General features: G+C 46.0%; 1 protein-coding gene and 1 pseudogene across 2 annotated transcripts; both read left to right on the top strand.

The window, feature by feature from the left end:
• Positions 1 to 382,996: 382,996 nt before the first annotated feature.
• On the top strand, positions 382,997 to 973,083 carry NIPAL2 (NIPA like domain containing 2). Of its 2 annotated transcripts, XR_015309920.1 has the most exons (12): positions 383,006 to 383,268; positions 546,312 to 546,380; positions 560,767 to 560,938; positions 687,160 to 687,219; positions 742,417 to 742,538; positions 747,857 to 747,953; positions 752,370 to 752,505; positions 810,828 to 810,916; positions 910,129 to 910,192; positions 968,817 to 968,911; positions 969,252 to 971,571; positions 971,773 to 972,954. XR_015309920.1 is itself a non-coding variant. In XM_086966045.1 (11 exons), exons 1-11 carry the CDS (start codon positions 383,161 to 383,163, stop codon positions 969,362 to 969,364), a joined length of 1,125 nt encoding a protein of 374 aa, XP_086822171.1. In that variant the 5' UTR covers positions 382,997 to 383,160; the 3' UTR covers positions 969,365 to 973,083. The 2 variants fall into 2 exon arrangements, 1 of the variants encoding a protein (XP_086822171.1); XM_086966045.1 differs by having other exon boundaries at positions 382,997 to 383,268; positions 969,252 to 973,083.
• On the top strand, positions 488,473 to 489,414 carry LOC147724490 (uncharacterized; annotated as a pseudogene).
• Positions 973,084 to 1,153,433: the final 180,350 nt, after the last annotated feature.

Below are 1,153,433 nucleotides of genomic sequence, written 5' to 3'. Positions count from 1 at the left end.
ATATGAGAATGTTCCAAAATCCATGGGTAGATGCAAGGGAATGCCCACGCTCCACCCAAGGAATGCCTTCCCAATGCAGAGTAACTCCAGGCAGCAATTTATGCTACCTTGTATCACTCTGGATTTACTAAGCCACCCAGAGCCACGCAAGGTGGCTTTGCGTGGCTTAGTAAATCTCACTTAGGCCATTGTGTCACCTTGGGTGATGCAAGGGCAATGTAAGGGCTTTGTAATTATGGCCCTCTCTCCTTCATGTGATAAAATTGATTATATCTGAGTCGTATTTCAAAAGACACGTGGACCCATCCAGTGCTGACAGATTTTCTTCCTTTGACATCTGAATTTATCCTTGCCAGAATTCTGTCATATCTAGGTCCCTGCTAGACACACATACCAAGGCAATCATGAAGCACCTCACTTTGTGAACACTGCAATTGATATCTGTCTGAGCTCTTAGTGTTTCTGAACTAAACAACACCTAAGTGATGATCCTACTGAGGCCATCATTGGATCCGCTGGTCTACTCCAATCAAAGACGTATTTCCCCTTCTACTGTTCCTGATAAAACTTATACATCTGACCCTGAAATGCTAAACTTTCGGGGTATCTAAAGTTATAGTATCTTCTTTTTTCAGCCCAGGCGGGCTTTTGACCAGCTGTCAGCACTGAGGTCAGCTCTGATCACTGCTCTGGCTGAAAATAGTGGGACTTTAGAGAGCAGCATTCCATGACTTTTCCACAGCTTTTGCTATGGTCTTCCAACCCAAATTACACTCCCAGCTGTGGTATTGTGGAGTGGGAGGCCCTGTCCTTGGAAGGGTTTATTCTATTCTTTCAGGCTAGGAACAAGCCATGCCACTCCCTTCTTTTACATCGTTATTCTACAATTTGCCATCCTCGTTCTCAACACTTATCAATATCTTTCTGGTGTTATCCCCACCCATCACTCTCCATTAGCACAAATCATAAAATGTCCTCTATGTTAAGGAACTGATTAATTTCTGATTCACATCACAACTGTGTTAGCACTTTTCTTTGTGCAAAGTTTGGGCCCATGAAGCGCTATCTGATGAATCAGATCAGGGTTCACAAGTGAGACTTGTCGATAAATTAATACATTTAAATAATGTGAAGCACATTTGGTTACACAAGAAAGACAGAGAATGAATACAGATTTTCACACCATGAGATTTATTACAATTGAATGGGGTTCAAAAGACAAAATCATCAAAATCTGTGCCAATCAATAATCAATATATAAATGCATTTGCTAATATGAAGTTCAAAGTAGTCAAGTCATATAAATGAGAAGCTAAACTAGTATAAAGGTAACTCAAAGAAACAATGAAGTAAAATCAGTTCTCTCATAAAGAGAGTACCATACTATGCTCTAAGCTGTCTGGACAAGGTTCTAAGAACGTTCTGAACTTTAACCTACTCTGCACCAGCTTAATTCACTCAATTCTAACATTGCTACACTACACATAGTTCCTATAAAATGACCCAGTCAGGTCAGAGTATAAAACTGCAATCTCAGGTCATTACTTTCTCAGGGTCTTCCACAATACAGTTTCCTTACGCGTCCTTCAAACTTACAACTATCTGCAATAAAACGAGATACATTGGACCAGTCTGTACTGTGCAGGTGTACTGTTGTAATCAATCAGGCCATTCTACGGTTATCACAAAAAAGAAAATATTCCACATGGGAAAGAAAGTAAAGGCACATTACGTTTGTTAATTTGGAATTCAACTTCTCCTAGAGATAAAGTGCAAATGTGTCATGAAACAGGAAGGCCCCCAAACGTTAGTCATTTTAAGCACAGGCCTACGTTAGCTATGGTCAAACTACATGTGAACAATACACAATTAATAGCATGTGCGTGTTTACATGTTAATGTCAATATAATGCAAAACATTTAATATGGAAATACCTTTTCACTTGTCTGTGAAGTATTATAAAAAAAAATAGTGCAGGACACTGCTGATTCCCAATGTTCAGAAAACTACAAATAAGAAGAGTCCATGAACTTATAAATTTAGGCCCAAATGCATCAAGGTAAAATCCGCTCGCAAAGGGGCATGTTAAAGTTTAGATTTCAGTATGAACATCACCGGCGCCATCTTGTCCCAACCTAGACCCGTACGAGCGCGTAAGCGGCAGCCATTTTAGGCACCATGGCCACTTCATACATTGCCGATTGCCTGCACGTCTCCCTGACCTCGCTAGCATCCCCCGCGCGCTGGCAGCCCCCATGCACACATGCCTGAACCATAAACGCACCTACAGCGCAACCCTGCCCCGGAGCCACTTCCCGTGCCGGATCCATATTCTCTTTCATCTCTTTCACTCGAACAGCCCCTTTGATAACCCCTTGCTCTGTACCCGATCATCCGACCCGATCCCAGGCCATCACCTAGCCCTGCGGATGCAGTTTATTGCCCCCCCCTACTGTAGAATCTCGCCTTTCATCAAAGAAGCCGAGATTAATCAATGTCACCATGAGATCCAACCGATTGCACACATTTCGGTTCCCAAAGGAATGTCCAGCTGCACGATAGTCATCACCTGCTGAGATTGGGGTGGGGGCCTCTACTGTGAATACGTGTGGGTACGGGCCTGAAGCGGGGATTCCGGGGATGTCTTACTGTACTTCAAAGTAATGTTAAGAATGTGTCTTCATGCAATAAAGCAATAAACTACAGAATAAGAGGTCAGGCCACAGAGATGCAGTTAGAGCACCTCGAGACGATACCCTGTTTGTCCGATCTGACGTTCTTTGCTCTGGAGAAATAAAAACCTGTTTCCTGCTTTCCAGTGTCCAGCGCCCGCCTCTTTATTTGATACTTATTGAATGGTTCAGAGGCGATTACCGCCAAGCAGTACTTGAAGGTCTTCTACAGAAAACTGCTTTTCCACAGGCAGATTCTCAGAATCTGCCCCTTTGCGACCGGTATTTTTGCATTTGGGCTGCATCATCCCAAATGCAAAAATCGCAATTTAAAAATCGCAAAATTGCGATTACTTGCATTTAAGGAATCTCAAATTGAGAGTCCTTAAATGCAATGCATTAAAGTAAAAAAATAGCGATTTCGCTAATAGGGGTCGCAAATTACCATGAAGTTGAACTTCATGGTAATTTGCAAAAACTTTGCAAAAATGCACTAAAGTGCATTTTTCAAAGTTCCATTTGACACACAAACATGCCCTTAGGGCATGTGTGTGTGCAAGATGTACCCATATGCAGATTTCAGGGGTGCAACAGGGTGTCCTTTTGACACCCTCGCACCCTTGAAATTGCAATCTCAATTTGCGATTCTCTAATTGAGAATCGCAAATTGAGATTGTCTTTCCATTCATTCCTATTGGCCTTTAGGCCCATAGGAATGAATGGGGAGGTATTCCTTAATTGCGACTCACAATTTGCGAGTCCCAATTAAGGAATTTTAAGAAGTTGCTATTTTTTTAGTGATTTCTTCATGTATAGCATTTTGCTATTCCTTATTAGCGAATCGTTATTTTTAGCTAATAAGGAGTCGCAAAATGGGTTCTTGATGCATCTGGGGGTATGTGATGAAGTTTAGAAATATCGATCTGTGCTATAAAATGGGAAGGTTTTTTTTGCCTGAGGGAATTTTGAAAGGGCTACTTTGTATAATTAGGTCTTTTAATAAAGGGGGTTGTTCTTAAGTGGGGAGAATGGTATGCAAATTGTAATAAGTCATTGTTTTCAAGTGTTTTTAGATATGTTTGCCTGGCTGAAAAAGGTCTATTACCAAGCAAATAAATGTATGGCATAAAGTTAATACTTAAGAGCGAGGCTCGGTCGAACTCCAGTCAATAGACAGTGTGAGGCTTGTATCAGAACAGATGATGTACAGTCATTTTAAATTTTATGATTAGGTTGAGATCCTCACCATGGGAGGTGTCCCCTCTGCTTTGTTGGATTCCAAGTGCCTAGCCTCTATGGGTTCGATACCAGTACCGGTCAGTCATGTCAGAAATCTCAGCATCATTTTTGATAAGGTGCTGATGTTTCACCCCCAGGCCGGCAAACTGGCATCCTTCTGCTTCTGGCTTTAAGAAGTCCACAAAGCTATGATAAACCTCTGCCTCGATTATTGGAATGTGGTGGATTTGGCAATTCCCAAATATTTTACACTCTGCCTTCAAGTCAATATGGGCCTCCGCCAAGGGAGCTTATTCATGGATACCTCGCCAAATTTCATTGGCCTCGAGTCTAAAAATTCCTAACTCTGATTTACTAATGCTTTGCGTCAAGTTTGCATAACTTTTGCAATGGAAACCAGATGTAAAGTGCTACGATGGGATTTACTATCCAGCGCAGGTTGTCTGCGTTGTCTGCCACATGGCTGCCAAACATGCAGCATTGCAGGGAGAGAACGGAACAGTGCCACATCTTAGTAGATATGGCGCTGGTCTGCTCTCTTCCTTTCCTGAAATGCGGTGCAGGAACGTTAGCTGCTGCGCTGTGTTGCGTGGCTTCTTGGTAATCCGACCACCAGCTTTAAGACCCTCTCTTTGCCATGAAGCCCTGAAGAACAACGTGCCTCTATTTCTGAGCCATCACGGCTCCAGGAACACTTCTTTCAGATACTTGAGGGCATTGAATGCTCTTCCAGTCTATTTCCCGTAGCTGACACGTTAGAATTGGTGGTGTATCTTCTTCTTTGGACACAGTTAAATTATGGAAATCTCTGCCATTTCGAGTATGTTTCCTTTCTTATTATCTTTCTTTCTGCTGGTCCCTTAAACATGGATTTTCACTGAAGTCAATGAAAGTCAGGTCTTCTTTTTGTCTTCCAGTTCTTGAGAGACTCTCAAATCCTCTAACTGCTCTTTATCTTTTGCCTAACTGGTACAGGCATACCTTTTTGGGTCTGACCCAGCGACAGTCCTTTGTTCAAAAACATTCTTAATAAAAATACATACATATGTACATGCTACAGGGACTTTCAGGCCGCCCTCGTCATCCATTGGCCAGTTCAAGTGTCATTCACTTCTGCCCACCACAGAGTGGAACTTGAGACAATGGTTCAGCTTACACCATGCATTCAAATACTTGCACTCTGAGTACCATCATTTCTCCTGATCCCATATGCACAGCTACCTAAAAAGGAGTGCACTATAGTCACAGGGGATCGCATGCCTAGGGCAGTCCTTTATTTTTTATTTTTTTATGTTGATATTTTTTGCATATTCCATGTTTACAAAAATAATGCTTTGAAATCTTAGCAAGGCCAGACATATTGGCTTTGCCAATGCTTGTGTAGGCTAGTGATGCTGCAATTTTTTTTGTCTCATTCATTCTTTGCTCTGTGTATCCATGATTGGGCTCTATAGTGACGCCGGATTTTGGAGAGAGGGTGGGACAAGGCAAAATCTATTGCATTTATAAATGCTTGTTTTAAAAAAATGCTTTGGTTTTCTATTATAGGATAAACCTTATTTGTTACCTCTGGACAGACTTTCTGAATGGATCTGTCAGAGTGCGTCAAACTTGCAGTCGATGCATGTTGCACCCACTAGTAGCCCTAGCCCTGAATATCATCTGGGTGGGTGGAGTGGCAGGGTCTCCCCCTGATACGCCTGGCACTGCCTCTGCTACCCCCTAGTAGCAGGCGCCATGAAGGCAGGAGCAGCTACGGAAAGGAACCTTTACTTACCCCATCGCCCTTACCACAGCCCCCCAGCAGCAAGCAGGACTCCATTAAGAGACAAAGAGTGGAACGAAGGGGTCAACCCAGTAAGGCCATGCGCGGGTCATAGGGCGCATGATGTCACTTCCTCTGCCCATGACATTTTTAGGTCGAGCGACCTATCTCAATGCGCATGCGCATTGAGCGGGAGCTCGATATATAGCAGCTTAAATAAGCTTTACCTAGACTGGCGATTGACTGGCGATTTGATGCTGTGCCCGTGCGCTTTTAGGTCAATGCGCAAGCACATTGACCTAAAATGCGCGTGCACATCATCAAATCGCCAGTCAATCGCCAGCAGCACTCCTCCCCTGCTGCTTCACACCCTCATGCCGCTCTCCCCGCTCCGCCCCCTCCCCTGCCCGCCGTGTCGCATTTCTCCTCCCCCCTCCCCACAGCAATGCCCTCCGCCGGCCGTACTTTCACTTGCGGCCGTCTCTCATGTTTCTCCCTGTCCCTCATACTTTTTTCCCGCAACTGCTGCGGGCGTGCAGACCTGTTAGCCTATGTTGCGTGTTTCCACCACGACCCACGAACTCTTGCTTCACAACTGTTTTTCAATTTCATATGGAGGAGAAAAATGCCTAAAATGCCTCTTGATGGGGACAAGTTGTATATTTCGCCATAGCGCCCTTTGTTTGAATGACTCCGGGGACAAACACCAGTGTGCTCATGACACATCACCCTATGAACAAGAGCGCACTCTTAAGAACAATTCCCTATAGCCAGGGTCGCTTGTTCGTGCGTTTCTTTAATCTGTTGTGAAAAGCTCTCCCGCCCGGGGTGTTTCAAGCAACTTGGAGAGCCTATGACTGATTCTGACTCCCCTGGGGGTGGGGGGCTATTGTGCATGCGTCACGCCACCTGAAAAGGAAAGCTTTAATTGACCATTTTGTAAATAATTATCTTTTGTTCGCATCTCCTCTCCTGGAAGGGAAGGGCCAAGGGAGCCCTATGGCGGTGTCTTGTAGATGTTTTTGTTATCGGCAGGCTGAAATCCAATCTCCCCCCCCCTTTCATTTTGTCTCACGCGCTCAAAAATACTTACATTCTTACTTCCCCATTGGCTTCATGGATTTGCTTTGCCTTCATTACTATAGAACGAGGGGCGTTAATTGTAATTTTCAATCATATGCCTGCCGAAAAGTAGAAAGTGTTTTTTTTTTTTAGGGGCACATCTATCAAATGTACAGCAGGTGCAGTGGCACCGGCTTCCACGGGTGAGAGCGTCTCATTGGATCCAAATAATTCTTTATCCCGCAACTGCTGCGGGCGTGCAGACCTGTTAGCCCATGTTGCGTGTTTTCCACCACGCCCCACGAACTCTTGCTTCACAACTGTTTTTCAATTTCATATGGAGGGGAAAAATTCCTAAAATGCCTCTTGATGGGGCCAAGTTGTATATTTCGCCATAGCGGCCTTTGTTTGAATGACTCCGGGGACAAACACCAGTGTGCTCATGACACATCACCCTATGAACAAGAGCGCACTCTTAAGAACAATTCCCTATAGCCATGGTCGCTGGAATTATAAACCAAGAGAGGACCAAACTCAATGACCCCCTCACCCTCATACCCCCTCATACCCCCTCAAACACTCACACTCTCTCACCCTCACAACCCCTCAGTCACACCCCCTCACCCTCACACACCATCACTCACCCTCACACCCCCTCACCCTCACACCCTCACACACCCTCACCCACCCTCACACACCCTAACACACCCTCACCAGCATAGCATAACAAAACATAGCATAGCATAACAAAACACAGCATAGCATAACAAATCATAGCATAGCATAACAAAACACGGCATAGCATAACAAAAAAAGCATAGGATAGAAAAACATAGCATAGCATAACAAAACAAAGCATAGGATAGCAAAACAAAACCTAGCATAACAAAGCACAACAAAGCATAGCATAGCATAACAAAACAAAGCATAGCATAACATAAAGCATAGCAAAACAGCATAGTATAACAAAACATAGCATAGCATAACAAAACTCAACAAAAGATAGCAGAACAAAACATAACATAACATAACAAAACATAGCGTAACAAAACAAAGCAATAGCATAACAAAGCATAGCATAACAAAGCATAGCAAAACATAGCATAACAAAACACAATACAACATAGCTTAGCATAACACAACACAGCATAGCATAACAAAACAAAGCTTAGCATAGCATAACAAAACAAAGCTTAGCATAGAATAACAAAACATAGCATAACAAAGCATAGCATAGCATAACAAAGCATAGCATAGCATAACAAAACATAGCTTAGCATAACATATTAAAACGCAACAAAGCATAGCATAACAAAACATAGCATAACATAGCATAGCATAACAAAACATAGTATAGCAAAACAAAACAAAGCATAGCATAACAAAACAAAGCATAGCAAAACATAGCATAACAAAACACAATACAACATAGCTTAGCATAACACAACACAGCATAGCATAACACAACACAGCATAGCATAACAAAACAAAGCTTAGCATAGCAAAACAAAGCTTAGCATACCATAACAAAACATAGCATAACAAAGCATAGCATAACAAAGCATAGCATAACAAAACATAGCATAGCAAAACAAAGCATAACATATTAAAACGCAACAAAGCATAGCATAACCAAACATAGCATAGCATAGCATGACAAAACATAGCATAGCAAAACATAGCATAGCATACCAAAACATAGCATAGCATAACAAAGCATAGGATAGCATAACAAAGCATAGGATAGCATAACAAAGCATAACAAAACATAGCATAGCATAACAAAACAAAGCATAGGATGGCAAAACTAAACCTAGTATAGCAAAACAAAACATAACATAAGATAACAAAACATAGCAAACCACAACAAAACATAGCATAGCAAAACACAGCATAGCATAATAAAACACAACTAAATATAGCACAGCGTAACAAAACATAGAATAGCATAACAAAGCATCGCATAGCAAAACATAGCATAGCCTAACAAAACACAGCATAGCATAACAAATCAAAGCATAGGGTAGCAAAACCTAGCATAGCATAACAAAACAAAACCTAGGATAGCAAAACAAACATAGCATAGCATACAGCATCATTCAGCACCACCACAGCATCACTCATTCAAATATGTTTTCTCAATGTTTCAAGCTTTATTACAAATGTCACAAAAAATGTTAATACTTCTGTTCTTGAATTTTCATCACAATAAAATACACAAAAGTTATTTTCAAAAGTTTAAGCTATTGCCATTATAAATTACATTCACTTTCATTTAAGTATTAATTATTTGAAAAAATTAAAAGCCATTGTTATTTGTAATATCAATACATCTAAGTCACGTAAATACAAAACATGTTGCATTACAAATGCTATAGGTGTCACATTCGCAAAAGTTATAACTATTAGCATTGTAAATGACAAAGCTATCAATTTAGCTATTTTAAAAACCAACACATAAATAAAATAATTGTCATTTACAAGACCAATAGCTCCAACTTTTCTAATGTGAGACCTATTGCATTTTCAATGCTTGTTGATGAAGTGATGCCCATGATATTAGCCGATAAAAGGCGCTTGTAAGAAAACTCTTAGCACAAGCAAAGACGCTTCAAATAATTTCTAAATGCTTTTCCATGTTTGAAATGATCTTAAGCTTGTATATGTATGTCCCTGGCCGGTGGAAGCGCCAGAGGAAGCCACGTGCAGCAAGTACCCACCTGACACGTGCTCGTGGTTAGACTCCGGCCACAGCCTGTCCCTTCAGCAGACACTGACCCCTCGGTAGCTTCTGCGTCTAGGCCAGGACTTATGTATGAAGACCAGGACAAAACCCAGTGCTTAATTTGTATAAAAAGAAGTGCAGGTGCTGAAAATTTTGCCAAGGAGGAGACAGCTCACTTCTTCCTCCGGTGAGCCCCACTATCAACACCTTCACTGCCTCAGTCTCTATCTTCTAACCTTGATCTGTTGTCTGTCCCCTACGTCATTGCTCTAAGAGTCTATCTTCTCACCTCTCTAATTGTTTTCTATCATCTTTGTCACACCTGGTGTGTTACCTTATTCCCTCCATTTCTGATTTGCCCTCTATTCATTCTACCCCTGCCCTTTTTCCTCTTCACTTTTATCCATGCTCTGCTCTCTCTCCCCTCGATCTTGGCTCTTTACGATCACTCTTCTAGCAGTGATTAGCTGTGTCTCCATTTTATCATTTGTCTGGTTTTTTTTCTCTGTCCTGTCCTCTACATCCTTTCATTCTATCTTCTCTCTTCTTAATGATCCCTTCTTCACATCATGGCTGCTTTCTCTTTTTATCTGATTTGCTTTCCTTTTCTTCTACTGAGCTCCGTCTTTTCTCTTTCCTCTCCTGTTGTTTCTTTCTCCTCTTTACTCCTGCTCTCTCTCTCATCTTTAACACTGCTGCTGCCTGTGACCCCTGTCGTCAGCCTGTACATGTCCCTGCTATTTTGAACTCTGTGTTTTCCTGTTGTCTTTCCTAAAGAAGAGGAAGATGACGTGTTTTACTTTCTTACCTACACAAAAATAAAATGTACACCAAATAAAATTTCTTTTTTGCATATATTAATCAGTGCAGTATAACTGGGTTATTTGCAGAACAGGTAGCTGCTCGAGCACAGCAGGTGATGTCACTACTAGTGCTGCCTGTAATTAGTAGGTCCAGAGATGGGGACGGCATTGGCATCCACTGCTCAGCTTGCTGTGACCCTGCCTGCTACAGCACAGGCATTGTCCCCAGCCGTATTGCTGCCAATGCCGGTAAGTATGGCTGTGGTGCCTACTGGAGTCATGCACGCTCAGCAATTACCATGCTGGGGTGCAGTGCACAGATTCTACAGGTGACGCCATGGCGCACAAAAGTTGTGTTGGGCCACAGACGCATCAAGCATGTTAAGGATAGCAGCAAGGCAGGGCTGCAGGATATGCTACTCTGGCTACACAGCAAGTGGAAAGTCCACAGTTACCTTCGTTTATTCTTCCTCATGAGACCTCACTCCCAAGTTCCAAATGCGCTTTGGCAGCTTCCTTGCCTCAACTCCGTCTTGAGCTAACCCCCAGCTACAATTATCCAATGGGAGGCTTAGGCTCAGGCAGTGGCATGGTGCAGCAGACTCTGGGAATAGAATGCAAGACATAGTTTGTCGATGACTTCTTGGATTTGTGATCGGTGAGATGACATCACTAACTTGGTGATACACAATCATGCCTGCCTCAACAGGCGTATGCTGGCCTGTCTATGAACATTTACCAGCCAGAAACCATGTATGTTATTCTTTTTATTTTGAATTTGAACAATTAATATTGAGACCACCACCTGCAGGGTCAGAAATTGTAGCCCTGGCCCTGTGAAAGAAGTGCAGGTGCTGAGCACCTGAAAGCTCCTGCTCAAATTAAGCACTGACAAAACCAGAAATCGCCTGACGGCTGGTATATTATCCACCAAAGTGTAATGTGTTGATACATATTTATTTAAGAATTGATGAGTGAACGAACGGGAATGTTATGCAGTGGCCAGTGCTTCGCTGATTGCTTTCAACTATTTTTTTTTGTCGTGACAAACTCCAGCAACTACAATGATGTGTTGCAAAAACTCACAACTGCCAGTTGGCTTCGGAATAAAAAAATAATCCAAGTGCCTATTTCTAAACAGCAGTATTTGGAAACTCAGATCAAAAACAGACTGCCCACTATGTGTTTAGGTTTCGGGATCTTTCTTCTTCTGCTCCAGCTGTGGGGTGGCACCGTAAGCAGCTGCGCCAGAGGTCCACTGCCAGATGCATCACAGGGCAATTTGCCGCACATTTGGGCAAGGGTTTAAACCGAGCTGACTCCTGCAGGGTTCTGTTACTGTAGGGTCACTTGTTAGAGGCCAGAAACCGTCAAGCGAAAGAGAAATGAATCGAGCCGCGTAGATTTTGGGTTTGAAGTCATTAAACAAGATGTATATTTGACACGCTTATTCTCTCATGTTTACCGCCAAGGCGTCATCAGTGGAAACGGGACCGCCGTGACAGAACTCTATGAAGCGGTGCTTCCTCCCTGCCTCCGAGGCAGCCAATGGGCTGGTGTTTAGCTGTAATCTCCCAGTGAAGAAACTAATTTCTCTACACTCCAAGGCTAGAGCAGAAGCGTAACACAAATGATGCCCTTCCCTGCAGAATGAGAAGATGGGCTACTTAGTATCGCATACCCTACAACATCCTTTATGACGAATGCGTTACAACGCATGCCATTACCCCACATTTTTTACTCTGGCAAAATCTTTTACAACGCAGGGCTTTACACCGCAAACGATTACAACGCATTCCCCAAAGTAACACCCAGGTGGAGTTAAAATTGTACACTGCGTTGTAATGGGGAATGCTTTGTAATGGATTGCGTTGTAAAGCCCTGCGTTGTAAAAGATTTTGCGGAGTAAAAAATGTGAGGTAATGGCACGCATTGTAAACGTGTGCGGGGTAAAGTGCATATTAATTGGTCATAGGCTAAATACCCCCCTCCCCCACCCTCAAAAAGACTAAAGTTTTCTGAATGGCATAGAATCTGTGACCTCCTGTTAATTCCCATAGTTGCCTGCAGTAAGTTTGTGATCCTACTGAGCTATTTTACAACAACTGCAGCCACTGTACTATGTATTCTACATAAGACTAAGCATTTCGTGCTTGTGAAAAATTGGGTTGTTGGTTGGGGGTGGAGGGAGCCCTTCTCAAGCCACAGCCATATTCCTTCCTAGGGTGAACCACAAAAGTCACTCTAGGGGAACAGGAACTCACTCCAGTTGAGGCCAATAGGGCTCAGGCAGGCCAGGTGCATGTATAGTGCAGCAGGTCAGCTGGGCAGTTACAGAGAGGCCCTGGAGGTTGTTGTGTCCCTGTAGCTCAGAACAGGAGGCCAGTTAACTATCCCTTGGAGTCACTCAGGTAGCCCGGATGAAGGATGCAGGTCCAGTCTTCCTTCTCAGACAGCAGGGCAGATCTCAGGCAGCAGAGCAGTCCTTCTTCTGTAGTATCCACAGGTCCAGGAGTGACCTCCAGAGTGGGTCTAAGGGTCCTATTTTCATACCTAGATCCCCCTTTGAAAGGGGAAGCTTCTAGATTTTCTATAAGTGTGGGAGGTGACAGCTCCTCCCTCCCTCCCATCAAGACAAGATTGCTCATCCTGCCAACACCCAGATACTGTATTGTGTGGCTATCTTCGAGGAATATACAAAGGCCAATTGCCAAGTACCCCATGTCATGTGACTCAGAAAACAGGCTGCAGGCACCAAATAGGACTAGAAAATGGCAACTTTAAAAAGTAGCATTTCTAGAATTGTGACTTGATATCCGATTTTATTATTAAACAGGGTTTTAAATTACAATTCCTCAGACACCAAACATGACATTCCAAAAAACGTTATTACGTATTAAATGTAATAAGGTAACCCAATGTTATCCTATGGAAGAGCTAAGCCTCACAGTGCGAAAAACAGATGTAGGAATTTTTGGCTATCAGGACAAGTAAAATTTAAAAGTACATGTCCACCTTTTTAAATACACTGTACCCTCCCTATGTGCTGTTTGAAGCTTAATCGAAAGGTGGATTATTTGTATTAAAAAGGGAGTTTTAGGCCTGGCAAGTGGTTTATTTTGCCAAGACAGATTGGCAGCTTAAAACTGCATACAGGGTGCAATGGCAGACCAGAGAAATGTTTAAAAAGGCTACTTAAGTAGGTGGCACAAGAAGTGGGCAGGCCCAATAGTAGCATTTAATTTATAGACTCTTGGTACCTGAGTACCATTTTACTAGGGAATTAAAAGTAAACTAAGTAGACCAATTAGGTGTAAGCTAATTTTGCCATGTTTGAAGGAGAGCACAAGCACTTTAGCACTGGTTAGAACTAGTAAAGTGTGCAGAGTCCTAAACGAAACAAAAATGGGGTCAGAAAACAGGAGTGGTGGAGGTAAAAAGTTTGAGGGTGCCCCTTCAGAGTAGGCCAGGTCCAACATTGCTTGATTATTTTTCTGCAGTTTTTATTTTCCTCTCTCGATCCTTTTATCTCTTTTCTTTTGGTTGTTTTCTACTTTGCTACTTTCCCTTTTCACTTGTTTCGTCTCACTCTATTGCTTTATGTTCTACTTCTCAAACTCGGTTACCTTCCTCCAACATTCTGTTTCTCCTTTGATATCGCAGCCTTTGTGTCTTCCTTCTGTTTGTGTTTTCTGGATTCATATATCATATCCAGGAAAAAGAGGCGAGTATCCTAAAATATGGCTGCTAAAATGTGCAGGCTAGTGTCAGAGAAAGTGTTTTAACAGCAACACGAATAGCAAACTACAAAGCATTCCCTCGTGAATATTGTGGCATTTGAGTAGTATAGCTAGCTGCATATAAGCTGCCCCACCACATATAGACATAATATTAGTTTTGAGGCACTGTTTGCCCAGCATCAGCTGGCAACATCAGAAGCAGATAGAGGATTGCTACTCTAATATCAATCCACCTGTCAGCAGTATATGGACTAAGTAAGAGGCCCAAATTCTGCATCACAACAGAGTAGGCTGCCCCAAACCAGCATTCGTTCGTCCATGTCTGGCATGGAGTGCACTCAATAAAGCACAAAGCAATTGCAACAATAGATATTCCCAGTTAACATATTTAAATCTCATTCAGGAAGTAGGTATTAGGGCCAGCAGGGGATGAAAGGGTCCCCTTCCCTTATGTGTCTGCCCTGCTCTTTCAGGGCTGGACTGTGAATTCAAAAGCAGCCCCTGGCAAAAATGCTCAAACCAGCCCTGCTTCCTTTGTCTCCTCGTGCTATCTCACTCCATCCATCTATTCTCCTTCACTCCTTCTGTCCTCTCAAAGCCTCCCCATGCCTGCTGCAATTAATCTAGGGCAGAGGTTCTTCTATGGACCCCCACCAATTCATTATCTGGATCTAGGGACCCCCAATAAATTATTATTGGAATTTGCCAACCCACAACAGAGTCATTATTGGAATCAGGGGCTCCTGCCTAAACAATTTCGATAATTTGAAGCATGAAATGATGCACAAAAATACAGAAACAAGCATCATCAACCAAATACACAAATTACGAAATACTTTAATTCACAAAACAAATATTTAAAAAAATTATAATGGGAAAGTTGGAGATTCTCTAAATTCAATTGAGGCTCCCCATTTTCCAGAGTATAATTTGTTTGATGTACTTGCGCTGCTTCTACGAATTAATCCAAACATACCAATTTAATTTTTAGCTTCCAATTTCAAGGCTGATTTACATATGGCTGGGTCAAACTGAGGTGAGAAAAATAGTGATGGATTGGCATGCTACCCTGAGCGATTGCCAGTGCTTAGACAAAGTTCATGCATTCCTCCCATCGCCTTATGTTTGCTTCACGTATGCCCAGAGGTGGGTCCTGTGCTCATTGTGCCACTGTAATTAAATGACAACTACCTGACTGAAGAGCCCCAATCAGGGTGAAACTGCTTTTGGGTTGCTTTTGTTCTAGCTAGGGAGGACCTGGTCTTATAGTTCGTGCTGGACTGTTCCTATTGGAGCAGGGTCAAAGCTGATTGCTTATGACTGGGTCCAAACAGAGGTGGCCTGGTGGGGAAAAGAACAATGGGTTGGAATGCGATTGCCAGTGGTTAGATAAATTGCAAGCATTACCTTCACCTTTTGTGTGTTTCATAGGACAGTTGTATGACAGAATATCGGGAACAATAATATCGATACACCAGAATAATGTTTCAAAAATATTGTCTACAAGAATATTGAGTTTACATGCTTTGGATGATAACTACCAAAAGATTGCAAAATATTGAGTCAAAAACATTGTGGAACAGAATATTGATAAAAAGGTAAGTATATATAAAAATTCTATATTTTATACCATTATATATATTTAAAATATTATCATACTAAATAATACAATAATGAAGAAATAGTTTTAGTATGTAAACTATATAGTTTCCAAAGTTTTTCCCAGATTTAAGGACGCACTCCACCTCAGATAAGGTACAGCTTTTTATTTTCTTAATGAAGACAGCAATTCCCCTCCGATAATTCTGTCCTTTTGCCAATGCATTTCGAAGCTGTTTGCTTCTTTCTCAAGGCAAGCGTGAAGGTGCAGAAGTGTCAGCAAAAACCACAGTTCCCATACGCTAATACATTTTATAGGCCTCCGGTGTGCCCCCCTGTTGGTAAAACGTTCGCAATGCATACTGGAACACGTGGTTTATTTCTCCTTTGTTTTAACCTTTCAGTAAGTTCTGCACCAATTCACGGTTAATTCCGGACCCAGTGTAAGTCCTCCAGTGGGCCTCAGAGTGATTTTGCATCTTCATTCATTTATCCTCTGTTGTGCCATCGACGGAAGCGGAATAATTCCGTATATATAAAAACATTACGTTAAAAATATTATCAATAACTTAAAAGAAAAATTAACCAATGTGTATATTACCACAATACGTACGTCATTTTATTTAAATACTAAAATTATTATAAAAATAGTTGTTATTAATACTGTTAAATAAATATAAACATTACGAATAGATAGATATGTTTTTATATAGACATACTTTAAATGTATATATTTACATTTAAAAAAGATATTATGGTTAACAATAGCGTAAATTAACAATATAAAATGAATATTAAAAAAATTGAATAAAAAATTAAAATTCTGAAAAATAATATATACATTCAAGAGTGAAATAAAAAGTATTTAAAAATATCAACAATCAAATATAAACAACACTAGCAAAGTAGTCAAATTGACTATTATAACTCCAATTTAAGCAAAAGTAGGAAAAGTGTTGGACTGTGGATGGGTTAGATTTACTATTCCCACTCAAACATATGACAAACTAGGGGAAGTGTTGAACTTTGAAGGGCTTAGATTTACTATTCCCACTCTAGCATAGGCAAAAGCAGGGAAAGGGTTGGACTTTTAAAGGGATATATTTACTATCCGCACTTCAATGTATGCAAAAGCAGTGAAAGTGTTGGACTTTGTAGAGGTTAGATTTACTATTCCTCACCAATCTAAGCAACAGTAAGGAAAGTGTTCAACATGGAAGGGGTTAGATTTATTATTCTAAGTCCAATCTAAGAACAGTAGGGAAATGTTGGACTCTGGAGGGGTAAAGTTTATTATTTACCACTCCAATACTGGCAACCGTATGGAAACTGGTGAACTTTGGAGGCATTGGATTTACTATTCACACTTTAATGTAAGCAAAATCATGGAAAGTGTAGACATTACAGGAGTTAGATTTACTATTAACTCTCCAGTCTAAATAACAGCATAGAACGTGTTAGACGTAGGAACGGTTACATATACCATTTCAATTTCTAATAATTAAAATAAAGCACATTTACATACCTAAGAACATAAAATTAGCTAAGCATAATAAAAAAATGCTTTATAAATAAATACAATTAAATATAATTGACAAAAAAATACTACAAATATTCTAAGAAATAATAAACAGAATAAATACATTTTAATTAAATACATTTCCATCATTACTGCTAAAAAATACAATCCAAAGAAAATGTCAAACAATTTATATATATAACAATAACATTTGAAATAGTAATTACATTAATATTTTAGTTATTAAATAAATACATTAAAACCAATATTAAATATCAATTGCATTTCACAAAGTTGATTATTGAATAAAATTATCAGTGAATTAACATTAACAATTATTTAAAATAAAACAAATGATGTACATAACAAATAATCAATTAAACATTTTAATACCTTATTAATAATTAATTAGTAAATAAATATTGATTAACATAAAGTATGTAAAAAATAAACATTTATTATTTAAATAACTTCCCACCCTATTCCCCTACAAACCAACAACACGCTATTAAATTCGAAATTACCAATTAAATGTTAGCAGAATGAATTACACATTAAACAATACAAAATATAGTAAAAACGCAAAAAAAATGTATAAACAATGCCAACACCTAAAATTAATATAACAAATATATATTATGTGAATTAAAAACTGATGTTTAACACAACCATATTAATGTAAACAATATTTTATTATATGATATATTTTTAGAAACTCTAGTATATGTTGTTGCTTTTTAGACAAAGCAATTTGTGGTCTAACTGAGGAGGCAGGTGAGACAATTTCCCATTTTTTGCATAACACTCATGTAGAGACATTGAACAAACGTATTATTATTAAAGATCTAGCAAAACAATAGGCAACCCTGATGGATATAAGTACAGGCTTGCTTCAAAATACTTAAGGCAACATCAGTCAGGGATCAGCTATCGATTATATGATAGTTTTAGAGTCTCTTAAAAACTCTCTCTCTGATGTCTAAGCTAATTTCTCTAATTAAGGCGACCACAAAGTTATTTCCTGTCAAATGGTGAGGGGAGGTATATATACTAAGCAGATGAGACACGTAAAAGCTAACATAATAAGGAAAAATTGGATCATTCTTAAATGGGTGATAACCAACAAAGAAAAAATTATCCCTATGGTGGTCAAAAATAGATAAAATGAAATGATGACCTGTTTGAAATTGGACATTGACCCGCCCAGGGTCATGATTGCCTTTGATTCAATTCTAGTAGAGGTGAAAAATACTCTAACCAAAAAATGTCCCATTGCTAACCCTGTAGCCCCTAGATGGTTTGACCACGACTGTACAAGTTCTTTATCAAATTTACATAAGGCGCTTAGGACTGTCACTAGAGATGTAGTTCAAGTTAAGCTCCTGCACCATCAGTATAGAGAGGCTAGGAAGACCAGACTAAAAATGCTGAAGGAGGAAGCATGGGAAGAACTTCATCAGGCTGTGACTACAAACAATTCTAGAGCTTTTTGGATGGTAATCAATGCTCCCTTTCTAAAAGTACAGATGGACCCAAACGTAGATTCTCACATGGATGAAGAATCGTGGGTTGCCCATTTTTCCAAAATATTCGATCCTCTTGGCATGGGAGGGTATCTACCACAGACAGATTACATGTTATCTATAAAGTCTATCCTCCATTTTAACCATGATCATGATGAGGTCAGGGAAGCTTTTATGTTGTGCTCTACCAATAAAACTGCTGGACCAGACAATACTCAAATAGATTTCTTTCTAGACCAGCCGGATCTTTGGGCCTGATTTTGACAAATGCTTTTAATGTTGCTGCTATCGTGAGCCCGCAAGATTCATGGCCGAAATCTATCTTCAAAAAAGGTGATAAATCTGAGTAAAAAAACGGAGAAAAAAACTACAGGCCAATTTGACTTCTGGATAGTACCACCAAACTCATGGGACACATCTTACTGAATAGACTGGAAGAGTGGGCCACCAATAATAATGTCCTGATCCCAGTTCAATATGGTTTTAAAAAGGGGAGAGGTACCCAGGATCAGTGCCTTAATTTAAGTCTCCTTATTGCCAAGTATACTCAAGCCAAACAAGGCAAGTTATAATTGGCATTTATGGACTACTGCGCAGCATTAAATTGTGCTGCCCATCACTATTTGTGAAGGATAATAAAGGAGATGGGCATTGATGAGGCAATTATTACCTTCATCAGTCAGCTACACTCTACGGCTTCGGCCTGCGTCCGCTAAAGGCGGCAGGGAGAGTGCACTAGGTGGTTCCCTATAAATACGGGGGTTCGACAGTGATGCATTCTGGCCTCATTTTTATTCTCAATCCACACTAATGGGATGGAAGCTTCCCTGTTAGAAGCCACACAAGATGTCCCAAAGATGAATCAGGTGCACATCCCCATTCTGCTCTATGCGGATGTCGCGGTACTTATTGCCCGTACGGGTCTAGCACTCCAGAGATTGCTAAACACATACGTTAATTATATGCACAAACTGACCTGAAAACCAATGAGGCGCAGCCCTTTGTTTTAATAACTGGCCGTAAGGAAAAGAAGACTCCAACCTTTTATATAGAAGGTAGGAAAGTGGCACAGACAGACACTTTTTCATATTTAGGAGTGACCTTTGATAAAGTGTTACATTAGTCTCACATGATAACTATTAGGGGCTTAAAGTTAAAAAAGGTATCATTGTCCTTTATTCTTATATTAAAAAGTTGTGTGCGAAACCCCTAGATATGGCTAAAAAAGTAAATATGGCTAAATGTATTTCAGTTGCAACATATGGGACTGGTATCTGGGGATATTCTAACGTTTCAGCTCTCCAGACCATTGAAAATACCCTCTGGAAAAACTAGTATGTCTCCCTATAAGTTGTTCAAATTGTATCTGCCATTTAGAATGGATGTCCCATTCATATGTTATTGGGTTAGGCTTGCTCCAATTCTATTATGGCATTCAGTTTGGAGAAGGGATTCTGTTAATCTCACCCAAAAGTTCATTGCAGACTGCTTTTCATTGGAACAACTGCATTGAATCCCATGGATTATGTATGTCCAAAACAGTCTAAGGTCATTAGGTATAGCACACATATTTGAAACCCCAAGCAATTGCTCTACCATTTCCAAAATGGAGATCAAAACACGATTTTTAAATCAGATTGCAAAAGAAAGATTTAAAACTAATAGTTAAAAACACTCAGTAAATTCTTATTTAGAGGGACTGATTACTTATTAAGGGATACCCCCATATTTACTTTCTGTGATAACCCAACACCATAGATTTATTTTACTTAGGTTTCACCTAAACTTGATTCCTTGTATGTTATCCTATCCATCGGGAATTTTCTCATTACTTGAGCTTCCACCCTGTGCATGCGATGATGTGTCCACCCAATCTAATTACACATCTTTTTCTTTTGTACGTTTTATGCGGACCATCGTAAAACACTCATATTGCCAATTATGCACAAATATAATTTTAGGCAATGTCGCCCAGGGTTGCTCTTTTTAAAATAATTGTCCTACCTTCACAGCTGTTATAGTGTTGCATCCTTTTTATGTCTCTCTTATAAGACTAGAAGATTGCAGGTTTTATTTTGATTACAACAGATGGTTTTAGTAGGATTTTTTAATATCTTTTGTATAATGATGAATGTCTTTTTGTATGTTTCATACTTTTAGGATGTTACTGTATAAAGATCGAATAAAGTGACTACTGACTGACTAGTATATGTCACGAAAAAGCAATAGTCTTTCAATATTTTGTTCCTTGATATTTTTGTATTGACAATATTTTTGACACAGTATTCATGCAACTAGATATTTTCGAAATTATATTCTTGCCATTCACCGATAGGCCAATTGCATAATAAAGACTTAGCTGCTTTGTTTAACCAATGTGAATGAGATGATGTTGTTCACAGATCAGAGTGCCTGAAGTAAGCAATCACAGGAGCATGTTGAAAAGTGTAGGTGAGGTGTATCAAGAGTTTTATCAGAGTACTTCACGTAGGAGCTGCAGTGATGTAGTGCCCCCTGGGAGAACATCATTGAGAGTGAGGAGAGCCTTCCACCCCTGGCAACCACATGAGGGTGAACCTTCCAAGAGATGGCACCTGTTAGAAAGGTGACCCTAGGGGGAGGCAGAAGTTGTCTGGCCAACCACCCCGAGACCCACCTCTCCTTCTGGAGTTGGCCGAGCGCCGTCGAGAGGCCTCCTGGCGAGGCTCCTCTCCTAGAATCGTACAGCCGAGCAATCACATCACTACAAAGGGACACCACTCAAGGATAGATTCTTTAGAGTTTTTATCAGCAATTAAGGCAGGTTCTCAGTAGTCTGTACAAACGGATCGAAGAATCCTTAATGTCTCGGTATCTGGGGGAATAGGGTAGCGGGATAGTCTTAGTACCAGCTGGGCACAGGAATACCCTACGCTCAGCTCTCAATCCTCAAGCTGGGGGGGGGGGTTGGGCAAGGTCGAGCCGTGGCAGCGCCAGCAGGGCTCCGAAGATGGTTCAGCGAGGTCGGGCCGCGGCAGCGCCAGCAGGGCTCCAAAGATGGTTCAGTGAGGTCGGGCCGCGGCAGCCCCAGCAGGGCTCCAAAGATGGTTTCAGCGAGGTTGGGCCGCGGCAGCCCCAGCAGGGCTCCAAAGATGGTTTCAGCGAGGTTGGGCCGCGCCAGCGCCAGCAGGGCTCCAAAGATGGTTTCAGCGAGGTTGGGCCGCGGCAGCGCCAGCCGGGCTCCAAGGTTTCAGGGTTCAAGGTAGCGAGTTCTTCTCAGGGTCAGCCGCGGTTCAACCTGCAGGGCTCTCGACTCCAGGATACAACTGCTGACCCATTCCAGAGCTGCCCCAGATATATGTCTGGAGTCCTTTGATGTCCGGACCCTCGCGCCGGGGGGTCAGAGGGGCCGGGATGAGTGTGTCCAGACACCCAGCAGGGGGGTGGAGCCAGCGCCCGGGGAGGCCGGAGGGCGATCGAAACCAGGCGTCCGGGGACGGCTGGAGGGCCATCGAAACTCTTCTCCTCCTTGATCCGTCAAGTGGCCGTTTTACCACCTGGTCGGATCTTGGTGCCTCGATGTCGGGGCTTCGCTGGGGCCGCCCCCGAGGTCGGGCCGAGGCCACGGGGCCCGGACGTGGAGGGTCCAAGATGGAGTCGGGGCCTGAGATGGTGGCCCGGGGTAGGGGTCGGACCAGCAGAGTGGGGCGAGTAGGGGTCGCCGTGTTCCAGAGGGGGAGAGCCGGGGGTCGCCAGGAGTGGTGGCTCTCGTGAAGGTTGGAGGGGGTAGCTTCAGGCCGGAGGACGGGGGTCGATGTCGTCCAGGGCCCGCCATGCGGGAAAAGGGGGACCACGCCACAAGGCCGGGTCCAACACACGTCCCCCCCAGCTGAAGGCAGGGAAAGTCACCCATCTTCTTGGGGGTTCTCCACGCCGAGGCGGAAGAAGCGGGACAGGCCGTCGGCGTTGGCATAGTCACTGCCGGGGCGATGTTCCACAGTGAAGTCCATCCCTTGTAGGGAGATGGACCAGCGCAGCAACTTTGGGTTCTCCCCTCGCATCTGCATCAACCACCGCAGAGGTCGGTGGTCAGTTTGCACCCGGAAGTGGGTGCCGAAGAGATAGGGTCGGAGTTTCTTGAGGGCCCACACCACGGCGAAGGCCTCTCGTTCAATGGTGCTCCAGCATTGCTCTCGGGCCAGCAGACGTCGGCTGATGAAGGCCACCGGTTGATCAACTCCTTCGGCGTTGATTTGGGAAAGGACTGCCCCGACCCCGTGCTCGGAGGCATCTGTTTGGACTACCAATTCCCGGCTGTAGTCAGGGGCTTGGAGCACGGGGCGGTGCACATCGCTGTCTTTAGGGTCTCAAAGGCGGCCTGACACTCGGGGGTCCAGTGCACCTTCTGTGGCTGCTTCTTGGAAGTGAGTTCGGTGAGGGGGCCCACAATGGTCCCATAGTCCTTTACAAAGCGCCGGTAATACCCAGTGAGCCCCAGGAAGGCTCTGACCGCTGTCTTGGTGACCGGGGGCTTCCAGGCCAAGATGGCGTCGATCTTGGGTTGGAGGGGGGCCACCTGGCCGCTCCCCACTTGGTGTCCCAGATAGGTCACGGAACCTTGGCCGATCTGGCATTTGCTGGCTTTTATGGTCAGTCCGGCCCGGCGGAGGGCCGCCAAGACCTCCCGGAGGTGCTGGAGGTGTTCGGCCCAGTGGAGGCTGTACACCGCAATATCGTCCAGATATGCGGCGCTGAACTCTTCTAGCCCCGCCAGCACCTTATTCACCAGTCTCTGGAACGTTGCGGGGGCGTTCTTCATCCCAAAGGGCATCACCCTGAAGTGGTAGTGGCCATCGGGGGTTGAGAAAGCTGAGCGCTCTTGGGCTCCCGGTGTGAGTCCGATCTGCCAGTAGCCGGAGGTTAGGTCGAATGTGCTCAGGTAGCGGGCCGCCCCCAGGCGGTCGATCAGTTCATCGGCCTGGGGAATGGGATTGGCATCGGTCTGGGTGACGGCGTTCAATCCCCGGTAGTCTACACAAAATCTTAGTTCGGGAAAGGAGCCAGGGGCGGCAGCTTTTGGGACCAGGACGACGGGACTGGCCCACGGACTGTCAGAGGGTTCGACTACCCCCAGGGCCAGCATCTTGTAGACGTCCGATTGAATGCAGGTCCGAACTCGGTCGGGAACTCGGTAGTCCCGGTGTCGCACAGGCGGGCTGTCCCCGGTGTCGACATCGTGGACGCACCACTGGGTGACTCCGGGGGTGAGAGAAAACAAGTCTGCAAATTGACCCAACAGCTTTTGACAGTCTTGGCGTTGTTCTAGAGTCAGGGTGGAGGAGAGGGTAACTCCCTCCATGGAGCCGTCTTTCTCGGAGGTGCTCAGGAGGTCTGGTAGGGGCTCGGAGTCGTCTTCGGCCCCGCCATCCGTAGCCATCAGGAGGCTAAGTTCCGTTCAGACAAAGTGAGGTTTGAGCCGCTTGGTGTGGAGGACCCTGAGGGGGTTTCTGGGGGCCTCCATGTCCACCAGGTAGGTGACAGGGCTCTTGCGCTCCACCACTTTGAAGGGTCCAGTCCACTTGTCCTGGAGGACACATGGTTCGACCGGGGACATGACCCAGACCTGTTGGCCCGGCTCGAACTCAATGGAAGAGGCATTTTGATCATACCAGCGCTTCATCTCTTCTTGGCTGGCCTCGAGGTTGGCTTTGGCAAGTTCCCGGAACCGCCGAGTTTGGTTTCGGAGGGTCAGGAGGTACCGGTATACATCGGGGGGAGCATCTTGGACTGCAACCTCCCAGCCTTCTTTGACCAGACTGAGGGGACCCTGGACGGGGTGCCCGTACAATAGTTCTAAGGGGCTGAATCCCAGGGACTTCTGAGGGACCTCTCGATAGGTGAAGAGGAGGCAGGGCAGCAACACGTCCCATTGGCGTCTCAAGGGCTCGTCCAGGCCCGTGAACATCCCCTTGAGGGTCCGATTGAAACGTTCTACCAGTCCGTTCCCATGGGGGTGGTAGGGGGTTGTGAACTTGTACGTGACTCCGCATTGTTGCCACAGGGACTTCATGTATCGGGAAATGAAGTTCGTACCCCGGTCACTGACGACCTTTCGGGGGAAGCCCACCCGGGAGAAGATCCCCATCAGCGCCCGGCCCACCAGGGGGGCCGTCACGGTCCGGAGAGGGATGGCTTCGGGATAGTGGGTGGCATGGTCCACCTGGACGAGAATAAACCGGTGACCTTGGGATGTTCGGGGCTCCAGGGACCCCACAATGTCGATCCCCACCCGCTTGAATGGGGTGTTGACGACTGGGAATGGTTGAAGGGGGGCCTTGTGCTTCCCGCCGCTCTTCCCGTTAGGTTGGCAGGTTGGGCAAGTCCGGCAGTGATTGTTCACATCATTCCTCATTTTGGGCCAGTAGAAATGGGTCACCAGGCGGCTGTATGTTTTGTCCTGCGCCAGGTGCCCGGCGAGGGGCACATTGTGTGCCAGGTTCAGGAGGAAGTCTCTGAATCGGAGGGGGCCAGCACCTGGCTGGCCCCCAGTTCGGCAATCTTTTGTTCACTGTAGAGGAGATCGTTGTCCCAGTAGACCCAGTGAGACCCCGAGGGGTCTCCGGCGGCTTGGGCGGCGGCTTGCTGTCGGGTCCCCTCGAGGGAGGGATACATTCTCTGTTCTTGTCGGAACTGTTCTCGTGTGGGCCACCGTCGTGGCGCCATTGGGCCAGTTCCGGGAGGTCGCCGAGCGAGGCAATTTCTTTGCGGTTGGGCCCCAGCGGACCGGGCTCAGGGTCAGCGTCTTCGGGGACGGCGGGCGGCGGAGGCGCGGGCCACTCCGGCTCTTCGGTCGGGGGGATTCAGTCAGGGCGGTGGCCCGGGCGGTCATGGATCGGGTGGTCGCACAAACCCACTCGGGAAGGCCTAGCATCCCCAGGTGCTCTCTTCGTGGGACGTCGGCCCAGGGGGAACTCTCCAGGTCGTTCCCGAGGAGGCAGTCCACGGGGGCATCGTCCCGGACGGTCACTTTCAGCATGCCCGACACTCCCCCCCCACTCGAAGGGGATTCGGGCCATCTGGCACAGGCTCTCTGAATTGTCCGCCGACCGTACTGGGCACAGCACATTGGGCAGGATCTGGTCGGGGGTCACCAAGTGGCAACGGGCATCCGTCACGCTGGCTACGGTGTCGCGGAGGGCTTCGGCCCGGCGCCCATTAATGGTGACCCACTGGCGGTACTTCTGAGTGTTGCCCGGAATCGGGGCCCGGGGGACCATGTCTCTTTCGCCTAGACATACCAGGGACATGGCGGCGGGCTCCCACTCGGTCTGGTCTTCGTCATAGTTCTCTTCTTCGCCCCTTTCTTCTCCCAGGGATGCGGCAGTGATCTGACGGTTTGGTGGGCCGGTGGTGCCGGGCCGCTGGTTCATCGGGCAGTTGGGGTCATTGGCATAGTGACCGGGTCGCTGGCATCTGTGGCAGATAACGTTCGAGCGGGGCCCCGGCTGTGTTGGGGGGGCCCCTCTTCGGTCCAGGGATGGCGAAGTGTTGGTCGGGGGAGGTATTGTGGGGGAGTCTCGGCTCCTGTTCTGGTTTCCACCGCCGCCCCTCGGACGGTGGGGCCCCTGGGGAGCTCGGCCGTAGTCTCCCATCGAGTTCCAGGGGACCCGGGTTCTCACCCATCGATCGGCCTCGATGGCGAGTTTAAGTGGCTCGGTCAGCTTGCTGTCGAGGAGATGCTGCCTGAGTTCGACAAAACAGTTGTTGGAGAGGTGCTCCCAAACAATGAGGTTGAACAGCTGCTCGTAGGTGGTGACCTGGCTGCCTTTGATCCACCCCTCTAGGGCTCTACTATAGAAGTTCACATACTCCACCCATGTAGTACCGGGGATTTTCTTACAGTCTCGGAATCGCTGCCGGTACATCTCGGGTGTGAGTCCATAGCGAGTGAGGAGGGCGGCTTTCATATGTTCATACGAGGTCATCTCGGCGTCTGGGAGCTCCAGCAGGGCATCTCTCCCTTCGCTGACGAACTTCCCCCAGAGGCCGGCACCCCAGTCTTTTTGAGGTACTCGATGAGAGGTCATGGCTACCTCATAGGCCTTAAACCATTGTTGGATGTCGTTGTTTTTATAGTATTCTTTGACGACATCTTTGGGGATGTGGACCTTCGTGTCTGCAGGAGGAGGTGGGCTCCGGTTCCCGGAGGCGCTGGTCTCCCCATTTTTGGCCTTGATCTCAAGTTCTTTTAAGCCACGCTCGTGCTTGAACGTGAGCTTCTTCTCTTCCAAGTCCCTCTGCCTTCGTTTCTTCTCTAGGTCTCCTTGCAGCCGTAGTTGCTCAAGGGCTATCTTTTTCTCAGCCTGCTGTAGTTCTCCGTCCAGACAGAGTAGGGCGAGCTCCAATTCTTGGAGCCGGCTCCTTTCTCGCTCTCGGGCGTCTTCGTGGGAGAGGCCCGTGTTTACGTTGGCATTTCTTTCCTCGGCTGGGGTTGTGATGTTTTCCGGGTGTATATCTGGGACGTGTTATCTTCGTTCTGGGGTGTTGTCGCTTCTGTCTCCACCCATGTTTGTAGGGCCTTCTTGAAATCGTCCTTGGTGCTTAGTCCTGTGGTAGCGATGCCCAGGTCCTTGCAGAATTGTTTAAATTCTTTGTGGTTATAGTCTTCCAACCGTTCCTTCTGGAACTCCGTGGTCGGTCTGGTTTCTTTAGTAGTCATGGTTGTGGTTTGTTTCTGTTAGTAGTGGGTGAGTCACTCTCTGTACGATTTGAGTCGGCTCGGATCGCACCGCCTGCCACCAATGTTAGAAAGGCGACCCTAGGGGGAGGCAGAAGTTGTCTGGCCGACCACCCCGAGACCCACCTCTCCTTCTGGAGTTGGCCGAGCGCCGTCGACAGGCCTCCCGGCGAGGCTCATCTCCTAGAATCGTACAGCTGAGCAATCACACTACTACAAAGGGACACCACACAAGGATAGATTCTTTAGAGTTTTTATCAGCAATTAAGGCAGGTTCTCAGTAGTCTGTACAAACGGATCGAGGGGTCCTTAATGACTCGGTATCTGGGGGAATAGGGTAGCTGGATAGTCTTAGTACCAGCTGGGCACAGGAATACCCTACGCTCAGCTCTCAATCCTCGAGCTGGGGGGGTTGGGCAAGGTCGAGCCGCGGCAACGCCAGCAGGGCTCCGAAGATGGTTCAGCGAGGTCGGGCCATGGCAGCGCCAGCAGGGCTCCAAAGATGGTTCAGTGAGGTTGGGCCGCGGCAGCACCAGCAGGGCTCCAAAGATGGTTTCAGCGAGGTTGGGCCGCGGCAGCGCCAGCAGGGCTCCAAAGATGGTTTCAGCGAGGTTGGGCCGCGGCAGCGCCAGCAGGGCTCCAAAGATGGTTCCAGCGAGGTTGGGCCGTGGCAGCGCCAGTAGGGCTCCAAGGTTTCAGGGTTCAAGGTAGCGAGTTCTTCTCAGGATCAGCCGCGGTTCAACCTGCAGGGCTCTCGACTCCAGGATACAACTGCTGACCCATTCCAGAGCTACCCTAGATATAGGTCTGGAGTCCTTTGATGTCCGGACCCTCGCATCGGGGGGTCAGAGGGGCCGGGAAGAGTGTGTCCAGACACCCAGCAGGGGGGTGGAGCCAGCGCCCAGGGAGGCCGGAGGGCGATCGAAACCAGGCGTCCGGGGACGGCTGGAGAGCCATTGAAACTCTTCTCCTCCTTGATCCGTCAAGTGGCCGTTTTACCACCTGGTCGGATCTTGGTGCCTCGATGTCGGGGCTTCGCTGGGGCCGCGGCCGAGGTCGGGCCGAGGCCATGGGGCCCGGACGTGGAGGGTCCAAGATGGAGTCGGGGCCTGAGATGGTGGCCCGGGGTAGGGGTCGGACCAGCAGAGTGGGGCGAGTAGGGGTTGCCGTGTTCCAGAGGGGGAGAGCCGGGGGTCGCCAGGAGTGGTGGCTCTCGTGAAGGTTGGAGGGGGTAGGACAGGGGTCGATGTCGTCCAGGGCCCACCATGTGGGAGAAGGGGGACCACGGCACGAGGCCAGGTCCAACAGCACCCCAAGATGCTAGTTTCCAAGTGAAACAGAAGGTGATGTGGGCCCATATGAACCCACTGAGTTCCGTGAAGCTATGAGAACAATGCTGAGTAAATTGGCAAAAACATGTTAAGGGCGAAGTTTTTTATGGAAATTGGCTCTTATACTGAGCCCCAAGACACTTATTGGTGATTTAACTACCACTGCCACTAGCTATATAGCCAGGTGCTTCTCCCACTAGCAGTGGGATGGAAAGTGGTCCAGTACAGCCCAGGTGTGTTCTAGTAGGGATACACAGTAGGTTGCCATTTCCTAGCCCTTATCTTCATTCTCAGTGAATATGTCAGGGGGAGTTAGAGGTTTGCCAGTTTCTATCACATGCTGGGAGTAGTGGAGATTTGTTTTGTTTTTTTGGTGTGCTTTAGTTCTTCACTGACACGATGGGCCTTGTGGTGTGATTTAGGGAGGATTCCAAGTGCGATGTTTCTAGGAGTCAGTCGAGAGGGAGCATGTTGGACGCTGGAGGCCTGGGAGTGTCCTTGTGATTTAGGCTGGGTATTTTACCAGACCTGCTTGCTTATTTATTAGGTGATAGGGCAGAAGACGCCTAAGTCCCACATCTGCTGCTAACCTCCCTGGCGAGTCATGTGACTAACATTAAGACTCATGGTGAGTGGCTTGACCTGCACAGTTAACTTGTCCTGAAGTAATAACATGAAAAGTGCTGAAAGCAACACTGTATGGCATCAAACTACCTTTTGTCCAGTGTTCTTCAGGGGATCCAAGACAGTAGTAACTTCAGAGAAGATCCCAGCACTGCGTGCTTTGGTCCTGTACCCCTGCAACACTGTTCTCAGCCAACTAAGGGACAATCAAAGAATAGGCAATGGTACACTAACCTGGCACCTTTGTGTGGAGTTTACTTTCTGTGCTATCTAGCTCGAGCATGGAAAGTGAATGGACATGGGCCTGTATAGTGCAAAGCATGATCCATGCTCTCTGCCAAAGATCGGTTCTTGAATAACATTGGGTGTGCACCAAGAGTGGTCGTCTGCGCTTGCACTGTGGAGGAGCTATCTGCCATAAGTTAGTGAACCGTGCTTGACATTGGGGACACGAGCATGTTTAGCATCAAGCCTGCATCAGGATAGGAGGTCAGAGTTCACTTTTAGGGGCCAGCAGTGCAGATCGGCATGAGGCAGCCAGGCGGATCACTGTTCTGCATTCATAGCAGGACGCAAGAGAACATTGTAGCACATTCACAAGTCTGAGAGTAGTAGTATATTAGTGGAGAGAGAAAGACAACAGAAAAGCAAAAGTAAACAGTGACAGCTAACCCAGAACTTCATGTGACTGTGACTTATGTCAGTATGCTTCGACGACCATTTCTGTTTTAGTTAACTGCTTTGCCAGGTTTGTGAGACAGCAGAAATCAACCAGATTATCTGAGAAAGGTGCAGTTTAGGCTGGCACGCCTTCCTGGTTTTTCCCATCCTGAGCTTTTTGTGGCAAGTAGGACCTCATGCCAAAGGTGTCTACCTCATGTAGCCTTGCCTCACTGCCAGCAAAGGGACCCAGGCTGCACGAGAGCACATGAGGCTACAATTCTCAAATTTGCCCTGCTTTGAGCTTGTGGTATCAAATCTCAAGGCCTCCTTAGGAGTCTGAATTCAATATATCCAACCTCGAGAGGCCCTTGTTGGCCAAAGCATCCTGCCTCGCTCTGACGAGAGTTCTCACCTCCAGACAAACGACGGTACACGTGTTGACACAAGGGGGTCTCTCATTGAAACCTGATTTGTATTGGTAACAGAGTTGCTTTATTTTCTGGGAGTTCATCCTTTGCTCTACGACTAGCTAATTTTCACACAAGATTGTAGTGAAATTTGGAGATCTGTTTTATTTTAAAAGTTTTTATAGCGCAAACTAGACCCATGCGGATATCAGAGCCTCTTACAGGATGAAGAAACAATGAAATACAAAACAATAAGTATAGTAGAGGAACTGCAGTGTAATAGAACCAAATACCGAAGCGGGGCAGAGAAGAGAGGATCTAAACCAGGAGTCTGGAGATGTGAAGAAAGTCGATTTAATGTATTCCATTATTTCAGAGGAGGATTTTGTGCAGAATGACGCACTGTGATTTGTTTTCATCTCCTATGCACCATGGAGTGTGTGAAATGCCATTGATCAAGATGTTGGGTTATCCATCTACTAGACATCCTTTTAGCATCAGATGTGTTATAGGTACGGTGCATGTAGCCAAAAGAGCGGTACCTATTTTGGGAAGATAGCACCGCGATCATGTGCAGGCGGAGTGACATCCAGAAGCGAAAGAGCAAAACATATTCATAGGATGAGGCCCTGGATTGGACAAAATAGTGCAATCACATCAGGTTCAGTAGATTCAATGACATAATTGTGGCGTCTGCCACATCTAAAGAAAATGGAAGGCAAACCATCCGTTACTGTACCTACTACCCAGGGTCGGATTTGTAGCTGCTGGTTATCATCACCTGGCTATCACATGTGCACGAGTCAGGCAGTTAACCCACGCCTGCGCAGCCCTCGCATCAGAGGACCGCCCCTAACTGTTCAGAGGGACCCCATTCAGTCCAAGGCTAAGGAGTGTGTTGTATCTGTGATGTATAGTGGACTTTGGAGCCCTTCATCCCATTCCGTGGGGATGCCCCATCAATTTCTGTGACACCATTAGCAGAAATATAACTGATCCTTAGAGTATGTGATTTGTAAGGAGACAAAGTGGGAGGACTGGTGACCCCACCTGGCTGGGAGATGGCAAAAAAAGAAGATTGGAGATGAGAGAAACAAGCATTGGCATGGCCAATAGGTCTCGCATTTGGGACCTTATGAGTATTTAGTTATGCAGCACAATATCCTTGGTGCAACAACATAAACTTTTGCGTGGCTGAACACTTATAAGGTCTCAAAGGCGAGACCTATTAGCTATGCCAATGCTTGTTATTTTTTTATCTTGGGAGAAACCGAGCTAGTGCCAGGAGGGTCAAGGGTGAGTGGCAGGGAGGTGAGGAGTGAATCCCAGGAGGGACAAGGGTGACTGTCAGGCCATGGGGGTGAAGGGTGACTGCCAGAGAGGTGAGGAGTGAGTGCCAGGGAGATGAGACGTAATAGTCAGGAGGGTCAACGGTGAGTGCCAGGGAGGGGAAGGGTGAGTGCAGAGAAGGGGAAGTATGAGTGCCAGGGGTGAGGGGTAGCTGCCAGGCCAGAGGGGTGAAGGGCTAGTGCCACGGAGGTGAAGGTTGAGTGCCAGGTCAGGGGGATGAAGGGTGAGTGCCATGTGGGTGATATGTAAGAGTCAGGAGGGTCAAAGGTGAGTGCCATGGAGGGAAAGGGTGAGTGCAAGAGGTGAAGGATAGCTGCAAGGCCAGGGGGACAAAGGGCTAGTGCCATGGAGGTGAAGGGTGAGTGCAAAGTTGGCGAGTAGTGAATGCCAGAAGGGTCATGGGTGAGTGTCAGGGAGGTGAAGGTTATGTGCCAGAGAGCGGAAGTATGAGTACCAGGAGGGTTTAGGGTGAGTGTCAGGGAGGTGACAGTTGAGTGTCATGGAGAGTCAATGCTGAGTGCCAGAGAGAGAGAAGGGTGAGTGTCAGGTGTGAGGAGTGACTGCCAGGCCTGAAGGGTGAAGGGTGAGTGCCAGGGAGGTGAGGGGTGGGTGACAGACAGTAAACAGTAGTGAGCTGGGGTCTAGAAGGAGGTGCGGAGATCATCACCTGGTGTGTGCCAGGCTGGGACGCACCAGTACCAGTGCCAGGCCAGGTGGATGCAAGAACCTCTGAAAGGCAGGTGCTAAGTCACTCGTAACATTAGTACAGGAGTGGGGTGCGCAGGAGAGAGTAACATCTTCATACAAGAAACTATTCAGAATACTGAAAACTCCACTTTATGGTCTTGCAACCTTATGTGGAAATTGATTAGCAAATGAATGGGCTTACGTAGAGGACTTGCAGCTTGTTACAGCACCTTGTTGAGATAAAGTTTGCATTGCAAATTAGCCAAAGCTAACACAATTTGAATTAGTAACAGTAAGATTCGCAATGAACTAGCAACAAGTTGAAAAAGCACCTCAGAATTGAACCGAGGATACAGAATAATAAACATGTGGGCAATATTGGTCTCCTTTTCACAGCTGATAGCCAAAAAACAGGGTGTTGTGGAGGACTCGGATTCTGGTGTAATCAGAATTTTTAAAAGAGTCAATTTTTAATAAAACTTTTTTTTAAACAACTCTTTTGAACACACTAGCGTATAGTGCCATGCGAGTGCCACTTCCCTTCTCCTAAGACACAACCTCTGTGAAACAAACCAATTATAATAACTGTTTGCTGTTTAAAACTAAGTGGGGCACAAATGCAGTTTAGTATTCTGGTTATTGCTTGAAGGAAGGATAAGAAACCTGGTTACCTTAGTCTGTACCACTGATATCTATGTGGATCAGAGAAAATGCATGGGGCGGTATGGTTGACAGGAGACGTGCAGGCTGCTTAAATATTGTAGAGATTGGATGGTCAAGCACTAGGAAACAAGAGTGAATGCTGAATAAAACAAGAAATGCGACCTTGAAAGTGAAACTGATCATGATCGTGTGAAAGTGAAACTGATCGCGATCGCGCTACCTGGCTGAGAGGAGGCTGATAGGCAGTGAGTGGCCAGGGGTGGGGTGGGTGTGTGTGGTTGTGTGTGGTTGTGGTTAAGTTTTTGGTTGTGGTTGTGGTTGTGTGTGTGGTTGTGTGTGTGGGTGTGGTTGTGGGTGTGGGTGTGGTTGGGTGTAGTTGTGTGTGTGGTTGTTTATGGTTGTGGGTGGTTGTGGTTGTGTGTGTGGTTGTAGTTGTGTGTGTGTGTGTGTGTGGTTGTATGGTTGGTTGTGTGGTGTGGTTGGTTGTGTGTGTGGTGTGTGTGGTTGTTGTGTGTGTGCGTGGTTGTGATTGTGGTTGTGTGTGTGGTTATGTGCGTATGATTGTGTGTGTGTGGTTGTGTGTGTGGTTGTGTGTGGTTGTGCGTGTGTGTGGTTGTGCATGTGTGTGGTTGTGTGTGTCTGGTTGTGTGTGGGGTTGCGTGTGTATGTGTGTGTGGTTGTGTGTGTGGTTGTGTGGTTTTATTTGTGGTTGTGTGTGTGGTTGTGTGTGGTTGTGTGTGTGTGGTTGTGTAGTTGTGTGTGTGTGGTTGTGTTTGTGGTTGTATGTGCGGTTGTGGTTGTGTGTTTGGTTGTGTGTGTGTGGTTGGGTGTGGTTGTGTGTGTGGTTGTGTGTGTGGTTGTGTTTGTGTTGTGTTTGTGGTTGTGTGTGGTTGTGTGGTTGTGTGTGTGTGGTTGTGTGTGTGGTTGTGTGTGTGTGTGGTCATGTGTGGTTGTGAGTGTGTGTGGTTGTATGTGTGGTTGTGTGTGTGGTTGTGTGTGTGTGGTTTTGTGTGTGGTTGTGTGTGTGGGTGTGGTTGTGTGTGTTTCTGTGTGTGTGTATGTGGTTGTGTGTGTGTTGTATTTGTGGTTGTGTGTGGTTATATGATTGTGTTTGTGTGTGTGGGGTTGTGTGTAGTTGTGTGTGGTTGTGTGTGTGTGGTTGTGTGGGTTGTGTGTGTGTGGTTGTGTGTGTGTGTTGTGTTTGTGGTTGTGTGTGGTTATGTGGTTGTGTGTGTGTGGTTGTGTGTGTGTGTTGTGTGTTGTGTGTGTGGTTGTGATTGTGTTTGTGTGGTGTGTGGTTGTGTGTGTGTGTGTTTGTGTGTGTGTGGTTGTGTGTGTGGCTGTGTGTGGTTGGGTGTGTTTGTGTGTGTGGTTGTGTGTATGTGGTTGTATGTGTGGCTGTGTGTGGTTGTGTGTGTGGTTGTGTGTGGTTGGTTGTGTGCTTGGGTGTGGGTGTGTATGGTTGTGTGTGATTGGGTGTGGTTTGGTGTGGTTGTGTGCGGTTGTGTGTGGTTGTGTGTGTGGTTGTGGTTGTGGTTGTGTGGGTGTGGTTGTGTTTGTGTCGGTGTGGTTCTGTGTGTGTTGTTGTGGTTGTGTGTTTGGGTGGTAGAGGTTGTGTGTGTTGTTATGTGTGTAGGTGCGTAGTTGTATGTGTGTGAGTGGTTGTGTGTGTGGTTGTGGTTGTGTGTGTGAGTGTGTGTGGTTGTGTGTGTGTGTGTGGTTGTGCGTGTGTGCGTGGATGTATGTGTGTGTGTGGTTGTGTGTGTGGTTGTGTGTGTGTTGTTGTGTTTGTGGTTGTGTGTGTGGTTGTGTGTGTGGTTGTGTGTGTGATTGTGTGTGTATATGGTTGTGTGTGTGGTTGTGTGTGTATGAGGTTGTGTGTGTGTGTGGTTGTGTCTGTGGCTGTTTGTGTGTGTGTATGGGGCTAAAAGAAATGTGTTGTTGATAATAGCCCTTATCATCTTTGCGTACGACAAAAGTCAGGTCTGGGGCTGCGCCCGTGCTGGGTCAGCACTCCCTCTCTTATGTTTGGGGTTTGAAGATCTGTAATGTGATAAAAAGTCTGGGAGGGAGTGCCGGCCCTGAAGAGGCAGAGGAGAGACGGCCTGACCCCTCTTAACATCACCCAGAGAGGCGAACATTTTAAAACAAACAAGTGTCAGGGATTAGGGCCAGCAGCAGGCCGCAGAGGCAGTCCATGCCCACTATGGGCAAGGGGAGGGCGGCACACACTTCAGGAGCAAGTTCGAGGGAAGGGCCGGCTTTGCTGTGATTTGTATGTTGGAGAAGACAAGGGGATTACCTAGAGTAGTGAGTGCAAAAGAGGATAAAAAACTGGAAACAGAAAGAAATACAATACAGAAAAAAACGGTGGGAAGAGTATGAGAAGTAAATAAACATAAAGTAAGTAAACATATAAGACAAGAGAATGAAAACGGATAATGCTAGAGAGCCATAGCAAGGCAAAAAGAGAAAGAAAATGTGGCAAATAAAAAGAAACATATAGAAAGAACCATAATGGATGCTGTAGAAAGGGAAATCATAAATGTTAGGTCATTCAGACAAGAGAAAAAAGAAAAAAAGTTACAAATAAAATGGATAAAAAAACAAGAGAACTTGATAGAAAGTGATCAGAAGTAGGATATTTAAAAGATATACCATCCCTCTCTGAAGGAAAAACCCAGGAAGAACAATAATCCAGACAGAGGCTCAGATAGAGATTGAGCGGGCATTGGGAGGAAAGTAAGGGCTGGAAGAGCAGGCAGAGATAGGCGAAGACTGCACTACATGAAGTAAGCTCAGCCAAGGGCGGGGGAGGTCAGAAGAGGTAACGAGCGATGACATGAAAGGGTGCCCGGAGAGAGGCGCTTAATTACCCATGACAACAATGGAAAGGCAGGAAAGGCAGATGGCCACGCATGCACACCCAAGTGCACTCAAGCTTGTAGCCAGCCAGCAAACGCCTGGGTAGGGAAAAGAAGGTTTTTAGATCAGTTATAATTGGGTGCACTGCCAGTTCATACGCATACAGTTATATATAATATAAGTCTCCTAGGTGCTGATCGGCGAGTGGACAAACCTAAACCACTCCTTTGAGTAGAAAACTACTACTATCTAGTATATGGATTGCCGAAGCACTCTAATTTGAGTATATCGATTGTTCAGTGACAATTTACAACAAATCAAAACACCAATTTGACAGAAGTGACAAAGGTTCCAATAGATGAGTGAATCTTGGAGTCTTTAATGAAGATTACAGCCAGCCGACACGTGTTTCATCGCCTTCGCGATTCCTCAGGGCTAGATGGCCGTGTCAATGTCAGAAGGTCGCTCAGCTGGTGATGATTCCGACCCAGCCGGGCCCTTGACCAGTTGCACTAGTTCGAGTGCGTCCAGCAGCGGTAAATATCTTTATTTATGATTCTAGAGATCAAAAAGTATAAGTGGGGCTCGGAGATCACCCGATATAATTCACAACGTTTGAGACTTCCGTTTTCAAAACAGATGCTATTTAACTTCTTGTACGTGGATACCGGTTGCGGTTCCAATTCAAGCGTGTACCAAGCCGTGTTAGGCTCTTCCGAATGCGTCCGGCGGGTGCACCTCCTCCGAGCCCTGTTCCTGCAAACGCCTGGGTAGCACTTTCGAGATCCCCTTTACTAAAAGTCAAGCCCCAGCGCATGCGCTGTTCTAGGCTCGACCTAAAAAGGAGATAATGATTTTTAGAGGTAAGGAGATATCTTTTAGAGTTTGCCAACGTCCTTTGGAGAGACAAGAAATGAGAGTAGGGGTGAATAAGTGCTGTCTCTGGTAATGTTTCAGTCTAGGCTGCTTGCAATGGCCAATGAACGACATTTTGGATGAAGTATTCCTAAAAAGGGGTGAAAAACGCAATTTCACTGTCTGAAAATGGACTCAGCAACACAACTGCAACTTAAAGAATTTCATATCCTCTACCAACTACTCGGCTATAATTAATTATGTAGTTGTGACTGGCTTCTATTGAACAGATATGCCACAAAGTCATGCCGCAATATCTATTCCCTTTTAAAAAAATTAGTTTGCAATATTCCTCTTAAACAAACAAATTAATACACTTGCCCCTTATTTAAGTGTACCGCAAGGTATTAGTTGTATGTGTAATACCGGTGCCCTAAATATTGAAATAATGTTGTGACACTATACTTCACCAATGATTTTCAAAGTTGGCGAGAATTTCATGGTTGACTTTCATTACAAAAGAATAGAATATTCATTGTCTGGCAGAAGCATATGTGACATGATGAAGGAATCAATGTCACACATTCAAACAGTATGCGTGGTACCTACTATTACCACACCTAACGCAGTTTTGAGTTTGGCAGCCCACATTGTACTCACACAGTTTTCCAAAAGTACATTTTGGCAGGCCACACATGCTGAAATGTATAGGGATAATATGCCTGAGAACTACCTGGGAAGCGGATTTTTGTGCAGGGTGCCTCAAAATCCGCATGGTATTCTGCATTATCAGGAACAAACTCATAATCTGGTGCTGTATCTTGCGCTTGCATTCCGCCCCAGCAGTGTGGGAGTTCATCAGAAGCCATGAGTAACAGCCTAAACTCCAGACCACTCCCAATGACAGCCCAAGTATTTTCAATGGCTTTCACTCTCCAGTTGGAGATATGCATCGCAGGCACTGGCAATTACATTGTCCTTTATAAATTAAAATTTTGATACAGGATCGATAATGTGACTGATGATGATCCCATTGGGTTTAAAGATATTAGGCAACCAAACAAAGCAAAAATGAACCCTGAACAATTAGAATATAGACAAACACAGTGGTCCAGTACAGAGACAGCACGAGCAAAATCAGATTAATGATGGCTGACATGATGTTGAATATGTGTATGTGTATTCCAGTTCTTGGATGCAAATCTTATTCTTACTCCATTGTTGTGCATACACACTTAGGGGTCGATTAGGATGGCGGACGGAAGAGCCACCACGGCCCGTGAGTAGGTGGAAAAAGCCTTTTCCGTGTCCGCCTGCCGCGGATACTCCGTCCGCCATATCAGGATAGGAAAACTTGTCAAATTTCCGTCCGCGACGGAAAAGCACGCTCCGCCGGCCAACTACACACGACCACGCGGCGGACGTAACACATCCGGACGCACCGCCGTACGTACTGACGACTAAGACCGTCCCCCCAATCAAGATGGCGGAAAACACACATAAAACCGCAGCGGAAAAACAACCTGTCTGAACACGTCGGAATCCCCACAGCGAACACAGGTGACACAGCCGAGATACCCACCGCAAGCTGACCACCACCATGGACCCTGCGCTACACGCTTTCCCGATGCTCTTCGCGATCCACCACGTCCTAGTCATGGCCTACTATGGACGACGACGCAGGTAAGGCACAAACCATTGGCTGTCTGGAGGTGAATACCAGCAAGGGACGTGACGTAGGGAGGGGGAGTGTCATGTCACCGTAACCACTGATGAGAAGCAAATACGAATACACATTTGTAGTACGCAAGCAGGAATGACAACGAAAAACCACGAGATTTGATAGACCACCTTTATTTCACAAAATAGGGGTTTAATCACAGTGTATGCGTGAGCATGGGCAAAGTGGGCACCAGAGCAGGCACATCATAGCAGGTAACGAGAGGGCAGTATGCAGTATCAGAGCATCAACAGGGCATTGTGCATAACAGAGCAGGTACAATAGAGGCAGGTAACGAGAGGGCAGTATGCAGTATCAGAGCATCAACAGTCCATTGCAAAGAACAGAGCAGGTCCATCAGAGGCAGCACGTGAGAGGGGCCAAGTGCATGAACAGTCCATTGCACAGAACAGGTCCATCAGAGGCAGCACATGAGAGGGGCACAGAGAATCAACAGTCCATTGCACAGAGCAGGTCCATCAGAAGCAGCACGTGAGAGGGGCCAAGTGCATGAACAGTCCATTGCACAGAACAGGTCCATCAGAGGCAGCACATGAGAGGGGCACAGAGAATCAACAGTCCATTGCACAGAGCAGGTCCATCAGAGGCAGCACGTGAGAGGGGCCAAGTGCATGAACAGTCCATTGCACAGAACAGGTCCATCAGAGGCAGCACATGAGAGGGGCACAGAGAATCAACAGTCCATTGCACAGAGCAGGTCCATCAGAGGCAGCACGTGAGAGGGGCCAAGTGCATGAACAGTCCATTGCACAGAACAGGTCCATCAGAGGCAGCACATGAGAGGGGCACAGAGAATCAACAGTCCATTGCACAGAGCAGGTCCATCAGAGGCAGCACGTGAGAGGGGCAGTATGCAGTATCAGAGCATCAACAGGGCATTGCAAAGAACAGAGCAGGTACATCAGAGGCAGCACGTGAGAGGGGCAGTATGCAGTATCAGAGCATCAACAGGGCATTGTGCAGTACAGAGCAGGTACATCAGAGGCAGGTAACGAGAGGGCAGTATGCAGTATCAGAGCATCAACAGGGCATAGTGCAGTACACAGCAGGTACATCATAGCAGGTAACGAGAGGGCAGTATGCAGTATCAGAGCATCAACAGGGCATAGTGCAGTACACAGCAGGTACATCAGAGGCTGCACAACTACGTGTCCCTACCAACCCGTCACAGGAACCACAAGAGTGCCACGCAGTTCCCAATGGACACACCATGTGAAGTAACATTTCAGTGAAGTGTACAGCACCTCACATCACAGAATCAGGGGGACTGCATGAACTACCTGCCTCGGACACACTGGCAGCACCAGCAACAGGAGTGTGAGACACAGTCACAGCCCGAGTCACACACACATGGGCCACGGACCCAGACACACTGGCAGCACCAGCAACAGGAGTGTGAGACACAGCCACAGATGTAGTCACTGACACGTGAGCCACTGACCCAGACAGACTGCCAGCACCAGAAACAGGAGTGTGCAACACAGCCACAGATCTCCTAACTGACACGTGAGCCATAGACCCAGATACACTGCCAGGACGTGCAACAGGAGAGGGCACAACTGACACTGTGCCACCATCTGATACATGAGAGTCAACTGCACCAGCGCCACTGGGACAACTGAAATGATGAGCCACAGGGCTGTATGGGCCAGGAGGCAGGGTGGGCCTGGGAGCTGGTGATAGGTCACCTAGAGCCAAATCGGGGTTGGCAGGTGTCAATGGTGTGTGTCTGCGTTTCTTATGGAGGTGTGAGTGCACCCTGGACAGGACTGGACTGCCAAGTGGCGGGGACTCCAAAGAATCACCACCCAGCATAGGTGGAGCAACTGCTGCCGGGGATCTGGTTTCTGGGGACGTGCTGGAGCCTGCTTGTCGTTTGCTCTGTGCCTGCCGCCTGGACTCGGAATGATGTGTAATGGGGGATGCAACAACAGGGGACACCCACCTCTGCTTCTGACTGGCCTGGATGGGAGTGGAGGTATGGGGGGACTCCGCCGCGGAGACATTAGTTTGGCGTTCAGTAGTAAACATCAGCCTCAGTGCAGCCAGGGGTGAAGTATGCCTGTCCTTGATTGCGCCATTGTCCATGCTAGATGCCTTGTCCGTAGGATGTGCCTTATCCTTAGGTGGAGTGTTGTCTCTGGATGTAGCCTGTGCCCTGCTCGCCGCCCTGTTCCTGCCAGCAGACTTGTCGTCTGTGGTGCACCTGTCTCCAGTAGACACCTGCTCTCTGTGTGTGTCCATGCCCTTGGGAGTGTCCCTTACCTCTGCTGTGGGCCTGCTCTTGGGAGTCTCCCTGCTCTTAGTAGGTGCCTTAGTCTTCTCACTGTCCTTGGGAGTGTCCCTTACCTCTGCTGTGGGCCTGCTCTTGGGAGTCTCCCTGCTCTTAGTAGGTGCCTTAGTCTTCTCACTGTCCTTGGGAGTGTTCCTATCGACCGCTGTGGGCCTGCTCTTGGGAGTCTCCCTGCTCTTAGTAGGTGCCTTAGTCTTCTCACTGTCCTTGGGAGTGTCCCTTACCTCTGCTGTGGGCCTGCTCTTGGGAGTCTCCCTGCTCTTAGTAGGTGCCTTAGTCTTCTCACTGTCCTTGGGAGTGTCCCTTACCTCTGCTGTGGGCCTGCTCTTGGGAGTCTCCCTGCTCTTAGTAGGTGCCTTAGTCTTCTCACTGTCCTTGGGAGTGTCCCTTACCTCTACTGTGGGCCTGCTCTTGGGAGTCTCCCTGCTCTTAGTAGGTGCCTTAGTCTTCTCACTGTCCTTGGGAGTGTCCCTTACCTCTGCTGTGGGCCTGCTCTTGGGAGTCTCCCTGCTCTTAGTAGGTGCCTTAGTCTTCTCACTGTCCTTGGGAGTGTCCCTTACCTCTGCTGTGGGCCTGCTCTTGGGAGTCTCCCTGCTCTTAGTAGGTGCCTTAGTCTTCTCACTGTCCTTGGGAGTGTCCCTTACCTCTGCTGTGGGCCTGCTCTTTGGAGTCTCCCTGCTCTTAGTAGGTGCCTTAGTCTTCTCACTGTCCTTGGGAGTGTCCCTTACCTCTGCAGTGGGCCTGCTCTTGGGAGTCTCCCTGCTCTTAGTAGGTGCCTTAGTCTTCTCACTGTCCTTGGGAGTGTCCCTTACCTCTGCTGTGGGCCTGCTCTTGGGAGTCTCCCTGCTCTTAGTAGGTGCCTTAGTCTTCTCACTGTCCTTGGGAGTGTCCCTTACCTCTGCTGTGGGGCTGCTCTTGGGAGTCTCCCTGCTCTTAGTAGGTGCCTTAGTCTTCTGACTGGCCTTGTCCAAGGAACAGTCCATGGACATGTGAGTATCCCATGCCTTGGGAGTACCTTTTGTGTTGAATGCCTGTGTAGCTCCTGAAGGCATGTCCTCCAACAACACTTGTGGATCCTGTGTGTGTACTCCAGTGCATCTGACGTCGTCTACGTGAACAGATGTAGGTGATCTAGGGGATGTGGTCTGTGCCCTGCGTGCCCTGACGTGCTGTCTGACGCTGCTTCTAGTGCAATAACCTTTATTTGAGTCTTGCTCACAATAATCACTACCCCCTGAGACATCCAGCGGTGTAGATGGGGAAACAGAAGTAGCACCCTGTTCATTCGACTGAACTATTGCAGACGACACACTGCTTGCCAATGACTGCACTGTCCTGTGTAGACCTGAAAGATCGCCATGCATCCCTTCCATGAATGCCACCACCTGCCCCAACTTCCTATCATGGTCCTGGAAAGCATTCGTCATATTGGTCTGCCCCACACACAGCTGTCGCAGCAGATCAACTGCCTCAGCACACAGTGCATTTTGGCTCACCGTGGCAGGGGCAGCGGTGCCTGCACCGAACGCCACTCTGCTCCCCCTACTCCTCCGGCCACGAACAGTACATGGTGCAGTTGGTGGAAGTGTGGGCCCTGTGTGCTGTCTTCCGACAGAAGGTGATGAGTGCCCACTCCCAGTCTGTGACAACAGTGCAGGCTCACCAAGAGTGTCCGACGAGGAGGACGATGGTGTCTCCACATGCGAGTCCTCAGGGACGGTCCTGTCCCCCTCTCCGGCGCTGGCCTCCTCCGTGTCAGTCTGCGTGTGTGCGAAGTCTGAGCCGGACTCATTTCCTCGGCTACTCTCCACCGTCTGTGGCAGAGTGTCCTCTGTCAAAGCTGAAATGCACAGAAAAGATGTGTGAGTCATGGGCAGACTGACGTACAGAAGGAACAGGATAGCCAAATTACATAGCAGACAAAGGTTTAGGAGCCCACATCCTGCACATGGCCCACCCCTACCAGTCATCCTCACATTTCCTGCCATGGGGCCATGGACCACTAGGGGATGTGCTTTAACACTCAAGTACTAAGCAAGTGGCGTGTCAACATGGCGGACCTGGCTGTCAAATGAGTACCACCCAATGGGACCAAAATGGCAGCACAGGCATACGTACGCAACATGGAACTCAATAGTGTGTCTGAGCACCAATACATGCATAGCACTCACAAGTTTCCTACACAGACAGTATGCTCACCGCTAGTTTGCTGTTGATCGGCACTCAGACGTTCGGCCAGTTCAGGATGCGTCACTGCAATGATACGGTGCATGAGAGGGGTCATGGAGCGTCGGGCCAGACGGGGCGTCCTTGGAATCAGGCCCAGTGTTACTTCAGCTACATTCTTGCTCAGCCTGGAAATGTCGTCCCAGCGTTTGTGGCAGTGTGTATGTCGTCTGTTGCACACCCCACATGCCCGTACTTCCCGTGCTATGCTCCTCCACAGGTCCTTGCGAAGGTGCAGCTTGACCTACCATGATGAAAGACAAAAGGGTTAAAGTCAGTGGACAGGTGGCCTGTTACACACATAGGGGCAAGACGTAACTGTCAGCAGCCATGCACAATCGGGAACATATGTGTAGCCCACACTACACAGCTAAGATAGAAATTGGCAAGATCATTTTGCCCCCTCATGCACACCAACATGTCCCACACTGCACTTACCACCCGTCCTGGTGCACCGTAGAGGCGTCCATAGTTGCGGAGTACACCGTCCACGAGGACATCAAGCTCCGCGGCGGTGAAGGGTCGAGACCGGATCTCTTTGCCTCTCGACATGGCAAGATCACGGAGTATGGCACTAGAGCAGCAGTCGGTGGTCAGCTCAGCAGCAGCAGCAGGTCGAGGTGATGGTCACAGGCAGCAGTCGGTGGTCAGCTCAGCAGCAGCAGCAGGTCGAGGTGATGGTCACAGGCAGCAGTCGGTGGTCAGCTCAGCAGCAGCAGCAGGTCGAGGTGATGGTCACAGGCAGCAGTCGGTGGTCAGCTCAGCAGCAGCAGCAGGTCGAGGTGATGGTCACAGGCAGCACTGGTCCCCAGGGTAGGAAGCGTCGTTTTGGCCAACACACATATATAGGGCCCTCAGCACGTGTCAGTGGCATACGTCGCCAGCAATTGGTCAGCCCTGGAAGCGTGATCGTGAAATGGGCCAATGACTGGCCCTATAGTTGCGGTGCACAGCTTCCGCTACTTGCGATTGGCCATATGCGGCCAGCGTCCCTCTCCCCATTGGCTGCATGTGCATGGACCGTCACGGGCAGACATCGACGACCGCACGTGCAAGCCTCAGGCACAGATGCTTCAGTTGCAACAATGTACTATCACTGGCGCCTCCATTGCGGTGCACGTACTCAGCGGGGGAGGTGCAGGCCTATACACCCTGTAGATGTAGTCAATGGACATGCCATTTCATGACCCCCCTTACAGTCACCTTGCAGCATCCACCGTACACCGGCCGGAGCGGCCGGGCCTAGGACGACCGCCGTGCCCGGCCATGAACACAACCGCCATGGCCGGGCACGGCGGTTGTTCATGGCCGGGCACGGCGGTTGTTCATCAACGGGCACGGCGGTTGTTCATGGCCGGGCACGGCGGTTATTCATGGCCGGCCACGGCGGTTGTTCATGGCCGGGCACGGCGGTTGTTCATGGCCGGGCACGGCGGTTGTTCATGGCCGGGCACGGCGGTTGTTCATGGCCGGCCACGGCGGTTGTTCATGGCCGGCCACGGCGGTCGTCCTAGGCCCGGCCGCTCCGGCCGGTGTACGGTGGATGATGCAAGGTGACTGTAAGGGGGGTCATGAAATGGCATGTCCATTGACTACATCTACAGGGTGTATAGGCCTGCACCTCCCCCGCTGAGTACGTGCACCGCCATGGAGGCGCCAGTGATAGTACATTGTTGCAACTGAAGCATCCGTGCCTGAGGCTTGCACGTGCGGTCGCCGATGTCTGCCCGTGACGGTCCATGCACATGCAGCCAATGGGGAGAGGGACGCTGGCCGCATATGGCCTTTGGGAAGTAGCGGAAGTTGAGCACCGCCATGGCGGCGCCAATTATGTGATCTTGTCAGACGCTGAACCGTGATGTGTTGTGTGCAGTTGTGTCATGAGGGATGTGAGCGTGATTGGGAAAGGTCATATGTCATACAATATAGCATGTGTGTCCATACAATGGCAATCGGTCGGCACATAATGGGCAACAGATGTGCATTTGTACTTGTTGACGTCGGGTGTGACCCTACAGACGTTGTTACATCTTCACAACTACACAGTACATCACGGCTGTGTGGCCAATTAATGCATCTGTTGTCAGTTTCTTGTTGTGTCGAGGTGACTACAGTGGTGGTGGTACACATGCATTCCGTGTATGTGTTTTGTACGTTGTGTCACCATGCATGTCATTTCCGTATGCACATCATTATTGGTGGTGGCATTTGTGCTTGATGACATGGCGTGTGTACACTTATCGTTTGTGTGCATGCAGTAGCATGAGTGTCTGTGATGTGTCTACGAAACATTAGGGTGAAGACTGAAGTTTTGTCAGTAAGGTACACATGTGATGGAGTTCTACACGTATGCGTCGTTTGTAAGTTGACCAAAGTTACATCTCTCTCCCACACAGGAGGGCTCCAAATGTGCATCGGCCATACACTGTGCTGGAGGATATGGTAGACGAGGAGGTGATTCGGAAATTCCGGCTGGATCGACGTCGGTTGCTGGAGCTTGTGGCACAATTGTCTCCTCATCTGCAGCCACGTAGAACGTATCCTGGGTCGATTACACCCACTGCAAAGGTCATGGCGGTACTACATTTCTTCGCTACTGACACTTTTCAGTTCACAGTTGGAGTTGCCGGGGGGATGTCACAGGCCATGTTCAAAGGGTAAATTTGCCTTCAAGGGAATTTGTTCAAACTATATTTTGTTTGATTGAAATTATTTCTAAGAAGGATCAATGACTTATCCTTAAAATGAATCCATCAACAATTTTATAATTCAGCACGAGCAATGCATCAACATATAACATGTAAACATGAAAACAAGGACACAAGGTGTATACGAAAAATATCACTTTATCAAATAGCTCAATCAAAGAAATCAGCTACATATACAGATCAATAGGCAAAAAAAATTAGGGCTGTAGGTACACATATAAGTAAATTACAGAGTGACACAACAGAACCTAAAAAAGACACCTATCCCAAATCACATTGAACCAAACAAAAGAAAGGGATAAGGTGTGAAGTCGACGTTTCGGTTTCTCTGACGTTAGTTTGCTGAAACCATCCTCAGGACTGTTATTAAATTATGGTCTGTAAAGAGATTGTTATCCGTAAATCAAAAATAATTTACAATTACAATATAAAACTAAATATTAACGTAACACCCTGGTGAAAAAGACATTTAAGACAAATTACTACAAAAAAGACATACTATGTACCTAAAGAAACATTTTACACATACATAAGATATTTACAAGAAATAACTGTCAGTTTAAAAGTTTAGTCATTTTGAAAAAGACATTTCATTGTCACATACAAATTAATCCAAGAAGGAAACAATTATTTACAATCTTATCTATTGGACATATATCCAATTGTAATGAAGACCTTATCTACGAAGACAACGCATATTTATACAATTGCTTCGAGTTTAGCAAACACGTTTCTGTATGTAGTTTCATATTGGACAGTTATCATATGAATGTGATTTATTATTGCAGATAGCCTGAGTTCTACTAATTGGACCATTATAGGGTCCATGATTAAGGTCCTTGCTTAACTAAATGACATAGACATTTAAATTATAGTTCAAGCCTAAAACAGAACGATCTGATACCTTAACATGTATTTCAACACGGATGTTCTATGAGACCATGTAGGATAAGGGAAATGAATACCTGTATAACAGGAATGACTGCATCCCGTAGATAACTGTTCGTCAAAGTGACTTATCGATTCTGATGGAAAATAAGGATTCAATTTCAAGGTCTGTGTTTTAAGGTGAACATAGAACAGCGATATTTAGGTGAAGAGTTACCTATTCGTTATTGAGTGGAAAACTGTACTTGATAATTCAGGCTGTCGACGGGTTGTTCCTCATCGATATTCAAGTAAATACAGTAGAAGCAGAAAAATCTGCAAAATGTAATAATCGATATTACTGACTTTCATCTATATCTTAGTCCACTGGCTATATACCATATGAGGATAAGTCTTACCCCGTATGTATGAGATTGTAGTTTCAAGATATCAGACTTGAACAAATATGGACAGGAATCGATGGTATATGGAGCAGTTATTAATCCTGCATCACCTATCCCAAGTAGAAAGGAAACATATATATATATAAACAACTCGAGTTTCTCATAAACCGGCGCCACAGCCTTAGTTAATACAAAGCGCCTGTCAACCCACTATATAGCCGAAATTATAAGTGCCGACTAGTACATTCTCATGTGGGGTTACAATAAGTCGGTTGTCTTGATCAGAACACCGCTATAGAAGTTGGACATGACCAATACATGGTCGTTCTCGACACATTATTAAGATATAAAGGTGTGTCAACAAACAATTTAATTTAAATGTTTGCGAGAGAGCGTAATGCGTCTTTTAAGATGACAAAGGCTGCAGAGCACGTTACGTAAAATACGCCAAAGTGGTCTGGGAATTTACCAGCAGTTTAAAAATCTACGAGAAAGCGTTACGCGCTTATTAAGGTAACGAAGGCTGCAGGGAACGTTACGCACAACTGAGCCAAAATAATCTGAATATCCAAGGATTTCATTGTTAAGCATAACGTTATTAAAACGATAGTGCATTAAGAGTTAGTTACGCCTAGTGATAAAGCCTCGAGATGACACGGAGAGGCTAAGTCCTGAGCTGAACAATGTATGGCCGCAATTCATGCAATTCTTACCTAGTATTCGGGCGGAGCAAAATCAATGCACGTCTCGTCTGTACGGACCAACAAGTGGTAACTGATCACTCACTTGTATTTAAGGCTGAATTGTTTGGAGATAGAAATAGGACTATACTTGGCAGCCATCTTGGACTAATCAAGGGACATTTATGGATTTATTCACAGAACATCCGTTTCTTACATGGTGTGTCAAAATAAAATAGGAAGGTGACAACAGTTTATTACATAAACCATATAAAACATTGACATTTCCTATTTATTGAAAAAAGTGTGTATTTAAGCAAGCCTGAGTTCATTAGAGCAGTTGTTATTTCATAATAGTCGAACTCCTTGCAATCACACTGTTGTTCTTTTAGATGGATGGGTAAACACTATTCAGGTCAGGCATGCCAATGCATGCCACTCTGTTGCTGAGTTAAGGCCACATTTAACAGTGTCGGTAAGGCATATAAGTTTGCCTTCTCGCATAGTTAGAATTTTATCGCTGTTATTCTGCCTTTTATTTGGTTTTATTACTTCCAACACCCACCATGTCATTTCAGTTTCCTTATGGCCCGATCTTAAAAAATGTTCCACTAAGGGAGCTGTTTCCTTTTTACAACGAATGCGCGACTGATGTTGTAAAATGCGCTTTTTTATAGGCTGGATTGTCTTACCTATATAGTGTAAAAGGCAAGGGTATTGCATTCAATGCCCTTGCCTTTTACACTATATAGGTAAGACAATCCAGCCTATAAAAAAGCGCATTTTACAACATCAGTCGCGCATTCGTTGTAAAAAGGAAACAGCTCCCTTAGTGGAACATTTTTTAAGATCGGGCCATAAGGAAACTGAAATGACATGGTGGGTGTTGGAAGTAATAAAACCAAATAAAAGGCAGAATAACAGCGATAAAATTCTAACTATGCGAGAAGGCAAACTTATATGCCTTACCGACACTGTTAAATGTGGCCTTAACTCAGCAACAGAGTGGCATGCATTGGCATGCCTGACCTGAATAGTGTTTACCCATCCATCTAAAAGAACAACAGTGTGATTGCAAGGAGTTCGACTATTATGAAATAACAACTGCTCTAATGAACTCAGGCTTGCTTAAATACACACTTTTTTCAATAAATAGGAAATGTCAATGTTTTATATGGTTTATGTAATAAACTGTTGTCACCTTCCTATTTTATTTTGACACACCATGTAAGAAACGGATGTTCTGTGAATAAATCCATAAATGTCCCTTGACTAGTCCAAGATGGCTGCCAAGTATAGTCCTATTTCTATCTCCAAACAATTCAGCCTTTAATACAAGTGAGTGATCAGTTACCACTTGTTGGTCCGTACAGACGAGACGTGCATTGATTTTGCTCCGCCCGAATACTAGGTAAGAATTGCATGAATTGCGGCCATACATTGTTCAGCTCAGGACTTAGCCTCTCCGTGTCATCTCGAGGCTTTATCACTAGGCGTAACTAACTCTTAATGCACTATCGTTTTAATAACGTTATGCTTAACAATGAAATCCTTGGATATTCAGATTATTTTGGCTCAGTTGTGCGTAACGTTCCCTGCAGCCTTCGTTACCTTAATAAGCGCGTACGCTTTCTCGTAGATTTTTAAACTGCTGGTAAATTCCCAGACCACTTTGGCGTATTTTACGTAACCTGCTCTGCAGCCTTTGTCATCTTAAAAGACGCATTACGCTCTCTCGCAAACATTTAAATTAAATTGTTTGTTGACACACCTTTATATCTTAATAATGTGCCGAGAACGACCATTTATTGGTCATGTCCAACTTCTATAGCGGTGTTCTGATCAAGACAACCGACTTATTTTAACCCCACATGAGAATGTACTAGTCGGCACTTATAATTTCGGCTATATAGTGGGTTGACAGGCGCTTTGTATTAACTAAGGCTGTGGCGCCGGTTTATGAGAAACTCGAGTTGTTTATATATATATATGTTTCCTTTCTACTTGGGATAGGTGATGCAGGATTAATAACTGCTCCATATACCATCGATTCCTGTCCATATTTGTTCAAGTCTGATATCTTGAAACTACAATCTCATACATACGGGGTAAGACTTATCCTCATATGGTATATAGCCAGTGGACTAAGATATAGATGAAAGTCAGTAATATCGATTATTACATTTTGCAGATTTTTCTGCTTCTACTGTATTTACTTGAATATCGATGAGGAACAACCCGTCGACAGCCTGAATTATCAAGTACAGTTTTTCACTCAATAACGAATAGGTATGTCTTCACCTAAATATCGCTGTTCTATGTTCACCTTAAAACACAGACCTTGAAATTGAATCCTTATTTTCCATCAGAATCGATAAGTCACTTTGACGAACAGTTATCTACGGGATGCAGTCATTCCTGTTATACAGGTATTCATTTCCCTTATCCTACATGGTCTCATAGAACATCCGTGTTGAAATACATGTTAAGGTATCAGATCGTTCTGTTTTAGGCTTGAACTATAATTTAAATGTCTATGTCATTTAGTTAAGCAAGGACCTTAATCATGGACCCTATAATGGTCCAATTAGTAGAACTCAGGCTATCTGCAATAATAAATCACATTCATATGATAACTGTCCAATATGAAACTACATACAGAAACGTGTTTGCTAAACTCGAAGCAATTGTATAAATATGCGTTGTCTTCGTAGATAAGGTCTTCATTACAATTGGATATATGTCCAATAGATAAGATTGTAAATAATTTTTTCCTTCTTGGATTAATTTGTATGTGACAATGAAATGTCTTTTTCAAAATGACTAAACTTTTAAACTGACAGTTATTTCTTGTAAATATCTTATGTATGTGTAAAATGTTTCTTTAGGTACATAGTATGTCTTTTTGTAGTAATTTGTCTTAAATGTCTTTTTCACCAGGGTGTTACGTTAATATTTAGTTTTATATTGTAATTGTAAATTATTTTTGATTTACGGATAACAATCTCTTTACAGACCATAATTTAATAACAGTCCTGAGGATGGTTTCAGCAAACTAACGTCAGAGAAACCGAAACGTCGACTTCACACCTTATCCCTTTCTTTTGTTTGGTTCAATGTGATTTGGGATAGGTGTCTTTTTTAGGTTCTGTTGTGTCACTCTGTAATTTACTTATATGTGTACCTACAGCCCTAATTTTATTTGCCTATTGATCTGTATATGTAGCTGATTTCTTTGATTGAGCTATTTGATAAAGTGATATTTTTCGTATACACCTTGTGTCCTTGTTTTCATGTTTACATGTTATATGTTGATGCATTGCTCGTGCTGAATTATAAAATTGTTGATGGATTCATTTTAAGGATAAGTGATTGATCCTTCTTAGAAATAATTTCAATCAAACAAAATATAGTTTGAACAAATTCCCTTGAAGGCAAATTTACCCTTTCAACTTCATTACCCAAGCCCTCAAGGGTATTCCGGGTCGCTCACTCCTTCTAAAACAGGCCATGTTCAGCGCGGTTCTTCGGGATGTGTTAACAGCTATGATGCTGTACAAGGATGAGTACATACATTTTCCACGGCCGGAAGAGTTGCCAGCTGTCAAAGCTGGTTTCTATGCACTGGGCCACATACCTCACGTTGTGGGCTCAATTGATGGCACACACATCGCTCTCATTCCACCACGGGCACACGAACAAGTGTTCAGGAATCGCAAACACTTTCATTCGCTGAACGTGCAGGTGGTGTGCCTGGCGAACAACATCATCTCCCATGTGTGTGCCAGATTTCCTGGATCTGCACATGACGCCCACATCATGCGGAGCAGCAATGTCCCACGACTCATGGCAAATCTGCGACCCGGTCAAGCGTGGCTTGTTGGTGAGTGTGCAGTGGGTACTCTTGTGATCTCTGTGTTGCATGGGGTACCCACCATATCTTTTTCTGATGTTTGTCTCTGTCATCCCCCTACATAGGCGACTCGGCTTACCCAAACCGGCCCTGGCTCCTCAGTCCCCTACGTAATCCGAGGACGGCGGGTGACATGCGGTACAATGAGGCACATGGAAGGACACGGAGAGTCATCGAACGTACCTTTGGACTGCTAAAGTCTAGGTTTCGGTGCCTCGATAAGACCGGAGGGGCCCTGCCTTACTCACCAGGAAAAGTATGCAAGATCGTGATTGCCTGCTGCATGCTCCACAACCTGGCAGTACGCAATGACATTGAACTGCTGTTGGACCCTGAAGACGAAGGAGTGCCTCGGCCTCCCATCCCACCCATGTCGACTGATGAGGATAGTGGTGAGGAGGAAGGTGTGGACCAGAGGCGCCAGCTCATAGATCGCTACTTCCCTTGAATGTGAGTATCTACCTCTAGTGGCGGTTGACAATGCCTCATGTATGTTTGCTGGTGTTGTGTGGATATGGGGTTAATCAGCTGGGTGTTGTTTGTGATGGTTGCACATGTGTGTCTTCATGTCTTTGGACATGGAAGTGTCCATGATGTGTGTGCTCTCATCCCATGCTTGTGTGATGGTTGTCGTTTGTGTAATGTAGCTGTGCATTGTGTTGTGATGTGTGTGAATCTCTTTACTGACGTGTGTTTGCTGTCTCTGGTTTTCTCTAGGTCACTCCCGCAGCGCCATGATCATGTACGACTATGATCCCTGTACCTGTTTACGTCTGTATCTGATGGCAATCATGTGAATAAACATGGAGGCAAAACATCATTGTGTGAGTTAATGCTATTTATTTACAGGTTGTGCTTCTGTGCTGGTGAATATTTACAAGTCAGTGGGGTGGAGGGAGTTGGAGTTGAAGGTATTGGCAGATGAAATGTCCGTGCTGACACCACATTGGGGGGTGTCAGGGTAGTCCAGCAGACCAGTGGGAATGATTGTCTGTGGGACAGGCTACTTAGCTGGGTGAATGTCTGGCACAGGCAGTGACATTGTCATGGTCGTCCCCTCTTGGAGCGTGTGCCTGGCGCTCCAACACTGCTCTCAGCCTCTTTCTGCCTCGGCCGGCCCCTCCGTCTCTGACCTGGAACAGAGTCAGCTGGGAGGGCAGGTTGTTGATGGGCCACATCTGTCGCCAGGGGCTCAGGTGGTGGTGGCGGCGGTGGAGGCGGAGGCGGAGGTGGCGCCGGAGGCGGAGGTGGCAGGGGAGGCGGAGGTGACGGGGGAGGCGGAGGTGACGGTGGCGGTGGCGCTACCACACTTGGTGGGGGGTGGGGGGGTTGTTCCGGCCAACCCATTCACTCCACATCGTTGCCTGCTGCTCCATGATCAGCAACATCTGGCCAAGGATGCCAGCGATTTGGCGCTGGGTGTTGGTGTTGTCCACTGAGTCCTGGTGTGCACGATCAGCGTTTGCCTGGGACCGGTCGTATGACGCCTGGCACCTGGCAAGAGCTTGTAGGGACTGTGCCACTGGCTGGGGTAGCTGTTCCTCCTCTGCACGGCGGTGTGTGGCTCGCCTGATTGGATGTTGTCCCGTTGCCTGTGTTTGTGGCCCACTCACCCTGCTTGTGTGTGGGGCCGTTGGACCAGCGTTGCGCGGTGGGTTATGCTGGGTGGCAGCGGCAGGAGTCGTGGTGCTGGTGGTAGTGGTGGTACTGGTGGTACTGGTGGTACTGGTGGTGGTGGGGACTGTGCAGATCACAGAGACAGGTGCCGCTGGAGTCACACATGCGACGTTGGTCGGTCCCGGGAGTCCCTGTGAGCCAGATGGCCCTGGCTGCGTGCTTGGTCCCGCTCCATCCTCCGCCCCGGAGCTGACTGTGTCCTCGTCACCAGAGAGTCCTGTAGGTGTGGGAGGCGAGGCTGGCGGCCGGGTACTGGTTTCCGCAGTCAGTTGACGATCACCTGAGGGACAAGATCGAGCTGGTCAGTAATTTGGACATTACATGGTTATATAGATTTGTAGCCATTTCTGTTTCCTGTCGCACACACCCCACCCTCCACCACCACCACCACCACCCTCCCCGTGAACATGGGGGCCAGTTGGGAGTTGTAGTTTGGGCCTCTCACACACCCCACCCTCCACCACCACCCTCCCCGTGAACATGGGGGCCAGTTGGGAGTTGTAGTTTGGGCCTCTCACACACCCCACCCTCCACCACCACCACCACCACCCTCCCCGTGAACATGGGGGCCTGTTGGGAGTTGTAGTTTGGGCCTCTCACACACCCCACCCTCCACCACCACCACCACCACCCTCCCCGTGAACATGGGGGCCTGTTGGGAGCCATGGACATGTTAGTGAGTTGGTGTCGAACGTGCATGGTTTGGGGTGTAGGGGATGTTTCTTCTCAGTTGTGTGAGCCTGACCATGTCGTGCTGATCGTGGTGCTTGGTTTGTACTCACCAGTCTCTTCTCCTTCGTCAAGTCCGTCTAGGCTCTCTCGGTGTAGTATCCCCAGCACCTTCTCCTCCCAATCGGTGTAGGGTAATGGCTCCGGGGGTGTGCCACCGCCAGTATGATTGGCTCTAGCGACGTTTTTCGCTCGGATGCCCTTGATCCTGGTCTTCAGGTCATGCCACCGCCTCTGAATGTCATGCTTCGTCCTCGGCACAGTCCCCGACGCATTCACCCGAGTGACGATCCTGTCCCACATGTGGTTCTTTTGCGCCACGGTCGTCTGCTGGACTTGGGCCCCGAAGATGTGGGGCTCAACACGGATTATTTCATCTACCATTACCCTCAACTCTGTCTCTGAGAATTTCGGTTTTTTTTTGGGTGCCATGGTGTGTGGTGCTCAGTGTGTGAGTTGAGTGAGTTGGGAGGTGCAGGTGTGTGGTGTGTGATGTGTCGGATTTGTGTGGTGGGTGTTTGTGTGGTGGGTGTGGTAGGGTGGTGGGTGGGTGTCTTCTATGTGATTTTATGTGAGTTAGCAGTTTCTCGATTTGCCCTCTTGCTGGCAGCAATGCTGTGGTGCAAAGGATTGTGGTTGTGTGTGGGTGTCATTTTGTAGTCGTGTCTCAATGGTTGTTGCGAGTCAGGTGGTAGGTGGGCGTGTTGACGTGTGTGCATTATTGGATGATTGGGACGTGTCATGGTGGCTTGTGATTGGTGTTGGGGGGGGGCCTTGTCAATGTTCGTATGTTTGCTTAGGACTTGCGGTGCAGTTTCTGACATTTGTTCGGCGCTAGGGATGTTGTGCGTGTTGGCCTTCCGCGGTGATGCTGTGGTTCTCGTAGCATTGTTTCCGCCGCGGACGTGGATGGCTGTGCGTTCCGTGGTACGGGCGGATTTATCCTAATTGCGGCCACGGAGTATTCTCAGGTATGGCGGTACATGTTTTATTTTCCGCGGTCATTTCCGTCCGTGGCAGTGGTTGTTCATTGAACTCCGTCCGCCGCGGACGGACTTGGTTGTGTTCCGTCCACCGCGGACGGTGTTGGTTGTGAACCGTCCGCCGCGGTCGGAGTTTCGTCACACGAATATCCTAATCCCAAACGCGGTATCTCCGCGGCGCAGCCGGGAGTAAAATTTCCCCCACCATGGCGGACAGTACCCATTTCCGTCCGCCATCCTAATCGGCCCCTTACTCACTTGTCTTCATTTCTTCACTGTGCGATCATGTTAAATGGTGATACCACGAGAGAGATTGAGATATCATTGTGAATAAAATACGGCATTTGGGCACCACTAGTTGTATACAATGGTTGAAACTTTTGTTATTGTTTCTAGCCCATGAAATAAGAATATCTGTCTAAATGAATCCACATTGAACCTATGTGTTTGTTTATGATAAGATTCTCAGCCGCTCATTTGCAAGTCATGCAGGCCAAAAATGTTAATTTTGTTCTTCTCTAGGCCCTTTTGCTGGTTATATTATAGCTCAACTTTTTTGTTCTAAATAGAAAATAGATATATATCTACTCTAAAACCGTCTCTTCCTCAGAAGCAATCACCCTTAACAGCTCCAATACATTAAATAAATATTGAATTATAGCTTCATAAACCTTTTCTTGAAAACTAAATTGCAATTATCCCACACCAAAGGTGACCCAGACTTGCACTTGACTAAAACACACTTGCACATGCTCTGGGAACTGATCATAAAAGCCAATGTCATCCAACTAAACATTATCTTACCACTAGCACAACTTTAATATATGTATTTCTGCATTAAAGCCACATCATTTAAATGGGCCATACAATGTCAAGACCAACAGTCAATCATACAGAGAAAGTGGATGATTATTACCAAGACTTATTAACAAATATTAACAAACTGAAGTTATTTTGGTTCCAAGAATATTTATTAAGACTATTGCAAATCAGACAAAACTATCCATATCTTGGAGCAGTACAGTAATCCCTTAGCCTTATTTCACTAATCTATAAATGATAAGCATCAAGATGAAACTGAAAGTTATTTAATTTTTTTCAAAAACATTTGGTGGCCAGTGACTTTAATGAATCTCTTGTAATCATTCAATTGTTGTTTTTTTATAAGAAGATAATTTAAATAGTTTTATGTTTTAGGACCAATTGAGTTGACAGATTGGTTCTCCATATCGAAATATTGCATATTATACCCGAAGCTAAGATAACATTAGACACCTCAAATGGCCCTCTGGAAATGTTCACCGTTAGCCGCCCACCCCAAACCTATCATCCCTCTCATGCACGCCACACTGAAATAAACAATATTCCTAGAGAGGCACATCTCTATCCACTGCAACACACAACAGAAACACCTAAAACCTTCTAGTGTACTGACCACTCAATCACCCGCTAGAAGCCCGACTATGAACCTCTCACATAATGAAGTAATATAGGAAATGACAGCCACATCCCTGGCAATTGCATGCTACACAACTGATACCCTTTTTCACTTTTTAGCTTGTGAATTTTCTTTCAGATATTTTTCTGTCTCCTCAGGATTGCAAATAACCATAATTGCACCCTCCCAGGTGCCAGAGAGTTTTGACAACTGAAAGGTGAGAGCCTGGGCTCATGGCTTCTTCACATTGCTAAGTAAGACCTTGCTTCCCTTTGCTTCTAAACCCGTTTCAAAACACAATTCATGAAATAGTTAATGCTAGAATCCTGACCTGGATTCAAACGAATTTTTCTCATAGGATTAGGTTTTAAAATTTTGAAAACAGGTAAACATGGATTTTGAAATGGCACAGAACATTGGGGGTTTGACTAGGGATGCAAAATCCTGCAGCTATGATTTTATCACTATCATAGCCCAAAACATATGTTAGATCTGAAAATATTATTAACATTTTCCATTGTGGCCTGCGACTCATTCCTCTTACGAATGCCCACAATAGCTACATTAGAGAAAATACTCCTACTCTTCAAATCTTATGTCTTCTCAAATAGTTTCTGCAAGGCTGCAATTAGACGATTCAATTTCTGTAGTTAACTCTGGGATTAAATATCCATCCATAATTCCAGCTGTACATTTCTAGCACAATAATCTGCTATTGTAAGATCTATTGAAGCAACCTCAGTTTCTTCAGTACTCTAAGGGCGTTACTCAGTGTAATGGAATTTACCTTTTTTTTCTTTCAAATGCTCCACCTCAACACTTGGCTTTCTTCTGCCCCATAGTGAAGACATATAGCACTATTATTTTTCTTGCCAGATTTTTTTTCATAATAATCTATAATGTTTAATAGTCCTGTATCTCCCTTTTCGATAATGTTTGATTCTTCGGTTCAGGAAATGGAAATGTCAAAACTAGCTACTAAATAAATGTATGAGTCATCAATATAGTCAATATCCATTTGCATCCTAAATATAGGAAATGTACTATTTGAGCGTAAAAGTGGAAACTCTTTAATTACATGAAAACCTTCCAAGAATTTCAGATGAGCTACAACCTGCGCTCTTTGCAGCAGTCAAAGTTGCTCCAACTTTCTCATTGTAGATAAGATTGACTAGGTCCCTGCTATATACCTAACATTCTTCTCCAATACTATAATATAATACTAGCCTGCAAAACCTTAATAAAAGATTGTTTTGAATTTCCTTATTACAGTCGAGTTGTGACATTCTGTAATAACAAAATAAGGTAGCTGCTCAACTGTAAATTATTAGTTGAGCTGCGACGTCAAAGCGGTAGTAGAGAAAGCTGCATCATTCTTTATATAAAGACATAACGACTGCTGTGCTGGGAACAGTGATGCTGCCGGAGTGGTATTTGAGCAGTGCATGCCCAGCATGGTGTTTGAGTGTGCATGTGTGCAAGCTGGCACAACGACTTGTGAATGTTCATTGTAACCTGCAGCGGAGATGCTTTCTTGAGCTTACAGCTCCCTGCCCACATGGACTCTCAGTATGCAGTCCTGTAGACTTGTTGCCTTGCTAGAATGCAATGAATGGTGTCTTTAGGGCTGGGCCAGATGGGGTCCATATCAATGCTTTATTCATCCTATCCACCTACCCCCAACAGCCCCAGCATCATGGCTGTTGAATGGTGGGTGCCCTGTGCCGATCAGTGGCACAGTATTAAAAAAAAGATTCCACACTGTGCAACATACATTATGTCCAAGTACCTTTCTTCATAAAGAAGTGATTTCTTAAGGCAATAGATGAGCCTACATGTATATATGTTAGTTCAAATATATATGTGTATTTCTCTATATTTATTTCTGTGAAGTAAAATCCCAAGCCTACTTCCTTCAAATTTACTCCGTATTATTTTTTGGTTTCAAGAATGGGAGATGGCATAAACCTGGTCTGTCTTCATGTATATTTCATTATTTTTTCATTTCAAATCCAAAGATCTCCGTGCTGAATACAACAGACTGACACGTTTCGGCAACAACCTTCCACTGGGCCATCAAGTTCCAGTGTAAAGAGTGTCCATTTCAATGGAAACTTCCCTCTTTTTGCCACCATCACCCAATTAAAATCCAAGCATTTGTTCTTATTTTAATTCATTTTCTACTAAAGTACTATTTTGTCATAAACTTTATAAAGTGAAAAAAAGGAGATATTATTCATTACAATTTTTAAAATTACTTTTTATGAATTGAGTATTTTTATAATAATTTTTTTGTGTGCAATTGTGCAGCTTTTCGGGGTGAAGTACCTTACACCTTTATGGACGTTTAGATGAGAGTACCTATGTTATTTTACCTTGATTTCAGAGCTTAGTGAAGGAAATGTGTATTTTTACATGCTGGGCCATTCCCAAAACATTTTTCTAACAATACAGTCCAAAGTATCCATTCCTGTAATCTCTGTTGAAATTCAATTCATGGATGATGATCCCTATAGAGCTGTCATATAGTTAAACAACCATCTTTCTAATTACTCAATTTACTTCCTTATTTCATTGTAGTGAATTGTACATTATTGTGCAAAATTGCCAAAGATGTGCAGAAAAGATGCTGTCGGAAAGTGCAGAACTGTGCCAGAAAGTGCAAAGAAATGCAAGAACATTCATAAGCTGCAAAAAGGGCAGAAGAGAGCTGAACAAAGCTGCAAAGTACACACGAGTGCCAGATAAGAGAGATGGAGTGGAGGAGATTATTATTATTAGATGCCACTCCAAAGTGATAAGATGTAAAAAAAAACTCGATTGAACAATAAATACAGTCCCATTGTCAGGAATACTCCTTATTTCTCCTGCCCTGATGGGAACGATACGCTTGCCCTATTGTATGCAGCCGAAGGGGGAGGACTCTTACTTAGCACAACATTATGCTCGAATGCAAGTTGCTGCCGAGTTGTTAAGCTCCTCCCATTGTTGATGGGTAGTAGGGTGGTGGACTATGCATATGACGCACTTTATGAGCTGTATATGTCATGCTTTTACGGTGGACCCATATATTTTATTATCAATGCACTGTACCCAGTCTATTCCTTTTTCAATAAAAATTGTTTTTAAAAAAAAGAACACTCCTTATTTGTAACTTATCATCAGATCTAATAGGAGTGTGTAAAACTTAATTTCCATTTCTCAAGAAGATGTAGATTAAGCTAAAAGAGGACTAATCAATCAATCACATGGGGCTATGTTAAAATGTCATGATCCATCAAGATATGCACATAGAGTTCAGCATCTGCATTTAGACCCCAAGGGATCTCAGTTCCTATAGCAAGTATTTAGACACACAACTTTTTAATGCCATCTCTCGATCTCCTCCTCTGGGTTTGAATCCAATGTGCTGTATTCCAGAGTAGCACAGCATTCCTTTCTATCCTATCTGTTCTTCCCAGATGTGTTTCGCGACTATAACTGTAGTACCGGTTGGCGATTGCTATTAAATGTTGAAGTATATGGAGTTTCAGTTTATTCACAGTGCTTCCTATGGACTTCTTACCACAACCACATTCTAGAATATACAATATGTGTTGTCTCCCAATGAATCCATTGTCTGATGTTTTTCAAATTTCCATCCAGTGTTTTAAGTGATGTGGTGTTATGCCCAATATGGTACGCTTTACATTTTTTAAATATATATAACCCCACTTATTTTTTTTTTTCATAACCAATTTTTATTGAGCAGAAGAGTATCAAGAATGTGGTATCTTTACACACCAAGATCCCCACAACAGTATCAATGCAAAGGTGATATACTCGGTAATCCATGAATCAAATGATGAAGCTCAGCTTTAAAGATGCCCTAACTGCCCACCCCAACCCCAACAACACCCCCACCCTTACCCATCACCCCCCCCACCACACATGTACAGAGGCAACATAAAGACGGTATACATAGAGGAATCAGGTATAATGCAACCAGGGCTTTGCCATTCGGGCCAGAAATGTCACTGCGATCAAATGTCCTCCTCCTGTTCCGCTGGGGGTTCCAAGGACAGGCCGCGGTAGTCGGACCACCGCTTCCAGATTTTGAAATGTTTGCGCGGGCAACCCCGCGCCTCAAAGACTGGTTTCTCAAGGCCCATGAAGTAGTCCAGCCCAGCCTTCCATGCAGACAGGGGGGGAGCCCTCACAGATTTCCAGGCCCGAGCCAGGTCACGCTTGGCCACGACCAGGCCCAGGAGCAACAGGTGGCGCTTATACACGTTACCCCCAACCCCCTCCATAATGTGCAGCAGGCCTAGTCGGTGGGTACGAGGAAGATCCCATCCCAGGACCTCAGCCAGGCAACTCCATACGCCCCTCCAGAATCCAGCCAGACGACCACACGACCACACCGTATGCAGCAGGGAGCCAGGCACCTCCCCACAACGCAGGCACTCCGAGGACGCAATCAAACCAGCCTTCCACAAGCGTTCACGTGTGTAATAGGCACGATGCAGGTACTTGAATTGTATCAGGCGGAGCCGAACCGCAACAGCGGTGCCACGCGGGGACTCCAGCGCCTCCCTCCAATCGTCCTCGTCCAGGGCGCCCACATCCACCTCCCACGCCTCCCGAAGGGAGCTGAGAGTGGAAGAGCAGTGTGTAACAAGGGACTGATAAATCTTAGAAACCTTTTTGTCTCCCAAGTCTCCCATAAACACTTTCGCCTCAATGGGGCTGAACTCGGGCAGGGAGTCGAGGCCGGCGATGCTCTGGGCTAGGGCATGCCTCAGCTGGAGGTAGCGGAAGAACTGGGAATGAAGCATCTGGAACTCCGCACGGAGGTCCTCAAAGGACTTGAGGGTGGTGCCCGATACGACCTGGCCCAGTTGTGTAATTCCAATAGCCTCCCAGCCCTCAAACCCGGCCAATGCCGCCAATTCCGGGAGCATGCCATTGTGCCACAGCGGCGTTTCAGCTGTCAGTTTGCCCCACCAACCCATACGGCGCAGAGACTGCCGCCACACGGCAAAGACCACTTTAGTTACCGACGGCAACCCACGGCGAATACGGGCTGAATAAAGAATGGTGTGGAGCGTACGATCTCCCATGAGGTGTCTCTCTAGGGCATAGGCCGGGTCACTCCTATCTCCATACCACCAGTCATTGAGGACAAGCAAGTGTGACGCCTGATAGTAGGAGAGGAGGTCGGACGTGGCCAAGCCCCCACAGTATGTGGACAGAAAGCACGTTCTCAGGGCCACCCTGGCTGCACCGCCATCCCACAGGAAGCGGCTCAGCACAGAGTTCACCTGACGGAACCACTCCATGCCATAACCCCACTTATTTTAGCCAATTTTTTGTTTACTTCTATGATTTACAAAATGGCTCTTAATGATGCTGATTTTTTATAGGTAATATTTGGATGGTTCTTGATTATGCCCGGGGGATGGGATCCCCGTGCCCAAAATCGTGCTGAGGAGGGGGTTCTCATGCCTCTTACCCTAAAAATCATGCCGGAGCCTGGAGGATGGGGTGCCCGGGCTGAAATATGCCTGGAGAGGAAAGCTGTGTGCCCCCTTCCCTTTAAGTTCATACTGGACCCAAGGGATGGTGTCCCCGAGCTGAATTCTGCTAAGGAATGGGGGCCACATATGCCCCTCACCTTATTTAAAAGAATGATCCTAGGGGATCGGGTCCCCAGGGTCTAACGAGGCTTGGAGAGGGGTCCCCAAAGCACCCTCCTCTTTATTTAACTAAGAGGTCCCGGGGAATTGGGTCCTTGGTGCTGGTACGGCTCAGGGAGGGGGCTGCATGGTCCCCCTCCCCTTAAACAAATAGATGGCCCTGGGGGATGGGGTCTCCAAGGCCTAAAGAGGCTTGAGGAGGGGGGCATGTGACCCCTCTCCCCTTTATTTAAATAAGTGGCCCCAGGGCATGGGGTCCCGGGTTGTATATGCCTTGGGAAGGGGACCGTCCCCTTTATCTTTAGCAATGGCCCTAAGGGGGTGGGATCCCCAGGGCCTAACAAGGGTTGGGGAAGGGGGGCTGTGCAGCCCCCTTCCCCTTTAATTACAAAATAAATGGCCTTGGAGGATGGGGTCCCCTCCTCTTTTAATATGTATGTTCAGCCCTGGGAATTAGGGTCCCCTGGACCTATTGAAGCTCAGGTAGGATGGCCGTGTAGCCCCCCTACCCTTTAATTAAGGGCCGTGTGTGATGGGGTCCCCGGAGCCAGGCCCTCTGGCTAACACCCCTGCCACGTACAGCCAAAGGCCATGTGCTGTGAGGGGTTGGCTGCCTTTTTGGGGTTTGGCTACAGGCCAGGCTTTGTAGCAACATCCTGCTACACACAGCCAAAGGCTATGCACAGCATGGTGTTGGCAGCATGTGGGGGTTAGCCGCAGGCCAGACCCTCGGGCCAACCACCTGCAGTGCATGAACGCAGGCCCTGTGCAGTGTGGGATTGGCTGCCTTTACCAGGTCTGGGCCAGGCCCTGTGGCCAACCCTCCACTGCACACAGCCGATGACCATGCGCAGCGTGGGGTTGACTGCATGTGGGGGGTTGGCTGCAGGACCTGTGGTTTCATTTACATATTGTAATTAGATATTACTTATGTTAACAAAAAATCCTAGTAATTGACTGAAGAAACCAAAGGTTAAAGTAACATTATAGTTAGGTGAGGTAAAAAGATCTGTTATTTTTTATAAAAGAAACCTTAGAAATTCATTAAAAAAACAAAGGTTAAAGTAACGTTAAAGTTAGGTGAATTTGTCAGTGACAACATTAACATTTTGAGTTTAAAAAAAACACAGAAATGCACCAGTTATAGTTAGCAAAGCTACATTTATCTTGCACCCCCACCATGCACTCCTTATTACCTCACATATGACAACACTCATGACATGTTCTTTGACATCATTTATGACATTACTGATGAAATCTCAAATTACATCATTGATGACATCGCTGGTGATATCCAAGCTTTTTTTGTGCACCTTGCTCTATAAACAGGTATAGCTATAGAGCTATGAAAGTAAGTGCAAGATAGCTCAAAATAATGTGAGGCATTATTACTGCTATCATGTATACAACCCCATAGATAAAGCAAGCTTGTGTTCTATGCTATACCATACACCATGGGTAGCTAAGTTCACTTTGACTATGGACCACAGATGATAGGGTGACCTACCCTACACAAGGTGTTCAATCTGTATACAACTGTTCAGGGAAAACCAAATTCCTCCAGATACTCAAGCCCTGTTCCATTACTAATGCCCTATTCCGGACACTCTTTACCTGTATCAAACACCTGACAGTCCTTGAAACTACACTGAGAAATGAAGAGAATGTGAGTAGAAAAGGGTGTACTGTTAACACTGTTTACTCTATGGAGAGAGTTTACTCTGTACTACACTGATTGCAGAGAGTGAAACTCTCATGAGAAATACCCCACAGAGAATTAAAAAGTATCTACTAAAAAAACTGTACACTCAATGCAAAACTTGTCCAAAGAGCAGCTATTCACTAAAAATAACCAAGGTCTGAAGGTGCTAAAGATCATCCTATCTGCAGCCTTCATACTGTGGAGAAAACCAGGCTGAGGCAGAGGTTCTAATTCCGCCTGCGGAATATTAGTAATCTTGCTTTACTCTTGTAATGTAGAATTTCTTGATTAATTAAATTCCACCACTCCAGAAAACCACTACATACCACTCGGTATGTGTGGCTGAGCTATTTGCATTGCGCAAAATGCACCCTTGCCTCTATTTTTTGACGCAAGGGTGCATTTAGCGATATGAAAATAGCACCAAGTGCTCATTGTGTCCCACAGCGGAATGCTGCAGATTCTCGTGGAATTTTAATGTAATTCCACATGATTCCGCAGAACGAAACTGCCAATTCTGCCCAACTCTAGTGAAAACTTTACAGATAACCCATCGTCTGAAGCGAAAAAGCACATGTATATAGGTTAGTACCAGGTGCACACAGTCTTTGTTATGTAGAAATTGTCATACTGAGATGATTGAGTCTAATAAATCAAAGCTGCTTACAATACTTAATAGGTTTTATGTATAATCTTTGCCCTTTTGGAAATGTTTTCTGCAGAGGTAAAAAACTTGTGTGGAACATGCTGAACACAAGTCGGCAACTATCACCTGCACACAGAGTTAGTCTTCAAACAAAGATTTATAACGTGTTCAATACCTCTACACTCCTAAGATAATTTAGGGGCACATGCCTTTTGTAAGCACTTACACCTATTAACTGGACACAGGCTGTACAAACGTTGGTAGAAAAGTAATATGGTAGTTACCTGACACTATGTAAACTAACAAAATGAATGCTTTTTATTAGTTAATTAAATATATGCCTTTCAGCTGCTTTTACTGAATATTAAATAAAAATGGTATTTGGGTGAGTATTTTTTTAAAAATTAATTATAAATTAAAATAATACATTTAAAATTAATTGAGCCACCTTTAATTTGATGAGTTAATGTTCTGTAATATTGTATTTGATTACTTCTAGGTGAATAATAAATAGTTTAAATTAATTCACATATATTATACATGAATAAAATATATTTTTATACAATAATAAACTTTAAAAATTGCAGTGATAATTTCACTTAGGGAAATCCGAGCTACGGTGGTAGAGAGCTCCACCTGCACATACACATAAAGTTAATTGGAGCCACTTTACACTGGTGAATCCTGTTTTAGGAGGCTCCATCCCCTGATATGGACATGTGTAGGGACATGTACTTCTATACGTAGGTGTAATGCTCCACTCTAAAATGGTGAATGGCAAAAAAGTTTACAGTTATATACCTAGGTATAATAGTAAATACACATAGGAAAAAATACACAAGTGTATATATACCTTTCTGAATTGGACCCAAGTATTTTGCCACTGGCGGGCGGAACACATGCAATTTCATTCCGCGGAATTACACGGAGTTGCATGAAAACTCTGTGAGGTTTTGAGGAGTTCCGCCAATGGGCGGAAAGATGCATTTTGTGCTGCCTGTGCTGCGATTTAGCACTATTAGCAGGATCTGCTCTGAAAAATCAGGGCAAACAGCACCACGCGGTGTGCAAGCGTGCAGCCATTTGAGTAGATTTTGCTGCTGTTCAAGTAGAAAATCTACTCGAGAAGCAGCCCTCTAAACACTACTGTGACCGCCCACGACCGCCAGTGTTAAAAAATCTTGCTGGAATATCTCCTGGAAATCGCACTAGGGGATGACAAATCTCGCTCACTTACCAGCTTGCATTTCTGGAGTTTTGCGGGATAAAATAATTCCACCACACGGTGATTGGCAGAATTTGGCGCAAACTCATCATTACAAGAGTAATGCAGAGTTGCCCAAATTCCACCAATCCCACAAGCAGAATGAAATTTTCCACCCGGGCCTACATTTTGCATGATCTTTGTCACTGTGGAAATGCATTTAAACTACTCTTAAAAATGGCAGCAGTAGATGTGAATGGGGAAAGGGACATGGTAGCAGTTACGCTATTGGGAAACATAAAAATACATTTTAAAATGCCCATTTCTGCTACGCTTAGTAGGGCCATTTGTCCAGATCACTAAAGCGCAGATGGAAATACAGGATAGAGCCTAGACATTTGCGATATGTGTAGCGTTCTACGCTACAGAGGATTTTTGTGAATCCCTGAAAAGTCAAAAACCTATGCAATTTGAAGATGGAAATCTACAGATCTTCCAAAACTGTTGGTGCATCAAGCCCACGGTGGTTTGTGTTGGGATTAAAGTTCATTCTTGCTAGTCCTGGAGCCTATATGTTGAACCCAATACTGTGGTGCCGCTGGCCCATCTATTTAAAACATAATTAGAAAAGCACACAATTTAAGTAACGTATGTAAATAGTTTAAAACATGTTTTTTATGATGATGTGGTAATTCAAACATATAATGCAACCCATGGGGGACGCTACAAGTTCTGCTGCACTTTTGCTCTCATATTTGCATTAACGACAGTGCCCAGAGACAGCAATTACCCTGCTGTGCATATTATAAATATCAGCACTCGCTCAGGAAAGAGCCACAAAGTACATATTTACATTTTAATTTCCATTATTCATGAAGACACAGGATGATATTAACATAGGTCTGTCAATAAAAACGTAGATTTGTCAGGATCTGTTGAAGGGCCGCGCAGGAGCCATCTTCACGGCCATGGGGACACACTCACCACGTCCCACCTCTTCCTGTGGGGAGCAGCAAGGGAAAGGATGTACGCCAACAAGTTTCTCTGCAGTCATCAGTTCCTTCCTCACAGCTCCTTTTCCTGCTCCGCTGGTGATGGGAGGTCACACGCAAGTGTTTCCATTCCTCTGTAGTGTTCCCATACCCCTCTCTCAGGCTGAATGTCATGAAGACTACATTTTTGCCAACACAAGGAAAAAGTTCCTAATTGTGACTGTTATAAAACGAAGAAAATATACTTATTAAATGCAAGAAACAAGTTACAGTTCGTCTTTTGACTCTGTACCATTTATTTATTAAATGCAGTGTTATGTAGAGCAAACAAGACTCATTCCCCGTTGCATACAGCATTGCCATACAAGCAGTCAGCTATACAATAATATAATGACTAAGATTAGAGACCGGAAAGAAAGAAAGAAAAAAGGAATTAATGTTGACATTTGGTGACTAAGTAAAGCATTATTTAACAAAAGACTCTAATCAAATTGCTCGTGTCCACTGTGTTATTTCATGGTACAAACCGATGGCAGATGCTTGAGGAAGCTGGTCGATAGACACCATATTTTTGTTTGATGGACACTTACGCATAAGGGCACGCTTCAGGTTTTCTCATTTAAGGGGCATGGGCATTCCAAATTAATCATTGTACTTTATGCAGCAGAGGTAGGTAGATTAGAGGCCTTGGTGCTTCCATCCGCAGCCCTGTGCACTCCTGTGCCTAATGCATGGACCATGGCCAAGCCTGGAAGAAGACAGATGTCGCCCCTGGCCTTTGATGCTCAGATGTTCCAAGTAGGTGTCTGGTAGTTGATACGACCTTGCAACCTGGTTATATTTTATGCACATTTATCAGTTAATATAGATGTATAGGTTAGCATTGGTTTACTATTCTCAGCTACACATCTACATACCTTCAAGAAATATATAATGTTATGGTACATGTGTTGAGTTTTGAACCGGAAATATATATACTCATCTATATGTACACTCCTTCAAGATATTGTTATGTTGGGTTACAAATAAGAACTATATACTTACCTACATGTACATACCTTCACAACATTGTGTAGACGATATTCTGCCTAAGCTATTTTGTAGGACAATATTTGAAACAAAGTCTTCTAGTAGAATGCCATCAAAGTCTCTCGCTTTACAGTCGTACTTATATTGTGGCCAATTTTACTCTAGCTTGTGTTCGTAGTCCTGATCCCTATATTTATTGGAGGTGTGGTTTGAACAGTCTAAATTTAGCAATTTTCCTTACCGGTTGCAGAGGTGGCATCCCAAGGTACTTTTTGTACTCTGCAAGAGGAGAGGGCCAGAAATGAAGGGACTTGTTAGAGGTGTTCTCAGCAGTGTTGGGATATTATGGCTTCTTTAGTTGCTGTACTCAGCTGCTGGAACTATTCAGGAATGCAGGAACAAGATGAGGATAAAGAAAAGCATGAGGAGGCAGCTGAATGGTCACCCATTGGGGATCCACCAGGAGGAGAGTGAATATATTCAATGGTGTTACATTTTAAGAGGGTCTATTTCAGTTCAGGAGCTCACCATATTCCACAGTGATGGCAGTATCAACACATTCAACTAGTAGCAGCTTGGAAATGATGTGGCAGCATCCAACTGCTGCTGTTTCTAAAAGGCTGCATGCTATTATTTATTTCTCTCCAACTGTACCCCAATCACAGTATAATTTCTAAATAGTCACTTTACATCTGCACCACTTACGAGAAAGAGGTCAATGTGGCCTAGAGTTGGCTGCCCCACTCTCCCATCTTTACCCAAGGAAGCCATACTTATCCCATTACAAATTGAGCAACCAAGGGATTAGTGGTCTATTTGCTAATAAGAAGGTCTAAGTCTGCCTATACTTCATTGTTTTTGAAGCAGCACAAGCAGGGGCAGTGATTTGAATCTTTCTAACTTCTGGAACCTAGTTCTTTATCATTGAGCTAGTTTTAATGATTGTCATTTTAATATTCTGCATGAGGGAGTGTGTGCTTTTTTGCAAACTTCCTCATTGTTGCTTTGCTGCATAATGTTCTACTCCCTTGTGGTATTTCCAAAAGCGCAAGTTTGAAGGTCCTGGAAATACAGTAGAGGTCTTGTTTGATGGAGGGTGCGAACACTCTTGCACAATGACTGGCATGGCCAGGACAATAATCAGGTCGCTAGTGGGGAGAGAAGAATCAATTGTCAAAATATCACACCCATATTTTCCCAGATTCCATACATTTTTAAGCCTGGGGAAAATGTTGTTTATGCCGGCATGACCTTCAGAAATTACACCCCTGTAGGGCATTCCTCATGCCTCACAATTTACTATCTAAGGGCAGAAGGAATATGTTCATATTACCTCCGTCCTGATGGAACTCCATTGGGTTCCCCTGCTAACCCACCCCACCTTCAATACCAGCTGCATCATTTACAAAGCCATAATGATATGAATCTATTTTTATACTGCAGCAATCTCGCCATCTCTTGTGGTTCTCAGTCAGGCCACCATCAGACTGAAGACTAAGATGTTTAAAAAGGAAAAAACAATGCTGCTGGCTTTTTCATCTATGCACCCATAATCTGGAATAAGTTTCACATATTCATAAGAGCCTCCCCAGGGCAGCTTCAGTTTAAGAAAGGATCAAAGACAAACCTTCTTAAAACCACTACATCACGTTCCAGTAATAATCCAATACCCATCTACACCTCTCCCATCCCATGTTGACTGTATGCTTGCCTTTGAACCTGCTGCATTTTGGCTAGGTTTGTGCCATACAAATACCACATACATATATACATACATCATTTTATTATTTACTAGCAATCTTGGCAAAACATTATATTACACTTTAAAACAAAAGATTTTTAAATTAATTAAAGGTGAGGGGACAGAAGTATAGATGGTGTGATTTATCTTCTGGAGGAAATTCCTAACCCCAGGGTTCAGATATGAGACCTTCCTAATCTGAAATGACTAACAGTGGACACTGGGTGTTGACTGCAACAGGATAAATTGGTCTCACAGGATGGATCCACTTGTGACCAGGAGGAATAGGTGGTAAGGAATTTATTGGAAAATGTGATGCTATGTGGAAAAGGTTTAAGAAATGTGAGGCCAAACTAGAAATCCCTTTAGATATATGAAGAGTGCATTCTCAAATCTGGGAATTAAGATTTCAATCAGTTGCTAGAGCTAGAAAAGTTTGCCCAATATGTTTTGAGTTCATACTCATTAGTTACCCTTAGGTCACAAGCTGAGATGAAGGAACTTGAGAATGATGATAGAAGAAACAATGTCTGTTTTTTTCGGCATACCAAAATGGAACAAAGACACTAAAGACCATAGGTAGTTTGGATTGTTCTGCTTGTGGCACTGTACTCTCTCAAGTTTCTCTACATTATCAAAGGTCATGTTTCCAAATAAGTTGCATGTGATGAGTCTGGCTAACATAAGTATTTGTCCTTCTTTACACCTAAACTCACCATGTCTTTCAGAAACTCAGTCTGGTTGAAGGAGAAAAGGGATTTAAGCCTAGGGCTTGGCCCTTGTTTTAGGTCTGCATAATTTGGGTATTGTCAAAGGTGTCTCTGTCTCCTTCTGATATTTCCCTATCTTTTTATACATTTTTTTAACACCATTTCTGAAAGTTTGGGGTTCACGAGCAGCAGGAAAAGGAGGAACATCTAGGAATTACTCCAGGCAACAGTGGTGGATTTCATATTGTTGCAAAAGGCTAATTTAACAAACTCATAAATGAAAAGATGCGCTTAAGTACTGTGGATTGTTGAGATGTTTACAACTTGTCATGGCAATAGTCATTTTTATTAATTTGTACACCAAGTATATTGTTGATAAAGCCCACATGGATTGGAAGGATAGGTGGGTGATTGTCAGGAGGATTCTAGGGGGACATTGACTTATTATTGTTTTCCATGATGGCCTAGTTTGTGACGGTCCACCTAGTCTTAAGGAACTTTTTGCTTTAATCCCATCATGTTAATGTAAAATAGCATTGAGAGGTCAGTTTAATGTTGTTTTGAATACTTTTATAGGGTAAAATAGCTTGAGTAATGCATGAAAGAGAGCCAACAGTAAGGGTCTTGTTAAGCCAAATTAAGGAAGAATACATATTGAATGATATTTGTTAAAGTCACCACCCTGTGGCAAAATAATTTACTTTCTACTCCAATAAACCATGCAATGCTGTAGGATTTGTCGCAATTTAATCATGGAGTTTTTGAATTTGTTGGTTCCTTCATTTACCTTGAGGGTTAACTAATGTCAGATAACACGCATCTTGGTTTGTTAGCTGTGACAAATAAGTTGTTTTTAATGCAAGATTGTCTTGTAAACTGTAGGTTACTAGTTTGCCCTGATTTTGGTGACTTTAAAGGGCAAATATGTTTGAATATATGCAGAATAATCAAATGCTGCTGAGAAGGGTGGTGTGGGACTCCTAGTTGATTTCTATTTTAGTATGTGGCTGATAAGTAGCAGTAGGACTGAGCCATTGTTCTAAGCTTAAAGAGAGAAACAGGAACCTTAGAGAATGACCTGAGATCTACTAGTCATCTTGATACTGCAAAGGCAGTAAATTCTTCTTTGTAAAGCTATTTTTATGAATAAGGGTAACAATAACTGAAAGTCAATTAAAAAAACAAAGACGTTTTAGGCCAGGAATCATAGCAGCACTATATTTGTCGGCAACTGAAGTCTCAAGCTATTGCAGATACAAGGGAAGTGCATACAAGCTCCAATGGACTGACCTCATATGCCATAGAGACATCGAATATACTTTCACCTCCTTATTACAAGTATGGTGGTCCGTGGACCGCCGTCCTGGTGGTGGCAGTCTGAATTGTGGAGAGCTCCGCAGTCTGATCGCCGTATTACAAGTTGGTCGAATTGCCTTTGCGAAGACAGTGGCTGAAGCCCTGAGACCACCAGCGGACCTCTTCGAGGTCAGGGAAAGGCAGTTGCCATAGGGTGGTAGAGGGGAGCTGCATCGCCGTCCATATTACAAGTTGCCCTTTCCACAAGCTGACCGCGGTGGTCCTACCGCCTGCTTCAAGGTTGCAGACCTGAAGGATTTGAGGCGCATACTCACCCCTTTCTTGTTCTTCTTCAAGGCAGAGTCTGACATGGATCCCTTTCTTGAGGTTCCCCCTTTACAGCAGGATCTTCACCCCTAAAATGATGACCCTGTTTGGAACGTTGTACAGGGTAGTCCATTTCATACCATATACCCATTGCCAGGACTGCCCACATATGGGCTGGGCCCCGGCAATAGGTAGATGGTATATTTCCACATGTATCATGCATATGTGTGCATCTGACTCATATTCAGTCGAAATGCACACACAGGCATCGATATATTTGGAAAAAGTACTCACACCTACCACAAGATCTACACATCCAACCCGCTGGCACTGTGATCAACTCGTAATAGGGTGGTCTATAGACTTCTAGTGCTGTGGACTTCTGTTGGAATAAACAAACAAAGGGGCTGGACAGTATAGCTTATTAGAAACAAATGCACACCTAGTACAATGAATTGCTAGGCTAACAAACCATTTGTGTTTAGTCACTTGTTTTCTATGAAAGATTGTAAACAAATATTTTTTGGCATCAAGGGATACACCACCACATTTACAGAGGTTCACAAATGCATTGAATAAACCATATACAATACATTCAATCAAATCATACACATATAACAATTGTGATAACAATAAATATAGACTACTGTGCAATGCCTCAAAAAATTACGTCGTTGAGGCACCAATCCTGAATAAACAATGAACAAGTGGACTGGCAAGATGGAGAACTAGCCTACTTGTTTCCACCACCACAAGATACGCATTAAATTTGTCGCGTGGTGCGAAAAATAGGAAGACACATATACTATGCAACAGTGTAGAATTGTGTGACTTCTATTCCTATTACGCCCTGGTAGTTTAGTATCTGGGTGGAGCAGGACTGTAAATGTGGTGGTGTATCCCTTGATGCCAAAAAATATTTGTTTACAATCTTTCATAAAAAACAAGTGACTAAACACAAATGGTTTGTTAGCCTAGCAATTCATTGTACTAGGTGTGCATTTGTTTCTAATAAGCTGTACTGTCCGGCCCCTTTGTTTGTTTATTCTATAAGAGTGGTCCAGGCCGGTCAGAGACAGGACCCAGCCTTTTCCCCCTTTTTTCCTGACTTCTGTTGGAGGCATACGCAGCTTTTGAGCAATCGGATCACCAAACTCGTAACCTGACCCTATATATTGAAGCGGTATATCCTAGAATTCTACAGTGGTTTATTTCAACAAATACATATTAGGTGTTTTCTGGAGTGCAGGCCAAGGACTTAAGAAGAAGAATTTCCCATGATGACATGTACATGACTCGTCAGCCAGCTAGTGTAGGGTAAAGCCCTGGCAAGGCATGTTGTGTTAGGCACTTTATGAATGTTTAAGTGGCATTCCGTGGCCAAAATCCTGGTCATTTCTTAACTATGTTTGTTCATCTGGGTTAACCGCTTTTCTTGGCAGTGGACTATTTTCATTGTGGTTTCGAAGTTTGGAAATGAACCAAAGGATTGTGGTTCTTGTAGGCTACTACCGATGGTCAAGGATTAAAACAAGTTGTGTAGTTAACGCTTAGCAAAGTGCCTCAAATGATCAACAAGGGTGTTTGCCTGACAGGCATCTTTCCTCTCAGAATTAGGCTACTTGTCATACTTTAATGAATAGTGATGTGCCTGGTACAGCATCAGTCAACATAGAAAAAGCATTTGTTAGGGTGCGCTGGAGATTTCAATGGATAGTCAGTCAATATGGAAAAAGCATTTGTTAGGGTGCGCTGGAGATTTCAATGGATAGTTATGGAGCCGATACATTTCAGATAGCAACACTCTGTGCTGTACAAGCTCTAACTGCTCTGGCTCTTCTTAATGGCACCCTCTCAAGCTTTTTTGTATATTTATGAGTACTAGGCAAGGTCCCGTTTTCTGTAGCTATTCAATAGTTTTATTGAGCCTTTAGAAGACCTCATAACATCTTCTTGACTAATTTGCCCTTATTTCCTTCATGAGGACATGCAAGCCTCATACTCTATATAGACAATTTAATTCTCTATTTTGTGATTAAAACTCATGTGGAAATATGGACTCAATTCCTGCTATGTAGCTAATCGAGGTTATGGCCTGGAATTTGATGTGGTCAAAACTCAAATTAAAATACCTGAGCTTTACAATAACAAATTAGCCAAGGGATATGAAGAATTAAAATATTGGCAAGTTACTTGTTATGTGGAGCAGGCTGACATTTCCAAAACAGAAGGAGTGTTTATCGGTTCTAGATTTCCAGGTTTTTCACTGGACACATCAAATAGGTCATATGTAGCTCTAGCTATGCATTTTAAATACTAATGCAAAAAAGCCCTCTCCTGCATAAACTATTCGCACACAAAGCTAGATACTGGAGTCTAAAGTGTGACTGTACTTTCCTCTTTTAGGTTACAAAACAAATTGATGTGGTAGAAGAAAAGACACTAGTCTAACACTTGATATGATAGCACTATGCAATCCATAAGCAGTTACTCAGCTGGCATGTGATGACATCCCAATTACCTGCTCAAAAGACAGGACTGTGGAGTTTAGAAATATTGCTGTAGTGTTTTAAACAAAACAGCGATAATGTTAAGCATTCGCTGAAGACATGCTATTGTGTCTTCATTCTAGTTTTCCCGCTGATACTCGAAAATACGGCCGGACTCCATTTTGTTTTCTGGCGTCCATCTTGTATGCTACACTCCGCCATGTGCTCGCCACGAGGCAAGTCCTACTTCACTGACTGTCACCCCTGGAGTTTGCCCAGCAACAGGCTATAAATAGTTCCAGCTTGCCTAGCGCATGCTCAGTATGTGTAACATCTGTTTCTGCTTAGAGGGGATTGGAATGTGCATTCGGTGGGCATTATGAACCGTTAACTCCACCCATGTATCGATCATGTTTGAGAAATGTCCATATATGGTTGTAAATCATGCTTTTGAGCTGTAACTGCCCACTTATGAGCCCCTTCTTTGTGTATAAAAGGGGACCGCATGTCCGAGTTCTTTGTGCTACCGTGTACAATACTGTAGAGTGTTGTGTGGGCTGTGGTACCACCTTTAAAGGTTTATTAAACTATGTTTTTGTATTTCCAGTTTCCCTGCCAATTTCTTATGTAGTCTGAGGACTTTACGTACAGAAGGGCGAACCCTTTCGCACTCGCAGGCCTTGCTGAGGCCTGTACTCATCAATTGGCGCCCGTCACGTGGGGCTCATCGACGACTCGGATGCTCGAAGGACTGGTCGTGACGAAGGATTGGAACCTTGCCGGGGACGTGATCACTGCCAGCGGCGCCTTTAGTCCTGGCACCCCGAGGTATTCTTCCTTCCCTTCCGATCTGACCATCTGGGTGGTGCCGGTCATCGACTGAGACCTCTTCTGTCCGTTTGCCGCGTAGTGGCCGTTTGGGAGAATTCGGAACTTGGCAGTTGGAATCTGGACGCTCTTGATTGGTAAGAATCGTTGTACGATACTTGCTCCGAGCCTTTGATAGTCTTGTTTGGCAAGGCAGTTTTATACGCTTGCCCCGACTGAATTGTTTGTTTGTTTGGAGTGACTAGTCATATTATTGGTTCAGTGAATTTATATATGAGTTGCAACCCATATAGGCGGGCAATGTGGAGATATTTCTTCTGATTTGTGAATTTGAGCGGCGCAACGTTTTAAGTGCCATTTAATTATAATACTGCATATTTTGCATTATTTTTAGACATGCCTGTTTTTAGCGCACTCCGTAAGTGGTGCTGCTGCTTTGGAAATGATTGGTTGGTACTTGAAGAATCACAGCCGGCTCCCCCAGAGGGGACGCCGAATAGGGACATGTACATAAAGTTTGGTCTTTCCCCCATAATGTACAGCACGTTGTGGCGGAAATACACAAACAAGGATCCTGAGTTGCGATGGTTTCTGTATGGATCGTTTGATTTGAAGAAGATTGAGTATGTGGAGCAGTGTATGTGTAAGCGGCGAGTGAGACAAGATATGTTTGAATGTATACGAATGTGGGTGAAAGAGGTGCGAGAGCGTGAGAAGCGTGAGCAAGCTCTGATTGAGAAGGAGCAGCGAAAGAGTGAACGTGAGAAGGCGCATGAGGCGAAGAAACGTGAAGCAAAGGAATTAGAAGAGAAGCAGGAGAAAGAACGCTGGTTGCAAATATCTGGCCAGTACCCTGTTCGACAGCCTCTTTATCCTGTCCTTAGTAAATCTGATGATGATTTTTCGTTACTAGATCGCTCACTGCCCCCGTACGTTGGTCCGTCTGCCCCGAGTGGAGGAGATCAAGATTTTAAACCGCCTGGACAGAAAGTGGATACACGGTCTAAGTTATCGACCGACCGTATGGCTGATCTTCGTAAGATTGCTCATCGGGTTAATAAAGATTCTATTTCCCTTTCTGACTTGTTGGAAGCACTTGAGTCATGGGAAGATAGGGAGAAAATATATTTTACTGATTATGTTTCCAATGAATTAGTGTCAGCTTTTTGAAAATATTCTGATGTTCTTGAACCAGCTGATGTGATAACTGATGCAAAAGAATTGCGTAAAGGTCTTTTTTCTCCTTCTCAGGTGCCCGCTGCGATTCGACGGCTATTTGCGTTGCAGGATGAGACGTTTCGGCTACGGGACAAAGCACGGAAACGGAAAGCTGACGAGGAACAATCGAATCCGAGTGGCGGCGGGAAGCAGTCATCCATCTTTTATTCAGATAAGATCGATGCAGTGCATGCTAAACCGATGCGGGAGGCGGCGCCTTTGTATGTTCCCCCTAAAGGTGTGGGTACTAGTTCAGATAGAGGGTCGGCGGATGCTCAAGGGTATTTTATCTATAATTGGGTTTATACTCCTTGGAATAGGGCAGATGTTATGGCATTGAAGGCAGTATTACCTGATCCACGAAAGAATCCTGCAGCCTTTTATGAGGAAGTTGAGGGGGCTTTGAATTCCTGTACTATGACTCTGGCCGATATTGATTTATTTTTCGGGCTTATATTACCCCCAGATATGTGGAGATCAATACGAAAGATTGATGACCTTTAGGCATTCAAAGCTCTATGGGCGGCTCTTGAGGATGAGGACAGGGAGAGAAAACCAGCACAGAAGCCGCCCCAGTCGATTTTAGATCTTCCTGCTGCTATTTTAGCTAAATTAAAAACGCTTATCCCCCCTAAAAAGATTGATTGGACTATGTTAGCATCATGTAAATAGAAAGTAGATGAATCGGTTTCAGATTTCTTTACACGATTTGAGGAAACTTTTGATGATTTTAGCGGTCAGTCGCTCACGGACGACACGGGTCGACACCTCTTTGTTGATAAATATGTTTCAAATTTATTACCAAGTATAGCAGCTCGATTAAAAGCGAGTGAAAGTTCTTGGACGACTTCGACACCAGCATCCCTCCTGACGATGGCTCAGTATTACGAGCGTCAGGAATTAGAAGCGAAGGGTAGTGAGGAAAAGAAATCTAAAGATCTGAAAACAAAGGTTATGTTAGCGCAAGTATATGGGCCGCCTCGTAGAGGTAATGATCGGGGCGGCAGGAATTTTTCTAGCTCTCCTTCAGGCCGTACTGATTTGGCCCGGGATCAATGTGCGTATTGTAGGCAGAAAGGCCAATGGGAGAACGAGTGTCCGTTGTTGCGTGCACAGCGCCAGGAGCGTGGGCAGGGGTCTATGAGGGGTAGAGGAAATTTTTCAGGCCCTAGAGGCAACACGAATGATCGAGCTAGGTTTGAGTCTAATGTGCGACCCCGAGATGGGTCCAATGTTTTTGATCGACGAAACCAGTACCAGATGTCTGATTATGCACCTCCGGAACAGCATGATTCACCGTATGCATAGGATTGCGTAGGATGGGGTAAGGAACCAGTTGAAGTGCCAGTAGATCAGAGGGGTCCTTATGTTACAGCACATGTTTTGGGCTCTACTGATCGGTTCCTGGTTGATACAGGAGCTACTCGTAGCGCTTTGTCCAAAAAATTGGTTCCGAGGGCTCCCCTGTCTGGCTCAACAATCACGTCAATAGGGTTCGATGGAACGCCTTCTGTTAGCCCACTATCACAACCTCTTGCACTTTATGTAGATCATTTTGCTGCACCATGCCCATTCCTACTCTTCCCAAAAACTCCTGATAATTTCGTGGGCCTAGATATGCTCAAACATTTTCGGGCCACGATACGGTGCTCCCCTGAGGGAGTACGTGTTATTCTGAATGATAATTATCCACCTATGGAGAGGGTGTACATGATTACTGTAGAGGCTGCACTTGCCTCTTTGCCCGCATCTTTGTGGGCCACGTCCGATACCGACGTGGGACGGATGATTATCCCTCCGGTACATATCAGTGTAAAGGAGGGAGCTGTGCTGCCACGCCTGCCTCAGTATCGGATATCACAGGAGGGGGAGGAGGCGCTCATACAGATAGTGCAGGACTTGATTAAAGTACGGGTGGTTGAAGAAGTTCCATACAACGTGTGCAACAGTCCTATACTACCGATCTTGAAGAAAGACTCTGACACCAGGATTTATCTATTTATTATCGATTTGAGGGAGGTTAATAAGATAGTGATACCTCAATACCCAGTGGTTTCTGATATTACGACACTCCTTACTTTGTTCCCGCCAACTGCGACAATGTTCTCTGTTATAGACTTGAAAAATGCTTTCTTTTCGATCCCTATTCATCCTGACAGCCGATATCTTTTCGGTTTCACGTTGAATAATAGATCGTACAGATTTTGTAGAGTTCCTCAAGGCTATACTGAGAGCCCCAGCAGTTACAGTCAGGCACTGAAATGACAATTGGATTCTTTTGTTTTACCCGAAGGTGTGGCGCTTATACAATATGTCGATGACATCTTGTTAGCTGCCGACACCCCTGAACAATGTGAAGAGTACACATTGTCTTTACTTACCTTCTTGGCATCTCACAATCATAAAGTATCGAAAAAGAAATTGCAATATTGTAGACCAAAGGTAACCTACTTAGGTCACCTTTTGTCTAAGGAGGGGCGTGCACTTACACCAGATCGTATTCAAGCCATTTTAGACACACCAGCACCCTCCACGCAGAAAGAAGTTCGAGCTTTCCTGGGTCTCACCTCCTTTTGTAGACAGTGGATATTAGGGTTCTCATACATAGTTAAACCACTGTTAGCTCTTTTGACAAAGGATACCCCAGTTCCCCTTCCATGGACAGATGAATGTGAGAATGCTTTTCAGGCCCTTTGTTCAGCACCAGTGTTAGGCACCCCTATTACACAAAGCCCTTTACGTTGTATGTGCATGAGAGAGATGGATGCACGTTATCAGTGTTAGTGCAGATGCACGGCGATAAGCAGCGACCTTGTGCATACTTCTCGGCAGTACTTGACCCTGTTGCTCGAGCGTTGCCTGGGTGTTTTCGCTCAGTTGCAGCGACAGCTGTGTCAATACGTCAGAGTGAAGGGATAGTCTTATCTCATAAGCTGTTGGTGTTGGTCCCCCATGCTGTTGATGCCCTTTTGAATCAGACAAAGAAGCAGCATTTAACCAGTGCTCGTCTGACAGGATACGAGCTGACGTTGTTGGCTCCTCATACAACTTTGAAGAGATGTGCAACGTTGAATCCAGCTACGTTGTTGCCCTTCCCAGCGACTCAGCTTGAGACGCAAGAGACACATGACTGTGTCTTTGTGACTGAGGAACAGACAAAGGGTCGTATTGATTTGCAGGATACGCCCTTTACAGATGTGGATGGAGAGCTGTGGGTGGATGGGTCCTGTTTAAAGTTACCAGACGGAACTACTTCCGCAGCATATGCAATCACTACACTGCACACAATAGTGGAGACAGCACACATGCCACAGAAATCAGCTCAGGCAGCAGAACTGATAGCGTTGACACGAGCTTGTGAGCTTTGTGCAGGATTATGTGTGAATGTCTACACAGACAGCCGCTATGCTTTCGGAGTAGCGCACGATTTTGGCCTGCTCTGGAAGGAAAGGGGCTTTTTGACATCACATGGAACCCAGATAATGTATGGAGAATTAGTAGAAAATCTCTTGACTGCACTGACGCTCCCTAAGAGGATAGCTATAGTGAAATGTAGTGCACATAAGAAAGTGACAGACAAAGTGGGATAAGGAAATGCTTTCGTAGATCGAGTGGCACGTGAAACTGCGATGCAGCCTGGCTCCACTTCATTGTATGTCGTGAAGTCACAAGCTGAGCGGTGGCACGATGCGAGGGAAAAGGTACTAGAAATTCAAAAGACTGCTACTGAGAAAGAACGAGACCAATGGTCCAAAGATGGAGAGTTGGACGATGAGGGTTGTTGGAGGAATAAGCAGATGGATAGGTGGAAATTACCTACAGCCTTCGTACAACCTATGGTTCAGATGGCACATGGGCTAGCACATGTTGGAGCTTCGGCAATTGTGAAATTGCTTACGCAAGTTTGGGAGCATCCAGAAATTGCTAGCACGGCTAAGAGAGTGGTACAGACCTGCATGATTTGCCTTAAATATAATCCAGGAAAAGGGACACGAACTCCAGCAGGAGGATTTGCGACACCCACTGCACCTTTTGAAGTATTGCAAATGGATTATATTCAGCTGGAACGCTGCAATAATCTGAAGTATGTCCTGGTTGTGGTTTGTGCATTCAGTAAATGGATTGACGCATACCCTACTAAGGACAATACCGCAATGACTACTGCTAAGGTGCTCTTGAAGGAATTTTTTCCTCGTTTCGGTGTTTGCAGATTGTTGTGGAGTGATAACGGGCCCCATTTTGTGGCTGAAGTTATTAAGTATGTCCTGAAGGGATTAGGCATCGTGCAAAAGTTCCACGCAGTATTCCACCCGCAATCGGCAGGATTGGTGGAAAAGTACAATGGCACGCTTAAATTGAAAATTGCGAAAATACAGGCTTCTACTTCTCTGACTTGGCCAGATGCTATGCCTTTGGCATTGTTGTCTATCAGATCGGTACCATACTCTCGGACGGGCTTAACGCCCTATGAAATTGTTTTTGGGCGACCCATGAATATATGGGGTGTGCCCAAACCAAGTTCAGTGTATGATGTACCTTGTGTTTTAAAAAATGACTATTTGGCACAATTAACTGATAGCTTGATTTCCATTCATCAACAGGTTCGAGAAGCACTCCCTGATCGGTCCACAGGAGAAGGTCATAATCTCTGGCCTGGTGACTTCGTCCTCGTGAAATCCTTCGAGAGGTCGAGTAGCCTAGAGCCGAGGTGGTGTGGCCCTGAGCAAGTCCTCCTAGCCACAAGAATAGCAGTACGAGTGACAAATCGCAGGAATTGGATTCATTCCATCCACTGTCGAAAAGTGCACCCTGATCTGGTTGAACCTGCTGTATTGACTGATCATCGAGATATCCTGACTACGGAGAGAGGCCGTGCTGTGGTAGCTGACGAGTTCTTCCCGGACCAGACAACGCCTGCATCGAGAAGATACAATCTACGACCAAGGAAAGAATCTGCAATTATATGAGAAGTTGTCAGAACGGTCCCTAGGTTAGTGAAACAGAGAGCCAATGAGGCAAGAGGGGGGGGGATCAGCCATGCATTAGAGTAGTGACACCCGTCTTGGCCCGATGGCGAAGAAAACAACGGCTACCTACGGGGTAAGAGTTCTGACAACACTTTAGTTTCAGGAAGATACTGTGTACATTTGCTCGAGATGGATAAAAGAAAGATTTTTGGTTCTGTAGGGTTCATTTTCGTTATAGCAGTCATTGCCACAGTCATGTGGTTTGTTGAGGAGAAGGCTCTTGCCCGTGAACTATATGTTGTTTCTACTCCAGTCCCTGATGAGCACTTTTTCTATACACTCCCATATCAAGAGTTGAAACATCGACAGTCATATTTGAATAATACCTTTATTCAGATGTTGCATCATACCCACGTTGCTACAAACACCACAGATTGCTGGATATGTGGGATGATGCCAGCGCATCAAAAGAAAGGGGGGACACCGTTCATACCACTTCCCTTTTCTCACAATGGCTCTTGTAGAGCGTGGTACACTTTGCTTTTTGCCACAAGAAAACCTACAGTAGGACGACTGATTTTCAAACTGAACAAGGAGTGTCATCAAGATAAAGACGGCTATCCACAAGCCAACGGAACTATATGGGAGTGGGAAGAGTATCGACCGGACAATGAATCGACCCCTTATGTCTTTATGAACACTAGAGACACTGTTGGGCAAGAGAAGTTTGTGATTTCAGTGGCCCAAGCACAAGCTGATTTATGTGTACAGAGTGTAGGCCACATTCCTGTAGGTGTTAGTGACTGTATAGTTGTATTGAACATTGATGGCCTGAATAACAGTACTTTCCTTGCTTCACATAACACCTATTTTGAATGTGGGAATAAGGGCTATTATCGATTCCCAGCCGGATGGTCTTGAGTATGTTATGTATCGTTTTTATTGCCACCTGTATTCTTGGCACCTGCATCATATCATAAAGATTTGAAATTGTTGAATAATGTAACTGTGAACAGATTCAAACGGACTTTATCCATAGATGATGTTGATCAGACGGACACTAGTCTGCAACAATATATAGATTTCAACTTAGGATTGTTTTTCTTTGTGGGAGCTGCTCTGAATAGCAGAAAGATACGACGATTAACAAGAGTAGTGGAAGCTGTTACCAATCAAACTGCTGTGGCTCTTGGGAACCTTACTGAAGAGCTACAAATTACTAGGATTGTTGCGTTGCAGAACCGGATGGTTCTCGACGTCATGTTAGCAGACAGAGGTGGCGCTTGTAGAATTATTGAAAGCAGCTGTTGTGTTTTTATACCGGATCATACTCCTTCTGTGTATAAAGCCATTAACAAATTACACAAGATTGCAGCTGATATACATCAAGAAAATAGATCTTGGACTATCTCTGGGTGGTTCTGGAGCTTGATTTCTACATGGGGTTGGAAGGTTCTCACTGGAATATGTATAATTGTTGCCATATTATTCACCTGCTGTATATGTATTCAATGTAGCCCAATGATATGCTCGTTATGTGTCTCACTTTGTGTGCCTAATAAACAAGCTGTTGCGGATGCTGTCCATAAGAAACCTATAACTAGAGAGATAGCGGATATGATGAGCATCGATATAAACGATGAGTATTTAGATTATCCGAGAAAACCGAATGTCTTCAGCAAATGCTGAAAGGGTCGTCTGTTGTAAATACAACAGCGATAATGTTAAGCATTCGCTGAAGACATGCTATTGTGTCTTCATTCTAGTTTTCCCGCTCATACTCGAAAATACGGCCGGACTCCATTTTGTTTTCTGGCATCCATCTTGTATGCTACACTCCGCCATGTGCTCGCCACGAGGCAAGTCCTACTTCACTGACTGTCACCCCTGGAGTTTGCCCAGCAACAGGCTATAAATAGTTCTAGCTTGCCTAGCGCATGCTCAGTACGTGTAACATCTGTTTCTGCTTAGAGGGGATTGGAATGTGCATTCGGTGGGCGTCATGAACTGTTACCTCCACCCATGTATCGATCATGTTTGAGAAATGTCCATATATGGTTGTAAATCATGCTTTTGAGCTGTAACCGCCCACTAATGAGCCCCTTCTTTGTGTATAAAAGGGGACCGTATGTCCGAGTTCTTTGTGCTACCGTGTACAGTACTGTAGAGTGTTGTGTGGGCTGTAGTACCACCTTTAAAGGTTTATTAAACTATGTTTTTGTATTTCCAGTTTCCGTGCCAATTTCTTATGCAGTCTGAGGACTTTACGTACAGAAGGGCGAACCCTTTCGCACTCGCAGGCCTTGCTGAGGCCTGTACACATCAGTAGTGTATGGATGAGTAATCTTACTGCCACCAATCCGTCTCTCTCCCATGATCCCTGCGCTAACAATGAGCTGTTTAACAACTGGATAACAAGCTCCTTGGACTCTGTACTTCTCTATCGAACTTCCGGTGCTAGAAGGAAACAAAAAAACGCCCCTTGGTATTCCGAAGATCTTAGGGAGAAAAAACGCCTTTGTAGAAGACTAGAGAGGAAGTGGCACTTATCCTATGAGCCTACGGATAAAGCGACCTATAGAGAAGCAATTAGGAACTACAAAAATGAAATTAGAGATAAACAATCTATACATTATACGGAAAAGATTAGACTAGCAAATTCTAAGCCTAAAGAAATGTATCAGATTGTTAAAACACTGACCAGGTTGCCATCACCGTTATCTTCTGATGACGACTCATCCTCTCGATGTGAGGAACTGGCCAATGCCTTCTTCCTAAAAATAAACACAATTTATCTCTCCTTCTCTTACCCAGGAAATGACTTGCCCTTGCAAAAACCTAACTTACCAATTACATCAGTGGCCCCCCCCATAGCAACTCTCTAGACCACTTCCCAATGCTACATCTTGACACTCTTGAGACCTTAGCGAACCAAATTAAATCAGGCTCACCCTGTGACCCTGCTCCCCCTGAGATGCTTTATCAAGTTAATAAAGCTATTTTTTACCAATTTAATGGAGCTTCTGAATTCCTCCATCAAGAGCAGGATAGTCCCACAGTCTTGGAAACATGCCATGGTCCGAGCATTGTTAAAAAAAAACAACCTTGACCCTACTAATTTTAACAATTATCGCCCGATATCACTGCTTCCCTGGGCAGCCAAGATCTTAGAGAAACACATCAACATCAGTGTAACCCAGTTCTTCGAGCATAACCACCTGCTCGACACCTCCCAGACTGGCTTTCGCCCAAAACACGGCATGGAGACAGCCCTACTGGCGGTGACAGAAGAGGCTAGGCGGATACTCGATCAGGGAGGGTCAGTGGCAGTGATCCTCCTTGATCTGAGCGCCGCCTTCGATACGGTCAACCATAAAATACTTCTGGACCGCCTCCTCGAGATGGGAATCTCGGGGGAAGCCCTGGAGTGGTTCAGGTCTTTTTTATCTGACCGAACCTTCCAGGTCTTTGAAGGCACTTCGGTCTCTTCGAAGAAGCCTCTGGGATGTGGGGTTCCGCAGGGCTCTTCACTGAGCCCTACGCTCTTCAATGCCTATATGAGACCACTAGCTGAAATAGTACGTCCACATGGTATTAACATCATTACCTATGCGGATGATACTCAGCTAGTGGTCTCTCTCGCACAGGGGAGTACCACATCACCGCAGTCCAACCTAACAACTTGTCTTGAGCATGTCAAGAGTTGGATGACTCAATCATGTCTGAAGCTCAACGACGACAAAACTGACCTGATGCTTCTAGGCCCTCCAACTCTCTCCACTTTGGAGATGTCATGGCCTCTAAGCATGGGCACAGCTCCCACCCCCAGAGATAACATCAAAAGCCTGGGGGTGTGGATAGACACATCGCTGACCTTCGACATGCAGGCAACTAAAGTCTCTGCGATCTGTTTTGGCCTCTTAAGGATGGTAAAAAAAATCCTACCACTTCTCCCCTTTGAGGCAAGACAGATAATCATCCAGGGCTTAATCCAATCCCGTTTGGATTTTAACAATGCTCTATACCTTGGGGCACCGGAATACACCTTACAAAAATTACAACGTACCCAGAACTGTGCTGCTCGCACCCTACTTGGTACCCTGCGGAAAACTTCAATAAAAACTGGCCTAAGAGCATTACACTGGCTCCCCATTAGGGAGAGAGTCAAATTTAAATCTCTGTGCATTGCACATCAGGCGTACTGGAAACTGGGCCCAGAGATCAACCACTCGCTGGTATCGTCATACGAACCCTCCAAAGCTCTTCGATCCTCACATGCCTTTCTAGCCCAAATACCAAGAATCTATAGAGTAAGGGCTGGAGGTCGATCCTTCGCATATAGGGCCCCGAAAATATGGAACACTCTACCACTTCATCTTAGAGCAGACTCGAACCTCCTGAGTTTCCGCAAGAAACTTAAAACTCTTTTATTCAATCAATAGCTGATTCACCCCTCCTTTTTCTTTTCTGAGCACTGATGGTAATCTTAGCGCCTGGACGCCTCAGGGCAGCTGCTAGCGCTTTATAAATATGCTTTTCATTTCATTTCATTTCATTACTGTAGTTTTGGCTGCCATGTTCTTGCTCAATGTTAAGCCAATTATACCAAGTTGTGCCCATCACTGACGTGAACCTTCAGCCTTCTTTCTGGCACTTGAGGAAGGCCATCTCGATTAGCTTGCTCTGCTCTTACAGTTTACATTCTTGTACCAGTTTGAAGGCTGAGTGAGTACCGTCTCACAACTGTATTTTTTTCATGTGAACATTCTTTTGCTTCGGTGTCCTCACATGATCTCCATTGGACCCCGGTTTATGGAAACAAATACATTTATGTTCTATACATATGGTCTTTAGCTGTTATGCACACGAGGTACACAGGCATCCTCTTATCGTCTGACTCTGAGATTATAATACACATTTCCAGATTTTGAGAACGGCTTGACTGCAGATTTCTTCCACAACTTGGTGCATTGGCTGGAAGTTCTTGCGCCTAATCAAGGTTGGAGATGAAAGACTAAACCAGGCCCCACACGAGAACCACAGGTGCCAAGAAAAGTCAGAAAATTCCCTTAATAAGGGGGTAGGAGAGTGGATCATTTGACTCACCAGTCAGGTCATCCATAACTTTCTTACCAACTCAAGGAAGAACAACGGTCTAGAGAAGTGTGACAGAAAGTGCCTATGTTAGAGGAAATACAGTTCACCAGTTATACATTGCTTGTACCATCACAGGCTAGAGTAAGATTTCCATCAGCCCACCCATTTGGCGGAGCTTCGCCATTTGGAAAACCAAGAGAGAAGGGTCACATGTAGCCAAGATAGTACACGGACTACATGTACAACGGTACTGGGCCTCTTGCTCTCTAGATGACTCAGCCTCTATGTTTATCCAAGGTGTAAGGACTGGTGGAGTGCAGTGCAAGTGCAGGGTGCAAGTGTGATAAAAATTACTAGAGGGACAAAAAATATGTTTATTGGAGATTGTCCAACTGCCATGTATTAAAAACCGCCTGATAGTTTTGAAAAATGTTTTACTATCATTTGGCTAAGAGTGAGGTCAACATGTTTCAGCCGAGAGGGTTACTAACCCGGCTTTCTTCAGGACCTAAAAAGATGTTGTGTGCTACGGCAAATGTATCAATTTTATCAAAACAAACAATAGTAAATTAGTACAAAGAAAATGGATCAATGGTTATTCACCACCCTACCAGACATATATCTCATATGTGTGTGGTTTGCAAAGTTAATTCTTCATCCCTGTGAAAAAAGAAATATTTATCAAGGATAGTTCTACTCACTGTGAGGAAGTGAACTGTACACAGTGCTGAAAAAACAGGGAGGTTCAATCTGTCACATTATTGTGCAATCATTGTACACGACCAGTCCCTTAAGCCTTTACGTGCTTAAGATGGGAAAAGTAGCAGAAATAGAAAAATAGCATTAAAAGTACTCACCCAGCTTTGTGTGGGGGTAAGCCTCACCTCGCCCGGCGATTGCTCGGTGTGTGAGGCCCCGCTCTAGTGGAACAAAAGAGATCATGGGGGAACAACAAGTGATTGTATAAACTTGCTTGCATACCCCTGAAAAAACTCACTACAAAAACCTCTATCTTATATGCCCACATGCCGCATTGTTCCGGTGGCCGGCCCCGCTAGCCCCACTGGGGATATTGCCAAAACTCTGACCATAATTTATTTTGCCAGACTCTATGGTTATAACCACGGGTGAACCACAACAGGAGGGCCAGAGAATGGGTACACAGTAAGGAATTATGCAATTTTGTTAACTAAAAAGGGGCACCTAATAGATATTACTGGTGGTAGTTGTTTCAATAACAATGTTTTGAAGAGTGGGAGAAATATGTTCTCTAGTAGCCATAGTGATGGTATTATTAGACTTCTTCACCAAAAGTTCCAAGTCAAAAGTGATAAAAATAGGTAAGCGCTAAGATATTCAGACTAGAGCAAAGTTACACAACAATAGCCCAGTTTGAAAATACCTTACGAATACTATTGCTCTGGACTTACCTATCCGTTGATACCTCGGGGCAGTCTGCGAACAATCTGGGAGGTACAGAGGAAGGTAGGGAGTCTGTTCTTATACTCGCGCTGATTGGGTAATGCACACCAATTAATTAATTAACCTATGCCGACTCGCCGCTGTTTTAGAATATCGCGCTCGTCACGGAGTTTTAAAACAATCTGCGCAAGCGGCGAGTCGGCATAGGTTAATTAATTACATTGGATCACCTTGGATAAACATAGAGGCTGAGTCATCTAGAGAGCAAGAGGCCCAGTACCTTTGTACATGTAGTCCGTGTACTATCTTGGCTACATGTGACCCTTCTCTCTTGGTTTTCCAAATGACGAAGCTCCGCCAAATGGGTGGGCTGATGGAAACCTTATTCTAGCCTGTGATGGGACAAGCAATGTATAACTGGTGAACTGTATTTGCTCTAACATAGGCACTTTCTGTCACACTTCTCTAGACCGTTGTTCTTCCTTGAGTTGGTTAGGTTCGGATTTAGGGGTACAAAGTACAACTGGTCTCTAAACATTGCCCCCTAGACCCTTCCCCACCTTTCTTGTTATTCATCCATAACTTTCCCCATGCTGACACGCAAAGTCTGATTGTGCTGATTGATGGATAAATCTTTAAATCAAAATTTGAAAGCGTCGAACTAGTTTTGGGAGGAACGGGCGAGTTCCTTGGTTCAGGAAGTTAGAAGTTTGTTGAAATCCATGAGGTAGAAGAGGGAATGGGGTGAGAGAAGTGTCTACAACCGTGGTATAGACCCTATTGGATGAATGTGTACGTGAAAAAAGCAACCATAGCAAACATCAGTCTAAATCTCAGTGTCTGAAAGAGACCCACAAGAGATGTAATTATCGAATTACCCATTTGTCATGTCATGTCATGTCAAAGGTTCTTATATAGCGCCTTTTCACCGTAAGGTCTCAAGGCGCTTGCTTTGGGAACCCGTCCTGGCTTTTCCCTGTGAGATAACCCCTACTGGGCCTCCCCAAGGTGAAAGCCAGGCATCCCGCCGCGGTGGGGCCGTAGTGGAGATTAAGCAAGCTATTGCCCAGAGTTGCAGAGTGTGAACCCGTGATTCGAGTAGGCACCGAAGCGAGAATTATCGAGTCCATGGACACTTTGGGCTGAGACCCTACCGCGTCGGGAATTGAACCTCTGCTTCAGGGTCTGCCTCCTCTAACCAGTGAGCCACACTTTGAGAGACTGAGTTTGTTTTACTGCCCCCCACTTCCATGCCTCATCCTTATTTGTTTCCCCAAATGACAACAGAGCTTTCAGGGCCAGTGGAAAGGCAGGAGGAGTGCCTGTGAGATGTCTTGAGTTTCCCCTTGCCGACAGCTGAGTCTGGAGGTGACATAGAGCATGGATCAGCACTGGTGTCACAGCCTACAGGAGGGGTACCGGTAAACAACAGACAAGCACAGCAGGCACGGTGAGATCACTAAGTAGCAGCATAACAGGCAGCAAAGCGCTAGAGGACGGGGCAGCAAGTGTGAAGCGCAAAACGGACTCTACAACATCACACACTTCCTCAACAACTCGTAGGGAGGATGAACTGTACAACGTGGTCGTTACACAGCGGTATGTTTACATCACGGATGTTACAACGCAAGTTGTCACAACGACTTAGGCTGGATGGTGCTCTAAACTAAGGAATACTATGATTTACTATTTCAACACCTTCCCTACTGCTAGGTAGGCTGGAGTTGGAATATTAAATCATACTATTACTTGCGTTGTAACGAACGCAATGTAAAATACCGCGTTGTGAATTTATGCATTGTAACGTCATATATTCACTCGTAGTAATTAACAGGAACTAAACTTGTATCTTGTTTTTGCATGTTTTCGTGATTGTCTTGCCCACAATGCAAAGCTCAGGTCATGATCTCCTTGATCAAGTAAATGATCAACGCAAGTTGTCACAACAACTTGCGCTGGATGGCGCTTTAAACTAAGGAATACTATGATTTACTATTTCAACACCTTCCCTACTGCTAGGTAGGCTTGAGTTGGAATAGTAAATCATACTATTCCTAAGTCCAGCGCCCTGTAGCACAAGTTGTTGTAACGACTTGCGTTGTAACGAACGCAATGTAAAATACCGCGTTGTGAATGCATGCATTGTTACGTCATATATTTACTCGTAGTAATTAACAGGAACTAAACTTGTATCTTGTTTTTGCATGTTTTCGTGATTGTCTTGCCCACAATGCAAAGCATTTGTTAGGGTGCGCCGGAGATTTCAATGGATAGTTATGGAGCTGATACAAACTGCTCTGGCTCTTCTTAAAGGCACCCTCTCAAGCTTTTTTGTATATTTATGAGTACTAGGCAAGGTCCCTTTTTTCTGTAGTGATTCAATAGTTTTATTGAGCCTTTAGAAGACCTCATAACATCTTCTTGACTAATTTGCCCTGTGGAAAGGAAGGAGAAGTGTCTGTGAGATGTCTTGAGTTTCCCCTTGCCGACAGCTGAGTCTGGAGGTGACATAGAGCATGGATCAGCACTGGTGTCACAGCCTACAGGAGGGGTACCGGTAAACAACAGACAAGCACAGCAGGCACGGTGAGATCACTAAGCAGCAGCATAACAGGCAGCAAAGCGCTAGAGGACGGGGCAGCAAGTGTGAAGCACAAAACGGACTCTAAAACATCACACACTTCCTCAACAACTCGTAGGGAGGATGAACTGTACAACGTGGTCGTTACACAGCGGTATGTTTACATCACGGATGTTACAATGCAAGTTGTCACAACGACTTAGGCTGGATGGCGCTCTAAACTAAGGAATACTACGATTTACTATTTGAACACATTCCCTACTGCTAGGTAGGCTGGAGTTGGAATAGTAAATCATACTATTCCTAAGTCCAGCGCCCTCGAGCACAAGTTGTTGTAACGACTTGCGTTGTAACGAACGTGATGTAAAATACTGCGTTGTGAATTTATGCATTGTATCGTCATATATTCACTCGTAGTAATTAACAGGAACTAAACTTGTATCTTGTTTTTGCATGTTTTCGTGATTGTCTTGCCCACAATGCAAAGCTCAGGTCATGATCTCCTTGATCAAGTAAATGATCAACGCAAGTTGTCACAACAACTTGCGCTGGATGGCGCTCTAAACTAAGGAATACTATGATTTACTATTTCAACACCTTCCCTACTGCTAGGTAGGCTGGAGTTGGAATAGTAAATCATACTATTCCTAAGTCCAGCGCCCTCTACTACAAGTTGTTGTAACGACTTGCGTTGTAACGAACGCAATGTAAAATACCGCGTTGTGAATGTATGCATTGTTACGTCATATATTTACTCATAGTAATTAACAGGAACTAAACTTGTATCTTGTTTTCGCATGTTTTCGTGATTGTCTTGCCCACAATGCAAAGCTCAGGTCATGATCTCCTTGATCAAGTAAATGATATATCCCTGCAGATGCACAAGATAGGGCTCAGGACATATGTTGTGGCAATTTGGAACTTGTGCTCAGAGTGTGAGAAGGGTCTAGTGCTTTCTCTGTCACATTGCCAATTGCCTAGCCTGGCTTTTTGGGACCTGTATGCAGCTGCAGCCCGTGCAGGTATGAGCAGTTGGGCAGTGGGGGGATTTCGACAGATGACAATGAGGGAAAATTAAATATATATATAATTTCCCCTTGTGGTCGTCTGTGGAATCCCCCCACACGGCCCCACATCTCTTACCTGCATAGGCCAGGGCTGACTGTATGTAATATTAACACTAAGCAGGCAAGATGACTGACAGGATTTGGTGTTCTCGAGAAATGTTGGAAATTATGGACCTCATTTACAAGAAACTTACACAGCAGGGTGACGCGAGCCATTTGGCTGCACAGCGCTGCGTTAAGTCCAAAGGACAGGGATGCGTCATATCTACAATGGTATGACGGATCCCTTTGCTGTCCCCTGCGCTGGCGCACAATTTGCTACCATGCGCCGCTGCAGGCACCCTTTCACCATAGTTCAAGGCTTCCTGCGTTGAGCGGAATGATTGTTTATGTACAGGAAGGTGTCCCTTCCTGCACATAAACAATCTGAAATGGCGTATTGAATCTTCTATATCTGCTGCTTAAATCAGCGCAAATAAAACTTGAAATATTTCATTTCTTTTAATCATTGTTTATGTACAGGAAGGGACACCTTCCTGCACATAAACAATCACAAGAGGTGATTTCCTCGTTCTATGTGTGCTGCAGAATGCAGCATGCATAGAAAGAGGAAACAAGCATTGGAAATGCAATAGGTCTCGCACCATTGGAGTTAGTGCTTTTAGAATTGTTTATGGGTTTTTTTTGTAAATGTTTAGCATTTTTGTTTCCTGTAGCCAATGCTAAAGAATTACAAATAAAAAAAGCCATAAACATTTCTTAAAGCTCTAACTGAAATGGTCTGAGACCTATCGCACTGTGTGAGGGTGAGGGGTTGAGGGTGAGTGAGGGTGAGGGTGAGGGTGAGGGTGGGTGAGGGTGAGTGAGGGTGAGGGGTTGAGGGTGAGTGAGGGTGAGTGAGGGTGAGGGGTTGAGGGTGAGTGAGAGTGAGGGTGAGTGAGGGTGAGGGTGAGTGAGGGTGAGTGAGGGTGAGTGAGGGTGAGGGGTTGAGGTTGAGGGTGAGTGAGGGTGAGGGTGAGTGAGGTGTTGAGGGTGAGTGAGGGTGAGGGTGAGTTAGGGTGAGGGGTTGAGGGTGAGTGAGAGTAGTTGAGGCTGAGTGAGGGTGAGTGAGAGTGAGGGTGAGTGAGGGGTTGAGGGTGAAGGTTTGAGGGTGTGGGTGAGGGGTTGAGGGTGAGTGAGGGTGAGGGGTTGAGGGAGGGTGAGTGTGGGTGAGGGTGAGTGAGGGTGAGGGTGAGGGTGAGTGAGGGTGAGTGAGGGTGAGGAGTTGAGGGTGAGTGAGGGTGAGGGTGAGTGAGTGTGAGGGGTTGAGGGTGAGTGAGGGTGAGGGTGATTGAGGGTGAGGCTGAGGTGTTGAGGGTGAGTGAGGGTGAGTGAGGGTGAGTGAGAGGTTGAGGGTGAAGGGTTGCCAATAGGTCTCGCAGTAGGAAAGTTGGAGCTATTACAATTGCAACTAGCAATGCCTTTTATTTTTGTTTTAATTTTAAAAACATAAAGGGCTTTGTCATTTACAAAACCAATAGCTCCAACTTTCCTACTGCGAGACCTATTGGCAACACCAGTGCAACACACGCTCTTGCGTACATGCAGGCACACCACCCAAGAGCATCTGACATCTCTGAGAAAATATGTAAGTATATTCATATTCTGTTCACAGTATGTTATGGTCAGGCATGTCTGAGGACATCTTAGGGCCAGGCATATGAAAGAACATGCATATGTTAAGGTCATGCATACATCTGAGAGGGTTCAGAATAAAAGACAACCTGTCTTCACGATCTTGGGACATCTACTGGGCACGTGACCTTCCTCATCACCTCAACCCTCTGCATAGGGGCTAAATACAAACATCTAAGAATTAAGCAAGTGCAGGTCATGTTCATATGGTGCATAAAAGGGATGTCACATGGAGTGTGGCCTTAAGGCTGTGAAGTAACTGCTCTCATAGAACCAACATGTGTGCACATATAATAATGGGCGTTTTCAGGGTGTGGCAGAGGGGTCCCTCGAGGGCATTGTTCTAGGACCTCATACTTTCCACTATTTAATTAAAAATGTAGGATCTCAAATTCACACGCACACAAATTAACACATTCCACTTGCAGGGTGTTGAATTTGTGATAACTTAGGGATTGTGAGCGCATCCTGAGATGTATGACTTTTGCTTGAAATAAGATTACACACTGTCCTATTTTCACACAATGGTAGGCACTGGCTTTGGTTTGCTTCACTTTGATGAATGCCGATCTGAACGCAGTGATACAGAGCGAGTTGCCCAGGATCACACAACTGAGGCAGTTCCTCAGAAGACTGCCTCTGCAGCAAACCCCCTGACCGACACAGCTAAAACCCTGGTATGAACCAACGTTGTCAGACACTCGCAAATACCGAGATATACCCAATAAGATTAAATTCAAGTAAAACAGAGGATGACCTAGTGGGTTGAGAAGGCCACCTTAAACGTACATTGTATTAGAGGAAAGAAAAATCCGTATATATGTGTTGTGGCCTCTAACCATTATCGAAAATGTGTCTAAGAACAGGTCTGTGTTAAGCGGAATTAATTAAATGGCAGCAGACCTTCGGTGGGCAGTGTCCTTGTTTGTGCAGGAATCCCGTAGGTAAAAAGTACAGACCAAAATCAAATTTCAAAATGCCTCAGGGGTGCGGGTTGCAAGAACCGGTCACAATAATCAACATAGCTGTTAGCTGCAGAGGCCTATGTTAATCTGATACAGCGAGCTCCCACCGAGTCTAACGGCTTGAAAAAACAATTTAAAAAGCTCGAGGCTGCCTGAAAAAAGGAATCACGCTAAATGTGACAAGCGTTTGGGACAACATTAAATTCGAAACACACCAGTGCTCGATATAATTGCCAAAAAGAATGGTCGGAGTCTCTTACCGCATGTCTTGCCAGAGTTCAACCGAAGGAGGACAGCCGGCAGAGGTGGAGCAGTTGTTTACTTGAAGGGAATCCCTACGCCGGAAGCGTGAACACTGGTTTGTCTGCATGAAGTCGCCGGAGAGTAGGGAGTTTGGAGAAATTACTGTGAGGGGTTGAATTTAGGAAACAAGGACGTGTCTGCAAACCACTGTGCTTTGGAAATAGTTAAGAATTGTAAATAGTGAGCACACATAATTGTGATTAGCCATTGCCAACGAGTGCACATCAAAATAGCAACTTGACATTTTTAGATAATTGCAAAAACCTACAGCTGTTAATAAAAAGATTATGATATTCCTGGCACAATTCAGTGGTTTGAAAAAGTAATTGAAATTTTTTTTAAAAATGCGACACGGCGGGCAGGGGAGGGGGCGGAGCGGGGAGAGGGAACAGACGGAGGGAAGGCCAGATAAGGGGAAGGGGGGAGGAGAAATGCGACACGGCGGGCAGGGGAGGGGGCGGAGCGGGGAGAGGGAACAGACGAAGGGAAGACAGATAAGGGGAGGGGGGAGGAGAAATGCGACACGGCGGGCAGGGGAGGGGGCGAGGGGGGAGGAGAAATGCGACGTGCGGATGAGGGAACTGATGTGCACGCGCTTTTAAGCTCAATGCGCATGCGCATTGAGCTTAAAAGTCACGGGCACTGCAAGGAATCGCCACGATTCCTTGCAAGTTAGACAAAGAGTGGATAAGCCCCCATAGTCTCGCTTGCTCGATGCGCATGCGCATCGACAGGTGAGACCTAAAAAACGAGGACAAATGAAAATGTTCTCCTCGTTGCACCTCTCTACACCTCCCCTGGCGAGGCATTGCATTATGACGCATATCCAGGTTTACTATTTCTCGTGAATCTGGAAATGTGGCAGAAGCCATGGGTTTTGTGTTGGAACACCCACAGTAACACCCGTGGAGCGCCCCTTTCACACAAAGTGTTTTGTGTAAAGGGGCCATAGTTACAAGGACAAGAAAAGCCACGCAGTGTGACTTTATGTGTCATTGTAAATATGGGGCAGCAGGTTGCGCCGCCGGTGCTTCACAAAAAGTGACACACCAGCGGCACAATGGAGTTTTAAATAAGCCCCTATGGGTGCCTCAGAACACAAACTTCAAGTCATGCCACCACCTACTAAAAGTAGGGACAGATGTATTCAATTTTGTGCATCACAGCACAGCAACAAAAAATGCTGCACAATGTTACGCAGGGAGGAGAAATCAGCGCAGGTCCATATTTACTTAAAATCGCCTGCTGCTGCTCTTATCCGATGCACTGGTGCCACCCACAGCCTTTGGACAAGGGTGCAAAGGAGTGTGTAAGTTTAGCGCAGGTTTTGTACTGGAAGTATATCCTTCCAGTAAAAAATCCTACGTCTAGACATTTTCTATAACATTTCACACATTGTGTGTATTCTGTGCAATGCAGCACTCATGCAACTCGTGGAATGTTTGGAGAAATTTAGATATTTACTCAGCTTTCACCTTCTTCAAGGATGTGTTATTTTTTAATGTGAAGCCCAGTTTGACCATCATGGCAGATTGGGCTTTGCCTCAAAAGGTATGGGTGATTGTGCTGATCCACTCAAGTACCACACTTGCCTACTTGATGCCAAGTGGCACAAAGCAATGTAAAACTCAAGTTGAAACTGAGAAAAGGGCACCTTTCCCACGCAAAAAGCATTTTGCGTGATACATAGAGAGTGGAAAGTTAGTCTGTTTGAGGCAGGGTAACTAGTGGGGTCCACCCATCTTGTGTACTTAAGGAAGATAGGTAAATCAGTTTCTAGAAAAGGTTTGTGCTTGTAAGGACCAATGTATACCCAAATGTGATTTGTCAGGAGCATATTGAGATACTTATATTCCCTGGAAATATATGTAAAATACATCCAGGTTGAATTACCAAGATAGTAGAGCGTACCTCAGCTCTTGGGGTGAGCTATATGAGGTTCATCGAGGCAGCAAAAGAGAGAGGTTCTTTGTTCCAAGGGAAGGTATTTGAATATGTGCATCCACCGATGTGTGCAATGAGCACCGGGAGTCACGTAGTTCCCAGGGATGTATTTGTAAAGTTCACCCAGGTGATATTTACATGGAACATAGAGAGTTACTTGGGGGCATATTATCAAAAACGGCGATAAAATTATCGCCACTTTAGCGGCAGGAAACTGCCGCTAAAGTGGCGATAATGAGCTTGATAATATGCTCTTGTGAATTCCCATAGCAGCCCAGGTTAACACCAGAATTGATAATATGCCCCCAGGTTCCAGTGATTTACAATTTGTGAGGAACGGCCTTTTTAAGGAAAATGGAAAGTTATTTCATACACAACTGTTTGTAAGGTCCACCCAAGTAGTGATATACAGAGAACTTAGATCCACTCACAATGTCTTTGGTAAAATATTTATATTTGTGACATTGAACCCCAATGTGCGCTAGCTGAACATAGGGAGGTACACAGTTACTACAAAGTATTTGCAAAGTCCACCCAGTTTTGATTCGCATGTATAAATATATATCTTGGCTCAGGATAGTATTTGTCTCGCGATATCAATATTCAAATCTATGCTCAAGATGGACACTCTCAGATTCAGGAGAACCACAGGAAAACATTACTTCTCTGGACACGAATGTGCCTCACCTTGCACTGATTCAGCAGTCTCTGCCATCTGGAAGGACCTCAAAGAGCACTTTCTTGAAAAATTACATGAGTTGCTTTATTTGCATAAATGTACGGATCTTTGATTGAACCTCCACTCCCTGTCGGATCAGCAGCTCCCCCCCTCCCCCCCTTAGCGCCTTGAGACCCTCCCGGGTGAGTAGCCATGCTATACAAACCTCTGACTGATTGATTGAAGGATCTAAAATATTTCCTTGAATGCCTCTCCCTCCTATAGAAAACTATAGATCATATACTTGTTCCATCTCCACATGTACTCAGTGTAACTGTAATATTTTACGAGTCCTGATGTGCTAATTAAAGAACTACTATAGATACATTTGTATAAATACATAAGCCTACAAACGTCCACATTCCATCTCCCTCACCCTCTCAAATTTTACACAGTACAATTTATATTAATAATCTGGACTGCACTTTTAAAATGCTCTGCTGATTGTAATGCATTCCATTAGGAAACACCTGATCGAAATGTATGCACAGATGTGTGTGCCGTGACAAACCTCCTGAACGAGACTTAATTGGTAATTAATTTAACAATGTAGTCATCCAAGGAGCTGTGAAATGTCACACCACAAACTCGATGGCGTGCGAGCAGGATTGTTCAAAGCTTTCTCTTTAAGCAACAGAGTTTGTAATTGGCCATAAATCCGAAAGATCGGACACGCAGCTTCCATTTGCCACCTATTTCACAAAAATGTGAGTGTTTAGTGCGGTTATAAATTGCTCACATTCTCGTCAGCGGTAGGATACTACATTTCAGAGATGTAGCTCTCCACCAGCAGCATCCAGAAGCCATGTTGTAATTTCTCCAGCTTAAGGGACGTCACTGCCGTGTTTTGCCTTCACTGTCGTCAGTGAGCTGTAATTGCCGTCAGTGGAGCGGCCGAGGCAGCTGACTCCCCTGTGGTACAGGTACAGGTCGAAATCTCACGCTATCATGTTGGTGTGAGACAGGAGCCCTGGCACCAGAATGTTTCTTGCTGTCTTGATGTACTTGGGAAAATCTGTTCCGTCATTATATGGGTATGCGCAATTTGAATTTCACAAAGAATCGGGGCACGTTGTGCTGCTGCATGGAAACCATGCGGCCAGATGTATGAACATTTTTAGCAGTAGCAAACCGAAAATCAGGACCTTCTCAACCTTGAGGGACTCTGTAACCTATCGCGCAATAAAGACACTCCACACAATTCTGCTCATAGCATAAAAGGTCACTTTTAATACTAGGACAGCCAAAGACAGACTCCGCAGTTACGTTTATTAGAAACCCAAAACTTTGCACATTTACCAAAACATTTTCCCCAACTTGTTTTTCCATCAAATTCCCCAATGATTCATTATTTTGCCAAAATTCCAAAACTGTTATAATACCAACCAAGTTTACCTTCCAACTTTTCTTTTCCTTATTCACCTACCCTCCCCCCACCCCCCAGAGACAAAGGATATATCCGCTCGAGACTATCCTCCCCCCCAAAAACACGCCTAAAACAACATATAACAGACAAGGAGCACTGCCCATGCTGCTCTAAAGTGACATGTCCTGCATATATATATATAAATATATATATTTTCTCTTTTTTTTTTTTTAAAAAGAAAAACACGAAAAGACTGACAAATATAAAAAACACCTTTTAACAACCTAATAAACAACAAGGGGGTGTGCGGGTGGGGCAAAAAACCGCCGCCGCCGCCTCCTCACTCACACAGGGAGTGACGTGGCCCCTCCCACTCCCGCCCCGAACACCGTTAAGCCCCGCCCACAAAACCCACGGCGTCCAATCGCCTCCCTGTGGGAGGTCGCATTGCGCGAAAAACTCCGGGGGGACACAGGCTCATGCCAAGTCCCCCCGGGACCCATCGCGCAATAAAGACACTCCACACAATTCTGCTCATAGCATAAAAGGTCACTTTTAATACTAGGACAGCCAAAGACAGACTCCGCAGTTACGTTTATTAGAAACCCAAAACTTTGCACATTTACCAAAACATTTTCCCCAACTTGTTTTTCCATCAAATTCCCCAATGATTCATTATTTTGCCAAAATTCCAAAACTGTTATAATACCAACCAAGTTTACCTTCCAACTTTTCTTTTCCTTATTCACCTACCCTTCCCCCCCCCCCCAGAGAGAAAGGATATATCCGCTCGAGACTATCCTCCCCCCCAAAAACAAGCCACTCAGGAAAACCCAAAGTGTTTTCCTGCCCCACCCAACCTCTGCAATAGAAAAAACAATCTTTAAACATCTTTAGTAGAACACCACAAATCAACCTCCCACAATTTTGCCAGCACATCCCGCAGTTCCATTAAATAATAAGATTGGCCCAACTGCGACAGGTGCACCCCATCATATCTGAACAAATAAAGCATCTCACTTGAAAAATGTTCGTGCACCAAAACAGTGATACCCATTGATTTACAGAAAACTGACATTGCCCTGTTCAATTTGCGACGGGCTTTTTCCACCGCTGAGTGTATTCTAGCCCCTCTCCATTGGTGCCTGTAGACAAACTCAGTCCACACGACCCTTGTTCCAACCCAATTGTTTTTTAGAACTGCCAGATCTAACTTCATTTGTTTAATCAAGGTGAGGCCTGACAACTCCACTAAGTCGTTCTCTCCCAAGTGTATAACTAGCAGATCCGGAAGACCCCATTCAGCAGACAGTTTGGACAGCAAAGGAAAAAGGTCCTTCCATCTCATACCACCCACACCTTTCCATAAAACTTCCCGATCTTTCCCATACAAACCCAAACCCCTTCCACATATTTGCTGTTCCGCCAAGACTGACGACCATTTAACCAGGGAATGGCCCACAATCCAAGTCCGTTTCTTTCGGGGGAAATCCAAAACTCGACCTAATGATAAAAAACCCACCATTAACTAAAAATACTTATGAAGATTGCATTTTACAACCGAACATATCTGTAACAGCAGTTGGACTTCCACCTCCCAATACGCTGAATCTCTTCCTTCCCCCAGCCCAATCTGGCAGCTTCCGTTGCAGCTCCTATCCTAAAGGAATGTGTCCCGAAGCATTGAGGGTTTTCCCCGACCAACGAAAGCCCCTTCCTTAGTACTGATAAAAATTGAAAACCAGACAGCTGATCCCCTTGCTCATGGCAGAAAATCACCCCGGGCCGGAAAGAATTTGATTGTAAAAAGGAATCCCACTCACCCAATGGGCAACAACCCACCACCCCACTCGCTCTCAACTGTACCCAAGTACCAACCCCTCTCTGGTCTGTCTTTGACTGTCTCAACCTGATCTGTAAAAGATCCCCATTCACAACCCGTATGTCCGATGTCTGTATCCCAAATTGATTCCTCAGACCCAATAGCTCAGAAATCCTAAAAGCCCCGAAGAACAACCATACCATGCATAATTTGAAACGAACTAACTCCCATTCGCTATAACAGCAACTAGGCAAAACACTTAAAATCTTACGCAGCAACACAAAAGTAATAGGTTCCCTCAAAGATTTAACAACAACCTTGCTACGCCCAGACCCCTTCAGCATTTTTCTCAACAAAAACCCCACCTGGGTAACCTTACCCAACAACAGTTGACTATAAAAAGAAATGCCCGCAAGCTTCCCAGAAATAGTTGTATGGGACAAACCTTTGTCTAGTAATTGCAATACAAAATTTAACATAAACTGTTCATTCTCAACTGCAGCACCATCCTGATCGTGAGCCAAGGCATAGGATAAAAATTCAGACCACGCTTGCTGGTAACTCCTGCGCGTGGACTTAGCAAGGGACTGCTCCACCAATGCCATAATCCTCCCTCCCCCAGGTCCCAGATGGTCGATGGAATCGCTGTCTTGCATCTGTCTGCGTTGGGCGCCAACAACCGGAACTTCTGCCAATTGCAACGAGACAGAGCATCGGCGATTGAGTTGTTAACCCCGGGAATATGTTTGGCTCGGAACACAATGTTCAACTAGAGTATTTGCAACATGAAAAGACGTAATAATTGTAGTACTCTGACATCTCTTGCCTTCTGTCCATTAACCAAGCTTACCACTGCCATGTTATCGATGTGAAATAACACACAACGATCCTTAAACTCCTCTCCCCACACCTGCAGTGCCACCAATAACGGAAAGAATTCCAGGAAGGCAATACTGCGGCCTTGTTCCAACCAATGCCTCGGCCAACTCTCGGCGCACCAACGCCCTTCCCAGAACAAACCAAAACCTTGAGCCCCCGCAGCATCCGAGAAAATCTGGACTTGCCACACAGTGTCATCCTCCACAAAGTTAATGGACACGCCATTAAACTCATCCAAAAATCTCAGCCAAATAGCCAAATCCTCCTTCACCTTGTTAGACAATCTTATATGGTGGTGCGGTAAGGAAGCTCCAGACAAGGCAAAACCAAGACGTCTACCAAAGGTTCTTCCCGCTCTTACTACCATGCAGGCGAAGTTCAGGTAACCCAAAAGCCGCTGAACCTGTCTCAATTGTAACTTCCTTTCACCCAGAACTTCCTTCAGAAACAACCTGATCTCCTGCACCTTGGCCAAGGGCAGCCTAGCCACCATTGCCTCAGTATCGATCTCAATGCCTAAAAAGACTAACTGGGACGTTGGACCCTCCGTCTTGTCTGGGGCCAGAGGGACTCCGAAATCACCGGCCATCTCCTGAAAACATGTCAATACCCTGGTACATTGCTCGCTCCCAGCCTGACCGATAAACAAAAAATCATCCAGGTAATGACAAACAGCTGAATGCCCTGATTTTCGTTTCACACACCATTCCAAAAACGTGCTAAACGTCTCGAAAAGGGAACAGGAGATAGAACAGCCCATGGGCAGCACCCGGTCAACATAAAACTTCTCGTCAAAATACATTCCTAGGAGTTCAAAGTCCAAAGGGTGGATGGGCAACAACCTAAAAGCCGCCTGAATATCGCACTTGGCAAGCTGCGCCCCCACTCCAGCCAAACGAACCAGACGCAATGCATCGTCCACAGAAGCATATGACACAACCGTGTCTTCCACAGAAATGAAATCATTTACCGAGTTGCCCTCCGGCCATGACAGATGATGAATGAGACGAAACTCACCCTGGGCTTTCTTCGGAACAACTCCCAAAGGGGAGACCATCAGATTGGGCAGTGGACAGTTAACAAAAGGACCCGCTATTCTACCCAGCTCCAATTCCTTCGCCAGCTTAGCTCTGACCACATGGGGGAATTCTTTGGCAGACTTAAGATTATCAGCCCAGCGTTGTACCCGGGGGCCTTGGTAACCAATCCGAAAACCTACCCGAAACCCCCAAAGCAGTTTGACCGCTGCCGGTCCATCTGAGTATTCCTCCAACCAACCCAGCATGACATGCAGCTTAACTGGTGTATGCGCCTTTTGGTATAAGAGGTGGAAGGGTCCCTCTGCCCCTCTGCCCTCTTCCATGATCCCCTTGGTGGTGATTGGGGAAACACTGAAATACGGCATGCCGACCCCCACACTGAGAACACTCGTGCTTGAACTTGCAATATTGGCGGATACAGGTACCTCTATTAAATCCCCAACATGCTCCCGTGGCAGGCAACTGTCCCCGTACCATCCCACCCGCCCCCAATGGAGCGGGACGCTGGAGAAAGGGCCGGTACTGTATTGGAAGACCACTAGCTGTATGTATGGTAGCTGATGCCTGATGCCCTGACATCCATTGGAGCCACAGCTCCTGGTCCACCTCTCCCCAGGGTTTATCGTTGAACAAACTCACTCTGGCCCTAAACTCTTCATCATAATTCAGCCAGGCGTAACCCCCCGCCTGCAAATGAGCCCTCCTGATGATGTCTATGTATTTAAATAAGGCCACCGCCCGCTCTGGGTACCGCTCACAATACACACTTGCATAAATTATGAAAGCGGCCGTCCAATTCTCAATGGTCTTGGGCACTTTGGGGCGGCGGGATAACTCTAGCTCTTCCTCCTTAGACCCTTCTCTAGCCTGCAAATCCCTGTGTAACAGCCGGAAAACATCAACATAGTCATGACTCCAGATCCTCTGTCTTGTCCTCAGCGACAAGTGCATGCCCAGAGGCATGGCCACCCCCATGTACGGTAGTTTGGTGCTACTACACCCCCGGCCCTCACTCAACGCAGAGCTTACTATGGACGAAGCAGGACTTGCCCCCCCATCCAACTGGCCCCCAGAACCCCTATTGGACTGTGGTGTTTCTTGGACAACATTACCCAAACCACCCCACCCATTTACCCTCCCGTCAGGCCCACCCTCCCCCGGCTCCACACTTGAGCCGCCCGCCAAAGGCCGCGTCCACGCAGCCCACCAGTCTTCCTTACCTGATAACAGCTGTGTAGCCCTTTGCTGAAAATCCTTCAGTCCATCACGCTGATGACGACCTCCACGCCGTCCCCGATCAGCAGAAAAAAACGCTCCGGTTCTCTGAAACACACTAGAAGGTGTAAGACGCCCCCCCCCCTCGGACCCCAAATTCTTGCCCACCCAATCCAGTAGCCGCCTCCCCCGACCCGCAATCCCTAGAACTATTCACATTTTCCTTATTAGTTTCATCATAAACACCAATATACTCATTTTGAAATGTACCATCATCGCCGCTTGTACCTGGCATGGCACCATCGCCAATGCCGCCATCGTAATTTACCCAAGTGGTCACAGGCCTCTGTTGTGGGTGCCCGGCCGATGACTCAAACTCCGCACTAGAATCGCTACGGGTCTGCTGTGCAGTACCCAAAGCCGCGCTTTGCTTCGCCACAAGATGAATAGAACTCTGACCAACAGACCTAGGATCAGCGTCCGTTGACAAGTTCCTGCCGCACCAGCGAGGAACCGCATGCAACTTACCCTTCACCTGAGAACTGGTGACTCCAGCTAAAACGTTCCTGGGTAATTCGGAATGCTTGACCCACACCCATTGCCCCTGTTGAGGCCCCCTATCAGAATCAAATTGCACCTGAGGGTGACCCGGGGGTGGCCTGGGCTCCGGATACACCTCCACAACATCGTTGTCTCTATTATGAGACATCTTCCTGCTAGGACCCCCCACCCACACAGAACTACCCTCACCAAACCCACCCCACCCCACCCTTTCTTCTGGCTGACAGTCATACACCGACAAGTCCAAGTTGGCGTCCACCTGGCTGGAGTCCACCTCCAAATTCGCCCTCGGGGGGCCTCTAGCTGTAGGCAGCAAAACTTCCTGAAATTCTGCGCCATCCTGAGCTTCTGAACTGAACATAGTACCTGAAGTCTCACCCAGCCCGGTGTTAGCTTCTTCCTGTCCCTCGACTTCTTCTTCACTATCCGTGGATAATCCACTAAAGCAGTCATAGCAACCCCAGACCAAGCCTCAGGCGCAATGTTAATTTTGGCGTTCTCCTGACCAAGCACAGCGCTCTCTGAAAACGACTTTCTTGGCAATGCTGCGCCCCTCTGTAACAGCCTCACGCCTGGCGACTGCGCCATTACTCTATCTCCTGAGGCAGAACTATCCAAAAACGCACCTTCAGTGATAAGAAATTGCTCCTGACAACACTCCTCACAAGCTCTGGTCTTGCTGGTGCGTTTCCCCGCTTTCTTCCCTGACTGAGGGGCCAGTAGGATCTGTTCACCCCTCAGCATGCATGGCTCTGAAGCTGAACGCAGGACTGCCTTCTTCCCTCGAGTTCCCCTTCCCACAGAGCGCGCCCGGCGAGGTTTGGCCACAGGCATGGAAGTATCCTGCGCAGTCTCCACAGGACGACTAGCTAGGGGCATACACGCTGCAACAGCTCGACTCACCCCTGCCGCAGCCAACCTTCTTGGACGCTTCGCCTCCTCAGCTCCTTCCAGAAATACTTCTGGGCGCAATAAATCAGTGCGCCCTACTGCCACCAAAGCTCTGATGGCCTCCTTGGCAATGTCGTCTGCTGACATCCTGCTCTGGTCACAAGAAGCTCAAAAAACCCCACAAACAGCGTTAAAGTACAAAAAACGCTGCTTAGGGCGTCTCCCAGCTACTACCTAGCCTTCCGCTACAAGTTCCAATGCTGCAGCTGTCTTCTGTCAAACTTCCTGACAGGAAAACAACAGCTGACGCACTTGCCAGCAAAAAACCGCCGCCGCCGCCTCCTCACTCACACAGGGAGTGACGTGGCCCCTCCCGCTCCCGCCCCGAACGCCGCTAAGCCCCGCCCACAAAACCCACTGCGTCCAATCGCCTCCCTGTGGGAGGTCGCATTGCGCGAAAAACCCCGGGGGGACACAGGCTCATGCCAAGTCCCCCCGGGACCCATTACCGACTCTCAAAATAGGGTTTGCGAGTTGATATTAGGAAGGGTCGTGTCAAAGGCGTCCTTTCCTAAGAGCGAGTTGCACTGGAATGTACAGATTCTGCTTAAGGGCAGTGTGACCGGTGCAGTCGCACTGGCCACTGACCTAAGGGGGTGCTGTGTTTAGCAACAACTTATAATTAGGGAGAAGAGGGGCACTTTTGCCTGGTGGTAGTGAGAGAATCAGAGGAGGTGGTCATAGGGTGTGGGGGGAGCCAAAAAAAATTGTCGCACCAGGCACCAACAGCGCTAAAGCAAGCCCTGGGTATGTACGATTGTTTTGCAGTCGCAAAACAATCGCAGTTACCGCCGATTTCAAGTAGGTGGTAAGCCAGTCGCAATGGGGTGGGTAGAGGTACCCTGGGAACCTGTTTCCCTTAGTGTTGGGCAGCAAAAATATGTTTTAAGAGCTGACAGTGGTCCCAGGGACCACTGCCAGCTCTTAAAAAATGAAACTGAAAGTTTCATTTTTCCTTTTTTAATGCACCCCATTTTCCTTTAACCCCTTCGCTGCGAGGTGTTTTCCCCCCGCTGTGCGGGGGGAGGGAGGCCGCGTGCGGTGCTGCTGTGCTTGTGACAAGCTCGGCTCGTCATGAGGCACAGTGCAGCTGCACTCATGACGAGCAGAGCTCGTCACAGCCACACCTGTTTTTCGAACGTTCAGCAGAGCGGGGTAATTATCCCTGCCTGCAACGTTCCAATGGCCGTGATAAGCTCAGCTCGTCATGAGTGCAGCTGCACTGTGCCTCATGACGTCATGAGCATAGAAGAGGTTAAGGAAAATGGGCTGCATTTTTTTTTTTATCTGTTTTTTTCAAAAGCAGTCACGGATATGGTGGTCTGCTGGTTCCAGCAGGCCACCATCCCTGTGAGTGCTGGTAATACCAAATGGGTCGCAAATTGCGACTTGCCTTATGAATATTGATGAGACCGGTCATTTGTGGCCCCATTGGCAATCGCCAAATGTGTCTGAAACACATTAGTGCATTCTGTTTTGCGAGTCTCAAAAAAATCACAATTTGTGGCCCGCAAACGGAATGGCCGTATATCTGGCCCCTTGTCCTTCTTACTGCAGCCACAACCACAGAATGTGTGTTCTACAGTGGAATGAGGTGTCGAAGAGCTTCAATACAGTATGGGTGGCAAAACGAGCAAATTGCTGCTTAATATCTAGAAACATATGAGTTGTGAACCCTCGCTGACTTTTGCAGGTAGATTAAAGCAGGCGCGCCTATAAACTTGACAACTAGATTTCCTCACACAGTATATCACTAAATTATTGGAATGTGAACGTCTATGTGTAACATCCATCATGTGTAATTTTCTGAATCAGGAGTGGGAGTTTGCACTCACAAAGGACTTGTTGTGCATCTAACATTGAAGAAGTGGGCCTTTCCCTTTGTTTTCCTATGTAAATCAACTGATTAAAATATCTTGAGGTTTAACATCACAAACTTTTACCTCTATTCGGGAAGATTAGGATTGCCAATGCTGTTCACAGTCCCCTGTGCCCAAGAGCATGTGAGAAACATTGACAGCTGCAGTTTGAAGGAAATCTTCATAGTGCTCTTACTGCGTACTATTCGCCGACCCCCTCTACCCCAGTTGCAACAACTCCTAAGGAGAGAGGCAACTGCAATTAATGTGGTTGAATAATTACATAGCATAATTGTGAAACAATAAGCATAGTTAAGCAGATATTATTGTTATGAGTATACAAGATGTAAGATCAGCAAAGACATATATTATTGTTATGAGAATACAGAACGTAAGGTCAGAAAAACAGCTCAAAGATTGTGCAGGCAATACAAAGTTGTCTCCAACTTCTATAACAGCAGAACACTTCAGGATGGCAAGTGCCAGAAGGCCATTTCCTTATCCATTGCCCACGCCCTCAACTAAAGGAATAAAGGGGATACATACCTTCGTAGGAGCTTCCCCTCATCTCTCAGAGGGATGGGAAAGCAATACCCACAGTTCCATACCAGCACATACACTAGGGCACTGCATAGCACTCCGTCCCTGCCGGCGTACCTGTCATCAGGCAAATCTGCCACAATATTCAACTCCTGGCATCCTGGGACAGGGCTGAAAGGTTCAGGACCACCAGCATGTCAGTCCCCCCTCATGCCTGCTCAGTGCCCACACAAATCAACACCCCTCAATGTGGAAAGTTCAGTACATCAGTCCACATTTGCAGTAGCCCCCTTTTCTGCTGCAAGAAATTCCTCCACAGGGTGAAGAGGTCACTGGCGAACTTGCCCTTCCCTTCAGCTCCCCCCGAATGTCCTCCGTAAAGACCCCTATGATTGGGCGCCTGCTGATTGCAGAGCTTCCGAACCCCAGATGTCAACCGCACCACCTCTCAATGGGAACGGGCTCCATCCAAAGGACCCCACTCTATAGTTGCTTCTGGATATGCCTCTGACCCAGCTTCCCCAATGGGTATTTGTTTTGTTGTATGGCGTTTTAGGATCCGAGCAAATTTTCCCGATTCATGCCCTTATATGACACAATTTACATTGCCCTAATATAGGCATAGAAATCATAACCTTATTTAGACATAGCCCATGCAGTCCAAATAAAGGCATGGCTACTTCCACCTGGTCCAAAAAGCCACAACAATTTCTGGGAAAAATCGTCTTAAGCAGTCAGGGACATCTCCTTGCTTGAATATTGATTTGTCCAAGCACTCATGGAGTTTTCAAAGAACTACCATTCCCTTGGGGTTCTTTTCTGATGTTATTATTCCCGACTTTACATCAAACAAGGCACCTTCAAGGTATAAATATGCCTACACCTGCCCTAGCAAACACACAGTGGTTCGGGAGCAGCTTGACTATCTATTTGCCCGACGCAGCTTGCTACATCAAGTGCCGAAGGAAGCTGACCCTCCAGCTGACGCACTGATTGAGAAGCTGTCCTTTTTTCTCGCTGAGAATCCAGCTCCAGTGTTTCCAAGCTCCCCTTGCAGGGTGTTTGGAAATCGAGTCCGGAGACAGAGATACCAGACCTCCTTCATTCTAAACCAAGGTACTGAGCTGATTAGACCCTAAAATAAATATTGGATAGATTTTTGGCAAAGAAACTAAACCTATGCTACACCACACTTGCTTCTTCCCTCGTACTAGACTTAGGTTAGGTACATCGGGGTAGGCGTATTTTAGAAGCACCAGTGGAGTACTTTTAGCCTTTGTTATTTATGTATGAATTTATCTATGGCTTAGAAACCATACAATGCTTTTACAGTATTATTTTATAATACTCTTCACGCTGTACGCATTATTCTTAGCAGCCTGTATTTCGATTGTAGCAGTTCACTTTTCTTGAATGAGAAAAAAGACTGTTCAATAAATCCCTTTTATTGAAAACGCCTGTCTCTCTATTTCTCTGCACCTCTGATGAAACTAAGCATGCCTGATTGACTGAGTAAAATATCTATCTATTGTTTCCACGACTCTGAAGATACGTTTATTATTGGGGAAACAAAGTTGTCATGTTTATGCAGTTGTCAGAAACTAATCCCTTCTTGTTTATTCGAGAAAGTTTTTAGTGACCTCTGAGCTAGCTGGCACTCACAATTAAGTCTAATGTATTCGATAGAGACCTAGTAGACATATATATAGACTTCAAACCTATAGGATATGTTATTCCAATGCGCAGAGCCTATTGGGACTACACTACAGTTTGCTTGCTGACTACACCAGCACTTAATCGGCTGTTGCCATACCAACGTCACTGTCTGGCAACAGACAACACTAAATGTGTGGCTCGCTGCAGTCCATTACTGTAACTATTCCCACTGACCCCCAAGTAGGATGCCAACGTAAACATACCCTCACTCAACCATTTCGACCTAGGAAGCACACACTCTGCCGAGCCCTTCTGTCATGTTCATTGCCTACCTAGGATTCTGTATCCCATGGGTGGATCTCGCCACTGGGGGAATTGTTCAGCCTCCCTGAACCCTGAGTCAATGTTTTGCCTGATAGTCACAATAGCAGAGCCCCACAGGTAGACCCGTAGGTTGTGAAAAGGTCTCTAAATACTGAATTCGGAATGTTACTGAGTGATACCGCCCTTCCAGCATGCATCACTTGTCAAAACTGACTCAGGTAAGAACCTTCAACCAATCCAAGATTACATCTCAGTGGTTGGCTCACCACATTCCTGTAGTGTCTCAGTACACTCTACCGCCCCAACAAAGTCAAATACTGTGCCTCCCTTGACCCTTGCTGGTTCTCCTTCCGATCATACAATGAGCCGCTGAACCCCAGAAGAGCGCAGCAGGAGAGAAACTGGATTCTACTCCTAAACCTAGCGCCCCTCTGTTGGGTCCACCTACATTCTAGAGGCCAATTGAGGGCTAGCATGCTTAAAGAGTGACAAAACTCTACCATCTAATTTTTAGGCCAGGGCAGCTATGACTTAACACTACCTACATGTCAGCAAGATTAAATGAATGCTCAAACAATGCGGAAGCCTCCTGAACAGTTGTGCAAACTGCCTTACTTGGAACCGGGTTTCCACAACGCCCACTAAGAACAATTGCACGCCTGTAACCGGTGCCAGGACACCCATTGCTGCCCTCTGGTATGGCTTTGCAACCCCTGCTCCATTCTTCCTGATCTGGGAATACAAGCCATACCTGGGGTGCGACCTACCTTGTTTTGTCTGCCTAACCAGACCCAGTATCCGAACTGAGAGACCTGTGTCCACCCCTCGTAAAGAGATGCGATGCATGTAAAAACAGCTATGTATTAAATAGGTCAATAAGGTACTGGCCCATAGCAAAATAGAATGTATGCAGTACAAATTGGCAGCTTTGGGTCAGGAGGTCAGCAAGGAAGTGAACTGGCAACTCAAAATGAAACCGACCAGACTGCCTGGCGTACCTAGCCCGAGGCCCTCAGCCAAAAACTCTTGTGGCCCTTGAAGGCATCTACCTCCTGTGCTGAGAATCAGTGCACTCTGACTGTGTCCAGCGTCGGATTGGTAACGGGGGCATTCGGGCAATGCCCGAGGGGCCGGGGTCCGGGTTCCAGCTGAAGGCTGCTTTTGAGCAGCCTGGGGGCCGATTTGGGGGGTGTCCCTGTTGTTCGACTATACCGCCAGCGGCCCAGTGGGTGTCTGAGTGGCCTTTCTGGAGGGAGATGGGCACTCATTGTCTCCCGTATAGCAGCAACAGGTAGAGGTGTCACCCCTTTTCTTTCGCTGGGCCTCCCATTAATGTAGGCATACTTAGTGGGGCAGGGGGCCTAAGCAGAAGTGGCCTCACTTGTTTTTAGTGTGCTTCACTAGTGTAAACTGATGCGTGCATTTTTTTACCCCCCCTTTTTATGTAAAATTACGCTGAAAGCAGCTGAGGGAATGCATTATGCAAATGTGGGCCGATTTTTTTATGCGTGCCCGGGCTGATTTTTAATCCCAATCCAACCCTGACTGTGACACCTCCCTTCTCAGAACCAGATTTTTAGTAAGAATAAGTCTTAAGCTTCTTAGTTTCGCTCTGACGCTCCAACCAATGCTACAAAGATTGAGACTCTAAAGTCAAGGCTGTATAATCCTATTTCCTGCTCACAACCTTTTCATCTCCCCATCTGATCATCCATACCAATTTATTTCACTCTTCGCCCCAAATATTGAGTGCTGGTAGGCTCCCCGAGCAACCTCTGGTGTAAAGTAAGCACTATCCGTGGTTCTCTTACTGACGGGGGAGCACTGTCGACCGACCCACCGCAATCTTGGGAGACAGAGTCACCCAGTGACCTTTCATGCTTCTCTATTTACGACTAGAGGGGGCTTCCAACTCCGCAAGGAAGCAGATCCGAAGACAGCGTCTCCCCTTCCAGGGTCTTGTGCTAAGAAAGTGAGACCCTGGCCCTATATCTCCGAGTGGATTCCTTTCCTCGGGGTGACTGACACCCTTAGCGACTGCATACAGTACTTTAGGTTCTCACTTCAAGAAGTCTTCTACCCCTGGGTAAGCTATTCTGGGTGAATCAAGCCTCACATCCGCAATGAAGGTCTCAAGTCACCTTACAAGAAACAATGTACAAATAACATGCTATAGGAATGGGGAAAACACAAGATACGGAGGAAATCAATTGACTAAGGAATAAGGAACTGAGATGAAACAGAAAGCTATCCAGCCACGAGCCAGCAGTGGACCCAGAGCCCACTCTTTGGATGTTGTATTGCACACCATAACGCCTCACAGAAGACTGTTGACACTTGAAAAGAAAAGAGAGATATCTGCATATAAATATTCATCCATTAAGTTAAGCTACCCTAATCTTGATAGATTCTTTGCAAGTCCCCACAACTCTACTCACTTTAAAGGGGACTGCCCTATGAATGATGTCACGATAGATCGCAAAACCTTATAATTAACATTATTTGGATAGGCTCTTAAAATACATTTTCATATTATCAGTGATATGCTTGCAGCAGGTCACAAGGAGCCTGATCACAGATGGAGTGCTTCAGGTTTAGGGATCAGGACATTGTGCAACAGCAGGCTTTATTATGCCAATTCTTCAAAAACAAGCCTACATGTGCTGATCCAAAGCACAAATATGAAGGGGGTACGCCCTTATTTGCAGTGGAGTTTTCACTACTGAGATGTGGAAAGCCATGTGTGCTTGTGCAGGCTTTTATTACAGATGTATGTTCTTAGGTTCTGAGAGGACACCTACGCGGGTGATAGTGCACTCTACAAAGCCTCATAACCTAACATATAGCCATAGATTGCTACTTTCTTACTACCTCTCCGCGGTAGTGTATGGCACACAGAGAGTCATCAAGTCACTCTGGAGAGATGATATATAGTCATAGTCTGCCTCCCTCCCCCTCTAGAGAGGGTCTTTGACCTCCTGCCGCACAAGTGCAGCCGGTAGTGCCAAGCTCAAACCTTGCCAGCACAGCTCTGTGGTTCTGGCTTTGTGATGGCAACTACTCTTGTCATCAGATTCAGGGAGGAACTTTCCAAAGCGCTATTTTGTATGTTCATGCACAGGTGGGCAGGATCGGCAAAGGGCACAGCGTGCCCCTGCTTTTTACATTTATTAAAATCCGTTCCCCTACTTTTTTATTTTTTAAATGGATACCAGGATGGCAGAAATAACCATGGCCTATAGATAAGTGGGCCGCTGACGGCCCACTTACCACCATGGATACAGCCACAATCACCAACAATATGCCGACTTTGCGGGAACGGCAAAGAAAATACAGTTCATCTGATCACCATCTGCAGCCAACTGATTCAAGAACGGCGCTCCTTCTTGAGACCACTTTTTAACATCCGTAAGATACGGACCTGCAGGCAAGCGGTGCTCGCTTGTTTCAAAGGCGACGATATCCAACTCAGCTGCCGAATGGTAAAATTCCTTAAAACAGCAGAGTCCCGCTTCAAAATGTTGAAGGAAACAAACAAAATTTTAGCACCACCATGAAGGACGAGAGGATCAATCCAACGGTACCCCCGAAGAGCAAGCTTGAGCGGGACACTTCAACTTTGTCTTATACTCATTAACAATGATTATTCAACAGGGATACAGCGAACTGTTACTATAATAAATTACTCTTCCTTGTAACGCAAACAGGCTTTTTTTAACCGCATTCAAGGAACGACTGGACAACAACGCACACAACAGCAAAGAACTCTTCAACATCGTCAAAGAGCTCTCCAACCCCAACGCCGGAAACAACGACATCACCCCATTGCAAGACCTCTGCAACCTCCTTGCCTCCTACTTCCACAACAAGTTCGCAGACATACACAACAGCTTCAGCACACAACGGACGCACCCTATGACCGCACCAATGACCCCCACCACCACCCTCCGCGCCTGGACCCCGATCACCACCGAATACACCATCCGCACGATGAACTCCATCCACTCCGGATCCCCAACCGACCCCTGCCCTCACCACATCTTCAACAAGGCCGACGCTGTCATCGCACCCCACCTGCGAGACATCATCAACACCTCCTTCACCACCGCTACCTTCCCAGAGAGCTGGAAGCACGCCGAACTCAGCACTCTACTGAAGAAACCATCAGCGGACCCCACCGAACTCAAAAACTACCGCCCCATCTCGCTCCTCCCGTTCCCGGCCAAAGTCATCGAGAAGACCGTCAACAAGCAGCTTGCCGCCTTCCTCGAGACTAACGGATCCCTCGACCTCTCGCAGTCCGGCTTCCGGGCCAACCACAGCACCGAGACCGCTCTCATCGCAGCCACCGATGACATCCGAGCCCTGCTCGACAACGGAGAAACTGTGGCCCTCATCCTCCTGGACCTCTCTGCGGCATTCGACGCCGTCTGCCACCGCACCCTAGTGCAGCACCTCAGCAACGTCGGAATCCAAGAGAAGGCACTAGATTGGATCATCTCCTTCCTCGCCGGAAGGACACAGAGAGTCCGCCTCCCCCCGTTCAGATCAGAAGCCACCGAAGTCATCTGCGGCGTTCCTCAAGGCTCCTCGCTCAGCCCCACCCTCTTTAACGTCTACATGAGCCCCCTCGCGGCCATCGCACGCCAACACAACCTCAACATCATCTCTTATGCCGACGACACCCAGCTGATCCTCTCCCTCACCAGCGACCCCTCCACCGCCAGAGCCAACCTACACGAAGGGATGACAGACGTAGCAGAGTGGATGATGAACAGCCGCCTGAAACTGAACTCAGACAAGACGGAAGTCCTCATCCTAGGCCCGTCACCCTCCACCTGGGATGACTCATGGTGGCCCACCGCCCTGGGCAGCGCACCCAAACCCACAGACCACGCACGCAACCTGGGCTTCATCCTGGACTCCTCCCTCTCCATGACCAGACAAGTCAACGCTGTCTCCTCGTCGTGCTTCAACATCCTGCGCATGCTACGTAAGATCTTCAGGTGGATCCCCACCGAGACCAGGAAGACGGTCACCCAGGCCCTCGTCACCAGCCGACTGGACTACGGCAACTCCCTCTACGCCGGAACCACCGCCAAACTCCAGAGGAGACTCCAGCGGATCCAGAACGCCTCAGCAAGACTCATCTTCGACATCCCCCAACACAGCCACATTTCCGGACACCTAAGAGACCTGCACTGGCTCCCGGTCAACAAGAGAATCACCTTCCGTCTCCTCACCCACGCACAAAAAGCTCTCCACAACCAAGGCCCAAGATACCTCAACAGCCGCCTCAACTTCTACACTCCCACACGCCAGCTTCGATCGACCAACCACACCCTCGCCGCCGTCCCCCGCTTCCGAAGAGCCACCACAGGAGGAAGGTCCTTCTCCTACCTGGCCGCCAAGACCTGGAACTCCCTCCCGACCCACCTCCGCCTGACCCAAGACCACCTCGCCTTCAGGAAGCAGCTCAAGACCTGGCTGTTCGAGCAGTAGCGGACCCCCCCCCCCCAAGCGCCTTGAGACCCTCCGGGTGAGTAGTGCGCTATACAAATGCTTGATTGATTGATTGATTGATTGAACTGAAGGGGCACTCTCTAAAATATTCTGTTGCACCGGCACTTCACTATATTACCCCTCGGCTGGCACCCAGGACGAACTTACTGCACAATTTTCCATGATAATCAGGCCGACCATCATAAATTCAAGCTTAGTTCAACCCTGCTGCTGCTATCTTACTATGTTTTATAGATGGAATTATTGTCTTAACATGTATGAACTCGGCTCATGATTTATTAACCGAACTTTCTTCTTTTATATTGTAAAGGTTTTAAATAACCATGTACAATAAAGTATTACTTACTTATAGATAAGGCTTGCCCATTCATGGCGGTTCGGGAACAGGTGGGATGGGCAGAGAAGGAAAAGAGAATGAAAAGGACTATGTCTTTTCCTTCTTGCCCAGAGAAAACAAGGGCAGTGTCCACTTATGCTCTGCCACTGTCAGCTGTTCCCCCTCTCTTTCTTCCTCTTTCTCTTATTCTCTTATTGCCTCTTTCTGTCTTTGTCTTGCTCCTCCTCAAGTGCTGATTGAAAACTAGGACTTCAGCAAATAGCTCTTACCCTTTATTTCCTGCCCTCTCCTTTCCTTTATTTGTTCCCCTCTGAAATGGATCTAAAAAAGAAAGACACACTTTTGCTGGAAATGTCTCTTTTTTCTGACATCATTTAGTCCCAAAGTACAGCCTTGGGACAGAGGGTAAAAAAGTTAAAATTACAAAAAATAACTAAATAACTAAATAAAGCAAGAAAGAGTGGTTGCAACATGACCGATTGGTTTTATTCACACCCAAACACATTAACGCTACTTCACAGAGCTTGCCAATAAAGCACTACTTTAGTTGTCTCTGCTTTCCTTGAACAATATTGTTTTCCCCGGGTCGGGGAGTGCACCATTTCTGGAGGTATTGCAATATTTGGTTGATGCGTAAATTGGAAAATGCTTAATGTGATCCTTATCAGTGGTTTTTCCAATTTTAATTTATAAAATGTGTACCTCAGCTCTGTGTTCAGGCATGTAGTCTTTTTAAACCATACTGCTTACGGTTTGCAAGATATAAGCATTGAACATTGAAACAGGTCCCTTCCGGGCCCTTTAGTCAAGTCCTTAACTTTTCAGGCAAAAACACTCATTGATTTCTGAATAATGAGTGTAAAAGCTTTAAGGTAACCATGTTGTTCCTGCTTACATTTCACATGCTTTACTTAATCTTGCATTGTCTATGAGTGTTTGTTTTTTCCGGGATGTTATTACTTTTTTTGTCAGGCAGCATATTACTCTTGTCTAGTGCATAATTTGAATTGAGTCACATCCAGGTGTTTGTAGTAGGGCACAATTGGGTTGCAGCTGAAGGCAGTGCAAGTTTCTGTCAGTGGGGCTGTATGGTATTAAATGGAGGGAGGATGTGGCACTATGGCCAGAGCTGCTGTTTTTGGAACTGGTGACCAAGGTTCAGCCTTCATGACCAGTCCACCAGAACACTCTCCTGAGGGAGCATAGACCTTGGAAGGTCCCGCTAGACCTAAGAAGCCCTGGTGCCTTAGCACCAACAGGTGAACCCTAGCGGTGGCAAGTGTGGATTAACCGTGAAGGCCAGTCCACCACACTCCATGCTGAAGGTCACTAAGGTCCTAGGATCCTTGACCCCAGTCCTCCTCACCCATTGATTCATCCATTGGCCCTGTTTCAACAGCAGTAGTGCAACTCACCAGGGATCTGTAATGCAGGATTTACATGCACATCAAACTAAGGTGCATATGTACAAGTCCCTATCCCCACCACAAAGTCCCTTTTTTACGTCATTGTGGTGGCGATAGGGGCATTGTCTTATTTACAAGGCAGCGTTAAACCACTTCATGTGGCTTAATGTTGCCTCTTAAATAAGGCCCCCTTTCACTCAGTGGTTAGCGTGAAAGGGGTGGGCAGTTGGTGTTGCGGTGAGCATTCCACCATGGCGTAATAAAATTTGCGGAGGCCCCCCTGCAAGGTGCAGGAAGGGGGCCCCTGCATGGCAGGGGCCTGTGTTACGCCACTGGCGTTCCACCGCAACACCCGTTGATTTTGACGCTACCCCCTATTTACAAGGGCAGCGTAAATAGGAGGCAGCGCCAAAATTAAGACCATGGAAATCCTGGTCTTCTGTTGGCAAAACGAGGAAAAATGCATTATTTCCACTCGTTTTTGCTTTTTCCATGTGGGCTGCCTTGTGCAGCCCACATGGAAAATGCAAAATGCCTTGGATTGTTTATGTACACGAAGGTCCACAGGAAGGGGGTCCTTTCTGAACATAAACAATCTTTCCCCTGCACCCAGACACCCTTGCACTATGGTGCAAGGATGCCTGCGTTGGCGCTACACTGCTAAGTGCAGCGCCAGCGCCGGGGGAAACGCAACGCTGCACCATATTTTTGTAAATATGGTGCAGCCTTGCGTTTCTGAAGTGGAGGAGTGAGGCATTAAGCCATAACGGCTAACGCCTCACTACGCCACCTCCTTCAACATATGCCCCTAAGTTCACAAACTTCACAGTCTCTCTGCTTCATGCTCTAGCACTTTTATGTTGACATTTCTATATTGTTTTATAGTTACAGTAAAATAAACACATCAGTGATAAGGATATGCAACATGACATCCCACAATCGAAGCAGAAGCCATTAAACTTAACTATATCAACAACCAACAACTCTCTCCCCCATGTTCTTTTCCCCCTCTCCCCCTGGGCCCTCAATTGACGGACACGATCCTAGTGCCTTGTTTCTCAGGGAGCAGTCGGTGTAAGTTCAGTAAGTCGTGAGAGTTGCAGATATTTGGGGCAAATGAGTTCTCTAAATTTTGAGGAAAACAGCACCAGGAAGATTTTCTAGAGGGTAGGAAATGAGGCATTTTGGTAGGTAACGGAGAGGGAAATTTGCTCCATGCCAAGGATGTGCCACATCTGATGCAACCATCCAGTATGGGTAGGAAGGCGGGTACGAGGATATTTTGAAGGGCCGTCCCTAGGGCCAGTGCTAATTGACACCCTTTGCGTGATTTAAGAGGAAATGTAAGAGCATTATGAAGGCCTAAGAGAATGTCTGCTCGGAAACGAGGCAGCTCTGTGTCAAAATGGGTGTCAATATCCTTGAGTACTTGTGACCAATAGGGTGTTAGTTAGGGGCATTCCCACAATATATGCGTCAGGGTACCGGGCGATCCACATCCGCTCCATCAACAGGGATCTCTTGTTGGGACCCCTGTGAAGACTAGTGGGAGTGCGATACCAGTAGGTTGTTATATTGGTGGCAGTCTCAAACACTTCTAACATGTTTTGCCTGCTTTGGGGGCACTGGCATTATGCAGCAATGCAGGACAATATTATGTCACAGTGTTGACTAAATTATGGAGCAAAAAAAGGATGTAGCGTAATGCTGTACATTTTCTGATACTTTATTTTTTGACATTTTACACATACTAACAGTCTCTGCAAAGAGTTTGCCTCATTAGCACAAGTGTAACATACAAATTCAGCAGTACGAAAGGTGACCAGTCACACTTTGCAAAGGGCCCTCCACTTTGCAGCAACACAAGTCACATTTTTAGTAACTTTTGATCCGTTTGAGCTACAAACAATTTTTTTGTTAAAATCGTCAGATTATGCAGCAGATGATGTAGTATGTGGCAAATAAGGCAGAACCACAATTGTCTAGAAACAATTTGCTAATTAGGATATTTTGCCATTCATGTTTGAACTGCTCTTGTGGAAAATGGGAGAAGTGCTGATGATAGAAACTGGATGGCTCGGAGAAAAATGGTTTGTGGTTCCACTTTTAAGCGTATTTGGGACATTCTGTGATTGGAAACATATCCCACTTTTTGAATGTATTTTAATGTCAATAACTCATATTAAACCTCAAATAAACATGTGTATCCATTGGTTGAATTAAATAACAAAATAAGCTGTAACTGCTCAGTGAAATGCCAAATAAAAAAAATTGGGATGTTTTGCGCTTTGTGGCCACACCTTTGACTCTGCCACTGACCCAATCCTCATGTTATTCACGCCCTCCATTCTCTGCCCACCCTTCCCCTACTTTTTTCCCCCTCTTCGATCACTGACAAAATTATGTCAAACTCCAAACCAGAAAGAGTAAGGAAATGGAAGGGCGATGTTAAAATGAAATAAGACCTTTTTAGAGCCGCAAAGATAGCAACAGAATCTTTTGACTTGTCAGACATCCGTGTTCAATGCACAGAGCACTCGGCAGGACACATCTGATCAATACACAGAATCGAAGGTAGTAAATGCCAGACAAGAGCAAACTGAGCCTTAATTACCCGAGTGGCTAGACCAGAGCCAGCGGCCAGCTCATTAACCCGCCTGTCAATATGGGGAGATGGCGGAATGCAGAAGGCGGCAATCCTAGATTAAACAGAAGGGCACCTCACAAACGAGAGGATGTGTCCCGCGCGTCCTGAACGGAAGTGCCGCGGCCCTCGGGATATTAACGACAATGACCAGAGTCAAGAAGTTACTTACAAATATCTGAACCTGTTTGTTCAACATGTCATGCCGCGGGACATCAAGAAAGGCTGAGAGAAGAGCTCTCTCCACGTGTTTGGAAACCTTGATTAACGTTATGTTTCCATGGGAGACGCCAACGTTAATTGTGCTTCTCTGGTAATCATTCTAAAGGGAATACCATCATTTTTCATCTTGTTAAGTGTTTTTAAACATTGTGTTTTTTTGGTGATTTGTTTTGTATTGAACGGTTTTGAATAGCTATGCAGTGAAAGATGTACACAACGTGTTTCCTTATTTAGGTTACATTGACCGACCACCTCAAGTTTGGAGTTCAAATACACCAATCAGTACTACTGCAACAAAAGAGAATGCGTGCCCTTGATTTATTCATTTCCGTAGGACTTCTGTCTACCCCTTCTCTTCACTTTCAAGAATGCAGTGTCAGATGTCACACTTCAATTCAAGTTGAAATTGCATATTAACTGCCACCCTGCCTTTGTTTTGCAACGCAGTGCCTCACACCAGTCATAGACAGGGGTGGCTGGCATGGAGTGGGGTGGCAGGGTGGAGGGCGAGGAGGGGGAAGGGGGTAAAGTAAAGAAAAGAAAACTTACCTTACCTCCTCACCGTTCCTTGTCATCCCTCGTTGTTATCCCACCGCTCCGCAGGAATCAGGAAGCACACCCATTCTCCCCTGAACAATCCGGCACCCAGGCTCCCCCCACCAATCACAGCGCTGCAGTACAGCGATGTGATTGGTCTGAGCGCCATGGTTCGGCGCTTAGCCATGGAATGGGGGCCTGGGCAGGCTCTCCACGCAGGCTGTAATGCGGCCTGGGTGAAGAACATGCAAAGTGCGCATGACTGTTTGGCCGGCTCTTAGGAGAGTGCCATTACTCTCCCCTGCTCCGAGAGCAAAGTAGACCCACCCACCAAGCCACAGAAGGAACAAATAAAATGATAATAACAACCAGCTATTATCATTTTTTATTTCCTTTATTTCCACTGCCGAAAGCAGTAGGGCGACGCACCTCCGTCTCAGAGGAGGAGCCATCACTGGCATGGGTCCCCTAAGCCCACCTGCAGGTACCACAGTCATTACCCAATGAATTGGTATTCATTTAATCAAACTCACAAGGATGAAAGGCTGAGTAAACCCAGACTGGGGCTCGAGTTCCCCATCAAGCATCCTGGATGACCCTGCTGCACCCTCTCCTTACGCGCCTTAGCCAGCCCGCGAGTCATCTCACTTGTATATATACAATTAAAAGGCAGGTGTAAATACAATCAGAACAAAATACATCCAGTATTTATATAGCGCAGGAAATCACATGTGAGAGCCTCAAGGCACTGAATTGTAGGCACAGGGAAATTAGGTGTTTTGCCCAGAATCACAGGATTGTGACACCGAGACTCGAACCTGATTCCCACCGGCTCTGAAGTCGGCAGCTCAGGCCCTTGGTACGCAACCGCTCCTTGGTAGGGATATCTAATTATATACGAAGAAAACATGTTTTCCAGCGACAAGCACCTTGAAAGTTCAGGGGCCATAACAAGCCAACTTTCCCCCCAAAGACTGTACTGCCCAGAAGATGAAATCTACAGCATCGCCCATGGTGAGCTGCAGGCACGGCCCGTGCCGGGTGTTATACTGGGGCGGTGACGTCAGGCAGGAGAGGGTCAGGGTGGGTGGTTGTAAAATGCGGGATATGGACCATTAGAGGTAAGTACCGAAAAAGAACAAAAAACGAATTTCGTTGCCCACGCTGCATCACATTTGGCAATGCAGCGTGGGCAACGAAATTCGTTTTTTTTCCCAGTACTTACCTCTAATCAGGCCCGGCTCCAGGAATTTTTGTTTGGGTGGGCCAAGGGCGCATTTGGGTGGGCCACTGCGGGCTCAATGTGTCGCTTCTGGAGGTAGCCTACAAATAAAAAAAACTGTACTCCTGCGTGTGATAGAAGGGGATAACAGGAGATTCAGGGCCCTCCATTATTTTCCAAATCTCTTTCTAATCGTTAACACTCTCAAAAAGTGTTTTGATCCCATGTAAGGTCCTTTTGATGGGCAGAGGAGGTTTCTGAGGTGGGAGTATCAGGCAAGTAACACTACTCAGCCTGCCTCGTTGCTAGCCTTCAGAGAGAATCTCTCTTCATTATTACCTCCATCTGACCCCAGACTCTGCAGTACACTCCCTTCCAGGCCTGATCATCAATTTTCTACAATCTCTCTACCGTGCACCTTAACTCACAGCTAGCCTTGGTCCCCAGCCCCATATCAGGCACCACCTGGTTTCATTCTCCATAATCCCACTAAAAAGATTTGTAAAATCACCTTCAAACTGAAAACCCTGAATATAGGAGTAAATATAATTAGCACACACTTTAAACTATGTTACACAGTGGCCCTAATGACCCAACTGCTAATTAAATAAGCAAAAACATTACAGGGTCTATTATAGCGCTGGTGCAAAAGTATTTATTGGTGTCCCACCACTGACCTCTTACTCGATAGACAACTTTACTACCACCCTCCAACAGTGCACTTCATCTCTACTTAGCCCCTTTCAGTCATGACCTCCTCATCAGACTCCCTCCCTACCTGCCCCCCACCAGTGTCCCTCATCACTCCAAAGCCCCTCCCCATGACCACCTCCTCAGACTCCCACACAAATACCCTCCACCAGTGCCCCTCATCGCTCCATAACCCCTCCCCCCATTGACCTCCTCCTGAGTCCCTCACTGCCACCCTCCACCAGTGTCCCTCATCGCTCCAAAGCACCTCCCCCATGACCTCATCGGATTCCCTCATTGCCACCCTCCTCCCAGACTCCCCCACTACCACCCTCCACCAGTGCCCCTCATCACTCCGTAGCTCCTCCCCATGACCTCCCCCTCCTCGGATTCCCTCATTGCCATCCTTCAACACTGGCCTTCATCTCTCCGTAGCCTCTTCCCCTCATGACCTCCTCCTCAGACTCCCTCCCTACCACCCTCCACCAGTGCCCCTCAGCGCTCCATAGCCCCTCCCCATTACCTCCTCCTCAGACTCCCTCCCTACCACCCTTCGCCAGTGCCCCTCATCACTTCAAAGCTCCTCTGCCTCATGACCTCCTCTTAAGACTCCCTCCCTAAAACCCTCCACCAGTGCCCATCACTCCAAAGCAACCCCCCTCATGACCGCCTCCTCAGACTCCCCCACTACCACCCTCCACCAGTGCCCCTCATGACCTCCTCCCAGACTCCCCCACTACCACCCTCCACCAGTGCCCCTCATCTCTCTGTAGCTCTCCCCATGACCTCCCCCTCCTCGGATTCCCTCATTGCCATCCTCCAACACTGGCCTTCATCTCTCCGTAGCCTCTTCCCCTCATGACCTCCTCCTCAGACCCCCTCCCTATTACCCTCCACCAGTGCCCCTCAGTGCTCCATAGCCCCTCTCCATTACCTCCTCCTCAGACTCCCTCCCTACCACCCTTCACCAGTGCCCCTCATCACTCCAAAGCCCCTCTGCCTCATGACCTCCTCCTCAGACTCCCTACCTATCACCCTCCACCAGTGCCCATCACTCCAAAGCAATCCCCTCATGACCGCCTTCTCAGACTCCCTCCCTACCACCCTCCACCTGTGCCCCTCATGCCCTCCTCCTCAGACTCCCTCCCTACCACCCTCCAACAGTGCCCATCCCTCAAAAGCAACCCCCCCTCATGACCACCTCCTCAGAGTCCCTCCCTACCACCCTTCACCAGTGCCCATCATCACTCCAAGCAACACCCCCTTATGACCTCCTCCTCAGAATCCCTTCCTACCACCCTCCACCAGTGCCTCTCATCACTCCAAAGCCCCTCCCTCATGACCTCTCTTCAGACTCCCTCACAAACCACCTCCACCAGTGCCTTCCATCTCTCCGTATCTCCACCCATCATGATGCCCCCTCGGATTCCCTCATTGCCACCCTCCAACAGAGCCCATCATCACTCCATAGCCCCTCTCTCATATGCATTTTATTTCTTGTATAGCGCTACTCGTAGTGTAGGGTATCACAGTACTGTACATCACACACACATTATGCAGACACAATGATTCATAAAAGTATCCAAATCAGCCTATAGGGACTGTCACATAAGCTAATGAAGATTACCAGGTGTAGGAATCACATCTCATCCATGCTGCTGGTGGCAATATGTATTAAGAGGGTTGGGTCTGGAGAACCACAAACACAGGATTTAAAGCATATCCCAGTGGTTGGCTGTACTGATTAGAAATTATATCTGCCCAAACTCTGTATTGCAACATTAGAATAATGAGATACTGGGAAAATTCGAACTAACTAGCAATACAAAAAAAAATCTAATTATACCATTCTGGTTTGTATACACGTCTTTGATCACACTGTCCTATGTATCAAAGGATCTCTGTGACAAAGGCAGTAACCCACTGAGCTATCCACGTTAACTACAGTTCTATTGCATTTAAATACTACAAACCAAAAAAAAGAACGCTCTCCAGCAAGATCAACAATCCCCAATGTTATTTGGACATTTAGTTGTCGTGCATCCTTGCAGAAACACTCATGAATGATACCAACGATTTAAACACACGATGTAAATGAAAATGAAATAAACACGGCGTTCTAAGTATGTCTTTCTCACAGATTTAAAAAACACAATAGCCACACATTCTCTTAGCTGCTCCTTATGAACTCTGTCAAGCCAGATCTGGTAAACAAACAGCTCAAGGGGTCAGGAAGGTCAGGAAAACGAAACGGCAAAACAAACTCCTCTTTGCCAGCAGAAAAGAATTAATTATCCACAAATCCAATTCCAACGAAAGGCTTTGTCCCCTTCGCAGTGCCCCTAATGTACCTGCACGAGTCGGACTCGGCGGGGACACAGCCCACCTGCCTAATAGGAGATGCGTGATTGGGGGTGCGAGCCCAGGCCCAATCACGCAACGCCTAAAGAAAGATAACGTTCGAAGAACGTTTTAACTTGCAGTGGCCATATTCTGCTGGCCTTGCTGACGTCACTGCCAGGGCCAAGGGTTATGTTTGGGTGGGCCAGGCCAAAGTTTGGGTGGGCCCGGCCCACCCGGCCCACCCTCTAGAACCGGGCCTGCCTCTAATGGTCCATATCCGGCCTTTTACAACCGCCCACCCTGATCCTCCCCTGCCTGACGTCACCGCCCCAGTATAACGCCCGCCACGGGCCGTGCCTCGTGAGCTGAAGCACTATAATACCTGCATAATACCTGTGAGACTTGGGCGATCGCGCTGCTGTTTTTAAATCCTGCCTGCGGCCAGCAGCGGCCCGCATTAGGGCAGAGGAGCATCACCCCCTGCTGCCTGTACAGCAAAAGTGAACAAAAAAACGAATACAATTAACTGCTGTTTTATTTTTCACTGCTTCCAGCCCGAGCAGTGGTTGGGGGCAGGGCATTGCTGCTGACTGGCAGCAGGGGAGTGGTGCTCACTCCACTGAGCAAGTCACTTTGGCCCACTGTCTTGCGACAGCCTGCCTGACACGCGCAGTGTCAACGTCTCCACCTAGCTGTCTCAAACAGCTGGGTGAAGAGCTGGGTGAAGAGCCTGCTGTGGCGTCGGGGCAGCCTGCTCCAGTCACTCCTGGCGCTGCTCTCGTGCTGCTCATCTGAAGCATGAGAGCAGCATTGGGATTGGCAGAAGAGGGTTGCCTGAGGCTCCATGAGGTGTCGTTGTGCTGACTCCAGAAGAAACAAAAAAACACGGAAAGCGAAACACTGGCAAGAACATTTTACATGTTTTAAATTATCTTTTTGCACCTCACTGGGTTTGTCTCTCGGTTCCCACGAAGCCTCTTCAGTGCTGAGGGTCACCGGGCGCCAATGCCTGCAGCATCAATGTAAAAGTGCAGAATGTATTGATGAGGCACCTTCATTTATTACTGGCAGCCTAACTTTACTTAGCCGCTGCCCTCCGCACCCTCCTAGTTTAACAGCCTGGCTTCAGATTGGAGCCCAGGGGTAACCTTGGAGCTGTGCCAAAAACACGGATAACGGTACAATCGATAATGTCACAGTGGAAAATAATCACTATTATATACAAAGCATGGAAAATCATTATTATTTTGATCGAAAGTAGACACCACCATTAATACATTCCATAAATGGTTGTGAGTTTATTTATCATGTTAGATTATATCAAATTTTGTAAACCAAAATGTATTTCTCAATCAAACGTTTTAAAGGGCGGGTGCTCAAGGGAAGGGTGGTGAGTGCATGAGGGGGATAGTGAAAGTGAAGTGAAAAAGGATAATAGTGTGCATATTGACATCAACCACCAATATTCATAATCTATCCAGCCAGATGCCTGGCAAGTACAAAAATGATAAATCATAACAAAATATAATAGATGCAGATAATAAATCTCTGTCATCTGTTGTCTGAATACAAAAAGAAAATGTTGACGTTTCGACCCCTAAGTAAAACAGCAAACGTGCGCCTTGGGATTGGGGTCTTCATCAGGACTGGGGTGAATGAAGTGAAAGCACCAGGAAAAACTCAGCAAGAGGACTTCAGGCTGAAGATTCAAAAGCTGGGCCTCGTTGGCTCTCAGGATATTCACAGTTGTTTGTGGATTACGAAAGAACCCCAAGATTGGTCAATAACCTCTGGCTGCTGCAGAATGCCGTTGTATCAGCTAACGCGGATAACATCACTGTACAGCCTGGTCGACTTACCAGTGTTATGCATATAAGCAAACGATGCTGAGCCAGGCCAGAATTTGAAGAAGATTTCTCACACACCAAGAGCGGGAGCTCTACCCTTTAATCCATTGTTTAACACCTCAAAAAGTAGGGGGATGTGGACACCAAAAAACATACTTCCCCGTTCAGTCCTCTACCATCCTAGCAAAGGAAAAGGAACCACTGCTGCCTTTACTCATTGAACCTGCTACAATAAAGGTAAAATACAGGTACTCAGTAGGATTATAGACGGTACAGGAAAGTGGGGTGTGTATTATTACCATTGTATTTTACCAGTAGATCGGCGGAGTTATTTTTTTTTCTTTTCTTTTCTTTAACTTGAACTCGTGAACTGCAAGCTGCAACAGATAGAAAGCCAGCCTATAACATGCTGAGCCATTTGCCGGCTTTATACCAACCGATACCAAGGTGACCCAGAGCCTTACACCATGTCTGCTGGCCTCCTGATGGTCTTTGGAATGTTTTCGCTGTGCCTTGTGCCGCAAGCTGGCCAAGCCCTCTCCAGAAATGCCGGTCAACTTCTTGGGACTATTCTGCCGCCATCTCATGAGGTTTGCCCCCATATGAAAGAAAAGAGAAAAACCAAGCAATATCTGTTTGGTCGTCCACAACAAAGCTATTTCCTGCTCTATCATAAGCATTACATCTGTGGCTATCCCAATGATAATCCCTTTCACCAAGCCCCTCCGTCTACCGTGATCACCTTTATGTACTATCTATCAAAGTGTGAAACTCTGGGGCCTGGGAGGAAGCGGTAAAATGGACACCGGTGCACAGCAGGGTTGGATTGGAATTAAAAATGGGCCCAGGCACGCTAAAAAAAGTGGCCCACAATTGCACATTGCCTTTCCGCAAAACACTGCTTCGATTACATTTTATTTAAAAAAAGGGTGGGGGGGAGGTAAAAAGAAATGCACGGATTAGTTTACACTGGTGAAACACACCTGAAAACAAGTGTGGACACTTTTGCTCAGGCCCCTTGCCCCCGCTCAGTATGCACACATTAATGGGCCGGCCCAGCGAGAAGTGCCACCTCTGCCCGTTGATAAATGGGAGGTAATGGACACCCATCTACCTCCAGAAAAGCCACTCAGGCACCCACTGGGCTGCTGACAGCCTCGAACAACGCAGAAACCACCCAAATCGGTCCCCTAGGCTGCTCAAAAATGCAGCCCACAGATGGAATTCGGATACCGGCACCTCAGGCATTGCCCGAGTGCCCGCGTCACCAATGCGACACTGGTGTACGGTGGAGAAAAAAGAGGCTGATCCTTCGCCTTGTGATGCCTCATTTACAGCTGTCCCAAGTGCCCCATATAACGCCATGGGGAACCTTGAGTGGTGACACGGATGAGGGACCCCCCCTTAGCTCCTGCCAGTGGAGCGACTAATGGCACCCCTTTGCTATTTGCAGATGGAGCCTGGCCAGGAATTAACTTCACCTCACACATTAGGACTGTGCTGAGGTATGTAGGCCAGGTGGCCCAATTAAGTTGTGCTAGGGCCAGGAATACCACATTTTGATATTTTTCTAAGTAAAAACATTAGACATAGTGAACGAAATTACAGGTACCCTGCTTTACAACAATGCTGATTTAATCAAATACCTAATTTTAGACGTCTGATTCAGAGGATAGGAGGAGTACTGTTCCAGATGAGATTAGAAAAGACCAAACATGTCAAGCATTTTGTCTGGACCCAAAGTTGAGTCATGCCCTTCTCCCTGTACTGCTCGCTCTCCCTGGTCCCCGTTTAGGCTATCTACATTTCCATATCCCTGAATTGTCCGAATTGACCACTCAAACTGATTAGACAAGTATTGTAACAGCAGAACAGCACAGGGGATCTCTGTCAGACCCATCCATTGACGCTGAGCTGTTCAGATGAGTTCTACAAAGAGCTCTCGGCCATTTTGCTGTTGTTTTTTCTGCAGAGGGAACCTGGCATTTCCCCACAATCGGTTCAGGTCTTTTCAGCGGTGCTGAGCGCTCGGGCTTCTGGCGGCATTCACTGCTTGCGTCCATCGATCGGAAAACAGATACATCTTTCTTTATCCTTTAGAATGAAACCCGTCTGGACGGACTCCTCACTAAGCAAAATCGACGCCTTTCTCTATAAAGGCGCACCCTAGAGGTGGATCTCTAAGATGCCTACTCAGATGAAAAAGGCAAAGCCCTGTAGCGAGCCAGAGTAGTCTAGGTTGGGAAGCGGTCCCGCAGGAGACAGGCTGCTGTCCTGACCCCAGCACCGCCAAAACTAACCTACACGAAGGTATGAAAGAAGATGCCGAATGGATGAAACAAAGCCGTCTGAAACTGAACACGGACAAAACAGAAGTCCTCATCTTAGGTACATCCCCCTCTGCTTGGGACGACTCCTGGTGGCCAGAAGCCCTCGGAAAAGCACCCATCCTGACAGACCACGCACGAAACCTAGGCGTCATCCTGGATTCTTCACTCTCAATGAACAGACAAGTCAGCGTCGTTTCCTCTTCTTGCTTCAACATTCTTCGCATGCTCAGGAAAACATTTCGCTGGATCCCCTCCGAAACGAGGAAAACAGTCACCCACGCTCTGGTCACGAGCCGACTGGACTACGGAAACACCCTCTACGCAGGTACTACCGCAAAACTCCAGAAGAAGCTCCAACGAATCCAAAACGCCTCAGCCAGGCTCATATTAGACATCCCACGCAACGAACACATCTCCGGTCACCTTAAAGACCTCCACTGGCTACCCGTCAATAAGAGGATCACTTTCCGTCTGCTTACCCACGCACACAAATCACTCTACGACATCGGACCAGATTGCCTCAACTCACGACTGTCCTTCTACACCCCCCCCGCCAACTACGTTCTTCCAGCCAAGCCCTCGCCACTGTACCTCGCATCAACAAGACCACCATGGGAGGCAGATCCTTTTCTTACCCGGCTGCCAAAACATGGAACTCACTCCCCGCGTACCTTCGCCTTACCCAGAACCACCTAGCATTCAGAAAGCAACTTAAAACATGGATATTTGACAAGTAACCCTCCTCTCCTTCCTAAGCGCCTTGAAACCCTCTGGGTATGTAGTGCGCTATACAAATTCCATGACTTGACTTGACTTGACTGTCACGGTGCGCGCTGTAAAGACCCGGCGCTGCCGAAGCGAAGCTCACGCGCTGAAAAGTGTATGTAGAATTGAGAAATGAAATGAAATGAAATGAAGAAGGTTCTTAATAGAGCGCACTGCGACCAAGCGGCTTCCTGGCGCTGGAGTAGAAGGCTAGGGCAGAGATGTGATTCAGCCGGAGTACGCTATGGAGGGAAGAGACGTTAACATCCCTCCAGGGGCATAACATGGCAAGCCAAGCACTTTGCTACTGAAAGCGCTCTTCAAAATAGAGGTCATAGAATGCGACCAGGGAGCTGGGAAGGGACTTCAAAGAAACACAGTACAGAGGATAAACACGCCATGCATAGGACTGGAGGTGGGAGAGTTGTAAATGTACATAGTTAAAACATGAGCGCCTCTTGCCCCTATAGCCAGTGGTGTAACAGAGACCCTGCAACCCCCGCTGTGTGGAGGGCATTGATTCTTGTTTTGAAGGGGGGCCCCTCTTAGCCATTGCACTCCTTGCAGAATGTGTGCAGAGGCTGGAATGCGCCAGGGTCCCTCATTACAATCTGCGGAGGCGGTGGGAGTGGGGGCGGTTTGGGGGGAGGGGGGTGACCTTTGGCATAGTGCCAAAATCAGCAAATCTCCTCATTCCTCCTAAAGCAATAACCTGGAGAAATAAACAGACTAGACACCTTCTTTGTGGAGAAAATTGCTGCAGGTTTATTTGCACAACAAAAATGCCAACATGGTGGGTTATCTTACGGGCGATCCCAGGGCAGGCAGCCCCTCGCCGCCTGCCCACTTGATGAGCCAAATTACATCTTGGCCCTAGCCAATCGGTGTTTACCAGATTTGTGGGAGGGGAAACCCCTTCCACCGGTGGACCGCCAGTCCACCCCATTTCTCACGCTCCCCAGAAGGGGGGGCGGAGCATTCCAGGCAACCCCTGGTTGCTCACAACCGTAGGACTAACGGGGCGCTGTCGCTCCTTCAGGGTCCAACTCGAGGACCTCGCTGGGGAAATTTGGCATTTGCACTCTGGTTGTGCTCCTGCAGAGGGTACCCCTCTGTACCTTGCAACCTCTGCAGTCTGGATCGCTCTGTAACTCCGCCACAGCACTGGGTGTGGCCACCGTCACTCCAGGGCCCCCTACCACTATAGGCCTAGTTACATACACCCTGCTGGTTCCAAGGCCTTCCCCAGACAAAGCAAGTACATGTCCATTCCCACTCTGGACATCAAAACAGCCTTCATCAAAATACCCTATGGACTTTGCATGCAGCAAACCATGTCTGATGAAGCCAAATCCCCTTTGCTCTGTGAATTTATGCTTGGCGCTGTTAACCCTCCTGCGAGAGTCTTCTACGGCCTCCCTTGACCGGGCCCCTCGCCACTCTAAACGTGGGGTTATCTCCGACCACCATAACTCACCTGCCCCCAATTGGTTGCTTAACTTTCACATGGAGATTTTATGTTTAGCAGCAGTACCTTCCTACCCATGAAAGTCAAATCATTGCCTCCCAGGTGTATGACCAGAATGTAGGGAGAGAAGACAACCCCACCTAGTCTATGCTGCAGCTTCTTAAAGTAAAGCAATGCAAGGTTGCTAAACACAATTGTAGAACACTGCACACCCTTCTATACAACCAACCAAGCTAGCACATAAACCACCATAACACTGCACCCACACCGGGGTGCCTTCAGTATACTCACAATTCGCCTGCACCTAATACGCTTAACCTGTCTTCCGGTCACTCCCCTGGGTGGCATATGGTCGGATGTACCTCTTAAAACCATGGGAATCCCATCACCCCATCTGCAAGCTGTGATCCGCTGACAAGCCAGCTCTGACCGTTGTGGTTGCTGTCCCTATCCTAACAGAGTGACTGCAACAGCTCTTGCTTGGACCCGCATTGCCTGACATATTTACGCATGCCTATGTTACCTGTACAACTCTAAAATCGGAAAGGGACATGCCAAGTATTCTTAATACATTGTAGGCCCTATGTGCTTCTACCCCTTGTTACCAGAGTGCCGGGAGAGTAAGTAAATGCTGTGGATTTGAGGATTGAGAACATAGAAGCAAATTTACTTGCCCCATCTAAATATGACAGCAAATGTGTTCTGGTAGTTGTGTTCTTGGGGCTCCAAACCCATATTTTAAACACTTGCAGCAACAGCACCTTTCTTTGACCTGACAATCTAAATCAACCCCACTGGATGACATGGTTGATCTAACAAATGTAGCCCATAGGCCAGCATTAGCTAGAGATATACAAGTGTGTCACACAGGGCCAGTGCTCCTGGCTTGTGGAGCCCTGGAGTAAATCATACGCATTACTTGCCTGCCCTATTTTTTCGATTGCCTGCAAGTCCATCACCACCTGAAAGCGATCTAAAGATGCAGAGTCACCTTGCTACTGTCCACACCCAGGCGTGAGTAGTCCTGTGCCAAACTTCTGGTAATGTAAACCAAGAAGCAGACAAGTGGATGGTGAGAACGGGAGGACTGTCTGCACAGAATCCAAACCCAGTCTGACTGTGGACTTTGACGGATGTTGTGTAGCCGTGCAGGTGCACTCACCCTGGTGTGGCTTACCCAGCCCCCAGGTTTGACTATCGCTGGGATGCAGGAGAGAACATGTAGGATCTTTAATACACTTAGTCAGCCAGAGTCCTCCAACAAGTGTACCTCACACCTTGAGGACCCTGCACCCCTCTAAGAGCAACCACTCCTACCCACCTGGCTGGGCCAGCTATTGGGCAGGCAGTCACAAACTCATAAGTGAAGTGCCCTTTGGTACCCATTGCTTATGCTGAGGGACATCCCGGTTACTGGCCACTTCATAACATGCTCCCCACGGCATTTCACTTCATAACATGGCCATTGCAAGCTTGCCCCAAACCTGCCTGCAAATATAAGTGCTGGGATTCCAGGCTGCTGTCACCTCCTAGCGCAAGTCATTCACATAAAAAACTTCTGCCAGAGTGAAACCATGGCGCAGTCAAGTGGATGGAGGGGGGGGGCACAATAAGACAGCTAGACTAATGGGCATGCTAACTTTTCTTAATACTTTCAAGCCTTCTAGTGGTCTACTACCCTGTTTCTCCAAGAATAATAACTGTGCATAGCACACCCAGTACAATCATAATTATTTCTTGATATTTAATGAAGCTGTTAATTGCAATGCAACTTACTGTTACTAATTTTGTCACACTCAAAGAGTGAAATATTGAGCTAGCTACTCATGCACTGCACATTACTTATGGAGTTAGCAGCAGGCACATACCCAAGTGAGCTATATTGTTTGCAAAGGATTTTTGACCTGGGGATTACACCTTGATCTCTATGCCACATGCAAGAACACCCTAAGAAATTAACTAGTATTCAAATCTGAGACCTATCCATACTAATATTATAAAGAGAGAGCCCTAATCTTTGAGGCGGGTAATCTCAATAACCACAGCACCAATCACAACACCCAATACAGCATTGGAAAGGGCAGTTGCAGCAGAAGGACATAGGCTATACAGATGGCCACCATATACATTTGAAAGGTAAAAGAACCTTGCCAGCAAAGTAGTCCTTTGTGGGCATGTGCGTGGGCGCGGCGCGGCATGACGACAAAAAAAAGCATTCCTTAAACGTGTTCGTTGTGCTGGGGGTGTGTGCTGGGGGCGTGACAAAGGCTGGGGGCGTGTGCTGGGGGCGTGACAAATGACAATGGGCACAGCAATTGCGCAATTGCGCGGGAGCAAGGGGCAAGACAAACGACAATGGGTGCGGCAATTGCGCAAATGCACGGGAGCAAGGGGCGTGGCCAATGGACGCGGAAATGCAAGGGAGCAAGAACGTTCAATGGGCGTCTGAGTTCAGCAGGAGGTGCGCCAATTGCGCAATTGCGGGGGAGCAAGGGCCGTGACAAACGACAATGGGTGTGGCAATTGTGGAATTGCACGGGAGCAAGGGCTGTGGCCAATGGGCGCGGCAATCGGCCACCAACAATCGCGCCTCATTCTGAAATTATGATGCCAATCGCGCACCTGGGCGTGTGCGCCACATTCCGAAATTATGATGCCAATCGTGCACCTGGGCGTATGCTTTCAATGGTCGTCTGCGTGCAGCTGGAGGCGTGGTAAGTAACCGTTCGCTCTACTCACTTGTGGGCCTGCACGTTGTGCTGGGGGTGTGTTACACATACTGGGGCCGAATGCAGTGTGTGCCTTGTGCTGGGTGCGTGTCAAACAGACTGGGGCCGAATGCCGTCGGTGCTTTACTAAGTTGCCGTTACGTTCCTGCCTTCACGCCATGTGGGTCCTAAAAAAATAATAATACCGGGAAATAACTTTCAAGGGTCACATAATTCACATTGTAATACTGTCGCTGCTGGAGCCGGGCCTCAAGCGGGGGCACACGCCACTGAGCGTGCCTGCGGGGACAATAACTGCAGTGTCTCCTGCGCGCTGTCACTCAACTCTCTGCATAAACGAATTTACACACGGCGCACCACATCAACCAGGGCTGGAGCCGGCCTCAAGCGGCGGGTGACGCAACTAAGCAGCCCTGCTGGCACACTAACCTTGAAACTGACTGCACTTTACCACACGCGCAGCGTCTCTAGCGCGAGCTGTCACCCACTCAACTCTTCATACACGGACAATGTCGGGACGGGCTGCTAGTAGATATATATACCTATAGACCTGCTACATAACATGGCAATAATGCGTGCTACCCACTCACCTTCTGCCTGCGAATATAACTGCTGTGATTCCAGGCTGATATCCCTTCCTCGTGCAAGTCATGCACTTTAAAACTTCTGCCAGTGAGAACCCTGTCGCGTAGGTGTGGACAGGGGGGGGCAATATAATTCCAGCTACCTAACTTCGCTTGAATAATGGCCATGCCACCATTTCTTAAACATTGCAGCCATTAGTGCTTTAAACACCTTGTTTCCCCCATTGTGGGAAAGCAGCCCCCTTGTTAGAAGTCAGCTTCCTCCCCCACCTATCTCTATGGTTGTCTGGGCAGGGAATGTGGTTTAACTGAAGCATCCTGTAACATGGCGAGCTCATGAATGGAGTCAATCTGGATTAAGAGAAGGTTCATAATGTGCCCACTATTGCAGTCAATGCACCTCATGTGGGGTGACCCTTACACAGCCCACCCTGCTTACTTGCTGTAGTCCTATTCCAGGTAACCCTACCTGCTGACCAACAGTGACTTTTGGTGCTGAACCAACAATAGCCCTGGTTCGCTTTGTATCCCCCGGAATTGCTAACCCTCCACAGGAAGTGTGAGAAATGGGTCTGCATGTATATTGAAGGTACTGGAGGATGTATGTAATTTGCAGTTATTGTGCTATGCTGTGCACTTACATAAACATGCTTTAGATTCACGCGCTGATTGCAGCAAGGATCTATGCCCATGTAACTGCCCCGTTTTTGAGACCTGAGCAGGAGAGGACATGAAACACACCCCACTATCGTTGAACTAGTCGCAGCCCAGCTGTGCCACAGCCCCACAGATTCCAATCGTCAAGTGCTTGAATGTAGACAACTGTATGCCAGGGCTGGTGGCAGGCGGCCCCTTTGATTCACACCACATGTTGCCCCTGCCGTGCTGCCAATCATATCACATCACAAAACCTGTTGTTGTGGTTGTCTCTAAAAGACAGACAGAGCCCATGTGTGGCAGACTGGCCCCAAGCGCCTGAGTTAACATTTAAGTGACGGTGCTGAGCGCTCGGAACCCCCCTGTCAAATATTGCACAGGTAACTAGATACTGTATTTTAGCAGTAGTGGTCAATTGCAGCACTTTTAAAAGTTCCAGGGTGACATTCTCCCTTGAGGTTTTAACTCAAGGAGGCTGACATATAAAGCCTGGGGCCCTATTAAAAGTGTTCATCCCTGGCAGGGGTGAAATATGTGAGTCACTCCTCCCACTGAGCATCCCATGGAAGTTCCTCTCTCCCTGGCCATCAATGGCCGTAGACCACCATGGAACTATCCAAGACATCTGAGGCCTGTCTGCCTCGGGCTTCAGGCTCACTGGCTGCACCCTGCTGAGGCACCTGTCCCTCCTAGCCTCTACACCTGCTGGGACAAAGCAGGCCCAGCAGAAGTTACCTCACACTGGTATTAACCAGAAAGAAGGTGCACCGTAGTGTGAAATGTGATACCAACCTGACTGGCGGTGCAAGAAAATGACTGCGAGGCAACTACTCTGGAGCTCTTATCAACACTCCATGTGCTCTGTTTCACCCCCTAAGCTCTTCTGGGCAACCTCTGTCTCCCTATCTACTCAACAGGATGTTGCCATGCCCAGCTGCACAACATAACTTGTGCCGGATGGAGACACCCAACACCCTCTCATTAGTACCCATGACTGCTGCAGGGCCCTTCCCTCCCTGCACCTCTCCCCAGGCAACACAACACACTGCCCACCAGGGGGTGGCCCGACACGTGGCCCTTGTGGCTTTCCAAGCATTTAAGCAGTCTAGTTACGACATATACAGAGTCCTAGTGTCAGACTCTACAAGGCAAAGCTGTCTCGCCTGACTATACAGCATTGGAGAGTGCAGCTGTGACAATCGCCCAATGTCACGCATATAAGTGTGTGTGTGTGGTAAGTAAACACTTCTGGAAGCAACAAGATCGAATAACTGCTTTCTTCCCACTCCCTTGAGAGGGAATAATGCAATTTCCCTGGCCCACGACTGCCCCCAGACTGATTCCAACTGCTACCAGGGACTGCAGCACTACGGAAAGGTGACGAGGCCACGCAGGCCACCACTAACCCCATAAACGACCCGATGAAACATGCCACCTAGAAGGCGGCATTTCAGCAGGAACCGCAAGCCACTGAGTTGGGGGCCAACAGAATTCAAAGGCAATTCTGATCCAGTCTATCAAGATCCATAACTGTTCTGCACTGTTTCCTTCATCCGTACTGGATCTCCCGATCTCTTTGATCCCAAGCAAGACCTCACATAAGAGCGCACGTGCACCCGTAGGTAACCTGTCGCTAAATACAGCTGGTTCTTGTTACCTTCAACCTCAGGTAGGTGAGAGGCTGAGTAAACTCACCGGGATTGGAGCCTGTGACCCAGATGTCAACGCTGATCCCTGCCGTGGAGGATATAGTCCATTGCGCCAAGAGACCCGGTCATATCACACTCATGACCAAATTCCTTCAAACTCAGACATTGCATCATACTGACTATTATGCATATCCCACATGCATACTGGATATATAAGATATAGCATTTCCTCACCCTGTGCAAGGAGGCTGCTGAAGATACAGTCAAGATAACCCCCTTCAGTCTGAGCAGGAATATCTTGATGGACTTGACCACCCTCTCTGGATCAATAATGAAATGAAAGATCAAAAGGATTCATGGCAAGGAGCGGAATGGAGACAATATAATCATCAATTCCATCTATGAAATAAATAATTCCTCCCTTCTTCACAACACTTCAGCCGCATTAGGCAGAAGGAGGAATAGAAGGAGTAGCATCCGTGAGCCCACGTATCCCTCTGTCATCTGAAATATCCCTTTCCAAGATCTTGGGGCAGCTTAGAGGCCCCCTTTGGCTGGCAGAGAGAAAGGGGGGTGCCGTCAGGATACTGGCCGAACACTTCTGCAGTGCGCAAAGGTTCCACGACCCCCCCCTCTTTCTGACGGACTGGATCTTGTAAAACCCCAGTCCTGGGATGGTAGCTGCTGCCGCTTATGTGACTGATTTACAAAAGGGGGTGGTGATGAACAGAGTGTCTGAATTGAGCAGACCACTCTTACCCAGTCCAAAGATCAGGGCTTGATCCATCACCGTTATTTATCTCACTGCCCCATCCTAGCTCAGAATCTGGCTATATGCAAATCAGTCTGTCCCTGGCCCAGTGCATCATGGGAACAGGGCAGACTAAACTACCAAGCCAATTCTTTACCAGAAAGGAGACAAGCTACCGGGGACCGGTTTCTGGCATTTCAGCCTCTTCGGCCCGGCTTGCTTGAATCCTGATGGAGCAGTGAGAAAGGGACTCATGTCTGAGTATACCCTGCCACACCTATAGTGGCCAAAATCGATTTACAAAAGGGGGTGGTGATGAACAGAGTGTCTGAATTGAGCAGACCACTCTTACCCAGTCCAAAGATCAGGGCTTGATCCATCACCGTTATTTATCTCACTGCCCCATCCTAGCTCAGAATCTGGCTATATGCAAATCAGTCTGTCCCTGGCCCAGTGCATCATGGGAACAGGGCAGACTAAACTACCAAGCCAATTCTTTACCAGAAAGGAGACAAGCTACCGGGGACCGGTTTCTGGCATTTCAGCCTCTTCGGCCCGGCTTGCTTGAATCCTGATGGAGCAGTGAGAAAGGGACTCATGTCTGAGCATACCCTGCCACACCTATAGTGGCCAAAATCGATTTACAAAAGGGGGTGGTGATGAACAGAGTGTCTGAATTGAGCAGACCACTCTTACCCAGTCCAAAGATCAGGGCTTGATCCATCACCGTTATTTATCTCACTGCCCCATCCTAGCTCAGAATCTGGCTATATGCAAATCAGTCTGTCCCTGGCCCAGTGCATCATGGGAACAGGGCAGACTAAACTACCAAGCCAATTCTTTACCAGAAAGGAGACAAGCTACCGGGGACCGGTTTCTGGCATTTCAGCCTCTTCGGCCCGGCTTGCTTGAATCCTGATGGAGCAGTGAGAAAGGGACTCATGTCTGAGTATACCCTGCCACACCTATAGTGGCCAAAATCGATTTACAAAAGGGGGTGGTGATGAACAGAGTGTCTGAATTGAGCAGACCACTCTTACCCAGTCCAAAGATCAGGGCTTGATCCATCACCGTTATTTATCTCACTGCCCCATCCTAGCTCAGAATCTGGCTATATGCAAATCAGTCTGTCCCTGGCCCAGTGCATCATGGGAACAGGGCAGACTAAACTACCAAGCCAATTCTTTACCAGAAAGGAGACAAGCTACCGGGGACCGGTTTCTGGCATTTCAGCCTCTTCGGCCCGGCTTGCTTGAATCCTGATGGAGCAGTGAGAAAGGGACTCATGTCTGAGTATACCCTGCCACACCTATAGTGGCCAAAATCGATTTACAAAAGGGGGTGGTGATGAACAGAGTGTCTGAATTGAGCAGACCACTCTTACCCAGTCCAAAGATCAGGGCTTGATCCATCACCGTTATTTATCTCACTGCCCCATCCTAGCTCAGAATCTGGCTATATGCAAATCAGTCTGTCCCTGGCCCAGTGCATCATGGGAACAGGGCAGACTAAACTACCAAGCCAATTCTTTACCAGAAAGGAGACAAGCTACCGGGGACCGGTTTCTGGCATTTCAGCCTCTTCGGCCCGGCTTGCTTGAATCCTGATGGAGCAGTGAAAAAGGGACTCATGTCTGAGTATACCCTGCCACACCTATAGTGGCCAAAATCGATTTACAAAAGGGGGTGGTGATGAACAGAGTGTCTGAATTGAGCAGACCACTCTTACCCAGTCCAAAGATCAGGGCTTGATCCATCACCGTTATTTATCTCACTGCCCCATCCTAGCTCAGAATCTGGCTATATGCAAATCAGTCTGTCCCTGGCCCAGTGCATCATGGGAACAGGGCAGACTAAACTACCAAGCCAATTCTTTACCAGAAAGGAGACAAGCTACCGGGGACCGGTTTCTGGCATTTCAGCCTCTTCGGCCCGGCTTGCTTGAATCCTGATGGAGCAGTGAGAAAGGGACTCATGTCTGAGTATACCCTGCCACACCTATAGTGGCCAAAATCGATTTACAAAAGGGGGTGGTGATGAACAGAGTGTCTGAATTGAGCAGACCACTCTTACCCAGTCCAAAGATCAGGGCTTGATCCATCACCGTTATTTATCTCACTGCCCCATCCTAGCTCAGAATCTGGCTATATGCAAATCAGTCTGTCCCTGGCCCAGTGCATCATGGGAACAGGGCAGACTAAACTACCAAGCCAATTCTTTACCAGAAAGGAGACAAGCTACCGGGGACCGGTTTCTGGCATTTCAGCCTCTTCGGCCCGGCTTGCTTGAATCCTGATGGAGCAGTGAGAAAGGGACTCATGTCTGAGTATACCCTGCCACACCTATAGTGGCCAAAATCGATTTACAAAAGGGGGTGGTGATGAACAGAGTGTCTGAATTGAGCAGACCACTCTTACCCAGTCCAAAGATCAGGGCTTGATCCATCACCGTTATTTATCTCACTGCCCCATCCTAGCTCAGAATCTGGCTATATGCAAATCAGTCTGTCCCTGGCCCAGTGCATCATGGGAACAGGGCAGACTAAACTACCAAGCCAATTCTTTACCAGAAAGGAGACAAGCTACCGGGGACCGGTTTCTGGCATTTCAGCCTCTTCGGCCCGGCTTGCTTGAATCCTGATGGAGCAGTGAGAAAGGGACTCATGTCTGAGTATACCCTGCCACACCTATAGTGGCCAAAATCGATTTACAAAAGGGGGTGGTGATGAACAGAGTGTCTGAATTGAGCAGACCACTCTTACCCAGTCCAAAGATCAGGGCTTGATCCATCACCGTTATTTGTCCCTCACCACCCCTTGTTGTAAATATTTTTGTCCACCCTAAGCGTGGAAGGGTATACTCAGATGTGAGTCCCTTGCTCATTGCACCATCAGGATTCAAGCAAGCCAGGCCGAAGAGGCTGAAATGCCAGAAACCGGTCCCCGGTAGCTTGTTTCCTTCCCAGTGTAAGAATTGGCTTTTGTAGTTTGGTTTGCCCTGTTCCCATCATGCACTGGGACAGGAACAGACTAATTTGCATACAGCCAGGTTCTGAAACTGGGATGGTGCAGTGAGCTAAAAAACGGTGTTGGATCTAGCCCTGATCTCTTGACTGGGTGAGAGTATTCTGTTTAATTCAGAGACTCTGTCCCTCACCACCCCTTGTTGTAAATATTTTTGTCCACCCTAAGCGTGGAAGGGTATACTCAGATGTGAGTCCCTTGCTCATTGCACCATCAGGATTCAAGCAAGCCGGGCCGAAGAGGCTGAAATGCCAGAAACCGGTCCCCGGTAGCTTGTTTCCTTCCCAGTGTAAGAATTGGCTTTTGTAGTTTGGTTTGCCCTGTTCCCATCATGCACTGGGACAGGAACAGACTAATTTGCATACAGCCAGGTTCTGAAACTGGGATGGTGCAGTGAGCTAAAAAACGGTGTTGGATCTAGCCCTGATCTCTTGACTGGGTGAGAGTATTCTGTTTAATTCAGAGACTCTGTCCCTCACCACCCCTTGTTGTAAATATTTTTGTCCACCCTAAGCGTGGAAGGGTATACTCAGATGTGAGTCCCTTGCTCATTGCACCATCAGGATTCAAGCAAGCCGGGCCGAAGAGGCTGAAATGCCAGAAACCGGTCCCCGGTAGCTTGTTTCCTTCCCAGTGTAAGAATTGGCTTTTGTAGTTTGGTTTGCCCTGTTCCCATCATGCACTGGGACAGGAACAGACTAATTTGCATACAGCCAGGTTCTGAAACTGGGATGGTGCAGTGAGCTAAAAAACGGTGTTGGATCTAGCCCTGATCTCTTGACTGGGTGAGAGTATTCTGTTTAATTCAGAGACTCTGTCCCTCACCACCCCTTGTTGTAAATATTTTTGTCCACCCTAAGCGTGGAAGGGTATACTCAGATGTGAGTCCCTTGCTCATTGCACCATCAGGATTCAAGCAAGCCGGGCCGAAGAGGCTGAAATGCCAGAAACCGGTCCCCACTGAAGGACTGGGTTCTTTTGGACCCAGCGGTGCCAGGGCACAACACCTGAAACCTTCGTGGGTAACCTGCTCCGGCGTACAAGTCACAGAGACACGGGACACTTCCTTCGGCGTCAAAGATTCAAGGTTTATTTACTGCAGGGAACACAGAGATCACAGGAAGTACATCAAGTGTAGTTCGGGGAGACTGCTTCAAATTGGTTCTGTGGATCGCTCCTTTTATACAGTTTTTACCCATAGGATAACATTGGACACAAAAGTTTACAACCCGGTTCCCACAATTAGCCCCAGAGGGGTCGCTTTGGTCACTTTAAAACACACAAGGTCCGGAACATAAGTGCGGAAACATTTGGCGGTTCCCAACTGTAAAAACCCATCTTCCCACCATTAGCAAATTCCAATCAGCAGTAAAAAAGATCGAAATAGGAACAAAGACAGGTGCAGAGGAAGACGGAGACAGTGGGGAGATCGGAAAGGGTGTAAAAGGGGAGGTAACGGGAAACACGAGATACAGGCATCAAAGGGACGTGCCTAATGAGATGCACGGCTGAAACAATAAGTCCGTGCGGCAAGATGAGCCTCGAGCGGCGCCATCTGCCTTACAGCTGCAACCCCCTCGTCATAAAGACACTTACAAAGAACATGTGTCTTCCGCAAATATCTTGGGAGTCCCAGGGTCGCGAAGCGGACAGCGTCCGTTCGCTGGCTACTTGAGGGCAAGAGACAAAATGGATGCCGTATCTAAGATGGAACCCGTGGGTACAGATGAAAAGCCCACATAACAAACGAACGGTTTAAGTTAGCACAGCGAAACTGCGCACACTTACTAAACTCGTCATTTGCGGTTCGTAGATACCAGACTCGACCATATTCGTGCGAGTCGAAAACACCACTTACAATTGTCACGGAACCTCAGACGCTCCTTTTGCCCTCATGTAGGCAAGCACTAGTCAGAATCATATTCAATATTCATCAGACCATCGAGATGTTGTTGCAGCATAGCTCTGTCCAATCGAGTCCCCTTGGTAACAGATGGTTGTCTCATACACGTTGTAGCACAAAGGCCACATAAGGCAGGACCACACTGCACGCAAAGGCAACACGTGAACAGGAACACTACCACAACTCCGATGATCATCAGAATTTTCCAACCCCAAGTCGACATCAGGCCCCAAAACCATCCAAGTAGCGTCCAATCCCCTACATCCACGTGTATGGATTCGGAGATTTTGTGCAACCTCGAGATGGCTTGATAGACGGTAGGAGCATTATCTGGGATGAAAATGCAGCAGCTCGAATGGATCACCTTACATACCCCACCGCGATCTGCTAAAATGACATCTAAAACCATACGGTTTTGTAACGTCATAAGTCTCTCCGCCTGAAGTTCTGTGGTGATATTACCAAGGGCACTGGCAGTAATATTAGCTGTCGATTCTACCACTCGAGTCAACTGTCTCAGGTTCCTACTATTAACCATAGGTCCCCAAAACGGGAGGAAACCCTTGAAAAAGTCTCCTGCCTCTTGACCGGCAGTATCCTCTTCGCTAATTACGCCTCGCACAACTCTAGTCTTATGATAATCGGCATCTACAGTGAACGTCGGAGGCAACAGATTTGCAATAAAACATGAGCCCATAAAGTCTGCGGGCAACCATGTGTATGCACGATCATAACAGATAAAGTATGTACCCTTGGCAGCCAGAAACACAGGGGACGAGGACATTGGCAGAATGTAACTTTCAGTGCAAGCACTTGCTCCAAGTAGGGCTTGCGATCTTCGACCACAACCCACAAGACAAAAATTACCAGTGTGGGGTACGACCCATATTGAAGGCGAGCTTTTAAGCTGCTTTTCACTAGTGAACACACTATATTCACCTCTACTTAGGACCTTATAAGCTTGTACCTCTTCTTCAGGGATAAGAAAAGGATCATGGATCTCATCCTCCATATCCTCTATTGCCATCGATAAAGACTTCTGATACGAGGTAGGACCAGAGTAGGGGGAACGTTGTTCTTGAATGGGGTGGAAACCCAGTGCGCTTCGAAACATTGTTTGAAATGCTCGAGCTGACCCTTGGGAACTATACGGTAACACCAGATATGGAATTCCCTTATCCGTAGTATGTGGCATCAACCCACACACCCAACAATTAGTAGTGTTAACCACTAGCTGATGCTGATGGAGGAGCTGAATAAAGGAATTGTTGCGGAATTCTACACGTCTAGCCTGCTCGTGTTCCGGTAACATGTGAAAGGAATGGGGAGAAGCAGTAGAGGTAAGATTAGGGTAAGGAGTAGGAGTAGGTGTAGAAGGTAAAAAGTAGGACAACGTGTAATACACCCCACCCGCCAATAATGCAGAAGCAGTCAAAAACAATACAAACAACTGAAATATGAAACATTTGGTACGACTGAGTTGCTGCAGCTTGAATCTATAGACTTGAGCCCCTTCCAAATCATTCAGCTTCGAGAATGCCATTCCCTACGACCGTCCGCAACGTTTCTTGACGCACTCCGTTCTGTGCAGCAATAGTCAATCCCCAGGAGTTCCTAGGAACCGACGGCCTTTAACCTAGCGTCAAGACCTACTGTCCAGAAGGAAGTACGCGCGCGGCCCTACGGCCTTCAATACACAATATGTATTATATATAAGCACAATGTCTCTCAGCTGTGGAAGTAAAAAGATACAAGGAAGGAAGCTTGATATATGTACAAAAAATTTTCAATGATACGAATGTTCAAAATTGATCATGGGAAACGAGGATATTGCAGTTGTCAATTTCAACAAGGCAAGAAAACTTTATTTGTCCTTAGTGTGAGATCGCAAAGAATATCGGTGTTTCCCGGGACGTGTCTGGTCGTCAAACAAAGGATCCGTTGAAGAGACAGCGTCCTGCTGATCAGTTGATTGTTCTGGTCTTGAGTCTTTTGCTGATAAGTGTTCAACAATGGCTTTCTGCTGCGCTGAGGATTCTCCAACAAGCTGTGCGTCGCTGAAAGGCACAAACGCCGGCAATGTTTCTGTTTCTGTTGACGCAATGCCTTTCCTCACCCACGGGTCTGCCGCCAAAGGAATAGGGACTCGCTTACAATGGGTAGCATGTACCCAATTTTTCCGCCCCTCAAGACGAACGGCAGTCCTCGTGGCCAGGAGTACCTGGAAAGGTCCGGTAAACCTTGGGTCCAGATTATTCTTTCGTGAAAAGTTGCGTGTAACCACCCAGTCTCCGGGCTGGAGCTGGTGGCCTGGACCCTCCGTCTGCGTCGGCAATGCGTCGTAAACCTGTTGGTGAATTAACCTCAGTTTAGCAGTCAAGTCATGTAAATAGTCAATCAACATCGGATACTCAAGATCAGAGAATATTCCTGGCCTAGGAACCCCCCACACATTCGCAGGACGGCCGAACACTATCTCATAGGGGCTAAGCCCTATTCGGGAGTGTACAGTCGCCCTAGTTGACAGTAGTGCTAGGGGCAAAGCGTCAGGCCACGAAAGTCCAGTCGTAGCCTGAATCTTCGCTAATTTTAGTTTAAGGGTACCATTGTACCCCTCAACTAATCCAGCTGACTGGGGATGATTGGCGCTATGGAATTTCTGATTAATTCCAAGGCCCTTACACACACTCTTCATCACACTTCCAACAAACTCACTTCCGTTATCTGACCACACGACTCTAGGCATTCCATACCGAGGAAAATATTCCTTCAGTAGGATTTTCGCAGTAGACAAAGCAGTATTGTCTTTGAGGGGATAGGCCTCGATCCATCGGGAGAATGCGCAAACCACAACCAAAACGTATTTCAGGTTATTGCATCGCTCCATATGGATGAAGTCCAATTGAATCACCTCAAAGGGATATGAAGGAGGAGCAAAACTGCCAGGGGGAGTTGGGGTTCCTTTGCCAGGATTGTACATTATGCACACCATACAATTCTTCACCAGACGTTCAGCACATTTCGTAATGCCATCATTCTTCCACACAGCAGCCAACAACTTGCAAATACCTTTCGCGCTAATATGTGCTAACCCATGTGCCATTGTCACAACGGCCAGCACATACGCATCAGGCAACATCCATCTTTTCTGGTCCGACAAATCAATCCAACAACCACTCGCATCCAACTTTCCCGTACTTTCTTTCCACTTCGTCTTTTCAGTCTCAGTGGCCTCATTCTGAATTGCTTTCACACTCTCTATAGTATCCTCACACATACTCGATTCTGTAGGCCACCTGACCGAACTCGTCACATACATTCGAGTGCTAAGGTTCCGGGCAGTCTCCTTAGCAATCTCATCTGCAAACGCATTTCCACGACCAACATCATCCATCACTTTACGATGCGCACTACACTTAACAATCGCAACTAGTGTAGGCAAAGTCAATGCATCCAAAAGATCGTTCACAAGCTGGCCATGCTGTATCTTCGTTCCGTGCGATGTCAAGAAACCACGCTCTCGCCACAATCGTCCAAAACTATGCGCTACACCGAAAGCGTACTGGCTATCGGTGTACACATTCACACGTTTCCCTTTTGCTAACACACATGCTCTAGTGAGAGCGATCAGTTCTGCAGCTTGGGCAGAATTCTGATTTAATCTTGCAGTTTCAACAACAGTATTCAATGTTACAACAGCATAAGCAGTAGTCACATCGCCATTCGGTAACTTAAAACATGACCCATCCACATACAGAGTGCCATCCGGATCTTCCAATGGGGTGTTTTTAAGGTCCACTCGACCTTTTGTTTCCTCTTCCGTCCGCAAGTAACAGTCATGTTCTGCTACTTCATCCGACTCTGCACTAATTGGTAACAAAGTTGCCGGGTTTAGGACATTACAACGTTTTATCTGAATATGGCTTGCCAAGAGCGTCAATTCGTACCCAGACAACCTCGCACTCGTCAAGTGCTGAGTTTTCGTACGATTCAACAGAGTATCAACTGCATGCGGAACCATCACCGTAAGCATATTATCCATGACCAATCCTGCTGATTGTCGGATGGAGACCGCAGCTGCCGCAGTTGCTCTCAAACAACTCGGCAATGCTCTAGCTACTGGGTCTAAGGTCGAGGAAAAATATGCACATGGACGTTGCTTACCACCAAAAGGTTGCGTTAAGACACTCAAAGCACAACCTTCCCTCTCGTGAACATATAGCGTAAACGGCTTACTGTAATCAGGGGTACCTAACACAGGAGCCGAACACAATGAATCACGTAATTCAGAAAAACTTTTCTGACATTCTTCCGTCCATGGTAAAGGAGTTGAAACATCCTTGCACGTAAGAGCCACCAATGGTTTCGCTAGCAATGAAAAATTAGGAATCCACTGCCTGCAGTACGACGTGATACCTAGAAAGGCACGCACATCTCTTTGGGTTTTTGGCACAGCCATTCGCGCAATCGCTGCAATTCTCTCTGGGGTCAATCTCCTTCCCTCCTTTGACAATAAGTGACCTAGATAGGTTACTTCTTGACAACAATATTGGAGTTTAGAAGGTGACACCTTGTGATTTAACTCACAGAGATGTTGCAGCAACGATACCGTAGCAATTTTGCAAATGTCCTGAGTATCGGCAGCCACCAATAAGTCATCGACGTATTGGATTAAAGCCGCACCAACCGGCAACCTAAACGCATCCAGTTGACCCTTCAAGGCTTGACTGTAAATCGATGGACTTTCACAGTAGCCCTGAGGAGCGCGTTTGAACCGGAAGCTACGTCCACCGAGAGAGAAACCGAAAAGGTCCCTGCTCTCTTCGGCAATCGGGATGCTGAAAAACGCATTTTTCAAGTCAATCACCGAAAACCATGATGCAGTAGCTGGAATCAGAGTCAGCAGCGCCGTGATGTCAGGCACAACAGGGAATTGAGGAACCACAATTTTATTTACCTCCCGTAAATCGATAACAAAGCGATAAACAGGCGGTTTTGTAGGATCAGTACGTTTAAGAATGGGCAGTACAGGGCTGTTGCACACGTTTCCCCTAGTCTCTTCAATAACATCTTTCTCGATCAAGTCATAGATGATCGCTAACAAAGCTCGCTCACCATCAAGGGAGATACGGTATTGGGGAATACGTGGCAATCGCACATTCGATTTCAACTGAACAACATAAGGGGAGATATCAAGTAGGCCCACGTCATTTGGACCCGTCGCCCACAAAGATGCAGGAAGTGAACTCAATTCCGGTGGTAGCTTATCGAGGGACAAATACATGGGAGAGACTACTCTCTCTCCTAGCGTAAGCTTTACACCCGCAGGAGAACAATACAAAGTTGCATACAAACGTTTAAGCAAATCCAGGCCCAAAAGATTTTCACCACAACCAGTGGTCAAAATCAACGGAGCTTGGAGCTCACGCGACCCAATTTGAAGGGGCAAAGGGCGTGAAACTGGATTGCTAACGGGGGCGCCAGAGAATCCAACGGAAACATTGGTTAAGCCAGACAAAGGTGCGCCAGGGAGTTTCGAATGCATGATAGAACTTTTCGCTGCACCAGTGTCCAACAGAAAAGGCTCAACGACGCCCGATGTAGCAACTGCGACGTAAGGCCCTCTCTGATCAACCGGAACTGATACCACTCCCTCTCCTTGTCTTTGGCTGTCCTAGTAATTACTGTCGTCAGTTCCCTGATCGACGTAATAATCGTCTACATTGTACTGCGCAGATCGTCCTTGCGATGATCCACGTTGATCGAAACAATTATTAGAATTTGATGAATTGTCTGAGCGGTCGTTCTGAGCACCACGACCTCTACCACGTGATGCCTGTTGTGAACCACCACGACCTCCTTTAGACGCATTACCGCTATTACGTCCATTTAAAGCAGGACAATCAAATTTAATATGTCCCTCCTGTCTACAATAAGCACATTGATTGTACCCTAACGAAGATCTTTGGAAAGAGGAATCATTACGTGGCTGCGATCGATTCGATTGCGACTGCGATCTATTCTGTTGAGGCGCATTCTGATTAGAACGCGGCGGATACGCTTGTTGCAACAACACTTTAGTTTTTAGTTCTTTCGTCTTTTTGTCAGCACGGTCATTCTCCTCTTTCTCCCTATTCTCATAATATTGCGCCGTAGCCAATATCTGAGCTGAGGTAGAAACGGCCCATGCACTCTCTGAATTCTTCAATTTATTGCTCAAATCGGGCAGCAAGTTCGACACAAATTTATCCACAAACAACCGTTGTCCACCCTCAGTACCCATATCTTGCCCACTATGATCAATGAATGCTTCCTCAAACCTCGTAAAGAAGTCTGATACACTCTCATCTTTCTTCTGCTTACAGGCTGACAACTTGTCCCAATTGACTCTCATGGCTGGCATAAGTGTTTTCATTAATGTTATTATTCGCTGAGGAAGAGCAGTAATCAATTGATCGGGTTTAGTAGCAGCCACTTGTCCAGCATCTGCCGCTGTAATGGCAGCCCAATCACCACCTAATTCATTTGCGTGATCTTGGTGACGAATCTTAGCCCATACCGGTTGCGGTACGACGTTGCCAAACAACATGTCGATATCGGCAAGATTCATTACCGTAGCATCTACGAGCTGCGATAATTCCTTATAATACCCAGTAGGATTTTTACGAGGATCGGGCAGAGATTGTTTCACCTGAAGCACTTCCGATCGTTTCCATGGGAGGTGTATCCACACTCTCTCAAAGTGCGCCACTACCTGAGGATTAGCAGTAGTATCCGCTGGTATCCAAACTGGCGGAACTTCACGCATAGGATACTGGCCAGACTCGTCTTGTCTTTCAATATCCTCAACAAACAATGCATGAGGTATGGGAGCGGGACGAAGAGATAGCAATCGCTCAATAGCACGTCGGACGTTAGTATCTACTATCAGTCCAGTTGCGAACTGAAGTCGAAGCTCAGACAGGGCGGTTAGCACCTCGTCAGGCGCATTGGCCGCTATCTGATCATGTAGGAACTTGCACATTTCGTCAAACACATATCTCTGAGTTGGTATGTTGAATTGACTAAATGTTTCGAGAACAACACGGGGTGGATTTCTAAGGGGGTTTACCATCCAACCCATCGCCATATTATATAGCGCAACACGCTCTCTGTTTCCAGGCAGCTGACTACGTCTCTGAGGACCATCAGAACCAGCGGACCCATGAACAGGTCCGAGCGACTGAAAGAAGCTTGTCGCAAGGGGAGAATTACGATTACGGGTAGAGGGAGAAGAGTAAGACACAGGACTAACAAGAGAAGGAGTAGAAACAGTAGCAGCGACAGGGGTTAACAACACAGGAGCAGTAGCGGGAGCAGGAGTATGTGGAAGCGGAGGAGCAGTAGGAATAGAAACAGACAAAGGAGCAGGAACAGTTGGAAGAACGGGTGCAGGTTGAGGAACAGGCGGAGGAACAATAGGTGGAAGAACAGGTACGGCAGGGACCACAGGAACTGCGGTACCCTGTACGTACGGAGGTGGCGACTTCATAAGATAGGACATTAAAGGATCCTCAACTGCCTCTTCCTTATTATCCGACTCCGTAGGCAAAGCGGGATAACATTTATCTATGGACATACGCTGTAGCCTCTCAAACACTTCCTTATCCTTATCCTCCTTATCACGCTGGAACTGCTCAGCTTTCTTTACTATAGTAGTAACAGTATCTCGCTGACTACGTTTATTTTGTCTGATCTCTTTCTGTCGGGCTTCTTTGCGCCACAACCGAAAGGCATCAAACATGGCCGGCCTTGATTTACGTTCGAACAACTTTATTTCAAGATTATCTAAGATCGACGCTTCGAAGCTACCGTGAGGTGGCCAACGAAGGTCGCCGTCTTTCTTTGTATATTTTATCCAATAATCGTTAAAAGCAATCGGGCCTAGCCCATGTTTGCTATATAAGTCATAAGTAGGAGTTCCAACCGGAGGTATCGGACACGAGTCCTCCAGCAGGGAATCCGCACCACAAGGTCTGAAACAACTGAACAAAGTACTGCGACCAGGCATCTTGCACACTAGCCGAGTTTCACAAACTTCAAGGGTTACGGGATTTACCAAGTCCCAGCAAGAACAAAACCCTCGGTTTTTGGCGGCTGCAGTCGTCAAACAATACAACAACAAAGTACGCTAGTAAAGTGTCACCGACAAAAACACTCACACAGCGTTCACAACAAAAACACTCGCTAAAGTGTCCAACAACCAAGAACTCTGGGAGCGACCCACAAATACTTAACTCAAAGATCGATGGCGTCACCAGGAAGGCCCGTCAGTTGTCTCGCTATACCAAGGTCTACGCCAGGCGCCAAAACAGGTCTACAGTCAGGGCAGCAGTCCGTCGCAGCCGTCAGGAGGCGGGAATCTTCGCGGAAAAGTCTTCGGGCCACTTATTTCGACAACAGGATCGATGAAGCGGGGTGCACCTTCCCTCGGAGATTTCACACGAAGTTCCTCACGATCGTCGGGCTTGGACCGGTACCACTGATGCAGCCCCACGTTGGGCGCCAACTGAAGGACTGGGTTCTTTTGGACCCAGCGGTGCCAGGGCACAACACCTGAAACCTTCGTGGGTAACCTGCTCCGGCGTACAAGTCACAGAGACACGGGACACTTCCTTCGGCGTCAAAGATTCAAGGTTTATTTACTGCAGGGAACACAGAGATCACAGGAAGTACATCAAGTGTAGTTCGGGGAGACTGCTTCAAATTGGTTCTGTGGATCGCTCCTTTTATACAGTTTTTACCCATAGGATAACATTGGACACAAAAGTTTACAACCCGGTTCCCACAATTAGCCCCAGAGGGGTCGCTTTGGTCACTTTAAAACACACAAGGTCCGGAACATAAGTGCGGAAACATTTGGCGGTTCCCAACTGTAAAAACCCATCTTCCCACCATTAGCAAATTCCAATCAGCAGTAAAAAAGATCGAAATAGGAACAAAGACAGGTGCAGAGGAAGACGGAGACAGTGGGGAGATCGGAAAGGGTGTAAAAGGGGAGGTAACGGGAAACACGAGATACAGGCATCAAAGGGACGTGCCTAATGAGATGCACGGCTGAAACAATAAGTCCGTGCGGCAAGATGAGCCTCGAGCGGCGCCATCTGCCTTACAGCTGCAACCCCCTCGTCATAAAGACACTTACAAAGAACATGTGTCTTCCGCAAATATCTTGGGAGTCCCAGGGTCGCGAAGCGGACAGCGTCCGTTCGCTGGCTACTTGAGGGCAAGAGACAAAATGGATGCCGTATCTAAGATGGAACCCGTGGGTACAGATGAAAAGCCCACATAACAAACGAACGGTTTAAGTTAGCACAGCGAAACTGCGCACACTTACTAAACTCGTCATTTGCGGTTCGTAGATACCAGACTCGACCATATTCGTGCGAGTCGAAAACACCACTTACAATTGTCACGGAACCTCACCGGTAGCTTGTTTCCTTCCCAGTGTAAGAATTGGCTTTTGTAGTTTGGTTTGCCCTGTTCCCATCATGCACTGGGACAGGAACAGACTAATTTGCATACAGCCAGGTTCTGAAACTGGGATGGTGCAGTGAGCTAAAAAACGGTGTTGGATCTAGCCCTGATCTCTTGACTGGGTGAGAGTATTCTGTTTAATTCAGAGACTCTGTCCCTCACCACCCCTTGTTGTAAATATTTTTGTCCACCCTAAGCGTGGAAGGGTATACTCAGATGTGAGTCCCTTGCTCATTGCACCATCAGGATTCAAGCAAGCCGGGCCGAAGAGGCTGAAATGCCAGAAACCGGTCCCCGGTAGCTTGTTTCCTTCCCAGTGTAAGAATTGGCTTTTGTAGTTTGGTTTGCCCTGTTCCCATCATGCACTGGGACAGGAACAGACTAATTTGCATACAGCCAGGTTCTGAAACTGGGATGGTGCAGTGAGCTAAAAAACGGTGTTGGATCTAGCCCTGATCTCTTGACTGGGTGAGAGTATTCTGTTTAATTCAGAGACTCTGTCCCTCACCACCCCTTGTTGTAAATATTTTTGTCCATCCTAAGCGTGGAAGGGTATACTCAGATGTGAGTCCCTTGCTCATTGCACCATCAGGATTCAAGCAAGCCGGGCCGAAGAGGCTGAAATGCCAGAAACCGGTCCCCGGTAGCTTGTTTCCTTCCCAGTGTAAGAATTGGCTTTTGTAGTTTGGTTTGCCCTGTTCCCATCATGCACTGGGACAGGAACAGACTAATTTGCATACAGCCAGGTTCTGAAACTGGGATGGTGCAGTGAGCTAAAAAACGGTGTTGGATCTAGCCCTGATCTCTTGACTGGGTGAGAGTATTCTGTTTAATTCAGAGACTCTGTCCCTCACCACCCCTTGTTGTAAATATTTTTGTCCACCCTAAGCGTGGAAGGGTATACTCAGATGTGAGTCCCTTGCTCATTGCACCATCAGGATTCAAGCAAGCCGGGCCGAAGAGGCTGAAATGCCAGAAACCGGTCCCCGGTAGCTTGTTTCCTTCCCAGTGTAAGAATTGGCTTTTGTAGTTTGGTTTGCCCTGTTCCCATCATGCACTGGGACAGGAACAGACTAATTTGCATACAGCCAGGTTCTGAAACTGGGATGGTGCAGTGAGCTAAAAAACGGTGTTGGATCTAGCCCTGATCTCTTGACTGGGTGAGAGTATTCTGTTTAATTCAGAGACTCTGTCCCTCACCACCCCTTGTTGTAAATATTTTTGTCCACCCTAAGCGTGGAAGGGTATACTCAGATGTGAGTCCCTTGCTCATTGCACCATCAGGATTCAAGCAAGCCGGGCCGAAGAGGCTGAAATGCCAGAAACCGGTCCCCGGTAGCTTGTTTCCTTCCCAGTGTAAGAATTGGCTTTTGTAGTTTGGTTTGCCCTGTTCCCATCATGCACTGGGACAGGAACAGACTAATTTGCATACAGCCAGGTTCTGAAACTGGGATGGTTCAGTGAGCTAAAAAACGGTGTTGGATCTAGCCCTGATCTCTTGACTGGGTGAGAGTATTCTGTTTAATTCAGAGACTCTGTCCCTCACCACCCCTTGTTGTAAATATGCTTATGTGACTGGGCAGGATGTTAGTAACAAGGAAAGCAAGGGCATGCTGTCCTCGGCAGTAAGTGTCTGGAGCCTCCAAAGCGAGGCCAAAAAGGGTCTGTTCGAGGAGTAGCTGGAAGTAGCATTCATTACTTTCTAATACGCCATCCATATGCTGCTCCAGAATTGTGGTCTGGAAGTGAGACGGCGTGGCCTATTGGTTAGAAAAACTGGAACCCGCTATAATCCCAGCTTCGGCTCCATCCTGTGATTCTAGGAAATCACTTTATCTCATTGCGATTTAAAATTTGCACTGAGTGTGGCTCTGTTATAAAGTGCTCTAATGCCCTTGGCCAGGTTCTGCCGGACCTTGGCAGCCGGTGATGGAGCCGGAGAAATAAAAAAAAAAGAAATGTGTACCCCCTTCAAAGTTTATTCCCTTATAACTTTAATAATATTAACTGTGTGAAGCATGTGAATTAATCAACAAATGCACCTTTTATTTAGACATTACACGTGGGAAACCAACTGCTATATTGCAAAATCTAATTAATTAATGAAATGTGAATCGAACTAATATAGGTTTGTGATTACGTAGAAAAGAAGAGTAAAGTGAATGTTTTTTTGTCTGTAGTAGAATTGTATTGTGGCAAAAGAGTGCAGATGGTAAGTATAATCGCTTTAAATGTTGCTTTTGTTAGGTAATACCTAACATGGGTAATTAGAATGGTGGGCAGTAAACAGAAGGGCTTTTATTCTATATCGAATTAATGTTATGTTTGTTTTCGTATTAGTTCAGATCTGGCCCTGCTGGGCCTTGTCTAAAATGGCTGATGTGAAAGACGACGGCGCAAAAGAAAAATAAAGATGGCCCCACGCATGCTCAGAATGGATGTTCAGTCACGAGAGTATGGCCTATACCCAGAGTGACATATGTCAAGGCCAGCATGACCTGCCACAGGAGTTGTGCCAAGAGAGACTATTCTACGGATGAGAGAATTGTGCTCCAGAGGATGGATAGTTACTTGTCCATGAAAGTGTTACAAAGAATTTTAAAACAGTGTAAGTCATGTGAAAGCTCAGAATGATTCAGGGATTTGTGAACTGGTTTGAGCTAGGAGGACAATGAGGTGATCATCACCAACCCTCCAATGGACCAATCAAAATGAATGTAGCCCCTAAAATGTTCAATTTTGGGTATAGAAAGTTAGTGAAAGGGTATAAAAGAGCCTGTGATTGTGATGACGAGTTGTTGTTCTTCTTTTTACGCTTTATGCTGCTGCATTGTTTTTTTCTTTCCGCACCTATACTCAGCACGACATGCTGTCAGTTGAGACAATTTTCTTTCATGGTGCAAAAGACTTTGAAAATTTTGGACTTTGAACCTTGATGGGGAAAAGGAACGAGACTGTTGCGGGAAACCTTTCTCGGGAGGAATACATCCAAGGAGGTTAGAGGGACAGACAGTCAGCTTGGGAACCTATCCTGTAATCTACGATTCATTTTCTGGTGAATCATTCTCATTATCGCCCTATGCACAAGGGGTACTGAGCATTTTCCTTTTCTAATTTTCCCATGCCTAATTGTGTTAATTAATGCTTAGATGTATTTGCCTAATAAACTCTATTTGATTTTGAGTTATTGTTAAAGAATTTAGATAAAATCATATGAAAATTTTTATTCAAGTCTGTGTTTATTAAAATAAAGTCATAACAAATAAATGTTGTAGGTTTTAAATTGTGATTGAGCTGGACTTAATCGCCATCAACTGATTCCTATTAGTTAGTCTGTCAACCAAATAGCGGGGAACCTTGATGCTTTAGAACTGGCGGATGTTGAAGTTTAATGTATAAAATGTATATAATTGTTGAGTAGGTTAACAAGGTACCCCACATGTCTTGTAGCTCGTCTACTTATCACTGATTCAGGAAATGTGTAAACATGTGCGTTTTTTTCGGTGTTATGGGCCCCACCGATGAGTGAATGGTAAGAGTTTCCTGTATTAGTGACGCAGGTGGAGGGTTTTATGTTAGACTCGCTGCATCACCCGCCCGACTGCCCCCGCCGCACGGTGCCTAACGGCGTTTCCGCTGCTGGGAGGGTGCTCCCCAACAGCCAAATGAATTCGGCCCATAGTCATGCAGTGGGCGGCAGTGATCGCTGCACGGGTGGGAGGGGGAGCACCTCGCTCATCGCCCTCCCTCCCCTTGCAACCACAGACCCTCCAACCTAGCAACAAATCTCGGGTGGTGGAGGATTCAGAAGAGGGAGCCTCTCCAGGGGCCTTCCAATGGTGGCCCCCTCCCGCCAAATAGTTTGCAAGTGGAGGTGCGCCGCACCTCATACGGGTGGAGGCCCTGCATCCGGCCCTCCAACAGGAGGGGACCATCAACACCAGGCATATGCGGCTGGTGCCTATAACCGGCTTGCATCTCAAAACTGGCCCACACAGGCCGAGGTCAGCTGCGGGCACCGCAGAACGGAGCCCAAGCAACACCGGACAAAAGCGGGAGGAGCCAGCATACGGACCGTGCCTCGCAGCAGGCCCACGCAGGCCAAGGTCAGCTGGGGCTACGCCGGAGCTGGCCAGCCGCAGGCTGGCACCAGTAAGCCAGACAAGAGTGGGAGTAGCCTGCCTCCTGCCCGCGCCTCACAGCAGGCCCCTCAAAGCCACGTGTAGGGGCCTTGCAGTCCACCCTACCCCTGGTGAGAGCACATTCGGCCCCCACCCTGAGGATGCTGCAATTTCCCCCAAAGGCGTTGGATCTCCAGACGATCCCCAGAAACCCGCAGCCCACCAGGCTTTACATGCCCATATGGTACAACCTGCTCTCTCCGCTCCCCCAAGCGTAAGCAGCCCCTCACGTGGACCACCCCCTCTACCAGTCCCAAAAAGATTGGGGGAGGCGTCACGAAGCTAGCTGTTCCCGATCCGAAGGCATCGGGCTCACCATGCAAGGAACCCCGTAAGATCCAGGGCCCATGGAGGCCCGTGCCATGCCAAGGGGTAATCGGCCTGCCTCCCCTCTGGGCCCCTTCCCTGGTCAGCCCAGGCTGGCCTCGACCAGGGGAGGGGTGCCACTGCCCTAACCCCCTGGGAGCTGTCCTCCCCTCCAACTGGCGGGCAGCCGCATGGCCGCCGCCGGGCCAAGCCCCTTACCTCGTTGGATGAGGGGGGAGATCCTCACTCACTGCGCAAAAGCAGCTCCCGGGGACATGTCCGAAACAGCATCGGGCAGCGGGAAAAGAGGGTGCACAGTGGGCAAGAGAGGTATATGTACCCTGCCCCCACCCACTCCTGCCCGGAAGTGACGCACACGCGGACCATCGGGGGTCGCAAACACTGGCAGGCTACCTCGTGTGCCCTCAAGTGGCACTAAGGGGGGGGAGCCCTCTTAGGAGAGTCCCCTTCGTGGACCCGAGGCAACCCACATTACGCCACTGCCTGTAGCATCCCCTTTATAGCATGTCTGCACATAGTATGCTAATAGCAAGGATCGTGTGCCCTTAATTGTGCTTGTTTATCACAGCATTCCTAATAGTACCCCACCCTTGATCATCAGTGGAATCTTCATCACATACTCTCCATATGTTTGGAAGCTCCATTTGAGCTTTTTTTCGGTTTCTAACAATATTTCCAATATCAGGGAGGTAACGGTGTGGGGGCTCTGTCGTCTTGCAGAAGTTTTTAAAACAGCCCCAAGTGTCGCACTGCTCCCAGTCCCACTTGCACCGAATGGTGCGAGACCCAGTCCGTAGCGTGTGCATATTTCAATTTCTGCTCAAATGATTTTATCTGCTACTTTTTGTATTGTACTGCAATTGCATATATATAGCGCTTACTATCCCTGACGAGGCGTCAAAGCAATTTTTCAGCAAGTAGCACTCCACTCCGGAACCCATAAAGGATTAGTGTTGAATTAGTATAGTGAAATATGAAAGTAATTTGAGAGATGGACTGGTTAGTCAGTTATTTGGTTTTAGAAGGATAGCCGAGGGGTAGAAAAGGGAAAAAAGGTTTGCATTTATATAGCGCTTGTTACACCTGATGGGATGTTGAGGTGCTTTTTTGGCGAGTAGCACGCTACTCAGGACCCACATACGATTAGTGGTGAATCAGTATAGTGAAATATGAAAGTAATTTGAATGGTGGATATTATAGTAAAGGCTCCCTGCCTTTATGACACCCTTCCTTCCAACTCTCAAAGGAATCTCTGTTAGTGTCATTGTGAATGAAGCCTTAATTTGTAATAGAAAAGTGCTGGTGCCCAAGTGCTGCTCAGAAGCCTACGGCCGGCGATATTAAATGTAAGTGCACCGAACACCAAGGCTGTGTGGGCTTCAATACACCACAGGCGTCATAGTTGTTAGTAGACTCCCGGCCCCTTATCTCTCTTATGCTGGCTGCTGCTTTCTCCCTTGGTAACGGTTTTTCGTCTTTCTCTTCCTGGTCTCTCCGCTTCTGTGTTTCCCTCTCTTGCTCTCGGAATTCTCTGAAGAGTCCCCAGAGTGTGTCAGTCTCCATAAATGAGTGCTGGTGGCCCCCATTGTCTCAAATTAAGCACTGGATGAATGTCTGTGTTGCCCCAGACTAGGGTACCCATCTTTTCTTCCCCCAAATCACGGATTTGCATAGCTGTGCAGGTGACTAATGTGCTACAGTATTGTTACACTGTGCTCTTTTTTTATCCACGGGACTTCCTGAAGGGGCCTACCAGTCAAGCTTTGATCAATGAAGTACAAAGGCTTGCCAATGTCTCTTTTAATTCAATATAGGAAATATCACAAATGAGCAGCATGGTTTTAGATAGTGGAGTTGGGTGACTCTAGCTGGAAAACACTTCATGTGCCACCTTTGATGTTACCCCCCCCCCTACCCCCCACATTTTTTTGTTGCAGCTCACATAAGTGTCCTTTAGTGTTTATGTCCTCTTTTTAATTGGGCCTAACTTAAAACACAGACAGATCTTTTGGTAACAGTGTCATCTTCACAGCAACAATTATTCCTACCAAAGATATGGATAGGTTATACCATCTTTGCATATCTGAATGCAACTAGGGGGTTATGCCCAAAGACCCCCCTACACCTGGGCATAAAACATCAATGATGTCAAAAAGAAAAAAGTATGAGGAAGTAATCACTCTTTTATTTACGTACAAGGCACCATCAATTACCCTGACGTCTTAAATATTATGTAATTATAAATATTAATGATTCTGTTAGATACACATATCATTCAGTGGGTCTCTGTTACAACAATCAATTACTCATGAATAGGACATCAAACATAATATATAATGACGTAAACAAATACATAATAGTCAAACACGAATCATTGTCACAACCACAGCACAATACATATAAACAATATATACAACATATACAAAACCCTAATTATTACATATACTACTGTACACTAAGTATGGGCGGATTTTGTGGATTTGCAGTCCGCTAATTCACGTGAAATTGCCCGAAAAATCCGCGAACTCGCGGATTTGCACAAATTACTGTTTCTACTGGCTAACAGTAAGTGCTAGCTCGTTGGGTAAATGTATAGTGCTTTTCCAACACTGCAGCTGCGAAAGGCCCAGAAGAGTTGTCTCCATTGACCATGTGTGTGTTACTATGCCATCGCGCCACAGAGCGCAGGGGTCCCTTGAGTGAGCTGTCCATCATAGTGGGTAAATGGCGGGACGACGGTGAACACCGCTAGTGTGCGGGCGGGACCAAACGGACGGGATTTCTATGCAAGTTCACATGCCTCTTGTGTGTATGAAAGGTCAGAGACCGATCAGAGCAGCAGATGAGGAGAAAGAAGCTCCTGGACACAGGAACTGCACAGGGATTGCACTTGTGAAAGTGAAGGATGCAGAGGCCTCTATCCAGCCTCACAGCTAATTTTCGACGATAGATATGGGGAGAAAGAACACCTGCCCAGCGCCGGGGTCCCTTGAGTGAGCTGTCCATCATAGTGGGTCAGGGCGGGATAACGGTGCACACCACTAGTGTGTGAGTGGGGCCAAAGAGCGGGGCTTCTATGCGAGTTCACATGCCTCTTGTGTGTATAAAAGGTCAGAGACCGATCAGAGCAGCAGAAGAGGAGAAAGAAGGCCTTGGTCACAGGAACTGAACGGGGATTGCACTCGTGAAAGTCAAGGATGCATAGGCCTCCATCAGGCATCACAGCTACTTTTCGACTGTAGATATGGGGAGAAAGCACACCTGCCCAGCCTCGACAAAGCTCACAATTGCTTTTGGGCTGATGAATGCGTTACTGAATTTGAGCTTCAACTCGGACACCTGCTTTATTTATATATGTAAGAGCTTCCTGTTGAGGTTTAATTTTTGTGACAGGAGCATCGTGCCAGAACGAATTCTACCCTGCACAAAGATGCCAGCCACAGTTAAAAAAAAAAATCCACTCGCAAGCGGATTTGCTGCTTTTTCGGCAATTTCGAGAGGTTCCCGGATCGCGAAATTGCCAAAAATCCACAAATTCCACGAGCAGAATGGATTTTCCGCCCATATTTACTCTACACTCCTCACTCTGAGTGATACATTCCGAGGGAGTCCTCTACGCACCAGAGGTATCACACCTCTCTCTCATTCACTTATGTGCACCTATAATCTAAAGCCAATTTAAAAAATAATTGGACTCCTCATATATCTATCAATGCAGTTGCGTTTCAGCCCACAATTTCTTTCAGCTTCTTCAGGACAAGGGTACAAATTATCTGGAGTTTTATCCTAACTCGCAGGGTCAAGATCAATCCGATTCATCAGAGGAACGGGCTCCCCACATAGCAAGGTTCCATACTTCAGTTAGAATTTTTTTACTTTTATGCCCCTTAAATAGAAAAAGCTCTCCGGACGCTGCCCGTCCCTTCACTTCTCTACCTGCCATAAGGGTCCACCATCCAGAAAAATGATCCTAACTGATCCCGCCACATCGATGTGGCGGCATAAAAGTAAACATTTAAGGTTTCTAACTGAAGTATGGAACCTTGCTATGTGGGGAGAACGTTCCCTTGATGAATAGGATTCCTCTTGACCCTGCAGGTTAGGATAAGACTCCAGATAATTTGTACCCTTGTCCTGAAGAAGCCGAAAAAAATTGAGGGCTGAAACGCGATGGTAGATACGGGGAGAAAGCACACCTGCCCAGCGCCGGGGTCCCTTGAGCGAGCTGTACATCATAGTGGGTCAGGGCGGGAAAACGGTGCACACCACTAGTGTGTGGGCGGGGCCAAAGAGCGGGGCTTCTATGCGAGTTCACATGCCTCTTGTGTGTATAAAAGGTCAGAGACCGATCAGAGCAGCAGATGAGGAGAAAGAAGCTCCTGGACACAGGAACTGCAACGGGATTGCGCTCGTGAAAGTGAAGGATGCAGAGGCCTCTATCCAGCATCACAGCAAATTTTCGACAGTAGATATGCGGAGAAAGCACACCTGCCCTGCGCCGGGGTCCCTTGTGTGAGCTGTCCATCATAGTGGGTCAGGGCAGGAAAAAGGTGCACACCACTAGTGTGTGGGCGGGGCCAAAGAGCGGGGCTTCTATGCGAGTTCACATGCCTCTTGTGTGTATGAAAGGTCAGAGACCGATCAGAGCAGCAGATGAGGAGAAAGAACCTCCTGGACACAGGACCTACACGGGGATTGCACTCGTGAAAGTGAAGGATGCAGAGGCCTCTATCCAGCATCACAGCTAATTTTCGACAATAGATATGGGAAGAAAGCACACCTGCCCAGCGCCGGGGTCCCTTGAGTGACCTGTCCATCATATGGGTCAGGGCAGGAAAACGGTGCACACCACTAGTGTGTGAGTGGGGCCAAAGAGCGGGGCTTCTATGCTAGTTCACATGCCTCTTGTATGTATAAAAGGTCAGAGACCGATCAGAGCAGCAGATGATGAGAAAGAAGCCCCTGGTCACAGGAACTGCACGGGGATTGCACTCGTGCAAGTCAAGGATGCAGAGGCCTCCATCTGGCATCACAGCTACTTTTCGACGGTAGATATGGGGAGAAAGCACACCTGCCCAGCCTCGACAATGCTCAGGATTGTTTTTGGGCTGATGAATGCGTACCTGAATTTGAGCTTCAACTCGGGCACCTGCTTTATTTATTATATGAGCTTCCTGTTGAGGTTTAAATTTTGTGACAGGAGCATCATGCCAGAACAAATCCTATCCTGCACGAAGATGCCAGCCACCGTTAAAAAAAAATAAAAAACACCCGCAAGCGGATTTGCTGATTTTTCGGCAATTTCGAGAGGTTCGAGGATCGCGAAATTGCCGAAAATCCGCAAATTCCACGAGCGGAACGGATTTTCCACCCATACTTACTCTACACTCCTCACTCTGAGTGATACATTCCGAGGGAGGTATCACACCTCTCTCTCATTCACTTATGTGCGCCTATAATCTAAAGCCAATTTAAAAAATAATTGGACTCCTCATATATCTGTCAACGCAGTCGCGTTTCAGCCCACAATTTCTTTTGGCTTCTTCAGACAAGGGTACAAATTATCTGGAGTTTTATCCTAACTCGCAGGGTCAAGATGAATCCTATTCATCAGGGGATCGCGCTCCCCACATAGCAAGGTTCCATACTTCAGTTAGAAATTTTTAAATTTTATGTCCCTTAAATAGAAATAGCTCTCCGGTCACTGCCCGTCCCTTCACTTCTCTATCTGCCATAAGGGTCCACCATCCAGAAAAACGATCCTCACTGATCCCGCCACATCGATGTGGCGGCATAAAAGTAAAAATTTTAGGTTTCTAACTGAAGTATGGAACCTTGCTATGTGGGGAGCGCGTTCCCTTGATGAATAGGATTCCTCTTGATGCTGAAACGCGACCACGACCGCGTCAACAGATATATGAGGAGTCCAATTATTTTTTTAATTTGGCTTTAGATTATAAGCGCACATAAGTGAATGAGAGAGAGGTGTGATACCTCTGGCGCGTGGAGGACTACCTCAGAATGTATCACTCAGAGTGAGGAGTGTACATTAGTATATGTAATAATTAGGGTTTTGTATATATTGTGTATATGTATTGTACTGTGGTTGTGACAATGATTTGTGTTTGACTATTATGAATTTTTTAATTTGTTAATGTCATTATATATTATGTTTGATGTCCTATTCATGAGTAATTGATTGTTGTACCAGAGCCTCGCCAAATGATATGTGTATCTAACAGAATCATTAATATTTATAATTACATAATGTTTAAGGCGTCAGGGTAATTGATGGTGCCTTGTACGTAAATAAAAGAGTGATTGATGCCTCCATACTTTTTTCTTTTTTACATAATCTTTGCATATCTGAACTACAGTCACTGAGTATCTTATGGTAGGTTCTGTCAATTATCCCACCATGAGAGGAAACACAAATGTATCTTTCGATTCTGCAGTGACGGATCCACATTTGAAATGTGAATACTGAATCAGGTCACCTTGTATATCCAAGAGGTACTGTCACAGACATTGCCTCTGATTTGCCCATGTTAACCTTAAATGCCATCACCTCTCAGAATCATTCAAATTCCTTTAGTATGACTGGAGAGGTATCCCTCAGGATATCATGTGCAAACATCGCAAGCCTAAAAATGTTCTTTCCTAACTTAGCAATGTGTGTTTCCGGATCTGCTGGGCCAGTAACTGATACAAGTTGGACAAACATTGCCACCAAAACCAGAGTAAAGAACTTGGAGGTGAAGCCTTAGAACAATAATTTAGAGGTGAAAGAGCAGTTTAAGAACCTGGGGTGACTACATGTACCAAGCATGGGCAAAGCCAATTGGTCTCTGCAATACGAGAGCTATTGCCTTTGTCAATTATAATATATTTTAGCCATGTAGCCCAAGAGCACACAATTCTCCTGCTGTGCTGGGGGCGGGGGCGCGCACAGCGCCCCGGTGCTCATGACGAACTCAGCTCGTCATGAGCCACGGTTCACGTGTACTCATGACGAGCTGAGCTCGTCACGGCCACGCCGTTTCAATAGAACACTCAGCACAGCAGGGGAATTACTCCAGCGTGTGAGCGTTCTAACGGCCGTGACAAGCTCAGCTCGTCATGAGCACACGAGCACCGTGGCTCATGACGAGTTGAGCTCGTCATGAGCATGGGAAGGGTTAAGCAGAGACGTTGTAATATATCCATGCTTTCTGGTATCACTTTGTAGAAATCAGCCAAGAAATAAGCATCTATTTGTCTTTCAACTGAAGCTGAGCGCTTTATATGAGCACTAGTCACATGACATAGTCTCACATGATTTTCTTGATAAGCATAGAGAAGATTAAGTGATGAGCCCAAATCACAGGATGTTGATCTTACTTTGAGACTCAGACCCTGGGTAGAGGGAGGGAGTGAGGCAGTGGTTGGAAAAGCAATTTCGGAGCAGCTGCTCACTGCTGTAAACAAAGGCACCATCAGGCGACCAACACCCCACCACCCGTCTCCCAGACATAACATGCATTTAGGGCTGAAACGTGTAGCCCTGACAACAAAGTTATAACTGAAACAAAACCAAATTTAGAGATAATGCATGGTAGCCACAGGAACATGCGTGCATCTTGCAGGGGGAGCGAGTACTGAAACTGTAATGAAGAGTTTGTCACTGCACAAAATAAGTAACAGTATTGGGCCTCAGAGGGTCACAGACAAGAAAGTGCACTGTAACCATAAATCCATATTCAACTGTCCATGCCCAGCTCTGAATACCACAGTGTCTGATGTCTTCATACACAATCTAGAGGTGCTCTCAATGAACCTATGTTTGCTGAACGTGCACACAAAGAAACACAAACAATGGCGGGTGAGAGGTGAGGGGCAGTACGGACTCAGGACAGAGCAGTGGCATAGCAAGCGGGGGTGGTCTGCCAGCACCAGCCCCTCCCCCCGCTCCTCAATGCAGCTGCAGTGGGGTGGCAAATGCATGGACCGCTACAGGTGGCCAAAAGCCCGTCTATGCAACTGCGGCAGAGGGTGGGGGTTGTGGGTGTGTAGGGGTAGACAAGAAATAGACTGGGGGAGAGGGAAAAACGCAACCAATCATGAGTACTGAAACACAGAAAAAAAAGCTCCAATAAAGGGAGTAGTTGAAGCACATATGTACTAGGTACATGCTCCAGGGGAGGGCTAAACACAGGAAGAGGACAAGACCAGGCAAGTCTTGACAAACAGTAATAAAGGAAATGAGACCGATGCAGAAACAAACCAATGAAAAGATATGGGCGGGCTGTAAGCCCACTGTATGTAAACATGTCTAGAAGAAATCAATGAATGTGGGTGGAGGTCGCACTCGGTTAAACAAATTGCCAATTTACTTAGGTATGTGTGCTGTGCTGAATTACTGTCTGCTAAACAGTGAGCAATGCATGAATAAAGCCTGACCCCAAACAAATGGCTGTAAGGACTTCAGCACGAAACAACATTGATGTATATACTCAGTCTTGAATATTTAATATGTATTCATCAAAATCATTTCAAACAGAAAATTTTTCATTCAGTAGACATACATCATTTTGTACAGTCAAAAAGAATATTTTCAATTTAAACATGAGAGCATAATACAAAACACCATGTTTGTTTAAACCCAATGCATTTCGGGACGCAAGGTCCCTTCGTCAGGGGTTCCTAAAAGACAAAGGAAACAAATTATACGATGCCAATACCTACTAGTTTAAAGTATAAAAATACTGCATGAACGAGAGATTATCAAATACAAGATTGCATGACATAAACCTAACCCAACAGATCTTCTCAATGAAAGTAACACAGCCTTGCATCACACCGAACCATGACCGAAAAAAGAAGGTAACGCTCAGAAAGCGTTGTAATGGCGTTAAGTGTTCAATCAGTAACCTGTGACCTAAATATAAGTAAATGTGCAATCAAATATAAGTACTAGCTATGCGGAATGTTCATCTTGCAATGCCAGCAAGAAATATACACGGACTTACCAAGTGAATGATTAACAGGGATAATGCCTGAAAAAATATAAATGCGAACATAAGCATTCTGAGTTTGTTAGTGACACTGATATTCAAATCAAAAATGACTAAAGTAATGGCTCACCTTAAATGTGAGGAGTCGTGTTTAACCGGCGTTTACACAAACGTACAAAAAACGGCTACCTATGTAGAAGACAAAATATAAATGTATAAATTCTCATTTGAAATTATTCATGAGAAATGTAAAAAGTTTATAGTCCCTGTCCACAAACTAGCGTGGCTCACCTCGACATTCGTAAGGTCGTCTTTACGCAGCCGTGCAGTGAATACTTCGTCCTTAGACTACAACCTAGGCAAACGAAATTGCGAGCGTTATAAAAAATCGCATAGTGACACTATAGTTGTATACTTTAAAAATACAACTAATTTGAACATAACGAAACGCTTACCGAAGCTGTGAAGCAAGGGCGCGAAAAGTACTCGACTCCCACAAGGCGGACGCACTTCCGCATTACCGGCGTGCTCTATTTACTGACGTGCTAGTTTAATCAACAAAGATGACGGACTATCAAAACGTTTTTCTTCGCTAACTTCCGACAATAAACAAACAACACAAACAGCGGACTAGCAAAATTTATCTTTCCACAACACCGTTGACGAAAAAATAAAACCAATACACCGAACCACGTCAGTCCGCTATACCAACAACTCAGACTTATTGCCATTTAAATGCTAAGAATGCAAAGAACAAACTCATATATATTAAGCATGATAGTCATCTTTTCATGAGTATGACAACAAAATGCTAAGACAATCATAATAGTCAATATACATGTTCAGTGACAAAAAACATGGATGATACAAATTAATGAAAAAGAAATAATCATACAATATAACATTCATATATTAACTAAAAACCTACCCATGTGCCTGAAAAATGAAGTGTTTGTGTTTATGGTAAATGTATGTTAGGGTGATGGACAGTGTGTGAAGGGGCAACGTAGGGTCCAGCAAACTATGAATCCCAATTTTTATAAAAAGCAGCTCATTTCGATCTTATCATTAAGTCCAAAAGGAACAAGAGTTCTCAATTTCTTGATCCAAAAAACTTCACGTTGAAGTAGAATCTTTGAGTTGTCGATATCTGGCCTTTTAGGTACTAGTTCAATTATCTGGAATTTGAGCTGGGCGATGGAATGGCGGTGTTCTGTCCAATGGAGGGCCAGAGGTGATGTCAAGTTTTTTGTTCGAATTCGACTTTTATGTTCAGATAAGCGGATTTTGATTTTCCGAGTAGTCTTCCCAATATACAGTAAGCCACATGGGCACTTAATTGCGTACACTAAATGTTCAGAATCACAATTGGACGTGTGATTGAGTTTGATGTTTTCACCTGTCCTCGGGTGTAAAAGTACATTGCCTGATATAACATTATTACAATGTTTACAGTTCCTACATTTCAATGTTCCACGAGGTTGTGTGTCCACATTAGATTTCTCAATTTTGCATCTGCTTAAAACTTCTTTTAGGTTTTGAGATCTCTTGTAAGCAAACAGCAGCTTTTCCAAAAACAAGTCACCAAAGTCACTTTCAGCTTGAAGAATATCCCACCTCTTCATAATGATATTCTTTATGTCTCTTGATGACGAAGAAAATTTAGAAACAAAAACCATTTTCTCTGTTTGCTTTTTTTCATGTTTTGTCAATAAAGTTTCTCTTGATAAAGCTTTGACTTTTGTGATCTGTTTGTCCAAATTAGTGTGTGGATATCCTCTTGCGATATACCTCTGTTTTTGCTCTTCAAGTGTACAGTCGCAAATTGCCTCGTCTGAAGATATTCTTTTGATGCGCATGAACTGCGATAATGGTAAATTCTGAATGAGATTTTTTGGGTGAAAACTGTGAAATTGTAGAGCATTATTTTTGTCTGTGGGTTTCTTGAAAAGACGAGTATGAATTTGATTTTCTTTCAATTCGACCAATACATCTAGAAATGGTATCGCTTTGTCACTTATGGAATAAGTGAACTGTATTCTTGGGTCTACTGCATTAAGGGTTTTGATGTTGTCAATTAACATTCTTTCTGAATTCCGCCAAATCAAAAATATATCATCGATATACCGTCTGAAATATAACAAACCCGTTTCCCATGTTTGGTCTGTTAATATGTAGTCCTGCTCAAATTTTGCCATGAACGTGTTCGCGTACATGGGTGCTCCAGGAAAACCCATAGAAGTACCATTGAGTTGACAAAAAAACTTCCCTTGCCATTCAAAATAGCTGTGGGTTAGACACAATTCAAGGATTTGAAGAAGAAATACTTTCAAAGAGTCTGGTATATTCTCTTGCAACAGAGCCCATTCGAAAGCTTCCAACCCCATTTTGTGTGGGATTGAGGTATAGAGAGCAACTACATCAATTGTACATAGAATGATGGTGTCCGTTTGCTCAAAAGTTAACTCTGCCAAGCTTCTCAAAAAGTCCGAAGTGTCCTCAATATAGGTCGACCATTTTTTAATGAATGTTTGTAGATGTTCATCGATAAAAATTCCAAGATGTTCAAAAATTGACTGGCAACCAGAAACAATTGGTCTAAAAGGAGGGTCACTGAAATTTTTATGTATTTTAGGCAAGAAGTAAATCTTTGGTCTTCTTGGGAATGTTTCCATCAAGTAAGCCTTAGTTCTCGTGTCAATCCAATTCATTTCTTCTGCCTGATCAAGTATTTTATTTAATGTGTCAGAAATTTCCACAGTGGGATCCTTGTCTAGTAGTCCATAAATGGTATCATCCATTACATGTTCTGTGCCTTTCTGTAGATAAAAGTCGGTGTCCATGATTACAAGGCCTCCTCCTTTATCTGCCTTCTGAAATGTTAGCGTATAGTCTTGTGCCAGTTGTTGTAAAGCACTATATTCAGCACGCGTCAAGTTCCTTATTTTGCGTTTATAGTGTACTTTTTTCAAATCTGTTTTTACTAACGTTTCAAATGTGTCGAGAGTCTTGTGTGACACTGGTGCCTGAAATGTACTTTTTGGTTTGAATTTTGTTTGTGTGTTGTCCCCAGATTGTAGTGGACAAATGTTCGTAAAAAAATGCTTAAGACGTAGAACCCTCATGAATTTGAAGAAAGAGACTTCAGTTTCAAGTTCAGTGGTATGGTATGTTCCAACGAAAGATGTTCCTTTATTGAGGAGATTTTCTTCACATTTGGTTAATTTCTTTTGAGAAATATTAACTATGAGACTTTCCCTTGACTCCTCAGTCCTTTTTTCTTTTCTTTTTCTTTGTCCTTGTCCTCTTCTTGTCTTTTTTCGGTTGGTTTGGACGTGGTTGCATCCGGAGGTCTGGTTTGTTCCACAACTTGCTCTAAAAAAGGAGTTGATGAAGAGGCATCTCCACTAGATGTTGAACCTGCTCCTTCCTTAGTCTGACCAGTGGTTTTGGTTTTCAATAACTGGGTCACAGGTGGTCTAGAAATGTCTGTTTCTTTATCGGATACAACACTCTCTTCAGATGACGCGGGTTGAGTCTTTTGGGTATACCTTCGCTGAGCATAAACTTCTGCCCATGTGTAGGCTTTGTTTAATTTATAATCAATTGTGTCTCTTTTGAACTTCCTTAATTTGGTTTCTTGAAGTTCTTTGTCATATTTGTCAAGGCGTTAATCCAGTTCCTGTAAGAATTTAGACCAAGGTTCTTCCTCCATACGTTTGGATAATTCATTTTTGATGTGATTGATTTCTTCTTCTATTTCCATGATGGTTTTGGATAATTCCTCAATGAGTAGTAAAATGAGATCGAGTGAGCACTTATTTAGGATAGAATACCATTTCTCCATGAATTTCTGATTGTTTTTTAATCTGAATAACATTGGTCGAATTGCAAGCCTTAGCCCACGTGGAATCAGCTTCACATGATGATATTGAATAAGGGTTGAAGCATGGAGTCTTTGGTTTAATTCACGCCTAGTTAGGTATTCCAATTGCCGCAATTGTTGCGTAACTGAGCCACTCTGGGCATCGAATGTTTTTGCTTCCTTGATCAATTTGTAGATATCATTTGCTTCCTCTGTAGTGTATGCTTTGGTAGATGCACGATTTTCCGTGATACTAGCTATTGATTCAAATGACATGGTACTCTCGTGGTGCTGACTTCCACAATTTAGCAGTAAGGGTAAATCAATGAATGTGGGTGGAGGTCGCACTCGGTTAAACAAATTGCCAATTTACTTAGGTATGTGTGCTGTGCTGAATTACTGTCTGCTAAACAGTGAGCAATGCATGAATAAAGCCTGACCCCAAACAAATGGCTGTAAGGACTTCAGCGCGCAACAACATTGATGTATATACTCAGTCTTGAATATTTAATATGTATTCATCAAAATCATTTCAAACAGAAAATTTTTCATTCAGTAGACATACATCATTTTGTACAGTCAAAAAGAATATTTTCAATTTAAACATGAGAACATAATACAAAACACCATGTTTGTTTAAACCCAATGCATTTCGGGACGCAAGGCCCCTTCGTAAGGGGTTCCTAAAAGACAAAGTAAACAAATTATACGATGCCAATACCTACTAGTTTAAAGTATAAAAATACTGCATGAACGAGAGATTATCAAATACAAGATTGCATGACATAAACCTAACCCAACAGATCTTCTCAATGAAAGTAACACAGCCTTGCATCACACTGAACCATGACCGAAAAAAGAAGGTAACGCTCACCTTTCTGAAGATAAGAAAGCGTTGTAATGGCGTTAAGTGTTCAATCAGTATCCTGTGACCTAAATATAAGTAAATGTGCAATCAAAATATAAGTACTAGCTATGCGGAATATTCATCTTGCAATGCCAGCAAGAAATATACACGGACTTACAAAGTGAATGATTAACTGGGATAATGCCTGAAAAAATATAAATGCGAACATAAGGATTCTGAGTTTGTCAGTGACACTGATATTCAAATAAAAAATGACTAAAGTAATGGCTCACCTTAAATGTGAGGAGTCGTGTTTAACCGGCGTTTACACAAACGTACAAAAAACGGCTACCTATGTAGAAGACAAAATATAAATGTATACATTCTCATTTGAAATTATTCATGAGAAATGTAAAAAGTTTATAGTCCCTGTCCACAAACTAGTGTGGCTCACCTCGACATTCGTAAGGTCGTCTTAACGCAGCCGTGCAGTGAATACTTCGTCCTTAGACTACAACCTAGGCAAAAGAAATTGCGAGCGTTATAAAAAATCGCTTAGTGACACTATAGTTGTATACTTTAAAAATACAACTGAATTTGAACATAACGAAACGCTTACCGAAGCTGTGAAGCAAGGACGCGAAAAGTACTCGACTCCCAAAAGGCGGACGCACTTCCGCATTACCGGCGTGCTCTATTTACTGACGTGCTAGTTTAATCAACAAAGATGACGGACTATCAAAACGTTTTTCTTCGCTAACTTCCGACAATAAACAAACAACACAAACAGCGGACTAGCAAAATTTATCTTTCCACAACAACACCGTTGACGAAAAAATAAAACCAATACACTGAACCACGTCAGTCCGCTATACCAACAACTCAGACTTATTGCCATTTAAATGCTAAGAATGCAAAGAACAAACTCATATATATTAAGCATGATAGTCATCTTTTCATGAGTATGACAACAAAATGCTAAGACAATCATAATAGTCAATATACATGTTCAGTGACAAAAAACATGGATGATACAAATTAATGAAAAAGAAATAATCATACAATATAACATTCATATATTAACTAAAAACCTACCCATGTGCCTGAAAAATGAAGTGTTTGTGTTTATGGTAAATGTATGTGAGGGTGATGGACAGTGTCTGAAGGGGCAACGTGGGGTCCAGCAAACTATGAATCCCAATTTTTATAAAAAGCAGCTCATTTCGATCTTATCATTGAGTCCAAAAGGAACAAGAGTTCTCAATTTCTTGATCCAAAAAACTTCATGTTGAAGTAGAATCTTTGAGTTGTCGATATCTGGCCTTTTAGGTACTAGTTCAATTATCTGGAATTTGAGCTGGGCGATGGAATGGCGGTGTTCTGTCCAATGGAGGGCCAGAGGTGATGTCAAGTTTTTTGTTCAAATTCGACTTTTATGTTCAGATAAGCGGATTTTGATTTTCCGAGTAGTCTTCCCAATATACAGTAAGCCACATGGGCACTTAATTGCGTACACTAAATGTTCAGAATCACAATTGGAAGTGTGATTGAGTTTGATGTTTTCACCTGTCCTCGGGTGTAAAAGTACATTGCCTGATATAACATTATTACAATGTTTACAGTTCCAACATTTCAATGTTCCACGAGGTTGTGTGTCCACATTAGATTTCTCAATTTTGCGTCTGCTTAAAACTTCTTTTAGGTTTTGAGCTCTCTTGTAAGCGAACAGCGACTTTTCCAAAAACAAGTCACCAAAGTCACTTTCAGCTTGAAGAATATCCCACCTCTTCATAATGATATTCTTTATGTCTCTTGATGACGAAGAAAATTTAGAAACAAAAACCATTTTCTCTGTTTGCTTTTTTTCACGTTTTGTCAATAAAGTTTCTCTTGATAAAGCTTTGACTTTTGTGATCTGTTTGTCCAAATTAGTGTGTGGATATCCTCTTGCGATATACCTCTGTTTTTGCTCTTCAAGTGTACGGTCGCAAATTGCCTCTTCTGAAGATATTCTTTTGATGCGCATGAACTGCGATAATGGTAAATTCTGAATGAGATTTTTTGGGTGAAAACTGTGAAATTGTAGAGCATTATTTTTGTCTGTGGGTTTCTTGAAAAGACGAGTATGAATTCGATTTTCTTTCAATTCGATCAATACATCTAGAAATGGTATCGCTTTGTCACTTATGGAATAAGTAAACTGTATTCTTGGGTCTACTGCATTAAGGGTTTTGATGTTGTCAATTAACATTCTTTCTGAATTCCGCCCAATCAAAAATATATCATCGATATACCGTCTGAAATATAACAAACCCGTTTCCCATGTTTGGTCTGTTAATATGTAGTCCTGCTCAAATTTTGCCATGAACGTGTTCGCGTACATGGGTGCTCCAGGAAAACCCATGGAAGTACCATTGAGTTGACAAAAAAACTTCCCTTGCCATTCAAAATAGCTGTGGGTTAGACAAAATTCAAGGATTTGAAGAAGAAATACTTTCAAAGAGTCTGGTATATTCTCTTGCAACAGAGCCCATTCGACAGCTTCCAACCCCATTTTGTGTGGGATTGAGGTATAGAGAGCAACTACATCAATTGTACATAGAATGATGGTGTCCGTTTGCTCAAAAGTTAACTCTGCCAAGCTTCTCAAAAAGTCCGAAGTGTCCTCAATATAAGTCGACCATTTTTTAATGAATGGTTGTAGATGTTCATCGATAAAAATTCCAAGATGTTCAAAAATTGACTGGCAACCAGAAACAATTGGTCTAAAAGGAGGGTCACTGAAATTTTTATGTATTTTAGGCAAGAAGTAAATCTTGTGTCTTCTTGGGAATGTTTCCATCAAGTAAGCCTTAGTTCTCGTGTCAATCCAATTCATTTCTTCTGCCTGATCAAGTATTTTACTTAATGTGTCAGAAATTTCCACAGTGGGATCCTTGTCTAGTAGTCCATAAATGGTATCATCCATTACATGTTCTGTGCCTTTCTGTAGATAAAAGTCGGTGTCCATGATTACAAGGCCTCCTCCTTTATCTGCCTTCTGAAATGTTAGCGTACAGTCTTGTGCCAGTTGTTGTAAAGCACTATATTCAGCACGCGTCAAGTTCCTTATTTTGCGTTTATAGTTTACTTTTTTCAAATCTGTTTTTACTAAGGTTTCAAATGTGTCGAGAGTCTTGTGTGACACTGGTGCCTGAAATGACCTTTTTGGTTTGAATTTTGTTTGTGTGTTGTCTCCAGATTGTAGTGGACAAATGTTCGTAAAAAAATGCTTAAGACGTAGAACCCTCATGAATTTGAAGAAAGAGACTTCAGTTTCAAGTTCAGTGGTATGGTATGTTCCAACGAAAGATGTTCCTTTATTGAGGAGATTTTCTTGAAATTTGGTTAATTTCTTTTGAGAAATATTAACTATGAGACTTTCCCTTGACTCCTCAGTCCTTTTTTCTTTTCTTTTTCTTTGTCCTTGTCCTCTTCTTGTCTTTTTTCGGTTGGTTTGCACGTGGTTGCATCCGGAGGTCTGGTTTGTTCCACAACTTGCTCTAAAAAAGGAGTTGATGAAGAGGCATCTCCACTAGATGTTGAACCTGCTCCTTCCTTAGTCTGACCAGTGGTTTTGGTTTTCAATAACTGGGTCACAGGTGGTCTAGAAATGTCTGTTTCTTTATCGGATACAACACTCTCTTCAGATGACGCAGGTTGAGTCTTCTTTTGGGTATACCTTCGCTGAGCATAAACTTCTGCCCATGTGTAGGCTTCGTTTAATTTATAATCAATTGTGTCTCTTTTGAACTTCCTTAATTTGGTTTCTTGAAGTTCTTTGCCATATTTGTCAAGGCGTTCATCCAGTTCCTGTAAGAATTTAGACCAAGGTTCTTCCTCCATACGTTTGGATAATTCGTTTTTGATGTGATAGATTTCTTCTTCTATTTCCGTGATGGTATTGGATAATTCCTCAATGAGTAGTAAAATGAGATCGAGTGAGCACTTATTTATGTTAGAATACCATTTCTCCACGAATTTCTGATTGTTTTTTAATCTGAATAACATTGGTCGAATTGCAAGCCTTAGCCCACGTGGAATCCGCTTCACACGATGATATTGAATAAGGGTTGAAGCATGGAGTCTTTGATTTAATTCACGCCTAGTTAGGTATTCCAATTGCCGCAATTGTTGCGTAACTGAGCCACTCTGGGCATCAAATGTTTTTGCTTCCTTGATCAATTTGTAGATATCATTTGCTTCCTCTGTAGTGTATGCTTTGGTAGATGCACGATTTTCCGTGATACTAGCTATTGAGTCAAATGACATGGTACTCTTGTGGTGCTGACTTCCACAATTTAGCAGTAAGGGTAAATCAATGAATGTGGGTGGAGGTCGCACTCGGTTAAACAAATTGCCAATTTACTTAGGTATGTGTGCTGTGCTGAATTACTGTCTGCTAAACAGTGAGCAATGCATGAATAAAGCCTGACCCCAAACAAATGGCTGTAAGGACTTCAGCACGCAACAACATTGATGTATATACTCAGTCTTGAATATTTAATATGTATTCATCAAAATCATTTCAAACAGAAAATTTTTCATTCAGTAGACATACATCATTTTGTACAGTCAAAAAGAATATTTTCAATTTAAACATGAGAACATAATACAAAACACCATGTTTGTTTAAACCCAATGCATTTCGGGACGCAAGGTCCCTTCGTCAGGGGTTCCTAAAAGACAAAGGAAACAAATTATACGATGCCATTACCTACTAGTTTAAAGTATAAAAATACTGCATGAACGAGAGATTATCAAATACAAGATTGCATGACATAAACCTAACCCAACAGATCTTCTCAATGAAAGTAACACAGCCTTGCATCACACTGAACCATGACCGAAAAAAGAAGGTAATGCTCACCTTTCTGAAGAACAGAAAGCATTGTAATGGCGTTAAGTGTTCAATCAGTAACCTGTGACCTAAATATAAGTAAATGTGCAATCAAAATATAAGTACTAGCTATGCGGAATGTTCATCTTGCAATGCCAGCAAGAAATATACACGGACTTACCAAGTGAATGATTAACAGGGATAATGCCTGAAAAAATATAAATGCGAACATAAGCATTCTGAGTTTGTCAGTGACACTGATATTCAAATAAAAAATGACTAAAGTAATGGCTCACCTTAAATGTGAGGAGTCGTGTTTAACCGGCGTTTACACAAACGTACAAAAAACGGCTAACTATGTAGAAGAAAAAATATAAATGTATACATTCTCATTTGAAATTATTCATGAGAAATGTAAAAAGTTTATAGTCCCTGTCCACAAACTAGCGAGGCTCACCTCGACATTCGTAAGGTCGTCTTAACGCAGCCGTGCAGTGAATACTTCGTCCTTAGACTACAACCTAGGCAAAAGAAATTGCGAGCGTTATAAAAAATTGCTTAGTGACACTATAGTTGTATACTTTAAAAATACAACTGAATTTGAACATAACGAAACGCTTACCGAAGCTGTGAAGCAAGGACGCGAAAAGTACTCGACTCCCAAAAGGCGGACGCACTTCCGCATTACCGGCGTGCTCTATTTACTGACGTGCTAGTTTAATCAACAAAGATGACGGACTATCAAAACGTTTTTCTTCGCTAACTTCCGACAATAAACAAACAACACAAACAGCGGACTAGCAAAATTTATCTTTCCACAACACCGTTGACGAAAAAATAAAACCAATACACCGAACAACGTCAGTCCGCTATACCAACAACTCAGACTTATTGCCATTTAAATGCTAAGAATGCACAGAACAAACTCATATATATTAAGCATGATAGTCATCTTTTCATGAGTATGACAACAAAATGCTAAGACAATCATAATAGTCAATATACATGTTCAGTGACAAAAAACATGGATGATACAAATTAATGAAAAAGAAATAATCATACAATATAACATTCATATATTAACTAAAAACCTACCCATGTGCCTGAAAAATGAAGTGTTTGTGTTTATGGTAAATGTATGTTAGGGTGATGGACAGTGTGTGAAGGGGCAACGTGGGGTCCAGCAAACTATGAATCCCAATTTTTATAAAAAGCAGCTCATTTCGATCTTATCATTGAGTCCAAAAGGAACAAGAGTTCTCAATTTCTTGATCCAAAAAACTTCACGTTGAAGTAGAATCTTTGAGTTGTCGATATCTGGCCTTTTAGGTACTAGTTCAATTATCTGGAATTTGAGCTGGGCGATGGAATGGCGGTGTTCTGTCCAATGGAGGGCCAGAGGTGATTTCAAGTTTTTTGTTCGAATTCGACTTTTATGTTCAGATAAGCGGATTTAGATTTTCCGAGTAGTCTTCCCAATATACAGTAAGCCACATGGGCACTTAATTGCGTACACTAAATGTTCAGAATCACAATTGGAAGTGTGGTTGAGTTTGATGTTTTCACCTGTCCTCGGGTGTAAAAGTACATTGCCTGATATAACATTATTACAATGTTTACAGTTCCAACATTTCAATGTTCCACGAGGTTGTCTGTCCACATTAGATTTCTCAATTTTGCGTCTGCTTAAAACTTCTTTTAGGTTTTGATCTCTCTTGTAAGCAAACAGCGGCTTTTCCAAAAACAAGTCACCAAAGTCACTTTCAGCTTGAAGAATATCCCACCTCTTCATAATGATATTCTTTATGTCTCTTGATGACGAAGAAAATTTAGAAACAAAAAACATTTTCTCTGTTTGCTTTTTTTCACGTTTTGTCAATAAAGTTTCTCTTGATAAAGCTTTGACTTTTGTGATCTGTTTGTCCAAATTAGTGTGTGGATATCCTCTTGCGATATACCTCTGTTTTTGCTCTTCAAGTGTACGGTCGCAAATTGCCTAGTCTGAAGATATTCTTTTGATGCGCATGAACTGCGATAATGGTAAATTCTGAATGAGATTTTTTGGGTGAAAACTGTGAAATTGTAGAACATTATTTTTGTCTGTGGGTTTCTTGAAAAGACGAGTATGAATTCGATTTTCTTTCAATTCGACCAATACATCTAGAAATGGTATCGCTTTGTCACTTATGGAATAAGTGAACTGTATTCTTGGGTCTACTGCATTAAGGGTTTTGATGTTGTCAATTAACATTCTTTCTGAATTCCGCCAAATCAAAAATATATCATCGATATACCGTCTGAAATATAACAAACCCGTTTCCCATGTTTGGTCTGTTAATATGTAGTCCTGCTCAAATTTTGCCATGAACGTGTTCGCGTACATGGGTGCTCCAGGAAAACCCATGGAAGTACCATTGAGTTGACAAAAAAACTTCCCTTGCCATTCAAAATAGCTGTGGGTTAGACAAAATTCAAGGATTTGAAGAAGAAATACTTTCAAAGAGTCTGGTATATTCTCTTGCAACAGAGCCCATTCGACAGCTTCCAACCCCATTTTGTGTGGGATTGAGGTATAGAGAGCAACTACATCAATTGTACATAGAATGATGGTGTCCGTTTGCTCAAAAGTTAACTCTGCCAAGCTTCTCAAAAAGTCCGAAGTGTCCTCAATATAGGTCGACCATTTTTTAATGAATGGTTGTAGATGTTCATCGATAAAAATTCCAAGATGTTCAAAAATTGACTGGCAACCAGAAACAATTGGTCTAAAAGGAGGGTCACTGAAATTGTTATGTATTTTAGGCAAGAAGTAAATCTTTGGGCTTCTTGGGAATGTTTCCATCAAGTAAGCCTTAGTTCTCGTGTCAATCCAATTCATTTCTTCTGCCTGATCAAGTATTTTACTTAATGTGTCAGAAATTTCCACAGTGGGATCCTTGTCTAGTAGTCCATAAATGGTATCATCCATTACATGTTCTGTGCCTTTCTGTAGATAAAAGTCGGTGTCCATGATTACAAGGCCTCCTCCTTTATCTGCCTTCTGAAATGTTAGCGTATAGTCTTGTGCCAGTTGTTGTAAAGCACTATATTCAGCACACGTCAAGTTCCTTATTTTGCGTTTATAGTTTACTTTTTTCAAATCTGTTTTTACTAAGGTTTCAAATGTGTCGAGAGTCTTGTGTGACACTGGTGCCTGAAATTACCTTTTTGGTTTGAATTTTGTTTGTGTGTTGTCTCCAGATTGTAGTGGACAAATGTTCGTAAAAAAATGCTTAAGACGTAGAACCCTCATGAATTTGAAGAAAGAGACTTCAGTTTCAAGTTCAGTGGTATGGTATGTTCCAACGAAAGATGTACCTTTATTGAGGAGATTTTCTTCAAATTTGGTTAATTTCTTTTGAGAAATATTAACTATGAGACTTTCCTTTGACTCCTCAGTCCTTTTTTCTTTTCTTTTTCTTTGTCCTTGTCCTCTTCTTGTCTTTTTTCAGTTGGTTTGGACGTGGTTGCATCCGGAGGTCTGGTTTGTTCCACAACTTGCTCTAAAAAAGGAGTTGATGAAGAGGCATCTCCACTAGATGTTGAACCTGCTCCTTCCTTAGTCTGACCAGTGGTTTTGGTTTTCAATAACTGGGTCACAGGTGGTCTAGAAATGTCTGTTTCTTTATCGGATACAACACTCTCTTCAGATGACGCAGGTTGAGTCTTCTTTTGGGTATACCTTCGCTGAGCATAAACTTCTGCCCATGTGTAGGCTTCGTTTAATTTATAATCAATTGTGTCTCTTTTGAACTTCCTTAATTTGGTTTCTTGAAGTTCTTTGCCATATTTGTCAAGGCGTTCATCCAGTTCCTGTAAGAATTTAGACCAAGGTTCTTCCTCCATACGTTTGGATAATTCATTTTTGATGTGATAGATTTCTTCTTCTATTTCCGTGATGGTATTGGATAATTCCTCAATGAGTAGTAAAATGAGATCGAGTGAGCACTTATTTAGGATAGAATACCATTTCTCCATGAATTTCTGATTGTTTTTTAATCTGAATAACATTGGTCGAATTGCAAGCCTTAGCCCACGTGGAATCCGCTTCACACGATGATATTGAATAAGGGTTGAAGCATGGAGTCTTTGGTTTAATTCACGCCTAGTTAGGTATTCCAATTGCCGCAATTGTTGCGTAACTGAGCCACTCTGGGCATCGAATGTTTTTGCTTCCTTGATCAATTTGTAGATATCATTTGCTTCCTCTGTAGTGTATGCTTTGGTAGATGCACGATTTTCCGTGATACTAGCTATTGATTCAAATGACATGGTACTCTCGTGGTGCTGACTTCCACAATTTAGCAGTAAGGGTAAATCAATGAATGTGGGTGGAGGTCGCACTCGGTTAAACAAATTGCCAATTTACTTAGGTATGTGTGCTGTGCTGAATTACTGTCTGCTAAACAGTGAGCAATGCATGAATAAAGCCTGACCCCAAACAAATGGCTGTAAGGACTTCAGCACGCAACAACATTGATGTATATACTCAGTCTTGAATATTTAATATGTATTCATCAAAATCATTTCAAACAGAAAATTTTTCATTCAGTAGACATACATCATTTTGTACAGACAAAAAGAATATTTTCAATTTAAACATGAGAACATAATACAAAACACCATGTTTCTTTAAACAAAAAGCATTTCGGGATGCAAGGTCCCTTCGTCAGGGGTTCCTAAAAGACAAAGGAAACAAATTATACGATGCCAATACCTACTATGCCAATACCTACTAGTTTAAATGAGAATGTATACATTTATATTTTGTCTTCTACATAGGTAGCCGTTTTTTGTACGTTTGTGTAAACGCCGGTTAAACACGACTCCTCACATTTAAGGTGAGCCATTACTTTAGTCATTTTTGATTTGAATATCAGTGTCACTGACAAACTCAGAATGCTTATGTTCGCATTTATATTTTTTCAGGCATTATCCCTGTTAATCATTCACTTGGTAAGTCCGTGTATATTTCTTGCTGGCATTGCAAGATGAACATTCCGCATAGCTAGTACTTATATTTTGATTGCACATTTACTTATATTTAGGTCACAGGTTACTGATTGAACACTTAACGCCATTACAACGCTTTCTGTTCTTCAGAAAGGTGAGCGTTACCTTCTTTTTTCGGTCATGGTTCGGTGTGATGCAAGGCTGTGTTACTTTCATTGAGAAGACCTGTTGGGTTAGGTTTATGTCATGCAATCTTGTATTTGATAATCTCTCGTTCATGCAGTATTTTTATACTTTAAACTAGTAGGTATTGGCATCGTATAATTTGTTTCCCTGGTCTTTTAGGAACCCCTGACGAAGGGACCTTGCGTCCCGAAATGCATTGGGTTTAAACAAACATGGTGTTTTGTATTATGTTCTCATGTTTAAATTGAAAATATTCTTTTTGACTGTACAAAATGATGTATGTCTACTGAATGAAAAATGTTCTGTTTGAAATGATTTTGATGAATACATATTAAATATTCAAGACTGAGTGTATACATCAATGTTGTTGCGTGCTGAAGTCCTTACAGCCATTTGTTTGGGGTCAGGCTTTATTCATGCATTGCTCACTGTTTAGCAGACAGTAATTCAGCACAGCACACATACCTAAGTAAATTGGCAATTTGTTTAACCGAGTGCGACCTCCACCCACATTCATTGATTTACCCTTACTGCTAAATTGTGGAAGTCAGCACCACGAGAGTACCATGTCATTTGAATCAATAGCTAGTATCACTGAAAATTGTGCATCTACCAAAGCATACACTACAGAGGAAGCAAATGATATCTACAAATTGATCAAGGAAGCAAAAACATTCGATGCCCAGAGTGGCTCAGTTACGCAACAATTGCGGCAATTGGAATACCTAACTAGGAGTGAATTAAACCAAAGACTCAATGCCTCAACCCTTATTTAATATCATCGTGTGAAGCGGATTCCACGTGGGCTAAGGCTTGCAATTCGACCAATGTTATTCAGATTAAAAAACAATCAGAAATTCATGGAGAAATGGTATTCTATCCTAAATAAGTGCTCACTCGATCTCATTTTACTACTCATTGAGGAATTATCCAAAACCATCACGGAAATAGAAGAAGAAATCTATCACATCAAAAATGAATAATCCAAACGTATGGAGGAAGAACCTTGGTCTAAATTCTTACAGGAACTGGATGAACGCCTTGACAAATATGGCAAAGAACTTCAAGAAACCAAATTAAGGAAGTTCAAAAGAGACACAATTGATTATAAATTAAACGAAGCCTACACATGGGCAGAAGTTTATGCTCAGCGAAGGTATACCCAAAAGAAGACTCAACCTGCGTCATCTGAAGAGAGTGTTGTATCCGATAAAGAAACAGACATTTCTAGACCACCTGTGACCCAGTTATTGAAAACCAAAACCACTGGTCAGACTAAGGAAGGAGCAGGTTCAACATCTAGTGGAGATGCCTCTTCATCAACTCCTTTTTTAGAGCAAGTTGTGGAACAAGCCAGACCTCCGGATGCAACCACGTCCAAACCAACCGAAAAAAGACAAGAAGAGGACAAGGACAAAGAAAAAGAAAAGAAAAAAGGACTGAGGAGTCAAGGGAAAGTCTCATAGTTAATATTTCTCAAAAGAAATTAACCAAATTTGAAGAAAATCTCCTCAATAAAGGAACATCTTTCGTTGGAACATACCATACCACTGAACTTGAAACTGAAGTCTCTTTCTTCAAATTCATGAGGGTTCTACGTCTTAAGCATTTTTTTACGAACATTTGTCCACTACAATCTGGAGACAACACACAAACAAAATTCAAACCAAAAAGTACATTTCAGGCACCAGTGTCACACAAGACTCTCGACACATTTGAAACCTTAGTAAAAACAGATTTGAAAAAAGTACACTATAAACGCAAAATAAGGAACTTGACGCGCGCTGAATATAGTGCTTTACAACAACTGGCACAAGACTATACGCTAACATTTCAGAAGGCAGATAAAGGAGGAGGCCTTGTAATCATGGACACCGACTTTTATCTACAGAAAGGCACAGAACATGTAATGGATGATACCATTTATGGACTACTAGACAAGGATCCCACTGTGGAAATTTCTGACACATTAAGTAAAATACTTGATCAGGCAGAAGAAATGAATTGGATTGACACGAGAACTAAGGCTTACTTGATGGAAACATTCCCAAGAAGCCCAAAGATTTACTTCTTGCCTAAAATACATAAAAGTTTCAGTGACCCTCCTTTTAGACCAATTGTTTCTGGTTGCCAGTCAATTTTTGAACATCTTGGAATTTTTATCGATGAACATCTACAACCATTCATTAAAAAATGGTCGACCTATATTGAGGACACTTCGGACTTTTTGAGAAGCTTGGCAGAGTTAACTTTTGAGCAAACGGACACCATCATTCTATGTACAATTGATGTAGTTGCTCTCTATACCTCAATCCCACACAAAATGGGGTTGGAAGCTGTCGAATGGGCTCTGTTGCAAGAGAATATACCAGACTCTTTGAAAGCATTTCTTCTTCAAATCCTTGAATTTTGTCTAACCCACAGCTATTTTGAATGGCAAGGGAAGTTTTTTTGTCAACTCAATGGTACTTCCATAGGTTTTCCTGGAGCACCCATGTACGCGAACACGTTCATGGCAAAATTTGAGCAGGACTACATATTAACAGACCAAACATGGGAAACGGGTTGTTATATTTCAGACGGTATATCGATGATATATTTTTGATTTGGCGGAATTCAGAAAGAATGTTAATTGACAACATCAAAACCCTTACTGCAGTAGACCCAAGAATACAGTTCACTTATTCCATAAGTGACAAAGCGATACCATTTCTAGATGTATTGGTCGAATTGAAAGAAAATCGAATTCATACTCGTCTTTTCAAGAAACCCACAGACAAAAATAATGCTCTACAATTTCACAGTTTTCACCCAAAAAATCTCATTCAGAATTTACCATTATCGCAGTTCATGCGCATCAAAAGAATATCTTCAGACGAGGCAATTTGCGACCGTACACTTGAAGAGCAAAAACAGAGGTATATCGCAAGAGGATATCCACACACTAATTTGGACAAACAGATCACAAAAGTCAAAGCTTTATCAAGAGAAACTTTATTGACAAAACGTGAAAAAAAGCAAACAGAGAAAATGGTTTTTGTTTCTAAATTTTCTTCGTCATCAAGAGACATAAAGAATATCATTATGAAGAGGTGGGATATTCTTCAAGCTGAAAGTGACTTTGGTGACTTGTTTTTGGAAAAGCCGCTGTTTGCTTACAAGAGAGCTCAAAACCTAAAAGAAGTTTTAAGCAGACGCAAAATTGAGAAATCTAATGTGGACAGACAACCTCGTGGAACATTGAAATGTTGGAACTGTAAACATTGTAATAATGTTATATCAGGCAATGTACTTTTACACCCGAGGACAGGTGAAAACATCAAACTCAATCACACTTCCAATTGTGATTCTGAACATTTAGTGTACGCAATTAAGTGCCCATGTGGCTTACTGTATATTGGGAAGACTACTCGGAAAATCAAAATCCGCTTATCTGAACATAAAAGTCGAATTCGAACAAAAAACTTGACATCACCTCTGGCCCTCCATTGGACAGAACACCGCCATTCCATCGCCCAGCTCAAATTCCAGATAATTGAACTAGTACCTAAAAGGCCAGATATCGACAACTCAAAGATTCTACTTCAACGTGAAGTTTTTTGGATCAAGAAATTGAGAACTCTTGTTCCTTTTGGACTCAATGATAAGATCGAAATTAGCTGCTTTTTATAAAAATTGGGATCATAGTTTGCTGGACCTCACGTTGCCCCTTCACACACTGTCCATCACCCTAACATACATTTACCATAAACACAAACACTTCATTTTTCAGGCACATGGGTAGGTTTTTAGTTAATATATGAATGTTATATTGTATGATTATTTCTTTTTCATTAATTTGTATCATCCATGTTTTTTGTCACTGAACATGTATATTGACTATTATGATTGTCTTAGCATTTTGTTGTCATACTCATGAAAAGATGACTATCATGCTTAATATATATGAGTTTGTTCTTTGCATTCTTAGCATTTAAATGGCAATAAGTCTGAGTTGTTGGTATAGCGGACTGACGTGGTTCGGTGTATTGGTTTTATTTTTTCGTCAACGGTGTTGTGGAAAGATAAATTTTGCTAGTCCGCTGTTTGTGTTGTTTGTTTATTGTCGGAAGTTAGCGAAGAAAAACGTTTTGATAGTCCTTCATCTTTCTTGATTAAACTAGCACGTCAGTAAATAGAGCACGCCGGTAATGCGGAAGTGCGTCCGCCTTTTGGGAGTCGAGTACTTTTCGCGTCCTTGTTTCACAGCTTCGGTAAGCGTTTCGTTATGTTCAAATTCAGTTGTATTTTTAAAGTATACAACTATAGTGTCACTAAGCGATTTATTATAACGCTCGCAATTTCTTTTGCCTAGGTTGTAGTCTAAGGACGAAGTATTCACTGCACGGCTGCGTTAAGACGACCTTACGAATGTCGAGGTGAGCCACGCTAGTTTGTGGACAGGGACTATAAACTTTTTACATTTCTCATGAATAATTTCAAATGAGAATGTATACATTTATATTTTGTCTTCTACATAGGTAGCCGTTTTTTGTACGTTTGTGTAAACGCCGGTTAAACACGACTCCTCACATTTAAGGTGAGCCATTACTTTAGTCATTTTTGATTTGAATATCAGTGTCACTGACAAACTCAGAATGCTTATGTTCGCATTTATATTTTTTCAGGCATTATCCCTGTTAATCATTCACTTGGTAAGTCTGTGTATATTTCTTGCTGGCATTGCAAGATAGCTAGTACTTATATTTTGATTGCACATTTACTTATATTTAGGTCACAGGTTACTGATTGAACGCTTAACGCCATTACAACGCTTTCTGTTCTTCAGAAAGGTGAGCGTTACCTTCTTTTTTCGGTCATGGTTCGGTGTGATGCAAGGCTGTGTTACTTTCATTGAGAAGATCTGTTGGGTTAGGTTTATGTCATGCAATCTTGTATTTGATAATCTCTCGTTCATGCAGTATTTTTATACTTTAAACCAGTAGGTATTGGCATCGTATAATTTGTTTCCTTTGTCTTTTAGGAACCCCTGACGAAGGGACCTTGCGTCCCGAAATGCATTGGGTTTAAACAAACATGGTGTTTTGTATTATGTTCTCATGTTTAAATTGAAAATATTCTTTTTGACTGTACAAAATGATGTATGTCTACTGAATGAAAAATTTTCTGTTTGAAATGATTTTGATGAATACATATTAAATATTCAAGACTGAGTATATACATCAATGTTGTTGCGTGCTGAAGTCCTTACAGCCATTTGTTTGGGGTCAGGCTTTATTCAAACATGTCTAGAAGAGACATCGCATGCACTGTCTAGCTGAAACCTAAAAATGAATGAATTGGTTAATAAGCAGTTAACAACTGTATAACGCTTGAGTAACAGAGTGCTTCTACAAACAAATGTAGTAATCTCAAAATGAGACCAAGAATGTGAAAAAATAGACACATGTATAACTTGTAATAAGGGATGCTTTGAGATTGTGGTTCAGAGATGGAAAGTTAGTTCAGTGGAACTTGTTCCCACATTCTTAGACTTTGGCAGGTGGCAGAGTTGTTTGTTGCCGTTATAAAAGGCCAGAGGCTAAATTCATGAACTGCACACACAATAAGAAAATAGTGTTGGCTTTAATCCTTCCTAGCACTCAGTTTACAAATGAAGGTAATACTGTTACATGAAGCCCTGGCACTGGCATTTCAGTCCGTGGTTTTGCTGCCAGTAATGAAAAGCAGCAGAGAAAGGACAGAGATGGGCATGATTAAAATGCACTTCTAGGACATGTATGGGGAATAGCAAAAAAGCTAGTCTTTTAAATTTTGAAAAAGTCAGGTTCTTATGCATCTCCTTCGTTTCTTTATTTATCTAACCAACAATTATTTATACTCACTCCACACAGTAACTGTAGTGCATTTGGCCTGTGTGATCAATGCATGCCCCAACAATGCTCTTGACCATCCAATTAAACAAAATAGTGTCAGTGACTAGAAACTCAAATGTAATGAATCTGGGAGTAAGATGGGACAATCAGCTAACCCTTCCCACACAGGTACAAGAGGCGGGTGCCACTTGTATTCGCAAGATTAAAATCATCAAGAGAATTATACACTATCTGCACATTGTAATCCGCAAAACGGTGCTTCACGCACTGATTACCTACCATTTACACTACGCGAAAGTCTCATACGTACGTCTCACATTAGACTTGCTCCGTATACTGAAAAGGGGGAAAAATTGCTGCTGCCTGCCTGGTATGTTGAGTCTCCCGGTGTCAAAGACTACTCCATTGGCTGCCATGGCTACACAAATAGAATTTACAGGACAAGGCCGTGGTCCGGTCTACCTTAGGAGGAGACTGCGTCCCTATTGTCAATCATGATCTCTACGTTCCAATGACAAGCACTTGCTCATTAGTCCTTGCTTAGCTAAACCTAGATCAGGAGGTGAAACCTCTCAGGTAGGAACCAGCCAATGTTGTACTAAGCTACCTTTTCCACTGCGTCTGATTCTGTATGAATGTGATTCTGGCTAAGCCATTAAGACCTGGATATTTAGCCTGCTAGATTAGTTGCTCTCCCGCATGCTGCCTCATTTTCTGCACACTACAGCGCTGGGACAACCCCGTTGGCTTACATGTGCGCTCAATACATGACTAATATGATATTTGTAGATGGCGTCGCAGAATTGTGGGTGTAGGCCTGGAGATCTATAGATGATAGTTAGGCTGAGGGTGGTCTGGGGGTTGGTGTGAAACCTGAAGTGCAGATGTTTGACAATGCTGAGTGTGTCATTGGTATAGTATGTGACTCTGAGGGGGTACTTATGATGAACTTTCTAGTCATCATCCTGGAGTGTTGGTGTGGTCCCTGTGGGTGATCTCGTATCCATCTGTGATGGCAATGTTGATGTAGTGTGCTGAGGATGCCTTCAACCAGGTCATTGTCACTGTAATGAAGGAGATGTGTGGGGCTATTGTGTTGGCTGAGGTGATAGAGTCCAATGGCATGCTGGTGGATGTAGCGGGTGTGCAGTAGGAGGCACATGACCTGGTTATACGGACATGGTCTGTCATGCGGGGCAGGGCGTTGTTGGCAGTAGGAGTTGAACACACAGCCAGCAAAGCTGTAATGATTGCGCTTAGGTTTTGCCTGATAGCAGGTGGATGAATGTCTTGTGTTCCCTGTTTTGAGGGTGGCTGGAGCATGAGTCGGTTGTGTTACCTGCGTCATGGAAGGACCAGAGGCTATTGCACTGTGCACATTGCAGGCGCATACGGTCCTGCCTTTGGCACAGATGTGGAGCAACTGTGGCACTGACAAGCTGATGCCTGCAGTAACAATGGGTGGAGGGAGGGAGGAGCATCTGGCAGGTGTGTGTGTTGCAGAATCAGGGCACTCGGTGGGGTGATGCTGCAGGGGAGGCAGCAGCAGGAATGGGTGAACACATAATGGTGGAAGGGGTGAGACACCATGCAAAAACTAGCACAGAAAGAGAAGGAGGATTGAAAGGCACAATGTAACCAGTGTATGGAAAGGAAGGAGTGTCTTGTTACTCATAGGTCACAGACCTGAAATGGAAGAACAATCACCATAAATGTCAGGCACAGGATCAGGCACCAAAAGGCCAAGCTGCGTACAGGACACACAGTATCAGCCGGTGTGGGCTGCCCGTTGTGTGTAGCAAGCGGCAACAATACATACACAACCTTGTACTTCATGCACAATATGGATCAATAGCTATGATGAACACCATGCATGTTGCCACAGTACACATACTCCCACATGCACAATCTTTGTCAAATATGCCATAGATGACGCATGCAAACTGGCAAGAGTTCGGCGGTCACTGTGATGATGCACATTGTACTGTGTGGGATACATTTGCTATACAAATGGATTAAGTTTGTGTGGAGCCCATGCTGCTTTAGCCAATGTCCATGTCCAGTCTAATTGCTCAGAAGAAAATAACACTCATGCAAGGAGTTTACCTGTAATGCTGGTGAGACAATGTGCACACAACAGCCTGGGACTGTTGTTTCCTTGATTCCTCATAAAGGTGCGATGATGATTGTGGTCCACCTCCTGATAGCCACTTGGTCTGAGTATGAATTACTGACTCAATAGGGTGATCAGGCGAGGGAAGGAAAGGAAGGGAAAAGCAGGGAGGGAGATCTGAAACAAAGATAAACAAGCATAGGCATTCAGCACATCTTGCCACTGATTCACAGAATACCTCAGGACCTAGACTGTAACAGTTACACCAGTAAATGAAACCAACAGCCACTGTATCATACTTGACATCATAGTAATGAAAAATATACTAGATCTGATGTTTCAACATGGACAAATAAAAAGTAGCACCGTTTTTCAGCCAAAATGAAGGGTGTATAACGCTGTGCAGGCTGCTTCTATGCAATTAGAGCCATGCAGTAATGAAGGTACTCACAGTGTATGAATAATGCTCCAATGTTTAATAATACTAAAGTGCTGCAGTGGTACTCACACAAAGGCAACAATCCGTAGTTACCCCTGGCAATCAGTGTGGGTCAGGAAGTGAAATTATACATCACCCACAAGAGCCTTAAGAAGCTCATCCATCGATCGAGGGAATTATGTAAACACAAGAAAGCCCCCCAATAGACAGTCATTGTCTCGTCCAACTGGGCTTTGAAATGCCTAGCATAACAAGCTGCTGGTCCGGCAATCAACAGAGAGTAATGAGGTGCAATGCCACAAAACAAACCCTACAGTGACCAGGATACGCAGCATGCCACAAGAAAATCCTGGAATTTACGTCAACCGACTGGTGCAATATAAGCAATATAAGCGTTTACAATAGCTACAGCACAACGTTGTGACATCATCGGCGCAACATTCTGTTGTAAATGAATCTCGGACCCTAGTATAAATTTCCAGATTCATGCCCTTATATAGGTATACTTTATCATTTCCTTATATAGGCATAGGAATCATTACCATATTTGGCCTAAACCATACATGTGGGACATACGCTGGCTCACACCTTCACAATATGGTTGATTACAAATCAAACTGTACTGCACACAAGATTAAGTGTATGTGCCAAACACATACTGCTGCACACAGTGAAGCTGCAATTCACCATGGAGCCTGTGGTTGTGATGTCCCAAACAATGTCAACACGTGGAATCCGCAATGTGTCAGGGTCAAGGTTGACACACATTGATGCCTTCACCAGAGTCAATACTCCACAACAGATGACTGTCAAGAAGGGTGACTGCCTTTCATGGGAGTGGTGCAACATGTAATTTGATCCATGGTGATTAGACATGTATGGATGGGTCTTCAACATGCACAGAAACATTTCCCACACATTCCCAAACCATAACAACTTAAAAAAGCCTGTTTGGTTCTCTTACCTGAACTGACATTTACACATGTCTGTGCATGGATCGCTGATTCGGCCAACGTTGCAATCATCATGAGGAATAGCAGGAGGACTGAGATGACACAAACAGTCAACAGGTACAGGAACCTGGGAATGAGAGACACACAAGGGCTCACCGTTACAAATCTTTGCTAAAGACATGGGCAGGAACAAAACACAAACAATGTAGTACACATGTAAAAATATAGCTAAGTCCTTGTGCATTTCAGTGTGGCATGACATCAGCACTTGCGTGACAAATCAGAACACACATCAAAGTGAATATGCATACAGTCAGCTGGACACACACATTGCAAGACTCAATGCTACAAGCTTGCACACTCATTCACAGTGACTCACCATCATGAGAAGAAGTTGCGTATGAGCTGACTCCCGATATCATCCTCCTCCTCCTCCTCATCACTTGCATCGTCACCAAGCCCTTGATCCTCAACAGGTGGATGTTCCTGCTCCTCAGGATCCAGGATGAGTGGGACAGCCTTCTCAACTGCCATGTTGTGCAGCATGCAGCACACGATGAAGATATTACAGATCTTAGCTGGGTCATATGGGAGGGATCCGCCAGACTTATCGAGACACCGGAATCCGCTCTATCACACGCCTGGTTTGCCCGCATGCATTATTGTACCGCTGATCTGCAGCTGTTCTTGGGTTCCGGAGAGGTTTCATCAGCCATGGCATGTTGGGATATCCCGCGTCACCTGCAAATATACATCATGTCAATAAGTGGTTCATGAGATGCAGGCAGAGCTAAATATACTGAAACACACAGGACACACAGAGTAAACCCACCAACAAAGACATGCCCGATTGTTGCGCAGCTGCAGCATCATTCTTGGCACCCTGCTATGCCTCATGATGAATGTATCATGGCACGATCCTGGAAAACATGCACAAACATGGGAAATCATCATGTTAGCACGACACACCACCAGGGCATTTATTGAGTGATAGTGTTTCCTGTTGCGGTAAGCCTTTTCCTGAGCCTGTGGTGGCACCAAAGCCACATGTGTCCCATCAATGGACCCAATTACATGTGGCATCCCACCCAGGGCATAGAAATCACCCTTGACATCTCACAACTCTTCAGGATTAGGAAATCTGATGAATTCATCAATATGCTCCAACATGGCTGCCAACACTTCACACAAGACACGGCTGAACATTGTTTGGGACATTCCACCTACATCAGCTATGGTTAATTGGAACGTACATGTAGCAAAAAAATGGAGAGCTGCCATCACCTTTATCTTGGGGGTCAGCACAGTAGGATACCTGTGTTGCGGTTGGAGATGTGGTGCCAGCTTGTTCGTCAAGTCCTGAATCAACGCTCGAGTGAATCTGTAACGTCGGATGCAGTCACGTTCCCTCATGGTAGCCAAGTCTGGAAATGGCCTTGGTAGAGGCGGTGCCCTGAAGGACATATTTGGGAAGAATGGAGAATAACCGTCAAACAACATCAATGGCAAGGTAAATATCACATGCAAAACTGCTATTAGACATCATGTCACTATGGAGACTGGCGTGTGCAATACATCCCATACACATATGCCAGCTTGCTGGCACTCCTACGAAAACACAGATACACCTGTTGTTTGCCTCAATAAACATGGCATGCCCTGAAACAGGCTGCTGGTCTGGTCTGAGTGAACAACCCAAAATATCACTTGAGTGACACAGGTCACAAATTCTGCAGTGGAAGGTTGTCAGACAGCTGACTGCAAGGCACATGTACAGGTCAGATGGAATATCAAAAGTACATCTCAAACACATAGCAATAACGGTGTGCATGTGACAAAAAAAAACTCAGCCCTTGTCAGATGCAGACATGGGTGCCTTGGGAAAATTGATGTCTGACATCAGACCCAAAAGCCATAGAAATCCACATGTGGCATGGTGAGCGTACATGTGAAACTATTCCCCATCTCAACACAGACCCATGTTAGATGCACCAACAGCAGATGCAGTTTACGTTACACAAACAACAAGCTCAAGGTTTGACATGAAACACACCGGACAATGTCACATAGGGTAATGCTGAGCGTGCAATGTCAAGTGCCCCGGTCCCTGGCATCATGAGACAGGTGCCCACAGTGATGACTGTTCCATCCCAGTGTAGATGTGAATGGCTACATCTGCATAATGGTACACATGTGACCAGTGTAAAGGTTATGTGTACCACATAGTGACCCATCACACATGACATGTGTCAATAGGTCAGCACACATCAATAGTGCAACAAGATCATATGCCCTGTGCTATATCACTGCCTGACACACCTAGGGCCTGCACATGTGAGTATGAAATGAAAAGAACTTGGTACACATCCTTGTTTGAAGTGTACCCCGATGTTTCTGACCTCCCTGCCCAATCAGATTCAGTCAGCGCCAGGATGCCTGCCATTGTGACAGTGCGCTTAACAAATGCTTAAAATTAAAATAAATAAATACCCCTACATCCCTCCCATGTGTGCACCTTGTATCACTATTGTAATGGTGCCATGTGTGAGCTTGTGAAACGCTCCGTACCCCTGCATTCACAAATGCATGTGAAACGCACCGTGTGAAATGCATTGTACCCCAGCATTCACAAGTGCGTGTGTGTGCCGCATCTCACTATTGTAATTGTGCCATATGCAAACGAACCATACCCCGACATTACGTGCATGTCTGCGCCGCGTCTCACTATTGTAATCGTGCCAGATGCAAGCGAACCGTACCCGACATTACGTGCGCGTGTGCATAGCGTCTCACTATTGTAATCGTGCCATACACGAGCGCACCGTACCCCGACATTACGTGCGTGTGTGCGCCTCATCTCACTATTGTAATCGTGCCATACGCGAGCGAACCGTACCCCGACATTACGTGCATGTGTGCGCCGCGTCTCACTATTGTAATCGTGCAATCCGCAAGCAAACCGTACCCCAACATTACATGCGCGTGTGCGTAGCATCTCACTATTGTAATCGTGCCATACACGAGCGCACCGTACCCCGACATTACGTGCGTGTGTGTGCCTCATCTCACTATTGTAATCGTGCCATACGTGAGCGAACCGTACCCCGGCATTACGTGCATGTGTGCGCAGCGTCTCACTATTGTAATCGTGCCATACACGAGCACACCTTACCCCTACATTATGTGTGTGTGTGCGCGCCTCGTCTCACTATTGTAATCGTGCTATACGCGAGCGAACCGTACCCCGACATTACGTGCATGTGTGCGCAGTGTCTCACTATTCTAATCGTGTCATACACGAGCGCACCGTACCCCTACATTACGTGTGTGTGTGCGCCTTGTCTCACTATTGTAATCGTGCCATACGTGAGCGAACCGTACCCCGACATTACATGTGTGTGTGCGCAATGTTTCACTATTATAATCATGCCATACGCGAGAGCACCGTACCCCCACATTACGTGCGTGTGTGCGCAGTGTCTCACTATTGTAATCATACCATACGCGAGCGCACCGTACCCTGACATTACGTGCGTGTGTGCGCAGCGTCTCACTATTAAAAAGGTGCCATACGTGACGTGAAACGCACCTTACACGTTTGTGGATCTCAAAAAATACATAAGGGACACCTAGGGGACGAGTAGTAGGCCCTGAATGCAGGCTGGTTGTCATGAATACTGATATTTGAGTGTGTGCTACAGGTATCCTGCAAAGGTCAGTTGGGCAAAACTATACAATGTTGCAAAATTATTGTGGAGCTGAAGCTCAAATTTTGAACCATGCACATGTGTGTCAGGGCCTTATGTTTAAAGGGATTGGATGAAATGTAGGATGCAAAGTAATCTGGCCTATCACACTGTACTCCTGAGACTGAAAGCCCCTCAGCAGCATTGATTTATGGCTGCATGAGGCTGTGAGAGGGCACTTGCCTGCACAACATTGGAGTGGACCACACTGCTGCTGTCTCTGCATTCCCTGGACTCTTATGTCACGTACGATGGAGAGGACACCAGCATTCACTGATGAGGAAAACCAAGTCCTGCTGGATGCCCTCCTACCACAGTACAGCAAGCTTTATGGGAGACCAGGGGAGCAGGTGAGTGCTAACTGCAGTACCTTTGGCTGTGCACCTGTTGTGTGAGTGTCACAACAGGCATTGTGTAGTGCTGGGACAGAGATGCAATGTGGTTTTGAGAGTGTCCCAGGGGGTGTACATGGTGGTGTCTCTCATGCAGAGCATGATGTAGTTCATGTGTGTTCATTCCTCACTTGCATTGTGCTTACTGTGATATTCACTGCATAGTGCGTGACACATTCAGCCGTGCAAGACCTTGGTGGCTTTATTCCAAAATGTCCTGAGGTGTAACAGTGTTCCCCCCAGAGTGACAGCTGCCTGTACCCTCAGCTGTGTATGACTTGTGGGGACCTGTGGTGATATTGTACAAATGACGTGTTTCATCTCATGGACATTGCAGTGTGTGAATGTTCCTTGTCATCTGGGTGAATGTGTATGTGAAGTGTTGCGCCATCTGATGTGACTAGTAAGCAGTGGTGTGTGCCTGACTTGCAAAGTTATTCAGAAAAGGGGGTGGTGGTGGACAGAGTATCTGAATTAAACAGAACACTCGTACCCAGTCAACAGATCAGGGCTTGATCCATCACCGTTTTTTAGCTCACTGCACCATCCCAGCTCAGAACCTGGCTACATGCAAATTAGTCTGTCCCTGGCCCAGTGCATCATGGGAACAGGGCAGACCAAACTACCAAGCCAATTCTTTTACTGGAAAGGAAACAAGCTTCCGGGGACCGGTTTCTGGCATTACAGCCGTCTTCGGCCCGGCTTGCTTGAATCCTGATGGTGCAGTGAGCAAGGGACTCACATCTGAGTATACCCTTCCAAGCTTATGGTGGACAAAACGATTCAGAAAAGGGGGTGGTGATGGACAGAGTATCTGAATTAAACAGAACACTCGTACCCAGTCAACAGATCAGGGCTTGATCCATCACCGTTTTTTAGCTCACTGCACCATCCCAGCTCAGAACCTGGCTACATGCAAATTAGTCTGTCCCTGGTCCAGTGCATCATGGGAACAGGGCAGACCAAACTACCAAGCCAATTCTTTTACTGGAAAGGAAACAAGCTTCCGGGGACCGGTTTCTGGCATTACAGCCGTCTTCGGCCTGGCTTGCTTGAATCCTGATAGTGCAGTGAGCAAGGGACTCACATCTGAGTATACCCTTCCACGCTTGTGGTGGACAAAACGATTCAGAAAAGGGGGTGGTGATGGACAGAGTATCTGAATTAAACAGAACACTCGTACCCAGTCAACAGATCAGGGCTTGATCCATCACCGTTTTTTAGCTCACTGCACCATCCCAGCTCAGAACCTGGCTACATGCAAATTAGTCTGTCCCTGGCCCAGTGCATCATGGGAACAGGGCAGACCAAACTACCAAGCCGATTCTTTTACTGGAAAGGAAACAAGCTTCCGGGGACCGGTTTCTGGCATTACAGCCGTCTTCGGCCCGGCTTGCTTGAATCCTGATGGTGCAGTGAGCAAGGGACTCACATCTGAGTATACCCTTCCACGCTTATGGTGGACAAAACGATTCAGAAAAGGGGGTGGTGATGGACAGAGTATCTGAATTAAACAGAACACTCATACCCAGTCAACAGATCAGGGCTTGATCCATCACCGTTTTTTAGCTCACTGCACCATCCCAGAAGACGGCTGTAATGCCAGAAACCGGTCCCGGAAGCTTGTTTCCTTTCCAGTAAAAGAATTGGCTTGGTAGTTTGGTCTGCCCTGTTCCCATGATGCACTGGGCCAGGGGCAGACTAATTTGCATGTAGCCAGGTTCTGAGCTGGGATGGTGCAGTGAGCTAAAAAACGGTGATGGATCAAGCCCTGATCTTTTGACTGGGTACGAGTGTTCTGTTTAATTCAGATACTCTGTCCATCACCACCCCCTTTTCTGTATTGACTTGCAAAGTTAGCACAACACCTGTGACACATCTTTGTCAAGTGGCACATGTGCAAAGTGAGGGTTGTTTCCACTGTTGTCAGTGACATGCGAGTGATCTGTGCCAGGGTGTGTCTGTCTGGTCTGCTGAGGGTTGTTAAGTGGAGTTAGACATGTGACTGCTTGCCACGTGCTGTCCCACACCCTACAGTCGCATGTGTTCTCTAGTCTGTGCCATGATCAGTGTGTGTGTTGCATCTGTTACGCCATCTGTTGCCTTTCAATGCCATGTAGGCCTAATTCACATGGACAATGATGCAAGTCCTGTCAGCATCCTATGCCCTGTTCACATTATCAATGGTGTGCAAGTGTGTGTCTCTGGGACATGGAGCAGGTGTAGTTATGTTGTTTCACTTTGTGTTCCTGACAGGTATCTGCATACGAGAAGGGAGAGATAGGGCTGTCAGGACTGCGGGGGTCCATCGGCGGAAGCTGCACAAAATTAAAAAAAAGTGGCAGGACATCCGGTGCTGGACCCGGTGGATTGCCCGGGTCCAGCTGAAGATTGAGCCACCACGCCGGCATGGTGGAACCCGTCATCTCACCCCCCCACATGCTCTGAGTCCTGGCTGTGGTCTTTCTCGACCTCGATAGGCAGTTGCAGGAGAGACAGCAGCACGGAGGGGGTAGGTACATGGCTGTTTGTTGTGTTGTGTGTCACCTGCTTCTGGAGGTGCTCAGAAGCCTGGAAACACTCCCACAGTTGGGGTGTCTGGTCAGACAAGTTATATATGCAGTGTATTTTAAATTCCCCATAATCAGCTGGTGCTCTTTTTCATCCCTTCTCCTCCTTCACATGTGTCTCCTGGCCTGTGTGTATTCAAATATGCACATGCTCCTCTAGGGTGCAAGTTATTTATACGGCATGTTGATGAGCGCATCATGTGGAAGGATGGACTGTGACGTGTTAGGACCTTGCCTGTGCCATGACCTGTGCACTGTGTTAGGGCTTCACATTTGTTTGCACTGATGAGGAGTCTCAACATAGGAGTGTGAGTTTTCTACTGCACACCCTTGCAGCATGCATGGACCATGTTGCGCTGTCAGACATGATGTACATTATTTGGGAGATATGCATAGTATCATGATGGTTCTTAATGTTACAGGCAGCTCATTCCAGTTCCACGGATCAGTGTGCCTACCACAGTCCCCTGAGACACCCTGGAATCCTAATCATGTGTGTCATCCAAAACTGTGCCCATTTTATGTGGGTTCAGCATGGGTCTGCCTCAGTTGCATTGGTCCCTGGCATAGTTTGCATTTATCCTGTGTCTGCTACATGTTCCCACTGGACATGGTTTCAAATTTTGACTTGTGCATACGCACACTGGGCAGTGCCTGTGTGCCTATACACAACAATCTGTTAATGGTTGTTTGTGACTAATATGTATTGGCAGCCCCACAAGGTGAGCTTGGGTTACCTTTTAAAATGTTGCTACACAGTTTTTGTTACCCCGATTCTGAGTTCTCACTTCTTGAGCTGTATCTATCACATTGACAGAGGGATGGGGGTGTTGTGCAGGAGAGGTCCAATGGGCCTGCCTGATTTGGCCTTGGCAGTTGTTACCTGTGTGTGAGAATTGGCTGGTCGATGTTTCACAATGCACTTCCCCTGTGATGGTGGGCAGTGCTTTCATTTGGGGCTTGTCAGCCTATGTCATTTGTTTCCAGACATGATTGTGCCTAACTAATTTTTGCCACATGTATGTAGTTCTGGTGCAACGCTGTTTTGTCTTATTGTGCAGTCTACTGTGCTGACATTTTCCATGGGGATCATGGTGTGTCCACGATGCAGCAACTATTTTGTTCTTCACAATTGCAGGCCGATTAGCTTGAGCATTGTCCTGATTTGGGACATGTGGGCCACTTCACATGACAGCCAGTGAGTCTTATGTGCTAGCAACTGTATGATCAGGTAATAGATGCCCGTGTGAGCACTGACACATTTGAAGTTGTCTCACATTGATGAATGTACCTTGGCACTCCCAACACTTGTTAAGAGTTGTTTATGTTTTGAATGTGTTCATATGACAAAATGTGTGGGTTACACTTATGTGCCTGCATTATAGGTGTCTCACAAGGTAGTGCGCACAAAACAACATTTGCAATTTTTAAGAAGAAGCAGGCAGCTTTTAAAGGAGGCCAGTGTTAGTATAGAATAATGTAGTGCCTTGATCTCCATATACATGTCCCCATAGTGGTTTTGAGTGCTTGAGACTCCTTTGTTGTCAAGTGTACAAACTAATGTGTGTCAAGCCATCAAGACCTACATTGGACCATGCATATGGCAAATCTGCTACGCCATTTGTTTCTAACAGTGTTTCATCTTAAAGTGTGCCAGCTGTTTCAATGAATGTGTCTATGTTGTTTGTGTGCATTTCATTGTGAGAGATCTTTCATGCAGGCACATACGTGTTATCTTCACAAGATTGCGAATTAACACATTCAATACATTTTGAATGTGTGAAGTATGGTGAGTCCCAAGATGCCAACAATTTGTGACATTATTTTTCACCCAAATGTACTTACAGGGCTCTGAGTGTGGTGTCACCTTGGGGAGTGAGGTGTGTTAGTTTGCCCTGAGGGGCACCACAACTGTGAACTTGAGGTGGCATCACTTCATTGTATAGATCTGCTCTCCTGCAAACAAACAGAAGCTTCTCAGTGTAACGCTCATTAAAGTTGTGGCCTGGTGTGTTCTTTGGATCCTTGTGTCCAAGTAGCATTGTGTCTATACCAACTGGGCAGTACTAGTCTCAAATATGTGCAGAGCTATCTGGCTGTTACTCATGGTGCATACCATGATTTTCTGTGTGACCAACTGATTTAGTGCTCATGTGTCCGATGTGTACAGGTGACTGATGCATTTTTGTTTCTTCTCCTTGCCCACAGCATCATCACCCGACACAGGAGGAGACATGAGCACGGACCAAGAGGAGGGACCCAGTCGCAGTGCCACCACGGCTGTGGAGTCAGAGGGAGCCAGTGGCACGGAGGGTGAGGGGAGTCAGGCGGCCGGACCTGTGGAAGGTGACAATCTTACCATGCGGACGGATCGCCTTCTGACTCACAAGAGGAGGGTGAATACGCTGCAACACCATCTACCATCAATGTGTCTACCCCCACCTCCTCCAGACCCATCTCCACCCTCCTAGTTGCTAGGGTCCCTTCTGTCCGCGCTGCCGTCCATGTCTCCTTCAGCCCCGGCACCGCAGCCCCTGCCCCTGTCTCCCCTGCTGTCCTCAGTGACGAGTCTGTGGACCTAATCCGGCCGATTCAGGTTGGTCAGATATCAATGCTAACTGTCCTCCATGGCCACACTACAATAGTGACACAGTTGTCATTCATGGAGGGCATGTCAGCTATGATGTCTGACCACTGTCGGATTCTATCGTCCATGGAGTCCTCACTGACGGCAGCAGTTTCCCTCCTGCAGTGGTCCCCCCCTCCTTTGGACCCATGCATACCCCCCTCTCCCATACCTGTCCAGAGCAGACGCAGAACAACAAGATCACGCACACCAACAGACACAACCAGCACACCACCACTTAAGTGTAAGCGCAGATCTCCTGGCACGCAATCTCAGGGGGATACAGGCACACCCAAAGGGACTGGGGACAGACGGCAGGCACGCAGCCACAGACAAAGTCCGCAAGACTCACAGCCCTCTACCTCCACACCCATTGCGACCCCAGGTGCAGGTGGTGGTCTGGCTGAGCTGGCATCAGTGTGCAACACTGAGTTTATTTCCACCTTTGGCGCTGCACAAGCCACTGAGGAGGATTCCTCCCCCCTGCACCCACAACACCTACCCTTCCCTCTACTGTCCCTGTGGTGCATGGCCCTGCCCCAGATGATGCCCCCCACGGGTTAACAACCCTTTAGCTCCATCATGTGCAGGCAAGTTTGGGGTCGACGACCTCCCCAACGTCCCCCAACCAGACTTTAATATGGACTGGCCATTGGCCTTGTTTGAGTCGGGACTAATTTTTTCACTCATTTCACTGTTTGCGGACACTGAGGGGAAGACACTCACCGCTCCGTGGTGGGACCAACTGCCGCTGCTTGACTTTCTGCTGGGGCCGGGTGCTCTCTGTCAGCTGTCTCCCCCGCCGTCGCTGTCTACAACCACCACAGGCGTGGCCGCTGTGCGGGGAGACCACATCACGCAGAAGCCCCTGCACCTACATCCTGGGACACGCCCACTTTGCCGCTTAAAGCTCAGACCCACCTTCGGCTGAGCGGGAGCCCTGTTTGCGGACACTGAAGGGAAGGCACTCACCACTCCATGGTGGGACCAACTGCCACGGCTCGACTTTCTGTTGGGGCCGGGTGCTCTCTGTTAGCTGTCTCCCCCGCCGTCGCTGCCTACAACCACCACAGGCGTGGTCGCTGTGCGGGGAGACCACATCACCCAGAAGCCCCTGCAACTACATCCTGCGACACGCCCCCTTTGCGCCCGGTGGCGCTTAAAGCTCAGACCCACCTTCGGCTGAGCAGGAGCCCTGTTTGCGGACACTGAGGGGAAGACACTCACCGCTCCGTGGTGGGACCAACTGCTGCTGCTCGACTTTCTGCTGGGGCCGGGTGCTCTCTGTCAGCTGCCTCCCCCACCGTCGCTGCCTACAACCACCACAGGCGCAGCGGCTGTGTGGGGAGACCACATCACCCAGAAGCCCCTGCACCTTCATCCTGGGACACCCCCCCTTTGCGCCCGGTGGCGCTTAAAGCTCAGACCCACCTTCGGCTGAGCTGGAGCCCTGTTTGCGGATACTGAGGGGAAGACACTCACCGCTCCGTGGTGTGACCAACTGCCGCTGCTCGACTTTCTGCTGGGCCGGGTGCTCACTGTCAGCTGTCTCCCCCGCCATTGCTGCCTACAACCACCACAGGCGCGGCCACTGTGCGGGGAGACCACATCACCCAGAAGCCCCTGCACCTACATCCTGGGACACGCCCCCTTTGCGCCTGGTGGTGCTTAAAGCTCAGAGCCACCTTCGGCTGAACGGGAGCCCTTTTTGCGGACACTGAGGGGTAGACACTCACCGCTCCGTGGTGGGACCAACTACCGCTGCTCGACTTTCTGCTGGGGCCGGGTGCTCTCTGTCAGCTGTCTTCCCCGCCGTCGCTGCCTACAACCACCACAGGCACGCCCGCTGTGCGGGGAGACCACATCACTCAGAAGCCCCTGCACCTACATCCTGGGACACGTCCTCTTTGCGCCCGGTGGTGCTTAAAGCTCAGACCCATCTCCGCATTCACGGGACGCGCGCGGGCGACGCCGGGTGAAGCCCGGGACAAGGGCGGGCCGTCTGCGGCCGTCCGCTGCAGACTGTGGCAGGGCAGGGCTACCCCCGCTGGGCTTTTGGAACCGGGTTATCTGTTCGATAAAAGGAGGCAGTCCAACTGGCGACCTGTGAACAAGGAGAATACTGACAGAACAGAACACTGGACTCTCAAAGACTTACTGTAAGCTAGTACTGGAGGGGTGTGAGGACCTACGGTTATTGGCTGATAGTGTGGGGTTGGGTCTACCCCCCTCATGAGTGTTAGTGTTAGTGTTAGTGTGTGGGATAGCTAACTGTAAGAGGATACCTAGTATGGCAACTAAAGTAAACACTTGTGCCGCCAAGGCTAAATCAAACATCCCTTTGTCACCAAGGATTGTAGTTTGGGACCCTAAACCGCTGCCACTCTCCATTTCGCAACCGACTGCAATTGATCGTATGTTGAGGAAAGCATTAGGTGCAGTCTCGGACGAAATAGAGCGTATGGAGAGAAGGCTGTCAATAATACCAGGGTCTGTTCCTTCCCCCCCCCACCCCAGGAAAACACTATAGAGAACATTGTGGTTACCCTTTGCACTAGCACTGACCTTTCCACTCAGGATGTTCCATGTGTACAGTTGCTGTGTGGTGATGTACAGGTAATACCCCTGTTAAATAAGAAAGCCCACACTAGGAAGACAAGAAGTGCACCTAAGAAGGTCCTAGGTTCCAGGAAAATAAATCAAGAGTGAGAATTCCCTATACAGGTCAATCTGCAGCTTAAGTCCCTGAAGCTCAAGCGGCCCATCAGCTAGCATCCCCAAGTTGGATGGCTCAGGTGGTTAAAGAGCTACAATCTTCCCTGGAAACATTTATAATCAGCCAGATTAAACCGCTAGCCAGCGGTCTGGATACAATTATAAACAAAGTTTATAAAATGGGAAGGGTACCGGGTAGCACCGGATTTCCTAATTCTACAGGCACTAGTTCGAAGGAACACACCATTGTAGCCCCCAGGAAGGCATATTCTCTAGTTGTACTACTAGATCTCCATCGGGGGCAAGGCAGGACCAACCTCTGTCAGACCCGATGACACACAGTAATACGGGATCTGATCAGGTGGGAGGCACATCTACTATAGTCAGAGGGACTAGCACGTGTACTGCACAAACACAAAACAAGATGCCCCTGAACATTAAACCAACTGAGATAAAAGAAACTACGCATGCCAATAACCCATCAATACCTAACCCTTTACCAAGCATCAATCTTCCACCCGAGGCATGCCCCTATGTAGTGGTACTGGGGGGAGTGCCAGAGTTGTAGCCAAACCAGATAGAGTCATACCATTAACTTAAAAACAAAACAATAGCCTGGCTTAATAAGCACAGACCATTGTCAGTGAATAATTGTGGTGAAATCCTGTTTGTCAGAAGGGTGAATTGGATTGGTAGATCAAGGAAAAATCTGGTGGGGAATTGTGTAATTGTAAACTTTAAGGACACAAGCTTGGTGGAGGATATATTGACCTGCGGGTGGCTGCAACCAGAAAGTACAATAAAACGCTACCGCTTGGTTATTTCTGTCCCATGAAAAGTGCTATTTATGACACTAGGCAATTCCAGGGGAGACTAAGGACGGGTATTACTTCACATGGGGAACGAAGCTGGTGTACACATGTACCCGCGGCAAAACGTCATGATGATCCCCTCTGGGCAAATAGATTTTGTCCCCTCATGACCCTAGAAGATAACAATTGGCCACGAATTATAACGGATCAAGTCGGGGGGACTGTCATGAGTGAGGCTCTAAAATCAGGCTGCCCAAGTGAGGTAGAGAGTGAGAGGAGGGGAATAAAATCTTCTGTTGAAATGCATTCCCATGTAAGTAGCGCACATCCCGAATTAGTAAGCTATAGCAAGAAATTACTCCAGGTGGAGGAACTTCCATCTACCCCCCCAACATCACATATAATGGGAGGAGTGTTGAGGGCTCCAGAATCCATACCACCAATACAGCACCCCGGCCTTCAAAGCAGTCCCCTTAGTACAGAGGAAGGGCAGAGGGCTCAAAGCTATGGTAGCGAATATCCCAATAGGGCAATACAAGCGATGGGGGAGCTAAAGTTTACCTCATGGAATGTTGCGGGCTTGAGACCTGGGCAGTGGATAGTAATCCCCTCCATATGGCAGGGTACAAATATTTTTTTGTGCCAGCTCAAAAATCTAGCTCAGGAAGAGCGAGTGGTGGCCTGTCAATATATGTTGACCTAAATCTGGAGGGAGTTTGGAGTAGCGTATCATGGTCCTCACACAACATCCAAGCAATAGGCCTTAGTACTCTTGGACGTAGGTGGACACTTTGTATGATTTATATAATGCAGGGTCCACAAAAGGCATTAACCAAACAATTAAGGAGTTAGAATATAGACTTAGCCAGGAATTAGCTTAGAGAAAAAGGGCGTCAGAAGTTACCATTTTACTAATGGGCGATTTGAACTGTCACCTGTGCCCAACTCTGTTCCCCCTCACTGCAGACTGGTCCTGGTGCCCTATAGAGAAAGTCCCCCACTTCGAACATTCAGCAGAGGGAATAGTCCTGAGCAATCTCCTAAGGAACCATGATCTGGTACACACGGTCGATTTGGCCGGCCTGGAGCGCGACGGGACACTCCCTCCGACTTTTAAGGGAAGAGGTTGCCAGTCCTATATAGATTATATGTTAGTATCTAGACAGATGAAAAATTGGATTAGCACTGTGGGGATCCAGTGGAGTGCTTTTAGCGACCATAACCCCCTAACGCTAAGCCTAGTAAATCCCTGTCGTCCAAGGATCCGCCCCCAGGTGAACAGTGTGATGAAGGTAACCTAACAGGGTAGGCGGATTAGATGGTCTAAAATTGACGGTGAAGCTTTCTATAAAGAGTTAATGGCAAAAGGGAAAACACAGATCGATGACTGCCTAGACCTTAAGATAGAGGGGAGTACCCTGGTAAGGGCGTTTAGCTCAGTGTCCAAAATAGTTGATGGTCTTTTAAAGACTAAAGCCCCTTTGAGGCACAACACGCACCAAGATGGTTTGATACCAAGTGCTCCCGAGCGTTGAGAGACCTAAAATCTAGTTTAAAAATTAAGCCTAAGGACAACTCTAGAGTAGCCCAGTGTAGATGGACTTATAAACAGGTGTTGAAACAAAGGAAGACTGCTCTCCGAAATGAAGCATGGGCTGACCTAAGGGAGGCAGGAGAAAAAAGGGACATGGGTCAATTTGGGAGGCTTGTCAACAACCCTTGTTTTCAGGATAGTAATACCCCAGAGATCAGAACACACATTTTACCAGAACAGTGGGTGTCTCACTTCCAGGGTTTGTACAATCACGACCAGGAGTTAGTGCCGGAAAGGGGGTGGGAAGATCCACAGGGGTCAGTTATTAAGTTCTCCCTAGCGGAAATCACACAGGGGATAGAGGGTCTCTCACGGAACAAAGCTCCAGGCCCGGATGGTACACACCCAGATTTATACCTGAGTAATGTAGACCTCTGGGCCCCCATTCTCACTAGAGTGCTAAATGCGGCAGTACAGACGGGTCTACCATGTTCCTGGTCAACAGCAGTTATTATCCCCATTTTCAAAAAAGGTAACAGGGATAATCCGCAATGTTTTAGACCAATCTCCCTACTAGATGTATCTGCCAAAATCCTGGGTCGGGTAATCCTGCAGCGGTTGATGGAATAGACAGAGGATAATCATATAATCACGGATATCCAGTATGGCTTTAGAACCGAGAGGTCCACTAGTGACCAATGTCTTAATCTTTACATGCTGGTTGCAAAGTACACTAAAGCCAGCAATGAAGCCATGTATTTGGGGTTCATGTACCTTGCAGCCGCTTTTGATAATGTCAACAGAAATAAGTTATGGTGCCTTATGAGGGACATGGGTATTGATTTGGGCTTGATCAAAATTCTCAGGGAGCTTCACCGGGACAAGACAGGTAAAGTCCGCTATAACCTAGAGGGGGAGAACACCAACTCATTCCCTTGTACGAGCCGTGTGAGGCAGGGGTGCATTCTTGCCCCCTTCCTGTTCTCGTTATATATTAACAACTTAGAACAGGCTCTGTTAGATTTAAATATTGACTGCCCGAGAATAGGAACGCCCCAAATACCGGTGCTCTTATATGCGGATGACGCGGTATTGCTTGCCCGCACCCCGAGGGGCCTGCAAAGCCTGATAGATGGATTTGTGAAATTCATGGACACTTTGGGGCTGGCAGTGAATTTGAACAAGCCCTTTGTGATGTTGGCAGGTCCCAAACCCTGCAAGAGGTTTGTATACAAAATTGGGAACCACCAACTGGAAACAACTCCCTCTTTCACCTACCTGGGGTTGCTTTTTGATGGTGCACTCAAATTTAGATCCCTAGTGGAGGAACGATGTACAAAATTAATCTCCGCAAACAGGGCCTTACTAAATTTTGGCTGAAGGTTGGGCCGGTGGTCCCCAGAACAGGTTATGAACCTGTATGGCTTGATTTGCTGGTCTAAAGCCACGTATGGCTCAGAAGTCTGGGGTTATGTCAATCTAGAGCAATTGCAGCTGGTGGAAAATACATTTATGCAAAGGATTCTAAGGGTCCCCCACAGTTCCCCAGCTGTAATTGCACACAAGGAATTAGGGAGACCCTTTCTAGAGGATGAACTCAAGTCAAGACCGATCATGGCCTGGCTAAAAATCTGGGCCAACCCAGAGGCAGACTTAACTTGATAAATTATGAGAGACTGCCTGTCCAGGGACAAAGGATTACAAATACCTTTGTTTAATTATGTTAAGGTAACCCTGGAGGGCATTGACCAGAGGGATCTTTTCACTAACCCTAGCTCTATTGTACCTTCTAATAAAAGGAAAATTAAAAGGTTGTTGATGGATCAATTCTCCACACTTAGAACAAATCGGGAGATGTTAAAGCATACTGTTCTTGCCTATAGCTCCATCAAGAATTCAGAAGGTATGGAGCCATACCTCTATGTGATGTATAATGCCCAGGATAGGTTTTTAATGACCCGTTTTAGGCTCAATCTTTTACCTCATGTACCGGCAGATCCACAAGGTTTTACACTGACGATTGAGCAGAAGGGTGCCTGCGGCTGCGACAATTTGTCTCCGCAGGACACCCATCATTTTGTACTTTTGTGTCCTTTTTATAAGTACCCTAAACGTAGATTTCTGGTAGAGGTTCTAAAAACAGAGAAGTTCCGTCACGCTAAAACGGGCTTACTGTTTTTACAAAGTGCACATGATCCACGGTCACTATGTTGTATCATGAATTTTATTAAGACTGCTGTAAAGTTAAGAAATTCGAGAGGGGAGGGCTCTTGGAGGGACCCTTGTAGAGTATACTGTTTACTTGATTTTATATTCAAACCTGCAATAGTCTTATTTAGCGTAATGTAATTCTTTTTTAACATTTGTATATATGTGTACTTTTATGATGTTTTTAACTATCGAATAAAGAATTACTGACTGACTGACACTCATTTTCCTTTGGAGCTGAATAAAGCATTTTATTTTTCATTCTAAACTATTGCATTTCTGGTACCTGCTTTAGGTGCTGTGGGCCTAAGAGTTGGTGTCATGGTAATGTTTTGGGGTTCTGAAAGATGTATATTTTATGATGGTAATGGGGTAGACCATGGTATCTATGTGCCATCACAATGTTGCAGCAATTAATCTTTGGGTGTGTGTGTTCAGTTTGGCTAGAGACATTGTCCCAAGGAGTGTTACTTCCTCAGTGACACATGAGATCTTCACTACAGACAGTTGCACAATTGTTGTGCTGTCATGTGTGCAGATTTCCTATTTTGTTTAACGTTCCCTTCAGCAATGGCCATGCCTGCTCACAGATGTCTACTGCTCATTAGTCTGTGCCATCCATGCTACTCACTGTACTTGTGTTTTGAGTATGTAGAAATGCCTTCATGGACACATTCACCTTTTTCCCCACTATGCAGATGTGTAATCACAGCCTACCCCTATGTTGGGATTTGTTGGGCAGGGTATTTGTGCACATGACTCACATTTTTGTGCATTGTATCTAAGGGGTTTCAACCATATTCCTTCCATGAGAGAGTACATGTTGGTGGTCTGACCACCACCTGGACATTCATATCAGCCCAGGGATGTACATGACAGTGTGTGTTCCTTTCACTCTCTTTGTTTGGTGGGTTGTTACATGACTATACACTATTATGTCATGATGGTAGGGTGTGTAGTTTGTCTTCAACCTCCATTGTGGTTATGCATGTGGGATGTGACATCACACCCACATGTGGTGTGTCACGCAGTGTGTGACAGAAATCCATCCTCCGTGGAGTGGGACACTGCTGTAAGTGATGTGTTGCTATGGCACTATCAGGACACTAGCAGGTTAGGGATGTAAACATACACCTACGTATTTGGTTTTGTATAATGATGATAATGCTCCCCCTATATCTGAGCACTGCTGGGAGTCCTGTGCACCCATCCCTCATATGTCTGGCCACTGCTTGGAGTCATATCCACCCACCCCAATACTGTAGGCCTATGCTGGGAGGCCTATGCTGGGAGTCCTCTGCGCCCACCCCTCATATGTCTGGATACTGCTGGGAGTCATATCCACCCACCCCTCATATGTCTGGACACTGCTGGGAGTCATATCCACCCACCCCTCATATGTCTGGACACTGCTGGGAGTCATATCCACCCACCCCTCATATGTCTGGACACTGCTGGGAGTCATATCCACCCACCCCTCATATGTCTGGACACTGTTGGGACTCCTTTGCACCCACCCCTCATATGTATGGCCACTGTTGGGAGTCATATCCACCCACCCCAATACTGTAAGCCTATGCTGGGAGTCCTGTGCACCCACCCCTCATATGTCTGGACACTGCTGGGAGTCATATCCACCCATCCCTCATATGTCTGGACACTGCTGGGAGTCATATCCACCCACCCCTCATATGTCTGGACACTGCTGGGAGTCCTGTGCACCCACCCCTCATATGTCTGGACACTGCTGGAAGTCATATCCACCTACCCCTCATATGTCTGGACACTGCTGGGAGTCCTGTGCACCCACCCCTCATATGTCTGGACCATGCTGGGAGTCATATCCACCCACCCCAATACTGTAGGCCAGGGGTCTCCAACCTTTTCTGTAGTGAGAGCTACTTCTGATCAGTGAAAATATTTGTGAGCTACTAAAGGCCAAACAACTCGCGAATTGTTCCCAGAGACCCCCTCCCCCCCCCACACCCAGCTTCATTGACTAAAAAGCCTCTACAGAGAAAAAGCTACCCATTTAGTATATATGTGCAAAGCACAACATGAAACCAGAAAACCTATCCCAGACTCCCTCTTCGACAGATTGTGTGATCCTGGCCTCTGTAGTCACCAGCTAAGTACACTACAATCATAAAAAATTATACAGGAACCTGTAGAGCTGTGTAAAAAGATACCAACATGCTGAAAAACATAATCTGAACGTCTGCCTCCCATACCTGGTCATCCACTACACTTCCCTGTACTTTAACACGGTAAAGGCACCTCTGTGGTCATCATGCATGACACGGAAACACTTCCACATAGGATCACAAAACAATGACAACACTGTACCAACCACACACCATACGTGGCACAGCCTGCTGGCCATGTAGGTGAGTATTTCAGTGCCCCACAAAAGGGTAATAAGCTCTGCCTTATGTTCATTGTGCCATAAAATTAACACTTCATTTTAAATTTCTCTCATTATTTCATTAAATTAAAGCAGCGTTTTAGAGGGAAAAAAATAAGTTACCTCTTGCAAGTTGTCCCTAAGCAAAAACCGAAGGCAGGAAATTATTATATATTTCTCTCATCATTTCATAAAATTTTACTGAAATGAAATGTAAAATGATGTTCCTGGGTCCGGTTTGTGGCCAGGAACAACTTCACAGCTGCCAAGTTTTCAGGTTGCTTAAGTTTGACATTTAGGCAATAATATCTATGGAAACAAATAAATATCACAAATTACCCAATTCTGAGACAAGATAAGTTCAGGCAAAGCCCTGAAGTTGATATAAAACCCCTGAAATGGAAGGTTACGACACACAGTGTCTGACTTTAAAACAGAGCAGGCCTCGAAAATATTACCTAACCTACAGTTCAAACAACTTCAATTATATGCTCTCCCTTTAAAGAGGATAGTATATTTTTTATGTATTGTCAAAAAAATAAAGTAGTTGGGTCATAGACTTAATTCACCACACAAAATGAATGGTCTTGAGAACATTAGTAGAAGGCAACACTTTTTTTTTTTTTTTTTTTAAATAGGATAAATGAAGGTTGAGTTGCAAACTTATAATATTAACCATTTTGTCTGCCCAGGACGTTTCAAACGAAGGTACAAATTGAACAAACAATCACTACCACATTTTACAGGTTATTTGTTTTATCTACGAGGGAGTTGTTCCTAAGTATACAATGTTTAATAATGTGTAGATACAGATGCCTCCCTCACTGTGTAATACTACACAGCGACCTCAAGCCATGAGTAATTGGATTGGGCCTGGGGCTCCAGAGAGTGCACAGACTGCATGCTGCCGGCCAATGCAGAGGAGTCCTTCAAAGTGCAGCAGCAGTCTTTTAAAGACAACTCAGCGCTGCAGGGAACGGCATAATTATACAACAGGTGAGTGCCCCCGTCTCTCCGACCTGTAGGCCTGTCAGGAGAGGGCCCCTGATCTATACGATCTATGGGCAACAGTGTGCCCTACGGCCTACGCACTCTCCACCTCTCACATGAGGGCTCAGGTCAGTGTTTCACTGGGTGGCAATCATTGTCTGCCAGTGCTTGGGGAGACGAAAAACTACATTTTAAAACATACATCTTCCGACGCCTGGTCCATGCGTCACCAAAGAGCACGACTTCCTCTGTTTCACACGGTGGAAAGGTGCTACTTGACTTGAGCATAGCAGCCGCGGCACCAGGAATGGGAAATTTAAGCTGCTGTCACCACTGCAAACACTCTCCGTGTTCATGGGAGGAAAAGCGCGCCTTGCCAAAAATAAAAGACAAAGCACCTCTCCTCCGATTCATGTGTGGGTACTGCTGGCTGATGGTCATGCTGTGACAGGGTATGAGGTATCAAGGAGGCCACAGCAGGACTGAGCGAATCTCCGTTTTATTGAATCACGCACGCAGCCAGCCCCAAGGCCACAGCGTGTACAAATTGTATTGTTCATTTTAAGCCTCCGTCTCTCCGTAGGCAATCTGACATCACCCGCTTCGTCCCATCCTAGCTGACTTAATAGCCAATGGCAGCAGTGTGAGAGCTGACGTAACACCGGCAAGAACAGATGAGACAAAAAGGCCTAAAAATAAACATAATGACAAGGATAGGGTACAAAAGTGAGCATTACACCGCGAGCTACTGGTAGGATGTTGGCGAGCTACCGGTAGCTCGCGATCGACTGGTTGGAGACCCCTGCTGTAGGCCAATGCTGGGAGTACTGTGCAAACACCCCTCATGTGTCTGGACACTGCTGGGAGTCATATCCACCCACCCCAATACTGTAGGCCTATGCTGGGAGTCCTCTGCGCCCACCCCTCATATGTCTGGATACTGCTGGGAGTCCTGTGCACCCACCCCTCATATGTCTGGACACTGCTGGGAGTCATATCCACCCACCCCTCATATATCTGTACACTACTAGGAGTCATATCCACCCACCCCTCATATGTCTGGACACTGCTGGGAGTCATATCCACCCACCCTTCATATCTCTGGACACTGCTGGGAGTCATATCCACCCACCCCTCATATATCTGGACACTGCTGGGAGTCATATGTAAATGTAAATGTAAATGTAGGTATACTTACCTGCTGAAGGAAGCCCGTGACTTCAGCAAGCTGTTCTCATCTCCTTCATTCGTTGCCTTGTGAAATGGATCCAAAAAAGAAAGAAGCATTTTGTTGGAAATGTGGTCTTTCTCTGGCATATTCTGTTCGAGCTGCAGCCTCGGGACGGCAGGGGTAAATAAATACAAGATACATTACAATACATGGGAAATAACTGCATGCAACTAGACATAGTGTTTGCAAAGTGACCAGTGTTTTCTGTCCCATGCAAAGACATTAGCGCCACTTCACAGAGTGGGCCAGATAATAGCGCTGTCATTTTAAACATTTTAAACTCTTTCCTGTAACTGCATTGTTATTGGAAGAGAGGGTGAGGACATGATGTCTCCATGGTCCGAGGTGTCCCTGACGTCTTCATGGTCAGTGCTCAGTGGGGTCTCCATGGTCAGGGGCGTCTCTGGGGTCTTCCTGTGCTTGACTGAGCCTATGATCCTGGAATGTTACCGCAAAGGAGAATATAGCAAATAAACTCTAATACCATTAATAATGCCTATTGCATAGTTAAATACTCTGCTTAATTAGTTTGCATAGATTTAAGGCTAAAAAGGAATGATTAACAGTAAAATAAAGTGCCGCAATAATGCCGCTAAATTTTCATTTTTATGCCGCTAAATTTCCATTTGTGTGCCGCTAAATTTGCAAATCTATGCCGCTATATCCTGGGGGGTCTGAGTATTGGGGTGAGTGGATATGACTCCCAGCAGTGTCCAGACATATTTGGGGTGCACAGGACTCCCAGCAGTGTCCAGACATATGAGGGGTGAGTGGATATGAGAAGTGTGGCTCAGTGGTTAGAGGCGGCAGACCCGGATGCTGGGATCGACCGTGAACCAGGGTTCGATTCCCCGCCTCAGCGGGTCTCGGACTCAAAATTCCACGGCCTCGACAATTCTCGCCCCGGTGCCTACTCGACTCACGGGGTCTCACTCTGCAACTCTGGGCAATAGCTTGCTTAATCTCCACAACGGCCCCTCGCGGCGGGATAAAAATTATTTAATAATAATATATAATAGTTATAAAATATCTAAGGCCTAATTTATGGCAATTTGGCACAGGGCAGGGCAGCACAGCGCAGAAAGACACCTTGCTGCCCTGTCCTAGGCCAAAGTGAAAGGGCTGGACTACAGCAATACAGAGCATTCCGGTCCTTTATGCCTAGGCAGAATGTGCCTGTCAGAATATATTAAGGAAAATACTCAAATGTATGCTATAAAAGGATGATAAAAATCGGTTGAAAACTAGGCATTAATGCTGTTTGGAGGCCCAAAGCATAAAAAAAACTAATAGCTGTTCGACATATAAAAACAATAAAATGTAAGGCAATTTAAAACAAATTTGAGAGTTAAAAAACAGGGTGAATCAAAAGTTTCCACCACACGGAAAGCCAAATGTTTACATGTTACGAGTGATAGATGAAACATTGCTGTTCCCAGGGTCTGCAGACGATGATCCCAGAGGCACACCTCAGAGCAAATTGATAGGGCAAGTATGTTCCCATCCAACTCCCACAGCAGCCGCTGAGAGAGCGAAGTCCGCCACTCAATGACCTGTTGAAACAGAGCCTAGATCCAAACCACCAGGTACAAAGGCAAACCAGGGAAGCTCAGCCAGGAGCACTGGAATCTGCAAGGGACAGCTGCACAGATGGGCCTTCAGCAGGTACATTAGTACGTGTGTATTAGATAGTTCAACCAATTGCGACCCCAAGCACATGTTCAGGGCACACTCGTAGGTGCGTAACAGGCAGCAGTCACAGGCTGTACACAATAAAGCCATACATACCAAAATCACATGAACCAATGCTCATCCAGTTCTCAAAGCAAAGGTGTGCTAAAGAAATGCACCATGCGTTTAGGGCACAACAGGTCATGAGGCAGTGCCAGCTCCTTTTGATCGTGATCTGGGACATCCATTGCAGAGAAAAATAATTGTAAGCAATATCCCTGCAACTAGGAGCAGGACCAGTGGAAGACCTCCAAAGATGCTTTAGAGGACAGAGTGGATAAATGATGGAATAACTTCAAATAATGTTTGCAAGGTGCATTCAAACACAGAGTCACTGCTTCTAAAAAAAGGCCTACAATTTCAGTCATACTAGACATGCTAAAAATACGATGGACCGGCACCCCAAAATGTTGTGGGAGGTTGGTACCGCAAAGCGCCTGTATCTCCGAAGAGGAACTTGCCACCTGAAGATCAAACGTCTCCTTGGCCGAAGTTAAAGCCACATCCTTTTAAAATGATAAGTCTTTCAGTTTACTCAGGGTGTTAAAACGCACATTGGTAAGATTAATTAAAGGCTTTAGTGTATCCTCCCTAACTACACGGGCAGGCTCAAACAGGACTTGTATACGGCATGTAACAATGGAAGATACAGTCACCACATAAGCAACCCCTGTTTTCATACTGCAGTAACCTTGATCGTTCAAAATCAGGTAACTCCCATTCAAGAGCAATCTGAAAGTTAGATGTATCATGGTTTCAAGTTACAGGACAAGTTCGCCACAGGAGCATTGCATGCTCTGTACAATGAAACATCCTTGCATAATAGGGAACCACCTAAAGTATTCTCGCAATCAGAGCAGCTGAGAAAAACTTCAGTATCCATATTCCGACACCATAATGTGAAACGACGATCCCATTGTTAAGGTAATTACCCTCCATATAATGTTTCATATCTGCCCACTTTATGGTGCTGTAGACAGTACTGAAATTTGAAAGTCGAGATTGGTAGTGTTATACTATCCGAGGATGCTATCTCAGCAGCGGTAAAAGGTAATTTCTCCAGTCTTTCAATATATGGCACAGTGCATTTAGCATCCTTTCGTGCCGTAGCTCCTTGTTGATCTGAAAGGTGGTGTTGGGAAAACATATTTGTCACCACGGCACATGGCCAGAACGGAGGGCCTGTAATGTCCAGCTTAACAATAGAATTGACCTAAGTCTTGCTAAAGCACATCTACTGTAGATGAGACAATGTTACTTAAAGAATACATTCTAGACAATAGAGTAGTCATAGTGTGGTCCACTACTGCAAGAGCCCATTCTAAGTAGGCCCCATCAATCTCACACAGCATTTCATCAGCCTCTTGTTGAGATATTTTCATTATTTCATTATAGATGGAATTATGGAAACGCTTTTGATATGGTTTCCGAGGGCCCAATTAAGGTCTTGTAAATCCAGGTCCTCAGATAGAAGGTACCAGTGCTGTTGTAACTGAGACAGTTTAGAGGTTTTTAGCCAATCAATGCACCCTGTGTGGTAACTCTGCACATATACTATGTCTGGCCTATTGGCCGTAAATCCCTTGCTGTTAACTAGGAATCTATTCTGTTTTTTAGTGTCTAGTGGCCAGATTAACCATCCCTTCCAACTGGGATCTGATGAGTCATATTTACTCGTATGCCGCATTTTATCAATAGTGTTTTCATCGTATGGTGTTAACTACTGCCAGTTGTCAAATCATGTAGGAATGGGAACCCATGGTGTGTTCAAATACTTTATCTTGGCCAAGCCAAGGCATGATGTCTGTTGCACAATTTTTTTCGGGAAAATCATTTGTTGTGGTATGAAACAGGCCATATATAAAGCCTCCATTAACTGAATCTGCCAATCTTTAGTCCCCCAAATAGATTTTACATCTACTGTTTCCTTCCAAAATCCAAAACTTTTACAGAGAGCTTGGAAAGGAAAGAAGCAGAGTAAATCAGCTTGGTGACAATTAACATATTTTTCTTTTCAGGTAATGGTGCAATTCTATAATAAAATGAGGCTGGGTTAGATGTATCATAACCAGAAAAATAGACAAACTTCTGTGTGAATGCTTTTGGCGGTTAGGACAATGTTTCCATTGTGTAAAGGTAAATACTCCACGAGGTGTAGTAGGCTTGTCTAGAAAATGATAACCATAATGTTGAAAACAGAACATTTAATCAAAATGAGCTGTGCAATTGTATAACTCAGTGGAAGAAAACTCAATGGAATGTTCTAGATCTTCCAACATTTCATATATTGTATCAGTGTCCCAATAAGTAGAAATAGTACTAGGGGTGACAATGTCCTTTAAGGAAATTTTAAAGAAATGCAGAATTTGCAAAGTTTTGTGGGACCATGTACATTAAACAATATCTTGTCCCATACAATCCCATCCGCATCTAGAACAGATTAAATGTTCACCAAGGACAAATCTCTTTGCTCACGGTATGATGATGAGGGTGGTTTCAGAACCAAGTTAACTATGTGTACTGTAGAGGGTTCTGGGACAAAATGTCCGTTCAGGAGAAGGAAGAACATAGTCACGAAACCTATCCAAAGGACTGGGAAAAGATATGCAAATGTAATCCAAAGGTGTAACCATGGAGAAACAGGGTATGTTTTTTTCATCCAAAGATAGAGAACATGCACCTTCATCTCAAAGGGCAGGGGCGGTGGGGGCGATGGTGCTTGCGATGCATTGGAAGAGTAGCCATCAAAGTCAATGAAGTATCTAGAAGTCGTCTGATCTATCATGGGCAGATCAGCAGAATGGTTCGAATTAGATGAAGACTCAATCTGTGGTACATTGACGTAAACCTTGTTCTTTTCAGGATTTCAAATTGAAATCTGTGTTTCTGTACTTATTGACTGCACAGTTGTCATTGTTTTCCAAACAGGTAGAAGACATATTTCATTGTTGTTTATCGTTGTCTCTTGTTGAAGAGAGCAGGCTTAATTTGTAATTGAAGACTCACTAAATATTCAAGTCCTTTTGTGATGTGCCAAGCTACTGAAATTAGACAGTCCCCATGATGTCATGGCAGCGAGAGGAGACTTGTAGGGTCCCAGGAGACAACATGGCTTACTGTTGAGATTCAGCCACATAGTGTGGTTTGATCAGATCAATAAAGACAAACCGTTTGTCTCAGCATCTGGCAAGGGGGCATATAAAGCACTCTTTATGTACCTTCAACCGTCAGGACAGGCACTCTGTTGGATGGCCCAAATTCTTTCTTGTCCACAATCTTTTCTCTGACCACATCCCCAACCTTCGGGATCAAGCCAGTCCTTGCCGGAACAACCTTCACTTTCCCAGTGGCGGTACGTTTTACGTCGACATTGCTTTGTTCATCCCGGCAATCATTAAGGGTTAGATGTAGGTAATTGAAATTTACTGATTCGAAAATACCGAATTTTACCAATTCGGTATTTTCGAATCAGTAAATGCTATGTGGGTAGTTAATCGGTAAAAAATACTGAATCGTTAAGATTCGGTATTTACCGAATCGGTAATTACCGATTCGGTATTCGCCATTCATTCCTATGGCCCTGGAGGCCCATAGGAATGAATGTTAATTACCGAATCGGTAAATACCGATTCGGTAACATTGTGAAAAAGTCAAGGGTGGCAGGGTGTCACTTTGACACCCTGTTGCACCCCTGATTAGAGCTTGTGTGCACATGTGGCACACATACATGTCACCTGGCACAGGTGTAAATGCACATATTTGCATTTACATAGGAATTTGTTATTTACCACCAACTAATAGTTGGTGGTAAATAACGAATCATTTAAGCCCAGAAGCACTGTTTGAAGTGCTTCCTACATTTTATTTATCGATTCGGTAAATGCCGAATCGGTAAATACCGATTCGTTATTTACCGAATCGGTAAATATGTCCCCTACATAGGGAAAGTCTATTACAGGTTGGTAACGGCCGATTTCGGCCATTACCAACCGGTAATAGGCCACCTACATCTGGCCCTAAATTCCTGTAAAACAGCCAAATGTCCAGTTATGTCAAACGGTGTTTCTGCCGCCACTGTGCTGGCCTTTTTGAGATCTGGGACCCACGCCTTAACCCCAAACACAATCTCATAAGGAGTCCGGCCAACTAGGCATTTTTATGGCATATAGTTTAATGCCCTCTGGACCCCATGCAGGTGATTGACCCAACTGTGACCCGAGCCTTATGCCCTTGCTGTTAAAGACTGCTTTAAGTCCCAGATTTTCCTCTCCACAACCGCATTTCCCTTGGGATGGGATGGAGACAAGAAACGCAGTGTCACACCCAAACTTCCCATGGCCTCTATGTAAGCCAGGGAGATAAATACTGGACCCTGATCAGAATGTAGTGTGCCGACTGCGTATGCACCGATAAAGACTCTCAGATACTTTATAACAGTTCAGTCATCAGCTGATCACTGTGGCCATACCCACAGGAATGAGAGCAGGAATCTACTGACACCAAGATAAACTTGTAAGTCCTGTCAGATTATAGGGGGCTGCAATCTTCCTAATAAACACAAGCCAAGGGCTTGGTAGAAATAAAAAGAGGTGCCTGATGTAGATGAGCCAGAGTGGGCCCCTACATCTGCTGATAGATGTTGCATCTCAGGATAAAGTCCATGGTCTGTTTATAAAGACCCGGGCACTGATAGAGCAGCTGCAATATTGAAATTGTAGCAGCTACCCCTGCTTGTGCAAAAGCCAGACTCTCATGTGCAGCCAGAATTAATCCTGATCTGCGATCACTGTTTCGGTATTACTCTGTCCCCCACTCCTGGAATCTGAGCATAGTTTGTGTTTTGTGCATCTAACTTGTAGGAGTGCTTCAGTTGACAGCCTTTCGGCAGGTGTGTCATTGAGCACAGTACTGGCGGCCACCATGATGTCTCCTACTCTCCTACTTGAATGAGTGATTGCTGCAACTGCTGTGGAAATGAGCCTTTTTAGTGGCTCACTGATGCAGAGGTTCACCCTTATCTGTCCACTGGTTCTTAAACCAACAAAGAAGAGATTGTCACGGAAGCTGTAATATCAAAGAATAGATTTTATTAGCCTCTCATGAGCCGGACTGCATTAGTACAGTACCCTCAGGCCACAGTAGGAGGTAGTCCATAGAATACAGAAACCAAGGGTATTATATATCCTATTTACCACCGAGTAAGCATGAAGACTCAAAGAGGAGGTACAGGCATATACAAAAATAGTTATTGACTAACATGGGATTACAAATATTGCTTGGTCAAAAAAGTGGGAGGGGAGACATTTCTGCTTACATTAGGTAAAACAGCCTGTCAGTTATAGTCTAAGAGAGGTGCATTCTAGCAGCTACAGGCCTTTCTGAGCATGTACAGTGCTCTGGCTCAGTACTGAAAGAGTTAATTATAGTTGATGACTCAAGCAGAATAGAAAAGCAGGCAACAGTGAAGACGGAAGAAGCACATGGCTAACACATGGCTAACTAAAATGAATGCCACAAACAAAATGGCTTCAGCTTATGCTAACGGTAATTTCTGTGATTTTCACACTGCGGGAGGGCGAGCCATCGCCTTTGCGGCTTCATCAGCCAGTGAATTACCTGCAACATGAACGTCAACATGTTGATGACTCAATAAACGAACTATATTATCCCATGGCAAGCATTCTTTCAGCTTCTACACCTGTTCCCAAAGCAACTTGTGCTTCACTGTGAAGCCTTTCAAATCCCGGAATCCATTCTGACTCTAGTAATGAAGGGGCATATTATCAAGGGGGTTTATCTCCGCTTTTTTGGCTTTAAAAGCCAAGAAAGCAGAGATAAAATTATCTCCCTATTACCTAGCTGTCGCTAACACCAGTTAGCGACAGCTAGTAGGAGATAGCGACCATCTTGGGCCCCACTTTGCATGTCAGTGATATTTATCACTAGTGACATGCAAAGTGGACGTGCCAAGATGTTAGAGACTGGAAACAGTCGCTAACATCGCTATCTCCTATTACCAACTTTTGCAGATATTCGCGCTAAGCGCGAATATCTCCAAAAGCTAACACCTGCCCTGAGCAGTTCTTAGCCATGTTAAACAATGGGAGGTGGATAACATTGATAAGAGCATTAGCTCCGTAATGCATGAATATCGCTGACTTTTCAGCGATATTCATGCATTGTGGCGATTTTTATATTTGCGGTAAAAATCGCCGCAGCTCAGCTGTAAATTTTTGTCTCTAACCAAGCAATAGCGATAATTATCGCTATTGCTTGGTAATATGCCCCGAAGATACTTATTATATTACCTTACACAATAAGACGAATCAGACAAAATAAGTGTGAGGAATCTGGCATCTGTATTCTGTAGTGCCAGTACCTGATCCTTACATTCTGCCAGCTGTACAATCACGTAGTGAATGCGTGTAGGATGTTTTTTCAGGATGAAAAGTTGCATCATGCATATGGCATCTTATGACAGCGAATGTAGCTGAATATTGGGTGTTTGGCCACTATGGCATGCTGAGCAGAACCATCAGTGTAAATTATGTAATCATAGCAATCTAGAGGCATGATTTCATTAGGCAGAGGATATTCCTACTCGTGCAAGAGAACTGCTTGTGTTTGTATTATAGGGTGAAATCTGTAGTCTACATCTGTTGCAGAGAGGAAATTTGCCCATTGTATACATCATGGATGTAGAGCTTTAGCATTTGGAATGCTTGCTTAGGTAACTGCACGTAAGGTCGGTACTGGGATTACAACAATAATTTGTTTACTTTGAGCCAGGGCATGCTCTCTCACTTCAGCAGTCTGAACTGCTGTATGTATTTTTTCAGAGGGTGCAAAACGTATTTCTGCAGTGGTATGGAGATTGGATCTGTACTGTGTCACTTTCACTGAACATGACATATGTGTATCCTGATGTACCTGCGATTACACAGATCACCAGGTGTTTTTTTTTGCATGTATGCAAAGGTTTGGAAGCTATCATGTCAGATTGGACTGAACGTAAAAGTTCTTTGTATTCTTGTGTTCAATGTGTGCTTGAAAGGTCTGGATGAATGAGATCCAAGAACAGCTTTACCTATTCAATGTAATCTGGAATGTATGTTGTGCCAAAATTTAGAAATCCTATAATAGATTACCATCTTTTTTAGAGTCATTGGAGGCTGGAGTACCTCAACTTTTCTAAAAAAAAATGGGTCACCAGGCTCTTGCTCTCACTTGACAACTTGTATCCCAAAATAAGACGTTGAGGTGGGCAAACTTTGACTTTTTGAAATTGAATCTATAGCCAAAGTGAGCCAAACCCAAGATTATGCAGTCTACTCTGGTCAAGTGTTCCGTCAAGTATATGTCATCAATATAGGAAAAAGCCTGATCATTAACATTTTTAGATAGTTCTGTATAACTCTGGCTGAAAAAAGTCCGCGGCTATTCTTATAACCCTATGGTAAACTGTAAAATTGTTTCTGAGAACCGAGCACCATGAAAGCTGTCAGATATCTGCTGCCGGCCAGTATATTTTGGCTGAAAAACCCATTTGAGGTGTCTAGTATTGTTTTGCATTTCTTTTTCACAATGTTATTCTTTTGTGCTGCTCTGTATGCATTTTGTACTGCAAATGTGCAAGTAGCTGAGTTTAGGTGCCTGTAATCTAATACTAGACAATATGAATGATCTGGTTTCATTACAGAAAACAGAGGATTATTCAAAGAAGAGGTGCAACTGTCAAACCCACCTTGATTTTCAAGTTGTTCTATGATTGCAAAACTTGTTGTTTTGCTTCATTCTTTAGTGGATATTGTCTTTGAGGTTGTCAGGTTGCACTCACTTGAATGTCATGATAAGGTGAACTGTTATCCCACCCCACATGGTTGCGAAATAACTAGCACTAAAACCCACTCCAGGACATAGTATCAAGCCCATTATCGCCGCTTTAGCAGCAGTTTCCTGCCGCTAAAGTGACGATAATTTTATCGCCGTTCTTGATAATATGCCCCTTGATCCTTTCAATCTTGAACTTACCAACAGTCAATACATAGGTTATACCTACTCTGCTCAGGAGGATTTTTCGTACCATCACAGATGTCTCCGATTTAAAAGAAGTGTACGGATCTCTGAGGAAGCACGACTGAACTACGCAGTTGTTCCATACAAAATAAGAAGACTAACAAAATTGGCCGCGCCATGTCGTGTAGTTTCCACTAATCAGTAGGAACTGCGCGTTTGTGGACATCTTAAACTTAGGATGGTGCCAGACTGATTCCATGCACCCTCATATGGTATGTCGTCCCTTGGACCAGCTAGCTCTCAGTGCCACTGTTAGCCCCCCTAACCTAGACAGGGACCGAACAGTTCTGTCTACGAATGAACATACAACCCTGTTCCCTCAGAAACTGTGTGACAGATCTAGAAACTTTCATTCAGACACTTGTGCTCTCTTTCGCTCAGAGAAATATAAAAAGAATAAACAAAGGGACGTTTTCAATATTTATTGCACTGAAGTGATTCTTTTACAGAAAACATGTGCGTCAATGATTAATAGACAGAAGCACACAAAAGTTATAATAAGTGTCAAGACGGTGAATGAAAAGAGAGTTCCACCATTTGTTGAGACAACTTTTATATGTATTTATATACTGTATTATAACAGTCTAGCGAACTTCTACCATGGAAACCCTTACCTACATGTCTAAGGTGTAAATGTATGGTCTGCAAAGAAACTCCCTTCTGGATGATCTAACCTCTTTACCTGGTGGGTAAGAGTGTAGGACCCCATCTTCGTCATGAACTGGACACCACTCACAGAGATGTCATTCAGCTGCTGGGCAAAAGCTTCAGCATGCAGGGACTCCTTGAAGTCAGCAGAAGTGTCTCTTATGATTATACTTGGGAAACAAAATGTTATATATAGAAAAAGGCATCCTTGCCTTGGGCAAAGATTGTGATCCGGCTGCCATTGTTTGTATTCCACAAATAGCTGTGACACCATATGGACGAAGTGACATCATATACCTTTTGACAATAATTATGTCACAGGAAGTGACATCATATGACCTTTGAACCTACGTCATCCAAAAAAGTGATGTCACATAACTTGAATCCTGATGCTATCACAATAATTAACATTGCTGAAGTTACATAATTGCATAATTAATATTATATATTCTTCTAGAGAGAACAACGTGTGAGGACTTCTCTTCCCTGCAAACATGTTGAAAGAAATGGGCTTTACTAGTGCATTTTAATGCACAATTTTCATATAAATTTGCTAAAAGGCCATAGGCTTTAAAAAACCACTCACTAAATATTCAAGTCCTTTTGTGGTGTGCCAAGCTATTGAAATTTGACAGTCCCCGTGATGTCATCCAATAATGTTTTTAACATGTCCTAAGTGTGCCCACTTATGTAAAAAATGACCTCCATTGCTAGGACCAACAATTTGCCATGGTGGCCCCTTTTGCCCAAACATTACATGCAATATACCAGTGCCATAATTTTCCTAATACTGCTTCTCTTGCTATGGAGCTCCATTATGACAAAGATTGTCGAATATGTCACTCACCACATTTTGTCATGGATGGCCCCATGACCCTGCCACAGTTGTCTTCCCATATGCAAAGTATTTCCTCCAATGTGTCATCAAAAGCAATTTGCCACAGGTGCCAACTTTGCCAAGAATTTACTCCTAGAGGCCAGCGATGGCATTTTTTTATGGGTGCTCCATGCCAAAAATGTACCTACAGAGTGCCAGCAGTAGCGTTTTTCCAAGGGTATCCCATATGTAAGTATTGCATCCAGTTTTCCAGTGCCAACATTTTGTCAAGGGTGCTTCCATAAGCCAAGAAGCATGCCAGGTCTAGCAGTGGGTCTCCTCTGCAAGCATAACAACACATGCTCACTTAAATTCACTTATTCACACTCATTTTATCATTAGCAATGACTTTGACTCATTCATTTTCACCTACCTTTGGGCACTCGCTCCCACCCTGAATCCCTCATAAACACTCTCTGACTCATTCTTACTCACTTATACTTACTCATTCATCTTGACACACATCCATGATCCCACACACAAATTCACATGCTCACATATATACATGCTCTTGCACCCAAACTCACTCTCACCCATGTGCACGCACACAGCATAGATTAAAATCAATTTATTTTTCTTATATACGATGCCAGTGAAGGTCTAGAACTTGCTGCTCCACTTTTTGTTACACTAATAGTGTATCATAAACTATTATTCACTATTAATGTAATAAAAACGATCAGAAAACTAAGTCAGAGCCTGACTCTGATGATTCGAGAAACCACTGTGTTCTTGGCACTGACTTTGCCACCTCTGACACCTGGGGTCGCAAAGCCAGTTCCAGGGGTAGCAAGGGGCAAGCTAGGTGTTGCAATTGCGACCCCTGGTGACCCCTAACTGACGTCCATAGGTGTTACGTGGTAAGCTCCACAGCAACACTGATGGAATCCCTCCCCGGCTCAGTAAGGTGACCAGCGATTTGCACTGCGTTGCATACGCATGATTTCTGAGGCCACTCAAAGTCGCACAGGGTGGCTTTGCGTGTCTTTGTGTGGCTTCATAAATCATTACATGGTGCAAAAGTGATGCAGATGTGTGGGAGTGGGTGTGTGTATACATAAACATATATATATACATACAATTATTATATATATATATATATATATATATATATATATATATATACACACACATACATGTATATACATTTAATAATCTATTTTGAATGTTAATTTACACTTATTTCCTATGGGTGTGATTTTATTTACCTACCTCTATTATTTTCTTTGGGAGTGTCTTACAGTACCTGTGGTTGGCCGATGTGGTGCTTGACTTACTCTAAGGCTGAGCCGGAATATATTTCAGGCTCTTTTTACACTTTTAGAACTGTAGTAAAGTTAGGAGTGTAGTTTATGAATAGCAGTGATCTTACTATTTTGTGGGGGGGGTGTTTGTATTAGAATGTCCCTCTCTAAGCCTCTCCTTAACCCCTTAGCTGCTCGGCCTTCCTGACCCCCTTCACCCCAGTGCTGAGACCGTTATTGGCTATTTGGAGTAGTTTGTGCTCAGGGCTCCAGAATTTGTTTTCCACATAAGGTATCCATGCCAAATTTGAGTCCTTTTTTCCCAACATCCTGGGGATTCTAAAGGTACCCAGAGTTTGTGGATTCCCATGAAGAGTACTGAGAAATTTACCAAAATATAGGTAAAGTTTGGGAGTTTTGCTAAAAAAGGGCTGCAGAAGAGAGCTTCTGTCTTTTTTTCCTGCAAATGGCATCAATGAAGGGATTGTGGTGCTGAAATCACCATATTCTCAGCTTTCAGGAACAGGTAGACTTAAATAAGAAGACCACATTCTTAACACAGTTTTGGCATTTTACTGGGAGATAGGCCATTTTTCCTATTTTTGTGCTTTCAATCTCCTTCCGGTTTATGGTGGAAATGTGTGTGAAACCCATGTAAAATTCCAAAATGCTATACATTTCTGAAAACTAGACAAACGTTTGAATTCAGCAAGGGGTCATTTGTGTAGATCCTTCAAGGTTTTCTTATAAAAAGTAAAAGTTGAAATACAAAATATTTAAATTGTGTTGAAAAAAACAGCCATTTGTCTCTACATTATTCATTTGCTAACTTCTTCTTAACATGGCAGATTTTCAAAAGCTATATAGCATTAGGTCCACTGGACCCTTCTGGTTGCGAGGATATATGATGAACAAAGGAGGTATAGAAGGAGGGGCTACCATCCTGAGACTGAGTACACAATATCCTAGTTTCAAGGTTACTCCGCCCTCCCCCGTCTCTCTGAGAGTGGGAGCAGACATACCTACAGGGAAAGGTAAGTAGTTACAGAATAATCTATTATTAGTGCAGCGAAGCTCATCCGTGAATGATAAAGAGAAACAATTGAGGCTGATTTCTGCTGGAGGCAGACATTTTGAGACAAAAGCTTCATTACGATCATGGTACAAAATGGCGGCTGAATACAAAATGGTGCCACAAATGCTAACTTAAGTGACACATTGCTAGAAGGAGTCAGCTAGACGCATTTGTAGTCCAAGAGACCCTACTTTTAGCATTTGCTAACAATTTTGTCTAGTGCTAAGAAACCAATAACTACGTGCAAATTAAGAGGAACATTATTATATGTCAATTCACACATTATCAATATTGAAACATACCCTCATCAATGGACATTAAGTCTTGGGCAACCTGCATAGTCATTAGAGGCCTGGTCTGAGATGCATAGGGACATCAACACTCAAAATTATCCATATATCCAGAATCAGGAAGAGAAGTTGCAAGGGATGAGGTAGAACCAAAGATGCCCTCATCTATCTGCATCATTTCGTGAATGTCCTTCTGCAGCATAATCGCAGCAATGTCACAGACTGTCTTCTGCGACTTAGGGGTGAGGAGTGTTATACAGTAAGAGCAGCATAAGGGAAGACACTGCACCAGAATGCAGCAGACAATTAGAATTACAATAGAGTAGATCACTTTTTCTTCCAACTCCAATTTCCACTTTCCATTCCTTTGACTTTCTCCAAAATATCTAAAATTAGTTGGGTAATATTCTTTTCCATATTTGTGATCCCGACTACACACTGGTCTCCTACTACTGCACTTACACCACCGGTCTTAGCTAGGATGTAATCGACTGCATATCTGGTTTGCTCAGAGTATATTCACACTGGGCCCAATTCACAGAATGAACTTAAGACTTAATCCTAAACTTACTACTATTTTGGTATTCACAGAATGCACTTACTACTTTTGGCATTCACTGAATGCACTTACTACTTTTGGTATTCACAGAATGAACTTACTACTTTTGGGATTCACAGAAGTTAGGATTTTGTCTTAAGTCTGTCTTAAGTCTGTCTTAAGTTTGTCTTAAGTCTGTCTTAAGTCTGTCTTAAGACAAACTTAAGACAAAATCCTAACTTCTGTGAATACCAAAAGTAGTAAGTTCATTCTGTGAATGCCAAAAGTAGTAAGTGCATTCTGTGAATGCCAAAAGTAGTAAGTGCATTCTGTGAATACCAAAATAGTAGTAAATTTAGGATTGAGTCTTAAGTTCATTCTGTGAATCGGGCCCATAATTTCCAATTGGGTGGTGATGTCATGTAAGGCCACTACTGTTGAGTTAGACAGTACCTGCAGCTTATATCCAAAATGTTCCCTATCCCTTTCACCTCTGGCCATAGCGGTACCACCAAACTTAATAATGGAGGAAAGTATATACCCAAAGGTGATACCATTACTATAATGATTGACCTCCATGTCTGTCACTCCGTCTTAAAAATCCTTTGTTAACGTCCTTTTAACCCATCTTATCTTTGTTTTACTATACTGACAAGGCATCCCAAGAGGAAGCACCATTCCCAAAGCAAAGTTCTCTGTACCTTTATGAACATTGGAATAAGTACCAATGGACAACAAATAAAATCCTGGGTGTGCATAAAGTGGACCTTGATAATCTACAGGAGCATATCTGGTGTTCATTCCCCCTGTACTCGGATCATTCTTCCTCACTAAGGACATTGTATTCTTGAACAATATCAGTCCAGAACAATTTATGTACAGGAAAGTGTCAAGACAGCATGTGGGGTAGTAACCTGCCTCTCGAGAAACTGTCAAATCTTGATAATGCCAGCCCACAAAAGTAATGTTCTGTTCCTCCATATACAAACTATCACAATACACATGTTACAACCTGGGTATTCCTTCCCTCATGACTTCCTATAATACAAACAGGGACCAGGATATCCCAGATTCCTGAACTCACTCTTTACCTCTATGAATTGTGGTGGGCGAACATATGTCAAATTAACCAGTGACAATGGGTAAGCAGTCCACAAACTCGTAACAGATTCAGTAGGATAGCAAGCTGTACCTTCACCAAAAAATGTCCCATGTGTATCTAGAAATACATTGCTTGGGATTGTTCTTTTTGCACAAACTGGAATACAATCTTGTGTATAGCACATGTTGGGGCATTACAATCACACTTCAAAACCCAGGACACCCCGCACAAAATCAACAACAGTAACAATACAAAAACAGCACAGAGCAGTTTTTTCTTATTAGACCAAACATTTTGTACATGAACAAGGAGAATTACTTGTTGTTCTTTGTCAGTCACCATTTTGCCAAAGGGGTGTATAGTGAATAGGTAAGCAAGGGGGCACATTTCCAGCAAGAGAAGTATACAAGTTCCCAGTGTACATCAGAGTCTCACTGGTAGACTCCTATTTTTCATCGTTGTTGGCGCTGTTGAGCACCGGCGGTGGAGCCGTTGGTCCAGCTCTTGAAGAAATCCCACGTTGATCAGGATAAGGTACCCCTCCCTTCCAGGGGAGCATGTTTGATCTATCCTGTCCAATGTCCGAACAATTTCACCTTTCCCTAAACTGCTGTTGATACCACAGGCAAGGTACACCCTATCTCTTACAATCCATCCCTACTAATATGACTTCTCCTTTGTTGCACTGTTCCTCCGTTGGGGTGGATATTATACCTGATGACTTTAGGCACAGAGGGATCAGTAAACAATGACTCCTGGACATCTCCTCATTTCTGGTGGTACTGCTGCGAGTAATACATCATCATGCTGTAAATCCATATTTGTCCCAGCCACCTTGATTTGGTCCATAATAGATAGCCAGGCTGGGTATCGCGTCTGGACCCATCTTGTGTACCTGGTAGGGCTTTCCAGACCTATGAGTTAATAGAATACAAACTTTCAGTTAACTAGCAAAGATAATTTTATCAGCAACAAGTGGTGAAATAAGCCTCAATCCTTTTACTGAACACTTAAACAAAGTGGGATTCTGCCATGCAGGGTTGTTCAATTGTGCTATACTTTCTTGCCATATTGCTAATTCCACCATTTCCTCCACTTCTTTTCACATTCTCAAATGTGTCCTCAAGCATTATAACTTCAGGCACCCACCTAGCAGGGCCTGCTACAAACATCCTTTTTCATTTTTCAAGGCATTTCCTAGGCAGCCTGATTTGCAAATGCATCATTACTTCCCACATTATCAGTGACTTTTCGGTGGACACTACACTTGCTATTTCCATGTTCTAATAGGGGCAGCTAACTCTGTTGCTCGGACTGACAGATCAACTGTAGTAACATAAGCAGCAGTAGTTGTGCCCCCTGATAATTCAAAACAGGAGCCATCTACATACGTTTTCACTTGGGGGGGTCAGATAAAGGAACATCAATCACGTCTACCCGTTTTTTTGTCTCTTCTCAGAAGGGAGGGGCAGTAACATGGCTAAATGCATAGTGGCACATCTGTCAATTGTGATGTTTTTAGCAAACCGAACTAATCCATAGGCAGTTAGATGTGCACAGGTAAGGTGCAGTGTCTTTATCGTATTAGAAAAATGTATCCACAGCATGGAGTACAACAACTGTGAGATCAGTATCAAATATGAGGCCAACTGATTGCCTTATCAAGACAGCCATGGGCAAGACCACTCTTAGACAGCTTGGGAGGGCTCACACGGCAGTGTTAAGCATAGCAGAAAAAATAGGCACTCAGTCGTGGCTTACCTCCAAAGGCCTGTGTTAAAACAGAGAGCCCACAACCGGCCGTCTCATGTACGTACAACACAAACAGCTTTGCACCAAGCAAAAAGACTAAATAGATGAACCAAACACAGGAACCAAGCAAAGCACACCCTTGCTGAAAAGACTGCTGACACTCAGGTGTCCAAATCATGCATCCTTGCACAGAAGGGTCAGTACCCTACCCTCCATCAACAATAGGTGACCTAAGTAGGTGACCTCCTGTCAACAGAATTGAAATTTAGAAAGGGATACCTTATGGTCATCTTTAGCCACATGTCAACATATCCTAATAATGCGTTATCTGTGGGGAGCGCAAAGAAATACTTTTCACTGCTGAATCAATGATCCTGAGGTAGCTGGGAGAAGCACGGCAAAACCTAAAACCTCTACTAGCGGGGTAACCCATGTGAACCCAAGAATCCAGGTGAACTCAAGCAGATATCCACCAGCAGAATGAATGGGAATGCTGAAAAAAGGGTTCTTCTAGTCAGGGACAGAAAAGAAAGCAGCGGAAAAAGAAATCATAGTAAAAAAAATCTTGAATGTCAGTAACCGCTGTAAACTGGGGAATCACTGCTACATTCATTTCACACAAATAAATCACAATACAATAACCATCTTCATTGTCTTCATATTAATATTGTCCATCCCTGTTGTCATCAATGTTGTTACTATCCGAACGATCCTATGAGGTGGCAGCATGCCGAGCTCTGTCCTGTCCACCAGCTCCACGAGCCCATCCCCAACAACCCGCAACTTCTAGGAAGCTGTCTTTGGGCTCTTCTCAAGTAGCCTACCTCAATAAGCGACCAGCGTTGCAGCATTACTGAAAACCTTAACAGATGCCATAGCAGCAGAATACACATTGTTCCTGATATCATATTTAGTCTGGGGTGCTACATCATTGGAATACTGCTTCCACAATCTAATCAAAGTAGCTGACATATTCTTAAGGGCATGCTGCTGCACAAACGACTCATAATCTTTCATCACACTCCACGCACCCTCCACACTGTAAATGGGGTGACGAGCCCACTGAGCGGCCTTATTATATACCACCTTTTTCTCATCACCGCCCACATCAGATCGCATCAATATCCACCCCAGTCCCTCCCTAGCAGTCGCTCAGTCTCCGTCCCCTAATCCACGTACAGGTGTCCTACTACTTAGTACTGTTGGGTAATGAAGAAAAAGCGAAGAAGTAGTAACAGAGGGAACAGGCACTAATGTTGCTAACGACTGTGTCGTAGGTGGAAGAGCTGGAGAGAGATCTGCTGAAACAATAAGCGTAACAGGAAGACGCAGAAGGCAAACGCCAAAGAAAAGACAGGAGGCGCGGTGGCCAAAGCACTTGAATCAATAATAGCTGAAACAGCAGAGACAGAAGCTGGGGCATGCCAAGGTATATTCTCTGTGGGGAGTATGGGGGTGGAGGTCAAGTATTTAACGGTTTCTCCATAAATGTATTGTTTTCTTCTTGGGCAACATGATACTACTTAATTTGCGATCTTAACTTTCTATACACACTCTATATTATTTTTTTGTTTTCCTTTCATACACTACAGCTTTCTGAGTCACTTTTTCCCTTCCGGGCCTCTTTCTCTGTTTTCATTTGTCTTTGTTTACCTTTCTGTTGCCATGTTCTAAGGAAATCAAACATTGAATGCCAGCATTTTGCAAACAATTTATTTTTGGGGCGAATACAATTTTCTCTTCATCAAAAGTGCCTGTCAATGGCCACTGCAACTTCCGCATTTTCCCTCATATATTTGTGCCACAGCACACTAAACATAATAGGGCCAAGGCCATGTTTGACATATACCTCGAAGTTTGGGGTGCCTTCTGGAGGTGCAGGTTGACTTCCAATCCAGCATCAGTAGAACAACAACAACTACTCACACAACATAGTTTACTAAAACAGAGCATTTTTTGAATGAAAACATTTTCACTATTTATGCCAAGCAGATATTTGCAAATATCTTACCAAATTTGGTCTGCAGACCTCACCAAATTTGGATCAAAACAATACCTTGTTCGCAAAGAACTCAAACAAATTCAAGCGCTTGTCCAAACTGACCCTAAGATCGTACCGACACAAACCAAAGTGGCGCCATGGCCACAGAACAAAACCAAAGCAAACTCACCTGGTGCACACAGATCAAGCAAAGTTATTCTCCCCTGCCGACTCTTCAGACCAAATGGTCAGATCCAAGGGTTTTGCCGTTCAGGCCCCTGCCGGGATGACTGCTGGCCAAGGCACCGCAGTCAGATAGATGGGGAAGCTGCGAGTACTAGATTCTCTTGTGCAGGGATCCTGGGTCCGCCCGTCTGACCTGACTTGGCCCTGTCCTCCTCACCCATCTGCGGGCATGGAAGGTCACTCACCCGATGGCATCCCGGTTCGGGCGCTAACTGAAGGAAGTGACCCGATTAGGGCCATCCGGGTCACTCGCGAAGAGTCGTCAAACAGTAGAGAATACAAACCAAAGTTATTTATTAGTATGTGCTCAAGCAGAGTCCGGTCTGACTAGCCTCCTTAGATAGCTGCCGAGGGACTGACCCCCGGCAACATGGTAAAGTCAGATATACATTTCCAACACCCCTAAAGACCCACCCAGACTGGAATTTTCCAGTCTGGGCGCTGATAAACTAAGGAGGTACAGAAGGATGGGCTACCATCCTGTAACCGGGCACACACTATCTTTGTTTCAAGGCTACTGTGCCCACGCCCGTCTCTCTGAGAGTGGGAACAGACCTACCTACGTAGAAAGGCATTCTGTTACAGAATAATCTATTAACTCCGGTCGGCCTGCAGCGATTAATAGATAAGTTCATAGCTTTTATTATCAGTAGAAAGTTTTTAATTAACAAAGCAAAAGCATTCACTATGGTATTTGGTTTAAAACCTAAGAAATTAAAAACCTTTTTTATAGACTGCTCCAGAGTGGAAACCGTTAATAATTTCTGCTATTTGGGAATAACTTTGTTGAGCAAGGATAAATGGTCATACAAATTTACTAATGTCCGTACAAAGATGTTAAAGAGTGCACATGGAGTCTTCTGATTTGCATCCAAACTGGGAGACCATCGTATTAAGGACATAATATCTATAAGGCCAGATGTGCTTCTATTGCATTATATGGTGCTGGGGCATGGGGTCACACTACAAGTCCGGCATTACAACTGGAGGAAAATTCTTTCCTCAAACATCTGTTATGTCTACCCCAGTCCGCATCTACTGAGATAGTACACCAAGAAGTGGTACTAAGATACTTATCAGACTTGATCGCTATGTGACTGGTAATGCTCTGGAGATCTATTTGGGCAAAGGATGAGACAAAATTCACACAAACAATTATCCAGAATTGTTTACAATTGGACAAAAGTCTATCTATCACTTGGATCTAATACATTACGCATCTACATAATGAATTATTCAAGATTAAGATCCACAAAAGCCCAGTATTTGTGACAGGTTTGCCTAAGCAGGAATTAAAGGGTATATTCCTGGCCCACAGAAAAGAGATCCGTATGGGAACAGTTGGCAAACAAACTACTTGTTTTCCAAAACAATTTTAGACAGTGGTGGTTTTCAAGGCTATCTGTCCTTAGTCACTAAACCTTTACATCGATTTGTATTAATAAGGTTAAGACTAAGAATTGCTCATCACGTAGTTGCCTTTCCTGTAATGAAAACATGACCTATGACCCCATGCCCATGTGATGAGTATTGCAAACAGAGCACTATGCACTTTCTACTTCTCCGTGATTTTTATGGGAATTTTAAAAGTTTTTATTTAAAACCATTGTTCAAGAAACACAATGTAAGAACAACTAATGCTGCTCTGAACCAACTAATTGCACTAAATGATCTGGAGATATGTTTTTATGTTACACTATTTATTTTAAAACCCCTTTATGTGACAAAAATCATTCTGAATCCCAACTGATATTATTGAAATTAATTAATTGGATTGTTTCTATGTACCTATACGTGTCTTTTCGCAATACGATTTATCTGTCTGTATATATATATATATATATATATATTTTTTTTTTTTTTGCTTTTCTGGTTGTTGTACATACCGAATAAAGCTTGCTGAACCGAACCGAATAATCTATATATTAGTGCAGCGAAGCTCAACCTTGAATGATAAAAAGAAACAATTGAGGCTGCTTTCTGCCGAGGCAGACAATATGAGACAAAAGCTTCATTTCGATCATGGTACAAAATGGCCACTGAATACAAAATGGTGCCGCAAATGCTAACTTAAATCACACAATGATAGAAGTCAGCTGAAAGTATTTTCAGCCCAACAATGGGAATACTGATGGATGGACTTTATTGTCATTGTACATTATATAGCCATTACATTTCATGTCACAGCATATGTATTGGAATGTGATTTCTCTTGCTATAAGACATTATTTCATTTTCCAGATTAGCGTGATCAATCCTGTGCTACTAGTAAGTTCTACCATGCACCTAAACAGCATCTGTCACTCTACAAAAAAATCAAACAAACAAAATCCAATGGGCAGATGCTTTCAATAAGTTAAATCACTGACAACCACCCAGAAAGCAGTCCAAACCATCACTTTTTTTGCCCACCATGCCACTTCAGACTAAACACAGCCATATGCAAATCAGTTTTGACCCTGCTCCAATAGGAATAGTCCAGAGTGAACTGCCAAGCCAGATCCTCTCTGAAGCATAACACAATTTGCCCAAGATTGGTTTCTCCAGAAAGGTGTTCTTCAATCTGGTGTAGTTTGATTCCATTGGCAGAGTGAGCAAGGGGCCCATGCCTGGGTATACCCATGACAACTTAGGGCATCGCATCAAACACACAAAAGGTGATGGGAAGATGGTTGCAATATGGCAAACCACTGGCCATCTCTCTGGGTAGCATTCTAACCATTACTATTTTGCCCACTATTCCTAGACCCAGTCAGAATTTCCAATTCTGGTCCCCTCTGAACCGGACAACAAGCAACCCAAGCCAAGACCGGTTTTGTTTGTTTGACTCGAAAAATAAATAACAATGCACATAAAGGTATTTTCTGCCTCAGAACAATAATTCTTCTGGGTGTACTGGCAGATCATAAAATACTCTTCCACCTGATCTAGACCTTTCTGTAAAGCCTGTGACTTTTAGCTTGACAAATAATAGTATTTACCTTTAGGCAAAATTCTTTAAAAAATGAATCGGAGGTTGCCACCAATCAACCTTAAGTAAATGTAAAACGTAAATGTCGGGTATTTGTAAAGCGCACTGTTACTCTAACCGAGTGTCCTGGCGCTGTAGACCAGTGGGGAACCTGTGTAGCACACTTACTCGCATTGTGTTTCTAGTTGAGTTTAGTTTTCGCACACAGCTCTAAAAATAATGCACACAGGCTCTGTGCTGCCACACACCAAGAGAAATTATTAGAAGGAACATTGCCTCCTAACCTTGGCACTGGGTTCCCCTTCGGACCCCACCATGGCAAAAAAGTATATTTTAAAAATAAATTTGCTGCAGAGTTATGGCGGATCTGTAAATTTGCAGTAATTTTTTTTTTTTTTTAACAAGAGAGGGATCCCACACTTGTTTTCATGCACGAGCAATCGTTTCATCCATTTCCCTGCCCACATGACAGCGAGCAGGGAAACAGATGAAAACTCTGCTTCCAGCAAGTGGGAGGAGTTTCAAAGCTCTCGCTTGCTGGGAGTGGAGTTATGTTTGCTTTTGCTTACCGGAAGCTGTCGGCTTCTCCTAAGCAAAAGCAAACAGCTATCTCTCGATAGCAGGAGCCAGCCCTGGAGGGGAAGTGGTGGTCCCCAGGGCCATTATTGGCTGCGGGAGGGGGGCTGCACGCCTGTCCTCCTTTAATTGGCATGGACCAACCCCAGGGAAGTGGTGTGTCCGGGACTGTTCGGGACTATATCAGGAACAGAGTCAGGGACTTGAGCAAAGACTAGGGACTGGGTAGAAAAAGTACATACACAGAAAGAGTAGTACATCGCTGCCCAGTATCACACAGGGAGTCAGAGGAGAAAAAGAGATCCAAAGGGGACGCCTGTACAGTGAACAAGATGGCTAAGACTCAGAGAGGAAGGGCACGCACAAGGCAATTTAGCATTCAGACTAACAACACCCAGGACGGACATGCAAGACATATATATAGTACAACATTAACAATAAAGGGACTGTGGGGTAAAGCACACAGGAGCTCCACACGGTAAGACTGAAGCTCATTAAGTTCCTCTCCCACAATTGCTGTTACAGATACTGACTGAAAATACCCACTTTTAGGATATGTATGCAAAGGCAGGGTAAGTGGGTCTTATACCTATGGTGATGTTATAACTGTAACTCAAAGACAATACTCACAGTGAACAAGAAACACCACCTAGGAAGTGAGCTGCGCCACGGATCCTGGCGATCAAACAGGAACACGCAAGGCAGTAACAGCAAAGGGGTAGAACTAAACACAAGCACAATAGACAAGGAGCTAGTAAGGACGAGTGTTTAACATGAAATGAAGGAAATCAGAGGGCACACTTGGCAGAAGGCAGGGAACAAACATACAAGGTAACAGAAGCAAGACAGCAGAATAAAAACACAGCAAACTAGAACTGAAACCAAGGAAATAGGAAGAAAGTCAGGGACCGGAAAGGTTTATACAGAAGGGGGGGCTACAAGGGTATACCAGAATAGTGTAGGTTAAGGAATCAAGAAAACAAAGTAGCATAGAAGGCAGTGCTGGGGCAGGAGAAGAATTGAGCTAAGGCTCAGGGGTCAAGGTATCACTGCAGGCAGTGCTGGTTCAGGAACAGGGAATTACTAAAGCGTCAGGAGTCAAGGTAGCACTGCAGGCATTGCTAGTTCAGGAATAGGGCAATTACTAAAGCTTCAGAAGTCAAGGTAGCACTGCGGGCGGTGCTGGTTCAAGGAAACAAGAAATAGCTACAGCTCAGGAAACAAGGAGTCAAGAGAGCACTGCAAGCAGTGCAAATCAGGAACAAGAAATAGCTAAAGCCCAGAAACAGTAACAAAGAATAACTATAGCTCAGGAACTCAGGAAACAAGGTAGCACTTCAGGCAGTGCTAATTCAGGTACAAGGATTAGCTATAGCTCAGGAACTCATGAAACAAGGTAGCACTGCAGGCAGTGCTAATTCAGGTACAAGGATTAGCTATAGCTCAGGAACTCATGAAACAAGGTAGCACTGCAGGCACTGCTAATTCAGGTACAAGGAATAGCTATAGCTCAGGAACGCAGGAAACAAGGTAGCACTGCAGGCAGTTCTAAATCAGGCACAAGAAATAGCTATAGCTCAGGAATCAAGGAACAAGTGTTAACTTTAGCTCAGGAATCAAGGAATATCAAAAGCTCAGTAAACAAGGATCGGTCTCACCAGAAAACAGCTACAATGACCAACAGTGGGCTGAAGGGAGCTGGGGCCTAAAGGAGCTCACAGTACTCATGCGCATCAGGTGAGAGCAGGCTAGCAGCAGCCAGCCACAGGCAAGCTGAATTCCTCCACCCATCCTTGGCCTGCAGGGGTGGAGACAAAGCATGATCAGGGGATTATAGGTAATTTAGTTTCCAGCATGAGCAGACTGGCTTCCACAAAACCTGGCATGGATTGGGAATGGATGTCAGTTCCTAAATGATGTCCAAATGCCTGGAAGTCAGGATATGCATACAGGGGAGTGTCTGGAAGCATATTAGAATACTCGAAAACCCCACAATTCGGTCTCCTGGTGGTGGGCACGAGAGCACAGGGAGTGAATCGTGACATGGTGATCCCCGGGCCCTATATGGCCCGGAAGGGTTCTTATGGCCTTCCTCCCACTTTTATATATTACGTTGACCCAGGGGAGGTGGCGGTCCCTGGGACCGGGTGAGTCCACATAGCCCCCCTACATTTTAGCCCCAGGAAGGTGGTGGTCCCCTGGGTTTCAAACAGCCCTAGGAGGAGGGTCTGAGCAGCCACCTGCATTTAAAAAATAAAGGCCCGGGGTTGTGGTGGTCCCTGGGAAACAATCACCCCAATGAAGGGGGATCCACAAGGCCCACCTCCCATATTGAAATAAACCATCTGGCTGAAGCTGAGTCCCATAATGGATGCCAACACTTGCTGGTTTAAGTGTAGGCAGCCAATCAGTTTTCAGCACTGGAACTGTCAGATCCTAAGAAGATCAACATCACTGATATGCAAATGTGGTTTTCTTTTAATATCTCAAGAACTACTGAATGGATTTCACCATTTCACAGCGAGGTTGCTCCTACCTTTCTGCCAAATTTGGCGCAATTCTGTTCAGTGGTTCGGGCTCCAGTAGTGTTTAAAATCCCTTCGGGAAAGGGCATTAGGAAAACGTGTTTTGTGACCCCTCCTTTTTCTCAGCCCCTGTTTGACGGATCACCTCAAAACTTTCCTACGGGGAGGGGCTTGGGTCGGCCTGCGGCGGTCTCGAGGGCCGTGGGCTGTTTTCTCCCCCCGGACTCAGTATGTCATCCTGGCCCCCCCCCTGGATGCGGGGAAAGCCCGATAAGGGGTTTCTGGAGGACTGGCCCGCTATTCATGCCCTGAGGTGCCTCCTACTGTGGGCTGTGGACCGATCCGCGCATATCCTCCTGGTGCCCCCTTGACGTTGGGGAATCCCGATAAGGGGTTTGTGGATGATTGGCCCCCTATTTGAGCCCTGAAACGCCTTCTTCTGTGGGGCTGTGGATCGTGTCGGGCAACTTTGCTGGCTTCAGGCTCCGGGCGGCCGCCCTGTCCCGGAGACCTCCATGGTGGGCCCTGGTGAGGCCCTGTCGCGGGGACCCACCTAGAACTTGCTGTGGCTGCGGCCGGGGACGGTCGGTCCCTTGGAATGAGCGGTAGGTCGCCGCGTGGGGCCTGGATGTGGTGAGGCGCCACTTTTGATCTGGGGACTGTGCTGGACCCGTGTGCCTGTCCTGGAGCCTGGATTGGGTGCAGCTGGTTCTCCTGAGTGCCCGACGTCCCGTGTGGTCCCTCCTCTGCCCGGTGAGCCGATGCCGGAGTTGAGCGGTATGCTGTGTAGTCCGGTGGAGATACTTGGCCCAGTTGCTGCTGAGTGTTGGAGGGCCAGGTCCAGACTTGGTTTAGTGGCCGCGTGGGTGAGGGCGTCGGTCCCTTTATTCGACAGTTGGCCCCATTATTCCTGCGTGTGGAGGTGGAAGCCCTTGGGGGTGCACCATGGCGACTAAGACGGACTCTGAGCGACAGGCACCCAAGACCACCAGGGGTGCCAGGCAGGTGCAGTCGAATAAGCTGGATAGATACACCATGGCCAAGGGGTCGCCTCTCGAGTCCAAGAAGGGTCCTGGCGGGAGCTCCGATGGTCACCCTGCCGAAGAGGACCCGTCCTTAAGAGACCTCATGGCGGCTATCACTGGGGTCCAGACGTCCCTGGGCCAGCAGATGGAGTCTCTTGACACCAAACTGGATACCGTCTCGATAGAAATGGGGCTGATCAGGGCGGACCTCTCGAAGGCGAACGAGAAAGTTAAAACGCTGGAAGTGAAAATGACAAGCCTTATTGATGACGTGAACCAGTTGCAGCAGGAGGTGGGTGATCTTCGTGGCCTCGAGGGAGTCTACAGATCATTGGCTCGATGAGTATGAAGGGAGGGCCTGACGCAACAATGTTCGCATTCTGGGAGTCCCGGAGAAGGCCGAGAGGCAGGCCACGGATCTATTTGTTGAGAACCTTATCCTTAATCATCTCAAACCCAAGGGCCTCAGTAAGTTTTTCACAGTAGATCGCGCTCACAGGGTGCCGGGCGGCGGGCCCCGGGTTGGGGCAAATCCTAGACCGATCATTGCGCGTATCCTCAACTTCTGAGACCGTGACACCATCCTGCAAGCGGTCCGTGCGGCGGACCCTTTGGAGTTTGAGAATGCGACGCTCCTGTTCTTTCCGGACTTCACGCAGGCGGTCCAGAAGCAAAGGCAGTGGTTCCTCTCGATCAAGAAGAAGTTGAGGGACAGGGGCATGAGGTATGCAATGATGTTTCCTGCCTGCCTGCGCATGGTACTGGATGAGAAGACATGGTTTTTCGATAATCCTGAAGTAGCGGCGGACTGGCTGGATACCATTCAGTGGCCGGACTCGGAGTCCCGCGATCAGGGGGAAGCAGAAGAACAATGACTTGGTGCAGCGTGAGGCCAACAGGGGGTCATTGAATGATGTTTTTTGGGAATGTTCCAGTGGGGGCTAATGCATGGATTGCCAGCAGATTTGTGTTCATATGTCATTGTGTTATTTTATGATGCGGGTATATCCACAAAGAGTCGGGGGGTGGGGAGCAAGTCCTTTGGCCCTCCTCTATTTTCTACTTTTAGACTTTGTGGTGTAGTGGGGGGAGACAGGCACTCTGCTAGTTGGGGATGAGCGAAAGCTGTATGCAGGGGTGCAGGGAGGGGGCATGGTGGGTGGCGTTTTTGGGTTGAAGGGGATGTTAGGGGTTTGTTTTTGTATTATTTTATGTCGTTTTATTTTACACTGGGTGCCATCAATATATCCTGTTCTTTCTTGGAATGGTGATGTCTTACGTTAGAGGGGTGGTCGGGATCTCCGCCTTGACTTGGAATGTGAACGGGCTGGGAGATAAGATCAAGAGGGGTATGGTTAGCCAGCTGATTCGGAGGCACTCCCCAGATGTTGTGTTATTGCAGGAGACTCACCTTATGGGAAAGCGGTGCATGGCACTTCGTAGAGGGGGCTAAAAATTGGCTGTGCATGCTGGTTTTACGACTGGATCGAGAGGGGTTGGGATCTTGATCCAGAACTCCTTCCCGCTGGCCATACAGGCCACGTGGACCGACAATAGGGGTAGATATGTTGGTATCTCGGGCTGTGGGAGGGGCAAATTGTAACCTTTTTGTCTGTTTATTTTCCACCGGCCCTTCAATCTGATACATTTCATGATTTGTGCAAGATTTTTTTGACGCTGCCTGTCGGATTATTGATTGTTGGTGTGGATTTCAATGCAGTTATGGATGGGAAGGTTGACAGGAGCCCGGCCCGGGAGTTGTTGCCGTCCCGGAGGTGGTTTGCTGAGTTTGTGGAGACTGTGGGCTTGGTGGATGGCTGGAGACTTTGGAAGATGCAGCACTTGGCGAGGGAGGTTTCGGACCACTCGCCTATCTGGATTAGTTTAGACCTTGCGTGATGTGGCCAGGGTCGTACCTATTAGTGCTTGGCGGTTCCGAGACCCAGCGGCTAGGTAAGAGATCGCGTGTGTGACCGATAGTTATTTACAGGAGACTGTCAATTTGGTGGACTCCAAATGTTCCCTATGGGAAGCGTATAAAACTGTCCTTAGAGGGGAACTGCTATCGTTTTTTTCCCGTAAGAAGAGAGAGGGGTGCACTGAGATGGACAGGGTGGAGTCGGAGCTGCTTACGCTGGAGCGTGAGGTGTAATCTGACTCCTCCCCGGAGAGTCAGCATCGCCTGCGCCTCCTTCGGGATGAGTATTAGAGCCTGGCCCGAGATAATGCGAGGACAAAATTGGCAGATACCCAGAGTAGAGTGTACGAACACGGGGATAAGGCAGGAAAGTTGATTGCCTGGTTGGAAAAGGGGGACTGGGGGGTCACGGCTGGTACCGGTGCTGCAACCCATTGGTTCAGATAAAATAACGGATCCGCAGGAGATTGTTGACGCATTCGCTGGCTATTATAAGTCGGTTTACGCGGCTGAGTGTGCACACTCGGAGTCCAAAAATGCGGACATGATTCGTGACATCCCAATGCCCACCCTATCGGATGAGAACAGGAAATTCCTGGACTCCCCATTTACTTACAACGAGGTGGCGCAGGCGATCAGAGGGGTTCGTTCTGGTAAGGCTTCTGGCCCTAATGGGCTCCCCATTGAGCTCTATAAAGTGAACGTGAATAAATTGGCTCCCTTCATTAGAGAAATGTTTACAGAAAGCAGGGAGAGGGGTCAGCTTCCGTTATGATCAGCGTATAGCAAATATCATAGTCCTGCACAAGGGAGGCAAGTCGAGGATGGAGTGTTCCTCCAACTGACTGATCTCTTTGTTGAATGCCGAGCCAAAAGTTTTAGTGAAACTACAGGCGACCCGATTGGTTAAGGTCATCACAACACTGTTTCACCCGGACCAGTCGGGTTTTATTTATTTATTTATTTATTTATTTTTTTAAATTTTTATTGAGATGGATCAGAATAAGAAAAACACATACATATTTACAGATTACAGATATCAGCTGGTAAAAAGACATATCGAAAATTTAGACATCAGGATTAAAACAAATTCGCAGATAAAAATAATTCTTTTACAACTACCAGTGCAAGTCACAATCCAAACGGCTTAAATATAAATTGGCATCATAGGAAGACATTACCTTACAAAGCCTAATAGGTAGTGTAGGGACACTTAAAATCAATCATCTTATTTTCCTCCAGTTACTTAGCGGAGCCCATATCTTTTTACCATACTCTTTCCTCTTTTTACCCTTAAAATTATATAAACATTCTTCAATATTATGGGTCCCTAGCAACCTCGTAAGCCACATCTGGAATGTGGGAGCTATCGGATCTTTCAGAAAAATAAAGGCTTCGGCTTCCTGTTCAACTTTAAGATTTTCATCCCTGCCAATCAAAACAGTAGTTGGGGATAGAGGAATTTGACACTCTAGCAGCCCCGATAGAAACTTCTCCATTTCTTTCAAAACGGGCTTGAGATTCTGGCAAGAGTAAAACATATGTATTAGATCTGCCGGACCTTGGATACACCTTGGACAGCTATCTGTATCCCTTTTACCCCATTGAAACAGCTTAGCGGGGGTGTAATAAAGATTAAAAATCATCTTATAATGTTGTGCCTTCAGATTGGTCGCTCTTAATACTTTCCTGTTTAATGCCAGAGCATAATCCACATCAATGTCTGGATCTCCTATTCTTACAGCCCAGGCATTTTCTACTTGTCCGATATCCTCTTCCAATCCATGTAAAAGATGATTATAGCCTATTTTAATCTTTTTACCCCCACTCATTATATATTGCACAAGTGGATTTAGCTCCTGAATAGAAACCCTAGGTCTTAGCGCCTTCACTGTTTTTTCTAGCTGTTTGTATAACAGCCAGTGATTCGAGGGGATACCGAATTTTTGTTGCAAGGCCTCAAACCCTAAGAGATCATCTTTACACATAACATCCCCTAAGCATCTAATGCCCAAGCTCTTCCAGAGGCTACTATTCCTGTTTTGTCCTAGATGTAAGAATGGGCTTGAATTCCAAAGATCTATTGTACCGTTAATCTTAGGAATCTTAAGAAATTTCAACACCGCCTTCCATGCCCCCCATGCAGACAGCATCACTTTACTTTTGCTCCTCTTAAAATACAAGACATTAATTTCACGTGTTAGAATCCCCCTGGCCTTTTCACCCATTACTAGTTCATAGATTGTGGGGATTCTGTGGGTACCATGCAGTGCTTCAGGAACATCATAATACAATAGATGGTTCATACGTAACAATAAGCAGACCCAATGGTATAACCTTAAGTTAGGTGCAGATAATCCACCACCCTCTAACGGTGTAGAAAGTCGAGCTAACGATCTTCTAACTTTGCCATATTGCCATAAAAATTGTGAAAACACTGCTTCCATCTTTTTCATCAAGCCTTCATCAATTAATAGCGGTATGGCACGGAATAGATACAATAACTTTGGGAACATTGACATTTTCAAAACATTTACCCTCCCGATCAGAGACAAATGTAGTACATCAATCCTTCTCAATTCTTTGTCAATTGTAGTTAATAAAGGCCCATAATTTTCCTGAGTGATTTTTCCTACATTTGCATTAATTTTTACTCCTAGATAGACCGCGGAGTCCACATACCTTTGATCTCTTTTCTGAATGTTCTTAGAACAGATTATTATAGTTTTTTCTGTATTGAGTTTATACCCTGAATAGTTCCCAAACTCCTGAGCCAAACTGCTTAATTCCTGCATTGCCGCTTGCGGATTAGTAGTGACGATTGCCAGGTCATCCGCATACGCCAATAGCTTGGTGGTATGTCCATAAGATACAACAGGAGATATTCTATCAGATGCAAGAATCTTCCTAATTAGCGGGTCAATGTACAATGAAAAAAGTATGGGTGAGCAAGGACACCCCTGGCGGGTGCCTCTTCTAATCACTACCTCATCTGATTGAAAACCCATTGTAGTGATTCTAGCAACTGGATCCATGTACATTGCTTTAATGGCTTTCCTGCATTTTTCTCCAAAACCCCTTCTGACCAATACCTCCCACATAAAGTCCCAGACCACACGGTCGAAAGCCTTCTCGGCATCCAAAAGGATCATAGCCATATCTCCACCCGTAGCAGTGACTGCATCGAATAGTGAAATTGCCCTTGCTGTATGTTCCGTGGTACCTCTCCCTGGGACAAATCCATGCTGCCATGGTGAAACGAGTTGGCTAATAATCCGTCCTAACCTTTTTGCCCAAACTTTAGAGTATAATTTAGCATCTGTGTTTATTAACGATATCGGACGGTATGATCCTGGGTTCTCCTCTGGTTTTCCCTTTTTATGAAATATAACGATATTGGTCTGTTTCCATGTGTCCGGGATAATACCTGAGCAAATTATTCCAATAAAAAGATCTTCAAGCAAGGGGAGGATTTCATCCCCCAACACCCTGTATACCTCTATTGGTAGACCGTCTGGGCCCGCCGCTTTACCCGCTGCCAGTTCATTCAAAGCGGTTTTTATCTCCTCTGCTGTTATATCCAATTCTAAACGAGCCCTGTCATCCTCTTCCAGCATTGGGGTTAGGGGAGACTGATCTTGCATAAATGGTACTACCCCTGTTTCTTGATCATATAGTTTTTGATAAAAGTCCTGGAACACATCCATTATGGATTTTGGGTCTGTATATTCACTCCCATTGTATTTGATCTTCCCAATTCTATTACGATTTGATTCTTGCCTGATGCGGAGCGCTAATGCTCTACCAGCTTGTTCTCCAGTCTCATATCTCCTTGCTCTTTGTGTTTGATATTCAGATATCTCCTTCTGTGTGATTATTTTTAAGATTTCACCCTTAACCCGAGCCATGTTACTAACCGTCTCCACACTATCCTTACCTGAAGCTATTTCCTCAATATGACACCTCTCTATTTCTGCTAGATCTGAGATGAGTTTCCCTGCCTTACTTTTATCCTCTTTCCTTAATTTTGCTGCGTAACTGATCGTCTCCCCCCTTAATGCAGCCTTGAAGGATTCCCAAACTTCATTTCTGGAAGCACTATATCTATTACACTCGAAGAACTCCTTTGCCCACTTTTTAATGTGTATAACAAACCTTTCGTCATTTAATAATTTACTTTCGAAAGTCCATCTAGATGTTTTCCTCTGTACATTAGGGACTTTATACGTCAAAATTAGGGGATTATGGTCAGATATTATTCTTGGTAATTTGTCGATATTAACCTTACCGATTTCCCCCGCTGTGACAAAGAAGTAATCCAGTTTAAAATATTTCTGTGCCGGATGGGAGAAATATGTATACCCTCGGTCTCCGGGCACTTTTTCTCCCCATACCTCCACCAAACCGTGAGACTGGATCAAGGAACTTAAAGCCCTATTAACTTTACGTTTACGACCTGTATAGTCACTCCCCCGTTGCCAATCTGCGGAGATATTCATATCACCGCATACTATCATCGGGTTAGTCCAGTTAGCCAACTCTTCTTCTAATTTGTCATATACCATAGGGTCATCCTCATTCGGACCGTATATTGTACACAGCGTGAAGCCCAGATTCATTTCAACTAGTACCCATCGGCCAGAGCCATCAGTTTTACTACGCTTCACCCCGCACAAATTGCTTTTAGCTAAAATAGCCACCCCTCTGATCATTGATGATTGCGATGAACATCCAATCAAGGTATACCCACATATCTCCAACAGCTTTCTTTTATTCCAGGGAATATGGGTTTCCTGAATACAAACTATATCTATATTATTAGATCTAACCAAGTAACTCAATCTCTGCCGTTTCTTCCAATCATTTAACCCCCCTGCGTTAATAGTACATATCCTAATGTCTGACATTGTTACAGTATTTGCATTTCCTAAATTGACAATTCACCATGTATCTGATATCCGTCCAAAACCAAATCCTTTCCATCTCGTGATTTTCCAAAGTTTTCTTCCCATCTTCCCCCTCCTCCCCCACCCCTCCCTCCCTCTGCGCTCTCTCCCTCCACTTACCCAGCTCCAACCTGGAGCTAGCCTTCACCCCCCCCCCCTTGCCCAGAGGCGCTCAGACCGATGGTCTGTGCACGTGATGGTTTACAGCTCAGATTGAGGAGGAAGACCTGTAACCATTTTTTCCCCTTTCTTTTTTTTATTTATTTTTTAGATTTTAGTTTTGTGACCCCCCACCTTATAAGTTTCACTTCAAAACACCAATTAACCACAATTATCAATATAATGAACTCACAGATAAATGAGACCAGTATTTTAAACATACTTTGACCGTTTAGCCACTTTGCAGAGTTCCTAGGCTACCTATGACATGAGAAATTCTTTTGCCTTAATCTCAGAAGAAAAATAGAATGTTTTTCCATCTTTGATTATTTTCAGCTGAGCGGGGTTAATCAGATAGGCCTGCATGCCCTTGTCCTGAAACGGTTTAATCATCTGCCGCAATCTCCAACGTCTCTCAACCGTAATATGGCAAAAGTCAGGGCGGACAAAAAACGTATAACCATCAACTGCCTTTTGTTTATCCGGTCTCGCCCTCTCAGAGATAGCTTGCCTCAGATTGAAGTTACCCAAAAAAATTAAGATCGCTCTAGGCTTGTCATTCTCTTTCAGATTCTTATGGATATTACCAGTGATACGATGTGCTCTCTGAACCTCCCTGTCAAAATCCCAGTCTTTTAAGTCCATAAAGGCATGTTCAAAAAGTTTTACAACAAATGATTTCATATCTGTACCCTCTGACCCTTCAGGGATTCCCAGAATACGTAGGTTGTTTTGACGCGATCTGTTTTCCAATGACTCAAGCTTCCATTGCATATCAGTTAGCTGCTTTGCATGCATATCAACCTTATTAGAAGCGGCCGCTGATTCAGCTTCAGTAGAAACAACTCTATCTTCCAAATTGGTGACCCGTTCTCCCAAGTTCACACATGCCTTGGTCAGTTTCCTGACTGCCCCTTGTATTTTTCTGACTGCTGCCTGGGACTTGCGGCTCTCCTGTCTTGCTTCCTCTCGATGCGCTAGAATCTCCTGGTGAATAACCTCCAGAAGGGACATTTGTGCAGATTCCCCACCTAGACCATCTGTGGCAGTATTAATCAGCGGCTGCTCCTTCTTCTGGCTGTGCATTCTCGATCTCAATAAGGTTTTCACCGCTGTATTCGGGGGACTACCTTCATCTTGTTCCAAATCACTGCCAGAGTCTAAATCACTGCCTTCTTGTTCCAGGCTGTCCTCCTCATCTTCCGACCATTCTCCGCCCTCTGATACAGAGAAGAATGCCTCACTCGGGGCTTCTTTTTTACCGCAATGACTCCCCCCGGTATCGTCCTCCAGGATCTCTTCTAGTACTCGGGGTATTGCTGAGACATTGTCCGCAGGATCATTTTCAGGAGCCTCCCCCTGCTGTTCTTCCCCCTCTATATTTTCAACAGTATTAGGTTGTTCAATATGCCCCCCTTCTGTGTCATCAGGGGACCCCATGTCAAGCCTTTGTATAGTCTGCGTCTGGGTCTGAGTTAAATCAACCTTGATATCCTTGGAGTCTTTATTTTTACTCACTCTCTGAAAAATATCAGAATTTGGGGTAGTACCCTGGGAATCTGGATTTGATTTGCTTGCCCCTTGCTGCTGTACCGGTTTTTTAAGTGATGGAGAGCCTTGTTTCTTCTTCTTGTTGCCCTCTAAATCTATCAACGATTCTGCTAACTCGGCTGCTGCCTTCCTCCTAGCAGCAGCTTTGGCGCTGGCGTTCATTTTAGGGGCCATAATTTCCCTCCTCCTCTCTTTCAACCCAAACTGCTCCTTACCGCCTGAGATACAATCGCTGTTAGTATCTTCCTCCACTTTCAAGTCCAGGGGACCCTCCAGGGTGTACCGTTTCAGCCCCACCTCGCCTTGTACAGAGCTCGCTCGACAGCACAATCGAGTATCGGCTTGCCGTAGTTCAGCTGAGCGGGATTTCCTGCTCCGCTGCCAGCTCCGTTTTGACCAAATGCTCCGCACCGCTTGTCTGCTGAAGGCAGACTCCACGAACTCCGCTGCCTCCGCCTCCGCCAGCAGTCCAGCAGCCGCCCCGCCTCTCAGCCTCCTCGTTACCTGCAATACGTCCAGCAACAGCCGCTTCAGCGGCTGACGGCAGGTCAGTTTCATGCAGCGTTTTTTTTTTTCCTCTCAACGCCCGATCGGCTCCAGCTCGCGTCTTTTGCTCCGCATACCCGAAAGGTCAGATTCTCAAAAGTTCTATCGATACCATGCCATCACAGTACGTTCGGTAGAGGGATTACGGGGTTTGTCAACCATTCATAGTGCACCTCCTCAATCGAGCTGCTTCCCGGCCGTCTACACGGCCGCCATCTTGCCTCCTGACTGATTCAACCGCCAATCCTTTAGAATAATCCAGTACCAAGTCATCAGAAATATTTACGAGCTGATTTGCTGGGACTTTAGGCTCCGACCAGTCGGGTTTTATGCCCCGCCGTAGCACGGCTCTTAATCTACGCAGGTTGCATGGGGTTCTGAGTGGGGCATCACAAATACATGAGCCGACGATTTGGTTATCCTTGGATGCCACCATGGCGTTTGACAGAGTGGAATGGCCTTATCTTTTTGCCGTCCTGGGCAAGATGGGCATTGACCCAGAGTTTGTTTCTTGGGTCTGCCTCTTATACTCCGATCCACTGGCCCGTGTAGTTGTCAATAATCTTAGATTGGCTGATTTCGCGTTGGGGAGGGGCACTAGACAAGGATGTCCTCTTTCCCCGCTGGTATTTGCTTTGGCACTCGAGCCACTTGCAGCTTGGGTCCGTTGGGACAGATTAATAAAGGGGATTAGGTGGATGCCCGAGTGGGAGGATAAGATATCGCTGTATGCTGATGACATCTTGTTGTATTTGTCGTATCCCCAAACTTTGCTCATAGTATTTTTAGACGTTCTGGAGGTGTTTGGAGGATATTCCGTCTTCGCCATTAATTGGGCAAAGTCGGCCCTTTTTATCTTTAGTGGCAATCCCCCGGAGGTTCCTGCAGGCTGTCCAGTTAAAGTGGAAATGGAGGGATTCAAATATCTGGGTATTTATATCTCCTCGGACCCTCGGAATAGGTACTCTAATAATTTGCTGCCACCCCTGGTTCGGCTTAGACGAGATGTGGTCGGATGGAAATTGCTTCAGCTCTCCCTTCTCGGTCGTGCTGTTCTGTTTAAGATGATGGCCCTTCCTCGTTTCTTGTACGTGTTTCAAAACTCTATGGACCCAGTTCCCCCGTCGTATTTCAAGTATCTCTGGGGTGGCAGGCCCGAATCGCATTTACGAAATTGACGTTGCCGTGGTATGACGGGGGGATTGGCCTGTCTAACATACGTAAGTATTACTGGGCATCCCAACTGGCGGCGGTGAATCATGCCATCTATGGCTTGCCACTAGATCCGGGCTATGCTATGGATTGCGGTCAGGTACCCAGGGGGGGAGTTATCCAGGGTGCTGTATGCTAGACGTGGGCGTTTTCCCCTCGTGGGGCCGACGGCGGTCCCTGTCGAGGTATGGCATGAGGCTACCCGCTCTCTTAAATGGGAGGGCAGGATTACTCTGGCTACGCCTCTCTGGAATGCTGAGCGCTTGGGAAGTCTCTGGAAATCTAAAGGTTTTGACTAGTGGGACTTCATAGGGATTTCCCGAGTGGGAGATCTCTGGGGTAAAGATGGAATCCTCCAATTTGAAACTTTGCAGGAACGCTATCAGCTGCAGGGGATTGAGCGGTTTCGCTACCTCCAGATTAGGCATGCGCTGCTGGCCGCCATTCCCTGGGATGGGACGCTCCCAGAGGCGTCCCCATTAGAGGATCGAGTGTTGGACGGTCATCTCCCAGCAAAGAAAATCTCTTTGATTTACAAAAAGTTAGTTAACCATACGGAAGATCCCCTTGTGTGTCTTAAGGACCAATGGACAGCTGAGGGACTGATCCTTGATGATAAAGACTGGAGGGAGGCTGTGGTCGTTGCAATCCAAATGAGACTCAGGTTGGTCCAATTAAAGATCCCCCATCGCACCTATGTCACCGGCCCGCGATTAGTGCAAATGGGTTTGGCTGTTAGTGATGAGTGTAGGAGAGGATGTGGCGAGGTTGGAACGTTTTTTCATGTGTTGAGGGACTGTGCTCTCATTCGGGGGTATTGGTCCGCTGTTCATGCTAAGGTGCGTGAGGTGTGGGGAGTGAGCTTTGAATTGGAGGTGCGGCATTGTCTTTTGAATGTTTGGGATCCCACTGATCTCACATTCCATGGAAAAGTGAGGGCCACGCTGGCATGTGGCATCACCAAGCGTAATATCACTCAACTATGGGGGGCGACTCAGCTGCCTACTATTGGAAAATGGATGGAAGATCCGGACTGGTGCATGTTTAGAGAGGGGGCGGTGTATGTGGCCTGGGGGAGGCCCAAGAAATGGGGTAAAATTTGGGGGCCCTGTAATGTGTATAGGGGTGATATCTGCGCCCCTCCTGCCGTACCTGATGACCCTGTATTGTCGGAGGATCCCTGAACCTAAATGCCGACATCTTTGTTGTATTTCTCTGTTTCGAAGGAGGTACCTATTTGTAATACTTGCTACGATGCAACCCAGTGTTTTATCGTATGTGTTTATGATTTATTTTGTGTGCATTAATAAAAAGAATTAAAGAATATATATATATACTACAAATTGAAGTTTGTAAATCAGATCCTTATAGTTCCTGTGTGAAATAGCAGGTGTGAAATGAGAAATAACCATGGGAACTGGGACCAGATTTGCCAATTTTCCAATGCAGCAGCTACTATCCCGAACCTACCCTTTGGAGCCTTAACAGATCACTGACAGAATATCGACGGACCGAATATGGACCTACAAGAATATCGAGTAGGGAATATCGATGGACAGAATATCGACATCCTATCTCTACAAAGGTGAGTACAAAAATATTGTTGTTTAAAATATCCTTTTTTAAATATCGTTTTTTTAAATTTCTTAAAAATAATATAAAATTAATTAAAATAATAAATATAATTAACAAAAACATAGAATTATTTAAAAATGTTAAAAATGATAAATAATGAATGTAATATAATAAAATGTAAACATACATATTTAAAATATATATATTAACTTAATAATATTAATAAGTAATTTTTTATTTAATTATACAATTTTAGAAACATAATAAAAAGTATAAATATATATATATGTACCTAAACCTGTAAAAAAATATATATATATAAATAAATACAAATATATATAATAAATTAAAATATTAAAATTAATATTTATTTGTAAAAAAAATAGTTTACACTACATTCACTATTACAGTAGGAGAAAAGTTGGATAGTGTAGGGGATACAATTACTATTCCCACCCACCCCAAAGAGTGCAACAGTCCAACTACAGTAGGAGAAAGTGTTGGATAGCGGAGGGGAATAATTTACTATTCCCACTCCACGAAGTGTAATAGTAGGGAAAGTATTGGACAGGGGAGGGGTTAATATGACTATTTCCACTCCAGTAATTGCAACAGTAGGGAAAGTGTTGGATAGCGGGAGGGTAAAAATTACTATTCCCACTCCAGTGAGTGCACCAGTAGGGAAAGTGTTGGACAGCAGGTGGGTAAAAATTACTATTCCCACTCCAGCAAATGCAACGGTAGGGGAAGTGTTGGATAGCGGGTGGGTAACAATTACTATTCCCATTCCAGTGAGTGCAACAGTAGGAAAAGTGTTGGATAACAAGAGGTATAAATTAGGATTCCCACTCCAACAAGTCTAACAGTAAGGAAAGTGTTGGATAGCGGAGGGGAATAATTTACTATTCCCACTCCACGAAGTGTAACAGTAGGGAAAGTATTGGACAGGGGAGGGGTTAAAATTACTATTTCCACTCCAGTAATTGCAACAGTAGGGAAGGTGTTGGATATCGGGAGGGAAAAAATTACTGTTCCCACTCCAGTGAGTGCACAAGTAGGGAAAGTGTTGGATAGCGGTGGGTAAAAATTACTATTCGCTCTCCAGCGAATGCAACAGTAGGGAAAGTGTTGGATAGCGGGTGGGTAACAATTACTATTCCCACTCCAGTGAGTGCAACAGTAGGGAAAGTGTTGGATAGCGGAGAGGTATAAATTAATACTCCCACTCCAACAAGTGTAACAGTAGGGAAAGCGTTGGATAGTGGAGGGGTAAAATTCACTATTCCAACTCAAGTGAGTGCAACAGTAGGGAAAGTGTTGGATAGTAGAGCGGTAACATAAACTAATCCTACTCCAGTGACTGCAACAATAGGGAAAGTGTTGGATAGCGGAGGGGAATAATTTACTATTCCCACTCCAAGGAGTACAACAGTAGGGAAAGTGTTGGATAGCGTAGGAGATGAAATTACTATTCCCACTCCAGCAAGTACAACAGAAGGGAAAGTGTTGGATAGCCGAAGGCTAGAATTTACTATTTATACTTCAGTGAGTGCAACAGCACGGAAAGTGTTGGATAGTGGAGGGGAATAATTTACTATTCCCACTCCAGCAAGTGCAACAGTAGGGAAATTGTTGGATAGCGGAGGGGAATAATTTACTATTCCCACTCCACGGAGTGCAACACCAGGGAAAGTGTTAGATAGTGGAGGAGATAAAATTAATATTCCCACTCCAGCAAGTGCAACAGTAGGGAAAGAGTTGGATAGCGGAGGGGAATAATTTAATATTCCCACTCCACGAAGTGTAATAGTAGGGAAAGTATTGGACAGGGGAGGGGTTAATATGACTATTTCCACTCCAGTAATTGCAACAGTAGGGAAAGTGTTGGATAGCGGGAGGGTAAAAATTACTATTCCCACTCCAGTGAGTGCACCAGTAGGGAAAGTGTTGGACAGCAGGTGGGTAAAAATTACTATTCCCACTCCAGCAAATGCAACGGTAGGGGAAGTGTTGGATAGCGGGTGGGTAACAATTACTATTCCCATTCCAGTGAGTGCAACAGTAGGAAAAGTGTTGGATAACAAGAGGTATAAATTAGGATTCCCACTCCAACAAGTCTAACAGTAAGGAAAGTGTTGGATAGCGGAGGGGAATAATTTACTATTCCCACTCCACGAAGTGTAACAGTAGGGAAAGTATTGGACAGGGGAGGGGTTAAAATTACTATTTCCACTCCAGTAATTGCAACAGTAGGGAAGGTGTTGGATATCGGGAGGGAAAAAATTACTGTTCCCACTCCAGTGAGTGCACAAGTAGGGAAAGTGTTGGATAGCGGTGGGTAAAAATTACTATTCGCTCTCCAGCGAATGCAACAGTAGGGAAAGTGTTGGATAGCGGGTGGGTAACAATTACTATTCCCACTCCAGTGAGTGCAACAGTAGGGAAAGTGTTGGATAGCGGAGAGGTATAAATTAATACTCCCACTCCAACAAGTGTAACAGTAGGGAAAGCGTTGGATAGTGGAGGGGTAAAATTCACTATTCCAACTCAAGTGAGTGCAACAGTAGGGAAAGTGTTGGATAGTAGAGCGGTAACATAAACTAATCCTACTCCAGTGACTGCAACAATAGGGAAAGTGTTGGATAGCGGAGGGGAATAATTTACTATTCCCACTCCAAGGAGTACAACAGTAGGGAAAGTGTTGGATAGCGTAGGAGATGAAATTACTATTCCCACTCCAGCAAGTACAACAGAAGGGAAAGTGTTGGATAGCCGAAGGCTAGAATTTACTATTTATACTTCAGTGAGTGCAACAGCACGGAAAGTGTTGGATAGTGGAGGGGAATAATTTACTATTCCCACTCCAGCAAGTGCAACAGTAGGGAAATTGTTGGATAGCGGAGGGGAATAATTTACTATTCCCACTCCACGGAGTGCAACACCAGGGAAAGTGTTAGATAGTGGAGGAGATAAAATTAATATTCCCACTCCAGCAAGTGCAACAGTAGGGAAAGAGTTGGATAGCGGAGGGGAATAATTTAATATTCCCACTCTAGCAAAATAATAATCATTAATTAACAAATACTTAAATAATAAAAAAATAATTTACCACTCATCAAATACCCCTATAAATAAGACCACCACTACAGTAAAACATGACACAATTAACATAATTGCTTAACAATTAATTAATTAACTAATAACAATAAACAATAAAATTAAAATCAATGAGTAATACATTATTCATACTATTAAGACTATTAAATAAATCCGGAACTAAAACGCAATATTACATTTTTTTTATTGATTTCTAAAAATGTATTAAAAAATATATTATAATTAAATCACTTCCCTTCCATTTCCCCTATAAACCCACAACCTGCTACGGAACTAAAATACACAAAAATGACTTAACATAAAATTAATTACTTCTAAAAATGTCAAACATACATTACAAAAATAAACTATACTTTAACACATATTCTAAAATACATAGCACTAAAATAAATTTCGATATTATTAACAACGATATTTTGACTAATGATATTACTAACTTCGATATTTAAAAAAAATATGTTTCTTACCTGCATGTCGATATTCTGGTCGACGATATTCTTGCAGGTCGATATTGTATCACATCGATATTTTTTTTAAATTCTTTTTATTAACAAAAGAAATCAACAATACAATACACAAACATTGACCAGGGTGTTCGGGTGACCACTGTTACATATTTATGGATGCAGCTCCCAACAATAACAGCGAGAGATTAAGAAGAAGGAAACAGGCCTAGGTGTCCTCCCGGTCCAAGTCTGTGGGTTCCAGTTCCGGCGGCTCACAGATATCACCACAATAGGCATTCCAGGTTCCCCAGATCTTGACCCATTTGCGGGGTCGCCCCCTGGATACATACACTGACTTCTCACGAAACATACACCAGTCAAGATCTTCCATTCATTTCCTTACCCGAGGTGCCCGAGAGGCACCCCAGAGCTGCGCTATATTACGTTTATTTATTATTTATTTATTTAAAGGATTTGTATAGCGCTGCTGTCACCTTGCAGGTATCCTGGCGCTGTAAAATAACTCCAAAGGTGGAAGACAGTGGGGGCAACAGAGCGAGGTAACCAGAATTAATATTTGGGGAAAAGCCAGGTTTTGATCCGCTTTCTGAAAGGAAGAAGTTCGGTTGTTTGGCGAATGTCGAGGGGCAGGCTCTTCCAAAGTTTTGCGGCTGCAACTCTGAAGGATCTTCCCCCGGTCCTGACTTTGTTGAATCTTGGTACTGTGACAAGGTGGGCTGTGGAGGAGCGGAGGGCTCTGGTTGGGATGTACCAGGTGAACATGGTTTGCAGGGAGCTGGGCCCGACTCCGTGCAGTGCTTTAAAAACAAGACAGAGTGATTTGAAAGCCACTCGCTGTTTCATAGGGAGCCAGTGCAACTCGGCCAATGCCGCTGTGGCCGAGGATCTCCTATTCCAGCCAAGGGCCAGTTTGGCAGGGGCCGTTTGAACTCTTTGGAGGGGGTCTAGCAGTACAGCTGGGGCCTCGAGCAGCATCGCATTGCAATAGTCAAGGCGACTAAGAATGGTGCACCTGACTATTAACACCCGTGCCTGAGAGGGGAGAAGTGGCATGATCTTGCGTAGGGAGCACAGTAGGGCCAAACAGGTGGACACTGTTTTCGCGACCTGAGTCTCCATGCTAAGTTTGTTGTCCATCATGACACCGAGGTTGTGGACGGAGGTGACCGGTTGTGGCTTTTCCGGGGCTTCCGGGGGCCAAAATTTGGCTGGGAACAGGCGGGGGATCCGATTTCCGGCACAGAACAGAACCTCGGTTTTGGAGGAGTTAAATTGCAGGGAGTTATTGTGCAGCCAACCCGCTGTATCTCTCAGACAGTCGTGAAACGATTCCAGAGGGATCGATTCTTCACCCTCCCAAGAGAGGATGAGCTGAGTGTCATCAGCGTAGTTTATGGCTTTTAGCCGATGGGATTTTATTAACGTGATCAGAGGTGTGAGGTAAACGTTAAATAAAATAGGGCTGATGGACGAGCCTTGAGGCACCCCATGGGATACTGGGGAGAAGGCAGATTGAAACGGGGGAAGGGAAACGGCCTGCTTCCTATCCCGTAGGAAGGAGTGAAACCAGAGCAGGGCAGTGCCGTCAACCCCGGCCTCCCTTAGTCTCCTCAGCAGAATCACGTGATTGACCGTATCGAATGCGGAAGACAGGTCCAGCAGGATCAGGGCTACTGCCTGGCCCCTGTCTGCACGCATACGGAGATCCTCCATGGCAGTGAGAACCGCTGTTTCAGTGCAATGGGCCGGACGAAAACCAAATTGTATTTCGTCCAGGATGTGATTCTGCTCCAGATGTTTGGAGAGACAAGAGCTCACCCAGCGCTCAGCGATTTTCGCCGGGAATGGCAACAGGGAGATTGGCCGATAGTTCTGTAAGCACTCGGGGTTCAAGGAGGGTTTCTTCAGTAGTGGAGTAATGAGAGCCTACTTCCAGGGAGCCGGAACAAGTCCGCAGCGCAGGGATTGATTGCAGATCCTGCAGAGAGTGCAGAAGAGTTCCTCTCCGAAAGCCTTCCAGGTTTTAGGGGGTAGAGGGTCAAGCGGGGAACCTGAAGAGATCCCGCGAGCCAAGCTGTTGAAATCTGCCTCAGAAATGGGGGGGAATTCCCGCAAGCGGTTCATGGGATGGCACCCTGGGCTGACCGTATCGTAGTTAGTAGTATCAGCCCTGGGGCCGTTAAGACGGCCCAGTGAAGGGGAGGTGCTCAAGTTTTGGATAATGGCCTCAATTTTGTCCTTAAAAAACAATGCGAGATTGTCGCAGAGTGCTTGTGTGGGAGGGATAGCTTTTTTGGCACAGTCAGGGTGGGTGAGGTTGTTAAGGATCTGGAAAATGCTTTTGGAGCTGTTGGCGGCTGAAACTATAGTGGAACAGAAGTAGGTAGATTTGCATTTGATAATTGCTGATTTATATTCCAGGAGTTTGTTTTTCCAAATTAGTTTGTTGGTGTTGGAGTACCCTTGCCTCCATTTCCTCTCAGCCTGTTTGCAGGCTAATTTAAGGGCCTTCAGGGAATCATCGAGCCAAGGGGCTGATGCTCTACCCTTAGGCTTGCAACTTTTTAAGGGAACATGGGAGTTCTTTGTTGAGGATATCCTAGTGCAGAAGGCCTCGTAGTTGTCCTCTACTGGTTTATAGGGAGAGAAGCTGTCATCCACTTGGAACACGGCACCAGTAGTTCTCAGTTTTTCCAGAGCTTTCCAATCTCTGTACATGAATTCCGAGGGGGTGCTGTGTGCCTGCCTTCTGTCCCCCTTACTAGTAATATAGAATTTGAGAAGGGAGTGATCAGTCCAGCCCATAGGCAGGATATCACTCAGGTGTACTAGCTGAGGGGTAGAGAAGATGAGGTCGAGTCGATGCCCTGCTTTATGAGTGGGTTCCTTGACTAGTTGTTGGAGGCCCACGCTCTCACAAGAGAGCAGTAAATTGTTCAGTCCGGTGTCTAAAATACCATTCGGCCAAAGGTTAAAGTCACCTAAGATAATCAGCTTGTTGTGGGAGGTCGCCATGTTGGTGATGGAGGTAAGAAGCGATTGTTGTTGTTGGGAGTTAAAGGTCCCCGGAGGACGGTAACAGATAATTACCGTAAAGGTAGCTCCAGTATGACTTTTTATAGAGAGGCCGAGGAGCTCGGTCCCAACAACCGGATCCATGTCTAGGCTGGTGATAAGCCACAAGGCTCTATAGATAATACCTACTCCACCACCGCGGCCTTTGGGTCTAGGGAGATGTAGGATCTTGAAATCCTGTGGACAGGCCCAGTCTAGTTCGATTTCACAATCGGCGTGGGTCCACGTCTCGGTTAGAAAAAGAACATCTAAGTGATGGGTGTCAATCAATAGTTGAATTTCGTCGGCATGCTTTGGTAGTGATCTGACATTTAGAAGTCCTCCCAAGAGCAGACCCCTAATAGCGAAATCATGTAGTGGGAAGGCAGTTTCAGTGAAAGTGAGAAGACCTTCGTACGCATACTCTCTCATATTGAGCAGGGCCTCACGAGTGTAAAGCGGGGCGGGGACACAGGGCCTTGTGGGATATTGAGCAGAGTGGCCCGCGCCCGTCGCGTCCTGGTCGCGGACGGGCGCAGACGGGCTTGCCTTAGGCGTGCAGACGGCGCGCCCGCTGCGCTCGTCCGCTGCGCTTCCGAGTGGGGAGGATTTTTTTATAGGAAGAGGAGAGGAAGGGGTGTGGTTTGTAGCGAGGGGCGTGGCCAATCGTCTCGTGGGCGATGGCGGCGCTGCGATGGTAAACACACACAAACACGCAAGTTTTAAAATCACAGGTAGTGTCAGCTAGGTTTAAAATATGGCAGCAAAGTGGCTCCCGGCTTCCGCCTCAGGAGAAATGATAAAGACGCCTGCTCGTGGTTCAGTACGGCGCTTTATAGTGCAAAAGGGGCGTGGCTTGTAGCGAGGGGCGTGGCCAATCGTCTCGTGGGCGAAGGCGGCGCTGCGATGGTAAACACACACAAACACACAAGTTTTAAAATCACTGGTAGTGTCAGCTAGGTTTAAAATATGGCAGCAAAGTGGCTCCCGGTTTCCGCCTCAGTAGAAATGATAAAGACGCCTGCTCGTGGTTCAGCACGGCGCTTTATAGTGCAAAAGGGGCGTGGTTTGTAGCGAGGGGCGTGGCCAATCGTCTCGTGGGCAATGGCGGCGCTGCGATGGTAAACACACACAAACACACAAGTTTTAAAATCACAGGTAGTGTCAGCTAGGTTTAAAATATGACAGCAAAGTGGCTCCCGGCTTCCGCCTCAGGAGAAATGATAAAGACGCCTGCTCGTGGTTCAGCACGGCGCTTTAAAGTGCAAAAGGGGCATGGCTTGTAGCGAGGGGCGTGGCCAATTGTCTCGTGGGCGATGCGGCGCTGCGATGGTAAACACACACAAACACACAAGTTTTAAAATCAAAGGTAGTTTCAGCTAGGTTTAAAATATGGCAGCAAAGTGGCTCCCGGCTTCCGCCTCAGGAGAAATGATAAAGCAATCACAAACACGAGAGCCACCCAGACCTTACCATGGCTCGGCAGGTCTGTAGGCTCCCACACATTCAACAAGCATCTCCTGGCCTCCAGCTCGACCCTCACTCCCCATACTTCACTCATTTTTGTATGTATCTTGGTCCAGAAGTCACGAACCCTCTCGCACTCCCACAATATATGCAGGAACGTTCCAGGCATCCCACACCCTCTTCGGCAGTCAGCAGACCCAGCCAAGCCCATCCTCTGCAATCCCTGACCCGTGACATAGGAGCGATGCAAAATCCTAAGTTGAACCAAACGGAGCCTCATAGGGACCGCTACTTCCTTGGGGGACGCCACCGCCTCCCTCCAGTCCTCGTCGTCAAGAACAAAGCCATCAGCAACCCACTGTCTACGCAACAACACCAAGGGGTCCTCAGTATGGTTTGATTAACTTGCTATATGTTAAGGAGAAAGCTCTAGTGGGTACTAGACCATCGAGCAAACGATCCTCCAGTGGGGAGGCCACTGGAGGTGTCTCACCTATGGGGACAACGGCGCTCAAAGCATGACTGATCTGAAGGTACCTAAACCGTTCTGTCTCATTCAGCTGATACTTAGCTTGCAGTTCCTCAAATGTCAGCACCCTATCTTTACCCCATATATCGCGAACCTGTGTTACACCAATCAGGTCCCAACGATCAAACTTTTTGGTTTTCCAGAGCATCCCCAACATCTCAGAACTCCAGAGGGGAGTAGCCAATGTCAAGCGACCAGCCCATTTGAGGTCTCTGTTGGCCTCATGCCATACTCTTGCAGAGATCGAGGGAGGCCCCAACAACGGGAACCGACATGCTTCGCATATAGAACACGGGTGTACTCTCCCCCCGGCACTTGACCGTGGTCCATCGCATATCCGGGGTCTACCGGCGAGCCGTATATAGCATGGTTTATGGTGGCCAACTGAGACGCCCAATAGTATTTCCGAATATTGGGCAAACCGATACCGCCGTCGTACCATGGCAGCATCAATTTCGACAGAGCAATGCGCGGCCTCCCCTCCCACAGAAGGCTACGCTGTAGAGACTCAATCTCGCTAAAGTAAGACTGCTGTACGGGGTCGAAGGAGTTCTGCAGTGCATAAAGGAATCGCGGGAGAGCCATCATTTTGAAAAGGACGGCCCAGCCCAAGAGGGAGAGTGGGAGCGCCCTCCACCGCGCAACTTCTGACCGAAGTCTAGCTCAGGGGGGTAGCATGTTCAACCGGAAGCGCACCTTGAGATCACCAGAAATCTGGATCCTGAGATAGCGAAAGCTAACCGACTCCAGTCTCACAGGGCAATTCTCAGGCACTCTAGGGGGGTCTCCGCTCAACACAAAAAGGACGGACTTCGCCCAATTAATCGCAAATCCCGAATACCTGCCGAAGTTGGCCAGAACGTCCATGAAAACAATAAGGGAACTGCGCAGGGAGGTCAAGTATAGCAAAATATCGTCAGCGTAAAGCGAAATCTTGTACTCCCAGTCCGCAGTCCAACGCAGCCCTCTGATCGAGCGGTTCCACCGCACCCAGGCCGCTAGCGGTTCCACAGCCAAAGCAAACAAAAGGGGCGAGAGGGGACATCCCTGTCGTGTTCCCTGTCCGAGAGAAAAGTCGCACGACTTATGGTTGTTCACTACCACGCGAGACATGGGGGCCGAATATAAAAGACCGACCCAGCCAAGAAATACAGGGCCAAACCCCAGCTTCGTCAAAACCGCAAAAAGGTAGGGCCACTCCACCCGGTCAAAAGCCATAGTAGCGTCAAGAGACAACAAAACTGCTGGTTCATGGATGTGAGACGCGCCCATCTCCACACAATGCGACCGACGGAGATTAAGTGCGGTGTTACGCCGAGGCATAAAACTGGACTGATCTGGATGGATCAAGGTCGAGATAACTTTCACCAAGCGGGTGGCTAGCAGTTTGGCCAAGATCTTGGGCTCCGCGTTCAACAAAGAAATAGGGTTGTACGAAGAGCAGTCTAGCCTGGGCTTACCCTCCTTATAAATTACTACAATGTTGGCAATTCGTTGGTCATAGGGCATCACCCCCGATCCCGGCTTTCCATGTACATATCCTTCAGATACGGGGGCAATCGGTCTGCATGTGGCTTAAATAACTCGATGGGAAGGCCATTGGGGCCTGAAGCCTTACCAGAGTGGACCCCCCTTATAGCCATTGCCACCTCATCGTTGGTGAGGGTGGAGTCTAGCAATTTCCTATGATCGTCCGACAAGGCAGGCATCGGTATATCACGAATCATGTCTACGTTGTCGACCTCAGTAAACGTTCCAGTCGCGGTGTACACCTTCTCATAATATCACGCAAATTCCTGAACTATCGACTGAGGATCCAATGTAACCGCGGAACCCACGTTCAGTTCCGGCACCAAATGAGACCCCCAGTCACCCTTTTCCAACCAGGCGATCAACTTCCCCGCCTTATCACCATGCTCATAGATCCTGCTCTGTGTGGAGGCGTGCTGCGCCTTCGCACTGTTCCGTGCCATTGACTTGTAGTCATCCCGGAGCAGCCAGAGGCGATGGCTCGCCCCAGGGTCACTCCTGGAGGAAGCTGCGATTTCCAAGGCCACAAGCTCCGCCTCCACTCTATCCAATTCCTCCCTCCTCTTCTTCTTCTGCCCGGATACAAGGGAGAGTGCCTCCCCTCTTATTACAGTCTTGTACGCTTCCCAGAGGGAACACCTCAATGTGACCGAACCTTCGTTTTCGCGGAAAAAACTAACTGTGAGCCTCATAAGTTCCTTTTTCACCACAGGGTCTTTCAGACGCCACGCACTTATGGGAGCTATTCTACCAATATCGCCCTGCCCCAAACACAGCCAAAGCCAGATCGGCGAGTGGTCAGAAACCCCCCTCGCCAGGTGGGCCACTTCACTAACTAAGGTCGCCTGGGCTGCCGGCAAAAGCACATGATCAATTCTAGAGAGGGAATGGTGTGCCGCAGAGACATGTGTATACTCAGTGGCACTCGGGTGTCTGAGACGCCAAGCATCTAACAACCCTGACGTAGAAATAAAGTCGGACAGCCACCTACGAGAGGGGAACAACACACGGGAGGGGCGCCTATCTAGTTCGCCATCCATGACTGCGTTAAAGTCCCCGCCCAGCACCATAATGCAACGGGCAGTGTGAGAAACATCCGACCTAAGTCACAAAACGTATCAGCCTGCAACGCCGGGGGACATAAATAGACACAAACGTAATCGTCCTACCCTCCCAGAAACCCGGTATGCCTATATAGCGACCACGATTGTCAGACCAGGTCGATCGGATCGTGAAGGGAAAGGAGTTCTTCACTAAGATGCCTACTCCCCTTAAACCAGAAGTAAAACCAGCATGAGCAACAAGCTTATACGCTCCCCTGTGCAGCGCCATACATCGCTTCCCCATTAGATGCGTTTCCTGCAGCAAAACGACATCTGGCATGTGCCGTCTAATGAACTGACTCACCATAGTGAGTTTTATCTTATCACCCAATCCATTCACATTCCAGCTGAGGACGGAGAACCCCAGGCCCTGTCTAGCGGAAGCCATGCATCCTTCCAAGAAAGAACAGGAGATCCGAAGGCACCCTTAGCAATCCCTGTTCACTTACAACAAACAAATCAAAACATAAAAATCCCCAACAGCCAAACCCCCAGCCCCCCACCCTGCACCCCTGCATGTAGCAAATGCACATCCCCAACTCGCAGTGTGCCTGTCGCTCCCACTAACAAGTATCTAAAAGTAGAAAAACTGAGGAGGACCTTACAACAGGCCGTCCGACCCCACCACCCCAAACCAACAGTAGTCCCCCCCAACTGGAACGATCCCATAAAAAGAGTCTTGAGCAAAAAATAGTCCAGAGGGGGGGGGGGGGGGGAAGAACGAACAGCCCCAACCAGACCCCTTCGCCAGTGATAGGATGAGTGCGGCTTAATGTTCCAAGCAGCACTCTATTCTTCACTGTCCGTTTGGGCCTGAGCCCCAGAGTCCGATCCTTCCATTCGGTCCAACCAGTCCACAGCCACCTCAGGGTTATCGAAGAACCAAGTCTTTCCATCATGTTCAATCCTCAATCGTGCGGGATACAGCATAGAGTACTTCACATCCCTGTCTCTCAACCGCCGCTTTACGGACATGAAGCCTTGTCGCTGTCTCTGAACCATCTGGGGAAGTCCGGAAAAAACAACAGCGAAGCGTTCTCATAGGCCAACGGCCCAGTGGACCTCGCCGATTGCAAAATGGTGTCCCGGTCGCGAAAGTTCAGGACCAGGGCAATGATGGGACGTGGAGGTGCCCCAACCTTTGGGAGCCCTCCAGGAATCCTGTGTGCCCTCTCCACTGTAAAGAAATTACTGAGGCCCTTCGGCTTGAGATGGTTCAGGATGAGATCCTTGACCAACAGGTCCGGGGTCGCCCCTTCGGATTTCTCCGGAACCCCCAAAATGCGGACATTGTTGCGGCGTGCCCGATCCTCATACTCATCGAGCTTATGATCAACTTGGTGTCGGGCCGCCTTGAGGTCGCGCACTTCTTTCTGGAGCTCATAGACATCTTCGAGGAGGTTCGTAGTTTTAACCTCCAGGTTCTTGACCTTCTCAGTAGTTTTGGTGAGTTCAGCCCTGAGAAGTCCCACCTCAATTGTGACAGTGTCCAGTTTTGTGTCCATCTTGCCCAAGGAAGACTGGACCCCAGTAATAGTGGCCATTAGGTCTTTCAAGGTGGGGTCATCGCTGACCAGATCCCCTTCGGTACCTCCAGCCGGTTGTCAGGTCCGGGTGTCCTCAGGATCGTACGATGCTCAATGGGTTCCACCTCTAGACAGCCCCTAGGTCTGAATTACCACAGACGCAAAGGAGTGGTCAAGTGAGGGAAAAAACAGGGTAGGGTAGGATGGGGACGGCGGGGAGAGAGAGCTGTAACGAGAACAAGGCACTATAAGTCAAGCACATACACTGCGGTCACCTTAAACATAGGTATCAAGTGATACATACTAATATTCTGTATATAAACACATATGCAACAATACCTGTAAAGGAAAATAAGTTTGCTTTGCCTGGCAATCTGGATATGCAGAGAACGTCACAAAGTCTAAAATGCAAAGAACTACAGGTTATACTTCTATCAACAGATCAGTGACATATCACCACAAAAGGCATTGCAAACACGTACCAAATGATAAACGGAATAGGCTTCAACAGGGGGCAATGGAAAACGGCCTGCCAGGCGAAGCTCATTAACCCCTGTTGCAAGGAAACAAAAGATTGCGCAATGAATACTTCATTCATCCAACTCTAGTGATTGCGCTCCGGGTTAATATCACCCTGAAGTATGCAACATGACATTATTATCCAGTGATCCAATTCAAAGACGGTAACACGGTACTGATTATCATGTGGACACAAAAAGTCATTGTGTGCTGAACGTGCTTTCAGAAAAAAAAACGAAATACTAATTCTGCATGAAGTTCCAACTTGGTGTAGGTAACAAAGCACAACTGCCAAGATCCAAAAAGCAAAGTCATCAGTAAAACTTGAAACGTCCCAACTCCAGAACGCAATATCCGGCATAAATTGTCGGGGAATATTGGTAGAGAATGGGAGCCAGCAGTATGAATCTCTTAACCCAGAGAAATAGATTAGACAACAGTGCCCGGAGGCGGGCACGGTAAGACAACGTCAAGAATACTCTCTTACTGCAGAGAGTCACTCCAAACTCACTTCATAAGTGCCCGAAGGCGGGCACGGTACGAAAAAGTCACGAATACTCTCTTACTGCAGAGAGTCACACCAAAGTCACATCATATGCATACGGTATAAAACCCCCCCCCCAATGCTTGATGACAGGAGATCCTATCCGCAAATATACAATGTTCAAAACAATACTCAGGAGAACGAACCGCTAGAGCCGATTGACTCAAAAGCGGAACCAGCAAGGAACTGGAACAAGGAAGTGCAACTGTATGGCTCTCAGGAAAAGGATACACTTAGAACTGGTGCCAACACCCCTACCGTGATCTTCAAGAAGAACATATCAGAAGGTTCTCAGCTATCAGAAGGTTCAAGATATCAACTAAACCAGAACCCACCAGAAGACAGAATCGATCTAACAAATGAAGAACATCGGGAGCAAGCCACAAGAATAGGAGACAGAGTAGTGATTAGAGAGACAACATCCGAGAAGAAGTCAGAAAGACCTAAAAAGTTTACAAGACATATAATTAACGAGCAAGACCTATCCCTAAGGGAGGAAAAGACGCCACCCCCTAAACATGAGCCACGGCACTTAACGCAGACATCTCCCGCGAATGAACACGTCAACGACAACCAGGAAGTTAATAAAGTAGAAGATGTCATCGACGACCCCCTACCTCGTTCTGTTACCACACAAGAGAAAGAGAGAACCTCACCCACAAATGCAAATCCTACATCACAAAATGCAGACAACACAACTCATACCACAGACAGTGACAATCTTACCAAAGATAAAAAGAAAGGGGCTGCGGACAAAAGATCTGTTCAGAAACATAAGAAAACTAAATGCAAATCTTGGACAGAAAGGCTTCTCACCCCTAAGAGATCTCTTCAAAACCAGAAAGACATCAAAAAGATCCAGAATCTAATTGGCAACATGGCGCAAGACATACGTAATACTCGACAAGCAACGGAAAAAATACTGGAAATGACGGTAATCACTCAATCCAAGATCTCGCACATCCAAAATCTGGTTCACTACGCAAACAGAAAAAGCAACGAGACGGCCATGCCTCTATCAAACAGGCACAATAGACCAGCAAGGACAAACGCATGGTCGAAGGAGGAGACCCTTGCCCTGCTCCGATCATATGAACAACCTAACTGCAAGAGAGGGGAGAGAATCAATACAGTACTGATCGATCCCAATAGATCAATCAGACGGAATGAAAGAAAAGCCGACCTTAATAATCTACAACAAATTAAGCTAACTGCCGAAGTGAATGACCCGAACTCCAGAATCTCAGGGAAACCTATGAAATGCCTTCTACTCAACATCCGTTCTGCAACCAAACATGCATCAGATATAGCAGATCTCAACATCAACAAGGAAATTGATTTAGCTATTCTTACAGAAGCATGGCTCTCGGAATCATCATCTCCATACATGGATCTCTCAGTACCACCTCGGTACAACATTATAAGGCTGGACAGACCGAAAAAGATAGGAGGAGGTTTGGCCTGCATCTACCGATCGGATATTGAGATCAACCAACTGCATTACGACCCTATAGAATCGTGCGAATACCTAGGTCTTAATATAATATCAACAGACAACCAAAGATGCAACTTACACGCGCTTTACCACCCACCAGGAGAAAACGCCAGGTTCATTGATCAGTTAATGGAGATCATAACGGCCAACTCTAACCCTGACGACAATAACATTTTCCTTGGCGATCTCAATCTACACTGGGATGACTGCAATGACAAACTGGTCAATGCGCTCAAGGGCTTCCTCCTGGAACTAAACCTCACACAAGTATGCATGCAACCTACTCATGTGAAAGGTGCAACGTTAGACTGGATTATATCTAGAAATGAAGGCACATCAATCCTCTCAATAGACCCGTGTGACTGGTCTGACCATCATGCCATAACATTTGTGATTCCCACTTTGAAAAAAAGCAAGACATCTCAACCCACCAGGCACAAAAGATGGATTCGAGAGACTAAAGAGAAGAATATTGAGTTACTAGTAGAATGCTGTGAGAGAGACCTACAGCCACCCAGCAACTTGCAGAAGGTAAATGATCTAACAGACCACTACACTACATCAACAGAGAAAATTATCAATAACACCATGCCGCTAAAATTGAAAAGAACCACAGAGAAGATAAAAAATCCATGGTTTAATGGACTGCTAAACGAAGAAAGGCGAAAACTGAGAATGGCCGAAAGAAAATGGAGACAGCACCCATCGTCTCCAGAGTTAAAAGCCCTCAGGAATATCAGAAACCAATATAACAAAAAGGTAATCAACTCCAAAAAAGAATTTATAAGATCAGAACTTGATAATGCCAAAAACAGACCGAAGAAACTATTCGAAATCTTAAAGCAACAATCAAATAAACTCGCAAAATCTGCCCAAGAGAACACAAATATACTACTTGACTGCGAAGAATTCTCATCATTTTTCACAGAGAAGGCCAAAACCCTCGAGAGAGAGCTCAAGAGCGCTGCAGATATCCTACCCTCTCAACCAGTATCGACAAAAGATACCAGCCTGAAAACAAACTGTAAGGAGGCCAAAAATAAGGCACATTGGGACACCTTCGATTTATATGACCAGAATACCGTCGCCAAAACGCTCTCTGATATCAAACCTAACAACCACTATCAAGACCCGCTACCGGCTAAATGCCTAAAAGAAATCAGACATGTTGTGGTACCAATGTGGACCAAAATTATAAATGCATCTCTAACACAAGGGATCCTCCCGGATTGCCTGAAAAAAGGACAAGTCGTACCCATAATCAAAAAACCGACAGCGGATGCAACAGATCCGAATAATTTCCGTCCAGTGACCAACATCCCTCTACTTGCCAAACTAATTGAGAAATGCGTGCAAGGCCAACTGAGTCAACACATTACCAACTTTTCCCTGCTGGACGATTACCAATCAGGTTTCAGAGCAGGTCATAGTACAGAAACAGCGATCCTCCATATCGTTGACGACGCCCTGCATGCCCTAGATCAAAACCAAGCATGCCTACTGATTCTCCTGGACTTATCTTCCCCGTTTGACACTGTAAATCATGAAGCATTACTGACCAGGCTGCAAGAGAGGATGGGAATATCTGGAAATGTGTTGAAATGGTTTGAATCATTCCTGCATAACCGAACACAAAGATTCCTGGTCAACCAAGCACTCTCACCACCATGCCCTAACTCTATCGGAGTCCCTCAAGGATCGACTCTATCCCCAGATCTATTTAACTTGTATGTTGAACCTCTTACAGAAATCCTCCGTAATTCACAGATATCCTATCACATGTACGCGGATGACACGCAAATATACATAAATTTGTGTCCTTGGAAGACATTGAACGAATGAACGAGACATTAAAAATGACACTGGAATGGCTAACAACCAATCATCTGAAGCTAAATGTGAGCAAAACTGAGTTCCTATTAATCGCACCACCAAGAAACCACACAGAAATGAAGGAATGGACCAAGCTGGTGACTGCGCTAAACTGCACCCCAACCCTAGTCAACTCAGCGAAATCGCTAGGAATCACTTTAGATGAGAACATCGACATGCAAGCCCACATTAAGTCAATGGCTAGAAATGCGCGTTTCCACCTGAACTACTTGAGGAAACTGAAACCATACATATCAGAGGCGGATCTAAACTGGCAGTCCAATCATTAGTTGTTTCAAGAATTGAATATGGGTGCTCCACCTTGGCCGGTCTACCAAAATTGTCCACAGCACCGCTAAAAGCATGTCTCAACACAGCGGCAAGACTTATCACTGGATCGAGGAAATTTGATCATATTTCTCCCCACCTGAAAGCACTAAACTGGCTACCATATGAAGCAAGAATTCAATTAAAAATAGCATGTATCACCCATAAAGCGCTCCACTACAACACCCCCAGTTACCTAGCAGGGAAAATTGAGATATCAGGGGGAAAGAGACCAGCCAGGAGTGCCAAGGAGCTGCTGCTGCGACCAGCATCTTTCCGGAAGAAAAAAACGTATGATCGAGCATTCTCGGGCGCAGCCCCCAGAATCTGGAACTCATTACCTCCAAACATTAGGAAAATTCGGAATACAGGAACATTTAAGAAGGAAGTGAAAAGCATCTTGATGAGTAAATACCTACATAGTGGAGGCTGATGACCACTGACTGGAACTATTGTTCATCCTAATTCACAGCATCAACGTGACTATAAGGGAAAGATGCTGACTTGACCAAAGATAATGCAGAACACTGACTCGGATCAGGAGTCTCTCCCGAGACCTAGCTGTATCCTTACTATTACCTATTGCTGATACTTATACACATAGAGATCCCCCTAGTACATCCTGCTATTATGTATACGCATATTTACCTAATCTACCTCAGATATGTATTATAACTACCTACCTCATAGTTATTCAACGAGTGACCCATATGCTATTTATCCTATTTACTAAGCTAACTCTTAATGTAGACGCCCATGCTATTTAAATTTGTATATACTCCCAACCCACAATGGCATATAAGGTTCTACCTCAGTATTTCACACAAGTATCTACCTCATTTATGAACTATTTTAAAAGTGTTACTACCTATGTGAACTATAACCGACCTCCTACTGTGAAGCACTCTGATACCCACGGGTCTTGTTCGCGCTATACAAAACTCTATAATAAATAAATAAACGCAGAATCAACGGCGGTGCTCCGCTGTTCCCGGCTTCATCTTGATACTTTGCGCGATGACGTCACCTGCCTCTTCCGCCGCGCGCTTCCCCTAAGAGCATGGGAATTGTAGTTTATGCCTGCAAAACAAGTCTCAAGGCAGTGTTCGAGACCGCACTCCGCAATGGGACCCAACACCGGATGTTGTATCGCTTCAACTGGGGACCCCTTGGAGATAGCATACTTATCGATGCGATTCGACTGGACCTGTTGATTGGATTTTGAGGTCTTCTGCTGAGGCTTCTCAGAGTCTCTCGATGCCATCTCGATCGCACAGGCAGGGGAAACCCGCCACTCCTCAGTCGAGTGTAGGCCGTTACTGATATGGTCGACCTCCAAGTCAGGTTGAGAGGCGCACGTTGTCGCAGCCGCGACCCGAGTGTGACAAAGCAGGATCCGACCGGCCACTTCCGGTCTCTGCAGCCGATGTTGTTGCACTCCGTCCCGGATGGTTCCACACCCGGGTCCCCGGTCTCAGAGACCACAGGCCCCAATTTTCTCGACGACGATATTCGGTCGCCGCGGCCACCAAATGAGCCAGAATTTCACATAGCACATTTCAGGTGCTGGTCCCCCACCCGATGGTATGGACAGGGCTCAGGATAATGTACCGGATAGTCGGTCAGGATGTGGTGGCCGGCGGAGCTGATGCTCAAGCGGCCATCTTGGTCTCTGGCTCGACTCCTCCTCCGTATCACATCGATATTTAAACATCGGTATTATGGCATATCGATATTTAAACATCGGTATTATTACTCTATACCGCCTTAACACTCTGGCCCCATTCACAGAACTAACTTTAGATAAAATCCTAAACTTACTACTTTTGGTATTCACAGAATGCACTTACTACTTTTGGTATTCACAGAATGCACTTACTACTTTTGGTATTCACAGAATGGATTTACGACTACTAACTTTACGTCCGCACTCGGGCCGGAAATTCCAGCCCGGAGGCGGAGCTTCCAGCCCAGAGGCAGAGCTTCCGGCCCAAGGGCAGAGCTTCCGGCCCTGAGGTGGAGATTTCAGCCATGGCTAGTGCGGACGTAAAGTTAGTAGTCCTAAATCCATTCTGTGAATACCAAAAGTAGTAAATGCATTCTGTGAATACCAAAAGTAGTAAGTTTAAGATTTTGTCTTAAGTTAATTCTGTGAATCCGGCCCTACCCTTGTATCCATGGTCTCAAGGATAAAGACGGCATCAACAAGAACAGAAAGCAAACAGACCTCTTACAAAGCTGTGTTTTCATTCTCCATTGTCCACAGTCTGCCCTTCCCTAAGGCAAATTGGACGTTTTTGTGAAGCCTGGGTCAACAAAATAGGTGGGCCCTCCCTAGGATAAGAATGTTTTTTTTACATTTAACAAAAATGACCATCAGGGAAAAAGAAAACACACCAGATCTATCATAGTAGCCTTTTAGTGGTATTAGCTCTATTTTCTATATCCTCATTGATAAAAAAAAGTTGTTTTGCTTTATAATCTATCGTTAAAAGCTGCAGCACGACCGTGGGGTCCCGCAAAATATATGACCCTGGAGAATAATTATCCTCTCCCACATCCAAAGTACTACTTTCATTACGTGTGCCAGATATTCTGGAAATCCAAGCCCTTCTAAGAAATGTATCAGGCTCTCATTCCCAAACTCCCTCTAATTCCTGGATCTGCACGCAGGCATATATCCAACTGATTATTAACAATTGAGCAGCCCAATATTACTAATGGCTGAGGGTAGGTCTCAGTAGCGGTCACTCGTACTACGAAGCAGTGGGGGTGGGTAAGGGAGGGAACACAAAAAAAACAAGCACACAAGTACAATTAAAAAAAAAAACATACCTGCTCAGATGGCCGCTGTCTTGCTTTCAATCCTCGCGTCTTTGTTAGGTGTCTGCTGCACACTGCAAAGGCTCCCAGTTCTCAATTCCAGCGCCGCTCACATGCTCGAGAATGCTATTCCCATCATGTGACCAACACTGGGATGGATCTGAGTGCCTCAGTTTGGAGCTCAGACATAGACTGAAAGGCTAAGTGCGCATGACGGTTTGGCCGGCCCCAGAGGGTCGGCCAAAATGTTATGAGCACTTGGCAGTGCCCGCCCCCTCCCCCCTCCTCCCTGGTGCTGCAGCTGCAGCATCAGGAGTGGAGGCCACACCTCTCCCTTGGCTCGCAGCCTGCAGGGCTAAAAATAAAATGATAATATAAATGTTTTATTATCATTTTATTTTTGTCCTTTACTTCTGCTGGTTTTCCTCGGGGGGAGGAGGTTGGGGGGGGGCATAGCTCCTCCGCCATAATGGAGAAACCACCCCCTGGTGGGTCTTTCCCTAAATGGTCATGTGAAAATTGATTGCATTGTAATTGCATTTGCATAGCGCTTTTTACCCCTGATGAGATGATGGAGTGCTTTACTGCGAGTAGCAGGCCACCCCAGACCTCAGGGTTATTTATGGGTTAATCCGGTGATTATTGGTTATGTGGTTTAGGTGCGTGCTCTTGAGGTAAACCATTCCATGCATGTACTTCTGCTTCTTTGTGGTAGATTGTGGTCATTGTAATGTTCGAGAAGCCGCATGCGTGCGAGCGAGTTGTCACGTACGCAGTAGTGCGTTAACGCGGCCGTGATACGTCATGGTCGCGCATGCTTTAAATAAAGAAAGGCGGGGCCATGGAGTTAGTCCGGACCTCGCGGAGATCAACAGCGTGTCCTGAGTCCTTGATTGCGCGCCCCCACCACCTGCGCAGCGCAGCCAGCTTAGGACTCGACAATGGCGACGAGGGTCTGAAGAACTCACGTGGTGCCGCACACCGTGCCTCGTCCTTGACCGACGGCCCGACGTCCTGCACCCTGCTGGAGTGTGGATCATCGCCTTGTTTGCGCCCACCATGACGTCCATTCCGCCCATCGAGCCCTTCTCGGTTGATGGTGCACCGGCGGCCCTTGCCCCGCGGTGGAAGGACTGGGTCGAAAGGCTACATTTCTACTTTGAGGGCGCCGGCACAGCCAGGGAGAGGCGCAGGGCGCTACTCTTACATCTCGGTGGGAAGGATATCCATCGTATCTACAAGACTCTGACGGAAGCCACCCCCCACACATACATCACTCTCCTCAAAGCGCTCAATGCCCACTTTAAGCCGATGCAAAGCAAGGACTATGAACGTTTCATTTTTCGGCAAGCACGACAGGAAGCGGAGGAAGCGCTCGACGCCTTCCATGGCCGCCTCAAAGAACTGGCGAGCAGGTGCGGATTCAGGGACGAGCAAGAGGAGATCCGGGGACAAATCATTCAGGGATGCTACTCATCGGAATTAAGGGTGAAAATCCTCCAAGAGGACGGCAAACCACTCGTGGATATCCTCAAGCTGGGACGCTCAAAGGAACTTTCACTAGCGAGAGCGTCCCACATGGAGGCAGCTCTGCATAGGCCCGCGAAAACAGAACAAGTGCACGTGGCTGAACACGTCAATGTAGTGCGGCCCAAACAACGCCCCGCAGGGAGAGGTAGGCCTCAAGACCGCCCGAAAGACTGTGGATACTGCGGTGGCGCGCCTCATAGAGCACAAGACTGCCCGGCCCGTGGAAGGAAGTGCAGATCATGTGGACGCATGAACCATTTTGCCTCGGTATGCAGGTCGTCTAAGCTCAAATCAGAGACGGCCCACACGGTGCAAGAAAGGTCGGAAGAGGAGGACATGGACGAGGACAACTCGAGCTACCCGGTTCACTATGTGCTCGCAATCAGCCATCCACACAAGAAGAATCGACGGCTACCGAAGTGCAGAATACACATTCTGAATCAAGAAGTGCGAGCGACTATAGATACTGGTGCATCAATCGCACTCATGGCTGCCAATGTCTACGCACAACTGCGGGATAAACCCTGCCTGCAACCCGCGAAAATCAGGGTTTTCGCTTATGGCCAAAAGGACCCCATTCCACTGGTAGGATGTTTCCAATCAGACATTCACCACAAGGACAGAAAGGCGTCGTCCACGATCTATGTCACCAAGGAAGGTAGCGGAATGCTGCTAAGTGGTCAAACAGCGGAAGAACTCCATCTTATATCTTTCGCCATGGCAGTTCTAGAGGAAGAACTCAAAAACATCATCGAGGAATTCGACGATGTCTTTAAAGGCATCGGGTGCCTCAGAGGGAAGGAGGTATCCCTACATATTGACAAATCCGTACAGCCAGTAGCACTACGCCACCGAAGAATTGCTTTTCACCTCCGGGAGAAAGTTGAACAGGAGCTAGAGAGCCTCGAAAAGCAGGGAATCATCGAGAAGGTCAGCGGCCCCACCCCCTGGGTGTCGCCGATTGTAGTGGCGCGAAAACCCAAGCAACCAGGCCAAGTACGCATCAGCGTAGACATGCGTCTACCCAAAGCTGCTGTTAAACGAGAAAGACATCTAACGCCCACAATAGATGATATACTAGGAGAACTGAACGGGGCGAAATGGTTTTCTAAAGTCGACTTGAGATCGGGCTATCACCAACTGCCCCTAGACCCCGACTCCAGATGCATCACGACGTTCTCCACTCACGTTGGGCTGAGACGATACCGACGACTCAATTTTGGAATCTCGAGTGCGGCAGAAGTGTTTCAAAACAAAATCCGAGAAGTGCTGAGCGGGATAACCGGGGTTCTCAACGTCAGCGACGATCTTTTGATCTACGCTGACACCATCGAGGAGCACCACCGGAGACTCAGGAGTGTACTACAGAGGATCAGAGACTCAGGCCTCACCCTCCATCGTGAGAAATGCCAGTTCCTGAAAAACACCATCAGTTTCTTTGGATACACCTTTTCTGACAGAGGGGTAGCACCAGACCCTGAGAAAGTGAAGGACGTGCAGGCCGCACCGGCCCCCACCAACGTGTCAGAGGTACGAAGCTTCCTGGGGATGGTAAATTTCTGCGGGAGGTTCATCCCCGACCTCTCCAACATCACCAGACCGCTAAGGGAACTCACGAAGATCACCACTCCATGGCACTGGGGAGAGGAACAAGAGTTGGCGTTCCAGAACACCAAAGTCGCCCTGTCCGCGGACACCACTCTGTCCTACTTCGACCCTACGAAGTCAACGAACATTGCCGTAGACGCCAGCCCTCACGGGCTTGGGGCTGTACTGACCCAGAGTCGAAATGGAGAGGACTGGGTGCCGATAGATTACGCGAGCCGCTCCCTCACGGAGACTGAACAGAGATACTGGCAAATCGAAAGAGAGGCTATCGCGATTCATTGGGCGTGCCGACACTTTCATGTGTATGTATACGGTCATCCTTTTACCGTATTCACGGACCATAAACCCCTGCTTCCCCTGTTCAGAGGCTCCGTATCCAAACCTCCCCCGAGGATTGAAAAATGGATCCTGCAGCTCCAGGAGTACGACTACAGATTAGAGTTCAAGCCCGGAGTGAACAACCCGGCTGACTACTTATCCCGGCATCCTAGGGCAGCCACCACCCAAGAAAGAGAAGACGCCGAAGACACAGAAGAGTACGTCAGGAACATTCTGGAACGGTCCAGGCCATTGCCCATTAGTCTCGATCAAATAGTGGCAGCGACCCTCCGCGACGAGCCCCTCCAACTAGTCATCGAAGCAACCAGAAGTAATGACTGGAAGTCACTTGCCAACTCTCTGAGCCGACGAACTCCGGAGGCACGAGGAACCCTCGAGGCTATCCTCCGAGTGAAGGATGAACTGTCTGTAGATTCCCAGGGGTGTCTCCTCAGGGGACCCAGGATCGTCATGCCAGCAAGTCTTTCACAACAGGCTGTAGAACTCGCCCACCGGGGCCATCAGGGTATCGTGAAAACGAAGAGCCGGCTCCGAGCGAAAGTCTTGTTCCCCGGGATGGACGAGAAAGTGGAGCAGTGGGTGAGAGCGTGCCACTGGTGTCAGGCGGCGGGCCCAGTGAATACCCCGGCACCAGTCATCACCGAGGATGAACCGACAAAACCCTGGGAGCGAGTGAGTGTCGACTTTGGCCACCTTCCAGACAGTCGCCACATGCTAGTCATTATTGACGACCTCACGAGATACCCTGAGGTTGAAATCGTATCTTCGCTGACCGCCAAGGAAGTGATCACCAAGCTAGAGAAAATAATCGCTACACACGGGATCTTCGAACAAATGAAGACGGACAACGGGCCCCCATTCCAGAGTCAGGAATTTGCGGACTACCTCCACGAGTGGGGAATCCACCACCGGAAAGTCACCCCCAGATGGCCTCAGGCCAACGGTGAAGTGGAACGATTCATGAGGACCCTGAATAAAGTAATACGGATTGCCCAAGCAGAGGAAACACCGGTCGAGAGGGCCCTGTATACTTTTCTACGAGAATACAGACTCACACCTCACTGCACCACCACCGCGGCCCCAGGACCCTCCACCATGGGTCGAATAGTCCGAGATACCATTCCTCACCACCGCACTTGGACTCCCACGAGAGTAGACCCACAACTAGCCCAAGCCAACCGGAAGCACTCAAACGACTATGCCAGCTTCAGGCGCCGGGGTAGAGACTCCCCGATTGAGGAACGAGATAGGGTCTATGCGCGGGACCGATTCCCAGGGAGCAAGTTCCGACTCCCCTTTGAGCCTCACCCGTGGACCGTCACTCGTCGGTCAGGCACGATGATAACTGCCCAGAGAGATGGCGAAAGCGTCACCAGGAACGTTTCATTTTTCAAGCGAGCAGCCGCCCCGCCGGAGAACTCCAGGAACAGGATTCCCCAAGGCCTAATCCTTCCACACCTAGCCCCCCAGCATCATCGGCGGTGCCAAGAGACTTGAGAGAGAGAGCAGAAACAAGTCCTCCGAGTCCAGAGACCGAGAGAACCGACAGCCATCAAACTCCCGGAGAAGTTTCACCATAAGTCCCGGCCCCTTCGAGCGTGCCACGAAGGGTCCTGTTCAGGGGAGAGGCTGCGGGCTATGGGCTGAGAAGGAACCCCGCGCCCTCTTCGCAACTGGCCGACTTTGCTGTGGGCTGAGATGGCGGAATCTGCAACGTGAACTGGTAACATTGACTTTTGCTTTAACCATGCCTGGGGTTATTTAGAACTACTTTGAACTGCCAAGACTCTTACAGCGGGCCGTTGCTCGTATTGTTTTTCTGAAGTTTTGAATTTCAATAAAGGTTGAAAGGGATGTAATGTTCGAGAAGCCGCATGCGTGCGAGCGAGTTGTCACGTACGCAGTAGTGCGTTAACGCGGCCGTGATACGTCACGGTCGCGCATGCTTTAAATAAAGAAAGGCGGGGCCACGGAGTTAGTCCGGACCACGCGGAGATCAACAGCGTGTCCTGAGTCCTTGATTGCGCGCCCCCACCACCTGCGCAGTGCAGCCAGCTTAGGGCTCAACAGTCAGAGTCAGAGTGAGTCAGAGTCAAAAACACTTTATTCGATTAAATTAAAATCACAAAAGTATGCTATACATTCATAGTTGATTATTGGAGTATATAGAGAAATTTTTTTTAAAAATAACTTAAAAACAAGACACATTATATACAAATACAAGATTTCCTATTTACAAATTTCATTTTTACAAAAGTTATAGAAAAATTAAAATGTTTTATCCTCGTACTGCACTGTCTGTGGTTTACTACACAATTTCATTTAAACATTTTGTGGAATAGGAATTGTTCACTAATATATTTACAATAATATATTACAAACCTATAATACAATCATATTAACAGTGCTACCCCTACTGGGCGTACAATTTTTAACAAAGACTAGGACAATTGATCGATGCCTTCGCTCTGTTTCGACACGACCTGATGGACATAGTGAGAAAGTTTGCCACCCCATACATGATTAGGGGTGTTTCCATTAACTGTAGAAACAGAAAGGCCGGTTTCGCTTGGGTAAACTTGTGATCATTTAATATGGGCTTAATGTATTTCTCTCTTGCAATTCTGAAAAAAGGACAAAAAAAGAAGAAGTGAAGAGAATCCTGGTCTGAGAAATTGTCGCACTTACAGGGGGCGTTCTCATGTGGTTTACACCATTTATTGTATTCACCCAGCAAGAAGTGAGACTGATCAAAGCGAAATTTAGTAAGAAGCCACCGGTGGAAAGGTTTATTTACTACCGCCAGATATGGTTCGATAGCTAAAGATGTTATTGTCAAAAAATGGGACCTCACGGTTGGCTTCATAATCTCGCGAGTTTCTCTATCGGCTTCTCTTTTCTTTATATATTCCTTTTTTGCCCAACTAATATCATCTTTTTGTAGGCATTCAGGGTTGGTATACAGCTCAGGGCGGCCCAGATATTGTGCTATTTTCTTGATATAAGAAAGCCACTCGATCTCAACAACACGATCCCGCCCCATACAATCTTTTATAATCGTGTGGTTCAAGGTTAAATTAGGATTAAGCCAGGTTTTAATCCATGCCCTCAGCGGTGCAAGAGACAACATGTCTTCAATGTAACCCACCCCTAGTTCCAAATGTACTGAGTGAGCAGGAGTGGAATTAGGTAAGCCCAGAACATTTCGCAGAAAAATATTCTCTGCCCTTTGGATTTGGGTTGTATTCTTGTGTCCCCAGATGGAGGCTCCATATCTTGCTATTGCCAGGGTTTTGGCTTTGTATATGGATAATATGGCCTCTGGTGGTTTGCCGCCTAAACGTTTGGCGAACCCCAGTATAGCAGCAGAAGATCTTTTTACTGCTGCGGTCTTGTTCTGAATCTGTGGTGCCCATGTCCCTTTCTCGTCGAACACCACACCTAGGTATGTAAAAATTTTTACCTTAGTAAGTACGGCACCATTACAAGTCAGGGTCCTGGTATTATTTTTTGAATTACCCACAGCCATGACCTGCGATTTTCCTGCATTGATCACTAAATCCAGGTCTTGCATAAAAGCCCCAAAGGTGTTAAGGAGATGTTGAAGGCCCCTCGGGGTCCTTGACATCAACACCGTGTCGTCGGCATATAAGAGTACCGGCGTCACGGAACCACCCATGCAGGGCACATCTGCAGGGGCAGTTTTCAGCGAGTCACCAAGGGAGTTAATATAAAGGGAGAAGAGCATAGGTGCCAAGATGCACCCTTGGCGCACTCCCCTTCCCGATTTAAAAAAGGAGGTACAGTTCCCTTCTTGGGTCATGCGGATAGTTGCCTTTAGATCACTGTGGAGTCGCGCCAAAAAATCCACAAGAGCCCAATCCAGTCCCATTTCTAGGAGTATTGTCCACAGCTTTGACCTATTAACTAGATCAAAAGCTGTGGACAAGTCCATGAAAGCCAAGTACATCATCCCCCTTGATGCTACAGTGTATTTGCTAAGTATGAGGTGCAAATTGAGGCATTGGTCTTCAGTACCTCTAGCGGATCTAAACCCATACTGTGCATCACACAAAATGTTTTTGTCAGTTGACCAGGCTGAGATTCTCTCTAGTATTATTTTACCCAAGATTTTAAATGAGGAATCTAGCAGGGATATGGGTCTGTAGCATCTAGGGTCCCCCCTTTGGCCCTTCTTGAATATGGGGATGATGACAGCCTGAGACCAAGTAGTAGGAGGTCTTATCTGGTCTATAGCCACTACGTTAAAAACATTAGTAAGAATAACTGACCACATTGCTGAATTTGTTTTGTACATATCAGCGGGTACGCCATCTGGCCCGGGGGCCTTCTGTGATGACATGCCTTCGATAGCACTCTGTACCTCATTAATGGTAAAACTCGAAAGGGGGGCTTGAATGTCGATTGGTGTTAAAATAACAGGTCCTAGATCAATGTTGCTGCCATAAATTTTTTGGAAATGGTCCAGCCATTCCTTCTCAGAGATATTTAGGTCCATTGGCGCATTTTCTTTCCCATTGAACATTAGTGGGGGTTATGTGAGTTCAGACAAATGGTTGGTGGGATGCAAGCATAATCCCTACTTTTTTATTTAAAACCATTTTCAAAGTATGGCAATTCTCTCTCGGTTCTTTCAACAAGCCTCCCGCATTAGGCCTTGTCAAAGAGTGAACAAAATCCGGCGCGCGCTTCATCTTCAGTCACATTTCTTTTCACATCCCTCGGTGCCTCCAGCTGTGTTTAGAGGCAGCCTTCATCCGGGTGGATGTTCACAATCCAGTTAACATGTCAGAGTGCTCGATGAGCAGCCATCATTTTGTGTCAGGCCTGCCTTGGTATGGTTGAGAACGCCTAAATACACGTAGATTGAGGCACTTGGGATGCTAATAGAGTTCGGAACAGGCACGCCGAAGCGTGGGTGATAACTTAGAACTCGACTGCAGAACTCCCACGTTACAAGCGTATTGATGTCATCCGCCTCGGGAGCAGGAATGCTAATGCGCACCTCCTGACAAATGACTGCTCGCCATTTTAAGAAAGCCACTTAAGCAGTCAGAAAGGAAAGAATGAACGGCATTTTCGCAGGGAAATGTTTTTTTTTTTGCGGAACAATAAGGCAATAAATACGTGCTTCATTTTCAAACAACCCTATCTGATAGGAACAGATAAATATGTCGATAAATGGGTTTGCTTCAATCGAAGACAGATTTCACATTAGACTTAAAAGATGTCACGTGGTTGGATACATTACTGAAGCAATGCACCTGTGGAACCTGCAGGTAGTGCTTAATTTGAGTAGGTGGTTTTCGGTGCTTAGCGCCGGCACTTACCTCTAGATTCATCAAAGTCCCGTTTTGCGAGTCCTTAATAGCGATTATTAAGGAATCGCTATTAAGGACTTGCAAAACGGGATTCATGTAGGAATCGCTAAATAAATTGTGATTCCTACACATTCCTTATTTGCGATATGCAAATTGCTTATCGCAAATAAGGAATAACTCCCCATTCATTCCTATGGGCCTAAGCCCATAGGAATGAATGGGGAGTTATTCCTTATTTGCGATAAGCAATTTGCTAATCGCAAATAAGGATGCGATTTCAAGGGTGCTAGGGGTGTCCAAAGGACACCCTGTAGCACCCCTGAAATGTAAATTTAGACTTATGTTGCACACACACATGTCCAAAGGACGTGTGTGTGTAACATACAACTGAGAAAATTGCACAAAAGTGCATTTTTCTCAGTTTTCGCTATTTACCACGAAGTCAGACTTCGCCGTAAATAGCGGCAAAAAATAGCAAAATCGCAATTTATTAATGGTTCATGAATAGCATTTAAGGAATCTCAAATTGAAATTCCTTAAATGCGATCGCAATTTGAAAAATCGCAATTTTTTGTGATTTTTCAAATTGCGAGTTCATGACCCATTGATGAATTCCAAATGCCATTTTTGCGGGCGCAAACGGCCGAATTCTGCGATTAGCACCGTTTGCGCCCGCAAAAATGCTTCATGAATCTAGCTGTTATTCATCAACACCTGCACTATTCATGAGCACCAGGGCACAGTCATTTATGACAGGCACGGGGAGATTAAGTGATTTGCCCAGAATCACAGGATGTTGAGCTGACACCGAGACTCAAACCAGGTTCTCCAGCTCCGAATTTGTCAGCTCTGGCCATTACTGTCAACAAGGGTGTTGACTCTGGAGTGTTATGTTGCGAGGAAGAGGTATAGTAGTTGGCAGGATTTGGGAATGGATAATTCACTATCACACAGTTCAGGGGTGCACTTTCATGGTTAGTAGTTGGTTCTGTTGTACGCGGCGCAAACAGGAGAAATTGGCTGGCGCAAGCTGCCTTCTGATGCTAGCCTTTATTTTAAACCCACTTACCTCTTCGGGCGGCTGCTTCTCTCCTCTACTTCCCTGCTGAAGCCCCAGAATGGAACCAGTACCTGGAAGCAGGCCTTGGCTCCCTCCCCTAAACCGATCACAATGCTGCAATGCAGCGTTGTGATTGGTCTGAGCGCCCTGGTACGGCACTCAGATGGGGAATGGCAGCCTGGCATGTTCCTAACCAGACTGCGTAATGCAGCCTGGTGGGGATTATGCTAGGTCTGCATGAATGATTGGCTGGCCCAAGATAGCCAGGCAAACAGTCATGTACACATAGAGTATGCCCACCACTCCTCCCTCTGTGACCCAAGCCCCCCAACCCAGCCCCACAGCTACCAAAAATGAAATGCTAATAACAATGTTATTATCATTTTATTTTGTTATTTTTTCACCAATTTGAAAGCAGTGGGGCAATGCTCCTCTACCTTAGCGTAGGGAACGCCCCTGCATGTATGTGGAGTTATACATAGAAACTTACCTTCACAATATTTTTTTCCTTGATATTCTTGACACAATATTTTGTCTCATGATATTTCTGTTTCCGATATTCTATCTAACCACCAAGGTTGTGATAGCTAAAAAACAGCCAATCATTCATAATCCTGTCTTATTCTTTTACCTCACAGACCATCAAGTTCACAACTGACCTTCAGGAGCCTGTCATTACAGAGAGAACTGCAATAAATAAAAAGAATCACACTGTCCTACACAGCTTGCCGCGCCAGCAGGCCTTCTACAAAATAGGCGCACTGTCCTCCCTCACAGATCCACTCATCAGAGATACAAAGCAAAGATCCTACAGAATGGCAGGCACAACATACTGCTTCAGACACTATAGGTGGTCGAGTCAGCAAATTAACAGGGAGATCAGAGCCAGAGCCTGGCCAAGTGTCTGGCCTGGATCTAAGGGCCCGATGTAGGTAAATCCCATTTACCGATTTTGAAATACCAAATTTTACCGATTCGGTATTTCAAAATCGGTAAATGGGATGTAGGTCCCAACATCTGGAATCGTTACCGATTCCTTACAAATTCGGTAATTACCGATTCGGTAAATACCGAATCGGTATTTGCTATTGAAAGTTAGGATTTTGTCCATAGGAATAAAGTCAAATACCGATTTGGTATTTACCGAATCGGTAAATACCGAATTTGGCAAGGGTGCAGGGGGTGTCACTTTGACACCCTCTAGCACCCCCAAAACGGGCATGTGTGCAATGTGGCACACAGACATGCCCTAAGGGCACGTCTGTCTGTCACATGGCACATGTGTACATGCACAGATGTGCATGTACACAGGAATCGGTATTTTACCATGGATTTGTATTCCATGGTAAAATACCGATTCTGTAAGCCATGTGCTGATGGAACATTGGCTACCTACATTGCATTTTCAGTAATTTTACCGAATCGTTATCATTACCGAATCGGTAAATATTACCGATTCGGTAAATTTGCCGATTCGGTAATGATAACGATTCTGTAAAATTACCGAAAATGTCCCCCTACATCTCGATAGCCCTTTACCGATCGGAAACGGCCGAAAATCGGTATTTTCGGCCGATTCCGATCGGTAAAGGGCTACCTACATAGGGCCCTAAGAGCCTGTAGACGAGCCGAGCCCTGAAACTGCATCGAATAAAAATACAGTAAAGTCACTTCAAAATTAAAACAAAAACATTTCATTAACACTTGGTGGCATTTCATCTTATATTATGTGAGGATATTTAAACATGCACATAGATATATTCATGTCTCCCACCCTGATGATAATGCCACTGGTGCACCAAGACGCAAGTCATTTGTCATTTTCACCCTATATGCAGAAACCCTATGGTGTATTAAATCAAACAGAAGAGGTTTTTGTAGACTGCATACCTTGGTGCATGAGGTTATAGTGGCAGGCAAAAGACACTTGAGGGATTGGCTGCTTTTGGGCTCGAGGATCAAAGCTCAAGCTGAGCCAGCGCCAGGCATTTGGCATGAGCGTGGCTCAAGCTTTTAGTTGCTTGCCCATCAGTATCAGATACTCATACACAAAAGCTATTTGTGGAGCAGGGATGGGCAAACACATACACAGCTAATCCAAATTGCTTCTTCACATTTTTAGTAGAATGGCATCACCACAATGTCTTTTACATGCATTACTGAGGATCATTGGATACCCAATAGCTGTCCCATCATGCTACAGTGCACCATGTAGAACTCCTGGGATTTAAAAGTGCATGCCCTTTGGCAGTAGCGGCTGGTGAGATTTGAAAGCGATAAGGCGTAAAAGAACGACTATTATGTAGCGAGCAAATGGTGCATTTCAAAGCAAATGAATTCGGTGAGATAACAAAGTTTATAAAGCACTGCGGACATATAGTCTTGATATATTAAACACATAAAAACCTAACCCATATCTTACTGCAATATAAGTTACTGTCATCTGCAAACTGTACACCGTGACAACATCAGGCCCTTAAAGTGTGTGCTTGCCCAGTGTCTAGCACCTGATGGAGCACCGACTTGGGAAGAAAATGCTCTAACCAGGGTTTTGGAAGCACACACAGCTGCTGGCTGCAATTAGTCATATGAAAATATGTGTAGACAGGTCTTTAAGTAGGATGAAAAAAGTAGGGTCTCTCTAAAAGAGAACATTTAAATTAAATGTTGGTGATTCCTGTAGTGTGCACCCTATCAGTTTTTTGGTTTCTCTCTGAGATGATTTTGCATCCAGATATATAACACAAGTGACATACACCTAAAACCTGCCAGTACTATTTGTCTTTTCAATGGTTGTTACATGTTTAAGATAGAGGATAAACAACAATGATTTGTTATAAACAATTAACAAAGGAAATGTTACAATTCTGAAATTATGAGACTGTGAATTAAATATTTTCGAGGACTATGGAAGAAGAGTTGGTCGTCAGTTACGTGTGCTTTATGATAGGTATGTATAACCTTTTTCTCTGCACATCTTGTCCATCTACACATCTTCAACCTCATCTCTTTCCTCTTCAGCAACCTCTTTTCACTCTCCCCCGAATTAATTTCCTTAAATCTCTCTCACTTCAGCGCCCCCAAACATACACTGCAGTCAGTCACATCTAAGCACTTTGGGCCCGATTCACAGACGTAAGCTGAGACAAAATCCTAACTTTACGACTTTCAGTATTCACAAAGGGCATTTAGGAGTAGTAATTTAGGAATCCTAACTTTACTACTCTTAAAGGCCCTTTGTGAATACTGAAAGTCGTAAAGTTAGGATTTTGTCTCAGTTAAACTTAAGTTTTGGAGAACTTAAGACCAAAACTTAAGTTTAACTGAGACAAAATCCTAACTTTACGACTTTTGGTATTCACAAAAGGCATTTAGGAGTAGTAAAGTTAGGATTCCTAACTTTACTTCTCCTAAATGCCCTTTGTAAATACAGAAAGTCGTAAATTTAGGATTTTGTCTCAGAATACTTTTGTGAATCGTGCCCTTTATTTTCTTAAATTTTGCCTTGTAAATATTTTGGCATCTGTGTAGCCCCTTCACACACATTTACACTGAATTTCAATTGCAAGTGGAAAACATGACCATTGTCTGTGTGCTCTGCAGAGAGGCCAACCCAGTTACAGGCATGTTGCTTTGCCTTCAGCCTCAGCGCCAGAGATCTCAATCGAAGCCCCTCATAAACACCTGAAACCACTCAAAGTATGGACTATACAAGAGTAATAAGATGCATGAAAAAAATGCAAAAACACAACATGATGAAATATCTAACACTCTTGGGGAATGCAAGATTAAGTAAAACATGTAAAATAAAACAGGAACTAAATAACTGAGAGGCATTACCTTAACATTTTTAACATTTATTGTTCCTACATCAGTCCATGTTTTTGGCATTAATGTTAAGGGCATGAAGACAGGACCAGTTTTAATGTGATGCAGCATGTAACTGTCTTTACTATCAGCACACATTTCTCCCTTTACAGTTGACTCTGATATTTGGATCAACTTCGCAAGGTAACAAAAACCCTGCTTGTCTTTTAAATCAATTTCGCTGGGAAACAACTACAGTAGTTCAACTTCTAAAGTCACCAGCAACCTGCAGTCCTGGCTTGGGGTATCACAGTGCAGGAGGTTAGCATGACCAAGGGTCTCAGCACAATATACATAACGCAAGATTAGCATTATAACACTAAGAGGACATTGCGCCAAATCACACGTGCTTGTATCCAGTCCTTGCGTGTGAAGAATGGGAAGGGGTGCAATCTATGCATGTGAATGACAAAGATTTGGCATCATGCTGGGATGCAGACTCTGCCAGCACCACTGGCCTACAGTAGATGTCACCATAGACTACAATGGCAATGAAGGGCTTTAGAATGGTAAGCAATGTGTTGTGCGTCCGATTAGAAAGTTGATGTACTGTTGGTTTCCTTCTCCTGATTCAGAACAAGGCGGGTCAGGCAGCAGGGACAGCCAGACCAGACTTAAATACTTCAATTTGTTCAGAGATACGATTGTATCGCTAAATTAAATGATCTATTAAAAAAACAAAATTGAGGTAAACGTGTAGGAATTTCAGAGGGGCACAGCCCCTGAGCCCTAATGGAGAAACATTCCCTGCCCTTTTGGCAACCTACCTAAACTAAACTCCTTCCTACCTGAAATTAATTCAAAACAAAACACGTATTCTCAAAGTCGATAAGTCTGGCATTAGCTGCCAGCCTTTTAGCTTTGTAAACGCTTGTTTTGTAATAGTTTTCGTAAACCTTTATGTTATGTTATGTTATGTTAAAAGGATTTTTACCGCGCACGGTCACCAGACGGTTTCATGGCGCTTATTGTTGAGGGAGCTGCTGGGCCCTCTTCAATATATAATAAAAACATTGGCTAAAGCAAAAATATTTTTGAGTCTCAAAAAGCACACATTGCATTAGTTATTCCTAGCCGTTAATGGAGCTTCTTTATTTGCAGATGCTCCTCTTGTTAGAAAGCAGAGCGCAGTCGCTCATAGTGAAGTAAGCCATTGGCTGAGGTGGCCTGGCTTTCTGCCCCATTCTCTATGCTGTAATGAGTGGATGAAAAATGTGAATGGCACAATAGACCAGTGGTTGAAGAGGACTCGTGCAGGACAGTATAAGTATATTATATAAATAGTTTCAGTGAAATGAAAAAGTCTTGGTTTACCCCAGGCTTAAAAGATGGAATAACAATTCACACTCCCCAATAGGAGAAAAATGTAAATGCTTTCGCTCGCCTTGATTCATTCCTGAAATACAGCCATCAGAATGTTCATGCTTCATACTATATAGTCAGTTTTCCAACATGATTAGAATACTTCTCTAGTGAAGCACATGTGATCATTAGAACAACAGTATTCAGCTGGCTTTCACATGTACATTGCTGTAATGAAAACGAACATAAAACATGAACTGTGACAGGAAACTAGATAAAGATAAGGAGTAGGATAGAGAAAGAGTTAAACCAGGATGTACCCTAAATGCAGCGGAATGTAACACAAAAAAACAATCTTTAATCAATACCCTGTATTTCCTCCCTTTTAAAAATATATGAACACAATTAAGGAGACACATTAGATTGATCAACACAGGAAATCACCCGAAAAGTGAGACGTAGATCACTCAAATGGAAAATGGAAATTCACAATAAATCCTCAGACTGTAAATGTGACAATGAAGGAAATGAAAGGGTGATTACAGTTTGTGGGCTCATTAATGAACACACCCCATTATTGTATCAACAACAGTGGTAGCAGAGGAGTGGAGCTTATATGTTACATGTGGCACAATTTCCTGTTCCACCAGGGAAAACCTCTTTGCCATATAAATATATTAGAATTTTTTTTAGATAATACTAGTGGTAAAATTGCACTGTGCCCCATAGGCTACTTAGCGCCTACCCTAGGGTTGACTTATATGTTCTAAAAAGGAAGGTTTACGCCTGCCAAAAGATTTATTTTGCCAGGTCAAAATGGCAGTTAAAAACTGCAAATGCAGCTTGCAATGGTGGGCCTGAGACAGGTTTGCAAGGCTACTTAAGTGGGTGGCACAATATGTGCAGCAAGTCCACTACTAGGATTTCATGTATGTGGTGATGTGCATATTATGTAGATTTGTAAAGTGCAGCTAACCACCCATGAGGAAATTAATTAAAGTCTTTCCATGTCTTTAGTCTGTGCAGCCATTACTGTCTTTGCAGATTCGGGTTCTGAATGCATGTTGCATATCTCAAAAAGCTAACTAACAAGCGTTTTTCACTGCAGGGTATAAATGGCTTGGTTCGGGAACCTTGGATACATTTTGTTGATGTTCCTATGAGTCACTGAGTACATGTAGCAACACTTAACAGGGAACCTATAAGTAATTTATGCCAATTGGAAATAAGCCAAAGATATTATGTTTTAAATAGGGAACGCACACACATTAGCACTGGTTAGCAGTAGTAAAGTGCACAGAGTCATATGGCCAACAAAAACGAGGTCAGAAAAATATGGGGGAATAATGCAAAAAGTCTGAAGGAAGACCACTCAAAGGCTGACATGTGTCCCCCTACCAGCTGAAAAAGGGGGGGAACTACCCAACCTCTTGGAAGTTCCCATCATTAAAGTGGAAGAACCCAGATAGACCATCAGCATTGGTGTGGTCTGACCCAGGATGTTGTTCCACTATACTGTCCATTCCCTGTAGAGAGATTGACCACCTCAACAGATTGGGATTTTCACCCCTCATTTGCACGGGTCATCTGAGGGGCATGGGGTCTGTCTGAACCCAGAAGTGAGTCCCAAACAGGTATGGTCTCAGTTTCTTCAGTGCCCAGGTTGCAGCAAAGGCCTTTCTTTCAATAGCACTCCACCTCTGTTCTCTGGGAAGTAACCTCCTACTAATGAAGGCTGCAAGTTGATCTAGGCTCTCCTTATTTAACTGTGCTAAGACTGCCCCTAAGCCATGCTCTGAATCATCTGTCTGTACAGTGAACTCCTTAGAAATGTCAGGCGCACTGCATACAGGTGCTGTACACATGGCCTCCTTACGGTTGTCACAGGGTCTCTGGCAGGTCTCTGTCCAGATCACCTTTCTGGGCTGCTTCTTAGATGTCAGCTCGGTTAACGAGGCAATAATGGTGCCATATTCCTTAACAAACTTCCTCTAATATACTGTGAGGCACAGGAGGGCGCTTACCATAGTCTTGTGTTTTAGGGGGTTGCCAGGCCAGGATAGTCTCAATCTTGGCCTGGAATGACTGCACCTTGCCCGCATGCACTATGTGGCCTAGATACATCAATGAACCCTGCCCTGTCTGGCACTTGCTCTCCCATATAGTCAGGCTTGCATGCCGCAGGACCTGAAGCACCTTCTGGAGGTGGTACACGTTTTCCTCTTAGCTGAAGCCGAAGACTGGTGTGTCGTCTAGGTAGTCAGCGCAGAATGCCTCATTCCCAGCTAGGTTCCTCTTATCCAACCTCTGAAAAGTTGGAAGGGCAGTCTTTCATCCAAAGGGCATCCCTCTAAAATGAGAGAGGCCCTCTTGGGTCGAGAATGTAGATATCTCTTTTGCTTCCTCAGTCTAAGCAGCCTGCCAGTATCCTGAAGTGAGATCCAAAGTACTGAGAAACTTTGCAGCACCTGGCCTGTCTATGGGCTCATCAGATCAGGGGATGGGCTATACATCAGTCTTATTGAAGGAAGTGAGTCTTCAGTTGTCTACCAAGTACCTGAGTTCTGGAGTGGTACCTGGTGGGGCAGCCTTGGGTACCATCACTAAAGGGCTGGGCCAGGGACTGTTGGAGGGCTCAGTCACCTGCATCTTGGAGACCTCCTCCTAGATACTGGACCTCACTTTGTCTGACAGCCTGTAAGTGTTGTTTTTGACAGGCATGCTGTCTCCAGTGTCTATGTCATGAGTACACAAATGTGCAAGCCCAGGGGTGCAGGAGACCAGAGAGTAAAACTGCCCAGCTACAGTCACTCTGCTGTGCTGGGGTCAGAGTAGGAGAGAAATTAACACCCTTTACTTGTCCATTGTGCTCCTGGGTAAACAGGAGGTCAGGGACGGGTTCACTCTCCTTCCTCGCCTCTTCATCTGTCACTGGGAGCATATTGACTTCAGACCTCTCAAAGTGGGATTTTTTTGGTGGTTTATGTGGGGCACCCTCAATGGGTTTCTAGGGGTCTTGAGCTCCACCAGGTAGGTACTCTCGCTCTTATACTCCTTTACTGTGTATGAGTCTGTCCAGCAAATCCTGGAGAGCTCTTGACTCCACAGGTTCTACAACCCATAACTTTAGGCCAGGCTGTAACTTACCAGAGTAGTCACCTGGTCATACTAGAGTCTCATCAATTCCTGACTCGTCTCAAGATTGTCCTTCATCTTTTTCCAAAGGCACAGCATCTGGTTGCGGAGTGCCAGCATGTAGCTGACCCCATCCTGAGGAGGTTTTCTGGGAGGTTGCTGGATCGGAACAACCTCCCAGGAGACGTGTACAAGGCTGAGAGGTCCCCTAGCAGGGTGCCCATAAAGGAGCTCAAATGGGCTGAACCCAATTCCCTTCTGCAGAAATTGGCACCTCCTTATAGGCAAACAGTAGGCATGGCAGGAGAACATCCCACTTACACCTTATGGAGTCAGGTAGGCCCATTATTATTCCTTTAAGGGTCTTGTATTTTGTCTCAAGTCCGACAGTCTGGGTTTGATATGGTGTGGAGAACTTGTAAGTCACTGCACACTCATCCTACATGGACTTCTTGTATGCTGACATGAAGTTAGTGCCTTTGTTAGACACAATCTCTTTGGGGAACCCTACACCTGTAAAAATCCCCATCAGGGCCTGGCCTCCGCAGGTGCAGTGATTTACCTCTAGGTACCAAGTGGTGTAGTTTACCAAGACCAGGATAAAAGATGTTACTTAAAGATGTCTTTAGGTCAAGGGTCTAATAATGTAGATGCCACCCCTCTCAAAGATAGTGCCAACAACAAGTACAGAGTTCAGGGGAGCCTTAAGCTTTTCCCCTGATTTCCCTCTGGTTTGGCAGGTGGGACAGGACCTACAGAATGCATCTGAGGTCATCTTCATCCAGGCCCAATAGTAGTGAGGGACTAGCCTGGTCAAGTTCTTGTCTTCGGGATCCGGTTTCGAGGGCTGAAGCAGGTTTCTAGTGGGTGCCTGGCGTTGAGGGCGGTGTGGTGATTACGCCACCACCCCCCTCCCGAGATCCATGGTGTACTTGCTTTTCACCATTCAAGTGCATTACACTGAATTTTTAAGGTCCCTCATAATTGAGAGAACCCAGGAGGAATTTTCCCTTCTTCATGCACTTTTTTTGACACTATTTTAACTTTCACATCCCTTGGTAGGGTGGGCCTTAGCGTGCCCATACCGCTGAGGATTAGTCCACACACGGTCCTGACGAATGCCTGGTAAATTCACACCGTTTCAAGGCAGAAACATGTTGACCTATTGAGTAACTGCTGGAAATAACCAAACAATTTATTTGGCCTATTTTCCCACACTTTGTTTTTAATATGTCCAATTGATCAAACATTAAATACTTTTTTGATACCATTTTTGACATTTTTACCTATCACTACCAGTAAATATCACTCACTTCACATCTATTCACAAAAACCCGCTCCGCAGTAAACCTGGGGTTGAAGCACACTGGAGAGGCATTCAGCCTCTCCAGTGAGGCCCGATGATAAAGCATGTCACCAACCAGGTTGGTGAGTGAGGGCCTTCTATACAAACCTGAATGGGGTTCTGTATTTTCTTTCCTTTTTCTTGCTCCTTTGTCATAATACATTTGATTTTGGACACTCTTTTTTTGTTGAACGAAGGTCTTGTCCTGCCCAGATGTCCTGCCAGCATGAAATGGTGCACCAAGACCAATATGACGGTTCTGTAACACTAAGTGACCACCACCCCACTTGCTACTCCAGGTCCCGGAACCTTAGACTCACTGTAAAGGAGGTTATTCTCTCAACAGATAAGATGATCTCCAAAGGTATCACCTGCTGCCTGGGCCTCAGCTTGCTGCTTCAAGCCCTCTTTAGTGGTGCACTCCTGTGCTTTGCAGAATTCCTCCCTGGTGGACAAACTCTCAACTAGCCAACAAGCAAGCTCATGCAGGTCTCACAGGGTGGCAATGTCCTCCCCGGTAGGTTCAGGAGCATCCTCCTCTTGTGCCCTATCAACCTGGACTGCAGGAACATAAGGGGCTGGTTTTCCATGCCCCTTGCCTTTACTCTTCTTGGCAGCTGCCTGTGCCATTCTTCTAGGTTCCAGGCTCATTTGACTCCCCTCCAGAGCAGCCATGAACCTACGTGTCATATATAGCCATTCAGGATATCCTAACATCTCCAAGTATGACCTAAGCTCCACTTCTTTTCAGACAGAGTGCTCTAGATCATTGCCCAAAAGATAGCCTGCAAGCATAGTAGGGCTCACAGCTACTTTTAGAGCACCTGAGATCCCCTCCACTCAAGGGGAACCAGAGCCACTGGTATGTTGTCTGCGACTATGACTTGGTGGAACGTATTAGGGAGGACCTACGATGCGGACACCACCTGATACTTCACAGTAGTCATACTGGCTCCTGTGTCCCTCAGAGTACCCACCTGTTGCCCATTGATGCTGACCCACTACCAATTCTTAGAAGTACTGGAAAGCATAGGGACTTTTGGTACCATCTCCTTATCTCCCAGGGACACTAGGGCAACCTCTGTCTGTTCCTACAAGCTAATTGGGACCACCTCCTCCCCAAGTGCTAGACGCGCCAACCCAGGTGCCTGCGCAGTGGTGGGTACTGTGTGCTCCTGGGACTTTGATTTCTTAATTGGAGCACATATAATTGTACCACTCTCTATGCTGGGGGGCAATCCCCCTCTCTATTTGTCAAAGAATAATGTATTCTTTGGCTCAGACTGGGACTGGTTACTGCTGTTCTCTTTGGAATTATTTTGTGGGCCTATGCAAACTCCTTATTTTTAAGTTTTTCTTCCCCCTCTCTCTTCTGGGGCAACCACTGACCAACTTTTCTGTGAATCCCCCAAGATGCCTTTTTGGAGACTCTGGTTGTGGCCCAAAGGTCCGCCTCCTCAGTAAGCTTCCTGGGGTCAGTCAACGTGCTATCCACTAAGTGCTGGTACAGCTGTGTATAACAAGCATTTATTTATTTATTTTATTTGAACAGTTTTATATAGCGCTGGCTAGACCCAAAGTTATCAGAGCGCTTTACATAAGGACATAGCATCAAGGCCTTTTTTTCATTGTTACATCAATTAGGGTTACAATTAACAATAAGTGCTAAGGAAAGAAAGTTGTGATCTTAATACAATAATATAAGATTTTACAGCGTAACTTAACCAAGACTCATGGTATAGGAAAGGTGGAGGATAGAGGGGACAGATAGGCAGGGTAGAGGCATGTGGACAGGGCTTGGGGGTTCTGGAGGGGAAGGGTACTCAGTGTGAACATAGCTGTCGAGTAGTTGAAGAGAAGAGATAGAGCAGCCATGAAGAACAGTGAAAAACAATGTCTGAAGTCCGGCTGGGTAGGTGACGGCCAAGGGGTTGAGCCAGAGCCAGACTCCGCTTTAGCTGCATGGGACAGCTCCACCGGGCAGCGGTCAAGGGTGTTCAGTCTCCCTGGTAAAAAAGACACAGTTTAAAGAAGAGAGCAGAATTACAAAACTTCGAAGCAGGGGATAAGTGAGAGACAAGGAGATGGGGGGAAACTGAGCCCGAAGTCCGGCAGGGTAGGTGACGGGCAAGGGGATGAACCAAGGCCGATCTCCTCAATAGCTGAGCCGAGCAGCTCCACCGGGCGACGGGCACAATGCTCAGACTCCGCTGTACGGGTAATGATCAGGTTCACTAAGAGAGTGACAGATTGGCGCAGGGGGAGTGAAAAACCATGGTCCAAGGGAAATCCGTAAGCCATCTAGAGGACAGGCATCATCCCTGTAGGGCAGCGCAATAAAAAGTTCAGTGAACAGGGGCCCCCTCTCCACACCAAACTTATACCAGGCACCACAGCACTTCACGGGGAAAGGATGGGCCAGTCTCCCCATGTGCTCCCTGAGAATCAAGTTGTACAGCCCATTGTAATCGTTAACCTAGCTACGCTTCACCTAACCATTCAGTGCCTTGCTGTAGTAGTCCAAGAAATCCACCCAAGACTGATTTGGGACTTCTCGGTGATCAGTCCAAATTTAGCAACAAGTTTGGCTTTCATGGGGGTATGTCTGGTTTGGCCCTCAACCTATTGGGTAAGAAGTGTGCCCATCACCAGTGGAGATATATGTTTCCACAGGCCATCCCCGGTGCTCCTCTGGGTTCTTGTGTACCCTCAAGGTCACGTCATAAGCAGAAAACCATGTATCTATGTCATCTCCCACCACATAATTGGGCACCAGATCTTTAGAGTTGCAGAATTTCTTGTCTCCTTCAGACAAAATGTGTGTGTGCAGCCATCATTGCTGCTGGACTCTGCTTGTTTGGCTTTAAGGCCCAGCTCTCTGAGGCTCTACTCATGAGCCAATCTTTTCTCCTTCAAGGCCAGCTTCTCCTCCATGCTTCTCCTCCATTTTAAGCGTGGCCATTTGTAGCCTGAACTCCCTGTCTGAGTTTGTTTTACCAGCTCCTCTGGGGATAGGCCATGCAAGGAGACACGGCTTCCTGATCTAGCAGAGAGTGCCATCCTAGGAGATGACTCATCCCACTCCCCTTAAGTTTTTATTTCAGGGCTGATATCAAGTCCTGATCCTGCTCCTTCATATCCATATCATCCTCCTCGTCCTGCTCCTCTGTTGCTGTTAGTGACTGGTAACCCTCCCCACCAGGCCCTCAGAGCTTTCTATATCTCCAAACTCTTGGTACCCTTCTTGGTAGGGAGTTCTCTTTCCTTGGAGAACAGTTTGAGCTTAACCACAGTGTAATTTTCCAAGTCGATTACCTCGAATTCCATTACTGCAGGTATGGTCATAGACAGTCAGGTATCAATGAGAGCAGACTTGGAGAAACAAAAGAAGCCATTCAAGTACAAATTCAAAAGCTCGGTTTAGTCTTAAATTGGGTGTTAGTGTAACACAAAATTACTGTTTGGCACTGTCCAAACACAAGTCCAAACCTTCACCACTGAACACCAGTGTAAGAAATTGAGTTACTGGGTGAGCAGGTAACGCCCTACTCAGGAATGAACCACAATTCTTGTCAGGGTGGGGTCACAAGCAAACCCCAAATTAGCCTGTGCCCAACCCCCGTAGCTTAGCACATGGCAGGCAGGCTTAACTTAGATGCAATTTGTAAAGTATTTATGTAGAACTTCAAACAGTAATAATGTGAAAACACAACCCAAGACAAATCCAACACCGGATTAGAAAAATGAAGTATGTTTTAACAAATAAAACAAGATCCAATCAGTAAAACCGGAGATATGAAATTTGAAAGATTTCAGGTAAAGTTGTGCCATGGAGCACAAAGCGCCAACTGTGGGTATCTGGTCACGCTAGACCGGGACAAAGCCACAAGTTCAAGCCGGCTGTGATAGCGCGTGGGCTGGCTCCCGGCACCCTCTTAGGTCTGCTGAACAATTGGACCCTAAATCCTGGTTGTGAAGAGATGCAGAGTCCTGAGTTGATGATGTGTCGCGCAGCAGAGGCAATGCAAGGTCAGGGCAAGGAGATGCGCTCCACAGCTGCAGTTCCAGTGGGCTGCATTGGGCAAGGCGATGTCCTTGTGTGAAGATGTGTTGTGCAGAGGTGGTCCCGGAGGGCTGGATTGGCGATACAAAATTCTTGCGTCTGGGAAGTCCATGCAGCAGAGGCGATGTGCTATTACAGCGTGAGATGCATCGAGCAGCAGAGACGAAGCCCAAGTTCTGCAGGAGATGCGTCACGCTACAGAGGAGAGGAACAGGCTCTGCTGGACCCTCAGATGGGCTGGCAGAGAACCTTCAGGCCCACGTCCGAGGGTCCAGGACTGGGATGGCACCTTTTGGCAGGGTAGGACTTACAGTGGCAGAGTCTAGGTACTGGTTACAAGAGACTCACCCTTGGACTCACTCTGGTGGTCCTGGGTACAGATTGCAGGTCTAGTCCTTCTCACCCAGGCAAGGGGGCAGCAAGGCAGCAGGGCAGCAGTCCAGCAGTCTCCTTCCTTTCAGCAGTACAGCAGTCCTTCTTCCTGGCAGTCTTCCACAGGCTCATAAGTGTACTGAAAAGATGGTGCTTGAGGTCCAATATTTATACATCGTGCCTTCTCTGAAGTGGAAAAAACTTCTAGCGGATCCCCTTTGAAGTGCTCAGGTTTCATGCCCCCCCTGCCCCGACTCCAGACTAACTAAAGGGGCATGCAGACAATTGTGTGAAGCCAGGACACAGTCTATTCAGGTGTAAGTAGGGCTGTACCAGCCCCACTCTCCCATCCCCCCAGCAATGGCCCATCCAGACACACCTAAGCTCTCCAGTGTGTGTTGGCTGTCTGGGAGAAATACACAAAGGCCAACTGCCAACTATCACTAGTCATTTACCCACAGACAGGCTGCAGGTACTAAATGGCTAAGGCAGGAAAACAACAACTTTCTAAAAGTAGCATTTTCAAAATTGTAAATATCCAACTTTACTGTAAAAGAGATTTTGTCATTACAATTTCAAAGACGCAAAACATGAACTGTTTACATGTTCTCATTTGGAAAATATAATTATTACATGTAATGTAATAAGTTTCCGCTAATGTTATCCAATGGGAGAAGCAGGACTTGAAAAAGTGAAAAATGAATTTAGAAGTTTTTCAATATCATGACATGTAAAACTTAAAAGTATATGTCCAACTCTTTAAATACTTTGCACCCTGACCTGTGGGCTACCTCAGGATTGGCAAAAGGAAATTTTAGGCTTGCCAGGTCAAAATGGCAGTTTAAAACTGCAAACACAGTTTGCAATGGCAAGTCTGAGACAGGTTTGTAGGGCTACATAAGTGGGTGCACAGCAAGTGATGCAGGCCCACTAGTACCATTTAATTTACAGGCCCTGGGTACATTTGGTAACACTTTACTAGAGACATATAAGTAAATTAAATATGCCAATGGGGATAAGCAAATGTTACCATATTTTAAGGAGGCAGCGCACACCCTTTTGCACTGGGTAGCAGTAGTAAAGTGTACAGAGTCCTAAGGCCAACCAAACAAGATAAAAAAATTAGGGATGAGTATGGCAAAACGTTTTCGGGGAAGACTACCATACATCTGACAGGTCCAACAGCATTCAAAGACAACAAGCATCAGCAAAGCAAATAAATGTTGACCTATTTCAATTAATTTGTCTTCGATAATGCCTGTTTTACTGTGGCCACAAGCCTCTGCTTGGGGGTTTGTTTCTATTTTAGGATAAAATACAGAATGCAGATAAGCTGCTATTACTGAGGTGGCCAGTCTGGGTCAATGGAGCAGTTGTTGTGGGCCTCTGTTGCACTGGTGACCCATCGGCTAAATTGTAGATGACTCTACTAGTATTTCCCTTTTTTATCAATGAAAGACTTGGCTCAATGGATTTCTATCCTTAGGCTTCAGAGTGACATTGGTAAAGTTTATAAAGTAACATTTACACAGTATTTGCTCTGAGTTGCAATGGTAATGTATCTTCTCGTGCTGGCATACCCTCACTGTTGCTCATGTGTGGATAACTTTCCTCTTCCTAAGTTAGTGTTGCAGAAGTTTCAAACCTGTAGAATCTTACAGCTACCCTCTACTTATTTATTTTTTTCGAAACTTTATTCGTGATTGTATATTCAGGGCATAAGCATACATTGTTAAGTATTGAGCATTTAATACATCACGATTTTCCAATTTAATCCCAGTCTGTAAAAAAAAACGGGCCAAATCGCTTTAACCAGGTCGTCCACATACAGTTACATGCACAATATCAGGGTCCTCTGTTATTGACAGGACATATCCCATACCCACCATTCCCTCCCCAACTATCCCTCCCCCACTCACCAAACTATTCAGTCTCCGCTCCACGGTGATGACCACTCTCAATCCAGAATAATCGATATAAGCCTACCTAAACACGTCCGTTCCATCTCAGAGTCCATTATACTTAGCCTTCCTCCCTCAGGGTATAATGTGCTGTCGTTCGCTTTGGGACAGTGGCTGGTCTAATCTGTCTAACTCCATTATCATAACCTCCCAATCCTGTGCCATGGGAGTTTTCCGCCTCCTGCCCTCCTCCTCTTTTCTAAGGGCAATACATTCTGCTCGGCCCCACCTCACTACCTCCGCCTGCCATGTCTCTACCCTGGGAGCTCTTGGGGATTTCCACCTCATGGTAATCGTCCTAATCGCCAAGAGGAGGGCAAGATCTACAAATCTTAGTTTGGTTTTTAACGGCTTGGGACGTGGGCGAGCTCCCACTAAACAATATAAGGCGCTCTCCTTCACCTGGATCTGTGAAACCCCCTTTATTGTCTGGCATACCTCCCCCCAGTAGCTGCCCAGCTGTGGGCATGTCCAAAGCATATGTAGGAGGCCCGCCTCATCCACCCTGCATCGCGGGCAATGATGGGAAGCATCGGGAAACATCCAGTGAATTCTCTCCGGGGTGAGATATGCCCTATGGTGCTACCCTCTACTTATGATGCTCTTTCCAACAGGTTATTTGTTTACAAACAAGAATATATATATGAATTTCTCTATTCTCTAATTTCTCACTGATTTAGTCTGCGAAGCTACTTTGAGTCTAGCCATCTTGGCGTCACTGGGGTTCACTGGGGTTCATTTAATAATGATGTGCAGATTTTCTTTGTTATACAGGAGCTCACGCCATAAGACTGCAGTCACTGTAAACAATATCATATGATGAAATGCAGCACGCTCTTTGTCTCCAGCCTTGTAAAGTCGCGAGGGCTTAAACAGCAAAGACACCTGCAGCTGGCTTGTTGAGATGTACAAGATGTAATGATAGCTGTGTCTGCTCTTTAGAAAGACATTGAATGACTTGAAAAGGATAGAAGCTGTCTATTTTACCACTGAAAGACATCAGAATACTAACCTACAGCTACTAAAAGATTATCTATATTTCATCCTATAATAATTTGATGCTTCCAGATCTTGAAAAATAGATCAACAGACAGAACGCTCTCCAACACTTTATTATACATGTCAATGAGTGTGTGAAGGTGGCAATAACTGTGTTGTGCAAGACGACAACATGCAGAGATGTCACAAAGTGCTTAGAGTGGAGAGGTGTGGTGCAGCGGCCAGGGCAGCTCACTTCAGAGTACAGGGCTCATGTTCGATCCTGTGACTTTGAGCAATAGCTCACTTAATTTCCACAAGGGCCCCCAGCGCCTTGAGACCCATAAGGGTGAGCAGTTTGCGCTTTACAAATACAGGATTTTTTTTTGCACCAGCTGCCGAACTCTGAAATCAACTGAGAAGTTTATGAAAATATGATATCACTAAACATTTGCACAGAAGCTATACAAGGGTGAAGTAATAAATTCCATATGTCCATGGTGCTACCACAGTGTTATCATGTTTATAGGCTTCTTGTATTTGTTATTACTTTGGGCTGTGGCTGCTGAATAGCCTACATTCACCCTCTCACTAGATTTGCGGGTGTTAACTCTCCATGCAGCCCAAATTAATGTGATTCTAAATTGTCATTGCATCACCTCAACTAGATGACAGTAGGAAATTCAATATTAACACACAAGCATTAGATGCCAAAAATGTCTCTGTCTGCGTTCATTTACTTTCTTCAGTCACAGACGAGGTGACTTACCATCACAGTCAGCTAGCACATCATAGCCTTAGAGCCAGACGTAGCGGGCTGTACCGACCATTAATTGTTCGGGCCTTTAACAAGGGAGCGAACCTTTAATGTATTTACCTCTATTGTACCCCTTGTTCTCTATTGTACCCCTTGTTTTTTTGTGCCCGCTGTGCCCGTCTCTCCCCCCTGCCCCCTCTTGCCTTCTGTGCCACTATTTTCCTACCGCTTGTGTCCCCCGCGGCCCCGCCCCCTCGCTACCCATTGGCCGCCCACTCCGGCTTCCCAGCTGCTCCTCCCTCCCTCTCCCCCTCATATGGAGGCCGCGCGTTGGTAAGAGGAGCGACCCTTGACCCTGTGACCAGGCATGTCGCAGTCTGCCACAGCGCAGACCCCCTTTGTGCCGCTGGTGCCTCTCCCTGCTCCGTGTTGTCAGCTGCCTCCCTGTTGGCAGGCTGGTCTGTTCGCCTGTTTTACTGTTTTTTCCCTGTTTGACTGTTTTTTGCTCTTTCCCTCCCGCTCTATTGTACCCCTTGTTTTTTTGTGCCCGCTGTGTCCATCTCTCATCCCCTGCCCTCTCTTGCCTTCTGTGCCACTTTTTTCCCGCCGCTCACGTCCCCTGCGGCCCTGCCCCCTCGCTACCCGTTGGCCACCCCGCGCCCGCCTCCCAGCTGCTCCTCCCTCCCTCTCCCCCTCATATGGAGGCCGCACAGATGCCACGCAGCGGCCGCGCTGCCTACGCGCTGAAGGCGCGCCAAAGGCAAGCCCGTCTGCGTCTGTCCGCGCCTTGAGCGCGCCCAGCACCAGAACCCCTGGCCCCCGCCGCACCCAGAGCACCCGACTGAGATACGACTCCGCCGCCCTAAAAGCACTCAACGCCGGACGAATACCAGCCTGCCACCGAGCCACCCTGAAGCAAACCCACGGACCCTTCACCTGTCAAACCTGAAAATACACCTGCCTCCGAGCCTGCAGACCTCCCACCAGACCACGCAACAACAACATCCACCTCAAGTGCATCCTCCTCAACACCCGCTCCGTCCACAAGCACGCCTTCGAACTATGGGACCTCATCGACACAACAGCACCAGACGTCGCCTTCCTCACGGAAACCTGGATGAACGCCTCCTCTGCCCCCACATTGCCATAGCCATCCCGGACGGCTACAAGATCACCCGGAAGGACTGGGTCAACCAAACAGGAGGAGGAATCGCCATCATCCACAGGAACAACATCACGACTACCACCGAAGACACACTCTCCGCCGCCAAACACCTACACTTCCAGATTCACACCAACCCCAAGACCACCCTTAGAGGAACGTTCATCTACAGACCCCTGGGCCCACGCACACAATTCAGTGACACCATCGCCGACTTCATCAGCCCACACGCCCTAGCCTCACCAGAATACATCCTCCTTGGAGACCTGAACTTCCACCTGGAGAAAAACAGCGACAACAACACCACCACCCTGCTCGAAAACATCGCTAACCTCGGACTCAAGCAACTGGTGAACACTCTCACCCACATCGCTGGCCACACGCTCGACCCCATCTTCTCCACCAGCAACCACCTATCCTTCAGCCACTGTGCCGGAATACACTGGACTGACCACAGATGCATCCACTTCACCTTCAAAAAGAATACAGCCCACCACCGCACGCAACAAGCACCCCGCAGATGCAGGAACAAAATCACCACAGACCAGCTCCACTCATCCCTGAGCCAGAACCCACCAGCCGACATCGCCGACACCAACTACGCAGCCCACAACCTCGCACAGTGGATCACCAACTGCGCCGACGACCTCGCACCACTGAAAAAAACCCTAAGCAGGACCAGCAACAGGAAAACTTCATTGTTCACAGACGCCCTCAAAGAATCTAAGAAATCCTGCAGATCCCTCGAAAAAACCTGGCGCCACAAACGAACCACAGAAAACATGACAGCCCTCAAGATCGCCACCCGCGAACACCACCAGCTGATCCGCACCACCAAAAAGACATCATTCAAAGAGAGACTAGACAACAACACCCACAACAGCAAGGTACTCTTCAACATCGTCAAAGAGCTCTCCAATCCCAGCGCCAGCAACAACGACATCACACCGTCACAAGAACTCTGCAACTCCCTCGCCACGTTCTTCCACCGAAAGATCGCAAATACACATGACAGCTTCAGACTCCAGACTCTGCCTCCACTCACCGAAACAGCAACCCCCACCACCACCCTCGCCTGGACCCCCATCAGCGCTGAAGACACCACCAACGTCATGAACTCCATCCACTCCGGCTCCCCCTCGCACCCTTGCCCCCATCATATCTTCAACAAAGCCGACACCATCATCGAACCCCATCTCTGGAACGTCATAAACAGCTCATTCGCGTCAGCTGCCTTCCCCGAGAACTGGAAGCACGCAGAAATCAACCTCCTGCTTAAAAAACCCAGAGCGGACCCCAAAGACCTCAAGAACTTCCGCCCCATCTCTCTTCCCCCCTTCCCGGCCAAAGTCATCAAGAAGACCGTCAATAAACAGCCTACTGCTTTCCTCGAGACAAACAACTCGCTCGACCCATCCCAGTCTGGATTTCAAGCCAACCACAGCACCAAGACTACCCTCATAGCGGCCACCGACGACATCAGGACCCTGATGGACAACGGAGAAACAACTGCCCTCATCCTCCTGGACCTCTCAGCTGCCTTCGATACCGTATGCCATCACACCCTAATAACCCACCTCTTCAACACTGGGATCCAAGGAAAGGCCCTGGACTGGATCCCCTTGTTCCTCTCCGACAGAACCCAGAGAGTCCGTCTCCCTCCCTTCCGCTCAGAAGCCACCAAGATCATCTGCGGCGTACCCCAAGGCTCCTCGCTCAGCCCAACCCTCTTCAATATCTACATGAGCCCCCTCGCCGCCATCGCACGCATACACAACATCAACATCATATCCTACGCCGACGACACCCAACTGATACCCTCCCTCACCAAAGACCCAGCCATCACCAAAACCAACCTACAGGAAGGAATGAAAGACGTCGTCGCAAAATGGATGAAGCTCAGCCGCCTGAAGCTGAACTCAGAGAAGACGGAGGTCCTCATCCTCGGACAATCCCCAACCATCTGGGACGACTCCTGGTGGCCCCCAGCACTGGGCTCCACACCAACACCATCGGACCACGCACGCAACCTGGGATTCATCCTGGACTCCTCCCTCACGATGACCAAACAAGTCAACGCCGTCTCGTCATTATGCTTCAACACCCTGCGCATGCTCCAAAAGATCTTCCAGTGGATCCCCACCGAAACCAGAAAGACGATCACCCAGGCCCTCGTCATCAGCCGACTGGACTACGGAAACGCCCTATACGCAGGGACCACTGCCAAACTTCTGAAACGACTACAACGCATACAAAATGCCTCCGCACGACTAATCCTCGACATCCCTCGCCACAGTCACATATCCGCCCACCGGAGAAACCTGCACTGGCTCCTCGTCAACAAGAGGATCACATTCAGGCTCCTCACCCACGCACACAAAGCGCTCCACGACATGGGCCCCGAATACCTCAACAACCGCCTCTCGTTCTACACTCCCACCCGCCAGCTCCGATCCGCCAGCCTCGCCCTCGCCACCGTCCCACGGATTCGCAGAACCACCGCTGGAGGAAGATCGTTCTCCTACCTGGCAGCAAAACATGGAACTCCCTCCCCGCACACCTGCGAATGATCCAGGACCACCTCACCTTCAGAAAACACCTCAACACCTGGCTTTTCGAGCAGTAGCAGCACCCCCCTCCAGTGCCTTAAGACCCTTACGGGTGAGTAGCGCGCTCTATAAATGTTTTGATTGATTGATTGAATGGCCAATACGGCCCACTACAGAGGACTGTAAGGCTATTAGAACATTCTGCCACTAGAGGGCAGAGTGTTGTAATGTGTGAAACAAAGGCCTCACGGACCCCGAAGGGGTGGAAATCCCTCCCGGGCTCCGTGAGGCCTTTGGCATAGCAACATCTGTGAACAAGCATTGCAATGTTGATGCTCCGTCTTCTACTAGCATATTAGAAGCCTGTAGCACTCCAGTGTCTTCGAATGAGCGCTCAACATTCCAGTGTTCTAATATATATTCGCTGTGAGGGTATAGGGGCACTAATGTAACGTGGCATATCTGCTGACTTGTGCAGCAGTGGAGCAGGATATTATTTCCCAAAGCCAAATATGTGTTATGTACTCTTTGTGTGACACGCAGAAAACTAAGGGGCCGAATCTGATCTCGGTCTGAAGGGCACCGAATCGGGTTCGGCATTAGCGGACCCAATTCGGAGGCTGAATTTCCGTCCGAGTCGTACACGGTCCGGACGTCGAAGTATGATGCGAACAAGCGTGACATCTCTGTCCGAATCGGTTCCGGGTCCGAATAGCTCCATACGACTCAGTCACAAGCAAACCGTGGCCCGCAATGGAGATGTTTCACGACCGAGTTAGTACGATGCTCGATTCGGACAGCCGGATCGAGTCGGAGCGTCCGGCTCGCAATAGCTGCTGGAGTTGGACTTTGGGGGTCCTCTTCGGACCCCCTGTCACCCACAGCCTTACGACTCGGACACTGGGGGAGACCCATAGGTCTCTCCAACACAGGCATGCATGGTGCGGATGGCACCAATGCGTACCCACTGTAGGGGGCGCACTTGTCCGCGACGTGCCCATTCAGTCAATGGGAGCCCATGTAGGCATCGTATGACCGGCTCCCATTGACTTCTAGGGGAGTCCGACCGAACCGAGTCAGACAGCATACGGCCGCATCGTAATCGCTCGGTCGGACTGCAGTAGTCCAGATCGGTCGGAAAACACCCAGGATCATGCTCGGTCGGAGTGCTTTCCGACCCAGATCGGAATCGGCCCCTAAGAGTCTTGCCTAAGCACAGTCTCTCCGAAAATGCTTTTTCAGGCCTGTGGCACTCATTAAAATATTTGAAAGGATGGTGGAGTTCGGGTCAAAACGTCCAATTATGAAATAAGATTATTTCACTCTCTTACAATGTTATGAGCGGTTTAGTGCTTTAGGCTGTATCCAGATAAGGGTTAAATAAAGTGCATTCACACAATTGAGCTGGGGAAATCAATGAACACATGTTGACAGGCCTTCCAGATCTTTGACTCTCTGACATGCTACAAAGGATACCTGAACTACATGGAGATTCTTTGGCACTGGCTGAAACTGTAAAAGAGACGTGAAAAGGTCTTCACAGTTTGTTTTATTTAGCTATAGGCAGGGCTTTAAGTGACCCGGTCCTGCCAGTCCTCAGCACCGGCAGTTCTAAAAAGCAGGTGTCGAGGTGGGTCCCTATTGGGCTCTCAATTTTTGTCCTCACCCTCAGGGTGAAAAAAGATCTTAACTCTGCAGCAGTACCACCCTTCACTTCCTCTGATTTAACTTTAAAGAGATTTGTTGTAGTTCTTGCACAGTCTCTTGTCAGAACTGAAGCATTTTCAATATTCTATGCAACAAAGGCATAGTTGTTGCTTATTTATGTTATGTAACTAAAAACATTGGCAATGCCAATAGTCCTAAGATTGTGTAGTCTTGATTCCACTTCATACCACTTTCTTCCAAAACCAGACACTCCCTGCTCCTTTACCTCACTCTTACAGATTCTTTTCCATTCCTTCTTTCTCCCTTTGTCACGGTTTTTCTATCTTTCTCTTCTTACTACTTCCTCATCTGTTTCATTTTTCTTGCTCTGGGTAAAGGTCTTGTGATGAGAAATAAATGCTGATCCTAAAAAAGAGTGCTGGGAGGCCCCACCTGCATTTAACAGCTCCAATTAAGCATTGGATGGAATTACTGGACTTGCAAAGCACTAACACGAAACAATTTGCCTTTGCCTTTTTGAACTTTACAGATTATGCTCTGCAATTTTTATTCTGCCATAAATTAATTCTCAAAATGCTGGGATGCCATCACACCATTGGAACATGGAAAGTCGAACACATGTGGTAGAACCAGGCCTAAGGGTATCCAACCCACAGTAAATACAGTTTTGAACCCCCATTATTTGTACCTGGCGACTTTGTCCTCTTAGAAGTTTAGGCCTGCAAATAGGCTTTAAACGCACAAGCCTATCTCTGAACCCAGAACACTTTTAGACTACTTAATTAGCATATTTGATATTTTTATAAAATAGCAATTCATTCCTCTCAATTAAAGCAGGCTGCTGAAATGTCAAATACGGTGAACAGTCACAATATCTAATTTTTTAATATCAAAATGGCAAAATATTGAGTTTCAAATATCGAGTGGACAAAAAATCGAGTCACAAAAATATAGTGGTGCAGAATATCGAAATTTAGGTAAGAAATATTGATTTTCATGATATCGAAGATAGTAATATCGACAGTCATAATATAGTTGTTAAAAAAATCGATGTTTTTTAGTGTTTTAAGTGTTAGTATATGTGTTAAAAATATGTATTATTTTTAAAATGTAAGTTTGAATTTTTTTTAAGTAATGAATTTTATGTTATTTACATATTTCCGTAGCGGGTTGTGGGTTTATAGGGGAATAGGGTAGGAAGTAATTTAATTATAGTAAATTAAATATTAATTTTTAGAAATTATTAATTACTTTTAATTTAATTTTGCGCTTTAGTTCTGTATCGGGTTGTAGGTTTATAGGGGAATAGGGTGGAAAGTAATTTAATTGCAAATAAGTAATGATTTATTTTTATTTATTGGTATTGATAAATAATTTATTGTTAATTAATTGTTAAGTGGTAATTCATTTTTATTAATTGGTAATTCATTTTGATTAATTGATACTTATATTAATTGTATTCATTTACTATTCGGAGTGGGTTGTGGGCTTATAGGGGAATTGGGTGGGAAGTAATTTAATTGTATTTAAGTAATTATTGAAATTATTTTAGTCTATTGGGAATTAATTTATTGTTAATTAATAATCTGCAAAAACATTTTATTACTTATTAGTTTTTGGTATCGACAATTAATTTGTGTTAATTTGTGTTAACGGCTTTTGACCTGAATCATGGGGTCCCACAGGGCTCAAGTCTCAGCCCCACCCTTTTTAACCTGTACGTGGCTCCGGTAGCATCGATCACGGAACAGTATGGGTGGAGGTTGTAACTTATGCTGACGATATTCAGCTGGTTGTGGCTTTGATGCAGCCGGCTGCGCACGCGGCTTTTAGGTTTACGGCTTGTTTGCAGGACTTGGCTAGCTGGATGGCCAATAACTGCCTCAGACTTAATGGGGATAAAACGGAGGTGCTCAGAGTGGACAAATCCCCATCGGTCTGGACCTCTGCGTGGTGGACGCAGGACCTAGGGCCCCTGCCTACCCCTAGGGATCAAGTTAAAAACCTTGGCATGTGGATCGACTCCAAGATCTCGTTCGACTACCATGCTAGGCGTGTGGCAGGCACCTGTTTTCGCATTCTTCGTAGTCTGAGGAAAACACTCGACTTGCTCCCTGTGTCAGCAAGGAGGGCCGTGGTTCATGCCTTGGTTACTTCCAGGCTGGACTATGGGAATGCCCTCTATCTGGGAGCAAGTGCGAGGTGTCTCCAGAGACTGCAGTATGTACAGAATGCTGCCGCACGTCTGATATTGATGATCCCAAGGAGATGCTCTGCCAAACAGGCGCTGGGGGCGCTGCACTGGCTGCCTATTAAAGAGCGGATCCAGTTTAAGGTCCTGTGTATTAGTCACAAAATTGTTCAGGGGCATGGACCCAGCTTCCTGCACAGCTTGCTAACACCGTATGAGCCTACTAGGCTACTGAGGTCGCAGGGTGCCGCTCTGCTACAGGTCCCCAAGATCAGAAGGGCGAGAATGGGAGGCAGATCATTCCGCTACTTGGTGGCGCATAAATGGAATATTCTTCCCCTCAGGCTCTGTTTGGAGCCCGTGGAGTCAGTTTTCCGGAGGGAGCCTAAAACCTTGCTGTTTGCAAGGGTTTAGTTTGCTCTAGGGTCAGTAGTTTGGTTGGGGAGTACTTGGGCCACTGGAATCGCAGGGACACACTGGCTAGTGTAACCGTGCGCTATATAAGCTCAGTATTATTATTATTATTATTTAATTCATTATTAATATGTCATTCATTTTTAATAATTGATATTCATTGGTATTTATAATTAATTACTTATTAAATAATTTGTAATTGGTAATTAGTTTGTAATAATGTTTCATTGGTATTGATATTTAATTTATATATATTTAATTATTAAATCATTACTTTCCCTACTGTTGCACTGACTGGGTGGGAATAGTAATTTTTACACCTAAGCTATCCAATATTTTCTCTACTGTTGCACTCACTTTAGTGGGAATAGTAATTTGTACCCCTACACTATCCAACACTTTCACTACGGTTGCACTCACTAGAGTGGGAATAGTAATTTTATCCCTACTCTAACCAACACTTTCCCTACTGTTGCACTCTCTGGAGTGGGAATAGTAATTTTTACCCTCCCGCTATCCAACACTTTCTCTACTGTTACCCAACACTTTCCCTACTGTTGCACTCACTGGAGTGGGAATAGTAATTTTTACCCCTGCGCTATCCAACACTTTCCCTACTGTTGCACTCTCTGGAGTGGGAATAGTAATTTTTACCCCTACACTATCCAACACTTTCTCTACTGTTGCACTCACTGGAGTGGAAATAGTATTTTTCACACCTACGCTATCCAACACTTTCCCTACTGTTGCTCTCTCTGGAGTGGGAATAGTAATTTTCGCTCCTATGCTATCCAACACTTTGCCTACTGTTGCACTCTCTGGAGTGGGGATAGTAATTTTTACCCCTACGCTATCCAGCACTTTGCCTACTGTTGCATTCACTGGAGTGGGAATAGTAATTTTTACCTACCCGCTATCCAATGAATTCCCTACTGTTGCACTCACTGAAGTGGGAATAGTAATTTTTACCTTCCCGCTATCCAACGCTTTCCTTACTGTTGCACTCACTGGAGTGGGAATAGTAATTTTTATCCTCCCGTTATCCAACGCTTTCCCTACTGTTGCACTCACTGGAGTGGGAATAGTAATTTTTACCCTCCCGTTATCCAACGCTTTCCTTACTGTTGCACTCACTGGAGTGGGAATAGTAATTTTTATCCTCCCGTTATCCAACGCTTTCCCTACTGTTGCACTCTCTGGAGTGGGAATAGTAATTTTTACCCCTACACTATCCAACACTTTCTCTACTGTTGCACTCACTGGAGTGGAAATAGTATTTTTCACACCTACGCTATCCAACACTTTCCCTACTGTTGCTCTCTCTGGAGTGGGAATAGTAATTTTCGCTCCTATGCTATCCAACACTTTGCCTACTGTTGCACTCTCTGGAGTGGGGATAGTAATTTTTACCCCTACGCTATCCAGCACTTTGCCTACTGTTGCATTCACTGGAGTGGGAATAGTAATTTTTACCTACCCGCTATCCAATGAATTCCCTACTGTTGCACTCACTGAAGTGGGAATAGTAATTTTTACCTTCCCGCTATCCAACGCTTTCCTTACTGTTGCACTCACTGGAGTGGGAATAGTAATTTTTATCCTCCCGTTATCCAACGCTTTCCCTACTGTTGCACTCACTGGAGTGGGAATAGTAATTTTTACCCTCCCGCTATCCAACGCTTTCCCTACTGTTGCACTCACTGGAGTGGGAATAGTACATTTTACCCTCCCGTTATACAACACTAAAGATATTGAATATTTTTTTATATTATTAAGTTAACATATATAAGTATCAAAAAAGCATGTTTATTAATTTTTTTAAATTACATTAATTATTTATGAATTTGAAGGTTATTTAAGTATGTTTTACTTAATTATATTCATTATTTCATTATTTTACATTACTTTTAAGACATTTAAAAAATTCGATATTTTAACAAACTATATTATTTACAACGATATTTTGGATTCAATATTTTTGTACTTACCTTTTTGTAGATCGGAAGTCGATATTCTGTCATTCTATAGTTTTTCATCGATATTTTGGAAGGTCTCTTTTTTGCTCCTCTATATTCTGTCAGTGATCCGTCAAATAATACATGTGAACCTGCATCATGCCATGCAAGTCACCTGAATTGCTATCCTGTAATAATGATTATGCTGTTGCATCATGTTCTATTTTTATTAGCATTCCAACTGGCCATAGACATTGGGAGCAAACCCTATAACAGTAGTTGGATGTAGCCACACCACGCTCCAGATTAGGCCTGCAAGACAAAAAGGAAAAGTGAACTCATTTTGCAACTGGAATGAGAACTATACCGTTATAAAAGTCACTGCCATTGGCCCTTGCAAAAGGTCAGCTAACTGTGTACTGTTTACATCTAAAATGTTGGCAAAGTGCTCTAACATTCAAAAGCTATATTCACTCTACTTATATTTAAGGTGACACAGTTTAACCCCTCTTTTTAGTCCGAGCCTGGCGCAGTGTGCAAGCGCTGCTTAGGAGATGACCTCTTGGAATTGGTCTGTACTTTTTGAAAACTCGTGCATGTACTGCACTGTTTCCAATGAGTACTCGTGCATTTCCAGCATCCACCTTGCGGGAGCGAGCAGCTGCGTCATCTGTTTCCAATTATCGCACCCGTGCTTGTTTACATTTGCCTGTCTCGCGGTTGTGTTAATTGGAAACAGATTGCGGTTGCGTTCACTTTTGCGGCTGCTTGTTTCCTGATAATTTTTATATACGTCTCCAGCAACGATTGATTCCAGAGAAAGCATGTGAGTTTGATACCTTTGTCAGTATTGTATTTGATCAGTTTTGTAGCGTCTCATGCCACCTGACGAGGCATCAAATGGTGTTTATTACTCTGTACTCGCCTTGTAATTCTAAAGTTGGCAACACTGTCACCGGAGGCTTCTGTTTGAGCTGGCTTTAGTTAGGCCGCAAAGGCGTCCATAGTCTTGCTGGCACAGAAAATGGTGTTATGAGGTAGGCTATTATACCATATATGGACTAGCAAGATATTTAAAGATGGTACTGTACTTTTGGAATGCTTGAGGTTGAGTGACGAATCCGTTTCGCACAATATTTAATGTACTGTTTTGTATAGCACTGTTTAGTGTCAAGAAGCCTCTCTGTAGCGCTTGGATATCTGTTGTGCACTTTTGACACAGTCTGCGAAGCAAATCACTCTTCTGACGGCATCGCCACTGTCTTGTCTCTTTCCTAAGACTGCGTTGGTGCTTCTTGCGCAAACAGGCAGGATGCAGGTGTTCGCAGGATGAAAGCGAGGACGTCAGCGGAGGGTGGTGGCGGGGGCACTTATTTTTGCTGAAAGTTGTTTGTGCGATGGTGGGAAAGTTCAGCATCCCCCCGCCTGGAAAAGACAGACTGCGCTCCTCCGCTGCTGTGGCATGCGCCTTCCACATATAGGCTCATTTAGATGTAGACAGCAGCTCCTTCCCCTTACTCCTCTTGTTTGTGATACTTTTCCCAAGGCTGCTGCTATTTCAGGGGTGCAGAGTTGGTGTACAGCCACCATGACCCCGGGTCTGTCCGTACGGTTGCCTAGCCTGAAGGTAGGTGCCTGAAAACAGGCTTGTGATGGGCTTAGGTTGGGGCATGGAAGGGAGGTACACACACTTCGTTTCTATTTCATTGTAGTTTGTGAGGAATTGGTAGTAAATGTCATAAAAAGGCTTCTTAGTGCAAGACATATCCAGTCAAACTTTGAGTCTGTCTTTCTTTACCATTACTGCATTTGCTTAGTTTGTGGGGTGTGTGGGTCGAACAGGCAACATTTATGAGCGGTGGGATTTGCTCTTTATGGGTTTTTTTGTGTGCACAATTTTCCGGAAGGGGTTTTCTTTCGGTGTTTTTCTTTCTTTTTTTGTTGGTATTACTCAGCAGCAGCTCTCGTGCATTAAAAAGGCCATAGACAGCGGCATTAGTCACCCCGTCTCAGAGGAAACCGCAGAGGGCGAAGGACAATGGGGATTAAGGCCTGCTCTTTCAGGCTGCCACTCAGTGTAGCGCGGGCATCGTGAGCTTTAGGAGCACGCCAGGGGAGAGCGCCATGAAGATGGACATGGAGGACACCGAAAAATTGTCCTGCGCAACTACCACTGTTAAACGAAATGTGACTGGTTGCTCTGTCTTCTTTCTGATGTTTGTAAATTCGCAGCTTTTGTGCTGCATGGCTAACCACTTATATGGTCCCAAAGGCGAGACCTATTGGCTATGCCAATGCTTGTCATTTCTAACTTTGATTTGGTAAGTCATGGAAGAGATGGGAAAGTCATTCTGATGGCGTACAACTAATTAATGAAAATAAAAATCATTACTCAACATGCTTTTTTTATACGTTGTAAGGATGCCCTATATACGTGTCCCTTCCTGCCATTTAGAAAATCAGTTTGACCTAGTCCAATTCATCTCCATCCTCTACTTGAGTCCCTTGCAGTTCATCATTGATGAGTATCTTTAACACACCCACTTCTCCCAGGCTGGGCGCTACTCTTTTACGGATCAACACATTTCCACAAACAGAGGGCATTCTGTCTAGGCAGCTGCTAGTCAAAGGCTGTTTGAAAGTGATCAAAGTTCTGCTAACATAAGGGCTTGCCTGGTTCACATTACCTTTCACTTTTGGCAACTGTCTGTCAAAAGGAAACTCTAACACTGGGCTCTGAAAGAGAGAAGTCTGACAGGCTGGCAATTAACTTCTCCCTAGGTTGTAAAAGGCATCCGTGTCTAGAAGAGGGTGAGTTTACTCTGATCACAGAGGCTCTGAATGAGTTCGACTTTGGGAGGAGCTAAGAAAGGGGGAGAGACGGAAACGTAGTTAAAGCTGGGCTCTCCCATTTTGCAAAACTTGGGACCAAAGAATTGAGGACTTACTACTGCAGTAGGTCAGACCTGGGAGCCTGGAACTGGATCATACCGCTGAAAATTAAAGGATGAGAATGCATGTGTAAAACCCCTGAAGTAGTTCATGAAGGGAGGTTCAAAATCACTGTCAAGATCACCTTAGGTTAGCTAAAACTGTCACTCTCAAGGCACTTAGTTAATTGGAAGGAAGAAGTTGAAAAGACTACTTGCTTGGGACCATTCCTCTCTGTCTGCTGAATGACTAGAAATGTGACTCCTGCTTCAGGTTAAAAATATCACAAAAACGTATTTACTTGAAGGCATTGGATTGTTTTGACTTTAATAGAATTGAGCCACCGCTCATATAATAAGACTGAGGCATCTATTCCTTCTCTAATCTACCAATCCAGTGGCATACACCACCAAAAACATGTGAGGTTGTGTTCCTTGAAAAAAAACTATGCTGGACCGGCTCCACTGAGTGCAAGCCTGGGAAGCAGATAAAAAAGAAGATTATCTGCTACCAAACAGGACGAAATACGATGCGGTGTCCTGAACATTCACCTTAATTCTCCTTAAGGCAGAGCAGAAAGGTTCTGGAACGCAGAAAGTTTGTTGTTTAGTTGGGAGAACTCAAATTGACTGGTGGAGTGCAAACAGAACAGTTGCAGTCCACCTAGAACTTTTCTGACGTGTACTAAGTTCACTGGAACGAGAACTGAAGGAACTACAAGAAAAAGTAATCTACACAACTATTTTTACAGCATTTATCATTTTTAAGGAATATCCCTTTTTTTCTTAGAAAAATATGACTTTTGCATGATAACATTGTGAGTTTTAGGGGATCATTGGAAAACAGGGACATACTTGCAAGAAAGAAACAACCTCATTACATACAAGAACAGACCCGGCCCGCACTGAGCTGTCCCAATTCTGCAAAATACCTTCAGTATGCTCCCAAATGACAGGTAAATGGTTTCAAACTCACCTCACCACCTGCAGCCTTGGGGTTCAAGACGCTGGATCAAATTGACTTCATAATGCTCTAATTCTAAATTGTTATCAATTGACTAATCTACATCCCATAATCTTACTCACTGTGTGCACTGCAGATTGGTTAGCTAGATCACAACTGGCTTTCTATAAAGGGGATGTCACTGAATTAAACTTGACATGCCTTTTCTCATTATTGCATTGTTATGACATTAATATTACTGAATTTGTATCGTTTTATTCCAACTTGATTTCAACCTTTATGTTTTTCATTTCATTAATCATATTGCCATTTATTTGGTTGAATTGCACATAACATCTAAAGGTAATTTTTGCTGATAACATCATACAGCCAAAGGTGAGCCATTGATACTCATAAGGAAAAAACTAGCAGCGCCCTCGGGTGTGGGAGTGTAGTCACACGTGGCAGGACTGTGACCTCTCTACCTCATAGCCACCCATTCAGATCCTCTGCAGATGACAACTCAGCTCCCGTGAACATGGCACACGAATCTGGGGCACTCACAAATGGCACTGATAAGATTGTAGTCCATGGCAAAATTTGCCATTGGCCATGAAGAATGACAAAAATTAAACAAGCACAATAGAAAAAATATATATTTCCCGAGGAAAACTACCCCTGTATAGTGAAAGACAAGATGTGGAAGTTAACAGGATTACTGAAAAAACAATAAAAATAGTAACTGGAACGTGACGCGTTCTTGCAGTATTGAGATGATTACGATGACAGCACCAGATGCTATAGGTGTAGCAGCCCTAGCCATTCAGCACAGTTTAACCAATGTCCAGGCTTAAATCTCAAACGCTTAGAATACAAAACTCAGGGGCGGCCTTAGGCATGTGCAAGCTGTGCACCTGCACAGGGCCACCAAACCCCAGGGCCCACCACGCCAATATATATCCTTAATATAATAATCCTCTGAGGATGGATACATATTTGCGTGGTGGCCCCTGGCAGGGATTTGGCGGCCTCCGGCTCTGCTCCACTTCCAAACTCCTTGACCCCCCTCTTCACTGGCCTTTGCGCTCCGCCCCGCCCGGACCCCTTTTTCCGGGGCCCCCTACCTGCCCAGGGCCGCCATGAGCCCAGAGCCGCCTCTACAAAACTGTTGAACATTTCACCAGGGCTTGCAGGAAGCAGAAAACACAGAAAGTGGACAGTATTTCTGAAACTGAAAATGAGACAAACAACGCTAGACAATAAGTGGAAGGTATCATTGAATACCAATGAAGGAGTAAGCCAATAAGTCAACTCACTATAGGCAGGTACCAAAACATATAGTTTCAGTTTCATGGTCTCCTTACTCTATCATTTCAAGTGAGGTATGGCATAAATTTGTAAACAAAGAAGTTCACAAGCTGGAGCCCTCTGACGTAAAACATGATATGTATGCAGTTGATAGAACTGACATGTTAGGCAATAGAGTTCTTTGTTTCAAATTTAAGGATAGAAAGACACAATTTAAATTGTATGTTGCGAAAAATGATCCATCCATTTTTGGTTAGTGGGTTCAGAGGGTGTTTCACAGAGTTCTAGATCCAAACAGTAAAGAAGAAGTGCTGGGGACTGGGGTAAGTGAAGATATACACATGTTGCTACTTGAACCCCTTGAAAGAAAAACTCTCAAGGGTTTCACTTCTTCACCCAGCATCTGGATTATGTGCCTCCTTCTTGCCCTCTTACCTATCATCTCCACAGCCTTCCTAGTAATACCTGTCTCATTTCCACCCCCCCACCCTCCTCCAGCCCATTTTCCCAACATGGCCACCACTCGAGTTAAGGCTGGAATTAACTGCTATAAAATCATTTATCCCCCCGGCCAGACTAAAGCCTCAACAAAACGATTGAAACATAACACTATTGAACGTTTCCCTGATTCCCTCTTTGTTGATCAATTTTACAATGGTCTTCTTGGGAGGCTCAATAACGACTTCATCTTCTTCACTCGCGACACCCCCTCTTGGTCCACAAGCTTTTGTCATTCCCTTAACGTCACCTCCTCCTCCTCTATCCCGCATGGCAAACAACTACAAATTTCCCCCTCTGCGCGTTTCAATGGCCACCTCACTATCTCAATCTATAACAACGGTACTGTCATGATACAAGGCAAAGACTCCTGTCTCTCGCTCTTTGACCACCTCTTCCCCTCCCTTCTCCCCTCCTCTGTGACTGGGTTTTCTCCCAACTCCTCACCTAGCTACACCCACTACTCACTCTCTCCTCCCCTGACCCCCTAACACACCATTAGGGTGCACCCTTGAGAATCACAGGCAGGCCCTCTTCCCTCCACCCCCCTCCTATTCCTCCGCCTTCACAGGTTGCCCCCTCATTCTTCACTTCAGCCTTACCTTTAACTAATACGCTTCTCGCCCAAGCTACACCTTCACGATTCCCCAATCTCCTCACCTCACCCATATTCCTACCCGTCACCCCCCTTTTGAGTCCACCTCTTCTCCAACCCTCCTCACAGGCTAACCCTCCCTACGCTCAGCTTATTCCTCCATCCCCCCTCTCCTCTTCCCCCTCCTCCCCCCGGTTTTCGCCCCGATTTCCCCTCGTACTCACTGCATCTCTCTCCTCCCACCCTCACCTCCAGCTATGCTGTGCTACCCCCTTTCCCCCTTTGGTATCCCTCTCCTCTTCCCTCCCTCGGGCACAGCAGAACCACTCCCCTTCCTCAATTTCCCTTTCTCCCAACCTCCCTCTCTCGGCCAGATGCCCATTTCCCTACAGCAACCCCCTATCAATGACAGGACCCCTTTGACCACCTCCCCTCTTTTCTTCCCTAACCTCCCACATTCCCATGACTCCACTCAATCCTCCCCTCTCCTTCTACCATACCCCCGGATCCGTACCGATCTTCTCCTAAATTTGTCCTTAATTCCTTTCCTTCCTGCAACTCCAACAAACACAACTCCCCCTCTGCCTCTGACGCACCTACTCCTACTCTCAACCTCCACCTTTCCCCACTTTTGAACCCCACACCCCAACTCCCCTCCTCTACCACAACCTCTCCCTGCCTTGCCCCTCCAATTCCACCCCCCCCTGTCTCCCTACAACCACCCAACAACCCGTGCCTTACCTTACTCTCCCTGGAAAATAAGCTAGACTCCCTGATCACCTTGATTTCCCAGCTTGTAGGTGCCATCTCACTGTTAAGCTCCAAGTTTCCCTCCTTTCCATACACCCCCATTCCTGTGGATAACCCTCACCACCCCACGAGATGCACCTCGCCCCCTCACCCCACTATAACTACGCCCAACCCCTCATCGGCAAACGTGGTTATCTCACACAAGCCTTCGAATGCCACCCTTCTTCAACCTGCACCTCCCGATTACCCTATTGTCTACTCTATTCCGACCATCTCCTCTGTCAGAACCAAGCACCCACCTAAACCCTCCCGAGCACCCCTGTATAAGTACAACATCCCAATCACCCTGCAGAGCCCAAGTACCCCCATCACCAAAACAGTCTTGACAGAGCTACGCTGTCTGCTCCACAATTGCAGATCAGCAGTAAAACATAAACTTCAAATCTCCGATACCATCACCCTACACAAGGTTGACATGCTCTTCCTCACAGAGACCTGGTTCAACGATACCTCACACTCTATCTTTGATCTCCTACGACCCACACGCTATTCTATACTCAAGAAAGACAGAACCGACGGCGTTGGGGGAGGTGTTGCAGTCATCTTTAGAAACTCCCTTCAACGAAAGGCTCTTCCTTTCAGCTCTTTCCGCACTTTTGAAGGCCTTTCTCTTGAGCTCCAATTGCACCATCGCTCACCCCTCAGATTCCATGTCATTTACCCACTATCGGGGAGCGACCCTTCGCTTTTGGAAGAACTCACTGACTTCATCATCAACACTCGGAAAGTGACAATCAGACCTTTGTGGGGGACTTCAATCTCCATTGGGGCTCACCGCAAGACTCCTCTGCGAACTCGCTTGCCACCTTCCTCTCTACAAACGATCTTATACAACACTGCACACAGGCAACACACTCTAAGGGCTCAATCCTGGACCTTGTTATTTCCAAAGCAGACAGACTTTCTATCACTACCCCTATTCATGTAGACTGGTCTGACCACCTCCTCATCCCATTCTCTCTTCACCTTTCACACTCTATTACTCTTGGCCAACCTAAGAGGGCTACCTCCTGGTTCTGTGATGTTAAAAATATTGACATTGGTTCCTTCTGTGAATCATCCTTGTTATCACTTCCAAAGCTAGACCCGAACCTAGATGTTGACGAACTCACCTCCCAATGCCTCACAGTCCTTGCAGTCGAAATCAATAAGGTCGCTCCTCTCCAAAGCAAAAAGGTTAGGTCCACTCCGTCAGCACCTTGGTACAACAAATCCCTCTATGAAGAAAGGAAGCAGCTAAGATACCTGGAGAAACAATGGAGGCAAGCGCCCTCCACCGATAACTTAGCCACGCTTCGTTCTGCAAGATCCAAGTACCATAAGAACATCTTCCTTGGGAAAGCGTCGCACTTCGGAACCCTCCTTAACTCTGCCAAAAATAGACCCAAAAAACTATTCGATCTCATCAAAATTCCTAACCACTCTCCCCCTACCTCCAAGCTGGAGGACTCTACAAAGAAAGCAACGGACTTTGCTCTATTCTTTGACAAAAAAGTGAAATCCCTTGTGGCTCAGGTCGCTCACCCTACCCCTCCTAAGGAGCGCAAATCCGTAGCCATTTGGCAGAACTTTGACCTCATCTCTGAAGATGCCCTCCTCAAATGCATCCTCGAAACAAAGCCCTCCAACCATTCTCTTGACCCCATCCCTAGTGCCATTGCTATCGACTTCTATTCCCATTCACTGTCCTATTGGACCACTCTGGTCAACCTCTCCCTCTGCCAAGGCTCCCTTCCTGTCTCCTTCAAAACAGGGCAGGTCACCCCTCTGCTTAAAAAACCCTCTGCTGATGCGAATGACCTCAACAACTACCGCCCCATCACTAACCTTCCCTTTCTTGCAAAGATCACAGAAAATGTAAATGTAAATGTACAGGTATTTATATAGCGCAAATTACCCACATCGCAGGCATCTAAGCGCTTGCTTAGGGAACCCGTCCTGGTATTCCCCTGTGAGATGACCCCGGCAGGGTATCCACAAGGTGAAAGCCAGGCATCCCGCCGCGAGGGGCTGTTGTGGAGATTAAGCAAGCTATTGCCCAGAGTCGCAGAGTGTGAACCCGTGAGTTGAGTAGGCACTGGAGCGAGAAATATCGAGTCCGTGGAATTATTGAGCCCAAGCCCCGTCGAGGCGGGGAATTGAACCCTGGTCCAGGGCCGATCTCAGCTTTCGGGTCTGCCGCCTCTAACCCCTGAGCCACACTTCTCCACCAGAAAGATGTGTAGCGAAACAACTCTCTTGTTACATCAAGGACAATGATCTTCTTGACAAATGTCAGTCCGGCTTCATCCAAAACTGCAGCACTGAAACAGCCCTATTGCAAGTGATCGATGACGCCCTGAGGATACTCGACTCGGGGGGGTCCTGTCTTCTTATTCTCCTTGACCTCTCTGCAGCCTTTGACACTGTCAACCACGACACTCTCCTCAATACTCTGCAACAGAGAATGGGCAAGGCGGGTAATGTGCTTAAATGGTTTGCTTCCTTCCTCTCAGATAGATCGCAAATGATCAAAATAGCGAACAGCCTTTCATCTCCTCTGGCGGTAGGTCAAGGTGTTCCTCAAGGCTCTATACTTGCACCTACTTTGTTCAACCTCTACCTAGAACCCCTGGGAAATCTCCTAAGTAAATCTGGGATCCATTATCATCTCTACGCAGATGACACTCAAATCTACCTCAAGGTTGCCCCACCCACGATCTCGCTATTCTTAGCTCAACTCTCGACTCCATTCAAAACTGGATGTCAACTCATCAACTGATTCTGAATCCCTCCAAAACTGAATTCCTCCTCCTCTCCTCCTCACTTTCTCCTCCCCCGGTTCAATCTTGGATGGATCAGACGAATCTACTTAACAATAAGCATATCATTGTTGAAAGCGCAAAATCCCTTGGTGTCTTACTGGACAACAATCTCAATCTAATCTCTCACATCAATTCCATGGCAAAGTCTGTACGATACCAACTGCGACTTCTTTGGGGAATCCGTCGCTTTTTGCCTGAGCATGACCTTAAAACACTGGTGCAATCGCTGGTCCTCTCCAGACTGGACTACTGCAATTCTCTCCTTACTGGCCTCCCAAAATCCCACCTGTCTCCCCTGAAATCGGTCTTACACTCAGCAGCCCGTTTCATCTATGGGGCTAAAAGAAGCGACCACATCACACCGCTGCTATCCTCCCTTCGTTGGCTTCCCATTGAGGCTAGAGCTATCTACAAGACTGCCTGTATCACCCACAAAGCCTTGCACTCCTCCTCTCCTCGCTACCTGTCGAATAAACTGAAACTCTCTGGTGACTCTAGGCCATCTCGGAATGCGGAAAATCTTCTGCTTGAACCCCCCACTTTCAAGAAGGAAAGATCGATGGCCCAATCCTTTTCAGGCAACGCAGTGAGAATCTGGAACTCACTCCCGCCTCAGCTCCGGACTACCTCCTCCTCTCAGGCCTTCAAACGGGACCTTAAAGTTCTCCTCCTCCAAAGGCACCTCCAAGTCTAACTCACACCCTTGCCTTCGTCTGAAGGAAGACCTCCCATTACTGGAAAGTCTATTGGCCAGGTTTATGGCACTTCCTCCCCAGGGTGTTCTGGTAGTTTAAATGTTTAGTAATCTCCCAATACCTGTGTATGGTACCCTTTTGGAACTTGCACACGTCACTTTTGTTTGTAACACACTGTTTGCTACCTCGCACATTTTGTTTGTTTTAGAGACTTGCACAAGTGCCACCTTTGCCTACGTAACGTTTGTTATTGTGCTGTTGTGTCTGCCTTCTATTGCAGTATTATACCTCTACTTGTAGTTTATACGTTTTTGTAACCTGCACCCTTATCACTTTTTTCTCCTATAATGCACCGATTGCTACCTCATGTATTTTGGTTGCTCACTAGTGTCACTTTTGATCCATGTAACTTATTGTTTGCTTTTGTATTTTGTTCCTGTATATCATTATTGGTCCTTCTGTGAAGCGCTCTGACACCTTCGGGTAAAGTCCGCGCTTTATAAAATTGCATAAATAAATAAATAAATAAATAAATAAAAGTAGATTGTGAAACTGAAGGGATTTGCTTGACAAATTTGTGTTGAAGTCCAATACTATTCCCAAAATACACAAGGAATATACCAATGATTGTTAGGGGTGAAATAAAGTTTGAACTGATCATATTTCTTTTTTTTTAAATAATTTTATTGGCATTTTTAAAGGTTCACATACATCATGTCATGTGTACAAACCCCAAATTATTTTCATTTCTCCTGTTAATCGCATTTGGGACAACCAAGCCCCCCGCAAGAGACAGCCAACAATTATTATGCCATAACAAACTGTTAACCCCCCCCCCCCCCCCCTCCCTCCGTGTCATGTGCTAAAACCAATAATACTAAGAGGGCTGTATACCAAATCACATGGTCTTTTGATGTCCTGTAGTATTACCCTTCTGTTACTCTTCATTCATGCTTAAGAGAGGCTAGGTGGCTCGGCATCAGCCTCTCTGCTACCTGAGGTACTCAAGATGTCCAGAGCCTGTTCCTCATTTTTCTCTGCTTTCATTTGGGGGCATGCCTGTAGGTCATCCTCGATTTTTTCATCTCTTCGAACAATCTCCTCAGTGGCCCATCCGCGCATATCTCTCCCCAAAGATGTGATCAAAGATTTCATGAAAGTTGAGGACATTGGACAGTGGTTTAAGGCCCATGAGATAGCAATGAAGTCCCAGCGGGTCCCTGAGAGAGATTGGGGAGCGGATTGTGGGGCCGCTTCATAGGTAGAGGGAGGGAAATCTTACTAGCTTTGCCCACTGAAGATCAAATGTCCTATGCCCCCATGAAGGAAGCCTTGATAGCCAGGTATTGGTTGACCCCTGGACTTTATAGGCAGAACTTTAGGAGCTGCAAGAATTTGGAGTCAAGTACTTGAGTGGAGTATGTATCTCACTTTTGCAGAGCACTGGATGGATGGGTGAAGGGTAGCAAGGTAACTGACTTGCCGGGGCTCTATGATTTGGTTGCATGGGAGCACTTGTCCAGTAGTTTTTTTCCAGAGATACGCCAGCACCTGATTGACAGTAAGCTGACTGACCCCAGGAAGCTTGCTGTGGAGGCGGACCGCTTGGCCAGTACCAGGGTCCACAAAGGTCTTGTGGGAGACTCCAAAAAGGCGGGCAGGGTCCCAAGCAGAAGAGTGGGGGGGACAAGGATAAATAAAAGTTCCAAAAAGGGCCACCGAGTAATCCCCAAGGGGCCCAATGTAAGGGTTTCCAGCCTCCCACTGAAAAGAAATCATGGGTCCCGCCAGGTAAGCCTGTGCAGAAGGGTCCCAGGATCTGTTTTAGCTGTGGTCAGGTGGGTCACTTCCAAGGAAGTCCCAAGTGTCCCAACACAGTGACCACTGCAACCACTGGTGTACCACCTCAGGAAATGCCTATTGTAGCCTTCGGGGAGGAGATGGGTGTCCAAGGTGGGTGGGGTCTGGCAGAGATGTCCCTTGTGACAGTGGGATGGTCCCTGGGGCTCATCTGCCTGATAACACTAAGTACAGGCAGTGGGTGACCATCACTGGCGATAGTGTGGAGGCTCTGAGAGACACCGGAGCCAGTATGACAGCTGTCAGTTGTCGGCTGGTGTCTGAAGGGCAGGTGGTCCCCAGCACATTCTACCCCGTAGTTGTGGCTGACAACTCGGAGTGCCTGTGAAAAGTGGAACATGTTTCCTTTGAGTGAGTGGGTCTCAGGTACCTTGACTGTGGCTGTGAGGCCCGCCATGCCTGTTGACTGTCTGCTAGGCAATGATTTAGAGATCTCCCCTTGGGTAGAGGGTGGAGCGGAGGTCTCATTTAGAGATGCTGGGTCTGCCTGAGTGGGCAGGCGTAACCACACGGTCGATGGCAGCCGGTAAGGGCATTCAAGAGGACCTGGAGCTGGAAAGAGTGGCCCAGGTGCTTGCCGGAAAGAGAAGAGGTAGGAGCGTGGGAAACCGGCCCCCAAAGTTCCCACAGTTCAGGAGGAGGTAGACCTTGAGGAGGGTGCCTTGGAGCCTATAGGGCAACAAGTAGCTGAACTGAGGGACCTGCCTGAGTTGACCCATTGGGAGCAGGAAGGAAGCTCCTCCAGGGAAGAGTTCTGTGAGGAGCAGAAGAAAAGCCCTTCTCTTTTTGGTTTGCGGCAACAGGCTGCAAACCAGGCAGCAGGTGATCAGTCGGGATCACATTGGATTTACTGGGAGAATGGTCTCCTGTAAAGCGAGCCTAAGGTTGCTGAGCTGGGTCAGCCCGTGTGCTGGTGGTACTCCAGCACTTCAGAGCCTTCTTACTGGGACTGGGTCATGATGTGCCTTTAGCAGGACATTTGGGGCAAGACAAGACCTTTGAGAGGCTTTTCACCCACTTTTACTAGCCCAAATTGCGCAAGAGTTCTGATACCCATTGTAGGACTTGCCAGACTTGCCAGGCAAGTGGCAAGAGTGGGAAGAAGCCTAAGGTTCCTCTCCAACCTTTCCCTGTGGTCAGCACCCCCTTTGAGAGGGTGGGCATTGACATTGTGGGTCTTCTGGATCCCAAGACAGCCACCGGCAACAGGTTCATCCTGGTCTTGGTGGACTATGCCACCCGGTACCCGGAAGCCATCCCTCTCCGGACTGTGACGGCCCCAGTGGTGGGCCGTGCATTGATGGGGATTTTCTCCCGTGTAGGGTTCCCCAGAGAGGTGGTGTTCGACTGTGATACCATCTTCATATCTAAGTATATGAAGTCCCTGTGGCAGGAGTGCGGTGTACCCTACAAGTTCACCACTCCTTATCACCCCCAAGGTAATGGGCTGATTGAGAGATTCAACTGAACCCTGAAGGGCATGATTATGGGTCTTGGTGAACCCATGAGGCGTAAGTGGGATGTCCTCTTGCCATGCCTTCTCTTTGTTACAGAGAGGTGCCACAAATGCCCTTAGGTTTCAGACCCTTTGTAATGCTGTACGGCCATCCTGTAAGAGGACCTCTGAGTCTGGGTATTGTCCATCCGGTGGCTCTAAGAAGACATGTAAGCACGTCACTCCAATAGGTGCGAAGCATCTGACAGGCCTAAACCATATGCAGGAACTAAGCTTCCCTCTCTCTGTATCTCAGACATTTATCATTGCAAGCGGGATATATTAAAAGTAAGGTGCGAGGGCTAAGGTACGTCTGGTGGACCATACTATATTGAAGGAGTTTAAAGCGTGCATTGGAGTTCACTGTTCGCACCCAATCATGTATTTTTTCCTATTCTCTGTCAGAGGTTCCTCCAAAAGCTTGGCCCATTTTTTTTTTGTATCGAAAGTTCCCCTGCTGGCAGACCTTCCCTTATGGCTTTAGATAGGTGCGATATCAGTTTTCTGTTCTGTGCATCACTTTCAGCGTATTAGTGTTAGGGGGTTCGTCAGGGAATGTTGGCCAGATCTCTCTCGCTACACTTGAGATTTTTTCATACTGTAGGAATTGCCCTGACCCCAATTGGAAAGCAGCTTCTGCTTCTGTTCATGTTATGAATCTGCCCTCTACATACAAGCCACCAAGCGTTTGGCATCCCCTTCCTTCCACCATCTCACCGACATAGAGTCAGCTATAACGACGAAAGGACGCAGGTACCACATGGGCATATCCTGTGCAAAGGCTGCCTGCCGTATCAACCATTGCACAACAGTGTCCTGTACCATGGCAACATGTCTCACAATATATGGGGCTGAGGAAGAAACGACCTGCCCAAGCATTAATAGCTATGGCAGCAGACGGTTCTCAGGTGTGCCCGACAGCAGGTGTTGTTCCCAATTGTTGTCATTGTCCAGCCAATAGATTGCGTGTTGTAGCTGAGCGGCCATATAGTAGAATTCCAAGCAAGGCACATCCAACCCCCCCCCCTTCCCAGGCCCATGTTCTTTGCAGTGTTGTTAGTTTCTCTCTTCTACGTTGATTACCCCATAGCAGGTCCAATACTATGGCATCCAATGTTTTGAAGTAATGCTGTGGTACCATATATATAGAGTGTTGTAATGCGTAGAAGCAACAGGTTAGGATGATCATTTTCACCAGAGCTATTCGCCCCATTAAAGAGAGTGTACCTCGATCACTCTACCAATATTTAAATCTAGGTAAGCTGGGGCTGTATTTGCCAGTTTTATCCCCAGATAATGTGCTCCCTCTCCTGCCCAATGCAAAACAACAATTGATGGACAGAATGCAGCTCTACCTGTGGCAACTCCATATGTGTCAAGGTGGCTAGTCGTGCAATGGGGATCAGTTTAGATTTCCCAGGGTTTATATGGAGGCCCGAGTTCTTTCCAAACCGGCGCAACTCTTCAAGGAGGACCGGAACCCCGTAAGATGGGCATCTGAGATAGATCAATGTGTCATCTGCACAGACGGGAACAACGTGATTCGTCTGCCCACGGCTCCACTGGCTCCCCATTGAGGAGCAAATTAAATTCAAAGCACTATGCTTTGCCCATCGCATCGCTCAAGGTAAGGGGCCAGAGTATCTAAAAGGCCTTCTTACATCACACCGCCCCACCAGAAATATAAGATCCTCTGGAGCAATGTTGTTCAAAATCCCCAAACTTTCCTATTCCCACGCACTTAACCCCTTTCCTTCCTATCCCCTTGAGTTGGCCCTCCGGCGCTCCTTCCTTTAGCGTCAATGCAGTTTTCAGCGCGGGGACACTCTGTTCTTGAGTAACCAGGAGCTTTACAAATGGCTTTAAATTAAATAAAATTGTATTCCGAAGGGTGGCCACTAAGGGCTCCATAGCCGCTGCAAATAGCAGTGGGGACAACGGCACCTCTGACAGGTGCCTTGACACAGGGCAAGCTGTTTGGATACCAATTTACTGAGTTTGATTCTCGCCATTGGGGTTGTGTAGAGCAACTGGACCCACTTAAGAAACTTCCTTCCCGCCCCCACCTTCCGGAGAACCTGCCACATATATTTCCAATCTACGGAGTCAAAGGCCTGTTCTATATCTAACAGTGCCAGCGCACAATCATCCTTCGCCAGGTCCGGGGCGTGCCATATATGCGCAATACGCCTCATGTTATGGGCAGTGCTGCGTCTTGGTATAAACCCTGCCTGGTCTGTGTAAATGAAGTGGGACATACTGGGAATTAGGTGCGCCACCAGAATACCGCTGAGTATTTTGACGTCCAGATTGAGTAATGAAATTGGTCTATATGAGCTAGTAAGTGAGGGATCTCCATCAGATTTTAAGATCATGATAACTGGCGCCTCTCGCATAGATGGGGGCAAGGCCCCCAGCTGGATTGCCTCGATGTAAACCTCTAGTAGTCAGTCGACCAAAAGAGGGGCAAATTTCCAATAGAATTCTGCTGGTAGCCCATCATTACCCAGAGTCTTAGATGATTTAGGTTTTCAAATAGCCAGCCCCAGCTCCTCTTTCGTTATCCGGGCATCCAGGGCATCAGCTGCCTCTGGGTACAATTGGGGGAGTTTAACTGAATCCAAGAAAGCTTGAACCGCTCCCTGCCATGGTGACGATTTCCTCTCATATACCTCCCCGAGGTGTCCTGCCAAGACCTCAGTGATCGCGTTTTGGGAACCCACCATCCTCCCACCACTGTTCCGGATCTCTAGAATGGGGTCAGCGGGGGTCTCTCAGTGTACTAAGCGTACCAACAAGGCTCCTGCTTTATCGCCCTCTATGTAAAGTCTTTGGTGATAAGTTGTATAAATGTGCTTCTCTAGTCTGGTGAATCAGTCAAGAGGGCCTCCTTTGTATTGCACCACCCTGTCACCTTGTGGGGGCTGTAGGGATCTTTCCTTCCAGCCTGCTTAATTTTACTTTTTGTGAAGCTACATCTTTTTTTAAATTGATTATGGACACCATTAGATGTTTTAATACAAACCCCCCGAATAACCACCTTCATGTCTTTCCATTCAACTGCTCAGGTCGAGGTAGTGCCCCAGTTTCCCTAAAAGTACCTCTGTAGAGCTGCTGTCACCTCAGCTATGAATGGGAGGCCAGTCAATGCCTCGGCGTTCAGGTGTCACACAGAATCTGAGAATGAACTCTGGATCCCTAAAGACTAAATAGTACCAGCGAATGATCAGAAAGGTACGTGGGTAAATAGATTATCTCCTTCCCCTCGAGCCCAATTTCTGGGGATATAAACCAATAGTGTAAGTGACTAAAGGTACCGGAGGCTGGAGAATGGCATGAGAACTGTTGAGCGTTCGAGTGACGCTCTAGCCATGTATCCTATAGATGTATTCCCTCTAGTATGTCTCCTAATGCTCTTGTCATTTGGTGCTTAGTCTTCTGTCGTGGGGATTTCCGGTCTAATAGGCCGTTCAGCACACAATTTACATCCCCCGTCATTATCAGTGGAGCCTCCAAGTAACGTGATGCTGCTCTTCCATTAGAGTGAAAAAAACAGGGGACAATCATCATTAGGGGCATATACATTGATGATGTATATTTACCTGACATCTAGTTTACCATGAAGGATAATGTATCTTCCTTCCAGGTCAATGTTATGGTGTATATGTTGAAATGGGAGTCCAGAGGCCACCCAAATGAGAACCCCCCCCTTGCTTAATCGGAGTATGAGGTGGCGTATAACTGACCTCTCCAGTGTTTCCAGAGACACGGTAGTGGACCCTTCATGAGTGTAATTTGTAGGATAACATCTTGATCGTAAAAATGAAAAAACCTGACTATAATGGCTTTTTTCTGTGTTCCAGGACGCTGCGGAGGAACGAGAGCTCTGTGGTCCCTCTCAATGGTGAAGAACTTGGAGAGTTTCTTAGGGGCAAGGACGGCAACGAGCCAGTTTTCAAGGAACAGTTCAGTGGATTGCCCTTCTGCCTTTTTGGGTAAGCCTAGGAAATGTAGGTTATTCCTGCATGACCTCCCTTCAGGGTCCTCCTCTCTCTCTCCAGCTCCACCATGTGTTTTTGAAGGGCAGCAACCATGTCCCTTGGGCATGTACCTCCGCTTGTAAGGTATTCGTTGTCTGCTCCATGGCTGACACTCTATCCAAGACTTTACATAAATCACAGCGGAGCAAATTGATATCAATAGCTATAGAGTCAATTTTATGGATCATTTCATCCCGAGTGGTGTGGATTGCCACCAGTACATTGTCTATGGAGGGGGTCTGATCTGTCTGTTGGTGTGTCCCCTCCTCATGGTCACTTACATTTTCTTCTGGTGGGCCTTGGTGTGCGGGGGGTTGCGCATAATTAAGTATTTTATTGGTTTGTGAAGCATGAGTTATTTTGTCTTTCACCATATTGCCTGCCTGCGTTGCCCCCAGCAGCTCAGGGGGAGCAGTACGTGCCACTTACCTGCTCCACCGCAGCCTTCCTTCTGGTTGCGTCATTTCCAGGGCTATACTGGGTTTTAGTGGCTAGCCCCAGGCACCGAACACCCCTGCAAAGCTATATGTTCAATCAATGGCCCCTCACCATAGAGGAAAGGAAACCACCCTCAGAGCCCCACTACTCCGTGTAAATCAAGTCTAAGGCAGCCCAGTCACTGCTCTTGGTGCTGCTTGATCCAGGTGTCCAACTGTGTTTTGTGCATAAACCCTGGACTGGGGCCTCCTCCCATGTATTCCTCCCTTGGCCCCACTAACTGACATCAGGCGCTCAGACTCGTGACCACTGTCATTTTATCCAGGTCGTAGGTTCCTCTGCAGGCTGCCTCCGGCAGCAACCCCGAAGCTCTGGCCAGTAAATTACATTGCGGCCCGCTGTCACCTCTCGTCACCTTGCATCCCCGGGTTTGCGCTTCATTCCAGGCCGGCTCTCGCCACCACACCCCCACTTACTCACCATAATTTCGGCCGCTGGTCCACACCAGGGTGTGGTAGGCCTCACCGTGTCTGAGAATTGTATTTGCCTCTTTTTGTTCGGACGGATCGGCACTCCGTCCCACAGACTCAGGTCTGGAACAGAGTTGGCAGGATCGTCTTGTCACTCCACACTGTGCACGGAAACCAAGCCACTCCCCAGTGTCGTCGGTGCGACCTCATCTGCCTTCCAGCCGCAGATCAGGACTCGCCACCCACTTGCAGCCTCAGATTAAACTCAGGGGCAGGGATCCCCTCAGAGGATGTCTGCATGTTGTGTCCGCTTGGCCGCTCCATTTCCCCGGCTCGCGACAGCTATGATCCAGGGGAAATGGCTGCCATCACCCAAGCCGATCACCACCTTGAGGCAAGTGTAGCGCGCCGACTACCAGCTTATACAGCTCGTCCGCCATTGAGGTATTGCAAAGTAGTTGCCTCCGCTTTTTTGTGGGGGTTATCTCATCCAGGATGCATAGGATGATGCCAGATTATTTTAGTTGACAAGAGCTTCGGCAAAATACTTCTACTCAGTCATTTTTTCAGGCCACGCCCCCAACTGATCATACTTAAGGAAGCCAACATTATACTACAACAGGAGTCCTCTGAATGGGTTTCCCCAATGGTAGTGGAGTGACACACAAACCGTTGATTAGATTATGTGTTGATTTAAGTTAATGTTGATATTGATCAAAACAATGCTAATGTTTATAATGGTACACTCCCATACACTAACGAAATCACATCACTATTATCAAATTCCCCCGTCATGAACTCTCCATCAACCCCAACTCAGAAATATATGATCAGGCAGGCTCTGCGACCTAGGCCCGCGGTAACTGGTTAACAGGTCACAGGTGGGGGGGCATGTAGCAGGCAAACGGTTGTATGTCATGACAACGTGTGGTATTACCACGAGTGCCATTACAACGCGGGGATTACATCGAAAGTCGTTACAACGACTTTCGCTGGAGGGAGTTGTACAGTGGAATAGTTTAATTTTCTATTCCAACTCCAGCCCACGTTGACAGTAGGGAAGGTGTTGGATAGAAAATTAAACTATTCCCTATCCAACAGCGCCCTCCAGCGAAAGTCGTTGTAACGACTTTCGTTGTAATCCCTGCGTTGTAATGGCAGTGCGGGCTAATCCCCACGTTGTCATGGCTGTTCCCCCAGGCAGACAAATGTGTGAAAAGGAAACTCAGGTCCATCCTCCAGATAAAGCGCAGCAACACCATAATGGTCCAGGGATTTTGGCCCCAATAAAGCAAACATTGCTACAGGGGTGCACACATTCCCAGAACACCATAAAGTGAGATGCCACATAGAGTTAGGAACATGCAGCCAATCAGGACACAGCGCATACAATACACACAGTGATCATGTGCTTCTCATGCTGGACATCTGGACACATTACCCAATGGTCCATATTGTGTCCACGCAAGGTCAGGGGCCACCTGCATTTGTGACCAGGGACCTTTTATTTATGACTACACATACAAAGCCTGCATTTTTTTTTACCAAACAAGGATCGCCAGATCTACTTTTATGGCACCCCAAACTGTGTAATAAACACTCAGATTTATTGTACTTTGAGACAGTTCTCAGACCTGTTTCTGTAAGCTGTACTCCCGGCCAAAGTGTTTAATTGAACCAACTGTTCCTGTTTTGCCAAACACCTCTTGCCTTTTGTTTTTTTCAAGGTCAATTCATAATTGAGCAACATTTACTGAATGACAACATTCAAATGGATCTGCTTCCCTTTAAAAAAAAATCAATGAAATGTTGCCTTTGAATAGGGAGTGAAATGGTTATCCAAAACAGACCTCTCCTCTACCTACCATAAAATACCATTACATCAGAAGAGCAGGAAACTAACCACCTTCAGCACACACTTTTGGATGCTTTTGGACTTTCTCTTATACCCCAATTTGGGCTAGCTGTTTGCGATTGTTGAACGCATATGACAGAAATTTTTTTGAGTACTCCTGTGGTGGTGTGCTTTTGAGATGATATATTTGTCATGACGCAAAACTAAAGTGATTAACTCCTGAATCTAGTAAACAGTGGCGCCTGGCATGTAAGGAAGGTATGGGATGGGAGGGAAAAAATAAAAGTTATAAAAAAATAAAAAAAGTAATTACACTTGCCTTCAAACCTCCTCGCTCTGGCTTCTGTTCGCCAGGCAGGCAGGCTCCAATGCGGGACCAGGAAGCTGCAGTAACCAATCCTGGTGCTGCTTTCATGCAGCATGAAAGCAGCACCGGGATTGGAGGGAGTGGGCTCTCTGGCTGCTCCCGAGGACACTGGAGCCCCATGCTGTCTCTAACTCAGCTGTCTAAGGGAGGCTTAAACTGTGCATGTCTGGCTGCCCGTCGTAAGATGGCCGGCCAAACAGACATGCACACTTTAAACCTAGGTGCCATGCCTGCCCATCACTGCTTTCTGATGCTGCCTGACTGACAGCAGCAGAAAGCCCAGCCCCCCGTCCTGATTCTCGGCTTGGTACTGTAGTGTTGTGATACTGGTACAGACGACACTGACACATGGTATGTATAACTGTGGGAGCTTTATTGCATTTGCGTCTGCCTTCTTCCTTTCCCAGCTTCTTACTGCCCGTCCTGGCTCCTCCTGTTCCACCTCCCTGCTCTCCTCCCACCTCTACCCTTACTGTGCCCTGCACATTCTCCAACATTACACCTCGCACTTTCTCAAACAACTTGAAAGACCTGAGATATGTCTGTTCATATCAGGATAGACAACAAAAAAAAGAAACAACATAGATACAGTTCTTCAATGAGACGGACAGGTCTTCAATGGAGTCGATGAAGCCGGAGAGCTACCTTCTGAGTCGATTGCTCCCCTTCTCCAGGAGAGGTGGAGGGACGATGCTCATTTCCCATCACAGGTGCGTCCCCTTTCAATGCACTGTCAGGCACAGCCAACGCTTCTCTGACAGTGGGTGTGCATTTCTGGAAGTGCGCCACATTTCTTGTGATTCTCTTGTCCTCTGACACCGCTGTGACCATAGTCCCTTTTTGTTTTGTCACCAACGGTGGACAAGCATGATATCGACTATCTGCTTTTCTTTGTTGTTCTTGCCATACCAGCACCCAGTCTCCTTCCTTAATGGATGACTGTGCAGCTTTCCTCCGACTCTCCGCGTATTCTTTAATTTTCTCCTTTTTCAGTCCGTCTCTTGCTGCTAATTCTTCGTGATCAGAGTCTTGATGAGCACCACTAGTTATGTCTTCCCAGGCCGGCATTCTTGTGCGCACTGTGCGACCCAACATCAAGGTTGCGGGACATCTGTCTATGGTAGTATGTGGTGTGATTCGATATGCTCGTAACACCTCATTTAATGTCACTTGAACATCACCCTTTGTAAGTTCTGCTTGCTGAATGTTTTTTTTCAGAGTAGCCATAAATCTTTGTACCATCCCATTGGCCTGTGGCCACAGAGGAGTGATCTTCCTATGTCTGAAATTGAGGTGATTGGCAAATGCGGTAAAGTCTTACCCATTGAATGATGGGCCATTGTCTGTTTTCACTACCTTCGGTAAACCCCATGCTGCAAAAACTTCATCCAACACGGGTATAGTCGTGGCAGCTTTGGTTGACGATATGAGTTGCGCAATCGGAAAACGTGAATATTCATCCATTACAACCAGGATGTATTTGCCAGATTGTAATGGGCCAAAGAAGTCTACTGTGACATGTCGCCAGATGCCTTCCGGCATCTGACATTTGTAGGGGTGCAGGTGGCTCCTCTCGACTTACTAGCTGACACTGTGGGCAGTCTTTCAGTGTGAGTTCAACCATCTGCTCAAGAGTAGGGAACCAGACCGGCTAACGCAGCGCTCTCTTTGTGGCAACGATACCTCTGTGCCCTTCATGCACTAGGTTGATAACTCCCTGGCGCAGCTGTTTTGGAATGATGATTTGTTTGTCTCGTAGCAAAAGACCATCTGAGCTAATGAACAATTCATCCTTCACATGTCTAAAAGAGGTCTGTCAATTTGTTTTCTCTGTCCGGACTCTTCCAGGTGTCTCCAGCTGTTTGTCTGGATGCAGTGTTTCACATTTTGTAAGGTGACATCCTCATTGCTGGCTTCAAGGATGGGGCTGCTGGTGGTTTGGCTTGAGCCACTACAAAATGGATGTATTCCTCCACTAATGACAGATTTGATTTGGACGTTGACTTAGGATGTCTCGACACATAGTCAGCTGGATTTGCAGCTTTTCCAGGTTTGTGGACGTTAGCATAGGTACACTCTTGAAGTAGGATGCCCCAACGCTCTATTCTAGGTGGCATTTTGGCTCAGGGGCTTCCAAAAATGGTTAGCAGGGCCTGATGGTCTGTGATGAGCGTAAAGTGTTTTCAATAGATGAAATGTTCACAGGCCCAGACTACCACCAGGCTTTCCTTTGCAGGCTGGGAGTATGCTCTCTCGGTGTCTGTTAGGCTCCGGCTGGCATAGGTTACGATGCATCATTGATCACCCTCTCTGTCATACTGAGCCAATATAGCTCCAATAGCCACGGGACCCACATCCACACTGATTTCAGTTTTCTGCCGAGGGTTGAAATAAGCAAGGGTGTTGGCAGACTCAACAGAAGTTTTAACCGAGTGGAAGGCTTGATCACATCTCGTGGTCCATTGGAATGGGTGGCCTTGTTTGGTCAATTTTCTCAGAGGGTAGCTGAGAGTGGCCTAATCCTTGATATAGCATGCACAGTAGTTTGCCATGCCTAGAAACAAACGTACATCCCCAGCATCTCGAGTCCTAGGGGCGTCTTTCAACTCTGCGATCTTGTCAGGATTAGGTCTCATGCCTGCGCCTGAGAAAATGTGTACAAAGAACTTTAATGTGGATTTGTGGAACTCGCATTTGTGTGGATTTGTGGAACTCGCATTTGTCTTTATTTAATGTTAGGTTGGCATCCAAAAGAGCATGACAAACCCTGTCCAGCACCTTGTTGTGTTCTTGTATCGTCACTCCATACACAAGAATGTCATCACTGTAGTTTAGAGTGTTCAGGAATGTTGTGAATTAATCTTCTGATAGCCTCTTGGAAGATCTCAACTGCAGACAAGACCCCAAAGCTGAGGCGCTTGTATCTAAACAGGCCTCAGTGATTCGAGAATGTGGTGATATATCTCGATTTTTCATGGAGTTCAAGCTGTGATAGCCCTTGTTAAGGTCTAATTTGGAGAAGATATGCACCCTATTGAGTGACACGATCATGTCACTGATATGAGGTCCCGGGTCTCTCTCTCTTTCAATGGTGGTATTGGGTGCTCTTGTATCAACGCAGAGATGCTTTTTTGCAGGTAAGCCCTTTTTGGGTACTACGACCACTGGAGAGACCCAAGGAATGGGTCCTGATGTTCTCTTAATGATGTCAGACCAGAGAAGATCCTGCAGTTCCTCCTCTACAGACTGTTGAAGATGAAATTGAGCCATTTTTCTGAGCCCGGTAAATAGTTTTGGAAACTTGTGGACTATGTCAGGATCGTCATCAACTCGATACAATATTTCTCCTAATTGAAGTTGTTCTGCCATGGGCAAGCTAAGAAGACAATCTTCTTCATGACCGTCATTGACATGAATGCGAGCTGGAATGGTCCTGTCTTTATATGTGAGGTTAGTCTGAAATTGTCCTAGACAAGGGAGAGGTTCCTTTGACATCCATGTATATACTCGCACAGCAGATTTGTGCAGGTGCGGTTGTGGATTCATTTATTGTATTCTGCAACTGAAATGTAGTTGAGGGAAGCCCCACAGTACAGTACAAACTTGGCCATGTGTGAGTCCATTTGAAGATGGAGTTGAGGGTATTTCTTCGGCCTGTCAGGATCCGCAACCATGCAGACATATTCATCACTGTCTAGCGATACTGGTGAATGCAACCACGACTCTCGAGATTGTGATTGTCGCGATTTGTATGTGACATGAGATCGAATGCTGAACAGTGATGAGCCAGTGGAAGGATCTCTGCAGTCCCACAGTGCCTTGGCATGATGGCGAGTGTGGGGTTGTCTTGATTGTCTGTAAGTGTCTTTGCGAGGTGCTCTGCAAACATTTTCAAAGTGATTGTCCCTGCCACACTTCCTACATCTTTGGCCTAATGCAGGAAAAGTCTCAGTGTGAGGAAAATCATATCCACAGCAATCACATTTAAGTTGCCGCTCCTGTCTTTTGTCAGTCCGACTGAGACTGCGATGACGACGACTTGTACGGTGGGAATGAACTTTGGATCTCGATGATCGTTGCTTTGCAGGGGAAGACCTATCTGTGTTACGAGATTGGAGCTGGAATGCTTGTTCTCGTTTTTCACTTCTTCCAGCTTCCATTCGTTTTGCATGTTGTTCGGCCTGATCATGTACTCGCGTCACTTCTTTAATCTCATCAAGGGAGTAGCTTTTCTTTAAAAGGCGTTGCCGTAACGACTCAGACTGACATCCTTCGATGATTCACAAGCGAAGAGCATCTTCTGTCGAGAAAGAGTCAAATTCACAGTAACAGGCCAAACGTCTGAGGCACTTGATGAATGTTCCCATAGACTCATCTTTTTCTTGTGCTGCCAGATTGAAAGTGTACCGTTCATAATCAATGTTCCTTTTGTGAAGAATTTTTCTGTTTAGGGCGTCACGCATGTCTGTGTAGGACGACGCAGCATCAGCCGGAAGTTCCTTTATAATCTGTCCAACATCTTTCCCAATTAGATTGCGTAGTGCAATAAGTTGCTGATCCTCATTAGTCACATGTGAACCTTTCAGGAAGTCCTCAAAATCTTCTAGCCATTCCTGCCAGTGAAGGCCCATTCGTCCCCCAGATATGAGAACTAGGGGTTCCGGCGGGCGTAGAAAAGTTACTCCCAACATGGCAAGTCTGTGGCCTCCTGTCTGGGATGTTGATGCAGGGGACTCCGGCCTGGTGCTGGCACCAGGGGAGGCATGACACTGTCTCGACGTTGGGGACCTGGACATGGTGTAGAGTTATGCAAAGGATTGGCAGGGAGGTGTCCGAACACAGGAAGCCTCACAGCGCCCGTCACCTGGTGCAGATGCAGTAAAGTTGATGATACCAGCACTAGTAGCAGGGTGCAGGATCAGCAGCGTGGGAGTGCAGTGGTCGCAACAGCTAGTATACGCAAGCCCAAACACTACTAGCATTAACAGTCTTCATGCACATGTGGCGGGAGATCGTGTGTTCCACTCCAACATTTATATTTTCTTCTTTTTTTTCTCAGTAATTTCATGTATTTATCCTTTTTGCAGGATCAATGCATTTCAAGGTGATTACCTGACTTCAAAATGACCATCATGAAATTCTGGCAGGGGATTGGATAAGGCGCCTAACCTCAATATGGCCTTCGGCTGAATCTCGCTCCACACGAGAGTACAGGCCAGCAGGGATTGCTGGCAGAGTGAGAGCTGCCCACCAACCAGGTACAGTCAGGAAACGGGCCCTGGAGACCTACTTGTAGATAAATGCTGCCACCGGGATCAGAACAGACAGCAACCACGCCGCTGATGGATTCTCATGGGCCGGGCAGCAAAGCAGGCACCGTTCAACTTGGATCCTGCGTGACCAGGGTGGGCTCCCGGGCCGCGTCTAAAGGCACACGCGTCAGGAACAGCAGGAAGCACACGCAACCGGGGTGGGCTCCCGGGTCGCGGCACAGCACAGGAGATCCGAGGCAGCGGAGCACTTGACGTGACACCACTGCAACAGGCGATCCGCAGCTAGGGTCAACGAACACCTTCGTCGCCAGCTGTAGTGTCGGGATACTGGTACAGACGAGACTGACACACGGTATGTATAACTGTGGGAGCTTTATTGCATTCACGTCTGCCTTCTTCCTTTCCCTGCTTCTTACTGCCCGTCCTGGCTCCTTCTGTTCTGCCTTCCTGCTCTCCTCCCACCTTTAACCTTACTGCGCCAGTCCTAGTGCCCTGCACATTCTGCAACATTACAGGTATGGGATTTAAAAAAATTAAATGGTAATTTATTACCACTTTATTTACCTATCCCTATGGGCATTTTTTTAGTGGGGTGACGCTCCTCCGCCTTAACGGAGGAGCCGCCCTGCTAGTAAATGCAAATTTGCTGAACTTGACATTCATGGTCAGGAGCTTGGTCCTGATGGGGTTCAACGAAAGGAAAAACTGTTGCTAGCAATTAACAAGGCAACTGTTTTACAAGGGAAGATTATCTCACTTCCTTTTTTAGCTTAACAGTGTTCTATTTTAAATTTGCAGACAAATCCTTGGAAAAAATATCTACTTAGACACCTTCTTAAAAATAAAGTACAATTTAATTGTGTGGGTGAGTGCCACACAGCAGTTTAATGATTAAAAGAGTGCTGCTAAATGTAATTTGAAAGAGACAAATGTCCAACGTTGATTCCAGGAGTTTGGTGTATATCTCCTTTTATTAGATCATCACGTCAATGGTAATTTTACAGCCAGCCGACACGTGTTTCGTTCTAGGTCTGTACAATCACAGATGCTATAACTCTTCAGGGCTGGAAAAATACAGAAAGGTATGACCTGTAGTAACCATGTTAACAGAAATGTTATAATCTATGTGCCACAATGCAAATGAATGTGACATAAACCGAATTTGAAAGATGACAGCACCATGTCATAAGGAACCCATAAGTGATTTGAAAGTCATGTTCCGTCATGCATAAATAAGTATATAATTCAATTGGACAACAATATTGTTCGTTGTGGTATAGAAAAGTGCAAAGACACCCGTGTTAACTCTAATACAGAAAATTCATACATGATAGCATGAATACCTCCTCTAACAAATGCAAGATTTAATTAATACATAAGCAAATTCCGCGGCATTTCAACAATTAAACAAGAAATAGAACAAGAGAAAACAGCGTGACATATCAACCGCAAGCAACCTCATACGTGTAGTGCTCATTTATTCAAGAAAATATATTTACAGGCTACCTCGATGGCTGGGTCCTTATTTATCAGGGCTAATCATGTAATGGAAAACAAGGCGGGGGAAAGAGGAGAAAACAGAAAGAGCAAGGTTTTAGTTGCCGCCAGTATATATGGTGAGGGTAACGCCCGAGAGGGCAAAGCGTCATATCCAGGAGATTCTTACCCCACGTCCGGTGTTAATTCCAACCCGGCAGGGTAACCATATAATGAGAAGGTGATGGGGTAAAGTCTATCTGTAAAGTAATATTAACCCAATATTAGGTATTGTATAAATCAGACCTAATTCATCAAAACGATCAAAGGAACTAGAACAGTATCAGCCACAAAATCCACTTGTGAGGCAAGACTAGTAGTGTAAACACTTGGACTGTACTCAAAGGCACATAATGGCCCGTAGGGTTCATGAATTCACAAAAACGTAGTACTTCTAAAGACCAGTCGTTAAGTAAGCATATTTTATTCAATCTTCAAATGTCCCGGTTCATGAATTAAGTACGACTGATAACTTTCGTCAATACTCTTAAATAGAAACCCTCACCACAACTCTAAGTCTCTTACCCGATATTTTCTTGTCACAATGTAGTAGACGCCAGTATTCCCACAAGTGTTCAAAAGTTCAATTCCATAAAATGTAAGCGTTACTCCGCAAATAACCACATGGATACGTGTGGTATTTCGATTCTAAATAAAGATAAAGGTGACCACTAGTTACGTATAAGGCATTTACAGCCAGTAAGATATCGATGCCGAAATTAAAGCAATCCAAAATCAAGAAGGAAAAGCAATTTTTACCACAGGGTCGAATCACCCTCACTACACTGGCGTCCCTGACCCGGAAGTGACTAACGCTCAACCCGGAAGGTAGAAATAACTTCCGTGAGTGCAAAAAGACTAGGCTACTAACCTGTAATACAGTCATCCTGATTGAAAAAAAGTCTTTCGTCGTTTGAGAAAGAAAGTTCTAACTGCTCAATTAGCCTCTGCATGTATTGTAAGGCGTGTAATAGCTACTGAATCCGAGTCCGTCTATCAGTGTCAAAATACAAATTAAAATGAGTGTTACTACGTAAATTACAAACCATATTAAGAGTTAATCGATCAATGCTTATGTACAGCAATCGTAAGCAAGACATCAAAATGCGAATAAAATGAGGTCAGCGGAATTGGCAGGATAATAAGATTATTCATATGATAAAATATAGAAAAGAGGTCAGAAAATAATAGAAATGAAGGAAGGGGGGAACACGAAGAAAAATTTAGCTCGTACAAAAGTATTTTTTTGCATTGATTGAAAAACAAGTACAAATTTATAACAAGTAAATGAAAGTTACATCATAAGATATCCTCACCACGTCGAGTTTACAACATCTACTCTACGTGATGCATATAGTAAATTACGTTCCCTGTCGGTAAAGAGGAGAAAAAGTAGTTCTTTAATTTAATGCACCGTATTCAATCCCCTAAACGTACAGGAAAATTATATCAGAAATACTATGTGGTTGGTAATACTGAATAACAAGTGACATGAAAGGTATTGGTGATGAAATGGAAACACATGGGAATCTAAAAATCCAAATTTAAATTTAAATTTAAAGGGCCTCATGATACCAATCAGTCACCCAGAAAAAATTGCATCTCGGGGTCACAATTAAGCCCCCGCCCCACTGTATGAAGTCTCATTATCCAGAACGCCTCAGCACGTCTAAGACGTAACTCTCTATTTCCACCTCTAGTGTCAATAGGAATGTGATCAATTCCAAAGAAAGCAAATTCTTTTTTCGGGCCTTGTGCCTGGCATATGCTGGCGTGGATCGCCACTGGATTATGGTTACCCTGCCGGGTTGGAATTAACACCGGACGTGGGGTAAGAATCCACGTATGGGGTTGCTTGCGGTTGATATGTCATGCCGTTTTCTCTTGTTCTATTTCTTGTTTAATTGTTGAAATCCAGCGGAATTTGCTTATGTATTATTTAAATCTTGCATTTGTTAGAGGAGGTATTCATGCTATCATGTATGAATTTTCCGTATTAGAGTTAACACGGGTGTCTTTGCACTTTTCTTTACCACAACGAACAATATTGTTGTCCAATTGAATTATATACTTATTTATGCATGACGGAACATGACTTTCATATCACTTATGGGTTCCTTATGAGATGGTGCTGTCATCTTTCAAATTCGTTTTATGTCACATCTATTTGCATTGTGGCACATATATTATAAAATTTCTGTTAACATGGTTACTACAGGTCATACCTTTCTGTATTTTTCCAACCCTGAAGAGTTATAGCATCTGTGATTGTACAGACCTATAACGAAACACGTGTCGGCTGGCTGTAAAATTACCATTGGCGTGATGATCTAATACAAGGAGATATACACCAAACTCCTGGAATCAACGTTGGACATTTGTCTCTTTCAAATTACATTTAGCAGTATTCTACTGGTTATATTGAATTTGAGTGCGCAGGATTTTGTGTTTAAGTCTTAGGTGTGAACCTTTTCACATTTAAATTAAGGGGTTCTTTGGGTCCCCCCTCCCTGCCAGCACCAGTATCTTTGACAACTGTAATATTCACGCTAATACTGTCTGAGCGCCCATACTTCCTGTATACTGAATACCCTTTTCTGTTGTAATGATTAAAAGAGGCTAACTCTATGGCACCACCCGTGTGTGACTTCGACCCTTTAGCGTGCAGCACCATCGCCCCTGATTCAAGCAATAGACATTTAGGAACCATTTTGATGCAGAAAGAATCTTCAGGCAAGAAACCTGTAGTCACTTGTGCCTCGACGTCATTGTCTCGAGCTGAAGAAAGGTGATAGGTTACAGAACATGAAGCATTGGCTTGCACTTGTGTGCCTGAGCTTTTTCATATTGACATCAGGGAAGATGTGGCATTACTGCCAGAGCTGCCGACTTCGGAGCTGGGGAACCAGGTTCGATTCTGGGCGTTGGCTGAACATCCTGTGATTCTTGGCTAATAACCCCCTGCCATGCCAACCAAAAATGAAAAATTAATGTGTCCTTGTGTAACATGACGGCTGCTCATGTATGTAAAGCGCTCCAATACCTTTGGGTTGAGTTGGCGCTATATAAACCTGAAATGAAACATTTTAAACTGAGTTTTTTTAAGGAGTGATCAAAAACTGTTGATTAAGTTGTTGACCACGGATAAATTAAACAAAGCATTTTCTAGAATAGCTCAAATGTGTGCATATTAGATTCCAAAACAGAATATGTTCGTGGAGCACAACATTCAATAGCAGACCTTGTAAGCTAAATACCACTGTGTGAGAGAGAGAGAGAGAGAGAGAGAGAGAGAGAGAGAGAGAGAGAGAGAGAGAGAGAGAGAAAGAGAGAGAGAGAGAGAGAGAGAGAGAGAGAGAGAGAGAGAGAGAGAAGGACACATTAATTGGCAACTTTATAGCTTGTGTGATTGGGTGAAGGAAGGGCGTGACGGTGACATTAGGAAGGCCGTGCACTGGTAGAGTCATGTGGGAAACACACATTCTCCTTGGCTATCCTTGAGTAGGATAGAAAAGGTTGGCCTAAACATCAGTTGGGAAAAATGATAAAAAGCCATTTTTTTAAGTTTGCAAGGAACTATGGGGCATATTATCAAGGGGGTTTATCTCCGCTTTTTTGGCTTTAAAAGCCAAGAAAGCAGAGATAAAATTATCTCCCTATTACCTAGCTGTCGCTAACACCAGTTAGCGACAGCTAGTAGGAGATAGCGACCATCTTGGGCCCCGCTTTGCATGTCAGTGATATTTATCACTAATGACATGCAAAGTGGGAGTGCCAAGATGTTAGCGACTGGAAACAGTCGCTAACATCGCTATCTCCTATTACCAACTTTTGGAGATATTCGGGCTAAGCGCGAATATCTCCAAAAGCTAACACCTGCCCTGAGCAGTTCTTAGCCATGTTATCCAATGGGAGGTGGATAACATGGCTAAGAGCATTAGCTCGGTAATGCATGAATATTGCTGACTTTTCAGCGATATTCATGCATTTCGGCCGATTTTTATCGCTTAGGAGATAAACCTTGATAATAGCAAGGCTCCTAAGCGATAAAAATCGCCGCAACTCGGCTATAAAAATATCCCCACTAAACCAACATAGCGATAATTATCGCTAGTTGTTGGTAATATGCCCCTATGTGAGAAGCAGTCATATTTGTTCAAAGGAGACAAAATTGTTCCATCGCTTAAAATTTGTAAGAGAATAATTAAAATGTGTCTCGAAGGACACATGGGATTTTGCTAGGACAAAATGGGAGTGAACAATTTGTATTGCCTGGCTGGAGTAAATTTAATGGTGAAAAGGTGCATCCTCGATGGAATAGATTGTGAAAGAGATGATAAGTCATAAAACACACTCAAACCTCCATCGTGTCCTTATAATAGTTTTGATATCTCAAAGGAATACACTGAATTATTCTATGGGGCCAATAGGTTGGGTGACTGAGTCTCTTTCAAGGAAGTTTTTTCTGTCTGTATAATCACAGCCAAAGGTGTTAAGTTCAAGTCGGAGAGAAGGATTTGCCTTTTGAAATATTTTGGAATGAAGCATCACACAACGTCCCTGAGTCATCACAGTGGCAATGGAGAGGGAGGAAGATTTAAAAGAGTGATTAAAGTGACCATGCAATTGGCATGTAAGCAAAAGGAGGAAAGATTTTGGTGATGAGTTAGAAAGGGTGTTGTCGTTGCACCACATAATGTGTTTGGGAAAAGTCAATTTGAATCGTTGAGATCGGGTTCTCTGTTCAAAAAGTAATCCGGATGTGTCAGCGGAAGGGAATAGCATAGTGGCATACAGAGGAGAAAAAAATGTTACGGAAATATCCCAAGGGAAGTAGAAGAAATAGTATGATATTGACCGTCCATAGATTGGGAATATTTGGTAGGACCATCTAAACTCCGAAAAAGAGTGTGAACGCAGCGGCCTAGCGTGGGTTGGCAGCGCTTGGGGCAAAATTTTAAAAGAAAGTATTGCGCTCCCTAACCCATAGACTGTTAGCTCAGGAAGTACTAATGGTCCACGGGTTGGGGCGTAATACGTTCTTTTAAAATGTTGCACCCCTAGGAATTTTGCGCCCGGGGCAACCACCCTTTTGGACACCGCACGCTACGCCACTGTGTGACTGAATTCTCTGTATCCCCTTCTCTTTCGTTGGGCATGGTCACCAACCACCCAGACATCTCTGGTCCACAGGACTCATGCTCGCATACATCCCACGCATAAACAGATAAGGATAACAGGCGTTCTCTTATATCGCTCCTAGAGCATGGAACAACCTCCCACTCCACAGTAGAGCTTTCTCTTCTCTTCTTGAATTCCACAAGAAGCTGTATTTCTTTCTTTTCAATTAACCAACCTATCATAGGCAGGGCTAAGCATACACACCTGCTCAGTGCCTCGCGGGTGATAGTGTGCTTTACAAATACACAGAACATAACTTAACATAGCATAACATAAGAACATCACCTTTTTTGTATTGTAATGTTGTAACATTATTTAGGATTATTCTGCTTTAATTCTAGTTAATTGTGTACATGTTTATATTTTTTGTTCAGAATGTTTTCATATGTTTTCTTTAGTTAGGGAGGTGACTGCATAGCATATTTATATGTGTACTATATTAGTATGTTACATTGGTAGTACCGCCTTATGTAGTCCCACCTTGTGAGTGATTTGTAAACTGCAGATTCAGTTATGGAATGATGTGTGGGGATTGCAGAGACAGATGCTGGTGGTGGAGCTACCAGAGGGGACAGTGGATGGTGCTGCTCCCAGGGTTGACATAATTTACCACAATTGAAGAAAAAAGAAGCATCAGTGTGGATACTGTAGAGCACCGCGCATATCCATATGGAGAGGTAAAAAGTTAAAGAAATTCTATTTTTTAGCTGTTGATCATCTAATGATCAATAGATGGCGCTCTGTGGGTGGTATAGATTGATGCTTTCATTTTTTTCTGGGAATAATTTCAGCATCTTAGGTAAGGCATAGGGGGTCAAGTGTGTGCTGCTGGGATCTTTGATAGTTGTAGGTTATTTGTTTAACTTTCAGCTAAATGAAATAAGGTTTTGATTTTTCAATAGCCTCTTTTGTTGAGTAAAAGTTTGGAAAATAATGGACCTATTCACAAGCCGTCATGAGAATATTACTTTGGTAGTGTATGCAACTAGACTTACAACAAATAAAAAAATTATTAATGATATATAATCAATATTATGGTGGGCATTCAGATGTTTATAGGTGTCTTGGGTACTATGTAGTGGCTCCTCCCTCAAGATAAAGGTTAGTCCCACCTGGTCCGTGTCTATGATCCCTTATGCCCTTACAATTCACTGCTATCAAATTTGATCAAGATTTTGTACGTTTTCTGTAGAGAGACATCATGCACCCTACCATGAGGTCAGTGTGGGTGGAGTATGAGATTTCTGCTCTAATGTTGGGACCTTGTAGGTTGTGTGACAGTAATGGAGGGATAGAGAGTCAGGGTATCCAAGGTGATAGTGGTAGTATTGAGCAAAGCATGATGCTTGATCCACTCACATGAATAGTTTTAATTTTTAGATATTCATTTCTTAACTTACTTTTGCCAGTGTATGAAGTGCAACATATTGTTGAGGCCTCAAAATGACTGACAAAGATGGGAGGAAAACAAAAGATGGATGGGAACATAGGCGCTTGTGCATTGAAGAGCTTGTTGAAAATTGGGGGAGCAGCAATATTTCTTCAAGTTATCTTCAAAAATCAACGAAGTTGGATAAGTTGTTTGGATGTCTTAGAAGTGTGTTCTGCTAAGGAGGACCGCTGACTTAATCTGCCTAAACCAAAGGCGGAAGATTTAGATGAAGTAGCATTGAGAACATTCCTGTTTGAAGGGTAAAGTTATCTTATAAATAGATACAGAGTGATTTATTTAGAGATGTACGTATGGACTTGTTTTGTGGAGCTCTAGGTGTGACAACCAGGACTTAGAATTGGCAACATTTGACGATGGGTAGCTAATAAAGGGCTCCCAGGATAGACTGGATATAGGCTCATGGGCTGAGTTACAGATAAGTAGAACTGCTGAGTTCTGCTACCCTTGGTGTAATTCTATTGTGTATACCTTAGAGAGTCAGTGACAGTAGTTGTGTTTGTGATAATTAGCAATTGTGTGACAGTTCGGATATCTGAGATAGAAAGAAGATGTTTCATGTTCCTAATGCATTTAAAAGTAAAGCTGGCAGAAGAGATCAAGGTATGTCCTTACAAAGTGAGGGCTGAACCTGGAATAATGGAAGGACTCCTAGCTTTATAAGCTGAAAGAATGTTGTAATTGAGGATTGCTGGCATCCTGAACCTCATCTAGCATGTGGGCCACAGCGTGTGGGACCTCGACTGGCTCCCCGCCGAGAAGAGAGTAACTTTCAAAATACTCACCCATGCCTACAAATGCCTCCACAACACCGGACCCCAATTTCTCAACGAAAGAATCTCCTTCCACGTACCCAAGGGTAACCTCTGGTCCGTCGACCTCGCCGAAGCCCCCAACATCCGCAGAGCAAGAATGGATGAAAGAGCCTTCTTCTACATCGCGGCCAAGACCTGGAACGAGCTATCAATCAACATCAGGCAAGCCCCAACTCTGCACATCTTCAGGAAGACCCTCAAGACCTGGCTCTTCAACTGACCAGAATTTCTCAGCCCTCCAGCACCTTGAGACCCTTTCGGTTGAGTAGCTTGCTTCACAATTCCCTGATTGATTCATTGACATAAGAAAGAAGGAGCACTTGCTGTCCTCCATAAGTCCTCTTAGTCCTACTTTCTAGGCAAGCAAGCAACACTTAACTCCATGGATCTCCTCACATGCCGCTTCCACCCTCCACAACTCAGTCCATCACTTTCCACATCATCTACAGCTTTACAGAACATTCACTACATAGATAAATTCTCAGGCCTCAGTCCATCCTCCTCCATTTGACATGTTCACAACTTCCTCCTCAGTGACTTCAAACTCGCAGACAAATCCTGTATGAAGTATACAAGAGACATACTCCTCAACCTCAATAACACTCAATGTGATACACCATGTCACCCAACCAACCCACTATAAAGGTCAATCCTAAATCTTGTCTTCTCAACATCTCCACGTACTCATAGCCATGGATTGGACTGAGCACCTCACCATCCCCATCACTCTGCTAAGCATCCAACCAACACACTGTGGTCAACCGAGATGTGAGCAAAACCTCAGATCCTTCAAAGACATTTCCATCAGCATTTATACTCAACACTCGTCCTGCCACTTCCACATCTGACATCAATGCTGTTTTAATCTACCTGGGCTTATTTCTGCCACATGCACTCCAACACTCTAACTAAAATATGTTTATGCAAGCAAAGCTTTTCAGCACTCTGGTCCTCTAAGGACCTTGTCAACAACTAATTCCCTGTCTGAAAAAGGAAAAGGAAATGTAAAAACCAAAAAAGAAAACCATTAACAACCTCATGCTTGTGAAGTTCCAACATACAACATGCAGACAGCTCAATTTATCAGCTAAAGCCAAGACGTTTAATAACACCATCAATGACACTACCAATGGAAGTTGAACACTATTTAAGACTATCACTTACTCAACCCCTGGATGACACTCCAATCACAAGACAATTGCAATGCCATCAATATCATCTTCAGCGGAAAAAAGAAACATCCAACAGCATCAAGCCTGTTTATCCACTGACACCCACCCTTTACACTGTATTTCACAATGGTCATCCTTCAAAGCACTTTGTCACATAGACCTCGTCGATATCCACAACTCCCTCTAAGCCACGTACTATGAAGATTCCTTACCCTCATCCTTCATCAAAGCCCTCTCTAGAAAAGCTCTCTTAACCCTACTCAACATCCTCTGTCACTCAAGGCATCTTCCCATAAGGTATCAATACAGGGCAGAGAAATCTACACCAGATGTAAAATGTAAATGTAAATGTGTGTGTCTTGTAAAGCGCACTGCTACCCGGAGGCGTCCTGGCGCTATAGACCGCTGGGGAACCCGTCCTGGCTTTCCTTGTGAGATGTACCCTCCTGGGTATCTCCAAGGTGAAACCAGGCATCCCCGGCGTTTGTGGGGGGCCGTTGTGGAGATGAGGCAAGCTAATGCCCAGAGTTGCCGAGTGTGATCCCTGGTTAGAGTAAGCACCGAGGCGAGAATTATCGAGTCCACTGACCCTGGTTCACGACCCTGCCGCGTCGGGAATTGAACCCTGGTCTCGGGCCGTCCTCTGCTTCCGGGTCTGCCGCCTCTAACCAGTGAGCCACACCACTCCACGAGTGCCACTAGACCCTGATGGCCTTGGCAACTACTGGACACTATGCTCTATAAAAAAAGCAAGTCTGTGCGCAACTCCAAATTCATTTCAATGCCAACCATCTCCTACATGATTACCAGTCTGGCTTTAGTTAATGCTGTGGACAGCTACATTGCTTATCATAGACGATTCCCTCAAGACCACAGATAAAGGAGACCCCTGCTTCCTGATTTTGCTGGACCTCTCAGCTGACCTTAATAACCGTAATTCCACCCTCATCCACAGCGTGAATGCCTGCATGAGAAGCACTGGAATCTTCATTCACTGGATCTCATTCTACTGATCCACCAATACAAGATTGTTCGGATAGGAACTTCCAGGTCCTAGAATATCCCTATCACCTGTGGAGACCCCAATTTTCCACTGTGTACACCTGTCCTCTTCAATCTCCACATAGAGCCTCTTTCTGCTCTACTCACCGATATCTACATCAAAATTCACCAATATGCAAATGACATATCACTCGAAAGTCTGCTCCAGCTATCCAATGCCTCAAACATTGACTACCCTTGGGTGGCCAGCACCTATCTGAAGCTCACCCTCACTAAGATATAATGCCTATTTTTCAACAAAGACAACAAGCAACAACTAGTTCAAACCTTTCTCAAAGACATGAATCTGGAGGCATTAAAACCTCAGTGTTTACTCAAAGCCAAGTCACTCATTTTTGCCCTGGACCCGAATCTCAGTAGCACACTGCCAAGAAAACCACAACAGCCTGGTACCAGCTTTCTGTACCAAAGAAATTTGAAAAATCATCCCTCCTGGAAAGTAACTTGAGAAACACTTTACAAGCCCCCTACATTACCATCTGGATTTTACTAATGTCCCACTCGGTAGCGTTCCAAAATCCTGCTCGGGAGCCTTCCAGACTCCACCCTAGTCTCCTTAAGGGCATCCTACATACGGCACCATGCCTTGTCGAGGCCCTGAGCAAATATGGGCACATCACGCCTACCCATAACGGAACTCCACCAGCTTTGCTAGCCAGCACACGCTATCTTCAAAAGCAGCTGCATCATCTACAAAACCATGGCAATCAGCACCTGCAACTTATCTAGCTGGCAAACTCAGAACACCTGCTTCCAAGACACAATCAGACTGGAAACAAAAAAATGCAAAAAGAAAAAACAAGGCAACAGACCTTCTCAGTTCATGTACCCGAGGTCTGGAACAACATCCCTATATCCATCAGGAATACCCCACCCAGCGCCAATATAGAAAAGAGCTGAAGACACACCTCTTTAAAACAAAACATTAATCATGATGAAGTAACAGTCCACTTTCACTCTCAGGAACCAGCTTCTCCTCCAATTACTCATTGGCTGTGACCCTATACCCTGCTCTGCTGCTTTATGGCTATATTTTGAGCTATACAAATACCACTTACTTACATATATACTGTATTAGGGCAGTTGAAAAACAACCTGGAGATAGCTCTGAGGAGCCTAATGTAGAAATTTGTTTCTGGCAGGACTGCGCCAGAACATGCAGTGATTTACAACAAGTTGTCGAGAATGGATAAGATATTGTCAAGATGGGAGGAACCATTGCCTGGTATACCAATGTGAGGTATAATGGACCTCTTGAATTGGGTAAACTCAGGGTACTTCTTGTATAATTTTTTTCTGCTGCAATGTTAATCATTCTAATAAAGAGCAGTCTGGTATGATAACAGTATATCATCAGGGTGAAGCTCACAAAACATGGTGTATTTTTCATTCAGTATAAAATTGCCAAGTAGTTCAGCCCTTAGTTTGACCTGGAGGAGATGAGGTATGCTGCTTTAGGTCAGTCAACATATTTAAAGGGAAGGATAAAAGCAATGCATGGAATCAGGATTCTGCGCTTCAACAAGAGAGGTTATATGGTCCTCCAATAAAGGTTGAGAACCACTGCTGAGTGAATGATGCTATTTGCCATCTATACAGTAGCAGTCCACAGTAAGCCAAAGTCACATTTCTTGTTTTCTTGAGATCATAGGAAGGTACCTGGCTCTTTCACAAACTGCACCTACTTTGGTTCTACCTTTTGGGCATACAAATGTATTGGGTACTATGGCCAGAAAATTGTCTAAGATTGTGGTGAATTGTTCATCAGGAATGTCTCTTGGTTCTTTGTAGTAATTCTGCTCAGTCAACCGTTCGTGAAGGTTGAGCTTAACTTCAGGAGGTTCGTCTTTTCCAAGGATACGGAAGGTCTGGCTTGCCAGCATTTCTTCCACAAACTTCACCTTGGGCAAGACTTCTGGCTAGAGCTTTACACATGAGTACTGTATCTAGAAAGAAGGATGACAGTGTAATGCATGGGTTACTTACCTTGAAGTCTTCTCTACAAAGGGTATTCAACTCCTCATTACATTACATAACCAGTACATATTCTGGGCCTTGGTGCTTGGTTGGTTGTTAGGTCTCATCAGTAATGCAGAGTTCTTAAACTGGGCAGTGGCACAGGAAACAAGGTATGAGTCCTTCTCCATATAGCTAGGATACAAATTGAGCATATTAAAGGAAGGACTAACAAGAAGAAACAATGTAGGGTGGTAAGGAAAAAATCTTGCTCATTGTTTCCTTGACCTCATAAGTAGGTACTTTAAAGAATAGAAGGCTTGACGTACTGATTGAGAGAGTACCATGAGGCGCATGGATCATTCAATTACTTTCACTTAAATGTGTGGTTAAATGAACACACTATATTTAATCATTACCCCCTCATCTCTGTCATCCTCGTCCCAGTCCTTATTTGTGAGGCAACTCTGCCTCTGACAAGGGTCTCTGATTTCATCAGCTTGAAGCTGTTCTCCCCATCCAACCCATCTTCCTGTGCGTTTCTCTGTCCTCAAAGACATGATGTAAGCTGTGCTATGTTACTTAGTTTCTTTTCTATGTTCTATATATGCAGCATATATTGTTTGTACCTGTTGTCTCTTTTCCGCTGGGTGCAAGGAGTATACTCGCACTGATTTACCAAGTACTCCCCATCCATGTGCCAGGCTGGGACAGGCAGCTTTTGGCTGTCTTGTATTCAGGTGCTGATGAGCCGCGCTTGACAGCATCTGAAGCCAAAGTAGGCGGCTATGTTGCATATGCAGCTTTTGGCAGCTTATTGGGTGCCTGGGAACACTTAAAATGCAGGAAGAACACTAATTTAGCACATTCAACCCTGGCTTGTGTCATGGAGGGTGGGCAGGCTACTAGTAAACAGCATCATGTGGATCAGCCGCCAGCGAGGAGGTCCTTTAGATCTCACGCTCAGAGTTAAAAGCTCTGATTAAAGAGGCTGTTGACTCTGCATTGGTGGAGTCCTCATCAAAAAAGCAGAAACTGGGGCTTGGCTTCGGCGGCAATGGAGTAGGTCGTGCCTCCGACGAGCTCCGGTGCCCCGCTGCCTATTTGAGCTATCTTTAGCAGAATTTGGGGGCTGCTTACCGTCTCCGAGGCTTGAAGAGACCCCTGGCTGACTGGGGTGCTGTAAGGGCGACGGAGGAGCTCCCGGGCGCTGGTTAGAGAGCTGTGCAGTGACAGCGGAGTCCCGGTGAGCAGTCGCGCCCGCCATTTTGGTTGTGCGGCTGGCGGCGGACTCCCCCCCCCCGGGCGGCTCCCGGGCAGTAGCTGGTGGACATCTAAAGGTGGCCCTGGTGCGAGCTCTGCTGTTGGCCTGCGACACCGGAGCCTGGTGTGATCTGCAGCGGTCCAGACCGGTGACGACCTCGGCGCCCTGAGGTCGGACCGACCATCGGTCCTTGTGGCGAGCATCGACTCCGGAGACGGGTGCCCCTGTGAGAGGTGGGGAGGCCTGGGAGAGCAGGGACCCTTGGTGCTGGCCTGCCTGGCGGTCGCGGCGCTGGGAGAGCGAGACGGGCTCGACGCGCCATACCAGCCGCCACCTTGGACACCCATCCGGCGCGGGGGACGCGAGTGGTGGTGGCGCTGCCTGGACACAGAGCCCTGAGGGAACGGCGCGGAGGCAGAGGTGAGCTGTACCTGCTGGGGGCTGCGGCGGTTGGAGCTGGGCGTGGGGGGCGCCCCCCTGGCCCTGGTATCAGGGGCGGCTCAGTTTTGGCGGGCTGCGGCCTGTGCTCCTGCACCCCTCCGCCCCTCCCCCCCTACATGCTTGAAGCTGGCCTACAAGCAGCGATTGGCAAGGGAGTGCTGGGACCCGGCGTCCCTCCGGAGCCGAGAACACGGTGTGGAGCTGCATCTTCGGCTGCCCGCTGGCTGCCCCCCTTGTGTGCCTTGGCGGCGCGAAACCCCGGCGAACTGCCCCGAGATTTGGCCTGCAAGGTGAGGAGCGGTGGGGTACTGTAAACCCCCCTCGGGGGACGGGTAACTCAGACTGGGGACCCTGGGGCATGTGATGGTCCCTGCCTGACCGGCCTTACCCTGCTGTAAGCTACAACGCGCCATCGAGCTCGACTGGGCCTTGCCTGACTGTGCCCTGATCTCCTGGCTGACAGCGTGAAATTGGCAGGCGGTACTAAGACCCTGTGGACTTTTGGACCTGTCACTGGGGGCTGATTGCAGGTGGACGGAGGTGCTGTCTGCTGTTGGGAGCTGCCCTACACACTGCAACTTGGGGACCCTGCACTCTGAGTGGTGGCACGGGCCTTGGCTTGTCTGGGGGGCAGAGCTGGCCGGGGGGACTTAAATCGCTGCCAGACCTGGGCCCTTGTGGTGGAGGTGGCCCACACCTGGCCTGCTCAAGCGGTCTACGGTGTGTTGCCGAGGTGTTGGAGGCGTTGCTTCCCCGGGAATTTGCCTCTACACATTGTGTTCGTACTACCTGTTGCCTCTCTGCCCCTGACCACGGTGGCTTGACCATTCCTTTAGGCTGCCGGGCCCTGTCCTCTGCCTCTACTGTCCGTGCGCGTCCCCGGCGTGCCCTCCACCGTGGTCCGGTGGTGAACGGGGGTCCGGGCCGCTGATCCCTGGGCTGCTGCTGCCTGGGGGGTCTGGGCCCTTGCTGTATCGATAGAGGGGTGAAGAGACTTGCGGTGACGCAGCCCGGCGTGGAACCCCCTCCCCCTACATACCCCCCTGAGCCTGCTGGACTGCGCCCTGCTTACACCTAGTGGCACGTGCTGCTAGCTGCCATCTACCGATCTGGCGATGACGAGATCCAAGGGAGGCAAGCCGGACTCGGCGGCGACGGCTAAGGACAAGTCGGTGATGGCTATGTGGGGCAAGACTGGAGCGGCGGCGTCGACTGACGGCCCCTCACAGATGGCTACAGACTCGCCGCCGGTGACCCAGGCCTTTATGGCCTCCTTCATGTCTGAGCTTAAGACGGAGATAGGCTCCTTATGCTCGGAAGTGCAATCATGCGTCAAGGAGCTGCGCAAGGAGGTCACCGAGCTGGGAGACAGAGTGGATGGCTTGGAGAAGCTCGTGGACGCGCGCACAGAAGACCAAGAGCGGCTGTGGCAGAGGGTAGAGGCCCTGGAGGTCCAGAACATTGAGCTGCAGATTAAGCAGGAGGACCTCGAGAACAGAAGCCGCCGCAATAACCTCCGAATCCGAGGTGTTCCGCTTGATGAGGAGGGGGAGGACATCCTGACCTACGTTGCGCAGCTCCTACATGAGGTATGGGGGGATGAGGATGCCTCCCCCCGACTTTGGATCGTGCCCATCGAGTATACGGGCCAGCGGGCAGAGCGGGCCTCCTCCCGGACATATTAACGTGGGTGCACTACTTCACCGAAAAAGAAGCCATCCTGAAAGCGGCACGGGACAAGCCCAATCTCACCTACGGGGGCAACAAAATACAAATTTTGATCTGGCGTCTAACACCCTGCATCGGCGGAGGGCTTTGCGGCCGGTGACGGAGAAATTGAGGGCTCTCAACATTGCCTATCAATGGGGCCACCCCTTCGCACTCATCTTTCACTGGGAGGACAAACGCAGGGTCATCCAATCCTACCAAGAGGCGGCCCAACTCCTTAAGATGCCGGAGTCGCCGGCTCACAGCCCTTCCAGATCGCTACAACAGGAGAGGGTCCCTGCTTGCCCGGACTGGACCAAGGTTCGACGACATCGCCGCTCCCCTCCGGTGGATGAGAAATCCTCATCGCAGGCCAAGCAGGACATCATAGCGCACATCCGTTCCCTCGAGGACGACAGGGAGGGCCTGTCCTCACATCCGTCTACCCCGTGACCTGGAACTCGACGTGACATGCTCTTCTGTGACTCTTGCTGCTGATGTGGGGCGTCTTCATGTTCACTGACCTGCAACGCTGTACTGGCCCGTTGGCTGCGCTGGCGCCACTCGGGGCGCCCGGACTCCTACCCTCAGCTACTGTCGCCGAGAGAGGCACTGATCTCCCTGTAGCATGGATGACCTGCACTCCCGGGACGTCTTGGCTTACTCTGTGCTTGGGGTTGCACTGCCACCGGCTTCCGCAGACGGCCCCCTACTGGCGTTACTCATGTGGTGGGCCTGAAACTCTAGGTGACCCGCCTGGATTGTAGTGCTTGGTTTGCATTGGGGGCTGAGCGCTGACCGTTGACATGCCTGACTGCTCCGTCCAGCTGCATAGTGCCCCTGACTCCGGTTCGAGCAGTGGGGCCAGTGGAGTAGAGGCCTTCTACACTACACGTGGGTACCCCCTGTACTGCCCCATAGGGAGTGACATTCCTGAGTACGTCCGAACCTTTGGGTAGAGGATGCCCGGTGACTGGGGTAGTCCGAAACAGCCCTGTTGGCCTTTGTTGTCCTTGGTGACTACGAGACGTGGTTGGTCTCTTATTGGTCCCTTTCTCCCTCTTTTCCTCTCCTCCTCCTCCTTCTTGCTTGTCTCCCTTCGGAACTCTTCTCTTTCCTTTCCTCTGGTTCGGTGGGAGGTGGGACAGGGATGGGGTGGCAGCTGTCGCCTTAGGGGGGTGGGCGGCTCTCCTGGTCACCTCTCCCTGCACTGGTGGGAGCGGGGAGTGTGGGCGGATCCTACTCGCTACATGCCATGGCTGCACCCGTACCTAGGACCCTGAAGGTTTTGACACTCAACGTTAAGGGCGACCGGGTCTGAAATGGTGTGGAGGAGACGAAGCGCCAACACGGCGATATCACGGTGAGGGGTATCATTGCGATTCGTTTTCAAGCCTGTATCGGCACACTGGGCGGGGTAGCGGTCCTGCACTCTGTAAATAGAAGGGGAATTGCGTTCCGATAACTTGGGGTGGTTGACCCTGAAAGTAACGATTCATAAAAGGGGATGGTGATGAATAGAGTGTCTGAATTAAGCAGACCACTCTTACCCAGTCCAAAGATCAGGGCTTGATCCATCACCGTTATTTAGCTCACTGCACCATCCCAGCTCAGAACCTGGCTATATGCAAATCAGTCTGTCCCTGGCCCAGTGCATCATGGGAACAGGGCAGACTAAACTACCAAGCCAATTCTTTACCAGAAAGGAGACAAGCTTCCAGGGACCGGTTTCTGTCATTTCAGCCGTCGTCGGCCCGGCTTGCTTGAATCCTGATGGTGCAGTGAGCAAGGGACTCATGTCTGAGTATACCCTGCCACACCTATAGTGGCCAAAAACGATTCAGAAAAGGGGGTGGTGATGAACAGAGTGTCTGAATTAAGCAGACCACTCTTACCCAGTCCAAAGATCAGGGCTTGATCCATCACCGTTATTTAGCTCACTGCGCCATCCCAGCTCAGAACCTGGCTATATGCAAATCAGTCTGTCCCTGGCCCAGTGCATCATGGGAACAGGGCAGACTAAACTACCAAGCCAATTCTTCACCAGAAAGGAGGCACTCTGTTCATCACCACCCCCTTTTCTGAATCATTTTGTCCACCATAAACGTGGAAGCGTGGAAGGGTATACTCAGATGTGAGTCCCTTGCTCATTGCACCATCAGGATTCAAGCAAGCGGGGCCGACGACGGCTGAAATGCCAGAAACCGGTCCCCAGAAGCTTGTTTCCTTCCCAGTATAAGAATTGGCTTGGTAGTTTGGTTTGCCCTGTTCCCATCATGCACTGGGACAGGAATAGACTAATTTGCATGTAGCCAGGTTCTGAGCTGGGATGGTGCAGTGAGCTAAAAAAACGGTGATGGATCAAGCCCTGATCTTTGGACTGGGTAAGGGTGGTCTGCTTAATTCAGACACTCTGTTCATCACCACCCCCTTTTCTGAATCATTTTGTCTACCATAAGCGTGGAAGGGTATACTCAGATGTGAGTCCCTTGCTCATTGTACCATCAGGATTCAAGCAAGCCGGGCCGACGAGGGCTGAAATGCCAGAAACCGGTCCCCGGAAGCTTGTTTTCTTCCCAGTATAAGAATTGGCTTGGTAGTTTGGTTTGCCCTGTTCCCATCATGCACTGGGACAGGAACAGACTAATTTGCATGTAGCCAGGTTCTGAGCTGGGATGGTGCAGTGAGCTAAAAAACGGTGATGGATCAAGCCCTGATCTTTGGACTGGGTAAGAGTGGTCTGCTTAATTCAGTCACTCTGTTCATTACCACCCCCTTTTCTGAATCATTTTGTCCACCATAAGCGTGGAAGGGTATACTCAGATGTGAGTCCCTTGCTCATTGCACCATCAGGATTCAAGCAAGCCGGGCAGACGGCGGCTGAAATGCCAGAAACCGGTCCTCGGAAGCTTGTTTCCTTCCCAGTATAAGAATTGGCTTGGTAGTTTGGTTTGCCCTGTTCCCATCATGCACTGGGACAGGAACAGACTAATTTGCATGTAGCCAGGTTGTTAGAACCGGCTGTCTCTAGTTGGCAGAGGTATACACTTCTGACAAATAGGGACACTCCTTTTCTAGTCAGGGCAAGGGGATCACACCCTTTGATAACCCCTGCTCACCCCCTTGGTAGCTTGGCAGAGCAGAACAGGCTTATCTCAGAGGCTGTGCGTAAAGCAATTATGACCACATACAGTAATACAGTGAATACACTACAAATGGACACGACACCGTAGTATTATAAAAATAAGTATTTTTATATAAGGCTTAGCACAAGACCAAAATAACGGCAAAACTGTACACAATCGGAATAAATACGTTCGGTAAGGAAAAAGGATAGTTCAAAGGTAGTTTCTTCTTTAGCACAAAAGTCTTTTAGTATCAAGCAAATCTTCTTCTTGGAAACAAAGTTCTTAGCAACAGGGTAACGCACACGGGAGCTACACAACGCTGGGGCAAAGATAATCCACAGGTTCGGCGTCGACCGCGAGGAGCGCTGCGTCGGGCCTGGAGCCACACGGACCCCCAACAACACAGTACCTTAGGAAAATGAAGCACACGATGATCAGCGGCGTCGAGCAATCCGGCGTCGCGTCTTCGGTGTCGATCAGGCCACAGCAGGCGTTGTTGATGATGCAGTTGCACAGAGTGAGCAGCGCTCACGGCGTCGAAGGGCACACGGTTGATGCGATCAGCAGCGGGGCAGACACGAGGTCCTCTGGAGTTAGAGCCGTACTCCTACTCACTGGCGTTGCTGCTGGCGTCGGTTGGGCCCAGTGTCCGGTCGTCGTGATTGCTGTTCCTTTCAGAGGTGCTGGACTCAAGCTTCCAGCGGTTAGCACTTTTCAGCAGGTGAAGTCTTTTGGCCCTGAGACTTCGGCAGGAGACTGGCACTCTTCCAGTCCTTGGAGATTTTCTTAGCAAGCGTGAGAGTACACACACAGTTCCTCTCTCCTGGTTCCTTGGCAAAAATAAAGAAGCACCGCAGGATTCCCCCAACAACAGCACACCGGCAGAAGGGGTAGGCAGTCCTTTAGATCAGGAGGCTTCTTGTCCTTGGTTACAGGGTTCCTTGTCAGAAGTGATCTGATTTCCTAGTTCAGGGGTCCTCCTCTTATACCCCTTTTCGTCTTTGATCCCTTTGTCTATGCCGGGGGTTTCCCAACATCCTGGGTCTGTGGTGGGTGGAGCTAGGCAGTAGCACCTGGCCTCTTCATTGAGCCGGGCCGGGTCCTCAGACGCCCCGCAGGAGGTGGAGTCAGCATTGACACTGGCAGGAGCAGAGCTATCGCCCTCCTGGCAGGAGGTGGGGCCAGGATCGTCCCTGGCAGGTACGGAGCCATCAGTCGCTCGGCAGGAGGTGGAGCCAGCATTGTGTCAGGCAAGGCAGGCTATCAACAACTACTCTCCCCCTACTCTCAACGTAATGTCCCACTCATCCCACACTGACTCATCCAGACCTCTTGGAGCCACCCAGCTCCTGTCACACACACGCAAGACCAGCAGAGACCAGATATGGTTAGACAAGAAAATAGACACTTTCTAAAAGTGCTATTTTCGAACCCAGAGTCCAAAAACCATCCACACCAACGGATGCGTAATTAAACCCCGAGTTCAGGGATACCAAACTCGACATTGCACCATGCTCCCCGAGCCAGCTAGGATTATAGCGTTAATAATCCCGACGGCCCATCCTAACCAACGGAGAGCAGGCTACCTCGCAATAGTGAAGCCCTAAGATGGCGGCACTTCACTATCAGGACATGCCAACTTGGTCAGGCTTGTCCTACCTTACACTTACAATGCACCCTGCCCACGGGCCTACCATAGGGGTGACTAACATGAAGCTAAGGGAAGGTTGGAGGGGCTGCAGGTAGGTATACCTGCGCAGCCGACGTGGCAGTGCAGGACTGCACGCGGGTCTCGCAATGACCGACCCGTAGACATTCTTTTACAAGGCCGCTCCTGTGGGTGGCACAACACGTGCTGCAAGCCCACGAGCGGCATTTGTATTTACAAGCCCTGGCACCCCTGGTGCACTAGACTAGGGACTGACAGTAAACCAAATAAGCCAAACATGGATACAATAGATACATCATTTTAACGTAGGGAGCACTTGCGCTATGGCACTGATCAGCAGTGACACGGCGCCCAAAGCATATACCAGCAAAACATCGTAACACAGTAGAGGCAAACCGAAAAAATGGAGGAGAGATTCAAGCCAATGATGTCAGGTCTAACACGTGTCCCCTCCAGCTGAAATGTGGGGAGAACTACCCTTACCCTAGGGAGTCCTCATCACTAAGGCGGAAAAATCTGGACAGACCATCAGCATTGGCGTGATCTGTGCCAGGGCGGTGTTCCACCGTAAAGTCCATCCCCTGTAGAGCAATGGACCACCTCAACAGTTTTGGATTCTCACCCCTCATTTGCATTAACCATCTGAGGGGCCTGTGGTCTGTCTGAACCCGGAAGTGAGTCCCAAACAGGTAGGGTCTTAACTTCTTCAGCGCCCAGACCACAGCAAATGCTTCTCTTTCTATCGCACTCCACCTCGTTTCCCTGGGAAGTAACCTCCTACTGATGAAGGCTACAGGCAAGTCTCGGCCCTCTTCATTCACCTGAGCTAGAACAGCCCCCACGCCATGCTCTGAAGCGTCCGTCTGAACAATGAACTCTTTCGAAAAGTCGGGTGCTTGGAGTATAGGTGCTGTGCACATTGCAGTTTTCAGGGTGTCAAAGGCCGTTTGACAGGCATCAGTCCAGATCACGTTTCGTGGCTGCTTCCTGGAAGTCAGCAAAGTCAAGGGGTGCACGATGTTACCGTAATCCTTGACAAACCTCCTGTAGTAACCCGTGAGTCCTAAGAAGGCTCTCACCTGTGTTTGGGTTTTGGGCGGTGCCCAAGCCAGGATGGTATCAATCTTGGGTTGCAGGGGGGCAACCTTGCCGCTCCCTACTTGGTGCCCCAAGTATACCACAGAACCCTGCCCAATCTGGCACTTACTGGCCTTGATTGTGAGGCCTGCTCCACGCAGAGCCAACAACACTTCCTGGAGGTGACGCACGTGTTCCTCCCAGCTGGCGCTGAACAATGCGATGTCGTCCAGGTAGGCGGCGCTGAATTCCTCCAGTCCAGCCAAGACCTGGTTGACCAACCTCTGGAAGGTGGCGGGGGCATTCTTCATCCCAAAGGGCATCACCCGGAACTGGTATAGCCCATCTGGTGTGGCGAATGCTGACCTCTCTTTTGCCCCATCAGTCAAGGCGATCTGCCAGTACCCAGACGTTAAGTCGAACGTACTAAGGTACCGGGCAGCCCCCAACCGATCGATGAGCTCATCAGCTCTGGGGATGGGGTGAGCGTCAGTCTTCGTGACCGAATTGAGTCCTCGGTAATCCACACAGAACCGGAGTTCTGGTGAAGCACCAGGCGCTGCAGCCTTCGGGACCAAGACCACTGGGCTGGCCCAAGGACTGCTAGAGGACTCAATCACCCCTAACGCGAACATTTTGGAGACCTCCTCCTTAATGTACGCTCTGACCTTGTCAGGCACTCTGTAAGCCTTGTGCTTCACAGGAGGACTGTCTCCGGTGTCAACGTCATGGACACACCAATGCGTGACACCCGGAACCAAGGAAAACAGATCCGGGAATTGTCCCAACAGGTGGCGACAATCCTGTTTCTGCTCAAGGGTCAGTGTGTCAGAGAGGACCACACCATCCACTGACCCGTCCTGCTCCTTAGCATACAGGAGGTCAGGGAGAGGCTCACTCTCCTCCTCCGTTCCATCATCTGTCGCTAAGAGCATGCCCACTTCGGACCTTTCTAAGTGGGGCTTCAAACGGTTGACATGCAGGACCCGCAAGGGGTTCCTGGGAGATTTCAAGTCCACCAGGTAGGTGACATCGCTCTTCTTCTCCACAACCTTGAACGGTCCAGTCCACCTGTCCTTGAGCGCACAAGGTTCCACAGGGGACATGACCCATACTTCCTGACCAGGCTGAAGCTCTACCAGAGTGGCATTCCGGTCGTACCATCGCTTCATCTCCTCCTGGCTGGCCTCCAGATTTGCCTGAGCAAGTTCTCTGAAGCGCCGAGTCTGGTTCCGAAAGGCCAGCATGTAGCTGTATACATCCTGGGGAGGTTTCCTGGGAGATTGCTCCCAGCCTTCCTTGACCAGACTCAAAGGTCCTCTTACCGGGTGACCGTATAAGAGCTCAAAGGGGCTGAACCCTAGAGCCTTCTGCGGCACCTCACGGTAAGCAAACAACAGGCATGGCAAGAGGACGTCCCATTTCCGCCTCATTGGTTCTTCAAGACCCATAATCATGCCTTTCAGGGTCCGGTTGAACCTCTCAACCAGCCCGTTTCCTTGAGGGTGGTAAGGAGTGGTGAACTTGTAGGTTACCCCACACTCCTTCCACAGAGACTTCATATAGTTCGATATGAAGTTGGTGCCTCGGTCGGACACCACCTCTCTGGGGAACCCCATCCGGGAGAAAACACCCATCAGTGCCCGTCCCACCACGGGGGCCGTCACTGTCCTGAGAGGGATGGCTTCCGGGTACCTTGTGGCATGGTCCACCAAGACCAGGATGAACCTGTTGCCCAGGGCTGTCTTGGGGTCCAGGGGCCCAACAATGTCAATACCCACCCGGTCAAAGGGGGTGCTGACCACTGGAAAAGGTTGGAGGGGAGCCTTCTGCTTCCTTCCGCTTTTCCCACTTGCCTGGCAAGTGCGACAAGTCTTGCAATGGATGTCTACATCCCTACGCATCTGAGGCCAATAAAAATGGGTGACAAGCCTGTCATAGGTCTTGTCCTGCCCCAGATGTCCAGCTAACGGTACGTCATGGGCCAAATCCAGTAGGAAGGCTCTGAAGCGCTGGGGTACCACCAGCACACGGGCTGACCCAGGCTCAGCAGCCTTAGGCTCGCTATACAGGAGGTCGTTCTCCCAGTACACAAAATGTGATCCTGACTGATCACCTGAGGATTGGGCTGAGGCCTGCTGCCTCATGCCCACAAGAGAAGGGCACTCCTTCTGTTCCGCACAGAATTCCTCCCTGGAGGGACCACCGTCCTGCTGCCAATGGGTCAGCTCGGGCAGATCTCCCAGTTCGGCAATTTGTTCCCCGGTGGGCTCCAGGGCATCCCCCTCAGGGTCTACCTCCTTCTGGACCACGGGAACAACGGGGGCCGGTTTCCCGCGCCTCCTGCCTCTTCTCTTTACAGCTGGGTCCTGGGCCGTACTTTCAGGCTCCGGGACCCCATCAACACCCTTACTCGCTGTCATCGAACGAGTGGTTACACACACCCATTCCGGTACACCCAACATTTTCAAGTGCGCCGCTCTCTCCACCTTAGCCCAAGGGGAGTCTTCCAAATCATTGCCCAGGAGACAGTCGACAGGCATGGCGGGCCTCACAGCAACTTGAAGAGTACCTGAAACTCCCCCCCATTCAAAGGAAACCTGAGCCACCTCACACTCTTTCTGGGAGTTATCGGCAGCTATCACGGGGTAGAATGCGTGGGGAACCACCTGCTCTCTGGACACCAAGTGACACTTGACAGCTGTCACACTCGCTCCGGTGTCTCTGAGGGCTTCCACTCTATGGCCATTAATGGTCACCCACTGCCTATATTTACTAGTGTTACTAGGCAGAGGGGGTGGAGGGACCATTTGCATGTCTCCTAGCGAGACCAGGGACATTTCTGCGGGACCCCTCCCACCATGGACAACCATCTCCTCCCCTCCCAAGGCTACACTGGCCAACTGACGAGGGGGTGCACGCGGCGGTGCATTCGAATCCTTCTTGGGACACTGGGGGTCATAAAACCGGTGTCCCACCTGCCCACAACCGTAGCAGGTTAGGGGGCCCCTATGAACAGGTTTACCCGTCGGGGCCCCTGACTTCTTCTCAGGGGGAGGCTGGGAACCCTTCCCTTGGTTCCCTTGGGGATTACTTTGGGGCCCTTTCTGAGACTCCTTCTGTTTACCCTTGTCCCCCCCACTCTTCTGCTGGGGACCCTGCCCACCTTTGGCTGAGTCTCCCACTGGACCCTTGTGGACCCTGGTACTGACCCAGCGGTCCGCCTCCTCAGCAAGTTTTCTAGGGCTAGATATCTTGCTATCAATCAGGTGCTGGCGCAGCTCTGGAAAACAGTTATTAGACAAGTGCTCCCACGCAAACAAATCATAGAGAGCTTCATAACTTTCCACTTTGCTGCCCTTTACCCAACCATCCATGGCTCTGCAAAAATAAGACACATATTCAACCCACGTCGTACCAGACAACTTCTTACATTCTCTAAAAGCTTGTCTGTACTGCTTGGGGGTTAAACCATATCGCAACATTAAAGTCTCTTTCATATGAGCATACGACATCCTATCTGCAACAGGCATGTCTAACAGGGTATTTCTTCCCTCACTCACAAAGCGACCCCACAACCCTGCTCCCCAATTCTTCTCAGGGACCTGGTGGGCCAACAATGCTAACTCATATGCTTTAAACCATTGACCAATATCTTCATTCTTATTGTAATCTTTGATCACATCTTTCGGGAAGTAAAACTTACTTTCTGCAGGCTCGGATGGAATGCTGCCACCAGAGGGATTCAACTCTAACTTTTTAGCTTGGATATCCAGTTCCCTCAACCTGGCTTCACGCTCCAAAGCTAACTTCTCTCGTTCAAACTCCAACTTTTTGATCTCTAAATCAGCTTCCCTTCTACCTCTTGCATTTTCTAACTCCAACTGCCCATTTATCTTTAGCCTTGCCATCTCCATGTTATAAGCTCGCTCTTTCGCCCTTTCTTCTCTTTCTTCAGGGGAAAGACCTTTGGAGGAAACACTGCTTCCGGGAGAGGGCACAGGTCCATTCACTGGCACCTCCTCATCTCCTTCCTCTGTGGGTACCACCACCACATCAGAGGGATTTCTGGACTCCCACCAGGCCTGTAATGCTTTATAAAAATCATCTTTTCTCGAGAGGCCGGTGGTAGGAACTCCAAACTGGTCGCAAAAGTGTTTCAGCTCATCTTTCTTGTATTTCTTTAGCTTACTCCTCTCGAACTCCTCCACAACAACGATAGCAGGGGTAGTGACTCCGTTGTCACTCATGGTTAAACTGGCAGTGTTCAGAAAATCACGTTTCAGGAAAGCGGAGAACAAAAATAGGATCCTTCCGAATTAGATTGTGACTGCGTTATGGTCTGCTTTCACTACGTAGCGCACACTAATCACTGTACATGGGTCATAAATGCAAAGTCCAAATCCCACCGCTGCCACCAATGTTAGAACCGGCTGTCTCTAGTTGGCAGAGGTATACACTTCTGACAAATAGGGACACTCCTTTTCTAGTCAGGGCAAGGGGATCACACCCTTTGATAACCCCTGCTCACCCCCTTGGTAGCTTGGCAGAGCAGAACAGGCTTATCTCAGAGGCTGTGCGTAAAGCAATTATGTCCACATACAGTAATACAGTGAATACACTACAAATGGACACGACACCGTAGTATTATAAAAATAAGTATTTTTATATAAGGCTTAGCACAAGACCAAAATAACGGCAAAACTGTACACAATCGGAATAAATACGTTCGGGAAGGAAAAAGGATAGTTCAAAGGTAGTTTCTTCTTTAGCACAAAAGTCTTTTAGTATCAAGCAAATCTTCTTCTTGGAAACAAAGTTCTTAGCAACAGGGTAACTCACACGGGAGCTACACAACGCTGGGGCAAAGATAATCCACAGGTTCGGCGTCGACCGCGAGGAGCGCTGCGTCGGGCCTGGAGCCACACGGACCCCCAACAACACAGTACCTTAGGAAAATGAAGCACACGATGATCAGCGGCGTCGAGCAATCCGGCGTCGCGTCTTCGGTGTCGATCAGGCCACAGCAGGCGTTGTTGATGATGCAGTTGCACAGAGTGAGCAGCGCTCACGGCGTCGAAGGGCACACGGTTGATGCGATCAGCAGCGGGGCAGACACGAGGTCCTCTGGAGTTAGAGCCGTACTCCTACTCACTGGCGTTGCTGCTGGCGTCGGTTGGGCCCAGCGTCCGGTCGTCGTGATTGCTGTTCCTTTCAGAGGTGCTGGACTCAAGCTTCCAGCGGTTAGCACTTTTCAGCAGGTGAAGTCTTTTGGCCCTGAGACTTCGGCAGGAGACTGGCACTCTTCCAGTCCTTGGAGATTTTCTTAGCAAGCGTGAGAGTACACACACAGTTCCTCTCTCCTGGTTCCTTGGCAAAAATAAAGAAGCACCGCAGGATTCCCCCAACAACAGCACACCGGCAGAAGGGGTAGGCAGTCCTTTAGATCAGGAGGCTTCTTGTCCTTGGTTACAGGGTTCCTTGTCAGAAGTGATCTGATTTCCTAGTTCAGGGGTCCTCCTCTTATACCCCTTTTCGTCTTTGATCCCTTTGTCTATGCCGGGGGTTTCCCAACATCCTGGGTCTGTGGTGGGTGGAGCTAGGCAGTAGCACCTGGCCTATTCATTGAGCCGGGCCGGGTCCTCAGACGCCCCGCAGGAGGTGGAGCCAGCATTGACACTGGCAGGAGCAGAGCTATCGCCCTCCTGGCAGGAGGTGGGGCCAGGATCGTCCCTGGCAGGTACGGAGCCATCAGTCGCTCGGCAGGAGGTGGAGCCAGCGTTGTGTCAGGCAAGGCAGGCTATCAACAACTACTCTCCCCCTACTCTCAACGTAATGTCCCACTCATCCCACACTGACTCATCCAGACCTCTTGGAGCCACCCAGCTCCTGTCACACACACGCAAGACCAGCAGAGACCAGATATGGTTAGACAAGAAAATAGACACTTTCTAAAAGTGCTATTTTCGAACCCAGAGTCCAAAAACCATCCACACCAACGGATGCGTAATTAAACCCCGAGTTCAGGGATACCAAACTCGACATTGCACCATGCTCCCCGAGCCAGCTAGGATTATAGCGTTAATAATCCCGGCGGCCCATCCTAACCAACGGAGAGCAGGCTACCTCGCAATAGTGAAGCCCTAAGATGGCGGCACTTCACTATCAGGACATGCCAACTTGGTCAGGCTTGTCCTACCTTACACTTACAATGCACCCTGCCCACGGGCCTACCATAGGGGTGACTAACATGAAGCTAAGGGAAGGTTGGAGGGGCTGGCAGGTAGGTATACCTGCGCAGCCGACGTGACAGTGCACGTGGTCTCGCAATGACCGACCCGTAGACATTCTTTTACAAGGCCGCTCCTGTGGGTGGCACAACACGTGCTGCAAGCCCACGAGCGGCATTTGTATTTACAAGCCCTGGCACCCCTGGTGCACTAGACTAGGGACTGACAGTAAACCAAATAAGCCAAACATGGATACAATAGATACATCATTTTAACGTAGGGAGCACTTGCGCTATGGCACTGATCAGCAGTGACACGGCGCCCAAAGCATATACCAGCAAAACATCGTAACACAGTAGAGGCAAACCGAAAAAATGGAGGAGAGACTCAAGCCAATGATGTCAGGTCTAACACGGGTTCTGAGCTGGGATGGTGCAGTGAGCTAAAAAACGGTGATGGATCAAGCCCTGATCTTTGGACTGGGTAAGAGTGGTCTGCTTAATTCAGACACTCTGTTCATCACCACCCCCTTTTCTGAATCATTTTGTCCACCATAAGCGTGGAAGGGTATACTCAGATGTGAGTCCCTTGCTCATTGCACCTTCAGGATTCAAGCAAGCCGGGCCGACGACGGCTGAAATGCCAGAAACCGGTCCCCGGAAGCTTGTTTCCTTCCCAGTATAAGAATTGGCTTGGTAGTTTGGTTTGCCCTGTTCCCATCATGCACTGGGACAGGAACAGACTAATTTGCATGTAGCCAGGTTCTGATCTGGGATGGTGCAGTGAGCTAAAAAACGGTGATGGATCAAGCCCTGATCTTTGGACTGGGTAAGAGTGGTCTGCTTAATTCAGACACTCTGTTCATCACCACCCCCTTTTCTGAATCATGACCCTGAAAGTAAGGCAGTTTGAAGCTGTCCATCTTGCCCAGTTTGGCGACAGTTTGGCGACAGCCAGAGGCTAGGATTAGATCCCCGCAGAGGATACATCTAAAGGAGTACGAATGTATGAGATGGCGATTTGTGCTTTAATGCAACGCTTGCTGTATTCCTAACAGAATTAATACCACTGCCTGTATGAACGGTCCCAATTTGAGGAGTTGAATTAGTATTTTCTGAGTCTCACATCAACGAGACTGGCTTTTAATTTTTCTACACATTTGCAAAAACGTCCTTTGTTTTTACCAGCAGAAAGCTCAAAGCTAAGTGAAGGCGAGAACTCACATTTGGAGTACCCCTGCATCCTTCTCAACCCCGGGGCGGCTGGTATGAGCAACTAGGCTGACTCTGGGTAAACAAAGGGTATATATATCACACTACACATACGGCTATCAAATGGTTTGTTTACATGTTTTTAACTGGTTCTCTGCGCCTGTTTTCCTTGGCAGTTAACACAGAACGAGTGTCCAAGAGTGGAGTGGCAGCATATAGTGCAGCCCTGATGAAACTGCTTAAATTGATATGGCAGTGAAACATGTCGGCACTGGCAATAGGTAATGGTATGCATGAATAGCTACCAGCCTTTTTATTTGTGCAGCATATAATCATTTCCCTATAAATAAAGTTGGTTAAGGGAACTCTATGCTGTGTTTTATGCACTTGTTCATGTTATGTGTTTGTCACTAGCAGATGCTTCTGCTTTCCACTGTTTGTTACACGTTTTTGGTTGTTTGTTTTGGACACTTTCTTTCTTTCTACTTTCTTTGAGAATCAAGTGACTACCGATGATGAGACAGGGGCTTGTCTGGAAATTACATACCAGTTACCCCGTTGGTGGTGTTTCCGTGAGGTGTCATTTGTTTCTCGCACATTTTTTCTAAGCAGAATCCAGTCCAACACTGGTGGTGTGGACCTTTGATATTGACCTAGAAAGGTCATATTACTTGTTGTTCTGTGTCTCTGTCAAGGAGGATAGGCCTTTTTTAATGTAAATTTGGGCGGAGTACAGTGAATTGTCCCCTCATAAACTGCAGAGGACAGGAATAGGTAACAGTACATGTAGACTGTTCTATTTTTTCAGTCACTGATATGCTTTGACGTCCGTGGACTGGGACTTTTGTTGTGGGACTAAGTTTGAGTGGAGGGCGACCCAGTCCTTTTTCCCTCTGAGCTCCCATTGAGAATTTGACTCAACGTTAAGGGCCTGAACTCCCCTAACAAGCGCAAGCAGGTTTGGCGCTATCTCCTCCAACAGCAACCTGACATTATTTTTCTCCAGGAAACCCACCTACTGCAGGGGGACACACACTGCATGGCCCACCCCAAGTACCCACTCCAGTTCTGGGCAGCTGCGGATACTAAAACTGCTGGGGTGGCCATACTATTCAGAGCTGGCTTCCGGCGGGGAGATTCCGGACCCTATAAGAGTGGGGATGGGCGCTTCCTCAAAGTCACAGTATATGCGGGGCGGCGCAGATTCACTTTGTGTAGCATGTATGCACCCAATCAGTTGCAGGACCGATATCTTCAATCGCTCCTGAGGGATCAGATTCCATGTGAAGACCCGCACGTAATACTGGGAGGGGACTTTAACTTAGTGTGGGACCCTGACATAGATCGCTGTGGCGTTGCTTCCAACGCCTCTGGGGTGATGTCCTCTGCGCTGCGCAAACAGATTGCAGACTTAGGACTATTAGATGCATGGCGCTATCACAACCCGGATCTTAGAGATTATTCATTCTATTCACACGCCCATAGATCCTACTCCCGTATGGATTTCCTTTTTGCGTCGCTGGAGCTGCTCCGATACGCAATGAGAGACTCCGTCTCAGACATTTATCTGTCGGATCATGCCCATGTCAAGATGCTCCTCCAGGACCCGGCAGTAGGTCCCATGCGTGCCGCCCGTTGGTCTTTCCCGCCGAGCATCCTTCGAGATGCTGATGATGTGGAAAGCATCCGGGCCTATTTTGCTACTAATGATACCCCGGAAATGCCTTTCCCGGTGGTTTGGGACGCCTTCAAAGCCACAATCCGGGGACACGTCACCTCTCTGGCGATTGCACGGAGGCGCGCTGCCTGCAAGCTGGAGGCTGAACTGGCTGCGGACATTAAGAGGGCCGAGGTGCAAGATCGGGAGCGGTTGTCGCGAGACACTAGAAGGAGATTGGCCAATCTCAGAGGGCAACTTCGGCTCCTATGCACCAACAAGGCGGAATGTTCCCTACTGGCCTTGAAGCAAAGGTACTTTGAAGGCGGCGACAAGGTAGGCCGACTGCTGGTGGGAAGGCTGCAAGTGCGCGCCACCATGGCTCACATCACTAGCATTAGACTGCAGGATGGGTCGAAAGTAGTCTCGGAGAAATCCAAGCATGCTGCATTTGTGGACTACTATACCTCTCTGTACGGGAGGGAACCTGTCTCGGTGGACGCAATGGCGGCTGTCCTAGATGGATATGAGGGTCCGACACTATCTGCTGGGAGCACGACGGAGCTGGAAGGCTCCATTACAGAGGAAGAGATCACGGCGGCGATTAACGACCTCCCTTTGGGGAAAATGCCGGGCCCGGATGGCCTGCCATTATCTTTCTATCGCACATTTCAGACCCAGCTTAGGCCTTACCTCCTTCGACTGTTCAACTCTTTCTCCGAGGATGTGGGACCATCCCCTGACATGGGCATGGCAGAGATAGCGCTAATACCGAAGCTTGGGAAAGATCCTACATTGTGTGCGTCCTACCGCCCAATCGCCTTGCTCAATACGGATCTCAAAATATACACCAAGCTTCTCGCCAAACGCTTAGACCCGTTTATGCAATGGCTTGTGGATCCTGACCAGGTTGGATTTATTCGTGATCGTCAGGGGGTAGATAATTTTCTCAAACTTGCACACCTTGTGGGGAAAGTACATCATTGGCAAACCCCGGCCTGCCTTCTCTCCCTGGACGCGGAGAAGGCATTTGATCGGGTGGATTGGACCTTCCTTAGAGCGGTGCTTCGTAAAATTGGGCTGGGTCCGAAGATGATTGCTAGGGTTATGGCTCCATATATAGGGCCCCAGGCTAGAATTCGGGTCAACGGTGACTTAACGCTGCCACTAACAATACATAGGGGCACTCGACAGGGGTGCCCCCTCTCTCCCCTTCTATTTGCCCTCGCAGCGGAACCTCTTGCAGAACTGATACGACGTGACCTGGACATCCACGGGATAACGCACGATGGCCGGGACAACAAGGTGGCACTGTTCGCAGATTATCTGATACTTACTCTCACGCACCCGTGGGACTCTTTACCGGCTCTTCATAGGGTGCTCTGCCTTTTCGAGAGAGCCTCTGGCCTCAAGATTAACCATGATAAGTCCTGGGCTCTTAATCTCACTATCCCAACAGAGGATCTTTCCACTTTGAAAGGGATTGTGCCCTACCAGTGGGCTGAGCGCCATATCAAATATCTGGGTCTCACCTTGACTCCCTCCCTGGATGACTGGACGTCTGTCAATTGGCGTGATTGCCGAAAGGAGGTCTTGGAAGATCTGCGGCGGTGGAACCCCCTGATGCTGTCATGGTTAGGCCGCCTCAATGCTATCAAAATGTCGATCCTCCCCAAAATCCTTTACGTGTTCCAATGCCTCCCTACTCCGATCCCGCTCCACTGCATCCGAAGCTTACAACACGAACTTACTTCCTTTGTCTGGGGCGGTAAGCGATCACGTTTTTCCCAAAAAATTCTTATGGCTCCGCGAGACAGAGGAGGCCTGGCTTGCCTTAACTTGGTCCACTACTACTGGGCTGCGCACCTCCGATTTGTGATAGAGTGGGGTGTGAGAGAGAGTGAAAAATTATGGCTGTATATGGACAGGGCGGTGACGGGACATACCATTTGGGACCTACAGTGGATCCACCGGACGGCCCATTCCAGGAGTGCTTACCTTGCAGTACCCACGAAAACGGTGCTGGAAATCTGGGATGCCACTGCTGTATCCTGGGGGCTCACTACGTTTCTGTCTCCCCATACTCCCATAGCGGCAAACCCTCACTTCCCGCCTGCCATTTCAAACTCGGGCGTTTGAGACCTGGGTACAGGGGGACTGCAGGGTGATTTGCAACCTTTTTGATGGGGGCTCATTTAAATCGTTCGACCAATGCCGCGAGGAATTCCATGTGCAATCTGCGGCACGGCTGCAATATGTCCAACTACGACACTGGGTCTCTGATGGGGACATGTATCAGGCTGCCACGCGTGCCTTCACCCCTTTCGAAAGACTGGCGCGCTCCCTTGGGGGCTCCAATCGGTTGGTCTCCCAGATTTATCACATTCTACAGCACCCATCACTTATACCCATCCACCCATATCAGCGCCAATGGCAGACAGCGGTCAATGCGGACATTGAACTTTCGCAGTGGGACGCAGTGTGGAGAGACATCCCCAAGGTGTACCGGAGTATCCCGCAGAGAGAAAACGCTTATAAGCTTCTAACTCAATGGTACTACACTCCTGTGCGGCTCCATAAGATGTTCCCCAATGTCTCGCCGCTGTGCTGGAGGTGTCGGGCTGCAACGGGGGACTTCGTACACATATGGTGGGCGTGCCCGCTCCTAACTGTCTTCTGGAAGGAGGTCCTTAGCCACATCAGGGGGGTGTTGGGGCTCCCCTTGCCTGAAGCCATAGCCACGATCCTGCTGGGTGTTAGGCCTCTAGGCCTCAAGGCCCTCACCCGTAGCGACTGAATTGTAACACTTTAAATGCTGGGTGCGGCCAAGCAGCTTATAGCCTTGTATTGGAAGAAGACTGAAGCACCTCCCATTGCCTCCTGGTTTGTGCAGTTGTGGCACGTCTTGGCAATGGAGCTTCTCACTGCGCGACTCCAGCTGCGTAATACCCGCTTTGACACAGTCTGGAAGCCCTTGGTGCGCTACCTTTGCTCAATGGAACATGCGCGATACATGCCCACTAGACTCTGGACCCTACGCCTCTTTGAGGATGCTGTTGTCCCGGCAGACCCCGCTAGACTGCTCCCATAGACCTCTTTCATGACATGTGAGTTCTAGAGCCTGCCCTTTGCTGCCTGATACCGCCCCTCGCCCACGGACCAACACATCCACCCTGCCAGCGCGCTATCCCTCTTATCTCTTGTCTCCGACTTCTTTCTCTCTTTCTCTTTCCCTTTCTTCCTTTCCTGTGTTTTATGGCCTCTGTTGGGTCGCTTCTAAGTGTTGGGCGTGTTGCCTGCCCACCTACTCTCACTGACCTGGCATTGGGGCTCTATAAGCGCTGAATAACTCTACCAGCTTCTCCCAAGCCACGCGGCCGGCCCCCTTGGGGTTGTAGGCAAGGCGCTGTGTTAACTAGTTTGTCTATGCACAATGTATGGCCTTATTGCATATCCTCTGCGGCCGGCCTCAGATAGAGGTTATAGGCTTAAAGCTGTGTCTATGTGCCCCTGCCGGGGGGTTTTGTTCCAAAATAAAACAGACTTGTAATAAAAAAGCAGAAACTGGTCCCCGTTAACAATGATGCAGAGTCTGTACCCAGGGTCAAATATGTTAACGGTCCACAATTGAGAGATCTCCTTAAGCATGTTAGAGAGGTCTTTAGTTTTGAAGAAAAGCAGGAAGAGTAGGCAGGAATTTATTCCCAGTATAGTACTGGGGATTCCGATAATCTGACACTCCAAAAAGTGATTAAGCCAATCCTGTGCAAGAAATGGAAGGATCCTGATCAACAGCGATATGTGCTTCAAGACTTTGATGAACTGTTTCCTTAGACACACACCGAAAGTTAATACTATGCTGGCCACAATAACATGAACATCAATTCTGGCCTTGGAACACTCCATTCTGTCAGATGTAGTTGACAAGAAGGTTGACGTTCTCCATAAGTGGTCCTACGTTGCAGGTAATTTTCCCATTAATGCGGAAACGTACACGCCTACACATCATAGGCTTTGCTCAAAGATTTTCAGACCCTATATGATGCCATTCATAATGATGAGGATCATACTCATATTCTAGGCAATGTGGATTTACTGACCCAGTTCCTTTTGGACATTAAATTAAGCAGGAACATTGGTGGCTTGCCATAGACTGTTATGGATGAAGTTCTGGTAATTGGATGCCAGTCAGAGGTCTTTCCTTCTGACGCTTCCGTTCACTGGGCAGAATCTCTTTGGATCAAAAGTAGATCAGATGGTACAGAAAGCTGCTGAGGAAAAGATCATTTTAAAATTAAAGTCCTTAATTACACATAGGCTGACTCAGCTGCTGCCTGACAAACATTCCATTCGATGCCGGGCCTGTGGTTGTGAGGCCATATTTGACCAGAAAAAACAATCAAACATTTCATCTGGTCAAGAACAGCCCCACAAATGATTATCAAGAGGTTGGAGCACAATTGGCCCAGTTTGTCCCTCGGTGGGAAAAATCCATCACAGACAAGTGGGTCCTGCAGATCCTCAAATATGGTTACCAGATTCCTTTTCAGCACCCTCCTACGAGGCGGTTCTTTTTTACCCCATTACCAATGATGGCTTGAAGTTTCAAACTATGATACAAGGGGTTCAGGCTCTTTTGGACAAAGAGGCCATAATTCTGGTTCCTTCATCTCAAGCAAAAAAAAGGATTTTATTCTCTGCTGTTTCTTGCTTCCGAACATGATGGCTGGCTTTGTCCGGTCCTTGATCTCAAAGCACTGAACAAGGACATGGTAGTGGAACATTTCGAGAAGATTTCGGTCCAATAAATTCTTCCTCTGGTAGCACACAATGATTTTGCCATTTTGTACTTATAGGATGCTTATTTCCATGTCCCAATCCACCTGAAGAGTCAGGAATGTCATTGAATTGCTATTGGAGATCAACACTTTAAGTTCTGAGTCATGCCTTTTGGCCTGGTGACTTCTCCTAGAGTCTTTACGAAGCTACTTGACCCAGCCGTGGCTAGTTTTCATTTACAAAATGTTTCCATACTTCTGTACTTTGATGACTGGCCCTGATCTGCGCCTTCTTTTCTAAAGGCTCAAGAAGATGTTCAGCTGGTCACGAAGACTTTGCAAAGTCTTCGATTTGTCATCAACTTACCAAAGTCTCAGCTGCAGTCAACACAGATCATACTGTTCATTGGTATCCAATTCAACACAGTTCTGGGATTGGGTCTGCATTTTGCTCAGAGAGTGACTTACATTCAATATGTTTCGACTCAAGCTGCACCAATCCACTCTTCCAGCAAGGGCATTGTTTAGGGTGCAGGGGCTGATGGCTGCTCCCACTGCAGTCGTTCTGTGGGTGAGGTTCCATCTCAAGCCTCTCGTGAAGCATATCCTTTGCTATAGGCACCCGAGTTTTCAGGCTTCTGACCACCAGATCCCAGTCACTCCTCTGATCAGGGAGATATTGCTTTGGTGGCAATCAGAGAGCAATTTGAAATAGGGCATTCCATTTAACTACTCTCCCCCGATTTATCTCATGACAGATGCCAGTCTGTGGGAATGGGGAGCAGTGTTGGGGGATTAGGAATTGAAGGGCCCATGGTCTTCTTGAGAGGTGATTCAGTCCGCAAATTGGATTTAGTTGTCGGCTGTGTGGCAGGCACTGCAGGCTTTTCCTCCCTAGTTGATGGGGTTAAATGCACAGGTTCGGACAGACAACCAAGTCACTCACTGCTTTCTAAACTGTGATGGGGGCACTATGTGCTTGAAGCTGAAACTTATTGCTTCTTGCATCTTTGCATGGGCACAGTCTCATCTTCTTGTCCTAACTGCAGCGTACCTCCAAGGGACTCTGAACTTGCGGGCCGATAGTCTCAGTCAGAACATGCCATCCTCAGGGATGTATTACATTTCCATCAGGGAGTGGAACTGAATATGTGAAATGTTCGGGACTCCTTGGATGGATCTATTTGTGTCGCTACACAATGCAATGCTTTCACTCTTCTGCTCTGAGACATGGTCTCATCAACGTTTGGACAATCAATGCTCTCTCAATCTCATGAACCAAGGGAATTCTCCATGTTTTTTCTCCAATTCAACTCCTCCAGAAGGTGCTTCAGAAGATTTGGGAGAGGAAGACTGTGATTCTCAATGTGCCTTTTTGGCCATGCCGGCCATGGTTTCCACTTCTGATGGCCCTCTTCAAGGAAAAGTATGTTCATCAGCTCATTCATTCCTCTCCTCTCCAATTCCCCATTATTCTGCCCTTTCATCCCTGGCATCTCTGGCTTTCGGGTTGGATTGGGAAAGGGTAGGGCTAAAAAATCTGGAGTGTTCTTCATTGGTAGCTCTTGATATTCAAGCATCTCGCAAACCATCCACTCTGAAGTCTTATAAGACAAGCATTGGCATAGTCAATAGGTCTCGCTTTTGGGACCTTATAAGCATTTAGTTATGCAGCACAAAATCCTTGTTGCAACAACATCACCTGTTGCATGGCTAAACATTTATAAGGTCCCAAAGGTGAGACCTATTAGCTATGTCAATGCTGGTGAAGTTTGCTGTATCCTGGTCATCAAAGCTGGTCTGTTTTGACTGTTTTTAGGTGTGTGAAAACCCTATGGTTACTCTTGTTGAACACAATATGCTGTATTTGAATTAAATAGTGCAAGTAAAAAGTCTTTATCCAAAATGTTCCTTGACAAAAGATTTTCGGTGACATAAAACAGGTCTCCTCCCATTTTCGATTGAAATTTCCAATCAAATTAATGTATTTATTCGAACACTTAATGTTTTGATTATTTGGTAATGTTTCACAATGTTAATACACTGGATGGAATAAAACCAAGAGGTGTTCTTGAAATATCAATTGGAAGTATAAGGAAAACAATTAAATGAACGTTTACTATCTCGAAAATAAGGAAATGAACATAGAAAGGTGGAAGTAACCCCGATAGTCTGCCCCATAATCTTCAGAGATTTACAGTCTCAAGCCAAGAGCACCGCAAAGATAACACCGCTTATTAACCTGGCCTTCTGCTTTGATGTTCCAGAGTTGGACCGAGGAAATGCCTCAGAGTTGGTTCTGTCAGAATGACAAAATGAGAGTTTGTAAGTCTTTATATATTGTTGCAAGGTAGGGGGAAGTTCCTAAAACAGTGCTGGGGTTGCTCATGTCCTCCAGAGCTTTAATGGGTTCACTGTGCAAGAAAGCTGCATTAGGTTTCTGGGCAGTATCTGCCAAGTTGCAAAAAAGTATATGTATGATTGAATTTATCTCTTGCAAGAATGGTTAGTGAACGGGCATGATTCAGTGAAGGACCTCAAGTATTCTACAACTCTAGATATGCTGTTTTGGTTTCTGAACTGCCACCCAGAAAAGACGTATTCTTAAGTAGTATGTTCAAGGGCGACCATGAATTATCAACTCTCTGGGGATTAATCAGATGGTGCCTACATTGCTTGGTTTTTGTAGAATAAAAAAAACCTTTATTTCTGCAAATTAAATGAAAATGACGTTTGAACGTCCCCACTATGGGGAACTAGCTTAAACCAAAACAATATCGCACATCTCAACAGATCTTCCGGTTATCAAGTCAAGTTCCCCATTGATCGACCTTTAGTCAGTATGCATCACTACAGCTGTAGGGATTGGTATCGTCATAAATAAAGATCTATGTGGTGGTTCCCTTATTTTTTAGCCAAACAAACATTGACTTGTGTGCATTACTAGGTTGCCTTGTGTGAACCGGGTGTAAAGAGATGGTTTGCCATTAAAGAGGAGAAAACGTGCGCCTCTGCTCATTCGTGCGAGGCGAGGTAGTCTGCCGCTGACCTGCCCCTGCGCTGAGATGCTAGTTTACCTTTCTAGGTCTCGCTGTGTCTTGCCTCTGCGTTTCTTCCCGTATCGCCTCTGTGGAACGAGCTGTGGTGACTTTAAAGCCCCTCTTCCCATTTCAGCGACCCACTTCCCATATATTACAAGAAGCCAGTGGCAGGTTACGTTGGCCGACGTCCGTGACGTAACCCAGTCTCTGCTAGAGAACTGCGTGGGTTGTGTACAGACGCGATGACCCTTGTTTTGCTGAGGGGGAGGAGTTTATTGCTTCAGAGGCGTGTAGAGCATGGCGTGACATTTAATATGTGAGTCATGAGGTAAGAGGACCTGCATCTTGTTACTGGGGAAGGAGCAGTAGGGCATACATGTGACTGCCTGACTCATGGACGAGGAAGCATGACTAGAAAGGCAGTTTAGTTTGTGTAAAAGGTCTCGCAGTGTCACTTTCTCCTGCACTGTATAACATACGTAGTCAAACATTTCTGGTTTGTTAAATTGTATTAAGTGAACATGTCCTTCATGTAGTCCTCTATATTAAATTATAATTTCAGAACGAGTATCGGAATACAAAGATAAAACTCGGACTTGTCCAACTTGAATAATGGACTTGTAAACAGCATCTTTTCGTGTCAGAGTACTGTGACGCGTAGTCTTTTATTTCTGGCGCTCTGCGGTGACAAACTCTCACAGCATCCACTGTTTTTAAAAACTTAGCTCGCGGGCGTCAATGTTCTAGGGATGGCTCGGTGGGGAAGGTGTAAATAAATTGTTGAGGAGGAAGGGGGTAGTGGAAGGGAGGGGGTAGTGAGAGCAGAGAGCAGGGGGTGGAGGAGAATAGAAGGAAAGAGAACAAGCTGTAGCCTGGCAACTGATGAGGAGGGAGGGGGAGAAGGGAGGGGGTAGTGAGAGCAGAGAGCAGGGGGTGGAGGAGAATAGAAGGAAAGAGAACAAGCTGTAGCCTGGTAACTGACGAGGAGGGAGCGGGAGAAGAAAGAGAGTAGTGAGAGCAGAGAGAAGGGGGGTGGAGGAGGCTAGAAATAAAAGTGATTTGCGAGCTTTAAGGGTTATAAGGCTTAATGAGGGTGCGCAACGTTTACAACGCGCGTGTTAGCACGACCTTCCATTACCACGCGGTTGTAACAACGAAAGTTGTTACAACGCATTGCGCTGGGGGGCGCTCGAGGATAGTAAATCATTTAACTTACTATCCCAACACCTTCCCTACTATCCACGGGGACTGGTGTTGGAATAGTAAATTAAATGTTTTAAATTTGCGCCCCCCAACGCAAGTCGTTGTAACGACTTGCGTTGTTACAACCGCGTTGTAATGGTAGGTCGTTGTAACGCGCGCGTGGTAATGACATATATCCCTTAATGAGCCATGACAGAAAGCCAGATGGCGGCTTGGCGTCTGCTCGCGCGCCTAACCGCAACCTTGAGGCCAGCAAAAGCGTGTGGTCAGACTTTTAAAAGCCCACTTACTAAATGTCTCTTAAGAGCATGCGCTGGCTCAGGCGAGATCTATAAAACTTGAGTTCAATTCAGAACTGGTGTTGTGCTTAAGGTTTGGATCATTTTTCTCCTGATAGTTATCTCGTTCTAAAATTCCTGAAGGACAGGTTTTTGTAGGGTCTTGCACAGTTCATTTCCTCTCAGTGGGGTGCCATACCATAAAAGTCTGTCATAACCAAGGAGATTTTTCCTTGGCGTCAAGACTTCTTAAAAGTTTCAGATTAAATAACAGTTCTTTCTAATGCTATCCATTCTTGGGCTGTATCCATAGTATTGCAGGGCCTTGAGTTGGCCCCAATTGAAGCTTTGGAAACCTCTCTGCGATCATGGGTATCTGCTAAGACTCCTTTCTTGCTTGCAATAACAACAGCCAAATGTTTGGGTGAATTGGGTGCACTTCTGTCCTCTTTCTCCTTCTTCGATTCTTCCCAGATAGAGCAGTACTTAGATTGGATCCTGTTTCCATTCGTTTAGTTTCAAAAACTTTTATTCGATTGACATTTAGTGAATCATAAAAAGTACATCATACAATTTGAATAAAATTTGCATAAAAACACGTTATTGCAGTGAAAAATGTAGTTTTAAAAACTTTATATAAAACCAGTTTACAAATTAATTCAAATAAACATGGAATCAGAGAGACGATAGCCCAATTTTACTACGTGCCTTCAAACATGATTTTAGGAAAAGAGCTACGTTTTTAGCTACATGTTGTGAATCTAATAGCTGAAGTGCCAGAAAGGCTGGCCGACAGGTCCTCAGCCCCATTTGTCGGAGAAGAGGAATAATCCAACGCTTACGTGGTTGTTCATAATATCAGCAAAACAAAGTAAGGTGAATGGTCGATTGGGGAGAAACACCGTCGCACGGACATTTAATCAAGTCGTGAGACCAGTTTAACTCAGTGGGGAAAGTAACAAGACGTAAAAATGAATTAAAACGAAACGGTTAGTACATATTTTTCATGATTGGAAAGATAAAAAGTTAGATAAGGCTGAATACCAGGGGAAACTTGGACCATTAGTATTTGCACATTAGTTTGCTTGGATACCTCACAGGAGAGGCGTAATTTCCTTAGATGATTTAGACAGAGGTTTTTCAAAGCATCTCTGCTAATGTCAGCTAGTGAGGAGGGCTCCGAGAAGTAGGATGTGCGGTTCAGATCCTTTAAAAAGTTGGAAACATACAGTAGCCATGGAATTTTTTTCCAGATCACCATGGATAGACAGTCAGATATCAGAGAACGAGTTAAGTGGCATTGTGGTTTATTCCAAATACGGTGCCATAGGAGAATTGGCTGACATCTGATGTTATCAGTTAAATAATCGATGCCTAGTTCGATATGGCAACCGTAAATTGGAGCACTTTGTGGAAGTACCAGTAAGTATTTTTAAAAAACGTTATGGACTTTTTGTAAATCGTCTGCGGGTGCAAAGCCCAAGGCGCCTGCGCCATAGGTTGCTATACTATGACATTTAGCATGGTAAATTTTAAGCAACTCAGATGGGGCTGGTTTGCCCAATTTCCTTGAAAAGGAAACAAGAGCCGAGATTGCTCTCTGATAGAGCAACTTCTTGTTTGCCACTGCTCGTTTCCAAGATAATTGATCGTCAATTAAAATACCTAAGTATGGGTATTCCCTGGCTCGTTCCAATCTAACTTGCTCAATGTAGAGAGGTTTGGGGTTCTTTACCTTAGGCCCAGTGTACATAACAAAGGTTTTACTTTTGTTGACTTTTAGCCCCAAGGAGAGCATAAACTGGCAATATTTGTCCAGTTGTTTTTGCAGCTGGATTAGCGTTCTTGCTAATAAGACGGAGTCGTCTGCATAAAGTAATGCTGGAATGGGGCGGTGGTTAATAGATGGTAGGTCCTGGTTCCTTGCTAACATGGCTGTTTCCAGCCCGTTAGTATAAAGATTAAACAAGAAAGGAGCCAGGACACAGCCCTGCCTAACTCCTTTTGATACTGAGAAAGAGGGCGATAGTTCGCCGCCAATCCCGTATCTTACACATGCTGTGGCATCGGAATAAAGCTCACGAAGAAACTTAATAAGAGAAGGATCGACCCCCAGTTCGCCAAGAATGGACCACAGCCTAGAGTGTATCACGCAGTCGAGCGCTGCACTGAGGTCGACATATACTAGATACAGATTGCCTCCTCTTGCCCCAACATACTTGCCTATTAAAAGGGTTAAATTCAATGCCTGCTCAACAGTACCAAGTCCCTCCTGGAATCCGTACTGAAGGTCGGTCAAGACGTTGTTCTCCGACGCCCAATCCTGGAGACGTTCCAGGATCAGTCGTCCCGCGACCTTCCCAAGGGAGTCCAGGAGGGAAATGGGCCTGTAACAGGCTGGGTTGTTTCGTTCGCCCTTTTTAAAAATAGGGAGCAGGATGGAAGAGGACCAGGAGTCTAATAGGCCAACTTTAGAGACCGCCGCCATCACCTGGGTGACGATGGGAGACCACAGTTCCATGTTGGTAACAAAGATGTCGAGAGGGACTCCATCAGGGCCTGGGGCCTTTCCGGTTTTCGAGGACGTTAGAGCATATATGACCTCGCTTAAGCTGAAATGGAGGTCAATGGGGTATACTTGTATCTTGGAGTGGTCGGCTGTCGGCGTGGCCCGTGTTGTGATGTCCACAGGGGTACCACCAAAGATCTTAGAGAAATGGGTCACCCACTCATCCGCCGTCACAGCCACATCTAGGTGCTGGGGTGTATTTACATCGGCCAGAAAAGGTGATTTGACTATGCGCCAAAACTGAGAGCCGTCTTTACTTCGGCAACTCGCGTGTAATTGGGCCCACAGATTTTTCTTTAGGTCCTTTTTACAGTTATGTTGGGCCTTTTTATACTCCGTTCTGAGTTTGGCTATCTCAACTTTGTCTCTGATTGGGTTATGTAATGCCTTTTTTAGGATGGATAGCGCTTTGCGACAGGCCGAATTAAACCATCGGGGAGATATCTGATTACCAGGTTTATGGTGACAGAGTAATTCGGCCCTCATAACTTTTAAGATCTCCTGGAAACTAGATAAAATCAGCTCAGGTGGGGACTCATCTGCCAAACAGATATTGATCCAGGGAAGAGCCTTGGATATAACCTTGCCAGTGATTATTGTAGGATCAATTTTTGACCATTTCACAGAAAAGCCATTGGTTTTATCCATGGCCAAAGATTGCTGGGTCAATAAACTAATCCTATTAGGATGAAAATCATCCATGGCAATTAAGAGAGTAATACTGTTTGGGAAGTGGTCACTTGAAATGTATGTACCTGTGGTAAACTTTTGGAGTTTGCCCTTTAAAATGTGTGAGCATAAAATAAAGTCAATGGTGCTTGACAAACCCCTACCGTGGAATGTAGGTCTGAATTCAAAGGGGGGGTCCACAAGATCATTTGCATACATCAATTCTAAGGAAAAAAGACTATCATTCAGGGTGTTACCTAGATGGGTGTGCGAAAAATGGGTCAAAAGACAATCATCTTCATCTAGAAGCCCACAGATGCCTTTCTTATGATTAATACACACAGGAACATTGAAATCCCCCCCCCCCAGATCACGTTACAAACAACTGATGGTTGCCTATTTCGCTGCTCATTTATAAGAGAAGAAATTTCAAATACAGTTTTCACACAGTCTGCAGGGGATAGGTTATTATAAAAATTAATAAAACAGTATGACATACACTTGTTAAAAGTAACCATTATGATTTGAAAATTCATAGTGGTATGAAGAAGAAGAATTTTCTTTACTGGCAAATTGTTTGAAATATACACTGCTAGACCTCCCTTGGATCTGCCATGTGTGGTAATGCTGGCTGGAGTATGGTATGTTTTGTAGCCCTGTAAATGTATTGGGTCTATTGCCCAGGTTGCCTGAAAGCAGACTATCTGGTGGGTGTTTACTAAATCCAACCATGGTTTAAGATTGATCTTTGAACGGAGACCTGCAACGTTCCAATATAATGCGGAAAGCGTCAGAGTAGGGGGAGTTGGATTTCTGACGTTCAGCAAGATGTTGGTAGCTGGAGTTCCTGATCGGGGAGAGGTATAAGATGTGATATCATCATCATTGTTAACAATGGCGGTTTGTGCTTCTGTGGATGGAAAAGGGGGCACTTCCGCTAGAACAGGTATACCTTCCGTGTAGGATGACGACATGGAACTAAAAGATAAATTCAGTGGTATCGGTGATTTAGACCGAGAGGAAAGGGGATTTATAATTTCCTGGATGTTATCGGATGGTGGTCAAACCATCATCTCCAGGCAGTCGTATCTATTTGACAATGGGACGCCCCTCCAACCGAACACTGGCGCGGGATCTCTACCCCCATGACCCGCCCAGTCTGACCAGTCGGGTCTTCTATTCCAATTTCCAACCTGGGTCCAATTCCATTCTGGACCTGAAGCATAATGGTTTAGTGGAGGGTAGAAATATGAAAGTCTTTTATTTATTTATTTATTTATTTTAAAAATTTATAAAGCGCAGCGTATACCCGTGGGTGTCTTGGCGCTATGACTTGACTAATGATCTCAGCTTGAGCATGTGTTTAAATTAAAAAGGGGTTGGCCTGCACAGTTTATTGGTTAAATAACCAGGTTTTTACCAATTTTCTGAATTGGAGCAGGGAGGGTGCCAATTTTATTTCCTTTGGAAGCGTGTTCCAAAGTCTGGCTGCAGAGTTAGTGAAACATCTATCGCCCCATGTGACCGTACTGGTGCGTGGCACTACCAATAGATGTTTCTGTTCAGATCGTAAGGATCTTTCCGGTTGGTAGTAGAGGAGTTTCTGTTTGAGAAATGCTGGTCCAAGACCTTTAAGAGCTTTATATGTGAGACAAAGGGTCTTGAATCGGATACGGTTTTTCACCGTTAGCCAGTGATAATTCCTTATCGCCTGTTTGGTGGACTGAAACTTGGGGATGCCAGCGAGTAGCCTTGCTGCGGCATTTTGGATTAGCTGTAGTTTGGCTACTACCCGTGCTTGAGCATTTACAAACAATCCGTTACAGTAGTCCAATGATGAGAGTACTAAGGAGCTCACCACTGTTTTCCTTGTACTTTCCGGAAGATAGGGTAGGATTTTCCTAATAATCTTAAGCTTGTAGAAAGCAGACGACGCAACCTGATTGGCGTGGCTGGCGAAATTGAGGTTGTCGTCGAATAAAATTCCTAAATTCCTCACCTTTTGCACAGGTTCTGGGGGGTCTCCGAGTGGTGTCGGCCACCAGCAGGTGGACCACTGTGGTGAAAGTTTTCCAAAGATCATTACCTCAGTTTTGTCTGAGTTGAGGCGTAAGCAATTCTCAGACATCCATTCCTTGAAGGCCATCATACCTTCTTGGAACCTGACGGCTACCTCCTCGCCGTCTTTCTTAATTGCGATCACCAATTGGGTGTCGTCGGCGTATTCCGTCAGGTGTAAGGTGGGAACCCCAAGAGCAAATATGCTCAACTGTATGGGGATCTTCGAAGTTGATGATGACACAGTCACCCTGGACTGTTTTTGGCTCTTTACCTAACCAGGGGACCCTATGGACCATTGTAACTCTGTTGTTAGAGTAAGGAGGAAGGGGCCTATTGGCGGATAGCCAGTGTAGCACTTTATTTTTTAGGGACCAACCTGGTTCCTCCGAGTTTGGATTCAACGCTCCCCAGTCATGATGACAACAAACGGGGTGGCTTCTGGGGGAAGGTGGAAGGAATGACCACCTTTCCGCCTGGTCTTATAGGTGGCATTTTGGATCCCTGATGTTTTTGTTTGAATGGGGGCCTGGGTGGAAATGGGGGCTGAGGCTGAAGCTGTTAGTATGACAGGGCCTTTCTTCGCTGCTGTGGGTGGTGATTTTTGTTGCACAGCTGCGGTTGATGGTTTTTGATGGACAACTGCAGATGTGGTAGCCAGTTTAGGTGCTTGTTTTGTGGCTACCGCCCCTGCTTTGGTGATTTTAGGGTTGGGTTTTTGGGCCACAGTGTGAGTAGAAACAGAACCCTTGGTGGATTTAAGTTCTAAAGTTAGCACTTCCACCATCTTTTCAACTTTGACCAGGGAAAGCTCAATGGGTTGCACATACAATTTAATTAATGCCTCTAATCTAGCCAGTAGCTGGTTGTCTGAGCTACAGGTATCGCACCCTCTTCCCACATTACTGTTAAGACTAAGGTTAGGCATAGTGGTGGAGAGATTTATTATATCTGGTGGTAAGGGATTTGGCTCTTGCTGGGGGGGAGCTAGTTGGCTGCTACTTTGTGTAGCAGATGGAATTTGTAATCTAGGTTGATTCGTGGTTTGTGTCTGAACACGGGGATTGTTTTTTTGAGGTTTCTTTTTTTTCTCTTTTTTCTTCGGTATCGCACCCTCCCTCAGACCCCTGTTAGTGGTTGTATTGGAGTCATCCCTACTCGGGCTTGTAAAAAGAGCCGGGGTTCTCTCCAGTGATAGGGGGGATTGGGATAGCTGGGTGGCTGATAGATCTAAGGATACTGACAAATCCACAGTGCCTGGAACAGTGTGGGAAACCGTTAGTGTGCCAGGTTCTGAAAGGCGCTGAGGAATTCTAACTGCGGCCAATAGGCCCAACGAAGAACGTTTGGCCATGGCCAGTTCTTGAGAGACCCTCCGTTCCAACAAAAGGACGACTTGGTTAATTGGGTCATTGGCCCTGGAGATAAATTGGTCGATTGGACCGATAGTCTGGGCGGCATGTGATGGTTTGCTGCTTCTAGTATTTCTAGGCGACATACTCAGAATAATGCTGCTAGGATTGGAAAATTACTGGGTAACTCCAAGAAAACAACAATGCAATGGTGATTAAGAAGGAACAAAGTAGATGATCGAGCAACAATTGTCAGTGGGGTGGCCCAGTCCAGTCTTACCCGGTCTTTAACGGGCTTAAACGGGCCCGCCCTTGGCCCGGGCTTCACCCGGCGTCCCACTCGCGTCCCGCGAGACGGGGGTGATGCTGTATTTAAGCGCCTCTTGGCGCGCAAAGGTCGCGGTGTGTGCCGCTGAGGATGCTGGGGCTTGTGGTCTTTGGGCCCCACTCACGCTCCGCTCGGCGGCCAGACCCCGAGATGGAAGAAGGAGTCAGGCGGCGGGAGGCGGGCGGGCAGAACCCCAGGCAGTGACGGACCTCAGGCTTTTGCACTGCAGATTAGTTTACAGTCCGTGTCTAAAATAAGGCAGTCCTCTTCTGTGGCTTGTTATTAGATGCTTACAAATTCGGTGTCACTCGGACAGGGCTCCTTCAGACTTGCGCGTCCAAACATGGCAGCTTTCTTCTGTTGCATTTTAATCCTGCTTCCATTCCAAATGTTCCTTCTCCCTTTCCACTTTGATCAGGAAGTTGTGTTACCAGATTTTCCTTCTGAAGTGGAAGGGGTTCCTTCCACAGTGGATGCCAGTTGACTTGGTCTAACTATTGATCCACAACTTAAGATTTTCGGAAATTGAGAAATCTGTTTGTGTCCTATGGCACTGCTAATCAGGGTTCCAAAGTCTCCACTCAAGCCATAGTTCACCAACCTATTTATCAAGCGTACAAATAGTTGGGAGGGTACTCTTTCTCAAATCCAGCTGTGGTCTATTAGGGCGGTTTCTGCCCCATGGGCTTAGGCATCCATTCATGAAATGTGTCGAACTGCCACTTGGTCATCCCATCAGACTTTTGTCAAACATTATCAATTGGATTTGCCTGATTACCCCAATTTGGAGTCCTCCTCGTTGAAGTTTACGGCCCTTCCTCCTACCTGTTTTTTGCAGCGTACTCTGACTTGGTACATTACAGGAAAACAGGTGGGGGGAGAATCATTTATTCTATTTCTGGTAAAAATAGAAAACAGCTTCAAGCTGTTGAGATCAGAGATCCCTGGCGTAGTAAACCGATATCAGTGGCGGAGTTGCCTCACAAGCAAGGACTTGGTTGAGGAGAACTTTGAATCGGGATGTTGAAGATTACCGGTAAGTAATAGGGTCATTCATCCATTCTCGAATGATTGTGAAATAATTTATATTTATTTCTATGCCGTTTCCTTTCAGTAAAATCTATTTATCGTTAAAGCTCTATCACTACAATTTCTCCACTGATGTTCCGCTGAGAATATCTACCAGCAACCTGGAAACCCAAATTAAATCAATTAGGTGTTGGGAGAGAGTTGGGGGGACGTCCCTATCTCCTTCTCCAATGGAGATGTCTTCTTTGAGAAAAGCTCAAAGTACAGAAGACACATGGAAACATCATTACCGAGCACAGCACACGTTTAATTATCTAGGAACCAGCTGCTTTTCTCGTTACACGAAAGCAAATCAAGATTTATACTGACAATACACGACACATTCTTAGTTTTAAGCGTCCTTCGCCCTGTTCATGCCTGCTGAAGTTAGCCAGGAGGCACTCACATGGAGAGAGAGCAAGCGAACAGCCATAATTGAAGCCGCACGGCCAGGCACTGGAGAGAAAACATGCCTCTGTAATTCGTTTATTTAATTATAAAATTAAACAGAAGGCAGCTGGCTGAGCAGAACGGGCAAAGGAGTGATGCCATCAACAAAATAAACGTAACTGATAGGATAGAATCTAGAAACGTGGTTTAGAGTCTAACTTGCTGACATTGGTGCCCGGAGGACGGGGCGCCTACAATCTCAACATTTGACCAAAATGCACTGTGTGGTGATGTAAGGCAAAGACATTATCTCCCTGTGTCTCGTGCTGTCCAGTGCGGTTCTATTTTAACTTTGGCGTGCACGGTCCTCCTGTTATAACTATGTTTGCGATGCTTGGGTGCGCTGTTGAATCCGCTCACCTGGCTTCAACCCGCCCCGTGCACCTGTCTCTCTGGGCAACAGGGGTGTGTGCCACCGAGCACAGCCTCACGCCCTCCTTCCCCAGACCAGGAAGTGGCGGCGGTGCTGGGTCTCGCGCTCACTCCTCAGACGTCTGCTGCCTCCTGTGCCAATGGAGCTGCCTGGGCCCCTGCATGGCCACTGATGCCCGCTGCCGCCTGCCTATCTGGGCGTCACGGGGGCAGGGGGTGAGATGGGCAACAGCAACAACGCCTCGGAGCCGGGGTTCCTGGACTACACCCTCTGGGACCAGCCGGACAACGCCACTCACACCTCAGACTTCTGGAAGAACATCGACCAGGTAAGCTGCTCGCCTCGCGCCGGCTCCAGGAGGGAGGCACGTGCGCCCCGGGAGCCGTCCGGGAAGCGCGAGCTGCTTGCACGCTTGGATTTTCATGTTTTCCAGAAAGGGCGTTTCTTCTTTTTAATAACACGCCCACCGTTTGCTCACTACAGGGCATCAAACTCAAATGCATCTTCTTACCAATTACACACATTGATATTTACAAATTCAAATGTTTAAGTGTCGCGAGGTGTTTTTACATTTAGAAACCTGCTGCTTGTGTTGTGGCCCTTCCTGGCCGAGGGCTGACGTTTTAAACCGGCTCTGCAAGGGAGCTGTTTGTTTTTCACGAGTACGGATCAGTTTCAGCAAAAGCATCGTGAACAGTGTGTACTGTACAGGCCCTTAGTAAAGAGTTTTGTTTGGTAAGCCGGCACATGCTTTGCCTATTGGGCTGATTTTATCCACCCCAGAACTTTGGAAAAAGGAAAAAGCAAACAAATGTTGGCCGTTTAAATCATAGACGTCGTTCCATCAGAAAGCGAGGTTAGGGGAAGTGACATCACATGCCCTTTTTCTCTAATTACATCATTAAAAGTGACATCATATTGCTTTTCTTGACAGTCTCTTTATAGGCTCTATCACCCGTCTCCAAACTTTGTCCCACTCCATCATCCGTCTTTATCACATGCTGCTGTTTCTATATCACCTCCCCACTTCTCCTCTATCTCCCCCACCTCACAGCTGTGGCTGCTTCTTTCTCACCTGTCTATTTCTCACTGATTTCTTATCTATCTCACATTTTTTCTTTTTTGTTCCTTTAGAACCACTCATGTATCTCTCTCCCCAAGTTATCCCTCTCACCAGTCTGCCAGGTTGTCACCTCTCATGTCTCCCCTTCTTTAACTGTTTCAAGTGTCTCTTTATGATCTGTCCACCCTCTTTTTCTTAACTCTCTCTTTCATCCACTCATCTCCATCACTTCTTCCTCACACCTGCCTCACACTCTCTGTCACTTCTACTGCCTCTTTATTATCTGTTTTTATAGCCTGTGTCTTTCCCTCACCTCTCTCACCTACCTCAATCTCCTATACAGGTGTTGATGTCTATCACTATCCCATCCGTATCTGAGCTGTCTCTTTCTTATCTCTCTTGCTCATGCAAACACATACGCACCCGTCTTTGTCTTTCTTCACTGACCTGCCACTTTACAGTGTCCTTCTCCTATCTTCTTTTAGCTTCCCCTGGTCAATTTCCCCTATTTTCTCTCCCCCTCTACCTCCCCTCTCTCTCTGTCTCTCTTTCTCTGTCTCACTCTCTTCTTTCCCTCATCGTTCTCCTGATGATGTTTCCTCTTCCCACATGTGTTCACAGACTACCAAAGCCACAGAGCTGCCTTTTTACCTGGGCCCTCTCCTCTAGGAAAATGAATATATTATATTGCAAGATTGTTGCGTCCCGCTGTGAGAGTGCACTTCATGCCTTAATAAGCTGCAAAGTTAGCTGATGGGCACCTCATAGGAGCAGGCCCAGTAAACGGATTGATAGTGTCCTGGTTTCACTGTAGCTGAATGCATTTATTCTCATAAACAGTCTGGCTAAATAGCTGCTGGCTACTAAAAGTAAACAACACTCACCAGACCCCGATTCATTTGCCATCTGGTTTGCAAAAGGCATCTTGGGGACATTCAGAAATTTGACCTAGGAATGCATTCTGCCAGTTGCTTGCAATTGGCTTTGTGGTTTGTAACTCACATTTCCTGGCTTTCTATTTGCTGGCTTTGTTTTAGGCTGTCCAGCTTGAGTCCGTCCCTCCTGTTGCCGAAACCTTATTTACAGTATTCTTCAGAGAGGTCCCTTTCTGCAAACCGACCAGTGGTGTTTGCTTTTCTTTCTCTGACTTCAAAGTGAGAGGCATTATGTGACAATCATGCTGACTACTGGGGCTAATTCTGAGTGTGGTGGAAACAAATATTTTAATACCATCAAAACAAATCAATACACTAGGTGATGGCATTTCCACACATTATATTTTGTGCACTGTATACTTTTGTCAGTGAAACTGTCTGTGCAAATGTAATGGTCATTTCAATTGAAGATGTGTTGCCTGTAATGGCAGTGCGCTATCACACCATACATGCTCTACTTTACCACACTCCACTCTACTCTGCACCACTCACTTTACACCACTCCACTCTACGCCACCCCACACTGTGTCCCTGCGCTGTACACCAGTCCACTGTACACCTCTCTACTCTGCATCACTCTACGCTAATTCACTCTATCCCACTCTACTATACTATGCACCACTGCACTCTACGCAACTACACTTTACGTCACTCCACTCTGAAATCTGCACTCTTCGCCAATGTTCTCTATTCCACTGCACTCTATGCCAATGTACTATACTTTGTACCAATCCACTTTACACCAGTGCACTATGCCATCTGCTCTACACCACTCAAGTCTACTTTGCACCACTGCACTCTATGCTACTGCACTCTACCATGCTCCATTCCACTGTAGGCCACTTCACTCTACTCTGAAACAATCTACTCTGCATAACTTCACTCTACACCACTGCAATCTATGCCTCACAACTCCCCTCTGCGCCACTCTACTCTACTCTGTTCCACTCTACTCTACGCCACAGCACTCTACTCTATCCACTACAGTCCATGCCAATGCACTCTACCCCACTTTACCCAAAAACAGCAGTCTACTCTGCACCCCTCTTGTCTATGCCACTCTGTGTCAGTGCACTCTATGCCATTACACTCCACGTCACTTTACACTCAACACCACTATATACTACTCTGCAACAATCTAATCTATGCACTGCACTCTAAGTCACTGAACTGTACGCCACTCTATTCTACTCTGCACCAATGTTCTCTACTGCACTGCTCTCTACGCCACTTTACTTTGCACCACTCTACTCTATGCCACTACAGTCTATGCCGCTGCACTCAAAGCCACTCTACTCGACACTCCTGCACTCTAAGACACTCTACTCTGCAACACTGCACTCTACGCCACTGAATTGTGCACCACTCTACTCTGCGCTACTCTACTCTGCGCCACTCTACTCTATGCCACTGCACCACTCTACTCTATACCACTCATTGCCACTGCACTCTATGCCGCTCTAATCGGATGTGCATCACTGCACTCAGTGCCACTTCACTCTATACCTCTGTACTCTACTATGCACCACTGCACTCTACACCACTCCAGCCTAGGCAACCCCACTGCACTCTGCACCACTCCACTCTTCACTAGTGCATTCTGCACCTCTACTCTATGCCACTGGACTCTACCCTGCAGTACTTCACTCTACGCCACTTCCCTGTACTCTGAAACAATCTACTCTACACCACTGCGTTCTATGCTACTCTACTCTATGCTGTGCTACTCTACACTGCTCTACTCCATGTCTATTCACTTCATACCATTCTACTCTAAACCACTGCACTTTACCCAATGTACTCTACATCACTTTACTCAAAAGCAATGCACTCTATGCCATTGCACTCTACGTCAACTGCACCACTGCACTCTATGCCACTATACTCTGCAACACTCTACACCACTGTACTCTACACCATTGTGCTCTACATCACTGCACTCTACACCTCCCTATTCTACTCTGCAACACTTTACTTTATGATACTCCTCTCTACAGCACTGTATTGTGCAACACTCTACTCTACACCACTGTACTTTATGCCACTGCACTCTGTGCCAATGAACGCTGCACCACTCCACTCTAAGACACTCTACTCTGCAGGACCGCACTCTACACCACTGAATTCTAGGCCACTGCACGCAATGCCACTCTACAACATTGCGCTCTACGTCACTGCACTCTAAGCCACTCTTTTCTACCCTGCACCACTGTACTGTACGCCACTGCTCTCTACAGCACTCAACTCTGTGTCACTCTACTGTGTGCCACTGCACTCTGCGCCAGTTCACTCTATACAACTTCAATCTAAGACACTCTACTCTGCAAGACTGCACTGTCCGCCACTGAACTCTACACTACCCTGTACCATTGCACTCTATGCCACTACACTCTACTGTGCACAACTCATCTTTACAACAATGCACTCTACACCACTACACTCTACACCACTCTAAACTACTCTGCACCACTGCACTCCATACCACTGCACTATATACCACTACACTCCACTATACGCCACTGAACTCTATGCACTCTGCTCTACACCTATGCACTCTACCCTACACCATTACACTTTACCCTGCACCATTTCACTCTACTCTGAAATAATCTACTCTAAGCCACTTCACTCTAGGCCACTCTACTCCACTCTGCACCACTCTACCCTGTGCCACTCCACCCTGCGCCATTGCACTCTGCACCACTGCAATCTACTCTGCACCACTCCACTCTACTTTGCACCACTCGACGCCACTGCAGTCTACACCACTTTACTCAAAACCAATGTTCTCCAAGCCACTGCACTCTATGCCAGTCTACTCTTCACCACTGTGCTTTACACCACTTCACTCGAGGTCACTCTACGCCACTCTACAACACTATACTCTATTGCGCTCTACTCCAATCTATGACACTCCACTCTATAACACTCTACTCTACTCCATGCCACACTACAACACTACTCCACTCTACGACACTCTACGCAACTCTCTCTAAGCCACTTTACTCCACTCTATTTCATGACACACTGCTTACTCAACTCTACGACACTCAACTTCATTCTACACCCATCCACTCTACGACACTCTACTCCCTCTGACACTCTACTCCCTCTATGACACTCTACTCCTTCGACAACACAATGCCACTTCACTCTACTCCACTCCATGACACTCCACTACTCTCCACTCTACCTCACCTTTACCCCACACCACAACTCTCTACACCACTCCATAACACCCCGCTCTACTTCACAACACTCTACTTTATGACACTCCATGCCACGCTCCTTTACGCTGCTAACTTTTAGCAATGCTGAACAGCTACCAAGCTGTTGTACAAGATGGCTAAAACCATATTGGCCAACCAATAGCTCTTGAATCGGCGAGACCTATTGGCTGCGCTAAGGTTTGTGGTTTCTGTCACTACCTTTCGGACATCTGATGTCAGGTATCTCAAAGTAGGTATCGCAAATGGTGCATTGTAAGGTCGTCACCATTTACTATGCTTTAAAAGCTAATACAATTGAATAAATAATGAAAAATGCGTTGTATAAAGCGCCTCTCTATACCCTCCTTGTAGTGGTCAGGCTTCTCGCTGCAATCACTATGCACTGTACGGGGGCTGGTCTGACAAAATTTGCCTGGGCTGCTTTGGCTCCCCAGTCCGGCCCTGAATACAAGTGCTCTGGGTATTCAACCAGCTATTAAATAGAACCTGTTATGTGAGCCATGTCTCCAGTTTTTATTGGGCATGCTGGAGATATGTTTTGTTTTTCTAATATGTAATATATAGAGCTACAAATGGCAGAATATGTTTGTCATGATATGAAGAAAACTATGACTGGCAGCTTAGGGCTGTGTTAGCTGTGCATGAGATAGATATTTTTTCCTGACACACATTGAAAATGGCAAAGAGAAAATCTTGGGTCTGGCTAAGGTGTTATTGCTTTATCTGTGTCTTTCCACGTGCAAATTCAATGGCTTTCCTTGTACCAGTTTGTTCATCTTGTATTCGCCCCTCCCCTAGAGGAGGGCCTCTTTAGCATCCTTCTAATTGGTTGGCTTCTATCCATCCACTACTCACATTTATGGAACTTTTTTTCTCCAATTTGGTTCAGCACTCCATGAGAGTGCATGTGTTTTTCAGTTCTCTCCTCTCTCTGGTGGTCTGCCCCCAAATGCCCACCCGTGCTTTGTGTTCTTACTGTGTTACTTCTGCCATCACCCCCCTCGTGCACAGTGTTGTTCTCAGCCTTGTGTGTCTCCACCGCTTCCTGTGTTCCGGTCACTTTCATGTGCTTCTCTCTCTCTTTTATGCTTATCCCCAAGTGCTCTGTATTCTTCTCTCTGTTCTGTTCCTCTCTCCAGGTATGTTTCTCCTCTCCCTATTGCTCTCTCACTCGTGCAATACTTTTACCCTCCTTGTCCCCACTTGCTCACTCTATTTTGTCCTCCTCTTCACCTCTGCGCCCACACTTTTGTTTAAAATTATTTTTGTGCTAAAAAAAATCCTTAAAAAAAATTACTAATCCAAATAGCTTCCTACCTTGGATTGATAAATACAGAATTAAAGCGAATGCCGTCTGTATCATTCTCCAGAAGCTTAATGAGTTCTGGTGCATGCGCGTGCACACAGTCTCAAGCCTCCACAGGAATATGTTAATACGAATGCGCTCACCACTGGAATGACGTAACCACCAGCAGCAGAATTGTCATCATGCCCTTTTTAAATATATATATTTTTTATGTTGTTGCACAGCATATGAAAAAAACCCGATGCTGTAGTGTAGAGCATCGCCAAAAGGCATGGGCAAAGTGAATAGGTCCCAAAGACAAGACCTATTGGCTTCATCAATGCTTGTTAAATACTCATTTTCTTGTAGGCATTCTTGGTCTGTTATATATACCAAGTGTGATCGATAACTCTTTAGCTGCTTCCTTTATTATGAGTGATGGATACCTTCCTAGTTGTTTAAGAGTGTAATTCTATTAATGTTTTATTTATGGTTAACACTTTTTCATTTAAATTATATATTTTTTAAATTTTGCTCTTTCTAACATTTCTATGGGCGTGTAGCTGCAGAAAGGTTTCACTCTGTTTTTCTTTTTAAATTCGCCCCCAAACGGGTTCCTCATACAACTGCTACTTGTACCACATTTGCCCCTGCTACTCCCTAAGTGCCTCCTTGAGTGTCTTGTGGCTCCAGTCCTAAGCCCCGCCTCTTTGAATCTCGCTACTCACCTCAGGCCAGTCCTACAGAGCTGCCACTGTTGATATCCCTGTGGCTGTTTTCTGTGTAAAAGACGGGAATATGTACGTGGGTGATCTGCAACTCAGGAACTCATCCTTAAGCCAATGATTTCTGCTTTTCGAGGTTCCCTAGGGGTAACTGAGGAACGAGTGTGTGACTTAACACTGGCACATATACCTCTTTCCAATTGGGATACACAAATGTTTCCGTGGTCATATGCATCTCATGTTAGTTTACAGTCTTTGCTTGAAGTCATTTCGCTCCAGTATTTTGGGGGCATTACTTTCGCCACTTGCACTAACTTTGTAAATTCCTCTTGTTCAATTATTGTCTCAGTTCAACCCAAGTTATGGCATTTTTGACACTTAATATATCTCCTTCTTTGGATATCTCTTTAAGTGTTAGGGTTATCAAATTGAAGGAACATCTGTTTAAGATAATGCAGCATGTTCAAACATATGCCTTACTCTGTAGACATTCTTTATTTTTTAATCTTGTGATATTCTGAATAAATGATAGCATGTAATCCATTTAAGTTTTAGGAAATACAGTAATTTAATTGTGACGGGTTCAAGAGAAATCGGCAGTAAGCTGGTCTTAGTTTTAACGGGTTTTATTATACTATATAGATGATCAGTACACGTTTTCCTTAAAGTTGTAGTTCGACGTGGAGATCGACTTCTACTGGGCCGCCTGTGGTGACGTTCGGATGGGTCGAGTCAGCGAAAGCCTTCTGGACTCCGTCGGGGCCTTCCTTGCTCCGGGTCCGTTTTGACTCTCGGATTAAACAGACAGAGATAATGTCTCATGAGATGGGTGCTCTTATATATACAAGTGTAGGGGAAAAGGAGTGAGGACACAGTAACCCGTGCAGCACTCTTTGGTACGATATACTAAATGTGAAGGGTAGTGCTCGGGGAAGGGTGCACCGGGACAAGGAGGTATCAAGTTTAAAGAGACGAACCACCCAGTTCCAGATAGTATTGCGTACCTGAGTTAGCCACACACCTCCCTTGGGTGTGTGGTTGGGCGACTCGTAAAGACGTTGGCCTCCTGGCTTCTCGTCCGTTCTTGGCGCCGCCGCTTCCCCGCACTCTAGCTCCTCCGCTCTTTCCGTCTCCACGTCCGTAGTTCTCCGCTCCTCAACAGTTTCCGTCCGCGACACCTCTTCTCACCGGGTGAACAAACACATCTGGTCCTGGCGTTCCTCCGTATAAGACGTCGCCGCCTCATTGTACAGACCCGCCCATTCCTCCGCTGTCTCAGAATTAAAGGGCCAGTGACCTCCTCGGTCTCCTGCGTGCTGGCTCCGGTATTGATGTGCTGTGAAGGGTAGAAGAGGGGTGTTGAGGGTGGAAAAACGTCCTGTAATGTCCCTTGATCATGGACGGGGGTATCCCGCGCGTCTTCTCTGTTACATTAATGTTGGTTTGTAAGTCTGTTTTTGGATGAACTTTAAAATGTTCTGCAATGTTCCCCAATATTCTTGAAACGTTCTGCTCAGACAACATAAAAGGCACAGCTTGTTTATATCGTTGCTAGGGGAAGGGAGTGGTCCACAGGAAATCGAAAGCGGCCGATCGCGAGCGGAGGAAGTAGACGAGAAGCAGGGATTATATCCTGAGAAATTGAAACTTGACATATATAAAGAGTTCTTGGAAACTAAGTTATTTCTTTGATGACCTGTACAATGATTATATGACACTGTAAATAGCCTTGAAAAAGCCCCGGCGCAAATCGCCACAGGGGGCGAAACACGTGTCGGCTGTTCATGTTTTAAACCCTATTTAATAAAAGTATCTTTTCTACATCGCTTGGACTCCGGATTCTCATTATAAGAACAAGGATTCAGCCTAAGGATATTTACAATTTGATCAAACACACTCATCACCCCCTTCAAAGACAGCTTGTTTATATGTTATAGTGATGACATCTTCTATGGGCGTAGTTAAATGACTGATCCCAGTACTGCTTGTGAATTAGTGGAAATTAAATACTTTGTTGCATCTTTGTCTCATTAGATGTGTTTTCCTGACTGAATGGTATTCATTTTTGTCATATTGTGCACCACCAATGCACAGTAGCACCCACAATGGTATAACGATGGTGCTGGCAGTGTAGTGGTAAGTCTTGGCAAGTTGTGTGCATTTATTACATATTGGTTCCCAATCTTGGCATCATGTTCACCCTGGGTTCATGATGGTAATTCTTGGTATGCTGTTGCCACCCCTGCCACGGCGAAGGCTCTGGGTTCATGGTGGTATTTATCGTAAATTTGATGTCCATGGTGGTAATTCTTTACATATTTTGACCAAAGACACGCTCATATAATGCTGGCCACCACATTTTAGTAGTGATTCGTGACATATTGTGGGCATGCCTGGCTTGACGGTGCACCCCTATTATAATGATGGAAACCACTTAACTGTGGTAATTACTGGTACATTGTGAGCTGCCATGGTTTGATGGTGCCCAGGCATGAATGTGAGCCATATATATAACACATTTATTTATTTGTAGTTTCTATAGCCCATCAAGGCTCTCGAGCATCAGAACGCTTTACAGCAACAAGGACTAAAGAGATTATAGTTAGAACAATAGATAAGAAATCACAACAGCTGATATGCTTAGTGGAAAATGCAGACAGTGGTTGAGGAAAGGATCACCTACAAAGGGAGCAGCAAGTTAGAATTGACTGAAGCAGTGGCTGATGCATTCATTGACAACAGTAAGCGAAACAGATAACATTATTCTTCAAGGTTCCAGTGACCACAGAGACCGAACATGGAATAGATGGGTGAGTAGGTGGAGGGAAAGGGAAAATTCTGATCAAGGAGAAGGAATTTAAGTGGTTTGTAGGTGGATATTGAGGTGTTTCTGCCAAAAAATGGTGGAATAAGCATTCCAAATCTTCGAAGCACATCCAGAAAAAGCCTTGTTCAAAGCTCATTTTTTAGGCTACATGGATTTTTATCCAGCAAAAGAGTATTTGAGTTTCGTAGATGACAGGAGCCCTCAGAGATCTTCAACTTGCTTTTAAAGTAGTGAAGGTTGTCCACCTTTGTGCAGCAGGCACACTAGTTTGCAAGTTGATCTGCTGTTGAAGAAGGGTCAGGATAGTGAGCACAGTACAGAGGTGATGTGAGAGGCAGAGCTTGCTGCAGCAGGTAGAAAGACTTTTAGGGGAGCAAGGCAAGTTTAGGGAATAAGCAAGAGGATTTAGTTGCGATAGTTAGCTCTCGATAGTAGCAGTTCTGGGGTCACAACTTTAAGATCTTGTTCCGTGAAGAGCAGTTTTATTCCTCAAATTAAATTAAACTGGAGATTGGCACTGCTGACCAAGGTGTTACTGTGTTTTTGGTGGTTTAGTCAGAAGTCAAGGATGAAACCCAGAGATTTGTTGGGGATATTGGCTGAGAAGGCCAATTCCCAGTGGGATGAATCAGGGTTTGTGCTCAGTTCTGTTTATTGGCACTGAATGTGAAATGCTGAGTAATCATCCACGTTTGAATGTTTTCAAGAGTTGTTGTGACCTGGTGATGTCCTCATACTAGTTAACTTCAGGTACAGTCACATACAATCCACATACTAATGGTCTGAGAGGGCAGAGTCTCTGGTAAAGTTGTACTGAAGTTCGAGATAGAGGTTAAATAGTATGAGGGCTACGATTGATCACCGATGATCACCCTGATGCATTGGTTAGGCCTGGCAAAAGAACTGCTTCTTTTGGTAACTTGAGATCAGTTAACTTGATATAATATAAACCAGTAAAAAAGTTCTTCTTCAGAGCCCTAATGACCTTTTAGTGCCTGGATGCCAATGTAATGATTTAAACTGTCATGGGCTAATATGAGGTTTAGTAGAATCAACAGGTAAGACTTTCCATTAGGATGTGTAGAGCCTCATCCATAACTTGTAGGATGCAGATTTAGCTCTGCAGTCACTCTGAAGAGCTGATTGGAAGTAACAAAAGAGTTTGGTACAAGTGATAAATAGTTTCATTTGGCCTTTTTGCTACTTTCCAGTATTTATGCTGGAAACAGAACCACTGAGGGGCCGATTACAATGTCATTCAGAAAGGCTCCGTATCTCAGAATCCGATTATGAACCTATGTTTCGGACCAAATCGTACACATTTCCTAACGATCGATTATGATGCCCAGAAACAGTTCAAGCTGTCCGATACGGTTCCAAAAGGCATTTGGATAGCCTGTGTCTTTCAGAGCTGAATTGTACAGCGCTATGGACGCGGTTTACGAGCGAGCAATTAAGATGACCGATTAAGACAGCCGTTCCGAACCGGCCTGCCCGACACAAAACGGCTGTTGGAATCTGTCTTCTACTACGCTCTTATGGCGCGGGTCCGGTAAAACACATACCCAGCACACACATCCCCATACCCACCATTCTTACAAACCCTCTGAGGCTCCCAACACTCAATAACAGAGGTTCCGTCCCTAACAACCTCAGAAAAGTTCCCCTCACTCTAGAAAGCTCGACCACCCCTCTCTCTCCCAAACTCAAATGCATCCTACTCAACTGCAGATCGGCCCAGAGACACTCCTCCGACATCGCAGATCTCGTCTCAGATAGGGATCTGGACCTAGCCATTCTAACAGAAACTTGGCTCACTGAAACCTCTACTCCGATTATGGACATACTAGTCCCCCCCAACTATCACATCATCAGGTTAGACAGGTCTTCAGACAAGACGGGAGGGGGAATTGCATGCATCTTTAAAAGCAACCTCTCCGTTACTAAAGTCACCTCCCCCTCCCTCTCCTCCTGTGAACTCCTCTGCCTCGACATTACCAGCGAGGCCAAACAAGTTTGTGCTCTACATCTCATCTATCATCCGCCTGGTGACAATCTCATATTCACCCAACAACTCATGGACATGATCACTTCCAATGCCGGTCGGCAGACCACCCAAGTCTACCTGGGTGACTTCAATCTCCACTGGAACGACCAGAAAGACACAGTGGTAAACAGTCTCAAAACCTTCCTTAATGCACTTGACCTCACCCAAATATGCGATAGACCAACACACGACAAAGGCGCGATACTTGATCTCATCATTGCCAAAGAGAATTCTACACAACTGGAGACGATTCTACCCTGCGACTGGTCAGATCACCACATCATCACCTTCTATATCAATGAAAAAGTTAAACCTAACCCGACACAACCAATCAAATCCAAAATATGGAAAAGGGACATGAAGAACCTCAACGCCACTACTCTGCCTCCCCACATCGGCAATCTGCTCCTTCCCCCTTCAGGTGCCGCAGATGTTCAATCACTGACTGACCACTACCTTGAATCTATGAATACATTAGTCAATGAAGTCGCCCCACTGCAACTGAAGAGAGTCTCCACCAAAACTTCCAACCCCTGGTATGATGATAGACTCAATGACGATAGGCGTTCGATGCGAATGGCAGAGCGCACTTGGAGAGCGGACCCCTCAGCACTGCACCTCAAAAGGCTCAAAAACAAGAGAAATGCCTACTTCAGGATAATAAAGCGCACAAAACGGGACTTCTTCAGCCGCCAATTGGACCAAGCAAAAAACAGGCCAAGAAAACTCTTCGAACTAATCAAAACCCAAACAAAAGCACAACCCCTACAATCAAGTAGCACAACAAGCGACACCCCACACTGTGAAGACTTCTCTGCTTTCTTTAAGCTAAAGACTGACAACATAAGAAACGACCTCATCATGGATGTTAGCCGATTCCCCAACCACACAAGAATGGCTAACACTCAACCTAAAAACATGGCTTCCTGGCAGTACTTCGATACCTACTCGGAAGAAACAATACACAAATTGCTCTGCACCTTAAAGCCCTCTAACCACCACACAGACCCTCTACCTGCTAATGCCGTAAAAGACTTCATCCCCCTGCTCCTCCCTCTCTGGACCAAAATCATCAACTGCTCCCTGCAACAAGGCCTCATTCCGGACTCCCTCAAGGTGGGGCAAGTCACTCCTATACTCAAGAAACCTACAGCTGATCCAACTGACCTAAACAATTACCGACCCATCACCAATATTCCCACCCTGGCCAAACTGCTGGAGAAATGTGTCCAACTCCAACTAACAAGACACATTGACCAATTTGACCTCCTCAATTCTCATCAATCAGGATTCAGAGCGAAACATAGCACGGAAACAGCTATGACACACATAATTGATGACGCCCTCCAAATTCTTGACCGCAATGAGTCCTGTCTCCTCATCCTTCTTGACCTCTCGTCAGCATTTGACACGGTCAAACATGAGAACCTGCTGGAACTGCTAAGCACTAGAATGGGTCTATCGGGAACGGTTCTCAAATGGTTCTCGTCCTTCCTACACAACCGATCTCAGAAGTTCAAGATCGATAATGTGCTATCTGCACCCGTGCCTGCGGATCTAGGTGTTCCACAAGGATCCTCCCTCTCCCCCACTTTGTTCAACCTCGTCATGGAACCGCTCGCCACCTTGCTCCAAGCTTCTAATGTCCAATTCCATATGTACGCCGACGACACACAACTGTACCTAAAGCTTCAATCTCCGGAAGATATCAAACATCTGAACTCCACGCTTATCAACACTCAATCTTGGCTAGCCGATAATCACCTCAAACTAAATGCTCTGAAAACTGAGTTCCTTCTCATCTCACCCCCGGCGAAAATTTCCACCACCCAAACATGGCTCAACAACCTAACAGCACTTAATGTCCAACCCACCATCGTGGACTCAGCGAAATCTCTAGGCATCACACTGGACGCCAAGCTCAACATGCAGCAACACATCAGCAAAGCCACAAAAGCAGCCAATTTCCAAATAAACACACTGAGGAAAATCAAACCCTTCCTTCCAACTGAAGACTTTCGAACTGCTGTACAAACGTTAGTCATCCCTCGAATCGACTACGGAATTGTGACCCTCAGTGGACTCCCGCTATCCACAACAGCACCCTTAAGAGCCTCCCTGAACGCTGCCGCAAGACTCATTACTGGCTCAAGAAAACATTCACATATTTCCCCAGATTTAAAGTCCCTAAAATGGCTGCCGTTTGAAGCCAGAATACAACTAAAAATTGCTGTTATGACACACGCGGCCGTGCACCACAATGCACCCAACTACCTCGCTCAAAAATTGTCCATATCAGGAGGTTCAAGGTCCAATAGAAGCTCAAAGAATCTACTCCTGAAACCCCGTAGATTCAGGAAAGAGAAAACCTACAAGCGCTCCTTCTCAGGAATGGCACCCAGGATCTGGAATGCGCTCCCGCCTGAAACTAGGCGTATCTCCTCCGCTGCACTCTTCAAGAAAGAGGTGAAAACCATCCTTCTGGCCAAGATCTCCTGAACATTATAGGTATTGGTTCAGAGACTCTACATTGCCTGGTATCAGTGCTCACCTTGTCCTTTGGCATTATACCTCTACCTGATGGTGACACTACTTCGCCTCATTCGTCCTACCGACCAATATATGAGATACTTTGGTCACAGATTCACCCTCCCGATGCCCTCACTCAGTGCGCTCTCTATACTAAAACACTGTTATAAGCTTGCCACACACCCAAGGTGTACCTCAACACCTATATAATGTGATCCATGACTTGTGCAGTTTTATTACCTGTTTACCTGACTGTATATTGATTTGTTTATGTATGTTGTTTTCTTATTATCCTTCATGTTGTGACTACTACATTGCTCCCATTACCACTGTTCTTTCCTACTGCCACTACCCTGCCATTGTGAAGCGCTCTGATATCTGTAAGGATCTTGTTCGCGCTATATAAAACTTTGAATAAATAATAAATAAATAAATAAACCATGCACAATTGGTTGCCTGCCACCGGGTGCAATGTTTTCTCCAACCACCCTTTTTTTCAATGGGAGCCTGTGTACTTATTCGGAACACAGGCTCCCATTGAAGTCATTGCGAATCCGACCGATTGATGTTCGGAAGCATCGTAATCAGTCGGATGGACTCGCAGAACATGATTCGGGGAAAACGATTCCAAACCTAATTCAGTCGGACGAGTTTCCAAACGACATCGTAATCGGCACCTGAGATGGGACAGAAGGCATTCAGCTAACCTGGTTGGCAGATTTATTTTTAATGAGGCATGATTTGAACCCTGTTTAGATTGTCAGGAAAACTCCTGGAGTCAAGGAGAGCTTAATCAGGTTGATCCAAAGGGGTTAATAGTAGCAGGCATTTTTTTGGGCTGGGAGAGGGACGGAAGCATGGTTAGGTTTGATTTTGGATAGAATGCTCAAGAGTTCAGTTTCTGAAATTTAAGCTAGACTCACTGCTCGGGGATTTACTGCATACAGTGGGTGGTAAGGAGCAGATAAGGGACGAAATGGATGGTTCAATAGCCTTGACCCTAGCACTGACGAATCAATTGAATACTTTGCCTCTCTATCCAGACTCAGCAATTCTACCAGGAGGAGATGGGCTAGTGGCAGGTTTAAAAATCTCAAAGAGCTTCTTTGGCTTGTCTTGGCTAAATAAGATAGGGATTTGATGAATGAGGATTTTGATTTTAAGATGTGTTTTTTGTGTTCATATGTCATTGAGGTTGTCCTTGAAGGGTTTAAGATGCCACAATAATTTCACAATCCAAGTAGTTTTTTCTTTGTTGAGCAGCAGGTAGCAGGGAAGGTTTAAGCCCAAGCATATGGTTAACTCAATTGGGGGAACATTTGTTAGGTTTCAAATCTATCATTTAGGATTTTTGAGTTGTCTAACAGTGGTTGTTTTAGTAGAGGTGACGGAGAAAAAAATGTGATGATGATCTAGCTAGTCTATTGACAAGAACAAGATCTTGCATGGTCCATTTTATGTCGGTCTAGCCAATATTCAATCTAGCCGGTTTCCTGTAGAAAGGAGATAAGGAAGGAGGATGTGATGTCATTAGGGTTTCCCTAATGTAAATCTTGAGCAAAGATGTGACTCTGGTTGGATAGTGTGAGGAGATTGTGGTTGGAAAGTTTCAGGTTTGTGGTTGGACAGTGTGAGGTGATGGTGGTTGGAAAGTTTCCGGTTTGTGGTTAGATAGTGTGAGGTGATGGTGGTTGGGTAGTGTGATTTAGGAGGTAATGTGTTCCTTGCTTTGCTCGATGAAGCAGAGACTTTCACATGGAGAAGCTAAATAATGTGTATTATGGTACAATTGGAGGCAACGAGGTTAAGTTCAATTGCCAGATACTGAAAAGAGGGTACAGAGTCAGAAGTCACTAACCGGCCAGGAATAAAGTAAATAATAGCCATTCCTCCACCACATTACTGTTCAAGCCCACTCAGAGAAGAGAGGGGTCAGTGTATATAACATGTGTCATGTGCCCTCTAGCCTACAAGCTTAGCCAATCCTCTCTCCAACACCTAGGACGGATGTATCTTTTCCAATGTCCAGGTTGTGCTGAGAGAGCTGGGCAAGGCAAAATATACTGTATTTGGAAATGCGTGTTTCTTTTTCTCTGGCTTTCACAGAGTTAATAAACTTGTGATGTTTAAATTCTTTTTTGTCTCTACTATTTATTGGGTAATGTTCAATATTCTGTACTTCCCCCCTCTGTGCTCCTATCTTCTCTCCACAGCATACATTTAAAATTTAACACACACCTCATGCTCTTTCCTTCCAAAGTTGACATGAGACAACTGGCAAACAAGGCACTCAGCAGCAGAACTTAATCTCATAAAGGTGGTCTGTGAAATTTCAGAGGATTGTCTGGCTAGTTCTGATGGTTCAGGGTGACCTTTTTTCTGTTTCTTTGCATTGGATGCAATCAGCTCTGGGTAACTCCTATAGCAATGAACTGCTTGCATTTTCCTGCAATCAAGCTAGAAAGGAAGGCCTATCAATTGTGCATGGCATTTATAAGAATAACAACAATAATAATCTTATCATTCTTGTTGTTCTCATTATTCGTAGTAGTAGTATTATTATAACATATATGTCACTTTGACTATTTCTAGATGCAACTATTTCCCATTATATTGCCGCTCAGTTTACCATCTCAGAAGATGAAAGGCTGAGTTGGCCTGGCCTGGATCCACACTTGTGACAGGAATTCGCGCCTGATGTCAGCGGGGAGCGCTCAGCTCACTAACACTCCTCTGTCTTTCTTAGTTTGACAAACGTTCATTTGTAGGTCCAGCAGGATTGGCTTGGATAATCCCTAATTTAATGAGTTACCAAAATCCATTAGTTAAATGATTCCATTCGGTTCGGCGTGCACATGCTCTAAGACTAATGATATGTGCCTGAGACGTCTGGATTTCCAAGAAGTTGAGATCTTGTTCTTAGAACACGGCTCGTGGGTTTAAAGACCGATGCTGAGTGGGAGGAAGCGGGAGGCGAGACATATTTAAAAACACATCTGAACACAGTTCAGAGCAGCATCCAGCAAAGATGGATCGGCATAATCAAACCCAGCCAAAGGGGGAAGGCAAGATGCGAGGGGGCCTTTTGTTTAACAGTAAATAATGCCATAAAATAGTGAAATAATAACATTGCCCTGAAGCTTAAACTTCAAATGTAAGTAAGAAAACATGCACTACAGGTTCCTGTGTACAGGGGCACATTCTTGAAGGGAATGATAGTTATAGATAGATAGTTGTTAAAGTTTTCTCTGCAGGGCTGTGGGCCCTGTGGAGGTTGATAGGCTTCCTTTTAGGAGAATAACTCAATAACGATGCCCAATTCCTGACTGTCAATCTTCCCATATCTACTTATTCCGTAGTCACGCGCCAACATATGGAATGCCTGTCCCGAAGAACCTGGAATGCACCGACTTCAACTCCTTTCAATAATGATTGACATTATTGCTCACTTGCACCACAACCCCCTGCATATCGTCTAACAAACTCTTCCCACCAACCAAAAGCAAAACAGAGCAGCCCCCTTCATCACTAGCCCTCGGTCCCTCTCCCCTAGAAGCCTAGCCAGCGTGTCAGGGGCTCTGGTGCAAGAAAGGACATAGGCCGTCTGGCTGCTGTTTGAATTGTGAAAGACAGCATTAACCAGGGTTCAGTAGGACCTTCAGGTCGGCGGGCCGTGGTGCCACTTCACCTGCTGCACCAGGGGAACCTCTCCTTCAAACACACCATGTGAGTCATCTTCTCCACCTCATGACACTGGCCTCCATTAATCCTCTCCCTCATGCACTCTGTCCCCTTACCCTCCCACGTACACTTTATTAAGTAGGTGCAGTGCGAACATGCGCTGTTCCCATGTGAACTGGTTGTCGCATATGTGACCTACCTCTGGATCCTGCAGGCAGCTAATTCTCTTCTTGTCTTTGAGACCCCTGCATGGATTTAGCTGCGACCTACTGTAAAGCGCTGTGGCGTTAACAGAGGCTGAGCTGGTGTTATAGAAAAAAACACAGGTAAATACATAAAATATATATGGAAGTCCAACCCTTGCATGTCACACTAACCACCACACGAGGAGCTACAACTGCTGTCCAGAGGCAGGCAAATAGCAAGTCTCCTAAAAAGGATCTCACACAACCCCAAACAAGCCGCCAGGGTGGCTAAGAGACTTAAACACACCCTGCTGAAAAATGGTTTGATCTACCGACATCAAGTTGAATCCCAGCAAGACCAAGTCAGCCTTCCAAAATAGGTAAAATGAGTACAGTTAATTTGGGTAGTAGGTAGGGGTCAGTCGGGGGAGGTTTTGCCACTCTGCATTATGCTTGGAACGCAGAATTCCAGCTAATCTCTGCCAACGGCAACTTGATAGTTTTTTTCTCGGGCACTAAGAGTGTGGTGTGCGCTCTAGTCTATGAGCGTGTACGCGATGACGCGTCACGCCATAGACTGGAGCGGAAGGCGCGAGCATGCGCAGTCGGCACGGGATTGAAGGCGCGAACTGGGAAGTCGGCAGTTGGCGACCGGAGCTTGCCGTGAATAGACGCTCGGCGCCCTAAGCTTGTGATAACCTTGTACTATATAAATAAAGCAGTTCTTCACCTACTGTGGCTCAGAGCATTGAGTGTGGGGGCAAGGAAGGAACATTATATTGGCGACGAGGCTGGTACCACGAACACCATCGAGCACAGTGGAAAGGAGCAAGCACCCTCCAACAGCCCTACACCAGCCAGAGGGACAGAACAGCAACCAGCACGAGCATAGGGCGTGGCAGCAGCGCAACAGCACCAGGAAAGCCAGAATACAAGCATAAGCATTCAGGTCAGTGCTGCCCAAGGGAAAAGAGCCTACAGCCAGCAACCTGGCAACCAAAGGCACCACCCCCAAGCCAGAGGAAGGGGCGCAGACAGACAACCCCACGCAGGCCATAAGGGACAGTACTCCAGGTAGTCCCAGAGGTCAAAGTGACACGGCAGGGAGTGCAGGAGCATCCAGTGTGCCCGACCAACCCAGTGCCCAGGCGGTAGACCCCAGAGTCGAGGCCAAGATGGCGAATCAAGCCTCAGCCCTGATGGCCCCCATCCCATTCCTGCCCAGACCGGGGGAACCACAGTTAAAATGGGAGGATTGGAGGGAATACTTTCAAAATTACATTGAGGCACTGGAGGACGAAAATGGGGAGGAGTACACCCCGGCAAGGAAAAAGAGACTGTTACTCCACAATTTAGGCCCGGAAGGGGTGAGAGTGGTCAAAAACTTGGTGCCCAAGGAAAGGGGTGCGACTGAGACAGATGTCTTCAAAAATGCACTGGAAGACTTGGACAATCATTACGGCCCAGCAGTCTGTGTCTCCATAGACCGTTACAATTTTCAACAGAGGAAACGAGGCAGGCGAATCCATAGACGACTACGTGGCCGCGCTCCGACGACTGGCCATCATGTGCCAGTATGGTGCTCTACAGGATGAGTACATAAAAGACCAGATAGTTATGCACACCACCAGCAGGGCCGTTCAAGACAAACTATGGGCGCAGAACGAAACCTCGCTCAAGGAAGTCGTGGCAATGGTAAAAAAGGCGGAAATGTCTAAACGCGGCGCAGAGGCGGCAAAAAGGGAAGGCACGCAGAGGCAGATGATTAACAAGATAGACGAGGCCTCACAGTCCAGCAAACAAAAGGGGACGTATGGAGGGCAGAGGAAGGATACTAAATGGACAGGGAAACAGACGGTCCGCCCCAGCACAGACAGCAAGTTCTCGTGTTATAGATGTGGTAGCACGGCGCATTCTGCTCAGGATAAACGCTGTCCTGCGTTCCGCGCCAGATGCGCGTTCTGCGGCCTGGTCGGCCATTTTGAAAAAGTATGCCGCAAGAGGGGGAAGAAGTCCACGGTCAAGTGTGTCGAATCTGCCACTGCGGAAATCAGCGAGGAAGACGACCTAGAAGACGGTGAAATGGTGCTGTGCATTGAGGACCAGGTGCTGGAGGTGACAGGGAAGCGAAGAGATAAGCCTCGCACGGACATGCTCATAGGTGGAGTGAAAGTACACGTGGCCGTCGACTCAGGATCTCCCTGGACCATCGTACAAAGATCCATATGGGACGAAGACTTCGCACCAGTAGTGGGGCCAGACCTACTGCCGCCAGACATCAAACCCATCTCGTATACTGAGAACGCCATTCCCCTGGTGGGGTGCCGAGACTTCACTTTCGAATTCAGAGGGAGGTCGGCCACATGCACCCTGTACGTCGCTGAGAAGGGCCCTTCGGTGCTTGGATGGAGAGACGCAGGGGATCTAGGAATCATACTCAACCCGGGCGGGAGAGAACAGATACTATTAACGGACGAGTGGCCCCTCACGAAAGAAGAAGACTGGAAATCTGCATACCCCAAGGTTTTTGAGGGTACAGTCGGTAAACTGGACAAATTTGTTCACAAAATGGTCCTCAAGGAGGGAGCAGTACCAGTAGTACACAAAGTCAGGAACATCCCCATATCCACAAGTGGAGCGGTGCAACAAGAACTGCTGAGGCTGGAGAAGCAAGGCATCATAGAGCCGGTGGACAGTTCGGAGTGGCTATCCCCCTTGGTGGTAGTCAAGAAACCCAATGGAAAGGTTCGTCTCTGTGTGGACCTCCGAGAGCTCAACAAAAACCTCATTGTGGAGAGATTTCCCCTTCCCAGAATTGAGGAGATGCTGGCAAGAACAAAAGGTGTCACCCATTTCTCCACCATAGATCTCACGTCAGCGTACTATCAAATTGAGCTGCATCCTTCGAGTAGGAAGTACACCTCCTTCATTACGCCCTTCGGGTGCTACCAGTTCCGGAGGATGCCCTTTGGTCTAGCATCTGCAGCGGCCGTATTTCAGAAGTTGATGCATCGGTTGTTCAAGGACATCTCTGGGGTGCAGTACTTCCAGGATGACATTCTGGTGATGGGCTCCACCAAGGGAGATCACGACAGAAAGCTACACAGAGTCCTAGAAGTGCTGCAAAGCAAGGGTTTAACTGCAGAGTGGAGCAAATGTAAGATTGGGACTCACTCAGTAACGTACTTAGGTCATGAAATTGGGACGCATGGTATATCACCCAAGGAACAAAATGTGAAGGCCATCAGGAATGCCAAAGCTCCGAGTACCAAGGAGGAAGTGCGGTCATTCCTCGGGATGGCCGAGTATTATAGCAAGTTCGTGAGGCACTTTGCCACCAGAACATACAGAATGAGGCAACTCATCAGAGACAAGGCAAAGTTTGATTGGGACTCAGAAGCGCAATCAGAATTTGAAACGATAAAGGATTGCATCAGCCAAGCTGTTCCACTGCAAGGTTACGTCCCCACAGGCAAGACCATAGTGACGACGGATGCTAGTGACAAGGGCTTAGGGGCGGTCTTGGCACAGGAAAGGGAAGAGGGATCCATTGAAACCATCAGCTTTGCTGCACGCGCGCTGTCCCCAACGGAACAAAGGTACAGCGTCATTGAAAAAGAGATGCTGGCGGTCACTTGGGCCATGGGCAAGTTTCGGCAGTTCATTTGGGGCACAAGATTCAAGCTTCAAACAGATCACAAACCCCTGATCAAAGTCCTGACGCCCTCGGGCCATGATACAGCGACCCCGAGAATTGCGAAAATGACACTCAAACTACTTGATTACACCTATGACGTGGAGTACCTACCGGGAACGCAAAACAGGGTAGCGGATTACCTCAGCCGAGCTGCGGCGATTGGAGGATGCGCCGGAGGAGGCCCCGGACAAAGAGGAGATGGTGGCCAGCGTGGAGGACCATGAGATGACGATAAGCTGTCAGGAATGGGCGGCTGCTTACGAACAGGATGCGGAGAAGGTAGAGATAAAAAGACATCTTACGTCTGGATGGCCAGACAAAAAGAAGCTCACGGAAGGAGTGCAAAGGTTCTACGAGATGAGAGAGGAACTGTCCCTGAGCGATTCAGGAATCTTCCTATACAGAGGAGAAAGGGTAGTACCACCGGAAACACTGATACCCAAGTTGTTGAAACAACTGCATGAAGGACATCTGGGCATCGTAAAGACCAAAGCACGAGTCAAGCAAATGTATTGGTGGCCAGGCATGGATGTCCACATAGAAAGACAAGTGAGGGAGTGTGGGCAGTGCCAAGGAGCGGACAAAGTTCTACGACCACTCAGACCAGCCTTGGGAAAGTTTGATACCCCACAAAGCCCCTGGGAGAACGTGGCCATCGACATACTTTGGCCCGTCCTGGACAGCAGAGGTGTGAACAAATATTTATGTGTGGTGATAGACAAGTATTCTAAATGGCCTGAAGTGGACATACAAGAGTCCATGGATACGGACACAATACTGAAATTTCTGACGTCTGTGTTCTTAAGAGAAGGTATACCCAAATCCATTCTTAGTGACAATGGACCGCAATTTGTCTCGGACAAGTGGACTCGATTTATGAGGAGGAACGGGATTGAGTCAAAGCACACGGCCGTCTACCACCCAGCATGCAACGGCCAAGTGGAGCGGTTCAACCGCGTGCTAATGGGCTCCATACAGGCAGCCATCTCGCAGGGAAAAGACTGGGAGACCGAAGTAATGAGCATGCTGTGGGCCTACAGGATCACCCCCACGGTGGTGGGGTACAGTCCCTTCCAAGTGCTCAGAGGACGACTTCCGTTCACCCGGGACAACGTAGTGTGGAGGGAGAAGACCATCACCAGCAAGTGGTCCCCTGCAGTGGTTCAGCACAACCTGGAGAAGGCCCAGAAGATTTATGCTGCACACTACGACAAACGACGCAACACGAAGGAAACAGAGCTGGAAGAAGGAGAATGGGTCAGGGTTAAACATACAAAAGAAAGGAGAAAGTGTATAGCCAGCCCTTACAGGTCAAAGAGGTGCGAGGCAGGGCGGCTCTCCTCAGCGACGGCAAAGTGTGGTCCCAAGACCGCATGGCCAGAGTCAACAAGATAGTAGTGTGGCCCAAGTCCGAGGAGGAGGAGATACAGGAGGAGTCCGAAGAAGCAAGGCCTCCACTGGTGCATAACGCACAAGACCTGTGGGAAGGAGTAGGAGATGACAGAGAAGCGGAAACTCCTAACACAGAGTCTACCGACAGAGACAGTACACCGGCCGGTGCAGTACAGAGAGAAGAGCAGAGAGACGGTGAGAGATCACGAGGAGAGAGAGAGGTGGAAGAGAACATGCCGGTAAGATACACCCGCAGTGGCCGGGCAGTTACTGTGCCCTCCCGATATAGAGACTTTGAAATGAGTGGACACTAGTCATTATGTATTGTTACTGCTATGGTGCCCTCCAGAGACAGAGACTTTGGGACATATGGACACTTAGTGGGTTTGGGGGATTGTTATCTTGTCACTGTTAAAGGGGGGAGATATGTGGTGTGCGCTCTAGTCTATGAGCGTGTACGCGATGACGCGTCACGCCATAGACTGGAGCGGAAGGCGCGAGCATGCGCAGTCGGCACGGGATTGAAGGCGCGAACTGGGAAGTCGGCAGTTGGCGACCGGAGCTTGCCGTGAATAGACGCTCGGCGCCCTAAGCTTGTGATAACCTGGTACTATATAAATAAAGCAGTTCTTCACCTACTGTGGCTCAGAGCATTGAGTGTGGGGGCAAGGAAGGAACATTATAAAGAGGACACCCGGCGATATTTCCCCAACGCATGCGATTGTGGGCAGTCGAGCATCAGGAAAGATGCAGTGCCCTCTGGCACACTGTGTGGTACCGTTCGCGCTGATTTTGCGCTCCTGTTGCTAAAAATCAGCACGAGCAGTGCGACATGCCGATTTCTGCCCGGTCGCGGAACTCAGTGGAATCTTGCAGAGTTTTCATGTAACGCCGCAGAGTCCCGCTCACCGAGTAGCATCCCATGTCACTTACACTGCCTATAAATAGTAGATATGCAGTAAGGAGCATTATATAAAACCTACGTTATTATTTTCCCCCCCGGGAAGTATAAAAACAGACAGACATCCTCTCTAAATTCTGTGCTTTCCATCGTAGCAGAGGAAGCTGAAACTAAAGCCACAATGCCACCAAAAGACGGGTGGATGACACTGTGTTAAGGAGATAAAAGCAGATTCCCAGAAAGTGATCATGAAGCTCAGTGTCACAGACCTTAGTATATGAAAAAGTAGCAAGCAGTGACACAGATTAACCTGGAAAGAAACACTCACAAGCACAACAAATGTAAGCACACTCTCTTACTTTATTTGCAGAAACAGATGAGACACATTAATGAAAAACCAGGTATAGAAACCTCATGCACATAGCAGGTACTGTGGAGATCCCACAGTACAGCAAATTCCCTCAGTGCTATTCCCTATAATTCGGACTAAAATGTCAAAAGACCTTGTGGGGACCAGGCTTGAACCTCCAAAAGCTGGATTCAGGTGCACCTGAATGTAAACCGTATAGACTCCCAGCTCAATGCAGAAGGTGAAAGCTTCAGAACCGTTTCCCCCAAAGCCACACAGAACACAAAAATCTGTCTTTTGAGGAAGCGCATCAAACCTATGAAACAGTGAACAACTCTTGCTACATATAAACTATGAAGCTGCTTCTCTTCTGGGGAGGAAGGTGATCAATAAAATGCTACAGCGATACCCTCCTAATCTCAGCGAAAAAAGGATGACATTTGCAGAGCAAAGCTTAAATCAATAAGGCAAATACACTCTGAACAAAACAGTAAAAATAGAGGGAAGGTAAACATAGGAAACCTAACCCAACTCTCTCATCCATCTTGCGGAGGTGAGAGCTGCGAGAAATGCATCTTAATGTCTGATCAACCCCAAGCAACGTTCCTCGTCGTTTCAAACAAATGCATGTGAGGAGCTGTGAAGGTTAATGACTTTATTCAAAGTTTGGAAGATCAGATACTCTACCACAAACATGGCGGCTGTCCTGCCTGCCATATTATGAGTGTCTGTAGCCAATGGCACATGTAATAAGGCACACTGGATATTCGTCACGTATTGATAGGGTATCCCTTCCTCCAAACTCTACATGAGGCCATACACACATATTCCATAAACATGGTGTGAGACCGGTCCTGCTAAGAACAACCTACACAGTAAATAATAAACCCACCTTTGAATTTAGGACAGGCCTCTCTAACCTCAGGAACCTCAATGAAGCTCATTAAACTCTCAGAGGATACAAAGCCCTCTCCTTGAGGACTTCCTCCTGTAGGAAATGTAGGACCAGAGCGACGCCTGTGGATACAGGAGCAGGCACCAGGTCTGCCAGGACCAGGGGTGTTCATAGGAGCCAAGGTCGAGCATTATGAAGAATGATTGACAGACCCTGGCTTCTGCAGTACTAGCTGGAGAAGCGATCACTGTTATGATTAAGATTGTTATTATTTTTAATAGTGCTGATATGATTTTTTTATTTTTTATATTGCCACTTTACCAAGAGATCAGGTGTCAGGGTGCTTTACATAGAAACAACTGTGTGATCGAGATATCTGTACAGTATCACCATGGCGTAAGCCTAAAATGAGGAAACACGAGGAAAACAATTGATAAATGGATACAGTTATTAGTAATTTAATATTGGTTCTATTTGGGGTCAATGTTTGCAATAACTTATGAAAGCTGAAAGCAAATGAATCAGGAGGGGGGATAAACCTTAAAAAGGGTAGATCTGTAACAGACTTGACCTAAGGAAGCAAAAATGGGAGGGGTTAACAAAGCCTTCAAAATCAGGAATCCCAACCCCATGGAAGAGACGTCTCAGCCAAAGGAACCATGGCAAGCAAGACCAACACAGAACTATGAACAGCATCTGCAGGCCTTCCCTTTTGGTACACACCTTCTATATCTCAGGCATTATACCGCATCCAATGCACGGCAATACTTCCACTTCGCAAGGTAAGTTTAATAGATCAATACGAAAGTTAATCTAGTTAGCTAGATGACATAAAGGTAAACATACTACTAATAAACCAACTGTATTGATATAATGGTGGATGATGTACTCAACACAATATATTTGTAAGTCAATTTTAACTAGCTTGATATAGAGTCGAACAACCTCCCTTTTAAACAGTGTAAGTATTATAAGGAGAGGGTGGAGAGAGACGAGCAGTAGGCTATATGACCAAAGAAGAGACAGAGTATACACCATCCATGCTGGATGTTCAGGGCCCATTGAACATTACAGAGGGAGACATCATTCACATGGACATGCCCTATTCCAGCCGTGGCATTTCCCATTTGTTGAAATTGGCCATGAGCACTCTGGAGCTGAGGCAATAAGGTAAGAAGGGAAAATTCAACTGTGCAAAGTACAAACTCATGTGAGATGGATTGCATACACAGAACACATTCTCCTTACCTCAATATGAACAGCCATGGTGGCGACGGAGATGGGCCTAGTGCCTTCAGTCTGTCTAGACCTGATCTGCCTAACTATTTACGCGAGGAAGGAGCTTCCAAAGTGTTCTCAAACTGGCAAAAAGTTCTTTACTTTGTGGGACGACTGGCCTCCCTGCTAGACCATCAGACCAGAATGGACAGAAGGCCCAAACTCAGCCTACAACCCTCACTGTTGGCATCTGTGATTACAGTAGGCAGAGAGTCTGGGTAAGAGATGCTCCACTGGAGAGGTTTACTGCAACTACCACCACTGCACATTGTTGGCAATCTGAGGTGAAATGTATAAAATCTCTGTAGCACGCTTCATATGGACTCTAACAACACAGGCACAGTGAAGCCATGCTCAGGGAACCATGAACACCGTTGCTCCCGTACCCAGAGAATCTGAAGCAACTCTCTTATAGGATTATCCTAAAGGCTGGGGGTTTAGCCATGGATCAGTGGCATTTGCTCGCTCTTACCTCATGGAGGTAGACAAATCTCACATCTGTTGAGAAAGTTTCTCCTGTGAGTGACATGGCATGGGAAGGATGTAAAGATGACTCGTTTGTTAGGAAAGCCTTATTCTGGGAATTGAAGTGGTGGGACAGGACACATATCTTAATTGTGTAAAATCTCCTCTTGCCCACTCAATAGGCCATTTCTCTGGAAAGAACTAAGCCCAACCTTTAAAGGTGTGGGAAATGAATTCCAACCTTTACATCTGCCTGCGAGGACTGATGGGACTGGATTTAGGTTTAACAAAAGTGGCACCTTGTTTAATAAACTGCACACCTCTCTCCACAGCCGAGCTGAGCCTTCAGAACCCTCAGAACTGTGGAGGGAAACACACAAGCAACTTGTGCTTGTCCATCCTGGTCCTTCTAGTCCTGTTACTTGTCACAGTGTTTGCCTCAAACCTTGTAAGTGAACTGTCAAGACTTATAGATTGCGTGGCTGGGCAGGGCCCTCTTAACTGCATTATAGGCCTAGGGGCAAAGCAGTGCACTGGGCCCTACCTACACAAGCACTCACAGGAATAAAAATGTTTAACGGAAATGTAGTGTCAAATTCTGGTCTGCATGGGGCCCCTAAGCTCGAGGGACCCCCGGGCAACTGCCCAGCGTGCCCTTGCGTTAAGACTGCACTGCGATTGGGTGAGACTCCTTAGCCAGTACGTGGAAATCTTTCATTAAGGGTGAAACCTCGTGCATTAACATCATCATTAAAAGGGCAGAGAATCCACACGGATCCCCTCCTAAACCATTTGACAACGAGCAGTAGTGCTGACTGCTCTCAGTGGTAAAGCGATGCCGACTGTAAAGGATCAGAACGATCAAAAAATGTCATCCATGTATTAGAAGGAAGGCAGCGACACCACCTCTCTCGAGCTTACAGTTCCATGTTGCCCTGTTACATTGAGAAGGACACTCCATGTGCTTCGAGCGAATACCCGAACAATGACGCTGGAGTTGCTATCGTGCAATTTCTAGTGCTGGGGTAGTGCAGGCAGGGGGATGTATGACGTTAAAACGCAAACTTTTACATCGCAAACCATTACAACGCGATTTTTACAACGCAGGATCCATTACAACGAATGCCTTTACAACGCATGTCATTACATAGCAGATGCTATTACAACGCATGCCATTACAACGTAAGTATAAGTAAATATATCATTTTTTTAAAATTGTAAGTAACAAATATTTAATTTAATTTATTTAAAGTAGTTTTTTTAAAACTGGACCCTTAAAATACCCCTGTATTCCTGTACCCCAAACCTATCCCTAATCACTAAAAATACCCCTGTGCCCCATAACCCAAACCTAGCCCTGAACCCTAAAAATACCCCTGTACCCTAAAACCCAAACCTAGCCCTGAACCCTAAAAATACCCCTGTACCCCATAACCCAAACCTAGCCCTGAAACCTAAAAATACCCCTGTTCCCCATAACCCAAACCTATCCCTGAAACCTAAAAATACCCCTGTACCTCAAAACCCAAACCTAGCCCTGAAACCTAAAAATACCCCTGTACCCCATAACCCAAACCTAGCCCTGAAACCTAAAAATACCCCTGTACCCCAAAACCCAAACCTAGCCCTGAAACCTAAAAATACCCCTGTACCCCAAAACCCAAACCTAGCCCTGAACCCTAAAAATACCCCTGTACCCTAAAACCCAAACCTAGCCCTGAACCCTAAAAATACCCCTGTACCCCATAACCCAAACCTAGCCCTGAAACCTAAAAATACCCCTGTACCCCATGACCCAAACCTAGCCCTGAAACCTAAAAATACCCCTGTGCCCCAAAACCCAAACCTAGCCCTGAAACCTAAAAATACCCCTGTACCCTATAATCCAAACCTAGCCCTGAAACCTAAAAATACCCCTGTATACCAAAACCCAAACCTAGCCCTGAAACCTAAAAATACCCCTGTACCCCAAAATCCAAACCTAGCCCTGACACCTAAAAATACCCCTGTACCCCAAAACCCAATCCTAGCCCTGAAACCTAAAAATACCCCTGTACGCCATAACCCAAACCTAGTCCTGAAACCTAAAAATACCCCTGTACCCCATAACCCAAACCTAGCCCTGAAACCTAAAAATACCCCTGTACCCCATAACCAAAACCTAGCCCTGAAACCTAAAAATACCCCTGTACCCCATAACCCAAATTAAATAAATGTTTTAAAAAAGATAAACTTACCTATACTTACGTTGTAATGGGATGCGTTGTAATAGCATCTGCTATGTAATGTCATGCGTTGTAAAAGCATTCGTTGTAAAGGATCCTGCGTTGTAGTAGTTCCGTTGTAAAAGTAGTCAGTTGTAACAGTTGCGTTGTAACTGTTGTTTCCCCAGGCAGGGTGTAGAATAACGAGTAGGTATTTTTATTTCGGAATGAAAAGTGCAAACTTAGGGGAACAGTAGTACAGTGAGTAATGCAGGTTATCGGAAGTACCTTATAGTATGTGCATATTGGATAGTTAAGCTGTGTGACATTGCACCAGTATAAGCAAGAGCACAAGCCACTTGCTTCAACTTAGACAAATGTGTTATTCTTGACTATTTGCTACTCTATTACACTTCATCAGTTCTATGAATCCAATTTCTGTTCCCAGTTATAAGGCTTGGGTACCATTAATTCTCTGCACACAAAATACCTTTCTTGGAGACCCGTCTCTGCAGTCACAGTGAAACGCATGCAGAACATACGACTAATGAATGAGTGGTCTGTGTGAAACTGTCCGGTAACCTTAATTTGAAATATTTTTGGCGTGCCTCTGAAATGTGATATTTCTTTCTCAAGAAACATGATGTAAGTTTGCAAGCATTTGCAATAGAAGATTTTAAGGCTATTGTAGTGCTTGCTAACTGACTCTCTGCTTGTAGGGCGCCTATAGTGAATATACATCAGCTTGGCTTCCGTCTAAGTTCTGAGTGGTCATTGGTGGCAAGCTCAGTCATTTGTCAGTGATGGGCAGTTGCCTGGCACTCTGTGCTGTCATTCATCCCTGCTGTAGGGTGGGCATAATTGTGGGAGCAAGAAGAGGGCCACCTAGGAGGCTGCCCTCTGGCACCCAACCGTAAAAGTCATTGGCAGGTTCGCTGGGCAAGGGCGTGGATTCACCATCTGGACAATTGCGTGAAAAAAAGTTCATGAATCACAGCTCCCCTTACAACACTCCAAACCAACACTCAGTGAACAACTGCTTTGAATGCCTTGTTCTAATTAATGTAAATTTCAACAATTTCTAAAGGGGGTCACTAAACATTCATTTTTTACAAAAAGCACATGAATCTAAAATGCAAATCAATATTTCAAAGTATGTTCTAAGACTTAAATGACAAAGAAAGTTGTAAATTCATGGACATCAAAGCCAACACCAATGGGACTGCTTTTTGCTCTGCACCACTGGGAATGCTTCAAAAGTTCTCAATTCAGTGGAATTTAAAACTTGCTAATAGTACAATGAGAATGAATTTCAATAAAGTCGCTGGAACAGAGACAACATTCCCTCCTGACTTGTACCTTTTCCTCTCCTCTGCTTCTGTGCTTACTTTGTAGTGTAAATAGGAACCGACTGGGGCTGATGAAGAATTGAATGCCCTTCCAATCCTAATGCAAATCTCGTAAATTTGCCTCAATGTGTTTGCACATACGCAGCATTGTTTTAGGAGCAGTATTCAGACTGTCCATATCTTCTGTTTCTTTTTGGCTGCATGGTGTAATTTAAAAAAAATATTTATTTTCATGTAATCATTGTCTGAAACATTTTCTCACATTAAGAAATTGAGGAGGGAGAATCCCACATCTTATTTATTCAGTAATACAGTGTTTTCATTCTTTCCCTTCCATGTACAAGTCAGTGTTTTGTGCAGGTTTACATTTAAGTTTTCATTGCAGTCCTTTGTCTGCATGATTTTACATTACTCTGAATGGCATGCTAATCGCGTGGATACGCGTTTTGGTGCCTCACGTGAGGATGATAGGCTCTGTAAAAATACAATATGCTTTGTCACAAGCAAATAATGTTGTTTCCTTAGACAGTTTAACATTTCTCAGAATGCACCACCTCCTACTATGGGCCATACATACACATTTTAGAGATTGAGATTTTCTAATTGCGCTTCTATGTGATATTTGCTTTTTTAATGTGAATCGCAATTAGGAAATCAACATTCCAAATATATAAAAACCATTGAGTTTCATTTAGTGATGCCTAATGGGGTCGCAATCTACCTACCTCATGAATATTAATGAGGTAGGCAGCAATTTCCACCCCATTAGGAATTGCACCTGTCACAGTGATGGTGGCATTCTGGGGTCATTAGACTGCCATGTTTGTGATTGGTTTTTAATAAAGCAAACTTTTTTTTTAAATGCAGTCTGTTTTCTTGAAGGAAAACGGGATGCGTTTAAAAAGAAAATAAAGAAACTTTGAAGTCTCATTTTTTAAGAGTAGGGAGTGTTTCTTTGCCTTCTCTTAAAAAAATATTTGTTTCAGCATTTACAAAGAGGAAGGGGTGCCAGTTTGCAAATGGTTACCACCACCCTTTGAGGTGTCGGTAAAAAATTAATATTTTGTTTCCGTAATTCGATTGCAAAACATTCATACAGACCACTGCGATTCGGTATTAAGAAGCAATGCCCTAAATACACCCCTTCCAAATACCGAATTGCAAACCTAAATTGCAATCTGGTAACAGGTTACCAAATTGCAATTTGGCTTTTGTGCATTTTAAAAATCTTATTGGCAGCTGCAAACGGCCCCTGATTTTGTCTTGATTGTTGTGGTCTGTAAGACTATTTGTTCTCCCTTTGTCTATCACCTGTTCTCTTTTAGCTGCTTCCCTTCTGCCTCAAGTTAATGTTCTAAAGTGCCAATGTTCTACCTATTGGCCACTGAAACTGAGAGAACGTGGTGTGAGATGTTGCGGCTGTTGGAGATGTTTCTGGACTTATGTCTAATAAATGTATCTTCACCTTTTAATCCGGATTCACCTAGTAAATTACAGTACTATGTAACTACACCCCATTTCTCACTTAACCTCATCTTTATATTGGATCCTTAACTCACTCTGTACCTCTTACGGATTGTATAGAGGCCTTTTTTGTTCAGTTAGGACAGTTGTGCTCATGCAATAACTTGGTTGCCGATGCACTCAAAGCCACAGTATACAGATTGTTATGTAACAATAAAGCATTGCGTACAGAAATGAAAGTGACAAAAGTTTTTCTTGGAAACTCCAGTGGAAGGGTGATTTGTGGAGTCCTTTAATTACTCATACAGCCAGCCGACACGTGTTTCATCGCACTCGCAATTCCTCAGGGCTAAATGGCTGTGTCAAGGTCAGAAGGTCGCACAGCTGGCGATAATTCCGACCCAGCCGGGCCCGTGACCGTTGGGTTGCAAGCGGTTAAGACAAACAGAAACACAGTGCCCGGAGAGAGGACGCGCTACACGCCGCTCCCGCTCTGAAACAGGCCAGGGGTATCTCGTGGTTCTATCAAGTCGCATCCGACAGGAACCAGCATTAGAATACCTATAAGAACATTACCTTGTTCAACATCCCTGATATTTTCGAATCTACTACATTGTGATCTCCGGGCACCACAGCAATCGATAACTATAAGATTGCACAGAGAACAGTACCCTGTTGTCTTAACCACTTGCAACCCAACGGTCACGGGCCCGGCTGGGTCGGAATTATCACCAGCTGTGCGACCTTGACACAGCCATTTAGCCCTGAGGAATCGTGAGTGCGATGAAACACGTGTCGGCTGGCTGTATGAGTAATTAAAGGACTCCACGAATCACCCTTCCACTGGAGTTTCCAAGAAAAACTTTTGTCACTTTCATTTCTGTACCCAATGCTTTATTGTTACATAACAATCTGTATACTGTGGTTTTGAGTGCATCGGCAACCAAGGTATTTAGTGAATTGGTAGTTCATCTACTCAATCTGAGTGGTTCTAAGGCCTTCCACTCGCCGGTTTGCACCTTATGATTTTTATGTTCTGTAACTTTTGTGCGTCTAAACAGGCAGTGCACCCAGTGCTGTAACTGACTAAAAGCCTTACGGGATCCCCAGTTGTGCTCATGCGCCTGTCATGCTTTTATGGGTTAAAGGATATAGCTTCTGAGAGTTGTTAAGCCCCTGTATTCTAAATCACCAGATGTAAGTTTAAATCCCAACTCTCATTTCCTAAATGGGCCACCCATTGGTTGTGGAACAGTAGAAATTAAGGGTGGGCGGAGCTGTCGTAGTGCCTCTTCGCGTAGCTCCACGGAGTTTGAAGAAAACTCTGTGGAGCACCACTTCGCTCCGCTTCCCCCCCCCCCCCCCCCCCCCCCCTCCGAAATTCTCTAAAAATGATGGGTTGGACTGGCCTTTCAGGTAGTCTGGCACTCCACATGAGCCAGCCTGAAGATTTCAGTTTGTGGGACAATGTTTGGTCCTGTGTGGTGTAACCGGACAGAAAAAGTAGCCCACACTAGCCTTTTCGAGCTGGACCATCTGACAGTGTTTCCTGAAAAACTGGTCAAACACTGTCAATGTCACAACACTGAAGTCATAGGGACTGTGAAAAAAATCCAAGTGTCACAGAAAGTACAAATGTAGCAAATGATCCACACCCATTCAGCAGGAAAGTGGTAAGAGTGTAGCAAGTAGCGGATGGTGCATTTTGGAGCAAGTTGTCAGAAGTATCTGATTATAGCATGATGCAGTAGTGAACTGTCATTTAGAGAGAGCACATTTTCCATTGAAATTTCTTCTTGAAAGGACCACTAAATTTCTATCAGAGATGCGGTTTTACAAATAGATATGGCACACAAACTATAATGTGTAAAATTCTGGTTTTAATGAATATTTGTTGTTTGTTTATTACCCAAGTAAAGTGTATTCATCTGTCTATGTTATTTTCTCTTTATTGGCTGATTGTTTCTCTGCGGATCCTTCTATTACTTGTTCTCTCTCTCTCTTATGTCTCTCTCTCCTTCTATATCTTTTGCTTTTTTGATTGTCTGACTGCCTCTTTTTGTCTTTTCCTTCCTCTCACTTTTTTCTCACTTTTTCTTTCATGCTTTTTCTGATTGTATCTCCCTATGTGACCCTCTAAGCTTCTACTCACTCTCTTTCCTTGAATGCACAGCTGCATTTCTGTATTTCCTCTCTTTCGTTCTCCAGATCTTTGTCTGTTTCTCTGTCTGACTCTGGATTTCGCACATTCTCTCTCAAGTTCAACAGTATCTCACAGTGTCTCCCTGGCATTGTTAAACTATCACTGCTGACAGCTCAAACAAGTAGAGGTGGGTGAGCCACTGAACGCTTAAGCTAGGCTCGAGTTTGAAGCCGGCTCTAGCTCTGCTCGAGGTCCTGTTGGAACCTCTAGCCCATAACAAGCTGAGCTTTCATGTGGCTTCTGCCTGCCTTCCTTCATCTACCTAGGATGTTGCGTTATGGCCAGAGCTGCCGACTTTGGAACTGAGAATGCAGGTTCAAGCCTTGGCTTCAGGTCAACATCCTTTGATTCTAGATACTTTGCTTAATCTCCTCCTGCGTATAAAAAATGTATGTGACCTTGTGCAATGTAACTGATGCTCATTTAAAGCCCTCCAAGACCTTCGGTTTGAGATTGCACTATACAGAAATTGCAAAAAAATGCACAAAGAGGTCAAAACAAACCCTTAATGTACAGAGCGACAAATAGATGCCCAGTTAGTGGCCGATTTGTATAAAGTGAAACCAGAAAACTTTAATAATAGTGGCTTCCCTTTTTAAATTGTGAGATTTTAGGCAAATATTTTATTTTGTTAAACTTCTGTTTTTCTTCCTTATCACGTATGAAAGCACTTTCTAATATGTGAGTTCAGAATATCAGTTGCACAAAAACCTATCGTGTTTGATTTAATAGACTACATTGTTGCTCCAATATAACCTGGGCCACTTACAGGGTTTAAATGACAACTGTCTTGCCTCAAAGTTCACTAATGGTTCTAAAATGATCTCTTTTAATAAGTATTTAGAGCAGTGCTATAATGTGACGTATTCATTTCAAAGCTTCCACGTGTTCAAGAAATACAGTTTGGAATTTTGAAAAGACTTTATAATATTTTTTACGTTACATAGGAAACATTTTCAGGGCTCTAAGAGCTGAGCCAGACCCTTGGCTCGGCTCTGCTCTCCCTGTTAATTTTTTGGCCCGCCATCTTGCTACCAGACTTTGAGGCTACAAAGAAATATGCTGCATTGGATGTCAATCAGTGTGGCTGTGAATTAACTTATGAGGTCGTTTATGTTGTCTTTGACCGATCTTTTAAAGTGACCAAGGCGATAGGCACACATATAACATGCCTAAGTGTTCATAAGTTCATAACAATGTATAGACACAACGCTGCTATATATACGAGTGAGAATGTGACCTTTTTTTTACAAAGTGGGTATAATACTGTTATAGATGCAAAAGAGAATTTGCAATTTTTTAGAAAGTAGGTAAAACTGAACAGAAATGCAAACAACCTTTAATATGGGCCTAGCCTCGTCCAGGTGTGCTACGAGAGTGAAATGTACTTGACAGACAGCTGGGATCAAGTTCGGAGTGACACATCTCTTTGCTTAGTAGGAGTTACCTACCATACGTGCCCCTGGCAAACAGCGACGCGTGAGCCAGCTGACGTGCACGTCACACTGGGCTGTGCAGACTGCCCAACGCCCATATCAGGTGAGACTGCTTCAAGCTTGCACCAATTACATTATATATATTTAAAAAACAAACACGTCTCAGGTTAATAATCAATCTGTAGGAAAAAATATCAAAAGATGTCATCGTACACCTATCCAAATATATATGAGCAAACACCAATCCCTGCAGAAATAGAAGCCAGTCTTGTTTGTGGAATCACTAAAATGTGTGCAGCACAGCTGCCGATTTCCAGCTTTAACGGGAACAGGTTAGAGCATTTCTTCTGAGCATTTATTTGGTAACAGGGGTGTTGCAAGCAGGGCGCGGCTAGCAGCAGTACAGGGGCCCAGGGCTGTGACGGACCCTCTGCAGCCCAAATGTGGGTGTTTTTACTTCCCGAGCGAAGGGCATAGGGTCATTTTCCATCCTTGAATTAGGGCACATGGCACCTTTGTTTCGGGATGCAAGAAACCCATAAATATGGAGTTCTTTAAAGATAATTATTGGTAGTTGTAAATCTGAACTGACCCTCTGCTTCACTCAAAGGGAGAGATGCTGACCTTGCTTGAAGAGGTTACAAGTGGCCAACCTGTGTCCACCAGACTTTTGGTTAAAATGTGATCCATACGCAGATCCCTGACCGGCCTCGGCTGTTGCTTGGGGCCATTGGTGGCCTGCGCTTCCAGCAGAGGAGCAAGCGCGCCCGCTGTACGGCTGAAGATGGGGGGCTGGCCGCACTGCAAGAGCAGGCAGTACTGCTGAACTGATCCACACGGTTGTGAAATATGAAGGATCAGCCCCCACGGAAGGAAGGACAGAAGCTGTGGGGCTGGTTAACTAGACTTTCTTATCTTTACAGGTTATAGGGAATAAGGGCGAGCCTGTCTCCTCGTTGCCGTACCGCAGTCCTGACTAGCCTTTCCGCGTCACGTCCTCCCGCCTTGCTGCGGGTCACGTGACTCGGGAAGCTAGACCGCGACACTACACACCTTCCCCCTTAACAATGGCAGACATAACTGTAACTGTGGCCCACAGGAGTGGGAGAAGGAGAGAGTGAGAGAGAGAGAGAGAGAGAGAGAGAGAGAGAGAGAGAGAGAGAGAGGGAGACAGAGGGAGAGAGAGATTCACAACTGAAAGTCTTTGAGGTGTTTTGGTAGCTTCACAGCACGGCTCTTGCAGGGGTGTGCATTCCGGTCCCTTGTTCTCTTCTTCCACGGGGTCCATCTGACCTCGTGCCCTCCTCCTGGTCTCTCCATAACGCGTTGGGTGTCTTGCACGGAATGCCCCCCTTGTCTGCGTCCTGGCTCAGTGGACACGGCGTCGGCTGTCTGGGTGACTGTCCATCCGCACCGACTGTGGTCCGTTGCCCCCTTGCGGGGTCTGTAGATGTTGCTGCGGGTCTCGTGGCACTCTGGGGGTTTCATCTAGATCGCTGTTGTTCATGCCCCACTGCAGGATCTTGTTGCACTTGGCCATTCTGGATTGTGATCAAACCTTGCCATCGCTCAACAAGGCAGAGCGGGTGTATGCTTCTAAGACCCGCAGGGGCTCACTGAACTTGCTGTCTCCTTTGAGTCCTGGTTGGCCCTTTTTGACTCAGACCCAATCGCCCTCCACCAGTGATGCTTCATGCACACTGTTCCTTTTGTCGTAGTGTGCCTTGTAGATGTTTTGTGCCTTCTTTGTGTTGCTGCGGACAATGGTCAGTGACCATTTGCTCTGGAGTCTCATGGTCATCCAGGCTGTTTTTGTCCCTGGTGAAGGGTTCTCTGCCTCTGAGGATCTTAAACGGACAGTAGCCTGTCAGGGTGGGTGTGATTCGGTAGACCCTGATTTCGGGCTCCCAGTTCTTACCGGCGCTGATGGCTGCTTGGATCGAGCCCATGATCACCCGATTAAAGCGTTGCACTTGGCCGTTGCCCGCTGGGCGGTAGTCTGGAGTGCGCTTCATCTGGATTCCGTTTCGCTTGGTGAAGGCTGTCCGCTTGGCTGATGTGAACTGTGGTCCATTGTCGCTGGTGATGGACTTGGGGATTCCTTCCCTCAAGAAGATAGTGGTGAGGAAGGTGATGATGACGTCGTAATCCACGGATTCGCTGATTTCGACTTCTGCCCACTTTGAGTAGCGGTCCACAACTACGATGAGGTGTTTGGGTGTACCCCAGGTGTCTAGGACAGGGCCTACGATGTCAATGGACAAGTCCTCCCAGGGGTTGTTGGGAGTGGAGAACTTACCCATGGGGGGTCTCAGGGTGACGAGAGTTTTGTCAGCCCTGACGCAATGGGCGCAGCCCCTCACAAACCTTTCCACTTGGATGTCCATGGCAGGCCACCAGTACAGCAGTTTCATGCATCTCTTTTTGCTTTTTTACGATGCCCAGGTGGCCTTCGTGGTTGATGTGGGCAATGCGGTTGTATAGGGCCTTCGGGGGCACCACTTTGTCGCCCCGCAGCAGAAATATGGAGTCCTCACCAATGGAGAGTACCTCGTGGACTTTACAGAATTTCCTGAGGTTGCTTTTGGTGTGCTTCTTCTCCAGCCAGCCTTGCGTGACGTACAACTTGACTTTGGAGAGTTCTGTGTCCTGCGTGTAGGCTTCTGCCCAGTCCTGGGCACTGATGGAGTGTTCATGATCCATCATAAAGGCAACGCTGTAGTTATCCCAATTCGATGATATGACGGGGTCTTCCATGCTGCTGCCCTGCTCAGGAAATCCGCCACTCTGTTCTGTGTCCCCCGGATGTACTCCACATCGTAGACAAAGTCCAAAAGACACAATGTCATTTTGGCGATGCGTGGAGTGGCTGTCACATTGCCGCTGGATGTGAGGACTTTGATCAGGGGCTTGTGGTCTGTGCGGAGCATGAAACGTGATCCCCACAGATACTGTGGGAATTTCTCCATCGCCTGGATGACTGCTAGCATTTCCTTCTTGATCACACTGTACTTCTCTTCACTGGGGGTGAGGGAGCACGAGGCAAACCACACTGTGGTCTCGGTGCCATCAGGAGCCCTCTGGGAAAGGACTGCACCCAGTCCTTTGTCACTGGTGTCCGTGGTTCGGATGCTGAACGCAGTGCTGTCAAATCCATGTAAGGGAACCGCCTCACAGATATCTTGTTTGATGGCTAAGAATTTTGTTTCCGTCTCCTCCAACCAGGACAAATTATTCTTCTCCTTGAGCAACTGGTGCAGGCTGTGTGTCTTTGTTGCAAATTTCCTAACAAACTTACTGTAGAACTCAGCCAGCCCCAGAAAAGAGCGAACATCGTCTTTGGTTTTTGGGTGGGGTGAGCGGACATAATGGCCTCCACGTTTGCAGATTTGGGGGTGATGAGTGTCGCTGATTCTTGTGCCATAGGTATGTGACTTTGCGGAGACCAAATTTGCATTTCTCAAATTTGGCCGTGAGGTCATGAGCTGCTAGCGTGTGTAGGACGGTGTGCAGGATTTTGTCATGTTCCGCCTTGGATTTTTCCATGACGAGGATGTCATCCTGAAAGTAGAGGACTCAGTGGCCACCTTGGACCAGCTTGTGCATGAGTTTTTTGAAAATGGCATCCGCGGATGCGAGCCCAAAGGGCAGGCTTGGGAACCTGTAGCATCCAAAGGGTGTGATGAAGGAAGTGAGATGTCTACATGACGGGTGCAGTGATACCTGGTGGTAGGCGGCTTCGAGGTCGATGGTAGAGAACCACTTGATACCTTTGGTCTGGACGAGCAGTTTGTTTATTTTGGGCAATGGAAACTTGTCCACAATGATGTTTTTGTTAAGTTCGCGGAGACCAATGCAGAGGCGAATCTTCCCTTTTGTTTTCGCGCCACGACCAAAGGTGCGAGCCATTGGGCGCATCGATCGGTTCAATGATGCCGCTGTCTTCTAGGCCCTTAAGTTCTAGTTGTACTGCTTCTTGACAGTTGAACGGGATGTTCCGGACTTTGTGGGAGACTAGTACCCCTCAGTCTTTAAATACGATCTTGTGGGAGAACTTGCACATCTTTCCAATTTAGTTGTTGAAGACAGTGGAGAACTCTGCTTGGAGCAAGGACGGCATGGACGTGTCATCCATCAGGAGCACTTGAGTGTCGCTGGGGTTGAGCTGGATCCCGAGCGCTCCTTCGTCTGCCCAACCCAAAACCGATGGGCCCTTCTGTACCACGTACAATTTCGCTGTGGTGTGCCTTCTCTTAAACTCGAACCGGAGCTGCCGGAACCCCACCATGGGGATCCGTTCTCCCATGTATGTGACAAGATGGACGTCTGTGGGGTGAAGATGATATCCCACCACTTGGGCGAAGTCACAATCCCAAATCTGTTTCTGGATGTATGGCGAACCGGAATCCACCACCATGCTGACGTGGATGCCGACGATGCATAACTGGAAAGAGGGTTTTTTGGTAGAACCTCCACCTATGCCTAGGATGTGATCTTCGATGCAAAGAATGCTGCCTGGATCTGAGAGATCTACTCCCTCTTGATCATCAGAGGCATCCTGGATGTATTTCACTGCAGCGTTTCTGGGCCTCCGGCGGCAGACCTTGCCTAAGTGTCCTGTGATGCCACAGAAGGAGCATTTGACGTGGAACGCTGGCATATTTTGTCATTGCCCATGTGGGAGTGGCTGCCGCATCTGTAACAGGCACCTTGTTTGCCCTGAGGGGCGCGACTGGGACCTCTGCCCTTGGACGTAGATTGTCGGGTTGAGGCGGAGTCCGTCGTGGTTTTTGATAGTTGCTCTTTCCGGTCGGTAATTCTGCACACCGTGACATGTGATGCCGTGTCTTTCTTGGCCACGAGAGCACATCGTTTGAATAACTCTGCTCGTTTTACTATCACAATGATCTCTGGAAGGGATGCTTTGCCGCTTACCCAGGACTCTCGTGTGGGTGGAGTGCATGATGATTTGGTCCCGTATGAGTTCGTCGTGCAGGGTGCCAAACTTGCAGTTGATGGCCAGTTTCTTGAGGGCCTCTACATAGTCCTCCACTGACTCCGATTCCGCTTGCTTTCTTTGGAAGAAATTGAAGCGGTTTAATGGCCGTGCATCTCACCGGCTGGTAGTAGCTGTCAAGGTCGTCAAGGGTGTGTTGGAAAACATCATCGTCGGACGATGCCATGGCCTTCTTCACCATTTGGTCATACACGCACAGAACCTCCGGCCCCAGATTATGTAGTAGGATCTGATCTACTTCAGCCATTTGCTGGATAATTCCTCCTCGCCTTCGTCCTCCAACGCTGAGAGGTAATTCAAGAAATACCCCTTCCAGTCAGCCCATTTCATGGCTGGTTCCCTGGGTTTAGGCAGAAAAGGCACAGGATTCGTTAAGGAGAAAGTTTGGGCACACATGGTGCGTGTGGCGTTGACAGCAGTGGAACTTCACGGTGCACGTAGAACCCACAAGAATTCCTTCCGTCTTGGAGGGGTGCACGCCTGCGTGGGGTGAGAGGGCACCTCTTGCTGAGTTGCAGGATGCAGAGTGCTGCTATGGGGCACCTCTTCTGCTGGTGGACAGGCAACTGTGTGGCCCTGTTGTAACTGATGTTGGAGGGGGCCAGCTGAGGGCACTTGTGTGGGAGTGGCGGCAGGGCACACGGCCCTCGTGAAGTGCAGATGGCGTGCATAGTGCGTGCCGAAGTACGTGCCAAGATCGCCACGTGCTAGGGTTGGCTCCTCCTGAAGGTGGGCTTGGGAGTAATATACCACTGCGCACAGCCTCGCAGTGAACGGTGTGCTCCCTTGTGATGTGGCCTGGTGGTGGGTGCCCCCAGGGTACGGGTTTTGCACTGCCGTGGTTGGTGCCCTACGCACGTAGGCCTGGTAATGGCCGTCCCTTTGCGCAGGCCGCGTCGCAAAGAGGAGAGCATGGGTCCCCCACCGCGCGCCGAAATGCGCGTTAAAAATGAGGCGGCTTAGAGCCATGCGCCGCGTGCCGAAATGCGCGCCGCTGATGCGCCACGGCGGCTGCCGCTTGAAGGATACAGGTGCCGCTTGAAGGAGACAGGAGGGGCGCGAGAAGCCTTAAGGAGGTCGCCGGCTCTCCCCTACCTGAATAGAGTTCGGGCGGTGATAAGGTACTCCTGCCTCAGGGGCGGCTCTAGGCACATGGCGGCCCTGGGCAGGGAGCGTAGGTAGGGGGCCCCAGAAGAGGACCCCAGAAGAGGAGGCCCCGGAAGAGGCATAGAGGCCAGTGAAGAGGGGGGGTCAGGGTGTTTGGAAGTGGAACAGAGCCGGAGGCCGCCAAATCCCTGCAACTGGGCCCGCCACGCAAATATGTATCCATCCTAAGAGGATTATTATATTAAGGATATATATTGGCGTGGTGGCCCCTGGGGTTTGGTGGCCCTGTGCAGGTGCACAGCTTGCACATGCCTAAGGCCGGCCCTGCCTGCCTCGTCGCCACTGTGGAATATAAAGGATCAGCCCCCACAGAAACAAGGACAGAAGCTGTGGGGCTGGTTAACTACACTTTATTATCTTTGCAGGTTATAGGGAGTAAGGGAGAGCCGGTCTTCTTGTTGCCGTGCCGCAGACCCGACTCGCCTCTCCGCGTCACGTCCTCCCTTGCGGCGGGTCACATGACTCGGGAGGCTAGACCGCGACACTACAACGGTGAAGGATCCCGTAAGCGAACATTGAGTCATAAGTGTCAGTCCGTGTCACAAAAACCATGGTGGGCAGGCAGTCCTGCTGCACCCTAGAAAGCTGTGATTGTGGTTTCAATGTTGTAAAGGAGGGTCTCATATGTTGAATCGCGTTATTAATGGTTTAGGGCAGGGTTCTCCAAAGTTGGTCCTGCAGGTGTCCAGAACACAGAGAGTCATATTTATATATAATGTCTAGAACACAGAGAGTCATATTTATAAACTATCCTTACAGTCAGTCTCACTTGGGCTTCTGAATCCCGTTTACCGTCATTCACTGAGCTTTCCTTTATGTATAGAACATGAGCAAATACATTACCTCACCTTCTTGGAAGCGTCTGGTGAGGATTCAGTGAAAGTTTTTCTCCGCAGGGCCTTTGAAACATCACGTGAACTGCTCGGCATTTAACAAAACAGCGCAGAATAAATATGTTTTTTTCAGATCTGGGAAAACACGCAGGAACCAGTTTGTCTGGCACACGGTGGACGGAGGAACCCTCCATCCGGCTGCTGGGCTTTTAGTCTTTCTTTCCTTTCTCCTCCACTCCGAGGCAAATCTGGTCCGCGCCGATTTCCGCGTTCTACATTTATATTTATGTTCTGACTTTCTATGATTGCGTGCTGTATTTTCGGAACCCTCCTAAGTACCTGTCACCCTGCTGACAGAGCCCAGGCATGGGGATGCATCTGGTATCCTGCAAAGGTCAGTGCTTTCACCACTTTCCAAATGGACAGCCCAGCCACCTCTGGCCTCCTCAGCTCAGGTTTGAGTATCTTGAACCATCTGTAAAACAGCTGCCATCTAATGCATATTTGTATGTAACACAGCATTTTTAGTACAATTCATACTAAAGACTATTAAACGCAAACTTCATGCAGAATACAAATGGGGTCTGCAGGGATTTGTGCGTATTGGTTCACATGATATATTTACATATTTTACATAATTTTGAGTAAGTAAGTTAAAACTATCCTCAAAAAATGCCTTATTTACGAAAGCAAAACCACTACAGAAAAGTAGGTTTCACACCTGCAAGTTGATATTCTCACTCCACATAACATGTGAGTATACCTTTCAGTAGGGGTAGACTGCAGGCATACTTTAACCATGCATCAAACCATTCTTTGACCACCCAGCATGTTCAGTAATGTAATACTGCTGGATTCATAAGAAGCCAGAATGTTATACTGTCGGTTAAATGAAGGAATTTAAATTGAAAAAAACATGAATTATAGAAATGTCATACCAGTCAGTGCTGCACCCTAAACTAACTTTCCAAGAATATTTGTAAAGAATTTCCAGTTACAAAGCTAATCTGTTCCTTCTGCTTTACAGCTGTTATGCAACAGATTGGGAACAATTCCTTACTAATTTTTGCATTAGTAATTTTCCACACTAAATTGAAATTTTTAAAGAACATAGACAGAGGGGACCATCTTGTTAGAGAGACAGGACAAACAGAGGGAGAGAGAAAGATAGAAACATTGTTTAGTTTACTATAATATACTACCCATAATGTAATTTCCATCTTACAATATCTTTTTAGGTATGTGCTAAACGCAATGATCTTGTTTTTTAGTGAAAATCTGTAGTTGAGCGGAAAACCTTGCCCATCCCTTTAAACCTTTTCCCATTTCAGAATATTTCTGTTACATCCTTATGCATACGAGTTAATTTATGTAGGAACCTACCTTTTTATGTGGTAGTTCCAATGTAAAAAGTACAGATGACCTTTATTGGTTTAGAGGGCCTAAATTAAAGATCCAAGGGCCCGATGTAGGTAATTTTATTTTACCACTTCTTTAATACCGAATGATACCGAATCGGTATTTAAGAAGTGGTAAAATAGAGGGGGGGGGGGGATGTAGGTAATACAGAATCGGTAAATACCGAATCGTTAAGATTCGGTATTTACCGACTCTGTAAATACCGATTCGGTAATCCCCATTGATTCCAAAGGGCATTGAAGCCCATAGGAATCAATGGGCATTACCGAATCGGTATTTACAGATTCGGTAAATACCGATTCCAGCAAGGGTGCAGGGGGTGTCACTTTGACACCCTCTAGCACCCCAAATACAGGCATGTGTGCCATGTGGCACACAGACATGCCCTAAGGGCATGTCTGTCTGTCACATGGCATAGGTGTGCATGCACACATGTGCATGCGCACCTGGATTCGGTATTTTACCACCCAATTGGATTGGGTGGTAAAATACCGAATCTGAAAGGCCTGTAGCACTGGAACAGTGCTACCTACATCAGGAATTTTCCGAATCGGTAAAATTACCGGTTCGGTATTTTACAGAATCGGTAAATTTAGCTAATCCGTAAATTTACTGATTCTGTAAAATATAGCCCCCTACATCTCATTCACCAAATACCGGTCGGTAAAGGCCGAATTCGGCCGTTACCGACCGGTATTTGGTGACCTACATCGGGCCCCAAATGCTCTATTTGTGGTAGTGTGGTCAAGCAGTTTAGGCTTATCAGAGGGTAGCGTTAAGCATTTGTTGTACACACAAAGCCAATAAATGAGACACACACTCAAGAAGAAAATCCAAGACCAATTTTAGCCACCTTGATCATCGAAATCAGGTAAGTACTTCCGAAGATAGGATTTTACAGTAAAACAGAAAAATGCTCAAATAAAGTTTGTTAGGTTTGGGCAGCTGGCGTGTTAATGTTATCCTATGGGAGAAACATAGACTGCATAAATATACCTAATACCGAAAGGTGTTTTCCCCAATAAAAGCGCTACAACCACAAAGACACCGCAACAAAGTAATTGTAAAAGACAGAGGTAACCCTTGTTTTATCTCCATACTGAAAGTATGCAATAACTTAATAGGTGACGGCCAAAAATACTTAAATATTCCCCCTTTTATTTTCCAATAGGTACCCAGTAAAGTCTTGATGAAAAATCCGACAATTTTTTATCGGATTTGGAAGCGCGTTCCCCACGATTTCTGTCCTAAAACAGAAAGATTTACCATATAGGACGGACAGTTTTTTCAAAACAGTACTGGTGTTCTCACTGCAAATGTAAATTTTGAACAGTATGAAGCGCATTGATATTAATTTGTTTACACATTATTGTTTAGATTTGAATTTTTCCAGTTATATATGATTATTATATGTATCATGGTGTGTCAAGACTTGAAACTGTATAAATGTATTCAAGCTTTATGATGAAATTATTGTGAATCAATGCAGGCATCTAAGAAGAAGCTTATTTAGATGCTGTAGGGCTCTTACAAATAAAATATAGTGGCCCGAAATAAAACCGAGACCGAGTCATCCTTATTTGATTATATATAAATATACTTGCAGGCATTTCTGGAGGGTGCCTTTCGGGACTTAAGGGGGAAGGTCAAAGAAACAACCAGCCGTTCAGTTTTTCTAGCCCTAGTGAATGCAGGTGCAGAGGTGCTGGTCTCGTTGCTAGCCTTGAGCGCTACTCATTCAAGTCAATGGCAGAGTACTTGTAAAAGAAAGGCTGCAAGAGGGGACTCAGGGACAAGTCTGGCAGGACCCAAAGAGAGGCTCAGCTCTTGAGGCCCTCTGGGGCAATGGGACATGGTCGGTATGGGTGAACTCGGGCTATGGGGCTCGGGTGCTGAGGTGTTTTGTTCGTTGGGTCGCTTGCGTTGGCTCTCACTTTACTTAGGTGACCTGGAGAGGGGAAGAAAACAGGACAGCAAGGTCACTCTTGGTGCAGACCTCTTTGATCCTGAAGTCCCTCATTGCCGTCACTTTTGGGGTTGGTGGTGTCTGAGCTAGACACTCAACAAGCCTTGTTTGCTGCAAATGCTCTAGTGCTCAGAGTATTGGTGCTGTGAGGCTCCTGGAGGGTCTAGTGTCTCGAAACTTGCTGGAGAGACGGAGCTGACCTCATACAACCATGGTGACCTCCTTCTGGGGAGAAGCTCTCTTGGTGGACCCCATGGTCAGCAATACGGAGTACTGGACAAGTGTGGTCGGGGCCTGCAGCTGCAGGAGAGTGGCTCCTCCACCCCAAGGGAGATGGTGCAAGGTTGTGATAGCACTGCACAGTCCTCCCAGACCTTAGGAGGATGCACAGCTACTGGACGAGTCAGGTCTTTGCAATGGGTAGGACAGCAGCAGCCAGGCAGTGTTTTGTGCCAATTTCACACCTAGTCCATAGTTTTTGCGAGGTCAGCTCTTCTCTGTCTCTCTTTGGTTCCAAGTAGTGCCAGGGCTAGGCATGGGCAGCTGCCTACGGACCCACGCTCAGCCGACACACATGGGGCCTCGCGCCAGTGTCCACCCCCCTGGCCTGGGTCTCGCACTATGCTCCAGCAGTGCATGCCCAGAGGAGGGGCACTTCTCTCCTGGGCCTCGCAGGAATGTGTTGTGCAGCCTGCAATAAGTGACGGCCCTTCGGAAGGACAAGTAACTCTCACTCTTTCAGCCCTGATGAGCTCTGAAGGAGATGCTTGTCAGTGTCCGGGAGAGGGTGCTATGGCACAGGAGGGACCCTGAGCCATGCAGGTGAAAGAGATGCTTATCAGTGTCTTGGAGGGGTGTGTTGCGGCACAGGAGGGGCCCTCTCCATGCAGGTGAAAGAGATGCTTGTCAGTGTTGGTCGAGGGTGCTGTGGCACAGGTGGCGTCCTGCGCCATGCTTATGAAAGATATGCTTGTCAGTGTCTGGGAGGGAGCATTGCTACACAGGAGGTGCCCTGCTCCATGCAGGTGAAAGAGATGCTTGTCAGTGTCTGCGCGGGGGCATTGTGCACAATAGGGGTCCTGCGCCATGCAGGTTTAGGATCACCTTTTATTATTGGGATGCAAATAGAGTTGCCACTTTTCCAAGAGAAAAATCCAGGCCATTTGTTGCTGTTGTAGGAGTAAGCAAAGGCCGGGAAACAATACTATATAGCACTTTAAAGAAAATCATATGTATTCATTTGTAAAAAAGACGTTTCTGTCTTTGTTTACCTTAATTGTTACTCAGGGATCAAACACAGCTCTAGAACACGCTTAAATGTGTTTTCTGTTTATATTTCCCGTTTGATTATGTACAGAGAAGTGCTCAAAATTACGGCTTTAGGTGATTTGCTTATTTTTGTACTGGCCAGGATATGAAACAGAACAGAATGGGACAATAACCCAGCCAGGTGGTAACCCTAGATGCAAACAGCCTCGAATGAGGAATGAAACTCATTTTTTGCAGTCTTGTATAGTGCAAACGTAACCCGAAGGAATTGGAGCGCTTTACATGAGCACCAGTTACATTACACAAGGACACAATCTTTTTATGGCACTTCGAGATAAAATGTTTTGCCCAGAATCACAGGATCTTGAGCTGACAGCAAGACTGGAACCTATTTCTCCAGTTTCAAAGTTGGCAGCGCTGGCAGTAATGCCACATCCTGGTTAGACCGAGGGGTCCGGGCAGAAATCACATGAAAGCTCAGCTGTCTATGGACTTGTGGTTCACAGTCGACCTTGAGCTGACCCAGAGCCAGGGAGTACGCCCTTGGTGTACTATTCTCACATTAAGCCTATTTCAAAGTGCTGCTGTGTCGTCAGATTAATGGATAAGGCACAAGGAGAGCGGTATTTGCCAAGGATCAAACAATTTGTTAAATTAGTAGACCCAGAACTGCAGTACTCTGCTATTTGGTACAAAGGCTATATGTTTAACACTGTACTGCATTTAGGTGACACATATGACTGGACACCACCCTTCTCTCAGAAATTATTAAGTAAATGTTTTAAAATCTTGGTGACAATCATTTTTTTCTTTGAATCAAAATACTCTCAATTTTGCCAAAAAGGGAGCAGCAGAGTAATGAGCAGAGCCACTGGAATTATGTGGCAGGGGAGTATCATATTATGTGTCCGGGATGAGTAAATTATGCACCAGGAAAAAACATTATGCAGCGTAATTTGCCACATTTTATGATAGTGTTACTTCACTATATTGTAGTTTTTGCACCTATTAACACTGCTTGGGCGTGGTTACACTTAATTAGTACCAGTTTAGCATCCAAATGAAGCACTAAGCAACAGAAAGGTAACCAATCTATCTTTGCCAAGGATCTTCAACTGCGCTGAAACACGTGTTGTAGTGTTATTAGGAATGTTTGAACTATTTGATCGAGAAACAAAAATATGTTTTTTGTTATAATTCTTTTTATTGTTGACATCTTCAATAGTTACAAGTACATATCAAACTTAACAATATCTATATGATACATTTCAGCGTGTTTATACATTATTATCTATAACTTATGAATGTTCCCCTATTCTATCCCTCGTGCAGAGTGTCTCGCTACTAGGGGGTTTCACAGATATTTCATCTATATTCGTTCCATTTATCCCAAATCTGTGACCATTTCTTAGGACAGCCACGTGACACATACACCGTCTTCTCCACTACCATGCACCAGTCCATGTCTTTTTTTCATGCGTTCAATGTTGGCGTCTCAGTCGCCCCCCTCATCGTTTGGCAATGTTTCTCTTAGCTATCATCAGTCCCACTGCCACCCAGGTTCTTCGTTTTCCTGTCAAATCTGTGGGGTCCCATACATTCAGAATACATAGTTTTATCCTGGGCTCTACTTGCTTACAATATACATTTGGCATGCATTGAGTCACTTTTGCCCAGTAAACCTGAATATACACACTGTTCCAAATGGTATGTTTAAAGGTCCCCTCCTGGTTACACCCTCGGTTACATCTGGAATCCTCCCTATACCCCATCCAGAACAGTGTTTGCCAAATGTACTCTATGTAGTATCTTTAGTTGCACCAGTCACAGCTTTGATGAGATTATGACCTCCTTAGGGGACGACAGAGCTTCTTGCCAATACCAAAAATAGTTTTTGTTAAAACCTGCAGACTATGCAGCAAATGATGGACTACGCGCAAATCTATAATTACATAAAAAATGCAGGAGTCGCACAATCGCATAATTCCAATGGCCCTGGTAATACATTCAGAAAAGCGATTGCCCAAGAGTGCACAGTTTAACAAAATGGGAGGCCAGCATTAACAAACATGTCTCCTGGTTCCATATCTCCAACTAGTCCATTAGACCACAGCTGGGGTGTGAGTGGATCTGATGGCAAGGCGAAGGGGCTGCCCCTCCCAGGGAATCGCCACTCTGTTATCGGCCCTGCTTAGCTTTAGCACATGGTGATTATTCCCTTCATAAAACTGGGATTAGATGTCAAATATCCTAGTTCCATGGTTAAAATGTACCAGTTGGACCAGGTCCTGTGTCAGTGGGTATTTACTGGGCATTATGCATGGTAGATACTGATATTTGCCACTGGTGTTTCAAAGCTTAAGACTATTTCATTCTGTTTGAATACCAGATTGCATTTTCTGAACTTGTTGCTTAAAGTTTTCAATTGTGAACAGTCAAGGCTTACTCCGGAAGGTGGTACAGGGATTAACTCAAATATGGTATTAAGGGTATTCACGCTTGATCAACTCAATCGCCAGCTAAGTTATCTTTTAACATGACCTGTTTTAGAGGGGAGATTTAGAATGAAACCCCAAAAATCTGCTATGTGACTCTTAGTTCCCCTGCTCCCCAATAAACATCATCTGAAGTCTCTGCACAAAAATGTGTCTCCACATGTGCAGTGTTTCTCCAAAGTCATAAATTGTCCTGTAAAGTGATAATGGAAAATTGCCCACCCTATTTGGCTCTTGCAGTGATGGCTGGGGATCATGTCTGTGAGGCACAGGAAAGGGGACTCTCCTTCCCTGGGTCTTGCAGCACCAGACCATGGATGTGCAGCCCAGGACAATGGGGCCCCATCCCTTGGCCCTTGCAGCCCAACATCATAGCTTTGAGGTCAGAGGAAGGAACAACACTCACAAGGGCCTCACAGCTTTGGATCATGGTGAGGTGGTCTATTGGAGGAAACACGCTTCCCCTGGACTTGCTGTTCTACACTATTGTTGTGAGGTCAATGGTAGAGGGCTCCCCTATACTAGGTCCCCTCTCCTGGGCCTCGCAGCACCGGACCATGGTTGTGAGTCCTAGGGGAGTAGAGGCCCCTACCCTATGCCTCATAGACATGGTGTAAAAAGAATAGCTGATGGACTGAAGCTGAACAAATCAAACATTCACCCCCAGTCACAGATCTGGGTTTATTCCAATTGTTTTTTGCTCACAACCCCTCCGCAGTTTGGACCCAGCCATTTGCAAAGCAGTCTTGACCCTGCTCCCCATGGCAACAGTCCAACCTGCACTGCCAGACCAGATCATCCCTGGGCCTAAATCATGCATCCTGGAACCGGTTTCGGAGTATCACCCCTCATCAGCCAGATATATCACCCCATGTCAGACAGATTAGCTTGAATTCAGTGGCACAGTGAGCACAGGACCCATGTCAAAGGATGGACTGAATTCTGAACAAATCAAACATGTCTCCTGGTTGCATTTTCCAGGCAGTTCACTAAACTGGGGTGGCAGTGATTTTGATGGAATGGCCTAGGGATTACATTTGCAGGGAAAGTTCAGTGAATCTTGAATTTGGCTGGATTTATAATTAAGAACTAATTTGTAGTTTTTTTAGGTAGAGTGGTAACACCAGAATTACAGGTTAAGTGTTGTGGAAGTGTCTGCCCACCTCAATGAATTGTCCACCTAGTTAGGGTACCTGTCAAAATGTTTGTATTAGAACTTCACACATGCATTGTGGCTCTTTCGAAGCCCCCCTCCAATATTTGTATACAATGAGAAATATGAGAAGCAGATCGTGAGAACTTTTCTTTAGGTCCTCGGGCAGTAGGTAGTTCTTAGGCAGTATCTGTAGAGTATACTGTAATTTACCATTGATTTTTCAGGTACTAAAACTATTTCATGTCATTTGGCTGATGGAGTTTTTCACTTTGACAACGTTTGTCTCCAAATGGTCCAATTGTGGGCAGTCAAGGCTTACTATCAGGGTGGTAAAGGGGTTTGAACTCCTGTACAGTATGACACAGTATCAGACCTCATATGCTCAATATCTAACTGAGTGATATTTATCATAAGGGCCTGTTTCAAAAGAGTGGGTTATGGAACCTAAACCTCCAAAATGTACTCCACGATTCATAATCCCTCATCCTCCTTAACAAATATCGTCTGATATGTCCATGCTGGCAGAGTGGCTACATGCATGCCAAGTGTCCTGCTAAGTGATCATGGGTCAGGTGGTACTTGACTGGCACAGCCATAAAGAGTTGTGAAAAGTGCATGCACATACCAGCAAGCATGGGTGCTACATTAGTGTACTGCATGAACATATGGGAGATACAATGATGTTAAAGGGCCCATCCAGTTAATGATGTCAAAGTATGTCTCAAAATACAAGTTGACCAAAGCTGTCATCAAAGGAACATTCTGGGTGACCATTGTTAGCAATGCAAGACAGAGTAAAGAGAGGCTTTCCTTATTCTGAGTGGCCCCTTTAACACATGCTAGGTAGAAGAAAACATAAAACAAGAATTCAACACATGAAGGACAGGAGGACTAAAAGGAAGCCACCGTCCTAATTAAATACACTTAATGTGAGCATACTGTCCATAGTTACTCTCACTCAGGACAGGGCAGGGAGCCAAAAGCAGCCCTGGCAAATGTTGTCAGACCAGCCTCCTCACTGCATAGTCAGTCTCAGGCAGCTCCGTTCGGCTGCTCTGAGGCTTGTATTTTCATTGGACTTCGCTGCTGGAATAACTGTGTTCCCTCTAAGCCTCCAGTGAGAGCGGCCCCACCAGGTGAAAATCGGCCTCCTTAGGCGGGGTCGGACTCGAAACAGAAACCGGCCCAGGCAAAGAGCTTGGTCGGTCCTCGTGGGGGAAATGGGCAGCGGGGGTGTGCTAGGTAAATGCTTTGTGCCGCTTTTCATTTTGTTGCAGCTGGCCGATATTGCAGCTATGCTACAAAAACTGCCTCTGGTAACAAAAACTGCCCCCAGGGGTCTTAAAATCAGCCCCAACCCTGGCGGCCCACCGGGGAAAGACCCGCTACGGGCAGTCTGGCCCTTAGGTGAAAATCGCCCTACATTCAACCCCTCCCCCCCCCCCCCACCTCCCCACCCTAACCACCCCGACGGCCTCCAATCCACCCAGGAAACCCCCGACGCCAGGTCCGGCCCCACACTCTCACTGGGGAAAGCACTCAGTTTGCTATCCACACTGTTAGCAATTGTGCCTTACTGTCTCACTGACCCCTCTCAGTGGCACATGGCATCTCTCAATCTGCCGTTAGCCGCATAGTGGAGCAGGTGTTGCATTGATTTGTTTACTACAGTACTGTACCCACAATGGTATTTCTTTACTGCAATACCTTTTTTCTTTGTGTTAGTCATATGGGTTGTCTCTTTTTACAGTGTACAGCGTTACGATGCTGGGGTCCAAGGTTGCATTGAACAAAAATACAAGATAATTCATTTTAATGAAAATTTGCTTCAAGCACATACACCTTCGACTCCATCTCAACCTTTTCCCATTTCTGAATCTCCACGTGACACATCTTTCTTTTTGTGCTTTAAATGGTCTAAAACAGCAATAACATTAATAAAGCTTGCGTCCATTCCGCCTCTGACTAAATGTTATTTCACCCAAGCTGCAGGCAATACAACTCAAATGAAGCAGACAGAAGCCACATCCCATAAGTGCTATTTGGAATGTCTTTGGTTTATTTGCACATTTGCTAATATAAGCTCCCCACTGTCTAGGAAACAGTTCAGTATTTCTGATATGCATTATATGGCGAGACGAGCAATACAAAGGGAGAGAGGCACACAATACAAAGAGAGAAGCAAAATAAGAAGAGAGAGAAACAAAAGTTTATTTTGTTTACTAACATACCCTCTCTACAAGGTTGCTTTCTTCCTATAATACTTTCTTTTTCAAGTCTCTTGTAGCCAAAGTAGGCACTGTTACTTCAAGACCTTATGTCATTGAGATTGGAAACCGCTCATTGCTTACAATTGGTTAGTTTTATTGTTACTCTCATTTGTTGTGTTCTTATTAGTCAGCTGCTGGTGCTTTTCTTTCACTTTATGTGTTTTCAATGACCTGAAGCATGGACACATTACTTGTGTCCTTACACTTCTCATCTCTTACATGCTACTTTTTTCTTTGGGTTTATGAACTCTACCAGAGTGCGTCTTTTTCAGCTGGCTCCCTCTCATATTTCAAGGTCTGTGATGTCTTTCCCCCCACCCTTCATTTGTTATCCGGGTTGATTTTCCCTTCTCCCACTTGCCCTTCCCTCTTACATTGTCCATGTTGCCTTGACCTTACCCTCCCTCAATCTTTTGTTCATGATAGCCCAATCATAAAAAAAGCACTGTGACGCGTACACTGCTGGCCATGTCATAGGGCTTTTATTCCAACACCCTCCATGTTGTATCCTGCCCAATCCTTCCACCCGCCAGCAGTAATATTTTTTAAAAGTGCTAGGACATGACTATCACTGGCCATATCAAAGCTGTTTTTAGATTGAGCCTAGAGCAGCGCATGCGCTGCTGCTCGACTTTTAGTAAGGGGGTTTTTAAAGTGCTACCACTGGCCTCAAGCTTGCGTGCACGTGCGCGTGCACGCGCACATCCGCCATGTAGGTTTTTTTCAAGGCTCATTAAGCCTTGCGTGCCTCTCTCGCGCGCTTCAATTACCTCTCCCACCACAGATCGCGTCACTCTGCTGGCCTCCACTCTCCCCACCCCACTGCCTCTATACTGCAGCAGGCTGTTTAAAATTTTCTTTTGCCCACATCTATTACTTCCCACACACAAGTTGTCTTCTTCCCTGATACTTGCTGCATAGCCGCTCCCTTGCAGTCTCACATTCATGCGCTGTTGAATTTCAAACCAGTCTCAGCCACCATGTGTAAAGTCATGAGAAGAATTGGGAGTTGCACTTTATGCAAAAACACACACGCACGCACCACTTGCGGGCTTGTTTTCTATCTCTCTCCCTTGGTCTCTCACTTACTGCCCCGATATCTCTATCTCTTCATTCCTCTCTCTCCCTTTTTCTCTCTTTCCCGGTCACTCTCGCTTTTCTGGAGTGTTTTTTAATATATAGCGCAAACTCTACTGAAAGATTTTGGAGCGCCTTACATGAGCGCCCAATTACATTACACAAGATCACACACCTTCATGTTTCTCTCTCTCTCTCCTCCCCCCTCGTTGTACCTTCCTCGTCTTGGGAGTGACAAATGAGTGAAAATGCCTGTTGTTTGACCTGTCTTGGCTGGACCAAACCGACTGGACCTTCCGCTCTTACCAGAACTGATCCTGTAGTCTCAATAAGAGAGGTTGGACTGTCCGTTAAATGTCAGTCGAGGAAAGGACATGGTAGTTGTTTCTTCCTCACATTTGCCAGTTTCTTCTTCAGATGTCCCAGCATCAACAGCAAAAGCTCTTTCTGTGATTCTAGGGGCTTCGAAAGCCAGTGTGTACGTGCAGTTCATATAGCGCTTCCACTCACACACATCTTTGCAATTTGCATTTATCCCAAGTTATTCTTCACATAGTTTTGCAGTTATCCTTGCAATTCATGCCTCAGCTGCCTTCATTGACTCCAGCTAGTGGACTGGATCCCTCCTCAGCCCAAAAATAACTATGGCCCAGATGTATTTGCTGTCCCAAAGCCGAGGTAATATTCTGAGATGTGATCCTGTGACTACAAGAGGAGAAATGCCATACGCCGGAAATATAGAGTCCAGTTTGTTGCCATATCCTGCTTTGCCAATCCAGATGCATACGTTTGGCACTTGGATAACTGCGTGTTATATGAGCCACACGTGCTCTGAAGGTGCATGGCTAAACACTTATAAAGTCCCAAAGGCAAGACCTATTGGCTATGCCAATGCTTGTTTTCTTTTAACTTTCAGCCATGCTGCACCACAAGGCTAAAAAAATATTGACAAAGCTAATGCCTTGTATAGACGAGAACTGTTGGCTTTGCTAATGCTTGTTTGTGTAAGTCAAGTTTTGTTCTGTTTACTTTGTACAGTGGTGTGGTGCCAACGGTCCAAGTATGCACTATACAAATCTACAAAATAATTATTTTATTGGAACTCTGTTTCATGCATATACATACCCCTTCCCTTGCTTTTTTATCAGTTTTCCATCGCAGAATCACCTGGTGACGCTCCCTACTTCTCGTGCCCTAAATTGGAACCACAAGAGTCATAATAATGCTTTTGAGCATTTCATCCTAGGTGCAGGTAATCAAAGCTTAAAAAAAGCAGGCAGAGGTCACATCGCGCAAGTGGTAATTGATAAATACCTATTGATAAATGTGCAACTAAATCAAATGCTTAGCTTAATATAGGCCCAGCATTGTCCAGGAAGCAGGTCAATATTTCCAGTGTATTGAAGATCACACAGAGGCATAATTCAGAGATGGTGAGGGGCAATTCGTAGAGAAAGGCGCACACAGTAAGATGCAAAAAAGGTACATTAACGAGAGCAACGGGGCAGCGAAAAATAGCGCACAGCAGGGGTCATCAATGGTAGATCTGGGAACAACATTCCTGGAGGTTGTGGGGATGGCGATTGGGGGTTTGGTCGGCCGAAGAGGACTCATAGACTTGTGGTTGGATCATTGAAATTACAGACAAACTACATTGTTTACAAGTGTCATCAAGAACAATGGACATTGGGCTTCAATTTAGAACGGTCAGTGGAAATTACGGACAGGTGTCCACCCTAAGGCCAAAGTGTACGTGTATTGTAACAAACTAAGCAACCTGAATTGTTGTACTACCCCTAGTGCCACATTTCTGAGGAGAATTTTCAATTTTTGTGGGTTTGCGCCAAGAAATGTGAACAACTTGCATGTGCAGAAACTGTGCTCTGTTCTCAATTACCTATGTATTTGATTTTGTGCAAAAGTAAACTATGTGCAAAGCAGGAGGAGTGCGTGAAGATCCCATGGTAGACAAGTAAAGTGGCAGAACGTTGAAATGACACCATCTTGAAATGAAAACTAGGAGTGGCACAGGACATGTGCATTTGCCTGGAGGAAGGGGCAGGAGGCCCATCCCAAGAATGTTAGGTGAATTAAGAGCTTTGTTCTAATTTTTCTTGAGCCTTATTTTCTGCACTTCCATACAGATGCAAAACTGTAATTTACTCGGATACACTACTCCTTGATATCTGATGCTATTCCTTATTCATTTCCCAAGGGCCTTGGTCATCAATGGATCATACATAATGCCAATGGTTAAGAAAAATAAAGATCATGATAATCATAAATATTGAAAGTGAATGCTCAATATTTAGAATTATTAATATCAGTCCTAAGTTATTTATACGGAATCCCAACTTGGAAGGGACAACCTAAAAACACCCCTTGCAAATTGCAATTCTCTATCCATTTTAAATCAATTACGCCGTTCGTTAACCCTTTGCCAAATCACAAAATGGACTTTGAACATAGGAAAAAGCCATTTTGAAGTTGCAAACCCTCTGAATTTGCAAATTGATGGTTTTGTGACTGCAAAGTGTCTTAGTACATCTGGCCCTTGGAGATTTCACAGCCCTTCCATGACATACCTTGTAAGAGCTTGCGTCTTTTACATATACACAAAAAATGTATGCCGCTAGATACAATATTTACCTGATAGAAGGAAACGTCCCTCCCTTCACCAACAATCTCCATCTTTATTTATTTATTTATATATAAAGTTTTATATAGTACCCAAACGTCTTGCCCAAACATCGTCTTTTAGCTACCCTTCAATTACATGTAAATGTGCCCTTTGGTCTGCCCAAAAATCTTGTTGACAGCGCCCTGCTTTTATAAAACACGCTGCCTGCATGTCATTTTCCGCACTCAGAAAACTCTTAGGAAGATTTAAATGTTATTTTTATTTTCTATTCAAATTTTTTAACAGTTCTCAAACATTCTATTAAAACAGTAATATTTAAAACACAATTTAAAAAAATTCATACAAGGTGCAACTTTTCTATTACCAGCTAGCAGCATAGTATTTAGGACACAGCAATATGATATGTAGTAAAGCATTGTTACCTTCCAGCAACAGTCTCATTCACAGTGTCCCAGGTAAAACTCTGTCATCAGATAAAGTTATAACAATTCCATCAAATGTCTTTCCAATCTACTATGTTTTCCACTTAGTTGTACAGATAAATTCAGTTCTTAGTACCATTAAGCAGCACGTGACTGTTAGTGCTGTCCAAGGCCACCTTGAAGTTTATGAGTGCCCCCACAAAGCATTTCTCACTACGAGTTCTTTCTTAAGCTGCAGTTCATTGCTTCAGAGTTACTCCTAATATAAACTTTTAGGAGCTCATCGGGGGAGTGTAGCAGTGCCGCTTCGTACATCGGTAGGTAGTCATGCAGGTTAATGCTTCAGTAACTGTTTAGGTAAAACCTTTGTTGCAAGTGGATCACTCCCCTGAAGCTCAGCTACCAGTCCCTTTAAAGTAAAAAAAAAAAAACATGAACCAGAAAAAAGGACTGTTGAGCCCAAAGTATATACTTTTATTTTTTATAACTTTATTTAATAGTTTTCAGTTAAGCAGTACAGAAAGCAGGGGGTAACAGAAATAAGGGGATGGTAATACATTGCAATGAAAGATATTGCCGTAATTGTTGCATAGATAAAGCACCTTCAAATAAGAACAGTAAGATATAGCGGGATAGCAGACAGTGTTTAAGAAGTCAAATAATATGCCATAGGTGTGAGACCCAGAGGGGAGGGGCAATAGAGCATAGTGTGAAACATTTCGTGTCAGTGTCCTGGCTGGGGCCGACCGTGGGAGGGGCATTGAGGGGTGCCTGAGGGGAAAGATCGGGGAGTCAGGAGCCAGTGTAAGAAGATATTGCCTAAGAGGTTGCATATGTCTGGGACGTGGCACCTGGGGCACAGAGTGGATCTGGAAGGGTTGATCTGAGCCAGTCTGCTGGGGGTGACATAGGTTTTGTGTAGGAGTCGAAAGTGCAGAAGTTTATGTAGGTGATTGGAGGATATCAACTTTGTCTGAGCGCAGCAAAAAGCCCAGTCCTTATCGGAGAGCGGGTGTTCCAAATCCCTTGCCCACCGCCCTCACACTCCCTCCATTTCGGACCATGATTTCCCAATAGAGTTTAGCAATGAGATGGGAACCATTGGGTTCTGTTATCGAAAGAGTGTAAGTGGCGTGAAGTCATCTGGGCTAGCGGGTAGGAGGGGGCACGAGAACGTAGTGTGCAGTGGAGTCTGTTAAAAATGTATGTATCCATGAAGTGGGTGGTGGAATGTTTCATATCGGGGTTGCAAGGTAAGACGTGACCATTCAGAAACACATCCCCTGGGGAATGAAGGTCATATTTATGTAGGGTGCTCTGTACTAGTTTTTCAGTAGTGAGTAGTAGCCAAGGATTCAGGAGAATGGGGAGGGTCTGTGAATATAAGAAATTAAAGCCCAATGTGCGCTAAGTTTCCGCCTGGCCCAGCATGGCGGTAGATAAGGTCTGAAGGCCATTGGAGTCCAGTTTAATGCCCTGTGGCAATAGTGCATTCAGGGGGTGTAGGATATGTCAGGTCTGGCGTAGGGCAGGCGTGCATCGGGATGGAACCAGTGGTATGCAAATTATGCCTGGGCCAGCAGGAAGTACAGCCGAAAATCGGGGACTGCGAAACTGCGACGATCATAGGGGAGTGTTAGGGTGTTCCAGATGACTCGTCATCGGCCAGCCAAATTAATTTCAGCTGTAGGGTTCTGAGTGTAGAAAAGAAGGCTTTAGTTAAGGGTATGGGTATGTTTGTGAAGAGGTACAGGAATCGTGGGAGAACTACCATTTTTATAATGGTTATCAGACCGGCCATCTTTAGGGGAAGCAGGATCCAGCGTTCAATTTGAGTAGCGAGCATTTCGACCGCAGGACCAAAATTCAGTCGGGTTACTTGCTCCCTATTTCTATGTAAGAACGCTCCCAAATACTTAGTGGAGTAGGCGGACCATTAAAAGGGATATGCACATGCAGGTAGTGTGGTGGCATTGGTTGATTTGTTGTAGTTGTTGCTTTGTGGTAGTGATCAGTGAAGCACTCCATTCTCCTTGAAATACCAGTTCAGATCGGACAGATTAATCGTGGTCCCTCATACATTTATGACTTTCCCCACCATTGCGGATCTCTTGCGACAGCATCTACCCCAGTGATCCACCATAGCACAAGCGGGAAACAACCTTTACAACGCAACTTTTACAACGCACTACCATTACAACAAAACTTTTACAACGCAAGATCCATTACATCGCATGCCATTACAACGCAACCATTACAACTCATGACACTACAACGCATACCATTGCAACGCATGTCATTACAACGCAGTCATTACAACGCATACCATTACAGCGCATACCATCACAACGCATAGTACCCTTACACTATCCAACACTTAACCTACTGTTGCACCCCCTGGAGTTAGAATAGTAATTTTTACCCCTACACTATCCAACACTTACCCTACTGCTGCACCCCCCTGGAGTTAGAATAGTAAATTTTACCCCTACACTATCCAGTACTTACCATACATGCAATGTAATGGTATGCGTTGTAATGGTATGCGTTGTAAAGGTAATATGCGTTGTAATGGAATGCTTTGTAAAGGTAGTTTTTAAAAATTCGCTGTAATGGCATGCGTTGTAATGGAATGCGTTGTAATGGATGTTGCATCATAAAAAATGCGTTGTAAAGGTATGCGTTGGTAAAGTATGCGTTGTAACATCATACATCCAGCACAAGCACTGTATCGTTGAACTAGGTACAGGCCTGTCAACCTCTGCCTATTTACTCGTTTTTATATACATGAAAAAGAGTATCATGACTCTAGAAAATGTACAAATGACTGCTGGAAGGATCTGGGATATACCCACCTTAACACTTGAATTCATGTGTGCGTGAGAGACTCTATCTTGACTGATCGAATGCATTTTCATGGTGAGGAAAGTAAGACTGCACTTGGGAAGGAGAGCTTGACTAAGTGAGCATGTTACCTTTGAAAGCAGGTATTAGAAACTGCATTACCATATGTTTGTCATTGTACCTTGGCCTCTGGAAGTTGAGGACTAGTAACCAGAACAATGTTGAACGTTTCTTCCCCTCTGAGAGAGGAACTGAGGGAGGAGCAACTGTGATTAAGAGAACGAGCTCCGAACAAGACATAGTTATTAATTAGAACGCCAGACGCGATACTAAGTTACAAGTAGCGAGGAACCCTTTCAGTAGATACAGTGTATGAGCAGCACAGAAAAATCCTAGTTAAAAGGTCTGTAGCCCAATGTTAGGGTAGCCTACTTTTTCCATCTGATGTAACACTTATTAACCCCCTCCATGCTGCCGCGATTCTGCGCCTGTGCGGCAGAATCGCGAGTGGGCGGGTTTATGACGGCCCCCAGCCGTCATCAGCACACGAACACCGTAGTGCATGACGGCTGGGGGCCGTCATCAGCATGGAAGGGGTTAAGGTATGTTACCTACCTATAGGCCATAGAATGTCCATGCCCCCATTTCTTAAGGGGAGCTTAAACTCTTTGAATGTGATCTGGGATATGCACCTTGAAAGTGAGGCAAAGGCGCCCGACAGTGGCTATCCATACTACAAGCCAAAGAAAGTACTAATGTACATCAGCCTTGTGGAAGGGATGCACAGAGTAGTTTGGTTTTTAGATGGATGAACCAACGTTTTCCTTCCACTCCGGAAGTTTAATCCTTAGTCATGAGGTCCGGCACTTAGAGCCCCAATGATAAATTTGTGGCAACTCTGTGCTGCCAACTTATCAGCCTTGTTCAAGTGCTAACCCATGGATATTAGGACTGACACCTTTCTTAGGGTGACCAGATCGTGCGACCTAAAAACGGTGACATTTCGCTAAAGGAAAGACTACAATTTTACATCAACAAAGTGGCAAAGAATGACAGTGCTCATCAACGTAGAAACACAGAAGAGGCACTAAGAAAATAAATGAAATGTAATTTTTAAAACAAGCATCATATCTGTTAATTAAATTGCTTACTCAAAACAGCTGCTACCTAGCCCTGCTTTGGAATACCTAAAAATGTGCCTGTCACAGTTTTCAGTTTACGCTCTGAAAAAACCGTGACCGGGACAACTGTTGAAAACCCGGGACACCTGGCCACCCTAACCTATGTGTCTTCATTACCCTCGGGCTCCATTCTCGGGAGTAGTAGCTGTTCTCCTGTTTGCACCCAAACAGAAGAGCATGATGACATGCCATTTGCAGTTTGGCTGCCGAGTCTAGCTTTAGGGGTTTGATCACAAAAGCAGGGATTTGTTATTGAGTGTCCATTGACTTAAGATTTCTTGGTGTATTTTGGGGAATAAATCAATTAGCCCACAGAAGAGGATTGTTTCTTCCAAGCACTCACCCGGTACGGTGGCACTGTTTTGGGGTGCCGGCGTTTTAGAACAAGCCACTCTAAAACTCCACATTAATCTCAGGGCATATGCCAGGAAGTCAGCCATCCCCAATTCTCAGGCTCGCTTTCCCCACTGCTCTATGTATCTCCACCCAGAAATAGTAAAAGCAATCAATGTCTTAGTTAGACATCCATCATGCTGCACACACTTGGTATCCCTTGAATCCTCTCTCTAACTCTCTGGCACATGCTGTGCACTCACCAGTACTACCTCACCATTGTACAACGGCTCATCTTTAGATATAGGGATTGTTGCAAATATCAGAATGCATGAGACTCCGGAATTTAATATACTGTATAAGGACGCCTGGAATTATGGAGGTGGTTATGTAATGAGGATGGCTACATTAAGGGGCAAGGAAATACATATTATGCATTTAAAGCAGTGCTTCCCAAATGTTTTAGACCCACAACACACTTTTGAGCATGATAAACTTTTGCAACCCACCTAACCTTAATGTACATGATTTTTTAATGTAACTAAAGTATTGTGTGTTAGTGCACTGTCATTTACAGACATCATATTTTTCATTGAAATGTCTACTAAATTTGCACAGAAATACCCTTTTACTGATAAACATATATTGCACACAAATGATAATGGTGCACAGACATAATATCGAGTCCAAAATATCGTTTGGACATAATATCAAGTATTTAATATAGACTGGACAAAATATCGACAGGACAGAATATAGACAACAAAAATATCGTTTTTAAGGTAAGTGAAGTAATATCGACTGTATAAAATATAGATAGTTAAAATATCGATTTTTTAATAATATATAATATTTTATAGTGTATTTTTATGTAATAATATTAGTGAAAAGTGTGTATTTATGTTATAAATAATTTTATTAAATGATTTTTGTTTTTATAATTATTGCGTAATGTAATTCTGTAGCGGGTTGTGGGTTTATAGGGGAATAGGATGGGAAGTAATTTAATTATAATTAATTAAATATGTAAATGTATTAATTGATATTCATTTGTAATTAATTGTTCATTAATTTATATGTGTCAATTAATTTAATAGTAATTGAAAAATAATTATTATTAATTGATTAATTGGTAATTATGTATATTTTACTAATTTAATGCAGTAGCGGGTTGTGGGATTATAGGGGAATAGGGTGGGAAGTAATTTAATAAAAAATAATTAAATATGTAAATATATTTATTGATAGTAATTAGTAATTAATTGTTAAATAATTTATATGTGTTATTTAATTTAATTATAATTGTTAATTCATTTATATTAATTGATTAATTGGTTATTATGTGAATTTTACTAATTTAATTTCTGTAGCGGGTTGTGGGTTTATAGGGGCATAGGGTGGAAAGTAATATATTAATAATTAATTAAATAATAAAATAAAATACACGTTATTTATTTGGAAATAATAGTGAAATAATTTTTAAATATTAAATAATTAATTGTTTATGTTTAAATAATTTGTGTTAATAGGTGAATAATTAAAATAATTATTGTTAATTAGTAAATGTCAAATATTATTTATTCTATTACATAACATTTTTATTTCCTTTTTATTAATTATTAATAGATATTTCTTGTTAGATTTTTGATTTATATATGAAAGATTTACTTTCCCTAATGTAGTATTCTCTGGAGTGGGAATACTAATTTTTACCCCTACGCTTTCCAACGCTTTCCTTACTGTTGCACCCACTGGAGTGGGAATAGTAATTTTAACCCCTACGCTATCCAACGCTTTCCCTACTGTTGCACCCACTGGAGTGGGAATAGTAATTTTAACCCCTACGCTATCCAACGCTTTCCCTACTGTTGCACCCACTGCAGTGGGAATAGTAATTTTAACCCCTACGCTATCCAACACTTTCCCTACTGTTGCACTCTTTGGAGTGGGAATAGTAATTGTAACCCCTACGCTATCCAACGCTTTCCCTACTGTTGCACTCTTTGGAGTGGGAATAGTAATTTTAACCCCTACGCTATCCAACGCTTTCCCTACTGTTGCACTCTTTGGAGTGGGAATAGTAATTTTAACCCCTATGCTATCCAACGCTTTCCCTACTGTTGCACCCACTGGAGTGGGAATAGTAATTTTAACCCCTATGCTGTCCAACGCTTTCCCTACTGTTGCACCCACTAGAGTGGGAATAGCAATTTTAACCCCTACGCTATCCAACGCTTTCCCTACTGTTGCACCCACTGGAGTGGGAATAGTAATTTTAACCCCTACGCTATCCAACGCTTTCCCTACTGTTGCACTCTTTGGAGTGGGAATAGTAATTTTAACCCCTACGCTATCCAACGCTTTCCCTACTGTTGCACCCACTGGAGTGGGAATAGTAATTTTAACCCCTACGCTGTCCAACGCTTTCCCTACTGTTGCACCCACTGGAGTGGGAATAGTAATTTTAACCCCTACGCTATCCAACGCTTTCCCTACTGTTGCACCCACTGGAGTGGGAATAGTAATTTTAACCCCTACGCTATCCAGCGCTTTCCCTACTGTAGCACCCACTGGAGTGGGAATAGTAATTTTAACCCCTACGCTATCCAACGCTTACCCTATGCTTGCACTCTTTGGAGTGGGAATAGTAATTTTTACACTATTATTATTGTAAGTTAATAATATTGGCTATTATTTAATTATATTTTGTTACTATATATATATATATATATATATGTTTTAAGAAACATGATTACATTTTTTTTATTTTCAATAATTATTTTATTATTATAAGTTAATTTAAGTATTTATAAGTATATTTTAGTTGTTAATTTTTAATATTAATTTAATTTAACATTGTTTTTAGTAAAGTCGATATTTTTTACAACTATATTTTTGTAAACGATATTTTAAACTCGATATTTTTGTACTTACCTGTTTGTACATAGAAAGTCGATATTTTGACTGTCTATATTTTGTCAACGACATTTTTGAAGGTCGATATTTTGTCATTCGATATTATTTCAGTGATCCAATGATAATGTGTGGAAATCTAGTTTCACACACCAAGAAAAAGTGGCTTGATTAGTGTTGCTCCTATTAACTACATCGCTGCGGCGGCTTTTCCCGCTGTGTGCGGCAATTTTCAAAAACCCGCGTTACATGACGAGCTCAGCATCACCATACGACCGCCGTAGCTGATGACGAGCTGAGCTCGTCATCAGCAGCGAAGAGGTTAAAATGTTTGTTTCCGTCACACTTCAAAATTACAAAGCAATGTGCTACATTTTTGCTTTCCGAACTGCTGAATGTGTACAGTTACTTTACAGTAATTTACAAAATTACATCCTACAGCCTTTACTTTCCCAATCTCTATTTCCCAGCAAGATTGTCACATAATTCACTTTACTTTTCTTTCTCTGATGGCAAAGTGAGAGGAGTTTGTAAACACCAATCCCAATGTTAAAAAAATAAGAAGCAATTTGTTAGAAGATATAGCTTTATATTTGACCTCTGTCTTTGAGGTGCTGAAAGTGTGACAAGATAAATACAGAATTTAAAGGCGTCTTGATTTACTGCTTGGACTTTCAAGACCCACCAAAAATCAGCTTGCAGCCCACAGTTTGGGAAATACTGATTTAAAGCACATTATGTGGTTCACTGTTTTGCATAATTATATAGGTATTTTTAAATGTCAACCTGGAGGTCAATATAGGCATTTATGTTAATCAGTTCTGTACAGTGCAGGACTGGTTGTAGCGGACATCAGGCATTTCCCCAGGAGGCTGGAAAACCATAGGGAAACCATATATGGTTAAAAAGTCCCCTTGCCCACTAATAGTGGCATGCTTCATCGTAGGGCATGCTACAACACTACCTGAACAGCCAACGCTAGGGGAGGAGCAATGTTTTTTTTTGTAGATACAAACAAACAAACAAACATTTAAAGGCATCCACTGTGCAAAAGCTAATACAACTACCTTAGGAATGTCCTTCTCTATTTTGTTCTGAGCCCCCTAGGCAGGATTGAAAGTATATCATGAGATGAAATTTAAGTATTATTGTCTTGTCATCTCTTATGCTGTCAGCATGTTTCGGCAGTCATGTATCGCCACTCAGGGTTGTTGGCCTTTATCAGGAATAAGAGCCCTATAGTCTCTACCACCATTGCTTGTTTCCGCTAGTAAGCATGATACGCGGTGGTACAATATCATGCAGTGACCTTACTTGACCCTTCTGTTCATTAAGCCACAAATTACCTGTAAAACAAATAACAATATCAAATAAATTCCACAAGAGGGTAAATGCATGTGGTCTTTGCATCTGAACCGTGTCTATTGCGGTCAAGTGCTCATGTAGTAGATTGTGTCATGCACACTAATACCTTATGTGCCCAATATCAACTTTTCACTGTGAAACACCAATCACCACGCTTGCATTACCATAGGTGGGCTTGAAATATATATATATATATATATCCGCTCCTTTACTCCCTTCTCCCAGCCGGGAAAGAAGCCTTTCATTGCTGCAAGAGAATTCGATTTAGATGGAAGATTCTCCAGAAGGCTGTGAACCAGTTTGTCTTTTAGAGATTTTGCTTTCTTGAAAGTCACTAGAGGTCCAGATGAAATGTCCATTCCAATGATAGGGTCGGTCCTTAGTATATGCCAGTTTTTACGCAATTCTCTTGCAGCAATGAAAGCCTTCTTCCCTTGTGGAAGATGCAAGGCATGTGCTCACAGTAAAAGAGTATTGGGCTACGAGGTTCCAGGTTTAAGAGATAGAAGACCTATAAACAAGTTTATAACATGCCAAACCACACATGTGGTTTACTGCTTGATGTGTCCGTGCAAATTGAAATACATAGGGAGCACGATAAACGCTGTGAAATTGAGAATATTGGAGCATATGCGAGCCATCAACAACAAAGACCTGACATACCCGGTGGCGAGACACTTCGCTGTCAAACATGAAAGTAACAGAGATTTGCTCCAATATTTCGGACTGGATCATATCCCGACACACATAAGAGGTGGGGATATGACATTGAAACTAAGAAGACTGGAATCCAGGTTTATCATCGACTTGCAAACAAAAAATCCTGGGGGACTGAATAGCGGAGAAGAACTCGCAGTCCACCTAGGAAATTAATACATCCCCTTTTTGATAAAGACCCCATGGAACCGATGTGGAATGAATAACAAACTTTGAAGTACTTCTATGATATGCCGATACACGGCTTAATAACAGAGGGAACCAGGCGGCTCCAACACTTGGAACCGCCAAACGCCGATCCACGGCAAGGTCGTTGTTTTAAATGTGCAAAATAATGTTTAATTAAATTTAATTTTGTCTCGGTGAATAGAATAATATTATCACGAAACACTGAGGATAAAAAACTAGGACGCTGTTTTTATAATAACAATGTCGAAATTTGCACATTCCAAGATGGTGCCCATTATACACTCAGGGCGACCAGTCCTATCTCTATTTTTGTACTTCTTGACCGAGAGTGTTTTACAAATACATGCTTTCATTGTTCACAACTTGTGAACACACTGAGGAAGGGGCTACCCGAAACGCGTCTGTGGGAGCGTTGAAAAATAAAAACCAGTAACTGACAACTATCCCGAGAGTGCCGGGCATCTTTCCCGGCTGGGAGAGGGGAGTAAAGGAGCGGTGATATTGACACGGAGCACCACTGTGTTCTCGGCACCCGCCTATGAGTGCCCCGTTGCTGACAAGGTGCACCAGGAGCTGTAATATATATATATCTATATGTATAAAAACAAAGTATGTCTGTTTGTCCTTTATGCATTACTACACCATTCATCCGATCGGCATGAAACTTTGGGAAGTTATTGAGTACGCTCCCGTGAAGGTTTCTGGCAGAAACAAATAATAGTTAAAAAATAATAATAATAATAAAAAAATAAAAAAATAATTTGTTAACAGTTGTTGAGTACGCTCCCGTGAAAGTTTCTGGCAAAAAAAACAAAGAAACATTTGTTAAATATCAGCACTCCTGCCCCCCGTTCCCCCAGGGCCCTCATAATCTTTCCAATACTGAACGTTTACAGTTTCTGGTGCGACTCGCTTTTGCAATGACCATCAGCAAAGCACAAGGACAATCGCTGCAAGTGTCTGGACTAGATTTGGAGAATCGCATGGACAACTGTATGTGGCCAGCTCACGCGTCGGAAAACCTTCTGATTTATTTGTGAACACACCAGACGGAAAAACAAAAAATACTGTGACTCCGCAAGCACTCGAATAAATAAACAGAATTAAAACAACACTTTAAAATGTTTTCCATATTAAAATGAATACGTTTAAATAAAAATGACACAATGTAAATTAAATGTTATCATAACAAGTTTCCTTAAATTTCCTTTCTTCTGAGATTGCAGCAACGCGCGACGGGTAAGCTAGTGTATATATATATATATATATATATATATATATATATATATATATATATTTATGTTTTGTTTGTGATCAAGGCCATTCTGGTGGCTGAAAAGCGTCGTGACATGTAATGCGCAAATGCAATTTAAAAACAAGCACCAGAACTTTGGAGTCCGTGCCACTATGTACTGTGGACGTGGATGTGTAGTAAAATGTGGATTGCTGTGACCAAGGCGGTTTGTCCGCCGAAACGCGTTAGCCATCATCGTTGGGTAAATAAAAATCCCTTTTTTGTGAAACCCACGGAGTCAGCGCCTTGTTATGTTATGTTATGTTAAACAAATTTATAAGGCGCAGCTAACACCATTAGGTTTCTTGGCGGCATAATGAAGAGAGCAGATGAAGGAGCAACAGAGGCCGTTTATTTGTAGGATTCAGTAAAAAGAAAAGTTTTAAGGGACGATCTGAATTTGGGGTACGGAGTAGACAGTCTGAGAGGCAGAGGGAGGGAATTCCAAAAAGTGGGGGCCAGGAAGGAGAACTTGAGCCCGCCGTGTTTCTTCCTCTTGTATCTGGGAATGGATAACAAGGCCAGTTGGGAAGACCGGAGAGTGCGAGGAGGGACGTAGGGTTGAAGGAGGGAGGAAATAAAGAGGGGGCCCTGACCGGCAAGGGATTTGGAAATGATACAGCCCAGCTTGAACTTGCAGCGGGCGGCTACCGGGAGCCAATGGAGGCTTTTTAGGAGGGGGCGGACGTGTTGATCTCTTGGGAGAGAGTGGATCAGGCGGGCAGCCTGATTCTGGATCAGCTGAAGCCGCCTAAGTTGGTAGGCTGGGATGCCAACATAGAGCGCGTTGGCGTAGTCGAGTCTCGATATTACTAGCGCAAGCAGGGCCAGGGTGAGGGCCTCGGAAGTAAGCAGCCGGGAGATTTTCCTGATTTTCCTTAATTGAAAATGGCTGGAGGAGACTACCGCGCTAATCTGGGGCGTTATAGAGAGGTCGCTGCTGATGACGACTCCCAGACTTTTGGCACAGTTGGCAGGGCGGGGTGGATTGCCGAGGCTGACCGGCCAGAAGGAAGAGTCCCAAGGGTTGGAAGAGCCCCCGACAAGAACCAGCTCGGTCTTGTCGGGGTTGAGCTTCAGATGGTTTGAGCTCATCCAATTGCTAATAAAGCATAGGGTGTTTTGGAAGGTTTTGGAAGCAGAGGAATCAATGTTGAAAATTAGTTGTATGTCATCAGCGTAGTTGAACGCTGTGACATTGAACTGTCGGAGGGCACGAATAAGAGGGGAAAGAAACAAATTAAAAAGGAGGGGGGATAGGGAAGAACCTTGTGGGACACCACAGGTAAGTTTGACCTGGGAAGCAGAGAACTGGGATAGTCTGACAGCTTGATGGCGTTGGGTCAGGAAGGAGCGGACCCAGGCCCGGGCGGTACCCTGGATGCCGGCCTCCCCGACACGGTCGACCAAAATATCATGGTCGACCGTGTCAAAGGCGGCCGACAGGTCCAGGAGGACCAGAGCCTGGCAGATGTTAGCGTCCGCTCCCCTGCGCAATTCCTCCATGACAGAAAGAATGACAGCTTCTGTTGAGTGCGCGGGTCTGAATCCAGCCTGCTGGGGGTCCAGTACACTAGAGTCTTCCACAAAAGAACTGAAAATCTGAGTGACGTGCGACTCTAAAACTTTGCTGAGAAAAGGGAGAAGGGAAATTGGGCGATAGTTGCTCATGATGGAAGGGTCTGCCGAGGGTTTTTTTAGAATGGCAACCACCTCGGCCTGTTTGAAGGGTCCAGGAACCTCCCCTATGGTCAAAGAGTTGTTCAAAAGAGCAAGGGGGGGGGGTCTGGACAGGAAGTGAAAGCTTCTCGGAGGACCGAGGGGGGGCAACAATCGCTGGGAGAGCCAGAAGAGACTTTGTGTAGGAGTGAAAAAAAGTTATCCTTTGAAATAAGGGGGATGTGAGTAAGAGTGTGAGTGTAAGAAGAACTGGGAACACAAGAAGATGTGGGAGCAGGTGGAGAAATGGAGATGCTGGTTTTAATTTTGATGATTTTCTCCACAAAAAATTGGTTAAGGGAGTCGCACAGGGATTGGGAAGGGAGGGGGGCTAGGGCGACTCTTTCCGGGTTAGATAGTTCATCCACTATAGAGAAAATATCTTTGGATTTATTAGAGGAATTCAAGATTTTGCTTGAGAAGTAACATGATTTAGCCGCAGTAATTGCTTTCTTGTACTCCTTCAACCAAGACGAAAAAGTCTCTTTTGATTCGAGGGAGTAGTCCCGGCGCCAGCATCTCTCTGCCTGGCGGAGACTGAGTTTGTGTGCGCTGAGCTCAGCGGTAAACCACTTTTGGGCATCATGTCTGCGCCTTGTCTTGACAGGTTTTAAAGGTGCCACAGAGTCGGCCGCAGTGGTGAGCCAGTGTGTGAGGGTTTTGGACTGAAGGTCGGTGGAGGTGTTGGGTCCAGTGATGAGTGGGGACGATGAGCTCAGAAGAGCAGTAAATTTGTTGAGATCGGCTTTATTCCAATTGCGTGCCAGGAAATTGGATTGGCGGGCAGCAGTGATAGAGGAGGACATAGCTAAGGAGAAGGTAATGAGGTGATGATCTGACCAGAGACAGGGAGAGATGAGGGGAACAGAAATGGCAAGAGAGGTGGTCCAGACTTGATCTAAAGTGTGGCCTTTAACATGCGTAGGTGCATGTATGTGTTGGGTACAGTTGAGACTCAGCATTAGATCAGAGAAGGCGCGCAAGTCAGAGGTTTCGTGAGTGTCTGACGGCCAGTAATTAAAGTCGCCCAGGACCAACACGTTGGAATTGCTAATGGTAAGCTGGGTGATCAGGTTGCCGAACTGAATAGAGAAGTCAGGCATGGGTTGAGGGGGACGGTAAATCAGCACACAGATGAGTGAAGACCCAGGCTGCTCCAGTCTTAGTACGAGACAGTCTGTCGAGGAGATGCTGGGAAAGGGCACTAGGGAGAACCTAATGGGGTGTCTGATGATAGCTGCAACCCCACCGCCCGCTTTGCCAGTAGGGCGATTGGTCTGCAGAATGTAATAACCTGGGGGGATGGCTGCCAGGATATCTGGAGACGAGTCATCTGTAAGCCAGGTCTCGGTCAGGAACAGGACGTCAGGCTGTTCTGAATCCAGAAGGTAGAAAATTTCTGATCGATGGCGGACCAGAGACCGGGTATTGAGGTACGTCACGGACAGTGGGGAGGAAGAGGAGCGAGGGAGTGACGAGGTCCGGGCCTCAGGGTCCGGAGTAAGAACACATTTGTCGGGAAAGGTAGGAAAGAATTCCGGGAAGGAAGTTCTGGTCGTAAACAGGTTGTGAGGTAACAGTTTAGGGACGGAAGGGGGGGGGGGTGAGGGCGGGGTCGTGAGCAGAGACAAGGAAAGAGCGAGTGTAGGTAAGGGGGGAGACAGAGTAACATGCCCCTTGCCCCGGCCTGCCGCGGACGGGCGCAGACGGGCTTAACTCAGGCGCAACTCCGGCGCGCCTACGTCGCGCCCGCTGCGCTCGTCCGCTGCGCTGACACATGGAGGCCGTTTAAATAGGGGCGGAGCGAGGGTGGAGTTCAGGGCTCCACTCCAGTGAAACGATCCCAAACAAAGATGGCGGCCGCTACCGGCGGGGACCCGCGATCACAAACAGCCCCCAACCAGCAGATTACCTCAAAAAGTAAGAATGGATGTTAGTTGCCTGCATAACAAAATACATAGGTTAAAATAGAAGTTTAAAACGCTCGCGTTGCGTGAAAGCGCCGGCCTTTTCTTCTTATCCACGACGACGAAGGTTTGGATGACATAAATATATATATATATAGGAACAAGACCCTGGTATTGTCTATTCTCTCTAAAACCGGGGTATAGGCTGGAGTGTCACCCTCGTAATCACACACTGTGTAAAAGCAACACTGTCATTGTTTATCTTGATGAGTGTGCTCAGTGTTGGTGATTTCCAGCCATTTTTGTATTTGAGCCAAAGTGTCATTCTGAACAGAGAACTAACCTGTTAATAAGTGATTGTTTTTACTGATGCAGACAAAGCTGGCTATTTCAGTGAAACTTATCCTTTATTTTATCAGGACACAACCATTTGGGCCCAATGCTTTTTCCCCACTTTTTGACCATGCTGTCAATTATGGTAGTACCACCTTGGTCATTCCAAAGTCAACAGTCAGGTTGAATGCCATGAGTGCTGCGGAGCCAACATTCAAAAACAGGTGCGTTACGTTACCCCTCAAGTAAGTCGCCTGGGCTCAACCCTTCAAACATAGTGTCTAGCTCCCCTTTCTTACTGCGCTGTCAAATATGATCATATGACCGTGGTCATACCACATAAACAATTTGGTAAAGAGCCCTGAGTGATGAAGAGCGAAAGTTTAAGAGTAGACTCGTTATTTTTTAAAACAAGTCTCAGCCCCCCTTGCTTGAATTACAGCCCCCAGCACTTACTTCTTCCAGGGACCAATGCCGTCAGAGTTCGCCCCTCACCATCCTCCGTAGATGGGTCTTACCATGTAAACATGCCCTTTTAGTAGCACCCATTCCGGCGGCCCTCTGCTACGCTGCATGGTCACATGTATGTCCCGGTCTAGATGTTAGACGGCTGACCCATTTAATTGTATGTATGTACTTCTAACCATGTTGGTTAAGCTTGTGGTATTCGCCCGATACAAAACCTGTGTTGCATTGTATATTTTGATGAGTTTAAAAATGTCCTTAAGCTACCAGCCTCTATTGTTTCCGTGCAGTTAGTGTCACCCTCGTCGTTGTACCAGGTGGCCTCTACGATGTATGTCTCATAAGCAATTGAGGGGGTGCCATGGGATATCATCATTCAATCCATTCTCATGACTCCGTATTCCCTAAATCAATCCCTGTTCTCATTTAAAAAGAAAGTTCTTGATGTCTCTCACAATATGAGGGACACAGGGTTTGTCTAAGACGGCCCACATGAGGTCATTTACAGAAAGGTTCATCTCTAAGAAGTGTGTGGTTAGGTTTGTCATGGTTTGTTACACTTCACATTTCTGTTATGTTCCATGATCCTCATCTTGACATTCCTTATTGTCATACCCAGATATACTAGATTTCAGGGTCAGCGGCTGAGGTATATAACTTTCTCAGAGTTGTACGTGGAGTGTTTAGTTAAAACCTACCGATACTTTAAACTCACATCAACAGTGTTTGTTCTCCTAGTGAGGGAACATACTTTGCATGAGCCACATTAATTGTGACCCACTACCGGCAGAAGATTCTAGGCTCTTGGTTCCACCCTGGACCTATTCTCCTGTGGTCTGGTGTGGATCAGCATGTTCCTAATACTTGTGCTCTTCCTGAATGAGAACATTGGAGTTTGTAAACCCAAGCCATTGAAGTTCAAAATTTACCCGTTTTTGGTGATAATCCTCTTGATGTTATTAGAGGCTGTGCTGAAAGTAGTTTCACAGATATTTATGTCTATTTGTGGTCTATCATTGGTCTCTAATAATCATCTCTGTTGTTGTTTCTCACACCCTTACGTGCTTTTGAAACCATCTGATTGGGATAGTGTCTCTCCCGTAATTTGTTGATCAGTCTTTCTGCCTCTTGGTTTAATTGTTCATTCCTGAACAATTTCTGCGAAGATACAGAAATTGACCATAAAGCAGATTTTGTCTTAAAGACCTGTAGGCTTGTAGTATACTTGCGTGATCAATTTCCCATCTTGAGCCATGATCTTTAGGTCGGGGAAGGGAAGTGACACATTTTTATGGGTTGATGTGAAATGTAGAAAGAGATGTCTGCAATTCAGCCAGTTCAGAAATACCTGTACTGATTGTGTATCCTCTTGCCAAATTAAGGAGACATTGTTAATGTGACACAAAAGTCTGATCTTATTCTCAAAAGGGTTATTGGGAGAATAGATAAATTCTTTCTCAAACTCAGACAAGTAAAAGCATGCCAGACTCCACGTGTATATGCTTCCCATGCAAGTCCCGTGGGACTAAAAGTAGGATATGTTTTTAAACGGGAAACAACCTTTACAACGCAACTTTTACAACGCACTACCATTACAACGAAACTTCTACAACACAACATCCATTACAACGCATGCATTTACAACGCAACCATTACAACGCATGATAATACAACGCACACCACTATAACGCATGCCATTACAACGCTGTCATTACAACGCATACCATTACAACGCATAGCATTACAGCACACAGTACCCTTACACTATCCAACACTTACCCTACTGTTGCACCCCCAGGAGTTAGAATAGTAATTTTTACCCCTACACTATCCAACACCTACCCTACTGTTGCACCCCCTGGAGTTAGAATAGTAATTTTAACCCCTACACTATCCAACACTTACCCTACTGTTGCACCCCCTGGAGTTAGAATAGTAATTTTTACCCCTACACTATCCAATACTTACCTTGCATGCAATGTAATGTTATGCGTTGTAATGGTATGCGTTGTAAATGTAGTATGCGTTGTACTGGAATGCGTTGTAAAGGTAGTTTCAAAGAATTCCTTGTAATGGTATGCGTTGTAATGGATGTTGTGGTGTAAAAAATGCGTTGTAAAGGTAGGCGTTGCAAAAGTATATGTTATAACATCATACATCCTTTTTAAACTCAAGGAATGTTTTGGTCCATGTAATCTGAGCTAAATTCAAAATGAAGGGTCTAGGAGTTTGATAGTCTCATTCTTGTTGGTACAGGATTTACTTAACGGATTTACTTAAGGTCTCTTCTTGAGAAATGTTGGTGTATATGGACTCCATATCGAGCCCCACCAGTAGCTCTGTCTGGAGATGAAACACAATCTCTGGTATGTAGTTGAGGATGCCCCTCGTGTCCTTGAAATAGGACAGGATTTTCTCTACCAGTGGTCTGAAAAAGTAATCATAGACCTATGAAAGTGGTTCTAAAACAGAATCAATGTCCGATACTATGGATTGATCCAGAGGATTTTTGTAGGTTTATGCCAGTCAGTCAGAATTTCTTTATTCAGTCAATAATGACCATAAAAGCAGTTATAACACACAAACCACCCAAAATGTATATAGGTAAAAGTATAGGTGTATGCACTTTAGGTAGAGTATAAAAGTAACGAACCACCAATTTCCCTTTGGAGGGGAAAGCCCCTTCATTCAGTAAAACCACTCATTGTTAATTGCTTCTTCTACTAGGGTCACAATTTCCTGTTGTGATCATGGGGTAGGATCTTATGTCAGTATTTGGTAGTTCCGTCTGTCTGACAAAAGGTGAAGGAAATAAAGCTCACATGCCTGCTTCGTTTGTATCATGATTGCTCCCCCTTGTCAGCAGATTTGATTACAGTAATCCGATTTTGACTTAATTCCTAAATGGCTTGTTTTTCTAAGTTGGAACAGACCTTAAAGGGTTGGGTACTTGTCTCGATCATGTTTTCAGCTTCATGGTTACTGCGTCTTTAAAAGCGTTAATCTCTGGTGGGAGTTGCAAGCGCATGGGTACAAATGTGGTTATCGGGCATAAACCTGTGCCACCCTCCTGTGTGGGCCCCGGGTAATCCTTATCAAAGAATACCTTCAGGCGTACTTTCCTGAAAATGTTCTGCTAGCTCACATGTAAGTTGGAAACTATCGACCACGTAAGTTGGTACATAACCTAATCCCTCGTTAAGGACTATCTCTTTCTCAGGTGACAGAGTTATGTCTGTTAGATTCATTATAAGACTCGCTCCTTGCTCGTCCCAGGCATGTAGTCCTGTGTCATGCTCCGGGTTACCCTCTGGTTGAGGTCCTCCCACTGGATTTTCTGACCCCTTTGTTTTTCTCTTCCTCTCCCGTGTCCTCTCCCTAAACATACATGGGGGTTGTGGTGGTACTGGTAGGGTGCATTGAGGGCCAATAATAGCCTGGGGAGGGGTTTGGAACATCTTTGGGTGTCCCTGGTAGAACCCTCGTCGTCTCCCTCCTGGTCTACATTCGTTATCACTACTGTCACTACTTGTGCTTGAGGTTACTTCATCAATGCCTCTTCAAGAGGAACTGTTGGGCAGCTTTTTTCAGTCGTTCATCTTTTCTAACCCGTTTTCTTCTCAACTGACGTTCTCGTGCCAGAACCTTCTCTGGCAGGTTCAAACATCCAACATTCCTTGGATGTCGTCCCACAATGACTGAGCCTAGGGTGTTGCTAGAACATTCTCTAACTAAGCACACGCATGTAGTAGCTATACAGACCACAACCCAGATAAAATGCAAACACCAGGGCACATTGGTGATCTGTGAGGAGAAAATACTCAGGATAAGAAAACAACAAAACACCACTTACCTCACCTAGTGCCATTTCTAAGTGCACCCCATGTACATTAAATCAAATAACAGTGCTTCCCTGACACTACACATGCTCGAAGGTGAATGTATTTGGCAACGAGGTCCTTAGTCAGATAACGAATGTTCTGCACTGTCCAATCTTAGGACACCCGGGAGTGTTGCTCTTTGGGTCATGCAATACTTGGCTGTAACTTACACGAAGTCACCCAGACTGTTATTAAGTCATTTGCTACACCCAGCAAAGGTGTTAATACCACAGTATGGAATTAACAGACCCACCCAGCCCAGCAACGTGATATAATAAACCCAGGACCAGCCCCACGATGGAGTAGATCTCCAAGAAAGCTCAACCTTCATGACCACATGGAAACCTTGGAGTGACAATGTGTCGCAGGTGGGTGTGGCCATAAGATACATGCCAATGGCATGAGACTTGTATCCCAGAAAAGCTTCAGAAGAGGCATGAACGCAAAAGTTCTACGCAAACACAGAGCCAATTCCAGTTCCAATTTGTATTACGCGTTATTTTAAGATTGTGCTCTCAAGAGTAGGGGAAGGGTCCCGGGAGAGATTCAAGGGGAGTAGTTGGGGTGTTTCAGTTCACTGACAGAAGTGGAATATTGAGGAGCGGATCTGTGACGTATGATGTCTATTGAGTGTTTGTGAAATGTGTATTTTATGCCCTGGATCCATATAATCACATGATGACAATGCATTTCAGTGAAAAGAAATTGAAAGTTGAGGTGTTCCTCTTTTAACTTGGCCCTTGGCTATGCTTCACAAACTGCCTTCTGGAGCTCAGACATGGGCTTATACTGAGCTCTCTCTGTATGGCTTCCAGAAGCATCTCTACAGCCATGCGGAACATCACGGTGCATTTACCTATTATGCAAGTGTTTCACTTGGTGGCTGCTTCTGAACATCATACTTTTAAAAACAGGTGGAACATGCTTGGGATTCCTCTAAACTGAGCCTGCCCTCTGCAAGGTACTGCTTCTTAGAGGGCACTGGTATGTAAGCATGAGTTTGCATGAAGAATTGCGTGCTTACAGAAAAATCCTGCTTTCCGCCCTATTTGAATCTGTTTCCGTGTTTCCGATGCTACACAAACGCCCATTTTGCAGCCACTCAATTGGGATTATTAATGCCACCTTGACAAAATCTTCACTTCTCCAGTGCCTAAACACACCAATCAAACAAGTGGAAGCGAACCCGTTAACATTTACAAAGTTTTGGGAGTTGCTTGGCATGCATTATGCAGCCTGTTTGGTAACGTTTGATCTGTTTTGAGTTGGAAATACTTTTTTCTAAAACCTGCACATTATTCAGAAGATGGCGCATAAGGCAGCAGTCATGGCAAATCCATAAAAGGAAAATCTGTAGCTGGAGAATTACTTGATTCTGGTTGGCCGGACTGTAACCCACCACACGGCACTGGGTACTTCGGCCGAAGGGGTTCTTTGGATGTTCAGGGGTCTGATCATCGTCCTGGTCAGAGCATGACTGGCAGTGCCAATATTGTGCTTTGGGGCCTGGTCAAGTTTCAGAGATTCAGATACTTGTAGGGCCTACAGGTAGATTACAGGTGGCTTGTCTGGATACCAGACTTGTAAGAAAGGGTGAAAGCCCAGAAAGGCACTGAGGGCGATTGTTCTTTAGTTTGGCTAATGATGAGCTCGTTCCTTAGTTTGGCTAAGGATGGGGTTGACCTTAGTTTGGCTAGTGATGGGCTTGTTCTTTAGTTTGGCTACGTATGGGCTTGTTCCTTAGTGAGATTGCTAAGGATGGCTTGTTCCTTAGTTTGGCTAAGGATGGGCTTATGTTTATGTTTATGGGATTTGTAAAGCGCGTGACTACCATTGGCAGTCAACACTTAGTCCAACGGGAAAAGCCATGTCTTGAGCCTTTTTTTGAAAGACACTTCATTTTCAATGAGTCAAAGCTCCGGATCTAGGCTGCTCCAAAGCATGGAAACCAGATGCGTGAAAGATCTTCCACCCCATCTGGCTCTTTTGATTGTGACTGCTTTCATCAGAAATTTTGAGCTTGATCTAAGGTGTCGGTGGGGTGAATAGTGAATGACCAGCTTTTGAACAAGAGCTTGGCCTCTCCCATGCATGGCCCTGTGGGCAAGACTCAAAGACTTGAATTTAATTCTGGCTTGGATCGGGAGCCAATGTAATTCCTGCAGTCCTTGCATGGCTGATTGACGTCTGGGCATGCTCAGCAGCATTCGAGCAGCGGCGTTCTGAACAATTTGTAGTCTTTTTATGACATATTTGGGCGATCCCAAAAAGAGGGAGTTGCCGTAGTCCAGTCTCGATATAACCAAGGCCTAGACTATGGTTCTCCTGGCATCCTCTGGGAGCAAGGATATGATTTTCCTAATCGGACGTAACATCCCAAAACAAATCCCGGACAGTTTATTAGCCTGAACCTCCATAGTTAAATTCTGGTCCAGCCCCATGCCTAGATCTTTAATGGCTGCTTTTGGGAGGGGGGGGGGGGGGGAGGAGGAGGATGGTCCCCAACTTGCTGGGCAAAACATTTCCAATCGCGTATTAAAGTTGTTACCAGAATCATCAGTTCTGTTGTATCTCCGTTCAACTTGAGCCTACAGTTCGACATCCATGATCCAATTTTTTCAAGGGAGGGGACAAATTGCCAGTGATCTGAGTTAAAAGAATCTGAGATTGAAAACACTAGTTGCGTGCCATCTGCCACGATGCAGATGCCGAACTCCTGTATTAAATGAGCAAGAGGACTGAGGTAAATATTAAATAACGTTGGACTCAGGGAGGATCCCTGTGGGACTCCCCATGGTGCTAAGAGAGAGTCTGACTGAAATCCGGCCTCCATACATTGGAAGTACCTGTTGTTCAGAAATGATGCCATCCTTAGTCAGTTTGGCTAAGGATTGGGCTTGCTTCTTAGTGAGATTGATAAGGATGGGCTTGCTCCTTAGTTTGGCTAAGGATGGGCTTGTTCCTTAGTGAGATTGCTAAGAATGAGTTTGTTCCTTACTTTGGCTAGTGATGGGCTTGTTCTTTAGTTTGGCTAAGGATGGGCTTGTTCCTTAGTTTGGCTAGTGATAGGCCTGTTCTTTAGTTTGCTAAGTATGGGCTTGTTCCTTAGTGTGGCTAATGATGGGCATATTCCTTAGTTTGGCTAAGGATGGGCTTGTTCCTTAATGAGATTGCTAAGGATCAGCTTGTTCCTTAGTTTGGCTACTGATGGGCTTGTTCCTTAGTTTGGCTAAGGATGTGTAGTTCCGTGGTTCGTGAGTGAGGTTCGATGATTCCGAACCCGTTCAATAAAGGTCGTCGGAAATAGACGATTTTGGTGTCAGCAGACCGCAAATGATGAGTGTAGTGCGTCTGAGTGTTTTCGCATGAATCGATCAATGGGAACACTCTGTATTTAAGGATTTAGTTCGAACCTTCGGGTTCCATTTTGTGTACGGCAGCCATTTTGTATGGTTGCCCTCACATAGGCCGAAGACTGCGGCCGAACGAGTCCTTGAGACACGTATGCCTTAGCTGACTTTTGAATGACCTGGCCGAACTGACTCTTTGCCCGAGGCCGACCTCGCTGAGCCAGTTCCTTGTTAAGCAGCTGATCTGATAAAGATCAAAGAGTAGGGCAGGCCCGAGTTTATGGTACACTGCTCCCACCTTTCTATCTCACTTCCAATCTGTTTCTGTTCCTTCCTTTACAACATAATCACTGATTTGGGTTGAGGATTTTATGATGGGTTTGTCCGGCCTGATCGAACAGGAAATCTGGAATTTGCTTGGTCATTTCTGGTGGGCTGGACAACGGACAGTGGGATTGTCGTCATAGGCTTCTTTTGAATTGTGACACTGCCATTGGTCAGTTTGTATGAACCCAATGCTAATTTGGAATGTTGCCTAAGGCTTGATTTTTGGCATAAAAGACCATGCTCCGCTCATTGAATTTGTGCAGTCTCTAGCGAACCACCCGTGTGTGCTTCGTAGATCTCTGTTCCTGGTTGCAGCCAATAAACTTTGGTCTTTGACGTCATCAAGAAGTATCCCGTGTCTCTGTTTGCCAAGACAGGGGAACTCGAAGGCATCGGGCGTTCTCCCTGACGCCGCTGGGTTCTAAAACCCGGTCCTTCAGATGGGCTTGTTCCTTAGTTTGGCTAAGGATGGGCTTGTTCCTTAGTGTGATTGCTAAGGATGGGCTTGTTCCATGGTGTGATTGCTAAGGATAAGCTTGTTTCTTAATTTGGCTACTGATGGGTGTGTTCCTTAGTTTGGCTAGTGATGGGCTTGTTCCTTAGTGAGTGTGCTTAAGGGGGCTTGTTCCTTAGTGAGATTGCTAAGGATGGGCTTGTTTCTTAGTTTGGCTAATGATGGGCTTCTTGCTTAGTTTGGCTAGTGATGGGCTTGTTCTTTGGTGAGTGTGGCTGATGATGGGCGTGTTCCTTAGTTTGGCTAAGGATGGGCTTGTTCCTTAGTGACATTGCTAGGAATGGGTGTGTTCCTTAGTATGGCTAAGGATGGGCTTGTTTCATAGTTTGACTACTGGTGGGCCTGTTCCTTAGTGTGGCTAATGATGGGCCTGTTCCTTAGTGTGGCTAATGATGGGCTTGTTCCTTAGTTTGGCTGAGGATGGGCTTGTTCCTTAGTGTGGCTAATGATCGGCTTGTTCCTTAGTTTGGATATGGTAGGGCTTGTTCCTTAATGTGGCTAAGGATGGGCTTGTTCCATAGTTTGGCTAATGATAGACCTGTTCCTTAGTGTGGCTACTGATGGGCTTGTTCCTTAGTGTGGCTAATGATTGGATTGTTCTTTAGTTTAGCTAATGATAGGCTTGTTCCTTAGTGAGTGTGGCTAATGATGGGCTTCTTGTTCCTTACTTTAGCTAATGATTGGCTTCTTGCTGCTTTGTTTGGCTGATAATGGGCTTGTTCCTTAATGTGGCTAATGATGGGCTTGTTCTATAGTTTGGCTAATGATAGGCCTGTTCCTTAGTGTGACTACTGATGGGCTTGTTCCTTAGTTTGGCTAATGATGGGCTTGTTCCTTAGTGTGGCTAATGATGGGATTGTTCTTTAGTTTGGCTGATGGTGGGCTTGTTCCTTGGTTTGGTTAATGATGGGCTTCTTGCTTAGTTTGGCTAATGATGGGCTTGCTCCTTAGTGAGAGTGGCTAGGATGGGCTTGTTTCTTAGTTTGGCTAATGATGGGCTTGCTCCTTAGTGAGAGTGGCTAAGGATGGGCTTGTTCCTTAGTTTGGCTAAGGATGGGCTTGTTCCTTAGTTTGGCTAATGATGGGCTTGCTCCTTAGTGAGAGTGACTAAGGATGGGCATGTTCCTTAGTTTGGCTAATGATGGGCTTGCTCCTTAGTGAGAGTGGCTAAGGATGGGCTTGTTCCTTAGTTTGGCAAACAATGGGATTGTTATTTAGTTTGGCTGATGATGTGCTTGTTCCTTAATTTGGCTAATAATGCAAATGTTCCTTAGCTTTGCTAATGATGAGCTTGTTCCTTAATTTGGCTAATAATGGAAATGTTCCTTAGCTTTGCTAATGATGAGCTTGTTCCTTAGTTTGACTAATGATGGGAATGTTCCTTAGCTTGGCTAATGATGGAATTGTTCCTTAGTTTAGCTAATGATAAGATTGTTCTTTAGTTTGGCTAATGATATGAAGGTGTCTGAAGGGATGGCGAAATGAGAGTGTGAAAACTCTCAGTGCCCAATTCACAAACCGCATTATGTAGTACATACAGTAGCACTACTGTAGTACTCCTTAATATAAAATGAAAATCCCTAGTGCCAACTAAGCCCAAGCCCGGCACTACGGAGAGCCAAAATAGTCAAATTGTAATTTATCCACAGAGAAATTGGCGTAAAGTGACTAAATATGTATTTCTGCTACTGAGAGAAGCACTGGCCCCTTGTGGGGGTGCTAGTGCTAAGCACTGCTGCCGCTTTTGTTGCAGGGGGACGATATTGCAGCACTGCGGCAAAATCGGACCCCAGTAACAAAACCAGCCCCCAGGAGTCAAAAGACAGCCCCACCCTTCCAGCCCACCGGGAAAACGCCTGGTGTCTGCTATGGCCAGTCCGGCACTGACTCCTGGACCCATTTTGTGGATTGCAACAGGGGCGTAATGCAGGCCCCTGCAGTCCCTGTGGCACAGAGTGTTTCCCAGCCCTTCAGAGAGGCGAGGGGAGCAACCCTTCAAGAGGACCCCATTCATCCAAAGGCCAATGAATGCCTTCGAGACTCAGGGGCTCCTCATCACAGTCTGCATCTTTTTGCTTGTCGCCACTGATTTGAAACATAGAAATGTACTCAAAATGTAAGGAGTAAACAATGGGATTACATTTCTGATTTTTAGAGTGAATTGGACTCTCTGCGTTGAGCTTAATGTTAGGCGTGTGTGTGTCTGCCTCTTATTCTTCTCCTTCAGTTTATATCTAGTACTCAATCAATATGTTATTTTCAAATTCTTTCTGAAAATCTATGTTAGTCAAACTCAAGCCCAAAATAAATGAAAGAACCTTATTTTACTAGTAATTTACTACAAATCGTATTTTTCGATGTATTCTAAGTCAAGGGTTATGAGTACCAGCCTGCCTGCTCCTCTCTCCAGTTAGCAGAACGAAGTGTTGTGCAGTTTGCCTTGGTAAAGTTAGCCAGGTTCCAAGGTGGTGTATATATCTAAGTGGTCTCGTTATATATTCATTAACATTTAATGGGTGCAACATCTGGGTAGTTATGTTTCGAAGTATCCTAGCAACACCTGCCATGCACAGAGTTAATTCACTCTAGGCTAATAATGGCACGTTCTTTTGTTGTTGATGTTTGAATTGCATCTAATTTCGGCCCCCAAGGCACATACAAACGCGAAATATATTAAAATACTAATTATACATAGCATGCCGCATTTATACTAATGCCAGTAGCCTCTTGGCTCAGGAAATTGGAGTGAGGCGGAAAGAGTTTCATCTCAGTAATAAAAGGGGAGACTCCGAAGAGAGGCTGGTGTGTTTTGTGGAGAAAAAAAATATGTGTGGAGGCGGGCCGGCATCTCGTGTGCTATATATTTCAGCAGGAATGCTATTCTCCAGGAAGCAGTACTGCCAATTAACTTCTGTCACGACTCTCAGCGTATGTGCTAGAAACCCCCCTGGCAGAGTGAGTAAAGGGGCTTATTATGGTTAAGATGTACCTTCCACAACACCCTTGTCATTTGTCAAGAGAACTCAGAGATAATGTACAGATTTCATAACCGTAGCCTTGTCTCACAGCACAGTAAAAGAATGATAGTTAATTGGCACAAATAAAAGATTCCCTGGCTACAAACTGTCTTAAACTAGGGAAACACTTTTATTTACCACTAAACACTGGATTAACCACTAGCCTTGGGTTACAGAGTAGAGTGCTACTCACAATAAAGCGCTTCAATGGGTTGTAAGCGCTACCGAAATCAACTTCAGTACATTATACAAGGGCACAAATTCATAAAGCTACAGATACTTACAATTTTACGTTTCCGTTATTTTATTTTTTTGTTTAGTTGAGTGCCATTTCAGCAGATACAATTGGCAAAAAGATGGGTTGAAGAACTTTCCAAGGTCTTCCTCGAGACAGAGGACCATATTTACTAAGTATTTGTGCTGGTCAAAGTGACACAAAGCAGCACAAACTCTCTCAAGGGTATTTACTATACCAGGCAAAAGGTGTTTTGGAGCTGGATAGGTGCCTTTTCTCTATGCAAATAGCGCTACAAGCTGCAATGCCTCCCTTTGCATCATGATAGAGTTGCTTGTGTATAACTAGGACAGACCTGTGCAGGCACCTATAGTTTTTTGACCCAAAGCCTGGTCTCTTTGAAGTAAATGTTTTTTTGATTTTTTTAAAACATTCATGCAAAATAGTTCTCTGTTTCCTCCTGCACCTTACATTTGAATTAGACATCAGACAGCCACTATTCACACAAGTGCCAACCCGCCCTCTGACTACATATTGCATTCTCGAGAGTTGGACTGGCAAGAGATTTGAGAGGCACAAGATAATATTCAATAACATCCCCCATATCTTTATCTGTCATAGGAAAATAATTCAGTCTCAAGATTAAATCCTCAGGAATAAATTGTTATTGAAAGGCATCACTCAAATGCATAGTGATTACGTATTTGCAAGATGTGTGCGGCTCCTTGGTCGATGATTTCCGTAGTCTGCGAGTCCAGGTCGCCACTAAGGTTGACCCCAATATAAGTCTCCTAGTAAGGAGCTGAGCCGTGAGTAGACCTATACGTATAATAAGTAAGGTTACTGTTAGTAGAGCAGGAATATATATATATACCCGCTAGGGATATCCGTTTGTACCCACTAGGGATATCGGTTTGCCACGCAGTTTACCAGACACTACAATATATCCATTCATGGTGGTCCGTCTGTACTTGTGTCTGTCTAACAGAGTGGACTTTTCCAATGGTATGGCCATCCGTCAGGATGTAGCTCGGTGGAGAAACCTTGACGTGCCAGAAAGGAGCATTTCGTGCCCATAAGAAATGTCTCCTGTAGGAGACGAATGCCTGCCTGACATCCTTTAGCCAATTTGAGTATAGCCCCCTCTTGATCGAGTTGAAAAAGCCATTTACATTCGATGTGATTACCAGTCTGGGGTCTAATCGGAAGCTTCCTATTGAGGCAGGCATGGTCTGAACATGATGCATATGTATCTGCTTCTCTGTAAGTGTGGCTTACAGCCAGATGTACTTGCTTTGGATTCCCTGAAAGTGGTTGAAAAGTGTGCACCGATTTTTAGCCAGTCCAAACCGCCCTATTTATTAATAGCTCGGTTCAGAAAACACCGAATAGCAGTGGGTCGTGATTCAACCTACCTCATGAATATTAATGAGACAGGTTACAAATTGCGACCCAATATGATTCACTGACCTCACAGGGATGGTGGCCTACTGGGATGAGCAGACACCCATGTCTGAGGTTTCACTTAAATCAAGTTGTCTTGTTTTTTATTTTTTTTAATGCAGCCAATCTTCCTTTATGCAAAAGTAAAACCAGTTTTTAAGAATAGGCTGGTGAGACCCGGACCTGAATGTGTATAGTAACAGAACCAAAACAATCCCCAATAACTGGGCCCTCTTCCCAGCCTATACTTCTGAAATATGAAGTGCCTGTTGACTGAGGCAGATGAGGGGTCAGCCAAGGTGGCTGAAACTTCACAATGATCAGAGCCTCAAACATTCCCATCACAAACAACAACTTTAAACAACACATGAAAGCAAATATGAACTAAAATAAGATAAATGGGTGAGCAGGTAGTTCTGTTGATTCACTCCCTTAAAACAAACACAATCCCTCAAAAATAAAGTTTGTCAGACATCTTCCATTCTCTTTGGTCAACATCGGGGTGAAGGCACACACTTGTTCGACACCTGTTTCCAACCCAAGGGTTTATCCTCCAGCTTTTGGTTTCCCCCACATGTATTTCTCACCATCCCAGTATTCATTTTGTAAAAGATAGTAGATGCCATTTCTTAAAGGTGTTTACAAGTGTCTCTGTCTCAAGCAGTTGGGGTAGGGGGCTCTTTTTAACCTCAGTTTTCAGAATTTGAGCTCAGGAGTAGTGTGGTGTAATTCTTTCTTTCCCCTGTTGCATGTCACCTGTCACATGACGACTGCATTACCTTGCACCTGCTTCAGCACCTGGATACCCTTACGGTTGATAACCAGCCCTTTACAAATCCAGATAATACAACACACCAGTTTGCAAATCTCCTCCAGTCACAGACCTGCTTAACTTAATCTGTTGGTGCAACTATATTGGGCTATCAATGAGGCTGAAAGGTTGAGGAGGTGGGTCAAGTTTCCAGCAGAGCCACCCTAGCGCTGTCGATCCAGATCTTCAGATGGGGCGGGACGGGCTTCCCTTGCTAGGAACGCCGCTCCTGTTAAGGTTCTGTTCAATTTTGGCTGGTTGAGTTCCATACAAAACCCACCACCAGATTGGATCCATTCTCCCCTGTGAGCCTCTCCATGGTGGGCTGCTTGTCGCCGCCAGGGCTCTTCACCTCTTCCCCCTCCATTTCACACTTACCGAGGAAAGGAGAGGGGAAGCTCCGCTTCTCATCCGGCACGCTCAGCAATGCTCACCTATGCTGCCGCGAGGGCCACAACCTAGGTAAGGGCATCTCAAACATGCAGGCCTAGCACTGCGCGCTCCTCCACCTCCCTGTACGGCCTGCCTCACTTGTGACCCCGGCAGCACCCGCCTGAATAGTATCCTCTGCCACCAGCACCACTGTCTTCCCGCAGCAGACTGCACCACTGGCAGGTGGATGCAGCAATCGCCTATCGTTTGGGCCCTCAAACCAGTCGAGTCGCTGCTCACAGTGGCAAAGCACAGCCACAGTGTTTCAGCTTGATAACTCTGCTTGTGACTGAGGAATATGATGGATTTTCAAGGGTGGCTTGGAAGCTCTAAACAAGTGCGGCCGACATGGTGGGACATTAGACATCCTCCCCTAGCACCCTCCTTCGCCCTCCGCCAGGATTCTTGACCATCTCCACTGGAATGGGAGTAGGGCAAGTTGTGGAAGCCAGAAGTCACTGGACCATTTCTCGGAGTCTTCACTGAGGATGAATATCTGTGTGTTGTTGACACTAAACGTTAAGAAATTTCATGACATCCATCACTGGATGGCTGCCTGGCAGTGGCATTGCCATGCAATGGAGCTGTGAAAGGCTGGCCACACTTAAGCAACAGCTGCATTTTATCCACATATGCTAGTGTTGCAAACCCAAAAGAGCATCTCGAGCAACGCAGTGGCTTGATCTATATATTAACCAGGGTTGGGGACGTAGCTGAGCTTTAGGGAACCCTTTACTGAAGTGTCAACGGAACAGTAGGGAGATAGCCGTACTGAATTCTATTTGTTTGGAAAGAGGCAAACCAGTTTGAAGACTTTCCAGCAATCCTAGCGGCTTTGAGGCAGTTCAACAAGACATCAAGATTGACCACTTTAAAGGCAACTGAGAGATCAGGCAGTTGGTAAATTATTTTGATTTAGACTATGTAAGGTAAATCACTTTGGTATTTAGTCCGTTTGGATGAGTCGGGAAACACCATCTACAATAGGATCAATGAGACGAGATTGGATATACTGGTTGGGTCATGGCGGTGTTCAGGAAATCCAAAGTTTAAAAATCTCCACGCTGTTAAAGGTGTCACTTGGTGGATGATGCTGATGCTGGGCTCTCTCGTTCTGGTTTTAATAGAACTTTTCTCCTCACAGTGGAATAGTTTAGAATGATATGCCAATTGGATGGTGGCTATTTCTGCATGTTCTTATCTCGGACCACCAGGGCATACATAACAAGCCTGGACAGGAAAAAAGCTCTAATTATTATGGCCCTTGATGCACCATGTATTCCGTGGGCGGCTGTGCTGACTGCCATACCACGTCCCACATCAAAATGAAGCAATGGATTCAAGAGGTGGCAGGTAGGGTATCCATGAATTTTGGTGGCTGTCCCATTACCAGCCACCTCGCAATGAGGGTCTTACTTTATTGATCATGCGATGCTCATTTATTGCTTAGACAAAACCCAAGGTGTAACCAAGAATGGACACACTCACTGGTCTTCACCACAACATGTACAGGCAATTGTCAGCTACTTTGTAGTAACTGAATCCAGTTTCATAGCGAGGTGCCCTTTAAAGTGATGCCTATCCCCCCAATTCACACTGTCCATTTTGTAGTGCTGTTGATGGGGAGTGGCAGAAAATGACGTACACATGCATGTATGTACCTGAAGAATCACATATTCATGTTCAGACAGCCTGGGCATTTTCTATTCACTGCCACTGACCTCTGCATTGTTTGCGTATGTATATAGGGCTTGCGCCTTGGTGAGGTGACTCTAATTTTACGAGTAGGGTCTGGTTTGTGTGGTCACTTACCTTCCCAGAAGCCTTTTATACCCTATTTATACATGTAGATGTTTTACAAATCAAGGGTGGGTGAGTACGTAAATAGGGTAGAAAAATACAACGCATCGCCATATTTCACGTGAGAGTAATTACAACTATTTTTTTTAACCAGGAGAAATATTTTCCAGGTGGAGAAAGAAAAATAAACTAAATGAGCTTATCACGTTGCACCAGAGAATAGTTTGCCCTTCGGCCAATCTGCAGGAATGAGGGAAGAAGAGGAAAAGTGTTTATCATCCAGTCCTTGCCAAGTGCAGCAGGGTGCCATGTACAGGCCGGTACCCCTTACAGTCAGACTCACTTGGAACCAAGAGGGAGGCGTGCTTTGCAGCAGCAGCAGCCGTGATCTGATTGGCTGACGCTCCTTCAAAAGCAGCGCAGTCGCTGCAGTGGTAAAAATGTGTTTCACGAGTAGTGGCAAAGTTTTCTATGTTGAAAACTGTGATGTTATCTGCCATTGAGCTAAAGGACCGAAGGTACCGAAGTGGTATAGATAATTATTGGTTTGGATAATAATTTCTGTGTTTGTGTGGTTCACTCAATCATAATGGAAAATACAGTGCCTGAAAGTGAACTGGAAAGAACAGCCAAAAGGGAAGAAAGACACACATTTTAAGTTTAGGCATTCTGAGGTTTAGACAGCAATAGGCTATTATTAAAAAAAAAAACACCTGCTCCCCATCTGCAAGTCAGCGATGGAGATTTTTTAATTTATATTCGAATAACCTATTCCGACAAAGCAAAGATACATTTGCTACCAGTGGACACTCTTCTTCTGCCAGTCCAGAACCCTGGGGTACCGCAGAAACTATAGACCAGGAAGGAAGCACAAATGCACACTCCCATCACACTACACTCTGATACATTGCCTTCAGTATTTTCATGGAATAAAACACTAAGGCCCAGATGCATGAAGCTAAAAACCGCTCGCAAAGGGGCAGATTCTCAGAATCTGGCCCTTTGCGACCAGTATTTTTGCATTTGGGATGCATCATCCCGAAATGTAAAAATCGCAAATTAAGAATTCGCTAAATTGCGATTACTTGCATTTAAGGAATCTCAAATTGAGATTCCTTAAATGCAATGCATTAAAGTTTAAAAAATAGCGATTTCGTTAATAGGGCTCGCAAATTACCATGAAATTCAACTTCATGGTAATTTGCTAAAACTTTGAAAAATGCACTAACGTGCATTTTTCAAAGTTTTATGTTGCGCACACATGTGTGCGCAACATATGTGCACAGATCAATTTCAGGGGTGCAACAGGGTGTCCCTTGGACACCCGTGCATCCATGAAATCGCATTCTCATTTTGCGATTCACTAATTGCGATTCGCAAATTGAGAATGTCTTCCCATTCATTCCTATTGACCTCTAGGCCCTTAGGAATGAATGGGGAGGTATTCTTTAATTGCGACTCGCAATTTGCAAGTCGCAATTAAGGAATTTTAAGAAATCGCTATTTTTAAAGTGATTTCTTCTTGCATGGCATTTTGCTATTCCTTATTAGCGATTCCTTATTTTTCGCTGATAAGGAATAGCAAAATGGATGCTTGATGCATCTGGGGGTAAGACAGTAGAATCTTCAATGACATCTGTGATGACACTTTGGGGGTTACTGATATATATGTTGAAATTTGTGGAATGAACTGATTAACATTCCTGTTTCCTCCAGTGTAGTCATTATTCAAATACAGCATGTTCAAGTACGCTGGAGGCCTGCCGCCTATTGCGCTTCAACCAGTCTTGATGAAGATGCCAGTGTAACCCAAGTTGTCAGTGATGAATGCTGCCCTTTGGCAGTCTGGCCGGTGAGAATCCCAGGTACCAATCTTACGGATAGCCACTGGCTATGCCAGTGACAACAAATGAGTCGGTGATTGATAAAATAAGGGGCTCATACTTAGATAAAGTCAATCATTTAATTAAACTGTTGGACCCATATGGCTGAGCGCGAATAGGTGGTAACCTAGCTACATTTACAATCAATGACTGGCATTTGGAGAACTCTCATTCACATGTAGCTCCTTTCAGTTTATCCAACCCCAAAGATAAAATTCCAGCAGATTCAATTGTGGCTGTTTCTAATGATAAGCTGAATAAAATGGAGCCACCAGAATTCTTGCACCAGATGAGGCAAAAAGCGGATTTTTAGAATAGCAGCATCTAAAAGATTGGTAAGAAAATAAAGAAATATTAAAAACTAAGAAAGTGGTTCAATGAGTGCAAGAGATAAAATGCTTTTGGGTCTATATGTTTTACATTTTTGTTACTATCTCTATAGGGTAATCATTGTTCTTCTGAAGCCTCTAAAGTCACATGGGCTTCACCGGAGATTTTGAAAACAAATTGTCCTAGGTAAAGATGCATTTGCTTTACTGTTGATTACAGAACAAATGCCTCACAATGCTTGTTGTGTACATATTCCACTCCTGAAACATTGACGAGGTATTCCTCATACGTGACTAATGCATTCAAGTTTTAAGGCATGCTCTTGATCCTGAGGCTTAATGACCAACTGGAAGGATGCAATGCGAGAGTCCTTTGGACTTTACATAAGGAAGGAATTTGCTATGACACCACATCCCATTATGGAGCTACACATCTGTGGTCCAGGTAGATACAGGAATGATGTTCCAGATCTTTGGTGCATAGACAGAGAAAGTGTGCTTCTCCTTTTATTCTTGCTCGCTGATCTAATGGCGTCCGTGCTGCTGGAGTGCTGAGGACCACTGGAGATGGGGATGTTTCCTCCCAGTTATTCTGGTTTTCTGGTCGTGATGGCTTCGTAGATGATGGGGGCAGCAAGTAAGGCCCCTGCAGTTCTCTGACGGTATTGGTATTGTTGTCATATTTATTAAGACCCTTGGTAAGGTGTGGAGTACGGAAGGCTGCAAAGTGAGCCACCACCCATATGCTCCAATTTGCAATTTGATCCCGTTTGTAATTAACTTGTTGAGCACTTGGAAATGGTAGAACCAATGTCTGAATTGATTGAAAAAAAATAGAATTTTGGGACAAATTCTTTAATTGTGTCAAGAATAGTGTACCTCATGGAAAACTTAATAATAATAAATAAAATGATTTATAAATCACCTGGTTTTCTCCATCCGGAGTGTCCCTGCACTAATCATACTAAAACCACTACTGACCCTTAAGTAGCAGGCTGGACCACCCTACGGTTGTGCAAAGAACCAAGTCTTAAGTTTCTTACAAAAAAACAAATTCAGATCCTTCCTGCCTCAAATCTAAAGGCATGTTGTTCCTGAATTTAGAGGCCAGCAAGCCAAAGGAACATCCACCCATACTGGCGTCTTTTTTCACCCTGGACAAGACAGTAAGTGGGATCCCAGCAGATCTCAAGCTTCTGTTATTATGATCGAATTTTACCAGGAGTCGAAAGTATCAAGGTCCTTCACATTCAATATTTAGTGACAAATGCACATTGCTTTGAAAGACGCTCTCTTCCTCCCAGGAGGCCAGTGTAATTTAACAAGAGGCGACCCAGTGGATGCCCTCCTCGGGATGTTAAGCAGCAGATGTGCTGCTGCGTTCTGCACTCTCTGAAGTTTTGCTAATCTACCCTGTAAGGTACCAATGTATAACACATACAGCAGTCCAGCCTGGACATAACCAGAGCCTGGACTACTGATTTCCTGGTCGCCTCAAGGAGAAAGCCCGGAATATTTTACTCAGAATTTTTACTCAGATGTTTCAAAATACCGAAACACTTTTCCACCAGCCAGGAAATCTGACTGTCAAATGATAGATCACACAGAAACAGACACAGAGATTCTTCACTTAGGCTTGGGAGTTGGCACGGGCCCGAGTACAACCGGCCATCAAGAGGAAGACCAGATAGATAGCTATTTTCCTACTAAGAGAACCTCTGTTTTTCCGGCATTTAGTTTGGGCAACTTTGGTCATCCACTCTGACAAATTGGGGAGAAAAAAGGGCAGCCGAGCTGCAGATTCTCCCTCATCCTAAAAGAGAGAGTGATAAGTTGTGTGTAATCGGCGTACGATTCGATGTTGAAGCTGTGACGCTGACATCCGCAAGGGGGTGCAAATAAAGATTGAACAACGTAGGGCTCAGAGCTGAGCCCTGATGCACCCCCTCCTGCAATAAAAAAGCTAGCAGCGACTTATTTGTGGGAGCGTTGGGTCATTGCCCCCCACGTTTGATCCCCCTAACCCCGAGTTTGGTATAAATTATAATTACATTGGATATCTGTGTGTTTTCTAAGCACGGTCATTGTGCATTGTTTCTATGTTTATCATCCTTCTTTATCAGTTTCAATGCGAGTCTGCGCGCTAAGGGAAGGTGATTGTGCACCGCCATTGGGTAGTTGTAACCAGGTTTAAAATAAGAGAGGGATTCTGGGAGCACACACAAGGGAAGTTAAATGGAGAAAGGACGGACGGTTTTTTAATAGCAGGCAGCAGGTATGTGTTAAGCGTGCATATCGTAAGCTTATCTCCGGTAGTGAAAACGTCTAAAATGGAGGGGAGTGAACGGAGAGTTAACACAGTAATAATGATGGCTGTGAGGTTGCTGTTAAAGTGAGAGACGGGGCATGTTAGCTTGCATACGGTCAACCGTCAGACTAAATGAGCGCAAAGGGAAATATATCGGGAAGGGGGAGATGTGTGTCATAGAGTCTAGGTATAGGCAGAAGCCGATGGATTGGTGAGCGGTTTTCATTAAAGGAGGAGAACGAGGGGATTTAAACTTGTAGGAAAGCGGCAATGTAACAAAGATTAGGATCTGGAGTAACAAAAAGCATATCATTGAAATCGTTTAGCATTTAGTGGATAGCGCTATACACGAGGGTATTGAATACTCACTGAGTAATTAATTAATTAATTAATTGTGGGTTTATATAGCGCTAGGATAGACTCCCGGAGGAGTATCTCCGCGCTTCGACCGCTGCGAAACCCTTCCTGGCTTCCCTGAGAGATGGTCCCTTAATGGGTATCTCCAGGGTGAGACCAGGCATCCCCGGCGGTCTGGTGGGGCCGTTAGTGCAGATGAGGCAAGCTTATGCCCAGAGTTGCCGAGTGTGATCGCTGATCAGAGTGGGCACCGAGGCGAGAGAATTATCGAGTCCGCTGACCCTGGTCCAGAAACCTGCCGCGTCGGGAATCGAACCCTGGTCCCGGGCCGTCCTCTGCTCTCGGGTCTGCCGCCTCTAACCAGTGAGCCACACTACTGCACTGTAACATGTAACATGTTTATAAATTAGATTAGCATTAAATAATGTTTTCAAAGTGGATTACTTTTGACTGTGGTATTTGTCATTTGATTACAGTAACCCCCGAAGAAGGGCGTTGAGCCCGAAATGCATTGGGTATTTTAAATAAAACGCTGCTTGACATGAATTATTGCCTTGGTTCTGTTCATTCACAAAGTCCGGATAGACATGGGGTGAACAGTAAAAACTCGCAAACAGCAAGTACACTTAGCGCGCAGACTCGCATTGAAACTGATAAAGAAGGATGATAAATGTGAAATCGACATGGAGTAAATTGATGAATATGAAAAAAGGAAATAAGGAAACATGAAGGCCATTGGCACAATTGGCAGTGCAATTGTTGGGGGCGTGATGACGCCCCACTACAGTGAAGTACTTAACCCCGTTGCCACGTGGGCATGGCAATCAACTCAATCTGCACGCACTCTGGAGATTAAAAAAGACAAGCATGAAAGAAGAAAAAAATAATTTAAAAAAAAGGTGTGCATCCTGACCCCCACATACAGCGCAGTTTAACTTTTGCCCTACAAACAAGGATAGCACCCAAGGATTAAGATGACAAACAGGATTTATCCTCAAAAACACGAGCCTGCACGCCTTAAACACCGATGTGGTTCATCAGAGACAGTGTGGAGAAACGCCGAAGGATTAATTTCAGTGGCAAATGACATTCAATGTTTACATCTCATTTTAACATGTACCAAGTGTTCAAATCTACGTTTTAAACCCAAGTGGCACACTTATCTTGCTGATTAGTTTGAAAATTTTAGTTAAAACGTCTATGTCTGTTAAATGTATTTCGAACAGCACCATGGTAGTTGTAGTAACTCACGAAGATCTTTTCATCATTGCAGCTGTGAGGGAAGGTGATTGTGCACCGCCATTGGGTAGTTGTAACCAGGTTTAAAATAAGAGAGGGATTCTGGGAGCACACACAAGGGAAGTTAAATGGAGAAAGGACGGACGGTTTTTTAATAGCAGGCAGCAGGTATGTGTTAAGCGTGCATATCGTAAGCTTATCTCCGGTAGTGAAAACGTCTAAAATGGAGGGGAGTGAACGGAGAGTTAACACAGTAATAATGATGGCTGTGAGGTTGCTGTTAAAGTGAGAGACGGGGCATGTTAGCTTGCATACGGTCAACCGTCAGACTAAATGAGCGCAAAGGGAAATATATCGGGAAGGGGGAGATGTGTGTCATAGAGTCTAGGTATAGGCAGAAGCCGATGGATTGGTGAGCGGTTTTCATTAAAGGAGGAGAACGAGGGGGTTTAAACTTGTAGGAAAGCGGCAATGTAACAAAGATTAGGATCTGGAGTAACAAAAAGCATATCATTGAAATCGTTTAGCATTTAGTGGATAGCGCTATACACGAGGGTATTGAATACTCACTGAGTAACATGTTTATAAATTAGATTAGCATTAAATAATGTTTTCAAAGTGGATTACTTTTGACTGTGGTATTTGTCATTTGATTACAGTAACCCCCGAAGAAGGGCGTTGAGCCCGAAATGCATTGGGTATTTTAAATAAAACGCTGCTTGACATGAATTATTGCCTTGGTTCTGTTCATTCACAAAGTCCGGATAGACATGGGGTGAACAGTAAAAACTCGCAAACAGCAAGTACACTTAGCGCGCAGACTCGCATTGAAACTGATAAAGAAGGATGATAAATGTGAAATCGACATGGAGTAAATTGATGAATATGAAAAAAGGAAATAAGGAAACATGAAGGCCATTGGCACAATTGGCAGTGCAATTGTTGGGGGCGTGATGACGCCCCACTACAGTGAAGTACTTAACCCCGTTGCCACGTGGGCATGGCAATCAACTCAATCTGCACGCACTCTGGAGATTAAAAAAGACAAGCATGAAAGAAGAAAAAAATAATTTAAAAAAAAGGTGTGCATCCTGACCCCCACATACAGCGTTGTTTCTATGTTTGCCATGAGCCAGTGGAGCCGGGTTGCCCTGTGATGAGTGGGTGGGGCTTAGACTCACCTCGATGGCGCACAGTCGCAATTCAAAGTGCGCAAGTCAGGTTGGCTGACTGTCTTTCTGTGGCCAGCCCAACATGCCCAGAAAAAGCCTATCATTATATGTGCATAGTGAGGGTTGGGGGGGTGGTCAGCCGAAGCTCCCTGCACTCAGAATGAGCGCTGGGCCAGCCTGTCGGATCCAATCCTGACGTTGCTCTCGGCAAGAGAGCAGCGTCTCTGTTTGCGAGGATTTGCGGTGCTGAGCATGCTAAGTTCTGTTGTACCGTGGGTTCCAGCGGTTCTTTGTCATGATCAACAGTGTAGTGGTTTTGGACCTCTTGTGATGGCCAGGCAGAATTGGGGGAGGAAGTGAAGGTATGCTCTATTCAGGGCTATGGCAAGTTGTTGAATTTATACGTCTTTCTTTCTGCAGTGATTAATGCCCGGTTATTCACCGGTAATATTCATTACTCTGAGTCCTGGTCTTCCTGTCCCATTCCTTAACCGTGAGCAGCTAGTCTGCTCTCCAGAAACCTACCTAATACCTAGCAGAGCTTTTAGCACTTCCCCCAACATGGCGCCGCCAGTCAGGTGAGGATATAGGGGTAAGTGCTTCACAACACATCCTGAGAATACCAAAGAAACACAGAAACCAAAAAACAATCACCACCAAGAAAACCCCAGGGAGGGAGGGAAGGGCACATGAATGGGATGGGAAGACCAGGACTCAGAGTAATGGCTATTACTGGTGAGTAACCGGGCATTACCTCCTCATCCAGCCTTCCCCTCCCATTCCTTAACAGTGAGCCCATACCCCAGCACACAGTGATTGTAAGAAAAAAGACCAGATAATACATCAAACAGGTCAATTTAATCAAAAGAAAGCAGTACAAATCAAAAACCATGTACAGCAGTCAAAACATGAGCACCAAAGGCAGCCGAGGCCGCCATACCCAACTGAAGTCGATAATGGGAAACAAAGGTATGGGGAGAAGCCCACGTAGCAGCATTACAAATGTCACAGAAGGAGGCACCCATGAACTTAGCCCAGGAGGAGGAGACACCCCTGGTGGACCTACCCTGGACCAAATAAGGGAGAGGACAGTGCGTGGACTCATAGGCCGAAACAACAACACCCTTAACCCAATGAGTCAAGGTGGACAAGTAAGGACGACGACCCTCCCCAGAGAGGCCGTAGGTGACAAACAAGGAATTAACCTTCCGAAAACCACAGGTCCGGTCTAAATAGATGCAGAGAGCCCCCAGCACATCCTAAGAATGGAGAACCACCTCCTCAGCGGAGGAGGGGTCCGGAAAAAAGACAGGGAGGACAGTATCCTCCTGACAGTGGAAAGAAGACAAAACCTTGGGTAGAAAAAACTGACTAGTACGGAGAATGATCTTGTCAGAGCAGAAACATAAAAAGGGGGGGAGCCATTAAAGCACCAAGCTCACCAACCCGCCGTCCAGAAATAATGGCCATCAGAAAAAGAACCTTAGCGGAAAGCAATTTAAGGTCCACCGAGAGCAGAGGCTCAAAAGGGGGCCCGTCAAGGCCTGGAGAACCAGTGGAGGATCCCAGGCCGGCACTGGAGAGTGAGAGACAGGCCCTTGAATCAAAAACTCCACAAGAGGCGAGACACCAAAGGGGAGACACACAGAGGAATGCTGAAAAGCCAGAATCGCAGCCCATTGCGCCCCGAGCGTGGAGACAGCAAGCCCCAGGAGAAAACCATCCCGCAAGAAGTCCAGCACTCGCAAAGCCTCACAGGAGGAGGAAGACAGACCCTTCCCATGGTGCCAGGAGGAGAAGTTCATCCAATGACGGTCGTAGAACTTCAAGGTGGAAGGGCGCCTAAACAACTGGATGCACTCGGCAATCTCAACAGAACAACCCTGACCCAATAAACTCAAACTTTCAAGTGCCAAACCCCCAGCTGGAGGCGGCGCAGAGAGGGTACGTAGAGAAGAGTAGCCTGCAGAGAGGAGGGACACAGGGGAGACTGCCAATAGGGGAAACAGACAAAGACAGAAGTAGGGAAAACTAAGGCCGACAAGACAACTCCAGAACCACCCGAAGAACCTCCACCCGGTCCAACCGAATCTTCCGGAGGACCCGGGGGATCAAAGCAAACAGCAGGAAGGCAAACAGGAGACCCAGAGACCACTGAAAGGAGAAAGCGCTGATCACCCAGGCCATCTGAAAGGGGATGAAGCTGCAAAACTGAGGAAGAAGGGCCAACACCTCAGAGGCAAACAGATCCAGCCAGGGAAGGGGGAACCGGAGGACAATCTGATCGAACTGAAGAGGGGACAGACACATGGTCACAGAGGATGGGAACACCTGGCTCAGAGAGTCCACTGGCCCATTCTCCTTCCCCGGAAGATAGACAGCCGTCAGAGAGAAGAGGCCAAAAGACCGATCATCCTGGAAAGGAGAAACAGAGACCGGCACATGCCCCCAGATGATTCACATAAGCCCAAACAACTTGGTTGTCTAACTGAACCGAGACAGCGCGGCCCAGAAGGAGAGGAGCAAACCACAGCAGCACCAGTCCAAACTGCCAGCAGCTCCTTCCAGTTCGAGGACTGGAGAGATTCGAAATGGTACCACCGACCCTGAGCCTTGGAGGCACCCAGGACCGTAACCCAACCCACGGCACTGGCATCGGTGGACAACACCACCACAGCCAGAGGACGACGATTGTCAAACCCCCTGGAAAGAGACTGAGGGGACAACCACCATTGGAGAGCATCCAGAATCCCCAGCGTGACAGGAACAAGAGCGTTGTAGTTCTGAGAGGTAGGATCCCAGTGGGCCAGGACTTGATGCCGGAAGGGATACAAATTCAGACGCGCCTAAGGGTGGAGATGCAGAGTGGAAGCCATCTCCCCCTGACTCCTCAACCACAGCAGGGCAGACACCTGGGACTGAGACAGAACCCACGAAAGGTGACGTAGCAAAGTCAACTGCCTCTCCTGGGAGAGGAACACCATCCCCAGATCCATACGGAAGAGAGCCCCAAGGAACGTCAGAGTCTGGGAGGGCAGCAGGGAGGACTTCCGGTGATTGATGAAGAACCCATAGGACTCCAGAAGATGACAGACCTGGTCCAGATCTGACAGAGCCTGAGAGAAAGAAGGAGATACAATCAACCAATCATCGAGGTGGTTAAAACCTGAAGACCCCTGGAATGGAGAATACCCACCAGAGGGGCCAAGAGCTACGTGAAAACCCTTGGCGCGGATGAAAGGCCGAAAGTAAACACCCGGAAGTGACAGTGCCGGGATCCATCAGAAAAAGAAGATACGTCTGATCCGCAGGATGGATATGGACGTGCAGGTAAGCATCCATCAGGTCCAGGGAAGCAAGGAAACACCCTTGCAGCACCAGAGGCAGGATGGACAGCAAAGTCACCATTTTGAAAGTACACCTGGGAATGTAGAGATAGACACTTTTCAGAACCAAGACAGGGAGCAGGTCTGACGTATCCGTCTTGGAGACCAGGAAGAGTATCAAATAACAACCCTTGCCTCGCTCCAGAGGAGTAACCTCCACGATAGCCGCCTTGTCCAACAGAAGGCCGCCTGCAAGGCCGCCTGTCGCAGAGGGTGACGGGGCAGGGGGGTTTCCCTGAAGACCTGCAGGGGAGGAGAGGAGTACTCAATCTGATAACCCTGCGATTCAGTCTGCACCGCCCAGGCATCGGTAAAACCAACCACTGATGTAGAAAAAAGCGAAGGCGACACCCAACTGGAAAGGGCAGACAGTCATTGCGCAGGAGACGGAGCGGGGGCAGCACCACCGGCGGGAGCCCGGGACCTGTCCACAACCCCTGCCTCGAAAGGGCTGTGAAGCACCCCATTCAGAAGAAAACCCAAAGGCACGGCAGTAGCCAAACCCCCGTCCCCCCAAAGGAGGGCAAACAGGAGCCGCCAGCTTACGGTTCTCCACTGACTGCTTGACCAAATCTTCCAGCAGGGGCCCGAACATCATGGACCCCACAAAGGGCAGCTTGAGCAGGACCGAATTCTGAGAGGACTCAGCCTTCCAAGAACGCATCCAGAGATGATGCTTGGCAGCAATCTAAGCCGCCGCGGCACCCAAATTGTCAAAAGAAATGTCCGAAAAATATCGCACCTGCAGCTCCATGAGGGCGAAGAGAGAGGAGGTATCTTCCCAGTCCTGCCAAAGAAGAGCCAGGGTCGGGAAATCTTTCAGCAGGGACTGGACCATGTAGTTGGAGTAGGTCGTCGCCCTGACAGCAAAGTTGGAAGCAGCATAGGAACGCTTCACCGCCCCTTCCACCCGCTTATCCTCAGCGTCAGAAGGAAGGGCATCATCATAAAGAACCAAACCCGGCGAGGAAAGACCAGCCATCAAATTGTCCACTTTTACAGACTGGGGGAACTCAGCAGCAAACCTCTCCAAAGGATGACGCTTACACAAAAAGCAAGGGAAGACAGATTTATCCACATCCTTCCATTCAAGCACCTTGCGCACAGCGCCATGAGAAGGTAAGGACTCAGGATCTGGCTGGTGATATTGAGTGAAAATTCATTCTCCAGGACATCAGGCACAGGAGGATCGAAACCCAAATTGCCATGCCCATGGTCAAATAAAGCAGAGAGCTCCGCACCCTGAACAAAGCGACCACGCACACAGTCATTATCCTCGGTCCCCACATCGTCAGCTGAAGGGTCAGGCTGAACAAAAGACCCACTAGGCACCTTGACAGGAGGGCTAGCCACTTCCTGAGCCCAGAAAGCAGCAGCAACCGCCTCATCAATGAGGAGGCACAGGGCATCCAAAGGAGGAGCGGCAGCCCCAAAAGCACCCTGGTCCATGGCAGTGCAGAAAAAGTGAAAGGAGACAGGCACCAAACACAACCAGCAGAGGTCGGGACCAACAGAAAAAAGACTTGTTCTTCAAAGAAACTAAGTCTCGAGGCCCCGACTTCTCGTGCTACCAGGAAAGGGGGCGGACACATAAAAAAGCATCCGGCTGCCCAAAAAACCCCAGGGGATGCAGGAATCCCAAAGGACGCCAAGCGCCACAGGACAGATCACAGAGGAACCCCACCCGCTAAAGCAGGGCGCGACGGGACCACACAAAAAAGGAACAGCCTCTAAGGAAGGCCGCGTACAAGTGAGTGAAGGGCCGAAGAACATGAATAGGCACAAGCGGCCGCTAGAGCGGGCCACAAAAATGCAGCACAATTCAAGCACAATCCCCCTCAATATAGAAGACAAAAGCGACCGCTACAGCAGGCCGCCAATGAAACACATAAAATAGGGTACTCACCCGACCAACAGCTCCGCTAGGCAAAAGGTAACTGAAGAGAGTCCGAAAAAAATGAACAGGATGTGTTGTGGCGCGCTTACCCCTATACCCTCTCCAGGTAGTGGCCTTGCCACCTTTTAGGTCTGCCCCCAGGATAGTGGGGCAAGGGGTGTCCCAAGGGTCGGCTATAAGCCCTATTCTTTTTAATTTATATCTTCGCCCTTTGGTCAGGCTGATAAAATCATTTGGTATCTCAGTTGTGAATTATGCTGACGATACCCAGCTTATCTTTTCCTTTGAAGGCAGGGATGCTGTGTCATAGGAGACTTTTCATCGGTGTACGACAGCCACGGCGAACTGGATGCGCCTAAATTCCCTCCAGTTTAATAGCGCTAAAACAGAGGTTCTACACTGCTCCTTGGACCGCACCCCTCGTCCTCTGCCAGTGGCTTTCTGGCCACTTTCTTCCCAGGGCACCGTAGCGGCGGCAGACTCCGCGCACAATTTGGGCGTCCTGTTTGGACCCAATCTCCAGCTGGATGCCTCTGTCAATAAAACTGTTGCCACCTGTATGATGCTACTGCGTTCTTTGCGTAAAATTCTCCCCCTGCTTCCGACCTTAGTCAGACCAGAGGTAGTACGCAGCATCATCCTTAGTAGATTAGACTACTGTAATGTGTTGTTGCTGGGTGCCCCTGGCTGTCTGATCGGCAAGCTGCAACGCATTCAGAACATGGCAGCTAAGCTGGCCCTTTCCCGATTGCGCTCGGCCTCCTCCTCTCTAGCGCTGAAGGATCTGCACTTGCTGCCCATCGTTCAGCGTATTGATTTTAAAGCATCTTGCATTGTCTTCAAGGCCCTTCATGGTCAGGGGCCTGTACGGGTACAAGAGCTTTTTCTTTGGTACACCCCAGCCAGATCTTTACGGTCCTCATCAGCCTATCTAGTGGCGGTGCCTAGAATGCAAAGGGTGCGAATGGGTGGCCGTTCCTTTGGTCACACTGCAGCCAAACTCTGGAATTCTCTCCCGCTAACATTAAGGAGCATTGACAATCTTGCTTCTTTTAAGAAAGGCTTGAAATCCCATCTTTTTCCTAGGGATGTGTAAATTCCTTCTGTTGTGTGGGCTAGGTCAGTATGAGTCAAAGCGCCAGGATACCCTCTGGGTGATAGTTGCGCTATAAAAGTATGCTTACTACTACTACTACTGATTGGTTGCGCCATGTTGGGGGAAGTACTAAAAGCTCTGCTAGGTATTAGGTTTATGGAGAGCAGACTAGCTGCTCACTGTTAAGGAATGGGACGAAAAGACAAGGCTAGGAAGTAATTATTTCATGTAAGCAGTTGTTAATGTTACTAATCTCCCCCCCCCCTCCCCTCCCCCCCCACACACACACTCACACAAACACCATTGCACGCAGCCCTTCGTTCCCTTGTTGCTTCATACAGTCTATAATTCTTGGTTGGATACTTTTTGATGTGCTTCTTCAAGCGTGTGCTATACAGAGGGCAAAGAACAGAGGTTCCTCGCTTCGGTTGTGAATCCACTGGGCCATGTGATGGTAACTGGCTCCTTGTCTCTGGGTCATGGCAGGCTGCCTTCCCTCTGATGGACTAGAAAACAGAGTGTGACACCAGGGCGGATACTGCTCGTTCAACCTCTGCAAGCCACAGATCATAGCCGGGTATCACGTGCCGTGCTGCAAAAAAGTCAGAGGCAAGAGAGCTCACCATGCAGCAGGGTAGCATGCAGCAGGACCAGGATGTCTGGAGCTCGTGTGCGTGACAGTGTGGTGTGTATGTATGAGTGAGTGTGTCTGACTCATTGTGTGTGCGGGCGTCAATAAGATGTTTTACAGGGAAGACGACATCTAGATAAGTTCCCTAAAACAAACAAGTCAGAAAGAAGTACAATTACAGAGCAGAGAGACGGGATATGGCATTCCAGCCAGAGCTGCCGACGTTCGAACTGGGAAAACAGGTTTGAGTCTCGGCGTCAGCTCAAAATCTTGTGATTCTGGGCAAATCGCTTAAACTCCTCGGCCCTCTAAAACATGCATCTGAGGTTAACAAATGTAACTAAATGGCTCTTATATAAAGCACTTCAATACGTTCAGGACGTGTTTGTGCTATTTTAAACTGAAAAAAAAACGACGAGAAAAACACCTTCCTTCTGTTTCAAGCTAGGTTTATCTCACTTCGTTTATGTAAAAACATGAATTGAGAGAAACAATGAGTCGGGTGCACTAAACACAAGCTCAAATGTGTCTGGTTCTTTGTGCATCAGTCGTGTGTGGCAGCTGACTTGTTGTCGCCCAGCATTGACAAACTGCACCCAGTAGCCTTGTGGACATATATTTCTTGATAGCAGAGCCCTCTGACACCGTCCATCGCACTAGTCACCATCATCTGAATAAAAGTCCTCTAGCAACATGTAGAGAAACTGCACTGTCTGAAAACCATGAGCAGGTGTAAATTAATACAACACATTTTATACCATTTTAAATTATACTGCTGGGAAAAGTATAAAGTGAAATGGGACTATACATATCACTGTGAAAAAGGCATGCAAAGGACCTATGCCTACATTTCCCTGCTTAGTGAATGCAGAGACCATACACTCTTCTATTTTTGCATCACTATGTGAAATACTTGCATCAATCCCTAAGGAGGTTGTAATCTGGAATTTTCAGTTATTTTTAAAAAAAATACCTTTTTCCAAAACTCTTGTTAGCCACTGATATTCTTTAGTAACGCACACCTCATTCAGTCTTATAATGTGTCTAAACTAGTATATGGTATGTAGAAGTTAAGTGAATTACGGGCATATGCATCAACAATCGGTAATACATGTCGGTAATAGCGAAAAATAACGATTCGCTATTAAGGACATGCAAACCGCGATGCATCAAACTAATCGGTAAAAATTACCGATTTGGTAAAAATTGCTATTAAATAGCGAAAGTACGACCGCAAGAGTAGCAAATACCGAGTTAGCTAATACCGAATCGGTATTAGTGAATCCGGTATTTGCGACTTCGGTAATAGCGAAAACGGGAAAATTACGCGACGCTTCGGAAGCAGGCCGATGACATCACAACCAGGAAGTAGGACAGCCACGCTGCATTCTGTGGTCGGAGTAGCACAGAGGAGGAGGCAGAGCACAGGAGCTGAGGACCCAGACAGAACCAGTAGCAACCAGGACAAGGCAAGCAGGACAAGATGGAGAAGAAGGCCCCCCAGCAGGGAAAGGACACACACCGAAAGTGAAAACGCAAGTTTTCTGATAAGGAGCTGGAAATCCTAATAGAGTGTGTGACCAGCAACAATGACCGACTGTTTGGGAAGTTGTCGCTGAAGGTGCCAGAGGCAGAAAAACTAAAGATGTGGCTGCGCATCAAGGACAAGGTAAATGCATGCAGAGTCACCCACCGCAGCATCGACGACTTAAAAAAACGCTGGTATGACCTGCGTAAGAGGGCCAAGGAGAAGATTGCGCAGAGGATCAAGGATGCTGCTGGCACAGGAGGGGGCACATCCAATGTGACGCCTAACACAGCCCTGGAAGATCTAATGGAGTCCACCATAGAACCGGAAGCTGTTGTGGGGGTCACACGTCTGGACACCTCTGGTGCTGCGGAAGGAGGACAAGGTAAGAAGCATGGCAGCGTAACAATGCAGCGTGTACTAAGTCCCTGCCCAATCCCCCATGCCAGACCCAGTGCCCATGTAGCGTTGCCCTAAACACATACCCTCACCACTGTGTTGCACCATGGGAGTTGTAGTCAATACATGAATGGGTGCATGCCTGAGCCCAGAGATGAATACAGCAGCAAAGGGCCAAATGTCAGACAGAAAAAGTTATTTATTGTGAGATGCCACAGCTATTTTCACATACTATACCATGATAATAACTATGCACTGTTTCACACACAGATGCATCCCCCATTGATTCTGACGACAGTGCCCGCCTCGTCATCTCTGAGATGCCAGTGTTGTCAGAAGCAGAGTGCTCACAGGGAGCTGAAGCCATGTCCTCCCCTTCACCACCACGGCGGACAACACCTTCATCCTCCCTGCGGTCCAAGACACCACCACCACCATCCTTGGGGTCCAAGACACCACCACCACCCCCACCATCCTCGCGGTCCAAGACACCACCACCACCACCACCACCAGTGCGGGCCACTCCGCAGAGCCGCAGAGCAGATGTTCCCTCCCTGCCCGTGATGGAGTCAGATCACAGTTCAGCACCCCCAAATGTTCCACGCCAGGCTGTCGTCACTCCAACCAGCCAAACTGCAGCATGACAGCGCATCAGGCAGAGAGCTGTGCCCCCGGGTCGGGCTGCTGCAAGACCAGTCGATCTGTCCGAAGGGTACGGAGTTGTGGAGACCCGGATGCTGCGTGTCCAGCGCCTGCAGGAGAGACACATGGGTGCCATGAAACTCTCCATGACCAAACTTTGCAACAAACTTGGCAACATGACTGACGCTGTGCGTGAGCACACCACTGCCGTAGCTGCTGGCAACAATTAAATAAAGTTTTGCCTGCAAGAACTGACACGTGTCGTAGTGGCCGGCCAACAGAGTGAGCGCCGGCGTCACAGGCAGATCATGCTGGCAGTGAATTCAACTAACAAGGCCATTAATAAGCTGTGCAACAGCACGGCTGTGCTGTCCCGCAGGTCTGTGTCCCTGCAAGTGGACCTAGGTCATTATTGTGGGGATGTGGCAAAGGCCCTTGAGAGGGTGACCACTGCAGTGGAGCAACTGCAGCCTGGGTCAGCCAGTGTCAGCAGTCTGGGAGCGGAAGAGGGGAGTGAGGCAGCCTCCAGTGTCAGCAGCGTCTCCCTGTCGGACACCAGCGGGAGGAGGCGCAGTGGCCGCAATGCAACTGCCACAGACTCCCATGGTGTAGAAGCCGAGGAGTCACAGGACAAGAGACTGGGGGTACGTGGCAAATGGAAGTGAACATGTGGCAAAGTCACACTGTCCTTGGTGACGTAACCATGGCCAGACTAAAGTGCCGCACGCATCACCCGTTCTGAGAAGGGACAATTTAAGTTTGACTTTTACTGCAGCAGCAGCATGTTTGTGTTACGTTTATCTGCACCAGTCAGGTGTCCATGCCCATTAAACCCTTGCAAATCTGATCCTGTTGTCAAGCCACTCTCTTACCTGTCTCAGAAATGATTCCGTGTGATGTATGTCCTCCTCCGTTGCCCTTCAGCTCTGTTGGGCACATGCGCCTGTCGGTGTTGGGGGGGTGGTTGCTGTGCACGTAGTTCATCCTCTCCGTCCACCTCTATGGGTATCCCCCTGCGTGTGGCGATGTTGTGCAGGATGGCACACACAGCAATGATCTGGCAGCAGGTCACTGGGTCGTACTGCAAGGCACCTCCAGTCTTGTGCAGTATTCGGAAGCGGCTCTTGAGGATGCCGAATGTCCGCTCAACCACATTCCTTGTGCTGACGTGTGCTCTGTTGTAGCGCTGCTCTTGTGGTTGTAGCTGGGTTGAGGTAGGGAGTGAGTAGATATTCACGCAATGCGTATGCGCTGTCAGCTGCAGGATGGGGAGAGAATGATCATCAGCATGATTGCAAATATACATGTGGAGATGGAGTGGATGGAGAGTACGATGATGCATCAATATGTACCTAGTAGGTGTCCCTCTCCAAACTCACCGTTGATCAGGCGCCTGTGGAGGCCACAGTGACGGAATATGTAAGCGTTGTGTGTGCTCCCGGGGTATTGGGCTACAAGGTCCGTAATGATGTACTTGGCATTGCACACCACCTGCACATTTATAGAATGATATGACTTCCGGTTGCGGAATATGTATTCGGTGGCTGATGGAGACATGCGTGCAGTCAACACACCCTATGACATGGGGGAATTGTGCCACCTTGTAGAATTCCCGTTTGGTGCGGATCAGCTGCTGGAGGGTTGTGGGGAAGGTGATGTGGCGATTTATTAATGTCAGCATGGCCTCTAGGAACTGGTGGAAGAAGCGTGATAAAGCGCTTTGCGGCACGCCTCCAGTCTCAGCTATTACCCCCTGGAATCTTCCAGACGCAAGCAGGTGCAGGCAGCATAGGACCTGCACATGGGCTGGTATGGCGTTGGTCCTAAGGGTCTCGTGCTGCAGTAATGGTTCCAGGTCTGCTATTAGGCGCATTATCATGGCACGGTTGAGTCTATACTTGTCGTACACCTGTTCCTCGGTCTGCCCCAGCAAAGTGATGCGCACCCTGAAGATCCTGTCCTGGATCATCCTCCTGTGCTGGGCCTGGGCGTTGATCCTCCTCCTCCTACCAAGCACATAGAGGGCAGCCATTTTGGTTGACAAGTGGGGTTCCCCAGGGCATTTATGAAGGGTTACTGATTGTCAGCATCTGCTGATGGGGTTTCATTTTTTTTTCTGTCCTTCAGTTTACTTTATCTCCTGATTGTGATTCCTCTTATGTTGCTCATGCTAAGTAGCGATTTTGGGGATTTTCGGTATTAGCGACTTTTCATGCATACCATTGCGATTCGTTAATAGCGATTCGGTATTACCGAGGTCAGCTTTGGGGTTCGGTAATTCCGATTGTCTGTTTAGCGATTCGGTAATTTACCGCGGGTTTTTTTTAGCGATTCTTTATTTTTTACCGAATTATTGTTTGATGCATAGCATTTTCAGGTTTTGCGTTCGGTATCGGCCTGTTTTACCGATTCGCTGTTTTACCCGGAGGTATTTCCGTTGATGCATCTGCCAGCTAGTGTATAAGCCTGAGTGTATCCTATCATTTAATTTTTAGTGTTTAGTATAGCATTGATAATTTGACTTTCCCCATGTCCAACTGTCAGCTTAAATATAGAGTCATCTAGTAGAGTTATGCTTATACCAAGAAGCTCTGCAAACAAGCATTGGAAATGCAATAGGTCTCGCAGCATTAGAGTTAGTGCTTTTAGAATTGTTTATGGGTTTTTTTGTAAATCTTTAGCATTTTTGTTTCCTGTAGCCAATGCTAAAGAATTAAAAAAAAAAGCCATAAACATTTCTAAAAGCTCTAACTCAAATGCTCCGAGACCTATTGCACTGTGTGAGGGTGAGGGGTTGAGGGTGAGTGAGGGTGAGGGTGGGTGAGGGTGGGTGAGGGTGAGTGAGGGTGAGTGAGGGGTTGAGGGTGAGTGAGAGTGAGGGTGAGTGAGGGTGAGTGAGGGTGAGTGAGGGTGAGTGAGAGTGAGGGTGAGAGTGGGTGAGGGTGAGTGAGGGTGAGGGTGAGTGAGGGTGAGTGAGGGTGAGGGTGAGTGAGGGTGAGTGAGGGTGAGGGTGAGTGAGTGAGGGTGAGGGTGAGTGAGGGTGAGGGTGAGTGAGGGTGAGGGTGAGTGAGGGTGAGGGTGAGTGAGGGTGAGGGGTTGATGTTGAGGGGTTGAGGGTGAGTGAGGGTGAGTGAGGGGTTGAGGGTGAGTGAGAGTGAGGGTGAGTGAGGGTGAGTGAGAGTGAGGGTGAGTGAGGGTGAGAGTGGGCGAGGGTGAGTGAGGGTGAGGGTGAGTGAGGGTGAGTGAGGGTGAGGGTGAGTGAGGGTGAGGGTGAGTGAGGGTGAGGGTGAGTGAGGGTGAGGGTGAGTGAGGGTGAGTGAGGGTGAGGGTGAGTGAGGGTGAGGGTGAGTGAGGGTGAGTGAGGGTGAGTGAGGGTGAGGGTGAGTGAGGGTGAGGGGTTGATGTTGAGGGGTTGAGGGTGAGTGAGGGTGAGTGAGGGGTTGAGGGTGAGTGAGGGTGAGGGTGAGTTAGGGTGAGGGGTTGAGGGTGAGTGAGGGTGAGGGTGGGGGGTTGAGGGTGAGTGAGGATGAGTGAGAGTGAGGGTGAGTGAGGGGTTGAGGGTGAGTGAGGGTGAGTGAGGGTGAGTGAGGGTGAGTGAGGGTGAGTGAGGGTGAGTGAGTGAGGGTGAGTGAGAGTGAGGGTGAGGGGTTGAGGGTGAGTGAGGGTGGGTGAGGGTGAGTGAGGGTGAGTGAGGGTGAGGGGTTGAGGGTGAGGGGTTGAGGGTGAGGGTGAGTGAGGGTGAGGGGTTGAGGGTGAGGGGTTGAGGGTGAGTGAGGGTGAGGGGTTGAGGGTGAGTTAGGGTGAGGGGTTGAGGGTGAGTGAGGGTGGGGGGTTGAGGGTGAGTGAGGAAGAGTGAGAGTGAGGGTGAGTGAGGGGTTGAGGGTGAGGGGGTGAGTGAGGGTGAGTGAGGGTGAGTGAGGGTGAGTGAGGGTGAGGGTGAGTGAGTGAGGGTGAGTGAGAGTGAGGGTGAGGGGTTGAGGGTGAGTGAGGGTGGGTGAGGGTGAGTGAGGGTGAGTGAGGGTGAGGGGTTGAGGGTGAGGGGTTGAGGGTGAGGGTGAGTGAGGGTGAGGGGTTGAGGGTGAGTGAGGGTGAGTGAGGGTGAGGGGTTGAGGGTGAGTGAGGGTGAGGGGTTGAGGGTGAGTGAGTGTGAGGGTGAGTGAGGGTGAGGGAGTGAGGGTGAGTGAGGGGTTGAGGGTGAGGGGTTGAGGGTGAGTGAGGGTGAGGGTGAGTGAGGGTGAGGGTGAGTGAGGGTGAGGGTGAGTGAGGGTGAGGGTGAGGGTGAGGGTGAGTGAGGGTGGGTGAGGGTGAGTGAGGGTGAGGGTGAGTGAGGGTGAGTGAGGGTGAGTGAGGCTGAGTGAGGGTGAGGGGTTGAGGGGTTGAGGGTGAGTGAGGGTGAGTGAGGGTGAGTGAGGGTGAGTGAGTGAGTGTGAGTGAGGGTTCAAATCGGTATTTGGGGGGTAGCTTTGAAATCAGTAGTCTTCTATCTGAACCGGGTGTGTTGGAATGTAAGGTGTCTGGCAGTGGATTAATGAGTCATGACCTGTATTTAAGACCATCCGCCTCGATATCAGGCGAGACGAGATTTACTCGTACAACCGTGGGCTTCTGAGCAGAGCTTCGGGCATAGACACTTTGTTTTTAAAATAAATTAAACACTGCTCTTAGTCCCAAGTCAGACACTCTATCACTGACGCTTTGGGAGCTTACGGGATTATTGCCCCAGCTACCATGTCAGGGAGGGAACGAGAGAAGCACCGGGAAGCCAGCAGCTCCCAGTGCAGGATATGGGCTGCCACGGTATACAAAAAGAGAATGATAGTAGGAGACTCGTAAGTCTCCCCATTCACAAAAATGCACGGAGAGGGGGGGGGGAGATGCTCGCAGCCTCTGCTGAGAAGGAGCTGAGTGCAATTAGCTGCATCCATCACAGAGAAGAGGAGGGGGCTTGGGGGATGGGAGGGGGAAATGGGATGTGCCAATTTGCCAGCACATACAAAAACATCCGCTTGCTGCCAAAGGCAAGAGACACTTTTCCAGACAGGGGGAGGGGAGACAAGCATGGGGGAGGGGAGTTATGACTTATAAAACAAACCCCACTTTAGAAATGTATAATACGCCATTGTGAGCGAGCGGAGATAAATACATGCCAGGTGGTGGGTGCCCAAGTGTCACTAAAGCTAGGGAAATGTGTGTGGGGCTGGTCCGACGTGGCGCTCTGAGTGACGGACCAGGAAGTTACATAGCGCCTTCGATTAGATCTGGCAGCTGTTTAATTGGACAACAACAAAAAATCAAATTGGATTGTAAAGAAATCGCTAAACCCTTTCATGTTATTTTTGCACACCGCAAAGTGAAAGAAACGGGGCACGAGAAATTGTTCACCTAAGTCCTTACACGGCCGGCCGGTCGTGAAACTGAAAGCATGGCCGGCCGGCCGTAAAAGCCTTTGATGCGGCAGGGGAAATGCGAGACGGCGGGGAGGGGGCGGAGCGGGTAAACAAAGACGGACGTGCACGCGCTTTTAAGCTCAATGCGCATGCGCATTGAGCTTAAAAGTCACGGGCACTGCAAGGAATCGCCACGATTCCTTGCAGTGTGGATAAAGAGTAGATAAGTCCCAATACTCTCGCCTTGCTCGATGCGCATGCGCATCGACAGGCGAGACCTAAAAATGTGCATGCCTGTTGAATGCAGCAGAATATGCTTCAGTATCAATCTATTGGACTTACTTGTATATGAATATAATCAAAAGCACTTACTGGAACCTGACTAAAATAAAATTCTTGCTCTTCTACAACATCACGGCGTGGTGCCACAGTCTAACATTTACTTATCCTACTGAATTTTCTCTAATCTGATTTGACTACTCAAGCTTTAGATTTCTAAGAAAAATATTCTTGGAGTGGAACCGCAAACCAATTATAAGCCCTTTTGTCTCAGTCAGTGTCGAGCACACATTGAAAGTCAAGAACAAATTTTGCACCTCACCACTTTCAAGAATCGCCAGCCGCTGCTGAAAACAGCCTCTGACAAGAATGGTCTTTGAACCACCTGAAAGGTGCGGTTTTGAAGAAAGAACGAAAGGCCGTAGGATACGGCGTCGAAGGCTGCACATATATATCTAACATAATCAATGCAGCAGTTTTGCCCCCATCCGATATCTGTCTCAGGGATTCAGATGCTAGCAGTAGTGCCGACTCCATACTGAACTCCGTCGGAAACCAGATTGGGTCTCATGCATAAAGTCCTGGGCCTCCACAAACCTCATCAGCTGATCATTTACATGCTTCTTGCCACCTTGGCAAAGAAGGGGAGTAGGTAGACAGGTCTAAGATTTTCTGGTTTTGTAGGATCCAGAGTAGGCTTTTTCAATAATAGCACAACCATAGCCTGCTTCCACCTCAAATGGACTTGCCCTCATGTAAAAGATGTATTGAGTTGGTCACACAGTCCAGGTAAGATAGCCTCCCTTCCTCATCCCAAAATCATGGGCACGGTGGGATCATTTGGAGAGCCTGATTTCACCATGCCCATCAGAGCACTCAGTTCTTCTGTAGTTAAGGTGTTAAACCTGGAGTGTCCATGCTTACATGCGGTGGTTCAAACCAGGTTTCAGGGCATGGGGCATCTCTAACCTCTACCTGCAAGGAATATTAGAAACCTTATCCCAGAATAACTGAGCGATCACTGTACATCCCTCCACCGAAGGAACAATGGCCATAGAGACTCGATCGAAGGAGGATAGTGCTTTTACAACGGTACATAACTTCCACAAGGAGTTCTGTGCTCCCTCAATGTTATCATCATAAAAGTGGCTGCACGTAATTTGAATCTGTTTTTGGTAATCTTTCAATGGCTTGCGATAGGTAGCTTCGTCCAAGACATTGAAATTACGACGCCAGCGCCACTCAAGACATTTACAAGTCTTTTTTAGAAACCAAAGCTCCTCATTAAACCACTCAGCCAAAGGTTTGAGGCATTTTGCTGTATAGTTCATCATTGGTGCAATGTGATCAAGAGCATTAGTAATCTAATTTTCCATTTGAAAATTTGATGCTTCTACCCACTCACTTAAAATTGGACGGCTTGCAACCAAGGCCTCTGTAAAAAGCAGCTGGGGTGACTTTCATTCATTTTTGTGATATAATCTACCTACCTGTACTAGCAATAGGTGTGAAAGTGGGCAAGCGGATCTGAAAAGGTATGGCGCAGTGATTAAACCAACTGAGAAAAATAGGAGTGTTGACCACCACTCCTGTGAAATTAGAGAAAATCGGATCCAACATATGGCCCATCTTACTCGTGGAAGCATGTACCAATTGCACTCATTGGAAAGTCTCTAACTCTTCAGCCAAGGTAACAGCTGACTTGTATGTACCATCTTCAACATGAAGATTAGGGTCACCCAGCACTTGAAAATGGGTATAGTGCTACAAGAAAGACAGCAGAATATCAACCAACTCAGTAATAAAGTTTGAGGATGGGCCTGGTGGTCAATAAATTAAAAACCTCCTTATGGTAAATGTATTTGAAAGCACTATTGTAAAAAAAGCTGCCTCACAGCCTGCAATATTAATCTCTGAAAAGATACAGTGTAAAGTTTGTCTGAAAATATTGGCAATCCCTCTCCCCTTTGAGTCTCCCTATCAAATCTCATAATTGCGTAACCCTGAGGAAAAGTGTCAAGTATATCTGGTGCTGAGTGCTCTGTTACCAAGTTTCAGGAAGAAATAAAACTTCTGGATGATGGCCTACCAGAAGGTCGAAAACCGCTGCTTTATGCTTGACAAGAGAACGACAATCCAGTGCATAGCAGCGTGTTCTTAAAAGGGTAGGCTGGCTCTCACTCCCCCTAGCAGACACTGTTGGTGGGGTCAGAAATAAGAAATCGCACTTGCTACAGCCTCCAGTTCCATGGGAGACATCCAGCATAGAGCGGCAGCCGTTAGCAATAGTAAACCCCAACTTAAGTACTACCCACTGCAGCAACTAGACCGGCAACCACAGAAAATGGCAGCAGGCACTTCAAACACTCGCTCGTACTCACAGGCGAGTCAAAGTGAACAAGCTAAAGGAATTACGGTGGCATAAAAACTATTCAAATGTAAATGTATTTGAGCTTATATAGCGCACAGCTACCCGCAGTGGGTTTCCCGGCGCTTGCTTAGGGAACCCGTCCTGGTACTCCCCTGTGAGATAACCCCGGCAGGGTATCCACAAGGTGAAAGCCAGGCATCCCGCCGCGAGGGGCCGTTGTGGAGATTAAACAAGCTATTGCCCAGAGTCGCAGAGTGTGAACCCGCGAGTCGAGAAGGCACCGGAGCAAGAATTATCAAGTCTGTGGAATTTTTAGCCCAAGACCCGCCGAGGCGGATAATTGAACCCTGGTCCAGGGCCGATCTCAGCTTCCGGGTCTGCCGCCTCTAACCCCTGAGCCACACTTCTCCACATACCATTTCCTCGCAAGTCCGCACAAGCTACAAAAAGTGGTCTTGCTAGTAAATATGCACAGTGAATAATCATTATGGTTTTTTTTGCTTCCCTAAGTTCACATGTACGGTATGAGTGAACTATAATGCATGATGTCTGATATTTTTTATACATAGCAATGTGGGTTACAGATACTGGCTGTAATGCTTTTATCTTGGAATGTGTTCGTCTGTAATGCAACTGATGCTCATGTAAAGCGCTCTGATACCTTCGGGTCTAGTTCACGCTAAATAGAGCTAAAAAAATACCCATTTTTTAATAACTGAATGCAATGCGTTATTACTTAATAATGGGAGTCTATGACTTGATTCCCATGCCAATGACTGGGCATTTATGTAAATCTCCAAAAATTTGAGTGTCTACTTAAATTTAAATCAGAGAGCCAAAATCTGAAAAAAGGAAATTTGCCTGCTGTTTTTTGTTTTTTAGGGCAATTGTCTGAACCCCATTCAGAGGGCCTCGAGACAAGCAGGAGTTACTGGATCCAACCATGGTGGTTGACGCCTTTTACTCTTGATGTCCCAGGGCCTTCCCTACTATGGATCGGGATCAGCTAGGCAAAGCACCCCCTTCTGTACCTGACTAAGTTGGGTAGAGTAGGACGAGCAGTCAAGGCTCCTTCACGGGGAAGCGCAGACACAGATCAGTGAACACGACTCATAACTCAACGTGCAAGCAATGCAAACAATGTTTAGTCAAATACTTTTTTATATAAAAAGAAGTATTTTAATTCTAACTCTACACATGCAAAGGTAAAAGAAATTCAAAAGCAATAACACAATCCCCTTTGAAGTCAGGGTTCTAGTAGTTGTCAGGCCACTGCCTGTCCTCCCACCTCTAGTTCAACGGGTTCAATGGTATTCCCCATTCACTGATGACAGCACCCCGGGAATGTAAACTATTAAGCTGTACTCAAGAGGTCTTCCCACAGACTCTTTTAATAAGCTCACTAGAGTCTATGGAGTTGCAGCACCAATGGCAGTATGTCCCTCAGTGTCCCACAGGCCCAGTTCTCTGCTTAACCGCTTCGGTGGTATGGAACCCTTCAGTGGTGCCGTGCAGTCCTGCTCCAGAACAGCAAAGTCTGGCTGCCCAAGATCACACATGGCAGCACCTGGCAGGTGCAGGTTCTCTCCCCCGAACCATGCCTCAGCTGGATCTGGTGATCGGGGATGTTCCTGCTCCGGCAATCGTACAGCAAGTCACTTTGCCCTCTACAAGGATGGGCGTGGTCTCCTTGCTACGGCAATGTCCTGTTGATCCTCTGGCCTCCTTCTGTGCAATCTACAGAATGAGGGCTGGTCCTGCCTTGGTCATAGCAGCATTTTCTTGGTCTTGGGCAATGATCTGGACCCATGTCCTCAGCGTCTTCAGTGGCCCCTCTTGGCATATGGGGCCACCGCCATGGCACTCACGAGTCTGACAGCCCCTCCTAGCACACAGGGGCGCCAAAATAACCCAGCACTCGAGTTACGGACTTATCATTGCGGGTGGGTTCCTCACATCTCGCTCATTGGCTGAGTCTATGGTGGCCCCTCCTGGCATATGGGGTTGCTGAATCCGTTCAGCACATGGCTACTGCCCGATCAGTGCGGCAACGGATTCCTCACACCTCGCACAGGGAATCCTCACTCCAGGGCTCCCCGCTGGACCTCGCTCCCTCCAGTGCTCCACTCTCCCTCACAGGGCACACTGGTCTTGATGAGCAGGCAGGCACTCGTTCTCCAGTTTCCAGGACAGGTGGTATTGGTTTCCCTGTGGGATCTCCCCTCACTCAACAGGGATACTAAGCAGGCCTCAGGCCCAAGTCCTGGTCAAAGGCAGAAATCTTGTAGAGCTTTCCCTCCTCAAGCAGCCCATTTGGCTGCTAGGCAGATGACAAAGTTCTGAGGTCTCACACTCCCCTACTTATAGTCCTTTTTCAGACACAAGATGCAATTTGGTGTCTGGCTCTTTGAAGTTTTATGTTGGGGTTCTGCTTCTTTGAAATGGACATCTTTCCCCTTACTTCTTCCTCCTGAAGGATGTCCGTCACAGCAGGCAGGACTCCAAAGCGGATTAACCCACAACAAGATTCATGGGAGTGACCAGAGTTCACACATCTGGATGTCAGCTACAGTGATACGTGAATCAAAAGGTTAATCTTGGGCCCTCAGCCCTACTCTTTTATGATTCCCATATCAGCCCCATCTCTCTAACCTTGAGATGCATCTAGGCCCCTTCTTTGTGATCTATCATTGAATCACAGAGCCCTTTGCAATGCACACAGAGAGACCGGCTCTCTCATCTTCCAGTGTATGTCCCAACCCACTTATAGGAATGCAGCAATACACAAATCTGTCTGGGGGGGATTCCTTAACTCCTCATGTTTTCGCAAGGTAGGCCTGGGCTTCCCAAGATGGAACCCAAGTTCCTCCATGTAGTGTACCAATGCAGGCACGTTTGCACACACTGCACATCCACAGCACACTTACTGCACAGAGCTGTTACCCTCATGTATTATGCCACCACAAGCAGCACATTCATTCAGTCAGTGCCTACTCTTCAGTACTGCAGTCTCTCTGTACTGTATCAGAGTGTGCTATTTTAATAACACACACTGCCAACACGCACACATTTACAATATCTATTGTACCACACTTCATCTTTGTGTAGTGTATTTATTATGGGCGCACATGCACTCAGTGCGCTTCCACCACGCACTCACTTCCACATCAACCTGATGTAGGGCAGGGATGAGCTAAGCAGATGCAGCAGAACTTTTATGAAAGTGAGTGAGGCTTTAGGCCTCACTCCAGTGACATAGGGTAAAAAAGGTCCTGTTCACTACTACTGATCACTACACAATATGCTGCCACCACCAGGCTTGTGCTGCTTAACTCCTGGTGAAAACAGTATCCTTCCACTACTATGAGAGCAGCACTTAGGGCTCTCCTCCCGGTCCAACAAGACTGCAATAAGTAAAACATGCCTATGTCATGGCGCACGCGCTTGATCCATATTCGCCTATGACAAAAAATCAGAATTAGGGATCCAAATACCAATACAGATGGGCATTCAAGGCAGGGGTTCACAGCTCTTACTATGCAGAGGACTTTTCCATCCCAACACGAATTCCCAAAGGTTTCCAGGAGAACAGAGGGGAAGCAGAGAGAGTTACAGTTTCCAGGAAGCATTCCTAGAAAACATATGTCACTCACTATTAGTGGCAATGTGAAGCAGTGGTGTAGAAAGGGGGGTGGTCCGCCCAAGGCGGTACAGGTTTTGGGGCGGTAGCACCCCCTGCTTTTCCCTGCGGCCTTTGGGGACGGCAAACATGCAGGGACCTCCGGCACCCCCTCCCGCTCTTACCTGTGGCCGTCGTATGTGGCAAACATGCAGGGATAGCTAGCACCCCCTGCTCTTACCTGCAGCTGCCGAGGGGTGTCAAACGCAGGGACCACCACAGGTGGCAAAAGGCCTAGCTACGCCACTGATTTGAAGGCATTTTCTGTAGGCAGAAATGGACTTTGCATATATTTATGCACAAGAAAATCTCTTATGTGAAGTGCAATTGCATTGTATATCTTTTTTTCTCTGCAGCACAAGATTTTGTGGCCCATGTAGAAACCCTTTTCCTTACACCGCCTCCCGCTTTGTTTTGTTTTTTACTCCCATTCATGGAAATGGATGCACTGCTGCCTTTCACTGCAGCAGTACTCAAATGGTTTCCAGAGTAGAATTGGGCTGTGGAGAAGTTTTTGAATATCTACAAACAAGTGCGTAGTTGGATGTTCCCAAACTTTCAAGAGCTCAATCCTTGCTCCTAAGAGCAGATCTTGTCTCACAAAAGCAGCATGTATCAAGCAAATCTTTGCACAATTTTAAAAGAATGTTTTGTGAATTATACACACCACTGATTATGCCCAGAAATGTGCATATACATGTCTAAGTGTAACTTGCTCGAGGAATTAGGTTAATGAATCAGGCCAGATGTGCCGTTTTGACTCCTATAGTTTAGCATCCTACTATTTCATGGTGCACCCTGTTGTACACAAGAAATGGAGGCAGTGAAGCTATGTATGGATCGCATGAGTGCCTTCGAAAATCTTTGAAGATGTCCTTGGGACAACCTATGCAGGGGAGGCAGCCAGGGGCCTGCTCAACAAGTCCCTGGAGCTAGGTTTGTTCCCACCTGAGCTGAAAACCTCCTACATCAGACCACTCTTCAATAAGCAACACCGGAACCCATCAAGCCTAGCAAACTACAGGCCTATATCCAGGGCTCGAGTCTGGGTACCACGCGGGTGGACAGCGTCCTCCCACTTATTTTACGGGGGGACGCCGTCCCCCCTGCCAAACAGCTGGACTTCACCCGGACTTCACTCTTAAGCCTCTGGGACGAGATCGGAGCGCACCTTTCGTGACGTCACTTCCTGTCGTGACGTCACTTCCGGTGACATCGCCCCCCACTTCTCTTTTTAGGACTCGTGCCCTGCCTATATCAAATGGACCATCCTTAAAAAATATTTAAAAGAGCAGTGATTGCTCTACTCTCAAACTTTACAGAACACAAAGGTTTAATGTCAGACTAACAATCTGGTTCCATGGATTATAATGCTTGCAGTAAAAATGGGCCCCTGGCATGTCTGATATGTAACTGGGATGCAATGGGCCCCTCCACCCATTGGCCCCTGAGCCACTGCACCTTCTGCACTATTGATATCTTCCGTCTTGTCAGATTGTGACAATTCACCCCTCTTTACAGAAACTGCTGTCATACCGAGGCGCTTCCTGCTTCAGTCCCGTCCCATACCATTATTACTTTACTTTTATTTTCCCACAAAGCGCATTACTTTTTGTTTAATACATGTTATGTAATAAAAGAACTCGTGGAGTGCTGTGGTACTGGTATGCAGTATTTCCTGGAGGCGAGCAATGCAAATAAAACATCGTGCGATTCGAGCTATGCTGAAAAAAGAACTTCTACTTGTTAATGCTGAGAATGTAAGTGTCCGCGGATCCGCGAAGCCGGGCCAGTGTACAATGGCACAATTACTTAAAAAAACAGCTTTAACACGTCCTTCAGGCATGAAAGGAGCGCGTGCGATAATTACAGCCTGGACTACATGTGTAAGGAGGGAGCGGGAGCCAGCATTGTTATCCATGGCAGGAACCCACAATGCAAAGGGCGTGGAAGGCAAGGCCTGCTCGGTGTGAAGCAAGGGCGCCCATGGCCCATGAAACCGGCCTGCCTGCCAGCCAGGGGAGCAAATAAAGACACTATTGGGGTTCACCGGGCCCCTCCCATTCTTCGGCCTGCCCAGTGGCATCTACCGTATGTAAGAAGCAGCTTGCATTTTACAGCCGGACTTGGCTGGAGATATATGTGTGCATTATGATGGATGACGTGCGCAGACGACAGGGCCACCGTCAGGGGCGGCCTTAGCCATGTGCAAGCTGTGCACCTGCATAGGGCCACGGGCCGCCATGAGCCTAAAGCCGCCCGTGCATAACTGCCGTGTCTTTCTGGCGGCAAATTGGAAAGGATGATTTATCCCACAGAATCGAATATAATTTCTATCCAGATCTGACCAAGAGTGAATTAAGCATTGGGATGTATCGCAGTGTAGTGTATTCTGTAATCCTTTTAAAACAAGGATATTAAAATTCAAGAAAGCATTGGGAAAGTCCAGACGCCTGGGTTTAAAGCACTAGCGCAGGCAACATTAGCTCATTACATCATTTCAGTGTGAACAAAGTAGGTAACCTGTAAAAGCAGCGAGAGGGATATAGTTGAAAAGTATTCCCTCATGCAGTGCAGTGCAATCACTGGATTGGAGGTAGAAGGATACGCATAAACAGCCAATTGCATTAGGTGAGAGATTAATAATCACTGCTGTAATATTGTCAGCAAGAGTTCAGTTTCACAGCTGAAAACGCATTTTCAAGAGTGTTCCTCTCCTGCACCTCTCACTGCAATCCGTGCATAGTCTTGTCACCCATGTAGGTTTTGTACCCGGCATGACCGGTATTTTAATTAGGGTGGGCAAAGCTTGCAGAACTTCACTCTGCTGAATTCCGCGGAGTTACATGACAACTTCGCAAAATTCCACGGAGTTCCGCGAGCAGGTGGAAATTGACATGTCGTGTCGATTTTATTTCAACGCTGGGACCTTTTTCCGTGCGGCAAAATTGGCACAAAGAGCACCATGCAGCGTGCCAGAGGACGCTTCTTCTATGCGCTGCTTAAGTAGTTTCTACTCAAGCGGCAGCTTTCTCACCACAAACCAGGGCTGGCTCAAGGCAGTGCGACTGGTGCCTCTGCACTGGGTTCTAACTGAAGGCTGCGCCAAGTTTTCAAGTTTATTTTGATTTTAAAAGGGCCTGCTGTCGCCTTCCTTGCCTCCATCAATTTCCAGGCAACAATAAAAATGTCAAGATAACGCGGTGATAAATGTTCTTCCTGGTCAGAGATAGGAGTTTTGTCTGGTTGAGGTTTTGACTGATCATAAAATAGAACAGACAGTTAATATGCCTGCTGCACTGAACGTTTACCACGCAGATCACAAAGTGCATATAATGTAAATTGGTCAGTGGGTTACTGCTTTTTTAAGAGACATCCTTTTGTTACTTGTCATCAAAGAACTGCATGCACACTGCAAAGTAAAGATTCAAGCATGGGTACTCACAAACATTTTCCAAGAGGCCAAAACGTTTGGTCTGTGATTTGCCTGAGGGCCGCATTGACCAAAACCGGCCCTGGCAAAGTGCTCGGCCGCCCCCTTTCTCCCCTGAGGGATGGGGGGTGCCGCCGAGGTCTCTGCCAGGGGCGTTTTTTGGCCCATTTTGTTACAGGGCCGATTTTCGGCCCTGTAACAAAATCGGCCCCCAGGGGCCCAAAACCGGCCCCCACCCATGCGGCGCACCTGGGGATTGCCTGGTGCCCGCTATGGCCAGTCCAGGTCTGGCATTGATGCCAGTAGGGTGGTGGTCAGGCGATGGGGTCGGGGGGGATTTGCGGTAAGGTAGGTGTAGGCGAAGTGAAGCATATACATGTAGTTGTCTGGATTGGACAATTTAAAACCAGAAAACGTGGGATTAAGGCCGGCTTCCCCACTTCTCCAAATTGTGTGATCCTAGGCAATTGTTTAATTTCAAATCGCCTTTTTTTTCTTCATGATCACATATAAGAGGACCTCGAAATACATAATGTCAGGGTGTGTGCTGTACAAAACCGGCTACTGTGTTTGGTTTAATAATCTATAATGTTGTTCATGTTCAATAGGAACCCAGGCCAACCAAAAAGTGCACATAACTTGCCTCTTTACTTAACTATTGGCGTTGTTTTCAGGGTAGGGGAAAGAATTAATGTTTCTAAATTCATGTTTGAAAACTATTACTTTTAAGTGAGTACTGCTCAATGCACTGATATAATTATTATATTAAGGTGAAAAGCTTATGCAAGCTCATTAAATGTGCAGGACTCCCAGGTTACTTTGTTTCTTTGACACCAATTAACCTTGAAATAAATTATTGCCTGCCGATTCAATATCTTTGATATTGTTAGTGCTCAGTGGAGGAAACAGCAGTCCAGTGCTCCAGTTGATCGGTCAGGGGGGCAGCATGGGGCATGGGCCGTTGAGTGTCTATGCAGGGGTCCCCAAACCGGTCCTGGAGGGCCGGATCCATGCCAGATTTTTTGGATATCCCCATTGAGATACATGTAGTTACTTTAAAAATCTGGCATGGATCCGGCCCTCCAGGACCGGTTTGGAGACCCCTGGATTAGAGCATAGAAATAGATTCTTATTATTAAAGGGACCCCCCAACTATGGTGTTCCGTTTTCAGTGCTGAATTTGTGTTTCTTCTGACCAAGCACTCCTAAACCATACTGCCTAACATTATGGATGATGTGTCACTCCTACACCTTGTCATCCTCTGGCTTATGTAACATTTCCTATGCACTGATTTACACAAGTATTATTGATAGCCTCTGTTTAATTTGAGTGGGATGCAAAGTGCTTTAGTATGAGTGGCGCTATGTAACTTATTAAATGCATCTGAGAGAGAGTGGTTTTGGAGAATTGAGGGGCACTGTCAAAAGTAAGTGGATAGGGAGTCCGTGGTGGAGGTGGTTACCAACTCCACCACGGATGGGGGGGTGCCAACAAATATTGTCGCACTGTGCATTTATCAGTGCTAAAACCGGCCCAGCCGCAAATGGTTGTGACCGTCCATGTTGAGAAAATCTCGTTGGGTGCCATCCTAGTGCCCGAAAGATTGCGCTAGGGGACACCAATTCCTGGTCCGCTCATAACTTACCATCGGCGAGCCGTGCATGAGAAAAGAACTCTGCCACACAGAGTTTGGTGGAGTTTTACTGGAACTCCCTGTTAGATCCGAAAAGAGGAGTTGCCAAACCTCAATGAACTCTGCGGCAGAGCATAATTTATCACCCACCCCTAATTTGAACGCCCCGCCAAAAATGTGGAAATAGTTTAAACTCGTATTTTTTCCCTTTATCAGTGCCTATTTTAAACAGTCATTTTAAGAAGAAAGCACTTTAAAATGTGTTTTACAGCTGCCTTAATGACCTTTGACTGATAAAGTAAACAAAGACAGAAAGGCCATGTTAAAAAGGAATACAGAGGAATTCATATAAAGTCCTACTTTAAAATCATTTTCGGGCCTTTGTAAAATCTTAAAACGTGAACAGGTGGCCGGTATATTTTGTGGGAAAGTTTGCAACCCTAGTGAATGATGATTGCCTGGGGCAAGAGTGTCAATAAATAACAGCATGGTCTTTAAATGCCCTTAGCCCAGCTACCAGTGGGCGGCCGTAACTGTTATTTTTCTGACTTTTGAGAATTATTCTGATGACCTGACATTTCCGAAATACATTTTTCCTATTTAGTATGCATTGCATGAAGCGAAATTACAGCCAGTTTTAGTCACAGGCTTTTCCAGGCGTCCCACAATTAGGGCTGAGTCATGGAGTTGGCTGCCTGGAGTGAAGGTTGGAAACACTGAACTGATATTGACACAAAACGGCTATAATTATCCATTACCCTGATGAGTGTGTGCTAACAGGCAGCGGCAGCACGGCAATTTACTCTTCAGAAAATGGAGGCCCCTGCTTTGAACTATGAATGCACTTGCACAGATCCCCAAGGAATGTTTTTTAATGATGTCGTCACTTCTTGTTTAGAAGTGCTAAATGATATCAAGCCTCCTAAAGGAAACTGAAAAACAGGGAATCGGTTCTGTTTTTAATGATTCTTCCACAGTTTTTTGTGCGAGCCGCTCCAAAGGAATGCAGCTTTCGATTTTTCCCAAATAACATTTAGATAGATTTTTTAAAATGTTCTCCATTGCTGGCTGAGAAGAGGCATCGCCCGCAGACCTGGATAACTGTGATTTCAAGAGAGGGCGGCTTGTGGTGCACACATGTTGTGTTGCTAAGGTGTGGCCTGAAATCCTCTGGCAGTAAAAGGGCGCGTCCATTCAAGACCACACAATAGGGCTGTCACCCGTTAGTCACACACAGTTTCATGGGTAAAGAACTGGATATGAATGTGAGCTAAAAACAGACAGTGAGTATATATCTGTTATTTTTGTTTCACTTAGCGAGAAATGTGTACCTGTCTTGAATATGCTACAGTTCTTGTTTCACCAACATGAACGCCCCTCTGACGTAAACTTGTGATAATCCAGGGGTGTACAGGCGTGAGAGCGACCCACATGCAGTGGTGTGAGCGTGTGGACTGCCTCCAGGCATAGGGCTTGATTTAGATCTTGGCTCATGGGTTACACCTCACAACAGTGACGGACATCCTGTCCTCCGAAATATAAATCCCATGTATTTGAGCGGACGGGATATCCGTCACCGTTATGACTGCGAAACCAGTCCGACGAGATCTAAGTCAGGCCCATAGTGAAGCACCTATTACTGCTGCTCTAATAGAGTTAAACTGGATCTTAAGCACTAGGACACCAGTGGTTTGCAATGGGACCGACCACGTAAATTGCCCGGGACCCATCCTCAGTACCATAGAAAAGGCTTCTTATCTCCTTCTGTGTTTATTCCCTTATCTGCAAATACTGTGATCACTTAGGAAGTGGCTCAAATCAGGCAATGAGAGCTCTAATGGATAATCTCGACAGTACCCCCTACAATATGGGCAGTTCACTGGGCTTTACTCTTTTTGCAAAGAGCAAACGATATGCGAACATTATGCTCCATTATGAACTTTTTAAAAGTGGCTGTAAGTTTAAGAATGACAAGAGGGTAATGCTAATGATTGTTATCAAGGAATGAATGTATACTGTGTTTTATAACTATGTATCTTAATTTTTAGATAAAAGTTCAGAAATGCTATTTCATAAAATTTTTAACTGTATATATGTATTTTTATGATGGTTTTTAATCATCGAAATAAAGATTTACTGAACTGAACACTGGGGGGGTCAGACTGCATCACTCCTCATCTAGATTGCGGCCATTGGGTTCGTTTTAGGAAAGGAACCGTGACATTTGACGTCTATCCTCAGCTTTATCTTTTTACCAACAAACGCTGGTCAAGATTGCCAACAATGTGGCATTTCCTAGGGAGAGATGTTCCCGGGCCTTGCCATCAGTGTCTCCCACACAACAGTTAACTTTAGTGTGCAAGCTAAAACCTGTGTAACTGGGAAATGTGGTTTCAGTCTCAGTCTTCTCATGTTACCAAACTGTGTGCTCTTTTACAATCACCTTTTGAAAATATATTGATCTGCTTCTGCTTTTGCTAAGATTAGAGGTAATAGAAATCAAACTCTATGCTCGTAGTAAGTCTGTGATAGGAGAACTAAACTAGAAACCAATACGCATTGCATATTACTCTAAGGGACAAAGTTTCCAGTCTCATAGTCTACCCACTAAAATGTGGTACAGTGGTAACATTATAAAAACACTTTGAAAAGAACAATTCTACGTTGCAAGCGTGGCTCTCGTACTTCACCAAATTGTTTGATTTTGGGGAAATTGTGTTCTTCCCATACCTTTGTCTCTGTGTATGGCACTATATAAAAAATGTTTAAAAAAAATGTAAATTGATACTTGTATAGCGCACTACTCACCCGCAAGGGTCTCAAGGCACTTGTATGAATACCGCTGTGGAACCCATCCTGGCTTTCCCTGTGAGGCGTTCACTCCTGGGCATCCTTTAGCGTTGTGGGGGCCGTTGTGGAGATTAAGCAAGCTATTGCCCAGAGTTTCAGAGTGGGACTCCATGATTGGAATAGGCACTGAGGCGAGAATTATCAGGTCCGTGGAATTTTGAGCCCAAGACCCGCCGAGGCGGGGAATTGAACCCTGGTCCCGGGTTAGACTTCTGCATCAGGGTCTGCCGCTCTAACCATTGAGCCACACTTCTCCACTATAAGAAGTCCTAAATAGTCTAAATGCAGGAAATACGCATGTGTGTTCTTAGCACAGGCCGCAGATTGGCTGTGATTCATACATAGTTATGATTTCAACCTATTTTATCTACCTTGGCGATATATGACAGCCAAGACCTATTTAACGAAACACCATAAAACCAGTACTTAATTTGTGCCGGTGCTTTCCGGTGTTTAGCACCAGCACTTTTTTCCAGGGCTTGGCCTACACCTGAGTGGCAAATGACATCAATGACTGCACGTTGTGTGTTACACAAATAAAATCGACTACAGTGATCACACTCTGTCTCCTGGGTCCCCGGTCTGCCAACAATAAATCCATTCCAACTGGCCTTCAACCAGTGTTGCCGGCGGGTGGGCCACTAATAAGGCTGGACTTGGTCCTGTGGGTCTGCAGCAGCCCCAGCAGCGTGCGTAGCCTTTTTAAAACTCCACGCCCTGATCCTGGCACACATGCATGACTTAAATTTCACGGGCAGTGCAGCACAAGGTCTACTGTACTATTATTTGAAGCAGCCAGGTTGGCATACCCAGTGGCGTAACGAAACTTGAGGGCCCCCCTGCAAACTACATGGAGGGGGCCTCCTCCCATCCTCCGTGCCAGTCTAGAGGTCTCAGGCCAGCGACTCGCCACCCTGCAGAGGATGCGGGGCGATTCTTACACCACTGTCACCAATCCAGCCGTTATAAGTAACACTGGATGGTCGAGTTAAAGGTTAGGATTAGTCTGCCAGCAGGCTATCATAGGTGGTGGTCCATTCATTACAGGGTCCCTGCCATCAGTAGGCCGGGGAAGTTTGCCCAATTTTAGGTGGGTTTCCTGATGCAGACTCCTGTCATGATATACATCATCGGGCCCACTCATCGTTCAGTTTTGACAAAAGTGCATCCACTGCTCCTTCTCGTTTTCCGTTTTAAAACATTAGACAATGCTTCAATGCAGTATTTCAAAAGCCAATGTAACTACAAAGAGCAAATTTTGATTTACATTTTTATTAGTAGACAATAGAAATCTTAAGGGGCATTGCATAGCTTCATGCACACTGTGACCCCAATTCCACCACAGTCTCTCTCTCTCTCTCTCTCTCTCTCTCTCTCTCTCTCTCTCTCTCTCTCTCTCTCTCTCTCTCTCTCAGTGAGTCAGTCTCTCTCTCTCAGACAGTCAGTCTCTCTCATTCTGTAATTCAGTCTCTCTCAGTCAGTCGGTCTCTCTCAGTCAGTCTGTCAGTCAGTCAGTCTGTCAGTCTCTCTCTGTCAGTCTGTCAGTCAGTCGGTCTCTCTCTCTCTGTCAGTCTCTCTATCTCTCTCTTTCTGTCAGTCAGTCAGTATCTCACTCTCAGTCAGTTTCTCAGCCAGTCAGTCTCTCAGTCAGTCAGTATTCAGTCTCAGAGTCAGTCAGTCTCTACTCTCTCTCCACTCTCTTTCTCTCTCTCCATTCTCTCTCTCAACTCTGTCCACTCTATCTCCACTGTCTCTCTCTCCACTCTCTCTCCACTGTCTCTCTCCACTGTTTCTCTCTCTACTCTCTCTCCACTCTCTCTCCACTGTCTCCCTCCACTCTCTCTCCACTGTCTCTCTCTCCACTCTCTCTCTACCTTCTCTCTCTACTCACTCCCACTCTCTCTCCACTGTCTCTCTCCACTCTCTCCACTGTCTCTCTCCACTCTCTCTCGCTCCCCTCTCTCTCTCACTCCAATCTCTCTCCACTCTCTCTCTCCACTCTCTCTCTCCACTCTCTCTCTCACTCTCTCCCACATAGTAGTGTGCGTTTCCTATGGTCGTCCGTAGAAATATTTCCGGGGGGGGGGGCACATTTTTAACTTCATCACCATCCTCCTTGCACCCTTCTCCCCTCTGCCTTGCACCCTTCTCCTCTCTGCCTTGCACCCTTCTCCTCTCTGCCTTGTACCCTTATCCTCTCTACCTTGCACCCTTCTCCCCTCTGCCTTGCACCCTTCTCGGCCCCCCTTACTCCCCCCTTGCAGACGCCCACATGGGGCGTTCTAACAAGAGTGCTTACCTGAGGGGCACCATTTTGCTGCCTCATCCCTTCTCATATGAGCTTTGCCCTGGAGAATGCTCTCTCTGGGGCCCCCGCCTTGTCAGGGTCCCGAGCAGTGCTCTGTGCTGCCTCCTCTCTCTCTGGGGGCCCCCACTCCCACCCTTGTCAGGGTCCTGAGCAGTGTTCTGTGCTGCCTCCTGCTCTCTCTCTGGGGGCCCCACTCCACCCTTGTCAGGGTCCCGAGCAGTGTTCTGTGCTGCCTCCTCTCTCTCTGGGGGCCCCCACTCCCACCCTTGTCAGGGTCCTGAGCAGTGCTCTGTGCTGCCTCCTGCTCTCTCTCTGGGGCCCCCACTCCCACCCTTGTCAGGGTCCTGAGCAGTGCTCTGGGCTGCCTCCTGCTCTCTCTCTGGGGCCCCCACTCTACTCTTGTCAGGGTCCCGAGCAGTGTTCTGTGCTGCCTCCTGCTCTCTCTCTGGGGCCCCCACTCCACTCTTGTCAGGGTCCCGAGCAGTGTTCTGTGCTGCCTCCTGCTCTCTCTCTGGTGCACCCACTCCACCCTTGTCAGGGTCCCGAGCAGTGCTCTGTGCTGCCTCCTGCTCTCTCTCTGGGGCCCCCACTCCCACCCTTGTCAGGGTCCTGAGCAGTGCTCTGTGCTGCCTCCTGCTCTCTCTCTGGGGGCCCCACTCCCACCCTTGTCAGGGTCCTGAGCAGTGTTCTGGGCTGCCTCCTGCTCTCTCTCTGGGGCCCCCACTCCACCCTTGTCAGGGTCCCGAGCAGTGCTCTGTGCTGCCTCCTGCTCTCTCTCTGGGGCCCCCACTCCCACCCTTGTCAGGGTCCTGAGCAGTGCTCTGTGCTGCCTCCTGCTCTCTCTCTGGGGGCCCCCACTCCCACCCTTGTCAGGGTCCCGAGCAGTGTTCTGTGCTGCCTCCTGCTATCTCTCTGGGGCCCCCACTCCCAGCCTTGTCAGGGTCCTGGGCAGTGCTCTGTGCTGCCTCCTGCTCTGTCTTTGGGGCCCCCACTCCCACCCTTGTCAGGGTCCTGAGCAGTGCTCTGTGCTGCCTCCTGCTCTCTCTCTGGGGGCCCCACTCCCACCCTTGTCAGGGTCCCGAGCAGTGTTCTGTGCTGCCTCCTGCTCTCTCTCTGGTGCACCCACCCCACCCTTGTCAGGGTCCCGAGCAGTGCTCTGTGCTGCCTCCTGCTCTCTCTCTGGGGGCCCCACTCCCACCCTTGTCAGGGTCCTGAGCAGTGATCTGTGCTGCCTCCTGCTCTCTCTCTGGGGCACCCACTCCACCCTTGTCAGGGTCCCGAGCAGTGCTCTGTGCTGCCTCCTGCTCTCTCTCTGGGTCCCCCACTCCCACCCTTGTCAGGGTCCTGAGCAGTGCTCTGTGCTGCCTCCTGCTCTCTCTCTCTATGGGCCCCACTCCCACCCTTGTCAGGGTCCCGAGCAGTGCTCTGTGCTGCCTCCTGCTCTCTCTCTGGGGCCCCCACTCCACTCTTGTCAGGGTCCCGAGCAGTGTTCTGTGCTGCCTCCTGCTCTCTCTCTGGGGCACCCACTCCACCCTTGTCAGGGTCCCGAGCAGTGCTCTGTGCTGCCTCCTGCTCTCTCTCTGGGGCACCCACTCCACCCTTGTCAGGGTCCCGAGCAGTGCTCTGTGCTGCCTCCTGCTCTCTCTCTCTGGGGCCCCCACTCCACTCTTGTCAGGGTCCCGAGCAGTGTTCTGTGCTGCCTCCTGCTCTCTCTCTGGGGCACCCACTCCACCCTTGTCAGGGTCCCGAGCAGTGCTCTGTGCTGCCTCCTGCTCTCTCTCTGGGGCCCCCACTCCCACCCTTGTCAGGGTCCCGAGCAGTGCTCTGTGCTACCTCCTGCTCTCTCTCTCTATGGGCCCCACTCCCACCCTTGTCAGGGTCCCGAGCAGTGCTCTGTGCTGCCTCCTGCTCTCTCTCTGGGGCCCCCACTCCACTCTTGTCAGGGTCCCGAGCAGTGTTCTGTGCTGCCTCCTTCTCTCTCTCTGGGGCCCCCACTCCACTCTTGTCAGGGTCCCGAGCAGTGTTCTGTGCTGCCTCCTGCTCTCTCTCTGGGGCACCCACTCCACCCATGTCAGGGTCCCGAGCAGTGCTCTATGCTGCCTTCTGCTCTCTCTCTGGGGGCCCCCACTCCCACCCTTGTCAGGGTCCTGAGCAGTGTTCTGTGCTGCCTCCTGCTATCTCTCTGGGGCCCCCACTCCCACCCTTGTCAGGGTCCTGAGCAGTGTTCTGTGCTGCCTCCTGCTATCTCTCTGGGGCCCCCACTCCCACCCTTGTCAGGGTCCCGAGCAGTGCTCTGTGCTACCTCCTGCTCTCTCTCTCTATGGGCCCCACTCCCACCCTTGTCAGGGTCCCGAGCAGTGCTCTGTGCTGCCTCCTGCTCTCTCTCTGGGGCCCCCACTCCACTCTTGTCAGGGTCCCGAGCAGTGTTCTGTGCTGCCTCCTTCTCTCTCTCTGGGGCCCCCACTCCACTCTTGTCAGGGTCCCGAGCAGTGTTCTGTGCTGCCTCCTGCTCTCTCTCTGGGGCACCCACTCCACCCATGTCAGGGTCCCGAGCAGTGCTCTATGCTGCCTTCTGCTCTCTCTCTGGGGGCCCCCACTCCCACCCTTGTCAGGGTCCTGAGCAGTATTCTGTGCTGCCTCCTGCTCTCTCTCTGGGGGGCCCCACTCCCAGCCTTGTCAGGGTCCTGAGCAGTGCTCTGTGCTGCCTCCCGCTCTCTCTCTGGGGCCCCCACTCCCACCCTTGTCAGGGTCCTGAGCAGTGCTCTGTGCTGCCTCCTGCTCTCTCTCTCTGGGGCCCCCACTCCCACCCTTGTCAGGGTCCTGAGCAGTGCTCTGTGCTGCCTCCTGCTCTCTTTCTGGGGGCCCCACTCCCACCCTTGTCAGGGTCCTGAGCAGTGCTCTGTGCTGCCTCCTGCTCTCTCTCTCTGGGGCCCCCACTCCCACCCTTGTCAGGGTCCTGAGCAGTGCTCTGTGCTGCCTTCTGCTCTCTGGGGCCCCCAGCCCCGTCCTCTTTTGGGCCTTGCTCTCTGACTGAAGAGAAACAATGTATGTTGATACTTTGTTTCTCTTCATTCAGGGGGAGGGGGTGAGGGGCTCAAGCAGGCTGCACCTGCTTTGGAGGGAGAGAGGCTTGCCTTAGTGCAGGCCTCTCTCACATCTGAGAGGCCCCCTTCATTTACTCAAGAGAGTGCCCCCCTCCCCCCCCCCCCCCCCCCTGCACCGCGTGGGCTGCGGAAAGCCTGTTTTTCTGTGCACCATTTCATCTCTTTCAGATGTACTTTGGTATTTTAATGCCTGTGTCCCCTCGTGGCCCTCGGGAGTCGCCATGTTGCTGGTCATCTGAGCTGCCTGCTCCACTTACCTGGGGTGGTTCCACAAGCTAAGCCTCGAGCCCCGCCATCCACAGTGCTGGTGGGGCCATGGCACAGACTGGATGCTCTAGGTTAGCTGTGCGCTTGGACCAGGGAAGGAAGGAGTGTCTGCCGAGGCTGCAAGCAGGATTCATAGTGACCCTGGGCAAGTGGTCAGCACATGACATGGAAACGGAGAAGAGCAACATTTGCCTTAGTTTCTGGATAAAATTGCTGGGCGGGGATAGAAAATCAGTAACTTCCCCAGTAAAGCATTTCTGTTGGTTAACCATACACTGCAGGGGTGTCCGCAGAATATGCAGTATATCTTCCTCTGTCACCCATTTTGCTGTAAAATGCCAATACCCCTAGACCTATTTGTAGTTCTTCACTTTGCCGACAGATAAGGTGTTGGTGTTGCATGTGTATTTTGTTTCCAACATTTAGTTTTAGTTCTAATTTGCTTTCTCATGCAGTCAGTGCCCTTGATGTACCTAGGATACATTTGCGAGTTTGGTACTTTTCGGGGCATATTTTGTCGATCAAAGAGCTTGATAAAGACTATAGAATATTCAAACTCTTAATCAACATCTGTGGGCACTCTCACTCATTCCTAATACAAATTAAGCACTGGGATGGAGAGAGAGTCCACGGATCTTCTTGCCTCTGGGTCTTTCTGATGTGGTAGTCATACAACCCAGATTGTGCTGGTGTTCTGACATAGTTTATCTTAATTTAAGTTGTATATTGTTTTTGTTTCCAGCACTGCATGCCCTGCTTACGCGTCCTTCTTGAGCAGTGGGTCTGCTTCCTTGTGATGCCAGGAAATAACTCAGAGGGACAAACAACTTTGGGGCATATTACCAAGGCGGCGATAATTTCATCGCCTTATCAGCAAAGACACGCTACCGCGTGTTTTGCTGATTTTGCGCCCTTGTCAACAATTCCCAGCTTTGCATCTCTAATGAGATGCAAAGTGGCCATTCCTTCCAAAATAACTGGAGAAATGTCACTAACCGACATTTCTCCAATTGTCAAGCTGCACGCTAACAAGCGAAGCGTTAAGAAAAGTAGCGCTAACCACAGTTAACACTACTTTCCTAACGCCTGCTTGTGACCTGACTTAGCCATGTAATCCAATGGGAGGTGGATTACATGGCTCAGATCACCCTGCCCTATCAGCAAGGTTTCGCTGGAAGCAGTGTGATTATCGCTGGATTTCCAGCGATAATCCCACTGTTTTCCAGCTAAAGCATGGATTCCTAGCGCTTCGGAGATAAGCGTTGCTGATAGCACGCTATCTCCGCGATAGAATCCAGCGTTAGCCTGCGATAATTATCCTTGCGCTAAAAGCGCTGAGCGATAATTATCGCAGGACCTTGCTAATATGCCCCCTTATTACTAAGCAGTTTACGCTACACAGATGACTGTGTAAAATATGTATTAATTTTCCATGCATTATTACTAGAAAAATGCAGATCCTAGGCTCACAAGCCTTGTTAAATTCCCATTTCCATGCTGATGAATGTCGTTTTGACAATCTAGTCACCTCACCTGTGTCAATAAGGGGGGCGGAGACACAAAGTTGGCACTTCACTCGATCTGTGACCATCAACTACTCATGCATATCCAGATATTGCTTCATGTAGTTGACAGAACATGAGGAAACGATAGCCCTATATAGTCCCATTCTTTTCCTGTTAGTAGAAGTGTCATGCAACAATGTCTTTTTTATTGAAAAAAGTTAGAGGAGCTCAGTTAAAGGTACCTGAAGGAAAGGACTGACTATTCTATAGCCTAAATGTGTCGACACTTTTATCTTACTCCTTAGCTTGCATTTGCCTTGTCATTCTCCTCAAAACGGATGATCTTTCAGCATTCCCTCTCCTACTAGCTCAGTTTCATATGTCCTGTTGTGTGTGTCAATGTATTGTTAAAAACACCAGTCTTCTACACAATTGCCCAAGAGACTGCTTATTTTTCTTTCTAAATGCACACCTCCTCCTCTCTTTCCTACGGCATCACGTTCACGGAATGTATGTCACGGTGTGACACTGTTTCACAAGCCAAGTATAAGTTACACCCCGAACTGTGACCAACGTCCCTTTTGTGGGAAGATAGCTCAGTGGGATATGCTCTATCTGTGGTGATGGGTGCATTGTGTAAGCTTCAAGCTTCACACTTAGTCATTCATCCTTCTGAAGTAGATCCAATGAATAGTAACACATAGTATTTACCGTGCATCAAAGTGACAAAGCCCACAGTTAGCAAGCACTATAAAAACAAGTTATCACGTTTTATGGCCCTTATATTTAAACCACTCATATAGCACTATATGAAGGGAATTGCCTAGGTGCAGATGTTATTCACTTATTTGCTTCAGAGGCAGAAGGCTCCCTTGCTGAAATTCATATCCGGTATTGCATCTGACTTTCAGCAGTGCCAGTTGAGGAAGTGGGTGGAGCCAATAGAGTAAGTGGGTGGAGCCCGTGGAGGAAGTGTTTGGAGCCTGGAAAAGTGGGTGTGGCCTACGACAAACATTTGAGCACCTGGACTTTATATTTTACAAATTAAGCACAGCATAAAACACTATTTAATTTCAAGAGCTGTCTTGCTCTTATCTGCTTGCAATAAATATGTGCTGAAATATCAAACTTCACTTAATCTCAGAGTCGTGATAAACACATTAAAAAAGTACTGAATTAGCAAACTTGTATATTATTGTTTTACAGACAGTTAAAGTAAATAGACTCTGGCGTTAAAAGGAAAACAAACAGTGGACTAACTTCGCTTAAACTAAGTATTGAATAAAATGGACAAACCTCAACAATGACTGCTCATTAGAGCACAAGCCAGAAATGCGCTCAACATTGTCCTGAACCCAAAAACTGAGTTTGCTTTATCATAAGAGTGAATCAGTCAACTTCCAAACCTCTCTTCCTTACTTTGGTGTATTTTTCCAAAAAGAAAATCTTTCAACACAGCATCCAGTTTGTGAACCAATCTCCAGAAGGGGCCAAAGCATTGCTGAATTTGAGGCAGTGGTTCACCCACACTCATTTTTAGGGATCCGTACTTATTTTTCCTCATCGTATGTTTCCGGAGAGCAAGAGAAGGCAAATGCACAAATGGGAAAGAAAGAGAAAGACAAAAAACCTTTAGAAAGGGAGAAAGTAGGAATCTGTGAGAGTTAGATAAAAGGACAGAGAATGTCTGGTAGTCCTTTAAAGGGGAATGAGATGGATTCCAGACTATGCAGCGTTAGTTTTTGGAGCACTGGTGCCAGCCGCGGGCTTCTCAGAATAGCTTTGGAGACTGGAATATATTCTTCTACAAATTATGCTGTGGAGCAATGGGACGTTGTGCAACACATGAACAATTTTTGGCAAGGCAAATACTTTACATGGATACTTTCTTTCCCATACATTGATAATTAAATGCTTAGAAATTCCTTCTGAATTGTCTTGATTACTATATATAAGTATGGATTCAACATATTAATGGCCTCCCTAAGGACTCAATTTCCCGAATAATTAAAGCCATTTTTGAAACACATAGGACTGATTTAGAGTTTGGTGGATTGGTACTCCGTCACAAACATAATGAATATCTTGTCTGCCTCTTTACAAGTGCATTATATCCTATGGTACTTGTAAAAAGTTCAATGAGATATAATTCAGTTGAAATAAAGTTTAGTGTTTTATATATTTTCTTTTGCCAGACTTTACACTAGTGCTCTCTGTCTTCGGCCACACATATTTCACTATCTGTCTGATTAAAAGTGGCCAAGTAACTTTGCCAGGCAGTTATGATGTAGGGGAATAGGTAATTGAGGTTATGGAAATATCCCTCAATTTCAAGTAGGGGTGGGCGGTAACTCCTCTGCTCTGGTAGTGTTTGCGAAGTTTTGCCCACTCGAACGTGAAGTTTCAGAAAAACTCAGTTAACCGCCACATGCTGCAGTTTTTTCTCACACGCGGCTCACCAACGTTAAGTTAGCACACACAAGCGTGAAAATCAAGCGCTAGACTGCCTCCCCGCAAAATTTCTGTAACACGGGTGGTTGCGGCAGTTCGCTACTACTCGCGTTGAGAAAGCTGTCGCTCGCATTTAGAAAACTGCCACTCAAGCAGAAAATCTACTTGAGTGTCAGAAAGAAGTAGCATCCTCTGGGGCGAAGCGTGGTGCTGTTCGCTCTGATTTTTCAGAGGGGAAATAGCACCTGGCGCTAAAAATCAGCGTGACGTACTAAAAACCCACCCCTCGCGGAACCCTGTGGAATCTCGAAGAGTTTTTAGGTAACTCTAACTCTGCGGAATTCCACAGAGTGAAACTCAGCAAGTTATTCCCAGGCCTAATTACAAGTTTAAGTACCTGGAAAAGGGACTAACCATAGGAATTCGTTTCCACACCAATTCCTTCAGGCTTCCCTCACATTCCCGTCCGTTTTCCCTGACAAAGAGTTTGGTAGGTTGCCTGCTAAAATGTTCCTAAATATATGAAATGTAACGTGTATAATGTATTTGTGTCATGCCCACATAATGTACACGCTCTTATAGCGCACCTCCCAACCTCTCACGTAATGCACAGCGCACCGTTGTCTTTGATTAGCTTTGTACCTAGTGTGCTGTTTACTTTACAACGTTCTAATTTCTCTGGGAATTGTGAATCTCTACAGTTTGGCATGTGGTGAAGGTTTTAAGCTACTGTAGAATTTGTTGTTCTGCATTTTATGTTTTTTAGGCCATTGAACTGGAAAGACTTGTTTCATTTCCTGACATGCAACTAGGATTTTGCCGCCTGTTTTTCTAGATCGAGGAGTACTGCCTGACAGTCTAATTATGCTTGATAGGCTTCGTCATTACTTTTTGAAGAACAGCCGGTGGGTATCTCCTGCTGCGCTAGTGCCCTGCGTGGTGTAGTGTTTGGAGAGGGCTGTCTGCATGCCTGACCGTCGCCATAGATGGATGTTCTTTTATCAACGCTGTCAAAAATGGAGTTTAGACTTTCACCGGGAGGAGGAGGAAAGGGAGAAATGCTCGTTCGTTCACCTTTAGCGCTTTAAATGCTTGCATCACCTACTCTTGGAAGGATTCTTGGGTGAAGATTCCAGGGGTGCTGAAGTTTATTCACAAATAGAGGTCTTCTGCATGCCTAGAATTAGTTTTTTTTTTTTTTTTTTTTTTAACTATGGCTTTGGTGCTCTGTTTATTCTCCGGTGACACCGGTTGCTGTAGTTTTGCAGTGTGTGAATGTACTGTTGCAGGCCCTAGTTTACTAGGGAGAGGGGGAGCAAAGCATCTGTTATGGGGAATTACTTAATATTTGTGCTGCAAGAAGTCATCCAGGAGCTGCTGATTCTTCTGAGGTGTCTGCTAGGGATGTCATGTTAGACCAGGATTGCCTATGGCACCAGTAACTTCTCGCCCCTTCTTCACATTGGTAAGGGCGCGACCTCCTGTTTCTTCCCGCACTGCATTCTACTCGGGAGTACATTCATTTGAATACATCGTATACATTCCATATACATCATTATGAACCGACCTGTGTGGGTGAATGAGTGAAATGCCTTTCGGGCATCGCCAAAGCAGATATATTTTCCATTTCTATACAAATTTGAGCAAATCTATTTATTGCGTGTGAGTTGTGTTTGTTTTTAAGTTGCCCTCTGCTTTATCTGTAATACTTTCTGACTCTGTAGGGTGTCTTTGCCTTAATAAATGTCCAGATTCTGTTGTTTAGGTTAGGGTGGTGGTGAACGTTTTCCGCGAGTTGTATTTTACACATATTGGTCTGTAGGTATTGGGGCCAGTTGGTTACCATTTATGGCTCATGCAGTGCTGGAATTGGGAACACTTTACTCTAGGAACCTATAAATTGGGGGTCAAGGTGGGCAACAAAAACGCAGCGCAGTCTCAAGAGGCAGAAAAGCAGTCTGACAGTCAACTTATACATAAAAAAACACAGTTACAAAGAAACTGGCACCAAGGAGAAACGTGACAGAAAATCCATTCTGGCTTAATTCGTTGCAAAGGTTGTGTTTTAAAATAACATGGTTTTAAAGCAGCTCTGCAGAGAACTTTGTCTCCTCATGAAATCTCAGGGAATAATAATAATAATAATGGTAAGATAACTCTGGTGGTTAAAGCATTTGCTGGAGAGATCTGTGTTTTGTTTAGTCACAGTTTTGACTCAATGTAGCATAGAGGGTTAATGTGTCTTCAGGAAAGCAATTTCAATTTCAAAAGTGCTTTATTCGAGTATTACTCATAAAAGCAGACATACAAACATGGAAAGCACATTGTGTAAAAAGTAGATGACACAATATTGTGTTTTGTAGGTAGATAAGTGGATCGCTGCCTTTTTCACAGAGATCCTTTCATTACTTGCAGTTTATAAATTGCATTTCTTCTAAAGTAGCACAGTGAGCTATGAACCGGCATTAAGGGCCTGCATGCAAACTGTAAGACAATGGTTAAAAACCTTATTGATTTTTCTCAATCTGTTATTATAAGGCTGCTAAAAAGGGGTTCTCTGGGTGGTAATTAAGGATAACACCAAGCAATGTGTTATGTTGCAAATCCTGACTTTGTGTTTCTTCCAGCCCTACAATCTTAGCACTATAATCCCTAACAGTAAAGACGATATCTGACTCCTACACCGTGAAACCTTTTTTGTCTTATGTAGCATCCTGTACATTGATTTACACCACAAATGTATATGATTTTTTGTCAAAGTATATTGTATGTGATGTAAAGCTCTCTGACACCCTACAGAGGGATGATTAGCGCTATAAAAGTATAAAATAAAAAAATTAGCTAGTGCTATTTAAATTGTTATTCATGTAAATATACATATTGATGCATCTAACATTCTTACAGTGTATGCATAACTCTTACATTTAGGGGTTAAACAAAGTCAAAAATCAGCTTCAAAATCTCTTAAGTTTTTCTTAAGTATTTGTGAAGTGATAACAAGCTGTGTGCCTTTATTCCCCCATTGCTTTAGCTTCTAGGTGTTGTACTGCAGATAGCTCCCAGCCAGGATTCTACTGAAAAAAAGTAGGGGTGGGTGAAATATTCCATTCCGCTGCAGGAATTGGTGGAATTTTGGCAACTCTGCATTACTCTTGTTCCAGCAAAATTCTACCAACTGGAGCATGGCAACATTTTTTCTCACGTGCGAGGTATGGCATCACCTAAGGCAATTTGCGGTCTCTAGAAGACATTCAGGGGTTTTTTGTCAACACGGACGGTTACGAATTACCGATTCGTAAATATACCGATTCGGTATTTTACCGAATCTGTAAATTTACAGAATCAGTAAATTTACAGATTCGGTAAAATTCGGGCCCTCTACATCTCAAACACCAATTACCGGTCGGTAACGGACGAAATCGGCCATTACCGACCGGTAATTGACGACCTACATATGGCCCTTTATGTTCAAAGCAGTACCTCCTTGATTATGTATAAAGTTTTGTTAAATAATGTTTATTTTTCATTAAAGAAACATTTTGAGCTGCAAATGCGATTTTTTGCTAATTCTGAGCTGACCTGTAGCAGAGAAATGCTTAACAACTGCTATATAAACGGGCAGGAGCATATGTTCAATCAATCAATCAATCAATCAATCAATCAAAGACATTTATAGAGCGCACTACTTACCCGTAGGGTCTCAAGGCGCTGGGGGGAGGGGGGTGCCGTTACTGCTCGAACAGCCAGGTCTTCAGCTTCTTCCTGAAGGAGAGGTGGTCTTGGGTCAGGCGCAGGTCGGTCGGGAGGGAGTTCCAGGTCTTGGCGGCCAGGTAGGAGAAGGACCTTCCTCCTGTTGTCGCTCTTCGGATGCGGGGGACGGCGGCGAGGGCGTGGTTGGCTGATCGGAGGTGGCGTTTGGGAGCGTAGAAGTTGATTCGGTTGTTGAGGTAGCTCGGGCCTTGGTCGTGTAGGGCTTTGTGTGCGTGGGTGAGGAGGCGGAAGGTGATTCTTTTGTTGACGGGGAGCCAATGCAGACTTGGGAAATGACATACTTCCTCCTATTTAATAACCATATCATTTTAAAACTGCTACTAATCATGGGCATCAGCATGTATCCATTAGACTTGGGAAACAACATATACGGCCACCTATTTAATGATCCTATAATAATATGAAAAATACTGCCCACATTACACTTTTTGAAGAATGTTCCTGCTTAGGGCCAGGAGTTGCCATGCTGTGATCGGCCAACACTGGCCATCGATTCCCAGCTTACCGGCAGCCATGCTCCTTAGAACAGGACTTCTGGTGGGCAGCAACAAACAGACTGTGTGAGGATGCTCCCCCCACAGCCTTGACTCATGGGCTAGAATGCATGGTGCGCTGGTGCTGCCGAGTTTTCCTTCAGCTTCCCTGGGTTAAGGGCTGTCTAGGCTGGCAGGGCAGCAAGGACGACTGCTTCTGCTCGATAAAACCTGCAAGCTGATTTTCCATCTTTCAAGATATTCTTCGGCATGTAAAAATTTGAAGTTCACCTCTGACAAAGTCACACAAGCCCGCGAGTGGTGCGCCGCGCACCACAGCGAGTCATGTGCTTTTAATTATCGCGCCTGTGTCTGGGCACGATAATGGAAACCACATGACGGACGGTGCTCGTAACAGACACAAATAGGCCGTGGGCGGAGCATGCGCCCGCTTTTGGCCAATTGCGTGCTTTTATAAAAAGACGCACGCAAAGGCCAATAGCGGGTCACAAAAGGAAAAGCACACGCACACGTGTGTGCGATTCCTAGGTCTATTTTCAAACCCGCTCCAAAAGGACTCTCGCTTCGCCTGTGCAATGCTGTGCACTGCAACGCACAGGCGCAAGCCCTAACAAGCATTTACAATGCAATGGTTTTGCCTTTGTTAAAGTTAGAGCTATTGGCATTGCTCTTGACATTATTTTTATTTATGTTTTTTTTAACATAAATAAATGGCATTGTCATTTACAATGCCACTAGCTTTATCTCTCGCAAATGACACACACAAACACCCACAGAGAGCCCCCCCCAAACACACACAGAGCCCCCCCACACACACACAGCCACACAGAGCCCCACAGACACAGCCACACAAAGCCCACCACACACACAGCCACACAAAGCCCCCCCCACACACACACACAGAGCCCTCCACACACACCCACACTGAGCCCCCCCCACACACCTTCTGGCCCATTATCTTTTCTCCTCATTAAATAACTGCCACGCCCCTTTCTTTGTTCTGAAAATGTGCCTACATGTAAGAGTGCAAGAGGCTAAAATGTGAATGCACTTGTGTTTAAGAGACCCATGGAACTTCAGTTCTAATTGATATCCTGATGCCAGTCAAAACCTAAAAATGTCTTTGGTGGAGAACTGCCCCCCCAGTGGCCAGGCTCGCTAGCTGCAGTACGAGTGCTGGTCTGAGACAGACAACATTTGCCAGGCTTCCTTTCGGTTCCCTGTCCAGCCCAGCTGGTGGAATGGGTTGCCTCGGAACCCCTGAGAAATGCTGTTTGTGAGTGGGCCGTTACCAGTCGCACGAGTGATCAGCGGCGGATCTGGAGGGGAGGGGGTGGGGGGCACCGTCGGCTTTACCCCTCCCCCGTTCGCTAGGACGCAGTGACGCGCGTGGGACTGACGAGCGCTTCGCTGCAGCAACCTGCTGAGCCTAGGACAGTAGCGCCGAGTCTCACCTTCTTCGAGACCCCCCACCCCACCGCCTGGACCCCTTTTCCAGACCCTACCACTACCGACTTCCCATTTAAGACGTTAGTGACGCGCGTGGGACTGACGAGCGCTTCGCTGCAGCAACCTGCTGAGCCTAGGACAATAGCGCCGAGTCTCACCTTCTTCGAGACCCCCCACCCCACCGCCTGGACCCCTTTTCCAGACCCTACCACTACCGACTTCCCATTTAAGACGTTCTCCCGCCCAAGACCCCCCCCTTCTCGTCGTCAAAGCCCTCCCACACTCCACACCTAATCCAGGCAGACTCCTGCCCTCCTAGATTTCCCCACCTCTAAAACTGCCTCCCAGATTGACACTCTCCGACGCCCTTCCCGAAACAACCTGGAAAAGAAAACCTCTGAGCTCTGCTTCCAGGCTGGGGCCCTCCCCGGAACCACCATAGCGGGTACCAAGGTGAGTAAGCAGGAGCCCGGACTGTCAGTACCGCATGTCCCGAAATGCTGTCCTTCCTAGCCTTACATTCATGTGCATAGGACTGGTGGAGTTGCAATGGAAAACTCGGTATCTCTTTTAAATACTAAGGTGGGGAAATGAGGGTTGGACGGCGGGTACGCCAGCTGCGCGTCACCTGACAGGTTTGCAGCTGTAGGTACGTTCCCGTTCGGCCGTTGGTATTTATACACGTTCAGAGCACGCGCGTTTCTGTTTTGATTGTGCTGACTGTCCTCGTGGGCAGATGGATATTCTGTGTGAGCGTTCTCTGCTCATCGGTCGATATTTCGTATGTGCATTCTGTGCTCAAGGGTCTCTTTTCTGTGGATTGTATGCTCCCGGGGAGCTGTTCGGTGCTCACGGTTCTGTGTTTCTTATATACATGTCGATCACGCGTATGTGCGTACTGTGTTCATGGCTCATTGTTGCAGAAACCCGTTCTGTGTTCAAAGGTTGCTTATTTCGTATGAAGATTCCGTATGTACAGTCTCAATGCCCGGCTCATTCATACTTGCGATCTTTGTTCACATGTTGATATTTATATGCCCGTTTATTTTTAGGTCTCGCTTACAGATAGCGAAAAACCTCTAGTGGACCACACTGGAAACTCATTGGGCTTAGAGCTAGCCTATCGCTTACCTTTGGTTAATTTTAGCTGCTTTCTTCTTATGTGATGGCGTTCCTTCTATGTCTTGTACAAAGGCCAGTGTTACTGCTTTTAATGCGGGAATACAGCGTGAATCCGAGTTAAAAGTAAGGGAAACAACTAAAGTGTTGCTTTGGTAAAATTTAAATGGGTAAGCACTTAGGTTTTCATATAATGTTGCCTCGGAACCCCTGAGAAATGCTGTTTGTGAGCGGGCCGTTACCAGTCGCACGAGTGATCAGCGGCAGATCTGGAGGGGAGGGGGTGGGGGGCACCGTCGGCTTTACCCCTCCCCTGTTCGCTACGACGCAGTGACGCGTGTGGGACTGACGAGCGCTTCGCTGCAGCAACCTGCTGAGCCTAGGACAGTAGCGCTGAGTCTCACCTTCTTCGAGACCCCCCACCCCACCGCCTGGACCCCTTTTCCAGACCCTACCACTACCGACTTCCCATTTAAGACGTTCTCCCGCCCAAGACCCCCCCCCTTCTCGTCGTCAAAGCCCTCCCACACTCCACACCTAATCCAGGCAGACTCCTGCCCTCCTAGATTTCCCCACCTTTAAAACTGCCTCCCAGATTGACACTCTCCGACGCCCTTCCCGAAACAACCTGGAAAAGAAAACCTCTGAGCTCTGCTTCCAGGCTGGGGCCCTCCCCGGAACCACCATAGCGGGTACCAAGGTGAGTAAGCAGGAGCCCGGACTGTCATGTGGAACAGGAGCCCATATTACCATCGATGCCCAGGCTGCTGGCGCTGTGCACCTCTTAGTTCCCATTCTGAATAGTTACCAAATAAAGAGACGGGTGCTGGGAGCAGGAATCACAAGAACAGGATTTATTACTCATGAGGAGAGCCTGTCATTTCCGACACGAAACAAGGTGTCATCGGGAGGTGCTCTAACAAAGTGAGCTGAGATACCGTCTTTTATACTTTACAAAACACTTGGCATTACAATCAGGACATTGTGACACAAAGAAAAGACATCCCCATAATCTTCGTGTCAATCCTACCCCACATATGTTCACAATAGGGACCCTTGACCTGCTGATAAGAGGGGAGGGTAATCACGCAGCTGAGTGTTCCGCCAATTTTTAGGATGTGTGCGCCTGATCGTAGCCCAGGGGGTGGGGTGGCCAGGATCAATAGTGGGTCCTTTGAAGAGGAGTGACTCCATACAATAAGCAGTAAACAGTATCTCCTGGCTTAGGCGATGACCTCAGACATGTGTGGACAGTCAATCGCGGAGGGAGGGTTTACTAACAGAGGGGTTATTCATGAAAGGAAAGGAGGTGCTGGTCAGGCGCGGCCGTGACTCCCAAGGACAGGGTCTTGCAGAAGAAGAAGGTTTATGACTTGCCCGTGTGAGGGAGAAGGGGAGGGGGGAAGCCAGGGTGTGCACAGGGACAGAGTCGCACAGAGAGAGAGGTCTTATGACCCGTACAGGAGAGAGCGGGGGCAGTCAGGTGCAGCTGGGGAGGGCTATGTCAGCTGAGGCGAAGGATGCCTCTTCAAGAGGAAATGGGGGGTTTGCGTGGGTCAAGCAGAAGGGTTGCCTTTCAGGGCAGGGTCGCGCAGAGGGAGAGGGTTTCATGGTCTATGCATGTGAGAGAGGGGGGGTTCAAATACGCGCAGAAGGGAAGCCGGTGATTCTAATGAGCGGAAAAAAAAGGCCAGGGTGCCTAGAATGGCTGTTATGTACATATGGGTACGGGCTTTTACTGGCGGAGTGATGCGGTCAATATTTTATGGTATTCATGGTGCTTACAGGGAGAGGAGTGGGAAAAGGGAAATGAACGTCGCTTATGTACATCAATTTTTCTAATTTTCCACAGTCCCGCATGTCCCGAAATGCTGTCCTTCCTAGCCTTACATTCATGTGCATAGGACTGGTGGAGTTGCAATGGAAAACTTGGTATCTCTTTTAAATTCTACGGTGGGGAAATGAGGGTTGGACGGCGGGTACGCCAGCTGCGCGTCACCTGACAGGTTTGCAGCTGTAGGTACGTTCCCGTTCGGCCGTTGGTATTTATACACGTTCAGAGCACGCGTGTTTCTGTTTTGATTGTGCTGACTGTCCTCGTGGGCAGATGGATATTCTGTGTGAGCGTTCTCTGCTCATCGGCCGATATTTTGTATGTGAATTTAAAACGTAGTTTCCCTTCTCCAACTCTACCAAGTTTAAGTCACCTTGGTGTCTTGGTGCCGACGGGGAAAGGAGCAGGGGGCGGGAGGGGGCGGGAAGGGGTAGAATCTGCTGCGTGGAGGAGGGGGCGGCGGCGGAATTCGGAGGAGGGGAGTGAGTGGGTGTGAAGAGGAGTGGAGGGGAGGGATAATTATTCCCGTCCGAGCCTGAGGGAAGAAACCGAGAAGGTCAGGAAGGCGGGTGCCGGCTCAATGCCGGAACAGATTCAGGGACATTCCTGAGGGCTTTTGGCTGACGTAGCGTGACGTCGCCAAAAGCCAAAAATTCTCGGGAACGCCTCGAATCTGGTCCGGCATTGACGGACAGGCCCGTCTTCCAATGGCTAGCCTCCATTTATGGAGCTAGCCAATGAAAGACGGGGGCCGTTCCATTCTCCCGTACTATTCTCATTAGGTTTTCGCCTGCGCGAAAAAGATGCGCAGAGCGCATCTTTTCGCCAGGCAAAACCTAAAAAGGAGGGCTGATGCCCCTGTAAATTGCTCTTTGTTATGGGTCCAAGCTTGAAGACAAACTAAAACGTCTGAACACCACCAGACAATGTGCAGGCGCTGCTTAATTGTGTCCTGGTGTTGGCAAATCACACTGGTACCAATTCAGCATATTAAACTCGGGCCAGACAGTTGGATTGGGGATTTGGCTGGTCCCCCCTTCATTCCAGCACTGAGTACATGGGATAATAGGCCCCACTGACTACATTTATGGGATTTCCCTAGGCTTAGTGCTTACTGAAGAGATTCAGTATTGCAGAGGAGTGGCTGGCACTTGATCCCAGACAAGTTTAGGCTTAAGAGAGAGTGTGACAGTAAGAGAAGCAATAGATGGAGCTATTTCATGTTATGTTGTTATGTGGCCTTTAGGGTCATTCTCGACATTGCTAAGTTAGCATGACCTCTGCTGACATGATGCTGCTTTTGCGCACGTTACTGCATGACTTTATTTTGCAAGACTCTGTTTTTGTCTTTCACTTGAGAACGGTCTGCTTTCTGCTTTCTCTGCTGTTCTTGGAGTTGTCTGAACATGATGTGCAAGGTCGCAAAACATGCCACTTGCTATGCTGTTCTGTCAGTCCCTATTACCTAGACAAAACTACACACAGCTGCACTGCTAGTGAGCTTGTGCTTTGATATTATTGAGTTGCATGTTGTTCACACACACTTGGACGGAATACTTTCCTTGGAGAAGAGCTATGCTGTTCCTATGATGTTAAGCTAACATCTAGTCTCTAAGGTATGTGGGTCTGCTGACAAAGCCCAGAGATCTTTCTTTATATAATAAACTATACCTTACCAAGGGGAGGATGGTCAGCCTTATAGTTCTTTTTCCATTGTCTATATATAATGACATCCCCCTTCATATTCTAAGGTATTCTAACAATCCTAACTGTGCTAGGTTTATGCACTTTGCTGCTGGTTGTGTCTCATATACTGCATTATAGAGCACAATAGTTAAAATACATATTTTGAACTATACAGTGACTCTGACTATCCTTATTGTGGACAAGTACGAGTGAGTGAGCGAAAGGGTATATCTTTCTACCGTGATTCCTGGGAGAGTCTGGAGTGTTGTTTTTTGGGTTGTCTAATCATTGGTAGCTTCCTGATTTTGTCGGACAATGAATGAGACACTATAGCTAGTCGATTTGGGGATTTTGGGCGCTAAGGTGGTAGGAAGGTACAACCCCTATACACCGAAGTCCTATTTTCCTGCGCATAGTTCTGTGTATGTGCAGAATCCCCACAACAATGTCTTGTTCAGAAGGTGTGCTGAGGGGTGGTGTTATACTATTATGTAATTCTATGTTATTTTGTGGGGTTGATAGGTATGGGATCCTATTTTGTACTAATCCATTTTTTGCAGCATTTGGATTCTTTGCCTAGTTTTATGTTTTTCAGTTAGTCATGTAATCTTTAATTTAGAAGTTCTTTAATGAACCTTTTTAGTTCTTTCAGCTTTCCATTGATACTGCTGAACTGGTGCCTGCACTGCATTTTTTTCTCCCATACGCAACACTTTCAGGGACTTTAGTGTTCCTGTAGGAAGGCCACTATGAACAGGGAAATTGGAAGTTGCCATCTCTGGGTGCATGGTACAACTCTCGACTGTGGTGTTTTATGCAGCCCTCAGTCTGCGTGAGTGGATCAGGCAGTGGGGGTCCTCTGCTTGGGTATTTTGTTCCACATTGTTGTAGGAGGGTGGTATAGAGAGGGTCGGTTATTGTCTTAGAGGTGTTCAATAAAAAGGTAGACCTTGTGACCTCCCACAGCTTACCCCATTTGGTTTGCAGTGGGTGTTCTGGTGCTGAAGCCCTCTAACTTGTGCTAGCTATGGCAGTGTTGTCACGTAGGCAATGGCTCTTGTGTGCTTCCAAACAACCTGAGTGGCTGCATGTCAGAGTCGTTCTTGTCCAACATTTTGGGTATATTGTTTCTGACGTCGGCTTTAATGGAAACAAGATTGTGGTGATAAATGTAGAAGCCAGAATATCGATGGGTCACTGTCTTGTGACCAGAATATTGAGGGACAAAATGTGAAAGAGATAAGTACATTGAGGCAGGAGTGAGTTTACTATTCTTAACTCCTCAACTACGTACCTTGAAGATATATAGATATATCATCAAGGGACGCATATGGAGAGTTATATATAAAACATCTATACACGCTTACCTTTTGATATTTTGTCCCTCAATAATTAGATCACAATAATGTGACCAGTCGATATTCTGGCTTTGCTCTTTCTGACCCACAACTGTAAAGATACCTCTGGGGTTCTTGTTTCTCTGCCTCCTTGTAGTTGGAACAGGTTTGTTCCCAAATTACAGTTTTTCTGTTGGACCCTATGTTGTTCTGTTTGATGTTCCCAGACTCATGCTGCTCAGTTTGGCGAGCACCTCTGTCCCATTGTACCCTTCCCCCTGCCTTCTTTTTCCAGTGTCAAAAGATTTGTCTCTGAGAGTCTATTTCCCCAAGGTCCGCTGTTCCCTGGCTCCTCCAGGCAGATATGCACCCACCCAGGGGTCGCTCAGCGAAGCAACATAGCTTTTCTTTTTGTAACATACTTAGGAAAGCTCACTTTCTGTAACAGGTAGAAGGTGAGAGGAAGCCCTTCTGTCTGAGACAGGTGAGCGGTAGCTTCTCTGTTGGCACTGAGCATGATATCTGCCAGCAGAGTAAGTGACTGATCTGCCACAAGGGAAGATTAGCTTAAATGTGTTTAGCAAGTGAGGGAGATCTGTGCTCAGTTGTCAAGGGCAGAGCAGTTCTGGTATCTGTGACAGGTGAGAGGCAGCCATGCTCCTGCACTCAGTGAGGGATGCACCAGCTGAGCAAAGACTGGCTCTGTCCTTAGTGGTGCTATAGGCTGGTGCCCCGGTCTCTAGACAAGTGACAGCCTATCCAGGGCCGTCCTAACAGCAATATACGCCGCCAGGCAAAGTAGTGCACTGGGCCCTGCCCACACAACCACTGACAGGAATATAAATGTTTAACAGAAAATCAGTGTTAAGTTCTGGTCTGCATGGGGCACCCTGGCAACTGCCTAGCGTGCCATGGTTTGAGACAGCACTGGGTCTGTCCCCTTCCCTCGTGCTATGAGTTCACTGAACTGGGCTCAGTAGGGCCGCAGGGAAACACAGGCTTAGCTGCTCCTTTCCACTAATCAATATATTTACCTACAGGCGTTGTGAGGCTGTCTGCATGGTATCAGTGATCAGTACATTTATTTGTAGAGCCTAGAGTTGCAGACCTAGTGGAAACGTGTATGAGATACGCGGGTGCTACTTGATAATTTTCCTAAAGAGTTTGGGCTTGAGGGAGCAGGGTGTCGCATGTGTATGAGACATAAGTGGCCATTGGTTGTTAAGAGCCCGCCCCTAGTGCTCTCCATTCATCGTCCATCATTTGTTTGCATAGCACTCCAATCGCAGCTCAGTAGAGCCTCTAGGTCCCCTTCAGGAAAGTTGCTGATGAGAGTGGTCTGATGAGCTTGCAGCTGTCTATGCCAAACCAGGGCTGTGCCTGTTCAGGCTTTCAGGGCTGTGCCCATTCATGCTCGGCACACATTACAAGTGCTACAGAAGGGTCAGAAGTCTGCATGTTTAGTATCAGGTATTCTGGACCAAGAGGGATGCCAGCAGCAGCTAGCTACCATCCACAGACACACTTATGTATCTGTACCTATCCTTGTGTCTGGATTGCTCTTCAGTGGCCAGTATTCTACAGGTCTTGAAAGAGCTGTGGAAATGTCCTGGTACACGAGGCAGCTGAAGTGATATGAGGAGCAGGGTCACCTGCCCAGAGCGACCAGAAAGATGGAGGGGTTATTTTCAAGAAAGATATGAGTAGCGTGCTACTCACCGAAAAGCGCTTCCACGCCTCGTCAGGGGTAGTAAGCCCTATATCAATACAATTACAATGTGCAATGAGAAGTGCTAATTGAATGTGAATGGAGGTGTGAGCCACTGCTGTGATTACTAGATGCCAACAACAAGTAAGTAGGTGTTAAGAGGAGTGGCTGGCACAGTCTGGCAAGGGGTTGAAGACAAGTTTCAGCTTGGAGAGCGGGACAGTAAGAGAAGCAATAGATGGAACTATATCATGTTATGTTATCTTCAGAAGGTGTGCTGTATTATACTATTATGTAATCCCATGTTATTTTGTGGGGTTGGTAGGTATGGTATGTTATTTTTTACTAATCCATTTCACGTTGGTTGGTGCTATATTAGGGGTGATATGGTACATTGTGGTATGAGAGGGATTTAATATTATATACTGTGGTGTAGTGTATGTTACACAATGTAATGTTATGCTATGTTATTTGATTATATGTGCTGTGTGGCGTTGTATTTTAGGGTATGTTTTGCTGTGCGATGGTATTTGGTGATTTTGCACGGTATGATACAACATGATGTGTCCTGGTATGGTATAGTATGATATGCTATGGTATCGTACAGGAGGCACAGGTCAGAGGGTGCAGATGGAAAGGTAAGAGGAAAGGCACTCCTATACCATACAAAAAGAACTTGAGATAGTACTGCAATTTCTCATTTATTGTTGAGAAATGTACTCTATCTTTTTACTGGTGAGGTGATCAAATACTAGATTTTCTTCATAGAAAATTGGTAGTACCACCTGTTATTGTGTTACTACCACTTTTCTCTAAATACAAAAGTCATGTTAAATGTGTAGAAAAAAATGATTTTGTAAACCTTCCGACATATTCTAAGAGATCGAGTTTCAAGTTCACTGCTCATAAGAGTTCCATCTGTGTACAGTGCTACATGAATCCAGGCGACCAGGACTCAAAACATTCAGTCTTTGGCTAGAGCGGCCTGTGCATTTTGGTAGTTGTAGCCTTAGTTTGCTCCAAATGGGCTAACTTTAAATTGTTGGGTCCTGGTGCTTTGTGTGGTGGTGAGTATAGGAGAGTAGGGTCTGCAATCCTATGATCACCCGGACTTTTTGCTTTTGTTTCACTGGTTTACGACTTTCTCGGGCTGTGGGCCTGACAATCAGACCCACAGCCTAGCTGTTCTCTCGCTAAATTGATATGTGTACCTTAGGTGCATTACCCAATTGGAACTGGGCCACCCTGTCAGACCCTGTAACTCAGGGCATCGGTGTACCCAGGGCCTACCAGGAGCTGAAGCATGTATTATGCCACCCCTGGATGGCCATCTAAATCTGACACAACTGGCTGCGTGACAGCTGGGGCAACGTGGCGTACTCGCCCGTTGCTGTAGGTATAGTATCCCTATGCCTAACCTTAGAATGGACACCCGAGTCCCTATCAGTCACTCCTATGGCAGGCCTTGACAATCCTGAAGGCAGAGTGCATGGAACTGTGTGAATTGGACTCCGGCACGAGCTGAGCCCGGTAGCAGCTTGCGGAACCAAGACCCAATGGCTGTTCCATGATAACGCGACCCATATCGGTAACTTCGGTCTCGCGTTATCAAGACATGTCGAGTAAGGTGTCATACGAATCGGGGTGCTGCCCTCTCACCATTCCTGGCGACGAGGTTGGCATTCCGCCCTTCTAGAGGGACACGACATGTACGTAACTGTGAACCCCGGTTAAAGTTAACTGAAGCCTCAGCTCCACAAAATGGACGCTGCCACCACAGACACAAGTCTGACCTCCTGCTGCTGGGAGTCCTTCCAGCGAGGAGAGCTTGGACAAAGGGTTTCCTGTCAAGGGCGGTGTTCGCACCGTCCCAGACAGGGTTTGTGTATTCTGGGTAGGTAGGGCTTTGCAAGAAGGTGACTGCGGAGTGGCACCCCGGTGCTCACTACGCATCTGCCGGCTAGAACCAGTTCCAGGGGCGCGCAGCCCCTGACCTGGGGAAAGTCCAGCAGGGGGAGAGGGGTGTAACTACCCCCCTTCCTGGTCCCACCCTTAGGGCAGGACCTAGTCATGTACCCGCCCCTTTCTTTAGGATAAAGGCCGGAGCGGGGACCCTTCCAAATTAGATCATCTTTGAATCAAGAATACTTTCTACGAAAGGACTTCGAGACTCTTCCCAAGATTTCTCCCTTGTGACTAAGGAGTAGTCACCCTGCATCCGCAGGCACCATCTAAGAACTCTGCGGTTTGCTGCAAGTCCTTCCTCAGGAATCCGACGACCCAGCTCGACGAGAACCGGCTTCCCTGGCACCTCTGACCTCTACCCACATCGTCAGCTCAGCTGAGATCTGTGGGTGCGACGAGACCTCGAGGGACCGGCCATCATCAAAACCTGCACGCTTTCTTAACCAGCACGACCATCGAAGCAATTCTCTGGTGAGTGCTCTGGGGTCCGAGAAGCCCCGACCCTGAGCAGCTCCAGCACCGAAGTGCAGTCTCCCAGCATCTCCACGATCTGCGTGGGGCCCTTCTGCTCGCTGCTCAGCACGTTGTCTGGTCACTAGCCGCTGGCTTGTGTCCTTCTTTGACGACATCCGACAACCAACGCTGCTGGTCTGGTTGCTCCAGACCGGCCCTTGCTCCCTTTTTCGAGATTAGCACCCCGGACCCTCCTGGTCCACTCAAGACGCCATCTTAGGCCCACCACGTGGCCCTGAGATCTGCCAAGGCTTGTTGCCCCAATCCTGGGCCCAGCGACGCCGACAGCATCAATCTTCGTGGGACAGCTCGCACCTCCATCCGGGTCGCCGACAACGCCTCCAGGTCCGTGAGACTGCAGAGCCTAGCGTCGCCCACTCACCTAGTCGAGGTGACGGCCATCCGGTGCCTTCCTGGTACCCTCTGACTACTGGCTAGTAGTACGAACTTGGTCCCCTCTGCTTTCAGGTATCATCGATCTCTGATCCAGGCTTGGATCTCTACGAACTATTCATCACTGGTCGCCGGCCAGCAACTCCTTTTCTTCCGGCTCCTGGCTCGTCAGCGAAGACCCCCGACGCCTGTAAGACTTGTGCAGCCGCAGCCCTCGTGGCTAGGTAACTTCGGCATTTCGGTGCCTGCATAGCCTCCTTACTCTAGGGTCCCGAGTCCCTCGCTTCCGACTTGCCTTATCGGGTCCGCCCGAGACCACTAAACTTTCCGTGCCCTTGGGCACTTGTTTTTAATTGTGCACTTGAAGTATTTTCTAAGAGCTTTGGTTCTGTGCTTAGTACCCTGTCCTCATAAAGAGTACAGAGCTGTTGTGATTCTTAATAAATATACTGTTTATTTTCATAACACTTGTGTGGTGTCCTTTCACTTGGTGTTCAAGGGGTATGTGATGGTATTACAGCTGGCTTAACACGCCCTCTAGAGTTTAGCCCGAAGACTGCTCGTATCCACGCTACTAGGATAGCTGGTCTAAGGTTGACTTACAACCAATCACCATAAGGGTCGTTGGAACGATACATAGTGGTCGCTAGAATAGCGAATGCTGCATATCGGGCCACCTTCTCACATTGGTGAGCAGCGGTTGGGATTTGAGCTTGCTGTTGTTTTACCACGCGTATCCTAAGAATATCTTGTGAAAGATCGCATAAGTACTCCAGGTACATATAACTTAGCTTAGAATACTCTGAGTTCTACTGAACCAGCTGTTGTAGCTCCTCAAGGCTTAGCACACCTTGGCTACAACTCCTAGCAAGGGATCAGTAGGTAAACCCATAGTGTAGGTAGGTGCATCACTTACACCACACTAGAAGCAGCATGTCGGACAAAGGAGGAAACTCTGAGTCTCCCCTTGTGTCAGTCGATCTTCCACAGGTCACCTCCAGATATGCTGCACTTAGCTTCCACGAGATGCGACAGATCTGTACATCTCGGAAGTTAAAACAGGGTGCAAACCCTACCATTCCGTTTCTGATTGGTCTCTTGGAGACTTATGATGCTAGGAGGGCGGGTAACACCGACCCTTCTCATCCAGAAATGGAGATGCCTCCCCTCGAGAGAACCCGAGGTGACCCTGACCTTATCCATCTCTCCGCCGAGGGTGAAGAGGAGGACGAGGAGCCAGAGACATCTGGGGACGAGGCAGACCAAGGTCCAGTCGTAGTTAGGCAGCTAACTCAGGACAACTTATGCCGGCACGAGATTGGTACTAGGGGACCCCTGGGCCCTCTCTCGGGCCAGCTTAACATTGGGAACGGACGAGTTAGGTCTCTGTCGAGAGGCTCTAACAGATCCGCTCGAACCAATGGCTCTCGAGGTTCTGCTCGAAGAGGGATGACATCACCTCAGAGGAGAATGTACGAAGCAAAGGAGAGGGAAGTCAATCTGCGGATCGAGAGGGAAGAACTTGCCCTAGCCAAAGAGAGACTTGCCTTTGCTCGAGAGCAAGAGTTGAGTGGGACAATTCCCACTTGTGGCAGCATTCCCCCACGGGAACCCAGGAGTTTAGACACTAAGCACCTGAATAAGATAGTGCCCCCCCCTTTAAGCAAGGGGACGACATCCACAAATGGATTACTGCTTTGGAGCGGGCCTGCACTGTACAGTGCATCCCCCAGAGTCGGTGGGCAGCTATCTTGTGGCTCTCCTTTGACGGTAAAGGTAGAGATAAGCTCCTCACTACTAGAGTCGAGGACGCTAACAATTACCAGGTCCTGAAGAACACACTGATTGATGGGTTCGGCCTAACCACTGAGCAGTACAGGTTGCTGTTCAGGGATACCCAGAAAACTCAGTCTCAGGACTGGTCTGATTTCGTTGATTGTGCCACTAAGGCTTTGGAGGGCTAGTTGCTGGGCAGTAAGGTTACTGATTACACAGGATTGTATAATTTGATCATGCGAGAACAGATTTTAAACAATTGTCAGAACCAGTTGTTGCATCAGCACCTTGTCGACTCGGATCTGACCTCTCCCCAAGAATTGGGAAAGAAGGCAGACAGATGGGTCAGAACAAGGGTTAAGCAAAACCAGGGCCAGAACCAGGGTGGTCAGAAGAAAGCAGACCAGAAGGGTAAAGATTCGAAAGGGGAACAAACTGACCAAAAGTCTTCGACAGGTCCCCAACAACCCAAAGAGGGGGGGGGGTCAGGCTTCCCAGAAAAAGAAGAATCAAGAAGGCCAATCGAAAAGGTGGTGCCAATACTGTGAAAGTAAAACTCACTGGTTTAGTGAGTGCACCAAGAAAGGAGGGCAGACTCCTGCTACTGCAGCCCCTAAGGCACCTGTGCCCCCTACTACAGCCAGCAGTAGTAGTGCGCCTCCCACGGGACTAGTTGGGTTAACCTTGGGTTCTGAGGGGTATGACAACTTAGTTGGCACACTCACTCAGGCTGTCCTTGTCTGTACAGGGGATGAGGATATATCCCCTGATGTCAGTCCCAATACTTTGGGCAAATACCGACAGACGCCTTTAATAAATGGAAGAATGGCTCAGGCCTATAGGGACACTTGTGCCAGCGTCACCATGGTGACGCCTAACTTTGTGGACCCTGGACAGATCATGCCAGGTACAGATTTCCTGGTGACCAATGCCAGCAACGTCACTACCAGTCATAGTATGGCGATTGTTGCTTTCTCCTGGGGAGGGGTAAATGGCCAGAAAAAGGTTGTTGTTAGTTCAGACCTCCCAGTGGATTGTTTGTTGGGCAATGATTTGGAGTCATCACAATGGTCAGAAGTGGAGCAACGGACTCACATGGAGATGTTAGGCTTGCCAGCACACGTGTTTGCTGTGACCAGGTCACAGGTCAGACGATGCCCCACTGAACAGGTGCTGGATCCTTGAACAACGGACCAGACACCTCCCAAGAAGAAGAGCAGTCGGGTTAAGGCTCCGCCTTCCCCCTTGCCCCAGGTCGAGGATCAAGTCTCAGAGGAGGCTGACCTCCAGGAATTGCGGGAAACTGAACCTAAAGAACTCAAACTTGATCAAGTTGAGTTTCTGGGCTCAGGGGGACCCACACGAGAGGACCTGGGGAAGGACCAGTTAGACTGCCCTTCCCTTGAACCCCTCAGACAGCAGGCTGCTGCTGAGGCTGCTGGGAACGCCACAGGTACCCACAAGGTATACTGGGAAGATGGACTCCTGTACACTGAGGTACGAGACCCCAAGCCTGGCATGACCAGGAGGCTGGTCGTCCCCTTGTCTCAGCGTGGTTTCCTCCTTACCTTGGCCCACGAGATTCCCTTAGCAGGACACTTAGGCCAGACGAAGACGTGGGACAGGCTTGTCTCGCACTTTCACTGGCCTCACATGAACGAAGATACCAAGGAGTTTTGCCGCTCCTGTGTCACTTGTCAAGCCAGTGGTAAGTTAGGTGGCACGACAAAGGCCCCCCTTATACCAATGCCTGTGGTGGGGGTGCCCTTTGAACGGGTGGAGATTGACATCGTCGGTCCCATGGAACCACCAACAGCATCAGGGCACAAGTTTATACTGGTGGTAGTGGATCATGCCACCAGGTATCCTGAAGCTATTCCCCTTAGGACCACTACAGCGCCTGTTGTGGCAAGAGCCCTAGTTGGAGTATTCTCCAGAGTGGGCTTCCCTAAGGAGGTCGTCTCCGACAGAGGTGCAAACTTTATGTCGAGCTACTTAACTGCTATGTGGAAGGAATGTGGTGTCAACTACAAGTTCACTACACCCTATCATCCACAATGCAATGGGCTTGTTGAGAGATTCAACAGGACCCTAAAAGGGATGATTCATGGACTACCTGAAAAGCTTCGGCGTAGATGGGACGTCCTGATCCCCTGCCTTTTATTCGCTTACCGAGAAGTCCCACAGAAGGGGGTTGGCTACAGCCCTTTTGAACTTTTGTACGGGCATCCTGTAAGAGGACCCCTATGTTTGGTGAAGGAAGGATGGGAGAGACCTCTCAAAAATCCTGCAACTAACATAGTGGACTATGTGCTTGGTCTCCGCCTGCGGATGGCTGAATACATGGAGAAGGCATCCGAAAACCTTAAGGCCAGCCAAGAACTCCAAAAAACTTGGCATGACCAAAAGGCTGTCTTGACTGTTTACCAGCCCGGACAGAAGGTGTGGGTGTTGGAGCCAGTGACCCCAGCAGCACTCAAGGACAAATGGTCCGGGCCCTACACCATCCTGGAGAAAAAGGGAGAGGTCACCTACCTGGTAGACCTGGGAACTCCCCGGAGCCCCCATAGGGTGCTTCATGTCAACAGGCTCAAAGCATATGTCGACAGGAAGGACATGAGTTTGCTCATGGCCATAGATGAGGGACAGGAAGAGGAGAGTGACCCTCTCCCCGACCTGCTCACTCAGAATCCTGACGATGGATCGGTAGATGGTGTTGTCTTTTGTGGCAGCCTCTCCGAACATCAACAGGAGGATTGTAAACAGGTTCTTCAATCCTTCCGGCATATGTTCTCTCTAACACCCAGTCAGACCAATTGGTGCACCCATGAGGTTGACACTGGTGACAGCTTGCCCGTCAAGAGTATAATCTACCGGCAGCCTGATCACGTTAGAGACTGCATCAAGAGTGAAGTGCAGAAAATGTTGGAGCTGGGAGTCATTGAACCCTCGGATAGCCCTTGGGCTAGTCCCGTAGTTCTAGTGCCGAAACCTCACACCCCGGGCGGTAAGAAAGAGATGAGGTTCTGCGTAGACTACAGGGGTCTCAATGCAGTCACTAAGACTGACGCCCACCCAATACCAAGGGCAGACGAGCTTATCGATAGATTGCCTTCGGCCAACTACTTAAGTACGTTTGACCTGACAGCTGGGTATTGGCAAATCAGGTTAGCTGAGGACGCCAAGCCTAAGACCGCATTTTCTACCCCTGGTGGGCATTATCAGTTCGTGGTGATGCCCTTTGGTTTGAAAAATGCACCTGCCACCTTCCAACGGTTGGTGAATCACGTTCTCACCGGGCTGGATGACTTCTGTGCGGCGTATCTTGACGATATTGCTGTCTTTAGCTCCACCTGGGAGGATCACCTGGTCCACCTGCGGAAAGTGTTAGAGGCTCTGCAAGCAGCAGGTCTCACTATCAAGGCTACCAAGTGCCAGATAGGGCAGACACAGGTTGTATACTTGGGCCACCTTGTCGGTGGAGGCCAAGTTCAACCACTGGAGAGCAAGATACAGTCAATCAGGGACTGGGCTCCTCCAACCACCCAGACTCAGGTTCGAGCTTTCTTGGGCCTGACTGGTTACTACCGGAAGTTCGTCAGAAATTACGGATCGATTGTGACTCCGCTCAATGAACTGACGAGTAAGAAAATGCCAAAAAAGGTTCAGTGGACAGCGAGCTGTCAAAAAGTATTCGATGACCTAAAACAGGCCATGTGCACGGCACCTATCCTCAAGAGTCCAGACTACTCCAAACCATTCATTGTCCAAACAGATGCTTCTGAGTTGGGTGTGGGAGCTGTTCTATCTCAACTGAATTTTGATGGTAATGACCAGCCTATTGCTTTTATAAGCAGACGGCTGACCCCCAGAGAGAAAAATTGGTCAGCTATAGAGAGGGAGGCCTTCGCTGTGGTGTGGGCCCTGAAGAAACTGAGGCCATACTTGTTTGGCACTCATTTCAAGATTCAGACCGACCATAAGCCCCTCCTATGGCTAAATCAGATGAAGGGTGAAAACCCCAAACTGCTTAGGTGGTCCATTTCCCTACAGGGGATGGACTTCACAGTGGAGCATAGACCTGGCACTGATCATGGCAATGCAGATGGGCTCTCCAGGTATTTCCACTTAGAACAAGAAGACTCACCTGGTCAAGGTTAGCTTATTGTCCCAACGTTTGGGGGGGGGGGGGGGTCATGTAGGAGAGTAGGGTCTGCAATCCTATGATCACCCGGACTTTTTGCTTTTGTTTCACTGGTTTACGACTTTCTCGGGCTGTGGGCCTGCCAATCAGACCCACAGCCTAGCTGTTCTCTCGCTAAATTGATATGTGTACCTTAGGTGCATTACCCAATTGGAACTGGGCCACCCTGTCAGACCCTGTAACTCAGGGCATCGGTGTACCCAGGGCCTACCAGGAGCTGAAGCATGTATTATGCCACCCCTGGATGGCCATCTAAATCTGACACAACTGGCTGCGTGACAGCTGGGGCAACGTGGCGTACTCGCCCGTTGCTGTAGGTATAGTATCCCTATGCCTAACCTTAGAATGGACACCCGAGTCCCTATCAGTCACTCCTATGGCAGGCCTTGACAATCCTGAAGGCAGAGTGCATGGAACTGTGTGAATTGGACTCCGGCACGAGCCGAGCCCGGTTGCAGCTTGCGGAACCAAGACCCAATGGCTGTTCCATGATAACGCGACCCATATCGGTAACTTCGGTCTCGCGTTATCAAGACATGTCGAGTAAGGTGTCATACGAATCGGGGTGCTGCCCTCTCACCTTTCCTGGCGACGAGGTTGGCATTCCGCCCTTCTAGAGGGACACGACATGTACGTAACTGTGAACCCCGGTTAAAGTTAACTGAAGCCTCAGCTCCACAAAATGGACGCTGCCACCACAGACACAAGTCTGACCTCCTGCTGCTGGGAGTCTTTCCAGCGAGGAGAGCTTGGACAAAGGGTTTCCTGTCAAGGGCGGTGTTCGCACCGTCCCAGACAGGGTTTGTGTATTCTGGGTAGGTAGGGCTTTGCAAGAAGGTGACTGCGGAGTGGCACCCCGGTGCTCACTACGCATCTGCCGGCTAGAACCAGTTCCAGGGGCGCGCAGCCCCTGACCTGGGGAAAGTCCAGCAGGGGGAGAGGGGTGTAACTACCCCCCTTCCTGGTCCCACCCTTAGGGCAGGACCTAGTCATGTACCCGCCCCTTTCTTTAGGATAAAGGCCGGAGCGGGGACCCTTCCAAATTAGATCATCTTTGAATCAAGAATACTTTCTACGAAAGGACTTCGAGACTCTTCCCAAGATTTCTCCCTTGTGACTAAGGAGTAGTCACCCTGCATCCGCAGGCACCATCTAAGAACTCTGCGGTTTGCTGCAAGTCCTTCCTCAGGAATCCGACGACCCAGCTTGACGAGAACCGGCTTCCCTGGCACCTCTGACCTCTACCCACATCGTCAGCTCAGCTGAGATCTGTGGGTGCGACGAGACCTCGAGGGACCGGCCATCATCAAAACCTGCACGCTTTCTTAACCAGCACGACCATCGAAGCAATTCTCTGGTGAGTGCTCTGGGGTCCGAGAAGCCCCGACCCTGAGCAGCTTAAGCACCGAAGTGCAGTCTCCCAGCATCTCCACGATCTGCGTGGGGCCCTTCTGCTCGCTGCTCAGCACGTTGTCTGGTCACTAGCCGCTGGCTTGTGTCCTTCTTTGACGACATCCGACAACCAACGCTGCTGGTCTGGTTGCTCCAGACCGGCCCTTGCTCCCTTTTTCGAGAGGAGCACCCCGGACCCTCCTGGTCCACTCAAGACGCCATCTTAGGCCCACCACGTGGTCCTGAGATCTGCCAAGGCTTGTTGCCACAATCCTGGGCCCAGCGACGCCGACAGCATCAATCTTCGTGGGACAGCTCGCACCTCCTTCCGGGTCGCCGACAACGCCTCCTGGTCCGTGAGACTGCAGAGCCTAGCGTCGCCCACTCACCTAGTCGAGGTGACGGCCATCCGGTGCCTTCCTGGTACCCTCTGACTACTGGCTAGTAGTACGAACTTGGTCCCCTCTGCTTTCAGGTATCATCGATCTCTGATCCAGGCTTGGATCTCTACGAACTATTCATCACTGGTCGCCGGCCAGCAACTCCTTTTCTTCCGCCTCCTGGCTCGTCAGCGAAGACCCCCGACGCCTGTAAGACTTGTGCAGCCGCAGCCCTCGTGGCTAGGTAACTTCGGCATTTCGGTGCCTGCATAGCCTCCTTACTCTAGGGTCCCGAGTCCCTCGCTTCCGACTTGCCTTATCGGGTCCGCCCGAGACCACTAAACTTTCCGTGCCCTCGGGCACTTGTTTTTAATTGTGCACTTGAAGTATTTTCTAAGAGCTTTGGTTCTGTGCTTAGTACCCTGTCCTCATACTCATAAAGAGTACAGGGCTGTTGTGATTCTTAATAAATATACTGTTTATTTTCATAACACTTGTGTGGTGTCCTTTCACTTGGTGTTCAAGGGGTATGTGATGGTATTACAGCTGGCTTAACATGCCCTCTAGAGTTTAGCCCGAAGACTGCTCGTATCCACGCTACTAGGATAGCTGGTCTAAGGTTGACTTACAACCAATCACCATAAGGGTCGTTGGAACGATACATATTGGTCGCTAGAATAGCGAACGCTGCATATCGGGCCACCTTCTCACAGTGAGTTGGAGTAATATGTAACCTTCCCTATGCCGCTCCCTCAAGTACTTGTAACTATGAGTGTGGACAAACTGAGACTGTGGTTGACTTATTGTTGAACTGTTTTAAATCGTAGTCAAAAACAGATCTCCTTTAGGTATAATTCATACAATGGAGCCAAACCACTCTTTACATCCAAACTATCACCAGAACATAACACCATCAAATGCCAAATATATGCACAATATAAACATATTTTATTTAAAAAAATCTTCATTTATTCATAAGGAAAAGATCATTATACATCATTGAAAAAGATAAAAACATACACATATTTCAATCTTCACAATTGATCATAGGGAGAATTTGCTAGAAGAAATACTTTCTAATCATCAAAAAGCACATACACTAGATCAAGATCATTTGCGAGACATAGACAGTCTTATACATTTGATAGTAACAGTTTCACAAATGTAACCACAATCTATAGTGTGCCTTTTTATAGTATGCGTTGACGCGTTTCAGTGGATGTCTGTGTTCAAACCACCACCTTCCTCAGGACAAGATATAGTCACTCCCACATGTATTTATGAATCTGAAACAGTTTCAGGATACACATCTAGTTTCCACTGCAGTACATATTACTTGCAGGCCTAAATACGAGATTTAACAAATCTCTCCATGGGACATCCTCTTCGGCTATAGGAGTACAACTTTTAAAAAATCAAGAGATTCCTAGTACTGATGCTCCAGTTAAAAGATGTAGTTCCCTGCCGCTTGACATTTTATTGCGCTTTATTCGTCTGGCGTATTTATCAGTTGGATGCCCAGTGCTTTTAAAAAAAACCAATATCTTCTTAGTATTCATAAAACAATCCTCTTCACGAATTCACAAGATATAAACAGTTCTGGCCGAACGTGTTATTTCTTATTAGACACGATCCAGACCAAAATCGGGGCAGAAAACCTCCGCAGTCGATATAGTCTCTCCTTTGTTTTAAATGTCTGAGACTTTTAACATCTTACACTTTCCGTATATTTTCATTGTGTGATTGGGTTTGATTTGATAGATTTATTGAGCACCAATTTAATGTCTGCCACGCAAAATCAATATTAGCCACTAGATCGCATTGCACACATTGCACTTTTTAGGTTGCGGCCTGCTTAGGCTGCGCTTGCGCAGCCTCGCCGGCGAAATCTTATGTTTTTCAGTGAGGGGCTTGAACCCGCCCCTCTTCTCCATTGGCTGGCTTCCTAAACGGAGGCCAGCCCCGTGTTTTTGGGATTGAGGAGCGTGTTTTTTTAGGTTCTTTCTCTCCTCTTCCCATTGGCTGGAATTTTACATTCCAGCCAATGGGAAGAGGAGAGAAAGAAAAACACGCCCCGGAATCTGAAAATGACGGGGGTTTCTCCGAGGCATTTCTGCTTCGCCGCCGAGAAACATAGTTGTGTGGAGCGCTCCTCTCTTGTTTTCTCTTCTTCTTCCCTCTTCTACTTTCTCCTCTCCCTCTCCTTTCCAGCTCTCCTGTACCTCCTTTCCACTACACCACAGGGATCTCTCTTAGCTCTGCAGACTAAGCCCACAGAACCTTCCCTGGCAGAAGTGTCCGCGCCATTCGGAAAAGTCTGAAACTCCTGGCCGCTCATGGAGATGCACACAAGTATTTCAGGGTTAGTTCATGGTCGCTTCCCCCATTCCGGTCACTGGAGGGTGAAATCCGATCCGGGCTGTGGGGTCCTCCCTCTCCAGGCCCCATTGTGATTCAAGTGTAATTCCAGCCTTTGAGATGGTGATCGTCAGGAGCAAGGGGTCGTGAAGCCTCTGACCAGGCCTGAGGAGACGAGCTCGCCCAACGCTACCTGCACGGAGGCGGGAGCACGGGCAGCGAGGGCCTCTCCTCCCGGAGCACCACTCATCCGGGGACCCGGAGCTCGGAGGGCCTCGGTGCACGACGAGCGGTGGCCCTGTAAAGCTAATTTCAGTAAGTGGGGGTGGTCGAAAGAGTTTTTCAACTCAGTGTGCGACACAGGTTGAATAGTTTCTGCAGAAAGATGTCCCGCTGTTTGACAATTGTCATTTGTGGTGGGCGGAGTTCAGTGTAAATGGAATAGTGCACCACTGTGAATACATAATGGGGGACATGCGAGCCATCACTCCCAATTGTGAAGTGCGAGGGAAGAGGGGAGTGTTGGATTCTCAGCCTTGAGTAGGTTGGGTAGGTGGAAGGTTGAGGTCGGTAGGATTTCACCAAGGTAGTGTTTGTGTATTTCTGTTCAGCACTCGTGACCAATACCCGGAAGATATAAATGTGTGATTTTGCGCTATGGGAGTGCTATGTAACAATCGCGGTGCATGATGGGTGGGAAAGCATTTCGCCAGTCATTATCCTCTTGAGAAAACGGTGGGATTTAAGATTTCGCTAGAAAAAGGCAGTGTTTTCCAAAGTACTTTTGGGCTGATGGTTCAGCTAGCAGATCAGTCATGAGCTCAGAACCTCGAAACTAAGCTTGCAGTTTTAAACCGTTGGTTTGCGTAAAATTATACTGCAGCCAGGGCAACACTTGACCTACAGGAGAGCACAGGCCTTCGAGCTGCACGGGTTCCGTGCAAGGTACATTTTTTTTTAATTTCTTTTTTATTTAATGCATTTTTATAAAGCGCGGACTTTACCCGAAGGTGTCAGAGCGCTGTACAATAGAACCAGTTATGTTACATGAGAGAAATGGTACAAAATAAGACGTCACAAAAATCAACAGGAGAGGTAGAGTAAACATAACAAGGGCACCGCCAGCACCAACGTGGCGCACAGCGGGCCCAGGCACCAGCAGAGGAGGAGCAGCAGCAGCGGGAAGCCAGCCGGTATTTTTCGCTTTTCTTGTCTTGCCTCTGTGATCGTTTTTTCTTGCCTCTGTGATCGATTTTTCTTGCCTCTGTCCCCTGCTTGTGATAGTTTTTTCTTGCCTCTGTCCCCTGCTTGTGATCGTTTTGCTGTGTGTGTGTGGCTCGCTGTGTGTGTGTGTGGCTCTGTGCCCGTTAATACTCTCTACTACCCTCTAATGCTCACCTATTGCCATTGTAAATGACAATACCATTTATGTTTTTTTTTAAAACGAAAAATGAAAAAAAATGCCATTTGCAATGCCAATAGCTCTAACTTTAACAAAGCCGAGACCATTGCATTGTAAATGCTTGTTTTTATTTTTGTCATGTATTGTAAGAATCCTGAAGTGCACCTGTTCACATTTGGCCTTGGTGTAGTGCCAGGACTCTAGATACCAGGCAAAGCAAAAACTCCTGATATTATGGTGTTTCTTCCCGCCCACGATCACCGTCTTCGCCGCATTTGCCATTTGTCAGCGTGGCCGGGCAGAAACCATGTGATCTTTGTGAGATTTGCAGCTGTGACGCTAATAAGTTTGGACTTCAGAAAATAGACCAAACTGCAGTAGCAGATGTTCCCATTGAACTGTGAAAGTCAGCACATGGCTACCAGCCAGCTTTTTATCTTTAGAACAGGATTCTAACTTTAGAGTAGTTTTGATAAGAATCCTAATTTTCGATATGTCTTCCTTTCTCTACAGAACCAGCTCGTGGGTGTTGTTTTGGCGATTCTCGGCAGTTTCCTAATCAGCATCGCCCTAAATCTGCAGGTAAGAGCAATGTGATCCTGCGGCCTAGATTTACTTACGCTTTGTGCCGGCGCAAAGCAATGTAAAGTGGAGCAAAGTCTTACAATTGAGTGCAAAATTTGTTTTGATTTGGAAAGTTTTTTTTCTTCTCAGTGTAAAAAACCCATTGTGCTGATTTGAATCAATTGGCATCATTACTAGGGCTGGTCAACACAAATACCTATGGGTTTTAATGCAAAGCGCAGTCTACTAAGCTAGCGAGACTGGCTTTAAGCCAAAAACACCTCCTTGAAGGCAGTGTTGACATGGGGAAACATTTGGAATTCTCCAAATATGCCCATGTGTTGCATGTGTGCTGCAGTGCACAACACACATCCAATGCTGGGATTCTTCTGAATTTTTCTAGGCTCAGATTGTGTATTGAGGATCTTGCTCCCAGTGCAAATCCTAGGCCAAATAGCACAATCTTTCCTCTGCACCACTGTGCGCAGCTGTGCTTCGCGCAAAGCAGCATGCTTGTTCATCACTGGAGAGAATGACATCAGCAGCAGGCCAAGCTACACTGTGTTTTGTCCCTGGCACTATGCAACACAACACATTTGGTTGCTTTGCTGTGTTGCCTGGAATTTATGTAAATCTGGCACTGTCTCAAAAGGTTGTGCACAATTCAGTATATAGCAAACCCACTCTTAATAACAAATAAAGGAAGGAATCCTTAAATATGTTGCATGAATAAATGCATTAAAATTAACCCAGTGTTCTGCATTTATCTTTGAATTAAATAATATTTTGACATTTTCATTAAGACACCAATTCCGACTACACTATTGTGACGTACAAGCATTTAAAGTTATGGCGTGTGTTTCACCAAGTCATCTCTTGCTGGCCTATGGCTTCAGTGTGTCAGTGATCACATATTCTGCTCTCTGTTACAGAAGGGAATCCTTGTAATGCAGGAACTTTTGACAATGGTTATTCTTTGAAAGGTTCCGAGTGCGTTTCACTACATTGATGAACAAATTGTCCTGTCACCCCAAGAGCAGTTGCAAACATCCCCACCAAGCCGTTTATACACCATTATTGATTAATATCCCCTGAAGTCCGGGGATTATCAGCCTTTTTTGGGTGTCCTTGGATTTTCATGGTCTTGGAAAAGTTGGCATTGACACTTTCACAGAGCCATGCTCATAATCATGGCCTCTTTGTTTACTTGCTGTCAGACTGGTAAATATGTTGCATGCTGCATCGGACAAAAATTGCCTTAATTTCAGTCTCGGGTGATCTGTCTTCTCTACATACAATAATTCAATTTTCGCTTGTACTTTAGGATCTGTTGGCTGCTTTCCATACGGCAAATCATTGTATCTTGGAGCAAAAGCCAGTAATCTGTGCATCCCATCATTTTGCTATTCCTAGATTGGATAACTTAATTCCTAGGTTGTAGGGAACAAAGGCTAGGAGACTTGTTATTCATCTGCCTTTAGGTTCTCAAACTTTATGCAACATCTACGTGAAGATGCAGATGTAGATAAAAAATCGATACCAATCCCTTACATAGCTTATTCTGAGCAAAACACGTGCCAGTCATTTCTGAGCAAACACAAGAAGATGATGGACGGAGCACTGAAACTTTTCAGACACTCACCCTTAGTCACAGATCTGGGTTGAATCCATCACTATTCTTTAGCTCACTTCCGAACCCCAATTTAGACACAGCAATATGAAAATCAATATTGACCCTGTGCCTCATGGGAACAGTCCAGCCCGAACTGCCAAGCCAATCAATCAATCAATCAATCATAACACTTGTATAGTGCGCTACTCACCCGGAAGGGTCTCAAGGCGCTTAGGGGAAGGGGGCCGCTACTGCTCGAACAGCCAGGTCTTGAGTTGTCTCCTGAAGGCGAGGTGGTCCTGTGTCAGCTGAAGGTGGATGGGGAGGGAGTTCCATGTCTTGGCCGCCAGGTAGGAGAAGGATCTGCCTCCGGCGGTGGCTCTTCGGATGCGTGGTACGGCAGCGAGGGCGAGGCTAGCGGACCGTAGCTGGCGGGTGGCCGTGTGGAAGGTCAGGAGGTCGTTGAGGTACTTGGGGCCCAGGTTGTGGAGAGACTTGTGTGCGTGGGTGAGGAGCCTGAACGTGATCCTCTTGTTGACGAGGAGCCAGTGCAGGTTCCTCAGGTGGCCGGAGATGTGGCTACGTCGAGGGATGTCCAGGATGAGTCGGGCGGAGGCGTTCTGGATGCGTTGTAGTCTTTTCTGTAGCTTGGCTGTGGTTCCGGCGTAGAAGGTGTTTCCGTAGTTCAGTCGGCTGGTGACGAGGGCCTGGGTGACTGTCTTCCTGGTTTCGATTGGGATCCATCGGAAGATCTTGCGGAGCATGCAGAGGGTGTGGAAGCATGAAGAGGAGACGGCGTTGACTTGTCTGGTCATCGAGAGGGTGGAGTCCAGGATGAAGCCCAGGTTGCGTGCGTGGTCTGTAGGCTTGGGGGCGGTGCCCAGGGCTGGGGGCCACCAGGAGTCGTTCCAGGCAGAGGGTGATGGTCCAAGGATGAGGACTTCCGTCTTGTCTGAGTTCAGTTTCAGGCGGCTGTTCTTCATCCACTCGGCGACGTCTTTCATCCCTTCGTGGAGGCTGGTTCTGGCGGTGTCGGGGTCTCTGGTGAGGGAGAGGATCAGCTGGGTGTCGTCGGCGTAGGAGATGATGTTGAGGTAGTGTTGGCGTGCGATGGTTGCGAGGGGTCTCATGTAGACGTTGAAGAGGGTGGGGCTGAGTGATGATCCTTGCGGGATGCCGCAGATGACTTCGGTGGCCTCGGAGCGAAACGGGGGGAGGCGGACTCTTTGTGTTCTTCAGCGAGGAACGAGGTGATCCACTTCAATGCCTTCTCTTGGATGCCGGTGTTGCTGAGGCGTTGGACTAGGGTGCGGTGGCAGACAGTGTCGAACGCGGCGGAGAGGTCCAGGAAGATGAGTGCCGCTGTTTCCCCGTTGTCGAGAAGGGCTCGGATGTCGTCGGTGGCTGCGATGAGGGCGGTATCGGTGCTGTGGTTGGCTCTGAAACCAGACTGCGAGGGGTTGAGGGTTCCATTAGTCTCGAGGAAGGCGGCAAGCTGTCTGTTGGCGATCTTCTCGATGACTTTGGCAGGAAAAGGGAGGAGCGAGATGGGGCGGGATTTTTTGAGGTCGATGGGGTCCGCTGTTGGTTTCTTTAGTAGGGCGCTGAGCTCGGGATGCTTCCAGCTCTCCGGGAAGGTGGCGGTGTCGAAGGAGGTGTTGATGACGTCTCGGAGTTGGGGTACGATGGTGGAGTCGGCCTTGTTGAAGACGTGTTGGGAGCAGGGGTCAGTCGGAGATCCGGAGTGGATGGTGTTCATCGTGCGGGCTGTGTCTTCGGTGGTCACTGCGGTCCAGGTGCGGAGGGTGACGGTGGGGTGCGTTGGTTCGACGGTTGGGTGTGAGGATGGTGCGCCGAAGCTGTTGTGGATGTCGGCGATCTTGCGGTGGAAGAATGAGGCAAGGGAGTCGCAGAGATCTTGTGAAGGGGTGATGTCGTTGTTGCCGGTGCTGGGGTTGGAGAACTCCTTGACGATGCTGAAGAGTTCTTTGCTGCCGTGGGCGTTGTTGTCCAGTCGATCCTTCAGTGATTTCTTCTTGGTTTTGCGGATGAGCTGGTGGTGCTTGCGGGTCGCGTGTTTGAGGGCGGTCATGTTGTCAGTGGTCCGGTCGAGGAGCCAGGCTTTCTCGAGGGTGCGGCAGGTCTTCTTGGAGTCCTTGAGTTCGTCGGTGAACCAGGGCGCTTTATTGCTTCTGGCCTTGCTGGGAGGGTTCTTCAGTGGTGCGAGGTCGTCGGCGCATGCTGTCAGCCACTGCGCGAAGTTGCGGGCTGCTTCGTTGGGGTCTGGTGTGCTCGCAGGTGGGTTCTGGCTGAGGGAGGTGGTGAGATGGTCGGCGGTGATCTTGCTCCAGCTTCTGTGAGGAACCTGTTGCGGCTGGTGGTGGGTTGTGGTTTTTCTGAAGCTGAAGTGGACGCAGCTGTGGTCGGTCTAGTGAAGTCCGGCGGAGTGGCTGAAGGCGATGTGCTTGCTGGATGAGAAGACGGGGTCAAGCGTGTGGCCGGCGTAGTGGGTGGGGATGTTGACCAGTTGCTTGTGTCAGAGGTAGGCGAGGTTGTTGCGGTCCTTGTTGTTCTCCAGGTGGAAGTTGAGGTCCCCTAGGAGGATGTAGTCGGCGGAGGGGAGGGCTTGCGGGCTGATGAAGTCTGCGATGTCTTCGCTGAATTGTGTGCGTGGTCCCGGGGGTCTGTAGATGAGGGTGCCTCTGAGGGTCGTCTTTGGGTCGGTGTGAATCTGGAAGTGGAGGTGTTCAGCGGCGGCGTAGATGTCGTCGGCGTCGGTCGTGATGCGGACGGTGTTCTTGTGGACGATGGCGATGCCTCCCCCAGTCTGGTTGACGCGGTCCCTCCTGATGATCTTGTATACATCCGGGATGGCGATGGCGATGTCAGGGGCAGAGGAGGCGTTCATCCAAGTTTCAGTGAGGAACGCGACGTCTGGTGAGGTAGTGTCGAGCAGGTTCCAGAGTTCGACGGCGTGTCTGTGGAGGTAGCTGGTGTTGAGCAGGATCCATTTGAGGTCGCTGCTGGGGTTTGGCTTGGCGGGCGCGGTGCATGTTCGGAGGCAGGTGAACTTGCAGGTTGTGCAGGTGAAGGGTCCGTGGTAGCGTTTCGGGGCGGCCCGGCAGCAGGTGGGGTTCTGGCTGGCATTGAGGGCGGCGGCGTCGTAGGTCTGTCGGGTCATCTTGCGTCGGTGGGGGCCAGGGGTCCTGGCACTGGGTGCTGTCCAGGCGCGGATGGGCGCAGAGGGGCTTACCTTTGGCGCGCCTTCGGCGCACAATCGGCGCGCCCGCTGCACGTGACCGCAGCGCGTACGCGCAGTCGCCATTTATGGCAAAGTGGGAGGGAGGGAGGAGCAGCTGGGAGGCGGGAGCGGGGAGGGCACAGAACAGAAAGATGGCGTGGCCGTTGGAGGGCGACGGGAAACGGGGAGCGGGGCGGGCACAGGGGGCTGAACAACAATGAAGCGATATACTGAGAGGAAGTCAGCAAATACAAAGCGATTCAGGGAGAAATACAGAGAGAGGCAAAAACACACGCACGAGGAAGGAAACAGTTAAAAAACAAATCAAGGTTAAATACAGTAAGGCAGAGACACACGCACGAGGAAGGAAACAGTTAAAAAACAAATCAAGGTTAAATACAGTAAGGCAGAAACACACGCACGCAAAATGCGTAGGGGCGGGGAGCACAGAGGCAGTCACAGCGAGGCTACGGGCAGCAGCGAGGCAAGGGGCACACACACAGCTGGTGGCCGTGCGGCGCTGGGGTGTCCTGAGAACAGGCAAGTCTTCCCTGGACCGGAAACAAGCCTCCTGGGACCAGTTTCAGGGTAACACCCCTCCTCAGCCAGGCTAGCTTGAATCCTTTGGTAAAGTGAGCAATGACCCACGTCTGGGCATACCCTGCCAACTTAGGGTGAACAAAAAATTTCTGAAAAGCCTAATGCAATCCAAGTTTGCTGAAGTGGTAATTTTGCAGCGTAGTAGAGGCTGCAGAAAAGGGTGGGCTGGTCTTACTTCTTCAATTCGTATCTATCAGTGTTTGAGCTTGGTTTTCTGTCTCCCCAGATGAATCCAAAATCATGCTCTATACCTTTTTGAAACATCTTGGTTGAAGGTAAGAGGCAAATGATAAAAAAAATATAGAGAAAAAGAAGGACAAGTGCTATTTTGAACACCTGTCCCCTTACTAAAAGGGATATAGGGACCGCTTTACGAAACTATGAGGGAGATCTTGCGTCGGTGGGGGCCAGGGGTCCTGGCACTGGGTGCTGTCCAGGCGCGGACGGGCGCAGAGGGGCTTACCTTTGGCGCGCCTTCGGCGCACAATCGGCGCGCCCGCTGCACGTGACCGCTGCGCGTATGCGCAGTCACCATTTATGGCGAAGTGGGAGGGAGGGAGGAGCAGCTGGGAGGCGGGAGCGGGGAGGGCACAGAACAGAAAGGGGGCGTGGCGTTGGACGGCGGCAGGAAGCGGGGAGCGGGGCGGGCACGGGGGGCTGAACAATAATGAAGCGATATACTGAGAGGAAGTCAGCAAATACAAAGCGATTCAGGGAGAAATACAGTGAGAGGCAAAAACACACGCACGAGGAAGGAAACAGTTAAAAAACAAATCAAGGTTAAATACAGTAAGGCAGAGACACACGCACGAGAAAGGAAACAGTTAAAAAACAAATCAAGGTTAAATACAGTAAGGCAGAAACACACACACGCAAAATGTGAAAGGGGCGGGGAGCACAGAGGCAGTCACAGCGAGGCTACGGGCAGCAGCGAGGCAAGGGGCACACACACAGCTGGTGGCCGTGCGGCGCAGGGGTGTCCTGAGAACAGGCAAGTCTTCCCTGGACCGGAAACAAGCCTCCTGGGACCGGTTTCAGGGTAACACCCCTCCTCAGCCAGGCTAGCTTGAATCCTTTGGTAAAGTGAGCAATGACCCACGTCTGGGCCTACCCTGCCAACTTAGGGTGAACAAAAAATTTCTGAAAAGCCTAATGCAATCCAAGTTTGCTGAAGTGGTAATTTTGCAGCGTAGTAGAGGCTGCAGAAAAGGGTGGGCTGGTCTTACTTCTTCAATTGGTATCTATCAGTGTTTGAGCTTGGTTTTCTGTCTCCCCAGATGAATCTAAAATCATGCTCTATATCTTTTTGAAACATCTTGGTTGAAGGTAACAGGCAAATGATAAAAAAAATATAGAGAAAAAGACGGACAAGTGCTATTTTGAACACCTGTCCCCTTACTAAAAGGGATATGGGGTCCGCTTTACGAAACTATGAGGGAGATACCCTGGTCTTTGGAAAAGGGACAGGTATGTAAAACAACAAACAAATACATTCCCTTTTCGCCTCAATAGTGAAACAGAACATTAATTGTGTAGTAGTATGGACAAATCTTACATGATGCCTCATTTGAAATAGAATACAAGGAATGTACATTTACAATTGCTGCATGAACATAAACAAACAAAAATGCTTGTTGTGAAAAAGTGTAACCGACTATGTGATTTATAAAAAAAATTTATTCAGATATCTGATTGTTAAAAGAGGTTCGTGATCACTAATGTAAAAACATATGATAATCTCATTAGAGACCAAAATTACAATAATACATCCGTAATGATATTGAACAAATTAGACAATTCTAATTTATAAAGCAATGCAAAAATGATTCTGAGGAAACTGTTGACACGGTGTTTCGGTGACTCTTCACCTTCTTCAGGACAAAATTGATATTTCTAGTTATATCTAATGATATGAATGGAGAAAAGGAATCTAATAGTCTCCTGCTATCAATCGCCAAATCCCAGGTGTATGACCAGATGGTTTTTCGGGAGCTGAAATACTCTTTGGGCCAAGTTTATAATTTAGTGTGACCGAAACCAGAAATTGCTACTACTAACAAAAAATATACTTTACTACTTCCCCTTTGAAAATATATTCCTATCATTCTATCCCTACTCTAAACTACCCCTTTTCACCCCATTCCTGTCATACTATCCCTACACTAAACTTTACTAAATACACATGAATCAAGAGAACAATCCTTGTCCAACCAATGCATAAGAAAAACCCACACAAAAATTCTTACTAATCTTGGGTTTCGGAGTAGCGTGCTACTCACCAAAAAAGCACTACAATCCTTTGTCAGGAGTTTTAAGCAATAAATAAAGACATTTACAATTACAGTTATCGGTAGTAGCTTTGAGAAGTAGCACAGCATTACCCGCACACATCGTAAAGTTGACTACCTGAGAGAGGTGGCGATATCCCAGTTATCTGTACTAAGATTAGTGTCCTGATTTTTCAGTTTTCTCTGATGGATATGTTACCTTTTCTTAGTAGCACCTTAATGAACACCTACTGTGTGACCCATCAATCAGAGAAAAAGTGAACAAATGCATGCAAAACAATATTGGAAAATGATAACAAAGATGTGAATGTGAGGGACTCTTGGGACTCATTAGAGGATATATATCTACCTACTCTTAATTGAACAGACTCAGGATTTAGATATGCCATTCGTATTTAAGGACAATTTAAAGGAAAGGAAACTTGAACAAGAGGACAGATTCACTTAAAATCTGGCATAGGTTATTGGTGCTCCAGGCACAAGTTTTTGCACTTGGATACAAACAAAGTAGAAAACGCTCTTTTTCTCCTTAAGCAGCCTTGCTACCGCAGGGATTACAAAGTGTTTGCATGGAGGTATGAAAGTTGACAGGAACAAGAACTAGGGAGTGAATATTAGAAGTTGGATGCTTTTGGGGTTCAAAGAAGAGATAACGAATGCATCCATTAACATGAGGCTCTACTGTAGAAGAATTTGTGAGGAAGCAAGTTGATTTCTACCCGAGCACTCTTACATACAGAAATGTATGCTAGCATAATCCTCATACCAAACTCTATAAAGATTGAGGACATGATAACAAGCATTGTGGAGTTTAAACGTGGCAAATAATCTGGCTGTGTTCGCTACTCTTCTCAGTTCTATTAAACTTTCTGGATATCACTCAGCTCTATCCTGGCAAGAGTATTCAACTCACTTTCAAAGAAAGCTACTCAGAACTTCCATAACAGTACTTTCACATAAGTGCCAAATGTACCTTGGTGCAGACCTCAAAATGAATCATCACATCAGAACCTTCTGTTTCAGACAGGCCAATTTTCTTCTATTTTCAACCAAGAGGAAATCTTAACCTGGGGTAGAAGGTTGGCGTTGCTGGACCATTGCTCACTGCCAGCCTCTGGAAGAAAGATATTGAAGTTGGCCCACCTTCAGGAAAAAGCTCAATAGTCTCATGTTTGGATAAATCCTTGCACACCAAGAAAGCTATTAACTGCTTTTTTCCTCACAATCTTTTCTTCTTAGCATTGTCCACCTGTTTTCATAGCCTTCATTCATCCCCATCATGAATGCAGCTTCACTTGAAGTAACTGATCTTGTTGCATATGGAGCACCATCCAAAGTGAACGTATGCATAGAGATACCCAGAACCATATGATATTTTGGTGAACACTGAGAAAAAGCTTGGATTAGAATTTGGTACCTTTGTTTCACCTTCAATAAATTACTGAATGAACCACATTTGCTATCACATCCTTTATCAATTATCAACGCCCCCTTAAAGCTGTTCATGCCTCACTTATAATGGCCTGGTCAATTAGGCTCCAGTTTAACTGTCCGAGTTGTGAAGAAGATTACATATTGTGGCAGGACATTTGGGAGGTCCATTGAACTTACAACACAGGTGGGATCCCCAGAGTATGTGGAAAAACTTGATTACGGTTAAATTTGAGTCTAGGTGTAAAATGTGGACTTTTTTGCATTGTAAAAATAAGGTATAATAAAAAATAAAGGTATTACCTAAAACGAATGGTGGGGGGGGGGGGGGGGTGAAACTAAATTCAAACATTGCCCTTTCATATTCAGATGTTCCTTTCAGGTTGATTCATAGGATGTAATCATTTTACCTCCACCACTGTGCTCGGCTTCTTGCTTAAAAGTGGAGGCCTCCCGCTAGGATAATGGAGGAATTAGGGAACACAAGAAGTGCCCACATTTTCATAGGTATGTTTGGGTGATCGCAAAAAAAGGGAAATTGCCTAAAATGGACATCCAGGGCACACCCTCCCTGCAAGAATTGAGGCGCAGGATGAGTAACTCTAACTATTTAAGACGTGTGTAAAGCCAGAAGATGCCCCAATAAATACAAGATATGGGGTGCTTTGTGCGTTTACTCCCATAACTGTGATTCATAGGTACAATACACCTCCTCCTTGGCTTTCCTGATACCAACAGGCCAGCTAGCCCTTACCCTCCGAGAAAGACAATAAGACATGACACCCGCACACACGCACACAGGCAATGTTTTAGATACTGTACTGGGGATACAAGGGATTTTTTGCTCAACCTTACCAATATAGCAACATTTTGGGACAGTGCTACAGATAATAAGAATGGTGGCCACTACATGGTATGTTCCATTTCAAATAGCGACACAATATTTAAATAGGACCAGTTTTTTTGCATAAGAATATTTCTACCTGTATCAATTCAAGAGTTTGGTTGACTTTATGTGTACATATGATTTATATCTTATGTTAAATTAGCTTCTTGTCTGTTATTTTTATAGACCCCTGAGGAAGGGTCCATGGAGTGACCCGAAATGCATTTGGTTATCGAATTCATGTGATGTATATACAATGATTGATTGGATTTGACTGAAACTAATGAAGACATTTTGAAAACAATGAAAATTAAAATATAGAAGATTGAACTCATAATGAAAATAGTTTTATATTTATTCGGAACAGAGTTTCAAATATCTATAAGGAATCTTTGTTTTTCCATGTAACAAGTGCGCACATTCCACAGGGAAGGACTTTCCTCACCAGACCACCATTTCAAATAAGCAAATACTCTTAATTTTCCATCATACGAATATAAAGTTTACTTTTCTGCACTTTAGTATTTTTTAAATGCAATATAACAACGTTTTGACAAAAGGCAGAAACCTCATGATCCCAACTTCATTCATAAATTAAACCCTGGAAATGCAGAGAAATAATCCCACGGATATGGACTCAGTTCATTTTTTTAATAACACAGCTCATCCATTTAATTTCATTTCAAAGCGAAAGCTCAGTTCGTCTCCTGCAAACCAAAGGGAATAAATGTAGAACAAGTTCCAACCATTTAAACATTAAAAGTGTCTACTAATTAGTCATCTCAATGTGTAAACAAGATCATTGTTCCATTTTCTGAGCTACTTTGAGGTGACATCCGCATACCCTTATCTGCTTTGAATGCCCGGCCTTGTGCCCAACAGAGGAAACATAACTTTGCTTCTGGCGGCTGTTCTGCACCTGTATTTTGAACCTAATTTGAAGTAAATTAACCAGCTTTCTGCGTGGTTCTTGAATGAATTTCAAGGATTAATAACAAATTGACTTTTGAAACATTGTCAAATATAAACCAGCACAGTTATGTCACAGCATGTCTTAAATAATGCTTGAAGAATATTTTCATTTTCTAGCACATTTAACGACATTAAACACTGTGGTCACAAAAGTTGCTTATGAGAATACTGCTTTTATAAAAAATAAAACATTTGGGACTTTTATCTGAACTGAGACACGAGCCATACATTGTGCACTTGTCTAGAAGACAATTTAAAAATAATGGGTCTACCCAGTGACCCTAGAACCCGGATATAATGTACATATGTCGTCGGACAGTTCTTCCGCAGGGATCATTAACGTTAATCTGATTTCGAGAACAAGTAAATAGTGCCTGCTGGACCTAATTATATGTGTAATAAATAGCAAACTGAATAAATTATTAAAATGAACATGTAATGATATACTTTAACGTTAATATGTGTGTGTGTGTGTGTGTGTGTGTGTGTGTGTGTATATATATATATATATATATATATATATATATATATATATATATATATATATATATATATATATATATATAATGAAAAGTAAGCTGCTTCTTATGTAAGTGAAGATTGCAGTATAGAATATTGAGGGGGGACTAGCAAGGTCACGCAACATTGTGACCTCTCTATCAAGGATCAAAATATCAAGACAGTAAGTGCACAGGCGGAGGTATGGATTTACTATTCTTAACCCCACATCTACGTACTTTGAAGATATATATATCATAAAAGTTTTTATAAGTGGTGCTAGTTATAGAAAATACATGTCAATCTTTGGGCCCTCGATATTGTGGTCACGATATTGTATGACCTTGAAATTCCCTCCTCGGAATTTTGAAACCACATCCCAAATGAAGTTCGGGTGCAGTGTTCATGTGATTCAAACAAGCCATGGTGGTGGCAACAGATATAGCACGAAAACAGATTCAATGGCTGATTGTGATTTCACTAATTGTTTACTAAAAATCCCTTAAAAAGAGTGAAGACACAGACCAAAGAAAGGAAGGACACTGTCAATGTTTCGATCCCAGCATCACCTTTTTGCAGGGTCTTCATCAGGGCAGGGTCAAAGGCATTACAAACGTAGCATCCCTTACATTTTTAAAAGAAGGAAATATGCACCCAATGTAATACTCAGACCCTTAGAAGCTGGTAAACGGTAATCTAGTCAATTGAACATTGAAACCTTTCAGATTACTTATGCTCTGACTGTTGTGAACTGTCACTGTCCAGTGAAAAAGGTTTCCATGGAGAGTGATGGTGAGCTACATTCAGTGAAAGACTTCTTCTCTGGAGAGTAAGGGTGCAGTCTACCGCAGGCTTAAGGGCTTACATGGGGTGTCCCTGTAAAGAATAACGTCTGAGCACTCAAGAACAAGTTCTAAAAACAACTCCTATCTGAATAAAAGAAGAGGAACTATAGATTAACTACCAGTTCAATGATGATTTCTCAACATTTCTTTATATAAATATGTGTGAATATCACGATGATCTTTGGTACCAACATTCTATTCTGGACAAGAAGGTCTTACCCATAGTTCAAGAATGTACTAGATATTTTGAATTATTTACTTTCATAATTGACTTAGCTATTATTGTGTGGTATTAAAGGGCCTGTGACCCTTATTTCTCTCCTCAATGCAAAATTCATGTCTGAGCACATATTCATTTGGCATAGCACATATTTTAGCATTGAGTATAAGATTTACACTGTACAATACATTAGGTGTATATTCATTTTCTTAATTAGAATCTAAATTCTTGAAAATCAGGGTAACCAGGTCCCACTGTAAATTCAGGGTATGCTTATGTTTTATTCCAGACTGTGTTATTCACTTATGAACTTTCCAGTAGTTCATGATCTTTTCCTTATGAAAAAGACAGAACTTCTTTATGGGAGTTGCACTAGCACATTTCCAGTGTTTCCATATTCACCAGATCAGTGCTTTACTCGTGACTCTCTGAGCTAGGAACGCTTAGTGATTCAATAATTTCTCAGTTGCACTATTCAGACAACTCTGGAGACTCCTTCTGACGTGGAATCCATCTCCAGGACCCTGTGCTTTAGTTGTTCTTGCCAGCCTGTGAACCAGTCACTTTGTATTAAAGAACCCCTGCCGCAAGGAGACGAGCACCCCATAGCTGGAGGCGGAACACTTTAAGTTTGCGGCACCCTCTGTTCCACCCTTGGAGGTGCTGTGCTTTTCGGAGTGCTCAGTGGGAGTGTGCACGTGCCCGGGAGTACATAATGATTTTCACTGGGAAAACAAGATAACCTCCCATTTTGCAGAATGTTTTAACAACTGTAGGAAGAGAATGGCCTGAAATAACCTAGAGGAGCAGAGCCATACCACCTGTCCTACCTAATGCCCTTCCATTCTCTTGCCATCACTGACCATCCCCTGGCCTGGGAACTGTAATTGATGCTCAGTCTAGGACCGCAGGGAGCAGGGCGGTCATACATTGGACTGAACTAGACTCACCCAGGCTTGGATCCCGGATCCAAAGTCAGTAGACTGGGAGATCACCACAATGCTGCCCCTCTCCATTCAAGGGAGGAGAAATCCGGAAGGAGTTATGTACCTGTCTACAGAAGAGTTGTGGGCCGATTGCTCTCCAGTAACATCTTAGTGATGGGTGGAGTAAAGATTGATTTTTTTTTTAAAACAGCACATGGGTCCTTTCCTGGGAGGTGCCCTGCCTCATTAGTAAAGACCCTGATGAGAAAAAGTAGAACTGAGTGCAGGTGAGTACTTTAAATGCTATCAATCATAGGTGGTGAAAAGATAGCTCATAATTAAACAATGCCTCTCTAAGACTCCATGTTCTCAATTGTACCAAATTTGATGCCATGTCATTCCTTTAGCCCTGTCAGCTTCATAATGGTGCATTCAAACCTTTAATTGTCAGCCAACTGTATGCCCTACCTGGACCCTAGGCTGGCCCCACATGGACTGGTCCTTCTAAATGCGCCTCTCGGAGAATTGGAATTCCACTAACAGGCTAACAGCACGTTGATGAAAGTCATCTGAATGTAATGTAAGTTATAAGCTGTGCAATGAAGACTGGTATGCCGACACTATACACCACACAGCGCACTGCGCATGCACATTATGTGGGTAAGCTTCTTCAGTCACTTCTCAGGTATATGAGGTCAAGACAGCTGAACGCTATGCACTGTTAACACTCTTGACGGCTATAGGAAATCAATCAAGAGCTAATTCATAAAACATCTTGACATAGGTTGGAGGCTCAGCTGACATGGAGCCCAATTACACGCACACTCGACATGTGAGAGCCATGCGCGTGCTTCATCATTCACGGTCCTCGTCATTGTATTTCAGAAATCCGCTCATCTTCGCCTGGCGAAGCTCCCTGAGCCCAAGGCGTATCACAAGAGCAAGGTCTGGTGGTCCGGAGTCCTCCTGATGGCAGTCGGGGAGCTGGGGGTCTTCATGGCCTACGGATTCGCCCCTGTTACTCTGATTGTGCCCTTGGGATGCGTCTCAGTCATAGGTGAGAAGCTCTTCCTTGCTTTGTTTTTCAGGCCTGTGTTGGTTTTGATGCAATTTTAGGTAAGAAAATACCAAAAAGCATTAGTTAAATGAGTTACTGTTTTTTCTCTATCGCAGCTTCTATCGGAATTGGTGATCATTTTCTCTTCTCTTGGTTTGTTATAATATGAGATGGCATAAATATGCCATACAACGGTCAGGGTCGGGAACTGGGAAATAAAATAATTTATTTTCTCTATAGGGTACTTTCAAGTTTTTGAAATCCGTAAAGAAATTTGACCATGTTGCCTAAATGAAAAATAATAAACTGATTCTTATCAAAACAAACATTGGCAAAGCCAAATAGATGTTTTAAAAAAAAAAGACGCGATGACGCAGCTGCTGCATTATTTTGCATGCACACACATAGCCACACTTTGAAAAGGATACAGGCTTTTTTTTTAAATGTATCTATGTGAGGTGGATCAGGAAACTAAAATGTAGCACAGAAGGGCTCTTTTAAAATGTAAGAAGAAAGCCTTTTTAAAAATAAAAGAATATGAAACGGGGATGTGCAGGTTGTGGAAGCAGTTTCAGGAGGGGGTGAGGAGTGAAGCAACGTGACGGGCATTGGGGTAAAGCAACAAAGCAGGCAGGGAGAAGAAACACAAGGGAGAGAACGCGGGTGAAAGAGCCACGTGGGTTGCAGGGGGAAAAGCATATGGACAAAAAAGAGCACCATGAGTGCAGATGGGGTGGCTCAAGAAGCTCATGGGCAAGAGATAGCACAATGAACAGGAACAAAAGCACACAAGGAAGGCATTTGGAAAGCATATGCACTCTGTGCGTAAACAAAAAGAAAAAAGCATTGGGATAGCCAATAGGTCTCGCCTTTGGGACCTTATAAGTGTTTAGTTATCCAGCACAATATTCTTGGTGCAACAACATCAACTGTTGCATGGCTAAACACTTATAAGGTCCCAAAGGCGAGACCTATTGGCTGTGCCAATGTTTGTTTTTCTTTAGGCACAGGGAGACTAAGTGATTTGCCCAGAATCACAGGATGTTTGAGTTCCCGTCAGACTCGAACACCTGGGTCCCCAGCTTCCAGGCCGGCCGCTCTCGCGGTACCAAGGGCAAGGTTGGTACCTTGCCCTTGGGAGTGGGGGAGGGGGGCACTAGGCTCAGAGGACCCCCTCCTACAAATAGGTGCTTTAGAACACAGGACGAGCGAAGCGTGTATTCAATCTGCGCTGGTTTTAAAAACTTGTGCCTTTGAGGACCCAAGCGCCATGTGTGCTGGGTATGGTTTTAGCCAGGCTGTTTCCCACCAGCCTTAATTGGTGGTGCCAGCTACACTGAAAAGCAAAGCACAGTGTTTGCCAAACATCTTCGAAAACATGTGTGCATCTTAAGTGTCCTAACTCTTTTTTGCCTCAGCAACCACTGTTTTCCCTTCACTCCCCTTTTAAAGCCCACCCTCCCAAAAAGGAACATTTGCTCATTTCTTTGCTCTGCCTCGTGTACATTGTACATGCATCTCTCAATATTCCTCCCCTCCATTTGAGCTGGGTTTTTTTGCATCCCCTCTCTGCATATATGTATAATCACTACTTGCTTCCATCGGACCTTACTTTTAATGCTGTATTTCTCCTTTCACCCTCTATACATTTTACCCCTCAGTTGACCACTAGATTTATTTTCATTGTTTCTTTGCACGCTGGTACGATACTTGTATGTAAAGCGCTTGATGCCACCTGGCCTTGTGTAGGCACTATCTGCCACATGCATCATTGTAAGGTTTTGCGATTCCTTATTTGCGATTTTTAGGGAATCGCAAATAAGGAATCGCAAAATGGGATGCATGATTTTATTCGCATAATATTTGCGATTCGGTAAAAATCGCAATTGTTACCGAATCGCAAATATTATGCGAATTCCTAATTGCGATTTCGCAAATCCCATTGATTCCTATGGGCCAAAAGGCCCATAGGAGTCAATGGGAAGGCATTTACAAATAGCGAATTTGAAAATGCGATTCGCAATTTGTTAATGCATTCCAAGGGTGCAGAGAGGGGTCCAAAGGACCCCCCCCTGCACCCCTGAAATGTATTTTAAAGTGCATGTTTCACACACACATGTCCTAAGGACATGTGTGTCTGTAACATGAAAGTTTAAAAATGCATTTTTGAGCATTTTCATAATTTTTCGCAAACTACCACGAGGTTCAACCTCGTGGTAATTTGCACCCCCTAATTGCTAATTCGCAATTTGAAAAACAATCATGCATTGCTTTTAAGGAATCGCAAATTTGCGATTCTTTAAAAGCAATCGCATTTTTGGAAATCGCTAAAAATAGCGATTTTCACAAAAATGTATGATGCATCCCAAAAACGTATTTAGGAATCGCAAACGGCCGAATTTACCGATTCGCACCGTTTGCACTTCCTAAATAGGTTGATGCATGTGGCCGTATATTACAATATCTCAAAAACATAAAAAATAATAATTTACGACAGAGGAATCAATTTGGTGAAACGCTCCGACCTGCATCTGACGTAAATGTCATTTGCGCCAGTTTTTTTGCATTTGACAATATCTTGCGTGTCTGAATTACGAAGTTTGTGGTAAAAACAAAACTCCTTCATGTCAAAAACAATGGTAACGTTGGAGCTAAAATGCAACTCTACAAGTGGAAAACAAAAAATCCAAACAAACATACATGCAACAAGAAGGTGAAGAAAAAAACTGAAAAGGAACAAAGGAAACTCAAGCCAGAGGCATTGAACACAAGGCTGCGCCTTCGAATACAAGGCTGCGCCTTCGAATACAGGCAGTCATTATATTTTAAAAGCAAAACGAATATTATGCAATGAAAATATGAAAGTTTTAAAAGCTAATGGCCCCTTGAACTGAACTCCCCAAGTCTTTGACAAAGTAAACAATCAGAAGGGTGCAGGAGGTGACGGACGGAAAGCAATAATTAACAAGGGTGCCCATGCTGATGATAAACAGATTGCCTTTGCGCCCGCTGCTGGCTCTCGAGAGCAAAATGTTCTGGGAGTAGTCCTTTTAAAAGAAGCGGGGACATCCACACGCCTTTGGCCAATTGCGTAATAAAGCCAGACGCAAATGCCAATGCGTGTGAGCCCCACATGCACAAGCTTTTACGAAAGCTGAAGTGCTTGCAAGAGGTCGTTTTCCTAGTGCAGCGCATGCTCTGTGCTAGACTCGACCTAAAAAGTGAGCAGAGGAAGCATAGTAGCCAGCTAATCAAAGAGATAGTAAAGGGGCTATGCTCCAGGGGAGGGACAAACATAAGATGGACGGGCTGAAACAGGAAAGCCATATAATAGAAAGAAAGCAAATAATAGTAATAGTAAAGCCAACTCAGAGTAAGCAATGGCTGGACTGCAAACCCTGTATGTTCATAGTATGCCAGCAATATCTCTTTTGCAAACTCACAGACTTTTTATACTTCCTATGGTACTTTTGTGGTTAGACATAAGCTGAAGGGCTAAAATATGTGCATATGCTATTTATGCCTTTTCAACTATAGCATCAATGAGGAATTGAGGACAAATTGTGCTTTTAGTTTTTTGTAACTGCCCATACAAAATATGAACAATTGTCAAAGCCAAAAGGATAGGCTTTAATGTTCTGGTGGTTCCATGACAGTGTGTGTTATGTATGCCACATGTACAACTGAATTCTTATACATGAGGAACACAGAGAAGACACAGAAGCTTGATTATTGTTATTTGGTTTATGTCTTCATAGATTAATGTTTGAATGTGTCTCTTCTAACACATAAAATTATTTAATTTCATGGCTGCAATTTAATACGTATTGGCAAAGGCCATGGGTATGGGTTTATTGGGCAACATCTGTAGCATTAACACTTGGAGTGGGACACATAGGAGGGAGTTGGCAGGGGCAGACAGGTAGAGCTATCTTTGCAAAGTAGTCCATACTGCAGTTTAAGGCAATCACTCCAGTAAAGGTGGAAGAATACACACAAATTGCCAATAGCATTAGCTGAGCAATGAATACACCACTGTACTGAGCCAGAATGTGAGTGACAAAGTCTAAAGCAAATGGCTGAAAGAGGATGGTCAGAGAAAGCCAATAACAGTTTTAAAAGGGTTGAGCCAAATAACACTCTATGTATATTGTTGCCAATAGGTCTGTTTGACAGCTGCATTAAGAATCCATGTGTGAGATAAAAGGTATGATGAAACAAAAATGTGTGATGATTTACTGTAGTTTTGAGATGTAAAATAGTCTGTCATGCAATGCAATGGAGGCACGTCCTAAGAGGCGTACCATACACCACACAGTCAATGCCATGAAATTTGAGATATGTAGTCTTATGAAGCCCCCTGTACGTATATCATTTAGAAGTGTAGTGATGATAGCTTTAGCAGATAGTTATGCTGTAAAGCCAGAACAAAAAACTAGGAAATAGCTGTAAAATAAGTGCATTTAAACTGATTTCTACAGACAAGTGTGATTTCGGCACTAAAACACACCTGATACCTCCCTGCACATGTAGCTTGCACTGTAAACTTTTGCACTCACTATTTACACCAGTGTCTAAAGGACGCATTTTACTTTTTTCCAAATACCAATCTCATGTCCTTATGTAACATTCTTCCATGTAAACCTTACCATGGTTACTGTAAATGACATTCCTTGCATAACCAGCAAACCTGTTCAAAACTTAAAGAACAAATGTATCCACCACATATGTCCACGCCCTTCCTAACTCAAGTGTGCATGTTGCATCATAGCACACCATTACATCTTAGTTTCTTCCTTCCTGCTTCTGCAGAATCAGTTCAGAGCCCTCTTTCCAAGCTGGTGCAATGTGGGTCTGGCTTGGAGACAGCGGTAGCTTTCTCACCGTTCTGATTTAATAACAACATTATAAATAGAAAACGCATACATAAACGGAGGAGCCTTGGGTCAGCCCTTTTCCTCCTTTGGTGTGATCAGCTGTCATGCACATCTTCCTTGTGCCCTCTGCAGAACACAGCATGTGGTAATGGGTGAATCCACTTAAACCATAGGTTGTCTTGCGCTGTGAGTGGTGCCATTTTTCCCTATTGCAATTAGACATCCACCAGAAAAGAAGTGCTCTTCCATAGTGAGGTTGCTGTGCCACTACTTAAGCTTGCTCATGCCTTTTTCTTTTCATTTTGTAATCTTTTTTTGTCTCACCTAGGCAGAGCATATACGCGCTGTATCTTCGAGACCTGCTGTATCTACAATTTGGGGTCAAGCAGTTCCCAACTTTTTCATTGCTTCCTCTTACTGTCCTCTGTAAATGCCACCTTTTGTTTGCAGAATATGCTTAGAAGTCTCTCCTTTTCGACTGTTGTATCCTCCCATAAGGATTGCCCCTGTTACTTGTGCTCTTACTTTTCAGGTTAGATAGGATACTTTGAGAGCACTCTTTTTAGGTCGAGTCTAGGCAGTGCATGCGCTGTCTGGAAGCCATGCTGTATTCAGTATGTGGGGTTTTATTCTGCCTCTCGCTGCTTATTGGTTAAGGAGAGTTTCACTCACAAAAGCTTGCTTCCATATGGTTTATTTTCCTTATATGTTCCGCCTTCTCGTGTCTTGCTCTTCTCCTGGAGTACTGGCCTATTACAGCTATCCTTTAGCTTTACTATATTTGCCTTTGTGTTGGTGTACTCTTTTAATGATAGTAGAGTGCTCATGTTTGCTAAAGCTTCAAAGTCAGCCACTCTCATGGTTTCTTGGTCGTCTTACCCGTTGATGCTCGCAGTTCCTTTAATCTCTACTTAATTTCCCCGCTGCCTTCCCCACACCAACACCTCCCACCGTCGCTGCTTGTGCTTGCTTTTTTTTAAAATTACACTAAAGGGACAGCAATATAAAGTTTCCATTATGCTTTACTTTCAGGCCGATTATCTCCACTTAATCTCCCCATAACACCACCTACGACAGTCGCAGCTTGTGTTTGCCTTTTTTTTTTAAATACACTACAGTGTCATCATGAAGAGCTTCCATCATGGTTTGCTTTGGGGCCCGGCGATTAAAGAGCTTGGTCCACTTGAAAAGCACCTCTACAGGATGGCACCCAGGTCTCCGTCTACATCAGAACTGCGGAACATGGGGCACAGCATGGCGCCTGATTCTACTACACTTGTCCACAGAAGAAGGATGTACAATCCCATTTCAGCCCATCGTAGCCAGAAACACACTGTAAGACTTGGGTGCGCCTTTCACATTTCTAACCACATTGCCTTCACGTAGCTCTCCAAAGGAGCTGGAAGGAGTGGTGAGAAGGAGGGTTGAGAAACTCTAAAGGGATGCAATAATTTTACTTTAATGAAGCGGCAGTGTTGCCGAAGCGTGAACTGCCAGTGTTAGTTACTGCTCCTGGCGTGGTGGGCACGAAACGGGGGAGGGGTGTTGTGTTATTTTTTTTATATGAGCACTGTATTGTTTCTCGTGCCTTGTCTTTCAGTGGCTCCTCTCTGAGCTGTGGGATAATGTAACTGCCCCAGTGCCGCATTGTCTCTAAGCAGAGTTTTGTAAAACGCTTTGGAAACATACGCTTGTAAAGTTTTTCTTTCTTCCTACACAGGCAGCGGCTCTTTAGCTCACTCGCCTAAATGTCTCAGATGGTCTGGCATTAAAATAACCAATATTTGCTTAATCTATTTGCATCAGAGCAGCAAACAAAAAGCACTTTGTGGTGATCAATCATCTTGAATCATCGTGCAACATATTGGAACCAGGTCCTCGCCAGCTCCTTGACTGGGAAACAATAGTGAAATATATGCCATGTGTGAGGGTGGCCTCTGTCTCCACAGCTTTTTGATTTATAGACATATTTCCAGAGGACCACTCTTCTGCTTGTGCTCAGCCAAAATGATAGCATTTAAAGTTGCATTCATATATACAATTCATCTCTCACACAGAGATTCCACTTTGGCCTGGCCACCATTGGCCACGTTGCATATATCCTTTGACCGGAATAGTGCTCTTCCGGAAGCCATCCCGAGCACTATTGTGCAGACCCACCTTATGGGCTTGAACAGCTATGCACTGGGCTATCTGCAAACCTCAGCAGCTTAAAAATCTGTATTGCAAAATGTGTCATTGGCTAATGTTAACAAGACTTTCACATCAATCATGCCGCTGACCAGTGAGCCCAACCTTCCCAAAAGCATGTGGGAAAGCGGCTTATTTTCCTACCACAAGGTTCCACCCACTCTTTCCATCCCCATCGTTCCGACTAGGATGCTGACTTTTAGAAACTGTACAATTATTATTTGCCGGCTGTCAGACCAGCCCCAAAGGAGTACATGTATTTGTAACATTAATGCATTTTTACACAGCCCACTTCTGCCCACATTTACTGCCACATGGGTGCTTAAAGAAAAATCACTCCCTTCCAAACAAAAATTTAAAATAAAAGAAATTGCCATTTACAACACCAATAGCTCTAACTTTCACAAATGCGAGACCGATTGCATTGCAAATGCTTGTTTATGTTGGCTTCATGTGCTGTGCTTGATCTTTCTTCACGGCCGCGGTGTTCTCTCGTTTTTTATTTACTTTGGGAGCCATGTTTGTGCTTTAGTTACTTCGGCACCATTTTCAGAAAAGAAAGGTGTGCGGCTGCTTTATTTGTCGCACCCTCACCGGGTTTATTAGGTTAGGGGTAATTTACAGAAATTCTTATGCAGATAGTCGAAAGGTAGAACCCCAAGCTCCAAAAGAAAGCAGCAGAGACAAAAAACATTTCCTGCTCAAATTCAGATTGCTGCCGAGGAAAGTGAACAATGTTAAATCTGTTTTGTGAAGCTACAAGTCTTTACTGCAGAAACATTATGAAAGGCAACTCAGCACTGTAGTTTAAAAAACCCCCACCAGCTCTGGAAATAGAAATGGATCGACCACGGCAGCGTCCCGTGCGCTGTTAAAATTATAAGAAGTTGGGCCAAAGAGGGGCGCAGCACAGGCGACAAACAAGGCTTGTTAAGTGTGAAAAATGCTGCTTTATTGAAGACAAGTGCACCTTACAACACATATCCTTGAACTGTGCCATACAAAACTAAACCTCACTAAATATTTTCTTCCTGCCTTGCCCCCCACACCGACCCCTAAAGTTTCCCCCTTTGCAACCATTTATAAACCCCCAACTCAGTCATTCCTGCTGACCCATTAAACTTGTAACCTCTTACCACTTCCTAAGATAACTATCTAAGTAAACTTTCCTATGCTACTTCCCCTTCCTGCATGCTCTCTTAGAGACTTTTCCCAACCAATAAACTTAAAATGTAAAAAATCTAACAACTATTACCACGAAAAAACACCAGGTTAATCTCTTCCCAGGAAAAACATCAGCACCTGCTTCAAGCGACAACTACATTTACATCTTTCCCCCACCCAGTGCACCTGACCCCAACAAAACAAACCAGGATAAAATCCGAAGACAAAAAGGAAAACCCCCTTTTACTCTGACCCCTCCCAAACCGGTAGGCAACACAAAAACTGGGGAAGGAGGGCGCACCAAAATCTTTCTACCCTATCCCTATAAGGCCGGCTGTCGTGTCACCCACTGAAAATGGTGCCTGTTGACCTAAGATGGCTGGTCTTATAAGGCCAGCCCAACTAGCCCAACCAGCCCAATTGGGCTCTGGGCTGCACCCCGGCCCCAAAATACCCCATGGGGGTCAGTCCTCCAGATGGTAGTCTGCCCTCCCCCAAAGCCTTATTGGGCCAAAGAGGGGTGCAGTACAGACCACAAACAAGGCTTGTTAAGTGTGAAAAAGGGCGCTTTATCGAAGACAGGTGCACCTTACAACAAAAATTCTTGGCCTGTGCCATATAAAACTAAACCTCACTAAATATTTTCTTCCTACTTTACCCCCCACCCCTAAAGTTTCCCCCTTTGCAACCATTTATAAACCCACAACTCGGTCATCCCTGATGACCCATTAAACTTGTAACCTCTTATCACTTCCTAAGATAACTATCTAAGTAAACTTTCCTATGCTATTTCCCCTTCCTGCCTGCTCCCATAGTGACTTTTGCCAAGCAATAAACTTAAACTGTAAACAATCTAATAACTATTACTATGAACAAACGCCACTCAGAAAAGACTCTCCAACTTAGACTTTTCTGACCCCCCAAACTAGAGTCAAGGCTGTTTCGGAAACCATCTAATGTTCAAAGCTCTGTCTAAAACCTCCTTGATCTGTATGATGTATAACTCCAAACCAAAACGCGACAAATGTACCCCATCCTCTCTGCAAAAATATATTGCTACATACCTAAGCTCCAGATGCTCTACTCTCCCAATGCCCTCCTTGTCACAAAAGTTTCTCATGTCCTGGTTAATCTTCCTCCTGGCCTTATCTTTTGCTGCTGGCCACTCCGCCCTCTCAATGCCTCCTAGGGATGAATTCCGACCGGATAACATAGCACCCTGACCATTGCTGTTTTATCTCAAGCAGATCCCTCTTAATTTGTTTCAGCAGTGCCAAACCTTTACACAAAACCAGGTAATTCTCCCACAAATGAATAATCAAATCGTCAGGACAAATACTGCCTCGCACCATCCTGTTTAAGGCGGGAAACAACTTGTGCCACCGCATGCCCCCCTTTCCTTGCCAGGAACAATGCAACAACGTGTCGTCCAGACTCAAATTCACACCTTTCCCTTTTGACCGCTCATAATGCTCTGTCCATGTAACAAACAAATGTCCCACAACTCATATGGATAATTCCACCGCAGCAGGCCCCGCCACCGCACCTGAAAAGACACATATATGAGACAAGAAAATGCACAGAACTACACTTCCCCCTCCCCTAAGCCTCGCAGCTGAATGTATGTCTTAAATAAAGCAGTCCGACTTCCAGCGACCCAAATGCATAATCTCGTCCTTCCCCCATCCCAGCTTCTCTGCGTCTGTCCTTGCCCCTATGCTAAAAGAATGTGTTCCAAACTGTCCAGGCGGTTCCCCTAAAAATAGAAGAGCTTACCTCATGATCCATAACAGCTGCGCCGCTGTCACCCGGCCACCATCCTCCTTGAACATTTCCCTGTCATCTAAATCCAGACCCTTGGACACTATCCTCCCCGCAAAATACTGGACATACCCATTTATCTCTCGCAGTACCCATGACCACCCACTTCCCAACTCCCCGCTGGTCTGTTTTGGATCGATTAAGCCACACTGCTACCCCTTCATCCTAAAGCTCTACATCGTTCCAGTGCACCCCCTGAGCTCCCTTTCCACCCAGCAATTCAGAGACCCGAAAAGCCCTGAAATACATCCAAGACATCAGGGTGGAAAACAAAACAACCTCCTCCGCATTGCGGCAGATCTGCAGCAAAACCCGGATCAAGCCGGCCAAGAGCCCAAAGGACAGAGGCCTCCTTGGCCGAGGTCTGCCACCCCTTTCCCGCGCCCAACCTTCCAGGAGGCGACTGCCCAGTACACCCAGCGAGGGAGTATAGCCCCACCATAGTTAGCCCATGAACGCTATGCCCCACAACTTGCCTGCTATAGTGACCTTCGATAAACCCCTGTCAAGCATGGACAGTATAAACTGCAATACCTCCTTTTCCCTTGCCCATTGCTCTGATCTTCGCTGTGCCCCACCCTCCAGAAATTTCTTCCAAGCCTATTCATATGCCTTCTATGTGGATGCGGCCAGTGACCCTAATGCCAGCTGGAAAACCCTTTGTCTCCTAAGTACCACATTCCTGCTGGGACCGGTGTCCTGTCTCTCTCCGCCTCCATGACTAGACCATGGAACCTCTGCCACTACAAACGAGACAAAGCATCTGCAATGTCAATGTCCACGACCGGCACATGCTTGGCTTGAAACAAGATATTGTGTTTCAAACAGCTCAGCAAAAAAACCTGTAACAACTTCAGCACCTGGGCCTCACTCACTGACTGCCTGCTCACCACCTGCACCACTGACATGTTGTCGACCTTAAAAATCACCTTCTTGGGGGCCTAGTCACTGCCTCGACTAGTGGAAAGAGTTGCAAAAAGGTAATGCTCCTTCCCCCATTCTTCCAATGTTGAGGCAACTCTTATGCGCACCACCTCCCTTGCCAGTAGAGACCAAAACCTCCCGTCCCTGCAGCGTCTGAGTAGATTGTGACATCCCACTCCCATTCCTCTAGTGGCGCCATTGGGATGCTGTTAAAACCTGCCCGAAATGTGCGCCACATGCACAAGTCTTCTTTAGTTCCGGCTGACAGCCGCATGTGTTGATGCGGCATTGTCAAACCTGCTAGGGACATACCCAATCTCCTGCAGAAAGTCCATCCAGGGCCCATAAGATCTGCTCCCCTGCTGTTCTTCCTGGTGCTTCCTCCCCCGTACATTGGACTGGCTCTCCCCATTCTACCTGGACTCTTCATGCGACCGGGAGCAGGATAGGCATAATGTACTGAGGAACAACAAACCTGCCCTCACTGAAACCACGCTGATCTGCCTGACACACTCTCGCCTGTCGTCTACAGGTGCAGATACCTGGTTGTATCACCGCGCTACTCTGTGAAGATGCCATCCCCCTTGACCTGCTGGCCAGAGCTTTGATATTGTTGCAGGCTACACGATGATGGCGCCTTCACCAGAGGAGAGGTGCTGATTTGGAAGGGCTGTGGGCGGCGATCAGTCAACCCCGGGATCGCGCTCGGCCTTGTGGGCTGCTCAGAGCCTGGGGGCATCATCGGGGCCCCCTGAGCATGTAGGGGGCCAGCAGAGTGCAGACACTGGTGGTGAGGAAAGTCTGCAAAGCAGTGGGGGCCCGATTCGGGCCACCCTGGGTTGTGTAGCCCTGAGAGGAGCATCTATCTGTGGCAGCAAGCACATGGGGACTGAGGAGTGTGCCTGAAGACCAGACCCCCGATCAGTGGGCCTTGACGGTGAGCGGGCAGAGGGTTGGTTAGGAGCACATGGAACAGCTCGTACCGGCCTTTTCCCCCTCTTTTTGCAAGACAATGTTTGTTGCCATTATGTTCTTAGCCCAACCACAATCGTGCACCATTAAGTGCCTGACCCTAAGATGGCAGCTGAGAGGAGGAATAGGCTCCATTACAGCAAGGTGCCCCCAGGACATCGGTACCGCTGACTCTGCCTTTGTGTGCTATCAATGCTGCGGCAGTCCTGGAGAAATGTGTCATGGGAGTGCTTTTGTGTGTGTGCCTGTGCGTGTATGAGAGGGTGTGTGTGCACGCACGTGTGTGTGTTCACCTGTGCGTGTATGAAAGACTATGTTCACATTTAATGTGTCCTTCTCCATGTCTGTTCGTGTGATGGTGTGGACATGTATTTGGGTGTTTTTGTATTAGAGCATGTGATTCTATGTGTGCTTGTGTTTGTGCGCGGAGATGTTTCTGTTTGTGTGCTTATCTCTGTGCGTGTGATGGTGTGTGCATTTATTTATTTGAGTGTTTTTGTATTAAAAAATGGGATTGTATGTATGCTTGTGGATGTTTCTGATTATGCGCCCTCTGTTTGCGTATGAGAGTGTGTGCGCACATTTGTTGTGTGCTTGTGCATGTCTGTACGTGTGATGGTGTGTGTGTGTGCATGTATTTGTGTGTACGTCCTTGGGTATTTTTGTTCTGGAGCATGTGATTGTATGTATGCTTGTGTACTTGATAGTTTCTGTATGGGCGTGTCTGCGTGTCTATGAGAGTGAGCGCATTTGTGTGTGATTGTGCATGTCTGTGCATGTGATGGTGTTTGCGTGTGCATACATATAGGTGTTTTTGCATGAGAGCATGGGATTTTATATGTGTTTGTGTTGTTGGATGTTTCTGGCTATGTGCTTTTCTGTGTGCATCAGTGCGCATTGGAGAATGTGTGCTCTCATTGGTGGGTGCTTGTGCATGTCTGTGCGTGTGTTGGTATGTGCACACTGGATTTGTTATTTTCTGGCGGTCACTGTCCTGGATATTGACTTTAACTTCCTGATGCCTAACCTTAGGATGGCCACCAGAGTACCAGTGTACAGTGCAGTCCCCTGCCTGACCCCAAGAAGGCTTCCATAGCACCCCCTACACGTAGTTTTATTTCCCTGGGACAACAATTGGACATTGACCAGACCTTGAACCTATCCTCTAACTTGCCTACACATCAGGATTTGGAACCTGTGGAACTTACCCCAGACTGTGGTGACCTAGTGATGAGGCTGATGCCCGGTAGATCTACCATATAGCTAAAGAGGAGATGGGTTGTGGACTCCCCCTCCCTGACGTCACCTATCCAGCCAGACTTTGGGCAGATTTTCCCCTCGTCTCTACGTCCTGTTTTCCTCCTACCCATTTACCCCATCCCCTTACCCTTCCTGCTCCATTCACCTTGTCCCCTATGCACTTTAAATGCTTTTCTTGATATTTATGTAGTTTTTAACTGATGTAATTTGCAACATTATTGTCCCTCATGTAAAGCGCTCTGATTCCATAGGGTCTAGCCAGCGCTATATAATAACTCATTAATTAAATCTATTACCATTTAGTACTCTTTCTACCTTGGTCTAACTCCCCAGCTCCTAGCTCCTATCCACTCTCCCCTGAATCTCTCACGTTACCTGCTAGTCTGCCTAGCCCCCTGTCCTTTGTGCCCTTTGAATAAGCACTCCTTCTCCCCTTTTTGGGGAAAGATCCAATATTTATACTCTGGAGTCTCAGCGTACCCGCTGAGAGAGTCCACTGCGCCTTTGGAGCCACTCACAGCTGAGGTATGGTATGGCACCCCTTGCCAAAACACTCCCTCTCCCCTTTTCGGGGAAGGATCCAGTATGTAGGCCTTGGAGTCTCAGAGACCCCTCTGAGAGAGTCCACTGCGTAAAGGGAGCCTCCCGCAACAGAGATAGGGAAGCGATACGAATTCCCCTGGGATCACAGCTTACTGGACTTTAGACGTTGCTTTGACTCGTCTACCGGTTTGTATCCCCGTCGCCCTTCCCCTCCTCTTTCCATGCGATCTCCTTCACCCTTAACCTCCTCTTTCCCACCTTCTTTACCTGTCTACTTCCCCAGCTCCTTCCCTCTCCCCGGAATCTTTCCCCTTGCCTGCTTTTCCCCTTACATATTTGTGCTTATTGTTTATCTTGACCTTACAAGTAACTATGTTGCCATGCTCTAATAACTGTGTAACCTTTGTAACGATGTAACCTGTAACTATGATGTGATTCTCATGTAAAGCGCTCTGATACCTCCGGGTCTAGCCAGCGCTATATAAAACCTTTAAAATAAATAAATAAATTACCACCCTACACGCAAAATTCAGATGTCCTAGCAATACCTGCACCTCCCTGACCGTCACCTTCTTTTTGGCCAGTAAACCATCGATCAGCAGCAACATGTGCAGTTTTTTGTCCATCGAAAGGCATGCATCCATTGCTCCTAAATCTAATTCGATGCCAAGAAGTGACAACACCGTACTGGGACAGTGTGTCTTCTCTGGTGACAGGGGTACTCCCAGGTAACCCATGAGCTCTTTAAAACTTATCAGCTGCTGCTGACAGTCTGCAGATCCAGGCTGGCCCACCAAGAAGAAGTCGTCCAGGTAGTGTGTCACTGTCTCTTTACAAGTGTGCATGAGAAAACCCATTGCAAAAAACGGAACTAAAGTGCTCAAATAATGCGCAGGATATGGAACATTCCATCGGTAGCACCTTGTCCACAAGGATGGAACCTTCAAACTGTATACCTAGCAACTGGTAATCATCAGGGTGTACTGGCAGTAAGCCAAACACTGATTTGATGTCATGTTTCGCCATGAGGGCACCTGGCCGTACCGCGGCAACCAATTCTTGTGCCACGTCCATCGAAGAACAGGACACAGACGTCAAATCGGCCGCTATGAAGTCATTTACCGACGCCCCCTACAGCCAGGAGAGGTGTTGGATCAGCCTGTATTGCCCTGGGTCTTTCTTTGGAACCACCCCAATCTGGGAAATGATCAGGTCTCTAATTGGGCTAAACACGAAAGGGCCTATCATGCATCTTTCCTGTATTTCCTTGAACAATTTGGTGCACACTACAGCCCGTGTGTCTTCACAGATTTTAAATTCTCTGCCCACCTGGTAATCCAAGGCCCTTCATACCCTAGCCAAATACCCTCCTTAAAACCGCGTCTCAAAAGCTTTGCGTCTTCTTTCCGTGGATAAGACGCCAACAACTGTTCCAAGCGACCCTGCCCAATGGGTGTATGAGCCTTTTCCCATAGTCCCTTGTGCTTCTCTGCCACCCCTACCCCCACAGGATGCTGTGTGCCATGGTTGGGCTGCTAACCCTCCCCGCTGAACCCCGGTCCGTAGCATTGCACTGGTGGGTGTCTGCCTGGGCACTTCGAGCATTTGTGCCTAAACTTGCAGTACTGTTGGGCACATATGCCTTTATTAAAATCCATGGGCATATTTCCAAAAAATGTTCAGGAGTTGTGGTTAAAATCCACTACCAATAGAAAAAGAAAAATCTTTATTGGAATAACAAAGAGACATTTGTAGAAAGTAGAAGATTCTTTGCAGATAATTGATGTGTATTGTTCACTTTTGTATAGTTATTTCACAGACGTAAAGTATAATTTTTGTGATGTCTTTGGTGTAGAGCACAATTAATCTGTACGTGTATTTGAAATGTTTTCGAAAGTTTTTGGGTTATGATTTGACCATTTTTTATTCTCCATGTAAAAATACAAAATTCATTCAACAAAAAACAAAAAGAAAAGAGTAAAATAAAATACTGAGATAGACATAAAATTGTTGTCTTTTGAACTGAAATTAGTAAATCTCTCTTTAAAAATATGAGGTTAAGGTGCACTTCCTTGTTTTTGGTTTGTTTTATTAAAATCCCAGCATGCTCCCTGTGTACTCCTGGTGCCGCTTGCTGTATACCCCACCCCCCCCTTGGTGGGGCAGTTCTGAAAGGAGCCGGAAACCAGGGGAAGCCCGCTGGCTGTGTATATCGCCTTCCCAAACTTCACCACTTCCATTGTTTGCTGGTATAAGTCTGTATCTATCTTACCCCAATTCGTTTCCATGTCTCAAGCCAGCCGTGCCCTGAACTCTTCATCATATTAGGACCACGCGTACCCCCATACATTACTTTGGCCCTTCTGATCACGTCCATGTATTTAAATAATGTGCCGGACATGTCTGGAACCTTTTTTCGCAGTATACACTGGTGAATATCAGGAAGGCTGCCGACCAATTCTCGATAGTCATGGCCACCCCTGGTCTCTTGGCAACCTCTAATTCCTCTTCTTTGGACCCTTCCTTCGCTGTAAGCTCCATATGCAGCAACTTCAGCCTGTCCACATATTCGCCTTTCCAAATTTTCTCTTTGATGGCCCCCAATGGCTTAGTTATCCCCATGTAAGGCAACTTCTTCAGTTGAACGTCATGGCTCTCTTTCACCCCTTCTGTGGTCACACCATCTGACCCTTTTTTTTCTGTTGCTGGGACCGTGCTAGGCCCCTTGTCTGGGTGCCGCAGCCCCCTTCTTGTTCTTCTCCCCACCACCTTGTTGTGCCTCTGGGCCCACCCCTGTATCTTTAACGTACGCACCTCTCATTAAGCAAACCTCCCCCCATGCATCTGTACCCAGGGACACCCTGCCCTGGATTTTGCTACCCTTCTGTGTGCCTGCCTGTTCTTTGCCTGGCGTCAAGGCTGGCGTCCTCCAATGGATCGTGCCGTCCTACCAGTCCGCACCCTGATACCCTGTTGTTGCCTCTACTCCACGCCTGCACCCCTCCTCCCCCATGCCTCTGTGCCTACTGCCACACTGCCCCAAGCTGTGCTGTTCCTCTGCGTGTGTGCTTTAGCCTTACCTGGCCTCAAGGTCGGCGTCCTGACCGGATCCTGCCGCCTAATCAGTTGTGCAGGAGGTGCCACCACTTCATTCATAACCATGTGCAAGCTGTCTTGACCCCTCTGCAAATAACTAGGCACATCATTAGTAACAACTCCCCTCAATCCCTCCTGTCTTTCGTCCTCCTCCTCTAGAATCTCCCTGTCCTCTAAGCTAACCTCGTCGTAATCCAGCAGTAACTGGCCGGCCTCCCTTGACTCCTCCCTGCGTACACGTGCCTGTTCCCTCCCACTGAGTATCAATTCTCCAATGTCTAAGCCTACATGCCGCTGGTCCGAAAACAGTCTCCCAGCTTTGTCCCTTCCGGTCGTTCCTGACACCTGTGCCCTTTCCCCTGAGGCCGCATCGACCCACCGGGGTAGTGACACCAGTGACCCCTCTTCCGTCCAACATTTTGCTGCATCCTGCATGTGCCACGCAGGGGTCCGGGTCCCCCCCTGTTATGGCCGTCTGCTGGGACCTGCCTGCCCCTCCCTCTTCCCGCCCCCCTCCCCGTGCTCTGACATTGATGGGGGCACGGCAGTGCCCTCCCCCTCTTCCAACCCCCTCCCAACGCACTCCCTGGGTTCTCCCCTCCGGGTACCTGAAACGGGGCCCGGTGGACCCCCACCACCGCCCCTGGAGACCCCTCTTGCTCCCCCCTCACTTGGGCGCCCCATGCCTGTCCCCATCTTTCTGCCTGCCCGGCAACCCTCTGCCAGATTAAAGGTTAATCCCTCCCCCCCGGCTACTTCGGGCACACTTCCCTCTCAATGGGGCCCAACCCAACCCAGGCACAAAGTCAAAGATGGGCTTGGGTGACGCGCCCGCCCCGCGCTGGCTTCCCATGTGGTGACACCTTAGTAGTGCAGCCACGCCCGCCCCCAGCAGTACTAACACCGCCACTGCAACCCCGCCTGACGACTGCCGTGAAAGCCTCACCTCAGCTGCAGGAAGCAGCAAATCCATGCGGCCCATTCCGCGTGCAGGTGCATGGTCTCCACCACCCTGGGGACGTCTCCCAGGGCCACCATCTGTAAATAGCCGGCATCCGTCCACAGGAACCCTGACTGTATTACAATGCTTGACAAGTGCGGGACCCACAACCACCTATAAAACCCACACAAAACTACAAAATCTTTCTACCCTATCCCTATAAGGCCGGCTGTCGTGTCACCCACCGAAAATGGTGACCTAAGATGGCCCGTCTTAAAAGGCCACCCCAACTATACCCCAACCAGCCCAATTGACCTCTGGGCTGCACCAATGGCCCAAAATACACCGGGGGTCAGGTCTCCTGATGGTCGGCCGCCCCCCCAAAGCCCTATTGTAGGAACTAAACCAGTGGCAGACTTTTAAAGGCCCTTAAAGGACTGTAATTTGGTCGGGGCTTACCCCCTTGTCAAGGCACCTCTTCAGTCTTTGCGGAAGCAGAATAGATGCTGTTCCCAATGCCCGCCCACCGGTACCGTCGCTATTTATATCAAGCAACGTCACCAATAGGGGGGAAGGGGAGTGGGAGAGAAAGGAGAGACACTCCATCCACAGCTACCAACCTCTAGGTACTTCAGGAATCTTCAGTAGTTATTTTTACTGATTTCGCCATGGGGGTACCTAATGCACAGATAGGAGAGAACATAAACACTACTTCCAATACACAGTTGGGTTTCCTATAACTCTATGTAAACTCCTTTTTACTTGCTATCTTTGATGTATTGCCTCTCTTCTGATTAATGTAGGTATGGGGGTGATGCGTTGAGAAGACTCACTATATGTGGAAGAAATAACAGAGTTTAGGGCGAGTTATTATTACCTAATCTTATAGACATGCACTCTATAACTACTACCTTTTGTCTTGCTCAACATGCGGTGTATCAATCCTCTTGCTTCTTAATTAAGCTTACTGGTCTCTTTATGTGCACTGTCCTTGCCAGTTGACAATGGCGTATTAATTTCTTAATGCGACAAACCTTGCCAGTTGTCAAAGAGACTTTCTAATTTCCTAATGATATCAGTCCTTGCCAGTTGTTTCTCCTGAAGCGGGTAAAATGGGAACAGGGTAGGAAAGAAGGGAAGGATAGATTTTCCGAAAAAAACGCCAAGAGGGAAGTTACAGTTATTAAAGGCTACTGGCATTCAATATCCTTACTTTCTGCTGAAGTCTTATAGTTCTAGTACAGTTCCTTGGTCTTGCTCTGGTTCACTGTTGAGAAATATTAAGCTGCAACTGTTCACAGCCTTCACAGCTCCAAGTTTTCATTCTCTAGCTCCTTTAACAACCGGAAGCGGTTGAAGGAACTAACTGCTTCATAAACTCAAATTCGTAATTGCAGACCGTTCCTTATGACAATATCTTCGGTACTATGAGGAGCGGAACCTTCCGCTTTTAACTAAACTTAAATTACTAACCGAAACAACTATAGTTTTCCTGAGAGAAACGGTGATACAATGCTCTCTCACTCGTGACTCAGTGGAAGTGCGCAGTGCTAATCACGCGCGCTTCACTCAACAACTAGACTGTGTGGCGATGCTTCAAAAGTATCCAAAAATACTGCATACGCGGCGGCCATCTTGGAATAGGTTCTTGCTTAAGAAATAGTATACCAGTGATTGATCACACTGGGTTTAACAATTACTCATGTCTTTTTCTGAGGGGTACAAATCTGATGATGAAGAACAGAGGCTACGGAGAAGTGTGGCTCACTGGTTAGAGGAGGCAGACCTGGAAGCAGAGGTCAGCCCGGGACCAGGGTTCAATTCCCGGCTCGGCGGGGTCTTGAGTCCTAAAATGTCCTTGGACTCGACAATTCTCACTCCGGTGCCTACTCGATTCACGGGTTCACACTCTGCGACTCTGGGCAATAGCTTGCTTAATCTCCACAACGGCCCCTTGCGGTGGGATGCCTGGCTTTCACCTTGCGGATACCCTGCTGGGGTTATCTCACAGGGGAATACCAGGACGGGTTCCCTAAGCAAGCGCTTAGAAACCGCTCAGTGATTTGCGCTATATAAATTCCTGTACATTTACATTTACATTTACAGTGTGTTTGCTGACACCCCTTCTTGAGAGTTTGCTGCTAACCTCCAGGCCATGATGGGGTCCCGAACCCCTCACTCGATTTGCTAGCAATATTTTATCTTTCACTCTTTCATCACCCTTTGGAGCCCTGTCGACTGGTCAAGGCCACTGCAGCGTTCCAACAAACACAAACAGTCCCACTCTGGAACAACTGCTTTACATGGAGCCGCTGTATCTTTACAGAGCCTACGTTTCTCCGGCCACACACTTTAAAGTTAATGGCGATGTTTAAAGAACTCCAGTGTGCATGGGGAAGACCCCTAATACCTGTTTGTTTTAGTATTGGTTTTTTAGATCGAGCCTAAGGCATTGCTTTAGCAATGCTTGTTTGGCGAGATTATAGTAAGGCTTTCAAAAGTCTACCCAAACTGCGGATCGGGTACAGTGCATGTGAGCACAACCACGCGCATTTTGTGCGTGCGCGCCGCGATCCGCCTCTGCTGCCACTTTAGCTCACCAGGCTGCACACCCCCCCACCCCTCGCTCGCCAATGTCCCTTCCACCCTTCCTTTGATCTCGCAGCGAGTTCTTGCAGGGTAATGGCCCTCCCCCTCCCCCAGCACAGAGCGTGCATCGCTTGTTTTGCTTGTTTTACTTGTACCCGTATTGGTCCTGGAACAGAACACGTCTTCCGTTGTTTATGTCCACCCTTCGTGCAGTGGTATTAAGACTCAAAACCCATGCTACCTAGTCTCTATCCCTCTCTATGCCCACGAAGCTGTGTTCCAGCCTATGTCATTATCCACCTATATCTGGCCCACTTATAAAATACGTAATATAATTGCACAGTTTTCTTGTCGAAATAGCCTTGGTCACATTAACTTACTCTCTATGTGGATCGCTATGACACCATTGCGTTTTCACACTACGAACGTGTTAAATACAATCAGCAATTCAGGTATCATAAACGGACTATCTTGTGCAGTAGCAAATCACTTTGTTATCACATTGTGACTCTTTAAGATCTGGATGCCGACGTGAGGACTGGATCATTCACACAGTCGGGTGAAATACTTCGGTAATTAACCATTCCACAATTGAACTTTTTAACTACAATGCCATATCTGCCCAACTGTTCCAACGCCTCCCACAGCCCCCCGCATCCCACCCCACTAAAACCCTTGTATTTGGCGCTGTTCGCCATGCCTGGTAGAGCAGCCCCTGCCCATCCCTGCCGACCAAATTTGCCAGCCCGCCCCCCATAGGCCATAGCCGGCCCTTCCTGTTCTCCTTATCTGAGAAATTCCTCGGACAGCCCCGTAGCTCCTTTCATTAGCTGCCTAAGTTAGTGTCCCCCTACCCCCCACCCCCTGTCTTGCTTTTTCTCCCTCCAACCTTACTCCCGTCATGGTGCGACTTCACCAGAGACAAGGTACCACCAGTTCACTGCTACCCCTGCGTTCTTTCACTGAGGAGGGGGCTAAACACTTCTGTAGAAAGCATCCGACTGTCCAATGGTGCACTGCACACTCCCAAAACTACAATCCATCCACAAACCACCAGGCCAGTGCCCCTCCATTTCTGGCGACCTGCAACAGTTCCAAGTCTCTCTCAGAGCCTCCCGCCGCCCAAATGGGTGCAATCTGTGCAACCTATGCCTTCTTTGTGTTTATTTAATTATTTACACATTTTTTTATATAGTGCAGACTTTACCCGAAGGTGTCAGAGCGCTTTACAAACCCACTTGTCTGCCTGACCCCTGCCCGCCAGACAGCGGCATTCACAGTGGCTAACACGTCATTCAAACCCCACCGAAAATGTCACACTTGCCAAACCAAATCCTTGGCCGCTATGACCATTTCTTTAACTGTAGTCTCCTTATGTTTGTAACATTCAATTAGTCTGTGTATTGTCGGAATGGCGCCTACCCCGTACCGCACAGACCCGATGTGAGGGACCGCCTACTGGATTATAGTCATCAGCCTTCCTGTTCTCCTTATCTGGGAAAAATTCCTTCATTTGGACGGCCATGCCCTCCCCGCCACATTCACCCTGTAACCAGACCCCACGCTACCTCTTCCTTAGCTGCCTAAATTACTGCCCACCGATCCCACTGGTGTGCTTTTGCCTCAGTCTAAACCCTAATCAGTATCCTCTATCCTGCCTCCTGATACTCCCTCAGCTAAAATAGCAGAGATGCGGCCCTCCCAGCGCTCCCCTGTGTGCTGCCCCACTCGCGCATCTTCTACCACTGGCCACCGCTATTGGTTAGGGCCCTAAAGCTTGCGTTCCTTTCACACCATTTTATTATGATCTACCAATAAGCCGACCCTCTTCCCCACATAGAACTCCTGTCACCTCCCCTGCCCCTGGAACCTGGCATGCCACTAACATGAAAATCCTCTAACCACCATTGTGCCAGACACCGAGTAATCATTGATGTCACCTCTTGGTTTGCGTTCTGAGGGTGGCCGACACGACAGCTATGAGAGCTATTGAGACAAGCGCGGTTTGAAGGTACTAAGTCGTGTCCTTAGAAGACGGTGATTTATTTTGAGAAATGATGACTATCAAGAAAAACCTTTCGTATTAATAAAGTGAGATTAGAAATATTACCAAGCCCCCTCCACCTTACATCACTCATCACTTAGAGGCAGAAGAACACAAAGTGAACCTAAATAACAGCTGGCTCTTGCTAAAGGATTCTCTTTGGAAATCGGATTCCATTCTACTCAGTGTTGTTGTAGATTCCTGGAAATTAAAGAAATTGGTCCTCTGTATATATTAGTCCCTGTGCAGTGCAAATGTATGTTATGTTATGTTATGTTAGTATGAATTTGTAGAGCGCACGTTCACCCTGGGGTTTCTTGGCGCTGTGTACCGCTGGGGAACCCGTCCTGGCTTTCCCTGTGAGATGGTCCCTATTGGGCATCCCCAAGCCGACCTCTGCTTCTGGGTCTGCCGCCTCTAACCGGTGAGCCACACTTCTCCAAATGTATACCTGGAGAAGGTCCTGAGGATGGTGGTTTTGCCGCCGAAACGCGCGTCGACCTTGTGCGGAATCTCATGTCATCTCTTGAGATTTAACTTTGGACAGAGTATTTTTCTTTGCCACATATAACTCGTTCACACACAGATATAGAGTGAATGGATTTGATGAGAGCATGGATGGATGGTATGTTTGTTGAATATTTGTTTTGTATTCAGGGCCATGAGTGTTGTATATAGACTGTGGTTGTTTTTTATTGTATATTCAATTTAAGTGATGTATCTTTGATAGAAGAAATTCCTATGATTTATGTACATATTATATTTGTGATGGAATATGATAAAATGAGAAAATAAATATCTTTTGATACAGACAATGAAAGAAATGAATATAAACATAAAAAAATAGTTTTTTATAAAAATGAAATAAAAAGAAATGCTTTGAAAAAATAAATATAGAATGTTCTAATTTTTGGCTGTCACAAGTGTACTTTAAAATTGATTGTGATTAATTTCCTTAGTGAAGTGCTATGGTCAATGAGGAAAATCTCTACTATTTTGTGACCCCGAACTAACACCTTCGCACATTATGTATGCCTCAATGGAAATGATCAGTCAGGGTCGGACTTTCCTGCTCATGACAGCAGCCACTGTGACAAATTGATGTATTTAATATATAGTACCATACGATACCTAACGTTTAGAAGACAAACAGATCCAGTTTTAAGGTTGTGTCAATCAGAATATAAACTTTATTTTACAATTTAATTTACAACCGTGGTGACACTATAGAATTGCTGCAAAATGTTTAAGATGCGATTGTCAGATATTCCTTTTTATGATGGGCACATGCTGATGAGCTTTGCGGGCGTCAACAGGGGTTAAAAGACATTGTCATTTACAATGTCATATACTACGCCAATAGCTCTTTAGAGCGAAGAGTAGAGAATGTACTATACTACAAATGCAATGCAATAGATTTCGCAATTGCAACAAAAAAGGCATTTCCGTTTACAATGCCAATAGCTCCAAAACTCACAGTTGCAACACCTATTCCATTGTTATGGGTGTACCAAGGTGTGCGTAATAAAGCACACCTTGTAGGTTTTAAAAACACATAAAGTAAAAGCATTGTAATTACAATCAAAATAGCTCTCAACATCTTTGGAATAAAATAAATATATCATTTACATAAGTTTATGCTATTAGCATTAGAAATCCATTATATTTATGTTATTAAAAAAATCACATTAATAAAAGCCATTGCCATTTACAATGCCAATAGCTCTCACTCGTTTTAAATACTCGAGATCCTTGTTTTTCTTCATTCTGTTTTCTCTTATTGTTTCTCTCACTCCTATGACTGCCATGTAGGACAGGGAGTGCCCTGAGCACACACAAGGGTCTAGGTTGAGGTATGACGCCCAACGTTAATGGGCAACACACACAACCCCACACACACAAACAACCCCCCACACACACAACCCCCCCCCACACACACACACAACCCTACACACACAACCCCCCACACACAGCCCCCCCCACACACAACCCCCCCACACACACACAACCCCCCACACACACAACCCTACACACACACACACACTACCCCACATACAAACAAACCCACACACACAGACAACCCCACCCCCACCCACACACACCCAGACCCCCCCACACATACACATCCCCCCACACACATAACCCCCCCACACACAACCCCACACACAACCCCACACACACAACCCCACACACACACACAACCCCACACACACACAACCCCACACATACACAACCCCCCCACACACACAACCCCCACACACAATCCCCCACACACAACCCCCTCACACACAGAAGCCCACACACATACAACCCCACACACACACAAAACCCCAAACACACAAAACCACACACACGACAAGCACACACACAAGCACACACACCACCACACACAACCACACTCAACCCCACAACCCCACACACAACCCCAAACACCACACACACAACCCCACACACACAACCCCCACACACAACCCCACACACACAACCACACACACAACCACACACACAACCATACACACAACCACACACTCAACCACACACACAACCATCTATCTATCTATCTATCTACTATCTATCTATCGCCCTCACTCTATCTATTGCCCTCACTCTATCTATCGCCCCTCACTCTATCAATCTATCGATCGCCCCTCACTCTATCAATTGCCCTCACTCTATCTATCGCCCTCACTCTATCTATCGCCCTCACTCTATCTATTGCCCTCACTCTATCTGTCGCCCTCACTCTATCTATCACCCTCACTCTATCTGTCTATCTATCTATCTATCTATCTATCTATCTATCTATCTATCTATCTATCTATCTATCTATCTATCTATCAGCCTCACTTTATCTATCTATCTATCACCCTCACTCTATCTATCGCCCTCACTCTATCTATCTATTGACCTCACTCTATCTCTCGATTTATTGCCCTCACTCTATCTATCGCTGTCACTCTATCTATATATCTATTGACCTCTATCTATCTATCTATCTATCTATCTATCTATCTATCTATCTATCTATCTATCTATCTATCTATCTATCTATCTATCTATCTATCTATATATCTATCTATCTATCTATCTATCTATCGCCCTCACTCTTATCTATCGCCCTCACTCTATCTATCGCCCTCACTCTATCTATCGCCCTCACTCTATCTATTGCCCCTCACTCTATCAATCAATCTATCGCCCCTCACTCTATCAATCAATCTATCGCCCCTCACTCTATCAATCAATCTATTGCCCCACACTCTATTGATCAATCTATCACCCCTCACTCTATCTATTGCCCTCACTCGATCTATCTATCGCCCTCACTCGATCTATTTGCACTATATAAAACTTTATAAATAAATAAAATAAAAACTATCCATCAATCTCACTCTGTCTATCGCCCTCACACTATCTATCTATCCATCTGTCTATCTATCTATCGCCCTCACTCTATCTATGTCCCTCACTCTATCTATCGCCTTCACTCTATCTATCGCCCTCACTCTATCTATCGCCCTCACTCTATCTATCACCCTCACTCTATATCCATCTATCGCCCTCACTCTATCTATCTATCTCCCTCACTCTATCTATCTTACTATCACCCTCACTCTATCGCCCTCACTTTATCTATCTATCTATCTATCTATCTATCTATCTATCTATCTATCTATCTATCTATCTATCTATCTATCTATCTATCTATCTATCTATCGCCCTCACTCTATCAATCTATCGCCCTCACTTTATTTATCTATCTATCTATCTATCTATCTATCTATCTATCTATCTATCTATCTATCTATCTATCTATCTATCTATCTATCACCCTCATTCTATCTATCTATCTATCTATCTATCTATCTATCTATCTATCTATCTATCTATCTATCTATCGCCCTCACTCTATCTATCTATCTATCTATCTATCTATCTATCTATCTATCGCCCTAACTATTTTTATCTATCTGTCTATTGCCCCTCACTCTATCTATCGCCCTCACTCTATCTATCGCCCCTCACTCTATAAATCTATCTATCGCCCCTCACTCTATCTATCGCCATCTATCTATCTATCTATCTATCTATCTATCTATCTATCTATCTATCTATCTATCTATCTATCTATCTATCTGTCTATCGCCCTCACTCTATCTATCTATCTATCTATCTATCTATCTATCTATCTATCTATCTATCTATCTATCTATATATCTATCTATCTATCTATTGCCTCACTCTATCTATCCCCTAACTCTATCTATCGCCCTCACTCTATCTATTACCCTCACTCTATCTGTCTATCGCACTTCCTCTATCTATTGCCATCACTCTATCTATCTATCTATCTATCTATCTATCTATCTATCTATCTATCTATCTATCTATCTATCTGTCTATCTGTCTATCTGTCTATCTGTCTATCTGTCTATCTGTCTATCTGTCTATCTGTCTATCTATATCTATCTATCTATCTATCTATCTATCTATCTATCTATCTATCTATCGATCGCCCTCACTTTATCTGTCTATTTATCACCCTCACTCTATCTATCTATCTATCTATCTATCTATCTATCTATCTATCTATCTATCTATCTATCTATCTATCTATCTATCTATCTGTCTATCTATCTATCGCCCTCTATCTATCTATCACCCACACTCTATCAATCGCCCTCCCACTATCTATCTATCGCCCTCCCTCTATCTATCTATCGCCCTCCCTCTATCTATCACCTTCACTATATCTATCTATCTATCGCATCACCACAGCATCATTCAGCACCACCACAGCATCACCCAGGGGCACCACAACATCACTATGCGCTACCACAGCATCACTGAGTGCCACAGCATCACTCTTCGGCACCACAACATCACTCAGCGCCATCACAGCATCAATATGAGCAACCATTCAACAACAACTGGTTCAAATATGTTCTCTCAATGTTTCAAGCGTTAGTACAAATGTCACAAAAAGATGTTAATATTTCACTTCTGTTCTTGGATTTTCATCACAATAAAATACACTGAGCATAATCTACACAAAAGTTATTCACAAAAGTTTAAGCTATTGCCATTATAAATTACAATAACTTTTATTTAAGTATTAATTATTTTAAAAAATTAAAAGCCATTGTTATTTGTAATATCAATACATCTAAGTCACGTAAATACATCACATATTACATTACAAATACTATCGGTGTCACATTTGCGAAAGTTATAACTATTGGCATAGTAAATGACTAAGCTATTAATTTCGCAATTTTCAAAACCAACACATAAATAAAAAATGTGTCATTTACAATACCAATAGCTCAAACTTTCCTAATGCGAGACCTATTGCATTGCAAATGCTTGTTTGCAGGGCCACAAAGTCTTTGTTGATCCCAGCAATGGGTTTATTATTATAAGAGGGATAAAATGGTTTTGCATCTTAGCACCACCTCAACATCATTAAGCACCACCTCAAGCTGCCCTCGGAATATGGCATCTATTCATTCTTCCCTACTATCCATCTGCTGCTCGCATTATAATTTAGGAACTATTTCCCATTCTCCATTTTCCTATTATTTATGTGTCCCCCCCTTAAGAAAAAAACTATAAGAAACACGCAATACAACAGGCATAAGAAGTTGCTCTATTGCAAAGACAACTACTATAGAAAACATTTTTAAAAAAAAAATGTTTTTGATAACGTCGTTAAGTTGTATTTAATGTCTTCTTGGTGATATATAATGTGACGAAAATGCTTATAGCGCTTTTTTATTATAACTTATAAACATGCTGCACAGCAGTCACAATACTCTACAACATAGCTTTCAAACATTAGCAAAACCAATAGCTCTGGTTAAACACTTATAAGGTCCCAAAGGCGAGATCTGTTGACTATGCCAATGCTTGTATTTGTTTTAATTATCCCTGTCTTTAAAGTATGTCTTTGGGTTAAATTCAAAGTCAATAGTGCCTTATCTTTGAGCTAACCAGAATCATATTTCCTGTTACATGGCTTGAATACTTATTAGGGTTGCTGTACCTGTTGTAAGTACACTTGTCTGCTAGAGAGCACATGTACTTTAGTTAATACAATTATATGCAATAGTTTTTTTTCTTAATTCTTAAATGTTATTGCAAGCAAATGCCACGTTTATGCAGCTTGTGTTCTTTTATTCTACTTTCTATTTTTATGGTATAATATTGCAATAAAAAAGTAACTATATCATCAGTTTGCCAATGCCAGGTTGATTGCCTTTGGCTGTGCTTGTTTTTTCTGACATTGTAGCAGGAATAGTATTTTTGAGCTGTCTCTCTCTGTTGCAACTACTTTCTAATAATATTCGGATAATTTTCTTCCACATTGTAGCTGGGAGTCAGCTTCCTTGTTATACTTCTTCCAGCGCATGTGCACCTGTTTTCGCAATAGGAAATCCTGTCTGATAGTGGCGCAAGTAATGAACCCTGGGACTTTAAGCCCCAAGGCTTTCACTTTTGAATTGAGCCAGGTCCAGTCTCTCCCAAGCAGCCCGAACCACGAATGCATCTTATCACGCAAATTCGTTTTAAAGACATGAATGGTAAGGGGGTATGCGTGGTCAAGATCACCACTACCCCGCTACCCAGACTCCCAATGCCCTAAGCCCTGAAATTCTAACCCCCTTCCTCGCCCCCACCCTGAGGCCTTAAGCCCTGCACCCTACCGTAAACTACCCCAACCCCGCCCTGAGCACTAAAAAAACCTGTGTTCTCCATTAAGCTACCTCTACTCCTTTCACTGCCCCAGGGGCGGCTCCTCCACTAAGGCGAAGCAGCATCACCCCACTGCTCTTTGAGCAGGAAAAAAAAATGATAATAACAGGGTTATTATCATTTTATTTTATGGAGGTTCAGGGCTGGGTTAGGTCGGAGTGGGGCTGGAGGCACAGGGGGAGGAGTGGTTTTCACACTCCAAGTGCACATGACTCATGTCTGGTTGTCTTGGCCCGGCCAAACAGTCATGCACGTTGGAGTGGGGGGGTCGCGTGGGGGGGTTAATTTAATTTAAAAAAATATGTACAACTAAACGTACCATTCCGCCAGCTTGGTACCGCATCTTCTCTGCTCTCCGGCTCTCCAGTAACAGGAAGCAGAAGCAGGCAGCCAGGCTCCCTCCCTCCCCTAAGCCGCTGAAAGCAGCGTTGTTATTGGTCAGGAGGCCGCCCAGCCAGGGGTTTATGGGGAGGCCATTTTCTCCATGTAGGCTGCATTGCAGCCTGCATGGAGAAGGGCAGAGTGTGTAAGACTGGTTTGGGCTGCCCCAGGGGGCCGACAAAATAGTCTTTGTGCACTCAGGAGTGGGCAGGAACACCAGGCCTCCCCTGCCCTGCTCTCAGTGCAGCCCCGCCCGCCTGCAACCAAACGAAAAATGGTAATAACTGAAAGTTATTACCATTTTATGTTTCTGCTTCTCGCACTGCGATAAAGCAATGGGGCGACGCTCCTTCGCCCTACTGGAGGAGCCGCCCCTGAGTTTAAACAAGCACTGTTGAGGCCATTTGGACTTGAATTTATAAAAGCACCGAAAAATTATTTGCTTTGGTAATGGTGTTTGCTGATTGTGTTGTTCATCGAGAACAAGGCAGTAAAATAATTTTTGGCTGATGCTGTCCAGCATCATCTCCAAAAAAGTGTGATGATGTGCATGTTCACACACGTCCTGATGCGTCATGATTCTATAGCGGCCCGCAGTGATGACGCATATGATCGCATTTATTTACACTGATGTGCATGTATATGGCATGATGTGGCTGACATGTTTTTTTTATTTATTGTCCCAAGACAGAGGTCTCTTGTCTTGTAATGCTAAATAAAAAAAAGTGAACAAAATTCAGTGCAAAAGTGTGCACTGAGAGAGAAGTGACCTGGCAGCCAAATTGCAGCTGCTGAGCCTACCCCAAAAAAATATATTGAAAATAGAATGTGACAGGGATGGGTGGGGGAACAATGGAGGAGCAGAACGGGGTAAGGGAATGTAAACATTGGAGGCAGTGGGGTATGAGTTCAAAGTAGCAACAGAGGAGTGGTTAGGGGTTAGAAATGTAAAAGGAAGAGCAAGAAAATGCATGCACTCTCATAAAGTCTGTTGGACATGGCCTTTCTTGGGGCATTTCCCCAAAATGTTTTGCTTTTTGTCCTCCTGGTTTTTGCCTACTTGCTTTTCATGACCATAGGACTCTGGGCATTTTCTCACTGTACTGCAGCGGGAAAGTGTGAGCGTCCTTCCTATACATGCAAGGAGAGGGTGAGTACTTTATTGGTTTAGGTGTCGTCCCAGTAAGTGCCCTGTAAAAAGGTGCACCACATACCCAGGGCAGGTACTGCACTGGTTAGTAGTGGGACGCAGCACTGATTGTGCCGCCCACCGTAATAGCCTGTCAAATATGTATTGTGCTCAGGTTGGCCTTTCTCACTCATTAGCCAACCCTAGGGGAGCCTTTCACTACCACCAGAGTGGCCCTAGTGTAAGTCCTGAGGGATGAAGCTCAAGGTGGTCGGGTAGGTACACCTGTGTGTTCACTGCCCGGGGATCGGCTCTCCCCATAGGACACCTGCAGTTTTTTGCTGATTCTGTTTTTGTGGCCTTAGGGCCTGGGACACCTTCCAACTTTAAATGCAGTGTGAAGGTGTGCGTCACCCTTCCTACCCCTGTTAGGAAATGGTGCTTACCTGATGTTTGTGAAACAGGTCACTCACCTGTTAGTGCAGGCTGGTGTGTGCTCTGGCACCAATGATGTGCTTCAACATGTGCCCAGCCTGCCATTGCAGGTAGGTCTCCGCACTTGCACCAATGATGTGCTTAAACATGTGTCCAGCCTGCCATTACAGGTCAGTGTGTGCGCAATTGCGCTTCTGCTCAGGCTGGCCTTTCTAAATCACTAGTCATCCTGAGAGGACCTTTCACTACCACTAGCGCACCGAGGGTACGTCTTAAGGGGTGGTGCAATTGGCAGTTGAAAAGCCAGGCAGGTACACATGTGTGTTCCCTGCCCAGGTAGTGAGGAATACCCTATGAGGTTTGCTGTTCCCATAGGCTAACCTGGGGAAATGGTTGAATTTACTTCATGTTGTGATAGTGGACTGAAGACCGAATAGTGGACTGCAGACCAAATAGGTAAGGCGCATGTTGAATCGGCCTTTGGTGATTATGTGGAGCTCAACTGGGCACAGGGGGGCTTATCGGCGGCTACTAAGTGGGAGGCCCTGAAGGCGGTAGTAAGGGGAGCCTGTATGGGGCTCACTTACGGAGTGAGGAAGCAACTCCTCCGGGATCTCCAGAATGAAGAGGCAGCCATGCTACAGGCCCAGCTTGTGACGGACCCCAGTGCCCAGCAGCAGCGGGAGGAATTGGAGGCCCGCGCTAGGATACATGATGTATTAGACAGGCTTGATAAATACACATTGGGCCAATACAGGCAGCGCCTTCACAGGGAGGGTGATAAATCAGGGTGGCTCCTGGCATGGATAGTGAGGAGATAGCAGACTCCAGAGCACATAGTGGCCTTGCGGGACAAGACTGGACAAGTGGTATATTCGGAGAGGGCGGGCCTTGCGGTCCTTCAGTCCCATCTGCAGGAAGTCTACACGGCAGACCCTGCTGTTTCGAAAAACACATATCTCCCTTACTTGCGGGACATATCAGTGTTGACCCTTTCAGATTCTGATAGGGAGGAGCTGGACGCAGCGCAAACGTTGGCAGAGGTCCGGGGGGCGTTGGCCCGTCTGCCACGCGCAGAAGCGCCAGGGAGTGACGGATTCCCGTCAGAATTTTACCAAGAATACGGGGAAGTATTGGCTCTGCTCCTTCTCCAAGTCTTCCACAAGGCGTTCGATAGCGGAGTGCTCCCACAGGGTATGGCCCAGGGGGAAATATGCATGCTCCTGAAGCTGAGGGGGGGACAAGCATGACCCTTCGGCATATAGGCCAATATCCATGATTAATGCGGATGTTAAAATACTGACCAAGCTTTTGGCCTTACGCCTGGCGCCCCATATGGCGCACTTAGTTTATCAGGACCAATGTGGCTTTATCCCCGGGCGGAACACGGCCATGAATTTACCACATCTAAATCATATCCAGCACGAGGTGAGCGACAGGGACGAGCAGACGGTCTTGGTCTCCATAGACCTGGCCAAGGCCTTTGACACAGTGGATTGGGGCTACCTGCAGGAGGGCCTTAGGAAGATGGGCCTGGGGCCCACCTTCCGACGTTGGATCAACATCCTATATAATTCCCCGAGATCCAGGGTGCGTCTGGGATGTACGAGGTCAGAGGAGTGGCGGTTGGAGCGGGGCATGAGACAGGGGTGCCCCCTTTCGCAGCTGCTTTTCGCCCTCGCAATTGAGCCCTTTGCCGTCTTGTTGCGGTCTGAGATGAGGCAGTGAGGCATTCAAGTGGGAGACACATGCAACATATTGTCGCTATATGCGGATGATGCCTTATTCTATCTGGCGTCTCTGAGAGAGGCACTCCCGAGATTGCTACAGCACCTGGACCGTTTTGGCGTGGCGTCAGGGTTGCGGATCAACAGGAGTAAGTCCCTAATTTTCCCATTATCGGGATTTTTGGAGGTCCCCCAGGACGAACTGCCGGATCTAGGGCTCCGCTGGGAGCATACCAGTTTCCGCTTTCTGGGTATTCAGGTGGCCTCTTCCGTGGAACAGTCCCTGGCCCGTAATATAGATCGGGTCATAGCGTCTCTCCGGGGAAAACGCTCCCGCTTGTCCCTAATGGGGCGACTGGCCATATCCAAAATGATGATGCTGCCAAGGACATTGTATGTCCTTCAGAACACTATGTGCCCGCTCCCGCCAAAGATCTTTCGAACCCTCAACACCCTGCTCAACTCTCTGCTCTGGGCGGGTAGGAGGAGCAGAGTAGCCCTCCGTACCCTAGTGCGCTCCTACGAGGAAGGAGGCGTGGAGACCCCGCGCTTTGATCTTTATTATTATGCGGCACAGTTGCTCCCGGCGGCCAGATGGTTTGCGGACGCTGATGTATGGGAGACGCAGTTGCTCGCAGGAAGGGCGACAGTGCTGGAACTACAGAGGCCGCGCTGATGCGTGGGGCAGGAGCTGACACAGGACTGCCTTATGTGGTCAAACACACGGCGGGAGTTTGGCAACGCGTCATAGAACGGGTGCAACGGTCAGCCCCGTTCCACAGAGATCTGCCACTCTGGTGCCTGGCCCCTATAGTGGAGTTGGAACATCAGATGTCCTTTCGGGAGTGGAGACTTGGGGGCTGCGAGGTTCTGGCTGATTTGTATCCCTCGGAGAGCTTTGTGACCTATGAGCAGGCAGTGGAGTCCTTTGGCCTAGGCAGTGGACAATACATACATTACCAGGCGCTGCGCACCATAGTACGTTCAATTTGGCCACAGTGTCCGGAGATTCCACCGATGTCCCATACGTTGCATATTATATTGTCCTGCGGAAGAGGACATAGACTAATAACTTTGCTATATGCAGCTATGAAGCGGGACTCTGCGCCGCCGGTGCCGCCGGCATGGGCGGCTTGGGAGGCAGATCTGGGAGTGGATCTGTCACAGAGTCAAAGGGAGCAGGTGGGGGCCCTCACGCGGAGGGTCTCTTGTAATGCGAGACTTAAACTTATCCACTTCAACTTTCTGCATCGCGCCTACCTTACTCCGAAGTCAATCAGTCGTTTCTCGGACAGCGATAGAGACAATTGACCTAGATGCGGCGCAGTGGGGGGCAGGATTCTTGCACCTGGCTTGGGAATGTCCGTTGGTGGGGAAATTCTGATCTGAGATGGTAGCCCGAGTGGGGACCACCACGGGACTCCGAATCGAGCTCACGCCCATACATTGTCTGTTGGCATTGGTTCCGAAGCCAAGGAAGCGGAAGCTTTCCTATAAGCTGTTACAATTGATGCTAGTGCTGGCCAGGCGCAGGGTTGCCATTACGTGGATGGGACAGCGGGCCCCGGAGGTGGATGCATGGCTCAGAGATGTGAAAGAATGGGCACTGGCAGAGAAAACGCACATGCAACGCACTAGGAGGGATGAGAAACTGATCCAGGATTTGCTAGTGTGGTGAACCATGTGTATGACTAGACTGGCAGCTGAGGGGTCCTCGTCACCCAGTGATTCTGAGGGGACAAGCGGGGAATTGTACTCTGAGTGTAACTCGGAGGGAGAGGGGGAGGGGCCCAAGGTGGGGTTCCTGGATATGAGCAGGATGCTTTGCCTGACCATATGTCCTCACGTGCTCTAGAGTAAGCTGATGTTCCACCGCGTAACTGCATTGTCTTGTATAATTTCAGAAGTCGTCATTCTCTGTAAATGTGCCATAATGAGTCCATCGATCTGTGAACAAATGTGTGTGTCTTTTTTTTAAGATGCCATGGGGCGGGGGGGTGGGGGTGAGTTGTATTTTCTAACTGAAAATTGAAAAATAAAGTTTAAAAAAAAAGAAATAGTGACAATTCAAAACAGTGCTATCAGAATCAGCACATAGGCAAACAGTATCAGCAGAAAGAGCAGCCACGAGAAGCAGCAGTCATCAGACCCAGCACCCATCAAACCCTTGAAGCCCTCCTGCGCCCCAGCCCTTGCACCGGTCCAGCAGATCCATGGGGCTAAGGAGCCAGAATCCAGGGCGGAAAGAGATGCAAAGCAACAATTCACGAAGATAACTCTACACAGATATGTGGTGAAGGCTCGTGTCTTATTGGCTCCTAATGTAGAGCTGATTCAGTCACTCTTAGCCACAGAACCGAGCTTGAATCCAGCTAGCTACCACTCTATCGGCATTTACTAACTATGCAACAAAGCCTGGACAACCAACCAAGGCTGACCCAGGAGCAGCCACATAGAGTAACTGAGAGAAAATAAAACTACAGGAAAAGAACAAAGCCTGATTTATTTCAAAGGCCGAAAACTACAATACAAGACCGGTGCACACTGGCCAATCAGTAGGCAGGACAACAGACTCCGCCAAGGTCCAGGAAGTGTACACACCATACTTCAAGGAAGAATAGGATTGTTTTTTGTTTCAAGCCACACATCAAAAGATGCAGTCTATAAGTTATACAATAAATATTTCACATTCCTTATTTTACCTACGCCATCTAGTACACAGAATGAAACATCCGTATTATCCCTCTGCCAAAATGTTGGCGCACTTACTGTATTTTTCACAAATTGGTCTATTTCCACTTTTAAGCAAAAGAAAATTCTGCTGCGTGAGCAGCATTTTATTGTAAAAAGGTTTCAAAACTCACTTGGTGCCTCGTGCCACAAACTTGTCTTTGTTGGTCAGGCTTGTTTCCTGGTAGAAACTGTTTGCACAGCTTGCAGTGTTTGCAGCCTGTGCCTTTCATACCTGCTATATATATTACATTTTGTTGGCATGGATTCAGCCGGCCGCTCACCCTTGTGAACACTTATACTGCGGCTTTTTCATTTTCATGAGCTTGTTTTATTCTTCTGCAGTATAGAAGTGACGTCACTAGTGCTCCAGTGATGCTGCCTGCATGTTTCCATAACATTCCAATTTACACAATATGTGTGGTAGGCATTTTCAACCCAGCAATCTTCGTCAAAGCTTTAACATTTAATTTTGGAAGGTGTTTTGAGGCTTCCTTATAAAAATAATTTAGAAAAGCTAGGCATGTAAATGACAAACTAAAGGAAAACTAGAAAGTGTCCAAAAAAGTATGAATACTCCATTTTAAAATCTGCCACTCAACGTAGGGAGCAGGGAAACAACTGGCAGGCATCAGCTTTCTTCTTTATTCTGAGATGCACACAATGGAAGTACCAGATCCACCCCAAAACAACTGATGGAAGATTTCAGTCAGATACATATACAATGAGGGAAACAAGCAAGAAACAGAGAATCTGCTGGAAGATTTGAGCCTGCGAGAGGCAAAAAGATTGGAAAGTGCAAAACTGCGGGGGGGGAGCAAAGGGATCGGACACCCCTGAGATAGCACGGAGAGCAGACAGGGCCTTCCGAGATAGGGACAAGCAGCTTCTGGTTCCCCATCTCTCCTGCTCCATGAATGGATCTGCACTCAGTCCCGAACTTCGAGCGCGAACTGGAGAGGTGCGGGGGGAGCTCTGCACCTCCTCAGGGTCGGTCAGGGAACTGAAAGCAACCCTGGCAAATTTTGCCAGACCAGCCCCCGTCCGGCGCAGAGCATGCCAGTGCAGCGAGCGAGCCCGACTGCTACTAGGAGGGTTTGCGGGGGTTCTGACCCCAAGAAAATTTTGGAAAAAGACAGACCAAAATGGTGAATTTTACAGCACATTTTTCATTACATATTCAATTGTATCAACTTTCAAAGCACAGTAAATAGTAGATGATGACCTTAACCCCTTGGGCGCTTATGACGAGCTCAGCTTGTCATAACTGCCGCGGAACGCCCACGCGGGGCTAATTCCCCTCCCTTACGGGTGTTCCATGGGAGTGGGCGGAGTCGTAACATGACGAGCTCAGCTCGTTATGAGCACAGCTCCACTGAGCAGCATGACGAGCTGGGCTAACACAGCCGCACTGCACGTGGCCCCCCTTCACCCCCGCACCACGGGGGAATTAGCCTGACGTGGAAGGGGTTAAAGAGCACTAGATTACCCAGCAAGTCATATGTACCCATAGACCTTCTTTCAGAGAGCACCAAAATAGACACAAGTTGTGAATCAGAGAGAACAAAGTAAAAGTGAGCCCACCCACCACATCGTGTGTAGCGAGCAAGCGCAATGAGCAACCACTACTAGGGTGAGTTTGGGGAGGTTGTCCCCCAAGACAATTTGAGACAAAAAGGCCAAAACAAAGCACTTTTCAACAAATTTTACATTACATATTAGATTGTATTACCTTTTAAAGCATAGTAAATGATTACCATATGGAGCACCAGGATACCCATTCATAAATCACAGACATTCCTACAGAGAGCACTAAAAAAGGAAATGTCGAGCACGAAACATGAATTTAAATATAAACAATTTATTCTTCATATAAAATAGCATGAAGTCATTTAAAAACACACTTAACTTCAAACAATTGTGCAAAGGTTCAGAGTAAAAAGTGTACAAGACAATGTGTACTTCAACCCTTGTGGTACCAACACATTTGCAAAGAGCTGCTGCTCTTTAGTACGACCGGAAGTAATGCTAAAGAGGACTGATTTCCTTTCTTGGTGCAGCACGCCACTGCCAGGGTATAATAACTGTGATAGGTCAGTGACTGCACTTATGAGGTGAATGCAGCAATATGGGACAGTGAGCACCCACTTTATTTATGTTAAACATTTGCTAACCCGTTTGCAGCAATGCTGTGTGTGGGCTGAGGCATTTTTTGTTTGCTTTTTATACAGAATGACTGATCTTAGTAGCGGTCTGGTGCAACTGCAAGATTTTGGTGCCCTTTGGGGTGAGTTGTTCTGCCATAAGGGTGCACTCACTGAATAGTTCTTGAAATGGGAAGTGTCTGAATTTCTCAGTTAATTGAGGAAACAAAGGCCCATAATAATAATAATTTTTTAAAAAGTAACAGAAGACCAGTTAGGTTTCCCCTGAGTGAGGCAATGTACGTTTTGCCAATTAGTTTTGCTGTGTACGTATTCTCTGATGAGTTCTGGAAAAGGCCAGAGTGATGCTTTAGCCGAAATATAGCGAAGGCTCTCCGCCTCCTCCTGCCCCCTGCTCACCACATGCCCTCGAGGTCCTCCTGGATTCTAGGTTGATGCATCTAGCATGTTTCGACCTCTGAGGGGTGATGATGGCTGGCTAAGGTATATGGAGGATCGGGGTCTGGGATGGTCGCTCCTCGAGTCATCAATCAGAGCCTGCCTGGCCTAGACCCTGAGGCATGCCACCACCTCGCTCCGCCCCTGCTCACAACAAACAAAACCACTACGCTGCGGAACTGTGCCGGGGCTTTGCCCTGCTGCCCCTTGCCCCTTTAGGCCCATTTCGCTCACTTTTGCTTTTAATTCAATTTTCTGGCCTGGTCGCGACACCCCCATACAGTGCCGCCCAGCGCCCACCACCCAGTGGGGGAAAAAAGTAGGGGAACTGTGGGCGGAGAATCAGAGGGCGGGAATAACCCATGGATTGGGTCAGTGGGCTGAGTCAGAGGTGTGGCAGAAAGAGCAAAATATCTAAATTTTTTGTATTTATTTCCCATTTAACTAACCAGTTACAGCTTATTAGGTTATTTAATTTAACCAATGGATACACATGTTTATTTAAGGTTTAATATTAGTTATTGACATTAAAATACATTATGAAAGTGGGATACGTTTCCAATCATAGAATGTCCCAAATATCCTGAAAAGTGGAATCGCAAGCCTTTTATCTTCCAGCCATGGAGTTTCTGTCATCAGCACTTCTCCTCCCTTTTCCACAAGAGCAGTTCAAACATGAATTGCAAAGTATCCTAGTTTGCAAATGTTTTCCACATAATTATGGCTCTGTCATCTTTGCCACATAATACAACATCTGCTGCATAATCGGACCATTTTAACTAATAAATTGTTTATACCTCAAACGTATCAAAAGTTACAAAGAAATGTGACTTGTGCTGCTGTGAAGTGGAGGGCCCCATTAAAAGATTGACTGGTCACCTTTCTCACTGCTGCAGTTGTATGTTCCACTGGTACTAATAAGTAAAAATCTTTGCAGGGGATGTTAGCATGTGTAAAAATGTAAAAAATAATAAAGTATCAGAAAATTTACAGCACCACTTATAACCGTGTCGGGTGTCAGAGCGCTTTACATCACACATATTACACAGAGACAATCAATCATACGTGTATAAATCACTGTATAGGAAATGTTACATAAGAAAAAGGACTACAAGGCGTAGGAGTCGCATGACAACCATACTGGTAAACTGCATAGCTTAATAGTGATTGATTTGGAGAAACACAAACTCAGAATTTAAAACATAATACCATGGTTGGGGGTTCTCTTTAATAATCAGAATTGATTTCTACCCAAATGAACACTTTTTTGTAACATTAGGATAATCAAAGACTGGGGGAAAAACCATAACACTCTAATTTATACCTTGCAGTTTGCATGCAGCACTTACATGACAGTTAATAGCTCACTGTCCTATGTTAGGAGTCGAACTTATTAACTGCAAGTAACAATAGGGCCTCTCTGACTAAAGCTGGAACCCACTGACCTATTTACATTATGCAAAAACAACAATTGATTAACATAATGCAGAACAATGTCATGCAATCACCCCAGTACAGAGATCTGGGCCTAAATCCATAGTTTTTTTGCTCACCATGCCATTCCAGTTTGAACGCAGCCATATGCAAATTAGTCTTGACCCTGTGCCCAATGGGAATAGTCCAGCCCGAACTGCCAGGCCAGGTCCTCCCTGAACTGGAAACAAGCATCCTAGGACCAGTTTCATTTGTTGCAGTTACAATATTTACATTATGTGCGCTTTGTGATCTGTATGGTACATGTTCTTAGCAGCAGGCACATTAACTCTCTTTCCATGTGTCAAAACGTCCAACTAGACTAAACACCTTCTGTCTCTACTAAGAACATGAATCACTGGAGTTATCATGACATTTTTATTGTTGCTGAAAATTGTTGGAGGCCAGGAAGGAGGCAGCAAGTGCTGTTAAAACCATTTTATACTTGCAAACACGACGCCCCCACCTGAAGTCAGCGCCAGCCACGGTCCGTGCAGGTAAGAGCGGTGGGTGGTGGGGCCAGGTAAAGGGGGATTTTGAGGGACAATGCATAGGGAACACTAATTATTTATTTAATTTTCCCTCTGCATCATCCCTCGAAATCCCCCCTTACCCGGCCCCTCTGCCCCACTGCTGTTACCTGAATGGACTGCGGCTAGTCAGCGCCGGGTGCGGTCACACCGCCCTAGAGCCACCCTACTCAAGGGTCCTGTGACCTCAGTGACAAAGTCACTGTTACTCTATGGTGTGCTGCTTCATAGGCCTGCCTGCAAGACTGAAGGTGAACTTCAGAATGAATTGTTGCGGACAGGCCCTCTAGTTTAACCCACACTTGTCACTGCTAGGGTCCACCTGCTGGTGCTAAGACACCAGGGCTTCTAAGGTCTTGTGGGGCCTTCTAATGTCTAGCATGGGAATGTGCTCCCTCACGAGAGTGGTCTGGTGGGCTAGTCATGAAAGCTGAACCTGGTTCCCCAGGTCCAAATTCAGCAGCTCTGACCATAGTGCCCTCTCCTCTACCCGACTGAACACCATACTGCCCCACTGAAAGAAATTTGCACCGCACTGACCCGCTATAAACACCTGGATGTGACTCAATTCAAATCACGCACTAGACCAGAGCAATATGCCGCCTAAAAAAAAAATTAACAACATTCTAGAAAAAGCAAACACTCATAGGGAAAACAAGATTGAGTAAAGCATGTGAAATGTAAGCAGGAAACAACATGGTTACCTTTTTCTTTGTACACTCATTATTCAGAAATTAGTGAGTGCTTTAGCCTGAAAAGTTAAGGCCATGACTACAGGGCATAGAAGGGGCCCGTTTCAATGCCCATTGCTTATATCTTTACAAAAAACATAAGCAGTATGGTTTAAAAAGACCACGTTTGTGAACACAAAGTCACTGTACATAATTTGTTTTCCAATTCACCCATCAAGTAGGTATTTCAGTACCTCCAGAAATAGTGCACTATCCCGCCCAGGGTAAGCAATGTTGATAGATGAGAAAACAAAAGTAGCGCTTCACTGGCATACACTGTAAAGTGGCACTAATGGGTTTAGGTGTGAATAAATCAATCTGGCCACCTTGCAACCACCCTGTCTTGCTTTAGTTTGTAACTTAGTTAGTTATTTTTCATATTCTGAATGTTATATTTCTCTCCACCCCGAGGCTGCACTTAGAAATTGAAAAATGTCAGAAAAAGAGACGTTGCCAGCAAAAGTGTTTTTCTTTTTGGATCCATTTCACAGGGGAGCAAATAAATGAAAAGAGGAAAGAGAAGGTAATGCCTGTTTCTTGAAGTTTCGGTTTTCACTAAATGAGGAGGAGCGAGACAGAAAGACAAGGAAGAGGGGGAACAAAGAGAGGGGGGCAGTTGCCAGCAGCAGGAGAACTGGACACTGTACATTGACCGTCTCTGACTCACGCAGGGGTCAGTTCCACACGGCCAAATCGGCCCCAGCAACAGAACCGGCCCCCTGTCACAAAACCTGCCCCCACCCCTCCAGCATACCGGGGGATTGCCCGGTGCCCGGGCTTCCCAGTCCGGCCCTGCACCTACTGCATCTGCAGGTGGAGCGGGACAACTTTCAGCTGTGCTACCTGGAAAGGGCCGAGGAGCAGCTCAAAGGGGGCAGAATAAGAGAGCAGCCAGAGGCAAACAATTGAAAGTGGCCTATGCAGCCGCAGTCAATCAAAGGTGCAAGCCGCCAGAGAAGAGCCAACATTTGAAAGGCTGTCTCGTTAAAGGTACAATTGTAGTTGGTTCTGTGAAGTGGATCTGTATCCACTTTAACGGATGGGTATCAGCCACTGAGAGCTGTCTGTGCATTAAGGTGCACTTAGGGGTGGGTGTAGGGTAACCAACTGTCCGTAAGTTTCGTGGACTGCCCTTAATTTGAGCCTTTTGTCCGTTGTCCGTAAGGGTTATTTCCAAGGACGCCTTTTGTCTGTAACTTCAGACATTGGCGTGAGCTGCCCCCTGCAAGCAGCCTGTAACTCACTGCAGGGGCCAGCTCACGCTCCTACTGTGATCTGTGGCCTGCAGCAGCCCCTCCCTGACCTGGCACAGACTGCTATCAGGCCCATTATCATTCTGTATGTTGGCCTAATTATCACATACAGAATCATAATGGGCCTCTCTTCCCAGTGACAGCATTTAGCATCTTGTGGGTTTTTTTCAGTGGGGAAGAGGGGGCATGTAAGACCTGAGAAGCCTTCATCTTTGATCTTTTTCTTCACTTTTTTTTTTTAATATGCAAACGCAGGTGTGTTTCACTCGCATACACAACAGATGCAGTGAGTGTAAGGTTCTCTCAACCTAAAATAAACTTATTTTGACTTGTGCTTGTGGTGATTGTCTATTTACGTATGCACTATTGCGCAACTTCCTCTGATGTGTATGCAAAATGTACCTTTTGTCCAGAATTTTCGTCCTGAACTCTGACCTTCTGTCCTGAATTTTTGTACTGAATTTTGACCCTTTGTCCTGAATTTTTTTCACTCAGTCTCCTGAATTTGCACCCATGCCAGTTGGTCACCCTAGGTGAGTGCACGCAGACTGCCGAGGCTCACTGGTGTGTGGTGCGTCCGCTCTCCTTCCCCTCTGCGATGATGGCGCCCCCTGTGTCTGGTCGGCAGCAGCAGCACTGGCGCGTGCGAGTTGGGGCAGTCTATTACAGATGATGTTACCAAGCCAGCACAGAGAGCAGCCCCCAGAAACGAGAGGCTGATGCTCTTTTTTTCACACTGAAAATGAGAGATGAATGCAAAACACTCCTTCCCTTTCTTATCTTCCGATTTTAAACAATTTTAAAATGTTGCTCCAGGCAAAACTCAGCGTGTGCGCTCAGTAGTGTGCTCTGTCCCATAGGCACGAATTAATTGACAGGAAAATAGCTGGTGCGTCGTCACAAACCAGTTTCAAGCTGCACTGCCAATCAATTATCTCAATGAACCATCCTTTTATCTTACTCATAATCATATTCGTCCATTGTTATCTCTTAACGTTGACATTTAAACGGAGGCGATGTGATTTGAAAACCTGTTATTGCTCCAAGAATGCCCATCTCGGCTTTTTCCAACTGCTCGGAGAATCACATTTCGCAAGTAACCAAATTGAGAGTCCACCCAATACATTTCAGGCTACAAGCCCTTCGTCAGGGGTAACTACATTTTAACAAGCATTGGCATAGCCAATAGGTCTTGCCTTTGGGACCTTTTCAGGATTTGGCCACTCAGCACACTATCTGATAACTGCCACCCTTCTTCCTCGGCATAGAAACAGAGAGGAGACTACAAGCAGAGGACATTTTTGTAAAATTTATTTTTAATAAAAATATTTTGAAAAAAAAAAAAAAAGAATTGTTAAATTATTTGCAACAGGCATTGAGCACTTTGCTTATATGTTCTATTTCACTATAAAAGAACAGAAATGAAAGCTTACATATTTTACAGCTTAATAAATAGTAATGATAGAAGCGAGGGAGGGTGAGAAATGTAGGGGGTGGTGGTCTAGGCTGGAAAAGTTGCCAGAGTGCGAGAGAAAGTGGAAAAAGGCACAAAAGCAGGTAAAGAGCAGTGAGGAGGAGGGAGGGTGGTTGCAGAAAGGGCACAAGCAGCGAGATCCGACAGACAGTGCGAAGCAAAAGACAAGGGCGCAACAGGTAAAGAAAATGGGTGAAAACGCACAAAAATGTGAACCAGGCAAAAAATAAAGGCAGACTAATAGTGAAAAGACAGGCAAAAAAGATGTGTGAAAATACAGTGAAAACACTTGGTAGGAAATGAGCGAAAGATGGTGCGTAACCTCAGGGCACAAGTCCTAAAGAAAGAAGTGGGGGGGACGCTGTCACAGGAAGTGACGTCATGACAGGAAGTGACGTTACAAAAGGTTAAATAGAGAAGAAACGTGACCCTGTACTTAAATATTTAAACAGAACAATATATAAATGTAGTAAAGAGGTCCACGCAGGAAGGATGAACTACAGGAAGCTTTATTGAAGATAGTTACATGTAGATAGTTCCAGTACAGCAGGTAGTTAAGTTCTGTAGAGCAGGTACTTAAGCTCTGTGAAGCAGCCCCACCAGGAGCAGCCTGCCTGCTGCTCAGCCCATGCTCAACTGACACTTCACCTTCACCTCACAGGCACCCAACATTCCGAGGCACATCATGACTCCAACATTCTATGCTGCACACAGCATAAACACTGGCTGAGCAGGAGGTGTAAATCACATAACAATAACAAGGGCAGAATATTACATATCCCCTTTCCTTACACAAGAGAAGCACAAGTCCTGTATTTGAATACTTTGCAACGAGAGTGAACCAAGGAAGAAATAACTAGGAAGAGCAACGATGGAACAGAATAAATGTCAGAGCAAAGAGAACAAGAAAGTCAGAGCGAAGAGACAGGTGGAAAAAGACGAGGAGGAAGCAAAGTGCAAGCATACACAAAACAGCGTGCGGCCGTTGCTGCAACCGTTTTAACCGTTGTTTCGGTTGCCAGTTGGTGAGCTGCTGCTCGTGATGCTTACATCACCCAGAGAACTGCGCGGATCATCTTGACGTTTTTGGGACACTGTTTGGCACCTTTGCTTTCTGGGAACCATCCGGCATGGCGTCAGATGTGTGATGCCATCTTGTGCTGCACTGTACATTCTGCTGTGTCGGTGGTCGGTCTCATCTTCCTCAGAAATGGCTGTGCCGCGTTTTCTCCCCCAGTGTCCATCAAATTGGATCTACACAGTGGACCTTCTTGACGGTCAGCATTTCAGCATCACCATTGTCTATTGCTGTGTCTTCTTTATACTCTGTTAACAGCATGGAGGTACTGTAGCGCTTTGTGTCTCATTTGTCTATCCACCTTTACCTTTGTACAACCTTTCAGCTGATTCATGTGAGTATTTGCTCACAGGTGTTTGCATCTTTCAAAATTCAGGATTTTGCAATTGCTGCTGGATTTATTTCTTTATTTCAGTCTACACAACATTATACCAGTTTGTGGGTAATTAAACATTATTTGGGTATTGCATCGACATCTTCAGTCTTCGCCGGAACTATTTAGGTCACATCATTTCACCTATGCTTGTGAAATTTGGCTCTAATGATTTTTGTGCTCAGTGACATTCTCTTTTAATGTGCTTTACATGTTTTATAGTGTTATACATGTATGTATACATGGCTGTGTTAATCATAGCTCCTGAGCTGCCCACTTATTCTTCATGGGATTGTTGTTTGGTTTAATTTCTCATGTATGTACATTAAACTGTACTTTTCCCATCAAAGGGATGGCAATGGTTTACTCGCCCCATTTGCTCACTATACACTAGCGTACATGGCTACTTACGTTTTCCACCCTCACACAAGGGATCATTCTTTGAGTTTCAGTCCCATTTTCTCTTACACTGACACCCTTACAAAGGGTGTGCCTTATTGGGATTATTTCCAATCACATTTGCTTACGTCCACACTGGCTGAGCAGGAGATGGAAATCACATAACAATAACAAGGGCAGAATACTACAACATGCTAAGACACTAAACCAAAAACCCACATTGATGATGAAGATGTACCGCATATGCCTCAATGTTGCAGGTTGCCAACATTGCCTCACATTATTGAAGGCAATATCACCACCAGCTTGTTTTACTGAGCTGTGCTCCTCCTGTACATCCATTGAATAGCCCTCCAACCAAGACTAGGGGTGACTCAGGTGATACTCTTCTTGCACTGAACCCCTTCGCCACACCCCAGTGGTTGGTGATTTAGATAAAATGACAGTGTCTCTATTTTTCCAGTCTAACTGGCACATGAGCCTTTCCCCAAGCCCCTTTAGTTTCCTTGCCTCTAGCTAGCTGACCTTGGCATCCCCCATACTTGCCAAACAATGAAGTGACCAAATCTGACAGACAATTTACAAAAGGTCCTATTACAGAATCCTCTGTTGGATGACCAACATGACTCCCCCCACCCCACAAACACTGAAACTGCCCATTGCTTACCCACCTTCTCTCAACCGGGTAAGGCGCTCCAGAAATGGACAATACAAAACAGGAGACTCACTCTCTATGTGAAAGCTGTAAGAATCAGTCTAATCTGCTCCCTCTGCTGGAGACACAAGCGGAACCCCAAATCCCCCATTTTACACCCACAACTTTCACCATCTTTACCTTTAATTCCTCATAATAGCCAACTCATGCAATGACACCAAATGCACCCTGTGGCTTAAATGTAACATCTGTATACTTAAAAAGTGTGACATGCTATTCTTGCAGCATTCATTATAAACACTAGCATGTATTCAAAAGTCCAATTCTCTGTGGTAACTGGCACTCTGGGCTTCTTTGTGAACTCCTGTTCAATTTCCTTAGACATGATCTTTGACCTCACTTCCTTATCCAGTAATTGAAATACACCAATAAACTCCACTTTCTCTTACACTCCACTTTTCTCTGTTTTCGAGGCTTTCTGTTGCGCCACAACGGTTTAGTAATGTCCATAGACAGCAGTTTCTTCATATGTCCCACCTGAGCCCTATAGCCATCAATCATCACCCCTTCCTCTTTATAATCTCCTTCACTCTCCTACACCTTTCCTCATTTTAAAATGACCACCCCTTCCATTGCTTTCTGATCGCCTTCCTTCTTTTTATAGCACTTCCCTACTTCCATGTCCACTAAACTCATATCTCTGTGATTTTTGCATTCCACCAAAATCCCCTTCTCATCTCCCTCAACACCCAGAGAAATCATCCTCGTCTCATTTCGTTTACCTCTCTGGCTTGACCCTTTCCGAAAATCCCAACATTTCTTTTTCATCTGGATGCAAGCAAGTTGCCCATTCTTTTCTTCCTGTAACTCTGCCTTCCTTTTGGAAGCCCAGTTTCGTTTTGGATTGTGCTTTCATATCTTTCTGTAGATTCCTGCTCCTCCCACTTGCCTGAAAAACACCCAATTCTACTCTCTCAACCACCCTTTGCGTATCCTTGTTATCTCTTATGTTGGGCTCCCACCATCTTTGTTCACTGTTCACTATGTCCTTCCACTCATCCTTCCTTCTTTTAATTCACAATAAAGTATCTGGGAACTCCCTTTCTTTGAATGTCTCCCCATCTTGCTCACCATATTCCAACCCTTCACAAGCCTCCCCACTTCTGGCCATACCCACAGCCTACATTTCTCTGTGCCACTCATTCCTGAAACCTCAGGTAAGTCACGCCTTCTTCCGACATTAGGCATGTCAACCTGGATCAATCCTTTCTTTCGTACAGCTGCCAACTAGCCACACTGAACTCTGGCGTCATTAGGAACCTCTAGCTGGCCTCCACTACCAGCCTTCTCCCCAACAAGCCACCAAAGTCAAGCGAGTCTATGCACATGGGACCCCTCGGGCCACACCAGGCTCTGTTCCGACAACATTTCCAGATCCTTCTGCCTTATCTTCAACCCACGTTCATCAGTGAGCGCCCTGTTAGGACTCCATCTGCACTCACCCACCCACGCCCTACCGGGCCAGGGGAGAACCATTATGCCAGGTTAAGATGGTATTTACCTGACAAATTTGAAGCATTAAGCCATGTAAGTACCCCATAACTTTAGATGTTAAACCATTCCCTTAAAATTGTGTATTTTTAAGTATCAAATGGAGAACAAGAAAATATTACCAGTTAACTAAGGTAAGTTGTCCTACCTAAGTATGCATTCATCAGTAAAACACAGAATCGATATTTTTGTTTATTGATGTCAGCTTGCTTAGACATTCACTATTATAAGAGAACTGGCTATGAGTTACTCCATATGGCACCTTTTTCCTGCTATCCCTGGTGACTTTCATATAATAAACTCCAGTACTGCGGCGAATAAAATAAGTTGCTGCCATCACAAACGCTGTGTTCAGATCTCCAGTTTTTTTTGTTGAACCCATTGTGGACACGGATATGCTACAGTTAAAGCTTAATGTAATCAAGAGCTCACGTACAATCCTCCTTGTATATCACGCTCCTTATTATACAACTGATTTTTTAACACATTAATCGATCAGTCACGCTTCTTTGCTAATACCACCAGCATAGTAGAGAACTTTGGCGATGCTCTACTGAGAGAAGCCATAACAGATCAAATGCCTTTTATTGGGTTGTGACATTAGCTTGAAGGGACTGTGCAGAGAATTATTCTATCTTTGCCAAGGCTGCAGTTACTGACTTTCCTGGGCCCATAATGGCTGTCCTAGAAGGCTAAGCCAATCATGACAACACCATGGGCCTGATTCACACATTAAAAGATAGGCTTGTCCTACCTTTTTATGCGCTGAGTTCTCCGCCCTGACTGCAGAGTCTCAGTGCTCATAAACGTAGTATTAAAATGCAGTTTTGTGAACCCTGAAAAAGCGTACACTTACATAAACGTATATGTTTACCTTTGTGAACCGAGCCCCATGTGTGTGGGGAAGTGAGATTTAAGAGACATTTTAGCACTTTCTTCTATTATGTTCACTGTTTAAATCGTAAATCATGCATTCTTATATAGCGCCTTTTCACCGTAAGGTCTCAAGGCACTTGCTTTGGGAACCCGTCCTGGCCTTTCCCTGCGAGATTACCCCTACTGGGCATCCCCAAGGTGAAGACCAGGCATCCCATCGCGGTGGGGCCGTAGTGGAGATTAAGCAAGCTATTGCCCAGAGTTGCAGAGTGTGAACCCATGATTTGAGTAGGCACCGAGGCGAGAATTATTGGGTCCGTGGACATTTTGAGCTCAAGACCCTGCCGCGTCGGGGATTGAACCCTGGTCCCGGGTCTGACCTCTGCATCAGGGACTGCCTCCTCTAACCGGTGAGCCACACTTCTCCACTTTACCATTAGACATTTAAGACAAACTTAAGGCAGACAGATTCAGTCACAACACTTTGTCTACAAAAGCCAAGATTTTAAGCTATAGAAATCCAATTTGTTAAGCAAAAATATATTATTATTTATTTTTGTCTGTTTATGTATTTATTTAGTCAAGATGTTGCCATAGTGTTGCTGTCCTTACATAAAGGTCATCAGTGCACTTTACACAGAATAGTAGAAAGCAGTTGCAGCTGGCGTTGAGGAAGAATGGGGGGCAGCCAAATGGGTGGTGGGTGGGTGCATGCATTCAAGGTGAGTAGCAATTGTAAATAAAAAGAAATAGCCATTTACCTTGCTTGCTGCACGTCGTCCTCGCTCATGTCCACGTTCTGCTCTGTCTCCTCCACGCTCTGAAGGCTCCAGCAAATTCCCCTAACCAATCCTGGCGGTGCTCTCATGCTGGCAACTAGCATGACAAAAGTGCCGGGATTGGAGGGAGAAGCCTCTTCCAGATCTCTCAAAAGAACTGGAGGCAGGCTGCTGCAAATTAGCCTCCAAGAGCTTCAGGCAAGGAAGAGGTAACTCTCTAAAAGATACTTTTTTATAAATATTTATTAATAATCTTACTTCACTAATCAATTGGAATTTTAGTAACTATGAAAAATAGTATTTGAATTATTATTGTAGCTGCTCCTTGTCAAACATGACAGATTACCGGCTATATTCTGTACTTTGATGTTTTCTGGAATCTAGCTATTGCCCTGTCAGTGAGAATAGCTTTTGGGAACTTTGAATTTGCACCTTACACTTTTAAATGCCAGGCATCTTACCTTGTATGTGACAAGATGTTCCTAGGGGGTTACATTAATATTTAAAAGCAGGGCTTTCTGCCGGTCAGAAAGGGCCATTTTGAGAGGCTTGACGGGAGGTTTTTAGGCTGATAGAGCCAGGCTGCACATGGTATGTCTGAAGTCATGTTTTACAGACCAACAATGTGGATGGCACCACAGTTGCTGTAGTCCAAATGTGCCATTTAATTTCCAGGCCCTGGATGTATTTCCTGCACCATATACTATTGAATTATAGGAAGCCCATTTAACCATGTTTACAGTACAGCACAACAAAGGCACTAATTCATGTTGCAAGGGTAAAGTGCACAGAGTTCAAAAAGCAAAAATAGAGTCCCGAAAAAGATGAAAAATCTGGTGTGACCATGCAGAAAAGGTAGATTTGCAACAACATCGTATGTGTATATTTTAACATAGTGGTGTATTTTAGCTCACAAGCGAACTCAACACAATGCACTGTCCTTTGTTCTAAATGAAAGATTGAAGATGACATCTATTGAGAAGCTACATTTCAGAATGTGTAACTAGGAAAGCTAATTTTAAATCCAAGGTTCTGTACTTGACCAGTTGTATGACTTTAGTTCACAGTGTCCCATTTTCGGCGAGCAACCACTTTTAGAGAGCCTATACATAATCCATTTCAGTATGTATGGTTAAAAAAGTGTTGCCATTAAGTGGCTTAACAGTCAATAACAATGCTAACGTATAACACAACACTGACTGCTGTTACAATGCACTTGACAAACTGGTACCTTTCCTAGTTCAAATATGATAACACCATCAGGGCACAGAGATAATCTTTCCTGGAAGTTTCTAAGGTTAGTTTTAAAAAGTATTACTGTCAATAAACTCCACTTAATGAAGTGATATCATGTCATGCATTAAATTGTAACAAGCATGTTGAAGAAATACTTTTTAATTTTTAAAGTCTTTAACATATTTTACTTGAATTTTGTACGCTTGATTTACAAGTAGAATCTTGCAATGGCCTGAGTTGCGCTTTGGCTCGGGGGCAATCCAGATCATTTGTTGGCACTGGCTTTACCTGCTGATCTACGGATTTGCTGGCCTGCATCCTTCTAATCGGGAGCAGACAGAAATGCGGTTGAAATGGTGTACAAAAGAGGGAAGCAGCTTTAGAACGAGAAATGGAACCAACACATTTCTAGGGCTGGGTTTGAAAAAAGAACTATTTAACTTGATCTACTGATTACAATATACATGGAGGGGCCTTTCAGTATGCCCTTTTCAACCATTGGCATGTTATAGCCTCGCTTGTTTCAGCAATTGACTTGCCTCTTTATCAATCACATCTTTACTCACCCCAGAAAAGTATTTCTGATTGCACTTCATGCTATTGGCTGGTTCTGTGCACTCCTCCTCCACCATAGGAATGATGGCATAGCAATGCAAAAGGGAATATTTTACACTTTCAAAGTACTCTCAACCATCAACCATCAACCTATTTGCACAATCTTTACCTCGTACATGCAGTGTGTCAGAGGGTAATGTGTTTCTTTATTGCAGCAAACACCACCACACCACCAGTGTCACCAACACCAGTACAACCAAAACGATGATTTAACACCACCATTACCACTACCAATTCCACCGCCACCACCAACACCACACCTGCAACATCACAATTAGGCTTTGTACAGTTAATAAGTATGGCTTTAATATACTGTTGAATGAAGTTGTCATTTCTGTATACCTCTGTTAATGTTGTGAAACATTAAGCCCGTGCCTATTGGCTTTGCTATTGCTAGTTTGTCTCAGGCCCCACTAAAAGCAGTGGCAGTCAAGTTTCCAAACTATGGAGCAAAGGCACATGTATTCTGCCGTAACTTTTTTATGGCATTCATTCATTTTCCATCCATCATACAGCAGTGAAGGAAACTCGTTTTTAATCAACACTTAGCAAATGAAGTGTACGTAGGCTTCGAGACCAAATTGAATTCCATTTCCTCTGTGCAGTAGTAGCTGTTCACAATAACTCATATCTTCCCATCTCATCAGACTTGAGCGGCGTCCATGATCAGACTTGTTGCAAACCACTTTTTGAGCACATTCAAGCATAATAAACAGCAATGTTTCTTTAGGTGCACTAGAAGCCAGCTGAAAGGACCAATGGAGTGGTTTACTGAGAACTTGTTTGTTGCAGATGTACCTCAAACATGATGTGTGTACTCAGAGATCCGTATGGGGTCTGATGGTAAAAGGCAGGACCGGCGCTAGGCATGGGAAGCTGCCCAGGGTCTCGCACTCAGCCCACCAGCATGTGGCCCCGAACCGATCATGTGCCCTGTTGTTTTTCTGTCTCCTTGCAATTAGGGTCTATGGGAGGGGTCCCCTCCCTGGGCCACCCTAGGATGATGTCTGGAGGCCTTGGGGAGGGAGACGCTTCCCCTTGTCCCAATTGCAATGAGACCCATTCAGAGACACTGTGGGAGGCCCATTGTATAGGATTTTAGCGCAGCCACAGTGTTAACTCTCAGCCCACAAGCAATTCCTACAGCTATCAGGCTGGAGGTGTGAGAATTGCTTGTGGTTTGTGTGGGGATCCCCGATCCCAAGCATACAGCTATGCTATGTGGTCTGGCCTATACACGTGGAGGTCTGATAAAATAACTGACACACACACACACAGTGCTGGTCCGGACAGGAAGTGCCGTGCCACTCCTGCCCTTTTATTTATAGCCTTCTGGCCACGCCTGGTCAGAAGGTGATACAACGTATGGTAGTGCTTCCGGGGCTCAAGGGAGACCCTCCGAGCACTAGAGCGCTACAGTCTGAAAGTTAAAACTGTGGGGGCACTAAAATCCTGTACAATGGGCCTCCCTTTGTGTCTCTGAATGGTTTCCTTGCAAGGGGTCACTTAAGTAAAGTAGAGGGGCCTCGCCTTGTGGCCCAGGGCCTAGCAAATCATAGAACCAACCCTGGTGAAAGGACTACAGAAGGGAGGATAGGGAAGTATTTGTTAAAGTACTACACAACACAGTGTAGTGTTTATTTATCCTAATCATATTACATACAACTTCAAAGTTATAGGCAAGCCCAAAAAAAAATTTCCTATGGAAACGTGGTCCTAAATATAACTACCCATTGGCGATTGTCACTGGATATAAAAATACACAAACACACACACTCTCTCTCTCTCTCTCTCTCTCTCTGCCTTCACTGTGAGAGCCACATTTTGCGTGTGGATAATGATCATATCCTTCTACAAAGTAGTTCTCTCTAGTGCCAGTCTTGGTGGGCCAATGTGTTGTTTAATTTCTTATTTTAACGTTTTTTTTTGCTTTATTAAACACTTTTTATTCTTTTGTGAGGGGACAGTAACTCCCTGGACATAGCTATCACGCAGCTTGTTCCTGCTCTAAGTGAACCCATTCCACATAGGCACTGCTGTTGCCAGTGGCGTAGCTAGCCCTTTGGCCGCCCATGGCGGTCTCTGCGTTTGCCGCCCTGCGGCGGCCTGCCACATTAAAGAGAGGAGGCGGTAGGGGTGCTGGTGAGATTCCTCGGTTTGACCCGAGGCGGGCATATTGAAGTGGAGGCGGTGCTGGCGATTGCCGCCCGAGACGGCAGCCCACCCCCGACATCCCATGATACTGCACTGGCTATCGCTGGCCTACTCAGAAAGAGGTTTTCTATTCAATATTAAATATAAACCTTGTAAAAAAGATGGCTGCCGCGCATGGATATTCATCATTCTATGGTTTCTGAATACCTTATCGTTTTTACCACTCAAAGACGTCTAATGCATTGAAAGTACTGAAAATCCCCGTAAAAAGGAGCACTCTGTGCCACAAATGGGTCAATTAATAAAACACACCTTCAAGTTCAAATGTTTTCGCATAACCATCCAATTCATCATCTTATGAGCTTCTAAAATGTGATCACAAATGTTCAACAGAGATAATCTGCTGAAGTTTCTATAATGTGGGCGCAGGTAGACCAATGTTCGAGGCATTTCCCAAATAAAGAAGCGAGAAAATGCAACTCCACAATGGGAAGGAATGGCAAGACTTTCCATAACATATGCAACGGTAGAAAACAAGAAGTTGATACAATCCAGCTGATACAACCGTTATTTTATAACCTAGCATGACATAACATAGCATAGCATAACATAACATTACATTTAGGGCTCCCGGTTTTATGGTATTTATTTTTTTGCCATTTCCGTCTGTATTTATCCATATTTATTAAATTAAATAATCTCTTATTCTACTCCATCATTTTTTCTCACAGCAAAGTTCGAAGGGCATGAACATATGAAGCCATGCCAAAAAATGATCATTCTTAACCACAGACAGAATGCTGTGTGAAATTGGCATTCCACAGCAGATGGCCATTTTTTGACAAATTTGTAGATTGCAGAACTGCATTTGATCTGCCTCATAAAATGCTTCCTCACATCAAGCTTTCCTTTCAAATTTAAAATATAGACAGAACTCCTCGGGTGAAAAATTACCTGATTCTGCTTGACAGAACAGATGCGTTCATTACAAAAATGCAATATTTTTCTATTATTCCATGCATTTCACATTTTACCTTTCCCTCAATACCTCTGTCTTGGGCAGTCGGACATTCCTTCCACCTCCCCTCGTTCACCTCCCTGCCACCAGCAATCTGCCCCTCATTTTCCCTCCTTTCCCTCACAGGCACGTCTGTGTACCACAGACTAGTCATGATGTGTACCATCATTAACTATGAATTAAACCACTGAGTGATTGCCAAGGGGCTAGACCATTTACATTGCAAAGGGTGCTATGAGACTTTCATGCCATAGAAATGTAAAGTTAATATTTATATATGTACTGCAAATAAAGTTAAGAAAATCATGGGGGTGGTACAAAATATTAACCAGAGGAACAGCTATCGGTGGTGCAGTAGGTGCAGGGGCACCGGAGCCTTGGGGCCGCACTGTACTCCACTATAGCTGCTCTTCACCGCCCAAACTGTGGACCGAAAGGGTTCCAATTTCTTTCTTGCTTATGGCAAATGTGCTACGCCACTCCCTGCATATTCCTGTGTGGGCTCCACATGCAGACATTCTAGTGGGGGGAGGTGTGGCATAGGGTTGTTGATCTGATGCCTGACAGAGCTGTGTAGGAAATGTGCATTGGTCGTGGAAAGCTCAGCAAGGGAAGAGACTCCTGTCCTCTCAGGAACTGAAGCAGGCTACATAGGATAGATCTGTCAAGGAATGCAAAAATACCCGCCCGCCAGCACTTTTGTGCGTCGAAAATGATACAATATCTCCTTATAAGAGGAAAAGTCATCTTCATCTAAGTTTAAAAAAGCCATGTGCCAGGATGCGCTGCTGCAGCACTGTGAATTCAAGTGCTTAAAACTTGCTCTGTATGTGTTACACCTTAGACTTCCTATATGGGGTCCTTCTCTGCTTGTATTACACTTCATCTCCCACAATGCATTGAGTGGGGGGATTAGGTTGTAAACTATCCCAAGCTGCATCCAGGACGTATCAGATGACATCACTGCCTTTAAAGGAAGACCGTCCCCGCTCCCAGGTGCAGCCACTCGACATTTGACCCTGCAATGAAAGCAGCCTGCAATGAAAGTAGTCTCATTTCGCGCTGCTGAGTGTCTCTTTCTTCCAGCTGGAGTTTTGTTTTTGCTCAGTTCAAGGTCGCGCTTTCGCCACGTTTGTTCCCACCAGCCTACAGCTGCATGGACTTTGTTGCACAACCACTAATGAGCATGCTGTAGTGCTGTTTCTTTAGCATTATTTTTCTATTTTTGTTTTGAAGTTAGTTTACAAAAGGATAGGAAAGTCTACAACCTCACGGGATCTTTTGACAATAAATGTTTCTGAAGTGCACTTATTTATCAGTCTATCTCTTCGCTCCTGATCTGTTTAACTGATAAGCTGTCCTGAATCTTGACAGAATGGGGCCTGGGACAGGGAGTCACGGGCGTTAAAAGAACAATAAAGGCTCATTAACAAGTAAATGGGCTTTGACAAAGACCTGTGAAGTACTTGGGTGCGGCTGCCAAGGAAGGAATTTCCAGCAGCAGGAAGGGGGCATGGCGAGAACTCTGGATTCGAGCCAGCAACATTTTCTAGTATTTTACCGTTTCTAAATATAAATACAGACAAAGGAAATATAGATTTCCGTCTGCATTTATATGTAGAAATCCGTAAAAACGGAAAACCGGGAGCCCTAATTACATTATATAACATAACATAGCATACTATAGCATGGCATAGCATAACATACCATAACATAACATAATTATTTATGTGTGTTAGCATAGGGTAGGGTAAAGTACAGCTATAAGATATATTCAATACACCCAAATGTTGCAAATATTGTTAAAAACAATCTGAGTGAGGCAGAAGTATTGAATCACCCCTAACAAATCTGGGTAAATAATGCAGTGGTAAGGTGGCAAAGCTAACACCTGAATTCGCCATGATAGAAAAGAAGCAAAGCACTGAAGGCGATACCAAAATTACCTGTGCCATCCTTCTGACCAATCAGCTGCGGCCGGCACAGGTAAGCGTGGTAGAGTGGGGTGGGGTGGGGCGGTGCAGGGTGCGGCGGTGGGAAGCCGACAGACGATGGAATAGGTGTTATTTATTTATATAAATATACCTTTTCGGTCGTCTGTCGACTTCCCCCCTCGACTCGCCGCATTTACCTGTACCTGCCACCGCTATGGCCGACCAAGATGTTATTCCGTTTGCTCATCCATACATGTTTGTAAAATTAATCTGTTGGTTTTGTATATAGTAAAATTGTACCACACCTCTTAATTACAAAATGACTCTTGACAGATAGAATCATTATGTATATCAGATTATGATATCTTAGATTAGTTGTTTACATTTAAGGTGTGAAATCCAAGAACTGTGGCACTTTGCAGGTGCAACGAGTTAGAGTATGGATTTAAGCAATGTTAATTAGGTTTCCTCACTCCACCACGAGCTCTTTTTAAAATACGCATCCAAGTGATGATGTTACATTATATAATTACATTTTATATGTATATAATGTTAAACACTGAACAAATGTAATTTATTTTGCATTAGTTCCTAAGGGTCTTTATTTTAATTTCCTGTCTCTATTGTTTTCTGTGGGATAGGCTGCAGTACCAGTAGTTTTCCCTTGGTGGCGCTTGACTTACTCCAAGACTGGACTGGAGTACAATTTGCAAATGAGCCTGTTTGACACCAGTAGAGGTGTAGGAAGTTTAGAACTGTATTTTGGAATTTAAATTACTTTATTCTCTTGTGGGTGGGTATTTGTATTGGCATTTCCCTCCCAAACCCCTCTTTAAGTTTCCCTAAACCACTCTCATTTAGTTGTTTTATTCTTCATTTTTCTACCACTCCCGGTCCCTTCCACAGCTGCTACTAATTTGTATAGTGATATGTGTGTGGAGATTTCTGCTGATGTGGTGACGATGTCCACACAGAAGAGATACGTTTATGAAATGAATTTTGTAGTACATGAGTAGTACTACTGTACAACTGCTTATGTAATACAAAATGCAGTTGTGAATCAGCTCCTAGGATGGGTGAGGCTTTGGGGCAGAGGCACTGACATGTGATTACAGGGACTCTATTACACACATTTAGGCACTGTTCATTTGACACAGTGACAGGGCCAGTTGAATGTGGGAACACTAGGACTGTGGCATGGGAGCGTGATAAATGCACACTGACACAGGGACTACAATGGCTACACAGACAGATTGATATTGACACTATGACAATGCAAAAGTGATCTAGGGGCTCTGAGCTTAGTAACAGGATACTGACATGTGAACCCTAACATGGTGACATTGATATGGGACATCCGTCAGAGGACCCGCCCGATGCTTCCGATGGGCTCAAGGAGCCCGTCACTCGAATCGCATTCCCTACAACAGGGGCGGTGACTGCTCAGGCACAGTCGTAGAGTTTACAATGTCCCTTTCCAACTGCCGTACCATGGTGGTCCGTGGTATGGTTGTCCCCAGTTTGTGCCCTAGAAACCTCATTCTAAGGGCCTGGTGTTTTAATTTAAGAGGGGTGTGGGGCTGCACAGCCATCCTCCCCGGGCTGATTTCAGCCCTGGGGACCCCATCATCTGGGGTCCAGCCATATACAAATGGGGGAGGGGGCCATGCAGCACCCGTCCCCCTGGTAGATTTTGGCCCCGGTGGCCCCATCCCTTGTGCCCCGGCTATATAGAAATGATGGTGGGTGGCCGCGAAGACCCTTCTCCAGGATGATTTTGGGCCCGGGGACCCCTTTCCCCGGGGCACAGCCTTTAATGTAATTTATTTTTAATGGGGGAGTAGGCTTTGAGGCCCCCTTTAATTTAATTTAGTAGGTTTCGAAGCCCCCTCTCTATGCCAATTTCGTCCCTGGTGACCGCATCCCCTGGGATCCGGCCTTTTAATTCATGTAATTTTAAGATGGGCCGCACAGCCTCCCTCCCAAGTGATTTTTGGCCCCCCAGGACCCCATCCCCCGGGCCCTGACCATATATAAATAGGGGATGGGGTACATGTGGCCCACCCCAGACTGATTTCGCCCCCAGAGATACCATCCTTCAGGGCCCAGCCTTAAAAATAGGAGAGGGGGGCACGCTACCCCCTCCCCAAACTGATTTTGGCCTCAGGACCACAAACAGGCCCGAGACCCTGCCTTAATTCATTTAATTTTAAGAGGGGCTCCCCTCCCCGGGCTGGTTTCAGTGTGGAAGAGGTGTGGCGCAGTGGCCAGGGTGCCTAACTCCATACCACGGGGTTCACAGTTCGATCCCCGGTGCCGGTGGCAGGTTAGCCCAGCACCATGTGATTTTGAGCAATAGCTCGCTTAAACTTTCCGACGGCCCGAGTGCCGGGACACCTCCCTGGAGGTAGCTGTGCGCTTTACAGATGCTGGTATTTCATTTCATCCCCAGGGGTCCGGCCATATACAAATGGGGGAGAAAGCTGCACGCCCCCCACCCTGGACTGATTTTAACCCCTGGGACTACATCCCCTGGAGCCCGCCCATCTCTCCTGGATGCCCCCAGGGCACCCCGTGTGCAATGATTCCGCAGGGCAGCATCAAGTGGCATGTGGTCTCTGCCAGGTCCCCGCCTCCTGTGGGAGCAGGCTTTGCTGCTGCATGAAGAGAGCTGCTGAAAGGCCGCTGCCTCTGTGCAAGAGCAATCCTTTTGTCTGTTTTGCTGCCCAATTGGCAGTGGGCAGGGAAACAGACAAAAGCTCCGCTCCCAGCAAGTGAGAGCATTTATCAGCTCTTGCTTGCTGGAAGTGGAGCTGTTGCTCTGACTTGGCAGGAGCTGTCAAAGCTGCCCACCAAAGCAAACAGCTATGGCCCAAGGGTGGAGCCGGCCCTGGGGGCGGTGGTCGCTAGAGTCATTATTGGGATCCAGGAGGGGGCAGCATGGCCCCTCTCCTTCTGTGTGCATGGGCTGGCCCCGGAGATGTGGTGGTCCCCAGGGCTGTATATGGCCAGAGTGGTGGTCCCGAGGGCTAGAACCCGCCACAGAAGGGGGGCCTATAAGGCCACCCTCCAAATTGAAAACAATGCCTCGGGGAGGTGGGGGTTCCTTGTGCTTAAAAGAGCCTCAAGAGAGGGGGGCCTGTGTGCCTCCCTCCTTTTATTAATTCTGCATTTTCCTGGGATCTGGCCCACCCACGGCTAAATAGAAGAGAAGCGTGAGAGCCCACTCTTCTTTTATTTTTGTGTGGGTGCCACGGCTCTAGTGCGACTCCAGACAAAAAAAATAAACAACAAAACCTTTTTTTTTTGCCCCAGGCGGGGATCCCTGTGGGACCCCTTCTTCCCCAAGAGACCTAGGGGGTCAGGGTATTCCTACCCTGCCCCTTCTCTTTTTTAATGTTTGTTGTTTGGTACTCGCTAAAGCTGAGTCCCAAAATGGCTGCCATTTCTTCCTGATTGAAGTTTCGGCAGCCAATCACATTTCAGCACTGGACTATCAGATCCCCAGAGGATCCACGTCCCCCGTATACATTTCACAGAAACTACTGAACAGATTTGCACCAAATAACATAAAGGGTTCTTTCTGGACCAAGAGCTACCTTGTCTTTTTTTGTATTTTCATTTTAACTTATTTAGTGTTTTTCTATTGATTTGTTAATATTTTTATGTTTCATAAATCAAAAGTTATAGGCACGTTATAGTTAGCATTACGTTTTTGCTACACAAAACCATAGAAATTCAACAGTTATACTTATACTTATAGTTATACTTATCTGAAGGAACTATGACTTGTTACCTTAAGTTACTTAATGGCAAGAGTTATAGTTTCTTCAGGTAAGTATAACTTCATCCTAATTATAACGTTCCTGTAAGCCTTGTTTTTTTTCAGTGAATTTCTATGGCTTTTTCCCAAAAAGTAATATACAATTACCACTTGTTAATACAACCCTCACCGCGCATGGCCAAGCTCTGCAGCCAACTCCCCCATATGCACCTAACCCCACACCACGCATGGCCTCTGCGGGGTTTGGTGTATGAGTGTGTGTATTTTTTTCCCCCTTTGTTTTGGATCAGAGGATTCATCCTGAGGATTTGAGGATCCATCCTGTGGTTTTGGGGATCCATCCGGTGGTTTTGAGGATCCATCCTGAGGATTTGAGGATCCATCCTGCGGACTCAAGGATCTGCAGGGTTACAAGCAGGATCTGCGTCCCTAGATATCTATATTTCTAAACCTCTAATATTTCTAAAACTACTAAACAGATTTACACCAAATCACCAAAAACATGCTTTCTGGACCAAAAGCTAGCTTTCGGCCACATTTTGTGTAATTCCTTCCAGCGGTTCAGCAGTTGTTCAAAAAATGAAAAATCCCCATAGACATAACATGTGGAAAAGACGTTTTTGGACCCCCCCCCTTTTCTCGGCCCCCACTTGATGGATCATCCAGAAATTTTCATCCCAGCTGCTGAACCTACTGAAGTATAAGCTTTGAACATTGTGTAAAAGCTTTGTAAAGGGGCGCCAAAGCTATTAGCATAACAAAAAATGTTCTTCCTATGGTAACTTTGGTCCTAAATATAACCACCTTCAGGCTTTTGGCATTAGGTTTTTATAGTGGAAAATTTCAAAAATAACAAAAAAAAATGTTCTGAATATACCAGCCATGTGATGACTTGCTTAACATTGTTCCATTTCAGTATCGTTTCCTGATTATAGAATGTGAAAACGACAAAAATATAGCTTTTTAAAAAAATATATATATAATTATAATGTATCATCTACATCATATTAATTTTATATATTAAAATATCTAGGATTAACTATTTCAAACTTTATATATATATATATATATATATATGTTTGTATGTTTTTAACTACATTAATTTGAAACAGTATTTTATTTATTTTTAGTATTTTTGTACTTACAAGTATAAGAATACAGCGACACGTTATTTTTGTAAATTATATTTTTGACAGGATATTTTTGTAGCACGATGTTTTTGTGGCACAATATTTTTGTCTTCCATATTGTGTCAGTGATCCCTGATAACACAGTGAACTAATGCATCCACTTCAGGAAACCGCTTTTGACCTATGGCCAGAGGTTCAAATCCTGGCAGGTCATCTTTTTATCCTCCTCATGAGCTGGATAACAATAAGAATCTCTTCTCTACTGTCTAGAAACCCCCAGTATAAACCTGTAAATTACAAAAGGCACATGCCATATTATGTACCTGGTGCATTGGGACACAGGGCCTTGAAACAAGCACTGTGACAGTGACTATGGCATGTGGACACAGGGATACAAAGACTTTACCACAGATATGGGAAGATCCTGGATACTCAGACATGGGTATTAGTGAAAGCAAGGCAGTAGTCCAAAGATAAACAACACATTCCTACAACAGCTCTCCACTGTCTCTGGGCGGTAAACTCCACTCCGCGTTCTGCTTGGAGTGCGGAATTAGGTAAAAACTCTGCCTACGGTGCGTGGCGGAGTTTACTGGTGCTCACTGCTCAGTGCTGTAAAAAACCTCTGTCCTACAGTTTGAGAACAGATCGCGACACACCGGCGTAACTTGCTGAGCTATGTTACTGCAATTCTTGGGTTTACAGTCACAAACCCTTGCAGCCAGTGCCTTCGCCTTTTCTGCATCCCCTGGCTTCTGGTTGACACGGCTCACCTTAGCAGGAGCACTAAAGCAAAGTGTGGTTTTACTGAGAGCTGAAGTGGTGTGACGTGTCATGCCGACAGTACATGCTGCGCTTTAGTTAACATATGCAGGAGAGACTCCGCAGTCTGTGTAATCAGGACATTAGCAGGTAATATGTAGCGCTGTGAACATCTTTTGTATGTAATGAGTGCTGATACACTGGGCCCTGTTATCTCTTAGTGCACTGTTTGTGCCATGAAGAACATGAGTGAGAAACCAGCGCTATTCCCATTAGGAGCGTTCAAGGGCAGGAAACAGTGCACAATAAAGCACACAGGAGTCCTGGTGACCCATCCTGGATTGTGACTGTGCACCCTTGACACGCTCTCTGATGCTACTTTAAACTAGGCTGTACCATCTTTAAAGCCCTAGCTGGCCTTGGCCCGTTATTCATTTCATTACGTGCCCCCCCCCCCCCCGCAATCTTCGCTCCTCTCATTTAGCCCTACTCAAGACTCCTCTCTTTAAACGCAAGAAACACGGAGGGCTCAGATTCTCTTTCCTTGCCCCTTCCTTCTGGAACGCACTCCCCTCAGAATTTAGGCTTACGGTTTCCTACACCCATTTTAGGTCTCTTCTCAAAACCTATCTGTTTTGCAAAGCACACAACTGAGTCCCCCCTGATTTGTTGCTATACGCTCCCCCCTGCTCACAGCGCCAAGAAACCGTCAGGTGTTAGCTGCGCTTTACAAAAGCTTTCACATAACATAACATAACATAACATAACATGCTCCGTAAATACTAACCCTGTCCTCTTTGAGTTACATGTGCACTGCCAAGGCCTCACCCCAGGATTGCACCTTGCATCTGCATACAGTGAAGCAAAGAACAAGACCATTGACTTCTCGCACACTCTCTAGCCTCACGTCTTCAGGGTGGGGGGATCGGACTGTGTGCGCAATGATGACATGGTCTTCAATTAATGCATGGGGCAGACACTGCAAACATGGTGGGGTTGGGGGTCTGAGGTAGCTTCTGGGGAAGTTACATGATCCGGAATGGGAAAGGTTCCCAGTCACAACCAGTAACAGGACAAAAAGTGACAAAGGTCTTCCATGAGACTTCTCCACACACAGACATCAGAGAGGATGTCATTGTGTCCCTGAGAAGATCTCTAGTCAAGGAGAAGGCAATATTTTACGCTTCCTGCCTGCACCCCCAGCATGTGACATCACTTCCCGGTTGATTATAAGGAGCAGCATAGGATTGGGAAGGAATGCAAGACCATTAGAAATGTGTGGGATCCTGACTGTGGGCAGCAGCGGTGGGCTGTGGGCTTGTGTGCACGAGCTACATAAGAGGTAAGCAGTGCACCCTTCAGTAATTGCCTGTCCAAAGGTCATTTAGGGTGGAGCGGAACTCCACGGAATTCCAGACAGTTTTTATGCAACTCTGTGGAATTCTGCGTAGTGCAACTCTGTGAACTCCGCCCACTGCTACTCTCCACACCAAGAATCTATACCATTGAAAGGTGTTGTACATTATAAATACTGTATTCCAGTGTCAATGAAATCCGAGGTGCCCCCCTGTTCAGTCTGGCCTCTCTCCACCTGTATCCACTCTACTTAGACTTGCTCTTCGTGTCAATATTGACACAGGAAAAATTGCAGTGCAGGAAGTGTGATATCAGGAAATGTCTGAGCTATGTAAGAAGCACTAAATCGCTAATAAAAGAGAGAGGGACCCCAAAATCAAAGGGATAGGGTACCAAAACTGACTTCCGTTTTTAGAACGTAGGGTGTCCCAGGACCTTGCGATCGCTCGGAGATCCTCGATGGGCCCCATAGCAGCGGCCTTAACCCCACTGCCATCAGCTTCCCCTATTCCAATTCTAATACAGTCTGGTACTACAGCACAAGTTCACTCCATCCCTAGTGCTGTAGATCTATCAGCTACCAATCTGTCACTGGAATTGGAATCGACTGGGAGCCTTGAGACAACCCCGGACCTTGAGCATATTTTATCCGAAGATCCGGTACAGGATCCAGTACAAGTCAACAAGCTTAGGGGGGTTAGAGAAGGTGCTGTTCCAAAACAGCCAGAAGCCCACAAAAAGGGGAATAACAACATAGACCACCATATCACCAATAAAAAGAAAGGGCCTACTGTACCACCATCCAACAATGCCCCTCCCAGTAAAAACTCTGCAACACCTGCTCTATCCAATTTGCAATGTCCCATATTGGACAATGCCCAAGAGGGTGACCCCAGTCTGTCTGACAGTGATACCTCACAACTTCTCGCTACATTCAGGGACTTACTAAAATTCCATCTCCAACCCCTGGAACGGAGTATTATGGCAATAGAAAAGCAACTCGCCATACTCCTTACTAAAATACCCAATCAGAATAGAGTGGGAACCACCAAATCCGGGGGGGGTCCCGGTAGCGATCAATCCTGGGACCACACCGGTTAATCCACCTAGACCGCCTGTTACATCCAAAGTACAGGCAAAAACTAAAGAGCCTTTAACCACTCCATTACCCGCTCCAAACAACTGTGTAAACTCCAAACCAAAAGTCAAATCCACATCTCAACCTACACCTCAGTCACACTCATCTAGTCAATTAAACCCCTCCCCTCCTTCTCCTGTAGTTCTACCTACAGCTGTCAATGTCACCGCGGCCAAGGTGTCTTTGCAGCCACCCCAAGATAAACCCTCGGTGACCCAAAAATCAAATCATACTGAGGCTAAGAGGGGGCCTAGGTCTAAACGCCCAGTTCATCTGCCACCTGAGCTCTCCCCATTTACGGTAATCCTAACAGGAGTCCCGGAACTAACAGCAGGAACAGATGAACCATCCTGGTCCCTCTTGAATAAAATTTTCCAATGGCTTAGTATTAACAGGCCATTACAGCCTGCTAATACCTGTAGAATATCATCTGTCCGTAGGGTATCATGGGTGGGGGCGAGTCCTAAGAGTATTCAGGGGGATTGCTTCATTGTTACTTGCGAAGACGCATCCTCCGTGAATCATATCTGCTCGTGGCCAGATTTGGAGAAGAAAGGGGGAATCGATACCCAGCGACTCTCCTTTTTCTATCCCCCTGTATATAATTATCATCCCCCAATACTACCCCCTAATTGGGTTATTCCCCAAGAACAAGCATGGAATTATGAAGGTCCCTGGATGACCCAAAAGAGCAGGAATAGGGAATGGGTACCCCGTCCTTGGTACCCTAATAAAGGCCACCTTATGGGGAATGGGTGGCAAGGTATTCACACCAGCAACAGATTTGACTGTCTAGAGATGGTTGACTGACTTAGTGCCCCATCATCCTCAAGCCAGCCAGCCATCAAGCAGTTAGGGTTTGCCCATGTACGTATGCAACCCGTCCACGACAGTGTTACAGCAGCCCTCATATTGGACTGTGTACCCTCCGATGGACGGGCGGACCTACGGTAAGATTTGGTAAATGAAGGCAGCCCCACAGAATCTCTTCTACCTAATACTAACATAAGTAATAACCAAACCACCCAGGGGTCCGCAGATGGGCACTTATGCAAAGGTGCCTCATGTATTAGTATCAAAGCGAGTGCGTCCTTTGATGCCTCTAGATCTGGCATAGTTGTGAGTACCATGGAGGTTAGCCCGATTATACCTTGTGTTTCCCAGCCGGTGATGGCTGCTTATGATACCACTGAGTCTGCCGGCCTTACCCTTATCTCCTGGAACATTGCCGGTATTGCAGGGAAATTAGATTCCCCCTTTTGGTCCAGGTTTATTGGGGAAGGATTTGACATAATCCTCCTCCAGGAAACCTTGTGTCAGGAGCAAATAAATGTAGAATGTTACTCATCCCATTGTCTTAACGCCACTAAATCCAGTTCAGGTAGGGCTAAGGGGGGTCTTTTGCTGCTTCTGTCTAATAAGATGAGTAATTGTGTAGTCAGAAGCAGCTCGACTGTGGGAACCCACAGCCAGGTAGTGAGGGTTGATTGTAGTAAGGGAAATGACCTGGTCCTTGTAAATTTTTACAATAACATCTTTGATGCCTCCAGAGGGAATATTTTATTCCCCATGAAAAAGGAAATTGTAAGGGTTATGGGCATTTCGAACAGAAAGGTAGATGTCCTATGGGCAGGGGACTTTAACCTGCAGCCATGCCACCTATCAAATGGGAATCCTTGTGGCCTTGGAATAGAAACGGTTAATCACTGGGGGAGAGTGGGTGAGAGTGAGGATTTCCTCCACTTCCCACATTGCCATTATGGTTCAATACTTAATAAACTGTTAACCAAACTAGACCTACACCTGTTAAGCTGTAACAAAAATAATCTGAAAGTTACTTGTCCCACCTTTACAGGGAGGGATGCTGGGACATTCATAGATCATATTCTGTTGTCTAGTACAGGAGATTTCTCCAACCTGTACATTAGAGAGGAAAGTCTCAGTGACCATAATAGCATTTGTATCACCCTCCTGGGTCACGGTACATCACTAGTGACAGGAGAAATATGTTCCACTGATTTAGTACCTATCAGACCAAATGGTCTGAGGATCAGATGGTCTGGAACAAACTCCATGGCCAAACAGAGGGAGGTCATAACCAGCTGCAAAACACAAATCAGTTACTGTTTAAAAAAATGTAATTAACCCTGATTCCCTATTGTCACAATTCATCACCATCAATACCATTATTGAAGGTATTTTTACCAAGGTTTCCCCATCTAACAGAGTTATGAAGCGGGGATGGTTTGATAAACCCTGTATACTTGCCCTTCGGGAATTGAAGAAGGCATTAGGTATCAAACCATGAGACAGTAATGGAATAAAACAATTAAGGGTCAATTATAAAATGGCAATCTCCAGTAGAAAAAAGATCTTACAAAGTGAAGCATGGGACAAGTTAAAGGAAGCAGCAGAGACCAAAAACTGCAAACTTTATTGGGAAACAATTAACAGCCCTTTTCTCAATAATGATGGTATCCCGGAACTAACTCCCTATGTTGCATGTAATGACTGGATTATCCACTTCACTAATATTTTTAACCCAGAAGGGACACCCCTAGTTGTATCAACTACTGAGGCCTCATCTTGGACACCTTTACCCCTGGGAGTAACCCTGGAGGAAGGTCATGAAGGGCTTTCTAATAGTAAGGGGGGGAAAGCTCCGGGCCCGGATGGGGTCCCCATTGATTTATTAAAAGCTGAACCGAATTTGTGGGCTCCTATTCTGGTGAGGACTTTTAACTGTGCGGCAGAAGGCAATTTTCCTCCTCCCTGGGGCCAATCAGTTATCATTCCCCTATTCAAAAAAGGTAGCAAATCTGAGGCCTCCAATTACCGTCCGATCTCTTTGTTGGACGCCTCAGTAAAGGTCATGAGCAGGATTCTGCTCAAAAGGTTAGAAACCTGGGCAACTGATTCGAATATTTTAACAAAAGTGCAATATGGCTTCAGGAAAGGTATGGGCACTTTGGAGCAATGTGTAAATTTGGACCTCATTATTAATAAATATACTGTAGCCAAAAAGGGCAACCTTTTTTTTATGTTTTGCTGATTTGAGCAGCGCGTTTGATTTAGTTAATCATGCTATTCTTTGCGAGGTTTTGCTAGAGTCAGGGGCACCGAAGGAAACTGTCCATTTTTTAGCCAGGCTTTACGAGAAACTCTCTTGCAAGGTCCGTTATGGTACCCTAGGCAAATGCACCCCATTCCTCAAAGTCTCAAGGGGAATTCGCCAGGGATGCGTTCTGGCCCCTCTTTTATTTTCTCTTTTTATTAATTGTGTTGATCGTACCCTGGCCGATATTCCAGCAGACGCTCCCTTGATTGGAGGTAAACCTGTCCCACTCTTACTATACGCGGACGACGCTGTTCTTTTATCCCGCACCCAGATTGGGCTACAGCGCCTAATCGATAGTTTTATGCTGTTTATTCAAAACAGGAGGCTCTGTGTGAATAAATCCAAGACCTATGTTATGTCATGCGGGCAGGCTGTAAATAAACTGAAGCATAGCTTTTTCTTGGATAGTGATAAAATGGCACACGTTAAATCTTTCTGTTATTTGGGAATTACTTATACCAATAATGGGTCATGGACTTCTGAGTTCGACAATATCAGACTGAAAATGTTGCGGACTACCAGCAGTATAATTCGATTTGCATCTAAACTTGGATCGAGAAGCATCCCAGATATGATCAATATATATAACATCCGCTGTGTTTCCTCCGCACTGTATGGGGCGGGTGTGTGGGGCCATAGTGAAGGTCCTTCGCTCCAAAAAGATGAAAATAAGTTTTTAAAGAGACTGTTATGCGTCCCTTCTTCTGCCTCTGTACAATTAATTCACGATGAGGTAGGGATCGAGTTTATATCTGACTTAGCAGCCGTTCGGCCACTCTTATTGTGGCGTTCTATTTGGGCTAAGCCAGAGACTCGATTCACTCAAGAGATTATTCTTGACTGTATAGGTTTGGACCACTCGTCACATATACAGTGGCTGAGATACATTCAATTCTGGTATAAATTTTTATTTGATATTGATGTTTTCCTTGATCCTGAACTGGCAGTCGAAATTCCCAAAAAAGAAATCAAACAAACATTTTTAAACTTTAAAAAGGCTGAGCGAGACAAAGTGCACGGTAAGTTAGCCACCGTGAAGTTCTATAAGGAATTGAATTTAACTCCGGGGCTTCAAACTTACCTTGTGAACGTGTCTCGTCCTTCCCACCAATTTGTACTAACTCGAGTCAGATTGGGTATTGTACATCACCTTGTTGCGTTCCCAAACCAGAAAGTTAGATCTGAGACTCCCTGCCCGTGTGACAATACTTCACGACAGAGCTGTTGCTATTTTTTACTTTTTTGTACATTTTACCACTTTCTAAGGGTAAAATATCTAAAGCCCATCTTTATAAAATATAATATCCGATCTTCAAAGACTGCTTTGATACTATAATCTTCTCTAGAGAATGTGGATATTTGCTTTTTTGTTGCCACTTTTATTCTGAAATGTACAGCTGCCAGGAAAAGTATAGTGTTGCCATAATCTTATACATACCTGTCTGTACATAAATGATTTGTATATGCTGTATATAAAACATTTTTAACTTTGTATTATGCCCGTTTTATGCCCTCTGAGATGTACAGCTGCCAGGAAAAGTATAGTGCTGCTATTATTTTTATACATTCCTGTCTGTACATAAATGTTTTTGTTAACGCAGAATATAGAAATTATTAACCCCGTATTATGCTTACAATATGTAACGTATGGTCCTTCTTCATACATCAAATTAACCCTCCTGTGTTCATTCGAGCCATTCGGACCCTTGTTTTAAACGTACAGCTGCCAGGAAATATCACTTGGTGTGACAAATATATTTTTTTCTCCTGTCTGTACACATATGATCTTTTTGTATAGTTTTTATACTGTTTATATCTCTAAACCATTAACTGTTGCCCATTATTTGTCTGTATATGTTCCCTTCCTTTTATGTATTATCCCTGTGTACATTCTGAGTCATTTTTGCATCATTATATATATAAGGAATTGTTTTTTAATGTTCGCTTGTATGATTTGTACTTTCAAATCGAATAAAAGCTTATGACTTGACTTGACTTGACTTCCGTCATAAAAGATTCCCTTTGGGCACCTTAATTCAGAGACACTATGTAAGAAGCAGCAAGGATTGTTGTACTCAGTGAGAGTGAACATTCCACAGGACTGGAAGAAAGGATTGGCGGGAGTTAATACATGGGACCCACCTGCTCTGTTTAAAATAATGCAGCCTTTTTATTTCATTGTCATTGAACCACAGCTTCTTGTAGGCCACATAACATGCAGAAGGGACAAACTTCTACCAGTCAATTTATCTTTACCAGCAGTGTTCAGAACACTGAGATTTGTAGACCGATAGTTAAATGAGAAAAGTGAAATCATGATGAGTTAGTAATGTTAGTTTAGTTCAAAACTATGTATCACAAAAGTTACACAAACCGTCACAAAATGTTTATTTGGGACTAACTTTCCAGAACAATAATTTCTTTGAGACGGAACGTAGCCCTAAAGTAACCCAAAGTAACTCTAGTGCTGCTTTGCAGCAAGGGGAGTACCATAGGTCGTACATGTGCGTTCCGGTGCAACCATCCAATGGTTATTGACTCAAAGCCCTATCTATTAACATCTGTAGTCAGGGCTTTACACCAAACTAACACCTCTTTGAGTCTGGCATTAAAAAAGATAAATGTTTTAATTTCTGCAAAGTTTTCTGACTTTCCATGTAAGCTGCACTGTAAGAAACACATCCAAAGTGGGAAAAGTTTTAAAGTTTGTCTAAGCATAGCATTTTATACTGAAGAATACCCATCCAGTACAAACTAGACATTGTGCAGACACCTTTGCACTACTGAGTAGCGGTGTGTGCATGACGCCATGCATGCTGTCTGATTGTGCACCAACGCTAGGAAGAGAACAAAACAGCCCATATGTAGGTAGATATGGCACTGTCCTGTTTCTCCCTCTCACGCAATGTAGCACCATAACTGTATTTCTGTCCTTAGTTATCTCAAAATCAAAAGTATGAATAAAAGAGCTGGCAGAAGGGGACACTTGTGACATGTGATCAGATGAGGCTCTACCTCGCTCGTAATAGAGCCTTGTGCAGGAATGTCATGAAGAGAGGCATATTGGCACCAGCAATTAAATATATAGCAGTTTTGCTGAGAGTTGATTGGTCTATCTATTAAAGGTACGGTACACCTATTGAGACACATTAGTGCCTTTCAATAAATGGATGATCGCTGTCCTGGAAATGATTGGTTCCTTCCATCAAAGGGATGGTAGCTGTGCTGGGAAGTATTGGTACTGTCCAATTCATGATTGGCTGACGACCTGGGAATGTTAATTCTGGTCTGCAGAGAAGGATTTGGAGTGTCCAGTTAAATATGGCCGCCCTTCAGAGGCGTGCTGCCCATGGGAGTCTGCAGGGGGGGGGCGGAAAGGAGGGGCGCTGGCCCCCCCTGGAGAGCCCCTCCTTGCCCTCCCTGCGGACACCAATGAAAACCGTGACTTCAAGACGGGGATCTCACTCTCTTTCCTCTCCTTTCTTTTATTTGCTCCCCTGTGAAATGGATCCAAAAAGAAAGATGCTTTTGCTGGAAATGTCGTATTTTTCTGACATTTTAATTCCAAAGTGCAGCATTGGGAATAAAAGGCTAAAAATATGAAAAATGGATAAATAGCTAAATAAAGTAAGACAGAGTTGTAGCAAACTGCCCAAACTGATTTTATTCACACCCAAACACATTAGTGCCACTTTTACAGAGTTTGCCAGTGAAGCGCTATTTTTGTTTTCTTGTTTTTGTTTTCCCTGGACTTGGAACTAGTGCACCAATCCTGGAGGTACTGCAATGTGTGGATCGGAAAACAAAATGTGTGCTGTGGGCGGCGGCTCTGTGTCCAGGGATGTGGTCTTTTTACCATACTGCTTACGTTTTGTAAGGATATAAGAAATGGCCATTGAAATGGGTCCATTCAGGGCCCTGTAGTCGTGTCCTTAACTTTTCAGGCAAAATCACTCACTGATTTCTGAATAGTGAGTGTAAAAGCATTAAGGTAACCATGTTGGTCCTGCTTACATTTCCCATGGTTTGTTAAATTTTGCATTCCCTATAAGTGTTTGCTTTTTCCAGGATGTTGTTACTTATTTTTTTGTAGGCCGCATATTGCTCTTGTCTAGTGCGTAATTTAAATTTAGCCGCATCCAGTTGTTTATAGCGGGCAACAATTGGGTTGTAGTTGAAGACAGTGGGAGTTTTTCTCAGTGGGGCAGTACGGTGTTCAGTGGGGGAGAGGATGTGGCACTATGGTCAGAGCTGCTGAATTTGGAACTGGGAACCAGGTTCAGCCTTAATAACCAGCCCACCAGACCACTCTCCTGCGAGAGCACAATCACATGCTAGACCTTAGAAGGCTTCGCAACCCCTTAGAAGCCCTGGTGTCTTTGCACCAGCAGGTGGACCATAGCATGACTAGTGTAGGTTAACCTTCAAGTCTTGTCCACCACTATCCATACTGAAGTTCACCTCCAGTCTTGCGGGCAGGACTGGAAGTAGCACACCCTAGAACAGCAGTCACTGAGGTCATAGGACCCTTGAGAAGGCCAGCTCTAGGGCGGTGCAACCAGTGTGACCGCACCGGTTGCTGATTTTAGGTGGAGGCATCATGTTTGCAAGTATATTATGGTTTTAAAAACGCTTGCTGTCTCCTTCCTGGCCTCCAGCAATTTTCGGCAACAATAAAAATGTCATGATGGCTCTAGTGATTAATATTCTTCCTAGAGAGATCAGAATTTTGTCTAGTGGAAGTTTTGACTCATGGAAAGGTAGCTCAGAGGGTTAATGTACCGGCTGCAAAGAACATGTGCCATGCCGATCACAAAGTGCACATAATGTAAATAGGTCAGTGGGCTACTGCTTTTGTCAGAGAGATCCTTTTGTTACTTGCAGTTTATAAGTTAGAATCCTAACTTAGAACAGTGATCTATTAACTGTCATCTAAGAGTTGCATACAAACTGCAAGGTATACATTAGAGCGTTATATTCCCCTCCCTCCCAGTCTTTGTTCATCCTAATGTCCTAAAAAGTGTTCTTTTGGATAGAAATCAATTCTGATTATTAAGTAGAACCCCCAACCATGGTATTATGTTTTAAATTACGGGTATTGTGTTTCTCCAGACCAATCAATATAAAACTATATAGGCTACTAGTATGGTTGCCATGTGACTCCTACACCTTGTAGTCCTTAGTCTTATGTAACATTTCCTATACCATGATTTACATATGTATACATTGATTGTCTCTGTGTAATGTGTGTAATGTAAAGTGCTCTGACACCCTACAATGGTATGAGTGGTGCTGTAAATTAAATTAAATGCATCTGAGAGAGAGAGTGGTTATGGAGACTTAGGGGGCACAGTTAAAGGGTGGTAGTGAGGGAATCCATGGCAGAGGTGGTCATTGGGGGCCACTAACAAACATTAATGCACAGGACACCACCAGTGCTATGGTTGGCCCTGCCCTTGAGGCCAGTAGTAGCTGCAACTCACCAGGGATTGGCAAAGCAGGATTTGCACGCACCCCAAACTAGGTTTGCAAACTTCACAGGCTCCCTGCTTCATTTACAAGCACTTTTAACATGTGCTGCCTGCTGTGGGGCCACTGGAATTAATTATGCAGCAAAGGATGACAAAAGTATGCTGTAGTGTTGACTAAATTATGCTAAAAAAAGGCTGCAGCGTAATGCAGTATATTGTCAGATATTTTATGATTTTGACATGTGTACACATGCTAACAGTCTCTGGAAAGATGTTGCTTATTAGTACCAGTGTAACATACAAACGCAGCAGTGAGAAAGGTGGCCAGTCAACCTTTGCAATAGGCCATCCACTCCGCAGCAACACAAGTCACCTTTTTTTATTAACTTTTGATATGTTTGACCTACAAACAATTTATTAGTTTAAATGGTCAGATCATGCAGCAGATCTTGCATTATGAGGCAAATATGGCAGAGCCATAATTTTAGAGAAAACATTTGTAAACTAGGATATTTTGCTTTCATGTTTGAACTGCTGTTGTGGAAAAAGGGAGAAATGCTGATGACAGAAACTCCATGGCTCGGAGACAAATGGCTTGTGTTTCCACATTTTATCGTATTTGGTACATTCTGTGATTAGAAGCATACTTTGTGAATATATTTTAATGTCAATAACTCATTATAAATCAAGAAAAAAGGAGGGAGATCCCCTATGTGCCAATATGGGACAGGGTGAAGTAATCTAAAACACAAGAGAGTCCCTAATTGTTGGAAAATATCCTCAGTCAAGGCCCCTTATGTCACAAAGGGCACACCGTGACTTGAAAAACACAAGTATAAGTCTAACGTAGTCCTTGATTTCAGTCAGACCACAACTAATATACAGACAACAACCAAATTCAATTAGAAACTCAGGGTCTAAGAAAAAGTTTAAAGTATAAAATAAAATTAAAAATATAAGTCTTGTGGCATCCCAAAAAATTTCTTAAAGACCTAGAGTGATAACACTCTAGGTCTTGTAGATATAAGTCTTAAACAATGTATAATTGTGGCATTCTCTTTTTAGTGATTTTAAAAACCGTCCTGAAGAAGGTGTGACTAACTCGTCAAGACACCGAAACGCCGCGTCGACTCTTTGGTTTTTATGATAATGTTTTGTATGATTATGTAATATGCAATGTGATGTAATGTAATGCGATGATTTTTAATAAAATTATTGGTTTTAAGATATACAAATTTAAGAAATTTTTTTGGATGCCACAAGACTTATATTTTTAATTTTATTTTATACTTTAAACTTTTTCTTAGACCCTGAGTTTCTAATTGAATTTGGTTGTTGTCTGTATATTAGTTGTGGTCTGACTGAAATCAAGGACTACGTTAGACTTATACTTGTGTTTTTCAAATAACTCATTATAACCTTAATTAATCATGTGTATCCATTGGTTGATTAAACTGGGCAGTGAAATGCCAAACAAATACAAACAATTGGGCTCCACCCACACATCCAATCCTTGGGTTATTCCGGCCCTCTGATTCTCTGCCCACTGTTCTTCTACTTTTTTTACCCCACTTCGACCACTGTGTAAGACTCAGCATCCCTAGACTTGTGATGTGCCGCTGCTGCGGGCTCCACAATACCACACATTTACGGTGCAGGGCTTCCGTATAAGGGAGCTGGCCATTATTGTATCCCTAAATATGCGCACGTTGTCAGTTTGACATTGACTACACGTAGAGGGACTCTAGGTTTCTTTTAAAAAATATTGCTAACATTTGGACCTATACATTTTATTTTGTATAAATTAATTGAATGTGTGTAAAATTTAGCAATGCCCGGGGAATTCTAGTAAAGGGAGCACCCCTTGGCGAATCACTAGCGTGTGTGATTGCTGCATTATTTATTACTGACTGAAGTTGTGCTTTAACTTTGGGTAAAAGTTATCATGAATTCTAGCGCCAAGAAGCCAATATTGGTAAATATGTGCGCTACAAATAGTCCCTAACATACACTGTGCATACAGTATATTTAATCTGGTGCTTTAATCATCAGCTGTTTTAAAGTATTCGGTGCTGAAGACAGCCTTGATTGGTGTTGAATTGAGGACCCGGAAGTGTTCACACCTAGGAGACAGAGATAAAGCAGCTTGTCAGAAAGTTTAGCGTTTTCCCTACATGCGGTGTTTGTTGGCCTGTGGCAGGGTCATTCACATGTCCTGGATTCCTGGCATTTAATTGAGTCTATCCCAGTTCTGCGCCCCAGTGTTTCTTGTGCCCCACCTGGCACACATCATGTCAGAGGATGGTGATGGCGTTAACACTTTGCCTGCCCCCCCCACTTCCCCCCCTGGAAAAATGTCTGCGGACGCCCATGGTGCTACCCCTGTCCTAATAACAGTATAGCATCCTTCAAGAGAAGTGCCGGGCGGTTCTATTACATGCACTGCAATGGAAAATGTAGGAGGAAACCCATGATGTAAGGTTTTAAGCTTTTAAAAGTATCTTAACTCGGTACAGAGTGAAAATTCATTCTGCCCAGTCTATATATCACACCTCTAATCTTCTCGGCAGGTTATTTCATGTACCTTGCCTGGCACTGCCCTCTGATACAGGCATTCTGCTCCAATCTAGTGGGGGTTCTTAATGAAAATGATTCATGTCTCGCCTGCACCCCACTTACATTATTGTTGGTCTTTATGGAGGGGTGTTCCTCGGAACAGCCAACAGCTAATAGCGATGCTATTGGGGTCTGCGAAGCGCAAAGTACCCAGACTCTGGCTTAAATGTACCAGCCCAGAGGTAGGCGGCTGATGCGGGTTACTGTTCTTTGCAACGAGAGTAGACTTACGCCGTCTTGCAGACCCCCAGATCTCAGTCAAAAGATATGTTGGGACCCCTCAGGGCAGTGATTTTCAAAGTACGGCCCCATGGGCTGCTTGCGGCTCTCCTGACCTTTGCATGCTGCCCCCTCCTCAACGATTCAGAAAAGGGGGTGGTGATGAACAGAGTGTCTGAATTAAGCAGACCACTCTTACCCAGTCCAAAGATCAGGGCTTGATCCATCACCGTTTTTTAGCTCACTGCACCATCCCAGCTCAGAATTTGGCTACATGCAAATTAGTCTGTCCCTGGCCCAGTGCATCATGGGAACAGCGCAGACCAGACTACCAAGCCAATTCTTCACTGGAAAGGAGACAAGCTTCCGGGGACCGGTTTCTGGCATTTCAGCTGTCGTCGGCCCGGCTTGCTTGAATCCTGATGGTGCAGTGAGCAAGGGACTCATGTCTGAGTATACCCTGCCACACCTATAGTGGCCAAAAACGATTCAGACGACGGCTGAAATGCCAGAAACCGGTCCCCGGAAGCTTGTTTCCTTCCCAGTGTAAGAATTGGCTTGGTAGTTTGGTTTGCCCTGTTCCCATCATGCACTGGGACAGGAACAGACTAATTTGCATATAGCCAGGTTCTGAACTGGGATGGTGCAGTGAGCTAAAAAACGGTGTTGGATCTAGCCCTGATCTCTTGACTGGGTGAGAGTATTCAACTCTGTCCATCACCACCCCTTGTTGTTAAATATTTTGTCCACCCTAAGCGTGGAAGGGTATACTCAGATGTGAGTCCCTTGCTCATTGCACAATCAGGATTCAAGCAAGCCGGGCCGACGACGGCTGAAATGCCAGAAACCGGTCCCCGGAAGCTTGTTTCCTTCCCAGTGTAAGAACTGGCTTGGTAGTTTGGTTTGCCCTGTTCCCATCATGCACTGGGACAGGAACAGACTAATTTGCATATAGCCAGGTTCTGAACTGGGATGGTGCAGTGAGCTAAAAAACGGTGTTGGATCTAGCCCTGTTCTCTTGACTGGGTGAGAGTATTCTGCTTTATTCAGAAACTCTGTCCATCACCACCCCTTGTTGTTAAATATGCCCCCTCCTCAACAGCAGCTCTGGGCTGCTGTTTAAAAAAATGCAAAAATGAAGATGCTCTTAAAGTTGAGCAGTGCAGAGCTCCCTAGTTACTTCCTTTCTTTAACACAAATTAAGTTTAAATAAATGTTTGCCTATTTATTTAGTATCTTTTTATTGTTAGAGCTGAGTCGAGCTTGCAGCAAAAGTGTAAAAACATGATAGTCTCTTCAAAATGGAAAAAGTGTACATAATTAACTTGCAGAACCTTTTCACGTTAGCTTATCAGATTATATCAGTGCATTGAGAAGTATTATTTTAAAGTAACAGTTTTCAAAAGGGAATTTATATAACATTAATTCTTCCCTCCACCCTGACAATTATGCCAATGGTGAACTGAAGAGGACAGTCAGTTGTTATGTGCACTCTTTGGGTGACCCGGGGTTCCTATTATAAATGAGAAACATTATAGTTTATTAAACCAAACACAGGAGGAAGTTTTGTACAGTGCACATCCTTAAGTGGTTTATATTGAGGTGCTCTTATTTGTGATAATGAAGAAAAGGGAGGGAAAGTGAAATAAAACAATTCACTAGTCACACAGTTTGATAAAGTGGGAAGCCAGGATGAATCCCAGGTTTTCTGTTTTCACATTGTGCAATGATGCTGCGCTTTCCCTACACCCACCTTACCGCCAACTCCTCCCACCCAACAGCCACCCTGCTGGCATCAATGCGGCCCTCGGCCACATCACAGACCAAACACATTGGCCCCCTTGGAAGATGTTTGTTAGTACACATGCTTTAGGGAGCACATGGCTGAGAAGAGGGAGTATGAAACTCGCCCTGTGCCTGTTACTGTGGCCCCAGGGGCCTATGTTGACAGCTGTGTTGTAGGGAGCTGCACCAGGCATGCAGGCGGGGAGGTGAGATGGGCGATATAACTGAATATGTGTACCCCGGGTTCTGAATACAGAGATTGAATTGCCTTTGTATGTGCGAATGTATCATTTCATTTCTATTGTTTGTTTTAGAGTGTCTGTGTGATACTGCTAACCACGCGGCGCTCTGCTTTGTTTGTCTCTGTCTTCTGAATGTCGTGTTCCCTGAAGCCGGCAAAACATAATACAAAGAATTTACATTCTCGGCAGGTTACCTTCCATAATTATGACGGCAGTGATTCATGTACCACACATTGCAAACTAAATAGACTCTAGGCCTTGAGTAAAAGCTGTGATTATCATCCAAGTTAATTTATTGTCTTCCGAAGAATGAAATACTGAGTGGGCCCTGCAAGGATCCACACCTTTGTTCTGCTAGTTTCCCGGCAGGTGTCCATGAAACTACCCATTTTGCACTGTAGAGGCCAGTGGTACATTGGCAAATTAGAGACTAGTGCGGTGGGTATTCCTAGGCACAAGGCCCTGATAGCAAGCTGTGTAAATTCCTATCCCTGTGTAAAATGCGGGTTGCAAATCGACCGGAATCCCGAGATTTGCACCACACCATTTTCCCCACAATATATGTCGGCAGGTCATGGGTACCTGCCGAAATTTACAGATGGGAAAAATGCGCTAAATTCTGAAACATTCAGATTCAGTGTGAAAATCGCCTGTTACACACGCAAATTTCTCATTTTAGAGTGGAAAACTCAGAAGACGCATATTTTCTCTACTTAATAAAAACTGCACCCTATTTTATCGACATATCCCGGTTGCAGTCAATACCTTACCCCGACCCCAAACGTTTATAAGGGGGAAATTGAGGCATCGGGAGATTATGCCTTACTGGTATTATTGCTTCAAGTCCTCCTTTTCCTTATCCTATCCTTAGTAATAGGGCTTTGCCCACATTTGATGCATGATCCCTGTCAATCAAATTAACAAGGACCAGTTGGATAAAGCATTGGAGGAACCGAGGTCAGAATGGATTCACCATGAGAAGCAGGCTGGAGTACTGGTGAAAAGGGGGCTGGCTGAGAGGGCGCCCTGAAAGGCCTCTAAAACGTGTGCCTGGTACTGATGAGTACTGTTAGACCCTATTGGGATTCATTCTGAACGTTTTAGAGGGTCTATTTTAAGGTCAACGGCCCTTACATTCATAGAAAAACAGAAATGCCAAGGCATGTGGAGGGTGAAAGTCCTTGTAGTCCTCATCTAAGGAGGTTCAGAACCTACAAATTGAGGCCAGCAGTGGTTTCTCATTTCCCTGTCTGCGCCAGCATCCTTGACCATGCCTTGTAAGGCCTACAGCGAGTTTCAGGTGAAGAGCTAGAAAGATTTCCAAGAGGCGGGCTAGGTTGAAGTTGACTCAAGGGGGTGTTAACATTTGTCAATCAAGAATTCAAGGATTTACTAAACACTTTTGAAGCCAGCACTGTAAGTTGATGTTCTCCAAAATAATCTGGTGAAACTATTCCCTGGAGGAGAGTTCTGCAATAACTGAAGGTAAGCAAGGCAGGGGAGTTACTGTTTTATACTCTGAATGCCGTTAGCACCAGGGGTTCATCAGAAGACCACGCACACTCATGTCAATACACAGAAATGCCAGAGGTAGGAAGTGACATCACCCATCCTTTCACCTCCACTTTCTCACACACACACACACACACATACACACAAATTCACACATATACAGTCCCTCACACATAAACACACTCTCACCCGCATGCACGCACACAACATATATTTAAAAGCATTTGTTACTTACCTCAGCTGCCATGCAAGGGTATATTCCAGCTTATTGTGCTCCATTTTTATTACACTATTACTGAATAATATATGTTATTTATTCACTATTAGTGTAATATAAAATTGGCAGAAAATAAAGAGAGTGGAGCCCCTGTGTTCCTGGCACTGAATTTGCCACCTCTGAGGCCAGGGGTCGCAAAGGTAGGGCTGGGGATAGCAAAGGGCAAGCCAGGGGCCGACCCCTAAATGAGGTCCATGGTCACTCAGTCCATGACTCTCTCTAATTCCACCTTGCCAGGAATGTCTTTTGCCGATATGGTGCAAGTGTAGAGGTCAGTACATCTGACAAAGGTCTAGTTCCAGATCTCTTTCTACTGATATTCGGGAATGTTTTACATTTTTGCTTTCAGTTTTCAGTGCAGATTGTGATTATTCTCTTGTGTAATTTTAAGAGTTCGGGCCTCAAGTGGCGCGCTTGCTTGCACTTCCGGAACCGTCCCCATGGAAGTTGATGGTATGCAGTGACTGCTTTAAACCATTAAATTAGGTGACGTCCCAAACAAATAATTTAAAAAAAAAAATGAGAAGCAAACAGTTAGAAAACTACTAGGTGAAAAAATCAAACCGATAGCTTTAGGGTTACTGTTTGTGTTACAGGGAGGATTCGCGTGATGAGCGAAACAGGAAAGGGGTCAGGACCAGGACGAGGTTACGGATGTAAGTTAGAGTTAGGGTTATATTTCTGATTAGTAAAAGTGAAATTAAATGTAAATTCAAACCAAATGACACTAAATAAAATACTTAAAACGACATTGTATAACCATTTTCAAACCACGTCTTTCACACTAAAGAATTACAATTAATCACATGTAATTGGTTCAATACAAGTGGAATGTTTTTTACTGGCAGAATTTTCCAAGAATTTGGATAGCGCAAGGAGAGGTATTAATTGCAGCTAGTGGCAGCCCTGAGCCTGGAGTTAAGCTGAACCAACTCTCCTCCTCGTGCACAGTTCCCGTGTGTGCCACATTCAGGACTCTACTTGCAGTCGGAAGGCGACCGTGGCGGAAAAGTGGCGGACGGACTTCTCGTCCCCCCAGCCATCCTAATCTGGCGGGGGAACATTGGAGGCTCCGCTGCGGAGAATCCACATCCTCCGGGCCGGCGGTGGCTTCCGCCGGCCTGGACGATGCGGATTCTCCGCGATCCTAATGATTGTAAGAAGAAAATTTACTGGTGGTCATATATTTATCTTGGCTGTTCCATCTTGCGTAACCCACTGATGTGATCCACTGAGAAAGTATTTTGTACTTCATGCAGTTTAGCATTATTTTGGTTCATAAATATTTTACGTGGAAATTTTGCTTCCAATGCACTAGCATTTCCATACACAAATGCAAACTCGATAATGTATCTGATCATTTGTGTCCTCTTCAATTAATGCTCTTGTGTAACCTCGTTCCTCATCGGCTAATGCCCCCTTCACCACTTGACTCCTCTCTGTTAATATTTCCTTGGCCACCTCTCTTAATGTTCTTTCACTGCCTCTTGTCTCAGACCTCTCTGTTAATGTTGTATTTTTCATCCCTTTCCTCGCTTACGTTAATGCTCGTTTTTCTACCTCATACATCTTCCCTTTGTCACTACTTCATCTCTGAAGATGCTCCTTTTGAATCGTATTGTATTCTAATTTAAGTTAGCAGCACTTACCACACTTGATGAGGTGTTGAAGCACTTTATGGCAATTAGCAAGCTACTCTGGAACCCAGGCTTACTGGTTAGTCCTGTGGTTATCAGTTATTGCTGGTTATTGGGATTAGTAATGTACGCTCAATCAAAACACATTCCATGTATGTACTCCAGTTTCTATGTGGTAGATTAAATTAATAGGAGGTGTGGGTGATCATTATTGAGGCTTATGTGAGTTATTGCAAATACTTGGTGAGATGAATAGATAGGTGGTGGAGATTAAGTATTGTTGGGATGCAGACGTAGAGTTTTAAAGAAGGAGAGCTTGTGGTCTATGTAATGAGGTGTGTATCATTTGCAGATGTACTATACGAGAGATTAAGACAGATGGGCTCAGGACTGAGAGAAGGCTATACTCGAAGAGTGTAGGCATTCAAAGGATGGACGGTAACGAGACAGTCACTGAAAAAGCCCACTGCTTCATCTATGTTAATGTTCCATTTTTCAAGCTCTTCCCTCCCTTAAGTTAATGCTTGTTGTGCTACATCATGTCTCTTCCTTCTGAATCTTAAATGTGCCACTACTTGCCTCATCTCTTAAAATTCTCCCTTTGTTTTGTATTGTAATCTAATTTAATTTGTGTGACACTTACCACCCTTGAAGAGGTGTGGAAGCACTTTACAGTGAGTAGTATGCTATTCCGGAACCCAAGGTTACTGATTATTCCAGTGGTTGTTTAGTTACTGTTGGTCACAGAAATAACATACATGCTTCCATCTTTAGAACCCTATACCTACAACCTAACAATGCCTAATCTCTGCCAGCCTATCCATTCATCTCACCAAGTATTAAACGAACCCACATAGCCGCGATTAATAATCATGCATAACTCCTGTTACTTTACCACAAAGAAACTAGAGTAAATGCTGAAGAGATTAAGGTAGACAGGCACGGGACTGAGAGAAGGCTATACTCAGAAAGAGGAGGCATGCAGTGGATGGAAGGTAAGGAGACAGTCACTGAAAAAAAGGAGGGGAATCAATCATGAGTTCTAATGTAAGGTCAGCTTTTTTGCAGAGTTTTAGGACTACAACAGCAAGAGGCTTTCTGATATACCATGCAATCTGAAGGTGTAAGTTGTAAAAACACACACCATTACAATGTATGTACTGGGCAGATTGCTTAAACATGTGAGCCTGAGAGTTCAGATAATTTAAACATTATAGGCCTGAATCTGCTGTTTACTATGCATAGGGCGGCCTTTTTAAACAAACTTTGGGAGTATTCTACACTTGGTAGAAGGGTTGTTTACTGCATAGGGGGGGTGTGGTGCAGTCGCTTTCATTATTAAACGTTCCACGTAATAATCCTGCTTGCTATTCTGACATAGCTGCACTTAAAAAGTTGTTTCAGTCACTAGAAATTAGTTTTTTGGCACAGGCTCAAAGCATCATGAACTCCGCGTTACCTGATCCTGTTCTAGGTTGTTTGTACAGCACGGAAGAGCATCTGCAGAAAGGAAAGGTACCTAGTGCTAACATCCTTGCATAACGTCTAGAATATGTAATGCATTTGTGTAGGTGGCCTGTGATGTATATGCATTATATATATGAGTGACCCAGAGTAACGAAAGCCTGAGGGTTCCATTTTGGAAGCCCCTGGCCTGTTTCTCTGCAGTAGAAGCAGGCGAGGTTGTTTTCGCAGAAGGTCGAAGTGTATTTCTGACATTCCATAAGCTGCAGGGAGGAGACCTAGCAACTAAAATTGAGACAAAGAAGACCTGTTTTGCCACCTTTTAAGGTCTATCTGTTAATAAGTCCTTTGCCATTTTTCCTCATGATATTTATTTTTACCATCTCTTGTCTTCCTTAAGGTAATATACTTTTTGTGAAATTTTGCCTCCCGTCTGTTAGTTTTCCCTTTTACCACCTCATGCCCCCCTCTGTAATGTACCTGTCACTGCCTCTTGCCTCCTCTTTTAAAATCCTTCTTGCTACCTCTTGTCTTCTTTCTTAAACATTCCCCTTTCACCCTCCTGTACTGTTTATTTTGCTACGTGCCTAATCTGTTAATTTCCCTTTGTTTACCTCGTTGTCTCCATCCTTAGTATTCCCTTTGCTACCACTTTTCTCCATTCTTAATATTCCCTTTGCCTCCTTCTCTTCTTTTGTAATAATCCATTTGGCACCTCATGTCTCTTCTTTTAATATTCCTTTATTCCCTTTTCTAGCTTGTGTCTCCTCTCCTAATATTCAATTTTCTAGCTTGCGTCTCCTCCCTTCATATTCCCTTTTCTAACTCATGCCTCCTCTCCTACTATTCCCTTCGCTTTTTGGCTCCTCTTAATATTCCCTTTGCTAGTCCTTGTCCCCTCTTGTAATATTCCCTTTGCTAGTCCTTGTTTCCTCTTGTAATAATTCTTTTGCTTATTCTCGCCTTTTCTTAATATCCCCTTTTCTAGATCATGTCCCCTCTCTTAATTTTCACTTGTTTTAGCTTGTGTCTCCTCTCCTAATATATCCCCTTTCCTAATTCTTGCCTCATGTTAATATTCCATTTGCTAGCCCTTGTCTCCTCTTGTAATATTCCCTTTGGTATTTCTTGCCTCCTCTTAATATTCTCTTTATTCGCTTGTGTCTTCTCATGATCCCCTTTGCTAATTCTTGCCTCCTCATAATATCTCCTTTGCTTATTATTGCCTCCTGTTGTAATATTCCCTCTGCTAGCCCTTGTCTCCTCCTGTAATATTCCCTTTGCTACCCCGTGCGTCCTCATGTAATATTCCATTTGCTAGCCCTTGTCTCCTCCTGTAATATTCTCTTTTCTACCCCATGCGTCCTCTTGTAATATTCCATTTGCTGGCCATTATCTCCTCATGTAATATGCCCATTACTAATCCTTGCCTTCACTAAATAATTTCTTTGCTAGCCCATGTCTCCTCTTGTAATATTCCCTTTGCAAGCCCTCATCTCCTTTCTTAATATTCTGTTTGCTAGCCTTTGTCTCCTTTCTTAATATTCCCTTTGCTAGCTTTTGAAAAACAAAGGCAACGCAGTCGCCGCCTCATGCTTCCACACTCTCAGCATGCTTCGCAGAATCTTCAGATCAACACTAGAAAGACCGTCACGCAGACCCTCTTTACCACCACCTAGACTTTGGCAATGCTGTCTAAGCCAGAATCTCTATCCAACTCCTCAAAAGACTCCAGACCATACAGAACACTGCAGCCAGATTAATCCTGGACCTCCCCAAATGAACCCACATCACCCCCCAGCAGCGGAGGCTGCTGCCAATACAATGTGGGGGGCAGCGTGGGGGAAAAAGATATAGACTTACTTTTGCTGCCAACCTTCGTGATCTTCTGCTTCCATGCCGTGCCTTGCTGCTCCTCTGCTGCCAGCTCTGCAGTACCCACAAGCACAGGCTTCCAGACTCCCCACGCAATCCCAGCATTTCTCTCATGCTATTACTCCCAGTATGAGAGGAGCGCTGGGATTGGGCAGAATGGGACGGTTTCGTGCTCATGCAGGTAATGCCAGCCTGTTCCCTTCAGCACTGCTGATATCTCCACGGTACAGCCAAGAGATATCAAAGTGCGCACGTCAGTTTGCCTGTCCTAAAACGGTTGGCCAACCAGACATGTGCACTTTCAGTGCCTACCACTCCTTCCCTGCTGCTGACGCGGCCATACCCCGCCCTAGACTCCAGAATGGAAGCGAAAAATAAAATAACAAAACAGTTTTATTGTCATTTTATTTTTCTTCTGTCTGCTGCTTTTCAGCAGGGGGGGGGGGGGTGACGCTCCTCCCCCACTGCGGAAGAGCTGTCCCTGCCCCCCATCTCAGAGACCTCCACTGGCTCTCAATCCAGAAGAGATGCCAGCTCAAGATTCTCATGCACGCCTACAAAGCATAACCAGGGACCATCCAATTAGGCATGGGCGGAAAATCCGTTCCGCTCGCGGATTTTGCGGATTTTCGGGAAATCCGCAATCCGCGAGATTTGCGAATTTCCTGAAAAATCCGCAAATCCGCGAGCAGCGGATTTTGCTCGCACTGCTCGCACTGTTCGCGTGAGTTCGCGCCCCGCGAATAAGTGCGAAATTGCAGAAATACGATTTTAGCAAAACTGAAAGTAACTACTTACCAGGTTCAAAAGTTCAGGCTCATCATTAGTAGCCATTTCCTGTAGTGCTTCCTGAGGGGCCCCTCCAGAGTTCAGTTGCCAGTTGCAACTATTATGTGACCCTGCTCTGAACCTCAGAATAGTTACACATATGCCACAAAGGTCCTGAATTACAGCTAAGGGAGACAAGCAGGAGCCAGGCTGGAAGTTAAAATCCATTAATCAGCCCCTAATTCATTATTGTCAGTTGGGGCAGGGCAGGTGTTGTAACTAATTTTGCAACAATGAAAGCACTTAGCAAGTGCAAAAGATCACTAATCAGGGCGCACTAAGGAAGCAGGTGCCAGCTAAAAAAATATTCTGTGACACATTAATCAGCCCCAAATTAATTCAGGTCACTTGAGGCAGGGAAGGTGTGCTTTGCTTTGCCAAAAATAATGTACACTGGACAACCAGAGGGTGTGGTGATGAAACAGAGGGTGGCATGGGTGGGCCAGAGGGTGGCATGAGTAGTCAGAGAGTGGCAGTGGTGACAGAGAGTGGCAGTGATGAAGAAGAGTGTCCCAAACAGGTTGGACACGTAGAAACAACAAGTTCGCAAAACTTGCGACCCGACAGGTAAGTTCGCAAATTGCGAAATTGTAAAAACCCTCGCGAACTGGCAGAAACACGGGCGAACACAAAAAAAAAAAAAATCCGCAAATTCGCGGGAATTCGCGGATTTTGCGGATTGCGAGTTTGCAAATCCGCAAATTCGCGGATTGCCAATCCGCAAAATCCGCTCATGCCTACATCCAATATCAGCCATTCACTGCACTTCCACCTGCCCGCACGACCCCTGCGTTCCGCTCCACACGCCCTCGCACCCACGCCGCGCATCCATCGCAGCCCGCCCCTCCTTCTCCTACATCGCCACCAAGACCTGAAACGCATTGACCCTCCACCTCCAAAGGGCTCCCTCCCTGGCAGAGTTCAGAAAGAGCTCAAGACCTGGCTTTTTGATGAAGAGACAGCACCGCACTGCCCAGATGCCTCTAGGGGGGATAATGTGCACTTTACAAATACTGACTGATTAATTGATTGAATGACTGATCTCTTAATATTCCCTTTGCTCGCTTTTGCTTGCTCTCCTAATCTTCCCTTTTGCCATCCCCTGATTCCTGTTTGTAAGTGTTTCCTCTGTGGCTACATGAATCCTGTATCTTCTTGCAGACTTGTTTGGCCAAGATGGAAGTGGCCGGGTTGGCTTCATGTTTATTTTAAAGGTATTTGTAGTCTGCGAGTGAATGACTCATGCTTGGCGAGCTGTTGCCTGGATACCAGTTTGCGAGCGGGGATCCTGCCAGGCAGCGAATGGAAGAAGCGCTCCCCCTGACTAGACACGGCCTCGGCGATGCACTGCGGAGGCCGGTGGCGCCCTAATATTTATTCGAACGCAGTAAATCCCGCGGTGTGGCGCCATGAATCCCCATCACACTGTGAAACAGCCTGTCCGCCGCTCCTCCGCCTCAGAGCTGTGCCGTGGCGTCACAGGCGCAGCTTCAGCACCAGGAAACGCAGAGATCTGAGGGCTAAGTGCACACTGCTTGCTGCCCAATGACCTCGTGCTATTAATAAGTGCCATGAAGTGAATGCGTCTTTAATAGCTGCTACCTTAGCTCAGTGGGTCACCGGTGAGCTGTAGAGATGTGTGTAACCTGCAAGACAATGGGTTTTATTGCTAGCAGGGTTAATTCGGTCTTTCATCATTTCCCAAAGTAAAGATTGAAAACTGTTGATTTTAGTAATAGTTTTCTTGGCTGTGTTTTGTACCTATGTACTTTGACTTTATGCAGCTCGTTCAAACTGGAACTTGTCTGTAACTTGCCCTTCAACGTGTTTTTACGCTTATGCAAAGTAATTTTTTTTTATGTAAAGCGCTCCGAAGTCTTGGCGTCATTTACGCAATGTATAAAGTCGCATAAATAAATGTTATCAGTAGTTATTTCCAGAACCTTAAAACTCTAGTCATCTGGCGCTGTGTAAAATTCTCGTTTTTGGAACGGAATGAAGAAATGCTGAAGCGGGTACAGGCGGCTGGAAAAAAGAAAGGCTGAAGGAATGTTGGGCAGATAACGCTGTGCTCTAAAAGTTGGAGCTTTCAAAGTCGTAACATTGCAGTTCATTTGCTCAACAGGACAGGGAATGATTAAGCAAAGTTATGCAGTGGTTAGTCTGGAATGAACCGCTTCTAAGCGCTGTGAGAGAAAGAGATACAGCTATTCTGCCCATCTGTTTTACAGCTGCCTCCTATGAAGCTACTATGGTGAAAGGCTTAACTTCTTTATCTGGCAAAAATCCGCTTCAGGTCATACGAACAGAGGCAGCCATAATTATCGCTGACCCCGCTTACCGCGTTTTTTTTCATCGCTGGAACTTATCGCCAACCGTGAGCTGTATTAACAACACTCAGTGCATTGGCAATTAGAATTCCAGTGATGGCGGGGGAAAAGGGCGAACATCGCTGGAATTACAGCAATGTTCACCTAAAAACGGTGAATACCTTGCTGATACGACCCTGTGGTCGTAACCCAAGAATCCACCTCCCATGCAAAGTATGCCCAAGTCTGGATTTTAGCAGACTTTAAAATCCAGCGTTAATGGGCATTTAGCGTGATTTCGTTTATCGCTATGTATGGCGGGGCATTGTTGTAAATATCGCGAAGCCCGGTTAGCGATATTCTCCAGTGTAGTTTTGCCAGGCAAGCCTCCTTTGCATATAATTAGCGTGGCAGAGCTGGGCGTTTAGAAAACGGACGCTGAGGAATCACGCGCTAGCATGTCCTTGATGATAATGCGATAAAATTATCGCCACTTTTTGCCCGAAAACGGACACTAAAGTAGTGATAATTTTATCGCGGGCCCTTGATAATATGCCCCATTGTGTATCGAAAAGGAGAACTTTTCTCCTCCACTCAAAGATCTCGCCTATGGAACCAACTCTATATTACTGTCAGCACTGCGGCAAAATATCTCATCTGTAGATGCTGAGAAAATACTCATCCTTCCTCCCGCCCAAAACAACACAAGTCTGGATATAAACAGTTCTGTAGAACCATGAAAAGCCTCTGACTCACCTTTGCTCTAAAGCAGTGGTTCCCAAACTTTTGACTCCCGAGGACCCCCATTGACTCACCACTGGAAGCCGGGGACTCCCAGCAATTTGTATGATTTAATTTTCAAACATTGAAAGACTTATTCGAAACAAATAGTGCTCACAAAATATATACTCGAATTACTAAAGATTTTAGTATTTTATATTGAAAGAGTTTGCAAAAAACAGCACATTTTAATGGGAAGGTTGGTGCTGCATCTTCGTGATTACATTTTAAATGGTTAGTTTTATTTCGCAGTACGAGGCTCCTGCCAGGGCCAGAGTGAAAATCCAAAGCAGCCCTGGCAAATATTTTCAGACCAGTTCCCATACAGTGCACACCAAGTTTAGTGACTGAGCCTGACCACTACAAAGGGGGCTTTGGGAGGCTCCCCCTACCCCCCAAAAAATGAGGATACAATGGTGCTTTCTACAACACATTTATCATTATATATTGAATTGTATTAGCTTTTAAAGAATAGTAAATGATGGTCTTACTATGCACTAGGATACAACAATCTTTGTTGGGGTTCTTCAATGATTCCCTGTCACTTGTATTTCATTTGTTTTATAGCATCTCTCTTACCATTGTAGGATGTCTGAGCACTTTACATCACACACATATAGAGACAATGAATCATACTTGTAAATCAGCGTAGAGAAAATGTTACATAAGGTAAAGGGGACTATAATGTGTAGGATTCACATGTCATTCATACTGGTAGGCATTTTTAAAGAGTGCTTGGTCTGGAAAAGCACAAAATCAGGATCAGAACATAACACAGTGGTTAGCATTGACTAACAATAAAAATGTATTTCCACCCAAATAAACTCCTTTAACAGCATCAGGATAATGAAAGACTGGGAAAAAACATAAGTTACTAACTTGTACCATACAGTGTGTAAGAAGCTCTATGATGACTGTTTATAGGTCACTGTGCTCGATTGATTGTCTCTTATGAGCTGCAGAGTAACACAATAATATCTGTGACAAAAGCAGTAACCCACTGACCTATGCACATAAAATACAGTTTTTTTAAATGCATGGTACACGTTCTTTGCAGCAGGCATATTAACCCTCTGTGCTACATTAGATAAGTCAAACCTGCCCCTGGCCAAATCTCTCATCTCTCTCCAGCAGGTACATTAATCCCTGACGTTATCTTGACACTTTTATTGTTGCTCGAAAACTGCTAATTCTACAAGGAACTTTGCAGTGCTTTTAAAACTGCTGCCTGCGGACCCCTGGGAATGTGTCGCGGACCCCAGTTTTGGAAACACTGCTCTAAAGCATTGACGGCCCAAATTAGAATGTAACGATTATCCCATTATTCAGACAGCAGCCTTTGTTCTTCAAGTGTTGATGGAAGTGAGTTGTCGCCATGGCCTCTGTGATGCCTTTTGGAAGGCATGTGGTTGAAGTTGGCGAGGATGCTCAGTTGGACCTCAGTTGGACGACCGAAGTGTGTCTGCTTCCACCTCCTAGATCCAACCCTCGTGGCACGAGTACTTCTTTCCCATGGATGCTCGTCCCTGGACACACACTCGGGAGGGCTGTTATCGTGTTTTAGTGGATGTGAATGTCCCTTTGTGATCTCTTGTATTTAAATGTCCTTAGCATGATGCAGACACACCTTAGTTGATTTATCCCTGCAATTGAAGAAGGACCTTCAAACTCTTCCCACTACTTGGAGCAGGACACGTCTGCCGGGTATTATTAGTCTTTCTTCTGTCATTAAAGTGCGCTTGACTGGTTTTGGCGGCCCAAGAGGGCCGACCAAACAGTCGTTGCACACTTAGGAGTGGACAAACCACACCTCCCCTGCTCCTAGAGTAGAGCAGTCCGCCAGCCCGCAAAGCAGCAGGACACGTCACGAAGCATAAAATTATAATAACTCTAAGATAGTATCATTTTATGTTTCTACTTGGCACTGCTTAAAAGCAGTAGGCGACAATCCTCCGCCATAGTGGAGGAGTCGCCACTGCTGCTCCAGATGTGAGGACATGTGGATGGGTTGAATCTCAAAGACCACCAATATCCTCGACCGTCTTTAGAAATGAGTATAGTACTTCCACCTCCCACTGCCTCTTGGTTTAGACATTCTCAGTCCCTTCTTCTTGTTTTCAGTTTCCTCACGTCAGCCTCCCCATTCACGAGGGATGTATTAGATTATTAGAAGTACAGAGCCCCAAAAGTTAACCACATCATAAATGTTTACCCCCATGCTAATTTTAACAAGGTTACCAGGGCTGTTGCTGGCTGACCCTCTGTTCGCCTTTGTCCTTTTCTAGCAAGATAGAATTTCCAATGCTCTAATATGCTACAATGAAGCAGGTCTATCACCAGGCCGGTACAGGCCTTTTATTCCACCGGGCAGGTCCCCAGTGGGCTACAGTCCTCGGAGGCCAGTTTTGAAAGCCCAAGGCTGCTCCAGGCGCCTCTGTCACTTTCCCAGATCCTGAGGTTAAGTGCACCATGCATGGGGAAGTTTCAAAAGAGAGAAACAAAGGGAGGGAGGGGAAAAGCAGAGAGAAAGCGATCAGAAAGGGAGGAGAGAGAGGAGAAGAGGATGGAGAGAGAGAGAAAAAGAGAACGAATGGATGGAAAGAGAGAGATTACACAAGGACATGAAGGAACTGGAGCTAGTTTGGGAATTTTTGTCATGTCTACTTTTGGGTCCCCAGTTCTGCCCTGTCTATCACGCTAGGCTCCCTACTTGGTGAACTACAGCCACTTCTTTTATTTAGAAATGACTACTAAGTTGATACAAAGCCTGATGAAAAATATGGATGAAGATGTGGTCTTGGAAACGCAGTAAGACACCATGGCTCACTCTAGCCTTCATTTCATGTTGGAGCCACAGAAGTCTCCGACCAGTGGTGGCACACTTAGTCAGGAGTGCTTGGAACCATTTTTGCATGTAGTGACTTTTCATTTCTGTTCCAGTTCAGATTCTGTTCCGACAGAGTGGAGCACAGCATAACTGGATGATTGCTTACTGGCAGCCTGCAGCCATCATTCCATCTATAGGGTGCGACTACACACCTGACCTTTCCCAGGACTTAGCTATATATCTTATGTATTTTGCAAACCGCCGTGCACCACTGGTTAGTTACCTCATATGTCCACATTGCGAAGAGGTCTGCAGAGTTTATTTTAACTTAATGACAAAAGCAGATGAAAGACCCTCCTAAATCTACAAAACCTCAGGTAACTTTTTTAGTTTGCTGTTTAGGCCTGGCTGTGCGAGACACCGTTAGCTGTGTCACTAGTATCATGTTTTTCATAAAAATGTATTAAAAAATCATGCATACATATATAAATGCATCATAAGTACACAGGGGGGTGTTTGGTATCTGTCTTCATTCATTGGTCTTTTGCGGTTTCCTTCACATTTTGCTTCTGTCCAGCACAGAATACAGTGTAGGGGGAACCCATTGACCTATCCATTGAATGTCTTACAGTGTCAGTGACAGTACTTTGTCTGGTCAAAAGTGCACACCTGCCTGAAAAGGAGTGCACATCATTGCCAGAGGTGGTGTACCTTGGCTGTTTGGCCATGTCTTTATTTCAACATTTTTGTATGTTTACCAATTCTTTGTACAATCCATTTGTTTTCGAAAATGTAAATACCTTTTTTAAAAATGGCATGTTTTTCTAAGCTACACCCAGTGCTTAATTTGAGCCAGCCATTGCTAGTGGGACACACCGGCGGTGGACTGGCACTTATTTTTCCTCATCCGATATTTCCTTAGAGCAAGAGAATGAAAAACAAATGGGAAAGAAAGAGAAAGGTGAAAAACTGACACAAATGGAGAAGGCAGAGTGCAACAAGAGTGAGAGTAAGGGCAGAGAGTGTCTGGTAGTGGATTAAAGACACCTGTGGTGAATTCAACAGTACATCGCCATGGTATTTGGCGTGCTGATCTTTTACAGCACCGCAGGAGAATAGCTTTGGGCACCAGCACTTATTTAAAAAAATAAAGCACTAGCTAGACATGTTGGCTTTATCAATGCTTATTATGATTGGCATGGCTCTTTAACAGACACAACTACATATATCTGTTCAAAAGACAAACAAATACAAGATAATGCCAATATAAATGATGAAAACTCCGACTGTACATAAGGGAGGATGTCTCTTGCTATCACACCATTTTCAAACTCTGTGTACTTTCTTGACCCTTTCCATACTGACAGCATCACTAATTCATTTCCAACACAGCTTTAACCTTGCTACTGGGAATACAATCTTGTTATAGTATGTGAATTTTTCTAAAATATTGTGATAAAAAAGGATAGTTAGCGAATGGATACGGCCACTCATAACCAGAACCACTTGAATTATGCAGTAGTGGAGCACGAAATTATACAGCAGGTTTGACAAAATCGTGCAGCAAGAAAAGGCAAATTATGCGGCATACTGCGGCACATTTTTTGACAATGTTACTTTTTTATTTTGGAACTATTACACCTGGTAATACTGTCTGGGCAAAGATGTCACCTCATTAGTACCAGTTTAACAACCAAATTCAGAAATAAGCAACTGAAAGGTGAACAGTTAACCATTGTTAAAGGGCCTTCAACTACACGCAAACGTGTTGCAACGCTTTTAATAACTGTTGATCAGTTTAAGCTAGAAAACATTTTTTTGTTCAAATCTGCAGATTATGCAGCAGATGATGGAATATGTGGCAAATGCAGCAAACCCATAATTATTCGAAAAAAGCAGCGACTGCTGAATCGCAGAATTCCAGTTTATTTGCTAATAGCCTTACGTTAGGCAGTGAGCTGTTGCAGCTGTCTGTTCTCCTAAAACAAAAAAACACTTTTATATCAGACTAAAATTTGAAGGTCTTTCTCCCCGTTTGATGGAGTCCATCTTGGAGCATCTTCTTCGGAAGCCTGGACACCTGAAGTTTAAAAAACTAGAAGAACCGTCACAACCCCCTCCTTAGACTAGGACTGATAGCCCCGCCCTACAGACTTGTGAAAGCGATGGTACGGAAGGCTAGGTCAAGCAAACTACAGAGTGGCACCGGGCGAGGCTGGGCCCGTCATTACTGTCCAATGAGTAATGGAAATAAAGACATATAGCATGTTTGCGTCAGAGTGGAGGACAATAAATGAAACGCATGCCTGAATAAAATGTTATTAGCTCTGGCAAAGTGGACGTGCTTAATTTGTAAAACAAGAATAGTGCAGAGGCCCGAAGCTGTCCGTAGGAGTCGTTGCCAGCACTGCAGAAGGCCAGAGTTGCCGATTAGCAAGGGTGCCTACTCTTGGTTCGCCCGCATACATGGCCGGCTTTAGGGCGGTGCGACCGGTGCCATTGCATCGGGCGCCAAAATGAGGGGGGGCAATTAGCACTGTACTCAAAATGAGCACAATTGTCTTCCTCATTTCCACAGCTTGTGGAAAACAAAGACGGACAACTGTGCTCACGCTGTAGCAGATGGCTGTAATCGACAGAGAGCTGTGGCTTGCTTGAGGCTATAGTCAGCTGCAGGGCATGAAGCCTGCACTACTGCTGCAACGGCTTGTGCATAGTCACATCAGGGCTACAGAACATTCCCCGCCCCCACATACCCAAACCCGCAAAGGAAACACAGACAATTTAGTAAGTTTGGGTAAAAATTGCTGCAGGATTTATTTACATACAATATATGTAAAGATGGTGGGTTAGCTTACGGGCGATCCAGGACAGGCCGCATTCTCGCCACCTGCCCGCCTGTTTGAGCCAAACAGCACAGTGGCGAACCACCCAACTGCTGTACAATAGAATTAATTACTGACACGCCCATTGCTGGGCGTGACTAGGCAAACCCCCGGTTGCACAGGCCCACAACCGCCCGAAGGACTACTGGGGCGCCGACACGAATTCCTGCACCTCCCATGAGGTTACAGGTTAGGCTCTGGCACCCCTATGTGCCCGCTGAAGTACATCATTTGCACCTCTCTTTTCCGGATCGCCCCGTAACTCCGCTACAGCCTGTGCGGTGGTAACCGCTGCCGCACAGGCCCCCCACCATTGTTACCTATTCTACCTGCAACCTCTGCTCATGAGTGCTTCTTTTGAGTCCAGCAGGAAGAGGTCTAAGCCTACGGGCGTGAGGTGAACACCATCCTCCCCGATGTACCCCTTCACCTTTTCCTGAATCAAATCATGTTTGATGAAACGCAGCCCTCTGCGCTGCGTAAATTTTTTCATGGCTGCATTTATGCGCCTTCTTGCTCTCTCGATTGCCTCGCTGGACTTAGCACCCCGCCAGTGTCTGACCTACAACCTTGGCTCTGCAGAGCTTCTAGCCAGTCCCAGGACCGGACCAAACGACAGGGGGGGCACTGTCCAACTCCAAGCGACCTTAGCTCCTGACATGAACAGTACATGCAAAAGGAACCAAGGCCCCTCTGCATCTAAGCTGTAGACCCCCGTGGGACCTAGAAAACCCTTTTTGCTAGACCATCCCCGGTTCGGGAGGCCATACTAAAAGGCAAGGACCTAGGGAGAGGAGGGGCCCCTACTGCTGAACGACCTCCTTGTCATAAATAGGCGTTCCAGCACATGCCACTGGAACAGCAACACAACCTGGCACAAAGCATTAAAGGACTACACCCAGGTGAAGTTACAGCTACTGCTGCAACATTGTCCTCTGTAACACCTTTGGGAAGGTGTGCTTACGCAGCATGCTTGTGCTGCAATACTCTAAAGAGCACCGGGGCATTGGCGGGATCGGGACATAATATACTAAGTAACTTGGGTGAAGTCCCAACCTATGCAAAATCCAGGATATATCAAGTATACAGCAGACAACACCTGCCCTCTTGGGTTTAGTCTGGCAGCAGCATAGGCCGTGCTACCAATAAGATAGCTTGACTGTAGGTTGATTTACGACCACCCCAGGGTATGCTGAATGAAACAAAGTGTCCTAAAGAGATCCTGACCTGCATCAAGACCCGCTGCAGAAACCCATGCCCCTCTGACACGATCAGCCTATACCCCCGGATGCAATCCAACAACCACCATGGTGTAGACTATCTCAGGTTCGAGGTCTAACCCCTGGCGAAGCCCAGGTGACGAGAGTGCCACCCCTGCTAGCATCTCTCCCTAACATTCAACAGGAGAACCGGCACTTGTCACTGAGATCCACTACACACCTACGCACAAAGCATCAGCAGACCACACCCAGTGATGTACGGCTACTACCGTAGCGCCGTTCTCCAAATTCTATTGTAAAGTTGTGCTTTGTTTACCACATGCAACTAAATACACGAGGAGTACAGAGGGATATTTCAGTGCGCCATGCATAAATTGGTAAAACTTGCGTGGTGGACTAAGTAGATATCTGGATTGCCAAAGAAAACATCCGGTATCCCATGCCCACCAGGACAGTCTGGAGGATCATAACCCATGCTACCACCAGGGTAGTCGACTTCCGACCCCTAAAGTGTTAACTTCTACTGCACCAATGGGGGGGGGGGGGGGGGGGGGGGGGCAAAATAGACGACCCAAAAAGACAGGCCAGCGTCTCACTTCGGGAGGGGAAAAGGGGGGGAACCAAGGGTACTCGGGTTCATTCATGCGGCTGTTCCCCGCAAGTCAAGGGAGCCCCCACCCTACTAGCCGTGAAAGAAAGGCAGTGTGACCACCCAGATAGGAGCCCCTCGAGCAAAGCCACCACCCACAATAGAAAAGGCAAAGGGGTGAAGAGATACCAGGAGGAACATTCTATATTGAGTCTGCTAGGGGCCCACCTCCTAGGAATACTTAACAGTCCCTGCGCAGGCCGGACTGAGGCTGCAACAGGTGTTACACTTGCACGTGAAATGGGTGCGACACTGCAGTCTGAAGACTCTACATTCTACAGGGAGGCAGCAGGAGCTCCCGAACTGATGGCGCCGCGGGTGGGCTCCCAGCCGTTCTCTAGCATGGGAGGGCAAAATGACTGATGTCATGTGACCTTACCTTCTCGTAGGTCGAGTTACACAGCGCAGGTCCCGGGATAGTACATATAACCTGTTTAACTACGCCTCTGCGCACACATGACCCTTTGCTCAGTATCACTCCTGCGGGAGACAAGCGCTCCTACACATGTACGCTGCGCACCCCTCACCCTGTGTCTGTTCCATGCCACTCCTCGTGGTTGTTTTGACCATATCCAGCTGTGAATGAGATCGTATACACTGTGGTGGCATTCAGCCAATGGTGACTACCCAGAGATTGGCGTAGTAAGACTGAGGCTCGTTGTTTGCGGGTCAGGCCGAACATAGCAGTGCAACTGGCCAAACCAAATGTGAAAACTTCCTGAAAGCTCAAAAGTGGCTCCCCAATAATGCACCAATATCACATTGCTGCTATACCACTCACATACTATGAAAAGGGGTGTCCGGAATGATAATATTTATAACGTATGGCCCTCAAATGGTTGATATATCTACCCCTTGGTGCATTTTGGATGAAATTCACAACTTTGCTTCTGCATATTTCTATGATTTGTCATTTGAATATTCCTACATACCTAGATTGACTCTTAGCACCCTATACAAGTGATCAACAGGATGCCACCAAATATAACCTGTTAAACAAATTCCATAATTTAATGATGAATAGACTTAATCTCCATTGTAATTGCCAGGGCAATTGTTCCCCTTGCTCCATTTGCATCACAAGGTTGTGCTGTTTATTTTGCACTTATGTTGTTTGAGAACTTTAAATTCGAGCTCAATGCCATCTTTCCAAGATGACAATCTGAAACAGTCTCACAGGTTTACACATGAAGGGGGGGTGACAACAGCGGTCTTGCCAACACAGCAGGGCCGACAACACTATCATTGGGAGGACCCAGCCACGAGGAATAGATTGAAATAACCTGAGCGCTGTCAAGGTCCCTATCGTACGATTTGGATTTGTTATGTAAAATGAGCATTCAGCAAATGTAGGCTCCCCGGTTGAGACTGCTTCTACTAATCTCCACCTCGTGTTACTATACAACAGACAGGGGCTTTAGGTTTTCACAGGATTTAAGGAAAGTGGATTTTTTGGTAATATGCTCATCCGTACACAAGACACAGCACTCCAATGCCACAGACAAATACCGGTAAAAGCCAAATCCTATGGCCTACGAGGGTTGATGCATTGACACGAGAATGTTCCTGTACTAAGAGCTTTAAAGTGTGTGAACACAAGACCGTAACGCAGCACTATTAGCACAGTGTTGCAGTTCTGATACTATGGCACAACTTAGGTGCTCATTGCACCGATGTCAGAACGTAGAAAGCTGTGTTGACTCCATAGGATGAAAAGATTTCATTTGTAGGCACCACAGACACTTAGGCCGCCCGCCTGAAGTACTCAGCCCACTAAGCTTTCTAGCCCTGCCTATGGAGCAGTCGTTGTCTTTTATGACAGTGGTTTCCCCCGACTAACTTTTTAATTTACTGTTGTATACCCGACACTTTTCTCAGCGGTCGTTCAAACCTCTCCGTGGCCGGATTAAAAAAGGTCCTGATCGCGACAAACACAGCGCTAGAACGGGGCCCAGGTCACGGAGACCAGTGCACGCCGGGAAAAAAGCCAGAGTGAACACTCACACCCTGACATGAATGAAGCTTAAAGATAAGCGCGAAACCTTATTTATGGAGAAGAAGAAATTGTGGTTTTCCACGTAATTCAAGTAAACAAGGGGGGGGGGGGCACATTACCTTGCATATCTTCCCGCGAAAATGAAATGGAGGGAGGAAACAAGGCCTTCTTTGTGAAGGAGACACCCCGCATAGGCACGCTGGAGAAACATTTCCCCCAGTATCTGGTAACATTCTAATGCTGCGCAATCCTGTACTCGAAATTCGAAGTCAGAACCCCAGGTAACATAGTCGAACCCACCAGAATAGACCCCACATGCACGAACAGTGGAAGAAGGCGAATCTACTACAAGAAATCGCATTTCGATCTACATACGTGATGGTATCTTGTGATGTTAATGGGCGGAATTAGCTACATTTATGCCTGTAAATCGAACGATTCTATTGAATAAAATTCCCTTTAACCCTGTTTTGAAAAATCTGGCAGAAAGCCAGAGGATGGCGAACTAGAGCTATTTTGGTGTTCAGAAGGAGCCTTCTCGAGCATGTTTACTTTTACTAAGCTTCACCAACTAGTCCATCTATCTCGTCCGTGTGTAGGTTATGCTGTCGTGTCTAACTTATCTTACCTCTGGTAGTGCCTGGCTGGGGCCTCAAGTCACTTTACTGCTAACCATCGTGACACGTTGCAAGCTGTTCTATCTCCTGAGACTAAGTGAATACGACAGGTATCTCCCTTACATATGCAACGCGTAACTAAAAGGGGGGGGGGTGCTAAAGCTTCGCTCGTAGCTTGATCGAAAACCTAACTGCTTATGACCCAACATTAACTCAGGACGAGACACAACAACTGCTCAGGAAAGTAAGTGACGTAAATGTACTGCCCTCACCGAAGAATACGCAGGTAGTACAGGCAGAAAGAATTTCGACGACTTTGTTTCTGGGACAGACGGTTATTAATAGAATCAAGTAAACTCAGCTTTCACAATTCCCAAGGAGCGATGGTTGACTAGCTCTGTGATAATACTTTTTGAGGTAGCATGCGGAGCTGCACTCGCCATATGCGCAGACTTTCGTGGCATGCTACACGGCCAGCTACACTGGAGAGTACATTTCAGAAAAGATAGCACAATATATACAGCACCAGGCAACTGCAAATATTGCAAACCGGAACCCCACCACGGCCAACGTACCTAAAACATTATGCATGATCCCTCACCCGCCCGACTCCATCTTGAGCTGGCCCCCCACGCCTCGCAGATACCGACCTCGCCACAATTTGCTGAATTTGTGGGGCATAGTACAGTGCGAAAAGGCGGGCGGGGGGGAAGGTATGTGAAACGGGCCTGTAACGGGAGGAAATAAGACAATTTAAGTTAGTTTACTCCACAACGTGGGACCAGGGGTAGCGCATCGTGCCCCTACGCCAACCCACATGACCCATAGCCAAACTGCCCAACCCAGCCGCATGCCTCAAAAGACGGCGAACACACCGCCCTAAAATAAATTGGCGCTTTGAGCAAGTCATACTCCAATACCGGGCATATCACCTCGAACTGTTCGGACATGCGGGAGGATTAAACAAAACAAGTGGCCACCAAGCCGAGACGAATCCGCGCGACTGCGCTCCCACGAGGCCCGGAGGAGAAACCACCGGAGCTTCGACGGACCCCCTGCAAAACGCTGCTGTATCCCAGCCTGGCACAGCTGAGGAGGAAAAGGGGGGGGGGGCACCGAGGCTGCTGGTCACGGGGCCCCTTTAAACCATGCATCCCCCTGACGGGTAATGTTACCACAGCATGCAACCAAGCCAAGACGGCCCCTGCAAGCGTGCCCCCCCCCCCCTCCGACAATGGCGGCATCACCCAAAATGGCGGCAACCCCAACACGAGGCATGCACAGAACGCATTGGATCAAGAAATTGCTCGGCGACCGTTAAATACACTGCAGCCACGCACATGCTTCGCGACCTGATACTGCACACATGACATCAATAACAAGCGATAATATACTGACATTATCAAACATTTTGCTCAGGGTGAACGCACCATACACCCCAACACTGCAGATGCGAACCGCGGAAAAGAGAAGCGTTTGCATGCGAACGATAGTGTTGAGCCTCGAGATACTAGACCAATGATACTGTGCTCCCCTTGAAATTACGATCGCACCATACATGTACACTTTCAAATAAGCAGTGCTCCCAATTGCGCGTCGAGATACAAGGCCAATGCTAGTATACACCCATTGAAAGAGGGGGGGGCCTCAGTACCACTGCGCATGAAAAGGCATAGTGTTCCTGATGCAAAAACCCGCGACGCTCGAAAAACCTCAGTTCCGTGGCCCCAAAGCAATTGCATCAATGCACCCCTCATCTCGCGCACAGTCTGCGATACGGAGGCAGTAGCACGAGGCTCGTGTGCCGAGTCCGCCCACCGTGCTCGATATGAGACACGAGCTGAAATTAAGCACACTTGGTGAATCACGCTCACACTGGGGCCTAACTCACGAGATCACCCAGTGAATATGTATGTAAGAATTTAGCAACGTGGGATAGCTTCGGAGGACCAATTTGCGAGCTGCATGAAAGGCGGGCAATAATGGCCACTGCGTGGCCTCGGGCAGGCGCAGAGTGTGCTCTCCAGCTCAATTAACCAACCCGCCACTCCTTCAGGGGCCATATTACGCATTGGCATTGTTTGTGCCCAGCGCAAAGGTGTGCCGGGCGCAAACAATGCCAATGCGCCCCATTATTGTGAATGCGCTGCCCCCAGGACAGCCTCAAACTCTAGCTGCCCCCAGGGCAGCGCATTCATGTGAAAACATGGAGCAGCCGCTCTGTGTTTTCACAGTGCCGGCGGCAGCCGCCTGTACCCGCCGCCTGCACTTTCAAAGGAAATTCGAGATCCCGTTGCAGGCGGGTGCAGTCAGTGACACCACCCGCCTGCAAGGGGATGCATGGGGGTCCAATGTACCCCCTTTGCCCGCTCCAGAGGGCTGCTGTCAGAAGGCGCACTGACAGTGCGCAGTGCGACACCTTTTAAATGGCGCACTCTCAGTGCGCCTCCTGAGGTCTTCTTTGACTCTGTGCCCACGTCTGTAATATGATGGGGTCAAATGAGGGAACACCTCTGAAGGTAGCGCTGTGCTTTAAGTGCGCCAGCGCTACCAGTATTATAGAATGGGACGCACAAGAGTCCTTGCCCCCTTCTATAATTCCAAAGTGCCCCGGGGCGTGCAAAGTGGCACACACGCCAGTTCTGTTATGTGGCCCAGGTGTCCGCTGAGCAGCCGGACACCCACTAATCCATTCAAGCACTCGGGCGTCCTCTCAGCATCCCGGCACTCAGGGTCATCCAAACGGCCACCAAGAGTTGAAACGGAATAGGACGGGGTACTCTCTTTTCTTTTGTTGCTCTGTGCAAATTAATAAGCATGTTGGTTACATTTTCCCTTTGACGCTACTGGGAGGAGGCCCTTTAGTAGACCTGGTTTTTAGGTGCTAGTTTAGCCCAATGTGCAACTTGTGGGGACGTTATGCTATTTTAAACTTGAGCGGCTACTCTGAGCTGATGACTCTGTGTAAGTGTAAATTCATGCTACGTGTTATGCTCTTGGGGTTACGTTTTGTGAAGTGCTGATGCTAGGCCTGGTTTGGTGAGTGGCCCGGAGCCAGACAATATAATGTGCGCATACAAGCGTTAATGCACCACACAAAGCCGCCCAGGTAATTAAAAGCTCACCAGAGATTAAATGGAATGCCTCTACTTTTGTCCTGCAGAGAGCACTGAGCACGTTATTTCGGCTGCTTTTTAGGTCTCGCCTGTCGATGCGCATGCGCATCGAGCAAGCGAGACTATGGGGGCTTATCCACTCTTTATCCACTGCAAGGAATCGTGGCGATTCCTTGCAGTGCCCGTGACTTTTAAGCTCAATGCGCATGCGCATTGAGCTTAAAAGCGCGTGCACGTCCGTCTTGTTTTACCCGCTCCGCCCCCTCCCCTTCCCGCCGTGTCGCATTTCTCCTCCCCCCTCCCCTCTCTTCCCTCCGTCTTGTTTGTTTATTTTACCCGCTCCGCCCCCTTCCCGCCGTGTCGCATTTCTCCTCCCCCCTCCCCTCTCTTCCCTCCGTCTTGTTTGTTTATTTTACCCGCTCCGCCCCCTCCCCTGCCCGCCGTGTCGCATTTTTTTTTAAATCCCCACTTCCCCCCTTTTTGGTTTGGTGTGGGGAATTGTGGCTTGATCTTGTAGGAGATTTCCACCAAATAAATAGGATTGCATCCTTTAAATTCCCCTACCAGGGCCAAAAAACCTCAAAGTCACCATGGAGACTCTAAGAAAAATCACTATTTTTGGAGCCGATTCTCAGGATGTTTTAAGACCATTCCGGACCATTACGGGAACTCATGGGGATGTTGGAATCTAGAATTTATTGGGAATGCCGTAATTTCAACACCTCGTCATAAAGCAAGACAACAGACAGGCGTACAATAACTTTTTTAAAAGATATAAAAGAAACACTTCTCTAGCTCTGCCCTTTATTATTTTGCCAGTTTTACGGATCCCTATTTGATGATCTGATCCACCTTTGATCATTTCTGCTTGTGAAATATTATTAAATATTTATCGGATTTAAATTTGGTTTGGATTATGAAGCTCTTTCTGTATTTTTGCCTGTCCTTTTTGTAAACAGACACACGTCACAAGCATTTTTCCCTCAGAGGATTACTAAACCAAGAAGGATTTTGAAATGAGAGTGAAGGTAGAGGTTGTGGACGCTATTTTCAGCTCAGGGTCCTTTGCGATTGCAGCGGTTGTCTGCTGTTGCCTGTGTCTGTAATCAAGCTCTCTATTGGCTCGTGCTACCGGCTGCCAGGCTACGCTTGGCCTCTGGTTGTTGCTGGTGTTGGATGCAGCGTGAGGATTACGTTTCACCATCTAACTCCTGGTCGTTATCTCTCTTCTTGTATCTCCGGTCTTCAACCCAAGCTGCTACTAATAAGTTTCACAAAATTTGGGACTGTTTCCTTCATTCTTCATTTTACATATGCTTGTTTAGTGTAGTACACATGCTTACGCAGGATTAGTACTTGGCACCATTGCTCTAATTAGTATTTATTTTGCCTTGCATTATGTTGTAGTTGTTTGCTGGTTTCTTTAATATGTGTGAAATGTAGCCCTGGTTCTGTGTGTTTTTCTGCGCTTTGTTTATTTTACCCGCTCCGCCCCCTCCCCTGCCCGCCGTGTCGCATTTTTTTTTAAATCCCCACTTCCCCCCTACCCCCCAGCAATGCCAACACTGACGCCGTGCTCTGCTGCTTGTTTTTTTCTTCCTCACTTCTAGCTGCTGCAATTCCAGTCCAGCAGCCTGGGCGACGGAGGGAGGATTTGCAAGCAGAGCTGCTCCCATTTGCAATCAATTTCCGTAGAATTTGCCAATGATTTAAATGCTTACTTTTTTCCGCATTTTTGTTAGCACAGAGCTGTGGCATTATCGAACCGCCGTCGATCTCTTTCTGCTTACTGAATTTGCCAATGATTTAAATGCTTATTTTTTCCGCATTTTTGTTAGCACAGAGCTGTGGCATTATCGAACCGGCGTCAATCTCTTTCTGCTTACTCAACAAGGCGCACTGTTGACAAACACTGATGAGCCAACTGGTTTAACGAGGATAGCGATGTTGGCCACCCCTCACCCTCACTCACCCTCACCCTCACCCTCACCCTCACTCACCCTCAACCCCTCACCCTCACTCACCCTCAACCCCTCACCCTCACTCACCCTCACTCACCCTCACTCACCCTCAACCCCTCACCCTCACTCACCCTCACTCACCCTCAACCCCTCACTCACCCTCACCCTCACTCACCCTCACTCACCCTCAACCCCTCACCCTCCCTCACCCTCACCCTCCCTCACCCTCACTCACCCTCACCCTCACTCACCCTCACTCACCCTCAACCCCTCACCCTCACTCACCCTCACTCACCCTCACTCACCCTCACCCTCACTCACCCTCACTCACCCTCAACCCCTCACCCTCACTCACCCTCAACCCCTCACCCTCACTCACCCTCACTCACCCTCACTCACCCTCAACCCCTCACCCTCACTCACCCTCACTCACCCTCACCCTCACTCACCCTCACTCACCCTCAACCCCTCACCCTCACTCACCCTCAACCCCTCACCCTCACTCACCCTCACTCACCCTCACTCACCCTCAACCCCTCACCCTCACTCACCCTCACTCACCCTCAACCCCTCACTCACCCTCACCCTCACTCACCCTCACTCACCCTCAACCCCTCACCCTCCCTCACCCTCACCCTCCCTCACCCTCACTCACCCTCACCCTCACTCACCCTCACTCACCCTCAACCCCTCACCCTCACCCTCACTCACCCTCAACCCCCCACTCACCCTCACCCTCACTCACCCTCAACCCCTCACCCTCACTCACCCTCAACCCCTCACCCTCACTCACCCTCAACCCCTCCCCCTCAACCCCTCACCCTCACTCACCCTCACTCACCCTCATTCACTCACCCTCAACCCCTCACCCTCAACCCCTCACCCTCAACCCCTCACCCTCACTCGCCCTCACCCTCACTCACCCTCAACCCCTCACCCTCAACCCCTCACCCTCACTCACCCTCAACCCCTCCCCCTCAACCCCTCACCCTCACTCACCCTCAACCCCTCACCCTCACTCACCCTCAACCCCTCACCCTCACTCACTCACCCTCAACCCCTCACCCTCAACCCCTCACCCTCAACCCCTCACCCTCACCCTCACTCACCCTCAACCCCTCACCCTCACTCACCCTCACCCTCACTCACCCTCACCCTCAACCCCTCAAACTCACCCTCACTCACCCTCACTCACCCTCAACCCCTCACCCACCCTCACCCTCACTCACCCTGACCATCACTCACCCTCAACCCCTCACTAACCCTCAACCCCTCACTCACCCTCACTCTCACTCATCCTCACTCACCCTCAACCCCTCACCCTCACTCACCCTCACTCACCCTCAACCCCTCACCCTCACTCACCCTCACCCTCACTCACCCTCAACCCCTCACCCTCAACCCCTCACCCTCAACCCCTCACTCACCCTCACTCTCACTCATCCTCACTCACCCTCAACCCCTCACCCTCACTCACCCTCACCCTCACTCACCCTCAACCCCTCACCCTCACTCACTCACCCTCAACCCCTCACCCTCAACCCCTCACTCACCCTCACTCTCACTCATCCTCACTCAACCACCCTCAACCTCACTCACCCTCAACCCCTCACCCTCACTCACCCTCAACCCCTCACCCTCAACCCCTCACCCTCAAACCCTCACCCTCACTCACCCTCACTCACCCTCAACCCCTCACCCTCACTCACTCACCCTCACTCACCCTCAACCCCTCCCCCTCGACCCCTCCCCCTCAAACCCTCCCCCTCACCCTCACTCACCCTCCCTCACCCTCAACCCCTCACCCTCAAACCCTCACTCACCCTCAACCCCTCACCCTCAACCCCTCACTCACCCTCAACCCCTCACCCTCACTCACCCTCACCCTCACTCACCCTCAACCCCTCACCCTCACTCGCTCACCCTCAACCCCTCACCCTCAACCCCTCACTCACCCTCACTCTCACTCACCCTCACTCAGCCTCAACTACTCCCCCTCACCCTCACTCACCCAAAACCCCTCACCCTCACCCTCACTCACCCTCAACACCTCACTCACCCTCACCCTCACCCTCACTCACCCTCACCCTCACTCACCCTCAACACCTCACCCTCAACCTCAACCCACACCCTCACTCACCCTCACTCACCCTCACTCACCCTCAACCCCTCACCCTCACTCACCCTCACTCACCCTCACCCTCACTCACCCTCACCCTCACACAGTGCAATAGTTCTCAGACCATTTCAGTTAGAGCTTTTAGAAATGTTTATGGCTTTTTTTATTTGTAATACTTTAGCATTGGCTACAGGAAACAAAAATGCTAAACATTTACAAAAAAAACCCATAAACAATTCTAAAAGCACTAACTCTAATGGTGCGAGACCTATTGCATTTCCAATGCTTGTTAAATTATTATGATTCTCCTAAACTTTCCCATAACTCAGAAAGGGGCGCTTTCTAGAAATGAGTACTTTCCTTCTATTTGCTGTTCTTGTCCATCCGAGCATCAGTACTTTCACTCACTGCAAGCACCATGCCATGTGAGGTCTAGCAATGTATCACAAGTGTCATTTTAAGCATGTTCTTTTGTATGGGAGCAAGTGGCAGAACAACAGACAACACTTTTCAATGTTATTCATCGGTCTCCAACCCACCCCCAAAACATATAGTGAATCAGGACTTTCAGGGCCTAATGAACCAAATGCTTTTAGCTCTTCTGTGTCTAAGAGGAAATGCGCTGAAACATGAGGGCCTGAACTTCTAAAACTGTCTTTTGGGACCTTCTGAAGCAACAAATGTCACTTTTTTGCATTTCAAACATAGCTAGTATTAAAATGTGTGTTGCTTACTGGCTCCAGCAGCATGCACCTCCGCGTGCCACACAGTGCCTTGCATCTGTGTGCACCTCCTGGATTTAGCACTGTGCGTATAGTGCCCTTCCTGCACTGTCTGCACTTCTTGCCCCGCCTCCATTCTGTCTGCCACATGTCCAAATGCCTTTCTTGTTCTAAGCATTGCAGTAAATGCTACATTTTAAATCCGAGTATGTGCCTAGAGTGGCACACATCTGAGTATGCATGAAAAACATGGCATCAGCCAGTGTTTACCTGCATGAATGCAACATAAACAAGCATTTGCAATGCAATAGGTCTCGCATTCATGAGAGTTTGAGCTATTGGTATTGTAAATGACAATGCCTTTTGTTTATGTGTTGTTTTTAAAACAGATAAATAAAAGGCATTGTAATTTACAAGGGCAATAGCTTAAACTCTTGCAAATACATTTTGCAAATGGCAGCGCCGGTGCTATAAATTGTTTTTAAAAGCGTTAGGAGAGAGCCTCTCACAAAAGCCACTTGAGAAAATAGGACTCGGAGGCTGTAAATAAAGCCTACTGAGTAACTGCACAGGTAACGGGTGTGTCACCATGGAAGGTTACAAAATGAAACAAAGTGGTAGGTACTAAGGAGGGACTACTAACCTTTTGATCAACGAACAGCCACATTTTACAGTGGACAATGACACAAGCCAATGACAAATATGGGCAGAGAGTCGGCGGAGCTTCAAGTTCCTACCTGAATACAGCATGCCTTGCAGAGTAGCGCATGCACTGCCCAGGCTCAACCTAAAAAGGACCTGCTATTCTGACTGGAGAAGGGAAGCATAACCTGACCAGGAGGGCAGAGGGCAAGACGCAGCGGCAGGAAAACATATGGGGGTGATGCCTCAGGGAAGAGAGACACCAGTGAGTCATGAGGACCCTGAAGCCCACCTGGCCCAGAGTGAAGAGAAGGGCATCTGGGGGTCAAAAACATGCACGAGGCGTTCAAATATTGTGCTTGTGTTTACATGGTCGAACTGCCATTTGTCGGAGGAGAGCAGTTTAAGAGCAAAAATTGCCCCATTTCCGGCCAGACAGGAACAAAATGTTTTTCCCTTTCACCCATGACCTTGATTGCTCTGATTCGGTAACCTTTAAAGCCAAACTACACAACCTAGAGTTGTGATTAGTTTTTCACATTGATAGTGCCAACAAAGTGCAATGGAGTCAACTCGATCTGTTGGGCTGCAGCGATCTTTGCATATTGTGCATTCCATAATTGGGGAAAGTACTCAAGGACAGGCAAACACTGTCCCCTGATTGGTGGCTCTCGAAGACCCCGCCCACTGCCAGGTGACAATGTGGAAGGGGATTGAGAGCTGGCTGGTTTTGCATGCTCAGAATGCAGCAGCAGCCATGCTACAAAGTCACAGGTAAAGGTGGCATTCTCATATTAAATTTGTGCCCACAAAAGGTGGTTGAGACTCCTAAATCCCTGACTGTAACAGTCCCTGATCCCACCAGTATCTCAGGCTGATGTACGACGCTCCATGTGCTCCTGTGCTCGGATGCAGGGTTAGCTAGAAATTAAAGGATGTGGTACTTGAGGTACACCCTGGCAGAATCAGACAAATACTTATCTTTGTGTGGATTAATGCGTCAGGAGTATCGGTCCCCGAAGTGTGTTTGGTACTTTTGAACAAGTGTATCAAAAAACGAAAAGTGCCCTGGTCCGCTTTATAACCTACCCTGCTATCAAAGTGTGCATGGAGTTACAATAGCAAATACACACTACTGTCAATGGCCAGTGCTCAGAATAATAGGTATGTTATGGTGTGGGCTTGCATGCGTGTTTGCATGTGTGTTAGCCAGAATTCATTCTTTTCCAAGGAGAGGGCACTGCTAGGAAACATGGGCATCAGCTTGACCATCCATGAGGTTTCCTTCATAGGATGTGCGCGGGACCCTTTCCCAATCACAGTTACTGCTACAGCCAGCTTGGGAAACTAGACATGCAAGGTCATAACTATAAGCCGGTCTCTGTGGAAGGTGCTCTCAGAACTTATCAGTGAGCCTTAGCCCAGCATTGAATCAACTTTTTTCAAAGCTACCACGCAAAGAATCCTTTTATGAACCTATCTAAATTTGAGCAATCCCAGGCACACTGACGACTCAAAGAAGCCTGAGAAATCTTGAGAATATTATCATTTTACAAACAAGAACAGACTGTACGAAAGCAAACTGTGGAAAATCTGTACCCTGTAAGATGGCATCAGATGGAAGAATCCATAACATCTACTGTGCCTGCCTTGTTTTCATTAGTTACATTGCTGTTTGGTCTGCACTGGGCATCTGTGAAAGGCCTCGGGGCACAAGCACAGTAAGGCTGAACATTATAGATAATGTCTCTGATTCGTGAATCATATCAGAGGTTAGTTAGACAGCGGATTCCGACTTCTGGAATGTGGGGTTTTACGTGAATTATTGTTAGGAATACATAGAAAGGAATAAGTAGCAAGGCCACCGGTGAAGTCACTGGCGAGTTATGAAGTGAATTACACAAAAAGCAGTGAACTGTATTAACTTGTCCAGCCCAATTGTAAAAGGCCTTTAAGAAACTGGTGGAAATTTGGTGCTGTAGCTTTTACTCTTATGTTTGGAACACATGACCAACTTTATGGGAATCACTGAAATTACAAGAGTATTCCTGTCAATTTACACTAGTTTGTAAATTTTGAGCAGTAGTCAAATATGTTACATTTACCCGTGTAATTTTATCCAGGTAGAAATTTCCTTGTGTGGAAATGTGACGCAGATGTGTTAAGATTCTTTTTGCTTCTTTACAGGGACAACATTTTCCCTGACCGGGAACTGGTACAGCTAAATAAATAAGGGCATGCATAAGCCATGTCTCTTCTGTGTTTTGCCCTCCCCAAGCCACCCGCCCAATTACTCCTCGACCAACGCAGAGGCCAATTTAGGACATTATGTCTGCACTACTTTTTTGATTGTTTGTTAACAGCGCTTTTCATGAGACTCCCAGTGCTTTTCGACACCAATCTGCTTTGCCACTTGAGGCGCTTTTCCAAAGTCCACATTATATTTTGATATTCTTGTGCGCTGAGCTAGAATGAATAATTTCTAGGATTACGATCTAGAGAGAGTTTTCAAATATATGTGCGTTCTGTATTAGCAGGACTTAAACCGGTGGGGGGGTCATGAGTTTGTTCTCCCACTATCAGCCACCTAATTCTCATCGTTATACCTCACTCCAGTTTTCGATTCTCCCTGTTCTCAGCTCCCTCTAGTCGCGGCTTGTTATCTGGCCCTTCGTTTGCCTCCCCTGTTTTGACCAGTGCTTTACGTCAGCATGTACTATCCGGTATTTAGTACCTGCACAGGTACTCTAAATAGTAAGTACCACCAAGTCCATATTTCCATTTATATCACTTACATTGACTTGGTGCACAGCGCCCTCTGTGTGCACGACTGGGGCCATTTTTTTTCTTCAGTTACCCCTGGTCTACTCCAACACCATCCACAATTTCCCCCTCATTATTAGCCCATGATGTTGGCTCATGGAGGAATCGCCAGCTTAGACAAACATTGTGTCCACTGCCAGGAGTCACTGTTTATGCCCCAATCCGTCAATATAAACCAATGGTGAAACTACATTCCCTCATTTTTCAAAAGGATTCTCCCACCTTGAAAATGTTGTCATGTATGTACAGTCACTTAAGGTGAATACAAGTGGCAGCCCCAGGTATTGAATTCATACTGAACTGAAGCACCATCTTCTACTCTCACTTTTTCACAAAATGTCCATGTAATAATGCTAATTGGATTCACGGTGCTACGCTTGTCTTTCTCCACTTACATTAAATAAAACCTGTGTAAATGTGTTTGTTCTTTGCTACTCCAAATAAAATGCGTGTAAAAATTAATTTCCGTATGTAACGTTCCTATCTTTATGTAAAGCAGCCTTCGGGTATTACCTTTGCTCCATAAATAAATAAATAAATACTCACGCCTTTTCTATCACGCTTTTCTCCCACGCCCAATGGACTTTCTCGCCCATGATCTCCACTTACACTCCCCACGCCCTGTCACAAGTCCTCTTCGGCAGGCTCATACTTAGTTCTCCATTATCACTTATCAATCGTGGTCATCTTCCTCTCCATATTGCCTGCGCCCTCTGCCGTGGCCAGGTTCTTGCCTCTAATCCTCTACCCCGCATCCTCCAGTAGTGATAGTCTCCCTTGCACCAGGCCGGGTTTATCTCCGCCTTTCCCGGGCCACCTTCTCCCCATGCCGCCAGGCCTCTCTCTATCTACCCTTAGGCCTGTAGCTCCTCACCTCTCCGTGAACTGCGACACTCGCCCCCTGGGCTTCGCTGCCGTTGCCCGGGTGCTGTCATGGCTTCTCAGCCCCACGCGCCCCGCACAATAAGGCAACTTTATGGGGAAGAAGATCAGCGTCCAGTGCAAGGAAAGGCGGGGGAGGGAGGGCAGGACCGGAAGTGGGAGGAAAGAGTTGAAGGGGCGGGCGAGAGACATGGCAGTTGGAGGGCTGGGCTAGGGGGAGGAAAAGCGACAAAGACAGAAACAGGGCAGGTGTCAAAGACACGAGATGACGAAAGCTTGGGACTGAAGGGGAAGGCGAGGTGAGGAGCAGAGGTAGCGACCATTGCAGTGAAACAAAACCAACTGAGTGCGACTCGAACCGAAAGTGGGAAGTGTTCGTGGCGAGCGGCGGAGAAAAGGCGGTCGAAATAAATGATGGACAACTTTGCGACTGAGAGCAGTACATTGTAAAATGAGGGGAATAAAGCACAAGAGTTTAGAATGGCGGTAAGTGGGGCTGGGGTGTGGGGGTGGGGGTGGGGGGGGCGCTTGTATGTATGGGGCGGTGGTGGTGGCGGGGGGGCGCTTGTATCTATGCGGCGGTGGCGGCGGGGGGGCTCTGTATGTGTGTGTGTGTAGGTGCGCTCCTGTGTGTGTGAGGCGGGGGGGTGCCGGTGAGTGGGGGAAAGTAGGGGGGGTGCGCGCGTGTGTGTGTGCCTTCCTGCCTGCGTGTGCATGTGTGTATGTGTGTGTTCAGGGAATCTGTGGCCGGGGACGTGCACGGCGCCGGGCTGGGCGTGAGCGTTCACGCACCCAAATCCGGCAGAAAAGCTTGTAACACCCTCTTGTCCCTCATTCCCCCGAGACGGGCAGCTATAAGTCTCCAGCTGGACGCATCCTTTGGATGCTATTCCAGGCGAGACCTAAAAAGCTTGTTGGGGGCGCCAACAAAGAATATTGCAGTGGTCGCCGCGAGTGACAACGTCGGCACTGCCGCACGCCTCTTTCTTTCACCACCCTAGATTTCCTGTATATTTATCCAACAATTGCAGATTCATTTCCAACCCTGCTGTCTCCCTTTGTCACTAGTCACTCACCGTCCTCTTCCTTCTTTTCTCCCTTGTCTCCTGCTCTGGCTCAAAGTCTGAACAAGCTCGTTGTAGTTTAATAAATAATTGTACCCGTGGCAGCAGCGCGTTGAGGGGACAAAAGGGGCTCTGAACCCAGCCTCTCAGATCAAGTGAGGAATAACAAGCATTTGCAATGCAATAGGTCTTGCATTAGGAAAGTTTGAGCTATTGGTATTCTAAAGAACACATTTTTTATTTATGTGTTGGTTTTGAAAATAGCTAAATTAATAGCTTTGTCATTTCCAATGCCAATAGTTTTAACTTTCGCAAATGTGACACCTATAGCATTTGTAATGCAATATGTGTTGTATTTACGTGACTTAGATGTATTGATATTACAAATAACAATGGCTTTTATTTTTTAAATAATTATTGCTTAAATACATGTTATTGTAATGTATAATGGCAATAGCTTAAACTTTTGTAAATTACTTTTGTGAAGATTATGTTCAGTGTATTTTACTGTGACGAAAATCCAAGAACAGAAGTGAAATATTAACATCTTTTTGTGACATTTGTAATAAAGCTTGAAACATTGAGAACATATTTGAACCAGTTGTTGTTGAATAGTTGCACAGATTGATGCTGTGGTGGCGCTGAGTGATGTTGTGCTGGAGACGAGTGATGCTGTGGTGTTCAGTTATGCAGTGGTAGCGCATAGTGATGCTGTGGTACCCCTGAGTGATGCTGTGGTGATGCGATAGATAGATAGAGTGAGAGCGATAGATAGAGGAATGGGGATAGATAGATAGATAGATAGATAGATAGATAGATAGATAGATAGATAGATAGATAGATAGATAGATAGATAGATAGATAGATAGATAGATAGATAGAGGGAGGGCGATAGATAGACAGACAGATAGAGTGAGGGCGATAGATAAGACAGACAGACAAACAGACAGACAGACAGACAGACAGATAGATAGATAAATAGATAGATAGATAGATAGATAGATAGATAGATAGATAGATAGATAGATAGATAGATAGATAGATAGATAGATAGATAGATAGATAGATAGACAGATAGATAGACAGATAGATAGAGTGAGGGTCTCCCAGTTCATAGTTTCTAGAAAGTAAGTAAAGGCCTCTGCATTGTACTAGTTTTGAAATTACCTTCTCCCTCCCTGCATTTTTACTTTGCCACGGGTTGTAAATATTGCTGCTGGTTTTTGTGTGTTAGTATTGGTGCAATGATTATTATTAGTTGTAGTATAGTCATAGCAGTAATGGTAGTAATGCCAGTATTGTATCGATTATCAAGTTTGTCTTGTGTTTGTCTGTAGTGACTGTTTATATCTTTTCCCCTGTGCAGTAGCGTAACAAGGGTGCCATATACCCGGTGGAAGCGAGGACAATGTCCGATGTGACTGCTTTGGGGGGGGGGAGTAAATACTGCAACTATCAGAGTTCGTAAGCCCTTTGGGGCTTTGGGCCCCGATGCAACTGCACCTGCTGCACAATTGTAGCTACGTATCTGTGTAGCACTCTGAAGCCTGTCACCAGGTCCACGCTCCATAGGTATGCTAAATAAAATAAAGTCCAACTGTCCTCCATCTTGGAGGAATATTGTTCCATCCAGAGGCATCTTATTATAGGAAGGGAAAGAAGGGATCCATTGAGATCCGTTCCTCTTAGAACAGCTGTGGGAAGTTTGCTGACGGGGAGCGCGCGAGGGCAGAAGGCGAGGAAGAAGAATGGGGGGGTTGAAGATAAAGATGTCTCCTTCCTGAAAAGCATAAAGTTGTTGTGTCACGGGCGAGGAATGGGACGGAGAGGGGAAGAGGGGAAATGAAAACATGCGGAGGATTGGGAGGGACTCTGTGAGAGGGTTTGAATCTGGCGTGTGAGTGTAATGTACTGCTTTGACCATGTCCCAGTGCATGCCGGGAGGAGCCGGTGAGTGCCCGCGCGGTGATGGGACGGAGTTGCATAGATGAATTACAACTCTCTGCTAGTGCTACTCCCCTGTTTATGCACCTCACTCACCTTATTAACGTAAAGTGCTGCACTGCATGGCTGGCTCCTCGGGCTAGGAGAGACGCAATGATCGGGGCAAGCTGCAATGTGAGGGAACAAAATAAAACATCATAGGTGGCCGCAAAAAATAAAATCGGCCGCAAAATGAAAATAAAAAACCGCGAGTGATTACGTGCGTAGCTGTGTATGTGAAGTAGTGTGCATATAGTGCGTGCGTGTGTAGTATATGTGAATGCTCGGATTGTTTGTAAGATTGGTGTGTGTGTGTACGTGGTGTGTATGTGCGTATTTTTCTATTGTTTACTGTTGCGCTGGTGAAGCGTCGCGCTTCAAGAGCCTGGTGTGGGGTGGGGGGGGCGGGGGAGCCAGCTAGTGGGAGGGAGGAAAGGAGCATATGGGGATCGGGTGCGAGTGAGGGGGAGCAGAAGCCTTTGATGGTGGTGTGCGAGGCCAGGCACGCGCTTGGGGAAGCTCCATGCTCGAGTGCACAACATGCATTGTAGGAAATCTGCTGGTTCAAGAGACTTTGGTTCAGATGTAATAGGTTTGAGTATAAATACTCTACCTAAAAATAGAGAGAGGCTGTATTAAGTGATGCACATATGCAGAATGATTCTTATGTTATATCCTGCTCATTGCACAAAAGAACAGTGCTGACAAGAACTTTTATTAGACTTCTCTGCAATTTCTCGTATTTAATACTGGTATATTAAGAGTCCTCAGTGTGCACCTCTGAGCAGTGCTCACCATCGCTTCCTTCATCTTCAGTACTGTATCCTAGACCAGCCTTTCATGTCTCTGGGTAGTAATCTCCTTTTATTAACCTCATGTTAATTTGCCTTCATCTTCCTTCTTTAATGCTGTAATAGTCTTATCCGCAGCCCTCCTCTTTCCTGCAGTGAGGGTAGTCTTCAAACCCCAGCACACAGTGTTCTTTCCCTTTCCTACATTGCTTGAAGTTGTCCTTCTCGATGCCTGAAGAGCACATCTATGTAATGTACATCTTCCAGGAAAAGAAAGTACCCAATTAAAGAAACATTATGCGATAGAAAAAAACAAGAGTTATGGCTGACCTATTTCATTTTCTGGTTTCTTCATAGATTTAACCCTGTAAACCTGGTATAAATTAGTGGGATCCCTGGAATGAAATCTTTCTTAATATTTAATCACCTTACTTTGTTGAATTAAGGCCTGGTTTAGGCACACTCATGAGATATCCGGTAAATGGAGCTGGTGGTAACGCCAAGCCTGGGAGTAACTGGGTCTGGCCAGTATCTCCGTTGCAGTGACTGCCCATCATGTTAAGGTCTTCGCTTCCTTGTGTGCAGATGGTCAAATATTACTACTGTTCCCAGTTGCAAGTGAACCGTAAAGTGTTATGGGCATTCCTGAGCTTCACTTAGGTGTTGTTATATCTTGTAATCAGTAAATTAGCATAAATGTTAAGACTGTTGAGGTATACGAAAAACGTTTAGTTGCCCAAGATGTACGTTATTTTCTCACATTTGTTTTTATTTTTGATCTTATGTGAAGTGCGAGAGACAGCTAGTAGTCATTTTAAGGCGATGATCACAAAAGTTAAGAGGGACACAAGTGGATAGACCTGGTGTGGCAGTAATATTCAAAGTTGGGGGCTTCCAGGTGCACCACTGCCAGGCAGAGTTTGTCACTTTAGATCAGCCAGAAAAGAAAATTGTTTTAAGGTTGGCAGGGTGGTCGGGTACATTCAGGTAGCTTTGGGTGTTATTGTGAGTTGGCTTACTTGAAACTACCTCACAGAAAATGACAAGAAACTAAAGTTTGAGCAGACAGAGACACGAATTTTTGAAAATGCATCTATCAGTGGAGGAAGATTGTGGCTCGCCTTATGCAGCAGACCAGACAGCAATAAAGAGTGTTGAAAGGGTCAAGATGCGATTGTGCCTCAGAAAGTTACTTGACATAGAAGGGTGTCAGTCAAAGGCCAATCTGATGTGTTATGTCGTCAAAGCCTTCCTTTTGATCTGACATGTGTGCAGAGGGTGTCCCAGGGTGTGGGGCACGGCACGTGAATGGATCTGCCTTCGAGTGCTTCCATGGCTGGTAAGTTTGCTTTGAAGCCATTCCGTTGTGCATCCTTAAATGATCTTGCTGGTGAGCACAGAACCCTGAAGTATATTGTTTTCTTGACGTAAAGCAAGAGAAGGCTTTTTGTAGCTTTTGTGATGGTAGCTTATTGTTGCAGACCAAAGAAAATCCAGGCCACATGTACATGTGCTTTTTGGAGCTTGGGGAGCTGAATGTTTTTGCAAAATGAGAGTAAATGGCATTGCAGTGGTCGAAATAGGAAGATGCGCCAGAGGCAGAACGAAGACGAAGAATGTATTCTTTGTGGAATCAATTCTCAGATTTGTTTTCTGTGTTATGAGTATTGGTTGTCTTGGCAGATATTTCAGTAATGATTTTATTTAATAACCTTAATCTGTGCAAGCAGTAGTTTACTACATTAGATGAGATTATTCAGTATGATGAAAGGTTAAGAGCTGGAAGGAAATGAACACTCTCTCTGGTTTTCAGCATGCATGAGTTGGATAGGTAGGGAAATTTTAGAGAGGTGTAATCTATTCAGGTGTCTGTCACAATCCTTTGACAGAGTGTCTCCTATGGAAAGAATTAATTTAATACAATAAAAAATGGAGCATCTCGGAATAACGACAAAACACTTGTATTATTCATTATTAGATATTGTTCCCATGCATAACATTTAACATGTGTCTTGTACAGTCTCTGGAAATATAGCAAACCAATTGATAATATTAGTGCCCTTGTTACAACCTCATTTTACATATTACATTGACATTAATAATTCGCTTAGACAGCAACGTATGGAAAATATATGGTTATTTTATTTTTCTTATTATTTGTTTCATTTTTATATCTTTTTTTCCATTTTAGACAACAAAGTTTTGTGTTTCTTTTTTAAAATGTAAATTCACTTAGTTCATAGTTACCATTATGATTCATAATAGTGACAATAAATGACATGCACTACCTATTGTAAACAAAAACATACAACAATATACAGTTAAATACAAAAAAGGTGCTGTACGATATGTTCGGTCGATGGAAAATTGTATGAAGGCAAATGCGGTAGAGTAGAACACAACGCGTTTCGGCCTGAGGCCTTCATCAGGTGACCGTCATTTCGTTTTTTACACACAGACAGGTGTACAACAAGTTCTTTACTTAGTTATCCTGTGGAGTAGATTCCAATTTCTTAGAACAGAAGTTCTGATGTTTTTAATGATGAAGAGTTTTCAGCAGGAAATATATAACTGATAAGTGTTGATTCCACTTCTTATTTTTAAACAGGGTTGCTCATAGGATATGTTATGTTGATAGGGTAGATATTCGCCGGCACCGCTTATTTCACTCCATAGTTATGATCTAAACACTACTGATGTAGAAGGAAGGATATTCTCATAACGGTTATGCCATCGTTGTTTATATTTTCACACAACACCATTCCTTGTTGTGATTTGTGAAGAGGATTGGTTTCACTAGGTGGCCTCTTCCAGATTTAGGTATTTCGTGGCTGAGCGCGTTTCTCCGTAGTTAGGGGGGTCTGCTGGTGTGCCTTCCAGACGTGCCGACAAGGAATGGTGTTGTGTGAAAATATAAACAACGATGGCATAACCGTTATGAGAATATCCTTCCTTCTACATCAGTAGTGTTTAGATCATAACTATGGAGTGAAATAAGCGGTGCCGGCGAATATCTACCCTATCAACATAACATATCCTATGAGCAACCCTGTTTAAAAATAAGAAGTGGAATCAACACTTATCAGTTATATATTTCCTGCTGAAAACTCTTCATCATTAAAAACATCAGAACTTCTGTTCTAAGAAATTGGAATCTACTCCACAGGATAACTAAGTAAAGAACTTGTTGTACACCTGTCTGTGTGTAAAAAACGAAATGACGGTCACCTGATGAAGGCCTCAGGCCGAAACGCGTTGTGTTCTACTCTACCGCATTTGCCTTCATACAATTTTCCATCGACCGAACATATCGTACAGCACCTTTTTTGTATTTAACTGTATATTGTTGTATGTTTTTGTTTACAATAGGTAGTGCATGTCATTTATTGTCACTATTATGAATCATAATGGTAACTATGAACTAAGTGAATTTACATTTTAAAAAAGAAACACAAAACTTTGTTGTCTAAAATGGAAAAAAAGATATAAAAATGAAACAAATAATAAGAAAAATAAAATAACCATATATTTTCCATACGTTGCTGTCTAAGCGAATTATTAATGTCAATGTAATATGTAAAATGAGGTTGTAACAAGGGCACTAATATTATCAATTGGTTTGCTATTTTTTCTTCTCAACCCATGGTTGTATATTCCCTACGATTAGCAAGCCACTAGGTTGTAGGGGTCCCCTCTTTCCAAACAGTCTCTGGAAATATTCAGATTAGATGAACATCTGTGCAAAGCAGTTCCAAGGAAATCAGTGATCAAATAAAAAAAATTGCCAACTTTTGGGAATAATTCGACATCTGGTCTGCAACAAGAACCGTTGTTCAAGGCGAAACTGCCAGAGCTTGAGTACTGTGGCGTGTTGAAAATTGACAAATTGCAACAAGATAATAAACCATTATGGCAGTATACACAAGATGTCATATAGCAATTGGAATATTATAAATTGTACAATCAAATTCCTATTTTCTGTCTTTGAGTAATGCGTAGCATCACAGACCTGAATGCAATGGCATTAATAAGAGTGATCTGACTTTGCCACTGGCTTCAAGGCAGCTAGCCTCGCTGATGACGGCTGATTAGCCAGAAACCGGTCCCAGGATGCTTGTTTCCGGTACAGGGAAGACATGGCTTGGCAGTTCAGGCTGGACTGTTCCCATGAGGCCCAGGGTTAGACTGATTTGCATATGGCCATGTCTGAACTTGGGTGGCGGAGTGAGCTATAGAATGATGATGGATTAAACCCAGATCAGTTGACTGGGGGGAGTGCTTGCAATGTTCAACACTCCGTCCATCATCATCTTTGGTTTTGCTTTGTTCGCCCTAAGTTGGCAGGGTATTCACAGATTTGGGTACCTTGCTCACTTTGCCACTGGATTCAAGCTAGCCTGGCTGATGATGGCGGATTCAATCAATCAATCAATCAATCAGTACATTTGTAGAGCGCGCTACATACCCGTGAGGGTCTCGAGGTGCTGAGGGGGTGGGGGGATCTGCTACTGATCGAAGAGCCAGGTCTTGAGGAGTCATCTGAAGGCCAGCAGGTCTTGGGTCTGTCATAGATTGGTAGGGAGAGTGTTCCAGGTCTTGGCGGCGAGGTAGGAAAAGGATCTGCCACCGGCGGTTATTTTCCGGATGCGGGGAACTGTGGCGAGGGCAAGGCTGGCAGAGCGGAGGCTGCGGGTGGAGGTGTAGAAGCTGAGTTGTCGTTGAGGTATGCTGGTCCGGCGTTGTGTAGGGCTTTGTGTGCGTGGATAAGGAGTTTGAAGGTGATCCTCTTGTTGACGGGGAGCCAGTGCAGGCCTCTCAGGTGGGGTGTGATGTGGCTGCGTCGGGGGACGTAGAGGATCAGTCGTGCTGAGGCGTACTGGATGCGTTGCAGCCGTCTCAGGATCTTGGTTGATGGTCCTGCGTAGAGGGTGTTCCCGTAGTCCAGTCTGCTGGTGACGAGGGCCTGGGTGACGGTTTTTCTTGTGTTGGAGGGGATCCATTTGAAGATCCTGCGGAGCATTCGGAGAGTGTTGAAGCAGGACGCGGAGAAGGCATGGAGAGGTCGGAGTCGAGGATGATCCCCAGGTTGCGTGCGTGTTCGGCGGGTTCTGGGGCTGTTCCTAGCGCTGTTGGCCACCAGGAGTTGTCCCAGGCTGATGGGGTAGGGCCGAGGATGAGGACCTCCGTCTTGTCTGAGTTCAGCTTCAGCCTGCTGTTCATCTTCCATTCGGCGACAACCTTCATTCCTCTGTGGAGTTTGGTTTTGGCAGTGTGGGGTCTTCGGTGAGGAATATGATCAGCTGGGTGTCGTCGGCGTAGGAGATGATCTTGAGGTTGTGTTGTCGTGTGACGTGGGCGAGTGGTGCCATGTAGAATTTGAAGAGCGTCGGGCTGAGGGAAGATCCCTGTGGGACGCCGCAGATGATCTCGGTGGTCTTGGAGCGGAAGGGTGGGAGGCGGACGCTCTGGGTTCTGCCGGAGGGGAAGGATGTGGCCCAGGCCAGGGCCTTCTCTTGGATTCCGGCGCCATGGAGACGTGCTATTAGGGTGCGGTGGCAGACCGTGTCGAAGGCTGCTGATAGGTCCAGAAGGATGAGGGCGGCTGTTTCTCCTTTGTCCATCAGGATCCTAATGTCGTCGGTGGCGGCGATGAGGGCGGTCTCGGTGCTGTGGTTGCTACGGAAGCCGGACTGGGATGGGTCCAGGATGTTGTTGTCTTCGAGGTATCGGGTCAGCTGTCTGTTGACAATCTTCTCTGTGACTTTCGCCGGGAAAGGGAGCAGGGAGATGGGCTGGAAGTTCTTGAGGTCCTTGGGGTCCGCCTTTGGTTTCTTCAGTAGGGCGTTGATCTCGGTGTGCTTCCAGCTCTCCGGGAAGGTTGCTGTCTCGAAGGAGGTGTTGATTGTTTTCCGGAGATGGGGTGCGAGGGCTGTGTTGGCTTTGTTGAAGACGTGGTGGGGGCACGGGTCGGATGGGGCTCCGGAGTGGATATGGTTCATGGTCTTGATGGTTTCTTCGTCGCTGACGTTGAACCATGTGGTCAGGCGTCCGGAGTGGGTGGAGGTCGCAGGGGTGGTGGTCTCGGTGGTGGGGGTGGGGGTGTCGGAGTTGAAGCTGTCGTGGATATCTGTGATCGGTGAAAGAAGGTGGCCAGTTAGGCGCACAGGTCTTGCGATGGGGGAATGTCGTTGGTGTTGGAGCTGGGGTTGGAGAGTTCTTTTACGATGTTGAAGAGCTCTTTGGTGTTATGTACGTTGTTGTCTAGGCGGTCCTTGAAGGTGGTCCTCTTGGCGGTCCTAATGAGTTGGTGGTGTCTGCGGGTGGCGTTCTTGTGGGCTGTGTAGCTGTCTGGAGTTCGGTCATGGAGCCATCTTTTCTCCAGCTTCCGACAGGTGCGCTTGGAGGTCCAGAGGTCTTCGGTGAACCTTGCGGCTTTCTTGTTGGTGTGGTTGGTGGTGGAGTTCTTGAGTGGGGCGAGGGTGTCAGCGCAGTCGTTGATCCACTGTTTGAGGTTGATGGCAGTGGTGTCAGGGTTGGTGGGATCGGCAGGTGGTCTCAGCGCGAGGATGGTGGTCAGTTGGTCCTTGGTGACCTTGCGCCAGCAACTGCGTTGCCGCTGTTGGGTGCGGTGGTGTGTGGTGGGTTTCTGGAAGGTGAAGTGAACACATCTGTGGTCGGTCCAGTGGGGTTCGGTGATGTGATTGAAGGTGACGTGGGGGCTTGCGGAGAAGATGGGGTCCAGTGTGTGTCCAGCGGCGTGGGTGGGTGTCGTCACGAGCTGTTTGAGTCTGAGGTTGGCGAGGTTGTCGATCAGGGCGGTGGAGTTAGCGTTGTTGCTGTTCTCAAGGTGGAAGTTCAGGTCCCAGAAGAGGATGTAGTCCATGGAGGTGATGGCGTGGGGGCTGATGTGGTCGGTGATGGCGTCGCTGAACTGTGTTAGGGGTCCGGGTGGTCTGTAGACGAGTGTTCCTCTGAGGGTGGTGTTGGGGTCGGTGTGGCTCTGGAAGTGCATGTGTTCGGCGGCGGTGAGGGTGTCGTCGGTGTTGGTCAAGACTCTGAGGGTGTCCTTGTGGATGATGGTGATTCCCCCTCCCACTCCGTTGGTGCGGTCTCTGCAGGAGATCTTGTAGACTTCAGGTATGGCTATGGTGATGTCCGATGCCGAGGTGGCGTTCCGCCAGGTCTCCGTCAGGAAGGCGACGTCAGGGGTGGTTGAGTCTAGGAGGTCCCAGAGTTTGATAGCGTGCTTGCGGACGGAGCGGGTGTTGAGGAGGATGCACCAGAGGTGGTTGGATTCTCTGGTTGATGGTTTGGCGGGCCGGATGCTGGTGAAGCTGCAGTTCTGGCAGGTGAAGGGCCCTTGAGTGTTCTTCGGGATGGCCTGGTAGCAGGAGTGATCTTGTCCGGGGTTGAGTGCGTGGAGGGTGCTGGAGTTGTAGTGCATTCTAGTGCTGTGGCGGCTTCGGGGTCCAGGGGTTCCGGCACTGGGCGCGGTCCAGGCGCGTTCGGTGCGCAATCAGCGCGCCTGCTGCGCGTCCTGTTGGTGGTTGCCATATAAGGCAGAGGGATAGGGCGCGGCTGGGAGGCAGGAGCGGGGCGGCGAGGGGGTGTGGCCGCGGGGAAGCGGCGGGAAGCGAGTGTCACAGAAGGCAAGAGGGGGGGTGGATGGGGGTGGGGGCTGTGGCGGTGAAAGTAACACCAGAAAAACAAAAATGGCAGAGGGAACAACAGTTGCAGGACAGGAAATGAAAACCAATAACCCACAAGAATAGCGCTGGCGAGGCTCAGGGGGCTCGAACCCTGCAGGAGGCAGCAGCAGAGCCGAGCGCGATCGGAGGGAGCAGCTGGCGGCAGTGGGAGTGACTCGGCCCTTGGGCAGGGTCGAGGTCACCCTCAAATGACCGGGGAAGCCGCTTTTATGAGGCGGGAGCGGGGCGACGAAGGGGCGTGGCCGCGGGGAAGCAGCGAGAAGCGAGTGTCAGAGAAGGCAAGAGGGGAGAGTGCGGGGGGGCTGTGACGGTGAAAATAACACCAGAAAAAAACAAAAATGACAGAGGGAACAACAGTTGCAGGACAGGAAATGAAACCAATAACCCACAAGAATAGCGCTGGCGAGGCTCAGGGGGCTCGAACCCTGCAGGAGGCAGCAGCAGAGCGGAGCAGCTGGCGGCAGTGGGAGTGACTCGGCCCTTGGGCAGGATCGAGGTCACCTGATTAGCCAGAAACCAGTCCCAGGATGCTTGTTTCTGGTCCAGGGAAGACATGGCTTGGCAGTTCAGGCTGGACTTTTCACATGAGGCATAGGGTCAGACTGATTTGCATATGGCTATGTCTGAACTGGGGTGGCTGAGTGAGCTAAAAAACAATGATTGATTAAACCCAGATCAGTTGACTGGGGGTGAGTGCTTGCAATATTCAACACTCCATCCATCATCCCCTTTCGTTTTGCCTAACTTATGAAGTCTAATAACTAAAAACACAGTCATGAAATGAACCCTGAGATAGATAAATGCTATTGTGCTGCACATGGGTAATGTAAAATCAGAGAAGGGAAATGAGAAGAATTCCTGGGACTATTGAATACAAAATGTACCGTAAAGTTGATTATGAAAATTCCGCAGAGCCTTAGTTTATTACATTGTTTACACATGTCCTTGAATGTTAGATGAATAGCATCCGCCCCATCTTCCAGGTAGCAGGCTAGATTCATACACAATATTTTCCATCCGGGTGCATAATTGATGTAAAAATATGAAATACTCCTCAATTAATTGTATCTAGTCGCATGAAGAGTTTTCAAATAATTAAATATGCCCTGTATTTAGTTTTGTATGAAAATATGAATAAACTGTGCTCTTTTTAGACAAGTTCCACAAATGCCTTCTAGAAATTGCTACAAAGGGAGCACTGAAATCAAGACTCTAGTAACCAACTAAAAGGACCTGTCAGTATGGCTTTATGTTACTTACACTGTAGTGAATGGCCGAATCTTCCTCATGCTGCTGACCTGTGGTCTGGACCCTTGCAGATGTAGGTGAGGCCATGAAGAAGTTCTAAATAATCTTCAGAAGTTGAGACTTGACCTGCCAGCCACAATCTGCTGGGTTCTCCACTTGTAATTGTTTGGTGGGAAGTATGAGGATACTGGAGGACCACTGAAATACCTAGCCAGCTAAAGCATCCTGCCTTGATCCACAAGGTGGTTTTGAGATTCAAAAGATTGAATAAGATCAAAGGTAAAACTTGAGAATGGGAAAGGGCAGCAAAGTGATCACAGTTAGGAAAGAACTTTGGCAGCTACTTTTTTCAAGTTTGTACCTTATGGAGATTTCGGCACAAAAACTCCTGGTTTCTGGGACACCCTGTACAATGAATGTATGAGCTCAAGATAACTTTGCAGACTACAGTGTCCTGCTTTTCTCCGGTTGAGATTTTGGACTTCTGTTGAAAGGTATAAGGGACCAATGTAGAGTTTGGTGGCTGATTACTCCATCACAAACGTGACAGATATCCTGTATGCCTTATTACAAGTGCCATACAATGTAACCCTATAATAAAAAGACAGACAGTATAGGCATCATATTTTTGATGGAGTACCCATCTGCCAAACTCAAAATCAGACCCTAAGTCTAAAGGTAAATTTTTTACTGGTATTACTCTAGGCATACCTAACTGTGGCTCCATTGCAAATGGCCTTAATTTGCTCCTAGGTTACAGTCAACCACAACCATTGGCGCTCTGTTGTTTCTTGTAACCTTCTGACCTAAAGCTTTAAACGTCTTTTTGACAGTTTTTTGGTCATGTTTTTTATTGTTTTCACTTTCTTACTAAATTGATTTAGGAATTTTATTTGATTGTTTCTTCACTATAATAATGTTTTTTTGTATAAACAGATTGTTATTGCGATTTATACATTAACAATCAACTGTCATATTATCTGCCAATGTGAACGATACATCAGGATCATACTCAAGAGCCTATACAGACCGTGAACTATCAAATTCCCCATATTTACCCGCCCTCCTCTCCCTTGCCATAGGCCGTCCCCAATATTATTTAGTCTGTGGTGCATTTCAAGACAGTAATATGTCCTACACCCGAATCAACAGGAAGGTATAGCTAATATGGATTCTTCTTCATGGGGATTGTGGGATATTTTGTCTGGTGCTGCCTAAATACTTAACACATATGTTGCTGGGTCAACAGTTCTACATAACGCCTCTGTATTTTTATTACAATTATAATTGGCAGTTCATCTGTTTACTAAAGTAAATTATGTGATCTATTGCTTTCTCTGATACCATTATCAATATAGAGTAATCTAGGCTCAATACTCCTACTTTAATGTCTTCAGTCAAGGAAAAACATAGCTCAAATAAAGCTAGGATGAGCATTCTAAATGTACAGTCAGATAACCCAAATGTCCAAACTCGAGCTTGTGAAACCTAAGGTTTGAAATGTAATGCAGTCCATCCAATCTGTATTTACTTTGAAAGATTAACTTTCAGTTTTTGTAAAAAAATGTTTGAAGTGTTTATTCTTGCTTCGAAATACTCTTACACTAGCACCCACCTCGCTTAGTTTCCCTAAGCCGATATGTACTTTAACCCTATACTAACACCCTAACTCTAATCGCATCCCTTACCTCATAATTATCCCTCAGCCATATGCAAATCAGTCTTGACTCTGCTCCTCGTGGGAACAGTCCAGCCCGAACTGCCAAGCCAGGTCCTCCCCGGAAACTTGCTCACTGTGCCACTGGATTCTAGCTAGCCTGGCTGATGAGGGGTAATACCCGGAAACTGATCCCATGATGATTGTTTCCAGTCCAGGGCGGACCTCATTTAGCTGTTCGGGCTGGACGGTTCCCATGAGGAGCAGAGACAAGACTTATGTGCATATGACTGTGCCCAAACTGTGGTGGCATGGTGAGCAAAAGGAAGGATGGATTGAACCAAGATTTCTTGACTAGGGGTGAATTTTTGATTTGTTCAGCATTCCGTCCATCATTTGTTTGCGCACCATGATCTCTTTTTAGACACCTTCTCAGAATAATGATGAAAAAACTATACTTGATTCCTCTGACTTTTCAGCTGAATGTCTAAAATGTGAAGACTCTTCGATTTCCACGTGTCTACCCAACCTCAGCGAGAAACATTCAAATACTGGTGTTTAAAACATTGTTAAATGGTGAATGTAAAATACATTTTTAGATCGAAATTTAACAGGATATTAAATTCAGACCATAAAAAAGAAATGTGATGTTTAGCAGTTTGACATTCTAATATGACATATTTTTTTCCTTTATTAGGTAGTGCAATTATTTCTGTTGTGTTTCTGAAGGAACTCCTGAGGGCCTCTGATGTGCTGGGTAAGTAGATCATTATCCCACTTGCAGGTTTATGTGTTGTTTTAGTGCAGCAAAATATTTAATGATATGACAAAAAGTCCCTGGTATCTAGTTAAGTCTATGACCTCCCAGAATCCCAAAAGTACTGCACATGCCTCCAGTACTAAGGCTAGGCCAATTGGTCTCTCCAATTCTCAGTAACAGAGACATTTTTTAACGACAAAAGTCAGTCGTATTGACTTATGGCCCAATTTACATAGAAGTTAAAGTCTGCAAGCCTGTATATGACTATATATGCCTGATTCATGTTTTCATGCACTTACCCTCACCGAACACTCACAGCATCAACACCACTCCACTCTCTGACACTCACACAGTCCTGCAACCACCATACAACCCTCCATAGCACACAGCTGTATCCCGGGGTGGGCACCCCAGGACATAGCAGGAGCTGTCCCTGGGGGTGGTGATCTCCAGGGCCAACTATGGCTCCAGGAGGGGGTCTGCACAGCTCCCCTCCTTTCATTAATTTTGCCCCAGGAAGTCCACTTGCCCCCCCCCACATTTTTTCAGTTTAAGCCCCGGTACTGTGGAGGTCTGAGAGGCCCACTTATGTAAAAATAAATAACCTATAGGGAGGTGATGGTGGTCCCTGGGGCAGCAGGGGAAGTGGTACGTGCCTCACCCACATTCATTTTTAAAGAAGCCCCAGGTGAGATGGTTGTCCCCCATGCAATATTAAGTCCCAGGAGGGGGGACCTGTGCGCCGCCCCTCTCCTATTAAAAAAATGGCCCCTGGACCTAGCTCATCCGGGCGCTAATTATTACCAAAGCATGGGAGCCTGCACTTTAAAAAAAAAACATTTTTGGCAGGACCCACGGATTCCGCTGATTTGTTTTTTTTTTAATGCTTTTTTGGCCCTGCATGGTTCCTGTGGGACCCCCCCAACAGGCCTAGGGGGCCAGGCTATTTTTACCTTGCCCACTTTCCTTTCTTTTTTTTTCTGGGACTCTGCTCAAGCTGAGTCCCCAGATGACTACCAACCCTTCCTTGTTTGAAGTGTTGGCAGCCAATCATTTCTCAGCATGAGATCAGAATAGGTAGTGGATCCGCTGCGTCCCTATATATACAACTAGGGATTTCTTTAAATTGCTCCACAACTACTGAACAGTTTTACACCAAATCATGAAAAGGCTCTTCCTTGAACCTACATCTACCTTCCTGCCTAATTTGGTGTAATTGCATTCAGCAGATTGGTCTGTAGCCAAATCTGAAGTTCCTTTGGAAATAAACAAGGGGAAATGTGTTTTGTTTCCTCCCATTTTTCTTGGCCCCCGCTTGACAGATCACCCAACACTTTCAAGACAGTAGCTCAATTGAGCATCAAACTAGTTTTTAAAATTTTGCGAGGATTCAGCAAACGATGCTTAAGTTGTTGGCAAATGAAAAACCGCTCTTCTTATGGAAACTAAGTCCTAACTATAAGATGATCCCTGCGTTCCAGGCAGGAAAAGACAAGCCACTCCAGTGTGAAGGTGCAAATTCATAGGTTTATTTGGCAAACAAGACATGTTTCCACATCTCTCTAGGTCTTGGTCACGACCATTTGCCAGTTCCACACATATTTAAAGACACAGGGATCAGCACGACGCAGCGTGCCCTAGTAGTCATAAATAAAAGACTTTGCTTCGTTTTTTTTGCAAAAAAATACATAAATTTGTGATTCTAATGTTCATGATTTTGTGACGTTACAGGCTAATAAATCATAAGTAACAACAATTTAAATATTTTACATTATGTATTTAAAGTATATATATGGAGAGAGAGATTTTTTTTTTTCTTCTTCAAAGGAAAGTTGCAATTTACTGCTTGTGTGCGCCTGATTGGGTGTGGAGCATGCTGGCATCTCATTGACTAACCAAAATGTATCTAAAACTCTATCAAGGAAGAACCTGCACTCAAGACCAGGGAAAAAAATTCTCTTGTCTAGCCAAAATGTGTCTCTTTGCTTTTGAGACCTGGAGTCCAAAGTGGCCTGATCCAATAAAGCCGGTTAAAGTCTCCATGGTTTTGAGTGCAGGCTCTTCTTTGATGGAGTGCAAGAGACATTATATATCAAGACAGATAGATAGTTAGATAGTTAGATAGATAGATAGATAGGTAGATTAGACAGACAGACAGACAGACAGACAGACAGACAGACAGACAGACAGACAGACAGACAGACAGATAGATAGATAGATAGATAGATAGATAGATAGATAGATAGATAGATAGATAGATAGATAGATAGATAGATAGATAGATAGATAGATAGATAGATAGATAGATAGATAGATAGATAGATAGATAGATAGATAGAGTCACTGAAAAAAACAAAGGTTACAGGGACGTTATAGTCAGGAAATTGACTTTTTAAAAAACATAAAAATTCACTGAAAAAAAACAATGGTTACAGACACGTTATAGTTAGGCTAAGGTTTCACTCGTACCAAACCATTGACAGTCAGCACTGCCTATGACCTCACATATTACATCACTCATGACATGGTCAGTGACATCACTGATGACATCACTGATGACATCTCAAAGAACATCACTGCTGACATCATCCACAGAATCGCTGATGCACCCACTCACATCGTAATATAACATGCCTTTTGTGTTGGTTCTTTGTGTTTCCATGTATTGAGAAGTAGCCATTGCCTAGCAAATAGTTGTTATTTGGGACAGCCCAGCCACATCCTAAGTAACTACTCATAGACAAGCACAGAGGAGCCAACCTCTTAGAAAATATATTGAATGTGCGCCTTCCAGGTGATGCCCAAACCAAGCATTGGTGATTCACCTGTTCAAAATGTTGAGTTACACCATTGTGTATGTTTATTAGTTGTCATTGTCAAATATTTACACCATCAACTAATGTCCATATGCATGAATGTGGATCTGCGCATGCACAGAGAATACTTGGAATTGAAGTTCTCTTTCCCTTTATAAGTAGATGTCTAAACACCGCAGTGTATTTAGTGGTTTTGACTAAAGAAATTGAATTTACGAATGTCACGTTCATGGCTGGAGTATCTTGGCAGCTACAAAGTCATAGAGAATGTGGCGGCTACTGAAAATGAAGGTGCATAGCAGCTGATCTGACTTAATGTTTCTTAAAAAACCCAGATGCCAAAAAAAGGCCACTGTGGCACAACAGAATGGGGCGGCATGTCTTCTTTTCTTGAACAAACAATGGTTATTCGTCATTTTTTGGTGAGCATCCGGTTTAACCTTTTGTTAACCACACATAAACCTAAATGCAAATACCAAAGGTATTTGTAGAGCACCTAAACCAAGGGTATGACAGCACACCTGACCTGAGTGTAATATATTGTTATAATAATAGGAACAGAGCTGATTTCTCAGTTACTTAATTAAACAAACTATCATCCTCAGCATTAACAGAATGCCTGGTTACTCACAGGTAATCTTCATTACTCCGAGTCCTGGAGTTCCTGTTCCATTCCTGAACCCGTCCCTCCCTCTTTCTGGTGATTGATTTGTGTTTTTCTTGGGTATTCTCAGGATGTGTGGGTGAAGCACTTCCCCCTTTATGCATGCCAGGCTGGCTAGGCGGCGCCATATTGGGCGAAGTATTTGACTGTGCTAGGTAATAGGTTTTTGTAGAGCAAACAAGTTACTCCTTGGTAAGGAATTGGACAGGTAGACAAACAATGCCTTTGGATGAGGGGCGGAGCTCCATGCATGCAGCAGAGACCTAGAGCAGAGAAGAGAAGGCCTAGGGAAGGGCCTGCCCTGTGTTTACAAAGCCAATCATGATCGCCAGCGTGTATGGGCCGCCAGCAGCACTTGGCAGCACTGGAATGAGCAGCAGGTTGTTAAGGGGCTGCAGTGTCAATGAACGGCTGAGTATGTGTAAATTGCATAGTGTGCCTCGTGAAAGAGCCCTTGAAATCCCTAACATGCATTTATGTTATCACTGCGCTCTCATGCATCTCTGAGGCATTGCTGCACGCTGCCACAGCTCCACTTCAAGACAGCTTTTTCTCAAGACAATTTAACCTTTGTGTTAAAGAATTCTAGAGTACTTGGGCTAGAGCTTTTCCAAAAGCTCTTCTGGATGTGATTATACTTCATAGATTAAAACGATACCCTTTCAGGCTTAGAGTGTCACATAAAATATGCAAAATAGAAGCAGAGCTCTCTGGGTAGTTCCCAAGTGTAGGTGGACAGCAGCTCCTAAAGGGAGCACCCTACACCACCAGCAACACTCTGAATCTGCTCACTTCAAATGTCTGCCTGTTCCTTAAATGATATCTTCTCTTACAGGGCAGAATAATAAACCTTTAATGTACCTTTTTCCGGGCATGCGCTGTCTCATAAGCGCAAAATAGCATATTAGTCTGCTGCGAAAACAGCTCCTAGTTGTTACCTGCTGCCACACGCATGAATCAAAAAGACTCAAGCAGGAACTGGGATGTGCTGAGAGTTAAATTACACTTCACCTGCTGGGAGACCACAAGGAAACTGAGAAGAACATGTTTTCCGAAAACCACCTCTACTCACCTGAGTCCAATGGAGAGCTGGTCATCAGTTTTATTTTGCTCTGAGTTTGGTAACCAAGAATTTGGATCAAAATCAATCAACGACAAACTACATAATCACAATTAAAATATTTTGACAAGGGTAACTACCATAATATGCTGCGATGAATAGGCAGCATTCTCACAAGCACTGTTCGAAGTAAAAGAATGAGTCTGACATAATGGGCCATATTATCAAGAAAGGGTGATACATTATCGCCGTTTTTATCGGCAGGAAACTGCTGATAAAGCGGCGATAATGGGCTTGATAATATGCCCTTGTGAATTCCCATGGAAGCCCAGATTCTGGTGTTAACCTGGGCTTCTATGGGAATTCACAAGGGCATATTATCAAGCTCATTATCGCCGCTTTAGCTGCAGTTTCCTGCCGATAAAAGCGGCGGTAATGTATTGTCCTTTCTTGATAATATGGCCTAATATTCTTTTGAAAAGTTCTTCGTTAAGTGATCAACGTAAATCAAGGGGATAAATGATGTATGGTACGCAAGAGTCCTGGTAGAAATCTCAATGGTACCATGGGAAATACCACCATTTCAATAAAATAAAAATCACATGAATTGGTGGATAAAGAAACATAGTTGAAAAGAAGGAAAGGCAATTGGGAAGGAACAGGCATCCGTTGAAAAGAGCACTGTTACATGTCTAAGAGCGTCTTGATTACTTACCCGATTACTTAACGGTAATCTTCTGTACAGACAGGGCTTTAAGTGGCCCGGGTCTCACCGGGTCTGAGCACAGGCAGTTTTTTTAAGAAGGCCTCGAAACGGGTCTCTATCGGGCTCTGTTTTGTGCCCTGGCATAGGCGGTCCGTTTTTTTCAAGCGTTATAGGGGAAGGGAAATCCTTTAAACAGAGTAATTTCTCTCTGGATTCCCCTTCTCTTTTTGAATTTCAGGAGCAGCAACACTGTCGTGGTGTCAACAGGGCTTTAAGTGGAAGCTTTTTCAATATTATATACAAGCTGTAGTTGCTGCTCATTTATCTTATGCAACTAACAACCATTGACAAAGCCAATAGTCCTGACTTGTTGTAGGTATGATGTTACTTGTTCTATCATATATCTGGATGCAATGACAAAAACCGCAAAATACCAGTCGGGCGGCACACTATGCTTAGCTTACATGTTTTTCGAGCCACGCCCTTAATTACATTGACCACGCACCCTTGAGCCCCCCCCCCCCCCCCCCCCCGCCCCCCAGGTTTTTTCATCCCACTTAAAGCTCCGAGTACAGATGGTAACCGGCGGAAGAGAGCAACATGTTTAAGTTAAGAAAAAAGATGCTGAAAAAAGGCTTGTGACTTTCCTATGGGGAATTTAACCCATCTTTTGCTTTAAGCAAAGGTGGCAAATCTGTGAGCAGAGAAACAGCGCTATTCCTCTTAAATCGCCTCTATGTTCCTGCATTTCAGACTTTTTGTTATATTTTTCAGTTAACTTACTAAAAACTATAATTGACAAGCTAGTATAAACGAAAAGCTTTTCTCTGTGAAAATCCCAATATGTAAAACTATTCCAATTAATATATTCCCTGATATATTTGCCCTAGAGCAGGGGTACTCATAGTACGGCCCGCGGGCCGCCAGCGGCCCGGCAAGCCTTCCTTGGCGGCCCACGGACCGTGCAGACATCGTACCAGTTTTAAAACATTTTTTTTTTCGAGAGTGTCAGGAAACATCGCCGGTTGCAGCTGCCTGTACTCGGAGATGCTCTGCTCTAGGGGGGCCGGGAGATTCCAGCCATAGAGTGGAGCTGCAGGGGCCTCTGAAGAGGTGAAACAGAACAAAGCCTCATTAACACGTTAATGGTCTTTCAAAGACCTGTGAAGTGCTCGGGGCTGTGTGCGCGCCAGGCAAGCTGTCTCATTCCGGGCTGCCACACACGAGGAGGGAGGGGGATGGGGGGGGGGGGGGGGGGGGGCATTTGAACTCAATAGGCGTTGCACGCCTGTATGTGGCACATATATTTCCTCTGTCGAAGCTCATGCTCCCCGAGTAGCATTTGTTTTATCAACACTGAGGGGATGATAGTCTGAGCCAGCCCAGCCTTACTTGGAACCTCTGCCCTCCGGATTACACCTAATCTCTGCTGCAGCGGTCCAGCTGGCTCTCGTGCACCCTCTACAATAGGGTGTCATTACTAATGTGCTGCACATTTTTGGAAGGCTGTGGAAGGTGGTTCGATGTGTGCAGCAAAGAGCTCTTGCTTTTCGTGATATTTCAGAGGCGTCACTAGTGGGGTGCGGACAGCACATGGGGTGACACCACACCAATCTGGTTACGCTATGTAAACTCTGGCAGTATTTCCAACAGTCAAACACCTCGACTAGTCTCCCGTCCTCCTCGCACACGTGCAAACACACTTCCGAATCAGCTCGTCTCCCTAACAAAGCCAATCCCTTCAGATGCAGCGGCGAGAAGCTCCCCTCCAATTAGAGAGCATCACTCAGAGCTTAAGTGTTGCACAGAAGGAGATAGACTCGCATCTTTAGGTATCCTTGGGCGATCTGCTTCAGGAAGCACCCAGCAGAGCGAAGCTTGGTGTGTGAACACGGAGGTCATTTAACCAATCATGCAACATCGACAATGCCTTTAAATATGCGGTATATACAATGCATACATGTTACAACAACTTCCTCACGACATATTAAAACATATCGGAGTAGGATAAGTGAGCCACTATGCAATAACATTTTAAAAAACACACAGTTTGAAAAACCTTTTATTTCACAAGTCTATTCGGTGGGTGAAGGGTACAGTCAAAATGTGTGTATGTTGGGGGGGTAGCGGCTATGCATCATACTGTGCAAGCTCTTTCTCGGGTTAGTTAATTAATAAGGATTCCAACCGTAGCCCACCCCTCACTCGGAGTTTCTAGTGAACCAGGGTTCCTACCTCATGCAAATAAGTCACTGTTACGAGAAACCCTTCCCTAAAGCAAGGAGTGTCATTAATCGCAAATATGCAGACGCTTGCATTATCCCGTCCGTCCCCGCCGTTCTCTAAGCGCTGTGAAGCAGCAGGGGATGTCTGCATATTAAGGGCTGTTGTGCGCTGTCCAGTGTACGGCAGCTCCCGGGGGTGCTATAAGACAGCGCCCTACACGCATGCAGCAGGGACTGAAGCCCCCTATCTCTTCTGTGTTTATCTGCACCTAAAGAATGTTGCTGATGCTGACCCATGTGGACTTCTTTTTCGAGGAAGGGAGAGACAGGGGAGGGCGAGGGAGGGAGGGAGGGAGAGACAGGGGAGAGCGAGGGAGGGAGAGACAGGGGAAGGAGGGAGAGACAGGGGAGAGCGAGGGAGGGAGAGACTGAGGGAGGGAGAGTCAGGGGAGGGTGAGGGAGGGAGAGAGTCAAGGGAGGACGAGGGAGGGAGAGAGTCAAGGGAGGGAGAGGGAGGGAGACAGGGAGATAGAGGGAGGGAGAGACAGAGGGAGGGAGACGGGAGGAGGGAGAGAGGGAGGGAGACAGAGAGAGAGTGGAAGTCAGACAGAGAGAGTGAATGAGACAGACCGGGGGAGGGAGGGAGAGAGGGAGGGAGGCAGAGGGAGGGATGGGGACAGGGAGGGAGACAGAGGGTGAGAAGGAGGGAGACCGAGAGAGAGGAAGGGAATGACAGGGAGGGAGGGAGACGGAGAGGGAGCGTGACAGAGAGGGAGAGAGAGTGAGAGGGAGAGAGACAGAGGGAGGGAGACAGAGAGAGAGAGAGAGAAAGAGGGGGAAGACAGAGAGAGGGAGGGAGACAGAGAGAGAGAGGGAGGGACACAGAGAGATAGGGAGGGAGACAGAGCGGGGGAGGGAGACAGAGAGAGAGAAATGTGTGTATGCTGGGTCTGTTGGCTCCGTGGACGAAGACACACGCAGCAGGGGCCTGTGTTCAACCTCATGGTCAGTTTTTTTTTGGTTCTAGCCCCGCCCCCCTCTCTCACTGACTCCGCCCCCACCATTGCGGCCCTCGTCCACAAACCACACCGTAAATTTGGCCCCTGAGAGAAAGTTTGTGAGTACCCATGCCCTAGAGCGTATATTTGTGTTTGTATAGGACGGTAAATTATAGATCTTTGCGAGGTAATTAAAATACTTTTTAAAACTATACATTTTTGGGGAGTTATAATAAGGTTGGAAAAACGTTTAGAATGTGGGGATGCAAGATTGCCATTATCTTTAACAAAAAGTTAATCTGGGATAAATTACGATTGATTTCGAACCTCGGGTGATTTGAAAATTTAGTTACCCGGAAATAATTTTTGTTTTCAGCTAAATTATATAATTTGTCCCCGTGATAAAATAATGCCTTCTCCCGAACTTGAAACGGGGAAAGCTTAATTGGGGGGTGCAGCGTCGGAGAGGTGATCGGTCTGGTGGATTGGCAGTCTGGACCACACACTTTGAACCCAGAGGACCCCGGGGCCCCTAAATTGAGCAATTGCTGCATCCCAGCTGGAACAGCAGCGCACAAAAAGTTGTTTGGAAGCGAAGCAGGGCCCCTGGCTGGGTCTTGCAGGAGGGTCTTAGGAGGGGTATTGGCCCTCTATACTAGGCAGTGGTGTAACAGTAAATGATGGGGCCCCCTGCAGTATGTGAAGAGGGGCCCCTGAGACTCCCATATCTCACAGATGTTCATCAGCCTTGGGTTGAATGGGGCCTTTCCGAATGGATGATGGACTCCTGGGGGCTTGAGAGGGGGGCGAAGAGGAGGCTGTACCGCAGAGTCTGCAGGGGCCTGCTCCGCCCCTTGGACTAGGGTCCTGAAAGATACGATGGGTCTCGTCGAAAGGCCCATAAGTTACTCGTGATCTGGGACGGTTTTAGGCCCCTGAGAAACCCCAGTACAGCAAGTGAGGCTGGGTTAGTGAAGGTGACAAGACCCTGCATGGCCATCCAGCACAGGGAAGTGGTGGGCGGCTGAGAACAGTTTCATGAAGCCCAGCCTGTGCATATATCTGGAGGAGTTGGAGGTGGGGAGTGTTGGGGGGTCTGACTATTGGCGGCAGCAGTGATGGTATTTCTGGTGGCTGTCAATTGCCTCTCCTAGTCCCCCCTAAATCATTCTTCATTTTTGTCTCAATCCTTAATGGACGCCTCACCATATAATGAACTTTACCAACCAAGTAGCCAAAGAGGGGGCTATGCTAAAGAGGGGGCTATGCTAAAGAGGGGGCTATGCTAAAGAGAGGGCTATGCTAAAGAGGGGGCTATGCTAAAGAGGGGGTATGCTAAAGAGGGGGTATGCTAAAGAGGGGGCTATGCTAAAGAGGGGGCTATGCTGGACAGGGGCATTGCCATTCTAGCAATACTGATCACTAGAGGGCTACACTGCTCCTCCCTCTGGTTGTAACGAGAGGGGCTCATGCATACAATAGAAATCTAAAATCAAGGGGTCATACAGACATATCTCCAAGACAGCAACGTGAGTGGCACTCCCAGACATCAGTCAAACTCAAATTAAGCTTTGAAAGATTGCTATCTAGTGAAATTGGCACTTTGGGTGCAGATCTCTACTAGGATATCAAAGTGATTCAAGGGGATCTCCAAACACTACATCAGAGGATGGCAAATGTTAAAAACTGCCTAAACTCCAGCAACTCTGTTGGTCACCTCATGCACTCTCCAGTAACTGCACTGGAGTTCCAGGCGCAGGTGCTTAGGGAGACAAGTTTTGCACTGGAAAGTACATTCAAAAGAACAATTTTACACTGGTTTGTGTCTGTTTTGTGATACAATCCCAGTGGAAAACCTTAGTAAACCTGCCACTGATTCTGAACCAATTGGAGTCACCCAGGAGAGCCTCCTTTGGGCTATGGCCCTGGCTGATCATGCAATGGTCATGCTACCTTTACATAGAGGAGTCCCTGGGGATTTGAACCGTGCAGGCGACATGATTAGTCATCTCAGGTTATTGATTCTGGTACTCCTCACCAGTAAGTTGTTTCACAATTTCCCTTCAATAAAAGGTATAGAAGAGAGTGGTAGAGCTTTGTTAGCGGCTGTCCTCCACACATTGCTGGAATAAACCAGGGACCCAAGAACTCAAGGAGAAAAGGCGCTATGTTGCCTTATGCCAGGCATACTGCTGTTTGTGAAAAGAAGATGCTGTGCTGTGCCTTATCAGGAAGAATGTCTGCCTGGAAGGAAGTCAGAACCCAGTCACAGTGAGGAGACCTGTGGGAGCAGGCGTGGTATTACGTCCGTTCTAGAGCATCAGCTCTTCCATGTCTAGCTGCTTCAGGATATTGCCAAACTTCTGAATTAAAATCTCTTAAACTCTTCCCGAGTTTTTCACATTGGAATCCCCAGGTCAGTTGTCTCCAACTTTGTCTTGTCTGTAGAGTTTGACTGGGGTCTATGCGCCTAGACTGGAGAGCTCACCTGATACCATACCACCACTCACAGTTCCAGCGATGGACCTTCTAAACATCTTGTGCCCTCTGTGGAGATTCTGATACATTGGCACCCGAGCCTTATGGAGTCCTTTGGGCGAGTCGACACCGGAATCCGGATTTTGTCCACATCACCCTTTAATCATCGCTTTTGTTCACCAGACTTAGAAGAGGTTTTCTGATCATTTGAGGTGGGTTACTGGAATCACCTCGGCCTGTGAGGGTTTTGTAGCAGGTGTATTGAAACATCATAAAACTCTTAATACTTTGAACGGTATCAAAAATGTCAGTAGTAGAAACAAGGAGATAGATTCAACATTTGAATCGTAACAGCCCGACTGGCGACCTGATTGGTGGCTGGTTGAAGTGTATCAGATGGAAGCGTGAGACGGTGCATTGCGCTCTTGACCACGCTGGCCCACGCTCATGTCTGGGCTGTGCCAACTGTTCTCAGTGAAGTAAATAATCTACAATGTGGGGATCTAGGGTCCATGTTCAGTCAGCAGCTGATGGTGAACACCTCCATACATGGGCCCTAGAATCCAACGTTAAAGTGAAAAGTATAGCGCTTAACACACAGAACCAGCAATAATATGAGGGGTCATATCTCCCACTAGATAGGGGCTAGAGAGTTCTGCTTATCTTTATGTGTACATATTTTATATGCAGTTTACATTTTATGCACATTCAGTTGTTTTTCTTATTTACCAAAATAAAGCACTGAATGGAAATTAAGTTAAGGTGTAGTTTTGTGTATTGCTGTGTTCTGAGTGGCTATCATGCATCTCCGCTCCTCCTTCTGTAAGCCCTTGACTGCTCTGACTTGTTACGGTTGAGCCGCAAGTCTTAAAATGGAGTGCTTGGTAATTCACTTTGGGTGGTAAGCGACTTCAGGTGTCAGAACTGGAGCCCAGGAGACCACATGAACCGGGGGCTACAGCCTCGTTCAGCCTGATGGACGCTTCCAAGAGCTCAATTGAAATCCCGCATCTGGAAGCCCGTGGGCGTACGTGGGAGGAGGTCTTCTCCCCTGGTGGTTGGAGCTGCCCACGTTCGTATCTGGAGACCCAGGTGCGAATATTCACCACAGTCCTTCACTCAACATCATGTGATTCTAGGCAAATCACTTAACCTCGCAGCGCCTCGAAAAATGTGGAATGCATTTGTATAATGCACGACCTGTAAATCGTCTCCCGATACCCTATGTAATTATTATAGAGCGTTCTGTTGCTTCCTAGCTAGGATTGCGTTATAAGGATACACATACGTTCCCACATGTTTTTGTGCTACTGCTGATGAATGTGGGTAGCCCACGTGTAATATTCAGATGCTGCCACATATTTAAAGGTATGCAAGCCTGGCGTGCGCTTCTTTTGACTAATTAAACCACGAGAAACCTTCCAGCTACTTGGCTATACCATCGGCCTTTTCTGTTTTCTTCTCAAACTTAAAATTGCCAAAATAAGCTTGTTATAATTATTCTCGAAATTCCTTTCTAGAACATACTAGAAGAAATAAATGATAGAGCCCCCCCCTGCCCCCAATACAGAAAATATTTCCGGTTGCTGCCGTTTGGTGAAGGTGTATTGTGGGCGGCAGTTGGGCGATTCAAGAAGGATAAACTGAAATCTTTACACTCCATTATGAACAAGCCTGGGAAATTAACCGGGCCATTAGGCGATGTCCTAAGCACACAGAGACAGTACAATCTCTATGGTTTCTCTATGAGCAATACAAACCACCTTAATCTAAAATGACAATATGCACCATAAAAAACAATAATTATATTCACTGCTTTTCAGTGGTGGCTGGCAGGGAACGGGGGGGATGTGGGTGGGGTGAAAAAAGAATTAAAAAACACTTACCTTTTCACGGCCGCCATCTCTCCTCAGTTTCGGTCCCTTCTCATGTCTGCCGTCTCTCCTCAGATTCGGTCCCGGAAGCATACAGGCTCCCCTAAGCCAATCACAATGCAGCACTGCGATTGGTCTGAGTGACGTGGTTCGGTGCTCAGACGGGGACTGTGAGCCTGTGTATGTTCCCCACCAGGATGTGTATTATAACCTGGTGGGGAACATGCAAAGTGCGCTTGACTGTTTGGCCGGCCCAAGATGGCCGGCTAAACCGTCATGCGCACTTAGAGTGTGCCACCACTCCTCCCCCTGCGACCTCAGTCCCGCCCCGCCATAACCCAGCCCCATAGTAAAAAATAAAATGATAATAACAAGCTTATTATCATTTTACTTTTCCTGCTCTGAGAGCAGCGGGGCGATGCTCCTCGACCTTAGGGGAGGAGCCGCATCTGATGCTGTACAATAAAAACTATCCGCTCAATCGGGCACAATATCCTTTCCATCATCACATAAGAGCTTTCACTTTCTTTCTACAGAACACATCATAAGATATTTTGTCTACTATAAAGTAACTAATATGACCTGGTATGACAACACATGTACCAAAACGTCGGCTGAAGAAACTGCAGGAAACAGTGCTAAGTTATGGTGTATAGAGGCCACAGTATCAAAGTGAGGCCTAAATAAAACAAGCTTTTGCAATGCAATAGGTCTCGCATTTACGAAAGTTTGAGCTATTGACATTGCAAATAACAAAACCTTTTATTTTTGTTTTCGTTTTTAAAACAGAAATAAAAGACATTGTCATTTACAATGCCAATAGCTTAAACTCACGTACATGCGAGACCTATTGCATTGCAAATGCTTGTTTTTAGGAGTGGAAGCTTTTGTATCATTTTAAGGGAGTCTGCGTATACGCCATACATGATGTAGACACAGTTTGCAGTCATCAGTTCTGATTGTTTTGCAGATGATGAATTTTAGGGTAGTCGAGTAGAGGATATCTTTTTTTGTAGCTTATCTTAAGAGGGTTAAGTATTACTGAAGTCTTCAAATTAGTGCATCTTGAAGTTGCATATGGTGGGCTGGATAGTGGTGGTGATGGGGCTGATTATTTGGTGCTGTCAATATACTGTCTGATTGTAGTGATCGTTTGTTTATAGAACTTGTTGATGGGGGTTTGTTTGTGTGATTGTGTTTCTGGTGGAACTGGCACAGCTTTGCCTGCAGTATTTTATGTAATTGAAGAGGCCTTTTTATCTGCCAGAGGCTTCTGTGATGACTATGCTCTTAATCGGGTTTATAATTCTATCATACTCCTGGCATTGTGTTTTTCTGCATTTTTTCTCTAGCTTGCAAATGGGGTGTGCTGCAAGAGGTTTTGGGCAAACCAGGGAAGGATGAACACCTTAAGTTTTATATATCCATAGTTTAATTAGCACATGCGTCATTTGCTTTGCAAGTCGTATTTGGGGTTGGAAGTCATAGGTTGACTTTGACAGTGGTTTGGATAGTGGCAGAGCAGATAAGTAAGCTTTGCCTCAATGAGTGAATATATTAGTCTTTGCTTGGTGTAAGGGCCCACTGTATCTTGAGTGTAACAGGGGAGAAGGGAGGGAGTCTTTCCTTTCTTGCAAATATGGTCAATGGCACCCTTGATACTTCACTGAGTTTTCGAAGGACCCAACAGTCTGGTTTCGGTTGGCTGGTGAATAATCTGTGTGCAAAGGTGAATGAGCTGGTGCAATGCACCTCGGCCAGAAAGCACGCTCCCCGGCAGCTTCGCCTGAAGTTTTCCGCCGCATCCAGTCCAGCAGCAGAGTTCGAGCCTTGCGCCCGACTAGAGAACAGGTTTTCAGCTTAATTGGTTTTCGCGCTCTGACAGCGCGTGTTGTGTGCTTATATGCTCCATGTCTGTTTTTCTTTTACAGGTTTCTGCCTCATATGTCTGATTGTTTGTCATAAGCTCCGTAGCGCCTTGCCGCCTCCCTTCCCCGAGCCCCGGTGATCTTTTCCTCGTTGCCCCGCCCCCCACCAGTCTCCCGCCCACCTCCTCCTCTAGCCCGCCCCCCTCCCCTTCATAACGGCAACCACTGCGGGGGGAGCGCGTGTGCTGTACTGACCTTGGCCAGACAGCACGCTCCCCGGCAGCTCCGACTGAAGTTTTCTGCCGCATCCAGCCCAGCAGCAGAGTTCGAGCCTTGCGACCGACTCTGCAACAGGTTTTCAGCTTATTTGATTTTCGCGGTCTGACAGCGCGTGTTGTGTGCTCAGTGTCTGTTTTTATTTTAAAGGTTGTCTGCCTCATCTGCCTGATTGTTTGTCTTAAGCGCCATAGTGCCTTGCAGCCTCCCGCCCGAGCCCCGGTGATCTTTTCCTCGTAGCCCCGGCCCCCACCAGTCTCCCGCCCTCCTACTCCTCTAGCCCGCCCCCCTCCCCTTCATAATGGCGACCGCTGCGTGAGCGCGTTGCTGGCGCGCCTAAGGCAAGCCCGTCTGCGCCCGTCCGCGCCTGGACCGCGCCCAGCACCAGGACCCCTGGTCCTCCAGTCCGCCACTGCTACACACCTGCCATCCTCCTCGCACTCCAACCAGGCCGCCACGACAACTGCATACAAGCCTCACCTAACAACACACATGGAGCCTTCTGGTGCGCTCACTGCAGAAGCACCTTCCCCAACAACGTTATGCCATTAGCCAGCAAAGTACCGCCTACCTCCAAGCCTGCAAACACCATAAACTGCATCCTCCTCAATGTATGATCCCTGCACCGGAACGCGATAGAGATATTGGACCTACTCGACACCCTCGCCCCGGACGTCGCGTTCTTCACTAAGACCTGGACTACTGCCAGCTCCGGGCCAGACATCCCAACAGCCATACCAGACGGATAGAAACTCAAGAGGATAGACCGCCCCAACCGCCCGGGGGGAGGCCTCGCCATCGCACATAAAGCCTCCATCCAACTCTTCTCCTCCAGTCCTAGCAATACTCTTCCCAACCTAGAATAACTCCACTTCCAGATACACACCAACCCTAGCACTACGCTTCAGGGCACGCTCATCTACAGGCCACCTGGTCCCCGCGCACAACCCACCACCACCATCACGGAACTCGCCGCAGCCCACGCCATCACGCCACGGACTACATCCTGCTCTGAGATCTCAATTACCACCTCGAAAACGTTGGGGACACCGACTCCAATGCGCTACTTGAAAATCTCGCCAACCTAGGACTCAAGCAACTGGTCAATACTCCCACCCACACCGCGGGGCACACGCTGGACCCCATCTTCGCCGAAGTGTCAAACATCAGGTTCACCCACACGACCCATCACTCCTGAACAGACCACCATTGCATCCACTTTACTTTCACATCCAGCACCGCACCCAAACAAGCGCGGTGCCCGCCTGACGAAACTGGGGCAAGGTTACCGAAGACCTTCTCAACGCCACCCTCCTCCTTGAGCCCCCCTCAGACACCGCTGACACTGATGCCGCTACCAAGGAACTCCACCTGTGGATCGCCAGTTGTGCAGACAAGCTGGCTCCTCTCCGGCAGTCTTCCACTACACGTCCGGTCAAAGCCGCCTGGTTCACCACCGAACACCTTGAGTCCAGGCGCACCTACAGGCGTCTCGAGAAATCTTGGAGGAACCAGAAAACCACCAAAGCCCACACTGACCACACGATTGCCATGAAGAACTATCACCAGCTGATCAGAGAAAAGATTAACAACAACACTGCCAACACTAGTGAACTATTCAACGACATCAAACAGCTGAGCAAGCCCTCATGCAAAGCCCCGGACATCACACACTCCCAAGGTCTCTGCAACAAGCTCAGCACCTTCTTACACCAGAAGATCAAGCCTCTCTACGAAAATTTAAACGAGCCTATCATGACCTGCACCCCCACTACCACCACCACCACCAAACCTATTATCACCACTTGGACCCCAGCATCCGTTGAACTCATCACCACCATCATGAAGAAAATTCTCTCAGGAGCCCTGACGGACGGACCCCTGACCCCGCACATCTTCCACAGAGCCTCCGCGGCCATCGCCCCCGAACTAGCACGTACCATCAACTCCTCCCTGGCGTCAGGCATTTGCCAAGGGAACTGGAAACACGCAGAAGTGAAGCCCCTCCTCAAAAAAAACCATAGGCCGACCCAGCTGACCTCAAGAACTACCGACCTATCTCCCTCCTCTCTTTCACGGCCAAAGTCACAGAAAGGCTCGTAAACACCCAGTTGACCACGTTCATAGAAGATAACTGCATCTTGGACCCCTCCCAATCCGGGTTCCAGTGCAACCACAGCACAGAGACTGCACTGATCGCCACCACCGATAAAATCCTTACTCTTCTCGACCAGGGACACACCGCAGCTTTCATCCTCCTTGACCTCTTAGCGGCATTTGACACCGTCTCACACCGCACACTAACCACCAGGCTCCGTGACGCGGGAATTGAGGGCAACGCCCTCAACTGGATCCGATCCTACCTCTCTGACAGAACTCAGAGGGTCATACTCCACCCCTTTCTCTCCAAACCCACCGACATTGTTTGCGGAGTCCCCCAAGGATCCTCTCTGAGCCCTACTCTGTTCAACATATACATGGCCCCCATTGCCGCCATCGTCAGACAGCACAGACTCAGCATCGTGTCCTACGCGGACGACACCCAGCTCATTCTCTCCCTCATCAGCAACCCCGAAGATACCAGACTCAGATTCCAGGAAGGAATGACAAACGTGGCCAGATGGATGAAAGACAGCTGCCTCAAACTCACCTCAGAAAAGACAGAGGTGCTCATATTTGGGCCCCGCCCATCCACTTGGAACGACACCTGGTGGCCTCCTGCCCTTGGACCTCCCCACCCCACGGATCACGCTCGCAACCTTGGCATAATCCTCGACTCCTCATTCTCCATGAACCGTCAAATCACCTCCATCTCCTCCACCAGTTTCAACTACCTCCGGATCCTACGCAAAACTTTCAAGTGGATCCCACCGGACTGCAGAAAGACCGTCACACACGCGCTCATCACCAGCCGTCTCGACTATGGCAACGCACTCTACGCCGGAATCAACAAAGCCCTACTACGCAAACTCCAAACCATCCAAAACGCGGTCGCGAGGCTCATCCTAGGGTTACCACGCCACAAGCACATGACTCCACTCCTGCGAGAACTCCACTGGCTTCCCATGGAGAACAGAGTTACCTATAAACTACTCATGCACGCCTTCAAATCCCTAAACAACATCGGACCCAAATACCTCAACAACCGAATGAATTTCCACGCTCTCAAAAGGAACCTCCGCTCAGCCGACCTCACATTGGCAAAGGTCCCCAGCGTTCGCCGGAGCAGAGCTGGAGGTAGAGTTTTTTCTTACACCGCAGCCACAGCTTGGAACTCTCTCCCATTAGACATAAGAAGCTCTCCAACCCTGAAAACCTTCAAAGGGGCACTTAAGACCTGGCTTTTCGACTGACTGGAGCAGCCCCCACCCTCTTTCCCTTCCCCAGCACCTTGAGACCCTCACGGGTGAGAAGTGTGCTTTACCAACCCCTGATTGATTGATTGATTGATGGTCTGACCACTTGTGGTATGCATTTGATGGTTGACGTTCAATTGGTGACGTTGTGAGTGCTCCAGTGTGTTTGTGCATTTGGTGAATCGTTGTTTAGAAGGTCAACAACTTTGAGATGTATGTTCTTAGTGACTGGTTTCCCTGGAAGATTTAGATTTGTGAGCTGTTTAGTACTACACAATGAGTATTGAGGAAAAGGTGTAATATTTTAACTGGTACCTTTTGTTTTGTGGTGTGTGGGGGCATGGAATAGATTGTGTTGACATGAGTAAGTTAGATTTATGATGCATTTGCATGTGGGGGAGCAAATGTGGGGACTGGTGAGGTTTGGTTGTCGGACACATGACCGCTCATCTATGATGCAATTGTTGGAGACTCTGGATCTTATACCTGGCTTTGAAAATCTGGGTGTTAAGACCCTCTGAGAATTCAGCAGCAAAATGGACATTGATGTGACCCTGCTATGCCATGATGCGCTTATGTGGGGAGAAGCATTTGGATAGGTCATGTGACCTGCATACAGCTGTGTTGGCTGCCGGGTCCAGGGTTATTATAAGCCTGCAAACCGAGTGAAAGACAGTGGTTGTTTATTTAATTCAGATGGTGTGTTCTAGGAGTAAATGAACGGGGAGTGTGTTCTGCATTGATGGCCCTGTGAGAAGAAGCATTTTCTTTTGATGCTATAGCATATTCCTTATTCCTTTGATGCTATAGCATATTCCTGAAAGGTGTTGTGAATTCTGGTTGGTGCAACTCAGGGTGGTCTCTGTAACAACAAAAAACAAAAAAAGAAATTGCAGTGCTCTGTGACACTAAGGTTGAAAAGATTGTCCTTAATTCTACTCGACCTCAATGTACAGGAGCCATATCTGCCACAGCCCCTGTATCGATTCCGATTTGTGAGTCTGGACTGGTTTTCCCTCAGGTGGCCCTGCAGTGTGAACGTAAACTGTGGCGACATGACGGTGATGGGCTGGCATGCCCAGTGTTACTTTACTGTACAAATGGAAGGATGGAGCTTCAGCACAGGAATCCTGCTGAATGTAGCTTTATAACGTGTCACGATTTACAAAGGGCTGTAAGGTGGATTGTGTTGTAAATATTAAAAAAATATTTTGTTTATGAGACGTAGAGCTTGTGAAAGCAGTTTCTCTGTTTCTTTTGTTGTTTTTTTTACAAAAATGTGCCTCAAAAGAAATTGACAAGATACAAGCACGCGCACCTCACGCTGAAGAAAAAAAAGGTGTGCAGCACGTGCGCGCTTGGGAGAGCAGTCTGCTCTTTTTCTAAGCACATACTCGTGCTTGTGGCGTGCCCCGGCGCGCTCCCGCAAGGTGTATGCCGCCACAAGCACGAGTATGTGCTTTGAAAGAGAGCAGAACGACGGCTAAAGGTCTTCTATGCAGTGCATGCACGCTGTGTAGGCGAGACCTAAAAATTATTATTAATAGATACATATTGGTTTCATGGAGGAATCCCTGTTTCGCCCTTCTTAGCTTGGCACAAGCAGCAAGGCCTCAGTAAGATTAAATGCACCTGGGATATTGCAATGCCTCGCCCAACAACAAGAGAGAATAGGTGCTTGTTCACGCTCTGCATTTTGTAGTATGTTCTGTAGTAATACAGTAGTACTACAAAATGCTATTGACAAACATACACGCAGAGTTTACGCCTCTACCTTTCCTATCTTTTTCTGTGTGAAGATCTCTGGCTCTACAGCAGAGGCTCTACACACAGAAGTATATGTTTTAGAATAAATTTAGAAGCGACAGAGGGAGTGGCTTGAAAATGGGCAATACTTATGACTAGAGGGAACGTGATTGGGGAGGAATAAGGAAGGGTTTAGGGAGGGATGTGCATCCACCCACAAAAGAGTAAACCCAATGCTATTCAAAAATTGCCCATCTATAGTTACTATAGCCAAAAATGAACCCCAGACAATAGTAACGGGTCTAAGAGCTGTCTAAGTTAGTCCAGGACAACACATGGCCAACCACTGGCCCCGCAACACCCTCCTGTAGAAATCAGTTGAGTCAGGGACTTAAAATAAAACTCCATAGGAAATAATGCTAAATTAAATTACATTATTTAAAATAGTTAAAAATATAAAAAAATATAATTTAATGTAAAACATATATAAACATAACAATATTTATTATTTAAGTATAAAGCATCTGAACCTTTTTTTAAAGTTAAAAATAAATGTGAGATGACATTTTCAATAAAACATAATTCAATTACTTTTAATTAATTCTATATGCCTCTTTTTATATTTATTAATGCATAGTAAAAATGTGTATTTTTTAATTTAGGTGGAAATTTATTTTTTAATTTAAACTTCAGAAATATAATCTTAAATAATGTATTAGATAAGCTAAAAACTGTTAGAAAAACCATATAATCTCAAAAAGGCATTCTTTGTTTTAGAAGCAGGTGGGACAAATATAATATTCATTTTATTTCCCATATCAGTGTTTGTTGCAACTGATGAGAGGTCTTGCACACAGGCATTTGTCTCTCTAACGGGACAGTTAGGGCAGTTTGAAAGTAGGAAATGTCTATCCTTCAACAGCGCACACATATGTGGCTTCCTCAGCAGACTACTGCCACTGAATTGGTCAATACAGGCATAAATGCTCATGTCTTTCTGACAGTTAATCTCTGTCTTGATGCGGCCCAAAGAAGTTTTGGAAAAAAACGCAGATAGGTTTAGCAAAAGCAGCCTAACTTGTGCTCGAATACCTCTAGGGAGAGAGCAGCATTAGAGTAAACTGAGACGAAAGTGAGCCTCTGAAAAGATGCCTAAAGGTGACAGTCTTGAAGATCGGAAGTGGATCACCATTTATAACAAGCAAAGTGCTTGCATTTATGAGAGTTTGAGCTATTGGCTTTGTAAATGACAATGCCTTTTATTTATATGTTATTTTTTAAAAGGATAAATAAATGGCATTGTCATTTACAATGCCAATAGCTTCAACTCTTGCAAATGCGAGATCTATTGCTGCTTGAAAAAATAGTGCTCTGGGGCGGTAATTAAAGTCTGCAGAGTAACAACACTCGTTAAAGGGGGTGTCACCTTGGGAGGTTACAAAATAAGAAAAGGCAGTACTAAGGAGGAACTACTAAGCCTATTGACCAATGAACAGCCACAGTTTACAGTGGACAATGACACAAGCCAATGAAAAATATGGCTGGAGAGTGGGCGGAGCTTCAAGTCCCTATCTGAATACAGCATGCCTCGCAGAGCAGTGCATGCGCCTAGCCAGCTCGACCTAAAAACAGAGCAAAATCAAGTTGCACAGAGTCTCCAAATCTGCATCAGCGAGAAATCTCTAACATGATGTAAAGCACATACCCTATTACTACAGCAGTGTTCTATAGTGGGGCAAATACATATCGTGTGGAAAGAGGTGCTGGCATGATCATTTAGGTAGTGGTAGTTCAAAGCAATGCACGTGTACATATATTTCATATGTGTCTATATGTTAATATACAGCAACTCTAACTGTGAAGCAGTTGAGTGCTGTACTTTAATCAGGGTTGTTGCGAGATAATAAAAAATCAAGTGGGATTGATAGATTTGACCTTCTTTTGACATATTTACAGATACATTATATATATTTAAGTATGCCCTTCTTTATTTGAGTGTTGACCATTGCTTCACAGATGAATATTGTTTGTAAGGCAGTGTGGGCTAGTGCAGGCATCTTGGTAACATGGTCGTTAGAGACAGTGAGCACTTCAGAGATGACCGCAGGTTGCATACCGAGGCATGAGAGCCAGAACTGTCTAGCAGGCAGTTGTGTAACTCTATGCGAAAATGACGGACCACAAAAGTGGTGGACCAAGGGGTTGCAAAGGCCCTCTAGCCACGCCGCACTCCTCATAGATGGTGGTGGGCTGGTGCTTGACGTGACTGATAATTAGGCCTTATGTGGCAGTGGAGCTCCTGTTGTGCCCTCCTAGGTTGTGGTGCAGTGCGCAGACTGGGAGGGGAGCTGGTGCTGCAGCCAAGGCAGCATTACAACCCCACACCCAGGGCTTTAAGTAGGATCAAAAAGGTGGGCGTAGGGTCTCCAAAAGGGGCAGGCCTGTGTGATTAAGGGTGTGGCTCAAACATGACAACTACATTTTTGTGATTCCCATAGTGTGCCACCCGACCGGTATTTTGGTGCTTCCGTGATCTTTCTGTTATTGTATCTATATATATGACAGAACAGACATACACCTAAAATTGGTCAGGACTATTTCCTTAGTCAATGATTGTTAGCTTTTTAAGGTAAATGATTAAAAACAAGGATTTTGTTGTAACTAATGTTGTGAATGTTTCAATTCTAAAATTGTGATACTGTGACTTAAACATTACTGAGGCCTATGGAAGGGGTAGTCATCTAGTGTAATAATCACTCATGTTATGTTCACTATGTGTTAGACATTTGCACACTTTGTCGTTAGACATTTGCACACTTTGTCTCTCTACATCTCCTCTATCTCCATATCTTACACCACACCTCTTTCGTCTTCTGCACTCTCTTTTCACTCTCCTTAATGCACTTCCTTGATTCTTCTTTACTTCACCAACCCCCATTACACAATGCACCCCCTCATCTGCATTTTCTTTTACTTTCGCCTTGTCAATATTTTGACAACTGTGTACCTCTTTCACACACATTTGCATTTAACCACAATTCCAACTTAACTATGTTATCATGCTCTGTGTGATCGGCAGAGACGCCAAGGATTGGATGACCATATATTCCGAACACCTTTTTGACCCACTTACAGGAACTGTGAGAAACTCACTCTGCTTTCAGCCTCATCTCCTAAACACTCATTTGTGGCCAATTAGAAACACTTGGAGGTGACTTGGTTAATTTTATTGAGCTGTATTGTATTGCAGCATTTATATAGTGCTAACTGCCCGTATGAGGTGCACTGTATTGCTTGCCTCCATGGGTAGCATGCAGTATGATGGGTTGTTGGAAGGATGTTGTCTTTGTTTTTATCCTATGTGGGAAGTGTTTCCATGTCATGCGTGATGACCACCGAAATGCAGTTATTGCATTGTCGGATGCAGTGCATTGGGTCATGAAGTGTAAGAGACAGAGGCACAGTTTTATGGTTTTCAGTAACTTTAAACAACTGTTCAGGTCCCTTTATGGTATTGCTTATGATTATAGCCTGCATAGCTAGTTACTGCACCAATTCCAATCTGAGATTTTGTGTATAGTTGTGGTCCTGAGCTTGCATGTTTGGAGGGAGAGAGTTGTGAGAGGTTTGTGGATATGGGCACTGTTATTTTCATCCCAAATGTGAGTGTCATTGTGAGACGTAAAGAAGAGGTCAGAGTGCATAGATATTTGGGGCCTGCAGTGGTGGACTGGATTAAAGTCCTCCGAATTGTCCGGCAGTGTGTGAGAGATCTCTTTAGTTATTCCATGCCTCTTCATTTGCTGATGTCTGTGTTTTCTGGCTGAACGGTGCTGGTGAGGCACAACCCTTGTAACAGATACGTTTTATGTGGCTGTAAGAGGTGTAAGTTACAGTTGGCTACTCACTGTTGTATATTTTGGTCTTAGTGTTATGTGTGTGTGTGTGTGTGGGTGTGTGTGTGTGCGTGTGTGTGTGTGTGGCTGTGTGTGTGGCTGTGTGTGTGTATATGTGTGTGTGTGTGTGGCTGTGTGTGGGGGGGTGTGGGTGTGTGTGTGTGTGGCTGCGTGTGTGTGTGTTTGGGTGTGGGTGTGTGTGGGTGTGGGTGTGTGTGTGTGTGTGCGTGTGTGTGTGTGTGGGTGTATGTGTGTATGTGTGTGTGGGTGTGTGCGTGTATGTGTGTGTGTGGCTGTGTGCGTGGGTGTGTGTGCACTACAGAAATTTTGGTAGTTTGCGTTTGGTGTATGTTTTAGGGGATTACACATTCTTTGTTTCAAATGTGACATGTAAGAGGCACTTGAGCTACCTATTACAGGCTAACATTTTACAAGTGTGGTATTTTGGTGGCCACCCAGGCTTGCCCTGGAATAACAGAGGAAGTAGTCCCTTGATTTCAGTGCACACCTATGAAATCATTGTTGTTATTCTGGTAGTATTGAGCAACATACTAGCCAAGACATAATGGCTTTTGACAGCGATGGCAGGATAATGCCCATTACTGTATATTGCTTGCTTTTGCATAGTGATGGTAATTATTTGGATATTATGGACATTGGTGGCATGATGATGCTCGGCACTATTATACTACCGACACAGGCAAATCTTAGCTTTTCAGAACTGTATCACTTCTGCGGAGGCCTGTAATGTACATGTACATGTATTTATATAGCGCAAAGCACCAACACGGTATCTAAGCGCTTGCTTAGGGAACCCATCCTGGTATTCCCCTGTGAGATAACCCCGGCAGGGTATCCACAAGGTGAAAGCCAGGCATCCCACCGCGAGGGGCCGTTGTGGAGATTAAGCAAGCTAATGCCCAGAGTCGCAGAGTGTGAACCTGTGAATCGAGTAGGCACTGGACCGAGAATTGTCGAGTTCGTGGACATTTTAGGACTCAAGACCCGCCGAGCCGGGAATAGAACCCTGGTCCCGGGCTGACCTCTGCTTCCAGGTCTGCCTCCTCTAACCAGTGAGCCACACTTCTCCTCTTAGTGTAATCTATCTGCATCATCTTCGCACTCACTCGGTCAATCATGCATCATTCATCTGCCCAGGCTCTCACTTATCCTTTAGTTATCCATGCATTTACGCTCTCATTCATCCGTCCGTATCCGAATAATTACACATTCACTCATTCACCCATTCACACAGTCAACACAAGAAGGAATTTAACTTGGCAAATAACCAGGTCTGTTTGCTTTGCTGGCGGGTGTTTTTGTTTAATGCTAGCATTGTTCTGTACCAGGGTGTGAAAGAGCTGTTTGGTGGGTAATGGTGGCACCTGGGCTCTTGGCAGGGAGTTAGCCGGCCTTTGGTTATATAAAGTGACCCCTTCCTCCCGCTCATTAGCACAGCCGAGGTCTGTCACAACACTCTTATGCAAATTACACCACTCACTACTTGCCCTGCCAGGCCTTCCCTTCCTTGCATTCTTTCTGAATCACGGCGCATTTGACCACCGGATGAGAGGCCAGGGACATGGCCTGATTGTTTTAATCTTCTCTCGTCGTTGGCGAACTCCCCCACAGGGTGCAGGAGCACTGTTGCTGGTTTTATGCCACACGGAGAAAAACATACAGAAACACAACTTCCAGATAGGTAATGATATATATAAAACATATGAAATATAAACAGGAACTAAATGGCTGACATGCACTACTTTAACTTGTATTGCACTTCTTGTTCAGAATCGATCAATGTTTTAGACATTAAAGTCAACAACTTGAATGTAGGGACTCGTATCAATGTCCGTTTTTAATTAGTACCGAGTCTGAAACCCGGAAGGACCCGGTCCAATTGAAGCACTGCCCACACACACCTAAGCGTGCCCCAGATTATTCTGAGATATTTGCTGCATTCTTGATACCTCCTGAGCAGCTTTGTGCAGACTGCTCAGGAGGCATGGCTGACTCCGAGAGCAGGTCCTCGCACGTGGCACAGCAGAATATTTCAATCCTCAGCAGCAGGAGCAATGAACGGAAGCTGGGCATGCCTTACCTTCATCGATTAAAATATCCTTTCTTTCCAAGGACAATGTTATAAACAGCTCGTCCATGTTTCTTTCCATTTACTATTCTGCACGTCACCAATCAATAGCTTTAAAAATCCCAGCATCCTGAGTTACAGCAATGACAGGCATTGCTGTGGAATGCTGTAGTTCAGTGATAGCAGGTCAGGAATAATTCGTTCACTCCGTTAAATTATAAGTGTATGCACGTCGTCAATAGTAAGAACTTTTCCAGCACACTGTGTATGATTTTAAACCCTTAGAGCAATTAAGGCAGGTCTTAATTTGAGCCGGTGTTAGTCCGTGGATCCCACTGGCACGCGTTTTTTAGTGTCGGTCGGGCCCCGAGGCAATTTTTTTTCCTTATTAGATATTCCCCGAGCGGGATAAAAATACCGAGGAAAAGAAGACGGAACCCCGTCAAAAATGGAGAAAGCACAGGAGGCCGTAAGAACCAGCTGAAGGCGCAGGAAGTGGAATGAAGAGGCTTGAAGGGGAACCAGGAATAGCAATTTTGGCATTCGTGAGGGAAAATTTAATAGCAACGGCCACTGTCTGTTGAGCAGTGCTTTGGGCACCGACACTCATTATGTTACAGATTAAGCATGGAATGAAAGCTGTAAGTAAACTCCGACATACCTTAGGCCAAGCACGAGAATACAATAAAATCAACTTAAGAGTGGTAGACGGTAGATACCAGCACGAAGAACAGCTGCAATCAGATAATACGTTCTCAAATGATAGATATTTTATGGATAAGATCTTGACTCCCACATCCAGATTTTTCGTGAATTGGTGAAGAGGGTAACATTTTTGGAGGGTGGGGGGGGGGGGGGTGGATGCTTAGTAGGAGAGGTCTATGGGTAGGAGTTTTTTTAAAAACATATTTTTATTGAGTTTATACAGTATAGCGCGAAACTGAGGCGCCGCATATATTGGTAGAGTGATACAAAAGTTTTGGCCACATGTACAAGTGATTTCGGACCGTGTCCTGACAGCTTTTAGCAAATGCGTGCGCATTTGAACCCTTTATGAGTAGTGGCATTTCAGGAGTAACCATTTATTCTCCATTACCATTTATAAACTTTATTTCGGCCGTAAAAGGCCATAAAAGTCACATAATAACACATTGCCAAGATAAAAAAGACATTAAAAATAGCACTACATAAAAGTTTTTAAAAGTAGTTATTTAAAGGTTGCATCGAGTAACAGCAGCTCGTTACATTTAAAAGGAGATATAAAAGAAATTAATTGCACAATTACAGTAGTCTTTTCAGCAACTTTTGGCGCCTTTTCCACTTTGAGAGAAGAAAGCGAGAAACGGCAAATACCACAATAGTTTTTGTTTCAGATCTTAAAATTCGATAAGAAGCAATACATTGAGTGAACCCCATATTTTTACAAAGTGGAATGAGCCAATATTTTCTTAGTGATCTATACCCTGGACAGAAAAAGAATACATGTATCAGTGTAAATACATGCTGGGCATGTATTTACAGTAGAATTTGCCCAGTTCTTTGTAAAATGAAATACAGGAAGGGTGCCCAGCCTAAATTATATAACTAGCTTCCTCGCCAGTGCAGGTTGGATTTCATCCATATAAGGTTCAAACATGTATTGGTCTTTGAAACTCAAGAAATCTATTGTAAGTTGTCCACAAGTGTTGTTTTCCTGCAGGGCCTAAGCCTATCCAGTCTATAGGATTTCACCAGGTCAAGACGGGAGATCTGGTTACAATAAGCCTCTGGACTTAACCAGGGGTCAGGATGACCAATTTTGGCACAAAGATCTTTAATATATGCAAGCCAAGGAAATTTCGCTATCCCAGTTAGCTCCAGGATCGAGCAAAGCTCAGACCTATATGAGGCTAGCTCACGGGTCAACCAAATTCTGCGCCAAAAAGTCAATGGGCGCAGACCCGCTTCTTCAGAAAAGGGTCTAATACCCAGATCAAGATGGAGAGGAACAAGGCGGGGTGCTTGGCGGAAGATTAAAAAAATATCTCATATACTTATTCTCAGCTAAAGTCAGGCCCTTCATAGGACAATGGGCCCAAAGCTCTGCCCCATATAGTTCAGCACTTCTCAACTGCACTTTATATATCTCAGTAGCAGGGCCAGGGACCACAGTACTTAAGGACTTGGCAACTTTCATAACACCACCAGACAACTGTTACAGCCTTAAAGCGGCCTTTTCCATTTGGGGTCCCCAGGAAAAAAACTCAGAGAGAGTAACCCCAAGATAGTCAAAGAGTGACACCTTTTCTAATGGGATGCCATTAAGCGTAGGGTTGGGGCGAGATAATTTTCTGGGTTAAACACCATAAACTTGGTCTTAGTTGTGTTCATGTCCAGGCCCCTGTTAACGCAAAATGAGGAAAAGCTATCTAAGATTAGCTATATCCCCATTGGGGACTTAGATACGAACAAGGTGTCGTCCGCAAACAACAATGCGGGCACCTTCCTTTGATCTAGTTTTGGGGCATCACTGTTCTCGACCTGGCTTAGTAGGGAGACCAGTGCATTGACATAAAGGCAAAACAGGGTGGGGGCTAGAACACAGCCCTGCCTTACCCCCTGTCCACCGGAAAACGTGATGTCAGTTCCCCTGATTTCCAAAATCTAACCTGAGCAAAATTCCCGGTATGTAGGCGTATAATCATATCTAATAGGTGTGAGGATATTCCAAGTTCATCAAGAACTGCCCACAACTTTGCTCTGAGTACCATATCAAAGGCTGATTTTAGATCTACAAATATCAAATAGAGGCTGCCACCCTCTATTGATACTGTCTTCCAATAAAGGAGTTGGAGCCTAAGAAGTTGATCAATGGTGGATACATTTTTCCTAAAACCAGCCTGGTAGTCACGCAGTATGTCATGATCTTCCATCCACATATGTAGACGATCGAGCAAAATTCTCGAAAACATCTTCTGGGTGACATCTATCAGGCTGATTGGCCTATAGTTTATGGGCAATAAGGGAGAGCCCTTTTTATATATTGGGATATTTCCACTCCGAGCCATGTATCTGGTATTTTCATCCCCCGCACTATAGCGTTAAATACTATCCAAAGGGAGAAGGCCCCAGATCATTGGTTATTCCCTGAAAAGATCCCCAGGGATCTTGCCCAATCCTGGGGCTTTACCAAGGGGGAGTGACTTAATTGCACCTTGGACCTCTGCTAAGGTAATTGCCTCTAGAAAAGGCAGAGATGCAGAAGATTCATTGGTTTCCACAGGTGCTGATGGCAGATCACTAGCATAAAGGGATTTAAAATGCACTTCCCAGGCTAGAGCAGAAATATTCGGTTCCACCGGAGACCTATCAGCAGAATTATGAGGGTTAGAGACTAAGTACCAGAAGCCCTTCATATCCCTATTGTATAGAGCTACTCTAATGTTTTCCCATCTATCACACTCCCAAAGTTGTTTGGGTTGCTTGGTAGTAGCATTATACAGATGCCTTGTTATTTTTATTTGTGGTCTATTCTCACTCCGAATTGCCTCAATAAGAGCACCCTTGGCCGTCCGACAGGATTTATCGAACCAAGAGAGCTTGTGGGTCCTATTCACAGGGGGCCAGAGAGAGAGGGTTGAAAAATTTATTAAGATCCACCGTTAATTCAGTGTGGAATATTTCAACCACGTTCGTATCCGAGGTGGTAGGAAATCGATTTGCCTCTTCCGCAACCTTCTTAAGAAAAGGAATAAATAAAATGTATAGGGCTGCCAGTTTTTCCGAGACTAACCTGACTGAATCCCACCTCATCTTTCTTTTGTTATTGGCCAAGGCTTGGTTAGTACAAGCATTGGGGAGGCTCAACGTTGAGATTTGGATGTCCGGGGTCCGGAGTTCCAGGACTAAATCATTATGATCATTGTCGTGTCTCGAGAGAAACATAAAATTAACTACAGCCAGGCACTGGTTTCCACCAAAATATAGTCCAGAAGGGAAAGCTGTACGGATCTATTAAAGGTGGACTTCCCTGGTTGGTCGGACTTGGTGCGGCCATTACATGCCCTTAGGGAGTGCAATAGCATGGCCTTGTTTATCTGCATCACCAATGGAGACCACGCCTTTACCTGCTTAATCTGTGGGTCGGGAATTAACCAAAATCTGTCCCCGTCACTAGGAGCTGTGTCTAAGGGGATAACAAGGGGCTCAAATTGGCAATTAAAATCGCCCGCTATCACCTTCCTTGCATCCTTAGGTAAGGATTGTAGGATTGCAGACAGGTCATCAATTACAGAAGATTCCTTCAAGACACTTACAGGGCGTGAATACAGGTTAATAACCACAATTTTAAGATTAGAAAAAAAAGTTAACTTAACACCCTGGATATCATCTGATAAGGTGATCACTTCCTCCATCTGCCAATCCAGGTGGGTTGCAACCCGGAGAGACAGGCCCCCTGAGGGTCTTCCCCTATTACTTCTGTGTGCGGGTACATTATACGTGGCATAGCCCTGACTCACAATGTCATCTGTTGCCCAGGTTTCCTGGAACAGGCAGAGATCGAATTGGGATATAAACTTTACCCAATATGGATTCTGTAACTTATTTTTAATACCTGCCACGTTCCAGGATAGTACCTTTAAATTCTGGACCCTGGAAGAACAATTACTACATTTACTTGGGAGCGGATTTCTGGTGGACTGGGTTAGCCCCTGATTATTTACCAAAAGTGTGCCTACTTCTGCCCTTGGAGCAGGGGTAATAACTAATGGAGGGAGAAGATTTATTATGCGTTCTGTTATTCTATGTGAGGTAGAGGCAGTGGTCTCCATAGGGATTGAGTCCTTTATCTTCAAAATTGAGTGAGAAAGCGAACTAGTCAGTCTATCACATTCCTCCAGAGTCGAAAGAACTTAAAATCTATTCTGTGTTAGCATCGAGCCATTGCCCAGGGGGTGCTTCCTATTCTCTTCACTAGATAGGGCATGGACAGGCTTATCCTTGTTCAGTCTATTCTTCCTAAGAGGGTGTCTATTATAAAAATAGTCTAAGGTTAAGGGGACTATCTCATAGCTCCGACGTTGGGGTGGGGGGGGGTTGAAGTTTTCTAGCAATATAGGTAGAGTTTTGATATTTAAAAAATTAACAATGACACAGTCCCCTTTAAAACGTTTTTCCTGGCTGCCCACCCATTCCACCCTCCTTGCCATAATTAGTTCATTTGCCAAAAATGGACAGGTCCTTTCGGTAGCACTTATATTGGAAGAAATTCAGTTCAGGCATTTGTCCATAAGATGGAGCATAGACTCCATTTGATCAGGTCGGAGCCGAGGAACATTAGCCAGGACCAGAGCCAAAGGGGCAGTAGCAGGCGGAAGATGAAAACTTGGTTGAGCTAAGGTATTAACAATTATAGACATTGAGGGTCTTATTGTTTCCGGCTGTATGCACCCTCCATGGCCTGATGTACATGGCACTGCTGCATTGTTCGAGACTTCCCTTACGAAAGAACTGGGGCTATGAAGCAGAGGAGCTGCCATAACTGGGAGGAAAGGTGGTGGTGGTTTAGAAGTCATAATAGTTGCTGGAACAGATACAGACTGCAAATATTGAGTAGTTTCAACACTCACATCTGGTTGGGCTACCTGTAGCAGAGCTGGGCTTATATGCAATGCCGAGCTAGAACCCTGGGCAGGGGCAAGACAAAGCTGTGACTCAAGCTCATCCTGTAGCAGAGCTGTGCTTACATGCAATGCCGAGCTAGAACCCTGGGCAGATGCAAGACGAAACTGTGACTCGAGCTCATTCAGTCTAGTTTCAATATTTGATAATTTGTCTATAATGGCAGCATAATGGAATCCATTTTTAGCAGCAGATCATCCCAGACTGCGGCGTGATCAATAACTGAAGGGACTGGGAGAGCAGAAGAAGCAAATGTTAACGTTGACTGACATAACTTAGAGGCCTTGGAGCCCGATTTTTTGGTTGGACCCTTTGATTTAATGGGACACCCAGATTTCACTTGTTTAGGTTTAGGGGCAACAGCAACATTCTTGCCTCTAGTACGCCTTGGCTTAGGGGAAGGAGGATGTTCCTCTGGAGATACTTCCACACCAGATGGTGAAAAACTGCAGTTCTGTTCTGACTCTGTGAAGGGACATTGAGTGGAAGGGGTAGGTTCATTTCCAGCAAAGACTCGAGGAATACCCGGAGACTCATTAATAAGGTTTGACGAAGAAAATGGAGCTAAAGGCAGTGAACGTCTACCAGGAAGTCCCCCAGGTTCCAATGAAAGCCGTCGCTCGGTAAATTAAATTTCATGTGCAAGAATGTTAGTAGCCTTGGTCAAAAAAGAATCAAGAGTTGCCCCTATGCCCACGCCTTGTAGCTCCTTAAGACCTCTCCTTTTAGCGGGAGCCCGACAGTCCTTTTGAGCACCTCCTTGCGCTCTATGGCAGCCTCAGCCGGATGCATGCCGCAGGGGATGCCTGGAGGCGTAGTTCGCCTCTCTCCTGGCGTCCGTCCTCCCGGGAATGGCGCCAGTGACTCTCCGCGGTGGCGGCTTCTGAAACCATCCCCCAGGAATGATGCTGGTGACTCTCGGCGGTGGTGGCTCCAAAATCATTGCCCCAGGTAAGGATTGCAGCGTTTCAGCAAGTACGCCCTTCACCTGCACCACAGAGGGCCTTCTGGGTGATGGAGTCTCTGGCAAGGGTGCCCGACACTTGCTGTTCCCCTCACAGTGCTGGACTGGCGCAGGTAAAGTGAGCAGAGGGAAATAACACAGCTGTTCCAGTCACGGCAAAATGACATAAATCTAAGCTTGGACCGGGGGGCTTTCGCCGTCTGCTCTAATCTCCCGAGAGTGCAGTTTCCCCGCCACGTTGGTCCTCGCACTGCAGGCCTCACTCGATCCACCCCGAAGATTCACCACAAGACGCAATCGCTATGAGCCAATATGGCGGCCTCACAGGCCGTCCAGAAACCTCAAGCAGCAATGTCCCAAAGCCCGCAGACACAGCGCACACACTTGTATAGCATCTGCCAATATCAGCGTGCCCCCCCTGTCTGCCGGGGGAGCACGGGTGTGTTATGGGGGCACCCATCACAGTTCCTAGTGCACTCCGTACTTCCAGTACTGCTCGCCACTCCCTCCCAGTCACCAAAGCAATGCGTTCTGGCTCTCGGCTTGCAGATTGGCTACAGCGAACCGCTCCGGGATGCCCCACCAAATCAACAGTGCCAAACTTGCCCCCAGGCCATTTATTCTAGTTGTTGCAGTTATATATTGTCCACTAAAACAAAAAGAAAGAAAAAAAAGGGAACATAGCATTTCTCAAATACCACCCCCCCCACCCAATCGTCTGGCTCACCCCGAGATACTAGGGTTCGGATTTAGACTTTTACCTTTTGTTCATATTTGTGTTTCATGTGGAGGTCTTCAGTTTTTAGGGACGGCATACGGACAGCTCGGCACATAAGTTAATCGACACCAAGTAGGACTAATTGCAAGAGTAACCCTGGGCGCAGTACTATAGTACGCTTGTGGAGCGCGCGTAGTTTGCGGTACTACGCACTATGCGAACTGCACGTAGCACAGTGCAAAAACGCGTAGCGAGCATTTTTTGGTTGCTCGCGGTCCTCAACGTCAAGTTGGCGACCACAAGCTAGCAAAATCAACATCCCGGCGAGACATCAAGTTGCTGATTACAAGCGTGGAAAATAAACCTCCCGGCGAGATTCTCAACGCAGGGAGGTCAGGTTTCTCATGGCCAGTGGTTGCATATGCTCGCGATCGCTCGCGATGAGAAACTATCAGTTCGCGTTGAGAAAGCTGCAGCTCGAGTACAAATCTACACCAGTGGCAGAAAACGACCGCTTGCACTGTGCAAGATGCTGTTTGCAATGATTGCATAGTGCAGACAAGCACCCAGCACTTTGCAATCAGTGCGAACAGGATTTACCTACCGCACTACGCAGTTCGCATAGCTACGCGTGGCATGCGTAGTGCGAAGCGCACTTCACGTAGCAATACATGGTGCTACTACACAAACTACGCCCAGGGTTAAAAGAGCGCATGCAGGGGAGGGGGGCGATTATGTTTAATGTGCAGTGAGGCATAAAGGGGTCTATACATTTGGTCCAATTCCATTGAGATTGGTGTTTTGCGTAACCCTCGGAATTCCTCTTGCCCTTTCTTCTCCGGCCAAGGGACTGTGGTGTATGTTCAACTTCATGTAGGTTGCGGCCTGCAAGCCAATACAATAGCCATTGCAGCTGGCTAGCCAATTAGTAGGCGTGGAAATCCGGCACTCCCAGCCCTCCTTCATCAGGCACAACTGCAGCTTGGCAAGTCGCACCCTCCTGCACCCCTTTCCCCAAATAAGGTCAGACAGAAGGGAATCTAGTGTCTTAAAGGTCGAAGCGGGGAACAGTACCGGCACGTTCGTGAAAAAATACAACAGTTGTGGGAGAACCACCATCTTGGAGATGGCTATTCTGCACATCACTGAGAGTGGCAGGGATACCCAAAAAGAAACCTGGGCCCGCAGTGCTCTGATCACTCTCATCAGATTGCCCTCTATTAGATCTTATGGGGTTCTGTATATCTGATACCCAGGTATTTGAAGGTATGTGGAGAAGTGTGGCTCACCGGTTAGAGGAGGCAGACCCAGAAGCAGAGGTCGGCCCGGGACCAGGGTTCAATTCCCGACGCGGCAGGGTTTGGAGCCCAAATGTCCATGGACCTGATAATTCTCGCTTCGGTGCCTACTTGAATCAGGGGTTCACGCTCTGCAACTCTGGGCAATAGCTTGCTCAATCTCCACAACGGCCCCTGCGGCGGGATGCCTGGCTTTCACCTTGGGGGTGCCCAACTGGGCTATCCCACAGGGAAAAACCAGGACGGGTTCCCAAAGCAAGCGCCGAGATACCCTTTGTGGTGATACGTGCGCTATATAAGAAACTACATTACCATTTTTTTTATGTTTGGCAACCGCTAGAGTGAGCTGACAAAACTGGACAGTTTCAGGGCGTTCTTGCGGGTGGACATAGAATGCGTGTGATTTCTTCTTGTTTATGGCGAGCCCTGATATATGTTCAAATTGTTGGAAAATGCTCAGGATGGGCTCTACGTCATCTGCCAGGTCATAGATGTATGAAATAAGGTCATCAGCGCATACTGATAGTACATGTGTCGAGCCTCCTAGCCGGATCACTTTCGTCTCTGCTTCCTGCAGGAGCTTGATTGCCAGGGGTTCTAGGGCTAGCACAAACAGCAGTGGTGACAGGGGACAGCCCTGCTGTGTGCCTCTAGCCACCGGGTAGGGCCATGAGATATGAGAGCCAGTGCGGACTCGTGCTGTGGGGGCCGTGTATAAAAGCTCTACCCAACTCATGAATACCACTATCATGTATTCCCAGTTCAAGGTGTTGAAGTCTTGTCGCAGGTCAAGGGAGATACACCCAGCCTCTCTGTAAACACTGGGGGTGGCCTCCATGACACAGTGTAGGCGCCTGATGTTCAGGAAGGAGCTACGGGCTGGGACAGAGCCACACTGATCAATATGAATTAACTTAGGGAGATAGGGAAGTAGTCTGCATGCCAGGATCTTACTGAGGATTTTGTATTTTGTGGCTAAGAGGGTGGTGGGCGGTAGACCACCATATCTTGTGGATCTCTACCCGGTTTGGGGAGGGTGGTGACCAGGGCCTACAAGGTAGGTGGAGGCAGGTTACGAGCCTTGTGGGCAGATTGGTATAAACATTCCAGATGGGGCATTAGTTTATCTGTGAAGGTATCAAAGAAAACTACCGGTATGCCACCTAGGCCTGGAGTTTTATTGCGGGGAGCTATCGGATGGCCTCCTTAATTTCAGCTCTAGTGATTGGGCCGCATAGCTGTTCCTGGGCATCCACAGTTAATTTGGGGTAAGTTAAATTATCGAAGAAGGCTGCTATAGGCTCTACTATTATATCAGTAGGGGCACAATACAGTGTCTTGTAGAGTCACAGAAGCCCTGGTTTATTTTGTGTTGTGTGTTTACTATGGTGCCATCGTGTAGGGCCACTTTGTGTATGGAGGTAGGGGGAGGCACTTCTCGCAATAGGCGTGCGAACAATGTCCCAGATTTATCTACCTCTGCATGTTTGTGTTGGGTGAATAATTGGTGATCTATCGCTCAGAGCCGCTCCAAGAGTTCATAGTGTTTTATACGACTTTTTTGCAGGACCTCTTTTCCAGAGGGGTTATCACTCGCCTCCTGCTATAGTGTGTTTAAAGTGGCTTCAGTGTTGTTAGAGTCTTATGGATCTCCTGTCTAGCCCCCACAGTAGCACCGATGGCATCGCCCCTGATCCCTGTTCAGAAAGCATCCCAGTCTATGAGGCATGAGGAGGCTCAGTTGGTGTTTTCTTTGAAGTAGTCTGTGATTGTTGACCCCAAGATGTCTCAGAAGACTACGTCTTCCAGCATCTGCGGCCACCGCCTCAAAGTGGGGACAGGGGTAGGGACTCTTCCCCAAGATATAGTGATCTCCAGTGGGTTATGGTCAGAGAGGGTCTTGCCCAGATATGTAGTGTGAAATACTTGGGGCGTGATAGAGAGGGTGCGGAAAATCCTATCGAGTCGAGTATGTAGCTAATGTGGCGGGGAGTAGAAGGAGTATTCACGATTATTTGGATTTTTGAGGCGCCATATATCCCCTAGTGACCAGCCCACCACCCATGCCCGAAAGGATTCAGCCTGCTTGATTGAGGCAGCTCCCTGAATGGGGGGTGAAAGCGGTCCAGCTTGACGTCCAGAATAGTGTTTTAGTCCCCTCCCAGTACCCATGGGTAGCCCACCCAGTCTGCCAACACTGCGTTGAGGTTTGTTAGAAAATTGTCCTGTTCGTAGTTTGGGGCGTAAATGCTGAAAATGACTATGTGGGCACCATCTAAGGTCCCATGAAGCAACACATATCTGCCTTGCATGCCTGTGCGCTGCTCGAGGGCCAAGAACGGGACCCAATATCTTACCCATATTACTGTTCTCGCAAATGTGGAGAATGATGTGTTTAATATTGGGCCATTCAATGTGAGATGAGACTCCTGTATCAGAGCGAACTGTGCCAGTTGGGCATGGATCCTGTGGCTTTTGTGGACTGATCCCATCTCCCTGAAATTCCAGGTGATTATGGTGTATTTAGCCAATGTTGCCATGTGTGCTTTTGTTTGGTTTTATGGACCTCAAGGGGTCGTGAGAAGGACGTTGATGAGTTGGGTGTGCTCTGGGGTGAGCCAGGAACCAATGAAACAACTATAACTCCCAATACAAGGACTAGCTCTTGAACTATGCTGGTCCAAACATTATAGACAGCTGTGTGAAGATTCATTTGATTTCGATATGCATTCGCTGCAAGGGGGGTAGTTCCTACACTTCGCATATTATATCAGTTGGGGTGATTCAGTGCATGCAACAGGACCCGCAGTACTACATAAATGTTTGTAAGAAGCTGGGGGGAAGGAGAAAACATATACGTTATTAATACCTTATTTCTCCACAATACAGTAGTATGGCACTGTTCCAAGGGGATTCCCCGGCAAAGGGACATCCTCATCTAAACAGATCTTTCACTGTCCGTGGAGTGATCGAGGGAAACAGTGTGCTGCTGCTCTCTGAGTCCGAGTGCATGGTATTATCATCAGAGTGCTCCGGAGATGAGGTGAGGGTTAGGGTCCCTGAAAGCGGCCGCCACCACCACCGCCAGCTCCTGACCTTGTAGGGCCTGCTCCGGTGAGAGGCTTTTGGCGCTGAATTTGTGGACCAATCTGTTTGGCGTGTTCCCTGCCCTGTTGTCGTCCGCGGCTCGGTCGTTGCGAGAGACCCACTGAGGCCCGGGAGGGGAGGATGGTCTCCAGCCAGTCATTTGCAGTCTCCGGGTTGTCGAAGAAGTGTGCCTTTTGATTGTGGATAATTTTCATATGGGCCGGGAACAGTAGAGCGTATTTAAGGTTTAGGGCTCTGAGCTTCTTTTTGAGAGCTTGATAAGAGGCTCTTTGTCTTTGGACCAGGTCTTTATAGTCCGGATACAGCGAGATCTGGTGATTTTAATACTGAATGGGGGCTATTTCCCTGGTCATTTAGAGCAAGGTGTTGCAGCCCCTATAGTTGAGTATGCGAGCTATCAGCGTGCACGGGAGGGAGCTGTCTGTTGGTCTTCCAGTGGGGATTCTGTGCGCCCTTTCCACACAGAAGAAGTCTGATAAGCCCTCCGGGGCTACATGATATCGCAGCCATTGCTCCACGAAGTGGGTGGCGCTGTGCCCTTCTGCCCATTCTGGTAGGCCCACTATGCGGACATTGTTTCATCATGCCCTGCCCTTTGCGTCTTCGGCTCTGTTCAGGAGGCTTGCCAGTTGTAGCTGCATAAGGGATAGGTGCTCTGAGTGCTCCTTGTGCTGTGGTAATAAGTCCAACAAAGTCTGTTTGTTGCTTTTTACTGTGGAGGACAGCTTCTCATGGTCTGCCTTAAGGAGCGTGAAGCTGGTGGTTAGGGAGCCTATTTGTTGCTCTATTGAGTTCTGTGACTCTTGTACTTCCTGTAGTATTAGATCTAGTTTGTCCGAGGTTGTGTCCATGTTGGTTGGTGGAATGCAGTTTAAAGAGGGTGTTTGGGTGGTGATGTCCGATTCTTCTTGCATCTGTGAGCCTACTGATGTCACCTCTGGTGTTTTTCATTTTGTGCATCCCATGACGGAGTGTTTGCCGGTTTCCTTCTAGGGTTGCGATGACGGTAGGTAGGTGAAGGGCGAAGGCCACTGGTTGAAGCAACACAAATTATGTGGGGGTCCTTGTCTGGTTCGCACACTTGGTCTCAAGGGGGGAGAGAGGGCTCGGGCGCACCCCGACGCAGGAGAGCAAAGTTGCCGGTCTGGTGAGATTGCCAGCAGGCAGGTGGTTTCAAACTGTCTTTTTCTGTTGCTCGGTTCCCACTCCTGGGGCAACGGGGGGACAAACCGCTGCCGAGAGCGACCACTGGCACCTGCTGTGGGGGATTGCTAGGCCTCAAATCACTTGTCTACTGAGTTGGGTGAATGGGTCGGGTCATGGTAAAAGAGGGCTTGGCCCAATTTCAAGCAGCACAGATTATTAAGCTTTGTGGGGGCGAGCAGCAAGGTGTTCACCCCATTGCCAGTGACTCAGGTGCTCAGGGGGGCCCCCTCCACGTGGGCAATGCAGCACTCGGGTGGAGCCCAGCGCAGGAAGCCCAATCTGCCCCATGCATTGCACATTGGCATGGGGGGTGTAGGCCCTGGGTCAAGTAGGGGAGCTCCGCTCCGTTTAGCAGGGGGAAAGCGACTCACTGCCTCATCAGAGGTTGCGGCCTGGTCCATCTCCTCGGTTGGCGCTACCCGGGGTTCAGTAAGAGACTGGTGGGGAATTACACAAGGTCCTGTGTCTGCAGCTGTCTCAGGTCAGGGACGTCCTCAACCCCCGGCACCAGCATGGGGTCCCCCGCAGTGTTTCCGCTCAAGATCGCGCTACCAACACTGGGCTTTGGGCTGTCTGTGGCATGGCACCCGCAGTGCAGCTGTTCGGGTGAGGAAGGGCGCTGGAACATTCTCAGCCCTTATGCCCTCTCCATTGTCTGGTCAAGTCTCGCTCTGCTACTTGCTGGTAATCCAGCTGTCGGAGCGCGCAGGTCTCCGGTGCTGTCCTCTGGGCTAAGGTATGGGACACTAAGCCGGAAGGGACAGAGTCAGCTGCCTTGCCCGTGTCCCAGGCCTTGTACGTGTGTGGTTTGTGTGGGCCCATTTCCTGTGGCTTTTAATACGCCAGCATTAGCTGTCAGAGCCGCGCCTCTCTCCTCGACTCACCTCCGGGTATGTGCACAATGGGCAGGAGAGTTAGTGGTGGATGCCCCACAGCTTCATAGATTTTGGCAGGATTCTCGGGTCCTGAGGCAGAGCTCCCCTAAACTGCAGCCGCCATGTTCAGCGGTTAGCCACGCCCCCTCGTCTATGGGTAGGAGTTGCTGGACATCATTGGGTCTTGCCTTAGAATTGTGTGGAAGTGTCAGAGGTCACTTGGTGTGTGGCTCTTGGTTGTGCTGGAATGAGTGGATAGTGCTTCCCATGTGTAGTTAATACTTGCATGTAAGTTTCAGTTTTTTATCTCAGTAACTGCACTTGTGCTCTTGGAATCCAGTTGCCCCTAAACTTGAGTGTAAAAACGTCCTCTGCCACATAATATGAGCATCATTTAGCCACCAACATTTCCCTCAAAGAATGTGGCTCTTTTCAGAAAACGTTAGGGTAATTTAGCTCCGAAAATGTACTTCAAAATGTTAGTCAAAAGATACATGAAACAGCACAATTTTGCAAATATACTTGGTTAAAAGCCACATGTTCTACATGAACTTCTTAATCAAAACACTTGAAATATTTCAGTTATGATTGTACTACTGAATATCGCGGCAAATAATATCATGATCAAGAATATCGTAGATAAAATATCAAAAGGTGAGTGCATATGCAGGAAGTATAGATCTACTATTCATGCAGATTAAGTGCCACACAGAAATGACTAGTATCACTCACACACACATACACACACACACACACACACACCTCCTTGACGTGCGTCGCTGCACCTTGCACTGCTCGTTTCTTTATGGTACATGTGCTTTGAATTTTACTGAAGCTTGATAAAAAAAAAAACTTTTCTATGAGGAAAAAGGCATAATTATTGTCTTTGCCAAGAACTTGTTTAATTTTAAAGCAGGCCCCCATTGCTCCGCCATTCTTTTTGAAAATACATCTTGCTCCCCGCTGGTCTGTTGCAAAGTGCCTTCCTGCTGACAAACGAATGCCTCATTTTATGTTTGGATTCTGCTGTTCACTTTGAATATGAAGCCCTCCTTCGCAGGCACTGTCGGAAAGAAAGGTGCAGGTACCTGAGGGGTTTTTAATCAGCCTGTTCTTGATATCTGACTGGCACTATCCCTGAGAGGGGAGGCACACCAGCAAGCAGTTTCTAAATTCATGCAACAAAGAACGTGTGGGGGTATGGCAGCATCTACGAAATATGTTCATGCAAGTAGGTCTGGGTAGTTACAGCACGAAAATGGCACTGCCCTCTGAAGCTGCACTGTGCCCCACTATACTATATGTGTGGACTTAAGAGGACTCAAAAACCAGGCTGAAAGACTTTTATTTCATCTGTCCCTTTGAGATCACATAATGCACTTTACTGGGTGACACTGAACAACAGAATCTCCTTCAAAGCTCTTTGTACTCACATTGTGTTCTCCACAGACAAAGATCCTTGCAAACAAAGCTGCACTATTACTGTCCCTGATTATGCCTGGGATCCAACAACTAGCCAAGGAATGACGCTTCCTTCGTTACCATAGTTTTTGAGGGATGCTCTCATTCCTAGTGAACACTGCCAATCCATGGAACTCACTGCCACTGTGTGTTTCTAAAATTAAGATATACTTCCCATTCAAAACACCTAGAACAATTTTCCCCCATTTTTAGGGCTCACCACTAGCCATGCAGTGCGCAGCATTGCTCGCGCAGACGAGAGCACTTCTGTGGAGGGTTCCAAAACGGACGCTGGAATCGCACATGCTCTTGCATGTGCGATTCCTTTTGGTCCTCGGTATTGGCGTTTGCGGTCGTCTTATTTAGAAAGACAGCACGCAATAGGCCAAAGGCGGTCGCGTTGCTCCGCCCATGACCTATTGGTATCTGTAACCCGCACGCCGACATCTGTTTTCAATTATCGTGCCCAGACACTGGCGCAATAATTGATAACAGATCGCTCATTGTGGCGCGCCTGCGCTCGCTGTGGGGTGCGTGCGCCTACCACTCGCGGGCTTGTCATCCCATGTTTTCAGTAAGCGAAAGTTGTTATCATCTTTACTATTTAACATTTGTTTATTAGGTGTTTTTATTACGCCAACACATGCATTTCTGCTGCAATTCTTTACTAAATTTTAAATATTTGGTCAGCCTGCATTGTCCCTTGAAACTCGACATTGTAGATTTCATTCCAATTTGCATTATTCATCCCTGCTGCATCTGCGCCGGGAGACGACAGCAGCCCATGTCAGCCTCCGGAGGCTGGGTCATCAAGTCACTGATCTACTTCGTACTGCAAGTGTCTCTAGTTTGTCATATGTTGCTGAGCCCTACCTGCCATCAGATTTGTTGGTGGCAAATAATAGAGCCCCCGCCGGAGCAAAGCTTTAACATGAGGATACGGGTACTGCAGTTCCAGACTGCAGTGACTTCATTGAGCCTTTCCCGGAGGAGTAGCCTTGAGACAGCCCAATCCTCAGCACTAAAAAAGCAAAAACTGAAAAGAGTAGCAGCACCTAATTCCACTGGCGCAACTGCACTATCTGCAGGAGACGTCTAGCAGCAGCTTTAATATCATGTATACGATTGTGTCAGCCTGCCACTGGCAGGGTTACCAGTAGGAGCATCCATCATAGCATGCATCCCATGCAGCACACCCACCTGGAAGGCAATACCCTGCTCCAAGTGTTGACATTTATTTACTGGGTGTTTGCTACATTCTCATGTTATCAGTGGTTTGCTTCGAAGAGTGTTTTGAGCTGAAGATCAACCTGTCTACAGCAGCAGCAAGAGGCGGTAAGAGACCACATAACCATCCGCAGTAGCACTGCAACAGAAGCTGGGTGGTGGAATAATTTGCAGCACCAGTGCATGGCCAAAATTAGTTAATTTAGCTCCATTAAAGGAAAAACGTCTCAAGAAGATGGTTGAGTAGTGGTGCTATTGCAGCATCGAGATATTCCTGATCTTTGTGGAAATTAGGGCTTGCTTTTTTTGTCAAAGAGTCCTCCTGAAAGAGGAGAAAGGATCTCCAGGGCTGGCAGCAGATTATACAGGAGGACACCAGCTCCTCAGAGGAATATCAGTAAAGATGGCAGACCTGGGCCATTGAAGAAAATAAGTTGCAATTCTAAGTACTGGGTATGCAAATGTTAACTTCATGATCCCTAGTAGTACTGCATATGTGGTACATATGGAAGTCTGTGGTCTGTGCATGACCTTTGATGAGTCAGTTACATCACCAGCACCCAAGCACTTCTCACAGGGTGTCATTGCCTGCGCCGAGGCATTTCAGTGGCTGGTGGGGACAGCGGCTCAGAGAAACCAGAACACGTAGTGAAGTTTGCTTGTGACTATAAACTGTTTTTGTGACAGCAATCCTCAGTGACTAAAGCCACCCACAATTAAATAAGGGTGTGAGGCATACCCAGGTAGACAGAGGCACCCTAGCAGAGCGGTGGAGACGGCCCCGTCGTCCTGAGGAGGCGGCAGAACAGGCCTCTCGCAGAGCCCAGGGTTTTATCTTTAAATGTCATCATCTGTACTGGGTTATTACCTCATGACAGGCGGCGGGGAGAGGATGTTGACGACTTTGAGGAGTTCATTTCATGCAGCGTGCGCTCACCGTGGAGGGCTTGCTGTGCTCGACGTTTGGGATCTACCTTGGTAGGCCCCTCACGGTGCCGTGGCGTGGTCGCAGCAGGAGGGGTCCGGTGTGGAAGGACAGGTTAATATGCAAAGTTGGCTTTTTTCCTTTTGAATCACTCTGACCCGTACAAATATGTGAAATTGTTTCTTTGGGGGCAACCAGGGCTTTAAGTGATAAGGAAAAACTGGGGGGATCTTTCGAAGGAGCATAGCCTATGTAATTAAGGGCGTGACTTTAAAACACTTACACTTTAAATCTGTACTTAGCATAGTGTGTAGCCCGGCTGGTGTTTTGCTCCTTTTGTCATTGCATCCAGATATATAATATAGTAGCATTACACCTACAACAAGCCAGAACTATTGGCTTTGCCAGTGGTTGTCAGTTGCATAAGATAAACACCAACTGTGCCTTCGTTGTATATAATATTGAAAATGTCTTACTTAGGTCTTGTGGGAGAGATTGTGGCGTGACAGCTAGAGCTGAGCATCTGCTCAGCAGCCTATAATTCAAACAAGCATTTGCAATGCAATAGGTCTCACATTATTAAAGTTTGAGCTATTGGTGTTGCATTCTTTAGCAATGCCAATAGCTCAAACTTTAATAATGCGAGACCTATTGCATTGCAAAAACTTGTTTCCTCTTTCTGCAGTACACATAGAAAGGGGAAAATACTTCTGAGGATTGTTTTTGTGCAGGAAGGTGTCTCTTCCTACACAAAACAATCCTGCCTATAATACAGTCACCCTTGCAACATGATGCAAGGCTGCCTGCATTGGCGCCAGGCAGCACATTGTGCACCAGCGCAGGGAAACAACAGGAATCCACTGCATAATGTTAAATACCACACATTCCTGCCCTTTCCCTTTTACGCAGGACACCAAGGTGGCTTGAGGCATTGCGCTGTGTGAAAGTATGATAAATATGTCCATGGGTGTGGCTAAATTTCTTCTAGCCATGAAACATGCCCCCCTACTTGATTGGGTAGACGGTACCTACCAAACCTTATTTAGATCTTACGTTAGCCGAAGCTCTTTGATTTTAGTAAGTTTATATATCTAATATAATTCCAGCCAGCCTCTTCATCAGTTGGTCTATTGTTGAGTCATACAATTATTTTCGTCCACTTCAGCGTGCGCCAGTGGATCATCCCACTTATCGTATTGCATAAGTTCTCTGTGAGAGACGGCATTCTTCCCTTTCACAAAGAGCACATCGCACACAAGTAGTCCCCTTTAGTACCAGGCACTACTATGACAATGTGTGCATTTTGAGACCAAAAAACACATTTTGCTTTCAATTTTTTTTCTAATATTGGCAAGAGCTCTCACAACAATTATCGATGAAAACCGTGGCAAAATAAAACAAAATAAGCATTGACAAAGCCAAAAGGAGGCAGTCAAAACTAGACCAATTGGCTTTGCCAGTGCTTGTTTTTGCATGATGCTTCGTGGGTTCTATATTGCAGGGATTCTCTACTGCCTACCTTGCAGATGTTGCCAAAGTTGATTCATCCTTTCTAATCTTTGCTCTGAACTCCGACTCTCTTAGGGATCTGACTGAACTAAATAAATGTGCAAGTAAGATACAAATAGAATCCGTTCTGTGGCTTGCTAAGCCATAATCATAATGTAGCTGCCTGGTTATTCTGCCTTCCCTCTTGTTCTCGGTGAACAATTGAAGATCTATTTACCATGAAGAGTACGTTGGTGTTTGGACTAGATTGAATGTTTTGTACTTAGGTCTCTGCGGATGCTCCATTTCCAAAGTCATCCTCTTGGCTTCATTCACAATAAAATAAGCTTGGGCAGTTCTGTATTTTTATTTATTTATTTTATTTTATTTATGCATTTTTATATAGCGCGGACTTTACCCGAAGGTGTCAGAGCGCTTCACAGAAGGAACAGAAATGAAACATAATGAGAAACATTACAAAAGAACAGATTGCAAACGCATACGTTACAGTACATAAGGTAATAGTGACATTTGTGAGCAAACAAAATACATGAGGTAGTAAAAATTGTGAGCAATCAAAAATACATGAGGTAGTAAAGGTAATAGTGACAATTGTGAGCAAACAAAATACATGAGGTAGTAAAAATTGTGCGCAGCCAAAAATACATGAGGTAGTAAAAAGTGCACAGGAGGAAAAAGTGACAAGTGTGCAGTTACAAGAGAAAACAAAGTATCATTTGGGGTATAATACTGCAAAAGGTGCTAGACACTCCGGCACAAGAACAAGTGTTATGTAGGCAGAGGTGGCACTTGTGCCAGTATCAAAGGTAAAAACATGTGAGAGGTCGCAAATCGTGTATTACAAGGGCAAAGTGGTGTGTGCATGTTACAAAAGGGCACAAAACACAGGTACATGGAAAATACTCCAAAGAGGCAGACACTCCAACCCCAGGAATACACTGGTAAGGCACTTCCATGGTCGTGGAAATTATCAGTAGTGGGAAGCCTTCCTCCAAATAACAAGAGGACGTGAATTACTTTTGGAGGTGTCTCTGGAGGAGGAGAACTTTGAGGTCCCTTTGAAGGCCTGGGAGGAGGCGGTGGTCCGGAGCTGAGGCGGAAGGGAGTTCCAGATTCTCACTGCGTTGCCTGAAAAGGATTGGGCCATTGTTCTCTCCTTCTTGAAAGTGGGAGGTTCAAGTAGTAGATTCTCCGCATGCATGAAGGTCTAGAGCCTCCAGAGAGTTTCAGTTTATTCGCCAGGTAACGAGGAGAGGAGGAGTGCAAGGCTTTGTGGGTGATACAAGCGGTCTTGTAGATAGCTCTAGCCTCGAAGGGAAGCCAGCAGAGGGTGGATAACATTGGTGTGATGTGATTGCTTCTTTTGGCCCCATAAATGAAGCGAGCTGCAGAATGGAAAACAGACTTAAGTGGGGACAGGTGAGATTTGGGGAGGCCAGTAAGAAGAGAATTGCAGTAGTCAAGTCTGGAGAGGACCAGCGATTGCACCAGGGTGATGAGGTCCTGCTCCGGGAAGAAGCGTCGGATTCCCCAAAGAAGGCGCAGTTGGTAACGAGGAGATTTAGCAATAGAATTGATGTGGGGAGTTAGGTTGAGTTTTTTGTCTAGAATGACTCCAAGGGATTTAGCGCTGTCGACAATGCTGGGTTTATTGTTTAGTAGATTCATCTGATCATCCATGATTGGACCGGGGGAGGAGAGAGTGAGGAGGAGAAGAGGAGGAATTCAGTTTTGGAGGGATTCAGAATCAGTTGATGAGTTGACATCCAGTTTTGGATGGAGTCCAGAGTGGAGCTTAGGAAGGAGAGATCATGAGTGGAGGCAACCTTGAGGTAGAGTTGAGTGTCGTCTGCATAGAGATGATAGTGAATCCCGGATTTGCTTAGGAGGTTTCCCAGTGGTTCTAAGTAGAGATTGAACAATGTGGGTGCAAGTATAGAGCCTTGAGGAACACCCTGACCTACCGCCACAGGAGAAGAAAGACTGTTCGCTATTTTGATCATTTGGGATCTGTCAGAGAGGAAGGATGCAAACCATTTAAGCACAGTGCCCTCCATGCCCATTCTCTGTTGAAGGATTTTGAGGAGGGTGTTGTGATTGACAGTGTCAAAGGCTGCGGAAAGGTCAAGGAGAATTAGAAGACAGGAACCCCCCCGAATCGAGTATCCTCAGCGCGTCATCAACCACTTGCAGTAGGGCTGTTTCAGTGCTGCAGTTTTGGATGAAGCCAGACTGGCAATTGTCAAGAAGATCATTGTCCTTGATATGACGAGAGAGTTGTTTTGCTACACATCTTTCTGTGATCTTCGCAAGGAAGGGAAGGTTAGTGATTGGGCGGAAGTTGTTGAGGTCCTTTGCATCAGCAGTGGGCTTTTTAAGCAGAGGGGTGACCTGCCCAGTTTTGAAGGAGACAGGAAGGGAGCCTTGCCAGAGGGAGAGGTTGATCAGAGTGGTCCAATAGGAAAGGGAATGGGTATAGAAGTCCAAGGCAATGGCACTGGGGATAGGGTCAAGAGAATGGTTGGAGGGCTTTGTTTCGCGTATGCACTTGAGAAGGGCATCTTCAGAGATGGGGTCAAAGCTCTGCCAAATGGCTAAGGATTTGCGCTCCTCTGGAGGTGTAGGATGAGCAACCTGATCCACAAGTGATTTCACTTTTTCATCGAAGAAAATAGCGAAGTCCGCTGCTCTCTTAGTAGAATCCTCCACCTCGGAGGATGGGGGAGAGCAGCTCGGAATCTTGATGAGATCGAATAGTTTTTTGGGTCTATTTTTGGCGGAGTCAAGGAGGGTTTTGAAGTGCGCCGCTTTCTCAAGGAAGATATGCTTGTGGTACTTGGATCTTGCTGTGCGAAGCATGGCTAAATTGTCTGTGGAGGGCACTTGTCTCCATTGCTTCTCCAGAAATCTTAGCTGCTTCCTTTCCTCATAAAGGGATTTGTTGAACCAAGGTGCTGAGGGAGTGGGCCTTATCCTTTTGCTTTTGAGTGGAGCGACGTCATTAATTTCAGCTGCAAGCACTGTGAGGCATTGGGAGGTGAGATCGTCAACAGCTATGTTTGGGTCTAGCCTTGGAAGTGATAGCAAAGCTGATTCACAGAGGGGACCAACATCAATATTTTTGGCATCACGGAACCAGGAGATGGCCCTCTTGGGTTGGCCAAGAGTTATCGAGTGTGAAAGTTGAAGAGAGAATGGGATGAGGTGGTGGTCAGACCAATCTACATGGATTGGGGTAGAGGTAGTAAGCATGCCTGCTTTAGAAATAACAAGGTCCAGGATTGCGCCCTTAGAGTGGGTTGGTTCAATGCAGTGTTGGATAAGATCGTTTGTAGAGCGGAAGGTGGCCAGAGAGTTCGCAGAGGAGTCTTGCGGTACGCCCCAGTGGAGATTGAAGTCACCCACGAAGGTCTGATTGTCACTTTGTGTGTATTGGTCGCTGATGAAGTCAGTGAGATCTTCTATAAACGAAGGGCCACTACGAGGCGGGCGGTAAATGATATGGAATCTGAGCGGTGGACGGTGTTTCAATTGAAGCTCAAGAGAAAGGCATTCAAAGGTGAGGGAGGAACTGATTGGAGAAGCCTTAAGTTGCAGGGCGTTTCTAAAGATGACTGCAACACCTCCCCCATGTTGTCAGTTCTGTCATTCCTAAATATGGAGTAACCTGTGGGTAATAGGAGATCAAACATAGAGTGAGAGGTATCTTTGAACCAGGTCTCTGTGAGGAAGAGCATGTCTAGTTTGTGAAGGGTGATGGTATCGGAGATTTCAAGTTTGTGTTTTACTGCAGATCTGCAGTTGTGAAGCATACAGCGCAGCTCTGTCAAGACTGTTTTGGTGACGGGGGCACTTGGGCTCTGAAGGGTGATCGGGATATTGTACTTATGTGGGGGTGCTCGAGAAGGTTTAGGTGGATTCTTTGTTCTGACAGAGGTGATGGTCGGAATAGTGTAGATAGTGGGGTTGCTAGGGTATGTCTGTTGAAGGAGGTTGGCGTTCTCACTCTATGTTTATGTCTGGGAGAAGAGTCAGCTGTCGGGGTTCTAAGTAGCAAATGTGAAACCAGGGCCTCATTGGTCTAGCACAGGGCATAAGTCGTAAAAAAAGAAGTGGGGGGCCGCTATCACAACCTTTGGTGACGTCACAACAGGAAGTGACGTCACCAAAGGTGCCTAGCTCCTCGTCCCAGAGAGGCCAAAGAGTGAAGTCCAGCTGTTTGACAGGGGGTACGGTGTCCCCCCCGGTAAAATAAGTGGGGGGACGCCGTCCACCCGCGTGGTACCCCGACTCGAGCCCTGGTCTAGCAAGGGGGCCAATGGCCTTAGTGAACGGAAGATACATTGGCCCCACCCCTGGTTGGGTGGTACAAAGTACAGCCTTAGCAAGGGCCCCTCATGCCGAAGGCCCGATGCTACAGAAGCTGCTACACTAATGAGAGTGTATGCTCTTACTCACTGGTTTCTCTTCACTTCCACAAATCCCTTATCCTTGCCGTAATAACTGCAGCCGCTTCCTCTTTTCCACTCTCTGTGTCTCCTCCCTCCACTTTTCACCTCCCCATGTCCAATCTTAACTGATGGTCGCCATTCTATATTTATTCTAGTTTCTTGCTTGCCCCTTTCACCTTCCCTCCTCTCTACCTCATCGCTTTACTTTCCCCAGTTCCTGGTTCTCTACATCCTTTTTTGCATAGCTCCACAATCCCCTCATGTCACTTCCTCTGTACCTCCATACTTGTCACCTTTCTCTGCCCTTCAATTCCCACTTGTATCTCCCCACTCTTCCCTCCACTCTCTCCACTCATGTTTCCCTTCTGCGCCGCTCCCCGCCCTCCTCGCTGTCTCTCTTCTCCTGCATCACACTAATCCCGTTATTCCTTTTCTCTCCATTCACACCTGCGTTCCCCCTTTCTCCTATGTGTTCATTCGTATTAGCTGCTTTTCACTTTCTCTAGTCACTGTTTCCCTAGGCTCTGGTTCCAGGCCCCAGGCAGTCAGTCACAAAAACTCTGCCCGAGCAACCGGGTAAATAAACTGAAGCTGGTGCTGGGCAGGCAGGTGTTTTGCCCGGTACATCTGCACCGGCCGCGCCGATCGCTACGCCCCTCTGCCAGAGAGGAGTTTATAAAAAGATTTCCAGGAAGCAGTGCTTTGGGCTACAAACACGGAATCTCGGGGAAAGAATAGAGTGTAATTGTGCTAGAGAAACATCTAATGACATTCGATTAATGGATTTAATTATACCCCTTTTTCTGAGATGTGAAGCATTTTAGATCTGATAAAGTACCAGCGAAAATTTGCATAAGAATGAGATTATTTTTGAATTTGTATTCAGACTGGGGTCTTGTGGTCTCAGGAGAAGATGATGGAGATCCGTGAAGCCTGTTCTTAAACACAGTGGGGCAGATCCTTAGCGCTGGCGCATTTTGCACCGCATGCACGAACACTTGCTCCGCAGCGCATGGTGTGTGTGTTCTATCAACCATAGGTTCTGTGCATACTAAAGCATTACTTTAATACCTTTCCCATTTAGTATGTCTGCTGTGCAGAGCAGCACACATGGTAAGCTGGAAAAATGTGGAGACTTTTAAAAGTTGCTCTGTTATGCATGCCTCAAGGGGGGCGGGGTACTTTTTGGGGATAAATTCCTGTCTACAAAAGTTTGTAGGTCAGAAATTGCATCAAAACCGGGGGCGGCTCCTCCGCTGTGGCAGAGGAGCGTCGCCCTGCTGCTTTCTCACAGTGCGAGAAGCAGAAACATAAAATGGTAATAGCTTTTAGTTATTACCATTTTATGTTCTCATTGCGGGCGGGTGGGCGGGGCTGCTCTTCTCTTTGAGCAGGGCAGGGGAGGAGTGGTGTGCCCACTCCTGAGTGCACAATGACTGTTTGGCCAACCCTCTCAGGCCGCCCAAACCAGTCATGCGCCCTCTGCCCATCTCAGCCTGCATTGAGAACATGCCCGCCCCATAAGTCCCTGGCCAGGCGCCGTCTCCACCAATCACAACACTGCTTGCAGCGTTGTGATTGGCTTAGGGGAGGGAGCCTGGCTGCTTGCTTCCTGTTCCTTTCGGAGACAGGAGAGCAGGAGCCGAGAAGACGGGGGACCCGGCCTCAAGGTAAGTGGCACTTATTTTTAATCAAACCTCTCCTGCACAACCTCCCCCACGTGATCCCCCTCCCCACGTAACCCCTTACTCACGTGACCCCCCTCCCCATGTGACTCCCTCCTTTCGTGACTTCCTCCCTATGCGACCCCCCTCCACACGTGACCCCCCCTTCATTTGACCCCGTGCCCGTCCTCTCCCAACCGCGAGCTATGCCGGCAGCGACTGATCAAAACCCATGGGAATGCCCATGTCCCATCCGTTGTATGCCCCCTTGATGCAGAGTATCACAAAGTGGTGCAAAATGTTACTTTAGGTAACTTTCCAAATGTAAATCATAATTTTCAGTTGAATGTAAATTCCACTACAAATCTGCGCTGGGTTTGTGTTACCTTTGTGACACAAACCTCGAAGCCTGGATATCAATCCTTTTCACTAACTTATAGAACTTTGCCCTATTTGTGTCTCATCTGCCTACTTTGGCCCTCATTCTGAGAGGGCCAACTAATTTCGAATCAAGCGCAAATTGAAATTTCCCACTCCACATCAGATCCCCCTCTCTTCTTGAGTTATGCAAGAATCCGAAGATCTGGCTTTTCGATTCACCAACCTATCCTAGGCAGCACTAGTCACACACACCTACTCAGCAACAGGATACGCTCGCAGGTGATAGTGCACGTTTGCAAATATACATAACATACCATTTCAGATCATAAAATGTGAGAATTGTGTGCAGTTTATCAACAAGGGTCTACTTTTTCCTTACCACAAAGCTAGAGCTGCTGCGCAATTGTTGTTATTCTCTGCTACGAATTTCAGTCAGAATTTAGAAAATTAGCAAAAGGTGTTAAAACTGTTAATTTAATGACATTTTTGTGGGTTTAATAAGACTAAAGCTCCAAACCAAAAGGCATAATCTAAGCATTGTGTTCTGTAAAGAAGTAAATGTAAAAACAAATCTATATTCTGTAAAGAAACTCCACTTTGCACGTGTGCTGTACAGTAAAATGCATTTTGCGTATAGGCTAAATTCACAAAGTGAAAAAGCTTTGTATTAATTACGAGTTACAAAAAATGCATCAGCATCTGCAACCTTACTCCCATTTGAACAGTGGCGGTTCCTCAGCTAATGCGGAGGACTGTCTCCCCACAGGTGAAATAATATGATAATAACACCATGTTACTATCATCTTTCTGTATGTGCCGGGTGGGCTGCCCACAGAGTAAGGGGCAGAGTGGTGGTCACTTTCTAAGTGCGCATGAAAGTTTGGCCGGCCGTCTTGGCATGCGCTCTTAGGTATGTTCTCCACCCGGCTCTATTGCACAGCCGGGTGGAGAACATGAACAGGCTTCCACTATATGTAAGAGCGCCGATCCAGGCTGCTCAGACTAATGACGACGTTGCTCTCAAGCTGAAGACAGCAGCGTCATGATTGGCTTAGGGGAGTCTGGGAGCCTTCTTGCGTCAACCGAAGAGGACGGAGGAGAGGCAGCGGCCGGCAGGTAAGTAACATTTTCTTGTCTTTTTTTTCTTTTTTTTCCCAACCTTCCCCACCCCACTACTACCGCCCCATGGCAGCCCTACTGTGTTTGGAAGCAGATTTACACATTGTTAGAATTAACAATGGTTTCCAAGAGCACTCCTGAAAATTTCCAAAAGCTCTAGGTTTCCAGAAGAACTTCTGGAAACCCTTAATGAATTCACAGTTATGTCTAAGAAAAGAGGTTTCAGTTGTCTAATAGTACATTGTGAACCTTTAACGAAAAGGAGATTGTCTTTGTATTATTGCACGTCCATTTTTATTTTGTTTCTCCACAGAGAAAATAACTTTTTCCTAAGGAGATCCCCCTTCCTCTGCACTCCCAACAATTTGGAGGGAGTCTTCTGAGTGTTCCCAGCTTGGAATGGGATTTATCTCTGCAGTTGACAGGAGTAAAGCTCTGACTGATTACTGGGTGGGAATGGATAGAGAAAATAATGGTGAATACCTACAAATTAGTGTGTATTGTAAACTTGCTATGGTATCATCCCCCAGGGTTTGTGCACGGCTCATCCCTGGGAGAAAATTTATTTATGCACAATATTACTCGATATTGGGCCAATATTATGCTTCAGTAAATGCCTTTACAAGTGCACATTCGAGATCCGTGAACTTTATAAGTGAATTTACACTTGTCATTTGTGTGTGTGTGTTCGATATAAACAAACAAATGAGTTTGTGATTCAGGCCGAATTTTGCATACCTTGGTCAAATTCACAAAGCGCTTGATTAAGTTACGCTAAGTGCGTGGAAGGTAAATTGAGGGCCTACTAACGTCATCTATGCCTCCATTCCCCTACCAAGAAGACTCATGGGAGAGAAAGCATGCTAGAGCAGTGGGCACATGGCCCCAACTTAAGTCTGAATCGTGGACCGGCTGCACAGCACTTGAACTGGAAGTCTGAACCTCCCTTGACAAGCTGATCCAGTTTGTGACTTTGGACATAGGCATCAGGAAACTGGACACTGGACAAATGCATCCAGAAACTGCATTCATATTTTTGAGAGACACAAACTTCACCTTACTTTTGTGTGTCTGGAGTTTTGTGAAACTGGCCCATAATTCGGAAAAGCATAAATCGCTCTTATTTTGAAGACTGCACTATTCGTAATCTTTTTACTAGGCATCCTTGCACATTTACCAACATTCTTCGAGCAAAAAAGTAGGATATTTCAGTTTTTAAAACCACAAATTACCATATATCACTGAGAATTATATCACATGGATTTTGAACCGACGGATATATCAAAGAAACGACATGAAATTGGATCCAGATCAGTGACTATGAAGATGTAGTATCTGACCAAGATGGCATCATATGAAAAGAGACTACAGTTAATATTAAACGTAGCTAAACATGAGAATGTTAATGTATGCATATGAGTTGTGCAGCCTAGCGCGGTAAGATGCCTGAGTTTGCTAAAGTAATTCCTGAAAATTCCGATTTTGAGAAAACATCACTGCTTTTTGAATCTATATGTCTGTTCACTGGGAATGACTGGGGATATGAGTGAATCTCACACCTTCTACCTTGAAGGAATGCATCTGTCATAGAGTCAGGGTTCTCTTCCACAGCACTTCAAGATGGGCACAGGACATGGATGGTTTGCATACTTCCGGGCAGCCTCCATGTCATTGGGCATGTTCAGATGGACCGAGAAAGGCACAAGGATCCTTCTGCTTTCCTCTGTAGTTCCAGACATTGACCTGCAAAGCCTGAATCACCCCTTTGCCCAGTGGTGATTTAGGCCAATGGGAAGTTATTGTAATGGGATGTACCCCCATAACTGTCTTCACTTAGATATCTTCACTAAAGAGAGGGACGGTTAATGTTCTGCAGAAACGTTGACAACTTTTCAGCAAAATCCTTGGGTTTTGTTTTGAGGTTGAAAATGTAGAAATTTCTTAGGTGGGAATGCCTAGCTTCCAGTACTAATTTAGTGGGGGTCTCCAGAACAATGCTTAATTTGTAAAAAAAAAAAAAAAAAAAAAGTGCAAGGGCTCTCGTCAGGAGGCACTGCTGCTTGTACCACAAACTGCCCCTGTTATGCTGCGGATGATAGTAACAACACAACTACTAACCATCAGACACCTACAAGTGTGACAGTTAGGACTATTTTATGCCCCCAAAGCCAGGCGGCAGTTATTAGTCATTTTTAATGTATACTGAATTAATAATTGACTGTTGTTTTGGTCAACTCTAAATTAGCCAGACAGCATCACCTTGTGGCAGACTGTCATAAGCGCTGGCGATGACAATTAAATGCCGGTGCCAGCCACCAGAATCCACTGTCTCAAATTAAGCACTGCCCAGAAGTTAAAAGGTTAAGTACTGCTGTTTAGGATTGTAAATCCACACTGAATTTATGAAGAAATGTTTTATCTAGACCACACCTTACTTATCTTAATTCCACTCACAGTTCAGATTCATTACCATTGGCTTTTCCAAAGTGAACACAGCAGGACTGCGACTTTTAGAGATACGGTAACAGACGAGATTTAAAGGGAATACGTTCTAAAACATTTTTTGCTTTTCTAGGTGGCACATTGGCAATCACGGGAGCCTATCTTTTGGTGACTTTCTCTCCCACTGCCCATCAAGAGATCACAGCAGTAAAAGTTCAAAAATACCTTGTTAGCTGGGAATGTCTTGTGTATCTGGTAAGTTGTGTAGTAACATGGGTTTAATATGCTATGTTTCGCTATTTTGAACTGCATTTCCATTTATTAAAGTTTTACTCCAAAATTAGATTAATATTACTGCAGCATATTTTTTGTTCTATAATTAAAATAAATATGTAAAATGAATTTAAATTAATATTTAACATGAACATATTTTTACATTTTATTTTCCAGTTAAATAAACTGTTTTGTTTATCTCTATACGTTTTACATGCAAAGATCCCCCGACCTTTAACATGAATTCATAATTATTAAAAGTGATGTATAGAAGTAATTAAAATTAACTTAGTTATATTTTAACACAACATATTGTTACAATAATTTTTTTATTACATATATTGTATTCAAATATTTAATAAATAAACAATATGTACTATTTTAATATATTTTCAAACAATAAATTATATTTAATGTAAAATGATTTCCTGTGGGGTTTATTTTAAGTCCCTACCTTCAACATTTTCTATGTGAGTGGGTGACAGGACCAGTGGTGCTATGTGGTGCTTGACTTGCTACTGTGTTTTTTGTACAACTTACACTTGGGTTTTTTGAATAAGCAAAAAGTATTACATGTACTCAAAATTGTAAGTTACATCAGGCCCAAAGAGTTCAATGCCTACGTATTTTCCCCTTGGGAAGAATAGCGTTATAAAAATCAGTGGCAGCAATAAAGTGTTTTTAACCTTCATTGTTGGGATAGTGCTTAGACCACTCACAGGAATATACAGTTTCAGTGAGGCAAAAGAGGAGCTCAGTACTTTAGTTTTAAGAATGCCACTTGAGGGATTCCAATCAGGTGTGAAAAATAAAGCTATTACTAGGTAATTGTATTCTGTATGGGAATAAATGACCTGGTCTGCCATTCTTCACTTAATTTGTTATCATTTCTTGACTTTCAAAGAGCATCACCTTAAATTTTGAGGGATTAACACCTAAATTATTCTCATTCTTTAATACATCTTGTCTCTCAAGGAGGCGTTTTAGCCCTAACATAGTCTACGCTAACAATAGTATCCTCCCACATATGGAGTTAAAGGAGAAGCAGATGTCATAACATGGTTCAGATGTCTGCAGTATAAAGATTAAACAGCAGGGGGTGCCAGAATACACTCCTGCTTCAAGCCTTGAGAAGTAAATGTTTTATAATATAGGCAGTTATTTATACCTTCATATACGTGCACCCACATCTACATACATAATGCAATGAGTATAGCTGATAGTGTTAAAAACTCAACATCCAGTTAGAGCTCTGCCGTGTATAAGAAGAAGAGAGATAGGGTCCTTAAACTAAGGGACAGAAAAACAGAAAGTAGTATAGCCTTATGTGGCCAAAATGCAACTCTTTGTCCTAGTTTTGTTGAAGCCCCAGAGTTGTGTCTGTCGTATCCGTTGTTCTTTTCATGATGAGGCTGTGAAGAGGTAGTGTTTGTCTGATTGTCTCAGTTGTGTCCTTCTCCAGATGTCTTTTCTTACACTATCATTGTGCATAGAAAGTTATTCCATCATGGATCGGTGCTGTGGAATGTTGGATTACTCAAAGCATGGTTTGAAAAAGACAAGAGCATTCGTCTCACTAAGTCTGTCTAGGCGAAACCTGCCTGGGGTTGCTTGTGTTCCTGTTTAGATGGGCATTGGCCTGACAGTTCAGCTTGGACAGTTCGTATTGGAGCAAGGCTAAGGTGCATTTGCATAATGGCTGGCTTCTGTCTGAGGTGTTTTGAAGGGCAACTAAGCAATGACCTAGTTTGGCCCGATTAATTACCAATGGCTGAGATTAATTCAAGCATTCTATCCATCCATGTTTGTACTCCTAATTGCTTGTCTTGGGCATATTAGTGAAAGCACATGCATGTGTTCTCAAGGGCTCCAGGCACTATGTACAAATTGAATAAAATACCCATAGAACATTTGGTCTTTCCTGAAATGACGGTCCCCCACCTTCACCACTTGGAGCCTGTTGCTAAAAAAGTTTCCGACTGGACTGCCAAGGTCTATGCAGAGCTCCTGAGTGTGCTGTAACCAGCAGTGGCGGGAAACATCGTTTACAACGTGTCCTCACCCCAGGCCGCTCCCCACGCCGCACGGCTCCTCCTGACTGCCCGAGTCTCTGCCCCACTGCTCCGCCGGTTCCCCCCTGGTAACTGTGTTCTTGTCCCCCTCTGCACTGCCAACCTTTTTCCTTTGCTGGTACTGTAATTGTATTTTTGTCATTTGTAACTGTATTTTCGTGATTGTATTTTAAATTCAGGCGCCCCTTGTGCCCCTGCCCTCTGTGCCCCCCCCGCTCCCCACTTCCTGCCGCTGCTCCCTCACGGCGCGCCCCCTTTTCCCTTCTGTACTCCCTGCCTCTTGCCCATTGGCCGCCCCGCTCCTGCCTCCCAGCTGCTCCTCCCTCCCACTTGGCCTCTTATGGAGGGCGCGCGGCGCAGGTGAGTGTGACCTGACCCCAGGCCGCTCCCCACACCACACGGCTCCTCCTGACTGCCCGAGTCTCTGCCCCACTGCTCCGCCGGTTCGCCCCTGGTAACTGTGTTCTTGTCCCCCTCTGCACTGCCAACCTTTTTCCTTTGCTGGTACTGTAATTGTATTTTCGTCATTTGTAACTGTATTTTCGTTGTATTTTAGATTCAGGCGCCTCTTGCGCACCTGCCCTCTGTACCCCGCCGCTCCCCGCTTCCCGCCGCTGCTTCCCCGCAGCCCCACCCCCTTTTCCCTTCTGTACGCCCTGCCACTTGCCCATTGGCCGCCCCGCTCCCGTCTCCCAGCTACTCCTGCCTCCCACTACGCCTCTTATGTGGGATGCGCGGCCGCGCGCAGAGGGCGCTCTGCGCCAAAGCCAAGCCCATCTGCGCCCGTCCGCGCCTGGACCACGCCCAGCGCCAGAACCCCTGGACCCCGCAACGCCAGACTGCTCTATGACTCCAGCACCCTCCACGCACTCAACACCGGACGAGACCACCCCTGCTACCGATCCAACCCGAAGCGCACCCAAGGGCCCTTCGCCTGCTGGAACTGCAGATTCACCAGAATACAGCCCACCAAACCACCAACCAGAGAACCTAACCACCTCCGCTGCATCCTCCTCAACACTCGCTCTGCCCGCAAGCACGCCATCAAACTCTGGGACCTCCTAGACTCCATCGCCCCCGATGACGCCTTTCTGACGGAGACCTGGCTGAACGCCACCTCAGCACCGGACGTCGCCATAGCCATCCCACAGGGCTACAAGATCTCCCGCAGAGACCACACCAACGAAGTGGGAGGGGGAATCGCCATCATCCCCAAAGACACCATCAGAATCTCGACCAACACCGACGAAACCCTCAACACAGCCGAGCACATGCACTTCCAGATCCACACTGACCCCAACACCACCCTCAGAGGAACACTCGTCTACAGACCTCGTGGACCACGACCACAATTATGTTATGTTATCAGTTTTATTAAGCGCGCAGCTGCAGGCCAAACCGTCATGCGCACTCTGCATGTTCTTTACACACTGTATTGTACAGCCTCCTCTGTGGAGTACATGCCCAGCTTCCCAGTCCCTCTCTATGCACCGAACCACGGCACTCAGACCAATCATAACGCTGCTGTAAGGCAGCATTATGATTGGCTGGGACAGACTGGGAGCTTCCATTCCAGAGAAGAGAACGGAGGAGAGGCGGTGACGTTGTTCATAGGTAAGTCTTTAAAAAAAAAAAAAATCTACCCTCTTTCCTCCCACTACCCCTCACCACCGTCCCCTACCAACCTCCACTAATGTTTTATTCGGAAGAGTGTCGAATTTGATCATGCTAGAAATGGAAGCTGATGTCTGTCAGTGTAGAGAACGCCTCACGTTTGGGGTGTGAGGGTAGAAGTGCGGTTCCTTAATGCTTGGATACTGTTGGTTGAGGTGTTTTCTACGTTGCAGCATAGTGTACTGTGTGAATGTGTGTCGAGTACATTTTGGAAGCACCTCTTGGAGCACCCTCAATAAACTTTGAGATAGCCGAGTTCAGTGAGAAAAATGCACTGGCCATGCCAGAAAAAGTCAAGTAAGTGAAATATTGCACAGCTCTTCATGCCATCCAAGGACTTTTCTTCCTCTATCTCTGGGTCCCTTATTATTTCGACGCAGACAAGTTGTATTTTTCACAGTGCGTTATGGTGACCAGCTTTCATAAATTTCACTTTATTATGAACTTTGGATAAGATATACCGTTTACGTTTTCATGATGGTTTTAAGTCTTTAGTGTCTAAACTGTTGTGATCTTTTTGTGGGCCTGCTTTTGCCGGTGGCATCACAGTTTAGACCCCTGCCTCCTCCTTGCGGTGTTAAACAGTTGATTGCAGTGAGCGAATAACAATGCAAAAATAAACAAGTCTGCTATAGTGATGTCAGCGACACAATCAGGTCCTGTAAATATTGTACTTACATAGGAACAGCAAAAATTGAATTAAAGTGCCGTTTTCAAAGAGGAAAATCAAATAAAACCTTAGGAAACAGGTCAACATAAGGTATGACATATCAATTTTCTTCGTGGTCGGTCTGTTTACCTTTAAATAATAAGATGCGTTTTTGATATTTGGAAGCTCCCTGTACTATATCTTTAATTTTCTCATTCATTACCAATACTTACAAATACTCTTGGGCTGTGTTCTCATTCCTTCCGCCCAGCCTCACAAAACAAACCAAATATATATATTTGAAATTCTTTGCTGTGCTGCCGCCAGGTATTGCGAGATATAAAATAAATCTGTAGGCTCATGCGAAACTCTTCCTCCGCTGTGCTTGACAGGCCTTTGCAATGTGCTTCAGAGGTACCTGCCTAGTGGCGGCCATTTCAGGCGCTCATCACAGTAAGTGGAGTCAGTTGGAATGTTGACCTGAAAAGGCCGAGAGGGGGCAGGGCCGCATCCCTTCCCCGGAGGACCGTCTAAAAATGGCGCGCTAATAGCCGGCGGCACCTGTGGTGCTGGGGGAGCACGCGCCGCTAGCCGCAGGTAAATATGTACAATTGAAAAAAACACAACAGCAGCAGAAACCGAGATCTGGGTGACTGCACGTCACCACTCACCCAGGGCCTGCAAGATTTATGAGAGCAATTATTTGATAACCCAATTTGTTGCAGGAAGATGTGTTGCATTGGAACGGCGCATGAATAATAAAGCAGGCTTTCGCGGAACAATCTGTTAAAGAGTAATGAGAGTGCGCGAGCGGCGGAGCATGCGTGCTCTTTTAAAGGCCAAGTAAAACATTCGATGCATGCGGCATAGAAGAACTAACATGTACTCTGGTTGTGTCTCTCCAGATCCTGGAAGTAATCCTCTTCTGCATCCTGCTCTACTTTTATAAGAGGAAGAATGTCAAGCACGTCATTATTCTCGTGATGCTGGTCGCTCTCCTGGGTAGGACCACGTTTCAGTTTCATTGTTTGCCCGCTTTTGGGTTCGGTTTGAAAATCTGCATCCAAGTTTGACTATGCTTCAGTAAATGCTTTAATGCCGTTAAAGCGCCAGGATGCCCTTTGGGTGACAGCTGCGCTATACAAGTATCCCTACATACATACATAATCGAGATAGCCAGGTTACACGTCCTAAAAGAAGTGGGGGCACTATTCAAGTTTGGCAGTATGCAAGTGACATCTTGGAGTGTGACGTCACAGTGGTGATATCATGGCGTGTGACAATGCACGTGGTATCACAGGAAGTGGCATCACAACCTATGACCTCACAGGAAGTGATATCACAAGAAGTTACATATCTTAAGACCTCACACACATGTTTGGCAGGTCTGCCAATAGTACATTTGAGTGCATTACAATATTTAACAAATGAGAGTTTGTGTTGCAGTTGTGCCAAAAAAGTGACGCAACACAAACGCAAAATCTGGACCTAAACGTATACATACTTTCTCCAAAACCCTGGCACAAAGACACTGGTGACAAGAAGACAAGTGGCTAAATCTGTTGTGCTTAATGGGTTGCAAAGTCTGCATTTTCAAATATCTTATGCAGTTAAGGCACCTTCTGCAGAGATCTTTGTGTGCCAACTAAATCTCAGGGAACAGTAATAATGGTAAGATAACTCTGAAGGTTATCATTTTTGCTGGAAAGATCTGTGTTTTGTTTAGTCCCAGTTTTGAAGCAAAGTAGCATAGAGGGTTAATATGTCTCCGGCAAAGCACATTATTTAACACGTAGATGACAGATTTTTATTTTATGTAAATGGGTAAGTGAGTTACTGCTATTAACACAGAGATCCTTTTGTTACTTGCAGTTCATAAATTGCATCCTTCTAATATTGCACAATGAGCTATGAATGACATGTCTCCTACACCTTGTAACTCTAATTCTGTTATGTACATATCCTACACAATGATTTACACATATGATTTATTGTCAATGTATAATGTGTATGTGTGATGCAAAGTGCTTTGACAACCTGCACTGGGAAGAGTAGAGCTATACCACTTTAAAAGGAATAAACAAAATAGTTTTAATACATTGTTATTTGTGTAAATAGTGGGGCAGACCAACACATCTGACATTCCTACAGTGCATGCATATCTCTTATATGAAGGGACTAAACAAAGTCAAAAACATGCCTCTCTTAAGTACCTGTGAAGTGATAAGGTGTGTGCCTTTGTTTCATCTCTATTACATTTAGGTGTGAGGCTCCAGATGCCTGATTGCCCCTTAACTTGACCTTTTTTATGGCCAAGATTGAATCTGATATGCCCCTTCCCCCTCCTGCACAGTGCTGCTCAGAATGAAAGGAGACAAGATGCAGGTGTGCTGAATGTGTACCGGTGTCTGAAAATTACACCAGGACAAGTTTAGTATATGTCTGTGGGGCCCAACCTCTTGACAGGGTAGATGGTGTTCACCCTGTGAAAAGAGTGGGTAGACGCGTCTACCCGCGTGTACCCTCAACTTGTGCCCTTGATGTTTCTCCCTCGAACAAAAAATGCTATTCAATTAAACATGTGCTAATTGTAAGTATTCAATCTATAATCAAGTTGACCTCAGACAATTTTTAAGATGACTGAGGGTGACACTCACACGTCAATGCATCAACATGTTTCTGCACGCACGACAACAATAGAAGCGATGACTGGGTTAGGAGACGCACTCAACCACACTAGTCCAATAGGAAGTATATAACGTATTTGTTCAATGTTCATATATCCTCTGGTGCTTTAGGAGGAGAAAAAGCCATCCATTCTTTATCAATTGGACAAGTCCAGAAATCAGAAAAGGAGTCTCCAAGTACACAGAAATCCAAAGTTGAGGTTGTGGTTTCAACTGTTCTTTTATTTCATTCCTACTATACACGCCCCTACACCAACACGTGTTTCGTCTCTAGCTGTTTCAGTCACAGCAGACTTCATCAGGGCTTTACATTCAGTTTATGTGGAATATTATTAACAAGTGTCCATACATGGCAATCCTACGAGTATATTGTGCCGTTTCTCACAGTGTCTTCATTCTATGTGAAGGACTTATTAAATAGGTAGAGTATTGACTTGTGAGCTGGTATCAGAAATCCCTTCCCATGTTGTGTTCGGTGCCACATGGGAAGGGATTTCTGATACGTTCTTACAATCGATTGTGGGATCAGGAGAACTCTCACAGGTAGGGTCTTATAGCAGTGCCTTGCGAGATGCTCACACAGGCGCTATGGCCACTGCCGCACTCCTTGTCCCCGCCCCCTGCTTCTTTCCGCCGGGGACCTCAGGCGTGTAGGCCTCTGCGTCCCTATACCTAGAGCAGGCATGCTGCCTCACTTCACGGTCCAGGCCCAAGGCCCGCAGCAGCCCCGCCTGCATTCTCGCAGCTTCCTCCTGGCGGCTCAGCAGGACTCCCCTTACTACCCCAATGGTCTGCTTTGTTCTCCTCCCACTTCATCCGATCTTTGCTCAGCCAGCATGCAGCTCGGTTCCTGGCTGTTACTATTGACCTGTCACAGGCAAGGCCGGGAGTTTGTCCCCAGACAGAAGCACTCTACAGCATAGCTTGAATCTGCTTTCAGGGTGCTGCGGCCCCCTCAATGCTCTCAGGCCTCGGCCATGCCAGGCCCCCTGCACCCGTGGTACGAAGTCAGGCTTTCCACGGGGCTCACCCAAAACCATAGTCCATCGCTTCCTTCGGGGGGCTCAAATTGGCAGGCAGGTAGCAACAATTGAGCATGTGGGCGGCTGCTCGGCTGTTATTTTCAGGATCTTTTGCCAGGGCTGTGATGGAGCTCTTCACCGAGCGTCCGCTGTGGTCGCCATCTTGTCCACGCCCCCTTTTGTGGTTTCTTCTCATGATGCCATATTCAGGATTAATGACTTCATGAGATGGGGGCCGTTGTATTCACTGTAGCAAACTTTCTGTGATGAAAGTGAGGTCTGGTGCTTCTTCCAAAAGTCGATCAAATATATTTATGCAATTCAGAGTCCAGTGAAAACGAATACATCGTTTAGCTTTATATTGAATCTAAAATCCTTGGTACTCCAAGTTGTCGATTGAGCATTATATTTATGAAAGCTAGATCTGCGTTGAAAATCATCCAGAGAGCTTTGTCTGGTGGAACGTGCAAGGAGTGCTGGTCCCTTGTTTTAAAGACTAAACTGACTACTTCCTATTGGATCCTCATAATGATGCAAACTCAGAAATTAGAGCCCTTGTAGGCAGCTAAGTCCTTATAGGTAGATTAAAACACCTTTACACATCTCCTTACTTTAATTTGATAGACTAGGCGCATTAGTAAAGAATCAATTCCCACATTATATTGTAATAGTCTACTTATGCACGTTGATGATCTTTTCATGCACCATCTTCCTACTTACCCAAGTAAGAATCATGCTTCTTACAGGAGTACCGCAAAATCTGCTTGATCTATTGTCCCAGTTTAATACTGCTTCAGAAAGGTCTCATACCAGTACAAATCAAGTGGTCGAGGTCAGCGTTGTCATTTCATGTTTCGTATATTAAAAGGACCTCTGAGTCGCTAAAACAGTTGGAGTGGAGCAAGAAGTGAAATCAAGCGGCCGTCATATATTAGTGTGTGAAGAAAGATAGAACAAGTCGAGCTAGCACAGCACTTCAGATACCTTGATGCCAATGAAAGGTAAGGTAATTAGGGTTACTCCACCAGACAGGAGAAAGGAGGAAACTTCCACAAGTGGCTGCACATTGGTCATGCCAATTCCAAGTGTGTCATCCACCGAGAGGGATTTACCTAATTAGGAATTCCTCTTTGGAGATGGATGACCTAGCGAAGGAGGGAGGCATGGTCATTCCTCAAAGGTGTAAGCAATATGTGAAGGGAAACTATAGCCTGTATGTGTGCAGAGTCTGATCTGTACTAATAAGATATGGCCCCAAAAAATTAAATTTGAGTGATAGGAGTATTCTCTTCACCTGGGCGTAAGATGTGCACTGGATTCTCAGGTCCTCTTTACCTTATTTTGGGGGGAGGTGGTATTTTTCTAGGATTTTACATTGACAAGTCTCTGCACTCTAGTAATCCCTTTGTATACTGAGCAAACCCTCTCTCTGAAAATGTAACATAGCTATTAACGTTTTATGGAGGTTGGCTTTGGCCAATATTAAGAAAGGAAGATATATATTTTTATTACAGTGAGTTTTCTTTAGTCTAATATGTAAATGTTTTCTGACAAGTTACCTATACGGCAAATATGCAACAAAAATATTAAAATATAAAGAGTATTAGTCAAAGTAAATTGATAAAAAATAGTTAATCTTCCTATTATGTCCACTGGCATGTCAAACTCATTTCCAATGACTGTATATATGTGAATTGCTTTTTTTCCAGGATCGGTCGCTGTGATTGCAACGAAAGCTGTCTCTGGCTTGTTGATTCTCACTGCAAAGGGAAGCATGCAGTTGACCTACCCCCTCTTCTACGTCATGCTTGTGGTGATGGCCACATCCTGCGCCGCGCAGGTCAAGTAAGTGATCCTTCAATTCCTCTTCCTAACTCATATTCCAATAGCATTGACGGGTTGACAGTGGAGAGGGATATGGCCCTATTGAGGATCAGCATAATTCAAAATGCTCCAATTTCTGAGCAAGTGAAAAGTATGAAGGAGAACCCACAAGTGCCATCTCTTTCATCACAGCAATATTATGTCTAAGAACATTTTACCGGTGGATTTCCTTTTACATTTAACAATTATTGCAGAAATCAGAGGAATTTTCATTGCCCTAATTCTAAGCCAGGACCTTAGTTCTCAATGCAAAATGATGTGCTATTTAATACAATTTAAAAATTAGCTATAGAACACTGCACTTCAATAAAAGAAAAATAATGGCAAAGATACCACTTGGATTCGGGTACATCCTGTACGTTCCATTATCCAATACAAACTATTACTAATGGCCAATGCAGAGGACAGACATATATACACAAAAAAACTTATCAACACCAGACTACCATGATTCTAGTCAATGAGCAACCCATAATCATAAAGAATGCCCAGATTCTAAAAGTACTACATACCACACAAAATTGTAGATATATGTTAAACAGATGCTGGTAGCATAACATAACACATACAATTATAGATGGTTAACTGTGAATAACCGGGATGGTTTCCACGAGGGGTTCTGAGTGACATCAAATAGACAATGAAAGAGAAGCTTGACTTGTCTTTTCATTGACTCAGGACCCCCAGGTGAAAAAATCCCTTCATTAACAGTTACCCATCCACAGTTCTATCTGGTAACTTGTTAACCACCCCACCTAGCATCTTGCTAATTCTAACTTTCTAGACCCAAATTATAAAAAAAATAAATAAAAATAAATCCTAATTTCCTGGAATAAATCCATACAATCTTCTGTCTGTTTATCCACCCCCTCCCTCCAATAGGTAAATTTCTGCTGTGCTCCCCTCCGCCCACACCACGCTTGATTTTACTAGCCATCTGTGGTCCAAATAAAAAGAAATCAAATACCCTTCCCCCTTACCTATCCCTGTCACCCTTTGAGAAATACCTTAACCTACAGACCCAAATATGTGCTCTCCACTTTCACTTTGAGAGCGAGGGCAGAAAGCCTGCACACACCGACAGAATTCTTTTAGGTTTCACCTGCGAAAGCGCTGCCGCTGCATGCTGTCTTATGTGCAAGGGATATTGTATACTTCCAGGGGCTTGCAGTCCACCCATTAATTACCATTTGTTGCCTTCATGGTCACTCTTATTTGCTGCCTCCTAATTCGGCAGTTCAACACACAAAGCCTGGGGGTCTAGTAAGAGAGTCAAACAAATACTCTTATCTACTGAGACTCTGAGCCCTACAGGTGCTCGTTAGGAAACCTAAAGAGTCCTATGTCAAATATACTGCCCAACGCATTTTCTTCCCAGCAAAGGTAGGTGAGACCGAAGGTCCAGAGATGGATTCCCATCAAAGTCTTGTAAGTGATCTTATAATTTTATCATTTGGTCATCCAAAAGGTTGGGATGGGGCATCTCTAGATCATTGAGATACCTTGCAACTCACCTTATAGGACAGGGAACAACGCCTGCAATCGCTCGGTAGAGCATGCGTGGGATCACTCAATGGGATTCAGTGCAGTGAAACAAAAGTGAAAAAGTGTGAGATTAAAATTATAATAGAAGGCATACAGTGAAAAGACTTTAATAGCTGTATGCTTCTTTCTCATTAAAAACAGGAACAGTGCAAAAAGTGCAGTTTAAACAAATAGCTGCATGTGGACCGACATGTTTCTGCCAAAAAGGGGAAAATACCTCCTACGGCTTCATCAGGGCCTCTGTTCTAAAGAAATTATTGTCACTGCTTGTGCGTGCTACAAAATAGATCAACCATCAATAAAGTGATTAAACTAAACCATAAAGGATATATCTTTCCCTATTCCTCCATGTCAGATGGTGTTATTCTCACCTACAATACAAAATATGGCAGGAAGAAGTGAACACAGTGGGCAGTATTAACTTCCACTACCTGTTTTGTGATTATCCTAATTCGGCAGCCCATGCTGACATCACTTCTTCTTTCAACTGGAGCAAGGACCAAGTACTGATTGCTCCAGCATGATTGCTGTCCTTCCACTTATCTTGCTGTGCTTGAGATACTATTTAAAAAAAGAAATTCTCTTCCCTCGTCCCACCCTGTTGTCCATGTTGCTTTTTCCCCTCCCACCCTCACACACCTTTGTACATGTTGGTTTTAACCCCTTCAACCCTACTATATTGCTCAATCCTCCTTCGACCCCACATCCATGTTATTTCTTCCCCTCCCACACCACAACCCGCCTGTTGTCTGTGTTGTCCACCCCCACCTGCCATACGAAAAAAAGGCTCTATGATGCAGCCAGTGCTTCCCATGTCATATTGGTTTAAAAAAAAAAAACTTTTAGCCAAGCTCACAGCAGCCGCGCTTCTCTACAACCTCCGCTAAGGCAGAAGAGCATCGCCTCACTGCTCAAAAGGAAAAATAAAATGACAATAACGTTTCATTATTATCATTTCTTTTTCCTATTGCAGTCAGTGACCTTGTTTACTGTGGGGTGGGGGAGGGCTGGCCAGAGCAGGGAATAAGTGATTTGCACTCCCTAATTACGCATGACTGTTTGGCCGACCCTCTTGGGCTGTCTAAACAGTTCATGCGCACTTTGCATGTTCTCCACCAGGCTGTAATGCGCTGCCTGGTGGGGAACATGCATACGTTTCCTGTCCCCCTCTGAGGGCCGAACCACGCAGCTCAAGCCAATCACAACGCTGCATTGCAGTGTTGTGGTTGGCTTAGGGTGGGAGCCTGGGTGCTTCCTGCTGCTGGGAGTGGAGACAGGACGAAGGAGGATGATGAGGATGGGGAGAGGCAGCAGCTGGCTGTACCATGGTAAATGTTTTTTTCTTAATTTACCTGCCTCACCACCGTGGTCCGGTAGCAGCCACTACTGTCTACAACATGGCTAAAAGACATTGGCAAGATAGACGAGACATATTGGCTTTGCCAATGCTTCATTGAGCCTCTTGTCAGTATTTACTCCATTTTCCAGTAAGTGTGGGCCTGTGGCCCTATATAACTGTGCTGAAACTAAGCAAACATGGCTGACCGTGGCAGCAGAGCACCACACGTGTTCTTTCACCTCCCTTAAGTCTGCAGAGAGTAGAGTAAAATTGGAAAAGGCTGGTGTGATGGAAGGCTGCATGCTGGTCCCCCAGGACTTTGCTCAAACCCCCATGCTGATGCAGTTGAATGTCAGCGGACCGACAACCAAGGCAGTATAGTCCTAAATTCACCTCATTCATGCCTCTCTAATCCACATCCAGACATTTCCTTGCCGTTCATCTCACTCTTGCAGGCTTCTGCTTTCTCCCTTTCTCTTCCACCGTCTTTCTGTTTGGTGTGTTTTTACTACTCTTGCTCTAGTAAATGTCTGATACGAAAAGATAAGTGCTGGTCCCCAAAAAAGAGTCCCCGTGGTCTCCACCGTTACCCACGGCTCAAATTAGGCAAAGCATCCACCATGTTGTCGTTTCACTCAGGTCTCTGGAGATCTGTGAAGGTGAGGGGAAACTAGACGTACTTCACATTGGAAGCCTCTTCTGCCCATTTAACCTTTAAGTGTATGTATAGAAGTGCAAAGATGTGTAAAAACGCTGTAAATTATTGTACATACTTCAATAAATGCAGCTATGTCACGGTTGGGGTTATATACTGATTCCATTGGTATTCCAAAAGACACCACTGTCCCCACACCTGAGTATCACGATTGCCTAAAAATCCATCCATTTAATGTACTCTGCAGGTATAAATTACATTTAGATTTCCACTTTGTGAAGAAAATACAATGATCTTAAGCTCCCAGCTTCCACATTTTTTGTGTGCATGTAATATATAGGGCAAAAAAAGGTATACTGTATCTCACACCAGCAGGCACGGCTGCTCCCGGGAAGCAGCAGTGGAACGGTGAGGGAGGGGTTTAAAAAAACACTTACCTGGCACCACCTCTCCTGCGCCATCTTCCTCGCTTTTTCTCTGCAAAAGAAAACAGGCATTTGCATAGCCAATAGGTCTCACCTTTGGGACCTTATAACTGTTTAGCTATGTAACAGTTAATGTTGTTGCATCAAGGATATTGTGCTGGATAACTAAAATGTTATAAGGTCCCAAAGGCAAGACCTATTGGCTATGCCAAAGCTTGTTTCTTTAGCTCTCACCACAGTATTCTTACAAGGCTTATTCCGCTCCTCAGCTGCCACACACCACAACTAATTACACATTTCTACACAGTGGCCCTATAAGGCTGTAGCAAAGCAGCTAAATCTTGTGAGTTCTAGATCCTTTATAATACAACCCCGCCCACCCCATTCAGTTACAGAGCACCCTGGAGTAAAGGGTATTTTTCAGTTTCATGCTTCCTAGATCAGATTCACCAACCTAATACTAAGATGTTATATGCAACTAGAATGCTGATGGGTGCATTACGTGCAAGCAAAGTGTGACATATATACCCATGCCTAGGGTCAACGATGACATGGTTTCTTTCATGTTCATTTGTAGACTAAAGATATATAGTGTATAGAAGCAGCCTTATTACCTATTTACATCCATGGTTACTACTCTAATCAAAAAAGCCACAGTATATGTCAAGGAAGCATAGACAATGCAACCATTAGCAGAATAAAGTCATTGACTGGTGAGCCTTGCTTTGGAGAGAAGTATAACAAATACCTGCTCCAAAACAAATGTTCACTTCAAGTTGTTACAGTATTGCCTTAAAAACAACTCTGTGAACCGGTTATGGGTCAGTTCTAACATCCTAAGTGAGGTAAAAGTCCCATGGCCGAATCATAAAGGAAAAGTGATTTCCCATTTGTTCAGAGAAAGAGTAAAGCGAGTATCATTAACTTTGGTAATGGTAACATCTGTTATTTATCGCATGTAAAAACCTGCTGTCTAAAGCGCTGTAAAAAAAAGTTATTTTATTATCATTTCTAAATTGTAAGCAGCAAAACGTAAAAATATCCTCATTTTTTAGGTCTCAGCCTGCGTAGGCAGCGCTTGCGCAGTCTCGCTGGGGAGATCTTATGTTTTTCAGAGTGGGGCTTGAACCCGCCCCTCTTCTCCATTGGCTGGCTTCCTAAACGGAGGCCAGCCATTGGAGGAGAGGGGCGTCTGTTCATTTAAGCCCCGTCTTTTTGGGATTTCGGGGGGGTGTTTTTTAGTTTCTTTCTCTCCTTTTCACATTGGCTGGAATTTTACATTCCAGCCAATGGGAAGAGGAGGGAAAGAAAAACACGCCCCGAAACCGAAAATGACGGTGCGTTTCTCCGAGGCATTTCTGCATGACCTTGGAGAAACATGGTGGTGTGGAGCGCTCCTCTATTGTTTATATATGTAATTTTGCGGCCCCTCTTGCGTTGTTTGTTTTCACTCGACGTTTTCTCTAACATATATGTTCTTTTCTTCTTCCCGAATGTATTCCCCCGCCTTTATTATTTATTGCCTTTATTATTTATTTCGGCATCAACAATGTCCGCAGTTGACCCAAGTAGAAGCTGTGATGAAAGTATACTTTGGTTTGTTTTGCACAAGAAAAATATACATACATATTTGCTTGTCTTTTGATTTTGCCATTTGGCACATGAAGTTCACATTTACACCTTCGAACGAGCTAAGAATTCACTTCATGCAAAGTTGTAATGTTGACAAAAATAGCCAAGACTTGCTGCTGCTTGAGGTTGTTGCACGTGACGGGGCGGTTCTCGCTTGTCCGCCTTAGTATCTGAGGACGTTGCCGAAGCATTGGCCTGGTAGCATCAACAGCAAACACCGCCACATGTTGCTTTAACGATGTCCGCAGTTGACTCAAGTAGAAGCTGTGATGAATGTATACTGTGGTTTGTTTTGCACAAGAGAAATATATATAAATTATGTTGTAACACCCAGCACTACCGCCTGCTCGTCTGTCACTGTTATTTGGTGCCTGTACAGAAGTACACTCCTTCTCCATGGGACTTCGGATAGAGGGACCATCATGGCTACTGCAAGAAGGGCCCGTGCTTACTTAAGCAGTGTCGTCTGATTCTCTGACCAAGATCTCTTCTTCCGATCTCCCTGGCTGGTAACGCAGGGCGGAGGGGGAAGGAGAAGCCCGGCTACCTCCGAAGCATGGTAACTGCACCGCCCCAACATAATTACAGGGAGCAATATCCTATAAGAGACTTTAATGAAGTAGGGATCAGCGGGATTTAGAAAAACCACTGTTACTAGCGCGAGACGTGTTAGCTATGTAATGCCTCTCACACCCCGTAACAGCGACACTCACATGAGGCACACTGGTGTTCACTTTCAAAGGGTCGGGACCTGCTCACCCTAACTCCTGTCAAACAAAAGGCCCTATAGTTCAGGGTCAGCCTTCTGTGCCCTATTGATTTTGTAATATTACTAATCCCCAATGTGGACGGTTTACTGGAGAAAGATGTTTGCTAACTTGCCCTGCCAGCAGAGGAGATGAGTAACTACCCAAAGTATGTTTACAGTTTATCGTCAGGGGCGGAGCCCAAATAAAAACCTAGGGGATGAGGGTGAAATGGAGCTATGCTAAACTGCTCAGAATAGTGGCGTATTTTAGTTTCAAACGTAAGCAAATCAAAGTTTTATTAAAACTAATATTTCATAGTAGATACAAGTTATAATCTATTTTTATGAACTCTTCGTGTGAGACAAAAGCATAAGATTAAGCCATTGGTGTCTGTCATCTTTTCAGAACACATTCTGTCATTCGCTTTTTTTAACAATAGCTTGGGCAGATCAATTTTCATGCATTTAAGCCACACCTATTGATTTTATCAGTGCACTGGTTACAGACAGCCATGGTGATATACACCTACGGTAGCAGCCAGAGTCGCGACATATGAACATCCCACGTGAATGGGCTGGTTAGAAGCAACCAGGGCTTACGCAGAGCCCACCCAGGACTGATAGAGGAGAGAGCAACTTGTTACCTCTACTCCCCTCGTCCTCAACCATGAGGGATGTCACCCAATCAAAGGACAGTAAAAGCAGCCTGTGTTCCTTTAAGGAATGTGGGCTGCTTTAAAAAGACGTTCACTTGGAACTCGGGAGGCACCCCGCACTGTCCCTTGCAGGCCTCCATCCCGAGTTCGTAGACATTCATGGAGGGGTGTCGAGAATGCCTACAGCCTTATTAATTTATAATAGGAAGGAGATTTTGCAACCTCCAGAGACTTCATAGTCTGCGTTGCGTCCTCTTTGTGCATGATAAAAAGCAAGCCCAGCCAGCTTGAGACTGCCAATGCTTGTTAAATTTATCACTGGGCATGGAAAAACAAAAACTATACATAAAGTGCTGTAAAATGCTAGAATAAGTAATTTCTTTTTTGATGCATTGTTAATACAGAAGTCAGACCCTGTAGTCCAAAATGACAAATCTGGCAAAAGAATGCATAAGTCCTTCAGTGGTACTGAAAATGAAATGTTGAGGAGGCAGGCATTGTGGTCATATCAATAGTTCACCACTATGGTGGACTGTATTGTCTTTCCACACTTTCGGTGACACGGCGGAGGTCAGGTTGCCACTTTGAATACATTGGGGTTGCAGATATGAACCACGGGGAAATTAAAACAAGCATTTGCAATGCAATAGGTCTCGCATTAGGAAAGTTTGAGCTATTGCTATTGTAAATGACAAATATAGTATGTAAGTGTCGGTTTTGAAAATAGCTAAATTAATAGCTTTGTCATTTACAATGCCAATAGTTTTAGCTTTCGCAAATGTGACACCTATAGCATTTGTAATGCAATATTTGTTGTATGTACGTGACTTAGATATATTGATATTACAAATTACAATAGGTTTTTATTTTGTTAAATAATTAAAACTTAAATAAAAGTTATTGTAATTTATAATGGCAATAGCTTAAACGTTTGTAAATAACTTTTGTGAAGATTATGTTCAGTGTAATTTATTGTGACGAAAATCCAAGAAAAGAAGTGAAATAGTAACATCTTTTTGTGACATTTGTAATAAAGCTTGAAACATTGAGAGAACATATTTGAACCAGTTGTTGTTGAATGGTTGCACAGATTGATGCTGTGGTGGCGCTGAGTGATGTTGTGGTGGCCACGAGTGATGCTGTGGCGTTCAGTGATGCTGTGGTAGTGAATAGTGATGTTGCGGTGCCCCTGAGTGATGCTGTGGTGGTGCAGAGTGATGCTGTGGTGATGCGATAGATAGATAGAGTGAGGGAGATAGATAGCTAGAGCGGAGGGCAATAGATAGATAGAGTGAGTGCGATAGATAGATAGAAGGAGGGCGATAGAGTGAGGGAGGGCGGTAGATAGAGTGAGGAAGGGCGATAGATAGAGTGAGGGCGATAGATAGATGAGTGATAATGAAAAGGCAAGGCATGGTGAGGTCAGATTAGGAATTGTGTTGTAAAGGAAAACCCTCCTGGGATTTGACTGATGTATGTGCAATGAAAGGCCCTGGTGAGATGTGGTGATGATTGTGAACTGGACAGTTGTAGAGATGTGATGGTGAAAAGGAAAGTGGTGGTGAAACCTGGGAATTTGCAGCCTTTAAAGGCAGCGATGCAATAAAAAAAGTAACGCTGCGCTGAGGGAGACAAAGGGCTCCGCCAAGAGTGAAAAGCAGAGGACACGGAAGGGTGGCGGAGGCAGAGAGGGAGAGCAAACTGGGAGAGAGATGACAGTGTCTATGGAGGAAGGACAAAAGTTATTAAGGGTTGAGGTGAGATCTGGAGACGAGAGAGGACTGGAGAGAGAGAAGAAAGGAGATACAATGACACCAGTGAGGAAGAGGATGCGTCGGCAGGGGAAGCAGAACATCAGAGAGTCATGCAGGTTATTGAAGGGGCTAGAAAATAAAGAGGCTGACAAAGCAACAGCTGGTAGAAAAAAATACTGAGTCAGATGGAAAAGGCAAACTGGCAAAAGGGCGTGAAAGGCAGGAAAGGTTTTTTTTTTAAAGGAAACCGGGCGCCGTGGTAGGCAGCGTGTCGCCCGAGCAAATGAATTTAAAAAACTACGAAACCGGGCATAGTGCTAGGTAGTGCGGTGTCTGAGAACATTAAATAAAAAAATAAACAGGAAACCGGGCGCCGTGCAAGGAGGTGCAGCGCCCGAGCACATTAATTTTGAAAAAAGACATAAAACCGGGCGCCATGCTAGGGAGCGCGGCACCCGAGCACATTCATTGAAAAAAAAATACCATGAAACTAGGCGCTGTACTATAGGCAGCACGGCGCCTGAGTGCATTAATTAAGATCCAAGGGTGCATGAGGCTGGGATTTGACTGATATACGTGCAATGAAAGGCCCTGGTGAGATGTGGGGATGATTGTGAACTGGACAGTTGTAGAGATGTGATGGTGAAAAGGAAAGTTGTGGTGAAACCTGGGAATTTTCAGCCTTTAAAGGCAGCAATGCAATCAAAAAAGTAACGCTGCGTTGAGGGAGTCAAAGGGCTCCGCCAAGCGTGAAAAGCAGAGGACACGGAAGGGTGGCGGAGGCAGAGAGGCAGAGCAAACTGGGAGAGAAATGACAGTGTCTATGGGGAAGGACAAGAGTTATTAAGGGTTGAGGTGAGATCTGGAGACGAGAGAGGACTGGAGAGAGAGAAGAGAGGAGAGAAAATACTAAAAGGGGGGAGAGGTGGGGCAGATACAATGGCACCAGTGAGGAAGAGGATGCGTCGGCAGGGGAAGCAGATCATCAGAGAGGCATGCAGGTTATTGAAGGGAATAGAAAATAAAGAGGCTGACAGAGCATCAGCTGATAGAAAAAAACTACTGAGTCAGATGGAAAAGGCAAACTGCCAAAGGGCGCGAAAGGCAGGAAAGGTTTTAAGGTTTTTTTTTTCAATGAAACCAGGCGCCATGGTAGGCAGCGTGTCGCCCGAGCAAATGAATAAAAAAAACTATGAAACCGGGCACAGTGCTAGGCAATGCGGTGTCTGAGCACATTAAATTAAAAAATAAACAGGAAACCGGGCGCCATGCTATGAGGTGCAGCGCCCGAGCACATTAATTTTGAAAAAAGACATAAAACCGGGCGCCATGCTAGGGAGCGCGGCACCTGAGCACATTAATTGAAAAAAAATACCATGAAACCAGGCGCTGTGCTATAGGCAGCACGGCGCCTGAGTGCATTAATTAAGATCCAAGGGCGTGAATGGGAAGAGCGGCCATGGGCGGGGAAGTAGGAGAGTGGTGTGCGATGTGCACGCGGGGGAGCGGCAGCCTTTGAAGTGTGATTGGGGGGAGCGGCAGCCTTTGAAGTCTGATGTGAGGCACAGACAAATGGTGGTGTGACGTGGCTGGCCTCGTGCACGCGCCTGTCTCCCATGAACTGTGTCTAATCCGCTGTTGGTAGACTGTTCTTTTTCCCTTACTATAATCTCGCCAACAATGCGCAAGCGCAATGGCAGGCGATACCTAAGCATGGGGGTAGGTGGGAGACTTCAGGGTGGAGGTGAAGAGGACTGGGAAACAGAGACGAGAGCAGACAGACGTGGGAAACTTTACTGCGGTTGCGAAAGTGAAAGCGACGTAACCCGATACTGGAATTCAGCTAATTCGAAGGAAATTTAAAATAGCATGCGAGTGGTGTGTGCGTGCGCGCCACAGAGTGTTTTGAATTATCGTGCATGCGTACAGGACATTACAAAAGATCTGGACATAAAGGAAGAGAGACTCTGACTTTTTAGTTTTTGCAAGTGCATATAGCATCATATATTAAGGAACAATAATTGCATAAAAGTCAAAACAACAGTTTGGAAAAACAGCACTTGAGGCATATAATGCGGTGGCAACCCAAGGGGGCTTTGTGCACTACGTGATAGTGAGACAAACGGTGACGGCGCGAGTGACATATGGGTGAGAAACAGCGATAGACGCAGAAAGACAAAAATTAAAACACTATATACAAAATTGTAGGTTCCTCCTTGATGAATGGGTAATTGCTGTTAGTTTGGGAACAAAAGGAGGTAATGCGCCATAAGTTGCGCTGTGGTGCGGGTCGACTGCGTTTTGATCCTATTGATTTAGGATCTTCATCAGGACCGGGTTGCCGACTAACGGAGGTGCTGTAAGGAAATGAAGGGGTAGGTGAGGGATCAGAAGGGGAGCAAGGTACGCAATGCGTCAGTGATGGACGGAAGGAAAGGCGGGTGGGCGGAGCGAAGGAAATGCGGCGGGGAAATGAGAGTAGAGGAGGGAAGGGGGAAGGGGGTTTGTTTGAACAAGTGCTGAGATGGTCGGTCGTTGGTGGCAACAGGGAGGGGGGAAAAGGTGGTGTAAAGGTGGGGTAGGAATGGTAAAGGATGGATGAAGGAGGAAGGAAGGACGGGAAAGAGGGGGAGGAAGGGAGGGCGGGAAAGAGAAAGGAGAAGAGGGGAGCCCAGGTGGGGAGGGATCGCGGGGAGGGGGTGCGCAATGGTACACTTACATGCAATGGTTGGAATAGGTTCGGGGATGCGATCACGTCAGGGTCGAGGCGATGCAGAAGTCGTGATCGAAAAGGAGAAGCTGGTCCGGTAGTTAGTTCGAGTGAAAAGTGTGTGCCCGGGGGTCCTGGACGAGAAGGGAATGCAGGGCGATAATCAGTGTTTATACGGGGGGGGGATCGATAGCTGTAAGTTGGAGAGGGCGCAAGAGGACACTTACGTTAGAACGCACGGAAAACGGAGCCCCGTTCCGGCGGGTATGCTGAATGAATCTAGGCAGGGTCAGGGGTTCCACTGTCTTCTCCCGGCGAGGGCACCTAGAAAGGGGATTGAATGAGGTGCAGATGACTGGCTGGCCTGACGTGGATGGAACGGAACGGAACTGACGTCCCTAGGAAGTTTAGGTGGGGTGGCGGGCTTACCGTGAGGAAGTACTGAGTACTGTCAGAGTACGGCGGTCAGAGGGCGGCAAAGGATCTGTTGAGTAGACCTGTGTCCGCGGGAAACCAAGTGGTGAGAGGGAACCACGAGAAAACGAATAGTTCCAGGTTGGGCGGGGCCAGATGATGTGGAAGCGACATCATGGAGGGGGCAGGGCCACGGCAGGCCGATAAGGCCGGAGGCAAGAGAAGGAATGGAATCAGTTGGGAGTGGTTATCAGTGTACTGGGACGGATAGAGTGCATGGAAAATGCACAGTGGTTAGTATCAGTACCACCTAGAAGATATACGTGCATTTCTATACAATCGATTAATGTATACGTTCAACACAAGGTGCGCAAAGGAGAAAAACGTTTAAGACGCAGAATCAAAACCAATTTATATGAATCAATGTACTTGAGGAAAAACAGTTTACATGGTACAGAAGTGCCTGAATCCGCCAGACATGGGGGTCATTGTATAGTGTGGTTACAGACGTTTAAAGCACAAATTGAGAAACAGTAAGGTAAATAAATTTGGCAGAAAAAACAGTTCACATGGTACACAAGCAGCTGGTTAGACTAGATATGGGGGTCTTTGTGCAGTGTGTCACATGTGCAGGGCACTTACCAGAGCAGTATTCATAACAGTTAAACTATTAACATCGGGCACGTACAGGAATTGAGGGGTACGTGCCTAAAGAAGCACGGGTGGTGGGGCCCAGGTAGGGGCATTTGTTCCGGCAGGGTGAGAAAAGTGGGCGTTGTAAGGGCCTGATGCAAATGACTATTGTTGTCTTGATGGTTGATGAGGTAGTAAGGGGCAAGAGGTCACAAGAAAAATTGTGGTAGTTGTGCCCAATCAAGAGGTGGTGGGTGGGGGGGGGGTGGAGAAAAGATGGGGAGTATTTGGGATAGGAGAGAGCAATAAAGGTCCTTGGTGTTGGGGTTATATGGTACTGTTCCACTCGTCAAGTGTATTCAGTCTTTGGTTCACAGAATTGCACATAGTTATCCACTTACACTACCTCTTAATGGTAGCGTGGGCTGCTCAATCACTTGCCAGGACATATCCAGTTCTGTATGTTTTTTTTCAACATAGTGTGCGACAAGAGGTGCCGTCAAGGTCTTGTAATGGATTCGACTCTTATGTTGTATAATCCTTTGCTTGATCATTTGGGTCGTTTGGCCAATGTAAACCAGATCACATGGGCACCGGATGACGTAGATCACGTTCTGTGGCCTGCAGTTGGTGAAGGATTTCAGAGGGTAAGTTTTGGTGTTATGTCGGAATTCTTTAGTGTTGTGGGTCAAGTCGCACACAATGCAGGATTGGCACCGGTAGTGACCAATTACTGGTGGGAGAACCCAGGCGGTGGTTAAAGAGTCAGGATTACTTGGTCTGGTCGGCCAAGTCATAACATGGACCAGGTGGTTTGCAAGGTTTTGTCCGCGTTGGTAAGAGAATAGTGGGTGTTGATGAAAAAGTCCTTGTGATCGCAAGATGGGCCAGTTGCGAGTGATGATTTTCTTGACCTGGTTGCTGCTGGGGCTGAATTTGGTGACAAATGGGATGTGGCTATTTGTTCTCTTGGGTTGGGCGTGTCAGTAGATCGTGGTGGCAGAACCATGCCCTTTTGCGGGCACGATTGATGAGACGTGTTGGGTAGCCCCTGGAGATGAGTTTGTCTCGTAAGATTTCTGATTCCCTGAAATAGTCTTTTCGCCATTTACAATTTCTCCTGATTCTTAAAAATTGGCCGTAGGGCAAGCCATCTTTCAGTCCTCGTGGATGGTAGCTGGAGTAGTGGAGTAATGTGTTCTTTTCAGTAGGCTTGCGGTATAGAGTAGTCCCAATCAAACCATCCTCAGCGTGGATGGTGATGTCAAGGAATGGAAGGTCGTTGGTTTTGCACTCCATGGTGAACTTGAGGTGGGGTTGGGAATTTTTCAGCCAATCAACAAATTGCTTTAGAGTCGGTGAGTAGCCTGACCACAGTAGTAGAATGTCGTCTATGTAACAACGCCAAAAGTTTATGTGAGTTTGGAATGGGTTGCTGGGGGTAAGAATATGCGTAATTTCCAGGTGATGGACGAAGAGGATGGCGAAGTTGGGGGCGAAGCAAGTGCCCATAGAACCCCTTAATTTGAAGGAAGTAGTTTTCTTGGTAAAGGAAGTAATTGTTCTCCAAGGCTATGCGTAGGAGGCTCATGATGAAGGGTGTAGGCATGGGAGTTGGTCGTGGTCTTGCTTCGAGTAGATTTTGAATGACATGGAGTCCCTCGTGGTGGGGGATATTGGTATAGAGTGAATCAATGTCTAGTCCCACCATCAGCTCAGTTTCAGGGTCGATGGGTCGGTCCTCTATGGTCTTAATAAGGTCCATGCTGTCTCTGATGTATGTCTCAGTCTGGGGGACGAATTCTTTGATGACAGCGTCTATATACTTAACCAATGGTTCCAGTATAGACCCACAGCCGGACACAATGGGTCGTCCAGGGGGATTAGTGCTGTTTTTGTGGATTTTGGGGAGGATATAGATAACTGGTGTCCTGGGGTGTTGGTTATTGAGAAATAGATATTCTTTTTGTGTAATGATTCCATCGAGTTTGGCCTGGTCGGTTACTAATTGAATCTTGTTCTTGAGTTCTGGTAAAGGATCTTCAGGTAATTTGCAATAATGCAATGGATTTGCAAGTTGTCTCTTGATTTCGGTATCACATTGGGCGTGGTCCATGATGACAATCCCACCACCCTTATCAACTGGCTTGACAACCAAATCTGTGCGTTCTTTAAGATCCAGAAGGGCTTGTTTTTCTACCAGGGGTAGGTTATAGGGGACATGTTAAAAGTTTTTTTCAAGATCCGCTATTTCATGGAGAACAAGTCTTTCGAATGAGAGTATCTCTGGGGGCATGGAAGAGGATGGTGGTTTGAAGGTGGAGGGCGGGTGGAACCTGGTTCTAAGGGTGTAGTCAGAATCTGGTTGGTCCCTGAAGAATTGTTGTAATCTAATTCTACGAAAGAATTGGATGAGTTGTGTCTGTAGTTCAAAAAAGTTGCTCCGTTCCGTTAGTACAAAATTAAGGCCTCTGCTGAGCAAATTGACTTCATCACTGGAAAGGGTGTGCTTGGAGAGGTTGAAGATGGGTATGACTTCTGGATTTTGTATGGTTGTCTCAATGTTAGTCACCAGTGTAGGGGAAATTTGAGTGTCTGGAGGAGCGTTCATTGTGGTAGTCTCAATGTTAGCCACCAGTTTAGGGGAAGTTTGGGTGTCTGGAGGAGCGATCATTGTGGCGGGCCCCATTGATAGAATCTGTTCCAGGTTTGTCGTTCTCCGGAGTATTGAGGTTGGAAGTTTGTCCTTGCTCGAGTCCTGTTCTGGTCGCGTCCGCGGCCTCGTTCTAAAAAAACCGGGTGGTAGCAGGGGTGCTGGTCTATTGGTGTTTCTGGAGGTACTCGGGCCCTCGCCTGGGTCAGTGTCTTCAATGGATGTATTCAAAGAGTCTGAGAAGGTGATTTGCTTGTTATTCCTGGTTCGTCCACAGTTGCGTGTTCTAGGTAGGTTTTAGGGGGTGTTATAAAATTCGTCCCAGAGGTATGGATAGGTTGTCTCAGTCTTGTAATATTTGATGTCTTTCTGGATTTTAGTGACCTTTTTGTTCAGATCAAAAGTGGCAATTGTGGTGTTAATTTTTTCAAGGAGACTTTTGGAGTCTGGAATGGAACTGTCTTCTAGAAGTAGTTTCTCAATCTCAGCAATTTCTTCCAACTCTTGGTGACTGTGTTCAATTGCAGTATCAATACTAAACGCCATCCAGTGCATGGAACATGTGGTGGCTAGGTGTCTGAAACCGGTACGAAACCTTGGGTCTGTGGTGAAGATGGCTGGTGTATTGCGGATTTGGAGCCCTAGGGGGATGACGTCAGATCTCAGGTAGTCCGTGAGCATGCGTGCATGTAGGGTAGTTCTGATTTGTTTCATTTTCAGTTTTTCTAGTCTGTCCAGAAGGACCTTCGAGGTGTTGGGGACTGGAGTGGAGGATGAAGAGGCAATGGGGTTTGAAAGTAGGGAGGGACCGCTAAGTATGCGTTTAATGTAGTCATCAGTGTAACAGGGGGTCTCTCTACACATGCTTGGCGCAAGGAGAATTCACAAAACAAACCAAATAAATTGGTTATGGAGTCGGGTCACAAGAGAACCTACTCTCGCAGCTCAGCAGCTGCTCACAGTATAGGGAAAAACAACAGGAGAATAACCCGTAGACCAGATTGAGATCTGGGTGTACATATGCATAAAACAACAATATCTCAATTGGATTCACTTGAGCAACAGATATATTTGCATGTACAGGACATTACAAAAGATCTGGACAAAAGGAAGAGAGACTCAGACTTTTTAGTTTTTGCAAGTGCATATAGCATCATATATTAAGGGACAATATTTGCATAACAGTCAAAACAACAGTTTGGAAAAACAGCACTTGAGGCATATAATGCGTTGGCAACCCAAGGGGGCTTTGTGCACTACGTGATAGTGAGACAAACGGTGAAGGCGTGAGTGACATATGGGTGAGAAACAGCGATAGGCGCAGAAAGATAAAAATGAAAACACTATATACAAAATTGTAGGTTCTTCCTTGATGAATGGGTAATAGCTCCACTCTCATTCCCCCTGCATTTCCCTCGCTCTGCCCACCCGCTTTTACTTCCGTTCCCTCACTGACGCATCGCGTACCTTGCTCCCATTCCGACCCCTCACCTACCCCTTCATTTCCTTACAGCACTTCCATTAATCGGCAACCCGCTCCTGATGAAGATCCTAAAATAATAGGATCGAAACGCCGTTGACACGATCCACAGCGCAACTTATGGTGCATTACCTCCTGGGTGGTACCTTCATTGCCGAATTTGCTGAGTATGCTGATAATGTTGTTCTTGATGTCGCAAAAACAGAATGTCTCTCTTTTTGGTTGGCCTCTGGTCACGGAGTGAGAGAGTTGCAACAGGAAAGGAATACGAAAGTGGTCTGATCAGTCTACCGGAATGGGGTCATCCGCTGAGAAGAGGGCATCATTGGAGATTATTAGATCAAGTCTAGTAACTTTCGTGTGCATTGCCTTAAGTTTGTGATGGGTCAGATTATTTGTAGAGAGGAAGATGGCAAGCCCGTCGGCCACAGAATCTTCTGTGTTGCCCCAATGAAGATTAACATTTTCTAGCAAATTCACCTTGGCAGTTCTTGTGGATTTGTCCCATACGAGATCAATGTTTTCCTCAATAAAGTCCAAGTTGTCACCTGGTGGGTGATATATGACATTAAGGCTGAAAGGGGAGTTGCGTTGAACTTGTAATTCCAGGATTAGGCACTGGAGTGTGGAAAAAGGCCACTAGAAAGCTCCTTGCATTACAGTAAATATTTGAAGATGGCAGCAAGGCCTCCCCCTACTACCTACACTGTCGCTTCTGATGATGGAGTCGTTAGGAGGAAGAAGGTAAAATATGGTAAGGGCGGTGTCATTGAACCAGGTCTCTGTGAGAATTAGTAGGCCTAGGTTATTTTATGTAATAGTGCCTGAAACGTCAAGCTTGTGTTTCATTGCTTACATGCACTTTCTGGTGCATGCATGAGAAAGTCGATGTGAATGCATTGGTGTAAGGGGTGTCTGTAGTTTTGCTTTCAATAGGAAAGATGTGTTTGCTGGCTGGTGTCAGCTTTGGGAGAGACTGGTGTTTGGAGTGAGTCAGGGAAATATGTGGTATTTGGTGTTGATTAGCATTGTCCAAAGTGGTGGCAGTAGGAGGGGGGTTGACACTGTTCGGGTCTTGTAGCTTGTAAGAAAGCTGAAATATCAGCTTTGGAGTAATTGGGGGTGAATCTCTTGGGGTGAGAAAGGTGACTCCTCCTTGGTCTTGAGTGTCTGGAATTGTGTGTCTTCTGCTGGGGTAGTAGAGAGTCTTAAACTGTAGACAGCCTAGAGCTTAAGTGTGAAATAGTGACATCAAAGGGGGTGAATATCAAAGTGAGATGATCAAATTTGTGTTCTAGTGTTGGACTTGGCCCATTTCCCTAACATTTTTCGCTTTTCACCGCCCTGTTTGAGGACGTCTCCCCCATGATACAAAGTTGTAAAGGCCATGTGCGGTGTGAGATGTTCTAGTAAATGTCCTAGTAAATGCCCTAGTAAATCAACCCAGTTGAGGCGGCAGATAATTTTTCTGCTTGTCTTGTGGCACTTGCAGCTTGGATGAAGAGCAACTGCCTCCACCTTAACGGTAACAAGACTGAACTTCTTTTGATCGGTTCCTCTCCATCAATTTGGACATCAGCCTGGTGGCCCGCTGATCTGGGTCCTACACCCACCCCCTCTGATACGGCGAAGAACTTGGGTGCTCTCTTAGATACCAATCTTTCATATGCCCAACACATCGGCAACATGGCGGGGAAATGCTATGGCATACTGAAGGTCCTACGCAAAATCTTGGATCTCCTACCTATTACAGCTAGGAAAACATTAGTACATGCCTTAGTCACGTCCCATCTTGACTATGGGAATTCCCTGCTCTGTGGCCTCAGTAAAAAGGGCCTGAACCAACTGCAATGTGTCCAAAATGCGGCGGCCAGGCTTGTTTTAAACTTGCAGAGGAAGCCGTCGGGGAAACGTGCGTTACAGATCTTGCACTGGCTCCCCATGCGGGAACGTATCCAGTTTAAGGCCATGTGCATTACCCACCGCATTGCACAGGGCAAGAGCCCGGCCTACCTCCAAAGGATGTTAACTATATATCGTCCTAAACGCCTTTTGAGATCTATGGGCGGCATGCAGTTTTCGGTACCCCGCATCTATAAAGCGCAGATGGGTGGGCGCTCTTTTAGGTTTCTAGCCAGCAAACCATGGAACGAACTCCCCATTGAGCTACGGATGGAACCTTCAGAAATGAGGTTCCGGCTGAAACTTAAGACTTACTTGTTCCCAGAAGATTAGTATGGAGTCAGTGCCTCACCTCTCCTGTCCTTTCCCCTCATCATGGACCGGTCTTTGTTAGAAGTCTTGTTGGAATGCATCCTAGCGCTGAGACGCACTGTTCTTAGTGTACTCAGGAGCTTAATAAATGTTTTATTATTATTATTATGGCTAACCCCCATTGTAAAAATGCACCCTGGTGAAATGTCGCTCTTAAAATGGATGCCATGGCTGTGTGTTGTGCCATCTGACTGTGGTGGGTTAGAGGTCTAGATGTTTGGTTCCCAGCCATCCCACCTTTTGGAGGGAAAGCCTGCCACTCAGGGTGCTCTACTCCTCCCCCTGAGCCAGTTAGAACCAGTTCGCAAGAGGCTTCTAGAAGCTTCTGGCACTTATCTGGGAGGTGGGATGAGGGGCGCATAAATAAGGGGGCTGTCCCACCATGTGCTCAGACAGATCAGGGACATGAACGTAAGGGGACCTGCTGCCAGGGGGTACCGTCACTTGGGCCTGTGTGCTGGACACATTGCGAGTCCTCTTTTATACAGTTTTACAGTAATAAAAAGAGTGGGTGGAACACATTTGCTCAGTTTAGGTACATATAAGGACATTTTTGGAACACAGCCAGCTTATGGGAGAAGTTTTAGCACCACTGGTCAGTTTGGGGAACATTCCTAAGCGATGACTGTCCACTAGTACAGAGGGTTCGACTGCGCATGTGTAAGCTTGACCAGTACTAAAAATAGCCTGTTGCCGGGCAAGTTAAACGGTCATAGGTACAGAGGAAGGACAAAAGGGCATGCTGACCACGAGGCAGCACGTTCATGTAAATGGACGCCAGTAATTCAAAATGGCCTCCGGAAAACGTGGTCAAGATAAGGAGAAACTCGTGTAGCTGAGCTAAATGCTAACCCGATCATTGTCAAATTACGACACTAGGGGAACTGTTTTTTCTAAAGCGCCGAGGGTGCCCACCCCGAGTAGCGGCAGCGCTTTACATGCCTTGGACGTAAACGGGTGCCCACCCCTTGTATGGCCGCCTGGCTGTGCTTATCGAGGACTCAGCGGGAGCCTACCCAGCGTGCGTGCTGCCCGGAGGAGCGAGTGCCGAGAAGCAGAAGGCGGGAGGCCACCCCACACTTCTAGAATACCTGAGTGTACGTGCTTGTGAAGCGCTGCTGAGGTACTCACCATTGCTGTCCCGGGACCGCCTGAAGAAGCGTATGCCTGTTGGATCACCGCAGCGGGCCTGGTCCGGTCGCTGGGGGAGCGTTGCCCGGAGTGTGCCTGAGGTCCGTCATCACCGCCGCGGCCCGGTGCCAAGTGCGAGGAGTCCAAGCTGTGGCCCCCGAAGCCTAGGGAGGGTCGCCGCAGTATTCGGAAGGCCCCGTCTGGGCCTGCGAAGGCAGCGCAATCCACTGTCACGTGACGGGGGGATCGGCCACGTCACAGGCCTCGCCCCCAGCAGCCGTGCAGCCATTGGATCAGGCTGCCCTGCCCCCACAGGCCACGCTGTCATTGGCGGCTGCGGGCATGCCCCGCCGAGACTCTCCCTGATTGGTCCCCGGCCAGAGAGGATGCCCTGAGGTCGGGGCCGGCGAAGACCCCCGGCGAAAACCACCCGACGGTGAATCCACCCCAAGGGCCCCTCAAAAGGCCGAAGAATAAGGTAACCGCCCCTAGGGAAGGGCGGTGGTCCCAGGAGCAAGCGGGGGCTGCCATGGAGCCTTGAGTGCACGGAGAGGCAGCCCTGCTAGCACCCCTCCCCTCAGGGAACTGCCGTTGGGCCTGGTTGGCCCGGATCAACCAACCAAGACCCAGAGTAAGTGGGGAACTGCGCTGGTAAGCGCTGGGCCGGCTCGACTTGTGAACATCCTGCAGTCTGAATTAGCCCTATGTACTGCTTTGGAGTGCCCTAGGCAAAGGAACTGAACCAGAGGTTACCTCAGATAGGGATTGCCCTACCTCAAGAGTGAACCTGAAGGGGAGTGGTTATGGTGACATGTTGGTACTATATGTATGCTGTTAAAATGTTACCCTGAATGATGGCAGTATTGCCTTCTCTTGATCCAACCCATCTGATGCCTTTATTATTTGGATATGTAGTTGCCTAGTTTGCTCATCCAGGACAGCAAGGTATTTACAGTCCAATTGCCTGATGCTTCAGAAATGCTCCCTACTCGCAGTAATGCCTAGGATGTATGTCCTGCTATGAGGCTTTATGGCAGGTGTTCCTGCCTGATGTTAATGCTGACGCCTAATGAGTTTTCATGCCAAATGATAATGCTTTATGTTTTTCTATTACAGCATTGCAACTGATGGACTTATCTTTTTCATTCATCCGTTATCTTTTCCCAATGGTTCTGGCAGCGCCCGACTGGCCCTGCCCTGTAAATAATCCCCATTGTAAATATTGCCCTGGAGTCAGTTGGCGCAGTATAGTGATAATTGTGATTACCTGTGTAGGTTTGGTACAATACAAAAGTTATTCTTTTTCACCAAAACTGGTGTTGTGTCTCTTTTTATGAGGTGTCTTGTGTGTCTTCTGTGTGTACTGTGTGGATTCTTCACACATGTCCTCAGGAGTTTGGCCTGCCCCACTCTGCACCACGCTACCCCATTTACATCTAGGGTCTGCAGAGAAGGAGTGTGGTGTCATATATTAATCTTTTTTTTTCATTGGGTTATGGTTGTCATGAGTGGCATTTATGGTTACTATTGGTGAGGTGGTATGTTGTGTGTTGTATGAGCCATGTGGCATTGCATGGGAGTTGTCAATGAGGTGTGAGGGAGACAAAATGGAGTGGGGCAGTGGAGTTTGTTGGATGGGCTTTCTACAAGATCGCAGAGGCAGTAAGCTGACAGGAGGTGCCCTGTTGGGGAAAATAGGGAGTATATCATATATAGTGATTGATGGGAATGTTTGAGATGGATATTGAGTAATGTATAGGGTGTGAGTCGGCGTGTTAGGAGGAGAGTCAGGAGGGGCAGGTTGGTCTGTGTTAAGACATTGAGGAGTGAAGGGAATAGGTGGTCGAATAAGAGGCAGGAGTCATTGACCAGTTGCTCCTGAGCATGGGCAGAGAAGTCCTCTTGCTCTCTCCCAATTCGGGTCCAGCTCTTCCCTAGCTAACCTGATGCCCCTCTTATTTATATTGAATGAGTGGAATTAATATGTTCCCAAATCTAAGATGTCTGCCCATCTCCAGCCTGGGATAAGATAGACAGAGTGTAACGACGGGCGATACCCCCCCTCCTACACCCCCCCTCAGGCTACCCCTATCGATACTACATCAGTGTCAGGCATTGTATTGAGTTCCAAAAACTGCCCCGTTCACAGGGCTGTCATTTATTTTATGTCTTTCCTTCGACTGGGATTCTGGAGCCGCCTCACAGCTTGTCCCACATATATTTTCACCATGTGCATCCGAGCAGTAAAAAAACTGCGAGTTGTGTAGTTTTTTTTACTTATTCTCATATTTTTGTATTTGTCCCATTTTTCATATTAAATAGAAGTTCTTTTAGGCTCTTAGAGGCATGCGCCATTTTCCATCTCCGGAGATGCAGACTCTGCTGAACAGTGAAATCTCCTTCAGGTTGTGATAGATGGCCCCAAAATAGGGGATATAATGAGGTGTGCTGCTAAGCTCCTCTTCACTTCCTGAATGCCATTTGTCTCCAAGCCAGACGGGGCTTTGTTTATTTTATTTCCCTCATAGACTGCAGAGCAGCCCCTGAGATAACCGGGCAATTTATGTTAATCATGGCTGCCAGCGCGAGCGACCTAGTGTTCCGCAGTCAAATCCGAGACAAATGTGGATGTTTGTTTAGAAGATTCCCGGCACAGCTTTGTTTAAAGTCTGCATTGTGTACTTGACTGCGAGTCGGTTTGCCTGCATCAGGGAAGAGACTGTGCGCCCACGCCCTGCAAGGTCGCTGCAATTAACCCGCATAGTACCCCATTGATCCCCCCACCACCTTGTAGAACATGGCCGCCCGCCATTTATTTATGCGTTTTTATATAGCGCGGACTTTACCCGAAGGTGTCAGAGCGCTTCACAATAGGAACAGAACTGATACATGAGAACATTACAAGTGAACAAATTACAAAAGCAAACGTTACATTACATGAGGCAAAAGTGACAATTGTGAGCAAACAAAATACAAGAGGTAGCCAGCGGTGCATTACAGGAGGAAAAAGTGACGTGTGCAGGTTACAAAAGCGTACAAAGTACAAGAAGAGGTATAATACTGCAATAAATGGAGGACACTCAAACACAAGAACAAACGTTACGTAGGCAATGGTGGCACTTGTGCAAGTATCGAAAGCAAACAAAGTGTAAGCGGTAGCAAACAGTGTGTTACAAGAGAAAAGTGACGTGTGCATGTTACAAAAGAGTACCAAACACAGGTAAAAGGGTAATACTGCAATAAATGGCAGATTCTCAAACCACAAGAACACACTGGGAAGGCACTTCCATAGTCATGGAGAATAGAAATTTTCTATACTAGAAGGTCATCCATCAGATAATAGAGAGGGCATGAATTAACTTTGGAAGTGTCTTTGAAGGAGGAGAACTTTGAGGTCAGTTTTGAAGGCCTGGGAGGAGGTGGTGGTCCGGAGCTGTGGCGGAAGTGAGTTCCAGATTCTCACTGCGTTGCCTGAAAAGGATTGGGCCATCGATCTTTCCTTCTTGAAAGTGGGAGGTTCAAGCAGTAGATTTTCCGCATTTCGTGATGGTCTAGAGCCTCCAGAGAGTTTCAGTTTATTCGCCAGGTAGCGAGGAGAGGAGGAGTGCAAGGCTTTGTGGGTAATGCAGGCAGTCTTGTAGATAGATCTTGCCTCGATGGGAAGCCAGCGAAGGTTGGATAACATGAGTGTAATGTGGTCGCTTCTTTTGGCCCCATAAATGAAACGAGCTGCTGAATGGAGAACAGACTTACGGGGGGACAGGTGGGATTTGGGGAGGCCAGTAAGAAGAGAATTGCAGTAGTCCAGTCTGGAGAGGACCAGCGATTGGACAAGGGTTTTAAGGTCATTCTCTGTCAAGAAGCGACAAATCCCCCAAAGAAGGCTCAGTTGGTATCAAGTAGACTTTGCAATTGAATTAATGTGGGAGAGTAGATTGAGTTTTGTGTCGAGTATGACACCAAGGGATTTTGCGCTGTTGACAATGATGGGTTTATTGTTCAGTAGATTCATCTGGTCCATCCATGATTGAACCGGGGGAGGAGAAAGTGAGGAGGAGAGGAGGAAGAATTCAGTTTTGGAGGGATTCAGAATCAGTTGATGTGTTGACATCCAGTTTTGAATGGAGTCCAGAGTAGAGCTTAGGACGGAGAGATCATGAGTGGAGGCAACCTTGAGGTAGATTTGAGTGTCGTCTGCGTAGAGATGATAGTGGACCCCGGATTTACTTAGGAGATTTCCCAGTGGTTCCAAATAGAGATTGAACAATACGGGTGCAAGTATAGAGCCTTGAGGAACACCTTGACCCACCGCCAAAGGAGATGAAAGACTGTCCGCTATTTTGATCATTTGGGATCTATCAGAGAGGAAGGAAGCAAACCATTTAAGCACAGTGCCCTCCATGGCCATTCTCTGTTGAAGAGTGTTGAGGAGGGTGTTGTGATTGACAGTGTCAAAGGCTGCAGAAAGGTCAAGGAGAATTGGAAGACAAGACCCCCCCGAATCGAGTATCCGCAGCGCGTCATCAATCACTTGCAGCAGGGCTGTTTCAGTGCTGCAGTTTTGGATGAAGCCGGACTGAAAATTGTCAAGAAGATCATTGTCCTTGATATGACGAGAGAGTTGTTTCGCAACAGTCACTGTATGTCAAATGAGATGTCATCAGTGATGTCATCAGTGATGTCATTTGAGATGTCATCAGTGATGTCATCAGTGATGTCACTGACCATGTCATGAATGATGTAATATGTGACATCATCAGCAGTGGATTGCGGGTGCGCGAAATATAGTTAGTACAACTAACTATATAGGAGCAATTTCAATGTTTTTTTAAATGCTAATTCCTAACTATATAAGTCCTGAAACCTATGGTTTTTTAAGTGAATATATATATATATATTGCTCCTATATAGTTAGGAGAGAGAGCACAAAACAAGAGTGGAAAATGCGAAAAGGGGGCAGGGTTGAGACCCCCTGACCCCCTAGCCCTTCTCAGGGGGTCCCAGAAGGACCACCAAGTGCAAAAATATATATATATTTTTTAAATCGTGGGGTACGCGCACGGTATGCGTACCGTACGCGTACGGTGTGCGTACCCCACAATTTTTATTTTTATTTTTGCCCTTGGGGGTCCTTTTGTGACCAACTGAGAAGGGCTAGAGGGTTGGGGAGTCTCTACCCTGCCCCCTTTTCGTGTTTTCCACTCTTGTTATGGGCTCTCTTGTGCCTCAGTTCTCCTGAAAAACAAAATGGTGGCCAACACTTCCTGGTTTGGACAGTTCGGAATTTTGACAGTCGACTGCCAGCCAATCAGAAACTCGCTCGCGCACGTAAGGGTACGCGTACGGTGCGCGTACGGTGAGCGCATATAGATATATAATTTTCTCAAATTCAATTTTCTCAACAACTACTGTAGGGATTTTCACCAAATATAGAAAAGGCACTACTGCATACCTGTCCCTACCATTTTGCCAAATTTGGTGTAATTCCGTTCAGCCGTTCGGGCTGTAGCCGGGACTAAAGGTCCCATAGAAAATGCCATTTGAAAAATGTCAAATTCAATTTTCCCAAGAACTACTGGAGGGATTTTCACCAAACGTAGCAAAGGCACATCTGCATACCAGGCCCTACCATTTTGCCAAGTTTGGTGTAATTCCATTCAGCCGTTCGGGCTGTAGCCGTGTCTAAAGGTCCCTATAGAAATTAACATGGGGAAAACACGTTTTGGGACCCCCCTTTCGGCCCCCGCTTGACGAATCCCCCCGAAACTTTCAGGGACGGAGTGGAGCGGAGCTGGCCAAAATTCTAGAGAATTACACACAGATTCCTCAATCGACGCCAACGTTATTCCCAATAGAATGTTGAGCGCATATAGATATATAATTTGCTCAAATGCAATTTTCTCAACAACTACTGTAGGGATTTTCACCAAATATAGAAAAGGCACTACTGCATACCTGTCCCTACCATTTTGCCAAATTTGGTGTAATTCCGTTCAGCCGTTCGGGCTGTAGCCGTGTCTAAAGGTCCCATAGAAAATGCCATTTGAAAAATGTCAAATTCAATTTTCCCAAGAACTACTGGAGGGATTTTCACCAAACATAGCAAAGTCACATCTGCATACCAGGCCCTACCATTTTGCCAAGTTTGGTGTAATTCCATTCAGCCGTTCGGCCTGTAGCCGTGTCTAAAGGTCCCTATGGAAATTAACAAGGGGAAAACACGTTTTTGAGACCCCCCTTTCGGCCCCCGCTTGACGAATCCCCCCACAACTTTCAGGGACGGAGCGGAGCGGAGCTGGCCAAAATTCTGGAGAATTACACACAGATTCCTCAATCGGCGCCAAAGTTATTCCCAATAGAATGTTGAGCGCATATAGATATATAATTTGCTCGAATTCAATTTTCTCAACAACTACTGGAGGGATTTTCACCAAATATAGAAAAGGCACTACTGCATACCTGTCCCTACCATTTTGCCAAGTTTGGTGTAATTCCGTTCAGCCGTTCGGGCTGTAGCCGTGTCTAAAGGTCCCATAGAAAATGCCATTTGAAAAATTTCAAATTCAATTTTCTCAAGAACTACTGGAGGGATTTTCACCAAACATAGCAAAGGCACATCTGCATACCAGGCCCTACCATTTTGCCAAGTTTCGTGTAATTCCATGCAGCCGTTCGGGCTGTAGCCGTGTCTAAAAATTAACATGGGTTAAACACGTTTTGGGACCCCCCTTTTTTCTCGGCCCCCGCTTGACGAATCCCCCCGAAACTTTCAGGGAAGGAGCGGAGCAGAGCGAAGCAATTTTTACGGAAAATTACACGCAGATTCCTCAATCGGCGCCAAAGTTATTCCCAACAGAATGTTGGGGATTTCCTATGGTGACTAGGTCCTAACTATATATATAGGTAATAATATATATATATATATATATATATATATATATATATATATATATATATATATATATATATATATACATATATATACATATATATATATACATATATATATATATATATATTCAAGACAATCCTTATTTCCAAATGTAAAGTAGGCACCGACTCCGTGGGGTAATAATCAAGGATTATTTATTGTATTCCAGACTGCAGACGCATTTAGACGGTCACTGCCGCCTTGGTCACTACATCTATATATATATATATTTATATATATATATATAGTAGGTACAAATATGTGGATGGATTAACATACAGAAAATCTATACTTACCTATCCTGTCGATATTTTTCATTTGATATTCGGTCCTTGATATTCTGTGCCAACTATTTTATGGTTTGATATTCAGGATGCACACTGTGTGATTCTATATAAAGAAAGACATGGATTTTCAAAGCTACATAATAAAGCACACTCAATCAACTTTCCACAATCCAACTTTAAATCCTATCAGTTGGAGGGGTTTAAAGTAGAGGGTTGTAATTTGTAAAGTCTCTGACACAACTTTGTATACTATCGAAACTGTTCAAGCTTTGTGAAATGCAAATTAATTTTAACTACCTTTACAGAAAGATTTGGGCACATCCATCAAAGACAGTTTTGGGAAAAGAGTGGAAAACAGTGTGATTTTAACATTTTAGGGCTGCAACAATGATGAACATTTAAAATCCTTTAAATGTAATTTTACAGAAGTCGGGAAGTTCCCTCAATGAATTTTATTATAAGGTTGTTGCAAAAGATGGATAGTTCAAATGCATTTGACAATGGCGTAACAAAACGTGAGGGGGACACCCTGCAAGATATGCTGATGGGGCCAGTCACACACACTGACTGAGGGGACCCCCTCCAGTATGGGTAAGCCTGGGACCCAGTTCATTTGGGGCTGTGGCCTGGCAGAGGACATTAATTCCATCTTCAGTTAGAGGAGCTGTGAAGAGCAGGCAGCAGCACTGCATCTAAGGCTCTGAGTAGTGGTTTCACAGTTTTCCTTAAGAACCCTGCTCTGTGATGACCACTTCCATAATTATGGACGTTCTACCTTTATCTACCTGCGGTCCCTTCGAGTGACACAGGGCTGAGTCATACCAAAATAGGTAGACCTTGGTCTAGACTCCTAAAATCTCCAGTCCTGCCCATCCTCCTCCCTGAAGGTTTCACACTAGGAAGCGGTGTCGATGAAAGCTATGCCAGTCTATGTCGGCAGATATCCAACTCCCTGGATAAGGTGGCCCCACTGCGTAGATCAAGGGATAGACAGCACCGCGCCATGCCTTGGTGCACCCCCGACCTCTTGCAGCTGAAGCTGAGATGTAAGCGGGCAGAGAGGGTGTGGAGGAGGCACTATCTAGATCCGGGGTCTCCAACCGGTCGATCGCGAGCTACCGGTCGCTCACTGGACCCCTGTGAGTAGCTCGCGCCGTGAATCTACATTTTGTAGCCGGTCATGCTCGTTTATTTCTTTTAGGCCTTTTTTCACAGCCGTTGCCTGCCTTCACCAAACCCAACAGCTCAGATTGGCCTAACCGAGCTTAGATGGGGCGGGGCAGACCAAAGATGATGACGCTGTTGCAGAACTCAGCCTCCACACCACCTGCCTTTCACTGCCTGGCACCGCGCTTTTCATCCTGCACGACATGTGACGGTGCAAAGCAGCATGTGGGCCGGAGCGGCGCAGCATGTCCTGGGAAAGCAGGTGGTGCTAGCAGCTAGCAGTATCGAACTGCTATGAACCCGCACCACCTGCTTTTTTTTCTGCTGGCAAATTATATTGGAGCTGCGCATCAATGGGTAAGCACTGGCCTGGCCTTTAACCTCATAATGCTCTGTTCTCCGGCATGGAGCTGCAAAGTGCGCCGTCTGTACTGTAAACATACTTCAGCCCCTCTTATGCCACAGGTGATTGAAGGACTGGGTCTTGTCTTTAATATATAAAAAGTCTGCGCCCGCCCGTCTTGCTCGATCTGCTTCTGAACTACCAATACTAAATATATTATCACTAAGCTAAATACATTTCTGGGGATTTAAGCGCGAAAGAGGCCCAACGGAAGCCTTCAGCAACACTGCCTGATAGCTTGGAAGCAGCCAAAATCACGGCTAACAGACACAATTGCTAATTAATTTTTTTCCCGCTTTCCAACTCTGGGTTTTACATCCAGATAAGCAGGGTTTTGTAAAGTGTCAGTTTCCTTTACTGAAGGCACAACATAAAGAAAGCTCTCCCCATCTGCACTCCTAAGACAAATGTAAATTGCTCCACTCTTTAGAACAGCTTTGAATTTCTGAACTAGTTTCAACTCTTTCATACCCTCTTTGAACAAGTCATTGAGAGAGCACAGGCAAGCTCGTCCAAATTATAGATGTGTTTAAATTTAATATTCAGTGATAGTGATGTGTGTTTTCACTATTTAACCCAGCAGCTGCACACTACCATTACTGCAAATAATCCTCAATTGGGAGTTTAACTGCCTCTTGAGAACATAGCTTTTCTGTTAAGAGTGCTCCGGCACCAATATAACCCTGAAAATAGCAAGTCTTACTCTTCATTCAATAAAAGCAGTTCAATAAGAACAGGTGTTTTACACACTTACGTAAAGAAATGGGTCCCAAAGTTGTTTTAAAATGCATTGTTTTACAGATGCATTCTGAGCCTCTGGCCTGCCTAGCTGCATTGATAAGGTGGATTTTACTTGCACATTAAATGCTTTCTCAACAAAAAATAATCGTGTGAAACTGCTAATCATTAAAATAAAGTAGTGTTTCAGACTCTTTTACTCCATATAAATAGCATTTATCTCAGAAGTTATCTTGTTTGCGAAGAAAGCTAGGGGAGTGTACCCACCTGCCTAAACAGAATAGCCACATATAGATCTGGAAATCTTCCTATTGGCCCCAGACCCAGAGCATCTGTGAGTGTTGTAATTGTATTTTTTTCCACAAACTCAGTTAATCTTCCACTTGATTAGGCCATGTATTATGTTGAAAAACATGTATTCTGCATAAAGAAAAATCAATTTTCATTCCTCACATAGTATGAATAAAACCCCTAATCATAATGAATCAAACTAGTTAAAAATTATTGAAATCTGAAACAGGATGGGACATTTCAAAACTGTAATAAAAAAAAGAGTATGTGGTGAAGTGGAAATAATTGAGATTGTTCATAATAAAAGGAGTCTCTTTTTTGAAAACAAGTGACTGCACATCTAAGCTAGACTTCAATAATTCACATTTGGTAAGAAATATATGTTCAGGTTTAACTCTTGCAGTGTGTGAAGTGTGAACAATTCGGATTAAGGATCACAAAAGCAGGTCATAGGCTTGTATCCTGCAGTATTTTGTTACACTTTTCAGGAATGCTACCAAGCAAGACAAGCTTTTGCTTCAGGTAGCACAACCTGCAGCTGTCTGTAGCTTTAAAAGAGGGAGTGTGGCCCCTTTTTTTCAAACCTCAGTAAGGGCTCTGAAGAAATTAGGCTTAATGTGAATGACACTGGGCGTAGGGGGGTCTATCGAAAAAATGCGCGAGTTGCTTAGCCTTCAGTAGCTCACAATGATTTTCATTGCTCAGAAGTAGCTCTCACTACAGAAAAGGTTGGAGACCCCTGATCTAGATGCTGCGAAAACCACTTTTAGATTAGCATTACAGGAATACAAAGCACAGATCAAGTGTGCTAAAGCAGTCTACCTGGAGGATTTGTTAAACCAGGCGATTAACAAGTCTCAGACCTTGTTTAAAATTGTCAATGATCTTTCCCACCCGGCTGGAACCATGAATAATATTCCAGTCTCACAGGCCTTATGTGATTCTCTGGCAGCCCTCTTTGAGGATAAGATCGTCACGATTCTGAGCGGACTTGCTGGGGGGGTTGCGCCCCTGTCGGTCCCTCTGGACAGCTTATCTAGTCAGGCGCCCCCAGGAGGTCTCCCATGCTGTTCTCAGTTGGGAGCTCCGGAAGAACCTTCCAGTCGACCCCTGCCGAGTTACTCGTCCCTCGGCTTGGGAGCTCCGGAAGAGGCCTCTAGTCGACCCCAGCTGAGTTGCTCTTCTCTCAGTTCGGGAGCTCCGGAAGAACCTTCCAGTCGACCCCTGCCGAGTTACTCGTCCCTCGGCTTGGGAGCTCCGGAAGAGGCCTCTAGTCGACCCCAGCTGAGTTGCTCTTCTCTCAGTTCGGGAGCTCCGGACGAATCTTCCAGTCGACCCCTGCCGAGTTGTTCTCCTCTCGGCGTGGGAGCTCCGGAAGAATCTTCCAGTCGACCCCAGCAGAGTTGTTTGCCTCTCAGCTTGGGAGCTCCAGAGGAACCCTCCAGTCTTCCCCAGCTGAATAATTCTCCTCTCAGCTTGGTAGCTCCGAGCGAACCATTCAATTGTCCCCAGCTGAGTTGCCGTTCCTCTAGTCTAGAGGCTCTGGAGAAATCTCCCAGTCGACTCCGGCGGAACTGTTTTCCCCTTAGTCTGGGAGCTCCGGCTGAACTTTCTAATCGACCTCAGCTGAGTTGTTTTTCTTTTCCTCCTTTTGAGGAGTTTTGTAAACTGGCACAGACTGTATCATCAGGCTCTCCGCTGGATCCTCTTCCGCATAAATTCTGGAAATTATTCCAGGAAGAACTCTTCCACCCTCTGTATTCCATCTGCCATCAGTCGCTTGCTACTGCGACAGTTCCGGAGAGCTGGAAGTTGGCGGTGGTCTCTCCCCTCCTGAAAAAACCTACACTGGACCCCACCTGTCTGTCAAATTACAGGCCCATCTCCCTGCTTCCTTTTCCGGTTAAGATCTTGGAGAAGTTGGGGGCGTGGCTAGCCGAGCAGCGAGATGGCCGCTCTTTGAGTGAGCTCCGCCGGCTACTCCGATTGATCCTTCAATAATCCTGTTCCTGGCGACTGCAGACACCCACACCACCCGGGTTCTGCTACCTGCACCCTGGTGATCCTCCGACCCGAGGTTGGTGAGCGGAGACGGTCCCCCTTTGAAGCGGAGACGTGCTACTTTTTCGCCGGCTGGCGGGCTGGTCCTGACCCGCGCCGGAAGTGCTCCTTGCTGTAAGCCGCGAGTCACTGTGGGCCGCGGCTGTAGAGGCCCCGGCTGCTTGAGCGGAACTCCCCGAGGTCAACTAACTGCTGAGCCCCCACTGCTGCCGGCGGAGAGCTACCTTGGCTAGAGGCTGTGGGGTGCTAACGGAGACCGGCGCGGCTTGGTGGAACAGCCGCGCCGTGGTGTAGTTATCCTGAGACCGCCGGAGGCGGCGCTGGCCAGTGTTGCACCCGGTGGGGATCGGAGAGATTGAACCTGCGCCATCTATATCACGGCGACGACAGGAGAGGAGGTGAGAGGGGGCTAAGGAGGGACGCGGTCCCCTGTAGGTCCTGCCGTTCCGCAGCTGCGCCTGGACCTCCCGCTGACCTTCAGCTCGGCGGGACACACGGCTGCACACACGGAGAGGCGCCTTGCAGCCCTGCTCCCCTTGAGCCCCTGTGCTGCGCTTTCCTAGCGGTGTGAGCGGACCCCTCACTGCACTGCGAGAGCCCGCCATTTTAAATCCGGAGAAGACCCTAGTCAAGCGTTGCAGCTTGCTGAACTCACGGGGCACCTACAGAGGTCATCCATGCGGCTGGCCCGCCTTCCCACGTTTAGGTAGTAACGCCTGGCGCGCACTGGCACCGCCTGGACAGTCACGGTCACACGGGGCACCCGCTAGTGGTGGCACAGAGGGGTGCTGCCCCATTGCGTGGCTGGTGGATCTCTCTGGACTGCTGAGATGGGGAAAAACGACGCCAAACAATCTAAGCTGACTTTTGACAGCAGAAAGCCACCGAAGAACGCGACAATGGAGCCGGATGTTGGCGCATCGTCATCGCAAGGTGCTACCCCGGACATAGACTTTGGGGCCCTCATCATGGAGGTGAGAACCAGCTTGAAGAGTATAGATGCAAAACTGGATAACATGACGGCGCAACTCGAAACCGTGAAGACTAAGGTGGACACCCACGAGAAGAGACTGGACTGTCTCGAAAACAGGCAAACCGAATGTAGCGAATTCCAGCAACAGGCTAAGCGGCACATCACGACGCTGGAGCGGGAACTCGATAATTTGCACGCCAAATCGGACGATTTGGAAGCACGCTCCAGAAGGTCCAACATCCGCATTACGGGCATTCCAGAGACTACAAACACGGGAAAGATGGAATCGTTTGTGTCGAACCTTCTGCATGAACTGTTCGACCCGGATTTGTCCCCGGTTTTCACGGTGGAGAGGGCGCACAGGTCCCTAGGAAAGAAGCCCCCGGTGGGAGCCCCACCACGTCCGATCCTGGCTAAACTACTTAACTACCAAGATAGGGACGTCATTCTACGTTTGGCGAGAGAGAAGGGTAAGATCACACATCAAGGTAATCACATCTCCTTCTACCCGGATTTCACCCCTCTGGTGCAGGCGGCCCGGAAGGAATTCTTACCAGCGAAGAAAGTTCTACTACAAGCCGGAGTGCCCTACTCTCTCCTATACCCGGCAAAGCTGAAGGTTCACCACGAAAATACCTCTCACTTCTTCACTGACGCCAAATCAGCCCTCAAGTTCGCTAAACACATTTGTGCTGGGGCCAGGAGAAAATCGCCAAGACTTGAGGAAGCTTCGGAGCACCTGAGCGACAATGACTGAGGTCTCTACAATGTTCACCCTACACGACTGCAAATTTACTCTTTGAGTTAAGGTTGAAAGCCAGATTGATCTCTCGCACAGGTTTGCTCCTCCCGAACTGTCTAATTGGGGGTAAGTTACTGTGACGCTATTGAGCACCAGCCTTTGCTGCTGTCCCCGCGCTCCCGCTGGGACACTGGTTGGCTGCGGACCTTGAAGACTACGGGTTGGGGGGCACTGCTAGTACCCAGGAACACTAAAGTTTGATTGTAGCCACCCCGCGTACACGGGGGTGTTTGCCGAGCGCACCACGCCTCATGGGGTGCCTCCCTTTGTTGTTGATGTTGGGGTATTTTCACGCATTGTGTACATGTTATTGGGATATGTCACGACCTGATTGGGGGGTTGTTGAGGGAGGGGGGGGGATGGGGGGTTTTCACATGTTGCGAGTTTTGGTTCGTATTGGGTGCAATGTACTACTACACATGCCTATGTATCTGTGCGCTGGGTCTGCGAATATGGTGTCTAGGTGCCTGAATGGCTTCCGGGGACGGGGATATGGGATGGGGATTTGGGGCTGTAAGACGCTTTAATGGGAGGTATCAAACTCTGGACTTGGAACATTAGAGGCCTTGGGGACTTCAAAAAGGCCCGTCTGATGCATGGCGTGTTGTCACGACACAATGTAGATATTTGCTTCCTACAAGAAACACATCTGAATGTCACTCCCTCAGCTAGATTGAAAAATTCAAGATGGGCGCACGTTTATTCTTCAATTTACTCAAATTATGCAAGGGGCGTTGCTATACTCATTCGCAGAGGGTTGGATTGGCGGGAGTACTCTCATGTGAGGGATGCGGAGGGAAGATATGTCCTGCTCCATGGGTCTTTGCAAGGGCGACCCATTGTCCTAGCTGCAATCTATGGCCCAAATGTGGATGATCCTGACTTTTTTAGAAATGTTTGGGCGAAAATTGTGTTGCTGGATTGTCAGACTGTTGTGTTGGGGGGGGACTTCAACATTGTGTTAAATGATGACATGGATCGCAGAGGTGTGAGCAGACCGCAGCATACTAGAGCGCGTCAAGCGATCTCTGATATCATGAGTGAGGGTCTGCTTTCAGATGTGTGGCGAGTTAGAAACCCGGGAGCAAAAGTAGGGACCTGCTACACCCACCATAAAGCTGCTTGGTCGCGACTAGACTTCTGGTTGGTGTCTCCTGAGGTTGCGACATGGGTGTCAAATGTTGATATCATGGCCAGATCACTGTCAGACCATGCTCCGTGTATGTTGGTATTACATCCCCCCGACACAACACATAGGGCGTTCCAATGGCGCCTTCCCCCACATGTGCTCACAGACCCTGTGTTTGTAGAGGAGATAAGAGAAGACATCACTAACTACTTTGTTGAGAATGCTGGGTCTGCCACATCTGAAGCCATTGTGTGGGATGCATTTAAAGCTGTAATCAGGGGTCAATGTATTGCACGAAAAGCAGGGGTCCTACGCACCATAAGAGACACGTTAGCTAAACTTGAGGGGGAACTGAAGGACCTTGATATTGCTTTTAGCTCCGACCCATCGTTGGCGACTGCTGGCGCTCTGAAAGCAAAACTGTTGGCCTTCAATGAGGAGGCGGAGCGGGAGGTGCGGTTCCTGGGGAAGCAGGCAGAGGCGCGCAGGTATGGGGAGGGAGATAGGCCAAGCAGGACTCTTGCCAGACTGATTGCCCCTCGCACACAATCGAACTATATACACACTATTTATGATAACACCGGAAACCTAGTGGTGGGCCAGGAGGCGGTGCTGGGCGCCTTCGCAGACTTCTATGCTACCCTGTACACCTCAAGACAACCCACGACACCGGCGTCACTGCGAGACTTCCTTGACTCCATAGCGCTTGTGTGGTTCAACAACAACCACAGACAATACATGGACCTCACCGTCACAATACAAGATATCGCCCAGGTGATTAAAAGCATGCCGGCCAATAAGGCACCTGGCCCAGATGGCCTGACCACCTCCTTTTATAAAACCTACGTAGCTGAACTAGCGCCGAGACTACACTCTGTATTTGTTGAGGCTCTCGAGTCCAACTCCCTTCCAGACTCCATGCGGGAGGCTCTCATTATCACGCTCCTCAAGCCGGATAAAGATGAACAGCAGCTAGACTCCTACAGGCCCCTGTCCCTTATAAACGTGGATGCCAAGATATACGCGAAAGTAATTGCCGATAGATTACAGCCGATGCTGCCACTGATAGCGCTCCCGGACCAGTCGGGATTCATCCCTGGCCGAGCGACATCACATAACCTCAGAACGATTTTTTCGGTCCTTCACTATCTACACCCGTCAGTACAGGCGGCGGTGGTGTTCCTGGACGCCACCAAAGCCTTTGACTCCTTAGAATGGCCCTACCTCTTCAGTGTACTGAGGCGGATGGGATTCAGCCAGAACTTCATGACCCTGATCAAGCTCCTTTACACGGAACCCAGAGCCCGGGTGAGCGTTAACGGTCTAGTCTCCAAGCCCTTCAAGGTCTCAAGAGGTACTAGGCAGGGATGCCCTCTGTCCCCGCTTCTCTTTGCGATTGCGATGGAGCCGCTTGCGGCTCGAATTAGGCAGCACCACACCGCAAGGGGCATCGGATTTAGTGCTAGAAGCTTACTGATCTCGCTGTACGCGGACGATGTCACCTTGTACGTCCTGAACCCTAAAGACAACCTGAGCCCGCTACTTCGGGAATTTGTTCGATTTGAGGGTTTGGCAGGGATATCCATTAACTGGTCGAAGTCGGTGGCCTTCTCCCTGACGGAGAGCACTGATCGCCCTGCCCCTGACTACCCCCTCAGGTGGGAGACGGGGGCTGTTAAGTATTTGGGCATCTGGATCAGCCGAGATGTGCAGGAGTTGTGGTCGCTGAATTTTGGTAGGACGGTGGACTGGTTGGAAGGAAAGGTCGAGGCCTGGAATAGACTACCGCTGTCCCTGGTCGCTAGAATTGCACTGGCCAAAATGGTGGTCCTTCCCAAATTCTTGTACTTGTTCGTCAACGTACCACTACCTATGACAGCGCACTTCCACACCCGGGTTCGCTCACTGCTGCTGAAACTGGTGTGGGCTGGCGGGCAAGCCAGAGTCTCCTGGGACCTCCTCACGCTTCCGCTCCGACAAGGGGGCCTAGGTGCCCCAGACTTGAAGCTCTATTCGCTCTGTGCGCAAGCTCAGTTCCTGCATTTCTGGGCCTACCCCACCCCTTACCAGCCACATGCGGCGGTGGAACTGGCAGTGGTCGCCCCCTTGCCATTGCGAGTGGCACTATATGGAAAGGTAACATGCCCGTCGCGTGAGGTGGACACAGTGGAAATGGTCCGCTGGTCCTGGCGAGAACTTCAGAAACGAGCCGGTCTCTCCCTGCTTTATGCGCCAGTGGTCCCTTTGAGGGGCAATCCGATGCTGCCTTGTTTGACAGCAAGAGGTGACGTCCTCACTATTCGTGGGAATCGACTTCTCACCTTCGCTGACCTATATCCAGATGGCACGTTTTTCGAGATGCCTGCTGATGGGGAGGACCAGCCTTACACGTTTGCTGACAAATTACTATATCATTCCCTTAGGGAATCTTGCAAGAAGATAGGACCGTGCTTCCCGGAAGAACCTTGCACACTAGCCGCCCTCCAAAACTTGCTTTCACGACCTTCCCCTAAAAAGCTGGTGTCCAGATTATATAACTGCATGCAGGAACAAGCCCCGGTGACAGTGGCCAGGGCTAAGACCGCTTGGGCTGAGGACCTAGGGGACCAGCTGCCGGATGACGCATGGGAGTATTGCTGCACGCAACTCACAGCTCTATCCCCAAACTATCGACTGCGGCTTATCCACTTCAAGTTCCTGCACAGATATTACCGCACTCCGGCACTACTACGCCGAATGGGTATCCGTGAAGATGCCTCTTGCTGGAAATGTGGGGGTGACGATGCAACCTTTATTCATGTGGCTTGGAGCTGCCCCAAGCTGAGGGTATACTGGTCAGAGGTCTTCAATGCCATTAATCAAATCACTCAAAGGAGTGACTCACCGTCCCCACTGTTGGGACTGCTGGGGTATGTTAAGAACACTGCGCCCAGCGACAGGAAGCTGCATGCATTACTCCTGTTGTATGCCAAACGGCAGGTCGCTCTGCACTGGGGCAGACCGGCCCTCCCCACAATTGAGAGCTGGATCAGGGATGTGACTTACGGCCACACACAACTGACGCACTATTGGGAGACCATGCCCACCGCTTCCAGACCCACAGACATATGGGGCCCATTTGTACAGTGGACTACAGAACGCACGAGCTCTGACTCCCAGGGTACCTCACGTGCTACGAGTATTTCAGACGACATGGGCTAAAGGTGCGCGCTGCGTAGGTTAATGAACGGGGTCCCGCAGTCCCGCGCTTACACTGACAGGCCCTGCCGAGACGCAGGTTACGCGTTTGCTGCCTCCACTGACCCAGATGGTGTCCCCTGCCCCCCCCCATCCTACCGGTCCCCCTGTGGACAATTCACTACCCATCCCCCCCCCCCCCCCCCCCCCGCCCCCCCCCCCCCCACCCCACACGCCCTTCGCCAATTTGTGCACGGCCAAGATGCCTTTACATGCCCGCCCTGAACATGGCTGACCCTCTATCTGAACAACCTGTGGCAGGCCCACGCGACACCATTGTGAACTGGAGTGTTGTATGGATGCTGTTTCCACGTACTTGCACCTATGTTTGAAGTTTCTGGTTTAGCTTGTTGGGGGGTCCTTTTGGGAGAAAAATTGTGCTGACAGACACATCCTCTTTATGGCCGCTGTAGCAGGTGTTTGACTGCTGCTTACTTAGGGGCGGCTTCTTTGATTTTAGCTATCTTTAAATTGTCAGCGGCACTGTGAGAAAAGTAAGACCGTTTACTCGCTGAAGTTGCACTGCAAACGCTGTAGGTTTTATTGTATCTTAAGTTCACCTCTGCATGATCGACCCGGCCAGATGATGGCCTCTGAGCTATTTCTATGTAATTTTTGTTTAACCTACCTGATAGCGGCCTGCCTCCGGGTTGTTGGCGTGACGCAGTGTGCATCTTCTCTTTCATTTGTTCATAATAAATGTCTTACAACAAAAAAAAAAAACAAAAAAAAAAAAGATCTTGGAGAAGTTGGTTACCCGTTCTCTATCCAGTTTCCTAGAGGATAACACCTGGCTGGATGTGGCTCAGTTTGGGTTCCGGCCAGCGCACGGGATGGAATCTGCGCTGGTGGCCGTGTTAGACAATCTTCATTCGCGGGTCGACACGGGTCGAGCAGCCTTTTTAGTGCTGCTCGACATGTCGGCCGCGTTTGACACGGTCAGCCACTCCACCCTCATTGAGAGACTGGAGGAGATCGGGGTTACGGGGTTGGCCAGGGACTGGTTAGTCTCATATCTTCACAACAGACAGCAGGTGGTGGCTTTGCCGCCTTTTAAGTCGGATGTGCGGAAAGTTGGGCAGGGGGTAGCGCAAGGCTCGGCCATCAGCCCCATACTTTTCAATCTGTACCTCCGCCCTCTGATCCAATTGATAAAATCTTTTGGTATCTCGGTGTTTAATTATGCCGACGATACCCAATTGGTCTTTTCTTTGGAGGGCAAAGGCGCTGTCTCTTTAGAGACATTTCACCGCTGTATGACTGCCACATCGAACTGGCTGCGCTCCAACTCCCTCCAGTTTAATGGATCAAAAACGGAGGTGCTGTACTGCTCCAATGACCGTGTCCCGCGTGCACTACCGGATGATTTCTGGCCTCCTTCCTTTTCCGGGGCAGTGATTGCAGCAGAATCTGCTCGAAATCTGGGGGTCATGTTTGGCCCCAACCTACAACTGGACCTTTTCGTTAATAAAACCGTAGCCACTTGCATGATGCTGCTTCGGATGTTGCGGAAGGTCCTACCACTGCTCCCAGCGCAGGCTAGGCCAGAGGTAGTGCGGGGCTTGATCCTAAGCAGATTGTATTACTGCAACGCACTGCTCCTGGAGGCGCCTAGAACGCTGGTGGGCAAGCTGCAGCGGGTCCAAAATATGGCAGCTAAGCTGGCACTTTCTCGACCGCGCGCAGCTTCTTCCACCACGGCACTTCAGGATTTACACTGGTTGCCTGTTGATCAGCGGATCCTTTTTAAAGCATCCTGCCTGGTTTTTAGAGCTGTACATGGACAGGGCCCAGTCTTGCTGCAGAACCTATTCTCTTGGTACTCCACATCTCGGAGCCTACGCTCCTCCTCTGCTTGCCTGGTGACTGTCCCCAGAGTTCAGAGGATAAGGATGGGAGGGCGGTCGTTTAGCTTTGCGGCCGCCAGACTCTGGAATTCTCTCCCGCTCTTGCTAAGGAGTCAGGGTGAATTCCCAGTATTCAAAAAAGGGCTGAAAACCCATCTGTTTCCAAGAGTAGCCTGAGCTCTGCATCAGTGGTTCGGCTTGCTGAGTCAAAGCACCAGGATACCCTCCGGGTGACAGTACAGCGCTATATAAGTATGCAAATACATACATACATACATACATACTACTCTCTTTCACATGCAGTAGACCCCTTGCATAGATTCCTCATGGTAGCACCCTCTACATGCCTAACATTGCATGGACGAGCATGCATTTTTCTGAGTGTTGAATGTGGAAAGCATGGAAGCCTACCATGTGTACTGGGAATTAAAAAAATATTTACTTGCAGGGGGATTGTTCAGCATTACTACAGGTGCAGATAAAAGTCAAGCTTCATGTTATGAAACAATTAAGTAGACTGCCAGATTTTAATGTACACTAGAAAACCAAATCAGGTTCAGAACAGAACTTGAACTTCCCAGTAGGTGTACTTTCCAGCTACTATAGAAGCAAATGTGTATTCAAAGAGAAGGATTCAGCACTTCTCACCAAGAGAATCGAGCAACAAACAACGGTTCACTGACAGAATGTCAAACACAAAAATATCGTGATACAATCAATCAATCAATCAAAGCATTTATATAGCACACTACTCACCCAGAGGGTCTCAAGGCGCTCGGGGGGGTGGGGGGGGAGGGGGGATCCGCTACTGCTCGAACAGCCAGGTCTTGAGCTGCTTCCTGAAGGCGAGGTGGTCTTGGGTCAGGCGGAGGTGGGTCGGGAGGGAGTTCCATGTGTCTTGGCGGCGAGGTAGGAGAAGGACCGTCCCCCTGTGGTGGCTCTGCGGATGTAGGGGACGGCGGCGAGGGCGTGGCCGGTCGATCGAAGCTGGCGTTTGGGAGCGTAGAAGTTGAGGCGGCTGTTGAGGTATCCTGGTCCTTGGTTGTGTAGGGCTTTGTGAGCGTGGGTGAGGAGACGGAAGGTGATTCTCTTGTTGACCGGGAGCCAGTGCAGGTCTCTCAGGTGTTCGGAGATGTGGCTGCGACGGGGGATGTCCAGGATGAGTCGTGATGAGGCTTTCTGGATCCGCTGAAGTCTCTTCTGGAGTTTGGCGGTGGTTCCTGCATAGAGGGAGTTGCCGTAGTCCAGGCGGCTGGTGACGAGGGCCTGGGTGACCGTCTTCCTGGTCTCGGTGGGGATCCACCGGAAGATCTTACGTAGCATGCGCAGGATGTTGAAGCACGACGAGGAGACGGCGTTGACTTGTCTGGTCATGGAGAGGAAGGAGTCCAGGATGAAGCCTAGGTTGCGTGCGTGGTCTGTTGGTTTGGGTGCGCTGCCTAGGGCGGGGGGCCACCAGGAGTCGTCCCAGGCGGAGGGTGAGGATCCCAGGATGAGGACTTCCGCTTTGTCCGAGTTCAGTTTCAGGCGACTGTTCTTCATCCATTCGGCTCCCTCTTTCATCCCTTCGTGAAGGTTGGCTCTGGCGGTGGCGGGGTCGTTGGTGAGGGAGAGGATCAGCTGGGTGTCGTCGGCGTAGGAGATGATGTTGAGGTTGTGCTGGCGTGCGATGTCTGTGAGGGGGCTCATGTAGACGTTGAAGAGGGTTGGACTGAGTGAGGAGCCTTGAGGAACGCCGCAGATGACTTCGGTGGCTTCAGATCTGAACGGGGGGAGGCGAACTCTCTGTGTCCTTCCGGCGAGGAAGGAGGTGATCCACTCCAGTGCCTTCTCCTGGATTCTGACGTTGCTGAGTCGCTGCACTAGTGTACGGTGGCAGACAGTGTCGAAGGCCGCGGAGAGGTCTAGGAGGATGAGGGCTGCTGTTTCTCCGTTGTCGAGCAGTGCTCGGATGTCATCGGTGGCTGCGATCAGGGCGGTCTCGGTGCTGTGGTTGGCTCGGAATCCAGACTGCGAGAGGTCGAGGGATCCGTTCGTCTCGAGGAAGGCAGCCAGCTGCTTGTTGACGGTCTTCTCGATGACTTTTGCAGGGAACGGGAGCAGCGAGATGGGGCGGTAGTTCTTGAGGTCGGTGGGGTCGGCTGATGGCTTCTTTAGTAGAGCGCTGAGTTCGGCGTGCTTCCAGCTCTCCGGGAAGGTAGCGGTGTCGAAGGAGGTGTTGATGATGTCCAGCAGGTGGGGTGCGATGACAGCATCGGCCTTGTTGAAGACGTGGTGAGGGCAGGGGTCGGTCGGAGATCCGGAGTGGATGGAGTTCATTGTGCGGACGGTGTCTTCGGTGCTGATCTGGGTCCAGGCGCGGATGATGGTGGTGGGGGGCGGTGGTTTGGTCGTGGCGTGCGTCGGTTGGGTGCTGAAGCTGTTGTGTATGTCTGCGATCTTGTTGTGGAAGTAGGAGGCGAGGGAGTTGCAGAGGTCTTGTGATGGGGTGATGTCTTTGATTCCGGCGTTGGGGTTGGAGAGCTCTTTAACGATATTGAAGAGTTCCTTGCTGTTGTGTGCGTTGTAGTCCAGTCGTTCCTTGAATGCAGTTTTCTTGGTTGCGCGGATGAGTTGGTTGTGTTTTCGGGTGGCGAGCTTGAGGGCAGTCATGTTGTCCGGTGTTGGGTCTCTGCGCCAGGTTCTCTCGAGGGCTCGGCAGTTCTTCTTGGAGCTCTTGAGATCTTCGGTGAACCATGGGGCTTTCTTGCTGCCGGGTCTGCTAGGCGGGGTCCTCAGGGGGGCGAGGTCGTCAGCGCAGTTGCTGATCCCCTTCGTGAGGTTGGTGGCCGCTTGGCTGGGGTTCGTTGCGCTGGTGGATGGGTTCTTGCTCAGGGAAGTCGCGAGCTGGTCGGCTGTGATCTTGTTCCAGTTTCTGCGTGCAACCTGTTGTTGGTGGTGGTGGGTCGTGGTCCTTCTGAAGCTGAAGTGGACGCAGCTGTGGTCCGTCCAGTGGAGTCCGGTGGCGTGGCTGAAGGCGATGTCCTTGCTGGATGAGAAGACGGGGTCGAGTGTGTGTCAGGCGTAGTGGGTGGGGGTGGTCACCAGCTGCTTGAGTCCGAGGTTAGCGAGGTTGTCCAGCAGGGTGGTGGTGTTGCGGTCGTTGTTGTTCTCCAGGTGGAAGTTGAGGTCCCCGAGGAGGATGTAGTCAGAGGAGAGGAGGGCGTGCGGGCTGATGAAGTCGGCGATGTCGCCGCTGAATTGTTTGCGTTGTCCCGGGGGTCTGTAGATGAGGGTGCCTCTGAGGGTGGTCTTGGGATTGATGTGGACCTGGAAGTGAAGGTGTTCGGCGGTTGTCAGGGTGTCGTCGGTGTTGATCGTGATGCGGATGGTGTTCCTGTGGATGATGGCGATGCCTCCTCCTGTCTGGTTGATGCGGTCCCTTCGGATGATCTTGTAGCCGTCTGGGATGGCGATGGCGATGTCGGGTGCTGAAGAGGCGTTCATCCAGGTTTCCGTGAGGAAAGCGACGTCTGGTGAGGTGGTGTCGAGCAGGTTCCAGAGCTCGACGGCGTGTCTGTGGACGGAGCGGGTGTTGAGCAGGATGCACTTCAGGTGGCTGCTGCCGTTGCTCGTCTTGGTGGGTGCGCGTGTAGTGCCGGTCCGGATGCAGGTGAACTCGCAGGAGCGGCAGCTGAAGGGTCCGTGGGTGCGTCTCGGGGTGGCTCGGTAGCATCCCGGGATTCGGCCGGTATTGAGTGCGTTGAGGGTGGCGGCGTCGTACGTCCGGCGGGTGGGCTGGGGTCTGCGAGGGTCAGGGGTCCTGGCGCTGGGCGCGGTCCAGGTGCGGACGGGCGCAGACGGGCTTACCTTTGGCGCACCTTCGGCGCTCATTCGGTGCTCCCGCTGCGCGCGTCCGCTGCGCGGTCGCTCTGGGGGAGTCATAAGTGAGGAGCCGGGAGGGCGGGTCAGCTGGGTGGCGGCCAATGGGCAGGAGGGGGGTGGAGACGCCGGGGGGCAGTGGGGGGAAGGAGGGCGGCTCAGCGGCGGCTGGGTCGTCCAAAGGAGCGCACAGGAGGGGGAGGGCAGCACAAGGGGTACAGAAGGCAAAAAGGGGAGACAGGTGATAGAATACGAGGGGGGACAAGTAAAGACCGGGGGGAAACAGGAGAAAAAACAACATGGAGGCAAGTTAAGAAAACGGGGGTAAACAGGTGGGGATACAAGTGGAGGCAAGCTTAACACAACGGGCGGAAAACAGGAGACAATACGAGGGGGATAAGTGGACAGTACAAAGCAGCAGGCGAACAGAAAAACAGAGGGGAATCAGGCACACCGCAGCAGACAACAGCGGCGAAAACGGGGGTGGTAGAAGGCAGTGCGCAGCACTCAGCAGGGCAGGGTCCTGGCCACAGTGGGCAGGAGCAGCGGAGGTGGGGCGACCTCACCTGGAGCAGGCTCGAGCGGTCGCTCCTGATCTCTGTGTTTGGTCCCCATAAGTGAGGAGCCGGGAGGGCGGGTCAGCTGGGTGGCGGCCAATGGGCAGGAGGGGGGTGTAGACGCCGGGGGGCAGTGGCGGGAAGGAGGGCGGCTCAGCGGCGGCTGGGTCGTCCAAAGGAGCGCACAGGAGGGGGAGGGCAGCACAAGGGGTACAGAAGGCAAAAAGGGGAGACAGGTGATAGAATACGAGGGGGGACAAGTAAAGACCGGGGGGAAACAGGAGAAAAAACAAGTGGAGGCAAGTTAAGAAAACGGGGGGAAACAGGTGGGGATACAAGTGGAGGCAAGCTTAACACAACGGGCGGAAAACAGGAGACAATACGAGGGGGGATAAGTGGACAGTACAAAGCAGCAGGCGAACAGAAAAACAGAGGGGAATCAGGCACACCGCAGCAGACAACAGCGGCGAAAACGGGGGTGGTAGAAGGCAGTGCGCAGCACTCAGCAGGGCAGGGTCCTGGCCACAGTGGGCAGGAGCAGCGGAGGTGGGGCGACCTCACCTGGAGCAGGCTCGAGCGGTCGCTCCTGATCTCTGTGTTTGGTCCCCATAAGTGAGGAGCCGGGAGGGCGGGTCAGCTGGGTGGCGGCCAATGGGCAGGAGGGGGGTGGAGATGCCGGGGGGCAGTGGCGGGAAGGAGGGCGGCTCAGCGGCGGCTAGGTCGTCCAAAGGAGCGCACAGGAGGGGGAGGGCAGCACAAGGGGTACAGAAGGCACAAAGGGGAGACAGGTGATAGAATACGAGGGGGGACAAGTAAAGACCGGGGGGAAACAGGAGAAAAAACAAGTGGAGGCAAGTTAAGAAAACGGGGGGAAACAGGTGGGGATACAAGTGGAGGCAAGCTTAACACAACGGGCGGAAAACAGGAGACAATACGAGGGGGGATAAGTGGACAGTACAAAGCAGCAGGCGAACAGAAAAACAGAGGGGAATCAGGCACACCGCAGCAGACAACAGCGGCAAAAACGGGGGTGGTAGAAGGCAGTGCGCAGCACTCAGCAGGGCAGGGTCCTGGCCACAGTGGGCAGGAGCAGCGGAGGTGAGGCGACCTCACCTGGAGCAGGCTCGAGCGGAAGTATACAGAAGTATTGCAACAAAAATTTTGATGACAAAAATATCGTCATCATATACTTATAGTGGTAAGTACATAAATATCAAAAACAGAATATCTATGTCATTAATATCGCTGCACTAAATATTGTTTTAAAAATATATATATAGGGAGGAGGAGCCTAGCCAGCAGCCGAGATGGCCGCCTAGCACCTCGGCTCCGCCGACCCGTGTGCCTTTTACCGATATCCTGCCTTAAATCCTGCACCTCCGTGAACCTCACTTACCTCGGAGACGCTCCTACTCCCGCTGTGACGAATCCGGTGAAAGCGGAGCGATCCCGGTGGTGAAGAGCCTCTGCTTCCATCCCGGCCTCTCGAGTGGCCACAGCAGGGACATCGAGTTACGGAGACGGCCGGCGGCGACAGCAACAGCAGCGGCCGCTGCGGAGGGGGAGGAGCCGGTGGACTGTCTCTACAGGCTGGCGCTGGGCTCTTTCATAGCAGCTTTCCTCGGCTTGGCTGCCCAGCGCGCCTTCCCTGCAACGTTGTATCGGCTCCCACACACTGTATCCCGGCCTCGCTGGAAGAGAGCCGGGATTGCTTCATTGTTGCACTCCCCCGTGGCGGACGCCATTTTCCGCGTCTGCAACCCTGTGCCTGCCAGTGGGATTCCCTGCTCCGCCGGCTTTTTGATAAAAGAAGTTTCCTTTCGACCGGCTGCCTTCCCATCACAGTGCCAGCTGTGCCCTGCTGACATTGCACGGATTTCTCGGGGGCGGCTCGCTGACGAGTGAGGCTTGCTTTCCGTGGCGCTCTACAGCCGTGCGCACAAGATGGTGGCCAATTATGCACCCCCCATTCCGGATCCTCCGCTGGGGCTGCGGGATGTCCTGGAGGCACTTGTGGATCTGCGTATGGCCTTTCATGACTTTGCTAATGATTTGGGGGCCCGGCTCACTGAGATCCTTCCAGCTGGTCACGATGGCCCCTCAGCACTGCGCACTACGCCACATCCTCCATTGGTCGACGGTGGATCACCCGCTCTGGAGTGTACGGAGGCGACGGATGGGCGCGACTCCGTGACTGCTGTAGTGCTCCTCGGCTTCGCCTCGGGGGAGTCCGGCGACACTGCTCCTTTGCTAGGGCCGTTGCTCAAGTCTCAGACGCCATGTTGCCCTTCTCCTTTGTTCTCTGGAGACTTGCTTCCTTGCATCATTCTGGACTTGCTGTTTGTGCTCCGTCGGGCTGCTACGCTGGAACTTTCATCTGGTCTTGCACCCAGTTGTGCTGTATTCGGTTTGGCAGTGAAGATTTCTTGTGCCCCCTGCCATCGAGCTCCAAGCCAGTTTGCCCCATCGCAAGCACCTCGATTTCTGCACTGGATTCCACGGGGGCCCTCCCCATCCACGTTGGCTGATCTGGAATTGGACTCTGTTGTCATGCTGGTTCGAAGGGGACAGGGCTGATGATGTATTTTCTTATGCTGCAACTTCCTATGTGTATGGCCGGGACTGTGAATGACACTTGTTGGAGGTACAGGTTGATTAGGTACTAGGTCGGGGCCTGGGGTTGGGCGGCCGTGGGTACCGTTACTGTTTGCTTTGGTGATATCCTGGGCCCTCCTCCGATCAAACGTGAATTTTTTCCTTCTTTTTCTTATCTTCTTCTTCTTCTGCATTTCGGGCACTCCTTTGGGGCGACAGACACACTGCTAGGGGGGGGTAGGCCGTAGCCTCTGCATGCGTGTAGGGTGGGGGGTTAATTTCTTGAACGTTTTAGTTTCTATGGGCCTCTTTTTCTTTCTTTTCTCTTCTTATCACTTTTGTCCTTTATTTCTTTCTTCCTTATTTTCTTGGGTCAGAGGGTGGATTGGGAACTGATGGGTAGCGATTGGGGGTCACTAGGTGACGGAATTCTTTTCTATCCTGATTTACTTGCTTACAGTCGATTGTTTTGCGGATACTGCTTGCTGATTATTATGATGCTCGTTGCCCACTTCTGTCCTCATCGTATTGTTCTGACTCGGATCCTTCTTGACCTTAATGCTGTGGACTCATTTAAAACTTTAAAAATTAAACCTCATTATCCTACTTCTCGGTGGCGCGATTATGTATAATGTAACTTGGATTACTTGTGCCTGCTCTGATATGCTGCTGAGTCGCCTAATTGCTTGCTGATGTGCCTTTTATTGTCGAGGCCGGCCTGTGGGTTGTAGGCCCGTATTTGTTTGCACATACTGTCCAATAAAGGTTTTCAAAAAAAAAATATATATATATATAGAATAAATAAATATTAAATATATTAAATATTAACATTAATTAAAAAACACTAAAATAAATGTTATATAATTAACAAATATAACAAATTCACTTAATTTAAAAAAGTTAAACACACATATATAATAGTGACTATATATTTACATATATCTATAAAAAATTGTTTCTCCAAAATAATAATTTACATTTATATTATAAGTTCAACATTATTAAATAATATAATATTATAGTAAATATATATATATATATATATATATATATATATATATATATATATATATATATATATACTGAAAACATATTTAAAAAACAAATTATTCTAATTAAATTAAAAAACTGTTGGTTATCAGAGGGGTAACATTTTCTATACCCACTCCATTCGATACAACAGTAGAGAAAGTGTTGGATACCGAAGGGGTACATTTCACTATTGCCACTCCAGTCAGTACAACGGGGGGGTACCATTGTTAAGCAATTTGTAAAAAGCAATGTGGATCCAGTAATAATGTTTAGTCCATAATAGAGCTTCAAAGGCAGTGATGCAAGGTGATTGTTGGATTTAGAAAATAAGTGCAAATGTGTGCGTTGAATTCACATTGGGCCAGCTGTATTGGCAAAAACACGATAAGCTATAAGTTCCGCTTAAAATCTCCAATCGCCTTTTCTCTGCGTGTATCCAGCTCTCATTTTGCTTCTCTGTATTTTTCTTTCTTTCTTCTCTCCTCATCACCTAATTTTTGTCCCCTCTGCCTCTCTCACCCTTTTTTCCACACTACCCATTTCTGTTTGCCACTGCTTCTGTACATCTCGCTCTTCCTGTCTCTCCTGCTCTATCTGTTACTTTTTCTGTTTACTTTCCTTTAATTGTTTCCTCTCTTTTATTAAAACTTCTTCTCTCTATCTTCTCAGTATTTGTTATTCTTGCTCTAGTCCTCTTCTCCTTAGTTCATGTATGGCAACTGACACTTTCTCTGGGCTGTGCATGGCCTTGAGCAGCAGCTGCCACCTTTCTTTCGGCCACTGTGCTTTTTGTGTTCCACAGTCCTTGAAGTTTTCTATTGTGGGGGCCTTCTGGACTGGAGACGTCCCCTAATATCATGGAACAAAGAGGTTAGTGCAATTTGGCCATCATATCCCTGCAGCTTATAGTCCTTTATATTTGGAGAGGACATCCAGCTGCACAGATTTAGTGTGGTTTGCCTGGTTCAGGGTCGAGGATAAATGTTTTCTGGTTAAAACACCAGAAACCTTTTCTTATCCAAAGTCAAGGTCAGGACATTAAGGAAATTCTTCCCTCGAGCCTCGAGTTTGCTTTTTGTTTTGTTTTACTGTAATATGTTGCATTCTGTGTGTGCTGATGTCACAGTAAAACAAAAGTGAAAGCAGACTGTGCTAATGGAATCTGCGGGGATCCACAAATATCCTTCCACACAGGGATCCTACTCTTCTCCAAATAACAATAGTACTCCACTTGGGTGTCTGGGTCATTGCCCTTGAAAGAAAAAGCCCCAAACCCAACAAAGAAACATCAAGATTTTGCAAATTGACCTGTTCTGACAATGTGGACGACTGCAGTATTTAGGCCAGGGCTCAGTAGGCACCCAGGGAAACTTGCCAGACCCAGATATTTCTGAAAGCAAAGAATCTAGAGTAGTCCAGGGTGGTATGGCGTTGGTGGACCACAATAACATTTCTTACCCTGAATGCTGTGGATAACACACGTTTGGCTAAATCACTGATTTCTCCTAATAGTTCTGTGAAGGGAAATTCCGGTATCTGTGAGGATCCATAAAATTCCTATCACTAAGCGTTCCCACACTTCTCACAATAAAACTGATACCCAAATGTTCATCGGGTATTATGCATTTAGTATATTAATTGCATAGGATCTCATGATAGCAATTTATTTGCTATGACTATAAATCCGATTAAGATAAAGCAGATTTTCAAAGGAGTCAATACATTTCAAAAGAAGATTCATACTACACATTTCCGAGATTACAATTTATAAAAGTCTGAAAATGTTAGTCGATGTGCCACAATGTGTAGAGAGGGTTATTATAAAAGAAATGCTTTCAGCCTCAAATGCCCTGATTTTTTTTTCGACAAAATTTGGTTCAAGGAGGTAAATTCTCAGTGTGTTGACCCTGGCGGGTTATCTAGATATTAAACCATTTTTGAAAGATAGATAGACTGTTATAGCAGCCCTTTGTTATATGGCAGGTTATATTGGATCATTTCCAATTCACACTACTTCTAAGTAGAGTATTTGCAGCCCTGTGCAGCAAGCACATTAACCCAGCAAACTATCTGGCTCTTGCAAAGTAAAAAAGAGATCTCTAAAGCAGATACATTATCGCTCCAAGCTACATTCTACAGCAGGCCAGTGCCCCAGAAAGGCTTTAGGCTGGAGCAATGTTAATTTAATGTAAGTCGTACCTGACTTTTGATGACTCTTCCCATCTCAATTGGCGGCTAAACAAAGGGCTATGCCATATTGGAATCTGGAGATTTCCTGATTGGGTATTGCTTCTGAATGGCCTGGAGGTTTAGGTAGCGACAACCGCTTATCTACAAGGAATAGGAAAGATCATGAAAGTTGCTCGGTTAGGAACTTTGACTTAAAGTTCTGCACAAATTGTGCAATATTTTCATACAGTACATTTTTGTTTGACCTACAATAGGTGAACAATGAGAGGGAGTTCAGCTAAGGCCATTGAATTATTGTCGTCTCAGCTGTGATTGCGAACTAGAGATGGTGCCATCTTTCACATCAGCTCCTCACACACAACATTACAGCATCATTAAGGGGCCCAGCATATCCCCTCTATTATTCAACATCTACTTAACCCCCTTACCAAACACGAATAAATGCTTTAACCTCACCTGTTACAACTATGCAGACAACACCAACACCATTTGGCTTGAAATACCTCTACAATTTAAAATACTTGGATGATGAATAACTGTCTGAAGCTCAATATCTCAAAACAGTGGTTTTGACCCCCGAACAATAGCAAACATACCAGCCTACCACCATGTGGCTTAAGGAGCATGATGCCCCTCCAGAAATATTAAGAGGGGATTAGCATGGATTCAGACCCATGCTTGATACCACATCTTAACAATGCGAGTGCATTTACACAATGAAAACACTACGTTGCATCTGCCCATACCTTAGGTATAACAGACATTGGAAGGCCATACTCACACTCATAATATCCAAACTTGACTACGTCAGAACATATACCTTGGTGCACCCCCATTCATCATATGCAAAATAGAACTCATCTAAACAGCTGCTGAGGTCTTCTTCTCTTCTTTCACCTAAGCGAATACATGGCTCCAGTCTTTCAGTCTCTCCACTGGCTACATATAGCTGTACTATGCATTGCCCACAGAGCCTACTAAGGAAAATGACCGCTATACCTACAAGCAATTCAAGCAATACAAAAAACAGGATCCTGTGCTCCAGGCTTGCTCCACTTATCACCGTAACACCTTACCATAAGAAATTCATACGAGGCATTGATTTTTTAGTACAAGCTTCCAGGCTCTGGAACTCACTATCAGCCAGAATTTGAAACAACCAGGAATAAATAAAACATGTCTATTTCAAGGATAACTACACACACCACCCCACATCCCGCCAACAGAACCCTGAAAGATAGTTGCATCCTCAAACTCAATCTTCAGGTTACAACCCAACCAGCAACAACTTTTGATAGTCATATAAGTTAAGGAGGGCGCACCTATATTCGCCTAGGTATTATATAGTTACGTAATTTCATATATAACATTTGTGGGCCACAGTACTACTAATACCATAAGGCTCAGCACTCAGAAGCCAACGGTAACTTCTTACATTCAAATAAGATGTATCTGCTCCAAGTTTTGTCCATCACCAGTACTGTGCAGCCAATCTCTAAATGAACAGGCATGGATTAAGGGAAGAGATCTGTAATCAATTGGACGACTTCGAAGTAGTCCACTACTGCAGATGGCAAATTTGTATACACTATGGATGCCTCTTTACTTCTCACAATGACACTCAGATGTCGGATGGTAGTAAAAATGCCCATCCCAGCAGATATCTCCACTTCTCTCTCCCTCCAATCATGCTAGGTCAGGACCACAATTATACACATCATTTCTGATTGGGCAACCCAGTGCAGTAATCAGCTATGCAGACAATAATAATGAGAAATACCGTAAAAGGACCTTCAGAGCTTTTCAAAGTTGCAAGCATATCATTATATACTGCACGTCTGTGTGTCTCACACTCATCATCCATCACACTGCTATATGCTGCGTCCCATAACATGAAAACCGCACCTTGGTGGTCACCCAGCATTACATGGAAACACTTCCCATTGTATCACAAAACAAAAGCAACACCCTTCCAACCACACACCCCTTATGGGGTAGAGTGCTATGTAGGTAAGCACTTCAGTGTCCCGCATAGGAGTGAAAAGCACCATACAGTTGCTGCAATACAATACAATATTGATCATTTGTGCATCACAATTATTTTTGATCTTATTAAAATCTTTGTTTCATCACACTTCAGAATTACAAAACAAAATGTGCTTCATTACTGCTGATATATTTTGAAATATTTGTACAGTTTATTTACAGACATTTACGTTTTGCTGTGTATTATAAAAAAATATATAATAAACAGAAAGGGTATTTAGAATGTGTGCAGGGAGGAAACTCCTGGTCCCCTTAATCAATAATAAACAACAAATGAAGGAGTACCCCCTAGACACTATCAAATGCCTCTAATTACAAAGATATTGAGGTGCACGTGGTGCCATCCAACCTAGGACAGTGATTGCCCTTTAAGAAGACCCCTCACTCACCAACCTAGTTGGTGACATGCTTCATCATCAGGGTCCCACCCAGACAGCCGAGTGCCATCCGAGTGTGCTTCGACACCTGACTACAGTGGAGCGGGTTTTAGTTTTTGTTTTATATGTGCAGTAATATCAGTGAGTGATTAAAAGTTGTCCAATGCTACTCACTCGTTGAATTTATTCTGGAGTGATTGGGCAACAGATAAAAAAAACGTGGAACACCTTTGCCTAATTAGGTAGGCTATGGTGTTAGACAGACATGTAGTGTATTAAAATAGTGGTCTAAATGTTTCAACCATGATGTAATTATAAGGTTTTCTTCAGGACCAGTGGTTGTAGTCTGGGTGGTGCACACACGCTAAGGTGTGCCCTGCCCTCGACTACTGTGAAAACAGGAACCACAAACTTGCGGTTCGTTAAAAATATATCTATGCAGTGTTCTTCTTCCGGATTCAAGGAAAAAAACTAGAAGCGTTCAAGAAGTTAGCTTCATGGGCGTCCTGGTTCCTACAGAGGATCGCTCACGTAATTTGTGGCTTGATCCTGATCGGTAGATTCACCTACTAGGTAACCTGCGAGGAGCCCCGTTATTGGCTAGAGAAAAATACCATACTACAGTCTTCCTTTTTGCACTCCCTGTACTCCAGTAAGATTTTCAGGTAGTTCACTTTACAAAATTCTCTGACTTTGGAGTTAGAGAAATTGAAGTAAACAATATCTCCATTTTAAAAGAATAAGCAGCATGATGGCGTCTGAGACGGAGGTCCTTGCCTGACCTCAGCTAGAGCCTGGCCTTATGCAGCACCCCTCAGGGTTCCCAGACCCTATCTGTACCAGTAGGGGTGCCTGGTTTCCTCCCTCCACCATCTGACTGCGCCCATTGCTTCTGGCGACCCTAGTGGGCCAGAGGACCACCTGCGCTGGCCTCCCTGAAAAGCTGCGAGGGCTGGCACTGGCCTGGGCTATGGATCATGGAGGTGGCGAATCATTATGGCAGACCCCCCCCCTAAATGGAGGGGACCCGAGTACGCAGTGAAAGACCTCCCGGGATTCGGTGCCCGGCAGGGATGCGTACCTGAACACTGTTGGCTGGTAGCAGCAGGCCACGTGCACAGGGAGCTGCATAGACCGGGTTAACCCCATTGGGGGTGTAGGTCCCAAAAATGAGATAGCATGTTTGGCAGTCCCTGCTGCCACGGCGGTAGCTGTGCCAAAGTCAGGGCCACGGCCCTGAGAACATCTGAGAACAAGAATCAGACGGGCCGTTCCCATATAGAAAGGCCTCCAAGGGCACAATCGGAGATCAAAGACCTACACAGAGATGTTGCAGCTGGGGGGTGACATGCCTGAACAGGGCCAACCTGTAACAACGGGACCCCCTTAGAAGCCAACTGAAACCACAAATTTGTGGTGGGGGCCCAAGCACTGACTCACAATGGACTTCTCTCACCTGAAACCGGGCGGGACCGCCCCCGGCACCCCTCCATAACCTTTGTATTGCTGTCTGAAGCCCCCAGAATGGCTGGATTTGGGGTGTTCTTCAACTGGCTTTAACCAACCAACAAAGAAGTAGAGCAGGACCATGCTACCCAAATCTAGAGACGCCCTGCAGAGTGAGAATGCTCCTGAAGCTCCATGCCCCAAACCTGTGAAGAAAGGATTTCTGCCTTGTGACCTGTATCACCAGGAAGGAATTGGAAATATGGAGCCCTTGCCTGCTGCTGGCCACTGTCTTTCATGGAGGCGCTATAAGTTTGAGTTCCTTGAAAGCCCTAGACGGGCCGGCTGACCTAGAGGAAACCTAGGTTTGCGCTATTGTGAGCTTCGCAAGTGTTGCGCTTGGGCCCCACGGCAGTGATTCATTATGGTGAAGCCCAAGGTAAACAAGACCCCTGTCCCAACAGGAGGACTATCTCAAGCCCTAAATGATGAAGGAGAGGAAGGAGATGGCGCATTGCACCACCTAGACTCTACACTGGCTATATTAGATACCAAGACTACAATAGAATCCAAGATTGGCCCGGTGTCACTGGATGTCAAACTGCTCTGTGACGACCACCGCAAGCTAGTAGAGCAGGTTGACGAAAATGAACCTGCTCTGACAGGGTATATGGTCCACAGTGCAGGTCCTGCTGACCCAGGTGAAGGAGATGAGGCGGATATTGTATCCTTTCAACGCAGTGAAGCGAACCCTAAGGGCTGCTCTCGGCATAACAGTGTGCGATTTGTGTGATTCCCAGAATGCCCGAAGGGCACCAATAAAGAACTCTTCCTCGAACAGTGGCTGCCCAAGACAGTGCTAGCTGGTAGAATACCTAAATTCTGTATTGAGCGTGCCCACTTTTTCACGCATCTCTTGTCGGGGACTCCTAAGTATACCTTGCTCTTAATCCCCTGTCCACTCGGAGAGACATTACAGATTACAGCGGCCAGAGGCAGCTACCAGAAATATGTCCGGGCCGGGATGCCACCCCCCTGTACTCCACGTTAATACTGATATGGCAGATGCTGGCTCTTCAGGACTCCACCGGACATCACAATGTGTCTTGATTGAAAGAAGGGGGGTGACTCATACTTGGGACTTCTATGCAGATGTGGTGCTCTGCAGCTTCCCTGGAAGGGAGATGCCCGAAACGCGTCCGGATGAAACAGCCCACATCTACTGGCACAAGCAAGTGTTTGAACCTGAATAAAGCTTGTTGGGGAAAGCGTTTGTGGTGCTCGAGTGCTTCTTACTTGTTTGGACACTCCCCAAAGAGAGTGAATATTTAGCGGCCGTCTTACCGCTGAGAGGCACTACTCAAGAGAAGGAGACCACGGAGCCACATACAGGGGCTTCTATTGTGGGACATCGCAAAAGATTGTGAACACGCTGCTTTCGCTGGGGCTCATCGGAGCTTTTTATCACTAATATATATGAGCACCACAATCAAATGGACTACGCCTCCCATAAAGCAACGCATACGATCATGCTGATCAGCCAATCCCTGGCATGCGATATCGGCTTAAATGGAGGCGGGACAACATGGTGTCTCATGGACTGTATGCCGCCGAGGAAGGGAGATGCCCGAAACGCGTCCGGATGAAACAGCCCACATCTACTGGCACAAGCAAGTGTTTGAACCTGAATAAAGCTTGTTGGGGAAAGCGTTTGTGGTGCTCGAGTGCTTCTTACTTGTTTGGACACTCCCCAAAGAGCCTGAATATTTAGCGGCTGTCTTACCGCTGAGAGGCACTACTCAAGAGAAGGAGGCCACGGAGCCACATACAGGGGCTTCAATTGTGGGACATCGCAAAAGGTTGTGAACACGCTGCTTTCGCTGGGGCTCATCAGAGCTTTTTATCACTAATATATATGAGCACCACAATCAAATGGACTACGCCTCCCATAAAGCAACGCATACGATCATGCTGATCAGCCAATCCCTGGCATGCGATATCGGCTTAAATGGAGGCGGGACAACATGGTGTCTCATGGACTGTATGCCGCCGCGGAAGGGAGATGCCCGAGACGCGTCCAGATGAAACAGCCCACATCTACTGGCACAAGCAAGTGTTTGAACCTGAATAAAGCTTGTTGGGGAAAGCGTTTGTGGTGCTCGAGTGCTTCTTACTTATTTGGACACTCCCCAAAGAGCGTGAATATTTAGCGGCTGTCTAACCGCTGAGAGGCACTACTCAAGAGAAGAAGGCCACAGAGCCACATACAGGGGCTTCAATTGTGGGACATCGAAAAGGTTGTGAACACGCTGCTTTCGCTGGGGCTCATCAGAGCTTTTTATTACTAATATATATGAGCACCACAATCAAATGGACTACGCTCCCATAAAGCAACGCATACGATCATGCTGATCAGCCAATCCCTGGCATGCGATATCGGCTTAAATGGAGGCAGGACAACATGGTGTCTCATGGACTGTATGCCGCCGAGGAAGCGAGATGCCCGAAACGCGTCCGGATGAAACAGCCCACATCTACTGGCACAAGCAAGTGTTTGAACCTGAATAAAGCTTGTTGGGGAAAGCGTTTGTGGTGCTCGAGTGCTTCTTACTTGTTTGGACACTCCCCAAAGAGCGTGAATATATATATACATATATATATATATATTTATTTTTGTGGATACTAAGGACACTAGGGGGTCGATTCCGATTCGGGAAAAAAAAGTCCGTACGATTTTCATCCGGAGCCATCGCCGTACGATTTGTACCCGTCCGTCCGATTCGCGTAGTAGGATCCGTATTCCGTCAATCCGTCCAAATCGTCGCAATCCGTATGTATTGCAAGGCTGAAACAGTGAACCGTACGACTCGTACACATGCCGTACGACCCGACGAGTACGATCCGGTCCGGGGTATGAGGACGCGATTCGTACGGTCCACGTCAGGTAAGGGCGATTCGTACGGAAAAGCGCACAATCACATACACACCATACGGCGCGTACCCCCCATGATCGCAGGGTACGCACCATACCCCTGCGATCATGGGGGGTACGTGCCATACACCCAGCGTACATGGGGTACGCACCGTACATCCATGTACGCTGGGTGTACGGTGCGTACCCCCCATGATCGCAGGGGTACGCGCCGTACCTCTGCGATCATGGGGGGCACGCGCCATACCCAGGGGAGGCCGTTCTGTACCTGTTTCGGCGCGAACTCTGCTTTTACGGCTGTTTTCAGCTCCCGTAGAAAAAGGGTCGTACGGTGCGTACCCGACACGTATCGTACTTGCTGGGTCGTATAAACCAGCCGCGAACCGTACATATGTCGCGTACAGCGGGTTCGAGTGAGAATCGTACAGAGATTAGAGTCGTACGGTCTGTGTACGATTCGTACGGATCCAGCTGCTGGTACGAATCGTACTTCGTCGTACGGACGGGGGATGTTGCAGGGTACGAATCGTACGTGAAAAACGCTCCGAACGGCTATTCGGAGCGGTTTTTACCGGATCGGAATCGACCCCTAGATGGGTGTAGGATGTCACAATTATCTGCAAAAATATACTACTTGATACTATGATAGGAGGTTAACCCAGTTTAATTATGTCTCAGGATAATCTTGGTCTCTCTGTTATATCATCTGATGGGTTAATTTTTTTGTACTCAGGTTACTGTCTGCCATACAGGTTATCTGATGGGATGTCTATATATTGCAAATATGTGTTAGGGTAATGCGGGTCCTTTTTCATCCTTTATCAAAATAAGAGAAAACACTGTGTTTGAACAGTTCTTCATCGGTTCAGGCTGCTACATATGCACCAACTGATGTGATCAATGTATGTTTACGTGTTCTTATAGACCGTTATTGATCATATTGCACTCCTGAAGAAGCTGGGGCAGTTGCAAAACACATGTTGGCTGCTTACATCGAACCGTGAAGCCTGTGTCATTCAATATTGGAATAACATGCCATACAGTTGACTATGTTATGGATTTTCTAGTTTTTGATGGATGTCTCTTTTATATATAAAAGATGTTAAATAAGTAGTTTTTTGATTTATTGATCTTGAGATTGCTTTGATACCCAGGTATGACAATATTTCTGGAGTTACCTCCCTAAAATAAATGTTTTGTACTATTTAAATTGCGACTAGTGGGGTTTCTGGTCTTTTTTCAAATTGAGGTTAGGAGGTCCCTTTAAACTGACAAAAAATCTAATTTCTAGTCTTGTAATTGGCTTGTTTGTTTTTCCTCCTTTTCCTCCAGGTTCCTGGCTCATGCGACCCAGCTATTCAATACCACAGAAGTGGTGCCAATCAACTTTGTGTTCTTCACAACCAGTGCCCTCATAGCAGGTAGGCTTTTACTGCTTGTAAAAACACTAAGGATTGAATGTGTCATTGAACAATGAACATAGACTCAAGCAACACTGAGCCACATTTTTATTCTCACATAGTTCCGCCCAGTGCCAGTTGAGCACATACACTGCCAGGCATAAAGGCCAGTTTATAAATATTCAGCAGTCTAGTCCATCCCTATTTTACTGCATAGACCATTTGCCCAAGGGTGCACTACCTTGATGTTCATAGTGACAAAGGGATGTGAAGAGGCTTCCCATTTTACCCAATGGTGCGGTTGGATGAAAACAAGAGTCTATTTCCATCACACTGCATGCCTGAGGTTACACCGAACTCCTTTTGGGAACCTTTTGCATAAGCACAGGGGTCAACCATAAGAACCATACTATCCCAAGAGTCTGTGTACTGTTAGGTGCATGGTGTACGGAAGTGTTGCCTGCCTGGAGTGCCCAACTGTGAGTATACAGTATTCTGTTTTCTAATTTTTGGCTTCAGCCTCACACTAATCTAGCATGTGCGTGACCTTTTTGTATTTATCAAAGGAGTGGTGGCATTCCGGTCTACTCATGTAAAGTTCTGCTGCTAGTAGCTAGATTCGGATTTTTGTGCCAATATCTCAGCGCGTGTGTGCATATAATTATGTATGTAGCCCATGTGATCCATAAGTGCAGATTGCTGCAGTTAAAGAGTTCATTAGCTCTAGAGTATAAATACATTTCTCAATAAATTCAACAAAAAATTTGATGAAATCTTCTAAGAAAAGGAGAGTTCATTTGCCTGACATGAAGGTAAGAGGTTTGTTTTGGAACAGGAACCTACAATCAGAAAGTCTGATTTGCCTTTCCAAGTTACTCTGATGCAAATCACACAAGTCAAATGCATCATGACCTCTGTTGATTCTGCACACAGTATATTCACCTGATAAGTTCCTCATTTCAAGAAATGTAACGACAGTGAACCTCATAATTTAAATGAGTTTCCCATTCAAGGAGGAAATGAAGAAATATCTGATACTGGTGTGACTTCATATCAAGTGAGAATTTGAGATTCATCACCATCTGTGGACAATAGTCCAGACACGGTTGAGACTGACCTAAAGATCTACCCGAACCATACTCCTTCCTAAAAGACTTATTAAGCAGATATAAGATGAAGTTAATGTTTTGATATTTAATGCTCTCATCATAAGATTAAATATGGTTACAATTCCATTATATGGATGTTATGTATTTAATTTATTTCGAAAAAAGAGGGGACGATGTCACAATCTGATAATTAATTGTGACCTTCAAAGGCGCCCATACAGGGGTTAAGAAAACACGTTTTTTGTGACTTGTTTTAAGGACCGTTGGTGGCCAGCCGTGAATAACTGGCAATTAAGAAGAATGGTGGTGTTCTCATGAGTGTATATATGTGTTATGCATTGCATATGATTCAGAAAAGGGGGTGGTGATGAACAGAGTGTCTGAATTAAGCAGACCACTCTTACCCAGTCCAAAGATCAGGGCTTGATCCATCACCGTTATTTATCTCACGGCACCATTCCAGCTCAGAACCTGGCTATATGCAAATCAGTCTGTCCCTGGCCCAGTGCATCGTGGGAATAGGGCAGACTAAACTACCAAGCCAATTCTTCACCAGAAAGGAGACAAGCTACCGGGGACCGGTTTCTGGCATTTCAGCCTTCTTCGGCCCGGCTTGCTTGAATCCTGATGGTGCAGTGAGAAAGGGACTCATGTCTGAGTATACCCTGCCACACCTATAGTGGCCAAAAACGATTCAGAAAAGGGGGTGGTGATGAACAGAGTGTCTGAATTAAGCAGACCACTCTTACCCAGTCCAAAGATCAGGGCTTGATCCATCACCGTTATTTATCTCACTGCACCATCCCAGCTCAGAACCTGGCTATATGCAAATCAGTCTGTCCCTGGCCCAGTGCATCATGGGAACAGGGCAGACTAAACTACCAAGCCAATTCTTCACCAGAAAGGAGACAAGCTACCGGGGACCGGTTTCTGGCATTTCAGCCTTCTTCGGCCCGGCTTGCTTGAATCCTGATGGTGCAGTGAGAAAGGGACTCATGTCTGAGTATACCCTGCCACACCTATAGTGGCCAAAAACGATTCAGAAAAGGGGGTGGTGATGAACAGAGTGTCTGAATTAAGCAGACCACTCTTACCCAGTCCAAAGATCAGGGCTTGATCCATCACCGTTATTTATCTCACTGCACCATCCCAGCTCAGAACCTGGCTATATGCAAATCAGTCTGTCCCTGGCCCAGTGCATCATGGGAACAGGGCAGACTAAACTACCAAGCCAATTCTTCACCAGAAAGGAGACAAGCTACCGGGGACCGGTTTCTGGCATTTCAGCCTTCATCGGCCCGGCTTGCTTGAATCCTGATGGTGCAGTGAGAAAGGGACTCATGTCTGAGTATACCCTGCCACACCTAAAAAAAACGGTGTTGGATCTAGCCCTGATCTCTTGACTGGGTGAGAGCTTTCTGCTTAATTCAGAGACTCTGTCCCTCACCACCCCTTGTTGTAAATATTTTTGTCCACCTTAAGCGTGGAAGGGTATTCTCAGATGTGAGACCCTTGCTCATTGCACCATCAGGATTCAAGCAAACCGGGCCGAAGACGGCTGTAATGCCAGAAACCGGTCCCCGGGAGCTTGTTTCCTTCCCAGTGTAAGAATTGGCTTTTGTAGTTTGGTTTGCCCTGTTCCCATCATGCACTGGGACAGGAACAGACTAATTTGCATACAGCCAGGTTCTGAAACTGGGATGGTGCAGTGAGCTAAAAAACGGTGTTGGATCTATCCCTGATCTCTTGACTGGGTGAGAGCTTTCTGCTTAATTCAGAGACTCTGTCCCTCACCACCCCTTGTTGTAAATATTTTTGTCCACCCTAAGCGTGGAAGGGTATTCTCAGATGTGAGACCCTTGCTCATTGCACCATCAGGATTCAAGCAAACCGGGCCGAAGACGGCTGTAATGCCAGAAACCGGTCCCCGGGAGCTTGTTTCCTTCCCAGTGTAAGAATTGGCTTTTGTAGTTTGGTTTGCCCTGTTCCCATCATGCACTGGGACAGGAACAGACTAATTTGCATACAGCCAGGTTCTGAAACTGGGATGGTGCAGTGAGCTAAAAAACGGTGTTGGATCTAGCCCTGATCTCTTGACTGGGTGAGAGCTTTCTGCTTAATTCAGAGACTCTGTCCCTCACCACCCCTTGTTGTAAATATTTTTGTCCACCCTAAGCGTGGAAGGGTATTCTCAGATGTGAGACCCTTGCTCATTGCACCATCAGGATTCAAGCAAACCGGGCCGAAGACGGCTGTAATGCCAGAAACCGGTCCCCGGGAGCTTGTTTCCTTCCCAGTGTAAGAATTGGCTTTTGTAGTTTGGTTTGCCCTGTTCCCATCATGCACTGGGACAGGAACAGACTAATTTGCATACAGCCAGGTTCTGAAACTGGGATGGTGCAGTGAGCTAAAAAACGGTGTTGGATCTAGCCCTGATCTCTTGACTGGGTGAGAGCTTTCTGCTTAATTCAGAGACTCTGTCCCTCACCACCCCTTGTTGTAAATATTTTTGTCCACCCTAAGCGTGGAAGGGTATTCTCAGATGTGAGACCCTTGCTCATTGCACCATCAGGATTCAAGCAAACCGGGCCGAAGACAGCTCTAATGCCAGAAACCGGTCCCCGGGAGCTTGTTTCCTTCCCAGTGTAAGAATTGGCTTTTGTAGTTTGGTTTGCCCTGTTCCCATCATTCACTGGGACAGGAACAGACTAATTTGCATACAGCCAGGTTCTGAAACTGGGATGGTGCAGTGAGCTAAAAAACGGTGTTGGATCTAGCCCTGATCTCTTGACTGGGTGAGAGCTTTCTGCTTAATTCAGAGACTCTGTTCCTCACCACCCCTTGTTGTAAATATTTTTGTCCACCCTAAGCGTGGAAGGGTATTCTCAGATGTGAGACCCTTGCTCATTGCACCATCAGGATTCAAGCAAACCGGGCCGAAGACGGCTGTAATGCCAGAAACCGGTCCCGGGGAGCTTGTTTCCTTCCCAGTGTAAGAATTGGCTTTTGTAGTTTGGTTTGCCCTGTTCCCATCATGCACTGGGACAGGAACAGACTAATTTGCATACAGCCAGGTTCTGAAACTGGGATGGTGCAGTGAGCTAAAAAACGGTGTTGGATCTAGCCCTGATCTCTTGACTGGGTGAGAGCTTTCTGCTTAATTCAGAGACTCTGTCCCTCACCACCCCTTGTTGTAAATATTTTTGTCCACCCTAAGAGTGGAAGGGTATTCTCAGATGTGAGACCCTTGCTCATTGCACCATCAGGATTCAAGCAAACCGGGCCGAAGACGGCTGTAATGCCAGAAACCGGTCCCCGGGAGCTTGTTTCCTTCCCAGTGTAAGAATTGGCTTTTGTAGTTTGGTTTGCCCTGTTCCCATCATGCACTGGGACAGGAACAGACTAATTTGCATACAGCCAGGTTCTGAAACTGGGATGGTGCAGTGAGCTAAAAAACGGTGTTGGATCTAGCCCTGATCTCTTGACTGGGTGAGAGCTTTCTGCTTAATTCAGAGACTCTGTCCCTCACCACCCCTTGTTGTAAATATTTTTGTCCACCCTAAGCGTGGAAGGGTATTCTCAGATGTGAGACCCTTGCTCATTGCACCATCAGGATTCAAGCAAACCGGGCCGAAGACGGCTGTAATGCCAGAAACCGGTCCCCGGGAGCTTGTTTCCTTCCCAGTGTAAGAATTGGCTTTTGTAGTTTGGTTTGCCCTGTTCCCATCATGCACTGGGACAGGAACAGACTAATTTGCATACAGCCAGGTTCTGAAACTGGGATGGTGCAGTGAGCTAAAAAACGGTGTTGGATCTAGCCCTGATCTCTTGACTGGGTGAGAGCTTTCTGCTTAATTCAGAGACTCTGTCCCTCACCACCCCTTGTTGTAAATATTTTTGTCCACCCTAAGCGTGGAAGGGTATTCTCAGATGTGAGACCCTTGCTCATTGCACCATCAGGATTCAAGCAAACCGGGCCGAAGACGGCTGTAATGCCAGAAACTGGTCCCCGGGAGCTTGTTTCCTTCCCAGTGCAAGAATTGGCTTTTGTAGTTTGGTTTGCCCTGTTCCCATCATGCACTGGGACAGGAACAGACTAATTTGCATATAGCCAGGTTCTGAAACTGGGATGGTGCAGTGAGCTAAAAAACGGTGTTGGATCTAGCCCTGATCTCTTGACTGGGTGAGAGCTTTCTGCTTAATTCAGAGACTCTGTCCCTCACCACCCCTTGTTGTAAATATGCATTGCATATGAAACAAAATATAATTCACAATACATCATTGTGATCTTTGTAAACATGACAAACACATTCTCTTCAAATCCCAAGACCAGACTAAATGTTCTACTTCACCCTCCACACTAGGTCCAACATTGCAACATTGACATCACTGGGGGCGTGGCTTGGCGCCGACTGCGATGGCGGCGTAGCTCTTGGGCTCCATCAGGGCCTGCGGCATAACCCATAAAATCCAACATTAATCCGGAACCTCTAGGGCAGGGAATATATGGATAAAGCTCCTGAAAGTAGGGAGCAGAAGAGGGATCGTCTTTCCAGCTCCCGCTGTGCACGACAACCACTATCCCGGACCGGTGCCAGACTTGACAGCGACGCATCGGCCTCGACAGAGGTGGGCAGAGTCGCGTAACCCGCCGGCCTATAGCGCGGCCCGAAGGCTGGGGCACTGCAGTACGTGAGGGCCGCGGCTTCCGGCCTACCACTTGAGCGTCCACTAATGTGCACGACGGCCTCCTGAGAACACTACCCGGCCACAGCAACTAGTGAGGTCAGGCCCAGGGGAAATCGTTGGAGGCCTCCCTCTCCCCAGCGCAATAAGCGTAATAAGCGCAAAATCTTGTGTCCTGCATCTTGGAGTAAGACAGCGAGTCCTGAATGGAGGGGTACCCCTGAGTCCACCATAACGGGTGCACAATACCAGCTGGATCGGTGGCCTGCAGATAGACCCTTGGAATACAGGCATCTGACCTAAACCGCCGGCAAACGATCTGCAGTGGAAGGGGGAGTCCAGGGCCCGAAGTTCGGCCATTATGCACGAGGAGGCACGACCCAAGGTGATCTTCAGGACATATTGTCTCCCACCCCCCTGGTGCTCCCGCATGCTGCACCATCGCCGCCAGAATAAAAATGTTTCTGCCTGAGTGAGGAGGCATTAGAAGCGAATGTGTGCAGCAAGGATTCCGGCCTGCAGCCAGCCATCAGCACCTGGGTTCGGCAGCTTCGGACCATTGAATCCGACAGTATAATCAGAGGGTACAGCACACACACAATTTACAGGTGTAAGAAGATGTTGAAGGGGAGGAACTGACACGAATGAGGCCCAGCTGGACTCCGGCGGGAGTACGGGCAGTTTTGGATTTGAAGGGGCCCTCCCCATACTATCTCGTGAGTGGCTGATCATATTGCCAGACCAACGTTTCCGGCAGACCGGGGTATTCCCGACTAAAGGTAGATCGGGACCCTCTGCACAAACAAACTACCTAGACGACAATAGCCTGAGGCCAGAGGCACCGAAGCACTCATTGTTAATAACGCGACGCCTGGCCTAGATATTACACAGCACTATGACGAAACCAAAGGGAAATACGACATCCGTCCAACTCAACAAGATGGACAAATATGCAGTACCGCAGTAGCTTGCAGCCGTAGATAGAGCGAATGAGGAAGTCACACCTAGAGAAAAGCCATCCCTAGGCTGAATAATGGCAGCGATACAAACAGTCGGCACTAACCTGGAAACGAAAATTGATAAGGTCAGAATTGAAATGAACCTTATGCAGATGGATATGTGGAAAACGTCTGAATGGGTCATGCCACAGAAGAAAATATAGGAGAGCTGCAAGCCGCAACACGTAAATTGGAGGAAAAGGTCCAACAATTAATCCACCAACATAATGACATGGCACTACGCCTGGATGATCAAGAAGGACCAGCCTGTCGTAACAACATACGGGTGGTAGGGATGCAATCCTTCAAGCAGCTAGAGTTAATGGTGACCTTCCCTATGACAACGCCACAATCCGGTTCTTCCTGGACTTTACTTTGAAAGTACAGCGAGAAAGACGCTCCTTTGAAGGAATCAAACGGTCTCTTATAGAACAAAGGACTTAAGTATATGATGTTCTTCCCAGCCAAGTTGAAAGTAATTAACGGAGACAAATCTTGGTTCTTCATGATGCCAGAGGAAGCGCAACGTTGGCTCGAGGAGGGTCCACCCAAGTCCCAATGCCGTAGGGAAGAGACAAAACATGGAAACACCGACCACCGTCCTAAAGACTCTTCACACTGGCGCGGAGGCAAACTGCACTCACCATCGAGATCCAGAAGCTCCCCTCTCTGGCAGTCCTGGTAGCGATACAGCACGCGCTGTAAAATGAAGGGCTACATGGACTACAATGGTCTGTAGCTATTTCTCTTATTGCCCCTTTGTGTGGTGGGGGTGGGGGATTCCCAATCGTATAACCATGACAGATCCCTCTGCCAACTTAAGTTGCATTGGCTCAATACTAAATGAACAATAGAACTTTAAGGACTACTATTGACCCTTGATGCAGTTGGGGCAATGCTGCGGGCCCAGGAGGAGGAGACTATTGGTCGCTAACACCGCACAACTCTACGTTCAATGTTTTCTATTTTGGGGATCATAGGCACTCTGCTATTTGGGTGGTTGGTAGTTCTGAACCTACTGGGCAGGGATCCAAGGAGGGGGGGGGATGTGTTTTTTATGGGTAGGGAAGGGAGGCTATTGTTGAATCCAACTATTGTCATGATGATGGACTTAGCACTTGCCCCTTGTACAAACAAGAAATGTGATATTATGAACATGATGTTGTTCCGACTGAGCGGGGGTAACAGAGTGCAGAATCCAGTTGTGAGTAATGTTTATTTGCAATATGGGAATGTTTTATATGTTAATGTTCTAATGATTATCGATCTGCAATCATCGACATACAATCACTATGAAAATAGTCTCACAATGATCTTCGCTATTCAACATGTCACGACTACTCACATCCCCAATTACCTCGTCTAATCCAATGACACAGCGCACCACAATGCCAACGCTGTCATTCCTCTCCTGGTATGTTAATGGGCTGCAGGACAAGATAAAATGGGGACGGGTGCTACAATATCGGAAACGCATATCTCCGGCAGTTATACTGCGTCAGAAGACACACTTGATGGGCTCCATGTGTAAGGCCCTTGACCGGTGGGGATTTCAATTGGCGGTACATACAGAATTCACTACAGGTTCCCGGGGGTGGGGATTTTGGTACAAAAACGGTTCCCCCTCATTATCCACTGCACTTTTAAAGATGACCAAGGCCGCTTCGCGGCAATCTCGCTTCAATGGGAGGGTTTGAATGTTCAACTTAGTGTCTGTCTATGTCCCGCCTGCTCTGCACTCCCCCGCCTTTCAAGATCTGGGCAAATTCCTCCTAACACTACCAGACGGGGACTTAATACTAGAGGCCGACTTCAACATGACCATAAATGTCGCACTGGACCGTACACCTATCCGCTCATAACATCGTGTCAGTTTGCACCTGGCTGATTTTTTAGAAGCACATGGCCTATTGGACATATGGAGGTTCCAACACCCACTCGAGAGACAATACACCTTTCACTCCGGAGCTCACAATAGCCTCTCCCACATAGACTACATACTCACGGCCGTGGACAATCTAGGAAGGATGGGGGCAGCCACACACTTACCCAGAGGAATCTCTGATCACTCCCAGGTAAGAGCAGAAATCCGTACTGTACTATTCAAAGTCGTATGTACCCAATTTAGCCAGTATTCCTCCTGAATTCTAAGATCAGGGAAAATGTAGCCACTGCGACCACGCAATATTTCCAAGAAAACGAAGCGCCAGTCTCCTCCCCATTAACACTATAGGAAGCATTCAAACCAGTGATAAGAGGACAAGCTAGCTCCCTCATTGAGGGGCATAAAAAGGAAAAAAAATGCAATAGAGACCTTAGAGCAGGAAGTAAGGCACTTAGAATCCCAACATGCCGCTGGACCCACTGATGAGAGGGCACATTTATTGCGCATGAAAAGACAGGAATACAAGGAATACCTTTGGACCTAGGCCAAGTCCCTTTGCAAGAAGTTCAATACAGGATCTATGAGTCTGGAGACAAAGTAGGCAAACTTCTTGCCTGGTTAGACAAAAGGGAACAGGCGCATAGATGGATAGCACAGATTAGGACAGACAATGGAGAAATCACGTCCGACCCACAACACATAGTGACTGCACTAGCACAACACTATGAGCGAGTTTATACATCCACGAATACTACCACTGCACAGGAAGCCCTCGCATTCCTTAAAGATATCCATATGCCGCGACTCATGCCTCAAGAAACCAAGAGTCTAGAAGCAAACATCACGGTAGACGAACTCAAGATAGTAATCTCAAAAATACAATCGGGCAAAGCCACTGGTCCAAATGGCATCCCAATAGAGCTATATAAACACACAGCGGATAAGATAGCCCTGTACTTGTTAAAAATGTCTGAAATGAGTCGTGACATAGGGGCACTCCCTAGAGATCAACGACTGGCAACTATTGTGGCCATCCATAAGCCGGGCAAACCAGTGGAGGAATGCACATCCTATCGCCCGATCTCCTTAATCAATGTGGAAGGGAAAATCTTAGCCAAAACGTTGGCGCTTAGACTCAGCCCCCATTTCACCAAACTGGTCCACCCGGATCAATCGAGTTTTATGCCTGGCAGAAACACAACCCTGAATCTTAGGCTCCTCCATGGTGTACTGGGCCGAAAGCACACTATAAGGAAGATGCTGCGGTCCTCTCCCTGGACGCGAAGATGGCCTTTGACTCAGTGGAATGGACCTTCTTATTTGCGGTCCTTCAACATTTAGCATTCGGACTGAAGTTCTGTTCCTGGATACATTTACTCTACACTGACCCTGTAGCACATGTGGTTGCTAATGGCCGCATATCCCGGGAGATCACCCTGGGTATGGGGACGAGACAGGGCTGCCCAATGTCACCCTTATAGTTTGCACTAGTCCTGGAACCACTGGTGGCATGGATACAATGGGATCCCATGGTCTGCGGGCTAAAATGGAGGGAGGAATGGGAAGATCGTATCTCCCTCTATGCTGACAATGTATGTACTACTGTATATCACCTCACCCACATGATCCCTCTATGCATTACTCAATATCTGCACAGTGTTTGGTTCAGTATGCGGGTATGCCATTAACTGGGATAAGTCTGTTCTATACATATATTACATGGACCGCCCAGTGTCTCCCAAAAGCCTGCAAGGTTCAGATAGTCACAGATAGCTTTAAGTACCTTGGCATACATGTACCGTCGGATCAAGACACATTTTTAACACTTAACATACAAGCCCCTCTGCAAAAGCTGACGCGTGACATTAAGCATTGGAAAGCACTACCACTCACCCTACTGGGTAGAGGGGCTCTATTTAAAATGATGGCCCTGCCCAGATTTCTATATGCCCTACACAATACGCCATATCCAGTGCCTGACTAATTCTTTAGAGCAGTGAATTCGGAGGTCGCTGCTCTCCTATGGGATAGCAAACCGGCAAGAGTGGCAGCGAATAAACTGGTGGGGAGATGGTACGACGCCGAGATAGCCCTGCCTGATATCAAAGCGTACTACTGGGCTTCACAATTCACAGTCATCAATCAATGGCTTCACATGCCGGACACAAACCCTGCTTACCACCTCGACAAAATGACCCTAGGGAAAGGGGGTGTTAACAGAGCGCTTTACAACAATCAGAAAGCCTGTGACCTTATAGGCCCAGTGACACACACTATCCGCATATGGCACATGGTAAATAGACACCTGTGGTGGTCAGGCAGACTTACACAACACACACCCCCTGTGGGACACAAGCAAATTAGGAACACTGGGTAAAAGCAAAGGAGTTCAAAAATGGGATCTGATTGGCATCTCCCGGCTTGGAGACCTCTGGCAGAATGGAAAGGTTGTCAGTTTTGCCTATCTACAAGAGCATTACACAATGGCTTAGTGCGAACAGTTCAGATATATACAAATTAAACACGCGATAGAAGCAGACCTTCCTACAGCTGAGAGGCTCCTGGAATCATCCCCTTTAGAGGACAGATTGCTTACCGATTACCTGCACAAACAAGCAACCTCACTAAAATATTTAAAAAATCATTAACAACCAGGCAGATTCACTTGAACGTCTCAGGGAGTTCTGGCAGTCAGTGGTGGGAGACATGGATGACCCTGACTGGCGAGAGGCGATGGCATCGCCTAAGGAGGTGGCAATCTCCTCTAGACTGCGATTGGTGCAGTTTAAAATACTACACAGGACCTGCTACACAAGGGTTGTACTACACAAGATGGGAAGGGCTCCTGACTCACGTTACTTGCACCTCTGTGGGGACATAGGTACCTTTTATCACACCTAATGGGACTGCACAAAACTTGCACTGTACTGGGAGGCAGTGGTGGGAACCATCACAGAAGTCACAGAGAAACATATCCCGATTGAGCCTAAATGCTGCCTTCTTAACGTCTGGGGACCAACAGACCTTAATCACGCCGAAAGCCAATGGGCGACGACAGGCTTGATAATAGCTAAACAGAACATAGCGTAAAAGTGGGGAGTAAGGAACGTACCAATGTTACTGAATTGGTGTATAGATATGGATATGGTTATGGTGGCGGAGAAGACCACATTTATCAATACGAAATGCCCCAAAAAATGGGGAAGAGTGTGGAGAAAATGGAACATATATAGGGGAAACATCTGCACGCCTCAAGAAGAAGATAGCGACTCGGACGAGGACATGTAATATTATTGAAGTCATATGTGCACCAATGGAGAAATGTATATTGATTGACTATAAAGAAGTAACATCAAGAATGTACAATTGAATATGCAGATCATTGTTGTTTCAATAAAAAAAATGGATTCTATTAAAAGTCCCTAATCGTAACATAGCATTTATTCTTAAAACACTTGAAAAATTGCAACTCGTTAAAAAAAACAACAAAAAACAATGACATCACAGAAGGTTTTAGCTCTGGCTGGCACTGGAAAGTTCTGCACAACAACACCCATACATTTACATGTGTTACAGATAAATAAACTGTAAATACCCTGGTAAAATGCACAACCAACCATTAAATACACCAGATGTTGCTTTGAATCTTGCTTGGAATAAATGACAATTCAAACAATGTGCACTGCACCAGATCTACTTAAGTCAAACTTAAGATAAAATCCTAACTTTACTACTACTAAATGCCTTCTGTGAATACCAAAAGTAGTAGGACAGACTTAAGACACACATAGAACAGACTTAAGACAGACTTAAGACAAACATAGGACAGACTTAAGACAGATTTAAGACAGACTTAAGACAGACTTAGGACAGACTTAAGACATACTTTAGACAGACTTAAGAAAGCATTTCACAAGCCTTGCCAGAGAAATGAAAGGCGTGTCAGCCATTGTTGACGATAAACGCGGTAATAGCAAAGCAAGCCCGCGCTGGTGAAGCGTCGCGCTTCAAGAGCCTGGTGGGGGCGGGGGAGCGAGCGAGTGGGAACCAGCATATGGGTGTGAGTGAGGCCAAGCGCGCGCTGGCGAAGCGTCACGCTTCAATAGATCACATGCATTGGGAGGAATCTGCTTGGAATCTGCTGGCGGGGGAGCGAGCGAGTGGGCGGGAACCAGCATATGGGGTCTGAGTGAGGCCAAGCGCGCGCTGGCGAAGCATCACGCTTCAATAGATCACATGCATTGGGAGGAATCCGCTTGGAATCTGCTTGGTCAAAGAGTTTGTTTCAACTGCTATACTCTCGTCTATTTATCCCTGCGGGATAGAATAGTTGAGACCTAAAAACAGACAGTCCTTAAACCCTACCCATGACAGAGTGGCATGTATCTGTGCAGTAGCCTCTTTCAAATACACACACATTTAAGGGGCATATTATCAAGAAGGGCGTTAAAATTATCACTGCTTTAGCGGCAGGAAACTGCCGCTAAAGCAGCAATAATAGGCTTGATATTATGCCCTTGAGAATTCCAATAGAAGCCCAGGTTCACACCAGAACATGGGCTTCTATGGGAATTCACAAGGGCATATTATCAAGCCCATTATCGCCGCTTTAGCTACAGATTCCTGCTGCTAAAGCGGCGATAATTTTAAAGTTGTTTCTTGATAATATGCCCTCCAATTTTTTTTAATGCAACTTGCTCTAGAAACTTGAAGGTGACTGGGAAACTGTCCTGGGGTTATGCTATTGTTTTTCTATGCGATCTTCTTTGCCCTCTCATAACTAAAAATTATATTCTGCAGACTAGATCAAAGGAATGCCATTAAGTAAAAAATCAGTTGTGTGTGTACATAAATAATAATAACTTGAGTTTTTATGTAGCTCTTAGTGCCACACATCCGCATATTCTAAACAATCTATATATCATATGTTACCATTTTACTGACCTAAGGGAACCCAGTTGACTGATTTTGGAAGGATGGAAGGCGAGCCAGCCTTGCCTGGATTTTAACCCCTTCGCTGCGGCGGCTATTCCGCCGCAGCGCTAAAGGGGCGGGGCGGCCGCGCGGCCGCCGCATGCTGGTGACAGAACCGCTCCGTCACCAGCTACAGTTGAGCTGTGCTGGTGACGGAGCGGTTCCGTCATGACCCGCCCCGCTCTTTAGAACGCCCGCGCAGGCGCGAAATCAGCGCCGCGCAGGCGCGGCGGCCGGGCCATGACGGAACCGCTCCGTCATCAGCACAGCTCAACTGTAGCTGATGACGGAGCGATTCCGTCATCAGCATGGAAGGGGTTAACTCGTGATTTTCAGTTCACTGTGTTACAGCAATAACCCTGAAGTAGTATTAGTTAAAATATATATGTACATTTTCTCATTACAAATATATCCCTGCATCCATACCTACCCCCTGCATACACTAACCCACAAACACTGCCACAACTCCCTGTACAATCTGACTTCTTGCTGGAATAATTTGGGAAATGGCAAGCATCTCTCCCTTGGCGAATTGCTGTTTCTTGTGGCCTGCTGTCCCAGGAGTCCATTTTCTACACCTACTTTGGAGCATTCAGGGCTGCACATTCAGAGCGGGCTGATGAGTGGGGCAGGGGACTCTGCCTGTAAGTTTCCTAATCTTTGCTCTGTAGGAAGCAGACCCTGTAAAGCAGCAGGAGAAGCTGCTTGTAATCCTCACAGTGTTATTGTTTTGCTGGCTGGATTTCTACAGACTACGAGGGAAAATGTAATAAATAATTCGTTTTCCCCTCGTCTTCTGTTGAAATCTCCCCCACAAACCCGGTCCCACCACTCTCCCCCGCGCAGGCCGCGGCTGCTCTTTCCTTAACTCCACAGACCCCATGGGGGAACGCTATGCACAGTTTGAAGACTACAGTGCTAGACAGCGGCTTTAGGTCTTGTGAGGACCGACTGCTAGATGCCATAGGTTCAGTGAAGAAAATATTTGAATTGGCCTAGGGGGTATACATTACTGGAAGTATGTGGATCCAGGAGATCTGCGCCAGTTAGGAATTGCAAAAACAGCATTATCAAATGAAAGACGAAAAAGCATGTTGCCTAAAATTGATCCAAAAAGAATGGAGCTGTCAAATAGGGAAGGAGGCCCGTCTGCTCAAAGTTGTTTTTTGGTGATGACCTAATAAAAAAAATTGATGAATATGTTGGAGTATTTTGTTCAATCTAAAAGTCACATAAGTAGATGACAAAGGTTTTTGAAGAGCGCATTTTTAAAGGCCTAGGATAACAAGAGGTCGTTTCCCCCGGCCAATGACAGGGAGTGCCCGGGGTCTTTAAGGGCTGTGGTTCCAGACCCCCTTTAAGATACAACCAGTTGGAATATGGATCCAAACAGGGGTGAACTTTGACTCCAAAAGCAGGCCCTCAGCATCTGCCACCTAGTGCGCTTCTCTGAAAATCGTTGAATCATTAAGAGCTTTCAGTCTTTGCCAATATTTCATCATTACATACCACTAACACCATGGTTTCCACTGAACTGCGAGCTCCTGTAGAACAGTATCCCTAGTCCTTCTTTTAGTGTCTGGATCCGGTGTGTTTTTCCCTCAACCACTGTCACATCCTGCTTTATAAATACCTTCGTAAATGCCTTTATTTATTTTGCTCTGACCTTACTATAATGTTGTTTTCTTCTGGGCCACATATGACAGTTTGTAAGGAGTGTGCAATTTTTTTTCCTCAGTCAACATGAGACAGTAGAGAATTGTATACTACTGGTGCTTAACAGTATTTGGTGCCCATGAACCATCCTTTCATTTATGTCACATGACACAATGTGATTTTGTCATTACGGTCAGCTTTTGGCATCAGTATACGCCTCTAATGAAATACTAATTTACAAACGTATAAATGGGAATGCTGTTTTTCCATATATCATATTGATATCCCTATTTCCTAGATGAAGTGAGTGGGACCTATCTCGGTCTTGTAGATTATCATGTGTTTCACCTGTACAGTGAAAATCCCGCCGAGCCATCTCCTATGTACAGAATGAGGGAATGTCAGTGTTACTCCCGCTCTTCATCGTCTGCATTAGCGCCTAGTGACGAGGCGTGTGAAGTCCAGACCTTAGGGCCTCCGTTCAGCTACCACCAGTTACCTCATCCATACTTAAGCTGTTAATTACGTTCTGATCCGAAAGAGATCTACTTCAATCCACTTCTAGAGAACCCCACATTCAAAAAGTCTAAACAAGCCCCTAGAAAAAGTCTCTACATGACCTGAGTAGGCAATAGCTGAATGCGGTGCCCACCCTCAAGATCATGCTCTCTTCCCTTTAATGAGCTACAGTGGACAGCCATGGGATTTTGCAATCTACAAAGTGTAATTGAAACATTCTGAATTGATTGTGGCCGGGTCAAAGCTATTCACTCAATGCTACCCTGGCTTTGTGCCAGTGCGTGCCATTACAAGGTCTGGGCCTAGATGTCACAATACTACACTCATGTTGGCGATATTTATGGGAAGGTGCCTCATATCCACGACAAGGTTGCATCTGACACCTGGGTTAACGTAATGTACAGTAGTTTAAGCATGTCTGTTGTGTTTGTTTGACTTTATGACTGCCATATGCCCCTTGGGGAGTGGGTTGGTCCAGTGATCGCGTAGTTTACTAAGCAGGGTAGTAGGGAGGGCTCGTATTCTACTTTGTTAATTCGCTGTTCTCACCCTAACAAACAGCTAATAGAAATATAACGGGAAAAATGAACAATTGGGGATTGTTTGTTCTTTTTGCTATGTTCACTTGCAAATCCAGTTTGTGTACCTTCCAAATGACGCCAGAGGCGCGGACGTGGACGTTGATTCTCCCTGGCATTAGCATGCATGTCCTGCATCGTGCATTGCCAGGGGTAAAGCTGTAGCAGCAGGAGAACAGACTTTGAAACTTGGAGCATCTTGGATCTGGAGTACTTAGCGTGTCCTGGTTTGTGTCTTGAGGATTGATGATTATTTTAAGAGACAGCAGGATGGAACTGTAGTGGAAATGCTTTATGTGGATCTGAAATTGTTTGCCATTTGTATACAAGAATGAGCAGAGAACGTCTTTAACTGCTTGAGTCTACTTGTGTGAAAGGGGAAAGTCAGAGGGCCTAATTCACAAAGCAGTTTGCATGTCAAATTCAGCTCACATGCACAAATGGCTTGATGTATCAGCGCTAGGAAGTGACAAAAAGGTGAACTTGTGCTAGTAAATCCATTTACTCGTGTAATATTAACCAAAGGGGTGATATTGTGCACGAGTAATTCCTACTCCTGGGATGGGCTGCACCTTCCAGGAAGGGAATAACCTTGCAAGGAGACGTACCGTCGGTCAGTCAAAAAATAACTTTATTTGGTTTTTCATAACCATAAAGCATATAAAAGCACAATCTATTACATAAAAAAATTAAAAGTGAAGCGTATTTTCACTCTGTTAAAATATTTACAATTTCTGTAAAAAGGTCCTTTTCTGGCCCCAAGCATTTAGTCTTTTCCAACTTTCGTGAGTACATTTTCTACTAATGTCATGAATTTTACCCCCCACATATTAAAATATTTGATGAGGCGCCCATCCAATTGTTACCGCATGTTACAAGTGCGAACATTTAAATCAATTAAGACTGTTTTCAACAAGTTCCTTCTTTCTACTTTTACTGATTCACAGTGCAGAGGAGGATATTCAGAGTGGGACAAGGTTTTTAACTACACCCCTCCAATGTGGTAGTTCCCCCTCTAGTATACATGAGGTTAACCGCACCATAACCAACTATGAGATCACTATGGTACAGACGAGCTCTGAAGTGGGTGACCAAATTATACCCCCTAATCAGTCAATTGACCAATTGTCTCGCAATAATAAAAATCTATTGTTGATATCATGGAATGTGGCGGGCTTGGGTGCAAAGCTAGATAGCACGGAGTGGTGTGACTATGTGGATAACCATGGTATCTGTATATTCCAAGAGACTTGGGCCAGGGCTATCCATCATAGAATGGGTTTTGTTACTTATGCTGAGCTTGCAACCAAGGGACCTAGAGGTAGACCATCTGGTGGACTGACCATATGGGTGGGTGTCCATCTTGGGTTCTCGGTCAAAAGTATTAACACCAATACTTGTGATATACTATGTATTCTCCTAACTCGCCCAAGCACACCCAAAATAGCGATTATTAACATCTACCTACGTCCTGTCTCGGGGGGTGCGGTTTCTCATACTCTAGAGTTTTTATCTGCTCTATTAAACAGCTTCTCAAGCGATACCAAGGTGATAATGGGGGGGGACTTTAATTGTCATTATGAACCACTTGGGGGGGTTTCTCAAATAACAACAGATGAGGATGACGCCTGCCGGATCCCACCCCCAAATGTTTATCAAACTAAATCTTGGACACCTATGGCCATGCAGCTCACTTCATTGACATATACATTCTCACTTAGAGCTTGCAATGGTCGCTTCCTGGGGGACAGCCCAGGAAGGAGTACCTACAATGGAATGGGCCACTCATCAATAATAGATTATCTTATGGTTAGTATGTCCTTATGGCATTTGATCCGATATTTCCATGTACTTGACCGCTCGGAAAGTGACCACAACCCCTTGGTAGTAGATCTGGAATTGCCACTTCCCGACGGGGAGTACCAAGAGGATGATATGGCCTCCAGTAACATTAGGATCTTACAGGGTGGTAAAAGAATCCGATGGGCCTCCATTAAGTCTTCGCCAGATAATTTGGCATCATTGTATAAAAGTGTCACTCCCCAGTTTGAGTGACTAAAAACATTGCTTGAAAATGCATATAATCTTGATAAAGACGCTAAATTTTTAAACATACACAATGAACTAATGCTGGCCCTAGCGGTAAGCTTTTTTAAACCGGCAAATCAGACTAACCGACAGGCACGTGTCACAAATCCCTGGTATAACCAGTCTTGTAGGAGGGCGAAGACTACTCTAATTTCTGCCCTCAAACTAGGCCATAGAGCAACCATTATGGCCGCAAGGAATGCCTATAAGAATCTCCTCTCCCATGCAAAATCCGAATGGGAAACAGAGAAGTGGCAGGCCATTAAACAGGCATTAATAGCGAAAGATGCCCGAACTTTTTGGAACCTGGTCCATACTGGGAAACCAGAAGGTAAGGTAAAGATCGATCCCAACATCGCCGAGGAAGCCTGGTGTGCATTCTTTGGTGAACTTTACTCTAGCCCTGCCTCCCAGCATAAAGTGTTACTAACCATGTCTTTGAGATTGGCCCCTGGATGCCTTCCTCCACCCTTTACCATGTCGGAAGTTACACTTGCAGTTCAAGCATTAAAATGTAACAAGGCCCCAGGGTTGGACAAGATCCCTGGTGATCTTTTCAGAGAAGAGCCGAAGATCTGGGTCCCCTATCTGACCGTCATATTTAATGCTATTCTTGACGGTCAAGAGGTTCCAAGTACCTGGCTGGGGGCCGAAATCATTCCGATTTATAAAAAGGGATCTCCGTTGGACCCGTCAAATTATAGGCCAATCAGTCTTATTGAGGTTACTAAAAAAATCTACGCCAAACTGCTTTTGCAACGCTTGCAAGATTGGATTAGTGAGAATAACATCCTCTCCCACCTGCAAGCAGGGTTCCGTGCTAAAACATCTACCATCGACCAACTACTACGGCTCCAGGTACTTTACTGGAAGCATGTGGTCTTGGAAGGGGGTAGTCTCTACCTGACATTTGTGGACCTCAAATCCGCATTTGATATGGTGGACAGGAACCAATTGTGGAGTATATTAACAACAATGGGGATTCCACCCTACTTATGTCACCAACTTAAAAGACTCCACGAAGGAACCTATGCAAAGGTACGTTATGGCAAATATGGCCAGCTGACAAGAGCTTTTCCTATTGAGAAGGGAGTTAGGCAGGGATGCGTACTTGCCCCTACTTTATTTTCCCTTTTTTTAAATGGTCTTGTCGATGACCTAATTAGTGTACACAACATTGACGCCCCTAACTTAGCTGGCGGTAAATTTCCTGCACTTATGTTTGCGGATGACACCCTGCTGCTCTCAAAAACATCTATGGGGATGCAGCGGGTGTTAGACCAATTCACCAAATTCTGTAGGAACAGGAATTTGGAGATTAATATAGATAAAACAAAGTACATGGTGTTCAATGCCAGTGCAACTAATTGTCCACGCCCGTCAATGGATGGATGAGCCCTGGAAAGGGTAAATAATTTCACTTACTTAGGTCTGACTTTAAATGATAAAATGAGTTGGGAAACTCAAATGACTAAGGCTAATTTAACCCTTTCTCAGTCTACGGGAGGGATTCTTAAAGTGCAGAAATCTTGTGTCCATAAAGTAGTCAGTGTACCACTGGAAATATATAAAGTTCAAACCAGATCATCCACCTTTTACGGGGCTGAACTCTGGGGCCACCGTCCAGCGAGTGAGATTAGCATAACAGAGAATAACTTTATTAGACAGCTGCTCTCTTTACCAAAAAACACTCCTCTAGTTCCTTTAAGGTTGGATATAAATCTGAGGCCCATTGCAGAAGCAATTGCCTCACGCCCGCTCCTTTACTGGCGCAGATTGTGGAGTGTCCGGGAGCTTGAGTGCTATAGAGAAGAACTGAAGATTGTGATGGCACGCCCGGGTGCTGGGAGGATAAAGTGGTTATCCTTTATAAGGGGGCAGGCGTCTAGGATCGGCATGGAGAATCTCTGGTCTAATCCGGAGGACACATGCAAATCCATCTCAAAGAGAACCCTGGCTGAGTCTATAAAATATTACAACTTAGAAGAGGTCCTTCGACCAGCCAGGTCTTCTAGTCTCACTGACAGCTTTCTGGATTTCAAGAATGTCTACAGCTTTGAGAAGGAATTAGACATTATAGAACCTGTCTTAGCAAAAAAACTGTATCTACAGTTCAGATATGGTACACTACCCCTCCACTCTTACACTGATAAATGGAAAATGGGTTTAGTTCGTCCTTGTCCAGGTTGTAATGATCCAAACGAATCCCTAATTCATGTGATCTTGTTTTGTCCTGCTTATTCTGTTAGCAGAAAAAAATGGATCATACAGCTATGTGTGAACCTAGGAGTCAGGAACCATATAGAGTTTTTTAGAATTTTAAAAACTGATACTAATGCACTAATAGTTACTGCTATTGCTAAATTTTTGTTTTCAATGTGGTTAATTAGACGGAGATTGATTCGGTAGTAGCAAACTACTTTAATGTAGGTAGACAGCTTGTCTTAGTAAAAACTAGGCTTCCACCGCGTTTTGAACATTTAATCTATGTATTTTCTTGTCTTAGTGTTTTTATCGTCACTCTATAAACCACATGCTAACCGATTTTACTGCAAATACCTAAAATGAGATGTAACTGTGTATTAGTCTATTGCTGTAAATGTATTTTTCTATTTTTGATGTACTTTTATGGTTCATAAACAAACCGAAATAAAGTTAAATTGATGATGATGATGATGATTCACAGACGCACAGTAGGTGGATTAAAGTTTCTATATGGTACCCACATAAACAACATGTCTTTGTTTGCTGTTTATTTATCCAGGTGGGAACCAAGTCCTTCGAGCAGTGATCGCCAAATCTAAATGCCATGAACCTCCTTTTTAATGATAGTCGGAAGTGGGCTGCTAGGTAGGGTTGTGGGTTTAAGCTTATATATGAATTTATTACGACCCATGCGTGGCGGCGTTTGGCCAATCTCCTTTTATCTTCCACAAAGGATAATGCCTTTGCCCTGTTGTTACAGACTTTATTGAATTAGGACCTTTCCAGCTTGCTATTCCATGCTTCTTCGATCTCTAGTTCCTCCAGGGCAATACGCAGATGGTCACCCCAAGTGTTTGGGTTTCTTTGATCATATTGTAGTTTTATTTCTATCCAGCATAGATTGTTCAATGTTCCCACTACCGCCGCTCTGAGTTTCCAGCATAATTTTGCAAAGATTGCTTTCCTTTGGAATTCCTGGTTTTGGAGCCCAAATTCCAGACGTATTTGTGCTGGCGAGGAACCTTTAAAAAGGTTGAATACTGCTTTATAGACCTTGATTTGTAGTTTGTTTAAGATGTTGATTTCTTGGCCGTGCCATGTTTCCAATCCATAGAATGAAGTTGGGAGCAATTGTGCTGCCATGATTTTTAGGAGGTGCCCATGTGAAGGGCATTCCAATTTCTTATAGAGCTGTTTATAGGCAAAGGTTAATGATTGGGCTTTTGCTGTGATCTCCCTTTTCTGATCCACTAGAGACAAATTTCTTGCCAATTTGATACCTAAGTATTTATATGCGCTTATTTCCTCTATTTGTGAGTTCTTTGCTTACCATTTGTATTTTCATGGCCTCTGGCCCGCCAGTCTTACCACCTTGGTTTTTGATGTATTTAGTTCCAGACCTTGTAAATCCAGGTAGTCTATTAGTTTGTTTATGGCCCTTTGCAGCCCTATCGTAGTTTGGCTCACCACCACGATATCATCTGCGTGTTGCAGAAATTGGATTGGCTCATTTGCCAATTTGGCGGATGTCCGTTTACTTGTAGCAGGTAGTTATTTAAATCCGCCAAATATAAGTTGAATAAACATGGTGAGAGTACACAGCCTTGTTTTAGTCCGTTTGTTATGTTTATTTTTGACGATACTCTTCTTCCGTTTCCTAACTTTACGGTGACCCATGTTTCTCTCTATAATGATGTTATTGCATCTATCAGTGTCTGTGGGAGTCCCCATGCTTTCAGTTTCTTCCACAGGCGGTCGCGTGGCACTCTATCAAAAGCAGATTTCAAGTTGATGTAACAGGCCAATAGTACTCCCTTTTTCCTTTCTGCTTTTTCCGTCAAAATCGTCAATGCTGATAGGTTTGAGATGGTACCCATGCCTTGTCTAAAGCCCGTTTGAAATTTTGGGATAATGTTATTTTCCTCTGTCCACTCTTGTAGATGTCGTAGAAAACATGAGGCAAAGAGTTTAGCCTCTACATCAATAAGGGCAATCAGCCTGAAGTTCCCAGGTTCTGTTCTGCTGCCGTTCTTGTAGATTGGGTGAAGAAGGTTACCGCGCCAAGACCGTGGCATCTTGTTGTCACAAAACAATTGGTTAAAAAGGGGTGTGAGGTATTTAGCCCAAACTTCAGTGTCTCGTTTGACCAGGGCGTTTGGCAGTCCGTTTGGTCCTGCGGCTCCTTCAGCTTTGAATTTTTTTATCAGGAGTTTAGTGTATTTTACTGTTGTCAATGATGTTGGATCGTTGGCTTCCGAGCTGGTTAGGTCTTTTACTCCCTCCCTTTTGGGAACGGTTGCCTCTGGTTCTTGTGCGTTTCCTTTTACTTTGTCTATACTTTCTTCTTCACGCATTTGTGGTCTTACTTTGGGGTTGTACAATTTATCAATGTATTGCAGCCACGTTGTTTCGCTTATTCCTACGTTGTGTAGAGTTCCATTCCCTTTCGTTAATTTATTAATTAAACCCCAAAATTCCCTGCTGTTCGATAATTTACTTGCCCACAACAGGTCTTCCCATATCTTTTCTGTGTATTTCCTTTTTGCCACTCTGCACTCTTCCTTGTATTCTTTTCTCATTTTTTGAATCTTACAATTGTCACTGTCTCTTCCCGTTCTAATTGCTCCTGCTTTTTGTCTTACCTCCTTGGCGATGTTTCTTTTTTTATCTCTCAGCTGTATTGTGTACCATGGCTCTTTGTTGGCCCCATACATGCCTTTGCTTCCTGGTTTTGTTGGGAATTTGTCCAGTAGAGACATGTTTAACTTCTCACAATCTTTTTCCAATGAGTGCGCTGCTAAGTCCTCAGCATTCTCTATGTGCTTTTTCACCATGTTCATTATCTCTTCGATTATTATTCCTCTATATTTGAGTTTCCTTAAGTTATATGTTTCTGGTAATATCACTAGCGAAGCTACACACTCTCTTTGCAGTATGTTTAGGTGTAGGACTGTTTCTTGGGGGAAATGGTCGCTCTCCGGTCGTGTTATAATACGGAAGTGATCGACCAGGGGTGCGAGGTCCTTACTGATTATTGTATAATCTATAATTTATTGTTTGTTTCTACAAGAAAAGGTAATACCTGCTGGTTGGTCTCCCTTCGTGTTTCCATTTAATGTGACAAGACCTAGTGCTTTCAGCTCGTTCCATTTTTTTAAATTCTATTCTTGTTGTCGTTACCCCCTGTCAGATTGCAATTAAAATCGCCTGAGATTATCATCTCGTGGTTTTGATGTGTAACTTGTAACGTTTTTATTATATTTATCAGGTTTAACAGTTTTTTAATTTTCCTATTCTTTTCGGGATGAATATATATATTTAAGACAACTAACTTCCTCCCCACTCCGTCTGTAGTGTGATTACATTCCAGTTTTATGACTTGGATCCAGTTTTCTCCGGAGTCCATCTCCTCTATTTTCTAGTCATATTCTATTGTTGTATATATGGACTAACCCCCTCTTGGGTGTCCATACTTGGTGTTTTTTCTGCCATTATATGAAATTCTTCATATCCTGCTATATGCTTTGATATTACGTTCCACGTTTCTTGAAGCAGGATTATGTTAAATTTACTCAAAAAGGAGATGGTCTCTTGGTCTTGTTCCATTTTTTTAAAACCATGGACGTTCCAGGAGCAGATTGTTATTTTCCTGTCATGTTGCTGAATGACCTTATTATTTTGTTCCTCACTGGCTGTGTTGTTTTCATCAGGAACGATGTAGGTTCAACGTATGGGGTATCCAGGGTCAATCTTGATTTCCATCTGGCTAGTTGATTGTTTGTCTGAGAGTTATATTTTTTGGGCAGGGATCCCTGCTGGTTTGTTGGGATGTGGACGTACTTCTCGCTCCCTTTAGTAGGGAGGTAGTCTTTCCATTTATGTTTGGAAGTAGAGGTGTCTCGTTGTTTAATAGCGGGTATGGATATTTTATTAAAGTTGGGTAGGATAATGTTATACCCCAAGCTGCAAAGACCGCTCTTGTGGAGAATATCAGTTCCGTTGTCTCTTTTGATGCCCATGTTGTTCTGCTTACTTCCAATTCTATCTCTTTGTTTATTTGGACAAATTCTACGGCCAAGATTTCCGACGATGGTATTTCCCTTAATTTGGGAATTTCTCTGAATAGTCGCATTAGGTTTCCCCAGTTTAGTGTATCCCTTTTCCCTTTAGTTTGGTATTCTGGCCTGAAGATTAATTTACAGCCTGTCTCCACTGGATCCAATTGTCGTTCCTGGTTTTGATTTTGTTCACTTTTTTCCCTTGTCATTTCCCAGGCCTTAGTTTTGCTCAGGGGCTCTATGAAGGGCCTTTCTTTTAAGCCCGATTTTGCTGTTGAGTCTATAACATCAATTTGACCTCTTTCGGCCTCCCTTGTTCTATAACTTGTGGCCGGCCTGGCGTTTTCCTTGTAGATTTTCCCCGATGGTGCATTGCAAGTCCTGCGTTTTTTATCAAAGGTAATTAGTAATTAGGAATCAGTACTCAAGAGATATTCCACCTGTGGTCCAGGGCTCTTTCCCCATTTAGATAAGTCAGGTTTATCTTCATCGGCTCTCCTTATGGTTGTTTTTACCTTGTCCAAGTTTTTTGAGCCCTCGTGGATTTTTGCTTCGGGTACGTGTTCCAATAATCTTATTTCACTTTCCTCTATTTTTGATACTGGTTTATTTCTCCCCCTTTTTGCATGTTTTCTGTTTCGTCTTCTATGTTAATTATTTTATTTATTACTTTTTCTTCTACGGTATGTCCTCTTTTTGTTTTGAATTGGTCGTTTTCTGGTGACCACTGGTTGCTTTGCCTGGACATTTAGAAAGGCCCTGGGTTATCTGATGTATTTATTTCTTGGATGTTTAATTCTGCTTTTGGGATGTCATCTGCCTGCTCAATCCCGCTTTTATTGCCTTTTTGTGAAAATATGGCATAATGTTGTCTTTTTTCCTGCTTGGTTTTTAAGATGGCGTTCTTCCTCGCTTTCCGCGCTCGTTTGCGTTGTCTTTTGGTTTGGTTCTCCAGTACGCTTGGTGAGACAGATGCATTATTTTCACTGTGCCTGTTTCCCTTATCGATTGTTATATTTACTTCCATTGCGTTTATAGTGTCTACAGGTTCAATGCTCCGTCTCGTGCTCCTTCGTTTTTCAGACCTTATGATTTTGCCTTTGTTTCCTTGGACCGATGTTTCTTCTGTTTGTCTTGTTGTTTGCGCCACTCGTAGAATTTCGGTCAATATTTCTGGTAGGGATGCCAGTTTATCTATTATTTTACCTCATACACAGCTTTGATCCTATGATTTACTTCTGATTTGGCTGTCTTTATTTATTCTTTTGGTTATTTGATCTATGATTTTGTCCAGCTTAGTGTTGATTCCTGCTATGTGCATTGCAATCAAATTCATTAAGTCTACCCGGACGTCTAATTTATCCGATTGGAAATTTAAAACGGCATTAGCTTGCTGTAGACTTCTTAATAGCGATTCGCTCCAGGTGACCGACTCTATGTTGTTCAGTTGTATTAGAATCCCTGATATGGAGTCGAATCCGCTTACTGATGAAATGGTAATTGGAGACTGTGTTTTTATGTTACCTTGGGGCAGTCCGCTTTGCTCCTTGTTGGTTTCTTTCCAATGGTTGCGGCTGGGAGTGCCTGTTTGCCCCTGATTCCTCCTCCCTATGCGTGTTAAACTCTAACACCTTTATGAGATCGTCTTCCTCGGTAATTGATAAAGATCTTGACCAGTCTATCTCATGGATGTTTCCTTGTGGATTGGCTTGGCCTCCACATTCGCTTTGGTCTTTTTTGATATTTGACTTTGTCCTATTTCTTCTTCATTACTTTTATCAGGCATGGTCGTGGGTTGGAATATGGGTACATGTATCTGTGCTGTTGTTTGCAATAGCCATTTTATTATTGCTAATTTCTCTTGAACCAGTGTTCCTTCGTTTCCTTCTGTTCCCTTTCCTCTTTTTTGTTGCAACTGTTGTGGTTGTCTTGACTCTAATTCCCGTAGTGCCGGGCATTTTTCTCCTGATTTTTTGGTGTTATTGAGTGTATTGGTTTTATTGGACTTTGTAAGCTTTGTGCCTCTTCTGTTGTTGCATAGATTGCCGCCATCGGGTCTTTTAAAAATTGAAATTTACGCTTCACGTGGTTCCCCTCAAACTTAAATGATTCTGGTGTTGCAATTGGAATCAGACTCTTTTTTTGCAAATTGGGGTCCTCTTTTGTTTTGTTTTTATTTGCAGATTTGTTTTGATCTTTTGTTGTCACTCTTCTCCTGTTTTTTTGAGTGGGGGCTTGGCACACTTTTCCTGACCGCATATCCCCTGTTTTCTACTCAAACTAGGGCTATGGCTGTTCGAAAGGACTTTTCTGGTGTACCATGCCCCGCCTTTTCTTTTGAAAGCGCGGGTGCTCCGCTCCTTGTGTGTTTGGCACCCTCTTATCTTATCTTATCTTATCTTATCTTATCTTATCTTATCCTAATAGGAACTTATAGAGCGCACGGCCACCCAGAGGTTTCATGGCGCTGAGTACGTCGGGCTCAAAATGGCAGAATTCCCCTTGCCCTTGCCGCTACTTGCTGCCTTGCCTATGCTGCCGGTGTCCCTAGTGACTTCTATGCCTCCTGTGGCATTCTTATTGCGGCTTGCGGCTCTTACCTCAGCTAGCGCCGCTGCCTCCGCCGCTGCCGTGAACAATTTGCGGCGCCTCCTGTGCTGTGGAGGATTGTGGTGCACTCGTGTCTCTCCGAAGGGCCTCCGTAAATAGGCGCCGTGGACGGCAGGTCGCGGCTCCAGCCGCTCTGGGGGGCACACACGGCTCTCAGGAATGCCGTTGTGCCGCCGTAAAACAAGTCCCCTTCAAAACAAATCGCGGCTCCAGCCACACTATGTGGCTCTCGCGACTCTCGATTGTCGCCGTGAAGAGGCAGTTCACAGCTCTGTGGAGTGCTCGGGGGTGCTCGCGGTACCGCCGTGAAGCAAATGCCGTGGAGGAGATCAGTCACGGCTCCAGCCGTTCTGCGGAGCCCTCACGGCTCCTGGGAGCACGGTGGGTATAGCCGGTCTGTGGAGTGGTTCAATGCTCCTTTTGTGGGCGTCCCGCAGGTCCTGCTGATCCGGCTCTGGCTTCCTATCCCCCGGCTCACGATTTCACGGACCTCGCGGAGGGGACGGTCTGCTTCCCTCTGCTTCCTACGCAGCTCCTGGCTTCTGTCATCAATCGCAGTAGAAAGTCGATTACTGTGTACTGTCAGTCGATATTCTTGTCCCTGATAATTTTGTTGTCGATATTTCTTCCCCACGAGATTTTTGCGGGGATATTTATGTCCCTTGATATTTATACGTCGATATTCCTGCTCTGCAACCTGAGGGCTATAACAATTGAAACAGCGACTATTGTCTTTTTGTGTGCTAGACAAGATCCCACTATCCAATCTTTGTCGGACAACTATTTTGCTGGTAGGTCGACTTCAGTGATCTTGCAAATTTGTATCATCTGAAGACCAATCCGAATCTGTCTCAATCCAGCGGTGTGTTAATAGTATACCACCGCTCAATGCGTTCATTATTTGCCAGAAACTTCACTGGCAGGTGTCGATTTGTTACACTGTCAGGTGCATTTATTCGTGGCTTTTTATTCCGACGAATTAAACGTCCCCCTGGATCTCGGCACAGCCGCAGTATAGACTCGTCTGTGCTGCTGCTCTATTGACTTCCATACACGTGATACTCCCGTTGCGTCGCTAGCGTCTCTTACTTTGATGACATTTTCCCTACCATTCGTACCCTGGAAATGGTCAGAGATTTACACCTTCCAAGGCCATGATTAAATCCCTTTCCAGGATTGGAACAGGAAGGAACCACCACCATAATTGGTGGGGGGTAGGGGGTATTTCTACGAATTGAAAAATATTTGCACGGTGCACAATTCTACAATCAAAAACGTCTATGGTGCCAGTTTAGAATTTACAGAAGTTTTTAAGTAGTATTCCAGGAATGCTGCACATGCTGCAGGTTTCCAGGAATACTTGTGGAAATCTTTGGGAATTGCATACGTTTGGAAATCTGCACCCATGCCAGGTTATAAACCTTTGGGTGCAGGATTTCGAATTTGTTTGTGACTCATGCCCACAGTGTCTATATTATCTGTACGTGTCTGTGGTAAACGTTTTGAGACATGACGTACTGCTATGCTGCAAAAACGGCCCTGTTTCAAAATCGGCCACAGGGGTCCAAAACCGGCCCCCACCTGTGCGGCGCTCCGGGGGATTACCCGGTGCCCGCTACGGCCAGTCCGGGACTGGCTGCAAAGCTTCTCAATCTTTCACAGTGCAGGCGACACCTGCATGCATTTTAAAGAGGGGAGAGAGATCCCCTTGCAGGCGGGTGCAGTGAGTTACTGCACCTACCTGTAACTAGATATGTGGGGAGTCCATATGATCCCTTTGTCCCCTCCAGAGGGCTGCAATCAGAGGGCGCGCTGACAGTGCGCCACCTTTTTGTGGCACATTGTCAGTGCTCCTCTTGACAGCTTCTTAACCTCTGCGTCCGCGTCTATAATACGGCGGAGCACAGAGGTAAAGATATTCCTTCATTTGCATGGGCCACGTCCCTTTCCAAATAAGGGAACACCCTCTTGAGGTATCGCTGGCACAACATGTGTGCCAGCGCTATCTGTATTACAGAAGGGGCTGCACAAGTGTCTGCTGTCCCTTCTGTAATACCAAAGTGCCCTTAAGGCGCACAAAGTGGGCGTAAATGACAGTTGTGCCCCCAGGGCACTTCTCTAATACAGGCCCAGATGTTTCTGATACAAGTTGTTGCACTGGAATCTTTAAAATGCTCAGTAAATAAAGAGTCAAATAACATGGCAGTGTATGGCTTGTAGAGTGTCATTGACCCTTAGCCTTGCAGAGACATGCTGATTTTGCACCACGTTGTGTTTTGTAAGTTATGCCGTTATGCTGTTTTGTAGCAACAAAATACTAAGAAGCTGATACACAAAAGCGTTTATGAGTACTGAAAGTAGTACTGCAGGAGTACTTTTTTGCTTACCCTATGCCTATCTAAATCGCCCGGAACATCCAACTCTTTCTTTTTGTACTAACTATATGTGAATTTTACATGAGTATACCCATTTTAGATGTTCGGGCCCATACAACGATGTGTAAGAGTGTGTAAAACAGTGCTACAGGAGTGCTACTTTATGGACTCCAAATGCTTTTATGACTAGGCCTCTGCAATGTGTTATTTTGCTGCAACTGACTGCCACACATAGAAATATAGCAAAACACAGCACCTGAGGCAAGGTTACTGTCAGGATTGCACTCCACAGGATCCGTATGCAGCAACAATGCTCCACCTCCGGACCTTCCGAACACCCTGAATATATATATCACAGGGTGTTCAGACGATACGGTGAGGGAAAAAACCCCAAAAGGGGAAAAAACCTAAAAGAATAAAGGGAAGAAGGGAAGAAGGAAGGGACAGAAGGGGACAAGAAGCTGCAAGAAAAAACATACTATGGTTAATACAATTCTTAACCCTACTCTCATTACAATCTCACTAGCAGAAAGACACTTGATTCACCTGTAGGAATCTGTGTGCATACACCTTCATACTGCTGTTTCTTCTGACTTCCTTCTATTCTGCACAACACAAAAAACCTTATAAATACTGGGGTGAACTCCATCTGCCTATATTACTAGTTCTCACTAGAAACATACCCCATTGCCTGAATGCAGAAAGCTCTGAAGAATAGATCCAATGAAATAAACAAAAACAAGGTTCAATGCAAGGAAATAAAGGCACAATGGTCGTGCAACAAGCCCCTTGCTTAGAAACGAAAAAAGAGTCCAGCTACTGCCAGCAAAATCCTCCTGTGCTGTGAAAGCGCAAATGTATCTCCACTGCACCATGAGTACACAAGATTAAACCAAACACGGCATGGCGTAGTTCCTTCACTACTGCCATCCGCTTTGGCATTTATATTCCATTAGGCTATGTACATTCCACGTCATGTATTCATGATGGTAATGCGGAGGACCTCTCTCCCCCTGCACTCCGCCACTTGAATGAGTGAGCAAAACCCCAAGTATAAAGCGCCCCTCTGCGTGGCGCTAACACCGAGCGTAATTCAAACAAAGTTCGTTCTTAGAGACCTCACAGCCGCGAGGCAAATTAGGAGCTCAGAAACTTGCTCCGAACCGAAAGTAGAACAAGCAAACAAACGTGCTAGCCAGCGCGTAACCAAATACCAGAAAACTTCCTTCCTCCGAAGGACAGAGACCGGATTCAGTCCCCTCGGAATTCGAACAGGAACGCCGGATCACTTGGGAACAGCCGCTCCCGCTGCAAACTAGAATCACGAGCCCCGATCACCCGGCTCCGCCCTGTGATATCCTGCTGTACCGCCAGGAATCATGGGAACTGTAGTTCGGGCCCTGAGTATAATGGGAATTGTAGTTCTGGTAGGCGCGTGATGGTCTAAAACCTGATAGTTACATGCCGTGCTCCGATGCTTGTGCACAGCATGTAAATGTATTTTAATCCACTTGTGCACTGCATCAAAGTGGAGCACAAAATGTGCCAATGTTAAGAATCACAGGAATATTTTTCACACCAAAATCGCCTTTGCCGTTACTGTTTAAAGCTGAAGGTGAACTGTTTTAGTGTTCAACTCATGAAATAGTCTCACTTTGGCATGTAAATCATAATGTTTGATGCAGTGCATGACTCGTAAAAATTTGGACAAAGACTACAATATTTTAGTGGATAGTGTGCATTTTTTCGACCCCTCAGCGAGCTCACTGAAAGTTGGAATCTCACAGCGCTGTGTTGGCCCTGGGGTTGTGAGGGCCTGGCCCGATATCCTCCTACAGAGTGAACTCGGATGTACCTGAGAGCAGGCGCGTAGCCAGTGGTATATGTTATGAGGGGCATAGCCCCAAGGAAAAATTACTACCGTAGGATTTTGGTTCTGGGTGTTGGACATTGGTTTGGTTATGCCACAGTATATTTTTTTCTTTTTTTTTCATTTAAAGGCTCAGTGTAGGAAAGTGCAGTTTTTTGCATGGTTACCCTCCTCTTTTTGCCTGACATCTAGTGCAACCTGACTTGATGTGCTCTGGTTACCTGCCTATCAGGTTCCCAGGGCCTGTGTTCTTTACCAGAGCTATACCTTTGTACCCCCAATTGGCACATCCCTGGCAACAGGTAAGCCACCTTTAAATGTCACCATGGGTACCAAGGAAGGCCTCTAAGGACTGCAGCAGTTATTGTGCCAACCTGAAGAGCCCTGTACCTTAACACCCACACACTGCTAGTTCAGGCTGCGTGTTTAGGTGCAGAGAAAAGTGAAGAGTCAACATGGCACACATCTCTGTGTGCCATGCCTGCAACCCACTGCCTAAGACTTAGGTAAGTCATCTCTCTAACAAGGTGCACTAGCACTCGGGTGAGGGCACAGTGGCATGAGCCCTGTGCCTTTAAGTTCATTCTCAGACACTTTAAGTGTAGTAAAGCCATAAAGAGTATGAAGCCAGGGAGTTGGTCAATACCAACTTCACAGCTCCATAATGGCTTTACTAAAAACTGGGAAGTTTGTTAGCAAACATCTCAGCACATTAAAGCCACACTGATGTCAGTGTGGGATTTAATATTAGATGCACTCAGAGGGCATCTTAGAGATGCCCCCTGAAAATCGACCAGCCCTGGTGTGGTTCCTGAATGTTTGCTGACCATTTGCCACCACCAGACAGGTTTCTGGACCCCTGGGTAGAGAGCCTCCACTCTCTGGGTCCAGAAACAAAGCCCATCCTGGGCATAGCTGGCATGCCTCCTCCTTTCGGGATGGGCTGGGTCCACGAAGAGGAAGCTTCAATAGCTTGACTATCTTGGAAGCTGTCCCTGCCTTTTGCAGTCCCCGGCAACTGGCTCCCACTGGTTCTGGCCCACACTTTGGGCGGGAGAATTGGTGGGAAAACCAAGATAGGAAGAGAGGTGTTCCCCCCTTTTCCAACTCCATCCCTCAGGTGGGGGAGGCGAGGGGAAGCATACCTCTCAGTCCCCTCCTCTTGAAGATGAGGGGACCCAGCCAATCAGAGAGAGACTCGTTCCCCTCTCCCACTGGAGGGTGGCATAAAAGGGGGTCTTCCCATCCCAAGGAAGGGGCCCTTGTTTACAACCTGCACACCCCTTTAAAGACCCTTAAATCTAGTATTAGGGGCAACCCTGAACCTTTTTTATACTTGCCCAATTTGTCTGGATACTGTCTCCGAGTGTGTGCATCTGTCTTGATTAAGTGAATACAATAGATGCTTAACACACCCTCTGGATAAGCCTAACTGCTCGCCCACACTACCACAAAGTGAGCTGTTAGTACTCACCTAATTTACCCTCTGCTGCAGACAGCAGAGGGATTTCCTTTTTAAAAAATGTTTGTCTCGGGAGGTGGATAAAAGCTTCCCCAACCACCCAAGTCTTTTTGATTTCTTTCAATGTAATGACGATCGCACGCAAGGCGCGCTGATGTTTTGGTTTCTTTTCAGTTTCATTGTTTCGGTGCTCGTGGGGCTATCTTAGCCCCCCCCGAGCACCGAATTACATGGGAGAGGTATCGCTGGAAAGGGGAAAATCTCCCCTTTCCAATGATACCCTTCCCTAGTGGATCCGTCGATCCCCAAGCAGGGATCCACCCTCTAGGCACCAGGGAGGGTGGAGCAGCCCTTTGGGCAAGGGTCTTTGCTCCCCCCATAAAAACTGGAATGATCAGTCTTTTTGCCCCCCCTGGGATGCAGATGGGGGCTGTAGCCCCCATCTCTCTCCCTATTTTTTTTTTTTTTAATGTAGCGCTTAGAATTCGCTGTGCTATACCGTTAATCCCTATGTTTTTGGCCTTCCCAGTCACAGGGCCTTGGCCCACACACACAAGTAAGGTATCATTTTACTCAGGAGAACAAGGGGAACGCTGAGTGGTAGGACATTTGTGCTGGCACGGTAAACTCATACAAAAATGTGTGGGAAAAGTGATTTATTTCAGCTAAATTTGAGGTTTGCATGGAATTCTGGGTAGGGATATGTTGGGGGATCCACGTGAGCCATACCTCCTTGGACTCCCGGGGTCTCTAGTTGTCAGAAATGTGGGAGTTTGTTAGGTTTCCCTATATGGCCGCCGAGCCCGGGGCCAAAAACCCAGGTGCTCCCCCTTGCAAAACCAGGTTATTTTATCACAAATTTTGATGTCTCCACAATAAGTTTTGGACCCTTGCCTGTCACGGGTACTTGGCATACCCACACGAGTGAGGTAACATTTTTATCAGAATATGGATCTACAACTCCAAAAGCTGGCACTCAGCATCTGCCACCCACTGTGCTTCTCTGAACATCGCTGCACCATCAAGAGCTTTGAGTCTTTGACAAGATCTCATAATTACCTACCACTTTAAAGATAGCTTCTACAGTATTGGGGAGTTCTGTAGAACAATATCTATAGTCCTTCTTTTAGTGCCTGGGTCTTGTGTGTTCTTCCCTCAACCACTGTCACATTCCTCTTTATAAATACCTTTGTAAATGCCTTTATTTGTTTTGCTTTGACCTTACTATATTGTTGTTTTCTCCTGGGCCACATATGACAGATTGTAATGCTGGTTCAGCATGGAGTTCTGCATACATTTAACTTCGGTCAACATGAGACAATAGACATTTTTATACTACTGCTGCCTAACAACGTTCGGTGCCCATGAACAATCCTTTATATTATGTCACGTGACAAGTAGTGATTTTGTCATTGCAGTCATGTTCTAGCTTCAGTAGATGCCTTTAATGAAATACTAATTTACAAAGGTGTACATGGAAATTCTGTTTTTCTATATATCATATTGATATCCCTACCTCCTAGATGACGTCAGTTGTACGTATATTGGTCTTCAAGAATATGAGATGCATCTGGAGAAGGAAACCCCCCACAAGCCATCTCCTATGTACAGAATGAGGGAATGTCACTGTTACTCCCACTCTTCATCGTCTACATTAGCTCCTAGTAACGAGGCGTGTGAAGTCCAGACCTTAGGGCCTCGGTTCAGCTACCACCAGGTCCCACCTCCGCGGCTGCGCTTAATCTGTTAATTACGTTCCGATCCAAAAGAGATCTACTTCAATCCACTTCTAGCGCACCCTGTATTCAAAAAGGTCTTAATAAGCCCCTAGAAACTGGATTAGATTGTTAAAAGGGGTACAGAATAACCAAACTGACTCCCCTATCAGTGCAGATCAGTTGAAATCAGAAAGCGGCCAACTTCTTAGTTACTTCAGGATTGCATCAAATTTCTACGTGTCCCGAGAATGCAATAGCTGAACTAGGTTACAACCTCAAGATCATGATCTCATCCCTTAATAAGCTACAGTGGATAACAATGGGATTTTGCAATCCGTTAAATGTAATTGGAACAGCGGCAGCTCCTCAGCTAAGGCAGTAGAGCATGGCTCCACTGCTTTTCAGCAATGAAAAATGAAAAATAAAATGATAATAACAAAGTTTATTATCATTTTATTTTTCCCCGCTCACTTCCTCAAGCCGAGCAAAGGGCGAGGCGTCTATTCTGATACGACACAGCTGCAGGAAAAAGGAGGAGTGGCGGAACTGCTTCAAGTGCGCATGACAGTTTGATGAATGTCTAAGGCCAGCCAAACCATCATGCGCACTTGGATCTCTTTACCCACGCTGTTCTGGACAACCAGGTGGAGAGCAAGCACAGTGTCTTACTCCCCTAGTGAGCGCCTAACTAGGAAACTCACACCAATCACAGCACTGCTCTCATGATGGGTAATACCAGCATGAGACCAGTGTCTGGATTGACGTAGGGGAGCATGTGGCATGCCGGGAGTTGGGGAGCGGAGGCCAGAAGAGCACTGGAGCTGCAGATGCCAGCTAAAGCCTCCGAGCTGCCCCCCCCCCCGCACTGCCTCCACCATGCTGCCTCACCACTTTAATGCCCCAGCAGCCGTCACTGAATTGGAACATTCTGAATTGATTGCTGCCAGCTCAAAGCTATTTACTTAATGCTACCCTGGCTTTGTGCCAGTGCGTACTATTACTCGATTTGCCGATATTTAAAAGAATGTTCCTCATAACCACGACAGCCATAAGGCTGCATCTGACGGCTGACTAACTTAACATACAGTTGTTTAAGCATAGCCGTTGTGTTTTTCTGACTTTGACACTCACATACCCCCTGCGGAGTGGGGTGGCCCAGTGATGGCGTAGTTTACTACAACTTTTAGTCAACAGAGTAGTAAGGAAACTCATCCTACTTTGTTTATTTGCTGTTATCATCCTAATAAACTGCAAATAGAAACAAAACAGAAAAAATAACAATTGGGGATTGTTTGTTCTTTTTGCTACTTTCTCATGCAAATCCAGCTTGTGCACCTTCCAAATGACGCCAGAGGCGCGGACGTGGATATTGATTCTCCCTGGCATTAGCATGCATGTCCTGCATCTTGCATTGCCAGGGGTAAAGCAGAACCAGCAGGAGAACAGACTTTGAAACTTGGAGCATCTGGGATCGGGAGTACTTAGCATGTCCTGGTTTGCGTCTGAGGATTGATGTTTACTTCGAGAGACAGCGGGATGGAACTGAAGTGGAAATGCGTCATGTGGATCTGAATTGTTTACCAACTGTGTGCAAGTAGGAGCAGAGAACTTCTTTAACTTCTTGAAACTACTTGTGTGAAAGGGAAAGTCAGAGGGAATAATTGACAAAGCCCTTACATGCACAAATGGCTTGATGCATCAGGGCTAGGTAGGGCCAAAAGGTGAACTTTTGCTAGTAAATCCATTAACTCGGGCACAGTAGTAACCAAAGATGTAATATAGTGCATGAGTAAATCCTTCTCTGGGGTTTGGCATCACCTTCCAGAAAGGGAATAACCTTGAAGGAGACGCACATGTTTCCCACCATTCCCACCCTGGGAATGTTTTGATAGTTGAACCTGCCAAGGACCTGATTAAATCATTTTCTAGGATTTAAACAGGAAGGGAACACCACCATAATTGGTTAGGCGTAGGGAGGGTGTTTCTCCAAAGTGAAAAATCTTTGCACAGTGCACAATTATGCATTCAGAAATGCCTACGGTCTTAGTTTACAATATCAAAGAATCAAAGTGGAGGGAGAAGGAAGACGTGATCCATTCAGCTTCCTTAGTGTCAGTATCAAAAAATCAAGGGGGAAGGATCACTTGTCCTGCATAACCAAGGTATGCAGGTTACGTACCGAATAGTCCCAATTAAAAAACCCTCATGCAAGTGTAGGGTTGGTACTTAGAGCAGTATATCTTGATTCTCCGCTACTGTAGACACGTGTTTGCATAATCATAGGGTTTAGTGGTTATGCATCCTCCAGCCGGAGGTTTTACCCTTGGTTAAAAACAGTAGTGATCAGTGATGTGAAGGTGTTAACTGAAAGGTTAAAATCTCGTACAGCCAGAATGATAATATTTATTTAATCTGGATTCGAGATGATAAAATCTAAATTGTGTAGTAGAGAGTGATTAGGACTCTCACACACTCGGTTTAGTGATTGTTGAAGGTCGACATGTTTCAGCCCTTGGTTGCCTGGTTAGGTCAAGTGGGCTTTCATCAGGACCGAAGTGCAGGGTATATAGAGACCTAGGGCATCTCTGTGAGTGTTTTTAACAAATAGCTGTTTTATTTGGCTTCCTATTTGGGATGGTGAGGGAGGTGATATATTAATCCTTCTCCCTGTAGGTTGCTAGGTACCTGTAATATAAAGAAGCAATAAACAGACAAGGGAAAAGGGAGTTTGAATTGGACTTGTGTACTGGCATTAGTTTTAAGAATAAAGAAACATTAAAAACGCTTTTGTAGCAAAGCAACTAAAAAATGGCAATACTTCACTAGAACCACACACATACATGGCAAAGGTCAACTCTCCCACTCCTGTAACATTATTTTTAAAGTATGGCATGATTTCTCTACTCATTCTGAAAAAATCGACATGCATTCACAATTAGTAAGCCCATTAAGGGGTTAATGATAGGTTGTCAGGTATGCTGTTACACGCTATGAACAACACAAAGAAAGGTTCATGCCCCAAATATTAAATATTTTGCGCTATCTTAGTGGTAGTGAGTGTAACGATCTCGAGGCAGTCATTCAACCTATGAGCTTGAGGGATCTTTTCACACGATGTCGACACGTACCTTGCGTGATGTGGTATTGTGCCTCATTGGGGTCCCAGTGAGTCAGGGAGGCCTGCGGTCTCGCGCATCACAACTTTTGCTGACTCTGCCATTCTGAGCCCGGGATAGCGCGAGCTGTTCCGGGTGGCTTGATATTAGGGAAAGCAGCGTAGTCATCAGCGAAAGACTAGTGTCAGGGAACTGGAGTCTGTTCTCCCTTAATTTCTCTTACGTCAAAATAATGTCTAAATTCATCCACGGTTGAGATACAATTGATTTTAATAGTGTGGCTCAGTTTTATGTAACAAATTATTCAGAGCTCATTTGGTCCAAAGATTTTTTTTGACCACGTATTGGAATAGCGTGATCACAGAACACAAACTCGTCGTATCGAGACATAATTCACTTTCCATACTCAACTAGGATTATTGGATGTGACATATTGTATGGTAGGGACTAGTTTGAAGAGTGGTCTTTTACTTCAAGGACGTCTCGTTATGGGCGATAGTATTCAAGTTTATGTGGCCATAAAAATGAGGCTTTGGTGTGATGTTGGCTTCGAAATCCCTTTCTATTTATATATGCTTGCCCAAGGGATATTATCATTTAATCCTTTTGAGCCAGCTGTAATGTATGCACCCACCTTTGTTCCTTTTCAAAGAGGATTCTTTCAGAGTTATGGTCCTTGTGGTTTAGAGCTTCTAGAATTATCCAGTTGAGATCCTCAGTTGTGTGTCCCACTTCAAGGTAATGGCTTGACATTTTGGTGGTGCTTTTTTTACATTTGACATTGCTGCGGTGCTCGCAGATGCGCTGTTTTACTTTTCTCCATGTCATGCCTGTGTTGCGCTTCTCACAAGGGCATGTGATCATATAGATCACATGACTGGTGTTACAGTTTGTGTGGTACATTAATTTCCATTTGAAGTCAGGTAGCAGTTGTATTTCTTTTGTGGTCTTTGTTAGTGGACATACTGAACATGATCCGCATGGGAAGTGTCCAGTAACTGGACGAAGGTCCCATAGATGGCCTGCTTCAGCTGTGGGTTTCCTTGGAGGTGGTCTGGTGTGGACCAGTATATCTTTCAGGTTGCGGGTCCTTTTGTTAGCAAACCTTGGTTTTGGCCAGTTGATATTCGCTGAAGTAAGGATTCCCCAATTATTATTGACGATCTTTTTTACATTGTTGCTTGCCGGGCTATATGTAGTGACACATGTCATCAGATCTGGTTCGAGCGGTCTCTGAGTTGGTTCCAAAAGACTATCTCTATTCTGGTTCCTCGCCCTTTTCTTACATTTGTCGATGACTCTTTGAGGGTAGTCACGGTCTTTGAGTTTTTCACACAGTTCATTTGCTTGTTTTTTGTATTCTGTAGATTTACTGCAATTTCTGCGTAATCTTAAGAATTGACTGTAGGGGAGATTCTCCCTGAGTGGGCGGGGATGGAAACTCTGAAAGGAGAGTAAGCTATTCTTTGATGTCGGTTTGTAGTAAGTTTTTGTCTGCAAGGGTTGGTTCTCGACATAGATGGTAATATCAAGGAAGTCAAGATGGTGTTTATCTGCTGTGTAGGTGAATTTCAGTCATTCATCCCTCGTGTTGATCCATGTGTGAAAGTTTTTCAGGCTTTCCATGTCTCCTTCCCAGATTATGATGATGTTGTCAATATAATGACGCCAAAATAAAATCTGTTGTTGGTATGGATTGATTGGGTTGTTGATGTGTTCTGATTCAAAATTACTGACGTAGAGCCCCGCTACGCTTGGAGCAAATGTGCTTCCCATTGACGTACCATGGCTTTGTTGATACATGGTGTTATTGTAATGAAAATAGTTTTCAGTGAGGGCCATCTTGCAGCACTCAAGTACAAAGTGTCTATTTGTTTTGTAGTTCCAATCACTGTTAAAGATCAAAGTTTCTAGTGTGTCCAGAGTCTTCTGTTGGGGGAGGCTCGTGTAAAGACTCTCCACATCGAGCCCCATCAGAATCATGCTTTCCAATGAGTAGTTGAAATCCTGTAAGAGATTCAAAAGATCCCTGGTATCTTTCAGATAAGTAGGCGTTTTTTGCTTTAGTGGCTTTAAGTATTGATCTGCAAATTGTGACAATGGTTCTAATACTGAACAAATTCCAGAAACAATGGGTCTTCCTGGGGGTGGGTTGTGTGCTTTGTGGGTTTTAGGCAAGGAATAAAAATAAGGAATCCTTGTGGTATTGGTTTCTAGAAATTCTGCCTCCTTTTTCGAGATCCAATTGTTTGTTTCTGCTTCTGTTACCATCAGAGCGATAGTCCTCTGTAGTCTAGGTGTGGGGTCTGCAGTAATGACCTTGTAAAAGTTTTGATCTGAGAGTAGATCCAAACATTGTTGGTTGTAACCTTCCTTAGAAAGAAGGACTACCCCTCCCCCTTTATCTGCTTGCTTTATGATGATCTCACCATCATTTCTCAAGTCATCAAGGGCTTTTTGCTCGGCTTTGGATAGATTTTGAAAAGGTTTTTTGGTATTGTCTCTCAATTTTGTCTATATCTTTCATAATGGCTTGCTCAAAAGTGACTATCTCAATGGGAACTTGCGAATTCATAGGACAAAAGTTGGATTTCTTCCGTAAAGAGGTGTTTCTGTCTGGAGTTGGAGGTGCTTGATTACTGAAAAAAGCTTTCAATTTCAATTTTCTGCAGAATTCTGCAATCTCACATTTTGTTTTAAAGATATCCAAATTCGGTGTTGGGACATATCCAAGGCCCTTATTCAGAATTCTTTCTTGATCTTCAGTGAGAACTTTGTCTGTCAGATGTCCCTGGTTTCGCTCTGGTCATGCTCCGGGTGTGTACTTGTCGTGGCTGGTCCTGCCAAGTTACTCCTTTTAATCTCGATCTTTGATTTGTTTGGCCTCTCCCTAAAAAAGGCGGCCTTTGTTGATAATTTACTCCCATTGGTTGTTACATTTGGAGATTCATTGGGGGTGGTCCTTGAAAATAGGGGTCAACCCATCCTTGAAAATGAGGATTGAAGGATTGGAATGGTATACACTGTAGGTTCACTGGGTAATTAGGAGTATGCCAAAAGTTACGACCACATCGATTACCCCTCCTGTTGCGGTTTCTCCCTCTTGCATATGTGGGGAATTCGTTGCCGCTCCAATCGGATCCATCTGTTGATGATCCACTGTTGGAACTGTAATTTGAGGCATTCTCATTGGGGGTATAGTCCTTGTTGCTGTAAGGATGTATGCATTCAAGCAAAAAAATGTTGAGCTCTTTACCCAGTTTCTGTAGTTTGGTTTGTGTTAAATATTCTTGTGTTTCACTCATCTCCTTATTAATTTCTTCTAACCTTTTTTTGTATACTGTGACATGGACCATGTTGTTCAATTTAGTCTCGATGATTTGGATCTTTATTGTGAGTTCATCAGTAAGTCTGGTGGCTGTTTTAATTATTAGTACTAGATAATCCCTCGTGCATTTCCACGAGATAGCCGACCAGTCCTTGCGAAAGGCAAGGTCCTTTAGAAATATTCGTGGAGCATTGGTCACCCAAAGTCCCTTTGGTGCCGCATTGACTCTTAGGTATTCGGTCATAATTATCCCATGGACAGCTGTCCTGACTTGTTCTCTCTTAAGTTCTGATAATTCGTCCCATTCATTAGTGTTTGCCAGAGTTTGGGAGAGGTCCCTGTCCAATTGTAGTGGTGGTCAGGCGAGTATTGCGTCAATTTCCTTGGTTGAGTAACTCAAGCCAAGATTGTCTGCCATAACTAATCCCCTTGTTTTTCAATGGGGATGAAAATAGCCAATTGTACTCCCACATCTGTGCGCTGCTTATAATCAAAGAATCAAAGTGGAGGGAGAAGGAAGACGTGATCCATTCAGCTTCCTTAGTGTCAGTATCAAAAAATCAAGAGGGAAGGATCACTTGTCCTGCATAACCAGGGTATGCAGGTTACGTTCTGAATAGTCCCACTTAAAAAACCCTCATGCACGTGTGGGGTTGGTAATTAGAGCGGTATATCTTGATTCTATGCTACTGTAGACACGTGTTTGCATAATCATAGGGTTTAGTGGTTATGCATCCTCCAGCCGGAGGTTTTACCCTTGGTTACAGGAGTGGGAGAGTTGACCTTTGCCATGTATGTGTGTGGTTCTAGTGAAGTATTGCCATTTTTTAGTTGCTTCGCTACAAAAGCGTTTTTAATGTTTGTTTATTCAAGTCCGATTCAAACTCCCTTTTCCCTTGTCTGTTTATTGCTTCTTTATATTACAGGTACCTAGCGGCCTACAGGGAGAAGGATTAATATATCACCTCCCTCATCATCCCAAATAGGTAGCCAAATAAAACACCTATTTGTTAAAAACACTCTCAGAGACTCCCTTGGTCTCTATATACCCTGCACTTCGATCCTGATGAAAGCCCACTTGACCTAACCAGGCAATCAAGGGCTGAAACATGTCGACCTTCAACAATCACTAAACCGAGTGTGTGAGAGTCCTAATCACTCTCTACCACACAATTTAGATTTTATCATCTCGAATCCAGATTAAATACATATTATCATTCTGGCTGTATGAGATTTTAACCTTTCAGTTCACACCTTCACATCACTGATCACTACTGTTTTTAACCAAGAGTATAACCTCCGGCTGGAGGATGCATAACCACTAAACCCTATGATTATATGATGGCCGCCTGACTCCTCGGCTCCACCGACCCGCCCGCTTTCCTTCCGAAACACCGCTGATCCTGACATCCATCCTGATAAAGCGTCGGCGTTTCGGAACCGGGTGGCGATCCTGATTCCGATGGTGTGCTCCCCGCTGTATATCTTGCGGCAGAACTGGCGATACGTCCCTACTTTCGTTCCAGCGTGGTGCGTGAGCGACCGGGTCTTTGTTCCCGGAGACGGCTGTCCCAGAACTCGACAACAGCGGATACTTGCAGCGGGAGGGACCGGCGACTAGCGAGTTACTGTTGCAATTCCTTTCTTGCTACAGTGTACCGCCCGGCCCTGCGCACCTCTACGCTTGCTACCTTGCAATTGTTGTTTATTGTACTTCCCAATTGACTTGTGGCCGGCACTGGGAGCCTTATTGTTCTTTAGCGCTACGGTGGGTGCCATCTTTCACCGAGCGCTCAATATTTGGGACTGCCGACCCCGGAGGACTGATCGGAGAGCTCATTACGGTGCATGCTACATTGTAGCCGGGTCTTGGTGGCCAGGGACAGATTTGCGGTTGTCAACCCCGCGGCTGCAGTGCTTCGTGGATCTAATACTGGCGCTCTGTTATTGCGATGGGCACCGGTGGACATTTTCGAAGACGGCAACATGGCGGCGCCCTCTGGGTGCATGAAACTGCTGCTGAGGAACCTCCTGGGATTGCTGCTGTTCTGGGCGCTCTGAATAACCTGTGAGCTTCTATGCGTTTAAATGCCCAGGACCTAGAGGGCCGACTGGATACTATATTGCCCGCTGAGCTCCCGCTTGGCGGTGCTGCTCATCATGCTCTGTGCGCCTTGCCCCATCCTGTGCTCGACGGTGGCTGCCAGTCTACCCAGACGTATGTGACGGCACTGGACGCCCAGGGAATAGTGGCCGCCGCGCTACCCATTCAGGATGTGATGAGTTGTGGGACTCTAGATCCTATCCGTCGGCTGGAGGTTTCTTTTTGGACACCATGCTTTGTGTTTACTTTGTGGCCCCTCGGTGGGTCCCTTTGTCTCCTCATGGGATTGTTGCTATGGTCCTGGCCGGTCAACTTTCAGGTACTGCTGCTGTGTTTCCACCGTTACTGGGTAGTTCTGCACTGTTTGGCTTCGCGTTGGACAGACCTCTGTGGATGGTGTTTGACTCGGTTATGGTACTTACAATTGCGATTCCCGTCTAAGATGGCTGCTGCTCGACTGGACTTTATTGACTGGCTGGAACGACAGGGACAAGGCTGAAGATGTTTTCTCTTTCTTTACTTTGTTCTGCTGCGGACATTGCTGGTGATTAAATTGGACAGCTGGGGAGGCGAACGTTGGTGCGGTGTCGGGTTGGGGTCTGGGGAGGGGTGGCCGAGGGCGAATCCATTGATTGCTTGTTTGTTTCATCTGGCCCTCCTCCGGTCTTCCTTCTCCTCCGGGGGTTGTCTTTCCCCCGTCTTTTCCCTTATGTGGGTACTCTTGGGGCGACAGGCACGTTAGTAGGGGGGGTGGGCCGTAGCCTCTTCGACGTGCAGGGTGGGGGGGTTGGGGCTTGATTTTCCTTTCTCTTTTTGTTTCTATGGCCTTCTTCTTATCTTTTCTCTTATTTCTCTCTTTCTTCTTATATATCTTGGGTCAGACGGGAGGTTGGGTTTGGTTCTTTACGGGACGTTTTTTTGTGTTTTGCGTCTATGTCTTTATCACATGGTTTATTGATTCTATGATCAAGATATCGATTTTAATACATAGTCATTGAATGATTACAGAACTTGCTTTTCCTTCCTTTTTCCACTACCGTTTGAGGGCGCATATCCTGTCACGAATTTTCCCATGTAATAAGTGTCCTTTTTATACGTCGTTAGATCCTTTATTGTTGCTATAGAATGATCCCTTCTATATCCTATCATACCGTAGACAAGCTAGATTGTAACTCCTGATGTGATATATTGATTGGGCGGGCGCTAATTGGGGCGACATCTACTTCTGTGCATGTGTATCCTTATTGTAAATGATTCACGCCAGTATTTTGATAACGATGTATCACTTGTGGATATCCTTTATGTGGCTCGCCCACTCAGCTACCCTGTCTGACTTTAGGACGATTCGTCAAAATTATAAAATGAAACCCTCTTTATCCTTTTCCTGTGGCTCCTTGCAAGTCCATCGTAGTGTTCTTATTTTTGTCATCTGTTGCAGCGCAAGGTACCTCGGAATGGTTGTATATTGTCATAGCGGCCGGCCCGCAGTGGTTGTAGGCAGACGCTGTGTACTATGTTTACGGAAAATAAAGGTTTAAAAAAAAAACAAAAAAAAAAACCCTATGATTATGCAAACACGTGTCTACAGTAGCGGAGAATCAAGATATACCGCTCTAATTACCAACCCTACATGTGCCTGTTAGTTTACAATGCACAGAAGTTTTTCTGGAGTATTCCTGAAAACCTGAAATTGCTCCAGGTTTTTCATGAATATTCGTGGAAATCTTTGTGAATTTCATAAGTTTGGAAATCTGCACCCATGCCAGGTTGTAAACCTTTGGGTGCAACATTTAGAATTTGTCTGTGAATCATGTTCCAACTAGGGGTTCACTTACATAAAGGGCACACTTTCCTTGTCTGCGCCACGTTACACCTTCAAACAGGTGCACTGTGTGCAAACAGGAAAAGTGTGTCCTACTAAGTTGAATGCACTGCCCTCGGGGCAGCTGCAAACTCATGCTGGGGGGGAGGGAGGGGGGGGGGGGGGAAGAACTCAAGTGAAGTACGAAGCGCCTGCGTAAAAAGGGCTCCGTGTTTCACAGTGCAGGCGGCACCCGCCTACATTTTTTAAGGGGGGAGAGAGATCCTCATGCAGGCAGGTGCAGTGAGTCACTGCACTCACCTGCAAGGGGATGTCTGGGGGGTCCACAGGATTCCCTTGACACCCTCCAGAGTGCTGTCATTAGGGGGTGCACTGACAGTGTGCCACCATTTTGTGTTGCCTCCTGATAGCTTCTTTACCTCTACACCAAAAGAAATAAAGCGATTCCTTTATTTCCATGGGGCACGCCCCCAAACAAATGAGGGAATGCCCTCTTGAGGTAGCACTAGTGCAACTTGTGCGGCAGCGCTATCTGTATTACAGAAGGGGATGCACAAGTGTCTATGGCCCCTTCTATAATACCAAAGAGACCCGGGGGTGTACAAAGAGGGCGCAAATGATCATTGCACCCATGGGCACTTCTGTAATACAGGCCCAGAGGCCCACATGCTTCTGATACAAGTCGTTGCAGTGGAATCTTTAAAATGCTCAGTGAATAAAGAGTCAAATAACATTGCAGTGTATGGCTTGTAGGGTGTCCTGACCTCTAGGCTTGCAGATACTTTCTGGTTTTGCACCACGTTGCCTTTTGTAGCTGTCAATGCTGTTTTACAGCAAAAAAATACTAAGGAGCTGATTCACACAACATTTATGAGTACTGAAAGCAGTACTGCCGGAGTACTCTCTTGCATACTCTTACGTGTCTATCTGAATTGCATAGAATATCCATCTCCTTCTATTTGTACTAACTATATGTGAATGTTACATGATTATCCCCATTTTAAATGTTCGGCCCATACAACGATGTGTAATAGGGTGTAAACAGTGCTACAGGAGTGCTACTTTATGGACTCCAAATGTTTTTGTGACTAGGCCTCTACGATGTTATTTTGCTGCAACTGACTGCCACAAATAGAAATGTAGCAAAACACAACATACTAACCGTAGATAATATGGTACCGCGGCGCCCCTTGGTTAGCACCACCATAGTGCCAATATCGGCAACACTTCTCAGTCCTCATACATCAACATACATAAATATTCACAAGACACCTTCTCAGGTTTCGTACTGCAAAATACATAAATAAACCACACAAAACCTTTGTTAGTGGAGAAAACTGCTGCCGGTTTATTTTCATAACAAATATGCCAACATGGTGGGTTATCTTACAGGCGATCCAAGGGCAGGCCAGCCCCTATGCTGCCTGCCTGCCTGATGAGCCAAATTACACCGTGGCCGTCGCCAGTCGGTGGTTACCAATTTTGGGAGGGGCCACCCCTCCCATCAGTGGACAGCCAGTTCTTGCACTTACTCATGCCCCCCAAAGGAGGGGCAGAGCGTTCAGGGCAGCCCCCGGTTGCTCAGGCCCACAACCACCTGTAGGACTAACGGGGCGCCGTCGCTCTTCCAGAGGCCAAATACTATGAAATCCCTAGGTATACTTGGCTTTGCACCCTTATTGTGCTGCTGCATATAGTACACTTCTGTACCTTGCAGGCTCTGGATCGCCCTGTAACTCCTCCACAGCTCTGGGGGTGGCCACCGTCACAACCAGGGCCCCCCACCAATGCCGGTATTCCTACTTACATCCTGCTGCTTCCAAGGCCTCCCCAAGGTCCAGCAAGAATAAGTCCATTCCAACCCTTGAAAGGTGAACCCCGTCCACTTCCCACCATCCAGTATACTTCGAAGGAAGTAAAAGACGTCTGATAAAGCCAAATCCCCTTTGATCTGTAAATTTATGCATTGCGCTGTTCACTCTCCTGCGTGAGATCTCAATTGAGCCCCCAGATCGGGCTCTTGCCACCCTGGGCAAGGTGTTATTTCAGACCACCACAGTTCACATGCCCCAACTGATTGCTCAGCTGACAAATGGTGTCCCTCATGTCTTGAAGCAGTACTCTCTTCCCCAGTGCAGTCAGGTCATTCCCTCCCAAGTGTATGACAAGAATATGAGGTGGAGAGATCCCACCCCCAAGTCTCTCCTGCACCTTCCTCATCAATTCGTTCCAGCGCATACCCGGGTAACCTAGCCACGTTATCTCGGTGGCGGAGAAGCCATGGCGCCACTTTCTGTTCTCAGCCCACCGTGACACTCTAGCGACGCTCGAATGGCCAATTACCCAGACCTTGGTTCCTGACAAATAAAGAAATGTTGTGTTTGCAAACCATATTTTGTAATCGTATACACACTGCTAGTCTACATTGCACAACAAACCACATCACTTCAACATTACTTGGCAACCTGGGCCAAAACTGTACACCCTTGTACACATAGAGGCAAGTCTGAACATTGGGCCATCAGAGTCCTCTTGTCGCTCCCCTCCGCTCAAGGCCTTAAATATCTCTTGTAGCATTGAGACTCCCAGCGCCCCACCTGCTTTATTTGCTCGGTCGGCATCCCTGATAGGAAGGCTGTGTTTGCCGCCCGATCCTGAAGGAGTGGCTACTGAATCTCTTGCCCACACCTGCCTGGCCTGACAACTGTAAGCTTGCCTGCATAATGTGGTCTACTTGAAACTTCGTAACAGGGAACCCGTCCTCATGCACGAGGAGGTACCCAGCAATCCAGGACAGAGGGCCAAGTAAGCCGTGACCAGGAGCAGAGGACAATACCTAGCGTCGCCCAGCCCCTGCAACAGGACCACTCTCCCTTCCCCTGCCTGATCAGTTTTAGACTGTCTCACCACTATCCTGAGACATGACCTGCCGCTTGTAACGTCCTTGATATTTAAAGCCAAGCCAAGGTGTCCTGCTTAGATCTAGCCACTAGCTCCACAATCCTAAAGGCCCCGAAAAAGGCCAGAGCAAAACTAGCAGCAAATAGAGATGCTCATATCCCGAGCGGGTGGCCCTGGGCAGGCAGTCCAGCATCCCTTGCAGGATCAAGTAGCTGATGGGGGACCTATTGTCCGGGGATCGCAGTTCACTCCTTGCCCATCCCTTAAGTGCAGCCCTGAATAAAAAGGATTTGGTAGGGTCACTCGGTCCTCTCAACCTGGCGTGATGACTGATGGCAGACAAATGGCCCAAAATCCAAGGATGGAATTTCCCACCATACTTGGTCCACAAGATAAACTTTTGTACACTGAGCTCCAACGGTGACCCCTCACCCTCCCAGTCTCCCATTGTCGTACAAAATGTTTCTGCACAAGTCCTCTACCGCTTCACAGTCCGTGGCACCAGAGACAGCTCACACAGACCCCTCAGCCGCTGCTCCACTTCAGAAGACGCCACAGGTGATGTGGGAAAGGGGTCATCTCCTTTCTTGCTCTCAGCCACGCCTTCCGTAAAAAGCGCCACTGAAAACTAGAGAGAGCGTCAGCAACCACGTTCTGCACCCCTTGAATGTGGCGAGTCCTGCAGTCCACATTATTATTCAGGCATGCCCTCTCTAACTCTCTCAAAAGGCACAGCACCAGGGGACAGCTCGCCGAGTGTGAGTTGAGCGCTTGAACAACCGCTAGGTTGTCTGACCAGAACAGGACCCTCTTTGCAGCCAGCCCCCCGGCCACAGGTGGAAAGCTATCACTATGGGGAAGAGTTCCAACACTGTGATGTTGGAAGTGATCTTTCTCTTCTGTCAAGAGTTAGGCCACCTCTCAGCACACCACTCCATGTCCAGGATAACCACAAACCCTTCTCTTCCAGACGCGTCTGTGACTAAAGACAACTTTGCGCTGTTAGCCCAAGGTGCCCGCCAGATGAACGACCCATTGAAGTTTTCAAGAAAGTCCGCCCACATTAGTAGATCCTCTCTCGTGCCTCTGCTCAGTTTCACCATATGGTGGTTCTTTCTAACTGAAGCCGTGGCTCTGGCCAGCCTGCGTGCAAAGACCCTCCCTGCGGGAATGAATTCAGCAGCAAAGTTTAGTTTCCCAAGGAGGCTCTGATTGTCCCTCCCCATAGCTAGCCGAATCTACTGGCCCAGGTCCCGCACTTTGTCCAGAGGCAGCCTGGATTCACTGGCTACAGTATCCAGTTCAATCCCTAGGAAAGATAGCACCTGGGCAGGGCCCTCAGTCTTCCCCAGTGCCAGAGGGACCCCCAGGTGATCGGTCAGGGTCTGAAAGTCAGAGAGGGCCGCCTTGCAATCCTGCGTGCCATCCCGCCCAATGAAAAGGAAATCATCCAGGTAGTGGGTAACCTCTTCCACCCCAAAGGTTTTCTGTAGAGCCCACTGCAGGAAGGAACTGAAAGCTTCAAAGTAAGCACAAGAGACCGCGCACCCCATGGGCATGCATTTGTCAAAAAAGTACCAGCCCTCTAGCCTGAAACCCAGCAGGTGTTGGCTGCTCGGGTGAACTGGTAGCAGGCGGAACGCCGATTCGATGTCTGCCTTCGCTAACCAGGCCCCCTTGCCCGCCCTCCTGACTAAGTCGAGAGCCACATCCAGGGTACAGTATGACACTGAGAAAATTCCCTCCTGAAACCCATGGTTGACTGGGTCCCCTTCAGGGTAGGATAGGTGTGGAATAAGTGTGTAAACCTAGGCTCCTTTTTGGGTAGAACCCCCAATGGGGAGACTACAAAATTGTCCAGTGGGGCTCCATGAAGGGCCCTGCTACTCTCCCCAAAGCCAGTTCCTTCCTGACTTTGGCCTGCACCACTGCTGGTAGGTCCCTGGCTGACTTGAGATTGTCCGCCTCTCGGCTAGACAAGGGGCCCATATAAGGGATCACAAAACCTTCCGAGAACACCCCCAGCAATAAAGCACTGTCAACCTTGTTAGGGTACCGTATGACAAGGGGGAGGATGTTGCTCATGTTGACTGGTGAAGGCCCTTTGAGTTTGCTGGGAGCTTGCGCGCAGGGAAAAACCAGAGGGCCGCTCAATTTAGGAGGTGTGACAAGTACGGTAGAGGCGCTGCGCTGCGGGTCAAGTGCTGGGGGGATTGATGTTTCTGCTTTTGTCAATTCTGTATTAATTGTCCTGTTTACCATTGGCTGTCGGTTTCCTATCTTGCTTGGACTGACAGGAGGTCGAGGGGTGATGGTCACCGCATTTGCTGCAAGCATGCTGGAACCTACACCTAATCCCTCATGAGCATGCCCCTGCGTTAAAGAGATTGCATGCACCAGGTGACACCCTCCTAAACCCCCCACTCTGACCCCCTACGCGCCCCTCGAAAGGGCAGCTTGAAAGCCCTCGTGGTTGACTGAGAGTACCCTGTGCCTGGGTGGGACCCCCCCCCCTGCGCCTTAGGCTGCGTCACTTGCTCTGCGCTGCGCGGGCCCCCTCATAGTTGGACCTCTTTTTAGGTTCACCCCATCTCTGGGCATACCACCATCTTCTTCCTGAATTTACAGTCATATTTCAATCATCCTGACCCACCCCACTTTTGTGCTTCTATTTGGATCAAACTTGTGTATTGTACCAGCGCCTGCCCTTGCTCCGGGAATTTTTCCAGGATCACTGAGAGCCAGTTGTCGATAAACTTTTCCGGCCATGGCTGGAACTTGACTTTTTATCTTCATCCTTCCCCCCAACCCTACAAGCGTCGTGGCCCTGTTGGCCAAGCAGGAGCAGGGAACAAATGTCTAGAAAGTCGCGCCTTCAGATGAATTCCTTGATAGCAAGTGGAACCTCCCAGGACAAGGCGCTGCGGCCTGACAAGAGAGGCACATTCGTGACTGGCATGTGCACTGTTTGCACCACCTGGGGCTGCAATGAGAGGACATTAGCTGCTGAAACAGTCAGGATTGCTGAGGAAGGGGCGAGTGGAGGAGCGCTGAGCACGATCTATGCAATGACACCCGAACCTCCCCCTCTCAACCCCCGACTCAACTGATGTGTAATCAGCTTAACGATTTCTTCAAGGAGAAGATTGACATTATAAAAGCTAGTATCCAAGCGACTCACGTCATGGCAACCAGCAAGGAAATCTGTGGAAACCCACACAAACTTCAGTCTATCCCCCATATTGACCTTCCCAAATTGGTGGAGCTTATGAACCGGGTAAAGTCTGGGTCTCCCAATGATCCCTGTCCCCCGCATATACTGAAGGAAGTTTATTCTACACTACCTCAAGGAATACTCCCACTCCTGAATAGCTCTCTATCACAGGGAATAGTCCCCAACTCATTCAAAAATGCTATTTTGGTCCCATTAATTAAAAAACCGGGCGCGGACGTATCCATTCTCTCTAACTATCGCCCCATATCTCTCCTTCCGTTTGGCGCCAAGTTGCTTGAAGCCCATGTGGCTAGCTGTATCTCTAACTTCATTGAGACATCCGACTACCTGGAGCCAAACCAAGCCGGGTTCCGCCAGGCACATTCTACTGAGGCGGTTATTCTTGCGGTCCTGGATACTTTAAGGTCCAACGCCGATAACGACAATCATCAGGCCCTTGTACTCTTAGACCTATCGGCCGCGTTCACCACTGTGGATCATACCATCTTATTACACCGTGTCGAACAAGCCGGCCTTAGCGGCTTGGCTCTCGCCTGGATTAAGTCCTTTTTGAAGGACCGATCCCAGGCAGTTAAGCTGGAGAATTTTATGGCACCCAAACTCTCCACTACATGCGGTGTTCCGCAGGGTTCATCATTATCCCCCCTCCTATTTAACCTATACCTTAAACCATTGCTGCAGTCCCTAAAAAACAGGAAAGTCACCATTTACAATTATGCAGGTGCTAGTGGGTGTCTCAGGCGCTAGCAGGACTAGGGCACGCTATTTTTAAAATTTGCGCCGCATTGACACAGTCGGCAGCATAGTCACGCTTACCTGCCGTATTTGCATTTCTGTATGCTTTTAACCCCTTTTGTTGTGCAGGTCCCGGAGCTGCTGATATTGGATTTTATTTCATTCAATCACCCTGCTCGCCCCCACTTTGCTTCTGAGTGCGCGCTGGGACCCTTCCTGGTCGCGCTGCACTTCAGTGCGGGACTTCTCTGCCCCACCTCCTGGCCCGCCCATTGCAGACGAGATTGGCTCTGCCTGGGTCGTGACCTAGTGTGCCTCCACCTTGGGTGAGGGAGCAGGCGAGCGGACTAGCGCTCGGCCCCTCCCGCCCTCGGCTCTACAAAATGGTCCCCCCTCCCAGGGAGCGCAGCGGACGGGCGCAGCGGGCGCGCCGTCTTCGCGCGGAAGTCGCGCCTTAGTCCAGCCCGTCTGCGCCCGTCCGCGGCCGGGCGGGTCCAGGGGCCAGGGATGCTGCCTCTGCAATTTCTTACACCCCCTCTGCTCTTAAGAGCCTACAATCCTTCCCATGTTTTCTACCCCCTGCTATCAGAGCTCGCATTTCTACACTTGGAATCGCGGGGAATATCCCTCTCCATCCGGGGTCGGATGCGTCATATGTTCTACCAACCCCTACTGAGTCACACATCCGAATACTATACCTAAACACCCGCTCTCTTATCAGACACCAAACCGACATCTTTCTCTTACTCATGGCTGAGAGCCCAGACGTTCTTTTACTATCAGAAACATGGCTCACTGACGACTCCCTCCCTGATATCCTGGCGGCATTACCCCCAGATTACTATCTGCTGAATGCTAATCGCCCTGGGGGCCGTCCCGGTGGCGGGGTGCCAGCGGTACTACGCAAGAACTTAAAAATCATAGCTACCGCTTCCATGATTCTCCCTGAAGTGGATAACTTGGTTCTCAGCCTGGGAACTGAGGTGGGTGCAGTCATTTTTATAATACTCTACCGCCCCCCCACCCTATGCCCTCATTCCCCTCATCCTTCACTGAGCAGCTTGCCAATCTCACCACATCTTCCTCTTGTGTCGCCATTTTTGGCGATTTTAACTATTGGTTCCAACATAAGTATGCCGGGCCTCACGCCACTGAGCTATTAGAAGACCTCTCGAGCTTAAATTTCACACAACTTGTCAAGTCCCCCACCCACAGTGGTGGCCATATTCTCGACCACATCTGGATTCATGGGGTTAAGTCTTCTTGCCCGCTGATCACTCCCTGCGTGTGGTCTGACCATTCCCTGATTGAGACTGTAATCTTTGTCGATGGTCATATCAGGGTTCCCCCACTGGAGGGCGGTGCCGCCCGCAAGTGGAGGGCTGCTGACTCTTCTAAATTGCTCTCCCACCTGTCAGAGACCCGTCCCTCCCTCCCCAACGATATCTGCATCAATGAGCTAGACGGCAGCATCTCTCACTAGCTCACGCCAGCTAGCGATATCTTTGCCCCATTAACCAAGTTTCCCCGCTCTCGGCATAGTAACTCCCATAAGTGGTTTGACCCCCAACTAAAAACCCAACATCTGGAGCTACGCCAATTGGAGCGCAAGTGGAGGAGAGACTATTGTCCCACAAGCAGAGACACTTACGTGGCCGCCCGCAATAAATACAAAAAAGCCATCATTGCGGCCAAAACAGCATATGCCTCCAAGAGAATTCTATCAGCCCCTTGTAAATCGAAGGAGATTTTTAAAGTCCTCGATGAATTCACCTCTGACTCTAGGACGCTCCCGAACCAGGCTCCTACTCAGGAATCATGCAATGCTCTTAGCACGTTTTTCTTAGAGAAAATTGTTATGATTAAGGACACTATCCCGGTCACCTCTCCTGGCACTGACTCTGTCTGTCCCCCTCAGAATGCACTCTCTCTTACACACTTCCCCTCTCTTGATCCAGAATCCTTGGCCACACTGGCCGTTCGTGTCAAGTCTGGCTCACCGGACGACTGCTGTCCACCCTCCATACTACGGGACATCTGCCTTACTTTACCTGACTGTATTCTCCCTCTGTGGAATTCTTCTCTCTCTTCTGGCACGGTGCCCAGCTCTTTCAAGGAGGCCGTCCTGGTGCCTCTACTGAAGAAGCCAGGAGCTGACCCCGCAGTTTTGGCGAACTACCGGCCTATCTCCCTTCTGCCCTATTTCTCTAAAATTCTGGAAGCCCACGTCACCGCCTGCCTCTTACAGTTCATCGAGAGCTCCAACTTTCTAGAAGCCAACCAGGCCGGTTTCAGACCCGGCCACTCCACGGAGGCAGTGATCTTGGCCGTGTTGGATGCTCTGAGAGACGGCGCTGACAGGGGTACCCCCCAGGCCCTGGTTCTCTTAGATCTGTCGGCCGCCTTCGACACGGTGGACCATGACATCCTTCTCCGCCGTGTCGAGCAGGCCGGCATCCAGGGCCTGGCGCTGGCATGGGTCGAATCCTTTCTGACCGAGAGGTCTCAGACAGTTAGTCTGGGTACCTTCAGGGCACCTAGGGAGCGTTCACTCTGCGCGGTCCCCCAGGGCTCCTCCTTATCTCCTCTTCTCTTTAATCTATATCTCCGACCTCTTCTCTTTTCTCTGAGGCAGTGGGACGTCACCGTCTTTAACTACACTGACGACCTGCAACTCATCTTTCCTCTTAACTCTTCTTCTGCTATTTCTAATTTTCAGGCGGTTATGTCCCACACTCTTCAGTGGATGTGCCAGAATCAACTCAAATTGAACCCCGGGAAGACGGAGCTCCTTCTCCCTGGTAAGAGCTCTACCCACTGGGGTCCGCACTTCTGGCCGGCAGAGCTTGGCCCTCCTCCCACCCCTGTGGCCTCGGTGAAGAGTCTCGGGGTCATCATTGACTCCGAGCTATCCCTTAAGCCCCAGATAGGGACGGTGGTCTCTTCCTGCATGTATCAGCTGTGCAGGATCAGGAAGGTGGCCTATCTCTTGACTCCCGAAGCCCTGATTCAAGTCATCATGCCTCTCGTCCTCTCCCGCTTGGATTTCTCAAACTCTCTCTATCACGGTCTGCCTAAGGCCCTTCTTTTTAGATTACAGATCGTCCAGAACCAAGCGGCGAGATTGGCCTTCGGGATCCCGAAATGGCAATCCGCTAAACCTCTTCTTACCAACTTGCATTGGCTTCCTGTCACTTTGAGGGTAGCCTTTAAGATCGGCTGCCTCACCTTCAAATCTTTAACTGGTCCCTGCCCTGCCTTCGTGAAATCCCTTATCAGTCCCTATTGCCCTTCACGTAACCTCAGATCTTCTCACCTCCGCCTCCTGGTTGTTCCCTCTTTCAAACTCTGCAGAATCGGAGGTCGGAGATTTGCACATTTGGCCCCTAAATTCTGGAACTCTCTTCCTCCCTTGCTTAAATCCTCCAACTCGCTCATCCAATTTTGCAGATCTCTGACAACATGGCTCTTCCCACAATCTGGCTAATCTCCCCTGCCTCCCTTAGCACCAGATCAGCGCCAGGAAACCCACGGTGACGGAGCGCTCTATAAGCTCACCTTAACATAACATGCAGACGATTTTCAGCTGGTTTTTCCTCTAAACTCAGCGGACTCTGCTGAAGAATTCCAGTCCACTATGCTGCATATTCAGGGCTGGATGGATGAGAACCATCTAAAGCTTAACCCGGGAAAGACTGAGCTGGTACTCCCTGGGAATAGTGCACCAAGTTGGGGCCCTCACTTTTGGCCATCCTCGATGGGGTCCCCTCCAAACCCTTCCCAGTCGGTGAAGAGCCTTGGGGTCACTCTTAACTCCGACCTCTCACTGAAAAGTCAGGTCGGAACAGTGATCTCTTCTAGTTTCTTCCAACTTCGAAAGATCAAGAAAATCGCCCATCTATTGACACACTCCGCCCTCATCCAAGTGGTAATCGCCTTGGTTCTTTCCCGCCTAGATTTCTCCAACTCTATATATCTGGGCCTCCCCCTTACTCTTTCAAAATGCCTGCAGATTGTCCAAAACCAAGCTGCTAGATTAATATTCAAAAGCAATCTCAGGAATTCGGCGAAACCTCTGCTAACCTCTCTTCATTGGCTTCCTGTCGCTCACCGGATCACCTTCAAAGCGGGATGCTTAGTTCACAAGGCCCTCTATGGCAAAAGCCCAAGGTTCATTAATCATTTAATAAATAAATATGAACCGCCCCGTAACCTTCGTTCTGCCCACCAGTCCCTCCTTAAGCTGCCACTTTACAAAAGAAAACGTCTGGGCGGATGTCGATTCGCTTACCTTGCCCCTAAGATATGGAACTCCTTTCCCCTGTCTCTCCGGACCTGCACTAATCTGGCGAAATTCAGGGGTGCTCTGAAGACCTGGTTATTCAAGCAAGCGCACGGTTAGGCTATTGTTCTACCTATTTTACAGTTTTACCATCTGTCTCATCCTAGCGCCATGAAACCTCTGGGTGACCGTGCGCTTGACAAATTCCGAATAACATAACATAACATAACCGCCTGAGTGGTGATGGCAGGCCCCGCTACAGAAGGCTCCCCCACCTCGCTGTTTTGCGCTCCAATAGTCCCAGTTCCAGGTGCCGTCCCAGGGGAGTTGGAGTCTGGCTACCTAGCCCAGATACACCATCCATCCCAGCAGCTCCCAAACCCCTGCTATTGCCCGGTGAACAAGTCCCTGCCTGTGATCCTAGTACGGGTGCCCCCACAGGGGGGGTCAGCTGTTGTACCTGAGGGGGGCTCCCCTGCAGGGCCCACACATTCGCTGCCACTGCAACTCCTCCATCCCCCTTGTTAACGGTGGTGCCCCCAGCGATAGCGCCAACCCCAGCGAGTCCAGATCTGACCTCTTTCATGAAGCTCCTCAAAGTGTCAGTGAGCTTACCCAAGTCCTCTGTATTAGCGAAGTTTGCTTGGGGCGTGCCGGCGGACGGGGGAGATACTGGTGCCAGCGGCGGGAACGGGCAGAGGAGTGGTGGCACTTCAGGGATTGGCCACGGCCTGACTCTTGGGTGGCAGCGGGTGTGCCGAGAAGTCATTGACTGTTGCCCTGCGTGTCCGCTTGGACCAAGAGGGGCCCGCCTCTTCACTAGGCTCCTGCTCTGTGGTCGGGCCCCCACAGACGATACCTGTTGCTTGATCGCTGCCATTGTGGGGTGGGGGAGGGGAAATCGGTGAGCTGAGTCGCAAGTCCGGTCCTGACCTGCTTGGGAGACAAAAACGAGAATGATGAATGGTCCTCAGACTGGACTTAACCCTGCCAGTCCCAGGCAGGTACTGCGCTTGTACGTTTGAGTCCCCTGTCGCTGAGCCCCATCTGCTGCGATAATCTATCCAAATCTGAACCTTGGCAGCTGTGACAGAATACTGCAACCCTCTGAGGCTTTTAGGCCAAATCCGCGCACTATAAATTGATGATAAAACCAACCACAAGGACGTACCCAGTTGCCAGGCCAGGCCCCTGACCAATGCCTGTTGCCGTTTGTGCACAGGGTATCGGCTTGTGCAGCTGTCGGCGGGCGTTCACTCACTTTTGCTGTAACTGGGAATACAAAACATAGATGATTACTTTCCCCTGGACCCAGTCGCCCCTTAATGCTTATGGGTGACCTAACCCATTTCCACTCTGATTATACCTCTCCCATCAATTTATTACCTGCACCTTAGTCCGTCACAGCCCACTCCCCACTCCCCACAATGGAGTCCCTGTAATACAAAGAGAACTGTCAATATCATTTAAACATTTGGCAGTATATGCAACATGCACAGGGGAATTGGCAATAACCCAACCCCCTCGGAGTCAGCCACCGCCTATGCTTCCGGGGAAAATGCTGCCTCCTCTTGCGACCCCCTATGTAACGCAAAACACATGGCTGTGTCAGTATTGCTCAACTGCCACAACATAGTCACAAGTCTGGTCTGCCTTCTGTATGCTCCGCCTTACTAAAACGACACCCATTGTCGTCTGCTACCTTGACCTCTGTGTCTGAGCCGCACCCCGATGTTTTAGTTGCGTAGCGGAACAACCACTCGTTCAAGCGCCGGAACGGATCTGTTACCATCCCGAGCTGCAGGGGAGGTCCGATGCATTTACGAGTAAAGGTACTGTAATACGTGTTGTGCTATAACATGCCCCATTGCCGCACATTGCAAGTACTGTGAATTAACCAGTACTCCCTAACTCAAAAGCCCACGTGTTAGTAAAGCGGCAAGTGCTGTTTTAAGTAATACGATGAGCGACAGGGCTGCGCCCTCATGAGCAGCCGGGGATCGTGATAGGTCTTGCCCCACCCCCAGCACGTCGCTGTCCCCACGATGGAGGCTGAGCTTGGACTGGGACCTACACTAGCGGCCTGAGGGTCATGGTAAATACGGTGAGAATGGACTGCAGCCGTTCACCCCTGCCACTCTTGAATTACTTACCCCCAGTATTAAAAGGCACGGACTTGGCCCGCAGGTACGTAGCGCTTGCAAGAGCATTGGTAGTGTTGCCTTCATTATGTTTGGCAGGGGGAGATGCAGAAAATAGCCCAAATTGCAGAGTTGACCGGGTGGAAAAGGGTTTATTATGGTGGCGATGTCTGTTAGACACTGCCAGCCATATTAACATGGGTGCGGAAAGATGCCTTTCCGTGGTGGCATTGTTGCCACAGAAAGGCATGCAGGAATTGACTGCCGGCCCCGTTTCGGGCCCCCAGGTACTCTGGGGGGTGAGGGGTGCACATGGGGGGTACCTATGGTACCCCCCCAGCAGTTCCATGCACAACATGGCAGGCACCGCGCGATGCCTGCCATATTTTGCATGAAAGTGCATAACATGACTTCCTGACATTGTGGCGGGCGGTGCTGAGTGCACCACCCGCACAATGCCAGGAATGCAGGATGCGCCCGCCACTGTGGTGGCGCATCCTAATTGCCCCCACGGAACCCCCGCCCTAATGGAGGGCGGTCCCTTTTACCGTGAGGATCCTAATGATGACCTTGGTATCCTTAGTACTCATTTTCGTACTCAGCAAACTCTGCATGCAGTAGGTCTGGACTCTTTGAAACCCTACTGCACTTTGACAGTAGAAAGCATGTGCCTTCACTATTTCTAAAAACCAAAGTCGTATTCTGTCAACTCAAACTGGAAAAGGCAAGGAATAGGGTTATTTTAGGCAGGAGTAAGGGGTCATTACTGACAGGCTGTCATATTACCTCAAAATTAAAAGGATAGGAAGTATTGCTGATAATCTGCACTTGCCAACACTATGCCTTCTTGATGCTGTTAGAGAACGTTGTTTAGTTGGGACCAAAACTTTCCTTGTTCTCATGTCTGTAGTCAGTGTTTGTGGTCTCTGGTCTGTCTCCTTATGTTTGTATCCTTGCATTTGTGCCTGCGTCAGTGACCTTGGGTTCGATTCACAGAACTAACTTAAGACAAAATCCTAAACTTACTACCACTTACTCATTTTGGTATTCACAGAAGGCAATTACTCATTGTGGTATTTACACAAGTTAGGAGTCCGACTCCTAAATGCCTTCTGTGAATGCTGAAAGTCTTAAAGTTAGGATTTTTCTCAGTTTAGGAGTCCTAAAGTTAGGACTCCTAACTTCTGTGACTACCGAAATGAGTAAATGCCTTCTGTGAATACCAAAATGAGTAAGTGCCTTCTGTGAATACCAAAATGGTAGTAAATGTAGGATTCTGTCTTAAGTTAGTTCTGTGAATCAGGCCCTGTGTATTATGTTTTTGTGACAGTGTCAGTGGCACTGTCACCCTGTAGCCCTACGTCCTAGTGTGAGTGCTGCTGTGTCAATATTCTGATTTTAGTGTAAGTCTGTCTTTCAGTATCTCCATATCAGAGTCAAAATGTTCATATTACTGTATCAGTGTCTGTGTCTTCATATCCACATGTGTCCCTTTGACCGTCTTGGTGTCCCTGTGTCAGTTTCCCAGTGGCAAGGTCCCTATGAATATCTGTGCCATTTTCCAAGTCTCACATTTCTAGTGTCAACACCTCACAATATTTGTGGCTGTGTCTCAGTGGCAGTGATGCACTAGGTGAACAAGGGGTTGGTTCCCCGGCCAATGACAAGGAGTGTCTGTGGCCTTTCTGGGCTGTGGTTTCAGACCCCCTTTAAGATACAACTAATTGGAATATAGATCCAATCAATTCACTCTCAAGGCTGGCACTCAGTATCTGCCAACCAGCGTGGTCCCCGCAAATCGTTGCACCATCAAGAGCTTTGAGTCTTTGACAATATCTCATCATTACATACCACTTAATCCATGGTTTCCACTGAACTGGGCAGTTCTGTAGAACAGTTTCCATAGTCCTTCTTTTAGTGTCTGGATCTTGTGTGTTCTTCCCTCAACCACTGTCACGTCCTCCTATATAAATACCTTTGTAAATGCCTTCATTTGTTTTTCTCTGACCTTACTATAATGTTGTTTTCTCCTGGGCCACATATGACAGCTTCGTCGTCTACATTAGCTCCTAGTGACAAGGCGTGTGAAGTCCAGACCTTAGGGCCTCCATTCAGCTACCACTAGGTCCCTCCTCCGCGGCTGCGCCTAATCTGTTAGTTAAGTTCTGATCCGAAAGAGATCTACTTCAAACCATTTCTAGAGGCCCCCACATTCAAAAAGGTCTGAACAAGCCCCTAGAAACTGGACTAGATTGTTATAAGGGGTACAGAAAAACCCACCTGACTGACCCCCCCCTATCTGTGCAGGTCAGTTAAAATCAGGAAACGAGCAGCTTCTTGGTTACTTCAGGACTGCATTAAGTCTCTACGTGACCTGAACAGGCAATAGCTGAATGAGGTCACCAGCCTCAAGATCATGCTCTCCTCCCCTAATAAGCTGCATTGGACAGCCATGCGACTTTGCAATCTACTAAATGTAATCAGTGCTTTAAATGGGAAATTAGAAGTGCCGGTACTCACTAATTAGACTGGATAGGTATTTAGGGGCGTGTCTGGGAGCCAGGAATGTAATAATAGCCACATAAGTAAGCTTTAACGCAAATACTCTGATTATCATGTAAAGCGCTTAAATGCCCTTAGGCCAAATTTGCGCAAAATCAAACTGCCTCCTTACATTAGAGACATAGCAAACATCAGCTTCTATGTCATATGTGCATGACCTCATTTTTTGCAGTTTAATATTGCGCAAGATTGGGCCGTGGGCATTTAAGCGATTTACATACAATCAGAACATCTGCATTAAAGCTTACTTTTTTAAGACCCCTGGTTAAGAGAGTTGTCCAGAACCACAGGATGATGAGCCGACGTCGGGATTCGACCCTGGTTCTTCAGTTCCACTCTCGGCACCTCTGACCATATCCTCATTCTTGTCGCGATGCCAATGAGAACCAGAGCTGCAACCAGAGTCAAATTTCAGGGGGGGTGGAGAGCTAATTCTTTCAGCAATAGGCAGCAGAGATGCAGGGCCTCTGAAGGGGTGAAAAACAACAAAGCCTCATTAAAAGCAATTGGTCTTTTGAAGACCTGTGAATTACTCGGGTGCGGCCGTTTGCGCGCCTCCTAATCTGCCTCATCCTGGGCTGCAACACATCGGGGAGGAGGGCTGGGGTGTCTGAAGCCCTTTGATCCCAATGGGCTTGCTCGCCTGATGAGAACCTAACACTGCAGGCGCACCCCAGCGCAGAAATACACAGGCTGCCTGTTGCCAGCCAGAGCAGCACCTCAGCACGCACCATCTGTTGCATGTACCTGTACTTCAGGGCCTGGGCCCTGCTGCTTCATGGAGTACCGGTACTCTTTTTGAGCGAAAATAAGTTCTGGTACTCAGGGTTAAAAAACTGAGAAGTGCTGGTACTCTGTATTGGTGAGTACCGGCCCATTTAAAGCACTGAATGCAATTGGAACAGCAGTGGCTCCTTCGCTAAGGTGGAGGAGCACCGCCCCACTGCTTTTCAGCAGTGAAACATTTAAAATAAAGTGATTATAACTGTTGTTCTCACAACAACATCCACAAGGTTTAGGTAAGTGGAGTATTTATTACTCATACATCCATAGGAGCAGCCAACGACGGGAACAACCTCCGGGTCGGCCTTTCTCCACCAACCGTCCTAGATCGAATCTCCCCACTTGAACCCTTATATTCCCCCCTTAACATTCCACTCTCAAGCGAGACCACCCAGGGCACAGAACATAAAGTAGATACATACAATAATAGCAAAGGTTATTATCATTTAATTTTCCTCACTCACTTCCAGCAGTCGAGCCGAGGGTGGGGACGTCCATTCTGACACGACATAGCTGCAGGAAGGAGGAGGAGTGGTGGCATGTTGTAAATGGACTAGATAGGCAGCAGGACACGTCTTCAGGTTATTAAGGTAGGTTTATTAAGTTAATACAAGATAAGACAGCAGAGCAGTAAAACCCCACAGCTGACCAGACCAACTGCCAAGGCTGGAATCATCACATAACAGATAGAACACTCTTAGGTAGTATGGGAAACTGGTAAGATAGGAACACTAAGAAAGGACTACAGACACCAAGTAGCCATATTGAACCAAGTAAGAATATACAACACATCTTCTCCCCTTACAAACAAAACGCAAATGAAAGACTCAAACACCTAGTAAGAGTTAAAGCATGGAGAAACACAAAGAAGGAAACATATAACACTTAGGAGGTCACGGACCTCATGAACTTCCAGAACACGAAGAAAGAGAATCAGGATCAAGATGAAAAATATGATGAAGATCATTATGACCACCTTCTCCCCTTCGATTGACAAACAATGAAGAGCCAGTCCACTCTCTACGATCCATCGTTGTGGCCATCAAAAATGGAAATAGAGAGTTCACTTTCTCCAACAATATTTGTCCATCGCAGCTTTAAGATAATTTTGAATATAGAACAGTTCTGGAAGAATGTTCCCAAAGATACATTTGGAGTCAGTTTTTCAAACAGTCCAAACTAGATCCGGATCAGGTGTCTAGATTCTGGATCTTTTCCTCGGGTTGTGAGCCTCTGGTTGTTTTTCAGGCTTCCGAATATTCTTTAAATTTCATTTCTCTTGTGGACAACTTGCCTCAGCACCTACACGCGTGGGTTCGTATGCCATTCTCGACGCCAAAATGTTGTAAATGGACTAGATAGGCAGCAGGACACGTCTTCAGGTTATTAAGGTAGGTTTATTAAGTTAATACAAGATAAGACAGCAGAGCAGTAAAACCCCACAGCTGACCAGACCAACTGCCAAGGCTGGAATCATCACATAACAGATAGAACACTCTTAGGTAGTATGGGAGACTGGTAAGATAGGAACACTAAGAAAGGACTACAGACACCAAGTAACCATATTGAACCAAGTAAGAATATACAACATGGCACTGCTTCAATTGTGCATGACAGTTTGGTCAGCCAAACCGCCATCCACACTTCAATCTACTACCCACGCTGTGCTGTACAACCGGGTTAAGAGCAAACACAGGTTCTTAGTCCTTCAGTGAGCTCACACCAATCACAGCGCTTCTCTCATGCTGGGTAAGACCAGCACGAGACCAGCGTCTGGATTGGTGTTGGAGAGCCTGTGGCATGCCGTGAGCCGAGGCCAGAAGAGCACCAATGCTGCAGATGGCAGGTAAGCATTATTTACATTATTTTCCCTATGCTGCCCTCCCAGCACTGCCTCCCTTGCGCTGCACCACCACTTTAATGCCATAAGCAGCCACCACTGAATTAGAACCTTCTGAATTGATTTCTGCCAGCTCAAAGCTATTTACTTAAGGCTACCCTGGCTTTGTGCCAGTGCGTACCATTACAAGGTCTGGGCCTAGATGTCGCAATACTACACTCATTTTGGCAATATTTGAAAGAATGTTCAACGTAACCACAACATCAATAAGATTGCATCTGACGGCTGACTTAACGTAACGTACAGTAGTTCAAACATGTCCGTTGTGCTTGTCTGACTTTATGACTATTACATGCCCCCTGCCGAGTGGGGTGGCCCAGTGATTGCGTAGTTTACTACAACTTTTATTAAGCAGGGTAGTAGGGAGGACTCATATGCTACTTTGTTTATATGCTGTTCTCACCCTAATAAACTGCAAATAGACATATAACGGAATAAATGAACAATTGGAGATTGTTTGTTCTTTTTGCTATGTTCACTTGCAAATCCAGTTTGTGTACCGTTCCAAATGACGCCAGAGGCGCAGACGTGGACGTTGATTCTCCCTGGCGTAAGCGTGCATGTCCTGCATCTTGCATTGCCAGGGGTAAAGCTGTAGCAGCAGGAGAACAGACTTTGAAACTTGGAGCATCTGGGATCTGGAGTACTTAGCGTGTCCTGGTTTGTGTCTTGAGGAATGATGATTATTTTAAGAGACAGCGGGATGGAACTGTAGTGGAAATGCTTTACGTGGATCTGAATTGTTTACCATTTGTATACAGGAATGATCAGAGAACGTATTTAACTGCTTGAGACTACTTGTGTGAAAGGGGAAAGTCAGAGGGCCTAATTCACAAAGCAGTTTGCATGTCAAATTCAGCTCACATGCACAAATGGCTTTATGTATCCGCGCTAGGCAGTGACAAAAAGGTGAACTTGTGCTAGTAAATCCATTTACTCATTTGTAATATTAACCAAAGGTGTGATATTGTGCATGAGTAAATCTCACTCCTGGGGTGGGCTGTGTGCCTTCCAGAATGGAAATATCTTTGGAAGAGAGACACATTTTTCCGACCATTCGTACACTGGAAATGGTCAGAGATTTGCAACTGCCAAGGCCATGATTAAATCCTTTCTAGGATTGGAAAAGGAAGGAAACACCACCATAATTGGTGGGTTGCAGGCAGTGGCGTACCTAGCCTCTCTGCCTTTTCCACCCGCGGTGGCCGTAAGAGCGGCGGGGTGGTGGTGCTGGCGGGACATTCCTGCGATTGCCGGGGGCGGACCACCCCCTCTTGCTATGCCACTGGGTGTAGGGAGGGTGTTTTTTCGCAGTGAAAAACTTTGCGCTGTGCACAATTATATATTGAGAACCGCCTATGGTCCTACTTTGGAGTTTATAGAAGTTTTTCAGGAGTATTCCAGGAAACCTGCAAGTGGTGCATGTTTCCAGGAATACTTGTGGAAATTATAGTGAATTCCATCAGTTTGGAAATCTACACCCATGCCAGGTTGTAAAAATTTGGGTGCAGAAATTAGAATGTGTTTGTGAATCATGCACAAAGTGTCTATATTGTCCGTGCTGGTCTGTGGTAAAGTTTGTGAGACATGGCGTACTGTGGTCTTGCTTTTGTCTCAGCCGGGGATCCTAATACGTATAGGGCGTACTTTCCATGTCTGTGCCATGGCGCACCTTCAAACAGGTGTGCTGTGTGCAAGCAGGAACAGTGCACCCTATTAGATTAAATCTGTTGCCTTCAGGGCAGCCGCAAACTCGCTCTACCCTGGAGCAGCACATTCAAGTGAAATACCGAGCTGCCGCTGCAAACCTGCTCCATGTTTCACATTGCAGGTGACACCCGCGTGCGCGTTAAAGAGGGGAGAGTGATTCCCTTGTAGGTGGGGTCGGTGAGTTACTGTACCCGCCTGTAAGGAGATGTGTGGGGGGTCCATTGGATCCCCTTGAACCACCCAGAGGGCTGCTATCAGCAGGCGCCCTGACAATGCACCACCTTTTTGTGACACACCGTCAGTGCACCTCCTGACAGCTTCTTAACCTCTGCGCCCACGTCCATAATACGGCTCGGGTGCGGAGTTAAAGAGATTCCCTCGTTTGCATGGGTCCTTATGAGGTAGCGCTGGCGCAACATGTGAGCCAGCGTCATCCGTATTACATGGGGTGCTGAACAAGTGTCTGCCGTCCCTTCTGTAATACCAAAGTGACCTGGGGCACACAAAGAGGCCGCAAATGTCTGTTGCGCCGCGGGGGCACTTCTGTAATACAGGTCCAGATGCTTCTGATCCAAGTCGTTGCACTGGAATCTTGAAAATGCTCAGTGACTAAAGAGGCAAATAACATTGTAGTGTAAATCTTGTAGAGTGTCCTGACCTCTAGGCTTGCAGATACATTCTGGGTTTGCCATTTTGCTTCTTTTCTTTGGCAGCTGTCAATGCCGTTTTGCAGCAAGAAAATACTAAGGAGCTGATTTACGAAAGCATTTATGAGTACTGAAAGCAGTACTGCAGGAGTACTCTCTTGCATACTCTTACAAGCCTATCTGAATCGCACAGAATGTCCAACTCCTCCTATTTGTACTAACTATATATGAATTTTACATGAGTATCCCCATATTAGATGTTCGGGCCCATACAACGATGTGTAAGAGTGTGTAAAACAGTACTACGGGAGTGCTACTTTATGGACTCCAAATGCTTTTGTGACTAGGCCTCTGCAATGTGTTATTTTGCTGCAACTGACTGCCACACATAAAATGTAGCAAAACACAGCATACTAACCGTAGGTAATATGGTACTGCGGCGCCCCTTGGTTCGCACCACCAGAGGCAAGGTTACATGCCGTGCTTCGATGCTTGTGCACGGCATGTAAATACATTTAAACCCACTTTTGCACTGCATCAAAGTGGAGCACAAATGTGCCAATGTTAAGAATCACAGGAATATTTTGTACACAAAAACGTCTTTACAGTTGCAGTTTAAGGCTGAAGGTGAGCTGTTTTAGTGTTCAACTCATGAAATTTGCTCAACCTTTGCTGAGGTTTCTCTAAGTTCTACTGCTCAACAGCAGAACGAAACGGATAAACTGACCAGGCTCCGAAAAAAACACATTCGTACTGAACTTCACGGATACTTTCTCCTGAAGCACCTAAGAGGTGGGACCATCCCTTGGGGGCTACAGGTTAAGAATGTACCGGTGACTTTTACGGAGGATGCGGACTATAAAAAGGGTTTTAGCTGCATAAACACTAAGTGTAGCAGGGACCTCATGGTCCACACCATTGAGACAGCACAGAGACTGTGTGTCAAAGAATTAGAAGAAATTGATGAACTGACTAAAGCCATTGCAGAAAGCCAAGTGATTCCAGACTCTAAAGCACTATTAGACAAAATAGATAAAGAAATACAAGCTTTTAAGGATAATACCATCAATAACAAAACAGCTCAGCTTGAAAGGGACTCTGAATCCTTTACACTGGAAAGGGCTTACCCATTCCTTAAAGAAGACTATTATTCTCAAATTGAATCTCGAGGGGCACTGACAAATTTTCAAGGGCGATCCAGAAACAGATTTAAAACATTCTCTGAGACGTCATCTTCAGGGTCTTCTGGGTCAGAAGCGAGAGGGAATACTAATAAGAAACAAACTCCTTTTTTAGAGAAAGGCCAACAACAAAAGGTGAGGTTCAAACCAGCATGGGAGATGCGAACCAGGAGAAACTATTACAAAACGTAGCGGGCTCCTCCACCATAGTGAATTTATCAGCCAGGACTTTGACAAAGGATGAGGAATCTGTCCTCAATTTAGGACTCAAATTTGTACCATCCAAACAAACGGATTTCACTAAAATAAAACTAGAGGCAATTGAATTTTGCCAAAAAATTCGACTGAAAGTCTTTTTTGCCAACCAACCCCCCAGTATGAGTGTGGAAACCACAGGCCTTAGGAATAAGTCCACTTTTGTACCCCATCAGAATATTCCTAAACAGGTTCACGCATTTGAACAAATCCTGTTATCCTCTATCAACAAACTAGAGAGTAAACATAAATTCGTGAAACAAAACATCTCGAAGGGACAACGATTGGCCCTGAAAAGTTTGAAAGATGATCATTCTTTGATCATCAAACAGGCCGATAAGGGTGGAGCAGTGGTGTTATGGCCCCGAGAACAATATCTTGCGGAAGGGGCACTGCAGGTAAATAACCAAGAATGGTACAGAAAACTGCAGGAGGACCCACTCCAACTGATCCAGTCTTTAATCACAGAAGTTGTGCAAATAGGTAGAGAAAATGGCTTCCTAGGCCCCAAAGAGATTGATTTTTTGGTAAAGAAATGTCCTAGAACCCCAGTGGCATATTTCTTACCAAAGATTCATAAAAATTTAACAAATCCACCAGGGCGACCCATTGTGTCGGGGTGCGATTCATGTCTTGAGCCCCTGTCGAAATACATAGACTTCTTTCTGAAACCCTTTGTGACAAATGTGAGGTCCTATTTAAGAGATACGACTGATTTTCTGGTTAAGGTGGAAGGGACCCCATTCGATGATACATCACAATTGATGGTAACCATGGATGTTACGTCCCTTTATACCCAGATACCACAGGATGAAGCATTGGAGGTTTTGGAACTCTATCTTGATTCAAGGGAAAGACCACATAGAGTCCCAACTTCCTTCATTGTGCGATTGGCCGAAATAACCCTCAGAAGAAATTACTTTCGCTTCAATGACGAGTATTACATGCAGGTCAAGGGCACCGCGATGGGGTGCCCTTATGCCCCAGAAATGGCCGTATTATATATGGCCGAATATGAGAAAAAATATGTTGAGTCAGACAACCCTTTTGCACATCATATTGTGCACTGGTATCGATACATCGACGACGTGTGGCTCCTGTGGGAGGGGAGCCGCGCTGAGTTGGGTGACTTCCACCAGTTGCTCAATAATAGGCACAGGGACATAAAATTCTCAATTGACTCAAGTAACGTCAAAATGACATTCCTTGACGTAGAAATGAGAGGTATTGACGGGTCCTTGAAGTCCTCACTTTTTAAGAAAGCAACGGACAGGAATACCATACTCCATTATGGGAGTTCACATCCCAGAAATCTGAAAGCAAATTTACCATATGGACAACTCCTGCGAATCAGGAGAAATTGTTCAGAGCTGGCACAATTTGAACAACATGGATCAAAATTTTGTGAAGAACTAACGCAACGTGGGTATCCCAAAAAGCTTCTAAAGCATTCTTTTAAAAGAGCACGTTGCACACCGAGGGAGACCCTTCTTGAAATAAAAGTTAAACGTGACCTTCAGAATCTGGTCTGCGTGACGACATTCTGTCCCGAAACCCACAACATACGCCAAATGGTCTTGAAACATTGGCATCTACTGGAACAATTAGAGACACCCATTCCCCGTCCTATATTCGCTTTTAAAAGAAACCAGAACATTGGCCAACAACTAGTCCGTGCGGACGTAAGATTGGCCAAACCTAAAAGTGACCTGTTATCAAAATGGGGTCTCAAACCCATTGAGGGACACCATAGGTGTGGAAATTGCATCGCTTGCGATTCAACTATTGAGGGCACGATTTTTCAACATTCTAACATGTCCTGGTCCCATACCAGTTTCACCAACTGCAAAACAAAAAATGTCGTTTATGCCATAATCTGTTCCTGCCAAAAAATTTATATTGGTAAGACCAATCAGCAGGTCAATGTACGCATGACACAACACAGGTCACGCATTAAAAAGAAAGTGTTAACTGCGCCCCTTGTCCAACATTTCTCCGAAAAACAACACGGGGAAAATGATTTCACTTGGACAGTGCTTTTTAGTATTAATCAACCAAAAACGGGGATCAACATAGATCAGATCCTTTTGAAAAAAGAGGCTTATTTAATACTTAAGTTCAACAGTACCCAAACTGGGTTGAACTCACTCTCTGAAATTTCGAGACTGTAATGCATCCATGTACCCACTAGGTCGAAAACTACAATATCCACAATGCCTAGCTGGAGGCTCGCAATGATGTAGGAGCCCTGGACAGCCTCCCGGCTGCTCCTGCGTTCTCATTTCCTGGTTCGCTTCGGTTGAAGGAAGGTGAGCGTACGCGATACTCCCAATGCGTGAGACTCCGGCGCTCTCACATTGTACTGGGTTAGTGACTATAAGGCCCCGGTTTTGTCTTTCAGCGCGAGCGTGACGTTTCTTGATATAACGGTGAGGAACACGACTTCGCGACTGACTAAGCTAGATTAAGACAACAAACACACGGCATGGCGGTCTACGCCCCGTGTCTACTACCACAAAATTGGGTAGGTGGCTTTAAGCTTTTCCCGCAATACTTAACGAACGTTCTGTAACCACAATTTATGCCAATACTGAGCGCGACCTTCATACTTTACAGGTCGCAAAGAAAGTATAAAAGGAGCATACGGAGAACTCAATACCGCATTCAATGCAACACTTGAAGAAGGTATGAACGTTTTGCATTAGGTCTGTTGCAGTCGCTTGGCACTGCCCCAGATGGCTTTTTAAGTCTTTATTATTTTTTCAGAATACCTTCCATTATCACTGATTTCTGCGGCACTCCCTCGTGAACAAATTGAACCACGAGAGCCCCCCGCAGTCTCCATAGAGGTAACTAGTTCAGCAAAGTCAAGCCAGCCCTAGGGGGTCTTTGAAAAAACGTTCTTTTGTAAATAAGGTGTAAATACTGAAACAAACTTCGTTTTATATTTTTTGTTTAGATTGAAAACATTGAGAGAGCCCTGAGGAGAATCTGTAATTCTTGACAGATTCGAAACGCGTTGGCAAGGCAAACGACAGATAGAGAGTTTTAAATAATTGCACTTGATGGGTGCAGCTCTGATGGTCAAAACTAACTATGGATCAATTTCTGATGTCTGTCGAATCTTTTACAACCTTTTGGGTTCAATAGCGGTTGCTGATTATCTCGCAAAGATTAATTATTTGCGTACATAGAATTGTTATTTATTTCTCATACGAGGAGTTTGTTGATGAATGTTTGATTTATTATTTATGTGATATTTGTTAGCACTTGTAAAATATGTCTTAATGTTTTGTATTTGTACATAGGTGTATGGAGTGTTCTTCTCGCCTACCGATTGGTTAAATCTTCCTAAAAATAATGAACAAAAGGGTTAAATAAAATTCCCCATACAAACAAAGAGACGTTGTTATTTGTTTGTTGTCTCTTAAACTCATAGTGAGACCAAATAAAGAGGTGGGCCAGCAATATTTCTTTTTTCCACAACTCATGAAATAGTCGCACCTGGACGTGTAAATCATAATGTTTGCGCCAGTGTATGACGCCTAAAAATAAATGCATTTCCGCGCGAAACGTCAATTTATTGGACAGCGTGCATTTTTCCGACTCCTCGGTGAGCTCACAGAACGCTGGGACCTCAAAGCGCTGTGTTGGCCCTGGGGTTGAGAGGGCCCGGCCCTATATCCTCCTACAGAGTGAACTTGGATGTACCTGGGAGCAGGCGCGTGGCCAGGGGTAGATTCTATGGGGGGCATAGTCCCAAGGACTGGTAACTACAGGAGAGTTTCGGTTCTGGGTGGTGGACATTGGTTTGGTTACCCCACAATATATATATTTTTCATTTAAAGGCACAATATGGTAAGATTTTAGAGACCGCAACATATTTAGTTTTTTTTTTAAGTGTTAGTAGTATTCTACATTTACAACTATTAGTAATAATAAATAGGAAATGCTATCTTTTAAAGCACAGTGACCAATGAACACTGGGAACATTTCTTGAAATGTGTGTTAATGGGCATTTCCCATATACTTCTATCCAGTAAAATTGCTGAAAACTAAATAGATCATAAATCCAATTATGCACGGGCCCATGCACCCTCCCTCAAGACACCTTTGGAGAAAATTATGACAAATCCAGTGTTACTAGGTACATTTTCTAAACAACCATTGACAATAATTGAACAGGTTTTTAAGGCAGGTCTAAATCGTCTTCTGTGCGGGAGATACCTCAATGGAACAGGAAGAGGCGGGCGTAGGGTGTTGAAGGAGCATAGGCACAGGTTAGGAAGTGAGTGTGGCGATAGGCACACTTTAACTACTTAAAGGAGCATGAACTAGCCAGGCAGGTGTCCAGTAATTGTTTCAGAGCCTTGTCCCAGTACTTAATTTGCGTAGCTGGGTTCAGGTAGCAGGAGCTGGCACTTATCTTCGCAGTTCCAGACTTCTTTTTCATCCTCAGATTTAGACCCAGACCGGAAACAGGATGGGCAGAAAAGAAAGAAAAGGAGGAATACAAATATAGGAAAATTATGACAAAGACACAACCCACGGGCAAAAAAGATTGCGCACGGGTAGGAAAAAGAGACAGAAATTGCAGGGTGGCAGAAGAAATGGGCATGAGGTGGAATCAAGACTAGACATGTGGAATCAAGAAAAGACAACCTTGTTACTCAGCAACCTCCACATGCAGCCGGTCTGGACTCTTTGAAACCATAGTGCAATGCGACAGTAGAGAGCATGTGCCTTCACTATTTCTGGAAACAAAAGTTGCATTCAGTCAACTCAAACTGGAAAAGGCAGGGGGTTATTTTTAGCAGGAATGAGGGGTAATTTCTGACAAGCTGTCATATTACCTCACATATAAAAGGTTAAGAAGTATTGATGGTGATCAGCACTTTCACACACTATTCCTTGTTGATGCTGTTAAAAACTCATTTGTTTAGGTGGGACCAAAAATTCTTTGTTCTTATGTCTATAGTCTAAATGTATGTGGTCTCCGGTCTATCTCCTTATGTTTGTATCCATGCATTAGTGCCTCTGTGTCATTGACCTTGTGTAAGGTTTAAGTGCCTGTGTCAGTGGCACTGTTTCCCTGTAGCCATCTGTTCCAGTGTGAGGGCTGCAGTGTCAGTATTCTGATTTTAGTCTAAGTCTGTCTCTCAGTATTTCCATATTAGTTTCAGAATGCTAATATCAGTGTCGTTGTCCTCAAGTCCACACATGTCCCTTTGACCGTCTTAGTGTTCAGGTGACAGTTTCCCTGTGGCAATATCCTAATCGATATCTGTGTCATTTTCCAAATGTCACCTTTCCAGTGTTAGTTCCTCAAGATATCTGAGACTGTGTTCCATTCTCAGTACTGAAATCTCTTTGCCCCGTGTCAATATATCCCTAGCAGTGTTACAAGCTGTGGGCTTTGTGGGGAGCTAACAATCCAACAACACATGTCAACCTATAGACTCATTTTTTAAGGTATTTAGCATTACATATAAACATTCATAATACTATATATATATATATATATATATATATATATATATATATATATATATATATATATATATATATATATATATATATATATATATATATATATATATATATATATATATTACCTACTGGCGGTCGCCAGTAGGTATATATAGTTAGGATTTTTTTTAATAGGGATTTCTGCAAATTCTATGTTGAATAACTTTGGCGTTGATGGACGGAATTGGTTGAAATTTTCAGGAAAATGGCACATTTTGTTTCTGAGCGTCCCCTGAAAGTTTGGGGGGGGTTCGTGAAGTGGGGGCCGAGAAAAAAGGGGGGTCCCAAAACGTGTTTTTAACATTGAGTTTTCCATAGGGCGGTTGGACTCACTTTTAGCTCGAACGGCTGAATGGATTTCTGTGAAACTTGGCAAAATTGTAGGGACTGGTAGTCCGATGTGCCTTTGCTAGGTCTCAAGATATGTGCTTTAGTGGATTTTGAGTAATTTAGGTTAAAAAAAATATATATATCTGTAAGCGCGCCCCGGTACGCGCACCGGGGAGCGCTCCGGGCGCGCTACGCGACTTGCGCGTGGAAAGCTGATTGGCTCTCAGGTGTCTGTAAACATTCTAAACAGTCCGGAGCGGCCGCCATCTTGTGTCTCGGTAGGATCGAGACACAAGAGGTGGCCAAAACAAAGGGGGAAATGACCATAAGGGGGCAGAGTAGATCCTCCCTGACCCCCTAGGTTTGATGTGGGGGCTTTAAAAGGGCCCCGCGGGGCAAAAAATAATAATTTTTTTTTGTTTTTTTTGCGGGGGGAGCGCCCGGTACGCGCACCGGGAAGCGATCCGGGGAGCGTACTATGGGGAAAAAAGAATGATAGACTTTTCAAATATTGTATGTTTATTGATTGTTCTTTTTGTTGATTTTTTTTTTTTTTTTATTTAAGTCGCAACATGTAGGTACCAATGCAGAGTCTAAAATTTAATATACACTGTCTCCTTTGTAGATATCTTGCATGTTGTTTCAGAAGTTATTGTGTTATATTGAATTCATACCATAGTCTGTCAGGAAAGCAGAAACAATATGGAGGCAGGAGATGATAAAGAGATGTAAAATAAACATTGGAGATAATATAGTTGGAGAAAGGAAGTAACTATGAGCAAACTTACTATGTAACACAAAAAAGTTGCACAGTATATTTTAAGTCTCACTTTATATTTTATCTTTTTGGGTACTATTTCATAATTTTCATATAAAAAAGAATAATGTCTCAAACAATTTTAACTTTTAAAATTTAAATTAATTGTTGTGATTTTTCAAAATCTAATAGAATTTGCAACATTAATTCATCTGGTATGTCCTCCTTTTCATTCCATGATTCAATTTGTTCAACACATTTAATTAAGTCTTGGTCTACAGTGTCATCCAAAAAGTCTATTTCTTCTTTGTCTTCCTTAGGATTGTTTTCCATATTAATTTGAAATGAAATATTATTTTCATTTTGTTGTGCTTCCATTTTCTTGCTGTAAATCGCATAAAAAATAAATATATCAGTAGAGATAGGGCACTGTTGGGTTTAAGTTCAGACAGGTACGTGAGTTTTTAACAGTGAAGTTATCTTTGGGCAGTGTATGGTTTCAGGCAGGAAGTAGAACTATTAAAAAGTGCCTGTGATGAAGCCTAAGTAAATTCATAATTATACCACATAAGCCTAACTCAAACAATAATTTAAATAAATAAGCCTTTCTCATTGTCTAACTCTTACAGAGGAACAGTATATAACTATCTGAAAACGTTTTACAAAATTAACTTAAAGTGCATAACATAGTTCTCCTTTCAAATTAACAACTTACCTTCTTCAAAGTAGTTGAAGTTTTCTGTCAAATTCTTTTCCAAATGTACCTTAGGTAGTGTTAGTCAAAATGGCTGTGTTTCCCTCTCATTTTTTATATATATTCATGTACTTAACCAATCAAATGTCAGCACATAAAAGTACAAAATGTAAGTAACATTTTAATTGGTTAAAAATTCAAACAGTTTCATATGTGTTTTTGTCATGTAATTTACCTCAGGATATTTAGACCGGGCTACAGCCCAAATGGCTCAATGGAATACCACCAAATTTGGATAAATGGTAGGGACTGCTATGTAGTAGGGCCTATTCTATATTTGATGAAAGTGTATCCAGGGGTTTTTCTGTAAATTACTTTCCCACCTTTTTTTAGCCAGCCCCGGTACGCATATCGGCAGCGTTACGGGAGTCCTCCATTTTGTGTTTCGGTAGAATTGAGACACAAGATGGAGAGCAAACAATGTTCGGAATGGGTAGAAGGGGGCACGGTAGACACTTCCTGACCCTCAAGGTTTTCTGAGGGAGGCTTAGGACGCTCATTTAGGCCAAAAAAAAAAATTGTGTGGGGAGCGCCCGGTACGCGCACCGGTAAGCGTACCGGGGAGCGTACTTTGGTGAAAAATAGTGAAAAAAGTTAGAAAAAGATCAACATTTTGAATGATCAGAGGTAGAGTAGCTCTGAAAAGAGCTTTTGGGTTCTTTTGCTGATTTAGGTACCTACAAGTAGGTTCCAATGCACAGTCTTAAATTCAGGAGGAATATTCTATTCCCCTCATCTGAGAAGTGCACACCATCTCCTCTGTAGATGTCTTGCATGTTGTAACGCAAGTTGTTGTTGTATATTGAACCCATTCTAAAGTCTCTCATGTAAGCAGAAACAGATTTATTCACATGTTTCCGTGCTTTCTCAAATTGTGGACAAAATTGGTTGGACCAGTTCCATTTCTGTCTTTGGCATATATTTGAATATACCAAGGCAGTTTGGGGAAAAAGTGTAATCAATTGATGAAAGGTGTCCTTTAAAAGCATTTCCAGACCAACCCCAGTCATTGTGCCCAAATCATTTCCACCACAGTGCAATATTAAGAGGTCAGGGTTTGGCAATGCATACAAAAATTATATTCAATACATATAAAATATATTTTTCCTTTAAAAGAATAATACATTTTACAGCTTTTGATATTTGCTATTAAAAAACCATTGAAATTCACTGAAAAAAAACATAGGTTATAGACCATATATAGTTAGGAATTAGCATTTACAAAACCTTGAAAATTCACTGAAAAACCATAGGTTATAGACCATATAAAGTTACGAATTAGCATTTACAAAACCTTGAAAATTCACTGAAAAAAACAGGTTATAGACCATATATAGTTAGGAATTAGCATTTACAAAACCTTATTTTACTCACACAAACCATTGAAATTTGCATATATAGTTAGTTGCACTAACTATATATCGCGCACCCGCAATCCACTGCTGATGATGTCACATATTACATCATTCATGACATGGTCAGAGACATCACTGATGACATCACTGATGACAACTTAAATGACATCACTGACAACATCACTGATGACATCATTCATGTGATAATACGATGAACCTCTTCAGACTCTAATATAACCTTAGATACACTCAGTGTAAACAGACACTCACAGATTGTCACTCATCCATCGAGTTACTCATACACCTAGTCAGTCAGGCAAATAATCAATCACACCTCCATTTCCTCAACTATACAGTTATACACACCTTACTTATTCAAACATATTCTAACACATATTTACTCTCTTATACAATCACTGATACAAGTTTTCAATGATCCATGCAGCCACTCACACATTCACTGGCTCTTATACACAGTAATTTATATATGTCAACTTTCACATGTACTGTGTTTTACATATGTACTTACTTTGACATGTAGCACTGAGATATCCATTCACTCACCAATACACTCATGCACACAGTCAACCACCCAAACAGCTGTTTCCACATGCAGTTTTGAACCCATACATCAGTGAATCAACTGTTCACACATCTATGCACAGAGTCACACACCTCCCAGCCACCCCCACACACACACACTCACTCTCCCATACAAATACTTGGGCAACCAATCAATAAACCATATAGTTACTCATATAGCTACTGATCAACACATGCAGCAGTTTACAGAACAACAGATATAATGATGCACAAATTAAGACAGTTTAGTCACTAACCCATGCACTCAGTGAGACACATTTAATCACTCTCTCATACAGTCAGTCATGCACCTACTAAATCCTTCATCCAGACACTTATACATCCACTCAGTCTTCAATATGTAAGACATATTTTAACTTTACAGAAACATACAGTCACTGGATGATGTCATCAGTGATGTCACCAGTGATGTCACTGACCATGTCATGAATGATGTAATATGTGACATCATCAGCAGTGGATTGCGGGTGCGCGATATATAGTTAGTGCAACTAACTATATATGCAAATTTCAATGGTTTTGTGTGAGTAAAATAAGGTTTTGTAAATGCTAATTCCTAACTATATATGGTCTATAACCTATGGTTTTTTCAGTGAATATATATATATATATATATATATATATGTATATATATATATATATATATATATATATATATATATATATATATATATATATATATATATATATATATATATATATATATCCAGTTTCCTCCAAAATGCAAATCCATACACTTCCATCCAAAACAAAAAAAAATGTACAACAAAATATTCAACACAGATACATCTTGCATTATCACAATACTTTTTGTAATTTACTCCTTCATTCTTTTTGTGATGCAGAATGTTCACCCCGAAAAAAACTCATATAATTTCAGCCAACATGTGTTTCACGGCAAGGTATGCCTCTTCTTCAGGACTGAAAGGACAAGACAGAAAAAGGAACACTTTACCACATTACACAATAGTCATATACAAAGTTCTAACCTGTATAGGATAATGTTGTTTGGTCACTCATCTTGCCAATTAATTCATGAATATTAGTCAAAGTGATTGTCAATGCACTGAATAGTCTAGCAGCAAAGTATAAAAATATATGTCTAGAAAAAAAGAAAGTACCCATAGGTCAGAACAACTATGTGCATGTATAGGTGTCCCAGAGTCAGTGACCATGTGGCAGTTTCCTTGCATCAGTGTTAGTGCTCAAATGCCATTGACCAAAAGCAGTACCTACATGCTTGTTGATCATGCCCTTATTGCATGTAGCATCTCTGTTTCAGTACCCCAGTGCTGGCACCCTTCTGTAAGGGCCTCGGCATTAGTGTTTGTGGGCTTACCAGTGTTACTAGGTTAGTGTCCCAATGTACCTGTTACGGCATGTGTCAGTGTCCCTTTGGTTCGTCCCCAGTTTCAATGTCAGTGACCCTATTTCCCCATCTACTCATCTCCGAGTAGCGGTGCCCTGGCATCAGTGTCCCAGTGTCAATGTCTCCCTGTAAGTTTTTCTCTGCCATTGTGTCTGTACCATGTCAATATCCCAATGTCAATGTACCAGGCTAGTTTCAGTGTCTCTCAGTCCATGTCCGCTTGTCCTAGTGTCTGTCTCTGCAACCTAGCAGTGCTTTTGTGGCAGTAACACCTGGCAGTGTTACAGTGCCTAATGTCCATGTCAGTGTCACAGCGTCAATTCCAATGTCTGTAACTCTACGTATGTGCCCCCATATCAGTGCCCTTGTTTGAGTATCCCAGTCTAAGTGCCCAATGTCAGCATTCACAGGTCAGCAATACCTGAGTGTCGCGTCCTCCCAGTAAGTGGCCTTGTGTTACTGTCCTTGTATCAACTGGGGTTGTGTCCAAGCATAAGCATCAAAGTGTTAATATCCTAAAGTCTCTGTGACAGTTTCCCAATGTCATTGCCCTATCACCAATATCAATGTTTTTGCCACTGTCTACAACCCCAAGTCGATATCCCCAAGTTGGTGTTCAATTATCTGTATCCCAGTGAAAATTCCCTGTGTCAGCATCACTGTGGTGCTGGTAAGTTAATTTCCTAATTTGTCCAAAAGTCAATGTTTGTGACTCAGGTAAATGAACGTCTGCCTATTCTGCATTGTCAATATCCCTACAGTGGCATAAAAAAATTTAAATGGGCCCCCTGCAAGATATAGCGAGCCCCCTCCACTCTGTGGACCCAGGCAGGAGCTCTCAGCTGCCGTCCATGCTCAGTTCCTGGAGGGGGCCCATGGAGCTTGGGGCCCCCCACACTGCTGGGGCTGCCGGGGCTATTGTTATGCATTGTATCTCCATGCCATTTCTGTTGCCACTATGTCAGTGTTCTAGTGTCTGTATCTCAGTGGCAGTGTCTCCAGCGTAAATGTCCTGTGTCAGAGCCCCAGTTTGTGTCCCATGTGAGGGTCCCAATGTCACTGTTCACAAGTTAATATTAATGCTCCTCTTTTGGTACCCCCTGTGCCCGTGCCCTACTGTCAGTGTTGATTTGCCTGTGTCATTATCTTACTGACCATTTGGCCATTTGCTAGTGCCCCTGTGCCAGTGTCTCTCTGTCAGCGTCCAAGTGTTAATGCCCGTTTACATTGTAGTCACGTCAGTGCCCCCATGTCTTTGTTAGTTCCCTGAGGCAGTGTTCTAGTGTCAGTTTTAGGATCCTTTTTAAGTGTCCCTGAGTGTTTATTGGTGCCCTTGTATCAGTTTCCTAGCTTCAATGTAGGCCCCACTGTGTCGGTGTACTAGCCTTAGTGTTTCACATTATGGCATTGTTGCTTATAATCTACTTATCACATCCTAGGTCCAGTTCAAATTACTAAGGGGGTGAAGAGCCTTGAGTGCTGGGGTATAGATGGACGAGAGATCTGGTGATATAAAAAGAACTGGGATGGTGAAGTGAGCTAATGAATGATGATGGATTAAACCCAGATCTGTGACTGGGAGTGAGTGTCTGAATAGTTTCAGCGCTCCGTCCATCATCTCCTGGTGTTTGCTTATTCGCCCTAAATTGGCAGGGTATGCCCAGATGTGGGTCCCTTGATCACTTTGCCACTGGGTTCAGGCTAGCCTGGCTGATGAGGGGTGTTAACCCGACACTGGTCCCAGGATTCTTTTTTCCGGTCCAGAGAAGACCTGGCATGGCAATTCGGGCTGGACTGTTCCCAAGAGTCACAGGGTCAACTTAAGACTGATTTTCATATGGCTGGGTTTGAACTGGGGTGGTGAAATGAGCTAAAGAATGATGATGGATTAAACCCAGATCTGTGGGGGTGAGTGTCTGTAAAGTGTTGGCTTTGATATAAAAAGTTGATCAGGGTTGATAAAGTATATTGGGAAGTATAACTTGAAAAAATAAGAAGTCAAAAAGTAATTTATGCACATTAGACTAACTTTTGAAGCACTTTCTCTGATCAATGAAAAGTTTTAAAAAACTGTTTGAAGTTTGTTTCACAAAGCAGTGGATCAGTGCTCCATTTGTAAAATGTAAATAAATATGTACAGGTGCCGAATGTTTTTGTAGGCTGCCACCCACTTCCATCTCAAGCGCATCCCACTTCTACCACTGGCGCGTCCCATTTCCACAACTGCATGGACAATGCTCAAAATATTGTTGCAAGTGTGTCTGCATTCTTTAAAGTGGGTCAAATAGTGCATTTTACAGCCTTAGATCATTGATCAGTTACCTTTTCTAGAAAGCCAATTCGTCTGAAATGGCACCCATAAAAGAATCCAGTGCTTTGATGGTCAAGTTTTATTAAGCGGGGACAGCAATTTTTCTTACACCACTGATGATTCAACTATTGCGTGTATTATTCAGAACTGACCGGACGTATCAGTAATAAAGAGGCCTGAGCCCTTCTATATGCTGCAAGACTTGGCGAAAGTGATATTCTCAACGACCTATAGAGGTTGGGGATCAAGCTTGGTAGACACTGAGAAACAAGTAGAGCACCTTCTGACAGTAGGGGCTAATTCAAAATTGAAGTATAGTGTGTAAACAATAACAATAATGGTGTCTGTCTTTGTGCTACATATGCGGTGTGCTTTGTGTTATACTATATGTTGAAGTCTGTGTTTGCTGCATTTATGATTGAGTATATGGTAGCTGGTTGAACGGAGTAGTTGTGAATCTTTCTACTGTAGTTGGTTATCAAGCAGGCAAAATGGTGTGCTTCTTATGCTTTCTGTCTCTCTTGAGGTTGATGAGCTGGATCTGAAACTTACAATGCTTACAGTTTTAAAAATAAACGCTGAGTCCTAAATATTATCCTAGCAAGTCACTCTCAGCTCTGACTACTGCCAGTGTTGTGCAATATACAATGCATAATTGTACAATGTAAAGCACCCTACTGATGTCCAACTTGTGTTGAATATAAGTAGCAATACATTGCAGTCTGCTATTTTTCAGAAACAGCAAAATTTCACGTTCATGCAATGTTGGATTAACCTAGACTTCTGCTTTGTATGGTGTGGTAGCTTTTCAATTCCTGTTTTCCTTTGCACTCTGGTATTTGTAGTTCTGAACATATAATAAACAGTAACATACTAGAACCAGAATTCAATTAAAACATCTAATAGGTTAATTTAATTTCATGTGACAACTTGAGAACTCATATTTGTTTTTAACAGCGGTTTTAAATATAATTTTAAATAGAACCTTGCAATACTAGATCCAGTTCAGGAAGCTGCTTCCATAATACTGATTGTCCTGGACCATCCTTTCTGCCTCAAGAAGTGTCAGGCCTATGGGCAAGGGTGCTTGGGTGGTTCTGGTACTTGTACCACTCCTCCATTCATGAAATGAACTGTGTACATGTCACTCACATTTAGCTGTGCTGTTGTGGTGGTTCATTTTGTTAGAAATATACAACTAATGAGACATTGCACAATCACTGATATCATGATTTAAGCGCCATAGATTTGCCCTTATCATGATTCCTAGCACCTCTTTTTTTCCCTGGTGCTCTAAAATACATTCCCAGCAAATTTCTCAAATTAAGAGCTGCTAGCATTTATCTCATATGCTTTGCCATCAGATCTTATTTTGTTCTCCTCCATACAATTCACAGTTCAAGGAAGATTTCTTCTTGCATCCAAGAAAGAGAAAGAGGCGGTTGAGGAAAGCAAAGTCAAGTTAGCACATTCCTGTATACAGTCCTGTATACAGCCCCTTAGTAAAGCATCCCCCCTTCATTTTGCAAGGCTTAAATGGCAGGCTGGGCACTGGAGGATTCTGGGCATCATCAACAGACAGACGTTTCTTGTGATGTAATTACTCCTTCATCCAATTAAAATACATACCAGCTAGGTTGACAGTGTCAGTGACAGTGTCAGACGTGAAAGTGGACAAATGACTATGCACACCAACATGTTTGAATAGATGAGAGAGGGATGTACCAAAGAAGTCATGAACATTTATTTTCTCCATTATCTCACATTGAACTGGAGGATTTCTTCGAGGTGGGGAGAGCAAAAATAAAGGAACTTTTGCTTAATAAATTATAGACTCAACAAATCTGGTAGCACATGCCTGTCTTAGGGTGGCAATAGAAAGACTCCAACCCTCTTCCCACCCAACACACAGAGATAAACACACAAACTCACCCACCAGCATACATTGGACACATTTGCAGACAGAAACAAACACATCCTTTGGCACCTTGTTATAGGTTTGAAGCACTATATCACTACAATACAGTATGCAGACTTCAACACTCCCCTTAGTTCTACCTAGAGCTGGTACCAGTCCATAATCTGTACTTCCTGTAGTTGACAATGCTGCCCCCCACACTCCCACCAATGCAATCACTGGGCCTGCATGTATCCATCCACAAAGTAACAATCCCGCCCTCAGAAAATATTGATGCTGTATTTTCATTGAATTCACTAACACCAAACCCAAACCACATAAACCCTGTAGTTCTGCACACCTGCAGAGACGTACAAGCATGTATTTCTTTACTACAATAAGCTGTTGGAATGAGCATTTTTGACAATATTTTATTTTTTTAAACTGAGGGTGGGAGATTCCTTCAAAGAGAAAAAGTCATGTCAGATGGTTTAATCCCAGCAACCCTCTTCATGAACAAACATAAAAGGGGCTGGAATGGCTAGGGGGCTAAAACATATTTGCTGCAGCACTTTAAGAGTCCCAACTTACCAATGTGTGTGCATCCACATCCCTCTCGTGCCTAATGCCCTTCCCAATCTACGATTAATCTCTGAATCACTCCTGATCAGAGGACAGGATTGTCCCTTCACGAAATCCTCCTGGAGAGAGCCATGAGACTGAAGCTGTGCTTGTGAATATTATAGATGATATGGTTCTCAACTACAGCCAAGGTCTGGCTAATGGGGTGTGTTTTATATAATCAGGTTCAAACGGCAACTCCTCTTCTGAGCCAAGGGCAATTCTTGTGACGAACACTGCTGTGAAGTGTGTTAGCCTCACGAACTGGGTACATGCATTTCACACCCAAAGAGTGAGACTAGCTGGTGAAGTGGTGGGTACCACATCCACTGATGTGCAGAGTCAAAGTCCAGAGCCCCTCGGACGACCAGAGGGAACAGAAGAGTGTGCCCAAGTGTCTCAAAGTCATCCAGAGACAAGTGCAGAGCCAAGAGCAGCCACAATGAACCAAGCTGAAGAAATCGTGAATGATAACTCTGAGCCTGAAGAAGGGCCAAGCAGTGCAGCCAGATGGGGGTTAAGAAGAGAAAGGTAGCCAAGGAAGAGTGAGAGACTGTGTCAAAGGAATACATCCCAGAGACAGTCAATGAAGAAACAGAGAGAAGTCAGCAAAATGACAGTGATTGTCAACAGGCAGTAGTCAGGAGATCAAAGAGAGCACATGTGCCTAGTCGAAGGTACTGAGCGCCTGAATGGACATACATTGATGAGAGCAAGCCTGGCTCAAGAATACATGAAAATGAGGATCAACGGAAGGTGCTTGAAAGAACTCCATGAATAGGATACCAGAGTGACAACTGACTGATTTTTGAATGATTTGATCAAAGTAAACTGTTACAAACAAATTGAAACTTTGCTGAAGCTTATGAAACTTCTTAGGGCCCAGACTCCAGTAGAAAAATAGGGTTGCCAGTCAGTCATTTTAGTAGAAGCTGATTTAGGGTTAGGGATAACTTCCAGATATTATTGAATTTATATACTCACCTTTGAACTAATCAATGGTTTTCTGATTTTCACAAGTAGAAGACGACAAATAGAATTTGTTTTTGCCTTTGATTTTTGTGTCCTTTGGAATCTAACTCAAGAGAATCCATGGGGCCTAGATCACCAAACAAATGTAGAGTGACATTAAGTAGAAGGGCAATTGTCTCAGTCATTTTCATGATTGGTCTAGTAGTGGTCTTAAATTCGCCTGTTAAGCATGCTTCCACTATAGCTACGCCTTATTCTACTCACCTAGAAAAACAGAATAGATTTAATATGAAGGTTTTGCATGGAAACAGACGGTTCTGAGGGAAACATCTCTGATAATGTGTTTTTCAATCTTCTACATGAGTATCCAAAGGTCATGCAGGCACACGACTGTTCAATATGCACTTACTTACCTGCATGTACCATAGGGGGGGTGACATACTGTCATGTGCCCCTTATCTGCTCTTTGTCCTGTAGTATAATCCTTAGTCGTCTCTATTGGAAAGGTTGTTTTGAATATTAATTTTTTTAATAATAATCTCCTTTTAGGTGATGTGCCTATGTATACAAATTTAAATTCACATGATGTGCGAAATAGTAGAGAAGGCAAAGCATTACCATAGGTCTATAACATAAATTTATGTTTCCAATTTCATAAGAAATGGATTATATTTAAATTGACAAGGCTGGAAAATGATTTTGTTGAGGAACGAAAGCAAACAAGGGAAAAGATTGAAATAAAGACAAGGAGGGGCAGTAAGGGAGATTGGGATAAGGAGGAAGACATGCTGAAAGCTGCTGGAATACATCCAAAGTTGAATTTGGGGCAACAATGAGAGGGAAAACTCTGTTTTATGAAGACAAAGGAACAAGTTAAGAATCTTCAGATGGTGGGTTGAGTGAATGTGTACAGAGATTTGAAGCAATGGGTGTACAAACAGGGCACAAGTCCTAAAAAAAGAAGTGGGGGGACGCTGGCGTCACGACCTTAAGTGACGTCACGAAAGGTAGTGTGGTATCTTCCATCATCTTAACCCCCCGGCGCCCTCGCGTGTGATGGAGCTGCTCACGGTGACATCACTTAGAATGTCACCGCGACCAGCATTCCAAGGCGAGCGCCGGGGACTGTGTGGAGCGGCTCCAAGAACGAGAGGCTGTGGCTGGGGTCGCAGTAGTTAAGTCTTAGCAATAAAGACTTCCCTTCAATCATCTTCCTGAGTTCAGGTCTTCTTTTGGTGATTGTCACACAGGGTGCTCTTCTGCCACCTGGTGTGTTCTGCAAGCCATGTTGTATTTAATGTTTTCCTTCCGCAGGGGAGGGGGATGTGTGGGATCTTCCTTAACAAAACCCTCCGGCGCCCTCGCGTGTGATGGAGCTACTCGCGGTGACATCACTTAGAATGTCACCGCGAGCAGCTCCATCACGCGCGAGGGCGCCGGGGGGTTTTGTTAAGGAAGATACCACACATCCCCCTCCCCTGCGGAAGGAAAACACGGAAGTTGAGTTGGCATTGGACATCGTGGGCCCCATGTCTGGGGAACTGCGGACACCCTACATCTTGGTGCTTGTGGATTTATATTCTAGGTGGCCAGAGATAAAGTTTGTCAGCGAAGTCACGACCAAAACTGTCATCAGTTTCCTAGAGGAGGTGTTCATCCGGGAAGGGCTGCCCAGCAACATTCTAACGGATAACGGTGTTCAACTATGTTCGAAGGAAATGGAAGACTTCCTGGAAGGGAGAGGCATCAGACACAAGCGTTGCGCTCTATACCACCCCGAAACAAATGGCATGGTCGAACGCTTTAACAAAACTCTCAAAGAGAGCATCCAGTTGGCCAGAGCCAGTGGCATAAGCTGGAAAGAAGAGGTGTGGAGGCGGTTAGAAGCTTACAGGTTCACGCCACATCAGACGACGGGTGTCGCCCCGTTCGAATTGCTTCGCGCCAGGATACCCAACACCAAGCTAACCCCAGGATGGATGGAGTGGCACAAGGGGTGGTCAGACCGAACTAAAGAAGCTAAAAGCTTGAAGAAGCGAGAGGAAGCCATGGAAAAGAGAAAAGAAGGATATGACCGGCACAAGGCCACACAGAAGGTTGAATTCAAAGTGGGAGACAGCATCAAAATCAGGGCTCCCACAGGAAAGGCAAGTTGGTCGGAGTACACCAGTCCTACCAAAATCACCAAACTATTCAAGAATGCTGTCAAGACTCAAGAAGGGAAAATATGGAACCTTGGGAGAGTTGTAAAATACCATCCGCCAGAGAAAGACCCTGAGAGTTCAAGGGGGTGGGAGGGAGACCCTAGGCGGGACCCTAGTTCCACCAGTAAGAGACAGTCGGTGGTCCCTCACCCAAGCAATAGGCCCAACAGGAGAGTGAACAGACCTCCCAGGCATTTTGATCAGTATGTTATGATGTAATCTGTGTCACCCTGCCTACCATGAGTCATGTACTTGCACCAGGCCTAGGACTTGTATTGATACACACCCCCGTTGGGTGTCTCTAGGCCACCTGGTGCGTTCTGCAGTTCATGTTATGGTTTTATGTGTTCTTTCCGCAGGGAAGGGGGATGTGTGGTATCTTCCATCATCTTAACCCCCCGGCGCCCTCGCGTGTGATGGAGCTGCTCACGGTGACATCACTTAGAATGTCACCGCGACCAGCGTTCCAAGGCGAGCGCCGGGGACTGTGTGGAGCGGCTCCAAGAACGAGAGGCTGTGGATGGGGTCGCAGTAGTTAAGTCTTAGCAATAAAGACTTCCCTTCAATCATCTTCCTGAGTTCGGGTCTTCTTTTGGTGATTGTCACAGGTAGCTTGCACCATCAGACTCATTGCCTCCCCTCGCTCACCCCTTAGATGCGATTGCATCAGAGAAGCGAGCGTGTGACATACAGCTCGAAGGAGGTGTCCCTACGGCCGTGAACAAGCACACACATTAAACTCTGGCAGTAGTTTGTTATCGAGCTCCTGGTAAAGTAGGTGGGCGAACATCGTCCACCTGCATAATACCCCGACTCGAGCCCTGTGTACAAATATTTTCTGGAAAGAATCCTTTTTTTCCAGTAGTTTATTATGTGTTCTGGAAGAATGCATATTTTACGTTTCCTGCTAATTGGATATACAGCTACTTTCTAGCTTTAGTGTTTCCTAAGGTTTATCCTGTAGATAAGATAGATGATGAGTGATGGGAGAAATAGATGTAACACTTCGCGAGTAGTTGATGACATCATAGGATTGGTCTTAAATTAACTGAAAATTAGAAAGCTGTCTACGTTTATGGATCATCTTGCAAACAAGAGAACTTACTACTATTAATTTAGATCTTGTAGCAACTAGAGCAATGGTTTTACTGTATAGGCTTGCTTTCGATATCTTACTCATGAAGGAGTGTGGAGTCTGTCTCATGGTACACATCTAACAGTGCTGCCCGTAAGTGGTTAATAAGAGTAGTGAGATTCAAAGGTTTATTCTAATATTTTGCATATCTCTAAAGATTTTAAGGACCTTTAGGACAGAGGTACCTGGTAGGATATAGGGAAACGATTTTCTACAGTTGATAGATGGCTTAGTGGCATTGATAGAAGACTCTTAGGGACTATTTTACACCCATATAAATCATCTATCTTTGCTATATGCTTGTTTATTTTCATTAGGGGAATTAGATTGATGACTAGAAGGAATAAATCAAAGTGTGAGGGGTGTATTGGTGACAAAGAGAAATGGGAGAAAACAAAAAAGAGAAAAAGTGGAGCTTGAGAAGTTGCAGTCACATATACTGCCAGATGAGGTTTTTCGAAAGGTCTAACAATTGGCATTCTACATTTAGTCTCATGGGGTTTACAAATATAATGTGTGATGACTCTCCAAGTCATCAGCGGAGGGAATTGGTAATGCTCTGTCACTATTTCATGCTTTGCATAATGTACAGTAATCTAAACTGCATATGCATTCTTATATATAAAGTGTAATTTTCACACTAAAAATCTGCAGTAAATTCAAATCAAAATCAAATTTATTGTTTGATTACTAAAAATCACAACAAAATGTTTAAACCATATGACTCATGTACGCATGTACACATTTTAAAAGAAGCAGAGAAAAAAAGGACTTTAGTTAGTGCAATGACAATGCAATAAAAGTGGGTAAAATTAAAAAATTGTCCGGATATGCATTTTTTTTTAGGGATCAAGCATGTTGAGTAACATGGCTATCCCGGTGTGCTTTTAAGAAAATCTAAAAAAGAGGGACAAGTAAGTGTGGCAGCTGGGTTTAAAATGCTGAAAACGGTGTTCATGTGTGCCTTGCTGAAGGGGGCCGGCGGCCGCTCCATTTTTTTGTTGCAAGGAGATAGCTGGGCCAGCCGGCAAAGGAATTGCTGCCATTTCTTTCCCAGGCGTTTTTGCAGCTCTGGCGACAAATTTGGTGCACCGGATGTACAGTTTTGTGTTTTCTTGATTCATAGCTGCCATTATGGCCTGACGGCATGTGCAAGCGTCTAGTTTGATCCACTCCACTCTCAATAAGGTCCTTCTGTCTTGTAGCAGAGCTGGGCATGTGCAGGCTATGTGCTCCAAGCTTTCGGAGTGGTAGCCACATTCCCTGCATTTGATTTTGTGACTAAGGCGCCGCCATTGTGGCAAATACTTTAAAAAGGACCATTCGCCTAGCCTTAGAGCCATGAATTTGACCTTCCAGAAGAGTGAATAAGCACTTGATAAGCATGATGACTCAACCCCTGGTTTGTAATCGGAGACAACGGCCCAAGCGTGTTTCCTTCTGGATGATTTTGCTCTGTCGGAGTGGAAAGACCAGAGCTGAATGAACGCTTTGCTTGATTACGCTCTTCAAAGCTTGTTGTGGTGGATTTGTTCCCCAATATTCCGAAACTCTGAGGAGCTGTAGGGATTGGTCCAAGTGGTGCCGATATTTTTGGCTAGATGCGCTGGTCGATATTTCATTCCAGAGTTTGATCTCAAGACTGTCGTCCCGGGAGTTGCGGAGTCTGTTGCAGAACTTAAGGAAAGCATCAGCCTCGAAGCCATTATGAACTAGCAGGCCGAGTTCTTATCTCACTTGTGCCAGAGATGAAGACCTCTGCAGACACCATGCTCGCTTGAAGATTCTGGTGGTTGATTTATGTTAGTTGAGCCCATCGTAATCTCGTGACCATACGATAAGGAATTTGTGATCTTGGCCTTCATCACTTTAGGCAGGGGGGTTAAGCTTGGTCCTAGTAGGTGTTTTGAGACTTTCTGCCGACGCAACCTCCAGCGACAGTGCTTTATTTATTTATTTTTAAGATTTATAAAGCGCGACGTATGCCCGTTGGCGTCTTGGCGCTATAGCTCAACTTATTGTCTTAGTAGGAACAGTGTCGGATTCTAAAAAGTAATGAGGTAAAGAGAAAAGCTACTGGTCGAACAACCAAGTCTTCAACAGTTTTCTGAATTGAAACAGTGAAGGTGTTGATCTAATCACCATCGGAAGGGTGTTCCAAAGTCTGGCTACAGTGTCTGTCTCCCTAGGTAACAGTCCTGGTCCGCGGCACCACTAGTTGGTATGAATTTATGGATCTTAATTGTCAAGTGGGGCGATAGAGAAAGAGCTTCTGTTTGAGAAACTCCGGCCCAAGACGATGAAGAGCTTTAAAGGTAAGGCATAAAGTTTTAAATCTGATCCGATTTTTAATCGTCAACCAGTGATAATTCCTGATTACCTGCTTAATCGGTTTAAATTTGGGGGTCCCAGATAGCAGTTTTGCCGCCGCATTCTGGACCAGTTGTAATTTGGCGACCACCCGAGATTGAGCATTTGCAAATAAACCGTTACAGTAATCTAGAGATGACAGTACCAGTGAGCTCACCACAGTTTTCCCAGCACTTTCTGGAACGAATGAAATTATTTTTCTTAAAAGTCTAAGCTTATAGAATGCAGAGGACGCTGGCATGATTAACAAAATTCAGTTTTTCGTCAAAGATTACCCCCAGATTCCTAACCTTCTGAACGGGGGTTGGTAAAGCTCCGAGTAATGGAGGCCACCAGACTGATGACCACATAGGTGACAGTTTCCCAAAAATAATCACCTCGGTCTTCTCGGAATTGAGCCTTAAACAATTGCAAGCCATCCACTCCTTGGTTGCCAGCATGCCTTCTTGAAATCGAGCCGCCACCTTTTCTCCATCATTATTGATGGCTAGCACCAACTGGGTGTCATCGGCATATGTGGTAAGGCTCATCCGGTAGGTCTTAATTACCCTAGCTAAGTCCAACACATAGATGTTAACAAGTGTCGGACTTAGGGATGAGCCTTGAGGAACCCCACAGGGTAAAGCCAAATCAGCCGATTTAAATGGTCCCAGTGTTACGGCCTGGGTTCTACCAGACAGAAAGGAGGCAAGCAGGGCCTTGGCCCTAAATTGGATGCCCAACCTTCCGACACGGTCAATCAAGATGGAGTGATTGAACGTGTCGAAGGCCGCAGACAAATCCAACAGAACCGGTACCGCGTACCTCCTTGGTCTCTGATAATTCTGATGTCATCAGCGGCTTTGATAAGCGCGGTCTCAGTGCCGTGCATTTTACGAAACCCAAACTGTGAGTCATCAAGCAGTGTATTTTGTTCATTGTACTCTGACAGTTGATCATTCATTACTCTCTCAGCCACCTTGGCTAAAAACGGCAGGCTGGCGATGGGTCTGTAATTCTTCAGCATGTCCTTATCTAGACCGGGCTTTTTGAGAAGTGGTTTTAATACAGTGTTCTTTAGGCCGTCCGGGAAGACCCCTGATTTAAACATCCTGTTAGGATTTGCGTAATGATTTCACTTATCAAGTCGGTAACTGGAGGAAAGATCTTAGGAGGACAGGGATCTAGGGCTGAGCCAGTTTTTATGAGTCTAATGATGTCAACTATTTGATCCTCCTCTGTTTCTTTGAATTGAACTAATGAACAATCAAGGTGTTCACTGAAAGAGGTGGGTACTGAGGTAGTTGGTTTATCAATCGCAGAAAACTCGGAGTAAATATCATTTACTTTCGAGAAAAAGAAATTTGCCAAAGCGTCACAAAGCGCCTGGGAAGGAGGTGGGGCCAAATCTGGAGATTTCCCAGCCAATGATTTCATCACCTCATACAGTTGTCTACTTGAATTTTTGGTGTTATCAATTTGTTTCCCCCAAAATTTCTTTTTAGCCTCATTGATCATCTTTTTATAGACGACCAGTGTCTCTTTATATAAAAGTTTACTTTCCCTGTCATAAGCCCTTCGCCAATTTCTTTCATGGTTCCTACAGACTTGTTTTTGCTTTCTTAAGGTTTCTGAGAATCATGGTGCAGAAGGCACCTTCCTATTTCTAGATATAGACTTAAGCGGCACAAGTGCCTCCACCGCTCTGCCTTGATGGCGTCTTTTTGTTTGATGAAAAAAGCTCTGGAGTCAAAGGAAATTCCCAAATATATATAGTGGCACTGCGTAATGCTTTTGTTGTTAAAAAACCATCTGCTTTTCTGTTGCTTCTGTTTAATAAAATGAATTATTTTTGTTTTTGACAGGTTTAATTCGAGAGCATTTTCAAATGTGTAGGGAGGGAGTTCATCAAGAAGCCTCTGCAGACCAACCTTTGTGTGGCTCAATAATACGAGGTCGTCAGCGTATAGCAGATTTCTGATGCGGGTCCCGTACAGTTGGGGCGGATGGGCGTTAACCTTGTCAAGTAAGGGGAATAGGTCAGAGATAAAAAGGTTAAAAAGGAGGGGCGCTAATACGCAGCCTTGTTTAACACCGCTTCCGGTTTGGATCTTTTTTGAGACATGGGACCCGTCGCCCAACTTTATCCTTTTCCAGGTCTGTGTGTGGAGTTTGATGATGGCTTGTAAGAGGGTTGGGGGTATACCCCAGCAGACTCATTTTTGCCATGGGCGGCCGCGGGGAAACAACACTTACAACGCAACTTTTACAACGCACTACCTTTACAACAAAACTTTTACAATGCAACATCCATTACAACGCATGCCATTACAACGCAACCATTATGACGCATGTCACTACAACGCATACCACTACAACGCGTGCCATTACAACGCAGTCATTACAACGCATACCATTACAACGCATACCATTACAACGCATACCTACACTATCCAACACTTACCCTATTTTTGCACCCCTTGGGGTTAGAATAGTAATTTTTACCCCTACACTATCCAATACTTACCCTACTGTTGCAACCCCTGGAGTTAGAATAGTAATTATTACCACTACACTATCCAACACTTACCCTACTGTTGCACCCCCTGGAGATTGAATAGTAATTTTTACCCCTACACTATCCAATACTTACCATACGTGCAATGTAATGGTATGTGTTGTAATGGTATGCGTTGTAAATGTAGTATGCGTTGTAGTAGAATGCGTTGTAAAGGTAGTTTCAAAGAATTCCTTGTAATGGCATGCGTTGTAATGGAATGCGTTGTAATGGATGTTGCGGTGTAAAAAATGCGATGTAAAGGTAGGCGTTGTAAAAGTATGCGTTGTAAGGACATACATCCGCGGCCGCTTGGCACTCTATCAAAAGCTGCCTTAAAGTCAACGAAGCAGAAATATAGTTGCATGCAGCAGATTGCAGCCTTCTCCATCAATATAGATAATGCCAATAGATTGCTGGTTGTGCCTGACTTGGCTACAAAGCTGGTCTAGGTGAAGGGGAGACGCTGTGTTAATTCAACCCAGTTTATCAATTCTTCTAGTAAAATGCTGGCGTAATATTTGGATTCAATATCAAGGAGGGCTATCATTCTATAAATTTTTGGGTCATCTCTTTTGCCACTTTTATAGATGGCAAGAATGATGGCACCTTTCCAGGAATCCGGGTTGTGGTCGTTGAGCCTGCAGTGTAAGAACAGTGATGTGAGGAGACCTGACCATGTTTCGTCTGACTTAAACAAGGCCTGAGGTAGTCCATTGGGACCAGCTGCTCCATCTGACCTACCCTTCCTAATAATCCTGGTGATGGTGTTTATTAGAAATCCGTGTTTCATCAGCGTCCCTGGGGTGGAGTCGTTTTGTGGCTTCTCGAGTATGGATCTCTCCAAGTAGCCTTCAACTTTAGGTCCAGTGTTGTCTCTGGAATGATCATTGGTGGGTGGTGATCAGAATTTGAATGTCAAATGAGGACTAGGGGCAATGGCCTGCTTAAATTTTCTCTAAATTATGAAATAGAAACTTAGTTTAGTCATCAGCACTTATGTTTGCGATGATGTGTCCACTGTCTCCTAGTGGGCCTCTGTTTACAAGGGCCCACTAAAAATCTGCAGTAGTAAATGTAGGCCTCAGTTGAATGGGTTACGCTAATGTAAACTGTTTTGGTTGCTTCTTATTTTTCTGTTTCTCTCATTTCCGGAGTTTAGATGTAATTGCCAAAATTCTATTAAAATGTATTCTCTTGTAAAAAAATTCTGTGAATGTTTATCGTGGTGCACCTCAATGAGAGCTAATTGATGTATCCCCACACCTCCACCGAGGATAGACTGGCTGTGATGTATCACCCTGTTATGAAATATCTCTTGCTTATCGCGCAGAAAAGGATTCCATGTGCAATGGCTGGGAAAAGGCCTATACCAAGATTTTATGAAATGTTCAATCTTGATTGGCTTTTCCTCCATGGGATTTATAGGGAGTCTCAAGGGAGGATCCTCTGGTCTGGATGATTCGAGCTCTAAAACTTGGACGATCGCCTTCAGAAGTCACCTTGCCAGCCAGTGAAAGGAACACGAATGTGACTACCATCAGGAAAAAAAAGCAAGAGCAGAAAATCTCCTTAATTCGCCAGTACAACAGTAGCAAGAAGGACGCAGAGAAGACAACCAAAACTGGAAGATCCAGGAGCATTGCGACGCATCGAAATGACCTACAGAAAGCCTTACATAGTGAATGGTAGCCTGGAAAAAGTAAAGCGAGAGAGGAAGTAGCAACCTTTCATCTTGGGCAGGGCAATTCCCAAAGGAAAGTATTAAATGGTGGCCATGATCGATTGGGCTATACATAATGAGGCCCTGCCCAATCATGTACTGTCAAAAAAATAGAGCTTCTCATTGTGAACATGGTGTGCAGACCTCTTGCCCCCCACCCCCTCCCTGGAACTGCTGCCACCGAAGATGACCCCCCACTGCCAACGTACCCGAACCCAGCTGCACAAATGAGATCTGCGGGTACATCCCACTAAGACTCCAAGGCGTGTCCCCCAGGTGCACCCGGCAGGGAGTGTTGCTTACTGTCAAAAATGTGTTTTCATTGTGCATTGCTGAACTAGTTAGATTCAGATAGCCCTTTCCACTCTCTTGTGACTTAACATTTCTCTGCTCCTGCTCAAAGAGTTAAACTCCGTAGCAAATCCATTCTCACTTACCTGACTGAATCTGTTTAGTCTGCCTTTCAGAGACTTTACTTGCTGACAACTCCTACTTGACTTCTCTCACAAAAATTTCCGATTTTCTTAGTTTATATATAAGGGAATCTTCCCTTCAAGGGAACGGAATTCTCTTGCTTTTACTGTTTGATAACTCTTAGCATTTTGCTTTGTATTTGTGTAATTTGCATTGTTTTGAATTATATTATGGATACCTTCACATAACTGACAATTCATCTTTGATAATCTTAAATGATTTAAGTTTGTAAATTTGCTAATAAACATTCATTCTTTGCAAACCTACTACCCTCTGTTATCATTGCGGGCTTAATGTGCTTCACAGTTATTGATGTATTTGTTGATGTCGCCTCATTCTGGGACTAAAGGTCCATCCACTCAAGTGCAGCTTGTATTTGAGTTTGCTCCGACGATCTGCACGGTAAAAATTACATCCCACTGCAACACTAGCCACTGTTTATTTGCTTCTTTTTAAATTGACGTAAAACTATCCCAGTGCCACGTTGGCGCTAAAATATAAACTAAAAAAAAAAAAACATTTATGCAAATTGCCACTCAGACCCCTTCCATTTTTCAACTTTTTTATCAAACATTATTGAATATTCTCAATGACGTCCTTCTCTTCATTATGTCGTGTTTTATCTAAATGTTGATATTCTTTTTGAAAAGTAGAAGAATCATATTCTCAGGGTTTTGCACTATGGTAGATTAAAAAGTTTTTTTAAAGAACTTTCTTCTCATGCAGCTGAACCACAAGACTTTAAATGCCCATGATGTCCTTCAAGGCATCCATCCTGTGATTGCATGGAATGCTGGGGTGAGGGTGTTCTAGGTATCTTGTTAGTCATGTATCCTGTGATTAAATTGAATGTCAGGGTGTGGGTATTCTAGGTGTCAGGTAAATGACTTATCCTGTGATGCCTTGGAATGTGAGGGTGTTCTAGGTATCCCATCAGTCCTCTCTCACAAGGTGCCGTGAGATTCTGGTGTGGGTGAGCTAGAGGTCCTGCCAGAATATGACACGTTATTTCGCATGCCATTACTTCGCATGCTATTACTACGCGGTTATTACTTAGCAATAACCGTTACTAATCAAGTTTTTAGTTAGCATACCATTACATTAAAAGTGTTACTGTATGCGAAGTAAAAAAACTTACCTAGTAATAAAAATGGTATGCAGAATAACGTGTCGTATTAAAAAAAGACATTTAATCCCTTTTTTCAAATGTTTAAAACACAACACTACAATAAATAATAAATAGAAATACACTACCCTACACATCTAAAACTCTAAAACACTACCAAATCACTAAAACACTACACTACCCTGCACTACTAAAACACCACTACACTACCCTAAACCCTAAATCACTACCCCCTGCACGAACATACACATTCCCCTACTCCCGTCCCTACACTCATTCACTATCCATCACAACCCCCTGACACTAAACTTAACACTATAACAGTAAACTACGCTACACTAACACCACAACACTACCCTAAACCCTAAAACACTACCCCCAGCATGACCTTGCCCCAAGCCCCAGTCCGGCCCCAACTCCCAAAAACTACCCTGCACGACCCACAACACTACCCTAAACCCTAAAACAGTATCCTACACTACACAAACTCCACAACACTACCCTAAAACAGTATCCTACACTACACAAACTCCACAAGACTACCCTAAACCCTAAAACACTACCCTGCCCCTAGCCACAGTCCCTTCACAGCCCCAACACTACCCTGCACGATCCTCAACACTACCCTAAACTCTGAAACACTACCCTACACTAACACCACAACACTACCCTAAATCCTAAAACACTACCCCAGCACGACACTGCCCCTTAGCCCACGTCCTGTCCCTACACTGAAACACTACCCTGCACGACATCCCGACACTATCCTAAACCCTAAAACACTACCCTACACTACACAAACTCCACAACACTACCCTAAAACACTACCCCAGCAAGACCCTGTCCCTACCCCCAGTCCTGTCCCTACTCCTAAACGCTACCCTTCATGACCCCTGATACTACCCTAAACCCAAATACTCTACACTACACAAACACAAGTACACTACCCTGCACGACCCTACACAGCCCTACACGACCCTACACATCCCATCTTACCTCTCTCTCCTTGTGGTTCCTCCAAGCGTGGTTCCTCTCTTCTCCCCCTTCCTGCTTTCTGTGTTGTGCTCCGGCTTCCTCCGTCCAGCACGTCGTTCTGACAAAACGGAAAAGCGCCCGCTTCCTCACAAAGAAGTGAAGTCATTACAACGCATGTGATGTAACAACTTGCGTAGTAAAGGCTACGGGTTGTTACATCGCATGCATTGTAACGCATGCAAAGTAATGGTACGCGGACTAATGTCCGCCTACTAATGGCTGCCAAAGGTCTTGCCAGCCATCCGGAGTCTCGAATCCTGCCAGTCCATTCTGTGATGCCATTGAATGCAGGGTTGAGGGTGTTGTAGGTGCCCAGTTCGTCATATGTACTGTTATCCTATTGGATGTCAGGGTGTGGGTGTTCTAGGTGTCCCATCCGCCATCTAGACACATACCTAACCTTCTTCTTAAGTCTACCAGGAGACCCGAACCTAAAATCATGTGAGGATGTGTATTTTAACTTTATTTTAGCCCCATCACCACAAATTTAGAAAACAAACTGGCTTTAAATTATAGGTATATATTGGCATATTTAAAAGGGCATTGCGCCACCGCAGTGACACTTTTTACGACGCACCGGTGGCACAATGCCCTGCTTCTTATTTACAATCCGGCACTAAGCCACTTTGCGTGGCTTAATGCCGCATTTTAAATATCATACCCTTTCATGGACTTTTCTGCATCCAAGGGGCATACATGGTTATGCAGCTTGTTCATACCTGAGTGCTGTAATAATCTGTGCCCTTAATATTTGTGATGTACAGAAATGGTCATCGCAAAGGGAGCATGAAAAATATGCAAGCAGCTGGCTATAGCAAAGTTAACCTACGCCTATCTGGCCAACCCTACCAAATCTAAAGAGTATTTTAAACTGACTAACTAGTTTCCAATAGAAATTGGACATTTGGGGGAAATTGTTTGCTTAATTGTACTGTTAGCAAGTATTCTGGCCTAGCGCATTCATACTGGTGCAATATATTCCGTTAGAGAGACACATTTTGTCACCGTTGCTCACAGACATCGGCAAGAACAATATTCAATTATTTAAACTGCCATATGGTCATTAAAACGTGCCTAAGGAGCTGTCTACCAATAATAAATATCTGTGGATTGCTAAATACATTAAGTTAGATATCAAACAATATTCTGGGAAATGTCTTCATGTCAGTGTTTACAAGAGAAAAAGATTAACAGGACATAAAAAAAATCTGATCTTCATGAGAAAAGTATCTTGTGCCTCCTCTCCTAGATTTCTGTATGGACCTTCTATTCACTGCTCCGCAACAGTGAGCAATACGGAGGGCAAGAATTAGTGGATATCTTTTGAGAATTGTTCATACATTTTTAAGCAAAGGCCTTCGGCTCATTGGGTTTTACTATTGCTCAAGAACTGAGTTGTTGTAAACTTTCTCGAAAGTATCGAGAGCTATCTACTCATCAGCCGCGTCATGCAATTCAGATGGTTATTATTGGCACTAGCATCGTTTGTCTCCCCTTTTTATAGCATTTGCATTATATACAGTTTTTTTTATGTGTTCATGCCTTTCTGCGAGGTCTTTCTTGTCTTTCATCAATGTGGAATCTTAAATCCATGTAATCTGAATAAATTCTCTAGGAATAATCACTTTCTATAGTTATTTTTTGACAGTGGTTTTCTGATACATACATCAAAAAACCTTCGGTAGATGAGACTGTTTGGAGTACTTGAGGAATCACTCAGGCATCTTGTCCTCAACTATGTGTTTTCACAGTTCTTCTTAAAGCATAAATGTACATGATTACCCCCTTTCAAATCAGCAACATTTCCAGACCAAATTTAATACCCTGCCTTTCTTAGAGTTTCTTCTTACATTTACTTTGTATGTGTTTCTCTGTGTACATTCCTTTTTACTTGACTGTTTGATATGTTATATATTTACAGAAATAGAAATGTTAAATCTCTCTATATATTGTATAGAAATGACTGCCCTGTTGCCTTCAAGATATTATGTGCTGCAACCAAGGGTTGGAACAGGCTAACTATTGAAGTATGAGAAGAGGCAGATGGTTCTTGCTCAAAGTGCAGACATTCATCCTGAAAACATCTTTATTTGATTGTCGGCACCGGCGCTCTTGTGCTCTAAATGCACTATATTTCATTGAGTGTGTGTTAGGCTGCACATACATGACAAACCAGGGAACTAGCAATCAATCAGTTGTGCTGATTGAATATACAGTGGTAGGTTTAAACTATCTTAAGGTTTGATTGCTGAACGGATCTACAGGTATTGCTCATTGAACACCACTGCTTAATAATTATTAATGCTTTTGAACATACTTTATCAAAATAGTCTATTAAGACAAAAAGTTAATGAAAGTATTAACCTGCACTTTGAAAACTGATGAACTTAGATGCATAGGGATGGCTCATGGCGTTTTCCAGGTTAGGAAATAAAAACATGAATTTTTCGGTAGACTCAAAAATGGCCTTGAAGAGTTTGCGCTATAGATCTGCCAGCAATGTGTCATTATAGTGGATTATACTTAGAAATGATTGCTTGGGGGCATAAAATGAGACCCCCCCACATTGGCTAGTATTTACAATTGATTAAAAATAGAGCAAATGTGTAAGTAACTTTGTCTCTGTCCACTGTTTTCAGGGGTCATATTTTATCAGGAATGTCGAGATGGTGCTCCCCTGAGTGTGTTCATGTTCCTTTTTGGGTAAGTGTTTACTATGAAATGTTATTAAAGAAAATATAATAAAACAAAAAGAATTTGCAATCTAAAATGTCTGTCCAATAAAATAACTTTACTGCGTTACATTTATTGTTAAGCACATTGGCATTTCAGAGAGCAGCATCTATGTTTTTATGATTCATTCTAGTCTGATGGCATGGAAGCCCAAGACACAGTTAGATTTCAGTTGGGGTTATGCAGGGCCACCTCAATGTGGTTTGGCACTCGAGTAGATGCCTTTTTTGTACCCACTACTTTTTGGGGGTTTATGAGTGATGCTCCACTCGATGTGTGTCACTTGCTAAGAAATGGCCCTGGGGTTATATTGCCTGTGTGTTATAATGTGCATTATTGCGCCGACCGCCATCTTCAGTCTAGACACTGTGACCTCCTCGTCATAAAACGTTTTATTTTACTGCACATAAAGGTAGCGGTTGAGGTCACAACATACTTTATTATTGTACAGAAGTGTATGCTACCTTGATATGTGTCCAAAAACCAGTAATATCAAAACCAAGCATGAGATCTTACAGTCATGGGGCGTCCCTTAGCTGGCCCGCTGGGTACCCTGGCTTGCTCTCTGCTACCCCTGGCACTTCCTTTGAGACCCCTGGCACTTCCATTGCGACCACTGGCACTTCCATTGCGACCACTGGCCTCAGAGGTGGCAAAGTCAGTCCCCAGAAAGAAGGTAACGGTCTCCCGATGAGCATTGCTTACGTTCTGCTGCTTCCACTGGGATCCACCTTTTTTTTAATAAGTAAATTCAACAGAGGAATGCCACTCTTTTGAATAAACAAAAAGTGTACTAAAAAGTATTGTCCAAAAACTTATCATGTTTCTTTATTATGAGTAGGTAAAAACGATTAAGACCATACCTTCACCTTTGTTCAATAAGAGAGATCAAGAATTCATAAATAAAAATGTTTCAACAGTCCTAGGAATACTGCAAGCCAATAATATTTTTTTATTTGTAGCACAATATTCTCCAGTAAAAAAAAAAAGAAATGTGTAATGTTTCCGTGGCATACCATGTCAGTATCCTAATACAGCTCTGTATGCAAAATAGACATGTATTTGTGTTAGTTCAATTTCAATTCAATAGATTTATATAGCGCTCTACATACCCAATGGGTCTCAAGGTTCTTGGGGAGGGTGGGGATTACTTGTCGAATATCCAGGTTTTAAGTTGCTTTCTGAATGCTAGGTGGTTCTGAGTGAGGCGAAGGTGAGTGGGAAGTGAGTTCCAGGTTTTAGCCGCCAGGTAGGAGAAGGATCTTCCTCCCATGGTGGTTTTGTTGATACGAGGTTCTGCAGCAAGGGCTTGGTTGGAGGAACGTAGCTGGCGGGAGGGGGTGTAGAAGGAAAGTCGTGTGTTGAGGCATTCGGGTCCAAGTTCGTAGAGTGCTTTGTGTGCGTGGGTTAGGAGACGGAATGTTATCCTCTTATTGACGGTGAGCCAGTGGAGGTTTTTCAGGTGATCAGAAATGTGGTCGTTACGCGGTATGTCTAGTATGAGTCTGGCTGATGCGTTCTGGATGCGTTGGAGTTTTTTCTGAATTTTTGCGGTGGTACCGGCGTATAGGGTGTTTCCGTAGTCCAGGCGACTTGTAACCAGTGCGTGGGTGACCGTTTTTCTAGTTTCGGTGGGGATCCAGCGAAATGTTTTTTTGAGCATGCGAAGAATGTTGAAGCAAGATGATGAAACGGCGTTGACTTGTCTGGTCATCGAGAGTGAGGAGTCCAGGATGATGCCAAGGTTCCGTGCGTGGTCCGTCAGGATGGGTGCTTTTCCAAGGGCCTCTGGCCACCAAGAGTCTGAATTCAGTTTTAGTCGGCTGTGCTTCATCCATTCGGCTACTTCTTTCATTCCTTCATGTAGGTTGGTTTTGGCGGTGTTAGGGTCTTTGGTGAGTGAGAGGATAAGTTGGGTGTCATCAGCGTAAGAGATGATGTTGAGGTTGTGTTGGCGTGCGATGGCCGCGAGGGGGCTCATGTAGACGTTGAAGAGGGTGGGACTGAGTGAGGATCCTTGAGGCACACCGCAAATGACTTCTGTGGCCTCTGATTTGAATGGTGGGAGGCGGACTGTCTGGGTTCCTCCTGCAAGGAACGAGGTGATCCATTCCAGTGCTTTTCCTTGTAATCCGATGTTTCTGAGGCGTTGTAGCTGGGTGCTATGACAGACTGTGTCGAAGGCTGCGGAGAGGTCGAGGAGGATGAGGGCGACTGTGTCTCCATTGTCCAGTAGAGTTCGAATGTCGTCAGTTGCTGCGATGAGTGCGGTCTCAGTGCTGTGTTTGGTTCGGAAGCCGGACTGTGAGGGGTCGAGGGATTTGTTGGTTTCGAGGAAGCTGTTTGTTGACAGCTTTCTCTATAACTTTGGCCGGGGAATGGAAGGAGCGAGATGGGGCGGTAGTTTTTGAGTTCGGTGGGGTCAGCTGTGGGTTTTTTCAGAAGGGCGCTGAGTTCGGCGTGTTTCCAGCTATCCGGGAAGGTGGCGTGGTTGAGGGAGCAGTTGATGACGTCTCGGAGGTGTGGTGCTATGATGGAATCTGCTTTGTTGAAGATGTGGTGAGGGCACGGGTCTGTGGGGGATCCTGAATGGGTGGAGTTCATCAGGCGAATAGTGTCCTCAGTGGAGAGTGTGTCCCATTCGTTAAGGATGTTCAAGGGGGTGAAGGTACGGCAGAAGGTAGGGTGGGTAGGTCTCCAGGTTGATTGTCGAAGCTGTTGTGGATGTCTGCGATTTTGTCGTGGAAGAACGAAGCTAGGGAGTCGCAAAGGGTTTGAGAGGGAGTGATGTCGTTGGAGTTGGCAGTGGGGTTGGTAAACTCTTTGACGATGTTGAATAATTCCTTGCTGTTGTGGGCGTTGTTGTCTAGTTGGTCTTTGAATGCGGCTTTCTTGGCAGTCCGGATCAGTTGGTGGTGTATGCGGGTGGCGTTTTTGAAGGCGTCCCTAGTGCTGGTGTTTGGGTCTTTTTTCCAGACCTTCTCAAGGGAGCGACAGAGTTTCTTGGATTTCTTGAGATCATCGTTGAACCAGGGGGCCTTTTTGTTGCCTAGTTTAATTTGACGTTTTTTCAGGGGGGCTAGGTTGTCGGCGCTGTTGGTTAGCCATTGGGTGAGGTTAATGGCTGCTTGGTTGGGGTTCGAAGAGTGGGCAGGGGGGTTTTGAAGAAGCGATGAGGAGATCTGGTCGATGGTGATTTTGTTCCAGTTTCTTCGCAGAGTAGGTTGGGGATGGATGTGTGTTGCGGTCTTATTGTAGATAAAGTGAACGCAGCTGTGGTCCGTCCAATGGAGAGCTGTGGTGTGACTGAAGGAGATATGTTTGCTGGAGGTGAAGATAGGGTCGAGTGTGTGACCAGCATGGTGAGTCGGGGTATTAACAAGTTGTTTGAGTCCGAGGTTGGCGAGATTGCCCAGAAGGGTGGAGGTGTTGATGTTGTTGCTTTTTTCCAGGTGAAAATTGAGGTCTCCCAATAGAATGTAGTCCTCGGATGGGAGGGCGTGTGGGGTGATAAAGTCTGTGATGTCTTCACTGAATTGTGCACGTGGTCCTGGTGGCCTGTAGAGGAGGGTGCCTCTGAGTGTGGTCTTGGGGTCGGTGTGGATCTGGAAGTGAAGGTGTTCGGCGCTAGAGAGGTTGGCGTCTGAGCTGGTTGAGATGCGGATGGAATTTTTGTGGACGATAGCGATGCCTCCTCCTGTTTGTTTGTTGCAGTCTTTGCGGATGATCTTGTAGCCTTCCGGGATGGCTATGGTGATGTCAGGAGCTGATGAGGCGTTCATCCATGTTTCTGTTAGGAAAGCGACGTCCGGAGAAATGGTGTCTAGAAGATTCCAAAGGTCGAATGCGTGTCTGTGGACCGAGCGGGTGTTGAGCAGGATGCATTTTAGGTGGTTGGTGTCAGGTCTCTGTTTGGTGTTGGTGGATGAGGAGTTGGTCTTGGTGCCGTCAAACTTGCAGGAGTTGCATGTGAAGGGTCCATGGGTTTGTCCAGGGGCGGCTTGGGCGCAGCTGGGGAGTCGACCGGGGTTGAGGGCTAAGAGGGTGGTGGCGGCGTATGTAATGCGGGTGGGGTGGCTGGTACGGGGGCCAGGGGGTATGGCGCTGGGCGCAGTCCAGGCGCGGACGGGCGTAGACGGGATTACCTTTGGCGCACCTTCGGCGCGCATGAGGCGCGGTCGCTGCGCGCAAATGCTTCTGTCATAAGTGGATAGTGGGAGGGGAGGGGCGAGGCAGGCTCAGCTGGGAGGCGAGAGCGTGTTGGAGGGACGGGCTTGGACGTCACAACAAGCAAATGGCTGCAACAATAACAACTTTACGCAGGGAGAGGTTGGGGCGAGCAGTGGGGCGCTATTACTAAAAGTTGATATACAAATAAAATTGCTGAGTGGTGGACGCTGTGAGGGGTCACCAAGCAGCGCTATGAGCAGAGCACTTGAAAAGTATAAAGCGGCGCTACGATTTTGAACACAGTGAAATTAAATAACAAAGCAGCAAGGCAGCGCTAAGGTCAGATCACGTTTAAAACACATGCGGCGCAATGATATAGTTGCAGGAGGAAAGCACAGAGCACAAGCAGCGTAGGAATAGCGCTACGATACCCAGGAGGACAGAGGGGAGCAACCGGCTCTGCACGAGTCAGGACGGTCACAGCTCTCGGAGGGGGTGGGGTCGATCTATTCTATCAGTGGGAGGCAGGCTCAGCTGGGAGGCGGGAGCGTGTTGGATGGACGGGCTTGGACGTCACAACAAGCAAATGGCTGCAACAATAACAACTTTACGCAGGGAGAGGTTCGGGCGAGCAGTGGGGCGCTATTACTAAAAGTTGATATGTAACTGCTGTTGTGTATTAACTGTGCACTAATGCGGCTCTTAACTTCAGGAGCAAAGGTTCTGTGATGCCATTTCCTATGATGTCACCGAAGTAAAGGATGTGTGATGTCATTTCTGCAAATTAAAAAAATTTGCACTTTTGTCTCTTGCTTCCCATTTACTTATCATCTGAAATTAACCCAGCACACACACAACATTTAAGGCACTATGTGGACAATGAGGACAGAATGTGTTTTAAAGAAAATTAATAATGTTGCAAATGTTTTTAAGAGCAGACAGTTGTCCCATAAACAATGCCTGCTCCTAAGACATTAACAAAGGAGACCCTTTGTTTGCGAATAGTTATCACCAATTTGGATTTGATGATAAAATATTAATATTTTATGACCAGATTTCAATTGCAAAACATTAATACAGAAGTTAAGAAATCAGTATTTTGAAAGGACGTCCGTTACACACCCCTTCCAAATACCCGTTCTGTATTTCATCTGAAACCCAAATTGCGATTCTGTAACATGTTACCGAATCGCAATTTCGGTTTTGTACATTTAAAAAAGCCATTTTGCAGCTGCAAATGCTGAAATGTCATCTGTGTGACTGTAAAATTGCTTTGTACATCAGGTCACTCTCACGCCACTGGTAATTAAAAACTGTCCTTTGCATGTGGTGTTCTCTAGTAGCCATAGGGCACAGGCCACCTCTGTTTGAATCCCAGCTCCCCCTCATGCAGTCTTACACATCCCTGTACCTTAGTTCCCCCATCTAATAAACCTGAGAGAACCTACAAGTGAATCTGTTTGCATTTGAGACAACTCACATTGCTATGTTAGCATTAACTGATGAAAATATTCGAATGGCTTATAGCCAAAAACACAGCACTGCTACAAATACACATCCCACTGCCATATATATGAGCAGCCGCGGTCAGTAGTGGATGTACCTGCAGGGTGGTGAGATGGGGAGGGGGAGGGGAGCGGGAGCGGCAGGGCCGGGGGATGGATTACGGAGCTTTACAGGTAAGTAAACATATAAATAAAACGAATTTCGTTGCATGCACTGCATCCCCAAATGCGATGCAGTGCGCGCAGCTACATTTGTTTTATTTATTTATATGTTTACTTACCCGTAATCCATACATTACTACTCCCCACCATGCCCCTCACCCTCCCCCTATTTTATTTCCACACGAGTCTGAACTGGAACAAATTCCCTGGTCAGTTGGTGGCTCTGCTCTGCAGCAGCCCAGAGAGCCAATTTAGGAGCCTATTGAAGAAAATATATTTCCATTATTGATGGAGTGCAGCAATCTGCCACTCCCCCAGCGCCATCAATTCTGTTTTACGGTTGAAGGCCTGGGCTTTGATACAACATGTTGAGAACACAGGAGATGAAACCAAATAACCTGATAAATTCTGCTTTTTACTCAAACACTCACAAAAATATGCATGTTGCTGTGCATCTGGGGATCAGTTATGAGAAGTGTGGGGAAACACAAAGTGTGGCTGAAAGAGATGTGAGTGGGGAACAGCACATGGGAAGAGAGCACTAAAACAGGTGAAGTCCTATGGAGTGCTCAAAGAAAAAGAAAAAAAAATGTTCCTTGTGGAGCTGTGGAAGGGTACAAGTCATCCAGTGAGAAGGTCGGTAAAGACTCTATGCTCCAGGTGAGAGAAAAACACAAGATGAGGAAGGAAAGCTATCGAATAATGAACAAGTAAGATTGACCAGAAAACCGACCAATGTTAAGCCATTGGCTGACCTAAAGCCCATTGTATGTTTTTTTCATTCTCCAAAATAGGTCTTTCAACAACAGATAGCTAAAAGCTGTCTCGTCATTGGCTCTCTCTTTGAGCTGGTCAGGGTACGTATCTGGGCTATCTTAAGGATCCAATATATATTTTGTAAAGGACATTTACTCTAATGATGTGCCAGTTAGCATCATATTATGAACAGGGGTTAGCCTTTGTAAAGTTGTTATTGTAGTAGCTTTTAAATTAGAGAACAAAAAACGTATAAATTGCAGAAATTGTCACAATCTCAGGTCAGCTAGGGTCATCAGCTCTCATTGACACTGTGCTATAGTAGACTCTACCCACCCCCATCCCTCCCCCTCATGAGCCCTGGGAAGGCATAACAGTGGGCCTCTGGTTTCCTTAACTGTTTTCATGCAGTCATTTGGCCAGTGGCCCTGCACCTCCAAATGAGGCAGAGAAGCAAAAATATCAATAGGTGGGTGCAGTGCACTTTTGGTGCACGAGGTGGGAGGAAGCTACAGGGTACGATCCCGGCTCCGGCATGACCCCTGCCTACAGTCAGCATCAAGGGAGCAGGGGCATCCAGCCCTGCCTCTGTCCAGGTCAACACAGGGCCCCAAAGCCTGGATCCAGGGACCCTTGGAATAGTGACCCTGTTTGACCTTCATTTCGGGTGGTGTTTGTTACACCCAAGAAGAGGTTGTACTGTAACAACATTTTTGTTCAGTAAATTTTATTGAATTTTGCCAAAACCATACAGACAATACAATACAGAGAGGGTAGAGGCTAATTGTTATGATCATATTTTGGATTTACCTTTTACAATTGCTTTAGCATCCTATCTGATGAGTAAGTAGACATTGTGGATCTAAATCCTGTTGAATAAAGGTCGTACATCTCCATTCATGTATCTGAAAGCTCTTAGCGGTGTGCCTCCGTTACAGATGTAAGTATATATCGCAAGTTTCTATCGACTCCATTACATAACCTCCCTCCTCACTGACAACTACGGAAAATAATGTAACGAAATGTAAAGTAAGCCACTTAAGGATGGTAAATAATAGAAGAAGAAGCATCAGTAGGAAAGAGAGATAGGTATAGGAAAGGAACGCTAACTCGGGGCCAAGGGTCGTCCACAACACATTTGAACTTTTGCAGGTTGTTACCTGCTTGTTCTTCCAATCTGGTTTCACGGGGGTTTAAACACCTTGGCTGCCTCATCCAGTGATTTCCACATCTTTCTGTGCTTTGGTTTCCAAGGGGAAAATGGTAGAGCGCTGTTATCCGCACCCCTCAAGAAGGTGAGCCACTCCTGCCAAATTTTGAATGAGATCATATTAACATTAGGTCAAGCAGAAAGCGGTCATCATCCCCTTTTAGATCCGCGTCCTGGAAACCAAATAAGATATACAAAAACTCTTTCACTGGGGTGCTGCTGAGAGTCAGGGATATATGATTAAGGACCTTATTTCAGAAGTTCTGTAATAGTGGATAGAAGAGGAGCATGTGTGGCAAATCACCTGTATGGGAGTTACAGTTCCAACATTGAGGTGATTGTATAAGTTTAAGTTTGTGTAGTTTAGCAGGTGTCCAATAGCTCCTATTTATTAACATGTACTTTGTTTGAGATAGAGTAGGTGAAATGTTATGTTTAAAGGGCATCATGTGGATTCATTCCCAATCCGGTTTAATATCTTTGCTATTTTGTTCAGACTCCCATTTCACCTCAATCGTTTTATGGGACGTACGAGGCTCAAGCAGCAGAGCTTTGTACATTTTTGAGACCATGTGGTTGGTACCACACAAGATATTCAATTTGGAAGGGAGTGATGGGGGTAAGAGATTTGTATTAATTTTAGCTATCTGTACCTTGAGTTTAAGAAATTTGTAAAAATCAAGATCTGTTAACCCTCTCTCATTTTTAAGGATATAAAATGGAATAGGTAGAGTGTTGTCGTAGAGATCCTTGATAAAATGAATGCCTTTCTGTGACCATTCTTCCCAGTAGATTGTTTTCCTGTCTATTCTTAATAAGGGATTATGCCAAATCGCCATTGTGTTTGAGGCACCCATTTTTGTAGTGGATATAGAGTCAAGACGGGACAGAGCTTTGCTCGTGTTGAGTATGATGTATTTGGAATGTTCTATCGAAGAGACCTGCATAGTCATTATAGCCTGAAGCAGGATCTCGTTGAGCAGATTAAGTTCTGAGTCTAGCGTCTGGGGTCTGTAATCAAAATGTTCCCTGAACCACATCGCCCCTAGTATACAAAGGTAGGCTGTTTGGTAAATCCTAAAATTAGGAAGTCCAATACCACCTTTTTTCTTGTCAACTTTTAGCTTCTTCATGCTAATTCGAGCTGTTTTCCCTTGCCACAGAAACTTACTGATAGATTTGTCTAATTTCTTGAGGAAGTTATCTGATAGTGTCATGGGTAACATACTGATGAGATAGTTTATGAGAGGTGTTATCATCATTTTTACAGTTTGTATTTTCCCCCACCATGTTAGGAATTTCGGTGACCATCCATCTAAGAGCTCTGTTATTAGCTCTGTTATTAGCATCTCTGATGTCTGTCAGGTCATGAACATCAGCGGGGCGCGCGTGTATAATGCGCCGCTGTAATAAATGACCCGGACACCACTTTCACTCTCTGCGTGGTCCGGACTAACTCCGGGACCACGCCTTCTTTATTTTATATCCTACGCGGCGTCGTACGACACCGCGTATGCGTACGCCTACGTACGTGACAAACTAGACTGCTAACAGGCAGTCTCCAAACATTACATTCCTTTCAACCTTTATTTGAACAAAAAGGATATTCATTCTTCAAACAGTCCAACACATCGTATCATCAATAAAAAGAACGATGGGCGGCCGTCCGGCCAGTTACCAGTCTCACAGTTCAGGAGTCCGCAGTCAGCCCACCGCGAAGTCCGCCAGCTGCGAAGATGGGGCTGGATTTCTTCTTAGCCCGTAGCCTGCCGCTTCCCCTCGAAACAGCACCCTCCTGGGGGTCTCGTGATGTGGGGGTGCGGCAGACTGGATCCCCAGAGGGGATTGACGACTGGCAGGTCTCGGCGTTTCCGAGACGAAGGGACTCTCTGCTGAGCTGTCACTCCTGGGACCCTCTTCACTTACAGGCGGGCTCCTGTACTCCTCTGGCCGGATTGGCGAGTCATGACCGGAGTCCTGGTTGCGGCGATCTTCTGTTGGACTGGCCACTTTCTTGAAGAATGAGACATTGCGTGTGACAGTCTCTCCTCCTCGCTGAGCAGTCACCATAGTACCAGTGCGGCGCGTAACTGTCCATGGATGTGGTTCAAATGGGAGCCTGAATTTACTTCCCGGATATCTGTCCTTCACGTAGACCTGGTCTCTCTCATTAATGGAAGGTTCTTTGGCCCTCCGTCGGAAACTGGCGTAGTTGTTTGACCTCCTCCAGTTGGCCAATGTCCTGCTTGAGCTTGCACGACTCGGAGTCCAGGTGTGGTGGCTCGGGATTGTGTCTCTGACTATTCGTCCCATTGCTGACGGGCCTGGGGCCGCTTCCGTAGTGCGATGTGGCGTGAGCCGGTACTCCCTGAGGAATGAGTAAATTGCCTTCTCCAACGGGGCTCCTTAAGCATGGGCTATCCGGATGACTTTGTTGAGAGTGCGCATAAACCTTTCGACCTGTCCGTTGGCTTGAGGCCATCGTGGCGTCACTTTCCGGTGCTGGATTCCCCACTCTGCAAGATAGTCTGCAAATTCTTGTCCCTGGAAGGGAGGCCCATTATCAGTCTTGACCCACTCGAAAATTCCGTGGGTGGCGATAGCCTTCTCGAATTTCACTATGACCTCTTTGGCTGCAAGCGTTGTCACGATTTCCACCTCCGGGTACTTTGTGAAATCATCCATTATGACGAGCATATGCCTCCCGTCCGGCAGATGACCGAAGTCTGCGCTCACACGTTCTCAGGACTTCAGGGGGTCGTTTTCGGTGATGACCGGGGGTGGGCAATCAGGTTGTCCTGCCGCTTGGCACCACTGGCATTCTTTGACAGTTCGTTCTATTCTGGTGTCCATGTCCGGAAACCACACCTTCGCGCGAAGTCTGCTTTTGGTTTTCACCATGCCTTGGTGCCCCTGGTGAGCAAGTTCTATGGCTTGTCGGGTTAGACCCGTTGGCATCACGATTCGGGGTCCCCGTAGTAGGCCCCCCTGGTGGTCCACCGATAGCTCTTCTCGTACTCTCAGTAGTGCTTCTAGGGTACTCTTTGCTTGTGGTGTCCTTTTATTCAGTGACGCTTGGAGCGCTTTCCACTCGTTGGTCTGTATGGCGTTCACCACTAGTTGGAGGATCTCATCGTTCTGGGTTGCTTCCAGGATCATGTCCATGCTCATGGGTAGCGGCCTTGACCTCTCTGTTACCGCCTTCACGTATTCCTCCGTTTCCTCTGCATCTTCTCTCTCCCCGTTGGTGGCTGCCCGGGGGTGTCTGGAGAGGTAATCCGCGGGGTTGGTTGCTCCCGGTTTGAACTCCAGGCGGTAATCGTATTCCTGTAGCTGCAGGATCCATTTTTCTATCCTGGGAGGGGGTTTTGAGACCGACCCTCGGAATAGGGGTATTAGCGGCTTGTGATCCGTGGAGACAGTGAACGGGTGTCCATATACGTATACGTGGAAGTGCCGGCAGGCCCAATGAATGGCAATTGCCTCCCTCTCGATCTGAGAGTATTGTTGCTCAGTTTCAGTTAGTGATCTGCTAGCGTAGGCAATGGGTGCCCAGTCTTCTTCGCCTTGGCACTGCGTCAGCACTGCTCCCAGGCCGTAGGGGCTGGCGTCGACGGCTATGTTGGTTGGCTTTGCTGGGTCAAAGTACAACAAAGTCTGTTCTGCAGACAGCGCGGCCTTGGTGTTGAGGAATGCCGCGCTCTGTTCATCGCCCCACTGCCAGGGGGTGGTCGACTTGGTGAGTTCTCTGAGGGGCCGGGTAAGATTGGACAGATCAGGGATGAATCTCCCACAGAAGTTTACCATCTCCAGAAAACTTCGCACTTTTGATATGTTCGTCGGGCTGGAGCTGCTTGCACATCCTTGACTTTGTCTGGATCCGGAGCGATCCCCTTGTCAGAAAATGTGTATCCAAAGAAACTGATCTTATTCTGGAGAAATTGACACTTCTCCCTGTGGAGCGTTAGGCCAGAGTCTTTGATTGTCTGCAACACACCCTTCATCCTCTGGTGGTGTTCCTCCACGGTGTTTGCGTATATGAGCAGGTCGTCACTGACGTTCAGCACTCCCGGGAGTCCGCTCAACACCTCTCTGATGGTGTTTTGGAAGACTTTGGCTGCGCTGGAAATGCCGAAGTTGAGGCGTTGATAGCGTCTGAGGCCTACTTGGGTAGAGAATGTTGTGATGTACCGGGAGTCCGGATGCAGAGGTAGCTGATGGTAGCCAGATCTGAGGTCCATCTTGGAAAACCATTTTGCCCCATTTAGTTCCCCCAGGATGTTGTCGATGGTGGGCGTCAAATGCCGCTCTCTCTTGACTGCCGCGTTGGGTAGGCGCTTGTCCACACATATGCGGACCTGCCCTGGCTGTTTGGGTTTGCGCGCTACCACAATCGGCGATACCCACGGGGTGGGTCCGCTGACTTTCTCGATGATGCCCTGTTTCTCGAGGGCCTCGAGTTCTTCCTCCACTTTCTTCCGGAGGTGGAACGCTATCCTCCTGTGTCTGAGGGCGACCGGCTGGATAGACGTGTCTATGTGGAGAGATACTTCTTTTCCTTATAGACATCCAATGCCTCGAAATGTGTCTTCAAACTCCTCGAGAATTGCGTCTAGCTCATCCTCCAGCACTGCCATTGCATAGAGGAACAGGTGGAGTTCTTCCGCCGCCCGTCCACTGAGGAGCATGCCGCTGCCTTCTTTAGTCACGTAGACGGTTGTGGGGACCTTCCGGTCTTGATGTCGTAGTTCCGTTTGGAAGCACCCGATCAGCGGGATTGGGGTTTTCTGTCCGTAGGCGAAAACGCGGATTCTCGCTGTCTTCAAGACTGGTTTGTCTCTCAGTTGGTTGTACACATCTGCTGCCATGAGTTCTATCGAGGCTCCTGTGTCAATGGTGGCCCTCACCTCTTGGTTGTTTAATCTTATTCGGCACTTTGGGAGCCGCCTCTTCTTCCTCAGTGGCTGGTTGATAGCAAATACGTAGTGAACTGGATAGTCGCTGGAGTCATCGTCCATATCTTCGCTATCCGGGTTTTCCCCAATGGCATGGGCCGCCTGCGGTTTTTTGTTTGGAGGATCTGCAAACTGATGCAAAGTGATTCATCCGTCCACAAGCGCCACATTTTCTCTCGCGCGCTAGACAGTCTTGGGCGCGGTGGGGCACGCCTCCGCAGCATCCGCACTCTTTTCGCCGGTCTTGCGGCTTCCTTCCCCCAAGCTGTCGTTGCTTCGGCCGGACAACATTCACTTGCTCCGCCACGTTGACTTGTTCGGCCTTCACCGGTCTATGGAGTGCCGCTTCCATGTGTGACGCTCTCGCCTGCGACAACTCTTTGGAGCGGCCAAGTTTCAAGATGTCCGCTAACGGTTTTCCATCCTCCTGGAGGATCTTGACTCGCAAATTGGAGGAATAGCATCCTTGAATCATTTGGCCACGTATCTCTTCTTGCTCGTTCCTGAAACCACAGGTGCTGGCGAGTTCTTTCAGCCTACCGTGAAATGTGTCTAGGGACTCTTCTGCCTCCTGTTGCGCCTGCCGGAAGATGAATCATTCATAATCTTTGCTGGCCATGGGCTCGAAGTGTGCGTTTAGCGCATTGAGGAGTGTGACGTAGGTATGTGGCGTAGCCTCGACCAGGGTCTTGTAGATTTTGTGGATGTCCTTTCCCCCTAGATGAAGAAGAAGCGCTCTGCGCCGTTCCCTCGCCGTTCCAGCGCCCTCGAAATAGAATTGCAATCGCTCTGTTCAGTCCTTCCAGTGTGGCGCTAGGGAAGCCGGAGCACCGTCGACTACAAAGGGCTCGATGGGGGGAATGTCCGCCATTTTGAGATCAATCTTGTGGCACGCAGGGGACTGTCGTGAATAGAGGCGGATCGCTAACGCTGCATGCGCTGGGAAATGACACCCACCTCAGGTGATGCGCCGGTAGGTGGCCACTCAGCATACGTGTAGCGCAGCCGGCGAAGAGCAGGTGCACTCCCAGTGATGGGGGGTACTCATTGACAAAGTTCACAGGCCTCGGGGGCTCCACCGGCGTGTGCAAACTGCTGGCGCCTTTACTTCCCCCACTGCCGGCCAGACAAAACACATGCCCCCGGGGCACACACTGCCAGCAGCAGCCTTCGCCGAGGCAGCGCGCGTAAGGGCCACTCGCATCACAGGCCGCCGACTGCCGAGGCCGGGACAGGGGGCTCGGCCTAGTCGACCTCATCCGGGATTGCAGACGGAGCGGCCGACCGAGCACAGCGCGAGGCTCGTTTACTCCCTCGCCGCCATTGTCAGGTCATGAACATCAGCAGGGCGCGCGTGTATAATGCGCCGCTGTAATAAATGACCCGGACACCACTTTCACTCTCTGCGTAGTCCGGACTAACTCCGGGACCACGCCTTCTTTATTTTATATCCTACGTGGCGTCCGTACGACACCGCGTATGCGTACGCCTACGTACGCGACAAACTAGACTGCTAACAGGCAGTCTCCAAACATTACAATGTCCTTACGTATTGCTGAGATTTCTACTTGCATAGAATTAGTATTTTCTTTTGTCGATTTGGCTAGATCATGTACTTCAGCTAATTTCAACAGGATACCTTAACAACATTAAAGCAATAATGTTTCAAGTGTTTTCTATACTTTCGGCTCTGTGGAAAACAGCACACACTGGGTTTTTTTGGGTTGTGAATTTTAAGTTACGTCCCCCACCGGACCATGAGGGCTGCGGGGCTCTATATTGCAGCTCTGATTTAGCTGACTGTCCCTTGATGTAATGAATAGTAAGACATACATTAAAACAAGTGCGATATACATTTGTTAATGCTTATTGGCAAAAAACTGGAATAAAGCAAAACTCAAACATACAATCAAGCTCGAGTTTGAAAAGGAGGAAAGGAAAAGTTACTCATTAAGTTGTAGACAGTCTTGGGGAGGCACAATATGAAAATAAAGCACACCGTTAAATGTGGTACTGATAGTCTTTTGTTGGAATATATATTGACTTCTGTAAACTGAAGATGAACTGAATCGGAAAACGTTAATGAAGCGAGAGGAGGCAGATATAAGGCTTATGAATGAATGTGACTGGAGGAGGCAAATATAGCAGTCAGGCAGTCGATAAGCTTGCAGTGGCAGTTAAACTGAACCCCATACACAGAATTTACAACACACCCCAAATCTTTGGAAAATGGGGAAGATTGCATTCCTGGACTGTTAAAGATGCAGACAGGGATTAGAAATGTTACGCATGTTCCATAGTCCTGTCTAATGATCCAAAAATACTAGTCCAGAAACATATGCATCCTATCTGAGGAGCTACACATCCCTATTGGCATGCCACTGAAGCTTGCCAATAATGGGGGAGGAGGGATACACTCTTGAGGCAGGAACAATAATCAGGGTGAGTTGTTTGGTGGCAAAATCAGAGAAGCACTGCCTGCTGTCAAGTGCCCACTGATGAAGGGATGGCTGGGAGGAATGTATATATGTGCAATGATGGAAACGTAGTGTACTAGGCACGTGGCTGCCACCACAAGCAAAACAAAATACGGGCCTCCCAGATCTCTCATTTGGAGTACAGAAGTAAAATGGATGTGAGTTGCACTCAGACACTCCCAAGACAGGGAAAAGTACATACGTTCACAGTTATGGAGACTTAGTGGCAACTGCAAATTATTTGTGTTGTGTGGCTGATATGATGTTAATGGGAAGTTTTGTTGTCTAAAGATAAAATCAATAAAGAAACATTAAAAAGGATTAACAGAGTTTTACTCTTCATGAATGAAACGAATATTCTGGAGCAACTCCTCAGGATGAAGTCTCTTGTCAGGACCTACCTGGCCACTTAAAATTCAGTGTGGAATAGGGGCCGAGTTAGAGCGGACATTTGGAACACTAAACTAATCATTGAAGTTTAGAGTGTTTGAGATAACTTCAATGCAAGAATAGCCATCAAGCTAGATGCACTTTTTTTCTTTGTGCGGATGATTTTTCTATAATTGATATCCTGGTTCAAAGAATGTGCTTGTAGATGCTGTTTGATTGTTATCTTGAGTTATTATATACTAATTCCATCTCAAAGTGTTATTGGAATAGTTCAGTCTAACACAAAGTCAAGATGGCTCAAGGACAGCTTAATCCAAAGGAATTACAACAAATTCATCTAAAGACTTCTCTAGTTCAACAAAATGAATTTTATTTCAGCCAACAAGTTATTTTTGTTGCAGCTAAGAAATTACAGTTGGATGCTACGGAAATGTATTAGGTCTCAATAATTTCTGGTCAAAGAGGAATTACAACTACTTTAGATTTAGTTTTGCAATTATTTTGGTGGCCAATCAGTCATTCTGATTATCAACAATATGTTTGTGTTTGTCTTTTTTGTGCCCAGCATAAGTCCTTCTATTTTAATGCTAGCCAAAAGGCTTACATTCTCAGCCTTTTGGATACTTGCAGTTTGTACCAATGGCTCCTGAAACTTGGCATGTGATTTCTGCAGATTTTATAACAGATATTCCACATTTCACAGGAAACTGTGTGATAATGGTGGTAGAAGACACCTTTTCAAAGATGGCCCATTTCTCCTTTGTCTAAATTACCAACATTTGAAGAAATATCTCAATATTTTTAACTGATATTTCATGTCTTCGTGGATTGTCTCATACTATCATTTCTGATATTTATATATATACCTTTTATGTTTTTAGAGAGCTTTGTGCATAGTTTTCGGAGTCGAAGAGTCAAATAGGCAATGAGAAGTAATTAATCGAAGTTTGGTGCAGCACCTGTAATATGACCTAGAGTGCCAGCAAGTCTCACGTTTATTCATATGCAAGGATTTCACCTAAGAGGTTTTCCATCTTCTCCTTAAATTGACCCTTGCTTCCAGCAGCTAATTAATATTTGAACTAGTTACAGAAATATTGACACTGTCCAAATGAAGGAATATGCTGATAAATCAGGATCAAATTCAGCTCCTTTTGCTCCTGGACAACAAGTTTTGGTGACTTCTTGTCAGGAAATACTAGACAGATGCCCTACGTAGTTCCTTGATGGAAGATTGGCGCTTGACGGTTGGGGTTCAAAGGTATCGTACGGTCACAGCAGAATTACCAGGTGTTAGTGACAGGGGCCCAGTAAGAAGATTACTGCCATTAGTACATGGGGCATGATGAGAGGATTACCAGCACTTAGTTTTTTTCAGTGGAATGATGATCAGCCCGATAGGCACGCTGATGTCTTTTCACTGAAACCGAAACTGAAATTAGCTAAGGGGCTTGTTTCAGTTTCACTGTCTATGTGCTTGAGGGGCTATCTCAGCTCCACCTCTCCCATCTGTCTATGTGTGGTGCGAGAGTTGTGATGTGATGGAGTGGGGTGTATGTGAATGGTTAAAAATACCTGCCTAGTGAGTTTTGTCAACAGACAGAAGTTGTTAGGTACACCTATACTCATTGTCATTTAGGCACCCTACCATCTCTACCCCGGTTTTAATTCTACCACCTAGGGGCAAGAATAAAGTATTTAAAACTCACTAGGCAGGTATTTATTTTAAAAGACCATTTACTTGTTAATGAGGCTTTTGTTGTATTTTCACCCCTTCTTAGAGCCACTCTGCCAATGGCTGGAAGAATTAGCCGCCCCCCCCCCCCCGAAATGTTTTTCAGCCCCCCTCCCCCGAAATTTGGCTCTAGTTGCTTTCCTGCCCCTACCCCTCTTTTATAAAAAAAATTATAATAATGGCTAGTGGGCTTTCTGTCGAAAGACTGCGGCTAATTTATTTGGGGAGTGGGGGCATTGGCATGCCCATTCTGGACAGCCCCCACCCCTCCGTATACAAAAATGAAATAAATCCCTGGTGCTCACTGTGCTGTCTGCCCCCTGAGGTGGGAACAGATTGGGGCATCTGCCCCCCAGCGGAGTGGAAAGACTGAATATTGCCATTGGAAGGGGAGCAAAAGCTCTTGCCCAAGGGACCGCTACCCCCTTCCTGGTGCCTAGTGGGTGGATTCCTGATTGGTTATCGCCCTCCTGTGGCGATCCACAAGCAAGGATCCACTATGGAGGGGTACCATTGGAAAAGAGAGATTCTCTCCTTTCCAACAATACCTCTCCCATCTATCTACATGCTCAGTGGAGCTGAGATAGCCCCTCAAGCACATAGACAGTGAAACTGAAACAAGCCCCTCAGCTAATTTTAGTTTCGGTTTCAGTGAAAAGACATCAGCGTGCCTATCGGGCTGATCATCATTCCACTGAAAAAAACTAAGTGCTGGTAATCCTCTCATCATGCCCCATGTACTAATGGCAGTAATCTTCTTACTGGGCCCCTGTCACTAACACCTGGTAATTCTGCTGTGACCGTACGATACCTTTGAACCCCAACCGTCAAGCGCCAATCTTCCATCAAGGAACTATGTAGGGCATCTGTCTAGTATTTCCTGACAAGAAGTCACCAAAACTTGTTGTCCAGGAGCAAAAGGAGCTGAATTTGATCCTGATTTATCAGCATATTCCTTCATTTGGACAGTGTCAATATTTCTGTAACTAGTTCAAATATTAATTAGCTGCTGGAAGCAAGGGTCAATTTAAGTAGAAGATGGAAAACCTCTTAGGTGAAATCCTTGCATATGAATAAGCGTGAGACTTAATGGCACTATAGGTCATATTACAGGTGCTGCACCAAACTTCGATTAATTACTTCTCATTGCCTATTTGACTCTTCGACTCTGAAAACTATGCACAAAGCTCTCTAAAAACATAAAAGGTATATATATAAATATCAGAAATAATAGTATGAGACAATCCACGAAGACATGAAATATCAGTTAAAAATATTGAGATATTTCTTCAAATGTTGGTAATTTAGACAAAGGAGAAATGGGCCATCTTTGAAAAGGTGTCTTCTACCACCATTATCACACAGTTTCCTGTGAAATGTGGAATATCTGTTATAAAATCTGCAGAAATCACATGCCAAGTTTCAGGAGCCATTGGTACAAACTGCAAGTATCCAAAAGGCTGAGAATGTAAGCCTTTTGGCTAGCATTAAAATAGAAGGACTTATGCTGGGCACAAAAAAGACAAACACAAACATATTGTTGATAATCAGAATGACTGATTGGCCACCAAAATAATTGCAAAACTAAATCTAAAGTAGTTTTAATTCCTCTTTGACCAGAAATTATTGAGACCTAATATATTTCCGTAGCATCCAACTGTAATTTCTTAGCTGCAACAAAAATAACTTGTTGGCTGAAATAAAATTCATTTTGTTGAACTAGAGAAGTCTTTAGATGAATTTGTTGTAATTCCTTTGGATTAAGCTGTCCTTGAGCCATCTTGACTTTGTGTTAGACTGAACTATTCCAATAACACTTTGAGATGGAATTAGTATATAATAACTTAAGATAACAATCAAACAGCATCTACAAGCACATTCTTTGAACCAGGATATCAATTATAGAAAAATCACCCGCACAAAGAAAAAAAGTGCATCTAGCTTGATGGCTATTCTTGCATTGAAGTTATCTCAAACACTCTAAACTAATCATTGAAGTTTAGTGTTCCAAAGATGTCTCCTTTCAGTACATGACAACTTCATGTCTAAGAGTTTTCTTTCAGAAACTAAGTAGCTCCATTGAAACGTTGACAATACATGAAATATATGAAAAAGCATGTTCTTGTCCATCCTATTCTTCCTCTTGAAACATAACTATTCCAGCATCTCTTTCAGAGGCATCCATTTACGCAATAACCATCTTTGAAGCATTAGGATGACTCACATTGGTGCTTGTGTAAACTTGTATGTGTGCTCTGAAAGCTATTTCAGCTTGATGGTCCTTTCAAAAGCCTATTTTCATATTTTATTTTTTCGAAACGATGTATTTTCACTAGTTAGCTATCTAAAGGTTTTAATGAATTGATGATAACATTTTGTAATTCAAAGGAAACTTTGTAAACATTAGTAGGTAAAGACTACTCCAGAATAGTTGAAACCTTGTGATCCTTGGAAACGCTAGAGGCATTCAGTCTAAATCCAATGTACTTAACTTCTTCCCGAAGATGGCACAATTAAACAATTTTCCAAAATCTTCTGTAAAGAAGACTTTAGGCTCTCTTACTCTTTTGCAGTTAAGGAATAAATTAATCCAGGAGGAACAATAGTGCTGGATTTAGTTGTTTTGGTACAATCATATTCTATTTGAGGGGAAAGTGATAACACATTAGGCTTAGCAAAAACTGGAGAAAAAGCATGGTACTGCAGTGTCACTGAAAAAGGTTTAGCCACTGCTAAATTGGACGTGGAGTGCTTTGTGATGTCACTCAACGATCATGACGAAATTGTGATGACAGAGATAAATATATATTTTGTTTTTAAACAATTCTTTATTGTCAAGCGGCACATATATTGCAGGGCCTTGTACCCCAGGGACAACCACGGAATCAAAAGCAATTATCCTTGACTTTGACATTTTACAAAACAGTATAAAAAAATCCATCTCCCCTTCCCTCCCCCGATCGCACCATACACCAACTCCAGTCAGAGCCGTTCCAATGTTTGAATAGGAAATACCCACCAGGGTTCCATCGTCCATCCCTCTCTCTGAAACCTCCCCTATGAACCCCATCCTACATACGCGTGTCCCTCTCCGACTGGACCGGATCCAGGAGCAATCCCCTATACTCTGCCCACCTTTTCCATATTTTAAAATGTTTGAGGGGGCACCCCCTGGCAATAAAAATGGGTTTCTCTAGGCCCATGCAGAAGTCCAGGCCATTCTTCCAGGCAGATAGTGAGGGGAGCACCGTTGCCTTCCACACCCTTGTTATGTCTTTTTTGGCTAATGTAGAACCCAACAGCAACAAGTGGCGTTTGCAGACATTGCTGCCTATCCCTTCCATAACATGTAAGAGCGCCAGCTTCGGCGAGCGGGGAAGATCACAGCCAAGCAACCTCTGATAGGCAATTGAAAGCCCACCTCCAGAAATGATCTAAATAGAGACACTGCCAAACCGTATGTATTAACGTACCCTCTTCTCACTCACACCGAAGACACAGGCAATTAACCCCGCACTCCCTAGGTGTTTAATAAATCCTATGCAGGTACTTAAATTGGACCAGGCGCACCGCTATGGCCGCTCCTCGTGGGGCAGCCAGAGCCTCCACCCAATCCTCTTCCTCAAAGGGGCCTAGATCTCCCTCCCAATCCTCCCAGAGTTTTTGGAGCTTGGAAGAGCAGTGAATACCAAAGGGTTTGATATATTCTCGAGATCTTACGATCCAGTAGTTCACCCATTAAAACTTTGGCTTCCGGAGGACTAAACTCAGCCAAAGATTCCAATCCCCCCAAACTAGGTAGAAGAGCATGATGAAATTGCAGGTACCTGTAGAACTGGGTCGTCGGCATATGAAATTCCGCTTGAAGGTCCTGGAAGGATTTCAACACGAGACCCCTCATGACGTCACCTAGGACCGATATCCCTATTTGAGCCCAGCCCGAAATCCCGGCAAGGCTGCCAGTTGTGGCAGCGCGCCCGTTATCCCATAGGGTGGTCTCTCGCAATAGCGTGTTCCACCACCCCATCCTACGCAGCGCCTGCCGCCAGACCTGGAACACAACCCTTGTTGCGGAAGGCAAAGATCTCCGTAGCGGTGCAAATATAATACCCGGTGCAGCGATTGGTCTCCAATAGCCGCCTCTCTACTGCATATGCCGGGTCCTCCCGATCGCCATACCACCATTCATTCAATACAAGCAGGTGAGATGCTTGATAGTATGACAGGATGTCCGGTGAAGCCAAACCCCCACAATAAGTAGATAGGAAGCACTTCCGTAAAGCCACGCGTACCCTACCCCCATCCCACAAGAACTGCCCAAGGGCCACATTTACCTGCCGGAACCAGCGAGGAGAAATCGGATAGAGGTGGTTCTGCAGCTGATATAATAAGCGAGGGAGCGCAACCATCTTAAATATGGCTGATCTACTGTATATAGTCGGCAGCATGTGGGACCAAGTCTTAATATCTTCACATAATCGATCCCACACCGGTACTAAGTTACGCTCCCAAGCGACTGCTGGCATCTGTGTTATAAATACTCCCTAATATTTCAGTCCTCATGCTGCCAGTTGAATCGATGATGCCCAATCACCTAAATCTACCCGGCCTCCAAGCATCCACAGCGTGGACTTGCAGGGATTCATATAGAGGCCAGACGTCTCCCTGAAAATTAGCATTATTCGCAGGAGTCGTGGCCCCGTTCTATTCACATTTGTAAGGAAGAAAAGGACATCATCCGCATAAATGCAATCCTGTCTGACATCCCTGTGTCCCATTCAAATCACTGTATCTGTGCGTTCATTCGCACCCACGCAGCCAGAGGCTCAATCGCAAGGGCAAATAAATATGGGGATAAGGGGCATCCCTGTCTCAACCCCGCCCAATTGAGAACACGGATAAGGTCATGCCGGCCACCCATACCAATGCCGTAAGATCTCTATATAAAAGAGACAAATAGGAAATAAACCGCGGCACGAAATTCAACCGTTGTAATAAGGTGAAGAGGTATACCCAACTAAGAGAATCAAATGCCCTGTCCATGTCCGCTAACAACAATGCTGCCGGCCCTCTCAGGTGCTGGATGGCCGCCACTGCGACATGTGCCCTCCTAATATTATGTCTAGTTGCCCGCTGGGGCATAAAAACAGCCTGGTTGTGATGCACTACAGCGGCTATATGGGGCAGCAAGCGATTGGCCAGGGCCTTTGCCAGAATCTTATCCTCCATGTTCAAGAGGGAAATGGGCCTGTAGGATGAGTGTTGATCCGGAGGTCGGCCAGGATTGTGAATGACCACCACCTCCACATGCCTCTAATCCGAGGGGAGAGAGCCACGATCTTGCGCCTCCTCTACCACTGCATGGTAGTGAGGCCCCAGCTGTGGGAAGTATCACTTAAAAAATTCACTGGGGAACCCGTTGGGTCCCGGGGCCTTCCCGGAGTTAAGCTCCCCCAATGCAGCTCCCAGCTCCTTGCCTGTCAGCGGGAGCTCCAGATTTTCTCTTACTGCATCTGGTAGGGCCCTGGGCGGAAGGTCGGACAAAAACCTATCAATCATGACGGCAGGCCGACATTCGTTAGTGGCATAGAGTTCCGCATAATGTGTAGCGAAGAACTCCGCCAGGGCTCGAGGATCTGTGAGTGGCACACCCTCTGGGCCCAATATGTCCGGTAGACTCTGGGCATGGTACACCCCCTGGAAGAGTCGATGGAGCATCTTGCTGGATTTGTCCCCCCATTGATACACTCTGCTGCGTGTCGCCAGCCAGGCCTGTCGGGCCTCGTCCAATAGTAGTGTGGCATAATTTTGTTGGGCAAAAAGCAATTGGCGCCTGGCCTGGCCCCCACCCACCTCTCGTCCCCTAGGCTCAAGTTCTTCGATACTTTCATCAGCCTGGATAAGTGCCGCCCTACGTGTCTGCGAGCCACTGCACACCAGGCGATATCTGTTCCCCTCAATGTAGGCTTCATCGCCTCCCACACAGAATCCCTGATCACGGACTCCACATTCACACTCAAATACTCATCGATAGCATCCGTTCCCTATAATCATCATTCTGCAAGTGCCACACCGACAGCCGCCACCTAAACGGTTGCCTCGTCTGCCCCATCTGTATTGTGAGGGCCACCGGAGAATGGTCAGAAAGACCTCGCGGGAGAATCTCTGCTCCCATCGCCCTACCCACTATCACTCGGGGAACAAATATGTAGTCGAGTCTAGAGGAGTCATGGACCGCCAAGAGGTACGTAAACTCTCGATCGTCCCCATGCAAGTGACGCCAGGCATCAACCCAATCAAGACCTGTCATCAGCGAATGCAGTTGTGTGGTGCCGCCTCCCTCAGGAACACCCCTCTCTCTCCAGCGGTCCATGTCCACATTCATGACATCATTCCAATCTCCACCAATAACAGCCCTTTCCATCTGGCATGTCCACCCATAGAGCCATAAGTCGCTCCACCAGACTCCATTTTAGCGGAGGAGGAGCGTATACATTGCCCTTGTAAGAATATGTAGCGCTCCTGGGTGTCAGTCCAAAGCCTACTATGCACATAAGGAACCCTATGATGAACTAAAATATCTACTCCTCTGGGCCCCCTCACAAAACCGGAGTGGAACACTTGTTGATATCCATATCGCTGAAGGCAAAGGGCTTTTGTCCCTAGGAGATGTGTCTCCTGTAGTAGGAGGATATCTTTCCCCGCCCACTTGGCCTGTTGCAACATGGCCCGCGTTTAATGTTATCGAGGGCTCCCCTCACGTTCCTGCTGATAATACGGAGAGAGCTCAGAGATATTTGCTCCCTTTGGGGTACATATGCCATGTAGTATTGTAACTGCGTGTGCAGGGATGTGGAATCCTACCCGGTTGCCAATATGAGCCGGCTATCTGAGCGGTGAAGTGCGATCAATAAACAAAACAACCCTCTCCCCAACAAACCATCAGCCCATACCTCAACCACAGTGAAGTATCTGTCATGGCGGGTACGGCCCTCACCCCCCAACGGGAGGACCCGGAGCGTCCTGACCAATGGATCCCCAACACATAGCCCATCCTTTGCTAACACTCCCTCTCGATGCATGATCCCCTAGCGGACCCGGCCCACTGTTAAGTTCTCCAATCTAGTAGGTAAAAACTGTTCTGCTTCTGCTCCTTGCTGATACATCTTTCTGGGTTTCACTGCCTGCCAGCCTGAAACCGAGACAGTCCGGGATGCCACACCACAGGACAGGGAGCGGCGCCTGGAGCCTGACTTTCTGGCCCCCTTTGACTTCACAGAGAGCCACCCCCCCCCCCCCCAAGCAGCCTCTGACGAGGAGGAATCAGACCCTTGTCCCGGTGGCGTATGAGCCTGCACCCGCACTGTTTCATCAGTCCATTTAAACACCTCTTCCGGTGAGTTGAAAAAATGGGTTCAGGAGCGATAGACCACCCGCAGATGAGCAGGATAAAGTAGGGCATACAGGAGTTTGAGTTCCTTCAAGCGGGCCTTTTCAGCCAGGAACGACTGCCGCAGTTGCTGGACCAGCCTTGTGTAGTCTGGGAAAATTAGGATTTGAGCGTTATTATACTGGAGGGTTCTTTGAGACGTGAATAACATCCCTGTCATGATAGTTCAATAACTTTGCGATGACTGGTCTTGGGTGGGCCCCAGGCGGAGGTTTCTGAATGAGCGCTCAGTGAGCACGCTCAAACACAAAGCAGCGAGACAGTGAATCCGGTGGAAGGGAACTTTCTAGCCATTGCATGAGGAACTGCTCCATGTTGCCCCCCTCGCAGCCCTCCGGAAACCCAACGAAGAGGACAATATTGCGTCTTGCCCTCCCCTCCGCATCCTCCACACGCAAAGCGAGACCCCGCTGGTTGGTTTCCAGTGCAGCCACCCGCGTGTTCAGTGTGGCTAACATCATCCTCTACTCCAGAGATACGGGTCTCAGCCTCTGTAATCCGGGACACTGCATTCGGCAGATCAATCAATCAATCATTCAATCATAGCATTTGTAAAGCGCACTAAATACCTGTGAGGGTCTCAAGGCACTAGGGGGGAACGCTGCTACTGTTCAAAGAACCAGGTCTTGAGGAGTCTCCTAAAGGTTAGGAGGTTTTCAGTCTGCCATAGGCGGGTGGGGAGGGTGTTCCACATCTTGGCGGAGAGGTGGGAGAATGATCTGCTGTCGGCGGTCATTCTTCAGATGCGTGGGAAGGTGGCGAGGGCTCGGTCTGCGGAGCGGAGCTGTCGTGGAGTGCCTTGTGTGCATGGGTGAGGAGTTTGAAGCTTATCCTCTTGTTGATGGGGAGCCAGTGCAGGTCTCTCAGGTGGGGTGTGATGTGGCTGCAGTGAGGGATGTCGAGGATCAGGCTTGCGGAGGCGTTCTGGATGCGTTGGAGCCGTTTCAGGAGTTTGGCCGGGGCTCCTGCATAGAGTGCGTTGCCGTAGTCCAGTCTACTGCTGATGGGGGCCTGGGTGACCGTCCTTCAGGTTTCGGTGGGGATCCACTTGAAGATCCTGCGAAGCATGCGGAGGGTGTTGAAGCAGAGGAATGAGATGGCGTTGACCTGCTTCGTCATGCAGAGGGTGGAGTCGAGGATGATCCCTAGGATGCGTGCGTAGTCGGTGGGTGTTAGGGGTGCTCTTGGTGGCCACCAAGAGTCGTCCCAGGCCGAGGGGGAGGATCTGCGGATGAGGACCTCCGTCTTGTCCGAGTTCAGCTCAGTCGGTTGTTTCTCATCCAGTCAGCGACGGCCTTCATTCCTTCGTGAAGGTTGGTTTTGGCGGTATGGGGGTGTGGGGGTCATTGGTGAGGGAGAGGATCAGCTGGGTGTCGTCGGCGTAGGAGATGATGTTGAGGTCGTGCTGTCGGGCAACGTGGGCGAGCGGTGCCATGTAGACGTTGAACAACGTTGGGCTGAGGGATGAGCCTTGGGGTACGCTGCAGATGATCTCGGTGGCTTCGGAGCGGAAGGGGGGAGCCGGACGCTCTGAATTCTGCCGGAGAGGAAGGAGGTGGTCCAGGCCAGGGCCTTCTCTTGGATTCCGGCGTCGTGGAGGCGTGCTCATAGTGTGCGATGGCAGACCGTGCCGAAGGCAACTGACAGGTCCAGAAGGATGAGGGATGCCGTTTCTCAGTTGTCAAACAGGCTCCTGATGTCGTCGGTGGCGACGGTGAGGGCAGTTTCGGTGCTGTGGTTGCTGCAGAACCTGGACTTGGACGGGTCCAGGATGTTGTTCTCTTTGAGGAAGCTGGTCAGTTGTTTGTTAACGGGTTTTTTGCCGGAAACGGGAGCAGGGAGATGGGTCGGAAGTTCTTGAGGTCCTTGAGGTCTGCCTTGGGTTTCTTGAGTAGGGAGTTGATCTCTGCGTGCTTCCAGCTCTCCGGGAAGGTTGCTGCCTCGAAGGAGATGTTGATGATTTTCCGTAGGCGGGGTGCGATGGTGCTGCTGGCTTTGTTGAAGATGTGTGTGGGCAAGGGTCTTCAGGGGATCTGGAGTGGACAGTGTTGCTGATCTTGATGGTGTCATCGTTGTTGATGTTGGTCCAGGCAAGCAGGCGGTTGGTGCGAGACGTGGTCATGGGGGCATTGGTATCGGCGGTAGCCGGGGTGGTGGCGGCGTTGAAGCTGTTGTGGATGTCTGCGATCTTGCGATGGAAGAAGGTAGCCAGCGAGTCGCACATGTCTTGTGACTGTAGGATGTTGCTGGTGTTAGAGCTGGGGATGGAAAGTTCCTTCACGATGCTGAAGAGCTCTTTGCTGTTGTGTGCGTTTTTGTCTAGGCAGTCTTTGAAGGAAGTCCTTTTAGCAGATCTGATGAGGTGGTGGTGTCGGCGGGTGGCGTTCCTGTGGGCTTTGTAGCTTTCTGGTGTTTGTCCTTGGGTCCAGTTTTTTCTAGTTTTCGGCAGGTTCGCTTGGAGGCCTGGAGGTCTTTGGAGAACCAGCTGGCTCTCTTGCTGGTGTGGGTGTTGGTGTTTGGAGTCATTTTTGTTCTCAAGGTGGAAGTTCAGGTCCCCGAGGAGGATGTAGTCCGTGGAGGCAAGGCTGTGCGTAGTGATGAAGTCCGTGATGGAGTCGCTGAACTGTGGTCGGGGTCCGGGGGATCTGTAGATGAGGGTGGTGTTGGGGTCGGTGTGGATCTGGAAGTGCAGGTGTTCGGCGGTGCTGAGGATATCGGGTGCAGAGGAGGGGGTCAACCAGGTCAACCAGGTCTCCGCCGGGAAAGCGACGTCTGGGGTGTTGGTGTCGAGTAGGTCCCAGAGTTCGATGGCGAGTTTGCGGACGGAGCTAGTGTTGAGCAGGATGCATCTAAGGAAGTTGGGTTCTTTGGTGGGTGGGTCGGATGCTGGTGAAGCTGCAGTTCCCGCAGGAGAATGGACTTTGGGTGCGCTTTGGGGCGGCCAGACAGCAGGTGTGTGTTTGTCCAGCGTTGAGTGCATGAAGGGTGCTGGAGTTGTAGCAGAGGCGGGTGTCGTGGCATTTGTGGGGGCCAGGGGTCCTGGCGCTGGGTGCAGTCCAGGCGCGGACGGGCGCAGACGAGCTTGCCTAAGGTGCACCCGCTGCACGCGTCCGCTGCGTGGCTGCTGCGCGGACTCCATATGAGGGGATGTGGGAGGGAGGAGCAACTGGACTGCATGATGGCCGCCAGAAGTGCTGCATTGTCTGGCACACCCCCTGCAACCCCCCAGAGGATCCTCCAGCGGCCCCCGGGCCCATGAACTTATCAATAGGGCCCTGCTTATGTGGCACTCCACCACTTCTATCTCGTGTCATGGCGGTCTCTGAGTAGTTCTCAGCCCCGTCCGGGCAGTCGCAACGTGATCAGTAGAGCGCTGCCTTTCACCAGAGGCAAGAGAACCACTGCTCAGGCTAATACTAGGGATCCCGAAGAGGATCCACCCAAACCTATTGGTCCCTCACAACTGGACCTCCGAGATGGGGGATTCCAACCACTACAACAGTCAGCAGGTTTTCGGGAGGGTCTTCCCCTACAACCCCTGGGGCTCACGCACCTCCCACCAGCGCTGATGGGCCCCCGTAGTCCGACATGACCGCCGAGCCCCTCACCACAGGGTGGAGGGGGGGAGATGATGAGTGGGGGGAACACCAATGAGTGAGTGAGTAAGGTTCCATTTATATAGCGCATAGCTACCCTGAGGCCTCCCAGCGCTGATTAATAGAAGGACAGAGAAGAACAGCCACAGTGCTATGGAGGCGTTCCGAACAGATGGGTTTTCAGGAGCTTCCGGAAGGCCAGAAGATCGTTATTCTCGCGAAGAGCGAGGGGGAGAGAATTCCAAGTTTATGTGGCATTAAACGAGAAGGCGCGTCCGCCCCATCTCGCTTTCCGTATCTTCTTAGTGGTGGCAAGGCACAGAGAACTGGAGCGCAGGGTTCTGTGAGGGAGATAGGAGGTGACCAGAGAGTGCAAGATCGCCGGACCAGTCTTCCAGATGGCTTTATGGGCCAGGCACATAGCCTTAAACTGTATCCTGGCTGAAATAGGAATCCAATGAAGTTTCCTCAATGCTGGTCTTGCAGATTGCCATCGCAGAGTCTAGAAAAGCAGCCGGACTGCACAATTCTGTGTTACTTGCAATTTGTCAATCGTAGACTGGGGGGGCTCCAAGATATAAAGAATTCCCGTAGTCCAAGCGAGAAAGTATAAGGGCCTGAACCATAATTCTTCTTGCTTGGAATGGGAGTAGGGGGATGATTTTACGCAGCATTCTCATCAGTCCATAGCAAGTGGCTGAGAGTTTGGTGGCCTGGTGGGTGAAATCAAGAGATCTGTCAAGCCACATGCCGAGGCTCTTTATCTGTGTCTTTGTTGGGGGGAGCGGGCCCAAGCAGGCCTGCCACAGGGAAGCGGGGACAGAAGGGGGGTGGGTTATCCAACAGCATAATTTCTGTTTGGTCCCCGTTGAGCCTAAGGCATGAAAGTTCCATCCACTTGCCCACCGCCTCTAGGCAGGGGACTAGGGTGCTAGACGACCCCTCAGCGTGATTTAAAGATACCACTAGCTGAGTGTCGTCTGCACAGGTGATGATCTTAATGCCGAATGGATGGACTATCCCGGCCAAAGGACTCATATAGATATTAAAAAGCGTCGGGCTCAGGGCAGAGCGCTGTGGAACCCCACAGCTAAGAGGTAGCCTGGAGGATACCACATCCCCTCAAAGACCTGGAAGTAACGGTCACTGAGGAAGGATTGGAACCAGGTCAGTGCTGCGCCCGACACTCCCATACTTTTAAGTCGGTGGGCCAAGATGGTATGATTGACCCTGTCGAACGCAGCACTGAGGTCCAGGAGGATAATAGCAGCTGTTCCTCCTTGGTCCAGCAGCCTCCTCGCCTCCTCTGTCACCGCCAACAGAGTCGTTTCAGTTCCGTGCTGAGGACGGAATCCTGTTTGAGAAACACATAGCAGGTTGTTGGATTCCAAATACTCAACCAAGATGTTATTAATGTGTTTCTCAAGCAGCTTGCTCAGCCATGGGAGGAGGGATTTTGGGCGATAGTTGGACAGATTAGACTGGTCCAAACTAGGTTTATCAGGGGAGCCCTGACCATCGCACACTTCCATGATGTGGGAAACCTTCTAAGAGGTAATCGAGGAATTCAGAACACCAAGGACAACTGGGCGGATGGAATTGATGACCGAGATAAGGTATTGCGGGGGGCCAGGATCCAATGGGGAGCCTGAGGTTGCTTTAGAGATTACTCAATCTAGTGAGTCATCATCTAAGAGGCAGAACTGCTCTAATGCGCAGTTGGACAGAGTAATGAAGCTGCCTGTTGTGTCTGCCCCAGCCTTAGGCATTGTGGAAGGAAAAGAAGAATAGATTTTTTGAATTTTTTGATGAAAGAAGACCGCTAAATTGTTGCAACGTGTAGGTGCTCCTTCTGATGATGGGGATTTTTGAGGAAGGTTGGTGAGTGATTTTGCTATGTGGAAGATTTCCTTTGGCGAGTTTGCAACTGTATTAATTTTTTCCTCATAGAAATATGCTTGAGCAGTTTTGATCTCAGCTTTGTACAGCCTAATTGCTTTCCTGTATTCCTCGTTCCTACTTTGTGAAAAATTCTGTCTCCAACTGCTCTCTAGTCTTCGACAGGGTTGCTTTAAGTCCCTTAGTTTGGAGGAGAACCATGGGGCAGTTTTCTGCCTGTTTTTATTTTGGATGAGTTCTTTATGAAGTACTACATCGAGGAAGTCTTGAATCAAGCTGTTGAATTTGCTGCTGGCCAGATCATGATTGGGAACCCTAGGAGGTTTTGAGTCTTCAAGGAGTACCTTCCATCCATTGGAGGGAAGGTAGTACCTTCCCCAGGTAGTTGTTGGTTCCTGGGCGGGCAGAGATGTGGCGGTAACCCAGAATAATGGGATTAAAAAGTGGTCTGTCCAAGGGAGTGGGGTAGGGATCCCAGCGCTCAGGTTTTCTAGGTTACTGAAAATGTGATCGAGGAGATGGCCCTTATTATGCGTAGGAAAAAAGCCTTTTTGTTTATGATCAATCGCCTGTAGACTTGATAGTAAACCACTGGCTATTCGATTAGAGGGGTCATCCAAGTGGATGTTGAAGTCGCCCAACACCGTGAAGTTGGCGGAGATCAGTGCATTATTGGCGGCTAAATTGTAGAGATTAGGGATAAACTGTCCTAAGGCTCCTTGGGGGGCGATAGATCAACAGACCAGAAAAGGTCGTAGGCGAGAACTCTACCGAGAAGGCCAAGCTTTCGCAGTCTTGGAGCACGGTTGGTAAGATTCAACAGTTATATGCCTCTTTTGGGATAATAGCCAGACCCCCACCTCTACCCCAGGTGCGATCAACTCTATTTATTAAGTAGTCTGGGGGAGGGCCTGAACAATTAGAAGGTTCAGTTTCAATCTGGAGCCAGGTCTCCGTTAAGAAAAGAACATCCGGCTCCAGCTCCTCCACTAACAGTGCTATTTCAACACAGTGCTTAGGCAATGATCTGCAATTTAGAAGAAACATCTTCCGAGGAGTATTGGCAGGATGCCTAAGATGTGCGTAGGGTAACAGCTTAAAATTACAGTGTGGGCAGTGTGTAGAATAGGCGGGGTTCAATGAGTGTTACTATATGTTCTCATCTTATGAAGACCAGACAAGTTATAAGTTATTGGACCCCCAGGAAAAAGACCAGGGTTTGTGGCCTCTGTCCCGGTTGGACGCGGGCGGACGCAGACAGGCTTGCCTTTGGCGCGCCCGCTGCGCATTAGCGGTATTCGCCCTAAAATAGATTAGATCGCCTGAAGAGCTGGAGCGGCACCCTGCCAAGATGGCCACCCAAAATGGCTTAACCAGGTAAATGGCGGGCTCGGTAATCTCCCTCCACACAACCAGCATAGGATTTGCTGTGGTGGACCGGGGAGTCGGCGAGCGTGTGGTGACAGTTAATTGCTGAAGTCAGTTTCCAAATGTGACTTTAAACCAATCAAGTGCAATTTAAAAACAATAATTTTACAGAGCGCTATCGCAGCAGTGCGGGCCAAGCAGAACTCTGTCTCCTATCAGCTACACGTCAGCGCCATGCCCCCTGAAATAGTTAAGATGGCCTGAAGAGCTGGAGCTGCACCCTGCCAAGATGGCCGCCCAAAATGGCTCAACCAGGAAGTGGTGGGCTCGGTATCTCCCTCCACACAACCATCATAGGATTTGCTGTGGTGGATCGGGGAGTCGGCGAGCGTGTGGCGACAGGCAATAGATGAGGTCAGTTTCCAAATGTGACTTTAAAACAACCAAGTGCAATTTAAAAATGACAATTTTACAGAGCGCTAGCGCAGCAGTGCAGGCCGAGCAGAACTCTGCCTCCTATTAGCTACACGTCAGCGCCCTTCCCCCTGAAATAGTCAAGATCGCCTGAAGAGCTGGATCGGCACCCTGCCAAGATGGCCACCCAAAATGGCTCAACCAGGAAGTGGTGGGCTCGGTAATATCCCTCCACAAAACCAGCATAGGATGTGCTGTGGTGGACCAGGGAGTCGGCGAGTGTGTGGCGACAGGTAATGGGTGAGGTCAGTTTCTAAATGTGACTTTAAAACAATCAAGTGCAATTTAAAAACGACAGTTTTACAGAGCGCTAGTGCAGCAGTGCCGTCCGAGCAGAACTCTGCCAATGACACCCCAGCGTCGATCTCTACCGACAAGTCACCTGTTGATGATCAGCACTGGACCCCCACAAAGGCCTCCATTGGCACTGCTCGCACCTCCAGAACGGGAGTGCCCCCAGGGGCAGCGCACCAAGCTTAGTCAGGCCCCAGGGCAAGAAGGATGAAGCACTGCGACCATCGCAGGGCCCCCTCCGCACAACCGGACACCAGCTCTCCCCCTCCTGTATCCGTGACGTAGAAGAAAGAGGGGAAGAGGGGAAGAGGGGGGGTGCTGCAATCCCTCTGTCTCCTCCGAATGTGCAGGGCTGCCGGTGCAAAGAGCGTTCCTCGCTGCTGCCACTCGCCCCCGGCCTGCAATGACCGCTGGCACCCCCAAGGTGGATACTCAAAGTGGGGGGGGGGGGGGGGGGGATGAGGGGCCTTTAGAGCACCGCTCGCCATTTCCCTCTCTCACTGGGCTCCAGTGCGCGGGGTGTAGCAGTCTGTCTCCGGACCCAGGGGGTATCAAAAACAAGGGGGGGGACAGAGAACCTGCGGGCCCCCGCCCTTACTGCCACTGCCAGACAGCAGACAGCAGCCCCCAGCGCGCCGATGGCGTCAGACAACCCTCCTCCATCTCTGCCGAATCGGCCGCCAAGCCTCAGCCTTGTACCACGTTCACAGGTGGCTTCTGGTTTCTTTTGTCGGCTGGTGTGGTGATAGTGCAGGACTCCAGTCCGCTGATCTTCTGGGAGTGGTGTTGTTTGACGCAGGTGTTGATGGCTTGCGTGATGGTGGTTGCCAGCCATGTGGTGACTTGGGATGACAGGTGGTGGCGACTTTCTGGGAGTGTTGGATGTCCAGAGGGACTTGGCAGCCATGTGCCTCCGCCGTGCTGGGCTGGAGTGTTTGTGGCGGCTTGACACGTAGAGTGTGGGGATCCTCTCTTGCCTGGCTTGGGGCCACTGCCGACTCCATCTTGAGGCGATGTGACGATGGACACTCTGCGCAGATCTTCACCCTTGGCATCTGTGGACAGGAGCAGGGATGCCGCTTGATTTAGACTGCCGACGCTCGGGACGGAAGGTCTCCTGGGGAAGCGTTAGGATGAGACGCTGTTGGCGCTTGCTGTGGCTAACGTTTGGTTCACCCATGAGGCTGTATCCAGGGACGTCGGTCCACCTTGGTGGCTGTCTGGTGCGTCAGGGTGTGCTCTTGGCTGGCTGTGAGTCCTCGGTTTTCTCCCTTTGTTGGCTTGTTCAGCCCACCTGTGCTCATCCGGTCTTCGGGGTGACAGGGCTGTCACTCTTCTTCTTTTTTTCGAGGGCGTTGCGCTTGGACCCCGAGGTGGCGCTGTCATGGCGCCGGCTTCTGCCTTCGCTCCTTTGTGCTTGTCTGAACTGGTCACTCTGTAACATGCTCCTTGCCTACTGGGTGACGTGACGTCCGGTCGTGTGTCGCTGTTCGGTGGAGCGCATGGTGCCTGCCAAGTGGAATGTGCGACTCCTCTCTTGCCTGTCGTGGGTCACCTCCGACTCCATCTGAAGGAAGGCAGTACAAGGGAGGACACTGTTATGTGGTCTTCGGCCCACTGCGGGGCTTCGCTGAGGAGGTGGAGACGTGGGTGCTCTGCTACTTGTGTTCAGCAGTGCTTCTTTGTGGAGATGTCTCCTGGGTGCTGTCTATGCAGTCATGTGCACTGGCGCGGCTTTCTGCGCGCTTCTGGCTTTGCGTGCTTGGCCTCGTTCTTGGGCATTTTCTTCTGGCACTTGGGGGTGCCTGTGGTGTGGTTGGCGGTTGTGCCTGTTCACCAGTGGGGGCGGGTGATGCGACCTCTTCACTGGCGGTGGTTTTGGGCAGCCACATGTGTGGTGCTTGCTCTGCATCACTCTTTCTTGGGCTGTCGACAGGGGCAGTTCCCTTGAGGGGATGCCATTTTTGGCTGGCCTTCTACTTGTGATGGCGGGGCTTGTGTTGCAGGCCCTTTGGCGTCGGTGCTTGAGCTTGTTCGGTGTTGCTTTGGCTGGAGAATTGTCAGGCTTTTCTGGGAGCACTTGGTGCTGCGCTACAGTCTTCTTTTAGGAAGTTAGAGTGACTTATTGGGGTGACGTGCAACACAACCCGCTTTTGTGTGTTTCTCTTGGGGTTTGCCGTCTTGATTGGCTTCGCTGTCCTTTGCTTCTTAGCACGTTCCTGTGCTGGGTCCGTCCGGGCCCCTGGTTGCATCTCTGGCACCCGCTGGCTGCATGTGCTGGCAGATCTCAGCAGACGGCTTCTGCAGACGTTTTGCTGCTTCTTCGTCGACATGCCGAGAGTGGCTGACGTGTCCTGAGGCTTGATACTGTGGTGATGGGGGAGCACTATCTTCCGCACTGCAATGCCTTGTCTTACTGCCTGGAGCCGAGCCATGCAGGTGTCACTTCATTCACCTTGAGACTCCTCAGGGTCTGCGGTGTTCCTGTGGGTGTGGCGCAGGTAGGTGCAGGGGCAATGCTTGGCAGTTTTGGGCTTGCCTGATGCAGGAAGACGTGTTGCGTCCCACAGTCAATAGGTGTCAGTGCTGTATTGAAATTTCTTGGCAGTCTTTGTCTGGGAATTGTGGGCTTCTATTGTCTAAAGTGTGCCTGCTTTTGGCAGCGTGCTGACTTGGTGCCGGAATTCAGCCGGCCGTGATGTGCAGCGCGGATGATTGCAGGTTGGGTGGTTGTGCGCAAATGCAGGCGTAAACCCCTCTCGTGGGGAACTAGACAGGAGGAGGTGAGGACCTGAGCGGGTGGGGCCGCCTTCTACCATCTTGCTGTTCTGCACAGTGCGGAGCAGGTGGACCAGGCAGTTCTTTTCAAAATGGTGCTGGGTGTTTGCCCTGGATGGCCGCTGGAAGGGCTGGGGGCGGTCGAACTCCTGGGCTCTGGACCGGGGTCGATTTCAAGCAGCACACTTGCTGAGCAGGGGTGCTGGTCTGCCGTATGATCACCAGGTGACGCAGTGCTTTGCAGGTGCTGTGCAGGCAGGTGACTGCTGCGTGGTGCTGTGCCGGAGTCTTCCTCCTAAGGCTGCAGCAGTCTCTGGAGGAGCTCCTCCGTACTCCTATGCTAGTTGCGGTTCTGCCACTGGCAGCCAGGTGGCGCTGGCGCTCTCCTTTCTGAGGCCGCACTTTTGTTTAGGCTGATCATACCGGTGAGGGATGATGTGCTGGGCAGCTCATTTCCTTAGCCTCGGTCGGGGCGGCCGCATGGAGGGGCTCCGGTAAGTGTTGGCTTTGTACCACTGCACTTTGACGAGTAACATACTGCCCGCTTCTGCCTGGATGGTGGGTGTGCCTGTGAGCGCGGGCTGCTTTCTCTTGTGAAAGCGAACCACTTTCTCTCTCTGGGCGGTCCGAGGGGGTGGCCTTGGCGTGTGTTTGTTTCACTCCCCTGATGTCCGCCCAGACGGTCCTGTTTCCACAGCGTGCCGCTCCTGATTGTACAGGTATTGCAGGCGGGCTGCTGGGGCATGCCGATTGTCTCTTGGGTACCGTGGGGTTGCCCTACGGGATGGCACGGGTGATTTCGCTCCTCCTCCGCGCGCCGGCGGGGGTCGTGGCTGGCAACTGTGTGGACGGCGAGACTCTGCTTGTCTGCGAGCTCTCGCCTCCTTCAGGAGTCTGTGGGCTTCAACGCTCCAGCAACACCGCAGGGCTGGGTATCCTCCTTGTCCCACCGGCGGCACCCATGGAGGGAAGTGTCCTCAGGTTTGGTGAGTCCCCACAGTGCCGGACGCAGACGGGCGGTGCAGGTTGCAGCACGGCATGCAGGGCTGGTAGTCTCAGCGTCTCCTTGTAGTGCTGCAGACGCAGGGAATGCCATCTGTGGAGCAGTGCTTTGCTCACGGGTGGCAGGGATGCTCTTGGGGGCACTGCGCGGTGGGGTCACGGGGCTCTTCACTTTCGGCGGCGACTGCCGGAGTGTGGCGGCGGCTCTATAGCCACAGTAGTGAGGGGACTCACGCTTTCTCTGGCATCCCGGCGGCTGCTGCGATGTGTTCGTCCACTCCCCTCTTGTTGCCAGAACCTCCGTGTCACCCTCCCTACAGGCAGAGGGCCGCGTGGCGAGGTGGAGCCCGACCTTCTTTGCAGTCACGGTGGCGGCTCATTTGGCAGAGGGCCGCGTGACGAGGCGAAGCCCGACCTTCCTTGCCGTCACGGATGGCGGCTCATTTGGCAGAGGGCCACGTGGCGAGGTGGAGCCCAACCTTCCTTGCAGTCACGTGTGGCGACTCATTTCCTCCTCACGAGGGACGACAGATCACTAAGCGGCAGGAGTGCGGGGTTGGCTACCCGCCTCGTCGCCGGTGTAGTATTGGGCCTAAGGCCCACATGGCATGGAATGACAGACGCTAAAACGCTGTAGTATAGTGGGACAACTGGCCTTGAGCACGTGCACCCGGGCCCTTTTATTAGCTGGGTCACGTCACTCGTGACACCCGTGATGGATGGGTGTGGGGGTGCAGTGTGCCCAACCCTCGAGGGAGTGGCTGGCATGACAACTTCCTGCGGGACATTAGAACGTGTTTCGCAGGATACTACAGAGACCTCGCGCATCTGCACTGAAGCTAACGGTGAACCGTCAAAAGTTCAGGTTTCTACAGTAGTCTTTTTAACTCTCTCAGGAATGTTATGTTTTTTGTGGCCCAGTCATGATCAAAGAGCATTCCACAGGTGTGACTATCCATCAAGCAAGAGGTATTAGCATGCTTTCCTTTTGTTCTCATGATAATTTGCAGAAGAAGCAAATAATTATCTGATTCTTTCAACCTAGTAGTTTCAGCTACGAAATGATGAAAATGAGGTAATACATTAATTCCAAGATGATCACGATGTATGCATATAAATAAATGTGCATTCATCATGATACACCAGCAGGCAGTTTGGAAATGTTTTGTTCTTAATGATGAGAAAAACCTTTCCAAAATGACCACCAGCACTTCAGGGTGCATGCTAGGATGGCCAACCTGGAATAGTTCTTCTAATAAGGAAAAAACATTTCAAGATGGCCACCGATGTGTGCTTGTGTATCACGGTGCATCAGCAGTCAATTTGGATGTTTTTAAGTTTAATTTACTGTTCTAAAATGGTCAACAGTCATTTTAGAATAGTAAATTGAAAAAATTAAAGTGTGCATGCCAATGTGCATAAACCAAAAGAAGGAAGCAGCATACGTGCAGCTGTTTGGCCCTCAAATTATAATTACAAAAGAAAAAAGTGAAGGCAGGAAGTGGAAGAATGGAGAGTGATGGGTGAGTGGTGATCAATGGATGAAAGGGGAAGAGATTGGCCTAGTAAGAGTATGCAGCCCCCGGCCCTCGCTCAATCAATTATTTAAAAAATACATATACAATTGCATTAAAAATGGAGTGAGGGAATGGGTGTTAGAGCAAAAGACCAGTAAGAGGGGGTGGTGAGCAGACAGTGGGCACAACAATCAAGGAGTAAGAAAATCTTGCACTCTCATACAGTGCTATGAAACAAATCAAAATATAGATCTCTTATGTCAGCAGTGGTTCGATACAGCTCATCTAATGAAAACTATGATAAAACAGCTATTCACCAGGGATAGGGCAAAAACAAGAACTGGGAAGAAAGCAAACGAATCTGGAGCATCTAACTGAGATAGACAATAAAGCTATCCATTAAAGAGCAAAAGTCCGACCCAATCCCCACTCTATGTATTATTTATTGCATTTTAGATAGGCGTTCTTTGACAGCATACAACTAAAGTTGCCTCGAGGGAGTCCTAAAAAACATTGACATTCCTGAATTATGGTTAGCTTTCCAACCATGCTGACCCCAAATGTGCTGCACATCGCTTCACACTTGACGCAATCAGTAACATCATCAATTACATTACTGTTTACCCAAGCAGTTGTATTTGTAATAAGAATTTACCTTTCGGTAATGTGACTTTTATGCATTAGTGATTTCATTAATATTACCATTGATGATGTCCTTGATATTGTAATTTGTGATGTCACTTGTAATATTATATGTGAGTTCTTGAGCAGTGCATGGTGTCATTGTGGTTGCACAACTAGCAACAAAAAGGAATTTTCTTTGCTTTTAGTACAGGTTGCAAAGTGTTATTGCATGTACTTTGTTTTGCATGGTTGCCAATTCTTGGATTAATCACAGTTTGCATCCATTTGTTCTTTACCTATGTCTAGGCACTCGCACAGTTGTTCCTCGCAAACTGACAATATTTATTTGGGAGTTTCAGTACATTCTCTCAACTTCTGGCAACTGCTAGATAGTGCTGACAAGGATGGACCGTTTTCTCAATAATTTCCTCACAAATTTAATGGAGGAAGTTGGTCATCATTTTGTTTTTAGCAACAATTTAAGGCAGGTTGGGGGTGAAAGTCCTGATTTTACTTTGAAAACATGCATGCAGAACTTTGCACATGATGGAGAGTATTTCTGATAAATACAAGATGTTAATAAGAGAAAATGTCTACAACTTTGGACAACCCTAGTTTTTAATTTTAATAATTTCCCCACATCTGTATTGTTTTCAGGTAACATAGAGATTGGATTGTAACTACATCTAAACTCCAAAATATCTTGTACTCTTTTTATCTTTTTTACGCTATGTAGTCGATAATCCATAGTTTTATAAGATTATCTCTTTGTTGCTTTTGTTCTCTTAATTACTACGTAGATTTGATACTTTCATTTGACATTAAATATGTCCTACCCAGTGTATGCGATTTCACTGATAAACAATATTTTATGAATACGTTTAATGTAATGTTTTTATCTGTCAGTAGCTGATATTAATAAAGTGATGTAAAAAATAGAAATAGGAAATTAGAGCAGGTACAAAGGTGCAGAAAGGTGCTTATGTACAACGATCTTTGCAAACCAGTGATGCACAGATAGCACACCAACTGGATTGTAAGAACAATAGTTACTTACCTGTAATCTGTGGTTCTCCAGTATTGGTGTCTTTCATAGATTCACATGCCTGAATCATTCCCCGTCGTCGGAGTGGGAGCCCACGGTACATAAAAAAGCAGTAGAATATACCATTTGCACATAACAAATAACAGTATACCCAACCAGGAAGTAAAGTAGCCCCAGCTACAGTAAATAAAACTTCCACTTTAGAGACTATCCAGGTCATTATGTATAGACCAAACTGCAGCCAATCAGGCCACAGCTCCCACCAGAATGCTCTCCCCAGAGACCCAGGCTCTCAGATTTTGTAGCACCGGAGTGTGCCGGAGTAACTTACAGATAAAACAGCCTGAGTGAGACTCTGAGGGGAGGTGGGTGGGTGCATGTGAATCTATGAAAGACACCAATACTGGAGAACCACAGATTACAGGTAAGTAACTATTGTTCTTCTCCAGTATTAGGGGTGTCTTTCATAGATTCACATGCCTGAATCAGAGTAGTGAGCAGTAACAGTAGCAATAATATCATACATAGCTCTTGGACGCCAAGGCACATAGCAGCAATGCAAGAACATAATGAAAAGCAATAACATAATAGGCGTCAAAAGAGCAAAAGGAGGTGGGAGAGAGAAAGCAGAGGCTCACCTTATTGAAAAAGATTACGCAGGACTGCTCTTCCCACCGAGGCATCGGTATCGCTTGCAGAATCCAGACAGTAATGCCTCGTGAATGTGTGCCTGCTGGACCAAGTTGCAGCTCTGCAGATTTGCAGTAGAGGCACACCAGCAAACAAAGCAGTTGAAGAAGAGACTGCTCTCTTACAATGAGCTCTAGGCAAGGTCTGTAAGGGTTTACCCGCCTGTTGATGGCAGAGCCCTATCGCTGAAGAGACCCACCTAGCGATAGTCTGTTTTGTCACTGCACAGCCTTGTCTCGGCCTGCCATGCGCAACAAATAGCTGATCCGTCTTCCTGATGGCAGCTGTCCTGGAAAGATAGAACTTAAGACATCGTTTGATATCTAGCGAGTGTAAAGTTTGTTCAGCTGGTGTCTGCGGATTTGGAAAAAACGTCTTAAGTATGACTGGCTCATTCAGATGGAAATCCGATGGTACTTTGGGCATGTACTTCGGGTTGGTGCGTAGCACCACCGAGTCATTCGTGAATTGCAAGAAAGGTGGCTTTGATGTAAACGCCTGCATGTCACTGACCCTTCTGGCTGATGTTAATGCCAGCAGTAATGCAACTTTCCACGTGATGAACTTCAGATCAACTTTATGAATCGTCTCAAAAGGATGGCGCATGAGTTGAGCTAATACAATATTCAAGTGCCAGGATGGAGGTGGCCGACGTACTGGTGGAAACATACGAAATAAACCTTTAAAGAATTGCTGGATTATTCTTGAGGAGTAAAGTGAATTCGTACCGTCTTGGCGGTATCTGGATATAGCCGCTAAAAACACTTTAAGTGTTGAGTGTGCCAAGCCTGATTTAGCCAGATGTAAAAAGAAAGGTAGAATCCTGTCTGGTTCAGCATGCATAGGATGTAAATCCATAGTTTTGCACCAAGCACAAAAACGCTTCCATTTAAGCCTGTAAGTTCTGTTCGTAGAAGGTGCTCTAGCATTGTTCAGGACTTCTTGACAGTCTTGTGGAATGTTCAAGTGTGCAAACTCATGGTGTTGAGGAGCCAAGCTGATAATTTCAGAGAATGATGGTCTGGATGATATATTTTGCCGTCTTGGAGTGTCAGAAGATCCGGAATTTGAGGCAGTTGAAATGGTTCGCACTCTGAGAGGAGAAGAAGCTGTGTGAACCAATATTGCCGGGGCCACCGTGGAGCGATTAGAATCATACGACACGGTTGCCTCCTCATTTTCTTGATGACTTTGGGAATTAATGGAATCGGAGGGAAGGCGTAGGCAAAGAGCCGTTCCCAGTTCATTGAGAGAGCGTCCCCGCAAGATTCCAGCTCGCAAAATTAATACATTTCTTGTTGTGGTAGGTCGCGAACAGATCGAGATCGGGGCGACCCCATCTCTGGAAAATTCGATCTAGTGCTGGTTGATGCAGTTCCCACTCGTGAGTGCTGCATTTGGATCTGCTCAGGGAATCTGCTAGCACATTGACTACTCCTGGGACATGGACTGCTGTCAAGTTGATGTTGTGTGCCAGAGCCCAATTCCAGATTTCCTGAGCTTGCTGGGACAACCGGGCGGATCTTGTGCCCCCCTGTTTGTTCAGGTAATGCATGCTCGTCGTGTTGTCTGTTCGGATCAACACGGACGAGTTTGACAGAGTCGCTTGAAAGGATTTGAGGGCGAGGAAAATGGCCCTCAGTTCCAACAAATTGATGTGCCATTTCCTTTGCTGTATGTTCCATTTGCCACTGATCGTCATCCCTTGAAGGTGAGCGCCCCAACCTTCTAGCGAGGCATCCGTGGTTACGATGAAACTGGGGACTTCTGCGAGAAAGGCACAGCCTACTTGCAGGTTGCGTTCTTGAGTCCACCACAGGATTGCATGCTTCATCCGAGGTGTTAAGACGATGATATCTTCGAATGAACCCGACACCTGCACCCATTGGAGGCTGAGTTCCTCTTGTAGTGGTCTCATCCTCAGACGACAGTTTGGAGATAGGAGGATGCACGATGATAACATCCCTAGGAAAGACTTGAATCTCCGAACTGAAACGCACTTTTTTCTGAGGAGAGCAATCGCCATTTCCTGAATCTTTGCTTGTCTTTCGCTTGAAATGAAGACTTGAGCACGTTTGGAATCCAGAGTTGCTCCCAGGAAAGACGTCCTTTGAGATGGTATCAGGTCCGATTTTTTGAAGTTTATTGAGAAACCTAGACTTTGAAAACAGGCAAAGGCATGTCTGGATATGTCTGCTTGCGGTGGCATAGGAATTGGCCTTGATAAGGCAGTCGTCCAGATATGGGTATATCTGAACCCCCTGCAACCGTAAGTGGGCCGCCACCGGTGCCAACATTTTTGTGAATACTCTCGGGGCCGAACGTAGCCCGAAGGGAAGGACCTTGAACTGGAAGTCCCTGCCAGCCACTCTGAACCTTAGGAACTTCCTGTGCCTGGGGAAGATGGGTACGTGGAAGTAAGCATCCTGAAGGTCCAGTGTTGCCATGTGGTCCCCTTCCGTCAGAAACTGGAGGATCTCTTGGAGTGACAACATTCTGAACGTTAACTTCTTGATTTATTTGTTGAGGGCACGCAAATCGAGGATGGGGCGCCATTCCCCCGATTTCTTGCGTATCAAGAAAAAACGAGAGTAAAATCCTTTTCCTCTCTGATGTTGAGGCACTTTCTCGATTGCCCCTTTTTGAATCATTGCATTGATTTGGATGAACAGCTCCCTGAGGTGTGCTGGGGGCGGTCCTTTTGGGGGTGAATTTGGAGGGGTCTATACAAATTCCAATATGTGGCCTTTTGAGATTACATCCAAGACCCATTTGTCTGTGGTAATATTTGACCATTGTGAGTAATGCAGGGATATTCTTCCTCCAATTTGTTTCTGGCTGGGGCAAAGTGGTGGCAGGATGCTCTTCTCACTTCTTGTTGGCGTTGTCCCTGCCTCGATAGGTTGTTTTCCCTCAGGACTGCGTATAATTACTTCGTCTTTGGCCATAAGGTTGTTGTTTATAAGGCTGGTACCTTTGGTTGCTTTGGTTGTTAGAATATGGGCGTTGCTGGTAATATCCTCCTCTACTGGAGAAGTTACCCCTTCCTTTAGCACCACGAAAGGAAGATTTACGGTACTGCAGAGTACCTAACGATCGTGCGGTTTCCGTATCCTTCTTAATGGATTGTAAAGCTTCGTCCACATGTGTGCCAAAAAGGAACTCGCCGTCATAAGCCATATTTAAAACCTTGGGTTGTACTTCTTGTCTAAAGGACGTAGATTTTAACCATCCCTCTCTTCTAAGCACTGCAGCCCCTGCTAATTGTCTGAATCCTGTGGCCGCCACATCCACTGCCGCATCGATGATTTCAGACGAAGCACATTCGCCTTCTTGCAAAATTTTTGTGGCCTCAGAACGGTCTGGCTCAGGCAGTTTCTGGATGTATGGCGATATGTCAGACCACATTTGTCTATCATACCTGCCGAGAATTGCTAACGAATTCGCAGCTCTAACTGTGGTGGCCGCAATAGTAGATACCTTTTTTCCAATGGTATCGAGGCGTCTCCCGTCCCTGTCCGTAGGAATCGAGATCTGAGTTGACGGGTTCCTTGCCCTCTTTTGAGCTGCCTGCGCAATAACTGAGTCCGTCTTTGCCTGACCGATGAGACAAGCAGGTGAAGAGGCGGGTGCCCTATATTTTTTATCTACTCGCGGCAATACCGCAGGAGAAGAGTTTGGCGTGGCCATGATCTTAAGCCCTTCTTTCCAGATAAAGTCTATAATGGGAATAGACCAACTCTGTTTCTGAGATAAAGTCTTAAAATCGTACAGAAAACATTCATCTTGTTTAGCCTCCATGGAAATAAGAAACCTTTTAGTAGCTTTGTCCATAATCCTATGGAAGTTCGCTATATCCACCGGTGGTGACTCAGCCTTCGGTTGTTCATCAGGGGATGGCGTATCTGCTTGATAATCTTCATACTCCGACGAGTCCGATTTATCCAATTCCCCTTCCTCATGGGTTTCCTCATCAGAATTGTCATCCTCCTGTTGGTGGTAGGAGAGTGGTGTTGAAGGCCGGGCATGCTCGGTCTCTTCCGACATAACAGCCCCTGCATTTTGAGTTACTTGAGGCTGTGGGGAAGTGATACGAGAATCGCCCGACTCCGAGGGCGGGAAGCGGCGATAATAATCGCTTAACATATACTGCAAATTTTCAAAAAGTGCCATTGGCATTTGCATCCCTGGCGCTGGTGTGTTCACCAGTGTAGGCGCCTGAATTTGCTGTTCCTCATCCTCCTGATCCTTAACCTGTATAAGTAAGTCAGAAGGACTTTCAGCTGCTTGAAACATGTCATCACCAGATCCTTCCTCAGAATCTAAGAGCCTGTCAGGCATTTGGAGTGGCGACAAAGATGTGGATTGAGATGACCGTTTCTGCAACAGAGCCGCCAGTTGTGGCTGGAGATGGTAGGGGTATGGCAGTGGTTTTTGCTGACCATACCTGCAGGTCTGTACAAGACGACAGCTTTGGTGTGGTTGGATTGTCCTGTAGTAGTGGTAAATCCGAGCCTTGTGACGTCGTCTTCGTCGTTGAAGACAACAGTTCCGTCGACTTCAGAGGCGGTGTTATTTTCGTCGACGTGGTGGATTTCGCCGCCGACGAGGGAACCGTCGACGGAGCTATCTTCTTCGTCGACGGGGCCGTCGACGAGACAATTCTCATCTTCGTCGACGACGCATTCGTCGACGTGTCCGTCGACGGGGTCTTTTTCGTCGTCGAAGAGTCCGTCGACGGTATCTTCGTCGACGATGACGTCGACGCCGGCAAGGTCTTCTTCGTCGACGGAAAGGCCGTCGACGACGACGAGGGTTTTTTCGACGATTGTTCCATTTTCGTCGACGTCTGATCGTCGACGAGGGGTGTGACAATCTTCGTCGACGAGATGGGACGAATCTGGACATGAACATAAGTTGGAGAGGAGGCTGAGGACATCACCATAGACGTTTTAGGTGAGGAGAAAGTCATAGTAGACGTCATAGCAGAGGCAGCCTGACTGGAATTTGGCAGAGCTGATGGTGCCTTAGTCACAGGTCTCTGAGGAGACACTAAAGTCTCTGTCCTTTTTGAGTCTGGAAGCTTCACAGACTTCTCAGAGGATTTCTTACTTTTAGAAGTAGAAGACTAACCAGCATCTGAAGCGATCTGGGTCTGCTTCGCCACTTTAGCCTTAGGAGTAGGCACAGCACTCTCAGCCCTCTTCTTCTTTGATCCCTTAGATGACTCTGAGGCAAAACTTCCTACCTCAGAAAGTGGCGCATCTTTATCCTTAATTCGCTGAAGCCACAGCAGCAGGCGACCCTCTCTATCCCTGAGGGTCTTAGGAGGAAATTTGCGACAGATCTTACACTCCTTAGCCTGATGGTCAGGGTACAAACAGTAGATGCAGCGAGTGTGTGGATCTTCCTTAAACAGCCTCGCTTTTCCGCAAGAATCACAGGTCCTGAACAGGGACTTTGAAGTAGACATTGTAAAAATGGAAATCTTTACAAGTAGAGAAAGAACTGAGCAGAGCTCAGAGGGACTCCCTATCACACGACGTGCGGTAAAAAATCTGAGAGCCTGGGTCTCTGGGGAGAGCATTCTGGTGGGAGCTGTGGCCTGATTGGCTGCAGTTTGGTCTATACATAATGACCTGGATAGCCTCTAAAGTGGAAGTTTTATTTACTGTAGCTGGGGCTACTTTACTTCCTGGTTGGGTATACTGTTATTTGTTATGTGCAAATGGTATATTCTACTGCTTTTTTATGTACCGTGGGCTCCCACTCCGACGACGGGGAATGATTCAGGCATGTGAATCTATGAAAGACACCCCTAATACTGGAGAAAAAGGGATGTAACTTCCACCACAGCATATACTAATTTTCAACACTAATCCTTTAAGGGTTCCGTAGTTGTGTGCTACATTCCAAAAAAGCCCTTCAACACCCATCAGGGGTAACAAGCGCTATATAAATGCTGACCTTTTTCCCTCTTCCATCCCTCCCCTTCCCTTCGCAAACCAAATAACTGACTTACATATCCACCACTCAAATTACTTTCATATTTCACTATACTAATTCAACATTAATCCTTTATGGGTTCAGTAGTAGCATGCTACTCGCAAAAAAAGCCCTTCAACCCTGCAGGGTTTACAATCGCTTTATAAATGCAAACCTTTTTCACTCTTCTATCCATCCGCTATACTTCTGAATCTGAATAACTGACTAACCTATCCACCACTCAGATTACTTTCATATTTCACTATACTAATTCACCACTAATCCTTTATGGGTTCCGGAGTAGCGTGCTATTCGCCAAAAAAGTGCTTCAACACCCCATCAGGGGTAACAAGCTCCATATAAATACAAACCTTTTTTCCCTCTTCTATCCTGCCGCTATCTTTCTGAATCCAAATAACTGACTAGCCTATCCCCCACTCAAATTACTTTCATATTTCACTATACTAATTCAACACTAATCCTTTATGGGTTCCGGAGTAGCATACTACTCGCCGAAAAAGCGCTTTGATGCCTTGTCAGGGGTAGTAAGCGCTATATATAAATGCAATTACAATACAATATTGCAAAATGCTCTTCCTTATGAATAATAATTTGGAAGGTCATACTTTGTGACATCCTGTGAATGAAGGGAGGCAGTAGGGAAAACAGGGGGACCTCAATAAGTGAACCTGGGCTAGACTAATGTTTTAGAAAAACATACTTGCTATGTCCTGAAGATGATCTTGAATACCTGAGATCGAAATGTCGTCGACCCCCTACAACAAGAACTCTGTACACTTTGTATAATTTATTCTTAAGGAGTTCTCCTATGTGTTGTCAATGTGATGTTTATATTTTAAAGTCAACCCCACTTAGCAAGTCACGCTTGTTGTCACTTTACTATGTGAGCACCTGACATTCTTATTACATAATTTCATAAAATAAATAAACGTTATTTTGACTTACATGTCCGTTCATATTACTTATCGCTCCCTGAGATATATATTATCTATCTCGACTCTAGCTCATTGTCACTAATTCTGACACCGCTTCTTTCCTTGGACCTTTTTGGCCACATAAGAGCCATTGTTTTTCTAAAACATGTGAATGAAGGGAGGCCTGAAACAAACAGTTGACCACCATCCTGGCATTTGCGTTCCCAAACGAGAAACATGTTTTAGAAGCAGCCTGTGTCCATTAAAAGGAGAGGTGCTGCTTTAAAAAATCTTTCCTGATTTGAAAGACACCGGGCGGAGCGTGCAGTGGCCCTGGAGCGCATGCAGTGGTCCTACTCCTAATTCTCCCTCCTCCTTCTCTTTAAGCCCACCTGACACGATCCTTAAAGGGAAGCCTTCCCATGAAGAAAGATTCCCCTTCAGGCATCAGATACCACCTCAGGTCAGGGCGCGTTATCTGACTAATGTTCTGCAACCACAAATTTAGTCACAAACCATTGATACATCCCATTGTGGCTGCCAAGTAGGCTGTGCCCTTTCATGCCCCTTTCTTGAGTCGAAAAGTCGTATTCAGCAAAAAGCACTTTTCTGGCTGCAGTCCCTGTAATTTTTGTGAACTGCAGGGTTTGAGACTGCAAAAGGCCTTTTTATCATGAGCCCCCACGTGCCCTTCAGGCTCTCCCCGATGCCTCCTTATTAAACAGACAGGAGACTTCACTTAAAACTCACAAGATGTCAGTCTGGGATGCAGGAATCAAAGAGGGCCTCTCCAGGGGCCTCATTTATGAGGCCTTGCGCCAGTTTTGCGCTTCCGATGCGTTACTTTTTTGTGATGCATCAGAGGCGTAAAACATGCCTCTGGTTGCGCACTATTTACAAAGTGACGCATCTAAGCAGATGCGTCACTTTGTAAACCCCTGCGCTACATTAGACCTGCGTCAGGTATAATGTATGCAGGGGTGGCGTTCACCCGCAAAAAGCCTCGTAGAAGTGACGCAGTGAAATCTATGACATTTCACTACGTCACTTCTAGGACGCCGTTGCGTCAAAATCTTGCGCCTGCCTCACAGCAGGTGTAAGACTGATGCAGGCGCTTTCACATGGGGCTTGCCCCATGTGAAAGGACGCATTGCTGGAGTTGCGTCACTTTTGTGACACACTCCAGCAATGCGTCACTTTTGCGCTTACAGATGCGTCAGAAATACTGACGTATCTGTAACTCCTTCGGACATGATGTGTCATACATTGAATATGACGCATCAGGTATGTCGCAAGGAGTGCGCACTGAGAAGTGACACATCGCTGCTTTTACGCAGCAATGCGTCATTTCTCATAAATGAGGCCCCATGTTTTCATTTACTCTTTATTAGACTGGAAACAACAGTAAAAGGGAGTCTTTAAGTCAGGATTCTTGCAGCCCACGTCACCACACCCTGGGACTCATGTGAGCCCGCGCATCACAGCCCAGCGGGTGCATGTTGCAGCTCTATTACGCATGGAGGGCCAGCTTGAAAATGGAGCCCAGCTCTGCACGTGCTCCTGGCCCTCCCCCGTCAATAGGTCCCATCTGTGAATCAGGACCTGAGGCCAGAATGCTGCTGCACATTTGTAGGTGCATCTCTCCTGTTGTAAACAGATGTCTGTATTTCTCTCTGTTTCCTTGACCATCTCAATGAATGTACAGCTGCAAAGAGTTGTGTGGCGAGTACATTGATGGGACTGTGGCCTGAATCCAAAGTGCGGATGCGCCCCCAGATTACCTACCGTGCTGCGGTGTGGCATGCAGTGACGTTTTATCTTTTCCTTACACCTTTCCTTCGCTCCTGGTGAAAATGCTGCCATGATCCTGCCCCCCGCTGTCCTTGAACATGTATTCTTCTCACCCTTTCATTGTTGTTCCTGCGCCATGAGTACCAGCGGGGTGGTTCTAGGCACGCGCTTCGCTTTCCCCATCCCTGTGCGTTTATTCTTGTACTCTGTGGAGAGGTCATGGCTCCATCTGTCACTGCTCCCTTGGGAATGCTGCTGTCCTCTTGTCATGCCCTACAGAATGTCAATGCAGGAATAAGTTACACCTCTCCTCTGGCAGGTATCAATATTTCAGCTCCTATTAATAGCTTGACTGTCACTCAGAGGTGACTTGGAGCCCTTCAGTCTGCAAGAAACTCTTCCCACCTCCACCTGAACCCAGCTCCTCTCTGTGAGGACATGGCTGTGGGTTCCGCAGTGTCACACGCGCGCGTTCTTTCAACTACGATGAAGACCTTTGGTCCTATGTTTCAGCTCCTTGCATCGATTCACCTGTCTATTATCAATGCATTTACACGGGGACAATTTCACACTTGTTATGTACAGCTCATAGAAATGGTGAAACTGTTAAGAATAATTTATTAATATGTATTTATTTGTGATTCATAAGGCACTATGTACTTTGACGAGGCGCGTTTAGGGCACGGCTTTGAGCCCTGAAGAAGCGATAGTGTCGTGAAACATGTGTTGGCTAAATAGCAGTGAATTCAAGTGTATTTATAAATAAAACTGACATCTCATTGATGAAAAATATATAGGTGCTTCTTCAATAGTTTTGAGATTCTTGCTTTCAATACCTTGAGGAAATGTCTTACATTGAAGGGCCCTGTGATCAAGCTCTGGGACCACCATTATGTACGTTACTGCAGCTTGAAAAATGATGCTGTAAAAATGTAGACACTAAAAAAGTGATGTATCTGTAAAATAATGGGTAACTGCAATATGAGTCCTGTGATAAATAATAAGTACCCGACGCCAGGGCTGGAATTATGTACAACAGTCATGAACCGTGAACATTATCCGGGCACAATGAGCATTTCTTTATTTTTTTTAACAATTTTTATTGAAAAACAGAAGCTTCGTACATCATATGGTGAAACAGGGTTGACAGTTTTTGAACATATACATAGCTTTAAGTCGTCGTACGGCAGAATCTGTGTTTCCCAGCATGCCGACCATTCGGAGCACTGTTAATCCTTCCTGTGGGGTTTTCATTAAGTAGCAGCCCTGATAGGCCATCGCTTTAAAATTCATATTATTTCTGGCACCCTGGAAGATGTGAGCAAAACAAAGTAAGGATGCTTGCATTAGTCTCAACCACTGACAATTGCTCTGATCCTTATTCCAGGTATTTGTTTCCTCACTCTGGCAATACTGGCAGGACCACATCCACTCTGTATAGGAATGCAAGTGACGTCATCCATGTTTTGACTTTGTTGATTCTCATCAGTGGGGTGTATCTTGAGTCATGTGGCAAAAGCCAGCACTCACGTTTGGGCAAACGATAATGATCGACTGAACGCAGGGGTGGCTGGCGACATTTGAAAGTGGTAGGGCGTAAAAGTTCGGGATCAGTCACCTGTAGTGAGGAAGCTAGACTGTCATAATGGGGATCTGAGGGGATTATCCCCCTGCAAAAAAATGAAAAAAGCTTAGGCAAATGGTGCATTTTAAAGCATTTAACAAACAAGAAGTTTAATAAGGCAATTGTGAAAGTGTAGTTCTGACATCAGCAAAGACATTTCATACGATGACATACATAGCTGATTATTCAGTATAGCCTGTGCCTACTTTTGATCACAATGCAATCCTGAAGTGACCGGTTATAGAAAAGTGTGTGTGTAAGCATTGGAAATGCTTTTTGTGCAGTGCATACTGTCTGTTATATTTGTGGGACGGTGGGTCTTCGTAGAAGGTTGCTGGGTGACCCAATTCTAGTGCCTTGAAACCAGTGGAGCGCTATGAAAATCATGCTTTAACTGATAGTGTTCTCTGCCCAGTTTAATCACCTCATTAGCAAAACATAGGGTCCCATGTTATTCTCTAAACGCCAAGTGGAGAAAGTGCCCTTCAGTTACACTGCAGGTCTCCATCTGCACATGTGCTTGGCTGCTTCATCATTGCGGAACAGCAATCCTTCAGGGCAGCTTCTGAACAATGTGCCAACAGACTTGTTTGCAATCTTATTTAACAAGGCACAGCCTCTCTCTCTGGCTGCCTCTCTTGCCCTCTACACTCTCGCTCTGCCCCATCTCTTTCCTCTCTCCCTCTGGTGCCCCCTAGAATCTCTCTTGCTCTCTTGTCTCTATTCCCAGCTCTCCCAGTCTGTCTACCTCTCTCGTGCCCTGTACTCTCTCTATCTTCTGTATATCTCTCAATATTGTTCCCTGGCTCCCTCACTTCTGCCCTTTAGTCTCTCCCCCACCTCTCTCTCTCTCAATCATTCACCCTCCTCACTCTGCCGCCTCACACACACAAGCATACAAGCGTGCTCTCCCTTCCCTTTTATCGCAGTCCATCCCCACATTCACTGCCTCTAGCTGGTGAGGCCCTCCCTTCCTTCCCTATGGAGTAGGCCTCTCTGTTTACAAATTCCCGCTGCTTGGTTGCATCAGTGGGGTGCACTCAGTTATTCACACACAAATTTTGTGCACCAAGGAACCCTCGTTCTGCTGCGAGACGGGCCCACGTGTTGTAGATGATTCTAGGACTAGTAAATATTCCCGATTTCATGCCCTTATGTGGTTATATCAAATCATACCCTTATACAGGCATAAGAATAATACCCATATTAAGACATAGCCAATGCAGTCCAAATACGGCAAGGCTACTCCCATAGACTCCTAGAAAGCACAACGTGTTCTTAAACAAACCAAGCCTCCAGCAGCCCGGGAATTCCCCCTGCTTCTGTATTGATTTGTCCTAGAACTCCTGGAGTCCTGAAAGAACTGCGAGTTCTTAGTGCGTCTTATGTCCTACCTTACGTCAAACTCGGCACCTTCCAGGTGGTTTGGAGCAGATCGGCTATCTACTTGCCCGACGCCCTGCTGATGCGAGTGCCGAAGTAAGCAAACCCTCCCATTGACGCACTGAGAGAGACGCTGTCCTTTCTTCTGTCGAGAAATCCAGCTCCAGTGTTTTCCGGTCACCCTCGCGGGTCGCTGGGAAATCGAGTCCTGAGAGAGATACAAGACCTCCTTCATTCTATAACCAAGGTACGGAGCTGATTAGACCCACAGAAAATTCTTGATTCAGATTCTTGGCATAAAATGTAACTCCTCTACTCCTTCCCTGTACTAGGCTTAGGTTAGGTACACTGGGGTAGGCGTATCTTAGAAACACCTGTTGAGTACGTTTAGTCATTATTTTATCGTTGTATGTAGTTTATCCATTTTAAGTATCTTATGGCTTAGAAACCATATACATGCTTTTATAGTATTATTTCATAATACTCATTTTACTGTACGCACTTTACTTTATGACAAGTATTGCAATTGTAGCAATTCACTTCTCTTGCGTGAGAAAGTAGACTGCTCAATAAATAGCCACTTTTATTGAAAACGCCTGTCTCTCTATTTCTCTGCACTCCTGTTGAAACTAAGCATGCACGATTGACTGAGTGAAATAGTTATCTATTGTTTCCGCGACTCTGGAGATATACTCCTTATTCTGGGGGAGCATAGTTGTCATGTTTATGCGGTTGTCAGAAACGAATCCCTTCTTGTCTATTCAGGAAAGTTAATACCTTCCTGTTCACTCGAGAAAGTTTCTAGTGACCTCTGAGCTAGCTGGCATTCATAATTAAGTCTAACATAGTCAATAGAGACCTAGTCGACCTCAGTCCTACGTCTACACTATCGTTTGTTATTCCAATGCGCAGAGCCTATTGGGAATATAGGAACTACACTACACACGTTTCCTTTTGATGTTCATATCCCAAAAGCCCTGGGTGCACTTAGAACCCATATACAGTGCACACCCACGCACCGCCCAGTTTCAGGTCACACATCAGATGGCTTACACGTTTATACGAACATGAACATGATTCAATTATATGGGATACATTCGGTATCCCTATATGCGGATGATCTACTAATCTATGTTAAAGATCTGACCCGCTTCCCAAGCGCACTCACTGACATATTCAGTGCCTTTGGTGATATGTCTGGACTCCGTGTTAACTGGGCGAAATCAGGTGTATATTCCTTTGCTGCAGAGACCCCGGAGTGCGAGATCACTGTAATGGGTGAACGACTCCTTTGGTACCCGACAGTCTTCTGATACCTAGGAATACAGATCTACCGTGAGCCTGCTGACATACTAGACGGTAACCTAACAAGGACTATATTGTCTCTTACGTCACAAGTCTCCTTTTGGCAAACACTTCTGCTCAATGTGCCGGGCCTCATTGCACTAGCGAATGCAGTGGCTCTACCTCGGCTACTGTACTTCTATGCGAATTTGCCAGTGTATGTCCCGGCCCGCATCTTCCGTGAACTGGAAACCCTGACCAGGTGGTTGATCTGGAGCAGGGGGCGACCCAGGGTTGCGCTGAAAATCCTCTATGCGGCAGCGGAGAGCGGTGAGCTGTCGGTACCTAATCACGAACTGTAATACCTGGCAGCGCAGTTACAATGGGTTACCCACTGGTTGAGTGGGAGGAATTTGGAAGATACAGCTTCGGAAGATGCCGTAATGACAGTCCTGCAGATACATGCACTATTTCACCCCTTGTCTAGAATCCGCTCTCTGGACCAGCTACATCTAGCGGTGGCGAGAAAATGTTACACAAGAAGCTTAAAACTTACCACTGTAATGAAACCCTACGCGCCCAATCTACCACTACTTGGCACGCCTTGGGAGGGAGGTACATTTGCGTCACCAATGTTAGACACTTGGGAGACGGCTGGTCTAGAGGGGCTGGGGGACCTCTTTGCGGACGGTGCGCTACTCCCTTTCGCGGCACTGGCGGACAACACAGGACTGCCAGCCAGGCAATTCTTAACCCATGCAAAACTCCTACATACGCTGACACAGGCCTGGGGCCCGCTAGCGGATGAGCCACCGACACACGTCCTCATTCAGTATCTGCATGTGATGGGCAATGGCTGTCACATAGTGCACTGGCTCACCCAAGCGTTGCACACACATATACAATTCTCCCCACAGCGTCTGCGAGACAAATGGGCAGCAGATAGGGGCTGGGATTGGACTGACAGGGAGTGGACACAAATACTGGCTGGGACACGGAATATACCGCGCAACGCACGCTTCAAGATCATACACTATTACATTGTACACCGGGCGTACCTGTCCCCTGATAAGATTAATCGGTACTTTGGGCTTACCACAACAGCGTGCCCCAGATGTGGACTTGTAGATGCGCAGTTCCTACATATCCTTTGGGCATGTCTTCATTGTACACCTACTGGACTGCAGTGTCAGAGACATTGGCAAAGGCAACGGGGGGCAGCTTGCTGTTTACATGGGAGGCTTGCCCACTGGGCTTATTTAGGAGGACGAAACAGACGAAAGTTCAGGCGAGGTACTGGGATCTAGGGCTGATCACGGCAAAATGCCTCATTACTAAGCGCTGGAAACATGCTGTTCCCCCCCAGCCAATACACTGGCGTAACTCGTTGGATAACTGGGCAAGGGCAGAGAGTGTGGCGCTCCATAGAGAAGAGACAGCGGGACTCCGTAAGTTCCCAATAGCTCTGGACTGGGATGTCATCTTAGCATCCTATCACCAAATATGCCAGCAGAACGGCATAGTGTGACCACTCACCCCCCCCCCTCCTCCATCGCCCCTCCTCCCGAAGAGACGCCCATGCGCCTACCCCTACACTTTACACCCTCATAACCGACGAAGAGGCAGTATGGACCTACTTGTTGCCTACCCCATGACCATCACACACACACTGGCTTTTGTTATTAGACACCACCCGCTATTTTGTTTCTAGAATTTGTTGGATTGTTCTTTATAGTTAATTGCTTTGATAAATGGCTTTGGATATATGGTGAGCTATTTCTAGGCCCTTTTCCTCTAGCTTTGCTGTTTCAACACCATTTGCACATCCGATGAACAAATCTGCGATGCCACCAGGAAACAGTTTAAACTTTCTCCGTCACCTAGTGCTGCAATTATAGAATATTATTCTTTTGCATGTAAGCCAAACTATATTGCCTCAACCATGCTGCTTCATTTACATTGTCTTTATCCTGATCCTTACTATTGGGCTCTTTTATGTATAATGTTGTCGGCACAGAGCTAGGACGAACAATTTTCATTGCGGCACTGTGTATTCTTTACGTTTACTTATGTGTAATGTTGTATGGTACCTAAAGAATTTGCAATAAACATATTCAAACAAAAAAATGAAAATGATTCAATTAACTTTCATTTAGTGAAGCTATGCGCACACGCCTTTATTTAAAAAAACATATGTAGCACAATAAAATGAATAAACGTAACTGTAATAAAACCTACTTTTAATTTAATTTGATGGGGTCGGCTAGAGGTGCGTTTTAGCTGCACTGGCTCCTGTTGTTTGGAATCGGAAGATCCGGACCGTTACTCTCTAATGATTAGAGTCTAATCTGTGGTAGCTCCTGTGGTAGAGCAGCTCAGGTCGGCACTTCAGTTCGAGGCTGACAAGACAGAGAGTTTGAAAGGCCCGGGAAGTAATCCAAAATGCTCGGTTCAGGGTGAAACAACTAACTGGCTGTTCTAGGCCATTGATTTAGTAAAACTGCTGCTTGGTTCTTTTCTTTGATTTCTAACACACGTAAAAGAACAGTACACGCTGCTGCGACGTGGTTGCTCAATCATTTATTTATTTATTTATTTATGGGATTTTTTGTGCGCAACTAATACCCTAAGGTGTCTAGGCGCAGCGAAATACTCCAGATTCCAGCACAGATCAGCACGTTCTTATTGATTAAAAAGCCAGGTCTTCAGTAATTTACGAAAATTAATAAGGGTGGGAGCGGTTTTAATGTGTAAGGGGAGTGAATTCCAGAGCACCGGCGTAGCTACCAAGAATCGCCTGTCACCCCAGGTGGCCGTTCTTGTGCGGGGGACAGTCAAAAGATAGCTAGCTGCTGATCTTAGATTCTTTTTGGGGGTATATACCTGAAAAGCCTCTTTTAGAAACTTTGGTCCTGTCTGATGAATGGCCTTATAGGCTATACAAAGAGCCTTAAATTTGATCCTGCTCTCAACCCTTAACCAATGAAGGTGGCGTATGGCTGCAGAAGTGGGATGTCGCCTAGGGATGTTAAGCAGGATCCGTGCTGCCATGTTTTGGACGGACTGAAGCTTGTTTAGGATGAATTTATGTGTGCCAAGAAAAAGAGCATTTCCATAATCTAATTTAGAAAATACTAGTGTGGTGACTAACGTTTTTCCTGCAGATACTGGTAAGTACGGCAGGAGTTTTTTTATTTTCTTCAGTACAAAGAAAGCAGCCGAGACCACCTTATTGACATGGCATCCAAAAGTTAACTTATTATCAAAAATCACTCCCAGATTCCTGACCTTGGTGGCTGGCACCGGAGGCGGACCCATCTGAGTAGGCCACCATATGTGAGACCATTCTGGAGAAATTGTGCCAAAAGTCATGACCTCAGTTTTCTCCGCATTAAGTTTCAGGCAGTTACTGTGCATCCATGATTGTACATCCAGTAACCCCTCCTGAAACCTAGCTGCTACCACTGGGCCATTCTTGTGCACCGCCAACACAAGCTGGGTATCATCAGCATAGGTGGTTAGGCGCATCCCATGGGATTTGATGACCCTCGCCAAGTCCGAAACATAAATGTTAAAAAGGGTAGGACTTAGCGAGGATCCTTGAGGAACCCCACAAGGCAGTTCAGTGGTGGGCGAATAATAATTGCCCAGCTTTACTGCCTGTCTACGGTTGGCTAAAAAGGAAGCTATGAGATCTTTGGCCAGATGATTGATCCCAAAGGTTGCGACACGGTCGACCAAGATGGTGTGGTCGACCGTGTCGAAGGCCGCCGACAGGTCTAGTAGAATAAGAACTGCAGCTCCTCCTGAGTCCATAATCTCTCTAATTTCGTCTGAGGCTTTTATTAATGCTGTCTCCGTTCCGTGTTCCCTCCGGAACCCGAACTGAGTATCATCTAAGAGTTTATGATGTTCAATAAACTCCGAAAGCTGTTTATTCATAGTTGCCTCTATGATTTTGGACGTAAAAGGGAGACAGGCAATAGGCCTGTAGTTAGATGAAATAGTGGGGTCTAAAGAAGGTTTTTTGATTAAAGGTTTAACAATGGCCTTCTTCCAGCTTGCTGGGTAGACACCAGATGTAAATATGGAATTACATATTTCAGTTAGCGGCTGTGTGATAACGTTCTGTAATTTATTCATTGTTGTAGGTGGGCAAGGGTCAAGTGGGGAACCTGATTTGATCTTACAGATCAGCGCACTGATCTGAGCTTCAGTGGCTGGCTGAAACTTATCAAAAGAGGGATTATTGGGCATTGGATGAATGACGGGTGTAGCATCAGCTTTTCTTGCCTGTTCATCAGAAAAAGTGGAATAAATGTCCGTCACCTTGTTTTTGAAGAAAGTGGCCAGTGAATCACATAGTTCCTGCGAGTTTTCACTTATAGGTCCCTTAGGACTAGAAAGAGAATTCACAACCTGAAAGAGCATCCTGGCTGAGTTGTGTGCTTGTTCAATTTGGCCAGTGTAGAAAAGATTCTTTTGTGTGTTGATGGCTTTTTTGTAGATTGCTAGAGCGCTCCTATAATCCTGCTTAGCCGCAGGACTGTAATGTTTCCTCCAGCGTCTTTCAAGATTTCTACAATACTGACGTTGGAGGCGCAGTTCCTCTGAGTACCATTGAGCAGATGGCGTAGCTCTATTGGGGCGATAATATTTTTCTGGCGCAACTTGGTTAGCTGCCTTTACAATCCATTCCTGAAAATTTGTGGACATAGTCTCAATATCACCTGTGTTTTCTGGGATAGATGACATCAGGAGATTAATAAAGTGCGGCATATCTGCCTTATTCCAAGTCCGTACCCCCACTGGCGGGCGGACTTTATTCTGGGAAAGTTTGAGTGGTGACAGTTTGATCCTAAAAATTATAGCTTGGTGGTCAGTCCATATCAAAGGAAGTATTAATGATGTCTCAATTTTGGGGTCGTTGGTAAATACACCATCCAGTGTATGCCCAGCATTGTGCGTAGGGCCCCTCACTAACTGCTGCAGTCCTATTGCCTGTATGTCAGCGATAAGTTGGACTGTATCATGGTTATCTATGTTTTCAAGCGGGAAATTAAAGTCCCCAAGAATCGTATAGTATGGTGAACCTATCACTGATTCCATGAGAACTGTAAGGTCTGCTAAAAATTTGGTACGTGTTCCTGGAGGTCTGTACACAAGTATCCCTTTAAAAGCTTGTATCAGTAGGCCCCAGCCTGCCAATCAAAGTGAGCAACAGCAGTTTCAGAGGCCAGTGACACACCCAGCCTTTCATTCTCTCCATAAACCTACCCAGCCCCTTGCCATTTACTTTAAAGGCACTGCTCCAGACACGCCCTGGGCCATTGTAAAGTACGCCCAAATGGGTTTCTGCATCTCGCAATTTGAAGTCCTGCTTACTCTTAGAGACGGGGTTGTTGAGCATGTGGGATACACTCTATTATTGGTAAGCACTTGCTTTTTACTAGGGATTGGGAATCCACTTGTAATATGTTGTACTTTTTCTGCAGACTTCTTTTGACGTTCCTTGGAGTATTTCTGATTGCTAAAAACAGAGACAAGAACAGCCAGGAAGTGGCCTTCATAACCTGCGGACAGATTCCTGGTATGTAGGAGCAGTGTGGAAACCACAGTTTGAGAGCATTAAAGCTGTGTCTCCTCGCTGCACCCAGGGGCATCTTATAATAAATGAAGTGTGTGCGGGTAATCGGAGCGGAAGCAGCCGTCTCCCATACTTAATAACATTACGATGCTTGATTTTTCATCCAAGTTGCCAATTGTGCCTACACCTGCTTTTGAAATATTTTCTGGAATATGGCAATAAGCGGAGTGCAGCAAAGGAGCACAGTAGCACGCCAGAAGCTCACCCTACGCAAATAAAAATAATAATAAAAATGTGATGCTGGCTGTTTCAGGGTTTTTATAAGCTTTTCTTCTCTCCCCAGGGAAACACATGATGGATACGATACAGCCCGAGTTAAACAACTTTTCCTATGGGACGCTACACAGCGAAGGTGACATGGAAAAAATTGACAGCGTGGAGCGAAAAGAGTTTTAAGTTCCTGCTTGCAGCGTGTTTGACATTTATACGTACAACGTACAGCAGGAGTGCCTCCATCCAGGGTCTGCTCGCGCCTCTCAAACGCCTTCCTCGGTACCACATGTGCTTTCCAGACCCTGCGCCCCATGCACCGCTTGGGGACGTGACGTCTGACGTCTTTGTTGCGCCTTGGACGCTTACGCCAATATGAACGCGCAAATAGGGGCGTGTAAATATCAAATTATGTAATTCTGTTGAACAATGCTAATGTTTACTTGTCCTTCATATTTACTCACTCGCTGCTTCGAACGCTCCAGAAGTAAAAATCTGGCGGATATTCTCTATTTTATTTTTAAGTTCCTTTCCAAACATTTGTGGGCCGCCAACCAAGCCACTGTTTTCTGAAGAAATTTGAAGCAGGCATAATCTGTGGTAAGTGCTCCTGTAGTAAACAGTCAAATTCTGGGCTGCTAGGCCACCACTGTGTAATTTCACTAACACCACAGACATTGCAGAAATTTCCCTAAACACCCTATATAACCCAGTAACACCACAGGATGCGAAATCATCCAACCTTAGATACGATGAATACAAATTTCCTCTACAAATCTTAATGGAACTCGGTACGCCATTAAAACAAATAGTGAATGCTAGAAGGCGTAAAAGTAGGTACTATAAATTGCATCGCACACAAAAAGAAAATTACTTTTAAAATATCAATAGTTTGTGATGAATTGCACAGAGTCTTCAGGGCATGCAAGCATCAGCATAGAGGTTGTACGTGCTGCAACGTTGAGTAGTCTCCAAATGACACCCCTGCAGGCCATGATCTAAAGGCTCTTGCTTACAAAGGGCACCTCATATGAAACTGTATGTGTTAAATCAGGCGAATGTGATCATTCACTGCTGTCTTATCAGGCACGGCTCTAAGCATGGCATAGGTGTTATGCGTTGGTTCTGGTTGCCCGGTAATCTTGGGCTCAGACCTTTCTTCAGATGATAACCAAGGAAACTGGGGAGGAAAGCAGAGCCTTAGGATGCCAAGGAATTAGGCGCTATTGTGTGAGGGACATAGAGTAAGAAAAACACAAGTGTAGGGTCTGCTTTGATAATCCACTTCATGGTGTTGGTACCTTACATTCTTTGCTCCTCTTCATCACATCTTTTGTGTGTTTCTCTTTTCTACTTAGTGGTTACCTGGATGCCAGTACCTCATTTTTGCTTACGTACGCTCTTTCAGCAAAACTGACTTGAGTGTGTATTGCAGCATCTAGTTCATAGAGATTCTAATCACTTTTTTCAATGGTCTAGGTCATGTTGAAGCTGAAGACCCTGCAAATGAAGCCTTGTGTTCTTCTTGAGCAATATCAAGCGCTAGGTTCAGGAGGTGCTTTGATGTGGTGAGCCCAAACAGCTGACCTCCATTAGCTTTCTATATATAGTATATGACAGTCCAAGCAAAAGGGCTAGGATTAAAGCTCCGTCTCACCCTCTGCCCTTTCTGTGTTCCTTTCTATGTGCAGTTCTCCCTCCACTTTACAATGAGGGTAGAGGCATTTCTATACCCCAGAAGAGTGCGGTTCCTCCCTTTATCCAGGACTCTAGATCTCAAGAGACTTACAGTTCTGGTAGACCAAAACCAGCACCCAAAGAAGAGAATTCAGGTGGCCCTCTGAATACCCTCTCTTGGAAGGAACTTCCTTGAAGGCAACACAGTGACTTGCTTGGTAGCTTGAAGCAGAGCACAACGTGTAAAAGCAGTTCTGATGTTCGAAAAAACTAAATGCATACAAATGGAAAAATGGTGTGTGCAGGCACGTCATTTCAGACCAAAATAATGTATTGATATAGGTTTGTGTGAAAGATACAAAGCAGCATCAGCTTACAAGGAAACTCAAATTAAAAGAAAGGTCATTGGCACGGTGTGAAAAGTAAAGCAATAAAGCGCACATTCATTGGTCACAGTGTGTACACCTGGTTTACACATTCAAACACTCACAAGTGTGAACACCATTTCAAACCAGTATCACAGGTTCCAAATAGCAGGTGGATGTTTGCAAACATCAACATCCAAAAGCTCTTCTGACCTCTGAGGACCTTTAAACTTTAGTTGGTGATAATTGGAAGTCTCCGTGGAGAGTGACTCCGAGTGATCCACAGACAGCAAACTCAATGGGTTTCAAAAGTAGCCATTATCACCCCTTCCACCAACCCCATCTCCGAAGGCCACCTTGATGAGGTAGGCGTAGGAGACACTATCTAGTAGGGGACCTAGGAACACATGAGGCACTGTGCCAAAGCCATAGACGCAGGGAATGCTGAAAGACTGATTTACACGCATGAAGCATGCTCACCAGATTTGGTGGAAAAAGATTAATACGAGGTATGCCTCTCTATTCTGACTTGTGCCGAGATCCACGCACCAGACTAATCAAAGCGGCAGCACTGCAACATTCTGCTGCCAGGCTTCCAATAGTTTGCCATGGCCCCACTGAATTTGGGGTCGCTTGCTGTCGCTATTGTGTACTTGGGCAAGGAACTTGGCACAGAACCTGCCACATATTTTACCATCTCTAGGGGGACAGGGGGTGGGGGGGTATTCCATTTTGATTTACAGGCACTAGACCAAGAATTTGGAAATACATTTCTAGCTGAAATTTGGTCCGATATTGACAGTTTTATTATTCAGTAAAGTTTCAAATCACAGATCTTCTGTAGACTATATATTGATCGATTACATCTCTCTCTCCCTCTCTCTCTATCTATATATATATATATATATATATATATATATATACACACACACACACATATTTATGCTCTAAATATTTTGTTTTGATTGTATAGTGCTCTGACACCCTTTATGGGGTTAAGTTTACATTATAAAACTACCATGACAAATAACAAATGTACGATAAAAATCTGAGGATAAATATAAACTCGAAATCCCATTAAAACTACTGTTTTCACTTTTAGCAATGACAGAACTTATTTCATACCTGCTCCACTTCTCGTGCTCGAAAAGTTGGGTTTGATGAATATAGTTACTATTCAGTATGAAATGGCTTTTCAGCAACGAAAAAGCAGACCAAGTGCAATGTTATCTCGCGTTGTCACAGCAGATTAATGCACGAGGCGCAGGAACTGCTGGTGGCAGAAAAAGCATCGCACAATGATAACAATTTATTTTCAACAGCAAATTGGGCAAAGCCTCGATTGCTTTTTCCAGCCAAAGAAAATTGGTAATGTGTAGCAAAACCATTTAAGCAAAGCCTACATCAAGAAATCTGCTCTGTACATGTTATATATCTGTATTTCAGACATTGCTATAACTGGAAGATGTATCTTCTAAATATTATCTAGGAATGTCTTCGAAAAACCAATTTTGAAATAGTGCGTACAGAGTTTAAAAGGCTGCTTGGTGAAGTGTGTCTCCCGCACACTTTACTGTATAGTGTTATAAAGCTCCCTGCCAAAGATGGTTTCAAAAGTAGATATTTTTAGTGTTCATTTTTGTGATTGTATTTATGATTTTACTGTAAAATACAAAGATGTCAACAATTGTGGCTAAATATTAAACAACTGAAGAGCGAAATTGTTTAGCACAACTTCCTGTACTGGCGTTTGTCGTGAATATCCGGATTTATCAGAGACTTTGGGTAACCAATAAATGTAACTGTTTTCATAGATGCAGCTAACTGAGGTTCTTTGTAATAAAACAATACATTTTAATTTAATTCTGCTTTAATTTTGGGAGGAAGTGAAATTCTAAATTGCAGTGTCTCTGTGATCCCCTCCAGCTGCACTGAGGTCATGCAGTGCTACATCAGCCAAGAGCATTTTCTGATCTCTGAGGATCCCCAGCACCTTCATCACTCCATGGGCCTTTTGTGGCAAGAACCTTTGTTTTGGAAACTTCAAATTTGGGTGAATTAACCAACTCTACTCTTGCCTCAAAATTCACACCGCAAATCACTATTGTTCTGTGCCCTGCTCCCTCCATAGCATGACACGGCTGGACATTGCCCAAGAGGGTACCGTTTTCGGGGCACAATGCGCTAAGCTATTGCCTGCTTATTCATCCACAAAATGAGCATGTAGGGAATGGTTCTGTTGTAGCATTATGCTGGGCCTAATCTTTATTTCTTTTTATTTTATTATTAACATTTTCCTCAACCTCTTGCTATCTGTTACAACTACTTGGTCCTACGATGGATTTTGTTCTGTGCGGATAGGGACTGGAATATTCAGAGAATAGAAAATTATTCAACGAGGACCAGGAATGGGATAATGCTTATCATCAATTTACTTCTCTACCAGATGAGAAACGTGTCTACTTAATAATTAATTCAAACCCTGAAAGAAATGACGAAACAGAATCAGCAGAATTTAGTTAAATTTCCAAGTTTAGACATTCAGAATTTGAATAAGTAACATTTAGCATTCAAATTGATACGTTCATACAACCCTAATATCAAATGCATAAAGTATTTAATGAATTAACACCACACCTCTGATACAATGAAATTAAAGAATATTCATGGACATATCTACCTCAACCGTGGTAGTTTTAGCCTCAACTCAATTACTTGAGTTGATAAGAAGTAAGGAGTAAGAGGAGCCAAACTTCAGCAAAGTCCAAAGTAACCAGTTCGGGTGTCATCGAGACTGCAATAGCAAAGTCATGGCAGCATAACATTAACCCTTCAGCAGAAAAGTTCAATTCTGATCTAGTACTGCAGACGGTAGCCAATTGCAGAGTTGCGTCATAAATTACTGTAGTCCTCAGATGTCCAAACATCGAGCCGTTCCCAAGCAAGGAAATGGGTGCCGCTGCTTCTGTCCAAAAGTCTGAGCAATTATACCTCATAAGTTTCCGGGGTGACACACAATGGCATCAGCAGAAATGTCAGACCACTCAGTCCTATTGGATAATCCATATGAGATGAGGTTGATGAAGGAGTGTTGAGGATACAATACAGAAAAATGTAGTTATTTCCTTAAATCATGTAGTCATAAGTCATGCTGGACAATGGAATATTTCAGAAGGAGTAATGCTAAAGTTCGACAATTAGCATTCCCAAGCAGCTGATCTAGGATGTTCCAAAATTGTTACAATCGCACTGTTCTGTCCAAAGATTGTCAAAAAGAAACAGTTATTGGTTCAAATACAAATGGTAAATTTGCTGAATATTCCCATACGCCACAGAATATTTAGCTCAGGATTGCATTAGGGGAAGGCTAAGTAAAACAATTACAGCAAATCCACAGCAATAATGTTGAATCGTAAATCACACATTAATAAACAGTGTGATATTCATTTAATAGGAAAATACATTAATAAACATTTCAAATCTATTCATAATTAATTCTTGTAAGTATAAGGTACTCCTAAAAACGTTTGTAAGTATCAATGTTATGCATATAGGAAAATAGTTATTAATCTTTTCGTATGAGTGTAATTCAGGGATTACATATATAGTAAATGCACGTCAGAGAAAGTGTCACAAATACACTTTTAAACAAAACCATGTAGTACCTACTTTTCTTTTTTCATTTTCGGTGCAAACTTTATAACATGGAATAACAATTTCATAGTTTTTCACTGGTAATTTAATCTACTATGCATTACATTTCTTTTTTCAATAATATCACATTCATATTAATAAAAATTAACACTCGTTAATGCTTGTTAAAAACCATCCTCTATTGAAATTTAGCCCATAATATTTCTAAAATTATTCTCCCTTCTGCATGCTTTCACGATGCAGTATCTGATGTCATTTTCAGAAACGTGGAACTAAGCACACGTTTGTCATCATTTGCGTAAATTGTTGTCATAATATTTTTTTTTCATGAAATTTGTTAGGTGAAATCTCCTCTGCTCCATCAGTTCATAATTTAACAATAAACACAAGATTTGCTGTTGCAGACACACTATGCATCTGTCAAACAAACAATGTTGTTGGGAACAGCTGGTATACAGGTACATAGCACTTTTCCTACCTTCCAAAGAAAATGCTAGACTAGGAATGTTGCTTAAGTAGAAACATATTTATGTATCCCATTTTTTCCTTCTTCAAATCAATTTCTTTCCAGGTAAAACAGGCCACAGCCATGTCCAACCTTGGTCCTTCCTCAGTGGGCTTCATCCAGGTCACATGGCCATCAGACAAATGATACCCTTATACTCCCCACTAAGGGCCGGATTACGAGTCTAGCGGTCTGAGGACCGCCAGACTCACGTGGATGTGGCTGTGCCGGTCTCCAGACCCCCCAATTACGACTTGGGCAGTGGGACCGCCATTGGCCCACCGCTGCCAGGGAACCACAGTTCCCTGGAGGTGGCGCAGCAGTCCTGGGGCAGCAATATGCTTGGCGGGGCCGCTGTGGTCCCGCCAAGTATAATACGAGTTTCCTCTCTGCCAGGATTTACATGGCGGTTTCATCTCCATGTAAACCCTGGCGCAGAGGAAACCAAAGGGGCCATAGAGGGCCCCAAGTGCCTCACGCTCTGTGGATGCACACAGGGAGCACAACATGTGACCCTCTGTGTGCATGCACATCAGTTCCAGCACAGCATGGACTTTTGAGTCCATGCCGTGCAGGAACTATTTTTGACGTTCCCATTGCAGTGCCTGCTTTTTAAGGCACCGCCTCGGGAAATAAAAAAAAAAGCCCATCAGACACGAGAAAACTCATAATCTGGCGGGTGGCCTCACCACAGGTTTGGCAGTGCGGTGGCGGGACAGACCCATCACCGCACCGCCAAACTCATGATCGGGCCCTAAGAGGGTTCTGTACATATGGTGCATTTACCATGGAATGTCATGACTTCTTTGTAGTTGCGCAAACCTTGTGTAGTTTGTTGAGCGGAGCATGGGTTGGAATGTGTGAAGAGAGAATATTAGTGTTTAAAAGAGCATGGGTTGGTGAGAGTTGTGGTGTGAGGTGCAGCTGTGGTGGCCAATAGGGCTTTTTAAGTTAGATCCTTCAGTGTAAATAAACTTACCTTTAATTGTGCATCAGGCGAAAAAGTATTGACATTTTGGCTTTTGAATTTTTTCACATCTAATGTAGTCTGTGGTGTACACAAACAGTATAGGAGTAGCACACGCTGTTAGTAGTGCTCAGAGTGAGTCAGAGACATGTCATGAATGTACGCGAGCATGCACGTCATTGTTAAACATCTCCCACCAACGCTGCCAAAATGAAGTTTACGTTGCTACCTCACCCACTGATGCTGTAAACATGAAGTTTACGTTGCTATGGGAACTAAAAACATGTTACAACTCCATCTCCTGAGCTCTTGGAAGAAAAAACGAGGTGGCTTATTTTCAGGCTTACTAAATAAACAGTTTAAGTATTTATGTTGTAAGGCAATTACAGTATTTCAATACTAAGACATTCAGGTATGTGGAACTGTGACTAAATAGTTCTAAGCAAAATCAATATTTCTTCCATGCTGACAAACGAATTCCATACCAAACAAGCATGTACAATGCAACGGTCTCGCCTTAACAAAAGTTAGAGCTATTGACATTGTAAATGACAACATTTTTATTTATATGTTGCTTTTGAAAACAGATAAATCAATGGCATTGTCATTTAGAAATGCCAATAGCTTAATCTCCCGCAAATGCGAGACCTATTGCATTTGCACCCACACACACACACACACAGCCACACACACACACAGAGCCACACACACACACACAGAGCCACACACAGAGCTACACACACACAGAGCCACACACACACACAAAGCCACACACACACACAGAGCCACACATACACACACAGAGCCCCACACACAGAGCCACACACACACAGAGCCACACACACACAGAGCCACACACACAGAGCCACACACAGAGCCACACCCACACAGAGCCACACACACACACACAGAGCCACACACACACACACACAAAGAGCCACACACACACACACACACAGAGCCACACACACACAGCCACACACACACACAGAGCCACACACAAACACAGAGCCACACACACACAGAGCCACACACACAGAGCCACACACACAAAACACAGAGCCACACACACACACAGAGCCACACATACAGAGCCACACATAAAGAGCCACATACACACAGAGCCACACACACAGAGCCACACACAAAGAGCCACACTGTACAACATGGCTAAAACAATCACATTGACAAAGCCAATAGCTTTTATGTTGGTGAGGCCTACTGGCTTTGCAAAAGTTTTCTTTTGTTTGGCAAAGAGATATACAGGCACTGACTTCTAGGAAGGAGCTACATCTCTCTCGGAAATGACCAGTTGCAATGCATTCTACAAGTATAAAAATCATACGTATTCCCGCTGTACCATAAAGCATGTCCGGAGAGAAAAGGATTGGGCCGACCATTTGCACCGATAATCCCTTGACGCTAATGCAGGGGGAAAAGAAAGAGAAACACTTACTGACGTGACGAAGGCTGAGTAATGCGCTGTAGATGTTCCATATTGGAGGGGACCACTTTCTCAAAGGCGCTGGTCACTAACAGGCTTGTCTTGGCATGGAGTGCAAGTCTCGCACACGTCCCCTTACTAGGGAGGCCCAGGAGACAGTGTCAACCCTTCCGCTCTCTGGCAGGGTGCCAACAAAAACACTGGGTCCTTCCTTCTTGGCAGGTACTAATCGTCACTCCCTGGCATGGCCGGTCAACAGTGGCAGGTGGTGCGGCGATCGGTTTCCCTCAGACAATAGCCACCGCTGGCTAAGGTGCAGCCAAGCTGCTCCCTAGCCCGAGGACAGTGCAGACCAACAAACAAAGAAGATATACTACGAGCCCTGCAACAAGCTTCACGACTGGGCCCCTAGAGGTGTACAAACCCGATTGCAGGTTGGTTCCAGCTTCCCTCTGGCTACAGCTTCCACCCTATTACCATGTCTAATTTCCACAAAAACCCATTAGCTGCAGGTTCTCCCCCGTCCTAGCTGGCTGCATGACCGACTCCTTGCCTGCATGAAAGTTATTTTACTGTACAAGTGCCTATTTCTTCTTCGTATTGGTCGAGGCTCAATCTTCTTTACCGGCCTTGTTACTCCTCTACTTCAACTAGACGTACGCCTCCATCCCTTCCTGGTCAACGTTCCCCTTTCAGAAGATTATTTTCTCTTTCCTATAGTGGTATTGCTTCTACACCCGTTGGTGGACCGTGCACACCAGGCCATGGACCCCCAAGCCTACTGCATAATAATAAGGTGTCTCGGCCACTTTACAGCGTCTAATATGCCGTACAAAAAGAATACAGCAATGGGGGGGGGGGGGGGTGCAGGTAGCTGCGACCAAGTGCAAGTTCCCCCTTGTACCGTGTGCTGACCAGCATCAATAGCCCACGATCGAAAACCGGAAACAGTGAGCCTCCGCTACCCCAATCTACACCCACACCCGTATTACGGATCCCGGGTACTAGCCATGTGCACGACGTGTCCCAAAACTAGCCTGCAAGCTTGATGTAACAGAGCCTTCACTCCGATCATGTGTGTCCATTACGCAACACAAAGACACATTCCCAATAAATCTCGTCCCAACCACCGACGACGGTGCATGCCGCCAGCTAAGGAGCCTCGGCGCCGACCACCAATACCCCAGCAAAGAACAAGGGGCCTGCGACATGTTGCTTAGTGCACAGCGGGGATACTCACCGCCCCACCGGCAGCCCATGTCCGCACATGCAAGCAGAACTAACATGCAAGCGCCCCATGTTGCAAGATGGATATTCTTACAAACCCCGCTTGCCGCCATGCTAGAAGCCGTGCAGACTAAATGAACCCAAACCGATTAAATGCGGGACATGTGCATCATGCAATCAGAAGTGCCATGGTTTTAAGCGAGGATACTCACTGCGCCGCCTGCAGCTGATATCAACAGTCCACGAAATGCAGCCACAAACAAGAAAGAGAAACAAGCGCTTGCCATGTCTGTAAGCCCCGTCCTTTTGCGATTGGGTGGCGTGTTTTTCTTTCTCCCTTCTTCTCCATTGGCTGGAGTGTAAACAACGGGCGTGTTTTTGACTTGTTTTTACATTCCAGCCAATGGAGAAGAGGGTAGAACAAAACTAAAAAACACGCCCCAATCCGAAAAGGACGGTGCTTAGATGGAAAGAATGACGTAACTGAGACCTCTTCGCCAATGGCTGGCCGCCGTTTAGGAGTCCAGCCAATGGAGAAGAGGAGCTGGGTTTAACCTCGCCACTCAGAGTCATTAAATCTTGCCAGCGAGACTGCGCATGTGCACAGCCTATGCTAGCCGAGACCTAAAAACTACGGTGGATACCTTTTGTTTTCAGTTTGTTATTTCGCCACACAAGACAAAGGTGACTAATTAATTTTTTTAAAAACTTTATTACGTTTCATTATTCTTTTCAGCAGCTTTATCAATATGTCTGGAATACAAATTTCACAATTCTTTCCACTTGTTATTGCTGCACCTACTGTTCGGAAAGTTTAGTTTGATATGTTTCAGGCTCACGTTGAAGAACTGAAAGATGATGATTGTTCTTACCAGAAGAAATGATCTCTCCTCAAAAAAATCCCTAGGAAGAGGAAAAGGATTAAGACAGTTTAAATTATTACCTCCTTTGCAGAATGCTGCTAATTTAAACAATTTTGACTATGCAGTAAAACAATTAGAAATAAGGCGTATTAAAAAAATTAATACAGTTACGGAAATATACATATTTTAATCAAGGAAACAAGAATTTGGCGAAAACATAGAGTAGTATGTAGCTGTATTACGTTTGGTAACAGCGTGCCATTTTGTGGTGCTAAGAGATCAAGTACTAATGAAAACCAATAATTATAAAATTCAAAAAATATTCTGGGCTATACCTGGGCAGCATCTGAATTAGCTAAAAGTATAGAAGATGTTGACAAAATTATGGAAGAAATAAAGAACCAACATTCTCATGAAATAAATGTCATACAAAAAAGAGATATAGGGGCATATGTATGGAAATTTGGTTTTGCGATTCTCAAATAGTGAATTTTAGAGAATCGCTATTTGAGAATCGCAAAACCAGATGTATGTAGGATTTGCAAAAAGATTTGCGGATCCTTCATATTCCTTAATTGCGAATCGCAAAGTGCGATTTGCAATTAAGGAAACCCTCCCTATTCATTCCTATGGGCCTAGAGGCCCATAGGAATGAATGGGAAGACATTCTCAATTTGCTATTAGCTTCCGAGGACCGGTTTCTGGCATTCCAGCCGTCTTCAGCCCGGCTTGCTTGAATCCAGTGGTGTGGAGAGCATGGGACTCATGTCTGAGCAAACCCACGGAAGCTTGTTTCCGGTCCAGGGAAGACATGACTTGGCAGTTCGGGCTGGACTGTTCCCATGAGGCACAGGGTTAGACTTATTTGCATATAGCTATGTCTGAACTGGGGTGGCAGAGTGGGCTAAAGAACGTTGATGGATTAAACCCAGATCTTTTGACTGGGTGTGAGTGTTTGATTGATTCAGATGCTCCGTCCATCACCACCCCCTTTTGTACCGCTTTTGGCCACCACAAGTGTGGCAGGGTATGCTCAGACGTGAGTCCCTTGCTCACTTTGCCACTGGATTCAAGCAAGCCGGGCTGAAGACGGCTGGAATGCCAGAAACCGGTCCTCGGAAGCTTGTTTCCGGTCCAGGGAAGACATGGCTTGGCAGTTTGGCCTCGACTGTTCCCATGAGGCACAGGGTCAATCAATCAATCAATCAGTGACACTTATAGAGCGCGCTACATACCCGTAGGGTCTCAAGGCGCTGGGGGGGGGGGGGGAGGGGGGAGCCGCTACTGCTCGAACAGCCAGGTCTTCAGCTTCTTCCTGAAGGAGAGGTGGTCTTGGGTCAGGCGCAGGTCGGGAGGGAGGGAGTTCCAGGTCTTGGCGGCCAGGTAGGAGAAGGACCTTCCTCCTGTAGTCGCTCTTCGGATGCGGGGGACGGCGGCGAGGGCGTGGTTGGCTGATCGGAGGTGGCGTTTGGGAGCGTAGAAGTTGACTCGGCTGTTGAGGTAGCTCGGGCCTTGGTCGTGTAGGGCTTTGTGTGCGTGGGTGAGGAGGCGGAAGGTGATTCTTTTGTTGACGGGGAGCCAGTGAAGGTCTCTCAGATGTCCGGAGATGTGGCTGGTTCGTGGGATCTGACTGATTTGCATATAGCCATGTCTGAACTGGGGTGGCAGAGTGGGCTAAAGAACGGTGATGGATTAAACCCAGATCTTTTGACTGGGTGTGAGTGTTTGATTGATTCAGATGCTCCGTCCATCACCACCCCCTTTTGTACCGCTTTTGGTCACCACAAGTGTGGCAGGGTATGCTCAGACGTGAGTCCCTTGCTCACTTTGCCACTGGATTCAAGCAAGCCGGGCTGAAGACGGCTGTAATGCCAGAAACCGGTCCTCAGAAGCTTGTTTCCGGTCCAGGGAAGACATGGCTTGGCAGTTCGGGCTGGACTGTTCCCATGAGGCACAGGGTCAGACTGATTTGCATATAGCCATGTCTGAACTGGGGTGGCAGAGTGGGCTAAAGAACGGTGATGGATTAAACCCAGATCTTTTGACTGGGTGTGAGTGTTTGATTGATTCAGATGCTCCGTCCATCACCACCCCCTTTTGTACCCCTTTTGGCCACCACAAGTGTGCTCAGACGTGAGTCCCTTGCTCACTTTGCCACTGGATTCAAGCAAGCCGGGCTGAAGACGGCTGGAATGCCAGAAACCGGTCCTCGGAAGCTTGTTTCCGGTCCAGGGAAGACATGGCTTGGCAGTTCGGGCTGGACTGTTCCCATGAGGCACAGGGTCAGACTGATTTGCATATAGCCATGTCTGAACTGAGGTGCCTGAGTGGGCTAAAGAACGGTGATGGATTAAACCCAGATCTTTTGACTGGGTGTGAGGGTTTGATTGATTCAGATGCTCCGTCCATCACCACCCCCTTTTGTGTAGGAAACTTAAAAGACATTCTTTAGAAATTAGTTTTTAAAGATATTATTGAACCTATGTAAATGTGTGGAACTTGTAAAGCGCACTGTTGCCCGGGAGTGTCCTGGTGCTGAAGACCGCTGGGGAACCCGTCCTGGCTTTCCCTGTGAGATGGTCCCTTTGGGTATCTCCAAGGTGAAACCAGGCATCCCCGGCGTCTGTGGGGGGCTGTTGTAGAGATGAGGCAAGCTTAATGCCCAGAGTTGCCGAGTGTGATCCCTGGTTAGAGTAGGCACCGAGGCGAGAATTATCGAGTCCGTTGACCCTGGTCCACGACCCTGCCGCGTCAGGAATCGAACCTTGGTCCCGGGCCGTTCTCTGCTTCCGGGTCGGCCGCCTCTAACTGGTGAGCCACACCACTCTAATGAATCTTCAATGTGAGTTGGTCCCAATGTAATTTTGCTCAAGCGCTCTGGGGAGTTAGGACTTTGTGTAGACCTCAGTAGTACCATATGGATTGGTCAATAACCTTTGCCCAATATGCATGAAAAGATTTTCCCTTTTGAAAGGGGCAAAAGTATTTTCGACTCTTAATCTTACTAGTGTCTACCATCAGGATTTCAGACATCTCACAGCTTTTTTAGACCTAAGGGAATGTACAAGTCAAAAGAATGCCCTTTGGCCTAGTGAGTGCTACTTCCGTATGCCAACACATCATGAAGGAAACTTTGAGCGGATTAGGATGGGCAATAGCATTTAAAGATGACATTTAAGTATTTGGCCACAACAACTACCAGAATGATATGAGACATCATAAAATCTTTCAAGACTTATCAGACAAATGGATAATCCTCAAATTAAAGACATCTCTGTTAAAATGTGACAATGTAAAGTATATGGGTCCCACAATATCAGAAGTGGGAATTTCACCTACTGACTCTCATGTGAAGGCCATTGTAGATGCCCCTGATCCTTGTACTTGAGATCAAGAGGTGTCCTTTCTAGGATAAACTGAGTTTTATGAAAGATTTGTTCAAAATTATACTTCAAAGGTTGAATTTATTAAAAGACTTTTAAAGAAATTGTTAAGTTTGAATGGCGGTATTAGCAAAACAAAATATTTTCAGAGTTAAATGAAAATGTGGTACATGTTCCTAATCTTAAACCATTTGTCATGGGAAAGCATTGTAGTGCAGCATTGGGTGTCAGTAATTATGGCCTAGAAGTGAGTTTGCAGCAATCTGATATGAGTTCGGTAGTGGCAGGGCAGGACTGACCGTAGTGGGAAATGGGTGTTTCCCGGTTTTAGACCCCTGGGGGGCCGTTTTTGTCACCGGGGATGGTTCTGCAGCATAGCTGCAATATTGGCCTCCAGAAACAAAAGCGGCAAAACAAAAGCCCCTCCCCCTGGGGCCGACAGAGCCCTTTGCCAGGGCCAGTTTCCGTTCCCAGTCTGGCCCTGGGTAGTGGCGAATGGACTAAGAATTGTTTCTCAATTGGAGAAAAACTACTCAGTAATTCAGAAAGCGCTACTGGCTTGCTTTTGACCTGTGGAACATTTTAAGATGTTATTTTTGGGTGACAGATTAACATTAGGAATTAACCATAAACCCTTAGTGCATATGCTTGCCCCAGAGGGAGGAAGAACAATGACAGCAAGGTTGGCTGCTAACATTCAAAAATATCAGTTTAAGATTAAGCATATTTCTGGGAAAATGAATGTCTAACTGATTGCAAGTCTAGGTTACCCTTGCCCGTTTCTGCAATTGCAGTAGATCCGAAGGAAAAATAAGTGTTTTTTGACTTACAAGATAAATCTCTGTTTTGGTCTGGGTCCAGAAAGGTGTGTGATGAAAAAGAATCAAAAGTGATGACTGAAAGAGACAGTGGTCTTAAAGACGTTAAGCATCATTTGGAGATTGTTGTCCTGATGCAAGACCGGTGCGAGGAGAAATTAAATAGTTTGCTATGATTCAAATAGAACTGGTTTGGTACTGTGGAATTCTTGTGAGAAGGAACAAGGTGGTACCACCTTTCAATGCTAGATTTAAAATAATTATGTTAAGCTATTTCGGACAACCCATGGTTCTTTAAAACATTCTCTAACCTTTTAATCTGATTGCCATAAAACCTCTGTACAGCCATTTCAAAACTATTCTCAGCTTACATCCATTCTTTACCAAAATCTCAGACATCTAGCAGGACACCCCCACGCAACTCCAGGCAATCATTCAATTTATCTCTCCTCTACTTCTCTCCCACATTCCCAGTAGCGTCTTTATCATATCACACATCACCAGAAAATCCAATTCTCTGTCAATTGCCTAGGACCTTTCAGAAACTGGAGAATAGAATCCCAGCATATCTAGCCAAAATGGTCATGATATCCTGCTTGCACCTGTTGGTAGTATCACCAGTATCTTCTTTACTAATGGAATACATAGACCTAATTCAACAAATCAATTTGCAGCTTCCTTGTTAGATTTGGGGGTCTCTAGTTGGCACAGGTAGGTGCTTGTGACAAATAGGGACCCTTGCCTCTAGTCAGGATAAGGGGAATACACACCTAAATAACCCCTGTTCACCCCCTTTATTAGCTTGGCACGAGCAGACAGGCTTATCTCAGAGGCAGTGTGTGAAGCATTTGTGACCACATACAGTAACCCAGTGACAACACTACAGATGGACACAACACAAGGTTTTATATCAACAATAAGTATACTTTATATAGATTTACCACAAGACCATAAACGACTAAAATACACAATACTGTTACTTTAAGGTGGTAGATTTAGCTTAGTTCAGTTCAGTTCTTAAGATGCGACACTTTGCGTCAATGTACCTTAAGATGCGTTGCGCTTCCACGACAAGCAATGTCGCAGCGAGGGAAATGCGGCAAAGTTCAGGTGCAAAGAAATAAAGACGTGAAGATCTTCCAGATGCGGCACGCTTCTCCGGGGATGCGAGAGGTTCTCGGTTCGATGCGTGGACTGCAGTGGCGACACCCTTGTTCAGAAGTGCGATGGCAAAAGCTCCAACTGCTACACTCTTCTCCACGATGCTTGAAGCTTCCGCGTAATGCGACAACTACAGCGGCAACATCCTTGTTCAGAAATGCGACGGCAGCAGCTCCGACGGCGGCGCGCTTCTCGGGGATGTGAGGCGCTTTCCTCGATGTGGTGCGATGCGACAGTTCCAGCGGCGACACCCTTGATCAGAAGTGCGGTGGCAGGCCCAGCGACACGCTTCTACCTCGTTGCAAGACTCTTCTCTCGATGCGGTGCAGTGCGACAACTCCAGCAGCTACACCCTTGTTCAGAAGTGCGACGGCAGGCAGCAGCGACGGAGACATGCTTCCTCTCCGTTGCGGCACGCTTCTCTCTATGCGTTGCAGTGTGACAACTCCAGTGGCGACACCCTTGTTCAGCAGTGCGACGGCAGCAGTAGCGACGGCGACACACTTCGATCTCGTTGTGTCGCGCTTCCAGCTTCTTGCGCCACGCAGTTCCTCAGAGTGCCCAAAACAGCAGCAGGCACTTTTAAAAGAACTCTGGGGAGCTGGGGGTTGAAGTCTGTTATCCCTGAGACTTCAGCAGGAGGCAAGCTCTTTTCCAAGCCCTTGGAGATCCTTCACAAGTTGAAAGCAAAGTACACAACGTTCCTTTCTCCTTCCTTTGGCAGTAAGGCAACCACTGCAGGCCAATCCCCCAAGCAGCACTTCAGCTTGGGAATAGTCTCTCCTCAGTTTCTTCAGGTTCCTCTCCTCAGTAAAGGTTTCTTCTTGTAGTCCAAAGTGATCTAATTTCTTGGGATCAGGGTCCCACTATTCATACTCCAAAATCCTTTGTCCACTGAGGGAAGAGGGGCCTTTGCCCTTTCCAAACTAGTTCTGGAGCACTCTGTTGACATGACTCCTTCTTTCCTTTCACAGTGCAGAAACATCAGACGCCCCACAGGAGGTGGAGCCAGCATTGTGGAGGGAAAGCACAGCCCTGGAGCACTATGTTTACATGATTCCTTCTCTCCTTTCACAGTGCAGGTCAGAGACATCAGACGCACCACAGAGGGTGGAGACAGCACTGTGGGGGGCAGGCACAGTTCTATTCAGGTCCCAGGTGCAACTCCTCCCTCCCATCTAGATACAGATCTCTCTATTCACCACTGGGGGGACTCACCCTGTCTCCTGGAATCCCCCAGCTCTGTCACGCAAACTTCAGACAAGGAATACACAACCTAGCAGAGGCAGGCCCGGATAGTTAGACAAGAAAATACCTACTTTCTAAAAGTGGTATTTTCAGACACAGAATGATAAAATCAACTTCACTAAAAGATGTATTTTATCATTCTGAATTCAGGCATACTAAACTCGAATTTCTACAAAAATGTAATAATCTAACTGCCCATTCTGGCCTAGGTAGAACAGGTAGCCTACAATATTGAAAAACTAAAATGGCTGTAATTCACTATTAAGACATGCCACACACACCAGGGCATGTCCTGCCTTATACTTACAATGCACCCTGCCCTTGGGCCTACCATATGGGTGTCTGATATGAAGAAAAGGGAAGGGCAAGTGGGTGCACTTGCCCAGTCAGCATAGCAGTACCAGACTGCACATAGGCTCTGCAATGGAAGGCCTTAGACACATTTTACAAGGCTGCTTCTGTGGGTGGCACAACCAGTGCTGCAAGCCCATCAGCAGCATTTGGATTTGCAAGGCCTGGGCACACTCAGTGCACTGTACTAGGGTCTGACAGGAAAACCAAACAAGCCAATCATGGAATCACTAATTCATACATCAATTTACAATAGGGAGAGCATATGCACTTTAGCACTGATCAGCAGTGGTAAAGTGCCCAGAGTCATAAAATCAACAAAAACAGATCAGACAAAATACAGGAGGAAGGCAAAAAGTTCTTGGATGACCCTGTAAAAAAGGGCCAAGTCCAACATTCCTCCTTTAGTGATGAAGCCATCCCGGTGCCAACTGAACCTGAAGAACTAGAAACTCATTGCAGGCCTACCAGACCTGTTCAAATAATTGGGACAAGTAGCAGTAGAGCAACCTCAAAAGTACATAAACGGCAATCACAGCCACATCCCTCATCAATCGGAGTTCAGAACTAAGACTGAAAGCATCACTCTCTGGATGAAAGGACACTCTACCCAACAAGGATGAAAAACAACATGCCCAGTGCTTAATTTGAAAAAGAATGAGTTATGGTGTCCAAAGCTCTGCTCAGAAGCTCACGGCCGGCCCTGTTACATGTCAGCTTGCCAAAGTCCACCTCATGCCTCTTCACTTCTATAATAGATACTCCCTTTCCCTTTATCTCACTCTTGCTGGCTCCTCCTTCTCCCTTTGTGACTGTTTTTCTGTCTCTCATTTTCTCCTTTGTTCATCGTTTTGTGTTTTTCCTCTCTTGCTCTTGGTAACTGCTGAATGAGGAAAAATATGTACTGGTCCCCAAAGGTAAGTGCTATGAACTCTACCGACAACCAGCTCAAATTAAGCACTAACTAATCCCATTCTCATATTCCTCAAGCATTTGGCACACTTCAACAGTGTCCTGCACACCACCATCTGGAAAGAACAGAGATCCTTATTTACGGGGTTTTGGGGTAGGGCAGCGCAGCAGGTCAAATTGCTGCGCTGTCCTACCCCAAATTGAAAGGGCAGGAATGCACTGTATTTATGCAATACGCTGCATTCCTGTCCTTTCTCCCTGCGCTGGTGCCATGTCGGCTGACTAGCGCCAACACAGGCACCCTTGCACATTGGTGCAAGGGTGCCTGTGCAATAGGCATGGTTGTTTTTGTGCAGAAAGGGACACCTTTCCGCACAGAACCAATCCTAAGAGTCGTTTTCCTCTTTCTATGTGTGCTCCAAGGTGCAGAGTAAGTCAACGCAGCAATTTGCGCTGCCTTGCATTACTTCCTATCTATGAGGCCATTGAAAGTCACACATAGTGGCTTTGCGTGGCCTCATAGAGATGCTTATGTAATCTGCGCTGCTGGAGCATCACAAAAAGTGATGCTCTGGTGGCACAGGGGACTCTTAAATAAGCCCCACACTGTTAATAGCGCATCATTGCAAGCTATGAACTGTGTGAATAATCTCTGTCTGGCATATAACACAGTGTCAAACTAGGCTTAATTGTTATCTGTGAGAAACCATGTAATGATTGTGTCTGTCAGGTGGTATTCCCTGGGTCAAGAAGGATTGCATAATGTAACATCAATTTGCCCAGATATGTAATGGAGTAGTTCACATGGTCTGTACTTTTGCTGCCCAGCGTATTAACCAGCAGCAAACAAGAGGACTGAAGACTGGAAATGACAAACGCCAAGACTTCCCCCCAAACTCCAAGAAGGGGTATAGTGGGGCCCTTCATAGCCCTGTAAATCTGCGGGAACCTGTCAAAGGTCCTCTCATAAACCACAGTGGATTTAATCAGCAAGAAGCTGAATTTATTGTGGATACTCCTGTACAGTATCTGTTGGTTCTGTAATGTCAAATCGACATTTGGAGCCAGAAGACACAGTGGGTTGGACTGAATTTGCAGAGGCAACTCTTATGCAAATTCTGACTTGCCCATAGCCCGACCACTAGTGACCGAAGACATCAGCCTTCAGCACTTGGGTTACTTTAATGGCAGTCAGTAGCAAGTGGCTGCAGGGACAGAGGTAGCAATAGTTTAGAAGGTGCAGTGGCAACGTGGGCGATTGGCTTGAGAGGCACACTGGACCCCAGTTACATCAAAGTAGGGGGTGAGGCCCATTTACCTTGCTTTCATTAGGTCTCATGGTACCCTTGCTATGCTTCATTTCCAGAAGCCGTGGCCATTCCATTTATGAAATCATGGCCTGAACGTTAGTGTCTTACATTAAAACATATTATGGGGAAAATTCCCTCTTAACAAAAATGAAGGAAACAAACCTCAGCTCGCTGGTTTAACCTAACTCCAGAAGTCTTAGGCAAATTGGCAAAACAAACATTTAGCACATTAGAAGACCACTTTTATAAAACAATCTTTCAACTATACCTTGAGGTTATTTTGATATTAAAAACATATTTTACTGTAACAAAAGGAAGTGGAAAATTAGAAAAAAAATTACCAAAAGGTTCATGAAACTAAACTGGCCTAAACAGGTCATGAATATATTTTATTAGTGCATAGGGCAACCAACTGGAAGCCTCTTCTCAAAATAAGATAAAAAATATAAGTGATAAAATGTAGATGACTGCCATACCTCTGGCAATAATTCTTTCAAAAACATACCACTGGTTGCTGGAGAAAAAGAAACCCCAAACTCTACAAATATATTATCTCTATAATGAAACGTGCACTGAAAGACAATGGATCAAGAAGTTATCTTACATTTAATTTTGCAGCGCAAGTCACCATCTCGACCCTTCAAACACATCCCAGTTTATTTTGGTTGCTGAAGACCTCGCTCCAAATATCAATAGCATTATCTGATCCTTACAAGACGATGTGAGGGGATTATTTAGTAAGGGTTTCTCCAGGTGCTTCTCCCATGGCTCTAAGTGGTGCAAAGCATTATGGGCTATTCACAAAGGTAAACTTACAGATGAGCAAATCTACAAGTGTAAGTTTATTCTTAAACTTTTGAATAACTTTATTACTTTTGGCTGTTCACCATTTACAAGTGTAAAGTTACTCAAAAGTATTGACTTACATGTCCACATCCCCTCAATTAAAATTATACAGATCCCCTCAATGAAAATTATTTAATGATATAGATAGAATTCACTTAAATTAATATATGTATTTATTCAAAGTAAAGTCACATTACTGTTTAAATTAATTTAAAAAAGGCTGTTAACATATTTTATAATCCACAAATGATTATGCATTATTTCTCTACCATTTTAACACTGTTATATTTAATTATATTTTTAAAAGTTTAAATAAGTTAATGTGACTTAATATTAGTTCCTATGGGCTTCGAGTTTAAGTCCTTGCCTGCATTATGTTCTACAGGAGGGTATTGCAGTACCAGTTGTTGACCATGTGTGGTGCAAGACTTACTTCAGCTCTGAGATGGAGTATATTTACTATTGGTTTGGGGAACTTTTGGCTGTAGTAACTATAGAGGTGCAATTTGTGAAAAGCAAGTCACTCCCTAAACCCCCCCCGCCCACCCCTCCTTACTGCTTCCAAAACTCCCCCTCCGTACTCTTCCCAAAATCCATCCCCTTTAGTTGTAAGTATTCCCCATTTTCAAGCCACTGCCCTGCCTGTCCCACAATTACTACTAAAACTTATACCTATGTCTGTGAACATCTCCGCAGAGAGGACAGCGATCTCTGCACATAATAGATAGGTGAGGAGTAGGCATTGACCTCTGCATGCAGGTTATTAAACAGAATGTTATAGTATGTTAGAAGTTCTATTGTACCTCTACTAAAGTACTACAAATTGCTGTTTGTTTCTCAAACAATTAAAGTATTAACCCTCTCTTAGAGGAAGTTTCATTAGGTCCATGGGATGTAAGGCACTACTAATTCCACACCGAGGAGCCTGAAGTTGCTTAACTTTGCATCTGCCCGCTTTTACATATTTTCTTTTTTAAGATTCACCAACTTGAGGAAAAAAAGTTCACCTAGTTTTCAAAAACAAATTTGGATGAAAAAAGTCATAAAACGTTTTTTTCTTGCTGAAGAAATATTCAGCAAGCCCTACCTTTAGTGGTAATGCTCACCTGTGTTAAGGGATTTGCAGGAGAAGGGTCTTTCAAAAAATAGTTTGAATAACAAAACTCGGACCTGAAACATTATTTTGAGGGAGATTTCACCAGCAAGCAAAGTTGTAGGAAGTCTACTAAGTTGTGAACTTCGCAGAACGCCATGGGTGGAATTTAATTCCCAAATAACACTAGTCTTCATTTTTTAAAATTATAGTAAGAGTAATTTGTCAGCAACTCTAACTCCGACCAGACAGTCAATGTTTGATTCACTGCAAACATTCAAATCAGACTACAGGCGGCAATGCAAAACTAGAAAAGCTGTGCAGAGAGTCTAGAATGAAATCTATAGTCTGACTACTTGCCTTCAAAAGAGAGACCATGTCACCTCTATGCTCTTCGAAGTTCTTAGTCTGTCCCTATAAATGTCCCCTGCTTCACATTCAAATACATATCTGGCACATCCTTATTGCTCTGGGGGAACAATAGAAACCAGCCTATCATTTGTACCAGCCAAGCAGATAACAGCTCACTACCTAAGGCCAAGAAGCAAAATTCCTCTACACATCAGTTCACAACTGACTCCTATATGGATTGCAAAATACCTAAAACATTCATAGTTCCCAAAATTAATACACATATCCAAAGTACATGTGGGCATTAGCGTTGCTGCATGGCAGGGGCAGAGAGGGGCATGTGTAAGTTTATAGGAGGAAATAGTGGTCATAAAACAGAACACATGGTCTGTTTTTTGGGAACATAAAAACAAGCCTACTATTATGTGGCAGTCTACATTGACAGTGTATTAACAGTCAATAAAGATAAACTTTAGAGAAAGATAATTTAGGTTCAAGCAGAACAAACCCATAAAGCAACTCTACGGTAAGAAATAAAGAACTTACATTGCCAAAGCTAATTGTAGGAAAATGGGAACAATTTAATAAAAGATAATAACAAAATTGACCATATCCGAAAAAGGTTTTCCAAGTTATGGAAAATAAATCATTGTTAAAAAAATAAATAAATAAAGGAGATAATTAAAAACATAGAAAATAAAGCATACAAAAGCAAATCCTTGTGGGAATTATTATCTCGGAAAATGCTATCCAATGGATTAAACACAACAACACAAAAATGTTCAATAGCTATCATCAAAAGGGCCATAGAAGGCGAAGGAATAACTGCAAACCTTTCTACCGAACTTTTCTAGCAAAGAAAATAGTCTGATCAAAAATGGCCACTCGTGGGCTGCAGTTACCTTGAATGTTCACTACATAGCCTCAGGCAAGGGTGCTCAGGAGCTGTAAGGAATGGGGTGGAGCCAGTTATCTTGATGCATACTCTGTCTCTATGGTGGCATCACAGGCATGCTAAGTTTTTTTTTTCATTTAGGAATCAGTACAAAAGAGGGAACAGAGGGCTTTTGAAAAGGTCCAGCATAAAGGCCCCTGGAAAGTATTCAACAAAAAGAAATATGCTGTACATCTGAGAAGAGTCAATAAACAGGGAATAGAGACCAACCTGACCGTGAGGGTTCAAAGTTGGGAATCCAATATATTGGATTATAATGCCCTCACACACCCTATCGGATGTCATGCTTCATCATTGGGCTGCTCCTCGTCGGGTTGGCGGTACAATACCCAGGGGATCCCTATAGTAGGGGCATTTTATCTGAGATCTTCTTCCAACAGCCGTGTGGTGAAGTGCGGGTGAGGGGCCTGTTGTGTGTGGTTGAGTGTGTAATGGTGTGTTAGAAGTGAATGTAAAATAGTGTTAGGAGTACCTACGAAAACAACTTTAATCAAGGGGTCTCCTACCCTAAGTAAAAACAAAGAGGTGGGGGCGGAGCTTGCCAGCGTCGATGTAAGACGTGGTTGTGCTGAGCTCCGCGCTATCTCCTAAATAATCCTGCAATTGATCCTAAATCGGCGGAATACGAGAATCACCAGGGTGAGATATCGCCACAAGAGCCTGGCTGGCATGATCGGAGAGCCTGCCGGCGGAGATCGGGTGACGTGCGGAGGAACCGGAGAGCGTGCGAGCTGATAGCGGACCAGGCCCGGAGCATCAGACTCTCCTGAACATTAGGCCGCCTTGCGTGACCCTACGTGCAGCCGCAGGAGGAGGGGAGGCCCGGGGACACCTGGAGCACCTTGGCTGAGTACGACGCCGAAGGGGCACTGAAGTTCCTCCTACGTGCCCGAGGGTGAGAAGCAGCGATACTCACCCCTCTGGTTGGAGCAGCTGCACACGGAGACACGAGACCCTGCCGGAGTAAGCCGCGGACATTTCACTGCGCACAGCACACGCTTTGGCGGCTCTTAACGCCTGGTCCGGACCTCCGGTGCTCGTCCCTGGAATTGACGCTGCCCCCCCCCCCTCCCGAGGCTGGTGTGATCGGGGGTCCGATCCCGGTGGGGCTGTGTCACGATCTGCGGCACCGGGACTCCCCCCTCCCCTGAACCAACGCCTGCTGCTGCCTGCCTACGGGTAAGTCGGGAGACCGAATTTCAGGGGGCAAAGACCAAGAGAGGACTGTGAGTGATCGGAACGTTATATTGGGTGTCTGCTCCCCCGGAACTCCAGCAACAGGCCCGAACCTAGCGGCCTCACGGGAGGTCTCTCCCACCCTCCTCTAACACTGTGTGACTGCGGTGAGGAGTGATAGCAGTACGCAGGGGGTGAGCACCTTCTTGAAAGACTAGGCCGGCGGTGAGCCGCGGGACTGGAGGCGGTAAGCAGGAGTTGCATGGACCCGCTGTGGTGGGAATAGACTAAATAAATAATACACTCACAGTTATTCTTTTGCCAATTTGAAAGAGTATCTGAATTAATCTACTCTAAAGAATAAAGCAAACATGATTGTTTATAAAGGAAAAGCAACAACCTGAAAAATATTGAATTTATTTCCAAAAAAGCGGGAGTTTTTAAAAATTACTCCATCATACTACAATCAATATATACATTTGTACATCTTCAAAAGACGAACGGTAAAGAAAGGGGGAGCAAGCTGCTTCTAACAAGAGGGTGCCGGAAAAAGGAAAGAGTGATTGAAAGGAAAGGGGTGTAAGCCTCAATTGAAAAGTGACACAGTATTTGAAATCATTAGAGAAAACAAAGCTATAAAGGATTAGTAGCTGATAACGCAATTAGGCCACTGATGTTTTATCTTTCTATTTCTTACATTTATACAGTATAAACTAACATGTATAATGAAAAGACTTTAAATGGTCCTAATTGCTTATTAAAAAGGCGTCGACGTTTCGACCCGTCTTGTGGTGCATGGGTGGCTAGGGGCCTCGACCTGCGGGTCTTCTTCAGGACGTGTGTGACCCAGGCCCTTTTTACCGTCGATGTTCAATTTACGCCCAAAAGTTTTTGGCGTGTTGTATCCTATATGGGATGAACGCAGTCCTCCTGCAGTGGAGGGTCTTGTTGTATGACCGTAGTACCCACCAACCAGATTGGTCGTCGTATATTGGACCAGAGAAGTTGATTATTTAATCAGAAAAGTCGAGTAGGCAGTGGTAGGCGGCAGACACAGCTCGCAACAATTGACCGTTGGTCACTTGCAATTCAATCTTGTTACTGCTATCACTGATATACTCGGCATAAGGGTTGTGCTACCCACAGTCGGACGTCAGTGCAAACTGAAAAGCTTTTTAATGATCATGCCACGTTGGTAGGAACCAACCCAAACGGATGACACAGGTTCCTATGTGTCCATCACACGTGGGGTAGATGCTTGGAAACCAATGCGGACGATCCAGGTACCGCTCACCGGGTTCTCCGCATTGCTCCGTCAAACCGATCCGTGTTGGACCATTGTTTCCTTTGACAGTATCGATCACCCAGGTCCAAAAAACCTTATTGGGTCACCCCATTTTTATAATGGTGGTGGGAATAGAAGCTGGCTGGGCAGCTCTGGGACTCTGTGGGTGACCTGGACTACGCTCTTGCACCCTGCTTATCATACACCTGCCGTGCTACGGGGGAACAGGGAGGAACGCAGCGGAGCCCCAGCCTAGGGGACAGCCAAGCGCACCTGCCTTAGGTTTGGATCTGGCGAAGTGCTCTGGCTGATGACTGGAGTGGCAACTACTGTGTGCCGGGTGAGGTGGCGGGGCTGCCACACTGGTGATCCCCATTAATCGCATTAGTTGGGTTCTGGTACGGAGTAGACGCAGAGAAGTAACAGTGTTGCTGTGACACGGTTGACAATAGCCGCAGTGGTCCTTGACTTGGAGTAAACACAGAGGTGTGGGACTCAGGATTACTCGGCTACACACTATGGGCAAGAACGACAGGACCCAGACAAAACTTGCGTTTGAACAGCGCAAATCGAAGGCGCCGGAGGACCCAGCGCCTGACACTTTGCCGGCAAGAAAAGGCCCGGAAGGCACGATGTACGCAGATATAAAAGACATGCTGGTGTCTATGGAAAAGGGATTGCAGGACAGCATGGCGTCCATAGGCTCGAAGATAGCGCACTTACCTACCGTATGGACCGCATGTCGGAAAGAGTGGATAAACATGCGGAGCGGCTCGACATGTCGGAGAGGCGTATCACGGAGGTGGAAGAAGCACAGACTGAGTGGGATAAGGACCGCAAACAGTTCTCCAGACTCCTGCAGGTCATCCAGGATAAGTCCGAAGACTTGGAAGCCCGCTCGAGGCGCTCGAATCTACGCATTACAGGGATTTCGGAGACGACGCAAACAGGGAAGATGGAACTTTTTGTGGAGAAACTATTGGTCACTCTGCTAGGAGATGATATCTTCTCACCAATGTTCATCGTAGAGAGGGCACACCGCACGCTGGGACCGTGACCGCGCTAGGCATGAGCGAATTTTGCGGATCTCGCGTTCGCGAATTTTGCGGATTTGCGGATTCGCAATCCGCAAAATCCGCGAATTCCCGCGAATTTGCGGATTTTTTTTTTTTTGTGTTCGCCCGTGTTTCTGCCAGTTCGCGAGGGTTTTGTACACTTTCGCAAATTGCGAACTTACCTGTCGGGTCGCAAGTTTCGCGAACTTGTTGTTTCTACGTGTCCAGCCTGTTTGGGACACTCTTCTTCATCACTGCCACTCTCTGTCACCACTGCCACTCTCTGACTACTCATGCCACCCTCTGGCCCACCCATGCCACCCTCTGTTTCATCACCACACCCTCTGGTTGTCCAGTGTACATTATTTTCGGCAAAGCAAAGCACACCTTCCCTGCCTCAAGTGACCTGAATTAATTTGGGGCTGAATAATGTGTCACAGAATATTTTTTTAGCTGGCACCTGCTTCCTTAGTGCGCCCTGATTAGTGATCTTTTGCACTTGCTAAGTGCTTTCATTGTTGCAAAATTAGTTACAACACCTGCCCTGCCCCAACTGACAATAATGAATTAGGGGCTGATTAATGGATTTTAACTTCCAGCCTGGCTCCTGCTTGTCTCCCTTAGCTGTAATTCAGGACCTTTGTGGCATATGTGTAACTATTCTGAGGTTCAGAGCAGGGTCACATAACAGTTTCAACTGGCAACTGAACTCTGGAGGGGCCCCTCAGGAAGCACTACAGGAAATGGCTACTAATGATGAGCCTGAACTTTTGAACCTGGTAAGTAGTTACTTTCAGTTTTGCTAAGATCGTATTTCTGCAATTTTGCACTTATTCGCGGGGCGCGAACTCACGCGAACTCACGCGAACAGTGCGAGCAAAATCCGCTGCTCGCGGATTTGCGGATTTTGCGGGAGATTCGCAAATCTCGCGGATTGCGGATTTCCCGAAAATCCGCAAAATCCGCGAGCGGAACGGATTTTCCGCCCACCCCTAGCCCGGGGGCGACACCGAGGCCGATCATAGCAAAGCTACTGAACTATAGAGATCGTGACACGGCGCTGCGAGTAGCCAGGGACAAAGGGACGCTTCAATTTGAAGGTATGGAGGTGTCCCTGTACCCAGACTTTACAGCGAAAGTGCAGGAAGAGAGACGTCGTTTCGCTCTGTATAAGAAACAAATGCGAGAGCTAGGACTTGACTATGCTATGCTGTATCCGGCAAAGCTGCGCATTAACAGACGGGGTCACTCACACTTTTTTTTACAGACCCTAGGGAACTACAGAAATCATTAAAGGAATGGTCTAAGGAGCAGAGGAGCAGCTCAAGCCAACAGACTGGTGACCTAGAAGAAAGCAGCCTACTGGATGAACAAGAATAGCCGACTTTCCGATGCACAGCTCGATCTGCAGTCAGAACCACCTGACTCTGGGCGGCATCACGCCTGTGGGACTACGCTTTGTTACGACGCCCAAGTGTGGTGGAGCGCACCTGGAGAGAGACTGCGGAGTGCTGCGCTTTCGCAGCGAACTGTTGTAGGTGAGATCCTTACACTAATTACGTTTAATACTACAGCTAGCTGACACAGCTTGGTAAGTCAGAGGCGAAGTATGAGTATTGCTGTTACTGCACACCGCTATAGTACTTTTTATATCATGTGTATGCAGTGGAGAGGAGTGGGGAACAGACTGGGTGACTCCCGGTTTTGACACCACTAGAACTCTGATTCGGACTACCGTCGATGAACATTGACAAGGGAGATGGTGTTTGGGGGCAAATTGGCACTGTACATAACTGATGCACGTTGTTGTGCTATTGAAGGCGACCTCTGCCCCAGCGCTCATAGCTCTAATCACTCTCTTGGGGGCATTTCTTGGGAACTTACAGGTTTCATGTATGGGTTGGGATTTTGTGGGTGGGCTGGGGTCCTGCCAGGCCAGGTTGGGGGCGGTCGGCTGTGGGTGGGGGGTTGCATGGGATCTGAGATGTTGTTGTTTTTGTTCAGGGGTTCTACATGTACAGCCAAGCAGTATATGTTCCGATTGTAAGAGCTGGGGGAAGTTTTGTGGTGCTATAGCCTTGCAGAGAATGCTATGCAGTATTGGGCGAACACTTATGGTTAACTCTATAGCAGTGCACACGCAATGACAGACACTAACGAAGTGCCAGTTGATGGCAGTCCCAATACACTGAGTGCATTGACCTGGAATGTAAGGGGGCTGAATGACTACCGTAAACTCAGAAAGGTGTTAAACTACCTCCATAGGCACCACATTGATCTCGCCCTTATCCAAGAAACACACCTCCCGCTTAAAAGCAAGATGCTGGCTGCTAAGGGGTTCGGGGGTAGCAGTCTTGCTGCGGGGTTCACCACACACTCTAGAGGGTAGTCACATGGGCCAATCCTCGGTCCAAACTAAAGCTAACATTGATTGGGGCTGACTCGGAAGGCCGCTACCTGATAGCCAGATGTGTCGGTAAAGGTCACGATCTCATAGTGGTTAACGTATATGGGCCCAATTACGACCACCCTGAATTCTACGCAGCTCTAGCCTCGTTGTGTAGGCCTTATGCCGCTTCCAAAATGCTATGGGGAGGGGACTTCAACTTTGTGTTTAACCCAGAACTGGACAGATCTGGGGAAAAAAAAAAAACAAAGAGGTATGAGGCGTTGAGCCGAGGCTATGTCTCAGGTTGTAGCACTCTCATACGTGGTCGGTCAACATGTTTCTCGCCAAGTGAATAGTCTGCGGGCGATTCGTCAGGACCAAAGCAAGGGGTATTCTATCTACAACTAAATCTAAGATGGTGTTGTGGCTACACACTCACATCAACCATAAGACTAAATTGTCGTATACCTGGTAGAACCCAAAATTATGGACTGACCAGGCTTCACAGTCTCCGGTAGGTAAAATACATGAGGGATTCCTCATGTATTGGTGCAAGTTGCACGTAGACTGTTGACCTACCCACTCCTGGTGGGGTTTTGATGCCCCATAAATAAGTTCTAAAGTGTCTGACAGCCCAAAAACATTTCATGCTTCTCTTTAGATCACTGAGTAGCGTTGTTCCATTTCAGATAATGTGCAAGAAGCATAAGCCATTACAATCTCTTCACCTTCCTGAATTTGTGTAAGACCTGCTCCTAGCCCCTATGCACAGGCGTCAGTGGAAAGCAGAGTCTTGCAGGACATATAAAAAGTACCTAAATGAGGTGTGTTCACTATTTCCAACTTGATGTTGTCAAATTCCTTATGACAACCTTCGCACCACTCAAATTTGAAAGATTTCTTGAGTAAGTTCCTCATTGACTTAGTCTTGTTCAAAAAATGTTCTATAAAGTTGATTTTTCTCATCCTTCCCACGTATCAATATGTCATCCTGAAATTAACATACTCCCTTCATGTTCCCTAACATTTTTTGCATTAACCTCTGAAATACTAAGGCCCCAGAGGCTAACCCAAACGGCATACTCTTAAAGTGATATGCCCCAAAAGGTGTGACAAAAGATGTTAAGTGTTTGAAGTCACTATGCAGTTCAATCTGATGGTAATCATGACAGGTCAATTATCGAAAACAATTTGTTCTTTCAAATGGTGGCAATCATTTGATTGCTGTTTGGCAACGGGTGTCTGTAAATCCATATAGCATTGTTCAAATCCCTCAAATCAATGCACATTCTGATAGATTGATCAGGTTTTCTCACCGCTGCAATAGGCACCAACAACTCAGATGATTCAATTTCATCAATAATATCTGCATCAATCAATTTGGTTATTTCAGAATTGACATCATCCCTCACAGCCAATGGTATACTATGTGCCTTATGAACCTTAGGTTGACAACCTCTATGTAGTACAATTTGATGCTTAAAACCTTTTAACTTCCCTAATTTCTCAGAAAATACCTCTGGAAACATTTGAACTATGCTTTCTTCTCGTGTAGTGGCCCCCACTAGAACTACCTGTTCCTTGGCACCTGGATTTAATTGCATTCCTTAAGCAGTTTTGTGAATCAGACCAAATAAGGGTGCCCCTTTCTTTGCAACATACACTCTTCCTGATATTTTATTTGCCTTACATGCAATTTCAGCAATAAAAAATCCCAAAATGCCTAAACATTCACCGGTTTGCACAATTGCTTGGCTTTAAACATCTCACATTTCCTAATATCTTCTTCTGAAAAAATAGTATATCGAGCTCTAGAGTCCACCAACATATGGAAAGGATTAACATCAATTTCAATCACACTTAGGGTCCCTTACCCTCAAGCATCTCTCTTTATCATAATCGATGACTGATAAGACTACTTGTTCATCGCATTCTTCTCCATCAACATCAGTAATACACAAGATTTTATTATCAGACCCATCTTCATTCTCGGAGTCATCATAACTCGTGTCACTTACAACTCCAACATATTTGGATGACATACCTGTGCAAACACGTGCATAGTGTCCTCATTTTTTGCATTTCATGCATGTAACATTACGTACAGGACATGACATCATTTGCCCAATGGCCCATATTGCCACATCTCATACATGAACTCTTCTGCTCTCTTTGATATTTTCCTTTAGTTTTCTCTGTTGTTTTGCTACGCTGTCCTTCTGCTTTCACCTTATCTTTGACTATACATATTTGTTGCCCTTCCCTGCATTTCTCCTCTTTTGTTTTATCCTGATTAACAGCCTTAACACATTTATTAGTTAGTTCTTCACCTCTAGCAATATCGAGTGCTTCCATAAAGTAGGATTGCGTGCACTCCATAAATGTTTTTGAATAGCAGGGTTAGAAGTTTGCATCATGAGTTGATCATGAATATATTCGTCCTGATTATCCGTGAATGCACACTTCACTTTTAATTCTCTCAGACCTATTATGAATAAATCAATATTTTCATTTCGAGAAATAAATGTATAATGCTCTAAAATAACATTTATCTTATTATCAAAATGCAAGTCCAACTGTTTTATGATTTTAGCATACAATGACAAACTATCACCTTCTTCCTGATTAGGAATATCAGGAGAGTACGATAAGTTTAAAACCCCCTTTGCCTAAAGAATGCAATAACATGGCTTGCTTCCTGTCATCAGCCATTCTTTCATGTCCAGCAGCCAAAATGAAGATTTTAAAACCATCAATCCACTCCTCCCATGGAGTCACAGGATCAGCTGGATTATGAAAAAAAAATTTGGCGGAACTAATAAATTGAACCTCTTTGCACTTAGAGACATTGCCAACTATTTATTTTGTAGAATTAAAGACACTATAAACAAACAGTTAAAGAAGGACTGTGAAAGTATGTTGTGGAGTGCTATTTGTGGTTTGCGGGGTGGGGGGGGGGGGGTTTGTGGGAGGCGGGTCCTACCCCTGGTTGGGATTTGTTAGGGGGGAGGTTAGATGGTGGGTAGTGTGGGGGGGATCCATTGGTGGGGCTGGGCTTGGGTCCTCTGTTTTGGGCCTTGGGCTACCTACGCTGCGATAGGTACTTCAGTGTTCTTGAGGTATGGGGTTGGGAACCAGGAGTTGGGGGGGCAGTTTGTTGTTGCACAAAGGTGTATGCTCCCCCTCCTTTGCAGTGGTCATTGATAGAGAAGCTGTTTACACTCTGGGCTGACATTCCCGAGTCATTAGCAGTGGTGGGAGGGGACTGGAATGATGTCATGGATGGCTTGGTGGACAGGTGCAGGCCGGGAGGTGGACGGGGGCCGGTAGCAGCTACTAGATTGGGTGGCATGGTTACACATTTAGATTGGGTGGACACATGGCGGTATCTGCACGCAACTCGGCGGGAATACTCTTATGTTTCGGCAGTCCATAACTCCTTCTCCGATTGGATCATATATTTGTCCCTAGAACAGTTATTGGCGGGGTGGGTTCGGCGGCCATCTTGCCGCAGGGGCTTTCAGACCACTCACCGGTAAGCATAGAGTTACAGCTGGGTAGGGCGAGGCAGCCGTTTCGGTGGGGCCTGTCCACATGGCACCTGCACAACGAAGATTATCGGAAGCACTTAGGGGAGGCCATTACTCAGTTCCTGGCAGAAAACATTGGATCAGTCCCGGCGGCCGAGACGGTGTGGGAGGCCCTGAAGCCCACGTTGCGGGGAGTGGACATTGCGTGGTGTGCAGCTGCGTGTAGACAGCGTAAGGCAGACTTGCTGCGCGTCGAGGCAGAGGTAGAGACCCTGGAGCGGCGCTGTGGTATGGGTGGAGAGAGTCAGATGGTGGGACAACTTCTATTAGCTCAGCAATCCTACTCGTCGCTGCTCATGGATGAGGCTCGCCAGGTTTGGCTGGCGACGCGCAGTAGAATTTATCAGTGGGGGGACAAGTCTGGAACGATGCAGCACCGGGTTTGTCAGGGCGCGTCTCAAACTCAGACTTTGCCAGGGCTTCTGGATGCTGCTGGGGACCCACTCATAGACCCAAAGCTACTGCCGAAAGCTTTGCACTATACTATGCGGATCAATATGCCCCGAACGAATGTCTCCCGGCGGAGATGGTGGACAAGTTCATAGCGGACTTACCGCCCTGGGCAGTGTCGGACGAGGTCCGTGAGGATCTCGAGCTACCGCTGACGTTGGAGGAGTTGGGGAAGGCCCTAAGTGAATTGAATGCAGGGAAAACCCCAGGACCCAATGGGTTTCCCAGCGAGTTCTTCCAGAAATACCACACTCAATTGGGTGTACATTACAGGGTGGCACTTGAGGAGGCACGTGACCGTGGCCGCCTACCCGCAGATTGGAGACATGCCAAAATAGTGGTGTTTCAGAAACCGGGCAGGCCGCCGGACTAACATGCTTCTTATAGGCCGATCTTCTTATTAAATGTTGAGGCAAAAATTTTGGCCAAGGCATTGGCCAATCATCTTCTGCCCCATATTGCGGGCCTTGTACACCCTGATCAGTCCGGATTCATGCCCCATAGGGCCACTAGGCATAACATTCGTAGGGGGCATGTGGCAGTGGCAGCAGTCCAGGGACGTGGGGTGCAGGCGGCTCTTCTCCTAGCCGATATCGATAGGGCCTTCGACTCCCTAAGTTGGGTGTATTTATTTGCGCTACTGCCAAGGTTAAATTTGGGGCGTCGTTTCCTGTCATACCTGCGGCTACTGTACACAGATCTGACAGCCTCGGTAAGGATAGCGGGTGCCAATTCTACTAAATTCGCAATCGAGAGGGGAACCAGGCAGGGCTGTCCCCTCTCGCCCTATCTGTTTGCTTTGGCAATGGAGCCATTGGTGGCATGGGTCCGCATGGACGCACAACTTAGCGGCTTGGAGTGGGAGTTGAGTCCATCTGACAGGATAGCTTTATATGCAGATGACGTCCTGTTCTTTCTGACCAACCTTAATAGGTCGGGCCCCGTATTTTGGAGATAATGCAAATCTTTGGTGAAACCTCTGACCTGTACCTAAACCCCCGTAAATCGACGTTATGGGTGCTGGGAGATCGTGCCGGAGTGGGAGACTGGGCCTCGGCACTGCAGGTGGAGGTTGGAGGCATCAAATATCTGGGAGTGTTTCTCTCGGGGGCTCCTGCTGTCTCATGGGAACGCAACTTGGTACTGGTCTGGGATCGGGTCCGGACCGACATGAAGACTTGGTCCCGTATTCCTCTCACTATCTACGGCAGGTCGGCCATTTTTAAAATGGTGGCACTCCCCCTAATACTCTACCAACTACAAAATCATCCATATCCTATACCTCCCCAGTGGTTTCGTCAAGTAAATTCTGCGTTAGGGCAATTCCTTTCTGAGGGAGGTGTGGTGCGGGTGGCGCTGCGGACGTGTTTTCTTTCAACGTACTGTAGGTGGTCTCGCGTCCACGGATGTCCTTTCGTATTATCAGGCCTCTCATCTCCTTGTTTTAAATGAATGGTGGTACGGGGACAGGAGCGATCCAGCGTACCCCCTGGAACGCCATTTGATGGGTTCCAACTCTCTGTATCAGATACTATACGCGGCACACCTTCGCAGGAGGCTGCCGCCGGCAACTCAACAGGCAAAAAAACGATGGATTTAGGCCCAGATCTCTCTACTGGGGTGAATGTATGATATTGTTCTGCATTCTGTCCATCAACTGTTGTTTTTGCATTTGTCACCCCGAGTGGGATGGGTATGCTCAGACGTGAGTCCCATGCTCTCCACACCAGTGGAGTCAAGCTATCCTGGCTGAAGACGGCTGATAGCCAGGAACCGGTCCAAGGATGCTTGATTCCGGTCCAGGAAAGACATGGCTTGGCAGCTTGGGCTGGACTGTTCCCATGAGGCACAGGGTCATGGCTGATTTGCATATGGCCATGTCTGAACTGGGGTGGTGTGGAGTGCAAAAAAACTAGGGATTTAGGCCCAGATCTCTGTACTGAGGTGAATGTATGACATTGTTCTGCATTCTGTCCATCAACTGTTGTTTTTGCAGTTATTGTAAATCTGCCCCTAGGTGTCTGTGTTCAATGTTGACTTTTGGGCTATTCTGAAGAGAGTCTAGCGCTTGCAGCAACTAGATGAGTTTGCAGATGAACTGAAGGTGGTGCATTTTTGCAATGGAACACAGGGCCGAGGTCTAGCCTTGCTGCACCCACTAAGTGGGTGCAACTGAACAGTGAGCCCCAAATAAAAAACAGCAATTTCTGTCCATAATTTAGAAGTTCAATTAAACCGCATACTGACCTTGTGCCTCAAGTCTAAGAGGCTGTGGAAACTTACAACTATTACCTTAGCGTAGTGAGAAACGTTATTCCAATTCCTGATGACAAAGCAAAATTCTCACTGATCTGGCATAAATTTTATCTCAGCTTCATTGCAGCAATTCCCTGGACATCATCTTACCACGTTCTACCCTCAAGAAAATACACTTCAAGTCAATCAAGTCTGACAGAAGAGGAATCTCAGATTAGGGCAGTAAGAAGGGGCCACCGAAGACCTAGTCGACTGGGCTAACTTTATTTCCACATTATCACGTCCTCTCAGTGGTGAGACGCCTTTCGCCTCACCCCGCCATGAGGGAGAGGTAATGATAGAGAGAGATGCCCCTCACAAGTTTTGGCATCAGTGCATGAGCTCAGGGTTATGCAATGTTGCTGTCTTAGGGCCTTATTACGAGTTTGGCGGTCTTCCGCTGGGACCCCCACCACCGCAGTCCCAGGAAGACCGCCAAGCCTGTGGTGCACCCACCCGCCGCTGGATTATGAGTTTAACCTAGGACAGGCATGTGGGCGGTACTGCAGCGGTCTCATGGCCGCGGCACGTTAGGCTCATAGGAGAGCCTAGCAAGCATACTGCCACCGTGAGAGAGCCTGCAGCACGTTCCTGCACGTGTGGCATGCACCATATCATGCATGTCACACCAGGCAGGAATGAAGGTGAAATTCCAGGGGGGCACAACATGTGCCACCCCCTCATATGCACCTCCATGGCCAGATTAGTCCCTTATCTGCATTTCTGGCACTCAATTCATGGCGGGGTCCCCACCATAAAATGGGTGGTGAAAATGCAGGTCGCAATATGCTCGGCGGTGCAGCAGCCTTGTGGCAGTCCCACTGCCACACTCGTAATAGGGCAGACAGGTGGTGGATGTCGGACCGCCACTGTGAGCCTCGCCATCCCAGGACTTCTATACTCATAATAAGGCCCTTAGTGTGGACACACTTATAAAATGGATGAATATAAATGCTGATTGGTGTTTTACGGTGCATGTGTAGGTATTTCAGCTGAGATGAGGGTAAAGAATGAAAATCTATCACACACTAGTGATATAAAGAGACGTTTGTTACTTTCCTATTCATGTTTTAAAATGATAAATAAAGATGATAAAAATGTCAACCATGCCTGTGACCATTCTATCACCCCAAGTCAGACATCAGCTTGCTTTCAGAGGACTACAATATCTATTCAACATTGTCAAGAGATGCACCCTGAGCAGAACCAACAGATCTTCTTTCACAAATGTATTAATAATCGGAATATACAGTCAAGCATGATTTCGGGGTCAAAGGTGGGCCACAAAAAATAAATATTAAATTTGGACTGCTTTCCCTAAAGTCATACAGTACAACAGGAATCACCTTACTTTGTGGAATATTTAAAAACATTCTGCAAAGGCTTCCCCAGTGAACAAGAATTTTCTTTGGCATGTTGCATTCCCCTTTTCTCTTTATGTCCTCTATGCAATATTATTATTAGTAGTAGTATAAGACAAAGAAAGGCAGTAGGGCTATAGGACAGCCATACTAGTATTTATCTGTTTTAGTTCATTAGTTAGACCCAGACACTCAACTGTTTGTGATTCTACCGCCAACGAATCACTACACAAGACTACTTAGCACATACAGGACAGGAGTGTCTAATATCTACACGTGTTATCACCGATTATATCAATAATCTTTTTTAGAAATTTCACATTGCCATCATTGATGATGCCCAGACAGCATAATTAATATAGGCCAAATATATAAATTATTCAACCCATAATTATGGGAATACACAGGAGTCACAGAATCTTGATGAAAAAAATCTTGATTTATTTCTATTCTTTTTGTAGATGTAAACAGGAATTCAACACAGCCAACACGTTTCGTCCTAAACGGACTTCATCAGGGTTGCAAGTAAATGCTCAAAACCAGGAGTATCATCCCTAGTTAGGCTTTGCATTGTAATTGAGTGGATCCCAGACGATAGTATCAAAGATGAGTCAAATATTCTAAGTTCAACTCCAATTTATTTATTCCAACCCTCCATCTTCCTCATCAGAAGTGAATTCATTATGATCAATTATATTTCTCTTCCATGGATCCAAAGCAACAGCTACCATCTACCGGGTTCAGTTGGAAATGATACACCTGGTTTTGAGCATTTACTTACATCCCTGAGGAAGTCCATTTAGGACGATACGCGTTGCCTGTGCTGAATTCATGTTTACCTGTGCTGTTTTAGTGAACAAGCACCTCTCTGTACAATGGCAGCAGATGAAAGCAGCCATCCCCCATCTGGATAGCTTGTTTGTGCGTTGCAGAGATCAGATCATTAAAAAGTACAGCATTGAGTGAGTCTTCTGGAGGGTTGTTGCAGCAGGAGTATGATAACTGCAGGTGGGGAGGAACGTGGGCGGATGAAACGTGGGCGGATGCAGGCTTTGGCTCGATTAAGGGGGGTAAATAATACTGTTGTTAAATAGCATATAAATGCAACAATAGGCTTCTTTCTGCTTCTCTTTTCTCTTGTGGGCACTGAAGGATTGTAAAAGAGGGCCAGTAGGAGAGTCAGTAATAATAACCAAAATAGCACGCACTCTTACTTTTCTGTCTTGCTCTCTGTCGCACCTTTCTCTCTCTTACTATAAGCTTGGTTGGGGGTTGGCTGCTCGGGATGCAGGGTGGATGGATATGAGGGCTCCCTTAGACTGTTTCCACCAACAGCCTCGGAGTGGGAGGATTCCTTCCATGGAGCACAGGGCTGGGATAGGGTGTGGGGCATGATGGTTGGCTTGGGTGGGTGTGTGAGGAAGGATATAGCAAACGTTCCTTTGTAGGCAACCTTGCCCACACTCAGGGGGTTGGGTGGATGAATAAAACAGGTCAAAATTATGGGTATTATGCAAGGCATATACTAAGTTTTTCTTTGTTCATTGGAACCTTATGTTGGCATATCCAAAGTATGGGAATTCAGGTTGTTTCATTTGATGGGTTTGACGGAAATCCACTTGGTACATAAAGACAGGGCTCTACTTAAGCAGCTGGGTTATAATATAGTTGTTTGTACGTCCCAAACCACATCGATTTGAGGGGTGGCAGTGCTTTCCTCTAGGAAATTTGAAGGTCAAGTGTTAAAAACTGCAGCGGACCCCAGAGGAAGGTGTGTACTGGTACAATTGATATTATATTTGGGTAAGTTTGTGCTAGGTGTCGTCTACGAGCCAAACACTGATGACTCAGAAGTACTTGATACATTATCACTTAAACTATTTGACTGGGCAGGAGAACTGATTCTAATGGACGATTTTAACTGTGTAATGAACTACAATATAGATTCGACCAATCGTAACGCCATCCCTAGCAAACCTAGAACTAAGGCCGCTCTCAATGATCTGATTAAGCTATATGGGATCTGAGACATTTGGCGGTCTCTCTATCCAACAGAGCTTGGCTACACATATGAATCTTCTCCGCAAAAGCACTATTCAAGGAAAGATATAGGGGCATATTACCAAGATAAAGCGATAATTATCTCTTAACACGGTTAGCGGCAATATTATTATCGCGGAGCTCCGCCGATTTTTATCGCAGATAAACCTTGCTATTATCAAGGTTTATCTCTAAAAGCGATGAAAATCGGCCGAAATGCATGAGTATCGCTGAAAAGTCTGCGATATTCATGCATTACCGAGCTAATGCTCTTAGCCATGTTATCCACCTACCATTGGATAACATGGCTAAGAATTGCTCTGGGCAGGCGTTAGCTTTTGGAGATATTCGCGCTTAGCGCGAATATTTCCAAAAGTACGCCTTTGTAGGTAATAGGAGATAGCGATGTTAGCGACTGTTTACACTCGCTAACATCTTGGCACGCTCACTTTGCATGTCATTAGCGATAAATATCGCTGACATGCAAAGCGGGCCCCAAGATGATCGCTATCTCCTACTAGCTGTCGCTAACTGGTGTTACCGACAGCTAGGTAATAGGGCGATAAAATTATCGCCGCTTTAGTGGGAAAAATTCCAGCTAAAGCAGCGATAAGGCCCTTGGTAATATGCCCCATAGTTTTTACTAAACGCCTACTTCTGGATAATATGGAAATGAACATGTGCCCCAGGGTTATTTCTCTTTTTTACTCTATATGAATTGGGAGAAGTCTAGTAGCTCTAAGTTTACTTTTTCGTGCCACTTTCTAATTAATAGCGAGTATACAAAGTATGTTTTAGGTTTACTCAGGGATATTTTTCTATGAATAAAGGATCAGCCTCACAAGCAAAAGTACGGGGCACAATGAAAGCACATATCTGGGGTATAACACTGCAATATGTGGATAAGCAAAATAAAGCTATCTCGAAAGACTTCCATTCTCTACATGAAGCTGCTCGCAAACTTCAAATATTACATGCTCTTAAAATTACCCAAGAATCAGCTGATAAACGAGAGGTGTTTTTCCAACTTTTAGAAATACGATCATGTTTAGGACGCAGATTGAAGGAACAAGTAGAGGCCAGATATGTTAAATACAGGAAGTTGCAATATGAATATGGTGAAAGGGTTGGTCGAGTTTTATCTCATCAAATCACACAGCAAGGATCCAAAGGCATACTTCAGGCAAGTAGGGGAACAGATGGTAAGCTCTATACAAATACCACACTTATTTTGTACCAATTTTCCTGGTTTTACAGGTAGCTATATAGCCAGCCGCAAGAATTTGATCATGATGGGTGCTGAGAATACATTCAGCAGTATCATCTATCCCTTCTTAGCGAGGATCAGGCCTAGAATTTACAGGCCAAAATCTATATGCTGGAAATTGAGGCAGCACTAATGACCCTACCTTCTGGCAAGGCGGCCGGTGAGGACTCTCCGCCTATTGAGTTTTATAAGACGTTTAAAGAGCTATTGACTGTACAGTTTGTACGGTCATTCAGTTTATTCAGGCCGGGGAGGGGAAGGGTGCTATCCTAGAAACCTGAAACACAACTTACTTTTGTGGTCTTTTTCAAAAAGGACAAACAGGCTGAAAATCTGTGTTCATATAGACCTATCTTGTTGATTAATACGGATGCAAAATGGTTTCGACAAAATCTTGGCCAGCCGTCTTGCTCTGGTAATTTCAGTCTTAGTGTCCTCACTGCAACATGGATTTCTCCCAGGCAGAGACACCACTGGGCACACTAACATGGCAATTGCGGCATTAGATGTTGCTGGGAAGTTCAACATCAACATGGGCATGATCCTACTTGATGCAAAGAAGGCGTTTGACTGTGTAGCATGGGGCTGTTTATGGGTCACTCTGCATGTCTTTGTTATTAGGGAAGATTTAATCAAAGTGATTAAGGCACTTTATAAGACCCCATGTGCTCGGGACACCCATGCTGGAAGCTACTCAAAGTCTTTTCTAATTTAATGAGGGACATGCTAGGGATGGCCGTTCTCCCCCTTATTATTCGCCCTATATAAAGAGCCTTATTTACAGTCCGTCCTCAGGAATATAGTAATTCAACCTCTGGTTCTTGGCGGAACAACCGAAGCTGACTGTATATGCCGATGACGTGATGATTTTTTCCTCTAAGCCAGAAACAGCAATTAGTCAGATCACCCTGGAGGCACGTACTTTGGGGACATTTTCTAGCTATAAGCTCAATCTATCTAAAACCCAGGCTCTTTTAAATTTCAAACCCAACCCTTCTACTCCAGGGGTTACCACCTAGGCGGTCTATTTAGATGTCAGGCTATGCCCGAGGTTTTCAAAAATGTTAAACTGAACTATGAACTGCTGCTATCCTCAATAATTCTTTTTTTTTTTACTTTATTTTTCAAGTTTGTAATTTAACAGTTACAAAAAGAAATCCCCCCCAGGTGGCATCATAACAACACATGTACACAAATCGACATTCTCATTATGGCATTTGTTTGGATATAGGCTTCACCTGGATATATTTGGCCCCATGAGGAATAGCAAAATAACAGACAAATAAATAGGTATAATCATGAGGAAGTAACCAGGCCTCGCACCACGCCCTGTACTAAATAAACCTTAGAAGACCCCCCCAGCCTCCCCATCAGATCCCGATCCCTGCGGCGAGAACAATTCGCCACTTGTCCCTTCAGAATCACTTTGGGAAGATTGCCCTCTCATTTCCAATCCCGAAATACACATAGCTCGCCAGGCAAGTAAGTCCTCTTGTAGTTTCTCATCCCTCCTGGTTCGCTGCATATGCGTTTCTTCGGCTAGAGACCACTCTCTCACGTCTCTAAGCCATGTGGGTATCTCTGGGGCCCTCTGTCCCATCCAAGTAATGGCTACCCTGCGCCTTACCAGCTCCAACATCAATTGCAGTAATTTATAGGAAAGCCTCCGTTTCCTCAGCCTAGGGACCAACGCCAGTAAGCAATGCAAGGGTGTTAGTGTGATCTGGAGGCCTGTAGTGGTGGCTATGTGATCTACCAAGCTTGCCCAAAAGCTCCTAATTGACGGGCAGTCCCAGGCTAAATGCAGAAAGCCCGCCCCCTCTGCGCTTCATCTGGGGCAACTGTCCCCCCTGTCCTCAGAGTAACGCCTCAACGAAATTGGGGTGAGGTAGGTACAGTGCAGGAAGTTAAAGTGTATTAGTTTAAAGCGTGCATTGCATGAGACCTTACCCGTAAGAGCCCCTATTTGTTTGCGCTGCCCCTGTTCCAGCGACGTGCCCAAATCCCCTTCCCAGGCCGCCCAAGCCGGAGGCACCGGCGGGGCGGAGTCTCGTTTCATAGCTGCATACAGCAGGGAGATTAGTCTACGCCCTCTGCCACAGGACAGAAGGATATGTAAGGTGTAAGTCATTGGGGGTGCCTCCGGGCACTGAGGCCAGATCGACCGCACTACATCGCACAGGCCCTGATAGTGTAGATACTGTCCTCTACCGAGGCCGAAGGTCTCTTCCGCCTGCTCATATGTCAGGAAGGTCTCGGTGGGGTATCGGCCAGGACTTCACATCCCCCCTCCCGCCTCTCACGGAAGGACATATGTTTTTCCATTGCTACCATGGGGGCCAGGATCCAGACCGGGAGTTCCCTATGGAAGGGCGCTGTTCGCAAGATCCTCTCTATAAATCGTTGCCAGACTCCTGCTGTGTGCCGTACAATGTAAGGCAAAGTTTTGTTCGCCCCCCCTTCCCTGCCTCAAAGCCACTTGTAACTCCTGTACTGTTGCTCTACCCGCCAAGAGTCGCGTCTCCCAAACATCCGCTTCCGCAAACCATCTAGCCGCAGGTTGCAGCTGCGCCGCGTAATAATATAAGTCAAAGCGCGGGGCCTCTAGGCCTCCCTCCTCGTAGGAGCGCACAACAGTATGAAGAGCCACTCTACTGTGCCGGCCCGCCCAAAGCAGGGATGTGAGTAGCATGTTCAGGGTACGAAAGACCCTAGGGGGGAGAGGACACAGCGTATTCTGGAGGACGAAGAGCGTCCTAGGCAGCATTGCCATCTTGGCGACGGCCAGCCGACCCATTAGAGATAGCGGCAGGGTATTCCAAAAGGACACTGATTGCTGCAGGGACTTAATCACCCGATCAATATTCCGGGCCAGTAATTGTGCCTCTGTTGAGGCCACTTGAATACCAAGGTAACGGAAGCCCTCTCGTTCCCAGCGCAGCCCAAGCTCCGGCAAGTCCTCCAGGGGCACTGACTCAAGACCCGACAGCGGAAAGATCAGGGACTTGTTGCAGTTGAGTCTCAGTCCCGACGCCTCGCCGAACCAATCTAGGTGGTACAACAATATCGGAAGCGCCACCCTCGGGGCTTTCAAATAAAACAAGCCGTTGTCTGCATATAGAGAGATAACATTGCATGTGTCTCCCACCGGAGTGCCCCATCCTCAATAATTCTTAAATGAGGCGGGCGTGGCTAGCAGCCGAAGATGGCGGTAGCATAGAAGGTGAGCTCCGCGGTTGAAGCGGCCTCCTCGACGATCCGACCACTGATCTGTCACACAAATATCTCCTACGGGAAAGGATCGACGCCCAGGACCGGGCGGCACAAATCGAAACAATCGGAACGAAAATCCGACATCGGGAAGTACAGTTCCGAGAGACGCCCGTGCGGGCAGCAGAGAAGGCCTACAGCCGGGCCGCAGACTGAAGCGGCGAGCCGACAGGAAGTGCTACAATCAGGGTGAGACAACACCGGAAGCGCCCGCTCGTGGACGAGCCAGTGACGCAGGAAAGAACAGCGGAACAGCGCCATCGCCGAGCTTGAGGGGCTGCGGTCCGGGGGACCAAACATCCTGATCGGTAGTTCCGTGGTGGTTCAGAAGCTCCCAGCGAACATATGAAAGCCAAAAATCCCTGCGACCCCCGGGCCGAGGCCGCCATCTTAGACACGGAGCACGGGCGAGCCCGGGGTGCGACACAGCGAAAAGACCGCGCTGACCTCCCCGAGAGCCGACAGTTTCGGTGGACAACAGAACTCATCCTACAGACCACTGGCTGCCCGGTGAAAAAGTGTGCAAAATCCGTCGCATAGTGGCGTGACCGGAGGCAACACCATTCGGGAACTGATTTCATAACGAGCGACCTCTGCGGACCGCGGTGGAAGGGACCGCCAGGATGGCCGGTAAAGGGCCGAAAAGCGGAGCGGCGCAAGCCCGACTTGAAAGATATGCCTACGATAAGTCTACCTCCTCCTCGCCAGACGCGAAACAGCAGGCGGGCAAAACCGCGGATACAGCGGGGGGCAAGAAAGCGACCTTGGACGACGTGATGCGGGCCCTCACCCAGGTACAGGCAACAGTGGGATCGATCTCAGCAGAAATAACTCTCATACGTGCAGACTTCCATAAAATGACAGAAAAAGTGAATGCAATGGAAGTAGTGACCAAATCGCTGGTGGAAGATGTCTCCGAACTGCAGATAAGTGTGGAGCGGATCACGAAAGAAAACAAGGAGCTGCGGGACAAGCTGGATGACCAGGAAGGGCGCTCGAGACGGAACAACATTCGTATCATAGGGGTTCCGGAATCGGAAGACACAAGGGCGATGGACCTGTATGTTGAAGATCTGATCAAGCAAAGCCTTCAGCCCAAGGGTCTCTCCGCTTTCTTTACAGTGGAAAGAGCGCACCGAGTACCCGGGGGACGCCCGAAAACTGGGGCTAACCCAAGGCCGATCATTGCTCGGCTCTTCAATTTCAGAGACAGGGATGCGATCCTACAGGCAGCAAGAACTTCACCCCCTGTCAAAATACAAAACTCCACTCTGGCATTCTTCCCTCACTATACGGCGGAAGTCGCACGTAAAGGAGAACTTTCTTCGAAGTTAAAAAAGAACTTAGGGCGAGGGAGATTCCCTACTCGATGCTTTTTCCAGCCAGACTGAGGATAGTGGCGGACAATAAAACCTGGTTCTTCGACACTCCGGAGGCAGCTCAGGATTGGCTGGAGGGATGGAGACCAGCAGGCCTGCCTCGCCGTTCCAACAGGTCGAACAAGCATCTCAATAACGGACCCCGAACGGGATCCCAGTCATCTGGGGGAGAAGCAGACTCACACTCACCGCTGAAAGACGTACCAGAAACAGAATACAATGAAGACCAATGACTTCCCGATGCGGCCTACCTAGGCCAATTGTGTCGCTGACCGGGGGTGCTGCCATGGACACTGGGCAGAGATCCTCCGTGGTCAAGGAGGGGGGCCGCCGACTCCGGAGAGTCCTTCACCCCAGCGAGCAAGTACTGTGTTTTGGGTTAGGATCAGGCACTCTGCTGAGTTGGGGGGGCGGGCAGTTTTAGGTCCGTTTAGCAGGGGGGCAGGGTGGGGAAGTGTTGGGGGGCGGGAGATTTTGCATTGTTTAAATTGTTCTACCGGTCAAGATTGGAACTATATGGTACACACCAACCGACAGGCGACACATTGGAAATGCGCTCGCACACAATCACCACGACACACTAAGGTCGGCCACCACAGATATTACGGCACATACCACGCGGGTTGACGCAGAAAGTGAGGTAGCCAGGACGGGGCAGGTGACACCACTGTGCCTTATGACATGGAATGTTAGGGGTCTGGGGGATAAAGTTAAAAGAGGCTTGGTGTTACAGAGCATAAAACGACTAAACCCAGCCCTGGTCCTACTCCAAGAAACACACTTAACAGGCACAGCAACCAAAGCACTTGATAGGAAGAGCTACAGTATGATCGTACACTCTGAGTTCACAAGGGGGTCCCGTGGTACAGGGATTCTGATGCACCGCTCATCAAAATTCATACTCCAATCCACTAAATCAGACACACAGGGACGTTTTGCGGCGGCACATGGGCAGTGGGAAGGAAGACCGCTCAATGTGGTCTTGGTCTATATCCCGCCGGCACTGCATGCAGTCGCACTACCAGAACTGGGGAAATTCCTGCTAGACCTTCCAGAGGGAGATCTCATTGTGGGTGGGGACTTCAACGCAGTAGCACACAACACACAAGACAGATTCCCGGCGAGGACTCAGTCTCCCGGGCCCTCCCGACTACATGACTTTATGGAAGCACAGGGCTTGGTGGACCTCTGGCGGCGATTCCACCCAGATGACCAGCAATAAACATTTCATTCAGCGGTCCATGATAGTTTGTCACGGATCGACTACTTCCTAACACTGGGACACGGCACCCTCACTATAGAAGACGTACAAATCAAACCAAGGGGTGTTTCGGATCACTCTACCCTGACACTGAGTCTCTCCAACCCTGGACTGACCCGGACACGCATCTACCCGATCTACCAGGGATACCTTAAAGTACCATTAGTAGCAAAAGCACTAAAGAGGGAGACAAGGACATATTTCGCTGAGAACGTAGGGTCCGTTAAGTCCCCCATTATCCTATGGGAAGCGTACAAAGCGGTTCTCCGGGGACAGGCTATTTCCACTATTACGAGATACAAACGAACACAAAAACAAGAGCTCCTAGACCTAGAAGACAGGCTCGCCAAGGCCAACAGAGATCATGAGACTGGCCCGATGAGGGACACGCTGCACAGACTTCGACTGAGTCAGCAGCATCACACCGACCACATAAGCCGCAAGGTAGTGGACAATATAGCGACGACAGCACACAGAATCTACGATGTAGGTGACAAAGCCGGCAGGCTTATTGCCTGGTTAGAGAAAAAACGGGAGGGGCAGAGCTCTATCCTACACTTGAGAGATCCTGCAGGGGTACTACAAACCCGTCCCTCATTGATAGTAGAACTCCTGGCTGACCACTTTCAAACAGTATACTCCCCTGAATTCGATGTTACTCGAGAGATGGCGGAGGCGTCTCTCGTAGGAGTACCCACTCGCACCTTGTCACAGGACAATAAAGACGAGTTGGAAATGGACCTGACTGCTGAAGAGTTACAGATAGCCATCACTGCATTACACTCAGGAAAAGCGTTAGGTCCCAATGGGATACCGATTGAATGGTATAAAACCAGGTCGGAAACGCTTGCGACCCCCCTATTAAATATGTTTAAGGCCAGTCTGGAACAGGGACAGTTGCCGCCCGATCAACGCGCAGCGACTATAATAGCAATACCAAAACCCGGCAAGCCACCTGAGGACTGCAGGTCATACCGCCCAATATCTCTACTTAATGCCGAGAGCAAGATCTTAGCGAAACTACTAGCCAACAGACTGTTACCTCATCTGGTGCACCTAATACATCCTGATCAATCCGGATTCATGCCGCACAGGAGTACGGCGATGAATCTTAGGCGCCTACACGGTGTGATGGCACGGGCTCCATTACTGTCAGAACCAGCAGCTACCCTGTCACTTGACGCCAAAATGGCGTTTGACCTGGTGGAATGGCGCTACCTCTTTGCGGTTCTGGAGCATATGGGTTTCGGCCCAAAATTTGTAGCGTGGATTAGACTTTTGTATAAAAACCCAGTAGCCCGAGTGACAGCTAATGGCCACATCTCGAGAGAAATACCACTAGCGAGGGGAACGAGACAGGGGTGCCCACTCTCACCGCTCCTGTTCGCACTGGTCCTGGAACCCTTAGCCACCATCATTAGGACCACCCAGTTATTGAAGGGCATACGGTGGGGAGGCGACTGGGAAGACAGGGTGTCATTATATGCCGATGACATGTTGATCTACCTAACAGATTTAGCAACTGGTATTCCGGTACTGCTGGCCTTGTGTGAGAGGCATGGCACAGACTCGGGGTACAAAATAAATTGGACGAAATCTGTGCTCTATATGCTCCATGGCACGCCGCCGATCCTAAGTGCGGACTGCCCATTATTAATGGAATCCACCTCCTTTAAATATCTAGGGATCCAAATTACACGAGAGCATGCGACCTTTCAGGACTTAAATCTCAGGCCGCTGCTCGACAGACTAAAATCAGACGTGCGTCATTGGAAAACCCTCCCATTAACACTGTTGGGCAGAGCCGCACTTTTCAAGATGATGGCGCTACCCCGTTTTCTATACGTCCTGGAAAATACGCCAGTGTTGGTCCCATCTTCGTTCTTCCGACAACTATCGACTCAACTGTCCAGCTTATTGTGGGGGAACAGACCAGCCAGGGTGGCACATGTGAAATTGATTCGAGACTGGTATAGTGGGGGTATAGCGGTCCCAAATTTGGAACTATATTATTGGGCAGCCCACCTCAAAGTGATTAACCAGTGGATACACCAGCCGCAGGACGATCCGGCATATATGGTGGATAGGAGGCAGCTAGGGACAAACACGCTTCTGGCCCCACTCTACAATAAAGGACTGATGGCAAAACTCAGCGGCCCAACTAAACACACTGTGACGCTATGGCATAAAGCCCAAACCCGACTAAAATGGGAGGGAGTAGTTACACGACTTACACCCCTATGGGACTCCAGAATTTTGGGGAATCTGAGACACAGTAAAGGCTTCGAACAGTGGGACAATATCGGGATCTCCACGGTGGGTGATATGTGGACGAAGGGTGGGGTGGTTTCGAAAGAGACCCTGAGGGAACAGTACAAATTGGGCATTACTGAAACATACCGTTACATACAAATTCGTCATGCATTACTGTCAGCAATAGAACCAGGCACTAATGTCCCAGAATCGGCCCCATTGGAGGACCGACTACTTACAGACTACATGGAGGCCAGTGCTACTTCCCTCACTTACCGTAAACTCATAAACAACTTGCCTGACCCGTTGCAGAAATTGAAGGAAAACTGGGAGGGGGAAATAGGAGAACTAGATGAGACAGACTGGAATGCAGCGCTGGCGTCGCCTAAAGAAGCTGGCATCTCATCAAGATTTAGGTTGGTGCAGTTTAAAATATTGCACCGAGTATACTATACACGCACCACTCTGCACAAAATCCAAAGAGCAGATCACCCCTACTGCCTGAGGCATTGTGGAGAGGAGGGCACATTGTATCACACCCTATGGTCCTGTCCCAGCATGGTGGATTACTGGCGGAGAGTAACACGCACGATGGCCCAAACCTTACAAATCCCGATCACACCTGACCCCCGAGTTTGTATACTGAATGTGTGGGGCCCAAACAACTTAACATCATATGGAAGGCAATGGGTGGTCATTGGAACGATGTTAGCAAAGCGAGATATAGCGCAGAAATGGGGATCACCCGAGACACCGACCCTGGCACAATGGTGCCGGAATATGGACATGCTTATGGTGGTGGAACGGGCAGTGTACCAACAAAGAGCCAACCCACGTAAATGGAACAAAATATGGACACCTTGGAACACTTATAGGGGGGAGCTGTGTGAGCCGCTGCCGGAAGAGGAAGACATGGATAGTTCAGGGGATGAGGAGGAAACTGAGTAGGGGAGAATGGAATGTGGAGAGGGGTTCAGACAGGGTAGCCCCAGGATCTTCCGGGCTCGTGGGGTTGGCATAATATACCTGCAAATTGTGGTTTTAAAGGCTTTGCCCATTGTAATGGTTGATTTGAATGCTATAATAATCTATCTAAACTGTACCAACTATCCAATCGATGACCTTAAAGTTAAGAGTTGTTTATTAAAAAAGAAAAAGTTGCGCTATTGGGTGACTGCAGCAGAATGTTGACGCTGCAGCCAACGGAAGAATATGACTGTGATTATTGCTATGTGATGCAACAATAAAAACAAATAAAAACAAATAAAAAAAATAAAATAATAATTCTTAAATGAAAGTCATGGAATAAGTTTCCACTCACTATTGCTGGACGAGTAAATATTATTCAAATGAATATTCATCCTGAATTTCCATACCTGTTAGGGCAATTCCATTTAGAGTCACGGATTCTTTTTTTAGATGCCTGGAGGGCGCTACTGGAAGCTTTATCTGGGGCTACAGGCACGCAAGTTAAGCCATCCGATTCCTGAAACTTCCCTACAAGAAAGGAGGGTTTTCACTCCCAGATTGTAAGCTTTATTTCTGGGCTGTTTTCACAGGTCGTCTGCGCAGTTTACTAACCCAGATGAATCAGACTCAACATCATTCTGCTACCGGCTCGCTCTTGGAGTAGAGGTCAGGCTTTTTTTTATAGGCTAGGGGACCCGAACCATTACAAAAGTGTATTCTTTAAGGTACTAAATATATTATCTGCATTTGGAAGGGGATTTGTATGATATTGGTTTTATTAATAAATATACCCCAATATGGGATAATCCTGCATTTCCCTCTATTTTTTGGGATCCAACCTGTCAATCAATCAATCAGGACATTTATAGAGCGCACCACTTACCCGTCGGGTCTCAGGGCGCTGACCCTGTGCGGTTTGGGCTCGTTGCAGGATCGTAACAATGGGCTTACTATTTTATCTGAATGGCCTTCGGTCTTTCTCTGATTTGCAAAATGCCTTTGTGGTTCCCCACCACTCCTTCTTTAAGTACTTGCAAGTTAGAGACTTTATACTGGTGGACTGCGAATATATGCATGACTATAATAGGTCAGAGCTCGCTTCATACTGTTTTAAACCTGGTATTAAACCAACGATTAGCATGATTTATCAGGCGCTTTCACAGCATGCAGCAGAAGACATTCCTCTATTTGCAGCAAAGTGGAGCAAGCTTCTCTCGTCTGAGGTTTTGGTCGAAGACTTCCAAACGTCCTTAGATCCGTTAGATCACTCCGTACACTCTGTCAATCTTCAGTTCCAACAGTTGCATACAATGTGTTTTTTATATTATACCCCAGACATAATTTTAAAATGGGGAGCAACTGCTTTCACAGATAGAACTAAGGGGCATATTATCAAGAGTTAAAATTATCGCCGCTTTAGCGGCAGAAAACAGCTGCTAAAGCGGCTATAATGGGCTTGATAATATGTCGTTGAGAATTCCAATAGAAGCCCATGTTGACACCAAAACATGGGCTTCTATTGGAACTCTCCAGGGCATATTATCAAGACCATTATCGCCGCATTAGCTGCAGTTTTCTGCAACTAAAGCGGCGATAATTTTAACTCAGTTTCTTAATAATATGCCCCTGAATGTCTTAAGTGCAATCTTTTTACTGCAGCTGTCCTGCATATGTTCGCACTCTGCCCTCTACAAAAATTCTGAGAAGGGGTGATGAAATGTATGTCCTTAAGATTGGGATTACCAGCACAACAATGTATTAAAGAGAGAATGATGAGTGTTAAATATGATCATGAGGGAGGCATTCAGAGACGAATATTCATGATGTTGGTATCTGTCTGGATCTGTATCGCTAGGGCATGGATCTTGGTGAACCCCCTAAGGATACAAATGAATCAGAGCTTGCTCTGGCCAAAGCAAGGGGTCCCTCTTTGCTTCTAAACTTTGAGTAGATTTTGAATCATTTTTTGGGGGACTTTATTAATGTCAATCATGAGTAATCATATACGGAAATGTTTTATGAAACATCAAATGTATTCAGAAAAAAAAGTCTCTGATACTTTTGATATTGTTTAAGATAATCTTAGCTAATTAATTAACTATATGCATTTTGGCATTCTTCCTCTGTCTTTCTTTTCTCTTCTTCTGATGTTCAGCTTGTTTGAATTGTTTATATGCATCTGTAATATATTATGACCTGGGGGAAAAAGGAAACTAATGACGAAAGGACGACACTATATGTAAAGGATGCTCAAAACATGTCAGGGCCATTATCATGCCAGTAGTGACCATGGGTCACGATTCTTCTAAATGACACTTCTCTCAGAGATGGCCACAATATGCAATAGCCACAATGATCTCAGAGATGACTACCATTATGCCCACAAATGTTATGGATATAAGCCCCTCCTGCCTAGTCTCTCCAAAGACAGGCATGCAAACGAATTCGCCAATATTCACAGGCAGACACCCACAGAAATACACACACACTTTGGGGCTGATTTAGAGTTTGGCAAAGAGTTCAATCCTGTCATTTGTGGAAGGGCAGGTTATGGGTTAGACGATGGGTTGAAACCAATAATACTAGCACGACAGTAGCATATCATGCCACACTTATAATTAATCCCATAACGATTTAGCATAGGAAGCAATAGAAACAAGTTATTCGCAAATGGATGTGGAGTGCTAAACCTTGGAGGAATTCCTGGCTTCTAAAATGGAAGATTGTTCCATACGCAAAGCACATAGCACAACAATGTGTCAGCATTATAATGGACATTAATTAATCATTTGGCAGGGTAGCACAACCTCAAGCAAAATGACAGTAAATTCAATATAGTTGTGTGTTCCGTTTACATTAATAAAGTGATGCAGGTCAAGATGTTTTTTTCATACACTCATTGTTCTTTTTTTATTTATTTATTTTGCAACGTGGACAAAAATAGCAGGGTAGGTCAAAGGATTGCAAATGATGACAAATACAATAAATGTGTATTTTGCTTTGTCGTGTTTGCTTGTCAAAGCATAAGGCAAGTGATTTCTCAGGATGTAGACTTAAAAAATAGTTGTAGGTCTTGTGGCGCATGTTTTGTTCCAGCAGGAACTTTTTCAAGGCTACGATTGTACTTCAAAAACTCAGTAGCAGAAGATAGACAATAATTGGCTGGTGGCAAGGACAGACAATAATTGGTTGGTTACAAGGATAGACAATAATTGACTGGGACATTGGAATGATTTTAAAGATCACACATTTCTACCATTTGTTTTTGATCTGTAAACGTCTAATTTGGTTTGTCAGCCTATCAGTGGATGAAAACCAGGACAGTAAGCATCTAATTAGATGATGTTGCAAGTGAGGACATCATCTACAATCCGTTCACTTACCTTGCTGTTTTTGTCTACATCGCACAATAAGTGCACCAAATAAATGAACTTTTATTTAGAAATAAAACCATCTCAACTTACTTCACTGAATTATTGTAAACTGTCAGAGAAGGCAGAGGGAGCCAAGCCTGCCAAGATAGTGCCTGGTTGGGTTCAGCAAGCAGTGTGTATTTTGGGTAATGCCAACTGTGCACTGTCAGCTGAACGACGCGGATCCTTTCTGATGTGATCAGAAATTCAGAAATTTGGCGACATCACAGGCAGGGTCTAACACTTAGAAGAACGTCTTCATGATTTTGTCAAGGAACTGAGGAAGTTTGTAGCAACTTCCCCAACCTTAAAACAAGCTTCAAGCTTCCATCAAAAAAATCTTTACAGGGAAGGTTTTGCCGGGGTGGCAATAGAAACAAGTCATTAGCAAATGGATGTGGAGTGCTAAACCTTGGAGGAATTCCTGGCTCCCAAAATAGCAGATTGTTTCCATGAGCAAAAGAGGCAGGGGTCGCTCTTGCAGCCATCCCTTTCAGCAAGGTACCCAGAGAGGACTGGGCAGGAGAACCATGTGCTGTCAGAATGTATGCCAGTTACATGTTCCCATCAAGAGCATAATCCAGAAGCAGGGGCGGGAGAGGACCTTATGGGTGAGGAGTGAGCACCCCAGGAGTGTATGCTAGTAAGGAATTTCCATTTATCTCTTATAGAATTAGGACATATGTTGAGATGGTTCAGAGTTAAGTGGGAAGACATAACAATCGATCAGTGGGTCCTGACAAGGGTTCATGGTGTCCACATAGAGTTTCATGGATCCCCAACATCAGACCTCTCAAACCCAACCACTAAGGTTCTCAAACCAAGAGATGGCCCTCGTAAACAAGGAGGTGACTGAGTTGGAAAATAAAGTGGGATTTTCAGGTCAGTTTTACATGCCAGTCCACATTCAACGTTGCCAGGAGAACGAATGCGAACACCACATCTATTTCCTATCTGGCATTTGATGACCATCCAAACCTTTGAGTGGTTAGGCATGTGAAGGCCTATGAGCAGTAGCGGTCGGTGGTGGGAGTAGCTGCCGGGTGGTGATGTGGGGAGAGGGAGGGGCAGAGTGGGGGGTAGTAATCTAGGGATTACGGAATATTACAGGTAAGTAAACATATAAATAAATAAAACGAATTTCGTTGCGTGCACTGCAGCGCATTTGGGGATGCAGTGCACGCAACAAAATTTGTTTTATTTATTTATATGTTCACTTACCTGTAATCTTACGTAATCCATAGATCACTACCCACCCACCCTGCCCCCTCCCCATGTCACCGCCCGGCAGCTACACCCCCCACCAACCGCTACTGCCTATGAGGACATGACAATTGAAATGAGGCCAACAAGAGAGAGGCAATTACTGACTGCCTTGAAGAACTCTTTCAAGGTACCCCAATCTGCATCCATTGTTAGGTAGGTTAGTTGAAGTATGCATCAAGCAAGTATAGATGCATCAAGTTTTGTGGCACATTCGGAGAGGGGTACGATAGCTTCCAAAGCAGTCGCAGTGGGAGGACGACTAGAGGACATTATGAACAGTGCAGATTTAGGCTGTCGGAATTGACCTTCAAGAAATTCTGTTTCCATTTCCGAGGCAACATCTTTAGCGGTAAGTAGGCTGGGAATATGTATATTCCTTGCCTCTGGTCCTGTGTAAGGTATTGTCTTTCTTCTAGCTCCATATGTTCATGATGCTATTGTTAGGTAATACGTTCTTAGTCATGCACGTTCTGTTTCCTGCATCCTCGCTGAGAGTGTACCTTCAAACATGTTTGTGTTTGAAGGTGCATCTCTCGAGGATGCTGTTTCAGTTTGAAGCTACAGCTGTTTTAACATTCATTCTGCTGTTGTATTACTTGAGAGCCGGTGGTGCTCCCTTGTGATGCTGTGATTACTTGGAATAAAAACCCATTTGGATTATTACCTACACCTGTGAATCGTCCTTTCTGGATAACCTTCATCTTCATTACATTTGGCGAAAGGATTTGGGAAAATTCAACCATTTTCGGCATTTTCACTAATTTCTTGGATCGTTACTCTACTTAGTAACGATAAACTTCCAAGAATGTATTTGTTCTACTGTGCTTATTTTTAAAAGAAACGCGTGTTCTTCACTTACCTTTTTGAACGGATCTTGAAGGAGGTGATTTTATCGTCTTATGGATTTTTGACTAAATCCGTGATTTGAGACGGAGCTAATTGAGCTTAAACCACGCGAGAGCAGACCGCGATGACGTCATTGCGCAACTGAGGTATTTCATCTCTGAAGCCGATTCCTTAAGGAAAACACTACGCGCATGATTTACTTTGCTCATTTCCCATTTCAAAATCTTTGCACAAGCGTTCAATTTAAAAGGAAATCTACTTGAAAATGGTATGTGCATTTTATTGACAATTCACGAAAATATTTATAATTCTGTTTAGCACATTGGGAATATTACTTTGTGGCATTTTTAAAGACTGAAATTTTAAAAAAATAAGGAGAAACTTCTATTTAAAGAGAGAAAGCGCGCAAGTATAATTTAAATACTTTGAAGGTATTGGAACATAATTTATTTTTAACTTGAAGAAAATATTTAAACATGGCAAATAATCAACAAGTGATTATTTTAAATACATTTTTACCTGTTAATGGAAAACCAGTTGAACCTTGGAAAATATGGTTTAGAAGCTTCGAGAATTATTTGGTAGCAATTGATGCCGAAGAACACACGCCTAAAAGAAAATTAGCTCTTCTTTACAGCCATTTGGGGAGAGCTGGAAGAGAAATCTATGATAACTTACCTCCTGCTATTCCACCTCCAGGAAGGGGTGATGGATGGAATGTTTACAGGGATGCAGTTCATAGACTAAATAGAAATTTTTGGAACAGCCAAATGTTATTTTGGAGCGCTTTAATTTTAGGAAGAGAAAGCAAAACATGGAGGAAAGTGTAGAAGACTTCATTTCTGTGTTAAGGAACATGTCAGCTGAGTGCAACTTTGGAGCCGATTTAGACATTTACATCAGGGATCAATTTGTTTATGGTTGTTGCCATAAAAAGATTCAAGAAAGGATTTTGAGTTGCAGGGATCCTACGTTGGCAGAAGTGATAGAAATGGCTAAAAGCATTGAAAGAAGTATAGTTTCTTCTAAAAGTATTTTGCCTGAAAATACTGTACCTGTTAATCTTGTTCAAAATGATTTGTCAATTAATGCTTTGTGTAGTAAATGTCCTCTCTAATGTTCTTGACTAGGTAGACTGTACTATGCCATCTGTGACATCAAAGAATGCCTGGGTGACTCTCTGGCTCACAGTGTCTCTCTTTACCTGACTGTGGCAGTTGGTTAACTCAGGCTGAGCTGCTAACAGCTGGCTCCTGGTGGGGTCTTACTTCTGTACTTAATATCTTGGAAGGAACTTACAATAAAGGAACCTATCTCTACAGTGGACTCTGTTACTTCCTTTACCACACTTTGTCAGTTAGAAACAGATTTAGCAAACCCCAACAAGCTTGAACTAACACATTTTGTTTCAGGTGCGGATCAAGAACACAGCTTAGTAATAGTCCAGTATGTAATGCTCTTCGTAAGAAGTGTACAAACTGTCATAAGTTTGGTCATTTTAATAGTGTATGTAAAGCTAAACGTACTGTGCATGTTAGAACTGTTGAAACAAATGAGCCTGATCAGTTTGGTGGTGTATCAGGTTTTGACGTTGTGCCATTAGAGTCTGATATGCAACATTTGAACATCAACACCATAGAATTACCAATAGCGTCAAGTGAGGTTAAAGAAATTTTGGCATTTGACTCATGTGGAAATTTAATTGAAGATGAACGTGTTCCTGATCCGACTTTTCAGGTGTTTATTGGTAAACACCCACTTGACATGATGGCTGATTCTGGCGCACCAGTCACAATTGTTTCTGATGTTATTTTTGACAAGTTATGGGCTTCTTCAACAAACTTGTTTAAAATTGACATTATACCGAAAGCATATGGAGACAAGGATATTGATATGCTTGGTTTCTTCATGTCTGAGATAACATGTTTGGGTAGGAAAACTTACACGAAAGTTTATGTAGCCATTAAGGAAAAAAAAGGTATAGTAGGTTGGCAGGATTTAGCTAAAATGAACTTAAAACTTGTCCCTGGGTCCAAGAATCCAGTTCAATTGAATGACATTTAAATTTCACTGGTGGAAGGAATTAGTGAGTCCTTTATTAATGACATAATCAGTCAATTTCCAGAAGTTTTTAATTCAAATGTTGGAAAAGTTTAAAAATTTGAACATCTGATTAAGTTGAACCCTGGTGCAATTCCAGCGGTGCACAAACTTAGGTCAACTCCCTTTAGCGTTAGGGATGATTTAAAAAAATTATTGGATAACATGGTTGCTGACAAAATTATTGAGCCCACAAATTCATCAGAATGGGTCAGTCCAATAGTGATCGTTCATAAAAAGGATTCTAGTATCCGTCTGTGTGCAGACGTTCGGTCATTAAACTTAAATATTTTGATTGATTGTCATCCTATTCCTAGGATCCAAGATCTCCTTACTGGTATTGATGGATGTAAGTTCTTTACGCTTTTAGACTTGCGCAGTGCTTACCATCAAATTCCTTTATCCTCTAAGTCAACTGATTTGACTACATTTATTACACCTTTTGGTGCTTATGAGTATTTGAGGTTGCCGTTTGGGCTGGCATCAGCCGCAATCGTCTTTCAAAGATGTATGGATTCTTTGCTAGGCAAAATTAGAAACGTTCAGGTATATCAGGATGATGTTTTTATTTTTTCTAAAAGTGTTGAGGACCATGTTAGTGCTTTGAAGGAGGTGCTGTTGTGTTTCAAGAATGTTGGCATTACTTTAGGAAGGGATAAATGTAAATTTTTAAAGTCAGAGGTTGACTACCTAGGTCACTGCATTAGTTCAGCAGGGATAAAACCAAACTTTTCACTCACAAAGGCCATTTCAGATGTTCCAGCTCCTGGTAACAAAGATTCTTTGAGGTCATTTCTTGGCATGACAGAGTATTACTCTAGATTTGTTTCAAGCTACTCACAGATTGTACAACCTTTACGAGATCTTCTTAAGAAGAATATTAAATTTGAGTCGTCTGATATTGTGAATAAGTCATTTGTAACAATCAAGGAAGCAATCTTAAATTCTCCAGCTTTGTCATCTCTTACCCCAGGAATCATGTGTACGATTTCAGTGGATGCCAGGTAGTTAGGTTTAGGCGTAGTTTTGTGTCAACACACGGGTTCTCTGGAACGTATGGTAGGTTTCGCTTCTAGGTCTCTTTCCACTGCGGAGAGGAATTATTCGACTATTGAGAGGGGAGCATTGGCCTGTTCGTGGGCTGTAGAGAAATTTAAGAGTTATATTTGAGGCACACACTTTGTGTTACTTAGTGACCATAAACCGTTACTCAATTTATTGAATGGTAATGGTACTGGGAAGGCTTCAGCACATTTGGTGCGTTTACTCTCTAGGTTGCATGAGTTTAATTTTACTATCCGTCATGTGTCAGGGGGTCTAAATGTCAGAGCGGATTGTCTTTCAAGGCTTCCGCTTCAGGAGGATTATTTAGAGACAAAATTTAGTGATGTGGAATGTGTAGTCGCATCTATTTCTGATTCAAGTGAAGTTTTTCCATTCCTAACTCAAGATTTATGGTTCAAGGCGTATATTGATGACAAAGTTTTACAAGCTGTGGAAAACATGGTTATTAATGTGTGGCCAAGGGAACGTTCATTACCCGCTTCACTTAAATCATATGCTCAAGTTTCTGAAGATCTTTCGATTGTGAAAGGGATCTTGATGCGTGGAGATCAATGCATTCCACCTTCTTCTACACGTATGACGTTGGTGGAATGTGCGCATGAGGGTCACCTAGGCATTGGAAGCACTTCCAGGAAACTGAAAGAGTTCTTTTGGTGGCCTGCATTAGACAGGGATGTTGCCTTATTTATAGATAAATGTGATTCTTGTCTCTTATCGGATAAACACTGGAGAATCAACAAATTGCCTCTTCATCCTGTGTCTGTTCCAGTTGAGGCATGGTCTAAAATTGCCTTGGACTTTTCTGGTCCCTTTGATTTATTGCCAGCTAGTGATCGCTATATAATAGCTTTAATTGATTACCATTCAAAGTGGCTGGATTTAGATTTTTGTGACTCACCATCTTCTTCGGCTGTTATAAAATTTTTGGAAAGAGTTTTTCTTGCAGAGGGTTATCCAAAAGAAATTGTGACAGATAATGGCTCACATTTTTTGTTCCCTGGCTATGCAAGAATACTGTAAAGCACATGACATTAGGCATTTAAAGGTAGCACTTTATTCCCCTGCTGCTAATGGTTTAATTGAAAGATTTAATAGATTCTTAAAAGAGGGTGTGCAAACAGCTTTTGCTAGTAATTTCCCAGTTAAAGATTTTTTGAAGAAGAAAATTTGGTCTTATTTAATCACACCACATTCAACAACCGGGATTTCTCCGTTCAGACTTTTAGAGAAAAGAAATCCGAATGGTGTGATTTGTCCAAATTGGTTGAAAGATTTAAGGAAGGACACTTCTTCTTGTGTTTCCTGCCACGACAAGAGTATTTTTAAAGAGAATGTAATTAAAAAGCAAACTTTGCAAAAGAAGTACTTTGATGCTTCTTCCCATTTTGTTATGAAGGATTTTCAGGTGGTGATTGGGTTTTGTTTAGGAATCCAAATAAATGTAACAAAGGAATGTCAACATTTTCTTCTCCTTTTCAGATTGTGAAGACTTCAAAAAGGTCAGTTTTTCTTGAAGGAAAGGGGTGGTGGAGTAAAAGAGCTCTTGTGAAAATTTCCAATGATCAAGCTAAAAGAATTCTTGTATATAAAACTGATTCCAATGATGTTGAATGTTCACATTTTCCTTTAGGTACTCCCTCTGATTATCTTCATAACAATGTTTGTTCTTCTGTTTTACCTTCCACTTTGTCTGCAGGTATGGTTTTGCAATCTTCACCAATGTCTTCTCAAATGTCTTCTACTTCAAGTGCGATGTATGAACAGAACCCCCCTTACGGAGACGAGACCCGTTTTTTAGGTAAGAATAAATAATAAAACTAAGGTTTAGGAACCATTGTTCAGTTAGATGCCCATTCCACTTTATAATATAATACAACATAATATATCTTTTGCAGTACAAAAAGACTAAAAACGGAAGGGAAACATCAAATCAAGCACGCCGATTGGTGCAGACAAAAAGGTATATCGTTATGATGTAAATTTGACAATACCTCTAGGAGACCTCTGCTGCAATTTATTACTAACGCAGCAATATTACATTGGGAAACGTATCAATTTAATCTCTGTAATTTACGCAGGTTTGTGCCAGTTCTGTTTTTGGATTAATCTCCGAACAGACAAGTTGCGAAATATAAGCACCGGAAAATAAATTTAAGGTAACAAGAAATTGCGCACTAGAAGCCTAATTATATAAAACATCAATATTTGGGCATGTTTTACCTAACATTATACTCCTCCAAATTACAGACAGGAGGATAAAAACTTGATGACTTCACAGGCGACAAGGAGCTACACTTTTGGTAGTTTTCCACGAGCAACATAACCACTCCGGTTAGTGCTCATATAAATTTATCTGTATGAAAGACATTCGTGTGTGGTTGTGTATGGGACAAGAGCATGTGGACAACACTAACCAGAAGGTTACATTTGAGTACAATGTTTTTTAGCAATGGTAAGGTAATCTGAGAACACTTTGCAATATATAGGCCCTTTTAGATACTGTAAAGTTTGTGTTGAAAAATGTGCACTGTTAGTGTTTTTAAAAAAAAGAGAGAGACATATTGACAAAACATGGATATGCTATTGTTTGTTGGTTTATTAGAACTTCTCCCAATGAGCCAGTGGTAAAAAATGTTGAAACATCTATGGTCATTCAAAAAGAAAAAAAGAGGGTGATATCCTGAAAAAAATACCGGGGGTGTTGTTTTACAAGACTAATAAGTGAGAAATACCTACAAACGCCCCATGGTAGGACTAATATCCACGGGGGGGGGGGGTTTGCATTAGTATGAATACCCTTGAATAAATCTTAGAAAGGAGAACAGAAGAACTAAGGGGGTTAATTAACAGCGAACAAAGCACAGCAAAAAGAACTGTATGTGATCCATATAACACTACATGTCAGTATAACAGTTGCATTGTATTGTATTTTTTGTGCATTAGGTTTAACTCTTTCACGTTGTGGAGAATAGAAATATAAATTGTCCTGAGGAAGGAAGCCTTTATCAAGTTGAAGCTTCCGAAACGCGTCGACGCTAAATCTTAACTCATATTCGGCGTTGCCAACAACAATTCTGGTTCAAAGGAATAACACTCCTTCCATTGTTGACAAACTAGAAGTCCGAAATGAAATGACAAAGACAGATAGTAGTGTCTCTCTAGATTAATTTCTCCACGTCCACGCTAGGTGGCCCCAATTGTGTTTTTATATTTTTGTGTATCTTTGTGCAATATATGTTTTTAATTGATGATTTGTTGATATTTTTTGTAACCAAAATATTTTTAATAAATTGTACCCCTTTTTTATAACTTGTTTGCATATGTTCCTTCTTGGTAAGTGTTTTTCAGTTCCACAAAATGAATGGTGTGATTAATGTTTGTGAGTTTGAATCCTGATCTAGGAACAGGTTATAATACTCCCCAGTGGGAAAACTCTTTTGTTTTACTTTACAGTACATTGGCGCTCCATTTCCCTCTGGGTTATTAAGAGCCCCTCTCTTCTTCTTTACACCGTTTCGGTACAGCCTAGTGCTGGAGAGATATCTCTGATCGCTTTTTAGCGACTATTCTTATATTTATCTTGTGAAACCTTAAAATGGACCCGTTCAAGACTTTTGCATTTACAGAAGACCAATTCACAAAAATAGTTGGTTCTTCAACTAACAACACCAATAAAATCGTGGTTGCTACTGGCAATAATGATAAATGGGGTAACATACTGAACCTCAAAAAAAAGGCAGTAAGAACTGAACTCCATGCTGAGTTCCTAATACAATATGCCAGAACAGGAGTGATACCTATGGGACTGAAAGTCCGCAATGAACCAGGTCTCTTCACAGACAACATAAAGTTCTTAGAGACCTGGACCCACATTGCGAACAGATGCAGTAGGGATTGGATCCTTTTAATTATTTAGACCGCACAAGAGAGGGTAATATTGGAACGGAAGGAAATAGAAAAATTAGAACAGGCCCTGCAAGAAATGTCGGCAGTAGATGATGCAAAAAAAAGGTTGGAAGAAATAAACGCAGAAATGGATGGATACAAAGATTATTTGTTAAACAAGAAGAACATCAAACTTAAGAAAGATGTCAACAAGTATAGTATAGAACTGGTATACCCATACATTAACAAAGATTACTTCCAACAACCAAGAGAGGAGAGGAATGTTGATAACCGACCAATATACAATAGAGGAGCAAAAAAAGGAGTTACATTTTCCGAAACCTCTGGTTCTAGCAGCGAAGATGAAGGATCAATGCAGGAAAACGGTGGCTATAATAATGAACAAAACGGAGGTAACCGTTTTTTAGAGAACCGCCAAAGGAGAGGTGGGAAAACATACCCATACAGGGGACAGTTTCAAAGGAAACCGTACCAAACCACGAGAGGTGGCTACAGAACGAACTATCAGCACAACCAGGCCCCTCAGGAATATCCCAACACAAGAAGTCAGCGATATCGCCAATAGGGATAAACAACTCTAACAAATTTCCAATAATCAACCTCTCAGACTATTCTCTGAATAAGGTTGAACTAGAAGTTTTAGAAAAGGGCTTTACCTTTGCCCCAACTGCAAATGTAAACAAATTTAACCTAGAAAAAGACCTTAGAGTATTTTTTCGTAAAATTAGATTAAGGGAATTCTTTGAGGAGAGAGATTACAACCCCCCTAACAATGTGTCAGGACTTAAACAGAAATCAACCTTTACACCCGCTATCTCCCAGGTGGGTAAAAATGTGGAAGTGTTCGAAAAAGTAGTGGAATCTAAAATAAAAAAGATCTTAGAACACACATTTCCGGACAAGAACAACATGTCCAAGGATCACAGAACAGCAATGATAGGCTTAAAAAACAACTTACAGCTAACCATTAAACCCGCCGATAAAGGCGGTGGTGTAGTTGTATTTAATACGGAGGACTACAATAGAAAAATGTTAGCTCTCTTAGAAGTCACAGAACATTATCAAAGAGTTCCATTTGCCACCTTAGAATCATTGAACAAAAAAGTTTGTGAAACGGTAAAAAATGCTTATGATAATAACTGGATTTGCAAATCGGAATTTGAATTTCTATATAGCAAGGAGGCCAGAATACCAGCGATATATGGCCTCCCCAAAATTCATAAAAGCGAAGAAAATCCCCCCATGAGACCTATTGTGAGCTGCATAGGCTCACGCCTTGAACCCCTGAGTCAATACGCCGATATTTTTTTAAAGCCACTTGTACTAAGTCAGGATTCTTATGTGCGAGACTCAGCACACATGATTTCTATAGTGGAAGGCCAAGTGTACAATCCCAAAACCCAGATCATGGTGACCCTCGACATAGAGGCATTGTACACAAATATACCGCAAAATGATACCATCAATGTGGTGGAGGACATACTAAGCAGTGCAGACCTCAGAGGTGCCAACTTGGAGTTCATAATGCAATGCATAACTCTGGTCCTGAAAAGCAATATTTTTTTATTTCAGGATGAGTTGTTTTTGCAACGCAAGGGCACCAGCATGGGGGCTACCTGCGCGCCGAGCTTGGCATGTTTATATGTTGCCAAGTTCGAAGAAAAACACGTGTTCAATGAAGCGTCGCCTTTTTTTGAAAACATCTTACTATGGCGACGCTTCATTGATGACATCTTCTTCATTTGGGAAGGAGAGATTGACATCCTGGAACAATTTCTCGAGTGGTTAAACTTGGGAGACGAAAACCTCCGCTTCTCAGCAGTGTATGATCGAGAGGCCGTAAACTTTTTAGACATTACTATAAAACACAAGGAGGATAAACTAGAAGTAGAACTTTACTCTAAACCCACAGACAAAAACACCCTATTACATTACAGTAGTTACCATCCCCGCTCTCAAAGAGATAATGTCCCATTCGGACAATTTCTTCGCCTCAGAAGAAATTGTTCCACCCTAGAAGACTATGCAAAACATGCCAACAAACTAAGCGAGAAACTACATGAGAGGGGTTACCCCAAAAAATTAATCAGGAACTCGTGCAAAAGGGCGCGATTTTATGATCGTGATACAATGATACATCCAGATCCCACTCGGGCAAAAAAACCGTTGAATGACTCAAAATTAGTCTTTGTCAGTCAATTCTCAAACATCAGTAACAAGCTGAAAAATGTGATTCACTCGAGTTGGCATATTTTAAATGACGGTAAGGAAGTTAAACTGGCCAAACCCATATTTGCTTTTAGACGCAATGAAAATATTCGTCAAAACCTGGTTCACACCTACAGGGAGCAGAACCCAAACAACCAATTGACATTGAATGGCAACAAAGCTGTGGGAAACTATAAGTGCAGCAATTGCTCTATATGTGAAAACTGTATCATAGGGAAATCCTTGACTTACAACAATTACACTATCACTTCAAAAACCTTAAACAATTGCAGAAGCAGCAACCTTGTCTATATAATCCTGTGCCCCTGAAAGCTAGCTTATGTAGGAGAGACTGGCAGGGAGATAAGACTGCGTTTGTTGGAACACAGATCCGCCTTGAAAACTAACAAAGAGAACGCTCCCATGGTGGATCATTTCAAACAACTGCAACATAAACATACAGAGTTTTCATGGTTTGTCATTGAAAAAATAACTGCCTCAAAAAGAGGAGGCAATTTGGAGACAAAACGTAAAAACAGGGAGCAGTGGTACATTTCCACTCTAGACACGGTCAACCGTGGACTCAACACTAAAGAAGATTGGATGAGAATAGTACCATAGACTGATATATCAATCCCCCCAAGATGATAACCTCTCCGCGAATAGAGATATAACACCCCACCTACCTGTCAGAAATAAAACATTTGACTTATATATAAGAAGATCTTGAAAATTAGCCCAGCTAAGTAGAAACCGGCAGATCACTGCTAAAATAATTTTTTTCACATCAATTTTATTCATACATGAGATGCATATTGGTTCCAGAGAAACACCTCAACTGTGGCTCTGAATCCAACATATGAGCTTATTAAAGTACTGTAAAAATTCCGGTCCTAACACAGAGCAATATTTGCTCACTCTTGGTCAAGCTTCACTTAAAAGAATCATACACTTAGGAAACACCGTAATTCCCATTAACCCTGGCAAACAACAGAGTCTCATAAATTACTTTAAGCACTAAGTTTTTCGTAAACTTTGACTATTTATGTAAAAATAGGACATCTGACCCAGAAATAGATAAATACCAGTACCGCCAGCCACAATAAAACGTCCTGGTTTTCCGTTAAACTGACAATATAAAAACCCAGCAACTAGTATTTGCGGCATAGCAACATAGTATAAAGCTTTGTCGATGTCAACCAAAATAAAGTAAAAAAACCGAAGACCTCGCGTTATAATATAAAATAAAAATAAAGCTTTGTCGATGTCAACCAAAATAAAGTAAAAAAACCGAAGACCTCGCGTTTATACAATATAAAAACCCAGCAATTAGTATTTGCGGGGACACTCTTATTCTATTCCAAGTTAGGAATCTTTATGAAATAACATCGGTCCCGCCGGCATAGCAACATAGTATAAAGCTTTGTCGATGTCAACCAAAATAAAGTAAAAAAACAGAAGACCTCGCGTTTTCGCATAACACTCTCACGAGTCACGTGGGGTTTTATCATAACCACGTGAATCGATGACGAGTTTTAAAAGCGACCACCGCATTGAGAGCAGTCGATACTCTCACAATACAAGCGGTGATCGTTCAGACGCCATAGAACAGCAGTCCCGGGGAAACCAGCCGTGTGCGAAAAACAGGTAAGAAATGGACCTTGGGGAATATAGCGAGTGTAACAATTTAGACTGGGTGCTTTTTAAACTAGTCTTCTTCGTGTAGTTAACAGAGTAAGCAAATTGACGATTGCTTAAATATACAAAACCTAAGCACATGCACTTTTTGTATTTTTATGCAGCCACGTGTGTAAAATTACCCGGCTGCAAAACAGAACCCCCCTTACGGAGACGAGGCCCGTTTTTTAGGTAAGAATAAATAATAAAACTAAGGTTTAGGAACCATTGTTCAGTTAGACGCCCATTCCACTTTATAATATAATACAACATAATATATCTTTTGCAGTACAAAAAGACTAAAAACGGAAGGGAAACATCAAATCAAGCACGCCGATTGGTGCAGACAAAAAGGTATATCGTTATGATGTAAATTTGACAATACCTCTAGGAGACCTCTGCTGCAATTTATTACTAACGCAGCAATATTACATTGGGAAACGTATCAATTTAATCTCTGTAATTTACGCAGGTTTGTGCCAGTTCTGTTTTTGGATTAATCTCCGAACAGACAAGTTGCGAAATATAAGCACCGGAAAATAAATTTAAGGTAACAAGAAATTGCGCACTAGAAGCCTAATTATATAAAACATCAATATTTGGGCATGTTTTACCTAACATTATACTCCTCCAAATTACAGACAGGAGGATAAAAACTTGATGACTTCACAGGCGACAAGGAGCTACACTTTTGGTAGTTTTCCACGAGCAACATAACCACTCCGGTTAGTGCTCATATAAATTTATCTGTATGAAAGACATTCGTGTGTGGTTGTGTATGGGACAAGAGCATGTGGACAACACTAACCAGAAGGTTACATTTGAGTACAATGTTTTTTAGCAATGGTAAGGTAATCTGAGAACACTTTGCAATATATAGGCCCTTTTAGATACTGTAAAGTTTGTGTTGAAAAATGTGCACTGTTAGTGTTTTTAAAAAAAAGAGAGAGACATATTGACAAAACATGGATATGCTATTGTTTGTTGGTTTATTAGAACTTCTCCCAATGAGCCAGTGGTAAAAAATGTTGAAACATCTATGGTCATTCAAAAAGAAAAAAAGAGGGTGATATCCTGAAAAAAATACCGGGGGTGTTGTTTTACAAGACTAATAAGTGAGAAATACCTACAAACGCCCCATGGTAGGACTAATATCCACGGGGGGGGGGGGGTTTGCATTAGTATGAATACCCTTGAATAAATCTTAGAAAGGAGAACAGAAGAACTAAGGGGGTTAATTAACAGCGAACAAAGCACAGCAAAAAGAACTGTATGTGATCCATATAACACTACATGTCAGTATAACAGTTGCATTGTATTGTATTTTTTGTGCATTAGGTTTAACTCTTTCACGTTGTGGAGAATAGAAATATAAATTGTCCTGAGGAAGGAAGCCTTTATCAAGTTGAAGCTTCCGAAACGCGTCGACGCTAAATCTTAACTCATATTCGGCGTTGCCAACAACAATTCTGGTTCAAAGGAATAACACTCCTTCCATTGTTGACAAACTAGAAGTCCGAAATGAAATGACAAAGACAGATAGTAGTGTCTCTCTAGATTAATTTCTCCACGTCCACGCTAGGTGGCCCCAATTGTGTTTTTATATTTTTGTGTATCTTTGTGCAATATATGTTTTTAATTGATGATTTGTTGATATTTTTTGTAACCAAAATATTTTTAATAAATTGTACCCCTTTTTTATAACTTGTTTGCATATGTTCCTTCTTGGTAAGTGTTTTTCAGTTCCACAAAATGAATGGTGTGATTAATGTTTGTGAGTTTGAATCCTGATCTAGGAACAGGTTATAATACTCCCCAGTGGGAAAACTCTTTTGTTTTACTTTACAGTACATTGGCGCTCCATTTCCCTCTGGGTTATTAAGAGCCCCTCTCTTCTTCTTTACACCAATATGAACCTGTTAGGCCAAATCGCAATTGTTCCGTTCCAACAAGGTTTAAGGATTTTTATATGGCTTAGTTTATTTGTTTGATTTGCATTTTTGTTTATTATAAGAAGGGAGATGATGTAAGGTATTGTCTTTCTTCTAGCTCCATATGTTCATGATGCTATTGTTAGGTAATACGTTCTTAGTCATGCACGTTCTGTTTCCTGCATCCTCGCTGAGAGTGTACCTTCAAACATGTTTGTGTTTAAAGGTGCATCTCTTGAGGATGCTGTTTCAGTTTGAAGCTACAGCTGTTTTAACATTCATTCTGCAGTTGTATTACTTGAGAGCCGGTGGCGCTCCCGTGTGATGCTGTGATTACTTGGAATAAAAACCCATTTGGATTATTACCTACACCTGTGAATCGTCCTTTCTGGATAACCTTCATCTTCTTTACATCCTGGCATAGAATATAAAATGTCCTAGCTATCAAAAAGGAAAGTTTCAATTCTACTAAGGGGATGGGAGTTCGAATTACCCCACCCAGAAATGTTTGAGGGAAGATTCTTCCCTCCCTTGGATGACATTATTAGAAGTAAGCCTCTTTCCAGGATAAAGGTTATTGTACTACTCGTAATTCATATACACTTTAAGGTTCATGAGTAGAGCTGATGTTGTGATATATATATTTATGGTATTAGATTAAAAAAAACTGGATAACAGGTTTGCATTGCCTTTACTACATACAGAGCAGAACAATAACCAGTGAAAAGATAAGAATTCAGGATTACCTCCTGCAAAGAAAGAGGTGGGGAGGAACAGACAAGGTGTACTATATTGGGCAGGATGATGTGACTGATGGACTACATGGTTATTTTGTGGCACTTAAATTTTCCTGTGTTTTTTTGAAATTTCGTTTTTTTATTAATGAAGTTAACTTGGAACCAGCTGCATTATGAAATAAAATAAAGACGGGCATATGCTTTGTCTCTGTATCCTTAATAGAAATTAAACTTTCCTGCTAGCTGGCTAGACGTTTTTATTCTCTCCTCACCATCACAAGCAGGTAGTCTGCAGTAACGTAAACACAGTCTCCCCCACAGCATGCAAGGTTGTTCGTCTTACACACACAAGAGTCACCTTGGAACGCATGTTGCATGTTGATGCGCATTTATAGGCGGTCGCCTTGCACAGTTCTAATGATGTCTGCCTCAGAAATTTGCTGTAAATCTTTAGCCACTGATACCATTGAAGCTTTTATGGTAATTACTTTTCGGACTGCCAAGCCTTCCTGTCAGAGCTGGTAGTGTATGGCACCTCACACTCTGCTGTAACTATGAGAAGCGCTTCCTACGAATGTGAAAAATGGCAGAGCTTTTAAATTAATGCGCGTTCAAGCAAGATGGCTGCCACCGCTACTCTTGAATAATAAGTACAGAAGGATTGCTTGAATTAAATGTTAGTAGTTGAGTTTTGAAACCACAATAGCTTTTCCATACTGAATATGTCATCCTAATAAACTTCATGGTACCATTATTGCAAAAAGTACGTAGCTACAATACCGAACACATTTTTTAAAGTATCAATATGATTTTAGTGAATATAAGGAAATTACTTTAAATGTTCACAGTATTATTCAGAAAGCTTAGCTCAATGTCACATAGTCTACTTTATTTGGTTCAAGTTTCAGAATTAAAATTACAGCAAGGGAGATCATGGCCGGACTGGCCATAGTGGTCACCGGGCAATCTCCTGGTGCGCCGCACGGGTGGGGTCCGGTTTTGGGCCCCTGGGGGCGTTTTTGTTACAGGGCCATTTTTTCAGCATCGCTGCAAAATCGGCCCTGTAACAAAATCAGCCGAAAACCGGCTCGGCCGCCGATAGAGCGCGGCGGCACCCCCAACCGCCCCCCCACCAACCTGAGTGGGGAGGGGGCCGTGGGGAGGGGGCTGGCCAAGCACTTTTCCCGGGGCCGGTTGTGGTTCCCAGTCCGGCCCTGAGGGAGACAGAGGGATACAGCGTTGCAAAGACCTGGAACTCCCTGCCTCAGGCAATCGCCATCACTGCCTCAATTCAGGAAGGACCTCAAGACCTGGCTCTTCCACTGAACCGGAGAAGTCCCCCCACAGTGCCTTGAGACCCTAACTGGTAAGTAGCTGCACTATGAAAGACTCTTGATTGATTGAGCGCTGCGTGTGTGTCTGCACCACAGGCTCTTTGGAATGGCTTATTTTGATGATGTCTTTCGTGCCCCAAAGGGCAGCGCACAGGTGGAAGTTGTGCATAATTACGCATGAGCTGTTTTAATATAACACATGTCCTCTGTAATGTGCACCTTCACTAATTCTCAATGATTCTCATTTTATGGACCTCTTTAGGATGAAAGGCTGAGTGAATTTGCTGGGATTTGAAACTGTGACAATAGGGTCAAATATAAATCACTGCACCGCAGACATTAGACGAAGAGCCATCAGACGCCATTATTGCCTTGCAACCGCAGTAAAACATAAACAGCGTAACGGTGGAGGAGGTTGTTTCACACAACTTTTACTTGCTTATAATACGTTTTGAGCATTAATAGACATATGGACAACAACGGGCTGCCCATAGTGCCCTCAGTGTGCCAACAACAGCACTGTGGCAGGCCATTGTTGCAAACGTGACAGTCAATACCTAAAAGACAGTTTAGAGTATGTAAAACATGAAACTGCACTACTAAAAACCTAACTATAAAACCTGAGTCCTAAAAAATAGTGCGGGAACTCATGAGCATAAGCAATGCACTTAGACATTGCGCAGTAACGTCGTTCTGAATGATGCGGCAGGAAGCGATGCCACAGACTTATCATTTCTGTCACTTGAAAGAGAATGGGCCTCTTTTGCATACTGGCCAATCTACTTATGGAATAAAATGTGGACCATAATTAGAAAATCTTCCAGAGCAGCGAAGGCTACTCAGACACTTTTTTTTTATATATAATAGATTACTTCTTTCCCCGTTTCCCCGCACTCCTTCATAAGATGAACGCTGACATATCTACATGCTGGTCCTGCTCCCTAACACATGCTGATTTGAAACATTTACTTTTAACGTGCCCTTATGTACATAAATTCTGGAAACGCATTTGGAATCCAATTACTCTCACATTTGAATCTACTATATGCATTTCTATTACCAATATTTTTTTAGGAGCTTTATCAGAAGATTGGAACAATTGCTCTTTTAACATACAAATTCTGGATTTGCTTTTAGGGGTGGCCTTCCAACAGATTACCAAACACTGTGAGGATTATTCTAAATTATCATTTCAAGCTTGCTGGTATGCAGTTTGCCACAATCACCGATTAGATACAGCTTATGTATATTCTGTTTCCCTTGCCACAAAATGCTTACAATTATGGTCCCCAATCACAAAGTTTATTGACTTTTTAGCTAGACTCTCCTGTTCACACAATGTCTCAGAACAAGAAGTGTTGAAGCCTCCTTGACATTCCATAATTATGTATTTATGAATATTTGTGTATGTTTATTCTAGGGTTATTGTTGAAAATTTTAGATTAGGTACCAGACCTTGTTTATATCCTTATATACTCTTTTGCCCTTCCTTCTTTTCTGTATCAATTTTATCAGCATAGCTTCATGTATGATTATATGTTCTTATTCCATACTATGTAACTCATTTTATTGTTTCTTCTTTTTGTTCTTTTTCTTTTCTTGAATAAGCTTATTTATGAAACTTAAAAAGAAAGGGAATGGGCCTCTTTTACAGTTAGATGTGAGATAACATGTTTGACCCTCAGCAGGGGTTCTTAACTTTTTGACTTCTGTGGACTCCCCACTGAATCATTACTTGAATTCGGGGACCCTAATAAGGCTTTATTGGGAGTCAGGGACCCCTGGCCTAAGCAATTTCTAAGGTTCGGACCCCAAAACAATGCACAAAAAATACAAAAACTAGTATAAACAAAACAAAGTCTCAAATATTGAAAAATATGTTTAATTCAAAAACAAATATAGAACCAGTTTTGAAATTTTCGATTTAGTTTCTTTAATAGTAAATACTTTATTAATTTTAATTTAATAATTTTAATAATATTTAATTTTGTTAAATAGTTGCAGACCTCCTGAGTAGGCCTCACAGACCGCCAAAAGTCCTCAGGCCACAGGTTAGGAACCACTTCTCCACAAGATATATGACATTAAATGTATAAAAGTATGCAATGTATGTATCCATATGGAACCCACACTGATACGTCTGTCGGTTTGAGTTTTTGTCGGAGGCCATGGAGAGGTAGAAATCCATTCCAGCTCTTGGCCAGAATAAAATCTGAGTAAGGCATTAAAAAGGTGTATTACCTGCATGACTTTGTCTCACAAAGATGCCGGGGTCAGACATCTACTTGCTAGGAAATCGTTTTGCGCTGGAGAGAACCATCAAAGAAGCACAAAGCCGCGCAAAGCTCTGCTTTGCATTACTTAGGGTCGAGGGGGCATTACATGGGTGGAACATGGGCATTCCCATGCAACCACCCCTGCCTTTTGATTCAAACCATATTCATTAAGATTTGTAGACATGGTTTTGCATTAAACGTTAACACCGCTTCAAAGGAGGTGCTAATAGGAGAAATGCTTTAGTTTCTCCGTGCTTTTCCGGCTTTGCATGTGTGCTGCAGTGTGCAGCACACATACAAAGTGGCAAAAGCTTTGTATCGAGTCTAGGCATAGTAGTTTGTACAGGAAGGGCACCCTTCCTGTACAAAACCTATGCTAGACTCATGCACACACCCTAGCTCTACTGCGCTAAGGTATGTGCCTGGCGCACTGCAGCTGAAATCCACGCCGGCGGGGGAAAGGGGAGGAGAGAGCCATATCTCTGAAGATATGGCTCTCTCCTGCTCCCTCCCTGTCGTACAGCGCAGCCTCACGGGGGACTGCACTGCGTTGCACGGATTTTTTCAAAATCTCCCCCTTGGTCTCCTCTTCGTAATCTTTGCATGTCAAGTGCAGTTTTCTAGTTATCAGAAATCAAAGGGAGAAAAAGGGAAAATGCTGAGGCTCACCCTCCACAGTTTGTACAAGTCATGAAAACCTCTGATCCAGAGATCAAGAGCCTAGCTATGTTACTATAATCATATTCACAACACTCATTGGGGTTGGAATAATGTGTTTAGTAGAAGAAAAGGAAAAAAAAAATCTTAGTGTCCCCACACTCACCAGGGTTGGCCCACAGTGACATGCTTCATCATGGGGGCCATCCCAGTCCTCTACTGGTTGGGGTGTGCTACGACTTGCAAACTACATAGGAGCACTTAAATCAGACTATGTGTGGTGCAAGAACTGTGATGTGATGGAGTGGGATATGTGTAAGTAATTTAAAATACCTGCCTAGTAAGCTATAAATGATTTATTCTTGCTCCTAGGTGGTAGAATTAAAAACGGGGTAGAATAAATAGGGTGCCTAAAGAACAATGAGTTTAGGTGTAACTATTAGTTCCTATCTGTCAACATGTTTCGAGCATCCCCCAAGCTCTTCCTCAGGACTACACAGGGACCAGCCCTGTGTTCGCCACTCCTAATAATGCCCAAATGAGCTAATAATGAAAAAATAGAAAATAAATTCATTCAATGCTGCAAGGGAATAAAGCATGCATCCAGTACCTACGTAAGAAAATAATCACGTGGTATCTGTAAGAAAGAACACAACATTGTGGTTATGGGGTAGCAACACCCCTCAAGATATGAACATACTTCTCACATACAATGCATAAAAAATAAGATATATGCGCTGTCTTATCCATAGTAGCCCGATGGCGTGTGTATTTAAAAACGTTTTGCTGAAACAAACATGGTTAGCACCTCGTGAATCTCCATACATACTTCATACACACAGAACTGTTCAATTTACATACATGTAGCAGGGCCTAACTCTGCCCCATGGACTCGGAGGATTTGTATCCCATCAATCTGGTGGTTAAAAAGAAATGGGAAAAATTGGAATAATGTCGAGTTAGTGGAAAAAGGCTAATTGTGGAGGCAGCGGTCCACCGGGACCTCCGGGGTCAGCAAACACTCTTACTTGATTACAGGATACTAGTGGCCGATTCACCTACTCTCTAGCCTCCGGACCGAATGTTAGAGAAGCGGTGCCGGGAGGTTGCTTTTGTATTTCATTTCCGCATTGTCATTGTCATGGAGTAGACCGTATGGGTAGCTAAATGTTCATGTCCCTTTCTGTGGCCATCTTGGGTGTATACCGGCCGCGCTAAAGCTAAACTGGCCAAATCATGGACCGAAAATAAAAATAATTATACCGTCATTTATTTCTGTTAAGGCACATTTCAAAGGGATAATTTAGAAAAAAGTTTACCCCGTGTGTTTTTGAATGTTGCGATCTGGGTGGCTGGGTGCAGTGTCGGCCATTTTGGTAGTTTTTAGTGCAAAAACCATAAGATCAATGTTGGTTTGTAACTGGTATGCTGCCTTCATAGAATTACAATATACATATTGCTTTCTACTGTGATTGTATGATTTTTAACATGGACAAACTCATATTTAAATGTAGCAGTCAGCGAGTTTAAACATGGGATTATATTTACAGACATGTGTGCCTGGTAGTGCTTCATTGTGTGAATTGCCCTCATGGTATATCATCATTGAGGCCATGGGTATCAGAACGCAATTTGAAAACACAGCGTTGCTCTTTCTCAAACAATTTCTTTTTCATGTTTGTGTGATTCTGCATAGATTCTAGAACCACCCATGTCATTGGGAGTATGGCCTTTTTCCAAAAAATGTGTTGTCATTTTTGTGTTGGAATGTTTACACCTGATGTTACTTCGGTGTTCCACAATGCGTGTGCTGACCTTCCTTGTGGTCATACCAACATAGTGCAAATTGCACGTACAGGTAATCATGTAAACCACACCTGTTGTGTTGCAATTGGAAAAGGATCTAAGGTCCCAGGTTACTCCATTGTTACAGAGTACTTGTTTTGTTGCTGTGGTCAAATGACAGACACAACAATTTGTGCATGGGCAGTGACGTGATGGTTAGGGATGTAGAAGGTGTACAGATCCTGCAGAACCCACTACTTCCCTAGGACGTGTGTGGACCACAAAATCTCTGAGATTTTTACCTTTTCGGTGGCTGAACATTGGCTGCGCGAAATTGAGACCACCACTATTTAGTGTTCTTCAATGTTTTTTTACAATTTTGGCTACTTGGTCAGAGGCTACATTGTAAGTTGTTATACATATTGGTCTCCTGTTTTTATCTTTGTCAGTTTGATCAGTGGTCTTGTGTTCCAAAAGGGCGTCTCTGTTATTGTGTGTTGCTCTTTTTTTAGCTTTTGATACAATGTGTTGGGGATAATTTCTTTGTAGTAGTTTGGTACTCAGGTCTTTTGCTTGTATGTTGAAATCTTGTTTCTCTGAGCAATTGCACCTCAGGCGCAAAAACTGCCCAAAGGGCATATTTTCTCTCAGTTGTCTAGGATGAAAAGTGTCGAATCTAAGTAAACAGTTCCTAGCTGTAGGCTTAAAGTGTATAGTTGTAGTTAAATTGCCATCTTTGGCTTGAATGTTAAGATCAAGAAATACAAGCCGGGATCTGCTCTGTGTGGATGTAAATCTCAGGAAAGGGTCTTGTAAGTTTAACCAGAGTAGGAATTAGTTGACTTCACTCTCATCACCATCCCAAATGAGTAGCACCTCATCTATGTAACGTTTCCACATGTGGATATGCCCTAGATGGGGTTGTCAGGGTGTAGGATTTTCTGTTTCTCAAGATGGTATACGTACAACCCCGCCACGCTCGGCGCCAAGGTACTTCCCATGCTCGTCCCATGTTTTTGACGATACAGGGTGGACCGCTGCCTCCACAATTAGCCTTTTTCCACTAACTCGACATTATTCCAATTTTTCCCATTTCTTTTTAACCACCAGATTAATGGGATACAAATCCTCCGAGTCTATGGGGCAGAGTTAGGCCCTGCTACATGTATGTAAATTAAACAGTTCTGTGTGTATGAAGTATGTATGGAGATTCACGAGGTGCTAACCATGTTTGTTTCAGCAAAACGTTTTTAAATACACACGCCATCGGGCTACCATGGATAAGAAGGCGCATATATCATATGTTTTATGTGCTGTATGTGAGAAGTATCTTCATATCTTGAGGGGTGTTGCTACCCCATAACCACAATGTTGTGTTCCTTCTTACAGATACCACGTGATTATTTTCTTACGTAGGTACTGGATGCATGCTTTATTCCCTTGCAGCATTGAATGAATTTATTTTCTATTTTTTTCATTATTAGCTCATTTGGGCATTATTAGGAGTGGTGAACACAGGGCTGGTCCATGTGTAGTCCTGAGGAAGAGCTTGGGGGACGCTCGAAACATGTTGACAGATAGGAACTAATAGGTACACCTAAACTCATTGTTCTTTGGGCACCCTATTTATTTTACCCGGTTTTTAATTCTACCACCTAGGAGCAAGAATAAATCATTTATAGCTTACTAGGCAAGTATTTTAAATCACTTACTCATATCCCACTCCATCACATCTCAGTTCTCGCACCACACATTGTCTGATTTAAGTGCTCCTACGTAGTTCACAAGTCGTAGCACGCCCCAGCCCGTAGAGGACTGGGATAGCCCCCATGATGAAGCATGTCACCGTGGGCCAACCCTGGTGAGTGAGGGGACACTAAGAAAAATATATTTTTTTTCCTTTTCTTCTACTAAACACCTTATTCCAACCCCAATGAGTGTTGTGAATATGATTATAGTAACATAGCTAGGCTCTGGATCTCTGGTTCAGAGGTTTTCATGACAAGTGTAATTTTCTGCCTGTCAGTATATCTCTTAACTGAAATATGTAATACATCTCCCATCGGAGAAGCGCAGTCTGCGTACGTGTTGTCATTCATGCACTCTTGGGTGCCTGTTATGCACCTGGGGGGTTTTTATCCATAAAACCTCAGATATTTCTAAAGCACTGCACACAGCCTTTTAGTTGCCATAGAGCACTTTCATAGGGTGATGGGTTAGTGTACGAGGGCTGAGGTTTGCTGCAGTAGTCTTTGCTTGATGAATGCCTTTGACTGTTAACATTCTGTGGCTCGGTATTTATCCAACAGCCAGAGACACCATCAAGCACTCTTATATCTTCTTCCGATGAGTCCTTACAAGACTCTACTGATTGATGAAACAATAGCATTACCTTTAGCTGAAGCCCAAACATGTTTTTCATGGGTTAGGCATTGGCGCACTCCAGCCAAGCTGCTTGTTAGTGCACCTGAAAACAGAAGGACTTGGTGAATGTGGTCTGCCTTCTCTTTATGTCATATGAGGAAAGACCACAGTCCCATCCTCAAACACAGCTTCATGTGGACTTTTTTGCCTGTTGGTTGTGCAGCAGGTCTGACCAAAAGCAGAATGGCACTATGGCTACCAGCCTGACGGGTACCATTGTGGCAAGGCTATTTGGTGTTGGAGATCCAATGGCCTTGCCAGGCTGTCATCCTGAATTGTGAGATCCAGAATTCATGTGGTTCATAATAGTTTCAATACAGGTCACAAAGGACTGTAAAATAGCCTTTGCATGTGAACATCCCCTGAATGCACCATTTGTTCATAGTTATACCTCAAAGTTTGTGCCATGGTCTGAAAACCTGCAATTTGAAGTTCGAATTGCAGTTGTCACATAGCATATGAAGTTTCTTGGAGGCGCCAAATGTTTCGTCCTATTTCGGGTTAATTTTGCTAAGGAACACGGCAAGCTCTGAAAGGCTCTGGGTCTGATTCACAAAGCGCCTCCGCAGTCACACCGGAGGCCCCGCCGTCGTGGGGGAGTTTCCGCACTTGGAGTAGAATCTCCACCATGAGAATTCTCATTGCGGACATTCTGCCCCGAGTGTGAAGACTACCCCATGACTGTGAGGCCTCGACCACGAGTGCGGAGGCCCTTTGTGAATCAGCCCCCTTGTTGTATGGCGTTTTCGGATCCGAGCGAAAATTACCGATTCATGCCCTTATATAGGTATAATTCACATTGCCCTTATATAGACATAGAAATCATACCCATATTTAGACATAACTCATCCAGTACAAATACAGGCATGGCTACTTCCACTAGTTCCAAAAAGCCACAACGATTTCTTGGAAAACTCGGCTTCAGCAGTCAAGGACATCCCCTTACTTGAATATTGATTTGTCCTAGGAATCATGGAGTTTTCAAATATCTACCATTCCCTTGGGGTTCTTTGATTGGCATTATTATGTCCGACTTTACGTCAAACCAGGCACCTTCAAGGTATAAATATGCCTACACTTGCCCTAGCAAACGCGCGGTGGTTCGGAGCAGCTCGACTATCTACTTGCCCAACGCAGCACGCTACAGCAAGTGCCGAAGGAAGCCGACCCTCCAGCTGACACATTGACAGAGAAGCTGTCCTTTCTCTCGCTGAGAATCCAACTCCAGTGTTTCCAAGCTCCCCTCGCGGGTTGTTGGGAAATCGAGTCCCGAGACAGAGATACCAGACCTCCTTCATTCTAAAACCAAGGTACGGAGCTGATTAGATCCTAAGGGAAATCTTGGTTAGATTCAGAAAACTAAACCTATGCTACACCTCACTTACTTCTTCCCTTGCACTAGACTGAGGTTAGGTACATTGGGGTAGGCGTATTTTAGAAGCACCAGTTGAGTACTTTTAGCCTTTGTTATTTATGTATGTATTTATCTATGGTCTAGGAACCATACAATGCTTTTACAGTATTATTTTATAATACTCTTCTTACTGTACAGATTATACTTTGCAACCAGTATTACAATTGTAGCAGTTCACTTTACTTGCATGAGAAAGAAGACTGTTCAATAAAACCCTTTTATTGAAAACGCCAGTCTCTATATTTCTCTGCACCTGTGATGAAACGAAGCATGCACGATTGACTAAGTGAAATATCTATCTATTGTTTCCACGGCTCTGAAGATCAGTTTTATTCTTGGGGAAACAAAGTTGTCATGTTTATGCTTTTGCCAGAAACTAATCCCTTCTTGTGTATTCGAGAAAGTTTCTAGTGAACTCTGAGCTAGCTGGCACTCACAATTAAGTCTAATATATTCGATAGAGACCTAGTCGATCTAAGTCCTACGTCAAATCTATAGGATATGTTATTCCAATGCGCAGAGCCTATTGGGAATATAGGAACTACACTACACCATGTCTCCCTACTGTAAATTGCTTGTCTTCCCTATTTGATCAGAGAATCTCAAGGAGGTTCCAGGCAGAAATGATCTCCCAATGAACATAGGTCTGTGTGACGAATCTGTCCTGCATTTTTAGAGGTATACCACAGAATTGCTCTTACAGTCTTTGGGGAGTGGCTATCTATCTGTTGTGCAGTCGAAGAATTGTATTTGTCAATTCATATTATAAGATTGTGAATGCTATACTTTCATGTTACTCCACATTGTCCCTTCAGTCTCATGTCAGTTGATGGCGGGCTCTTTTCCACTCCAGCTCACTCCATATACTACTCACTGGGTGCTTAACCACGCTTCCAGGGACTCACGTGACTCACTCTTGCCCACCCCAGATGCTATTTCACCAATCACCTAACCGTGATCTGTAGTTTTTTAGTAAGGCTTCTAGGGATGGGCCCTCTGCCATCCTTGATGCCACAGAGTTTTCACTGCTGACAGTACTTCCTGGCACTGGTGATCTGCCAGTGATTCCACTTCGATTGTCTTCTGTGGCTCATGAGTAATCTCCAATTATTTCTCCCTTGGCAGTTTAGTAGTACTTGCCACAGAATGGCCTTTTGTTGATCATGGGTAGTCTCTTTGCAATGGCCCCTTTTAATTTTAACAATGTATCCAGTGGGATGGTTCTTCATAACTTCTAAATAGACTCCATGCACGACTCCCTCTGCAGGTTATCAGGTACCTGCGGTTAAATGGTTTTTGGCTGATCGTGGCTAGACTTCATGTAAAACCTCCTGTCCAAAGGATGGTCTTTCGTTGCTTCTGTGTGGACTTCATATAGTGCTCTCTTGGTGGTTTGACAGCGCCTCCAGTGGAGTTTATCTCTGTCCCTTTTGGGTGGTGTCACATAATGCTGCCTTTGTGGATTAAATATGCTGTCAATTGAGTGGTTGTCAGTCTATCCTAGGCGGTTGGCATACAATACTCCCATGGAGATTTAATAGTGATGTTTAGTTACTGCCGTGGTGATTTATTATTGTCTCCAATGAGATGGTTCTCAGTCACTCTTGGGATGATGTGCTCCCATGGTGGCTTATAAGTGCTTCTAATGAGATGGCTCTATGTTGCTCCTTGAAGGGCATCATATGATGCACTCCTGATGGTTAACATTGTCTCCAGTGGGATAGGGTTGTTTCACTGCTGGTGGACATCATACACAGTTCCATTGGTGGTTTTTAATAGTACCGCCAATGAAATGGTACTCTCTGCTCCTGGGGGAACATATTATGATACTCCTGTTATATATAATGTGTTTAGCATTATTGCTGCTCGTGCTGCCATACTTGTGCTACCATGACATGTCCAATGTTCTATGACATCCTTGTTAACATTGTATTGTGTGGCGGTTGGCAGTTGATTTCTTGCCTGGCCGTGCTGGTTGGGGGGCTGAGCTGTGTCCTGAGAATAAAGCTTCCGCTCCATGTAAGAGGACTGTGCTTCAGATTATTTACCACAACTCCCTTGGTAGTTTAGCGGTGTCCACAATGGGATAGTTTGCTGTCGATCCTGCTGGATGTCATACAGTGTTCCCATGGTGGCTCAACAGTGTCACTAAAGTGATGGTTCGCTGGTGCTGCTGGAGGGAACATTATATTACCCTCCCAAGGGGGTTAAACAGTGACTCCAACAGGAAAGCACTCATTTGTTCCTGGGGATAGATAACCATTACTCCCAATGGGTTGAGTCTATGATGTTCCTTGGGGTACCCCGCATATTAATGGCACTTCGATGCGCCATACTTTCACCACATCGTCAAACTTCTCATCCAACATGAAACATTACATGTAGAAACCAAGTGAGTCACCATTCATGTCCTTGGTTCCCATCTGGTCTCTTGAACATCATCTGACAATTCCCTAAAATATGTGATAACACTCAAAACTTTCAGGTTGAATTATAAACTCTTTTTTAATGCTATCAACACAAATGGGCTAATATGAATTTTACATATATTTATTCCAAGTAAAGTGGAAGACCAATTGCTTGGGGACGGAGTGCTGGGATCTATGGCGGCATTCTTGCAGAGTTCCACTAAGGCCTGCATATCGGAGCCTGAGAAACATATAATTGTGGGACTCGGAAGACTAGAGAGAAGGTGAAATACCCCATGTAGGGGGTAAGGAAATTGATGACCTATGGAGGACCCTGGCATAACCATAACTATCGTCTTTAGAGGTTTTCTGCCACTAACCCAGTTACAGGATGGGCTGAGAGTCGTGTCGCAGTGACACGCGGGACGGGCTCAGAGTCGTGTCGCAGTGACACGGCTCAGGCAACCCGGGGGTGGAAGGGAGGTGCAGAGGAACAGTGGTGTTGAATTTGGAGTATGGTGTGGCATGAATTCAAGGTACACGTGATCAGGGGTCCAACCCGAGAATGACAGGAGGTCTGCGGATAACAGAGGAGTGAATAGTGTGGGACCCAAGAGACCGCCTCCAGAAGACCCAACAGCGAGAGCCTCACAGACATGAGGAGCAGAGGTTGGGGAGAGAAGAAGACTCCCATAGGCCTGATACAGTGGGGCCCTTACCACAGCAATCAGCCCTGGAAAATCAGCATCATAAAGATGGCTAGAACCTGAGAAGTGGCTGCCATCTTAGAATGGTCATCCAAGGAGGAAAATGACAGAGGACTTAAAAAGTAATTACGTGCACAAAGGTAAGTAGATAATGGAGACAAGACATGAGAAAGTTATAATTTCAAATAGAACTAAAGAAAAAGCTGAAATGTTCTTCCAATTGACAATAATATGAAAGGAGTTCATCACCTTGGAGACATCAACAGGGTACTGACTCTTACATCCCTTTGAGGGAAGAAAAAATGAGACAAGAAATACTTAGGAAGCACAGTGGATTTCGGACCTATTGAGCGTGACCCTAACAGCTTTGAGATAAGATTTTAATGTCCAACACTCACAGGAAAGAAGGTACTGCTATTGAGGTCATGAGACACATGGGAAGAAATCATGGAGGTCCACTAGGGGATTAAGACTGTGAGTAAGGTGACCCACGAGTGCATCAACAAACTAAGCTAACACATTACAGCATCATTTACTGTCCTTGTGAAACCACTGATTTTCATGACAGAAAGTTGCTTAACTCCCAAACAATGGCAGCCATGTGTCAAAATTAGGGAGGCAACTCCTGTTTACTAAAGCGGTCATGGTAAAGGGCTGAAAGACAAACCAGAAGTTAGCTCTATGGCACAAGACAATGAATTGTAAGTGATACTCAAAGAACTGACGACAATTAAGCAAACAATGGCCAGTGTCACATAGACTATGACAAAAACATCCATGAAAGCAGATACTGTGGGTAGAAATCCTGAAAGTCCACTTGGGGGCTAGGGGGGTGATAAGGCTATGACAAACGGTGACTCAAGACTGCACAAACAACAAACTAAGCTAACACACTAGAGCAACTGTTACTGCCCTTGTGAAACCACTGACTTTCATGATAGAAAATTGTATATCTCGCAAGCAAAGGCAGCCATTTGTCAAAATCAGGAAGGCAACCCTTATTTACTAAAGAGGTCAATGCAAAGGGCTGAAAGCAACACCAGAAGTAAGCTCTCTGGGACAACACAGTGCATTGTAAGTGATTCTTAAAAATCTGACTTCAATTAAGCACACAATGGTCAGTGTCATAGAGACTATGACAAAAATGTCTAATGAGATCATCACCATAGCAAACTATAAAGAATCTTTCAATGCCCACCTGTGAGCCACAGAGAAACATATTTATGAAAACAAACAGAAAGTAGAGAAAGCTAAAGACTGGGAGCGCTACCACTGGAACATGCAACACAAAATAACAGAATTGAAGGACAGGAATAGAAGACACAATCTTGATTTTTACAGAATTCCAGAGAACATAGAGAAAGAGGACATGATACATTTCTTCCACGCTTCCTCCCAGACCTCACCAAGATATATTTTGATCCACCTGTAAAGCCACAATGGGCCCACTGGATAAGAACATGCAACAGCAATAAGAAGAAGGGCCACAGACAAGTGATTGCATGCTTACTATGACTCCAACAAGAAAACAATGCATCAAGAAGCGCAGCCCCTTAACGTAATAGGAACACAAAGTCTTTGTCTCTCAGGATTTCTCCACTGATACTAATCTTAAAAGTTGAAAGTTCCTAGCACTTTGTATAAGACTGAGAAAACTCAACATTAGACACTGACTACTTGACCCAGCAATGATTAGTGGAACATTCACGGAATATATAGACCCTGAGGTGCTTAAACACTTTTTGGATACATTTGAGATACTGGCAAAGGAGGATTCTCATCCGAACTCATCCTTTACCTGACAATGACAATGGACCATCAGACTCAACAAATGGTAGAAAGACATAGATTTGAGTAAGTCCCGAATCGATGGTCTTCAGGAGCAAGATCCAAGCATCAAAAACTGAAAACAAACAGAAACAAATCCCATTCAACCATCATCGATCCGTAAACACTACTCCCTAATGGACCTGGTGTAGGCTAATGCTGAACTCCAAATAGCACATAAGATTAGACAAGAAACAATAGTAGACTAAATAGACCTGAACTTTGCATCAGGTAGCATTGAAACCATTGATCAGCTGCTACTAATCCCAATAGATGATTGAAAGGTATGATGAGCGAGCAAACTGAATATGGCTCAACTTGTATGGCGAGCAATTTTGTGCTCCCCCTTCCATAGACGTTATATTCCAGGGCCCAAGTGCTTACATATATCCTACAACAGGCATATTCAGGGTCCATGCTGTGTGGGCCGAGGAACTTGACCTGATCAGACTCCAGGTGGTGCTGAAATGTGTCAGTCAACATCTTCCTAGGGCATATCCTTGTACCCGGCCCAATTTATTGACCTTCACACTACTTTCAAGTGCCGATGCCACAAGTCGTTGGGGGCATTTTCCAGCCTTTATTGATAAACATGTTATTGAATACCAATAGTCAAGAGCTCTGGATTCTTTCTTTGTCAGCTTGTTGGTGCTCCCTCCCACCTGCCGCTGCCAGCTAGGGGTCACACCTTCTCGTTCACCTAGGGGTGACGCATTCTCGTTCAGCTGGGGGTCACTCCTTCTCATTCAACCACAGGACACTCCTCATTCAGCTAGGGGACACTGCTTCTCGTTCCTTACTGCCAAATGTCAAACTGCTTCCCCTCTTCATGTAGAACAGTCAATGACCACTCTCCGTTATGCAAAGACTTAAATCGAGGCTTTTTACTACTAATGGTTTCTCTCCCTCCCAAACTATTCTCTACTAAGAGTGTCTTGGAGATTCCCTACAAAGTTTGAATCTAGCGCCAGGATGCCCTGTTCTTTGGTAACAGAGGGGCATATTATCAAGGGGGTTTATCTCCGCTTTTTTGGCTTTAAAAGCCAAGAAAGCGGAGATAAAATTATCTCCCTATTACCAAGCTGTCGCTAACACCAGTTAGCGACAGCTAGTAGGAGATAGCGACCATCTTGGGCCCCACTTTGCATGTCAGTGATATTTATCACTAATGAGATGCAAAGTGGGCGTGCCAAGATGTTAGAGACTGAAAACAGTCGCTAACATCGCTATCTCCTATTAACAACTTTTGGAGATATTCGCGCTAAGCGGGAATATCTCCAAAAGCTAACACCTGCCCTGAGCAGTTCTTAGCCATGTTATCCAATGGGAGGTGGATAACATGGCTAAGAGCATTTGCTCGATAATGCATGAATATCGCTGACTTTTCAGCAATATTCATGCATTTCGGCCGTTTTTTATCGCATTTGCGATAAACCTTGTTAATAGCAAGGTTTATCTGCGATAAAAATCGCCGATGTGCGGCGATAATTTTTGTCTCTAAACAAGTTAGAGACAAAAATTATCGCTAGTTGTTGGTAATATGCCCCAGTGTGCTTTACAAGTCTTTGTCATCATCATCACCAAATAACCGACTTTGGGTATATGGTTAATAAAGCTACATAGGTCGCCAAAACCTTTGGCAAGTTTTCATTACAGGACGTTGGTGTGTTTAATTTCCAATCTTCTGCTATACATTATGCTATGCAAATAGCTACTGATATGCTTTTTAGTGTCATACTAAACACATTAACAGATTATGTTTGGTCAGTAGGTCAGGCTGAATGTTTGGTTAAAGTTAAAAACTTTACTGACAAGTAGAGTATAAATTCTTACATAGTTATGAACTTAATGACTGCTATTTCATTTTACCTCATTTAGATACAGCTTGTGGTGTCTGCACACCCAGTGTTGTCTACGATACTATTTTCTAGTGTGTTGCACAAATATGACCTCTGACCCATGACTTATGACTCACACTTTTGTCGCGTGAAACTTGTGCTTCCACACAATGGCACATATGCTATAATGTACAGGCTATGTTTATTAATAATATCTATCTATAATGACATTGTGCCCATATTTCACGCAGACACTTACCACTTTTACTAATATTTCATGCAACACGGCGCAAAAGGGAACTTTCTCTGCTGCCTTGAATAAAAGCAGAAATGCTCCATATTTACAAATATATAATGCAGCACACTTGGCAAGAGGATGTAACTAGAAGAAATCAAAACATTTCTCCTCGTGCCGCCTCTTTCGGGTAGGTGCACCATTTTGCCGCAAACCCATTTTTACAAGTCGGTGTAAATCTGGCTTTGTATCAAAATACATGGGTGAGTTCATGGGAAAGCCCATGTTCTACCCTTGTGACACCTTCCCAAAACAAAGCAATGCAAGACAGTGCTATGTGGCTTAGTAAATAGCTAAAGGGATTTTGCATTGGGGCTGCGCCTCAAAAGTGACGCAACCCTGACGCAAAATCAAAGTAAATGTGGTCCGATATGTGCATACTTTTGTTGTTTACTAACAATGAACAGTAATGTATACCTTCTAATAACGTATATGGTACAAGTGTATCAGTGAACCCTATAAGTGAATACATTCTTACCAGGAATACGCAGACTGCCCTTTTCACATGTAATGATTGTGGGAACACATTCCTGTGAGAAGTGCTACAAAAAGGCGAGATGCTCTGCCCATGGGTAGAGGGCACTGAAACATCATTTAGGGAGCTACATCTCAAAGAAATCTGGCACAGCTGTGATTTTTGCTAAATATGTTCTGCATACAGATGACCTAAAGTGCGCACATCTATATTCCTCTAGTGTACTCTAGTTTACTATCTTACCTGCCTGCTCTCTGGTAGGTCTGTCTGTCTGTCCCAATTTGGGCCCTCCCACTGGCACAGTCTGAGGGAGGCGTCTCACAAGAACTGTGTGTTTCCTCGCTTCACGCAATTGGTAGATTAACCGGTAGGTTGAGGGCTTACAGGGATCTACCAGATGCGACCAAAATCCTTGGCACACGTCAGGCGAGTACAGAGAAGTATTATTTCCAAAATAACTATACCTCAGGAGCATTTAGCTTCCAGTCTGGTCCAGGTTCCTGAATCCTTAGCAGTAGTTGTGACATGGATTACACTTTCATTTGCAAGATTACAGATAAGTGTTGTTACTGGTGGGTAATGTGTTAATGGTCCCAGGTGCTGCCTGTTGGTTCTGGGTGGAAGACCAACATACGTAGAAGATGCCACATGAAGCAGAGCAGAGTTGACATAACATATACACCTCGGACACAGGAACAGTTGATTTCGTTTGATTTAGTAGAAGCCATAAGATAACCAACGAACCAGTCTTTCGTCATGAAAAGCCTGTAGAGAAATATCCTGTTTCGGGCGAAGAAAACCAAATTACCTAACAGCAACCACCCCTAACTTCTCCACTCCCCCTGCCACCACCACCAGAAGTACTGTAGGTTTAAACAGAAATGGCCCTTCAGATCAGATTTAACCAGGGTGGTAAGGTAGAGATGCAGTATTGATGCAGAAATGTGTTGGCTCAACACGACCAAACTATACGTTGCCCTCAATAAACATATGTTACTGCTCTGCTTCTCTGTTGATGTTATTATTATAAAGTGCTGGTGCTCTGAGCTGGGACAAGGGAATTAAGTGAGGTTGAGTCCCAGGGGAATTGAGGTGTCAGTTCTGTTGCACTCAGGAGAAGTGGTGTGTTGATTCCTTACTGCGAGGAGAAGCAATGCATTGAATTCTGAACACGCTTCCTTACTGCGGGTGAAGCGCTGGAAACTTGGCGCACAGGTGAGTGCGTGGGAAATCCCGGTGCACTGGGTCGATGCAGTGGTGAAACAGGCACTGCTTCGATTAGTTGGCCGCACAGCAGGTGATGTGTTGATTCCTTATGCTGCACAGCATGGCCTGCGTCAAAGTCGGAGCGGGGCTCTCAGAAGTTGGAGACACAATGCTCTGGACTCAGGCTATGGTGATTCTTCCACACGAGAATAGGTGCTACATCGATATTAATGGCTGCAGCATGGCGCCGAAGGGCGATGCATGGATTTTCTTCTCTTGAAGCAGCAAAACCACCTCCAAGAGCCCATAACTGGAGTTGGCACCACTTGGCAGGTCAGAACTCCCAGCAAAGGAGTTCAGGGGAGCTGCAGGTGAAGTCTTTGATGGCTTTGCGACTTACAACTGGAGGCTAGCACACACAAGCCCTTGGAGAATCTTCTCAAACAGGCTACAAAAGCAAAGTCCCGTCCTTGTCCTCTACAAGACAGAAGCAGCAACTTCAGGCTAGCCCAGCAAGGCAAAACAGCAAAGGGGCAGTACTCTTCCTGACAGCTCTCCAGCTCTTCATCTTGGTAGAGTCTCCTCTTGAGCCAGAAGTGTTCTAAAAATGTGGGATCCCAGGTCCAATACAAATAACCCTTTTGCCCTTTGAAGTAGGCATACTTCAAAGGAAAGTCTTTGTAGTGCACAAATTCTGACTTGCCCTGTCTTGGCTCCAGACACACTACAGTGGGGTGGAGACAGCATTGTGAGGACAGGCACAGCCCAAATTTAGGTGTCAGTGACAACTCCTCCCAACACTCTAGCTCAGGAAGTCCTTCAGCCTGGTGATGGGCCATCAGGATGTGCAGGGCACACCTCAGCTCGCTTTGTGTGACTGTCTAGAATGAATGCACAAAAAGTCCCTGTCAGTCTAAACCAGACACTGAGTCCACAGGCAGGCAGAGTCACATGGTGAATGGTGAAGCACGAAAATGCCCATTTTCTAAAAGAGGAATTTCAAACACACAGTTGAAAAACTAACTTCACTAAAAGGTGCATTTTTAAAATCTGAGTTCAGGGAATCCAAATTCCAAATCTCTATTTTTTCCCTATTGAAAGTTACACTTGTAAGATATAACAAGGCAGCTCCAACGATAACCTATGGGAGAGATAGCCCTTGCAATAGTGAACAACAAACTTGCCAGTATTTCACTATCAGGACATGTAAACCACACCTGTACATGTCCTACCTTTCACATACACTGCACCCTACCCATGGGACTACATTGGGCCTACCTTAGGGGTGCCTTACAAGTAGTAAAAGGGAAAGGTTGGGCCTGGCAAATGGGTGTACTTACTAGGTCGACATGGCAGTGTAACTCTGCACTCCCAAACACAGCAGTGGCAGGCCGAGTCATGGTTACAAGGCTATTCGTTTGGGTGGCACAATCAGTGCTGCTTTCCCACTCCTAGCATTCGATTTACAGGCCCTGGGCACATACAGTGCACTCTACTAGGGGCTTACTAGTAAATCAAAACTGTCAATCGTGGATAATGAATCATAATCACAATTTACACAGGGAGCACTTGCATGTTGTTACTAATCAACTGTGGTAAAGTGCCCAGAGTACATTAACCAGCAAAAACGAAGTCAAGTGCACCATCAAAAATACAGGAGGTAGAGGCAAAAAGACAGAGGAAACCAGGTCGAGGATGCCAGGTCTAACAGCTCGTATATTTTAGACCACGCTCTTTAGGAAATAAGTGAGGCCTCTTGTGAAGGATGCCTATTTACCCTTTCGGCCACACCTCTTTTTGGACCCCAGCCCCTGTGCCCCCACCTAGTTCATCCAACTTTTGGATGCAGGCTCTGCAATGGGTGCCTGTGGATTTTTCTGTCAAAGTAACACAGGCATAAGGAAGAATACTAACGAGGGGCCCATGGACATGTCTAAACTAGGATACGGCACCTAGGGGCCAGTTAAGCATAGACACAAGCTAGAAGGAAATTTAATATTCTTTTTTTTTTTTAAAGAAGTCAGAATGGGGATTATTGTATGTTTTGTATTACGGACAGACTAAAAAGAAAGGGAGAGCCAATCAGGTTAGATTCCAGGCAGGGTGAATGTAATTACCACCCAGGATATGACTTGCTGATGGTTTAATGTGCTTCATTAGGGAAGCCATTGTATAGGGCACGTGCACGACTACAAAATTGCTGCTACACGGGAGTTTCTATTTTAAAAATGTATATATAACCACAACGTGCCACGTATAAAAGGTGGTATCTTGTCAGGTTCTTTATGCTAGAGATAATGGCGGGGCAGATCAAGCCAGGTGAAGACGTTGCCTGGCAACCGCGTACAAGCCAGGGGCCGACGTGAGAGGCGGGAGAGCAAAGGCCTTTTCTAAATGCAGCTTAGATCACCTACTCCATTATGTAGAGGCAGCGAGTCACTGGCGGGAATCGATGCTTCTGCGGAGCCGGCAGGGTGACTTTGAAGGAGGCCGCTTATTTCGCTATCAAACTATTTCTGAATCGTAGAGAAGGGGGTGTTTTGTTACACTGGGGAGGGCCTCGAAGCCTCTCTGGCCCAGGAATGCAGCGTTTTGAGCACGCCCTTCTTGCTAGGTCTACCGAGGGCCTCCTGGCTTTGTAGAGGAGAGGCAGGAAGTTCACCTTTGAAATGCGTTCATTCTTGTCATGCCCGGCTTGGACATGAATGGTAAAAATGTCAAATGTTCATTTAAAAAAATCCTAAAATAGCCCTTTGTCTTCCTAGTGTAGGCGTCCTGTCCTGTCTCCGTCACAGTCATAAAAATATAAGGTGCAAATATTTATTGTATTTTTAAATAGAAGAGGTGTCAAGTCTCACGTTCTGAAAATACAAGCGACAGGCAACGCCCATCCCAAACGCTGGTTAGTTCATCTTTCCATTAGATTCATAAGGATGTAACATGAGGTCTCTTCTCATCCAGAGAAACAATTGCTTATAACACTGCCAGATGAGCACTCTCATATGTCCACTTTAAGTCTTGCACTTTCATATGTCCACTTTAAGTCTTGCACTTTCATATGTCCACTTTAAGTCTTGCCCTTTCATGTGTCCATATCTGTGTTTTGCACTTACATGAGTAGCACTCTCAAATGTCCACTTTAAGTCTTGCACTTTCAAATGTCCACTTTAAGTCTTGCACTCTCATGTGTCCATATCTGTGTTTTGCACTTACATGAGTAGCACTCTCAAATGTCCACTTTAAGTCTTGCACTTTCAAATGTCCACTTTAAGTCTTGCACTCTCATGTGTCCATATCTGTGTTTTGCACTTATATGAGTAGCACTCTCATATGTCCACTTTAAGTCTTGCACTTTCATATGTCCACTTTAAGTATTGCACTTTCATGTGTCCATATTTATGTTTTGCACTTATATGAGTAGCACTCTCATATGTCCACTTTAAGTCTTGCACTTTCATATGTCCACTTTAAGTCTTGCCCTTTCATGTGTCCATATTTGTGTTTTGCACTTACATGAGTAGCACTCTCATATGTCCACTTTAAGTCTTGCACTTTCAAATGTCCACTTTAAGTCTTGCACTCTCATGTGTCCATATCTGTGTTTTGCACTTATATGAGTAGCACTCTCATATGTCCACTTTAAGTCTTGCACTTTCATATGTCCACTTTAAGTATTGCACTTTCATGTGTCCATATTTATGTTTTGCACTTATATGAGTAGCACTCTCATATGTCCACTTTAAGTCTTGCACTTTCAAATGTCCACTTTAAGTCTTGCCCTTTCATGTGTCCATATTTGTGTTTTGCACTTACATGAGTAGCACTCTCATATGTCCACTTTAAGTCTTGCACTTTCAAATGTCCACTTTAAGTCTTGCCCTTTCATGTGTCCATATTTGTGTTTTGCACTTACATGAGTAGCACTCTCATATGTCCACTTTAAGTCTTGCACTTTCATATGTCCACTTTAAGTATTGCACTTTCATGTGTCCATATTTATGTTTTGCACTTATATGAGTAGCACTCTCATATGTCCACTTTAAGTCTTGCACTTTCATATGTCCACTTTAAGTCTTGCCCTTTCATGTGTCCATATTTGTGTTTTGCACTTACATGAGTAGCACTCTCAAATGTCCACTTTAAGTCTTGCACTTTCAAATATCCACTTTAAGTCTTGCACTTTCAAATGTCCACTTTAAGTCTTGCACTCTCATGTGTCCACATTTATGTTTTGCACTTACATGAGTCTATTTTAAGTTTTGGACTGCTGAAATGAATGGTGTGTGGAGTAAGAGATGGTCTCTGTAGCATCACCAGCATGAAGTATGGAGTCGTGCACAAGGTGGTGTGTAGGTCTGCCCCTGGCAATACTCCCTGTGACCTTTTCAAGCAAGCCTGTCCCCTCCACATTCAAGGCATGTTAAAAGACTCGAGTAGCGAGGGCTAGCCAGTAGCCAATGCTGCACAGCAGACACTACACTGTAAGCTTGTTTCCACCAACAACAAGAATCAGCAAAGGCAATAGGTTTCGCCTATGCAAGATCTTGTCAATGTTTCTCCTGTGCAAAATGGCTTAAAGTGAAATTAAAAAAAAAGTTTGTGCGCAATGACCCAGCCAGCGCTGACCTCTTCATACCTATTGGCTTTTCCAAAGCTTGTTGTTTTTGTCGTCTTGTGGCCCTGTGCCAGATGGCGCACACAACATAGAAATAAACAGGGTAAGACAACAATCACAACACCAGAACAAAAAGCTGCAGACCAGCCGTTGTGGAACTTGCATTCTAACCAAAGGACCCTTCCTCCCTTATACCACTACAACAGTAAATGCCTAAAGAAAGGAGGCTCTGTCGCCACTTCAAAAATGATGCTGACACACATTTAATAACGGGTGTGATCATTTTGGGGACTTTTTTTTTACCTCTACACATAACAGACTCAAATAAAGAGTGGTTTAATAGCGTGTTGATTATTTGTTTTCGATTTTATATAGCGCCAACATGCAGGCTTACTTCAGAACACTTTGGATCACTACAAGCATGCACAAATAATTTTTACAGGTTGGCAGCGTCATGACGTTGCAATCAGAAATACTACAACAGGTCCAGTTAATATATTTATTCTTGGTCACAATTTTGACTACAAAAACGTTTACCACACGCGCAATTCAATCATATTAGTGGCTACTTGCACTTAGGGCCTCATTTATGAATGTTTGCCGTAGGGCAGCACCTTAGGCATTCCTGCTTCGCTGCCCTGCGGCAAAAGAAAAGGGCAGGAATGCACTGTATCCATCAGAAACTGCGCATTCCTGTCCTTTTCCCCTGTGCTGGTGCACAGTGAGCTGTTGTGCACCAATGCAGGCACCTTTGCACTATGCTGCAAGGGTGCCTGCGTTGCAGGGATGATTGTTTTTGTGCAGGAAGGAAAATCTTACTGCACAAAAACAATCACAAGCGGCTTTTTCCTCTTTCTATATGTGCTGCAGATTGCAGCAAACATAGAAAAGGGAAAAACAAGGAGAAATAAAGATATTTCCCCTAGTTGTGCCTCTCTCACACCTCCCCTGGGGTGGCGTAAGTTTTTGCAATGCCTCAGAATTACGATTTCTCGCACTGTCAAAAAGCCATGGATGTTGCTGGGAACGCCCCCAGCAACACCCATTGTACGCCCCTTTAACGTAGCAAACTACGTTTAAGGGGAAGGGGGGACCCAGGGAGAGCTAGGCACGAGCCGGTCTCTTCCTGGGTATGTTCGCGCGAGAATCAGGGCATCAGGTGGGGACTGATTAGGGGAGGAGATATAAGGGAGGCAGGCTGGCGGTTGGGAACTGCGTGGCGGGAAGCTAGAAGGGAGGCTTTGTTTTGCGGCGCGCGTGTGTTTACCTTTTCTCCGGCTCCATGGAGGAAGCAGCGGAGGTTCGGAGGGCTGTGCAGATACTCTGCGAGGCCGGGCGTGAGGACCTGCTGCGGCCGGGTGTTCCGGCGGAGGCGTGGGTCGGAATGGCCCGCCCCCCTCGCAAGGCTTCGGAGGGTGTGTCCAGGGCAGTGACGGCGTGTTTGTCCCCAGGCCCGGCTGAGGAGGAAGACGGCGAGGCGGCCATGCCGGCGGACGGGCCTATGCCTGTTTTGCCCGCCGCAGCTGTGGAGCCCCCGCCGGGTGCCCCGGGCGCCCTCCAGCAGGTATGTGCTTTACCGTTCTTCAGTGCTGGCCCACGAGGGGCGTCCGGGGGGAGGCAGGGGCGTTCTGTGGGCCGGCAGGCTCCGCGCTCAGGCGGCCTGGCCCCGGGGAAGTCTGGGAAGCCACAGGCGGGTCCTAAACCAAAGCGGGGGCGGAGCCTGGATTTGCACGGGCACACGCAGCCCCCTCCCCCTGATGCGGAGCGTGTAGGCTCACTAACTCCAGTGCCCCCCTTGCCGGAGGGGGTTTCCCCGTACCTCTGGTTGAATGGGCAATGTTTCCTGCTCTCCCCTGCTACGCCGGTGCCTGGTCCTGCCCCCTCTCACACTTTTGGCCCCCCACCAACAGGCGGTGCAGATGTTGGGCCACATACTGCCTGCATATTCCCCTACTGAGGCTCCTAATCATGCTTCTGTTTTCGATCCAGAGGGTGCTGCGCCTCGCATGCTGCCCCCCCGGCCACCAAGTCTGCGGCCCTCGGTGCGCCTGGCCCCCATTCTGCCCCCCCCACGTCCTTGGCTCCTGGTGGGATGGGTTTGGTACACAGGGGGGCGCCCCCGGTTCCTGGGCAAGCTCTGTTCCCGGTCCCGAGGGGTCGGCCAGGTGGCCTTCAGGGTGGTCCCGCGACTGGGCCGGGTGGTGTCAATGGTCTGGCGTCTGTGGGTCGTCCATCGGGGGGTGATTGCGATTCCGCTTTAAGGGTGGATGGTTTTGCGAACTCTTCCTTGTCTGGCTTGAGCGGCCGCAGTTTTCAATCTGCGCCTCCGGCTGGGCGGCTGTTGGCTGTTTCTACGGGCCCGGGAACTGACCACACGGCTGTTTCCAGTGGTGGGCTTACAGGGGAGTTATCTGGAGCGGATATCTCTTCTACAGCTTTCAGTGCACACAGCTTTCAGAACATTGACTGGCAGTTTTATGATGGGGGTATTGGTGATGGGGCTATGCCCAGTGGCAGTGCGCAAGTTGCATTTTCTGATGAAGCTTTCTGTGGGAATTTTCATGACGATGATTTGGAAGAAGGGGAATTGAGAGACAAAGATGTTGGTCTTTTGGCAGCACGGGCCCAGGGGGGTGGGTTGGGGCAACCCACTGTTTCTCGTGTTTTGCAGGCGTCTCGTGCGGACCATGCAGCAGTACGAGGGGCAGTGAGGTCTGGACCTTCTCAAGGGGATCGTGTGGCTGTTCAACCACAGTCGGAGCAGTTGCCGAGAGGTAAGGATGGGTGGTGGTCTGTGTGGCAACCCAGGGAGAGTCTCCCTGTTAAGAGTACAAGATCTATTGGTACGGGTGATGGGGTTGTTGTTGAGCGAGTCGCTCTGGCACCGAGGCTTGAGCGGCCGGTGATTTCGAATGTTTCTAATGTGCAAGTTTCAAGGGATGTTTCTACAGCAGGGTCTGGGGGGGTGGCTGCTACACGGGTTACGGAGGATAGTATCCTACCTAAGAAACTGCCTTATTCTGGGGTGGGGATGCCTTTGGGGTCCCATTTGTCTGAAAAAACAAAGAATCTCATATGGTCTGGTGCATTTGTGGATGTTTTTCGGCTTCTACATAGAGATGTCCAAGCTAAAGAAGGGTCGAAGGAGGAGGAATTAGAATTGGCTCGGAGGCCTCGTGTTCCGAAGTCGATAGAGAATTGGACTTCGGCCTTTCTTATCTATGCCAGCGTTTATTGCCAACATCATCCGGACAAGGCGATAGACATGTTTAAATATGCCGATGTCATTCGCAAAGCTCACAATTACTTTGGAGGCTTTGCCTGGTTGTCCTATGATGACGAATTCAGGGCGCGCATGAGCGCTTTTCCTGAGCGTTCGTGGGGTGAGGTTGATTCCGAATTATGGCTGCAGTGGATGGCATCGGCTCACCCGCCTGCTACGACCCACACGGCTAGCGGGCAGCCAGTGTATTATCGGCCCTTTCCAGCTCGCCCCGCTCAGTCTGGGGCGGGGGTTTGGGGCAGAGGTCAATCATCCTCCTCTGGCACATGCTGGCATTTTAACAGGGGTTCCTGTAACCGACCAGCTTGCAGGTATAAGCATGAGTGTTCGCAGTGTGGGGGGGAGCATGCGCTCACCCAGTGTTTTCCCGACCAGCGCTTTGGTGATCAAGGACGGGGTTCAGGGGGTAGGGGACAGCCTCATCACGCTGTTTACAAGGGCTCCTACTCCTATTAAGCAAGATGTTCTGGATCTCTGGTTGGTGGATTATCCTGATTTTGAGGCTGCTAAGATTTTGTCTTGGGGTTTCAGAGTTGGGTTTCGGATTGGGTATCAGGGACCCAGGGTGGGTAGGTGGTCTGACAATTTGAAGTCTGCGAAAGAGAGTCCACATGTTGTGCTGAAAAAGCTGGATGCCGAGCTTGCAGCGGGTCGGATTGCTGGTCCTTTCTTGAATTGTCCTCTTCCTGACTTGATCGTATCGCCTCTGGGTGTGGTACCCAAGAAGGCGGAGGGGGAGTTTCGCCTTATCCATCACCTGTCATGGCCTGAGGGTGCATACATTAACGATTTTATTGATCCAGCTGACTCAACTGTCAATTATGCTTCAGTGGACGATGCCTTACGGCTCGTGCGCACGGCTGGTGTTGGGGCTTTGCTGGCAAAGAGCGACATTCAGTCGGCTTTCCGGCTATTGCCCATCCATCCTTGGGATTTCAGTCTTCTGGGAATGCATTTTGATGGTAGTTTCTACGTTGATAGGGTGTTGCCCATGGGCTGTTCAGTGTCATGCTCCCTTTTTGAGACATTCAGTACATTTCTGCAGTGGCGCTTCACTTTTGTCAGTGGCCACGTCCTGGTCTGTCATTACCTTGATGATTTTCTTTTCATTGGTGAGGGTCACTCTGGGCAGTATCAGTCGGCTTTGACCATCTTTCAGGCTCTGGCGGAGGAATTGGGCGTTCCATTGGCGCCGGATAAGACAGAAGGTCCCTGTACATCCCTGACTTTCTTAGGGATTGAAATTGATACCTTGTCTATGGTGGCGAGATTGCCTGAGGCTAAAGTGAGGGAAATGTCTGCCTTCATACATCTGGTGTTGGGGGAACGGAAAGTTGTTTTGAGGACCGCCCAGAAGCTTTTGGGGTACATCAATTTTGCTTGCCGGGTTGTTCGGGCGGGCAGGACGTTCTGTAGACGTCTGGGTCTTTCAATGTCCGGCGCAAGCCTTCCCCATCATCGGGTGCGCATTACCACCGCTGTGCGTGCCGATTTGACGGTCTGGCTTCGTTTCCTGCAGGAGTTCAATGGCGTGTCCTTGTTTTTTGCGGATGAGGACATGGTGTGGCAAGTCCAGTTGTTCACGGATGCGTCGGGAGCTCACGGATTTGGTGTATTTTGGGAGGGTCGATGGTGCGCGGCCGGCTGGCCGGTGCACTGGAAGGAACAAGGTCGCAGCATAGCGTTTCTGGAGCTCTTTCCGCTGCTGGTTGCTTTGTATCTCTGGGGGGAGGAGTTTCAGAATCGCTCCGTCTTGTTCCATGTGGACAATTTGGCAGTAGAATGTGGGTAGGGCTGGCGCACAGCAGTTTAGAGTGAAGGTTTTCTTGTAGTGTTAGGTGCTATACGAGTGATGTCAGGCGTCCCTCGACATCCGGCGTAACAGTCTAGAATTGTGGGGTCAGTGAGCCACTGATCCCATCCTCGTATGCACACTGTAATCCCTCTATGTGTCACAGAGGTTTCAAAGACTTTTGGTGATGATTTCAATTTTCGATTTATTCATAAGCTTCTTTAGTTTAAATCATTGACATTCTTCGTTTTCACATTGCGATACAATCCTTATGTACATCCAATGCATTTCGGGGTTATCATGCACCCCTTCATCAGGGAAAGGACACTGTAATCAAAAACATAAATGTCATAAATAATATCCCACTTAAGTGCATGTTCAACACTGATAAACACATGATTAAAAACTCGACCCCAAATCAAGGTGGGTATTAGCGCTGGAAAAAAGTGATTGGCGTTTAAAGGGTTCACCTTAATGCAACCCGGATGATCCCGTGCACAAAATATAACAAGTTAAGTCGGGTGAGCCTGGCTTACGTGTATCACGTTAATCGGTTGCGCATAGTTCTGTAAGTCAAAGTATCGGGAGAAGTGTATTAGTCATCGGTTAAATGGTTGTCAAGAGTTTAACCGCGAAAACGTGATAGCCGATTGTTGCAGGGTCAGACTAACCTGTATGTTGTTAGTAGGTTCCTCCGTTCGTGAATGCTGGTTCCAGCGGAAACGCCAAAGACCGCATTTCGTATCTTAAGAGAACTTAAGCAGTAGTCCACCTTGTCAATCACCAAAAGGCTTGTGACTTGCGTGTTTTGCGGCTCCTGCGCGCATTCATGCTGCGGTGTTTGCAATTAAATATTGTCTTTAAAGCACGGCACCATTTGGGTATCTACAGTTTGGATCATTATCATTTAAAAGTCTCTGAACATCATTTATTTTGTGAGGATGGTGTACATCTGTCTTCTTTGGGCATTTCTTTTTACCTTCTGGAACTCAGGGATTTGATTAGCAAAGTTCTACAGGTGCAGTTGTGGTGTGCTCCTTCCTTTCCATTTTTAGGTGGGGCAGGAAAACGCTAAAGGTTTTCCTGGGTGGCGGGTTTTTGCTAGTGGGGTGGGCAGCCTGGAGCGGGTTGGCCATCCTGAAGGGTAGCTCGTTGGGTAGTACTAGGGGTAGTAGGCAAGAGTTAGTTCGGGGTTTTGGGATTTAGGTTTCGTAGGCTCACTGTAGAGTTGAATTATGGTAAATAAATAAATAATGAATGTGTTCACGAAATTTATGATGCACCTGTCTTAAAATAAAGTGGCCTTTCTTGCTCCTAAAGAGGTGTGGACAGTGATTTCTTGCGCGAGGGGGGACCCAGGGAGAGCTAGGCGCGAGCCGGTCTCTTCCTGGGTATGTTCGCGCGAGAATCAGGGCATCAGGTGGGGACTGATTAGGGGAGGAGATATAAGGGAGGCAGGCTGGCGGTTGGGAACTGCGTGGCGGGAAGCTAGAAGGGAGGCTTTGTTTTGCCCCACCCTCCCCCTTTTTTATTTTATTTTTTGGGTTTTTATTTTGCGGTACTCTAGGTGCTGCTTTGTTTTGTAGGTTTGCCACTGTTAGGACAGGTGTCTTTGTTCTTTTAGGAGGTGGGTTTTTGCTAGTGGGGTGGGCAGCCTGGAGCGGGTTGGCCATCCTGAAGGGTAGCTCGTTGGGTAGTACTAGGGGTAGTAGGCAAGAGTTAGTTCGGGGTTTTGGGATTTAGGTTTCGTAGGCTCACTGTAGAGTTGAATTATGGTAAATAAATAAATAATGAATGTGTTCACGAAATTTATGATGCACCTGTCTTAAAATAAAGTGGCCTTTCTTGCTCCTAAAGAGGTGTGGACAGTGATTTCTTGCGCGAAGATAGTTACAAGGCAGCATTAACCAAATAAAGTGGCCTAGTGCTGCTTGGTGAATATGGAGAAGACTCTTGCGCCACCGGAGAGTCACAAAAAGTGAAGCACCAGCGGCGCAAAGGGCTTATCCTTAAGCCCCTTTTTTATCTAAGTATCAAAATAGCCTCATGCGAACAATTCTCTAATTCCTTAAACAAAGAAGTTCACACTTTTTCTAGGTCAGGATAACTGACCTCCAGCTCTTGAAGACACAGGGGCTGAGGGTGGGATATGTCATTCTTTTAAAACAGAGATATCGGCAGGCAGATATTCCTCCATCCTGATATAATATTATAGACGATATTTGTGGAGACACACATGTATGGTAGTCATGCGTGCCGTCGAAATTATGAACAGATGCCAGCTGGGAGCTCTAGTATCAACTGTAATATTTAGTGGTGTGCAAACGTGAATTTGACAGTGCACATTTGCATCTTTGTTTGGGGGCACACAGATACACAAAAGATAACATATACGCACCCTGCAGTGCTGCATGTGACAAACTAGCGCATTCAGGGATTTGTAGTCTACGTGTCTTCTTCTTACACTCGTGATAAAAGTATTTTTTTTAAAGAAAACGCCAGAACTGGAAACAGCGTCCTGAGGACATGAAGCAATTTGTCAACTCCATAGGATACATTCAGAGCCTATCAATTCTTGTCCTGTACTCAAACAGCGTTCGTCCTTAGAGTGCAGCGTTCACAGGCTTTCTAAACACTCACTTGAAGTAGAAGAACAATGTTAGACGGGGACCCGGAGGGTCGGCCGAGTACCGGGGGAGAGGCCTCCGGTGAGGACCGTCTCCGGCGATCGTACAGATAAGTAACTTACCCCCACAGATGGACACCACACAAAGATGAGTTCAACACACTTTATATACGAATCTTGAGGCAAGGTGATAACGATACAGGGGAACCAGGATACGAGGATCCTGCCAATTCTAGTCTCTGTAGGGAGGAGGGGAAGTGGGACAGTCTTAGTACCGGTCCGGTACAGGTGCGGTAAGAGGGAAGCTCACAATCCTCGAGCTTGGGGGTCCGCAAAGATGAGCCGCGGCAGCGCCAGCAGGCTAGGACGATGGTTCACAGCGAGGAGGGCCGCGGCAGCGCCAGCAGGCTAGGACGATGGTTCACAGCAATGAGAGCCGCGGCAGCGCCAGCAGGCTAGGACGAGGGTTCACAGCAATGAGAGCAGCGGCAGCGCCAGCAGGCTAGGACGATGGTTCACAACGAGGAGGGCCGCGGCAGCGCCAGCAGGCTTCGAAGATGGTTCACAAGAAAAGGCCGCGGCAGCGCCAGCAGGCCTTCAAGGATGAGTTCCTCACGGTGTCTCTCTACTCCAAGATACAACTGACTTCCTGCTCTGGAGCTGCCCCAGTTATAGGTCTGGTCTCCTTTGATGTCCGGACCCTCGCACTCGGAGGTCGGGAGGTCCGGGATGAGGGAGTCCAGACACCCAGCAGAGGGGTGGAGCCAGCGCCCGGGGAGGCCGGGGGCGATCGACACCTGGCGGAGGGGAGCCATTGACACTCCTTCTCCCATTGACCTGCCAAGTGGTCTCTTCACCCCCTAGGTGGATGGTGGTGCCTCGATGTCGGGGCCTGGCCAGGCCCAGGTTTGGGGTCGAGCCGAGGCCACGCGGCCTTGTTACGTAGGGTCCAAAGATGGCGGCTCGGCCGGGGCAATGGTGCTGACGGGGGCCCGGGCCAGCCGATACCGGGGTGTTCGGGGGCTGGAGTTCAGCGGTGGACGGGTCGTGGGTTGCCCCCGCGGGTTGCCGGGGTGGTTCTTGTCGGGGATACGGGGAGAGCAGGGGTCTGGTCCCCGTCGTGCGGGGAGGGAGCGGGCCTTCCCCGAGGCCTGTCCAACATGCGTCCCCCCCAGCTGAAGGCAGGGAGAGTCACCCATCCTCTTGGGTACTCTCCTCGCCGAGGCGGAAGAAGCGTGACAGGCCGTCTGCGTTGGCGTGGTCTTGGCCTGGACGATGTTCCACAGTGAAATCCATCCCCTGCAGGGAGATGGACCATCGCAGCAGTTTTGGGTTCTCCCCCCGCATCTGCATCAGCCATTGCAGGGGTCGGTGATCTGTCTGCACCCGGAAGTGGGTACCGAAGAGATAGGGCCGGAGCTTCTTGAGGGCCCATACCACGGCGAAGGCCTCGCGCTCGATGGTGCTCCAGCGCTGTTCTCGGGCCAGCAGGCGTCGGCTGATGAAGGCCACTGGCTGATCGATGCCCTCGGTGTTGAGTTGAGAGAGGACGGCCCCAATGCCGTGATCTGAGGCGTCCGTCTGCACTATGAACTCCCGGCTGTAGTCGGGGGCCTGGAGCACGGGGGCGGTGCACATGGCGGCCTTCAGTTTCTCAAAGGCCGCTTGACAGTCCGGAGTCCAGTTGACGGTTTTGGGGTTCTTCTTGGATGTGAGTTCTGTGAGGGCCCCACAATGCTGCCATAGTCCTTTACAAACCGCCGGTAGTACCCGGTGAGCCCCAGGAAGGCTCGGACCTCGGTTTGGGTGACAGGTGGTTGCCAGGCCTGGATGGCAGCGATCTTGAGCTGGAGGGGGGCCACCAGACCGCTCCCCACATGGTGTCCCAGGTAGGTCACGGACCCTTGGCCAATCTGGCATTTGCTGGCTTTGATGGTGAGCCCGGCCTGCCGGAGGGCGTGCAGGACCTCCCGGAGGTGGTGGAGGTGGTCTGCCCAGTGGCGACTGTATACAGCAATGTCGTCTAGATAGGCGGCGCTGAATTCTTCGAGGCCCGCCAGTACTTGGTTCACGAGTCTCTGGAAGGTAGCTGGGGCGTTTTTCATGCCGAATGGCATCATCTTGAAGTGGTAGTGGCCATCCGGGGTAGAGAAGGCGGATCGCCCTTGGGCCCCGGGGGTGAGGCCGATCTGCCAGTAGCCCGCTGTTAGATCGAAGATGCTCAGGTAGCGGGCGGCCCCCATGCGGTCAATCAGTTCATCTGCCCGGGGGATGGGGTGAGCGTCGGTTCTGGTAACGGCGTTCAGGCCCCGATAGTCCACACAGAACAGGAGCTCGGGGGCCACGCCCGGGGCAGCAGCCTTGGGGACCAGTACGACCGGGCTGGCCCAGGGGTTGTCAGACGGCTCGATCACCCCTAGGGCCAGCATTTTGGAGACTTCGTTCTGGATGCAGGCGCGCACTCGATCTGGCACTCGGTACGCCCTGTGTCGAATAGGGGGGCTATCCCCGGTGTCCACATCTTGAAGGCACCAGGGGGTGACTCCTGGGATGAGAGAAAACAGGTCTGCGAATTGTAGCAGGAGATCTCGACAGTCTTGGCGTTGCTCTGGGGATAAGGCATTGGAGAGTCTGACCCCTTCCACCGAGCCGTCCTGCTCGAGTGTCCTCAGTAGGTCAGGAAGGGGCTCGGAGTCTTCTTCCGTCCCACTATCGGTAGCCATCAGGAGGCTGAGTTCTGAGCGTACGAAGTGGGGTTTGAGTCTGTTGGCGTGGAGGACCCGTAGCGGGTTCCGGGGGGACTCCATGTCGATCAGGTAGGTGACGGGCCCCTTGCGTTCTACCACCTTGAAGGGCCCTGTCCATTTGTCCTGTAGGGCGCAGGGTTCAACCGGGGAAATCACCCATACTTGTTGTCCCGGCTCGAACTCGATGGAGGAGGCATGCTGATCATACCATTTCTTCATGTCCTCCTGACTGGCTTCAAGGTTGGCCTTGGCGAGTTCCCTGAATCGCCGGGTCTGGTTGCGGAGGGTCAGGAGGTACTTGTATACATCCGGAGGAGTCTTCTGGGGGGCCACCTCCCACCCTTCTTTGACCAGGCTGAGGGGACCCCGGACGGGGTGTCCATACAGGAGTTCGAATGGGCTGAAGCCCAGGGATTTCTGGGGGACTTCTCAGTAGGCGAACAGGAGGCACGGGAGCAGCACATCCCATTGGCGACGTAGGGGTTCTTCTAGGCCCATTATCATCCCCTTGAGGGTGCGGTTAAACCGCTCGACCAGTCCATTTCCTTGCGGGTGATATGGGGTCGTGAATTTGTAGGTGACCCCGCACTGTTGCCAGAGAGACTTCATGTATTTAGAGATAAAGTTCATGCCCCTGTCGCTGACAACTTCCCGGGGGAAGCCCACCCCAGAGAAGATCCCCATCAGGGCTCGGCCTACCACGGTCGCCGTCACGGTCCGAAGAGGGATGGCCTCGGGATAGCGGGTGGCGTGGTCCACCAGGACTAGGATGAACCGGTGCCCTTGTGCTGTTCGGTGGTCCAGGGGCCCCACAATGTCTATTCCCACCCGTTCAAACGGGGTGGTGACGATGGGGAAAGGCTGCAAGGGTGCTTTGATCTTTCGGCCGCTCTTCCCGCTGGCCTGGCAGGTTGGGCAGGCCCGGCAGTGGTTGGATACATCATTCCGCATTTTGGGCCAGTAGAAGTGGGTCACCAGGCGGCTGTACGTTTTGTCTTGCCCCAGGTGTCCGGCAAGGGGCACATCGTGTGCTAGGTTCAAGAGGAAGTCTCTGAAGCGGAGGGGGACCACCAGCACCCGGCTGGCCCCCAGCTCAGCAATCTTTTGCTCACTGTAGAGCAGGTCATTGTCCCAATAAATCCAGTGGGCCCCCGAAGCGTCTTCTGCGCTCTGGGCGAGGGCTTGCTGCCAGAGTCCCTCGAGGGAAGGACAGGTTCTCTGCTCCTGTCGGAATTGTTCCTGGGTGGGGCCACCCTCTTGACGCCACTGGGCCAGTTCGGGAAGGCCCTGGAGCCGATCGAGTCCTCCTTTGCTGGGTTCCGGCGAACTGGTTTCCAGGGTGGCTCCCTCTTGGACGATCGGGGGAGGAGGCTCTGGCCATTCGGGTTCTTCGGGACTGGGGATGGCGCGGGCGGCCATGGACCGGGTCGTTACGCAGACCCATTCAGGGAGGCCAAGCATCCCCAGGTGCTCTCTTCTCTTGACGGCGGACCAGGGGGAACTTTCGAGGTCGTTCCCCAGGAGGCAGTCCACGGGGGCATCATCGCGGACAGTTACTTTCAGCATTCCGGATACTCCTCCCCACTCGAAGGGGACGCAGGCCATCCGACATAGGCTTTCTGAGTTGTCGGCCGACCGTACGGGGCAAAGGATATTTGGCAAGATCTGGTCCGGGGTCACCAGATGGCAGCGGACTGCGGTCACACTGGCCCCGGTGTCGCGGAGGGCCTCAGCCCGGTGCCCATTAATGTTGACCCACTGGCTGTACTTCTGCGTGTTGGCGGCAAGGGGTGCCCGCAGAATCAAGTCTCTTTCCCCTAGGCAGACCAGGGACATGGCGGCTGGTTCCCATTCAGGCTGGTCTGGCTCGTACTCTTCAGTGTCTTCTTGGGTTTGCTCTTCTCCCAGGGCGGCGGCAGCGACCTGGCGGGGCATAGGGCTCTGGTTCTTCGGGCAGTTGGGGTCATTGGCGTAGTGGCCGGGTCGCTGGCATCGTTGGCAGGTAACGTTGGCGCGGAACCCTGGTCGCATCGGGGGGTTCCCCCTGCCGGCCGGGGGCGGGGTGTTGCTGGCGGGAGTCCCTGGGACAGTGTCTCTGCCCCGACCCTGGCCTCCTCCTCCCCCTCGGGGCGATGGAACCCTTGGGCGGCTCTGTTCTGTTCGCTGGGCCCGTTTCTGGAAACTCGGGTGCTTTCCCATCGGTCAGCTTCGGCGGCGAGTTGCCGAGGTTCAGTCAGCTTGCTGTCAAGGAGGTGCTGCCTGAGCTCGACGAAGCAGTTGTTAGAAAGGTGCTCCCACACAATAAGGTCAAAGAGTTGCTCGTACGTGGTCACCTTGCTGCCCTTGATCCACCCCTCGAAGGCTCGGCTAAAGAAGTTTACGTACTCCACCCAAGTCGTACCCGGGATCCGTTTGCAGTCACGGAACCTCTGGCAGTACATCTCGGGCGTGAGTCCGTATCGAGTGAGGAGGGCGGCTTTCATGTGGTCGTAGGATGTCATCTGATGGTCCGGGAGTTGCAGTAGGGCGTCTCGCCCTTCGTTGACAAACCTCCCCCATAACCCGGCTCCCCAGTCGCTCCGGGGAATCCTGTGGGAGGTCATGGCTACTTCGTAGGCTTTGAACCATTGCTGGATATCATCGTTCCGGTAATATTCTCTGACGACATCCTTGGGGATGTGGACCTTGGGGTCCGTAGTGACAGGGGGGCTCGGGTGCCCGGGGACCCCGAGATCTTTGTTCTGCCTGCGAATCTCTAGTTCCTTCAAGTTGCGCTCATGCTCGTAGGCTAGCTTTTTCTCTTCTAGCTCTCTCTGCCTTTGTTTTTCTTCTCGCTCCTCTCGGAGCCGTAAGTGTTCCAAAGTTATTTTTTGTTCCGCCAATTTGAGTTCTCCATCTAATCGAAGTCGAGCTAGTTCCAATTCGTGGAGCCTGCTCTTTTCTCGTTCTCGGGCCTCCTCTGGCGAGAGACCCGGTCTTCTCTCTTCTGTCGGCGCAGTGCTTGTTTCGGTTGTCTCGAGGCTTTGGTTTTGGGGTACGGCCGTACCCGTCTCTGCCCAAGCTTCCAGGGCGTGTTTGAAGTCCTCTTTCGTGCTCAGTCCTGTGGTAGCAATGCCCAGTTCTATGCAGAATTGTTTTAGTTCTCTGTGGCTGTATTCTTCTAGTTTTTCCATCTGAAATTTTTCCGTTGTTCCGCTCTCTTTTGTTGTCATGGTGGTTGTGTGTCGTGGGGTGAGTTACTCTCTGTACGATTATGCGTTGGTTCGGATCGCGCCGCTGGCCCCCAATGTTAGACGGGGACCCTGAGGGTCGGCCGAGTACGGGGGGAGAGGCCTCCGGTGAGGACCGTCTCCGGCGATCGTACAGACAAGTAACTTCCCCCCCACAGATGGACACCACACAAAGATGAGTTCAATACACTTTATATACGAATCTTGAGGCAAGGTGATAACGATACAGGGGAAACAGGATACGAGGATCCTGCCAATTCTAGTCTCTGTAGGGAGGAGGGGTAGCGGGACAGTCTTAGTACCGGTCCGGTACAGGTGCAGTAAGAGGGAAGCTCACAATCCTCGAGCTTGGGGGTCCGCAAAGATGAGCCGCGGCAGCGCCAGCAGGCTAGGATGATGGTTCACAGCGAGGAGGGCCGCGGCAGCGCCAGCAGGCTAGGACGATGGTTCACAGAAATGAGAGCCGCGGCAGCGCCAGCAGGCTAGGACGAGGGTTCACAGCAATGAGAGCCGCGGCAGCGCCAGCAGGCTAGGACGATGGTTCACAACGAGGAGGGCCGCGGCAGCGCCAGCAGGCTACGAAGATGGTGCACGACGAGAAAGGCCGCGGCAGCGCCAGCAGGCCAAGACGATGGTTCACGTTGCAGAGGGCCGCGGCAGCGCCAGCAGGCTTCGAAGACGGTTCACAAGAAAAGGCCGCGGCAGCGCCAGCAGGCCTTCAAGGATGAGTTCCTCACGGTGTCTCTCGACTCCAAGATACAACTGACTTCCTGCTCTGGAGCTGCCCCAGTTATAGGTCTGGTCTCCTTTGGTGTCCGGACCCTCGCACTCGGAGGTCGGGAGGTCCGGGATGAGGGAGTCCAGACACCCAGCAGAGGGGTGGAGCCAGCGCCCGGGGAGGCCGGGGGCGATCGACACCTGGCGGAGGGGAGCCATTGACACTCCTTCTCCCATTGACCTGCCAAGTGGTCTCTTCACCCCCTAGGTGGATGGTGGTGCCTCGATGTCGGGGCCTGGCCAGGCCCAGGGTTGGGGTCGAGCCGAGGCCACGCGGCCTTGTTACGTAGGGTCCAAAGATGGCGGCTGGGCCGGGGCAGTGGTGCTGACGGGGGCCCGGGCCAGCCGATACCGGGGTGTTCGGGGGCTGGAGTTCAGTTGTGGACGGGTCGTGGGTTGCCCCCGCGGGTTTCCGGGGTTGTTCTTGTCGGGGATACGGGGAGAGCAGGGGTCTGGTCCCTGTCGTGTGAGGAGGGAGCGGGCCTTCCCCGAGGCCTGTCCAACAAACAAGCACAGCCAGGGGGCAGGGAATCAAGCACAGCCAGGGGGCAGGGAAGGATGCACAGTCAGGGGGCAGGGAAGCATGCACAGCCAGGGGGCAGGGAAGCAAGCACAGCCATGTTTCCAGTGCTTGGCTATTCTGAACAAACCATTGGTATCCGGCCTGCCACTCAAACGAAAACAACTCCCAGAATACCTTCTCTGAGCATTGGTACCCAGGAACCTGAACTAGCCTAACTGAAAGGGTGGGTGTGTCTCAACGCTGTGGGGTTAGGGTTAGGTAAGACGTGTGGAGTAGGCCCTTTTTAAAGCACCCACCCCTCAGACAATATCCACAAATGTGTGAGATAATCAGTGTTTACCTGTTCATTCAAAAATGCACTTTCTGGAGCTAAATTCAGCAAATACTGTTCCTATGAGTCAGCACTCAGAATGTACCCTCGCAAATAGTGTTTGAGCCCACAAATGTTAAACTTCGGTGTGAGTTATGGTTTGTGAATGAAGCCATAGAACTCCCACGCCCTACAAGTGACTAGTCTCCAACAAACAGAATCCTAGAAATAGCAGAGAGGCACAACTCATAGGCACAGCAATAAAACTCTTTAAAACATGGGTGGGAAACGGAATGGCAGGAAATGTGGCACAAAACTGCAGACCTATCATTTCACTTTTAGTCCTGACCCATTATTAGCAGGTGAGGTGTGTCTGCACTAAGGAAACAACTTGCCAGCTCTGTAATACAGATAAACCCTAAACAGAAAGCAAAGAGAACAGCACCATTGGGGAGGGTGCAAAGCCAAAACACACACAACAAAGAGAACGTCAAGACACAGCAACAACCAGTACAAGAAACACCAACATGTAAAGCAAAACCAACACAACTGTCAAAGCAGTAATATTAAAAACACGCTGGAAACAAGACAAACAGACACGAAAAAGGCAATATAAAGAGTACACGCCAACTGCATATAAAATAAGATAGAATAAAAGGCAAAATAATTTCAACAAAAAGAACAAGACCTGCAAAAAAGAGACAACACATAAAATATGACACGCAAACGAAGTAAAGCGCCAACCACCTGTAAAATGAGGCTGCTCTTACAATGAGTGCCCACCTGAAGTGACGGGAGGTCGATGGAAGAGCCATCTCCTCACACTACATACACTCTATTGAACAGCCTTACTGTGAGGACCTCGAGTGGGAATAAAATAAGTACAATAGGGTGCGTCCACATACGTAATAGCACCGTTCCCACTCAAGTTACGCAATGACCAGCATGAAGCAGTGTGACATCACCACGGCAGATCAAAGAGCACCAAAACCTTCTCGGTACAAACACGTCACTGGGTCACACTGGTGTAGCGGCTCCTCCTGCGAAGGTGAGGGGTGACCCACCGGGTCAGACACAGAGGACGTGGCAAGCCGGCTAGCCGGACAAATGTCCTGCACTGTGCAGCGAACAGAAGAAACACGAAAGAAGCGACCTTTGAGAACTTGTGAAAGAGGCAGGGTTTCTGAAGAAAGCATTACTCACGACTGTACCTGACTCCACCATCCTCTGGTGACTCAAGGGATGGCAAATATCTTCTGGGAACAACCTGAGAGGCTGCAAGAATGCAGATCTCTGGGGCCTATGCTGGGCGCTCCTACGCCAGGCCTTTAGAGACAGCTGGCACAGCCTCAAAAACAACTGCACCCGCCGTGTAATGCAGGAAGGACGCTGAAGAGGGGGCATATGGGGGGCTGCCCACAGGAAGGGGGTCTGCCCACAGGAAGCGGGCCTGCTGTGCCTTCTGCAGAAAAGAGAGGTTTTACCTCGACAACCACCAACTATTTCTGCCATTGCATTGTCTAAAAATCCATACCCCATACCCAAAAATCCATAATCTCAAAATCCTTACCAAGAAAACCATGGGCTAGATGTTACCGATACCGGTCAGAATTGAGGCGAGAGGGAGGGGCGGGAACGTGCTCACGGACAGCGGGAGGGGGGACAGGCACACGGACAGCGGGAGGGGGGACGGGCACAGGGACAGCGGGAGGGGGGTGGGAACGGGCTCACGGACAGCAGGAGGGGGGGCAACAACGGAAAGCGGGACATTGCGCAACCCACCCCTGCAAAGGACACTTCCGAAATGGCGAAAACAAAGCTTTTAAAAAAAAAAACACGCCCACACTGCCCGTTCTGCTGTCCTGGGATTCATGATAATAGAACCGACCCCGTTGCTCAATCAACACTCCATTCGTTTCCTTAACTCGAGTGGTTGTCGTGATTGAGCAGTCAAGGTTTACTCAGGATGAGGTATGAAATGTGGTAAAAACGCAAAATAACCAAGAGTATTGGAAATACACTTTGACACGTGTCTATATAATGAGCCAGGGATGACTAAATCACCCTTCACGAAAAGGCAAACTTTTTCACATATTAATTCACTAAAACAAATTCCAGGTCACATTCTGTGTCACTATCAACATATTTTTACATTGTAAGACACATGGATACAAAGGTGATTCTAGTGCTTACCTGGGATCACAAGAGGCTCATTAGAACATCAACCTTTCTAATTCTAGCCCTTTACAATTCAAGCGTCTAGACAGAGATGCAAGATGCTTGTGATTCTTCAACTCTTGGCGCCCACTTGAAAGAATTCAGCTTTGAGAACAGAGTATGTGGTGTAAAAATGTATTTGCATGAAAAGTGGTACAAAACAATGTCTTTGCAAAGAAACAATCATTCTTTCAACCCAATCTGAATTACACTTCAGCATGTACTAATTACACCTATCAACTGGGGATAGTAACACCATCCGTGCAAAACAGTCACCTGTTTAAAGCGATGAATGCCGCAATCAACAACCGAAAGATGACCAGCTAATGCTTGCAAATTATCTAGCGATGGGTAGCACCCGCTGTTTAGAGCAACGAGTGAAAGAATTGGGGAGGGGTAAATGAAGGGTAGGGCTACAATAATGTGGTGGTGTACAATTAGCATGCACACCCAGTGGTCAATTTGTAAACAAATAAGTGCTGGGGCTCTCGCCAGGAGGCATCCTGCACCAGCCGATTCCTCCTGTTGGCACTGGCTAAAACAGCGCCAAAACCATGAAAGCGAGGAGAGGAAGTGGTGTAATGGCCAGAGATGCTGACTTCAGAGCTGGGGTACCAGGTTGGAGTCTTGGCCTCAGCTCAACATCCTGTGATTCTGGGCGTATCATTTATTCTCCCCGTAAATGAATGTGTCCATAACTGGTGCTCATGAAAAGCTCTGGTGTTGATGATTAAGTGCGGTCCTGAGCACCTGGGAACCACTGGTTCAAATTAAGCCCTGTGTACACCAGACAAAGGTTATTACTCATTTGCACTTATCTTTGTGAATCTCCGCCCTGGCACAGTGGGTAGCACTACCTTAGGACAAATTTGCGTTTTGAGGCGCCTGGCATACTTTTTCTTGGTTGGCAAAGAGGTATTCCTTATGCTTGAGACCATCGGTTTATAGAGAAGTATGTCAGTCAGGCATTTCGCGCCATAGTCATGGTCGATATTTTTCCAGCTCGTTCCAGCCGCAGGGTGGAAGGGCAGTGAGCACAAAGGTTCAAGGTGGATGAGGAGCAGCCGTCTGAAGCTGAACTCGGACAAGACGGAGGTCCTCATCCTCGGACCCACCCCCTCAGCCTAGGACGACTCCTGGTGGGCGACCACAATGGGAACAGCACCAACACCCATCGACCATGCACGCAATCTAGGATTCATCCTCAACTCCTCCCTCTCCATGTCTAAGCAGGTCAACGCAGTCTCCTCCTCCTGCTACAACACCCTCTGCATGGTCATCAGGATCTATAAGTGGATCCCGACCAAACCAAGAAGAACGAGTACACAGGCCCTCGTCAGCAGCAGACTGGGCTACGGCAACGCACTCTACGCAGGAATCCCAGCCAAACACCTATGACGGTTACCACGCATCCAAAATGCCTCCGCCCGACTGATCGTCAACGTCCCCCGCCGCAGCCACATCACCCCCCACCTGAGAGACCTACACTGGTTCGCTGTCGACAAGAGGATCACCTTCAAGCTCCTCACCCACGCACACAAAGCGCTCCACAATGCCGGACCAGCCTACCTGAACAGCAGACTCAGCTTCCACCCCCCCACACACCAGCTCCGCTCTGCCAGCCTCGCCCTCACCAGCCTCCCCCGCATCCAACGAACGACCTCCTGTAGTGTAGTTCCTATTTTCCCAATAGGCCCTGTGCATTGGAATAACATAAACAGCAGTATAGACGTAGAAGTGCGGTCTTCCAGGTCTCTACTGACTATGCTAAACTTAATTGGGTTTGTTACCAACTAGCTCAGAGGTCACTGGAAACTTTCTTGACTGAATAGGAAGTGATCAGCTTCCCTGGCACAGACAAGAAGGGATTCAGTTTTCCACCAACCGCATAAACATGACAACTTTGCTCCTTAGAATAAGAGTCAATCTCTAGAGTCGTGTGAAACAATAGACAGTTATTTTACTCAGTCAGTTGTGCAGATTACTTTCACCAAGGTGCAGAGAATAGAGAGACGGGCGTTTTCAATAAAAAAGGTATTATTTATTGAACAGTCTTTCTTCTCGTGCAAGAGAAATGAATTGCCACAATTGCAAGACTTGTTATTATAAAAAGTGCGTTCAGTAAAATGAGGATTGCGAAATAATACTGTGAAAGCATTGATATGGTTTCTTAGCCATACAATGGTTAAAATGAATAAAATATATACATTCATATATACATTCAGCTAACGTACTCAACTGGTGCTTCTAACTACGCCTACCCCAGTGTACCTGACCTAAGCCTAATACTTGGGAGGGAGTAAGTAAGTAGCAGTTTTAGTTTAGTTGGTTTTGCCAAGGTTTGCTTCAAGAATTCTCTCTAAGGGTTTAGTCAACACTATACCTCTGAAATAGAATGTTGGAGGTCTTGTATCTCCTTCCAGGACTCGATATCCCAGTCACTCGCAAGAGTAGGCTGGAAACGCCGGAGCTGGATTTTCTCGGCAGGAGAAAAGACAGCGTCTCTCTCAGCGCGTCAAGGAGGAGGAGGGGCAGCGTCCGTGGGCAGCTTGCATCTGCTGGGCTCTGCAGGGGACAGCTGTTCTGCTCCTATGTTCACCACACCATCGCTATCATCGATGTCGTTGAGGCAGCGTTTGCTTAAGGCAACGTTGGTAATATTTATACCTTGAAAGGTGCCTTGTTTGACGTAAGTTTTTGGACATAAGACGTCAAAAAAAGATGTCACTAGGAAGTGATCGTCTCTCAGTGCTCATTAGAGTTCTATTACTAATCAAAACATAGCAAGCGGGGCTTTCCCAGGTTGCTGAGTTTTATCTTGTTGAAGAACTCGGAGTGTAATCTAGGAATCTTAGATAGTGGCTTCTGCTGTGTCATTTGCTCTAATGAGCTGCAGAGGAAGAGATTCTGAAATGTGGCTCTGATCGTGTTAGGCCAGAGACGAGTTTCTGAAATATCGCTCTTGATCGTTTATGCCATTATAGGGGTATAAATGGATTATAGCCGTATAGGGGCATAAGGTCACAGTATTGATCGGGGTCCTAGATTAGAACACGACACCCACTCCACGAATTTATGTCCATCAAATTACTAAAAACTATAACAATAAGATGCATGTGTAACATTATCCACCCCAAAATACATATCTGCATTTGAAATGGCGTATTTGAAATACATGGAAATATTTGTACTGTATGTCTTTAAGCATAGAAATCATTCAAAATTATAGCATATGTAATCAGTGAACGATTTTGCGAAAAAATTACACATGAAATATCTCTTTATACAGAAAGGAAGGTCGAGATAATTTCATCACATAGAAATGCATTTGCTGTAACATGTGCTAGAGGCTGATGTAAAGTTATTATGTCTCTAGATTTACCTAAAAATAGAAGTTCTGTTCTTTATGAATAGGTCAACTTTAAGCAAAGAATTTTCGTGCCAGAAAAGGTAAATATTTTGAAAAATATTCAATTAAAAAAAAAAAATTCTTGGTGAACTGGGGAATAGAGTTCCAACGCTTTTCAGTAGTTTTTGTTGATCAAAACTGAAGGCCGAATTCAGAGTTCATGGGAACGCTGCGTGTCGCAATGTTTTTCAAAATTATTGTTTCTGTTCGGGGGAGAACATCATATCAGACAGGCTCTCAAAAAATTGGTCTACAAAATCAGGTGACAGTTCGGCCAAGTTCGATAGTGCTGTAACTTGGCAGGTGTGAGAATGATTGCTATCATCAAAGTCTGGATCAGCAATGCTCACAGAAGGTCGTACCTGGGTGATGTTGCTTTTATTTCTCGCTTCACTGTCACCACCTAGTCGTAGTACAGGAGTCTCAACGAATGCCGTCATCAGGATTGGTAGCCGCTGGGGACAACACAATGCGTGAGCCGTTACAGGACTTAGCAAAGTATCGATATCCATTGGTACTGCTGATGGAAGTGCAAGACAGGTGTCCAACACGCATTCCTCTCCGCATAGCATACATCGAAGCACAGGTAAGATGCAGGTCTGCCATATAGGTCTGAATGAAAGAAACCAAGTCATGTTCAGATCTCTCAGCCTGGCCAATCCAAGGACTCTAGTTATTTGGTCCCGGTAGCGTATTGCTAGGATCGTTTCTTCCATTCCTGCCGGAGTCATGTCTGAGTTTTGGCTTGCCATATCGGAGCAGGAGGGTCAAAAATAAAATGCCTGCTACAAGTCCCAAAATCAGGGGTATGCCGCCAAAGACTGAATGGACAAAATTAGGAATGATTCCCAGAATTGCTTTGAATGGTGTTAACAGTCCCGTAAAAATGGTCTTAAATACGCCTGGGATGCCTATGGCAATCAACATATTTAGAATTTCGCTAAGCATTTCTGTGAAATGCACGGGGCAATTTGTTGATAAAAGGTCATGTATCTCCGAAGCTGTCCTTGCAACTTGGAGATCATACGTCTCTTTTGATGACGTGATGGGCACTGTTGTCTGCAAAAGCACAGACTTCATTCTGCTTAAAGTATCAATTCGTATAGAAGAGACATTCAAACGAGGCCATATGGGAGTCTCTGTGTCTCCAGGGCCGTTTGGCAACAATGCTTGCATACAGCATTTGACCATGGATGTTACGCTTACGAGATAGGCTTTTCCTGGCAAAAGGCCACAACAGCTGTGATCCGTTATTAGAATGTAACTCCCATTCGAGAGCTGCTTAAAGAAAGGCTCTATCTGCGTTGCAGGTGTGACATGTTGGTGGCATGAAAGGTTGTTAGAATTTCCTTCACAGGCCCTGTGTAAATTAATATGAAACAGAAAGCCCTATTAAGCCTGCATGATATAATTCTCAGAATCTGTAACTAATGGGGCCACACATCATATCGGCTCACCCAGGAAATATTAATATATATTATTACTGTGTTACAGGTCCGGACATGCCTTAAAATATATAAACATGAATGTGTACAGACTCACCCACATAGAAAAAATATGTGAGAACGCCAGGAAAGTACCTCACGGACGCAACACCCGAGGGGGTTCCCGGTTTGTTAATTACCGGTATACCCGCTTCTCATCATCGGCTACTTTCCTGGCACGGAGGATGAAAAAAGTGCAAAAGAGAAGTGCACCAGAGAGAATAGAGAAGGAGAAAGACAAGGAGTGTACAGTTACACTTCCTAGTGGGACAGACAGAGTTATTGAAACCAGAAGTGCCCAGACCCAACGAATAAAAAATAATTAAAAATGTGTAGTTTGGCTGGCTGAGTCGAATTTATTCTGGTGCTGCCAAACTGCACGTTTAAAAATGGTTCAACTGATACCATAAGTTTTTACGACTGGACCGACATGTTTCATTGCCTTGTCATTGGCAACTTCGTCAGGGCAAATAGTTGGGTCTCTATTCGCAATCCTCCACCTTTCGTATGAGGACCTTATGCTCGAATATGGTACTCGTACCCTCGAGCATCAAGAAGACGGTGTGTCACAGATCACGAGACCGTCTTGGAAACTCCAAGAAGTGAGTTTTCCACTGCCGAGTCCCTCCGGCGCTTCCGACGTCTCACAGCGCGCTCGGGACTCGGCAGTGGAAAACTCACTTCTTGGAGTTTCCAAGACGGTCTCGTGATCTGTGACACACCGTCTTCTTGATGCTCGAGGGTACGAGTACCATATTCGAGCATAAGGTCCTCATACGAAAGGTGGAGGATTGTGAATAGAGACCCAACTATTTGCCCTGACGAAGTTGCCAATGACAAGGCAATGAAACATGTCGGTCCAGTCGTAAAAACTTATGGTATCAGTTGAACCATTTTTAAACGTGCAGTTTGGCAGCACCAGAATAAATTCGACTCAGCCATCCAAACTACACATTTTTAATTATTTTTTGTTTGTTGGGTGTGGGCACTTCTGGTTTCAATAACTCTGTCTGTCCCACTAGGAAGTGTAACTGTACACTCCTTGTCTTTCTCCTTCTCTATTCTCTCTGGTGCACCCTCTCTTTTGCACTTTTTTCATCCTCCGTGCCAGGAAAGTAGCCGATGATGAGAAGCGGGTATACCGGTAATTAACAAACCGGGAACCCCCTCGGGTGTTGCGTCCGTGAGATACTTTCCTGGCGTTCTCACATATTTTTTCTATGTGGGTGAGTCTGTACACATTCATGTTTATATATTTTAAGGCATGTCCGGACATGTAACACAGTAATAATATATATTAATATTTCCTGGGTGAGCCGATATGATGTGTGGCCCCATTAGTTACAGATTCTGAGAATTATATCATGCAGGCTTAATAGGGCTTTCTGTTTCATATGCGTTGAGTGGGGGGCTGCCCTATATAGCCTTTCTCCCCCTGACATCCCTCTTTGAGTAACCCGTGTAAATTAATACCTTGGCACAAAAGTATACTGCTTAGTGAATGTTTGCAGTTTTCACCACTAAGAAATACATTTTTGTTGCTGTCACTAGAGCATGTGTGTGTGTATGGTAATTTCCATGCTGACTTAATGTACCCTTTACCCAAACGTTCATACTGGCCCCCCGGTATGTATTCAAGGCAATTTTTGAATCGGAAAGTTGTTATCGGAATTGTGATAATCTCGTGTATTATCCATTCAATGACAGGACTTTCTGACATTGTCAATGGTAATCTCTCAAGTTTTTCGATGCTCAGGATTGTATAGTCTGCTCCTTTCTGTGCCAAGCTGATTTGTTTATCAGTAAGGTTAAAGATGGAAAACAATGACGTTGTGTTGATTAAACGCCAAGGCACGTAGCCTGAACGAAGATTTTGCAGCGTCCAGCCTAACTGTACAATAGAACGCAATTGCGACTGGCCATGCTGTAACATTAGCAAGTCTTTGTCTATTATATCTATGGCAGATGATACAATACTGTCCAGTGAATATATTCTGGAAGACAGAGTCATTAACCCATTGTCCACAACAGAAAGTGATTTTTCCAAATTAATACGATCAATTTCTCGTATTTTTTCAGCTGTTTTAATTTGTGTGACTCTACAAGCCTCGTTGTAAGCCGCATATATACTGGTCGCTATGAAACGCTTTTGATGCTGTTTGCATGGTCCCAGAATGATATCGCGCAAATCAGCACCATCTTTAAGTAAAGATAAGTGTTGCTTAATTTCTGCCAGTGTGGATGATTTTAGCCATTCAAGGCACAGCTTCCCTACACTGTATGTTGTTACTATCCCTGGATGTTGTCTCTGGGAGTATCTAGGGTCTTGTCTGGTCATTGTTAACCCCTGTGTTTTGTTCAGGAATCTATTTTGACAGTTGTTTGTGTCAGTAGGCCAGAATAACCACTTTTTCCAACCAGGATGTGTTCTGTTTAGATGTAAAATTTTAGATACGTCTATTTCAATATCTGTAGTTGCATTATCAGGTATTGGCTTTGGAATAGACGGTTTGTTAAGGTCTTTAATCTTAGCTAGGCCAAGACAGGTTGTTTGTTGAATTGTGTCATTTAAGAACATTATTTGCTCTGGGATCATGCAGGCTCGAAATAATGCTTCTAGGTCTTGTACCTGCCAATCTTTTGTACCCCAGATGGTTTTTGTTTCAATGTTATTTCTCCAATAATCAAAACCAAATGTCATCATTTTTTCATAAAATGCTTCTGAATATATCAATTTAGTATTTGTCAACATTGTTTTCAACCCTGTTTTATCCAACAGTTTATAATAAAACGTTACTGCATCACTGATGTTAAACCCTGAGAAGTACTGAAATTTCTCATAGAATGTTTTCGAACTGCTTTTAGGTGGAGTAGCACAATGTTCCCATTGGTTATATTTAAAAACATTTCTAGGTTGTGCAGATTTATGTAAGTAATGATCCCCATAATGTGAGAAGCAGTACATCTGTTCATAACTAGACGAACCTTGTAAGTAATCATGCTCTGTAAATCTAGCTGACAACACTAAATCAGACATCATATTATTAATACTTTCAAAATTCCAATCATTAGAAAATGTACTTGGTTTTACAAAGTCACTTAAGGAAACCTTGAACTGGTGAGGATATTTCAGGATTTCGACAGGACAAAAGATTTCATAGTCAGTTTTGTCCCATACTAGCCCCCCCCCCCCCGGGTATTGGAATGGCTGTGATATTTACTGTTGATAGTTCTCTTTTCTTCACGTGGGATGATCTGTGTGGTTTTAGGACTAAGTTGATGTTCTGACTTGCTGTGTCCATTGAACTGTAATGAACTTTCCTAAAATTAAAACTAAAATTAGGCATAGTAGGAGTATAAATACCCCTGAAATAATCCAATGCTCAATCAATGGTGCATCCACATATACTTCTTTGATTTGATGAAAGAGTTCTGTTGCTTTTTCTTTAAAAGTCTTTGTTTCTGGCATCACTTCGGCGTTGCTTTGATCCTCAGAAAAGTTGTCGAAGTTGATGAAGTAGCCAGAGGCAGTTCTGTCAATTGTTGGAATTGTTCTCTCAATTTGTCTTTCGGTAGCACATTCTGATGCCACGTCATTGTAGACTGGTGTTTCTTGACGAACTGTTTCAATCTGTGTTCCAAGTGGCACGAGTTCCATGGCATTATTGCATAGTCCCTCTCTGTGCACTACAGGTTTATCAAATGTGATTAGTCTTTCAGTTTGAACCTCTTGGATTGTTGCAAGCTTGGGTATTCTGTTGTTTCTCTGGAGTCCACTGGGCCTACTGTTGATTATAGGCCACATGCTTGTGGTTTTACCAGGTCGATTGATACAATTCTGTTCTCCTTTTTACCAGCAAGGGGCGGTAGTACTACTGATCTTGTTCCGTTGATTGCCAAGACAGGTACTGCTTTTCTGTAAGAAGGCCCAAATTCCTTCTTCACCGCTATTTTTTCTCTGACTTGATCCCCAATCTTTGGAATCCAGACAGGCCTTGCTGGTGCTGGTGGTGCCTCGTCAGTGGTAGCTGGCTGTTGCTTTAACTTTATGTTGCTTAAATATTTTCTTGTTTCATTCAAGTCCTGTAAAACAGCCAAACGGTCTTTGATGTCAAAGTCTTTATTCTTATCTTTTACCACTGATACCTGACTATCTAAGTCCTGAATGTACATTCTAGTTCCAAACAATAGTTCGTATGGGCTGAAACCTTTTAGAGAATTTCTTGGCAAATTGTTAAGACTGATCTGGACACTTATTAAATGTTTGACCCACCCATCACCCGAACCTAATACCTTCGCAGTTATAGATTGCTTTATGTCCCGGTTTTTCTTTCCACTACACTGTTCCCTTCGGGGTGTGATGGACAAGAGTATCGCAAGCCAACGCCCATGCTGGCCATGGCCTCCTTATAAGCTCGAGAGCTGAAAGCAGGACCCTGGTCAGAATGGAACATGGCAATTGCGTATGTGCCGATAAAGACTTGCAGATCTTTTATAACCGTTCTGGCGTCAGCCTAGCGCTGGGGCCACATTTTTAAGTGAGTTTTGTCTTAATGATGTACAATGGGACACGTTTCTCTTCTTTGATTGCGCGGATAGACCGCCTTATGCTTTCTATTAGGGTTCCTGACACTACACTGGCCGGTTCTCCACTGCGATCTCTGTTGCAGTCTACACAATTTTTTGCAAAATCATGAATATCTACGCTCATTCCCTGCCACCAGTACTCTGATTGTAATTCTTTCAGAGAGTCCCTGATTGTTTGGTGTCTCAGACCCTCCCCATATGTGCTTCCTGTGTGAGGAAACCTCTCTGTTTCGTGTTTGGAATTACCCTATCCCCCACTCCAGGGATTCGAGCAAAAGGAACGGAGTTTGCATCAATTACGTATGCATAATTGAGTGGATAGTTCACGGGTAGTGCTGCACAGTCGCCTTTTACGGACGTTTTTACTGCCAGCATGGTTTCCCCGTCTATGTATTTTCCTGAACGCTTTTTTGTGGCTACGGAAGCCGGTTTATTTGCTTCCGCTGTGGCTGTATCAGCCAATTAATTCCCTGCAACGTGAACGCCATCACGTTGATGACTCAGAGTGTGTATCACGTGAGTCTTTTGTAGTTATTTCTGTAAAAGAACTACCTGTTTCCAAAGCATTTTATGCTTTATTGTGGCACCTGTGTCATCTTTGTAATCATTTTGAATCCAGCTCTGCAACTTATTATTGTAAGAGTCGACGCAAAAATGCGAATCGCACACGATTAGTGTCGGGAATTCACGTTCTGCATTTTCAAGCGCCATCTTTAAACATCTGATTTCAGCTCTTTGAGCCGAACAGTTTATAACTGATTCAGTTTTTGTTATTTTCGGTCTGAATTTACCGCACAGCCAGCGACCTTTAACAATCGCGCAGGCTACATCGTAGGATTTGTTCTCTACGTTGAAATGCTGTTCGAATCTGTCTGTATAGATTATACAGGCGTACTGTGGGAGAGGCAGAAGTTCGATTGGCAGAGGATATTCTTCTTCATAAGTCAAATCATTCAGTTTTTCGAATTGTGGGGCGAAATAGTATTTCACATCTGCTCCAAGAGAATTTACACACTGTATCCATTTCGGATCCAGTGACACTGTAGGCAGGTTTACTGGGCTGAATAGCCCCTCGAAGGCGGATTCAGCTATGAGGACATTAATCCTTTTGCCATGTGCTAGTTCTCGTTCATTTGCTATTGCAGTTTGTACAGCTTTTACAGTATTTTCTGTAGGACTGAATGTTTTTTCTGCTTGTGTGTACAAGTGTGATTTGTAAGCAATTGGTACAGTTTCTCCCTCATTAGAGGTCAGGTACGTGAATCCGCATCTTCCTGGGATGACTCGGATTACAAGATTGCGTGTGTTGTCACGTGTATCTAATTTTGTTTTTGCTAACATGTCTGTTTGCAGTGATCTCAAAATTTCTGTGTGTTTTTGAATCCAAGTGATTGGTTTAAAATCAGGTTTAATTAGTTCGTAGAGAGGTTTAACCCTCTCCGCATAATTTAGAATGTAAGTTCTTCCGAAATTCAGGAAACCTAGAATCGATTGTAAGTTCTTCAGCGTTTTTGGTGCTTGGAGTACAGCGCACTTCTCTAAGAAGTTGTCCGCTAGGCTTTTTCCTTCACTTGATAATTCGTATCCTAAAAATAATACTGTCAGATGGGCAATTCGGGACTTTTTAAAGTTGAATTTGTAACCCTCTGCTGAGAACCCAAGTATTATGGTGTTCACTCTTTTCAAGTGAGTCTCCAAATCGTCGTCTGTGAGATAGATATCATCTACATAAGATAATTCCTCATCATCATACGCTTGCACTACTACAGCTAGGCTCGTTTCTGGACACCTTCTGTATTTTAATCATCCCGTTTTTGTCTATTTAATTTATTTTCATTTTTACACTGTTTCCCCTGTTTTTAATTCCCCGCTCGCATTCTCGCACTTTAATAGGTTCCTCACCGCTACTTTGGCGGGACGGTCCCTCACGCTTAGGTTTTGGGTGAGCGCCATCTTGGGTGGGTGTAGGGAAACGCTGGATTCTCCCGCGCTCTAGCAGTCAGGAGGACTGGCTAGAGGCTGATGCCGGGATCTCTACATAAGCAGGGCAGGAGGTAGGCTCTCCTTGCTTCGCTTGCACTACTACAGCTAGGCTCGTTTCTGGACACCTTCTGTATTTTAATCATCCCGTTTATGTCTATTTAATTTATTTTCATTTTTACACTGTTTCCCCTGTTTTTAATTCCCCGCTCGCATTCTCGCACTTTAATAGGTTCCTCACCGCTACTTTGGCGGGCCGGTCCCTCGCGCTTAGGTTTTGGGTGAGCGTCATCTTGGGTGGGTGTAGGGAAACCCTGGATTCTCCCGCGCTCTAGCAGTCAGGAGGACTGGCTAGAGGCTGATGCCGGGATCTCTACATAGGCAGGGCAGGAGGTAGGCTCTCCATGCTTCGCTTGCACTACTACAGCTAGGCTCGTTTCTGGACACCTTCTGTATTTTAATCATCCCGTTTTTGTCTATTTAATTTATTTTCATTTTTACACTGTTTCCCCTGTTTTTAATTCCCCGCTCGCATTCTCGCACTTTAATAGGTTCCTCACCGCTACTTTGGCGGGCCGGTCCCTCGCGCTTAAGTTTTGGGTGAGCGCCATCTTGGGTGGGTGTAGGGAAACGCTGGATTCTCCGCGCTCTAGCAGTCAGGAGGACTGGATAGAGCCCTACTTAAACCGGCTATCATGGCGCGCAGCGTGTGCGCGCAGCGTGTTCGCCGCAGCCACGCCGGAGTCACGCCAGAGTCCAGCCCGTCTGCGCCCGTCCGCGCTGAGGACGGGCTGGATGGCTGGACTGCAGGTCAGGATAAGGTAGGCCTTCACTCACTGAAATACTCCTTACAGGATGTATTACGGCTCAAACCTCCTCTAGCACCTTGTTTCCATAGGAGCGCCCCTGAAGACTTCCTACTACCCATGGGATGTGGTTGTTTTTAGGCAGGCTCGGGGGGTTTCAACCTTTCCTCCTCCACCTCCCCCTCGGAGTTTTGTCCTCCGTTGGGATTCAATGCTCTGGGCGAAAACTGTTTTCTTATCAACGCTCGCTCACTCATTAAGAATAATATTGTTTTTAAGGAGCTTGTACTAGAAAGGAAACCCTCTTGGGTCTTTGTTACTGAAACATGGGCTAAAGACTCCTCAGGTCCAGATCTTGTTGAAGCGGTCCCCGAGGGCTACTGCTTAGCACGGCAGGATAGAATGGGCCGAGTTGGTGGTGGGCTGGCTATCCTGTATAAAGACAGGTTTCAATGCCACACCATACCTGTCTCTGACCCCAAGGATGTGTTCCAAGTGCTATATTTTTCCCTGTCCGATTCTTCTAATCCCGCATTCAATGGGATTTTGGTTTATCGTCCTCCCGGTCCTAGAGCAGATTTTGGGCTGAAACTGCTTCAGGTTTTGGAACCTTATTTTGGCCGTCAAAATCTTACCATTCTAGGTGATTTTAATTTTCACTTAGAGCTGCTGGAGGCTCATGACACTCTCTCCCTGCTGGAAGTTATGTCAGCCTGTGGACTCACCCAATTGGTGAAAGGACCCACCCACCGAGCGGGGCACACGCTCAATGGGATCTTTTCTAATGATCAGAGGCTGACAGTAACGGATCCCTTCTATCTGTCATGGTCGGATCATCTGGCCGTTCCCTTCAATCTGTCCTATCCGATCCAGGACATCACTAGAAGGGTTCCGAGCACAATGGAAGTACGTAGGAATCTCAAAAATATCAGGGAAAACTCTTTTGATCCGTGGACGCCTAGTTTGTCCTCAACTCAGGAGATGGATGTTTCGTCGGCGGTTTTACAATATGAAAAGACCATCACGGAGGCCCTGGAGGAACTGGCTCCTGCTAGGTCTTGTTATTCAGCCAGGAAAAGACCCTCAGCTCCCTGGTTCTCAGAACAATTAAGACTCCTTAGACAGGAAGTAAGGAGACAGGAGCGCCTATGGCATTCTAGTTGGGACCAAAAGGACAGGGAAGCCCACAAAATCCTGTTAAAAAGATACAAGTCGGAAGTGATTAGGACCAAACAAGAATACTTTACGGCCCTCACAGCTTCACTTTCATCTCCTAAAGAGCTTTTCAGGATTGTGGACTCTCTTACATCTCTCCAGATCCCCGACCCTGTTATTGCATCCCAGGAGCTTTGCAATAGGATAGCCACCTTCTTTCAGTCTAAAATTTCGGACATTTACATTGCTTTGGAGTCGCAAAGATCCTCTACTGCTGAGCCTTCGGCTCCCGCTGTTTCGGACTCTACTTCTGCAGAGCTACCTCGGTCCGGGGGTCTGGAATCCTTTCCTCCTCTCTCTTGCCAGGATCTAGAGATTCTTCTCAATAAAACTAAATCTGGTTCTCCGCTAGATGCCTGCCCTCTAAAGATCCTTAAGCAGTGTAGAGAATCCCTCCTTCCCCCTCTGGTTGACATCATGAATAGGGCAATGAGGGAGGGCATTTTTCCCCAGCAGTGGAAAAATGCTGTGGTAAAAGCACTGCTCAAGAAACCTTCTCTTGACCCTGGGGTATTAAAAAACGTTTGCCCCATCTCACTGCTCCCGGCTCCTGCGAAGATGTTAGAAGCCCATTTAAATAAACATCTGGCTGCCTTCGTGGAGAGTTCGGGTTGTCTGGATCTTTCCCAGCATGGATTCAGGAGGGAACATAGCACCGAGTCTGCCCTCACCATAGTGCTTGATAACATCCGCACGCGTGTGGATGGGGGACAGACCTCCCTCCTGATCCTTTTAGACCTCACGGCTGCCTTCGATACCCTTTCTCCCCCGGTCTTAACATCTCGACTGAGGGAGATTGGGGTTCGGGGGGCGGCCCTAGGGCTCCTTTCCTCTTTTCTTGACCATAGAGAGCAAAGGGTGATGCTGGGTCAGTTTCTATCTCCATCCCTGTCTGTGCAATGCGGGGTCCCTCAAGGGTCGGCGCTTAGTCCCACCCTTTTCAACATTTATGTGACCCCCCTTGCCAGACTTATTAGATCTTTTGGGATGGAGGTAGTCTCCTATGCGGATGACACCCAGATCCTCGTCTCTCTCTCCCAGTAAGTTACGTCGACTGCCGCCAATTTTAGATCTTGTATGGAGGCAGTCGGCCAATGGATGATTCACAATTCATTGAAACTGAATGGGGAGAAGACTGAGATGATGGTGTTTGGAGGAAAGGAAGAGATCTGGTCAGCTGAGTGGTGGCCGGATTCACTGGGTGCCTGTCCTGATCCTACTTCCTCAGCTAAAAACCTTGGGGTTATGATTGATCCCATCCTTAGTATGTGCCAACAGGTCAACAGGACTGTATCGACCTGCTGGGGCATCATCCACATACTAAGGAAAATCAGGCACTACTTCTCTTTGCAGGCAAGAAAGTAACTTGCCGTTGCCCTCCTGGGCTCCCGTCTGGACTATTGCAACGCGCTGTATGCGGGACTGAATAAAAGTCAGCTACAGCGCTTGCAGGTGGTCCAGAACGCGGCAGCCAGATTTGTTCTGGATCTACCCCGACGTGCCTCTGCCACCTCTGCTCGGAAGCATCTCCACTGGCTTCCTGTTGAGGACCGGATACTTTTTAAGACCATGTGTCTGGTCTACAAGGCTTTAGCTAAAAATAGCCCTCGTGGCATTGGATCTATTTTGTCCCATTAAAATCCTGGCAGGAACCTTCGCTCCTCAAACAGACTTCTTCTCTCTGTTCCGCGTATTCGGAAAACCAGATGGGGGGGTAAAGCTTTTTCCAGTCTGGCCCCAGAGTGGTGGAACGCTCTCCCTCTTGAATTAAGGCCTCTCCCCACTCTACAATCTTTTAGATCTGCCCTGAAGACCCACCTCTTTGCACGCGCATACCTGTAGTTGTGCTCTGCATTTTTTATTTTTTGGATAGGCGCCTTGACACCTTCGGGTTTAGTTTGCGCGTTACAAATTGCATAATAAATAAATAAATAATTTGTAGTAACTCTGTTTCTCTGGCTGAGAATAGTCCTGGGCTGTTCTTGAATCCCTGTGGGAGCCTACAGAAATTTTTCTGCGACCCCATTACTGAGAAAGCGGTCAAGTATCTGCTTTCTGGTGCAATGTTTTGACAAAAGAAACCATTTGATATGTCTAATGTCGTTTTATATTTTTTCCTAACCATGTTATTCATTAGTGCAGCACTATGCGAATTTTGTACTGCAAATGTTTTGCAACATGCGTTAAGGTGTCTGTTATCCAAAACTAGACGATATGAATTGTCTGGTTTGGAGACAGGAAACAAAGGATTGTTCATTTGAGAGGTGCATGTTTCAATCACCCCCTGGTATTCAAGTTGATCTAAAATCTCCCTGACTTGTTTTTTAGCTTCTTGCTTAATTGGATACTGCCTTTGGGCAGTCGGTTGACTTTTCAACTGGATTTTGTGAGGAGGAGAGTCCTCATCCCATCCTACATGATTTTTATATAATGCTGGTGCCTGGGCTACTGCCCCTTTCCTCGCATATATATATTTAGTGTGAATCGGAATGTGATTAGGCATAATCATTTCTTCGCCACAAAAGCACTCCCTGACAAACTCTGGGGGCCAATCTTTTTCAGCTAACAGAATGTCATAGCCTTTTGAGAGTTTACCCCAAAATAGACCCTTTATTTTCCTAGTCTTATCACCCTCTATACGCAGTGTTATTTCGTATATCTTATGGGGCTCGCTAACTCTGGTGTCGGCAGTTTCTACTTGAATGTATTCATTCTTGTCCACTGTCTCCAGATGACTCATCAGGATCTTGCGAGCTATGGTGATTTCTGCTGCACTGTCTAGCATTGTCTGTGCCCACTCCCCGTTTTTCAACTGTGTCCTCAGTATTCTCGGCATGTTCGATTACTCTAATTCTGGCTACCTTCTTTCTTGGAAATTGAGATTTTTTACTTTGAGCAGGTTCCTTGTCTTTGGACTTGGTGTGCTCTCCTGGGTCTGACCGTCCTCTTCTTTCCGATTTCTGCGAAAAAGATCGAGAGGGACGTGTATCAATACTTTGATATCTATCAGGCTTCTTCAAATTATCCCTATTTCTAAGGTTATATCTTTTCTCAGAAGGCTCCCTCTGGGGAGACTGGTGTTCTCGAGTCGGAGTTCTTTCCCTCCGTCAAGGAGACCTTCCTCTGGACTGGAAAACTTTTTCTTTGGGAGTGGATTGTTTATTTCCATCCCAGCTCTTTTTAGGAGTGTTTGAATTATTTTTAATAAATAATTTTTCAGGATTTTCGAGCAGTTGGGGCTTTACTGGTTTTCCACCCAAGCTGTCTCTACCTAGTTCTTCATAACATTTTTCTATAATTCTGGCAAGCTCAATTGGTTGATCTGTTATATCTGTTTCCTTCAACTTCTGGTGGATCGCCACAGATGCTGCTTCTCCTTTTATATTGGCTAGTAATATAGTTGAGACCTGCTTGAAGTCTTTCAGTAATTTCATACCAAAAGTTAAAGTAGGTTCTGGACCGTATTCATTCTGAATCTGTTTTAGTACTTCTGTTATTACCGCCATGGACGGAACACCATGTGTTTTTGTGTAAATGGAAGCAAAGACTGTACCCCAAGTGTCACAGTCCTCCACGTGTGGTGCCACCCCCATTGGAAGGCAGATGGTCAGGATTCTGTGTTTCTCAACAGGGGTAGTATTCGGAAATACTGCCTCTATTTGAGTAATTTTCTGCGCTAACCAGAAAGGAATTTGTTCCTGTTTTATCTGTGTTTTACCAAGACATGATTGTATGTTCTGTGGTGTAATTTTATTTGTGTTCCCCTGATGAGGGGTCAGCTGTTTGGACTGTAGCAGTCCGCATTACATATTGGACTAATTGTCTATGTATTTTAATTAATGTTTTTAGCTGTACTAACAGCTCTTCTTTTGACATTTTTGCAATGTCCGGATGTGGTGTGTAGCTGGCTAGAACCGGCAACGTTGCTCCTGGTCTACCTAGTGGACCGAGCCTGGTAATATGATCATTGTGTTTTAGGGCGCCTTTAAACCAGAGCAGATGCTCTTGGAATTTTAATGGGATTTCAATCTCCTCGAAAGGAGCGTACTCTTCCGGTGGATCCCCTATTTTGTAAAAGTGGAACTCGTGTGTTGCAGCGTTTGCTGCTGGAAATTTTATCCAAGAATAAAATACTTCTGTCTGCCGATATTCGTGTGCCTCTATCACGAAGACGACTGTGCCACCTTGTGTGGTCAGTCCATTTTCTATAAGTTTTGACGTTATAGATTTTCTTATGTTAACCGGGATGATTATCGCACCCGGTTCATTAATTTCATCGGGACCCTGCTGAGTCGCATTTACTGCGGGTGCAGTGGTTCCGTTCTCTAAGTCTGACATTTTATTGTCAGAAAGGTTTTGCAGAGCAGGTCTCCAAGGAGACAAAGATTAGGTGCACAATATTTTGGAACACTGTATCCTTCAAAGTTGAATAAACCAGAGCTTTACATAGGAATCTCTTCCTACTAAGTTCGGGCGGATTTTAACCTTTCACCCACTCCAGACGTCTATTGGAGTATTTACGGGAGAAAGGGTCTGTGTGAAAAATGCACGACTGAGTTACTCTAACACCTTGCGTTAGTTTTATCGCCTTACCAAACGTTGGGCGCCATGTAGTGTAGTACCTATTTTCCCAATAGGCCCTGCGCATTGGAATAACATAAACAGCAGTATAGACGTAGAAGTGCGGTCTTCCAGGTCTCTACTGACTATACTAAACTTAATTGGGTTTGTTACCAACTAGCTCAGAGGTCACTGGAAACTTTCTTGACTGAATTGGAAGTGATCAGCTTCCTTGGCACAGACAAGAAGGGATTCAGTTTTCCAACAACCGCATAAACATGACAACTTTGCTCCTTAGAATAAGAGTCCATCTCTAGAGTCGTATGAAACAATAGACAGTTATTTTACTCAGTCAGTTGTGCAGATTACTTTCACCAAGGTGCAGAGAATAGAGAGACGGGCGTTTTCAATAAAAAAGGTATTATTTATTGAACAGTCTTTCTTCTCGTGCAAGAGAAATGAATTGCCACAATTGCAAGACTTGTTATTATAAAAAGTGCGTACAGTAAAGTGAGGATTGCGAAATAATACTGTAAAAGCATTGATATGGTTTCTTAGCCATACAATGGTTAAAATGAATAAAATATATACATTCATATATACATTCAGCTAACGTACTCAACTGGTGCTTCTAACTACGCCTACCCCAATGTACCTGACCTAAGCCTAATACTTGGGAGGGAGTAAGTAAGTAGCAGTTTTAGTTAAGTTGGTTTTGCTTCAAGAATTCTCTCTAAGGGTTTAGTCAACACCATACCTCTGAAATAGAATGTTGGAGGTCTTGTATCTCCTTCCAGGACTCGATATCCCAGTCACTCGCAAGAGTAGGCTGGAAACGCCGGAGCTGGATTTTCTCGGCAGGGTAAAAGACATCGTCTCTCTCAGCGCGTCAAGGAGGAGGAGGGGCAGCGTCCGTGGGCAGCTTGCATCTGCTGGGCTATGCAGGGGACAGCTGTTCTGCTCCTATGTTCACCACACCATCGCTATCATCGATGTCGTTGAGGCAGCGTTTGCTTAAGGCAACGCTGGTAATATTTATACCTTGAAAGATGCCTTGTTTGACGTACGTTTTTGGACATAAGATGTCAATAAAGATGTCACTAGGAAGTGATCGTCTCTCAGTGCTCATTAGAGTACTATTACTAATCAAAACATAGCAAGCGGGGCTTTCCGAGGTTGCTGAGTTTTATCTTGTTGAAGAACTCGGAGTGTAATCTAGGAATCTTAGATAGTGGCTTCTGCTGTGTCATTTGCTCTAATGAGCTGCAGAGGAAGAGATTCTGAAATGTGGCTCAGATCGTGTTAGGCCAGAGACGAGTTTCTGAAATATCGCTCTTGATCGTTTATGCCATTATAGGGGTATAAATGGATTATAGCCGTATAGGGGCATAAGGTCACAGTATTGATCGGGGTCCTAAATTAGAACACAACACTCCGGTGGCAGATCCTTCTCCTACCTCGAGCCAAGACCTGGAACACCCTCCCTACCCACATACAGCAGACTCAAGACCTACTCACCTTCAGAAGACTCCTCAAGACCTGGCTCTTCGAGCAGTAGCAGCACCCCCCCTCCCCTCAGCGCCTTGGGACCCTCACTTGTAAGTAGCGCACTTTACAAGTACTCTGATTAATTGATTGAAGGTCCAAAACACAGTCCTCAGGACTATTCAGATCTTCCGTCTGTAGTCCTTTTTGCAGAGACCCAGTATTAGTTAGTTCCGGAGTGGGGGGCCAGGCTACAGAGATCCCAAACAGCAAGGAGTCTGGTTTCAGGATTTACCCGAGGAAAGTGTCAAGTAACAGGGCTTTTCTAGGCTTTCTTCATAGGCAACGTGGTTTGGGCCTGCAGAATGCTTAACAGTCCCAAACAGGACAAAGCGCAGTGACAACTCTTGTATGGTCACTCAGGATGCTGATAATGGCTCTGGGGTAAAGCCGGTCAGGGCCAATAACAACCCTCTAGTGAGCAGTCACCATCGCGTTACAACTGCATGCCTTCGAGCAGGGATGCGCTCTGTATTTGAATACAATCTTACAACACGCTCTAGGTGGGAAGGTCCTTGCCCAGATTACACAAAGGGCACTTTGAGTGAGCAGCCAATCAGCGTTGAGGCAGACTGGGCAGGAACTTCAGCTAGCACCTGGGTGGTTTCGGTGGGCAGACACCACCAGTTTAAAATGAACAGGGTTTGGAGATAGAGTGGGGATGAAAGGCGGGACAGCTGCAGCACACATTTCGTACCTGCAGCTGGTTTACTGCCCAAGACCGTAACGCTGTAACCAAAGCCCGTTTTAGCCCTGTATAGAACTTTTCGTGGTTTTATTGCCAACACAGAGCTTCTTTCATGCAAACGTCTAGTGGGGTGCTTGTGCATCGTTTCAGTCTTCTTTTAGTACCTAACTCCTGCGGCAATAATATGAAGCAACGTCACAGGGAGGTCCAACCACGTGTCCACAGCTTGCATTACACCCGTGTAGGGAGCTGCAGAGAGGACTTGAGTCTCCTCGTGAATTGCTGTGCCTGAAATGAGAGAATGTGCAAGGCCTTCACAGGACTGTGCAGAACTGTGCGAGGCCTCCTAGTACAGCCCAAATATGGCCTGGTACCTGCCTAAAGTCCCCCTCCTCTTCACCCTCAACCCTTGGGGTGGGCACCCTCCCGGCTCCCAGGCGCCCCGTCCTTTTACCCCCAAGGCAAACAATACAAGCGCCACACTGCTTTGGATTAGGGCTCGTAAAAGCTCAAAGCGCACACCATCTCCTCCAGCGGTGTGGGCCGAGCTATTCGTGCATACCACCTCACAAGCCTAGCTCATCATTCAGAGGCTCACCTCACACTCTTTACCGCCTGCATGGAGGCGAGGCCTAGGTCTTTGTGCACCGTTAACCTCAAACTTATCACCGCTTGCAGTAGTGCGAGGCCTAGCTCCTCGTGCAAGAATCCCATCACTCTCCTCCTGTCCTCTGCAGTGCGCACCTAGCTTTCCGTGCACACACTGACGTCACGCTAGCTGCCTCCTCTAGCAGTGCAAGCTGAAGATGGAAAGATGGGAAGGTGCCATCATGATTAAAACTTTAACCTGGTGACTTTCTAACGTCCTCAACAGATGCGCTTTGCCAAGTGTCTCGGGGGGGGGGGCAATGACTCCCCGTGAATCGGCCAATCGTCTGCCTGATTTCCTATGACCTGAGAGGCAGTGAAAGGGAAATATTGCAGCTCTTAGCGCTTTTGGTGCCAGCTGCTACCAAGTGTTATCGTCAGCAGCTGCCCGAGCTGGGTATCGAAGGACAGAGTTATAAAAGCTGGCACAGGAGCAGCTGCCAGCTGCATGCAGTGGAGTGTGGTAAGGCGGGCAGCACACACCAGGCCACACTGACTTGCGAACAAGCCTTGTGCCAAGGGCGGACAACATCTCTTTCAAAACTTGCAAGCCCCCTGCACGCCGACTGAGGCTTGAAACGGGCACCAGTGCTACTCAGGAGTGGGTCAGTCTAAACCACCCACCTCTGGCCAGGCATCAGGCTGTCAGTTCGGTCTCCTCTAGCAGGACTGGGCCGAGCCGCCATCCTTTCAGGGTCGGCACCGCAGCGTGATTGGTGCTTGAAAAGTCAGAAAGGTGTATTCTTTTTGCCGGTTTAAAGCCAGACATACAACTTATGAAGGAGTAAGTTTACAAAGAAAGTTCCCCTCTTCCCCCCTCAAGTATGGGTGTAGGACTCAAAAGAATCGAGTCATTGTTAATACTGAAAGTAGATCGCATGAAATAAATACGTTCAAATAATACATTTTGTATGCAGAGGTGCACTCTGTGTAAAAGGTACAGAAAGTTTTATTTTGAATATTTTGTCCATCCATCATTAAACTAATGTATAAACTCGTTCTGTTAAAAATATATACTGCTGTCGTTTCTGAAGTGGCCAAGGTGTAACAGACACTACTCACTTCTTAAGAAGCAGAGGAGCAGCACGCCTCCATGAACAGAAGGGGCAGGAAAGGCACGGACAGTGGGAGGGGGTGGCGGGAAAGGCACGGACAGCGGGAGGGGGGTGCGGGAACGGCACGCGGTCAGCGGGAGGGGGGGCGGGAACGGGCACTCACCTGGACTTCTTTCGGCGGCGATCGGCCGCGGAATGGGAAGAAAACAAACGGACGACAAAACAAAAGTAAACCCCGCCCACGGCGCGATGACGATCGGAGAGGGAAGAAATCGCGGGAACGCCGACGAATCTGGTCGGGCCATGACGGACAGATCTCTGTTCCAATGGCTAGCCTCCATTTATGGAGCTAGCCAATGGAACAGAGGGGCGGATTCCAATCCACACTCTTTCTAACATTAGATTTCGCCTGCGCCGAAAAGCTGCGCAGAGCGCAGCCTTCGGCGAGGCGAAACCTAAAAAGCAGAACAAGAAGCAACGTTTGTGGCTTTGAGGCGGCCAGTGCTGACTGTGAGGAGGAGTAGCACGCAGGAGAGGGTGGGAGGGACGGGGCAAGCAAGTACATGGAGGGAAGAAGAGGCTGAAAACTCATGCACTCCTATGGAGCACTAGTTTAAAATTAACCGAAGAAGTACATTTGAAAGAGGGAGCCAGTGGAAGGACACTGGCTGCAGACAAGAAACTGTACTTGGCCCAAGCTCCATGGAAGACCAGAAGAAATGAAGAAAAAGTGGGAGGAGGAGGGGTTGCCCAATGAGAAGCAAGGAAATGAGCCTGACGTTGAAGCCAACAAATCGTAAGTAAAGGTAAGTAATGGGTGGGCTGTAAGCCCATTTTAAGCCTTTTTTTATTTTAAGAGATTTCGCAATCGCTGTGCAGGCAAAACCTAAAAAGGAAAAAAATTGATGCAGTTTTCACACGTGCAATGAGAAAACAGGCTTAGTCACGTTTTTCATTCTCTGCTCATGTGCCATGCTTAGGGAGCGGAGCCCAGAAAACTGGCAGCTACTGCATGCTAGTCACTGCTGACAATAAGAAGTGGTGTGCAGTGGTACTTTATATGCTGTGGGGGGCATGTGGATTGTGGTTTGATGGCAATGCAATGTAGTTGGTGAATTACATTTGAATGCTTTGAAGGCTATGGGGAGTGTTTGCGTGGTGATGGTTCTTTACAAGCTGAGGCCTATGCAGATTAGTGACGTGGACTTGGTGTTTTATGTGCTGTGGCAAATGTAGATTACTTGCATGACAACAGTGGTTTAATGTCTGGTGCTGTGTTCATTGGTTGCTGGAGATAGTGCTTTAAATGCTGGGAAGCCATGTAGTTTACTTAGCAATGATGTTTTACAAGCATGGGGTGCTTCCATGGCCATGATGCCTTCTGAGGTGTGGATGCTGGTTGGATTATGTACAAGGTGATGCTGCTTGGCACACATGGAGCTATGTGAATTACAAATATTATGGCCTGTGTTATTGACATCAATTATCATTTACATGACTAGCAAGCTAGTTGTGTGTGTGCATGGCCACGTGCCTACAAAACTGAATGATGAGCCATTAGATATTATTAGATAGTTATCATTGATGAAATAGTAGCAGGTGTGGATGGTGCTGGGGCTTCTGCAACAAGACCTTACAGCAGCTGCCACCAGTTTCAACTTCATGAGTAAGCATGATAAATCACCACTTCTCTGCCCACATATTCTCTATAGTTAAATTTGATTTTATGTTTATTTGGTTTTCTTGTTATGTTCCAGTAAGCTTTGTCTTAAATTCTGAAAGACATTCCAAGCATCGTCAAAGTCATTGATTACTTATTGGAGGGTAAATGTATTTGTGTTTGTGGTCTCCACATCATGTTTCAGAATTCTGTACACAAAATTCAGCTTGACCTTCCAGACATCCTCACCATCATTAACGACCTATTTACTTAAGCCTGAATCAGACACAACTCCGTGCCACCCTCCACTGACAGCAAGAAAGTGGATCACCTTACATCAAAACAAGTGGGAGTGTATCAAAATGATTGCAATGATCTAACCATGTCCAAGAATGGCGTGGACCTGCTAAAGCTGGATATGGTTATAACACATGCTATCATGCTAATTTTCTTGTCTAGCCCCAGAGGCACGAATGCCCCTTGACACGCCGATTAGGTCACAACAGATTCTCTTGATCCTAAAGAACCTGTCTCGTGGGAAGCTACCAGGTACGGATGGCCTTTTGGCTGAATTTGATACACAGTTCATCCAGCAATTGGGATGCCAATTACTGATACTTTATGAGGCCATCTTGTCTAAAGGCTCCCTTTCCCCGACTCTAAATACAGCACTCATTTCTACATTATTGAAGCCCCACAAGGACCTAACTGACTTGGAGTCATATCACCCACTCTCAATTTTAAATATGACAATAAAATCCTAACCAAATGACTCGTATATCGTTTATTACCGGAACTACCAGACTTAATTCCTGATGACCAAGCAAGCTTTATAATATGTCTAAACAACTCTCTAAATATTTGCAGCCTGTGGCATATTAAGAGTGAATCAGAAACTTATTTTCCCAACTTTGGGGCCGAGTCCGATCTTGTTTTGAAAGCATATTGAACTAAACGGTTCACGAATGCTTTTCGTACAACTCGGATCAGGGGAGTACGAGGAAACGAGTACAATGCATCCATATGCATCCGAATACGATTTTGGTCGAACTCCCATTGACTTCAATGGGAGTTTGTGTTCCAAACATAACCACAGGCTCCCATTGAAGAAAGGGGTGGGTGGGCAAAACCTTGCACCTTTTGACAGTCACCCCATGGTGCCTGCCACACAGTGCATTGTTGGAAAGGGGGGACCTATGGGTACCCACACGGGCCTGATTCGGAGGGCCCTGGGTGAAGGTAGGCCTGCTATGGGCCCCCAAAGACCGATTCTGGCAGCCATTTCATTCCAGGTAACCGATTCGGAAAGGCTGTCCGATCCGGAAAGGCTCGACCTGTCCAAATGTCTTTCAGAACCTATTCGGTCAGCCGGAACGGTTTCCAGACATCGCACTTGGTCGTTCAGAACTGGGAACCAGTCGGTCAGAAACAAGGCCTCCGGACCGGATTTAGCAAACCTGAATCTGATTCGGAGCCCTTCCAATCGACATATGAATCGACCGATTTGTCTGTCTTTAAATGGATTTGCAGAAAACCTTTAATTTTCAGCATTGAGATCATAGGCATAAAGTGCTGGTATTATTCAGGATAGATCTGTACAGGCTAAAATTAATACATATTCTACACTATGCCCTTTTGGCTCGTGTAAAGACTGGGAAGGTAGCTCGGCACCATGGCCCGTCAGTATGGACAACCAACAGGGTTGTCCCCTATCTGTTATCGTTTGCTATGGCCATAGAACCTTTAGCGGCCCGGCTTGGCCTCCTCATGAAAACTTACCCTGGGTGGAGATCGTAGAGTTCGGCTATGCCGAACTCTGCGAAGTGCACAAAAAACTCCACCGCGCTATGCAGAGCTCCACGACTGGTAGAGTTTCTTTAGATAAATGCAGTTTGCAGAGATTGTCAGTGCCAGGTGCTTGTCCGCACTGTGCAATCATCATCATGCACAGCGCAAGCGAGCGCTGCTTCTTTTCTGCCGCTTGAGTAGATTTTTATTTGAGCGGCAGTTATCTCAATGCGAGCGGACGGTTTCTCAATGCGAGTGGTCGCGAGCTTCCGCGACCACTCGCAATGAGAAATCTGAACGCCGGCGTTGAGAAATGTCGCCGGGAGGTTGATTTTCCACGCTCGCGAACTTGATGTTGCCGATCACGAAAGAGGAAAAATCTCGCCGGGAGATGGATTTTCTTTGCTTGCGCTCACCAACTTTACCCTGACGAACGTGAGCGAGGGAAAAAACTCTGTTCCGCAACGCGAAGCAGAGTTTTTCCGAACTCCGCGAGCTCCGCGTAATGCAGAGTGTGGAAAGCTCCGCAAACTCTGCGAGCGAAGCGGAGTTCACCGCCCAGACTTAATGACAACCTGTGGGATACTACACATGGCACCACCCATATAGTGTCCCTATATGCTGACGGCCTCCTCTTGTACGTCCCCAACACGGACGTTGACTTATCCAACATCACACAGGTTTTCTCTGAGTTTGCTGCCCTTTCGAGTCTCAGGGTGAATTGGGCTAAATCCTGTCTCTTTCCTTTACGCCACATAGGCAGACCCTAGCAACAACTACATTTCAATACTTAGGTATCAGCATATATGATAGGCTAGGAATCTACGCAATGGAAACTTGGGTACCGCAATGTGAACACTCAAATCGTAAATAACATTTTGGTCATCTCTACACCTGTCGGTAATTGGACAGGTGGCTCTGGTGAAAGTGGTCATGATCCACAATTTCTTTATTATTTTGCTATCCTTCACCCTCCTCCCAAACATTTTCTTCCAACAACTATACTCTTCCTTGGTCTCTTTAATTTGCAGGGACAATGCAGGGTATCACTTGCTACATTGAAACTCCCAGTGGAGGCAGCATGGCTGACCCTCTCTGATTTAGAGCGTTACTACTTTTCTGCACAATTGCAGTGGACAACCCGCAGGCTCTCTGGTAGTTCCCTATATGTAACAGGGCTTTCACTGGCTGACTACAGTTCTGAATTCTTTTTTACTCCCTTCTGCTCATCTGCCTCCCTGAGCCACAAACCTCTTCCATCTGGCAATGGCCTGTTTGGCCAGGACCAGTAAGTTAAGGGGCCCACCAAAACTGTTTGCTCCAGCTATTACCTTGCTAGGTTTGCCCTTACCCATAGGGTTCTTGCGCATGGGACATCTACGACTCTGGCATATGGTTGTACTCTCTACCAGTGGAGACCTCTTCCATAATGATGAGATTGTTGATTTTCATACACTGGTAGCAGATAGTGATCTCCACCCTAGACAATTTTGTACGTATGAATGGATTTTGCACTGGTTTCATACCCTCTTTAACAACTGACTTTGAACACCACAGACACACAAGCTGTACCGAACACTATACATAGACACAGCAATAACATGAGGGAAACAAATACAGGGGCTTTATAGAGCATTTCAGCAACAGGTCGACAGATCTCAATTACCATTTCGAACTGCATGGAAGGCCGAACTTGCCAGAACCTTTCATGACAGCGAATGGGCCAAGATACTAGAATACCCACACATAGGGGTCCATTAGGATGACGGGCGGACTTTGCCCGCCCGTCATCCCATCGTAAATCGGGACCGCCCGCCATAAGGGCGGGGGTCCCGGGGGTACCATTAGGATGTGCCCGCCACAGTGGCGGGCACATCCTGTATTTTCAGCATTGTGGCGGGCGGTGCTCTCTGCACCGCCCGCCACAATGCTGAAAATGCACTTTAACATTGTCATTTGCAAAGCGGGAGGTTGCCGCTTTGCAAATGACAATGAAGGGGGGTACCACAGGTAGCCCCCACGCGCACCCCCCACCTGTACTTCACTCGGGCCCCCAGAGGGAGGACCACATGCCTTTCCATGGCGGCATCGACGCTGCGGAAAGGCACTGCACACCACACATCATAATATGTCTGGCGGTGTCTATTAGACACCGCCCCCATATTATTCCTTTTCCGCCCCGGCCACAAGGCGACCGGGGCGGAAAAGTGGCGGGCGGTGTTTCCCTCCGTTGCGGTCCTCCCCGCCATTGTAATGTGGCGGGGGGAAAAGGGTGGCGGGCGGGCATTTCTGTCGGGCGGATTGCCACCGCCACCATGGCGGTGGCGATCCGCCCGACATCATAATGGAGCCCTTTGTATCCAGAGGGGCTTGATTCAAGTACTCTCAGTTCAATGTTTTGAATGGAGCCACCTGTCCCAGGCCCAGATTAATAGAATCTTTCCTGGTTCTAGGACATCCTGCACTGGTGCTTTATCCAAGATGCGGCTCTTCTCCATATGCTATGGTCCTGCCCCTTACTACAGACCTACTGGTCTCGAGGGCTACAACAGCTTGGTATTGAAACCCGCATCCCCATGCCTAACCCTCCAGATGGGGGCCTAGTGGATCTATTTCCACATCCTAATCGGGAGTGGCCTGTTTTTTAACTCCTAGATCTCATCCTGAGCAAAATGTAATATTACCATACATTGGAAACTGCCCATGGTTCCCATCCTGCTGACTTGGGCTAGGGCGGTGGCCTCTCGGGCTCGAGCTGAAAGTACTTCGCATCACAGGGAAGAACGAGTTGGAAATATTGATATTTTATTGCCCAGACTTGGGATTTGATCTTGGCGAAATTCAAAGCCATCACCAAAGATGACACTCACCCACCCTGACATTCCCCTGACACATATAGTTATAAGGAGTTGGCCTAACAGCTAGGGCGGTCGACCTCGATCTGGGGAACTGGGTTCGAGTCTCGGCAACGATGCTGAGCATCATGTGATTCTGGGCAAATCACTTAATCTCCCCGTGCCAAACAAAAATGATTGTGTCCGCATGTAACACAACTGGTGCCAAGTAAAGCGCTCTGATACCCGAAACTCTCGGGTCAAATTTGCGCTATATAAAACTCCGTAAAAAAAATGCATACTGTTTTCTATGATTCCGAAATGACGTGTAAGGTTTGAGGAGTAAAACAGAGAAGACCATGTTTAGATGCGCTTTTGGGAATGAGAGACTGAGTTACTGTGTTCGATTGAGCTCGAGGAGCACTGATAGGTCAACATTCTCATCTATGACTCAGATGATAGTGGGAGGGAGGGGTGGGCGAGTTACGATTTTGTTATTTTGGTTTACATGCAGTAGGTGGTAATATTTAAGGAAAAAGTACCTGTATTTAGCAACAATGTTCACTTGCTGCTTAAATAATCTGTGGAAAATGTGTAATGTGAGATGTGTCAACATCAGCATGGTCCTGCTATAAGCCTATCTCTGTATCCATACCATTGCCTTGTACACCATTAAAACAGATAAAAACACACACTCATGCTCAGGATAATCCAGCCAGCACAGGTTTCCCAAAGCTAATGGCATAAAAAACCTGATGTCCTTGGATATCCCAACCATGTGAACCAATGCTACCACATACCCAGCAACCCACAAAAGGCTACCTGTTCTCACCATGTCTCTCAGGTGTCTCTCATCATTCGCCATTCAGTGCCTCGATGCACGCTAAGAATACCCAGTGGGTCAATTAATAGAATATGTGCCCTGGTACGCATCACATGACAGCTCTTCCCCTTATGCTTATCAATGCGAAAATCAATTCCAGATATTCGTGGAAATCAATTCCGCTATGTGCTCTATGCTTCCTCGTATGGCAATCAATACCAGGAGAATCCCTTAGTAAACCTCATGTGACAGTCAGTGCCGTGATATTCCATAGTTACTCTATCACACGTTGAGACATGTCCCCGCTATCCCCCTTCACATGGGATGCAATGTGTTGGTGTGCCTGCCCAAGCTACCACTCGTATGCCAATTAATTTCCAAATGTGCTCCAGATGTCTTCCATAAACCAGTCAAAGCCACGAAGAATCAGAGAAGCCTCCACCCCCCACCCCCACTCCCACACACAGCATTTTCTTTTTGAACAGCCACCCCACCTACCTGCCTTTCGGCCATTGGTATCTCATGGTCCTCTCATGTAGCGTTGAGCAGCTGGGTCTCAGTGATAGGGCAGCCCGTGCCGACTAATGCAGCATTGTACGGCCTTGTAGGCTAGAGCGCTCCACCTTCCAGGTCAGCCCTGGGACAGAAGATGAAGACAGGGCAGGATGTGGGCTAGCCGCACAGCCTACACAGGGACATGAGAAACACAGGCCAGGGACAAAGAAAAAGTGTACTGGACTGCCCACCTCCTGCCCTCTTTGTCCTAGGATGGCACGCTCTGTTAAGAGCAGCCAAGAAGAAAGAGAGCCAGGGAGCTGGGGCACTTGCAAGTGCTGGGGACATAGGGCATTTAGCACCATCAGGCTTGTTAAAGGTTCAGCCCTTACCCCTTACCCTCCCGTGTACCTTAACAGTGCATGTGGAGGAGCACTGCCCCGAAGCACACCCTTGGTCAACACATGCCAAATCAGTTAATGTTAATGTTATCGATATTTCTATAGCGCAAACTAATACCCAAAGGTGTCCTGGCGCTACATATGATGTCCTAAAGAGATTACTAACCGGGGCCATAGGGGAACATTATTTCCTTGCAAAAAGCCAAGTTTTAAGAGATTTCCTGAAGTCCAGATGGTTTGTCAGACACCTTGGCTGCAAGGGAAGACCGTTCCATGCCTTAGATGCTCCCAGTCCAAAACTTCTACCCCCCCCCAGTTGGACCTCTTTACCAAGGGCACAGATATCAGTTTGGCTGTAGAGGAGCGCAGTGGTCTGCCTGGAACATAGGGCTGAAATTGTAGTTTAAGATGAAGGGGTCCAATACCTTGAAGGGATTTGTGGACCACCCAGAGAGCTTTGAAAGTGACACGTTTTTTTTTTTTTTACAGGCAGCCACTGGAGCTTTTTAATCTCAGCCGAGATAGAAGTATGCTTGGGTAGGCTGGTAAGTAATCTGGCCGCTGGCTAAATTGGTAAGAATAGGGTATTATGTAGATGATCTTAACTCTGCTCAACCTACTTAGCTGCACTGGTGGTTGGAAGCACTGGTAGGCCACGCCCCCATACACCCTGATTGGCCATGCAACGCTAATCTTACATGTGCTTCATGCTGGTCCTAAGAGTTTGGTGATCTCAGCGTGTCTGAAGGCCGTAATCTGTGCATGTATGGGTTGCTCCAAAGTTATCAGGGTGGCATGTACTTTAAGATTCATTTATCACTGTTAGATGGTTGAGGTATTTTACGCTGCCAAGCGTAACGCCTCGAACTGTTGTATGGTGAAAGGAACACACATGGTGTACTCTGACACCTGTGCAACACGTCTAAACATCTGACGCATGATCACTGTCAATCGCAAACCCTTCTTCCAGCACCTGTGAGGTTGTAAGAGAGGACATGACATCACCCAGCCTGAGAGGATGGATGGATTTAAACTTGGCTCTACAGTTTTCACAGCAAGCTTGAGAGCAATCCGTTTTCTGGACATGTTGCTGCCAATGTAACCACACACAATCCTTCTTGGAAACATCAGTGGATCGTTCTTGGCTAATTGGAGTAATTTCCGTGATATCACTCGGAGACTTGCCGCGTGCCTGGATTAACCACAGCAGGGCCTAGATTTCAGCCTGCAAGGAAGGGTTCACTCAGGCTGTCCTGATGCAGTAATGCCTACTTGCATATGTTCTCCCTGGAAAGATCTGACGATGGCTCACAGAAAACTTAATCCATTTCTGTGATATCATTCAGAGGCCCTTGATATGTCTGCCAGCTCATTTAGAGGAATGACTGCACAGTGCAAGCATTCAGCACGCCTGCTAGCAATTGCTCTCTGACAAGGTCACTGGGGGTGTGCAAATGCATTTTCGTTGTACGCTGCGTCCTCTGGAGGCTCTCAGTGGGCGATGCCAGTACAGTGCCACACAGCTGTGTCACCCTGGCCTGCAGTAACATGGCAGAAAACACTTTCTGTATTCAAGTGCACTGCAAGTACTATGTCTGTGGCACTTAAAATAAACGCATTATTAAACTAACAACTGCCGTAGAAATCTGCAGAGTTCATTCCTCTAAGAGGAAACAGGTATGTCCAAAAATGTAGGACCCTATGCAGAAGGCGGACAAATTACATGTTTTGTGAGGATAAATTCACATTCTGGGGCATATTTGCAAGCCCCTATCACCACCACAATGTCAGTTTTACCGATGTTGTGATGGCGATAGGGGCTTCGCCTTATTTACAAGGCAGCGTTAAACCACTTAATGTGGCTTAACACTGCCTTGTAAATAAGGCACCCTTTTACGCTATACTTAGCGTGACAGGCACGTACAATGGGTGTTGCTGTGGGTATAACCGCAACACCCATTGATTCTGACTCTGCCCCCTATTTACATGGGTGGCGTAAATTGGAGGTATCGCCAAAATTTAGATCAGGGAAAAACTGGTCTTACCCTGGTGAAACGAGAAGTGTTTAATTTTTACTCGTTTTTGCTGTTTCCATGTGTGCTGCGTTGTACAGCACACATGGAATCAGCAAAACGCCAATGATTGTTTATGTGCAGGAAGGTGTCCCTTCCTGCATATAAACAACCATTTATAAAATTACATTTTGTAACTTCTATGTGTGCTGCATTGAGCAGCACACATGGAAGTTACAAAACGCTATTTAAAGAATGTTTATGTACAGGAAGAGACACTTTACTGCACATAAACAATATTCCCCTGAAATGCACACACCCTTCCCTGTGTTGGCACTAGGCAGCTAAATTTAGCACCAGTACACGGGGATTCGCAGGGCTGCACCATATTCTTGTAAATATGGTGCAGGCCTGCGTGTCTTAAGTGACTGAGCGTATCATTAGCATGCTTGGCTTAACGTCACGCTTTGCCACTTTACTAGTAAATATGCCTCTTTGTTTTCAGAAGATGCAAATGTATCCTCCTAGATTTTCCAACATGTACCATTAAACCAATAAGATTTAATTGTAATTGTAATTGCATTTATATATAGCTCTTACTACCCGTGATTAGGCGTCAAAGCGCAAAACGCAAACATGCCCAAATCTGTGCACAGCAATGGGGAGTGAGCCTTCTACAATAGGGATGTCTTGGAATCTGGTGAACACTTACAAACATGTTTAACAGCAACAGGGGTACTTGTTCTTATATAGATATGGGTTAAGAGAACGGTTGGTATAGTTAATAGTGAGGGGGTCTTCCTTAATAGGAAGTGGTGCCATCACACACCCATGTGGGTGTCATGCTTCATCGTCAGACTGTTTGCTCCTCGTGAGGCCGGCGCTGCAAACATGCACATTTGTAGGTATTCACAAACATTTGCAAGGCATATTCTCACCATTTGGTCAGAGGTGTACTCCAGTCAATGGCAGAATTACATCGGAGCAGGGGCGTAACACAGGCCCCTGCAGCCCCCGCGGTGCGGGGGGGCCCTGACCCTCCAGGGGGCCCTGTCAGCACCGCACTTCTGCTGGGCATCTCTAGATTGAGTCCGGAGGGGGCCCCTTCACGTACCCTGCAGGGGGGCCCCCTCAAGGTTCGTTACGCCACTGCATCGGAGTCCAGGGTGGTATTCAGGGTGTGCATCAATGCTGGTGGCACCCGGTGGCAATCATTGTTGGTGCCCTGCCTTGATCTCCTTCGCCACAGATTCCTGCACTACCACCCTCTAAAGTGCCCCTCATCTCTCTACAGCTCTTCTCACTTGCATTTCATTTGTTTTAAAGCGCTACACATACCAGTGTAGGGTGTCAGAGCACTTTACATCATGCAGACATTATATAGAGACAATTAATTTTACGTCTCTAGGAAACGTTACACAAGACAATGAGAATTACAAGGTGTCATCCGTGCTAGTAGGCAGTACATTTTAAGAGGGTTTCGTCTGGAGAATCACAAACTCAGGATTTAAAACATAATAATATATTTCTACCGAAACAAACCTTTTTTTAGCAATATTATGATAATGAAAGATTGGGAAAAAAATAATTCTTAACATATACCATGCAGTTTGCATGCAGCTATTCGATAACAGCTATAAACTGCTATACCGCAGCCTCTGAGGTACTTTCTGATGAATCAAAAATGCCACTAGACAAAACTCCAATCTCTCTCCAGCAGGAACATTAATCAACAGAGTTATATTGACATTTTTATTGTTTTCTGAAAACTGCTGGACACACAAGGAACTCTGCAGCAGATCCTTTTAAACCCATGTTATTTCTTAACACAGCACCCCTAAGTTCAGCACCATGCGCTACTGCACTGGTCGCACACACTAAAGCTGGGTCCTGGTGGGAATGGGATGAAACACACCCGGAATTGGTAAAGGTGTAGGATAATGGCTTACTCAATGGAGAAAAATTCATCCTACGAAGAAATGAAAAATACATTTAAGTGCAACTGCACTTTATATCTACATTTCCTCATGCAACATATATATGTTGCATGCAGAAATGTAAATCTAAAGTGCAATTACACTTAAATAACAAATGTGAGTAACAGAATTCACAATAGAGTTCCTCTACTCCTGAGACTCTGTGTCTATAGTAGATTCATAAAAGTTGGCTTGGAATTCTTTTTTGATTCCATGGCAGTGTTTATTTTAACTACTGCCTACCAAGGTTTTGTAGGCACAATGGATGCATGTGAAAGTTATTAAATTATTCAATTTATTTGTCAAACAGTTAACCTAGTTAACTTTTGAGATGTTATTTGGCCTTCAATGTCCTCTTCTTAGCTTCCCCTAGTAAACCAAGACATGCAACTGTATGTAAACAGAATTCTGTGTGAGAAGCATGGCCGGCCTCAAAGCACCTTTCTCCCGGTCTTTTTCTCTTGAAGTGTGAAGCGGCAAGTTCAGAACATGAGGGAGGCTCAATCCACGAAAAAAAAAGTAACTTCATAAGTCATAGGCTTGAGTCTTAGCAGGGGCGGCCTTAGCATGTGCAAGCTGTGCGCCTGCACAGGGCCACCAAACCCCTGGGGCCACCACGCCAATATATATCCTTAATATAATAATCCTCTGAGGATGGATACATATTTGCGTGGCGGCCCCTGGCAGGGATTTGGTGGCCTCCGGCTCTGTTCCACTTCCAAACACCCTGACCGCCCCCCTCTTCACTGGCCTCTGCGCTCCGCTCCCCCGGACCCCCTCTTCCGGGCCCCTTACCTACGCTCCCTGCCCAGGTTCGCCATGAGACTAGAGCCGCCCCTGGTCTTAGATCAGAGCCTTCGATTTTCATTAAAAAAGTGAATCTTAGCTCGGAAACTAAGGGCCTATGCGCGTAAATCTGAGAAAATCCCAGTTTAAATTGTACACACCTAAACTTAATCCAGTGGATTTTCCAACTTTAGAAAGCCTGCAAGTTTGCAGAGAAGGTAGGAACACTTATAGGTTTTTTGTCTCTAGCTGGACAAGATTGTTGCAGGACCGCAAACCTCTTCCCCTACACAGCTGAAATGTAAGGGAGTGTTTGGTGCTTTTTACAGAAATGTGTACACTTACTGCAGCCTATTTTACCCGATAGAGAAAGTCAGAAAATTTGCAGTAAAAAACATTTAAAAGGTTAATGAAAAACCGCTTCGCAGCAGCATCCCATCTCCCTAGAGGCACCTGTTTTCCAGCCCTAACCTTAAATTTACAACTGTAGACAATCACCCACACTTACAGATTCTCCAGAATCATAAGTCCATCTGCGGGCACAAACATGTGGACATGCTGAATCTATGAATAAGGCTCTGGCATTCATCTTGGAGACGGCATTTTATCATTTATGTAAGGTATAGCTGGCTAAGGCGAGGCCATATTCGAAACATGAATGGGCACAGCTGATGAAGCTACCGCAGTAACTTGCTTTATGGGAGCACATTGCACCTCAAGCTTCTATATCTCAACAATTATTTGGTGCAGCCGAACAGAAATCTAGAAAACGATGTGCAAAGGCAAACTTTTCAAAGGTCCGAGGTCGATAAATTGAGAACAATTCAATTGGTCAACAGTGACAACTCGTACTACAGTGCTTAGCCGGCACGACTGAAGTGTGTTATGAAACACCAGGTAAAAAATGGCAACGTATTTAAGTGTGTGTGTATTTATACGTGTGACTGAAAAATATTTTGTGATTCTCAAAAGTGATATAATAGACACGATGTGCCATAAATTCCAGAAAAAACACAAGAAATTATAATATAACCATCAGTAGAAATAAAATGTGTTAAAGAGCTTCCTAGGGCAAAACTATATGGGCAATTTTATATAGTCAACCTCTAGCCACGATAATGGCTGTCCTGTGGAACTCGATAAGCCAAAAAATAGGCCAAATTATTTGGTACCCTGTTTTCCTGCTAGGGAAAAGAGGTATCATATTTTGCAGTAGTTTATACTGCTTTAAGACATTTGCATCAGGGAAATAATTAATTAACCAGATTATAGAAACATTACTAAACATGCACCATATTTATTGACTGCAAGTTTTTTTTACAAAAAATAACATTGCCGCATAAACCACACTAACACTGGGAGATGGTATGCACTGCCTCGGCCCGGGTCTCTCCTGTGCCTCAACACCCACCCGGGGTCATATTTAGTAATAGTGCGGCACGTGGTGCAAACCAAACCATTAACAGATAACTCTTCAGGAGGCACCAACGTAATACCCCTATGGTCGGGCTTGATCCACAAGCCCTCAATGCCCCTGTTACATCCCAGGCGCGGTACTACAACACTGACAGCTAGTTGAAACACTGGCAAAATCAATGAATCAGCAACACAGTAACATCAACTAGCAAAGTAAAGTGTCTAGATGTTCAGGAAATGTGCTGGTAACATGGGATCATTGCACTGCTTAGCGTTATGGCCTGTACATGAGTGGATCACATTTACTAGGGTCCTAGCAACTTTAGGCCAGCAGTTCCACATAGAACACTCATATGGTTATGGTTTAGGTTTTTCTATGTGATAATTGTCTGGCAGGGGTGAAAGAGGCATCCTGGACCCAGAGTGTTCTGGTTCAAGTCTAGGCAGGTGTCATGACAGCATTTGACTGTTTACTTCTTGAGAGTACAGTTAACCCTGTTTTTTCCTGCAGTCTGCACAAGCCTGTAAAAATGTGTGTCTACATGATCAGAAGGTTCTAGCACTAGCCTGCGCTTCAAAGCTCTGTGATATCACCATAGAATGTTGGGTTTATACTGAAGTGAAGGAGGTTACTTGAGGCAAGCTGAGTGAGATGTGAGGCTACAGCCTCAAATAGAGGATTAGAGGTCATGTGGTCAAGAGGCCTTGATTTATCGTCCCCCTGGGCAGGCAGGTCCATGGGATGCTGCCCTTCCGGATCCTATTGCCCCCTACCTCTTGCATACTGCCAACTTTGCTATTTTGGGTGATTTAAATCTGCATCTTGATGACCCTACTTGCAGGATTGGCTCTAGTTTGGTTTTAGACTTAGCAGCTATGAATATTCAACTCCATAACTCTGGTGCCACCCATCGGGCTGGGCATTTACTCGATCCTATTTTTCCCAATCTTTTAGAGATTGATTGTTCCCCAGCTCTTCCTGTGACGTGGTCAGACCACTATTTAACTAGCTTTAGTCTTAAGCAAGTCTCGCCTAACCTTTCCATGCCTGACATAAGTGGCAAAGTTAAAGGCAGAAACTGGGGCAAGGGGAATCTTGAAGTTTTCAATAAGTCTTTAGCTAAAAATGCTCCTGACGCTAACCAGGTCTCTTTGGCTGACCTGGAAAACATTCATTGTTGGCTTAAGGAATCTATTGATATTTGCCTCCCTCTTTCTACGAAAAAAAATTATAATCATCGCCCCCCTGCCCCTTGGTTTTCGGAGCAACTAAAGCAGGAAAAAAGTGAATGTAAAGTGCTTAAAAGATACTTGAGGAAGGATTATTCAAGCAAATCTAAACTTGCTTATAAAACGTCAACAAGAGCCTATCACTCTTCCTGTAATATTGCAACAGCGGAATATGTGAACACTATCATATACAATGCACAAAATAGTCCTAAAACCTCGTTTTAGGTTGTAAAAAATCTGTCTGGTACTGACAATCTACCCAGCCCTCCTATACTTACTGAAATTCAATGTAAGGATTTGGCAAAAGTTTTCCTCGGAAAAGTGAAAAAAATCTACATGGCTCTGAACATCAAACAGACCAATATTCCACAGTCAGCTATCCAAATTCTTACTACATTGAACACAGCTGAACAGCTGAAGGATATGTCTGTGGAATCTGGTTCCTCACTTGAAAATTGGGCACCTCTAGATGCTATATCTTTTAAGCAAAATTTAGGTAGCCTTAAATCGGGTTCGCCAGGAGACCAACTTCCTGTTAAGGTTATGTAGAAGCTGGATTCATCTGTCTTGAAGGTTAATATGGAGCTACTTAATGCTTCAATTCGTGAATCCATTATTCCAGTGGAGTGGAAGCATGCTATGGTTCTCCCGCTTTTAAAAATAGCAAATGCTGATCCGGCGCGATTGGCTTTCGTCCAATTTCCCTGCTGTCAGTATATTAAAAAATGTTGGAAAAACATATTAACACTCAGTTAACCAAATTTGTTGCTGCTCTAAAGTTCCTACACTCATCTCAGTCAGGCTTTCAGGAAGGCTTTTTGACGGAAACTGCGCTCCTAGGGGTCACTGAGAAGCTACTCAGCCTTTTGGATGCTGGGGATATGGCGGCGCTTATATTACTAGACTTAAGCGCCGCCTTTAACACGGTGTCTCATTTGGTGTTACTGAAAGCCCTGCGCTCATTGGGCGTTGCTGGTTCAGCTCTCAATTGACTCACCGACTTCTTGACTAACCGCACATTCCAGGTATTTTCTTCTGATGCAGTTTCTAAAATTAATTTGTCACCCTATGGAGTTCCTCAGGGGCTCTATTTTGAGTCCTCTGTTGTTTAATATTTATGTTAAGCCTAGGCAACTATAGCTGAAGAAGCAGGGTTGTCGATCTTTTCCTATGCCGACGACACTCAAATAATTTTTTCTTTGTCGGCGGATAGGACCTCTAAGACATCTGATCTTCAGACAGGTTTAAGGAAAATTGCTGGATGGATAGAAGCCAATTCACTAAAACTGAATGGTGACAAAACCAAGGTATTAATCTTCGGAAAGAACAAGGACCTCTGGGGCCCCCAGCTCTGGCCACCTGAAATGGGAATCTGCCCCCAACCCAATGCTCAGGTTCGCAATTTGGGGATTATCATTGTTGACCAACTATCAATGAAGCAGCAAACAGTAAAGGTGGTATCTACCTGCTTCACTGTCCTGAATTGGCTTTGAAAGATTCTGTGGATGTTGCCTAGCTCTACTCAAAGAACTGTAGTCCAAGTTCTTATTACAACTAGGCTGGACTATGGCAACATCCTATACCTAGGAGCCAATAAGGACATGTTACGCAGACTGCAAATGGTGCAGAATGCAGCGGTCAGGTTGCTTTGTAAGATCCCAAGAATGACCTCTGTCTCAAGCTCTCTTCGCGGGCTACACTGGCTCAGGGTTGAGAATCGTGTAAAGTTCAAAACCCTGAGCTATATGTTTATTGTGAAGTCTGGCAATGGCCCTCAATATCTAAGGGCCATCGTCCATCCCTATACACCTGCACATTCACTCTGTTCCTCTACCCAGGCCAAGTTTTTGAGTCCCTAAGGTTAGACTGTCTCGTACGGGAGGTCGGTCTTTTGCTTACCTGGGTCCTTATTTGTGGAACTCGCTCCCCCAATTTCTTAGGGATGAAACGATTTTCAGCAGTTTCCGTAAACATTTAAAAACCTGGCTGTTCAACCAATAATCTTCAGCCAATTTTGAGTTGTTTTCTTTTTCCTGTCTAGCGGCACCGGGAAACCTTTTTGGTAGCTGTGCGCCTTATAAAATGAAAAAATATTAATAACTAGCTTACCCGTCGCGCGTTGCTGCGATCTCAGAAGAAAGGAAATTTAAGGAAACTTGTTATGATAACATTTAATTTACTTTGTGTCATTTTTATTGAAACTTATTCATTTTAATATGGAAAACATTTTAAAGTGTTGTTTTAATTCTGTTTATTTATTCGAGTGCTTGTGGATACACTGTATTTTTTGTTGTTCCGTCTGGTGGGTACACAAATGAATCAGAAGGTTTTCCGACGCGTGAGCTGGCCACATACAGTTGTCCATGTGAGAAGCACAGATTCTCCAAATCTAATCCACACACTTGCAGCGATTGTCCTTGTGCTTTGTTGATGGTCATTGCAAAAGCGAGTCGCACCGGAAACTGTAAATGTTCAGTATTGGAAAGATTATGAGGGCCCTGCAGGGCCGGGGGCCGATATTTAACAATATTTTTATTTTTTTGCCAAAAACCTTCGCGGGAGGGTACTCAACAACTTTTAACACATTTTTTTGTAATTTCTTTTTTTTTTGCCAGAAACCTTCGCGGGAGTGTACTCAACAACTTCCCACAACTTTTCATGCCGATCGGATGAATGGTGTAGTAATGCATAAAGGACAAACAGACAGACATACATTCGTTTTTTTATATATATAGATGTGCTCTCTGGATACATGTGTTTTTTTTACAACTAGGTTCCACAGTAGCTAAAATTTCAGAGCTCTACCTGTGCCCCTTTTAGGCTTATTCTTTATGCATATTATATTTTCTTAATATATCCATTCTCAAAATACATGCTGGTATTTTATATGTAGTTGTATATTTGATTTTATTTAATGTATTTATCCTTACTTCAATATATTGTACTGTATAATTTTGTTCTTTATTCTTAATGTTACAATATTCATTATTTATGTAAAGATAGGAGATGTGGTATCCTAGCTATACAGTGATCATTGCTATGGTCACTGTTGCTAGATACCTACGTTTAGTATTCTGGAATGTTGTTAGAACAGTCAGTTTATGAGTGATCTTGCTGCCTGATGGATGTACCTGCTTACTCCGAATAAACATACATCTTTACTTGATTCAGCATGGAAGCTTTCATTGCAATAACTTAATAAATTATTATCTGTAGAGCAATGCACCATTGGAGAGCATGACACTTGTACTGGTAATTGTGCAGGTCACTTCCTGGGTGACAGGTATAGGTTTATGTCTAATTAGGCTTTTTCTCTACATTTTCTAAATCCTTCAGAAAGCACAATATATACATATTGTTTTAAAACTTTATTTATGCAAGAATTAAGGCACATACATTATTTCATATCATATATCAATATAACGAGTAGAGTCCATACAATATACATTAGTTGTCGCTTTCTATGTACATTGTAAGAATGTGGTTACCTAAATAATTTAGGTTTTTACAGCGATACAACAGTCGCATTAGGCTATTACAATTCCTGAGGTATAAGAGGTAGTTCACAAATATCCCCTCTGTATGTGTTCCAGCCTCCCCATTTCTTTATCCATTTTTTGGGGCATCCCCTGTGAATATAGACAGTCTTTTCCACCATGATGGCAGTGTCCATATCTCTGCACCATTCCTCAAGTGTGGGGTCGGCTGTCCCACCCCAGTGTCTGGCAATATTCCTCTTAGCTAGCATAATACCTAGGGTAGCCCAGGTCTATAATGTTGCATCCCATATATTGAGTAAACAGGGGGGGAGGCCTCAGGCAGGGTGGTGCCAGGAGGAATTACCACTTCAAGGGCGTGCTTGACCTGTCAGTAACAGAAATGCTCAGTGAATGGCATATTGTACTTCGTTTGGAGCGGTGTGAATGTGATCATTTTACCCCTTACCCAGAGGTCACCCACCCTGGATGTTCCAATAATGTCCCATTGGTTAAAACCTTTACTTTTTTCCAATCGTCCCAACCTGTCCGTGGCCCAGAGGGGTGTTGCTTGCGTAAGTGTGTTGTGCCACCCTAATTTTTAGAAAGCACAATATTTAATTATGATGTGGGAAACAGGGCGCGGCAAGGCTGCGGTTCATCCCTGCCTCTGTTTAAATTATATGTGCAGTCTTACATCAGCCCCAGTAGATCTCGCTGTATTGTTTCATAAATATGGAGATGACACTCATATTGTCTCACATCTGTCACAAGACTGTGGGTCGGATGAGAATATAAGAGGTGACTAACAATGTAAAGTAGGACAGATGGCCCTTGGTTAAGTCTCAGTGCCTCCAGGATAGACTTGTCAATGGTTGCAACAGAGCATTGTCTAAAGGAGATTGAACAGATCTAAAGGCTGCTGTGCCAGAGCTGTGAATGCCAACATTGTTGTCTGCGATAAGATCAGGACTCTGGAAAAGCTATTTGAGATGCTAATGGACTACCATACTAATGGTATCATTGCATCATCATATTTCCATCTGAGGGTGCTAGGAAAAGTAAGGCCCCCATTTACTATAAAGTTCTGCAACGCAAAAAGACAACTTGCTGCGCTGTGCTGCGTGACAGGGAGAGAGCAGGAATGCACCATATCTAGTAAGATAAGACACATTCATGCCCTGATGCGCTGTGTGCAGACTAGCACCATTGCAGACACCTTTGCGTCATGGTGCAAGGACGCCTGCGTTACAGGCAGGATTGTTTTTGTGAAGCAAGCGATACCTTCCTTCCCAAAAACAATCCCAAGAGGCGTATTTCACTTTGTACATGTGCTGCAGAAACGCTACTTCTCACTTGGGAAGGCGCAGCATTTTGACACATTCCCAGGATGTCTAGTCTTAGTAAATCTGGAAATGCACTAAAAATCATGGGCCTTATTTATGAAGGCCTTGCGTCAGTTTTGTGCCGCCGGTGCGTCACTTTTTGTGACGCACCAGCGGTGTAAAAAATGCGCCTCGTTGTGCCATATTTAAAAAGTGACGCATCTAAGTAGATGCGTCACTTTTTAAACCCCTGTGCCACATTATACCTGCGTCAGGTATAATGTATGCAGGGGGGGCATTTTGACGCATGAAAGAGTCATAGAAGTGACGCAGTGAAATCTATAAGATTTCACTGCGTCACTTTTAGGACGCTGTTGCATCAAAATCTTGCGCCTGCCTCACAGTAGGCGTAAGACTGACGCAAGCCCTTTCACATGGTGCTTTCCCCATGTGACAGGACGCATTGCTGGAGTTGCGTCACTTTTGTGACACACTCCAGCAATGCGTCACTTTTGCGCTTACAGATACGTCAGAAAAACTGACGTATCTGTAACTCCTTGCGACATGATGCATCATACATTAAATATGACGCATCAGGAATGTCGTAAGGAGTGCGCAGTGAAAAGTGACGCATCGCTGTTTTCACGCAGCGATGCGTCACTTTTCATAAATGAGGCCCCATGGGTGTATGCATGGGAACACCCACGGTCCACCCATGGAATGCCTTTCTAAAGCAGAGTAACACATGGTAGCGACTTGCGCTGCCCTGCATTAATGCCGGTTCACTAAGCGACACAGAGCCATGAAAGGTGGCTCTGCTTGGCTTAGTATATCTGGTTGTGTTTCCCTGCATCACCTTGCATGACGCAAGGGCAATGCAAGCCCTTGATAAATGTGGGCGTTGGTTTCTACCATCAAGATGGACAGGACAGCTTTAGGAGGTGCCATTAGTAGGCTCCGACCTTGATTATGGTAACCATGCTTACATGTCCAGTTCTGGGCAACTAATCAGCCTAGGGCCAAGCTTGACTTCTGGGAAGGACATCCCTTGGTGTCTCTCCAGAAATACAATGGGGATAAGTGACTTTGCGCAGCTGACCTTGTATAACCTACTGTTGCTGGCCCTGGCGGGAAACCTTATGTATTTCTCTCAGATTTACGGAATTAGGGGGGGGAAATGGGGTGTGGGAGTACCGCTGCTGTCTCTCTGTACACAGCAAGCAGCATCAACCATTCGCGAACAATGAAGACAAACAAAACAGTCCTTCTGGGGTTGTGCTGCTGGAGTTTGGATGCTACCTCTTCCCTGTTAGGACAAACTCCTCATATGAGAATTTCAGGAAAGATCTTAAAGATCCCCCTTTGCACTTCCAGAACTGAAAAAATCACCAATTAAGTCAAAATGTAACAGGCCTAGATTTAAATTCTGATAAAGAATCATGAAGCAATTTAGAAGCTCTGTTGTAGGTATTACACAGTTTATTGTTTTAGCATGATACAGATATACATCTTCGCCTGGTAGATTACTAGCTACTTCAGATTATTACCATCTGCGAAAGGCTTAACTCTTTTTTTTTTACTTGAAATTACTTAGTGTGGGTTTCTTTATGTTGGTGCTTCATTGACTGCATTCATCACCCACAGTCACAAACATGGCAACATAATAGCGAACAAAATGCACTGAACACAGAACTATTTGAAAGTTGCTTGTGCATGCCTTGGACTTGGGGGTCAGTGACTTTGTGGTCCAGCCTTTCAAGAAGGAGCAGTGACTAGTGCTACACAAACACTTTTATTTAGATCGTAAATTTAAGAGAAAATGTGCCCCTTTCAAGGTTTCTGCGTACACATATAACAGTAAAAATGAAGAATTACTTTGTTTACCACAGTGGACCATGAATGGTAGCAAATTCCTGGTCCACTGGCGGTTTATGCAACAGCTACTTTGATAGGCTGTTAGCAGATTATCATGATGAGTCCAACACAATGCTGCATTCTAATTGGGTGAAAAGTGGGCAATCAGATTGTTGAAGGAGCATCTGATTGACCAACAATTGAGCCGATCAGGAGAGGGCCCGAGTAAGTACTGTCTTTATTGACTGATGATATCTAATCAGAATAGCTTTGGCAGCCTGTCCTCCCTGAGCTGTGTATTTTTTTTTATCATGGGCAGTCTGAACAAATGTGATTTCTAGTCTTCGAGGATGAAATGCACCCTTTTCTTTAGTCCAACCACTCGGCAGATGTGTTAGTGCTTCTAATCAAATGTAAGTTTCCAAGAGGACTAAAGAAAGGTTGGATTTCGCCAATTTTTAACTTGGGTCAAACTTCACACCAAAGTCTAGCAGGGACTCACTGAAGCTTTGCAAAGTCTCACCTGTGCTCCACACCAGCAGCAGACTTCAGTTATCTTGCCATTAGCTTTATTAAAATGTATTAATATATTTGTGCACACTTTATTGTTGTCCATACAGGCAGCTTTGGGATTCATGAGTAGATTTGAGGACAGATATTTAAACTTTAATTTTACGCAGTTATAAAGCTGAACCTTACACAGAGCTATCAGTCACTTCAAGTGTCATAGTTGATGTTTATTATTTTACTTTTTCCCCAACATGAAATATAACTAAAGCATGCCGAAACCTTGAAAAATGATCTTTCACTTGTGACTTTCAGGGCTAAATATATGGTTCCACCATGCTTTAATTGTTAGCATTGTAATCACGCTTTAAGGTGGATACATGGCACACTAGACATATATCACAGAAAAGTATCAGAGGGTCAAGAGTTCAACAGGCAACTATTCGAGACAGAGAGGGTGAAAGTGAAATGCTACCTCTGGCCATATGACTGAGAAGAAAGTGAAAAGGCCAGGTCAAGTTGGTGTCTGGTCTCTGGCACCCATCGGTCACCACTCGGAACCGCCCTTCATCATTTGGGGCTCCGAGGACCAACACTATACATGATCTTGTTCTCTAGCAGAAAGAGAATGGCCTTCCTGTTAGTCAGTGTATGTTGGTATTAGAGTGTTGGTGATGTGGCCAATGGGGTAAAAAAACGTGCAGTGCAAGGGAAAACCAAGGAAAAGAGTGAATAAAATTGGTTTAGGGAGCAAAGAAATATTTAATAGGGTTAAACTCCCAGCACCAATGTTAAAAATAGCCGAGACAGGGAAACTTTATAAACTGTCTAGTGGTGGAACGTGGTCGACATGTTTCAGCAAATAGGGCCAATAGCCTTGCTTTCTTCAGGACCTATGTATTTCGCTACTGCAAACAGAAAAAACCCCCCAAAAAGTGATAGAAGTGTCATAAATAGGAGAAAAAGAGAGTACTGGGACTGCATCAATGAGTAAGTGTCACCTGGACATCCTAGGTGTGCTTGTTCCAAGTCTTCTCACACAGTCTGCAGTGGACTGAAAAAATAAAAGCATGGCGTAAGCATATCACTCACCAACTGTCCGAAAAATGCCTTATGTTACACCTGTTGTAGTTATCAACTTAGGTGAGGTCCATATCGAAAAGACTATGGATAACCACACTGTTTATACTAGTGTAATAGCGTTTATTAGAAATTGAAAAACGTACACGTTTCTCACACTACTTCTTACCTGGTTTTTGAGAAGTAGAGACCTCACCCCACCTGGCTGCGGCTCAGGATATTGGTGAAGCACCGCTCTGTAAGGGTGAATAAATCCAGGTAACTGAATCACTCACCGCAAAAGTGCTGAACACAGGTCTATCTTAACTGAATGAGTATGATGTAAAATTTAGCACAGCATGCGGGGCGTTTTTTTTTTAATGTTCTCACAGCCCCAAATCAAGAATTCATAACCAAAAACCAACTGTTGTCAAAATGCCCAAGCTGTTAACATTCTGAAGTAAAGAGCGCACAATGGTATCTCAGCATGTAGGTAATGACACCGTAGTTTCACAATGCCTAGACAAACACTCTGGAATCTTTCAGAAGCACTTATATTTTTAATATAAATGATAGCAGTAAGCTAGCAGTGTAGTTAAGAGTGTACTGACCACTTCATATCAGGGGTTCATAGTCATACATCAGCTGTTGTCAGTCTGGACCAGCTTGCTATGATGTAAAGAGCGCATGATGTTAACTAAGCTCCTAAATAGAAATGCCGTAGTTTTATAATGCCTGGATAAACGCTATCAAGTGCACTTGTATTCTAGTTTAGATGGTGGTAGAAAACTAGCAGTGCAAGGGCGCATATTTGTATCATGGCGCCTAAATAATGCTCCCGTGGTCATACACTGCCTGGTTCAGCGCTCGAGAATTTAATAGAAGCACTTGTGTTAAAAATGCAAATCATCGCGGCAAAATACCAGTGCAGGAGAGACTGGCCAATACGCTCTTCGAGGATGCGAGTATTCAAAACGGGGGCCTCAGGTCTCTACTTCTCAAAAACCAGGTAAGAAGTAGTGTGAGAAACTTGTACGTTTTTCAATTTCTAATAAACGCTATTACACTAGTATAAACAGTGTGGTTATCCATAGTCTTTTCGATATGGACCTCACCTAAGTTGATAACTACAACAGGTGTAACATAAGGCATTTTTCGGACAGTTGGTGAGTGATATGCTTACGCCATGCTTTTATTTTTTCAGTCCACTGCAGACTGTGTGAGAAGACTTGGAACAAGCACACCTAGGATGTCCAGGTGACACTTACTCATTGATGCAGTTCCAGTACTCTCTTTTTCTCCTATTTATGACACTTCTATCACTTTTTTGGGGGGTTTTTCTGTTTGCAGTAGCGAAATACATAGGTCCTGAAGAAAGCAAGGCTATTGGCCCTATTTGCTGAAACATGTCGACCACGTTCCACCACTAGACAGTTTATAAAGTTTCCCTGTCTCGGCTATTTTTAACATTGGTGCTGGGAGTTTAACCCTATTAAATATTTCTTTGCTCCCTAAACCAATTTTATTCACTCTTTTCCTTGGTTTTCCCTTGCACTGCACGGTTTTTTACCCCATTGGCCACATCACCAACACTCTAATACCAACATACACTGACTAACAGGAAGGCCATTCTCTTTCTGCTAGAGAACAAGATCATGTATAGTGTTGGTCCTCGGAGCCCCAAATGATGAAGGGCGGTTCCGAGTGGTGACTGATGGGTGCCAGAGACCAGACACCAACTTGACCTGGCCTTTTCACTTTCTTCTCAGTCATATGGCCAGAGGTAGCATTTCACTTTCACCCTCTCTGTCTCGAATACTTGCCTGTTGAACTCTTGACCCTCTGATACTTTTCTGTGATATATGTCTGTTGGGCGTGTATTCAGAGCTGGTCGTTAAAATTGCCCTTAGGTCCCCCGTATTGTATGTAGTTTAGTTACATGGCACACTATCCATTTCTAAGAAATGAGACTAGGACATCTCCATTGTCATTAGACCTAGCTCCAAGGATTCATACAGAGATCTTTTAACTCTTCAATCGCCCTCTGTTGTTTTGAGTACAACTCTTAAACACTTTGTTTCTGATTGCAAAAGTATTGTTTAAGGGACCTGATTCATTTCGACATTGACCTGGGAAACCCCTCTGACTGTCTGATCTCCTCAGACTGATTGAATAATGTTTTCTATTTTATGTCCATTTAACATGTCAATTAAGCAGCACATCGCCTCTGAGGATCTGCAAATGCTGTTTTATATCTGTGCAGACTATACAGATTTCATGCAAAATCTGCATTTTTTTTAAACAAACTGTTGCCTGCAGAACTAGAATAAAAACACAGTTGAAAGCTCTGAGGGGAAGATGGTGGCAAGAACCATACAAACTGCAAAGTCTAGTACTTCCTTAGCACTATACAGAATCTCCAGGACACTTGAATCCTCCCATGCTGATGTGCTGCTACCTCAGAGCTTACAAACAAATGTGATAAGTCCATCCCTCCTGGATACTATCTCATCTTCATCGCACCCACCAAAGAGCCAAAGTCAATCCTTTGATGATACATCATTCTGAGAGCAAACACTCACTACCCTCCCGACTGCAGTAAATCCTGTCTAGACCCCCAATTTCATGACATCATCAACAGATGCAGAACAGTGCAATAATCCACTCTTAGCCCAGGGACCATACTCTATGCACATACTAAAGCACCCAAGCAGTAAGAACCATACTAGTGGGAGCACAGTGCTACACTAATACCTGTACCACAATATTTTTACTCAGTCAAAATCTTTGCACACATTTTATCATCTCCAAATACAGATATATGGAGTAGTTGTTTGAGAAAAAACAATCATCAGCCTTCTCTTTTCCTCTTTGTTCGTTCCTTTTCCTTGAGCAGGTCCTCTATGGTTGTAGTTTGGTAAGCACCGTTTCCCTGACATCAAAGGCATCCGGATCGGATTGTTAACCATTAAATCACACTTCTCAGGTCTCTCTAAACAGTAACTCCATTATCTTGAGAGCTCACACTAGTTGCTAATTTGGATGCCTTCTCTGTGGCGGGGACTGAGTGAATCCCATTGTTAAGGGAAAATTATATGCAGAAAGGAACGTTCTGAGCGTGTCAGCCAATCAAAATGCTGCCTTGACAGCTAATAAGTACAAAGAAGCATTCCAATGCTACTTGATACCTTTCCGTACGAGGTGCAGATAAGCCACATCATGCTGATGCTCCCTGGTGCACAAAACGGGTGCCCTCGACTGCCCCCACCAACACCCATTACACGCCCCTTTAACGCATATAAAACTGCGCTAAAGGGAACAATATTTACAAGGCAGCATTAAGAAAAAAAGTGGCTTGGTGCTATCTCGTAAATATGGAGCAGGCTCCTGTGCCACAGAATGACACAAAAAGTGACGTTCCGACAGCGCAAGGGGCTTCCTAAACAAGGCCCTGCTTGTTTTACCAGCACTGCAGTGATGAATGTCGTACTCAGTAAACAATGCATCGTGACACAATTGTGGAAAGTCTGCTACTGCTCATTGCCTCCCCCTAAAATAGTTCATTCTAAGTTGCAGGCAGTTTACTGACATATGCCCAGAAGTACATGCTAATTACTGAAACATTATTTTATGAATTGCATTGAGTTAAACAAAATATAGCACAAAATATAGCATGAGAAAGGTTAAAAGTATTATAAGATGATCCCAGGAAATGGCTAATCAGAATGATGATGGAGGGACCTCCAACATTTGGAAACACCTCCCTAACAAAGGCAGAGTTTGTAGTTCATGGTGCTCTCTGTAGCGTCCTCCCCAGCCTGGGTACATGCAAATGATCACGCCACACACGGAGCTTGGTATTGCGTGTCTTTATTCCTCAGCGTGTAAACGTTAACTTAATATTCTACATTATGAATTCTTTTACTCACACACCCGCACTTACGTCACTGTTCTATGGAGTCCTTCAGCAACCAAAAGAATCCGGTCATTGCTAACTCACAAGACACTACGTCTCCCTCTTTGTTAAATAAAAAAGACAAAGAATACACGCATACTTCACAACTCTTCAATAAGTCATTTCGGTGCTCAAAACAATCACCCAGATCTGGTCATTTGAGGTTGCGGAGATACAGAGACACTAGTAGTCATTGTGCTCTCCGGTGGCTCTCTCAGGTGGATAAGTCTCACTTTTGAGATCTGGAGCTGGCGAAGGTCGAGGTAGGTGCTTGATATGCGAAGTATCTTACGTAATGGCCTTCATAGGATGGTGAGCAGTCATCATGTGTCCTTTAGCAGTCACAACCCTCAGAGGGTCAGCATCAAAAGAAGCATCAGACTTGCTTTTCCATTTCTGCTTGACGATAACTTGATCTCCTCTTTTGACCATTGTGTTCTGAGCACAGTGACATCCATCCGCATAGGTCTTCATTTTGCGTTTGTGAGACGAGTCAGTATTGCGAAATTGACCAATGTCAATAGATCTCTCATTGGGCCATTGTGGTAGTTTGGTTCCCCTGGCTCTCCCAAACATTAAGGTGACAGGGCTTTCAACCATGGGAGAATGGGGAGTTAACCTGTATACAGGAATCGTAGACTGAAGCACTGATTTGAGTTCAGGTTATTCCAGTGCTGAACGGTCTTCTTGAGGGTGGTCATAAATATCTCAACCACAACATTTGCCCATGGGTAGAGAAGCGTGCTTTTCTGATGCTTTACATTTAGGTGGGTGAGAAAATCTTTAATGTCTTGCCTATTGAAAGGTGGGCCATTGTCAGATTTCAAAATTGAAGGAACACCCCATGTTACAAAAATACTTTTTAGTCTCTTAATGACTCTGTCATGAGTAGTTGACTGCAGATCGTCCACAAGGGGAAAACAGGAATATTCAATAACAATTACTAGTAGATGATATCCTTTGTTAAGGGATCCAAAGAAATCAACTGCAATATTCTCCCATGCATGCTTTGGAAGATCAGAAATGTTTAAAGGATATGGGGTTGTCTTGGATGACAAGCAATTGCACAAATAACATGCCTTTAACTCTCTTTCAACTCATCAAGACGAGGGAACCACACTCGGTTCCTTAGAGTTAAAACATTGCAACAATTCCACAGTGTCCCTGCGGCTCTCAGGTATGACAATTCTCTTCTGGAGAAACTGAAAGTTTGTCCTGCACATTTTTGAACTTCTGCTACTCAAGGTCATCATGAAGAGGCTGATTATGTTTTCACCATGGTTGGTGTGTAATAATGTATTTGAGTATTAGCAAATCCATGTCAGTACTCATGGCAGCAATGATTTGTTCTATTGATACGCCAGCAAGGATAATGGATTTCACAATGAAGTTGACATAAGCATCAGCCGCTTTAGAAGTAGTGCCATGCCACTGTATTGGAACACGTGAGAAGTAGTCATCAGGGTTTTGATCTTTTCCTGGCTGATGCACAATTATGTAATCATATTCCTGCAATCGCAACCCCGCCTCTAAATACTAGGGGGCATTTTGTTTTATTAAACCTCTCAATGGGGCACTTACAGAGGCAAAGTTACGAATATAGCTTGAACAGTAACTGGCCATACCAAGGAAGGATTGCAGTATAGTTACATCTTGTGCAGTAAAAGTAGTTGGCTAGGTTAATACTTTAGTTGGTTTAAAAATCATCCCCATATCAGAAAAGATATGACCAAAGAACTTGAGTTTGGTATGATGAAACTCACACTTTGCAGAATTTAAAGTGAGACCTGCATCGTCAAGTATACAACACACTTGTGTAGGAACTTTCTCATGTTCTTATAGTGTGGCCCCAAAAACTAGTATGTCGTCAAATTAACTGAAAGTATTTGTGACTGGTTGTATTATGCGACGAGTGACATCCTGAAAAAGCTCTGCAGCTAATGTCATTCCCAAACATAGCATTTTATATCTAAATAAACCAACATGAGTCGAAAAGGTAGTAGTGTACCTACAATTTTCTTCCAGTTCAAGTTGTTGATACCCTTTGTTCAAATCAAGGCGGGAAAAGACTTTAGCTCCATTCAGCTGCGTAATCATGTCAGCAATGTGAGGTCCTGGATGTCGCTCTCTTTCAATCTCTTAACATACAAGGGAGAGAAGGAGATCAAACTACCACACATCCTCCTAAATCATACAACTATCACAAATAGGTGAGGCAGCTGTAGGTGGAATTTGAGTAACAGTATTCCACAGCAGATAGATGTAAATCCAATTAAGACGTTACAGAATTCCTATCAAAGCGTAGAGGGAAGGAAAGATCTTTCCTATGGAAGAGGAAGCCTCACACACATAATTGTGTCATGCTTTATCATCGCCAACCTCTCCCCACCCTGGTAGGACAGTGCCACCAGGGTGGACTTGACCTCCAGTTGGACTCAGAGCAGGATGGCGTTCTTAGATAAAAAACTACTGGAGAATGGCGGTATCCAGATTAGAGAGGTAAAAATGCCTTGCAGTTCCCCAGCAGGATACCTTTATTACATGGGGACCACAAGTATGATTAAAAATAGAGGTGAGATGGTTGGTGAGAACAATGACTCATACCGTCTCTATAAAAAAGCCAACATGTTTCTGCCCAACTAAATTGCTCTAACAGGTCTGGGGCATTCCTCCTGGCCAATAATTCCTAACTATCTCCTATCAGCCACTATGCTTAGTATTGTGAAATTAAAAAGGAGACAAACAATAGTAATGGTAAACTTAGGTGAGTCCTACTCGAGGGGAACGTTAGGTGATACCGGCTTCCTGGTCAAAGGGGGGGGGGGCATTGAGTCACACATACTTCACATGGTGCATCGTGCCATTAAACCTGTTGATGCCCACTCTCTTTCATTTGCCTTGTTTGCTTGCCGCATAATATTGCAGATGTGAACTGCTCCTCCATTATCCTTTTTCGGCACTACCACTATGGGTGCTACCCAGGGCTCGGACCTGGGGTTCGCTCAATGATGTTTTGCTTTAAAAGTCTCTCAAGTTATTTCTCACCAGCCTCTTGTAAATAAAATGGTAATTGACAATGTCATTGAGTAATATGACTAATGCCCTCATTTATGTGAAGTTACACTTTCATAGTCTTAAGTCTTCTCAGTCAGTGAAACAAGGATGGAAATGTATTCACTATCTCATGAAACGCATTGGCATTTTAGTTTACAGACATCAGACCCATGTCAGCAGCAGTACTGAAACTGAGTAAACATGCACTTGATGAAGTGCCTGGCAAGACATGAACTGGTTCTTGTACTTTCGTCTTTTTATGTTTCACAGTCACTTTGCAGTAGTGTCAGAGCAGCCCAGGTATACACTTTGGTTTTCGAGGGGGTCAAATGGGTCCCTGGAGACAGTTCATTGTACTTTATCTTTGGCATAATGTTTATCAAAGCGCCACTGTCTATGATAAAAGGTATGGGGCACCCGTTCACTTTCAGCACTTTCACTTGTCGACCTAGCTTCGACTGTCATTCTTTCTTGCAAGAAGCTAATCCTACAGGCACGCGTCATCCAGCACGCAACATTGACATTGCACACCTGTCGAAGCTCAGTGTTTAACTGCAAGAATAAAAAGATCAATGACAACAGTAAAATAAACAATTCGCTCTCAGCATGTTTGAGTATGCAAGATTTATTGGGAACCCAATTAGAAAGTTATCACAATGCAATATACGTGCACACGGAGACCTCAGCAAAGCTCACTGAGTGCCCAATTGGTATGACAGTGCAGAGACATTTTATAGGTATAAGCCCTCACAGGATGGGCATCATAGCATACGTAATCTGGATCACGCTATGACCTGCTAGACCAATCAGTGAAGTGCACATATGGTGTGATACCCTTTTAAGGCTCGAAGTGTGCCTACACCCTAACATTGTTACCCACGTGTCATCTACAAGAGCAGATTTGGGTTTTTCCCTAAAGGTGAAATCTGCGTTTCTAGCGTACGTGGATTTTGGCACGTACTTGACCAGCTAGGGCATGTCATGTCGACATCTTTTACTGGAGATATGATGTTTAGCAATAGCAAGCTAAAAGCTGAAAGCTGGCATGTCATTTCTCGGAAGCCTTGCGTTTGCTCTGCACGTTGCAGCTGACTGAGACTGGCTTAACACACAGAATGGAGCGTGCGACCATTCTGTGGATTTCTGCTGGTGTCTTTCTTTAGTAGTTCAAAGAAGACTATAGGCCTGAAAACATATGTATTTGGTATCATATAAATGTCTGCTTCGTCATCCCCAAATCTGATACTAAATCATATGTTAATCAGAAGTCCTCCATCTTTATCATCTCCTGTTCCTCATCCTCATCCTCATCCTCATCCTTATGAGTGTGGTGTGGCGAACCACCTTTCCTGAATATGCAGTTGGCACAGGAACTGAAAATTGCTGCACAACAAGATGGGCATATTCTTTTTTTTTTTTTTTTTTTTTTTTTTTTTTGGTTCAAGACATTTATTGAGCATTGTCAGGAATACACAGCGTCTCGCCAACAACCCGGAGGCCGGCCGCTATCAGTGCATACATAAATACGAATCATTTCCAACATGTATGTGTGCTAAAACAATTCTGCCAACAGTTCCATCTAAGTGACAAGTGCAGCGTCTTCACAGCTAAATAAATGAGTCTCGAGTTTTTTCGAATTTTTATATAACCATTAACATGTGCAGTGTCTATACAAACTCAGGAGTGATGGGGGGGGGGGGCACACGGGCATCCAGGCAGGCATATCTAATCTCGGTAGGTACGGGGTCGGCAGAGTGGCAGAGTCATGAGACCACAAAAGAGGGAAGGGTGAGCCACAGTATCGGAAGCAGCGGGCTAGCAGGCACCCGGGGACGTCGCGGAAGATGGGGTTCCCCACAGAGGGTCCTGAACTGGGGGGGGGGGAGCGGGGGGGGGACAGAGAGGAGGGGGAGGGGGAGAGTGGGGGGGAGGGGAATGGGGAGGGGGGGGGAGGGAGGAAGCAGCAGACACAACATGCCATATACATTAGCCCAGGGGCTGTATCGCAAGACCAAAATAGCATTATCTAAGGATCATTACTTCCCAACTTCAATTGCTGTCAGCCTCGGGCGGGAATGGGGTGGGGGGGGGGGGAGGGAAGGGAGGAAGCAGCAAACACATCATGCCATATACAGCAGTCCAGGTGCTACATTGCAAGACCAAGAAATATCATCGAAGGATCTCTACTGCCCAACTTCAATTGCTGTCATCCTCGGGCGGATCAGTTATCAAATAACATTGTAACGGGCCCATATATCAGTAGGCCTAGAAGCAGGCGGCAGTAGTTCAGAATAGGTATGCAATTGCTCCTGGCAGTACACCATATCACTCATCCAATCCTTGAATTTGGGCGCTCTTCCCCTCCCCCATCTACAGGCCACCCTGCGTTTAGCCAGAAGCATAGCCAGTGCCACATATTTGCGGTGAGCCGCTTGGAGAGGTGCAACATATCCCAGAAGGGCCACCAATGGGGATGGATCCACCGTCATGTGTATCATTTTGGAGAGGGCCTGAAAGACCTGAGTCCAGTATCTATTCACTTCAGGACATCCCCATGCAAGGTGAAGGAAATCAGCCCCTGGGGCCCCACACCTATCACAGGCATCTGTAGGCCTAAGCTGGAATCTGTGTAGGCGCGCTGGAGTGTGGTACAGCCTGTGCAGGAATTTATAGTGGATTATCCTAAACCGGCTGTTAGACGATATGCGCTCAGTCTGCTGTAGGCAAAATTCCCATTGTGTGTCCGTGAAAGTCAAGGCTAGATCCTGTTCCCATTTCTGCCTAGCGGGCAGAGCAGTGTATGTCGTGTTGGCCCGTATAGATTTATAGAGTGCAGACACCAGTTTAATAGGATGGTCGTGAAGCAGCATGTGTTGTAAGGGAGGTAGCACCGGGGGCTCACAGGGGAAATCAGGCGTGATAGCTTGCAGTCCGTGTCTGAGCCTGACATAATAAAACAAGTCCAGGGGTGTTGGGTGGATGCCCTCATATAAATGTTCCCTAGTTCGGAAGACGCCATCTAGGTACAAGTCTCCCCACGTAGTGACACTAATCTTTTTCAATAATTTTTGAAAGCCAGCCTCTTGTAGGAGCGGCAGCTGTGGGTGATAGGCCAGCGGCAGTTTCGGTGCGTATAGGAAGTGCAAGTCCAGCTTAGACACAATAGAGTGCCATGCCGTCACCGTGCTCGACACAGTGGAAGGGGTCTTGTCCCTACCTTCAACCTGGGAGTAGAGCGCGCCTTCAATAGGGATCGGGTGTGCCAACCAGTGCTCAGCCGCCAGTTGAGGCATATATCTCTGCTGGCGCACCCAAAAGTACGCATAGTGGGCCTGAGCAGCTCGGTAATAGAGCTCAAAGTCAGGGATTCCAAATCCCCCTTGTGAGAACGGCTGGACAAGGATCTCCCATTTGAGTCTGGGCTTTTTACCACCCCACACTAGTCGGAGCAATTCTGAGCGTAGCAGACGAAAGAAATGGGATCCGGGGTGGTACGGAATGTTCAAGAATAAGTACAAAAGTTGAGGGAGTATGACCATTTTGACTAACGAGGCACGTCCCGCCATGGAAAGAGGGAGCGTGATCCACCTAGATATATTGTCGCTCATCCTGTCCATCACAGTGCCATAGTTCGCACGAATCAGTTCTTCTCTACTCTTTTCCACATGTATACCCAGGTATTTAAAATCCCCTGTGCTCCAGGCAAGTGGGAATTCAAGCGGGAATTGAACTGTCGAGGCAGTAAGGGGGAAGATACATGATTTCTTCCAGTTGATTTGTACCCCCGAAAGAGCACCAAACCGAATGAATTCACGGAGTATGGGATGTAAGTTATCGCTTGGGTGGCGAACATAGAGGGTGATATCATCAGCATACATAGAGACGAGTAACTGTCTCTGAAAGCGGCGCAGTGCTCTGTCCTGATGATGCTGTCGCAATTTAGCCGCCAGGGGTTCAGTGGCTATGGCAAAAAGAAGGGGGGACAGGGGGCATCCCTGTCTTGTCCCCCTGGTGATCGGGAAGTCCGACGACAATTTCCCATTGATGAGTACTCTGGCAGTTGGATGCATATACAGTAATTTAATCCAGGAGATAAAGAGAGGTGGGAAACCCATTCGCTCAAGAACTTTAAACACATAGTCCCATTCGAGCGAGTCAAACGCCTTGGTGGCGTCTAAAAAAATGGCTGCCATTGGGAGGTCCTCATGGACGGAGTCGTATACCGAGAAAAAGGTACGGAGATTATGTGATGTTGCCCTTCCAGGGACAAATCCGGCCTGGTCCGGAAGGATAAGAGCAGGCAGGAGGAGGCTGATGCGCGTTGCAATCAGTTTCGCGAGGATTTTAACGTCGCAGTTTAATAGGGACAAAGGTCTGTAAGAGTCACAGCTCGAGGCGGGTTTTCCTGGCTTAAGCAGCGATGTAATGAGGGCAACTCTCATGGAGGCAGGGAGATGGCCCACCTCTAATGCGTCTTCAAAAACCTCCCGCAACACCGGTGCCATGAAGTCAATAAACGTCTTGTAGAATTCTATAGGTATGCCATCTAAACCGGTGGCCTTACCCGATTTCATGCCCATGATAGCGTTCCTGACCTCATCCAAGTCAAAAGGGGCATTCAAGAAGGACCTCTGCGCATCGCTCAACCAACCTAAGGAGACATCTGCCAGATAGTCATCCAATGTGAGTTCACCATGTCTGCTAGTGGAGTACAGTATACCATAATGCCGCACAAATTTGTTAAGGATTTGGGTGGTGTCTCTAAGTATCAGCCCCTCCGCCGTCTCAAGTTCTAATATTATCGTCGGTGATCGCATTAGTTTGACCGTCGCTGCTAGAGCCTTCCCAGGCCTCTCACCCTCTCCATATCGCCTGGCCACCCAGTATTTGTTCCTAAACTTCACCTCGCGAGCAGCCTCTTCAGAGAATTCCGACAATTTGTCGCGAATGGTAGCGAGGGTCGTATTGTCAGGGTTTGCCCTAAGGCGGCTTTCAGCACTGCGTAAGTCAGCCTCTATGCTGCGTAATCGAGTCAGTATGCTCTTGAGCACTCCCGAGCCCTTCGATATACATAAGCCTCGGAGTGTGGCCTTAAAGGCATCCCATATGGTCTCAACGTCTTGGACAGAGTCTTTATTGCGTTTGAAGAAATCTAGGCATTCATCACGGAGTTCCTCCTGGAACACCGCGTCCAATAACATAGTGGGCTGCATGCGCCACGCCGTCACCGGGGGGCCAAGCTCAGAACCAGTCAACGTGATCAAAACGGGGGAGTGATCTGAGTACGTCCTGGGGAGATGTGACGCATGTATCAGCGCTGTTGTGAGGTTAAGAGGAAATAGTCAAGTCTCGCCCATGACTTAGCCTGCGCTGTAAAGTGTGTACCCTCCTCTCTAGTCCCGCAGTGTGACCGCCAGGCGTCAACGAGATTGTTACCGGCAATAGTCGCTCTAAGGACTTCGCGCCCATTAGTATAGTGGTGTGGGGCTGGGTGTGATCTATCCAGGGGGGGGTGCAGGGACACGTTGAAATCTCCTCCCCATATGATGTGTTGTGGTCCTGTCTCGACTATTGCCGCCCATAGAGAGGTAAAGAATTGTGGGTCATCCGAGTTGGGCCCATAACAACAGACAAGTGTTACTGACATGTGTCCTAGTCTACCCCATAGCAAACAATACCTCCCCTGGGGATCCACCCTGGAGCCAGCAGGCCGAAAGGGTGTGGATCTCTTAACTAGAATGGCCGTGCCTCGTGCATATGAGGAGTAGTTAGCAAATATCGAGTGAGAAGCCCACCTACTCCCAAAGGCTTGCGATTTGTGGGGCGCAAAATGCGTTTCCTGTAGGAAAGCAATGTGAACATTGTGACGATCAAGGTAGCTCAATAGTTGTCTCCTCTTCCTATGATCTCCCAGCCCTCTCACATTCCAAGTAATCACAGTTAGGCGCGTGTCATCCATGTAATCGTGTAATACAATAACTGCAGGATTAAAGCATGGGAGGCGACCAATCCATCCTTAGCAACAATCAGATCATCATCCAGTCGGACCAGCCCATCGCCCTCAAGTGGGAACAAAAAATCGAACAGAAAGGAATCGCCCCCAACCCCTCCGCCACGCCCCCGCCATAAGTAATGTGCAGCACACCCATCCCGCCCCCGCATCCCCGGGCCATAATCAAGGAGCCCTCCAAAGGGCAAATATGTGAGTTCAGAACACAACATGCACATGTCAAAACTTGAATCCCAACAGAATTCCCAGCAGACCTCCCCCCCCATCCCCCCCCCGACAACCCCAGCAACCGGACCTAGCTGGAAAAAGGACAGACAGTTCTCAATATGTAACCATACATAACAAAGCAACCCAGAGCTTCCAAAGGAGGGTCCACATCGCTCAGCGTCAGCCCGTTCTGCCCAATTGTCAGTCCACCACCCCCCACCCACTGAAGCCACCCCAACTCGCCAGCATCCCATTCCCTCCCCCCACCCATAAACCAAAACAGTGCTAAATAGCAACCAACAAACAAACAACCACGTGAATGTCATTGGGGAACACCCAGTTGGGGTCATCAGAGGTGCACGGTCCACCACCCCCAGCCATCCCACTCCATGCATGTCCACCCTGGGGGTCACCCTCGGAGCAGAGAGGGATGAAGGGGGTGGGGCCTGGCATACATTACCACCTGCAGTCCAACACCCGTCCATGGCACCCCAGGGGCAGCCGCAGCCATCTCCGAGCAGGATGAGTTCCCCCTACCATCGAGGGGAGTGAGGATGAACCAATCAATTGCAGGAGGATGAACCGAAGAGAGCCAGCCGCCACTTATTCGGGACCAGATGTATTTAAGTCTTCAGCGTCCGCAGTCCGCTTGGGTCTTTTGGGCAGGGTTTTAAGGTAGTCTTCGACCTGTTGTGGGTTGAGAAAAAAGTGCTGTGTACCCTGGTGAGTGACTCGTAACTTGGCCGGGTACAGGAGAGCATAGTCAATGTTCAAGTCACGAAGCTTCCTTTTAACAGCAAGAAATTTCCGACGCTGTTCTTGAACCACCGGGGTAAAGTCAGGGTATATCGAGAAGGGCACGCCATCATATGTCAGGTTCTGGTTCGCTCTGGCTGCTCTTAGCGCCGCATCGCGATCTCGGTAGTTGAGCAGGCGTGCAATTATGGGTCGCGGTGGGGTCCCCGGTTGGTGTTGAGGCCCAAGGGAGTGATGTGCGCGTTCCACAATAAAGTGAGCCGAAAGAGCTTCTGCCCCAACTGTTGCTGTAAGCAGTTTCTCGATGTACAGTTCCATCCTCCCCGTGTTGGTCGATTCCGGAATGCCCGTGACGCGAATGTTATTCCGCCGGCTCCTGGCTTCCAACTCCTCGTTTTTGGCAGCGATTACCCTCAGGACATTGTCCATTCTGGCAAGGCGAGTGTCATGTGCCGCGGTCGTGTCATCATTTGCCGATATTCTGCGTTCCGCCTCAGATATGCGTTCTTCATGGACATCCATCTTTTGGGCAATGCTGTCCATCCTAGATGTGAGTCTGTCTACTTTGTCGACCACTGTCGCAAAGCCCTGTCGCATTTCTTGCAGGATGGCGGCCATATCCGGGGTCAGCAGGGTCGATGTTGAGGCCTCCGTGACCGGGCTTCGGGGTGGCACCGCGTCTCCTGTGTGACGTGTCCCCTTTTTCTGCGACGCAGTTTCAAACTGCAGTTTGGGTTGGCGACTGTCCGGCTTCCCCATGTCGGCAAAGATATGTATGGACTTTCTGCGCCTTTGCGTTGTTTGCACCGCCGTCGGAGAAGGGCTGGTGGAGGATATAGCAGCCACACACTATGTAGTGCGGTGCAGCAACGCCGGTTTTGCAGCTAATGTGCCAGGTAGTGGGGGAAGCTCAGCAAGTGTTTGCGGGGTGGCTCTCAGCGATAAATAGTGCAGTGCAGGTGTAGACAGGCCCCGCAGGAGAAAGCGCAGGAACTTCGGCAAAAGATGTAGCGCCTAAAGGGGTAGGAGCATCCCCATTTCGGCTCAGTAAGATAAAGTGTCCCCCTGCGTCCAGGCGCTTTCCGCACGGTGGCAGGATGTGAACCAGCGAAAGAGATAGCAGTCTCACGCCAGGCAGTTCAGTGTAGGCCAAGACTCCCCTGTTCCAACCTTGGCACCAGGCAGCAGGGGCGCCCTCAGGGCAGTCCTCCTAAAGACGGTGTGTAGCGAGGAGAAGTGCAGATAAAGATGGCAAGGTGCAGGACTCGCCCAGCAAATATGAAGTCCCTCGAGGGAGCACCAAGGACCCCAAGACGTAAGTGCTGTCGGAGTGTAAGCGAAGCGGCAGAGAGCGGGCATTCAGTCTGTATACAGCCAGGTCCTGGGCGGGCCGGTAGGGGTCACGGGCGCCCTGCAGGTAGCAGCCGGCAAAGCTAATTGCGCCCAAGATGGGCATATTCTTATCAGGAGGCACAGTGTCAAAAGATCTGCTACCACTATTATAACTGCCTTGAGTATCCATGATCCCCAGCCTGTTAACCATGTCATCACTTCTTCCCATAGACTACTTGTGTGTATCCCGTGGGCCTCATCGCTTATATCCTTAATTTTTTTAATGGCTTTTATTATATTCCCACTGTTATCCGGAATAAATACACAGCATTGGCTCTGAGCCAGGGAAGATGCTGGGGAAGATGCCTCATGGAGGACGGACAGACTCCTCCCTCCTTGGCCAGAATCATATCGAGAGCAATCCGGTTTTGAATTACGACAGCCCTCATCAAGGTGAGCTCTTCTGTTATATTTCCTAAGGCATCAGTAGTAGAGTCCGCTAGATCTTCAATCATCCTGGACAACTGGTGTATCCGTTCTGAAGTATAGATATTGCCTAGTATTGGAACCATTGCCCCAACACCTGTTAACACGTGGTCTACCCAAGCGGCCGTTCTCTTGGCCCTCACCAGTGTCATCTTTGGTTTTTCTGCTGGCACTAATTTTGTGAAGTGTGTCATTTTTGGGATGATGGATGCTAAGTAGCAACTTCCATACCATCCTGGGGGCAGGTAGAAGTATGCCCATGGACCACAAACAAAGAAAAGGCCTTTGTAACCTACCAGACCTGGTGACGGCTCGTCACGACTCCTAACTCGAGTTAGTCTGGTTGTGTGGTTACAGCTGCTCATTCCCATGTAAATCTGGGGAACTGCCTTTATGGGTGGTATGCCTTTTATCTTGTTTATCCTGTCCTCGCAATCAAATAGGCCCTGCTCTCCTTGAGCGACCTCCTCGAAGGTACATCCAAATGAGATGCACTCCTTCCAATTGTCTTTGGACAGCAGTTCTGAAAGGGTGCATGTTCTGGTAGCTCCCTTTGGAAGAACTGGCACTCTCTTGGGTGTTACTACTTCTTCCTTGAGGATGCAGGAAGGGGCTGGAACTTCCCCTACCCTGAACCTTGGTATTTTCAAGTGGCCTGTTTCTATGTCATCCCAACCTGCCCTGCCCTTCCATTCCTTGTTTCTGGACGCCCTGTCAAATCCCTTTAGCATCTCTAAGTCTCCCTTAGTTGGCTGCATATTCATACAAGGGATCCTCTTAGGTCTGGGAGGGGGGTCTGTTGTCCTTCTGCTATAGCTATAGCCATTGCTACCGCTGGGATCAACAGTCAGTATTTCAGATGAGGGTGTACCTATCGATACTGACACAGACATGCCGTGTTGACTTTGTAACATGTCTCGCAAAAGGACACAGCCTACATATTTGGATAATGGCAGGACGTTGTACTTTAAACTATGTGTGGTATCTGTGGGCAGGTGTGTGCAAACATAGCAGTCAGATATATTCAAAATTGTCACATACAGTTTCAACATTTCCACATATTGGTTCCCTTCGTAGGTATCCCGAAATCCTTCTTGGTCCCCTTTATTCACATCCACCCCCACACCAGTAATGTTCATTGTTATATTTTGTTCATAGTCTCTTGGTGTTTTTGTTGGCTCAGTCCCATCACTACCATCCCCCACCCTTCCATTGAGGTGTGGTATTTCAAGCTCAGCAGAATATGCTATTATAATTGCTGTTACTATAACCGCTGGAACTGGTAACAATATTGCAAGAATCACTGCTCTCCAATTACATGTGTGTCTCTCAGTGGACTGCATGACTCTGTACAAATCTTTCCCTTCCCTATGCTATGCAATCTTCTTGTGAATAGGCCCTAAATTTATTCTTGGTCCACTCGGGCTTGTGAATAGGCCCTAAATTTATTCTTGGTCCACTTGGCGCTATGCTGGCTGGCCCTTAGAGTCAAGCATTTAACCACTGCTCTTCTCTCAATTTTCAATGTCTCGAACAGGTCTAGGACCAATGATTTCTGTTGCAAAAGCGGCACAATGGATGGTGTTCAAGATTTTGAATAATGCTAGAACCAGTACTCTGTATCGCAAAAATAGAACTATTGAGAATGTCAAAACGTAGGTCTGTTAACTCTTGCTCAGGAATTTGCTCTTGGCCCGCCGGAAAGGAAATGTCATTGAAAATCAAACGTATTAGCTCACTGAGCAATAGCGGCCTCGGTACCAGGAGGGTCAGAGTTGCAGTTATGTCTTTTCCCAGGCATAAAATGGTTAATTCTATCCTGGACCGTTGTCCGCAGGCTTGTATTGACACAGATCGAAGTCTATTTGTCAGGATCATTGCATTTAGCCAGCAGTCCGTTGATCATTAACTTCCTTGGTCATGTTTCTGTTTGCTGTGGTAGCGAAGGTGGTATCCTTTGCTGGGCTCGGCGGCTGCTATCTGAATCGGTTGCGTCCTTTCTCCGTCCGTTACTTTCTTCGTGTGTGACGCATGAATCCACGAAGCTACGCCTTCACACTTCACGGCTGTGGCCGTCGCGAGGATGACCTGCCTTGGCCCCTTCCACCTCGGCTGCAAGCAATTCCTCCGTGTGTGGTCCTTGATCCAAATCCAGTCACCAGCTTTTAGGTCATGGGCTGGCGGTGTCACTGCATCTGGAAGGGACGTCAGCACCTGGCAGTGGAGGTAACGTAAGACATGGGTTAACTCTTTACAGTAACATAGCAATAAGTCGTCCATTACTGACAGGGGGGCTGTTGACATACGGCCTGGTATTTGCATGGGTCGGCCAAATATTATTTCATGGGGGCTTAACTTTGTTATTCTGTCTGGTGTACATTTCATTGCTAGAAGCGCTAGAGGCAGCGCGTCTACCCATGAAAGGTCAGTTGACGCACAGATCTTTGCAATTTTATTTTTCAGAATTCCATTTCTCCGCTCGACGGCCCCTGCTGTCGGCGGGTGATAGGCGCAATGTAGCCTTTGTTTTATGGCCAATCCCTTGCACAGTCCCTTTATGACGTTGGAAATGAATGCAGGCCCATTGTCGGATGCCCGGACGGAAGGTACCCCAAATCTTGGCAATAACTCCTTAAGTAGACACTTGGCCACGCTCTGGGCATCACAATTTTTGGTAGGGTAGGCCTCTATCCATTTGCTAAACATACAAACGATTACCAAAACAAATCTATATGACTGGGTGGGGGGCATGTCTATAAAATCAAGCTGAAGGCTTTCAAATGGTCCATGGGGGGGTGGGAAGTGGCCAGGCGCAGTTGGGATACATTTTCCAGTGTTGTACACTGCTTGCACAGCCTTTCTGCTGTCTGGCGGAATTTCGTGTTGTACCAACACTGGGAGAATAACCTGACCATACCATCACGCCCCACGTGTGAGGGTCCATGGAACAACCTACTCATTGAAGGAAGCATGGTTGAAGGCAAGCATATCCTGCCATTAGGTCCTACCCATAGCCCCTCTTCAGTTTGTTTGCATCCCTGTTGCTTCCACTCCTCTCTTTCATTGTCAGCGGCCTCCCTCTGAATACGTATTGGATCAAAATGCAGTGAACCCTTACCCTCTTCTGTGTCTGTCTTGTTGCCTACTAGTTGTACCATAGCTCGCTCGCAGCCTGTAAGCGCTATTCTCTTTGCTTCTTGGTCAATGAAAGCATTGCCTCTGGAGATGGGGTCTTTTGATGAAGTGTGGGCAGCACATTTTATTATGGCCACCTTGCAAGGTAATAGCAGTGCTTGGAGGAGGTCACAAATCAATTGTGCATGCTGTATTTGCTGGCCTGCTGATGTAAGGAACCCCCTCATTGACCATAACTGGCCAAAATCATGGACCACCCCAAAGGCGTACTGACTGTCCGTGTATATATTTACTTTCTTCCCTTCAGCCCATGCACATGCTCTGGTAAGTGCCACAAGTTCAGCTGCTTGTGCACTTTTTGCTGCTGTCAGTCTCCCTCCTTCCAACAATTTAGTTGCTGTGCCCACCGCATAGGATGCTTGTAGTACTCCTGTGTCATCCCTTAAACATGACCCATCTACAAATAGATCTCCTTGAGCATCTGGGAGCGGTGTGTCTTTAAGGTCTGGTCGTATCTTAGTATGCCTGTCTATGGCCAATGCACAATCATGAAAGGAGTCATCTGAATCAAAATCCTCCACCTCATGCTTCATGGGTAGCAAGCATGCAGGGTTCAAAGTGGTACACCTCTTGATGATAATGTGTGGTGTCAGGAGTACCAACTCATACCTGGTGAGGCGTGCATTTGTGAGGTGCTGTGTCTTAGTGGATGTCAGAAGTGTGTCCACGGCGTGGGGCACATGTAGCACTAGTGTGTGCCCTAACACTAAGTTGTCTGACTGTTCCACGGCGAGTGCTGCAGCAGCTACTGCTTTCAGACACGGTGGGAGCCCTGCAGCCACGGGGTCTAGCGTGGCAGAATAGTATGCCACGGGGCGGTAGAAAGCTCCATGTTTCTGACCCAAGACCCCTGTTGAGCACCCCCCCTTCTCGTGGCAGAACAAATGAAAATCTTTTTCATAGTCTGGTACGCCTAACGCTGGTGCTCCTTCCAATTCTCTTTTTAGCGCATTGAAGGCTGCCTCGCATTCTTGTGACCAGGGTACAGTGTCAGGCATGCCTTTGTGTGTCAGTGCCTGCAGGGGTTTTGCAATGAGAGAGAAGTTTGGTATCCAATGCCGACAATATCCTGCAACTCCTAAGAAAGCTCTAACTTCCTTCTGAGTGCGGGGTCTGGGAAAATGTGTTATTGTCGAGATTCTGTCTGGCAACAGTTTTCTTGTTCCTTCTGTTAACTCATGGCCTAAGTATTTCACAGAGGTGAGGCAAAACTGTAACTTCTTTGGGGAGACTTTGTATCCCTGTAATGCTAAGTGGCATAGGACAGCGATGGTGTCCTTTACACAAGCCTCCTTTGAAGGTGAGGCCAATAGCAAATCGTCAATATACTGGATAAGTGTGGACCCCTCCTTTAGTACCAGGGAGTCTAAATCTGTTTTTAAGGCATGTGTGAAAATGGATGGTGACTCTGTATAGCCCTGTACCAACCTTGTCCAGCAAAATCTTTTTTGTTTAAAACTGAAGGAGAAGAAGTGTTGGCTGTCAGGGTGCAAGGGGATGGTGAAGAAGGCTGAGCTAAGATCCATCACGGTGAAAGTCGTAGCCCACACAGGTATATTAGATAATATTGTCGCTGGGTTTGGGACCACTGGGAAAGATGGCAAGACTATTTTGTTCAATTCTCGGAGGTCCTGAGTGAATCTATAGACAGGGGCCCCGTTCGGGCCCTTGGATCCCTTTTTCACAGGAAGTATAGGGGTGTTACATTGACTGTATTGAATCTCTCTTAAAATTCCTTGCTTCAGAAGGTCTTTTATAACTGGTGTGATGCCCTCCTCCCCTTCTTTTGAGATCTTGTATTGTGGCACTCTTGGGAGAACTGCCCCTGGTTTCAGTTTTATCTGTACCGGTGGGTAGTTCGATACCCGCCCTACATCATTGGCACTTGTTGCCCAGACCTCCGGCGGCACACAATTGCGTAACTCTAGTGGTATTTGGAGGTCGGTGCTGGAAGGAGTGCATTTCATAAAGGCTTGTATCGTTAAACCGTTTGCCTTGCTCTCTAAAAAGACCCCTGTTGGTGAGCAGTGTATGGTGCATTGTAATTTGCATAACAGATCTCTCCCCAGCAAATTCACGGGGCAGAACCTGCTAAGAATAAATTGGTGGTGCACTGTTATCGCGCCTACTACAAACTGTAGTGGCTCAGTAAGGTATTCTGTAATAGGTTGGCCAGTCATGCCTACTGCGGTTATCGTAGTCCTAGAAAGTGGAGCTTCAGACGTTGTTAGTGCCTTCAGCATTGATCTTTGAGCCCCTGTGTCAATTAGAAATGGAACAACCCTGCCCAATACCTCTCCCTCTACATATGGTCCGGATTGATCTACTAATATTGCTGGTGCTATTATCACGCAGTTTCCATCTTTCAGGCATCCCTAGAATGGTGCTGGGGGTGGGGGTGGGGGCCAGTCATTCGTTACTGGAGTCCATCCCCCCCCCCTGCCCATTGCTGCTGGGACTCATTTTCATGTGGCGTGTTGTCTCGGTACTCTGTGTGCCGAGTGTAGTTGGCGTGCTGGTGTTTGTCCTTTTGCCCGCTGTTCTGTTTGTACCTACTGTCCTCATTTCTTTTCTTTAATATTGGACAATCTGCTTTCCAATGATTAGGGTCCTTGCAATAGAAGCATGCTGTTCCTTGGGGTGGCAGGGAGGTTGATCTGCGGGGTAAGGAAGGTGTCCTACCGGTCTGCTGTCTTCCTACGCCTCGCCCCCCCCTATGCTCCTTTCCCTACCTCTGTTATTGCTATAAAACCGTTCTTGTGCTATCATTAACCTGACTTTTTCTTTATTTAATTTTTCTGTCTCCCTTGCCTGCGCGCTAGCCTGGAAATCTGCGCAGTATTTAGCCGCTGATAGCAGTTTTTCAATTTTCTCGTGCTGCCAACAGACGAAAGAAGTTTGCAGGTGTGTCCTGATGGGTGGTGCAAGGCCTTGTACAAATGTAGTTACCAGGGCTGGCATTGCATCTCCCATGGGGTCTTTCAATCCACTGTTCTGCCTATATACTTGCAGGAGGCGGTCAAAGTATGCATTCACACTTTCATCTTTCTCCTGTTTGGTACTTGTAATTTTGCTCCAATCAACCCTATCTTCCGGTACCTTTTCTTTCAAGTGTTCCACTACTTTTTTGTATAACTCCTCTACTTCTGGGCCTGGCGTCCCTCCGTTCCCCCGCTTTGGCTCAACATCTGGCCACTCAATCGTACTTTTACAATCTTCCCACAGATCTTTTGATGTTAAAGAGCGTGTCGAGGTCACGCCACAGTAGACCTCCCAATGCTGTCATTCTGCTAAGCTCTTCGTACCATCTTCGGGGTTCCTCTCTTAAACGGGGGAAGTCTCTGCTGAAGGCGCTAATGTCTTGCCTTGACCATGGGACATAAACATATGCTAAATCATTTGGCGCGCTGCCAGGTGGTGGCGGTATCTCTCGTAGGGGCATGATAAGTGATGGGACCTCTGTTGTCGTGGAGTTGCCTGTTGTGTTGGCTGTGGAGATGGAGTGGGCCAGAGAGTGAGCTACGTCAATTACTGCACATGTGTGTATTAACTGCTTCCATTGTTGTAATTTATCTATAGCATATTCAAGCGTGTCCTGCAACTTAGACTCCTCCCGTGTTATTAGATCTGGGTCTGTGAATCCGAACTTCCCTACCTCCCAATCATATTTTTCTGGAAGTTGGGCACGACTACCTGTGGTCGTCTGGGTGTCAGCTTGCTTTGCATATGCTAAGTGGGCCTGGGGTGCTTTGTTCATTAACTCTGCTCGTGCTAAGGACAGTGTTTTCTCTAAATACCTCCTATGCTGTGTTTGTATAAAGGAGTCCACACTTAGTGAGCCCTCCACGAGCCGCTGAAGTAGCGCTTGACAATTTAAAGAATCACTTTTTAGCATTAGTTTTGGTGAATTTGGATTTGACGCTGAAGCTCCTCCCACCATCCCCCCCAAGCTGCCTCTTCTTTTGTTCTCTGGAGCTGATTCTGTTTCGGTTAAACACTGCTCTAGTGTGGAAATATCGTGTTCTGTGTGATGGGCAGATGTAAATGCATCCCATATTAGCGAGTGCCATTGTTGTTTGCTGAATGAGTCATCCTGTGATTCATCCTCAAATAATTGCTGCCACGGTCTGTCTATTAGCTTAGGTATTTTAACCTGTTTTTTAACACATTGTTTGAGAATACTGCGTTTTTTCTCGTTGTAGTCTGAAGCGGCTTTGACCGCTATCCCTCTTATTAGCTTCAGCATACCCAGGTCTTGGATAGACTCCAATTCCAGTCTCGCAACCTTATCTTTCAATGCTCTGTGTACAAAGGTTATGGCTGCCTTTCGTTCCTCAGGAGCTAGCTCAGTGTGTTCTGACTCAGGTGCCTGCAGCGGTGAATCACCACCCAGGCATCCCAAGAGAATGTCTTCTAAGACTTGATCTTCTGCCTCTTCTTCTTTAACTTGTACACATGGGAATGCGCCTATTGTATCTAATTGCTCTTTTCTCCATCTACCCTCCAATTTTAGCTGTAATATTTGTTTTTTAATTTCCATAAGTTCGCTGTGGACCTTAGATTTGACTGCGCTTGTTGAACGCATATCGCTTAACACAGAGTCCCAATTATGGTACGCCTCCCATTCTAAACTTCTAATCTTCTTTCCCTTTATATTTAACATCTGGCGCAAGTATGATAGTTTGGCCATGTCATATGTGCCATTACATGGGAATTGGAGATCCTTATTTTTAGATGTCAGATCATGCCACTTATGTGTGTACATTATTGAGCGTAAGCCTCTCTTTATAGCTACATTATATGCAGGTGAGTTCTTGGGTGGGGCTGGCTGAGCCGTATTTAAATTCTTTTTACTATTGAGGTTTCCCATGGTTGAGTCGTGTATAGCAGCTAGTTCTAAACGCTTTACAAATAACTGTTCAAGTATACCAGACGGATGGGTTGCAGGGTGGACTTCAATAGAGTAACATGTGACACAATAGGTTGACAGAAATACTTCACTTATATTTCAGCCGCACAGTATTTGCAAGAGGGCAACAAGAAAGCCATACATCAATCACCCCAACAGGTCATGTATGCCAATTCACCAAAGCATTTTCACAAGGGAGAACTGCCGCCGGAACTGAGGTCTCTCACCAACCATATGATGTTTCGGAAAAACCTAAAAACCTACCTGTTTCCCAGCAACTAACTGTCCTTTACCATCGGACACACTATTATATTTCACCTCATCTGCAGTTACAGCGCGGAGATACCCCTTCGGGGGTCTATTCTGGCGCTTTATAAGCACATAAAATAAAAATAAATAAAAATAAAAATAAAAAATAAAGGAAGCCAGTTCCTAGTTTGTTTATTTGGGCCTTGACGGCCTGTGAAAACAGGTAAGGTAGGAAAAAAGACCCTGTCTGACGCTGTGCCACAGGGTGCTGGCATTCAACAATAGAGCGATAGTGGTGAATTGTTCGTTCAGTTCAGTCAATCACATAAAACATCTAGGACAAATACGGGGATCCTACGCAGCAGCGCTGTAGAAAAACTTTCTGTGCAGAGAATGTGTGTGGGTCTGCTGTACTTAGTCCCAAAGAAGTGAGGGGAATATTAGAAATTCTATCAAATTTTCAATTTTTAGAGAAGTGCACTTTAATCGGTCTTTCCAGCCAGTCCCTTTCAGAGGCCAGGGGGTATTATGGGTGGGAGTATTTATTTGGCCACGTTGGTAACTGGGTGTGTGAGATGGAGGCTTTCTACCAGATCTCCTTCAGTAACGTTCTAGTATACAGATTGAATGAATAAGCCGGCAAAGGTAACCTAGAACCTAGCCCTAGGCAAAAATACTCCACCTTCCTAGCAATATTTGGCCACTACATAGGCCAAGCACATCACAAGTACACAATAAAAAAATGCAATGAAACCTATAATTATTGAGAAAAGAAACACTGTTGTACCAGGCATCACACCCCCCTCTTCGTGCTGAGGATATCCCCTAGGCACGAACCTAGAACCACTCTGGCCCCTAGGTGGACGTCTCCATGGGGAGGGTGGAGGCGGAACCCAGGCAGGGCGACTGGCGTTAGCCAAAGAGCCAGGAGCGCCCGGGGCGTTCCTCATAAATGCCAAAATATTAGGCCAGCTGCGCGTGGGCGATGGCGCTGGACCCGGCCAGAGCTCATGAGAACAAATAAAATCACGAACAATCAAATACACAGTAGAAACTAAATCTAGTAGCCAACCTGGCCACTCGTATCGCGATACTTAACCACATGGCTGCTAGGCGTTTTCCCGTCCTGCGCTGAAAAACCAAAATGATCATTAATCATGACGAGCTGGCCTTGTCATCCGCGCACGGCAGGTAAGTGCCATGACGAGCCCAGCTCGTCATTAGCTTCGATGGGGTTAACAGGCACAAACACTATGTGCCAATCTGGGGAGCGAAACTGCCACGCCCTAAAACGGCGAGCTACCTGCTACCACCCACAGGGGAGCACAAACTGCCACAGCTCACAATGAGGGGCCAACTGCTACAACCCAATACCGGAGAGTTAAAAATCCCCTCCCAAATGTACTCACCGGGCTTCGTCCAGTCTGTTAGAGCATACTGACGTCCACTGCACCCGATGGGAATGGTCTGGCGATGGTATCCCGCATCCCAGCTGCCGGTGACTCTCTGCGGTGGGGGTGGGGGTTGCAGACCTTCGCCCTCAATGGCTGGCCAAGGGCCCACTGACACGAAGTCACCAAAGAGTTACTACCTGCCAGGAATCCTGCAGAAGCTTGCCGTCAACAGCCAGCTAGGGAACGCAGGCGACCAAGGCCAGACCCTATAAGATAAAAAAAATGTATGTGAGAAAAGGCAGTGGACTTCAGGCAGCAATGACAGAGGTGAACACACTCCCGTGGCACAGAACGTAAGAAAGGTCAACAGCACCGAGGGCTGGAGAAAAGGAAAGAGAGCTAGACGGGAGCTACCTCCCGGGCCGTGTGGTGACAAAAACACACGTAAACCCTCAGAGCCAGAAACAGCAGAATGAAGAAAGTAATCAGAAAAGGAACCACAAAAGACATGGAGTCTGAACAAGCCTTGTAAATATCCCCAGGACACAGGCACACCTCGTCAGACATAGAGAGGCAAGAATAAGAAGAAGCAGGAGCAGAAACACAACACAAGCGTGCCGAGAGCGAAAAGGAGCAGGACAAGACCAAAGACAGCAGAGAGGCCACACACGGATCATCCACCGGATCCGACCCCCTCCAGCAACCAACCAGGCCGGGGAGAGATAAACAAACAGAACGTTATCACCTCAAATCCCCGCCCTCAGATGGGTGCCAAAGGGTCCGATCACCAGTGCTCTGTCGGTGTAGCCAGTCAGCTGTAATGAGTCTGCATTCTCTGCACCAAATGTCGAAGCTCAGTGTTTAACTGCAAGAATAAAAAGATCAATGACAACAGTAAAATAAACAATTCGCTCTCAGCATGTTTGAGTATGCAAGATTTTTTTGGAACCCAATTAGAAAGTTATCACAATGAAATATACGTGCACACGGAGACCTCAGCAAAGCTCACTGAGTGCCCAATTGGTATGACAGTGCAGAGACATTTTATAGGTATAAGCCCTCACAGGATGGGCATCATAGCATACGTAATCTGGATCAGGCTATGACCTGCTAGACCAATCAGTGAAGTGCACATATGGTGTGATACCTCTTTAAGGCTCGAAGTGTGCCTACACCCTAACATTGTTACCCACGTGTCATCTACAAGAGCAGATTTGGGTTTTTCCCTAAAGGTGAAATCTGCGTTTCTAGCGTACGTGGATTTTGGCACGTACTTGACCAGCTAGGGCAGGTCATGTCGACATCTTTTACTGGAGATATGATGTTTAGCAATAGCAAGCTAAAAGCTGAAAGCTGGCATGTCATTTCTCGGAAGCCTTGCGTTTGCTCTGCACGTTGCAGCTGACTGAGACTGGCTTAGCAAACAGAATGGAGCGTGCAACCATTCTGTGGATTTCTGCTGGTGTCTTTCTTTAGTAGTTCAAAAAAGACTATAGGCCTGAAAACATATGTATTTGGTATCATATAAATGTCTGCTTCGTCACACCGATCTTTCTCACTGTTACTTGATAATGACAATGATGAACTATAAGGAGAGAAAGTTGATTACAATCAACGGTGTTCAATTTCTCCTCATTGTGTCTGGAACATTCTGGCATCCATTTTGTTTTCCCGACACGACACACTCGATCTTTCCTCGGTTTTGTTTTCTCGATGTGACACACTTCGCTTTGCAAACCGTTACAAAATGGTTCTCTTTCCCGCAGCATTTGCATCTCTGTCCAATGGCGGGATATTTACCTTCATGTGGAAAAGAAAATCCACATTGAAACCACAACTTATTTTTCTTTGGAGACCTTACTTTCTACCTTGTATTTTGACTTACTTTTGACACTCATCGCTTATTTATTTTGGGCGGTTCTGGCCTTCATATGAGTTGCTTGGCTGTCTGCTCTTTCTTCTGCATAAGCAGCCATGAGCACTAGCTCCAAGCTGAGTGTCTCTCTCAGCATTCGTCGTCTGAATAAATTGGAGAGATTACCATCTATTACTCTGAGACACATGGCCTCTTCATCATTGACCTCATTGAACTTGCAATGCTTGATGAGCAAATTAAGTTATACTCCAAACTCATCCATCGTTTCACCAGCTTTCTTCATTTCCTGGCTGAAAATGTACCTTTCATAGTAGACATATGGTACTGGATTGAACTTGGTGTTTAACACCTCTTTGATTTGACAGTATGCCACTTCATCACCTGGTGGCATTTTCTTTATCACTTCTTTTACCCCTTCACCTTTAGATATTTAATGATCTTTTTGTCATTTGCTTCTTCCAGTACATCAATGAAATCATCAAAGGTTTCGATCCAGGCAGTTCATCTGTTGCCAATATTTTGCTTTTTGGCGGTATCGAATGGAGGCAGTGGTTTTAGAGATGCTGTTGCATTATACCCCTTGGAACTTTCTGCTGTCTGGAGCAGAGCTCGCTCTTCCAGCATCTGCTGCCCATTTGTACCAGCACCTTCTTTAAGCACTAGCCATGTGCTAACATTTGGGTCGTCGCACCCACTCTTTTGGTTTCTTGCACAGGTTCTGCATCCTTCTCACCTCTTTGCATTGCAACTGGTTTCTACTGCCTTAAGCGTTTCTTTGTGTCAGAAATGCTTTTGCTTTTAGCGCTTTTTTGCACTGGCTATCACTGCCTTTTGGGCTTCTCTGTACCAGCTTGTCATTGCCTTTAGCATTTTCGTATTGTATGAATGACGGCTCTATGTGTCCTTGTAGTGCAGTACCTCTTGTCTCGACTTTACTAGCAAATTTCTAGCTGACGATAAACAAACTTTCTGTAAAACCTTCGACTTTCACTTCAACTTAGGCACACATGGCAAGCACAAGCAGTTTGCTGGACCATGGCAAACTCTCCGGGAGAGCACACTCGATTCTTAGGGTTGCGGGGTTTACATAATCGCTAACTCACAAGACGCCACACTCTATTCTAATAGTAATAATAATAATAAAGAATTTATAAAGTACGTGTCCTCTTCCACTGAAGTCTACCAATGCTAATGCGAACTATCTAGCTAAAAGGAAAGAAAAAGCTACCAAAAAAGCATGTTTTAAGCTGTTTCCAAAACAGAAGCTCTGTTTTAGCTTGTTGAAAATACAGCAGAAGAGAGTTCCACAGCACGGATGCAAGAAACCTATAAGAACTGCCTTCAGTTTGACCTTTCTTGACAGTAGGAACCTCTGCCAGCAAGGATTCTGAAGACCTCAAACACCTTAAAGGAAGGCAGGGTTTAATAAACTGATGGAGATATCTCTCCTTTATAGAAATGTAGGAGATCAATCACAGCCGGTCAGAAGCCTTCAGGAAAGCCTCAAAATATGTTTATTTGAAAAAAAACTTTCAGTAAATTAAGATATAGCATGCAGTTGCCTATCATCAGGTACTTTATTTTCTTATGTTGCAAAGTACGCTATGAGATCTTCAAGTTCAAGCACTGTATCAATGTACTTCTTTTTAGCCCTCCCCAAAACATTCACAAAAACTGAGGCAATCGACCAATTGGATGGATGCTTTAATACAGTACTTCATGGGCAGAGACACCCCTGGCTGTTCCAGCTGGCTTCAGAAGAGGGGACACTCCCTCCTTAAGCCATGTGTAGGCTTTAGTCTGTATTTGAGTCTTATCTCGTGTGCTTTGGTTTGGGCATTCCACTGCAGGCAACAGATTGTCCACTCAAGGATGCCCCTTTACCAGTACAACCCGACACATTCATGCATTGACAAGAACCTTCAGGAAGGAAGCTAGTGCCTAGCTTTGACCACCTTCACCTATGGTGCACCTGAAAGAAGCAGAATCCCTTTCCGCTCCCCTCTCTTCTGTAGAGTTGCACTGGCATATCTCTCCTTCTGCACTATGTTCTACTGTCTTCCCTGCACTTCTCTAGGATTGCGCTATATGAAACTATGCTCATACAATGAGTTTAATACTGTCTTAG

This window comes from Lissotriton vulgaris, chromosome 4_1 (genome assembly GCF_964263255.1).
Source record: "Lissotriton vulgaris chromosome 4_1, aLisVul1.2, whole genome shotgun sequence".
In the NCBI taxonomy this organism is placed as follows: domain Eukaryota; kingdom Metazoa; phylum Chordata; class Amphibia; order Caudata; family Salamandridae; genus Lissotriton; species Lissotriton vulgaris.
Note: the sequence above shows the minus strand (reverse complement) of the source record. Positions and strands in the feature narration are given on the sequence as shown.

Coding starts and splice junctions, on each gene's coding strand:
- NIPAL2 (XM_086966045.1), top strand. CDS start 383,161: ATGGGCAACAGCAACAACGCCTCGGAGCCGGGGTTCCTGGACTACACC. Junction 742,539..747,856: donor GGGAATGTCTTGTGTATCTG/GTAAGTTGTGTA, acceptor GTGTCTCTCCAG/ATCCTGGAAGTAATCCTCTT. Junction 910,193..968,816: donor GTGTTCATGTTCCTTTTTGG/GTAAGTGTTTAC, acceptor CTTTTTCTGCAG/ACTTCTTTTGACGTTCCTTG.